The sequence below is a fragment of the Hetaerina americana genome, unplaced genomic scaffold (genome assembly GCF_022747635.1).
Source record: "Hetaerina americana unplaced genomic scaffold, ioHetAmer1.1.p SCAF_6, whole genome shotgun sequence".
NCBI lineage: Eukaryota > Metazoa > Arthropoda > Insecta > Odonata > Calopterygidae > Hetaerina > Hetaerina americana.
The window spans coordinates 36,750,529-37,845,604 of record NW_027287205.1 but is presented as its reverse complement, the minus strand read 5'-3'; the positions used below and the strand labels follow the sequence as shown (position 1 = coordinate 37,845,604).

The 1,095,076-nt window shown below is 39.1% G+C and overlaps 6 protein-coding genes and 4 non-coding genes across 13 annotated transcripts; 5 read left to right on the top strand and 5 right to left on the bottom strand.

Moving 5' to 3' along the window:
* Window positions 1-77,501: 77,501 nt before the first annotated feature.
* On the bottom strand, window positions 77,502-87,314 carry AsnRS (asparagine--tRNA ligase). Of its 2 annotated transcripts, none has more exons than XM_071593743.1 (13): window positions 87,261-87,314; window positions 86,802-87,105; window positions 85,839-85,984; window positions 85,475-85,736; window positions 84,580-84,737; window positions 83,901-84,044; window positions 81,885-82,033; window positions 81,226-81,354; window positions 79,789-79,924; window positions 79,534-79,647; window positions 79,105-79,236; window positions 78,814-78,945; window positions 77,502-78,016 (listed from the first exon to the last, which is right to left on the bottom strand). In XM_071593743.1, exons 2-13 carry the CDS (start codon window positions 86,839-86,841, stop codon window positions 77,885-77,887), a joined length of 1,674 nt encoding a protein of 557 aa, XP_071449844.1. In that variant the 5' UTR covers window positions 86,842-87,105; window positions 87,261-87,314; the 3' UTR covers window positions 77,502-77,884. The 2 variants fall into 2 exon arrangements, with proteins under 2 accessions (XP_071449844.1, XP_071449845.1); XM_071593744.1 differs by having other exon boundaries at window positions 87,255-87,275.
* Window positions 87,315-87,525: 211 nt separating this feature from the next.
* On the top strand, window positions 87,526-122,824 carry IntS3 (integrator complex subunit 3). The gene is made up of 16 exons (XM_071594048.1): window positions 87,526-87,681; window positions 88,031-88,198; window positions 88,284-88,549; window positions 88,657-88,928; window positions 89,015-89,160; window positions 92,549-92,780; window positions 94,309-94,388; window positions 94,486-94,678; window positions 95,919-96,116; window positions 98,916-99,048; window positions 100,818-100,961; window positions 103,955-104,119; window positions 107,997-108,087; window positions 109,789-110,156; window positions 114,792-115,341; window positions 122,173-122,824. Exons 1-16 carry the CDS (start codon window positions 87,607-87,609, stop codon window positions 122,245-122,247), a joined length of 3,156 nt encoding a protein of 1,051 aa, XP_071450149.1. The 5' UTR covers window positions 87,526-87,606; the 3' UTR covers window positions 122,248-122,824.
* On the bottom strand, window positions 97,391-97,463 carry TRNAS-GGA (transfer RNA serine (anticodon GGA)). Its single transcript has one exon. It is a non-coding gene; the product is annotated as a tRNA-Ser (tRNA).
* A 5,148-nt stretch (window positions 122,825-127,972) lies between the features above and the next one.
* On the top strand, window positions 127,973-142,445 carry rump (heterogeneous nuclear ribonucleoprotein rumpelstiltskin). 2 transcript variants are annotated; one of them, XM_071593964.1, is made up of 12 exons: window positions 127,973-128,102; window positions 129,381-129,610; window positions 130,500-130,654; window positions 131,140-131,421; window positions 131,983-132,136; window positions 134,422-134,580; window positions 134,687-134,752; window positions 135,027-135,065; window positions 135,166-135,219; window positions 136,652-137,184; window positions 137,266-137,401; window positions 141,934-142,445. In XM_071593964.1, the coding sequence occupies exons 1-12, from the start codon at window positions 128,062-128,064 to the stop codon at window positions 141,987-141,989; spliced, it is 1,905 nt and encodes a 634-aa protein (XP_071450065.1). In that variant the 5' UTR covers window positions 127,973-128,061; the 3' UTR covers window positions 141,990-142,445. The 2 variants fall into 2 exon arrangements, with proteins under 2 accessions (XP_071450065.1, XP_071450066.1); XM_071593965.1 differs by lacking the exon at window positions 134,687-134,752.
* A 14,150-nt stretch (window positions 142,446-156,595) lies between these two features.
* Window positions 156,596-294,329, bottom strand: LOC139695063 (protein fem-1 homolog CG6966). Of its 2 annotated transcripts, XM_071593670.1 has the most exons (7): window positions 294,219-294,329; window positions 176,519-176,678; window positions 164,654-164,680; window positions 163,085-163,285; window positions 161,411-161,629; window positions 160,873-161,062; window positions 156,596-158,950 (listed from the first exon to the last, which is right to left on the bottom strand). In XM_071593670.1, the coding sequence occupies exons 1-7, from the start codon at window positions 294,276-294,278 to the stop codon at window positions 157,723-157,725; spliced, it is 2,085 nt and encodes a 694-aa protein (XP_071449771.1). In that variant the 5' UTR covers window positions 294,279-294,329; the 3' UTR covers window positions 156,596-157,722. The 2 variants fall into 2 exon arrangements, with proteins under 2 accessions (XP_071449771.1, XP_071449772.1); XM_071593671.1 differs by lacking the exon at window positions 164,654-164,680.
* Window positions 294,330-294,704: 375 nt separating this feature from the next.
* LOC139695307 (protein groucho-like) lies at window positions 294,705-1,072,099 on the top strand. Its single transcript, XM_071594012.1, has 16 exons — window positions 294,705-294,982; window positions 796,175-796,275; window positions 855,530-855,593; window positions 858,810-858,854; window positions 980,345-980,407; window positions 991,729-991,803; window positions 1,039,162-1,039,194; window positions 1,046,651-1,047,037; window positions 1,048,576-1,048,680; window positions 1,048,949-1,049,002; window positions 1,050,475-1,050,678; window positions 1,059,288-1,059,367; window positions 1,060,326-1,060,575; window positions 1,063,412-1,063,591; window positions 1,064,845-1,065,288; window positions 1,069,962-1,072,099. The coding sequence occupies exons 1-16, from the start codon at window positions 294,947-294,949 to the stop codon at window positions 1,070,067-1,070,069; spliced, it is 2,229 nt and encodes a 742-aa protein (XP_071450113.1). The 5' UTR covers window positions 294,705-294,946; the 3' UTR covers window positions 1,070,070-1,072,099.
* On the top strand, window positions 463,140-463,221 carry TRNAS-GCU (transfer RNA serine (anticodon GCU)). Its single transcript has one exon. It is a non-coding gene; the product is annotated as a tRNA-Ser (tRNA).
* TRNAL-CAG (transfer RNA leucine (anticodon CAG)) lies at window positions 488,414-488,497 on the bottom strand. The gene has a single exon. It is a non-coding gene; the product is annotated as a tRNA-Leu (tRNA).
* TRNAL-AAG (transfer RNA leucine (anticodon AAG)) lies at window positions 534,840-534,923 on the bottom strand. Its single transcript has one exon. It is a non-coding gene; the product is annotated as a tRNA-Leu (tRNA).
* A 5,239-nt stretch (window positions 1,072,100-1,077,338) lies between the features above and the next one.
* On the top strand, window positions 1,077,339-1,092,350 carry MRG15 (MORF-related gene 15). The gene is made up of 9 exons (XM_071593775.1): window positions 1,077,339-1,077,454; window positions 1,080,240-1,080,354; window positions 1,081,557-1,081,652; window positions 1,085,091-1,085,406; window positions 1,086,594-1,086,685; window positions 1,086,775-1,086,877; window positions 1,087,252-1,087,321; window positions 1,088,897-1,088,981; window positions 1,089,404-1,092,350. The coding sequence occupies exons 1-9, from the start codon at window positions 1,077,427-1,077,429 to the stop codon at window positions 1,089,486-1,089,488; spliced, it is 990 nt and encodes a 329-aa protein (XP_071449876.1). The 5' UTR covers window positions 1,077,339-1,077,426; the 3' UTR covers window positions 1,089,489-1,092,350.
* The last annotated feature ends 2,726 nt before the right edge of the window (window positions 1,092,351-1,095,076 follow it).

Below are 1,095,076 nucleotides of genomic sequence, written 5' to 3'. Positions count from 1 at the left end.
AGATCAGAAATTCGCGTACGAGACAATAATGGATCAAGTAGATAAACAAGAAGGAGGTATCATTTTTCTTGATGCTGCTGGTGGCACGGGAAAAACATTTTTGATTAATTTAGTTCTCGCTGAAATCAGGGTTCATGGAGAAATCGCTCTAGCCGTTGCATCTTCAGGTATTGCAGCGACATTAATGGAAGGAGGAAGAACAGCCCACTCTGCCCTTAAGTTGCCACTTAATATTTCCCGACAAGAAAATCCCACATGTCATATAAATAAAACAAGCGGCCAGGCACAAGTTCTTATAGAATGTAAATTGATAGTATGGGATGAGTGTACGATGGCTATTAAAAAATCTCTTGAGGCCCTCAACGCAACACTTCAAGACCTTAGAGGAAACTGCAGTTTAATGAGAGGAGCTCTGGTACTCCTGTGTGGAGACTTCCGTCAAACTCTGCCTGTCATTCCAAAATCGACTCCAGCCGATGAAATTTATGCCTGTTTAAAACATTCTGTTCTATGGAATCATGTCCAAGAAATTAGCCTTAAACAAAACATGCCAATCCTCTTAAGAGATGGGAATGCTCAAAATTTTGCAAATAAACTTTTGGAGATTGGAGAAGATAGATTAGTTATTGAAGCATCTGGTATGATAAAATTGTCATCAGATTTATGTGTATCGGTGAAAACTGTCCGCGATATGATACAAGCAGTCTATCCTAACGTTAATCAAAATTATAAAAATTTAGAATGGTTGCGAGAAAGAGCCATTCTTGCTCCTAAGAATGATGATGTTAATGAAATTAACAAGGAGATTCTAGCCATGCTGCCAGGAGACGTGATTGAATATAAATCGGTTGATACCGTAGTGGATGCTGACGAAGCCGTCAATTATCCAACGGAATTCCTAAATTCACTTGATCCAGCTGGATTGCCACAACATCGCCTTATACTTAAAGTAGGATCTCCAATCATTTTATTGCGAAATTTAGATCCACCAAAACTCTGCAATGGGACACGATTGTGTGCGACAAAATTAATGAAAAATATAATCCAGGCAGTCATTTTAACTGGAAAAGGAAAAGGCGAAATAATTTTTATTCCACGGATACCTCTAATCCCAACTGATCTTCCCTTCAACTTTAAAAGATTACAGTTTCCAGTCCGGCTAGCTTTTTCAATTACCATTAATAAATCACAGGGACAGTCTTTAAAGTTTTGTGGTGTTGATCTAAGATCGCCATGTTTTAGCCACGGGCAACTTTATGTTGCTTGCTACAGAGTAGGTTCGCCTAAAAATTTATATATTCTTTCTCCTGGATATGAAACAAAAAATGTAGTTTATAGACAGGTGTTAAATAAAAAAGATTCTTAAATTTGTATGAAGTAGTGTATTATTGTACTTTATAATTTGTTGTTTTTATTTATGTAGTATATTTATATTATTGTTTCCCCCTAACCCGTGCAAAGCCGGGTATTCAGCTAGTATACATATACAGGGTACCATGATATATTACACGCCCATAGATGTTCACGTAAATAAATATGTGTGTGTATAACAGGCGTTGTGTTCCGGGTGATTCCTCTGGGAGGCCTAGCTGAGCGATACACTTATTTTGAGAATCAGGTTTTCTCAGGAAACCACAGGCGGCACAGGGAAAGAAACCCCCTGCCCCCCCCCCCACTCTTATGAATGAATTTCTCACGTCATTGGAATTTATTTTCCCCTAAACTACCTCGGGGTTTTCCACTGCGAGGACTATGTGATTGGATTGCCTCGGGTTAATTCCCTGATATTTAGCTTAAACTCTACTTCTAAGGATTCTCTTTGACTGTGGCAAATCGGTCCCCGTGGCGGGATTGGTTTCCTCTCTGACTGCTTGCCTGCTAATGACCCCGCAGTTGAATTCCTTAACACCCTCAAACACCCCTTCGAAGTGGTGGGTATAAGGTGGTATTGTGATTAAGGCGTTGTGTTTCTCACTCGCGAGGAATCAATTTTTCCGTCAGTAGATCGGCGCTCTACCCATTGGTCTACCATGTGCTCATAAAATAGTATCTACCATACTCTGCGTATGTAGAGTACATGTGGTTTTTAATGGCATAATAAATTAGATTTGAATTTTATTAGATTCAATTTTTAGGTTTTAAAATATGTTTTAGTTAAGTAGATCTATTAAATATGCATTTCATTTATTATTTAATAATATTTTCAAAGAAAAACTATCAAGTTCGACTAATATCTATGAATCCTGAAATTTTAGGAATTTCATTTAATATTACTTTAATCTTAATTTTTTTCATAATATTTTGAGCGTTAAGTTAATTAGCCAGACAGCCAATGTGTTAAAATCAACATTTGCATAACATTTCAAAATCAGAGGGACAGGTATGGGATGAAAATTGATCATATCAAAACAACTTTTATGTTTTCCTCAAGAAACTAGTAGTCTATTATAAACATCAAAGCTGAAGAACATAAACAAATAAAACTGTTCACCTATTTTTAAAGTGCTTTGAATGAGGGTGGGCAGAGTGGTGGGGGCATAAAAGAAGAATTTCGTTACATTTTTCATTTACAAAGAAGCGAGAGTTGACGACAGGAATTTTTGGTAAAGACGTAAAGAAAAAAAGAGAAAATTGTAATATTGAGCGTATGTAGTTTGGTATAGTTGAGAAACTAGGTCGTTGAGGAAGAAGTAAAAGCGTATATTGGAGGCCTTTGGGATGTGCGTGTGGAGAAGAATAGCAAAAAGTAAATGGACGTAAATGGAAGCAAAAGATAAGGTACCAGACATGGTTGGGCAAGGCTCTTGCGAGAAATTTGAAGAAAGTAGGGCATGAGGATGCAGGAGATAGTTACAGACAATGCTGTATTAAAGATTGTGATAGAAGAAAGAATGCTGGGAAAGTGAGGCAGAGGGAGGAAAATAATGGACATTTTAGATTAAATTAGGGAGGTAAAGCGTATACAGAGTTAAGAATGAGATATCTAATATGGATATCTAGATAAGGATATTTTGTGCCACATTATTTAGTGTTTACGTGTTCAGTATTACGCAGTCCTAGGGTTCATAAAAAATCAACCCTAAAGCGAAATAATGCCGCAAGTAAATAACTATAATAATATTTTGGCGCACTTCTTTTGTTTATTTCATGTTCTCCAGGGAGACGAGACACGTTTCAAAACAACGTTCTGAATCTTTCTTAAATTTTTGGTGAAATATGGATGCCTATATTAAATGACGACACTTGTTAGCAGGTGACAGCAGGAAAGCTTAGTGGTAGTACTAAGTCATAAGATTTATATAGGAACAATGCCTCCCTGTCGAAACCGACAACAAGATCACCTTTGCAAAAATGTAACCACAGAAGTCACTTTTGTTTTCCATTCAAATAAATGTTTATAAAAAATGTCATCATTTGTTCTACAGGTATCCTATTCTCCTGTATAGCATTAAAGATATTGTTACAGAAAATGTACGCAGTTGTGTTAAATTTTCGCCAAAGTTCTCCGATTGTCTGACTAAACCTCGTATTTTAAACGCTGAACGTTTAAGTTAAAAGTTTTAACGCATCAATGAACATTACGATGTACCACTGCCATTCAGTCATTCAAGACGTCATCAATGGAATCTTCCAAACGATTAAATCACCAATTCGATAATTAGATCTCAATAGTTAAATAAGTTGGGACACCAGAAAATCTGCAAACCTCCACTTATCTCCAGTAAAATTCAGTATATGTGGGTCAAAACCATCAATTTTGTTGGATAAAAAAAATACTTTCGATTTGGGTAATAGCCGTACCTGATCTCAAGCCGTAAAATCCGAGAGAAAATAACCGAAATCAGCACAAGGCATTCCGCCGATGTATTAAAGCGGGAACCATATACCAATTTTTTTCAATTGCTACGTGTATTGAGATAACGGTCAATTTATTACTGCATCAATTTAGCTCAGTTTCACCCGGCACGAGGACTTGGCAGTCACGAAGTTTTCGAGTCACGAACGGGGACCGCGTCTACACGCGCATGATTTCACTTCACTCGCTGGCAGGGTTTTCGAAGAAACGCTCAAAGTGAGAGGCGACGTGAAACCGGTGGAATACTTAATTTCCCGAAGATGGGTACGCTCCCATTACCGGGATCTCTCCAAAAAAAAAATACACTGACGTTCCACTGCGACAGACCGACGCTACTTCATCTCCCCAGTAAAAACTTGCTACACCTGCCAATCATGTGTATGTACCTCCTCCCAGAAAATTCAGAGCAAATTTGATAAAGATACAATGTACAGAATTCCCTAGTGAATCCTATGCGTAATATCTGCGTTCAGAATAAATACGTAACATAATTATTCTGTACGTAGTTCATGTATGTACGCACAGTATTCCCTGAGGAATTCTGAAGAGATTCTTTAAAATATTGAAACCCATTTCTAAGGAATTCCTGAAAAATTTCTCAAGATACTTTGTAGAGTTTCCTTTTGCACCCTGCAGAGATTCCTTAAGGCGTTTTGCAGTTATTCCTTTAAGGAATTTCGTAGTGATTGAGAATTTCTGCGGTCGGCCATGCTTTTCTAAAATTCCTGAAGTATGTTCTACCGTGAATGTCACCTTAGTTCATATATAATGAGGAAGCGATGCAAAGTAATTTAACGCCCATTTATGCGCAATTTATATAGATTATTTGATAAATATGCAGTTTAAGCACCCTGAGGTTCCCTTTGATTTTTGAAACCTGCCCTTAAACTTTCATTTATATTAATTTTGAGGCGTCAATTTTCAAAACAGATTTTGGTAGTCCACCTACACATTGATTTTACAATTTTAAAAAAGATAGGGAAGGTGATTTTATGTTCTGAAACTATTATAACCCTTATATAATTACTCATATAAAAAAATTTTCAGCACGACATGCAAGTTTACCTCTCACTCAACAGGACGGGCCGAAACACTTGCTCGGGAAACTTGTCCATGGAAATGTATACATTCGCAATGACTGTGTTGACATTTTATGGTATTTTAATGATCTATTATGATTGGTGACGTCATCAATCAGGGCATCAGTTAGAGGATTCCCAAAGCGAATATGACCATTAAACGTGTAAAATCTCCAAATTGAAGCTTTTATTCTTTTAATAAGTATATTCCCTTTGGAAACCGCCTGCAATTAAGTTTCAACCAACAGTTCAGACACATCCAAGAGGACGTTGCAGCGAAATGCCTAGCAAATGAAATTTTGATAAAATTTTCTACATTTATAATCTTAAGTCCACTCCAACAAATGACGTTGACAAAACGGAATCTTCCCGCATCATTTTTCATACAAATAAACATCGAAAATCCAAAATTTGAAGGCAAATGCCCAAATGACAGACGGAAACTTTCGCCAGAAGAATTATTGAGCAATTAGGCAGTAGTAAATGTCATTTTCACAGAAAACTGATATTTGTGTGTACTACTATGTAAGAGTTGTAATACTGTTATCATTACAGCGTCCATCCACAGTTTTTTAGATGATATTCATCAATTTGTGATGGAAAAAAGTCGAAACTTCGCAGTTTGAAACTCCGAACGCTTCACCGCAGAACTAGTCCAAATTAAATTTTAGAGCACGATTCAAAAATCAATAAGAAACTCTCAGAGTACTAAAAAAAATGTATGCCCACAACCTATGTTTACGAACTGCACATTAATGGGTGTCTCATTACTTTTCATTGCTCTTCATAAATACATGAACTAAAGTGACACATTTGACTCGCGGAGTCACGATCCAAACTACTTAAGTCATATGATTTGCATGCAGCAGCTCTTCAGGCTCATCATCTTCCCTGAAAATATAATTTCACTCACCCGCAACTTACCCCATTAACCCATCCTTGCACCAACGTTTCCCATTACCTGATTCTCGTACTTCATCCTTGGCCTTCTTCTGTTATTATTCCACCTCTATGTTTCCAACAATTACGAACTATTGTGCCTCACGACAGGTCAAATTATTACTTCTTCTTCTTTTGTTTTCCATATGTATTTCCTACTCTTTTCACCCACTCTATCAAATACTTCTTCATTTGTTACTTTGTCTGTCTATTTTATTTCCTTCATTCTATCACCACGTTCATCTCAAATATTCTTTTCTCTGCAGCCCATATCGCACGTCTCACATGTGTAGAAAACTAAATTTCATATGGTAGTTTTCACGTACATACGTATATCTACATCTACATCTACTTAATACCCCGCAAGCCGTCGCAAGGGCGTGTGGCGGGGGGTGTTAGGACACCACCCGTAATTTAGAAAAGAAAAAGAAAAAAAAACCGCATGCAATAACCACAAAGTCATGTATCCACAAAAAAAAAATGGCATACATTCATGCATTAACACTTACGCCCCACACACATGCAAACACTCAATCTACATCTTACATACACATGCACCTGAAAGTATACCTAACAGCTTCGCAGTGTTTAACTTTGCCCCGACTTGTAAATTCAATGTTTTCAATATTTCTAAAGTGACTTCGGTTTCTTACTATTATGATTTCTGATTGTTCGGGGAAAGAATGAGTATTTGTACCTATCTGTCCTGGAATCTATCTCCCTTAGTTTATCTTTGTGGTCTGATCTACCTAAGTAGTGTGGGGCCATTATAATTCCATCAGTGTCATAGTTAAACTCGTTTGTTCTGAACCTTTCTAAAAGCCTAAGCCTTGCTTGTTCTCTCCTCACTTCAAGTGGTTCCCAGCCTAAATCCCCTAAGAGATCTGTCACACTTGTGTGTGTGTGTGTGTGTATATATATCTCGATGATGTAGAAGCACTCACAAGAGCAATATAATATTTGGAAGGCACAATAAAACACAAATAAAATAGATAACACTTAAAAGGCCTACTCGTACCTGAAGAAGGCCTTCTTCAAGTAAAAGGCCGCGGAGAAGGCCGAAAGCTCAAACAATTTACAATAGAGTGTCCTTTTAAGTGTTATCTATTCTATTGTGCCGTCGAAATGATATATATATATATATATATATATATATATATATATATATATATATATATATTTTTTTTTTTAAGGTAATCTACCGGTTAAGGTAGGTTTCTGGATGAACACAACAACCAAACAATTATTTTATTACTCCTAACAAAACACAAAATCCATCATCCTACTCTATATCAGGTCCCTCTTCATCTCTGAGTACTTTCTTCCTCCCGTCATCCCGTCCAACATCCCTATCCTGTTCCTTCCCTTTCCTCGTTTGCCTAACATTCTACCCTCTATCACAGTCTTCAACATCCCACTGCCGGTCAACACCCCCTTCATCCACTTTTCCTGCCTCCATAGGATTGCTCCCAACAAACTCCTCTCTTCGCCCACCAAACCAAGTACTTCCTCATTTGTTTTCTTCTCTGTCCATTTCCCCTTCTCCATTCTTCTCCACACCCACATTTCAAAAGCCTCCAATCTACGTCTATCCTCCTGCTTCAATGACCACGTTTCCGCGCCGTACATAGCTACGCTCCATATCAAAGTTTTTTACGAGTCTTTTCCTAATATCCTTACTCAACGTCCCTGTCATCAACTCCCTCCTCCTCATGAAAGCCTCTTTGCCTAGCGCAATTCTTCTCCTTACGTCCCTACTACTTTGACCGTGTTGGTCCAAAACACTACCGAGATACGTAAACTGTTCTACCTGCTCTAGTTTTTGCCCTCCTATTTTAATGTTAAGCTTGGCCTTTTTTTCTAGAAAATCGCATAACCTTTGTTTTATTAATATTGATTCTCATCCCATACCTGTCGCACTGAATTTACAATTCACTAAGCAATGCTTGCAGCCCCTTGGCTGACTGACAAACTAAAGCTTGGTCATCAGCAAACCTAACTGATTTTACGAATTCCCCGCCCACTTTCATTCCTACCTCGAGTTCTTCCCATGCCTCTTTGATCATTTCCTCTGCATACAGGTTGAACAGCAATGGTGATAATGGGCAACCCTGCCTTACACCCCTTCCTAACACTGCCCATCCAGACTCCCCGTTTCCCACCCGCACCTGAGCAGTCTGAGACATGTACAGGTTGCGGATTAGCCTCCTTTCCCTCCAATCTATTCCTATTTTCTGCAATATACTCATTAGTTTTTCCCAATTCACTCTATCAAACACTTTTTCGAAATTTACGAAACAGGCAAATACCTCCTAGTTGTGTTCTATATTCCTCTCGATTAATAATCTCATTACTGCAATGGCATCACGCGTACCTCCCCCCTTCCTAAACCCAAACTGATCATCCCCTAAGTAATCATTTGCCCTACTCTCTATCCTTTTGTTTATGATCCTGAGAACTACTTTAGCTGCGTGGGATATCAAACTAATTGTCCTATAGTCCTCACATGACGTGGCCTTTACCTTTTTCGGAATCGGAACTAAAACTGCTCTCACAAAGTCTTCCGGCCAGATTCCCTCCTCACAAATACTACGGATCAGCCAATATAGCCTCTTCCTCCCACATTTTCCTAAGCATTTTAAAAGTTCCACGGGAATGCTATCTACCCCCACGGCCTTATTTAGTTTCATCTCCCTTAATGCCCTTTCTATCTCATTGTCTAGTATGCCTGGACCTAAGCTGTCTTCCTCTACGTCATTTTCTTTTTCAATGTCTAACTTTGTTGGTCTGAGTTCTTTACTATACAGTTCTTCTATATAAGTACTCCTTCCATCTCTCTTGGATCTTTCCTGCGTCAACTATTACCTTACCCGCCTTATCTCTAACTGTTAGCATAGCTCTTCCTTTCTTACTTCCCGATAACGATTTAACTTTGCTGTACAGCGCACCGATTTCACCCTTCCTCTGCAGACTTTCCATATCCTCGCACTGCGTCTTCCACCATTCTTCCTTTGCTTTATTTGTTGCCCCCCTAAATTTTTTGTTCAATTCTTTGTACTTAATTTGGCCAATTCTATATTTACATTCTTCCATTTTCGCCGCTCATCCATCTTTATAATCATCTCATCCGTGATCCATGGTTTCCTAGTCCTTTTAGCGTTAACGGTTCCATAGTGTCTTTTGCGGCTTTAGACAACCATTTCTTGATCATTTCCCATTTTTCTTCGATAGTACTAAGCCCTTTACCATCTTCCATGATTTTCTCTACCGCCTGTTTGTATTCCTTCCTTTTCAACCCATTTAATGCTTCTACATTCCATTTTCTAACTCGCCGCCCCTGCCTTATCTTTTTGAAACGGACGCTATATTTCATAACAACTAAATTGTGGTCTGAGTCCGCATCCGCTCCCGGGAAGCTGTGGGAATTTATCACACTGTTCCTAAACCTGTGTCTAACCAGGATATAATCTAGCTGATATCTTCCTGAGTCACCTGGCATTTTCCATGTATACCTGCGTCTTTTGTGGTGTCTAAACCAAGTGTTGGTGATGACTAACCCCTGTCTCCTGCAGAACTCAACTGCTTTCTCCCCGCGGTCATTCCTCGTGCCTAAGCCGTAGTCCCCGACCTCACCACCATCTCTTCCTTCGCCTACCGTCGCATTCCAATCCCCCATCACTATCAAATGTTTCCCTGAAGGAACACACGCAATCATGTCCTCTAACTGATCGTATATCCTATCGACCTCTTCTTCCTTATGGTTGCTCGGTGGCATGTATACCTGAATAATAACTAAGTTCGTCGGTTCTGCTTTTATCTCTACTAGTAGTATTCTATCCGTTACCTGCTCTATGTTGACTACGCTTCTTCCTACCTCTTCATTTAATACTATGACAACCCCTCGTTGGCTCTCGTCCCCACCGCTGTATATTATTCTATACTTATCACTCCAGTAATCCCCGCTATATTTCCATCTCACCTCGCATAGACCTAAAATATCTATATTTCCCCTTTCCATCTCTCGATTAACATTTTCCAATTTCCCTGTCCTCATCATTGTCCTAACATTCCACGTTCCTATTCTAACTAATTTGGTCTTCTTCTCCTGCGTCTCCTGTCCTGCTGCTGCTGGTTTTCCCTTGCAAGGGTTTCGTGGGATGACGACCGCGGAAGCCTTGCCTCCCCCGCTGCCGGGCACGACACACGGCCGATTGGGCCGAGCCCCGTGGTTGCCAGGACTCAAAATATCTCTATTGTCCATCATATTTTTCTTGGGAATGATAATTGAGGTGGTTTCCCGTTGCCTTCCTCAATAGTGTTTTTAACGTCACTTACTGGCCGCCCCACTGGGGTCAGACGCCATTGCAGCCGCCTCACTGAGGAACAGACGCTGCGTGGACTACCTTTTGTCTGGCTCCTAACCGTCGACCTATCTGGCATGGGTGACCCTACCAGGAGCAATTTTTATTACTCCCGCCAGCACAGCTCTAGGGGTCATCGGAACGCACAAGCCCTTCCACCACGTCAAGGTTGTAGTCCGGGGGGGGGATATATATATATATATATATATATATATATATATATATATATATATATATATATATATATATATATATATATATATATATATATATATATAACTACATATTAATGCATTCATTTAAAAACTATATATAAATATATAAAAAACATAAACACAGTATTCAACCCGAAGGTCGGTTTGGTAGGTGATGGTAGAGTTCACCCAGTACTAAGCCTGACGGCGTGTGAAATTCACACATCATGGTAGGGGGGCCAATTCCTTTCGCTGTGCCGGTTACGGTTTCCCAGGAAGATCTGGTACCCGAAAAATCACATATCTTGGGTGGAGCTGCAAGTGCACAGAGTGCCTTGCACTCGGTGCACTTGCAACTCGGAGGGCCCGGGTTCGATTCCCGGGCCCCTCCGGTCAGTAGTCCAGCGCCCTACCCCCTAGACTCCCGCGTCCCACATATATAAATATATTGTTTCATTTTTATAGATCAGTCACAATTTTGGCGATGATACATAAAACTCAGAAACACAAAATAAAGAAACACAATGTTGAATTTTGAGCATTTCGGTAGCCTCATCATCTTTCTCAACGGAAGGAAGAAAACTGAGTAAAGTTTCATGTGTACCATTAAACTTAAGTAATCTTTTTTCTGAAATAAAAATTTATTAACCATAACTATTCTGTTCAGTATTTCATCTAATCAAAGCAAAGTAATTGTGAAACATTAAAGAAGCAATGTCATTTTTATAAACATTCCTCTAAATGCAGTCTTAAGTGCACTCCATCAAATAACATTAATAAAACAGGGCCATTACATCTCCGACTATCTTAAGCACTTAACTCCTTTTTCTTAATATTTTTCCGCATGTTCTTTCCGAGAAGTTTTCTTCTATGATTGTCCTTCTTCTACGCTCCGCTCGAAGATTCATCTAGTTTTCGAATTTGACTTGTCATGTGAATTCAGTGCGCAAGGCTGCTTCTTGTAATAGAATGGTTTTAGCATCACCGTCTTTCGTGAAAAATTCTGAAATTTGTATTGCAAAAACCCTACCCCCCCCTAAAGCTTTTTTATTCCCCATTCCTCCCCTCTGAACATACATTCAATTTCCAAAATTCGCCTACCAAAATTAGTTCTGACCCTACGTGGATTCGATTCTTTGATTCTTTAAATCATAGTATTTTCAGAAGCATTGTCAGACTGTGCGACGAATTAGTTTTGTCTTTCCTTTCTCTTTTTCAGTTTTATAATCAGAAACATTTAGACATGATCAATGACCAGTTTCTTCTACGGAGATACGTTTCGAACTTACTTCTAACAAAACTAATATGGTTCCCCCTTCGGGTCATTTTGATAAACTTACTCTATCTGTATTCTCTAGTGTACTCTATGAAATACCAATGATTAAACATGACCTCCTTGGGTTAATATCTATTTCAAATTGGCATCGAAAATCCAATATTTAAATCGTATACATGCTCTTACAAGCATATCAGTCGAGAACTACCGCCAGAAGATTTATAAATTAATGTCGCATAAATACATGTCGTTCTCAAGAAAAACTTATTTCATGCGTAAATTTGTATACGAGTTGTAATTTTGTAAACATAACAGCTCCTACCCGCCTTTGTTTACATGGGATTAATAAATTTGTGGAAGAAAACAACCGAAATTGCCTAGTTTACAAAATTAACGCCCCAAAAATAGTCCAAAATAAGTAATATGTACAGCCCATTTCAAAAATTAATAAGTACCTCCAAAGTGCTTGAAAGCTATATACCCATACCATACGGGTTTCGTATTATTTTCGTATTATATTATTATTATTATCATATTCGTATTATTTCGTATTAATTTCGTATTATTTATCACCATACGCTATCAATACATGAACTGCGGTGACACATTGGCTAGTGCTTATCCACAAGATGGTTATGTACCTGTAAATGTCTCTTATGAAAATCATAACGTAAATACTCATGGAAGATCAATTCCTCTTGGTGTAATTCCTCCCGTTATAAAGCCATTAAACACAAGATAACATAAAAAATTTTTCCTTCATTAACATTTGCATATTAGTCATTAAAGGGTTATGAATGGCCTGATTTTAAGGAATTCACAATGTTCGAAGCTTAACTAGAGCGCACAAGCCCTCATTCAAATCATTAAATTGATTCGCAATCCTGAAAGACATAATTATATTTACTTCAATCTAATTGAAGACATAATTATATTTACTTCAATCTATTTACGCAATAAATATAATACTCTTAAGTAGTGTAAGAGGCTCATCTAAACTCATATCGAATGCATGTGAAACTTTAAAAAAAAATTGCTCTTGTGAAATATGCGGTACATGTCCTTCTAAGTTAGCATGAAAATCCATTTCAAATTAAAAAATTTACAAAAAGATAAGTCGAGCGATTCTGGAAGGTATCCAGTGAATACAGTTATATCATGTGCACTTCTAAATTTAAAGGATGATAAATCTCTTCTGCTGACTCGTTGCGTCTCGGCTAATTAACTCGGCGTCAGGCATACTTGCAATGTTAAATGGCCGCTGAATCCGATATAATACTTACGAACAGCAAAAACTCTTTACATTACGTGAAATTGAATAAAAATCAATACAACATACATCATCCGTGCGAAAACAAATGTTCGCGAGGGTTTTAAATAGAGCGAGAAATGACGGTTGAACATTCTTCATATTAGTGCCTTTCGTTATTCTAACTTTATTATGAGATGGTAATTCTGTTTTTTTATGGATTGCTACAACGTAAATGCATTGCATAAACCACAATTATTTTATTTAATAAATACACATCAACCAAATTTAGCTATATTTTCGGTGCATTGAAAAGCGTGAAAGACACGGGAGGGAAATCAGAATTCACTAATATGAATTGAGCAAACAAAGTTTACGAAGAAAGCACAATAAAATCTTCAATCAGTAAATTTTTGGGTAATTAATCGGTATATAACATTATTCCCATCGTACTGAGGAAGACGGGTGTTCAATATACTCAAATCTTTCAACTTGTGTGTATATGTGTGGATGAAATGCCTATAGAGGCATGGGATGAATTGGAGATAGGAATGAAATGCAGTGGGGAATTAATGAAAGCATTTAGGTTTGCAGATGAACGAGCCGCGCCAAATAATCAGTGCGAAGGTATGGGATAAGTATCAATGTTAAAAAAACGAAGGTAGGGAATATTTCGAGAAAGAGGAATATTACGTTAAACATGAAAAAATAGAAAGACATAAGCCATTGGAGGGAATTGATGACAAGGAAGTTAAGTAAGGATATTAAGAAAAGTCTCGTCAAAACTTTGATATGAGGCGAGTTTCGTACGGCGCGGAAATAAGGAAGTTGATAGGAGTCTTGGATTGGGTTTTAGGTTTTTGAAATATGGATGTGGAAAAGAATGGAAAAGGTGAAATTAACGGAACGGAAAAAATTGAGGAAGTATTAGTGAGGGTGGAGAGAGGATTATTGGGAGAATCCAAAGGATGGGTTCAGAGCATTTTCATTGGAAACGGGATGCTGAAACTTGATAGAGGGGAAAGCGGTAGGCAGGTGTGGAAGGAGAGGAATGACTAAATGAAGAAAGTATGTGAAATACATTTCCAGAACATTTTTAATTTGAAGGGTTAAGGTGTTTCTTTTTAGATGAAGCTAGGAAATGTAACGATTTTCAGACTTTACTCATTCGAAACCTATTATAAACATAAAATACCAATTATTTTTACATTTTTTGCTGTTGTTTATGCTAGTTACTGACGTTAAAGGTAAAAATCTATAGATTATAGATCGTACAAAGCCCCAACATTCCATTATAAATAGGAAAACGATTTTTTTAAAATTTAAGTGGAATTATCTACCGAATGAAGAATTTCAGAATATGTTTACAGGAGGTCAGAGAGATAGATGTTCCACGTGCTCTGAAAATTTTTAATTAGTGATCGATTAAGTAAAGTAATCAACTTTTCTTGAAATAGTTTAGGTAACTAATTACTTAGAAATACCGATTTGGATATCATAGAACGTTTGATGCTTGTGATCCAGGAAATTAAACCTCTTGAACTATTTCTTTACTTTCGTGTTTTCCTAATTCTTTTAATATAAATTTCACCCGTGCCACCTCATTGGATCTTCTCCCCTTGGACCTCTTGGCTCCCCAATGGTCTACGCCCATTGGGGAGCTAATTCGGGAGCCCAAAAAGAAATTTTATATTCATAAATAGCTCGAAACAGAAATTAAAACTATCTGGATCGTTATTAATTGCCATAAACTAACTAAGAGCGCAGCACGCTTATTAAACAAGGGATTAAATTTTATTCCTTGCAAGACAACCTCCCTACCGACAAAACTTTGCTAGTTGGAACAATTTTCCCCTTATTCAGCTAAACTAACGACGTTCACCTTTGGTTGACATTGTTAAGTTTATTACCAACATTTTAATAGGTAATAGTATGCTAAATAACATGAATTATAAAAACATATTTATTTTTAGACACGCAATTCTCTTAATATGAATAATGAAATTGGAAGAATGGAAATAATATCCATGTCTTTTAATATATTTTTGAAATGAATACTAAAAGAATTGAGTAAATAACACGACCAAATCTCATTTCCTTACTAGATTAGAGAAGACTGAAAGCAAGTTACTGGATTGTTTGAATCTTTCAAATTCGTCATCAATGTTATGTAATTCCTAGATCGTAAATGAAATGAAAAATTCAATTACTGTGCATTTTGAAATGAAAAAGGCGTGGTTCCTTGATTTTATCGACCGACTAGTGGTAAGAAGGGTGTTGTCAAAACCCTTCCGCATGACCTCATCAGAATGCCTTCCAATAATGTAGTTCTCTTTTTTAGGTAGTATTAGATTTTCCTTCCATCCCTCGTTTCTCTCCGTGGGGGGACCCTCCTACTACCTTCAGCTTTGGGTCACATTCCCCACCAGTGTCCTTGGGTAAGAGACCGTTTTAAATTGCATGTCCATGTGGTAGTGGAATTTCGCCTTCCTACTTTTCAAATTCAACGTTATTGAATAAATTTCTCACTGCATCCTAAGGTGCCATTATTTGTTAGATAATAGTATATGTATTTTTATGCGTGTAGAATGAAAGGATTTTTGCATGAATGGGTATAGTTGTGCATGCATGTGTTGATTTTGCATATGGTTGTGTTCCTTTTTACGAGTGGTGACCTAACACGCCACACGCCATTTCGGCGGCTTGCGGGGTATCATGTAGATGTAGATGAAAGAAGAAGCCTAATGTTAAGCAGGCAAAAATTTCGGGTTCAACTGGCTCTTCAGCAGAGACTCGCCAACATATGGAAAATTGGTTGAAAAATTCTGTAACTTTTCCTTAGAAATATCTTCGGTAATTATCACTTCTATTATGAGTTAATAAAATATTTAACGACTCCTGATTACGAAAAAAATATTCAACCTTTCACTACGCTGGTTCACTGTGCACATTCGTTTCTGTATCAACTGAAGATACCGTGCGAATAATGAATAACGCATGATGTCATAGTGATTACGTGTCTTATCGAAAAATATTCCGCCGACACTGCGACCTACTAGTTGCAATTTTACAATAAACTCAGCAAAAGCGTGGGCTTGAAAATTAGAAAACGACGTTGATAGAGTGAATTGGGAAAAACTAATGAGTATTCTGCAGAAAATAGGAATAGATTGGAGGGAAAGGAGGATAACCTGCAACCTGTACATGTCTCAGACTGCTCAGGTGCGGGTGGGAAACGGGGAGTCAGGATGGGCAGTGTTAAGAAGGGGTGTAAGGCAGGGTTGCCCATTATCACCGTTGCTGTTCAACCTGTATGCAGAAGAAATGATCAAAGAGGCATGGGAAGAACTCGAGGTAGGAATGAAAGTGGGCGGGGAATTCGTAAAATCAGTTAGGTTTGCTGATGACCAAGCTTTAGTTTGTCAGTCAGCCAAGGGGCTGCAAGCATTGCTGAGTGAATTGGAAATTCAGTGCGACAGGTATGGGATGAGAATCAACATTAATAAAACAAAGGTTATGCGATTTTCTAGAAAGAAAAAGGGCAAGCTTAACATTAAAATAGGAGGGCAAAAACTAGAGCAGGTAGAACAGTTTACGTATCTCGGTAGTGTTTTGGACCAACACGGTCAAAGTAGTAGGGACGTAAGGAGAAGAATTGCGCTAGGCAAAGAGGCTTTCACGAGGAGGAGGGAGTTGATGACGGGGACTTTGAGTAAGGATGTTAAGAAAAGACTCGTGAAACTTTGATATGGAGCGTAGCTATGTACGGCGCGGAAACGTGGTCATTGAAGCAGGAGGATAGACGTAGACTGGAGGCTTTTGAAATGTGGGTGTGGAGAAGAATGGAGAAGGTGAAATGGACAGAGAAGAAAACAAATGAGGAAGTACTTGGTATGGTGGGCGAAGAGAGGGGTTTGTTGGGAGCAATCCTATGGAGGCAAGAAAAGTGGATGAAGGGGGTGTTGACCGGCAGTGGGATGTTGAAGACTGTGATAGAGGGTAGAATGTTGGGCAAAAGAGGAAAGGGAAGGAACAGGATAGGGATGTTGGACGGGATGAAGGGAGGAAGAAAGTACTCTGAGCTGAAGAGGGACCTGATATAGAGTAGGATACTGAATTTGGTTAGGAATCACAAAATATTTATTTAGTAGCTGTGTCCATCTATAAAACCTACCTTAACCGGCAGATTACCTAATAATAATAAATAAAGGCAGAAATAAGAGCTATTAAAAAATAGGTTAGCGTAAACCACTACTTAAATTTTATGTCTATGAGTTTAGGAAAGGAATTCAAACGTTACACGCAATGGAGGGCTGTTACAAAATTAATTAGATTGAAATACAGAATGCATGACACCTTGATTTCTTCCATTACTTTTTAAGTTGGGACGCGAAAGTTGGGAAAAATAAACGAAGATATTGCGGGTGAGGCGTATTGTTCATTTTTAGATAAGTATTTGAAACAGCTTTCCTTTATCATCCCTGCTCTTATCTAAATATATATATATATATATATATATATATATATATATATATATATATATATATATATATATATATACACACACACACTATCACTTGCAGGGATTTAAGAGAAATTTGGTAAATTATTGAGAAATTAATGACTCTGGTCGGGAACAGAGTTGCATCAGCTATACCGATGGTATATATTTTTAATAATCCAATCCGGTATGAGATTCGGGCCGTCAATGCACACATTTAAACTCGGTTGTATTTGAGCAAATCATTCCTCGAAATATATTACATTTACATTCACTTGTAATATTTTATGTAATGATTGCAATTTAAATACCTCCAATAAATGCACTATATATCACCATCGAACATTTTCCCCTTTGTAATCTGCAGCATATGGGGAATTCTGGTATAAGATTGATTTCTCAGGCAAGAAAGTCATAACTGAAAGTCATTAATAAAAGACTTAGGGCAGAAAAATACATGTTTTGTCATTAAGAGTTTAGGAAGGGAATTGAAACGTTTCACGTGAACGAAGTAATGATAAGATTAATTAGATGTAAATATAGAAAGTATGAGATCTTGATCTCTTCCCCTTTTTATAAGGAGGGACCCGATAGTGGAAAAAAATTAACGAAAGTATTTCACAATATGGGAGTGGCGTATCACTCAAATTTAGATAAGGATTTGGGATAGTTTCCGTTATCATGCCTGCAATTAAACCTTTTCGCTGGAATAAAGATAAGAAAAGTATGGTAAATAAATGACTCTGGTCAGGGACCTAGTTGCATCAGATATCCCGATAGTATGTATCTTTAATAAGGCAATCAGCTATGAGATTTGGGCCTTCAATGCACACATTTCAGTGAGAAGTATGAGATAGAGTTAAGTGAAGACATGATGAACTTAATCATATTCCAGCCACCTATCCCTGCTTTCTCAAAAGTTATGCACTTGAGAACTGATGCTAAAACTGCGACTTTAAGAGTCACTATCAACGGAAAGCAATTACAGCATCTTGTTGCCATTGGTAATAAAAAGGCGTGTCGTTGAAGAGTATTACCTATGTATGAAAACTAAATTAATGAATATGGAAAGTACGCCTTTTGAATACCGCGTAGAAGCGGCACTTAAAATGTGGCGAAAACCACCCGTGAAAGTGTAAACTGATGATCAGACTTACTTACTAAGGTTAGACATAGAGAATGGGGTATAGATATAGATAGCTTAGGCCCAGGGTTGATCTATGGCAATATAGGAAGGGAACTGAAATCAAATACGGCCGTAAGGGTGGACAACATTTCCGCGGTACTACTTAAGATTGAAGAGTTTTCATGGACTAATTCGTAGCATTTATGAAGGGGGAAATTGGCACGAGGACTTCGTCAGATCTGTATTATTCCCTATTTCAAGACAGAGAAATGCAGCAATAGGTGAGGACAACAGAACAATTACTTCGATTACGTACGCAGCTAAATTGGTTATCAGTATCACCAATAACAGGATGGAGAGCAAGGCAAATAATTGCCTTGTGGTAGATCAGTTTTGGTTCAGGAATGGGAGCGGCACGCGTGATTCTATGGCAGTAATGAGGTCATTAATTTAGATTTCGAGAAAGGGTTCGATAAAGTCAATTGGGTGGAATTATTGAATTTATTACAGGAAATTGGAGTAGGTTGGCAGGATAGGAGGCTCACCTACAAGCTGTACATGCCACCTTTTTTAAGTGTGACTGGCGGATGGGGAGTCTGGATGGGTAGTGTTATGAAGAGGGGTAAGACAGGGATGCTCGCTGTCACCTGGGGTATTTCACGTATTTGTGAAGGAAATGCTTAGACAGGCATGGAAAGAACTGGAGGAAGAATAGACAGTCAGTGGGGTATTCATAAAATCTCTAAGGTTTAGGGATGGTCAAGCTATACCTGTAGTTTGTCGGTCAGTCAAGGGTTTGAAAAAACTCTGCTGAGTGCATTGGAACGTTAGTGCGATAGGTATCGGATGAGAATAAATACAAATAAAATAAAGATTATGCTGATTTCCAAAATGATAATGGCTAAATAAAACGTCAAGATAGGAAGGTAAAAACAAGGTGGAACAGTTTACCCATCTTGGAAGTGCTTTGGACCCAGATGGCCAAAACAGTATTGAAATAAAGAGAAGAATTGCGTTAGCCAAAGTAGCTTTCACAAGGAGGAAGGAATTTATGACAGAAATGTTGAGTAAGGAGGTTATAAAACGGCTCGCCAAAACATTAATAGGGAGCATGTTTTTGTATAGCGTGGAAACATTTTCATGAGATAGGAAATCATACTAAAACCCTGAAAAAGTTTTTTGACACTCAATTTCATATATGTAACCACAGAATGAATTTTCAAAAATTCACTCTATATCCGCAAGATATAAGACAGGAATAACATTATTAAGAGGAATAGATTTTCGTCTTTATGGATATTTAAAATAGCAGCAAAAATATCCACGACTACCGTTTGCTAGAAAAATTTTGCTTTTTTCTCTAATGAGAGAATAAATAAACACAGCATGACTGCGGTCCTCATTTCCTTTCACAAACATTTTATTTCCGAATTCCTGGCTATGAAAAGTTAGGAGTTCTCTTGCTTACGTCATATTTCCTCAATTTTTGTCCCTTAAGCCTCTCTATAATCCCTCAGAGATATTATCCCTTGGCGTAGTAATTCCGATGGACTTCCTTCCAATTAATGCCCGACGGATAAGGCAGAAAGCCCTTTTTTTCCTACCATTTTTCGCTAACTCCATGAGTAATTTAACGAAGAGAATATATCCGAAGGAAAAATAAAAAAAAAGATTTTCCAAAAAAAAATTCACTAAGGGTACTAATACGCTAAGTCGTTATGCGTACATGTACTCGTATATGGAGTTGGGCCAGAAGACTCCGTTAGGTCAGCTTTAAGGGGACACCTTAATCCCATCTAAGAGTAGTTAAAGTTTTTTTACACTTGTATTATCGCAGGTTATGCTTTTGTTGCAGTTTATACTCTCCTCTATCCTCAAGTATGAAATTTCAATTATGTAAACTTGTTATTTAAAGATGATATTCATTTCTAAGTACCATTCTTTTTGGTTAATAATTACGCCTACCTTGTGGAGAAATCGCGTGGTCCATTCAGCAATTTTATATTTTTTTTAAATGACGGGAATAATAATGATCAAAATTTAATGCACAGTGCAAAAAATTGTATATATAAAATAAACGTTCTTTCAATTTACCTGGTTGATGAAATAATGTCAGGTTCAAACGACAAATTTACGACTATTTTTGAAGCTCGATGAGGGTCGTGATAATAAAAGGTGCGTCCCGAAATTCCCCACCATGGTCGCCTTTATTTTGGAACACAAAGCGGTGCTGCCGCCCTAGTATTAGCCAGTGATTTTGGAACGCTCTACGGTTGAATTCTGCGATACTGCTTTCGGCAGAAAATTGAATATGCCACTTTTATTACGAGGGGAAAATGAGTGGAGTATTCATCAATTTTGACTCCATATACATAATATGCACTGTAAGGAATGAAAAAATATATAAAAATCGGGGTCTTATTTACTTTCACTTTACTTCATACACATAACGGTTAGTGAGTCAAGAGATTTCATTATGAGGACAGAAAAAGAAACTTTGCACTTCCACATAAATATCTTCACATCTTTATGTGGAAGTGCAACGTTTCTTTCTCTACCCTCATCATGGAGGAATTCCACAAAGTCAAGCCTGTAACTGTTATGTTTATCGAGATTTTATTAGGCAAAGAAGCTTTTACGAGGATGACGGGGGCTTTGAGTTACGATATTTGGAAAAGGTCAGTCAAAAGTTTTATAAGGAGCGTGTAAACATGCTCATTGAACCAGGATGATATAAATACCTGCAAATTGGAGGCTTTTGAAATGCGGTTGTGGAGAAGGATGTACAAGGTTAAATAGACAGAAAGAAAAACAAACAAGGAAGTTTTAGGTATGGTGGAATTCGTTGGGAGAAATCCTAAGGAGCCATGAAAGATGGATGCAAAGCATATTGATCGGAAGTGGGTTTTTGAAGACTGTGATAGAGGGGTAAATGTTAGGCAAACGAGGGAAAGGTAGATATACGATAGGGATGTTGGACGGGATGAAGGGAGAAAGGAAGTATACGGAAATAAAGACGGACTTCGTAGTAGAGTTTGAAGTTGGGTTGTGTTTTAGTAGGAGAAACAAGAGAAATTTTTGGTTGTTGTGTCCATTCAAAACCCATTTTAACGAATAGATTAGTTGTAATAAATAATAATTTGGAGTTTTTTAAGGGAATTGAAAACTTCACTCAATAGAAGCAATGGCAATTTCCTATTCCCAACAGTGAAATCCCCCCTCAAAGCACACCACCATGGGACCCTAAGTGACGTCAAAGAAACTTGCGCGTGTACCCTAAAAGACTTGCCGGAATCCGCCCACCAGGGGGCCTTCGAGTTTTGGAGAAGCCCCTGGCAAAAGTGTGTTGACGCTCAAGAGATGTACTTGGAAGAATTTTGAGGCATAGTGGCAATACGTGAAATAAATCTATTTTTCCGAAACCTTTCCCTATAACTTCTAATAGAAACCTTGTAAACAACACTAAGCAAACACAAAACTGGACTAAAATTCTTAGATTGGTTTCTCGCAGTTTTCTAATCAATTTTCCTAACAGCAAATGCCTTCATACTTTCATTTATTCCTTCAATAAGGCGTCCTCTTTGCATTAATCATTTCATCTTATCGTTAATTTTGTTTCTTAAATCTCATCCGGAATTTTTTTAATAGTTCCTACCGTCTATTATTCCCACGACGAGTACCTAGATCAGAGTTTAGTCGTGTCATGAAATTCGCCTGATATGAATACCCCTGACTCCATTTCTACATCTTTACCTTGATATTCTAAAAGACATCAGTATGGTGTGTGGCATGGGGTGCAGCTACAATAGGCACGCACAGTACGCGATGAGTTTCGGTCACGCAATGTACATCAACGACTAGTAGTTCCAAAAAAAATGTAATTCGGTGGTTTTACGCAATGAAACAATTAAGGGTATCAAAATTCGATGAGGATGAATCATCATAATTATTAGAGGGATCATTCAAACAAATAAACAAAACAGCTCGCTATCCCTGGAAAAATATTCACAGTATACTCGCTAAGAATGAAACTAATATAAAGTTTTAACCGATATAAAAGGAAAATTAATGCGAACGTTTCCAAAACAATGGGTAAGTTATGGGTATGTGTCATTGTAGGTCATTACCATAGTTACATAAAAAATCAAGAAATGAGAAAGAAAAGGAAAATTATCAATCATGACCCACAGCAGATTCATAGTTTTCCTTAGATTTTTTCCCTACCTTAACGTTCTTGGAAATTTTTCATTACTTGTTCTATCCCTCCATTTCATGTGCTCCCAGAGTGACTCATTTATATTTCTTCCTATAATGTCTGTTACTTTAATTGTCAATGCCTCAATATTATTGATGAGCGTTCTCAGATTAGGGTTTACTTTCTAACGGGCGCAAGGCTAGCTGATAGCGGACTTTTTACCTGGGAGAAAACTTATTTTTTTGGACTATACTGCTAATATTTTATTTTTGTTTTTCCATTATTGCTGGTTCTGTTCCCCAAATCTCAAAACTATTCTCTCACCTCCAGCTTTCAACTTTTATTTGTACTTTATATTTGTGCGGCCTAATGCTTCTCTACTGGAGTAAGAGCTCATTACGTAGCATTGTTTTATCTTCATCATCTTGTATGTCTAGTATGATAAAATATCTATTAAACAGATCATTGATAAAACTTTGTCGCTTTAAAAATAAAACAAGCTCATGTCTCCTAAAATCATGAATTTAAATTACTACGAGGGTCATCCGGAAAGTAGTACCCGTTCGTGAAATAAAGACACAAAAGTAAATATTAACAAACATAAAAAATTTTATTTGAAAGAGGATACTTTAAACTACTTCTCAACATAATCTCCAAGCAAATTAAGGCATTTGTCATAACGTGTGACAAGTTTCTGTATTCCTGCTGCATAGTCCTTCGCCGCCAGCTCATTGAGATACGCGAGGGACCCATCTTGCACAAATTTTTGCATAATGCAGATGGTGTTTAACAATTTCATGAACAATTGTTCGAGAAACATTGGGAAAATGCTCACAGATGTCATCAATTGTGACGCGCCGATCGTTCCTCACGAATTCGTCAACTGAGCTCACCAGTTGGTCTGTAATGACAGACGGTCTCCCCGAACGCTCATCGTCGTGTGTGTTCCCCCTCCCCATGTTGAAGTTGCGACACCACCGCCGAACAGACGACTCGTCCATTACATTGTCTCCATACACCTCCTTTAATTGGCGATGAATATCACATGGGCGAACGTTTCTTGCATTGAGGAATTTAATCACTGCCCTCACTTCACAACTGGCGGCGTTCTCAATTTTTTTAAACATTGTAAACAATCACAGAAACAACACAGGCAATGCTAGCGTCACGCAACTTGGCTCAGAGAAGGCAGACAAGCCACTGAAGCTATCTGACCTCGTCCAGCGGCTACTCGCGTCGTCAGCACTTCATGCGGCACGAACGGGTACTACTTTCCGGATGACCCTCGTATTACTTATGGTACTCGATTAAGCCAGGTTTTGTATGAATACAGACTTACCACCAATAGATTAGTAAACCTCGTCTATAATAAATCCTTCTTCGATTTCCAAAACTTTTTAAACTCCCTTCGTCCCGTACAGCATACCACCTAACCGACTTTAATTATATTCTCCCCTCCCTAATCGCAGTCTTCAACATCCCATCGCAAATCAAAATATTTTGCATTCATTCTTTCCTGCCACCTTTGGGTTCCTTCCAATCCTCCTCTCCCCTTCCCCTTCTCCTCTTTTGCTTCCCTTTCTGTCCATTTTACCTTTTCCACCCTTCTCGACATTCAAATTTCAAAAGCCCAGAATCGACGCCTACCATTTTGCTTCGACGACTTAAGTTTCCGCGGTTCACAAAACCACGCTCCATGTGAGAGTCTTCTCATATATTTTCTTAACATATTTTCTCGAGGCCCCCGTCATAAACTCCTTCCTCCCATGTGAAACCATCTTTACCGAGCACAATTCTTCTTCTCATGTCTCTATCACTTTGACTTTCTTGATCCAAAACGCTTCGAAGATAGGTATACTGTTTCAACTCCTCTAGTCTATGCCCTATAATTTTAACGTTAAATTAACCTGCTTTCTCGTTATCTTCCTTCCTTTTTTTTAGTTAAAAGCCACTTTCATGCATTTAGGTGGTCTTTGTTACCTCAATCAGTGTTAGAATGACTGGTTTGAGTCAGCCAATAACACGCGAACACCATTAATCACTGCAGACTGAGAATCAACTTACGTACGCCCTTAAGGAAGTTCGGTCATTTCACGAAAATAATACAAATTGAATTTTCTTGAGCCCCTCAATAATTCTGCGCGATGATGGTATCCTTCCATTTCACTTTGCGGTGTGCGCAAACCGTCGCAACGAAGCATTTCTGAAATGTCTGGACGAATTTTCACGGGGTTGGGAGTAGTAGGAATCGAAAGAGGTTTATTTCCCTGACTTAAAGAGGACCAACAGAGATGTGATTGCTTTAGCACCCCTCTTTATTTCCCCCCTAAGTTTGCACACCTTTAAGTTTAACAGGAGATCATTGTAGGTTAAAGCGAGAAAAGTAATTGACCCACATTAAAAGTACTTACTCTCCTCCTTGGATCGAAGATTTGGGATTTTTGAGATCAGTGGCGAATCTTCGTAATGAATCTGTGTGTTGGGTCAATGTTTCATCGTTTGAAATGCAGTCCTTTTACAAGTATGATCCATTGGTATGTTGGCAGTGATAATTTTATCATCGGATGACATTAGTTAAAATGGCACTTGTTCTATGACACTAAAATGAATTTTCTTGATCTCTTTACGCTCTGACGTGTTAGGAAGATTCCGTGTTTTTAGGCGCCAATAAAATCGTGCGAAACGGCCGTTTTCATTATATTTTTTTTGTCGTTGAAGCAAGCGGATGTGGTCGTTTGGCCATGTCTTCTCTTTTGCTTCAAGCTTGCACGTGCTTCGATGGTTGAAACAGTCCCTGCGGGCACTTGGAATGGGGAGGCGTTATACATTATTTTTTAATACAACCGCGCTGTTTTTCGAAATGTTTCGGCAAGGCAGGCAAGATTTTAAGTGTGTTTATTTTTTCTCTGAAAGCCTCCTAAAAGGCAGTACTCTCTTTTTTCCTGTCTTGTGGTTATTTCACGACTTGCTACAAGCACACGTTTGTTACTAATCGATTACTAAAATGTGTATGCCCTGAGCCATTTGTCAATTAGAAACCTTCCCATCTCCTTGTCTATGCTAGCATTTGGGGCACGTTGTTTATTCATGTTCCTTTGGTTAATTTGGGAATCTCGTAACGAGGAGGAATTTATTGCTATACGCCGAAACTAGTCATGTTTACCACTATTAAAACCCATGTAGCCTAAAAACTTGTTTTGAAGTGAAAGGCTCTGGAATGATAGTGATAATTAAATTTTGTATTCAGGAGCGTCCATCGATTGAGGATTGAATGAGTTAGTCTTTTTAATTGGAGCGGAATCGTAAACACTCCTTTAAAAATGTAAGCAATTCTAACTGTTTTCACTGATATCATTACCCTCTAAAATATATCAGTAAATATGGCCGCGATCCTATTTTCTATTACCTGCTAAATGAAAACAACCAGTGTGCTGGCCACAGTTCATCCACCCGTACCAAATCCGTCAAGGGTCCTTAAAATGGGATACCTACACTTTGGTACGAGGCATTCCGAAATACATTTTGGGGGTCTTTAAAACTTCGGCTATAGACTGTAAAGGTGATTTCCACTTCAAGATTATTTATTCCAAATATTCTGACAGTAACAAATTAGTATACCTGAAGTACGTTTTACAAAATGGAATAGATGAAAAAAATGGATTTTGGTGTTGCATTTGAAAAAGTCTGTATGTAGTCATATCCGGTCTGTGTCTATTCAAATCCTTCCTCAAAAGGTAGAACAGCAATTAATGAATATAACCATTCTGTATTATTATCTTGATAATAGAGACTGCTGTACAGACGAGCTGCACTCTCGGGCGATCATTAATGCTTGACATGCTATGACATCAATCGGTAAAATTTAAGGCAAGGACATTATCGTTGAACCGTCGTATAGCCTGCGTCCATTCAAAACCTTCCTTTAACTGGTAGAATACGAAATAAATACAATGTGGTCACATGATACTTGATCACTTGGAAATTAAATATAATATAACAGTTAAAATTTATAAATATATATAAATATATTTTATATATATTTTTATATATAAATATTTAAAATAGAATTTATAAATATTTATAATATAATTCCAATTTTTTCAAATTAATGAAATATACCAATAGTGGGACTGAAGCAAATTTACACTCTAATGTCTAATTTACTATTTTTCAGTAATAATTTGTGTCATTAATATTTTTACTCTTTTTTCATACAGATCGTTCTCATTGTAGTTATTTAACTTAACTCGGACATAGAATATTTTTCCAACAGCCGCTTTCGGAACAGCTCACTCTTAATGACGTTCCTTTTCGGGATAGGAAGATTAATATAACCTAGTCATAAGTTAATATTTTAAAAAAATTCACCCTTTCACTAATTCCTACCGTACTACTCTGTCCTTTGATGTATCTTTTGCATCGGTCGCAATCATAATCCGTTACACACACAGTCTTACCAGACTAATTGATTCAGAATAATATTCCCCGTATTTAAAAGTGTCTTCGACCGAAATATACACATCTACCACACTACATTGGGCGCGTCGCATTACTCATTGTTTCCCCATTAAATGAGGAAGCGGAACGGTATTAAACTTTCACGGACCGAAATTGTAAAATAGTGTGGTGGCCAGCACACCGAGCGGGCTGTAGAAGAGGAAAAGTTCGTTTCATTTCAACGAGAAAGACAAACGTTGAGGTTTTAAATAGGGTGGACGAAGAGGGGAAGTTACAGAGGGGGGGAAATCTGAAAAAAGGGTCAGAAAATGAGTGAAAGAAATACTGAAAGTTAGTGAGATGATATGAGTCGTGAAATCAGGGAGAACGTCGGGCATATGAAGGAATAGAGAAGACTTACTTCATTATGTTCAATGAAAGCAGGCAAAAGTTACGAAGAATTGAAAGAAAAATCAACAATAGGGAATCAAGGGACGTTCTTGTGATATTTGGAAGTAAATACTCAACAGGGACCATCCAAAAACCTGCCTTAAAATAGGTAGACAACGTTTGAATCAATGAAATTTTGTGAGAGCTTAAATGTAAAAAGGAAATCTTACAAGAGGCTGGTGAGCTCAACATGATCGGGATCGAGAGAAATGAGGAAAGAGGGGGACTGAGTACTACCGCCCGGATGCGACGTGATGCTATTTTTAGAATATAAGGGTTCGATGAAAACGACGAGGGTGGAAGGTCTGGGGGAGGGGTGGAAGGCGGGGGATGAGAAGAGTGTTCGGTAGGGGTGGAATCTCGTCTTCCTGTTAAGAAAGATGTTGAATATTCCAGTCGCGGATCTGTTATCCAAAAAGCCCAAACCGTTCACGCCTCAAAACTTTGACAAAGGTTATGGGATCTTGGTTCTTAAACAGTGATCGGCGTCACGCCGTGAAATTTATTTAAGAAAAGAGTACCAACGCTCATTCCACCTTTATTGAAGGGCAATATATGAAATGACACTGTAAACCTTATTACTATTTAGTAATTTACCATTTTATATAGCTTTTCGATGGATATAAGGACACCACAATACATTTCTTCGACTCTCATAACAACAAACTCCGGGGTTCGGGATGGTGTGATGACAAACGTATAGGCTTCCCACCGAGAGGGCCCGGGTTCAAATCCTGAAGCCAGAAATATTTTTCAGAGGTATCCCGATCCCTGCTCTGCTAGGTGCTTTGTGGAGAGCACTTTGAGGGAGTACGACGTCCGTCGGATGGGACGTTAAACTGCGGGCGCCTTCCGACTAAAGTAGGCTACTGCCGGGTTTCTCTCCACCCTTTCTTTCCCATCCATTCCTGATGAGGCAAATAACCATAGCTGTCGGTCGACTCCCATAAAAACTACTACTTCTAACAATAAACTCCCTGGCGTTATACACTGCAACAAGCCCTGCTTCATCTCCGTGTACTTCCTTCCTCCCTTCACTCCATCCAACACCCGTATCCTTTTTTTGTTGTCTCAGGCGTAACTTTGTGGAATTTGCATAACATATTGAAATGTAATTTCTCTCTCTGACCAACCCCCCCCTCCTATGATCAGAAGGTATATATAGCCAGCGTGCTTCTATGAGGACCACCTGATGATGACGTTCAACGTCGAAACCTGGGTCGTGTGTTTTTTAAATAAAGTGTGTGGAATTACAAAGTCAATTATTTCATTACATTTCAACCCGTATCCTGTTCCTGTCTCTTCTTTACTTGCCTAACATTCTCCCCTCTATCACATTCCTCAACGTTCCATCGCCCATCAAAATGCTCTGCATCCATTTTTCCTGCCTCCCTTTGATTTCTCCCGGCTTTCCCCTCTCCTCCCCTACCATACCTAGCCATTCCTCGTTCGTTTTCCTTTTTGTCCATTTCATATTTTCCATCCGGCTCAAAATCCACATTTCTAAAACCTCCAATCTATCATCTTGCTCAATGACCGTTTTTCCGCGCCGCACCATGCTCCATTTCAAGGTTTTAACCAGTATTTAACGTCCTTTCTCAAAAGTCCGGTCTTCAATTCCTTCCGTCATGTGAAAGTTACTTTCCTTAACATAGTTCTTCTTCTTATAATCGTAGATCCTTAACAATCTGGGTCCATAATGCAGGAGTGTAAACTGTCATCCCTGCTCTAGTTTATGCCCTCCTATTTTAAAGTTTAACTTAGCCTTTCTCTTTCTTGAAAATTTCATAATCTCTCTTTAGTTTGGACTGATTTTCATCCCATACCATCTCACTGATTTCGCAATGTGTTCATCAATGCTTGTAACGCCTTGCCTGATAGGCTAACAAGAGATTGATCATCAGCAAACTTAATTGATTTTATAGATTCGCCGCTGACTTACGTTCCTCTCTCTCCAGTTAATGACAAACATATTTTTTTATGACTGAAAGGTAACACAATTTAGGTACAGAGTTGACGTTCCATATAAAAGAACAGTTCCTTTTCTGCAGAGCTTAAAGCTTTTGCATTGTGTAACTTTCAAATCCTCATAAATAAACTTCACTTCATCACGTTGTGCAATTGGTTGACGCGAAACTTTTTAGGATAAAACTGACGTCGCGATGAGCGGTAATTTCTCTCGAAATTTAATCTCAGCCTGTCCCCATGGAATCCCAATTACGGAAAAGTACGCGAGCATCCGGCGGCACGTCGCCGTTCTCGGGTTGAGGAAAAATTTCTCTTGATTTTAGGGTATGACCCCCCTCAATCTACCCCCACCCCCACTCTGGCACCTTGAAAATGTAGGACGACGGAATAAGTGAGGCCCTAGATTTTTTCCTCGAAAATCATACATTACACGCGTGTGACGCCTCATGAGTAATGATGTAGGCAAGCGCAATCTGATGACCCGCAACGTCATGGTGATGAACTTCGACGATCGTAAACACCTTAGGCTTTCGGGGGTACTTAATGAAGAAAATAATATGGCAACAGCGATCTGGGCAATGAGGAAATTGAAGGGAAAGAAAACAAACGAAGGACTATGCACGGTGGGGAAGAAGAGAGAAACGTAGAAAAAATTTAAAGTAGGCAGGAAATATTAATGCAGAGCATTGTGAGTGACAATGGAAGTGGAAGTCTGATAGAGCCAAACGATGACATGGGAAGGAATAGGATAGGCATGCTGGATGGAATGGAGGAAGGACTGATATATGCGTAGTTGAAGAGGGGCTTATTGTAACCTACGTAATGCCGGATGTCAAGATGTGCTTCCTTGGAGATGCAAGTTAATGCGCATGTATACTTGTGTATGCAACCCCTGGAAGAAGCAGCATAATTAATTCGCATTTTCCCCGGGATCGGTTGCGGACTGTAATCATAATTTAGTAATTATGAATAGTAGCGTCCGATTCATTAAAAAAATGAAACAGGGAAGACGGTTCAAGAAATGGAATGTAAAAGCATGAACCAGAACGACAAAGAATGAGTATTGGCAGATTGCGGAGAAAACTAAGAGAGAAAAAAGTAATCTGGGTACTACGTGTGTAGCAAGATGGGAACAAGAGCAAGAAGGGATATCGAAAGCCGCAAAAGAAACCATAGGAACAGTATATAGGGAAAGAACTGGGAAACCGTGGGTTACGGACGATGTGATTAGAAAGGTAGATGAGAGAAGGAAACGGAAGAATGCAAACTCTTAATTAAGTACAAGGTAGAAATAAGGTTCAATAATAGACTGAGGCGGATAAAAAAGAGGGAAAGAAGCGTGTTGCGAGATGCAGTGCGAGGAAATGGAAAGTCTACACAGAAAGGGTTAAATTGGTGCACTCCACTGGAAGGTAAAACCGCTGGCAAGAAGTAAGAAGGGAAAATCCGTGCAAATAACCAAAGATAAGTATAGAAAAACATTAGTTAACCATGACCATAAAATATCCAAGAGAGATGAAAGAATATAAAGTAGACGAACAATATGGTAAAAACATTAGCCCAGCAAGGTTAAGCATACAAAGAGAGTACGACATATATGAGGATAGCCTAGGTCTGGGCTTACTAGATGATTAGATAGAAAAGGCGTTAAGGGGATTAACATTAAATAAGGAAAATTAATATAAAATTAATAATAAATATAATTGTATTCTCTCTTTCTGTGTCGCGTAAGATGACTTTAAGAAATTTAACGATGCTTAGACTGCTTGTCCATTCAAAAACTATCTGAAATTGTAGATTATCTTGGGCGAAAAAATTGATTAAATACCGCTAGTAGAAACCCTAACAGCTAATGGTAGCCTAGCATCATCCGATAAAAGACCTAGTGGTGGCCAACCGGGTAAGATAAGGACCCGCGTCGGATGGGATTCTTGCCCCCGCGAACCAAAATATATACACGAGTGTGGAGGCGAAAATACTCGACCGCAGCAAAGAGACACGTGCGATGGAAACGTCGATACTGGAATTCATCCAGGCAGGTGGCAAAAACACGCGAAGCAGCCCTCTCCATTCCCTGTCTCGAGGAGCGATGAGAATCCGCCCCAAGCCAAACACTAGTCACTCTCCATCATTATCCTCGTAGCCTTCCCATTCTTTGTTAAGAAAAAAATACATTCGCGCTTGAAGAGTCTGGAATTTTGACACAAAAGAAGTAGAGTGAGGAAGCTTTCCACGACGCTTAACTTAAGGCAAATTGAATTCATTGTTTTATAATGGCACAAAACTCGAAACCTGGTCTTGAGGAAAGAGGATGAGCGTAGACTGGAAGCTTTTTGAGATGTAGGTGGGGCGAAGATTGGAAAAAATTAGTTGAACAGAGAGGAAGACAAATGCCTAGGTTTTACGATAAACATAAAGGGTAGAAGAAGAGAGGAAGCTTGGGGGTGGGGAAGATGAAATTCGAAAAAGACAGAGAATGGGTGGAGGAAATATTGAAAGGTTTGGGTATGTCGAAAGTCTTGATAGAATGATGGGTAAGCGAGGTGGAGGAAGGAAGAGAGTGGACAGCATGAAGACAGGAATTGTTAAGATATGTAGAAAGAAACATTGTAGCACAAAGAAAGAGGAAGTTCTCATGATAAGTAAAGTAAATAGTCATTAAGGACCTACCTTTACTGGATAGAATACCTTGAATGAAAATCTATATGAATTATTATACATTTTGTAACAATTAGCTTAGGATGAAGACGAAATTTAAACGCTATGAACGTTTAAGGGTTCTGCTGGTTGATTTGGTACGTTTGCACCTTAATTTTTTTATGTAGCGTTCCAATGTTCCTAAAATCTGCAAGACGAAAGAAAGGGATGTGGCGGTGAGAGCTAGGACAATACAAATTAATTATAACACATGTGGAGAGGAGATTAAACTCCTTCTTCCATTTAATCCCTCACAATTGTAAAATAATGAGGGATAAACAAAATTAAATTAACAAATTTCATATCCTACAGAGAATTATTTTTCATTTTTTAATTAAATCGATGTTATTTTTACTAGAGAAATTCATGTAAATTCAATGAAAACATTGTAAGAGGAAGGAAGCTGAAAAAAATCTTGAAAAGGCAATAATTGTTTTTATTTCAACGTATTCAACCGTCTAAAAGGTCAATTTCATACGGTCCCCAACATTTATTTGATACTATGATTCACTTATTGATTATTACGACTTTGATTACTCAGCAGGTATTCACAGAGATTTTTATTTTTTTATCACAGGCATTCACTTCTAAGTATTTCAAGAACTTTCTCTCTATTTGCCCTACATTAGCTCCGTCTTCATTTCTTCGTAAATTCTACCAGTCATCATTCTGTTTAAAAAGCTTACTGTCTTCTCTTAAACTTTTTTACCTCCTATCACGGCCTTAATTATCTCACTGCATTTTAATATTTCCACTATTCTATTTTTCGCCCTTTTGCGGATTTGCCCAATCAACTTCAACAATTAGCCTAACCTAATTAAAAGCTTGGCGTTTGTGTCTTCCGCTCTATCGAACTTATTTTTATCCATTTTTCTCTAACACACCCACATCTAAAAAACTCCATATCTAGGCTCGTCCTCTCGCCTCAAAGTCCAGGTCTCAAATCTATAAAGCGCTACACTGCATGTTAAATTCTTCACTACTCCTTTCCTCGTATCTTTACATATAGTATAACTCTCAATATTACTATTCTTCATGCAAATTCCCCTTTTGCTGACGCAATCCTCCTCAGAATGTCCCCCACTATTATGTCCCTTTTCCTATAGAATACTGCCTAAATAAATGTACTGATATACCTGCTCTAGTTTATTTCTTCGTACTCTAATGTTTGAATTAGTTTTCTTATTTAAATGTGTCTCCTAATTAAATTGCAATGTTAAACATCCCGCTTTACCTCTCAGTTTGCCTTCACTCAATTCTCTACCTTTTTCAGATTTCACCCCAGCAGCTTCCTTTCTTTGCCCGCCCTATTTAAAACTTCAACTATTATCTACCTCTTCGTCCAACTTAATTTTTCCATTCTTTGCTACACGTACATCACAAAGCCTCCAATCAACGTTCATCATCTTGCCTCAAAGACCAGATCTTACATCTATAAAACAATGATCCTTATTATTTTTTTTCTAATCTTTTCTTCAGAGCTTAATTCAGTGTGTCCCTCACCAATTCTCTTCTTTTTGCAAATGGCTTATAAGATAAAGTAATTCTTTTCCTAATGATCCCAATAATATGTCCATTTTCCTCTCAAATAAATGCTTTGAAATTAAAAACGTACCGTTCAAGTTTAAGTATACTGTGAATAATTTTTTAAAAACGTCTACGTTCCCAAAGAGCTTTTGTCATTCGTGACGTATTTGAATCGATGCGTTAATGATCGGTTAAGCTCCTCAAGATTCCCATGAATACTCTCCACGGGAGATGCCTAGAATATAAATATGGCCGCATCTCGAATTAAACCATGTTTTCCTACATTGGTTGAACTCAATCTTCAGGGACAGTTAATATTTTCCAAAACAATGAAAATACCATAGCGATATAACCATTTTTAGAGTTAACAGTACTTTCCCCTTGCTTTATTCTACATCACACATATACTATATTAAGTAAAGAGTAATGTAGATAAAACATGAGTTATTGTAATATGATGACTAAGGGCCTTTTTATACGATATTATTTAGGTCCTAGGAGTGTGTATTTCCAGGGACCATTATAAACCTACCCTAAGCCGTTAGACAACAGTACTATTTCACACTGATTCCGCCAACAAACATTTTACTCTCTTTGCCCTGGCCATGGGTAAAATTTTACTCAACGAGTGGTATCCCATGTAAAACAATACAGTCAAAAGAAGGGGAATGCATCATAAAGCATGTTCCTAATAAAAACTTGCTGCATTGTCTCATTTTCTTGCTTTACATATTGATAGCATAAGGTTTTTATAATCGACATGGCGATGAACATTGTCATTTCGGCAATAAACTGACAATGATGTTCTCTTACAAGTATCTTCGAAAGAGACAATTTTAGCAATATTTTTCCATGTTTTTCAAAAATATATAAAACTGATATTTTCCGATACAATAACAGACACAAAAAATCAAAAATAAACTATCTTTCAACAAGTGGTGTTCTAATACGGAAAAAGGCTGAAAAGAGACTTTTTCCAATTCACAAAATACCTAAAACCTCTCCTACAATTTTTGTATCCAGTGATATAATTTGACCACATCCAGATTTTAAAATTACCACAACATAAGAAATTCCAACACAAGACGGCATCTAGATTTTTTACGAAATCTTAGGCTAAGCTGTCACAATGTTGCTTCATCCATTGAAATACTATATTATCTTTTCGTTATGTGCATCTAATGTTTTGTAACTATTTTCGTGTTATCCCTCAACTCCCGTCAACGGGGTTGATACTGAGATTTAACCTTCTCTGGCAGAGAAATGCTAGTCGGTCATTTCCCATGGCCTCTATCTTCCAAGTGCTGAAGATCAGTCTTGGGACCAAATGGATGAGTTATCAGATCTTTTGATACGATGTAGGGCAAAGGTGATGAAATTGTAGATGGAGGAATTTAACAGACATGAGAATATCTTAAATCATCAATAACCACGGGTATTAAACCCATGGCTCGGTTTCCACCAGTTTTCCAAAAAAAGGTATTCTGTTCTCAGCAGATCTCACACTTACACACACCATATATACATAATATAAAATATGTACAATGTTATAATAATGTGGATCGCGGTAGTCCAGTGGGTAGAGCGTTGGACTACTGACCAGAGGGTACGTAGTTCGATAGCACTCTGGGCACCTGCAGCTCCACCCAAGCTATGTGATTTTTCGGGTACCAGGTCTTCCTGGGAAACCATAACCGGCACAGGGAAAGAAACTGGCCCCCCTTTGTGTGAATTTCACCCGCCGTTGGTCTTAGTACCGGGGGAACTTTACCATCACCTACCAAACCGACCGTCAGGTTGATTACTCTGTTTATGGTTATAATAATACATACGAGTGTTAGTGCTAATATTTTATTTTTGTTTTTCCATTATTGCTGGTTCTGTTCCCCAAATCTCAAAACTATTCTCTCACCTCCAGCTTTCAACTTTTATTTGTACTTTATATTTGTGCGGCCTAATGCTTCTCTACTGGAGTAAGAGCTCATTACGTAGCATTGTTTTATCTTCATCATCTTGTATGTCTAGTATGATAAAATATCTATTAAACAGATCATTGATAAAACTTTGTCGCTTTAAAAATAAAACAAGCTCATGTCTCCTAAAATCATGAATTTAAATTACTACGTACATAATAATAATGTACACCTATAAACATAATATTTTGATGTTAAGTTCATTTTAACCAAAATAACTAATTCTTCAAATTACGATTTCGTGGCGTAAATGTGGTATCCTTTATAAAGATTTCATTATATATTCCTAGTTTTATCTTTCTAAAAACTTTTTACCCCGTGTCGTCACAGAATCTTTTAATTCCTCTCATTCTTGCCGATGGGCAGCTAGTTCTGCCCGAATCCCTGGCTGCTTATACTTCAAATTATAGATGTCGCAGAATGGTGAATAAAAGAACAGTTTAATGGATTGTGGAGAGTCAGAAAGTGTCTAGTTACACAAAGCTAAAAAACGAAGCGGCGCTCAGGATATGTCCGTCCAAAATTCAACTTGAACAATAAACTACCTATAATTATAATAGATTTTTTCCCAACAACCCGTGGATACTAATAATCAATAGTTTAAAAATGGGCTTTTGAACACTAGGCACAATGTTCACACGCATAATGTGGACATAAGAACTTCAGTTTAAGTGAGTAACTATGCGCTGAGTCCGATAAAAATAAAGTACACCTTAAACAATTTAAGAAATCCATCAAAGGAGAAAATAGACGACACAAGAGGAATGGAGAGTATGAAAATAATCATATAGCGTCATTAAGGATAGGAACCGTGTGTTTCGTGGCACCCATAGCCAGAAGAAGGAGACGAGCCACATTGGTCAAATACACATTGAAACACGAAAACCCATCATATGGCGAACAAGTATGTGTTCCTATCATTTTCCTTACATTTATTTCCATGTGCATAAATATTTGTTCACTATATACTATATAATATAAGAACACATAAAAAGATCACTCACACGTTATTTCTTGATCATTTCGACGGAATTCAGCTCCGTCTTCATCGGAAGAAATAGAAGTAATCTACTTCTAGTACATTACTTCTATTTCTTCCGATGAAGACGGAGCTGAATTCCGTCGAAAAGAACAAGAAATAGCGTGTGAGTGATCTTTTTATGCGTTCTTATATTGTTTGTTGCTGTCCAAGTTTGTTATTCAACACTTAAGTGTTACTTCGACGAAATCATCAATATATATATATATATATATATATATATATATATATATATATATATATACATATACATATAAGAAATACATATATATAGACACGTGGTCATTGAAGCAGGAGGATAGACGTAGACTGGAGGCTTTTGAAATGTGGGTGTGGAGAAGAATGGAGAAGGTGAAATGGACAGAGAAGAAAACAAATGAGGAAGTAGTTGGTGTGGTGGGGGAAGAGAGGGGTTTGTTGGGAGAAATCCTATGGAGGCAGGAAAAGTGGATGAAGGGGGTATTGACCGGCAGGGGGATGTTGAAGACAGTAATAGAGGGGATAATGTTAGGCAAACGAGGAAGGGGAAGGAACAGGATAGGGATGTTGGACGGGATGAAGGGAGGAAGAAGGTACTCAGAGATATAGAGGGGTCTGATGTAGAGTAGGATGTTGAGTTTTGCTAGGGGTCACAAATTATTTAATTAGTAATTATGTCCATCCAAAAACCTACCTTAACCTGTAGATTACCTATTAATAAATAATATATATATTACACATACATACATTCATACATATATATACTACACATACATACATTCATACATATATATACATATATATATATATATATATATATATATATATATATATATATATATATATATACATACATGCGTAACTCTAGGTTCCACAGAAAACTAAAACCTTTTTGATTTACGACTCTAGATAATAAATCTTTATTATTTTCTTCTCATATAAATCAAATAATCTGTAACTACTTAACCTTCCTCCAAATTACATTGAAAGGGAAGTAATACTGTCAATTAAGAATGATTTTTTCTTTATGGATATGTGTGCGATGCATTGTGAATATGAAAACCTACCTAATGATTTCATCTATTTTTCACTCGAATAGTATCTGGAGAGACTGGTCACGATACATAAGCAGCGAGGTTGAAATTTCAGACAATCGAAGCCTAATAGGCATTAGGTATTTATTAATCAAGACTTAACAAGAGTGGATATGCCGTTGAGGAGCCAGAATAATTCATACCAAGTGAAACCCACTTGTAACTTTCACAAAGGCGAAGTGAATTGAAAGGTAGCGTTCCGTTTAACAAAGGAGCCTTAGCAGCCGACTGGAATTTGAATTATTGCCAGGGAGAAACATTACTCCCGTAATGAGTTTTTGCTGTTATGAACAAAGACTCAAAACTGCTATAATCATACCCAATGCCATTAAAATAGATAATCGTTCTTGCTAAAGGGATACAACTTAAGAACCATAAAACCGTATTTAGGCCTATGCGACCAATCGGCTTTACTTATCAAGGAAATTATGAAAGGGGCATTCATGAGAAATGGTTCACGTAAACAAGTAGAAATCATAGCCAAAATATATTCATCTTAACTCTCAAAAATTATCTTCCGACTCCAATAGATACGTATTAAATACCAGTTCCTCCATGGAATATCCCAACACTATTGTATACTTATACGAAATACAACCCCAAAAATAGTTCCAAACAATCAACTGAATGGAGCTATTATACATTAATCAATTTATTTATCTATTTATCGACTTAATTGGGGCGGTATTGAGACCTTATAGTCCCTTCTTCCACCTAACCCCTACATATTACATTAAAGACCACTAACCAACACCCAATGATTATGTTTCATATCAGGCCACCTTTAATTACCAATACCTGCTGCTTTTCGAGTAGTTGTCCGACTTGTTCTCTCTCCATTTTGCTTCAGATATAGGTAGCTTTAGAGTACTTCTTTCTAATTAGAGGTGCTAACCTATCAGACCAAAGTTATTATTTGAATCGATTCATCGAGTGCAGGTGGCAGAAAGGTATTATAGCCTTCCTTGACTCAGCAGAGATCGCCAGGGAGAAGTTGGAAATCCGATCTGATATTCGGTAGATCAATTATTTTCAATGCATTCAAAAACGACATCTAATAGAATCGATTCCACCCGATGCGATCTCTGTTCCATCGATTTTCCATATACGATAAACGCATGCTAAACTTGTGCAGAATATCCTTAGCCTCTACTTTGATTCTTCAAGCACAGGGCTCAAAAAAAATCAACGCGCTCAAAGATTCTAGTGCATACGTAATTCCAAAATCACAAAATGGCATGCACGATTAAACTGCGGTCTCAATTTTGAATGTGGTATATACAAGTACATGTACTTGCCCAAGATTAGCCTCTTAGAGAAGATATTCTGTGTTTAAAAAATGTCCTTTCCTCGCCTAGTCACTGGATCCAATAAAACCTAACTCAACCGGTGGACTACTGTACAGTGATGACGACATTTAATACGCTATTTAAGTGTTTTTAAGCATTTAAGTCACTAATCTGAAGGCTCCGTAGCCCAAAAGTTTTTGTATCGAACCCAGCATTGGGTATGAATGCATTGCTTACCAAATCCCTATTTTCATACGTTAAATTGTGAGGGAAAATATTTACCATTGAATCATCAAAATATCAAAATTTGCCCCTGCAAACGGATATAAAATTTCTTTATAAGTTCAATAGTTCATTTCCCTAAAACTTCCATTCCCTAGAGTTGATCTTTGGGAGATATAAGTAGATGATTATTAGAAACATTTGACCAAACATATAATTCTGACGTTTCATGCCTGATGAGGAATCACTCCTTGCCATACGCCCTAGCACGCGGTATCTATCAGTGCACCATTTAGATGTACATAAATGTATACATACCGTCCCCGATTTAAAAACACGGTTGATGTTACATTATACTAGCGGCTATGCTCGGCTTCCCGGGACCAATTTATCCGCACAGTTGTAAAGGAATTTAATTCGTGACTTTTTTATGCAATTGAACAGTTCCTTTATAAAAGGGTCTTCTATGGGCATGCGAGTTTTCAGTTTCTTGAGACAAATGCGATTTGATTTATCCAGGCATAATGAACGCTGAATTTTTAAAAAACAAACGGATGCACTTCAAATGGTAACTCGTAAAGAAATAATTTCAGAATTTCGAATTTCGCTACACAAATTGATCGAAAAAATTATGCAATTTTACAGTTAACTTTTAAATAAAATAATCCGATACCATTCAACTTTTCAGCAGCTGTTTTCAATCTACAAAGTGTTTTCTCAGAAGCATAAATCATAAAACACATTTGTAAATACGTCTAATATAATAGCTAGAGAAAGAATGCAACAGTTTAATTGTCGTTTCTCATTGAAGTGAATTAATTTAAATCTTAATTCTGAGCGAAACGTGCGCTGATATTTTTTAGCGAAAACCAATTTTTTATCGATTGCTTAGATCTCAAAAATTTCAAGAAAAGTATATTCAAATCAGTCCTAGCCTATGCTAGTTACTCTGAGAATGTTACCCTATTTATGCAAAAAATAGAAACCCTTACTCCGATCCGTATTGGCGTGATATGTCCCCAAACAAAGAAATTTATTTTCAAATTTGCGTTCATATTAGCAAGTTTTTATAATGTAAGGTACCACGTGGTTAAACAGCATGCAAATATAGTAAATATGAAACCAACACAAAACATTGCTCGTGAATTGAAGATTAAGGTAATTTCCTCGAAGAATCGTAAAAAGAAACTAGTAAGGCTATAAGTTTCAGTCGATGACTCAAGTAGATAAAATGCGTTGGCATGGTTACCAATGAAGAAGTCCTTCAAAAAATGGATGGATGGAGAAGGGATGCACAGAAGGATGGCTGTAGCAAAAAAAGTTATTAGAAACATTCTAGGACATGGTCCTTAACTGTGAACCGAAATGAAAGAAACGCCAAGACGGAAGAAGAACAGAACAATAATCATCATTCACCCAAGCCCCAGATACGATAACTACCTGTAAGTGACGAAAAGAGCTAAAGAAGAGATACGAAGAAATGAATGATTTGGCAAGCAATACGATAGCTTTTCGAGTCGCTAAAAATTAATGATAAACTTAGACAACCTTTGATGGCAATGAGTTTATGAGAGAATTTGATTTTTTTTCAAATAATAATATTATTCAAGTATTCAAACAAGATATTGAAAAAACTTAGGATTCACTAAAAACAATTCGCAAAATAGATTTATGATTCAGGAGAACTAAAAATGGTGTATAATCTAAACTGATGAACCTCAAGGGGTTCAATTTTTTATCGTGTTTTCAAACAGCTTATTTGGCCAAAAAAATGCATTCTTTGAACTTAAAACAGTCGTGCATATGGATTTACTATAGTGCGACAAAAATAGCTCGTTTTCTATTACAATTTCATGAATACAAAAAAATTCATCATTTAAAATGGTCCCTTCATTTCATACCATCCTTGTTATCTGAGCCTCTTATCGTGAAGTACTACGATACAGTCATTGAAATTTATTTCATCTATAAACCTATAAAACCACGCATATGAAACCTACACATACGGAATGATAAGGTGTTTCTGATAATCAGAAAACATAACTAAAACCAATTGGTGAAGCAGTGGAAGCATTTTTTTTTTTTTAAGATGAGGTTTGAGGGTATGACATAAGTGAAATGCTGTACTGAGTTAGTGAGTGTATACACGTAAATCAGAAGTGCCCAATATTCGAGGAAAATGAGATGAAGATGACTGGTGAATGAAATCATTCGAGAGCGCAAAAAAATTATCACAAAACCACTCCACTTAGAAATGTTCTCTTTAAGCGATTTGACTGAGCGCGAAAAATATTATGGGCCTTCCTCTGAAAAAAAATAAAACCAAGAGAATAGATGATGGAATTGATCCAAAAGCAGGATTAAGGGGAAGGGAGGGAAATTAGGATCACCCCTAAGGATTTGCCTCCGGCTGGCGTAATCCCCATCACTGACAATAAGAGTTATTCCCCATGGAATATGGGCTATTTACCATGAATACGGTTTCATGAATTTCACAAAACAAACACCATGTACTCTTTCCCTGCCTCGAAGAGAGAAATTGCAACAGCCGCATGACTCAATCGATTATTTTTTCAAATTTATTCTACAAATAAAAATAATTCAACCAAACAGAAACTAAGTAAACTCCTGTCGAGCTTCATTTGTATTACTATGGCCCGATTATGTAACGACTCGTTAAATCCAAACTTAAGTTAATGTGAGCGCTAACTTTGCGTGGAGATTACCTACAAATCTGATTTTATAAACCAATAATACTGCTCATTAGAGAAAGTCAACATTGTAATCTTAGCAATACTATCTGTCAGTTATCGAAGAGTTTGTTTTCAACTTAACTAGTGGCCATAAAATTGGCTTTTGGTCTTAACAGGAGACTTAAGTTAGTATTCAGTTTAACGAAACATTATAAAGATAGTAGGAGGTCGTATTAAGGTCAGGTAGTGTCTTTGGCGAGGTTAAGGAATGTATATGGTGTTAAGTTTCTGTCCACCCTAGATCTAAATTGAACGCCATGATACCAAATAATAAACAGTTTTTTTTTAATCATGCAGGTAGTTGGCGTGATTCCGAACTACTCAGGTGTCATCTATATCTCATCCATCGGCATCAACGAGGAGAAAGCCAAAATCTTTGAGTGTGAAGAGAGGAGCTGGAGGAAGATAACACAACTGGAGTGAAACTAGAGCAAGTGGAAAACAGCATCTACCCGGGCAGTAGTGTTACTTGTGATTGAAGGGGTTCAGCCGACATAAAGTGAAGAATAGCTTCTACTTCTGCTTGTACATAAATACCCCTCGATTCACCACAAAAGGTGTGCGGCAGGGGGTGCAAGCACCAGGAGGAATGGGTAAGAGATAAGGAGGAAGAAGGGTATTTAAAGCGTAAAGAAAAGGAGAGAAACATTCACTTAAAGTCCCCGAAAAGGGACATGTAAATACATTTATAAGTTGGCGGAAAAATTAGTTTCAAACAAGTGTCATATTTTACACGCAGTAAAAGTTCTCGGACATAGTAAAAAGAAGATAATAAAATGAATCACAACCACTTCTACGATAGACAATCACCATACTACGACATTTCTTACAGAAATGGAATGCAAGATGGAGAAAATTCTATTAATCCTTGGGCATGCAACTAATGGTCCCCAACCCCGACGTCACAGGGAGAAAATGTTGCACCCAATTGTCGGAAGAGGACGTAGTGAGACATCACTCCCACCAAGAAGGACGAAGGGCGGAAAAAGGCGTTTGATAATAGAAAATAACCGGTTAAAGAGTGTTTTAACTTAAGCTAAGAAGAAGTTCATGAAGATGAGGCAACTACTGTGTTAAAGGAGCATGAGGTTACAAAAAAAAAGCAGCTCGTCAAAACACTCGTATGGAGCATGGCGTTCTACGTATCACAGCCATTGAAAATTGAAAAAAATTATCAGCGAAAATAGAAGCCGTCGAAACAGGTGAAGAAGAATAATTCTGAAGATTAAATGGACAGACCAGGTGAGGAACGAAGAAATATTTGACTTCCCGCCAATTCAACAGGGGCAAGGAAAATGCGACGAAATAACTTTCCATGCACTTTCTTTATCATCCGCGATCATAAGTTATATTTTAGTTTCACTAAAGTTGGTATGTAGGTTGTTGTAACTATCATAAATTGTTTTGCAATTTCAAAATAGCACCTTCAAGTCCTTGTTTTTTAAATATTTGCATTGGAAGTATTTCGTAGAGGCTCTTTTGAAGTAATCAATTGGATCATCCTACAAAATACATACACTTCACCTACATCCTACTTCATCCGACACAAATGTCATACCAATACATGCTCATGGAGAACATAGTGTCGAGTATGAAGAGTTAAAATATGTAAAACCGGCTGTAAGTCGAAGATGTAATAAAGGACATAAATAAGATAATATCAGTCAAAGATATAAATTAAATATCTTATGTAAATGAATGTGTAACGAGATAAACTTAAATAACTATGAAAAAAGTACTTTAAAATAAAAAACTTCAAGATATAACACAAAGAGCATCAAACCGAATCAATCAAAGTCATATCAGCAAAATTCCACACGGAGACAGTCATCCAAGAAAAACAAATAACCTTCGCTATCATTATAGGGTTATCATATTAACAGACTGAGTTGGCAAATTTAAGTTTGCTGATAGCGTTGCTGCTCTTGACATATTATAAATTAAGATGCATGTTTCTTGATTTATCATTGATTTTGTCGTACATTGTTAGTTTTACATGATGAAATAAAATATATTTTTCAAATAGCTCCCATCGGATCTAACATTTTAAATCCATTATTATAATCTGATGCAATTCTATATGTGAACAAATACTCCGGGACTAGTTTTGAATTTACTTACGCGGGTTTGAATTTAAATATTTAATGAAAAAATGCATGAAGAACTCAGATGGATATCTTTCTGATGCAACGGATGTATAGGATATATTTTTTTCAAACTGAACCTGTATGAATCGAATATGATGTAATTCTAACGACTCGCATAGGGAATGACGTACCATCTCAACATTTAAGAGCCAGTAGACTTGAGAAAAGCGTAAGTATGAGAGGCGTAAGATAGGAGAGTTGGTGAAAGTGAGAAGTTACTCACCGAAAGAAATGAGCACCGGCTGCCGTCGGAGAGATGATGCAAGGAATGTAGGAATATAATCAGTTATAGCTCCGCATTCACCGTGCTCCTGAATGAATTACTCACGTTCCTAGAAAGAAAATTGGCCAACTTTATATGCAAGCGCTGCTTTGAGGGCGTCACGAGCGTTGGTGGAAACAGGGTGCTACCCGCATCGCGGGTACCCGGGCTCAAACCCCTTTGCATTAGAATTGGACTGTTGTGCCCCGAACATTGTTTGATATTTGGTGAAAACTTCATGATCAGTACTCCATCCGTCGAATGGGACGTTAAACAATGTGACCTTTTGGCGAGTTACGTTTAAAAGCAAGTCAGATTCCAAGCAGTGGCAGAATTTTTCAGAGGTGCATCGCTAATCCTCTCGTATTTCCGCTCGATGTTCTTTCCATCAATCTTCAACGTTTCCTGAAGCCATTAATAAATTTCCTTGTGTATTAATAGTGTGCACAGAATCTCCCTTCTCACTTCCTGACGGTACTTTCATCGTCCTGAACGGCGCGCCAACTTCATCCATCCTTAGTAAACTTTCCATGTTCAATCACTGCGCCTTCGACCACGCTTCTTTCGTCCTATAAGTTAACCGCCTACAATTTTCTCTACAGCTAAACTATTAAGTTTTTAAGAGTACTGAATTGTGAGTTGAGTCCGCATTCGTACCCGGGAAACTGCCAATTTATCACGCTATTCCTAAAGCTGTGCCTACAATAATATAGTACAATACTTTCTTGAATAACCGGGTATTTTCCATGCATACTTACGCATTTTTCGCGCCTACTCCAAGTGTTCGTTAAGATTAACACCAATCTCCTGCAGAACTCTATTGCTTTCTCCCCACGGTTATTCCTTGTTCCTAAATCACAGTCCCCTACCACACTACCATCTCTTCCTTCGCATACTTTATTTATTATGCATTAGTCCGAAAACAGCACTTCGCCCTTTACATCGGACTTTAAATAATGGTATAACAGTATTACAATCACATACACCCAAGCCCTAGGTGGAGGAAAAACCACCTGGGTGGGAATCGAACCCGCGACCTCTGGATTGGCAGTCGAGAACGTTACACCGCCACCACCGCGGTCGTTTCCAATCTCCCATCACTATCAAATGCTTCTCCTCAGGAACACCAGCGATTACATCCTCTGACTAATCGTACATGTATACTCTATCAACTCCATCCTCCCTACGATTGCTTGGGGGCATGCAGACTTGAACAATGACAAATATGTTGGTTCAGCTTTAACTTCTGCTAATTATATTCAATCAATCACCAGCCCTATGTTAAATACGCTTCTTCCTACGTTTTTATTCGAAATTATTGCAACCCCTCACTGGCTCTCGTCCCCTCCGCTTTAATTTACTCGGTGTCAGTAACTATCACTCCAGTAATCCCCGCTATCCTTCCAAATCACTCCGCATAGGCATATAAAGCATCTACAGGTATATTTCCTAATCTCCAACTCTCGCTTTAGGAATATAAATGTATATTTGTATAGCATATAATCTCAATGGATACGTCAGACACCTAATAACACGTACTGTGTAATCCACATGTAACGAATCCACATTGATTTTCCTGTTTTTTTTTAATTTTCTTCAACAAATCATCTACAAATTTTTTATATCAATGAATTTTGAACCGTTTCTTTAGGATAATATGTGAAAACTGAATGAAGACTCATGTTTTTCTAATGTTGCTTCTTATTTTGCGGCTTAGGTATTCAATGTTTCATTACATATGTATACCTGTACTTTATCGATTTTACATTTAGGCATTGTGGTAATGATTTATACATTTCTATTTTATCTTGATTTGATATCATCAGATTGTCAAACGCTGATGGCATTTACTTCGTTTCATGTTCTAAGGGAATTCGATTCCAGAACGATCTAAATTGATTCCATTCCATCTAGAAAGAACTATATGGGGATCGAGATGGTGCGGGGGCTAACGTACTGGCCTCCCACCATGAGGGCGCGGGTTCAAATCCCGGCGGTGTTGAATATTTTTCAGAGGTATCTCGATCCCTACTTGAGATGCTTTGTGGAGGGCACTTTGAGTGAGTACGCCGTCCGTCGGATGGGACGTTAAACTGCGGACCCCTTGGCGCCTTTCGTAAAGAGTAGGCTAATGCCGACGCCGGGTTTCTCTCCACCCTTCATCCTTTCCTGTCCATCCCCTATGGCGCAAATGACCTTAGCTGTCGGTCGCCTCCCCTCAAAACTACTACTACTAAGAACTATATTGAGTAGAACAATTCGCAACATTTTTGCGAACTTTGACTTTCAATTACAGCACATCTTGGTTTTCTTTTAACAGTCGCCAAGGTCATTCTAACCATTCATTCTACCCATTTTAAAGGTACAAGTAGTAGAAGTAGTTCGTAGTACCTCTTAGTTTCTTGGCGGTCTCTATTAACCTTGTAATTCCAAGTATTTTGGGGACTTCCTATTTCTTTCTTCATGTGTACGTAACCTTTTCCTGCCTTTTTGCTGCCTAAAAAGATCACTTCTCTCTATGATTCTTCTTACCCAACGTTTTCCCTTCTATCACGGCTTTCAACATGCCACTACCTTTAGATACTTTCTTCACTCAAGTCGTCTACTTTCACCTCTTCCTCGGCGAAATCTTCATCGAAGGAAATCGTCAAGGAGATTGTTGCTTGTTTTGTAGTTCTCGGAGAGTTCGGCAGGGTAGAGTGGGTTTATTCAAGATGTTCTACCTGTTACAAGTAGGTTTTGGACGGTTCCTAATGATATTAAAATCACGTGTACTTATAATTTTTATCGAACAATATTTCCTTCTTCGTTTCTTCGAAATTCCTCAGTGCCTTCATTCTGTTTAAAAACCCTACTTTCTTCCTTTCTCCCTCCCTCCAACTTCCCCAACGTTTTCCCTCTTATCATGGCCTTCAACATGCCACTACCTTTTAATATTCCCTTCACTCACCTCTGCCTAATTCGGATTCTCCCCAATGACTTCCTCTCTTCACCCAACCTATTTAAAACCTCGGTCTTTGAGGCAGGTGATATATTGGAAGATTTTGATGCTTAGATGTGGCGCAGAATGGGGAATATAAGTTTAAAAGAGAGAAGAAAAACGATTGAGTTCCACATCCATAAAGCATCTTGATCCATATCGAATTTTTTGATAATGTTTTCTTCAAATCTTAATTCAGTGAACCCGTAATCAATTCTCTTTTTCTTTCAAATTTCTCTTTCAGAAATGCAGTTCTTCTCCTCATTTCCCCATTACCATCCCTTGCATAAATTGCAAGGATATCTCTTTGGCAGTGATGTTGAAAGTGCATCATTTAACCCATCGTACAGCGGTAGGATTGATATTGTCAGTCAAATTGGAGAAATTAAGTGTAGAACAAATAGATTTAAGATGTCATTTTTTCCACAAACGACAAGGGGTCAGAATAACATTTTCCGACCGCGGTAGGGTCCTGTTCGGGTCGAAATTAGTCCGATGCGTATTTATCCCCTGCCACACACCCTAGCGGTTACTTGCAGGACACTAAAATATCAAAACTATCCCCATTTTCCTCTATAATACTGGCTGAGAACATGAAGTGTTACGACTGATAAATTGTATTCCCTCCTAATTAATCATTTAACTTTGCTTTCCTTATTTTTCAGAATCTCTTTCCTTTCCTTAATTAACTTCCGTTTTCTTGTAGCTAATCCTTATCCCGTATACTTTGTTCATGTTAAGCACTTCAATATAATCCAATACAAATTATCAAATTACGTAAAGGTCAGATTCATCTGACACTACAATAAGCCCCTCTTCAATGCCTCGCGGAATAATCAAGAGAGAGTGCTTTTCACAATCGTAAAAGAGTGTGCACTCACTTTTTACTTACATATATAATGCCCACATTCCAAATGTCATATCGTTGACCTTATAATCTTCTAATTATCAAGTGAAATGTTTACCTGGCCAGTTAGTTATTTTCCTTGTGGGATTGATGGACCACTAGAGATTCGCCTGATGTCTGCCCACACCACGCTAGTCGAACGGATACGATGAATTCCCAAATATTTTTTACTCAACAGTAGTCTCAACTGTGTCGCGATTTTTTTAAATTTCCTTCAAATTCAATCTTTAGTGAAAAAATTAAAGTTCACGGAAAGTAAAGCAAGTGATGTTCTGGGTAGGTTAGAGGAAGAAATTTAAGGACGGTAGGACTAATGGAGCGAATTTCAACTAATCTGCGGATTAGATATAGCAAAAAATTGGAATAAACAAAAGAAGAAATTTTCATATTTAAACGAGTATATTTATTAAGTATATTTCATTTCACTGACCGACGCAGACTTCACTGGCATATAGGTGCGGCTGTGCCCATGTTAATGGTTGGGTCGGGGATCAGTGAGTGCGCGGGTATTCGGATATGTTCATTGTTTTACTTAATCTAGATACTGAAAAACGGAAGGGAATAAAGTAAGAGAGTATCTTTTTAGACACCTCCAAGCAGGCAGAAGTTACGAAGAAATTAAAAAAGAAATAATGTAGAACAAACAAGAGCACGCTCTCACGATACTGAGAAGTAAGTCGTATTTAAGGACTGTTAATAAACTAGCACTGCATAGGTATTATATCTTGAATGAATAATACATTGAAATCTAGTACACTGGTGGTAAGCGCTGGACTACTTACCAGAGGGTCTGGGTTCGATTCCCGATGACTTTGAATCTTTGAATATACTCAGCTTCACCCAAGCTATGTACTTTTTCGGTGCCACATCTTTCTAGGAAGACGGTAAAGGGACTTGGCACCTTACCTTATCAGTGAATTTCATGCACCCTTAGACATACGTAGGTCTTGTCGGCACAGAAATAACATTCACTTGAGTTTGAAGCTTTCACATGGGAAAAGTGAGATTGTCTATTTCAAAATGAATCACGGCAACTATTAGCTTTTTTCCACGTACCCCATAGCATTTTAGTTGTTTTTCGATGCTTAAAAAATTAATGAATCAAATGAGGCACGAAAGGTAGATGCGGAGCATTTTAACTGAGAATGGAATGTTGAGGACTATGGTAGAGGGGAGTACGTCAGGCAGGCGAGGAAGGGTGAAGAAAAGGATAGATATGTTGCATGGAATGGAAGGAAGGAGTTATGCGGAATTGATGATCATTTTAATGGAGTTTTGAGTGTGAGAGGGGGTCTTATGCATGTTGCTGCAAAAAATTTTGAAATAATATTTTATGTTTCTTGCCTGGTGCGTAATCACCCCCTACCACACACCCTATAAGTGGCTTGCATGGCACCATTTCTAAATAGAAGCTAAGTTGTAATAATGTTCAGTTCGTGTCCATCCAAAACCTACGTTAAACGATAAAATACCAATAGCAATAATAATTTTAAAATTAACATACGGGGAGAAGAACGTTAAAAAAGTTTTACAAACGTGGCGTCATTTGGTATATTCCTCCCTTGACATCGCCAAAATATTCCTGGATTGTCTCTTCGGAAGATTTCTATCAAAATGGTGAAACACCAATGTCAACTTTTTTGGTAATCTCCCTGACAGTTAACCCACGGTTTTTACGCACTAAATCATTCATACTGTTGATGTGGGTGTCGTTTGTTGTCGCCCATGGTCGTCCACTTATCGGTTCTTCATCGGTCGAGGTGTGTCCAGACTGTAAGCGGTTGTACCAACGAAAACACTGTGTCCGACTAACGGATTCATAGCCGAATGCCTCTTGAATCATTCCATAAGTTTCAGTTGCACTTTTCTCGAGGTTAAAATAAAATTCAATGCACACAAGCCGTTTCTATAACAACTTCATTCCTAACGACACAAGAATTTGTACAGCAAGCTTGAGCAAGCTCAGACAAGAATCGCTGTTCTGCGGAGACAAGTTTCGATAGGGCCACGAGCAAGACGTTTTACTTCTCACAGACGCTGATAGAAGACAACATCTCACTTATTGTGATCCGTCAAGCAGTTTGCGCTCAGAAAGACCAGTCTCATCTCTTTTGTACAGACTTTGACCTTGTAATGACCACCATATCCGTGAAAAAAATCCATACGACAGAACACAAAGCATCGCACAAGCAAAGACTCAAAGCTAGATTAAACCAATTGTTAATATACCATCCGTATGGTTTTGCATCCGACATAGAAGATCCCCCCCATATATTCAGTCCCCCAATCACATCGGCGAGACAGACCATTGGCTTAAAATAAGAGACGCTGCCAAAAGAATAGATTCAACCATTCGTTTTTCCTCCTCACTATTCGCGACAACAACACAAGATGGAAACCCTAAGAAAAAAATGGGTAAATACTAGCGAAAATAGTTAAGAATACGCAATTTACATATCCTCTCAACTCACTTCATGATTGGCGTCCTAATCTCTCTACCTCTCGCCACGTGCCCTTACGAAGGGTGGCGGGATGGTGTCTAGATGTAATTGTAGTGCTATTGTATTTGTGAATTGTGCTTCCTGCGTTTTAGCCCACCCTTTTCAATGAAATCCCTTATTTATCTTCTCTGTGTGTTCAACGAAGTGGTTAATAAACCGTATAATAATTTGTATAAAGGATGTTGTATGAATGGTGCTTCCACGCGCCCTTTCGTTTGACTCCGAGGTGCCATAAGTATGTGGAACTAGAAGTAGAATATGTGCAGTAGAAGTAGAATAGCTGGTGACCTAATACCACATACCGCATGCCCTTGCGACGACTTTCGAGGTAGTGTTTAGATGTAGATATGTGTCCTGATGCACTCCAACATGTCTTAAAAGTCAAATATTTCTATTTGCTATAAACATTCCACTACTTTGCAACAACTTCCTTTACCCGAAAGAACTCTCCTCAGTCAACCACATTTTCCTCTCGCTCATTATTTCAATGGGTCGCAAGTCGACTTTTCCAAATGCACCCTTCTAATGGCCGCCCTCTTCTGGGGCGACACACATCCAATGTCCACCAACGCTTCCCCCACCCACTGCACTCCTTAGTGCTCCGCCCTCCCTCACTCCCCTTCTTCTTGCCTTCAAAATACCACTCACCCTTATACCTTGCTCTTTGAAATTTCTTGAGCAAGCCCATATATGACATGTGGTGAATACTAGCCAATGTGCTGGGTCTGGTCTGAGTTTTACGGACCGAGGCGGAAAAAATGTCCGGACGTATTCCAAGGAATGGAATGGAATACATTCTTTTTGAAATGCCGATATAACGTCCTTAATCGCCAAATATTCATTTAATAATATTTGCGGCAACTAGGTAGAAGCAAGTATTCTGTATGCCTTGCCTAAAGGTTTTTTTGTAATATACACATTAGAATAGTTTGGCATTTCCCAAACATCCGAAGTGAAAAACATTCCTCTTTGTACAAATGAACTATTGTTCCCAACTTCCTCTACTTTATACTCTGCGTCAATTTCCTAAGCCCGAAAGAAATCACTCCTTCGGCAGCCTTCTCTTCTCTCCTCCCTCAGGGTCCCTCTTGTCCCCCTCGCACCCTTCTCTCAGACTGACAACCGCCTGGGAACCTTGACAAGAGGAGGGGGTCAAGTATTTGAGTCCCAAGCACCATTCTAGGAACTTCTGGTTCCTCAGTCAATCACCTTTTTCTCTCCCTCATAGTTTAAAGAGTCGAAAAGACATTCTCTCATGGACCCTCTGAACTTTCGCCCTCTTCTGGGGCGCACCCATCGTCCGTCAATGCTTACTCTACCCACCGCCCTCCCTGATGTTCTGCCTTCCTTCCCTCCCCCACGTGCTTTCCCTCAAAATACCCCTCTATCTCCCTGCCACGCTCCCTATATGTTGAAGTGCACGTTTCAGAATGCTGCCAGAAGATGTCTCATTGAATTGAAACCAGAGGTGAAAAAAATTTAAATGAATACTGTGGAAAACTATCATGCCTCTCAATTATTTTAATACAGCATTACTCCTACAACATTACGCCTGTAACTAACAGGTTTATTGTGGTTAATAATTGGAGTTTCGTTGACTGCAGGTCAGCGACTACATTTTCCTCTCCCATTTATGGTAACAGTGGGCCTTTGCCTTTTACGTAGTAACGTAGGTTACGCAACGTTTCGTCATAGAGTGTCTGTTTGAATTAAATCCTCAATCCATCCTCAGCCCTTCAATACGAATGCCCATGTAAGGACGGCGTCCAAGACAGAACCCAAGTCGTTGGTCAGCCATATAAATTGAGGGAAATGCGTGCTGGCGCAAACGTAAATTTGTTGGGATATGATTGAAATCTAACAAGCATCAGAGAAGTACTCGATGCATTAATGGTCAGCTGAGAGTTGAAGAAAAATGTTAACACCCATTGGGTTTGACACTTCGCCAAGAAACTTATTAAAAGGCGATATAGGACAAGGTACAAATTTGCAAGCCAGTTGCACTTCGACTAAAAAGCGGTAAATATCTGAGAAAAAGACTAGAACAGTTACGTCCAAACTGTTGGTTGATCGAATGATGACAACACGCATTGGACTTCTTCTTTTGAGAGATATAATTTTCCTGAGAGTGCATGTGTTCCATGTACGATACAAAATTAGTTTAGTAATTAAACGAAAGCTGAAAATAGTGAAATTAGATTGAAATTCTGGAATGAATAATCTGAATGAGAGCGCTAAGCATGTACCACAGCATAGCCTTTACGTAGGCGGGGGATGGAAATCTTTCCCAAGCTCTGTCCCCCCTCTGGGTTACGATTCCTTTCTACAAAAAAATACACCCGAAAAACACAAAAATCGCAAGCATGCCACAATGGATATAAATTGCAGAATTTCTATGCATACCAAATAACCAGAAAAAGTTTAGACAAATATCTCCAAAACTTCAGGTAAAATCCTATTCACTTAGCCAGTCTATTAAAAAATAATATGCACAAACTTATCTCCTCCTATGGCTCATATCTCTAATAGAGTGACGGGTAGTGTTTTGGTAAAAATGAATTAACTTCTTCTACTTCTACATGACACCCTATAAGCCAAATGGGTGTATGGCAGAGTGTGATTCAACACCAGGTATGCAACATTAAAAATTAAATGTTTCTCAGTATTAGTTACAATATATTCCAACAAATGAATTCAAATAAAGTAGATCATGAATGTTACTTGTATGTTCTTAACTATTTTCGCCAGTGCTCATCCATTTCTACCTTAGCGTTTCTCGTATATTTGGTCTCTACACCTCATCTCTCAAATTATATATTTATAGCCTGTTCAACCGCAGAAATATGGGCTTCTATCTATTTAGTAGATAGAAGCCCATTAAGCGACGTTAGTTCCTCATTAATATTGGAACTGGTATTTTATCTGGTCCGGGAAAATTTTAGGAGACATGGGCTAAGCACGAACATACTTCCAAGCTCAATCAAACATACTTAGCATTAAAAATCCTACATCGCAATAAATAATTTGTAGCAGATAAATATGCACCGGAATCGATTTAAAGTTTGTGATTTTTAAAATCAAATGGTACTAAAATAAGACTAGTTAAATTTTGTCAAGTATTTCTATTCATAAGGAGTTAAGGATGAGATAACACGAAGAAGTAATATGTTCAGGAAAGGTTAAGTTTTACGTATAGGAGTCACTAATTTCTTGATACCAATGGTGTAACCATTCTTGAAAAAGATGACAAGACGTCCTCTAATTAAAGTATTTTGAAATTGCGTTGCTTCGTTCGCTTGTTGCTGCTTGGCAATCAATAAATGCAAATCACTGTCAGTCAATAAATGCCTCATCTAAATCATCCGACTGAATCGAATACGAATTTGAACTCAACACTCGACTCAATACGTCTAAACTGCATTCGGAATTACCTCACCTGTTCAAGATAAAAATCAAGAAGTATCTCACGATATGTATCATGATCCTCGTTGTTTCTAACTCACATTCGCCACCTTATTTTCCCTTACTAATGACTCATTTTTGGATTGCAAAAGATATGCAACTATCAATTAATATAGCGTAAAGGAATTTTTTATAAATATAACAAATTCAGACAAAACCTGAACGGAGCTCATTAATCTGACTCATTAATAACACATTTACCCTTAGATATTTCTATGAAACTCATAATTCTTCAACCCATTAACAATGATACATTCCTTCACGTCAAGGTAGCCTTTCGGGATAGTCATAGCCAAGCTAAGCTTGCTTTGAGCTTATGAAAGGAAAATTACCTTTGCTAAATTCTTTCATGATGACCTATCCTTGACTTAAACTACACACTACTCTACGTGTCTCTACCTACCTTCCTTGACTCTTTCTACACACTACTCAATCTGTGTGTACGTCTTTCGTTTCTGTTACATTCTCATTGTTTCCATTGATGTTTTCCTCCTCCTCAGAATTCTAATTCGCCTAACCTTGAGATATTTCTCGCCTTATTTTTAAGACAATGAATGGATTATAGCAGTTACCTTTGACTTTATCTTATCTACCCCTTTCTCCCCTAAACATTCACTCTTATGCATTCTCTCAACATGGTCAAACCAGCGTGACACACTTCTTTCATACTCTCCTCTAACCGGTGCATCAAAACAGCATTCTTTCAAGGCAATAATACCGGCCTTGGTGGCGTCTGGGGGCACTGCCCTCGCCTGTTATTCCAGAGATCGTGGGTTCGATTCCCACTTAATTGGGTTTTCCTTCGCATAGGAATTGGGTGTTATTCACCGTCAAATGTTTGCTGTTCCCTGCAACTCTTGGATGGATTTCAGTGCATAAATATCCTTCTCTAAATACGAATTTTACGAAAATATTTGTTCCACAAAATCTAGCGAGTGTTCATGAAAATGGACGGAGTCTAGATATCATTTCAACAATTCCATATTCTCATCGAAGTTTTTAAAGTGGCCACAAATCTCTCCAGTCGGATGCATTACTAGTATACGTATCCAAGAATATTGTACACTCCAAAATTAGAAATGAGATACTACTCTTTTATCTCTTATGCCTTATCTCTCTTCCTGTTCTGGAAATAAGCTGCACATAGACGGGCAGTCAAATAAGGTCGTATTCACCGGAGGCGAAGTGATACGAAATACCGTGCTCTCGAGGTCTTAAGAGATTACCGCAACAATTTTACCAGACACTGACTTTATGGTCCGCGAGACATATTAATCTTTAAAATTTTTATAATCGCTGAGAGTGTTCATTTTGACCTCTCAGGCTTTTTTGTGGAGTTCTTCTCAGATGAAAAAAAGAAGGAAAAACAGAAACCCTCATGAACATTTATTGAACCACGATTTTTCAACTTGAAAAGCGCTTTTTTATGTGAAAATACCAAATAATTTCTGCGCCGTGATGCAATCATTGGTCATGGTTAAATAAATATCCATGCGGAATTGCTGCTTCCTTCTCCTTTCATCGAGTATTGATAGCATTCACGAAAACACGAACTATACAGTTTTCGACTCCAAATTAAGTCACGAAATGCGACATTAAGTGCATTTGACATGTTGCGTTAGTCCTCAAAATGCTTAAGAGTTTGATAAACCTGGTTTTCCTGTAAACGTCAAACATAAACACGCTTAAATAAAAAAAGTCTCCTCGTAAAGAATAAATCATTTTTGGTCAAAATCCTCTCTCTCTAGTAGAGAGGTTAGTCAACCGCATCAGATTATTTGAAGGTCAGTAAAATGTCCTCCGACTTGGTATCCAATTCTGCATGCCTTATCTTAGCATCGTTTCTATGTCTCAGTAATAGAAGGCGATCTATTGCATAAGTTGCTGAATGTTCATTTTTATTCCCTCCTGTTTTATATACCTGAGAACTTCTGTTGTCAGTAAAATTAACACTTGTTAAAAACTAAGTTTTCCACTTACATTTACATATATGTATGTGAACCAACATGCATGTCCTTCTCAGGGATTTTAAGCAGATATTTTTTACCCTTTTCCTATCCCCAACAAAACACCCTTCCTCTCCCTTGCCCTATCCACTTGGTGCTTGCATCTCCTGCCACGCACATTTTTTTGGAGAATCGCGGAGTATTCACGCTGATGTAAATGTAGTAGCAGTAGTATTTAGGGGAGGCGACCGACAGCTGAGGTCATTTGCGCCATAGGGGATGGACAGGAAAGGATGAAGGGTGGAGAGAAACCCGGCATTGGCATTAGCCTACTCTTTACGAAAGGCGCCAAGGGGTCCGCAGTTTAACGTCCCATCCGACGGACGGCGTACTCACTAAAAGTGCCCTCCACAAAGCACCTCAAGTAGGGATCGAGATACCTAAGAAAAATATTCAACATCGCCGGGATTTGAACCCGGGCCCTCAGGGTGGGATGCCAGTATGATAGCCACTGCAACAATCCCGATCCCCTGATGTAAATGTGATGACGTACCAACCGTAATGAATGTCTCAATACTTTACTGAGTCATGAATAATTACCAGCCATTTCAAGACGACGTTTGATGAAGGTATAACCCGCGAGACATGTACCCTTTATCCTTCATTTTCTTAATACCACTACTTAACACGACAATAATCAATGCCATCATTATTTTTCACAATTCCTGACAAAACATTTGAATATTTAAACAACCTGGTTCTCCAAAGTACATGGACTCAACTTGAAGCGGGATTTCTGTGAGGAGATGCTGGACGTCACGTCAACAGAGAGATGAGGTAATACTCGTACTTTCCATACCACCAACAGGCGTGCAAGACAATAAATTTGGTGGAAATTTCCTTTAATTCTAAATATAAAGATCACTCTCATTTCACATTGCCCATTTCCTAAATTTTAACTTGAACTTTCTCAATCAATTGGATTACAGTAGATTGGGGCTTTTGAGATGTGAGTGTCAAGAGGAACATAAAAACTTAAATGGACGGATAGGAAAACAAATAAAAGGGCCGGGAATGGTGGAGGAGAAGAGAAGGTTGCTGGAAGACATTCCAAAAGAGACAAGAAAAGTCTACTCGGAGAATACTGAGTGGCAAAGTAATATCGACGTCTGCGGTAGAGGGGAGAATACTGCGCGAACGAGATAGAGGGAGGAAAATATTAGGCGCGTTGGACTGTAGTGTACTGAGGCGAAAAGAATGTACAAGTTATGAAGAGGTTTATTTTAATGTTGGGTGTTGCGTAAGCAGTATGGTCGAGTTTAAAATATGAATCACACTATATTTTTAACTTGATAACCACCCTCCATTGCGTCTAACAAGCCCAATCTCTTCAAGCTACCTGGCTTTTCCATAATTCTCCCCTCTATTACAGTCTTACAAATTACACTACCTCACAGTATATGCTGCATTCACACACCCTGCCTTCTTAGAATATCTCCAAACGACCCATCCTCTACATCTATCCATCCTCTACCCCTCTGTTTCCCTTCTGTCCTTGTTTTTTGTGATTTTTCTTCAAATCCACATCTCAAAATCCAACAACTTTTGCATATCTACTGCATCAACATTTAAGCTTCAAACCTATGAAAATAATGGCTTATCAAGGCTTTCCTAGATGCTTTCTTTCCATCTTAGTCCTTACAATCAACTCTCTCCTCCTCACCTAAAGCTATTCCTCTTTCCATGTCCTCATTATTTTTTCCATCTTCGTCTAAAAAGTTTCCCGAATAGAGAAGATGTTTCACCCACTATAATGTATGCCACCTAATGCTCAAGTTAAACTGTTTACTTTTCACAAACATAGTTCCATTGCAAGGTAACATCTTCAGCAGTCATTGCAATAAATGCTATTGAATATTGACTATCAATTACAGGCTCGCATTCCTCAACATATCCTTCAATAGCTAGTAACTCTCACTCAGGATTACTCCTAATACATAAACATCAGGAGTAAATCAACATCTTCCATGGGAAAGTTCCCCATCAAAAGCACCAATCTGACGTGGATTAAATGGGAGAAACACGAGTGCTATGTGAAAAGGGTTTCAATTTCACATTACCTCCACAAAAATGGCACTTGAGTTACATATGTATGTAGACGCGATCATCCGGATAAAACAAGGGAGACAGACACCGTCAGAGACAAATTCAAATGATCCGTCTTCCCACGTACGATATGGAATTATAACAAAATTGAACACGTGAAACTGAAAAAATTAAATTAACTTGGATACTAGAATTTTATTAATTAGCCACATGCAACAATTACTGCATTATGTAGATATCAAAGCGTGTAGCACGAGAGTTGTAAATGCGCTGGCACAAATTCAAGTGCATGTATAGACTAATGACTCTGTATTCAGGGCTGGTGCCCTAACACCCCCCGCCGTACGCTCTTGCGGCGGCTAGCAGGGACTTGTTTAGCTGCTCTCTTCACGGAGTTGATAGCTTCCCTCCACAGGGGCGAATGGACCATTGTGTTTGTCAAGGAACGGACAAAATTTCCCGAGAGAAGAGAACGAACATACTATAGAAATTGAAGGAATTGACACAAGCAGAAAAATAAGATTCAAAAAACAAACCAGTATGACTTACCTTCAACGTCATGTCGGTTGATCTATACAATCACAACTTCACACCAGTGAACATGAGAACCCTTGAGAAAGGGTTGAAATGTCGCATAATGCATTTCTTGTAATGTCACCTGAAGATGTTTCCCAGACAACGAAACTATAGCCGTGAAAATTAAAGCAATACGTACGTACGTGGAAATTTCAGTGCTCTTACTTCATCAAACGTTCCCAGCATGAAAGATTTCCACCAAGTCACGCCTGACACTTCCTCGCTTCAATGTTTGACCTACCCTTAGTACTTCCTGAGAACCCCCTCTTACCCTCGTTTTAATATCACTACACACACCCAAGTGGAGGGTAATATGTAATTCAATTAAAAAATGATAAAAACTCTCCTCCCATACCTTTCACACTGGTCTTGTAATCCCTTGGACCACAGCCAGTTAAAGCATGGTCATCCATTGATCTGACCTAGATGATTAAGTGAGGGGGAGTAGAGGGTCTGAAATTTTTAGCAGTATTTTATTGAAATCTTCTTGAGTGGCTACTTCTTATTTCTTTTTTTGGAGATACATATTATCATTTTTATCCTTAGCACCCCTCCCCAACCCATGTAATCTTCCTATCAGTTCCTGAACCAACGTCATCCCCCATCCTCCCTCTCTCTTCCAAATACAATTATTTTTATTATTATTATTAATACATAGTACCCCGTAAGCCACCGAGAGGATATGTGGCAGGGGGTGATTACACAACAGACTTCTTTTGAGTCAAAATGTTTTCCCCCCTTATCGCGGTCGGATGTTATTCTGAATCCTCTTCATACGTGGGAAAAATTACATCTCAAATCCATTTGTTCTGCACTTCTCTCTAATTTTATTCCCGTAATCTCTCCTACCGTAGTACGATGCGGGAAATTATACATTTATCAAATTCCAATTTATTTAAGAGATTTAATGTGCAACATAACCTTCGCTTTATGAATGATTACCAACACAGCTCCTCTAATAACTTTAATACGCTACTCAGTTTGTTAATACAACGTTTTACAAATCTAGTTCTTCTACGCTGCACGCAATGTAATTCGGCAATCAATCCAAATTCATGAGGGTACCAATTACTATCTGCATTTTAGCTTGTGGTGTCACGTAACGTTGCGTGAAGTAAGGTTTAGAAATATAGAAGTGGTTAGTTCTTTCATCCATCAATAATGTACCTTAATCAGTAGAATATCATTGATGAATATAAGAGGACTATTTCCCTTTTCCTCCATCACAGCTAGGAGCTCTCCAGGTGAATACGCTTAATGCCTTCCAACGTCACCCTACTTTCCACGCTCGGAAAATTTCCACCTCACGGGTCGACTCGGTGTGCAAACCTCTCCGACGGGTTTCGCAATCCAGCACCTGGCATCAGCACTTAGCAGACTCGTCTCAGGTGAAAGACGAGAGAGAGAGAGAGAGAGAGAGAGAGAGAGAGAGAGAGAGAGAGAGAGAATGGATGCCCTAGCTACCCATTAAACTATTTTTCCCCACATTTAGTACCAGGACTCCCAACACGCTCATTTAAAAATAACACACAAATAGTCAAGTTTGGCATTCTACAATTAATTTTATATAAAAGAACAACCACAAACATCCGAATACCCTTGACACACAAGGAAAATATACCTTTGCGTGGATCGAACCTGAGACCTCTAGGCCTGTTCAGGCCTCATTTTGAATATGATGAGGATCGGGATGGTAAGGTGGCTAACGTACTTGCTTCCCAACAAGAGACCCCGGGTCCGAATCCCGACTGCGGCAGTTATTTTTCAATGGTATCCCGATCCCTATTTGAGGTGCTTAGTGGAGAGCACTTTAAGTGAGTGCGCCGTCCGTCGGATGGGACGTTAAGCCGCGGACCCCTTGGAGCTTCGTTAAGAGTTGATTAATGCCGACGCCGGGTTTCTCTCCACCCTTCATCCTTTCCTGTCCATCCCTAATAGCGCCAATGACTTCAGCTATCGGTCGCCTCCCCTAAAAAACTACTAAGCTTGAAATGCTGATAGTATATGGGATCCTCGTGAAGCTGGATTGATTACCGAATTAGATCGCATGAAGCGTAGAGGAGCTAGATTTGTAAAACGATGCTATGACAAACTGAGTAGCGTATCAAGATTAGCAGAGACTCTAGGTTGTGAATCACTCAAGGAGAGAAGTTTGAATTACATATAATATCTCTTGCATAAATCGATAGGATCTAGTAATAATGTTGAAAATGTTCTATTAGCCCCATCGCACTACGGTAGGAGATATCACGAGAATAAAGTTAGAGAGGTGAAGTGCAGAAAAAATTAATTTAAAATGCCATCTTCCCCCAGACGATAAGGGAAAAGAATAATGTTGTCCGACCGCGCTAGGGAGGGAAAAAGTATTTTGGGTCAAAATTAGACTGGTGTGTAAACACCCCCTTCCACACACCCTAGTGGTGGCTGGTAGATTACTATGTAAATTTAAAAAATAATAATAATGCGATGCTGAGAATCGCGCTCTTGGCGTAACCTCCCTCACGTACTCAGGAATGGGCAAACGGGCACAACATTAAAACCCGTGCATCAAAATCTCCAAAAGTAGCAGAATACATGTCAATAACGTTGATATTGCTACCAACTTTAGTTTTTGATAATGAATCAATCACAATAACAATTGTGATGGTACAACCGCCATCATTGCCAATTGTAGTACGCACATGAAGCGCAAGATTCATCCAGGTCATGACGTCATATTTTCAACAATATATTCTGCTTTGCACTTTTCCCTAATTTTTGCTTGTCATAAATTTTACCTCCCACTATTTAAAAATGTTGTATGAGAACATATTTTGCTACCGAAATACGCTGTCGCACTTACCCGCCACCATTCTCTTACGTTGTCGAGAGCGTGGACATATTGGTATGGGAATAATGGGGAAATGGATTCAACTTTCGTAGACATTCACCAATCACATACTAGGCAAATAACTTATGCCTAAATTGTTTCATTTATAGGGTTGGTAGGCTTCAGTTAGAGGGTTTTTTGGAGCTAGAAAAATCTTTTGACACTGGCGTAGTTTAGCTAGAACATAACATTAGATGCTCATGCATCAAACTGTTCTTCGAATGGATAACGTAATTATAAAACTCCAAACAGAAGCTTTGTACTCCGTAGCTCCAAGGAATCTTGAATATCATGTATAATATGATAAAATTGGGCGGGTATTTTTCTTCTATGTCGGTTATGGAAGTATTAAATATCGTGAATACGTCGTCATCGGAACGGAAGTAAGGGGACGGGAAATAGATAAAGAAAGGATTTGATGGTGGTTAGTTGATTATCTAAGAAAAGTTCCGATAAGATGGGGAGAGAGGGGAAACCATTTCAGTGCCAACTTTTGCATGAAAAACCATGGGTCGAATTTGAAATAATTTTGGGACTTTCCAATGGGATCAAAGGTTGGTTAGGCGTGTAATGTCATCTAAATCAGTAGGGTCTATTTGTTATTTTACGTAACCAGGTTTTAAGGTTGGCAAGAGGTCCATGAACGGGAATGCAGGGTAATACAGTATTAGCGCCGAAAGAGGCAGGAAACCCAGACATTTCAAGAGTTGAATATTTCAGTTTGAGAGTTGGTTTCATGGAATCTTAAAGTGAAAATGTCCTGGAGAGAATGTGTTGAATTTTGAGACTACCCCCCGAGCTATGTAGTAGACCGATGAGATTTTCGCGAAGGCAATCGGTCGCATTTGGCATTAGATTTTTTGAATTTTGAGGATGCAAGAGTATCTTGCACAATAAGAGATTTTAGGAAATAAAATTCGTAATACTAAATGATATATTTCAATTTTTGATTTATTAAATCTTATAAACCAAGGTCTTACTCACATCTTAAGAGATTGCACGATATCTTTATCTCGAAGATACGCTCATAGTTGGGTTTGGATTATGAAGAATGATTTGAATGAAGTATTTATAAATTTCGTGTATCTCTTCGTTACGCGGCGGGAGAAAGGTAAGACGCCGGTATTAAAAAGCTGGTTACAAGGATGCAAAACGTTATTTATCGTCAAGGCGACTTTGTAGAAAAATAGCTAAATGCTCAGCCTTTCCGAAGATGTACACAAAGTCGAGAATAAATTTTATTTTTCATGAAAAAAATAGGAGACCTTACTTTTCGAAACGCCCTCGTACTATCTTCAGTGAAAGGGTAAGAGTGAGTGAGAACATTGTTCCCTATTCTCAATCGCGCGATGGCGATTGAGATGTACTTATGACAGAAGAGGACTACACTGATGTTGCGGGTTTCACGGTGCGAAGCTTGTTCCCGGCAACCATCCCCCGAGGGAAATTTACGTATCACAAAATTATCGATTGGTAACCTGATGAGGACTAAGTTTTCTAGTTATTTTTTGCCAGTTACCGTTCGTTAACTAAAATAATCTATAAGGTATACATCGCTCGAAATCCCAGCAAACGAATTTCATAATCGATCTATAATTTCTGCTTTCAGTGAAATTATTGGTTGATAAGTATTCAGAGCTAATGAAATCATTAAGAACACCATGGATACCTAAAGGGGAAGGCAATACCAGAGTGGTAACAGGGTGGATAAAGTGTTACCATGCCCCAATAGTCACAAGATACATACGTCAGTTTTACCCGTAAGACGGACGAGACGGTAAAAATACTAGGTTTAAATTTACCTTGAGGGTGAACTCAAATTTATACGTTATCACACTGGATATTGGCCTCAGAAAATAAACGTGGGGTCTATACATGGTAACAGAGTAGATTGACACTTAAGTTAATTGATACTGTATATACAAGAATATTTTTATTAGATTTTCCCTAGATAAACTTCACCCACTGCAATGTAGACAATAGATAGGCAAATTAGTATTTTGATTCCGTATCAGCCCCAAACCTCCCGAGTTTTTCTACATCCACACCTACATGGTATTCTTCAAGCTACAGGGAGGCTGTTTGACAGGAGGTGATTAATAATCAGACTACTTTTGGCAGAAAATAAATAAAGATAAAATTGTCCTGATACTTTATCGTCCGTGGAAAAAAATGACATCTTAAATCTAGCTATTCCACCCTTATTCTCTCTAATTTTACTGACATGATCTCGCCTACCGTAGTACTATTGGGGTATTAATACATTTTGAACATAATGTCTAAGGAGACATCCTTCCAATTTATGCAAAAGTTTTAATCTGTAATTTAACCTTCGCTCCGTGAGTGATTCCCTAACGTAGATCCTCGAATAATTTTGATACGACACTCATTGTTCATAGCAACGTAGTACAAATCCAGCCCTCTACGCTGCACGCGACATAATTCGAAAGTCAATCCAACTTCATTCAGATCCCATATATTCGAAGCATATTCTAAATTAGGCCCAACAAGCGAAAGATAACATTTCACTTTGACCTTTTCGTCACAGTTCCCCAATAAGTCAAAGGAGTTACAATTCCCCGGAGTAGTGCGTAGCAAGCTTAAAAATCATTGATCATCTAGTTTTTACGAAAAGGCATTAAGGGTTGAGATAGCCAGTGTTTTACCATATAAACCAGAACAATAATTAAATTTCATTGCAGCATTAATGAAAAAAGGAGCATATTCATGGTATTTCCTTATCATGTAAAAAAAAACTCGTGTCGCTAAATGATATTTATCTGGGCTTATGTACGCAACTCTGGAGCCAATTTTATGATACATTCACAGCAGACGACAGTAATACCACTAATTTCATTAATGGTTAATACAATATTTTAGTTTTCAACTGGGAGTCATTCTCTTTTGCTTGATCAGAGGTGGGGAAAATACTATTCAGGTTCCATACACCTACATATCATATCATTGCGCCAAACCCTTTCCCCCTACCCATGTGGCAAAAAAAAGTTTTAAATTTCAAACAGTAGTACAAACTTGTTATTAATAGCAATATCATCGAATAAGGGGTATTGGTGATTTAACACAGAGGGAAAACTTTCTCAGAGAGATAAAAAATGCTCTTTAATTCGTATGAAAAATGGTACTTTAAATACCCAATATACATGTATGCTTTAGATGGTTCACGAAGGTCTAAGGTCAACAACACCAATAAGCTTTATATTATCAGCAGACCTACCTTCCCAAGGGAACGCTTAAAGCCCATACAATAGTCTTTATCACAAAGACGATCACCACTACGTCCCAAAACGAAAAATCAAATGCAATACTTGAAGAAAGGGACTTTAAGAGCTGGTAAATTCGTGGGAGATAATTTTTAATATTTAAGGTTAAATTTCAGATTAAATCTTTTCCATAAATTGGAAAGTCTCCTTAGCGATGATGTTGAAAATGTATTATTACCCCCATCGTACTACGGCAGGAGAGTCAATGAAATTAGAGATATTTAGTGTAGAACAGATTTAATATGCCATTTTTTCCACGTACCATAAGGGATCAGAATAACATTATCGGACCACGCTAGGGAGGAAAAGTGTTCTACATTAAAATTAGTCTTGTATGTAATCACCCCCTGCCACATATTTCAGCGGTGGCTGGCAAGGTACCATGTATAGTATAGTAGTGGTAATGAGCATACGCTGTCTAAAGTGGATTCATATTTAACTCGTTTCTGGTACAATTTACATATAAAACGGAGAGTAATTTGCATTTGCATTTACAAGGTTTTTTTCACAACAATAACAATTCTATATCTGGTAATTCATTACATGAAAATTAATTGGAAGAAAGGATTTTTGCCAGGATTCTTTCCTATCTTGAGGTGTATCCCCGGTTTATACATTTATCAATTTATATGCTTCCAAATAGCTAGGGAGAACGCGGAAAAGAAAAAATATACAATGGTGGCAAAGGTTCCAGAAAAATGACGACGACACAGAGCGACCAAAGAAAGTGAAATGTCGGTGTTCAGCCAGACACCTGCTATGGGGACAGCAGCGGTGACCGGGGAAACATTTTTTCCCCTACAAAGAGCACAGAATGGTGAAACGATACAGTGAAACAAACAGAATGGAATATCACTCCATGTGATGTTGCTATGGTACGGAAGTACGTCATGGTCCGAGACAAATTTCATACGATGCACGTTCATCAACGCCAGAGGTCCCCAAAGTGATCGATATAGACCCACAAGGGTCGATTTAGGGTAGAAGGTCGATTGAAAATCGATAGGAAATGGGTTAATTAATTAGCATTACTATAATAAATAATAATTACTGCATTAAACTCAATTCGAGCTAAAGGCCATTTATAGATAAAAAGGCTACTCCTATGTTCTAGACTACATTTATTATCTCATTATTCCTTTTCCTTCCCCGCTCAAGATGAGGAATCAGAATAACGTTGCCCGCCCGCTCTAGTGGGGGAAAGTATTTTGTGTCCAGTCTGGTGCGTCGTCACCCCCTGCCATACACCACAGGAGTGGCTTGAAGGGCAGTATGCATGCACCATCCCTTTGCCAATCGAAATGTTTTGTATCCATTCCTTCTGCCTCCTTTTGATTTCTCTTCACAAATCCCCTCTTCTGCCCCAGTATGCCTAGCACTTCCTCGTTTGTTTTCTTTTCTGTCCACTTAACCTTCTGAATCCTTCTCCACAACCACATATCAAAAGTTTTGACGAACCTTCTCTTTAAATGCTAACACAAAGTCCCCGTCATAAATTCTCTCCTCTATGTGAAAGCTTCTTTGCCTAACACAATTCTTCTCTTGATGATTTCTTTATTTTTATGTATTTAGTGCCCTACGAGCCACCACTAGAGTGCTTGGCAGGGGGTGAGTGCACACCAGACTACCCTTGACCCAAAACACCTTTCCCTCCGATGGCGGTCGGACAATTATTATTTTATTCTGATCCCTTATCGTTCGTGGGGAAAATGATGCCTTAAGTCTATCTGTTCTGAGCTTAATCTCTTGAATAATATGGGCATGATCTCTTCTACGTGGATCGCGGTAGTCCAGGGGTAGAGCGTTGGATTACCGACCGAAGGGCCCGGGTTTGATTCCCGGTCAAGCATCTCTGAGCAGCCTCAGTTCCACCCAAACTTTGTGATTTCTCGGATATCAGATCTTCCTGGGAAACCATAACCGAAAAGCATTGGCCCGTCTACCCTGGTGTGTGAATTTCACACACCGTTGGGCTTAGTACTGGGTGAACTCTACCGTCACCTACCAAACCTACCTTCGGGTTGATTACTGTGTTGATATTTATGCATCTCCCCTACCGTATTACTATGGGGCTAATGAAAAATTTTCAACATCATTTCTAAAGAGACGCCCTTCCAATTTATGCAAGAGATTTATTCTATAATTTAGTCTTCGCTCCGTTCGTGACTCCCAACCCATATCCTATTATAATTTTAATACGCTACTCAGTCTGTCATACAGGTAACGTTTCACAAATCTGGCTGTTCTAAGCTGCACGTGATCCAATTCGGCAATCAATCCAACTTCATGAGGAACCCATCCGAATACTTTGACCATTTTGGTTCACAAAACTTCCGAGATACGTAAACTGTTCCACCTGCTCTAGTTTATAAGATGCTACTTTACATTTATTCTCATCTCATACCTATCGCGATGAGCCTCCAATAGGCCAATCAATGCTTTCAATCCCAGAGCTGACTGACAAACTAAAGCTTGGTCATCCGCAAACCTAAGATAAAGGGATAGGAATCACATACGTCTTTGAAAATGACGTATGAAAATCACATACGTCATACAGAAAATGATTTACAATACGACAGAAGAGTGTTTATTTAGTTTGGTCATGACAAGCGAATGAACTAGCGTTAAATCATCATACAAGCATGAAAAGATGAAACAGTTTGAGAGGGAGATTGGGGGTGAGGGGGGCAGATGAAGTTGTGCACTTAAGAGCCTGTATGAAACAACGTATAAACGTGACCAGAGATGGGAAGAGTGCTGAAGCCAAATTTGACCTCAGTCGCAATCACTCCTCTGGCTTCGTGATCCGTTACAAGTATCGATCGTTTATATGTATCATTAGATTGTATTAGGTAAATGGTTACAGCCACAAATAGAGAGAAACTTTTGATAAAAATTAAAATTGTGAATAGGTGATCAGTTAAAAGCGAGAAAATATTGCTTCACTGTTCTTCTACATTAGGTTTCTATTTCCGCAGAGGTTAATGAGTTCAAATGTGGAATTTTAAAAATTTTCTAACACACAAATTGAGCTACATGAACAGATTCAAAATATGATTTACGAGTATTTTATAGGTCACGGTACATGAAGGTTTTGGAGAAAGCTGGTTTTAAAACTTTTGGCTTCGATATAAATATCATGTGAGAATAAAACAACAAAAGTAACGAATGTTTTCCAAAAACCATGGGTTGTCACATAAAATAATAACATATTTCAAAATTCAACGCTTAAAAGTTAAAACAGAAATACCCTAAAGGTAATTGTAACCGATAACTCAGTGACTCCCGATCACTGGATGTGACGAACACGAAAGATGTATGTAAGGACTGGTCAATGTATGGAAGAAATTAGGAAAATACATTGGAAATTTCCTGAAAAAACTTCAAATTAGACTTATTTGTATTAAATTTGCCAGACCAGAAAGGGAGCAGCACGAAAGGTACCCTCGTGCGTATTTTATTACTCAAGTGTGACGTAGTCGGGTCAGTTAAGAACGAAAACGCGACGTCAGGCATGGGCAGCCTCCAACAAATCACACGAGTGAGTTACGCTTACCCCTTGTTACTTTCGAACCGGAAGTAATTTTTCAATCAGCGTCGTTCGTGAACTAGGCAGGTGCGCCGCTGCGGGAGGCTTCACAGAACGACAGTGCCTCTCAATCTTTTTTTTTTAACCTCACGCCTCCTGAGAGTAATTGATAAATTTTTTGGGCAACCCCGAGAGCGTATTTTACCAGTCAGATTTTACGACTGATCACAAATGACGCTGAATGTAATCGATTTAAAATCAGTGTACTAAGAAAACTACGGAGTAGTGAAGCAAATCAAAATGTAGATAGCTGGTCATCTAAGTAAGTGCATCTGTGGTTCTGTATTCGCAAATGTATATTCATACCTAAGTTATTATATCTGAATAAAAGGCTGGTGCCCCAATAACCCCCGCCACACGTCCTTGCTACGACTTCAAGATCATTGAGCAGATGTAGACCAACGCTTATAGCACCGATTTAGACATTCATACAAGTTATTTATACTACCAATATAAAGGGTACGTTTTGGAAAGCCATTAATGACTTTTTCCTTCTACATATCATGAGAACTTCTTGTTTGCCCGGCCTCATTTCTTTCTGAATTTATCCGTAACTTTTGCCCCCATTCATGCTGTCCAGGGTCTTAAAATATGTTAATAATATGTCTCCCAGATATTGTCTAAATTTTAGTTTTAAACATTTAGCGTACAGATTTATTCACGAAAATAAATTTCAAAGGAATATATTAAAGCTGGTTAAACATTAGACAGCTCCTGCAAGATGGGTACATAAATCAGGAACACCGAAATGGAATGTGTAGACTCAATTAAATACCTCGGCGTTACCCTCTCTCGTGACCTCTCCTGGGTGAAATACGAGTATATACGGAGAATATGTGGATAAGCTAACAACAATTACGATTTATTAGAAGAGCATTGCGGAAATGAGATGAAAATGTAAAAGAGAAATGTTATCTTGCGCTCGTTAGGCATCATTTAGAATATGCTGCTACTACACGGGATTCTCATGAAGTTGATTGCTGCAATGGATCGCGTGCAGCGTTGAGAAGCCAGATTTCTAAAACGTTGTTGTGATAAACTAAATAACGTATCAAAATTACTTAAGGAGCTAGGCTGGGAATCACTCAATGGGTTAAAATGGAAGGTTAAATTACATATTGAATACCTTGCATAAATTGGAATGATGTCTCTTTAGAAATGATGATGAAAATGTATTATTTCCCCCATCGTACTAAGGTAGGCGAGATCATGTCAATAAAAAAATTAGAGAGATTAAGCGTGGAACATATAGATTTAAGATGTAAATTTTTCCACGAACGACAAGGGATCAGAATTACTTGGTCTAACCGCGGTAGGGGTTAAAATATTTTGGTCAAAATTAGTCTGGTTTGTATTCACCCCCTGCAACACACACTAGCGGTGACTTGTAGGTTACCAAAAATACTTCATCTGTTTCTCACCAAATCTACTCACATGTTCAATTTTCTATGTAAATTTTAGAGAAAATAGTTAAAAGCAGCTCAAGATAGCCCTAGTGCACCCATCTCCAAGAATGGTCATGGTTCGATATCCAACAGTTTTCAATATTTTTTATCGGCAATCGATATCCAATATTATTCTGTTTTTCCCGAGACGACAAATTAATTCTCCACACACTGTGCAGATATTTTTCATTCATATATTCTATGTATTAGAGGTAGCTTTTGGACGTGCCATATTTATTCTACTAATTAAGAAAACATCCTCCTCCCACCTCCTCCTTTACCCTACATTATTTCTCTCATTTCTTCTTGATTTCTTCCCGCTTTCTTGCTGTCCAGACAACCTACTCCCTTCCTTCCTCTAACCCAATTACCCAACATTTTCCCTTCTACATGTACGTAATTTAACATCCCTCGAACTCTCAATATTCCCTCTAGCCACTTTCTCTGCCTTTTCTGGATTTACCCCGGAAACTTCCCCACATCGGCCACCCTATTTGAAACCTCAGCCTTTGTCCTCCTCTTTGTTCAACCTATAGTCTCTGCTATTCGCCACACCCACATCACAAAAGCCTCCAATCTAATCTCTTGCCTCAAAGTAACGTCATATGGAGTGTAACGTCTCTCACGGCCATTTTAGCTGGCTAGTTTTTAAAGCGTTCATATCCGCCCACAATACATATACATTATTTCCACAGAGGGGGGAGATATGAAGCTAAGAAGCACAAAGGTGCGGTCGGCTTTTCAGGAGTGGCTCTTCCAGAGTTGGCCAAGAATCACCAGCACGGCGACGGCAGCAGCAGACCGGGAAAGGTTTCCATGTTGTGCAACGTTTGGGTGGCATGGCATATAAGGGGCAGCCCTTAAATAACCTAAGGCCTTAAGTGGTGTGCGCGCCGTTTCATAAGTTTCCTTAAAGGGAAAGAGGGAGTTCAGGAGGAATCTTACGCAAGGTTTATTAATGAACTATTCAAATCATTGTTTATGAAGCAAGAATTTTAATTATCCCTGATCACTGAAGAACACATGGTGAAAATCCTTGCCAATGCAACTGTCACTTCAGAATTATTTAAGCATTCATCAAACTGTTCAAGGAGTTTTGAAATGTTTGTCTCATTTCCCTTTGTACATTCTGACAAAACTAAATTTTTAATAATTTGAATTAATGGATCGCGATAGTTCAGGGTGGAGCGTTGGACTACTGACCGGAGGGTCTGGAATCGATTCCTGGGCAAGCCTCTCTGAGCACCCTCTGCTCGACCCAAGCAACGTGATTTTTTGGATACCAGATCTCCCTGGGTAACCATAACCGGCACAGGGAGAGGAACTGGCCCCCATACCCTGATGTGTGAATTTCACACAACGTCGGGCTTAGTATTGGGTGAATCCTACCATCTCACCTACCAAACCAACCTTAGGGTTAACTATACATATATATTTATTTATTAAGTAATCTACCGGTTAAAGTATGTTTTGGATGGACACAATTTAAAAGTATATATATATATATATATATATATATATATATATATATATATATATATATATATATATATATATATATATATACTTAAGCCCATTATATATATATATATATATATATATATATATATAATGGGCTGACACAATATAACACAATATTTCTATATATATATATATAGATATTTATAAATATTTAAAACAGGATATTTTGGAAAAGACTGTGGAATTTACCATTTTTTGTATTGCATGAAGTTCATGTTTCTTTCATACTTTTCAACGTGCACAATGAGGTGCAAATGAACTAAAACTCTCATATAGACCATTGGAAATGACACCTAGCTAATTAGCCTATGTTATCTGGTTTAGAATAATTTGGAGACGGAAATAATGAGACTACCTTTAAAAATAAACTTGAGTAAAACATATAAATGTGTAAAGTTTTAAGCATGGCAGTAACAAACAAGTTTCCTGGATCTAAATAAGTGTCACCAAGACCAAAGAGGATCGAGTAAATTTTGTAGTACGTCTCTGTGGCACGCCAAATTAATTTCTTACAGATGGAAAAAAATGTCCGAGTCGAAAATTTTAATTGCGCCGAACTTTCCGCTATACAATATAGAGAACCTGAAAAAAAAGTTTACTGTTCCCAGGAACGTCTTTAAAAAATCATTTAACAGGGTAAAACTTAAACAGTAAAATTCGTTTTTTTTAACGATTTCCGGATCCCAACAACGCAAAGCCTCTCAATCTCGTGAAAGCTTCTTAAAGGAGCTAAACACCGAGGTACCTTTGACAAAAGCGAACGAGTCTTTTAATAGGCATTTTCGCGACAATTCGACCAGCGGCTGCGTCGATCTTTTTGAAATTCCGATGGCACACTTGATTCACGACACCAAGGTCCCGTGCTCCGTGGGCATCGTAATTTTAAAAGGCAACCGGTAGGGTGCATGTGCGCGAATAATTCGCCGACCTGTCTTTCTCCAGTTCCCAGCTTGACAGCGCACAAAAAAATTAGGATAGCACAAGAAAGTGTGCACATGGATACCAACTTTGCAATTACATTTAACTGGAAAAATTTCATCCTTACCAAAACGTTTTCGAGTTCACTCCAGGCATGAAATTTAATTTTTAGGAAAACAGCCTGCACATGCGTGGAGAAACGATTTATCGTATTTTACCATGAAAAACCGATTGTAATCGCTCCTTCGCTCTAAAGAATTCAGATTTCCAACTCGTGACTTTAACTTGCGAGTAAACATGGGACACGGTAAAAAACAGATGGCAATGAAAACGCTCAAACACGACATGGGAATAACGTATTATGTAATTGTACATATTTAAAAACATCGTTAAGTAAAAACAAAAATACCAGGCAAGTTTTCAGGATCTCCCAAATAAGAGCTCATAAAATCCAGAGGAAGAAATAGTTTTTCAGTCCATTATTCGAACCTGGAACCGTATTACATATAGATAATAACCCGCTGCAAGGGAGTATGGCAGGGGTGCTAGGACACCAACCATTGTCTCATTTACAAATACTTATAAATGGATCAGGTAATCTAAGTGATCACACAGGAAGATAGGGAATTAACGCAAGTAGAATCATGTCATCGAGGAGTAAATGCACATGTTACGTTTCTCATTATTTGATAAAAATTCGGAAGAAGTCAAAAATGCCTTAGTGAACCTAAAAAAAACCTTGTTCACACGTACATTTTTCAGTGCCAAAATAAAAGTAATTATATTGCAGTTTGGCCCTCTATAGAAAATTTCCGTAATGTACCAAGACAACGCTTCCCATGCAAACCGGATTGCATAGCTTAAGTTTCAATGGAAGAAATTAAATAATACCAACATTTAATTTTACGTGGAAGGAATTCGAAAACATGTACTTTACACTTGCTTTTGGTATTAATATTTTTTCCCTTGAAATGATACTTTTTCGGAGCAGGTCTCCGAAAATTTTTCGCAAGTACATTTAATATGCCGTCGGGAAAAATTAAAGTGTTTCACTGACGGGTAATCACTGGGCGAGCAATCGAAATATTTTACTTACAATTTCATATCGTTGAAAAGGATACGATCAAGTCATTACACTAGTTAGAAAATACATAAAAAGGAATAGTTTTCAGAAATTCTTTCCATAATTAATACTGTGGCCGGGGAGGATGGAATTGAATTGATGCAATTCAATGATGGAATTTCAAAAGCAAAAACGGGATAAACCAGGTTGCACGCGGATGACTTCTAAGGGTAGCAATACACACTGACCCATGACCAGCCCATTAAAACTTCAAGAACTGGTCGTTACATTGACATCATCTATCCTATCCGCTCTGGTGGGCGGGTGAATATAGTTCGGTCGAGAAGGAATTCCAAAAATTCCCGGAATGTTTAGATCTCAAAATACCGGTTCTTCTCCAGGTGCCAACGCGGAAAAAACGTTCTAAATTACGCAACATAGAGGGATTTCTACGAAATCCTTATCACACGACTTGCTACGAGTGGAGTACCGGTTTCCTTGAGAAATAGTTTACCAATCAGCACATGTATAAATTCTAGAAAGGACACTATTTATCCTAATGCTCCAACCCGCGTTGATAAACCGGAGTGGTGACATTCATGAAAATGTAACACTGAAACATTGTACCCCACTAACTTCCTCTTCATGCTTATAGAGTAGCTACCAATAACAATGTCATTTGCAAAATTTTGTCTTAAAGGGCACATATATTTTCAACTACGACCGAGGCAGAACAAAGCGCAACGACATTTTTTTTCGAATTTCTTTACTTAAGCTTTGAGATAAACCTGAAACTGTATATCACAGGAGATAAGTCTCTTTCTAAGGGACCGCAAGGTTACTATGGAGAGGGAGGAGATTACACCTTAATAGTAATGGCGTACCGACGGCCAAGGTAAAGTACGCCCACCCGGAGACCGGAACAATGAGTCCAGGTATTCATATAGACATGCAGTTTGTCTCGTTTGATAGAGATATGAAAGCCTGCTCAACTGTGCAATAACTGCAGTGTAGAAAAAATTAAACCCATCCCAAACAAAATTGCTGGAGGGACAAATAAAACCATACTAATGATTCTTAAAACTCGTTGGGAGGGCATTTAGACCTGGCTAACACTTCCAAGTTAATGTACGGCACTACAGGGTGCGTTCCAAAAGTAATGCTTCCATTTTTTTAGTAATTAGTTGAACATATTTGCACAAACACTTAAAATTCTTCAAAGTACTGTACTTGGGCTCCTACACAATTTTACCAGCGACTCAGCCACGACCGGTACGCGCCCTCGAAAGCGTCTTCGGGAACCTCTCGTAAGGTCTTCATCACGACTGATTGGATCTCTTCTATTCACGAAAATCGGATTCCTTTCAGGGTTGCCTCAATCCGAGGGAACAAAAACAAGTCTGCCGGTGCGACGCCAGGACTATAGGCGGGGTGGGGCAGCGTTGGCACCTGGTGTTTGGCCAGGAACTCGCGGACTCGTAGAGCGTTGTGGCAAACACCTTGGGCACGAGCTTGGCACGCACTTTCCTCATCGCTAAATCTTCGGCAACAAGGCGAAATACAACAGTAGACGACAAGTTCAGTACATTGGCAACCATCGTTACAGCCAATCAACGGTATGAGTCCAACAATAGCCACGCTGCCGGTTTTGCCAGTTGACAGCCGCCCAGAGCGTTGTTCGTCGGGAACCTCTTCCCGGCCCTCCTTGAAGGCCTTTAACCACCTCGAAATTAGTGAGTAGGACAGAGTGGATTCCCCGTAAGCCTCACGAATCGTTTCGTTGTCCCCTCTGAGATTTTTTCAGTTCAGCACCAAACTTAGTAATCGCGTAACGTTGCTCGATCGTCGATTCCATTTTTTTCGTGACGCGGTCGGCGCGCCGAGGTTTACAATAACTGACGTCCTGCCGCTTTCACAGCTTGGAGAGCACTGAGACCGGTTTCGCGGCAAAGTTTAACGTCCCCCCCCCCTTACTCCAAGCGGTTCGATCCCACTGCGACCAACAGGAGTCGCGCGGGAAATTCAATTGCATTACTTTTGGAACGCACCCCGTAGTTGCTGGCATTTTTACATAATTAAGAAATCTTGAAAATTTTACATTAAGGCAACTTTTAAATTCCACAGTTACATACGACATAACTACATCTAATTGGATCAATTACATCTAGTTAAGATGTTAAGCCACAAATTTGGTTCATCAGATAATTCTACTGGATTAGTAATTTGATACCCTACTAGAACACTCAAAGGGTTGAAAATGTTGTTAGATTAATTCTTTACATAGTTAAGGCTTTTAGAGCATGTTAATGAATCACTAAAAAACTCATAAAAAAACCTCAACTTACGGCATTCTTCATAGAATAGCTCAATTCCACCTCTGGGACACAAATTATGTGAAGCATTTCTTCATCAACACTTCGCTCCTCTAACAGTTACCACTTGTGAAAAAGATTTTCCCTTGAACTCTATTCAAACTTCAAGAAAACAATTGCGTATGGTGAAGTAGTACAATGCTCTGATGATGGTAAGCACTTGTCTCATCATATTATTCATCAGTATATTCCTGTGTAGAATGGATAGGGAAGGAAAAGGTAAGTAGGGTAATATCAGCATATTATGGATAACAAAAGGAGGGCAATGATAGAAGGATGTGGTAACAATAGGATATTTAACACTTTGTTCCTGAAGAAGTATAATAATAAGTAGGTGCAAGAAATGTTCAACTGAAGGGTAGAGTGATAACAACTAAGGTCACCAATAAAGCAATCAAAATGCCATGACCCAAGTTATCCCAAGAATGGAAATACAGCGGATCCCAAGCACTGTAGATGATGATGCATCTTATGATTTGCAACTCCAAATGAATTCATACAAACTCTGCCTAATTTACAAGCCAAAAATGTCTTCAATAGAATAACCTAGAGCGCAAATACCTATGCATCTTGTTGCCTAACAGCCACCCTCTAACATGCACAGAGTCACCCTAAACTTCAAAGGTGATGGCAAACTATCCCTTGGATTGTTTACAGTTAGTTCTTTTAGGTAACACTTAACACTGCAAAATACTAAATCAATGCATTAAGCAATCTTCTTTTAATGCAAATAAGCAATCCAGTCATTTGTGGTTCCAAGGGATAACTTTCTCTATGCCACTTGTAGCTTCTCGGAAAGTTCTTTCACTTAGCAAAATTCGTCAAGTGCAAATTGTATATATTGGCAGCTTGCCAGTGGGGAAGGATATGACATTGCGCACACTCAAAAGTCCTTCACATTAGGGGAATAAATAAAGGTTAAATATATTCCCATCAATCAACATCACAATGTGATGCACATAAGATAAATAATAAGAAAGTTACAACTTTTGGAAATTATTTTTTTGTCAAAAGAAACTCATGATGACTTAAATAAAAATTCATTTATCTCCCTTATAAATTAAACAAAGCTACTTCCATTTACTGAGAAAGAAACGAGCCTTCATCATTTCCTTTCACACATGTCTACCACATCAAAGAATCCATTCTATTTCATCGAAACATTTATTTACCCCAACAAATTAAATTTTCGAGAGAATCTTCGAAACAGCTGTTTGATAGTACCAACGATTAATGCAGTAATGACTACAGCAGCCAAAGTAATATTGACTGAGCATGCTGATGCTTTCATTATCATTACCCAAATAGAAATAAAAAATTACCATTAAAATAATAAATAAATCAAGGGCTAGTTCACAGTCAACCTAAATTTATTACATACTTAGAGGATGCTAAGTTGCGAATAAGTTATTATTTCATTACAATTGAAACGGAATCAAATCAATGTAATTATCATAAAAAGCACCGGCAGGATCAGGCTAACATGGAAATCAACAAGCAAGTTAGCGCAGCACCTTGGTTTTTCATCAGTGTGTAGGTTTTCATCACTTAGTATGTAGGTGACATTGGGTCAGTGTTTACAGACACAAAATTATGGAAAATTGTCCTGCATAAGTTTATTTTTAACAGATAAATATAACAGTCATTCATTATACTGCTCCTCTATGCATGTTTTGACAATAGTCGACATGCTTGGACACCAGCAGACTACATCACAAAAGAAATTATCACATTTTTAAGGCTTGCACCTTTCAAGGAATCGAGGGTACAAGCACACCTCCCTGATGTGATATCGATCAAGAAGCCAGCACAGGAAACGCTCCAACCCTAAACCATAACCTCCATGTGGACAAGTGCCAAATTTGCGCTGAAATAATATTAAAGAGGTATTGTGACATTTTAGAAAGGGAACAATGTAATTCCTACTCAAAGATTTCCCCACAAAAAGTTTTCACTATGCTGAAAACATTATGTACATCCAATGAACACGTACTGGGACCATATTAATTAATTAAATCTTAAGTCAACATCATCACATGTTCATGAACTTTTATGGAAACAAAAATATACAAAAAAACATAAGTGAAAACTTCATAAAAAGCTTACGTAGCTTTCTGAAACAAATCCTCAATTTCAAATAAAGAATGACAATCTGAGTCCCTTGCAGATTACATATACATTCAAGTATAACTAGGCAAACAGAAACCGAAGATAAGAAAAACTAGTAACTTACATGATTAACATCAATAATAAATAAACTCATTGCATGAAAATAAGTAGATTTGAATTAGTACGATGTTAACACAGACTAATGAAATTAATAAACACAATTTATAGTTTCAAACCCACGGTCTTCAAGAGCTTACGAACGAACTTTCTAGCTGAACTAAGTCCACTAGCCACAAGTGACATTTTTCAGTCATCCATTTCACTCTAAAAGAAATTTTTTTAAGACTTTTATTTAACTTAATTTCTAGATAAGAGTGTCACTAAAATGACTTGTTTTAGAAAGAAAAACAATATTATTTTTTATGATTATATTTTTTCAGGCTAACTTTATTGAACTCATACGAGTAGAAAGACTTCAAATCTACTTCAATGAAAAGCCATTTATAAAATAATTTCATTCCAATGGATAACCATAAAAACATTACTCTAACTCACCTGATCTGTATACCAATAATATGGAGTAGGGTCGATTCCTTCCCGTTTATACCCAGCCAAAAGCTCCTCGAGATCATCGATACGCATTGATCCACCAACAATTTCACCAACACCAGGCAGAAGCACATCAACCTGGAAACACAAACATGAAATATTATTTTACTCCAAAATTAGATGGTCAATTGCAAATGCATATCCCTCCACCTAAACCTATAGTTAATATAATTACCTAAAAGACACTAAAAATGATAATGAAAGAAACCAGATACAATAAAACAATAAGCCACCCACCGATTCAGTCAAGCGCTGGTCCTCTGGGCATTTGGACATGTAGAATGACTTAATCGCAACTGGAAAACGAGTCAGCATTATTGGCTTGTTTATCATGTCTGTCATCTTTCTTTCAGGCATCTCTGGAATATCCTATGAAGGAAATCAACACCATTCCCAGTTATGTTCTTCATAAACCAAACATAAATAATTAATAATTAACAGCTAGGGTATGCAAACAGATATCATCAAAAAATCCTTGTAGCACAAAAATTTTTAACTCTAGTATTTTGAAATGCTTGGAAATAAAGGCTATCTAGTTATTTATAATTTAAATTAGGAAATTCTATAGAGACATCCAGTCCATTTTATAAGAAAAAAAACTAAATTCATATTATACTATCATGGATTTTTAGCTTCAGAGAATGAGAGAAAGATAAAAATACTCACCTCCCCGAATTCATAAAACGTTCCATCTTCTTTAGTAATGTTGTTTTTCTTTAGGAACTCAATTGCATCTGAGTAGTTGAGCCTTAAAAATGGTTTCTCAGGTTTCTTGAAGTTCTAATTGAAGCAAAAATAACAAACTTGCTAAAAAAACAATACTTAAACTGACACCTAGATATTCATTAATGCATTCGAGTGAAAACTATCAAAATGGTTGAACAAAATTTGGCTGTATTCCAAAATTATAAACATACTTACTGGGTTCAACTCTGAAACAATATGACCATATGGTGACGCCAACACCCTTTCAACTACATCACATATCAAATCTTCTAACCTATCCAGTAACTCATCAAAGTTAATGAAAGGGCACTCCCCTTCTATATGTGTGTACCTGTGATAGAAAAAATATACATATTAACGATGATGATATTTTTTTTTTGAATTCATAACTTCAAAATTCTTTCACAGAAAAATCATCCTAAACCCTTCCGCTATATTTTGACTGTTTAAATGAACTCACAATTCCTTGAATTCTGCTGAGAACAGCAACAGGAACTGACTTCTTTCGTATGACTGTTGGATCTTATCCAAATCATTGCAATTGGCTCTAAAAATGATCAACCAACCCCTTAGAGGAACTTTCAGTCATCTCTCAAGATTTTCAGAAAGAAGAATGATGCATAGACTTTATTAAAATTTGCAATATGCCCATGAAAAAATTTGCAATGAACAACCTAGTCAATGAGGCATCCAATACTCAAATATAAAGAGTTGTTACATTAACTAAATTTATTTCCCCCTACTATCACAAAGGATGATTTTAACAGCATCCAGCTATAAATACAGATTATGAAAAAACAGAACTTTCCATGCATAGCACCATTCACCTTCCAGTGGAACATTATAACTTTACTGTTTGCAAGAGAATAACTAAAACTTTTCAAGCAATTTCACTTGAAATTTGAGACTATTATCTGATAACTCTCTTCAGCCTAATTTAAATTCAGGATTGTGAATTAGTTTTGCAGAAAATTCTAACTTGCCTATTAAAAATTTATCCATAATAACCATCAAATGAAGTTTAAAACAAATAGATACAATCCCATTTTAGTATTTCAGGGTTGATTTTCTTCCTCTTAGGCCTACATTTTTTTGGCAACTCTTTTTCCTACCAGAAAAGTATTCTCATAATTTTAACACAAAATTTGCTTACCATTTTTCTAATAAATAAAGTAAAATTTTTCATATTGATTGTATCAAAAACATCTTATCTTTTTGTGCCTGAATTTTCCCTGTTCAGAAATAACTGCATTAATCACAACCATGTAATATTTTTAAAACACCTCTTTGGACCACATTACCTATAACAGAGATGAACCCATGCATTTTCTTTTGCGTATTTAAATTAGATTTCATGCAACACAGAGCTGACAAGAGTTAAGAGTGCCAATTTCTGTGCATGCAACAAGACATTCTATTTAAAACAGTCCAACAAGGGGCAATCAGAAAAGTGTGATATTTCTCAGTTTAATTCTATTTTCAACAGGTCTTTGATTAGACAAATTATATAATTTTAAAATTTTAAGAAAGTACAAATGAACTTTTCAAACAATATTCCAAGGCTACATAAAAAGGTAATTTTAAAGATAAAATTATTTTATCTTCAGTGTATTCTAAACTATGAAAACTTACTCAGCTAAATGCCTGCGAGTCCTACTTTGCTCAGCACGGTAACTCTGTGCAACACAAAATACGTCTCCCATTGTAGGAATGCAGGTCTCCAAATAAAGTTGTGAACTTTGAGTCAAATATGCCTCTTCCCTTTGAAAGAAAATCAAACAAACATATTAACTTTTATGAAATCAAACATTGATCAATTTGGGCAAATTGAAACAAATAACAATACAGCCCAATTCTTGGTGTTTAAGTGGGTTTCCATGCTAGCAGCAAGGGCAAACATGGCCACTGTGACCTCATTAGCATGGCTCCAGAGTAAACTAAGCAAGCAAAAAGAGATGAAGGCCATTGAACATTAACTAATATTGTTACCTTCATTACATTCAACACATTACTCCTTTGTTAACTTCAAGTAAAATGAATGGAAAATTTCAATAACTTAGCATGTGGAGCCCATCAGCCAGTTAACTGAAAATTATATACAGAGTGATCTTGCTGCCCTCACCACTTGACTATACATCCCACAGTAATTTCCAACGAAACCAAACACAAAAATTACAATTGTTTTAATCTTAGCTACAAAGTTAGTTCTCGAAAAAAATAGCAATCGCAAACACTATAGACTTTACGGACAATTGACAAAAATTGCAATAACAAATAATATTCACACATACCCAAAATAATCAAGTTTGAAAAGTGTTGCACCACCTTCCACCTGAGTCTGCACTAATGTTGGAGGGGTAACTTCTGTGTAACCACAACTGAAATAATGATCCCGAAATGCTTGGGTCACAACCGATCGCATCTTAAGAACTTTAGAAGTCTGGAAAATAAAAAGAAAATGAACATCAGAAACAAAGGTATAGAATGATATAGAAAAGATATACATGGGATACAACATATCTGGGATATTCATCTTTCTGGGTACTAATCAAAAACTATGTATACATGCGATTTGTGAGATGGCTTGCTAAAATATGGGAAATAAATATCATTGTAAAACCAAATTTATCAACACTATGAAAATTTTTCTATTTTTCCATGTGCACCCCATCCTCTGCCACTCACTATACTAATAACTATGAACAACTACCTCACAAAATGATATATATTTTTCTAAGCCAACACATGACATTAAAAAAAACAATACTCATTCAAAAATAAAATTTAACTTATGGCACTACTTAAAAGAGGATAGAATTGCAATGTAGAGTCACTGTGGTATCACCAGTTTGGCCCTTTCCTAATTTATTAGATTTTCTACGGTTGCCTTTCAAAAAAGCTGTTCACAGAAAAAAATTGTTTTGAGTGTTGACCTTAACAAGGTAGAGGAACCTATTTTGATAAATACGAGCCAAAATCGAAAATCTAATTTCTCATTATTCAAGGTGTCCACAACAGCAAGACATTCATTGATATTAATGATTAAAATGAAAGCAATGAATCAAATGAGGGTCCACATACAAGATAGTTGCAAGAAATGTATCGCCTGGAATGAACGAAAAACCTTGCAATCACTCGCTGGGAAAATTTTATCAGATACCACTTCAAATATCAATCGCTTTTAATGTTAGACACCTGCCATGGTTCAGTCTAAATTCTGAATAGATGTGATATAGACAACCCAGCTAAGGAATCGCTCAACATTATCCTGGTGTAGGATGATAAATGAGCTAACACATTTTCTTGGAGACTGACACCACTACCAACACAAAAGTGAATGAAGTATATTTTTAAAAAAGAACAAAACCAAATTTATTATACCTCCCAGCCTACCACTGAACTAACACTAGGCAAATTTTTAACACATGTACCCAGTGTTGGTACATTATAGATTGTCAACAATATATTTGAACTAAATAACTTGTTTGAAGCATGGTGACAGTCGGCAATTTTGATTTATTTGCTAACCAATCAAATACTTATAGCCTCTACGATAACATGATTTAACAAGCATTACATCAAGTAGTCTAAATGGTTGCCTGACACCATTCTTCAAGGATTGCGGTCTTGTGCATTGTTTTAGATGATAACAGTCTCGCTCTATCTCCTGCATGCATCTTCAGGTCAAAGCGGGGGTAAAACTGTTGTCAGATCAAAACAACATACAAGACAGCAATACTGAAAAGAGGTGAACCCAGCAATGATAGCTCAGAACCCTACAGATCAGCTTTAGATTAGAGGTTATTACTGACACTTCATCTATAAAGATGCCACAGAGTATTGGTTTCCAAATGGTTAATCACTGCTCTCTTCAGGCCCATGACATAAATAAAGAGGAGGAATACAAAACTTAATATCAAACATCCAAAAATGTCAACCATTTCCAGATTACTATTCAAACAACCATGCCAGATGTCAGCACGGAATCAGTGCTCTTCTTAGATCATTTTTTTTAATCACTATTAATATAGTGTGACTTCATAGTTATTATTCATTAAAATGTCAAATATTTTGTTTTTCTAAGACCTCCATTTTTATTATGAAACTCATAGTTAAGTATTGTTTTAATGGTCCCACGGAGGAGCATTTTTTTTTAAGGAGAGATCAATCAAATAAAAAAGGTTTGACAACCCTTGCTATACAGGAATTAATACTTCTGATTTGGATAATTTTAGATCACGCACTCCCACTTTCTTTCTCCAATATGCAGTTTAAATGCAAACTATAAACTGTAAAATGATACCTACATTTTCACCACGGATCATTATGTGCCTGTTATCCAACTGGACATCAGGGTGTGCTTCTTCATTGAGGATGGCTTCTGCTCCCCCTGGGGGAGCTAAACCAATGAGTTCCCAAAAGTCCACATGCATTTCATGACCTCCAGGAGCCTATAAAAGAGTAGAGACAATAGAAATTATTTCAGTTTACTTACTGGTAAATCAATTTTCAATGCAAAAAATTATTCATTACGTTACACACATTTTTGACTACAAATAATACATTAATCATATACATAATTAATTCTGACAAACAAGTTATGGAAAGGAACATTTATGGACTTTTAACATGCTTACCCTTATTCAGTCATGTACCTCTGAACAAATGCACTTCTTAATACAATAGGGGAAGTGTTACTGCAGTTGGCCAAGTGGTTGACCAATATTTCACATGCAATGAAGCTTAGTTTTATGTGAACTCTACTCGTACCTATCAACCTAACCAGTGGGTTTTGTAATGATAGTGACATTTTTTAAAACTGAAGCACCTTCATATATACATACATTTAACTTGGACCAATGGTCCTGTTCTAAATACAACAAAATTTCCTTGAAGCAGCAACCAATGGCTCTGAGGAGGCAAAATATTGCCAGTTGAACTTTCAAAAATGGAGGAAAAAATAGGTACACGAAAAATTGGACTCACTTTCTTCCCTTCTGGTACCTCTTCAATTACTCCATAAAATGCAACAGCTGATTCAGTCGAAAGCACAAGAGCGTCGTATGTTTGGCACAATAGGTTGCTAAGTACACATTGCAAAAATCCAGTTCCATCACGTAGAGTTATGAACATTAGAGCTTTGCCTGAAATATAATTTTGGGTGCTCATTCATGTAGAACCATAAGACAATGACTTAATTCTTAAATTGAGCATATTGGAGCACATTGCTTTCTGGAAAGCATAACCCAAATCCAATCTTAATATCCAAACCCAATCTCCATATCCAATCCAAACCCAATCTCAATCCTGATGATAACAGCTAATTGAGGTCCAATCCATTCTAATTATATAATAAAAAATAATCTTAGCATTATTTGGCTAACTGATTTAGTTGTTATCAAGCTGGGATTTATGACACTGTAACTTTCAAATTCAACCAAATTAACACATTCTATAATATATCACAATTTTTTATTAAATGAATAACTTTAGAATCAATTCAATTTTTAAAAACTTCAAAATCATGGGAAAGAAGAAGTGTTGCTTTGTTTTTTTGCTAGTTACCATGCCCCATGGGTTCCACAAGGTACTTTAACTAGTTCCAGCATATGGAACTACCTAAGTTAACAAATTACCCTACTGAGGCCCATGCCAACATCTAGTTGTTGGGTACTCAGCACCAGGCTTGCAGGAAAAATAATAATTAGAAATTTAAAATAGAAAGTGTTGATTTACCATGTACCCAGAATGATATACCGAAGTGATCCTTAACAACTGAACAACACCCCACAGCCAATATTTTTAAGTTAAATACAAGTAAAAAGTCGTACCAAGGCATTTCTTTCAATTTTTCCACAAAAAATATCAAAAGTATAGTTACCCTGACGCCTTAACCGGTGAACCCAGCCAAATATTTTGACTCTTTGTCTTCTCTTACTTCCAGTGTCACTAATTTTGACTCTCAGAGGTGCGGGTAAAGAAGGATCCTGTGAAATTACAATTTTCTTGGCTTCTTCCAAATTCTTCTCTCTCTTAATGGAATCCTGTTCCTCTCGCTTGGTTGCATCAGCAGTTTTACTTTGTTCACGGGCCCAAATCTTTTGAATCTTCTTCATTTGAGTCTTTGATGCTGGCTCATATTTCTGTAATAATACAAATGCATTTGTGATAACAGTAAATTACACCTCATCACCTGAGCATTATCAACAATGCAATAATTATATTAATCTCAAGTTGACACTTAATTTTCCTTCTTCCTTTGAATCGACATAAATGAGTGGAAATGGCTCCTTCCCAGCATGATGCATTGCTTTCAAGATAGTTTTAAAAGGTTTAAACTCAGTTCCATCTCCATTTTCATCGTTTCCCTTTTCCGAGGTATATATTTCCCCTGAAATTAAAGTCCATAATCAAGAGGGCAACCACATAATGAAAACACAAAAAATCATCAATGATGGATATAACTTTGAAGTAAATCAAAATTAAACCTCTTCCATAACTTGGTACATTTACATTAGAATATGATGAAAACTGTTTCAATGAATTGATAAGCCGTCACATTATTTCGGTATTACTAAATTGTGGCAAAATTAAAAAGATAGAATTTGGATTGTTATCTTTAACCAACCCTCAAAGACGAGTACTTGTCCATGATCATTTACTCTGTCAAACTGATTGGTGATATTAACTCTTAATTTAATGAACTAAATGTTGAGTATGGTCGACATAAAGGCAACAGCCAGAAATTTCGACCCATGGGATTATTAGTTCATATTTTCATTCAGACATAACTTAAAATTAGCAAGTTGGAAAATGAAAATGTCAATGTTTCTCGCATTCTTTAATTTTCAATCAAAGTTTTAAAAATACATTTGGCTTTCCATGCAAAATCATACAGATATAAACAACTAAATAAAAACATCCAAATGGTCATGTTTAAAATAAGCAAAATTTTCAGTTTTCTATGGGCGCAATCACGTTTAATAGGTTTTTTGGCACTTCCGCGTTTTATTTTACAAACAGATTTGAACAACTTGTGAAGATGTAATGGACCGTTGAAATATCCAACCCAGCGTCAGCAATATGATTTAAACGTTGACAAATCATTAATTAACTGCCCAGGCAAATACAAATAGTAGGCTATGTGCGAAGCAATTATCAACGAAAAATACTTAATTAATAACTTATCATTTAGATTTAATACACACCTAGTGACATAGCCTGAAGTTGTTCATTCACATCTGCCATGTTAAGTCCTAAGTCTAGAAAATTTTATAAAACCACGGCGAACAAATATCTGATGTTATCGCTAAGAAATGTCACATATGTATTGCAGCAGCAGATTTCACGTAGCTGCACCAGAGCTCTTTAATACATCTGATTCGGCTATTGTTTGAAGCTCCTACATATATATATATATTAATATATATGATGTGATGTGGCGATAAACGTGTTCCCCTCTTATCCACGGAGCAAACCCCTCCCGACCATCAGCGTCCACATGCACGTGCGCTGTCAAACGAAAAATGTAATACCATCATAGTTAAATTCATTTATTTTTTTGTTTTATATTAAAGCCAAACTTAATTATCTCTTAGAACGATCAACAGCTACTTATTGTGCAAAATACAAAAGCAAAGAGGTGACAAGGTACAACCCACACTTACGACATCCGACGGTTTTGCCCGTAAAGGAATAAGCAAAAAAAAACAAATAAGCAAAATCACCTTCAAAACAATAAAATAAAACACAAATGTTGTAATCAATAATTCATCATGGAACCATGTATTTTTTAATGAAAATAAACATCTATAATCATCCATTTTATTCATATTACGACTACTATAACGCACTATTTCTTTTGCCTTTTCACTGAAAGTTAGCACCGGGTTAGCACCATTATATCCATGCGCACACCTCAGAACGCATCTCTTGAGTCACCGAAAGGATCAGAATGCAGCCCTCCTGTTATTATTCGTGAAACGCGAGTAACATTAGGTCAATACAAAAGGGATGGAGCAGGTCAAAACGACTAATTCCCGTCTGTTTATTACATCTCTTGTGGAAAGTAGGGATGAATTAGACGAGGTAAATCGTTTATGATTTCTATGTATAGAATTATACGCGAGCAGCCATAGCAAATGCCTTCACTTGTAAGCTTTTTTATCCCACCGGAAGATGTCACATACGTTGAGTTTGTGAAAGGGGGGATGTTTAAACGGTGTAACAACTAGGGCGTTTTCTTTACTCTTTCTGGCGAGAAATACGGTCAGCACTGAATTAAGACGAAGAAAGAGGCGCCCTTTGTTATGAGTAATGAAGCTTAAAAAAGTAACATGACATAAGTGTTCGATGACGTAGTGTTTATATATTTACGTATAATATCGTATGATTAGTCGTATATTATTTCATTCATAAAAGCCTGCTTTTATTCCAGAAATACGAGCGTTGCTACTTGTGTCTTCAAAACCTCACATCAGGGTTGTCCGAAAAAGATGCTCATGATGCACTCAATAATACTGTTTGTAAAGATATGAGAAATCATGAAGAAATTTCCTTAGGCCTTCTAGTCACCATACTGACTGAACCACAAAATGCTGCAAAAGTAGGCTGTGATCATACATATTATCAACTTGATAAACTAATTTTATTAAATTTATACCAACTTATGATGTACTCTACTTTCCCAGAGTTATCGAGATCTCACTCTCATCACAAGAGATGGTTTGGGTTTGGTGCTGGTTCACCTCTCTCAACTTATTCAAGAAAGGTATTCAAGGTTATTGGATAAAGTGAGACAGCAGTTACTATGGCTGGTTAGGGAAATGATAAAAAATGCAGTGACGGGGGTTGATGGACTGTGTTGGAACCTCATGAGGCATATAGCTGGTGGAGATGTTTCTCCTAGAAATGTTGCTCTAGCAGAAGCTCTTTTAGACATTTATTCCGATAATAGGTAAGTGGGCTGGTGATTAGCATTCACTATCTTCATAACCTCATTTTTGGATATAACAACCCTGTATTTATTCTTGTTTTTTTACCAACTGCATTTATTTTTTTAAGGGTTTGGCTGGACAAATTTCCATTTTTAATTGCATCCGTTGTTTATGCTTATCTACGGTTAATAGAAGACCATCATGGCATGTTGCTGTCACAATTAAGGCAGCGAGAAGTTGCATTTACGGTAACTCTTATGAGAGAAAAATTCACAGAATGTCTGATAATTGGAAGAGATTTACTTAGATTAATGCAGAATGTTGCTCGAATACCTGAGTTTGAACAACTATGGAAGGATATTTTAACCAACCCCAAATCTCTTTGTCCAACATTTTCTGGTGAGTGTTTGCAGTGGTATTCTTTTTGGCAAGAGATATTGTCTATTATAAGATATCCTCTGCAATATATTACTTTCTCTGCATAGGTGTCTTACAACTTTTGCAATCACGGACCTCTCGAAGATTTCTTCAGTCGAGACTCACCCCTGATATGGAGAAGAAAATTGTGTTTCTCACTTCTCAAGTTCGATTTGGCATGCATAAAAGATACCAGGATTGGTTTCAGAAACAGGTGAATAAATATACCATTACACTGACAATAAACCTTTATAATTGCCTGTTTGAACGATTTTTTTACATAATGTTAGCTGCAAGTTAATTTGATCAGTTCGGTGGTAGACACTTGGCCACTGAATATTAAGTTATAGTCATGAATGCTGCAGTGATTATATAGCTCCTCTCCTGAAATAGTTACTTGAATGTCGAATTTAGATGTAAATGATAAGCAGGACAAGGAAGGATGTGGGCCACATATCATTGCAGATATTAGGTTACTCCTTTCAAGTTCGTAGTGCTCATAGTAATATTAGGTACTGATTTAAAAATTTTGAATCTTCGCTTTGTCAGTAGTGATTTATTCCCATGCCTTGAGTTGGAAAGTTGAAAATTAAACACTCATATCCTCACTCAGATGAATGGAATTGAATATAAAGAAAGGAAATTTAAGTGACTTATCTTATAATGTTTTTTTTGCTAGATGTCACTTAGTTATCATATACATATGGCATACACATTTGGCATTCAAAATATGTACAAATACAATGTTGCTCACTTAACTGTTTTTATCCAATATGTTCTGGCCACGATAATTATGGTTAAATATGTTTCCCTGGATGTAAACAATTAAGGAGGAAATCTTTCTAGGTGCTAGATTGCTGAAGGTCATTTCTTATCGACAACCTTTTCATTCTAGACTCCAATATGGAAGTCTCCTCTTTATCAGTGTCACATTTAATCCTCGAAGATTTTATAAAAATATTGCAAGCATTTAATTTTGATCTATTGGGTTGGCTGATATTGACATGTAAATATTCTCCTAAGAATCCATATTCCAATTTGATCTCCTCATGCATGGGTGTTGTGTAAACTCCAATGCCAAGGTTAGCTCTTGAGAGGAACTGAAGGTGGTTTATCAGTATCCCAAAGGCTCATGAGTTTAAAAAAAATGCCAGAAAAACATTTTTCACCGTTTGCTGAAAATTTTTCACTAAGTTTTTTAATTTGTTGAAAAACATTGTTTTAACATTTTAATATCAAAAGTAAGTTCAGTGCTCTTGCTAAATCTTCAATTTCATTTTCAACAATGCATACATAATACCCTAGTTAATTGATCGAAAGCGGTAATTTTGATAAGATTTTAATTTTTTTATTCATGTGCTATAATCATCCAGCCGTACCAATTTAGAATGATAGAGGGATAACGGTTTAGGGTTATTGGAAGGATTAATTTTTTTCATCTCATGATGAGAAATAATTTTTATTTTTCCATGCCATAATAAATCGTCTTTAAAAAAATATTTACACCTAAAACACTGTAACAACCTTGTTTTTTTTATGCTTTAAGGATACATTTAGTCATGGGCAAATACATATGAGGTATTCAATCTTAATTAAGTTTTAAATCTTAATTATTGAATAGGTCCAATGGAATGGTACTGAAATCCAGGAAAAACTCCAAAAGACAAAGGAGCATGGATTCTCAAGGGAGAGTTCAAACCCATGACCTTTGGGGTAGTCAGTGAGGACATTGACCTTGGTCACTTTTTGCCTTTTTCATATAATTTTCCATGGTGTGTTTGTGCAAAATGTAATTAAATGTAAATATTTTCACATTCTCCCATTCCTAAACAAAAAAAATTGCGATCCAGGACTTTTAGTATGTATTTTTTTTATACTGTAAAGCCCAGGGACATTGGTGGCTGAGATTTGCCAACATGGCATTTTCAGAGGTGATGGTATCTAAAAATCTTCATAATCGAATTAGTTAACTTTGAATTGATCGCTCAACCCATGGCTCATGAACTGCCATAGATTCTGAGCTCTGGTATGCCAAAAGTTGGTAAGATATTAGATCAGTTATACTTACCTTCTATCTTCCTGCAATGCACACTTCTTCAGAGAATTAGCAATCAAAATTTTAACTTTTACTTTCCGACAAGGAAGTAATAATAAAAAAAATGTTCTTGAAGTTGTTTATCAGTGAAAGAGAGCCCTTTTACTGACGGAATTCTTTTGCAAGTTACCTATATAGTCGGAAAGTAGGCAGGGCACAAAATTGAATCAATTCCAGGATAAAAGCCTATGAATTCGTTCTAGCATGACTTCAAGCTTATAGTTCAAGAAAAGGTGTTTTGGTGGATAAAATAAGATTTTCTTATCAAACTCTTCCCCTCCATAGGTCTTTGCATTATATCTAGATGCACGAGAATAGAGCTCTGCCGTGAAGGAGGCATAGAGTTAACACGTTCAGGAATAGGGAAGGGGTATTGCTTTTCTACCCTGGGTCCATTCCTTGAATCTAAAGGTCTTTTCAAAAGTCAAATCAAACAGTCTTATATTATTTTTTAATGAATCTTTTCCTAAGAGGGATTGAGATGGTGCGGGGGCTAACGTACGGGCTTCCCACCCAGAGGGCCCGGGTTCATATCCCGGCGATGTTGAATATTTTTCAGAGGTATCTCGATACCTACTTGAGGTGCTTTGTGGAGGGCACTTTGAATGAGTACGCTTTCCCTTGGATGGGACATTTAGCTGCGGACCCCTTGGTGCCTTTCATAAAGAGTAGGCTAATGACGACGTCGGGTTTCTCTCCATCCTTCATCCCTTCCTGTCCATCCTTCATCCCTTCCTGTCCATCCTTAATGGGGCCAATTACCTCAGCTGTCGGTCGCCTCCCATAAAAAGTACTACTACTATAAAGCCTACACTATCATGCGTGGATTTAGCCTTCAGACACCGTTATTTGGTAAAGTATCTGGTGAATATTTGTTCTTAGTTATAGGTAATCTAGCCTTGAGCTAGAATTTTTGCTAACCAACTTTATAATTCTTTATGCCTTTTAAATTCTCTTATCATTCACCAATTGTAGAGAGTGGAAATGACCTATGTCACAATCCACTTAAAGCTTAAGTCTCCTATTGGATATTGGTTGCACATTGATGTATTATTTATGTACTGTACATAATATTTATCATTGTCTCATTTTGCTTGCTTGCCAGCCTCAGTGGCGGCGGGGTAACGTCCTCGCCTACCAACCCAAAGGTCGCGGGTTCGATTCCCGCCTAGCTGGATTTCCCTCCATCTAGGGCTTGGTTGTATGTGATTGTCTTCAATATAATGTCTGTAATGTAGGGTTAGGTGGAAGAAGGGACTATTAGTCTCAACCTCGCCCAATTAAGTCAATAAATAAATAAATAAATTTTGCTTGCTTACATTCATACCTGTATGTCTATATAAGTTTTTCATTGAACAGTTATTTTCTCTTTGGGGAAAAAATGAACTGCAGTGAGAAATGTGATCTATAAATGGTAATCATTGACGCTAGTGTTCCTTTATTCTCTGTCCTTCTAATGCGGTGCTTAGTCAAAGATGTTTACTGATATTTATATCTTTCTTCACAGTATTTTGCCACATCAGAATCACAGTCTCTGCGCTGTGATCTCATTAGGTTCATTGTTGGCGTCATTCATCCTACGAATGAACTTCTTTGTTCAGACATCATTCCAAGATGGGCAGTGATTGGTTGGCTTTTGACTACCTGCACATCTGCTGTCGCAGCATCCAATGCAAAGTTGGCATTATTTTATGATTGGCTTTTTTATGACCCAGAGAAGGATAACATTATGAATATTGGTGAGTTCAATCAAAGACTGATGTTAAGAGTAGCAGACAAGTAAATAAATTTTTTTAACCTTGATTGAATGTAAGTAATGTAGATTTGTCACTATTCAATCCATAAGTTTTCAGTTTGTACATAACCTATTAATGTAAAATGTTTTTTTGTTTTGTTATTGTATGTGAAGTTCTGATAAAATTTTAATTTAGCATGGCAGAGCCAGTGAAATAGTAGCTATGAGTTTCGAAGAATATTGCACATTAGCACAGATGTTTGAAAAGTCACATTGCTTATTTCTTGAGCTTAAAATTAAACTGATTTTCAGTGTTCTCCTTTTTATGAAATTCTCCCTTCAAGTTTTCTAGACATTATTTGTGAGTAATCCCTTCAAAGTAGAAATGTAAATGAATCATCAGCATCAACACAAATCTTTCTCATTTCCAATGCATTAGTCCGCTACGACCAGTTTTGTGCTAAAGCTTCAGGCTAGTCACCTTTGCAAACAACATTAAGGTACATGTAAAAGAGGTTAAGAATTGAAAAAGATGAGCAGGCTGAGACATGCGTAGGTTGCGGAATAGTCTTCTTTCCCGCAATCAATCAATTCAATCTATTCCTATTTTATGCAATATATTTTTAGTTTTTCCCAATTCACTCCATCGAACGCTTTTTTGGAATCTACGAAACAGGCAAATACATCCTGATCCTGTTCTATATTTCTTTCTATTAGTGATCTCATATCTGCAATTGCATCTTGTGTGCCTCTCCCCTTTCTGATCGAAAACTAATCATCCTCTATGTAACCATTTGCCATGCTCTCTATCCTGTTGTTGATGATCCTTAGAACCACTTAAGCTGCATGGAAAATCATACTTATTGTTCTGTCATCCTCACATCATGTAACTTTATATTTTTTTCGGATTAGGAACTAACACTGATCTCACAAAGTCTTCTGGCCAGATTCCTTCCTCATAGATACTACGAATCAGCTCATATGGCCTCTTCCTCCCACATTTTCCTAAACATTTCATTAGTTCCCCAGGAATGTTGTCTACCCCCATGGCCTTATTTGATTTCATCTCCCTTAATGACCTTTCTATCGCAATATCGAGTGTGGCTGGAGATAAGCTATCTTCATCTATATCATGTTCTCTTTCTATGTCTAAGCTTGTTGGCCTAAGTTCTTTACCATACAGTTATTCTATATATTCCTTCCGTCTCTCTTGTATCTTTCCTGGTTAAACTATTATTTTCTTGGACATATCTCTAATTGTTAACTCATTTTCCTGTCTTACTTCCTGATGGTTTTTTAATCTTCTTGTCTAGTGCAACAATTTCACCCCTCCTCTGTAAACTTATCATTTCCTCAAACCGAGTCTTCCACCGTGCTTCTTTGCATATGTATAAAAATTGATGTTCTTAGACAGCTTAATCCTAAACTTACCTTAAATTCTAGACTACCAAATGATAAAAACAGCTAAAGTGTAATGATGTATCTTGTGATTGTCTTATGCTTTTGTTAATCTTTTGCTCTCCTGTCCACAGAACCAGCCATTTTAGTAATGCATCATTCAATGCGCTCCCATCCAACAGTGACTGCCACTCTACTGGATTTTTTATGTCGAGTAAGTCATAGTTTACCCTTAATTAATTGATACATTTAATGTCATAATGAATCTATAATTATTGAAACTCTAAAATGGTTCCTTTTATTTTTTCCAGATCATTCCTAACTTCTCACCACCGCTTACTGAAAAGGTGCGAAATGGCATATATACCTCATTACGGCAAATTCTTGAAAAAAGGGTTCTCCCATCTTTGTTTCCATTGTTTGATAATCCAAAACTAGACAGAGAGCTTCGTACTATGGTGAGAGAAACCTTCAAAGAATTTTGCCAGCCTCCTATTTTAGAAGGTCAGTAGATAATATAAACGATCTTGGACCTGATTATAGTATTTACAATTGGTTTTGTAAATGTTATATTAAAGTATTCTCACAAGCGTGGGAAAATCCATGCATCTTAGATGCACACCTTTTGACCTCAATCCTTTGAAAGTTTTAAATTTGCTATTCATGGTTATGATAGGTGCTTACACAGATTACTGTTTTACATTAATTTTGGACAGCCATGATTCTAGGATGGTTTGCTAGTACATTTGAGTTGATTAAGTGCCACCATTTCTTTATGTGAACTTGTGAACATTTAATGCATTAAGGTAAAATGTTATTTTCATTTTAGTTAGATTTTTATTAAGTTTGAAATTATCTGATAACAAAATAACATTATGCAGCCAGTTTTAAAGTTCAGGGAAATTGAGCTGTGAAAAAATATACTTTGGTACTTAATTTTGTTTTGGTAAGCTCTAATAAATTTTGGAAACAGTTAAAATCAATGGGCAATGTACTAAGGATAGAAATCTTTTACTCTGCAATCAAATTTTGAATGGATTAATACACCATCAACCTTTTAATTGATACTATGGTCGAAAAAGTTAAAGAATGTATGCATCTATTTTGCCAATTATATCATAGTTTTCCAATGGTGGAATGCCATAATTTTTTTTCACGAACTTCAGGTTGGTGCAATGGCTAGTGTATTGGCTTTCCATTCCATGGGCCTGGGTTCAAACCCTGTTAGAATTTTTCAGAGATATCCTTATCCCTGTTTGGGGTCATGTGGAGAGCACTTCCAAGTACAGTATACTGTCCATTGGATGATATATTGTACTGTTTGACCCCTTGGGTGATTTTCATTGAGAGTAGGCCAATGCCAGGTTCTCTCCATCCTTCCACTATTACCTGCAATTCCTTCCTCTACCAAATTACCCTCCCATTCCTAACTGCACAATTGATGTCAGCTGTCCGTTGCCTTACCTCTGAGAAGTACTATCATGCACTTCTTTTTGACTTTTATTGAATAGGTTTCATCATTTCACCTTCAATATTTTTTGTCATCAATGTAATTAATATATGATAGTGTCATTGGCATAATTAAAATAAAATTCTTTGCCCATTATGGCTAACTTTTCTTTTTTTTTTTAATTTATTCAAGAGCTTGACTGTAGTTCAAGATGCTCAACAATTGTCTCAGCTCATAGTATTGAAACTTTCTTTTAAGTCGCACAGGGTACACTCTTGTAATAATTTGTTTTAGGAGTTGACATGCCACCTGCATCATTACACCCTGTAAAAATGGAGGACTTCACGGGCCAAGTGGCAAGGAACAGCCCTCCTCATTTAATGTCTGCGATGGATGGACATCCTAATCATTCTAGCCAGAATAATCATTCGGGTGAAAACGAACCTGCTTTCAGTGAAGATGATGACGATGATGATGATGATATTCCCTTAGGTGATATTCAAAGCTTAACCACTCTTATATTCATTTATTACTTATGAATTCAATTCAATTATATTGTTATAATTATATTTAGTTTTTTTTATTTGCTTGTTCTTTTTTTTACCTTCCTGTTTCTTACTCACAAAACCACCTAAAGTATTTCTTCTATCCTTACTTGCTTTGTATTTGAGGCATATGGCATGGTGGAACTCTTGTGTTATATTTGAAGCCATTCCTTTTTTATCTATATAATTATTATTTTAAAATATTTTCTGAAACATGAGGTTTGGAAGACTGAATGAATCCATTATAATAAGGGGAGTCATTGTTTTATTTACTTTGTTCAATAAGTTTTGAGAGATGTGGGAAAATATTCTCTTTGTGATCTTTTTGCAATCATTTCAACTTTTCCATATTTCAAATTTATTTTTGCCATAGAAAGGACCTGCCTGAAGATAAATCATAAATTCTCATGAAAAAATAATTAATTGGTTTAATAACACAAGAGTCGTACCATAAATTATATTTGGTATACAGTCCCCCTTAGAAATAGAAAGAGGATTTAATCCACTTTGTAAATTTCAAGTTGGGAATATCATAATGATTTTTGTGTGTCTTTGTATGGTAAATCCTTTTGTGAGGTTCTTACAGGCTGTCAAGACTTCAACTGATAGGAATAAATTGATTAGGGGTGCTTGGAAAAAAGTTTAATTTTTATGAAAATCTGTGTATTATATGTAGAAATATGTTATTTCATTTAAATTTTTGTTAGCATTAAATGTATTGTAACTATTAATGTTTCATTTTTTTGCAGAAGAGAGGATGTAGGTAATAATCAAATCTGCCCAAATATAAATGGCAGTGACTTTGTCAGAATATCATCAGTATATGTTTGGTAACCTTTGTGACTGTTAACTACTTGCTACAACAAAGCTATTAGCTGTGTAGCTCAGAACTCATGCCATCGGCAGCTCCTGCCATGGTGTACCTGCATAAAATTATATTATTACCATGGCATGTTGAAAAAGTGTTGGGAATACTCAACCAATCTGTGAAAAGTTTTTTTTTGTGTTGGGAGTGCTTGACCATTCTGTGAAAATGCAGTTTTGTTTTGTACTCTTCAGTGTGCTCATCTTCCCGAAAGTGCTATTGATTCACTTTGGAGTAATCACTGGGAAAGGTATAAAGTACAGGTTTTTGTTTGACAATAATCCCTGGATCACAATGTTGACATAGCAAAAGAAATGGATATTTCAATGCAACAATTTCAGAGTGTAAAAATCATTCGCCTTGACTGGGATTCGAACCCAGATCCCTCAATATCCAGTCGAGTGCTTTAGCCAGTTAAGCTATCGAGGCGTCCTCTTAAAGTCTGAAATTTTGGGGCTTAGGAAAAGAAATGGAAATAGCATAACTGTTCACTGAAACCAATATAACTTGCCAACTGTAAACTTAATATATTCAGACCAGAATCAGAGAGTATATTACTCAAATTGAGCAAAGTTAGCAAAAAACCGGGAAAGACGAGAGAGTGCATCGGAAATGCATATTTCGGCTACAGTGCAATCCTCCTCAGCAAACTAAAACCTTTAAGTTACAACCCTCTGTTGCAAATATTTTTTCCTTCAGTTCACTTATTGAAAAATGAACTCAAAAAATCCTTAACAGAGTCCCTTTAACCCTGTCAATGATTCCAACTGGGTTTGAGTGTTTGGGTCTGTAGTTGGTCACTGGCGAGGAAGTAACATTCCAGCAAACTTCTTCAGAAGGGTGTCTGGTTGAGAGGTTATGGTTGGTCACTGCCGTGGAATTTCTTTTCCCACAAACTAACACGACAAAAATTTTGTCTATTGTGGGATGAGTTGTGCTAACTTATTACGGCTATAGGAGTTTTCTTTTTATTTTGTTAATTTACGAGGCCATAGAGCTGAATATCTTTTATTTGGCAATGATAATATTCATATGAAATAAGAAAACATGGAACCTCAAACTTTGGAATGAGGGATAGCCATATTGGTTATACTTAGCATGATTAAAGAGAGATTAGGGTATATTTTCTTTTCTTCTGTAATGGGATAGGTCTTCTTGTATCTAAAAGTCATCAGCATTCCGTTATCTCCTGAACTGCAATATACCAAACATGGTTGAGTTGACTTAATGATTACAGTATCTTATGTAGCATAAATTTTATCAATTCAATTTATCAACTCATCTTATGGAAGGATAAGAGAGAACTGAATCAAGTAAGATTGGGAAAAACATTTTACTATGGATACAATGCCAAGGGACTTATATGTACATATTTTATATCAGTTTATATAACAGAAGTCAATCAGAAGTTTTGTGGGTGACATAATGCAAAGTGATAAGTGTTTTTCTCTCCATAACCTAATGAGTATGTTTGGGTGAAGTAATGATTTTGCTCGATGACAACATATTTGTGCAAAAAAATGATTTTGGAGATATGCACTTTATTTGAGTGGATAAAGTTAATATTTATAGCACGTTATGTGCTTACTTACTCTATTGGTATATATGTTGATGATAATGTTATTGCAATTTTTTTTACTATTTAACTTTTTTTTAGGTTGTATTTAAAAGCTTTTTAATTTAAAAAGTTGGTGTACTAAAATGTATTACTTATCAGGAAGTCATTCTCGGAAATTTTTTAGAAAAATAGGTAGGGGTTAAACTTCTATGAATAAAAGGGTAATCAAATATGGTGTAAAACTGAATAAACTTGCAAATATATAATTGAAAATTTACCAGCTGCTGTGTGTGATGTTTAACCATTTTTTTATTTCTTTACAGCCAAAGTGAGGTTGAAAGAAAAGTCTTCAAATCTTGATGTGAAGCAGGAAGAAAGTGAAATCAACCAGCTTCTGGATGGAGAATTGAGAGCTGCTGTGGAAGAGTTACTTTTTGAGAAAGACAATGAAGTGAAGTAAGTGAATAGAATTTTGCATCATATGTTGTATGAATGTAAGTATCTATGTAATACTTGCTTGAAGTTTCAAGCCTTTTTCATGATATTTTGCAATGGAGATCGGTGATTAAAAGCTGTTTCTTGCACAGAAATTGTGTGCCCATTGCATTTCTCTTCTTCCTGGTAATTTTGGAACAATTGCCAATTTGCCAATGATTTACGACTTGTTAAATTAGTTACACCTAATTTGATTCAATATTCAGATAATCGAAAATGTATAACTACCAGGTTGGTAAATGCAAAGATTGGGCCATATCTTTTCAATGGAGAATATTACTCCCCTTGATATCAATCACATATATGAAGTTCCTGACACATATATTATGTTTGTGTCTTCATTACCCATTTGTGGTCCCCGGTGGCGGCGGGGTAACATCCTCCCCCATCAACCCTGAGATTTGATCCCTGCCCAGGTGGATTTTCCTTCATCTAGGGCTTGGTTGTATGTAATTGTCTTCAATGTAATGTCTAAGGGTCAGATGGAAGAAGGGACTATAGGTCTCAATTTCACCCAATCAAGTCAATAAATAAATAAATCCACGTGTCCTGGCTCCCCATAAACTATTCACTGGTGTATGACAAGTAGTTTTAAACAACATTGAAATGGGATGAGGAATATTATATACGTTAAGGGAACAAGTCAGGTGTGAGTATCTTTAAGTTGTTGCTGTCCTGTTCGGGAGAATGAAGTATCCTTATGTTTATGAAATCTGAAATCTTTCTGTATTGTGAAGATTAACAAAAATTCTCAATTTTTATTGCCTATTCTGCAAATTCAATATATTTTATTCAGTAACTTCATCTCAGTGTATTTTTTGCCTGGTTAAAGGATTGTCTTGCTGATTAATTTAAAATAATCACCCCTAGATACTTCAATAACTAGTCCACTTTTAAGTCAACCTCGCCTAGCTTATGTACACAATCCCCATAAGGGCTCTTTTTTTTTAAAAAGATTAACCACAAGCATATATAATGCAATTGTAAATTTCATTCCTCACCGAATGTTTATCCAAATCTTTGAACAAAAGAGATTTGATATTTTTTGTTCCAATTATAATCTTATGTTTTATTCTAAATATATACCTATGTCTGTTGCACTGAGTGCCCATTGCTATTGCTAAGCTATCCTGAAAGGTATAGGAATAACCTAATTCATAAATAATTAGAAAAGTATTGTAAATGGTAACTAGGTCTCACTATAACAAGTAATATCAATCACTATTGAAATTCTACTAAATATTGCAGAGTATTGATGTTTATGAGATGGGGTTATTAGGTACTTCTATCTTACTTCATACTACCTACTAATGATGTATATAGAAAGCATTTGCTATTCCCAGAAACTGCTTGTATCACCAAGCCAAGAAAAATATATTTTATTTATTTATGGCTTACACTATATGTTATATTGATAGCATTAGCTGAACTCTTTTCCTACAGGCATGTAATTCGAGTTGCCATCACAATTTTGTTTTTTCAGAATTTTTTTAAAACTTCATATGTATGTATGGTTATTAAAAGCTGTTTTTCCCACTTAAAGTTTTTTATTTTATCATATTTTCTATGCTTTTTTCTGTCTGCTTAATGGCAGTAAGTTAACACTCATATTTTGAGAGAAAATTATTCTCCATAAAAATGAGTTTATCCTTTTAAAAAAATTTTGTAAGATCTCTGTCCTTGCCTATCAAACCAGTATTTAGTTAATGACATTGGTTTCCACTTTTCAGATGTCAAGCAATGGAGAAGCTGGTTCAACTGATAATTCAAGATGAAATTGATAGTGATGTAGCATCAGCTTTGGGACAAGCCTTATGCTCAGTGTTGAAGGAACAACTTGAAGGAAAGGTCTTTCCACCTGAAGTAAATGATGAGTAAGAATCAATTTATTTTGTATATTTCTTATATATTGTGTAAAAGAAAGAAAACATATTATATTCACATGATGTGTAGGTATTAATTTTGTACACTAATCCAAGGTTTCTCAGTTCTTCACCAGAGTATTAGGTAATTTATCATTTTAATTTAATGGATTTAAAGTTTCATGAATAATTATTCCTGTGAAAGGTATAGTACGAAAGTGCAAATTTTCTTAAGAAGGAATCTCCTGTTTGTAAGGACTACTAGAAAGGAAGAAAAAAATTTATTTTATTTATTTTTATTTTAGAATTACGTTGCAATTAGGTGATTTTCCTGGTGGCAATGGTCGTTTGGTCAAAGATAACTCTTACAATGAAAATTACATACATACACGCACTAGAAAAACAGATAAGAGACAAAATATTCAAACATACAATGACACTTCCACATCACATACAAAATGCCGTCCACATCACATACAAACAATATTTTAATAACTACAAGTTTATTACCCAGTGGCTGCTTTACATTTATACTTAAAACTTCTAAAATTGGATGGAAAGGGCTCAAAAAAACCTCCAGGCAGCTGGTTCCAATCAATAATAGTTCTATTTAAAAAAGATTATTTTTCCTATTTGTTTTTTGCATCCTTATTTTTCATAAGCTAAGATAAAATCATAAGCTCAGTGAAGGTATTTCTATCATTATTTGTCAATTTTTCATTCCACATATTAAACCATGAGGCTATGCACACCTTTGCCCAACCAATTTATCCATACAGTTGTAACTGGGTTTAATTCATATTAATGGGCCTTTATGTACGTGGGCAGTTTCTTCATTGCAGTGCCATCTGTGGGTATGCTATTTTGCAGATGCTTTGGACAGATGCGATTTGATTTTGCCAGGAATATTTGGACCCTGAATTCAAAAAAATGAACTGATGTATTTTAAAAGCTAACTTTAAAAGAAATAATCCAATGCTATTGAATTTTGAAATAGCTGTTTACAGTTTATGAAGCGTCTGCTAAGCTGTCTGTTTAAATCATGATAATACATTTGTAAATGAGATAATTGGTAGGGAAAGAATGTCTGTTTAATTTTCATCCCTCATCGAAGTGAATGAATTGAAATCTTAATTCGAGTAAAATGTGCTTAATGTGCTTATTGCCTTAAAAATTTCCAGAAAAGTAGGTATATCTAAATTAAATCTAGCTTTTGTTACTTTGTGTATTTTTATCTTATAAACACTAAACATTAGTAGCCCATACACCATATCATCTTTTGGTGATGTCTCTTCAAGCAAACGCACAAATTAATCTTCAGATTCTTATATATTTAAGATTAAGGGAAGAGTAGGCCAGATGACACAATATGATTTTTGCTGTGATATTTAGAAAAGCATTTAAAAATGTTATATGTTTTATTGCATTTATTAAGTGTGCTTATCAAATGTTGTATACAGTTTTTTTGAAGTGTTCTTTAACTTTAATTTTCTCTAAAAAGTTAACAAAAATGTAATAGATATTTTGGATTTTTTTATGGCAAACTCGAGTCATCTAGGTGATCACGTGGGGGCTGTCCCCTCATCCATAATTTCTGAAACTCTTAATTTGACATGCATTATAGTTTGTCCTGGAGGTTTTTTTTAATTCATGTTGATGCTTCTTTTCAAATCACTAATAATTATATTGGTTATTATATTGTTGGGTAAATAACAATGAATTCTTAGATGAGAAAGTTGGAGCAGGCACTGTACTGTGAAAAATTGACACACCTGCATTTAAAAATTGGATTGTTTACGGTAACTTTACTTGTAGCTGTCACAATAAATTAGAAACTCTTCCTATGTGTGCTAAGGTTCTATATATGCCTTACATATTATTGTTGTGAAGGCTTCTATGGTAGCCGTAGGTATTTTTTTAACTGATGAAGGGAAACTGTGATTGAGTGTCCATGTCTGGGAAACTTAAAAGAGTTTCATCACACTCTGAAACTCAGGGAAAAATCAGAAATTCTAGAAAAAGTTGGGAATTACTTAATATCTCCAAAATGTCAAAGTGAAATGGGAAACAGAATTTCATGTGGGAATCAGGAATGTCAATGGGGTTCCAAATCAGGTGAGAACAATATTACTTTTAGTTGTGAAGTCAATTCATAGACCATTGCACTTTCAAGCCCTATCAAAAGCCAAGCCTATTGTACAAGGACCAACTATAGATATATCAGTGGCATTCAAAGCAATGTTACATGATCCACAAAGAGTATGTAATCAATTTCCAAACACCTAGGAGAAAACAAGGAAAGAGGGTGACATTTTTGTTTCAAATGTCAGCAAGAGTTAAGATTCTATAAAAAAAATCTACCAACTACCCTGATATGCAGAGCATTTTGAAAATTGTATATATGACTGTAGGCTAGAAATTGAGAGAGAGTAATATGCAAATAAGAATAGCTTAGGCCCAGGCATATTCACTACCGAGATAGAAAGGGAATTGAAATCAAACAAGGCCTAGGAGGTAGAAGACTTACCTCAGTTTTGGTTCTTATACCAAAAAGGATAAATGCAGCAATATGTTAGGAATACAGAGCAATAAGCTTGATTTCATACTCAGCTTAAGTGGTTTTCGGTATTATTGACAAGAGGATGGAGAGAAGGGCAAATGATTACTTAGGGGATGATCAGTTTGGGCTCAGGGAGGGAAGAGGCACACGTGAAGCTATTGCAGTAATGAGATCACCAATAGAAAGGGACATAGAATACAATCTGGATGTGTGTCTGGTTTTTTGGATTTTGAAAAAGTATTTGATTGAGGAAATTAGGAAAAACTAATGAATATATTGCAGAAAGTTAAATTCAGAATTATTATAAATGCCTCTACATTTGTATATTAGAAAGCTAGAAAAGGAATTTTGATTATTGTGGAAAAATGTGGTTAATTCACGGGTATAAGTGAAAGCAAATAATTTTTAAATTATTATTTACATGTGTATGTTTTCTGAATTACAGGAGTATTGAAGACAGCATTGGAAGACCACTATTTGTAATGTTGAGGAACTTGTTGCAAATTCCAGAGGATGATCCTAACAGGCGGCCTATTTTATTAGTTTTAGCAGAAATGTACAGTAATGAGCCTCGTGTTGGGTACCTTCTCCTGTATTTCCTAAAAGCTTGGTATGGAAACTAGTGCTTAAAAGTTAATTTGTAGTTTGCTCTATTGCTATTCAGAAATTTTGTTTTTTACATGTTTAAATTTCAATTAGAACTTTATTAGCTCAATATATAATGATAAATTGATTTTTAGTTGATATATATATTTAATTACACTTCATTACATTAACCTCAAATTATCTTGTGAAATTGTATTTACAACATCTTTATCTTACACTATGGGCAACATATGTATTTTGAAAATTATTTTATTATTTTGGTGTTCCTATGTGTAGAATTTCTGGTCTGTATTGTGCTGTATTTTATGTTCATAAGTGTCATTCTGTTGTGGCTTCCAAGGTGGCCTTATGTGGTGCTTTTGAGCTCAATGTTTCTCTTGTGTTACGTCAAGCATCTTTACTTTGCTCTTACGGATGCTTGTTGTCATCGTGAGAGAAAAGATAATTGATAAAATGTCTCATAATTAGCCAAACATGGAGCTACCTCAACAGAATAATGCAAAAGCCTGCATTCTATGTTGCATTATGGACATAAGCACATTCATTTAGAGATGAAAAATGCTTAGAAATAAGGCACTTCCAACTGTGGAGATCTAAATGGGCTGTCACATTATGCTTAACAGGATGAAAATTAAGCATATAGAGTTTTGTGACAAGGCTGATTATCATTAATCTTGCCTGGAATTTCATCTTAAATCACATTGCTTTGGTTAGAACATAGCCCATCAAAGATATCAGGGCATATGTTGCGATTGAGCGAAGTTGCTCTGTGCCTAAATATTCCTAAAACCATCTTTTCAGTTTGTTCTGTGTATTTTTAAACATGAAATGGAGGTCTATTTAAATTAATGTGCTAAATTGTCCCTAGAATCATATATTAGGTTAATGACATGACAATTTAATTGATATCAGGGCTAGGATGCAGACATATTCAACATGTATAATTCAAGTATATAAACAAACTGGAGTTATGGATAAAAATTAGTGTCAATAGGATGAGAGGTAGTATGATAGTGACTGTGAAGATTTTCAAGCATTTGCTAATGACTGAGGAAAATTGGCTCTGAATTAACTTCATGCTTGTTGCAGAGACTTATACAGCCTGTACCTTGAGAAGGCTGCACTATCTCAGGTTTCTCTGCATTTGTTGTTTCTGTACTGACCACAGTTTTGTCATCATTCCTAATTCTGTCCTCAAGTCAAAGTAGTAATGTGTGTTGATTTTGGCCTTATGCAGATGACGATGCTGCACTTTTAATGAGCTGATTCTAAAAAAAAATTCTTTTCCGCCTGTTGTGGAGCTGATAACCATCCTTCCTGATGTCATTTTAAGAATACAGTTAACTCTGGGTTATCCATTTTAATAGATGCATGATTAAGGATGGATAATCAAAAAATATGGGTACCAAAATATGGTTGTGACATGAATGTATACATAAATTCTCCTTTTTAATTCTGTGTGTATACTTATGAGTTTTTTTGCTATGGAAAGGAGATTTTTTTGGCCATTTTGACCAGGGTGGCATTATAGTTGTACAAGAACACAGAACTGTTTACCAAGTGAATAGCAGAACGTATTTTCCTCAGAAAGCTAAACCAATGATATAGCCAGGAAAAATCAAATGACTGGGGAAGGATGAATATTAACAAAGGATCAGAGACACAGATTCATATTTGTGATATGATACCGATTAAAATAATGTAGACCAGATAGTTAATGACTTATTTGTTGCATAGGAAAACTAGTGTATTTGCTCACCATGCAGGAGAATATGGAATTCTCAGGGCTAGTGAATGCGATGGAAACAATAATGAGAAAATACAAAAATGTTTAAATAAAAACATTAAATACTTTTGAAAACTTTTGATCATATGAAGTTATTATTTCAAACTTGTGTTTTTAATAAAGTATATTGAAATTTCAAAGTACGAGGGTAGTTATAAAAGTTCGCGGAATCATCATCAGATGTCAGCGCTAGCACAACCGTTTTCCTGCGTGGTAATAGGTAATCCTTATGAGTAAACACGTAATACATCAGTGCTCTGGGAAGAGATCTGAGGTGTGGACGCCTCTTATGTTGTTGTTCCCACGTAGTGATTTGTTAAGATGGAAAAAATTGAGATTCGAGCATTAATTAAATGCTTCATAAAGAAAGTAATGAAAGCAAAGGATATTCATGTCAACTTTCGGTATACTGTAGGGGACTCTGCTCCATATTCAACTGTTGCTAAGTGGACAAGCAAGTTTGGTCAGGTGAGCTTAGATAATGACCTGTGTAGTGGTCAGCGAAAATTTGCCACTACCCCAGAAATTATTGCAAAGTGCATAAAATGGTTATGGAAGATCACAGACTGAAATGGCGAGAAATCACTGAAGCTGTAGTGATGTCATCTGACGGGTATGTCACATTTTAATAGTGGAATTGGATATGATGAAATTATCTTTTAGATGGGTGCCGCGACTCTAGATGCAGGATCACAAACACTTAACAATGGAAATTTCCAAGCAATATTGACCCGTTTTAAGAGCAACCAACAAGATTTTCTGCAACAGTTTGTGACCACAGATGAAACTTGGATCCACTACTGTACCACAGAAACAAAACATCAGTCAAAGCGGTGGAAACCTGTTGATTCACCACCACCAAAGAAAGCAAAGGCATTACAATTGGCTGGAAAGGTTATGGCTTTAGTTTTATTGGATACCGAAGGCATTCTGCTGATAGACTATCTTAACACTGGTCAAGCAATTACTGGACGATACTACACAAACTTCCTGGATCAACTACAGCAAAAGCTACACAAAAAAGGTCAGGTTTGGCAAGGAATACAGTCATCCTTCATCAAGATAATGAACACCTGCGCACATCTCGTTGCCGTGGCAAAAATACGTGAATATATGAATTGTTTCCACACCTACCTTATTCACCTGATTTGACTCAATCAGATTACCATCTCTTCCCAAAGATCTAAATTTTCCTTGGTGGATGGAGATTCTCTTCAGACAAAGAACTAACAGCCTAAGTAGATGGGTATTTTGCAGGCCTGATGGAATCTAATTTTCAAGATGTGATCAAGACATTTGAACATCGCTGGACCAAGTGCACTTGTGTACAGGAAAACTATATTGAAAAATAAAAAACATTCACTGAGGTAAATCATTTTTTTCTGTTCCTTTCCGGGAACTTAACAACTTTGGCTCAGACGACCCAAAAAATAAATAATCTGCACATGGATAATCGAGAGTTGGCTGTTTTTTGAAATATTGCTGGCCCCATAAATAAGCTGGGTTAGTAATGTGACTCCTTTGAGATCACCTTAGTTGCCTCCCAAGTTTATCTAATGCTGTGGCTCTGACCAGGTATATTCTACCAATTTTAAGAGGCCAATTTGCTTGTTCTGGAGAGCTCTTTAGTGTTCATAGAGGTGGCTCTTAAATATCTCTTCCTATCTGTCTAATGTAAGATTTGGACGTTATATTTTTGGTAGACTACTTGATCAGCCATGTGTGGGATACAGCAATTTTGAGTAGAATGTTGTCTTTCACCTCGCCACATTTAAAGCATATGGGAAGTCCTAAAGATGATAAATTCACTTAATATTAATGGAGGTGTTAGGATTTTCCTTTCATATTTGTTTATATTGTTTTATTTTAAGGGAATCTTTCATTTTCATAGCCATATATTGCAATATTGTTGTATGATGTTACCCATCTGGTGACTTTATCAAATTGTGTCATTATTTAATTTTAGACACCGCCCAAAGTTTGAAAAACTTTAATCAAGAATGTATGTCTATTCAAATTTATCATTTTTTTGTATCCATGTTAAATACTGTTTCCTGAAGAGTGCTTATTTTGATATAAACTTTTCTCTTTACAGTAAACTCAATGATGGGAAGGCATCTGTATATAAGGATTTTTGCCAAGCATTGGATAAGGATTTAGAGAGCTGTTTAGTCAGTGATCTAAAGGTAAAAATTATGGCTAATTTCAATTAATTCTCTTAAGAGTAATTTTTAAAGTGAAGTATATGCCTAACAAATACATTTTTGCACCAGAGAAATTAAAAAATTTCAGTTACCATTTGTCAACCACAGGGATTTCAATACTTTAAAACTCAAATATTCTTAAAAGGATAATTTTATTTTAAACTATTACAGTAGGTATGAATGTAAGTTGGTAATGATCCTGTCCATTCTTCTCTTCAAAAGGGTTCTTTTGTAAAATAGCCATTTCCTCTCAGTGAAGTAATCTTTGTCCTCTTTTTTTTAATTTAGCTGCTAAATGAACTTGTTTATCCACAGTTACATGCTTGTACAATTTTCGTGTGATTCTTTGATAGAGGGAATGTGAAGTGTAGAATGGGAGGTGCTCGAGTGTGAAAAAGATGTTGGCTGGAGGATAATTAAATCAGTTAGGTTTGCATGATTTATCAGCATCATTAATTGGCCAAACAGACAATGAATCACAGTTATTATTGAATGAAAAATGCAGAATTGTGTGATAAATGGGATGACAATTAATTTTAAGGAAATGAAATAATAAGATCTGCCCGAAGCAGGGAGGTTGAGGCAAATATTAAGGGATAAATGCTTAAATCAGAGCAGGTGGATTAGTTTACATAAAAGAAAAGGATGACAAATAATTAAGTGTTACATGTGGAGAACTAAAGAAAGCTAGTTCATGAAAACTGAAAGTATTAGGTAAAGTGGTTACATGACAGAATTTACACTAGCCTGTTAGAGGATATTGATTTAAATGGCATGTTGGATGTCAAAGGAATTAGGAGCGAATATTATTCAGGCAAATTGAACAGAGGAGGAGAAATATGGGTGTTTTTGGCAGCATGAATGGAATTAGCAAGTATGGGGAACTGGAAAGTGATTCATTGTGGCAAGTACCATTTAGGTTGCCATAATTTTCTAGCATATATTATGAACTCATTTTTCCTTTGGAACCATCAAATTTTCATGAGATTAATGTGAAATTTCACTTATCGTCATCTAAAATATGAAATCAAACAAAAAAGTACCAGGCATGGTGGAGTAGGAGAGAGAGTTGCTGGCAGAACTCCAAAAGGGGCGTGAAATGTGCATGTGGCGCATTTTGAGTTGCGATAGAATATTTTGGGATTGAATAATGATGGAATGAAAGTGGGAAGACTTAGGGGCTGGCAAGATGAGAATGGGAAAAGAATAGGAATGTTAGATGGTTGAAGAGATCTTGAATGTATGCGGAATTGAAGAAGGTTTAATTGCTGTGTGAGAAAAGGTTGTATCCTGTTAGGTCAAACTTTTTTTAAAGAAATGTCGTGTTATTTAGTCTGTATCCATCCAAAACCTACCTTAAGTGGCACACCACAGAATAATAATAACAATGAAAATAATTTCAGCCATATCATTATGATTGTATTTGGATGGGGACTATTTTGGTGGTTCCTAAATGTCTTTTTAAAGAACTAAACAATTTCTCTCTCATGGAATGAAGAACATAATGTATTTTTCCACTGTTCTTTATTTGGGTACCCGATGATGACGCCTAAGTGTTGAAACTAGTAATACCCAGATGAAAACAGTGGAAACATACATTGTGTTTGTTCATCATTCCATGAACTTCCACAAAGTTGAGCCAGAAACCATCGAATACATTCTCTCTCATTATTTTCTTTTCAGTTGTGTCAAGAAGATGATATGTCCCTTTTTTGCTGGTTAGTGCCTGAGGTGTATAGTCAGTTTCCAAGTGTAGCCCTTGGCCAAGCTGAGCTTCTTCAACTTGTGGTATCCGCTGTGGATGCTCGCCAGCTTCAAGATCTTGTGTGCCACATTCTTCAGGGAAGACTCGTAATGTTCAGATCTGACTCCTTTCTTGCTGCCTTGTCTGCATCTCTTACGTGGGAAACATTTGAGCAGTTCTGTTTGTGGCAACTTGTTGCGGCACACTCAATCCCTTTGGAATATGTGCTGCCTCTCTTGCCGCGATTGAGGTTTGCTGCGCATGCTGAAGCACTCACCAGCATATTGCTTCTTCTCAAGAAGGAAAAGTTAGTATAACATTTGTTATGTAGCCAATTTGGGTAACAGAATTTTAGGTAGTAAAATTTTCTTACTTTATATTTTATCAGATATAATTATATTGAATTATCATCATGGATTTTCAATCCAAGGATTGGTTTGTTGTAATTCTCTTAAACTATTCTGTCCCCTGCCAATCTCTTCATAATCTTTTAGTTTCTTGCACCAAAATTTTCCATCATATGCTTCTCATAGTTCATCCTTGAGATTCCCTTGTAATCCCCCCCCTCGTCCCACACACACCAATGTATACAAATACATATACACAAATACAGACATACCCACAAAACAGGCGCACCAAAGTACGCATGCCAATACACCCTAACATACACACACACCAGTGTACACAACAATGAACACACCAATACACATGCACATGCCAATATTTATATTAATTCATCTAGGTTATCATTCCATTATTAGAAAGTTACTTTATTTCCTGGCCCATAAGTTACACCTAGACTTTTCTGGTTAGAATTTACAAGAAATACTTGGATGAGGCTGGAAAGGATGAAAGTGTTTTGATGTTAACTCTAAATACAAAGAAAATTAAATTGTTACATTAAAAAATAAGCAGCTGCACATATTTCGACATTTATTCATTGTAGAATCCCATGAATTCGTCATCACTGGGCCAAAATGCCTTGTTTCCATTTTCTGAATCTCAATCCACTTATTCAAGTTTAAATTCAATACAATGTGACAATCTTCTCTCTTAAGATCCCATGAGAGGTTATTATTGTTTTAACTTTTTATGTGATGCATGTTTTCTGTTATTATTTTTAAATTATTAAAATTTATTTTTAAAGCAACCATTTTCTATGCCGTGACTACACTCTCTTACTACTTAAGGTTAAATCTTTGTGAACTCAGAGTTTATCAGGAGAGATACTATGTATGTATGTATTAGGAGAGGGATGATATCCTCACTAGCCAAACATTTATTGTTTCATGGCAGCACCACATGTGAGATGAAACTAAACACGCTCTATTGTATACATCCACAATTAATATGGGAATTTTTTCGGTAAGTGCATCCAATGCAATATTGAAACAGTGTTGCCTACTGTTGACTCAAAACAGTGATATTACCAAATTTTGTAATCAAAGCTACAATTATATATGCCTGTTGCAGGAAAAATTACTAAATAGTATGTATTTTCAGGCAAATCACCTTGCACTTATTTGTCATAGTTTTATGCATAAACCCCCGGCTCATTAGATATAGGCTGATTTTAGTGCATATTTTGATTTTAAAAAAAAGTGCATCTTAAAGGGCCTTGAAATATGGTTGGTCTACGTGAATATATAATACAAAAATTTCATTCTTCATTGGAGATGATGGATATTTTGCGTGGTAATTTTAGAGCCACGAGATGGGCAGAGTTTGTTCCATATAGGAATAGGTACCATAAACATTTCATATTATTTAGTCAACCTAGCATCCTCTTCTCACTCCTGAAAGGAATGAGAGTTAACAGTAATACGAAGAGCTGGGTTGTACTTCTGAGGATGAAATAAAAGGAACATTACGAAAAGTGAAGAGTCAGGCGTGATATTGTGGAATCGAGACATAATGAAAACTTCGTTGCAATTTTCCACAGTTAAAACTTTATTGCTGACCATGGTTTCGATACACTGTATCATCTTCAGGTGTCATCTTACCTGAAGATGATACAGTGTATCGAAACCATGGTCGGCAATAAAGTTTTAACTGTGGAAAATTGCAACGAAGTTTTCATTAAAAGGAACATTGATGAGAATACTATTTACCGCAAAGGGTCAAAAGAGGCAATGTGTCTCATATGCCTTTAAAATCCTTATAATTATTTGGCATACAAAACATTTAAGATCTAGGACTGTGGCTATATTAATTATCTCTCTAGCAGCCCAGACAATATGACAGCAATATTTTTAAGAGTGTCAGCGTGCTAATACCTTGGCTTGTGTTAATTGTGGACATCATTCTTTTAAGCTTCTGTTAAGATTTATTTCTTTAGTTATTTAATATCTTTAATGTAATATTATTTGGAATTTCCTTGTATATACCTTGCTTATGATGATAATGACATAAATTGGTTCCTGAAAGACATGTTTGAGACATGTGTGGAACACATAACATTGATTGCAAATATTCCTGGCAAAATCAATACATTTCAATTAGAGTGCAAATACTTAGTACATACATACAACAAAGTAATAGTCATAAATAAAAAAACAGTGAACAGGATCAGTAACAGCATTTATAAGAATTAAATTATTTATCAACAGAGAGATACATGAATTCATCCACTGTTTAGAATTAATGTCTGCTCAGGAACTGATGAAGTTTAGACTTTAATGACAAAATAGTTTCATTTCCCCTAGTTTTCTAGGTAATGCCTTCAGAAATTTGACTCCTGCATAACAAGGGTTCTTAGCAAACATAGCTAAATTCCGGGCAGCTATCCTCAAGTAATTACAACCTCTTGTTCTGTGCCTGTGTACATTGAATCGATCTTGGCTCTGTTTTGCCATAAAATAATAAAGGCATAGCAAATGTAACATACAGGGAAAGGTTAAAAGTTTTTAAAGTAAGGCCTACAACTACATGGCCTTAGAAATTTATTTAGAAGTCTCACTGCTCATTTTTGCCATCTAAAGAGTTGTTTGGGACGATATGAATATAAATGAATGATATGGAAAGTGTATTGAATTACAAACTCAATAATTTCTTTTCATTTCAAAGTGTTATGTAAATTCCATAAAGTTACGCCGGAGACATTTTTTTAATGAGTGCCTCCTCATGGGAATTCCATATTTAAGTATATGATGAATGAATACATGATAAACTGAGAGAGCCATAGCATTGTCTACCAGGATCACAATTTTTCTCAGGAGATAACATCCTATGGCAACTTTGAGGTTTATTTTATCAACATGAGTTTCCCAGGATAACATCAAGTTATTGTAGTAACAAATAATAAATACTTCCTGTAAGCATTCATTGATACAGCTCACCAAAACTAAATACCAGCATTCATTTAACAATGTATTATTACTAGCTTAGTTGTCCTTTCATTGTAAAGACATATTACTGCAAAGTAAACCCCCAAATTATGTTGCAAAATATCACAAGTGGCTTGATATACTATATTTGACAGAATAAAAGATGCATCCTCATTTCAGTAGGGCACACTCCAGGAAAAGAGTTTTGACAATCTGCACAAAAGCACACCACCCCACCCCAACTTCAATTATAGTCCCTTATAGTTCTTACCTTAGAGAAAAGCCAAATAATAAATAGCTCAGTGGTGGACTGTATTCCTTGCTGCTGTTCTGTTTCCATGCTCCTTAGCCTAGTCTAACACTCTTAATTTAAATCAATTGTGTAGCTTAGTCTGTTGTCTCCTGTTTTCATATTTATTGGGGTAATTAAAAGAAAAATAATTCCCTTCAGTAAGAAGAGCATGTGCTGTTTTTTTACAATCAATCGTGATAAAATACAATCAAGTTCGTTTGATATCTTGCTCACACTTCTTTCGACATTACAGATGTGAGGACCTCTATATGTATGTGACATAATAGATATGAGTGTACTAATAACAATGCCAACTTCAACATTCTTTAATTGAATAATAAATTATTTTTAAGTAAATATAATGGGGTCAAAATAGGTAGTACTGGCTGTAAGGGGTAAAAATAACATTCGCTATTGAACGTTAACCCATTGAGTTCGTCTTCACATTTAAGATATGGGTGATTTTTTTTTAACCACAATTTCTGAAAAAAATGTGTTTAATGTGCCATTAAGTATGGTAATTCTGTGCCATGTGCTCCTTCAAAAATTTTCTGACCAATCAATGCAAATTATTTATAAAATTGAAATGTTTATTAATCTGATAAAAATAATGAAAGGTATGCCACCAAAGTCCAGTAATTTTTGTTGGTAATTCACGTATTTACCAATGTAAGTAATATAAAAATGTAAGTATATATGTGCGCATCGGATGAATGGTAATACTTGAAAAATTGCTTCAAATCTTAACATAAATACAGACTATTAAATACAAGATAGTGCAGGTATATGTAATGTTGATATGCTACTCTATAATATAAGCCAGGAAATTTGTTAAAAAAATTTTCACTTTTATCACTGGTTACTTGATATGGAAGACCTACCAATGTGTTATAGGCAACAGCGTTTAATAAAAATAAGAAAAATCAGCATCTGCAACTTACAATTTTAACTTATTCCCTTTTCTGGTTATTGTAAAAGTGCACTAATTTACTAGAAAAACTGAAAAATGTAATTAATTGCCATTTTTCAAAATGTTCAAGTTCCCATTGCTCAAATGTATTTAAATTCAATTTATAATTGAGTTTTGATGCAGGTTAATGAGAAAATTTTCCAAATCATGATTTGTTTTATGGTCTTGTATGGTCTCGTACATATGGTAGCACACTTCGTCTGATAATTAATGATAATAATCATCATGTTATACTGGAGTGAGAAATTTTCCCCCTAGGGTTCATTCCACGTTAAAAGCATCTCTCTGGCAAACCCATGGGTTCAATATTTTAATTTATTTTAATCCATTATTTTTTTTTTTTTTACTTTCCAGGCCTACTGTTGAAATTTTAAAACAATTGTTAGCACGTGAAGTTAGGAGTGAGGATGTGTTTGTTGTGTCAGCCCTTAAGTATTGGTCTCAGGAGCATGAAGACATGCTGGGTGGACTTATTTCTGGACTCCTTGTTCGTCATTCTGCCACATCACCTCCGAATAAGAGAAAGCGTGGGAATCCCGGTAATAAGGGTGGGAGTGCATCGGCTAGTGCCACATCAGGTCCACCTCCGGAAAAAGTTCTCGCGCATTTGGACCAACTCAGACAGTGTTGTCGGCAGAGTCACTTTTTTTCATTGGACAGCATACAGAGGGCCTTGAATAGAGCTCAGTCAGCCTGCACAGAAACCCAGAAGAAACGATTCAGTGACTTGTTTGCCCTCGCTGAGGTTGAAGAGCCCCCCCCTGTTGAGACAAAGTCTAGTAGTGGCAAAGGAAGTGGTGGTGGGAGAGGGCGGAGGGCTGGGGGTGGACACAGTGGCAGTGGTAAAGGTGCCAAGAGTCGAGTGGTCAAGGAAGTGTCGGAAAGTTCAGATGATACCAGTGAGGTCAGTATGTGCTGGATACTCTTTTCACGTAATGTTTATTGTTTTTATTTTATCCTTCTGACTCTTCATTCTGTGTATAATGCACTGGATTTTAAAACTCAAAAAAACATCAATCTCCATTTATTGAAGGTGTTATAGGTTTATGATGAAGATTGACATTAGTGCTGTCCCTTTGTTTTCTCCTTAAAAGGCAGTGTATATTTTTTATCACTTATGCATCATAATCTGGTGGAAATTGTGAATATCTAGATAGGTGGGCAGTGTCATTAGAGCTATTTGTTACTTTTATGTCTATTAGTTTTATTTAACACCAAGTCATACTGAAATGGTTGGTGTATATACTTTGTTTACTGAAAAATATAAGATTTGTTGGTAGAATAGCATATATTATTCAAGGCTCTAACAAATGAGGTAGATGAAAAGTTTCAAGCGTAGAAAGACACCTTGATAGCTCTGAAAAACAAAATCATATGAATTTCTTGTTTTATAAGTTGCAGCATAGCAAGCATGGTCAAGCTTTATATAAAGAAGAAGTTATCCCAGAAATTGGGAAAAAAATACTTCATTGACTTTGTACAGGAGTGTGAAGACACATTGACAGATTCACTTTTTACAAGATTGGTTTGTGCTGGAAGTGTTCTATTTAGCATTATGTTAATTGATATAGTAGAGTAATCCTTACTAGTTTATCCAAAAGCATCTTTCAAATGGAAATTTGGCCTTCTTATGATGAGTCACTTGTTATTCATTGAATGGAATAATCTGGCATGCCTAGTGCTCCATGGGAAGTGTAGAAAATTATACCAATGTTTGTTCGGGGGATGGAAAGGCTGGAAATTCTATCACCTTTTAATGTTGCTTGGGTATGCATAGGATATGTGGGGAGTTGGGATAAGCTCCACAAGGTTCAATGCCTGCCAAGCTGCAGTCAAGATGTTTCATAACACTAAGGAGCCAAGAGTAGGAAACCTGTAATGCACCATTAACATTTAATGTCTTCATAGCTGTGATCTCTAAAATCTAAGTTTGTTCTAGTTTGGTATGTTCAGCGATGTTGCAAAATACTAATTCGTATGTTTTATTTAAATACTGAGTACTTCCACAAAATTATCCTGAAAGCCACTGTATTAGGCTGGATCTTTATGCATATTTCTTTGAATTTGGGACATCCTTTTCATGTAGACTTGTTTCAATCAAGTATATAGCTGTGCATAGCCAACTACATATGGGGAAGTGTAAAGAACGCCTGAAACTAGCATAGGAAATATAATGATATATAGATTGGCAAATACCTATACAGAAATTATATGGGCATTGTTTTCCCTGGCACTGCTAGATATCCAGACCATAAACCGATATAGATATTGCCAGCTGTAACATGTCTTTTAGAGAAAATGATAATGTAGTGTGATATGCTAGAACGAAACATCAACAGTATCAAATTATGTGGGGCATGGTGCAACTTGTGAAATAAATGTCGTGTTGATATGAGTTCCTTATTGGAAATATTCATCCTTGGAACAAGTAATTTATTGTAATCCTGTCTTTGATATCCCTTCCGATCTCGCTGAGTTTCCTAATTCGTATGTTCAGTGGGTTTTTAGCTTGGGGAATTAGTATTACATGTATAGGAAAAGGAACTGCCTAGTTAAATTGTACCGTGAAGGAGGAATGGATAGTTAGCTAAAGTTAACATTCTTCAGGAATTGAAGGGAGCAGAGAAGAGCCAAACATTAATTATAATGTTCAGTTAACTCTGTGAAGGAGGGGCCTACATTTTAATTTTATAGAATTGTTAATGCACTTAAATTGCTTCTAAGTTGTGACTATTGATAACGAAAGGTAATCAATATTTTTTTATAGAAATGATTTTCTTGCTCAACGTTAATGATGATTTATTTCAATTTTTTAATGAATTAGTGCAAATTCCTTTTTTATTTAATTTTAGTAAATTGATTTTTCTATATGTGAGGGCTTGATTATAAATGATCTCAAGAAAATGGCAATTATAATGCCAATGTAGCATATGCATGTGGCAGCAATTCATAAGATGCAAAAAAAATGTTCATTTCAATTTTTTTGCGCCTTATGAATGATTTGGTACCATGAACCCACCAGAAGGGTCCCTAAAAATCTATTAAAGTTCGACAAAGTGAGTTCAATATGCAATGATTTTAAGCTGCATTTTCATGAATATAATTGGTGTGGGTAGATCATTTTCCCAATAATTTCTCTCACTGATTGAGTAAATGACTTCAGTACTCTACCCCCTTCGCTGCCAAGATTTTATATGACCAAAGTAGTTTGTTTTCAAGTATTTTATAAAGTTGTCTTCTTCATGCTATTGCATAAATCAAGTGGTCTGCCATATTGATGGTGTGACATCATTTCTACATGCTAAGACATAATTATTATTATTGATATTCTAATGATTAAGGTTTATTTTGGTTAGTTCAATAGTTTCAGCCTCAACTTTGTGGAAGTTCATTTATTTATTTTGGTTATACAAAGGCTATACAACTGTACAATGATACATTTCTTTGCCTCCAAAAAAAAATACTACCTGACATCTAACACTACAATCAATTCTTCTTCCTTCAATTATGAATACTTTCCTCCTCTATACATTCCATCTAGCATGTGTACCCTTTTCCACCCCTTCCTCCCTCTATCGCAGTCTTCAACATACCATTGCCAATTAAAATGCCCTACATCCACCTTTCTTGCCTTGATTTCTCCCAACAATCCTCTGTCCTCCCCCTCCATGCCTAGCACCCCTCCTTGCCCTGCACTTCCTCAATCATTTTCCTTTTTGTCCATTTTACCTTTTTCGTCTATAGTGTGTCACCCGTTTGATGAAATAGATAATATTATTAGTAATGTTGGGGCTGAGGATAGGTTTCTTATCCCACCAATCTACTCTTTAACTTCTGCAATACATCCCTTAGTTCCACACTAATCAAATACTTTCACAAAATCTATGAAGCAGTTCGTTCCAATTGTATTCTTTGTTCCTCTCTATTAGTGATCTCATTACTGTTATGGCATCACTCATGCCTCTCCCCTTTCCGAACCCAAACTGTTCGACCCCTAAGTATTCATATGCCCTGCTCTACATCCTCTTGCTGTTGACCCTGAGAACCACTTCAGCTGTGTGCAAAATCAAACTGAGTGTTCTGTAGTCCTCACATTTGGCTGTCTTTCCCTTTTTTTTTAATAGGAACTAACACTTATCTGACAAAGTCTTACAACCAAATACCTCGCTTATAAATTTTTTGAATTAGTCATGAAACCTCTTCCTCATGCATTTTCATAAACCTTTCTGTAGTTCTGCAAGAATTTTGTGTATCCCCACGGCCTTATTTGATTTCAATTTTGTTAATGCCCTTTCTATCATAACATCTAGTAAGCCTGGAACTAAGCTATCATCATGAACGTCATATTCTCTTTCTATGTATAACCTTGCTGGCCTAATGTCTTGACCATATGGCTCTTCTAAATATTCCTTCCACCTCTCTTGGATCCTTTCTGGTTCTACTAATATTTTTCCTGACTTATCTTTAATTATTTGCAATGATCCTCCCTTCGTACTACCAGACAGTTTTTTAACCTTCTTGTATAGTTCACCAATTCCACCCCTCCTCTGTAAGCTTTCCATACCTTCGCACTGCATCTTACACTATGCTTCTTTTGGTCTATTTGTAACCTGTCTCAATTATTACTTGACTCTTTGCACTTCTACCTAACTCTGTATTTACAGTTTCCTCTCTTGTCTTTCCAATCATCTTGTCTGTAATCTATGGTTTCCTTATTCCTTTCATATTTATTATCCTATAGTTTCTTTGCAGCTTTTAATATCCCTATTTTTATTTGTTCCTATTTTTCCTCTGTAGTACCCAGCTCCCCATCATCAATCAATTTTATTTACAGCTTACTGATACCTCTTTCTTGTTGTTGCTGTTAATGCCTCCAAATTCCATTTCCTTTACTGTCTATCCTGTTTTACCTTTTTGAATCAGATACTTCACTTTATTGCTAAATTTTGGCCTTGGTCCGCTGTATCCACTCCTAGGAATTGTACATTATTAAACACTGTTCCTTAATCTATGCCTATCCATAATATAGTCTGACTGATATCTTCCTGAATCCCTGGGAATATTCCATGCATACCTATGTTTGTGGTGCCTAAACCACTACCCCCTGTCTCCTGCAGAATTGAATTGCTTTCTCCCCATAGACATCCCTCAATCCTAAACTTCAATCCCCTACCTCAATACCATCTCTTTCTTCGCTTACCATTGCGTTCCAATTCCCCATCACTATCAAATGTTTTCCCGAAGAACACCCCTAATTATATCCTCTGATTGTATACCCAATCGATTTCATCTTCCTTTGATTATTTGGTGGCATGTATATATGAACAATGACAAAGTTCATAGGTTCTACTTGTACTCTTCCTTATAATTCTATTGTTACTTTCTTTATGTTACCTATGCTTCTTTCTACCTTTTTAGTCAATATTATTGCCACTCCTTGCTGGCTCACTTCCCCTCTGCTGCATATTACTGTATAAATATCAGCACTGTAATCCCTGCTACCCTTCCATATCATCTCACACAGACCTAAAACATCTATATTTCCTCTCTCTATCTCTCCCTTTATATTCTCTGATTTTCTTGTCCTCAACATTGTCCTAACACCCAAGTTCCAATTCCAACTAATTCTGTCCTCTTTTGTGTCTTCTGTAATGCTGCAGTCAGTTTCGCTTAAGAAGATTGCATGAGATGATAGCCACAGAAGCCTTGCCTCTTCCACTGCCTGGCATGGCACCTGGCCAGTTGGGCTGAGTCTTATAGTTATCGGGACTCATTTTCTCTATACTGTCCATCATGAATATTTTGGGATTAATAATTGAGGTGGTTTCCTGTTGCTTTCCTCAATAACGATTTTAACCTGACACCATCACTCGATGGCCACCGAACTGGGGTCATATGCCTATGCAGCCCCCTGGCTGAGGAACAGATGCTACTTTTGTCTGGCTCTATCTGCTCTGATCTATCTGGCATGGGTGACCATACCAAAAGCAAATATCATTGCTCCCCCCAGCACAGCTCTAGGGTCATCAGAACGTACAAGCCCTTCCTCCTGGTAATGGTTGTAGTGCATGGGGATGGTTCCTCTTCATATCTTCTAATAAATTTCCTCAATGAAAAACTTGAGTTTTAAGAGAAACCCGAAGCTATTCTTGAACTTTTAACTCGTACGTATTCTTCTCTGAACAATACTTACCCATGTAGTAAGCTAGCGTGTATAATTTTTACTAAATAACTATGACTACTATTTTAGCATAACTATTGCATCTTCATATTTATAGATTGAAATCATTGAACTGAAATTACTATACTGGATTGGTTTTGATGGGCTTCTAAAGGTTGATGAACAATTTATCATTGACCATGATCTTACTTGCAATCCCAACGTAATGAATTGAGTTTTTTTTTACTTCTTTACTGAATCAGTTTTTTTCCTTTCGTACCTGATCAGTTTAAAAATTAGAGTGCATAAAATTAGTCAAATGCATTCATCATTAGCGTGTGAAGAGTAACAACTAAAATATTATCTTCACTTAAGCATGCCTAATTAGACACCTTATTCTTTTTTAATTTTAAAGTAGGTTTTGAAAATTACTGACTTGATCATTCTGGTGCACAATGCAAGGGTAATAAATTATTTGAAGAACTTATTGTTTCCTACAAACTTGGGGTGATATTGTTTTTCATATCATGTACTTATTGAAAGAATAAAATTAATAGATTTATGTTTCCAATTGGTGCCTTTTCCTAATTTTATAATAATTTAACCTGAACATTGCTTGTTTTGCCCAAGTTTCAAGCATGTAGTTCTTTTATAGGTAAATCTGTGGTTGATAAAAGAAATTTATGATCCAGTTAAAAGAGCCTAACAAAAACATATATCCTCCTTAAAGTGGTTGAAGGTAAATCTGTCAGATTGGTTTTTAATACTGTTTTAGGAAATCTTTTATAACTCTAGTGAAAGAAGAAATTTTCTGAGAAATTAATCAATAAGATCTGCTTGTTGAAGTGAAATGGAGTTTTGAGTAGTCATTCCCTCCTCACTATCAATGCACTCATTATTTACCTAAATATTGATACTGTATAGAAATATGGTTGTTATATTTAATTAAGTATAAAAATTTACTTGTTTTATCATTTTATCATAATGGAAATAATTTTTGTACTCTAAGTGATGCCAAAGACATTATCCTAAATTTTTGCACATATCCAGTTTTTCAATCCATTCATTTGCCCGTCCTCAGTCCTTACATTTCCATTGCTTCCAATACTTAATTTGCTCCCACTGCTATTTATGCCGGGAGAGCTATCATTTCTTCAATTCATTTCAAGCAAAATTTTGTGTATGATAATCTCAATGCAGCAATTTCAGTGTTAAAATCATGTGTCGCACACAACTACGAATGCCTGTGACATTGTATGTATGGTATTTTGTCACAACATCTTGTTCCTTTAGAGCCCCTAAAATTTCAGAGTTTTAAGAGGACGCCTCGATAGCTTAACTGGCTAAAGCACTCGACCGGATATTGAGGGATCTGGGTTCGAATCCCGGTCAAGGCGAATGATTTTTGCCCTCTGAAATTGTTGCATTGAAATGCACATTAGCGGATGACTCCATTAAAAGTTACTGTTTCGGCATCTCCCGCAGTTTCTTTGGAATGTGTATGATGATATTTAAATGATTGTTTTTGTGTTTGAAATAAGTTGTTGTATATATGTTCTTTTCTGTTTATTTTAGGGAGAGGGAATAGTTAAGCCAAAGCAAGCCAAGAAACGAAAAAAGGCCAACCCAGTTGCGTCTGATAGTGATTGACCAAATGAAGAGTATGCCGGGCATAATATACTCTGTACTTTTACAACACTTTTATACATGGACCATGTAGTAAGTGACAATGGCAAATGTGAATTTATTACCTATATTGAGAAAAGACACCCACATAATGTCAATGGGTGATGTTTTTGTGCCACAGTTTGTTAACAAAGAACCGAGTTTACATTTGTTTGAAATTGTTGCATCGTAGTGCATATTTTATCATGAAATCGTTTCTTACTCAAAATATGGATTGTGACTATATCAGCTGGAAACCCCAGCCATTGAAGGTTATCCATATTTGTGTTGACTAATGGAATCCTCCCACATTGGGAGTGTATGAGTGTTGTGAAGAAGTGTCCAGTGGTGTGCATGAGTGATTGAGTTAAGGGTGTGATGTGATTTGTAACCAACAAATCTAAAAGATTTTTGTACTGTGATCACAGTAACTGAAGCATATTATTCCCACTTACCTGAATTTGAAATTTGTACAAAAGGTTATACAATGAGTGGGAAACTGAATATTTTACAAGAATTTCATAGTCTTGTACACATGATTCTTGTAAATAAATGCACAAGTTTTTCGTACATTCAATAGTTGAGATTTTTATTGTTTTAATGGTATAATAAGCTAAATCTCCACCTTCTTTTCACAATGCAAAATATTTTTATGTTTAGGTACCTGCCAAAGAACTAGCAATCATGAAATTGATGAAAATAATAAAAGTTTAACTTTCTTACATTACAGTATTTTTCAAAACATATCCTATTAACATATGTACTTCTTATTGGTATGATTTTGTTCTGTGTTAAAATTTTTTTTCTTGTTGGTTGCTAAAGAATTATGGTCAGGAATTCTCTGCATCAGTTTTATTATGAATAATCTATTTTTTTAATCTTGATTTTTCTAGAAGTTTGTCTCAAAATTATGCTTTTAAAAACGTCATTCATATTGGTGGTTCTTCTTGTGTTTGTAATTTTGAGGGGAGTGTTACTTTGCCTGATCTAGCTGAAGTTGTGATTCTTTTATATTTGGGAAGAGGATATTTGTTTCTGACTGATTTTTTTTTCAAAATAAATAGATTTTCATCATTATTTTAGGTAGAATGCTGATTAGAGGTAGGAGTAGCTGGTAATTAGGTGATCATGTGAGTTGAAGGGAGGTTGAGAATCTAATAGTTTTCAAATATCTCATCTTAGAGAAAATACTTCTCTTGCATTTCTTGTCTCACTACGTGGTATTCATCTTACAGCTTTTGAGTTTTGAAATATTTTCTACCTGCCCTATGATATAGAGGAGTGTTTGAACATTATACGAGGTTCATCCGGAAAGTAGTACCCGTTCGTGAAATAAAGACACAAAAGTAAATATTAACAAACATAAAAAATTTTATTTGAAAGAGGATACTTTAAACTACTTCTCAACATAATCTCCAAGCAAATTAAGGCATTTGTCATAACGTGTGACAAGTTTCTGTATTCCTGCTGCATAGTCCTTCGCCGCCAGCTCATTGAGATACGCGAGGGACCCATCTTGCACAAATTTTTGCATAATGCAGATGGTGTTTAACAATTTCATGAACAATTGTTCGAGAAACATTGGGAAAATGCTCACAGATGTCATCAATTGTGACGCGCCGATCGTTCCTCACGAATTCGTCAACTGAGCTCACCAGTTGGTCTGTAATGACAGACGGTCTCCCCGAACGCTCATCGTCGTGTGTGTTCCCCCTCCCCATGTTGAAGTTGCGACACCACCGCCGAACAGACGACTCGTCCATTACATTGTCTCCATACACCTCCTTTAATTGGCGATGAATATCACATGGGCGAACGTTTCTTGCATTGAGGAATTTAATCACTGCCCTCACTTCACAACTGGCGGCGTTCTCAATTTTTTTAAACATTGTAAACAATCACAGAAACAACACAGGCAATGCTAGCGTCACGCAACTTGGCTCAGAGAAGGCAGACAAGCCACTGAAGCTATCTGACCTCGTCCAGCGGCTACTCGCGTCGTCAGCACTTCATGCGGCACGAATGGGTACTACTTTCCGGATGACCCTCGTACTACTTTGCAAGTGTGCCATGGAATACCATATTATTTTGAGTGAATACTCTGGCTAACAATTGTGAGTTGATTGTGTACTGGGTGGCAAATTGTGTAGTATGACCTGGTATGGCAAAATCTCTTAGCTGAGTCGTCACTCACCAATGCAATATTTTACTTAAGATGAACATTAGAACTCCAGTCTGATTTAAAAGAAACATTTAACTGCAGATATTGAAGATTTTGAAGTAGAAATGCATGATTAGGAATTGGTGAGATTTGATTAAAACATCTTAATTACACAAGTTATTTTATAAGGAAAGGTTTATATTTACAGGGTTAGGTACAGATTTTTGGTAATATTTGATTTCCAAAGGGTCCATGAATGTAGTAATTTTCCACTATTTTATTGGACAATGCTCCCATATTCATGTGAAAAGTTATCAAAATTTAAGAAAATTCACTGTCAAGGAAAGGCTATTATTAGTTTGGCAGGAAAGTTGCCCTATTTCAACAGTTTCTTCAATACTATGTTTGCGTTTTATACTTGCGTTCTCCTTTTACCCCTCTTACTTCCATAATTATGCATGTAATATCTTTGTCTTGTGAGGCTCTCAACCTCATTCAAACAAGAAAAACTTGGTCCTTCCTTTTATACTGATTACTCTTGTCTCAGATCTGATCTGTGGTTCAACACTTCCCCATTCCCTCAACTTGACCGAACCACATAAGAATTCTCTCGTGATAAACTCTTTTCACCCTCTCATTTCTATTAAGCCAGGTTTTGGCTGACTGGCTAATTTAAGCTTGACCCTAGGTTTGCTGTTGATCAAGCTCCAGCAAGCCAGTCATCCAAGGGGCTAGAATCATAGCTGGGTGCATTAGAAAGTCATTGTGATAAGGAGGATAGTAAAGGTTAAGTAAACTGAGAGGAAAACAAATGAGGATGTGGTAGACATAGTGAGGGAGATGTTGCCAGAAATTTAAAGGAAGCATACGGGTGAATGCAGCTCATTTTTAATTGGCTAGGGAATTCTGAAGACTATGATGCCAGGGAGGATGTTAGGCAATTGACGAAGGGGTAAAAATGAAGTATGCATGTTTGGAGGAAGGAATTAGGAGAGTGAAAATGTTTTTTTTAACGTGTGTTAGGTTGTTTTTATGTGTCAAATAAATGTCAATTCTGATTGCATCCAAAACCTGAAAACAGTGGGCTCACTAGTAATAATATTCTATTTTCATCATAAAAATTCCTTAAGACCCTCATACATAGTAAATTTTTTTCACCACTTGAATTACACTTGGATCAAGTATGTAACTATTGGATGATGATTATTATAGGTAATCCACCAGTTAATGTAGGTTTTGGATGACACAAGCTACCAAACGGTACTGCGAAAATTCCCTTGTCCCTCCTAACAAACACTACCCATTATCCTATTCTACAATAAGTCACTGTTCAATGCAGAATACTTCCTCCCTTCATTTCCACCGACATCCGTATCCTACTCTTGCCCCTTCCACGCTTACCTAGCATTCTCCCATCTTCAACGTCCCATTGCCAATTGAAACTTTCTGCATCTATCTTTTGATACAGTGTGTTAATTCCTCAGTTGAATTAGATCAAATATAAAGATGTTAACCATAATTATATTAAATGGTTGGGCACTCTTGACTCTCCAAGTGGGTGGCATTATGAGAGGTCATTGTAGTATGTGTTTTATGAATTGTAGAAATGTTGAAAATTTGGAACATTTTTAAATTTGCTGGGGATATTGTAAACAATAGGTAAGTACTGTTTTATTGAGAGGATATGATTTATACTTCTGAAGTGGGTTTTTAGTAATTTGACAGTTTTATGTAAATTTTTTGGTCTCAAAATTCAATTACTTTAGGAGCAACCCCATGGAAGGGTCAGTGGACTCCAGCTGGTTGTGCTTCTATGGGTAGGTATTTACCATTGCAGTATGGGATTTGAAAGTGGTTATCAGCAAATAAATTGGAAGTATTACATTAACCTGACCAATGATTGCAATGTATATTGCTGTAACTTCCTTGAGTGTTACAATCAAAACTGGCTTTGATGACGTAAATTTAATAGACTTCGTCAAGTTATTCAGTAATGATTATTGGGTTCATCAAATTTGCACACATGAAATTATAATGTTAGTTCCGGCCAAGCATCACTAACTTTGCTTCACACTTAACCCATTTTTCTCCATTGTAGTGGATCAATTCTGATGAATTCTTCCCAAGACGTCTTTACCCAAACAAGCCAGATATTAATGAAACCTAGGATTAATTATACGAGGGAAATTTTATCACGGTAAGAATTCCATTTGAGCAGTAAAAATAGTTCAAAATATTGTAATTTGAAGAAGGCAGGCATGCATGGGCCTGATATTTTTGCGATTCCTGATTACGAATAACTTGTGTAGTTTTGTATCATAAAAAAATTATGAATTGCAATTTATTTGACAGTGGCACTTCTGAATTATAGTTCAACATCGATATAATTACAGTGAACTCCAATAACCAGGAAACTTTTGAACATATGCTTTCTCAGGGTATCTAATTAATGCTGGTGTCAACATGTTCACAAATTCTAAAACAATTGGCGACTGAATATGTTAAGGTTTTTGAAATATCTCCCTGAATATGCCATTACGTACGACTCGATACTAACATATATACGCTCTCGTAGTTTCTCCAACAAAGATTTAATCATTGTATTATCCCAGTAACAGATTTAAATAGGGAGTGTTAAACACAGAAAGTAACTTGGATCCGTCACGGCGAATTCTCGGTGAAATCGCTCAACCCTGTAAGAACTGCCGCCAAGAATTTAATCCCGTTCCAGCTATTTTCGTCGATTTCGTGGGGAAACATTTTTATTTAATATCATCGTGAATTTAATACACACGTCCGTTGAAGTTGAGGTCAACCTGTATACCTCACCGCATATCAAGTCATGAAACCGTATAGATATTTACAACATGAAAAAATAACATGATTGCCAGAGTATGAGTGGATTGAGCAGCATGGATACACCCGCTCCGAAGAATATCGGACGAATTGGGTGTGGATTCATCATCGCTGATGGTATCTCAGGTAGGGTAAATCGCTGCCAATAGCACTGAATTTCATAATGGACTTTTATAAATGAGAGACATTCTAAAAGAATGTGAAAAATTTTATAGCCATTTCGGACAAATTACAGCATTTAAATTAATAATTTGTTCTAAGCCACTTGTAGAGAAACACCGTTACCAACGGTAAGTCGAAACTACTCAACCAGGCAGAGAAACAGGTGCACACACGCGATTAATCTCTCGCTAAAACTGAAAATAATTATTTATAATCATCTTGAATTTACCATATCTATCAACAACTTTCCGATTACTACAAAATCCTTTAACAGAGTTCAACAATGACCTGGAAACACATCTGGACGTACCGACTTCCACCTGACTTTTAATTTACGTAAAATCCAAGATGATGTTTTTATCGTTCACTGTCATAAAATAAAAATAAAAAAATTTTACATTTGAAAAATTTGTCTCAAAATTATCTAGCTCTTATATAGTTCATGTTGGTTTATTGCTCATTTGACTATCAATCTGATTTGAACCGCTTCCGTTGCTTCAACGCCGTTTACAACAATTGAACCACGCGTAATCAAACGTCGTTGTGAAGTTACTCATCTGGCGTCTACCGGAATATTTTACTCAAGGGTACCTGCTGAAGTAAAGAGAAAACCATTGAAGATGTCTGAAGAAAATGATATCAAGCCAGTGCGTTCTGAAAGGTAATGTTGCTTATAAATATATTGTTTTCTGTGGCGTATATGAACTTTGACGGCGTCTCTGTGGATGTTTCGGATAGCAGTAATGGCGGTCAGAATGCCGAAGTAACGAATTGTGCCTAAGTGTTATGTTATATATGTTAGTAAGGTTGATGAGGGTCAGTGTATGTTATTTATTTCAAATTAACTTCATCGTTTATTGTTTAAAAAGGTCATTGTTTGGATGAACTTAAATAATACAATAGAAAGGTGATCGCCTATGTGACTATGACCATATTGTACTCTTGAATGTAAATAATGATAGCGTGGTAATACATTTTGTTGGTATGTGTATTTTGTTTAAAAGATATTTCCAAAGTTAAGTTTTTGACTAAGATCTACGGAAGGGCTGTGATTTCCGAATTCGGTACACGTAACCACGCGGCCAAGATTTTCGAGATATGAGGTAGTTTTAATAATGTCTGATGACTTTTTGCGTTTTTAGTTCATTTTTCCTCATCTACAATAGTGTATTAAGGGAATAAGACGTTTTGCTTTTGAGGATGCTCCACCTAATTAATCGTTTTCAGAAAATAATGGGGAAAATAATGAATTTTGAAGCTTATCAGTATTATTTTACCGTTGGTAAAAATTGTTTCTAATTTGAATATGGACCCAAGATGGGTGCACCACAAGTAGCTTTGATTTGTTTAGCTCATTGTGTCTAAATTAAAAAACTCGAAAAGAAATTTTGCTGCTAGATTGAAATAATTATGTTAACTATGGGTTTTGATTTGATCATCATGATAATCTCTTTGGGATGGCAGCAGTGGGAAGATGGCGGTTGTGTTAAAAATGTATCAACGTGGAAAGTGCTTATCCCTGTAAAATTATGCTTTTTCTGTATCACCAAAGAATTAAATAGGGTTTGTTAAGTTGGGGAGTTGGTGATAAATGTAGCGGCAATGCGAAGGAATACACTTAATATAGTTCTGTTGAATGTTCCTCAAAAATGTTGTGCTAATTTTTTGTGTCCCACAAAATGATACCACCGTAATTGTTTTGTTAGACTTGCTGATTGCTCAGTTTGTATTTTTTAAATATCTTATGCCATTCGGTGAATTAATATCGAAAGTGGCCCGTCGATCTGTATATCTAAGAGATAATAAGCCAAAAAGAGACTGGGTAGTGCGGTATAATTCCATATATTTGATAAATTGTGATCTCTTCAGGGGTTTGTCGTTAAAGTAATACGTAGTTGTACGAAGTTCATGTATTTACCCCTGACATTTTCTTATTAAGATCTCCTGTAAAAACTGATCGCACCGATGATGACCGCAATGAGAGAGGAAGGGAGAGGGATCGCCAGAGAAGAGGTGAGAGACAAAGCAGATTCCAGCCCAGAAGTTCAAGTGGAGGGCGAGATCGTGACAGGGGAGGAAGAAGAGCTCCTGCAGATAGAAGAATATACATCTCCAACATTCCTTATGAATTCCGTTGGCAAGAATTAAAGGATCTCTTCAGAACCGAAGGTGAATTTTATACTTGACGTTATGCAGGATGTATACCGTTAAAATGGTGGCTTTTTTTAGCCTCTGACTGCTTTTATTATTGATGATGTCAAAGTAAGTTCAAAGGGTTGCTACTGCATTCTTGTTTAATGAATCTCAAAGTAAATTATCGTATTTATTACTTCTGGGGTAATATCTTGTTATTGCAAAAATAATACTTATCCCTGTATTAGACAGAAATGGAGGTTGATCGATTTCATTCTCTGTTTGATTCACTTGTTGGCCGTTATTTTTATATCCTCTTGTTATTATTGTTACTAGGATGGTAAATGATTGATTGTATATTTTATAATATCCAGTGACTAAACTCATAAATATTAAAAAGGAGAAAGAAAACCTTGGGCTTTAAAAGTTTCAATGTCAATCACAAAGTTATTATTTAATTTCAATGCAGGAAAGTTCGATAAGCTCGTTTCCTGAATAAGCTCGCAGAAATAGATTTTTTTGTTTGCTATTGCCATTTCTATCTATTAATGTTTGCATTTATGGTTACTGAATTAACATTTGTCCCTCAATAGGTTTTTCTTGCCATTTGGTTTTAATGTTTGACTATTAGTTCCACCCAAACAAGGCTCCCTAATTTGACAGTTAATGTATTTTGAATACATCTTATAGATATGTTTACTCTGTGAAAAAATGTACGCTTAAAATGAATCTTAGTTTCCATAAAATTTGTGTTTATTTCAAGTAAGCATTAATCTTTTATGAAAAGATTTTAGAATAGTATATTTTATGAAATTCAAGTAGTTTTTTGATCCATTAGAGCCTCTCTAAGGGTATTAATGGGCATCTTCATCAAAGGTAACAAATGAAAATTATATTAATGTATTTTTGTTGTATTGGTTAACAGTGGGTGAGGTTGCATATGTGGAACTGTTCAGTGATGATGGAGAAAAACCAAGGGGCTGTGGTATCGTCGAGTTTGAATCAGCCGACTCAGTGAAGAAAGCAGTTGAGAAGATGCACAGGTTTGAGCTTAAAGGAAGGAAGCTTGTAGTGAAAGAGGTTAGTGCAAAATACAGGAAAACATTTATAGGACTAATTTACATAACTGTTAAGGTCAGGTTTTTAAATTGAGATTATTTGTGGCAAGATGGACTTCACTAGATATTGATTACCATTATAAAATTATACTTAAAGTTTTGAAGAATTCATTAAATTTGGGCAATTGATCAAATTCTTTCTGTCAAGCAAGTGAATTTTTCATTATTGATACTCAATGACTTGCTTTACTGTGCTTATTGGTATTCATCCATCCTCACGTAAAGCTATCAGTTGAAAAGTAAGCTATCATTAAGATTGACAGATTTGGTGTGTATACCACTTGCCAAATATGAGTTTGGTTAACCCATTCATTGAGAGGAATTAGTCGGAAACCCAAGTAAGATCTAAATGAAACTCAACCCTCTTGAGACAAAAGTCTTTAAAGGACATAGTTACCTCCTATTCATTTCTCTCGTGTGACCTTACCACTATACATTTAATCACAGGATTTTGATGTCGAGAGAGACAAATATGGCAGGCCAATGAAGGGAGGATCTAGTGGAGGTGGTGGTGGAGGTGGAGGCAACAGTGGAATGGGAGGAGGAAGCAGTCGTCCTAGGGATGAGCCACGATCAAACTGGCAGCCACCGGCTCCTACCCCAGGTCCCATTGGCACAAATTCCTCAGCAATTCAAAACAAATGGGGGAACACATATGGGTTGAGTCCACAGTTTTTGGAATGTCTGGGGATTAATGGACCACTAGTCAGCAGAGTATTTGTTGCAAATGTAAGTATATTTTTTCTGTGGTTAGTAACATTAAGATAGCATGTGGTTTATTGTTTATAGCGATTTTTTGGGATTTTTAAAGTCTTTGCTTAACTTAACACCATAGTTTCATTTCATAGACTTCCTGTTGTTGGGAGGTAGATTAGCTTGAATTACATTGATTGTTAATTAATTAATATGTTAATAAATGGTTTCATTTTTCAAATTAAGTTGAGTTTACTGTCTTGTTGACTGTGTCACAATGTTATCCCATTTTTGAGCTCTTGTGGTTAATATTATCTTGGAAAATATTCATTTCACGTTATCAACATATTATGAGCAGAATTATTTCATGCCTTTAATACCTCGTGTATTCAATTCTGATTGAAGTTACGGAACATATGAGTGAAAGTTATTATCATAAAATGAGGGTAGTAGTTGAAGGGATGGCGTAAGCCTTATGCAACATCAATCAAATAAAAATAGTGTAAAATGCTTTGTGAATTAGGTTAAAATAGGCAATTTATGGAATTGATATGCTAATTACTATCTGTTATTTTTATATTATTGTTTTTCTTTTAGTTGGATTATAAAGTTGATGAAAAAAAGTTGAGGGATGTCTTCCGACTTGCTGGTAAAGTAACTAATGCAGAACTCAACAGAGACAAAGATGGGAAGAGTCGAGGCCATGGTGTGGTTGAATTTGAGCATCCAGTGGAAGCTGTGCAAGCAATTTGTATCCTTTTAAATATTTAAGTATATATATGATCGTAAACTATCCTTGTTATGAAAGGTCATCTTATAATGTTTCCTATTGCTCTATTAACTTCCTTTGCATCTTCACTAAAATTAAATATTTGGATGCAGTGGCAAAGGATTCATGCGGAAGGAATGTTCTGTCACTCTGTCGTGGTTTAGAAATCCACACAAGCTGAAAATGGATCAGCACCGTTGTTGAAAAACTTAGTGATGCTGGAAAGAAATCCCTGGTGGGTGAGTGTTGATTAGATGTTGAAGGTTTAATCTTCTGAGCAGAACTCGTGCATATTTTGTTTGCTGCCATCCTTTTCTTGAGCTCATCAGGATATCATCATCTTGGTGCTGAAAATTAGAATTGTCGTAAGGTGTTTCTATCAAGTGTGCATTTTTGTGCTGCTTTGATCTGGTGGTCTTTTTGTGCATGCTAGTTATTGGTCCCCCAGGGAGGTCAGAAACTTATTAGATCTCATAACACTCGCCATTATATCTGTCGTTTCAATTCACAATCGTTCTTGATGTCAAATAGGATTTTTGTTAGGATGCCACAGTATGATGATTGGTCATCGGCCATTATGCTTTCATTGTATGCGCATATAATCTTGCCCAATAAATTATAGGGTTTTATCAGAGCAAGGCTTTCTTTTTTTTTCTTCCCCAAATGTCTATCTTGTATTCAATTGTTTCCGGCTCAACTTTGTGGAAGTTCCTGTTCATTAAAAGAAGAAGACAATCCATATTTCCACTGTTCCTTATTTACTTACTACTAGTTTACATCTAAGGCGTCATCAATGATGCCTAAGAGTTGAATCATCTATTCCTATCCAAGAATTGGTGTATAGGTACAATATGGGGCATGCCATTAGATAATGCGTATTGTTCACAGCAGAAAAGTGATGAAACAGTAATAATAAAAAGCAGAATATTGCATGAGTAAAATCACCAGTTACTCATTATATACTAAACATGAAGCAAAACAAAGGTAGGCAGTATGCATGTAAATGAAGATTCATGTGTATCATTATTTGTCATTAATAAACTTTGGTTTAGTAAGACAATTTTTACAGGATTTTAAAAATTGGTGATTTTTTATTTATTTGCTTGCGGCAGGTTATTGGATAGTCTTGGCCCCATGAGTGTCAGGCCTGCTGCTTTTGTTGTAGTGTGAAGGTCTGATTCTGTTATAGTTAGGTGATTGCAGCATTGTTGTTGTTGTTTGGTATTCTGATTTGTGCTATTCCACCCCATTTGCTAATACTGTCATCATCTGCACAATTTCCAAGGAATTATTCTATCAAGAGATTGGGTAATACTCCAGCCAGTTCTCTGTGTTAAAGAGAACTACTAGGTCATCTATAGAGTGGAAAGCTTTTCTGAGGTCTAGGAATAGGCAAATTGTTTCTATGTTTTGCATCAAGATTTTTCAGGATGGAGGCATGGCCTCACAAGATGATAAAATGGTAACCTATATTTTTATTCATCTAAACTGATTAGGAGACATCATTTTTCCCAAGGTATCATATCTTCTTTTTGTGAACTTAGTCCAGTCTATGGTAACAGTCATTTCCAATTTGTCTTATTTCCATTTACTCTTTGTCTTCTTGAATTATTCATTTAGTCATCTAGTATTGCAAGTTATCAGATTGTATTTGCATTACTGAGATACCAAATTTTATACCCAATTTTGATTTTAAGGGTTCCCTCTCCGTTCCATAAAGCTTCTTGTACACATCGATTTGAAATATGTTTTTAAGTCCACATTCTCACTTTGTAATCATGTATTATATGGTGGTGGTAAATTGAAGTATGTGCAATTCTCCGTAAATTATCAGTATTACTAAATAATTTGTGTAGTGTGCTTCTAAATTCATTTAGTGATATATGAACTTAACTAAACTATTTAATTTAAGGTTTAAATGTTATAAATGCATTATTTTAAATCTCAGTTGACATTGTTTACAATTCCCAATGGCTGCCTGCGTCAACTTAGTTATGGCACTGTGTATCAATGCCGTCAGCATACCAAAGGAATTATCTTCTTATACACCAGAAACAGCTAACTCCATATTATACAAAGTTGCTCCGAGTACATTTGGCCCTATTATTTAAACAATGGTATGGAACTGTTACTTTTGTTGGAAGGTTTTGGCTTTTTATCCCAATTGGTGACAAGGATTGATGGAATCCATTGTCAGCCAATTGTTCAAATTTTTTCTGTTATTTTGTGTAGTGAAATTCAGGAAAGATCCTTAATTGTAAATTCAGCAATGCTTCACAATCAGCTGCTGTATGACAGGAAAATGACTGTGAGAATGGACCGTGTGAATGAAAAGCCTGAAGGCTTGCCATCAAAGTTACCTGAAGGCCTGCGTGGGATTGGTATGGGTCTTGGTGCCGGAGGAAATCCTCTTCTTGATGTTTCTCGTAAGTAATTTTAATGCTTAGGGTTATTTTATGTAATAAAGTCATTTGTCAAGTAAATGGTAATTAGTTTCATACCATCTGATAAAACTTGTTGTCCACATGGTAGGAAACTTACCTACTGGCCCTCAGTCTAACTCTGTGGGAGCGGTAACTGGTGCTGCTGCTGGTCTTGGTATGTACCTTTAAGTCATGTCGCGAATGCCTAACCTGATCACTTTGCCATAACTTCTTTTATAGATGTTTAAAACTTAAAATTCCCTGAATGTGAGGTTATTTCCAATCTTGTAACATGTTTTGCTGTATTTGTAAATAAATTGCCAGTGTATATTCATCAGGTGTTTTTTTTTCCTTAGCCTCTTTCTTTGTTTGTGTATGCTTATTAATTAGATGCTGATGTCTTATTGTTAAGATTTGAGAGATCCTAATTGTGTGATTATTTATTTCAGGTGCTGCTGTTTTACCTAGTGTGGTTTCGCCATCAATGGGTAAGTTAAGTTGACTCAATATGATGATTGATGTATTTGAATCTGTGGTCGTTACAGGGAGACAATGGCTTCTATTTAATAAATGACTTTACTCTTGTAGGACTGAATAACAGTGGTCGTTTTGCTGACAGTCCTCCTCTGCCTCGAAGATCAGGTATGTATATACTTTATGATAACTTACAACCTTAGTCTACCTCGTTTTAAACTAAAAATTTCTCCCAATCTAATTTCTTGAAATGTAAGTTGCGCCCTTGATGTCCTAAGTGATTTTTTTCATGAAAGGTAGCTGTTGAAGATTTGGTGTTTTTTTGCTAAGATTCATGGAAACTATGCCCAGTTTTTCTGATGATGTAGTCAGTACTATGGTGCATGACATTGTATTAATGATGCCAAGTGAATTAATATTGTAAAAATTGTGATAATTCAAAGGATTCTCATTTCCATGAATGTAGAGGTAAATCATTTTCCCTGCATAAGTAAATGAACGTAGCTCTCAAAACCAAAATGCTGTGAATTAATGGTGATAATAAGAATTTTTTATATACTGATGGCTATAATTGAAAAAAGAACAAGTATGAGTGACAATAATTACTGTTGCAAAATTACTTTTAAATGCAGCAGAAACTGTAGTACTTCAAAATGGTATTATACTCCCAGGATCTTAAATGTCATTCTATCAAACCTATTTATAGTCTTTGTTCCGCAGAAGATCCCAAAATGGACAAATACCCAACCCCTCAATAAAGGCCAGTAATTTTTTGGTCGGAATGTGTAAGGTTTGTCTCATCATGGAGAAGATAATTGTTGATGATTCAAGTAAATGCAAGTGCTAGTATTTGGATGGCTTCATTTTCTCATTGCATTTATTGAAATGTCCATCTCTTATTTAATGTGCTAATTTTATTCAGGCCAAATTAAGGATGTTATAAAGCTGAAATAATGGGCCCTCTTTAAGAAATCAGACATTTCATACTACATTTTTTCCAAATGGTATCTTAATTCCATGTTAAAAAGATATCTTCAAGTCGCTTTGTGTCTGTTGTGACCACATCGCTGAAGTGTGTATTAGGAAATTTAATCTTTTTTTTTTGTGAAATAACCAAATTGGTATTACTAGTTAGCAGTGTGTCACTTGATTTTGTTTTAGAATATAATATTCTGCAATGTTTCTGTTTGTGGAGGGTAATTAATTTTCATGTAACACTTTCGTAATTGTTGCATACCAAATATTATGTGCATTTGTGTACTGAAAAAATCGATTTGATGGTGCAGGGCAACCTATGAAATCCATAATGCAGAGAACATCATAAGTCTTCGCAAAATGATTCTAATTTTCCATTCATGTCCATATAATGCTCCAGCATTTCCAAAGGCATAAAAAATTTTGCCCTGGGTTATTTTTGAAATATTTAAAGGAATGGGTGAAATTCTGCAAAATTATTTGAGGATATCTCTGAATTGCAACAAACTTTTAAAAATTAATGTTGAGCTCATTATTTCCACTCCGAACCGAGCACTTGTTTTTGTATTAGTTAACAAGATTGGCTTGCAGAGAAATGAATTGCCATTTTGTGTTGTGTCAACAGCTCTTGGCTATGGAGGTGGAGCTGCCGGACTCCCAGCAGGGCTTTCAGTTGGGGTGGGTAACCTTGGTGCCCTCACGGGAGGAGGTGAAATTGGTGGTCTTGGGGGTAGCTTAGGAGGTAGTCTCGGAGCTGGACTCGCTGGAGGTTTGGGTGGTGGTAGCGGAGCATATAACTCCGGTCTTGGCAGTGGAGCTGCAGGTCTCGGAGGAGGAATTGGTGTGGGCATGGGGGGAGGACTGGCTGCAAGCCTAGCTGGTGGTGCCAATGCCGGGTCATACGGTAGTGGTGGTATAGGCTCCGGAGGTGGTTCCTTCATGGGTGGTGGGGCCAGTAGCCATTACGGAAGCTCTGTTGGTGGGGGTTATGGCAGCAGTGGCCGAGAGTACAACAGTTCCATGGGTGGCTTGGCTGGTGCATATCCAGGGGCTGTTGAGAGAGACTATCATGGCCCCATCTATGGAGATGGACCCGGACGGGAAGTCGGTGGAAACAATGGAAATGTTCGGCCCATGGACACGATTGTTGTCAAGAATGTGAGTGCCATTTTTTGTTTATCTTTGTTTTTTTTTATGTTGCTCATATTTTTATGCTATACTTTTCTCTTTCAATGCTAGCTCCCTCAAAGTATTAGCTGGCAGATATTGCGTGACCAATTTAGAAATGTTGGTGATGTCAAGTTTGCTGAAATACGGAATAAAGACATGGGGCTCATCCGGTTTAGTAGCGAACGAGATGCTCAGCGTGCAGTCAGTATCCTTTTCATTCTATAGGCTCTTGATTTGAGCAAACTTTCATTTCTGCCAATGCTTGTTAACCTTGTGTGTCTGTCCTTGTCCATTATGTGAATGAGTTTTTCATTGAACATTCCGTAAGGAAGATTTGCTGGGTGGCCACCGACTAAGAAGTTAGAAAAATCTTGAAATTATCCTTGAATTTTAGACTTTTTTGATTACTCATCTTTATTTTATCATTGAAAAATTTTGGGTATCAAGTGCAGAATCATGAAATTATTTTGTCACATAAGGTTGGGTGAGGAACCAATCACCTATTTTGACGATGAATGCATTCTGCATTGGATAATGTGCTGGTTTAGCAGTAGAGGCTGGGGAGATGCATGTTTTCATGACTACCATCAAACTGAAGTGGATCTATTAATATTTTTCAATTTCCTTTTTTTGGTCTATTTTTTCTTGTTGGGAAACTTCAGGTCAAACAGATCTATTTATCCTTCAAGGTTTGATTGTATTAAAGATATGCATTCAATTTTATAGCTGCAAAACCTAGTTGGATGTCAGAAACTTTCCACATAGCCACCCAGGGATTGCGGCTAAAAATGAAGTCCCTACCTTTATCTTCAAAACCACCATATGTGAAAACCCAGGAATATAAAGCAAGATTAATTTTTCAGGATTTAGTCAATTTCGCTGAAGTTAATTTTCCATTTCACCTTCAGTCATTTTATTCCTCTTTCTTCATTTTGTCCCTGTTCTTTTTCTTTCTCTTATTTTTTTCTTCTTAACCCACACCGGAAAGATTTTTATTGCATTACTACACCAAAATGTCCTCCCAACATTGAACAGGACTTCAATGATTAAGTCCTGAAAAGTTTAGAAGTTTCGCACTGCATTGAAATATGCTGTTGCTTTTGGGAATTTGAGTCAAAATTGGTAATTTGATGATTTCCAAGGCTATGTAGCCATGTGTGGACTGAAGGCTCGGATAACATTTTCACTTCATTACTGCCAATATTTTCCATGTATTCCACTGCTGGAATGTTGGTATTTCTTTGCCTGTACTTCTCCAGCTTTGTCATGTACCACCCAATTTTGTGGGCATCTTCATTTTTTTGTATTTGCTCAAATTTGTCGGTGCTCGTTCTTCACAGTTGTTGCTAATTTCATCCTTTTTATGATTACATCAATAAATTAATGCTAACACTAAATGTCATGAATTTCTAAAGCATAGTAATCTCATTTATGGAACCAGTCATTAGGAAAATGTCTTGGCAAAACTCATCACTCATAATGCTGTGATAAATGTGTTAGATTTGTGGTATCTGGCCCAATTTGTGCATGCACAAGCTGCTGCAAAATTAGTTATTCAATGCTTTTATATTTCAAATCTTGTCTAGAAAGCAGTCTTTTGTGAAATTGAGCATATTAATTGATATGCTTTTAAAACCATAGACTTAGATGAATTGGCTGAATACTCATCATGCCATTTCTGACTTTAAACTATTGTCATCTTGACGTTGCGTATCTGTAAAAAATTATTGAGCTGCCTTCCCAAGGTGCTTCTGTTCCCTACCGATCCTTTCATTCCTTCTCGCTCTGGGCTTCCATAGTTTTATGATCTCTACCACTTTTCTTTGTGCTGTTCTCTTCTTAGGTTCCCTACCACGAAATCTTTTTTGGCTTGTGGATGCGTCTTAATGGTTTTCCTCATTTTGTCCTTTTCCTGTTTGTTACTTCTGAAGGCCTCCCGCTTTAGGTGTTGGTCCATTTTATTTCTATCATTCATAAGTAATATATCTCTTTCCTTCTTTTGAATTCTATCATCCTAAACTTCATGAGCATTCTCTGTCTCTCCCATTGGCCTCCGTTCAAAGATTTAGCGATGTTAATTTCTCATGTCCATTTCTTTTACCCTTGAAATTTTATTTCAACTGATATCTTCCCATTTTTGGGTTTCTTTTCCAATTTCCAACAAGTGCTCTGTGAAGATAGTTTTCTGCTTCATTTTGAGTCACAAAATTATTGGGAAAGGGGAAAGAATGAAAAATGCATATTTGTAAAGCCAGGAAAGGGTGAAGATGTCATGAGATTAATTTGAAGGACTTTTTAATAGATATTAGAAGTCATTACTTGACCAAACCAACAAACCTTGAAAAAGTTATTTTTATCTATTAGATGTAGAAAACTTCCTAAAGTTTGGAATGGAAAATCTGTGGCCACCCTGACTAATATATGTTTTGTTATCAGTTCTTCTCAAGTAGCCCTCATTATTCTGAGATGTAAGCTGGAGGGTTGAGTTTGTTTTGAATGGTGAGTGTGTAACTGCAAAACTTTAATGATAATTTTAATTATATTATTGGGAGTATGAAAATGAGCTTGTGTAGCTTTGACATTTGGACATTAAGGGCTCTAATTTGTTCATAATTGCTGGTATAGTATTCTGATAACTTGATTAACACAATGTTTTAAATGGTGCTCTGAAGGACAGTTTAACGTTTTATACCCCGTCCACTTACCCTTTATTATTTTCAAATGCAGTACTCTGTCATTGGAAAGGGTAAATTGAGCTTCTTACAGCCTTGACTGACTATAGTAAATAATATTTCATAAAGCTGTAAAGGGAACAAGCCCATTTATGGCCTTCATTTATTATATTTTCAACCCCTTTATTTAATTTATTATTTAATATAGTCAGTCTACGCTGTAATTGTCTGCAGGTTAGCATAAAATAATATAAAGAACTCAGATTGAAGAGATTCACAGGTTGATGGTTCTGCTTTAAGTGCTAAAAAAGTAACCTCTATATTTGGGAATGGTTTTTTAGTGAGGTGTTATTACATTTACAAAGTGATTTCTTAGCAAATTCCTCTTAATCACTCCTAATTACATTAATTATACATTACAAGAAAAGGTATAAATGGTTTCGTGCAATTAATTTCTCTGATCTAATATGTAAAAGAAAAAAAAGCTCTATATAGATCCAAATAATGCATCTCGGGGTTTTCCAACCTTTTTCTACTCATGATGCCATTTATTGTATTGGTCCAAAAACTGGGTACAGTAATGAGAAAGACAGCAATGAAAGGAACAACTTGATTGTGAGACCTGAGCCTCCTTTTTTAGATATGATAACTTTTTTTAATAACCGGATGTTCTCTATTTATTTACTCAGTCGCATTAGTCTAGTAAATTTAAAGGTAGTAGTTTTCATTTCTTCTCATTCAATTTCAATGTTTTAAGTGGAATAAGAAACCTTTCTAAATTCTTTCTTTTTTGTAACTATATTTTCCCGCAAAGATGGTTATGTTCCAAGAGATATTGATTTGCCCCTGAGGGTGGAAATGTTTGTGCATTTCCATTCTAAGCATCAGAAACTCGTTAATATGATTCAGTTTTCTGAAATTATCAGCAAGGTATCCAAGATTAGCCAGAGCTTATATATTCTTGGCATTGATGTTATGTCTTGTTATCCAGGTTCATTTTTTCATGCATACGGATTACTCATTTAATTTAATGTAATTTATGAGCATGAATGACATTTGCAGTGGTATTCTAAGGAAGTAGCCCCATATATGAGATTAAAGTTTTAGGCACTACAATATCTGGTGATACTTTGCAAGAAATAACTTAGTTTCATTTCTACTCTCCTGTAACCCAGTTGTTTTCATGATCCCCATGGGTTGGAAATCCCTGTAATGTCATAAGATTTGAAATTTTAGTTGCCCCATGTGTGTCATTGTAGCTAATTTGTACTTCCAAGTAATTTTGCTTGTTCTACTCATGCTGTGCAACTCCACAAGCTTAATAAATTTTGGATCAAGATCTTAGTTGAAACGTGGTTGTGACCAGCATTTCATATGTAATTTAAGGTTTAACCTTTTCATTGATAATCCAAGATAATTTCCCATGGTTATCCAACACCCTTTGAAAAAGCAGATAGATACTGGGTTTTTCACTAGAGCTTATGCCTTTGCTGGGGCTTTTGAAAATTTTCCCTTCATTTTTTTGTGACACCCAATTTATTTTAGATCAATTCACCTCTGTCATGCTTACTTATATTTTGATTGACTTCTATATTTGTTCCTGGTATCAAATATTTTACAAGAGCTAGAAAAGAATTGAGTGTGTATCTCAGTGAATTTTTATAATCCAAATTAAAAATTCCCCGTGATAAAATATAGGTCTAATTAGTGGGTGCTGATAAGTTAAAATCTCCTGTGTAATACGAACCATTTTTGGAATAGGAAGTTACATCTTACTCTCATAACTGTTCTTTGCACATCATCTTTCAAATTAATAATGAAAAACAATCTTGGAAGAAATTCATGTCATATTCTGGGGAAAAATGTTTTGATAATCCAACTTCCAAAAATTATTGGTTTTGTGTTAATTTAAATGGTGAAATATATGTTGTTAGCTATTGACTCATGTGAATATCTTCAGTTATTTGAGTGAACGTTATCTCCAGTGCATTTCTATGGCTTTTCACAACTTTTGTTCTCCAATAGCATTTCTTTTTGAAATTGTATTTCCTTAGCTGCATTTCAGAACTAATGGATCGAACCCGCTTTGAAGGACATACAATTGACGTCAGCCTTTTTTAAAAGGTAAAGTAAAGATGAAGCATGCAGAAAAGTTGCAGATGTTTGTCTTTTTGAAAAAGTACCTTGGACGTTATATCAGTCTTTGGCAATGAGGATATTGTTGCCTTTCTTTTTTGAGTTCAGTGCTCTGGTCACCCTTCATGCTAATGGATTCAAAAAAAAATATATTGGAAGATTTAGGCAGTTGGAGATGACCATTTTTATGCAGTGTTTCTGAAGATGGATTTAACCTAGTAATGTTTCATCAGGCACTGCAGTAGTTTTCTCCTCAAGTGGCAGTTGTTTTTATTTCCAGTTTGAAGAAGTGGACGTGTTCATAGAAGATCAGTTTTTTATGAGAGTAGGGTTTGAGATGACCACTTTATGTGAGCTCTTCGGTAGAGTTTCTTTTATTAGTAGGATATTGTACACCACTGAAGAAATTTGCTCTGTTGTAATAAAGTGTTTGAAATATTACTCGGATTGTCTTTTTTTGTTTTGTGGAAAGAAGTCTGCTGTGTTGGTTCGCTGTGCATTTGATTTGTTGATTGGGTTCTGTTTTTTTCCAACTGATGTCATCCTTTTGGATTTGCATAAATGGATTTGAGATGGGTCCTTTGGGATTTATTCCTCCTCTAAAGACGACTTAATTTGCTGAATGCTGTGGAATATTTACATTGGAAATAAGGGTATTTTGACTGAATATTTCGCTCGTACCTTATTTCCAAGATAAAATATTAGGGTGAGATTTTTATTGGAGATTATCTTACTCTTTCTGTCCTTTTACAATTGGATATCTTCGTGATATGGAAGATAATTTGCTTCACCCAAGTTGCCTTTTTCCTCGAGCGATGAAAGAAATTTTTATGCAATTCTTTTTCCATATTATTATTGTTTTTTCAACATGCTCTTGTAAAATGTTTTGGTATTGATCATTCGAGGAGATTACTATTGGATTCCTAACTTAAAAACACCCATCATCCATTTGTTGGCCCCAAGGTAGTTGTAATTCAAATACATCTCTAATTCAAAAGAGAAAAAAAGTAATTTCTTCTAACATGATGAAAGTTGATGGGTGAAGGTGGCAGACTAATTTCTTACCTCTGAAGTCGAATGGATTGCTGATGGCCCAATGGAGGTGTTGTCTAATTTAAGCTTCAGAGATGGCAGTGGATAATCTTTCCTTGTTGCACTCTACCACAGCTTGTGGAGTCTCACATGGTACGCTTTGCTGAAGAATTCCAATCATGATTTTCATGAACGGTAAGTTAGTATCTTTGTTAATTCGGGTGTAACTCATGAACTGGAGGGCTGTGTTGGCAGGAGATTGTAGGGAATATTGATAAGCACACAAGTTGGTAGTGTACTTACACTTAACTGTGCAAGTTGAAGTCTCATTCAATTTGTCTTGGTTGTTTTCGACTGTTAAAGTAACTTTCTTGATTTGTGTCTTTCAACAAAGTAACTATCATCCCTTTTTTTTCAATTAGTATGGTATTTGGATGTTCTTGTTCTGTATACCGTTGAAATAGTATGCTCACTCATCTTTGGTATTGTATCTCATCCTTTCATCGTATGCGTTTTAATAGATTTCTTTTGGCACATAAAGAAAGATACAGGTTTAATTTAGATTGGCCCAATTTTTTTCAGTTGAAGAAATGTTAGTATGTGAGAGGTTAAGATGAATGAGGAGGGTGGATCATTAAGTAAAGAGGGAATGTGTGAGAAAGGGGAAAGTTGGAAGTACAATGTGTATGTGGAGGTAGTTGTTCAAGGTTTGACCATTTTCTGTTTAATAACATAGCTATTTCACTTCATCAAATGATGACGTGTTGGTGAGTTTTTATTCCTGGTTCTTGTTAGTTAATTTTTAGGGCTGCATGTCTGTTTCTTGAGCTTACGCTATGGTACCAAATAGTTTGTGGTGTCTGTCTCTGCAGCCTTGGAGCGATTGTTTATGTGGCTCCCAACTTCTTTTACTTAAATTTGGTAGATACATTGTTCATTGAAACAGCAGGAAGATCAAAGTGATTTTTTTTGTGATACCTTGTCGCCCAGTGTGGCAATTTCTGGATTGGAGAGTTTTGAACATGTAATTTAGGATGAGGAGAAGGAATAGGATGATATTCCAGTTTTGCTAACTCTCTCACATTTTGCTTAATACTTGTAAAACGTTGTTGCTGTGTGGTTGGTTTCCTCTGAGATTGCCTTCTACTACATGCATCTTTATTTGTTCTCTGCAAAATACATCAATCTGCTCATGAAACTTTTCCTTGAAGATGGCTGTTGAAATTTATTGGATTTTATATTCAGTAATGGTAGAATCTTGCCAATTCTTTTTTTGCAGATGGTGAAATGAGTTGATCATTTCGATCTGTATTTCATTTGGGTTTTCCTTCAGAATTTTCTCATGATTGGGAGACAAGTGTTCTTTGTGGTTTACATTGGTTCGGTTTAGTAAAGCCAATCTTTAAATTGTGATATGTCCAAAGCTATGAACCATAAGTTCAAAAGTTTTTTTCCACCTCACTGCGTTTTTTTTGTGGCTCTCTATATGTCATCTGTTTATGAGAGAGTTGGCATCTCTTATCTCTAAAGAATAATCACTCTTTGTTAGTGTTTGATCATTTGGTTTGATTCACATTTCTGCCAATTTTAAGTCGACTAAAAAAACTAATGCAAATTTTTCAGAATTGTACTATTCATTTCTGTGAATGTATAGAATTATCTCTTTTTCTGCTGTGCTGCTACAGTAAGTTAACCTTTCATTGATCAGTTTGAAAATCATTTTCTATTTTACTTTCTGATCCACCCATTTGATTTCATTAGATTTTGTGTGTGTGCGTAAGTAATTATGAAATGCATGACTTAATGTAAGAATTTTTATAGTTTCATTTTATCATAACCAGGCTATTTGTGTTTAGAAAGTCTTCATTGTGTAATCTAAATTACATGTTACTTTTGTTATTTTCCAGGATGGAGCCTGGGATTTTTTCCTTTAGGTAAGAAAAAAAAGAATTCAGGTAATTCACCCTTATATAGATAATACTTAAAGTGTTTACATATGCAGGAGAAACTTGATTTTACAAAAAAATTGATGGTATAGAAGTGTTGTAATTGTCAGGTTTGACCCATACCTGACCCATTCCCATGCACCTATTACTTTGGTTTATTAATGTGCATTTCATCAAATGTTATACAAATTTTAGTTTTCTACCAGAAGGAAGCATTAGGTCACTTTTAAAATAATGTGACATATAGGACTACTTAGCAGGTGGTTGGAATTGAAACATTTTGGTCCTGCAAATCAAGTCAAGTTTAATTGTGTAATCCCTTTTTTATTTAGATTTGCACTGGTGAAATAAATTCCTTAAATTTTTTGTCTTCCAATCAACGGAGATTTAGGTCATTGGCGCATCTGTGAAATGCCATTCAGGAAATATGCGAAACGGGTTGAGAGTATTTAGAGGCTGGGGAAGCATGAAAATTATAAACTATATCCCATTTGTTAATGATTGGGGCTTGGAAAAATCTAAAGGCTTTAATGTATATAAATTATCTGATTACTTCAGTTTATGGAAATCCTGACTTTTGGATATTGTATTCTCTTGTAGGATGAAGTATAGGAAGTGGGGCAAGTAAAAAGTGGAGGTCTTCTGGGTATCACCTTTGGCATGTCCATATAACTCGCTTTCTCAGAAGGGAATGGGTACACCAATTTGATATCCTGCCTAAATATTTTGAATTTTGCTTGGTTGTGACTCTAGGTTTCATAATATACAATGTTGAATGAAGTCCTTTCCTCAAATTTATAATCCATAATTTTTTACAATTTCACATAACTTTATTTTTAGGTCCTCACAGGTTATGTAAAATCAAGTTTCTACTGTATATCCCATGAGGTGGAGTACTAACTATCAATCTTGGGTGATACATGTATGATACTATAAATATTTGTATATAGGATTCTTCATAAATGCTTCTTGGTAGTAAGATAATATGTCATTCCTATCCCTTCCAGCCAACCAAGTAATGAAGCACATTTGATTTTCAAAAATTTTGCCATGATTTGCTATCTGAAACTACTGATTGTGCCAGATTTCATCTGAACATATTTTCCTTTTGACTAAAATTATTGTTTTAGCATCATTATATCTATAGGAATTATGTACATAATATTTTTATTCCAAATACTTGCCATGGATCATTTCTATTTTAGTTTTATTGTGGTCTTAGTGAGTTCAGTTTCCTTAAGGCCCACACATTGCTTGTTTATCAGTCAATGTTGCCAGCATTAAAAGTTAATAAGAGTCTAAACTGGTGCCATCATTAATAACGGGTGGAATGGATTTGTAATTGTCTTATGCTTTTTTTGACGAATTTGCTTAAAAAGTGTTTCATGCTGTAAAAATTGCTCCCATTTGTGCCATTAGCAAAATCTTTATCACATAATGGATCCAAAATGAATTTTTCCTCAATTCTTTTGCATATACCCATGTTACCCTCGAACAATAGGGGACTCTACATTAGGAAACCTCCCTTGATCCTTATATGAACAAATATTTATGGTTTCATGCTAATATTGTCTATTATAGTGGATGCCACTATAGGCATCTTGCTATTTTTTCCGAGAACTCGTGACACATTTAGCATAACATCCTAATCATTCCTTTTGCAGATATTAATTTAACATGTGGTCTACTAAATTGTGTAACCCATCTGGTTTTGGTCACCTGGAAGCTTTTGGTAGTGATCCTTTTTTGAGCTCTTCATATTTTCATCATTGCACCAAGTATAATCTGGAGCTTTTTTTATGATCCCACTCTTTAATAAAAATATTTGTTTTATGCATTTGATGCACATGTAGCCTCATTAGACCCAATGTAGAATAACCATTTACCAGAATTGACAGACATTCCATTGGCTGGTACTCCCATCAGCTGGGTGAATGGTATGTTGTTGTTGACTATATTTTATTTCAGTTACGTGATAATCTGATGTTTAATGGTGTTGGAATTCAGTCTGTAAATGACAAGAGTTGATCACTGAAACAATCAGCTGTGATGTGGATGTATTCATGTCATTTATTTTATTATTTTTTTACCCCAGGTCCACCCATTGATATGCAATGATCAATGAAATAATTAAGTCAATAGCTCTATCCAATAGGTCCATTGAATAAATGTATAATGCTATAGATTTCATCTCTAATTAGAGAGCTTTTATTCTTGCCTCAGCTAGTTATAGTTTTTAACATTTGCAGAAGTAATCAGTACTAGTAATCTGAACTTTTTGCTTTTCAAACAACCCCTCTGCATACTGTGCATTCCTAAGCCTTCATTCATTCAATGTGTTAGAGGATGTGGGAATCCAGACAATACTTCATGATGATAATAGGTTATGGAGGTTAATAGGGTAATTTTGTGGAGGAATATTCTGGTATTTGTTGGCTTGGAAGGGCACCTTGTCAAAAGTGGTGATTTAAACAAAAGACGTGAGCCCTAATACACAGATTTGGTGCTTTATTTTCAATCATTGTGTCAATTGAAGTATTTCTACCATCCACCATCAGCATACATTTTTCCTCCATAAAACAAATATTCTGAAAACATACTCTTCCCTTACTCTATGCCCTTCACTTGGCATTCATTTCTCTACTTTGGCAAAATCACTCTATATTTGTTAACGACAGAACTTTCAGTCTAGCATAAAATTTAAACAAGTCAGTCCCTGAAGTAAACTAAGGATATGCTTCAGATAATGTGTTATATTATAATGAAACATGCAGTTAAGCACATTTTTTAGCAAAACCCACCAGCAAAAATGATATTTTTTCATACTATTAATATGAAAAGGTGTACTGCCTGAACCTAGATTATTTTATCAGAAAATGGATGAGGTTTCCTTTGCAGTTATTAAACTGAAAAATATTGCGAGAGGTTTTTAATCAAATGTACTTAAAATGTTTCATGTGATGCATCTCATAAAAAATTGTGGCCTTCCATTTTTGTTCATTGTATTCATTTATAACCATCCATTTCATTCAATGATGTATTCACTAATAGTTACTAAATGATCATTAATTTTGGCTGTGACTCCTATCATACCTATTAATATTGACAGCATTTGATGCACCTTTTTTCCTAAGTTATGTTTAACAAAATCACGTATTAAATGTAAATGTTTTAATTCCAATGGTTAATGTTTGGTACTTAATGTAATTTTTATCACATTATCAGTGCTGCATATTTTGGCTCCAATATATTTACTTAAATTTAATATTTATTATTCAATTGAGGAGGTATGTATGTGGGATTATTATTATTAAGCTCATTGCTATTATGTGACGTATCGTGTTGCCTGCTTTTAAAATCGAAATATGTGAGAGTGAGATATCGTGGACTTGATAATAATGTGTGTTACTGCGTTTAATGCCATCTAATATGGTAATAATTCATTTTGTGTAAAAATTTAAATTTTTTAGATTTTATATTACTGGGTGAATAGATCAATTGTTTTGTGTGTCATGTATTATTATTTTTGTAATATTCTACGTTACCTGCCATTATTATCGGCAAATGCATTTGAACTTATTGATCATATTTTTTTACAGAAACCTTTGTTTAGATGTTGGAATTTATTTATTTATATTTATATATGTATTATTTATGTCCAGAAACAATTATTCATGTATAAATAGTGGTTTTTATTATTTTGATTTGAAATTTCTGTTCGCTCTGCCTAAATTTGGTAATTTCTGCCGTGAGCAAGTATTTACCCTGTATTCTCTGGGTGGTATAGAACTGCGTGTGGTAAAACTTGCTAGGTTGCTTCTCTTTAATTAATATGAACTTGCTTTTATTTGCACAAAGGTTTTCAGAATATTGCAGCAAGTAAAAGATTTTAGCTTGGAATTGTAATTCTTTTTTGCAAAGCCTATGAATTTGCCTCTCAGAGAATGTAACCTGATAAGTTTTATCAGACCAGATATGTTTTCAAGGGCCTTCTACTGTGAAGTTAATTTCTTTGGTTTGAAGAGCAGAAATTTCATGTTATTTGAATAGCAATAATGCATGTTTAGTGTAATAAGAAGATTTTGTATACATAATTAATTCTTAAACTGCAGGAGCCTACTGAACTTCAGCAACATTGAAAGTCTGTTATTCATTGACCTTTTAAATAAAGCATATCTTTCAGATGAAAATTGTATTCATTTGATTTGTTTATTGAATTTACCTTTATCTCAGATCAGCATATATGTATTACCATGTGTGGAATGCAGTCTGAAGACTGCATTTCACATCTGCTTCCATACAGAACAGTCCCTTGTCATTTCCAATTTTCAGTCATTGTGTTAATTTTTATGCATTAAAGATGCGAAGCATCCAGCATGTTTTTGAATATTCACTAAAATAAAAAGCTGAAAACCTTTGGAAGTGTAAATATTAAAAATATACATTTGAATATTTTTAAAATGTACCTTATTGCTTTTAAGTATTTTACATGCCAACTTTAATTTGGAATTGTGTGGCACAAATATTTTTATGAATATTAAGTGCAAATTTATACTTTGAAATTTACTCGCAGTAATGCTGGCTTAGTTGGTGTGAAAATGTTTTACTCATTGGAATATTTGTACATTGTGTAAACTTAATGGCATGTGCTCCTCTTTTAGTTTGGTTCTTTTCACAATTCTCCTTTTCAAGGTTGGATGGATTTATCTTTGATAATGTGACGTGGTCATGTGCATATCAGGTTCTTACATGTTATTGTTAGAAGAGATTTGATGCAGCCGTAATTGATATATCCTATTCTTTCAATCTGTCTTGAGACAAAGAAGTCAATAAACACAGGATCTCTTTAACGACATGGCATCTTCATAACTTGATGAAGGTTTCTCGGGGTCTTCCACTGGGTCAGGGGTTCCATATTGCCAAAGTTTCAATGCTTGACTCGTGCATCGTCCTCGGCATCCATCCACCTTGAGAGTGACGCACAAGTCAAACATCAAAACGTCGGCCAATATGGAACCCCTGGCCTTGTGGAAAAACCGAGAAAATTTCATCAAGCAAATAAACTGGGAAAGCACCAGATCTTACTTTATCTTCAAAGCTATTTAGCCAGCCATCTTCTTAAACCCATCGGCAACTATCAATGTATGTGCATTACATTATATGGTCACAATTCCTTTCATAAGTTGATTAAATAAGTGCCTTTGAACCATAATGCCTTGATCAGCAGCTTTAGGTAATGCAGATTTTCAGTTTACACTTAAGTAGATCGTAATTGAAGTTAAAGAATGTAAATTCATGTAAGTTGCTCCTGCCTGAATATTTCTAATATAAAGTAATAGGATTAGTATGAAAATTTTAATGTATACTAGTGAGTAATACCAAAATTAAGGTCTCTAGTTTTGTTTAGAAATATTTGTATTTTTAATAATGGGAACATCCTGAAAATTTAAGCATTCCTCTTTTTTCTGCATAATTTTCTCAGCCAGTGCATTTAAATAGGCACTGTGGCAGTTTTTGAATGCCTGTGTCATTGAGGAATCATTGAGTGAATATGTGAGTGGTAGGATTCCTCTTTGTCCAAGCTAGTGAAAATTTTTTGCTGGCAACTATTTTGTGATCAATATGGCTTGGTTGACTTAATGGATTTTGGGCCCACAGTAAATGCTGACTGTATTGTGAAACAACTAAGATGGCTGGTTTAGAACTGCAGAAGAGAAACTGTGATCAATGGTGTAAACCTTCTCTGTGACAATGCTGGCCCCCAAATCACACATCCAAACATTGCTCTCTTGCAACAGTTCTCATGGGACACATTATCTCCCCACCCTGTTGTCCTGACTTGGTATCCAGTCACTGCCACTTGGAAGAACATATGGCTGGTAGGTACTTCAGGGACTATTACAATGTGAAAGATGAGGCCTAATGCTCCCTGAGTAACATGATGGCATGGCGGTACAAAAACTGTCCCAGTGCATGCGAAAATGGCAATTATGTATAACAATGGAGAAGCACCCTAGCTAATGATGTATCATATTTTGCAAATAAACATTTTTTTTCTACTGCTAACAAAATTGGATGTTAAAATTTTGGTATTGCTTTCATAATCAATTCTGTGCTTTAATGATTGTTAATTTTAAAAAGGCAGTTTCTCTGTTAAGGTTATATTGTTTTGGGAGCCAACAATTTCACTTAGAAATGAAAACTTATCAGTATGCTTCAGGCGACTAAATAGATGAGCCAGCATTGAAGGAAAATGGTCCCACTTGAAACTACGTAGGGGTGGCTGTCGCAATAGCAAAGAAAGATATTGATGTCATACCCCAACTTGTTTCAACAGTTTGCACTTACTACAACTATCATAATAATTGGGATGGTTACCGATTGAGTCTAGTAGGAATATATGTTGTGAAAGACAATGCATTTTCCCAGTATGTGATGAAAGCTTGCAATTGCATGAATTCCATTCGAGGTAGAACTGGAATGAATACACTACAAAGCTGTAGTTCAGACTAACGCCATAATGACTAAACATAGAAAATACTTATTTGAGTGTAAAAATTGAGTACTTATTTGAGAATTAAAAAATCATGCCATATCCTTGAATGTGGAAAAACTGGTACATCAAAACAGTTTTTGCCATACTTTTTTCTTCTGAGAGTAATTCAATCATATGCTAACTGATGATATTCAGGGTATGATAACCCTAGCAGCAGGCTCAAATTTTTTATAAGAATTTTTTGTCACTTCGTACTCCATTAGAAGTAGCCTTTTCAGGTTATGAAAGGGTAGAGACTAGGGGTCCAATGCATTGCATGCTTGTTTTTTGTGAAGCACACCAACTAAGGACTGGGGTGCCATGTTAAGTCCTACTGCCTCCAGGATTTTAACTCGTAATCTCAGAGTGGAAAGCCAGTGCATTTGCTACATATTGTATGACAAACATTTTTCAGAGTCCATACTAAAAAGAAAGATTTGTACTTTTTCACAGATTTTATTATATGGTACAACGCTTTTCACCGACTTATGGCATTATCAGGTACAAATTTGCTAAACAGCCAGTGCCAGGACAGTATGGGCGGGGAGGGGTTGTTTTCACCATTTCCAGGCTAAATTTCTTGAAGAGGATTGGGGAGGGGTATGGGAACAATTTCTCATTACAAAGGGTCGTGTTGGGGTTTGCAAAGTGCCTACTTATCTCTAATTGCTCGAGAGCTTCCATTTTTAACCCTTTTGGGAGTACATGTAATATCTCAGGGACAAAGTCACTGCCCTCAAAGTACCCGAGGGCCTCCCCGCCTCCACTCTGTCCTAAGGGTATATATTCTGGCACTGTCTGTTTAGCAAATTTGTACCTGATGATGCTGCAAGTCAGTGTAACGCGTTGTACCATATAATAAAATCTGTGGAAAACTACAAGTCTTTCATTTTAGTATGGATATTAAATACTTCCCCGAAGTGAAGCCTGAAACAATAGAATATTTTTCAGAGTCATTTATTGTTCACTTTGACATCTTTTTGATGTCCTTCCAATATCATTATAAAATATTTTTATAATCATTTATGACTCAAAATATTATTTGTCAATTTCTAAAAATGTTCTGAATTAAATGTATCCAGTACACCAATTGTCATTCTTCAACCTTAACGTCAGATTGATTACTAAGGTTCAGAACTTGCATTACCCAGCCCAAAGGCATCATATTAAATACAATAAAGGAATGAAGTCCTATTAATTTCCCTACGTGCCAGTTCTGTCTGCAGGTGTCTACACAATCTTGCACAGCCTTTATTCTGAACAGATTATGAAGATGGGTGGTGCAGTTGAAAATGAAGCGTGAGAGTCTTAAAAAGAACTACATATTTTAGTGAATTATGGTTAATGATCGCTGGAAGGCAAAGGAACCACTAAGTAGCAATGGTGAGAACCTATAAAATTAGTTTCATGATAATTAACTATGAACATTAATTTGTTTTATGGAAAAGAATTTTGATGCCAGGTGAAAAAAATATTTTGGTTCCCAAGGCCAGGATTGTTCCAATGATTCATGTGACAACATTCATGGAGATGTCGAATTTTAGCAGTCAAGCAATACTTTTTGTCACTTTAGTGGTGATGTCAGTCTTCTGAAGATACCGTTTTGACGTCATTGGTGGTAATATTAAATGTTTGTTATAAGATTTCAATGTGATATACCTTTTATGTCACTAAAAGTATGCGTGTAAAATTAACAATACTGAAATACTGGAAATATTCTATTATTTATTAATGACATACTTGGCTACAAAGCAAGAAATGTAGAGAATTTATTTAATCAATATCGCAAATATTAAGAAATGGAATTTCTTAATATTTTCACAGCTGGATTTTTACCTTAAGGTTATGTATGTGTATTCTCTCAAGAAAAATCCTCATTTTATTGATCAAGTTATGGAGAAGATTCTAGGAAAAGATTTTAAACATAAAAAAATATAGTAACTGAAATATAGTGCATATGTTGCTAATAACATATTTGTTATTAGGTAATCAATGCTTAAGGTAGGTTTGCATGGACACAACTGCTAAATAAATATCTCTTAAAAAACCCAAAATCCTACTCTACAATTAGCCCCCATTCATTTTCGTAAACTTGCTTCATTCCATCCTACATACCTATCCTGTTCCTCCTCTACCTAGTTTGCCAACATTCTCCCCCTCTATCAGTCTTAAACAACTCACTGCTGCTCAGTTTCTTCCAACAATCGTCTATTCTGCCCCACCCTACCTACCACTTCCTCATTTGTTTTCCTTTCAGTCAATTTTACCTCTATCCTTCTTCACACCCACATTTCAAAAGCCTGCAAACTGTGTCTATCCTCCTGCTTCAGTGATCGTGTATCTGCACCGTACATAACCATGCTCCATATCAAAGTTTTAATGAGTCTTTTCTCAGCATCCTTACCAACTCCATCCATATGAAACCCGCTTTGCCTAGTGCAATTTTTCTCATGACATCCCTAATACTCTAACCATTTTGGTCCAAAACACTTCCGAGATGCACAAACTCTCTACCTGCTGTAGTTTTTGCTTTCATATTTTAATGTTTAGCTTAGCCTTTCTCTTTCTGGAAAATCACATAACCTTTGCTTTATTTTTTTTTTGATTCTCATCCTAGATCAATCGCACTGAATTTCCTATTCACTCGACAATACTTGCAACCCCTTGGCTGACTGACAAATTAGAGCTTGGTCATCAGCTAACCTAATTGATTTTATGTATTCCCCACCCACTTTAATTCCGACCTCCAGTTCTTCCCATGCCTCTTTAATCATTTCCTCTTCATGCAGGTTGAACAGCAACGGTGATAATGGGTAACCCTGCCTTACACCTCTTCCTAACACTGCCCAACCGGACTCCCCATTCCACACTCGCACCTGAGCAGTCTGAGACATGTACAGGTTGCAGGTTATCCTCCTTTCCCTCCAATCTATTCCTATTTTCTGCAATATACTTATTTTTTCCCAATCACTCTATCAAATGCCTTTTCGAAATCTATGAAACAGGCAAATACGTCCTGGTTGTATTCTATATTCCTCTCAATTAGCGATCCCATTACTGCAATGGCATCATGCATATCTCTCCCCTTCCTAAACCCAAACTGATCATCCCCTAAGTAATCATTTGCCCTACTCTCTATCCTTTTGTTGATAATCCTGAGAACCACTTTAGCTGCATGGGAAATCAAACTTATTTTTCTGTAGTCCTCAAATGATACAGGCTTTATCAGAATAGGAGCTAACACTATTCTTGCAAAGTCTTCCGGCCAGATACCTTCCTCTGCAGACTTTCCATATCCTCGCCCTGCATCTTCCACCATGCTTCTTTTGCTTTATTTCTTGCCCGTCTCCATTTATTATTTAACTCTTTGTACTTCATTTTGCCTCACTCTGTGTTTATACATTCTTCCATTTTCTTCTCTCATCCATCTTTGCAATCATCTCATCTGTGATCCACGGTTTCCTTGTCCTTTTTTTCTGTTAATGGTTCCTATAGTGTCTTTTGCGGCTTTCAATATCCCTTTCTTGGTACATTCCTATTTTTCTTCGATAGTACTCAGCTCATTACAGTCCTCCATGGTGTTCTTTACAGCCTGCTGATACCCCCTCCTTGTCATTCGAGTTAATGCTTCTACATTCTATTTCCTAACCCGCCACCCCTGCCTTATCTTTTTTAATTGGATGCTACAATTCATGACTGCTAAATTATGATCAGGGTATGCATCTGCTCCTGGGAAACTGTGCTAATTGACCGCGCTGTTCCTAAAACTGCACGTAGCCATAATGTAATCTATCTGATGCCTTTCTGAGTCACCTCAAATTTTCCTCACAATATATTTTTTATTCAAAATTTATGAAAAGGAGTTGAGGCAATTATTTAATACCTGTGGGTATGTGAATCATCTATGTTTAATAGTGCCAGATGTCAGGTTATATTTTGTGAGATGAGGCAAGGAAATGTATTGTTGCACCATTATGTAGCCTCGTGTCCATGCAAAACCTACCTTAACTTTTAGAATACCAATAATAATTCGTATTGGTCTAATAATTGCAAAGTTGATTATTGGTGACCAAGTTTTTCCAGATGAATGGTAATTGCAAGTCGATGAGTGCATCTGGTAGATAAAGCCATATGGAATTGGGTCCTAACCCATTCCAGAAACTGTAGTCGAATGAGTTGAGCAATCAGCTACGGATCAGAGAAACCCAGAGTCCAACAATAAAATGCCAATTCTTAAAAATTAAGACGATAGTGAATGTAAGCAAGTAGATCTTGAAAAAGTGTAGTCTTACTAGCAGGTCAAATGAACTTTATGAATTATGATATAAGGACAGAAAATACTGAAGGAATATTTACCTTTTTATTTGTAGATCCCAAACAGCATGATTTATTTTCTCGGAAATGATGTGAAAGAACTCCCCCTATCCTAAATGTGACCAATCTTGGGCTAAGTTCAGGCAAGTTTTATATCAAAAGAAAGATCTTGTGTAGAGAAACTATCATTTTCATTGATTATCATGGTAAATATAATGCAAAGGGCTCATTTGTGTGGTTCTGTGGTCATGAGCTTCTTTGAATTGTTGATTCCCTAAGGTTCACCAGGTTTTACTTGTTGAAAAATTATTAAGTGTTTTTATTGCCAGAAAGAGTACTTAAATATAAAAGGAATTGAGTGTTGTTCAGATATTTCCATTGATTTTATATGAGCAAGTTTGATTCTAGACAGCTTTTCCCAGTCTTCATAAAGTTTCAAATACATAATTTGCAGCCTCCAATGACAATTACTCTGTGGTGGGTCTCACTTCATTTAACAAGTCAATTACTTGAAGTCTGTGGCCGACATAAATATGAAAGATGGAATCATAACCAAATTGGTCCTAATGAAGGAATTTATTTTTCTTCTGTAATAGCCAACATTATGAAAACTGCAAAAGGGTATACCAGGTACACTAGGAATATAGTTTTTTGAAACAAAATGTTATAAGGTTCCAAAACATTAATGCAAGGTAATATTCATTTAATGTTTGGAGAATTGGTTTTTAGAATGATGGGTACATTGCATTATTAATATTCCAATGAATGTTTTCATGATTAATGTTTATTTTGATTATAATTACAAAAGTTTCACTAATTTCCTTTGATAACAGATTTAACAGTTGTTTTATTAAAACATTTTGTGTTGAGGTAATTTTATATTTATCCTTTGCCTCCACTTAACTTTTCCATGATATCCTGTGATTACAACAGAATACCTTAAATGAATGAAAATTAGAATTTCAACAAAAAATAATATTCAGAAGCACATATTCAATACAAAATAACATATTTTTTCTTTATAGCTAGCCATTATTTTGAACAATACTTAATGTGCATCTTTTCATTGAGGCAATTTTGTGGCAAATATCTTCTTCAAGGTGCCTAAGTTCTGCATAATTATGCCAGTAATTTGCTTTCCGTTATTGTGAATTACTAAAACAAAATCAGATGTCATTTTCACTTTTGTTATTGCTATGGATAATGGTTAGAATATAGCATTCATACTACCAATGCTCATCATTTGTTTAGGCACTATTTTGTACTTCTTTTTTCTTTAGAAGTTCTAGTTCCTCAAAAAGTTAACAAGAAACCAAAGAATCTGCTATAGATACATACAGACAATCCTCAAATGATATTTTGCTTCCTTTGAAGCTAGACCTATGAACAAGCATTGGAAGCATAAAATATCTACAACAATCACATATAACAACAGCATCTTTACATTTTTCTCATGATATAGCCACTCGATTCAAGTGTACTATTGAGACCAATCATGAGCTAACTGCCACAGAAACATTAATCCAGCATTTTTTTCCTATCAGAAATAGGGTTATTAGGATTTTTTTTACATCCTCTTCTAATAAAAATGTTATTACCAGCAAAATACAATGTATATCACTCAAAACGATAACAAATTATATTTGAGGTCTGAAGGTTATATATTTTTCTTTTTTTTTATACATATCGACTTGCAAATTTTAATAAAGGTAAGGAAAGTGAACCTAAGAGCTTTTTTACATTACACTCGTAAAACTGCCAAAGCTTTCAAAAGTCCAGCTACTTCCTCAAGCAAACGTTATGGAACGGAAAAAGTAAATCTGCACCATTTACAAAACTGGATACAATGATGGTTTACTTAAAAGAGATCAGCCCTTTTATATTCATTGATTCAATGAGCAGTCACAAATGGCTCCAGGGACCTCGGAATCTTGCCCCGATAGGGTATACAGTATAAACGTATAGCCCGTGCTGCAAGGCACTTGAGTGTTGTGTGACGCACAGGATTAACCATCGTGTGAAGGAGCTGACCCCTGCTCTTGAGCAGAGACTCAAAGGTTCTCCCGCGACCATCAACCAAGTCCAAATGAGCACCACCTTCCACAAGGACCTTCGCCAAGGCTGGGGGGCACATGGAACAACAGGCTGCCGCCACATGCAGGGGAGTGTTCCCATCTGAATCACGTGCATTTGGGTTAGCTCCAACTTCGAGGAGGAGAGCGGCGAGTTCGGGAGAAGGAAAGGCACATGCTGGGTATCGACCAGAAACGAGCCCGACAGCGGCAGACCCTGCACCACCCGGTGAGCCAGGCGCACCTCCGGCAGCTGCTGCGGCAGCTGCAGCCACGGAGCACTCCCTCGAGGCTGCAAGGTGGAGCAGGCTTGAACCGCAACGGGCACGTGGGTCCAGTTTTACCAAGGCGTGGAGGGCACGACGGAGCTCGAAACCGACCTGCGTGGGGTTGTCTTCCTTCGTCAGCGTGGGCAACAGCCTTGCCAGTATGCAGGCGAAGTGAATGGTAATGACTAGCGTTCGCTGGAATCCACTAGCCATTGTCGCAGCTGATGTACTTCCAACCGTCAATGAGGCACTCGACAGAGAGAGCCCTTGGAGCTTCTCCAGATGAGTCCACCCTGCTGACACTTCTGCTACTGCCTTGCAAAAGACGGACAGGACATCTTTGAATGCCACGGGAGGAACTATACGCCGATTATTGTGTGGGGGCCCATCTTCGCTCTCCGCCACGGGTTGTCTCCGGCCTTCGCTCATCATGAAGGAGAACAGCTCCGTGAAGGAGAAGAGGGAACTTTGAGTCATCGAGTTGAGTGGTTCTAACATACGCTGCTGCATGTCCAGTGCATATGTCCAGAGGGTTATGCAACGGTCAAACTTGCCAGCATCCGCATAGACAGCACCTCGGTAACGTATGTAGTAGCTTGTATCAGGATGGGCAGGACCTAATATTCTTTCTCTCACTAATAAGGCTTGCATTCTCATTTCATCAGGATCACCTAGGAGTTCATCTAGTCCATCTATTGTTGAAACTTCGACTGCGTGTTCGTAAGCTGCTATGGGAGATCCATGCCGGTGCTTGGGTAGAGGGATAGGTCCATTCAGCCTGAGTAAAGGAAAGAGAAAATAATCAATATCAAGTAAGGTGGCATTTAACTTACTGAGACAATTCAGAAGCTGAGGATTTTCATTCAGATTTCATAGTTTGAAATAGCAATTGTAAAATACCACTCTAGTGAAATTATGGTAATGATATGCCATTATAAAGACCCTGATCATTATTTTCCAAAAATATATTGGTACAATAGCACCAGGGTTGTAATAATTGTTTATCTCTTATGCATTCACAGTTTTTAATAGAAGATCCTGGTATTTTTTTATTAGCCTATGGGTTACCTAGTAGCCTGTGAGCTACTGAAATTGTCAGAGCTAATGAATGAAGTTTTATCAGAGCTACATTTGGGTCAAAGGAAGCCACAAAAGTTTTTCTAGGCATATTTGGGAGTAGACAGGCAAAAACTGTCATTGTTTCGATCAAGCTGAAAAAGAAACCACTAATATGCTCAAAAGAAATCAGTTTGATTATAATCCTATTATTACCTACACTAATGCATACAAATGAACTTATTTTCTGGGAACTATGAAAAGTATCCAGTAATTATTTTGAAAATTAGGATTAAAATATATTTGCATGATCCACCTAGGATCTTTTTCAGGCTAAAAACTTTAGTTTACTTGAAGCACTTGAATTATGAAAATAAGCAGGCTACTTGAAGACATCCTGTGGCCGATTAATCAAACATTTCTGATCCCTGGGATCCATTCCTCTAGGGTATAAATCAATTTAGACGCCCCTGTAGTCTGCTTGCACATTCTTTTAATGACAATCTTTTCTAACATTCGCAAATCATAGTTTTGTGATTTGGAATCGTGATACATACTTTTTTACTGATTTTTCAGGAATTTAAAATAGAGTTACAGTTTTGAGAAACAGGCTCATGACTACTTATATTCAATAAATATTTTTGAAGTACCTAAATCTTCCATTTTTCGCATTTTCAGGAAAGATTCCTTGACAAGAAACATCTCTACCCCTTTATATTACTTAAGCTGAGTCTTTGGCCCAACTTTTTGGAATTATGCAAATTAACTATGCTGTCCAAACCTCCATGTTAATTGGTTTTCAAAACCAAGTCAGCTGCAGCATTCTATAGAATGCTATTAGATCAAGCACCACTTTAAAATGATAACCATAGGTTTTTGAATAAGTATGCAAATTTCATTGTTACAAATTAGCCACAAAATCTAACGAAAACCAGTTAGACAAAATAAATAACAATGTAAAATGTAAGTGAAAGCATAAACCAATTACTCGAGGACATTAGAAACCTAATAAAGTAACTGGGTTAGATGCTAGTATTTTATTGCAAATAATTGAAGGTTTAACCATATATTTGAATAAGTATGAAGAGAAACCTCTCCTTATGCAGTCAACCTATAAAATCAGACCAAACCAGACTCAAATCATTCCAGCATTACCATAACATCAACAAATAAAATACTCATTAATATTGGGAAGTGACTTCTGAAGTGAAAAAAAGAAATAAGGTCTGCTAAAAGCTCATTGTTTTAAATGTTGTAGACATTACAAGTATTGGAAAAGATATAAGGCTTGAGAACACACAAGTTACTAAGGCTTGTAAGTAGATTTTAGTGCTGAAAATGGGTTCTAGGAACACTACTTGCAACTGAGAAATGGGCCCTAAGAATTCTTTTAGCTTTGAGAAACAGCCTCATTGCTATTCTTTTAGCTTTGAGAAACAGCCTCATTGCTATTTCACAACTTCTGTTGCATTTGTGCCATCTTAACACAATTTGTGTATGAAATAGCATTCTCAGGCAATCATGTTGGCTTATGGAAACTTTCTCAGTAATTTTATATTCAAGTTTAAGATATGAACACCTCATGCAAACAGATATTCCCCAAAATATTCAAGTAATAATAAAACCATTTCTTGCTTTCCTTACCTTTCTTCCATTGCTCTCTTCCATAACTGTAATGCACCAATCATATCCCGCTTTTTGTCAACATAAGTAGCTCCTAGAAGCTCAAAGGCATCAATCTTCTCTTGTCGAGTTACCAACCCTGGTTGTTTCACTAAATACTCAACTATATGACTATGGCCAGTTACACTAGCTGCCAATAATGGAGTCATACCTGGTAATGAAAGTTATTTCGGCATTAATATAAGATATCAATTATGTTCACTCCCAGATGCAATGGCTTTTACGAAATATTTACTTTTAAGAAAGATTACAAATGGAACTACATTCAAATGATACTGACTGCACCAATATTTTAATACTTGGGAAATTTTAAAATAATATTTAAATAGATTGATAAGAAGAGCTTCATCCATTGTTAGGACCTTAGTTTACATCACCCATAGGCAATTTTGCTGTAAATTACAAAATTTGGTACTATCAAATTTTCATTCCATTTATTTCATATATTTCTGCACTTAGAATGTCGCAAAGATTGAAGAATAGTTTACTGGTTACTTACCGTATGAGTCGACATCCATTTTAGCCCCACATTCTAGAAGTAATTTTAAAATTTCTAGGCTCCCTGATTCTGCACAGTCATGTAAAGCTGTATTCCCTTTCACACTTTTTCGATTAACATCTGCATTTAGGTTAATAAGAAATTTTGCGATTCGAAAATGTCCTTTGTAACATGCTATCATGAGGCAGGTATGCCCATGCCGATTTGCCACTTCAACATCTGAAATAACACAAAAAAGTTAAATGATCAGACACTGTTATGTTTAAGCATAAGAAAGGTAGAGAAAATAAAACAGCCATACTTGAATTCCTAATCTATTGAATTCCTCATTATTATAGTTTTTATTTTTTAATTCATAAATTCTAATTGCATGTGCTGGAAACTCTGATTGATCTGATGAGAGCAGCCACGTCATTAGTAAAAATAATTAATTGCATATATTCATGATCACAGGCTAGTCTATAAATGAAGCCTTGCTACGGATATTGATCATCACAATTAGACCCATACTCAAACTTGAAGTTTTCTGTGGATGAAAGAAGTAGAAGGCAAATGCTAGGCTTTTGAGAAATGAGAATTGGAGAAAATACAATGTATAAAGACAAAGATAAATTAAGAATAATTGAAAAATTCAGCATTACACAAAGAATAAATGCTACTGAAGTTCTTCAAAGTTTTATGCAATGGAAATGAGTGGAGACACAAGATGTGAATAAAGGAGATGATAGGTAATTAGATTTATTTATTTATTCACTATTAGTCCGAAAACAGCATATTTTGGCCTTTACATCGAACTGTTAACAACGATAACAATGATCACACCCAAGCCCTAGGCGGAGGAAAACTCACCCAGGCGGGAATCGAACCCGCGACCCTTAGAATGGCAGAAGAGGACTTTACCCCGCCGTCACCGGGGTCGGCAAAGATGTTAAGATGCATAGATGTTAAAAGCCGAAGCAGTAGTGACAATGTCTAATAAGCACAGAAGAGTAAGTCAAAGAGCAGACATTTCAGACAGCATACAGGGCAATAGAATGTAAATAAAGTATAAGTATGGCACAGTTTGAGGGGATTGGTATAAAATTAGTTGCTCTATATATTCTTTGGAAGACCACACTTTGTGTTGTCTTCTGAGTCCATCTAAAACTCAAATAACTATAATATAGTCTTATATAACTTCTAATATAATATATAATAATAATATTCTATAATATATAACGTCTAATGTAAATGAAAACTCTGGTAAATGTATTTTGAAGAAGCCCAAGTAATATATAAATACCGTCAATAAATACATTTATTACTGTTATTTTCCATCCAATGTTGAAAAGGCTGAATAGCACTGGTATGTGTAATTGGTATTGTTAATAATACATACCCTAATACAGGGTGCGACAACATAACTTCCTTTTTTCAAACACAAAATGCTATCAAAAAAGGAAGTTATGTTGCCGCACCCTGTATTAGGGTATGTATTTATATGAAGACTACTATGAGTTAACCAACCCAATAACAGCTTATTGGGTAGGCTACCACAATGGTTATATTAAAAGATGTTGAACTCAAGACAGAAAAAAATTACTGTATTTACTCTTACATGTCCAGTAATCAGTTGTGGAATGAATTCAATCCAAAGGCAAATAGACTGATTGCACGAATGTGCAGAGCTCTTACCTGCACTGTGATCAACGAGAAACTTCACAATCTCATAGTGGCCATCAAAGCACGCTGCACGTAGTGGTGTGGAATTGGTTCTGGTTGTGGAGTTGACCTGTGCACCATGATTCACCAAAAGTCTCACCACATCCAAGTGACCAGCTGCAGCAGCACACCACAGGGGGGGAGCACCTTCAATTGTTTCACCATCGAACACCACTGAATAAAAGAGTAAGGAAATAGCATTGTTATGAGCGTTAAGACTTGTGAAATGCACATTTGCTATGAATATATTTATATGACAGGAAACATTTTTCAGTTTTTTTTTTCAAATATTTTTTTGATAATCTACTGATTAAGGTATTACTATTTAGACTTTTACCACCTAATACAACTTGAAGGCACAGATAAAAACAATTGAGATGACAGAATTTCAATGACTAATCTTGAGAGTACATTCCATCAGTCTTTCCACTTCTTAAAGGAAACGATAGCATTTGGAGAAATATTACGAGGGTCATCCGGAAAGTAGTACCCGTTCGTGCCGCATGAAGTGCTGACGACGCGAGTAGCCGCTGGACGAGGTCAGATAGCTTCAGTGGCTTGTCTGCCTTCTCTGAGCCAAGTTGCGTGACGCTAGCATTGCCTGTGTTGTTTCTGTGATTGTTTACAATGTTTAAAAAAATTGAGAACGCCGCCAGTTGTGAAGTGAGGGCAGTGATTAAATTCCTCAATGCAAGAAACGTTCGCCCATGTGATATTCATCGCCAATTAAAGGAGGTGTATGGAGACAATGTAATGGACGAGTCGTCTGTTCGGCGGTGGTGTCGCAACTTCAACATGGGGAGGGGGAACACACACGACGATGAGCGTTCGGAGAGACCGTCTGTCATTACAGACCAACTGGTGAGCTCAGTTGACGAATTCGTGAGGAACGATCGGCGCGTCACAATTGATGACATCTGTGAGCATTTTCCCAATGTTTCTCGAACAATTGTTCATGAAATTGTTAAACACCATCTGCATTATGCAAAAATTTGTGCAAGATGGGTCCCTCGCGTATCTCAATGAGCTGGCGGCGAAGGACTATGCAGCAGGAATACAGAAACTTGTCACACGTTATGACAAATGCCTTAATTTGCTTGGAGATTATGTTGAGAAGTAGTTTAAAGTATCCTCTTTCAAATAAATTTTTTTATGTTTGTTAATATTTACTTTTGTGTCTTTATTTCACGAACGGGTACTACTTTCCGGATGACCCTCGTAATAATTTGGCCTTGATATGGATTAATGCATTGACTTATATGGATTAACAGAGCGATCATGAATGATGATACTTGATAATGTTTCCAAAAATACCCTTGCCTCTAACAATAGGTCACACCATCCCATAAACGTAAGTAATTATAATGCTTAATTTATTCTAATCTATGACATAACAAAAAGTGATATTATACATAAGGTAAAGTCATCAAAGGAAACTCCATGGGTAGAACTACTTTTTTCAATTAATATGTAACTATCATTAACTGGCTAGTGGTTCACAAAAACACATCTTTAAAAGCATTGTATAATATTCCTACCCACCCCCATATTGCAATCCCGGCAGTACCACTTCACGACACAGTGACGATGTGTGAGGAGAATTTGACATGAAAGAAATAGAATGACATACATTATTATATATTATAGATCACTAGGACTTGGGTTCGACCACTAGAGTTTGATCAGATTAGCATTGGTCACCAGACGTTGTGTGTGCCACAGTTTGCAGATGATTGCTCAAAGCTTTGACTTTAATATCTGTTAATATCGTGACGAGTAAAATTCATTGTTTTTGTGGACAATATCACTAAATGAAAGGTACTGGATGAAACACTAATGCTCACTAGCAACAGGTTACAATAATTCCGCTGCGTACAAATATTCCCTCGACGTTGCCTCCGTAAGGGCGGTAAAAATTGAAGACCCGGAAAAAAAATCCGCATCGATGCGTCAGAGAACCATTACGACCTAACGACGCGGAATTCCATGTGGTCAATTTTCCCTGGTTCTCCCCCTCCGGACATCCTATTAACTTGAATTGAAAATTACCTGCCGCGGGCGACAAAGAAACCCACACGTGTCATCGACGTAAAAAGCTTCGGAAGCGTTTAAAATTAATGTTTTTTTACATCGAATTTGTATATTTTTCAGAATAATGGGTTTTGATTCGATTTTTCTTCCATCAACCAGAAACAAAATTACATCAATTCCCAAAGCAATCGGCGCTGGATACCCTAATTCTGCTTACCAGGTAATTTGGAATGCGCATATTATCGATGATAAACAAAAAATGTACCAAGTAGTTACCAACTCAAACTGACTTGCAATTGCACGGAGATCACCGCTCATGATTCCTAATAACATGCACCGATGGTAGCTGCTTCCTAAACTTACTCTACGTTCAATGTTATTCTTCTTTTTCCCACAATTAATTCACATGCTTGTACAAACCGGTTGACGGTAAAAAAAACCCTCTTCAAGAACGCAGAGGTCTCAATCACTTTCACTCTTCTCTGACCTCTCCTTTTTCCAAATATTGCAAGTGAACTTTCGGGCGCTTTTTCGTTTCCGTGTCGCTGCTGGCGCCAGATGATTTCCCTTTCCCCAAGGTTGACCCTCCTCCTCCTCCCCAATGATAACCGCGACTTTCAAGATTGAGCTCCGGAATTTTAATGGTTGACAAGTTCACACGGATGTTAAAATGTGAACGAAGAACCATGAAACTCTGTGCAGTAAGGACTTAGTTATAGGGTCAGGATGGGCGGGCTGGGAAGGTTTCTTCCCGAAAAGCTTATTTAAAAGGAACAAATAGTTACCCAATGACAACAACGCCTCGATACTACCCAATATTGCCTCCGATTTTGAAGAAGACGAATTTTAGATCCCGCATTTGTACTAAATAACTAGCTGAAAAAACCGCGGACCCATTCCCGAGTAATTTTAAATCGACCGGGTGATATTAGGGGCTGTTGCAGGTCGGCGCGGCGAAAGAATGTCCTCTGGGATCGCATCTCTTTCTTGAAATATATCTGTGGAAACTTACAGATCGGACACTCGGAAGTCATGCCTGAGAAAAGACATTAAGACACAAACGACAATATCACTTTCTGATGATTCAGTTTCAACATTTCACTATCACTGGAAACATTATAAATGCTTCCTGTGTCGAGCGAATGGTGAGCGTCGTTGAACGCCTGGAACGGAAGGGGTTGATCGCTCATTTCCTTCGGATATCGACCACTAATTTGGATCGTTTTGAGTGCAGCCTAGTATATAGCAGACTTATGTATTTTTTTCTATCTGAACAAACCCAGCCCCTATCGCCGTGCAACTATTTCGGACGAGATAATATCTACACGCTGAAATACCCCAGGCCTCTCCTAGTCGGGAGGCTTAAGAGATGGGTCCGAGAGCTAGCACGTAGCCTGATCTATTTTTACTCATCCACCAACCTCTTTTTCTTCCTCCAGATCCTCGAAGAGTTGGCCAAGCCGACCGTGGCAGACATCGCTTGGTAGCACACAAAACCGCATGATACACAGCCCTGTCATGGCCATCGTGAACGAAGTGAAACGATCATAAGAAAATGGGATAAACAGCACTCAAGACATGACATTTACGCGACAACACGCGCAAACAAAGACTAGTTGGTAGATGGACAACTTCATTCGGTCCGACAGAAATATTTCCATGAACTTTTAAATTAAACAATGTTCCACATCATCTTATTTGAAGGGAAAACAAATGAATATTTCTTCGGCAACGCGTTTTAATTTTTGTTTTTTCCTTCAGTTTGAGAATTCGCTGTACTTATCGCATTTACATAAAAGCCTGGCACACAGATAACAGAAAGCTGTTTCAAAACTATGGAGAGGATATATGAACATAGCGAAGAGAAACTTTCGGCGATGAGCTTGGTGGGCACGTTAACAAAAGTGCTAAGCAGGGCGCGACGGGTGAAGCGCTGTCAACGGATCACTGCGGGGGAGAAAGGCTGAATTCGGGAGCGAGTCGATCAGCTGATTTGAACGGAAGTAGTTCAAGTTCCATCTCTAGCAATAATTGGAAGGATGTCTCTTTAACAGTGACGCTGAAAATATAACCCCCATCGTACTACGGTAGGAATAAAATTAGAGAGATTAGTGTAGAACAGATAGATTTAAGATATCATTTTTTCCACGAACAAAAAGGGATCAGAGTAACATTGTCTGACAGCGGTAGGATCATATTCGGGTCAAAATAATCCAGGTGCATATTTCTAGTCATGTATATTCCTGAGGTATTAAGCGGTGGCTTGCTGAGTACTAAAATATCTACAAAATACGGATTTATGGGTAATCACCTAAGGATTTATGGGTAATATTCACCTAAGGATTATGGGTAATTGCCTAAGCGGATTAGATTCAAATTTTGAGTGAAAGCAAACAGTGTATACTTCAAACATTACTGATTAGTGTTGTGGGAAATCGGAAACTGGTAAATCAAAAATTTAGAAGAATCATTAGAAAGGTAAGTGTATCGATAAATCGCGATTAGTATAATTATCATGGAGAGAAGGCTTATCCATGAGTATTTTATGTTCCTTCGCATCGCAAAGCCATAGCCAATTAAGGCTGTTACATGAACGATAAGTTGAAATGAATCCATGGAGACTTATAAAGGAGTATTGAATAGGTAGGAAATATCATTTAAATTATATTGCACGCTATAAACGCATCTATTAACCCTAAGTGCGATGAAACATAATTTAAGATGTCCCGATTTTTGGCGGCCATAAAATAACCTACTTCCGGGGGAAATCAGACATCTTGGATTATTTCAAATTGAGTTTTCATGGACGCCTACTCTCCGAACAACCAATATATTTTTCTAATAGCATTTAATTTCATATTTTATGCTTGCAAGTTGAATTTTTAATGGCATAAAAGTAACCTGTGACGATACTCGCAGCAAGTACTAAAAATTGACAACTGAAAACGAACTGAGGTACAAAGATTTGACAACATCTAAGGGAGTAAGTGTGAATATAAATAAATTTTGGTAGCATTTGCAACAATTTAATTATTGAGCGATGTACTATGAATAGCACAGAAGAAAGGAAGTGGTACACGTAGCGGGTATTTTGGTTTAAGAAGTGAATAAGTGGGAACTTTTTTTTTCCAATTCAGAAACTTTTTGAACTTCGGAAATTTGTTGATCCTTCCATCTCCATTATGCCTTCTGGCGATTGGAAGCTAGCTCTCTCTGTCTCGGGTCCGGCCTTCATCAAAGCGAACTTGCTTCATATAGCTTTTGTATGTACTGGGCTCTGTGCGGCAGTCCTCTCCTTCCCCTCCCCCAAACTACGGGAAGACTTTAAGTCGTTCGGTTAGCCAACACGTAACGGAAAATTAGATACTGAGAGAAAGGAAATGTGAGCCTAGTTTGGATATCTCAGAAGTGTCTTCAGAGACGGCGTTCCAGAAGTTTCGAAAGCCTGCAAGCAAAATCGGTTTCATTCGAGTTGGAATGTGACCGTTGGGTTTCCGTGGAAGTGTTCGATGAACAAGAAACTGACTAAGGGAGACGTCTTATATCATATTTCCATTAGGATATTCGTACATTTTTACCAGCTGTGGGTGAATTAAATAGCGTCCCTAACAGATAGGTTGACTAATGGTTTAATCCTTTAGCCTCATTGAATGCTGGGTAATTTTTCTTAAGATGGCCGCTTCCAAGACTTAATTCTCATATATGAAAGACGTTTCATGTAGCCGACCTAGGTCGCGTTTTCACTGTATTATTGTTAGGATAAGGAGTAGAAGAGTCATTGTAGAAGTAGAAGTCTTCGGAAAACATTATTACTGATTTTAAAGATAAGTCACAGGGACGATTTACCTCAAATTAAACGGGTTGCTAGAAAGATTCCAAAGTAGAAATATTTTTTAAATGCTTAACTTATTCTGAAATTTTAGTAGAACCCATAAAAATATTTTTTGGCACTCTTGAGTCTGTTCTAAGTTTTCAGCAGAATAGATAGAGCTAACTCAGATATTTTAAACTATAAGATTATACTGTATGGACGACTTACTCAAAATTTACATGTGAATCATACTGGACATTCAATTAGGGAATGGAGAATCTGTATGCAGACGAATAAGACGGCTGTCCATTCTCGTCATTGATTTTTTTACTTATAACCTAAGGGAGACACGATTAAAGCTGAGGAGAAGAAGGTTGGAATGAAAGTAGGCGGAGATCTAACTGATCGATTGAGAGATTTTGGGATGATAAAGCTTACGCGAGTCGGAGGCCGCAGTCATTATTCAGTGTGAGAAGAATGGAACGGAAGAGAATCATCGTAAAAAAAAGTTATGGTATTCCAAAGAAATAGGAAAGGGAACTTTAAGATTAAAGCAAGAGAGCATAAATTAGAGCAAGCGGAAGGGTATTTGGAAGAGTTAAAGACGAATATGGACGCAAAGACACAGAGATTAGGTAAGGCTGAGTTAGCAATTAAGAAATTACAATAGTCGAAACTAAAGGAAATATTATTCAATATCAATGCGTTTGTAATTTAAATTAAAAATAAAATAATGTCCAGGATCGAGAATTGTTCTGCGTGCTCCGATTCATACTTTCCTTCATTATTTTCCTAATTCTTGATGAGGTTATATGTGAGTGCGTATGTGTGTATATGTATATGTACATGTATATAATGTGTATACATATAATGTATATATATATATATATATATATATAATGTATATATATAATGTTTTTCTATATGCATACATAATGTATATATATAACGTATACATATAATGTATAAAAATACATAATGTGTATATATAATGTTTTTATATATTTATATATAAACACAGTAATCAACCCGAAGGTCGGTTTAGTAGGTGATGGTAGAGTTCACGCCCTATACGGGGCACATCAGGGTAGGGGGGCCAGTTCCTTTCCCTGGGCCGGTTATGGTTTCCCAGGAAGACTTGGTACCCGAAAAATCACACAGCTTGGGTGGAGATGCAGAGTGCCTTGCCCGGAAATCGAACCCGGGACCCTCCGGTCAGCAGTCCAACGCTCTACCCACTGGACTACCGCGACCCAATTTATAAAATGTCTATATGTATCTACATATATTTATATTTACATTGTTTGGCGTGCCCTAATTCATAAACTTTCATTACATCTTGATTGGATGAGATTATATATCGATTACTGTAACCACTCAAATTTATTTATAGTTTCGTGGAATCTACAGTGAACAAAGGAGCTTGAAATACGCCACTTCATATTTATGGTTCGGAGATGCCGATCTAAATGTTGAATGGTGGGTTTAACCCGTAACGTAATCGACGCTATCAACACAAAGGATTAAGCGAAAGGGATACCATTTTCTGAGCGAACACAAATTATGTCTAAGAAAAGTACCAACAAAGGTAATAACGGTGTCGTCAGTTGAAAAAAATGATATTTTTCAACAATTAAACTTTAATGAAAATGGATTTTTAACGGAGAACTAGAAGTCGCCATAACAAATTGTATCAGTAGGATCCTGATCTCGATCATATTTTGGTATATTTTGTCACAGTTAAAAATCACCAAAACTTGAAGAAGGACAGGCCTGTTCGTGGAAATTCGCTCAAGTTTGTTTCCACGGCCAACGAACGTTAGTGGCGATTCAGTGCACTTACCTGTATCAATCGAAACGCACATTGCAAAACCTGGAGAGAACGATTAATTTCGGTCACTTTTAGGGTGTTTTTTTTACGAGTTCAGAAATTGCTCGAAGAATACGCACACGGTTCGAAATTACGGGTGGTTTAAGCAAACTGTTTGAAAACTTGCCGAGAAAAGTCGATTTCGAAAGGTAATTTTCCCAAACGATTCTTTATCCACTCAATTTCCAAACAATACCCCACGATCAATGGTGGCTTTCGACAATCGATATTTAACGAAAGTTCTTCCGGTGTATAGTTTTAAACCGATTTTCAATAATCAACCCCCTTCGTGTCTACCACTTCCACATCCTTGGTTCGTGCCCTTGGATTCGTGGGGAACGCCCCAGTAGTAAATTTAGAAGTTCATTTTTAAGGAAAGTTTTGGCAAGAGTTTTTTTTACGAGATGGCCGTGGACTTGCGGCGTAAAAACAAGGGGGACATATGAAACGAAAGGAGAGTTTTTTCCCACCGTGAAATTAATTTAACTTGACTAAAAAAATATTTAGCGCTGTGACCTAATTAGACTATTTCTCGTGTATAAATAGATAAGTGGGAATCGGTATGGTGCGGAGGCTAAAGTACTGGCTTCCCACCGATAGGGCCCAGGTTCGAATCCTGGAGGCGACAGATATTTTTCAGGGGTATCCCGATCCCACCTTGAGGTAGTTTGTGGACAGAACTTTGAGTGAGTACGACGTCCGTAGGATGTGACGTTAAACTACATTGCTAATGCGGCAATTGACCTCAGCTGTCGGTCGCCTCCCCTAAAACTACTACTACTATTATAAATAGATAAGTGATCTCCAATCCACATCAATTCCTTTCTTGGTGAGGTTGTTAAGTTCCAGAGGAAGATGAAGATTCAAAGCTCTCAAAATTTCTGGTCTACTTGCATGGTTGAATTAACCCTCGAATATCAATGCAATCGAACAACTGCCAGCAGAATGTGGGAGTTTGAAAGTAGTTTTATCTACATCTACATAACACCCTAAAATATTATTGCTGGGGAGCGTGGCAGGGGATGATTTAACGACAGAAGAAGAAAATGAAAACCTTACAAAGAGGCTAGTTTTTGTCAGATCCGCCGGGAGAGAATTTAATGAAAATGTAGAAGCGAAGTGTCCACATTTGGTATACGTGTAATGTATGTATCTCGGAACCATGGGGAAAATATCAATCAATGAATCGGAAAAAGTTAACAGAAAATCCGCTGGGTTAGTTAAAAATTTTTACGGGAAGAGAGGAAGCGTGACGGGTATGTTGGAGGAATTAGTTCGGAGTTCCAGGGAAAACAAGTTTACATGTGAGGCCGAAGAAAATATTGGACCCCCGTCTTATCTGGGTAGATTCAACCACAGGGATAAGATAAGAGAGATGGACACCGACGTAGACGGATTCAAGTGCCCATTCATCCCTCGCACAATAAGGAAATAATAACCAAATGAACCCAAGTGCACGAATGTAATAACTTAAGGACTAAAATTTAATGATTAATTGCAATACAAACCAATAATTTCTTGATAAGCATGTGTGTACACGATTGCATGAACTAATATTTCTGCACGTACGATAGGTGCCCTAACAACCCCCACCACACGCCCCTTGCGGATTTTTTTTTTAGATTTGAATAGATTAATAGTTTGAGTAACCGAAAAATATAATAATCAAGAAAGACGCATAATACGCGAAGCAAAACTATTGGTTGATTCCCACGCTCTTTGAGCGATTTGCATTTACAACGAAAGATGCACTGACTTGATACATATCCACACGAATGCGGGCGATTAAGCGTAAAGGAAGAAGAACCGATAACAATGAGCCCTCTCTTTCCAGAAGAACGAGCAGTTGAAATAAATTATACATGCGACATTTGTATTCACATGCACGACTACCGCAAATGCCACGGTGTTTTCTGATCTGTATGTATTCACGCCTTTCCCTGCGAACGACGACGCGTGGCAGGGGGTGTCAGGACACTAGGACCAAATACGAAACTCTCAAACGTTCGTATTCGTAGCAGGAATGGCAAAAATGCCTAGGAGTGTTTGAACATTGCAACGGACGTGATGGTGGCTCGTGGGAGGTAAGAATACGTATTTAAATTCAACAGTCCAGGAGAATTTTTATTTATCCGACGTGTATTACAATTAACTGATCTAATTTCTTTAGTGGGGGTGGGGTATTGATAATCCCCTCGTCGTTAAAGGTAACCTTGCATTTTCAGTAAATTCGCATAGGCCTTACTATCCATCTTCGTGGCTCCATCTTCATAATTAAAGGGACTTCAATTTCAGTTTCATTAAACAAACCTTCTCACTTACTTTCATTGGCAATGATTTTTTTTACAAATCTGGCGGATTTCCTTCGAACATCATCCAATTCTTTGGTCTACATTGTTTCCAATGGATCGAAAATACTTTCACCGTATTCTAAACACTAAAAAAACCACTTAAATCCTGCATTACAAAAACTATTCTTTAACTTCACATTAGTCATGCCTCCTTTCACTCCGCCCGTCATGTTTTGTCCCTTCTCTCGCGAGAGAGTAACGATATTTCAAGCACGAGAGGTACATTTAAGACTTCTGCATTAATATTTTGAAGTTAAGCATTTCTGAAGGTATAATTTAATTTAGTTTTAGATGGACACGGCAAATGTTACAAGGACATCTAAAGAAGAGTTGCGTGAAATACGGAATTTTTCACCAAGAGAATGGAATTGACGCCAAGAAGTAATGATGCAAAGAAAAGATTTGACCAGACTTTGATATGGAGCGTCGTTTTACATGGCAACGAAATTTGCTCATTGAGGCAAGACGATATACGTTGAATAGAGCTATTTAAGAAAAGAGTGAGGAGAAGAACGGAATAACAAAATGGACAGAAAAAACGAATTAAGAATTAGGCACTGTGTGGGAGGAGAGAGAGAGAGACCTTAAGAGAAATAAAAGGGTGGCAGGAAAAATAGAGCATATTGTTCGGTAATGGAATGTGGAAAACTATGAAGAAAGGGAGAATGCTGGGCGTTCGAATTAGAGGAAAGAAGGGATCTGAATGTCACTACCTCTCCCATCTGCGTCGTACCTTGACCTCCGCGTATATGAGATATCTCACGAATTATTTTCCAGAGCCCCCAATAATGTTCTGCTTATATTATCCGACAATCAACCGTATTAAGTCGGAAATTCTCCAACGCCTGCATCCTCTCCACTACACGTCAAATTTCAACCCCCACCCCTTCTAGAAGAGACTCCACGGTCTCAATGTTGCCCCAAAATAAGAACGACCATCTATCCATACATCTATCTATCTTCAAGCTCTTTAACTAGGAAGGCTCATTCCAAATATTACTATTTAGTTGAGAATCTAACGACGGGTAACTTCAATATTAACTTATGGCTTTTATCCCCCACTCAGATTTCCCCACATTTCCTTTCTCCGTTTAATGGAATGTATATACTCAGAGAATTGGAATGTAGAGCGCTCACACCGCTATTGCGACAGACTTTGCCTTAAGTCGTTGGTTAGGTTGTCATTTATGATATCCACAATCGATGGTCTCGAAAACAAAGCAAAGTTTAAAACAACCCTTCGGTTGAAGAGCACGGGGGCGTAGAGACTTAAACATTTATTATCTTTATACAAAGTTAATATCTGCTGACCAACGAGCAAGATGACGGATTCCGGAAACCTTTCCTGCCATGAAAATCAAATAAATTGCGATATTATAGCGCCATATTCACAATATGCCGTTCGATTTGGATAGCAAAAAGTTTTTGAAAAAACTTTTTATCAACATTGCAGAGCGATATCCGTCGGAGAGGGCATTAAACTGTTGAAACCTTTCACCTGCATTTACATTTCAACCTTAAAGCCACCACGAGGGTGTGTGGCAGAAAGTTTAAGGTCACTGCCATTTGTTATAATCGGCGGTGATTTTTGGCAATCGGTATCGCTTTACTTTTGGCTGGTTAAAATTGTCGTATGTGATGATTTACATGAATACTGCTGTGGTCACTATTAATGCGAAGGAAAAGGATCCATCAGTCGATTTCCCTCAACTTCTCGCTGTGGTCTCGCCTACCAATGTTCTACAGAGCTAGCATCCCACTGAGCTAGTGTGCCAGTCCTAAACTCATACGTATCGTATTAATTTAGAATTTCAAGTCTTACGCGCATTAATCGCGTTTTCGGAGCCACTCAACCAAGTAGTTACTAAAATAGAGCGACGAATTCCACTCGTTCCATTTGATGACGCCGATGTGTGAAGCACATATTCGGTTAAAATACGAATTCGCTTAAATTTGGCAAACATGTTTCTAATACCCTTTGATGTGACCCAAGCGGAATAAATGGTTTATTTTGCGAGTAAGTTCGTTGGTAATTTTTTTAAGTATTAAAAAATCGGCAAAATTAGCCTGATGACTGATACGATAAGTTAACTTTAACTCTAACTCACTGCGTCCAAAGTCTCACAATAAAATTCGATACAAGATAATTAGCATTATAGAGATATTATTTTTTTTTAAATCGGCCTAAAATACAGATCCGATTCCTCCTTTATATATACTTTCAAACAGTAAAACCCGCCAAATGGCAAACACATTCATTCACATGAATATAGACGTAAGGAAAAGGTATAGGAATACACACAAAAGACGACCATAGTAATGTAGCGAGGGTGGAATCGAGCACAAAAGTTTCCTTGACCGGGAGTCGAACCACGGATCTTTTCGACTTGCCGAGCCGATACTCTTTAACCACTTGAGCTATCGGAGAAACTTAAGTTACTCGTACACTGAAATCTACGGGGGGTGTTCTTCTTTTATACGTGTTCCTATCCCTTTTCCTGAAGTCTATATCCACATGAATATATTAGCCATATAATACGCACACACATATCCGTTCAAAATTACTTTCAAATTTCGCGGTGTTTTAAGGGAGACGGGACAACTTTTGATCAACGCATAAAAAAGAAAATATAATGTCTATTTCCAACGAAGAACCACGCGTTATGTATTTACTTCCAATTATTATTAAAATATCTGAGATAAAATTGAGTCTTCAAATTTTCTAGACTGGAATAAAATGCCAGTACAGTCGATAACACATAGTCGTCCACCTTTCGCCTCTCTTTAACATGAGAATTGATGAAGTGCTGGAGTCAGTTTAATTTCCGAACCACTTGCAATATTCACATAGACGCTGCAACTACTTGAAACCATTGTCTGTACAGGGCAAGTTATACGTATCTCGTAGTAGTAGTAGTACGCCTCTCAACTGACTACAACCACGAAGCACTACTGCGACGCCTTCTGACATTTGAGCAAACCCAGAGAGGCATGGACAATATTCGTTCACGAGGGAACGATTCTCAGAGCAACCAAGCGGGGATATATACACGTTGGCCTACGTGCGTCGGACAGCTGACTCCGATTCGCCGATCTCAAATGGCAGTAAGTTGACGAGAGGAATGGGGAAGAGGGGGGGGGGGGGGTGGAGAAAACCTCTCGCGTCAGGGAACCAACCGAAAGCGCTGGATGGGAAATAAATCAATTTCCAAGGACGGCGCGGCGAGAGGAAGACAAATTCCACGGCTGCTTCCCGTTATACTCGCTGGATCTCGTCGACGACTGTTCCGTAGTCCGTGGACACAAAGCGCATAAGCAGTACACACACGCATCGTGACACTTACCCGACCCTGGAAGTTCGATGTCTGCGTTGCATCTCTCAATGAGATACTCTGCCACATCGCAGTGTCCGTTGCGGCAAGCCATGACCAGCGGAGTGGAGCCATTGGTCTTAGCAGATACCAGCATGGCCACTTCGTCCTTGCTGCGGTGGTCCAGGAATACCTGGGAGAGATAGAGAGAAAAAAAAGAGAGGGATATAATACGAGTGGTTTAAGGGCGGGGGGGGGGGGGGGAGTCGCCGACGTGAGTCAGCGGAAAATTGAACCAAACCTCTCGAGTGAAAGGAAAGAATGGATGCGATGGAAAAACCGTGTCTCACCCTAAAAAAATAACAAATAAATAAGGTGATGATATTTTCGCTCCTCAAGGGTTGCCGAGTGGGGGGGGGGACACACAAGGAAAAATGGGATCCTTTGGCGCACGAAGTTTCGCCATTTTGATTCCCCTTATTTTCGTAAAAATCTCCATGGATACCAAAGCTTTTACGAATAGTAAGCTCTGCAGGAGCGTTCTATTGAACATGCTTGAAAAAAGTGCTAAGTCATCGTTACTTTGTCATCATCGCCGACTCCTTCCCCTCCCTCACTGATCCATCAGTACGAACTTCTTAGTAACACCCATAACATGGGAAAATCTCCGTCTCCATCATTTTGTATTGTTGTCGGAGATACGTTCCCTAAATGCGGAGCTTGATTTCGTTGTTAACCAATCCAAAATGAGTAAAGATTGGTAATTGGGGTCAGGACACATACACATACGTGCGTGAAATTAAAGAGGAGTCGTAAGACGTCAACGCAAGGAAATCGCTTATGGATAAATATATTAGCGGGTAACAGGATAGCACAGATAGCTCCTACAACCAAATCCTCGGATAGATATGCCACGGTAGGTGAAATGGTCAATTTTTTCCAGTAAATTTCATCACTTCCTAAGCACAGAGACCTTCCAGGTTACTAATATCACTACAAACTATTACAAATCCATCCACTTAATCAATGAAAATTAATTTTTAGAAGATATTTCACTCGGGATCTTTATAAATGACCTTCTACGTACATACGCGTTTGCACAGTACTGTGCGAGCTGCCACGCCGGCGTGTGGCAATGAATGTAACATTTCCGTGAATTATGAAATGATTTTATCGATTTCTTGAGAGAGGAAATGGCAGACGACGACAAGGACCGCTTATCAATACTTTAGGGGCGATTAACCTTGGCTTTGCTGTTTTGATCAAGAACTGCAAGAGGAGAAAGAAAAAGAGAATGAAATGCCCTTCATCACAACGCGGGAGTTCATTTCTTTAATATCGTTAGGGTGGTTCCACCTCAACACACCGCAAACGCTAACTTTTCCTTTATCCCCGCCTTCACTCTTCTTCGGATTGCAGCTACTTCCTCATTAATATCTATAATAATACTTCGTTGTGCTTGGATTTCCCTCCATCTGTATCTACATCCACATCTGAAGTCTCTAAATCTACGTCCATTCCGTTTCCTCAACGCCAAAGTTTTTGAATCGTAAAACGCTACGCTCCATATCAATTTATTTATAATCATCGAAAAGTTTACACTTCAAAGAGAGTCCCGGTAATTGATTCCATCAGTCACGGTTCAATTGATCATGCGATTTCGCTCCCAATATCCTAGATACCTCATCCATTTCCCTAAAAAAATGTTTCCCCAATACGCGAACTGTTCCACCTTCCTTGATCTATGGATTCCTACTTTAGCCCTTGTACTTAGGAATTTCTTAAAGATTCATTGCTTTGCTGTTCATCTCAATTCCAAAGATTGCGCATGGTATTTTTACACACTCAACAATGACTGCACTCCATTATCGCCAACATGAAGTGGAATTCGATATTAAAATCCTTTATAATCTTCCCCATAGTTTATTTTTTACTTAAATAGCCCATAGATCATTAGGTCACTCCCTTTTACAAATGCATCTGTCCTAAAAAGTCATTCTTCTCCCTACTGCCCTCGCTATAATGCATAAAAGTTAACACACTGATCATGATGGGCGATGCTATATAGCGTGACTGAGTCGACCGATTTCTCGTCAGAACGCCAAAATCGTTTATGTAACTTCGGATATTTCGGAGATTGAACTCGAAGGTAATGCTTCGCGATAGTGCGGGCGCCAAATGAAAAGCTTGCGTCAGAAAAACGTCCATGCCCTTGGCATGGCTACGAACCCATGGGGCAGCAAGGCCGTGTGGAAAATGTTGGCCCTACCCACTCGACGATCTAGATCTTACTGGACATTTCACGAAGTGACTCGGCGGACTTGAGGATCAACGCCAGATTCTTTGGGTGGGCAACATACGTTTCCTTATACCTCACCCGTAAACCGAAGTGAAATTATCTCCATCGTGACTTGAGGTGCGCTGCTAGTTCCTGTTCGCAGGGAAGCACAGTCATCGATGCGTCATTGTGGAATGGGCATTGATGTATTCTTCGAGGTAGTTGTAAAGGAAAATGTTGGCATAAGAAAATGAAGTTTAAGCGCCGCGGTTATTATAACACGGAGAACGCCCACGTTGGCTTGTCTAACGTCTGTGAAACACCCAAAACTGTGGGAAGTAAATAAGATCATCTTAAGGCAATTGAAGAATTCCTACAGTTTCCTTCGCTTATTTTATCCGATTCACCTACTTTCCCGATACTGCGCGAAATTTATATAATTACATCAGTTTCGAAATCTAATTCCAGCATTTCATTACCCGTCTAAACGTGTTTTTATCCGGATAAGAAAAACTCAAATGTTTTCAAATTACGAAATACTCTACCGTTAAGTATTTAGAATAATGGCTTGAGGTAAAAATAAATATGAATTCCAAACGATAAAATTTTTAAATGAGGATACACTCAATATATATTACTGGTCACTCGACTAGCTAAAGGCCTTCAATCTGCACCTTGGAGAAACGTGAAATAATTGTTTCAAAAACCTTTACAGCAACCTACGCTCATTTGCATATAACCTCTAAGTTATTATCATATTTCTGGATTTTTTTACTCTCAACTGACAACTTTCTCCGTCATATTAATGACCTATACACTATTAATATCCTGCACAAGGTTAAAAAATAACAATGTAATCAGCGATACGACGTTGCATGTGATTTGTTAACGAGTGCCATACTATTTTACAGCAGGAAAAAAGGTCAGTCAGTTGATTCAGTTCACAACTTCACGGAAAGTTATCCCCCGCATCACCCTATAACCGTATCAGACATACTATCCGTGAAATCAAAAGTTCGCACACTTAAAAGTCGTATAAACTTTGAATTCATGCACTCGCGATGTCATTTACGATTCATTTAATATTAAAAGAGCAAATAGAAATGCCAACATATATTATCTTGACTAGTATGGTAACAAATCACTATCTAAATTCGAACGCAAACAATTACAGTGGAAAAAAATGCACGATGGAAATGTAGGCGGTTAGAATCGAAGTAGGATAACAATCACTGCTGATAAATACTGTGTGTTTCAAAAATGAAGAATGGAAATAAACTATGTCGTTGCTGAAAAAAATACTCTTTTATGTTACAAAAGAGGTTCACGTTCGTCACGCGAGAATAATAAAAATACTGTATTGTAAAATTGGGAATCACTCACGGAGCGAAGGTTAAATTAAAGATTAAATCTTTTGCATAAATTGCATAAAATCTGGAAAGATGTCTATTTAGCATCGATATTGAAAATGTATTAATACCCCCATCGCACTACGGTAGGCGAGCTCATACCTATAAAATTATGGAGATTTAAGTATAGAAAAGATAGATTATAATAATAGATTTTGGACGAACGATAAGGGATCAGAATGACGACCGACCGCGGTAGGGGTAAACATATTCGGGTCAAAATTAGTCTAACGTGTATTCATCTTCTGCCATACACCCTAGAGAAGGCTTTTAGGGTACTGAAAATATACTAAATACTAAATAAAAAAGTTTAATCGACGCAAATGTTCAAAAATATCCTTTAATAACCTCGACACAATGTTGAAAAATGGATGATAACCGCTGTGTGACGATGTCATCTTCGAGTATTACGTAAATATTCACATAAAAATCCCACGGCTTCGGCTCCAGTATAATTCCAGCAACATTGCTATGGTTTCGGTCACTCGCGACGTCACGGTCCCCTCTCACCGCTATGTTACGTTGAAACAAAAACGACTATTCGGTGTCAGAAGTGAATTATTAGCAGTGGTCTGTCCGTTAAAGTCCCAGGGATTTGGCAACTTAGCGAAGGGCCACCAGCACGACACTATATTCCCTAACCACCCAACATTAAGATACAACATTTTTCAACTATGCCTACTTTCTTCCTTTATTCATCCAGTCCCACATGCTTAAGTGTTTATCCTCCCTCCTCTTCGCCAAACCAACATTATTTCCCTTTATTATAGTCTTCAACATGTTACTGCTACACAATGCACCCACTTTTTAATGCCTCACAATTAATTTCTTCCCACAGCTCTTTCTCTCCCCCAAACATAGTCTACTACTTAGTTTTCTTTTCCGTAGAATTTATTTAATTTTATTCTTCTCGTCACCAACATCTCGACAGTCTCTAATCTACGCTTATTCTCTTCTTTCCTCGACGACCATCAGTTCGGGAAAACATGATAAAAAAAGATATTAAATGACCAAGGACTTGGAAGTCCGAGGTTGATCCAGGCAGAAAATCGGATTTCGTATTAGTGTGTGACGAGTCCCCCCGTGACGTAAAAGAGTTAATCTGAGGCTCCTGTTACGTTGGCAACAACCATAAGTGTGAGAGAGGGATGTTTATCTAAATCTACCGAAGATTAAGACTCTTTAAGCCAACTTAAATACTTAGTGCACCTATTCGAGACAACCTGAAGATAAAATCACGAGCACTTGTTTTAAATGAAAAATTGAGAAAGTGCTCGCATGAGTTTCAATCACTGCTGAATGCATATTCATGAAATTATTTATCTCCTCCCTCCTTTGACTGCCGCCAAAACAACTATTTAAAACCATTTTCACACATAAATTAAAAAATTCTTTTACGCAGAATATATAACACATGATGCCGATTTCAACGCCTTCGGAACCGTCAAAAATGGGAGTTCTGGAACTTGTAATTCCACAAAATGCGATAGAAAATTAAAACCACCGCGAAGAAAATTGCGATAAAAAGTTTATGAAAAACTCAATGCTAACAAATTACGCTTGTTAATTACAAGCGTAAGTTGTAAACCTGTGAGCGTTAGGGAGTTTTGCCGTTTGTCGAAATTCAACTTTCGCAAGATAAACAAACTTATTTTATAACCAATGCACAAAGATCTACACAAGAAAATCAATGCCATTTTTTTTTATCTGCCTCCACAGTACGAACAATTATCCTGGTTGCTAATTGAGAAGGCAGCCTTCGAAAACAAATTAATCGCATAGAGGTCGAAAGAAAAAAATCCGAGGATACGTCTCGCCGGGACCGTGTAGATAAATCTTCGCCTGCATTCTTACCTCGTGAAATACGCTCACAAGCTCCATATAAGGCATCGTAATAGACTTCCTCCTATGCTAAATCAACTTAACGCCATAACCGGCTTATCGATAATCTTTCCTTTTAAAGAGACGCGGAACTATCCAAGGGCGTCGGAGAAAACAAAAGGGATGATTGACTGCCGAGATGGAAGGCAAGAAAGATGGAGGGGAGGGGACTGTCACTTCAACGACGCACCTCTAATTCTTTTTTCTCTATTAGATCGCACAATATATTTTTCGTAGACACACTCTTGGTGTCCAATAAGGATTAAGCTCCAGATGAAAAATGCTAGTCTCTGTCAGCTCACTCAGGGACGGTCGAGGCCGGGTCAAGGCAGTTCGCCCGACCGATGACAACCTTGAAAAGCTGACCATGGTCACGGGATAACTTCCTGAAATAAGATATATCACATTCGCGGCTCAAGTCGGCGTCTCGATCTTCTTTTACTAATATATTATCACCAACACTCTCGCTGTTAGCGGGTTATTCAAAATAATAAACACTGAAACGGTTCCTTGATTTTACATTCGGGACACTTGGGCATTCCTTCCTCAATCAGTTCGGTTCCTTATCCTGATTAACCGCTGAAGGAACTGGGAGTGGGTTTTCTCATGACGCGATTCCATAATATTCAACGGTGACTATAGAGTATAATTCGACGAAGTCTCAAGTCGACGACGATAAAATATAATAATTCGAAGAGGGAAAAATGGACACTGGGAATATTGAGAAATAACTGGGTGTTGTTGACTGCTATGGAGGAGAGAATGTTGGTCAAGTTAGGGGAAGAGAGAGGAAAAATATTACGCATGTTGGACAGGATGAGGGGAGATGAAACGCATGTGGAGTTAAAAAATGGAGAATCGGGTCCATTGGAGTGATAGAGCCAAAGATGTGCTCGGTTTTGTAATGCAAAATTTATATAATATTGATAGCACCTTTCTTATCCACTTCGCTGAGATGAAGTTTGAGTATTGTAAAGATCCCATTATCGTGACCACTCCCGAAACAATTTCCGCAATTTAGGTATGTAAAAATACACATAATTGAAAATAATCGCGGAAACTAGAACCAACTTAAGGCACTTTCTAAGATCCAATCGCCGCTAATATCGCCGCAACTTCGCCTCAGTCAATTTTTTCAGATTTTCAAGAAAATAGAAAGTTTTTTTTTTGCAAAATGTGGCCAACTTTGGAACCCGCATATTTTTTTAAAAAGTATATTGACTACGCCAAAATTTGCACTATCACATGAACCGATGATTGGGGCGTAAACACGGTAAGTTCCACGTCCCGCAAGAATAATTTCCTTGTATTATTAATTTTGGTAATCTACGGGTTAAGACAGGTTTTGGATGGACACAAGCTAAGAAAAGGTACGGCGACGATTCCTTTGTCTCTCTCAATAAGCAACATAACAATAAGCCCCTCTTCAATCCAGAATACTTCTTTTCTCTCTCCATTCAGTCCAGCATACTTATTCTATTCCTACCACTTCCTCTTTTGCCTATCAGTCTCCTCTCAATTAGTGTTCAACTTTCACCAGCGCTCAACTTTTTCAGGTAGTCTTCCGGTGGGAGAGGCAAATAAATATATCTTTAAACCGTTATATAGTCAGTGTCCACCCAAAACATAGCTCAAACGGAAGTATACCAATAAAAACTGTGATAATAATGTGTTCACTCTCAAAAGTTAAAATATTCTGCCGGAATAGTTCACGATGATGTTTAGATCTAGCTCACCAATGCCAATGACACCCGAGATGACCATGAGGCATGAGGGGGTGGGGGGGGGGGGCAGGGAGGAAATGCGTAATTTCACGACAGAGCGCGAAAACCTATAGTGATTCAAACGGGCGTAATGATATTCAAAAACAGCTGACTTAGCCGCATAGTAAATGGCTTACTTCGGAATGCGCGCCCGAAGGGTGAGCTGGCTCCGGCTTCGCCATGAATGGGATGCTCCCACCAGGTGAGCTGGATGGAGAGACCGGAAGGAGTAACGGGCCAAAAAATCGATATATGACGGAATGGTCGAAAAACGGGAGTCGACGACAAGCACGCCAAGTTACTCTCTCTCCCTATACATACATATATACATTAAAAAAAAATATATATATATAAATATATATATATATATATATATATATATATATATATATATATATATATATATATATATATATATATATATATATATATGTGTATATATATGTATATATATGTATATGTATATATATATATATGTATATGTATATATATACATATATATTTATATATATATATATATATATATATATACATATACATATATATACATATATATATATATATACATATACATATATATATATGGGGATCGAGATGGTGCGGGGGCTAACGTACTGGCTTCCCACCCTGAGGGCGTGGGTTCAAATCCCGGCGGTGTTGAATATTTTTCAGAGGTATCTCGATCCCTACTTGAGGTGCTTTGTGGAGGGCACTTTGAGTGAGTACGCCGTCCGTCGGATGGGACGTTAAGCCGCGGACCCCTTGGCGCCTTTCGTAAAGAGTAGGCTAATGCCGACGCCGGGTTTCTCTCCACCCTTCATCCTTTCCTGTCCATCCCCTACGGCGCAAATGACCTTAGCTGTCGGTCGCCTCCCATCAAAACTACTACTACTATATATATATATATGTATATATATACATATACATATATATATATACATATATATATATATGTATATATATATATATATATATATGTATATATATACATATACATATATATATATGTATACATATACATATACATATATATATATATATATATATACATATACATATATATATACATATACATATATATATATATATATATATATATATATATATATATATATATATATATATATATATATATATATATATATATATAGGATGAAAAGAAAAGACTCGTTAAAAATTTGACTTGGAGCGTAGTTATGTATGGCGCAGAAACGTGGGTCACTGAAGCAGGATGAAAGAAATAGATAGGAGGCTTTTGAAATGTGGGAGAGGAGAAGGATGGAGAAGGTGAAATGGACCGAGAAGAAAACAAATGAGGAAGTACTTGGTATGGTGGACGAAGAGAGGGGTTTGTTGGGAGAAATCCTAAGGAGGCAGGAAAAATGGATGAAGGGCATAATGGTCGGCAGTGGGATGTTGAAGACTGTAATAGAGGGGAGAATGTTCGGTAAACGAGGAAAGGGCACGGACAGGATAGGGATGTTGGACGGGATGAAGGAAGTACTCAGAGATGAAGAGGGACCTGATATAGAGTAGGATGCTGGAGTGTGCTTGTGTTGTCAGATTAGGGATGCAAGTCTAACGTGGAGTGCCATGGAACATCCACTACACCCCTTACTGCAGATGGGGGATAAGGATTATTTCATTCAACAGAACTGCGGTGTTTACCAACGCCCTTGTTCGCACTCTCATTAACATGAATTTAAAAGTCCGCAATCGGTAATTGGCACTCGAATCCATTTTCACGAAAAAAATACGACCCCAACATTAAATTTCCTTACGTCGCTAACATGAAATCCCCACTGATGCAATGAATGTCAACAGCATGTCGTTCGCAGTCGAAAGCAGCTTTTAATACGGGGGTGATTTTTCATGAAAAAATCAAGATTTAAACGGAGGCGATGGCTCGATGGCATTCCTTCCGTAAAATATTCCAGAGATGAAATGGTTCGTGTCTTTGGATGGGGGATACGGACAGATAGGAACATGAGTCAAGGTGGATATGGTGTGGACAAGGAATGCGAGGTCCTTGGGAAGACAATTAATTAACATTAGCCATGGGAGAACTGGAGTATTGTAGTAACCAACACTTTGTTTAAGATTGACGGACAAACGAATGAATAAAGCTTCCGACATATGGGTGTCATATCAGTCTTGAGGTACACGACACTTTTTTAAGTATCCCTTTTGTGAAGGCTACGCATTAAATCGCTTTGTGCTACAGACAAATAAAAGGCCAGGGCAATCACAAATCACATTATGTTTTATGTTGTTCCACAACGTAAGCCGGTTGTATTAAATCTACTGATAAATCTTTCAAGGTGAAGTGATTGTATGGGGAGATGTTAAAACTATCCAGCTACTATCAGTCGGTTCCGGATTCAAATCTAAGATGATACCTTTGAAACAACCACATCTATAAATCCAAGCTTTGCGACTCTATGGTTAGAACTTCTTGGGAAACCATGGGTTGGAAACCTGTAAAATAACTGGCCTTGATTGTTGGAAATTCACATGCTTCGAGGTTTACTTCCGAATGATCTCTACCTTCACCTTTAAAAAAAAAAACCAACCTTAAGGTTTACTCTGGATTGATAGATATTATTTATGACCATATTAATATATTTTCAATCAATAGCAACAACGTTTATGCCTCAGGAAGTTATCCTTGCGTTGTTATAATTTTTATAAAAGAGAATGTCTTAGTCGAACAGTTCAATTATCTAAAGATAAAAAAGGGGATGTTTCATGTCTCCGATAGCCGAGGGATGCGAAATAGCGCTAAACGAAACAAAAAAAACTCGTGATGCTACAGTTAATTTTTATCACTACTATAACCACTGAATGGGGCGCTTTTAATACAACAAAATTTGCAATAAAGGAGTATGTGGCCTAATGATGAGATTTCCAAATTATCCTATAGAAATTTGTGTGCTATAAAGATCCTTTCATTTTATTTTTGAGCGAAAAAAACTTAAGGACGGGTTAGAAATTACGTTAATATTACGCACAAAATCTTCGCTCGCAATAAAAATATCAACACGGAATTCACGATGCTATTGGCTGAAATGTGTGGTATCCAAATCTGAATAAAATTCAGCAAGAGACTGATGCAACCCTCACTTTAAGATTCCATGGGACCAAGAAAAATGGCACCAGCACGCATGGTACTATCCAAGAACAAAAGATTCCAAAGTTAAGAGCGATTAATGTTTCTACTATTCACTCCTTTACAGATATTGAATCTTCCACACCGTTAACTACAGCGTGTTCCAGCCTAAGTTAACATTTTCATGCATGTGATTCGCATCTTCTCAAACCTTGTTACAGTGTACTTCAGGATATACAATGCATTTTGTTGGAATATGGAACTTTATGATTCACGCCTGCGTCAACGAAAAGTACGCGTCGGGATAGCATCTTCGCCAGTCAACTCATCCTCTTCCAGCCCACACCATCTCCCAAGACGGAAATCCCGGCAGTATTCTCGAAGGTATGTGCCAATATATTGATTAGACGTCGTGTGCCAACTCGCCAATGTTTCGCACTTTCCGAGTTTGATTTATCTATTTATTAAAACTTTCGCATGATGTTACCAAATGGAAGACTTCTACCATTTCCGCTCAGATAACTGTAAATGATTACACAGAATTGTACAAGTGTGAATTAATGTCTCACCCAATGGCGTTCAACGAGAATAGGTATTTAGCACACCCAAATATTTTGGACTACGATTAAGGCTGATTTTAGAATTCCTCAAACTGTTCTGCCCTCATGGAAGGTGCAAATGGTTGCAGTAAACTCTATGAACATTTGTTGTCTCAGGCGTAACTTTGTGGAATTTGCATAACATATTGAAATGTAATGAAATAATTGACTTTGTAATTCCACACACTTTATTTAAAAACACACGACCCAGGTTTCGACGTTGAACGTCATCATCAGGTGGTCCTCATAGAAGCACGCTGGCTATATATACCTTCTGATCATAGGAGGGGGGGGTTGGTCAGAGAGGGAGGTCGGAGGGGTAAAAAAGGTTACAATGTAGCTGGGAAGAAAAGAGAATTACATTTTTGATTTAGAAGAGTGGTAGGTCTAGGAGTGGGGAGTGGGAGGGATACAAAATTTCGTTGGCAAGATCATCTTTCCAACGGACACATTTCAAAATTTCTAACTGCTCCAAAGCATCGAGCCTTTGACCTTTTTCTTCAAAATGAATAATTTTTGTCACAAAGTCACTTTTGTGATCACTTTCGATGAGGTGTTTTGCAAAGAGGGATGTTATGTTCTTATTTTTTACACATGTTTGGTGTTCTTTAATCCTTTCTTTAAATTTCCGTCCTGTTTGTCCAATATACTTTGTGCTACAATCCGAGCACTTTAACTCATACACTCCACTCCTCTCGTTTTCGGGGACTCTGTCTTTAGTGTGAGAGATCAGGTTCTTAAGGCATGAACGACTGTAAAAGGCACATTTAATTTTTTCTTTAGGTAAACTTTTAATTACTTTTTGAGAAATAGTCCCAAGATATAGTATTCTCCGCCATTTGGCAGTGGGATCTTTTACATGTTCGGGGTTGTAAATGTGGCTTAAGGCTATTTTTGTAAGTTTATTCCGGTAAAGTTTATTTATTAGATCTTCTGAATACCCATTGTTTACTGCTAACGTTTTAATTACATTAAGTTCCTTATTTACATTGAATTTTGACATAGGGATAGCGGTCCACCGTAGTAGTAGTTTTTATGGGAGGCGACCGACAGCTGAGGTCATTTGCGCCATAGGGGATGGACAGGAAAGGATGAAAGGGTGGAGAGAAACCCGGCGTCGGCATTAGCCTACTCTTTACGAAAGGCGCCAAGGGGTCCGCAGTTTAACGTCCATCCGACGGACGGCGTACTCACTCAAAGTGCCCTCCAACAAAGCACCGGATCGAGATACCTCTGAAAAATATTCAACACCGCCGGGATTTGAACCGGTGCCCTCTGGGTGGGAAGCCAGTACCTTAGCCCCCGCACCATCTCGATCCCCCTCAACGAAGGAATTTTAAATCTGAACCACATTGAAAATATTTGAAAGGACTAGAAAGGGCCTTATACGTAGATGGCAAAGAAATAACCTTCGTTAAGTTTGAATGGAAAAGCGTTCGGCAAGCAGATTACGATTTGTAAAATTTATTTTTCTCTCTTTTTTATAATATGTTCAAAGTTAAGAGCCGCACTAATCATTGAATGATTGACATATTACGAGGTAAATAAAACAGTTTCTGGTGTCACTTGGTGGAACTTAAAATTAAACCAGTTGGCTTTTCCACATTTCTATGTGGAAAAGCCAAGTGGTTTAATTTTAAGTTCAATATTACAAGGCATTAGAAGACGTTCTTATACCTGTTTCACGTAACTATCCCACGTGTAAAATTTAGATAGGCATCAAACGAGAAAGTGAAACACAAACAAACACAATTCGTATTGGAAAATATAGGTTTAAGCTTTTTCCTTGCCAACTGTGCGGGAATCTACGTGTTCTGCGGCCCGTAAGTGGCTCATCTTCGGAGTAGACAAATCGGCACAAGCTACACAATGACCATTTCCTCACACAGGCCTTTCCAATTGGCGCCATATGATTTTAATGATACAGTGGCTGTGCTGTATTTGCTTCCCAAACCCTGAATTAGATTTAGAGTCCCGTTAATGGCGGAATTTTCATTGAAATTTCAAATCAACTACAAGCCATGTGGTGTGGGTCCGTCGACAGACATGTAGTGACTTCCGTGCTTCCGTAACGACGTTCGACTGACGTAACACTTCACGTATTTCGTAAAATGAAAGCAATAATAACAAATACGGGTTTTTAATCATTTCATAAAAACTCAATAGAGACCCCCTTGCTCTCCCAACTATACTTAATGGTGAAAATAACTGGGATATGGGTCACCTCATCTAAAAACCACCATCACCATTGGCGCCCGTTAAAATCTCTCGGTGGACTATCATAGTGAGGTGCGGTGAGGGCGGTGGGCTTTACGCTACTTCTCGATTCTTTACCAAGCACTTAATGCCACACACCCACGATACCTGTAGCACTATCTCACATACATGCGAACGATAAGAGGGCAGGATAACTGTCATTGAAGTCGCCCACGAGATAATTTTCTAGGCTACGTAACCTGGTTTGCAGCCAATATTTAATCTAACTCCTACTGCTTTATAACTACCACCAACATCTCGCTTAGCATGCATTGAACTGTTATTAGTACTGAAGTATTTACGTCGAATTAGGTGTTTTTACGAGCTCAGGAGTAAGCATTTCTAAGTTCCTAAGCCCTACGTATTGCCAATACGCCCTGCATCCACTTTTACTGTCTGCAGATTTCTCCCAACAGTCTCCCTTGCCCTACCATAAAAAAACCATAAACACAGTAATCAACCCGAAGGTCGGTTTGGTAGGTGATGGTAGAGTTCACCCAGTACTAAGCCCGACGGCGTGTGAAATTCACACATCAGGCAAATTCCTTTCCCTGTGCCGGTTATGTTTCCCAGGAAGACCTGGTACCCGAAATATCACATAGCTTGGGTGGAGCTGCAGGTGCCCAGAGTGCCTTGCTCGGGAATCGAATGCGGGACCCTCCGGTCAGTGGTCCAACGCTCTACCCCCTGGAATACCGTGACCTACCCTTACCCTGCCATGACTGCGATTTTTTTCCGTACTTGCATTGCATGTAAAGCTGTTTGTTGCAATCAAAACAACATATTCTCAATTAGTTCCTAAATATTTAATTGTGAGACGGGGATGGCGCATGACTAGGGTGCAAAAAATCCATGCCCCACACGGTGGCGGTGGCTCGTAGCCTACCATATAGAAGTGAATTTACAATTCATGCAATACAGAGAGCATTGGCGTCGTAATTCGCATGTGATCGCGTACGATGCAGTGGCGTGTTTCTCTCATTAAGTACATTACTAAGAGGCGTGAAGCAGATCGCCATTGTACAGTAGTTGGAAGAACTAATTTGCAAATAACTTGCTGGTGATGATAGCAGTAAACGTTACGAATTAAAGGTCTCGCATAATGTTTACCTTTCTTTTCGGTCTACGATAACCTACTTAATCGATCGAGTTAAACCTCGCGTACCTTCTAGCCCAGAGAAAAGCTTAATGATTTGAATGCGATTCACCAACTAACGGTACAATCACTAATTAAATACTTCAAAAGGTGTACCGTGAAATTATGCCTAGAGTTAAACACAAATTAAAGTCGACCTTTTTTGCATTTCATCGCCTCACGTGGAAGTCCTTCGTGTACTTCTTAGGCGCACGATCTACCCGGATCGGTAAACACCTGCGATGGAAAAATTGAATTGAAAAGGAATGCCACGTGGACACCTGGTTCGGATAGGCAGCGCTGGACTATCAAAACTGATAACAAAATCTAAAAAAAATCCGTCACCAAAGAGTATCGGGAAGGGCTGTAAGGAACTTTACAGAAGAGTGGAACCACTCACCCTCATATTGAAAACTCTTCGATGTGCGGAGGACAGCTAGAAGGGAGGAGACCATCCTATGGTGGTGCGCGGAGTGCAAGTACTGAGACCGAAGAGGAAAACGACGCGATATATCGTTTTGGCACACCCGTATTCTCCGCCAGTCATAACATGTCGAACCACGTGCTGGCAGCGACAACATCCTTGCAAAACACAAAAGGCGTCACCTCCCTTCACCCGCAGAGTAGTACTCGTGCTATAGGGGCTGATGAAATTCTTGTGCGGACGGGCATCACATTCGTCCGATCGAAATGTTTTTATGGCAAATGCAAGATCGAGATCGGGGGGAAAAAAAAACGGTCGTTCGAAAACGAGGCGCTAAATCTCCTGAGTCTGAAGGGCGTTAACGATATGTGCGTGCGACGTTGGCAGGAATTTCGCAGTCGGGATCGGAGACGAAAGAGAGAGAGAGAAGAGGGGGGAAAAAGGTACACAAAGGACACGTGACCGCCGCCGTCCCTTCGGTGGACTCCGTGCCACGTGCTTACTTCGACGAGGTATTATCCTTCGTCGCTGTGAGCGGGTGTAGGAAAAAAAAGACATAAACATCGGGCGCGTCTCGAAGGGAGTTGTGACAACGAGGAATTTCAATGGACATACGCTACATGCATATGTATTGTGCACAAGACTTGGAAAGAGGCACCCCACCCATCGAAGAATTATTTTTACCCGTTCGCGCACTTAAAAACGAGTTTGAATTGAGAATGAGTCCGCGGCAATATCGTAAATGTATTCCTGGTAGGCAAAATAGAGAGCCTTGCAGCGGCATTTTAAACCGAGGCACTCAACGCCATTTGAGAAACGTTAATTTACTCAAGGCATTTCACCATTTAAAGTGTTAGATTTCGAACGGTTCCTAGCGACTATCATCTTCTACGTATCACGAGAACTTCCTCTTCCTTGTCGTACAATATTTCCTTCTTTAGTTCTGCGTAACTTCTGGCTGCGTTCTCATGTCATCTTCCTTCTTCCTACCCAACATTCACTTTCGTAACAAAACCTTAAGCGTCCCATTGCTTACAAATATTTCCTCCATCCACTTCCTTTGCATTTTCCGAATTTCTCCAGGTACTCCTTCTCTTTGCTCGCCCTATTTAAAACTTGATCGTTTGCCTTCCTCTCTGTCCACCTTATTTTCTTCATTTATTTATTCCTCACTTCTTTACTTGGCGTACCTTTCCTCACGTCTCTTCTTTTAAACGTTTTTTTCCCCACACTATTCTTCTACTTATTTCCCCGCAACCAAGTTCATTTACGACTAATACCCTGACCAAATACGTGTATCGCTCAATTTGCTGTAGTTTATTCAATCTTACAAAAATGTATAACTTAGCTTTCCCAATTCTTGAGAAATTCATTAGTTTGTTTTCATCGTGGAAAATCTTCATCCTTTACCTCTCGCATTTGGTTCTTCAACATGAAAATGGTGAATTATTTACGCAGGAAAATTGAAGCCGTTGAAGCCTTTGAGGTGCTAGAAATTCATGACCCGGCACAGTGGTATTCATGTTCCTGAAACAAGGTGATTATTTCAATAAAATGGTGAACTTATGCTGAGCATAAATTAACGGTAGCTTACCGATTAATGTTGGTATTTGATGAAACCAAGGATTCGATACTACTGACCTTCTATATGGGACCGTAGATTTTCGCGGCGTTCAGATGAAAGACTCCATTCTCGGGATGTCACCGCGTAGGTTGTTTTTCTGACAACAGTTTCGCCCGTGTTTCAACGAGCGTCTTCAGGTCGAAGTGAGCGTCTTCACTTCGACCTGAAGACGCTCGTTGAAACACGGGCGAAACTGTTGTCAGAAAAACAACCTACGCGGTGACATCCCGAGAATGGAGAGTCTTTCTACTGACCTTCTGATTACCGCCGAAATATCAGATTAGGTCGAGTTATTTAAATTCTAACATCAATGCGCTCCGAAGTATTGTTTTAACTTCATTTTTCGAGGCCTATCAATTCTGAACGAAAAAATACGTAATTACTGCCAATTAAGTTGCAAATTTTTTTTTCACAAAAATATCGCCGTCTCTATTTTAATCTGTGTAGAGTGAACCATCTGCTTTTGCGGAAAATATAACGCGGTTTCATGTTATTCTAAGTTCTTCAGGTTTTGATACCAAAACATGTACGCAGTCGGTTCGCTAATATTTATTTGTATCCATTTTAATACCGGAGCCAAAGTTATTATATGAAAAGGACCGAAACACAAGTGAACGTAATCACATGTTTTACTTCATTACGAGTCAATAGGAGATATAGTCCAGCCAAAAGCGAAAACAGTTCACCTAATTAGCGCTAACTGGCATCTGGCGCTGATCCGGTTCGCGAGCGTGTTTCACAAGACCAGCGGGATGTTCTAAAATTATTAAGTTGACAAGACATGTAAAATGGAATATTTCGTAATACAATTCGGATCTCTTCGACTTCTCTTGAAAACAAGGAAAACGGCAACACTGCGTTCGTTTTTGCGCGGGCAAGCGACTGTTTTCAATTACGATACTGAATACATAAGACTTAAAGCCAAACAAAAAGAATTCAAGGCCAAGCTATATTCCGAGCAATTACACGTTAAAATACGAGATTTGCATTGAAATCTTAGTTCCATTGACAAGTTGTCCGATTTCCGGTTCAAACTGAGAGGCGGATAGAGGAGGAGAAGGATTTATTTAATCGTTTTTCCTGTTTGGAATATATAATAACCAACAGATTAACGAATGCTTTCATTACGCCACGTCCTTAGATCACAGTTCAGTTACAAATTAAGATATTTCTATTTTTACGCGTGCATTTATGCAAGGAAGTCAACTTTCATCACACTCTTAGTCTCTGCACTTCTCTTAAGTTAACTGGATGGCCTCTGTTTAGCACTGAAACTAAAGGCCTGGGTATGAGCTATTGCTTTATTTTCTCCGCATAACACGCACGTCCCATGAACCTTACTACATTAGGAGGCAATGCTATATATAATTAAAGAACTTGATTCAGAACTGTTTTAATTAGATTATTGATTAAGAAACTTCGTCCTCAGGAGGAAGTTTCTTAGGCATGGTGTTTTGAGAATCTATCAGATATAAATTATTTTTTGTTTAATTCGATTTTATAAATTAAAAAACAATTTCTTTAATTCAGTCTTCTTCTTTAATTAGTCATTTTAATACAACCTTTCGCCGGTCAGACATCTCGCAGAAAATGTTCGATATCCAATGAGTTAGGACTCATGAAGATAAAGAATTTGTCCCTCCCTTGGAAATACTATATATCCATCACAATTAGAAAAAGAATGCGAAATTGGCAGCGCATGCATTTAAGCGTCATCGAGCGGGAATTTATGCTAAAAAAGAGATATTTTGATTTCAGGAAGGGAAAACGCTTTAACAATTGACTATTACATTCGTCTTGAATGTCAAGTACTGAGCAATTGCCATCATTCACCTAAGAAGACTTTCCCCTACGGATGATAGATAGCCTAATTCCTTTATATATATGTATATATATAAATATATACAAATATATATATATATATATATAAATATATATATTTTTTTTAAGGTAATCTACCGGTTAAGGTAGGTTTCTTGATGGACACAACTACCAAACAAATACCTCGTGACTACTAACAAAACACAACCCTAAATTCTACTCTACACCAGGTCCCTCTTCATCTCTGAGTACTTTCTTCCTCCCTTCATCCCGTCCAACATCCCTATCCTGTTCCTTCCCTTTCCTCTTTTGCCCAACATTCTACCCTCTATCACAGTCTTCAACATCCCACTGCCGGTCAACACCCCCTTCATCCACTTTTCCTGCCTCCATAGGATTGCTCCCAACAAACCCCTCTCTTCGCCCACCATACCAAGTACTTCCTCATTTGTTTTCTTCTCTGTCCATTTCACCTTTTCCATTCTTCTCCACACCCACATTTCAAAAGCCTCCAGTCTACGTCTATCCTCCTGCTTCAATGACCACGTTTCCGCGCCGTACATAGCTACGCTCCATATCAAAGTTTTTACGAGTCTTTTCTTAACATCCTTACTCAAAGTCCCTGTCATCAACTCCCTCCTCCTTGTGAAAGCCTCTTTGCCTAGCGCAATTCTTCTCCTTACGTCCCTACTACTTTGACCGTGTTGGTCCAAAACACTACCGAGATACGTAAACTGTTCTACCTGCTCTAGCTTTTGCCCTCCTATTTTAATGTTAAGCTTGGCCTTTTTCTTTCTAGAAAATCGCATAACCTTTGTTTTATTAATATTGATTCTCATCCCATACCTGTCGCACTGAATTTCCAATTCACTAAGCAATGCTTGCAGCCCCTTGGCTGACTGACAAACTAAAGCTTGGTCATCAGCAAACCTAACTGATTTTACGACTTCCCCGCCCACTTTCATTCCTACCTCGAGTTCTTCCCATGCCTCTTTGATCATTTCTTCTGCGTACAGGTTGAACAGCAACGGTGATAATGGGCAACCCTGCCTTACACCCCTTCCTAACACTGCCCATCCTGACTCCCCGTTTCCCACCCGCACCTGAGCAGTCTGAGACATGTAAAGGTTGCGGATTAGCCTCCTTTCCCTCCAATCTATTCCTATTTTCTGCAATATACTCATTAGTTTTTCCCAATTCACTCTATCAAACGCTTTTTCGAAATCTACGAAACAGGCAAATACCTCCTGGTTGTGTTCTATATTCCACAACCAGGAGGTATTTGCCTGTTTCGTAGATTTCGAAAAAGCGTTTGATAGAGTGAATTGGGAAAAACTAATGAGTATATTGCAGTGTATATATAAATATATATGCAATGTATATATATATATATATATATATATATATATATAAATATATTATTAGGTAATCTACCGGTTAAGGTAGGTTTTTGGATGGACATATAGTAATTACTAATTAAATAATTTGTGATCCCTAGCAAAACACAACATCCTACTCTACATCAGGTCCCTCTTCAGCTCCGAGTACTTTCTCGTATATATATATATATATATATATATATATATATATATATATATATATATATATATATATATATCTCAAATTTTTAATGACAGCAATAAATATAACATTATTACTAACAACAGTCTATTGGTGAAGGAAGATAGATTAATGATAGACGTAAGTGTTAAACACCGCTAAATTTCTCTGTCTTATTTGAATTTTATTTCTCTTGAATTCTGAAGCTAATTTTCATACGTAAAAATGGAGAAAAGAAAACGCCGAAACGCTACAGGCGTTAAAAATACCTATCACGCCTATTTTTAAATATGCAATGCTCCACATACAGTCAAAAATAGCCTTGTTTAGCAAATAATTCCTCCACACGACCCTTTCACACACATCTATTTGCCTCCTTCCTCCACCTTCATCACAGTCTTTCATTATTGCATACATGCCCATCAGTTCATAATCTTCCAATATCACTTGCTTTATACATTCTCGTTGACCAGATAAACTAAGGACGTACTCAATAAAAACGCCTGGTTATTTTTTTACACTTATTTTAATACTAAGTCAGTTCTACATTTTCACATTATCATCAAAAGTATAAGTAAGTACACTTTCGATAACAACACCAACAATCGATTCTATCAGAAATTGTCTCATTCGACCCCTTCCTCTCAAATCGTTTACTCATGTACAGAATGAACTTACGAGGGTAATCCCAGAAGTACCCAACAAAGAAAACAACAATTTTGGAAAAAATGTATTTATTTTTCAACATAATCTCATTTCAGCTCCATACACTGTTCCCAGCGATGTTCAATAAGTTCGATACCCTTTTTTATAATAAGAACTGTCTTCCTTCTCAAAATAGCCATTGACTGCCGACATCACTTCTTCACGGTTAAAAAATCTTTGACCACCGAGTCATTTTTTCAAGTTTGCGAACAGAAAATTATCCGAGGGGGGCTAAATCTGGCGAATAGGGTGTGCATGAGGTAGCAATTCAAACTTCGATTCATGAATTTTGGCCATTGCAATAACGAATTTGTGAGCTGGTGCATTGTCTTGATGAAACAACATTTTCTTCTTAGGCAAATGCGGCCGCTTTTGCTTGATTTCTTCACACAAACGTTGCAATAAGTTCGCATTATACTCGCCGTTGACAGGTTTTCCTTTTTCAAGATAGTTAATGGAGATTATCCCATGTGCATTCCAAAAAACCAACGCCATGACCTTACCTTCAGATGAAACGGTCTTCGCCTTCTTTATAGCCGGTTCTCCCTATTTAATCCATTGTTTTGATCGTACTTTTGTCTTACTACTTAGTTTCTACGTACTTGTTTTTCCTTTTTCAAGGTACAAATTCATGTATCTCTGTTTGGTGATTCGATTCTCGTCCATTCTCTTACGGAGATTTGTCCGTCAATAAAATTTGTCGTCCGTCAAAAATGAATTTTTTTATCTTCAGCGCATTTAGCCGTCGTCAGGCCCCTTTTTCAACAAAATTTCGAGCGGAGAGCGGGCCAAACCTGATTCAAGCTTAAAGAAGCTGCGAGTGGCTCTTTACAGCATGCATTAGTCGCTGCGTATTTATATCTGCACCTCGCCATCTGGCCGTGACGTACCAGATACATCGACGTCAACATTTCTCCCCATATTTTTTTCATCCATCACCGTTTCGGTCTACTGAACTGAGTGAATTCCCCACGCCCAGTGGTACTTTGTCCATGAGGAGCGGGTCATTTTGGGCGATTTTCACACCGTAAAGTAAAACGAGGTTCATTCAAGATCTAGTGGCTCGTAATTATTCTCTGAGAAACGAGAGGGTTGAAAGAACACCAGCGGGTTGAAACTCCTGTTAATTCTCGACATAATCCCCCTGTGGACATACGAGGGTCATCCGGAAAGTAGTACCCGTTCGTGAAATAAAGACACAAAAGTAAATATTAACAAACATAAAAAATTTTATTTGAAAGAGGATACTTTAAACTACTTCTCAACATAATCTCCAAGCAAATTAAGGCATTTGTCATAACGTGTGACAAGTTTCTGTATTCCTGCTGCATAGTCCTTCGCCGCCAGCTCATTGAGATACGCGAGGGACCCATCTTGCACAAATTTTTGCATAATGCAGATGGTGTTTAACAATTTCATGAACAATTGTTCGAGAAACATTGGGAAAATGCTCACAGATGTCATCAATTGTGACGCGCCGATCGTTCCTCACGAATTCGTCAACTGAGCTCACCAGTTGGTCTGTAATGACAGACGGTCTCCCCGAACGCTCATCGTCGTGTGTGTTCCCCCTCCCCATGTTGAAGTTGCGACACCACCGCCGAACAGACGACTCGTCCATTACATTGTCTCCATACACCTCCTTTAATTGGCGATGAATATCACATGGGCGAACGTTTCTTGCATTGAGGAATTTAATCACTGCCCTCACTTCACAACTGGCGGCGTTCTCAATTTTTTTAAACATTGTAAACAATCACAGAAACAACACAGGCAATGCTAGCGTCACGCAACTTGGCTCAGAGAAGGCAGACAAGCCACTGAAGCTATCTGACCTCGTCCAGCGGCTACTCGCGTCGTCAGCACTTCATGCGGCACGAACGGGTACTACTTTCCGGATGACCCTCGTACATATTTTCACAGCGTCAATGTTGTAATCCCATAGCCTCCGAGAAAGTTTCTGTAGGAATCCCTTCCGTATAATATGAAAACCAGCAGGTCCGCGGCCTGGGCTTTGACTTTCTTTTTACTGTTGCACCCACGAAAGAACATTATTCCCATCCATAACACCACCATCGCGAGTCTTACCTAATTGACAATGAATTTCGATGGGTTGTAAATCACGCAGAAAATGGACGAGTACACGCTGTTAAGGTAAAATAAAAGATGTCTTTTTCATTCTTGAATACGCCGCTCACTCTGTCGGCAAATGTACAAACCCTCTGCACAGTACTGTGCTGTCATCTATGTGTAGTATTCATTACGAGTTCTAACGTATTTCAATCTAAACCAAATCTTTTAAATCACTACCCATACTCAGGAGAAAAAAATTTTGGACACCTTAGAATTTAAATTCATCTCGTGATGATTGTTCAAGAACGAGGGAGGTGTTTGAGGAGAAGAGAGAAGACTGTTTTCTTTTGCTGGGAGATTTTTCTCGAAAAAAAGAAGGAATCCGGATTCATCTTGTACCCTTGAAACAGGGTTACTCTTTCATGTATATTTATGGTTTAAAATTTTACACCAACATATGTGCAATAGGATACCCACAGTTCATCACCGACTTAATTCAAGACTACTCGCAGATTACACCTGCATGTGATCGCCACACCTTGGAGAGCCACCAAATTCTTTTATGATGCACGATTCCCCTGAGATACCGGATAACCTTTCCTGGCACTGGTTTGAGAACTAAATTAACCCGCTGCCCATTGCTTTCGTAAGCAAAGGAAGGCTAGTGCCAAAGCCTGTGCCGCTTAAAGGCTTTGAGAACTCAAGCGAAGCACTTTTGAGACTGGGAAACGTCAAGATGTCAGCTCGAGTGAGTGAATTTGACGGAAAATTAAATGAAAATCGAGTTTTAAACGGATCACGGATGCTGCTCGACTACAGAATGAGGGTGAGCTTAAGGCACGGCATGATTATATCAGGCGAAAATTAAATCTCAGGACAATACGCTAATGTGCATGGTCATTAGCAATTTCAGTAATGTTTTATAAACCGAAAGACAGCGAAATGAGATGCTCGATGCACAAAGTATGAGTCAGGTCTTAAGACTCAAATGTTTTTTTTATTACGTTTGATGGGTTAAAACTATGTGGCATGTTCTATACAGAAATGATTTGGCATGCTACAGAATGAATACCAAATTTTAAATGACGCACGTAAAGAGGAAAACACGTGGGCAAAGAATTCTCCTCCCCAACGATTCGGACTCATTCCACGGGCCCATCTTTTATTTTTCGTTTTGAAGTTTAGAGAAGAAAATCCATTTCCAAAAAACAAATTACCGATTATTAACGAAACGCACATATTTTTAAGATAATTGTTGATTTGAATAGTGACTCTAATACATATCATTGCTCATTGCTACATCTTAATACTTGAAGTCGCTTGCACAACAGGTAAATAGACTCCACATAATCTAAAAACTATTGCTCATTAATATTAGAACTGGACTGAAACATTTGTTTTCCTCGTATCAACACGTAGCCTATAGCAACCATTTTTCACTCCATCATTAATAAAACAAAACAAAAACGCGCTGCAAATAGCATCCCTCAATAGTACAGTCGGCCACCAAAATTTGAATTGCAAACAGGTTTAAAAAAAGAGGCAATCGACAAAGTTTTACTATCGGCAATTCGGGATTCGCAAAAAAATTAAGAAATAGCTTCCTGCTCTAGTAGCAATGAAAAAAAAAACAATGCAGAATGCCCCCTATGATAGAGTAAACCCGAATATGGAAACGCAGCATTCTCTCGCCCTTTGAAATTCACGTCACGCATAAAAATGGCAAGGTTATTTTTCCTTGAATCGATTCTCACTGAAGCGAAGGGTTTCAGCCTTAGCTCCCCTTAGCCTCACTTATTCTCATCTCCTATTGTAGCGTTCCGCAAAAATGGTGGTGTACCTTCACTTCAAGCCAAGGAGCACTTCCGGGGACTAATGGTTTCATGATGAAAAATGGGATTACAAAAAAAGCTTTTCCTCAGCTTCGCTAAGGAAACATGAAGGAAAGGAAACGCAGGAAAGAGGGTCGCTCATTTGAAATCCATCGGATGCGGAATGCTTTCAAAGCCAACATCCTAGTCGATGATCACGGGTAAATAATTCGCTAACTCATAGACGGCACTTTTAATCTTGAGGATTTACAGATATATAATTATTATTATTCTACAAATCTCGTCGCAATTAGGCAATTGTCCTGGTGATAACAGTCAAGTCTGGTCAACTCTTACAATGCACATACATACATACACAAGAAGAACTAATATACGAGACAAAATGCTCTTACAAAAAAATGACACTTTAAGATTACCAATCGCACCTTTGCCATCACACACAGGCTAGGTTCACACTATACCTACAACGCTCCGAAAATTTAATTACGCCTGTGTCCTAGCAGTAAGGCGACTGCAGTATCTGTGATTTAAATAAATAGGGTAACACAAGTATATTTCCATCAGTTAAATTCTAATCATTGGAGAGAGCGATGAAGAGCAAGGGATTCTGTAAAATTAAAAAAAAATTGCTCCTGTTACTGAAATAAAGAGTTTAGTGGATTTGAAGACACTTACCTAAGCCTTTTACCGCCAACTTAAGTAAAGTGAACGGTTTTAAAATCAGACAAACACGACTATTAGGCCCTGAGGTAGAACCGTTGCGCCTCTGTCAACAGCCAAGTCGTTTGGTGAGTTTTGGCGATTCCGGTTTACGAAAATAGTTTGTCATACATAACAGTCTGAGATTTAGCGAGCCAGGAAAATTCCTGCGCTCATATGTTTTTTTATATTTAGTTGGACGCCGCTGAATTTTCACCTTTTGAAAGGATTTTTAAATAGTTTTCTTTTAATTCCATTAATATACTTGAGGTAGAATTGATTTGATTAAATTTTCAAAATATGGGACAGGATTAATTTGGAATCGAGATGTTATTTGAGATGGAATTTCGCCTTCTTACTTTTCAAATTCTAGCTTGCAGGTTATTGGGTAAATTTTGCTTGTTAGTTGATAGTATCTGTGTTTGCATGTGTGCCAGGTAAATGGGTTTTTGCATGACTGTATACGTCGCTGTGGGTGCAGGTTTGCATGGATGTGTTGATTTTGCACTTAATTTTGTTCTCTTTCACGGGTGGTGTCCTAACACCCCCCGCCACACGCCCTTGCGGGGTATTATGTAGATATATGTTTATTTGGAGTAATGTCCTTCACTGGTCGCTATATTTGACAAATGGAGGAGGGAGGTGCTTTTCAGAAGCGATAAAAAAAGTGTGTCGTCAGAAGAGTTGAAATGGACAAATGTTCCCGACCACGACTCTCCATAATCCCCACCTCAATCTAATAGGCTACAAGACGAATTCTAGACTTGGGGAATAAAATGGTAAATTGATATTCCCCATTCTGGAATGTCTGCACATTCAAACTGGATTAATCCCCCCATGTATTACTCCTCCTGAAAATGGAGTTGCACTCAAAACATGACACGACCAAGTATTATTTTCATTTTAGCATTTCCTAAGATATAGGAAGATTACGATAGATATTATTGTTACTAAAGACAAGCTGGAATAAACAATCGGAACGGCTCACTTTGCACCTTAAGTAAATTCATAACAAAATTTCTGGTGATAACTTTAATATGGATCGTATTTTAATATTTTTGAACACTAGGACGTCGAAGCAGGAGGATAAGCGTAGATTGGAGGGCAGGGAAGATTGCTAGTGTCCATCGAAAACCTACCTGAACCCATTAGATTACTGTTAATTTCCATATTTTTTTTATTTTATTTGCAAAATTCAATAAAACCCAAAAGAAGGTAAATTCAGAGTGGAAAATGCAATTCTTCTAGACCAGGATTCGAACTCTGATCGTTCTGTTTACAGCGAAGTGCTTTGGTCAGTTTCTTTCCAGTTCTTCAAACACAAATGACATCAGAAAGATCGAGGATGGATAGAAATTGAGACAATAACCCCGGTCTACCAAAAGAAATAATTAGAAAAAACATTTTCCCTTTCCCGGCCAATCGGGCTCAGGTGATGGTAAATACAAAACTTCGTATGGATTTCCGCATTCCCTTCTCATCATTAAAATATGAATCAAACCAGTAACAATTAAATATTTTATTCACAAGCGTCAATCAATTCCAAAGCCCATTTGATGAATTCGATTTCCGCCTTCAATCAATGATGTGAACTTCGCGTCGCAAATAACCTCAACAGCCTCGCCCTCCGTGAGCATCTATTAAGCACGCACGAGAATAATGTGGGGAGTTACGCAAAAGAAACTAATATTAATTAATTAAAAGCGGATGTGAATGTGGGGTGAGGGGATGCATTTTTTCACTGGGGTTAGACCAAATTAAAAGGTAGAGAAGAAGATACCAATGCAGTATGCTGATCTCTGAAGTGTTTACTGTAGTGAAGTAGAGGAGAGGTATAGAAATTCTACTAAAACAATTAAACCTTACACGGAAGACTGCCATGAATATACGTGTATTAGGGCGTTAGTAATGATTCACGGGCTCAAAATGACGAACTTAAAGGATCTTGAAAATAATAAAATACGGTCGATTTTGGTACAGGCGGAAGATTATCAAAAGGCAGCAAACTACCAGCAGCCGAGACCGCAAGGGGGAAACATTAACGGGCATGCTGAACTGATACAATACGCTCATCCTGCGCCGAATTCGACATGCAGAAACGAAAGGGCGATCACTGGACGATGTCCTCTCGGAAGGAAAAGGTAGATGATTGTCTCTCCGACAACTTTTCCTGCTATCTCACTCTCTCTCTTTACCCCACTCTGCATTCCTCCATAATCTGTTCATTGGTAAACGTATTCCACCGCAACTAGTGTTGTGCGCGCGCTCGTGTATAAATAAATGCGTACCCACGAACACTCCGGCGCAAAACCGGGGGAACGTCAGAGCCGAACGGAAACCTGTCCACCTTGACCCTAATACAGGGCTCTACTCCAAGAGCAATCGTTTTTATTTTTTCAATCACCATTATTTCTCGATTCTGCCTCGCACGCGGAAAGGTGACTTGACCACGAGATGGAAGACGCAACCATATCCTCCCCCCCTCCCACACCCCGCCAACCCTTACCCTCCCACGAATAAACCAATCGCACGCAACCTCCTGCCATTCCTCTCTCTATTTTTCTATACTATTTTTACTATTTTTATTTTCTCAGAATGGCGCTGAGCTTGTGAGACACACCCCCACCCCCCTCCTTTGTAGACCCTTCTATTCCTTTTTAGCGAACTAACAAGGAAGGATAGGAAGAGATAATGCACAGCGTGAACGTTAAAGGCTATGCATTGCCGGCACAGCTTCCATTCACCCGTTTCCTAGTTACGCCGTAAACGGGCGGGGAAAAAAATACACCCCTTGCAAAAGCCGACCCACCCACCTTCGTACTCGCCATGACTCTTCGCTTTTGAGCAAGAGACAGGACGTCCAAGAATGGACGAGATCTTACCCGGGAAGGGATAGGAAATGTGTGAAATGAGATCGCCGGAAGGAAAAGGATAGGCCTTGGCGGGAAAACTACGGTTTCATTTTATTTGGTTTGACGGTTAATGAGCCGGCAAAATTAAAGTAGGAGGGGGAAGGTGTCATTTCACCATTAATTGGACCACAATTTCGACTAGTATTTGGAACCCAACGGAGAAAGCGTTAATGAAGGAATCGGATGAAGTTCAGGAGATCCGCTACACATTCGGAAAATTGTGACGAGAGGAAAGTGTGTTACAAAGCTACTACAAAAACGAGGATGAGAACCAGACGAAGAGAGTTATCGTGACTAAAAGGTTCATAATAATAATAATAATAACCATTTATTGCCGCAGGTCAATTGGTCCAACAGAGACATACAATGCATATAAAAAATTTCATTGAATTTTTAGTAACACAACAATTTGATCAAAGAACAAAAGAAAAAGAAAACATTGAAATGCAACAACAACTTACATTAGAACTTCAGTTCGTAATTATCATAGGAGGACAGCTTTAGAAATATTGGCACGCCCAAACGATTCATACATGAAATGATTTAATCAGCGTTTTCTGTCCACCGGTTGACATGCCAAAGAGCGATATAGGGAAAAACAATTTGGATGCAAACGGAAAATAGCTGATTCACATTATTTCCTCTCAGGTTTTCCATGCATCATTTACAGGCATAAATCCTTTCAGGTAAGCGGGATTCTATTTCATAATATATATATATATATATATATATATATATATATATATATATATATATATATATATATATATATATATACATATATACATACACTCATTTGCATAGAAATAGATGTAAGAAAAAGGGATAGGAACACACATAAAGGACGAACACAGGAGAGGTGGGGGAAGGCGGAATCAAGCAGATCACGAATGTAAAAATATTTCCTAGATCGGGATATATTTTTACATTCGTGATCTGCTTGATTACGCCTTCCTGACCTCTCCTGTGTTCGTCCTTTATGTGTGCTCCTATCCCTTTTCCTTATATCTATTTCTATGTAAATGAGTATATGTTCGCCGTTTGGCGGGATTTCGTGTTTGAATGTTTGTGTGTGTGTGTGTGTGTGTGTATATATATATATATATATATATATATATATATATATATATACACACACACATATATATATATGTATATGAGTCTCACTTGAAGAAGGCCTCTGAGAGGGCCGAAAGCTCGAACAATTTACCGTGTGAGTGTCCTTTTAAATATTGCTATTCTATTTGTGTTCTATTTGTGCCGTCCCATATATATATATATATATATATATATATATATATATAATATATTATATATATATATATATATATATATATATATATATATAATATATTATATATATATGTATTTCGTACATATAATTTTGGATTCTATTATAAATTTTTCCAACGTTCGTAATTTTTCGAGCAAAATAGTTAAATTTTAAAATTAGCAGCTGGTTGAAATATTTTTAAGCTTCTTAGAGTGAATTGCAAATTTTTGGGAAAGCCACTGAGTCTTTACGGCGGAAAAGAGGGAAGATGCCCATGGGTACTATGACATTTTTTCACTAAAATTGGAACCTGCAAACCATCACTAGGTTATTTGGCAGGTTACTTTGTATTAGTTAAACAACAAATACGTAATACCTTTTTATGTCTCCCGGATGTATCCAAAGATTTTCCCCGAGTCCCTAACGAAAGCTACGCTAAAACAATTACAGTGAAAAAAATTGCATCATGGGAGTGTGGGAGGTCAGAATAGCGATAACTGCTGATAGATACTGTTTCATAAAAGAAGAATGAAATTAACCAATGTCTTTGCTGAAAAAAACACCGTATTGTAAAATTGTGAATCACTCACGGAGCGACGGTTAAATTACAGATTAAATCCCTTGCATAAATTGGAAAGGTGTCTCTTTAGCGTTGACATTGAAAATGTATTAATACCACCATCGTTTTACGGTATGCGAGATCATTCCTATAAAATTATTGAGATTTAAGTGTAGAAAATATCGATTTGAGATGCCCGTTTTTCCACGAAAGATATGGGATCAGAGAGACGTTGTCCGACCAAGGTAGGAGTAAAAATATTCGGATCAAAATTATTTTGGTATGTGTTCACCCCCCAGCCACACACTTCAACGGTGACTTTCAGGGTACTTAGTAAATAATACATTGAGCTATCGCGAATTAATCCTGATAAAAAAGGCCAACATCCATCCAATTCCCAGAATCTCGGTGGTGCGTAACTTTAATGATTAATGATCGATACGAAGGATTTTGGATGGATATCGGGCGAAGATGTCTGTTATGCCAAACCAGCCGAAGCTTCGACTCAAGGAAACACCTTCGTTTAGTAAAGAGAAAGATTTGCAGAGGATTGATCTGGACCCCCTTCCAGGTTGCTGGGAGGGAAGGATTCAAGGACGGTAGGTACACCACCTCACGGAAGGAACGTTAAACTGCGTCGCTATTTGGCGTCAATAGTTAAAGAGAGGACTGGCGCCCGGCGCCAGACTGCGTAGGAGAATCTCTCTGGCTCTACGCGACGCACATTAGTACAGTGGGCAATGGCCTCATGAAAACTGACATAAGCGTTCGCCTACAATATAGGGATATAATTGGATGACGATTGAAAAAAAAACATCAAAATGGTGCCCACAGCAAAAACAGCAGTGCTAAAACGCAACTGTCACAAACATGTATACAGCGTATCTAAAGATTTAAAAACCCCTGATTTGTTTTTACTTCCACGCGAGTCTCGTTTTTTAGATTTCAGGGCAGAAATTACAGGCGGAATTCCATTACATATGACGTATTCACGGTACAAACGAAAAACTTTAAGAACGTCTACATGACATCAGTTTATTTTTTTGGCCTAGTTCAACAAAATTGCAAAATAAAAAATATTTGAGTTATAGTATCCTAGACATAGTATGATTAATTCAGTTTTTTTTTAAATTTCGATTACAAGGATCGATTTCTTCAAGGGGAAGAATTCAGGCAAAAGAAACAACAACAAGGGAGATTGAAGGAAGATGGTGTACTTAAATAGCACATTTGACTATTAACATTAATTCTTAAAAATATAAGTTTAATTTTTTTACCACCACAGTTATCAATCCGGAGGTCGGTATATTAGGATATTGTAGGTGTGTTGTATTAAAATATATCAGAATAACAAATAAGGCAGTTCCGTTCCCTGTGACGCCTATGGTTTCACAGGAATATCAGGTACCCAAAAAAATCGACCAGTTTCGGTGAATCTGAGGGTGCCCGAAGGAGTGATCGGGAATGGAACTGGGGCCCTGCAGTCAGTATTACAACGCTCTACCTGATGTACTACCACGCTCCCATGCTTTTATCATTAATATACTTTATAACTATACACTTTGAATTGCTCTTGGAGCTAGTGCAAAGTTAGGTAGTGCAAGTGCCTATAGTAATATATTTTTTTTAAACATGGCAATAAAAATTATACTGCAAGTAACCCGTTAGTTAACTAGTTAAATGACAAATCACGATAGACTTGCATTTTTAGAAGCATTTTTCAATAATCTTAAAAAAAAAAGGTGAAGGTAAATATAATGAATTTGAATGATTATACTGTTCAATGATAAAACTGTGGATAAATGTGTTATACCAAATATTACCATAATATTTATCGAGCAAAATTCAAATCTACACATGAAAGTAAGTTAACACAATTTTATTTTGTAAACAACAGCCAAAAGAAGCAAATAATTATGGAAGAGTTGGGAAAAATAAGGAATTAAAATATCAATACTGATTTACTCAACGGTTTGGTATCTCATATTACCTTAGCAGACTATTTTTAAATACACATGACGTCAACGATTTACCTAAGAGGGTATTTAACTGAACGCACTGAACGGAAATTCAATGGTCAGTACCAAATCACAAAAATACTTGACTTTCAATAAATTGTTGACGGGTTGTTATGGAGACACTCAGACAAAACTGCTTACAGTGGTCCCTAAAGTTCTAAGAATACAATACAAACGTAAAGAGGCAAAAGTGTTCTTGTCCATGTTGATGGACAAGAAAACTATAAAGGCATTGTAGCTAACTTCCCGTCCCGGGAGGGACCACAGAATCGGAAGGAAGGAAAGTCTAGGTGGCCTGTAATACGCGATTGATCCGTTTTCACTCAGTATTTCCAACACGTCAGTTTCGTTAGTCACAGATGAAACGACATCTAGAACTTCATAAACATTTCGAAAAGGGCGCAGGATTCAGAAACGATTAGAACGGGCATCAAACCACGTGGCCAATCGAGAAAAAGCGGCAGTTCAGGCCGAACAAACCCGTTCCAATTATCACACTTTCACTCGCCTACGTTTCTTTTGCAAACTACTGCGGCAAGAAAACGCTCGACGCTGGTTTTCACTTTTTCCTGCTTTTCATCTTTCTAGGCCATTCGCTAGAACTGTTATTTTTAAGAACAGTAGTCTTCTACCAGTCACGTTAGGTTTTTGATGGAACCACTACCTAATAATTGCTCCATTCATTCGCAACGCGGCTCCCGTTTCTTTCTCGTTAACATCTAATTCTAGCCTTTCCCCACAGGGCACTAATTAAATACTTAAAAATTTAGGATTAGAGTAAACAATTCTCTCTTTGCAAATGGTCATACTTCCTTTATACCTTAAGAAGGTTGTATCGAGATGTAACGTACATGAAATCGCGATACCATTTCCTCTATTTTAAACCCTTAATGCACTCTTCCTAATGAGATGTGATGAATATTGTCTCGCCATGTTAGATTTGCCGAAGGAATCGACATGGAAAAAATCACATATTTTATACATGCTTGTCAGGGGAGGACTACCACGAGAAGAATTATGGATTAATGGTGCAAAGATACATGTCGTTCTAACGAAAAATTCATTAGTAGTAGGTAATCTACCGGTTAAGGTAGGTTTTTGGATGGACATAATTACTAATTAAATAATTTGTGACCCCCAGCAAAATCCAGCATCCTACTCTACATCAGGTCCCACTTCAGCTCTGAGTACTGTCTTCCTCCCTTCATCCCGTCCAACATCCCTATCCTGCTCCCTCCCTTTCCTCGTTTGCCTAACATTCTCCCCTCTATTACAGTCTTCAACATCCCACTGCCGGTCAATACCCCCTTCAGCCACTTTTCCTGCCTCCATAGGATTGCTCCCAACAAACCCCTCTCTTCGCCCACCATACCAAGTACTTCCTCGTTTGTTTTCTTCTCTGTCCATTTTACCTTCTCCATTCTTCTCCACACCCACATTTCAAAAGCCTCCAGTCTACGTCTATCCTCCTGCTTCAATGACCACGTTTCCGCGCCGTACATAGCTACGCTCCATATCAAAGTTTTTACGATTCTTTTCTTAATATCCTTACTCAACGTCCCTGTCATCAACTCCCTCCTCCTTGAGAAAGCCGCTTGGCCTAGCGCAATTCTTCTCCGTACGTCCCTACTAGAAAAATTCATATCATGGGCATAATTTTCTAAGAGCAGCGTTAACATAATATCACACACCCGTCTCTGCTGAAATTATATCATATTGTGGGGGAATATAGGCGAGATCGCATAATTTCAATAATTGAAACCTCATAACTAGTCCAATACTTGTTTTAGAGAAAGTTTCGAAAATAATTGAGAACCCCTTGGAGTGCTTTGGAGTGCGGCATGTACATGTTCACATTAAACATGTTTACGCAATACGCGTGAGTGAACGTGACATTACTTTCATCACTCGTCATTATTACATGAACTAAGGCGGCACGCATTGACTCTCGCAGTCACGATCGAAACTCCTTAATTCCATCCAACATACCTCTTCTTTTCCTGGTCTATCTCATTTACCCAACATCCTCCATCACAGTACTCTGAAACTATGGCTTTGTGGAATAAATCTAAAATGCGGAGTAAGTACCCGTCACACGTAAAGTCGTACTTTGATTAAAAGTGTGTGATTGGCAAGTTTAGTAATGTTTATAGAATTTCGAAATACGTTACTTCAACGCGATGCTTCCCGTTTTTTTTCTCGATCATTTTTTTTTCAAAAATTCGAAGAAACATCCATAGTTTAATGAGAATCCTACGTCAGATTGAGAAGGAAGAAGTGCGTTCAAGTTCTGAGGTCTTGTTTTTTTCCTGACGAACATCTCAACCAATCTTCCAGTAGACATTTTCCTCGTCGACGTCATTATTCCATGGCTACTGAGACACCTTCTACATGGGGTCCCTTTATCGCTCACTGGAAAAACTGGCTGGTCCGTAACCGAGACCTTTGAGCAGTCGCACCGACGAACATAATATCCTCCTCTTTTCATTCCGTACAACTACAACGCCTATTATTTTCCTTCCCTTACCTCGCCTGCCTAACTTCCTTCCATTCATAACCCGTAGATTCATTCTGAGATGACATTCTAAGTGTTATAAAATAACTTGTCACATTTTAGTACACGTACCTAAAGAATCATGACTTTTTTGAAAAGCCTATCCCATATCCTAATAAAGTTTCCTCAGCTAAAACCATCTTCAGTAGTCCTAAATCAGTTCTGATCATTCCCAGAGCATTCTATTCATATCTAAGCATTTAATATATTGTTGGAGAAGTATGACCTTATCAAATTAGGTGACACACTCCAACTGCTGTAATAATATTCATGTCTAACGTGGGAAACGTATGGGGATTGCACAGTGATTTACGGGGAACTTAAATCCCAGGTCGAATAACTCATAAATATGTGTATCCACTCGCACAAATATCCAACAAAACCACTCCCACGGGTTGTTTATGGGCTATAACCCCAGGACTCTGGAGAGGCCCTCTGTTGTGTGTTTGGACCGTGGATTTTCTCTAGCGAGGATTAAATTCCAGTATATAACCACAGGAACCATGAATGCGAACTATGCATCAGTTGTTCCTTCACGGAATACCCCATCTGAAGGCTCGGTAGTGTGTTACCTTAGGCTATCCCAGGCGGGGAGTGAAAGCAGGCGTAAAAAACTGTGTGTGGTTTTGTTGGATGTGTGTTTGAGTGGATATAATTATTCGCCATTTGATCCCAGCGCGGGATTTAGTTACCCTATAAAACACCTCGCAATCACCTATTTGTGACTATTAATTTGGTCTAAACTCAGTGAGAAGAAAACATCCCTGGATTAAGGAAAAACTATGAGTTTCCTCGAAGGACCCCTTTGTAAATCCAGCTCAGGCATTCTGCTGTTAAGTATTCCTACCCCGCGTCGATTAAATACATTCTGACCGCTCGCTACACCTGCACTGGTTCGCCGAAACCGAGGGACCGTGGAGGGGAGATACAGAAGGCGCCAGCGCATGACTACTCAGAAGGGCGTTGCACCCGACCCTCTTGACGGCGCAATTGCGGCTAATTTTGCGTTCAAGAGACGATGAGAAAAGGTGTCAGCCGCATTCGAAGCGGTCGCCAGTCGCGATCGGATCAGTGGCAAATGAATCACCGCCAAATGAACTTTTAAGTGAAATGGACGGAGAGGAAAAACAAACAATGACGTCTTAGGCCATTGTAGCGGAAGAGAACAGGTTGCTGGGAGACATTAAAAGGAGGAAGGAGGTCAAGTGGATGCGTGACATATTGAGTGGCAATAGGATGTTGAAGGTTATGATAAGAGGGGTTAATTTTGGACAAGGGACGTAGGGGGAGGAAACAATAAGACGAGCTGGACGAATTGGAAGCACAAGGCGTCAGGAGCTAAAAACGAGTTTTATTGTAATGTGGTGTTTCAGAATATTTGCCTTAGTTTTAGAGGAGATTGGAAGTATTGATGTGTTAGGGTCCAACAAATCATCCTCGAGCTTGATTGGTGAACTAATGTTTAAAAAAAATATTCATAGAAGCTTCCGTCGTCGTATTCACCATCCGCACAGACGTCACACAAATCCCAAATGCAAGACGCAGTTGACGCAATATTTTTACGATAAAACCGGGGCAAAATGACAAAAGAAAAGGTACAACGACTATTGGAAAAATCCCACTGCGAGTATCGGGATTGAACACTCAGGTGTGCCTTTCTACGATAAAATTACTTATTCCCCCGAGCCGAGTTGAACGACCTTTCTTAAGACACCAGGCCGTCGACCCTTCTTCCATTTTATTTCTACGAAGTCACAGTCTAGCTGGTACAACATTTTATCTACGGCAGGTATTTAGCACGCGGGAAACCGATTTCGAAATAAATAAAATTTAATGAATTCTCTTGCTCGGAGAATAACTATTACTATGCACCATCAAAAGGATTTCATTTTCGAGGACGGACAACAGTTATAATTAAGAAAACATGTTTAAAAGCACAGCTAAACCAATCACCAAACTAATCTTGACTTAGATTGACTAGCATTTTGCCAAATTTCTGTTGCAGCCTACGAAAGCATTCTCAGTTGACCTGGATCTTTAAAAACGATACTTACATTATCTGTAACAATTATATATATATATATATATATATATATATATATATATATATATATAGTTGACCTGATATATATATATTCAGTTGACCTGGATCTTTAAAAACGATACTTACATTATCTGTAACAATTATATATATATATATATATATATATATATATATATATATATATATATATATATATATATATATAATTTTTAGATTTACTTCGAAGTTACCGAGTGATTACGGGATCATGGAAACATAAATGAATACCTTCATAGGAATATGTGAATTAAATTGAGGGAAGAAATTAAAAAAAAAACATTTCCAATTGGAATGAACCAGATATCCACGTGTACTAGTTATCGAGTTATGAATTCTTGTTTGTCCACGCAGAACGAAATCCACCTCCCAGAGCGAGCTATGCTTTTCGTGGTTTTAAAGAATCCTTTATATTCTTATTTCTTTCACCGCTTGAAATAAATATTATAAACTAATGTACGCATTCTTCTCCCTAATATCTGCGTGCTCTTTCAAAAGCGTGGAAAAATATTAGACATTTTCGCCACATTATTTTTGCGCAAGACAATTTTGTTCTTTCAAAACCTTTTTTAAGAACATAATTGGTGATAATTTCGAAACTAAAACGCTTCATAATTTGGGAGAAATCAAAAGGAGACAGGAAAAAAGGATTTAGAGCATTTTGATTGGCAATGGGATGTTGAAGACTGTGATTGAGGGAAAAATGTTAGGCAAGCGAGGAAGGGGTAGGAATAGGATAAGCATGCTGGACCAAATGGAGGGAGGAAGGAAGTTTGATGGATTTAAGCGGGACTTAATGTAGTGCCCGATGTCAGGTAGTGTTTTTTTGTTAACAGAAGGAAGTCAATATATCGTTGTACAGTTGTACATGCTGTGTCCATTTAAAACCTTACTTTAACCAGTATAATACTATATAACAATATTTGTCAAACGCTGCTATGATAAACTTAGTAACGTATCAAAATATCAGGGGAGCTATGCTGGGAATCACTCACGGAGCGAAAGTTAAATTACGAATTAAACCTCTTGCATTAATTGGAAGGATATCTCTTTAGCAATAATGATGAAAATGCATGGCTAAGTACATCTTACTACTGTAGGCGAGATCATGTATAAAAAATTAAGAGAGATTAAGCATTGAGCAGATAGATTTAAGATGTCAATTTTTCCACGAACTATAAGGGATCATAATTACATTGTCTGACCGCGGTAGAGGTAAAAAAAAATTTGCGTCAAAATTAGTCTGATAGGTATTCACCCCATGCCACACACCCTGGCGGTGGCATTCAGGGTACTAACTAATAAATAAATATGAAAGAAATCTCTTGTGCCTATTCTCGCTAAAAGCAAGTTTTTTTTGTTAAAATATGATTCCATTAAACTTTAAAAGGATGGCAGTATTTGAAATTTAAACAACCCGGATTTCACTGAATTCACTGAGAAGTTTAGCGGTATCAAGAAAACTTATCTCAATGTAGTGTCGTCCAGCAATGTGAAACAGCGTGATTCATCGCGACAAGATTTATCAAATATCTTCTTTTTCCAGTAATGATTCTCGACAAAGAACAAAGCATATCGTGATGATAAAAACTTAAAAGAAATGATTCAGAGTGAGCAAGGAAAGAAGAGCTAATCGACATATCATAAAAAAGTACCTTTAGGTTGAAATGCAAACGCGTCGTTGCAATTTGATTGCTCAACGCCACTTGTAGAGGGATACGTCCATCAGCAAAGCAGATTCCAACATTACATCGACACCCCTGTAATAATTAATGATTCCAGCACAATTCCGTGGGACCAGAAAAAGAATGAGAACAGCCGTAATTTCCTTTAGCGAAACGAATTAAATTTTACATGACCTTTTACTGAAGATTATTCTACCAGACCAAAATTAGGGAAGAACACACAAAAAACATTTTTCTTCTGGAATGTTCACGTTGCTTGCTGATTAAAGTCATCGATTTAACTTGCAATTTGAAAATTCCTCCAAAAAACTTTTCCGCCTTTGTAGAGCGTGAAAACAGAATTGGAGAGCATTCACCCTTAACAGTCTGAGTTTAGGAACTGAAGGAAGAGTCTACAGAGGTATAGAGATGTCTACCCCTAATATATAATCCTCTCTTGACGTACGTGTATACCGTTGCCGTACTGTCCTCTATTGTAATTGATTTTGTCATCATTTTTAAATAGCTAATTCGTAAGCCTATTCGGTAACTCACTAATTAGCGATCGGTATTGTATGAATGAAAGTTGTACTTAAGGTAGCCTAAAACAAAAGCAGCAATACATACTCATTGGAGTAGAATAGATTAAATATAAGGAAAAACAAACGAAGAGCGGCAATGCGTGGTAGGCGAGGAGAAAATATTGTCGGTAGGAATCCGAAGAAGGCAGGAAGCAAGGATTATTGAGTAGCAATAGATGGTTGAAGGCTTGAAGACGGACGGAAGGAAGAAGGTTGGGTAACCGAGGTAGATGCAGAAAAGGATCAGAAATGTTAGATAAATGGAGTTAGGTGGTAAATACAAGTATGTGGAGCTATAGTAACTTCTAACGCACGTTGTTTAGGGCATTTAGCGTCTTGTTAGGCGGGACTTAGAAATGTACAATTGCTTGTTCCCATCGAAAGCCTAACTTGACCGTCAGACTGATTAAGTCAGTTAATTAATACTCAACTTTACTATCGTATTTTTTCAATCACTCTCCTCTTCAATTTTTTCTTATTTGCTCATTCTTAATTATGAGTGCTGGAGTACGCTGTTGGATTGGGGACAAGTGAAAAGCACGCCTTGCCAAACAGCAATTCTGATATGCATCCTGCTTTTGGCGTGTTTCTGTTCCAGATTCAAAATAGTAATTAAAGATTTTGTCCAGAGTCATCAAGTTATTTTTTTCTTGGCGTCTCACCCCTCCTCTCGCTGTCTGCACGCGGTTATAACCCTCCCTAGACCAAACCCTCTCCTTCGTCTTTTTATTCAGCACATCCAGTAGCTTCTCCTTTCCAAATCTAAACATTACCCTTCAAGTCACCAAACAGTAGAGTTTAATATTTGAGGAGGTGAGGGCATCAACCATTAAGAGACGTTTGCCGATACGATTATTCCAATAAGGATGCATTTATTGGTTAACCTCTTGCTTAACCAGTAGATTAAACCAGAGTAATCATCCCGACGGTTAGCTTGGTAGCTCATCTATTAATACTAAGCCTCATACACCGACTTATATTCACACATCAGGGAAGGAGGGACCAGTTCCTTTCCCTGTTCCGCATGTATTTTCCCAGGGAAATGCTCTACCCGAAAAATCAGCACTGTTAGGGTGAGTAACTGAGGGGTCCAACGGAATCGAACCCGAGAGCCCTCCGGTCAGTTGCCCAAGGGTTGGCATACTGGACCTTTCACCAGTTTATAATTGTGTCCAATGTTTGTACCACAGTGATCACGAAAATTTTCCCAATTCATCCCATTTCCCAATTCGAACATCACCTCAGGCCTCTCACTCAAATCAGACTCACTTTCTCCGACATTCTGTCTCTGAGTGACGACGCACTTAACAAAATTAATCGAAAACGAACGAGAAAGTTTTCACTTAATCAATATACACGCTCTTACTAACGACGAAAATTCACTACCACAAAATCTGTCACCTTTGTGTCCCCGCAAATTCCAACAGCTTATTTTCCTTTAGTTAGTGGTTAGTGGTTAAATCACTTGCGATCACCCCAAAACGGGGTGGAGTATTTCGACGAACATCCTTCACAAATGGTTATCGGTTTCGCTCTATACGTACAAATCCCAACAAGGGGGCGCTGTGTAGAAAAATTAGTGCCAGGGCTGGTCGAAGGAGGTCTCCCGCCTCTTTGGGTATCCGACGGATTGGAAGCGTATGCCAAAAATATTTGCGCAGCGAAATTATTCTGGGACTACCCTTCCCATCTCCTGCATCACCACAAGCGTACGGATTTAGACGGCTATCCCACCAGCAGCGGAGAAGACTTCATATAAGAGCCTCTTCTTTTTGATCGATGAAAGGGAAAATCATTTCACATACTACGGATTCCTTAATCGTTCGTGTCGTATATATGGTTAGTAGCGCAACTAGCGAATATATGTAATGACAAGAATATGTTAAAAAGGTACATCACAATAACAATTGAATGTTTCACGAATTCTTCTGCATTACTTGGGCCATTAATAATAATTGCGTTTACTTGCCCGGATATTACAACGTATACGTACACAATATATGAAAAGACAAGATCAGAACACCTAAAGAAAAACATTATCAAACAAGTAAAAATAAATCCATCAAACAATATCCAAACAGTGCACGTACAAATATGAAAGCATCATCACTCTTCAAGACTTCAAGGATGAAATAGTATAGTGAATCCTGTAATCACATTCTGAGTCGGTTCTTGAAGAGAAAAGTCAATTGCTCATAAGTTAATTGTAAATAAAAGTAATATAGGAATGCACATATCTGAGTTTACTTTTTTAGATTAAGAGAGAAATTGTTTTTAACGCGTTGCAAGCACACAAAAATGCACAGACCAGGTAAAGACCTCTCGGCCTGCGTCAATATTTCCAACGTCAAATCAATCGAGAAGGTGAATTCTAAAAATATGGTTTGATTTGATCGAGTATCCTCGTAAAAAAACGCTATGATCGATGGGTTAATAAAATTCTCCCATAAATAATGAAAGCAAGACATCCACAGTGCCAGTGGATCGAATAGTACCTAGAAGACAACAAATAGACATCCTATGTCTTGATGGGTCCCACGCATTTAAATTATAGACCAATATTCCAAGTAACTTAGTGTAAGATAACTCAGGGTTCAATTTTACCTCAAGGATACCAATGTGATCAATTTTACTCCACCGCTTCCATGAATGCCAACAAATTTTTTTTTTAAAGCAATGACTTTTCATAATTAACATTTAAGATGATTTGGTGCGATCCTTAAACTAGCGCCAAAAATATATATTACGACAAAGGGTAGTAAAAATATCTCGGTCATTGTTCTCCGCAGTATTTTCATTTTCCCTTCGCTGTTTTTATGTGAAAGAACACCAAATGGACAAAGAACTGTTTTCAAGTTTCGTGAGATTAGGGGCAGATATAGAAACTTCCCGCTGGGGACAGGAGGTGATTACGGATAATTACCCCTAAAACGACTGGAGATATTTTTAACATTTGCCATCAATATTTACTCAAGCGTTTCTCATTCCTGAACTAAGTAACCGTATAAATTACTCAATTAGCACGATAATATATAGTTTTGGCACATGATGGCCTGAGTCCAGTCCTCAGCACTGGGTCGACTTTTTCAAAAAAATCTACCACGTGTATCAGCTGGGGTGGGAGAGTTCAACTCGCAACTCAGTTAATACGTCCCTGCATAAGACATGAATCCTTCAATAATTTGACGCTAATGTATAGCAACGATGACAGGACCACCTCCAAAGAAAATTAGGAGAGATTTTATACGCGTAGACTGTTATTTTTTTCCGCGAGCCCAATGAATTGAATTATATCGTCTTCCCGAGATATTTGTTGGGAAAAAAAATAAACTATTGAAATACCTCAAAAAGGATTACGGGCGATATCTAGTCATAAACTGTTGAATGGTCTGTGAGAAACGGCGTGTATGTAAATGAAATCTAGTCTGCTTCACACTAGTTAAATGTTAACCATCATACGAGTCTGCTTAAGTTTGGTATAGTCATACACATAGCTTAAGGAGCTTTGTGAGCAATTAGACAACTCTTACCTAAAACTAAATCTTTCATCAACTCCTGCTATATTTCACGTCTCTTCGTGAAGCAAAGAACGTCATTGATTCCACATTCACCGAGACTTAATCAACAGGCGACCTATCTACCACATCCTTCAGATAGTTATACTATACAACCTCGATATACTATTAGTGGCTTCTTCGAATCTTTTACGCCGCTGGCCTCATTTTCCCAACCATGACATGTCTTTCACGATAATGACGGACACAGAAAAACTTACAAGCTTACCTGCCTTCAAAACTCACAACGTAAAGAAGTCTTAAGAAACGGGCACAGCTCCGAAAGGACCAGCCAAGTAAAGAGATCTGTGGGGAGATGTTTACATTCAAGGAGCTAAGATAACGTGCATCCTCTAAAATTAGGCCAAGGCTCGTCTTCTTCCTGTGCCACGACAGTTTAGTTACAAAGGCTTTAACACACTTTTAAAATGCGGACCCTGTTTTTTCCTTTACCTCGGTCTGAAATTCGAATATGTTAAAGTATTAACCATGATCCCAAGGAACTTAGAGTTTGATAATAATTTGATTTCGGAGAAAAAAACATTGGTGGTACAATAGCCGTCACCCAATTACGCCCTTCTTCCACATCAGAGATTTTGTTACTAAAAGAAAAAGGTGTATGCGAGAATCGCGCGCTTATTTCTTACGCACACTGAGAGGCAATACACGTAGAATCCCTTGTGCACCTGTCATTATTTCAAAATCGAGAAAACGAATGAAAGCAGTGGTGGCAATATTTGGAAGGCACCATGAATCATGAGTTTGCGAGGGTATAATTTTTTTCCCCTTGCGAAAGAGAGACGAAACGACACCTATCCGTCGGCGCGATTTCTCGAGCGAAAAAAAAGGCAAAATGATATCATATGCACCATAGCCCCACTTTCCTGTCACGAGTGTTCAAATACTGACGGCGTGAGTAAACTGAACAAAGGTTGCGAAGGTTTTCGTTAGTCACCTTCCAAATCGCTAAAAGAAAAAAAAACTTCCGGACGAAGGAAAGGTGTCAGTTGAGTCACCACTTAGGAACTCCGTAGTGAAAATAATAGTACCAACTACACGCGCCACCATGTCAATATTTTTTATTTTAACGCGGCTACTTGAATTTGGTCTCATTAGGTTGGTTAAAGACTGGACGGAAAATGGTGCCCCTTTTTCTGTTTTCTTTCGCTACCCATTTGTTTTACTTATACAAATTATCAACGCGCGCATTGTTTTGCTTTTCACAACCCCCAAGTAATCTTCCATGAAGAATAAGATTTTGGATGGCCCCCCGAAATCACTGCTATTGAAGTGTACTTCAGAAAAGTACTGCTGCCAATACAAGAACCGTTTCCCGTACACTTTTTTCTTCTACGGCACAATCAAACTTTTTTTAACCTCCCCATTCATCCTTTCAAAATACCAATTCTATTCCTTCCTCTTCCATCCATAAATAAAACAATCCACTCTATCAAAAACTTCAACAACCAATCAACATCCCAATATCTCTCAGAATCTCCTAAATTCCGTCTTGCCTCCTTCCAACTCTAGCCAAAATCTTGTTTGCCATCTCCCTCTACCCACTTCATTATTTCCACTCTTATTTATAAACTCAGGACAAAATCATTAAAATTAAACTCAACCCACTTTCCTCATGGCCCAGGTTTTGGAATCATACAACGAGATATAGTATGCCATACATAAGCCATTATTTAACTTATCTTCAAATGTGTTCATCTAAGGGTCCTGTTGACTATGTACTTCCTCTCTTTCCAAAAACGCCTCTTTTACCAACACATTACTACTTATGTCCTCAATAAAATGCCCATTTTCCTACAGCATAATCGAAAGTTCAAATTAGCGAATCGTCCCTTCTGCTCTGATACCCTTCTAATGTCTTAATGTTTCTCTTGATCTCCCTACTCCTTCAGAATCCCATTCCTTTTGTTTTCTTACGATTCACTACCATCCAGTAAATCTTAGGCACATCCAGTAAATCTTAGGCACATCAGTAAATCTTAGGACATCTTCTTGATGATTCACTAAAAGTCACCATCCCTCTGCCGATTAAAACGCTAAATCATTCACAAATCTGACCAAATTAGTTCCTAGGCTAGTATATCGTTTGTTCCGTGTAGCATTTCTTAAGACGAAGTAGTAATAGCGTAATAATTGAAAGAAAACAATCGGTGTCAATACGAGCACGTTAAAAGTCGAATAAAAATGCATTCATATTTTTTTAATTATTTGAGAAGGAACGTCGTCATAGCTCAAGTTTAATCTTCCTGAAGCACTGCGGAAGTAAACATCGCATTAATTGCTTACTCTCAGAAAATGGACCAAGGCTGACCCAAAAAGTTTTATTAAAGTCAGCCTCAATAAAAAAAACAGGATGCACACGCACTTATTGTGACATCTGAGAAAGGAAAACTATAATTAGAATCAGGCTATATTTTGCCAAGAGCAAGACAAGGCTATTGATATTGCTAATTGTACGAGGAAATGATTCATCTCAAAGATGAAGTCCGTCAGAATATGTTTTCGGGTCGAATCACGAGAGCTAAGAACAAGCTCAACGATACCTGTATATCAACTTGATGAAAAACATATCGCATACGAGCAAACGCATATTGCGTGCATTAATGCAGGAAACGGTCGATTTAACCTCTCGAAGCTATAAGATGCGCCAAGAACCGAAAAAAATTTAAACTTCGGCATTCCACTTATTATTTTGATTTCAGGACTCAACAACGTGGTGTATTTTATAAGTGCGAGGCATTTAACAGGATAAACAACAGGTTGCACACATGCAAAAATGAAGAGATCAAATTTCAGGTTTAAAAAAATATCGCAACATACCAGGGAATGATGCAGATATATAGGTCTCATCCAAAAATAAAATTTCACGCTGGAACAGTGGCCACTTTTTTTTTAATGAGATACGATGACCTGATCCACATTTTTAAAAAAATGTGAACGTATATTTAGACCGTCCCAAAATCAGTGCAATTCGTCGGCACAATTCAAGGTAATTGAAACTCCAGGCGAGACTTATTTATGTCTTAAGTTAGGACGGATTTAAGAGGGCTGGGTGATGATGACGACTGCCTTTCCCATTGGCTACTTCTCGGGTGATGGGTGAGCGGATTCTGTTGTTAACCTGCAAGTTACTCATATTATAAAGACATTTTACTATTCCTTAAACATTAAAATAACATTTTTTTTATTTCGTAGCTTACCGGATTAGGGTAGGTTTTTGACGGATGTCGGGACTACAAACTTCGTACTCCTAAGTCCCAAATAAATCAACGAAAAATATCCTCAGGCCCGGCACTGCCTTTTACAGTAAATAGGAGAATTACCTCGGTCTGTATACTTTCTACCTCAGTTAATTACATCCAAAATATCTATCCTTTTCCTACGCCTATCTTTCCCAGGGTCTTCGCCTCTATCACTGCCCTCAGTATCCCACTGCTACTCTCGGCATCTTCTACATCCTCTTATCCTGCCTTATTCCAATTTCTCCCAGCAATTCTCTCTCTTCCCCTACCATGCCTAAAATTTCATCTTTTGTTTTCATTTCATTTGCTCCATTCTCCTTCGCCCTCACGTCTCATAGATCTCAAATCTACGCGTGTCTTCTTGCCACAACGACCAAGTTGCCAAACAAACCAATATAAATCTTTACTTAAAGCAATCCTTCTTTTAATACTACCAACCACTCTTCTCACCTTCCAACCCAAAAAAAAACTTCTCAAATAGATGAACTATTTTACCTGTTCTAGTTTATATCCCCCAACTTTAATGTTTTTTATTACCCTACCAGTTTTAGAAAGATACGGAAGAATAATAATGTATGGTAAAAACTCTTCATAATAAAATGAATGCGACAATGAAGTTTAAAAAAACGATACGTACACTTAGGAAGGTTTTTCAGGTCTACTTCCATGACTAGACTTCCACAAAACATAAATCTTCAAAATTAGTGGATATGCCATCATGTTATCCGTGATAAACGGTGCGGTGAACTGGCGAAGGAGTAAAACTCACAGCCTCCGAATGGGGGATGTCTTACTCGTAATACCAATTAAACATATTTACTTTCCCACATTCAACTCGGGAATTACAAGTACTTTCTCGACCTATCCACATACGCGTCACACGCACTAGGAACGAAATCATTCATTTCTGTTACATAGCGATATGTGGATGGAAGTTGCCTAGGAATGTTGACGGATCGCGATACAGGGGAGAATTTTGGGTAAGCGAGGAAGTAGGAGGGAAAGATTACACACGTTAGATGTAATTAAGGGTGGTATGCGGATAGAAAAGATGTTTTAATGCAGAACTTTTAGCGTGTTGGGCGTGGAGTTTGGCGGGACTTAGAATGTGCATAAAAAATTTACCTGTATCGGTATGTTTCCGTTAATTTCAAACAATAATTATGATTTTATGAGGAACGCGAATATAGTACCACGCGCGCTAGTGTTTGCGCTTGCCACATCGCCATTTGTTTTGCTCTAAACTTCTGGAATTATGAGATCAGCCGAGTTCACACACACAGTGACCTCGTCACCTCGACGTGCCGCGGCCACTTGGCAGCGGAAAGTTCGCCGGACGTGCATGACCGTGACAAAGCGGAACTTCCCAACGAGTGCGAGGATCGGCTTCAAGCCCGAAGGCTCTGGGAGTTCTCCCCACTACTATCGGGAAAAACAGGCTTTCGGAAATTGGGACTGAGAGAAAATGGGGCATGAGCGTAATCAGAAACCGCACGTATGGACATTTCATTCGTCTTGCCACTTCGCGAGGGAAACCAATTCGTCGAATAAAAAAAAATCTCACGTCTTTAACCGCACGTGTGGTTGAAATCGCAGTCACCCCAAATGAGACTGGCCAGTCAAAGAGTGAAAAACGAACAAATACTGATGAATATCGCGTGGTTTCTACACGTGCGGAGAATTAAAATGAAACACCATTGCTACCGACGAATGAATACAGCAATCAGTAGTCATGCATGCCGAAAAATGAAGCAGGCCAAAGGGTGATGAGATTTGAATATTCATTATGTACAATTTAGATGATAACCGTTCACCAAAGCTAACCCAGCAAAAGATAAGGCGGCACGCCGAAGTAAACATTTGATTTTCTTAAAGGTTGTTGTGCAGAACGGTTTCCTTGATTGCATTATCTCTGAACTATCGTTTGTAGGGCAAACAAGACGATGTTCCCGCCATACTTAAGAAGATAATTTGTCGTTACGGAACTGTACAAAACCTACATTTAAAGGATATTTCTTCGAAAAGAGCAGATGTAATGAGAACACACTTCCATTACCTCTTTTACTCGAAATAAGACAAGAAATCTAATTGCCTTCGTACTTCTTGCAAAGAAGCGTCGTATAGCAAAAACACAACGTAAGTAAGTAATACGCAAGATGACCGCGTAATTCACTATTTTGCATTTGATTGTTTTAATTAGTCATTACTTTAACATACTTTTTATTAATACAATTTTAAAAATTTTCTCCCAAAATATACTCAAATTCAAAGTGATTTCCTAGACAAAAATTTTCGATAACTTTCAAGCAAATCCAGGAAGCTTAAAATTTTAAGCAAGAAAAACTTGATGGAATTCAACAAACTTGCCTAAAAATTTAAAAATAAAAAAAAACATTTGCTAAAATTATTTCCCTGAAATTTAGGAACGATCCCGCTCGAAATGAAGGAGAATTTAAAGTAAATCACAATAAAATTTATTTCACAAAAAAATACAGCTATTTAAATTACAATTTGGAACCATAAACTGAAACAATAATAACGCCGCTCTAGCAATCAATCTATGCGACCCAATTTATGTTGGCAAAAACATTGCAATTATAGAGGACATGCTTCGTAGGAACAACTTCCCAAAGGGCAATTATTAAAAACATATTACATTCAAGCCGAACAACCATAGGAATATAAATCGTTACTCATAGAAAAAGTAACCATACACTATCCCAACACTTTCTCACAAATATGTCATCCACTGACAGCAGCTATATTTCAAAACCGGCCAACAAAAAATCAGCAATTGAAATAAACAGAGCAACAACTGATACCTTAATTACCAAGACCGCCAATTCACAGTCCAGCGCATGATCCATATCTCAAATCTATAGGCTTCCGTAATCGCCACTTCGTAATTCCGCATCGACGATTTAATCGAAGTATTTTTATCTGACAAAGTCTGGGTAATTCAATCTTCATAACTTCTCAATTTAAGATATTTGACCAATTTTCATTAAGTTATTCTTTGATTGAAAATGTATTAGGTTTTCAGAGTAGTGTTCGGCAATTTAAAGAAGTATTGAATAAACACACATACCAATCACCGCTAAATCTCTACCCTAACCCAATATGACACAACGTGACACAACAAACACTTCTTCAACCACGCAATCTACCTTCCTCCATTAATTCCGTCCGACATGCCTATCCTATAGGACGATCTCCCCTCAAGCACGATCGTCAACATTCCATCGCCAATCAAAATACTTGCATCCACTTTTCATTCCTCTGAATTTTAACCAGCAGCCCTCTTTCCTTCCCTAATACGCCCAACGCTTTCTCGCTTGTGTCCCCATCCGTCCATTTTACATTTCCTATTCTTCTCCACAAACAATTCAAAAGCTTCGAAACTTACGCCTATCGTCTTACCTCAATGACCATGTTTCCGCCCATAAAAACCAACTTCCTCCCCAAAACGTTAGGTTCTGCGGACCGTACGATATTTTAATGCAGGCGGGTAGCTGCCTAAAAAATCAGAACACCTCCCCAATATCCTGGCTTGCGAAGTCAGGCAGAATTGACGGCGAAGAAAATGAAGACATTAATGGAAAATAGTAGGAAAATCTATGATAGAGCCATTAATAAATAGGACTCCAGTATGAAGCACAGGATAATGCCATTGAATGCAACAAATAGAAAGACAAAGAACTAAGAGATATAGATAACAGCTCTTGAGGTGAATTAAAAGATATCAGGTCAATTTACACCGAGAAAAACGACCAAATGATGTATAAACAGTTGACAATTCCCCTTAGCAAAAAATAACCCAATAGATCCTGGCGGGAACAGATCAATAGATCTAAATTGGGTAGAAGACAATTTATTTATTAGGTAATCTACCGGTTAAGGTAGGTTTTTGGATGGACATAATTACTAATTAAATAATTTGTGACCCCTAGCAAAACACAACATCCTACTCTACGTCAGGTCCCTATTTTAGATTTTAAAGTTACTATCCTTAAAAATCTATTTCCTAATGAATACCCCGACAGAGGCGTGGTAGCTCAGTGGATAGAGCGTTGAGTTACGGACCGGATGGCCTGGGTTCGAATCCTAGGGACTTCTCTGGGCTTCTTCAGCTACACACAAGCTGTGCGATTTTCGAGTGCCCGACCTTCCTGGGAAATCACAGCCGAAACTGACTCTCCAACCCGGTGGATGTTGAAATTTCATATGCCGCTGTCATAAGTAGTAGGAGAGCTCTACTCTCGCCTTTCAAACAAGCCTTCGGGTTGATTACTCTGGAGGATCAAATGTTAACAACACTTCATTGATTGTTCCATTGAGACGATCTCAAATACCCTCCGGCCAAAAATAGGAAAGCATTGAAATCCCTTCTGCTTTACGTGGCTTATACCGTACATCAAATGACATTTGAAGCTGTCCAGAATCGTAATATCCCTTACCTTTGGTGACTGTAGAATCTATGATTTAAAATTAAATGTGGTTAATGACTCGGAGCACACAGGACTAAGGTAGCCGCTTCGCCTATGAAACTATTCGGTCTAAATACTGAATTTTTCGACCTATAGGTAGGTCTAGCGAAGAGAAGATTTTGATGTCAAATTTCTCACCACATGGCCTCTGGCTAAAGGAGGTGGTCAGCGTTTACGGTAGAAATGCGGCAATAACTGAAGCTATTGATCGAAAATTTCCGCGAGAGACTTCCGAGATCCGGGCGATGCGGACTTACGGGGGATTAGATGCAACCTCAAACGGGTTCTAGCGGAGTTCAAAGTTTCTAACGGAGTAAGACGCTTGGTCAACTGCTCGTGAACTGCACCTTCAGTTTCCCCGAAGTAGAGGTCATTTTGAAGACTCGGATATGAATGAACAATTTAGCGTGTTTTCAATCCCCTTAAGCGATCGTAAAAAATGAAATTTTAAGAGAGGCAATTAAATAATTACCGGAACATCAAATTTCGTTCTCATAAAATTTTTAACGGCCTATGATATGGTTGAAATATGAACGCCCTTGACATCTGATGTAGTTTTAGTTTGGTTTGTTCTCAGCATCGCCCGCGATCATGAGTTTTAAATGATTTCATTTCTCTCCTAAAGCTTGGGAGGGAAAAACACGAGCTCGAGTCACCGCCCACCATCGTCCAAGGACGTATTTTTAGCACCAGCATTTCCCTCAGTTTGAAGCAACGCCAACTGGGCATTTATTTATGTTGTGAGGACTAACCTATCTAGAGGAGAGGATTACATAAACACAACCAACGTCACAGCACGATTTTCACCCTAAATTTTAAGCTACTTCTTCATATACACGTATATACAAAGGAATGTGTTTTTATTTAGTTTAAATTTATATACACCATGTATATATGTATATATATATATTTTTTTAAGGTAATCTACCGGTTAAGGTAGGTTTTTGGATGGACACATACACACACACACACACACACACACATATATATATACTTGAAAACGTGAGTCTCACGGATGTGAATAATAATGTACATGAAGTCAGCACTAGCAGACAGAGACAAAAAGGCAGAAACACACAAAAAAGAAAAGAAACTCACTTGTTTTCGAATTTTCGGTGGTCCAAGCCACCTTTCTCAAGGAAGGAACTCGGCGAAACCTAGTGAGTTTATTTTATTTTTTGTCTGTTTCTGTGTTTTTGTCTTTTTATATAAATATAAATAAATAAATAAATATATAATTATATATATATATATATTTCTATAAAACTTGAAAACATATGCATACACATATATGTGTGTGTGTATATATATATATATATATATATATATATATATATATATATATATATATATATATATATATATGTATGTATGTATACATATAGATATATATATGTGTGCGTGTGTCTATACATATGTATGTGTATATGTATATATATATATATATATATATATATATTAAAACACGAAAAACCCGCCATATGGCGAGCAAATATTCATTCACATGGATATGGACAAACACAGGTGAGGTGGGGAAGGCGGAATCGATCATATCACAAGTACAAAAATATTTCCTTGACCGGGACTTGAACTACGGATCTTTCGACTTTTGTCTTATGTATGTATTCCTATCCCCCTTTTCCTTATTTCTATATATCCATGTGATATGCATTCTAGGTTTCTTTATTCCGTTCAACAAGCCTGAACTTCAACTATCTCTCCCTCGTTTACCCTACATTCTCCCTTCAACCTCCCGTTTCAACCTTCCCGACATATCCTGCCTTTCTGCCTTCTTTGAATTTTTCCGAACAACCTCTTCTATTCTCCTGAAATACAGAGCCCTTCTTTTGCTTTTCTTTGGACGATTTCGTTTTTTCCATCCTTCTCCACACACACATATATATTAAAAGTCTCCGTTGTACATTTGGCCCTAAAAAAGAAGTTTCTTATCATAAGAATCTGCGCTCCACATCGAAGTCTTAAATTGTCTTTTTCCTACATATTTACTCATAGTTGTTGTCTTTAACTGTATCCTTATTGTAAAATCTTCTCTGTTTAACGAAATTCTTCTTTCAATGTCCCTAATACTTGGCTCATCTTCGTCGAATACACTTTCTAAATAATTGAACATGCTCCAGTTATTGTCAATCACCCTTAATTGTTTGACTTAGCCTTCTTAATTTTAGAGACACTCATTATTTTCGTTTTCTTATGAATGACTGTAATTCAAAACCTATCACAATTTATCAGTATTACAATCAGAAATGACCGTAATTCCCTTACTGTATCAATACTTAGCCATGCTGGGTGGGATGACTAATATATAAAAAGGGTTAAAATATACCATACATAGGATATTGAGTCTCAAATACGTGTCATTCATATGCAAATTAACAGGAAAGAACTAGCAATAACTTGAAAAGTGGTTTTCGGACGAGCATGAAGAATATCAAACAAAAAGCGTACACCCTTCCGCGTTTCTAGGCTGGCAAAAAGAACATAGACCGAAAGAAAATCGGTGATTTCAGACTTGACTTTGTGGATCTAATCCATTACGGGGATACAAAATTGCAAATTGCTCAATTCCACTTTATTACGCCATTCCAATAAAAACCCCAAGGATTTCAGGGATTTAATTGACTTCTCTTAGATTTATTAGTGTGATAGTAAGCCACAATGTACAGGGATATCTGTATCTGAAAACGAAACTTACGATAAGACTACATCCGAGTACAGTATTTTGTAATGATTCTTTAAAAGGCAACACATTCAATCTATTTTTCGTGAAGTAAACACAAGTGTTATTTTCAAATTAAAATGCATTAACATACCAGAGGGCATTATTTATGGCTGATTTTATTCCTCCTTTATCATGCGCTGTTCGTTGGTGTGCAAACCAGGGTACAAGTAGAGAAACTGAACGTCACTATAAAAAATTTTATGATTGCATCATAAAATTTCCAAAGATATCCTATCCGCAGCAAGGAAGTTATGACACTAGCACACACAGATTGCATTCTAACACTACTTTACGATCTCCACATATCTCCGAATGGTAATCTTAGCAATGTTAGATAGAGCTAGGTTGTATAATGAATAACCTGGTATAAAAAATAATCATCTTCCACGAGGCTCCATACACGTACTCTTAAATAAAAGTTGTTTTATTTTAAAGCTTTAAATCAGAGAAGGAAAATCGTTTATTACATCTTGATAAAGTTCATAATTCACTTAAGTAATAAATGGCCCCTGGCTACAGGACCGTTCAAAACTATTTGCCACCGGGTGCGCAAGTCTTCCAACTGTAGAATGGGGAAGGCGTACTCCATTAAAAAACGACATAAGTAAAACCTTATCAAAAGGTGAGGATTTTAACTATTTCTTAAGGAGCTCTTGAACTTATACATTAATTTTAAATTGATAACACTCCATCATTTAGATGGGCATTCTTTTCGCCCCTTATTAATTGGATGTCAGCTCTGAAATGCAGTATAGAGTTTCCTGTCCACATCCCTAATTCGGGGAGATACTAAATTTTCAGGACTAAGGCGTGAAATGGTAGAATAATGTAAGTAGATAAATATTTGATGAAACAAACCAAGTGAAGCTGGATGAATTAAGAGAGGAGAGATAGTTATCGGGAGAAGTTTGAAGAATGCAGGAAGAGTGTATGGAACGTCGAAGACTGTGTTAAGAGAGATGATGATATTGATTAAAAGTGGTAGAGGGAGGAACATACAAGTGGATGGAATGATTGTGGAGTTGAAGAGTGGTTTTTGTTTCAGCTTTTACAGTATTTCGAGTCATGTTAGGTGTGGTGAAGAAGTATTTAAAATTGATAAGTCCTTGAGTCCACAAAAAGAAAACTACCCTTTCCGGTAGACAACTGTTCATTCCAATCGCTAATGCTTCCTCCGAAAATACTCGTTCTCTTCCACGTCCTTCTCTCCAAAGTCTATTTTCCGACGTTAAAAATTGGAAAGAATGACAAGATTAAAGGGTAGTGGCCACTGTATCAGCAAAGAAGGCTAGCTAGAGGCGAATGCGAAATATTTTAATATTTAAAAGACTATTATAATAAAAAAATTATATTAAAAAAAATCTATTCTCAATGTAACTATACAGGGCATGACGCTTAAATCCGGACAAATTTCAATTTGAATTACCCGCCATATCGTAGTTCCACTGGAGGTCGCGATTGGTCTTTTTGAAAGCTATAGGCATCTAGTAAGCAGTCATAACCTCAAAATGGCCGAGATGTTACGTACAAGTGCGGAGTACAATCGAAGAGCCGCTGTTATCGGAAGTGTTCGCAATGGGCATTATATTTCGAAATAGTTCGATTCTTCTGGTACCCCCAGATCCACTGTTTACGATATTGTGGCTAAGTATAATGCTTCGGAGAAGTCTTAGGAAGATTTCGCTAACCCGGAGAGGAAATCTCATTCGAGGAAACGCGTGCTTGTCCGGATTTAAGAGTTACTTCCTGTATTTTCGAAGGGTATATTCCTCAACATTTCGAAGTTATACCTCCAATCAATTGTAATGAGATAATTACTCTGATTGGAGTTATTCGAAAGTAAAATCTCCAAAAAAATCAACTTCCACGAAAAAAATATTGTGTTCCGTGCCTAGATTCTATACTTCTGGTTAGTTGGATAAAACGGTAACCGCTGCAATCAACGACGGTCGACGGCAGATAGTCGACGTGAAATTACAGCAAGATTGGCAGCTGTTGACTTATAATGTTACGTATTTGGGGATGCCGTAGTACAGTTGGTAGAGCGTTTTCCTACAGACCAGAGAACCCATGCTCGACTCCCTTGATTGGCGTCTCTGGGCACTCTCAGCTTCACCCAAGCCTTGTGATTTTTCAAGTACGATATCTTCCTGGGAAATCACAGGTTGTACAGGGAAAGGAACTGGCACTCTCACATTACCCTGATATATTAAGTGCACACGAAATTGCACTTACTATTAGGCGAGCTCTATCCTCACCTATCAAATCAACCTGTTTGATAACTTTGGTTATGATGATACCGAAAGGGCGGTTCACACCTGTCGCGGGTGGCTGACAGTTATAGATTACAATTTCATTCTCTTTTTTATTTTATTTTGTTTGAGTGTTTTCACATGCATTAAAATACCCACAAAAGCGCCAATTAAGATTAAATGTAATAAAAAGCGGGAAAGAGTTTCCTAAACTGCGTATTTTTAATGGTCTGCCCAGTTTTTAATGATATTTAGGTTTTTTTTATTTAGGATTTTTAATGATATTTGGGTATTTAACTAATGAAAAACTATTACACTTCATTCTTTAAAAGATATCTTGACATTCACCACTATCTTCTAAACTGTGAAGAATCTTAAATAACGTCTTTAACTGAAAATTTCAGCGCTCATTTGGGATAAAGAGGAAAAATCACTTCTGACCATGAGGTACTAGGATAAATTAATAAGTACGATAGTAATATAAAACAATAGAATCCAATCAAGTAGAAAATATTTCCTGGCAACTATAGAGCTCAGTTAATCGAGCGTCTTAGATCCGTCTCGGTGCTAGAAACTCGAGACGCCCTTGGTTGCCAAGTAGTCAGTGTGACTGCTGTACAACCTTGAAGTCTCGGGGTTCAGCAACGGAGGAGGAAACGATGCAGAGCAGTCGCCAAGAAGAATATAAAAACTCATTTTTATCGCTTGATTTAAGATTGGGCGATGCATACCGATGCCCCTTCGTATTGACGTGTATAGTTAAATAGAATGAACATGGATTTGCATAAACATAAATATGGAAGATGATACATTGAAACTGAAGATGGAATACGATTAATCAACGTTGGTCAGTGTAAAACACTAAGGGTGAAAAGGGAGTGTTCGATATTATAGTACCATTGTATACGGGAAAATTTTTTAACCAAATTGGACCTCCCTTAGTGCCAGAACGAAGTCATGTTTTGCAGTTGGTTTAACTGAATGGCTTACAGTTTCGCTTAAGGTCATGTTGGATAAAGATTAAGCATTATAAAGTTAGCAGAAAACAAACCATATACTCAGAAAAGAAATCCGAAGAGCCATCAGCTCGTGCAATAAAAAAAATTAATACCACTGAATGAACGGTGTATGAAACTACATGGTTTGCAAGACTGGTTCAGATTATGTAACAAACACATTTCACAGGTTAAGAGCTGCAAGAGTAAAACCATTACTAGTGTGTTCATGAAAACTATTATATCATTTTAAAAGCAAGAAACCTGCAGATAAACATCTGATATATGTCATACGATAGTCGATAACATCTTATCACTGGTCGGCATTAGTTTTTGTTCAGACGCAATTCAATCAAAACAGGTGATAAAGTAGCATTGTGCTTTGGTAAGACCCACCTAATAGGATAAGGAAGTTTTGAAAATCGCAGAAGTTATGCTATTATGAACTGAGGGCGCATAACCCTAAACCATCGCCATGGCTGCGTCCCTAATTTGATTGTACCAAAGCTATTTTTCTCGTAGTACCACTACGAACTTCTCGAGGGCCATCGCAAATTTCTAAAGTACTTCCTGCCGAAGTAAACGCCGCATTCCTCTCTCTACTGCCTTCTTCAGATCTCCATAACCTATAGCCATCTCCAAGGTGTCCAAAGGGCCCTTTCCTTTTCTCACTCCACCCCGCTCACCTAAAATTACCCCTTCTATTACGGCCTTCAACATGCCATTATCTCTTAATATCCCTCCCATCATCTTTATCCGACTTCTTCGAACTTCCTCCAACAACTCCTCTCTCTCTCTCCTCCCCTTATTTCTGACGTTTCTTCTTCTGTCTTTCTGTTCACCGTCATTCCTTCAAAAACCACAAATCCGTCCTCATCCACTTTCCTCAAAGACTGAATTAACGATTCATACTATGAAAAAACGACATTCTCTGTATCGATGTTTTGAATAATCTTTTTTCTTGGCCTCTTTACCCAGAAACCCAGCCATAAATTCCCTCTTCTCCGTAGATGATTCTTTTTCTGAAGCAATTAATCACCTAATGGCTCTGATATCTTTCCCAGTTTCAATAAAAACACTTCTTAGCCGTAAACATGGTACTTATTCATATTTTAAGTAGTCATTATGCCTACAATTATTTTATGCTTGAACGGGTCACGTGTTATGTGAAGAATTTTTATGATTTCATGAAGCGTTGGTGAACACTGTACTCTGAAATGCACACGTGGAAATGTTTTAAACTATTAAAGTCTAGCCCCATGTAAGGGAAGTAAGCCTCGATAAGTCTATGATAAGGCTGCGAAAGGTTCGCCTTGAAAGCGCGCAACCCATGTATTTAATATACTCATTATGATGAGGCTAACCAAATATTCAAATCCATAAATTAACAAAAACACTATTGAGTGAATGGTGTCACGCTATCTCGTGTTTGTAAGCCTCGGAAATTAACGGTAGTTATTCCATGCGTCCATCCAAAATTTAACTGAAACTGAAAAATGCCATTAATAATTATGGAGATAAGTTTCTTTGTCATTTCGTTAACTTTGAGTATTCAAAGCACTCTTAAGTACGTTGGGATCATTGCTTGAACTTTCAAACCCCTCGTCCTCTATTGATTTCCCACAACGAGAAGCCGACAACACAAAAATAAACCATATTCGCTCGGAAACACTACCATTTGGTGCGAGTTCTTGCCCAGGGAATTCGATGAACGCTTTAAAAGTGAAAATATAGAAAATTAGCGTTGAAAATTCCTTTCTTGAAACACGCCATCTTGCTAATTTTAAAAGCTATAGCAGTAGCCCTGAAACGCGCCCTACTGTTTACCTCCAACATGATTACGGTTAACATTGTTGTCGTCCATAAAGCTGGGAGAAACTGCGACGAATTCATAAAAGCTTTCGTTAATGTGGCAGCTCTAACATAATCAGGAAAACGAAGTAGCCGAATTGTTGGAAGAAACTATGGATTGGAAATAAATATTTTAGTTTAATAGCAACCTTCCAACTTCTTCGCAATAACTAACTCGACGAACTTTTCCTATCCGCCAATCTGACGAAGACGGAGGTAAGCGCAAGGAAGCAGCAATCATCCCGGAAAGGAGTTCCAAAGAGTTAAAAAAAACACACTAGGATAAACAGCCACGTTTCCACGGTTTCCGAGGGATCCATGCCCTTCCCGATGCCCTTTCATATGTTAAAAAGTCGTCTCCCCCTACGTCACCGCTGGAGTCTCCTCGCATGCGGCTGGCGAGAATTACCCCCGGGGTGTTCGGACCACTTTTCCTTTCAAAACAATCCGAAGGCCGACTTGGAGCCGAGACGAAGAGCGAACAGCACACGGCATCCGACAGCGCCCCGTCTAGTGGGAAGAGGAGATGCGTGCCTCGTCCGGGCGAGTCTGCCCTAGACGAAAGAAAACCTCAGAGCAATCCGGCAAGTCCGGCAGTCAAAGACCACATATAAGACAGATTTGTTGGGAGGCAAATCAAATTTCAATCTAAAATTCACATCATCTTCATGACTCAATGGTGTTCCCCACGAATAAAATTAATTACAGCGAGCATTTATAGCATTCGATAACCTTTACTTCAATCTACTTTTACTGATGTAGTGGTTTCATAGGCGAGAATGGCGGTGAATGTTTGCCGAGTTGAGGGGACTACGAATGGTACGTACTTGGATGGAAGTCTCCTATTTCAAACGAGAAAATTGAGCTACAAATGCGATTAGGGACGAACAGCAAAATGAAATGACCGTTAAATAAATTATTTTATTATTCCCTGATTGCTATTCAGGCTTCGCGAACTCACATGGCGTTGTAAAACTTTATAGTGGGCTTCGTTAAAAGGAAAAAAATAAATTTTTAACAAAATAATACGCATACTTTCTTGCAATGCGTTGTAGAATTTCTAGAATCACAAGACTGGTTTTATACATATGGAGATTGCATGCTAATAAAAGTGCTGATATTTATTTTTTTTAAACCTGGTCCTCCAAGCTAATTTCTTCTTTTTAGTACTTTCGATATAATGCGATAATTTTAAGCCCGGATGAGATCGGGATTGGTGCGGTGGCTATCGTACTGGCTTCCCACCCAGAGGGTTCAAATCCCGGCGGTGTTGAATATTTTTCAGAGATATCTCGATCCCTACTTGAGGTGCTTGATGGAGAGCACTTTGAGTGAGTACGCCGTCCGTCGGATGGGACGTTAAGCTGCGGACCCCTTGGCGCCTTTCGCAAAGAGCAGGCTAATGCCGACGCAGGGTTTCTGTCCACCCCTTCATCCTTTCCTGTCCATCCCATATGGAGCAAATGTCCCTAGCAGTCGGTCGCCACCCGTAAATACAACTACTACTACTACTTTTATGCCCGGAGAGAAACGAATCCATTGATGTCGGAGTTTTTTCATTAGATTCATTGTCAAAAGTAACCATTGTAATAAATTATAACGGTAGATTCGACCGCCAGGATAAAATAAAAGAGATGAATAAAATACAGACTATTACGAGTGATGACGTGGCACAGTTAATAGACCATAATGATATTTCATCACCTGGATCTCGACTTTCATCGTCTTAGGAGACGATCAAAGTCAAGGAGTACTTAGAGTGATACAATATTGTAATTCCGATAATTCACTACTCGTAATGGAGACGATGCTTGACCAAGGTGTCCGTTTCCTCGTCCCGGGATTAAAGAACCACAAAGGAGTCGAATATTCGTGCACCAAGAGAAGTTTAGTGGAGCAGTGGCGGATGCAGAGAGTAAAAATTGAAAAATCATTTTCAAGGCGTGCTAAATCGCAGGAAGAAATTTTTCTTAACAGCTATGCGCTGCGCTACTTAATACGACGTCCAGAGATTTCTTTTTCATCCAGCACTTCCGCATTCAACGTGATACCATGGTGATAGCTATGATCTTGGGGAAAACCCGAAATTTTCCATCGCAAATCTCGTGGAGACGGAAGAACTCGGTTCACTTTTTTCTTCGGAGAGGAAAAAACTCGAGAGATCGATTAAACCAAACGTAAAATTTAACTTGTTGAAGTACTCCTGTCCGAAAATTTAGTGCGTCGTATCAAATCAAAATCTGCACTGCTGGAAGATCTTCGTTGCGTCTCAGATATAAAATCAAATTTGATTTCGTAATTGACACACGAAAAAGGAAATTTAATTCCTAAAAGCCCAAAAACTGGAGTTTTTTTTTTAAAGATTTGCTTTCGCGTGATTTTTGGCTTTATCCTCCCTCCCTCATTCTCTTTCTCTATCTCCCTCGCCACTTATCAACATGCAAGGACCTTGGATCAATGGCGTTTATCGCTCGAATCACTGTCGTTCCGACAAAATTAACCGAAATCACAATTCGAATGAGAACCTCCCCACAGCAAATGTTATAGGACTGGGAATGGCGCGAAACGATAAAATTTCTACACTTGCCCATGTTTCCACCTATCAGGAATACTAAGTCGTGTCACTGAAGAAGTAAATTAGACCTGCATGTAATCTCCGACCTCTGAAACATTCTAGAATACATGTCCCTCAGAGTGAAGGAGACAAATTTTATTAGATCATCACGTAAGGGGAAACGGATAGAAAGGAAAACAAACGTAGAAGAACTAGGCATGCTAAAAGGCGAAGATAGAGGGTTGTTGGGAGAGGTCCAAAGGAAGCAGGAAAAGTGGATGCAGGGTATTTTGATCGGCAATAGAATGCCGAAGACTGTGATAGAAGGGAGGACGTTAGTCATCTGAGGTAGGGGGAGGGTAAGGATAAGAATGTTGGACGGAATGGAGAGAGATAGGAAGTATTCAGAATTGAAGAACAGTTTAATGTCGTGTGGGGCGTATGGCTGTGTCTTTTTTGTACGGAGCAGTGAAGTGAAGCAATGGTCAGTTTGTGCCCACCCAAAACCTACCTTAAACGGTAGACTACCAACGATAAGAATAAGAAAAACGGATTAAGAGTTACAGATTCTTCCAAAGAAATCCCTTGTGGCATCACCACACTTATTCTGGCACGTTGTGGATATACATAGTACAGCCAAATCGTAGCAACCCACGAGAATATACATACAATATAAATTCACGAGTGAACAAGAGGAAATTTAAAATATATATTTAGTATCGTGTTTCTCAATCATACTGTAATTACTTCCATATTGCCTCTTTAATACGTAAGCACCGGACAGCGAACGAAAATTAATATTCTCGACTGAAAGATAAAAAGTGAAAGCGTTTCATTTCATAACTCATGACGGCGATCCATGCCTCCAGGGGCGTAGATAATTTCTTTCTCTGGAACTGATTTCAACTCTCCCTCAGCTTAAGATTATATTATCGCATTATCTAGAAGGCAAAACTTGAACTGCATCCCATAGAGCCATCCTGGATCTTTATAGTCCCTTACATGGAACTGCACCAATTTTCAAAATATTGAAATACACCACTTCTACTCTTTATATGTAACGTACGGACGAAGTCTTATGCTGAGTATTTAATCTCACGGCATATATTTACGTACGTTGTCCCTATGTACGGGCATGCGATATGCAACACTTAAAAAAAAAGAAAAACACGAGGTTTTCAAAACTCATGCTCGGGCCTGGTCCAGACGATGTTGGATTTATGAGATTCTAAATTATCTTGAAATTCATACGTGGATAAATTGTGAAAACCAAGAATGGGTCTCCCTCACGATAAAAATGAAATTCATTAATAATCGTGCACTATTAAAAGAAGAACACAATGTATTTTTCCACTGTTATTTATTTTTCGTACAACTGGTTTCAACTCTTAGGCATCAGGTACCTTGATGATGCCTAGGCGTTGAAACTAGTCATACGAAAATAAAGAATAGTGGAAAAATACATTGGGCTCTTCATTTAATGAACATGAACTTCCACAAATTTGAACCAGAAACAATTGAAAACCGTGCACTAATTAAACTCAATTCACCTTAAATCCCGCACAAGATGAACGGCCATTGTCGAAACCAAATAGATCTTGCACAGGAATAAAAAAATAGGGAATACGGAGAGGGGAGATATCAGACAATTAAGGTTTTACACACTGCTTATTTATTTGCGAGCTTACTTTCAACATACGGAAATTTTTTGCTGCAGAGATTTGGGGGGGGGGCTCAGAATCCACTTATCTAAGCCCCTACGTGACCCAATGATGGACGTGAAATTCAAGAGACAAGTGGCTCAAACAAAGCAACTATCTCCAAAGTTATTAAACATGATCGTGGACCGGTTTAAAAGAATACGAGGAAAGCGGGCGAAACGCAATCCCGAAGTGAAGAACTTCCTGAGACATTCGACGAGTTATAGATACTCCAGTGAAATTAAAACAGCATCTTTGAATATATGGCACTACGCTTGATTTGTTAGCACTAATCTCACTATATCCCTTCAAAGTGTAGGCTACGGATGAGCCTGAAAACTTTAATGCCATATAAATCAGAATTTGCAGGGCATAAACACACATATTCCCACACACTATTGCCATCTTCAGCTACTGGGAATGAGGAGTTCCCACCCCTTTCATAGTCGACCAATATTTCTATATTCTTATCACTCTTCTCCAAATTCCAAACATTCCTCAGCAACTTCCTCTCTCCCCTCCTACCATAAAAAAACACGTCTTCGTTTACTTTTCTCTCTCTTTTGTCTTATTTATCCTTTCTTTCTCCACACCCGCACCTAAAATCCTCCAGTCGAACGTCAGTATGCTAGTAATATCCCTATTAATAGTAAAAAATATCATTAACCTGCACTGACTATAAAATATACATATATATATATATATATATATATATATATATATATATATATATATATATATATATATAAACATGATACCTTTAATGGATAGTCATTGGTCTTTCTATTGCATCAGAATATCTGCCATACATCCATTTTACCTTAGGATTGGACTGCTTTATTTTGGAAGATAATGTTAGGGAGAATGTTAGGCAAACGAGGATAGGGAAGGAACAGGATAGGGATGTTGGACGGGATGAAGGGAGGAAGAAGGTACTCAGAGATGAAGAGAGGTCTGATGTAGAGTAGGATGTTGTGTTTTGCTAGGAGTCACAAAATATTCAATTAGTAGCTGTGTCCATCCAAAAACCCATCTTAACCGGTAGATTACCTTAAAAAAAATGTAACACCACACCACATTCCCCGCCCGCAACTGGGCACCCTCAGTTTCACCCAAACCGCGGACTTTTTTCGGACACCAGATCTTACTTGGAAACCGTAGGAACCAAAGGAAAAGAAACTGGCCCTCCTACACAGATATGTGAATTTCACACTCCATATGAGACTTGATAGTAGCGGGTGAGCTCTGATCTCACACATCAAAAACCAACCTTGGGGTTTATTACTGCGGCAAAACGAATCAATTATTATCTCCACCATACACAAAGAAGAAACCATACAGAATCCAACATTCCATATCATTTGGCAAACGCTTAGGATCTCGAGATACGTCGATGACGTCTTCAGAGCGTGAAAACTGTTCGGCAGTTAATATCCCGGAAAGTCATCTACCATTAAATTCATGAATCGCTGGTTATATATGCTACCAACGAAGTTTGAGCAATACCTGCTCGCAGAGAATTTTCTAGCTTAGATTATGGTAAGAAAATGCTCAAACCGTGGATAGTTGGCTAAAATGCTCAAGCCATGGAATGCTCTAGTTCCATCAAGTACAAGGGATACAAATCAGCTAGATTTTCCCTTCATATTGTGCAGCAATGGTATTCAAGGCAGCATCTCAACTCAGTTTCCACAGATGAAGAAAATGAGTACCTTCAATCTATGTGCGGAGTAGGCCTACCGAACTCTTCATCAATCCATTCACATTTGCGTGAGGATGAGAGGGCGAAAAGATACGGAGATTGCCAAGTATATCTTTTACCAATCCAACCATTAACGTCGAACGCTATAGGAAGAGGATTTGGAAGGTTGGGTGTTGGATGTTGGAACGGGAAATGATGAATGATGGAATGAATGTGACTCCCTCAAGGAATAGGAAGGAATCCAAGAAGGCTGAGAAAAAGATCGACCTTCAAAATCCAAATTTGGATCTCTCAAAGCCCCTGGCATACCACAGAAATTCGTGAAGATGAGTGAATGCAGTTTGATAGATATCCAGGTTCGTTTCGCTAGCAGCTTCGAGGGAGAATTTTGACATTTGAATTCCAATGCGGACAAAACTAATAATGGGTGACCATAAAAGGAGACGTGTAACATACGCGAGGTTTCAAGGCGACGATGAAAAATAATTTCCGGTGCAACGGAAAATATATGAAATAACCATTATCAAAACTAAATATCGTCTTCGGCAAGGTTTCTGCAATACGCAAAACAACTCTCATGCATTCAATTTATAATAGACAAGGGGATGTTATCATCATCGTTAATAAATAGCGTTTGTTAGTCCTTGCCGCGTTACTTTACCTTTTGGCTGTCAAAACCACAACATTGCACAGCTGCATCTCACTACTTTACACGCGTAAACGACTATTCCTAAAGAAATACAATAAATTGAATTATTACATTAAACTACAGGTACTTCAAATCGCGTATTCTTAACTGTGCATTGTTGATAGCGAAGCCATGACCGATATGCTGTTTAAAGCGACTAGAACATGCTTTCTGTGCTCGGACATTAATTTAACCATCTCATATAATTCCAAAAATATCCCTTATTAAGACGTATACATTGCAAACATTCAGATCTGACATCCATTTACGCACTTAAATACATAGCTTCACGTAATTATTACATCTTGTATATCCTATCGACTGTTTTCGATACCCATAGCCACTTAAAAATATTCTATTACAAGACATACAAACCAGCTAGTTATTCTTCGCTATAGTGAAGCAATGACATTCGAAGCAAAATTTCAACTCAGTTTCAGCAGATGAAGAAGGAGAGTACCTTACAATTTTTGCATAAAAAGTATCAGTAACAATTTTTTCCTGACATGTGCATCAAGTGCTGAATACAGGCCGCCGGTTAAGTGTGCGCATGATCGCATTGGCATGGAATTGAAAGGAACAGTGGAGTGCGCAGTCAAATAATTGTCAACTTCTTCTTTTGAGGATGGAATATTCCATAAAACCAACATAAAATTTAATAATTTATCGAACCATTGCGTTTTTGTGCACTTCTTTAGTCCGGGATATTAAAATAACGTATTTATGTATTTTACTTTCATTACTAGTCGCTGCTACAAAAAGTGAAGAGTCAGGCGTGATGTTGTGGAATCGAGACATAATACAAACTTCGTTGCAATTTTCCACAATTAAAACTTTATTTCGACCGTTAATAATAAAACATTCTTGTAGCTTGGTATATATATTCCTTCCCCTTGTACTTTTCCCCACCTGATGATGATACAGTGTATCGAAACCATGGTCGAAATTAAGTTTTAATAATGGAAAATTGCAACGAAGTTTTTACTATTAGCCGCTGCTACATTAATACCGCTTATCTTTATCGGATCAAAACGTAGATTGAATAATACTTCATTATGCAAGTAAGAAAAGATTTATCTCTACAAATCCGCCTTCAAGAAATTAATTTCGAGACATCGCAAACCAAAATGAAGACCGAGCGAAACGTACCTAAAGAATGAGATAATCGGGTTGCCCCGATTGCATTTTTTTGCGAAGTGGTGTGATTAGTTGCGATGGGATTCTTGCCGTGTGATCAGGCGATAAATATATCCGACCATATCCGAAAAAAAAGGGGTAAACAATCTACGCACACCTCCGCTGACGTGAAGATGACCCAAACGCAAACAATCAATGAATGAATACACAATTCAAGGTGTTTTAAAACGAGAGACAACTCCTCGGACGGGATTACACGTTGAAAAATTTAAGATCCCCCCCGAGGCTAATGAATTTAGCTGCACCTCGGCTGCGATTTGTGAAGCAAAACCATGAAATGTCCATATATCCTCTGGGTTTTAGAATTAGCCCTATAGAGAAGTGCGCGGCACAGACGCCACGCCGATTTCAAAGTAAAACGGCTCAAGAGATCACTTTATGTTCCTCATAACCACGAAATTTCCAAAAAGCATTATTCCACAATTAATTCGATTCATAATACTGATTTGCGCAAACCATGATCAGTAACATTAAATCCGTTCAAATAGAACGGATATCTTGTACGTAGAACTGATAAAACTTTGCTCTTTTATTAATTGATAACTAGAACAACCACCTCTTGATTTTATCCAATGACTCAGCGTAATTCGATACTAGAAGCACTGTAGCATTAGAATTACCCGGACTAATTAATATTACGAGGACTCACGGAGAGTGGAGAGGTTAGCAAAAAATAATGCCAGCGATTTTATGACCTAGTATCTCCTTTTGAAACGGTAAACTCTTGAGGCAGCTACTTAAAAAAAAAGAACAAGCACACATTGTATTTAAGGTGAACGTATTGCTTGGAAAGTTTTTCTTAACATGAGAAAATCAATAATTGGGAATATTGTACGGAGGCCATGGGGAAGGGTGGGAGGCTTGAGTGAAAATAGTAGGGGTACTCCAAAAAAATCAGTCAAATTTGCGGATGATAAAGCATTAGTTAGCCAATCAACCACGAGGGTACAATCATTAAATGGCGCCTTGCAGAAGTAGTGTGACAGGATTAGGGAGAGTATTAATCACAAGGAAACGGAGGCAATGAGATTCTCAGGACGTAGGAAGGCTACGATAAACGAAGTGGGAGGACAAAAAAGATGGAGCAGGTCACCTATTCAGGAAGTGTTTTTGAGGAGAGTGAGCAGAGCAGGAGGGACATTAAAAGAAGAATTACATCAGGTAAAGAAACATGGACCAAAAGGCGGCAATTGATGACAGGCGCCTTTAGTAAAGATATAAAGAAAAGAGTACTGAAAACTTTATCTGGAGCGTTGTTTCATGTTCTCTTAGAATTTCGTCGTTGAGACAAGAGAATAAGCTTAGATTGGATGCCTTGGAGATGCGGGTAGGGAGAAGAATGGAACCAATAAAACAGACGGAAAGGAAAAGAAACAAAGTTTTAATCATGGTAGGGAAAGAGAGAAGGTTAATAGTAGAAATTAGGAGGCAGGACAAGTGGATGAAGGAGATAATGACAGGCAACGGGATGCTGTAGATAGTAACAGAGGGGAAAATGCTGGGAAAGCGAGATCATTGGATGAAAATAATAGGCATTTTAGATTGCATTTAAGGAGGTAGAAATTATGCAGAGCTAAATAATGAGTTATTTTAGGTTAATTTAGCGTCATTTTTGTAGTTAATAGACATGGAGTATAGTGTAGTGTGTAGTCCCTGAGTCAATAAAAAACTTATCTAAACCTGGAAAACTACTGCTAATATTAAAAAATCAATAATTATTTCTTCGGTTTGAATGGTATTTAATAGTTAAATCTTACAGCGGTTATATAAGACAGACAGGTATTTCAGCTCAACAATGACATGTTTTAATATGCAAACTATAGATATTTGTCGGTAAAGGGCTTGTTTATGAATCCCGTAACTCCTAAGAATAATATAAATTAGAATGGTAACGACGATTCGCGAACAGAATGTGAATCTTGAAAGCAGGTCCATTCCATCTTTTTGTTGAGAACATGATACGAGTTGGTGGATACAGATACAAGATAATAACCGTCCAAAACAGTTTTATTTCCTCTTTCTGTTTAATTAGTTAAACTTATCGGCTAATCAATCATTCCATAGTATGGAGCCTACTCCGATTCTGTAAAAAAAAACCATTCGCTTGAGAGAAAAAGATCCCGTGATCTTATCTTAAAACTCTTCGGCAAAAAAGAAGCAAAAAGGATACGAAGGTTTCAACGTGTAGTGAAGTGGACATAACGGTATGTCCAAGCGTCGGTGACTGGTGAAAGTATTGTATCGATTGGTCACGGACTTGTTTTCATTTTCCACGGAGTCAAGTCCGGGGCCGCAACCAAAAGGTGGGAGGGTGAGGAGCATTTCCGTAGACGGGTCATATGAGCGCCGGGCGCCAAAACGGCGATATACGTGCAGTTATTTTGTGAACTGAATCATCCTCAGCATTCATGATAGTTACCACAACACAATTACGAGTACAATTTCTAAATAGGGGAGGTGTGAAATCCATATTTCCCTTGATGTCACAAACACCCTAATTGCGACCCTAAGTGAACACACAAGAGTACGGAAATCAACGAAATCTGGAGATGAGAAAAATTCTTATGAACTTACCGTGGAACTTAATTTTCTCTCTCAAATTAGTACACACATTAATGGGACTTCATAAAAACCTTATGACGGAGTCAAGTTAAGGACAGTGAAAATAAAACAGAAATTCCGAATGACTGTGATAAACGAGGCTTACATTATAAAAAAAAAGAAAAACCAACCTCTACAAGTTTTGACCATGAAGTCGGTTTTTCGTACCCATCTATGGACAACGATAATTGAGGTATTTTTTCGCATCTCGCCTTCGCGAAGTGACTTTGTCCTTGAAAGCCGAACTTCCGACGAAAAATCGCTAAAATAAAACGAGCGTGCTTCAAAACCATTTTAAAAAGTGCGACGGCTTCCATTCGCAAAGCGTACTTGTTGAAGTTTAAATTACGCGAGCACTTTAGCAGGTTCCATTTGCGTAACTAGGAATAATTAACAGGATAATTGCTTTTCCCAAACTCTTTTCATTATATAATTCCAAGTGACGATACGGAAGGCCGAAAACTATGTGTATCTATCATAGGCGGTATTAACTTACAACACATGGGTTGGCTAATGGAGAAGAATCACCCGAGGATAGTGCCCCCTGGATACCCAGCGGATACCATTCACAGCTTATTGACGATCAAGGGGTTGATCAACCATACTCAATGCTAATAAACCCGACAGCGGCTAGGAAAAATGTCATGAAATCCCCAAAGAAAGCTATGTTAGCAAAAAAATAAATTGGAATTAATTATTCGAGGAGTCTAAAACTAGACAAAAAATAATAAGGGTTTATATTGAACATTTTTATCGGTCCAGGAAATGGGTTCGGTATGAATATTTCATTTAATTTTCCTGCTCGTCAGCGAGCGTCTTTTAATGCGCCAGACACCATACGCGGTTATCGCTCGGTTCCAACAATACACCGGACAGATAATGGACTGTCCACAGAGGCGAGATAAAAACCCTTCTTTCATTTAAGAACCGAGGGCGAAAATGTGGCGAGGATTAACAGGCAACATCGTGCGCGGTTGCCTAGCGACGACTCCGGCCGGGCGTCACGCTGAGGTGGCCTAACCGAAGTGCGCCGCCCATACGAGTGTCCTTGGCGTAGGATTAAGTTAACACACACCCAGGAGAAGGGATGACATTCTCGGTGGTTTAACCGTCGACGGCCACAAAGGATTACAGTGAGGAAGAACAGGAAGCGGAAAAGTATCTACTGTCGATAATAAGAGGAAAACGAAATGAACTTTCCAGTTCGTTTCCTTAAGTTAAATGGCCTCATTCTACGTTCATTGTCTTTATCGTAATTTAAACAGTATTATTAATACTAGTCTTCAGAGAATGGTAGACTTTTTATGCACACGTAGACAGACAAAATTCCAAAACTCATCTAACATGACATAGCATAGCACCCTAAGCTACAATAATCCTTTCTTCGATTCCGTAGACTTTCTGACTTCCTTCATGCCGTCCAACAAACCTGTCATTTTTCTCCCATTGCCTCACCTGCCATTCTCCCATCTATCACGGTCTTCAACATTCCGTCGTCAATTGAAATACCCTGCATCCACTTTAAATGTGTCAGTGATTGCAAAATTAAAATTATGTAAGCACCTTAAATATTCGTCGACATTGCGAAAGCAAAGACTCTATCCAGCCCTGGTACTTTTTTGAGATATGTAGTCCTCAGTATCACTTTCTTATAGCATCAGTACTCTTAACAGTAACGTTTATCCACATAGATTACTAAAAAATATCAAACGTGGTGGCGAAATTACCTTTGACCTAGAAAATACACGTAACTTTCCGCCGCTGGCTAACTTACGTACTCTAGGAGTCCTTGGAAATAGGAGGGTGAGTAGTAGGAATGGAGATACAGAAAGACGATGGAATTCATTTACAAGGTTAGAATCAACTCGATATGAGAAACGACATAGCCGATTTGCGGAGTGATATAGCTAATAAAACGGATAGGAATCTCCGTGAAAGCGGAGTTCTCAAACCACACACGACGTTTATTTAACTTACCACAATCACATCTTACATTTTCCCGAAGAATATCAATAACTTGGATATAAATATGATGGACAAGACCTCGAAATAGATTTCAGTTCCCGACTGCGCGTCCGACACATTATGCACGAAAATAGATTAAAACGAAGTGTTACGTCACGAAGAGAATTCCCGTCTCCGCAAAAAGAAAAAAAAACGTCGTCGCCAAACCCCGACAACTTCCCATAGACATTACGTAAATAATTCACTGCCTCTTAAGGGGAATTTTTCGCCCCTAATCGATCGTAATTTTAGCAAATAACGTAAATATTAAGACCTTAAAGATGACTCCTCGAAAATTATTATAATACCACTTCCACACGCTATTATATTTAATTGTGGCCTTCCTTCAAAGGTCAGTATCGGCTTACAGTGGACTAAACACTGCTGAATTTCTAAGACCGCCTGAAATCACAATACTACTACCCCCAGGCATTACAATACGTTTTTTAACTCCACTTATATTCCATGCACATATACGAAATTGATGAAAGACACGTTGAGTAAGGATCTTAAGAAAAGACTCGTCAAAACTTTAATATCGACCATGATTTTGTACGGCGCATAAACATGGTCATTAAAGGCATTGATAACGCAGATTGGAGGGTTTTGAAATGTGGGTGTGGATAAGGATGGAAAAGGTGAAGCGGACGGAAAGGAAAACAAACGAGAAAGTAGAAGGCATGATGGTGGGCTAGAAGAGGAGATTGTTGGGAGAAATCCGAAGGCGGCAAAGAAAGAATGATACAGAGCATGAACTTTCAAGTAAAACAATTAAGCTATTTAAGAAACGAGGGTTGAGAGTCGCTTAAAGAACAATTGTGTTAGGTGCAGATGCGTTTACAAAGAAACAAAACTAAAGGAAATACTAGTGAGTATTTCAATATGGAGATTAGTATTCTATGGTTCAGAAACGTGATCAATCACGCCTGAGTTTAAACTTAGCTTGTAGTCCTTTGATGTATGGGCATCGAGGATAATGGAAAAAATGAAACGGACGGAAAGGAAAACCAACTATGTAGTTTTGGGGCAGGGTAGGGGAAGAGACGGGTTGAGAGAAAAATCGGAAGAAGGGCGAGAGAGATTGAGAGGAAACAGGATCCTGAAGATGGTAATACGTGGTATTTTGGGTAAAAATTAGGGCGGTAGAAAGTACCCACAGCTAAAGAATGAACTATTATAATAGGTGCTACATAGTCTGTAGAATGGCACTAAGGTTTTTGTCATTTTAACAAATGTTTCTGAAATATTAGCTCTTAGGAGTTCAAAAGTACGTGATCCCACAGTCAAAAGCATATAGTACATTAAGCTACAAATAATATTTTTTCCAATGAAATACTAAAAATTATACATTAAACCTCACTCCATCGAGTCCAACATGCCTCTATGTTCATCCCTATATCTCGCTTTTTCCACATTCCTTCTCAGTAGTCTTCGCGGTTCCATTGTCAATCAATGTGCCATGCGTCCACAGACACATTGACCCAGAATTTTTTAGAATGAACCTTTACATCACGTCAACAACACTGATTCCCTCAATTGATCATCGCCAAGAACATTTCAAGTAAACATTTAACGTTGCGTAATTCGATTAGCTAAACAATTCTTTATTTTTTTCGAGAAAAAGGAGAGAGGGATGAAGAAAGTCAGAAATACACATACTTTACGCAATCAGGGGAAACAAGGAACAAATAATGTTCGCGGCTCACACGAGGTTTCGGCATCACTTTCGAACTGTCTTGGCTAACACGAGTCCCCCCATTGTTTAGATTCTCACGGGAATTCTCTCATATACGGTCCGTGATGCTTGTGTAATGTACAGATTGAAGACAAGTAGAAAATTAAAATATGAGGATGCAAAAAGAAGGATGCCGAACAACGCGTACCTAGGTGGCATCTAGAACGAAAATTGGGCGATTGGAAAATAAAAATGAGTGAAAACAATGTAATGGAGCATGGCGATGGATTGTTCAGAAACCTTAAATTGCGGGAAAGGGGCGGAAAGAAAATGGAGGATAATGGGATATGGCTACAGAAAAAATGAATTTACATATCACGACAGAAGCACATTCAGACGTGCTAACAGTATTTGAAAGGTTTTCACAGGCAGAAAGCGCAAATGGAGGATAAACTGAGTCAAGAACTACTGAGAAGGTAAAACCTGAGAAAGAATGGGGAATATCAGGATAGAGGGACGAAGGAAATAGGCATTTTAAAATAGGAGACTAGAAACTTTTTAGGATGGAAAATAAGTGCTTACACCATACACAATGCTTTAGCAGTCCCATTGTGATTTTGTATGTTAGCAATCCCTAACACAAATTTTACATAAGCAGTAATGTTACAATTCAAAAGAAGTCCTTTATTACAGTATGCCTCAATGCAAGTATCCTGCCACACACCCTAGCGGCGTGTTGCAGGGTACTGAAATATAAAATTTTAAAAAAAGTACGATTATAAGGAAGAACACCCTTCTCATCACTGAAGAAAAGACGATAACTATAACAAATACATAATTCCGTGACATACAGGTAATCTAGGATTTGCTTCGAGTTGCATTGCGCTTCAAGGGACGCCACGTTCTAAGTCTCATTTGAAGCGGCTCTTGAATTCTGTCTCTGGCGAAATTTTGTATGGAAATGTGGCCCATGTGACACGGCCTTAATTAGAAGCAATTCTCCGAGGTCAAGATATTCAGCTTTCTTCCAATTGCATACTCTAGACGTGTTGACAAACAAAGCAGCAGAAGCCATTCTCTTATTCACAAAAGGGGGGCAACTAAATTTCAAAATAGTTCGACGGAGAAAAACAGTTGCTAACACAAATTTCGACTGAATAGTTTGTGCGAAAATAAATATATGGGAAGTGGACCGAAGTCATAATAACTAATTGGGTACGAAGAATCGCACAAACGGTCACATACTATAACTATGCAAACTGCCACGAGGGAGAGTGGTAGGGGGTGTTAGGTCACCTTCCATGATAGTGTATTAGATGATTATTAGCATTGGGTATCATTTTATTTTAGAAAATCCAAACAGTCGCTTTTGGACGTATCCTAATGTCGTAGTCACGTGATTGACAGAGGATTTCTTATGCTGGTCGGTTCCTCAACCAATTTCCCTCACAGGGTGCCACTCATGTGAATTTACAACCCCGACTTTATCCCGATTTTTCCGCTCTCCTTCCTAACATTTCTCCCGAGCGTTTGGAAAGTGAATAAGCATTTTTCTGAGAACCACCTCTTTGTTGGTATAGCCGAGCCGCTGGTATAACTGAAATCGATGGGAATATACGAGCTTCGATTTTTGTCATGTCTCCCACGCGTGATGGCCGACACGAACGTATCTTTCATGGCGTACGCATTATAAGAAGAATATGCGGATCAGCCTTAAAGAGACTTAGAAGGAAAGTGTGGTGAAAATGTAATATTTAGGTGTCTAACTTCTCATTAGTTAGGACACATCTGGAATACGCGGCAAGTACTTGCGATTATAGGAGAAAACATCCCCACCACCTCGCCTCCAGTGCTATTAAACCACGTAAAAACTTTGTGATATTGGTGATACTCTGTATCTAAATTGGTCGCAAATAAAACTAGCAATGCGTGGATTAGCCAAATAATTGCTTTTGTACTCAGCAGAAACGTTAATTCAGAGAGAATATCGCCAGAATTCGTTTTTAAGAAATGCTACAAAAATAATGTAGGGCTTGTTTGAGGAATTGGAGTCCTTTGATTCACGAACAGAGCAAGCAAGGCTTTTAGAAAAGTGCAAGGCATCTTCAGTTTTCTCGCGAAACCGAGCAAATAATTATGACATTAAGTTTTGTAATTAAATTCGATCACCGAGATGAAATAAGAGAGACAGACACTGTCACAGACAGATTAAAGTACTCGTTGTTCCCTCGAATGATAACATCCACACGCATTCATAACATTATTGAACCGAAGCACCCGTATTTATTTACTGAAAGACAAACATTCAATGCTTTAGTCAGTTACTACATGATGCATACAGGCTTTTATATGTGAACGTTTAAGAGTGTTTTCGTAAATGAGGTAATATTCAATAGCATTTATGACTAGTGCCCTAAAATTGCCCGCCACAAGTGATGGCTTGCTGCGTGTTGAGTAGATGCAAATCAACAAACTAAAATGAACACTGTCATCATCAGGAATTTAAGTTTCTCATATCATTATTCCCTATCTGAAAATCGAATTCCCGACTTTTTCTAAAACAAAAACCCAAGCGCTTTTCTTGCCCAAATTTTTGTAAAAAAAAGTAATTTCCGATTAAACCTATTTCCCGATTGCCCGGCCAACTTACCTAAACTACTCATTATCTCGCCCAACAGTGAAATGCTAGGTCAAAATCATTTCCAAGGTTTATCAATAATAATGTGACACTACATGCTCTTTCATGAGGATGTACTCATTAAACGGACACTTTTTACTGTAACTTGTGAAGTCCAGAAACTGCTATGGGGAAGTAGTGGTCGACTGACTCACCAAGCGCGTCTACTCACGACGGACATGTGACCGTTAACTTAGAAGCTATGAAATATGAATGAGGAGATGGGAACACAAAGGAGTCAAGTGAAAGTTGATCTGGCCTCGACCACAAGGGAGAACGATAGCGAGAGCAAACCTTTCCGGTGATTCATCGTTGACAAACGAACTAGCTGTTTTCCTAGTCGGAATGGAATAAATTAATTTGAAATGCCAATCGAATGTAGGGGGCCAGCTAAAGAAACCTTTAGCAGGCTATGTGCTACAGAAAGCACATGAATGAAAGATTTCGCCGGACCATGTTGTTTTAATTAGCGATCGCGATAATCATAACACCCACGGGACCTCACGATACCTTGGGCAACAACGGACGGACTCGACGGACTCAATGGTCTGCTCAAGCGAGCGTGAAACTACTAACTCTTTCGAGAGAAGGTCGATTATTGCCTTGGAATGAACTTTAACGGGCATGGAAGGACTGGAGGTAGGAGTGAAAGTAGGTATTACCAAGTCAGATGTGCGAATGATTGAGCCTTAGTTAGACATTAAGCCGAGGGATTACAATCATTTCTGACCGCGTGATGATATGAGCATCTGAGCTGAGAATCAATGATAAGAAAACGAAGCTAATGAGGTTATCAAGGAATGGGAAGACTCGATCAAACACGAAAGGCGACGGACAAAAAATCGAGCGGCTTCAGAAGGTATTTCAGAAGAAGATGGGCAAAAAAGACTTTATAAGAGAGGCATTGAGTAAAGAAGCTTTAGCAGAGAGTGGTGTAAAAAATTCTTCAAGTAAAAGCGTAAAGAAATAGGTAAGGGGAAATGGATCTGCCATGTGGTTTGCACGGCAACTAAACTTGGAGGATAGGCTTTGAATAGAAGAGTAAATTGGAGGATCTTGAAAAGACGGTATAGAGGATAAATTAAAAAAAACAAAATGGAAAAAAGGAATGAAAGTGAAGTAGATGTCCATCTTTTATCATCTTCCAGAGCACGCTGCGTCAGGGTACCTACCTTTAACTTCTTCGCTTCATCTTTTGCGATAATCGTGAAAATGTGTCATGATCTCCAACGTACTACAGTTGAAGATGTGATGATATTAGGATTAGAGAGATCAATTGTAGAACCGACAAATTTAAAATGTCATTTTTCCCACGAGCGATAAGGGATCAGAATAAGTGGGTTCACCGCACTTGGAGGCTGGAATATTTTTATTTTCCATTCTAAGCAGCCTATTATGCTGTCATTACGTCATCTAACCTCAGTTTATTATCCTTCTCGTAACTTACAGTTCGTCTCTTACGCGTAAGAAAGTTATTATCGCTGTTGCCGCATTGCATGTACCTCTGGTTCTAAATAACTACACCATTTGAATAATTTTCCTTATTTATTGCAAGGAACATTTATTAAAACTTACTTTTTAATGCTTCATGCCTGATTCTGAATTTCTGAATCAACCCCTGCCAAACATCCTAGCTTGCAAGTTACTATGAAGATAGATACCCCCAGTTGATTCAATAACATGGTACACTTTCATTAAGCTTATTTCGCATCACTTCACGGAGGCGATCCGTCAGCTACTTCCTGAATTCTTCCAAATCAATGCTTTTCAACTCAACCCAAAAATGGAACGAGCATTAAAAAAAAGGTTTTTAACGAACTCGTCTCATTTCAAATGGATAGATTTCTCTTTAGAGTATTAAACCTCTCTAATCGGCCCACTGAAACTATAATATCAAACCTAATTAGTGCTCTTGATCGGCTGAATAGATAACTCCGGCTAGACTTTGACCAGGCGCGTTGGATACATTTTTACCAGTTAGCGCCCGAGTGAACTACGGCGCCCTGTTTGCAGGTCCTTTGAGCAAGTTCTTTGGAGGTTAACCTAAGGATGAATGCTAAATGAACAATCCCAAAGCCGCTGAGAACTTTCATTCTTTGCCTAGACTTTTCGTAAAGCAGACTTCAAGCGATGAAGTGATAAAAAGGCCAAATCCTTATCATGCTCGTTCCCACACGCGAGCACGATACGAATTCACAAAAAAAGTCGATTCCCGGAGAGAGGCCAACACAGCCAAGAAGCGAGTGGCACGGGAAATAAATGATAAAAATATCGAGTCAGGCAGAGACAGTCACAGCAGGCTTTAATGCCACGACATGGTTTTAAAAATGAAGGAGAGGTTGAGCGTAAGTCTCCAAAGCAGAAGAGAGAGAGAGAGTGAGAGAGACGGAAGCGAAAGAATGAAGAGGAGAAAAAACGGAATTTAGAGAAAGTACGATAAAATACAATGCCGAAGGGAAAAGTAATAGAAATTATCTAGAAGGAAGCTCTTCTGAAGGACGAAACCCATTATGTGCGCTTTAAAGAACCTTGGATACCCCAATTTGAGCTACGAAATACGTAGTAGCGTCATTAAAGTGAATGACGCAATGATCATATAATTAACTCTTTTCGGTTAGAGGCAAAAAACTTAAATTTGGCAAAAGCCGACCACATAGTCAACCCAGCAACCACTGTAATCAACCCGAAGTTGGGTTTGATAGACGAGGATAGAGCTCAACTAATGCTAGAGTCCCTACACGACGAGTGGATTTCAGGCATCAAGAGTATTAAGTGGGAACAGTTACTTCCTCCGGGCCACCCCTGGCTTCCCAGGAAGGTATGGTATCCGAATAAATAACACAGCTGGAGTGAAACCGAGGGTAACCATTGGCGTCATCTGGAATCGAGCCCGGGCCCACCGGTCAATATACCCACTGGACAACCACGCACTCTGTCACATATTAGAAACATTAAAAACTCAAACTCACCACATTAATTTATAAATATTATCAAATGTTTTAAAAGGTCACGCTTTATAAAACTTTCAAAAAATATCTAATGTGTTGAATGACCACATGGAATTGCAAATCGAGTAATGAACAATCTTACGGCTCAATATTAAGACGAATATGAATTGGAGGGAGCTTCAAAATAAAAGTAATAGTAATATGAAAAATTACCCAGGAACACAAAAGGTCGATGGAGGTCAGGTTATAATATTTATCCGAACTTTGACACAAATTTTCTGTTCAAAGAGTAATATTCTGGATTCTGCCCCCTTCCACACCAATTGGCCTTAGAAATTTGGAGTCAGAATTCCTCTCCCCCCTCCCTCTCGTCGACCCGAAAATTACCGGCCTATTGCAGATGCCAAATGAGAGGTCCAATCGCAGTATCGACAGAGGCTGTTCAAATTCAAACAAGCAGATATTTTACTTTTTCTTTGCAAGCTTGTAAATTTATAGCTGGGAAATACGTAAACTTGAATATATATGCTCTTATGTTCACACCATTGATCCACACATCCACATTAAGAATACCGCTATAATTTTGTGACCAATTACCATTACCTCCTCGTCCAACAAAAATTTTATTCGGTCCATTGTTCATAGATGACAAATAACAAAAGATACCTTTTTAAGAAAAAAAAACTCATCCTATTTTATAAAGTTAGAACGACCACGACGTTCTGTTTAGAGTAGTCTCGTCTTATAGATGTATGCTTTGTAATATCCCTGATAACTGTCACGCACGCTCTGAGACTTGAGGAAATGCTCGTAGGAACAACTTGCCGTACATCACTTCCTTGTTCCGCTGACGTTTGTTATCTTCTAAATGCCGACCAACATTCCCGATATCCTCCTCCCTCCCCACTCAACAGATTTCTCCCCTTCTAAAATAACCTTAAACATCCAACTACCACTCAATATTTCCTTCATTAATTTTTTCTGCCTTCTTCTAATACACACTTACAATTTCCTTTATATACCCCTTCCATCAAAAACTGTTTTCCTTTCTTACTATTATAGGTTTTTTCATCTTTATCCATCTCCAAACTTGAAAACCCAAAGGTGACTATAGTTTCAAAAATTCAAGTTTATGAAACAAACAACTTCACACTCCGTACTACAGTTTTTACATACACTTCCTTACCCGTTCCACTTAAGGGTATTGGTGATCAATTAAATGCTTTGCGCAAAAGTTCCTTTTTCCAAGGTATTTGTTCTCTGATTTATCTTTTAATGCGTCCATTTTCGCCGAAATATTTCCCGGATGTGTGAACTGCTCCATCTAATCTGATTTATGCTTATACCCTGAATGTTTCACTGAAATTTATTCCTTCCCAACATTCCTTGAGGTTTCAGTCACCGTATTCTAATAATTTATTTTCTCTCCGTTCAACTTAAAATCCTGGTCCTGAAATTGATTTAACCTCTGCAATACCTTGGATAGTTGACCCAAACTTTGACCGCGCTATTTACTGCAAATGAAACACTTGTATAACAGACGGCGTCTGGCATTTGCGTCTACATCCTATGCTGCATGCTGTCACGAGGGCGTATGGCAGAAGGTGTTAGGTCACTATCCGTTAGAGTAATAGGTGATTATTGCCGGAGGGCATGATTTGGCTTTCGGGAAGATCGGATTACCATGAGTGTCCTTTCAACTGCTGTGGTTACGAATTTTGCAAATGAGAAAGCATTCTTTACACTGACCTGTTCGGCAGTCAATTACCCTATACATCTCGTTGTAGTAGCTCGGACCAATGGAATGCGGGTATAAAATTATTTCCTCCATGCAATTGTGAAACCGGAATTTTTATTATTTTATTTTAGCTATTTTTCTAAACGATTAAGTCACGTATGTGATTTTCTTCCCACCAGTGTGTCCGAATCAAGGCCTTCCAATAAAAATCTATGTCTACATGGGGTCCCGCAAGCCATCGCAAGGGTGTGTGGCAGGGGATTATTCAGAAAGTCCGAGCCAACCATGAAGCATCAAAAATTAAGTTTTTCTTGGTTGTTAGTTACAAGAAATATACAAAATAATGCAAATAATATGGATCATCATAACTAAAGGTATAGTGTTTTGGACCAAAATGGTCAAATTAGCCAGCAACTAAGGAGAAAAATTGCACTAGGAAAAGAGGCTTTCACATGGAAGAGGGTATTGATGCGTGGGACGTTGAGTAAGGACGTTAAGAAAAGAATCGCCAAAAATTTTATATGGAGCGTAGTTTATACGTCGCGGAAACAAGGACACTGAAGCAGAATGATAGGCGTGGATTGGAGACTTATGAAATGTGGGCGTGGAGAAGGATGGATAAGGTGAAATGAAGGAAAACAAATGAGGAAGTACTAAATATGGTGGACGAGGAGAGGGAATTGTTGGGAGAAATCATAAGAAGACAAAAAAATGGATGAAGGGCGTATTGATCGGCAAAGGGACGTTGAAGACTGTGATAGAGGAGAGAATGTTAGGAAAACAAGAACAGGGCAGCAATAATAGAGATCTTGGACTGGATGAACAGAGAAAGGAAGTATACAGAGATGAAGACTACGTAGGTTGTTGTAGAGTAAGACATTGGGTTATGTTTTGCTAGCAGAAAGGAAATATTTATTTGGTTATTGTGTCCATTCGAAACCTACCTTAACCGGTGGATTACCTAGTAAACTATAGGCACATGCACTGCAGTATCTAAGCGTGAATAACTTCTCTACGCATATGACAGGAGCTTCTAGTAACAAGGACAATAAACCAAGATTAGATGACATAATGACAAGCCACTAGGCTACTCGGAACGAAAAAAGAAAAATATTTGTTTTCCCTCTAGCAAGTTAATCTGATTCCTTATCGTTCGTGGGAGAAATAGCATCTTAAATCTATCGGTTCTACATTTAATCTCTTTAATCTTACCGTCATGAGGTCTCCTATCTTAAAACGATGGGGCTAAAATTACATTTTCAACATCATCGATAAAGAGAACTGCTACCAATTTATGCAAGAGATTTAAAACTGTAATTTAGCCCTCGCTCCATGAGTGATTCTCAACCTAGTTTCCCTAATAATCTAGACACACTACTAAGTTTACCATAGTAACGTTTTCCAAAGATTGATCCTCAACGATGCAACAAATGTTATTCAACTATCAGCCCACTTTCATAAGGATCCCATTTTAATAGCAGTATTTTCTACATGAAGCATAACTAGTAACAGTTAGCAAGTGATCTTTTACTTATCACATTTACCCCAATACTCCCCTAATCGCTGAAGCTTTCTGTTCGTTTGAAAACGATTTTTCAGGGAACGGGCAGGTATTATAATAACAACGTCTCCAGTTCAATTCCCGAATTACTTAGATCCCTCAGCGCGGGATTCGGAATGCTCGGAGCGCATGAATAGTGAAGGTTTAAAAAGGACGCGAATTAACACGCCCACCTTTGGAAGTTTTTTCTTCTCTACGAGAAATCGCTCACGGAGATTTTTCGTCGAAACGTTTATCCCGACCATCTGGCATCACATCCAGGAACTTTCCTCGGCTGCGCCAATAAAAGTGGCGGAAGCGAGAGGGAAAATCCCCGGTATGAACCTTCCTCTCGGTAAAACTCCCGAAAGGCACGACTAGGTCCTCTCTCCTGAACTCACACTATTCCTCTTCCCCACTCCGTCCGAGGGTCGCAGCATCAGGACCTACTTGACGCGCAGCGCACACCCGATTCGAGCTATGCGCACAAACGGTCGGGCGCAATGACGAGACTCTTCCCACCCCTCACCACTTGCATTTAAAATCCCCATGCAACGAAAACTGCAGGATGGGGGATTCGAAGCGGGTCTCGATGCGGATGAGAGGGACACAGTAGCACGACCCCATCTCCCCTCTTATCTATCCCTTTTGCCACAAGGGGAAGAGGTCGGGAAGGAGATGTAGAGAGAGGGAAGGGGGTCTTCCATGGAGTACACACTAAGGGAAGGGTGAGACCGCGGTGCAGCCCTTCTAAAAAAAAGGTCGTTGCACGAAATAGGGATTATGGGTCGAGGGAATCCTCTCGCTTTCCATGAGAACGGAATGGTGACGGGCACAACCAAGGGGTTGGGAAAAATGCAAAGGCCCCCTCAAAACCATGGCCGTCTCGGTTAAATCAAATAATTTCAGTGATATTGTGGTCTTTATGCTAACGCAATAGTTTTGACTGTAGAATATTATTAAGCAACTGGCGATAAAAATTACTTCTTACATTGCACATGTAAGTATTTATTGCACGACAATTGTCCCGATAAAAAAATTCACATTATTATTGGTGTTGATGACGATTAGAGGGCATTGGCATTGGGAACACGTCTGCGAAGGGAAAGATACTTCCGCAGAGCGTTTTCCCAGGTATTTATCGGGTTCGCATAGGATGAATAGAAATCCAAAGAAGGCAGGAAAAGTAGATCTAGGGCATACTGAGCGGCAATGAAGTGTTGAAGGTTGTCGTGGAAGGAGACGAAGGAGAGGCTGGAAAAGAATGGGCATGCTGGATGAAACCAAGTGAGGTGGGAAGTATGTGGATTTGAAGAATGCGTTATTGTAATGCAGGTTGCAGAGTATTTATTTAGTGTTGCGTTAGGTGAGATTTAGGAATGCGGCAGAGTATAGGTATTGGAAACATCGAAAACCTACCTTCAACATTAAATCACTCTTAACGACAATACTAATATTTGGGAGTAGTTCCAAAGTGACGTTTGCGGATCATCCATCGTCGCTTCGCGTGCCCCTGGCATTACTGAAGTTGCTTCGAAACAATAGTTTAGGGATCTCTAAGTCCTAAAGGCAGGCGATGTCTTTCGGCGTACACGAACTGATCCCACAACTATAAGGAGCGTCATTCCTATTGAGGGAATCGCTATAACCTAATCATATTCCCGATTTGAAAATCAAATTCCCGAATTTAAAAAAAACACTCGCCTTTTTCCCCCACTTCTTCCCCGAGTATTTGAAGAAACTGAATAATTTTCGATTATTTTAGAATTTTCCCGACTGAGAGGCCATCCTTCCTCGACTTCTCTGTATACTCTCTCTCGCCTGCCAATGCGATGCGAGGATAAAACTATTCCCTCTAACCCTACGTAAAACAATCATAATTTGCACTTTTCTAAAAGTCGTGCACGTAATATTTGTGCTTCCAGTGATTTCCCAAACCAGGGATAAGAAACGAAAAAATATGAAAAAAATTAAAAGACTGGATACTAAATTATTTCCGACCCGTGAAGATCAATGGTCATAAATCTCATGTGCCTCCAACCCTCTTCCTCAAAACCCCACCCCCCTTCCTGCCTACCACAACGGGAAGGTTCTGACCTGCCCCAAAAAAGTGTGTGTGGACTACATCAAAATTCCTCCGGCAACATGTATATGAGACTGGCTTACCTCCGAAACCCCGCTACGACTAATGAAATTGTAGTTATGCATCAAGTGAGGTAAGGAGAGGGTGCATGGAAAAGAGATGACGGGCAGCTGAGGCCATTTGAACCATTAGTGATGGGTGGGTAACCGGGGGAACGCAGGACTTCGGGGAACGGAGGAGGAAGGGTGGAAAGAAACTAGGCGTTGGAATTATTCTCCGACCGTAAGGCGCCTAGGGGACCGACATATTTAACGGCATGGCCTGTTGGTGGGAACTCCGCATGTGAGATATTCCACACTCGAGACCCAAGTAGAAATGCGGTTGGAACTGAAGAACATTTGCCATCGCCGTAGTTTTAACCGGGATTCCCGGGGAGTTAAAACCAGAGAGAGGGAGATACAGCACCATTCCAATCCCTCGCAGGGACCATGTCTAAAAACTCGGACAGAAGCAAGATGTGATATCTACACAGATGGTGCTGTAGCTAGATTGTATGCCACCTGGGACATTCCTTGAATCTACCGCCGCTCCTAAAACACAATGAACCATCTTTTCTAACGGAAATACATGTACGAAAATAATGTTGCTTTTCGAGATGACGAATTTCAGCGGTGAAGATGTGATGCGTGGGAAAGAAATACTCAGAACGCAGTCGGGAAGGGGATATTCTATCCAATGCATTCATTACGGGAAATTAGGAGAATTTCAGGTGAATAAATTTCGAAATAATTCAATAGCGCCTCACAAAATCACACGTTGTAATTATCAATTAAGTCTACCGTTTAAGCTACGACGCAGCGTAACACCCAGGACCAATATGCACCCTCTTTCGTTTGCATACTTCCAGCATCTCTGCATTCCGTCCAACACACCTCCTCTTCTACACTCTCTACCTTGATTTACTAATATTCTCCCTTCTATCATTATCTTCAACATCCCATCGCCAATCAAAATGCCCAGCATCCATCTATCCTGCATCCATTGGATCTCTCCCAACAATCCTCTCTCCATTCCTACCATGCCTCGTACTCTTCCGTTCGCTTTCCTTCCCGTCCATTTTAATTTTTCTATTCTTCTCCACACCCAAGCCTCCAAATTATGTCTGTCACATTCCCTCAACAACTAAGTTTCCGCTCCGTACAAACCACACCCTATATCAAAGTTTTCATAAGTGTTTTGATAACCTCCTTATTCGACGTATCTGTAATCAACTCCGCTCCTCTTTATGAATACTTACAAGCTAATACTCGTATTTGCCTAATGAAAATCTTCCTTAGTCCGTATTACTTTGACCATCTTCACGAAATACGTTTCCTCGATATGCAATGTCTGCGTTACCTCATTCCCACTCATTTTAATGTTTCTCTTAGCCTTTGAATATTTCGAGAACCTCATTTACTTTGTTTTGTCTACATCGGTTTTCATAATGGACTTATTAGTGATTGCAGCCCCAAGCAACAATTTAGACGGGAGAAAAAAATGTTGGATAGAGTTTAACCTTCATTTAATCTTATATCCATAACAAGTTCACTGCATGATCATCCATCCTTCACGTTCCCCGAGATTTGAATTTTTAACTCATTTGCGGTAATATTTATTCCGGATTACCGACCAATGCATTAGGCAAAAATTAACAACCGGGCCAGAACACTCCCTCACTTCCCAGCGACGTCAGCGTCTCGACACCGTCGAGACACCTGGAAACAAGCCGTAAAACTCTTTAAGGAGAAGAAAATAAAAAGATCTGCGACGGAGCAAACACAAATAGGATGCGACACCGTAGGTGTGACTAATGAGGAAGAAGGCAGGAGATAGGACAACCCCCCCCCCCTCTCTAGCCCCCACTCGCCGCCTCCGGGTCTTGAAGATCGACGAGAGAGGAGCGAAAAGCGAACTGGAGCGGGTGGAGCACGCGTGGGGGGGGGAGGGGGGAGAAGGGGTTTCCCAGCGCCACCTCTCATGACCTTGACGACATCGGCTGACCATTCGATTCGAGATCACCCATTGCCAGAGTGGCTGACTTGTAGGTGGTAGAGCCGGGGAGTTCCCGCGGGCGAGTTACTCTCACGTCGATATTCTCAGCCGAGGCGGACGAGGCACGAGATGGGTAGTAACGAGCGACGGAGATGCCAAGGAGGAAGTGCTCCACGTGTGAAAGGGAGACTGGAAGGGAAGGGGAGGTGGGCTTAGTGGCGAGAGACGCCCGGCAAATGGGAGAGGTAACTGCGACGAAAACAAGCCAACTCGAGAGGCAACAAAGCCACCATCATTCCTATTGGATTGGCAAAGTTATCCCGATGACGAATTCACCAGACAGACTAATGGTATATGTATTTGCATGCGTGTAAGTTGAAAGGGTTACATGCATGAATGTATCCGCCACTGTGGGTGTAGGTTTGCATGGATGTGTTGATTTTGCATGTGGTTTTGTTCTCTTTACCGGGTGGTGACCTGACACCCGCCCCCTCCCCGACACACACCCTTGCGGCGGCTTGCGGGGTAATATGTAGATGTAGACTGATTCATCGGAGGCGCGATGGGATGATCTCCCTTCAGTTCCATTAATCTTTTCACAAATAAAAACCAACCACGGGTTAATAACGCAAAGGGTAATTTGATTAGTGACGGCAGAGCTCACCTAGCGCTATGTGCACCGGAAAATGCACACACCAGGGTAGGTGGAGGGGGGGGAGGGCAATTCCTTTCCATGTATCGCCTATGGTATCTCATGAAGTTTTGATACGCGAAAAATCACACAGCTTGGGTACAGATGAGATTGCCCAGAGGCCTTCCCAGGAATCGAACCCAGGCCCTTCAGTTAGTAGTCAAACGCTCTACCCACTGGATTAACACATCAAATTATAAAATAAATTGAGCCGTAAATATTTTGGATAAACCACAGATCTTCTACAATTATTCAAAATTACAACAATTGAAGTGTCTCCCCGATATGATAGCGGAAATAAATCTATTGAAAAATTTGTATAGATAGATAATTTGTAAAAGTTATCCTCCTCAAATCAAGAATACGGCTTATTATTTAAATCAACATAAAAAGAACAGAGTCCTTTTTGCATAGACAGGAATGATAATTTAAAAAAATAGAAACAGACAATTTCAGTAAGCCGACTGTAACACTAATGCACACGAAAACTCTGAACAAACAGATCATGCAATTGATCGAAGAAATTGGGGTATTAGTTGGGCTGCTAGGACGGTGTTTCTTCAGTGAGTGAGCATAAGGAGAGGGCGGGCAAAATTTAAAGAGGAGTATTTGCTAGCCACGGTTTTTCCTCCACTACGAAGATTTCGTGCACAAGAAAGCGCTGCTAAAAAGGAATGAATTCATTTCGACAATTACATTTCAACATAAAGTATACAGTAATTTTGCAAATGAACTAGGTGAATATTTACTTGATACTCGTATAAACTGGTTCAGGTTCTTTATTATTGAAAACGTTTCAATGGGGTTATTAGTAGTTCATAGTCCACCGTTTATGGTACGGTTTTGGAGTCAAACAAACTTAGCACCAATTGATTTATTAGCTTCGCCTAACAAGACAACCTGGCATCTTGATACTATAATAAAAACTTCTTCAAGTCCGCATGCGTTTCACCTCCTTCCATTCAACATGCCTAACGATCCTCCCCCTGCCTTGCTTGCTTAATGTCCTCCCCTCCATCAAATTCTTGAACAACCTATCCCCAATCAAAATGCTCCAAACCCAACTTCCGTATCTCATTTGGAATTCTTCCAAAATACTGTCTACCCTCCCCCAACATGCCTAATACTTCTTTTCTTCTTTTCCTTTCCGTCCATTATACCTTTTCCATCCTTCTCAACAGCCAAATCTCAAAAAGCCACCGTCCACGCACATCATCTTTCTTCAATTAACATTTTTCCGTTTCATACAAAACCACGCTCCATATCAAAGTCTTTTCAGAATCTTTTCTTAACAGCCTTACTAAACGACACTGCCACCAAAATTCCTTCTCTTTGTGAAAGCTAATTAGCTTAACGCAATTCTTCTTCTAACATCCCAACTACCTTTACAATCATACTCGAAAACACTTCCAAGATTGCAAAACTGTTCTACCAACTCTAATCCTTTCCCTCCAATTTTAATGTTTAAAATTACGCTAGAATCTCAAGAAGTGAGTATAAGAGATGTTAAAGCAGTACGCTAACTATGCGAAGAAGCGATGAAACAGGAGGAAGTGAGCACGTGAGGGCGCACGCAAGGGGAATGATAGAACGGATGGATATTCTCGGTAATCTTTCGTGCGCGAAACACAATGAGGTCGGAGACTATTCTATTTCGATATTCTATTTTTAATTGACACCAGCAGCAGTAGTGGCGTTTGGGTATCTCCCGCGGTTGGGGTCAGACCGCATTGATAATGAAAACAATTAACTATCATTTCATCAGAACACGAGATTCATGCCACAGAAAACGCGCATCCAGACTGTCATTCGGGAGGGTCAACGAGTCGAAATCGAGGGAGAGTAACAAAAGAATGCACGGGGAAGGAGAATTCACTTATTTCAAATTCAAATCTCAAATTTGCTGCTTTTTGGAGACAGCACACAAAGCTAGACGTAGTTCTGGTTCAGGGGTTGGGACCGTGGGGAATACGATAAGTTCCTGTTCCGAAGTAGGGACTCGGACCCACAGTTCGCGGGCCAAACATAGTAGGCATTACTCATCGAAATAACCAAGTGGCATTTGTTGCATTGGCCGGTGTCGATTGGCAGATTGACAACCGTCTATTCTCGTAAAGAAGAAAGGGAAGGAGCACGCTAGGAAAACGAATCTGATCAGTATAATCACTCCACGTGCGCAATGAGATTACTATTCTCATTCAAACTACAGGTTAGAATTTACATTGAAATTAAATGTAATCTTTCGTATGAAACATTTATAAAATAACTAATAATTATAAAGCTGAGTTTTCTGAGACATGTCTTAATAAAAGAAAGTTTTTACATCGAAGCGCAACGTATAAAATACGAGAACCAATCAAATGCTTACGAATGAGTATTTCAAGAAGTATATATTATCTTAATAAACCAAAATGTGGATGCGGAGTGTTTTGATTGGCGATAGAATGTGGGGGGCTGTGACAGAACGGAGGATGTGAGTCCAGAAAGGTAGGAGGAGGCGGAGGCATGTTGGGAGGAACGAGAGGAGGTTAAAAACCACATTTACCGACCCGAAGGATGGTATGATAGGTGAGAATAGACCTCATCCAATACGAAGCCCAACGGTATGTGAAATTCACTAATCAGGGTAGGGGTGGACAGTTTCTTACCCTGTTCCGTCTGTGGTTTCCCAGGAGAAACTAGCACCCGAAAAATTACACAGATTGGGTCAAGGTGAGAGTGCAAAGATTCGTCCGCGGGAGTCGAACCCGGGTACTCATCCTACTGAACTACCACGTCTTCTATGGTACGGGTAGTGTTTTGTATGGATGAAAAAGGTACCGGTGCTCAGTCAATGTCCATCCAAAAACGTACCTTAAACGGTAGACTACCCTCAAATATTAATACACAAACTCTGATATGGAAAGGTAGTTGCGTACGGCGCAGAAACGTGGTCCCTGAAGCAGTCTGATAAACGCAGATTGGAGGATTTTGAAATATAGGTGAGGAGAAGAATGGAGGTGATATGGACTGAAAGGAAAACAAATGCAGACGTACTAGGTATTATGGGCGAGTAGAGGGGTTTGTTGGGAGAAATCCTATGGAGGCAGGAAAAATGGATGATGGGCATATTGGTCGGCAGTGGTATGTTGAAGACTGTAATAGAGGGGAGAATGTTAGTCAAACGAGGAAAAAGGCAGGAACAGGATAGGGATGTTGCACCGGATGAAGGGAGGAAGGAAGTATTCAGAGATGAAGAAGGACTTGATGTAGAGTAGGTTGCTGTACATTAATATTTAAGTACATCAATAATTTACAAATAAAAAGGAAAAATCAGAAGTATATTCCCTAACCGGAAAACGGAAAATTAAAAGTTGCCCACGCAAATTTTAAATAAGGCAGTCGTACTTATTTATGGCGGATATTCATTATTAAATCCCATTTCGAAAGAGTCGAGTGTTTATTTTTATGAAAAACTACATGATTATTGAAATAACGCAAGACATAACGCATCCGCCTTGAGACGTCCCGGAGGAGATTCTACAACAATGTTAGACCTGAGCAATCCTAGTAGGTAGCGTACTGTACCATTAAAATACGATGTATACATCAACACAATACCCCTTAAGCCACCAAAGGGCGTGTGGCGGAGGGTGTTAAGGCCACAGGCGTATGTTAATATAATACACTTGAATAATTGCCAGCTTAAATGCAACTCTCATGCAAATACATGCCTACATCCATCAAGTATTAATTGTTGTGTTTGACCAATTGTAATATTCAAGTTGAATTACTTTTTTCAGGCTCTTGTGATTTGATGTCTTTGTGATTGCGTATCGTGCGAGGAATGATTGAGTACTATCTGTAAAGGTGTATGTTCTATTTCAACCCGTTAGTCTGATATACCAATTAAAAATGGCGCCATAATTATTCCCTGCGTATCGCAAGAAAACTCAATACCACTGTACCTTTCTAAAACTCTTTTTAAGTCTAGCCTGCTCTATTTGTCTCCAAAATGTTTCATAAAAAAACGATTTTCACGGAAAGTTTTCCAATTCTTGAATTAAGATTCCCTCCTCTGGATCCCTAATACTTTACGCGCATTCTAAACGTGGCAAAACCAAAGCGGAGCAAAACTTCCCTCCTAATTTTTTATTAAACTTCCTCAAAAACCCGTCTAATGTAACCCAGCTACTTTTTAAGACTGATACGGAAAATCTTCTTAAGTGTGTATCCCAAGACAAATTTGATGACGGTACAAAACCCAAGAATTTGACACATTCTGAGACGCTTAACTCGATCTTATCTATTTCATAATTCCTCTCCTCTTTATCTTTTGCCTTGGATATCAATGAGTTCCTGCGACGTAGTAGGATTTTCTAGAGCAGGCGCCAGTGCGATTACGTGAATAACACGTCGGTATGTACATTTTTTCTTGTGCCCCGCACTCTTTCGGCCACCCACCCTTTACTCCCCTCAATCCTACTCATCCCACTTCCACATTGGACGCACGAGAAGTGCCATTCTAACAGCAACACTAACAAGGGCGCTTCCTTCCGCTCTCCTGCGAAACGGTTGGCCATTCCCGTTGTTCCAAGCACGCGACTCTTTTAAAACCTAATAAACGAGTCCAGCTAGTTACGAGATACACTGGCTGGCACGCAGTTTTCGAACCAAATCTCGGTCATCGGACTTGAGAGGCAAGATTTCATTAACTTTAAGCCTCTGATCCGATTAGAAACTCTTTATATTTACAGATACCGAATGAGAACAAAGACACTGAAGACATTAGTTGATTCACATAACCATCTACTGTAAGTGACATAGGTGAGAATTATGAATAAGCGAGGTACAGGGAGGATTACAAAGAATGGGTATTTTAAACGGAATGAAAGAATGAAAAAAGTACGCAAGTGTTAAAAAGTTATTTATTTCAAAACAGGGTATTGCGCTTTATTGCGAAAATGAAAACGCTATTTTAAAATTTGACAAAAAAATCTTGTTCCATTGAGGATTTCGTCGAAAACGCAAAATTACATGAGGAAAATGTGCACATTTATGCATATAGACTTTTAAAACTGCGACGTGACATTCGCACTCAATTTATTCTTTAATTATTTTAAAATATTTATTATTTTCTGTCAAAATATAACAATACTGAAATAAGTTACTTTAACTTCAAACATGGGGTTCAAAAATATTTTTGTTATACCCTTTAGGGTTTCGGAGGGGTACGTAATTTCTGGGTCCAACTATAATCTAATGTAATGTGGTAGACTACGGCTGAAAAAGACCTAAATGCATGAGGGAAATATAATTCGTTTCGCCGTGATTTTTTCGAGTGTAATGATGCACGCAGTACTTTTTTTAAGCATTCCCAGCAAACGCTCCGATACGGCCAAAAGTACTCTGATATCAACAATAAAAGGTCATTGAACTCAAAGTGTATCGGACATGGCAATGACGAATCAGCCCAGAGCTGACATCTGGAGGGCTAAGCGTATCTTGCTTATCTACGTAGGTGCAGCTCGATCGCACTTAATGGATTCGAAGCGCTTGTTTCCCTCGCGGACTACGCCATCCGGTCGGGTCTGGTTTATTCCGAGTCCTGAGTAAACAGGGACCATGAGAAGGGGAACGCGCCAAAGTTACATGTAAGAAGAGTAGGCAGGTGATCTGCAACCGAGCATTAAGTGACAATTTGATTCTTCCGAGTTCACGAACCAAACAAAACAGGAAGCATTAATCCGGCTTACCAAAACATTCGCAGAAACAGTTACCGCCATTAATATTTTTTCAAACCCATGGTAATCAACGCGAACATTGGTTTGATGATACGTGAGGGATCGAATACTAAGCACAGCGGCGGGTGAAGTCCCACTAATTAGAGAAAAGGGGGCCCGTCGCTTACTCTATGCCGGCTGTGGTTTCCCAAGTACCCGAAAAATCACACGGATTGGATGAAGCTGAGAGTACCCACAGGAGTGTCGGGGAATCAAACCCAGGTCACATGGTCAGTATCCCAGCACAACACCACCTGGACCATCACGCTTTCCCTCCATTCAATAAAATGACAGGCAAAGCGACACAGTAGAAGAGGATTTATAATCAAATCAGAATAAATTTATTTCAAAACGAAAAAAAATGACCATCATCAGATAATCGTACTAACATTGAATTGGGTATGACAATTTGAACAAACCATACAGAAAAAGTATTAATATTGATGATAATAATAACAATTTTTCCGTACGCTAAGGAGTTACCCTAATTACATGTTCTTTAATAGATATAAAATAAAGATTTATAAAACGCGAATAGTACTGATTGCATAAATTAATTAACTAATTAGAATAATTTGCAATAAAGGACAATTTGAAGGGTGGTAGAATAAATGCGGAAATCAAGGGTTTATTATAGGGTCTGGTATCACTCTGCTACAAGAGACTCTTGAATTGTAACCGATATTGTCTGTGTGTTCATCTAAAACCCTGCCTCAAAACGGTAGACGAACAGTAAGAACGAAGTAATATCAACCCGGGGTGGAAGCAATGACGAGGAAAAAACTTCACTACAGCGGGCAAAACCATAAAAAAACAACCCAACCTTTAAGTGTAACATCAACGAAAAAAACTCACCATCCTATTTCCGAACTAATCGTAAACCAATCACAATATTTAACAGAATCATAAATGCACAAAAGCGAAGTGAACAAAGCGAGAAAAAGTCATTCTTTCCCGGTCACGTTATCAAATTAGGTCACATGTGATTGCAATCTCTTCAGGAGAGTATGGAGGATACAGCTGGAGGAAACAGCTTCCATGTTTGCCGTCTGGCGAACGTGAACGATCGGTAATAATAAAAAAAACGGGCACGAGGTATAAGTGCGAGAACAGTGAGTAGTCTTCATGCGCGCAAACTTCATCTGACGTCAGCGAGAGGAAAGACGATAGCAAAATAAATACTGAAAGAGCGGTTTTCACCGCGAAGACCTAGGGGAGCGAAGTGCGATCGATGATAGTGATAAGTAATGCTTGGTGAGCTAGCAGTGAGCGCGTGTCGGAGTAATTGATAGGGTGGTGGATTGGGGTAGCAAATTGCATTCGCAACAATATTTAAGCGTAAGATTGACAGTTTAGTCTAAATCTACACATTTCTCCTCAAGCCGACATGGGGACGCGTGGCAGCGGGTGTAAGGTCATCAACCAATAGGGTTAACGGGCTATTTTTAGGGTTCAGTATCATTTTATTTACAGGAAGTCGTCCCCCCCATTCCGTACTCATCCCATTTAAATAAGAAGAGAGCCCTTTATAGGAAATGATCTGTTTTCGAATTTCTTGAATATTGTTCGGTGAAATACTTCAAAGGAGGCATTTTAAAAATGTTTTTGTGAAACATTTTTAAAATGCATTTGTTTTGGGATTTTGGAAGGAATGAAGGAAGTATGCGGCATTGTAGGACTTATTTTAGTGAGGGATGCAAGGCCCATAGTTCCTAGGCGATGCTAAAGAAGATGCCGGGAGCATACGGACATTATTCATTCTGTCGATACACAATATTTACCTCAAACGGTAGACTGCATGATAATAAATATTGTAATGTTACAGATAAACCCTAAAGGCCATTCCTGAAAAGAGGAGTTGAAAAAACGCGTTAAGGGGAGAAAGGGGTGAAAATGGACGATTAAGGAGAGAATACCGTGCAAAAATCAACATATAATCATTTATTAAATAATTTGTACACGCTCTGCTTATTTCGTGTATTATCTGATAACATACATAATTCCAAAAATGACGTATATAAAATGTGTCACTTAAATTTTTATTCGTGTCCTATTGCATCTTTGCAAATTTGTTTTCCCGGAACGCGAAATGGCAGACGATTTGAAAATCCAGACCGTACCATTTTCTAAGACTTCTCCTACCCTCTTGACATTTTCTATCCAAATTCAGAAAAAAAGACTGGATTAAGTTCGTGTTTTTTTCGAGCACATTTTTGAAAAATACATTGTCATTTGGCAGCTTAATAGCGATATTTCATATATTTATGGGAATTTACGACATTTCGTGATTGATTACGAAGCCACTGAAGCTCTCTCTTGGGTGCGGACGTATGTAAACAATTTTCTTATTGGAAAATGGCAGAAAAGCTTTAATTCCGTATTAGAACGCCGACCTAGTAGGAGAACAGTTCGGTACATGAAAAATGGTTATTCTTCCGCATTGATTTTCCTTATTAATATATTGATCTGCGCAGAGACGTGTAGCCATCCTGGTCAAATCCTAGCAATAGAAATTGGAAAAAATCCTTAATCAACAGAGTTACGGGACATTATGACGCAATAAGCGAGTCTGTAATGATCCTTGGAGAAGAACAGAGTAACATTTAAACGTTCCTTCAATTCAAAGTATTTCTGAGTTTCCAAGATATAATCAGCAGGCATTTTTATTCGTCCAAAATTGGTATTCGTGAAAAAAATATCTAAAAGAATTTCAGATTATGTAACGTGTTATGTGACATTTTGTGTTGACACCGACTCGACCATTCCAGGGCAAAGAAATCACGCATTGAAATGTATCCTAGTTTCTAAGATATTTGCTGTCCATTTTTTAATAACAAATAAAACCTATAACGTATCTAAAGCATTTTTAGGCGACTACATCGTAAACCAAACGATAACCCTGTGATTCACAACTTAATAAGTTCACTATTAATAATTTTGTACTGGAGTATACAACCTAACATAAATTTTCAAATTTTTTTATTCGCAACTGAAAAGCATTAAAAAATTAAAGGGAAATTTAACCCAGCAACGGCCTATTAAAGAACTACACAAAAAAGCTAAGCTAACACATTAGAAGCCACCTTGCACAAAGGAGTTAGTGGCATGTGATTGGAAAACAGCGCAAATGAAAAGAAATCTCGGATAATGGTCCCAAAAAACTCAGGCTCCTACATTGTCCGGAAGAGTCAACGAGTCAAAAGATAAAAACGTAAAAATTAGTATCATTAATCAACACAGATGATGTAAAAAAATTTAAAAGTATATGAAATGTATCGGTGTCATAATCAACGGAATCACAATGTACTCGAGTCGTTTAAAAACAGTGGTTGAGTTAATCGAAAGGAGTCAGAAAGGTTTAAAATGTCAGAAAGAAGCGATGACCTTTCTGACAACGGAATATCTTATCCGAGCAGGAAATATCTTGACCAGAAGACCCCAACTCCGGTTCAGCACGCGCAACGAAGGGCTGGTCACAGTAAGGTCAGTTCACGTATCTCTTCAAGGAACACCATAAGGGAAAATGAATCATTTCCCGGTTGCAATTCATTTGAGACTGCCGCCAAGGCCATACGTGCCAATGCGCAAGCAAGTTAGGTTCCTTACCCAGCAAAAATAACTGAGCTCGTGTCCGTCAATTCAGGGATACACATAGAAGTCGGGCCACTCAAATATCCATTCATAATTATCTAATGATCAAACTCATTATAATAGGATGAGGGGGAGAAATTCACGCCACCTTTAAGGACACAATGACACCTTAATAAAAATTAACGCTTGTCAACAGCAGCAATGATAACGTATAAAAACCTTCTACAATAGATTTTAATTAACTACATGAACGATGAAACATGAATTCCTTGAATTAAAAAGTCTTTTTCAATGAATTCATACAGTATTCACACTTCATCCATCAGTAAGAATTTATAGTGTTCGCTTGAATGAAACTAAACTTGGTCGGCAATGCGTACAGGGACGTAAATACTGGTTGCAGACGAATTGTTTACTTAGAGTCGGACAATGGCACACTAAACTTACGAAAGAATGGCATTATCACAAGTATTACGATATAATCTGTATCGACGCATGGCTTTGACGGTAGCCAACGGTTACTCATCACGGATGACAGCTGGACAGCTGGAATAACGCGTAGAAGATGTGCATGAAAAACACGATTTCCACAAATATATAGAAAACAGGCACTGAAGCGTGCACCATAACGATACCAGCAACTGGTTCACGTAGTAAAATAAAGAAGGAAAAACAATGGTAAATTGTGACATTAGGTATTGTCATACGCTGCGTTTTATTCCATCACGACTAGCTAACATGGGTCCATTAATACGTGTATATAACTCCTAAACTCCTTATATATTCCCTCAGGTACATTGTGAAGTTAATGTCCTTACACTTGTCCTCTGGTAAAAAGAGAAATCTGAAAGCAGTGATTTAAACTGGGCATTTTATAACGAAAATTCTACCATCTTAGAAAGCCTTTAAGTGCACCAAATTAGCGTAGTTTATTATCGCGACAATTTGAATCTCCTGCGTCGGATGTATTGGAATCGGAAGAGAGAATAATAGCCGTCGGGTTAACTCCAAAGTCTTTGAATATTGCAGTGTTTGGATTGGGACGTTTTAACGACGCAAATAACGCCTGACTAAGGAGCACCTACAAATCCAACGGTATATGGTGTGGCGTGAGAAATGAATCTGCATACACCTCTTAGTGTTTTAGCAACGACGAGCACAAGAGAAAGGGAGGCAATAAAAATCACCATATGTCGGTCAGGTGAATGCGTCGAGAATAGAACAATGCGACACCCGAGCAAAAATCGAAACGATAAGATTGGCACAAACAGCACACTGTACGTAGTTTTTTTAAAGTGGCGATAACATCATTTTATTGGGCTTATCATGAACGATAGTTCGCTAAAAGAAGATATAAAAGATAAAAAGTCTCCTTGAAAAAATGACTCAAAAGACGGTCTTTCGAAAAACAATGGTGAATCATGAGGAAGAAAACAACCGTCACGTTTCATATCCAGATATTTCCAGTGGTTGTTTACCCACTTGAAATACTGCAGAACGCTACACAGAGACATACCATATCTTGTCACAACGGAAGGATTCCAATGAAATATTCAGCCTTTTCCTGAATTGCTAATAGGTAAAATAGATAACCTAATGAGACCTGGCCTTTCGTCTTTCCGACTGAATTTACCCTCACGGTGAAAGCTGAGTATTAAATATGAAACCCACTTTTAATGACATATTTAATGACTTTCCTGATAATTCACGGGACACATACATTATTGCTCTAGGAAGGCGGGCATGTATCCATTCCCCCAAGTAAAATTGACTTATTTTTTTAGCTATAGGAATTCGTTCCATTGGACCATTTCAAGTAGTAGTAGTAGTTTTTAGGGGAGGCGACCGACATTAGCCTACTCTTTGCGCCGGTAAGCTAATGCCGGTGACGGCATTACCCTACTCTTTACGAAAGGCGCCAAGGGGTCCGCAGTTTAACGTCCCATCCGACGGACGGCGTACTCACTCAAAGTGCCCTGCAAAAAGCACCTCAAGTAGGGATCGAGATACCTCTGAAAAATATTCAACACCGCCGGGATTGGAACCCGCGCCCTCTGGGTGGGAAGCCAGTACGATAGCCACCGCACCAATCCCGATCTCATCCGGGCTTAAAATTATCGCATTATATCGAAAGTACTAAAAAGAAGAAATTAGCTTGGAGGACCCGGTTTAAAAAAAATAAATATCAGCACTTTTCTGCGCGCCCTCAGGATGGGAAGCCAGTACGTTAGCCCCTGCACCATCTCGATCCCCCTGGACCATTTCAATTAGTGTCTTAAAAAGGTAATTGAAGTATTAGGAGAGAGAAAAACAACAAGAAGTATGCAAAGTTGCTTGAGTAGTAAATTGGTATACAGTAGACGGTTTATATTTCTCTTAACAATTGCACAGGGACATGGGACACTGCTCAGTACTATCAAGTACGCCTAATATAAAATCATATACTATTATAGAAAAACCTATTATGGACACAGTTAATATTCCGGAAAGGAACGAACCCTTCTGGGCGAGTTAAAACGTTTGTAATGCCAATCGGCAGGCATGATCACACTTGAGATTATTATTATTGGGATTGTGTGAGTTTACGGTGGCATCTCACTTCGGTATTGGGATACGATACTCAATTCAATTACCGCTAGTTCGAATGTGTATGAATATTTGAGATTTTCTTCGTGTAACTGCAAGGAATTTGCCTTTCCTGGGTTTTAGAGTTAATACCACCATTTAAATTCATTTTTCGTAGCCCTTGCATTTAAAATAAACCCCGCAGTAATTTCGACATAGTCTGGAAGTGTTCGGATTTCGGGCAAGAATAAAAAGCTGAGAAGCTTGCGATGCTTGAGCACGCTAACACTTCCTTCTGTTTTAGTTGGGGTCGTATTTCGAGCGAAGAAAAATGCGTTCTTGTGTCTCACTGCTCTGAAATCAGAAGAGTAACCTTGCCACTATCGCCTGACTTACCGGTATCGGTACGGACCTTGGGGAGGTATGTCCTCAATTTTACGAATGAAATCACAAAACTAGCACCTAGGCAACAAGTTAAATATCTAAAAATTCAAATTTCCCCGGATTTTTTAAATTTTTTTCCTGCCAACGTATCACACCGATTACGCATTAACAAATGGATGCTCCATATTCTCTTTTCCTTCCTTCCTCTCCGCGTGGAAACCACCGCGCGCAATTTCCGAGTTCGCACACATTCAAGTCTTAAAAGCGTACGTGAATGAGAGACGGCAGAAGTCACAAGTTCGCCTCCTAAGGTTCACGAAGTCTCTAACCTAGATCGCCTATCTAAGCGTGCTCTCTTTCCCTCATTATCACGGCCAACTAAACTCATTCACCCCGAAAGTTGATTCGCGTTCTTGTGAAGCATCAAAGAAAAGAGTGGCAAAGGGATTAATGTAACACCCCAAGGAAACATTAACTAACTACTGGAATATAGCCGACAATTCGCCAACGAAGCGATTCGGATATGGAATGTGGCGTAGCAGAGCATCAAGTTAAGACAGAACCACTATAGGTAGGATCGATCTATATTATTTTTTCAGTCTTAAGTCAGTCTAACGTTCTAAGGAAGATTTTGGATTGACACAGTCTCACCACCGCTAAATTTCTAAGCGATAACACCATACAAACTATACATCCAATTTGGCATCATTCCATCAACATCTATGTTGAGAAAACGCAGTTCAAGTTTAAATAAACAGTTTTTGACTCCATTCGAATCAATGTGCGTAAAAGAAGTGAGCAGTGATACTGAACGGCGCGCTAATGAATTCGTCAGTCACGGGCTTCCTGTAATAGCTACCACTGCAAAAAAGAAGTTCAAAACCATTACCCGCGAAGGTCAACGGTAAAAAAAATGTACATTACACTTCCGGTAAAGGCTGAAGCGCACCTTTTAAAGCCACGAAGTGCTCGAGGATTACCGGAAACCACCCGCGGAGAACATAATTTTCATTCAAATAGAAAATTAGCAATATTCAAGCTCGGTTTCATCCCAACAAAGCCGAGTAACTTTAGCTGTGGTTACTAGCTATTATGCCTCACGACAAAGTTGGACACTATCATATGCATATTAAGAAGTCAATTTATTAAGACAGAGACCTATTACCTCACTGGACATGTGCAGGAACCCTCAGTATTGTACGGTGCCATGTTCAGACAAAGATTCTGGGGGTGATGAGTTGCCAGAAAATAAGGAAGGATATGGCTAGAGTTGTGGGCAGTCCCAGGGTCAAAAACAAAAACCTACCCTACGCTGATAGATCACTGCTGATATACAAAATATTTGTCTCACAATCTGAGGAAAAAAATAGAATAGGTCGGGGGATATAAACCAGAACAAGTAGGTTCACCAATAAAGGAGTATTTTTAGAAGGTGGACAAAGTATAAGGGACATTAAAAAAAAGCCCATCAGGTAAGGAGGCTTCTACATAGCGGCGGAAGTTGACACCTTAAGCAAAGAAAAGACTAGTTTATATTTTAATATGGAGCGTAGCTTAGTATGGTTCAGCAACACGGAGTATAGACGGAGATTGGAGGTTTTCGAGATGCCAGCGTGGAGAAGAATGGAGAAAACAAAATGGAAGGAAAGGGAAACAAACAGGAAAGGAAACAAATGAATTTATAAGAGTGGTAGGGAAAGGGGGTCTACTTTTGGGAGAAATTAGGAGGAGGGACAAGTAGACGTGGGGGCTACTTAAAGAGGCATTGGGACGTTAAAAGTGTTCACAGAGAATCCTATTGGGCGAGGAAAATAATACATGTGAAACTACGGGAGGCAGAAAGCATGCAGAGTCTGAAGAATGAATTTTGTAATACGCGGTACGTTAAGGATATTTAATAAGTTAGTTTTGACTTAAGAGTACAGTACGTAGTGAGAGGTACAAAGGTACAAAGGGAAAACTTATACTAAGTCGTTCTGACTGCTGCTGATATTTGCGTACGTAATTCGATCCGTTGATGGAACAAATTTGAAATACGATCCGAAAACCGATCATGCAATTTTTTGAGACCTTAGTTTAAAAATAAGAATGTTAACAGGAAGGTTAATTATTTCTGGAGGTGATACTAAATGTGCTTCCGAGAAATTCTCCCGAGAAAATTTAACGACTCAGCCATGCATTCTGCATCAAAGTGTACGGTGAGTTTAGTCTCTTTTGCCAAAAATCAGATACAAAGAAATAAAAGGAAAATCCTATCACAAAACATTCCCTCCTTGGGTCGAATATTAATATCGAAGTGCGCCAAATAGCAATAGAAAAACTTTGACCCATATTTGAAAGGTTATGCATTTTTTCTCACAGTTGAATAAAAAAACTATTTTAAAGTAATGAGAACAGCCCATTAAAGGGAATCAAAATTTATTAGTTATTAATATTTAACACAGCAAGATTTTTATGAAAAAACTCGATACGGTTGTCGGTAGTGAAAAATTATGGGAAAAAATCATGATACGACATAATTCGTTCAGATTTTCCGATAAATTCGCATACGAGACATGTCATGCATGTGTTTCGGAATCCTATACTCAAACATATTTCTTTACACAAGAAGGTCTGCATTATTTTTCCCATAAAAAGCAATTCTCTTTAACGGTGACACGGAAGCAGCTATTAACCCTCATCTGATATTAATATACGTAGGTGTGTACGTGTATATATATATATATATATATATATATGTGTGCAGAAACCTGTACTACGTTGTTCCATTAAAAATAACTCAGATATGATGGGAAGTCATTTTACGACGGCGTGTCAAACATCCAAACTTAATCTGGGGAGGAATTTCCAGGAGAAGGTAAAAGACAGCTTCAATTCATTTACAGGGACTCCCCAATTCCCCAAAAGATATCGGACAAGAAATCCTGTTAAATGTAGTTGTAGGGGAAATATTTCCGGGGGGATTCGTGGACAGAAAAAATAGACGCGGAATTTATATAGGCAGGAAGCGAGTTATGAAAATTGGTGGGAGAATGAGAGAAGTTTGCCTAATCGGGAAACAGAAGAAAAGTATCCTTTTATGGAAGATATTACAGAAGATATTGAAAAGAATATGGAAAACGGCAAAAGTCGATCATATATTTCAGAGTGTTTAAGAGTAAACAACGACTCGCCATTAATTAAATTGCGATGTTATAATTTTCCACCGCAAAGGAATCGAGTAAATGAACTCAAAACCGACAAAACCTTTGGTAGCGCAATTCTTCCAGCAGGAAGAAGCTCCGTTCCGAGGGAAGCGCAACGCTTCCGAGAAAGCTTTCAGGAAAGGAAAGAAGACATCCTGATTAACGACGAGCAAGTGACGGGGTCACAGCAAGAAGCGGCACCGAATCGCTACGGGATATTTGGAGACGTGCCTGGCGAGCGAGCCTCTTCGTTCTAAAAGGCGTCGCGAATTCATACGGATGTGAAGAATTACATAAGGGAATGCGATCAAACAATCAAAGATATTTGCAAAACACTAAAACAAAATGAATCTTTTACCCATTATAAAATTTCAATTCAATTCTTATGACATCTAGCTGGACAATTGATGGCGTTCGGAAATAGAATTTACTTAAGGTTGAACATGATTCTCACTCACCCTCGAGAATTGCACGCCTGGATCCTGAGCGGAGAATCATATAGACCTCAAGATTGACCTTAGTAGATCGTGGACTGAACCTTCGGAGGGGTCGACGGCTTTCCTTAATGGCACCACGGCAGTTCTCGTACCGCCATGGCAACGGAATTCGCCATGGGTTTTTATAACGACCGGGGTATTTCAATGGCGGTGGCCTTGATCATGTCGGAGGTTGAATATTTGACCAGAACATTAACATTTTGGACTGATGGTCTAAAAAAAGTCATGTTATCGCGAAATTTTGTTTAATTCATTAAGTAAAGTTCAACCTTTCAGCGCATCTTTCGTAAAGTTATGCCCAGCGGAAAATTAAAAGCCGCTTGCACCTGGTAGAACCTCTCAGTTCGCGTACCGCGGGTTAGATGCCGGTAATCGTGGGGGAAGTGTTTGCTTTCCCCCGTGTTTTAGAGTGACCGAAGTTTTGGTTTGTCAATCATCCTCTACACCACCTTGCACCACCCGTTGGTTGGCGGGGAACCCTAGGTGGGGTTTGGAGTCTTCTACAAGGATGTAGAAGGAAGGCGGGAGTTGGAAGTGATTGGTCTTTCAGTTTCCAGTACACGATTCAGACGTCGTGTGGTAGTCAGAGGTTTCAATTGCAATGCCCGAGGGACAGCTAGGCGGACCGGGAGAACTTCCATTCGGAATGGACGTAATGATGCACTTCTTCGCAAGCATCATCACCGTCCAATATGTCACCACGATAACTACTGCGGCAATACGGAAAGAGGAGGTAACCTCCTGGAGGCAGGGTACCACTAAATTACGCAGCTGCGGTCCAGTGGATAATAACCGAGGTTAACTCCAATTACACTTCGTGATTTCAGCAGTCATGATCGCCTGGGTCAGATTTTCGATTGGTGTTTTGGCTTTGGATTTTTATGTTCTCCACACGACAGCAAAGTCCGATCCAAAGACGATTTCCGGGGATCTACTAAGTAGATCATTTATTCCGATCGATATTACGCATTCGCCACCGCTTACAGTATACGATTAAAAATAAGCGACGAAATAATTGATTAAATTAACGATTATTTAATCAACTTTAAATTTACTCAACCTGATTGCGATAGCCTTTATCTTTCGAGTGAGCTGGCATGATTCAATGCTATTTGATTTCCGAGCTAAATGAAGATTTTGATTCCAGGAAATAATTTCCGCTACACAAAAATGTCACTTTAGGATTGCCTATATAGGAAGTAGGGTGAGCGTGACTTTCGTGATTAGGCCGTTAGTGTTTGCCCCTGGAGGAAGAAGGTTCCGTTTCACTACTCTTTCTTCGTCTCGACCCATTTGCGCGGCACAAATGTTCCTCCTCGGTTTGAGGGAAAGTGCATCGGTCGTTTCGACGGATTGTTAACTTCTCTGTTATAGTTAAAAAAAACAGCAACTCGATCGATTCCTGCAAAGTGGCACATGCACGAGGTTTTTCCATTCATTGGAAAAGATGCTGACTGCGCTGGCTCCTCGTCATCAATAACGTCACCGAGCCGGCTTTTCCTCAGGAAGTCTCGCAAGGGAGAAAAGACTGAAGTCAAAAATGTTGGAAATAGATAACCCAAGACATACCAAAGTAGTATTCAGACTCTTTAATATTTTTCGGAAGGATTTTCGAAGTTTGTCTCCAGTTGCACTTTACTTCTACAAATTTAATTCTAAAAGTTTCAAAGTTACCGATCACCAAAACTTTAAACCGTTAAATAATTAAGGGACCTGACAATTCATTAATTTTTTATCCAGTAAATTCAGGCAATGTGATTGCCACCTGAAATACACACATTGAAGCTAGACGACACAGCGTAGCAATTATAAACAATTTCATTCTTCCCTGCTATGAATACGGAAAACAAAATTTAGACCGGAAATAGGTCTTAATTTAGTTTTTGTATTGCGAATACCTCTTACTTAGGTCGCATTGGAATAAATCCCCGAGCAATATATGATCTTGCAATAAGGAATTAAATAAAAAAAGAATATGAAATAAATAACACTGCAATAAGCTTTTCTAAAGACATTTCAAAGTATACTCTTGGGGATATCAGTGAGCAGAATTTCCAGAATGTAGTAAGAATCTGGATCAAAACCTATCAAGCCACACATTAAATATGGACAAAGATGCCATGAGAAAGTTAAGTTAGTCCCCTGGTTGTTCTGACGTCTCCGAATCCATGACGGGACTGACACTCAAGCGTGAGAGAAGCATGCTAAATTCCGAATCAGGAAACTGATTTTCCCGCAGACGCAGATAGCGATGCAACGCCCGAAGTGAAACTGAAATTAGCGCCTTGGGATAATACCTTTGCCTATTTAAACAGTGACATATTGAGTGAGGCGAGAGCTAAAGAAAACCCGTCCAAGATTGACAATATAGAAAAGGAAAACAACACGATTCCACTTAAAAAACCAGGTCACATACCAACACACCCCGAGGGAAACAATGTACAATATAAAACTCAATTTATAGAGTGATTGGGACGATCAGGAAAGACACAACGTTTACCAATGATGCCAGTGTAAATAACGCCGAGACTCGATTAATATTTGGTTAAACTTCTTCCATACAACCCTCTTGATCTCTTTTGTGATGATGTTAAATAGTATTACACACCACGACGCACTGCGGTATTAGAGATAATGAAAATAACATTAGGTATATCAACTACAGAATTGATTTAAGATGCCATTATTCCCACGGGCTATAATGGATTAGAATAAATGCAAACAACAGTGCTAGGAAACAAGAAAATTTTTGTTCGTAGTAGCGTAGGCCGTGATTTTACGTCACGCCCATTTTGAGTTAATTTTATTAGCAGCTCGAAATACACTTAAGGGGAATAATTTTAAACTGAAATACCGCACTGTATATATATGTGGGTGGCAGTCGAGGGGTAGAGCGTAAGACTATTGACCGGAGGGCCCAGATTCGATTCCCAGGCAAGCCTCTCTGGACACCTGCAGCTCCACCCAAGCTGAGTGATATTTCGGGTACCGGGTCTTCCTGGGAAACCATCACCGCCACAGGGAAAGGCAATGCCCCCCCTACCCTGATGTGTGTATTTCACACGTCGGGCTTAGTCATGGGTGAACTCTGCCATCACCTACCAAACCGACCTTCGGGTTGATTACTGTGTTTATGGTTTATATATATGTGTATATATGTACATGCATATGTATGCATGTATATATATACATATATATAATATATATTTGTGAGTCTGTTAGTATATATGTGTACGTGTATATACATATGTGGCTGTTGTAAAAATCACTTCCATAATTTGAATTATTTGACATTTCTCTTCGCAACCAATGTTTAAGCACATTCTATTTTCATGTTGCATGCCTGTTTACTCACTCCCTGCCAAATAATACCCTAGCGGAGGCTTGCGTGTTGCCAAGTAGACGTACAGCCCAATGTATTATCCCGGCAATGGATGATAATGAATTAGGAATATAACGCATACGTGCATACATTGCTATGAACAACTACTGACCCTCAACTGAAACTCCAAAATACGTGAAAAGTAAACGGGTACTGAAAACAACATATCACAATTAAAAGACGGTCTGTAGCTGAGAGCCTTACTAATGTAACGAGAAAACGATTACGCTAAATAATACAAGACCTTTCCCTTGCGCGACTCCTCCTTACTGCCATGGCTCTATCCACATTCCCGCCATTTAAAAGCTATATTAGTCCACATTCACAGCTATGGAAACGGACTTTTTGCCGGCCCTGGTGGCGGCGGGATAACGTCCTCGCCTGCCAACCCAGAGATCGCGGGTCCAATTTTCGCCTAGGTGAATTTTACTCCACTTAGGGCTTGGGTGTATGTAATTGACTTCATTGTAATATCGAAGGGTTAGCTGGAAGAAGGGCCTATAAGTCTCAATCTCGCCCAGCTAAATCGATAAATAAATAAATATTTTATCCAATTTTGAATTTTTCCATCCTTTAAATTACGAAAGTAATGAAAATGTTAAGCGAATGACGGTGACTACTGTTTTCCTTTGCGGACCCTTGGTTAAGGTTGAGTGCTAACAAAACAACAAGAAGCTAACGGCCATGCAATTTTTATCACAGGTCATCATCATGAGTTTACAATCCGAGGTGGTTGGTTCGCAGCAGCTAAACCACAACTAACTACACTGTTTCCCGTCATTCTCTTCTCTCGCCTGATTGTTCCTTGACATTTCCCATCACCTGCTCCTCGAAGTTACGGTTGGCCTTCCTCTCTAATTCTTCCCTTGAATAAGATGATACAACTAAATGCAGCAGAAGGCGTCGTAAAAAACAGAAACAATATCCATTATTGAAATAGAAAGAAAGACTCGTACTTTTCCACAGATTTTATTAAACGGCACAATTTTAGTTTCAACCACACCCTTTACAGCCAAACGGATGGGTTAGCTATGGGTTCCCCACTGTCCCCCTTCCTAGCCGAAGTCTTCCTCAATTCTGTAGAAGAACATCTTTTTAATGCTGACAATCAGCATAACAAAAACGTGGGCTATTGGTTTCGTTACGTGGACGATATACTATGCCTATGGACCGGAACCAACCGACAGTTAGACTCCTTCCTTAATTTCCTAAACACTCTTCATCGGAATATCTCCTTCTCCATGGAAAAAGACGTCAACGGCACCATCAACTTCCTCGACTTGACAATCACAATTAGGGATAATAGACACGAATTTGCAATTTATAGGAAACCCACATATACAGACCATATAATTTCTAATGATTCCGCACACCACTTTTCTCACAAACACGCAGCCCTCCACTCCATGATCCACCGCCTCCTACACATCCCCCTTTCCCCCAAAAACTTCAAAATTGAACTCGTGAATATCACTAATATAGCTACCAACAATGGTTTCAACCCCAAACTAGTTGACACATTACTACGGAAAAGACAAAAAGCAATGGCCATAAAAAGCATTTTCGTATCTCAGCCCGCAGTATCTAAAGATTTTAAGTGGTGCTCGATCCCGTTTCTGGGAGATCTTTCATATAGGATTTCCAACTGCCTACCCACCTCACTCAAAGCAGCCTTCTACCCACCCATAACCCTCTCCAAACTTCTAGCCAATGGAAAAGACACCCAGGATAGCCTTCTCAAATCAGGCATTTATAAACTGAAATGCGAGGATTGCAACAGCGTTTATGTCGGTCAGACCGGCAGGAATATCAAGTTACGAGTCAAGGAACACGCTAGGTGTCACAAAAATCAGAATAACAACTCTCTCTTCGCCAAGCATTTACTAGAATTCAACCACAGCAGTGACTTTGTCCCAGAGATATTACACACACTCCCAAAAGGATTAAAAATGGACGCTCTCGAGCAATTAGAGATTAGAAGGCACTTGGTGAACCCCAACACGACACTTTGTAATGAGCAATTATTCCCATACCCCTCCCCACTCCTCTCCGAGAAATTAGCCTGGAAATGGTCAAAACAATCCATCAACGCACCTGCGAGCCCCCACCCCCCTCAAATCCTTCCAACCCTCCCCGCCCCCACTCTGTCCTGAGGGTATATATGCTTGCTCTGTCTGTTTTGCAAATTTGTACCTGATGATGCCGCAAGTCGGTGAAACGCGTTTTGTGCCGTTTAATAAAATCTGGGGAAAAGTACGAGTCTTTCTTTCTATTTCAATAATGGATATCAATTACTTCCACGAAGTGAAGCCTGAAACAATAGAATATAGAAACAATATCGTTTACGCATGGGAAGTGTTCTCCCAATCCTGCAAAGAAATTGAAGCAAGCGAAAACTATGAGAAAATATCCTTCACTCCATTTACTGCAGGTGTGAAGGGTCAAATGAAGTACCCAGGGCACCGAGTGGTGATTTTCGAAGGGATCTCCTCCATTAAGTCGCTTCACGCTCATTCATTTTTCCCGTGCAAGAAGGAAACGAACGCCGCGACCCAACCTTCTTCACCTAATATCAAAACCGAATTACGTGGTTAAACATGCGTTCCAACGCTGTACGATTACAGCTTCCTCTTGATAGATTTATAGACAAATATGGGTGCCCCTCACTGGTATTTCTCACCGCGGAGCGTCTTTCAGTCACGTACACTAAAATCGATGTTGCAATATTCGAGGAAATCAGAGCGGGTTGCAAACCAGAATTACGAATGACAGCCTGTAAATAGTTCAAAGTTCAAAAAATATTATTTCCACGTTTTCTGTTACAATTCCTTCAATTTCTCGAGCTGAATCCAGTTACCTGAAGATTTCAAACCAGTAAAATCAATCATATAATTCTGAATATTGTTTTCATCGCGTAAGGTGGCTCGATACATTTTTGAATGCCTATCGGTGGATTAAATTTGACAATAATTTCTCTCTAGACAGTCTATCTGAGTACAAGAGGAAACAATGACACATCACCATGCGTTAGTTTCATCAACAACTCAAAGTGATGGCATACCTAACGATTATAACCTTATGGCGGATGCGAATAGCCTCATTAAATCCGCTTTGGCTATTTACATTTTCGCTTGAAAGGTATACAAGTAATTTATCATCATAATTCGCCAGCGGCAACCTGTAACAGCTCATGATCGCAGGAGCTGAAGTTTAATTTTAACCTTTTCCTAAATTAATATTGATGTGATATTCACTCTCGATTACTCATGTTTATGGGAAATAAAAAAATCAATGTCTTTCCTCAATGATTCACAATTATCCCTTTGTTTCCCAGGAAGTCTGGTACCCGAAATATCACCCAGATTGGGTGGAGCTGCAGGTGCCCAGATAGGCTTGCCCGGGAATCAAACCCGGGCCGCCCGGTTATTTATATATCTATATATATACGTATATAAGTGGGTCGCGGTATAGCGTTGGACTACAGGCCGGAGGGCCCGGATCCGATTCCCGGGCAATCCTCTCTGGGCACCAGCAGCTCCTCCTAAGCTGAGGGATATTTCGGGTACCAGATCTTCCTGGGAAACCATAACCGGTACGGGGAAAGGCACTGGCCCCTCTACCCTGATGTATGAATTTCACACGCCGTCGGGCTTAGGACTGGGTGAACTCTACCATCTCACCTACCAAACCGACCTTCGGGTTGATACTGTGCTTATGGTTTTATACACATACGCATATATATTTTTATTTATTAGGTAATCTACCGGTTAAGATGGGTTTTTGGATGGACACAGCTACTAATTGAATATTTTGTGACTCCTAGCAAAACACAACATCCTACTCTACATCAGACCTCTCTTCATCTCTGAGTACCTTCTTCCTCCCTTCATCCCGTCCAACATCCCTCTCCTGTTCCTTCCCTTTCCTCTTTTGCCCAACATTCTCCCCTCCATCACAGTCTTCAACATTCCACTGCCGGTCTATACCCCCTTCATCCACTTATCCTGCCTCCATAGGATTTCTCCCGACAAACCCCTATTCTCGCCCACCATACCAAGTACTTCCTCATTTGTTTTATTCTCTGTCCATTTCACCTTCTTCATTCTTCTCCACACCCACATTTCAAAAGCCTCCAATCTACGTCTATCCTCCAGCTTCACTGACCACGTTTCCGCGCCGTACATAGCTATATATATATACTTCACACATCACCTTTGGAAGAGATTAGTCAAACAATGGGGTGACTGCACGGTTGATTAAGGATTTTGTCCTCACTAATATCCACTCATGAAGTGCAAGCCAAGCCACTGCAGTTAATACATCATGGATTTCAAGTCATCCGGACTCCAAGCAAAAAAAATCAATACCCGCAACAACGTCCGAGCCATGGTTTCTAGCTGGACGCTAGGTTAACACCCTCTTGCTGAGCAATGGATCGATCAAGCACACACGCACTTACCACCACTTCTCTCCATCCTCCAAATATATAATAAAATTAGGTCAAAACCCTTGATATCCCATTAAATTTTGCAGGGTCGTTAAACGGGAAGAAATATGAAAATTCACTCCAATGTACTACGGCTTAAGCGGATGCCAGAGATCAAAAAGCTCTCGATGGAATATAGCCTTCGAGAATGCAATTAATAGTCCTTGTTTCCTGAGTACAGATATCAGGAAAACCATGTTACCTTATTAGCGCGCAGGCGTAAATTAAATCACCGATTTCCCTTTCACAACTACTTTCCATTCACCGGATTCCAAAAATCACCACGAGGAAGCAGCATTGATCCGTTTATTCTATGGAATTCGACTCCACACACGTGAAGTCACAGGTGAGGAAAAACCGGTATGCGGTAAATGACGGCAAGGGACCCGACAACCCAGCCGCGGAGTCTGACAGTAGACGTTAGCTATCTGTTTTATAAGTCCGAATGTGCAATCTGAAATCACCATTTGGCATAGTGTGGCCACAATGAATTAGATCGATCGATGATTGGAGAGAGTATGTTACATGCTAAGGACTTCGTTGGGCAAGATTGTGAGTGGAGAAAGCATTTAACTTCAGTTCGTCATTCCTGTGATTCGCCCTTAGGGACAGGGTTACCTTATGTGATGCATATAAACAACTTAAATAGTCCATTGAATACTTTCACTTTATTTGCCTTCAATTGAAATGGCACAATGAGGAATAGCAAGAGTCACTATGCGCAATAAAAAATACTTTTGGCATAAATGAATGAATGAAATGAAAATATGTCCTTAAGAGGTGCTTCCGTTCGCATGTTCTAACATCTCAATTTTTTCTCGAGTCCAAATTCAACATGGTTGAGTTAATTTTGTGTGGTACGCTTACTCTGTAGATAATAATTATCGGTACACCAGAAGAGAATACCAGGCTTCATTGTTATCACAAGTAATGCTAAAATGACGCGCTGTTTCCAACATAAACATCTCTCACCCCTTCATGGAACATGAGGGAAATGCCGGGACAATTAGTTTAACGGAGTCATCAACTAGAGCCGATTACACTGCAAAAATTTTACAGCGCAAGCAAGGCGAATGAATTTTTTTACACTTTGAAATTGCATCATAGGAACCCCTGTTTACAACTCTCGAAGTTGAGTCGCTTATTTCCAAATCACCAAAAGATCGTAAACCCTAGGGTATCTTTTTATCAGATTTTAAAATGGATGAACGACGTATTTATCGGCAGTGGGATGTTGAAGAATGTGATAGAGGGGAGAATGTTAGGCAAACGAGGAAAGTGCAGGAATAGGATAGGGATGTTTGACAGGATGAAGGGAGGAAGGAAGTACTCAGAGATGAAGAGGGACTTGTTGTAGAGTAGGATGCTATATTGTGTTTTGTTAGGGAATATTTATTTGGCAGTTGTGTCCATCCAAAACCTACCTTAACCGAAAGATTACCTAATAAAATGAATTCTTCAATCCATTTCCTTTAGCCGGATGAACTGTCGCGCTTCTTGATATGCGTCTGTTAACAATTACCATCCCCCGACGATGCAAAAAGGCAGTCAAGTCGACCGCAGGGGCGAAATTATTTTCCGTGGAGTGACTACGAAGCAAGATACGGAACGGATGCCCAGCTGTTTGCGATTAATATGACGCTCGAGAGTGGTGGCTCGTAAAGGAGGTCAACTCTGTTGAGAAGCCAATGGGCTCCTTACTCCCCACACGTCACCGACTCCTCCGAGTGGAGCCCAAACTAATACGCCAATGAATGAGACTCGGCTCCTCTGGACGCGAGACTCTCGCAGTCCACGAGAACCTCCCTCCTCCCCCCCCACACACTTGCAGACGACCCGGAAAAGCCTACGGGGAAGGGGGGGAACAGCTGATCGCAAGGGAAAGTTAAAAAGGTAAGGAACGATTTGACACGACTTGGGACTGTGGGAAGTGACCCCCATCCTGTCTGTGGGTAGTTCACCTGGTTTCCGGAAGGAGAAGCCGTATAATACAAGTACGTAACGATGTATTCATGCCGTATTAGCTGACCATGAATGGCACATTGCATCGAGTTGTAAAATACTTGAAAATATAACGTATAATTAAAGGCGAAAAAAGGGCTCTGTGTTGCACACAATAGTATCCCGTTGATCGGGGAAATCAATTCCATGACAAACCCCAAATATGTTATTGCTGAAGACGACCAATGAAAGGGAATAACGTTCGGCAAGCGATGTGGAGGGAAGGAAAATAATAGGCATGTTGGACGGAATGGAGGAAGGAGATTTTCGGAGTTGAAAAGGGGTTTATCGTAGTGACGGATACCAGGTTGTATTTTGTTAGTATATGCAAGGAAATGTAGCATAATATTTTCTGGGCCCAACAACCCATGCGCTAAAAAACAATCAACAATAATACTACGGACGACGTTTTGGATGGCCACAGCATGATCATCGCTTCACCTCCCAGCTCCGTCCAAAGGACCATGACACACCAATCTACATTGTCTACTTCTACAACTGCGAATACTTTCTTTCTCCTGTTTATGCCTTTTCCTCCCTCTACCGCGCTGTATTTAGGTTTTCTCCTCCATCACTGTCTTCAGCATTCCATCGCAAATCAAAATACTCTGCATCCACTTTTCCTGCCTCCTTTGCACCTCTCTCATAACATTTATATCCAAACCAAAAACCCAAAAATATAAACCCACGTGTGCAAGATGATAATCGTACCTACTTCGATAACTATTGGTAAATTCAACTTCCACACAAGAAAACAGACAGTAGGACATGTCTGAAAATAATGGCCGAAATATGAGAATTAAACAGGAGTAACTTATTCAAGGGTCACAACAAAAGCATAACAGGAAGAGCCCAACTAATAATTCGATCAAGTTCGTCGATCCTCAAGCGGGCATGAGACAGCTTGCACATGCCATGCCATACTTTTTAAAACTTGACTGGGATATAAATGTAACTTACTTTAATATTCGGTTAGGGAAACCAAACATTTGGGAGTGGAGGTGGGGTCCTGGAAGAAATTTTTAAAGCCCTCCGTTTATGACACTACACACCTTCCATAAAAGCCAACCAACAATAACAAAAAAATCAGGGCCACTTGCCCAAGGGATTATCTTTGAACAACAGGATATAAGGAAACGCCCTGACTTTCTCAACTAATGTATCGATGCTTGACCAAGTTGCGCAGAAAGATTTACCTCTCCCCCGACAAAATTTTCACCTGCCGGAGAAGAAACACTGACTTCATAAAGAACCTTGAGAGATGTGCGCATCAGTGAACCATGGGAGAACAAGGTCGAAATCGAGGACCCTCTCTCACCCATTAAGAGAGATGGTCGTCCTACGAAAGAAAAGGGCAGAGGTAGTGTAAGGAGAAAGGGAGGAGACGATTGTTGGACTGAATCCACGACCTTCGCCGCAACACGTGTGAGTGAGAATAGGAAACTGAAGGCACATTACTATATGCCAAGGGAGAGAGAGAGGAAAAAGCTACCCATCGGGCGCTCCATCGACGCAACCAACATTACACACAATTGGTTAGTAATAGGGCTCACGCACACCTTTCAGAGGAGACCGGGGTCGCGATCCGTCGCCCGTGACGTCACTTCCGCGTTTCGAGCCGTCGTTTCTGACTTTTCCACGGACGCGGAGTGGTATAAAGTGGCGGGAAGATTATTCTTAATATATTTTTTTTCAACAATTTCACCTTCCAAACACGAAATTTTCTGGGGGGGACGGCCTTTATCTACGGACCTTTCCACACATCAAAACGATTGGACGTCGCGGAAATGTCCCGAGGAATTCGAAACTCAGTTGCTACCAGAAGATAATCTCGTCTGCGGCTTAATCACCGAAATAACACGTTTCCTTAGCCCAGTAAGAAGCTGTGCCCGTGGAAACACAAATCTCTGGGACCACGAAGACATCGAAGCGGTGAGAAAGTAATCTCACTGACCATGTAGACGGGTTTCGAAAAAATAAAATTGGTCTCAATTTTTTTTATTTGCGGGAGTCATCCACCATCAATAAACACGACGGGACGGGGCCAATTAAAAGTTACCGGACGGCGTCGAATGAATGGAATTTCGTGCGGCGTAAAGGGAGCACGGGTTTGACGGAGTTCCCTTCGCCACCGTCCTAGCGAATACAGAATCGAGGGAAGGAGGCGGAGGTTTAGCCTACGAAATTCCGGAATTTTTAAAGAGAGCCAGAGAGAGAGAGAGGATCAGCTGAAAGCCGAGCATCACGTTTAACTACGGACGCGTATGGCTAGCGAGCGAGGTAAACATTACGACAGCGATGAAGCTTCAGCAAATACGATGAAGTGAATAAACAGCATGGCGATGCTTGATGGGTTAGTCTCTGGCCAAACCGCCAAGCATTAACAAAGTTTAAATAAACTTTTCTCATTTGGAGAATAATTATAACACCATTTCGAATATTTAAGCATCCGAAGCATTGCAAACTTGATTCTGCTGAACAAACGGAATAAATATAATTCGTAGAATTAACTTACAAGTTATTCATACACTAACCAAAAAAAGCAGCAAATAAAGACTCTACCATGGGACCACAAAGCAAGGTCTGTAGTAGTACTGACGAAAGTAAGCAGATAGCTTAATCATATCTCGCCATTGCACCAAAGGCATATCCAAAAGTTAAAACTGCGGGATCATATGCAAACACTATTGCAATGCAAGCACATTTTTTAAAAAATCTGCGAAAATTTAGACGAAGATTGAAATGGTTGAATGGGCAAACACAGCACCTAATCGGATTATCACAGATAGGCGAATGAATAAAAATACGAATGAAAATAAACTCATACTTTGAAACTAAGTATGGAACACGTTATCATTTAAAATATAACAAAATGCAACGAAAATGTACACACGAACCTTAGGTGTAAAAGCACACTCTTGGTGACTTCTTCAATTCCAAATTTTCAGTGCTCGATTCCCGACTTCGACGTAAAATAATTACCAAACGAAAGCTAATATGGAATAACTCAAAGGGAAAGCCACAGAGGTATTGCTGAGTTAAGGCACAATTGTGGTCAAGCAGCATTGGAGGAAATCACGGCTGGCCATCCATTTAATCTGTAATAACCTTCCCAAATAGTTAAAACGATTAAGAACTTAATAGTTCATACTATACAGACATTTTTGCTTAAGAAATATATTTTGCTTGATATATAAGTAAGATACCTACGCTTATCAGGTGGTATTGCGCGTATTGTGCAATACATCCAGACTTAATAAGAAGTCGCTGGAAACCATTAAAAACTCAAGACGGCCAATGGGCAGATTCACCTCTGAACACACAGACATACAATGGTATTAAACATACAAATATTTGAAAGTAATTAATTTATGGAACTAGAGCGCCAAACTCGGCAACAATAAATAAATAAAATTTGCTAATCCTGTAAACAGGTTTTACGCATGAAATATCTATTGATCAACAATAACAAATCTTAAACAATTGGAATAAGAAGTGCACAGAGTGAGAGTGTTCTCTTTCAGATAACATCGTGAATAAATTGTGGAATTTTTGGCACCAGGAAAACATTTGGCAAATACTTTCTGGCGTTATGACAATGACTAGGTGGCAGAAGACCTCCAAATCGGCCTCAAGACTACATTCCACTAAAGTTCCGGTGGACAGCATTAGCGATACGGAATCGTATGCCAAAGTTAACTATTCCTTGTACAAAAGTAACACAGTATCAATCATTAGTCCAAAATTCCTGCAGCAAAGACATTGAAATTATCAGTATTATACACAAAAGACGATTAAGTAGTTTGAGTGACTGCATCCGCTTGCAATTTTCCATACTACCTTTGCATTGCCGAATTAAACCACAAAAAAACACAAAGATATTCTCACATCGATATGCTTCCATAGAAGATGATCATTACAAATTCCTTATATGGTAGGTAATGGTGGAACCGATAGATAAAACGGTAGAAAAATTAGCTATTGCAAGAAGTGATAGTAGATAAGTATGAATTGGGTTGTTATTTCAGCGAGACAATTCGAAACTAACCTATAGTGAATTTAATATATTCAGTTTGCTAATGCTTAAAATCAATTCTAATTTTTGAACAATTTTTGGTATCAGGATCAACCTTGTGAAATCACATCTTGAGAATGTTGCAAAAACTTTGTAGATTTCACAAAACTTTTGATTCGTTACAGGCGAGACAGGAACCCAAAGATGTCACGTATGTGATGACACCGGTTGTATTCCTATCAAGTTTGGAGAATTCTACTATACTTTTTAATTCCTCTAGTTTTGAATATTTTCCAGCGGTCGTTCTGTGGAAAACGTTCCCTTTCCAGTGCACCCAAAAATTAGTCGCACCGTGTGATAATCCTCCGTACAAGCTAATCCTCTACAATATATGGGAAAATGAAACAATTGAATAGCTATAAATCAGCTGACTGCCAATACGCATTTGTAGCAGCTGCCCATGTCATAGTTTCGCACACCACGACCGCCAGAAACTTGCTCTATCAACGAGAGGCAAGATGTTTTAAGTTGCAATTTTCAAAATAAAGAAGTAACCGGTAGAAGGCCGCCAGGGCAGCTTGAGTAAAAATATATTTCGAGAGAGGAAAGGAAACAGCAAAAATCTCACCTTGGGATCGGTAAATTCCACTCAGCAAGTCATTATCTCAAGGATAAAGTTTAAAATGGCCTAAAATCAATATAGTTTTATAGCCTGAGAAGTAATCTGTGAGATAAACATTTAACTTTACGTATAAACCGAGCCTGAAGGTCTGAGAAGAGACTTAAGCGACCGAACGCACATTTAGTTATTCACTTGTCTTCTGCAGGAAGGGTGTGAAAATTCGCAATCACCATTATACTACATGAACAGTTAACATCAACTATAAACGTTGTGATGACTCTTCGCTACGCTAAAAGTTGAAATAATTATTTCGAAATAAAGTGACACCGCATACATACCTACGTGGGCACGTAACGCCGCTGATGGATGAGGTTATCAATGACTCCTACAATAACCTCTGCACCGCTTATAAACAAACATTGGATATGGTATGAATTGCGGGAAAATTTTGCAAATTTGCATATGTGCGCATAGGTCGAGGACCTTCCACTAGAAAATCAAACTGCCACACAATTCAGCTATGTCACAATTTCATTCCACATTAAATCGGATCACGATTATACTATTCACCACCGATGCACAAGTCCCGTACGCGATTTCTAACTCATACATAAAAGAATGCCTAGGCTACTTAAAGAGGTTTAACCAATATCCGGTTGAATCAATGAATGCATTTCTCAATCAATGAATTTCATTGGTAAAGCAGCGAATATAATTAGCAGAGAAGTATAAAAACCACTCGGTAAACGCATCGATTAATAGTTTACAGGAGCAATACTGATGGGCATAAACTCATGGAAGCATTAAATAATAAAAAAATGTGTAATACCACTTTCCATTATTCAGAAATAAGCCCATAAATCTATGCTCGACGAGAATATTGAACGGGATCGAAGCGCAAACAAAATTAAACAAAATTATGTAAAATTCCTGCCTCAACTTCTTCTTAAAGTCTGAGATAACATTCTTATCCGAAAATATTTCACTTCGTGTACACAGAATTTATGTATCGATTTACGTGAAAGTGAAATGCACCGCTCAGGCACAGCCTTACCAATCATTTAAATACTTAAGTTTCCTTCGATGACCAATCTAACAGTCCCCTATTAGGTTAGCAACATTAACAAACACAGAGATTAACATTGTCGAAATATTGGAAGATGTAAAAGCAGCAGATAGTTAATAGAGACCACGAAACCAAAGGCTTGGTGGAAGAAAAGTAGTTTAAATTTAGATATATTGTTCGTGGGGAAGAGTAAAATTTATGTTTCAACTAACCAATCACAATAAACCTATCCACGCACACATAAATGTGAATGCTAAATTTACACCGCACTGGAGCTACCCTACCACTAGGACTTTCGGCTAAAAATCAATCACCGCGAACTACAAACCCACCATTTTGGCGTTTTTCCATCGAAAATGAATGAAATCGGATCAGAATAAATAATTTATAGACTTACCCTCAAACGACGGAGCTTTCCATCCCGTGCAGCGATGTAAACAACGTTTTTGAAGTCCATCTTCTCATGATAACAACAAAACCGACCGTCTACCACCGCTTGCTGCAGCTACTACTGGCTCACTGGTGGGAGAAAACACAATATGGCTTGCACCAAGTTCCTCGGTCGACCGTGAGAGGCCTCCGGTACTACCAAACAACTGAGTGTCGTTACTCCACGTGGAGTTGACTCGTCCTGTCAGAGAGGAAAGCTCTGGGCGGAGCGAATTCATTTAAGGATCAGCCATTGGCCGAGGCGGTCGTGACGTTTCTTAGGGATACCCCACGTGGGATATACGCCATTACAAGCAAACTATCTGGCGCTGGCGGTAGGGAAACAATGGATAGTGAGCGCTGGATGTGCGAAAACTCTTTGACATTTTCTTAAAATTTGAATTAGAATGCGCGAATATTGCCGCTCCACCCTGCTTAGTGGATGAAAGTATTTCCGCGGATCTCTGTGAGGGTAGTGCATTCGTGTGCGCGCCAAAACGGCCGTGTGTGGTGTGTGTAGTGAGCAGAGTTGGGCAGTGACGGGGGGATCTGTTCTCGCGCGCGGCAGTAGAGGCGGTAACAGCGACGGGTGAAGGTGTGTGAAAGAGCCGCGAAATATTCGTGTATTTTTTGCCCGTGTAAGAAGGTGATGGAGAGGTGATGTCCCTTGACTGTTGATTATTGGGAGTGGCAGCCATGTACCCAGCACCCAACAGGCATCCTTCTGCTGCGGTAAGATTCGATTTAATTATTAATTTTTCCGATGATGATTTCGGTGAATCCTCGTGTGATTCGTAACATTGTTTACATCTAACGTTTTCCTGAAGATTTATGCTTTGATTTTATTTTATTTGGATGGAAACGTCTGAAAAATATAAGTTAGCTTCGGTGCCTGAGAATATATTTCGCTCAATATTTTTGTGTAAAAATTCCTTTGCGGTTGAGAAGGATGATTTTTTTTGCAACAGCAACTCGATGAATAAATTGAAACGTTTACCCGGTGGACTCCGATCGGAAAATTGAGGCTTTAAAATAGTTAAGTTTGCAATTTATTTCATCTCTTATTTTAGTCCATTGCCGTGGTTGATCTGTTTGTTTTCTTCTCGGGGACGACCTAAAATACTCTCCCAAGTATTCTCGTTGGGTGGCATTTTGCGATGTAACCCGAGACGTAAATTATATCTTCTACCCATACCCACAGAGAGGTTATCGCATGCTCATAATTTATTTCATGCTTCTCTCCGCGTGTGACATCGCTGAAACAGCTGTTTGAACGACGGCAATCAAAACGCTAATTGGCGCGGGCGTTTTCCTTCCTTTCTCCATCAATTTTAGGCGTCCTTTTATTGCGGTTGGAATTGCGCGAATGCTTATCTTCTTTACGCTCCAGGCTATTGTGCCGTGGGAATGTTTTCGTTTGAGCCCTGAGGTTAAGGTGCCAAGTTATAATTCTGTCACCTTTCAGCCGAAGAAGTGCGGACAACTACAGATCTGCTTTTGCGACCGACGCCCGGCGTTTTTAATTTTATTGTAAACCCGCCCCTCTTGGTGATTCGCACTGAATTTTTTTAATTCCCCCCCGATTTTGAACTCGTTTTCGACCGAGGGACTGGTGTCGGGAAGTATCATTTTCCAGGTTATTTTTTTTCTAACCCGAAACGTCATCTTCTCTATCCCTTTTTGGTCCATTGAAATGTTTTAATGCGGGCCGGTCTTCTTGTAAGTTCAATCAGACGGGGTGAAAGATTCCAGAGCTACGGAGGGACGGCGGGAAGTTTCGTATTTACTCCTCCACTTTGCATGCCCGGTCATGGCGCTTTTTCTTTCTCTTTATCTCGTTTTTCTTGGGATCCGAGAGAGAAGTAGACGCCTGAACTACTTCCTGGGATCTTCCGCCGCGTTCCTTGTACTCCTGCTAATTTTCTACAAATTGTGGGTTTTTCAGAAGTGTCCACCGCGAACGTTTCTTAGTATTTATCTGTTTACTATTCTCGCCCACGATTGTTCCCATTCTTTCGATAGTTCGGAAGATAAATCATGCTATTCTGAAAACTAACGAAAGAGACAGGGATGGAGGAGGAAAAGGAGATTATGCCGGTACCATACGGAGCAGGCATTGTCAAGAGCATATATTATGCGTGGTTAATGTATGTATGGGTGTATGTGTATATATATATATATATATATATATATATATATATATATATATATATAAATGCTGTTGTTCCACCGTACGCCCTTGAGTGGTATTTTGTGGATGTAGATACGACGCTTGTGCGATTTGAAGATTCTGAGGACAAGACACACAACTTGATCAAAAACTTCAGCTTGCCAATCGGATTCATACAGTGATTTTTTTCCTTGGAGAAAACGGGTGATCCTTGTCTATGAAATAAGTTCGAGAAAGTCTCCGTGGTAGGAAATAATACACGCTCACATTTTTCGCCTCCTTCCGATACCATGGTTAATTCCGGCCACCTTTCTCCCCTCAGCCTTTTAGACCAGTCCATGACAAAAGGTGTCCTGTGGACTTTTCCCCCCCACTCTCTCACCTCCCACCCCACGCATGCCCTCCCACTCCCCTCGCTAGAAGCAAGACTTATCTCTTTTCTCCCTTCCACAACCCCGCTATTTTCCCATCCTCCACTCCCCATCTTCTCCCACCACTACCCTTACCGCGGCCCACAGCACCTCTCACCTAAACACCTCTCGTCTTCTTCGCCCAGCCTGGAGACGTCGGGGGCCCGCCCATTTTCTTTCCCTCCTTCCCTCCCCCTCCCCAATCGCTGCCCGGCCAACTCTTCCTACTCCCTCTTTCCCTCCCCGAGAATCTCCCTTTCACCCGCTGCCTCCTCCGAAGTCCCTCCTTGCCTTCTCTTTCCGTCCACGAATTTTTAGGTCTGGAAATGGGAAAGGATTTCGGAAGACTACGGTGGGTGATGGTTGCTGGCTTCCCATACCGGGTGTCAGGGTTCCGATCCCTGCGTATTTGTCAGCGGGGGGAACCACCTTACTCTCCCTAAATAGGGTGCAAGGACCTTTAAACAAGTGCGGTTCTGCAGATAGGGAAATATTTCTGGTGCCTTTTCTTGTGGGTTGACGAATGCTCTCGACATTTTACCTTTTTCCGCCATCGATTCGGTCGCTTCTATTTCTTTTTAAAAACTACCTCTATCAAATGTTCGACTACATCCTCCAAAGAGATTAAGCATGAGCGGGCCAACGTTATTTCAGACTGAAAAATTCCACTCAATGCCTGATTTGCAATCAATCAGCTGGACAACACCTACGAATTCTATCGGAAGTATGCCGGCATTAAGGAGCTTCCGTCTACATTTTTTTGGCCAATACAGGTCGGATGAAAACTGTTAAGAGGATGTGAAGGAGTTTGTGATTTGAGGAAATAATTTTTTAGCAGTAATACTGTTGAGAAATGTCGTGGAAATGACAATATACATGCACATCTACAAGTAAGTGTAGTGTTTTTCAGGGAAGGTTTACAATAAAAATTGTCCAGTTCGCTAAAAAACTCCGATGGTTCTCTATGTGCGAACATGCTACTACAATGCAACAATTTTAAAGCGTAAAAATCATTCGCCTTGCCCGGGATTCAAATCCGGATCCCTCTATGTTCAGCCGAGTGCTTTAGCTAGTTAATTTATCAAGGCGTCTGGGTTCGAATTCCGGTCAATGGGGATGATTTTTTACGCTTCGAAATTGTTGAATTAGCGGATGAATCCGTTAAAAGTTACTGTCACGGCGTCTACCGTAATTTATTTGAATAGACCAGAGCTATAATGATGGAATCCTATTCTATGGTGCTACAAATCCTAGTACTAATGCGTGTGTGGCTTGGGATCAATGATCATGGACCGGTTTCCCACGAAATTGTCTTAAAGTGACTGAAAGGGTTAGAATGACCGGGGTAAGGATGTGTCGGGAAGATCTGTATCCGCGACAACGTGGTCATGGGTTACATTCACCAAGGATTGTGAACAGTTAACCTTTAGGTCTGTTTTAACCGTTGGCAACTAGACCTCGAAACCGTGTTGGTATTAGCTATGTGACTTCTTAGTTGTTGTCGTAAACGACAACAATTAACAACCAAGGGCTATTGGCAGACCGCCGCTTTGGGAAGATGGCATCCGCGTCGGCACCAGAGGTTTTTCCTGCAATCTTCGCTTCATAAAATGTCGCCATTATGACAGAAACGTGCTTCCTCGGGCGAAAAACCCGAAAGGAGATGCAAAGGATGTATGCCGAAACGAACGCGGCGCAGTTTTCCGCTTGCGGATGCGAGGCGACTCCTTCCGCGTGACCTCTCTTTGCGGAGGAGCCACGACGGTTCACGTTGTCTCTTCTCCTCCCACGTTCCCTCCCGTCCCTCAGGGAACCATCCCTTTTTCTCTTCCCCCACTGCTCTCCCCTAAAAACCCCTCCCGCCCCTAACACACACACACACACAAACACACGCACGTTCTCTCACACCTCACCCCACGGGCGGGGGGGGGGGGAGTTGGGGGTGGTAAAACCCCTCCCATTCACATCCCCCGTCTCTCTTGTACCTGCTTAAAAACCCACCCTCAAGTTCCCTCTCGCCTCGTTGGCCTCCCCTCTCTCTCTCCTCTCGCCTCCCAAACCCCACACTCCTTTCACCCCGACCCTCGGTCCAAACTCCGGAAAAATGTCCGTTCCCTCTCCTCACTAGCCCCTTCTCCCCGTTTTCCTCCCGCACGGTCTAACCATCCGCCGCAACCACCCCTCCCCCCTTTCCCAACCGTCTCCTTCCCCTCCGTCCCCCCCCCCCCTACTCCCTCCCCCCCCCCTCAACCCGAAAAGCTACGGGGGAATGTAGCGGTCGTCTTGCAACAAGGTTTTTCGGGAGGTGAATCGGTCCGCGTTCGTGTGTGTGTGCTAGCCTGTGTTGAGTTTTGGGACCTGTCGCTTTTTACACAAAGCAAGCCCTACTACATACCTTAAACCCCCTTCCTCTCCACCCTCGAACGCCTCCCTTTCTTTCTCTTCCAACACGCACACACACGACGCTTTTTTTACCTATCCCCCCTCTCCCTAGCACCTTCCCAACTATGGGACTTGTGCTGGCCGTCTAGTCTAGTGCATTGTTTTACTACAGCGGCATGTAGAGAATTTACGCGGCATCACGGGTGGACTTAATGGTGGGGTTAGTCATTGTGCGGGAGGTTGGTTGTTTCGATGTCTCCTTTCGTATTTAATTTTCTTTGGTATTCCACCGTTTTAAGGTAGGTTTTGGATGGACAACAGTAAGTTTCTTTAACATTCATAATAAAATAACACCTGATATTCGCACATTACCATGAACAATTCGTCATTTCCGCGACACGTACTTCCTCATCTACTTCTACTTAATACCCCGCAAGGGCGTGTGGCGGGGGGTGTTAGGGCACCACACGTAATTAATAAAAATAACCGCGTGCAAGAGCTTTAAATTTCTACAATCCACAAACAAAACATGGTATACATTCATGCAAAAAAAAACTCCTGCAACCCACACACATGCACCTACACTACACTACCAACTAACATACACATGCACCTACAAATATTTATAATGTCTTTGTGATGTTTAATTTTGTTCCGAATTTTAAATTAAATGGATTTCATATTTCTATAGTTACTTCGGTTTCTTACTATTATGACTCCTGATTTTTCGGGGAAAGAATGAGTATTTGTATCTATCCGTACTGGAATCTCTTTCCCTTATTTTATCTTTGTGGTCTGATCAACAGTGTGGGGGCATAATAATTTCTTTAGTGTCCTCCTCCCTTCATTCCATCCAACTTTCCATTACTACCCCTTTATCGCTTTCAGAACGTCTTCTACCACCATTGCTATCCCTCTGTATCTTACTCTCCAAGATTCCAATCAAAACGCTCTACATCCAAATTTTCTGCCTTGTTTCGAATTCTACAAACAGTCTCCTCTTGCTTGCTTGCTGGTCATTTGCGCTATTAGGGATAGGTGGTTTTTTAATTTCCTTTTTACGATTGGTGACCTAACACCCCCCGCCACACGTCCTTGCGGCGGCTTGCGGGGTATTAAGTAGATGTAATTTGGGACACCAATTTCGGGGAATGGAGGAAGGGTGATGAACAATCCAGTATTGGCATTAGCCTACTTTTTAAAGGAAGTCGCCAAGGGGTCCATAAGTTAACGTCCCTTCCGTCGGACGGCGTATTCACTTGAGGTGCTCTCCACTAAGCACCTCAGCCCCTCACCTCCTTGCCACCCTTGTCCACAACCACGTTTCAAAAGTCTCCAGTCTGCGCTTATCATCTTGCTTCATACGACCATGTTTCCGCGTCGTACACTCCACATCAAAGTTTTAACGGTCCTTTTCTCAGTATCTGTACACAACGTCCCCGACATCAATGAAAGCTCCATGTCTTAACGCAGTTCTTGTACTTATGACCCTAATATAATAATGTAATTTGCCCATTTTTGTTTAAAACACTGCTATAATAGATAAGCTGCTCAAGCCTCGTCTAACTAGTTCTAGCTCTGCTAGAAAATCGCATAACTTTGTTTTTTTTTTATTATAATGTCTTTGTCTTAATTTGCTAATGCCACGAACCGATTTTCTGATGCACTCAGTAATGATTGTAGCCCTTTGGCGTATTAAAGCTTGATCATTGGCAAAACTAACTAATTTTAAGGATTCGCCGCCCAATTTTATGTCCATCTCGCCCTATTCCTCATGTATACGAGGGTGGTGTGAAACGTTTCCGACCTCAGAAAATTTCAGAAAACATGTCTTGTATATTTGTTAGATCGGGAACTTTTCAGACCACCCTCGTAAGTCGAAAAGCACGGGTTATAATGAACTCTCCTCGTCTCATCTCTTTCCTCACATTTATTTTATGATTTATTCATTTTTTTACACTCTTTGAGGGTGGTGATTGTGTGCGCTCGCGTTTTTTTTTTAAACCTGATTCGGAGTTAAGGGTTAAGTTTTTTTAGTTTTTTTTTTGTCACTTGGCCTCAGATTTCAGGACAAGTCTTTGCATGTACTATGTACGTCAATACATTCTGTGGTATCGCGACCACCATGCCCTCTATTGTGAGGACCCTTATTGTTTCGGATCTAATGGGAATTCTGTGATGGCGCGGTGCCTCGGAAAACTGATGGAGCGTTCGAAGGAGATGAATTTTGACTGTTTTTTGGTAACCTCGCGGAACGGAGTGGGTACATTCATGTTGGGGGAGGTGGGGGTAGGATGCGTGTAGCGCAGCATGTAGCGTATGCAAGGTTACACACAAACACACACTCATTTTTTATATATCTACATGCGGAGGTACATAACGAACGCTCTGTGTTTACCTCGTTCTTCTTCGACGGTCTCAATGTTTTGTTGTTCATTTTTTTTCGAGATCTCCTTTTGTTTCCTGTCTCCCCGGCGACTGAGGTAATTTCTCAACGTTAGTTCCGTCCTGGGGTGAATAATGGCGTTGCCGCATCACGTTCATGGTCTCGTGGGACTTCGAAGACGCGAACTTCGGCATAGTTTGGCGCATTCGATGCCTCTCTCTCTCTCCCACCGTTGCCGCCCGACTACTGGGCCGGCTTAATCGGTCCCGACTTCGGTTCAATCTTCGGGAGTTGCCGGGGCTGAAAGGGGTGTATCTACGCACAATGTCCCGCAAGCCGCCGCAAGGGTGTGCGGGTGGGGATTGGTAAGGCAGAAGTATTTTATGAATAAACGTTCGCTCATGCATAAATATGTATTTCCGCACACCCAAAAACACAGTTTCACTGTTACGTTCCTGCCGGCATAATGCAGTAATGGGTGTATTCGTTTTAAGTTCGAAGTTTTACCATTTAAATATAGAAAACCCAGAGATGAAGAGGGATCTGATGTAGAGCAGGTTGTTAGTTTGTGTTTTGTTAGAAGTCACAAAATATTTATTTGTTAGTTGTGTCCATCCGAAACCTAACGTAAACGGTAGATTACTTAATGTACATAATAATATATAAGTGTAGAAATTTGGAGTAATTTAGTTTGATTGTTTCAATGTGTCAGTGTGATGCCGTACTGTAACAATTGCCTCGTTGTCCGCAGGAAACCTGAGTTTTTTCGTACCTATTTAAACGTTTTGCTCTCCTCATGGGTCTGGGGATAAGGGTATCAAGGGTCTCAATCAAATCTTTGGAACCTATTAAATATGATCAAGAACATACATGTATCTAACCGAATCTATTCTCGAAATGAATGTCTGTAGTCAATTGAGAATTGTTCCTGGTGACATTTTTGTTTCGTTGGATGATTTCTGACAAGTTATCGTATGATCAAAGGACGTGTGAATAAATACTACATCTAAATCTTTCGCTGTAAACCACTACGAGGGGATGTGGCAGGGAGTATCAGTTCAACATCTATTGGAGTGACAAATGTGGGTAGGTGACGACGGATCCGGATCGATCGTTGTGCAGGTCGAATCGTTTAATTTGCAGTAACTATGCAACTAACTGTTTTTGTCTCGAATTGAATGGGGGAGTGTAACATATCTTATACTAATCAGTTTTTACGTCCAATACCCATAAATTGTCACTACGTGGACGTATTGTATATTCTCATCCACCAATTTAGGGCAGAGTTAAGATTATTCCTTCGGCGTTCACCCTTAAATTTCGCGTGATTCGTATTTTTTAAAGGTTTCGTGCATGTCAACTTCATATGTTCAACTTTTACACAAATGTAAACTTAATATCCCAACCAACACTTTCCGTTCATAATGTGACGTTTTCTGTTCGTCCATAACTATTCTTAAAGAAGCGGTCAGCTTTTCTTCGTACCCTTTCAGGATGGCTCGGCATCCTTGAATCTTTGAGACTGGAAATGTGAAAAGAACCTGGAAATATTTTAATATCTGGATTCTGGGTATTTAATGTTATTTTACCGGAAAATAAGTGAGTTGTAGAAATAAAATCCACTTATACACCTGAATCTAACATGAATAACTGCTCTAGTAGTTTTGTTTCTTAAACGAGCGACTTTCAATGTACTCAGCGTTCTTCAAGAAGGTTAAAAATTGCGCGGCGCATTTGCGTGCATATTGAATAATAAATAGTAATAAAACAAAGGTTATGCGATTTTCTAGGAAGAAAAAGGCTAAGCTAAACATTAAAATAGGAGGGCAAAAACTAGAGTAGTGTTTTGGACCAACACGGTCAAAATAGTAGGGACGTAAGGAGAAGAATTGCGCTAGGCAAAGATGCTTTCTCAAGGAGGAGGGAGTGGATGACAGGGACTTAGAGTAAGGATATTAAGAAAAGACTCGTAAAAACTTTGGTATGGAGCGTAGCTATGCACGGCGCGGAAACGTGGTCATTGAAGCAGGAGGATAGACGTAGATTGGAGGCTTTTGAAATGTGGGTGTGGAGAAGAATGGAGAAGGTGAAATGGACAGAGAAGAAAACAAATGAGGAAGTCCTTGGTATGGTGGGAGAAGAGAGGGGTTTGTTGGGAGAAATCCTGTGGAGGCAGGAAAAGTGGATGAAGGGGGTGTTGACCGGCAGTGGGATGTTGAAGACTGTGATAGAGGGTAGAATGTTAGGCAATCGAGGATAGGGATGTTGGACGGGATGAAGGGAGGAAGGATGTTTTGTTTTGCTAGGGGTCACAAATTATTTACTTAGTCATTATGTCCATCCAAAAACCTACCTTAACTGGTAGATTACCTAATAATAATTCAAGGATCACCATTTAATCCATGATCCAGTTAATTTGACTGATGGAATATCACGATACGATACAACTGCCGAACAACCGCTTCCGCTTCTATATCTTTGTAATAGTTGAAAAAAAAGAATAAAATAAGGTTTAAATAATACAGTGGCAACGCTCAAAGCTTCTTAGAATTAAAACAATCATCGTTTTCCAATCTTCCTATGCTTAAGAGTTGTTTAAACCTTAGAATCATTCAGAATTGTCCTCGGAAAGTGCTCCAGGCGAGTAATGGAGGTTGTGCATGAAAGTTTTTTGAGTCACAGCAAAGAGCCAGGCGTGTGGGTGGATGCCTTGTCCCCTGAGAATAATCGATGTGACGCTCTCCATTCCGTGACATCCAGCTGCATCATTTGATACCGCTCTTTGCCCTCCCTCGAGATGGGAGCAAAAAACAAAGGCACGACCCTCATTCTATCTGCTATTCCCGATCAGAGAAAAATCACCAAATGCTCAGTTGATGTAGCCGTGGTTAGGGAGGCTCTGTTTTTTGAAATGTCTCCGTCAATATTCTGCCTTTATTGTTTTTTCCGGCTATACTATATTTGTTGATTATCATTATGAAATCTACATTTATAAGGTTCTAAGGATGCTCATTAATAATCAGCCAACACTTAGACATAGAGCGTGATTTTTTTGCGGTGAGGAAACATGGACGTTGAAGGAAGATGACTAGAGTAGTTTGGAGGCTTTTGAGATGTGGGTGTCGAGAAGGATGGAAGAGGTGTAGTGAAGGAAAGGAAAGCGCACGAGGAAGTGCTGGCTTCGCATGATGGGGTAGGAGAAGAGATTGTTAGGAAAAGATGGATTTAAAGCGTTTTGATTGGCAATGGGAAGTTGAAGACTGATAAATGGGAGAATTTTGGGCAAAAGAAGTCCGAAGGAATACGATGGTTATGTTCCATGGAAGTGGGTCACGGTAGTCCAGGGGGTAGAGCGGTAGACTATTGAATGGAGGCTCCCGGGTTCGATTCTCGGGCAAGTCTCTGGGCACCTGCAGCTCCACCCAAGATATGTGATTTTTCGGGTATCAGATCTTCCTGGGAAACCATAGCCGGCACGGGGAAAGGAACTGGCCCACCTTCCCTGATGTGTGAATTTCTCACGCCGTCGGGCGTAGTACTGGGTGAACTCTACCATCACCTACCACCCCGACATTCGGGATGATTACTGTGTTTATGGTTCATGGTTCCATGGAATCAAGGATGGTGGAATATTTGGGGAAATGGATGACAGTTTTAGTCTGTGTCCACCGAAAACCTACCTTGATCGGTAGACTATAAATAATTATAATCTCTGCACAGTACCCCGCAAGGGTGTGTGTTTTGGGATGTTAGGACGCCAGGCATTTACGCATAATTGTGAGCTGACATTCACAAATTAATATATATTTGTTCATCAATAAAAGAACACGTACCTTTACATTCCCATCTAAATTATCAGTGCTTGGGTTTGACTAAGTAATTAGATACTCCTCTTGAAATGGAAAACATTTTCATTCGTGCTGATCTTTGGTTTGATTTTGTTGGGGTTTTGTGTCAAGGGAGGGAACAATAAGTACTTTAATATGTCAATGAAGGAGACTCTTGTCTGATATAAATTATTGGTACTAACTACCCATATAATCTTTAGTGGTGGCATTATACTCTTCCTCCTTTCCGGGGCTCCAGTCTGCCATTGTGATGTGCGGTCATAACATATCCTTTGGTGTCACAAATAAACTTGCCACTCTCGCCTAGCGCGTCATGAAATACCCTAACACCATCTATCTCACTTCGTTCCAACTTGTGTTCATAATCTTAACTCTCTTTCGCTTTATCCTCTACCACAGTCTACAAAATTCCTCTATCCACCTGCAACTCATCTCCTGCATTTTTTCCTGCCTTAAGTGAGTCATTTTTCCCAACAAACCTCTTCTTTTCCATTATCGTGCCCATCAGATCTTCGTTTGCGTTTATTTCAACCTGCTTTATTTTTCATTTTTCCCAGACACTCACACACAGACGCACAGACCAGCCTCTAATTTACACATGTCCATTTTCCCAAGCAGTCAAATCTAAGTTCCATGAGTAGCTGCGTTCCATATAATGTTTCGCTGATATTCTCTGACTTATCACGACAGAAATTTCCGTGGAGGTTCTGGTTTTGTTTCTGTCTCTATTGCGCACCCATTTCATTTTGATGAGTGACCATGGCGTGTTCTCTGAATACTTTCCTTTAGTAAAGTGTTAGATGGCTCTAAGTGTGCTTGGGGAACCGAGGGGATTATTAGGGTTCCACTCTCTCCTCAGATTAGATCTCTCAGATGAAGCAAGATTAGACTCCAACGTTGACAGATTTAAACACTCTTTCTTTTCTCGGGGATGATTCTCAGTCGTAGCAAAACAGACTTTTATTACCCCGGAAAATGTGGTTGGAAATCCTAATCTATCCTCATTAAATCATATGATATCATCCCCAGCGTCGGTTAATGGAATGCAATGTACTTATGAAAAACGTTACCAATGAAAAGGTAAACATAAATGATGGTGAATGGATTCAAGATGAATTTAAATGCGTAGTGATCACTAGGCCATAAAATGTGTCCTATTTTGGTAACAAGAACCTGCCATGTTTTAATTTTATGCAGGAATTATGATTGCATTACGTTTTAATATATATTTTAAACATCATTAATTCATCAGTTCTATCATTTTCTATTGAATTTTTCTAAGGTACATGTTAAATTCCTGGCATAATCATAGATGAAGATGGGCTCGAAATGTTATAACCCAATTTTTTCAAGAGTGAAAGTACGAAATGAATTTTATTAATTTATCATTAATTCGATTCAACGATAATTCAAAATAGGTAGTAGACCATATTGAGGGATAATGTAATTTTGAAGACTATTACAGGGGGGGGGGATTGTTTGAAGTACAAGGTGGCTGGAGGAAAGGCTGGATGGAAAAAATGCATGTTTGACGGGAGGAAGGGTGGTAGAAAGTATTAGGGGGTTAAAAAAAATGGTATCTTACAATGTAGCTCTTAAGGGAGTTTGCAGTTTTGTTAGGCGCAGGCTAAAATTATGGCCGGTCTCCTATTCCCGCTTCCTTTTACCGGTATATTGGTGGTAATCGTAATGGCACCAATGCGCTCTTGGTAGACATTTACTTTTCACAGACAACAGATGTCGTATCGATTTGCTATGTTATAGCCAACGGTGAGCGCCTCCCTCAACCATCACAAACAGCGTTATCAAAATCATATCCCTGCGTAGTGAACACATAAACGGATATTGGATATTGATTGATCCGTTTGCGTTATTATCGTCCTAGAGGATTGGAAAAAAATTATTTTTCTGTTTTCTGGAAGCTTGAGGTCGTTGAGATTACGCCAGCTCGCCCCGATTATTTATGAAACCCGTCACTGCTGATGGACCACGTGTCTTGACGGTTTTCGGGGCTATTTTCGGGCCTTCCTCCCCCCTGGTGGAATCCGTGTTTTTGATCGGCTGGGGCCTTTCCCTCGTCGGAAAACGCGTGCCGCTGTCTGGCGGCAGCCGTGGACTGCCAGGGGATGTTGAATTTAAATAGTTGGGCGTTTTAGTATTAAGGATATGACTGAATCGATGATTTAAGTTGCGAATATCGAGGCTGAGAAAGAGTATGGCTACATTCTCCTGTCGCACACCTGTTTGGTGGATCGCGGGATATTTATGTCGATGTCGTTACGGCTTTATATGCACATATCCCGAGAGACCAGCACCCCTATATAATATTCAGGTTAAACAGGGTACAGAAGTATTATATGTGAGTGGTTATCATCAAAAAGCTAATTTCAGCTCTCAAAGGTAGATTTTGATCGATGACTAAACGGATTTTTCTTAATTATTATGTATTGCGTGTCGCTTGGACTTCCTATTTTTTAATATTAGCCGTGTACTTATTCATTTTTAAGTTCATTTCTACCTGTCTCCTGGTGGCTAAAATGATAATTTTAATGTAAAAATGCAACTTTCCATGATGATCCTTATCTTGTGATTTATTATTATTAAATAGTACCTTGCAAGACACCGCTTGAGTGTTTGGGAGGGAGTGTTTACACACCTGACTTCTTTTGACCCAAAATGCTTTTCCACCCCACCATGGTCGGACAAGGGTATTCTGATCCCTTATCATTAGTGAGAAAAAAATATCTTAAATCCATCTGTTTTGCACGTAGTCTATCAGTTTTATTTACATGATGGGGCTGATAATACATTTCAAACGTCATCGCTAAAAAGAGACATCCTTCCAATTTATTCAAGGGAAGTGTCGTGGGTGAAGTCCAGTGAGATCCATTAATTTCAGAATCACGAATGGTGAATTAAAATTCCCCTTTCAGAAACTTAGCTTTGCTCCTGGTACTTGAAAATACTATTTCGCCACGTGTATGGGAACTTGTGGACTCACGTGGTTTCATATAGATGGAGGCTCTTCAGATGCGGGTGTGGACAAGAATAAAGGAAGTAAAATGTACGTAAAGGAAAACGAGCGAGGAAGTACTTAGAATGGTGAGGGAGTTAAAGGGCTTTTTATTAGAAATCCCAAGGAGGCAGGATATGTGAATGCAGAGGATTTTGTTTGGCGATGAAATATTGACGACTGTGGTAGAGGAGAGAGCATTGGCGGGGGAGTGGAAGGAAAATGATTCTTCTTCTTGCATGCCTAACTTGCGCACCATACAATTCATCATGCCATGTGGCCATAAACCAAATGGGGATACCTAGTGTTTTTGTTGGTAGATTGGGATTCTTCCATCCTGTAGGGTGTTGATAATATCGGGAGAGGACTGCTGTACCAGTCGAAGGATACAACCGGACGGATTTGTCCTCATTTGTCTACGATCGAGTCGCCTCCGTTACTCCACATTCAGAGTCCATGTCCAGTCACCCTGGCACAAGTGTCCTTTAAATGGGATTGAGCACGTTAACCGAGGGTCAGGGGTCGGTAATGGCAGGGGGGTCGACGCGACAGTGACACGCCGTGTACGTACGTGTTTCGGACAAATCTCCCAAAATGGGTTTGCGCCTGGCTGTAACCAGCGACACTCTGGAGTTAAGGGTGGTCGCGGTTTGGGATGTTTTAGTGAAAGTGTTAAGTCTTCTTTTTTTACATTCTCTTTAGTATTCTATCGATTTTTTTATTGTTTTGGAATCATGAAAGCGATGTCTTGGTGAAGAAGAAAGTCCTCCCGTTATTGAAAGTTCGTGTAGCTTTAGTATATCATATACAATAGAAACAGATACGCATTCCAACTGATTTCAGTTCATCAATCCATCTCGTTAACCATCGTCTAGGTCAACCGAAGTTGCCTGAAGCCCGTAATTACGTTCGCTTCCATGAAAGCACTAAACTTTCGAAGTTTAGAAAAATACGTTGTCATAAAGTAAATGCTATTAATATTGTTTTCGTATGAGTGTTAAAAGAAAGAAGTGATGACATTTTTAAACTAAAAATGGTCGCAATATTACGTAGTGCTTTAACAGGTAAATTATTGAACGTTTGCGAGGCTTATTTGCTTTAAAGTATTTATCATATCTTAAAATATTATGTTGTGCTGTAATTGGTAATGTGATGTAGTGAATCAAATTTGATATTCATTCATTCAAGGCATTCCACATATTTATGAGAAGGTTTTGGACGATCATAAACGGGTATTTGCATCCAAGTGTCATGCTATATTAGGATTCTCTCAGACCGACAGGATAAGGGATTATCCGTTAATTCTACTTCAATGCCAGTGACCCATTTTTCTTATCCGGTCCAATCTGTGGCAATTTTAAACTTTCTGTTTATCTTCAAATGTGCATCCAGCCCGGCGAGCCACCACGCGGGTTTAGAGCAGGGGGTGTTAGATTACCGACCATATGGATAATTGGTGATTATTAACGCTGGGCATAATTATATTTTATGTTAGTTCCAATGGAGGTACGTGTTGTTTCCTACTATATTCCTCGGTATCGATTTGCTAGGTTGCCATTTGCCTTCCCATTCAGATCTCGCCTACTAACCTAATGTGTATTAAAATTACTACCTCGCACTCAGTTTTAAACTTTATTATGTTTTTATTTAATAGTTTCAGTGGTTTAAGTTATCTTGGTGCTTGGAATGGTTCACAACTTGGGAAATTCAACATTATTCTACTTCTTTAATAATATTAAACTGTCCCATCTACGCTTTGCATGCTTTTTGTACCAATTAAATTCTTTAGGTGAAGAAGTACATCGTACCTTGTGACCACTACAAAATGTGGGTCCATTTTTCAATAAACAGTGGATCTGCTCTACTTTCCAAATTCAATATTATCTGAAAACGCAGCTCCTTGTACGTATTCCGGAATTAACGCTATTTATTTATACGTTTGAGAAATGGAAAAATATCTATTGGAATGATCCAATTTCAACCTAGATTCAAGTCAGTATAATGCAATGCTAATCCATTTCTGTTTGTCGTTGACACCTTTTTTGTAGGCTCTGTAAATTTTAAAATTCTCCATTTTCGTCCGTGTTGAAAAACGTGGTCGTAGCATGGTTTTTGTTCGCATCCATTTTCGTTTGTCGTAGTGAGTTCGGTCACGTGCTTAACAATGTCATTACACGCCTTACTCGGTGTGTAGACGACGTATACGTATGCGTCATCTTACTTTCATGCATAAACTTTTGTTTTTTTTTGGGCCGTAAGGTCACAAGCAGCGTGTGATTTATAAAATGATTTCCTATCGGAAAGAAGGGAATAAAAGCTGGTTGCCGATAAGGGCGCTGTCCAGACTTATAAACTTGGCGATCCATTTAGCCGTCGTAAGCGTTTACTATTTTTGAGGGCCCTAATGTGAGATACCAGACTGTTATTATACAGCCTGCTGCCTTTGCGATACGGAGCTTTGAAACGTGCTGTCAGCGTGCATCAAATTAATCGGAAAAATGACGTGCTTAAAACTTAGCCATGAATCATTCTGCGCCGTCAAATATTGTATGTTTTGACACTCAAAAGTTGGCACGCCTGTACGATAATTCGCAGCCGCCATAGAGCATGTAGTAGGGGGTTTTAGGGTACCAACTATATAAATACAAAAATATTAGTGCATGCATAAATTTCAATACGTTTTAGCTAATATACAAAACACTTCCGCCACACATGTACGTACGTACGTATATACGTAATGAAATAATTGGCTAACTCAGTTAACAGTTTCAGGATTAACTTTGTGGAATTCCTTCATGATGTGGATAAAAAATAAGAGAAAATTTACACTTCCACACACTTAATTTTCTACGACCATGGTTTTGATGCTGCGCAGCATCGAAATCATTTAAATTCATTTAAATGGAAATCATCGGAATTCATTTAATTTTTGTGTTTAAGTGAATGTACGTATTCGGTAGCTTTGGTTACATGTTGTTATGTTTGCGTATCATGTGAGAGAAGAACCAAATGTTAAATCTGTCTGTGACGGCGTGTATATCTGTCTTATTTTAGCCCAGTGGTCGACTAAACATGTATGAATTGTTGACATAATCATTCCCTCGCCGTGTCGCAAGAAAACGGAGTTGTCCTGAACCTTTCTAAAATTCTGTCTTGAATTCTCTCTTCATCTACATCTACATCAATACCCTGCAAGCCACCAAAAAGGTGTGTGGCAGGGGGGCAGGCACTCTTTGTGAGTCTCTCAACATATTTCCTCCAACATACCAATCACAACACCCCCTTTTCGTAGGTATGCTTGACAAAGCTGGCGGATTAGTTTTTCCATGAGTATGTGCGCTGCTGTGGGTGTAATTTTCCATGTTGCTTTGCATGTGGTATTGTTCCTTTTTACGGTTGGTGACCTAACACCCCCCGCCACACGCCCTTGCGGCGGCTTGCGGGGTATTATGTAGATGTAGATTAGTGTTTAGACTTTTGCAACTCCTTAATTATTTTTTTTCGTCTATAGATTATAAATAAACTCAGGTGTTCTATACTTTTTCTATCACAATTCTACATCTCATCCGACGGACGGCGTACTCACACATTAGATGTTCTTTCCTCAACCGCAATTAGGGATTGGGATACCACGGAAAACATCCACAACCTGGTAAATGAGTTTGTAATATGTGAGTGTTATCTGTAATCCCCAAAATCCAATAATAAACCGTGTCCGAACTCGTGAAAAATCGGTAGAGACTCACGAGATATCTATGTTGGGAATGCACGGGACATATTCGAAAAGTAAGGGCCGTTTTCTTATATTTAAATATTGGTGGGTAGAACAAAGTTGTACGCATGCAGCGTCATCTACTGATTATTTTCGAAGTCAATTAAGTTATTCTTTTGATTTAGTGGTTGTTAGTCTGTCGTTTAGTGAAAATTGTAGCTCCCTAGCAGATTTGTCCGTGGAAATCGTAGCTCCCGTCGATTGCGAAGTGTGATTTGATTTTTGGACCAGAGGACCAAATTCATCAAAATTCGTACCTAGTTGTTATGCCTACGGTAATGCTTGGAAGAAAGGTTGGCAAATTTGTCGTGATTTAAGAAAATTTGCATAAATGTGCATGATGAAGAGCTGAGCGGCGAGCCCTAATTTCCAGGCCGATGAAATCGTTCAACAAGTGGAAAAAGAACTGCCATTTGATCGAAGTTTAATGATTGGTGCGCTGGCTGATAATTTGCTCCTTCGTGGACTCACGACTATTTGTAGGTTTGGGCCGGGAAATCTAGGATATCGCAAATTATGTGCAAAATGGGTATCGAACAATACAAAGAGCAAAATATTTTGAGTTTACGATTGTTTTTGGGCTGCTATCCCCGGTTCCAATCTTACACCCAGCGACTATTTCCACTTTTTTGCACTTCAAACAGTGGCTTGGCGGACTACGGTTTGAAGATGATGAAGAACTCAAGATCGCCGTTGTTAACTGGTTCAATTCCCAGGCGAACATCCGTGCCGAAGGATTGAAGAAATTCGTGCAGCATTACGAAAAGTACTAAGAATCAAACGACGATTATGTAGAAAACTAAAAGAGGATCTTGGGGAACTAAATTCGCGAATATGACTATTTTTAACATACTTGTATGTTTTTTAATGACCAAATGGCTCTTACTGTACGAATGTGCTTCGTAGTTCATACCATTAGTCTGCTAGATATAAAGACGTTTAGTTTGTCGATGTCTTCGTTCTTATGCCGTGATGGCATAGGTGCACCATTTATTCGAAAAAATATATACAAGTTGTACGTACATATTTTTATTCAAAATCTATACTATATATTACCTACTGTATATATACATACCTCATATATATTCTCTGTAGTGTCCATCATATTAGTCTTGGGAATGATAATTGAGGTGGTTTCCCGTTGCCTTCCTCCATAGTGTTTTTAACGTGACACCATCACTTACTGGCCGCCCAACTGGGGTCAGACGCCTTTTCAGCCGCCTCACTGAGGGACAGACGCTGCGTGGACTACCTTTCGTCTGGCCCCTAACCTTCGACCTATCTGGCATAGGTGACCCTACCAGGAGCAATTATTATTACTCCCGCCAGGAGAGCTCTAGGGGTCATCGCAACGCACAAGCCCTTCCACTACGTTAAGGTTGTAGTCCAAAGGTAAAGGCTATATTATGTGAGGACTACAGGACAATAAGTTTGATATCCCACGCAGCTGAAGTTGTTCTCAGGATCTTATGCATAAATATATTGTGACTGATGATGACGGCCGTGCCGTCGAAATCTCAAAGCTAAATATGCGAGTCTTCTTTCTCTGTTTTTCCGTATTTAAACTTTTTATCAATTTTTTAAGTATTTGTTTCGTAGCTGAAGAGCGTTTTTTTCAGCTATTTATACATATAACGATAAACACCGTAATCATACAGGTATATTATATATTATTATTAGGTAATCTACCATTAAGGTAAGTTTTTGGATGGACACAGCTACTAAATAAATACTTTTATTTTGTGACTCCTAACAAAAACCGAAATCCAGTATCCCACTCTACATCAGGTCCCTCTTCATCTCTGAGTACCCTCTTCCTGCCTATATATATATATATATATGTAAGTATGTATATATATATATGTATGTATGTATATATATATATATATATATATATGTATATATATGTGTGTGTGTATATATATATATATATATATATATATATATATATATATATATATATATATATATATATATATATATACACACACACACACATCAATCTCCTCACAAACATTGGAAGTTTTCCGCAAACAATGGACTAGAAAAGAGTATTCCCGAATTCACCATTCAAGTCTGCAATCGCACCGTTCATCTTCTCTCCTAGGCGCATTTGTCCACCTGTGAGTTTCGGTTCGCTAATTTTTATTTCAAATAAGTTTATTTTCGAAGCGACGGCACTCTTCACCGGTTTCATTAATCGGTCGGTTCCGTCTTCCCAGCGTATGCGCCCTCCAAATGCCCACTCACACAAGGAGCGTTGCGTCTGTTAAGTGTATAGGTATAACTCGGGTGGTCTCCAGCTTGGTTTGGGTGGGCCTCTGAAGCGATAGTGATGGGTGTGTGTGTAACTCCTTCCCACCCCCCCTCACTTCTTCCCGGGCGGCGGGGAGAGCGGATGCCCTTCGGGCACGGGAGGGGGAAGCGGGGGGGCGAATGGGTTATGAGAGAGGGAGGGGGGGGGGGAAAGAGCCGGGAGTGGCGAATGGGGCGATGAGGGTGGATGTCGGAGGAGGAGGGAAGCGTGGGAGGGTCCCTCTCGGAGTGGGAAGGGGAAGAGGGATCGACCCCGGAGGAGGAGGAGGAGATGAGGGAGAGTTTTGAGGCCAGTGAGGGCGGTTCGCTTCTGTCAATGGAACGGGTTGTAGCGTCTTCCTCCTCATATTCTCTCCTCCTCTCTCTCCTCCCTCCATTCTCTCCCCACCTCATCCTCCCTCCTCCCCCTCAATCTATCCCTCTCGCCTTCCCGCGCGATCCTAAAACGCTTCTGGCGTCCTCTTATGAATAAAAAGAGCTCTTCCGCTCCCTTCATGAGGGCCGATCCCACCTTGAGGGAACGGATGGGAAGAAAGGTGGACTTCGGGATATTCATTCGTGAATGCGATCATGCGACTTGATCGAGCGCAGTGAACGTTTCCTCCAGAACGGCGAACTCTTCTTGTCTCCCGTGTACGGCTGCGAATGCTGGCAGGCTCACTACAACACGATCGGGAGAGATATGGTGGGTGGTGATTCAAAATTGAAATAATGCCCGGTCAGTTCATGGTTGCGGGCGTGTGTGTTGCTCGGGTTGAACTGCAAAAAGAGCTTGGGTGAGAGTTCCACCTATCCTTTTTAAGTCTTTTCGCAATACCTGCCAGTGACAACCTTGAGCATAATATAAAAATTTGCAAATTTACATCCTGTGATGCTGAGACCGTGTAAGATACGTAAGATGTTTTACTCATTTAATCATGAGGAAATTATGGAAAACGAGATAGCCTAGACCGTAAACTTGATTGGCACTTAAGTTTGTTTAAGGGGGGGTAGGTAAAATCAAAGTGACAAGTAATGGGAAAATGGGAAATGCACACTAGGTCACTTGGGCGTGTTTGGGAAACAGTGTACCTCAATCACACACAAACAGTGCAAAATTAATAAATAAGGAAACAAACTTGCAACGACTCGATCACTAGGGTGTGTTAAAGAATAACAGTCCCTCTCGTGAATCGCATTCAGACGCACACTCAGGGTTTGCAAGGGTATCACCTATGCCAGGGATTCGTAGTAGTAGTAGTTTTGAGGGGAGGCGACCGACTGGTCATTTGCGCCATAGGGGATGGACAGGAAAGGATGAAGGGTGGAGAGAAACCCGGCGTCGGCATTAGCCTACTCTACGAAACAAAAGGCGCCAAGGGGTCCGCAGTTTAACGTCCCATCCGACGGACGGCGTACTCACTCAAAGTGCCCTCCAAAAAGCACCTCGAGCAGGGATCGAGATACCTCTGAAAAATATTCAACACCGCTGGGATTTGAACCCGCGCCCTCAGGGTGGGAAGCCAGTACGTTAGCTCCCGCACCATCTCGATCCCCAAGGGATTCGTTGTTCTCACACAGGAATAAAAAATAAAATGAAATAAAAAATCGAAAAAGAAAAAATAGGTCCAAGTTCACGTTGGCAGTCACTCAATGTATCGGTTGTCCTAGACCTTTGTGAATCGCATTCAGTCACTCCTTCAGAGTTTACAAAGATTCCTGCTATGCCAGTGACTTACTTGTCACTTTTATTTTTACCTCCTCTCACTTAAACAAACCTAGTGCCAATCAAGTTTACGGTCTCGGCTATCTCGCTTTCGATCGCTTCACGACCGTAGGTACGTTCATTTTCATGAAGATATGATTATTATTGTTGGTATTCTACCGTTTAGTTTACTTATCTCGGAAGTGTTTTGGAGCGAAATGGTCAAAGTAGTTAGGGACAAAAGGAGAAGAATTCCGTTAGGCAAAGAATCCTTTACAAAGAGGAGGGAATGAATGACGGGGACTTTTCAGTTAGGATAGTGTGGAAAGGCTCGTTAAAACTTTGATTTGGAGCCTAGTGACTGCGTAGACAAATGGTCAATGAAGCAGGATGCTTAGCTTGGAGGAGTAGACGGAATGAAGGGAGGAAAGAAGTATGCGGAATTTAACAGGGGCTTAATACGACAGTAGTAGCCCGATTGCAGATTGTGCTTTTGGTTAGGATAAGCAAGTAAATGTATTTTGTATGATTGTTAGGCTCTGCCCATCCAGAACTTACCCTAACCGGTAGAAAATATATAATCTATACCTACCTAACTAGTAGAATATGTAGAATGTGTTATCATCTTTTCTGGGCCCTCCAAGCCTCTCTCACCTCCTTCGAAAAAGTCGACTCCTTGAACGAATTTCAATGAATCCCTTATTTGTTGGTGGTTGTTGGTTGGTGGTTGCTGGTTTGCTGGCATTGATTTAGAAAGACATGTGACACGCACTTCCCCACAAAGGCGTCCTAAATTACAGTCAGGCACAAATAAGGACGTTATTCAACATCAAAATAATTTAACTATACTTGTTATAAATTGCAGAAGCCTCAAGAACAAATCAGCGGATCTAGAACACATAATCCAAACTCATTCCGCTGATATAGTAATAGGCACAGAGAGTTGGCTGTGCAATGACATAAACGACCAAGAAATTTTCCCAATAGATTTCAAAGTTTACCGACACGATAGAGATACAAGACCCGGAGGAGGGGTTTTCGTGGCAGTTAAAAGTCATTTTGAAAGCAGACAAGTTTCATTTGAAAATAATAACATAGAAAGTGTTTGGTGCACCTTAATACGGACCAATCAACCCAACATAAATTTATGCTCTTTCTACAGACCTCCAGACTCAGATTTGAAAACACTTCACACCCTCAACGATCAAATTTACAATTTTACACGTAAATATAATAACAGCATAAACATAATTGGTGGCGACTTTAATCTCCCTGGTATAGATTGGGACAACAATATCGTTAAATCTGGGACCCGCGATCGCGAATCTTGCAATTCCATGATAAAATTGGTTCAAAGAAACTCCCTCCATCAAGCAGTACGCATGCCCACCCGTGGAAAGAACATATTGGATCTATTTCTTACAAACACGCCTGAACGTATTATTAGTGTATCAACTGATGAGGGCTTGAGTGACCATAGAGCAATTAATGTCCACTTGGACATAGAAATAAAAATGATTGTTAAACCAAAAAGAAAAATTTATAATTACCACAAAGCAGACTTTGAATCTTTTGCCAATCAATTAAACTCTTCACTACCCGAGTTCAAAACCCGCTTAAGTCATGTCAACGTGGAAGAAACTTGGACAGAATTTGTCAATATCATGCAAAAAGGAATCGTAGATTTCATACCTATAAAATACGTTAAAGCAAATCGCGACCCCAGGTGGTACAATAAAGACGTTAGAAAAGCCCTTCGAAAGCAGAGAATGCTACACTCTAGGGTAAAGAGGGCAGGCGTGAACACATCATCCCCTGAGAATAAACAATTATGGGACACATATAGATCCTCTAAAATTGAAACCAAAACAAAATTACGTAGCGCTTTACTGGACTTTAAACGCAAAGTACTTTGCGAGCACTTGGACACTGACCCCAAAGCTTTCTGGTCATAAGACCTTGATCAAAAAGTTCCCGGAATAACCACCGTGTGGCGCTCCCATCGTTCCGATTTGAGTTCTGTTTTTTTTGTTAAATTGGTACATCTGTTGTTGATATTCCCTTTAAATCTTAGTGTCATAACTTGACATTTGCAAAAGTTACGTAGCCAAGAGTACATCTATCTCTGTGTGTGTTGGCGATTTTTTACAATTGCAGAAATGGATTTAAATTTGCAACAACGAACTTGTATTAAATTTTGCGTAAAAAACGGATTTAGTGGCGCACGGACGTAGGAAATGTTGGAAAAGTGTTTCGGCAACGATTCTCTAAAAAAAACGGTCGTTTACCAGTGGCACGAGCGGTTCAGAAGTGGTCGTGAGTCAATCGAAGATGATGAACGCAGTGGCAGACCATCGACATCGAAAGTCGGTGAAAAAATTGATAAAGTAAAAGAAATGTTGGTCAATAACCGCAAATTAACCATCAGAGAAATAGCGGAGGACTTGAACATTGCCTATGGATCCGCCCAAGACATTGTGGTTAATGATTTGGGTTTCCGTCGTGTAGCAGCAAAGTTGGTGCCAAAAGACCTCAATTTCATGCAAAAAAGAGACCGTGTTGACGTCGCAAAAGACATGATTTGCGAGGCTGAATCCGATCCCACATTCATCAAAAGGATCATTACTGGAGACGAGACGTGGGTTTATGAGTACGACACGCAATCCAGACATCAGGCAAGTGAATGGCGTTCACCAAATGAGCCGAGACCAAAAAAACCACGTCCTTTTCAGTCAAAAAAGAAGGCAATGCTGACGGTTTTCATGGATTACAACGGTGTAGTGCATCATGAATTTTTGCCAGACAGTAAACAAAGAGTATTATTTGGGCGTTATGAGACGTTTGCGTGAAGCAATTCGCCGAAAGAGACCAGAAATGTGGGCACAAAACTCGTGGATTTTGCACCATGATAACGCACCGTCGCACAGTGCTATCATTATTCGTAATTTTTTGACGAAAAATGCAACAAATACCATCCAACAGCCACCGAATTCACCTGATTTGGCTCCCTGTGACTTCTTTCTGTTCAATCGAGTTAAAAAAACCATTACGGGGAACGCGTTTTAGCAGCCGAGAGGAAGTAATGGAAAAATCGCAGGAAGCACTGATGGACATACCGAAAACCGACCGTAACTTTTGCAAATGTCAAGTTATGACACTAAGATTTAAAGGGAATATCAACAACAGATGTACCAATTTAAAAAAAAACAGAACTCAAATCGGAACGATGGGAGCGCCACACGGTGGTTATTCCGGGAACTTTTTGATCAAGGTAGTATGTTAGGGAAGTAAATGGGAGTAAACAAACCGTGGCTTGCTTAAGGGATTGTAGCAATATAATTCATACAGACAGTGAGGGTAAAGCTAACATCCTAAATTCATTCTTCCAAAGCGTTTTCTCGAATGATGTTGCCACCGCATATCTCCAAGAAACAATGCATACTCCACCCATGGAAAAAATAACAGTGGACCAACAAGGAATTCTAAAATTGCTTAACGAGATTAAACCCAACAAATCCCCGGGTCCCGAAAATATACCAGCTAGGGTGATAAAACATTTAGCTCCAAACATTGCCCCGTACCTTGAATTTATATTGAACAAATCCCTCACAGAGTGCAAAGTACCCAAGATTTGGAAAACCGCGCAAATAACGCCTATTTTTAAAGGTGGTGACAGGGAGGATCCCAGTAATTACAGACCTATATCTCTCACTTCTATCTGTTGCAAAATCTTAGAGCACATAATTGTCAGTTCAATAATGAGACACCTTGACAATATTAACTTTTTAAGTGACAATCAACACGGATTCAGGAAAACTCGCTCCTGCGAAACCCAATTAGGATTATTTACACATGATTTACTTTTATCGGGTGAGAGAGGTAGGCAAGTGGATGCCATCTTCTTAGATTTTCAAAAGGCATTTGATAAGGTCCCACATGGTAAACTCATTCATAAATTAAAGGTCGCGGGTATAAATAAGGGCGCCATAAGTTGGGTTAAAGATTTTCTTTCGGAGCGGGAACAGAGGGTAGTCCTTGATGGCGCTAGTTCCGACAGCGTTCGAGTCACATCGGGGGTACCTCAGGGAAGTGTGATCGGGCCGTTGCTTTTCTTGATTTTTGTTAACGATTTGAACCGCGAAGTGAAAAGTAAAATTAGGATGTTCGCGGATGACACGGTGATCTATCGGGAGATATCTGGGGATGAGGATCGTTTTATTCTAGAGCAGGATTTAGATTGCATTACTAAATGGTGTTCTAACTGGGGATTGACTCTAAATTATAATAAATGTTCAGTGGTAAATTTCTTTAAAAGATCAACGGGATTTGCTTACAAATTAGCTGGAGGTGACCTAGCAGTAGTTGATACGGTGAAATACCTAGGTGTCACATTCACAAAAGACTTAACTTGGGGGACTCACATACGTAAAGTCTGCGGTCAAGCATATAAAAAATTGGGATTCATTAGACGCATTGTCGGCAAAAGTGACTCGAAGGTCAAGGAACGTTGTTACCACGCTCTTGTAAGGCCTCATTTAGAATACGCATGCAGCGTGTGGGATCCGAGTGAAAAAGGTCTCATTCGGGAAATTGAGAAGGTTCAACGCCGGGCAGCCCGTTTTGTAAAAAATTCCTACGATAAAACGCAAAGTGTCACCGAAATGCTCATGGATTTGGGGTGGGAATCATTGGCTGAGAGACGATTCAATGCAAGATTGAAATTATTAAATAAATTTAGATCCGCATGTTTCAGCACCGAGGTCTCGCAAATTATTCGTACTCCTACATACATTGGTCGCTTGGATCATGCATATAAAATTCGGGAAATAGATGCCAGAACTAGCCGACTCAAGGACTCCTTCTTCCCACGGACAATACGGGATAGCAACTGCAGGGTTATAGATAGCAAAAATTCCACTTGCCACCCTCAGCGTCTAAAAAATAATTAGTTGTATTTAAATGCATGCTCTTCCACTAACCTTATGTGTTTTGCTATAATAACCCATTCTTTCCGAATGACCTCATTCGTGTTCCGTTCATCTGTTTTTAAGTTTTTCTTTCAATCCCTCGTTCCTCTCCGCGGGGGCAAATTCCTGCTACCTGCAACGTTGGGTCGCATTCCCTGCCAATTAGAGACTCTTTGGGGGTAGAGTGTTTCGTGGTGCATTTTCATGTGGTAGTGATGTTTCAATTTCTTGCTTGTTGTGTCCTGGCTTCCGTGTTGTAGAATGTCTTTCGTGCTGCATCATGGGGTGCAGTTTTTTAGTTGTTTTGCGATATATGTGTTTGCATGAGTATTGGATGAAGGGATTTTTGCATGAGTGTGTGCGCTGCTGTGGGTGTAATTTTCCGTGTTGTTTTTTTTTTTTGCATGTGGTATTTTTCTTTTTTACGGTTGGTGACCTAACACCCCCCGCCACACGCCCTTGCGGCGGCTTGCGGGGTATTATGTAGATGTAGATGTAGGCCTCATTTTGAATATTTTGGGGATCGGGATGCTGCGGTGCCCAACCTATTGGCTTCCCACCGAGAGGGACCGGGTCCGAAACCCGGATACGGCAGATATTTTTCAGTGACATCCCGATCCCTATTTACGGTGCTTTGTGGAGGGCATTTTGAGTAAGTATGCCGTCCGTCGGATCGGACGTTAAGCTGCGGACCCCTTGGCGCCTTTCGCAAAGAGCAGGCTAATGCCGACGTCGGGTTTCTCTCCACCCTTCCTTCTCTTCCATCCATCTGTAATGACGCACAAATGGCTGTCGGCCGCCTCCCCTAAGAACTACTGACAATATGTAAGATGTCCGCTACGAGTTGTTGTTTTTATTTTATCTTCGGACTTATTTAAAGAATTCCATGCTTTTGTAAAATTACGGGCTCATCAAATCGATATTATCCTTGTCTTTAGTTTCTGTAAACGTCTGAAAGATTAAAAAAAAAAGTTTTTTGCCAAGTGTTTTTGTCGAAAATTAATTATCCTTCTTGAGTTCATTATGTTCCACAATTTCGGCAAACTAATGGGAGACAATTAAGCCGCTAAGGACGCTTGATGTGTTGGGAAAATGAATTTGGGAAAGAATTTTCCCCGTACAAGCGGCTATCATTGAAATGAAAATATTCTGATGAACCTCCTTTTGCGAGCTCCAAAGTTGGAATTGATTCCTTCGCAAAAACTAGCGCTCAAGTGGAACTTTGTGGTGTTTAATAACTATTGATCCCCTTGATATTTTGGAACACATCGTCTGGCCAAACAAGACTCGTTAAAGCTTGGAATGTGGTTTTGTGCGGTGAGGAATTGATCGTTAAAGTAAAATGGTATATGTAAATTGGAGACTCTTTAAGATATGGATGCGAAGAAGAATGTGAAAGGTGAAATTGACAGGACTGAAAACAAACATAAGTTTTAGGCATGGTTGTGGCGGAGAGGAGATGATTGGGAGCAATCCAAAAGAGGCAGAGAAGGTAGATGGAGAGCGTTTTAATTGGCGATGGGATGTTAAAACTGATATAGGGAGAACATTAGGGAAATGAGGAATATTTAGGAAAAGGATAAGCATGTCGGACGGAATGGATGGAGGAAGTAGCTATGGGAAATCGTGGAAGGGTTTATTGTAGGTACGGATGTCAGGTTTTTTTGTCAGGAGAGGCAAGGGAATTGTCGTTAAACCTTTCATTACTGGTACTCTACCTGCCTCAATACGTATAGTACCAGTAATCTATGAGTGTATATATATAATGTTAGGAAGAGAGCTGAGAGACAATTCAGCTACTCAATAAAGGCAAACCATTCTTTCAACGTAGGTTCTATAATTAAGCTGTTGAAAGAAGTGAGGTGGTGTTCTTGACTGTACAGGCAAATCAATTGACAATTTGTGTGCGTGTATATGTATAACTTATGCGAAAGTCTCTTATAAGTTATACTATATATAAACATATAGGGGGAATCGAGATGGTACGGTGGATATCGTACAGGCTTCCCACCCAGAGGGCCCGGGTTCAATACCCGGCGGTGTTGAATATTTTTCAGAGGTATCTCGATCCCTACCAGAGGTGCTTTGTGGAGGGCACTTTGAGTGAATACGCCGTCCGTCGGATGGGACGTTAAGCTGCGGACCCCTTGGCCCCTTTCGTAAATAGTAGGCTAATGCCGACGCCGGGTTTCTCTTCACCCTTCATCCTTTCCTGTCTATCACCTATAGCGCAAATGACATCAGCTGTCGGTCGCCTCCCCTCAAAACTACTACTAGTATAAATGTATAGCGCGTACATATAAATAAAGCACATCAATTATATATATTTATGTGATAGTCTCACGGATGTCAATAATAATTTATCTCAAGATAGTACTAGCAAACAGAAACACAGTGAAGAAAGTCACACGTTTCCGAACTTTCGGTGGTCAAACCACCTTTCTCAAGGGAGAGAGGGAAGGAACTCATGCACCCATATTAATATGTATATATATGATTCTTAATTGTGTGTATATGTGTATAGTTATTTGCTTTTCCAAGTATCTTTTAGTTAAAAAAGCGTCCGTTAATGTGGGCAACGACCATTGTAAGTCACATGGCGTGCATCGTGCTGATGTGTTTCCGCTTGACCCCTCTGTGTGCGGTTCCGTTACGGTAACTCAAGGTAGAGCCAATGAGTGACTGGAGCCCCGGACACTCAATTTAATTGCTTAGCGTGATGTAACCCGCTTGGTGAAATCGGGCGACTCGGTCAATGTAATGACATTAGAGGGAGCCCACAGTCATAGAATTGGTTTGAACTCCCATTCCACTGAATTCTCGATACTAGTAACTCCTTTACTTCTGCGCTTTCCTAAGTTTGGTAACCTGAAGCTCCATTTATCTCAAATACTTTCTCTCTGTTTTTCGACCTCAACGCAACATTATAACTGTTGCAAGATATCGATCCCTATGGGAAAATTACTTCGGCCGAGTTTATTTGGAGATACTAGATATTTAAAAACTTGTATTAACAAAACTGGTTGCACGGAAAATTTCAGGTGAAAAGGGTTGAAGAAATGTCAGTTATGTTTATTTTTTTTATGCGTTGAGCATTTGACTCCCAGAGATTTTATTTACTTCCTTTCGCATTTCCTGCGTACTTTGGATTTTTCCCAATATTTCTTTGTCCTCCCCCTTCATGCTTAGCACCTCCTCGCTTGTTTCCTTTTCTATCCATTTCACATTTTCCTTCCCTCTCCACACCAATATTTCACTAGCCTCCAATATACGACTCTCATTTTGCTTCAACGACCATGTATCCGCGCCGTATAAAACCACGTTCCATATAAAAGTTTTCACTCTTATTTTCTACTCTCCTAGTTTCTCTCCTCGACATCCTTGCCCAATGTCCCTGTCATCTGTTCCCACCTTGAGAAAACTTCTTTTTCTAATGCAATACGTATTATGTTTCAAATCCTTCCCTATCTTGGCCCTTGCTCAAAATATTCTGTTACTACAAATGCACCTTTTGATAATTATAAATATTATCCTAAATAAGTCAAAATCTTGTAATTTTATTTGTTTGTCCTGCAGTGTGCTATATGTTATGATATAGTTTGTGTATTCCTTTGCATGTTAGGAGAGACATATTTATTTGGTATTTTTGTCCATCCAAAACCTACCTTAATCGGTGGATTAACTATAATGATTTATTTGCAAAATCATGTTACATTGCACATCGTTCCCTATTATGACATTTTATTTTTTTTCAGTTTCACATTATAGTTCCAATTACCTTTTTTATGTTTTGATCACACTGTAATGTCACCGATTGTATTTTTGGAACCTGTGATATATTCTACGTGCGTAATAGTTATGGTGCCATTTGTAAGTGGGAGGCCACCAATAGCTACGGTCATTGATACCATTGCGGACGGTTTCTTGCGTTGAATTGGACCAGGATTGTATGTTATCATTCAAGATAATATTCTCGATGAATATGGGCGCGGAGAAGGATGGAAAAGGTAAAATGGGCGGGAGAGGAAAAACAAACTGAGGTATGCTTTGGTAGGAAAGAGGATTCTTGGGAAAAATTCTAAAGATGCAGGAAAGGTGGATGAAGAGCATTTTGAGTTCCGATGGATGTTTTGAACCGTGATATAGGGGAGAACGTTCGGAAAGCAAGATAGGAGGAGGAAAAGGGATGGCATTTTGGACGGAATGAACGGAGGCTGAATGTATGCGGAATTGAAGAAATGTTTATTGTAATGTGGATATGTAAGGCTGTGTCTTGTTAGACGAGGTCAAGAAAATAAGTGTTGTTCAATCTCTGTCCATCCCGAAGCCAACCTCAAACAGTATCCCACCAAATAAATAAATATGCCGGCCCCGGTGGCGGCGGGGTAACGTCCTCGTCTGCCATTCCAAGGGTCGCGGGTTCGATTCCCGCCTGGGTGAGTTTCCCTCCACCTAGGGCTTGGGTGTTTGTAAATGTGACATTGTTATCGTTGTTAATAGTTCGATGTAAAGGCCTAAATGTGCTGTTTTCGAACTTATACTGAATAAATAAATAAATAAATAAATATAAAATGATGATTGCTTGTGGGGCAGGACGTTCAAGCAGAAAACCACTCAAGACTCAAGGCGAATAAAATATAAATTGTGTAATAGAGCTCTTAATAGAAACCCTTTTCCGTAGTGGTTGGTAGTTTACCGCCGTTTGCTGCACATCCCAGCGGAGATTCGCAGCGTAATGTGTTGATGACGTCCATTTAAGTAAATTAGGAGAGGCGCTGTTTACTTAAAGAATAAACCGTCCCATTGGCGATCTCCGGTCCGTTGTTGCTAGGGAACCCTCAGAACGCTCATGAGTGTCTTCCTCGTTCGTTGAATATTCTCCCTCCCCCCCTTCTTCTTCCCTTCCTTCGCAGATCTCCTTCCCTCTCCCGAACCACCTCCTTTCCGATCCCCCCCTCAATCTCTTAAGCTCTTGCCTTTCCTTCTCTCTCTCTCTCTCTCTCTTATCCCCTCTTGCAAAAATCTCACCCACACAATTTTTTTCTTCTCCTTCTTCCCCGACCTTTTTCCTCTCACTCCTCCCAATCGCACGCCCCTCATTCTCTCCCTCATCCCATCGCAATCCGCTCGTCCCTAACCCCCGCCGCTCCCCCAAACCCCCTCCCCCTTCCTGCCACTTCGGAACACACGAGTTGGCGGCCATTTGGGACGGTGGGGGGCGATGGGTGGGGTGAGGGGTGGGCGATCTGTGTTCGCGTGACTTTCCACGCCTACGGATGGGAACGCTCTTACGCCGCTCTGACTCTCCCCATCCCTATCCTCCCCTTCTGCCCCCCCCACAATACCCCTCCCTTCCGCCGATACTCCCGGCTAGGTTCCCTCATCCTCCCCGCTTGAACCGTCCAAGTCATCCTCGCCCTCCTTCTCCCCCTGGGTTCCTCCGCTCCTTTCCTTCTTCATGGCTTTACGCTGCATGCTTCATCTGCACTCCAGCCAATAGACCTCTGTCCGCAAGGGAGCGTGTGGCATGGAATGTCGGGATAAAAACTGTGGCGTAGAATGAAAGAAACCATATGCGATATTTTTATTTATTCTAATCGCAAATGTATAGCCTTGCTATACGAGACCTCTAGGTTTTCCTTGGGCTAGAATGGTTGACGGGTATGCATTGATGGAGTCCAAGTACGGATAGATATTCCCTCACTGTTAATATTGATATGAGATGACCAGGATACGAAATCCATAATCGGTATTTTAATCCAATGATTCGTTTTTTAAGACCTCCTTTCTATTCTATTCAGCGTTCAATACCATCCTGCCTGATTGATTTTACTGTTTTACCTCCTTAATTTGTCCTATGTTATCGTCTCATGGTCTCCTTGCGGGGTTTTCTCTTCAATTTTCCCTTTTGTTGTCTCTAACAAATCCATTGTGCCTCAGGGTTAGTCCAATTCATCTGGTTCACTTTTCCAATGCATGAAATAGGTGCAACACACGGGACATTATAGACATTTGATAATGGAATATTTGCTGGATTGTTTATGCTGTTATTTCAGGATTGGATGAACGTCATGATGGAGTGAAGAGATAGTCAAGGTACAAGATAGACTGGAGTGTTCTGCTAGTCAACTGTGTAATTGATTCATTGTGATGAAGAATAGTTAAGATGTAGACCTCTTCCTCGGGCGTTTGTTCGGCCATTCTTTACTATGGCTCGCCTTTGTTTGTTCATCTGGTCCTTATTAGTCGGCCGGCCTCGTTGGCGGCGGGGTAACGTCCTCGCCTACCAACCCAGAGGTCGTGGGTTCGATTCCCACCTAAGTGGATTTCCCTCCACTTTCCCTAGGGCTTGGTTGTATGTGATTGTCTTCAATGTAATGTCTTCAATGTAGGAAGAAGGGACTATTAGTCTCAACCTCGCCCAATTAAGTCGATAAATAAATAAATATTAGTAGGGAAAACTTAAAAAGGTACCCTAGAAGTTCATGTCGACGAAGACGTTTTTCTTTAGTGGTGGAGGTGGCTGAGTGCATTAATTTAATGTCTCCCTTCTTTTCTCTCAAGTTTTCAATCGTGAGAGGGAGTCACGAATCCTCGAATATCTATTGTTCTACAGTATCTCTTAACCACTGTAATCGACCCGAAAGTTGGTTATGATAGATGGGGCCATGGTTGGCCTCGTACTAACAATACCTACGCCCAACGTTGTGCTAAATTGTCCAATTCAGGATAGGGAATATCAAGAAAGAGTTCCCTTCCCTATGCCGACTGCGGTTTAGCAGGGAGATGTTAAGGTGTTACTTCACTCTAGGCGAAGGGGGCATTTGGAATAAGTGGCAAGTATGTGGAATCCACGAGAGAAATATTTACTATGGGAATTGGGAAAATGTTTAGAGAAAATCACGGACAGATTTGTAAAACATTGCTATGAGAGGACATTACGCGTGGTGGGTATGTTGGATGAATTTTGTTCGGGGTCACTTAATTCTCAAAATAAAGCAGGCAACTAAGTATATGACTCTTTGAGTTTTCTTGCATCACTGATGGAATTATTATGGTACTAAATAACATTGTAATATTCAATCACTGTAAGAGAGGTAGACACCGTCACCGACATATTCAAGTTCTTGTTCTTCACACGCACGATACCCAATCATGGCAATGTCGAACACAAGCGCCCGAATAGATTAACTTACAGATTAAAATTTAATTTTTCAGTAAATTATTACTGTTGTTTAAAGGTTTGCATGAGTGCGAGTATAATTGTATGTGAGCGAATATATATTAAAATACGTGTATGAAGTAAGTGTTATGCTCGTACAAGATCTAGTGCTCTAACATCCTCCGCCACACGCCCTTGTAGCGGCTTTCGGGATGTTGTTTAGGTGTAGAAGATTTTGTTGCGTCCCCGAAATATCACACGCTGCGCGAAGTGGGTGTCCAGAGGTGGTGGTGTCATGACGCGTCACCGTCTGTGGACCCCTTGCCATCTTGTTACAGTTGTACTGACCTCTGATGTAACCTAGGTATTTTCATTATGTACTCGATTTCGCACGTAAATCTGAATGGCCATACCTTTTACATAGGTTTTAAATATTTGAAGAATTTTCCTATCTCCAGCCCATTCCATTCTTTTTTTTAAACACCATTTGGGAGAAGATATGTTTTCTTTAAGGTCCCCTGTTTCACGAAATGTACTCTGTTACATGTTATTTCTTCAATCGTTTCTTTGATTTTTTCTGAGATGGAGCCCAGCATCAGGATATTGAATAGCTAATTTAATAAGAATCTGTAATTTCGAAATTGGTAGTTTTTTCTCCGGTTCTGCGCTTGACACATTCTAATTTCTTCTTCTGTTTACCATGTAGTTATTAGTTTTTTATGTTAAAAACTCAAATAGCGCCTCAGGTTATTTTAACATTTGAACGTGAATTTTCCTCTCACATTTGTATCCGTTAAGATGACAATTGCTAATGGCCTGATAATAATTCATTTTTTACACTTTTTTTTGGTCCATTGACTCAGTTTTGAATAGTCGGAAGTTTTTCAGTATTACGAACGAACTAATGTAGATGTAAATTTGTAAAAATATCAGGTGGCGGCCACGGTAGGGTCATATTCGGGTCAAACTTAGTCCTGTGTCTATTCACCCCCTGCCTCACACTCTAGTGGTGGCCTGCAGGGTGCATAAATAAATAAATAAATAAACCTATTAACTTTTGCATAACATGCGTCATTCAAGAGAAAAGGAACAACATTTCAAAGCAAATGAGTACGTTTTCTTGCCTTCGGCTGTTTGAATTGAAAAGTAAATCTCGAAAATGGATCGATAGGGTGTTTTTTTTTAAAACAATTATGTTTCCCCGCAGAATTGCGACCGTAGAGCGCGAGCGGTGCTTTAAAATTTCTATTAGTGTCGGGCGCATTATCCGGAAATAAGTGCTACGTAAGCTGGAACAGCCTGCACAGAAACTGGATTTCCTGTAATTTAATTCCGTGGAGTAAAATGAATGTGTCTGCTTTTCGGAAAGACACTGTGATTAATAGAGATTCTATTTTAAAAGACTGCTCTTTCTGTTACGTGGTTGTGACTTTGTGAAATTCGTTGTCGAACTTATTTTAACAAAGGCGAAAAGTGGGACGATTAAGAAATAGTTTTTTTTTAATTTAAGAAAAGCCGTAGTTAAAATTACGAGTTAATGCGGATATTTATAATTTTGGACTGCATGGAGAGGCACAAGCCCACATCTGCATTCACGGTATCAGACGAGCCATCCTTAGTTTATGTGCTGCGGTTATTATTGCTAGGCTCACGCAATGTCTTTCAAATAATACTATGAGTTAAAGATATAATAGTAATTAATACGACGTATGTAACTGGATATATGGGGACTGTCCAGAAAGTAACCTCCTTTAGGCTGTAAAAGAATATTGGAATAGATACAGATAATTTATTATTTACATCTCAAAACTGCATATCTCTGCTATTTTTTCCACATACTCACTATAAACAGATCGAAGCATTTGCCATATCTCAGAAGTAGTTAAGAAATTACCTCAGCATAAAATTTTGCCGCGTGAGATCTCAGCCAATCGAGATGCCGTGTCTTGGAGTTCCCACACAAAACTTGTGGAAGCCTAATTTTTAGTCAGGATTTCATGTAACAGACTTCTAGAAACCCGTGGATAACTTTATAGAGAACTCAGATATCGTAAAATGCTAGTTTTGGCGAACTTTTTACTCTAGTTTTCTGGAGCAGTTCATTGCTCACCACGGATAGATGGCCAGTTCTTGGACATCATGGACAATTGTCTGTTCACGCTTAAACGAACCACACCACTGACGCACAGCACTGTCACTCATCAATTAGTCCGTGCACAGCACACATTGCCCGACGTATGTCTGTAGATTTGTAGTTTATTTTCAGTAAAAACCCTATGAGTTAACGGGTTTTACATTTGGCCGTAATTCCAATGGTGCTCATCATTTTGGCTCGCTTCTGTAAACAAGCGACATGCTGCGCGGCCTTACAAACCCTGCCGTTCGAGATGTACTGCCCTTGTGTGTGTGTGTCAATACAGCAACATTTCGGCATTCCCCACAACTTCACTCACTATCCGCAAACTGAGATTACTCTCCGGACAACCCTCCTACATATAGCCTTACATGTACGACAGTAAATAATATTTTCACTATAATCGACCTCTGTCTTTGGAACTGCTAGTAATTTTTGCAATACCTTCAAATTTATGTTCCTTAATGGCTACAGACTTGACTAATGACTTTGATTACTGATCTTGTTTCTGTTTCGGGTAAAAATATAATTTTAAAACCAATTCATTTTTCATTTCACCCCTCTATTCTTGCGTTAATGATCGCTCATGCTGTCGCACGGTGGATAATATCAGTAATTTTTTTATTACTCATATTGATTGTGTTAGCAAAGAGGAAACTGGTAACAACTCCTGACTTGTGAAATTGGGTAACGTCGAAGTAAAAAAACTGAAATGAGATTAACTTAAGTTGAATCCACCGTTTCATTAAATCAAAGCATGAACTAAAATTACCCACAACTCAGTCAAAATCCTAATACACTTGATATCAGCTAAATTAAATCTTCTATTTCCATTAATTCAAATAGTTTGGCTTACCATTTAAGTCGGAAGATGTAAAGAACACATTTCTACAAACAGTCGGCGTTGCGTTAAAAACATTTCGATCCTTCATGTACAAAAAGGTCTTTAAGGAGTCATGTTAGGTGTTGGCAAAGCTAAACCATTGGTATGGGAAATGTAATACTCTTTTTTAAGATTTTTCAAGCATAGGTGGAATACTAGTATATTATTAGTGGGAGTTGTAGTGATTCCCGAGCGAAGAGGTGGTCGTGGGGAAAAAAGTGTTTTATGTCGTGCATTGAAATTCTTTGCAAATACATTGGAATTCACAGCAATGCAAGAAAACATTTCTGGGACTGGCCAAACGTTTTCATCCATTACAATTTCTACTAACAGGTCTAACTCACTATTAAAGTCGCAGATTCCACCTCCTCCAATCTTCCGGCCCTACCTTTGATCGCTTCCCCCCGCCCTTCGTCCTTCCCTTCCCCCACCCCACCCCCGAGGCCTTCTCCGTTCATTCCACCTCGTGCCCGCCCAAACTCCTTCTCCCATTTCTTAATCGTCTTCCTCGCTCCACCGCGCTTCCTGAGGTTTTTTTTTCTCTCTCTCTCTCTCTCTCACTTGCCGCTCCCACAAATCCTCCCCTCCCCCTCGACTCCACCGGAGCAGTGTAACCTAACCTTCGTCTTCCACTTCCATGGCCGAAGGGGGAAGCTAGGTTCTACGATCGAAATTTGTGCGTAGAAATTAAAGGCTTAAGATACACCACTTGTCCGTGGTTTGAACCGAAAAGAGGGGAGATTTGGGCTTGTTACGGTGACCAACTGCCGTGGTAACTTTTTTTTCCCTTCTTCTTAGTAATTCCTGTGTTTTCCCGTATAAATACTTAATGCATACATCCAATGATTTTTGCGTAAAAAATGTAAATCCCGCGGTTCTTCTGTCATTTCAATATTATCTACCTTATCTAAGTGACAACCTTGAAGGTCGCCAAAGGTGAGTAATACTACGGTAAGGGGTGTGTCAGGACAACTGACATGGTATCGAATAAAAAGAAAACAAGCCTTTAATGAGAAAACACGTGTTTCCTTCAGATTGGTTTTGTGGTCGACACATTTTTGGCGGGGAAAACGATTTTTCTTTCTCTTTATGCGATCAATATGACGTCCAATTCCCATATTTTGCATCTGAAGACCAAGAAATAGTATTCGGATCGTTCCCATGTATTCCGGAACTTCACTAAGCGTGATTTTTAATGAGAATTTTCTGTTTTCAAGCTAAATATATAATGGGAACAGGAAAGAAAAAGCAATAATGTCCAGTACATTTTGGCGGTGGTGATACGGGACGATTATGCCGACCCGTTGTAAGGAATAAATGTTTTGAAATATTTCAAATCATATCCCGGATTTCATGTTACTCTTCAAAACGATTAATTGACCATTCTTTTCGGTATCATCAACCATTAATTATGCTTTTATGATTTTAGAGAAATAGCAGCTTTGGCAAATTATGTGGGTATCTTTTGTTCCAAAGAAACGAATGGATCTGGGAATAATTTGGAAAAGATAATGGAAGAGTTGGAATGAGTTCGACCACAATTTAATTCAATTAAAATATAAAACCTGCCACTCTTAATTTCAAAACATAGCGTAGTTTAATCTGGTTTTAAATCTAATCTGATTATTTATAACCAAGTGGACGATGCAGTGTCAAGATTAAAAATCTATGGAATGGGTTGTGGATTTGACGTGTGGGTTTAGAAAATAAGAATGGAGGAAATGCGGACGGAAATAAAAATAAACAACGTTGAAAATCTGGGTATGGTGGTCATAGAGGAACGTCTGTCGGGAGGAATTAGAAGAAGGCAGGGCAAGTAGATTCAGAATATTCTAAGAGACGATGGATTGCTTAAGACGGTAATAAGGGTGAAATGTTGAAAATACAAGGTAATGGGAGGAAAATAAAGTAGGTATTTTGGATGGAAATAAGGCATGTGGCAATCATGCAGAGCTAAATAATCAGTTATTGCTACCTGAAGTTTGGAATTTAACGAAAGATATTCTGTCTTTGTAGTCAGGGCTTACCAGGACAATTGTATGTAGTGCTAGGGTCCATCTAAAACCAATCCTTAAACGGCAGACTACTACTTATGATGTTACTTATCGAATCGGGATGCCTTGCACTAAACCTTATCAATGTTATGAGTGAAAATGTTTTCAGCTGAATTCTAGCACTGGGATGCTTCAAGCAAGTTCGGTAAGTAATAGCATGATGGCACATTCACCCGTGACTGTAGTCACGCCACGGTGCATACGACGATATTAGTACATTTCTTGATTTTGTTCGTCTGCCTCTTCTCCCGAATTGGTTGGCTAGTCTCTTTAAATTCGCCGCCGGTATCCACTGGAACGTAAAGGTGGAGGCTAATTCATTCTTCACTCCTTCGTAAGCCTCGTTTTGCGTCAAATGTTTCTGCCTCTTATGAATCGAAATACCTCACATAGTTGCCAAAGGAAGTGTGACTGTCTTGGTTCGGTGCTTATTCTGTGCAAGAGAAGAGACGTTCTTTACCGCGTATTTCGTGGGATAATAATATGCTCTACAATAATAAGCGGGGACGAAATGATGTGATAACGTCTTTGTGATTCGTTAATTTGGTACTTACAGACTATTAATTAAGAAAATGAATGCGGTAGTCTACCCGTTGAGAGGTAGGCTTTGGGTGGACTGGATGCCGCTACGTTTCTTAGCCTTGCCTAACAATATTCAATGCGACACCGTATGCTGTAATAAATCCTTTTTCCATTCTGCATATTTTCTTCCTCCCTTATTTCCAATAATACCGATTAGTACGCTAAAAAAGCGTGTTTTTGAAGCGTGCGATGTAATTGTTCACAACGTATCAGACAATTTAACCATTTGTGGTATTGATATGTGGTTCTTGGTTTAGGAATTAGGATATCCTCGATTTTTTTTAGTTACGCGGCTACGCGGCAGGAATTGCAATTGGAGCATGTCGACATCGAGATGGTTTGTGACAGAGGAGGAATTTTTTATGGACAGTGTAAAAACGTGGGGAAAGGTGCATGTAAAGAAACTCCCTTGTTTTTAATTTTTATGCCACATTTCTAAGTTCTCTGAGTTCAGCATTCCATCTATGAGTAATATAGTAAATTATCGGTATTCGGGGGATCGAGATGGTGCGGGGGCTAACGTACTGGCTTCCCACCCTGAGGGCGCGGGTTCAAATCCCGGCGGTGTTGAATATTTTTCAGAGGTATCTCGATCCCTACTTGAGGTGCTTTGTGGAGGGCACTTTGAGTGAGTACGGCGTCCGTCGGATGGGACGTTAAGCTGCGGACCCCTTGGCGCCTTTCGTAAAGAGTAGGCTAATGCCGACGCCGGGTTTCTCTCCACCCTTCATCCTTTCCTGTCCATCCCCTATGGCGCAAATGACCTTAGCTGTCGGTCGCCTCCCCTAAAAACTACTACTACTATCGGTATTCTACGTACCGGTTAAGGTAGCTTTGGATGGACATACTCCGAACATCGCTATATATCTCAGGCTCGCCTAGCGGGACACAACCTGTCACCCCAAAACCACAATTAGCATTCTTCAATTCCGCTTACTTCCTTCCTCCCGTCTTGGTGACCAACAATCCTCTCCTTTTCCTCTCCCTTACCTGCTAAACGTCCTCCACTCTATCGCAGTCCTAAGCATTCCATCGCCAATCAAAATGCCCTCGATTAACCTTTCCCGTCTCCTATGAGTACAAAAGTTATGTAAAACTGTCTTTCATTTGGGTATCATCACCTCCAATGACTCTTCCTCCCTATATCAATCTTAGAGCAACTTACAAATTTGTGGAGTGACTATTTTTCTTGAATATTTTGTATGTGAACATGCACGAGAGAAAATTATCAGTTGATTTCGATAACATTTCACCCAATTTCTATGATTTTTATTGTTTGCGAATACCCAGAGTATCATCTGCTTCGTAACGTATTGTAATAATTTCCCTATCACATTTGTAAATGTGCCTAAAATGACAATTTACTATTTTTAGCTGTTTTATCAGGTTTTTAATTCTTATATTTCTTTGTTTCGTTTTGGGCTTTTATTAAGCTATGGGAGAACAGAATGTTGAGGGTATGGGTCATATGTGTGCCCTAATTCGTTTTTATGTGTGTGTGTGTTTACGCATATAAATAAATAACTAAATAAATAAATATATATACATACATACGAGGGTCATCCGGAAAGTAGTACCCGTTCGTGAAATAAAGACACAAAAGTAAATATTAACAAACATAAAAAATTTTATTTGAAAGAGGATACTTTAAACTACTTCTCAACATAATCTCCAAGCAAATTAAGGCATTTGTCATAACGTGTGACAAGTTTCTGTATTCCTGCTGCATAGTCCTTCGCCGCCAGCTCATTGAGATACGCGAGGGACCCATCTTGCACAAATTTTTGCATAATGCAGATGGTGTTTAACAATTTCATGAACAATTGTTCGAGAAACATTGGGAAAATGCTCACAGATGTCATCAATTGTGACGCGCCGATCGTTCCTCACGAATTCGTCAACTGAGCTCACCAGTTGGTCTGTAATGACAGACGGTCTCTCCGAACGCTCATCGTCGTGTGTGTTCCCCCTCCCCATGTTGAAGTTGCGACACCACCGCCGAACAGACGACTCGTCCATTACATTGTCTCCATACACCTCCTTTAATTGGCGATGAATATCACATGGGCGAACGTTTCTTGCATTGAGGAATTTAATCACTGCCCTCACTTCACAACTGGCGGCGTTCTCAATTTTTTTAAACATTGTAAACAATCACAGAAACAACACAGGCAATGCTAGCGTCACGCAACTTGGCTCAGAGAAGGCAGACAAGCCACTGAAGCTATCTGACCTCGTCCAGCGGCTACTCGCGTCGTCAGCACTTCATGCGGCACGAACGGGTACTACTTTCCGGATGACCCTCGTATATATGTGTATATATATATATATATATATATATATATATATATATATATATATATATATATATATATATATATATATATGTGTGTGTGTGTGTGTGTGTGTGTGTGTGTGTGTGTATACACGCACAGAAAAAGGCGGAGTGATATATGTATGCGGAGTGATCCGCTGATATACATTTCAATGCAACATTTTCAGAGTGTAAAAATCATTCGCCCGGTCAAGGCGAATGATTTTTCCACTCTGAAATTGTTGCATTGATGTAATTACATTTTTCAATGCATCAATTAGAGTATGTAATATTTATGGATAGATGTATTAGAATGGATTCTTGTATTACTCTTACCGTGTAGGGATGTTCTCGTTTGCCTTATTTACGAGAGTTATCCTCGATGGTTATTTTGAATACGGCAGACCCATCAGTGAAATAAGAACACTAGCCAATAATAATTTGTTTTCACGCTTCTTTTAAGTCTTCACCTTAATGAGAGCATGCCTTTTTCATTAGTTGTCATTTCATAAGTTGAAAGTAACACTTTAAACCGGTGACATTGGACATAAAAACTTAAGGTATTTGGACTTAGGAATATTGGTGATTACGGTAGCAATCTTATTACGCCTTAAGAAAACATTATGTGGTCCACATTCATCTGTTAGGTCTAACTCGCTAAGATACTCAATCACGGGAGTGAGAGAGACCTTATGCTACTTTATCACATACGACAATGGCCGACACTCCAGCACCTTGGGTGACTAAAACATGAACTACCGACGTAAACACCCAAGTAATTCAAGTGAGACCAAATTAATTGAGCTCATGAGAGAAATGCTGTTTCTTTACGATAATTTAATTAATTCACGAGTAATGATAGAAATCTACATCAAATCGTTAGTGTCCACGTTTACGCATACATTATCATCTTATTACCGCTATTACGACGTCAGTCTTTTTCCACAGTTGACTTCCCTGAGACAGCATAGACGGGTTGTTTCCAATGGCGAGCTGAGAAAAGACAAACCTAGTCCCTGGATGGCTGAAGTCCTCACATTTGCGGCAGTGTGAAGGACGCTATTATTTCTGTGAACGTTCCCGATAATTTGAAGTTGTTGCATTAAGTTCATCAATTCAATGTGTAACTTACGTTTAGTTTCAAAACCATGTGGCAACTAACATGAGTCTTGATTTCGTTGAGATGACGATCAAGTGTTTCACGGAGTTACATCGTGTGTGATTCGTTAATTTGATTTGTCGATTGTGATGACATTTCACGAAGCTGAGAATAATGCCCTTTTCGGTGTTTTAAGCTCATATATGTAAATTGGTGAGATAGCGAATTAGGTGTGAAACTAATTTCTCGATGTTTTATCACCCTTCTTCAGCTGCAGAAATGAATGAGCGCACGTCTTTAGGTCTCGTAGCGCTACTTTTAATGTACATTTCTCAACCTTCTCCACCACCCTAAATTGTGTTTGGAGGGAATGGCAATACTTTTCCCATAAGCAGATACATATGTTCGTATTAGTAGTTGTTTTTACAAATCTCTATAATGCAGGATAAGGTATTCGAAAATAACTGAAATGAAACGGGCAGTAAGGAAACAAACCATAGAGGTCCAAACATGGTCAGTGGCGATAGAAGATTGTTGTGAGAAATTCGAAGAAAGTAGGAGACTTGGTTGCAGGGTATATTTAGTGACTGAAATGTTGAAGACTGTAATATTAGAATAGAATGAAAGTATGCCATTCAGAGGGAGGAAGTGGTCAGGCGTGGTTCTAAACCTGGAGAATAGTCACAGTAATGTTTGGATGTTTAGCGTTGTGTTTGGCGCGACTTATACATGTATGCGTGGCGGGGTTATCTGTGTGCCCATCGAAAACCTATTTCACTGGCGAACTGCTATTAGTAATAATAATATAATTTATAAAATCAATAATCCTTAATAACAGGAGTCAGTTGCGTGATAATGGGGTGGTAATGATATCGAGGAGCGTATTAGTAACCATGGCGGAGAGATGCGCATCCTCGTCTTCTTTTCCGTATGAGTTGGGACATTCTTATTTGTGTACATTTCCGACGTCTTCTTCTTCTTCTCCCTCTGTCTTCGTTCAATTCCAGCGCCCCTTTCCATTGTTCGTCTTGACTATAGCAGACTGACTCGCTCACCCCCCCCTCCCTCCTATAACTTCCCCTACACTCTCCCTCCTCTCTTCACCCACCCCTTCGTTTCCTCCCCTCTCTTTTAACTCCGTCCGACTCCCCGCCCCATTCCCACCGGGCCCACGCTGAATCAAACCACATGCTCATAGGTCGGAGAGGTGTGTAGCAGTAATTGCTGCGTTATTTCCCCTTCCCGCCCCTCTCTATCTCTCTCTCTCTTTCACTCCCAACTCATACCACTCCCCCTTCCTTCTCTCTCTCTTTCACTCATTCACCCACACGCACACAAAAGAGTTCTCCTGCCGCGTTGCCCCCTCTCAAGGGAATGTCGAGTCTAATCTCATTGGCTCGTGGCCTATGCAGTGCTCGATGTCTGTACACTGCGAACTGCATTAGCTGCATTGCCTTAGGAAAATTAGGGAAGGTCATTTGGCTTGCGTTTCGTCCTGTAGGTCACTATATGTGCCCTTTACGATATCATATATGTTTTGATGTTCGTTCTCAAGTTTCTTCTACTTAAAATTTGATGAGTCCTGCATATTTCTCGAGTTTAAATCGCGTTAGTTGGCTTGAATAGTCAAAGATTGAAACTGTTTCCATGTAATTGCGGGAGATGCCATGACAGTAACCTTAAATGGAGTCATATTCTGATTCGCATTACAATGTAACCGTTTTTTAAAGTGTAAAAATCATTCGCCTTTACCGGAATTTCGACCAATGTTCGGAGTGTTAAGAGGGCGCCTCGGTAGCTTCAAATGGCTAAAGCCGTACATCGAGAGATCTGGGTTCGAATCCCGGTCAAGGTGAATGATTTTTACTCTTTGTAATTGTTACTCTCTAGGGCGCAATTGAAACTGTTGTCTATTGAATCCAACGGCTGTGGTGAACACCCCACAAATGTGCAGAGGTCACCAAATGTTTTGGTTGCGGAATGAGATTGAGATAGTTGCGATATTCTCATGACACAGTAAGAATTATTCCAAGTATCTCTAGTCCATCGGTCAAAGTAGGTTTTTAATGGAGCCGAGATCGATCACGCTTACCCGAGCCCCACCCGACACACCGCCAAACACCGCAACCCAACGAAAAAAACGCCATTTTTTAAAACTCGAAATTCTCTCTATCCCTCTTCATTCCATCCTCCTTCACATCACATTTTTCAATATTCGATTTCCGTTCATGTCCTGCATTCCCTTTTCCCTCCTTCATCAAATGTCTCCCAACAAAAACCATCTATCTTCCCCCACCATGCCCAGAATTTGTTCGTTGGTTTTCCCTTTGGAAAATTTTTATTTTTTCCATTCTTCTCCCAACTGAAAGCTCAAAAGTTTCAATTCTGTCCTAATTTCCTCTTTCCTCAGCGGCCAAGCAAGTTTAGAAACCGTACAGAAATTCTTATCCGTATTAAAATTGCAGTTAGGATACAGTAGTGTATATATATACATATATATATATATATATATATATATATATATATATATATATATATATATATATATATATATTCATGTTGGCGGAGATTAGTTCGAACAAAAGGAAATATTTTTGTAAAAACGTACTGAATTTGATTTGCACTCTGCATATGGTCTCAATTAATTGGATGAGGAAAGAAGAGGAATAGGATAAGCATGTTGGGCAGAATGAAATAATAATAATAAGTTTATGCGGTAATGTATGCGGAATTGAAGAACAGTTTAATGCGAAGTTAAACAGTTTAGGGTGTGAGGTTGTATCTTGGACGAAGTGGAAAGATGACCATTGGGTTTCCGTATCAAACCCAAATTAAACGACAACAGTAATAAAATCCGATATCCCAAGCCCAAATAATAATATATTTCGAGAAAGAAAAAATTACACAAATGCGAAGTTATGAAAATCGAAGACCTGATCTTCGGAGTCTGAATGTAACGATGATTTACGATTTTATAATTGGAATGGTTCTGTGAAACCTGGTCTTTGCTGGAATATCATCAGCTTGGACTGTAGACTTTCGGCACCATTTATTTAGTAGAATGGATAACTAATTTCGATAGATATGATGACAGACATACAGTAAAGATGATGGATAGGATTAAGGGAGAGAGAGAGGGGACGTTGGTGAGGGAAATTTGAAAAAGGCAAAAGATCGAGAGAGGTAAGAAAGAGGGTCAGGGTGATCGATCCTGGCATTTTGGACGGCATGAAGCGGGTGGAAGCTGTGAGTAGCCGAAGAATGCTATTGTGCCTGAGAAAATGTTTACATTGTAGTGCATCACTAAAAGAATTCGTGGTCATTTTCCGGCGGCTAGCAAAACTTAGCTTTTTGCCATGCAGTCCATAGCAAAATTAAGTCCGAGAAATGATTTTCGGTGGCATTATAATCTCGGGGAACATCTTGGAATCGCCAGAATCCCGTAATAAATACAGAAGGCTTCAGGATTCCCCGCACAACTGAAAAATGATAGATAAACTAACTAATTCATATCCGTCTCTCATTTGCAGCTTTCTTCGTCCGTATCTTCATGTCTAGTGCTCTAACAACACCTAATGCGTGGGTTTTTACTACGTAGGCAATGCCAGGCTCTCCCTAGCTTTTCCCACAAACCTGTCTTTTCTTAGACTTTCCCTATTTTATTGTTCTCTTTCTTCACTGTAATTTACTATGAGTATGTGTGTATGTATCCTTAATATAAATAAATAAATATATGAGTATATATATATATATATATATGTATGTATATATATGTATGTATATACCTGTATATATATATATATATGTATATATGGATGTACATAAACAGCTTTACTCAGTTTATCACAGATCTAACCTATTTCGGTCTCCCAGTTAAGTTTTGTATCAATATACATTCCTAGGAATTCAGCAGTTTTAATATCAATTATTTTTTATTCAAGATGCATACAATATGCTGATTCTTTTACTATTTAAATGCAAATGATTAATATCAAACTATTCCTTAGCCTCTCCTTGGGTAGTACAAGATCGTACCTTTATTTCTTCTAGATGTTGACATTTCTGCACGAAAGTGGTGTCATCAGCATGTAAAACACATATAATATGTATAAAAAAACCATAAACACAGGTATCAACCCGAAGGTCGGTTTGGTAGGTGATGGTTGAGTTCACCCAGTACTAAGCCCTTTACGGCGTGTGAAATTCACACATCAGGGTAGGGAGGCCAGTTCCTTTCCCTGTACTGGTTATGGTTTCCCAGGAAGACCTGGTACCCGGAAAATAACATAGCTTGGGTGGAGCTGCAGGTGCCCAGAGACTTGCCCGGGAATGGAACCCAGGACCCTCCGGTCAGCATTCCAACGCCCACTGGACTACCGCGAACCACATAATATGTATATTATATATGTTATATATATATATATATATTTTTTTTTTTTTTCCCCCCTCAGTGTTCAAATCTATGCTTAAAGAATGTGTGTCTGTCAATGTGTATGTATGCATGTGATTATAAATTTTATGCCTAATATGGTATGTATACGACGATGGGTTAAATGGAAGAAGGGACCATTGAGTCTCAATTTCGCCCAAATAAAGTCCCCTATCTATGTACAACATAGCTATTACGTAGGCGCATGTGTATATAAGGCCGGGGGCGTTTGCCCTCTCCCCTTCGATCCTCCCCCTTGCTATGTGTAGAAGTACTGATTCTCCTTACACGCATAAGGGACGTGAAAGAAATACTCTCGTCTCCCTACACACCTTCCCCCTCCTAGAACCATCAACTCCCTGCACCATGAACTCATTCAGACCGACCCCTCCCTCCTCACAGACACAGATTCCAGTCACGCCCGACTCCCACCGCAACAATGCAGCCATCTCTCAATTATTGCGTCCCCTCCTCTCCGCCCGGCAGCCACTTTTCCCGAGGCGTGGTCTTGGAGACTGACTGGATGGGATTCATGATGAAACGGAAAGTCTGCGTAATGGGAAAGTTTTTGAGTTGGAGGTGTTCCTTGGGGTTCCATCTGCTGGGCTCCGGGGCGAAACCGCTGTGTATTGAACCGAAGTGTTATGAACACAGAGGAATTTAGTCAGTGGAAAGAATGTGACTATGTTAAAATTATGTGTATGTATACTGAGCTCAGGAAAAAAAATGTATTACACTTTTACATATCTTAAGCTAATATTCCTCAAAATAGGACCCTTGTGAGTCGATACACTTGTTCCAGCGGCGTTCCCATTCCTGGAACGCTCCCGCGAAGGCATCATCGGGAACCTCTCGAAGACTCGTCGTCGACCTCTTCTCTGCCCTCCACGAACATCTTGTGCCACCGAAAGATCATGCTTCTGGACATGGCTGACTCCCCGTAAGCCTGGTTAATCATACCCACAGTTTCGGTAGACTTCCCAAGCTTTATCGCAAATTTGATGGAATAACGCTGCTCCAAAAACTTCGGCATCGCGTTCCGTGACGTGGGTCGAGCGTGGAGGTTCGCGTTAACAGAGCTCCTCACTACACCACAGCTCAGAGCCGACTGCCTTTTTCAGCGTCGCTTGCCAACATACCCCCCTCCAATCGCAGCCCGTCAGAGCGGTGCTGGGCGCGCCTGGAGCGGCGCGCCCAGCCCAGGAGTCAGTACACTTATTTTCCGGACGAACCCTGTATATATATATAATTACTATTAGGTAATCTACCGGTTAAGGTAGGTTTTGGATGGACACAACTACCGAATGAATATTTTGTGACTCCTAACAAAACACAATCCAGCGACCTACTGTACATATCTGTGCACTTCCTTCCTCCCTTCATCCCTTCCAACGTCCCCATCCTGTTCCTGCCCTTTCCTCGTTTGCCTAACATTCTCCCCGCTATTACAGTTTTCAGCATCCCACTCCGACCAAAACACCCTCCATATATATATATATATCCTTGTCCTATCCCTTTTCCTTCTATCTACCTCCATGTGAATGAATATTTCTCTGAATATATATATATATATATATATATATATATATATATATATATATATTTATATATGTTGCCTCCCTTGTTGATGTTCCTAGGATGACAGTACTCCCAGAACTTTGGGAATATTTGGGGAACCTTAGGCATAATCGTCACGAAGTTACTAGATTAGAATAAAAAACTTTGGAAGTTTTGAATACATTTTTTACTTAATTCACCGAGGGTTTTTTTGCAAACATCCAGATCGACACGCATTAGAATCGGTTACCTCTATAGACGAATCAATGACCAAATTGGAATATAATGCGTTGAAGAGCGATGCATTTCGCAATTTTCCCACTTTGATTTTTCCATGTTAATCATTCACGTTTCCATTTTATTCATGTCGCGCATCTACAAAACCAAATGTCCTTCGAATCGGGAGAATAGTTCAGATTGCGTATCACGACCTTATACAACATTAGTTCTTTCGTGTTCTGCAAATCGGCCACCTTGTTATTGAACGCAAAGACGACATTTTTTAATATATATATACATATAAAAATACATATATATATATATATATATATATATATATATATATATATATATATATATATATATATATATATACACACACATACGAGGGTCATCCAGAAAGTAGTACCCGTTCGTGAAATAAAGACACAAAAGTAAATATTAACAAACATAAAAAATTTTATTTGAAAGAGGATACTTTAAACTACTTCTCAACATAATCTCCAAGCAAATTAAGGCATTTGTCATAACGTGTGACAAGTTTCTGTATTCCTGCTGCATAGTCCTTCGCCGCCAGCTCATTGAGATACGCGAGGGACCCATCTTGCACAAATTTTTGCATAATGCAGATGGTGCTTAACAATTTCATGAACAATTGTTCGAGAAACATTGGGAAAATGCTCACAGATGTCATCAATTGTGACGCGCCGATCGTTCCTCACGAATTCGTCAACTGAGCTCACCAGTTGGTCTGTAATGACAGACGGTCTCTCCGAACGCTCATCGTCGTGTGTGTTCCCCCTCCCCATGTTGAAGTTGCGACACCACCGCCGAACAGACGACTCGTCCATTACATTGTCTCCATACACCTCCTTTAATTGGCGATGAATATCACATGGGCGAACGTTTCTTGCATTGAGGAATTTAATCACTGCCCTCACTTCACAACTGGCGGCGTTCTCAATTTGTTTAAACATTGTAAACAATCACAGAAACAACACAGGCAATGCTAGCGTCACGCAACTTGGCTCAGAGAAGGCAGACAAGCCACTGAAGCTATCTGACCTCGTCCAGCAGCTACTCGCGTCGTCAGCACTTCATGCGGCACGAACGGGTACTACTTTCCGGATGACCCTCGTGTGTGTGTGTGTGTGTGTATATATATATATATATATATATATATATATATATATATATATATATATATATATATATATATATATATATATATAATCATTTGGAATTAGCTCAGATGGGAAACTTGTATTCTCTTAGGAAGAGAAAAGAAGGAAGTGGTGGGAGGAGCGAAGCGATATAATCTTCGATTGAATTCTGTGACCTAAACCTTTTTAAGAAACATGGAGCGTTTGAGCTTTATTTTTTTCATTTCCACAGCAACGAGAGTTTTATTCGTGCTCGTGAATAATATTTCAGTTAGTCATCGTTCGAATTCTGACGACCAGCGTCCATTCTCTCACTCTCTCTCTCTCTCTCTGACAATGTCTTGCAGTCTAGCGTGGTAAGTCCTTTCACTCCGAGTTCATACGTATTCTCTTTCCGTACGGTTGCGTTTTTGTGAGCACCTGACCGTAAATCCACGTGTTGCCGTATTGCATTTTGTGTATCGTCAGTACATTTGGTAGTCGTGGACGAAAGCTTCTTATTTCAACATTCATTTATGTTGGTACTTCGTACAATCTCTTTTCATACGATGTGCAAAATACGAATTCGATCTATATTAGGTATCTTAGAATATTTAATTAGTCTTAACGTTTCACAATGACCTACGAAGTTTTATGAGAGTCTAAAAAAATCTAAATTACCCATGCAATGCTAGAACTTTTCAAAAATTTAATACTATATATTTGTTGATTATCATGTATTTTAGTGCTGAATAAGAAGCATGAACTATCACTTTATATAAGATTTTGTGTGGATTATTAAGACAATGTCTTTTTAATTATCGCCGCAAAGGTGATTAATTCTCGACTGTAGCTTTGATCTTAAAATGCCATGAAGCTATATATGATAAAATTCTTCCAGTCCATTGCCACTGATATCACTGCTAGTAACTACATGTACATTGGTTAAGGCAGGTTTTTGATTCACCCGGGGAATAAACACTACACGCATCTAACCTCGCTGAACACGAAACTAAATACCGAAGTGCCATATTTTCCAGTGAAAACATTTCAACTATATATTATTGTTACACAATTATCATTGCACGTGTGTAATTGACTTTAAAAGTCAATGTCAATAGCAAATTTGATATAATGGGCCAATGTTATCTTTAGTTTCTGCGAGTTGATATCCGATTTCATAATTTTGTCGAATGTCATCCTTAAAGAAATAATACTCCTATGCATTGAAATTTACTTCGGAATATGTTGACTTTAACGGAAATAATTTTCAATAAACGGTGCTAGTGTTGTAATTTCTTTTGGCTTTAATCATGTGTTGTCCGTTTTAATTGATATTTGTGGAAACAGACAGTGCCATTATTATTTCTTAGTTCACCGTGTAGGTTATGGTTTAAACGGGCACAGATCGAGAACGCCTAAAATTCTTAGTCACTAGTTAATCCCCCAAATTACGTTGAACTGTTATTTAATTACGCAGATTTCCTTATTCCTTTCATATCATCCAACATCCCTATCCTATTCCTACCCCTTCCTTGCTTGCCTAATATAATCCCCTCTGTTATAGTCTTTAACATGCCATCGCCCAACAAAACGCTCTGCATCCATCTTTCCTGCTTCCATATGATTTTTCCCAACAATCCCCTCTCCTCCCCCACCTTCCTTCTGCACTTACTTGCTTTTTTTTAACTATGGCCGCTTCACCTTATCCATACTTCTCCGCATCTACATTTCAAAAGTCTCCGATCTACGCCTATCATCCAGCTTGAGCGACAATATATCCACGCCGCATTAATAAACCATTCTTCGCATGAAAGGTTCCACTAATCTTTTGTTAACATACTCAATGTCCCTGTCATCAACTCTCTCGCAATTGTGAACGCTTCTTTGCCCAACGCAATTCTTCTCCTTACGCCTCGTCTACTTAGACGATTTTGGTCCAAAAAACGGCCGAAATAGGTTAACTGTTTCCCTTGCTACAGTGAACTCCTATTTTAATACTTAACTCAGTTCACCTCTCTGGAAAACCTCTCAACCTTTGTTTATTTTCATTGATTTTCATTCCATGCACCTCTCACTGAATTTTTAATTCACTAGTATAATTCCTTGAAGTAAGTAGCTTAGTTATTTGTGAAATCTACTTGAAGGACGGCGACATGACTGTTAAATGCATCTTGCTGCAGGCACATTTATATGACTCAGTCCTAATCCAAACTTGTAAACGTCAGTAAACCTTTACTTCAGTTCGTTCCAGTAGTTCCTTACGCGGGCTAAATCATTAATCGAACATAAATGCGTCCAAGATTTTTATATTTTTCATCCGTCACTACGTCCGCTCGCTGGTATGAATTCTGAGTTCCGCCCAATATCGAAACTAATCCTAGTTTTAAATGAATTCCCACTCTCGGAAGTGTTAAAGGCGAGATGGAGGAACTCCTCTTCCTGCCTGCGCACCGAAAGGGACCTGCGATGAGCAGGGACAGTATCGTCTCTCGCTCTTAAAATGCGGGCCGCGTTGGGGAAGGGAGAGAGCTTGGATAAACACCACGAGCGCCCCTCAAAACTTCCGGATGGGCGGTTTTTTATGACGTCACTCCCTCAATGAAAGGAAAGGGGGGCAGGGGGTGTGGAAGAGACCGGCCCGGCGTCATGATTCCTGAAGGCGCTTGTTTAAGAGGGAACCAAGCGAAGCGTCTTCCGCTTTGCGAAGATGGAAGCAATAAACCGGCATATAGGAGGGGGGTATGTGTTGGGGGTCGGGGAGGGATGGGGGGGGCATGTCGGATGAAGGGGTGAAGCGTATAAGGGTGGGGGAATGATGTCGAGGTTGAGCAGAGTCACGTGCCCATTTTTTTTTCGTATGTGTAAGTGGTGACGTGAATAATGCCCTTAAAGAGGGTGGGGCATGTTTTATTCTTTTTAAGGGGTCGTTTTTTTTCTCTCTCTCTCTCCCTCATCATTGTGTGCACGTAATCATTTGACCCCGGTGAGACGGGTGACGCATGAGAAACTCATGTCAGCTCGTGGTGCCGGGTTGAAAATCGTGGGAGTGTTGTGTGGGCTACTTGGTCCAGCGGCGATTTCTTTAAGTGGACAAGCCTTTTCCGACTTGTTTGAACTCTCTCGAGATCATCGAATTAACGCCGTTTAAGAATATTCTTGGGTGTACATACGTCGCCCTTTTGGGGGCCACGGAGATATATGTAGGTAATACGCATCCTAAGAAAAAGTCAAAGTGTCAAGAGTGTCGTTTTTTTTCAAATGATGCTCTTGCATTTTACGAGTATTTCATCGTTGCTGTTTCATGAGCTTGTTATAAATGATTTTGCACCGTGCAAATGTAAGTTTCATTATCATACGAATTATATTTACGTTTGTGAGAGAGTTACTGTCCGTGAAAAGACTCTTCATTTATCCTTAGGGAAAATCAACGTAATCCTTTGCTTACGAAGAAGGTCAATGCGTAAGTTCATCTCTATTCCTATACAAGAGTTAAGCTCTTCTGTTGTCGCTGCTAAATGGTGTGTGAAAAAAAACATACGAGTTAATCAATGCCTGTGCAATGGTTGGCTGGTTGAGTTAGTCGCGTAGGAGTTGTAGGAATGAATGGAAATCGCATAAATATCAGTGGAAGGCTGCTTTATAAATGCAAGGTTTTTTTAATCCATTCTAATCATTATTTATGACCTCGTATTGCCTAAATCGATGAGTCAGCATTTGTTGCTGGATTCCTTGCATGATGTACTTGGATTTGCTAGATGTATAGGGTCAGGAAAGAGACAGGAGTGCTTAAACAATGTTCTAAGAAGGAGAGAGGGGAAAAAGCGGTACCAATACGTTACGTGAAATCGGTATGTTTTGCTGTGTGGACCATCAAAAGCGTATGTGCTTGATTGATTAGTGATTTCACGCCAAAATTAGTTCGATAATCGTGAAAAGGAGCCGTCAGTTTGATAAGTCATTTATGTCAGTGACGTATTCCAAAGAAAACAATTTAGCGTAATAATGATACTGTAAACTAAATTTTACCCTACGTTTCAGGGATATCTTATTTGGTTCTGTTTTTTTTATTGATCGCTTCGTCACTTTTATCGGATATGCTGGAATTAACTAAAATTTAATCCATCTCTCCATTCTCTGAAAACTCGTTATTATAACTACGAATGGAAACAATGTGCCCAACTATCATATGGGTAAAAATTTGAATTCCAAGTTTTTGTCTGAGTTCGTACGTGTCAATGATCATGCGTCATGCGGCTTTAGTACTCTTCGTTAATGATGTCATACCGCTTCATGTGACGTCATGCGCACTCCTGCCTTTTATTAACTCAATGGCTAGTCGTTTATCATCTAGACCTGTGACATAAATACTATTTTACGTTCGCGAATCGGGGACCACTGGAGTTAGAATGGTTCGGTTATAACTCGGCAACACAATGGCTTAGAATAATTTCACAGTTCGTGGAATATAGCACACTCCTCATTGGTGTGATTTACCAATTACTACGGGCGGATGTCAATGGATTACGATCGTGCTTACGAAGTAAAAAAGACGGCACCTCAAGGCTTACCACCCAAAGTCAAGGCCGTTGTTGTTTGTGTATGACTAGTCATTATTGGAGTCGGTCCTAACCTGTTATAATATGGCCTTCGCTGCGGAGGAGGTCTCTAGTGGAACCCAACAACCAACGCTTCCACACCAGTTCTCCGGGCCAGATGCGCGTAATATTTATAGCCCTTCGAAGAACTCCCAATTAAGAATGCCCGCTGAGACTACATAGAACTCGGGTGTTATCATCACCTCCCGCCGCCTTCGTATACTTCTCTTCGCTGTTATCATCGTCCGTTTTTCCCCGTCATTTCTCTTTGTCATTTCCTTTCCTTATCTTACGTGTTGATTTAATTGCACTACTCACGATGCGACTCAGGCGTACTTTCATTTTCCGACTAATGCCTGTTGTTCTTCGAACTTTGTCGTTGAAAAAAGGCGCGTGACAGTTCGATGAATTTCCAGTTGAAGAACTACGCAAAACCTTTGTAATCTCTTTTCAATTAAGCATGGTTAAGCATGTAGCTCGAGAAAAATGTGTCTAATGTCATTTCTTATAAGTTTTAAAATTTCGCCTACAGGCGAGTTAAGTTGCCTGTGAAATTATAAGTTAAAAGTTATGAAATTAAATCAGACAGAAATTCAGGTAATAAGTCAAGCGACACATTTCAGACAGCATGCTGGGCATAGTCATTCGTTCTGTAAATCACACTGGTGATGTATACTAATGACATGGGGACTTCTCTCTATCCTATCTCACGCTTAAACATTTTCCTCCGGGCTTCCGTATTTTATGTCATTTGTTTATTATGACGACCTAAATGTTCAATGCGAATATTTATTTCCTCGTTAATAAAACTTTAGCGGGCCGATCCATTATGGAGATTTGCTGTTCCCGAAAGCGCTGGAAACATTTCTTTCCCACGTTAACCGTGATTGGGTTAGAGAATAATTAGTGAAAAAAGAATTTTGGCAGGAATTAAAAAAAAAGGCAGGCAAAGTGAATGCAAGGCATGTTGAGTGGCAATGGACTGTCGAAGGTTGTGATATAGGAGAGAATGTTGGGCAGTCCAAGTAGTAGGAAGAAAATAATATGTATATATTTTATTAGGCATTAATATAATTTATTATAACGTAGGGTTTACGGATATTTAGTGCCGTAGTTAAGCAACGTTTCCATGCACCCGGTTTTCCTGCGCCGTAGACAGCTCAGCCAATCAGGACTCTTATTACCGCCGTACTAGTTGCTCATATACCATAAAAAACATCGCAAACGGGTCATCGCCGTCTTCTGTTTACGCACAGCAATGCCGGAGGAGCATGATAGGTGGGGGGGGGGGATATGTGGCGATGCAAAATCTGAAGCATAAAACGCCACTATTAGGCGGAACTTCATAGTGTGGCAATTCCTAGTCCCCTGCTGCATCGAAAAAATAGCTTGAGCAAACAGACTATATTAATCACAATTAGCTATCCCCGGAGATAAGTTTTGAATGGACAAAGGCTAACTATCACTATGATTATAACCTTAACTTCGCATGAGAAACATAGCTTATGCTAAAATAAAACCCTTTTCACTTTCTACATATTTTCTACCTCCCTTTATTCCGTACAGCATGCTTATCCTCTTCAACATTACTTCGCCAAGTGAAATCTTCTCTATCAGTTTTTCCAAGCTCCTTCTATTTTCTTCCAACAACATGTATCTACTTCTCTGTCATGCCTTGTACTTATTCCTTTGTTTTCCTTTCCGTCCATTTTAACTTTTCTGTTCTCCTCCACACTCACATCTCAGAAGCCATCAAAACTAAGCCCATCATATTGCCTCAATGACCAAGTTTCCTTACGGTACAAAATTACCTTTCATATAAGAGTTTTCACGATACTTTTTTAAAGGCGGATATAAAAGTGAAGAAGATATGATCGAGAAAGTTAACATGATAGTAATAACATAGTGATAATACCATCGCCCATACCTTTTGTGGGAATAATCAGTTTTGGATGTGCAAAAAAATAATTTTACGATCTTTTTCTGCTAAGAAAATGCAGAGTCATATTTGCAATTAAAATTTAGCCGGACTAATTTAAAGACAGTTTAGAGTTATGTTTGCAATTATAATTTGATCACATTAATTTAACGATGGGAACGAGCCCTGCAGTAGATAGAATAAGTACACAAAATAGTTTTGAGCATATAAGTAATTCATATATTTTTAGCCTTAAGTATTTCACAAGACGGGATTTGATAATTCCCCTAAAGCCCTTGGGTTTGCCCCTGCGGTAGATAAGGTATTAATCTATGCATCCTGAAAATTATAGTTATAATTGATGTAACATTATCACCTTGGTATTTATATTATATTGGCTGTCAATATTGGGAAGTGAATATCTCACAACCATATTTCTGTCCGTACGCCGCGCTTTGCGGATACCTTATGGACCCCGCTTTCTATCTCACCCTTCTGTTTCGAGGGTTTACAGCGCTGATGAATGTATCCACGTCCGAAAAAAGTCCTGGGTGGAACTGACGCGTGGAGGGAGGGTGATGTTATGAAACTCTGGAACACGTTTAGCACCCGCCATCCCACGTTCCATCCCTTGTCTCAATCCCCTTCTTTCCCTCGTTCCTCTCCCATTCCCTCTCCACCTTTTCTGCGAGACTTTTCGTCAGAAGAACGAAGATGCGAGAGAAAGAATCGATTCCAGTGTTGTTACGCGAATCGATTCGCAAGATATAATTCAAAAGTTCATAAAATTCTGTGGAGATGCGTCGATTCAAAGTGCAGTCCTTCCATCTTATCGAGATTGATCGTTGTAGTATTATTGAGTATTCGGTTGGGAAATTAATCAGTTAGTTCCCTGGTGTTCGTAACTTTTCGATTTGTCATCGAATCGATTCAGCGTCAGCGCGGAATGCAAATCGTGTCGACGACTTTCAAGACATAGCCAGCGTTGGCTTACTTTAATTCCCGGCGGAAATGCCAAGTGTAAGCAATCACACCTGTGTGTACACGCGTTAGGTACATTTGGAGCATCGAAATCACTTAAATGACAATTTAAGAAGTCTCCTGTAGTGATTTTCCGCCTTGCCTCGGTGGCGGCGGTGGAAATCCCTCGGCTGCCAATTCAGAGGTCTCAGGTTCGAGTCCCACCTCGGTGGGTTTTCCTCTACTTTGGGCGTGTATTTTTGCGATTATCGTTGTTGAAATGTGTAAGGGGTAGGAGGAGGAAGTGACTATGAAGTCTCCATCCCGCCCCAATCAAGTCGTTAAATGAAAAATAAAATATTATGCAATATATTCATTAGTTTATCCCAATTCACATCAAACCCCTTTTCGAAGTCTACAATATATATAATTGCCCAAAACCGTATTTTTCGTCAAAAAGCCTCATGCACAATGTGTTTGTGCCTCAGTGACAGACAGTGAACAGTAAGTTTTACATGAAAGTCCTCGATAGGCTTGCGGAAAAGAGTGCAACCCGTTTGGAAGGAGATCTTTGTCCACTCGAGGCTGCACCAACCCAACGCCCCACACCGCCTTCCTCGTGACTTGGGTACCTGGCCTAGCACAAGATGGCAACGGTGCCCCAGCCGCTTTACAGCCCCGCTGGGGTACCGTCGGACTTTTTTGTTCTCATGAATAAAAAGGAGCTTGATAAACCCATTTTGGAACGCTGTATAGCGTCAAAGAGACTGGCGAGGTGCCTGAACAAAATTTCCGTCGATGCCTTCCAGTCTGAGCAGAGGCGATGGCATCGGTGTTTGTCGATTTACAGGGTTGCTATTTTGTAGAATTTTAGCCATTTTTGTTTTGATCTGCATTAACTATTTCCCCGAAATTATTCCACTTATTTTTTGGACAGACAGTACGAGCAGTTTTAGTTATGATAATTGATATTCTACCGCTTATTAAGATATGGTTTGGTCGGCCATAGGCTGAACATTAGCTTCGTGTAAGTGCCTGACAGACCTAGCTACAGGTGCGTTGTACTGTTTTCTCAATTTTCCATATTTTTTCATACCTCCCTTCATTCTGTCCAGCCTGCCTACCTTATCCCTGCCCCTTTCTCGCGTGCCTAACGTAACTCTGTTACCGATTAGTACATCCCATCGTCAATTAATGGTAGTAATTTTATTTTGCGTAGTATTATTTGCGTATTTATTTTCCAGAAAGTGATTTAGAAGTTGAAAATAATTGTTTAGTTTTTAATTTAAGCAACTGCGTCCGATTTTTTCTTCTAAATACAATGTCCACGTTAAATTATGTAATTTGTATTGATATTTTTTCCTTTTTTATTACAGGTAAGTTCCTACCTCTTATTCGGAAGTTTAGAAAGAGATGTATTTGAAGATAGCACACTCCTTTAAGGCAAGTATACATCATTCCATCGATATGCAAGCATCATTGCAGAATATCATAGAACGCTGCTTGTCAACGTCAGTGATTTTTTGCTGAAATATTCCACTTTTTTCTGAATAACATGCCTTCGAAAGTATTTCTCATCATTCAACCCGAGTGCGTATCTATCTAATCTTCCTATTTCATAATTTTCCGACTTGCGGAAGGAACGCACACGTAGTAAGTGTGCGCTGCGAAATTTGTCTCCCGTCTTGAGGGATCAAATGATTTAACCGCACAAATCTGGCTCCTTAGATTTTAGCCAACTGAATGCACATAATGTATGGGACGTCCTGGGCTAATTAAATCGAAGATACGAATATCACGCACTCGACTTTAAGTTAGCTTTCTTTTTAACTTTTATTATTGTCTCAATAATTAATGTATTTGGTCGGATTTACGCGTAGGTACTTACCATCAGGAAACATCATTAAAGCATGTAGAAGTTGTGATCGACTGGGATCCACGATGAAGTTCCGGGATGAAGGTATTTCATTTTAGACAGTTTAAAACATTTGACATGCTATTATTGTGAGAAAAAAATATAAATATGAGTGAAATTTGACGTATCGCATCTTAAATAATATTCAATTTAGAACTGGTATATCCGAAATGGACCCCAAGTAATTACAAAGAAAACTTATTTTGGGCCGTAGTAATGTATTTCAACTTAATACAAGCCAAGGGCCAACTTCAAGCCGTCGTAAACAAATTTGAATATTGTTCGAAATATTTTCTTGGCTTTCACAAAAAGGGAAGTCATTGCCTCAAGAAAAAACACCAGCAATTTATTCCGTTCGCGTCACTCAAGCTCTGTTCTTCGTGAATAAAGTGAGTTGTGTCGACTTAAATGTTTCCAGATTTGAAAGGTTACCACCTTGTGCAAATTCCGCCCTTTCTACGTTTCAATGCACGAACCGCTTGGCTTAAGTGTACCAGAAGCGGGTCTCATATGTTTAATTTTGTCTTACACGTATATAGTACCTATATACCCAACTACACCTACCTATAAACCTACCATACACGTACTCCTTGATCAAAAATTTCCCGGAATTTATTCAGAAAATTAAAAATACAAGTTTATTCATCTAAATCTATATTGTCCCCTTCAAAGTAATCCCCATCGACTGCAACACACTTATGCCAGCGCTTGATCCAATCCTCGAAACATTTTTTATATTCGGTTTTCGGTATGTCCATCAGTGCTTCCTGCGATTTTTCCATTTCTTCCTCTCGGCTGCTAAAACGCGTTCCCCGTAATGGTTTTTTAACTCGATTGAACAGAAAGAAGTCACAGGGAGCCAAATCAGGTGAATTCGGTGGCTGTTGGATGGTATTTGTTGCATTTTTCGTCAAAAAATTACGAATAATGATAGCACTGTGCGACGGTGCGTTATCATGGTGCAAAATCCACGAGTTTTCTGCCCACATTTCTGGTCTCTTTCGGCGAATTGCTTCACGCAAACGTCTCATAACGCCCAAATAATACTCTTTGTTTACTGTCTGGCCTTCTGGCAAAAATTCATGATGCACTACACCGTTGTAATCCATGAAAACCGTCAGCATTGCCTTCTTTTTTGACTGAAAACGACGTGGTTTTATTGGTCTCGGCTCATTTGGTGAACGCCATTCACTTGCCTGATGTCTGGATTGCGTGTCGTACTCATAAACCCACGTCTCGTCTCCAGTAATGATCCTTTTGATGAATGTGGGATCGGATTCAGCCTCGCAAATCATGTCTTTTGCGACGTCAACACGGTCTCTTTTTTGCATGAAATTGAGGTCTTTTGGCACTTTAACTTTGCTGCTACACGACGGAAACCCAAATCATTAACCACAATGTCTTGGGCGGATCCATAGGCAATGTTCAAGTCCTCCGCTATTTCTCTGATGGTTAATTTGCGGTTATTGACCAACATTTCTTTTACTTTATCAATTTTTTCACCGACTTTCGATGTCGATGGTCTGCCACTGCGTTCATCATCTTCGATTGACTCACGACCACTTCTGAACCGCTCGTGCCACTGGTAAACGACCGTTTTTTTTTAGAGAATCGTTGCCGAAACACTTTTCCAACATTTCCAACGTCCGTGCGCCACTAAATCCGTTTTTTACGCAAAATTTAATACAAGTTCGTTGTTGCAAATTTAAATCCATTTCTGCAATTGTAAAAAATCGCCAACACACACAGAGATAGATGTACTCTTGGCTACGTAACTTTTGCAAATGTCAAGTTATGACACTAAGATTTAAAGGGAATATCAACAACAGATGTACCAATTTAACAAAAAAAACAGAACTCAAATCGGAACGATGGGAGCGCCACACGGTGGTTATTCCGGGAACTTTTTGATCAAGGTAGTTTATAGTACCTACATACCTATGTATATTTGAAGCTGTCTTTTACTATGAAATGATAATTTTTTCATTCAGGTCAAATCAAACTTTTCTTACGCCTGATACTGTGTCATTATTTGACTTTTTTATTTGTGGTATTCAACTGATTACTGTAGACTTCGAATGTTCACATAAACCACTCCTGCAGTTGAACGGGGTGCGTTCATAAAGTAATGCAATTTAATTTCCCGCGCCCCTCCTGTTGGTCGAAGTGGGATTGAACCTCTTGGAGTAGGTGGGAGGGGGGGGGACGCTAAGCTTTGCCGCGGAACTAGTCTCAGTGCTCTCCAAGCTCTGGAAGCGGCAGGACATCAGTTATTGTAAACCTCAGCGCGCCGATCGTGTCACGAAAAAAATGTAATCGACAATCGAATAACGTTACGCGATAACTAGGTTTTGTGCTGAACTGAGAAAATCTCTTGAGGAGGCCAAAAGTATGAGTTGTAGGGCTTACGGGGACTCTGCTCTGTCCTTCTCTTAAGTTTCGAGGTGGTTAAAGGCCTTTAAGGAGGGCCGGGAAGAGATTCCGATGAACGACGCTCTGGGCGGCCATCAACCAGAAAAACCGGCAAAAATGTGGCTCGTGTTCGACAATTGTTGGACTCAGACTGTCGATCGACTATCAAGGTTGTTGCCAATGAATTGAACTTGTCTTCTACGTTTATATTTCGCATTTTTACTGAAGATTTTGCGATGAGGAAAGTGTGCGCCCTAAGTGTTTGCCACAAAGCGCTACGAGGCCGCGAGTTTCTGGCCAAACACCAGGTGCCAACGCTGCCCCACCCCCTCTATAGTCCTGGCATTGCCCCAGCAGACTTCTTTTCATTCCTTCATATTAAGGCAGCCCTGAAAGGAACCCGTTTTTCGTCCATAGAATAGATCCAGTCAGCCGTGACGAAGACTTTGCGAGAGGTCCCCGAAGACGCCTTCGCCTATGTTTGGGTGGCAAGTTATTAAGCCCGTTAGATTTAGAGAAGATCAAGAAATAATGATTGAGACAGCCAAGGGATGACAATTATTATTTAGTGCTTTACAGGATCAATGCAAAAGACACGGGATGAGGACTAACCACAAGAAAATAGCGCTAATGAGATTCTAGGGAAGTAAGGGAGCAGATAAGTTTAACATTAAAGTGGGAGTGAATAAACTAGAGCAGGTGGAGCGCTTCATGTTTTTGGGCATTGTTTTTTAGGAAAACTGGCTTTGTAATTGGGCACTTTACCTATACTTTTCCATACCTACATTTTGAGAACTTCCAAATCTACGTCTATCACCTTGCTTCAACGACCAAGTTTCCGAACCGTACTTATTTTCCAATTTAATTGGAAATTTTACCAATTTATCCTTTGAACAGAAAAAATTACACTGTTGCAAGTATTGGTGGACAATTTGTGTGTGTGTGTTTTTTTTTATATTTCGGTATCATGAATGAAAGATTATTTTGTATAATTACTTGCGACCCAAAGGGTCTTTCTGTGAAGAGCAAGTAACGTGTTTCATTCAATAATGTTTTAGGGCTTACATCTTTTCCTAGTCCATCCATATTTTTTTCACCCCTAGGATTCCATTGAAGGTCTTGTCTTGGAAATCTTCCATCCATTTGACCTATTTTCTATCATTTTGTCATTAATGTATTGCATTATACTTGTAAGCCCCCTCACAATGTCTGTTTATATCTTGGTCTATGTTTTCTAGGTTTACCTTTCAGTTTTCCAAATATGTCCATATTAAATGCCACACAAATTAATTATGATGCCACCAAAGACGGTGAAACGCGCTGTACCTTAAAATAAAGTCTGTAGAACATTACAAACTCATTTAATATGGGCATTAAAAGAATTCCACGAAGTGAAGCCTGAAAGTGTCAAGTATAGTTGTCTAAGTAATTACATATTTTTCCGATCAAATCCTGCTTTCAAATTTTCTTAATTCAGCATTAACGACCATATTGGAGATTCTAAACTATCATTCCCAGAGATATTACACACACTCCCAAAAGGATTAAAAATGGACGCTCTCGAGCAATTAGAGATTAGAAGGCACTTGGTGAACCCCAACACGACACTTTGTAATGAGCAATTATTCCCATACCCCTCCCCACTCCTCTCCGAGAAATTAGCCTGGAAATGGTCAAAACAATCCATCAACGCACCTGCGAGCCCCCACCCCCCTCAAATCCTTCCAACCCTCCCCGCCCCCACTCTGTCCTGAGGGTATATATGCTTGCTCTGTCTGTTTTGCAAATTTGTACCTGATGATGCCGCAAGTCGGTGAAACGCGTCGTGCCGTATAATAAAATCTGTGGAAAAGTACGAGTCTTTCTTTCTATTTCAATAATGGATATCATAATTTCATTGAGATGCTATTATTGAGATCTAACTATCTCTATTTTTCTTTTTTCTTGTTTTTACTTATGTTGTTCATTTTATTATTCGTAAATCATTTTTAATTACGACATTCTTTAATACATAGATCGAACTTTTTGTTGTCGTAGAAAATGTGATTTCCGGCTGCTGCAACCTTTGTACTTATTCTTTACTGTTATTACTGTTTTGATTGTCACTGGTTTCGAACCTGAAATTGTGACTGTATTTTCCTTTTAAGCGATGTATCGTAGTAAGATTATAAAGTCTGGAGTGATGGTGTTCGGATGGCTGATCTTTGTTGATCCTCTTTTGCTTTTTAATGATGACACTGCCATCGACGAATAGTAGAGTATTAATTATTGCTTGTTGTGCGACCTTTTTCTCGCGTTAGCGATGAGTTTCCAGTTTCTGATTATATTATCTGAGTATAATTGAAATTTAGCCTGGGATATGCTACATTATTATATCCCTCTCTCTGGTTTGTTTTTATTTCTTCTGATAGTTTGTTTCATGTGTTAATAATTGATACCGACGAATTTTCCACTTCCTTAATTCCATTTTCCTTCCCATAGCATTAACCCACAGTCCGCTTTGCAATATCCAAATTCTCCCTCAAGCCACGGAAAGCTATGCTGGAAAATATATGCCTCTTTCCTCCCTCCTTGCATGTCTTCTATCCGACCTTTCTTCAAGCAACCCCGACCCCCCCCCCCCGGCCTGCCATCCTTTTCTCCCTCCTCTCCCCTTCACTGCCTTTTTTGTAACCCCTCTCCTTACCCCATTGGGTCTCAACCGCCTTTGCCAAGATCCTTTCCTTCCCCGTACAGTGTTATCTCTTCCTCTCTTATCATGCCCCCAAAAAAATCTCTTTCCTGCATCCGTGTTCCCTCAACTTGCGATTTCGAATTCGAGTATCGCCCAGGATTCCAGTCTTCGATATCGGCGACCATATGCCGCGGGCGGGACGCGTTGCAAGCGGAAATGACATCGCATCCTAATCATCGTCGCGGTCGAGCAGGAAATCGTATTATATCGACGTCTGAAGTTAAATATTGCGTAACTAGTCTACGACTTCACAGCGTATCGCTCAGCATCGCTAATACCCACCAGCATCGCCAATCGCATCGGGGGCGATTGGGATTCCCGTTCAACGTAGTAATTTCGCAATTCATGGAATTCACGGACACACTACGCAAATTGATACGTGCTTGGAAGCATCGAGTCGATATCGATGTTCACATTGGTGCCATAAGGATGCTTCGTTCTAAATCGTATCCTCACATATCATGGCATCCACACACTGATCATCCACAAATCGATTCTTACTTCGTTTAATCGCAAGCCTGGCACCCCAGTATTGAAGTAGACTCAAATGGACCTGTAGGGCTGTACTAATTTTCATGACATTGACTAAACTCAAAGAGTATCATCTTTGGTGATCGTCTTCATAATGAGAATCGCATTCAAATGTTGCATTGGACTTGGAGCGGAATATTGACATTCTGTGGCGCAGTTGCTTTTCGATTTCGCATTTGTCTCAGAAATCGCATGCGCTCGGTGCATCGTTTTCGCATCGATATCTCAGGGCTTTCCTAATTCTCCTACTTTCATTTCTCCTTATGGTCTCTTCATCCCAGTCACCCACTATTCCCTTCCACCCTCGCAATCTTCTCTTCTGATGACGTAGTACACCCTCCTCCCATGAAGTTTAAAACGTCGCTCCCCCTACCACCTCCTTACACTGCGCACGCTTCGTGAGTTTCATTTGTCATAATCTCACCCACATTCACGTACCTGGCGATCGTCCGCGTGTTTTACGTTTTTCACGTTTTTCCCATGTGTATTTCCTACTCTTTCTATTACTCACTCGTAATTCTTTAATCTGATGCTATTCGAAATGTTGTTTCTTTTAATGAATACCCAATACTTCCTCGCTTGTGTTTCCTCTCGTCCATTTAACCTTTCCCAGTCTTCTTATCACCCACATCTCAAAGTTCTTCAATTTCTGCCCATAATTTTGCTTAAAGCTCCATAATGTCTGCGCTGTAGAAGACTAAACTCTATATCAAAGTGTTGAAAATCCGTTTCTTAACATCCTTACTTAATGTCCCTGTCATCAATACTGTCCTCCTTGTGAAAGCTACTTTGCCTAGCGTTATTCTTCTTCATATATCCCTATTACTTTGACCAGGTTTGTCCGGAACACTTCCAATATAGACAAAATGCCATCTGCTCTAGCTTTTGCCTTCCTAGGTTTAATTTAAATTTTTTTTCCTGGAAAACCTCTCACCGTTTGTTTACTTTACATTTATTCTTATCCCGTTCATATCATACTGATTTCGTAAGTCAACTCAGCAATGATTGTTACCCCTAATCCGAATGACTGGCTAAAGCTTGATTATCCTAAAATTCAACGTATTTGAAGAATTTCCTGGCTACTTTCAATTCAGGGTTCAGCCCTTCCCATGCGTTCGTTAACCATTATCTCCGCATGTATATTGAAAAGATCGAGTGATAGTGGGGCATCCATGTGTTACTCCTCTGCCTAGCACAGCCCATCCAGATACTCATTCTGTCACACGCACCTGAGCAGCCAGGGATACGTTTTTGTTGGTCCGCAATAATATTAAAATCTTTGTTTTTTTTGGTTCTCGTAAATTAGAGGGGCATTTTAGGTGTGAGGGGGAGTACTTTCAATACGTGATGAAAAAAATTAGCGTTATATTATTGGAGAATTTTCCCATATTTCAACGTCTTAGCTCCACCCCACTCATGCATTTATTTGAAAGATATCCCGTTCTGTTCCTTTTTTTTCTCATGATTTCGCGTAGTCCCTCTTCCTTGCTCCCGACTTCGCCTTGAATCCTTCCCTTTAAAACACATCCCGCTCTAACCCCCCTCCTTCTCCTCCTCATTCAACCGCAGTCATAACCAACCCGTGCTACTAGCGCGATCTTCCTCCTCTCTTCGTTCCTAACGTCCCTTACTTCCCTGCCGACCTTACGTTTCCCTCATTTCGCTTCCTGCGCGCAGCTGTACCCTCCTCTCCCTCTCCCTGCCACGGCTATCCTTCCTCCTCAGCAATGTGCGGCCGGCGACTCCATTCTGGATGGAATGGAATCCATTTTTTTCCTGCGAAGATTATTTTGTCTTGAATAAACTTCCAGCATGTTTGGGATCCTCGGCAGAAGAAACTGGTTCCGAAATTAAACTAGCTATCGGGAAAGAGCTTCGCGGTCCGATTCGCGTATGTCATCTGAAAATTTGGATGCTGAGGTGCGATTGTTGACCTTTTGGATCCTCTTAACCTTCTTTCAATGCATGCCCAAGGATTTTCCTTCTTCACTTTCTTCTTGGAAGGAGGTCGCATTGAAATGTAGTATTCCATCTTGATACAATGGTCGCTCTATGGTGCTCTCACGACGGCAAAACGAAAGTCCTACCATGTTACATGTAGTCATCATAGAAATCGACGAAGAAAGTTAATGATTTATCTGAGGTGTATACAATAAATAAGGTGTGTTTCGGTAGTACAGGAGTAGAGCGTTGGAGAGCCCGGGTTCGATTCCCGGGGAAGCCTCTCTCTGGGCTCCTGCAGCTCCACCCAAGCTATGTGATTTTTTGGGTACCAGATCATCATGGGAAACCATAATCGGCACAGCAAAAGGAACTGGCCCCCCTACCCTTATGTGTGAATTTCACACGCCAATTTTCCAGGTCGGGCTTAGTACTGGGTGAACTCTATCATCACCTACCAAACCGACCTTCGGGATTATTACTAGGTTTTTGGTTTTTTTAATACAATAAATAACGGAAATTTGAGTAATTTGGTAATAAATGTATTCATTCGTCTATATAAATGTTATCATCTTCGAAGTGTTCCCAATTAAATATTATACACTTATACCAGCTCTTTTTTCCAATTCTCGAAACACTTCCTGAACTTAAATCTTTGGTATTGCTTTTAACTCTCTCAGCTATGCGCTTTCAATCTCATCTATGCTTGTAAACCAACGTTTACATACATAAGGATGTATTTATTTTTTGGAGCAGAAAAACCTCACACGGGGCTATTCCTGGAGAATATGGAAGCTGATAAATCATTACAGGGGCTGTTTTTGACCTAATATTCACGAACAAGAAGTGAGCAGTGTGCGTTATCGTGGTGTTGCAAAGGCCATGAATTGTTTTGCCATAAATACGGGTGTTTTTTCGTATTTCTTCACGCAAACGGCGTTAAACTTCTAAGTAGTACTCGTTATTGATCTTTTGACCTTGTGTCAAGAAATGGTGTACTATGCGAAATTGAAAAATTCCCTCTATGTCCTTAAGGCCGCGGAAGAGGAAAAATTAGCGAATTGAAATAACGGCGCGGAAATACATGTGTTCTCAAGAAAAAAAACTGATACGTGTATCATGTGCACAGTTGTGTAATGGTTGTAATAGTCTCAGTAACCTATAGGTATTTGTTCAAATGAGATAAATTAATATGCGGGAAAAAATAACCTAAATCGATTTGTTTATCAAATTGGTGTCCCTAAAATAGTCCATATAAAGTTTTAGGACGCGTTTAAAAAAATTCAGAACTCTTTAAAGTTCTTGAAAACTCTATACTCACATTATTTTATATTATTTTGATTTGTATATGTATACTCGTGCCCTGCAAGCCACTGCCATGGTGTGTGGCCGGGGGTGGATGCACACCAGAATAATTTTACCCGAACATGACCCTACCGCGGTCGAACAATGTTAATATGATTCCCGATCGTTCGTGGAAAAAATGACATCTTATATCTTTCTATTCTATACTTAATCTCTCTTATTTTTATTAGCATGATCTCTCATACCTTAGTACGATGTGGGATAAATATATTTTCAACATCACTGATGAAGAGACCTTCCAATATATGCAAGAGCTTTAATCTGTAATTTAACCTTCGCTCCGTGACTAATTCCCAGCCTAGCCGCTCTAATATTTTGGATACGCTGCTAAGTTTATCATTACAACGTATTGCAAATCTGACTCCTCTACGCTGCGCGCGATCCAAGTCGGCATGTCCACCAATTCGGCATTACATCTGTTTACGAAATAAGCATGAGTGGGTGTTACATCACTTTCTCCACTCGTCACTTATGTATGAATTAAGATGACACACATTGACTCGTGCAGTCACTGTCTAACCACCTTAATACTTTCTTGATTGCGTAACATGCCCGTGAGGAAAACTACCTGCACGAGTGCGTTAAAGAGACCCGTATTCAGCAAACGGATGGATTCGTTTGGAAGAAAAAGTTATGGAGACGTGATATTTCGTTTAGCTTAGATCTATACGCGCCGGATTTAGGTCCTTCTCAGAAGGATCCATTTCGGAAATGAAGAGGAAGCAGGGAGAAAAGATTTCACTTTCGTGTAGAAAAGTTGAGGGGTAACTAGTTACTATATTAGTATTGGGAAGCCTAGGTTAAGAAGACACTGGAAGGACAAAGAGTATTTGCAAGAAGTAGACTATCTGATCATTACTTTAGTTAAACGCTTACAGAGAGGGGACATTTCCAGTACCGCATTATTAGCAAGCGAGACCACAGCGTGAAATTACAGGAAATTGAGCACCGAACTGATAGACTTATGGTATCCTTTTCTTCTCACCTAATTCTTGGCTACAACGAGGGGAAACATCACGTATATTGAAGACTGTGATAGAAAGTGCAATTCTGCAAGTACGGATGTCGTTTTGGAAGGCAAATAGAAGGTATGATGAATTGATAGAAATAATGTAATAGGACAAACAACAGATATTCGTAGCGATACGCTGAAAATACATAGACGTTTGTGTTTTAACCGACTGTAACTAGCATTTAATTTGTATGTTGACTCATTTGATACGGGTTTCATAGTATAAAAGCGCTATTGAATAAAGATTGATCATTATTTGTTATTATCTTCTGGTAAAATTTATTTGTTTTATATATTTTGTTTTTTTTGTGTGCAGAGTATTAAGTCAGCAACAACCGTTGCAAATTGGAGTATGTTCAGTTCTCATATGCGAATGCGAAACTATGGAGGTTGCATGCGGCGCTGAATTGAAATATTGCTTTTGCTGGAGCTAATCGTTAGACGAGGCCTAGGATGTAATGCTATAGAAGGCTTTTAAGGAGTGTGTTTTTCCCTATTGCTCAGTTGGAGAATGGTTGACAATACTTTAAGTGGGAAGACAATCAGTTTCAAAGGAAGATGGACTCATAGCTTTGCTCACTGCTTTTTCGGAAGATTACATTAATACCGCTATTGCTTTTGTGAGAGGAAATCTTCAAATAATGTTAAAAGCACCATCATAAATGTTTGATATTTCGATCGGTACCACCCTGACGTTGCTAAGAGAAATATTCCACGTTTATGCGTGTTTGGGCGTGGTGGTTTCCGCGTAATCGCGATTTACTCGCGAAAATCAATTTGAAATGGTCCTAACGTACCCCTTACAGTCCACACCTACCCCAATGTGACTTTCTCCAGTTCCTCAATGTGAAAAAAACACCTTTGTGGTCAAAGTCACCTGAAACAGGCGGAAATGAACCAGACATGTTTCAACTAGCAACGGTTGTGAGTACATAACATACTGTTATTACACATTATTTAACAACCATAGTATTTTCGCAGTCTTATTTCGATTCTCTCACCTTATCTTGCTTCCATCCGAGCTCTCCAACGAGACAGTTTTTCTTGGTGAAATAATAGCCAGAGACTTTCTTAACTCATCGGTGTAATTAATCATTTTATAAATACCATGATCTGTATTTGTAACCGAACCTATTTATATGCACATACCATGTACACTTGCTGAGTTGGCATGGTCGGCGATGCGGTCGAAACTTTTATAATTTATTCCATTAAATCCGTCATTTCTTCTGATTCAAGTAAATTTCATTGGCAATTTATGACGCCAACGCAGTTATTTTAAGATAAAACACTACAGTCAGTGGTGTCCACGTTTTTTTAAAATGACTAATAGCTTAGGTATCATGGCTGTCGGGTCGTTGATTCATGCCATTAGTTCGAAATGAACTCATTAAAACCTTTGCAGGCATTCTTTGTTATCCTAGCCTGTGAGCATGCCAATAGTTCACATTTTGTGGATGTATCTATGGACAATTTTTTCTTCCCAATGCATGCGGATTTCTTATCTAGAGAACAATTGCTTTGATATTCAGGAACATCTTCAACTACATCCAACAGACCTCTTTGGGAGAATTTGTTCGTACCCTTAGTTGAATCGGATTTCGATAGTAATTTAAAATGTATGAGTTGGGTTTATTTTCGTTTGGAGATGATCCCATTTTGATACTATTGAGCCGATGTTAAGGCCTTCCTCACTTAGATTTTGGTAAACCTGTAGGAAGCTTCACGGGTTAGTGAGGAAATAAAACTTGGTTGAGAATATCATCACCTTATTGCACCAACAAATTGGAGGCCCTCATGCACTAGGAACAAAATTTGCGGTTACAATGATAAATTATTGGATGCTGAGATTTAAAAAATTTAACACGCGCACTTCAGTAAATCATTGTTAAAGTAAACCTAAAAAAATGAGGAATGATGTAATGTATTATTCCGAGAAAAGCTGGAAAGTTAGGGAAATTCAGAAAATCAACCAAATATCGGGGGCAATATGCTTAGTAAATACTCATTCGAAAAAAAGATTCCAAAATGTCCGTATCCACTCATTGGAAGTCCATAAACTTCTGATTCTGAGTCTTCGCAAACATTTTCAGGCAAGTTTCGGCCTTCGGATAAAATACGAGTAAATAGCTCGGCTATTCACTTATGAGTGATTATGGTCTGAAATGTTGTTCTGCGACTTTTTTTTTCCTTTCGTCTGTTTTTCGTGTTGTAAAGTCTTTTCTACGTGGTTTGTGAGCAATGTTAATTGATTTTGGATAATCATTAATTCGGGATTTTAGAAGCGCAGATTTACTCGCATAGTTAGACGTTGGTGCAAATGTCTTCATTGAAATGTCAATTTATTTTCCAAAGGAAATATTACAGGAAAAAATGTGCTCATCCGGTGCAGAATTCGTGTTGTAACAGAGATTTCTTTGGTCATGAATTTAAGATGTCCGTAGGAATTCGGGACAACCGTAATAAGTTTGTGCTCAATATCCTGAGAAGCACTAGAAATCTATTTTCGATTATCGAGATCTCGTCGATTTTTATGAAATACATAAAATGCATCGTCGTGAACACGTCTGTGGAAATTCAGGACAACCCGTAATAAGTTTGTACCGACTAACCTGAAAAAAAGCGAGAAATATTATTTTCGATTGTCGAGTTCCCATCGACATTTATGAAAACCATATGCATCGGTTACTGCCGATATTTCATTTAATGTTGGGGTAATAGTTTTTTTTAGCACGAGTCGGTGAGGATCATTCATATTTATCTGAGAAACTCTTTGTGTCGATGTTGTAGGAGCGGATGCTTCGGAATCGATAGGCCTTAGTAGTTTTCGGATCTCGAAGTTCGCTTCACTGCCCACTCCTAACCCCCCCTCCCCGTCTTCCCCCTCCTTATCCCACCACCCTCTCTCCTCCAGGGCCGCCCCCTCTCCCTTTTGTCTTCTTAGTCGTTCCGACACGTCGCCTCCCCCCCCCTCCGAACCCCTTCTCCCCTTCTCCGTTGCCCTTTGCCTGCTCTCAACCCCGACCACCAGTCTCTGCCTTCTCACTCTCCCCTCCCTCCCTTTCATCTGCCCGTTCGTCGTTCACTACTGTTTTTACGTCGCCCTCCCCTACGCCGCCCCTCACTCCTCTCCACAATCCTCGTCCTCCCACCCTCAAAAGCCCTCTTGTTCCCCCTCCTCGTCCGCCACCTCCTTGGGTTCACCCCCCCAACCCATTTCCCCTCTCCTCTCCTGCGGTGATATTTCCTGCCCAAGATCCCCTGGAGAATGTTCCAGGAGTAGGGAGAGGATGTAAGTGTGGGCGAGGCTGCCCTGCGAGAGACGGCTTCGTTCATTCTCCTCTCTTCCCGCCTCCCTCCTTCCCTTTCCCCACCCTCTCCGTCTTTCTACACGTCTTCTCCAGCCCTCTTCCTCCTCCTTTTGACCGCCTCTCCCGCATCCCTCCCTCAGACCTATACTCTCTCTCTCTCTCTCCGCCCTTCCTTCATCTTCCGCCGAGCACGGAATGCCTGCTGCGGTTCTTTTGGTGTTTCCCAAGGGAGGAGGTTGGGCTGGATGGGACGTAGGAAATTCGAACATGGGGTGATGCCCGTTACAGTGATGTGTCCGCCAGTGCCGGCACAGAGAGATAGAGGTTAGGGGGGGGGGGGAGAGAGAGAGATGCAGCGACACCGTTGCGATGTTATTATCGACTGGGTCGATGTGAGTAATTATGAGGAACAATTGTATCGAAGGTCCAATACCAATCCCTGATATGGCTACAAGGTTTTTCAAGGGATTGCAGCCATTGTTGTGTTCAAAAATAGTTTATCTTTGAGTAAGTAAAACTTAGTGTTTTTTCACAATAAACTTTATTTCGCCACTACAGATTTCGGCGAATAGACGGCATCAACAACTTAGAAGATGTCGCTTATGCGTCTAAACGCCGTCGAAATTCATACGCAATGACGTTATGCGTCGAAAACAGTAGTAGTGAGATAAAGTTTACATCTACTTAATACCCCGCAAGCCGCCGCAAGGGCGTGTGGCGTGGGGTGGTAGGGCACCTCCCGTAATTAAGGAAAAACCTCATGCAAAAGCCACAAATTTATATAATCCACATACAGAACATGGTATTCATACATGCAAAAACCTTACAACCCACACACATGCAAACACGCAAACTACCAACTAACATGCACCTAAAAATATGCCTGATGTCTTTGCTATGTTTAATTTTGTTCCGACTTGTAAATGTTTTAAATATTTCTAAAGCGAATTCAGTTTCTTACTATCATGATTCCTGATTGTTCGGGGAAAGAATGAGTATTTGTATCTAGTTTTACTGGAATCCATCTCCTTTGTTTTATCTTTGTGGTCCGATATACCTTAGTATTGTGGGGGATATTTACTGTGATAATAACAAAGTTTTACATATTCTGCGATCTTGAGTGTAGAGATATTCGTGGTGCAGCAAATAAGTCCGATATTGTATTTATTAGTTATTTTCAAAATTTACGGCACACAAAAATCTGTATAATCTGTATAATGCATGTGACACATCTGTAGTGTCTAAAAATGCCGTCAAAGGACGAATTATCGGTATTGACTGTGTTAGTTAATTTCTATGTAGTAACCAATGTGGACGTTATTACTGAATATATAGTAAATGGATTTATACGACGTTAATTTATCACCGTATCGATATATCTTCGCCAACTCGATATTTATTTTTTATCGTGGGTGGATATTGGAAGATGAATTTAGCTCAGACCTAATACCCGCTGTTTATAATCCCTTGTTACTGTACAGGGTCCTTATTTTTTCCGATCAATCGCCATCCTAATCGCGAGAGAATGGATACTAAGCCAGGCCTTTTATTTTCCTAGTAAAGCGGATATATATTTCAACCTAAATGTTTCCTAGAAATTTATTTTTTCCTCTAAGACAAGGTGACTAAATCTGGTCCATTCTGAGTTGTTGTGAGATTAAAATCCTTACTCAAGTATTTCCTATTAATTTAATGATTTGGTAAATACCATTCGGACGAATTGATCACGTAAATTTGTTACATTGCCATTACATTTTATAATTTGTGAATGATGAATTTTATTATATTGCGGTGGTGGTAGTGCCAGTTATATTTTACTTGTATAACAATCGCAAGACGTTGGCAGGAAAAATCGTATTCTGAGTTTTTAAAAACAAAATAGAATGGAAACCAGGAAAATCTGGAATAACCGAGAAAATACTTGATTCAGAACTTCTTAAATAGAAATTAATGAGTTCTATGTTGAAGAATTTAAAATTAGAAAAATAAATCCTTTTTATCCTTGTAATGGTAGTGCTTGCAATAACGGAAAATTAATTTCTGCTTCCACGAGCAGGCTGCATATCAGAATAAATTTTACGTGAGGATCCATTATGTAAGAGTTTTTTTTATTTGTTTTACATAGAATGCATTAACTTTGACTAAATAATCAATTGGTTCTGAAGCAAGATTTTATCTTATTCTTCGAGGTTTCATTTTCAATTTAAATGTGACATCTCTCTCAGTTTTAAACTTATGGCCGTTAATAATATGATAGATTATTAATTTTTTGATGCTTTGGAAGTTGGCAGGGAAAGGCAAGCTCTCAGTCGACGCGTAAATAAGAAAAATCTTTCAGCTTTTTCCTAAAATACCTTTTTGCTAAAATTTATCAGAATGCCCAATTTGCAGCAGAGTTATTTGCGTTTAAATCAAATTCTGAGGATTTCTGAGCCCTGGATTTGGGGAGTTATGGGAAATGTCTTAGGATTAAGGATAAAATCACAGGAAGAGGTTAGAGTAAGGCGAGAGGGAGAATTGAGGATGATAAATTTTGAATGTGAAATGAAACGTGAATTGGTTAGACAAGGGAGAAAAACTGGATAGGGAGAGTGGTGATTAAATTTAAAACTGAAGTAAGTCGGATGAATTGTGAATGAAAACCAATTCAGACGTCAATATCGCCAGCAAAACGTATCGATAATTACAGAAGCTTCCAAACTATAGGTAAATATTTAGCTAATCTTAAGGAATTATCATATCCTGGAATACATTTACCAAAAATAACCCATAAGCACTGGGAACTAAAGTTTACAATGGTTATTGTAAATAAGAGTGTATAAAATAAGACAGCTTACCTCTCTAGGAAAGCTTTTGGACGAAAATGGTAAAATTAGTGATAATTTGAAGATTGTTTTATACAAAGAAGCTTCAACACGGAGGAGGCAATTAATGATTGGGATATTGCCTAAGGACCTTGAGAAAAAATAAGTACAAACTTTGATATGGAGCGTGGTTTTGACCGTGGTCGATGAAGAATGGATAAGGTGACATAGTTCCAAAGGTAAACAAACAAGGAAATGCGAGAGTAGATTTTTAGAAGAAATCTAAAGGAGGCAGGAAAGGTGGGTGCATAGAATTTTGATCGTCAATGTTTGTCGAAGACTGTGAAAGAGGGGAAAATATTAAGCAAGCGAGAAAGGGATAGGAATACTGGATAGGCATGTCGGACAGAACGAAGGAACGTATGCAGAATAGAAGGTATTATTGCAATATAGGGTTTCGAGTTTTGTCATGTTAGGTGAGGTATAGAAAGTTAGCCCTGTTTAGTCCGTGTATCCAATCAAAGCCTATCTTAAACTGTAGAATGCCGTAACTATTTGGAGTTAAATATTTTGATACCCTTTGCAAGAGATGTTGAAAACGAACTATTTCGTTTTAGGGATTCGGTGTTTGTGACCAGTCGTAGCAAATATTCCAATTAAATGGGATAGAATATCATGATAGGTTTGAGAAACTGAAGAGGAGCAATGATATGTACAGCTTTATTAAAATCAAGATATTTCCGAATGAGAAGCTTATTACTTTGCGCATTCTTACGTATTTTTATCTGAAGGAAAGATGCGTTCGTTGGCAATAGCACAATAACCAAATTATGTCGTCGACATTATAGCACGCATCTTTCGTTTGATGAGCGAGTTAAAGGAGTTCGTATTTTTCCTAGATCTATTCCGTTTACGGCGAAACGATTAAAATCGTTCTTTTTCGCATTAACCAAGAAGTCCTGCATCAAAAAAGAGGAAAGAACATCGAAAAAATGCCTAATTGTGAGGAATGATATCGAAATGACGACCTATTATGACGACTTGAATTTATTTCTCAAAGTTTTTGTTAGTTACTGGTCGGAATTCACTATGTTTTGCTGTTTATGTTATCTCCATGGTCAACGTGATCTGTAGACATGAGCGCCCTCAGTTAGTTCGTGCCTTCACCGTCTCACTTCGATGGGGAAAAACGGGTGGCAGTAACTACATCCGGTCGTATTACTTAAAAGTATGAAAAAAAAATCTAATCGCTTTTGAGGAGCGTCCGGTTCTCCGTGAATGTGTGCATTGGTTCTGTTTCCGAGTGCTTTATGACGTACTTACGTGAGGTAAACTTTTACCGCGCGCCGTGTTCTTCGGTCTCGGACAATTACGGTTGATTTCACATGGTTTCCTATTTTTTTACCTTAGAAGAAATGCGCTTGAAGCCAGAAATTACGTACGTGAAGACTTGTTCTTGTCCTCGTTCATCAGTTCGCCTTTGAGGATATATTATTTGCGATTTGTGAAATGATATTTCGGGTAAGAGTACCTTGCAGAATGCTTATGGACGGAACGGCGACCGAGAAAAGTTTTAAGTTTTCTTCTTCTCATTGAAGCATGAAGTATATTTTTGATATGGAATCTTTGGAAGATAACTGTGGTGGTTTTACTTCAACTTTAGCGAAGAATTTTCTAAGGCATAGTTGGAAATTATGGTAAATATATATATAAAAACAGTTTTTATTTTTTTTAAACAATGGGTGTAGGTTTCTTTGTATAATTTCTTATTGAGGTTTAATAGAGGAACTAGCAACAAGATTCTGGGAACTCTAGAAGGACGACTGGGATGCTGAGGAATCATAAATTTCAGACATTTTAGCCATACCTATTTTTCTTAGGCATAGCTGGCATATTCAATCTTTGCCCTTTTATACTGGGGAAATGAGTGTTGACTCTTGGTTGCAGTTTCTTGCTTGGGGTGGACAACATTCCTGCGGAACTACTGAAAGGTTTAGGAAAATGTGGGAGGAACAGGCTAATATGGACTGATTCGTAGTATCTATGACGGAGGAATCTGGCCGGAAGACTTAGTAAGATCGGTGTTAGTTTATATACAGAAAAGGGCTACATCATGTGAGGACTACAGGACAATAAGTTTGATATCCCACGTAGCTAAAGTTGTTCTTAGGATCATCAACAAAAGGATAGAGAGTAGGGCAAATGATTACTATGAGGGATGATCAGTTTGGGTTCAGGAAGGGGAGAGGCAAGCGTAATTCCATTGCAGTGATGAGATCACTAATCGAGAGGAATAGAGAATACAATTAGGACGTATTTGCCGGGGATCGAGATGGTGCGTTAGCTATCGTAATGGCCTCCCACCCAGAGGGCCCGAGTTCAAATCCCGATGGTGTCGAATATTTTTCAGATATCCCTACTTGAGGTGCTTTGTGGAGGGCACTTTGAGTGAGTACCCCGTCCGTCAGATGGGTCGTTAAGCTGCGGACCCTTTGGCGCCTTTCGTAAAGAGTAGGCTAATGCCGACGCCGGGTTTCTCTCCACCCTTCATCCTTTCCTGTCCATCCCTAATAGCACAAACGACCTCAGTTGGCGGTCGCCTCCCCTCAAAACTACTACAATGTATTTGCCTGTTTCGTAGATTTAGAAAAACCGTAGAGGAACAGGTGGACAGAAGTTTCGTAGCTTTCGAAAAGGAATAGATTAGAGGGACAGGAGGCTAATCTGCAACCTGTACATGTCTCAGACTGCACAGGTGCGAGTGGGGGACGGAGAGTCCGGACGGGCAGTGCTAGGGAGAGGTTGTAAGACAGAGTTGTCCATTGTCACCGGTTCTGTTCAACGTATATTTCAAGGAAATGATTAAAGAGGCATGGGAAGAACTGGAGGTGGGAATGAAAATGGGGGGGGAATTCGTAAAATTAGTTATGTTTACTGATGACCAAGCTTTTACTTTGTCAGTTAGCCAAGGGATTCCAAGCATTGCTGAGGCAATTGGAAATTCAGTGCGACAGGTATGGGATGAGAATCAATATTAATAAAACAAAGGTTATGCGATTTTCCAGGAAAAGAAAGGCTAAGCTAAACATAAAAATAGGAGGACAAAAACTAGAGCAGGTAGAACTGTTTACGTACCTCGGAAGTGTTTTGGACCAACACGGTCAAAGTAGTAGGGGCGTAAGGAGAAGAATTGCGCTAGGCAAAGAGGCTTTCACAATGAGGAGGGAGTTGATGGCAGGGACGTTGAGTAAGTATGTTAAGAAAGGGCTCGTTGCAACTTTGATATGGAGCGTAGTTATGTACGGCGCGGAACCGTTCCATTTCATGGTTCTGGGATTGTTGATTAGGATTCTTAGTTAAAATGTAAGGTTATGATTGCCATAGTCTTTAATATAGATCATAGTGTTCTGTAATACCATAATGATGAAGATTGGATTATTAGAAGGAAATCAAATGACAGTTGAATAGTTTGATTGCGTTAGCTATAGTAGAATGAGAGTGGACGTTGTTGGGAAAAAATGGTATAAGGTAAAATATTTCAATGGCGAAAATAATGAGTATATTAAATGGTTATTTAATTCTGAAATGAATGGGAGAATTGTGTAGTTTCAAATGTGGGTATAAGTTCTTGGAAGAATAGACATTTTGAAATAAATGTGTTGAGTAGACAGATGAGAGAGAAAATAGAAGTGTGGACCGTGCATTCACTCACTGACTGTACTAATTTTACACTCCACTGTAGGCATCATTGAGGGATTTATCTCTACATGGTACCCTTCTAGTCACCGCTGGGGTGTATGACAGGGAATGACTCAGCATCAGGCATGCGTTATCAAAATTAAGTTTTGCCTAAATGTAAGTTCCCTTTAAAAATGCAAAATATTTCATAGAACGGACGTAATGTCTGTAACGAAATTCCGTACTGCAGTAACTAAGTGGAAAACCCTTCTCTACGCACGGGAGACTAGATGCTAGGAATATAAAGAACCATAAAGTAAAGGTTGGATGAAATCATAACCATATAAGAGGCTACTTACACGTAGAATGAAAATAGAAAAATTACGAAAAGTGAAGAGTCAGTCGTGATGTTGTGGAATCGAGACATAATAAAAACTTTGTTGCAATTTTCCACAATTACAACTTTATTTCGACCATGGTTTGGATGCATGGATACAGTGTATCGAAACCATGGTCGAAATAAAGTTTTAACTGTGGAAAATTGCAACAAAGTTTTTACTATGGAAAAATTACTCCAGTAAGCTGGCTTACATTTATTCTGAAATGGAATCGTGACATAATTTCATTTATTATCTGCCCGTTATTCAAACGAGTATACGTCTATCTATCTATTCTTGCTATCATTATCTCTCCTTCCTCAGCAAGATTGGGCTATTATTACATTCACAACGTCTACGCCCAAGAGATCTACTTCCCATTTATGCATTAGATTTAATCTGTGATTTAATTATCACTCTGTGACTGATCCTCAAACTAGTTCCTTTAACAAACTAGAAACTCGACCAAGTTTTTCATAACAACGTTTCACAAATCTCCTCTATGCTGCACACGATCTAATTTGATAATCAATCCAATGATCTGGAAATAATTCTTAAAAGGTTGAAGATGTATCTAGAAGATTGATAGTGTTTAACAAGGGATCTCCAGAAAGTATGTTTGAGGGAATGGCTAATATTACCTATAGAAACAACTTTATGTGTAAACTACTTATTTTTTATGGTACGACTAGGGAGCTGATTTCTGATAAGATATCCAAATGATAGTATTAACCATTTCGTCATCGTTCAGTCGCATTGCGGATGCATATTTTTTTCCTTCTGAAGACCCTCGCAATCCCCCTAAAGTGGCGGAGCATGTGGTAATGAAGAGCTTTCTTTTTAATGCAACAATTTCAGAGCGTAAAAATCATTCGCCTTGACTGGGACTCGAACCCAGATCCCTCAATATCCGGTCGAGTGCTTTAGCCACTTAAGCTACCGAGGCGTCCTCTTAAACTCTGAAATTTTGGGGCTTTTAAAGGAACTAGATGTTATGACGAAATACCGTACATACAATGTCACATGCATTCGTAGTCGTGCGCGAGGCGCCACTGTCCAGCTTTCTTTTTCCCACTCCCCCTGTTCTCCCTTTTCCGAAGGAGTAATGACGCGACGCAGTGTTGCCCGTTGGGTCATTAGGGCCCTCAGATAGGGATACAGAATGCATGCGAATTTGCATGTTTTTGAAGACCGCCGATGCCGCATTCCATTCGGTTTTTTCTCACATTAAGCCGAAAACACACGAACTGGAAGGGGTTCGGGTTCCTGAGGTTGAGATAGGGCATATTTCACGCTTAGATGAAATAATTTGTGATGCATCTAAGAATCCAAGACCCTTTCCCTCTTAGCGTCTCTGCTCCAATGTATATTTCTTACTTTAAAATACAGATTGATTATGAAATTAAATTTTGAAGAGTGATAAATCAAGGGAGTTCATTCATCCGTGTATCCTGGCTCCCGTTTAATATTGTTGCCATGTCTTACACCGTTGTCGTTGATCAAAAGTTTTCTCGTCGTACGAATCTAATTAGATTTCGTTTCCTCCTCATACAGTTAATTTTTTATTTTCGATAGGTGAATGCTTGCGGATATGACTCATACAAGGCAAGGAAAATATGTCCGAAACCTTTAAACCGCTGGGGTCGAATTATTGCTCCGAGCTGGGAAATAATGTGTGTTTCGTAAAATAATTTAGCATCTACTTCACTACGAATAAATATTATTATTTATCATGCATAGGGATTATCTTTAGGTTAAGTGGGGTGGAAAATATCAGTCTGATACTTTTCAGTGGCATATCTTCAAACGTAATTATCATCTTCTATGAGAATCCGTTCAATAAAATTTATCCAAAGTTTATTGTTTGCTAGTCTACTACCGTTTGAAGTAAGTTTTAAGTAGGCACAAGACTGAACAACGATAAGTTTCTTCACCGTTCCCAATATTAAAAACAACACCATCCGACACGAAAATAAACCCTTCTTTAATTCTGTACACCTCCATTCTCCCTTCATTCCGTTCAAAACGCATTTTTTCCCCTCCTCCTTGCCTAACGTTCTCCACTCTATCGCAGTCTTCAGCATCCCATCGCCAATCAAAATGTTCCGTATCAACCTTTCCCTTCCTTCTTTGGAATTCTCCCAACAATCCTCTTCCCACCCTGCAATTCCTGAAAATACTTGGTTTTTCTCTAGCGTCAATTTTACCTTTTCCATCCTTTTCCAAACTCAAGTCTCAAATGCGGGTGTTTAATTCATATTTATATATCTCTAATCTCAGGAATGAGCCCAAAAATCATGTATTAAAACTCTTATAAAATGAAACTGCTAGATCGTATGATCTTCGATGCCCAATCAAGCTTCGTCTCATTATTCTTTTTTTTCAATATCTCCGAAGTATTACGTAGATTCTAAACGCTAATTGATTGCTCTTAAACACTGAATATTAAATGGCAGCACATTATGTCGCAAGGCAGGAAAAATACTTGGTATGCTGTGCACAATGGTAGTCGCAAGAGAAGTTGAGAGGTTTTTATTTCTGTTCCTTGGGAGTGCTTTAACAGTCCTGAATTGTGTTCGCCCTCGGGAATCATGCTAGTCCGCGTTACTTGACCCCTCTGAAATGGACAGAACGTGTGCGGGTTGATAGAGAGCAAAGGTTTAATAGAATGGGTGGGATAAGGTGGTGCGTGTGACTTGATAGATTTAAAGTCTAGATCTGTCACAACCGGCTGGGATGTAATTCTTTGAGTTTAATCCTTCTAGCGAATGGCCCTCGAAGATGACAACAATGCAAAGAAAAGTAAGTGTTCGCCGTTCATATTTGGAGTAGCCCAAGTTTTCCACGAACGTAGTATTAGCGTCGTTTATTAAATTAATTCGTTGAAACATTTAGGGAATGTTTATGTTATTTTGTTCCGTGAAATAGTATTTATATGAAAGCAACGAGAGTTCAGTGTTTAATCACACTCATACAACTCTCTTTCTCTCTCTGAAAGGTCATTTTTGACCTGAGCAAGGCAGCTAAAATGACTGAATGAACCATCACGAAAGAGAAGCCGTACCATAATTTAAAATAACTGTGCCATAATTAATACATTACCGTAATTTTCAAAATTACTTTGCCGAAGTCTCAATTCCAAACAGATGAGAATAAGGTCACGGCAAATGTTGAGGAATTAAAATTCTATTTATTTTTTCTATAATCTTTTGGCTTTGTGAGGGACAAAGGACATGAATAATAATGAAGCATAAGTATAAATATTAAAATGGAACATTCAAATAAGCATTAAATGCTGTACTTAATTTCTCTTATTTTATCGGGAGATCTAATTCCCTCTAGTTCATTAATATGAATAACTCTTTTACATAGCTATCTATTAATGGAAGGTTTTTTAATCAACTATTACCTATTACATGGAACTCTTCTCCTTTTCCCCTCATTACTGTTCCGCATTTATCGACCATTTTTAGCGGAGTACAGTGTATGCGTTTTAATATTTCACTCTTTATTGCCTTGCTCTTTATCATTCTCGATTTCTTTGTGTAATTATAACACTGCTAGAGTACCTGGTACCTTTCTTGTCACAGGACGAATGCACCTTATCTCGTTTGGCCTCAAATATGATGTATCTTTAGTTAAAAGGGTAATATTTTCGGTACATTCATTGCTGGGCACAGTGGAAATTCACTTCGATTATTTGAACCCACGCTCTACATATATCACCTAACACCCCCCGCCACACGCCCTTGCGGCGGCTTTCGGGGTATTATGTAGATGTAGATATCAGAATTTTAGAGGCATTTTACCTAACGCCTTCACTTCGTAAAATTAAAGTAAGATTGAGGAATGTGTAGACTTTGAAGTGTTCTTCCAATACTCGGTGCAGATGCCCGGACTACATGGAGAATCGACGCGCGCGAGGAACGAATAAATTCCTGTTGAGAGATGTATGAGAGGTGTGGAAGGGGTGTGTGGCAGGGTGTGTGTGGTAGGGGGTCTAGTGGAGTGGGTTGTGGGGAGAGTGTCCGAGTCATCCGGTCGGTCGCGATGATCCCTTGGGTCATGTTCTGGGACCTTTTGGGGAAGGCAGGAGCGGTCGAGATAGGGTAGGAAAAGGGCAGCGGAAGGGGCGGACAACATTTTCAAGGAAGGGTGAAGGGAGTAACCATAAGGGCCGCTGACCAGGGAGGAAAGGGTAATCGGCTCAAATACGCACTGGGAGGATAGACAGGGAGGGGGAGAGGTCATGCTCAGGGCCGGCTGGAGGTATTTTAGTGACGGGCGCAGAGGGAAACTCCTTCCCGACCACTTGTCCAAATACATGGAGTTTTTTCAGAAGCAGTGTAGAGATTAAGTTAGTCTTTTGATGAACTGAGGAACTTTGCACTGCCGGACTTCTGAATATTACCCAAAGCGTTACTAAATACCGTAGCATGGGTCATAATTATGAACCAATTTTTCAATTCCACGTACATTCTATGTGCCTACCTCTCCCTTCATTCCGTCTAACCTGCCTAATCTAATGTGTTTATGTAGTATGTTAAAATGTGTTTTTTGTTCTATATCGTAAATTAATAAATATAAACGTATATATATATATATATATATATACACATACACACACACACACACATATATATATATATATATATATATATATATATATATATATATATATATATATATATATATATATACATACACATATATATATACACACATATATATATATATATATATATATATATATATACACACATACACATACACACACACATATATATATATATATATATGTGTGTGTGTGTATATATATATGCATATGAAGAGGGGCCTGATGTAGAGTAGATTGCTGGATCTTGTGTTTTGTTATGAGTCACAAAAAATTTAATATTTAATAAAATAACAGACACCCACGAAAGGCTGATGCCCTAACACCCCCAGCTCGGAATATTGTGTAAATCGTATTGATTCCTCCCTTTATCTCAGCCTTAATCACGAATCAAAATGCACGATATTCAATTATTCTGTATTTGTTTATTTCCTCCAACAACCCTCCCTCACTAACCAAGTAGTTCTTCTATTTGGAAGGAGTTTCATACATACCAGTACCAGTGTATTTTCTCGTAAGCTGATTCAAGGCAATGGCATGAATCATTTTTTCGGCAATTTTGTTCTCGCATCGTGTTCTGATTAATGTGTACGGCATCGATAGGTATCATATTGCAATATTACGATGATGTCTTCATGGTAGTTCGAGGAGATTCTGATTTGGTATTGTTTCAAAGTTGAGCGATGGTACGAGAGATGTACTGTTTAATAGTATTTTATCTACTATCTATTATTCGTTACTTATGTAATATACCTAAGAAAGGTTATTTTTGGACAGTCCCTAAGACTATTTACTTGTACGTATCGTGAGGATTTTCTCGTGTTCAACCTGAATTATTTCATCCTTCATTTCTTAATTCTGCCTTCATGCTAACTAGGAAGCTTATTCTCTTCCTTCTACCTCCACTCTTCCGCGTCTTCTATCTGATGAAGGGTCCCTGCTGCTTTCGGGAATTACCGTCGCGGAGGTATGTTGATGGGCAACTGTTTCGCCCCCAGTCCTGGAGGCGTCTTCAGGACGAAGTGATCTGTTTCACGATTTGGCCGCTATACGTGTATATAGGAGACGTTGACTGGCCGGGAGTTCTCTGATTGGCTCTTTCTTGGTGGCGAATAAGACTTTTTCCATGCGGAATTCAGGGTGTAGCCATCCTCACGGTTGAAATTGTTGGTTGATTCTTCATCATTTCTATCGCTTCTCTTATGAGTCTGGGAAAGTAATGCCTCTCTCTTGCGGGCACTTAAGTTTGGTCGAACATAATCGTGTGTCCGAGTTCCGACCACGCATGTTCGGCAATTGCCGCGAGTCGGAACTGTTATCTGTCTTTGGCCGTTTGTTGCTCCCTGGGCCTGCATCGGTTGGCCTGTTTGGCGGATGGATCACACATGCACTTAATCTCGTATACGCCTTCGTGCATTCTCCAGTCTCCCACAATGGCTATTCCCTTCCTGGATATCTTCTTTTGTTTTTAGGTGAGAAATTTTCGATTGAATCATTTTCTCAAATTGTTAGTGAATCCGTCTCTATCTGTTCGGTTAAATGTCTAGTATAGTGAATTCCAAATAACCTACCTCAAGTGTAATTATGAATCTCATACGTTTTAATTCACCATTGGTTGCAGCAATTGATCGTAAAGAAGATTTAGTAAAAAATATTCTCATGCATTTAAAATTATAATAATTATTATGCATTGTTTTTCGTTGTCCGTCTCATTTCTTTTTTCATGTGGCATTTCCATTTAAGATGCGAAATTGATAAAAATTCGACTCGTAATTAGAAATGTATTTTTTGCTTCATAGCAAATGTAATAAACTCGACTTAGAACCGAATCACCTTTTTGCCGTTGTACGTATAGTTTCTTGCCATCCTATACCTACCTTAACCGGTAGAATACCAATACTTATAATCAGCCAATATACAGGTAGACCCGTAAAAATATCCTTAACATATTTGGATGCAGAAACATGACTACACACGTTTTTAGTGAGCTGTTTGGAAATATGTGGACGATTTACCTTTTGGGAGAAAATGTAAGAGCAAGACATGAAACGTATAAACAAAATGGTGATAATGTTGTTGAGAATCACGATTTTTTTTAATTTTGATAAAAAATACAAATTTTCGCGGTGTTAAGAAAACTCTTGTGGTAATTTTCAAACTGCCCTATTTTTTTATCAAGTATTAATCGGTACAAGGAACATTCCTTCTTTGAGGGAAATTGAAGAAAAAAAGTACGAATGAAGAGTAAATACCATTCCTCTGGGGTGCCAGAATAGAACTCCGAAAGGACTCTGGACAATGCTGCTGATTTTTGGGTGAACGCAAAGCTAAACTGTATAGGGCGTTATTCTGAATGATTGTATCCCATTAAACTAGTATCGACGTAGAGAGGTAACCGTATTCTGAAGATGGTAATAGAGAGAAGGATATTTGGAAACCTGCCTTAAAAGGTTGGGTACCTTATAATAATATGGTGACAGGTACTTGAAGTTAAGGTATAAGGAAATTGGTTGTGAAAAATATGGTATCGAGCGTATTTTTACAGGTATATGGCTCGGAAACTTGGTTGCTAGGGCAAGAGGATTAGCATAGAGTGGGGGTTTTGGGGGTGTGGGTTTAAAGTAGAATTGATAAAATGATATTGATGGAAAGGAAAACAAAGAATGAAGTTTTAGGACCGGTAGGGGGTGTGAGACAGCTGTTGGGAGAATTTAGAAGGCAAGATGAGTGAACGAACGAAGTTACTGAAAGGCAGTGGGATGCAGAAGAAGGTAATAGAGAGTATTCGATGTTTTCAGGGTTAACTCTGTGAAAATCCGTTATCACTTGAGTATAAATACCAATGTATCTTTCCATTCAATTTTACTCGGTACGACTAGTTTCGACGCATCCGATGCAATGTGGTAATGGAGAGAATAATGCTCGGAAAGCGAGGTATTGTGAGGAAAAGAATAGGTATTTTGATGGTACAAATGAAATTAGATAATATCTAGAGCTAAAGAATGAGTTATTGTAATATCTAACATGGGATCTAAGGTTATTTTTGTCATGCTAGGGTTTAAGAGTACACTAGTGTGTAGTACGTGGGTGAATCAAAAACTTACCCGAACTCAATAGAGTACCGCAAAAAAAACTAGCACCAAATTAATATTTTTGGTTTTATCCCTTATTAGTGATATTTATATATTTCTTAATTATTATATCGTTCTTGACGTAATCAGTTGAAAGTATTTATTAAGGAAATGTTTTTACTATAATTTATTTCAGTGCTCTTTTGACTTTTGCAAACAAACTTCTCTTTGTGTTTGTTCGCTCCTTCATGTAGTTTCTCATTCTGCCCTCAATCAGCGGAGTTCAGCTGCAAATGCCGCTCCAACCGACGGCGATAAGGGCGTAAAAATTTAAATGCGACACCGACATGGTGGGGTGGGGGGGAAGGACAGGGTAAGCGGGAAGCGATAGAAGCGCCAAATAAAGGGGAGGGGAGTGGTTTGAATTTGAAAGAGGGAAAGAGAGAGTGAGAGGCAGGAGAGGGTAGGGCGACGACGATAAGGCGCTCTCTGAAGACAGGAATAAAAAAGAGAAAATAAAAGAAAGCGTGTAAAGGGATTTAATAAAAAAAAGGAGGGAGGGAGAAATGGGATGGGAGGGGAGCTGTGGTAAAACGCGCTGCGAAAGATCAAAAAGTGCGTTGCTTTGTGATGGAGAGGAAAAGGTTTTATTTTATTTTTTTTTCTTCTCCTTAGGTTAGGAGTTTTGAGGGTGGTAGGAATGACCCCGGGAACGAAAGGGGAGGGGGTTAAGAGCGGCAGTGTTGCCACTTTTAATGATTTTTCGCTCAAGTTTTTAGCGCTTTTTGATTTCGACAGTTTGGGAAATCTACTACCACTACAATCATTGAGTAGAGTGATTGAGTGTTTCTGTAGTTCTCCTGTATAGCGAGAATTCACCAAAAGAAACAGATTTTATTTTTAAAAAATTAGTGTAGAACTCTGCCAAACTGTAAAATTTATTTTATTTGACATATTAATATTTGTGCACACTGCGAAAGCCGTCTATGATGAAATCAGCACAAGTCAGAAACCTAAAAATGCCGGACCAAGCTCTAGATTGTCAGTCAGCCAAGGGGTTGCAACCATTGCCGAGTGAATTGGAAATTCAGTGCGACAGGTATGGGATGAGAATCAATATTAATAAAACAAAGGTTATGCAATTTTCTAGAAAGAGAAAGGCTAAGCTAAACATTAAAATAGGAGGGCAAAAACTAGAGCAGGTAGAACAGTTTACGTATCTCGGTAGTGTTTTGGACCAACGCGGTCAAAGTATTTGGGACGTAAGGAGAAGAATTGCGCTAGGCAAAGCGGCTTTCACAAGGAGGAGGGAGTTGATGACAGGGACGTTGAGTAAGGATGTTAAGAAAAGACTCGTAAAAACTTTGATATGGAGCGTAGCTATGTACGGCGCGGAAACGTAGACATTGATTCAGGATGATAGAAGTAGATTGTAGGCTTTTGAAATGTGGGTGTGGAGAAGAATGGAGAAGGTGAAATGAACCGAGAAGAAAACAAATGAGGAAGTACTTGGTATGGTGGGCGAAGAGAGGGGTTTGTTGGGAGACATCCTAAGGAGGCAGGAAAAATGGATGAAGTTCGGCAGTGGGATGTTGAAGACTGTAATAGAGGGGAGAATGTTAGGCAAAGTAGAAAAGGACAGGAACGGGATAGGGATGTTGTTCACAATATCTTTGATTCTTGAACTGTAATGCAATCTATCAGCTGTGTTTACGCGCATTGTACGCAACGATTTGCTGTCACTCTTCATCGCGATATAATGATGATAAAAGCTAAGAGTAATTTTCCACAGAATTTATTGCGAACTGCGAACCCTTCTTCTCCTCCCATCCCGAAGTCTACTGTCTACATTTCTCAAATCTCCCCACGTCGAGTTTACCCTTGGTATGCACCCATTGGTGTGGTGAAAATAGTGCTATGTACCTGACTGTGATGCATCTGTATTAAAACGCGTGGTACACAATGAATTCAGTGGCAAATTATAAATAGCTTGTATCATAATAACATATTTTAACAAACCGGACGTGGTCTCATTTACTTGAAATGACGATATCAATTCGAGAATTGCTGTCCAAACTATTCTGTTCCCCGTTAACCTCTTCATTCCCTCTTTAACTCCTTGCACCGAAATTTTCCATTGCCTCTTTCTCTCGTATTCATCCTTGGCATTGGTCAATGGTTCTCTCACTCAATGTTTCCTTCAGTGGTGAGTTTTAGTGAGTTGTAGTGCCTCAGGATGTGTTCAAAATATGCTAGGGAACTTCATAAATTTCTCTCTTTGTTTACTCTTTGAAATAATTCTCCATTTTTCATATGTGTATCCATCTTATTTTCATTATTCATCATTGTCTCACAGCCATTAAATTTATTGAGCTTATTCCCCCAACACAGCCTGTTTCACGTCCATTAGGTGCTCGGTAATATTTCTGGGGTTCTGCCATAACGCAGAGGATTTCACGGGAAACAAGGCGATTTTTATCAAACGCTGTACGAAGTCTAGTTATTTGGAAGGAGAATTATTTATTCACGTAGAAGACTGTTGACAGGACTGCTAAATGGGTAGTGACGCTGAAATTAAGCCAACACGATGCAAGCGGATTAAATGAATGATTAATTATGAAATAAACTTCGTATTTATTCAAAAATGGAAGCAATCAGTAATTAAGAATTAACTATTCGTGCTATGCGTTATATGCTTTGGCTTTCACAGAGATACGTCTGATTCTGTTGAAATTATGCCCTTATGTTACATGTGTTGCTGAAATAAGTGTTGGTGACTGAAAAGGAAAACATCTGTCTGACGAACTCACGTCTTAAAATGTCATTAATGTTTTCTATTCTCTCCTCTGACGAAATAAAAGTATATCTTCATCACCTTAATCGATCGCCTCGCTCACATTGAAATAAATGTGTGTAGTTTTCGCGAAAATATTACAACGGTTTTCTTGTGTACGTTATTTGAATTTCTTTCCCCTTTTTTTCCTTTGAATGCCCCCGCCCACGATTGGGTGTAATGGACTCGTTCACTGAATCACCCATTGTCTTTTTATCACTTAAAAGTTCCCTAATCTTTCGTCTCCCATCATCATATAATGTTATATTTTGAAACGCCTCCCCGGCTTCGATCGTTTCAATACATCTCGTAACTACAGCACTCCTCTTAATAATCTTTCTGCCTCTTTCTCGTTTTACAACCTTCTTCATCCTTGATGCAATACGAAATCGATACTAAATGTGAATTTATTTATACTTACTACGGTTGTTTTATTTTTTGTTTGTTGCAAGTTATATATTCAATATAATTGTCCTCGCACCCTACTAAGTAACATCTCAAGGAAACGCCGCGCAACTTCCGTATTCCGAATATGTTTCTAGTAAGTATTCTTACTTTGCCGTTTCAGCCTTTTTGTTTAAATAATTTCTTAATGACCATAGGTTTTTGGTGACCAAATCAAACAATGTTAGTGAACGCATATCATTGAACTCTTTCGATTCAATTATTAGATATTATATATCGTCCATTTAAAAAAGAAATATTGTTTCATTGGCTACTTATGAATACAATTCCCCAGTTTGAAACTAGGATGTCCTGAGTATCCTCTGGCAATCTTTTGTAAATACGGGTAGATATATCGTCTATACTCCTCTAATTCCTAATCCGCTGTGCTGCCATGATAAACTTTCGATTCTAATTTTTTTTAATCCATTTAATCAATTGATTTTATAAATTGTTCATTTGCGCGCCAATTAGGTTTCATTAGAACATAATATACAATTTTATTCAACAACAACCCAAGCCCCCACCTTCGGATGGTATATAAACAATCCCTGGAAAGTACCAAGTCTCAGATCTTCGATCGTAGATGATAGGATTATGCCTGTCTCAGCAATTATTACGCTCGAATTTCGGAGATTATCTGCTTTGAAATTTGATTTTTTTCAATTTACATTTGCTTTTAGAGGGTTTATAAATTTATTTTCCCAATTAAGGAATGGTTACCAAATAATCTAAATTGACTGAAGTATTGGTGAGAGATAAACGTGAGTCCTGTGAAGGGTTACGTCATGGCAGCATCTTAATAAAGTGATAAAATACAGTAACGGGGGTTTTCTTTGTAGCTGAGGGCAGGAAGTATCATGCCTATCTTTTAATGCTTGAACTCCGCCTAATTTAGGAGCAACAAAGGCTCTGACTGAGATCCACAGATGTATCTGACGTGGGTTATAATTGCCTTCTAGGTTTCGATGAAAGAAGTTATGAGCGACCCTCATCGACTCAAGGAATAACCAAGTTTGGCAGAAACATTTTATATCTAATTATCAACTTTTTGATGAAGTTAACCTCATTATAATTTAAGAACGAAAGAAAAAAATATTTCATATGACCTCAATCCGAGTCCGTATTTGACGTTCTTTTTGGTGTAAAATCGTATTAGGGTTTTAATATGCTTTCAGGAGGCAATTGACGTAAATTACTATGGTAGTGCCTGTCTCATTATATATAAATCGCCACTGAATAGTACTCTTAGCGGATAGTTATCATTGTACGAGGGTCATCCGGAAAGTAGTACCCGTTCGTGAAATAAAGACACAAAAGTAAATATTAACAAACATAAAAAATTTTATTTGAAAGAGGATACTTTAAACTACTTCTCAACATAATCTCCAAGCAAATTAAGGCATTTGTCATAACGTGTGACAAGTTTCTGTATTCCTGCTGCATAGTCCTTCGCCGCCAGCTCATTGAGATACGCGAGGGACCCATCTTGCACAAATTTTTGCATAATGCAGATGGTGTTTAACAATTTCATGAACAATTGTTCGAGAAACATTGGGAAAATGCTCACAGATGTCATCAATTGTGACGCGCCGATCGTTCCTCACGAATTCGTCAACTGAGCTCACCAGTTGGTCTGTAATGACAGACGGTCTCCCCGAACGCTATTCGTCGTGTGTGTTCCCCCTCCCCATGTTGAAGTTGCGACACCACCGCCGAACAGACGACTCGTCCATTACATTGTCTCCATACACCTCCTTTAATTGGCGATGAATATCACATGGGCGAACGTTTCTTGCATTGAGGAATTTAATCACTGCCCTCACTTCACAACCGGCGGCGTTCTCAATTTTTTTAAACATTGTAAACAATCACAGAAACAACACAGGCAATGCTAGCGTCACGCAACTTGGCTCAGAGAAGGCAGACAAGCCACTGAAGCTATCTGACCTCGTCCAGCGGCTACTCGCGTCGTCAGCACTTCATGCGGCACGAACGGGTACTACTTTCCGGATGACCCTCGTAGCTTCAGTATCTAGTAAGGGTGCAAGTACTTATAGTAGTAAAGGTGTAGAAATTCACGTATATTGTTTCAAGTGTTTTGGACAAAGTTGGTTAAAGTAATAAGGACATGACATGTGGGTAAAGTGGGGATATATTGAAGAGTAGTATAGGGAAGAGCCATACGTAAACTTAAAGCGGAAGAAGAACTAGATGAAAAGTGAAGAGTCAGGCGTGATGTTGTGGAATCGAGACATAATGAAAACTTCGTTGCAATTTTCCACAGTTAAAACTTTATTGCCGACCATGGTTTCGATACTGTATCATCATCAGGTCTGATGATGATACAGTGTATCGAAACCATGGTCGGCAATAAAGTTTTAACTGTGGAAAATTGCAACGAAGTTTTCATTAAAGAACTAGATGTTTTGGATATGCCTTGAAGGTACAATGGATTATTTAGAAATAATATTAGATCCAGCGAGGAAGATCAAGAGACGAGTCCATAGCACAAATTTGAAGGACGTAAAATAGAGAAGTTATCAGGGGCTGAGAGGTAAGTAACACTGAGTAAAAGAAAAATGGATAGTTGAAGTAAATCTTGCTTATAATTGAAATACTGATGATGATGAATAATGACATAAGAAGAAGAACTGCCCTAAGGCAAAGAAGCTCTTACAAAGAGAAGCGAGTTGACAGTATTGTCTTTGTGTAGGGATGTAGGGAAAAGATAATGAAAAGCTTTGGCATGGAGCTCAGATTGGATGTCCCTGAAACTTGGTTGCTAAGGGAAGAAAACAGGTTCAGATTTGTTGATTTTGTGATGTGGGTGTGGAGGAAAATGCAAGAAGTAAAATGCAAAGGGATGGTGAAGGTTGTGACAGAGGGGAAAACTTAAGGCAAACAAGGAAGCGTTGGAATTCAGTGATGGGAATGTTGGATGGAATACATGGAGGAAATAAGTACGCGTTATTGAATATGAGTATTTTATTCTCGGATGTTTTGTTTTGTTAGGGGCGGCTAAGTAACGTCAATGTGTGCCCCTCAAAAACCTACGGTACACTACCATTAATTATAATAATTGGCATAACAAGATTGATAATGGGAAGTTTTATGCCGCTGAAGAAAAGGTTTATCCTCTATCGTGTGTTAATTCTATCTTTATTGGCCATGACTGTGCTCCACCTTGCATCTCTTTAATTAATATTCTTTTATTATTTTATAGGTAAGTTCCTCCTTGTCGAATTTTTACTGACACTGCGATTTCGGTGATTACTGGCCCTACGAGTGAGTATTGTCATTTATTTCGATTATATGTCCGGCTATCCTTTGGTTTTTTATCGACGTTCATCAGTGTACGTAGCAAATACTGACTTGGAAAGCATTAATGGGAATTGAGCTGGGCCAAATGCGTAGTCTGGAAAATCTTCCTTTTTTGCCCTGTGGCTTAGTTTGTTTTGTGTTTACTGTTGGAAAATTTAGTCGCTGTTTAAATAGTGAGGTTGGATGCTTTTTGCTTCCGCTTTCCAGTATGAAATTGATTAACCTGATAGTTTCTGCCTCAAGGAGTAATTTTCAAGGTAATGGATCTTGTGGATTAGTTTAAGAATACTTTTAATTTTTCACACCTGAGGAAAGCTAAGTAGGGGTAAGTAAAGAATAGGAGTCTTGGTCTGTATGACCGGAGGCAGAATGTATGCTGAAATGAAAGTTTTACTGTAGTGTAGAGTATTACGTTGCGCCATGTAATGTGGGGCCTAGAAATGTAGCAGTGTTAGGTCAGTGTGTCCATCCAAAACCTACCTGAATCGGTAGACGACTAAGTAATAATGTTTGAGAATGACGAGAATATTTTCATATTGATTGTAAACGTCGATATGTGAAAATTAACTGTATAATATGGGAGAACGTTAGCAAAGTATTAGTTTAGGTAAAGAGGCTAACGGCATTTCAATAAAACTGTTGTTTCTGAGATTCTTAATATTCCATATTATGGAGATCTATGACTCTCACTCTTTCTGGGTTATCGCTTCCCTGGTCAAACAATTTACTCTTTTATTGGGTGACCAAACCGACTTGGCAAGCATTTTTCATATTTGTCTACTACTGGTTGGTACAACCCACATTCCTTGTAGCCCATTGACCCCAATATTGTTATTAGGAAGCATACCATTTAATATAGGTTTTTGGTATGCACAAATATTTATTTTTTTTAATACTACCCTGCAAGCTACCATTATGGTGTGTGGCAGGGGGTGATTGCACACCAGAATACCTTTGACCCAAAACATCATCCCTCCTAGTGCGGTCGGACAGCCGTATTCTGATACCTTATCGTTCGTGGGAAAAATGACATCTTAGGTCCTCCCATTCTATACTTAATCTCTCGAATTTTAATGACATAATTTTTACCCAAATACCATCAGCATATCCCAAATGAGGTCTACTGAGCGAAAGATAACATTTCTCTTTAATCTTTTCATCACATTTTCCTAATACTCTTCTAATTAATCCTAATTTTTTCTTAGCTTGTCCACATATTATACTTATTTGTTTCACCCGGGAGAGGTCGTGAGTGAAGATAGCGTCTAAATCTTTAATCGAGTCTACACTAACCATGTCGGTGTTCCTGATGCAGCAATCGTTCGGGATAGAATTACTGGAATAAATATATTTTACATTGAGAAGGGATGCACTAATTTAGGACATGTACTTTATTCCAATTTTGTAGTCTGACGAGGAGAAATTTAGAAATGAGTAAGTGAGGGAGATAGAACTGAAAGCGCCTACATTTCTTAGTCTCGCCTAGCAAGACCCTGGCTCCGTACCCTGCATGAGCTGTTCTTATGTTCGACATACTACCACCCTTCATTCTTCTCCACATGCCATATATTCCTTGCCTAACGTCATCCCTTCTATCTCAGTCTCCACACTGGCTGGCCCCGAGCCGTACTTCGTCGCTTCGTGTTTCCGAGCCTTACTTGGGTCGTCGAAGCAAGATGGCATTCATATGTAGATTCATACCCATTGTGTTTATTCGACATATTTGTCTTGTAAGAATAAGAATGAGGTTAAGAATGTCCGTTGCTCAGTCTTCACGAATCTTGGGCCGCGATAGAGAATTTGCATATCGCGCGCGCATTATACGCGGTCAGTGCCAAAAAGAATTAGAATAAATCCGGGAAAAAAATTATGGCAGAACAAAATGCATATTCATCAACTTCAAAATTGAACCATTGTGGATCGACAGTCCGATGTGCCCCGGGCCCATCTCAGTAAGCCTCCGAAAGTGCCGATGGGAACCTCGTTCAGCTATCTCGTCACGGTCTCTTTGATCCAGCGTTCCAAAACGGCTGCCTTTCTAGCTAATTTTTATACTTGTGAACAAAAGAAGTCCTGCGGTGCCGCATCGGGGCTATAAGGCGGCTGGGTCAGCGTTGTCACTTCGTGCTTGGCCAGATGCTCCGTCACCACAGGGGCGGTGTGGAACGGCGCGTTTTCTTGGTGCAGCATCCATTTGGAAAAGATGCGTTGCACTCTTTCCCGCAACCTTCGAAGAGCAACAGTGCTGAACATACTGCTCACCGTCTTTCCCTGAGGCACAACAATTTTGTTGATAACGCGTTTAGAGTCGAAAAAGACGTTGGAAAAATACAACTAATTTTTGGGGAAGATCCAATAGTCATTCACAAGCTTGGTTACGAATAATTGGGTCCCTGGATTTTTTTTAATACTTCGACGCACGAAACCCAAAACAAGGTGTTCCTTGGCGCTAACAGAAATCATTGGGGCGTGGTCTCAAGAGCCGTGATTCATTGGTGCAGACTGTGCTTCATGTGTGAAAGATCACGTTATGTTTAGCGATGACACGCGATAAAAAATATCCTCGATCTCTCCGGAACGTTCCCTTTCTATTTGCTTACTGTCCCGATTAGTGCGAATGGGAGGCTTTCTCCTCGCTTCAGTGTTTCTCTCGATGTTTACCATCCTTCTTCCCCGTCGTGAAGGCGGTTGGGGGCGTGAGTACGTGTTGGACGAAACCTAGTAATGAGTGCATTACTAGGTTTCGTTCTCGTATAGTTACTTTAATCTGTACCGTTTACATGAGTGCATGCGTTTTTGCCGATACCTTGTTTCTCTTCATGTCGTTACTTCTCTTTTCGCGAAGAAATGTATTGATTTACATCGAGTGCGAGTGAGAAATTATTGTGCTCCATCTACATCCGTAAATTCTACATTATATTCTTTGAGCAGGTTGAACCCATATTTTGCACCACACTCGGAAACATGCTTCAAGATTTTATTGGCGCTTGGTCATAGAAATGTTTTACGTTTATACTCCGGAGAATAATACCTCTTTAAAATGAAATTGGTATGACTTTCACGGTAAATTATATTTTCAAAGAGATCCGTCGATGACCAATTGAGGAATGTCATTCAGTTCACATTAACGATGTACCCTAAATCCAATTACATTCTTTGTCCCGGAATATGCCCTCCTTCATTCGCCATCACCCTCTCCGGGCGTGTCTAGTAGGGAGTGGCTGTAGTAAACAAGTATGCCCGGAAAATTGTTTAAATAAGATTTTTATTAGTAAGACAATTGAGCGGCTTTCCCCGCGTCAACTACAATTACGGGCTCTTAAGCGGTGGTTGACGTCACACCCTAACGAGCAGATTCGCTAATGGATGTGGTGAAACGCACGCTTCAATTGAGTGAAATTGTCAACAAGTACATCGTTGATTGGCATGGGCCTTCGCCGCTCAGTTCAACTAATGGCGGTTTCCTTTCACGACATTCATTTCAGCATTGAAATCGGGACAATATAATGGTGTCGTGTTAAGAATAGAATTGAAATAAACTCTGCAATTGGATTTAATTTTCAGGTCCGAGAATCAAAACGAAATCCGAAGCTTATGCATAGTTCTTTCGATTTTCGAATTCAGCTACCATTCAGAGACCAAGAAATCATACTGATTTTGAATAATTTGGAAATTATGGAGGAAATAATCTTAATGAAACGATTTTCCAACGTGACTTGCTATTAAGCCTCTTTCCAATGCAAACATTTCTGTTCCTCAAGTCAGTATGGAGGATCTTACATCTGATAACTGGAACTAAATGGCCGACCCCGGTGGCGGCGGGGTAACGTCCTCGTCTGTCATTCCAAGGGTCGCGGGTTCGATTCCCGCCTGGGTGAGTTTCCCTCCATCTAGGGCTTGGGTGTTTGTACATGTGACCATTGTTATCGTTGTTAACAGTTCGATGTAAAGGCCAAAATGCGCTGTTTTCGGACTAATTCTGAATAAATAAAATAAATAAATAAATAAATTCTCATCTATTCAACACCACCGTGGGGAGATCAGAATTTTCCCCATGGGGGCCGGTAGCGCTCACTTTGGGAGATACTGGTGTAGGGTATAATAAGATAATAGGGGATAATAATAATTTGCAGCATATTTATTATGCCGAGATCCTGCATATTTTTTTTATTATTTAATAGACACATCTTTTTAACAGTTCTCCCGCATGACTTGAATTGCGTACCCTATTATTGAATATTGTTTCTTGTAAATACCTTCTTTCGTGTGGTTAACTTTGTTCCATTTCATGATCGAACTAATCTTCGGGTAGAGGCATGATGATTCTAATTCTAAATGCATGGATGGTTAAATAATACCCCACACCACACGCCCTTGCGGCGGATTGCGGGTTATTGTGTGGATGTGGATAGAAGCCTCTGTTTTAACCGCTCCATTGTGATGAGAGACGCTCGTTTTACGTTAAATCGCAATGTTATGTTACGTTTAATGTCTATGTGCTAAGTGCATTTTTTTTGGTATAGAGGAAGTGATTTACTTTAATGTTTTGTCATGTGTAAACACAAGCATTATTAAGTGAAAAACAGAACGCTTGTTCGTTGCAAATATTTGATGTTCTGAATGTACATAACAAATGATGACGCCGATGAGCTAGGTACCATATTTTACAACTATTTTCCAGACTGCAGTATTATCTCAGTGTAAAAATAATTATGGAATAAGTCTTCCATTTAAGCCACAAATAAATTTTTCAGTACTGATTTCAATTCTGCTATGTGTTGTATATAATGGGCATTCATAACGTTAAGCTGCCTTTGGGCGCAAAGGCTTAAATATCTACTTAAGTATATTTTTACAACGGCTCAATACTTTTTATTGATTCTTTATGAAGGTATTCCCTTTTAAATGTAGCTTTACATTGGTTGCAAAATGCCTACCAATTCCATTTCATCACATTATTTTATGTGTTCAGAAATATCAATTACCAGTGAACAAGAGAAGTGGTTTGTAGTAGTAGTAGTTTTTAGGGGAGGCGACCGACAACTGAGGTCATTTGCGCCATAGTGGATGGACAGGAAAGAAGGATAAAGGGTGGAGAGAAACCCGGCGTCGGCATTAGCCTACTCTTTACGAAAGGCGCCAAGGGGTCCGAAGTTTAACGTCCCATCCGACGGACGGCGTACTCACTCAAAGTGCCCTCCACAAAGCACCTCAAGTAGGGATCGAGATACCTCTGAAAAATATTCAACACCGCCGGGATTTGAACCCGCACTCTCAGGGTGGGAAGCCAGTACGTTAGTCCCCGCACCATCTCGATCCCCGAAGTGGTATGTATATCGTCTGAGAGACTGAATATATATTTTATTGGCATTCTACTGCTTATAGAATGGAAAATAAACGAGGAAAAACTGGGAATGGAGGGAGGGGAGAGGGGGGTGCTGGGAAAAATCCAAAGGAGGCAGTAAAGATGGATGTAAAGCATTTTGATTGGGTTTGGGATCTTGATGACTGCGTTAGAGGGGAGAAGGTGAGGCAAACGAGGAATAGGATAAGAATGTTGGGTGGAAGGAAGTTTACGGAGTTAAAGGGTTTATTGTTGTGTCTAATGTCAGGTTTTCTTTTGTGAGGAGAGTCAAAGTAAAAAAATCTTTTCATAGTCGGTTGTCACTCAAAATCTATCGTAAACAGCATAATACCAATAAAAATAGGCATGTACAAGTATTTTATTTATTTAATGCATTTTTTATTTGGGTGAGAATGAGTCTATGTAGTCCCTTTTTGCACCTAATCCCTAAGCATTATCTTCTACTTATTACCCCGCAATTAACCGCAAGGGGGTGTGTCGGGGGGTGGTAGGGCACCTCCCGTAGTTAAGAAAAAAACCGTGTGCAAAAGCCACAAATTTATGCAATCCACAAACAAAATATGGTATACATTCATGCAAAAAACTTACATCCTACGCACAAGCAAACACTCAACTACCAACTAACGTAGACATACACCTAAAAATATACCTGATAACTTGGCATTGTTTAATTTTGTTCCGAAGTGTAAATTATATGTTTTTAATGTTTCTAAAATGACTTCGGTTTCCAACTATTATGATTCCTGATTGTTCGGGGAAAGAATGAGTATTTGTATCTATCTGTACCGGAATCTATATCCCTTATTATTTTGGTGGTCTGATCTACCTAAGTTGTGTGGGGCAATTATAATTCCTTTAGTGTCATCGTTAAACTCGTTTGTTTTGAATATTTCTAAAATTCTAAGTCTCGCTTGTTCTCTTCGTATCTCAAGTGGCTCCCAACCTAAATCCTCTAAGAGACCTGTCATACTTGTGTTCTTATTACGTATAACAATTTTTAACGAATCTGGCGAATTTTCTCTGGACTTTATCTAATTCTTTTTGCCAAATTTTGCCCAAACTGTTAGAAACACCCGAGCCCTAGGTTTAGGTAAATTCACCTAAGCGGGAATCGAATCCGCAACCTGTGGTTTGGGAGGCGAGAAAGTCGCCCAACCACCACAGGTCCCAAATCAGAGAGAGATGAGTTGTTGGACCAAGGAAAAATATACCGCATTAAAAATCATGCGTCAGTATAAAATTCTATCCGTTCACATTGATAAACGCACCTTACATAAACCTTCCTGGAAAAACTTATTATATAATACCTCTTTCTCTTAAACTGTTACCACTTTGTCTATTCAGAGAGCTGGTTATGAATGAGATAGCATAGTAATTACTCGCAAACCTGTCGACATGTCGTTCATATTCATGCCATTTTTCTTGCATGATAACCAACCTCTAAATTATAATTGTTGTTATATCTAGTACTTGCCATGTCTCAGGGCACTGTGAACCGACTTCAGAAGAAGAGAAGCTGGTATTCCTGGTAATCATAATGGACGGTGGCATCGGCTTAATAAATCACGGTAACTAGTTGAGTCAGGCGTGGGTGTCGCACACGAAGCTTGGCTTCCTCCGCCCTTGCTTCATCTTTGGAAATCCTTGCTCGGTTCAAGTGCTGGAGAATCCAGCGCACGGCGTCGTGTATTAATTTTCCAGGTCCCCAGGTTAGGTTTCGAGGATTTGGTCCAATACCTAATTCCAATACTAACGGTAGACTATATTCAAGTATGGTGGTGGTAAATATGTAATATGTAAACGTCTATTCCTACCGTGAATAATACTGGATACAATGGGGAAATAAACTTTATATGGAAGAATTAAAACCTATGGAAAAGGATCTTAATAAGAAGTTTTTAATCTGACAATGGAGGAATAAGTTTAGCGCCGCATGACTTTGGTAGGTGCCACAGTTCGGGGAAATTGACATCTGAATTGTTCTATGAATTGTCCTCACGTATAACTCGAATAATTTTTAAAGTCCTCAGTTTGGTAATCTAGGTAGATTAAGGTAGTCTAAATATTCCTTTCATCAGTGGACTAAATAAGCACGATAAAGATTCCCCTATCTGTATCCTCCAAGTCACAAGAGGTCTTTCTGTGAAGTTAAGTGCAGTCAAATATTCGATTCACCCACGACCGGCGAGATCCCGTGAGTTCTGACTAAATTTCACTGAATGTTACTTGCTATAATTATTGGTAATGGTGGTCTAGTTTTAACTCTGCTAAGTTTCAATGTCTCTCCTGACGTGACACAACCTGACAAACTACACTACAGTATTCAGTTCCGAATAATTTCTGTCCACCTTCATTCAGTTTAAGATTCCCATGCTTTTCCTGCCCTTCCTTCGGTCGTCTAACATGCTTCCCACCATCACGGTATTCAGCATTACATCATTAATCAAAATGCCCTTCAGGATGAAGCACGATGAGTGACAATGAGCTTCCCGATTGCCATCAATCGTCCTTCGCCTTCTCTAATGGGTTGGTGACCTTACACTCCCTGCCACTCGTCGCCTATCGCGGATAAAAATGTAGGAAACTTTGATTGCTGACTCGCCAAAATATTTCTCACAACTCGTCCCTGTAGTCCGATATAATTTGAAACAATATGCGGCAATCAAATTTTAGAAAAGGAATATTTACACTCTCGCACCTGTAGAGAGGTAGAAATAAGATTTCTGGACCGATTAAAACAACGTGGATTTTAAATTCCAAGGAATACACATTTATCAGACCGAACGTGCGAATAGCGATTTGGCAGCAGTTGCGATTATAAATTCAAGAAACTTGGAATTCAACCAAACCAGTTGTGTGTAAATGTTCGAATGAATATTTAAGCCGAAGTATTTTGTTGCCTTGATTAGACTTCTTCATTTTGGGTACGAATCGAGTGCTGGGGACCCTTTCGGAGGACTTGAATACGGAATTAAACAGGAGACAAAGAAAATCCGCGTATTTCTCGAAGAAAAGTAGTGAAAATACAGGTGTTGTCATATTGTTTTGGAAGGCCATGGTTGGAAGATATTGGAAACTCTAAAGATTACATACGCGACTTTTAACTTTTAGAAACTTACGAGAAATCACTCGCGATTTGCGGCGACGCGTCAGAAATGGTCCTGGAGCCACTTCACATCGGTGGATGAAACGACAGTGACTTAAGGGAAATTTAATTAAGGGCCGATTGATATATCCTGGAATAATCTTTTCAAGTATGAGACCCTTATTAGGTGGGGAATATTAAAAAGTTAATAGGAGCGCGACGAAAGCCAACCAGATACTTGAGATACGGTAGGCATAAAGGTTATAATACCTTAAAGGAAATGTAGAGTTTTCTGAAATGGAGAGTTTGCAAAATAGAAGAAAGAGTACCTCATGTGTAATGCATAGAATAACTAAAAATGACGAAGCATGGGGAGTTTAAAGGAAGGAAATAGAAAAAACAAGTTTTATTTAGGAAAAAACGACCACAGTTTTAAAATTTAAATGAGGCCACGCAAAAAACCAATGATAAAAAGTTTTCATTTTTAAATAGAAGCATTGTTGAATGGAAGCATCTACCTGGAAAGTTGAGTCCTTTCCATCGGCTGTTATAAGTTTTAAGAATAGGTGTGAGGTAGCCACTGGACAAAGAGCTGGGTGATAAATTTTACGATGGCTGTGTGCGGTAATGGATGGTCAGTGATGAGGACGGTGCGAAGTTTGACTGTGAAAGTGTGCAATGCTTGTCAGTGCGTGATTTTGGACGGGGTGTGATTTTGGACAGTGATTTGTTCGTATGGTGTGATGATAAGTCATGAGATGTTATGTGTGATGGTATTATCTTGTATTTGCTGTGATGTTCTTAGTTTTGCTGATGGAATTGGAAATTCAGTGCGATAGATACGGAATGAGAATCAATATAAATAAAATAAAGGTTATGCGATTTTCTAGAAAATCGCATATACTTTATTTTCTAGAAAAAAGCTAAGCTAAACATTAAAATAACAGGGCAAAAACTAGAGCAGGTGGAACAGTTTAGGTATCTCGGAAGTGTTTTGGACCAAAATGATCGAAGTGATAGGGACAAAAGGAGTAGGATTTCACTAGGCAAAGAAGCCTTCACAAGGAGGAAAGAATTGGAGTACGGAGGTTAAGAAAAGGCTCGTTCAAACTTTGATATGGAGCGTGGTTATGTACAGCGGGGAAACTTGGTCATTGAAGCAGGACGATAGACGTAGATTAGAGGCTTTTGAAACGTGGGTGTGGAGAAGATTGGAGAAGGTGAAATGGACAGAGAAGAAAACAAGTGAGAGAGTACTTGGTATGGTGGGCGAGGAGAGGGGTTTGTTGGGAGAACTTCTATGGAGGCAGGAAAAGTGGATGAATGGCATATTGATCAGCAGTGGGATATTGAAGACTGTAATTGAAAGGAGAATATTCGATAAAGGAGGAAAGGGAAGGAATAGGATAGGGATATTAGGCGGTATGAAGGGAGGAAGGAAGTATACAGGGATGAAGAGGGGTCTGATGTAAAGTAGGATACTGGATTGTGTTTTGTTAGGAGTCACATTATATTTATTTGGTAATTGTGTCCATCCAGAACCTACCTTAACCGGTAGACCTGATAAAATATACGTTTTAGTATGTAGCTCCTTAGTTTGATTTTTTCCAATGATTGTTCCTGTTATTGTTTCAAGTTTGATTGTGATACTAGGGATTTTTGTGCCACCAGACGCTGTCTATCTGCACTTGTAGTTTTAATTATAATTATATACGAGAAATCACATTCACGTAAATAGTTGGATACTATAACAGCTGAAAAATTATTCAGCAATTACTGAACAGCAGATGTACGGTAATGGTAAGCCCCCAGTCACACGCTCCACGTGGCGCCTTGTAGGGTAGGATGTAGATGAGTCATGTAAAGTCATAGGGTAACTTAGATATTTAAGCGTTGACTTTTCTTTCGTGTCTTTTCCATTCCTCCTCTTCTTCCTTTTTCCTCCCCCCTCCTGCACGCACCTTAGCACCCCTCACATTCAAAATCCTTCCCTCCAAAACCCTCATCCCTCTCTTCGTCTCCCCTCCTCAGGAAGGGAGGCACCTGTCTTCGTTCATCCCTTCGTCTTTCTCTCCCCTTCCTTAGCGAAAAGAGCCTTATCCTCCCTCTCTCTCGCTATCCTACCTCTCCCTCCCATGTTCACGCCTTCATCTTTCTTCCCTGCAATCCCTCAACCTCTCCCACGCCTCAAACCCACTCTCTCCCCCATCCCTTTCTCACACCGCACGTAAATGGAGTTGAATTTTATATCAAGAAAGCGCGTTCTCGCTCCCTTCTGACTGCTGCTTCTACTTGGTTCTCGCTTCCACCCATCCCCTCGGCCCCTTCTTTTTTTCCAGGCCTCTCCGCCCTTCGCGTGGCTCGTTCATCCCCCCTCCCTTCTCTCTTCTCAGTCCTTCAAGACTCCACCCTCTTGTGTTATATTTGCTTGCGTATACGCCGTGGGCTTGCTTTGCGTCACGGCACGAGATTTATTGTAAAAATACGGGTGGAACGTGACGGAAAATGTGAGATGGGCAGGCGCATGAGGTGACGAAAGAGATCGAAATCAGTGCCTCCTTCAAAGGCATTGTGTGTGATATTGGTAATATTGATTTCAGGTTGCTTAGTTCCTTTTGCATAATGAGGAATCCACGTTTGCAAATACGGGATATAAATGTTCAGAAATTACCAGTAATCAAATCTCATCAGTGCATCTGCTTTGGGTAAAATATAAGAGGGCCTTCTAGAAAGTGACTTCCGTTATTCTATAAAAATACAATGGAATAGTTACAAAAAATTTATATTTTCATCACAAAACTACACATCTCAACTTATATTCGCCAAATAGATATAAAAATTGGTTACGAATGTGGTCCCATTAGTACCCGGCTTGACCTAGAGATGGCGGTAATTGTTTAAAAAAGATCATTGTATTAGAAAGTACGCTATCTATAAAGCATATGTTTCAAGTTTGAAGACGCCACGTCGTTTATTTTTGTTTGGCAGCCGTCAATAGTGAACGCTTTCAGTGAATTCGTGAAAATGGAGAAAATTGGTCATCGTTATGTGATACAATACTTTTATTCGAAAGACCTCGGCCCAACCAAGCTAAAAGCTGAACTGGATTCTACTTGGGTGAGCCTGCTTCTTCGTTTACAACAGTAAAATATTGGGTGGCAGAGTTTAAACGAGACCGTACGAGATGTCAAGACGACGATCGCATTGGTCGACCAAATGAGGTGACGACTCCAGAAACGGTGAAGAAATTCCAAAAAGTGATGATGGATGGTCGTCGACTGAAAGTGCGCGAGCTAGCAGACATATTAGGCATTTCAAAAAGTGCGCAGAATCGCATATTTACTGAAAATTTGGACATGAGAAAGCTGTGTGCAAGATGGATGCTCACACTTGAGCAAAACCAGTGTCGTGAAGATGTTTCAATTGAGTGTTTAGCAAATTTTCCCTGCAACAAGGCAGTAAAGTTTGAATTACTACCTCATGTACCATGTTCGCCAGATTTAGCCCTCTCAGATTTTTTTTCTGTTCGCAAATTTGAAAAAATGGCTCGGTGGACAAAGATTTTCCAAACGTGAAGTGATGTCGGCAGTTAATGGCTATTTTGAGGAGGAAGATAGTTCTTATTATAAAAAGGGTATCCAACTTATTGAACATCGCTGGGAAACGCTTTTAGAGCTGACAGGAGATTATGTTGAAAAACAAATACATTTTTTTTTATTTTGTGTTTTCTTTGTTGGGTCGGGTACTTCTGGGACCACCCTCGTATATCTCTGAACTAATTTTCAGATTCCTCAGAAAAACCATCCTCATCAGAGGATGGTTTTTCAATGGTTACCGAATCCATCTATCAAGATAAAGTGTACCATTTAGAGGATTTCTATATCAGACTGTGCTTAGGTGCATTTAGGTATGCAATATTTTGGATATGGATTTTTTCAGAAAGCAATACCGAATCATTGGAGTCATGGGAGAAAAGAAATTGTTTGGGGGAAATTAAAGAAGGCAGGAAATATTCAGCATTTGATAGTTGAAGGCTCTTGTAAAAAGCAAGACGCTTTTTAAGGGGTAAGCGAAGAGATTTGGAGAGAAAGAAGAGGTATACTTGAAGACATGAATGGTAATGGGAATCCTTGAGAAGTTATAAAATGAAATTGTGCGGGCGAAATATGTTGGTGCCTTGTTGTGCCCAGTTGTGTTGGTGCAGATCTTCTTTAAGAGCCCATGTCAATGAGTGTTTTCGGGGATCTCCCAAAACCTCTCTCTAAAACAATTATTTCTCAGTTAACGTTTGGTAAGCTTATGTTTATATTAACCGAAATCTGAGACCAATTTGACGTTCCATGGTGTGCCTCTTAACAGTTGCTACTAAAGTGAGTTTAGGGAGCTCAATCACGTTAACTCATAAGAAATGAAAAAGTTTGATATTATGAATAAATTAGGATAGTTATATTAAATGTTACCATGGGGTGATATAAAGAATGGATGAAAAACCTATCTTAGATCCTACCTCTCTTCGAATTTATTTCAGCCCAGGCGGTAATAGTATAAAGGACATAAAAGAAGTATTGCGTAGGCTAAAAAGCTTTTACTAAGGAGGAGGTGGTTGATGACTTCTATCTCAGAGACTTCAGGCCAAGGAAATCTGTGGTATACTATATATCGAAAGAGGGTGGGTTTCTGCGGTGGAGGAAGGTTCTGGAGTGTAAGCATGTCTTCGGATTCTTTTGTTTAGGATATGTATACATACATATATATATATATACACACACACATATATATATATATATATATATATATATATATATATATATATATATATATATATATATATATATAATATAATGGCGAAATTACGAGGATAGCTGGAATCAGAAGAGAGTTGAGAGCGGAGTTAAAGTAATTGATATTTGGTTAGATATCTGCCGATTCTCTCTCTCAAATTCATATGTCCAGATTTAATAATGGCTGAATGACTACTGTGTGGTTGGCAGAAAATCTTCCCGACTAGTTATCAGTCGCAAGGGGCTAGCACCCCTCCCCTCCACGAACCGCTCACCACACTAAAATCATTCCCCTCGTGTAGCCAATCACCGAGGTCATCCTGCTGGTATAAAGAATAGAATGGCGTGCACCCCAAACTGGAGCCGCCGTTTATAAAACCGCCCCTCGCTCTCTCTCACACACACACACTCCTAACCTCTAAATAATAAACACCACGCGCGGGCATCTCTCGCTCAATGCAAACAAACACCACGCCTCTGTCCCTCCAAGCGCGTGCAGGGAGTCCCACACGGAGGAGACAAAAAGAACACCACTGAGCACTCTGCACCCTAAGGGAAGAAAGTCTCTCCGTCTGCACCACGTGTGCCCTCCCAAGGAAATGCCTTCTTTTCCCCTCTTCGTGTACTCCTCCTTCTTCCTCGTTTCTTTGCCTAAAATCTCTCTCCACCCCTCTTTTCCCTCGATAAGGATTTCGACTTTTGCCTTTTCCCTCCCTCCCTAATCCTTCTACGGAGCACACCCCGTCTGAACCCCGCCTTCCTCTTTCAAACCTCCTCTTATCCAACGCGCGTCGACTTCATGTGGGCGCAAGAGGGGTGAAGGAAGGGTGTGAGTCGATGGGATCCGTACATATGCAAGGGACAGGAGACATCCGTTGCGTGTGTCAAGCGACGGGGTTTGTTGGGTGGGGGCAAGAGGGAGGGTAGGGAGAGAGTGAAACCCAATTCAGATCGAATGGGGTGGTGTCCTAAACATCCATATTCCCCCCCCCACCTCTACCATTCCCTCATATTCCGGATATCTACAGCACGTGTCCACGTTAGCCCATGGCAGGTAATATATTCGTCATCAACGGGTATGTTATTTTTGAATTTTGTTTATATTTGGACGCAAACCGATGTCATTCAAGAGCAGTAGGGGTGTGCAATTGTATCTGCATCTCTTTCGTGTCATCACAGTGTGTGTTCGTTGAAAATAAATAACTCCATGTAAAAACCGGCGGCATGGAATGGTACCTACTGAAATCATAAACCTGGATATTTACTCGGTTGTGAAATCAATGATGTTAGGCTAAACTTTGTGTAGGTTACTCATGATAAAAAAGCTTGGATAAGTTATCCACATGATTATAATAATATCAATAATAATGGCATAATAAGAATAGATACACGTAATCCACGTAGAAATGTGGATAGAAAAGTAGTCTTTAATTACTATGTACGATGTAGCTGATGACAAGGTCTTTGAGTAATTACGTTTGGAAAATATTATTGGACATTTTGATTTGGAGCGGAAACTTGGTCGTTGAAGCAACATTGCAGGTTCTTGCAGGATGTGGAGGAAGATGGAGAAAAGTTAAGATTCACAGAAATTAAAACAAGCGAATGAGTACTTTACATAGCACGGGAGGAGACAGGGCTTGCTGGGATGAATCCAAAGAAGTTAATAAAAGTGGTTGTTGACATTGGATGTAGAATTACAAGACGATGATGGAGGGTAGACGGTAAACGTTAGGCAGGCGAGGTATGTGGAGGAAGAGAATAGGCATGTTGAACGGAACGAAGGGGAGACTGGAAGTATTCGGAATAGAAGAAAAGTTTATTTTATGTAGTGTGGGGTATCTCGTTTAATTCTGTTTGTGAGGTTTAGAAATGTAGCGGTTGTAGGTCTCTGACCATTCAAAATCCTACCCTAAATTGTAGACTATATTTAAGAAATAGGTGATGGTTACATGTATATAACCACCAGTATCAACATGCCTCAAGGAGTGTTGACACTACACAATGCAAAGCAGTCAAAATTGTGCGAAATTTACGAATGGAATGAACTTCCCTGTAAAATGGCACGGGCACGTCCACAGGTTTTGTGTAGATGAATTGGGTGGAAAGGTCTCATTACTCTTCGCAGCAAGTTAAATGTTCGGGGTATCACTCGGGTTTTAAACCCAGAACCCTGCAGCCAAAAGTTTGCAACGCTGTACCTTGACTACCACATGTCACTTACAGAGTAAGAGCACGATATCGAGTTAATTGCGGTAATTCGCAGAATAGTTCTTAACAAATATCACGTATAAGTGGTATAGCCATCATATGGTTGGTTTTTAGTCTGAGTGCAGTAGCTTAAATTTCCATTTTGCTTTATTCTCCATCCTCAACGTTAGTAAGAGCTACTTCGTCAATAATGTAGCACACTACAGCTGTGGTAAAAATAGTAGACGCTACAGTAGCATGTATCTTGTGGCTAGGTATCAATTAATCCTCTTATGATGGGTGTATATAAGTATCTTGCATCTATCTCTGGCCAATACCGCCTTCATTAAGTCATATCATGTCTAAAGAGTAGGTCTTTCTTGGCATTGCTTGCCTTGCACTGTTGCTTTCTGTCCCCTATTTCAGCATGAAATACAATCTTGCTGGAAGTGTTGTCATGTCCAGTCCTCTTTCTTATCTAAAACCTTAATTTTATTTGTTTCATGTGGGAGAGATTTCTCGTGTTTTACAGTAATACACAAACTATCACCTAACCTTAGTAATCTCGTAAGGTTTCTTTGTTTCCTTTTGGCTGCATTGCCCGTCTTTCTTAACACTTTCCCTCTCTCGTCTCGGTAAGGACTGTGAATGTTGAATGAACACCGAAAGGAGAGTTAGGGAAAGTGGGCATGTAACATGAATCTTTATATGTGCAGTAATGGTAGTTTCCTGTGTAAAGATAAATATTATACGAACCCAGAGGATTCGGAATACACTTTTTAGTTTTCTCAAAATCGGGAGATAAAATGGAGTCTAGAATTGCATGCTTACCTCGACCTCTTCCGCGATAGTTGTTTTATTGTTAATCTAGTTATTACCTAAATTATTTCATTGTCATTCTTGGCTCTGCAATGTTCCGCTGTTGAAAATAAGTAATCCTATAGTTACTCCTTGTGTTTTACCAAGTCGTTTCGCCGTTATAAAAACACTGGTTACTTCAGATAGCTTAATCCGTAGCCTTGCTCCGAGTACCTAAGTGATCCCTCCTTTTCCGCATATGGTATGCGGAATAAGTACGAATGGTATTGTGAATCCGGGAGAATTTGGAATTCACTTGGCTTGGCGAGATCTTGCAGCTGGTCACGAACGCTCAAATTCCAAATGTCTGTTTATTCATCCGAGAATATTTAATTATTTTTAATGATTCGACGTTTAACGGAGTTCCCCATGCGTATTAAATACAATCAACGCCGGCGACATATTTATCTTTTTATAGCCTCTCCATCAATTGGCATTCCATATTTCTGAGTGTAAGGGTTAGATTTGTTTCATTGTGTGATGGACGATACGCACTGATTGACCATAGGGACATGTCTGAATGGGTTTCAGTTTTTAAGAGATTAGTAGAGATCATAAAACAGTCATGGGTTACCTCGAAATAGATTTTCAACGCCCATTGTTATAATGACGTCTTGGTTTTTGATATATTTAATGACGACTCATATTTAACACCATCCAAACTGATTTGGCAGGCTCATTTGTAGTGCATTCATAAATCTTTCACCGTTGTGCTTTCGTTAAAGCTTTGCTTACAATTTTAGTATTTAATTTTCCCTTTCCTCTAGAACAGCCCGTATACAGGTATATTAGGAGAATCTTTATATGAGAATGTCGGTAAAATGACCCCAGCCGCCGAAATATCTACAAAAAATTTTAGCGACCACTATTTCTAAAATGTCTGACTCTGGAAAAAGTTTGGAAAATTATCAATTAATAAATGCTTTTCAAAAAATTTGGAAAAATGGTGAGAAAGGGAAACTTTTTTAAAGCTGGGAAATCCATTTGCGAATCGAGAATATGGCATCGGGATCGAGAACTCCGAAAAGAACATTTATTTTTGTTTTGAGTTCAGCTCGTGTTTTCCATAGGTTATCGCACATTCTGAGCCTGGCGAAAACTACACACAGTCACACACACACACACACATATATATATATGTATATGTATATATATATATATATATATATATATATAGATGTAAATGAATGCCAATTCAGTGGCCTAAAATTGTTACTTCCACCCCTTCCCTCTCCCTTTCCTCTCCCCAACCATTCCTTCCACCCCTCCTTCGCCCCCCGTTCTCCCCTTCCCCTGGCCCCCTTCCCTTTCTCTCGCACCCCTCACCTCAACAATTCCAGCAGTCATTACTTCTATATCTTCAGAGGAAGACGGATTGTTTCCGTCGAAATATCAAGAAAATACGTGTGAGTGTTCTCTTTTTTTGTTTCTATATTATGTGTTACTGTGTATTGTACTATTCGGCACTTCCGTGTTACGTCTATGAAAGCATATATATATATATATATATATATATATATACATATATATATATATATATATATATATATATATATACAGGGTTCGTCCGGAAAATAAGTGTACTGAGCTCAGGAAAAAAAATTATTACACTTTTACATATCTTAAGCTAATATTCCTCAAAATAGGACCCTTGTGGTCGATGCACTTGTTCCAGCGGCGTTCCCGTTCCTGGAACGCCCCCGCGAAGGCATCGTCGGAACCTCTCGAAGACTCGTCGTCGACCTCTTCTCTGCCCTCCACGAACATCTTGTGCCACCGAAAGATCATGTTTCTGGACATGGCTGACTCCCCGTAAGCCTGGTTAATCGTACCGACAGTTTCGGTAGACGATTTCCCAAGCTTTACCGCAAATTTGATGGAATAACGCTGCTTCGGCATCGCGTTCCGTGACGTGAGTCGAGCGTGGAGGTTCGCGTTAACAGAGCTCCTCACTACACCACAGCTCTGAGCCGACTGCCTTTTTCAGCGTCGCTTGCCAACATACCCCCCTCCAATCGCAGCCCGTCAGAGCGGTGCTGGGCGCGCCTGGAGCGGCGCGCCCATCCCAGGAGTAAGTACACTTATTTTCCGGACGAACCCTGTACATAGATATATATATAGATATAACGATTATATGGAAAAACTCACACGAGCAGCAAATATAAGGACGACACAATAAACACAAATAGAATAGCAACATTTAAAAGGACACTCACACGGTAAATTGTTCGGCCCTCTCAGAGGCCTTCTTCTCTCTCTCTCTCTCTCTCTCTCTCTATATATATATATATATTATATATATATATATATATATATATATATATATATACATACATATATGTATATATATTAATTCGTACACACTCATATTATTATTAGGTAATATACCGCTGCAGGCAGGTTTTGGGTGGGCAGAACTAACTACCTACGACACGTCTTCCTCAGAAGAAAAAGTTGTAACAAAATGATACCAAAGTAAAAAAGGTGCCAATGTGGGTGTGGAGAAGAATGGAGAAGATGAAATGGACCGATAAGAAAACAGATGAGGAAGTACTTGTTATGGTGGGCGAAGAGAGGGGTTTGTTGGGGGATATCCTATGGAGGCAGGAAAAATGGATGAAGGGCGTATTGATCAGCAGTGGGATGTTGAAGACTAATTGAGGGGAGAATGTTAGGCAAACGAGGAAAGGGAAGGAACATGATAGGGATGTTGGACGGGATGAAGGGAGGAAGAAAGTACTCAGATATGAAGAGGGACCTGATGTAGACTAGGTTGCTGGATTTTATGTTTTGTTAGGAGTCACAAAAATATTTATTTAGTAGTTGTGCCCATCCAAAACCTACCTTAACCGGTAGATTACCTATTAATAATAATAATATTTATGTATATATATATATCTATACATATACACATTCACATATATATATATATATATGTATATATATATATGTATATATATATATATATATATATATATACTTATATATAACCTTTATTATTGTTTTCATCATTTATTATTATATATTCATTTTTTAGTGGTCGAACTCTGAATATGTGTTTTGAATTGACAGAAAGAGACTAGCTACTACAAATATTATAAGCCCCGCCTAACACGGCAGAACGTGACACCGTACCATATGATGAACCCTGCTTCAATTCCGCATACTTTCTGTGTCCCATCATTCCTTCCAGCATGCCTATCCTATCCGTCACCCTACCTCGCCTGCCTATCGCTCTCCCCTATATCACAGTCCTTAACATTCCATCGCCAATCGCACCACTCTGCATCGACTTTTCTTGTCTCCTTTGGATTTCTCCCAACACCCCTGATCTCCTGCTTGACACTACATACTCCTTGCCTTGTATTCTTCTCCGTCCACTTTTAATATTTTTCTATCCTTCCCAAATCACACATCTCAAAAGCCTACATTATAATCCTATCATTGCCTATTATAATTGATAATAATGGGGATATACAAAAATGACGGTAGACAGAGAATAAGGGAATCTTTTTGGAGTTGCTTGATGGCGATTGAAAAAGGGAAGCCGCGGATTTAATCGTGGGAAGGAAGCGGGAGGGGTGGGTGATGGTGGTGAAGTGGGCGGGTGGGGTTAGGCCCAGGGTTAGGAGAGGAACGACAAGAGATCCATTCAAATGTGAATCGTTTCCAGCCTGCGCATGCCGTTCTTATTGCCAAAAGTCATAAATTCGCTGCTCGGCGATTATTAATGACTCATCCCGGAGCTTGCGACGAAACAAACGAATTCCTTATCGCGTACGCTCTGAGAGCGCGCGCGGGCGCATATACATACTGTACGTAACCTGCCGCGTATTTACGGACGGGAATTTGAAACGCTGTACCGGTTTTATTGCTCGTGCGGATCCGAATCGCTCTCTCCGCGCCCCCCCCCCCAAATACTCATTCCTCCCATTTTCTACCTCCCCTTCCCCACCACCCTCCCGTCATTCGTCCCTCTTTCACCCCCCTCCCTCCATCCCTACCTCCCGCAACTTCAGAGACTCCCTTACCTTCTCATCCATTCCTCCACTCCCTCGGCGATGTATCACATACGCACACGTTTTTACCATCGCAAACCCGAGGACCATTTCCCATTAAGAAATCCAGCTGGGGCGTTACCTTAGGAAATGGAATGACGGACGTGTTTTGAATGCTTCGCTATTCCATTTTTTTCCTCGTATTTTTCTCTCCCCCACTTCCCCCCCCCCTCCTTTGCTGTCTTCTTATCCCACTCACACAACCCCCCCCCCCACTTCCTACCTCGCCTCTTTACCCGTATCCATGGCGACAGTTAATGTAAGTTAGTATCGTTTTCTCTCAAGTTGTTGTCAGCGCATACGCTCGGTGCGTTTCTTTTTTCTTTTGTTCCCAGGCAATTGGATATCGAGATGTATATACCTGTGTCCTGGAGTGCGCGCGTACCGTTCTTTTTTGCAAAGGATTGCGAGAGATGTGGCAACGATGTATCTTCGTGTTTGACACGTGATCGCTACACAGTTGTTTGGATGAACATACTTTTTATGTCCCATTTCAGCGTTAACTAAGACAAAAGCCTTAAAACTATGGAAATCAAGGTGTAATTCGATGACCTCTCATCTGACCGCGCATAATTAAGGGCCGTGATCAGTAATCTAACTTCAACCTTAACGCTGAAAGTTTGATTTGACGATGGTTTTATTAATCCTCGTATGTGTTCCTCAATAGTTTTTCCGTATTCCTGCGATGTGTTTTATATTCAGCACTAAATTGTCACATAATTAAATTAACTTTTCCCCTTTCGTCGTCTACAACCTAATACTCAAATTTTATCTAGTGTTGTATTAGGTTAACATTATTTAATAAGTTTAATAACCGAGGTCTACCGTTCCCATTTAAGTTCTGTGATGGAAAATTTTTAACATTTCGCATCCAGTAAAATTTTGAACTTGTCTCAAAATTCATGATTTCAACTTCCAAGAAACTCCGGGAGATGCCGCAAAAGTAACTTTTAACGGAGTCATCCGCTAATGTGCATCTCAATGCAACAATTTCTGAGTGTAAAAATCATTCCCCTTAACCGGGATTCGAACCCGGATCCTTCGATGTCCCCAAAATAAAACCCCAAAAATTCCTGAATTTATGAGGATGCCTCTGTAGCTTAACTGGTTAAAGCACTTGGCCGGATATGACCGAGGTTCGAATCCTGGTTATGGCGAATGGATTTTTACACTTTAAAATTGTTGGATTCATGATTCCAGTTCACCTATTATTTGGCGAGTAATTTTTTATTTGCGTGGGTGAAAATTCAACAATATTTTCATTACATCCATGCTTAATAAACAACTGAATCACAGTGTCGTGAATATTTTCCATAAATCAATTGCCGTACGTGCTCATTGGCAGGGCCTCATGTTTTTCCCTTGCATGCACAGGTATTTTTTCACGAAAACCTTTCGCCACCATATTAATCAAAGCCGTGCCATTCCCATGGGATGGTTTTAATTAATGCTGTGCCTGTTTTTTTTAATTTGCTCCACACGCAAACTTTATTAATCCTATTTCTTCCGAAGTGGAACGTTAAAAGTCTAATTTCACATAAAACGACGGTTATCTTAGATATGATTCGTGTTGGCAATCCATTTCACTGGACAATGTGGGCGTCCTCATTGAAGGCGTACTACAGGGTCGCACCCAAAAGTGGTAGGACTGATTTTTTTACAAGAATTTTATTGACGATATACTTATATCGACTTAATAATCTTCAAAGTATGCTCCTTGAGCTGCTACACTCTTAATATAACGTTGATCCCATTCCCCGTACACCCGCTGGAAATTTTCTTTGGGGATGCCGTTGATGACCCGCGTCGATGCCTCTTGAACGGCCTTTATCAAGTCAAAACGTTGTCCCTTGAGCTGTCTTTTCATCAGGGGGAAGAAGAAGAAGTCCGGTTATTGTTGTTTGGCTGCATCATTAGCGAAAATGAGAAAAAACACCAATATAATTTTCCAAAAAAAGATTAAATTAAATTTTTCACTTGCAGCAATCTGAAGAATAATTCGTCTGGCACATTTGCTGAAAATACGTATTCCTGCCTGGGAAGTGGGCATAGATTGTTTTCGTTGGAAATATGTTATAAGTCTGGTAAGTTTAGTTATTCTTCTATAGTTGGTTGCCATTTAGGAGGATTTACGAGCGTAATGGATATAGATACTGAAATACCTGTAATTACCTATTGGGATATTTGTTTTCATATACTCTTGTGGGTTGTGGTAACACAGAAATGGCCTCGTTCTAGGAGTTTTAGATTCTGGTTTAAGCGTGGCTGAACGCCATAAATCTTTCAAGTTTCCAATTATTGATATGCACCTGAGTGAATAATACGCTCGCTGTAGTCTGTCTTGATTTAAGGTGGATAGGAATTGTTTATATTTGACACCGGGTATAAAAATACTCTTTTCAATTCCTTTTCGAATTAAAATTAATGACCACACTAAATTGAAACAAGTACTCGTTTATTTCAGGTTATAGGTATATGAAGGATATACAGGTACCTGTTTACCTGTATATATATATATATATATATATATATATATATATATATATATATATATATATATGTATATATATGTATATATATATATATATATATGTATATATATATGTATATATATATATATATATATATATATATTTATAATATCCTCGTGTTGATGGCGAATTGTGAAATTGCGTCAGATACGATCTACGTGTTGTTTGCGATCGAAAATATGTTATGATAAGATCATGAAAAAATCTTATAACCAATGAGGTACTTTTTATTGAACCATTAATTTGAACAATTGTGTTATAATCGAATACACATGTTTTATAAACTTATAGTTTAATAACATACCTCCTGTCAAAAGCAATTAATAGAGCATTAAAAAGATAGGGAAATTATCGACAAGAATTTTGAAAAATTGAAGGAAAATAGCAGTGAAAACTATTTATTTAGAGCATATTTTTCTGTGGCTACAAAACTGGATGTTTCATGATGAGAACAAGGATTGGGGTTTATCTTTATAATACTTGGCTGTGCATGTACTTGCAAATGTTCGTGCGCGTTTATATCCTATGCTTAATGCACTTACCGAGATCACCTTAAATATACATGCCTTATTTATTAGTAATCTCAATCATCGCTGATCTAATCGAAATCAGTGCGATAGGTATGAGATGAGAGTCAATGTAAACAAAACGAAGGTTCTGAAGTTTTCGAAAAATGGAAGACTAATTTTAACTTTAAAGTGGTGGGTAAAAACTAGGAAACATGGACGAGTTTACCTGCCTTTGCAGTGTTTTGGATAAAGATGATCAAAGCATTTGGGACATGAGAAGAAGAATTGAGTTAGGCTTAGACTATTCACAAGGAGGGAGGAATTGATTCTTGGGAGATTGAGCAAGGACGGTAAGAATATACTCAAAACTCCTTGAAACTTTTAACTTTGGTATGGAGCGTGGTTTTGAATGGCGCGGAAACATGTTCGTTGAACCGGGATGATAAGTGTAGATTGGAGGTTTTTGTGGGTTATGTGGATGTGGATAAGGATGGAGAAGGTGGAGTGAACAGAAAGGGAAACAAACGAGGAAGTGCTAGTAGAGATGAGACGACGTTGGGCAAGCGATGAAGGGGTAGAGGAATAAGATTTTGGACGGAATGAAGAGAGGAAGGAAGTATGCGGAAATTAAGAGGGGTTTATTGTAGTGTCACACTTCGGGTTGTGTCCTGTTTTGCCATTCCATTTGTTCAAATGTGAAGTTCAGAAAGATCATCTTGAAATAATAGACCTTGATGAACTTTGTCGCTATCGTTTTACGGTTCTAGCCTGTCACGGTTGATTTAATGTGATGGTAAGCGGCTATGGATCGGGAAGGGTGTGGGTTGGGCCGAGACCTTGGGCTAAAAGAGAACTCTTCATGCGTGGGAGGTATTTTATTTGCCGCTTAGAGTGGGGGACCGATTGATCGTCCGCCCACTCACCTCGGAAATTGTGTGCATAAAAGAGTTTTTCCTCATGTCCAAAATGTGAAGAGTGGGTGGGCGAATTCTGTTGTTTTTCCCTTGTTTCTACTGAGTGCTTGGGATCCTAATGCTGCAGGATATATTTTTTTATAATATCGTGCGGACACCATTATGTATTTTAAAATGGTGAATTTAGCAGTTCGCCTGTATTTTTAGAAGAATTAGGTTTTGGAAATACTGCCGAAGGTTGAAATGCAGGCTCTTAAATCTTCTGCCTAAATTTGATACCGACTACTTACATATTAAAAATATAATACAGACCACATCCCACAACCGTTAAGCTGGAGGATAAATATAAAATTAGAGATATTGATTTTGGAATGGAAATGTTTAAAATATTACTTCTCTAAGTATTGATCTTTATGCTGGCATTAACGTTGTTATTATAGCATATATAGCAACGATCATAACAACGATAATATAGATAGGTATTGTAGTTCGTTCACGTGCTTGCATGTGACCCTTAAATATTATGTGAAAATAGTTTTCACCAGTCCATAAAAATGGAACTCGCTACCCATGTGAGTAGAATGCTGAATGAATTAAAATTCGTTTTGCTCATGAATTTTAAGCAATCGAATCTACTCCTGTTACCCTTATGTATAAAAACTGTGAAATCGTGACTACGATAAATTAGTATTTAGTACTGATCAAAGCTATTAGCGCATCGTTGATTACGGACTCTTTCAATTTGCAAAAGATCACGTAATTGCAATGGCGCCCGGGAACCTTCCACATCTACACAATAACCTTTATAATACATTATTATAAATACATATTCGCAGAGAGGCATTGAAACATCTACCTTTGCACTGACCAATGATATTATCCAATTATGTTTGCTAATTTGTATGTTTTCCAATTTGTATATGTTTTACTATTTTTCCGAGTGAATTTTTAAATTAGAAATTTTAAATTGAATATTTAGGGATGGTGACGTTGCATTTTGTGACGATTGTGCATCGCGTGAGAGAAGAAAAAGAATACCCCAGTCTGTCAGTTCTGGGGTCTTATCTTTCTCATTTTATCCTGTTGGTCTTATTTGGACAAGATAAATGGGGGTCATAATAATTCCCTAGGTGCCACCAATGAACTTGAGTTATCTCTAACTGTCTAAAAGTCTTAGTTTTTCCTGCCTTCTTCGTTAGTCAAGGGCTTCCTGTCCTGATTTCTTTAGAGTATCCACCACGCTTTTATACTTGTTTCTTGTAGGGATTTTGGCAAACCTAGCGGATTTTCTCCGAGTCTATTCAAGGTCCTTGATAAACATTTGCCCCCATAGATCAGTGGCGGATCTTGGAAATTCCTTGGAAGAATGTGAATTTTGATGTGGAAAAAAATAATTTAATAACCGTATTCCTGCAAAGAAAGTAGAAAATCTCGTTAAATTATAAAATAATCAAACATATTTAGAGATCGTAACTCAATCCATAGTATTATGCTTTAGGGATTTGGTATTTTATGCTTTGGGGATAGCTGGTATTATAAAATAGTATCCGGCAGATAACCGGCATTTCCTATTCAATTTAATTGTTAAAGAAAAGCATGCCCTTGCATCCATCCCTAACATGGTCTCTTAGTTAAAAAAACTTTTATCAATCCGAAGGCTGGTTTGATAGGTGAGGGTGGAGCACACGTAGTGCTTAGAGTGTTAAATTCACATATCAGAGTACGGGGACCTGTTCCTTTTCGTCTACAGCCTATGGTGTCCCAGGGAGATCTGTTACTCAAAAAAGCGGCTTAGGTGTCCAGAAACGTCTCCCGGAATCGAATAGAGTTGTCGGTAGCACAGCATTCTACCCCTACCTATTACTACGTCTCCCGGTCACCAAATAAATATCCGCGTAATCCTTATGTGGCCTTAATAAAACGAAGTAACTCCTAGCTCATTATTTTTTTATTGCATTTCCCTGCAACGCGTCTAATGATACCTGTAGTTTCTTTACGAATTACCCACGCATATTCTTCTGACCTGCGTGCCCTTTCAAAGTATTTGATCTGAGTGTCGTCGCAGGTGTAACATCCAAATTGTAGAAGACCGATCGAGAGACCGTAGACGTCGGAGGAATAAAGAGGCGCTTTCTTTTTCTCGTACCTCCCTCTCTTTACTCTTTCGTAATCGGCTCGTAGAAACGTCGCTGGGATTTGCAGTTACCCCTTGTTTTAGTCGCTAATGACGTCAGTTGTCTTCGTTGTACTCATCCCCCTCCTCCTTTCGCTCCAGAAACCTCCTCCCTCCCCCGCCCTACCTCATTGTCAGACTTGCAGAGAATGTGCATTGTTTTTATCGATCTGGAGCTTGTTTCGCATCGTTGCGACCTGTTTTTGCACCATTCATCCAACCCTTCCCTCGCTTTCAGGAGACTTGTTTTGAGAGTGTGTTTGTGTGTTAGAGTGTCCGTCGATTCTAACCATTCTCTCCCTCTCTCTCTCTCTCTCTCTCTCCCGCACACACACACGCACACAAACACACACAGACTGCTACCTTCATCCCTCCCTTCTTCCTTCTCCTCCCCACCGCCCACACCATTTACACGTGGGGGGCGGAAACTCGATACCACATTTCACCCCCACTCTCCTCTTCCGCCCCTCTCCTTCCCCATTCTCCTCTTCGCCCCTCCGCTCTGTCACCGTGTCAGACTCTCCGCTTGCCGCTTTAAGGAGGCTCCATCGCAACTGCCCGAATCAATGTAACTCCGTAGTTCATGCATTAAGGACGAGTGATGAGATTAATGCGACACTAATTCATACGTATTTCATACGTATTTCATACACATATTATTATTATCAATAATCTACCGTATAATAAATTTGAAACTCCAAAGGCCGTAAACAGTTTACCTTTCTAAACCAAGTGAAAATGAAATTAATTGGCTAGCGCCAACAAGTCAAAAAGGGTAAAGGTAAAAAAGGATAATGAGGTAGGTAAAAGGGGTAAAAGGTAAAAAAGGAGAGGATAAGAAAGGTGAATACGAATACGCGTATTTCGGCCACTAAGTAGCCCTCTTCAGCGTACTGAAGGGTAATCGTCACTACAACACAAGTCGAAGTGAGAAGGGGTAAGGGCAATCCGAAGAATATATAGTGTTACATGTGTGGGGGAGGGGGGGGGTTGTGAAAAAGACAAGAGCCAATGGACGAGGCTGATAGTGGAGGAGTTTGAAACGATAGGTTATGTAGTGAGGGGGAGGGGGAATTACACGGTCAAAGAAATGACCGTTGCAAAGAAGGGGAAAAAATGAAAGGGAAGCTTTACACAACCGTTAAGCGAACGTAGAAGGGGGAGGGAAAAGTGAAAGGCAACCTACAACAAATAACCGTTGAAGATGTGGGACAACCGTAACAGAGGAAGGGAATACCACAAGAACGGAAAAATGACGGTTAGTGAAGGGAAAGGAAAAGAAGCACAAACGTTGAAGAGACTGTAGGTTTACAAAGAACTAAGAGCATTTTAAATTTAACAGGGAGAAAAGAGAGGAATATGATATAGGTCCTGTGTCACTGTTTAGGAGATTGTCTCTGTTTTTGAAAATTAAAATGCTCTCGTAAGCGTCAAGTAAATTATTCTTAGTTTGTTTTAGGAGATTTAAATTGTCTTTTGTCATGTGGTGTCCTGTTTCAATTAAATGCTGTGCCATACTGGATTTGTCTCGTTTATTGTGTTTGTAGTGGGCGTAGTGTTCTTTATATCTCGTAAGAATGTTTCTGCGTGTTTGGCCTATGTAAGAAGCTTGGCAAGTCCCACAGTTGATTTGGTAAATGCCAGACTTCTCTGTTGTAGGTATTTTGTCTTTGGTGTTTCCTAGGAGCTGTTTTAGTTTGCTGTTGTTGGTGTAAGAAATTTTCGTGTCAACAGTCTTGAAAATTTTTTCAATGCCTCTGGTTAACTGAGGATAGAAGGGTAATTTAATGTATTTCTTTGTTGCGTCTTTTTTGTGTGTGGTGGCCGTGGAAATTAATTTCTTTAATTTGTGTTTCTTTAATATGTTGTCAATCAGTGATTCTTGGAAACCATTAAGTTTGGCAATATTTTTAATGTATTCTAATTCTTTATTGTAAGCCATGGTTTCCAAAGGGACATTTAACATTCTGTGTATGAGAGAATGGTAGACAGCGTATTTGTGGCTAGGATGGTTAAAAGAATGTTTATGGATGTAGTTGTTTGTGTGTGTGGTTTTCCGGTATATGTCAAAAAGTAATTTATCATTCGATCTATTGAGGGACAGGTCTAGGAAAGGGAGGATGTTATTCTTTTCGGTTTCAACCGTGAATTTGATGGAAGGGAAAAGACTATTGAGATTGTTCACAAAGTCATTAAGTTCACACTTAGTCGTATCGAATACAGAGAAGATGTCGTCAACATATCGTAAATAAACCGCGGGGAAGTAGCTCTCCCTCAATGGTCCCATTGAGGGAGAGGGCGCGCCGCGTAGGCGCCGATCAACGGGTGACCGCCTGGTGTATACCAGGCGGAGGAGTCCCTCAGGTGACGAAGGCGATCGAGGCGGCGGTCAAAGGCACGAAGTGCTCTAGGCTGCAGGTCGTGGCCCATGTGGGCACCAACGACGTCACGGACCGTGGATCCGAGGAGGTCCTCCGTTCCCTTAGGGAACTGAGCTCCGAGGTGAAGCGCGTCCAGGGCGTCGAGGGGGTTCGGCTGGGACTAACGGTCTGCAGCATCGTTCCGAGGGAGGATCGCGGGTCTCTGGTTTGGAGCCGAGTGGAAGGCATAAACCAGAGACTATCGAGATTCTGCTCGGACATAGGAGCCTCCTTCGTCGACCTCAGACCAACCCTCCGATCTTGCAGGACTCCCCTTAACCGATCTGGGGTCCATTACACGGCGGAAGCGGCGAGTAAGGTAGCGGATAGGATACTCGACCACTGTAGGCCTTTTTTAGGATAGAGAGCAGGTCACTTAGTGGGTCAATAACATCTGGGGATAGCGCGTATAATATTATTAATAAAAATATAAAAGTCATTGACAACACTGGCAATGATTTAGAAAGACATGTGACACGCACTTCCCCACAAAGGCGTCCTAAATTACAGTCAGACACTAATAAGGACGTTATTCAACATCAAAATAATTTAACTATACTTGTTATAAATTGCAGAAGCCTCAAGAACAAATCAGCGGATCTAGAACACATAATCCAAACTCATTCCGCTGATATAGTATTAGGCACAGAGAGTTGGCTGTGCAATGATATTAATGACCAAGAAATTTTCCCAATAGATTTCAAAGTTTACCGACACGATAGAGATACAAGACCCGGAGGAGGGGTTTTCGTGGCAGTTAAAAGTCATTTTGAAAGCAGGCAAGTTTCATTTGAAAATAATAACATAGAAAGTGTTTGGTGCACCTTACTACGGACCAATCAACCCAACATAAATTTATGCTCTTTCTACAGACCTCCAGACTCAGATTTGAAAACACTTCACACCCTCAACGATCAAATTCACAAGTTTACACGTAAATATAATAACAGCATAAACATAATTGGTGGCGACTTTAACCTCCCTGGTATAGATTGGGACAGCAATATCGTTAAATCTGGGACCCGCGATCGCGAATCTTGCAATTCCATGATAAAATTGGTTCAAAGAAACTCCCTCCATCAAGCAGTACGCATGCCCACCCGTGGAAAAAACATATTGGATCTATTTCTTACAAACACGCCGGAACGTATTATTAGTGTATCAACTGATGAGGGCTTGAGTGACCATAAAGCAATTAATGTCCATTTGGACATAGCAATAAAAAAGATTGTTAAACCAAAAAGAAAAATTTATAATTACCATAAAGCAGACTTTGAATCTTTTGCCAATCAATTAAACTCTTCACTACCCGAGTTCAAAACCCGCTTAAGTCATGCCAACGTGGAAGAAACTTGGACAGAATTTGTCAATATCATGCAAAAAGGAATCGTAGATTTCATACCTATAAAATACGTTAAAGCAAATCGCGACCCCAGGTGGTACAATAAAGACGTTAGAAAAGCCCTTCGAAAGCAGAGAATGCTACACTCTAGGGTAAAGAGGGCAGGCGTGAACACATCATCTCCTGAGAATACACAATTATGGGACACATATAGATCCTCTAAAATTGAAACCAAAAAACAATTACGTAGCGCCTTACTGGAATTTAAACGCAAAGTACTTTGCGAGCACTTGGACACTGACCCCAAAGCTTTCTGGTCATATGTTAGGGAAGTAAATGGGAGTAAACAAACCGTGGCTTGCTTAAGGGATTGTAGCAATGTAATTCATACAGACAGCGAGGTTAAAGCTAACATCTTAAATTCATTCTTCCAAAGCGTTTTCTCGAATGATGTTGCCACCGCATATCTCCAAGAAACAATACATACTCCACCCATGGAAAAAATAACAGTGGACCAACAAGGAATTCTAAAATTACTTAATGAGATTAAACCCAACAAATCCCCGGGTCCCGAAAATATACCAGCTAGGGTGATAAAACATTTAGCTCCAAACATTGCCCCGTACCTTGAATTTATATTTAACAAATCCCTCACAGAGTGCAAAGTACCTAAGATTTGGAAAACCGCGCAAATAACGCCTATTTTTAAAAGTGGTGACAGGGAGGATCCCAGTAATTACAGACCTATATCTCTCACTTCTATCTGTTGTAAAATATTAGAGCACATAATTGTCAGTTCAATAATGAGACACCTTGACAACATTAACTTTTTAAGTGACAATCAACACGGATTCAGGAAAACCCGCTCCTGCGAAACCCAATTAGGATTATTTACACATGATTTACTTGTATCTGGTGAGAGAGGTAGGCAAGTGGATGCCATCTTCTTAGATTTTCAAAAGGCATTTGATAAGGTCCCACATGGTAAACTCATTCATAAATTAAAGGTCGCGGGTATAAACAAGGGCGCTATAAGTTGGGTTAAAGATTTTCTTTCAGAGCGGGAACAGAGGGTAGTCCTTGATGGCGCTAGTTCCGACAGCGTTCGAGTCACGTCGGGGGTACCTCAGGGAAGTGTGATCGGGCCGTTACTTTTCTTGATTTTTGTTAACGATTTGAACCGCGAAGTGAAAAGTAACATTAGGATGTTTGCGGATGACACGGTGATCTATCGGGAGATATCTGGGGATGAGGATCGTTTTATTCTAGCGCAGGATTTAGATTGCATTACTAAATGGTGTTCTAACTGGGGATTGACTCTAAATTATAATAAATGTTCAGTGGTAAATTTCTTTAAAAGATCAACGGGATTTGCTTACAAATTAGCTGGAGGTGACCTAGCAGTAGTTGATACGGTAAAATACCTAGGTGTCACATTCACTAAAGACTTAACTTGGGGGACTCACATACGTAAAGTCTGCGGTCAAGCAAATAAAAAATTGGGATTCATTAGACGCATTGTCGGCAAAAGTGACTCAAAGGTCAAGGAACGTTGTTACCACGCTCTTGTAAGGCCTCATTTAGAATACGCATGCAGCGTGTGGGACCCGAGTGAAAAAGGTCTCATTCGGGAAATTGAGAAGGTTCAACGCCGGGCAGCCCGTTTTGTAAAAAATTCCTACGATAAAACGCAAAGCGTTACCGAAATGCTCATGGATTTGGGGTGGGAATCATTAGAAGAGAGACGATTCAATGCAAGACTGAAATTATTAAATAAATTCAGATCCGCATGTTTCAGCACCGAGGTCTCGCAGATTATTCGTACTCCTACATACATTGGTCGCTTGGATCATGCATATAAAATTCGGGAAATAGATGCCAGGACTAGCCGACTCAAGGACTCCTTCTTCCCACGGACAATACGGGATAGCAACTGTAGGATTATAGATAGTAAAAATTCCACTTGCCACCCTCAGTGTCTAAAAAATAATTAGTTCTACTTAAATGCATGCTCCTCCACTAACCTTATGTGTTTTGTTATAATAACCCATTCTTTCCGCATGATATCATTCGTGTTCTGTTCATCTGTTTTTAAGTTTCCCTTTCAGTCCCTCTTCCCTCCCGGCGGGGGGAAATTCCTGCTACCTGCAACGTTGGGTCGAATTCCCTTCCTTTTACTGTCTCTTTGGGGGGTTGAGTGTTTTGTGGTGCATTTTCATGTGGTAGTGATGTTTCACATTCTTGCTTGTTGTGTCCTGGCTTGCGTGTTTTAGGATGGCTTTCGTGCTGTATCCTGGGGTGCAGTTTTTTGTTGTTTTGCGGTGTATGTGTTTGCATGAGTATTGGATGGAGGGAGTTTTGCATGAGTGTGTGCGCTGCTGGGGTGTAATTTTCCGTGTTGTTTTTTGCATGTGGTATTTTTCGTTTTTACGGTTGGTGACCTAACACCCCCCGCCACACGCCCTTGCGGCGGCTTGCGGGGTATTATGTAGATGTAGATGTAGATGTAGCTGAATTTTTCTTTAAAAGTGCACTCAAAGTGAGACATGAACACATTGGCCAAGAAGGGAGAAAGTGAGTTGCCCATAGCAGTTCCAAAATCTTGTCTGTAAAATTTACCTTGGAACGTAAAATAATTTTGGTTCATCACCAAATGGGTGAGTCTGACATATTCGTCAACTGTTTTGGAATCTAAGTGAAGCGATTTAAGCCAGTTTTCCAATGCTTGGATGGCAATATCAATGGGGACACTAGGGAACAAGTTAGCGACATCAAATGACACCATGATTTCACCATCTGAAAAGGTATGGTCTTTAATTTTATTCACAAAGTCTACGTTATTCTTAACTGAGTGAGGGCTAACGAAGTTAAGGCTTGAGAATTGGGAGACCAACCATTTAGATAACAGGTAGGTGGGTGAATCAATACTAGAAACAATAGGTCTCATGGGGCAGTTTGTCTTATGGACTTTGGGGAGACAATAAAGTCTGGGTAAAATGGGATTAGACACGTAAAGTTTAAATTTTGTCTTCTTATCAATAACAGTAGGACAATCATTTAGGACAGATTTACACTGGGACACAAGTTTGTTAATAGGGTTCCTTTTGACCTCAGAGTAAGAGCCGTTTGACAACAAAATACTGACTTTTTCAAAATAATGGTCTTTGTCCAAAATGACACACAAGTTACCTTTGTCAGCCTTGAGGTAAAAGCAATCTTTAGATCTTAAGCTTTTGACTATTTCAAAGTTACGCTTAGAAAAAGAAGATGGGGCACTTTTAAATGACTTAATGTTATTCTTAATCTGCCTCTCACAACCTTTGCGGATGAAGTCCTTAGTGGAATGATCAAAAAATTTCAATGAAGCTTCTAAGTGAGCTACGAGATCAGTAATAGGGGATGATTTGGGTTGCAGATTGAAATTCAGTCCGTAATTTAATAATTTAAGCTCCTCCTTGGCAAATATTTCACTAGAGAGGTTTAAAACATTATCAAAATTTTCACTGTTTTGAGAAGAAGACATAGACTTACTTAATAGCCGCTTGAATTTGCGGTTAGTCCCTCGCGCTTTGTTTTCGACCTTCTTTTTGACCACGTAGTGAATTTTTCTCTCTAGCTCCTGCCAGATTCCGTATTCCAGATTACTAGGTGCCTATCATCTGCACTTGAAACTTACGAAGGACTTGACCAATCTGGAATACGGAATCTGGCAGGAGCTAGAGAGAAAAATTCACTACGTGGTCAAAAAGAAGGTCGAAAACAAAGCGCGAGGGACTAACCGCAAATTCAAGCGGCTATTAAGTAAGTCTATGTCTTCTTCTCAAAACAGTGAAAATTTTGATAATGTTTTAAACCTCTCTAGTGAAATATTTGCCAAGGAGGAGCTTAAATTATTAAATTACGGACTGAATTTCAATCTGCAACCCAAATCATCCCCTATTACTGATCTCGTAGCTCACTTAGAAGCTTCATTGAAATTTTTTGATCATTCCACTAAGGACTTCATCCGCAAAGGTTGTGAGAGGCAGATTAAGAATAACATTAAGTCATTTAAAAGTGCCCCATCTTCTTTTTCTAAGCGTAACTTTGAAATAGTCAAAAGCTTAAGATCTAAAGATTGCTTTTACCTCAAGGCTGACAAAGGTAACTTGTGTGTCATTTTGGACAAAGACCATTATTTTGAAAAAGTCAGTATTTTGTTGTCAAACGGCTCTTACTCTGAGGTCAAAAGGAACCCTATTAACAAACTTGTGTCCCAGTGTAAATCTGTCCTAAATGATTGTCCTACTGTTATTGATAAGAAGACAAAATTTAAACTTTACGTGTCTAATCCCATTTTACCCAGACTTTATTGTCTCCCCAAAGTCCATAAGACAAACTGCCCCATGAGACCTATTGTTTCTAGTATTGATTCACCCACCTACCTGTTATCTAAATGGTTGGTCTCCCAATTCTCAAGCCTTAACTTCGTTAGCCCTCACTCAGTTAAGAATAACGTAGACTTTGTGAATAAAATTAAAGACCATACCTTTTCAGATGGTGAAATCATGGTGTCATTTGATGTCGCTAACTTGTTCCCTAGTGTCCCCATTGATATTGCCATCCAAGCATTGGAAAACTGGCTTAAATCGCTTCACTTAGATTCCAAAACAGTTGACGAATATGTCAGACTCACCCATTTGGTGATGAACCAAAATTATTTTACGTTCCAAGGTAAATTTTACAGACAAGATTTTGGAACTGCTATGGGCAACTCACTTTCTCCCTTCTTGGCCAATGTGTTCATGTCTCACTTTGAGTGCACTTTTAAAGAAAAATTCAGCTACTTCCCCGCGGTTTATTTACGATATGTTGACGACATCTTCTCTGTATTCGATACGACTAAGTGTGAACTTAATGACTTTGTGAACAATCTCAATAGTCTTTTCCCTTCCATCAAATTCACGGTTGAAACCGAAAAGAATAACATCCTCCCTTTCCTAGACCTGTCCCTCAATAGATCGAATGATAAATTACTTTTTGACATATACCGGAAAACCACACACACAAACAACTACATCCATAAACATTCTTTTAACCATCCTAGCCACAAATACGCTGTCTACCATTCTCTCATACACAGAATGTTAAATGTCCCTTTGGAAACCATGGCTTACAATAAAGAATTAGAATACATTAAAAATATTGCCAAACTTAATGGTTTCCAAGAATCACTGATTGACAACATATTAAAGAAACACAAATTAAAGAAATTAATTTCCACGGCCACCACACACAAAAAAGACGCAACAAAGAAATACATTAAATTACCCTTCTATCCTCAGTTAACCAGAGGCATTGAAAAAATTTTCAAGACTGTTGACACGAAAATTTCTTACACCAACAACAGCAAACTAAAACAGCTCCTAGGAAACACCAAAGACAAAATACCTACAACAGAGAAGTCTGGCATTTACCAAATCAACTGTGGGACTTGCCAAGCTTCTTACATAGGCCAAACACGCAGAAACATTCTTACGAGATATAAAGAACACTACGCCCACTACAAACACAATAAACGAGACAAATCCAGTATGGCACAGCATTTAATTGAAACAGGACACCACATGACAAAAGACAATTTAAATCTCCTAAAACAAACTAAGAATAATTTACTTGACGCTTACGAGAGCATTTTAATTTTCAAAAACAGAGACAATCTCCTAAACAGTGACACAGGACCTATATCATATTCCTCTCTTTTCTCCCTGTTAAATTTAAAATGCTCTTAGTTCTTTGTAAACCTACAGTCTCTTCAACGTTTGTGCTTCTTTTCCTTTCCCTTCACTAACCGTCATTTTTCCGTTCTTGTGGTATTCCCTTCCTCTGTTACGGTTGTCCCACATCTTCAACGGTTATTTGTTGTAGGTTGCCTTTCACTTTTCCCTCCCCCTTCTACGTTCGCTTAACGGTTGTGTAAAGCTTCCCTTTCATTTTTTCCCCTTCTTTGCAACGGTCATTTCTTTGACCGTGTAATTCCCCCTCCCCCTCACTACATAACCTATCGTTTCAAACTCCTCCACTATCAGCCTCGTCCATTGGCTCTTGTCTTTTTCACAACCCCCCCCCTCCCCACACATGTAACACTATATATTCTTCGGATTGCCCTTACCCCTTCTCACTTCGACTTGTGTTGTAGTGACGATTACCCTTCAGTACGCTGAAGAGGGCTACTTAGTGGCCGAAATACGCGTATTCGTATTCACCTTTCTTATCCTCTCCTTTTTTACCTTTTACCCCTTTTACCTACCTCATTATCCTTTTTTACCTTTACCCTTTTTGACTTGTTGGCGCTAGCCAATTAATTTCATTTTCACTTGGTTTAGAAAGGTAAACTGTTTACGGCCTTTGGAGTTTCAAATTTATTATATATTACTAGCCGTAAGAGCTCATTCCTATCAATAATAATCTACCGGTTAAGGTATAAACAAAGCTAATAAGATTGTTCATTTTCATGCCTCTTGTAGCCAAAAACACATCCCGACACAGGGCACTGTATCAATTCCCCACCTCTTCAATTCCGCTTACTTCCTCCAATTCCTTCTCTTCAATTCATTCCTTCATGCCTTCCAACATCCTTATCCTATTCCTTCCCCTTCCTCGCTTGCCCAACATATCACAGTCTTCAGCATCTCATTGCCAATCCAAATGCTCTTAATCGATCTTTCCTGCATCCTTTAGATTTCTCCCTCTCCATTTTTCTTGCCCTAACATGCCTGGTACTCCATCTCTTGGTTCCCTTTCCGTCCATTTTACTTTTCGCATTTGTAACCAAAAGTCTCCAATCTACGCTTATCCTCTTTCCTCAAAGACTAAGTTTCTGATCCACTCGAAGCTATGCTCCACATCAAAGTTTTCATTAGTATTTTATTTACATCTTCAATTTAAGGCGACTGCCATCAGTGCTCGACTCTCAACACATTAAACCCTTAACATAATTATTCTTTTACTTTTCGTACTACTCTGCCCATCTTCCTCCGAAAAACTTCCTAAATAGATGAGCAATTCTTGTTCATGTCCCCTAACTTTAATCATTATCTAGTCTTCCTTTTTCTTGAGAGTGATATTCACTGATTGCATATGCATAAAACTTGAAATTAACGAGTAATATCATATTATTTTTTTAAATATTGGTATTCTATTGGTTAAGGTACGTATTGGTTAGATACGACCTATAATATTGTACAATAATAAGCTTACTTGTGTCTCCTATCAAAACCACTACCTGAATTTGTACATTATAATAAGTCCCTCTTCAATTCCGCATACTTTTTTCCTCACCTCAGTTAATCGCTACCCCTTCCCCGTTTGTCCCATTTAAAACGCTCTGGCTCCGTCTTCCCCGCTTCCTTTGGATTTCTCCCGACAAACCCCTCTCCTCGCCCAGCATAACTAGCACTTCCTGATTTGTTTTCCTTTTTGTTCACTTCACCTTCTTCATCCTTCTCCTCACCCACATTTGAAAAGCCCCCCAGCCTTTGCCTATCATCTTGCCTCAGTCACCACGATTCCGCACTGAGCAAAACTACCTTCCATGTCAAAGGTTTGACAAGCCATTATAATATCTAAAATGACAATATAGTTATGCGTTGAATCCTTATATTCGTCATTGGTTGCAAATTGAATCATGTTGCACACACATTAAAAGTTGAGTTCAACTGCAAATGATAATTTTCTAATGCTTTCACTCTACGATTTTTTACTTGCTCCTTGCTCATTTTACTTTACTTGCTCAACTAAAATTACGTCTCGTACAGTTATTAAGAACTCCTAAGAGGTTCTCATTCATTTTTAAATGGTGTAGGAAAATTTATTTTGTGCTAGTTCTGGTCTAGACGCCTAATTTTGAAACTATGCGATTTCGGCTATTCTTCTCCAATTAAAAATTAAGTAATATCTTTGCAACAAAGGTGAATAGCTTCTGTTTTATCATCAACGTTACAATTCTTACATAATTGCAAAATCAATTTAATTTTTCCTGCTAACGACGTGTATTTCTGTAACATAAATTCACTATTATCCTAGTGGTGATTCTCAACTGCCATAAGAGCTAAGGCTTTTCATTGTCAGTTTCTATGAAAGCTGGCATAGTAAGACCCTGATTTATTTGCGTCATTTGATAGAGTGTACTCGTGGCTGCAACTGCTGGTGTGCTCAAGAAGTAACGGGAAAAATTTAATTTTGCATAGTGCACCATGAGTTCTTTCCACAAGGCCAACGATATTTACAAGTTCAATGCCGTTTTCGTGAAGCAATACGAAAAAAATGTCCGTATTTGTGGCGAAATAATTCATGGTATTTGCGCCACCACGATAAGGCACCTGCACCTCCACTGCACGCGGCTTATTCGTGAATATTTGGCCAAAAACAGCGCCATAATGATGTCCCAGTCTCAATATTCGCCAGACATTACCCCGTGTGACATTTTTTTCTGTTCCCTAAAAGAAAGAGAACCTTAAAGGGTCTTCATGATTTATATGCGTAGATGAGATTTGAAACGCGTCTCTGAGTGACATAAAAGCTATACCAAAGATCGAGTTCTAGAAGTTTTGGAAGGATTTGAAATAAAAACGCTGGAAAAAGCGTATATACAGTATTGTCTAATTGGGACTACTTCCAAATGATAACATTGATATAGACAAAAGATAAAATTATTTCCGGAAAACACAAATTCCCGTTATTTATTGAACACACCTCGTAATATACATCTCGATGCAACCTCCTCCTTAAATGCCATCGCGTTAAAGGGGATGGGGATGGGGTTGGGTGCCCCTGCGGCATTCTTTCACGATCGTCGCCTCTTGTCCATTTACTCTCCCCCTTTGCCTCCGCTCCGTCGCCTCGGATAACCCCTGACTCCAGACCGAGAGCTGTCCATGGAGGAATTAACCATCTTCTCCTCTTGTCGACGAGAAACTCGCCGTGGACAGGTAGGGGAGGATGGAGAAAATTCCGACCGGGTGCTGTCCTTCGCTAGAAAATTAAATCTTAACCGATACTGCAAAGGGAGGCGTCGGTATTTCATCTTTATTCCAGTTTTAAATGTGTTATATCTTCTCTAAGCAGTGGAAACCCCTTTACGTGAAAAGATTATTATTGGGGCGTTGGGAGCCACTAGAAGCACAAAGATTGCATTCTCAGTTTAAAGTTTTAGAGAAAAACATGTACATTCATTCGAGGGTAATAATAATACAGACGGGATAATCATTACTTGGCATTACTCTGGTTGTCTGATCCGCTGTGAAAAGTTGATAGATGAATTAACTGCAGAACAGATTGACTGAAGGAATTATATATTCATTCTAGTTTTCGTGACCATTGTAGTAGACAACTTATTGTAAGACAAAATGAACTTCCCGGATTTCATTGATATCAGTTAACAAATTTCTCTGTTGGCTTAGCATTGGCATCGACATAATTACCCCACTATCCACCAAAAAAGGTGTGTGGCAGGGGATGCAAGCACCATGCGGGAAGGCTGAGTGATAAGGTAGGATATGGGAGAGAAAGGGAAAACATTCGTTAGAAAAACTATCAAATAACGTTCAAATTTGTATACGTGCCGAGGGAAAACTAGATTCAAAACAAGGGTTAGTTCACATAATAAATTATTTATTTGTAATGCGAAAAAGGTAATAAATATGAACCAAAACCATGTATACGGCATGCCTGCACCATAACAAGACAGGTCATGCAGAACTGAAAAGTAAGAAGGTGAAATTCCAATACCACTTGGGGACATGAAAATCATGGTCTCTGCCCCCAAAGACACAAGTACGGAATGTGACACACCGCTGCAGGCAGGCATAAAATATTCTCTGGATAACGCGTTTATTCTCATTTTGTTATATCTGTGTTTTTGTTCGTCTTCAAGTTTGACATTTGCATCATCGTGTGATAGTCAAAGGATATCCTAGGAAATTATCATTTCTCTCTTGAATGTCTTTCTTTTGGCCCAATGAAACTTATTTATTTTAGCACTCTTAGGCGATATTTGTCATTAAACGTTCTGTTACAAACGTAAAAAATCACTACGAATGCCACTTAACCTTGCATTAAATACATCGTTTACTATAAAATATCTATGGCTGACTTCAAATTAGGGTTCGAGATGGTGCGGGGGCTAACGTACTGGCTTCCCACCCAGAGGGCCTGGGTTCAAATCCCAGCGGTGTTGAATATTTTCAGAGGCATCTCGAGCCCTACTTGAGGTGCTTTATGGAGGGCACTTTGAGTGAGTACGCCGTCCGTCGGATGGGACGTTAAGCTGCGGACCCCTTGGGGCCTTTCGTAAAGAGTAGGCTAATGCCAACGCCGAGTTTCTCCCCACCCTTCATCCCCCATCCTGTCCATCCCCTATGGCGCAAATGAACTCAGCTGTCGATCGCCTCCCCTCAAAACTACTACTACTACTGGCTTCAAATTTAATTACAACCATCAAGGATGAAAAAAGCTTATATTTTGCATATAATATAAATACTACCTACTGTTTGGCCTTTGGAATTTATTTCGCGTTTCCCATTGCCTCGGCTACCAATGTTAAATTCATTCCGTTAATTTTGACTGCAGTGAGGTCAAGTTTTTCATAGATGTCCACCCTAGGGGAATGGAATATTTGTCGACGTACCCTATTTCTTTAACTGGAACGATATTTGGTATGCCATAAGGCGACGAATGTGTTCGAGCCTGACGGAAGGCTTCAGTGCACCTCGCCGGCGGCAAAACTAGTCTTCCAGCTTCCCAAGGGCAGTCATCCGTTGAGGCGACACCAAAAGATGAGCGTTGCATAGCGAAGGTCATTGGGGGGGGGAGGGGGGTTCGGGGTAGGCTGGCGGGAGAATGTGAACCAGTGCGTTTAGTTGATCTCACCACCTGTTCGATTGCTATGGGATCGTATGCGAACATTATATGGTGTCCTGCTGAATGAATGGTTCCGTGTATCACCAATATCCCAATATCATTCTGCCCCAGACATCTTTTAGTCTTTAGACATCACCTCTCTTAGCTTAGTTTGTCGAAGTCATTCATTAACTTCGCTTTCTAACTCCTCTGTACTCTAAATATACGTTTTTATTGTCCGTTCTTGTGGACAAGGATTGTAAAGTAAAATGGACGGAAAGAAAACAAGCGAGGAAGGGCTAAGCGTGATTGGTTCGGGGGAATGATTGTTGTGAGATACTCAAAACGTGTGAGAAAAGTAGATGCAGTGCATGGAGATGGAATGTTGAGGACTACTAAAGGAAGAACTTAAGCCAAGTGAAGCATGGGGAGGAAGAGAATGTATAAGAGGTTGCCTCGATGGCTTAATTGGCTTAGGAACTTGATTGGCGATTTAAGTATCCGGATTCGAATCCTGATCAAAGCTAATAAATCATGCACTGAAATTCTCTCACCCGTGCCCACTTCCAACAGGTGAATCCGATGGGGTTACTGTTGTTTCATTCGCCGCAGTTTCTTTGAATCAAGGATAGGGGGAATTAAAAAAATAATAGACCAATCGAATTATCAGAAAATATTTTGAGAAACCCGTCTACATATATCGCCGGGAAATCTTTTATTGAAAATTACTTATGTTTTCATAAAAGTGTCGGTGTCATTAGGATCGATCTTTTTCCTTCGTCGCCGTCAGCCCTTCCGCTGTGTCCCATGGCTTTGGCCTGGGGTCTGCGGGTAGGAAGGGTAGGATTCTGGCTGGCGGGAACTAAGGGGAGGGGTCGGATGTGATGGCGGGGGGAGGCATGGGGACCGACCGGTCGACCTCTCGCCCCGCGGGAGGGTCTAGAGGTGGATGAGGACGATAAGGCGTTGGGATTGGGATGGGAATGAAATATCCTGAATCTCTGCCTTATTCGGATTCATCATTTCCCTCCTCCGCTCACCCACCGTGACCCTCTCGAATTGGCGGAGGGCGCTTTGGGGAAAAGGGGGCGGGGGCAATCCTATTTCTCCTGGACCCGATTCCATTCCTCCTCTCCTTAGCCCTCTCACAGGGCCGTCTCGTCTCTCTCTATCTTTTTCCCACTCAACTCTTTTCCATATCACTCCTTCCATTCTAGGAGACCGCGTGCAATTCCATTAATCAGAAGGAAATGGAACTTCTTTCGCTCCCTAGATCCCCTCCCTTCTCTTCTCTTTGCAAACCTGTTCGTGTGCCCCTTACTCTTTCTTTTTAATCCTCCTATGACGCTTCCTTTCTGCGTCCATGTCCTCATCAAATCTCCCCTACCCTTCGTGTCTCATCCTCTGCCTCTCTGATTCTCCCCGAGGAAGAGAAAACCTGCGAATCTCCTCAATTCGGTGGCTTTCGTTGCGGTCGATTTTTTTAAATAGTTTTGGTCACAAAAAAATTGTCGCGCGACTGTCGCAAATTATTCGAGAGTGGGTCCGTGATAATCTTTTCAGCTCCTATCTCCGAAATTCAATTATTAACCTCATGATATCACAATAGTGGGACGTTTCACACTAAAAAGCACGGTCCCCCAATTTTGAATTTGCTTTTCGGATACCGTTAAACGAAAAACTGACGTTTTTTAACACTTTTACCCCACGTAAGTTTTTTTTAATTTTGTTATGATTAAATTGCAAATGGTATTTTTGTTAGCTTAAAAGTTCGTCTAATTAATTGTTTTACGTCGAATATGATTCACGAAACAATTCTGGAGAGTACTTTAACATTTTATGATTTCAAGTATTATGCATGAGTGCTATATGAAACGAGCTCGTTCAGGTTAGTACAAAAATTTCTCCGGAGCATTTTTGTTGGGTACGGAAGCAATTAATCGTTTATTTTTTACTCAAAAACTCTAAAAGGTTTTCTTTTCATTGTAATTTAACTCGAGTGTAAAGTATTAAGGGCGAAAATATTTTAAGAGGATCAATTAGGTGCTTATTAATTTTAAAATTCAGCTGTTATTTCCCGGTTATATTTGTAGTTACGCTTTCGTAGCAACAAAATTGCTTGACAATAAGTGCGCCATTTTCAATTGCATTCCGACTTCCCTAGCAAACCCTCCTTGGTAGTATAGGCATTCCTCTATACTTGTTGCGGAAGCTTCCGCTGGGCGGTAATATATAGTATGACCTTCCATTTTCCGGGATTAGGTTCCGCTGGCTTGTTTTTGGCTGACGGCAGTTCATCATCCGTTACTTGAAACGGGAAAATGATATGTTTCTTTACACGCTGCAATTTTTTCCGAGTTTTCTTTAATTTCCACACAGAATATACTAACTCGATGAAAAGATTGCGAAATAGGTAATGGTTTTCGTCATAACTTCGTGAAATTTGCTTCATGATTGAAATTATTTAAAAAAATACTTAGTAAATTCACATTTCAAATGTTTTATGTGGAATCATCAAATAATTTTGAGTTATTTCAATATTTAAGGATTGCGAAATCTAATTGTCCTAAGTCATTACGTAAACCGTTGAAGACTGTTGCACATACGTAGAATACTAGCGATTGAAAATTACTGAAATGCTTTGAAATTGAATTCCTCTCATTTAAATACGTTTTGCGTGTCACCTTAGTTTCTAGAGCATTTTGCTGTCAGCCGGAGGGATAAGTGTTAAAAGCCCGTATCACTTTCCTGGGAAAATCAATTTGAAAAAGAACAAATGAAATGGCATTCTCAAGGGATAGCAAGGCTTAGATAACCATTGAAGTTTCAAGGCATAGCCAAGAACTCTAGCGTAGTTCATATACTTGAAAAATCTTGTAAAGGGTATTCGAAGAAGAATCTTGTCGAGTGATGAATATTTGATGAAGAAAAGGTAGTAAATGAAGAGAACCAAAACAAAAGATATAAACAAAGACAGTTGAAAAATGTTGAAAAGGATCTTAGTTTAGTATGGCTCGGAAATTTGGTAGTTGAGACTAGTGTATAGCCGTAGCTCAAGAGGATTTTAATAAATAGGGGTATGGAGAATAATGAATAAAATATATTGGAAAGACAGGAATGCGAAACAAGTGACAAGTTAATCTTCGAATTGTTTTACTGTGGTTTATTTTTTATTTACGATTATTCCGAAAAGAGCCATTTATGATCTTAATATCGAATTTTCAAACTTGTAAATAACAACAAAGACGAAGGTAGTGTTGGGTATTGAAAACTTATCTTTTAATTTCAGACGTAGGGCGTAAATTTGATTCCCACGCGTATCTGAGGTTCAGAGCTATTATGTTTATAATTTTTTACAAATTGCAAAATTGGATTTTCACATGGTTGCAAATACACACTTGCACTCGGCATAACGTTGAGCGAGCCGTCACGAAGGCTAAAACACAAGCTTTTAGATGCGAAAATGAAGAGGAAAAAACGAAAGAGAATTGTAAAATGGTTAATACACTTAATCTGTTACTACTTTTGGACTTCCTAACATTGACTTATTGTGATCAAGCCAGAATAGAAATAACTCATTTGACTTCAAGAATGTATTTCAATCTTTTCGTTCCCGATTTTATTAGGCAATTTATTCAAGTTTTAAGATAGGATAAATAACTGGGGAATAGGATAAATTCACGATATACATGATGTATAAAATCTTTATATAGTGAAGACTTCGAATACTGTCTGGACGAAATGCGATTTGAGAAGGTCGTTCGTGAACACACTTTGTTGAATTGACATATCGTAAATGATTAAGTAATTGTTTTTGTAATATTCCACTTTTTTATTACCATGCCCATATCGGTGTCAAAACTCAAACGATATTTTCAAGTGAGGGTTATTCTTCTTTCCATGGCGAATGTTTTGGACAGATACTCATATGTATGCTATTTGCCACTCAACTGCGTTTGCAGAAACATAGACGTAATATTCTGGCTATGAGATTAGCATACACAGCATTCATGTGGAGAAACTAATTTTTTACTGACTATCAAGTTTCATATTTTCGGGTGGCTAAACATTTCCTCACCAGGTTCAAAATATCTGGTTCAGAACCAAATTCATAGCTAATAATATCAATAATCCTCGAAAACTATTTATATTTTCCGCCCTTTGCATGCCTCTCCCAACCATATTTCGTCAGCATGCCTCAGGGTCTGTTTCGCATAATAAGCGTAGTGGGTTCCCTCATTCACGCCTCTCTCTCTCTCAACTCCCCATGGGCACAGATTTCTGCCCAACTCTCTTCCACGATCAATGACTCCTCTAAACTTTCTCATTTTCGGCCCTTCGCCGGTAGGTATCCGTCCCAATTTTTGGGCCAAAAATCAACCCCCTTTCCGCCCCCTTCTCCTTCACTCCTCCCTCCCTTTAACGCATCGGGAAGCTTTTACGGTTTGAGGTTAAAACTTGGGTCGCGTCCCGAGGTCTTTTTGGGAGCGGAGCGGTTTGCGTTCTGGAGGGAGGGAATGGCACAGCTCCAAGTTTCATTAAATCAGTCGTCTTTTCACTATATCAAACTCAGTCGGTCGCTACGGCATGCATACACGCACGCATATATATATCCGCAAAATTGAGTACGTATATTCATTATAATGGACATAGACAAAAGAAAAATGGTATAGGAACACATTTATGTAAAAGACGAGCAAAGGAGGGAAAGGGAAGGTGGAATGGAGCATATTATAAGCGCGATCAAGTTCCTATCAGATCCTGTGTTCGTCTTTTACCTACGAGGGTCATCCGGAAAGTAGTACCCGTTCGTGAAATAAAGACACAAAAGTAAATATTAACAAACATAAAAATTTTTATTTGAAAGAGGATACTTTAAACTACTTCTCAACATAATCTCCAAGCAAATTAAGGCATTTGTCATAACGTGTGACAAGTTTCTGTATTCCTGCTGCATAGTCCTTCGCCGCCAGCTCATTGAGATACGCGAGGGACCCATCTTGCACAAATTTTTGCATAATGCAGATGGTGTTTAACAATTTCATGAACAATTGTTCGAGAAACATTGGGAAAATGCTCACAGATGTCATCAATTGTGACGCGCCGATCGTTCCTCACGAATTCGTCAACTGAGCTCACCAGTTGGTCTGTAATGACAGACGGTCTCTCCGAACGCTCATCGTCGTGTGTGTTCCCCCTCCCCATGTTGAAGTTGCGACACCACCGCCGAACAGACGACTCGTCCATTACATTGTCTCCATACACCTCCTTTAATTGGCGATGAATATCACATGGGCGAACGTTTCTTGCATTGAGGAATTTAATCACTGCCCTCACTTCACAACTGGCGGCGTTCTCAATTTTTTTAAACATTGTAAACAATCACAGAAACAACACAGGCAATGCTAGCGTCACGCAACTTGGCTCAGAGAAGGCAGACAAGCCACTGAAGCTATCTGACCTCGTCCAGCGGCTACTCGCGTCGTCAGCACTTCATGCGGCACGAACGGGTACTACTTTCCGGATGACCCTCGTATATGTGTCCGTATCCCTGATATTTGAAAATATAAATACACACACAAACACATGCATCCACGTTGTATACATGTAATTATGAAATATAATATCAATATATTAAATATGTACGATTTTTTATTGAGTCAGATTAGAGTGTTTAGCAGATAGCCGCTAATCCGTTCCTACTGTCGTCCCTTTTTTGTCTTCTCGTTTCTCTACAGTCCCCTTTAAATCGTTTTGTGATCCTTCCATCTCCGACTCTGCCCTGTATCTCCCCCAGGAAACACCCCCCTCCTCGCCATTACTCTCCCTCAACCCTTTCGCCCCTCCAATAGTACTCTTTCATCTCCTCCAAACCTTGAGTTGCCCTCCTTTGTATTTATCTCCACCCCACTCCTCCCGCCCTCTGGTCGTGGACTCTTCTCCGATTTTCCATTTTAGACTGTCTCGTTTTGTTTTATTTTCATCCCGGCAGTAGCAAACCTTTTTCATTTTGCATTTATTTCCGCTCAATTTTTGTCGTGTCGATCTGCTCTCCTTCTATTCGATGCCAAATAGAAAATGCTTTCCTTTTTTGTCGGAGTGTTGAGTTATCGATCGATTAAATAGGAAGGCGACTCGTTTCTATTTTTTTCCGACACTACATCTGCGACCCTTGTGTTCTTGCTCTCCAAAATTATTGGGAACCTGCGTGGAAAACTTAAATTTTTAAATGTGCACCCATTCGCAGTAGCAGTTCGTTTTTATAAGAAGTTGTTTTGACCAAAGTATGCGGAAAACACACGGAAATTATTCTATGCTGGGTTTGGAGAAGTTGCCTGCTTTGAAGATAATTAAATATGGACACCCATAAGGTGTTTATTTTTGGTTATTACAGCTCTGCAATTTTCTGTTAAGAAGAGTTAATTGGAGCGTACCCGCATAAACGCTAATATTCATTAGAATAATTTTTCCTGTCGCTTTTTAAAGTTAGAGATTTATGTTAAGTTCAGGATTCTGTGCTCGGATACCTAGCGGTTGCAATTCAATTTAAATGTCCCCTGCTCTATTATCCTCTCATATTTCGACGGTTTTCTGGGTGAACATTTGAAAGAAACCGTATTTCAGAAATATTTTTCTTTTAAGTTTTTTACTGGAAAGCCAATCTATTACTGAGTGGATGAATAATAGAGGTAAGCTGAAGATGAACTACGAGAAGAAAAAGGTATAATGTGTTAACCAAAAGAGCTAGGATTGAATAAATACATTGGCATCGTAGGGAACACTTTTAATGGCTCCTAAAAACGTTTACCATCGGAGTAGTGAGCCTTGGTTATCCTGAATTTACTGTATATTTGAAGTGTGTATTCTGAATTACATTTCTGTGATTGTAGAAGTGGCAAATGTAAGATGTATGCAAAGATTGATATTGATTATGGTTCTCTATGCGGCTGGAACATAGTCATTGAAATAAGGTGATAGGCGGTCGATTGTAGGATTTTGAGATGAGTGCGTGGAAGGAAATTAAACGAGGAAGTACTAGGCATGGTGGGGGAGAAGAGAGGATTGTTTGCAGAAAGCCAATGGAGGCTTGTAAAGTGGTTGAAAAGCATTTCGATTGGCGATGGAATGTTGAGGACTGTGATAGAGACGGAAAGGTGAGGAAAGCGAGGAAGGAGTTGGAAAAGAATTGCCTTGTTGTATAAAATGAAGGGAGGATGGAAGTATTTGGAATTTAAGATTGGCATAATCATGGTGTTTGAGTGTGAAATGGTATTTTGTTTAGAGAGAGTAAGATGTATATCGAAATTGAGTCTTTGTCCATTCTAAACCTACCTTAAAACGCAAAAATAAGATTTTTAATGATTGAACGGAAGATAAATTAGAAGGAAATAACTCTGAGGTTAAAGTGGTTAAATCATACTTGCGGAAGTGGAGAGGTTTGGCTTCGAGGTCCGGTGTAGCTGAATGATGTTTGCTTTGTGAAATTTCTGTTTAATGATCAATTAAATATAAAAGTTCATGCCAATTTTGTCAAGAGAATTTCGGTGATATACGTATAATAAATGAACACAATCGAGAAGTCAGTTCCATTGATAATCATGAATAGAATAAACCTGCCCTTTCGATCTGGCAGCCTGAGTTTGCAATTCTTTTATTTATTCATGTTGTATAGGTGCATTAACCTTTCTGTTTCCGATAACTGTCCTCAACTCCTTCTTCCCATGAATTTTTCATCGACCATTTGCCTTTCAAAGTTTTGCGGCGTCAATTGCAGACCTGTCACCTTCGTAGTCCAAAAAAAGCCTGGTACTACATAGGCGACGTTTTTTCTGCTAATCCTTTTTGCAGGTTGGAGGCAGTTAGATGGAAGGGCTATATCTGTATTCGTCACAGACGCAAGGGTAATAGGATCTGTTGACTCAGTGGATGCTCTTCGGCCTTCTCCCTAACATATTGATGGATGTTAAAGAATCTGTGAACGTATAAAGTTAAGGTAGGCAGGAAATAGCACTATTTTCTTTGCGCCACTTCAAGGTATGATGAATTTTCTTCCTAGAGAAACTTTAATGAATTTTCTTTCTAGAGAAAAACAGCCTTATTCCATTATTTAATTACGAAAGTTTTGGAAACTTATTCATCGATAATGGGTAATTATCGCAATACGTTACAGAATAAGGAGATGTTCTTTATATGTTTCGCCAAATTTCATCAAGCCGCATGTATATTCCTTCCTTTAATAGTCATTTTTCGAGACTTTTCCTGCCTTTTATTCTCATGAAATTAGACTTAATTGGTTAAGATATTGAATAATAACATTTTGGCATCGTTAACATCAAGCCGTAATCCTCAAGGAGAAAATGCAATCGAATCTTTTATGACATTGGGGACAGTCAAATCAAAACCGAACACCCTCTGCATCAACCAGTCCGTGCACCAAGGACATAACACAGCAACTGCGAGCGTCTGTGAGTAGTCATAATATAGTTCTCCCGCCATAGCGATGGCAGTATCGCTACGCAACGAATATTGCCACCTTTCAGGGGGGCTGTGTGTTATCTAGGGTGTTAGGTTTTCATTTGACTGCTCCTAGTATAGGAGTTCAATAGAGCTTGCTCATGATCGTAATGCTGTGCGTGTCTTCTAGCTTTCCAGCTCGCAAAACTTCATAGGTATTCATGCTTATGCCTGAACTTAGGTTTTTGCAGGACAGCTTTGTTTAGGTCAGATTATTGGGATCTTCGCTTTCAATTATCACGCGGTCGTGAAAATGCCTCTTTCCGCTTAGCATTTTACTTTTTTTTAATATTTGAAACACCAGTATGCCCAGTAATGATTCAGGAAATTGCCTGAATTGGCAGTCACCTTGCCTGGATTGGCACCCACCATTCATTCATTTGAAATCATTACCAGCTAGGTTCTCGTATATGCTAGATATTTTCCAGTTTAAATAAATGGCTTCTTCTCTGAAAAAGTCAAAATGACTTCTTTCATGTTACTATCGCTTACGGCAACCTGGAAAATTTTCAAAATCTGTTCCGAAAAAGTTGTAGTGAACAGTATTTAAGCAACCAGAAACGTAGAACTTGATCGAAGAACTTTGCGTGGTCCAGCTTTGCGGGAATACCGAGCGTAAACGGTACCGTCAGACGATGCTTCTTATGTAGCAATATTTCTTTCCATGTGCGCAGCTCACCTGAATTTTCGTGTCAATGGTTCGCTTTGTCTTTTTCCCCGATTGCCCCTCGTTGCTAATCTTAATAGATTGTCACCTTGGGTACTCTCGGCCGGATGAAGTTGAATATTTCATTTACCATTGAAGAGAAATTTGTGTTGTCTCCCGTTCATCCGGACTCCATCACTTGTTCTCACTGCAGTCGCTATCGGTCTGTGGTTATGGTGGTGAGAATCGCTTTCCGAGCGGCACACTAATTACGTCAACGCTATTGATTCCCATTCGAATAATATTTCCATCCCGCTTGATACTCATAAATATGCTTTCCATGACGTGCGTAATCACATCGCTGCCTGTTTCCAGTCCGCAAAAGACGTTGCCATCGTTACCAGCGTTTATTCCTCATTGTTCACGGAAGGTTTGAAGATGTCAGTGTCATTTTCAAATCAGAGTCGTGCATTGGGTTGAAGTCAGGGTCAGTTTAAGCCTCCAGATGTATCTCGACTGTCTTACAGCACTTTCGAGCGTAACGTCACGGATCTCTGGATTGGCAGATAGGTAGGTGCCTCTAAGTTTTGAGGTATTTAAAATTTTTTCGGGTATGGGAGTAGATAGAAAAGTGTAGTTGGGCTTAAAAGTATGCGGGAAGCCTTTATAAATCTAAAACGTTAATAACTGAGCATTACAGTGCACAGATGTCGTGTAGCCGCCGTTTGAGTTAGAAGCATTTACAATGCTTAAAATGGCGTTGTTCCGCGTACAAGAACAACTTGAACTCCTCCATCTTCTGAACTTGTGTGGTTTAACACCAATTGAACTTCATCGTTAGTAGTGTTAGACATGCGGTGATGGTGGTATGGATGTATATACTATGTTCGTGTGTGCTACAGTTCAATGGAGGTTGAACGTCGTCGTGTGACAACGAAACGAAGAAGTTTCGGCCACGGATCAGCCGGTTTTTCCAGTGAGCATAAGTCACACGTACAGAAGTTTCTTCGGTGACCATAGAATCATTGTGTCTGCGTTGAAAAAAATATATGCCTCTTCAGAGAGATTATATTGAGGTGTAAGAGAAGTTTCAACCATCTGGTGTTAGTAGTGTGTCAGATAAAATTATAATATCTCAGAACTTGAAGGCAACCTAGTACAAAAAAAAACTCCTTACCGTAACAGCTGTCGTAAAGGACGAATGACAATCATAATCGCGAGTATATCCAAGTTATAACACATTTGTTGCGGAGAAATGCCTTTATATTGCCTTGAAATGTATTCTTGCTCTATGTTTACCGCCGATTTGTGAGATGCTCAGACCTGGATTTAAATTAGAAAACGTTTAACAAAGTTATATTAGCATTTTTTTCCGTTGTTTATGTATGTTTAACGCGGAATGTGATGTAAATACATTATAATTTCATAAATTTCTTCTTTTTATACTTAAGTTGGCAAACAGCTTGAGGTGCTATCAAAACTCCGCACCCAAAATATCTCGGCACTCTGAAGTTTCATAGTTTTATAAATTTAAATGCCACGCGTCCTTATTTTTGGACCTGGGCTTTTATTTTAATCGTAGATGCAACTTCATTTTTCCTAAGGGTGGTGAAGGAAAGTTTTATCCTCCGTCGTATGTTGATTCTACCTATTTTGTCCTAGATAACATTCCGTTTTTCTTGTTCATTGTATTAATAATCTTTTCTTCTTTTAAAGGTAAGTTCATCCATGTTGAGTTTTACTGAATCTACGATTTCGGTGATTGGTGGCCCCACGTGTGAGTAAAGTTGTTTATTTTGGGTTAATTTCCGGCTATCCTTTGATTTATTTTTAGACTCACGTGTATTTGCGTAGGGAACATTTCCTTTAGAAACATTGGTCGGAAGGAATCAAACTTATGTGCGAAGCCTAATGACCTTTGCTATTTTGCACATGACTCAGATTGCGTTCAATTTACCGTAGGAAAATTTAGTAGTTGCTTGAATAGTAAAGTTGTAAAATGTTTTTTGCCTACGCTTTCCAGGTAGAAATCAATATAATATCTTCCGCCATTAAAATAAATCAAGTAAATATGTACTGCAGATTATTGGACATCATTTTTCTCAATAGTATGGCATCGCTTAGCTCTGGATATTTGGCGTCTAGCACCAATTACATCGTGTGTGCAACCAATGTAACCCGTGATGGTGAAGCTGATCTCAGCTGCATTCTTGTAATAGAGAGATTTCGTTTCTTATCTGTTGACTGTTTCTAAGTTTCAATTTTATTCTACACTTAGTTCCGATTCTTTATGCTGGGGTATATTTACGAGTACATAGAAGCTAAAGTAGTTGTAGATGATGACATCATTATATATGACTACTTTCTTAGAAAATTAAATTGTTTCTGTTGTCGATTTTTTTATATCATTGCATTACATCATAACTTTATCTTTGCGTTTTTGTAATAAATATCTTTTAGGAAGGGGTTGGTAAAAGTGATTCTTTGATGTTTATTAAGGTCCACCTACAAATCGGAGGTTATTGCTCTTGCTAGGTCAGCTCCTCAATCTAAATTTATTTGTATGGTTTTTTCTATAACTATCTTATGTCCATTTGGAATGTACGAGGATTTGGTATTTCCACATTGGCTGAAATTAACACCCATCACTTCCAAAAGGTCCGATAAAAGACCTAAGGGATTCCGTAAATCTTTCAGGGTTACACGTTTAATCGGAAAATACTCGAAACTTCGGTAGTTTATCCAATGTTTGCGACTCTTACATGTTCAGCTGGACGTTTGTGCTTACTGTTTTAATTCCAATTGATTATTGGGAAGCAAAACATTAAGCTATTCTTTAATGCTAGGAAAATACGAGAGTGTTAGTGGATAAATGCTTGTACCATTTTGTCGGAATGTATCGAAATTATATAACCTCTGGTAGTTTGAATAATGATATAATTGTTTTATTGAATATTATTGTATGTGAATCACGAGGAAATTATGGGGAAAATGTAATAGACGAAAAGGGGTTTTATTTTGTGGAAAAGGTTAACAGTGGATGCAGGTTGTTCAGAGTAGAGGCGGTATAATGTTGAAGACTGAGGAAGAGGAGAGAACGCTGGGGAAGGAAGATGAGAAAAAGTTAGACATTCCGAGGGGAATAAGGAAGATAGAATGCATTTTTAGTTGAGAAATGATATAATGTATCGCTGAGTGTTACGTACCTGTATTTAGAATCTTGCAGGTGGAACTAATTATTGTAGAAGTTCTCAGTCGCTGGGCCCATGCTATACATGAATAGACTGGTAGACCGCAATTAATGATGAAATACAGATTGCTAGTTCGTCATTTCCGTGTTGCAGTGCAAATGTTATCAGGCCGGTTCGGAGACAGATCTGCTACACCTACTCTCTTCCTTTCATCTGGATGAAGACGCTATGTGTATCTCTTTACGTGAACTCTGAGACGGATTCAATCCTTCCCCCCCTTCTTTTCCCTCCTCGGCCTCCTCTGTCGGTCGATGTCCACGTCAGTCGATGCTGGAAATGGGTTGCCGTGGAAGTGGCGGAGCGCGAGGTATAACTTCTCACTCTCGGCAAATACGGCGGCGGGGAGGGAGGGAGGTGGGAGAGAAGGAAGGCGTTTGTTCCTACACATCCAGCTGCCGGTTTTTGGACTGGATGCCGTCGGCAGGAGAATCCTTCCTTTCACCCCGATTTTGCCGTAAACTCACTCAAAGCAGCTCCCTCGTTCCTCTTGGCTCTTCATCTGCAAAATCAAGCCTTCAATATCCATCTCGGTCTTCAACTTCTTCATTTAGCGTATCACCATAGTTTATACAGGAATTTTGTGTCAGTAACGACAGTGAATATTATGGCATGCACTGAATTGTGCGAGATATTTTTTCTCTGTATGTATATATACATATATATATATATATATATTATATTATATATATAATATAAATATATAATATATATACCCTATAATACATATATATATGGGTCGCGGTAGTCCAGTGGGTAGAGCGTTGGACTGTTGACCGGAGGGTCCCGGGTTCTATTCCCGTGCAAGGCACTCTGGGCACCTGCAGTTCCACCCAAGCTAAAGTGATTTTTCGGGTACTAGGTCTTCCTGAGAAACCATAACCGGCACAGGGAAAGGAACTGGCCCCCCTACCCTGATGTGTGAATTTTCACACGTAGTACTGGGTACATATGTACACAAGAGAAATGATAATATTTTTCGGAAGAATCATGGATTTTTATCCTCTTGTGCATATTTATGGTGTTTAACTACTTTCTTACTCAACAGTTTTCTCCATATTTAAGGTTCATTCACATTCATCTCTCTTGAAATTTTACCTGCTTGAATTTTCCGGTTCTAAGCGAGCCACACTTCTCTTCCCTTGTCAAAACTAAGGCTATCCCATTTTTTCACTCTGCAATCTTTCCTTCTGAAAAGATCATCATTTAAGGATGCGAAGAAAAGGGGTTTGTTCGCACCTATCCCCAGCCCTCTTCCCTTGTTAACTCAGTTTCCGTTCTAAATTTCCTGAAACTTGAGCATTTGTTTTAGCACTTATTGGTCGTGTTTGGTCGGGGAACTCGAAATATTCGTTTCCTTCTGGAAGACGCTCGAGTGGCTATCGATGAAAAATGCTGGGTCAAATTCATTCTCTAATCTTCTCCCAACCTGGGTATGTACGAGGGTCATCCGGAAAGTAGTATCCGTTCGTGCCGCATGAAGTGCTGACGACGCGAGTAGCCGCTGGACGAGGTCAGATAGCTTCAGTGGCTTGTCTGCCTTCTCTGAGCCAAGTTGCGTGACGCTAGCATTGCCTGTGTTGTTTCTGTGATTGTTTACAATGTTTAAAAAAATTGAGAACGCCGCCAGTTGTGAAGTGAGGGCAGTGATTAAATTCCTCAATGCAAGAAACGTTCGCCCATGTGATATTCATCGCCAATTAAAGGAGGTGTATGGAGACAATGTAATGGACGAGTCGTCTGTTCGGCGGTGGTGTCGCAACTTCAACATGGGGAGGGGGAACACACACGACGATGAGCGTTCGGGGAGACCGTCTGTCATTACAGACCAACTGGTGAGCTCAGTTGACGAATTCGTGAGGAACGATCGGCGCGTCACAATTGATGACATCTGTGAGCATTTTCCCAATGTTTCTCGAACAATTGTTCATGAAATTGTTAAACACCATCTGCATTATGCAAAAATTTGTGCAAGATGGGTCCCTCGCGTATCTCAATGAGCTGGCGGCGAAGGACTATGCAGCAGGAATACAGAAACTTGTCACACGTTATGACAAATGCCTTAATTTGCTTGGAGATTATGTTGAGAAGTAGTTTAAAGTATCCTCTTTCAAATAAAATTTTTTATGTTTGTTAATATTTACTTTTGTGTCTTTATTTCACGAACGGGTACTACTTTCCGGATGACCCTCGTATCAATGCATAATCATTTAATCGTTCTAGTCGTAGTTATTAGGGGAGGTGACCAATAGCTAAGGTCACTTGCGCCATCAGGGATGGACAGTAAAGGATGAAGGCCGGAGAGAAACCCGGTGTTGGGAGTAGCCTATTCTTAACGAAAAACGCCAAGGTGTTCACAGCTTAACGTCCATATCCAATTGACGGCGTGCTCACTTTAAGTGCTTTCGCTACAAATCACCTCAAGTAGATATCGGGATACCACTGGAAAAGAAAACCCCTCCAGGGTAGAAATCTCTGCCAACATTGCTCTTTTACGGATCCCCATATTTTCCCCTAAAGAGACGGTTGTCTTAGCTATTTTCGTCAAGCCGACTTTCTGCGCAAAGCATCTCGCTTTCCGTATTCCCATTTTCAGAATTACTTATTGTAATGTCGTTTTATCCCTTAGGTCCAGTCCACTTCCTTGCTTTAAGTCCCATTTCATTCACTCCCGTTCCTCTCTTCTAGTCTTATCTTGTTCCCGCAGGTGAATTTCGTCCGCTCGTTTTTCCCTTATCCGGTACCTTGTGTGTGTTTTATCTGTATTCTATTTGCCTTTCATTCATCTACATAATCTACATATACATAATACCCCGCAAGCCGCCGCAAGGGCGTGTGGCATTCTCGACATCCCCCTACACATTTGCTTTGCGTCCCACTCCAATATCATCCACGGCTTCGCTCCAGCCAATTTCGGAAGTGTCGGCTAGGCCAACCGTACCGTCGCCTCGTCATTATGGTGCGTTTTGATTTATTCGTAATAAAAATGTTGTTTTGGTTGAATTATTTTGATTATTTATTTTCCATAATTTTCACTGACTGATAATTTATGGCTGTGAGAATGTTGCAACCCATTCTCTGGGAGTGAATTACGAATCAAAGGCGTCTACGTAGCGCTAATGCATACAAGGCAGTAGGGACTGTCCCGTTAACGAGATAGAGATCCGTACTACAAATGCGTACACTTAATTAGTCCTCTGATTTTCCTACCCAAATATTTTCTCGTTAAGACGGACAAGATCTGTGATAATGTTTGTGATGTGTTAGCTTCCGAGCAATACATTAATAGCGATCTGAATTTGTCTCTGTATTCCTTAAATGTAATTTTTCTTGTTTTTCTCCGCAATCATTATTTTAAATTTATAACGTTTTTGTAGTGTATGGAGAATTAATGAGATATTAATTGTAACAGCAGGTGTCTACAATTCGTAAATTTATTTCGCCGTGATGCCCACATCATATCAATGTGAAGAGATGGCATTAATCATAGGACATGCAAATTAAATCGTAACCAATTGTAAATAACGTCTCCGTATGAGTTGGATGAAACTAATTATTTTTATGTACTGAATATTAATTTCCTACTCCGTCAAAATCGTTGATCTTTATTTTACTCGAGCTCATTCTGTCACCGTTTTTTGTCTTTCAAGAACGTGGAAGACTATTTAAATTTTTATATTTATATACTTTCTTATTTTTATTTATTTATATATACCCTACAAGCCACCGCCAGGGTGTGTGGCAGGGGGTGAATACACACCGGAATAATTTTACCCGAGCATGACCCTACCGGGGGTGAACGATGTTAATCTGATCCCCTGATCAAGAAAATGAAACCTTATTTAAATCGGCACATTTTTTGCCTTCCATCCATCCACTACATGCTTATCCTATTCCTTCCCCTGTCTCGTTTGCCTAACGCTCTCCTTTTTATATCATAGACTTTAACGTCCCATCACCAATCAAAATACCTTGCGTGCAGTTTTTTGCCTCCCTTGGATTTCTCCCAAAATCCCCTCTCCTCCCCCGCCGTGCCTCGTACTTATTTTGATTTCCTTTCCGTCCAGTGTGCGTTTTCCATTCTTCTTCTTTACGTTCTTTTCCAGTCTTCTTCTTCATGTTGCACGTCTGCATCTCAAAAGCATCCAATCCTCGACTTTTTTGTCCAAAATGAATATGTATATTCATATATATGAATATATATATATATATACATGTATATATATATATATATATATATATATATATATATATATATATATATATATATATATATATATATATTTATGAATATATCCGGCCATATGTGGCAGTGATAATAGGTAGATTATCTTTAACCCCATATTTATGATAAAGATACATATCTGTTCACATATGATAAGTATACATAAATGAGATTCATGCTCACAGGTAAGTGATGTTTATATACGGAAAAATAGCTATTTCGATGGAACATTCTGGCTGAATATATTAAAGGGAACACTGTCTTCAGTTTTTGTAAGTAGGTGGACGTTAGAATGGAGTTATTAGCTTTAAAATCCTCGCTTCGAGGCACGGAATACGTTGAATTTCCGGTGTTCTGCGAACAATTAAAAAGGTTGAACTTTAACTTCCAGATATCTGAGGAGAAAGTTTGCTAAGGCGCCGTTATTTATTTAAACCTGAATATTTTAAAAGTATCTCAAATTATGAAAAAATACAGTTTTTCATACTGTCTCTGATTTGTTTCTTGTTTAAAATTTGCTGAGGCTGAATTTACTTTCTAGTTCTTAATGAAAATTCTATTATAAATGCTGTCTAGTGCGATTTATGAGAAGTTCACGGCGAAAAGTCTTCGTCTATTTATTCGTGTGATCGTTGTATCATCATATCAGTTTCTCATACCGTGAGCTGCAAAATTTTCGCGTGAATTTGATTCGATGTGTTCTAAAAATACGCCATATTGAAAGAATACCATCATCATTGCATCGTTCTCCAGTGTGTGATTGCCTATTTCGTTGTGAGTCTAGTCACCTGTGTGACTTACGCTCGAGTTCGGAAGTGAAGGGTGGAGGGGTTTGAGGGAGTGGCCAAGTGGGTGAAGTGAACTAATAAAACTCCAAAATCTCCATTACTTAAATATTTTCGTGCAAAAAGAAGACTACCAATTTATTTTTAGGGACATTTTTGATTTTTATATTCCGTGTGTTTCCATGTTGTCATATTACTCATATTTTTCGATATTACAACAAGAAATTATTCATTTCTGTTTTTAGCTTTTACTGGCAAAATACCTGAAACTATATTTGCAACCTCTTGCCTAGGATCTCTCAATTTAATTTCACTTTTACAACTGCCGGATTTGGATATAAAACCGGTCGTGGAACCTCGTGACTGGTTATTCTATGCACGGATTGTTATATTTCGTGTATAGGCAGGCTTCGGGCTGTCCCGAAAAAAATAGCTTTGAATTGTCATTGAATTGTAAAGCATTTCTCAAAAAAAATTTCTTTCAACCAACATAGCCCTCTTCTTCGGGCCTTCTATTTTCACTCCCCGTCATGCCTTACTAAGAAGAAAAGGCATTCTACTTCTCCTTTCTGTCACAGCCTTCAACATCAAGTTACCCACCAATAGGCGCTACGCCCTCTTTTTCATTTTTCTGTCACCCCACCAATGTCATCTCATTCCCAGCCATTTCTGACCCTTCTTAGTTTGTCTTCCTCTCCATTCCGGTTTGTTCTCCATTATTCTCCCTGTTCGAATCTCAAAATCGTCCAGTCTTCGCTTTTACCTTTTATTCAATACCGACTGTCTTACTGTTAGCTATTCCACGCTATTGTGCACGTTGAAGTCTCCAGTCGTTCGTCCTTGCTAAGGTTATTGTAGCGGTAAACAAGGTGTAATCGGTAACCTCCTACTTGCAAAGGCGCAACTCCCGACGGAATTTTGCAAACAGAGATGTTTCCTTCATTCCCTGGGGTGTAAAAGTATTGTATGTTTTGGAACCATGTTGTCCTCAGTAATATATTCGGTTCCAGTCAATTTTATGAGTTCTTTTGTACAGGAAGGTTTGAAACGGTCCTTGTATATTGCTGTTGGGCATCCTTGGGTACATCAATTATAGAAAATTCAAATCTCTATGAAAATTATAGTGTACATGCTTAATCCCTACCCATTCATACGTTACTACAGAGGTCGAAGCCATCATTAGCCAATGTTGTTGACTATAATGGACAGTGGACTGTGACAGAAGACATTTTCACCATCAAGTGGGCAGCAATCCATCTCGTATATCCTTACATTACTCTGCAAGCCATCGCAAGGGCGTGTGGCGGTTGATGTTAGATGACAAGACATGCAGAAATATTGACTCATACATTCCTTACACTTCATTAGTTAATATAAAAATCACTCGTGAGAATACGTAAATATATGCCTATATACATGATGCAATCATTATTTGAGTAAGCCATGAAATTTTAGCCTTAAGTTAATGCAAACGGGCGCTTGGAATTAATTTACTGATGATTACGTATCGTACGAGGGAAGAATCAGAACTTGAATCTTTCTATGATTCGGGTTTCTCGGCCTCTTATTTCATCTTGAATCTACCGATAAAATTTGACACCGTAATGATTTTTCGTGTAGTGCGTGCCGTTGTTTCTGGCGGCCATTATTACTGTCGTTTCTGTTTCTTTTTTCATGCAAGAATTAGCAGGATATATTTGTCTTACTCTATTTAAGCCGTTTATTTCATTCAGATAATTCTTTTAAATCTTTGGTATGGAGAGTGGTTTTGTACGACGTGGAGACATGATCATTGAAAGGAAAGCAAACCAGGAAGTGCTAGGCATATTGGGAGAGGTGTAAAGGATGTAGGAAATCTAAATGCTGTTCACTTTAATTGGGGACTTCAGGAAAGCGAGGAAGGTGTAGGAATAGGATACGAATGTTAGACGGAATGAATGAAGATGGGCTTAGTGTCGGATGTCAGGTTGTGTTTTGTTAGGAGATGCAAGAAAATGTATCGTTGTACCATCCCATAGTCCATGCCCGTCTAAAGCCTACTTTAACCCATAGAATACCTATGATAATAATAATATTCTTCCAGCCATTTATTTTTGTGGGCACTCGGTTCCATCGCTGGTCTCATTGAATTCATGACTAGTGTTTCGCCAACATTCTCTCATTGCATTTAATTAGCCTGCTCATATTATCCTTGAGTTAAAAAGCTCTGCCCCTGTGCCGTCTCTCAACCATCCCGTTTAAGCCCTTGGCTACATATTTCACCATCCAAACGTCCCGTCGGTCATTTTTACCTCGCGAGTTTAGCTCCCCCGCTGTTTAAAACTCTTCGACTTGTATCGTCTTCCGTCATATTTCTTTTTCCGTCTCTCTCTTTATCTTTCTGCGTTCGTCCTTTCATTTTTTTTCTCTACGCCGGCGCCCTTTCACTTGTTCTGTTCTCCCTTCTCCCCCGTTGTCATCCATTTTAACGGCCCTCTTTTGTTTTTCTCCCCTCCTCCATTTTGGTCTTCCTCTCTCTCCCACTCGACAATTTTCTTTTTCTTTACCCTCTTTACTTTGTCATTGTTGATCGTTGGCGTTTTACACGAAATGTTTTTTTTATCTAGTGGATTCATGGTCGTGTTGGAGAGATGTGACAGTAAAGTCTTGTGCTGATGAATTCCCTGTTCGTATGCTGGTACTTCATGCTGCATTGAAGATATTTTATGTTGAAAAACTATTTTCTCTTTGAAAAATGAATCTTTCAAGTTGTCTTTTGATGTTCCGATTATTAGTTGGCGTTGTAAATGTGTACGTAGTTCGGTTAAATCAATGTTTATTAGGGTTAACTCGTTTTACAAGTATTTGGAACTGAAAATATCAGAATATTTTTGGGTTTTGATGATTTTTAAAAAATACCATCTGGCGATTTATAGATAAAATAAGTGTTCAAACCATTAAGCCAAAGGTGAGGTCATTGCAAAGAGCTGCGGAAGAAGACGTTACGATCAATTTAACATAGTAATTCACTGGTGCTCACCGAAATACAGAAATTTCACGTTGCAAATCGGGGATCGAACCCGGATTCCACCACCGGGAATTGAGGGATATGGATTCGTCTACGGGTCAAGGCGAATACTTCTGCTCTGTGAAATTCCTTTTTACACTGAATTTGGAAGATTATTTTTCCAAATTAATACTGCACCGTACTACGGTAGGAGATATCATGCTAACAAAAATATACAGATTAAGTGTTGCATAGATAGATTTAAGATGTAATTTTTTCCACGAACGATAGGGGAACATAATAACATTGTTCGACCGCGGTAGGGTAAAGTTTGGTTAAAATTATTCTGATGTGTATTCATCCCCTGCCACACACTAACGGTGGCTTGCAGGGTGTATATACATAAATAAAATAACAATTTTGGCGGAACATTGATCGTCTATTTTGAAAAATATATTTTTCCATATCTTTCCGTTTGGTATCGTTATTTTGAGCGGCGGAGTATCTTTCCGAATAACTTAACTCTCCCTTTGTATTCTAATGTGAATGATTTATGTGATAATAACTCCGCCCCTTGATTTAGTTTTGGTTGAATACCAAATAAATTATGTCAAATGTATGTATTAGGCTGTTGGGAGTTTCATTGACTCTTTCGAGTACGCATGTGTGTGAATAAAAGAATCATATAGGCCATCGCAAATCTCCGTGAATTACAAAATATGCATTTTCCTCCTTGTGCTTTTTCCCCCATGCCTGACGTTCTCTTTTTCAAGGAATAGTATAGTAGTGTTGAAGAAACTTTTGCGTTCCTACCGCCCCTGTAGATACCCTGGTTTATGATGATAACTCGTTAAGGCTTAAGATATGAGCGGAGAATTAGGGTCTTGAATAAAAATTTTTAACTCATCGGCTGTAATAGATTTTTTTTTAGATTTAGAATTCCGAATTTACTGATAGGTCCCAGGCCTCTGAACAATTCTTTAGAATAGTCTGATCCAATCATTAAAAACTCATTATATTAGTCGAGGAATAATAAAAAAAAATATTTTACCTTAAAAAAAGTTGGTTTTCAAAGGTCAGTTTTTTTGGGTGTCTACGTTCTCTTCGAATCTTTAGAGAAATATTTCACGCATTCTCTCTTTACTCAGTGCTATTAAATCATCTATGGAGTATCGGTCGAACGTTTAAAAGGCGGTCTGCAGCATCTTTAAGAGGACCCGAGAAACTTGGATCAGGGGGAGGAATATGCGGTTGCCAGGCCTAAAAATACCTCGACCCCCATCTCTTCCACCTCCTCCACACCCTCTTCCCCCAACAACATCCACGTCCCCGCCATTTTGGTGTCATGGGTGGAGGGGGTGGGCTTGAGGGTGAAGCTGCTGGTGGGGAAGGCGGTTGATGTTGTATGTGCAACTTATGGTGAGAGAGAGAGGGAGGCATGGGGAAGGGGTTGACGGATGGGGAGGAAATGAGGCTGCGGGACACAGCGTTAGCTCGTCTTCACCTCGTCACGATCTTCTGGAGCTGTCAGGGCGAGTTTCGGAGGGCTTGGCGCGCAGTCGTAGTTTTTCGGATCCATGGGCGAGATTAACCTTTTGCGTCCCCCACCCCGTTTGGGCCGCGCGCATATTTCGCCGTCGTCACCTGCGGATATTGGGACGCGCGTATAGACGAATCTGCAAGGAGTCCCTTAGCAGGAGTGGTAGACTAGACTTTCCGCAAGGGCATTTTGCCTGTCAATGGGCGCTCGTGTTTAACTAGTCTTTTTCCACATTCTAAATTTTAAATAAAGTTACCTATTGCAGGTGGAGCAGTTAACGTATCTCGGAAATGTTTTGTACCAAAATGGTCAAAGTGGGAGGGAAATAAACTGAAGAATTGTGTTAGGCAAAGAATCTTTCACAGTGAGGGAATTGGTGACAGGCACCTTCAGTGAGGATGTAAAGAAAAGACTCGTTAAAACTTTGATATGGAGCGTAGTTATGCTCTGCGCGGAGGCATGGTCACTGAAGCAGGATGATAGGCGTAGACTGGAGGCTTTTGAAATGTAGGTGTGGAGAAGGTTAAGTGCATAGAAAGGAAAACAAATGATTAAGCACTAGGTATTGTTGGGGATTGCTGGGAGAAATCCAAAGGAGGCAGGAAAAATGGATGAAGAGCGTATTGATCGGCAGTGGGATGTTAAAGAATGTAATAGAGGGGAGAATGTTAGGCCAATGAGGAAAGGGCAGAAATGGGATAGGGATGTTGGACGGGATGAAGGGAGGAAGGAAGTACACAGAAATAAAGAGGAACTTGTCGTAGAGTAGAATGTTATGTTGTTTTTTGTTAGGAATAACAAAATATTCATTTGGTAGTTGTGTCCATCCAAAGCCTACCTTAACCCGTAGGTTACTTATGATAATCATTGCCAAGCAATTATGCTTTTGAGTATCTATAAGAGAGGAAGGTTAACGATGAATTCTTAGTAAATACGGTGTGTAAAGGAAGTTTTGGATTTATGGAAGTTCGAAGGCAAAAAAAATTGAAGGAAAGAGAGAATATGGATGCATACTTAGTCGTGATTGGACAAGTACTATAGAAATAAAAAAAACATGAAAAAAAGTCTTGGCTAAGGTGCTGGCTTCCCACTCTGTGAGCCCGAGTTCGAATCGAGGTGATGGACGGCTTTTTCAGTGGTACTCCGTTCCCTACTTTGGGTGCTTTGTGGAGAGCACCATAAGTGAGTACGCTATCAGTCGGATGGGACGTTAAATCGTTTGATCCCTTGGCGCCTTTCTTTTAAAGTAGGCTAACGCCGACGCCGAGTTTCTCTTCATTCCCTGAATATCCCACTCCTACCGTGTTACTCACTTATCTCTTCTGGCGCAGACAACCTCTGGTGTGGGTTGCTTCTCCTAATGACTATTGCTTCTACTGCCAACAACTTTCCTCGGAATTCTGTGGATGAATGTTTACCAAATGTACAGTGTATGTCCCTGAAATTTTTTTCCTTGCTTAAAATGAAGAAATAATTTGTATGCAAGTCTTCATGGAAAATTTGGATGTGTCGTTTAAAATATAACTTCCAGTGAAATATTTCATCCATAATTTTCTTAAACCAAACTTTTGCATTCTGCCGAATGGCAATTTGGACATAAATAATTTTGTTTGCTTCAAAGGCTATGTGGATGCCATATTTCCAGGATAATATCAGGTGTGTTGGAATTCGAGATTCGATCTCTCATCAGAATCAGTACCTGATAACTGGTTATTAATAGTTCTAATTTTTGATTGAAGGTTTTTTCAGTGATTAATATTTTATCTATATAATTTCTTTGGTATTTATTAATCTTGTTTCTGGAAATTATTCGAAAAAGCCAAATGACCATTTGATTTGAACAGGGAGGAGAGTTATCGCCTCCACCGTTTTATTTAAAAGACAACTAATCACTAATTAGTAATAATGGACTGGTCGATAATTGAAAATACATTAAATATTATCAAAAGTGGCCAGCAGCCGGCTCAGAGGGACGTACAAGAATGACAAACGAAACGATCTCTTTAGTTAGGTCCTGAAGAAGTTCTCAGTTGGAAGAACAAAACATCGAGCCTTAAAAAAATGCTTATTAAGTTACAGTGAATCTAGAAAAAATAACGCAGAGGAAAAATAATTTTTAATTGATGGTTGCCCTGTTTGGCAATACTAGTCAACTCTCCAAATTAGGGATGCATGTTAAACTCCAGGGCCCCGTGTGTGAAGTAATGTGGACCATTCTAATTCGAATGCTACTTGAAGAATACCACTTCACTACTATTTGACTAGAATGAATAATCATAGTCAGCGTAAACTGGGTGGTAAATAAATGATTGGTCAGCTAAAAAATTATGGCTTCCTTCAGATAAAAGATTTGTGTTAAATAAGGTTAAAAGAGTGATGTGTTAAATATATATTATTTCATTAATATTTTTATTTTTATGAGTAATGTCGCCATATTTCTGCGTAGAAGAATCTTATGGATTTGAAAAAAATTGCGTCGTTCAATTTAAGCTTGCTATGGTCACATTTCCTTCCCTCCGAGCGGCAACCTTAGGGGCTGATTTAAGCGAGCCTCTGAAGTCATAATAAAAAATATTCGCGTAAAAGTGAAGGTTGCTCACCGCTTGGATCGTGGGCAATCGATACGTGCTTGTATCGGTACATTTATTGCTCGTTCCCGTCTTTCCTTCCCGTTCCCGCGCCGAGTGACGTAATCAGGCTTTTGTCGGGTGGTAGTATGCGTGGGGGGAGGGGGGGGAGGCGGAGGTGGTGAGAATGGAACGCCCTCTAAACGTGAGAGCACGTGAGGTGAGCGAGTTTTGGGCGGGTTGGGAAAAATTTTGTCCGGCGAGGAAGGGGTGTTTGGGGGAAGGGTTAGTTCGGAGGGGGAGTGATGGAGGAGGGCGTGGGGTGTGAGAGGGTGAGAATGCGTGTGTGGAGGAGGGGCGGTGAGGCGGGAGCGTGGCGTTTGGAGGGCGAGAAGGCGTTCCGAAACCGTAATTATCTCGCTTTTCGAATTTTCTCCTCCCTATCCATCGCATCAATCGCTCTCCTCGTTTCTTTTCATGCCATCTTAGATTTGTGACCCCTTCCTCCCTTCCCCCTTCGCTCGCACTTCCTCCTCTCCATATCCTCCCGGGCCTCCTCTAACCGTTGTCCCCATAGCAAGGGAAAAAAGCCAGATACAGGCTCCTGTTCGGCAATAGTTGGACTCTGACAGTCGTTTGTGTATCAATATGGTTGCTAATGAACAGAACTTGTCGTCTTCTGTTGTGTTTCGCATTGTTACTGAAGATTTAGCGATGAGGAAAGTGTGCGCCCTAGGTGTTTGCCACAACGCGCTATGAGTCCGCGAGTTCCTGGCCAAACACCAGGGGCCAACGCTGCCCCACCCCCCATATAGTCCTGTCGTGGCGCCAGCAGGCTTCTTTTTCTTCCCACGGATTAAGGCAGCCCTGAAAGAAACCCGTTTTTCGTCCATAGAATAGATCCAGTCAGCCGTGACGAAGACTTTGCGAGAGGTCCCCGAAGACGGCTTCCGGGACGCGTACCCCTCATGGCAGAGTCGCTGGAAAAATTTTGTGGAGGCCCAAGGACAGTACTTTGAAGAATTTTAAGTGTTTGTGCAACTCTATTCCATAAATTACTTTTAAAAAAATAATCGCATTACTTTTGGAGCACACCCTGTATTTCTCTCCTCCTTGAAAGCGAATGTTGGGGCACAAGCCACAATAATGGCGGAATTAGCATCGCGTTTTTGCGCTTTGCAGAGTTATGAGATCAGATCTAGGAAGGACTGAAGATAAGAATTCGTTTTCCGAGGTTTTTTCAACCGAAATGCAGTTTTTCTAAGTTGATTTCATTCCAATTCACCCTATCTCCTAACCCAATTCCTTCCCCCGCCCCCCCCCACCATTGCCTGCGATCTCTGCCAGCGATCCATTTGTAAATTGGGTCGTTAAATCAGTTCCCTTAATCGTTGAATACCTCCCTTGCGCCCTCTTCCCATTAGCGACTGCGCCTTTGCAAAACCTCTCCGCCAATTCCCTCTTTCGCTCTCTTTCCCGCTCCTCCCCGGGCGCTCCCCACAGTTTCTCCCACCTTACCATCCCCCTTTTCCGCCTTCTCACCCCGCCTACCATTATCCCCCGTGGGCACACAGTGAATAATATACACAATGGAGGCCGCGCTACTTCTGATCTTATTCGTGGTTTACAATCGGACCATGTTTCTAATTTAACTCTCAGTTCTTACGTAAAGGCGTTGCATGATTGCGAAAGATCAGCAAGCTTTTAGTGGAAATAACACTTTTTCGAGCATTGAGTTTGCGTTGATAGTAATCTTTTCCTCGCAGAAAACAACTTATATTAGATGCTGTCTTTCTCGCTTAGGGACCTGGTCCATCGTCGGATGAGCAAATGGCCCTTTAATTCGAAAACAAATTCAAAATACCATTTTAGGGGTGTATGTAGAATAATTAATGTTGAATAGACGTATGGTAGTTAATAGAAAGAAAAAATAGCATATATGCTAATTATTATAAACATATCTACATCTACATAATACCCCGCAAGGGTGTGTGGTGGGGGGTGTTAGGGGGGGGTGCATATCTCGCCGTATATTACGACGACGTCGATTCTGCCGAGTTTCTTGTCTGTAAGTTCTTATGGCACATGAATACCTATTGTAATAGAATTGTAACCACTCTTGACCCCACTAATGTCCGAAAATGCTAGGAAATTTAGAATATGATGTTGGTTATGGGTTTATAAACCATGATGTTGATTGAAATTTGAATATTTCTAAAATATTTTTTCGCACAACCCTCGCATAAATAATTCGTGTGAGTTCTTCCTCAAGGTATGGGAACTGAAAAATTGGGAGTTAAAGTGTGAATGGATAAAAGGAAGTTCAATAGAATCTAAACTTTAAGATAACCAAATTGTTCATTATAGGTTCGAGATGATTTACAACAATAGGAATATACTGAACGTGATGGATATGCAGGACATTTGGGTCCGTGTAAGTAATAGTGAGGGTAGGTGTTTTGGACGGGATGAAGGGTAGTGGAAAATGTCTAGATCTGAAGAATTGTCTAAAGGAGTGAATAAAATGGTTTTTATGTCCGACAGTTTTGAAAGAATTTCCTTAGAATTTCACTGCATTGCATGATAGTTTTATGTGTCAAACGTTAACGTAACCTTTGACCCGTTCGTGTATGCTTAAAGTTGCCTTGCGGGTTAAAGTCAAGGGTAATCATTCATTTAAGATGAAAATTAGGCGCGAGCTGAATTCAATTCGCCTGCCAACGCTCCTGCCCATTCCAAGACGATTACAAAGTAAGCAAGATTGGCATTTGGGTTAGTAGTTTCCCTTGCGCAATGGTTGTTACGAATCTTTCAGTTTTTCAATTGACATCTGCTGGGTTCTGATTAGGTCATAACTAACTCTCCTCTGCGTTGACCACCGCTCTTTCTATCATCTAATTTCATCTTTGGTGTATCCTTACTACACATACTAGTTTATGAATGGTAACCTAACGGTTTAGGATATGCGGTTTTCGAAAAATAGAAAGGTTAAGTGAAACGTTGAAATTAGAATGCAAAAAACTAGAGCAGGTGGAACAGTTTACCTATCTCGGAAGTGTTTTTGAACTAAAATGGTCAACTAGTAGAGATAAAAAGAGAATAATTACGTTAAGCAAGGAAGGTTTCACAAGCAGAAGAGATTTGATGATAGGGTCGTTGAGTAAGGAGGTTAAGGTAAGGCTCGTCATAACTTTAATATGAATCGTGGTTTTGTACGGTGCAGAAACATGGTCTTTGAAGCAGGATGATAGGCGTAGATTGGAGGCTTTTGTAATGTGAATTTGTAGAAGGATGGAAAAAGTGAAGTTGACTGAAAGGAAAACAAACGAAGAAGTTCTAGGTATAGTGGGGGAAGAGAGAGGACTGTTAGGAGAAATCAAAAGTAAGCAGGAAAGATGGATTCAGAGCGCTTTCATTGGCAATGGGATGATAAAGACTGAAAAGGGGAGAACGTAAGGAAAACTAGGAATGGCAAGGAATAGGATATGTATGTAGAACGGAATGAAGGGAGGAAAAAAGCGTGCGAAATTGAAGATGGACTTGCTGTGGTGTCCGATTACTGGTATTTTTTTGTATTTGTAATTGTATAGGCTTTGTCCATCCAAAAATTACCTTAACAGGTAGGATACCAAATAAAATCTTATCGGTTAAGATGGTGTTTCGATGGACAGTGAGACTGAATGCTGCTACTAAATCCAAGCCTCATTTAACTCAACACTAAGGTCTAAACACTAACTAACATGAGCCATTTTTTCATTCTGCATAATTTCTGCCTCCCTTCATTCCTCAGCATCTTCCTTACGTCCCATATCCCTATTCTAGAAATTGCTTTCCTCTTCTGTGCCTTCTTTTATTCCGATTACAATTAAGTTGGCTAAAATATCTCGTGTGGTGTCGACCGCGAAAGCTTTGAGTTCCCCCCCCCCCCTGCCGGGCACGACTCCCGGCCTTGAGTGCGGAGTCTCGTAGTTGCCAGGACTCATTACCAATTATGTGCCCATCATGATTTCGTGGGATAAATAATTGAGTTCGTTTCCCGGTGCCTTCCTTAATAGCGTCTTAACGTGACACCATCCCTGAAATTGCTCCTCACAGCCCACGGAAGTCAGTGGCCTTTGCGGTCGCCTCACTGACGAACAGATGCTTCACGTAGTTTTATTACGTCGGACCTTTCGACCTATCAGGTATGGGTGGCCATATCTGGAACAGTTATTACATATCCTGCTGGTACATTCATAGGGCTCAACAGAAACACATAACCCTTTCACCACGTCAAGATTTGAGTCTAAGAGAGGGAGGGTTACTCCGCATAGTATTCATCTACATCTACATCTATATCAATACCCTGCAAGCCACCAAAAAGGTGTGTGGCAGGGGGTGCAGCACCAGGAGGAAAGGGTAAGGGATGAGGGGATTAGGGTTTTTCAAATGGATGGGGAAAGGTAAGGGGAACCTGCAAAAAAAAAATATATATATATATATATATATATATATATATATATATATATATATATATATATAATATAAATATAAGCGTATAACCCTGCGCAGTCGCTACCTTGTAGGTTAATACTTATTATGTCGAGCCGGATCCTGGGCGATTTCGATTAAAAGAATTCTGGTCTCTTATTGTTCTCGGAAAAAATGACCATTTACATCTGTCTGTCCTGCAGTCAATCTCTCTAATCTTACATTCGTGATCCCTCCGCCCGTAATACGTTGGGGTTCGTATTATGTTCTTGATGTCATCGGAAAAGGACCCATCTTTAAATGTTTTTAATAAGTTTAATCTATATTGTAAACGCCGCTGTGTAAGGGAATCCCAGCCTAAATTTTCTAGCAAAGTAGTTACGCTACTGCGTTGGTCATAGCAATTTTTGACAAATCTAGCCCCCCTCCGCTGAACTCGTTCCGATTCCGAAATTAAATTTATCTCTTGCGGATCCCATATACTGGCAGCATACTCTAGGTGGGGCCTGACTAGGGCAATAAAACATCGTTCCTTCACTATTGTTGTGCACGACACCCAAGAACTGCAATGGAAACTGCGACGAGCATTTTCATATACTCATTCGCTAATGAGTATTGAAATGCAGAAATTTCAAATTGAAAAAATTGTTCGCCCTGCCCGGGACTTGAACCCGCATCTCCTCGAATTCCTGTCGAGATCTTTCGGAGCAATTAAGCGAACTAAATTCCCTCTCACAATGTGATTTAGATATGCTCAGTGTGTTCTCTGTATCACTTTGTGATTATCTTTATCACAGTGTGATTTAGATCTAAGTTTGTTCACAGTCAAAGCACGGCACCTCGGTAACTTAATTGCTAAGGCACTCGGCCGGAAAGCGATGGTATCCGCGTTCGAGTCCCGGTCATTACAAAAGATTTTTACAATATGAAATGCCTGCATTTCCTTACACAATGCTCAAGGAAATCTTTAGATAGCGATTTTTTTATGAATTGATTATTTTTTAAGCAACGTTTAAAACCCCTGCCATGCCACCCCATGTAGTTCACCGATATATTTTCTCGACTCCCATCGCTTGTTTTCATGCGATTTTCCCCCGTCTTAATTTGTTTTCATCAGTTAAATGTGAAAAATGGCACTGCGAATCGGTCTCTCAGGTGCTCCTGCGTGTAGTGGATTATAGCGGTAACTTTTCAGTGTGGTTTCCCCCCTTCGGTTAACTTCTGATCTCTGTGAAACCGCTTTATTTATTGCTCACTCCATCTCTATCAAAACACACTTTCGGAGAGTGAAAGTGTCGAGCGATATGCTTCCTGGGCGGGTCATTCCCTCTGTGCCATTCGCCGAGACTCCTGGACGGAAAATATTCCCAACTTAAATGGGTTCTCGTGGTTAAAAACGGTTCCGTGGTATAAACCATGGTGGTATTGGAGTGAGTTTCCGGAATTAAATTTATTTCGTAAACTCTCAGCGATCTGGTGGGAAAAATATACGCGTTACGTTTATCTTGGTTATAAAGGGATTTGCTTCCCGCAACGTGTTCTCGCTACCTTGAATGATCACTTTGTACCTTAATAATACCTCTCATCATTACGTGCGACTGAGGTTGTGCATTTCAAAGCAAAATATTCTTAGGAAATAAATAAATGAGATTAATACTATGTTTATTATTAATCGCATTCCAAAGATTAAGGTGGATTTTGGATGGACGCCCAGAATAGTCACCTTTAAATTCCTAAGTCTCTCTTAAGACTACACGAAAAAAGACACCCAATGCCACGACAAGCCCTTCTTCAATTCCAAAACCTTTCTGCCTTCTTTCATTCCATTTAACATGACTATTCTTTTAACTACCCCCCTCCCCCGTCTTCATTGTTGGGCTAAACCTCCATTTGAGCCTACAAAATTTCACCGCTAATCAAAATACCCTGGATCCACTTTTCTTTCTTCCTTTAGATTTCTCCTGTCAATATTCTTCCCTCATGCTCTTTCGGTGTTCGATAGATGAAATTATCATTATTAATCACTGCTTTTATTGCTGGGCGACACACCAACCTTAGGGTTGAGTTGCCAATCACTCTTCTTCAAACTAAAGGGAAAGGCTAAGTTAAATCTTTTACCTGTTTTGCAGTTGCAGTTTACCTGTTTTGGCAGTGTTTTGAACCAAGATGGTCAAGTGTTAGCGATATAAGAGGAATTATTTTAATTAGGCAAATAATCTTTCACAAGGAGGGAGTTGATGATGGGAACGTTGAGTAAGGATGATAAGAAAAGGCTGATTAAGTCGTTTATATGCAGCGTGGTTTTGTACGGCGCTGCAACGTGGTAATTGAAGCAGGAGGATAGACGTAGATTTGAGGCTTTTGAAATGTGGGTTTGGAGAAGAATGGAGAAGGTGAAATGGACAGTTAGGATGACAAACAAGGAAGTACTAGGTATGGTAGGGGAGGCGAGGGGATTGTTGAGAGAAATCAACAGGAGGCAGGGAAGATGGAAGTACATTTTGGTTGACAATGGGATATTGAAGATTGTGATGGAGGGGAGAACGTTAGACGGGTGAGGAAGGGTAAAGAATAGGATTGGCATGTTGGACGGAAAGAGGGAGGATGGAAGTATGCGAAGTTGAAGAGGTGTTAATTGTAGTGTCGGATATACTAGGGTTGTGTTTTTTGCTTCGAATGGCAAAGAAGCTTGCCGTTGTTCGGTCTTTGTCCGTAAAAAACCTACCTTGAACAGGAGAATACCGATAAATTATACGATTCCTTAATGAGAGATTTTTGCTGGAGAAAATATGCGTTTACATACAATGAGGAACTTTCTGTCGAATATTAAAGTTGGAAGTCATTAACTGGAGATGGTCTTCTTTTATGACTTTTATTCCCGCTCAATACATATTTTAATCACCATTTCCGAGGCATCATATTTACTTCGCTTCAGATCTTCCTTTATTTTCCGCTGCTGGAATTAAATGATATCGAAACCATCCTGGAAAAGTTACTTCGCTGTTCTTAGCCAACTGACAAATTAATATAACACTGGAAAGTTTTAGGCGAAAGCTTTTCTCGAACTTCATTATCTTTTTCTCGCCTTAGTTTATATTTAGATTTCGCGTACCCTCTGTTATGACACTCAAGCATATTAGTTCTGATTTCCTGTCTCGCCGCCTGAGGATGCCCTGTGTCAATCTGGTCTCGACATACTTTGATATAACAACCCAGTTCCTCTCCCTCCTCTCCGTCATTATTCTGGGCACGAAATAACGCTCATCCTGCTCATACGGGCGACAGGATTTGCACTATTTTCCTCGGTGGCGTTCAAAAACAGAGAACTTCTGAATGCCCGCATTTGACCGACTCGAATAAAATACTCCTATTACTAATCTTCGGTGCTGATAATTTCTAGGCTATTTAAGCTAGGCATAACATTTGCTATGTTGCCAAAACAAACTTTTGATTTATTTGAGATTAGTTATAATTACAAGCGATATGTAATTGAAGCGGTAGGTAATTTCCCGTTATTGCCTTTGCTAGACTACAATAGCTGTGTGTATTGGGATTGGGAGATGAGTTGTGGAATAAAAAATGTTTCTCATTTGTCATTTATTTGGGGAGATTCAGCGTAGGACTATTCCTATCATTAGATTTTTTGATAACTTTAATTATTCCCGATCCTAATCTTTGGATCGGTAATACTTTAAAGAAAGGTAACAGCGTAATTATATTTAAAAATATCAATAATAATTAGGAATGCATTAATTCCTGTTGGCTCCAGTAAACTTTTGTAGTCCAAATGATACGAATGTGCAGGGCGGACTGTGCGGAAAAATTAAAGCAACTTATTTAAGAGCCAATCACGTCGGGACTGCGTTTTTTGTTGATTAAACACGACAGAAACATCCAGAAGGCCCTTTATCCTGTTCTTATCCCAAAAAAACCCCTTCTTCATCCCCCATTCCTTTCCAATGATTACATCACCACTGGCTTGCGGCTTGTACCTGTGGGGTTGATGTACTTTACGTGGAGGGAGTTTCTATTCCCTCTTTACGTATTTTCGAGGACGGATTTCTTGGATTACATATCAAGGAACATTGGTGCTGCACTCGAACAGAGCCCGAAAGGAAATAAGTTTATGTCAAGAAGTAAATATACAGGGATTCCTCTTTTCGGAGAACTAGTGGACGTTTTCTTTTAAATGCGAATTATACGAAGGTGAAAATACTCCAGGAGTAACCTATTTACCGGTAGTGATATTTGTACAAGGCATGGTTGCCTGCTCTATTAAATGACTGTGTTTATGGTATGTATATATATCTTTACCGTTAACATAGCAATCAACCCGAAGGTCGGTTTGATAGGTGACGTAATGTTTGCGTAGCCGATAGCGTAATCTATGCATAAGTTTGCAAAAATTGGTCTGAATGTTGGATGACAGAAAATATGGGACGAGGTGGCCGAGTGGTTAAGGCGTTGGACTGCTAATCCAATGTGCTCTGCACGCGTGGGTTCGAATCCCATCCTCGTCGAATTTTTTGTGTTGATTTTTTCCATTTCTTCCGTTAATTCAATATTTGTGTTGGGCTAAACTTGCAGCAAGTTTTCATTCTCTTCAATATTTAATAGAAAAAAGCTTGGTCTTGATCGCTTCTTCGGTCAACACAGTTAAGAAGGGTGGAGGACCTTTCCCATGTCAAAAGAGACTTTGAAAAGATTTCCGAGGTATTATAGAGTGGGTGGATTAAAGAGGCCTGGGAGGAACTGGAAGTAGGAATGAAAGTCGGGTGGGGATTAGTAAAATCAGTTAGGATCGCTGATGACCAAGCTTTAGTTTGTCAGGTTTGCAAGCATTGCTGAGTGAATTAGAAAATCAGTGCGACAGATATGGGATGAGAATAAATATCAATAAAACAAAGGTTATGCGATTTTCCAGAAAGAAAAAGGCTAAAGTAAACATAAAAATAGGAGGACAGAAACTGGAGCAGGCGAACAGTTTACGTGTCTTGGGAGTGTTTTGGACTAACACAGTCAAAGTAGTAGGGACGTTGGATGAAGAATTGCGCTAGGCAAAGAGACTTTCCCAAGGAGGAGGGAGTTGGTGACAGGGACGTTGAGTAAGGATATTAAGAAAAGGCTCGTAAAAACTTCTAAGGCGCGGAAACGTGGTCATTGAAGCATGAGGATAGATGTAGATCGGAGGCTTTGGAAATGTGGATGTGGAGAAGAATGGAGAAAGTGAAATGCATCGAAAGGAAAACAAATGAGGAAGTGCTAGTTATGGTGTGGGAGGAGTGAGGTTTGTTGGGAGAAATCCTATGGAGGCAGAAAAAATGAATGAAGGGCGTATTGATCGGCAGTGGGATATTGAAGACTGTAATAGAGGGGAGAATGTTAGGCAAACGAGCTTACGTTGATGCTGAAAGAAGATTTTCTAAGGCAATCACAGCATATAAAAACTAGGCCCCAGCAGTTTGATCCTCTGAGGAAACAGAGTATCTCTGTTGGGAAATCTCCGGCACATCACAACCTTCATCAATATTCAAAAGTTGTGGGCAAGTTATGGTTATATCATTTCTCGATCTTGAGGGACTGGCTTACTATCATATCGTACCGGTACACGCAACTGGTAATGGAGAATGTTGTAAGGATCTGCTTTTAACTTCTTCAAAACAATATCAATCGACAAAGACCTTACCCCAAAGTGACAATCTGGATGCTGCGCCACGAAAATTTACGACAGCCCATCGCAAATGTTGTCGCTGGATATTTCGCGAAAACAGAATAAACTCTATTCCTCATCTTTCTTGTCTATCTTTCAAGCCACAGACGTAACCCCATCTCACTTTTTCCTTTTCCCTGATTTGAAGAAATACTTGAAAAGCTTTATTCATAATCTTTAACGGTGGTGAAGGCTGCCCAGGCGATGTTGAAGAAGCAATCAAAAATGTTTATCAGTTTGTATTCAAAGACTGGAAAAAATGTGGTTTCAAAGGAATGACGAAAAGATTTTGACTTAGAAGAAAAACTACTTTCAGAAAGATCATCATAATTTGAAGAATGAGTAAAGGTATGCTGTTGAAAAAAGTATGATAATTCCTAATAGGATTTCCGCCGTATGTATTTCAAATAAAATTATTGCTTTAGCATTACATACTACTGTACCTCTGTAGATTTATTGCCAGCTTGCAACGTATAATAATGGGAGCATGAAGCGTGATAGTGGCTCTACTCATCAATATATTTCGTGGCATCCTTAATGTATTATGTCGTTTAACTGCCATCCTAGGGTGACGCGGAACGCCTGTCTAACACCATTGTGATAACTGCACGTTCTTTTCGCCCTAAAGTCTCCAAATTGTCTTTTACTCTGAAAAAAATTGATCGATGAAAATTTGGGAGGAAACCAAAAGAGATATAAAGGTGGATTTAGGGCTTTACGATTGACTTTGGAATGTGGTAGAAGGGGAAATGTGTGGTAAGTGGTGTATAAGGATGGAATGAATAGGCGCCTGTCACACAAACAACGGATGCAGAAAGTATGCATTGATTTATTTTAGCTTGAGTTGTCACGCTTTTGTAGTTTTGGGTGAGGTTTAGAAAGGTGTGTCTACCACAGCTACCGGTGGAACACCATTCCAAAAATACGCGAAGTAAACTTCGAATTATACTGCATTTCGTATTAATACATTTTCCACATCCACGAAACATGATGTGTTGTCTGTATCCGTCCCTAGTCGTCCATGTATCTATGTCGTTATTCCAAAATCCTTTCTTTCCTATTTCATCCAAATAATGTTTTTATCTGTATCTTACCTTCCCTTGTTTATCGAACGAATACGTATATTTTTGCGTTTCCATCCTTCCATAATGGCCCCAGCAACCTATGTCGAAAATCCCTCTCCCTTCTTCCCAAAATCCCTTCTCAAAGAGACGCGCACCACATCTGACCCACAATTTGCTCCACCCATCTGTCTCCGAGCAACCATTTCCATTTCCTTGATACCGTCTTTTATGGGTACATCCACTCGCCCTGCGAGGAACATCTGGAAGGGTTAAGAAAGGCCCGACAGCTCGCATGCACCAATCAATCTTTCTTTTCGCTCAGCCTTGTTGTTGTAGCAATCGCAGAATCACTGGTCTTCAAGACCAGGATTGTTGTGACTGTGTGTAGAATAATAGTTACTGGTACGGCAAGGGCAAGTGTAAAGAAATGATAAGTAAGCACTTAAATATAGAGGCAAGTGCTTAGTGGATTTGAAACCAGGTCCATAAGCAGCAGGATGAGTCTTGATTACAGGATTTTGAGATGCGTGCGTAAAGAAAAATGAAAACAAAACCCAAGTTGGATTGTGAGGAAGACAAAAAGGGTAGAGCCCACCTAATTCTAAGCCCAACGGCGTGTGAAATTCGCACATGAGGCTTGGGGAGGCAGTTCCCGGAAAGGCGGTAGGCATGTTTAGTTTAAGAGGTATAAGAAGGTTGAGAACAGGGTTTCTAGACAGCATTACGGCGGGTATAATGTACGAAGAGCTGAGGAAGAAACGAACGTAGGACGAGTAAAAAAGGAAGGTGTCTCGTGTTATTTCTGAGATATCTGGCTCTAAGAACTGTACAACAACGACAATGAATAGAAAGAATCCCTCGAATGAAGGAATACGATTATGGAACATAAGGTGTTTAAATCCCCACCTATAACTTCGGCATTCGGGTTGGAATTCCGATAAATAGATATACCTAATTTAGCGATTTAGCAACCGTTCATGTATCAAAAACGAGAAAAAATTTTGATACGCATGAAAGCAGATCCTATAGTTAAAGTAATTCTTGATTTGTTTTATTTCATGTACAAATCGTGATGAAGAGACATTATTTCGGATAAATTTGAACTACTTTCTCTTAAGCGACGATTTGAATCGTGTAATTTTAGCTTGATCTCATTACGGTGTGATATACCCTGAAAATAAGATTAGAAAGAATAAGTGTTGAGCAGTTAGATTTAAGTCATTATGCCCACTAACGGCAAGAGATCAGAATAACTTCATCTGAACTCGTTAGAGGGATCATAAATATTTTCCTTTTTTAATTTTAAGTAACCTATTATGTTGTTATTAGCTTATATAACCTTAGCTATTATCCTTATTGTTACGGACAGTTTTTTTGTTTGCTCAGGGAGGCATATCTCCATTAAATATCGTTGTACATGCACCCTTGTATGTATGTTATCATGTTCTATATTATTTTATAAATATATATTGTAAATAAAAATATGGAAACATTCAATTTTTCGACATTGCACACCTTTAGTTGGATCATACCCTGCCACACACCCTACCGCTGACTTTGCAGGGTACCAAAGAGATACAGAAAGTAAAATTAGATTTATTGAAAAAGAGAAATAATTCACGAGAGGTACCTTAAGAGATTACATTGGAGGGATTTTTTGAAAACCTCGGAATGGAGTGATTTTGACTTCTTATGAAGTTCCAGATCTTGAACGTGGAGGCTTGAAGATTATTGTAGATTTTGAGAATTTTGTGATGTGGGCGGGCTGAAATGAAAGAGGAAGGAAAAAATAAAATAGTTGACGGAAAGGAATAGACATGGTTGATTCTGGGAGAAGGGTTCGTTGGGAGAAATTCGAAGTAGGCGGGGCGATAAGTGGGTGGAGGAGATAATGAGAGGCAATGGGATGTTGATGACTGTGATAGAGAGGAGAATGCCAGGCAAACCAGGAAGAGAGAAGAAAAGAGTAGGCATTTAATATGGAATGAAAGTGGGAATGAAGGACGCGGATTTGACGAATGATTTAGTGGAATGCACTGCGTTTCCATATGAAATAGTGCGTCGGTGTTAATTGATTGATGGGGGAGTATGAGAAATCACGATTACAAAGTCATACGACCCGGATTTCAATGCATTAGCATCATAATCTAGGATTCTATACTCTATCCTCAATATATGTAAGGAATGGAGGAGGAAAATAGAGTAAGAGGGGAGGCTTTACATCTCACATCAATGTGCATCCACACGATTCCCCGTTAGCCGCAGAAAAGGCGTGTGGTGGGGGGTGATAGGACACCACTCGCAAAATATAATGCGGACACATGCAAATCAAACAAACAAACGCGAATTCCCATTTACGTCAAAATATACGTGCACAATCCGTTTTAACCTGAATATATGCAAGCACATGTACTAGCAACTAACGTAGACTAGCATACTACCTTGATCAAAAAGTTCCCGGAATAACCACCGTGTGGCGCTCCCATTGTTCCGATTTGAGTTCTGTTTTTTTTGTTAAATTGGTACATCTGTTGTTGATATTCCCTTTAAATCTTAGTGTCATAACTTGACATTTGCAAAAGTTACGTAGCCAAGAGTACATCTATCTCTGTGTGTGTTGGCGATTTTTTACAATTGCAGAAATGGATTTAAATTTGCAACAACGAACTTGTATTAAATTTTGCGTAAAAAACGGATTTAGTGGCGCACGGACGTTGGAAATGTTGGAAAAGTGTTTCGGCAACGATTCTCTAAAAAAAACGGTCGTTTACCAGTGGCACGAGCGGTTCAGAAGTGGTCGTGAGTCAATCGAAGATGATGAACGCAGTGGCAGACCATCGACATCGAAAGTCGGTGAAAAAATTGATAAAGTAAAACAAATGTTGGTCAATAACCGCAAATTAACCATCAGAGAAATAGCGGAGGACTTGAACATTGCCTATGGATCCGCCCAAGACATTGTGGTTAATGATTTGGGTTTCCGTCGTGTAGCATGCCAAAAGACCTCAATTTCATGCAAAAAAGAGACCGTGTTGACGTCGCAAAAGACATGATTTGCGAGGCTGAATCCGATCCCACATTCATCAAAAGGAACATTACTGGAGACGAGACGTGGGTTTATGAGTACGACACGCAATCCAGACATCAGGCAAGTGAATGGCGTTCACCAAATGAGCCGAGACCAAAAAAACCACGTCGTTTTCAGTCAAAAAAGAAGGCAATGCTGACGGTTTTCATGGATTACAACGGTGTAGTGCATCATGAATTTTTGCCAGAAGGCCAGACAGTAAACAAAGAGTATTATTTGGGCGTTATGAGACGTTTGCGTGAAGCAATTCGCCGAAAGAGACCAGAAATGTGGGCAGAAAACTCGTGGATTTTGCACCATGATAACGCACCGTCGCACAGTGCTATCATTATTCGTAATTTTTTGACGAAAAATGCAACAAATACCATCCAACAGCCACCGAATTCACCTGATTTGGCTCCCTGTGACTTCTTTCTGTTCAATCGAGTTAAAAAACCATTACGGGGAACGCGTTTTAGCAGCCGAGAGGAAGTAATGGAAAAATCGCAGGAAGCACTGATGGACATACCGAAAACCGACCGTAACTTTTGCAAATGTCAAGTTATGACACTAAGATTTAAAGGGAATATCAACAACAGATGTACCAATTTAACAAAAAAAACAGAACTCAAATCGGAACGATGGGAGCGCCACACGGTGGTTATTCCGGGAACTTTTTGATCAAGGTAGTATGCACTCACGAATGTAGCCACAAGTGAAACTAGAACTTAGTATTACCTCAGGTCCACTTTAACTACTCTAAGAAAACTATTATCTCTTCTGAAGCGACTAGCCTTTGACACAGTGTACCAGTGCACACGTCCTATCCCTACATCTACATGCATGGTACTCGGCAAGCCAAAGCTAGGATTTGTGACGCGGGGTAATTGCACACCAATTATCCCTAAAATGTGTATCTACATCAATACTCCGCGATCCAACGGAAAGTTATTTGGCCGAGGGTACAAGTACCATTTGGGATGGTAAGGAATAAGGAAGGGGAAAGCAGAAAGTATTTATTGAAAAACCCCGAACATCTTGCAAATTTATATACATGCTCGAGGAAGACTTAGTTCAATATAAATGTTTATTTCACACATTAAAATAGTTGATAGGAATAAAAAAAATGCAGTGCATCAACACATCTGAGCTTTAGATTTATAATTTTGTATGTTAAGCATAGTAATTTAAAGCCGCTTTATAAATTGTCAACGTTTTTTTACCGTCAATGTAAAATTATTAACACAAATTAGAGGTTTAAGAGTGATTAAGTGAGGCATAAAAGTATTCCTCACGTATCATCCTCCTTAAAATTCCGATCCCTCTCGTTTTAATATGAGGTCAATTTTCCTACCTTCTTTAATTTTCTCCGTTTATCATAACGCGAGCTTGTGGCTCACATCATTGTTGAAAAACGTTTGAAAGGGCTTGTAGTTTAAATTCGCGAATTAAAAAAAAAATATTCCGCCTTGGAATAAGGGCATGTTTATAAAAGGCAATTTTCCAGTATTTTGCATCTTCTAGTTAGGTAAAATATCTAGGATTTAAAAATGAGGTCGCTATTTCCTTCCTTTCTAATTAAAAGCCATGACCAGTTCCTTTGTCCTCCCTTGTATTTTTTGCTTACGCTCAGGGATGTTAGCTTCATAAAAAACAGTAAACCTTCAGAGTTAATTCTCAGATAAAATTGTAGTGAGCATTCTGATATTCGTGTGTTACCTAATCCACTTCCTGTAAGGTAATTTTAAGAAGTAAAATTTTTTATATTAACTACTCACGACCACATACTACTATGTACTATACTATATAATACGTTTATGTTTGTATATACACACGTATGCGCGTATGTGTGTGTGTGTGTGTATATATATGTAATGTACTACATGTATATATATATACATATACATATATATATATATATATATATATATATACGTAGTACATTACACAGTAACAAACAATATAGAAATACAAAAAAAGGAACACTCACTCGTTATTTCTTTATAATTTTGACGGAATTCTACTCCGTCTTCACCGGAAGATAGAGAGGTAATGACTGATATATATATATATATATATATATATATATATATATATATATATATATATATATATATATATATATATTTTTTTTTTTAAGGTAATCTACCGGTTAAGGTAGGTTTTTGGATGGACACAACTAACCACCAAACAGATATTTTATTACTCCTAACAGAACACAAAATCCATCATCCTACTCTATATCAGGTCCCTCTTCATCTCTGAGTACTTTCTTCCTCCCTTCATCCCGTCCAACATTCCTATCCTGTTCCTTCCCTTTCCTCTTTTGCCCAACATTCTACCCTCTATCACAGTCTTCAACATCCCACTGCCGGTCAACACCCCCTTCATCCACTTTTCCTGCCTCCATAGGATTGCTCCCAACAAACCCCTCTCTTCGCCCACCATACCAAGTACTTCCTCATTTGTTTTCTTCTCTGTCCATTTCACCTTCTCCATTCTTCTCCACACCCACATTTCAAAAGCCTCCAATCTACGTCTATCCTCCTGCTTCAATGACCACGTTTCCGCACCGTACATAACTACGCTCCATATCAAAGTTGCAACGAGCCCTTTCTTAACAAACTTACTCAACGTCCCTGCCATCAACTCCCTCCTCATTGTGAAAGCCTCTTTGCCTAGCGCAATTCTTCTCCTTACGTCCCTACTACTTTGACCGTGTTGGTCCAAAACACTTCCGAGGTACGTAAACAGTTCTACCTGCTCTAGTTTTTGTCCTCCTATTTTTATGTTTAGCTTGGCCTTTCTTTTCCTGGAAAATCGCATAACCTTTGTTTTATTAATATTGATTCTCATCCCATACCTGTCGCACTGAATTTCCAATTCACTCAGCAATGCTTGCAGCCCCTTGGCTGACTGACAAACTAAAGCTTGGTCATCAGCAAACCTAACTGATTTTACGAATTCCCCGCCCACTTTCATTCCTACCTCGAGGTCTTCCCATGCCTCTTTGATCATTTCCTCTGCATACAGGTTGAACAGCAACGGTGATAATGGGCAACCCTGCCTTACACCCCTTCCTAACACTGCCCATCCTGACTCCCCGTTTCCCACCCGCACCTGAGCAGTCTGAGACATGTACAGGTTGCGGATTAGCCTCCTTTCCCTCCAATCTATTCCTATTTTCTGCAGAATACTCATTAGTTTTTCCCAATTCACTCTATCAAACGCTTTTTCGAAATCTACGAAACAGGCAAATACCTCCCGGTTGTGTTCTATATTCCTCTTGATTAATAATCTCATTACTGCAATGGCATCACGCGTACCTCTCCCCTTCCTAAACCCAAACTGATCATCCCCTAAGTAATCATTTGCCCTACTCTCTATCCTTTTGTTTATGATCCTGAGAACAACTTTAGCTGCGTGGGATATCAAACTAATTGTCCTATAGTCCTCACATGACGTGGCCTTTACCTTTTTCGGAATAGGAACTAAAACTGATCTCACAATATATATATATATATATATATAATATAATATATATATATAATATATATATATATATAAAGATATATATTTATACACGCATAGAATTATGTATTTCATATGATTTTTGTTCTAAGTGGAATTCGATTCGATAAATTGATTTTGACAATTTTTTGTGGTGCCTGTCATTTTTTGCTTGCGTTATCCATGGTAAGAAATAGAATATTTCACCGGAGCATTGTCGTTTCGTCTCTATGGGTCAGTGAACAAAGCTTTGCTGGGTCTGAAATAAATTTACTGGGGAGAGCCTGGTGATTTCTTTCCTTTCAAATCCCTACTTGCAAACGATGGCGTACGTACAAATTACTTTTATGTTTCTCGCGATTGTGCTGATTTTTTCTGCTTCCTGAACGCCTCGGGCATTTAATTACTGATTTTAATTGGAACATTTTAAAAATTTGAGTGTGTTGCTAGATTAACTTTTTCTTGAGGCGAAAATTATTTAACTTCGTCAAATTCCGTTGAAACTCATTTACCTATAATTACTATATGTCAGTTTTTTCCGGATAAGGTTGTAGCTAAGGTTTGGTCTCCTGAATTTTTATTTATATTTGTTTCTCTCTACTTACTAATTTCGCCTCATATTTATTGACCCGTTCTTAATAGTTATAGCGTTCGTGGCTAACGTTGCGTAGGTTACCTGTTCTGGTGTAAAGGTCGGAATTTTATTTTCATCATTTTTTTTAATTATTGTTGCTGATTATGATGTGATTGGTCGATGGCGAGGCTCAGTTTGTATCAATTGCGGAGTTGTTTGAATTTTTTCCAACTGACTGGTGATGCATTCATATGCATCTAAACAATACCCTTCAAGCCCACATAAGGGCGTGTGGCGGGGGTGTTAGGTCAACACCCGTAAACTAGAATAAAACCTTTTAATAAAAAAATAAAATAGAAAGATAAAAAGATAAAATCGTTTAACCTCTGCACAAATATTAGTTTCTTCATTGACTCGACAAACCTTAATATACTCAGCACGTAAAACTCTTAAAAGATTCAGCCCTTGAACTTAAAAACTTCAACTTTTTTTTCTCAATAGTTAACTCCCTTTTGCTTTCATTCTTGAATTCAATTGGGTGAGATCTTACTGAATGGTATTAGGAAAACAGAAGCAATGAATAAAAAATTAGCAGCATATTTGTATTATACTAATATCCCTGGTCAGAGAATGTTCAGCCGATTCATGAGCCTGGCTGGTTTACCGTATAATATAGAAAGTGCCGTTTCTGAACCTCGCTCCCTTGTTTATCTGGTACGCTATTACCACGCTATAACAGTTGCTATCGTTGCTATGGATACAATGGCGAGGTAAAATAAAAAAAATATTATGGAGCAACTGACAGCTCTAATAACATCAAAGAAACAAAAAAATGAATAATTTGAAACTGTGGACTTTAAATAAATATAATTTGTTTTTTTTTACATTCAGGGCAGTTTATGTACAACATACGGTGAACAGTGGGAGCAGTCTCGCGGAGGAGTATAAATTACCAAGGATTTTTCAATGAACAAGTCTGCCTTTCAGCCGAATTATTCCAGGAGATTTGTGCGGGATCAAATGGGCTAATTGTCTTTTGAGATATGGAAGTAAAGAACGAAAAAACATTGACGCAAAGGAAAAAAAACGATGTTCTATAAATAAATAGGGGAGGAGAGAAGGTTTTTGAGATTTATCCGAAGGATAGAGGAAAGGTGGATGGAGATATTTGAATAAGGGATGGAATTTTGAAGTTGGGAAAGAGGGGAGGACATTAGCCCGGCGGAGTAGGAATAGGATAAGCATGTTGAACGGAATTAAGGAAGGAAAAGTATGCGGGATTGAAGAACAGATTATTTTATTGTACAGTCACGCTGTGTCTTGTCCGGCGGAACTCAGAAATGTAGCGTTTCAAGGTGGTGTCCATCAACAATCTGTCTTATAAGTTAGATGATCAAATGATTTAATTATTCCCCATTATTAGAAATTACCCTATCTTTAACCCTTCGTATTTGATGTCCTACCCGTGGCTCCGTTCGAGTAGGAATTGAATCTATTTTCTTAGGAGAATTTGTGTAGATGTAAAGTTAGTTATGGTGCCAATGATTTCTCCTGTATTAGGAGTGCCTTGGAAAGATACCCATGTTATATCTAAGGTTTTACTGGTAGTTTGAAATTAATATTTATTTAATAATTAAAACGGAATCCTTAACCCTGCTCTATATATATTTTTCCTTTTCGGTGACCCATTAAACACTCATTCCCTTATCCATTACACCTTCCGCTTGGTGCTTGCACCCTCTGATACACTTATTTTCGTGGATTGTGAGGTATTTGTGTAAACGTAGGCATAGGCTTTCCTCAATGAAAGCGTCTTAGGGAGAGGGTACAACGCAAGACTTCAAGAAAGTCCGTGGTACTCTCGCTTGAATTATTTCGTCTTGAAACCAAATATTAACATTATTTTCTTTCCATCTTAGTTTCAATGGATTCAGGGACGTAGTTACATCGTTATTATTTCATTAATATTTCTTATTTTAACGGTAGAGGTAGGTTTTTGATAGGCACAAACTTCAAACACATTAATAAAATTTGGTAATTTTTGCTGTGTTTATTTACGAGCGATCGTGGATTTTCACAAGCTAAGGCCGAAACCGTAGTAGATACAAACTTGTTACCAATTTATTTGTTAACTCTTCCCAACACTCCACGCTGCAAGTATTGAATGAAGGGTAGCAGGAAGCATGCAGATTTTGAATAAGGTTAAATGGTAATGTGCCACTTTGGTCGTGTTATTTGAGGTTTGGAAATGTATCAGTCATTAGTGTGTGTGTTCATCCAAAACTTTACTAGAACGGTGGAATACATGGTGCGTTCCAAAAGTAATGCAATTAAATTTCCTGCGCTGCTCCTTTGGTCGGTGTGGGATCAAGGGACCAGGTGCCAACGCTGCTGCACCACCCCTATATTCCTGACGTCACCCCATCAGACCTTTTTTTATTCCCTTGGATTAAGGCAGCCCTTAAAGGAACCCGTTTTTCGTCCATAGAAGAGATCAAATCAGCCGTGCCGAAGACCTTGCGAGAGGTCCCCGAAGACGCCTTCCAGGACCCGTACCGGTCATCGCAGAGTCGCTGGAAAAATATTTAGAGGCCCAAGGAAAGTAATTTGAAGAATTTTAAGTGTTTGTGCAAATCTGTTCAATATATTACTTAAAAAATAATACGTTACTTTTGGTGCGCTCACTGTAGCATCAATAGTAATCATAGATGGCGTGCCTGCAGCTTTAGACTTAGTTTTCTTCTTCTACAGTCCCTGGGAAAAAAACCCAATGGTTGCTCCTGCATTCGGAATTCGGTCGGAGGATTCTTCTTCCTTCTTCATCCTTCACTGGGGTCATGAGTCGAAGATGGAATAGGTTTGGTTAATCATTCGCGTCGTGCCTGACGATTCACTTCCTCCCGCCACTGCACGGCCGATGACGTCTCCATACCGAGGGGGGGGGGAGGGGAGACGCATGAGGAAACGCTCAGAGAGTCTGAATCTGGCGCAAGTACAAATTATCTATCAATCCTGAGAGTAGGATATGGGACGAAAGCCGCCATCAAACAATCGTGACGGACGAATTCATCGCCCGAACCATTTCTTCGGGATCCCATGAGAAAGCATTCCTCTCCCTCCCACTCTCACCCCCCCCCTTGTGAAAGTGGGCAGGAGTGGAAATTAGAAGAAAAGCCGACCTAAAGGTACGAAACTATCCCAGGTCGGCGATTAACATCATAAGGCTATATAATCAGCAAGGGTTTCTCCAATTGGTGTGATCAGGAACTCCCTCATTTTCTCCATTTTCCCCAGGTCACGCCTTTTTCCGCGTTGCAAGAAGTCCTTGGATATATGGAGTCATGCGCGGCCTATTTCTTTCCACCCTCCCCCTCCAACACATCCCACCTCTATTCCGCCTCCCCCAACCCCCTCCCCCCCACTTATTCTCTCTCCGCTGCTGAAAGGAGATCTGGAGAAGAAGAAACGGGTTGGGGGGGCTTAAAGGACTCCAGTTTTTAACATTTGGAACTGGTAGTTAACGTAATTGCGGGAGGCTAAGATATCCCTGAGGGATGTTGTATAAATGGGTTCGCGTTTTCGAGCCATTTGCAAGAGGACGACTTGGTGCCTGGAAGCGGCATTCGCGCAAAAAAAACTGATAAAAAACATCCAGGGAGGAATTTCACGTTCGGATTTTCGAGGTGGTTTTTATCCTATTCCGAGTTTTGCCAAGCGTTTCTACAATTTAGTTGAAAAAAAATAGAAAATATCGTTATGGCAACACACTTGGGGCGTTTGCCGGGAGAATTCCTCAACAGATGAATTTAATCGCTCGCGGTCAACTTTCAACATGTCGAATTATTTATACTCATTAGAAGATAGCAATGTATCTTATTTGCATTAATCTATAGGGTTTCTGTAATGCAATCAAAGGCGGTTACTATGTATCCCTAAACACACTGGCCATTAGGGTTCCATATACTCGGACTCGGAAATGTATCTGTGGCTTCTTATGGAATATTGACCGTGGGGAGAAACGATAGCAACAGTATCCAGCTGAAATCTATTTTAAGGCCGAAGAACCTCAATGAATATTTTTAACTCCTGCACCTTGTTTGATGTGTTATGGTTCTAATATCATACATCTTTGTTCTAAAATGTTTACGTATTACTTTGAATAATAACGCTTAGGCTTATTAATGAATACCTTAACTGGTTTTTAAGTTAGAATAGGTTAATTCCAATATTTTCGTCATTTGAAGGCTCGGTTTTATCGTAAACTTTGATCTTTTCACGACTAAAATAATCGCAGTTGTTGAATGAACTTGTGTTTTCTGGATAGAATTCGGTTTAGTAACATTCTTGAGACGTTCATTACGTTCAAAAAATGTATATATTTCTGAATAAGTTCATGTTCCCTTTCTAAATACAATGCTACAATAATAATGCTAAATTTCATTAGGTCGAATACATTTTCGCCGAACACACACCTAACATACTGCCCATTATATTTTTGTGTATGTGTACATCCAATACCCACTATTTAGATCCTGTACGTACTTCCTTTCTCGTTCAGCCAAGTATTACGCTCTAATTTCGTCTTCCTTACAAAATGTCAAAAGTAGATGATATTTCCTCCATCTTCCATACAATTCCTAGAGCGCAAAATTTTTCATATTAAGTTCCACGTTCCTCAACGCCTCTCTTTTACGATGTATACGATACCACAATATATCAGACTGTTCTGAATGAATTTTACATTTACTAAGTGACCCAGTCACAATTTTCCTCCTATTTACGGAAGCATTTTTAAAAACAAATTAACCCGCCGTGACAATTCAAATTAATATTTTCGAAAGAATCGGAATTCGTTCACTGAGCATTTTATTATAAATTTCCCACACTCTGATCTTGTAAAATATATTTATATATTTCTCCGTCTGTAAGACCTTTTTGGTAGGAGATTTGCCGAAATTGAGGACCACTGCAGGATATTGTAGTTTTTTAGAGTAAATATTAGAGTTGATAGTTATGGCATTACTTCCCACGCGGGATAGACAAGAGCAGTGATTTTAATATACTTTCTAAACATTTCTTTCTTAAGACCCCCGAAAGATTTCTTTTCTGCCTTGATTTCGTGGAGGATTGGCTAAAATAAGGATTAGTTCAGCGATATACTATCTTAATCATACAGTGAAATATCAAAAAGTTTATATTGTCTCCATAATGAAAAGATATCAATGTGGTGGGAATTAATATATAATTATATCAAACTTCTGTGTTACTGTTCCCGGAAATAGTACCTAAAAATGTTTGCATTTTGTGTACAATACGTTTCTAATCCGGTATATTTTGTCTATTTTAAGATGTTGAATACACAAATACTGACTGTGGTTAAATAAAAGAACTGCGTGGTCAAAATAATCGGAGCACTTAATTTTCATTTATAGAGGTAGCTTATTACTATAGTTTTCATTTATCAGTAGTTTGACTTTTATTTCAATAAAATTTTCATCATTTAGTTTTAAGTGCGCACTAGATAAAATTGGTAAAGGTACCGGAATATTGACATAATAGTGCGATTTATGCAGCTGGGATACTAATTCCTTGTAATGAGTCCTCACATGATATTTTATTTTCTCGTTCCTCTGCTACTAATGGCAAAGAAATCACGTCACTCAACAGCAATTTGTGAACTCAATGCCTTTCATTTGCCAATCCTATTATTTAAGTTTCTTAGTACGCAGTACACTTTCCTAATTTACGCATTAATACTCGTGAAAACGTAATTAATTTTTTGTATTAGGTAATCTACCGGTTAAGGTAGGTTTCTTGATGGACTCAGCTCCCTAATATAACATACGTAATTAATATAAATTAAAATTATAAACCATTTAATAGTGGATGAATGCTAGCCAAAATTCGGCATTTTGTGAATTGAAAAATTAGCTATCAAATTATAGGCCGTCCGATAATCTTATCGCACTTTGAAAAGGGATTCACTTAACGAAAAGTGGAGAGCAATTAAAAATTGCCAATTTTTAATTAATTATGATATTCCACCATATCACGCCTGGAACCTCTCTTTTTATGGGAAGAACAATCTTTTTCGGGGCTGTGAACATGTAAATATTAACTTCTGCTTATTGATTTCTCCTAAATATTCCTGTATGGAAAGGAACTGGCTCCTATAACCAGGGTGTACGGATTTCGCATGCTCTAGCTCTTAGTTCGTGATGGTCTAACGGAAACCAACCTTCGCGATATTTCCTGAGATAATGACGATCAGATTAATGGCGTCTCTGAGGAGATAAAATGGAAACCCACGACGACCCGGTGTGCTGGACCAACCAATCTGAGGAACCGCGCATAATCTGCAATCAAAACAGGGGTAAACACTATATTCAGCTATTCAAACTTTTCATTTCCTAAATTCGTATTTTCATCTCGCATGAATGTTGAAGTCGTCAATTCTTCATTTAATGGCTGGTATCCTACCAACCTCTTCCAAACATCCTTATCGCTTCGTGCAGGGTGGTTAATATACTATATTCTCGATAAGCATTTCACGGCATAAATATGAGGGCACGTTTTGAACGAACCTTGGCAGCGTTTATAAATCTCAGGAAGAATTTAAACCCCTTCGGTGGGTTGGGTAAGCTACAGGGCGGGAAGAGAGATGAGAGAGAGAGAGAGGGTAAGGGGGTGTAAGAAGTCGCGGACGACGACAATGAGTGGGAAGTTTGTGTAACCGTGATCTCAAGACGCCGGAATGTCTGCAGGATTAAATTTCATGAGAGTAGGGGGTATCCCCTTCCGCTCTTTCCTGCCCCATCTCCTCATTCAATCCCCTCTTCCCGCCACACTCCCCCCCCCAGGGATCCTTCGATTAACTACTTCTTCCCCCCCCCCCATACCCTCTCCCCACCCCACCCCCTTGACTACGCCCTCACGACTTCACCTCCTGCCACCCTCACGGTATCGAAAAAAAATCCCCCTCCCCACTTTTTCTTTCCTACCCGACGAACATCTTCCCCTTTCGGAGTTCGCTTGTTTTTGCTGCCACGGGAAGGCGGTGGTTGGAGATGAGGAAGGGCGGAGGGGGGCTGTGGAGGCGCCACACCACCCATTCGGCGCACTTGGCGGAATCTATCGGAGGAATGGTCTCAGACGGCGCGCTTTTTCTCATTGTTTCTAATCCCACTCCCAACACTCTCACACACACAGACACATACCCGCACCCTGCCCTCGACTTCTCTTCACCTCCTCATCTCCCCCCCCCCCCAACACCTAGTCTTCCCCTCCCGAGAATTCCCCTCTCCGCCCCTTTCGAGTTTACACGGGTGGAGGGCCACGCACCAAACGGTCGATGAACCCCCCCTTTCCCCTCGTCTTTGTCTCACTCTTTTCCTCCCCTACTCACCCCCCTCCTCTCCCTCTCCCCTCGCGTCACCCAAAATGCCTCAGCCATTCGTTCCATATAGGCGGAATGGCTCCGTGCGATATTGCGAAATGTACACTCTTTATCTCATCGGTTCTTTGCATTGCAACTATGAATGCATACCTCCTCTCTGGGCATCTTCAGCTCCTCCCAAGCTGTGAGATTTTTCGTGTACCAGATCTTCCTAGGAAACCATAACCGGCACAGGGAAAGGAACTGGCACCCTTACCCTGATGTGTGAATTTCACGCGCCGTCGGGCTTACTACTGGGTGAACTGTTCCGTCATCTATTAAACCGACCTTCGAGTTGATTGCTGTGCTTATGGTATATATATATATATATATATATATATATATATATATATATATATATATATATATATATATAATTCTTATTATTATAGGCGATCTACCGGTTACGGGTGGTTTTGGATGGACGCAATCAAATATTACGATTATATCTCTTTACAAAACACAACCCAACCTTCTTCTCTATAACAAACTCCCTCTTCATATCCGTATACCTTCACCTCCGTATGCTTCCTTCCTCTGTTAATTCCGTCCAGCATCCCCTATCCTATTCCTGTCCCTTCCTCGCTTGCCTTCACTGTTGAGTGCACGGAGCTCGTATATCAGCTGTTATATTGAGAGGCGTATTCTTTATTGGAAATGGCGTCGTTTTGTGTACTAGGATAGCTTTGTCATCATTCGTTTTCTCCGCGCGTGGTTTAAAACCTTTGACATTCATTCTCAATTGATTGTGATATGCGGTGATGGTTTTATGGGCATGTAGAGCGTATGTTAGTGGGTGCGAAATTCTTTAGAAGGCCGAACATCGTGTGACAACGAAGCCGAGAAGCTCCGTTCACGGACCAGGTGCTTTTTCCAGTCGGCAAATGATATTCCTCGAGAAACGTTTTTGGCGGGGATAGAGTCATGGGGTGGACGTCGAGAAAATATGTCCGTCTGCGTGGAGATTAAATTAATATATACATAAGAATTTTCAACTCTCAAAATGCACCAATTTGGTCAGAAAAAAAGTGACTTGATAAACTAATCGCACCTATGGCTTTCAATCGCAAAGGTATTTCCGAAGGAAAAAGCAGGAGTTTCAAATAATTTATGTGTCTGATGGTTTCAGGGGCTTGGTATTTCCTTTTTGGCGAATTCTGTGTTCGGTTATCACTCGTGATTATTTGTTCAGTCACGAACTCAGGAAGAGGGACGAGCAATGAAATTTGAGAGAAATGTGCGTATCTGGTTTTTGTTTGGCTAAAATGTCGGTGACACCAAGACAACGGATTCCTTGGGAAATTCAACAAGTCGTCCTTCATTGGAGCGTGGAAACTTTTTTTTTTACCTGCCGACTTATGATTGATTCCTAGAGATAATCGCCATGGTGACAAATTAAGGAATCTAGTCGTAGGTGGAGAGATACGTAACAACATTATTATTTTTATTCGGTGCTTCGAGTTCCATAATAGAATTGATATAGTTTATTCTTTGAATATTTCTCTTAATTTACAAAATTTTTCTTCATTCATTTCCAATAATAATGTTAAGTAAAAGTAAGAACGGAAATCAACAACTTTAGTCAAGTTTTGGACACTAGATCAAAATTATTCGTACGCGTACCAGTTTTTACGTCTTCAATATGTAATCCACTATTTAACTTAAATATATGACGTAATATCCAGTTTAAAATACACAAGGCTATTATGAAACAACTCAACTCATCTGTGTGCTTAAATATTTCATTATTTTCAGTTGAAGTCATTTTCTCCAAAAAATTAATATTTGGTTCTTAATCTTATGATATTTTTCTCCGGACGTATTAAGAAAATCCTACAGAATATCTGATGGTGTTACATGTTTCATGCATACTAATTTTCCCTGCTAAAAAGTTTGAGACCAATTTAAAAATTCTAAATAGGTACATACAAATGGCTTTATGCATAAATACCCACATAGTTCAAGTACCCTCGAAGAAAAATCTGGAAATGGGAAATCTGAAAAATGAGAAAGAATAAGATATATCATCATAAAAAATAATAATACTCTATTACTGTAACAAAACCATACAAATTAAATGTAATTTAAAAAGAACCTCGAGGCCAAACTTGGGCAGGAATGTCCGAGGACCGACTCCTTTTAATGCCTGGCTATAACGACATTTACGCCGTTCGTGAGAAAATTTAAATGTCCGCAATTTTGGCTCCCCAAACCTGTTGCGGGTTTCTAAATTCAAGGCCTTGGTTTTCAATTACAATTGGATCTCAAAAAACGCGGCCCAAAGCACGAGCTGCTAAGACTTGAAGGCTCATTTTATATCAGTATTTAGATTGATTAAACTTGATGAATCAAAAGAGTAAATAATATTGTTCTTTTTTCTTGTAGGCAAAAATAAAATAAATTATTCTTGGCCATTTGGGTAAAATAATGACTCCATTTAATCAAGGAATATTGATGGATAAGAACTGTAATTTTACATCCTTTAGTGTTGCGGTCCGAGTTGTTTGGAGGTTTGCAATCAAAATTATGATATTGAAATGTATTGGAGATTATGACGTGGTTATCACGAAGGGTATGCGTCAGTAGAGTATCATCCTAAACATTTTAATCGTGAATTAACCTCATAAATATTTCAAAATTTCTCTCGGTTATGCTTAGAGCTGCTCAGCATTCCGAATAGAATCTTTAAAAATGAACATTTCGCGTTGGGGATTTCTTTTCAAGTTAAAATTCTCGGGCAAGGTGTAGAGTTTCGAATTTAGATTTTAGTGAACAATACTTTGTTATTTTTTCACTCGTAAACCTTCGATTTATTAACGTAGGACTTAGACTCCAAAGTGGTATCATCAAGTCATCCGAACAAGTCTGGAGCGCAATTATAGGACCGGTAGCGTTGAACTCTGCTCACTTCTGTCGGTCTTTTTGGGTGTACTCGTATAATTTCAATATTGTCGGGGGAATAGAGGGGTGTTTGAGTGAATATGTTATTTGAGGGAAAAGAAACTTACGAACTATTGCTAAGATATTTTTAAGTATATAAAATTTCGTTTTATTTTTTGCTTTGAGTTGTTTGTTTTAATAAGTTTGAAAAAAATACATATTTATTTATGTATATCTGATGGCGACGGTCGTGCCGTCGAAACGTCAAAACCACACATGTGAGTGTCCTTTCTTTGTTTTAAAAATGTACTTCGGTGTTTCTATGTATTAGTGCGTCGCCGAAGAGCGTTCCAATTCGAATAAATAAATAAATATATATATATATATATATATATATATATATATATATACATATGCTATCGTTTCTTCTGAGGGAGACGGAGCTAACTTCCGTCGAAATTATTAAGAAATAACGTGTAAGTGTTCTTTCTTTTTATCTTAACCTATATTGTTTGTTGCTGTCCGAGTTATATATATATATATATACATATATATATATATATATATATATATATATATATATACACATTCAAACACGAAATCCCGCCAAACGGCGAATAAATACTCATATATACAGAAACATATATAAGGAAAAGGGATAGGAACACGTATAAAGGACGAACACAATAGAGGTGGGGAAGGCGGAATCGAACGGATCACAAGAGTAAAAATATTTCCTCAACCGGGACTCGAACACCGGATCTTTCTACTCTACACCGGATATTTTTACTCTTGTGATCCGTTCGATTCCGCCTTCCCCACCTCTATTGTGTTCGTCCTTTATACGTGTTCCTATCCCTTTTCCTTATATATGTTTCTGTATATATAAGTATATATATATATATATATATATATGTACATATATATATATATATAGTATATATATATATATATATATATATATATATATATATATATATATATATATATATATATATATATATATCTCAATTTATAATTCATTTTCTTATGCATGCGGACCAGTATATATCTCTGACGAAGGTAAGCGTTAATAGACACAAAGTTTCCAAATAGAACTGAAAATAATTTATTCTCAATCGGGTAATCTATTTAAATTCGAGTCAGACATGAGTAATAATGCGTGTTAAGCCACTGGGGACCTTCATTTGCGGATCGAAGGAATCCATTTCGATTCATTCTTTCTTTTTTCCCAAGAATATGGGGTACTCTTTTATTTCCTTTCTCGGGCGTACCTATCTCACTCACTATGCTAATTTCGATGTTCCACCAAATGTCCTAACCGACAAAAAAATGTCAATTTAATCAGTCCTTGACGTGTAATCGGGATAGTGAATCAACCACAATGCTCAAAAAGCCCCGAAAACTGACGATGAAATGAGTGTTTGCCTCTCTCGACGTAAGGATCCGAAACCCTCAGAAAGAGGTTAAGTAAGTCGGAGGAAAATACTACTCTCAGGATTAAAATTAGAAAAAAAATGGAACTAGTGCGTTGCTTGACCTTTGGGGACGAACCCCTTATTTGCATTTACCGTTCCCTTAGCTACGGCAACTGCACACATGATAAATCCGTTTAAACTGGTTTCAGGACTACGATTTTTCTCTCTCCGTCCCCTGTACCAGGGAAGTCTCCTTTCTAGAACTGCTCAGTTTGTGCAAAAAGGGAGAAAGACTCCTGGATGGGGAGAGAGAAAGAGAGAGAGAGGGAAGAGAGAGTCGGAACGGAATGCAGGGAAGGGTGGGTGTGTGGGGTGCTGAATTGATTATGTCTCTTCCCGCCCGAGCCCAAAACCTTCCCTCACCCCTCGACCTTCCCCCAGCAGCTACGTCTCTCCACCTTCCTCCTCATTCCTCGCTCCCTCCTTCCCCCCCGGTATGACACGGCAGTTCCCCGCACCTCGTTCCCAGCAGCAATCCCCCCTTCCCGCAGCGCCCACCACCAGTTACACCCGCCGTCTCATCTCCTGTATCTCCCTCCACATTTAACCTTCCCCACCCACCACCCCTCCCCTTACTCCCAACCCTCGCCTTCACACACCGACGCTCGCTCCCATTCCCTTTAATCCTTTGACCCTTTTTGTCCCTTCCCACGTCCACCTCTCCCCACGACCCTATCCTAACTTGTGCACATTCTTGTTTCACTCCTGACCTCCTGCACCATTACGTCCGTTTTCCTGCTGCTGTCCCTCTCGTGACGCGCATAGGATTTAAATGCATCCGTCCGCCTTCTTACCACCAGCGTCGAAAATGGATCGCGAGGCTTCCAGCTGGATCTGTTTTCCGCCTTTCTACTCCAACGCATAAGATAAATGATGCTTTGTTACCTGTAATTTTTACGTTGACCGGCATAAGTGTAGATGTGCACTTTGTTTGTGGATTTATAAATGTTGAAAAATAACGCCGTTGAGTAAAATATGAGGGACAAATTTCATATTTTGCCTGATTTCTAAGATAACTTGGCATGCATGCGAGAGAAATTGAAAATATATATATTTACCCGAAGGAATGATCCTCTTCCTCTTTTGCCATCTGCAGTTTTTGTGATGAGGGCAGAAAAAGAAACTTTGCACTTCCACGTAAAAATTTGATACTTCACACTAGTGTGAAGTATTTATGCTCTATGCACTTCCGCATAAAGATTATAGTTTTTTTCTACCCTCATCATGAAGAAATTCCACAAAGTTAAGCCTGAAACTGTTGTGTTCATTCAGTTTTTGTGTTTACCATTGAATGATGACAGGGAAATCTAGAAAAGTCCTCTAGGAAAACCTGGATAGGGATTTTTATTTGGTTTGAAATACTGGAAATGTCAGGGACATGAGGAAAAATTACTGGAAAAAATTGCTATAGGTTCCTGGCCCACGTATTTTTCCACAAAGTATTGTATCTGGTGATTTATAAATTAAAACTAACTTGGTAATTTAGTCAATAAGTTTACATGATTATCTCCCAAGCCACTGACGAAATATGCGAAAAATACTTGTATTAATATACATTTAGTCGTGATTTGAAGCTCGAGGTTGCTACATTGTGGTATCATATAATATTGAATAATAAATGCATAGTGTGAGTGATTTCTTTGAACGAGGAAATTAGCGCCGATTAGTGAAAAAATTTGAGAAAATGTGTCATTTTTTCCTGAGTTCTCGCGGACTTATCCTACGTACGAGGGATATTGAAGCATCTTATACTACAGGTAACAAACACCTTCCCCTTAACGTTATATACGTATTCCTTTCAAAAAAATATTTATTGATTCGATTCACTCATCCCAGCGTTGCAAATACGAAAGGACATAGTATATGTTACCACCTTTAGTCCACTTTAATGGAGAGAGCATCACTTGCCCAATTATACATCCAACCCTTAGTCACCGCATCCATCTTATGGATATCTAATTCCATGAGCTAAATAATCTCTTTCATAATCTCCCACTTCACCCCTTACTCCTACCCTACTTGTGCTCTTACAAGGGTAAAAGGGAAGGATAAAGAAATTCAAGGTTGATGAAAGGATCGCAAAAGATCTATTGTTAAAGTCTTTACAATCAAATCAAGGCCCGTCCTCGTATCGATGGACAATTAATTGAGGGGTTTTCCCTTTGCCTTTCTCAATGGCGTTGATAACAGGGCACACTCACTCAAATGGCCATACTGGGATCAGACGCCTTAGCAATGAGGAACATATAGTACACTGCGAGGAACAGTTGACCTAGCTCGGAAATCTTTGGGACCAAAATAGTCAAGTGTTTGGGACATAAAGAAGAAGCATTGCATCAGGCAAAATATCTTTCACAGAGATGAGTGAATTGATTATGGGCATGTTGAGTAGGTAGGAATCTTAATAAACGGCTCGTTAAACTTTAATATGGAGCATGGTTTTGTACGGCGTGGAAACATCGTCATTGAAGTGAAGTTAGAGTTTTGAATTGAAGTCTTTTTAATTGTGGGTACGGAGAAGGATGGAAAAGGTTAAATGGACAAAGAGGAAAACAGACGAGGAAGTTCTAGTTACTGTTGGGGAGGAGTGAGGATTGTTAAGAGAAATCCAAAGGAGGCAAAGGAGATGTATGCAGAGCATTTTGATTGGCAAGGGAATGTTATAAAACAATGATAGAGGGGAGAATGTTGGGCAGCCGAGGAAGGGGTAGGGTTAGGATAGAAATGAATAAAAATACGTTGGACTGAATGAAAGTAGTAAGGAAACATACGGAATTGAATAGGGGCTTAATGTAATGCCGGATGTCAGGTTGTGAATTGTTAGGAAAATATCGTTGTATTGTTTTTCAGTCTTTGTCCATCTGAAAATGACCTTAATCGATTGAATACCAGTAATGATAATATAAAATCAGGGATAGGAATTTGTTGTACCCAGGGAAATAAATACACAGTCAAAATTATTTGTCAGCATCAAGTGATCCTTTCGGCTTATCTTGATAAACGCCATCTTTATAAAACCTCCTGAACAAACTCATAAAAATACGCGTATTTCTTTAGATAACCATGGCGTCTGAAAAACTGTATATATTCTACTCGGATAGTATTTCTCAAGCTTTCGTTGCAATGTTCCCAGTGACAAGTTCCGTTCCAAATCTCCCGACTACGTGACAATTCCATCCCAAATTAGATCGGTTATTGGACTACAAAGTATGGCACATGGCTCAAATGCCGTGAGCATTTTTATCTAATTATTATTTCTAGGTCTTTCAATCAATAATTTGGAGTATTTCAGAATATAACAAGTTGGCAAATAAATACTTCATAATGCTTAATAATAATTGCATAACATGAGTTAGCATGTTTATCATTTCTTTTCTTATTCCTATTCTAGCATTAATTGACACTCTACCAGGGCTCTAGATGTACGATTTGGGTTTAATGTGATATGAAAGATGTTTTTATTAATTTTTGAAGACGGTTATTAAACGTTGTTGACGATGGTTTACGTTATTACAGATATATTTTTAACCTTTCGTCGCGATGGTGTGGTTCTGAAATAAAATCGCAGAATTAAAATATTTAGTTTATTATTCAGAATTAAGATTTAGTAATTAAAGCTCTTAGTATTGTGTTTAATTCGAAAATGCCTGTTAGCGTTTTCGTCAGTGGTAGAAGAGGGTCTCCATATTATGAGCGTATTTATTAGAAACGCTTTTCAAGTTTGAAATATGCAGGAATAAATTAGGGGCCAATTGATGATTTTGTGTTCCCGATTTCCACAGGGAACTTAGTTGAATTATGCAACAAATGACGATTACTAATTTCTGCTCTCCTCACGATGAACTTGAGTAAAATATCCGAGGGAAGGTGAACAAATCGCTCGCCAAACGCGTTAAGAAGTCCAAAAAAAAGTTGAAAAATTTTGTAAGGCCCGTTATTTAAAAATAATTGTTGTCTAAATGGCGTAGAATAACAATGGTTACGTAAAAAAGTTTGTCAGAAGTGGGATTCGAACCCACGCCCGGAGAACCGGACTGCGACCTGAACGCAGCGCCTTGGACCGCTCGGCCATCCTGACATGAAGGAGGAATGGCTTGTATGGAGGCTTAAGATAGATATGGTGAAGTTCTCTGTGAAGGGAAAAAATCCTAGTCATTTTGTTTCTTCTGTTGGTGAAATCAATATTTATTGTATCAGGTATGCTTATTCTTCATTCACGAGTCGATTGTATGAGAGCAGAAAACTTTGAAAGCACCTGATTTGAAATGATGACCGTTCGAGAGACAACACTCATTATTGCGTCGGTGCGGTTGACACTTGTCAAGCAATGCGTTTTCTGTTGTTCCTCGAGTATCAAATATGCGATTAAAAATCATGGACCTCTATTAGTATCACTATACTATTTCACAGTGTGGTGTTTTATCATTTCACCGTAGTAATGTCTCCATTAAAAGGCTCTAAGTTAGTGACGGTAAGATCTAATTAATATTTTACGTCGATATTAAATTGTAATTCAGTCAATATTAGGCAAATGTGCATGGTTCAGGTGAAAGAAGTTGAGAATTTCTCAAGTTTTGAAACTTAGCTTCGCCCATATTAACAGCGAGGTTAGACACTAGTTAGAAACACATGCGTGCCATACCCTATGTATGGAGTGTGGTATCCGAGATTAATATGCTGACATTGGCATTTAATATGTATATTTTCCCACGTTGAATGAGACAATTAATTGGCGGATATTCCGTGATGCTAGTGGCATCTGGGGAAGTATTGTACGATGCAGATAGATGTTGCCAAACAATTGTAGTGTGAAGAAAGGCAGTGCCGTTTCTTAAGTTATTCTTTCCTTTTCGCGTCACTGACATGGAGCTTATTCCCTCAAGTCGCCCGGTGCTATTCTTTATATGGTATTCAAAAATAGCATCGGAAGTTATTCCATGAAAGCGCCAGGCGATAGATAGCATCGGCAAACGACATCTGTTACGACAGATGCAATTATGATGCCAAGGAATAGTGAAGTTAATGCCTTCTGCATGACGATTCAAGTTGATAAAAGGTTGACAAAAGAAAAATACATTCTTACAATCAATGCCATTGGTTGAAATGATAGTTCCCAGAAATTGAAAAACAGCAGCCGCGGATTATTTATATTCACTGAAAAGTTGTGTTTACATATTCGTCGATTCGCTTTTAAAATCATGCAACTCATATTCATCTCGTATTTTATAGCTATAATTTTTATGTCATGGATGCCTTGTGGTAGGAGAAACAGTCTGGTGTTAACTTGTGAAAGAAGAAATCATTGGTACTATTTTGTAAAGTATCATCATTGGCCGTGCCTATCCATTTGCCTCTGCAAACACTTGTCATGTCACCAGTCATTAAATAAATAATATTTGAATACGGAATTGCATTAAAAATTAAAATCAACTTATCACAAGCTTAAATTATAGAGATTTTCTCTCAAGAACCTTTTAATGAAGTTTTATTATTCATGGAATGGATTTTTAAATGACAAGCAATTGTAGTTAATTGTTTTTTTATTGCATACTCTAAGGTATGTGTTATTTCTCAATCATGTTCATTGTGTTGAAATGCACCTGTATGTTATGTTTTGTGACGAATTCCTACCTGCTCGATATGCATGATCAGTGAACATTAAAAATATTAATACTGCCCCTTTCATAAGTTAGCGACTAGGTTCCTGGCAAGACATTTCTGTTCAAAAACTCGCAGGTAATCTATCCTGAGCCATAAGTTACAGTTCGAGCAAAAGTAGCTTTTGTGCGAAGTGCTATTTTGTTAAATTTATCAAACAATAATTGAATTCAAAATTCATTCCGCAAAAATATTAAATGATTAAGTTCTGTAGCTATATTACATAATAGATACTGCAGCCGTATTTTAAAGCGATTTTGTTCAATTAAGGTTCGTCAAATAATCGGTGATTGGTGAAATTGAAGGTGCCTCAAATTGTCAACATGGGTATATATTACGGTCGTTATTGTGATTGATAACATAACGGTAAAGGTATGGTTTTGGATGGACACAACGTGGATAACGGCACCGTGATGTATTTACTTGCCTCTTCTACCCAAACAACCAGACATCCGACACAACAATAAGCCCCTCTTCAATAACGAATAGTTCTCTCATTTCGTCCAACATCCCAATCCTTTTCTTTTCCATTCCTCGCTTACCCAACGTTCTCCCCTCTATCGCAGACTTCAATATTCGTAGAAAACTGAAAAACAATGGACAAAAACTTCTTCGTACACAACGAAATGGTTTGTTTTATCCCGGTGGCTTCTCTTTCGAATTATTAAGACAAGGAATAAAAATCAACCGCATTAACTCCCTGAATTCTCTTCAAAAATCATGTTTACGTTGTGTTTTGTATGACGATTTTGACAAATGACTACCACAAACCAATGCGTTTGTCGATGCTATTTCAGCGATGCCGTTATGACACGGGCTCGGCAGCCCGACACTCAAATACCATCCAGAAATGGCATCGGTGCCTTTTACGGAATAACTTCTGATGCCATTTCACCTAGGCGATGCCATAATATAAGCTAATAGCAGCGGGTGCCATCGTCAGGGAATAACCCCCCTTTTATGTGTAAGCATTGTGAAAAAATGAAAATATCCTTTTCAGATGTTTTTTACGTCTCGGTCGTGAATCATAATGGAAAATGACACATTAATGCTAACCTTGATTAAGAAATTTACGGGTAATCGCTTCGCTTCTAAGGTTTATTATACGTATTTTCTCTCCTTGCTATCTTATCTTTATTTATTCCATGAAAAATAAGTAATGACAGCCTCCTCGGCGCTCGTACATAATCTCCATTGGAACCTTTTTTCCATTCCCATTTCTTCCTGTTTCGAGCCCTCTTCTTTGTAAACAAGGCTCAGCGATGGGTCTCCCAGCGTCGCATCCTTAGCGTATATGTTATATATGAATAAATATCATCGAAAGAAGTCCTAACAGGCATGGAAACAATGGAAAGCATTATTCATATACATCAGGGTTATTACTAATAAAAAGAAATTTCGATGCACGAGTCGGGCATCGAAACGTCGGCCAATATGGAACCCCTGACCCGGTGGAAGACCCGAGAAAACTTCATGAAGCAAATACGCCGGGAAATCATCAGATCTTACTTCAATAAAAAGAAAATGTGTCTATATTTTTCTATTTATATTTTAGTGGGACTGCTAATCGGGGGGGCCCGGGTTCGATTCCCGAGCAAGGTACTCTGGGCTCCAGCAGCTCCACCCAAGCTATGTGATTTTTCGGGTACCTGATCTTACTGGAAAACCATGACCCGCACAGGGAAAGGAACTGCTCCCCCCACCCTGATGCGTGAATTTCACACGCCGTCGGTCTTAGTACTGGCTGAACTCTATCATCACTAAACCAAACCGACCTTCGGGTTGATTACTGTGTTTTTCTTATATATATATATATATATGTGTATAAAATCCGAATCTGACCTGAAGAAGGCCTTTCTAAAATGTGAGTGTCCTTTTACCTGTTATCTATTTTATTTTTGTGCTCTATTGTGCCGTTTAAATGTTTATATATATATATATATATATAAATTATATATATATATATATAATTTATATATATATATATATATATATATATATAAATATATATATATAAATGTATGTATACAGAAATTTATATATATATATATATATATATATATATATATATATGTGTGTGTGTGTGTGTGTGTGTGTGTATTTTTTCATCAACTGTTTTTCGACTTTGTCCGAATCCATATTAGCGTGAGCGTGGGTGTACCCTTCAGATCTGGGTCCGCGAAATTTTTCAAAGTGATGAAAAGGGTGTGTGTGAATGTGTGTGTGTCTACGCGTATGCATTATTGTTCGAATCCGCAGAGGGGCGTGTGGCGGGTAGTGTTGCCAGCACACAACACACAACTGTTGATTTTTTTTCACGAAATACCATTATCACAAAGTGACGTAGTATTTATTTTTTTGTGAATTTCATGGGAATGTGTATTGTTTCTATGTTAGTGGAAAAAGTATTCCTTACACGTAACGGCTTGAATCGTTTATTCCCTAGACTGTATCAGACATTGACTCAAAAATTCGCAACCAGTTGCAAGGGTTTCTGGCATGGGTTGTCAGGGCAATAGCCATAATCGTGCATCAATATGAACTTGTGCATAGCTGTAAATATAATTTGCATTTACATAAACACCCGTACACTTACACATATGTACACACGCCTGTCAACATAGTGCTATAATGGGTGTGTTCGAGTGAAGTTTTAAAATTACTTATTTGGATTGAGAATGTAGGGATGATAACGTTTTAAATTGTTATGATTAAGTATTGTGCGAAGAAAGGCAAGTACTTGGATCTGTCTCCAATGATGTTCATCTCTCTTATTTTATCCTGGTGGTCCAATTTGTTATAGTAATAATTTGTGGCCGTGGTATTTCCTTGGGTTTCACTATTAAACTCTGGTGTTACGTATCTCTCTAATAGCCTTGGTCTTACCTGCTCTCTTCATCTACATCTACCCCGTAAGCTACCGTCAGGGCGTGCGGCTGGGGGTGTTAGATTACCGCCCGTATAAGAGGATACTATCACTTACAAAACCAAAAATTTCATGCCATTTTACACTCACAGAGGCATATACTATATATTCACGCAAAAATCTTTTTAACTTACACGCATGCAAATGAATATACTATAAAATGACATACACGTGCACCTACAAAATACTTATGTCCACGCAGTGTGTAATCTTGTCCTCAATTGTAAATTAAATGTCTACAATATTTCTATGGTGATTTTGGTTTCTTACTATTCTGATTCCTGATTGGTCGGGAAAATAATGAGTTCTTGTGTCTATCTGTACTGGACTATATCTCCCAGTAGTGGTAGTAGTAGTATTTAGGGGCGGCGATCGACAGCTGAGGTCATTTGTGCCATAGGGGATGGACAGGAAAGGATGAAGGGTGGAGAGAAACCCCGCGTCGGCATTAGCCTACTCTTTACGAAAGGCGCCAAGGGGTCCGCAGCTTAACGTCCCATCCGACGGACGGCGTACTCACTCAAAGTGCCCCATAAAGCACTTGAAGTAGTGATCGAGATACCTCTGAAAAATATTCAACATCGCCGGGAGTTGAACCCGGGTCTTCTGGGTGGGATGCCAGTACGATATCCCCTGCACCGTCTCGATCCCCATATATATCCCTTATCTTATCTTTTTAGTCGTATCTACCTAGTTAGAGTGGGGGCATAATAATTCCTTTTGTAGCAGTGTTAAACTCGGTTGTTCTGAACCTTTCTTTAAGTCTTATTCTCCTCGTTGTATTTGCATTTCAAGCGACTCCCAGTCTAATTCCTCTAAAAGGCTTGTCACACTCGTCTTCTTATCGTTACAATTTTTGGCGATTCTGGCGAGTTTTCTCTGGACTTAAACAAATTCTTTTAGGCACACCTTCTCCCAAGGATCTCCAGTCTCAATACCGCCGACGATTCCGTTACGCTTACTCTCTTCTCTTTACATTTTTTGACAAATCTAGCGTCTTTTTTCGTGAAATTGTACCAATGGCCTTTGATACGGGTGCCGGACGCAATGCCACCACCCCACTTCGCTCCCTTATCCTTCATCTGATTTGGCAGCAGTTTGATTTGGGATGGAAGAAGTTCAATGGAAGTTAAGGTACGAATAGATCATGTTAAGAAGATATTCATGAAGAAGAAACGAGTATATTCAAAGAACAAAGAAGCAGTTCATCTAAACGTTCGTAGGGAGCATGCACTAAACGGATCAGAGACATGAAACATCGGAAAAGCACACCAGCGAAGAATGGATGTATTTGAAACGTGATGGGAATGCTGAAGATAAAATAGACTGACAAATGTAATAACGAAAACGTACTATTTACGAGAATAATAGCAAAAGATGAAATGTCCATATAGAGGACTCAACGAAAAAAAAATAACTTGATGGATTAGTTACACTTTGAAGCACGATGATTAAATTAGAAACAGCTTGGGTGGGAGGGAGAATTGAAGGGAGGATCCCCCGAGAAAGACCACGAGACAAGTACATAGGACAAATTAAGAAGAATTTAAAACAGAGACGTTCTCCGGGAGTGAGGGTATTAACAATGAATAGAAAAGAATGAGGAAAGCTGCAGTAAATAAGTCTTAGGATTGGATTACTGATAAAAGTGTTTTCTCGGAATTATTTCGTATCCTTTAATTAACTTTTTCTCCCGTTGAATCCAATTTTAAACGAGTATTATACGAATGCGGCCCAACTACAGCAAAGCCACGCCTCATTCATACTCTTTCATTGCATTTTACTACGGCCCATTTACTTCCTAAGACCCATCCATGGTACTTTATCTCTTTAAGAAGGTTGCACCGAGATGTCGTGTACATACGTGTGATTTTCATTAGGTTTCTGTATTTTAAGTCTTAAGGGCATTGTATTGAATGACGATGATTAAGCATGGCAATTCCGTGCTATTTTTCATAGAAATTGATATCCAAAATATAAGTTTAATGTACGCTCTAATGTAAATGGATGGTTGTCACCAAAAGAATTATGGATTGTTGGTGCATAGATATGTGTCTCACGAAAAACTGAATCTATCTTCGCAGTTACATAAGGATTGTAAAAGCTATAACATAACAGCTCATACCCGCATTTGTTTCAATTATATTAATTAATCTTCACATCCGAAAAAACATCCGATATCTCATATTTTCAAAACGTTTACTCTCAAAATTAGTTCAAAATAAGTTTCAGAACACGTTTTATAAATTAAGAAGAACCTGGATACTTAAAAACTATATTGACGCACCCCCTGCCACGCGCCCTTGTGGCTGTTTTTATGGTGATGTGTAATGTATATTCCCATACTTGTTTACGAACTCACATGAATGAGGGTTACATTAATGTATTCGCTATTCATTAATAAATGTACTGACGTGACTAATTGTCTTGTGTTGTCACGGTGGAAGCTCCTTTAAGGCTGATCCGCATATTATTCTCATGAGTGCGCCATATGAAAGGTTTGCTGAATAATTAATGAAAAAGTATGAATAATTCACTTCTATATCATAGTGCATGTACCTTTAGTTATCATGAGCTACCTTATTTGAATTATTTTAAACATGAATTAAGATTAAAAAAAGAAGAAAAACTTAATTTTTTGTTGATGCATATCCGGTGACGAATCACCCCCTGCCACACCAGCGGTGGCTCGTGGCGTAAAATGCAGAAAAGAAGGAATATAATAACCGAGGAATAAAATGAATTATTGCGAAAATTAAAAAAAAAGAAAGAGGAGTAAATTAGGCCATGCGATACGAAATATGCAAAGGCTGTGGACGGTCTTTAACCTAATCGAGCTAATCTCTATCGCAAACACAATTCGGTAGTTGTGCCCAAGTTGCAAGAAACCATAAATATCCTCGGTGTCGATTTTCGTTCCGAGGACTAGGGGGTAGCCTCGCGCGCATGGCGAAGAGTGAGGGAAGCGCTCGGCTACCGCCACTTACCAAGCCCCACCTCGGCCGGACGCCCTCCCCAGCTATTACAAGTGACTCACCCCCTTAACTCGCCTTCTCTCTCTCTTTCTCGCTCACCCCTTCCACGCCGTCAATTGCGGGTAGCAACCTCTCCCCTCCCATCCTCCCCCTCTCACCCACTCATCCCTCGACTGTGTCCCCCTCCCCACCCTTTCCCGAACGCCATTTCCACCCACCAACTGTCCCTCTCTCTCTCTACCATCTCACCCTCTCGCTCCAGTTTCCTAGCAATGCGCCACCTCCTGCTCCGTCCTGCTCCCCTGCTCCCAGGCGCGCGTAAAACCCATTTCCAATTCGGGACTCCCCTCCCGTAAAATACGCCCGTCCTCCCCCTCCTCCCTCTTGATTGGCTACATTTTTTATCGGCGGCCAACGAATCTTTCGTGAGATATCTATCTGGTCTTTCTCCCTTCCTCGCGTATCCCCCCCCTTTACCTCTCTCTCTCTTTCTCTTAAGGTTCCGTGTATTTTCGTCAATAAAACTTTCTTTCTTTTTTCTATACCCCCTCCGCGAAAAGTGCGGTGAGTGGGTGGGTTTGGTGGTAGTGGAAGGGTTTGCCCCGTTCTGATACCTCGCATCACGCAACTGTTTTGTTTTTATTTCGTTCATTTATTTTTTTTCAAACTGTCAGATCGGAAGTATTTTTGCAGGCTGATGTTTGATGCTATTTGTACCGGATGATCAATTTATGAGAGAGTGTATGTATATCCGTCGACGGGCTCATTTCGCCTTCCCTCCCGGAGTAGTTTGGGCCCTGTGGTCGCCGCGGCGCTCTTCCTCCCTGCTTGGAAACTGATAGCTTAGGCGTAACAATCGTTCCTTTGATCATAGGCTGTGTAATAATTTCCTTGAATTGCCGTTTTGAAGGGCTTCCGACATACGGGTGCTAATTACTCCTGCTTTCCTGATTGGTGGTCGCGGGCTTTTGCCCTCTCTAGCTCTCTAGATCACAATTTAATGTTTCGGGAAATGATGTAAACCAGCTTTTCATTTGAATGTATTTGAGTCGTGATGCATATCTTCTGGCATCCTCCCATCATTTCGCTTTGTAATCAGTTCATGAAATGGCATTCTCGTCTCAGATTGATCCCAGTGGAGTTATTCTACGTTGATATATATTATTTTCTGATATTTTTCAAAAATGAATACAAAATATGTGCCCGGATCACATGGTTTCTCGTGAGAATGATGTGATCGGGGCACATCTATAATTTCATTAGCCCTCGTGTTGGCTTTGCAAGGGAAGATTGAGACGCTCGCGAAGACTGTGATAGAGGGGAAGGCGTTCGGCTAGTGAGTCAATGGGGAAGAAAAAGATAGACAAATTGGACAGAAAGATAGGAATTATAGGTAGAAAAGAGGAGATAGAAATTATTCGGATTTGAATAACAGTTTAATGTAGTGTGGTGTGTGAGGTGTCTTTTTGAGCTGAGCTGGGAAGTGTAACGATAATCGTCAGCGTGTGCTCATCCAAAACCTTGTCAATCTTAAACAATAGACTGCCAATAATAATTATACCTGGAATTTACGAAACTCGTATATTTTAATGCGACATCTGCCATTACAATTATAAGATAATAGGACAGGGGATAAGCGAGGGATGAGAATATTTCCGATGTGATCATAAGTCTTGACAAAAATTGGTAATATCTATGAAAAAATTCACTGATTCCTTTGGATTCCCTGCTTGATAAATCCCGGATATATTGGTTAAACAGAAATTTAATTGAAAATGCGTAACTTAGACATTCACAAGCCAGGTTTCGTTGAAGATATGCATCGTCAGGGTGATGTAGGCCTTACAAATTACACCGGATATAGTTTACCTAATCAAACAGTCATTAAACCATGCTTTCGATTTAATTTTAATCCAATTTCATGAAATACGTTGATTATATGCTACATATTTCCTTGTAGGACTTCACTACCGTCTGCTTTAGCAAGTGTTCTTCACTGAGGAAAGTAGTACTACATCCAAATCCTGTTTTTTAGAAACTTAAAGGCATAACCCTTTGCAATCTGGGCCATTAAATATATCGCATAAGGTGCAAGTACATCTTTGGATCGTTTTATACACATCTATTTATCGATCACCAAGCTAGATAAATTGATATTCACTGCAAGGAATTAGACTGAATAATTTGGCGTAAAAATATTACACTTCCAGTTAAATTTTCTCTTTCATTACAACTAAATACTCGGAAACTTGTAAATTTTTTAAGCTCGTGCGTTTCAATTGCCGCTTAATTATCATTAATCTCCTCGCTCCGGACCACGATTACCACACGCTGTTGTGAGTTGATGGCGGGCACTTAAGAAACACCAGCTTCCGGCTCCCCCAGAAGAACCGGTTATATGCCCCCCCCCCCTCCTTTACAATGTGGATCCTGTTTGGTCACGGCCACACTGCCTTTAATGTCCGCTTTGTCACGGCAAAGGCACTCATTACCAGGCAGGGAGATTAGTCCTCCTATTAGGCCCTAAGTCATCGCACGGGGCAGCTGGAACCTCACGCGGTAAACTTGGAAAGGGACTCGTTTCCCGGTGTTGAATTGGAGCGCTCACGATTGAATATTTAATTTTTAAAACAGGAAATTATATAATCCTAAAATTAGATTTGTATTTGTTCTTCTGATTTGCGTTTGTTCTCTGAGAGTGTCTGAAAATATGTGACAATGTTAATAGAGATAAATAAACTCTGCTGCAAATGTTCTACTCGTACATCGAAATAATACCATGCAAGCCATCGCAGGGGCGTGTGGCGTGGGGTGTTAGGTAAAAAACTATGCATGGGAATTCGCAATTATTACACCTCTACACAAATGTCTGTTCGACGATGCACTTGAACAGAGTTAATTACACGATAGGTGGTTTGCATGGAAAATATTCCACTACATGATATATTCACATGATGCGGGAAAAATTTCATGAAGATTGGTATATTTGAAGATCATTAAGGATATCAACATAATGTACACTGCCGATTTCTAATTATCTTCTTCGCGCCTGCGGTCATAATTTCTTTTTTGTCTAATGGCACGTGGATAAAACGACATTTTAAATTTATTCGCTCTACTATCTATCTCCCTGATTTGGGATGATGAGGGAAACAGACTCCAAAAATAGTGTTAGATTTCTCTTGTTAATTCGTAGATTGATACCCCCAATTCCTTTGGACAGTTTTTAACCATGAGATACTGAAGAAAAATGCTTTTTATTCGCATCGTATTTATTATCTGTCATTATTTTCATGAACCAGTCATAATTTTGCCAATTTACGTCCCATTTCATTTTCCCATTGACCTTTTAGTATCCTGAAAGTAGCCTCTATAGCTTGTAACAGTTTCTTATGGAACAACAGTCTTTAAATATGAATTCGTGGATAGTTTTCAACGAAGTGGTCGGGAGAAGGCGAGATCGAGGCTATTAGAAAGGTACAGGGCACATCTACATAATACCCCGCAAGCCGCCGCAAGGGAGTGTGGCGGGGGGTGTTAGGTCACTAACCGTAAAAAGGGCACTCGATATAAAATATGACAATGAAGAAATCATTATGGCTACTCATTCTATCGGCATATTGGACCATTTGGATGATAGAAAAGAGATAGGTTGAAGCACTAATAGATTCAGGGCCTCCTTCTATCCTCGTCGTGCGATGCACAGGCGTAACTAAAAAAAACGGAACAACGAAAAAATACTACGGCCGATGATTCTAGTTGCGAACCGCCTCACTTGAACCCCTCTCCATTAATTTGCCGAAGGCTGGCAGTATAAAATCCCCTTCCGCAAACCTTCTGTGTACCTGTAGCTTGTAGGGTACGGCGTAGATGTAGCGATCTGTAGAATTTTAAGATTTGCGATAAAAAGAGTAATTGGGCAAATAAAAGCCATGTATATGTACTTCGCCAATTTCAGTATTGGGTAAATATTTTTGGTGTTCGTTAACTTTGCGAAGAAAAACAGAATACTTCGTTCATCTTTCTGTGCTATGCATCTGGGTCACATTATGTTGTCGTGGGGCGAAGCAGCCTTTATCATGTACTAGGTGTGGGTAATCAGTTAAATATCAATTATTTCTAACGGAAATCATTAGCAGTATTCTGTCTCCTTTGGGTTGGTTTTTTGAAGAACCATAGCAGTGCACACTTCTGTACTCTTTAAGATCTGACCAACATGATATCCTTAATTCCTGTAGTATGTATTACACTTCACGTAGTGATGGAAATTGAAGATGCCGATAAGGGCCTTAAATCAAATTGGTTTTGTCGGCGAACTGAGAGAAGTTGGAAAAATTATAACCTAGTTAGCATGTAATACCAGAGCACTTTTCTTTGATCGAAGTCGTGCGTTTTCTCGTGGTTTCAGCATCTTCGGTTTTAAAATTAATCTTTTTTTCGTCTGCACAAATCAAGAGTTTCTAGCTGGCCTGACCTCCTCTAGAGCAAATTACCATCCTAATTTCACTCCTAGCTGTTACGTCTGGGAAGCTTGAATACTGGGTAAGCGGAGGGAGGGGATGCAAGGGGACATGCATTAAATTATAGTAGCCGCAGTTCCAGAAAAACTCAAAAATAGAAATTATTTTCACAGACCCGAAGGAAAACGGCTTTAGAGGAGTATGTGTGTATCACTCTAGTTCCCCTTCAGACGGACGACCATTTACGATGACAATTGCCGTGGACAGAACGATGGGCATGGGAGTGAGGCCCGCGTGGCCGGTCCATATGTCTATTTCCAATGCCCCACTCTGGGTCGGGATGCTCTCAGTCCTTCTTCCTCTCCCCTCGCATGTGCCCGAGGCCATCAAAAAAGCACGCGGCCGTGGTCACGTGGGAAGGAGGGATTCCTTTCAAGCACGTCCCTTCCCATACCACGTCTCGCTCCTCTCATCCCCTTTCAGAATCGCCTCTCTCTATCCAACCGCCGCTCTCATCCAGACTCCATCGCCTTCCCGTGTCTTATACCATCTGTGTGTTTCTCCTTTTGACTCATTCCCCCAGCCACCCACACTACAAGAAGAGAGAGAAGGGAATAAAATATTATAGTATAGGAATATGAGTGCTTTTTAATTAGTATTATTATCGGAAGTTTACCGTTCAGGGTAAGTTTTGGTTGATAACAGACTGAAAATCGCTGTACGTATTTACCAGTTTCGTCCGACCAGAGGCGTGCATCAAAGAGGCTCCCAATCTGCATTTTTGCAAAGTGCCCTTCACGATTACTCTCTCGTCTTAGTAATTTTTCGCAAATCTAGAGGATTTTCACTGATTTTCTTTCAAATTCTTGAAATAACGTTTCCTCCCATGGGTCACCATTACTTGCCGCGTATTCCAAATGTGGCTTAAACTAAAATGATTCAATGCCTCTTTCCTACGTTTTCATTACATTAATGTGTAACTCATTCAATGAAAAATGGCCTCTGATCCGCATATCCCTCTGATATATAGTATCTACTACATACAAGGTTTGTTGTCAGCGTAACACCCAGCTATACGACTTGTTCTGAGATATTAATTTCGATCTCCCATCTGTTTTATAATTTACATCTCGGTCCTTTTTCATTTTATTCCAAAACTTCAAGCGATGAAAGTTTTCTGGTATTCAGTTCAAACCCCCCCCCCCTATTCCTTCTCGCACAAGTCTACGCACATCGACCTAGATTCGAAGCCAAACAAAATTACGTTCCATATCGAATTTTTCACTAATATTCCATCCTTACTTTCCTTCTGCTGCAGGTGGCTGAAAATTTCAAATTATCTGTTTCTCATTTTTGTGTGCTCTGTTTAGTGTTTGTCTCGACCATACTACTTTTTGCGTATCTATTTGCATGTGTATTTAAGGGGATGTAAATATGCAATGGGTACAGTGGGCAGAGCTTTGGACTACGGACCGTAGGGCCTGCGTTCGATTCCCGAGCACGCCTCACCGGCCTCCCTCAGCTTCACCCCGGCCGTGTGATTTTTCGGGTACCAAATCTTCCTGGGAAACCACAAGTGACACAGGGAAAGGAAGTATTACTTTGTACTGGGTGAACTCGAACCCTCATCAATCAAACCAACCCACAGGTACACACTGACAAACTTAAATTGGGAATAGGGAAAAGGAAAGACTTAAGCAAATGTATGTGGACGATAATAAAGGTTAAGAAAAGTCCCACGGCAAAAAGGATAATGCATTTGAGTTCAGAATCCAGGATCTCTTACCCTCCGTGAGAGTACTCTGTATGTAAATATGAATAAATATGTATGCATATTAATTCATTTCTGTATATTCTACCATTTGAAGATAGACTTTAAACGGTGCCCAACGATCGCGAAAAATTCCTCTTCTTCTGCCCTGCATAATTTTTTTCTTCCTCTCTTCGTTGCCTCCCTCCATGCTGTCCAAAAAGTCTTCCCTTTCCTTTCGCTAACTCGCACACCCAACATTCTCCCTTCGATCACATCCCACTGCCTTCTCATCAAATGCTGGATCCATTTTTTCCGCCTTTTTTCTGATTCCCTCCAATGCTTTCCTCTCTTTACCCGCCCTATTTGAAATATGGGCGTTTGTTTTCCTCAGTGTCTAAGTTTTGAGGTTGGTTCAGAAAGTAACTTCATTTGCGTGCAGCGAGCTAAGTAGTATGGGGGGGGGGGGGTAGCCGAACGTTTGCTGTGTTGGCACGAACACATTAGGGCAGTACGCCTCGGGCTGAAGTGTTTGGAAGGCCGCACCGCTTATCATTTCTACGTACATCTACGTAATACCCCGAAAGCCGTCACAAGGGCCTGTGGCGGGGGGTGATTAGGGCACCACCCGAAATTAAGAAAAAAATCGCATGCGAAAGCCACAAATTTATACAATACACAAACAAAACATGGTAGGCATTCATGCAAAAACCCTTAAAACCCACAGACATGCAAACATTCAAACCACGAACTAAAATACACATGCACCTACAAATATAAATAATATCTTTGCAATGTTTAATTTTGTTCCGACTTGTAAATTGTATGTTTTAAATATTTCTAAAGTGACTTCGGTTTCACGATATTATGTTCGGGAAAAGAATGAGTATTTGTATCTATCTGTACTGGAATCTATTTCCCGTATTTTATCTTTGTGGTCTGATCTACCTTAGTAATGCGGGGCCATAATAATTCCTTCAGTGTAATAGTTAAACTCGTTTGTTCTGAACCTTTCTACAAGTCTAAGTCTAAGTTCTCTTCGTATCTCAAAGTGGCTTCCAGCCTAGATCCCCTAAGAAACCTGTCACACTTGTGTTCTTATTTGTTTACATTTGCGAGTCAAAATAAGCAATACAATTGGAAATCCTGCCAAATGTGCAATCCGTTTGGTGATAAGGTGTTTACTGGCAATAAACTTCAAAGCTGCTGGCATTAATCGGCAAATTCGTGCTCTGCACCGACCAAGTGATGAGTGACAGGGTAGTGCGTCACACGCTAGACGGAAGCGTAAGTTACTTTCTTGCCAGTCCTCGTACTGTCTTCATGACCCGCCGCACCCATGTCTCAAAATCGTCCAATCAACGCTCTTGCCTCAAAGGCCAGGTCTTAACTCTCTGTATAAAATTTTATACAGTATTTATTTTACTGTTTTAAATGATTTCCGCTGTCCCGAATGGGTTCCTTTCTCCCTCCTTCCATTGTCATCCCTTCCACTGCCGATATTATCGTCTCTCTATCACACACACACACACACCCAAAAGCACGCACGCGTGCGCCCCCCCCAAAGGCTCCCCTCGCCGCCGCCACCTATAACACGTCTCCCGTGGTCGCCTCTCCACCACAGCCGGGGGCTCCCATCTCTCGGGGCGCGTCGGTTATGTGCGCAAGGGAATCTGTTCCCACTTTCCCTTTATAAACCCCCTCCATCCGCCCTTCTCGCACGTCGCAGCTCCCCCCCCCCTCACCCTTCCCTCCTAGATCCTCCCCGCTCCCACTCCTCCTTCCCTCTTACCATTTTGGCCTTCAACAGGCCCTGAAAACTGCTCTCTCCCCTCTTTCCCCAAACTCCTGTTATATATCCCCTACCCGATCCACGGCCGCCCCTCTCCGCCCCCGCCTGCTCAAACGCGTCATTTCCCTTCCTCTCCCTCCCCATTTTCCACTCCCCACCCTCACATACTCCCCCTTCGACCTTACTCCTCCCCGCCGCCCTCTCTCACCCATCCCCCCTTCCAGCATTCTTCTTCGAGCAATCATTCCCTTCTCTTTCTTCGAATCTTCGCTGCTCTGTGGGGAAGGGGGAGGAGGCGTGTGTTTCGATGTTTTTCTGGGTTTACGGCTTTTTTTTCTCTCTCTCTCTCTCACTCACTCCCCGCTCGTGCTCGAACTTATGGGGGAGGGGTGAAGTTCTCCCTGTCCTCCGTCCGAGGTCGTATCGATGTTACGAGGGTAGAAGGGGAACGCCGGGAGGTGCCAAGACCGAAATTTTTTTTAATCATCCACAGGGATCTACGCGGACGATTGTTGCGTACATCTACAGGTACGCCTCACCCTGTGCCACGCACTGTACGCGAGTTTAATCTTACTGAACGATATGCTTAATCTAGTCGGGCAAAAAGAAGGATTGTATCGTTATTTAACCTTTTTCAATCTACTTACTTCACTTGAATGGATAACCCTTGAATTGGTTATTTGGAGATAGATGGGAGTAACCGTGCAAATATCGTCGTTAAAAATATGTATCTTATTGTTCCACTGACAATATTAAATTTTCCATAATAAAATACACAGTCGTGATTACACAGCACCCTGCAAGACTCCGCTACAGCGTGTGGCATTTTAGTAGGAATTTCAGTATGCAGGCTTGTCCGGCGTCTTTGTGAGTATACGTTCCCAGCATTTCTGGTATATATGAAAAAAAAAATAATTCTCTTTTTTTATATCTCGTCTCCACTTAAGGTGGCGGAACTGAGTGAAATAGTACTCTCGTGAGAGAATATCGTCATCACCCATCGCCCAGTTCATTCGGTTTCCGTTCTTCCGCGTCAACTTCAAAATTTCCTTCCTCTCTTTTCGTTAGTGAGTCCGGATACCGATGCGAAACCTAATTCGTCCTTAAGTATTCGATTCAACTCCTCATTTCTTTCTGCTTCGGTTTGTTGCAGATAAGAATTAAATGCAAAGGAAAATCTCGCAACTTACTGAGTTGACAGTGGAATTTCTCGTATGGCTGAGGAATATTTTGGTTGCTATTAATTTAAATGTCATAACGTTATTGTCTCAGGGCTCCGTTGTTCACGCCTCAGTGATGTATCCTGAGACACGACGCACATGCGATTGATAATCATTTCAAAGTGATGCCAGTCTTTTTAAATCGAAGGTTATCCATGAAGTAAAAATAGGTTCTGTAATAATTAGCGATATTTCTCGCAAAATGCTATAGTGTATAACTATCGGCGAATTAATTGGATTATGCAGTTCTATGGATCAGTTAATGATAGTTGGAGGACTATCATGGGAAATGAAGAGAAGTGTCGTTATTATTAGCAGCATTCTATCGGGGAATGATACATTTTTAATGGACCCAGATACTAAGCTAATGCACTCCTAATCCCTATATATTACTCAAGATATGGGTTAACCGTGCATTACGTCTTCTAAGAACTCATTTTTTTAGCTCGGATTACGTTGTACCTCTTAATTCTATCCAAAAAAACGCCTATTCTTTTCCTCCATCTACCTCGGATATGCCAGGATATTTGCTCTGTATTTATTCCTTGCGGGGTTTAATAAGTTTTTATTAAAGTTTAGTTTAGTTTATATAAGTTTTTTTAATAAGTTTTTATTTAAGTTTAGGTAAGGGATTGATCGGTAGAAATTATGAACTTCTATTTATTAATGATTCAAATAAATCAAAGATTATTTGCCGCCATATATCCCTTCTTATCCAGTGCTGTTATTTGTTACCCCCTCTCTTGTCTAAACGTAAACTACTTTTTACCTAACTAGTCATTTGCCTTCTCTTCTCAATCTTTTGCTGAGTACTCTTGGTGCTTACCTAAGAGTACTATAGACTTCACATTTTCCTGCTCTTCTCAGGAAGTGGAATTAATATCGATTTAGTCCAGCATTTTGGTTTAATTCCATCATCGTAAATTCTATCAATGACTGCAAAGTATCTCTTCCTTTCCCGTTTTCCTAAAATTCTAGAGTATTTCTGCAGAGAAGCTATCCATCTATCGCCACTGCTTTGTTATTTTTAGTTTCCTTGTTTCTTCTTCATCGCTGTCGAGTTCGTCTGGACCAAAGTCCCCGATTCGTCGACATCGTGCCCATCTTTGTGTATCTAAACTTCCTAGCCTAATATCTTCACCAGAAAAAAAATAATCTTTTTGCTCGTATTCTTCCCGTTTTGTTGTTTCCTTGCTCTCATCTTTGTTTTTACTATGGGCATACTTTTATCTCGATCTCCTTGTTGGGATCTTCTCTTTGCCATCTTACGCCTCCCGATGCGAAGTGAATAAAGAGGGTCGAAATGTCTAGTTCGAAATGGAGTCCATTACTAGGGTGAGACCAGCGTCCTCCAGAAGCGGAGCGAACCTGTATTTTGTCTTGTCGACCGGCGCTGGTGGAAATACGTTTGCCGAAATTCTGCTCCCTCGTCATTCCCTTCCTTTTCACGCGATCGTACCAGACTCTCTGACACCTCTCTCTCTCTCTCTCTTCCGCCCCACTCTTCCTCTCCTACTGAACCGCCCCCCTCTCCTCCACACACAAACACACACACACCCATTCCCTACTCTTTTTAGGGCGTCTGTCTTCGCCCCATCTATTCCTGCGCACATCTTTCCCTCCCCTACCCATCCCTCCCATACCCACTCCACACCGCATTTTGGAGGTTTATATATCTCCGACAATATCCTTCGCCATCTATCTTTCCTTCCCAATATTTCGTGGCCGTCCGCTCCCCTCGTCTTCTCCTTCATTTTCGTCCGCCTTCGTTCCTCTACTTACGTCTACATGTTACTCTGCAAGCTATCGCTGGGATGTATGGCATGGTATGTCCAGGAATGCAGCATCAAAATTATTTACTCATTAAAAGTATATATTCTACCGGTCATGATAGTTTTTAGATGAGATGAGTTTTTGAATGGACTCAGACTGTTCACTCATACATTTCTTAGCCTTACCTAACCTGACACCCCGCATTAAAATAAACTGTTCTTCAATTCCACATTAATTCTATTTTCCTTCATTCCGCCGCTGTTTTTATAATACAATAATTTACAATAAAATAAGAGCTTGAATAATGGCGAAAAACTAGACCACTAAGTATTAAAAAATTTCCTCTCCCATCTTTCGTGAGAAAAATGGCGTTTTAAATTGTCGCTACTACATTTTATCTTTCTAATCGTGTTTTAATGATTTCTACTACTTTGGTTTTTAATAGAAGTTGATGCGTTTTAAAAATTATGAAAATAGACGACCCTTTTTATATGTTAGATGTTTAATCGCCGACCCCGGTGGCGGCGGGGTAACGTCCTCGTCTGCCATTCCAAGGGTCGCGGGTTCGATTCCCGCCTGGGTGAGTTTTCCTCCATCTAGGGCTTGGGTGTTTGTAAATGTGATCATTGTTATCGTTGTTAATAGTTCGATGTAAAGGCCAGAATGCGCTGTTTTCGGACTTATACTGAATAAAGAAATAAATAAATAAATAATGTAATTAATGTAACATCTTGAGTTGTTCTCAAGTAATTGTTAGTTCTTGTAATTTAACTGGGTTACGTTGTTTATATAAATATCGTTTTAGAAATCTGAACCCTCATCATTGCACAACATTTGATTCAACTACTAAACCCAGCTCCTGAGTACCCCATTTATATACCATGAATGAGTACGTGTATATATTATAGTGAGACCTGACTCGGGGAAGATATCATTACTCTTTCTCTCCCCGGGTTCCTCCTTATCCTTTCCCATGTCCCTCTTTCCTTCCGGTTTTTTTAAACCCACTCCTCCCCTTTTGAATCATTGCAGGTTGATTCCCCGTGTTCCATCTTCGTCGCTTCATTTCGGAACGTTTTTGCGGTGGAACGCGTTTTTGTTTTGTTTTCGTGATGGAGAGATTTCGGGGGAGGTAGTGGTGATGAACGCAAAGGAATTGATGAGTCAGGAGTCGACAGGAGTGTGTGATCGAAATTTGAAAGAGTTGCTTTGTTGCGAAAGAATCGTTCGGTTCACACATTATACCATCGCAGCTCAGTAACAAATTTATGTTACTGCTGTGACATTTAAATAAATTCTTAATTTTCCAATGTGAAATTTTCAAAATTTGTATCTTGAACGGCAGTTTGAAATCTGTTTGCTAATGATCGAGGAGTAACTGTTATACTGTGTAATGGTTTAGGTTGTGAGTAGAATTATTATTAGTCAGTGTATCTTTTAAAAGCGTTGGTTAGCCAGTCAGCAAAAGGGAATTACGGGATTAGGCTCATTAGAGTACTACGGAATAAGTGTAATGGCTATGGGATGGCAATCAATGAAAAGAAGTGAGAGATTCGCAAAAGGTAAACTGACACTTAACGTAATACATGTACCTTGTAGGTATGGAACGAATACTGAAATAATGAATTTCTTTTGGACCTCCGAAACAACACTGTGCATTTCAATGCAACAATTTCAGAGTGTAAAAATCATTCCCCTTGACCGAGATTCGAACCCGGATCCCTCAATGTCTATCTGACCGAGTCCTTTAGCCAGTTAAGCTATGGAGGCATTCTATTAAATTCTGAAATTTTAGGGGCTTTAAAGGAACAAGATGTTGTGACGAAATAACCGTACATACAATGCCACAGGCATTCGTAGTCGTGCGCGACGCGCCACAGTCCACGAGGTTAAAAGCGAACTTTTAAAAAAGTTGGCTCCATTTGTCCATTTGATCTCGTTTTTATTTTTGAATTCCTCCCTTCACCTTCCTATCTTAATGACTCTTCATAGCAAATATCCCCTTTTGCTGTAATTTTTTACCTTCTTTTATTAGAACGATGTTTAAAAAGGTTTATAATCAATTTCATAATAAACCAAAATGTATATAAGAAATCCATTAGTTCTAAATCATGAAGCTCAGAAGGCAACTTGCTATTACATCATAGCTAATAAAATAATATTTAGTCATAATTTTCTGTGTCCTTTTGTGCGTCTAATAAAATATCACCCTTCTCGAATGGACCACGTGGCGATGAGAAATTGTTCTAGTAAAAAATTATCATGGTAGAGGAGAATTAGAGGACAGTTTAAGGTTTCACTTCGTGGTGGTATTTGATATCCATATTTAAAGTCTTTTTACTTTTCCACAGGTTTTAGTGAAATCTGATGATGCCTCAAGTCGGTGAAACTCAAAATAACTTAAAATAAACTTAAAATAAAATTTGTGGAAAAGTACAAAATGTTTTAATGTGGAAACCGTTTAAGAGACAATTTTTTCCAATGTAATTCTTTCTATATTATTATCATTAATAATGGTATTCTACCGATTTAGGTAGGTTTTTATGTGCGCGCAAATTATTATATTTTTCAATTTGGTCCAAGTTGAAATGTTGTAAGACTATCAGCAGCTATGTTTTCTACTAAAAATTCGAAGCTCTAACCTCCTTGGAAAAACTGACGATAATTGGTTATTAAGAGCTTTCTCAGACTTGACAGTGGATGCTGCTCTCAACTTCTGTACCAAGTTCAATTAAAAAGGAAAAATGTGAGATAAAACGTTGCGGTTATATTTTGACACTTTTTGAAGAATGTACTATTTCGTGGAAATTTTCTGCGATTGAAAACATTTGATATGATCTGAATTGTTGCGATTTGCGTTGTCATCAATATGACCTGCAGTGGCGTTTTAAATACCAACCCTGCTGACCGACGGTTGACGCATTTTGGATCTCTATTAACTGGTATATTTTATTCGTGTATTTAATTCCTGTCACGACTTTGTCATTCAACTTGCACCGAAGTGCATGTGACTCCTTTCAAAGTTCTTGCTAAATCATTAGCCTTTGAGTTGTTGAGATGATTCCACCTCCTGCTCTGTGAAGCAACCCGATTTTCCTCGATACAACTCCTGGAGGGCGAAGTTAATCACTCCGCAGGCACCCTTATCGTCAGTAAACAGCGAATTTTCACGAGTGCATAAAATCCAAGAGCAGAAGTTTGGAGAATTGTGTTTTCCGACTTTAGATTACCAACTTTGACAGCTTGGTCAGCCTGATGTCGTGTTCAAAGGGCAGCTGTTGATTCCAGTAGACTTATGAGTGGTAATTATTTCCATGAATGTTTAAGGGATGGGAATTCGCACCTACCGGAAATGATAACCGAACGAGGGCGACAATGATTGCTTCCTGCCGCCCAACGTGAGATCTGGATCTGCCCATGTCACAGCGAATTAATGTGAGATAATCTCTCTTTCTGAGGATACATTTTAGCGAAATATAATCAGAAGTGAGGTTTCTTTTCCCCTTGTCTGTACGCTATAATAATTGAGCTTGACGCTCAAACTTGAGTTGAATTTATATTTTTTGCTGGGATTTAGATCGAGAGAATGATTTGTCGGAGTAATCCCCCTCCCACATATCATACGAGCGTGATGGACGTCAAATTTGTGTGACGCTGTTGAACAGAAGTAATGGCGTTAAGAATGTAGCGTGCATTTAGAATGCTGATATTCTTTACTTGGGCACATCATGCTGTATCATTCCTTAGTTGCGTTTCACAAAAAAAACCAATATATTTATTTCACGAACAAATTAACATAAAGATAAATATATACATCATATCCCGTAAACTGTTACTTGAGTGTTGCGACACATTCAACATAAAGACGTCACATAAGTTAATCATCTTGGTCTTAGCGCTTAAATTGATAACGATAATTGAATAAAATCGTTTCAAAAATTAATATAATAGAAGATAAGGCCTGTTGGGTAGTAGTTTTGAGGGGAGGCGACCGACAGCTAAGGTCATTTGCGCCATAGGAGATGGACAGGAAAGGATGAAGGGTGGAGAGAAACCCGGCGTCGGCATTAGCCTACTCTTTACGAAAGGCGCCAAGGGGTCCGCAGTTTAACGTCCCATCCGACGGACGGCGTACTCACTCAAAGTGCCCTCCACAAAGCACCTCAAGTAGGGATCGAGATACCTCTGAAAAATATTCAACACCGCCGGGATTTGAACCCGCGCCCTCACGGTGGGAAGCCAGTACGTTAGCCCCCGCACCATCTCGATCCCTATAAGGCCTGTTAAACGTGCTGTTATTTCGTGTTCAAATCAGGATCGAGTGCGTGAATTTCTTTGGTGTATCGAGGAAATTGTTTTTCCGAAGATAAATTTTATTTGCTCAAAGAAATTTATATCTTCCAGTCACCGCTAAAACCGCAAAATCTTAATCAGACGCATAATTACCAATTGTATTAAGATTAGCTTAGTGGAAAACTTGGTATACAGTAATGGTTTTATACGGCGCGGAAACATTCTTAATTACATGTCATATACGAGGCATGGCATATACGATGGCATCAAATTTGCATTTATTTTTAGATTCCAACATCGAGATAAAATAAGAGAGATTGAAACCGTGATAATTTCAAGTACTCGTTTTCCCTCGCAAGATACGCAATCATATCAAAATAGAACCAAAGAGTCTGATTATATTAACTTAAAGATTAGAATTTAATGATTAAATATATATACCTGTGTATATATATATATATATGTATATATATATATATATATATATATATATATATATATATATATATATATATATATATATATACACATTCAAACGCGAAATCCCGCCAAACGGCGAATAAATACTCATATATACAGAAACAGATATAAGGAAAAGGGATAGGAACACATATAAAGGACGAACACAATAAAGGTGGGGAAGGCGGAATCGAACGGATCACAAGAGTAAAAATATTTCCTTGACCGGGACTCGAACCTCGGATCTTTCTCGGATCTTGTGTATTTGGCCAATGTGGCTCATCTCTTTCTTCTGGCTATGCATGCCACGAAACGCACTGTTCCTTTCCTGTATGATGTTGTATGAATTCTAAACCACTGTTCTTTCCTCTTGTGTATTGTCTATTTCTCCTTTGGTGGGTGAAACAGTCCCCTGACGCCATCTCTTGGCTAAAGAATCGGGGCGCTTGGCGACATATTAGACCCACGGATCTCAGGGTAAATTACGTTTCCTCCATAGCTCAAGTGGTTAAGAGCATCCGCCCGGCAAGTGGAAAGATCCGAGGTTCGAGTCCCGGTCAAGGAAGTATTTTTACTCTTGTGATCCGTTCGATTCCGCCTTCCCAACCTTTATTGTGTTCGTCCTTTATATGTGTTCCTATCCCTTTTCCTTATATCTGTTTCTGTATATATGAGTATTTATTCGCCGTTTGGCGGTATTTCGTGTTTGAATGTGTGTGTGTGTATATATATATATAATATATACACAGATGTAGATTTTTAAACCATAGAAACGCAAAGAAAGGACACTCACATATGTTGTTTTGACGGCACGGCCACAACAGTACTCACAACAACATATGTGACTGTCCTTTCTTTGTGTTTCTATGGCTAAAAAATCTACATCTGTGTTTTTATATATTTGTGCTTCGCCGAAGAGCATTCTATTTCGAATTTATATATACATATACATATATATATATATATATATATATATATATATATATATATATATATATATATATATATATATATATATATATATATTTTTTTTTTTAAGTAATCTACCGGTTAAGGTAGGTTTTTGGACGGACACAACTACCAAACAAATATTTTATTACTCCTAACAAAACACAAAATCAATCATCCTACTCTATATCAAGTCCCTCTTCATCACTGAGTACTTCCTTCCTCCCTTCATCCCGTCCAGCATCCCTATCCTGTTCCTTCCCTTTCCTCTTTTGCCCAACATTCTACCCTCTATCACAGTCTTCAACATCCCACTGCCGGTCAACACCCCCTTCATCCACTTTTCCTGCCTCCATAGGATTGCTCCCAACAAACCCCTCTCTTCGCCCACCATACCAAGTACTTCCTCATTTGTTTTCTTCTCTGTCCATTTCACCTTCTCCATTCTTCTCCACACCCACATTTCAAAAGCCTCCAACCTACGTCTATCCTCCTGCTTCAATGACCACGTTTCCGCTCCGTACATAGCTACGCTCCATATCAAAGTTTTTACGAGTCTTTTCTTAACATCCTTACTCAAAGTCCCTGTCATCAACTCCCTCCTCCTTGTGAAAGCCTCTTTGCCTAGCGCAATTCTTCTCCTTACGTCCCTACTACTTTGACCGTGTTGGTCCAAAACACTACCGAGATACGTAAACTGTTCTACCTGCTCTAGCTTTTGCCCTCCTATTTTAATGTTAAGCTTGGCCTTTTTCTTTCTAGAAAATCGCATAACCTTTGTTTTCTTAATATTGATTCTCATCCCATACCTGTCGCACTGAATTTCCAATTCACTCAGCAATGCTTGCAGCCCCTTGGCTGACTGACAAACTATAGCTTGGTCATCAGCAAACCTAACTGATTTTACGAATTCCCCGCCCACTTTCATTCCTACCTCGAGTTCTTCCCATGCCTCTTTGATCATTTCTTCTGCGTACAGGTTGAACAGCAACGGTGATAATGGGCAACCCTGCCTTACACCCCTTCCTAACACTGCCCATCCTGACTCCCCGTTTCCCACCCTCACCTGAGCAGTCTGAGACATGTACAGGTTGCGGATTAGCCTCCTTTCCCTCCAATCTATTCCTATTTTCTGCAATATACTCATTAGTTTTTCCCAATTTACTCTATCAAACGCTTTTTCGAAATCTACGAAACAGGCAAATACCTCCTGGTTGTGTTCTATATTCCTCTCGATTAATAATCTCATTACTGCAATGGCCTCACGCGTACCTCTCCCCTTCCTAAACCCAAACTGATCATCCCCTAAGTAATCATTTGCCCTACTCTCTATCCTTTTGTTTATGATCCTGAGAACAACCTTAGCTGCGTGGGATATCAAACTAATTGTCCTATAGTCCTCACATGACGTGGCCTTTACCTTTTTCGGAATAGGAACTAAAACTGATCTCACAAAGTCTTCCGGCCAGATTCCCTCCTCATAAATACTACGGATCAGCCCATATAGCCTCTTCCTCCCACATTTTCCCAAGCATTTCAAAAGTTCCACGGGAATGTTATCTACCCCCACGGCCTTATTTAGTTTCATCTCCCTTAATGCCCTTTCTATCTCATTGTCTAGTATGCCTCGACCTAAGCTATCTTCCTCTACGTCATGTTCCTTTTCAATGTCTAACTTTGTTGGTCTAAGCTCTTTACTATACTGGTCTTCTACATATTCCTTCCATCTCTCTTGGATCTTTCCTGCGTCAACTATTACCTTACCGGCCTTATCTCTAACTGCTATCGTTGATCTCCCTTTCTTACTTCCCGATAAAGATTTAACTATGCTGTAAAGCGCACCGATTTCCCCCTTCCTCTGCAGACTTTCCATATCCTCGCACTGCGTCTTCCACCATGCTTCCTTTGCTTTATTTGTTGCCCGCCTCAATTTATTGTTCAATTCTTTGTACTTCATTTTGCCTAATTCTGTATTTATATTCTTCCATTTTCGCCGCTCATCCATTTTTGTAATCATCTCGTCCGTGATCCATGGTTTACGAGTCCTTTTAGCGTTAACTGTTCCAATAGTGTCTTTTGCCGCTTTAGACAACCCTTTTTTGATACATTCCCATTTTTCTTCAATAGTACTTAGCTCTTTACCGTCCTCCATGATTTTCTCTACCGCCTGTTTGTATTCCTTTCTTTTCAACCCATTTAATGCTTCTACATTCCATTTTCTAATTCGCCGCCCCTGCCTTATCTTTTTAAAACGTACGCTACATTTCATAACAACTAAATTGTGGTCTGAGTCCGCATCCGCTCCCGGGAAGCTGTGGGAATTTATCACACTGTTCCTAAACCTGTGTCTAACCAGGATATAATCTAGCTGATATCTTCCCGAGTCACCTGGCATTTTCCATGTATACCTGCGTCTTTTGTGGTGTCTGAACCAAGTGTTGGTGATAACTAAGCCCTGTCTCCTGCAGAACTCAACTGCTTTCTCCCCGCGGTCATTCCTCGTGCCTAAACCGTAGTCCCCCACCTCATCACCATCTCTTCCTTCGCCTACTGTCGCATTCCAATCCCCCATCACTATCAAATGTTTCCCTGCAGGAACACATGCAATCATGTCCTCTAACTGATCGTATATCCTATCGACCTCTTCTTCCTTATGGTTGCTCGGTGGCATGTATACCTGGATAATAACTAAGTTCGTGGGTTCTGCTTTTATCTCCACTAGTAGTATTCTATCCGTTACCTGCTCTATGTTGACTACGCTTCTTCCTACCTCTTCATTTAATACTATGGCAACCCCTCGTTGGCTCTCGTCCCCACCGCTGTATATTATTCTATACTTTTCACTCCAGTAATCCCCGCTATCTTTCCATCTCACCTCGCATAGACCTAAAATATCTATATTTCCCCTTTCCATCTCTCGCTTAACATTCTCCAATTTCCCCGTCCTCATCATTGTCCTAACATTCCACGTTCCTATTCTAACTAATTTGGTCTTCTTCTCCTGCGTCTTCTGTCCTGCTGCTGCTGGTTTTCCCTTGCAAGGGTTTCGTGGGATGACGACCGCGGAAGCCTTGCCTCCCCCGCTGCCGGGCACGACACACGGCCGATTGGGCCGAGCCCCGTGGTTGCCAGGACTCAAAATATCTCTATTGTCCATCATATTTTTCTAGGGAATGATAATTGAGGTGGTTTCCCGTTGCCTTCCTCAATAGTGTTTTTAACGTGACACCATCACTTACTGGCCGCCCCACTGGGGTCAGACGCCATTGCAGCCGCCTCACTGAGGAACAGACGCTGCGTGGACTACCTTTCGTCTGGCTCCTAACCTTCGACCTATCTGGCATGGGTGACCCTACCAGGAGCAATTTTTATTACTCCCGCCAGTACAGCTCTAGGGGTCATCGGAACGCACAAGCCCTTCCACCACGTCAAGGTTGTAGTCCGGGGAGGGATATATATATATATATATGTATATATATATATATATATACACTCGTATGTTGAAAAAAGATGTTAAGAAAAGACTCGTAAAAACTTTTATATGGAGCAGGAAAAGTGGATAAAGGGGGTATTGAGCGGCAGTGGGATGTTGAAGACTGCAATAGAGGGGAGAATGTTAGGCAAACGAGGAAAGGGAAGGAACAGGATAGGGATGTTGGACGGGATGAAGGGAGGAAGAAATTACTCAGAGATGAAGAGGGACCTGATAGTAGGATAGTGGATTTTGTGTTTTGTTAGGAGTCACAAAATGTTTTATTTAGTAGCTGTGTCCATCCAAAAGCCTACCTTAACCGGTAGATTACCTAATAATAATAATATATGTAGAATAAATGTCATGTGTATGAATCCTACCTATCATCTTGCTTCAACGACCCACTTCGGCTCGAAAACTTGGCCGTTGAAACAAGACAGGTGTAGATTGGAAAAATTCGAGAAATGGATGTAGAGAAGGATGGAAAAGGTGAAAGGTACAGAAAGGGTAATGAACGAAGAAGTACTAGGCATGGTGGGGGGAGGGAGAGAGGGAATTGCTGGGAGAAATCCAGAGGAAGGTTGATGAAGAGCATTTTCATTGGAGATGTAATTATGGAGACTGTGATTGCGGGGTGAACATTGGGCAAGTGAGGTAGGCGGAAGAAGATGATAGGCATGTCGGATGGAATGAAGAGAGGTATATATAGAATGTATTCGGAATAAGAGCAGGGTCTATTGCATCTGGCACCAGGTTGTCTTGGGAAAGGTTAAGAAATGAAGGGGTATTATATTTGTGCCCATCCAAAGTCTACTTTAAACGTTAGGCTACCAAATAACAATATTACCCATTCTCTAGTCCTTCCCATTCATGTCATTCTGTACCCGGGTGTCTACGATTCTGTTGTTATAATTTAATTCTTAAGCGTGAAATTAGTTTGAAGTGTTAGTTGATTACCTGTACGAGAAGTTTATTCAAGAGCTTAGAGGAAGAACTAGTCTGTGACCCCACACTGCTCCCGACTGAAAGATGCTTCTAAAAGTCAACCTGATTTAAACCGTATAAGATGGAAGGTATACATATATATTTTTATGTAGCTCAGAGAACTCTTCCCGTAAGAAATCCATCGGTAAAAACTAATTTCGTAGGTCTCTGGTTTTTTGCACAGATATTATGGCAATGAGTTACATTATTAAGTAGTCATATGTATAAAAATTTTAAATGCGCAAATGTGGGGACGTTTTCAGAAAATATATTGACAAACTACTAATTAAAACGTTTCAATTGAATTGAATTAGTTGAAAAAATTTTAATGTAACCTTTCTTGCTACTTGGAGCGGCGGAGTAGTTGTGTGAACATGTACTTGTACTTGTGTTTAAACATTGTGTATTGAAATTACAATATTAAAAACTAGAGAGGTTATTATTTACAGTATAATATTTCGATGTCACGGTTGATCTCTCGTGTTTTATGTTCGATTCCCATAAATCTTCGATATTGGTAATGAAATGAGATTAGACAACAAGGTCACGAAATGTGATGATGCAGATAAAATTATAAGCGTGAATTGATTTCATTAGTGAGTCCTGATTCGCAATGTGACAAGGTCGAAATACTTTTTATTTACTTTTTTTGCGCCAGGTCATTTCCATATCTCCTGAAATGTTCCTCATTGGCAGTCTCAAGTCTTGAGTAGCTCTGTTCTGTATGTAATTTCTGCCTCGTTATGTTTTTCCACGAACATTGCAAGTTGTACGAAAGTCATCCTGTGTTCCTGATGGAAATCAGATTATTTGCATTTTTTAAATAAAAAACGTATAAAATCAAGTCAATTTTCCAGGATTCAGTACGAGAGGAATCGGATAAGGATTAAACCTTAAGGAAATAAAAGTAATGAGATTCTCGAGGAGTCGGAAAGCTAATTTGAATTTCAAAGTAGAATTGGAATAAACTAGAGCAGGTGAAGAGATTCATGTCTATGAGCATTATTTTAGAGGAAAGGGAACATAGAAGGGTGAATATAAGGAGAATAATAGCGTTAGAGGAAGAGGCATTTGTAATAAGAAGAGAATTGATGACGAGTATACTGAGTAAAGATTGACAAAAAAAATTGAAATGGGCCTTAGTGTTTCAGAGACGTGAGTCAGTGAGACAAGCAGATGAGCGTAGATTTCAGGCTTTTGAAATGTGGGTGGAGAAGAATGGAAAGAATATAGGTTGGACATTGAGGAAGACAAAGTCCGAGGTTGTTAGAGGATGGGCGAAGAGAGAAATAAATGCGGGGAAATCCGAAATAGGCATTGGAATTAAATGTAGGAAATATTGAAAAGTAATGTTTGGTATGCTGTAGACCGTGATAGAAAGGAGAACGTTGGAAAACCGGGATGGAAAAAAAGGAAGAATGAGGTCTTTTTAGACAGCATGGAGGCAGGCAGAAGTTACGAAGAAATGGTGTAACAAACAAGAAGTGCCCACGATACTGGGAAATAAATTGTCGTCCGTGACCGTTCAAAAGTTTCATCTTAGATAAGCAGAATACCTTAATTGACTGATGAGTGAAAACATATATTTTGTAATGGACGTTAAAAAACAATTGTAAAAACAGTTGTAGAAATTGAATTAAAAACGACAACGATTACCATCTGGTTAATGTTGCTATATGTTTTCGTTATGCTAACATTATATATTTGTAATGTGTTAATAGAAAGGGGTTGGAATGGGATAGAAACATTGGACGTAATGAAAGGAGGAAGGAAGTTTTCGGCATTGAAGATGGGCTAATTGTAATGTTAAATGTCAGGTTTTGTTTTTTTTAAGAGATCCTACAGAAATGTCACCGTGCCATTTGGTAGATTGTGTCCATCCGAAACCTATCTTAACCGGTAGATTCCCCATAGTAATAATAATTGTACTTGTATTCATTACTCTTATTAATTTTCGTTGGTTGACCATTTTTAAGCGTCGTTGGAGACGTGGTAACGGTATATCCTACCGATCCAAGGGTAGCGGGTTCCATTCCCGTTTGCTTGGGTTTTCCTACACCTACGACTTTCTATTCTTCGTCTTCCTTGCGGTCCTTATATACTAAAAATCTGATGCACAATTCCAAAATTTGGCTGTTTTATCGATTATATTCTCGATCAATTATAACTAAATAAAAAAACATGGAAGTTATTGCTGATAAAAATGTTGCTTTGTTTCCATGGCCGTAATATTTTCATCGCTAGTTCAGATTGTACTGCTTGAGAAAAGAACTGTTAACTAAAGGAATACTAAAGAAGAAAGGGGAAGAAAACTCCAATGGCCGTAAGAATTAGTTGCCAATCTCTCGTCAGACCAATTGTTGTGTTGGTGTGACGGGAATCACGTCAGGGACCAACCACAACCTCTCGACCAGAATACCCTCTGTGGTGGTTTACGGGAAATTAATCCGCGTCAGGGACCAACACACAGCCACACGCACACTATCCTGACTGAAATCCTTCACGAGGCTGTGAGACCCTGTTAAAGAATTTCAGATGGAGATGGAATCCTTCACGAGGCTGTAGAGTAGACCCCGTTAAAGATTCCAGGATATTCTCAAGCACACACTCTGTGACTGGCACAGACCAATCACACACACAAGCACTCAAGAAACGCACACACACTCAAAAGGGCCCAACTTCTGGGAGAATCTGGACACAGGTAAAGAGCAACTAGGAAAAGTTTCCTGTGATTCCCGTGATTCCCGTCACACCAACACAACAATTGGTCTGACGAGAGATTGGCAACTAATTCTTACGGCCATTGGAGTTTTCTTCCCCTTTCTTCTTTAATTGAGAGGCCGTAGAGCTCATTATTTCTTGCTATAAAGGAATACTGATCGTCACCTTATTTTCTTTTGTTTCCGTCGTAGTTTGACGACGACAGTAAAATGCCTACCGCAGTCACGTGATTTAATAATGTGTGGGTGCGATCTTGGGATAGGAGGTTGTGTTGTCTTGGAAAGGAAACGGTATGAGTGCTTGAGGAATGCCTGGAAAAAAGAGTTCTCTTCCGACGCCCCCCCACACACACCCACACGCACAAATAAGGCCCACACGATGAGAAGATTATCCATTTCGTCAATTAAACGGGATTCCCGGGCCACAATAAAACAAGGCATCGTCGTGGGGAGTTGGGAGGAAACAGGAACTTTACGAAAAAAAACAAGGAGGAATGGTTGGGGGAGAGGAGTGATGTTCGAAGATTTTCTCGCGACACCAGCGCCAACGCGCCTTATTTCTCCTTCCCTTCAAAACTGAGGCGGAAGATTGGTGAACTTTTGGTGCGGGTGAGGGCATCATCGTGTGGGGGAAAAAAGGGAGAGAGAGAGAGATAGAGGGGATATATGGATGGTAGATGAAGATGGGGGAGGAGAGGGTTGGATGTCTCTGTGTGAAGGGCGGGAAGGAGTGGAGGGTGAAGGGAGGAGGAGAAAAAAAAAGATTCGAGGATAGGTCTCGGCCTTCCTCGCCGGAATACACGGACCTCGAATTTGAACACTCAAGTTATCGATCCTCCCCTCTCCTCCTTCCCTTCCCAGGGCCTCCCCTACTCTCTCCCAGCCCTCCTCCGTCTGTCCGGCGATGCTCAACTCCAAAACATCGCAATTTTGATGCCATGGGAAAAATTGGAAGAATCGCTAGTTTTCCTGAGGAGAAGAGAGGTGAGAAAAATGAGAAAAATCACTGTGAATATCACGGGTAGTCAGGCTGGTCCAACAAAGAATATTTTGGCATCAAGCATGCGAAATATTTAAGAGTAAATAAGAGATATATTCTAGATCTTCATTCTCATTCCTTTTCATTTGTCAAGGATGGCGGAAAGTAAGTTTAGCTAGATAGGGGGAGGAAACATAGGCATGTTTAACTAGTTGAAGGTCAAGCGAAGGAAAGTATGTGGCATTGAAGAAGGGTTTTAATGTAGCGTGGGGTGTCAAGTTGTTTGGTGTTGGATATAAATTTTAATTGTAGCGGGTTTCTACGCCCATGCAAAACCTAGCCTGATCAATAAGAATTTTTTAGTCTCTTCTTAAAGCAGAACAATGGCAGACTACTACAGTAGTGGGGAGTTTCCACAAAGTTAAGCCAGAAACTATACGGTTTGCTATTGTAGTTCCTGATTTTTATTTACCCGGTCCAAATCTTTAGCGCAGATGTAATGAATGTCGGCACCTCCATAAAACATTTACCAGCAAGATAGTCGTTAATGTCGCTGGCAATAAACTCAAATCTTTGGAATGATTTCGTGGAAGGTATGAATAATCACTAAAAATATTTTTCAATTACTCTTTTCCGTGATACAGCTTGAATGAGCTGCCTATTGCGCTGAGTTAACTTTTTTATAAAGTGTCAAAATACGTGTAAAATCGTTACCAAAATGTAAGTGTTACGTTTCTTTTTTACCCTCGTTACCAAAATGTTTATTTTTAGTAATTTACTTTGAATACTCTGTTATCTACTGGATTACATTTTAAACATACAATTCTGAAAGAAAAAAGGTGGCAAACGTGGATGGTTTTAAGATATTGGTATCTATTGAGATGTATCGAGGCAATGAGATAACATTGAAAGTAAGATAGATGACGAAATTTAGGAAGGAAGATAAACTTTATTAAATCCATGCGGACTATTAGAGCGGGAATAAATGTCGAGATAGCGGAATATTCAAGACTAGTGAATATGTGAATGTGAAGCAGATGGAAAATTGTATTTTTTTCTGTGGATTGAATGTTTTAAATATTTAGTAAAATTCCCTCACATCATGATATTTTAGTGGCGTTGAGATGCCACTTTGTGTTGTGTAAGAACAAAATACGTGAACATCAATCACCATTGTGTTTCAATCGACTGCCGACATGAATGGAGATTATGGCCGAAATATGTGTTCGGCAAAAGGTTGAAACATATTATGCAAATTACAGTAGGACTTCGATAAATTTAATTAGGTACACTTTGATTGAACTTCGTATGCTCGCCTTCATTCTGCATTTCCTTCCTGGTATTCTACTCACCCACCGTCTCCCTCCTTTCTCGCCCAAGAACTCTGCGCTAAATCCGCTCATGCGTTTGCTCATCTTCTCCTCTCATCTCCTACGCCACTCTTCCCTTTGCTCTCCCTCCAACCTTTTCCATACTTTCAATGAGTACTTGATGATCGAATGCATTCGGAATCAATGCTATTACTTTTTACTTCCATCCGGATAGTGTTTCCTATGCTCTTATATATTCGCTACGTGCATTTTCATCGCCAGATCACTTCAAAAATGTGATAGGATTTTTCTAAATCATAATTTTCAATCTTCTCGTGAGGAGTGTTTCGCCTAGTATCCTGAGGATCCATCGCGAACTTTATTCTGTAGTTATTTCATGACCAAGTATCTAATTCCTCAGATTATTTTTTATAAACCTTAAGTTTTTTAGAAGATTCTCATTTTTCTCAGCAGTCTTCCTATCGTTATAAAAAATCATAATTCTTTACTGGTGCACAACCTGACTTGCCATTTCACACTAAAGTCTCCTTCAATTCATCATAATTTCTGCCTCCCTTCGTTCCGTTGCTTCGTTATTCCTATGCTTTCTTCCCCCTACCCAACCACCCTAATATTATTCATTATATCGCAGTAATCGACATTCCATCGCCAATCGGAATGCTATTTATCCATTTATTGTATCGTCTCGTTTGAATGGACGTGAATGCGGTTTCAATCGGTAAATTTTGGATAATTAAGTTTTACGATTGACACTTCCGGAAGAATTTTTTTTGGTTGTACTTATATCTGACTGAATCTCTTGCCTCAAGCACGGAAAATGAGTTACGAGCTCGTACTTTTCTAGTTTCATTAATTGGAAAATATACACCTCATGATGGTTCCGCTTCCTCCTTTCGTGACCGTTCATCTCACTATACCGTCGTATATGACCCGTGAACTATCGCTTGTGTCTTTCTTTTCAATGTTACTATCTTTTACGGTTCTAGAAAATTCGTATATCATTATGTTCCCATTTCTTTAAGTCCATTTTTCCTTACTGTATGCATTTATACGTATATATATGTCACGATTACCAGGATGCTGAAAATGCCTCGATGCTGTGTTTGAAAGAAATGAGAAAATGTGTACCTTGTTTTATTCAGAGAAGGGTTTATCCACGATTAACCTTTACAAACGAATAGTTACTATTTGATAGGGATTGGAAGAGGTGTAAGGCAGGGTTGTCCATTATCACCGGTTTTGTTCAACGTATATGTGGAGGAAAAGATTAAAGAGGCATGGGAAGAACTGTGGGTAGGAATGAAAGTCGGTGGGGAATTCATAAAATCATTTAGGTGTGCTGATGACCAAGCTTTACTTTGTAAGTCAGCCAAGGAATTGCAAGCATTGTCGAGTGAATTGGAAATTCAGTGCGACAGGTATGGAATGAGAATCAATGTTAATAAAACCACGGTTGTGCGATTTTCTAAAAAGAAAAAGGCTAAGCTAAACATTAAAATAGGATGACAAAAACTAGAGCAGTTTACGTATCTCGGTAGTGTTTTGGACCAACACGGTCAAAGTATTAGGGACGTAAGGAGAAGAATTGCGCTAGGCAAAGAGGCTTTCACAAGGAGGAGGGAGTTGATGACAGGGACTTTGAGTAAGGATGTTAAGAAAAGACTCGTAAAAACTTTGATATGGAGCGTAGCTATGTACGGCGCGGAAACGTGGTCATTGAAGCGGGGGAATTGACGTAGACTGGAAGCTTTTTAAATGTGGGTTTGGAGAAGAATAGAGAAGGTTAAGTTGACCGAAAGGAAAACAAATGAGGAAGTCCTAGGTATGGTGAGCTAGGAGCTAAATCATTAGGATGCCAGAAGAACTGGATGAAGGGCAGGATTGATAGGAAGTTGAATGTTGAAGACTGTGCTGTTGCAAACGATGAAAGGGTAGGAGTAGAATAGGGATGTTGGAAGAGATGAAGGGAGGAAGGAAGTACGGAAAGATGAAGAGGCACTGGCTGTAGAGTAGGTTGCTGGATTGTGTTTTGCTAGGAGCCACAAAATATTTATTTGGTAGTTTTGTCCATCCAAAACCTACCTTAACTGGTATTTTTTTTTATTTAAGGGTAATCTACCGGTTAAGGTAGGTTTTTGGATGGACACAACTACCAAACAAATATTTTATTACTCCTAACAAAACACAAAATCCATCATCCTATTCTATATCAGGTCCCTCTTCATCTCTGAGTACCTTCTTCCTCCCTTCATCCCGTCCAACATCCCTATCCTGTTCCTTCCCTTTCCTCTTTTGCCCAACATTCTACCCTCTATCACAGTCTTCAACATCCCACTGCCGGTCAACACCCCCTTCATCCACTTTTCCTGCCTCCATAGGATTGCTCCCAACAAACCCCTCTCTTCGCCCACCATACCAAGTACTTCCTCATTTGTTTTCTTCTCTGTCCATTTCACCTTCTCCATTCTTCTCCACACCCACATTTCAAAAGCCTCCAATCTACGTCTATCCTCCTGCTTCAATGACCACGTTTCCGCACCGTACATAGCTACGCTCCATATCAAAGTTTTTACGAGTCTTTTCTTAACATCCTTACTCAAAGTCCCTGTCATCAACTCCCTCCTCCTTGTGGAAGCCTCTTTGCCTAGCGCAATTCTTCTCGTTACCTGGTATTCCTCTCCTTAACTGGTATATTACCTTAAAAAACTCAGTCAATCTTATATCTTAGGGGTGATTGGCGAAGGGCAGAGTCCCTACGCATACCTCAATTTTAACTAGCTGGTGTGCAACATTTAAAAAAATGATGATCGACTGTATTGGTAGGTTTTTGAAACGAATTCTTCAGAGAAACAGATCATTTGTAAAATAAATATTTCCTTTATTCTGGTTGTTGCCAAATTTTGAAGCTCTTAAGATGAGTTTACGGCTTTTTATTCATCTGATTTATGTATTGAGAGAAATGGGAAGGATTCGTGAGAAAAATGGTGGGCGGTTAAAAGATTTTTAGATTTAAAATTTTGGTGTCCTTAACCTTGGTTTTGTTTTGATTTCGGGTTATGCGAGGGAAAAACCAATATTTAAATCACTAAGTAACGGATATTGTTTACCTATCTGGTTTTGTCGGAGTAATCAAATCATTCGGAATGATGTGCGATGCGAATGATTCCCTTGATTTCGGTGTCAGAAGCCAACACGAGTTTCCTGCACCCTTGAAATATCTACGTCTGTATTCAATGGCGTCGCGCCAAACTCCACACCCTTATTATCTTCTACATTATTTCATTTACGGATCAAATTGCACTTCATAAGAGTATTCTCCGATGCTTTTTATAATCCGACCTTCCTACAATATCCACTTCTCTTCTGGAGAGTGCATTGTATTAGACGTTATCAACAACATTGTCCCCTGATAATTACGATATATTTCATGAAAGTGACATTAGGAATGGGAGTGAAGTTTGATGTGCCGACTTAGTCTTTTGCCTAATGCCACTTGATTGACATTGTCTATTGTGACAGTGTCTCTTGATTGTCATTATCCTACCGCGCGCGGTCATATTTGGGTGAAAATAAGCCTGGTGTGTATTCACCCCCTACCACTCACCCTAGCGGTAGCTTGCAGGGTACTTAAATAAATAAATATATCCTTGATTTTAGGGCCCGCATCAATAGTTTATCTGTAGTAGTAGTATTTAGGGGAGGCGACCGACAGCTGAGGTCATTGGCGCCATAGGGGATGTACAGGAAAGGCTGAAGGGGTTGAGTGTAACCCGGCGTCGGCATTAGCTTGCTCTTTACGAAAGGCGCCAAGGGGTCGGCAGTTTAACGTCCCATCCGACGGACGGCGTACTCACTCAAAGTGCCCTCCACAAAGCACCTCAAGTAGGAATCGAGATACCTCTGAAAAATATTAAACACCGCCGGGATTTGAACCCGGGCCTTCTGGGTGGGAAGCCAGTACGGAAGCCCCCGCACCATCTCGATCCCCGTTTTTCTGTAAAATTCTGTTTTGGTTACATTGTCAGAGCAACACTTAGCAAAAAAATTATTGCGATTCCTTGGGAGTTCACGGAATTCTTAAATCATCATTTCATCCAATCGACGCAGCAAACATCCAGCGTATTCTCGTAAATTACAATTAGACGACCTGAGATTCTCTTTTTTCTCTCATTTAATTTGAGATTTAACTCACTTCATCATTCATCATCGTCCGTCGGTAATCCGCTCCCAGATCCATTGAAACTCGGATATTCCACTCTTGATCGTAGTGGCTCTTGTGTGCTAACACTTGTCCGATTCGGTTATTACGATTTGGTAATTAGATTGCTTCGATTGGCGAATATTCAACTCATTTCTCTCGGCACAACAGTTCAACTTTTATTGAAACTCACACGAGTGCGATGGAGTTGGTCCTGTAGCATTTATCGGTACCTTCACCTTTCCCACTTGGGCGAAGAGCGCTTAACGCTGACGCCATTGGATTCTTGCGTAAAAATGGAACTGCTGTGATCGAAAAACGGATCCAAACCGAAAATATTCCTGCTTCGATGAACTTCCTGGTATGATTTGAAGCCTGCAGGTTTTAGACTGATTTTCCTTGATAAAGCAATGAAGATTCAATAAAATCGCTTTTATTTTAATGGAGCATTGGAATGTATTTGCGTAAAAGTACACAGTTTCTGAATGATCAAGAAGTACACTCTCAGGTTCTCGCACAATTCATCTGGTTCGACTCGGATGCCCGATCATGGCCGACTTTGCCTCTAATCTTTTTGTGCCTTTAAAATTTAGTCGTTCGAAGTTTTCTTTGTTTTTTAGCTTTGGATGTTTTTTTCGACTAATTTAGAAGAAGTCCAAGATACCGTGAAAGTGAGACAGCTCATGACGCATTGCTAAATCTTTCGCAAATGTAACCGCGAGGGTGAAAGCTCTCCTGGTTTTTCAACATTTGCATGTACTCCCGAAGTAGAAAACCCGCACTTTTGATACAGCTCGGAATAAAAAAGTAGGAGGAAAAATGTCATTGCGGGATGAGAGTTCGGATGCTGTAATCACTTATTCGTGACCAGTCGACCGTCCTCACGTTCTCTTCCCCACTTTCCGCCTTCCGCCATCATCATTCTCTGCGGAGTGGGCTTGGCAGGAGGTACTCACTCCTCACCTCCCCCCCCCCCTGCACCCGGGTGCTCTCATTCAGCATCCCCTTTCGTAGCTAACTCTCAGCACGGAGCGATATCTCGACGCACTTCGCTACTCGCCACACCCCTTCAATTCCCACTTCCCCTATTCAACCGCATGGATGTACGCGGTGTTCTCTATATCTCCCGCCCAGTCATATCGTTGTGAACCCACACCTTCGCAGACACATATAACTCCGGACCGTGGCACGGAAACCCGCAGCCCTCCGTCAACTTCAATCAGCCGGACCTCCACGGGGAGCCGCCCCGCACCGGCCAGCTCTTACATCAACTCCAGCCAACCACCCCCCCCCCCCCCATTGCCGATTAGCCCTCGCGTTTCTGGCTTGCTTTCGCAGCAGATCCGATGCGCATTCCGCTCCAGGTGAATCCCTCATGCTAGTTCCCGTATCGTTAGGCCAATGGAACTTGGTCGGAGGTTTGAGGGGGGAGGTCGTGGGTAAGGGATCGTGAGATATCGGGCGAAGTAGGGTGGGATGTGAGGGTTGGAGGGGAGGTGGGTCGGGTGGAGGGCAGACTTCTCTGACCGGCCATAGGGTAGGTAGACGAGGAGTCGAATCATGCGAGAAATCAGCGAATTAAGGCCTCAGTTACAACGTCGCGAGATTGGGGTTGCCCAAAGAATTTTCATCTCACCTTACCGGCGTTGATGACGTGCACTCTTTAAGTAAATATGTAAAGAAAAGTCTGGTGAAAACATTTATGTGGAGTGTAGTTTTGTGTGGCTCGGAAACTTGGCATTTGAGCTGAGAGGATTGGCATAGACTGGAGTGATTTAAGATTCGGTTGTGGAGAAGGATGGTAACAGTGAAATGGGCCGTAAAGAAGACAGGCGAGGAAGTTCTTAACACGGTAAGAGACGACTTTTGGGAGACATCCGTAAAGGCACAATATTTTAATTCAGGAGAGACTGAGTGGCAATGGGATGCTGAAAATGGTGATAGAGAGGAGAATAATGGTAAAGCGAATTCGAGTGAGGGAAATAATAAGGATATTTGATGGATTTAAGGGAGGCAGAGCGTATGCTGAAATACACGATGAGTTATTGTGATGTGAAATATGAAATTAAAGAGCACTTTGTGTCATGTAAGTTAGGATTTGTTTTTGAGTGCAAAAGAGATATACTCGTATTCTATGTATGTATTACATCAGGCAACGTAGCTCTCATAAGGAGGAGGGAATTGATGACCGGGATGTTCAGTCAGGATGCTAAGAAACGGCTCGTCAAAACTTTTATATGGAGTGTGTTTTGTACGGCACGGAAACATGGTCAATGAAGTAGGATGATAGACTTAGATTGGGGGCTTTTGAAATTCGGATGTGGAGAAGGCGAAGTAGACAGAAAGGCAAACAGACGAGGAAGTGCCAGGCATGGTGGGGAAGGAGTGAGAGATTTTAGGAGGAATCAAAAGGAGGCAGGAAAGATAGGACGGAATGAAGGGAAGGGGACGTATGAGGAAGAGGAGCTTATTTTAGGGTCGAATGTCAAGTTGTGTTTTGTAATGAAAGGCAATGGAATTGTCGCTGAACCATATGAAAGCTTGTATCCATCCAAAACCTACCTTGATCGGTAGATTACTGGTAGCAACGTGGTCTGTAGATCAAAAGTGTAGAAAAATAATGCATAGACTTTTAGATGACACTAATTTAGGTGGACTGAATGGTTAATGGGGCTGATCAAGATTCTATTATCTCCCGTAAAAAGAAGCTTTTCGCCTTTCGAGACGTGAGTGGGTATAGTGTACTATTATGGCTGTCTTTTCGCCCCTTGAGAAAGCGAAGGGTTTCCTGGTGACAATACCGCCCACGACCCCGGTTCATCCTTCGGACCTTCATCTGTGCCATCAGTCGCCTTCACCCCCTTCATCCTCTATACTTTTCCACCCTCCCCGCTTCCCCTCCTTACGTTCTGCTCCCCTCAACACTCGAAGCCGACGAATCCTCGCTTCCTACCTCACGGTCCGATCCGCTCTTGCAACGCCCCCTCACACAAGCCCCCCCCCCAACCCTCCCATCCCTCGTCAAAGTGTCCGCTACCCCCTCCCGCCCCTTTTCCTCTCTCCCCCACCCATTCGACAACGGGTTTGAAAAGAACGTTCCTGCGTTTGGGATCGATTTATCGGTTTCTTCTGAAGAATATATTTTTTCGTCGACTTTTTTTTTGTCAAGGAGACGGCTGGATCTCTTTTGTGTGTGTGTGCGTGTGTAAGTGCGTTTTTTTCAACTCTTTCGTGCCCTACGTTGGTTTTTTCCTCATATTATTTTTCACTCTTTCGTTGCGCGTACGCAGGGCTTGCATCGGCTGGGGAGTGTAGAATCCGCGGTGCTCCGTCCCCGTCTGTTCGGTTTAATTAAGTGTCCGAGTAAATTCACGGGGAATGGTTTCATCCGAGTGAGAGGCGGTAAAAAAAGGAAGGGGAAAAAAAGGGGCAAGGGAGTGACATTTTCTAAACTTGGATTCGAATGTCGAATTAGATGTCTTGATTTTGATCGCGAGTATACTATATTTTGTTTTTATTTTATTCGAGATGTTGGCTTGATCATTCAGACGGAATTTTTCGTTGATAACGAAGCAACTGTTCAACATTATATTGAATTGTTGAAACTCCTTCAACCCCCCCCCCCTCACCTACCCTCAACCTTCTGTTCAGATTACTACAAACTTGGTAACAACAACTACCTAACAGTAACCAACTAACTTTGAAATTTATTGAAGAATAGCCAACTAACATTGAAAAAATCACCAACAAGTATCTCCATGCAATCCCTTGTCTTATTTTGCATGAATTGATTTATTTTTATTTATTATTATATTTTCTTTTAATTCGGTAAAATACAGCTTTAGTGTTATCCGTATGTTGGTTTTCGCAGGTTTTCCACCCTCCCCTTCATGTGTATGTGTTTTCCTGCCGTGGGTTTTTTCGTCATGGATAAAAGCCTCATTCCTCACGTTTTTCCCTAAATTTTATGTATATTTCTACAATCTTTGTATTTATTTATATTCATTGTAAATCGTTTGTCGTTATCTAGTTCATTTTGTTAGTATTATTTAGCACTCAAAATGTAGTCATATTTTCATTGAATGTATTTTTGACGATGGGTTAGATGGAAGAAGGGACTGCCCCAGTCCTAATCTCCCCTGAAGAGAATTATTTTTATTACAATATTTTTATCTCCTCCACCTTCCCTTAACAACGCATCCCTCACCCAATCTTACCTGCTTTATATAATAATGGACGCAAATATTTTGCCTTTAACCGTTAAGATGACGATTTTATTTTGAAACCGTATTGTTCTACTGTAACGTTTTCCTGTAAAATGGCTGCGAAGTTAATTTTTCGCGACATGATACATTTTTGAATAAGTGGGAAAGTGTGCATAATTACTCCAGAGAAAAAGTAATAGAATTAAAAAACGGTATAGCTACCAACTGAATAGAACAAATAATGAACTGTCATGACCAAATAATAATAATTCTAGTTATCAACACTGTAATAGTTAGATATTTAATGTTGTCAATAACATCAAATAAACAAGCATGAAAACCTATTGGATAATAAAAAAAATGGAAATAGCTTGGATTATTCTACAGATATTCGTATTAGTCATGATTTCTATACCATCTTTACGCCTTTCTATCCCTAATGGATGAATCTCTGCCTTTCGTCTCATGAAAAGGATCCCTACTCCTACTCTAGCAAAATATTTAAGGTAGAGAGACTTGCAAAGAAAATAGCTTTAGTATCGAAAGTCGCAAAACGATTACATAGCGTATTTACTGATGTGGTACATCACCAGCTGTAGACAGAGCACGTTGACGGCAGTATATTTATAGCGTCATTCAGTTACCCCCACCTTTCATCACATGTATTCTCAGCTTAAAATCCTTAAAGGAGATGTAGCAGTCGTTGGCAGTTCGCCGGGTGGAATTAATCCAGTCCTTGGGCATATTTTCTCAAAATTATGTATTACAAGTTTTCAGTGGCTACCTTCGTACTGGTCATCGTCTGATAGATGTTAATTATTTTTTAGCCCTAGGTAATATTACATTTTTTTACTGATAAATTATTTCTTTTAGCCTTTACAACTGATATTATTATAAATGATATTCTACCAGTTTAGGTAGGTTACTCGTACCATCGCTCGCAGTTCTACGCTTCGCTCAACATGGCATAACGTGGCAACCTGGAATACAATAAACCCTTGTTCAATTCCGTATACTTTCTCCCTCCCTTAATTCCGTTCAACATACCTCTTCTCTACCTCCCGCCTACCTACCTCTTATGCCTAGCGTTCACGCATTCACACTGCAGTCTTCAACGTCCCACTGGCAATCAAAACGCTCTGTATTCGTCTTTCCTGTCTCCTTTGGATTTCTTATAACACTTCTCCTTCCCCCTTTATCATACTTATTACTGTTTCCTTTGTTTTCCTTTCCGTCCTTCTTTCCTTTTTACATTTTACACACCCATATTTTTTGAAATTCTACATGATATAAATGTAGGTGCATAGGATGGGACGATTTTAAAATTGTCCAGATTCGTGTGTTGGGATGGTTGGGATCCAGTGCAAGGTGCCAATTTCTTTGGAAGCGGCGAATCTGGAGACCTTAAAACGTAAATTTTATGGCTCAATGAGATCATTACGAGTTAATGTATCTCTCGCGTAGGAAAACTTAAAATGAGGTCCACCTGGTGAATCTATAACACTTATGATTTTTCACCGATTGGAGAAAACCATCTCTATGTACAGAAGGGTCGGAAACCAATATGTGGGGGCGTAACCAAGTGGCAGTGAGGTACATATCGATCTAAAAGCGTTAAGTTGTGGATCGGCGGAACGATTTAAATAGTACAGAGTGCGTTCCGAAGGTAATGGAATTATTTTTCAAAAGTAATTCATTGAGCAAATTTGCACAAACACTTGAAATTCTTCAAAGCAATGTCCTTGGGTCTCTACACATTTTTCCAGCCACTCTGCCATGACCGGTACGCGCCCTGAAAGGCGTCTTCGGGGACCTCTCGCAAGGTCTTCGTCACGGCTGATTGGATCTCTTCTATGGACGAAAAACGGGTTGCTTTCAGGGCTGCCTTAATCCGAGGGAACAAAAAGAAGTCGGCTGGGGCAGTGTCAGGACTATAGGGGGGGAGCGGGGCAGCGTTGGCACCTGGTGCTTAGCCAGGAACTCGTGGACTAGTAGCGCGTTGTCGTGATGGAGTTGCCAGGTAGCGGAGATGTCTTTTCTCGTCCTGATGGCCCTTTTTGGGAGTCTTACCAGCACATCCACGTAGTAGGCAGTGTTAACTGTCTGTCCTTGAGGAACTCACTCCTTATGGACCACTTCTTTACTGTCGAAGAAGAAAATGAGCATTGTTTTCACTTTTGATTTGATCATTCTTGCATTTTTGGGCTTGGGGGACTGGTCGGTGTGCTACCCAGGGCTTTGGCGTTTTGTTTCTGGGTTTTATTCTGGGAAAACCCAGGTATCATCACCAGTGATGACGTTGTTTATATAGAGGTTCATTTTCAATACGTTACGAAAGTTCACTTGAACTTTCCGTTCGGTTGTTCTTTCGGTTCACGGTCGGCGCGCACAGGTTTACAATAAATGACGTCCTGCCGCTTCCATTGGTCGGAGAGCACTGAGACTGGTTTCTCAGCAAAGCTTAATAGCCCCCCACCTTTTTCAAGTTGTTCGATCGCACTTCAATCAATAGGAGCGGCGCCGGAAATTCAATTGCATTACTTTTGGAACGCTTCCTGCATGTAGGGGAACTAAAAAATATGCTTTCTATTTCGTTTAAGTATATACATATAAATTCGCACGCGTGTGTGAAACATAAGAAGTTTATTTCCTCTATAAATAATCCGTGCCTACCTCATGTTTTTTCCCCAGTGTAATTTATTTACTCCCACGGAGATGGCTGCATTCGGGTGCACGATTAATTTAAAATGTATTGAATGCGTGGATGGTCCAGTAATAGGGTCATCAAGTAACTTCTTTTTGCCAGGGAGTGCGGGAACTCGAACTTCTTCAATTAAATACGGCATCGGAACGCAAGGAGCGTGTTCATGAATCTCCAATTAATATTTTTAATGTCATTTAGTTTTTTTAAGTTCTCGCTTGACTCTCAATTTGCGTTTTAATCGTTCCTTTTGAACCGCCGAGCGACATTTCTTCAGGATTACCCGGAAATATCGATTTTTTCATTTATTTGTCTTAATTACCCTCAGGTGAGCTCTCTACATTTGCAGCCCTTCTTATTTCGAAAATTTACATGTTGAAAGCAAAGGCTATGGATTAGACGCCTTAGAACATTTAGAAATTTTAAATAGTGTTTGTTTAAATGAAAATATTGTTAACGAATTTCTGTAAGCCTCCCACTCTCCCCTCCTTAAAGTCCCAATCCTCACGGTGGCCGATGACACCGCCCCCTCCCCTTCATCTAACCCTCTCTAATCCCCTGACTCACGAGAGCTCTACAATGTAGACTTCTCCCTCCCGCTCCACATTCCATCAACATCGCGGAGGGGACGCCAAACTGCCCTCCCCTCCGGCACGCAAACCAATCCTGACTTTACCCCTCCCAAACCTTCCTGATTATCTCCACCCCACCCCCGCCCTGGCTGTATATATAAGAAGGGCTGCAAATGTAGAGAGCTCACCTGATGATGAAGTTTTACTTCGAAACCCGGGTCGTGTGAATAAATCGTTTTCGTGTGGAACTACAAAGTTAGTCCTTTCATTTATTTATAATGAATCGGTTCCATAAAGTTACGCCAGAAACCATTAATTAATTACCCTCTTAGTAAAGTGGGTAGGTATGTAATTACCCTGAGTGTGTACCCCATATATGGTGGAGATACGTGGATATTAAAGAAAGTCAGGCGAAAGTTGTTTGGACATTTTTGAGATATGAGTTTTGAGAAAGAAGGGAAACCATATGTAGAGCAGGACGAAGAAGAATAATGATATGAAAAGTTGACAAGTTTGTTGAGTGAACTCGAATTGAAGGTCGTAAGATTTAAGTGGCATTGAAAGGTAAGGATGGGGAAGCACTAGGCATTCATTGTAGGGTAGAGGAGATGGTTCTTGTCAAATAGCCAAAAGAGGGAAGAAAGGTGAATGTCGAGTATTTCCACTGGTGATGGAATATTGAAGGCAGTGATAGAAGGGAGAATGTTCGGAAAACGAGACAGGGGGATGCAGAGAATGGGTATGTTGGACCGGATGAAGTGAGACCCTAAGTACTCAAGGCACTAAGTTATGTGGGGTTGAAGAAGACGGTTGCTTCGGAATGCATAATTGAAGTAGTCTTTCATCTACATCTACGTAATACCCCGCAAGCCGCCGCAAGGGCGTGTGGCGGGGGGTGATAGGTCACCAACCGTAAAAAGGAACAATACCACAGGCAAAACAACAACATGGAAAGTAACACCCACAGCAGCGCACACACTCGTGCAAAAATCCCTTCAAAATTTTGTCAGAAGTGGGATTCGAACCCACGCCCGGAGAACCGGACTGCGACCTTAACGCAGCGCCTTGGACCGCTCGGCCATCCTGACATGATGAAATGGTGGCATACTGTCTTTATCTTGTACCGTATTAGGTGAAGCATATATGTTACAAATGTGGTAGTGGTTATTCTGTGTTTGTTCATCCATAACCTACTTTAACCAGTAGACGACTGACCTTAGTACGAGATATGATTTATGCCGAAATTCATTGTTACATAAACTCTAAGGAGAGTTTTAAGGACTCATTGTAGCTCTCATAGCATGTGGATATAAGCAAGAAAAATTTTTGAGGGATTTTCAGGACCTACACCAATAAGTTAGGTTAAATGAGATTATGTTCCTCTGGCGCAGAAACGGAAGGTGGAATTTAGCATGCAGATCGACGGTACTTGATGCACGTGCTTCAGCGAAAAATTGTGGAGTTTTGAACATGATGAATAAATTATCAATTTTTTTGCTCGTCAAATTTCTCGCATCGGTTCCTGTAATTTTCGAAAAGTATGATTATTTTCCGACAATTTTCAAATCTCGGGCATGTTGAGAAGGTATGAGTAATGGCAAAGGAATTGATGTAAGAACCTTTTCCACTCTTCTAGAACTGGAATAATATGATGAAATCGTTAATCATGTGCGGCAGCTGTGCTTCTTTTGTCTTTTAAAGAAGATCTCTTAAATTGTATTCATCAATATAATCATTCATAAACTTGTGCTTACTTGACATGGTTGCTAATACGTGTATTTTCTTAATTAACCCGTCGCTAACCTATCGGTTATTCGTGACGTCAACTGTCTCTCTCGTCAGCGTTGTGGGCTAGTGTATTTTAACCTCTGTTTGCATGAGAATTAAAAAATTTGATTGTGACAAATACTAAAAATAACTTTCAACGGATTGTAAACAGGCGTTTGTCTTGAAACAATAGCAGTTTTTCAACATGGGTTACTTTTGTAAACTACGCGAATTACTCATAAGTTTCTTATCTCATGGGCGTCTATATTTCTTTGATGTATCAAGGATGAGACTGATAGGAAGCAATGACACCCTGGACGCTGAAAATTTGCTATCGATAAGTCCATGTACATTTCCTTTCGGTCTCTAAGATAACTCTCACAATATTTACTCTGGTAAAGAATTGGATGTTTCAATCTAGTATTGATTCTTCATATCTGCAAAGGTTTCAGCGTATTTTTTTCTGAGAATGGCTCGGTGCTTTGTGTATTTTCACGCTAGTTTCTCTAAATGGGCCGCTTTTCTCTCGATTTTACTTAAACCAATGATCTAAGGAAAACAGGGAAGCAAGATTAAAACTTCGCAGTTAATACTTGAAACGGACATTTGAATTACTGGAGATTGAACATTATGGTGATCTGAACTGGTTAGTCAATTTACAACTACAGTATTGACTAGGAGTAATGCAGTGATCCATGAAAAACCTACCTTAAGGCGCTTGACTGTTACTAATAACAATAATAATACATTTGTTTTAATTTTCGGTTGCATCATAAATACGAGGCGTTTTCGAATAATAAAGGCCGCTTATTATCATTAAATATTGACAAGTAAGAACAAAGTTGTACGCATTCAGCGCTATCTAGTGATTCTTTCCGCAGCCTATGAAGTTATTGTTTTGATTCAGTAGTCGTTTGCCTGTTGGCGAATGCTGGTAATAATGTCCGTGGAAATCGTTTCTCTTGCCAGTTGTGAAGGACGTGTTGTGATTCCATTTTTGTGTTCAAGAGGATCATCAGCTGCCCAAAGGTCATCGCTAGCTGTGCCTAATTTATGGACCTACAGCAATGATTGTATGGAAGGTTAAAAAATGCTGAGGAGACTTCAAAAATTGCGCTACAAATGTGCATGATGAAGAGCGGAGTGAAAAGCACAGTATCCAGATCGATGAAATCGTTCAACAAGTTGATCAAGAACTGCGATCCGATCGACGATAAGTGCTCTGGCCGATTAATTTATTATTTTTGGACGCGCAACTATTTACACGATTATTTCAGAAAAGCTCGGATTTCACAAATATTGTGCCACGTGGGTCCCGGGAATGCTTACTGACTAGCGCAAGTAGCAAAGAATGTTTAGTGGACCGGCGTTTTTTGTCCGCCATTGACATGATGAAGATGGCTTGACTTTGCGCCTAGCGACTATTTCCTCTTCTGGCACTTATCACAGTGACTTAGTGGACAACGGTCTCATGAAGACGAGGAACTCCGTGGATATCCGTAATTCAATTTTCAGGCAGTCGATTCATATGCTGAGGGTTTAAAGAAGCTTGTGGAGCGTTACGCAATGTGCTTAATGTTAAACAGCAATTATGTTGAAGATTGAAATATGTTTGTAGGAAACATCAATCAAAATCTTTTGGCACGATATATTTTTTTATGAACAAACGGTCTTTATTTTCAGAATATGCCTCGTATGCATCCTTTTTAGTGTTTCTTTTAAATATCATTAAATGCTTATAGTATTTTCTGCGTTATGGATAGTTTTCGTACGGTTATGGCCAATTGTAATTCAAACTTCTTTTTTTTCCAGGTAAGTGTCAACATTTCTGCTTGAATTTCTGCGATGACTGTCGGCATGTAGTATTGTCCGGAGGCTGTCTTTATCGGCGTAAGTAAGCCTGTATGGAAAGAGACCATTCGTTTCATGTACGTATGTTTTTCTCATTGCGCATATTGTTAAGTTACCGGTAAGTATTAAGGTGAGCATCTTGTTGAAATTACTTGAATGAGATAAAATCGGTATTTGTCGATGCTACCATATTCACATTACTCTAGCGTCTTGTCTTGTCTAGGTACGCCAAATGCTTGGGAAAAATCAGTGGTTCATTCGAGATTGAAATTTTAGAAAATTGAGTTGGAAAATATGACACTCTGAATGATTTCTCACATTTTCATTTGAAATTTTATATCAATCATTGAAATTCATGTAGTTCTAACAGAAAATCTTGGTTGGATTCAATTGAATCTCTTTTAAATTATGTCTGATTCGAACGAATAATTTCATTGGTGGAAGTTTAAGTTCTAACATTTTGAGTTATTAGGAATTCAATTAAACAATATCAGTCGCGAGTCATTGAATTTAAATGGAGAAACACAATTTTAGTTCTCATGTACTTGAATTGAATGTATGCTTCCCGAGTGCTCTTGAATCCAGATATTGCGATGATAATCGTTTCGTTGATTGCGTTGTCATCGCCTATTAATTAAAATTTAGCCGTTTTTACATTCCCGTGGTCACATCATTTTGAAAAACTTTCGTCTATTATGTAACATATACGTGTTGTTAAATTTTTGATATAATTAATATTCGCCTAATTATTGTCGGATTCTAGCTTTGGTAATAATTAATAGAGAGAATCATATTTCAATGGGTTTCAATTGGTTGCCGAATTTTGGAGAGCGAATTTAACTCTTTTATGCGTACAAAAATTCTGTTAAATACCTTGGATTGGGACTATTTTATAATAAACATGCCAGCTTCTGTATTTGACGTTTTAAATTTGGTTTGTTTGTATCAAATGTCAACTGCCTGAAAAAAACTTAATTTTTTATCATGGAAAAGTTTATTTCCTCGGTATCTAATTAAGAAATGTAAAAAAACTGGTAGTTTTCAAATCTGTTGCGGTCATGTAAATAATTGCAAAGACAGGAAACTCGTTTGCCATTTTCCATGAGAAGGGGGCACTTGAAATATGAAATTGAGCGACTATATTCCACGAATTTGTAGAACTTTACTTATTCTTTAATGTTACACACAAGTTGTCGAACAATTTTGATTCAAATACATTATACCTATATTTGTTCAAGATTAGTGTGATACATCTAACATTAATTTTATTAATACATGTAAATGTGGTTTGCTCTTGATTTCATCAGTTTAAGACCGCATTTTGCTCCACCACAGGTGCCTTATGAGTAGCAATTAAAATTTTAACAAAAATTTAACTTAAAAAAATAAAAAAACTGTTTGTCAGGCATTATGCCATTTAAGTTGGGGTTAAGATTGACTCAGAATGAATGCTGATGCAATTTTCCTAAGAAAACCCAACCTTACCCCGGACACTATAGGTTAATAATCTCTTCTTCAATTCCGCATACTTTCTGCCCCCTTTCGTATGCCCATTCTTTTCCTCCCCCATCCACACCTGACCATCATGAGGATGTTGAAGACCTCAATTACCGTCTTCAACATCCCATTTCAAAACGAAATGCTGAGCATCCATTTTTCATTCTTCCTTCGAACTACTCCCAACTATCCTCTCTCCTCCCTTCTCACTATACCTAGCACTTCGTTTGTTTTCTTTTCTGTCCGCTTCACCTTTTCCATCCTTCTCCACATCCACATCTCAAAAGTCTCCGATCAGCACCTATCATCTTGCTTCAACAACCACGTTTCTGAGTCATAAACACGCTCCATGTTAAAGTTTTGATGAGTCTTCTCGTATCATCCTTACTCAACGTCCCTGCCATCAATTCCATTCTCCTCGTGAGAGTATCTTTGCCCAACGCAATACTTACCGCTTTGACCATTGTGGTCAAAAACAATACCGTGATGGATACTTTGACGACTTGGACCATTTTGGTTCATATTATATGATCGTCAGTTAACTGGTATTTAGCAGTTTCTGTTATTTAGTACAGTTTCATTAATGTGAGGTGGGGAAGAAGAGAATTTACTGGTAATGCGCGTTATCTAACTCCTCCTATTGTGTAGTGACCCTATATCATTTTAATACCTTCACCCGAAGTTAGTTAATACAACAAAAATCGGAAATATGATTTTAAAACCTGATTAAAATAAACATGAAGTTGGTAGATATTCAAATAAAATTAATTTTACATGGTTGCCATGTCCCGCCGGATAAACCTAATCGTATTTCGAAACTAGTCCTGCATATATCGTCATTTTCTGATTTTGATTTTTCCATATCATCGGATACGATTTGTAGAGAAAATTATATTCTTAAAAGAGTTTCGCAAATTGTCCTGGTAATTGAAAGTTATTACTTTGGGTTTTTTTGTGGAAAATAAGGATTTGGCGAAGGAATTGTTACCTCTCTCCAGTTAGAATGGTAATATCTTCAAACTTACATTTCTACATTAAATGACAGGTAGTATAGAAAACGACTGTTGGTATTATATAAGGAAAGTGACAATAATTTTGCATCCTCTCCAAATGATGGCAAATTTTTAAAAAATACACCTTTTAACCTATCTGCAGTATGAAAAGCATCCATGACACAATTAAGCCTGGCAAAGGGGGTATCGCAGGACACAAGGTTATATTTCCGGTGTATGTAGGTTTTCCGGTTTAAACAGTTTGCAACAAAAATGGAGAATATGTTAGAAAAAGCAACATTTATGTTGTTAGATAAATAAACTTGAAAAAAATTAATTGACCTGAAAATGGTATTTTCAAAAAGAAAAGTCGTTTATTATCCGAGTTTGTGCTACAAAGTTGAGCCACCCTTATCAGTTGATCTGAAATATTTTTGGTCTGAATTTTTATCTATACCTTTATTGTATTCAAACGCTTTTGATCGTTGCATTGGGTGAACGCTACGCTTAATGATCATGTGTCGAAAAATATTTTGAAGATGTCACCAAATATCACTGTGTTACTTGGTCCTAGGTACTGAGTGTCAAAAATAAAACCTTCAAGAAAATATGCGTGGTTAAGTACTCTGTTTTATTCAATTTTACCTGCGGTCGAGCTATTTGCAGCTTTCATTGTTCAGTGTTATATTTTTCTTTCCAAGTCTCATTCTGCTTTTGAAGCTTTTATTCTTCTCGTGTGCACCTATTTATCTAGCTAAACTATAAAACTATAAAACTTTTCACTCGATGGAAATATTACTTTTATTTAACTTTATGATTATTAAACACTCGTCACAACTTTGACATGGAGCGTAGGTATGTACGGCGCGGAAACGTGGTCACTGAAGCAGGAGGATAGACGTAGATCTGAGGGTCTTGACAAGAGGGTGTGTAGAAGGATGGAGAAGGTGAAATGGACAGAGAAGAAAACAAATGAGGAAGTACTTGGCATGGTGGGCGAAGAGAGGGGTTTGTTGGGAGAAATCCTTAGGAGGTGGGAAAAATGGATGAAGGGCGTATTGATCGGGAGTGGGATGTTGAAGTTTGTTATAGAGGGGAAAATGTTGGACAAACGGGGAAAGGGAAGGAACGGGATAGTTGGACGGGATGAAGGGAAGAAGGAAGTACTCAGAGATGAAGAAGGACCTGATGTAGAGTAGGTTGCTGGATTTTTGTGTTTTGTTAGGATTCAGTTAAAATATTTATTTAGTAGCTTTGTCCATCCAAAAACCTACCTTAACTGGTATATTAGCTAATTATTATTATTAAAAATGTGTATAACATAATGTATAGTTCCACTATTTTTGGAACAGTGGAAAAATGCATTGTGTTTTTCATTTATGTGCATGAACTTCCACAAAGTTGAGCCAGAAACTATCGAAAAGATATGTATCGTTGTAATGGTTGATTTGCACATTATAAAATACGAAGTTCATTGAATATCTCATGCGTTTCGAATTTATTTTTTGTGATTTCCGGCACACCATCAGTTACATACAGAATTACCCGTGGTTTACGTCCGCTTTAAAAATACGTTTAAAGCTGTTTCTTTGATGGCAACCTTTGACATAATCCCCGCCTCGTAATGAGTAAGTCTATGACTGGAGGGGAAATAAAAAGGACTCCTGTAGGAGTACATAGGTCGCCTCTTTTAATACCCTGCGCCCACCTACGAATTTACGTTCTCCTCTCTCCACCCTGATGAAAAAAATAAATCCCTTTAATTCCCGTCTGGGAGGATATTCCGCTGGGAGACGTGCTGGGGGTATCGTACCTCGTACTTCCACCTCAACCCCTCCTGCCCCCCTTCCCTCCCAACACCCAACTTCAAGCTCCCCGTCCTCAAGCAGCCTTTCCTTCCTCCTAAGGCAATATCTTTCACGCGATCTACACTTCTTTAGACGTAGTGGAAGACTTAGAGAAGAAAGACTTGACAAAAACCTTGATATGGAGCATACTTTTGCTAGGCTCCAAAGCTTTGTTCCTTTAAGTAAGACATCAATGGAAGCTTTTGAGGATTGAACTGTGGAGATAGATGGAAAAATTGGAGTGGATTGAATGCAGGGGTTTTTAGAATAAAATATTTTTGGAAACTTTGATATGGAGCGTGATTTCATACCGTTCCAAAACTTTGCCTTTGAGGCGAGAAGTTGAAGCTTAGATTGAAAGGGTTGTCCCTGTGTTTGTGGAGGAATATGGATAAAGTGAAATAAATGGGAAGAAAAACAAGCGAAGACGTTCTAGGTACACTTAGTAGGGTAGAAGAGATTCTTAAGATAAAATAAAAGACGACATGTAAAGTAGATGAAGGGCAAATTGAGAGGCTGATGCTAGAGACAATAAATGAGTGGAATATGTTTTGATAAATGTCCAGTTTTCAGTGTCAAATAATGTTAAATGCAATCCAGCTTTATCCAGTGCCATGATAGTTGGAGCATAGAAATGTCACGTAATATTACGAGGGTCATCCGGAAAGTAGTACCCGTTCGTGCCGCATGAAGTGCTGACGACGCGAGTAGCCGCTGGACGAGGTCAGATAGCTTCAGTGGCTTGTCTGCCTTCTCTGAGCCAAGTTGCGTGACGCTAGCATTGCCTGTGTTGTTTCTGTGATTGTTTACAATGTTTAAAAAAATTGAGAACGCCGCCAGTTGTGAAGTGAGGGCAGTGATTAAATTCCTCAATGCAAGAAACGTTCGCCCATGTGATATTCATCGCCAATTAAAGGAGGTGTATGGAGACAATGTAATGGACGAGTCGTCTGTTCGGCGGTGGTGTCGCAACTTCAACATGGGGAGGGGGAACACACACGACGATGAGCGTTCGGAGAGACCGTCTGTCATTACAGACCAACTGGTGAGCTCAGTTGACGAATTCGTGAGGAACGATCGGCGCGTCACAATTGATGACATCTGTGAGCATTTTCCCAATGTTTCTCGAACAATTGTTCATGAAATTGTTAAACACCATCTGCATTATGCAAAAATTTGTGCAAGATGGGTCCCTCGCGTATCTCAATGAGCTGGCGGCGAAGGACTATGCAGCAGGAATACAGAAACTTGTCACACGTTATGACAAATGCCTTAATTTGCTTGGAGATTATGTTGAGAAGTAGTTTAAAGTATCCTCTTTCAAATAAAATTTTTTATGTTTGTTAATATTTACTTTTGTGTCTTTATTTCACGAACGGGTACTACTTTCCGGATGACCCTCGTATTAATCTCCTACCGGTAAAGGTAAATGTAATCACAACCTGACACCATATAAAACTCTACGGTACTTGAAACACTCTTGGTGCAGTTGATCTATTACAGTGTGACCAAAGCCTTTCCTTTGGTATCTACGACCTCACCGAACTACTATTTAACCTCCGCGTAAAATTTTTCCCCTTCCTCCTTGAAGGGTGACTTTCCCCATTCCACTCGGAGGCATTTCAATTTTACGATCTCGCTGGTATTATTACTCTTATAACCCAATGTTGCGCCATCCCTTGTCTGGATCTTTCAACTTGACATCTTACGGACCCTTAAGGTATTTAACCCCCCTATTTCCTGGTTCAGATAATCGTCATTAGCATCATTACTTCTTGGGCTCCGTTTTCTCTACCTGTCTGCCTTCAAGGATTGTCCGGCCAAGTCATCCTCAGTCTCACGTATTGACTGCCTTCCTCTTGGCTTACCTTAACCTCAAAATGACCTTCAGAAGAGCTCCTGGTGGCATGTGGAAGTAGCATTCCCCCAAACTTAAGTAGCACTAGAACACGTCTCAATACTTCCGCTTCTCAAAATATACTGGATGAGTGTAACGACCTCAAACCTGCACAAGCATGTTGAAGGGGAATGTTACTTCCACGTGCCACCAGGAGTGCTTCTGGAAGTCATTTTGTTTGTCGAACCCCTCGACCGTATATGATTTCATCTCCCTTAATGCCTTCTCTTTCTCAAAGCCGAGTAGGCTTGGGCCTAAGCTATCGTCATCTACGTCATATTCTCTTTTTTTGTCTATGCTTGCTGGCATAATGTTTTACCTTATAGTCTTACCTCTTGGCTTTAATCTTGTCATACATTTTAAATCCTCTGCATTTCATCTGTCGCGTCAGCATTTGATCGATGGAGGGCTTGCTTGTTAAGTATCACTGAAAATTAGCATATTGTCCACAAGGCGCATTATGTTGAAAAATGTACCTCTGTCAATTTCAATGCCTTCTCTACTATTATTTTAATTTTCTTGTAATATCATCGGCGTACATATTGAAAAGGGTTACTGGCAGGGTATGCACTTGTCTAACTCCTTTCGTCGTGATTATTTTATAAAATATTCTATCATTATTCCTCATTTGTCTTTGTATTGTGATATAAGTTTTGAGATTTTCTATTTTTTCTATCTTATTGTCTTATTTCTATCTGTTTCTATTTTTTGGAGGACATTTCATTACATATTTCTACTACTCAGTAAAATGTGCTTTGAAAAGTAATGTATTATTTCTTTTTCCTGTCAAATCCACGTCACCCATGACTTGTTGAACTATAAATATATTATCAATATAGGGATATGGCATTGTTAGAGAAATCCAAAGTAGGTAGCAAAGATGGATAAACAGTATTTTGACCAGTGATGGAATGTTGAAGACTGTTATAGAGGGGAAAACTTAATACAAGCAAGGAAGGGGTACGAAAAGAACAGGTCTGTTGGACAAAATGAAAGGAGGTAGAATGTATGTGAAATTCTGTGGTCTATTTTAGCGTTGTTGAATTTCTCGAGGTTTAGGAATTTAGCCGTGATTTCTCTATTTGTTTTTCTGCAGTCGGCCTTAAATAGTAGACCATAATTAATAAACTTAATTGTGTTATGCATCCTGTCGGAATAGAACAAAAAGCGATGTCGTTCTAGACATAGTAGGGTAATAGAGATGGGAATAGGGATAAATTGGGAATGGGCAAGACAAGGTGAATGCTGGAGATAACGGTGAGGTAGTGTGGGATGCTGAAGACGCATTAAAGGGGAAAATGTTGTGAAAACGCTACCTCTGTATTGAATAGCGCAATAAAACCACGCATGATGTGTCCTTTTAAATACTCGTAGAAATTCGTAATTAACTTAATAAATTTGTTCTCAAGCCATTATCTCTGTCAACGGTTCGATATTCTTCCTTTCCTTAATGGTATCAAAGCTGTTTTCTCCATTAATAAAACCTTTGCTGATTTATCCGCGCAGTTGTATCGAAGGCAACAATAGCAACCATTACTGCGCGGCTATGACATTCCGGGTAAACAAAATGGCGTGTGCCAGGAACGGCATTTTCAACACGTTCACAGACATCGGTAGAATAATTATGTAATAATGCATCTTCCTGTCTATTTTTAAGGTTCGTGGTTCGAGCCCCGGTGGTGGTTAACCAGGTTTTTTCTTGCTCGGTGTCGGCCCACTTCTCTTTTCTCACGACAGTCTTGTTGTTAGTCGCACGTTTTCGTTTGTTCTATCGTCCTTTGGCGCCACTGTCACAAAACGAATGAACGGAGTAGTACTTCGCTGCAAGGATTATCACGCGTTTGATTTCCTCGGGTGCTCTCCACACTCCCTCTCTAACTCACACACGCAACGATATGCAGTTATTCCCTATTTAAGTCCATCGATTTCAGTGCGTGCATTACTTGATGCCACTTGATGGCTCAGCAGAAGAGCCGCTGGAGAGAGATCGTTAAAAACATTCGGGAGGATTCGGAATTGTTCATTCATCTCCCGGGCGTGTACGTAGTCATGGGTTGAATGTATAAGTTGTAAGCTACCCGGGACGGGATGATGCGTGGGGATATGGTGATTTCGGGGGGGGGGGGGTCCGTAAATTGGAATCTCTGTTCGCGTGTTATTTAAATGTCAAGTGCGCACTTGGGGCTTAATGGGCGGAAATATCTCCTTGCGTCCATCGCAAGGGAATGGTGGATGTTAAAATCCGAGCTTAAAAGGGAGTTGTATGTGTGTGTGTGTGTGTTTTTTGTGGGAAGGAGGGATTGGAGTGCGGTGGTAGCCCCCTGGATTCCTAGGCGGACATGCCAACCAGCAGTCGCGGGGGGACCGTACAACCAGTCCGCTTTTTTGGTGATGGATGGTCAAAGATGTGATATCTCTTTACTTGGGGAAAAGCGGGCTCTTTTGTTTGATTGATGGGTTTTTTTTCCCGTTTGGTCCGGTTGTTCCATTATTTTTTTTTGTTTGATTCGATCTGATTTTTTATTATTTTTTTTTTTAATTTCTCCAGTGACGTCTGTGAAAAATGTTCCATTTTTTCAGATCGTACGAATGTTATATCGAATGTTTTTTTTTGGTTACAGCAGAAAAACTGTAGTCTTGGTGTTAAAGAGAGGAACGTAGTAGGGTACCAATCCGTCGGTTAAAAGATTCTCTTTCGAGAGTTACCGTTTAACAGCGTTGGCAATACTATTGCCCATCTTGCAGGATTGGGCATCTCTTTCTCGCAGTGGTGTTCTCGAAGTCACTGTCTTTGCTATCTCTCTTTATTCCGGAGTCATTTCCTGCTCCGTTCTCGTTGTAAAATTCCACCGCATGTTCTAAAATTTTCCCAATATGGTGACCTGGGATGTGTAGCTGTAGTTATTGGCGAAAATATTATTATATGATTGGTATGTGTACGACAGATAAGCTTTACAATGACACTAAAGAAATTATTATGGCCCCACATTTATTTTAAGATCAGACCACACATTTAAGAGAAGCGGGATGGATTCCAGTACAGATAGATAAAAATACTCATTCTTTCCCTCGTCATTTAGGAGTCATAATGGTAAGAAACCAAACCCACCATAGAAATAGTAAATTCATTCCATTCCGGTGAGGATAAAAATAAACCATTCGTAGACTAAAAGGTTATTTGTAGGTGCCTGCGCATTAGTAGTAGTAGTATTTAGGGGAGGCGATCGACAGCTGAGGTCATTTGCGCCATAGGGGATGGACAGGTAAGGATGAAGGGTGGAGAGAAACCCGGCGTCGGCATTAGCCTACTCTTTACGAAAGGCGCCTAGGGGTCCGCAGCTTTAACGTCCCATCCGACGGACGGCGTACTCATTCAAAGTGCCCTCCACAAAGCACTTCAAGTAGGGATCGAGATACCTCTGAAAAATATTCAACACAGCCGGGATTTGAACCCAAGCCCTCTGGGTGGGAAATCAGTACGTTAGCCCCCGCACGATCTCGATCCCCCAACCTGCGCATTATTATGTATGTTAGTTCATAGTATATTTATTTTCATGCCTGTGAGTTAAAAAATGTTTTCCGCATGAATATCGTAGTTGCCTCTTTGGATGTAGGTTTGCATTGTTGATTTTTCACGTGGTTTAACTCTCTTTTGCGGGTGGTGACCTGACACCCCCCCGCCACACGCCCTTGCGGCGGCTTGCGTGGTATTGCATAGGTGTAGATGTTATTGTTTAAGTTAGGTTTTGGATGGACACCAACCATACAACGGTAAAACGATACATTCCTTTGCCTGTCCTAGCAAAGCACGACCTAAATCCCGCATACTTCCTTCCTTACATCAGTCCATACATAATGGATATCCTATTCCTTCCCCTTTCTCGTTTGCCTAACGTCTATCCCCTATAACAATCACCAAAGCCCATAGTCGGTCTGAATGCTTTTCATACATTTTTCCTGTCTCCGTATGATTTATCCCAAATATCACCTCTCCGCCCTCACCATGCCTAGCCCTTCCCCGCTTGTTCTCCTGCCAGTCCACTTCATCATCTCCAATCTTCTCCACAATCACATTTGAAAAGTCCAAAATTCACGCCTATCATCCTACTTCAAAGAACGTGTTTCCACACCGTGCAAAAACCACACTCCGTATCAAAGTTTTGATGTGCCTTTTCTCAACATCCTAAATGTCAACGACCCTATCAATTCCCTCCTCCTTACGAAATCTTCTTTGTCCAACCCAAGTATTCTCCTTATAATATTTCTACCTTGACCATTTTTCAACAAAACACTGCCGAGATGGATGAAATGTTCTACATGTTCTAGTTAAGGACCTTATATTTTAATATTTAACTTTTTGTTCCTCATTCCCGACCCTTACATAACCTTTGTCTAGTTTACTTTGAAATAATCATCTATTTGTAAATCATAATACATCTATACTTATACCTGTACACATATTTTCGTTATGTTTAATTTCAAAAAGAATATTTGAATTAATGAAAATATCAATGCTCTCTTCATTGTCTTAAAACTCACGCAACTTACGTACAATCGTCGCTGTTGGACCGTACTTCATCACATTTACCCTCCCTGTGGTTATCTCGAGAGGATGAGCATGCTAGAACTTCTCACTCTATGCAAATCTGCACGTTGGTGGGACGAGTGTTGTTTTGAAACCAATATTTAATAAATAACTTAGGAAAAAAGTAAATCATGATTTTTATTTTTTTTCAATCGACTTCTATTTGTTTTCTACGAATGAGATACGAATTCAATTAATTCATTGGATGAATTTAAAAGAAGACAGGTTTAGAAATGCTTATGGCTTAGAAAATAAAATATGAAAAATTAAAATTCAAATCATTATGCAGCAAAAGTAACTGTATTACTCAAATTGGTATGGTACTAGAACGGAGCACCTATATATTTTAATTCACGATTCTATTTAGAGTGTTGTTGTTAAATCACAATAAAGTATATCCTTCGCTTGGACCTTGTTATCATTGGTCCCTTTTCTTGATTGAAATAAAATTCTATCCGTACTCTCTTATCTCCTGGACAAGTATTTTTGAAAATTAAGTATTCCTGCCCTTTGATTCCACCTGTTCCTCTCTGGCCTCCAAAGCCAACCAAATTTCGTACGTTCACTTGTACGTGAAGTAACGTTATACCTCTCTTACGAAGCGACTTTCAAAAAGGTGGAGTATTGAATTTCTTGGGTCGAGGGGGGTCTCCAACGAAAATCAGGCAGGAAAAAAGGGCTCTGAACGTCATAGGGTGTGTACGTGAAATTCCAATTTTTGCCGAATTGTGCCATAGCGATCTATTTCCCAAATGATATTTAGGTTTGCTTCTTTGTTTGTAACACAAAATTGACCAAAACTGGTCATCAAACGTATTCCGAATAAATTTTGATTTTTTTCGCGTCAATCAAACTTCATACTCTTCTCTTCCGCGAGATCCACCTTCAGGCGTTTATTAGGCATTGCATCTCCCTGCAAGATACGGAATGATTGGCAAACGTGAAAGGTTTATTAGAAATCAGTAACCAAGGACACCATACCTGGAAAATAAGGGCAATGAGCCGGTTTAGGAGTTGGGAGAACCGATTGTCGGTGGGACGGTTCCTCGATGTTCAATTGTTAGACAGGACATTATGCGTTGCGAAAAGAAGATTTCACAAGGAGGAGGGAATTGAAGACACAGAATTTAGTGAGTAGGTTAAGAAACTGTTCCTCAAAACTTAAATATGGAGCGCGGTTTTATACGGCCGTGAAACATTTTCATTGAAGCAAGATGATTGGTGTAGATTGGAAGCTTTTGAAATGTGAGAGTGGAGAGGTTGAATTGACAGAAAGGAAAACAAACGAGGAAGTGCTGAGCATTGTGGGAGAGGAGAGAGGGTTGCTGGAAGAAATAAAAATTAGGTAGGAAAGGTGGATTTAGAGCGTTTTGATTGGGAATTGGATGTTCAAGACTTCAATAGAGGGGAGAACATTGGGCAAGCGAAGAAGGGGAAGGAATAGGATAAGCAAGTTGGATGGAATGAAGAAGTGAGGAAGTATGCAGAATTGAAGAGGGAAGTAAATACATTTTGTTACCCATAATAATAAATTATAATAACAATAATGTCAAAGACAAAAATGACGGAGTCAAATCAGCGAGAACAAAATTTATTATTGGGTGTGGAGAATTATGGAGAAGGTGCATCGGACTGAAGGGACAACAAACGAGGAAGTGCTAGTCATGGTGGGGAGGAGAGTAGATTGTTGGGATAAATCCAAAGGTGCCAGGAAAAGTGGATTTATTATTGCTTTTTGATTGGGGGTGGAAAGTTGAAAACTGTAGTATAGAGGAGACAATGAGAGGATAAATGCAATTCGACGGGCTCAAATTATATTCTGGAAATTTGAGATGTGGGTGTGACAGGGATAAATTGGAGTGGTGATCAAAGAGGAAGGCATTCGTAGGCAAACGAGGAAGGGGTGGGTATAGAATACGGGTGTTGGATGGAATGAAGGGAGGAAGGAAGCACGAAGTTTTGAATATGATCTTTATGTAAAGTTGGATTTCAAGTTGTATTTTGTTAAGAGAGGCAAAGGAAATATCGCTCTACCGTTTGCTAGATCATGCCCATCGAAAACCTACCTTAACCGGCAGATTACCGAGAATTATAATAATTAGAACCTAATAATATGGTACAAAAATTTCGTTGTACTCAGCAGAATTCCCGAAGTTTGAACGGGATAGCGTTTATCCCATACTCCAAATTTGTTATTTAAAAAATTAGTATGGTACTCTTTTTAAATTAATGCGCCAAGGTACAGTAAGAGTGATCCTTCAGCAATTAGTTCACCCGGCGAGATAAATGCATAATCCGCGGGGGAAAATTTTAAAAAATCTTACCATCAGATTAATATGATACGAGGGCGTATGGATAAGTAAGGTCTATTTTTCACGTGAAATCAAATTTATTCACAAATTTGCGTACATAGTTGGAAAGGTTGAGCATTTAGCTATTTTTCTACATAGTCACCTTCATGATCTATCACTTTTTGCATCCTTGTAACCAGTCTTTTAATACCTGCGTTGTCCCTTTCTTCCGCCGCGTCGCGAAGGCAACTGATGACTGCTTCTTGCACCATCCATACTTTCATGTCGTTTTCCTGACTCTGGTTTTCCCTCCTCCTTCTCACCTTCATCACTCTCAGTCCCAATGAGTTGATGTTGCCGGAGACAAGACTACATTTACACTGCCACACTTTTACCCACTTCACTTACGCCACCTGGCCAGGTGCATCCTAGTTTCACAGCTTCAACTCCGGCCAGCCGCAGCGGGACGAGCATAGGATCCTTCAAATCTTTGTAACACTTGGATATTATGTGCATGTCCTTCTGGTAAACCCCAAAGACTTTCAATAAGGAACATAGCGTTTTGTGGATGTGAAACCTATTATTAGGAGCCGAAGCATGAGATGAGAATGGAGGTTTTTTTGAGATTTGGGTGTGGCAGGGAAAAATTAGAGAGATATTGTTCAGAGAGGAAGACAAATGCTGGAGTTTTGAATATGGTGGGAGAAGATTTGAAGCGATTGGGGGAAATCCAGGAAAGGCATGGAAAACGGTTGGAGTAAATATTGAAAGATGGTTGCTTGCTGAAGGTCATGATGGAAGGGAGAAAATGCTGGGTAAGCAGGGTAGACGAATGCATTTTAGACAGTGTGAAGACAGGCAGAGGTTACGAAGAAATACAGGTTAAATTTACTGCGTAAATTTGAGGCAGGTTGTTTATCTGAGGATGTTAAAACATATTATAGACTCCGACTTACTATGGTAGATCAGATCTCAAACGTAAAAGCAGGAAGATTTATTCTAGAATGGATAGTTTTGAAATGCCGTTTTTTCCTAGTACCATTAGAGATTAAAATAAATATGACAAATCGCGAAGGAGATATCGTAATTAGAATTGGTAGTGCATATATTTGTCGATATCCTGCGAGTAATTTTCTAAATTTAAAAGCCCCATCTATTTAACAGTTGTGCAGAATTAATTGAATATACTTATCCTATTATTGGATATTGTTGCATGTAAGTACTTTATTTCGTGTGATTAAAATTTATTGAGTTCATGATCAAACTAATAATTGTGTAGAGGTAATGTGATTACTATTGCTCATGCATTTCTGGTTACCTAACATCCCCTGCCATACGCCCTTGCGACGGCTTGCGGGGTAATGAGTAGGCGTAGGTGTAGATGAGATGACTCTTGGTGTCCTTACCGTATTTTGATAGTCTTCTTGTCCGTTTTCTTTGTGAGTTAAGGGTCTCCCAACCTAATTACTCGTACTCCAACCTACCGGTCACGCTTACTCTCCTCTTGTAGTATTTTTCATAGAAATCTTTCGGATTTTCTCAGAACCTTTTACAATTCCAGAATTAACTTTCTTCTCCAAATATGTGCTGCTGTATTGCAAATATGACTCAACGAATGCTGAGTAATGTCTCTCTCTCTCTTTCTTACCGTTTTAGTTGCATTTTCCTACAACCAGTCTAATGAAACGTAGCTTCTATAAGGTTGACCTACATATTCTAGTTTTCTTTGTGTGTGTGTTACCCGTGATTGGCTTAATGGTTGTGTAACACCGAAGTGTTTGATCCGTTAAAAGATGCTTAATATGGCCTCATCTATTTTATAATTTATGCATTCTTTTTTTTTCTTTTCTTCCATTCCTCTAACTTATGATCTTAACTACGGATATAATGAGAAAAATTATTCCCTTTGTGCTTGCATCTGGCCCAAATAAGCTCTAGATTATTAAATCAGTGAACGCACGTATGCATGAAGGGTCTCTTTTCAACCGCGATGCTGATATTTCTCATTCCTTAGCGATCGACTGCTTGTGCTGCATCTTCCATCAAAGGCGAGGTGGGTTTTCCGAGCCCTCTTCGTAAACGAAACAAGTTTTTTTCAAACTCTCCTCAGTGCATGTTTTTGGTGTGGGAAGGAAAATCATCATCACTCGTCGGAACAAATAATGCAGGGAATCCGAAATAGGCGGAGTTTACGTTTTTACGATAATTTTCTCAATGCATCTCATGACTCCAGCGCCGATGCTCCCTTTACACGCTGCTGTGAAAAAGAAATGTTATGAATATCAGTGCCCGAAGCTTTAATCTGAACTTTGACGATGCCTTCGCGTGTTGCAAAGAGTCTTTATTGAAGATTAGCCCAAGTTACCACTTTAGTGTGATATTTGGGAAGCGATGACCAAAACCTTTATTACGGAAGTGCATTCACGTTAACAAAAGAAAGACGGTTAAATTGATTACTGTGGGAAATATGCGGCGTTTTGAATTATGAACATTTAGAAATTTTACATATCGCATGAGCTTATTGCTCTCCATTTTTATGTCAGAGAGAATATTTATTTTTTTCTTCTAGATATTGTTGAACTTGTTGATTATTCGGAATAATTTATGGGAAATTAGGCATTATATCTATAATGTTTTCTAATTAATTAGGTATTCGAAAATAACGACATCACTATGGGTTTGTCCGACGTGTGTTTCACACTTTAATTTTTTCTATAGTTTACTAAATAACCTTAAATTCTATTTGATTATAAGCAATAAACGGCATCAAGTCCCTAACGAGTTAACCATTCCGACTGCTTTATCTGCATAGTAAACCTTAATTGACCAAACGTGAGAAAGATGCGATCCATCCTCCTTTCTTTTTTATGATTTCTTCTCCTCTATGTGAAGAACCTCTGCAGTGTTCAATCATAAATAAGAGTTATTAACCGTTTGCTAAATAAATTAGCCCTATGAACCCTTTGGCTGCGTTAAACAATGAAACAGCCCATCTCTTAGAAGGAATATGCCAGGATAACTCGGTACAGCGATCGGCTGCTTCCATGATGCGAGAGCTTTTTCCGAGGTTATAAGAGAATTTTTAAGTCTCGCAAACGAGGGCCGAGCTGGCAAAAGTGAGAATTTCTCAAAGACGGCGATAATCCTTATAAACTCGTGTCGAACGCCTTAGAAATCTCTGACGGCTACATCAGAGTTGGTAGAGAGGAAATGAGACCCTCACTATAATAAAGGGTGTATTATAATTTTATTTTATTATTAAGTAATCTACCGGTTAAGGAAGGTTTTGGATGGGCACAGCTACCAAATAAATATTTTGGGACTCCTAACAGAACACAATCCCGCATTCTACTCTACATCAGGTCCCTCTTCATATCTGAGTACCTCCTTCCTCCCTTCATCTGTCCAGCATCCCTTATCTATTCCTGTCCTTTCCTCGTTTGCCTAACATTCTCCCCTCTATTACAGACTTCAACATCCCACTGCCGGTCAATACCCCCTTCATCCATTTTGCCTGTCTCCTTAGGATTTCTCTCAACAAACCCCTCTCCTCGCCCATCATGACTAGTACTTCCTCATTTGTTTTCTTCTCTGTCCATTTTACCTTCTCTATCCTTCTCCACACTCTCATTTCAAAAGCCTCCAATCTACTTATATCTTCCTGCTTCAATGACCACGTTTCCGCGCCGTACATAGCTACGCTCCATATCAAAGTTTTAACGAGTCTTTTCTTAACATCCTTACTCAACGTCCCTGTCATCAACTCCTTCCTTGTGAAACCCTCTTTTTCTTGCTCAATTCATCTCCTTACATCCCTGCTACTTTGACCATGTTGGTCCAAAACACTTCTGAGACACGTAAACTGTTCTACCTGCTCTAGTTTTTGCCCTCCTATGTATACCAATCCACAATTTTTCAAGCCGAAGTTTGGTTTGGTAGGCTTTTGGCCCTAGTTCAATGGCGTGGGAAAATACCGCATCAGGGTAGTAAGGGTTCCTTTCCCAGAGCATGTACCTATGATTTCCCTGGAAGATCTGGTGTCCGAAATATATCGAAACCCAGCTTGAATGAAGCTGAGAGTGCTCAGAGACGTTCACGAACGTCCAGAGACGAACTCGGGCTATCTTGTTAGTAAGTTGCCCAGCGTTCTACCCACTGGACTACCACGTGAGTTACAATACTGTATTAAATACTAAGGCTCTTCAATAAAACGGGTGATTGAACACATTTTCATTCTCTAGTTTTATTCCCCAGAAAATATTTTCTTTTTAAAATTTAATTATATCAAAGTTGTATATTTAATGTCGACATAATGTATGTAAGGCATGCGGTTCATTCATTTATCTCCAGTATTGCGTAGGCGGCAGTCGTTGCTTGTTGAAACTTGTTCACTTTGAAGAATAATGAAGAAGAAAAATGGAAGGAAAGGAAAACGAACGGACAACTGCAGGGCATGGGACGAGATGGGTAAGATTATTGGTGAAAAGTCAAGGAAAGTGTAGAAACGGAGGTGGCAGTTGATATATGTAGCAACGGAATATTGAGGGAAGAGCGATGGATAATTGGGGAAAAGGGAGGGAAAGATAAGGTTGTTGAACGAAATGCATGGAATTGGAATTAATATTTTGCGACTGTTTGATTGGTCTCCCAAGTGTAAGAACTGGGGAGTTGGGTTGATACGGTTGCTAATAGTTGTGTTCTGGCTTTCCACCCAGAGAGCCTTGGTTCCAATCCCGGAGATGGCAGGATTTTTCATTGTAATCCCGATCTCTACTTAGGGTGCTATCTGAAGAGCACTTCAAGTGTAGTAGAATGGAGCGTTGTTTGTTGGACCCCTAGACACCTTTCATTAAAGAAAAGGCGACGCAGGGTTTCTCTTCACCCTCCCTCCGTTCCCTAAATATCCTACCCCTACTGAATCACTCCCCTATCCATAATGGCACAAATGACGTCAGATGTCGGTCGTCCCCCCTTCTCCCCCCTGCTACTGCCAGGACGACGACTTGACCTGTAGTCACCTATTAATAATCTAGGGTTTATTGGAGTATTTTTTCAATAAGGTCAAGAAATGATTTGTGGATAAAATGTGCATAAGTTCATGTTAATTCGTATGCACCAAATTTGCGTCGGGATATTTAGTCGTTCCCGTGCTTGTAAAAATCGCACAGGGTTATTAAATGTTTCATTATTGATTAGTGCCGTGTTTATCTTGTTCGTCTGGAGGTCGGAAACATTTTTTTCTCTGCTGGGAAAGGTATCAAACATTGACCGTACTGGAAAAAGCTTTTGGAGCGAGATAGCGCGCTGACAGGCTGTTTGAGTGGGGAAGAATTTGAATGGACAATGGGATGGGATGGTGTGATTCTATTCTTGCATCAACAATTAACTGCGCTGTCGTGTGGCCATGAGGCGGTCGTTATCATTTTTTTTCCTGCAGACATTAAACAAATGCTGGTTTGTGACGTTGAGGGATTGCGTCGAGCAGGGCTGTGAGCGTTGGAACCTTCTCTTCTCGTTTTGATAAATGGCTGTACACTCAGCGTATGGGATTGGTCAAAAAGTCTTTCACGTTATATTTTAGATGACTACTTAAAAATGCAGCGCATGAAAACCTATTTAAGACGATTATGCAAAAGCTTTCGTGTTATTTGCTCTTATCGCGTAAAAATATATTATCCTAATTTTATTTCGGCGATTGGGAGAAAACCTTGGTATTCATTTCGGCTTGACTGGTATAGTCATAGCTGATTGAAAAAATCAATTTGCTTGGACATTTTACTTGATTTTGAAAGATTATTTTAATCGCATTTGTACACCAAAACTGAAATTGGTAACTGATTGTAAAAGAAAATGACTGTGCATCTATATGGCATACTTGCATTTCAAAAGACTCCTGGGTAATATTTTTTCTAAGATAATGCACTTGAAATACCATCACTCTCGACGGTAATGTGTTGAGTTTATTTCTCATCTCTCCTCCTACATTATTTTTTCTCGTTGTTGTGAATGACGTTTGGCAATTTTGGTAATTTGTGAACTTTTATTTATACAAATGCATGAAGATTTTCGGAATGTACATTTATCCTACCCCAGTCCGGGAGTGTTTAACTCAGGGGGAAAGCAGAGAAGTATAAACCGACAAACATACAGAGGGAAGCCATCTTGGTGGAATTTTTCCAGTTTAAAATTTTAACTTTATCTCAGATTTCGGTGAGTGAATGATTTTGGGTAATGAGTTATGTACTTGCGAAGTTAATTTCTCCCAGGTTCAAATTGGATTTTCTGCACCATGAAATTTCATTGGCTTATTTTGCCAGAAGCTTGGGAAAGATGGATGACCGTAGATTTCGCGTCTTTTGTCTTGTCGATAAGGATAAGGATGGGAGAAATCGCCTGAATAGAGAAGATTTGCCTGAATGGAGGGGAAATGTTGTCGAGGAAGAGTGGAAGGAGGTGGAACAAGTGGATAGATGAGACATCGAGGGACTGTTTGAGGAAGTGGGAGGTTTGTTTAAGTGGGAAGGTGGAAGAAGGGAGAGAGAGAGAGATCTTGGACAGCACAAGGTTGACCGAGACTATTCCGAGAGTAGGGAGACCCCTGGCTTAAGGGAGAGGGTGTTTAGATAAGAAGTTCAGAGTTGTTGTAATAGTTTCACCAGCGTGGGGAATAGTTTCCCACGTTCTTTCCTCACCGATCTCTCCAATGATTTCGTATGATTTCTTACGCACTGGTAACGAGTTGACAAGAAATGTAAGGACCCAACCCAAACTTCCCATGTTAACAGAGGTTCATTCAAACTGATTGCATGCTATCATTTTTCTACCATGGTTTCTTAGTTATAAATGCACCGAAGGATACATTTTTAAAATATAAAATGCACGGTGATTTATTAATGCAGTGAAGTAACATTATTTATGCACGATATCATTTCAACAGTTGATAATTTTCAGAAAAAAACATTTTATGCTTGCAAATCGTTGATTGATTGGTTGTCGAGAAAGATGGAGGGAGTAAAATTGAAGGAGTGGAAAACAAACTATATAATAGGCATGATAATGGAGGAGAATGGATCGTTGGGAGAAATTTATCTTGGACTCATGGAAATTAAATTGAAGATGGTGATGGAGGGGAGGGTGTTAGGCCGGCGAGGTAGGGTAGGAAGAGAATGGGACGGAATGATGGGAAGTAGGAGGCATACGGGGTTCAGGGTACCACGCTGTGCCGTATTGGATGAAGCCTCTAAATGTTGCGTTGTTTAGTGTGTGTCTTCAGCTAAAACATGCCTTAAACGCTACACTAACTTAAATCATGAAAAATTACGTGTTTTTATTGGTATTCCACCGTTTAAGGTAGGTATTCGATGCACACCGCCTATATCATTGTACTACGATGATTCCCTTGCCTGTTCTAACAAAGTACAACCTGACATCTGACCCTACAAAGAGCTCCTCTTTTATTTCGCATGCTTCTTGAAAATTAAAACAGTATTTATTTCGCTGTATTTTATTCTACGAATGATCATGAATTCGGTTTCTCTTTAGCCCTGAGGTGGAAAAATATTTTTCGCATTAACCTTAGTTGACCGTTTTCTTAAGACAGATAAAATATTCATTGGTAACTATGAGAGCTGGTTCGGACCACACCTATATTTCGCATTGGATGATGATTCGTACTATCCGTTCTTCTCTCATGTGCTTTCCGTCGTATCAATGATTTTCAGAAAAATAAAGCACTCGGTTAAAGGCGTGATCCATCCTAAACAGGATTTCCTGACGCACTGTAAACCTATTTCACGTGAACAATTCAATTGTTTTCCCCACAGTTTTAACCCTGTCCGGTCCAGTCCAAATCCTGGACCAAAAAAATTGACACTGAGCGTCTGCTAACAGTATTCTACCCAAAGGCTCCGGTTATTTTATCTTGTTTCAGCATTAGGGTTTCAATTATATTCCTGGGATGGATTTCATGATGTGCTTATCTTGGATTGCCGAGAATCCTTCTTCAGCGCTTACGACCTCGACATATCCTTCCGAGCGGTCTGCTGTTGTGATATCAGTTTTCAATGGGATCGGCAGTTCTCCCTCCCCGCAAGCTCCCACTTCGTGGAAGTGAGTCTGGCAAACTACGCCGCAGTTGGTCAGTTTTATCTAACGGGTTTCTGGTTGCGCACGAAAGTTTTTCAAGTTCAGGAGTTATGCCATGACGTGCACTCGTACGTAGAAAAGTTTATTTTCTTCGTTTCTAATGCAATACGGAAGTCATTTAATCGGAGAACGATGGAATTTATTTTGAGGGTTGAAGGTTATTTCCTGCCGAAAACGAATTAATTCTCATTTGACTTCAATTTTCATTGCAGGCTTCAGTAAGTTATTGCAGTGGAAGCTTGTGACTCGCTTGGTCGCTTAGTTTAAGTGATCATAGTGTTACTCTTCCGGGGATTTAATGGGTGTACTTAGCGTTCTTGCATGTAATCGCGCTGAGGGCAGGGTAAATTTATTCGCGCGCAGATTAACCCTAGGGTAGCGGGATCTTATCCCACTACAGTATGTTATGAAATCAAATGGGATGTTATATCGTCTGGTACATATAAATATTCTCAATTGTTAAAACGATAGATGGACTTAAATAGTGATGTAATAACATATTAATATTCGCGTTATGGGCGGTAAGATTACTTTGGCTAATTCCTTCTGTGTTTTTAAAAAATGGCTCAATTTCATTTGAAGGTGGAGGTATAAAAATTAATTTACCTCCCTATTTGTATTCCTGTGTGGTCATTGAAGCAGGAGGATAGACGTAGACTGGAGGCTTTTGAAATGTGGGTGTGGAGATGAATGGAGAAGGTAAAATGGACAGAAAAGAAAGCAAATGAAGTACTTGGTATGTTTGGCGAAGAGAGGGGTTTGTTGGGAGAAATCCTATGGAGACAGGAAAAGTGGATGAAGGGGGTATTGACCGGCAGCAGGATGTTGAAGACTGTAATTGAGGGGAGAATGTTAGGCAAACGAGGAAAGGGAAGGAACAGGATAGGGATGTTGGACGGGATGAAGGGAGGAAGAAAGTACTCGGAGCTGAAGAGAGACCTGCTGTAAAGTAGGATGTTGTGTTTTGCTAGGGGTCACAAATTATTTAATTAGTAATTATGTCCATCCAAAAACCTACCTTAACCGGTAGATTACCTAATAATAATATTAATTTGTATTCCTGGAAGAGTTTAAGGTCTTAAAGCAAAAATTTTAGAACGATTTTTTTTATTTATGGCAATGGACAAAGAGGAAAGCAAACCGTGCAGTTCTAGACACAGCCAGGGAGAAAAGGAGTATGGGAGAAATTCGATGAAAGGGAAAATGGATGCAGGAGATTGTGACAGAGAAAGTGGGATTCTAACGACGGTAATTGGGAGGAGGATGATGCTGAGTAAGCGATTTAGAGGTAGGAAAAGTATAGGAATTTGGAATAGAATTAAAGGAGGTAGATTGTGGGCAGAGCTAGATAATGATTTTTTGTAATAATTAGTACAGGTTTTGAGGATATTTCGTGTCGCGTTAGTTAGGACTTGAGGGTACTTTAGTCCCAGGGTTAATCAAATACCTACCCTAATCCGGTAAAATAGTACACAAAAACCATATTTTTGTGATTAATTGCTATACGTTTAGTTATGTCGATGTATCGTTTGGGTTTTTAGTAATATGTTTTTTGCTTATGCCAATGGTCTTCTTCTTAGAAGGTTCCTGAACTATTTTCCACGCTCCAAACGTTTTATTACTGTTCCTACTCTGCATTTAGTTCGTACCCTACTTAGGATTCAATCGTTGGGTTATTTATATTCGTCTTCATCGACAGATACTGTTAGGTTTGACTTATTAACTTAATTGCTAACGTCATGTCTTATTTAGTAGCCGGCATCGCACACACCTTGGTACGAATCCTCCTGCAATGTATTGCAGTCGTGGTTGTGATACATTGGACGATACCCCTTTCTATCTTACAGTGAAAATGTGGTGATTGCAATTGCGGGAATGTAATTAAAAGGGTGATTGCCCCGCCGAACCTCTCTGAATGCCGCCTGGTATTTGGAACTTCGTCCCTTGGGAAATATTGGTGATGCTTAAAAAAAGGTATCAAATTATTTTACCTGCAAATATCGTGTTTTTTTAGGATTTAAAAAGTTAATTTTTAATAGAAGTTTCAGACATTATGCTTAAAAGGTTTTTTTTCAGCACAGTGCAGGAAACCAACAGTAGGAAGTAATAGGCATGGTAAGGGAGGAAAGAGAGAGAGAGAATGAGAGTGTTGTCGAAAGAAATGCCAAAGGAGCGAGTAAAGTGGATACTGAGAATTTTGATTGGCAATGGAATGTTGAATAATCCTATTGTGGAGAGGTAAAAGTTAGGAAAATGAGATAGGGGAAGAAAGAGAGGGGACTCGTTGGAAAGGAATGCAGTGAGGGAGGAAGTATCCGGAATGGAAGAAAGGCAGTCCAGGTTGTCACGCTATATCCTGTTACTCGTGGTTTAAATTTGTAGCTGTGGTTAGTCTGTGCTCATCCAAAACCTCTCCTAAACGATTGACCACCATTTATAATGATAACGAAATAAGAAAATATTTAAAACTGCAATAGGAACTGCCGTGTATCACACATTTCCATCGATTTCGCTTTTAAGAATTACTAGCCACTTAGAGAATTGGAAGTGAGCTGAAAAAATCCCCGCCTCAGAGGATCAAACCTGAGCTACCCTCGTTGGAAGACAAATCTCTGGCCGTTGCAATACCTATCCAATCCCATTAATGTGTTGTTAATACCTAGACGAGGTCTTATCCGCTCATAATCGGATTGAAAGCCTTTTCTGTCTCTCTCAGAAAATGCCGCGTTTGGATTTGTGGCTGCCTTGATCGAATTATCAGCCCTAAGTTACTTCTATCTTTGAGTTGGCATTGTCGATACCTTTGCCAGCCTTAATATTGTTTTTTTTTGTCTCTCGGGAGAAAATTTCTTTATTTGAAGCATTGAGCACTTAATTAAGTGAATTAAATTGGATTGGTGAACTCAATTTATTAATTGCCTAAGGATCTAGCTGGGTATTATGTTCGAAGTGTTCTGAGTTGATGGAAACGTAAAGGCTAGCGTAAAACTTTATTGCTCTGTAATATGCTGGCATCTTCGTATCCGAGGGGATATTTGTAGTGAAGGACGTAACCTTGCGCTGCAGTTGCCCGAGATCCGCGAATTCATTATTCATGGCGGAGATATTCGTTTCATTCGTCCTTTAGTTCGGTATACTGGGATGAACTCTTAGGATCTTTCTTCATGTACTTGCATATGAATCATTATCTGATTTATGCATCTCATCCGCGGCCTTCTTATGAATTTCTTCTTCATTGCTCTTCCTTCCGCAGTTGCTCTCGTCCCGATGACATTGTTCAAAATATGTGCTTGAAATGTGTACATTTTAATTTTTATTATTTCCATAGATACCTTTCATCACCAAGTTTCTGTTGAAAAGAAACGATTTGTGGTATTTCCCCGTTTTTCAAAACTAATAATTTTTTGTAATGAATTGTATCAGGCGTAACTTTGTGAAATTGTTCCGTGGTGAGTATCAGGCCTGAAGATGCTGTGCCTCAGTGAAACCTAGGTCTCAATAAAGGTTATTTTTAGTGAGGAATTACAAAGTCATGTTTTAACATTATGCATTAATGATTTGACAAAGTGAAGTGTTTTTTCTTTCAGTTTCTTTCAGAATTTTTTATTCATGCAGGAAGTCTTCTCAAACAGTGAAATTCCCTTACCTGAGTCCTTCCATTAACGATGAAATAGCTATAATATAACTTGTGACGACTCTAATTCTTACTCTCCATTGATGTGTAGATTTTGGAAATTATTTAGGAGGCATAATTTTAAATTTCGACATTACTGCGATGCAGGTAATTCATTGATGGTTGAAATAAAATATTTTAGTTGTTTGCAGTTGCATGTAGGTGTAGATGAATTTCGTGAGAGGCTATGCCTTCCATAACCCTAAGAATCTGATGAAGGAACCATTTCGTTGTGTAATTCAATACAAAGCTACTTATCTATCGACGCATAACATTCTTGCGGATTTTTTAATTTATTAAACAAACCTTTATGATCAAGCATGGTTTGTATTGTTAACATGGCTACGGAATGAAGAAATGGATGTTTGAAAAAAATTAATATCATGGCTCTTAAATGGAATTTCGTAAGGAATGCTTGGCGATAGTTAAGAAGTATTATTTTTGCTACAATTTCAACAATTTATAATTCCTATATTACTCAAAGGTATTTCCTGTGAGTGAGCTATCCTCAGAATATTTTTCAAATGCAACAAATAGCGTAACATAGAGCGACAGAATCGCTATGATCATCCCAGTTTAGAAATTAAAATCGGAAGGTAGTCGATGTACTCTTCTTCAATTAAAATATCTAAAAAGCAAGGGTTACGGTGTCGGTAGAAAAATAACAGTTCAAATGGAAATGGGTAGTATTAGCATTTAGGGGAGGCGACCGACAGCTAAGGTCATTTGCGCCATTGGGGATGGACCAGAAAGGATGAAGGGTGGAGAGAAACCCGGCGTCGGCATAAGCCTACTCTTAACGAAAGGCGCCAAGGGGTCCGCAGCTTAACGTCCCATCCGGTGAACGGCGTACTCACTCAAAGTGCCCTCCACAAAGCACCTAAGTAGGGATCGAGATACCCCTGAAAAATATTCAACTTCGCCGGGATTTGATCCCCGGCCCCTCTGGGTGGGAAGCCAGTACGAAAGCCACCTCACCATCTCGATCCCCATAGAAATGAAAACCAACCATCGAGTTCTCTGCTGACGTTTAGAAAGTATGGAGTACATCAGGAACTAATTATTAAATGCAAAGCAGTTCAAGGGATGTAAATAATATCAGTATTACGCTTAATTTACATCACAGTGCTGTGATATAGCCACTAGTCTTCGACTTCGTATCTAACGTGAAATACTCAAATGCGATCCATGCATTAGCCCTTCAATGCTAAGATTGACTTAGACATTAACCCTCCGTTCTTCCACAACCAATTGCTATTTATTCTATATTTAATGAGCTTTACTCTAATTGAGCTCTCCTCCACCGTATTTGGTGAACGAATAATCATTATTATTTACTGATCTACGGTTTAAGGTAAATTTTGGTTGGATTAGCCTCGCATAGATAGACCTCAGCCTCATACTACATTAAACTTTTATTCAATTCGGGAGTCTGTTCTTCCTCCCTTCATTGCGCCCAGCATACCTATCCCATTCTCGCTTGCCTAACGCTCCTCTATCACTGTCTTAAGCATTCCATTCGTAATTAAAATGCTCTGCGTCCACCTTTCCTGCCTTCTTTGGATTTCTTCCAAAAATACTCTTTCCTCTCCAACAATGCTCAGCACTTCCTCGTTTGTTTTCCTTTCCATCCATTTTACTGTTTCAGTCCTTCTCCAAGGACACATCTCAAATGTTTCTTATGTACGCATGTCATCTTGCTTAAGCGACGAAGGTGCCGAGACGTGCGAAAACATGTAAGGGTTAAAAGGGATACAGTTAACCTGTATCCCCTGTAACCCTGGCATGTCTTCGTTAATTTTAAAATAACGATCAATAAACCTTCAGATCATCCTCCTTATACGTCTTCATAGAGATTTTAATCAGTTAGGTAATTTGATGAGTTGATTGACTAGCTGTTACATCAGGAACAATCATTCCATGATCTTCGGTTATTTCCTGAGTTGTCCATTGCTTGATTGTAAACTGACACAGATAAACAATTACATTGTGGTAAAATCGTTAATGCATATTCATTAAAATACTATCCCAAGTCAGCAATCGGTGAATCTTGGTTACTATTATGACCGTGAATATTAATTAATCAACGAAAGCCCAACGAATGATGATCAAGTCATTAATTGAGAACGAGATTAAGTATGCATGTGCTATAGAATTTCACCTCTGGTTTGGCCGCTAACGAATAAACCAGAAAGGAGTTGAAGTCGTTAAAACTTCCGACGGAAGAAACTGATCTGGGAAAAATCAATCACAAATTGGACATGATTTTCAGAGTTATGTGGGTCAAAGTTCTCTAATCAACACAAGATCGAATAACAGACTCGCTCAGTCCAAGGATTATGTCATTTTGAAAGTTTATATTTTTCTCAGCGTTGTGCAGGAAAAGCCTCGCCACTTTGAGGATCAAGAATTCACCCACACTCCGTCGAAAGAGCTTCTTCCTTATTCTCGCATCCTTAAACCCCCCCCCCCCCCCGGATGCATGTATTCATGCACGCCTGCAACTTCCTTCTCCCCCTGATACCCCCGCGCGTTTCCTTTGGTGATTCCTCGGAGCATCGTAGAGAGTAAGTCCCAATTAAAAGTTAATGCCTCCGCAATTCTGAAGCTTGCCGGTGACCGAGCTTGGTCTCTCCCGCTCATTTCTCTACTTAGGAGCGGGAAATATATTTTTCATTTGGATTTCTCCCGTCAGCGTAGATACATAAAATTATTCGCGCCATCTTCTCCGAACGCTGAAAGGAAAGAAAGAAAGGAGAAGAATACGCATTTTAAAATTTTTATCCCTCCCGTGACAACCCGGAGATTCCTTTCTAGTTCTCCATTGGAGCGAGTCGCCGCGGCGTTGCCATAGGCGGGAGTCTTAATCCAATTCGCGAGTTGTTTCTTTGTCGTTTTTTTTCGTTTTTTTTGTATTCTCACAAATATATAATGCATCATGCTCTGTGTGGCTCGAGGCATTACTCGTCTCGCACTGCTAATGCACGAGGGGGACATTCGGATTTAATATTTCAGTCGGAGACGAGCCTCTCCTTCCTCGAGGTGACGAGGGAATTGGAAAGTAGTTCCATGCCCTAAATGAACTCATTCGCTCAAGTCGCTCTATTTGCTTATCTGTGTTTCCCTAATTGTCCAGAATTATTTATCTTATTCATGAGGGCGGGGGTGAAAGACTTTCTTAGGATCCGAATAGAAAGTCAAGTTTTAACTTTATAGCAAAAGTTGGTGTACGGTTTATCATAGGGTAACCACCTAGCTAGTTACACTATGGTTTTTTTCAGATTTGTACGCCAGTTTGACCTTGTTTTATTTTGTTCGGAGCTATTCACGAAAGAGATAGTATTTTGAAAGAACTCTCCGATAGTAAAATAGCTACACACACTCACATGTTACTGTCATTTGGTATTTTACCGGTTGAGGCACGTTTGGGATGGACACAGCTCATTATTCAATATTACGAATTGCTCTTACTTGTCTATTCTAAGCAAAAACAAAACCTGACATCCTACTCTACAATTAGACTCTCTTCAATTCCATAAACTTGCTTCCTCTCTTCATTCCGTCCAACCGCCCTGCCCCTTCCTCGTTTGCCTAACATTCTCCATTCTATCACAGTCTTCAACATTCCGCTGCCGATCAATATGCCCTTCATCCATCTTTCCTGCCTCATTTTTCTTTGTGTTAATGCAAAACGTATCTTCCCCTCTCCTACCCCACTATACCCAACACCGCCTCACTTGTTTTCCTTTCTGCCCACTTCACCTTTTCCATCTTTCTCCGCATCCACATTTCAAAGGCCTCCAATCTGCGTCTATTATCATGTTTCATTGACCATGTTTCCGCGCCGTATAAAACCGCGCTCCATATAAAAGTTTTGAGAAAACTTTTCTTAGCATCCTTGCCTAACGTCCCTGCCATCAATTCCCTCCTCCTTGTGAAAGATTCTTTGCCTGACACAATTCTTATGTCATTATGACCCTCGGTACTTTCCCCCCCCAATGGAAATCCGCTAATGTTATCCCTATTCTTAAAACTGGAATTAAAAATGAAATATCTAACTATCGCCCTATCTCTTTACTACCTATTCTTTCTTCTGTTTGCGAGAGGATTATTCTCAACAGACTTTATTATTTTACTTCCCCTTTTCTGTCTAGCAACCAACATGGTTTCCTTCCGGGCAGGTCATGCTTGACCAATTTAGCACTTTTTCAACACCACGCTGTTAGTGCGATAACAAGTAAGACTCAATTAGATGCCATCTTCTTGGATTTCTCAAAAGCCTTCGACTCCCTCAATCATAACCTCCTCATTAATAAACTCAGTCAGCGTTTTAGCGTTCATGGAAACTTTCTCAAATTACTGACCAGCTTTCTTTCGAATAGAAATCAGCGAGTAATACTATCTGGCGCCTCATCTCCTTGGTCCTCTGTGACATCTGGAGTTCCTCAAGGTAGTATTCTCGGACCATATCTTTTTAATCTGTACATTGATGACTTAGCTTCCCTAGTCCCGACCTCCCTAGCCCACACGTTACTATATGCCGACGACTGCAAAATTTTTAAGGAAATTAATTCCCCCACGGATTGCTACCACCTTCAGGAGGCTTTAAATAAAATTTCAGATTGGTGCAGCACATGGATGCTAAATTTAAACTCAAATAAATGCAATACTCTAGTTCTCTCCCTAAAAAAATCTCCTCTTACCTTTAACTATACAATTAATTCAGTTCCTCTGAATCGTGTTGCTTCTGTCAAGGATCTTGGTGTATTAACTGATCGCAAACTAAATTTCTCAGATCATATCAAAGCAGTTAAATGCAAAGCCATGTCTCTTCTAGGTCTGCTTTACCGCTACACAGAAATAAAAGATGTACAATCTCTAACCGCATATTTCTCAACCATTATCTTACCATTAATTACCTACTGCTCCCCTATATGGTCAATGTCTGCCCTATCTAACCTTAATACCCTTAACACGATAACTAATTTTTTCAGTAAAATTGTCAAGTACAGAGTCCCCCATCTTCGGGACTCGCCCACTGAATCACTTCTTTCCTCGCTCTCGATTTGTAATCTCTCCTCTCTACGTCTAAAATCCGATTTAAAACTCATGCATAACACCCTTAACTCCATTAACGACTGTCCTGAACTAATTTCCCTTATCAATTTCAGAGTTCCCCCCCGAGTTACCCGCGATCACTCTTTATTCCACCAACCCGTTCCCAGATTGTCCCTCACCAAACGGTCCCTTTTCTTCCGTCTCCCCGCTTTACTGAATTCCCTTCCCGAAAGTATTGACCCCCTCTCACTCCCAGCCAACACATTTATAAACCTTTCTCTGACACATCTCTCACACCTCCCTCAATAGTATAGTCTTGTTGATGTTTGTATGTTTGTGTCCTTATATGTTCCTGTTATATGTGACACTGTAAATTGGCAATCCTGCTGTATGTGCACAATTTTTACTAAATAAATAAAATAAATAAATTAGTAAATGTGCATCAAATATCTTACCCTCATACACCTCTCCCCAGATCATGCTAGAATATTCGACTGTCAAATTAATTTTTTATTTTATCTTTTCGAATTTTGTAGAAGTGGTTACATTTGATTTTTTAACGAACACGTGTGTCATTCGATGATATTGATCGGTAGATTCTGGTACTTGAACAAATACTTGTATCTGTTGGTTTTGATATCTCTAACCTTCCTTTTCCCTTATTAAATGTTCAGGTCAATCTTTATTGAAATTAATTTAATTTCTTACTCACGCCTTCCTGTTACGATCTCAGGTACTTGACGTGTTTCTTGCATGTGAGGTGACATAAAAATGAAGTGGTGCTTCTTTGTCAATGTCTACCGATAATGCGTGAATGCTTAAACAGTAGAATACTTCCCCTAGGCATACACTCATCTCATATTCTGTTGATGTGGAGACTTTAGCTACAAAATTGGGGGTAAGTATCTAAAATGTTAAAATAAAATAAGGAGAGTGTTAATGGAGTAGTAAGATTGTAATTCGGGCCTTTAGCCTGCGTTTTATTTTAACGGACATAGTTACGTGCTCCTCTGGATAGGTAAGTTTCTTTAAAGTGTACACACCTGTACTTCCAAGCATTCATTTACTCTTTACTGATTACGATCTTCAATTCCTTCTGTCTTGGTGAAAACTTCGGCAGTCTTCCGTGTTTACTGTACGTTTATTTACTGAACGAACTGGCCCATCGATCACTGAAGTAGGGAGACGGAGAGAACAACAGCGCCAACGGAACTTGGCGACGGTCTCATTTGTTCGTCATGACAAAGCAGCTGGTCAGATGGCGCGCTGTCACGTGTAATTGATCAAATGACTTAACGGCGACGCATTGGTGAATATGGATCCAAATGCTGTAATGTCCTTCTCTGCTTGATGGATGTGTATCGTCTTGGCCTGAATTTAGTGTCAGGGTGCATCTAAACTGGAATGCGCAATGTTTAGGCGTTGTTGTTTGCAGTTTTGGAATCTGCTACGAATAAAAAAAAATCTTGCAGTTACGAATTATCGTTTTGGCTTAGTTGCTAGAGTGTTCGTGAGACAACCGAAGCCCAAATTAACAGAATAGCACTCAAACTTTTACGTATTTACTAAATCGTTAAAATTAAGGGTCTTAAATTGTGAAAGACTGGACGCAAATGAGTTGGCAAAACTGGGAGTGATATACGGCGAAATTCAACGGTAGTTATTTCTTAGGGTTGAAATATATTTTCCTACTGTTCTTGATCGAGTATTTGATGAAAGAAGAAAGTAGTAAAAATACGAAATCAATGATTTCCTTTTTTTTTCTTTATCAGAAAGTAGTTCAAAATGGCTGGTACAAAAGTGTACAGATGCTGCCCTAAGATTTGAGAAATCTTTCTCTGTGCATACATTTACATCTTACAAGTCACCGCTAGGTTGTGTGGCTGGGGGTGTTCCCTTACTGCTCATCACCATCTTAATTAAATCTTATTATGATATTTTGAACCAGCGGAGAATTTAGGTAACTCAAACGATGGGGAAAGCGTTCAAAAAAATATTTCATACAAACTTTAAAGGTAGTGAAATGATTTAATGCTAGTATTGTGCCAAGTCTCTCAGATTCTGTGCTTTTTTTAATTTTGGAGCAATCAATCAATATGCAGGCCACTGACCGCGATAGGATCATGTTCTGGTAAAATTATTCTGGCGTGTATTCACCCCCTGCCATACACCCCAGCAGTGGCTTGCAGGGTATATACAAATAAATAAGTAAGTTCTTCCTTTTAACTGGAGATATCTAAACCCCTGCTATTGAATTATTGGATGATTTTTTAAGCATATTGGTCTACTGTTTAAAGTAGGTTTTACATTAAGAAAAAGCTCAACCATTGCTAAACTTCTAAATAATCGATTAAAATGAGTTTGTTGTACAGGTAGGCCTTTACAAGTTGTCAGTTAATCATTGTTAGAGGCACTCCTGAATTCTTAATAATTCGAACTATACCGCTGGATGCATCGCAGAAATAAGACGCCCAAATTTTCTTTGTGAAAATAACTATGAAAGACGCGGTCGTGCACTCAAAATCTCAAAGGACCATTCCACGCTTATCTCTCGATGAAAAGGCCTTTCGTGAACGCGTCGCCTTGATTCTCTCTTTAGTTTTTCGCGTGCAGTTCATTCCTTCCATCCATCGCTTCGTATTTTTTTTCTTTTACTCTTCAACTTCCGTCCCCCACCTTCCTCCGGATCGCATATTTTTCGACGGATTTGTTTTTCGCGTTCCCTGTACACTCGAGAGCGGCCATTTCAGCCAGATCACTTCCATTATGTATAATGCCTTTCCACGGAAACGAGGCTCCGCCTCGAAAACGATTAAGGAGTTGAAGTAGCTCGTCAAGCGGTTGCTTTTGCTTAGCGTCGGAGCTCCCAACGCTATGAACCCACCCCCCCTTCCTCCTCCCAATCCTCATCCCTCCCCCTCATTCCTCACTCCTCGTTTGAGAGCGGACCTAGCCGTTTTCCGCGAATACACGGCGCTACTGGTTGCTGTTTTTTTCTCCTTTTCATTTTCCCAGCTCGACTGCGGTTTCTTCTGTAAGCTTCGCGTGTCCGTGCGCGGCCACAGAAACTATCCGTCCCCCTACCCCTACCTACCTACTCTCTCTCTCCCCATACACACGCACGCACTCCCCCCCCCCGCACAGTCTTTCCTCTCCACCCTCCTCCGCCTCCTCTCCTTCCCCTCCCGTATCCACCCTCTTACTCTTCACATAACCTTCCCCACTTCATCAGCTCTTCCTCTCGCGGAACGCCTTTTCCCCTTATTAACTGTGAGACGTACGAGTATATACGAGTATACGAGGTCTGTCCAATAAATAAGCGAACTGAGGCTATACAAATTTTATTTTGCAAAATTTAGTCTCCATCGATTTTGTCCCCTTCAAAGTACTCTCCATTCGTTGCTATGCACTTATTCCATCTTCTTTTCCACTGGTTAAAGCACCCTTGGAAGTCCTTGGCAGTTAGGCTTTTTAGTTTTCTCGTCGTTCCTTGCTTTATTGTATCCCCTCATCACATTTTTTCATTTTGGGAATAGGAAAAAGTCGTCGCAGGGGGCGAGATCTGGCGAGTAAGGAGGATAATCAAGGATGGTGACGGAATTTTTTGCCAGAAACCGGCGAACAATCAATGCTTAATGTGCAGGTGCATTGTCATAGTGAAAGAGCCATTCATCATCTTGCGTCAAATTTAGTCGCACCCGATCTCTCAAACGCTTGAGAACTGTAAGGTATAACTCAGCATTCACTGTTTGTCCTTCAGGAAGACATTCATGATGAACAACACCTTCGATATTAAAGAAAACCAGGAGCATGACTTTGATTTTCGATCGGTTTTTTCCTTAATTTTTTGGTTTGATTTGATCCACTTGAATACGGATATTTTTTTCAAAGCATTATCCCCGTAAACAGCTGTCAACATTTCAGTAATATCTTGATAACTTTTATCGCACTTCACGAAACAACTTGATGTTGATTCGTTGCTCCGTGATTTAGTCACAGATTCTGATACATTGTAATTAAGATACATGTAAATCTATATCATTAATTTTAACAGATATTTTAAAGAATTTGCGCCAATATTTGGTCCAAAAGAATTCAAGGAGAATAATTTACTATCTAATAAACAAAATATTATCTAAAAATTTTAATGCATTTATGTGAAATCTCAAGTTCCACCAATAGTTGGTGATCCAATACTCCCTGGCATATAAGTATGCATCTGTGGTGCGTTTACCACGTAAACATGTTGATTAATACATCATTATTGATGATATACTACCGATAAAGGTAGGTTTTAGATGGATGCACTGCTTTTCTTCTAAGCCTCATCTTAAAACGACACAACGGGACACCCTACAGTGCAATAGCCATTTTATCCCGAAAAATTTCTGCTTTCATCCAAAATATAATATTTCCCATCCATTTTTTCTACCCCTTGTGGATTTCTCCCAAGAAACATCTGACCTCTCCTGCCTAGTTTAAAATCTAATTTTCTGAATTGTTTACTGTATTGCTACTCATAGCTAATATTTCGGTTATTGTATGAGGTGTGTTCAATAAATAATAGGAATATGAGTTACTTGGGAAGAATTTTATTTGTAGGTTATCCCCTTCGAAGTAGTCCCTTATTAGATATTCTTAACTAAGGCGAGCGCTTTTTTCCAATCCTCGAAACACTTCTGGACCTCGATCGATGGTGTAGCATTTAGCTCTATGAGAGATGAGTTTTTAATTTCATTTATGAAACAGTTTCTGGCGTCACTTGGTGGAAATTCTTCGTATTGAAATTAAATTTAAAATACTTCGCCTTTCCACATAAACCTTTTTTTCTTTGGCGGACACTATCATCCAAAGCGATCCATTCAGCCCAATGGAGAGAGCAGGTCAATTCTTGATATAATAAAAAGAGGTAATGAGAGATAAGAGTCTCTCTTGACATACCATTCATGGTTTATGTGGAAAGGCGAAGTATTTTAAATTTAATTTCAATTTCATTTATGCTTGTAAACCAAATTTAAGGTTGTCTTTATTTTTGGGAAAATAAAAAAGTCACACGGTGCCATGTCTGGCGAATGTGGAGGCTGGGACATCATTACAGGGCTGTTTGAACGGCCTTGAACTTGCAATTAGTAATTTTTATTGATGGCTTGGCCTTATTGCAAGAACTCATGGTGCACTATGCGCTGTGAGAAATTAAAAGTCCCTTTACTTTTTAAACACATCTCTTATTTTCTGCGATTTAAAATAATAGGGGGGGATCCAGATGGTGCGGGGGCTAACGTACTGGCTTCCCACCCTGAGGGCGTGGGTGCAAATCCCGGCGGTGTTGAATATTTTTCAGAGGTATCTCGATCCCTACTTGAGGTGCTTTGTGGAGGGCACTTTAAGTGAGTACGCCGTCGGTCGGATGGGACGTTAAACTGCGGGCCCCTTGGCGCCTTTCTTAAAGAGTAGGCTAATGCCGACGCCGGGTTTCTCTCCACCCTTCATCCTTTCTGGTCCATCCCCAATGGCGCAAATGACCTTAGCTGTCGGTCGCCTCCCCTAAATACTACTACTACTAGGAGGGAATAGTTAGGGAGAGGAAGGGTTGATCGCGATTGAATAAATTATTTAATTATAAAACTACTACTACTACTTAAAATAACAGGTCTGGTATGTTGGCGTTGGCTAAGGGTTGATTTTTCCCAATTTTTTCAAAAAGTTTCAAATGCCTTTTGAATCCACTGAGTTCGACCACTAGTCTCCCTCGACTCAAGGAATTAACCATCGTTTTTCTTCCGTCTCATTTTGGCTTTCAATTTCTCTTTCAAGCTTCCGCCCGTCACACGTATTTACCTCCCTTCTCAAGCACACCCGAGAATCCAATTTTTTCCCTCCAGCTTGTTTTTATTCATTTCTTTCGCTGAAAGCTCCCCCCGACCCCCGGCTACACCTCTTCCATTCTCGACGGTCGCATAGATGCAGTAACACGCACGAGGGCGCATTCCTGGATCGCCTTCGGTTCTACTCTCCCCCTCAGCACCTTCCTTATCCCCCCCACGTATTCTCCCCATCCCGAGCCCTCCCCTCCGGCCCGATTCTCAGCTTCCCACATTCACCCTTTCTTCTTCTCCTCCTCTGACCACATAAAAGCCATCCCTCCCCTCGCCGGAAACACCCGCTATCCATTACCCCATTTCCCACCTCACCTGTTCCTCCAAGTCTCGCAGATCGTTCGCCGAAGGTGGCTTGTTGAAGGGTGGTCATACCGCTTAATGGAGAATTGTACACCGCGGTATTAGGCTGATGTTATAAATAGCCCGGGACTGTTCGACTTATGTCTCGCACTCTCAGTAATTTCAAATTCATGCTCATACTCGCGATACATAAAGAAAAAGAGTTTCGGTATCATCACCATGCAACCTAGCGACCACGGAGCAAATACCAGCGAGCTTGTTAGACCGGTCGCATGATTTCATTGCCAGTTTAAATTGCGCCAATAATTCATCAATGAATGTAATAGATATTTTCACTTTGAAATTACTATGATGAATAAAATTAATGTGTCGTTGTACCGTTTCATGTTCTGTGTCCGCCCAAAACGTAAACTAAACGGTGGCATATTAATGATGAATAATAAAAAATATCATTGAGTAAAATCGAATTTTTGAAAATTGATCTGATAGCTTCAGTTTATTTTAATAATTTTTTTTGTTCAAATTTACCATCACTGTACTCTTCAGGATTCCAACGGGTGACCGGCATTGGCATGTGAAGATACCGGCCATTAATGGAAATTTTATAACTTAATTTTGAAACATAAATGGTGAATAGATCAGAGGTCATTCATAGGTCATAATCTTGTCAATTAGGTCTCTGCAATGGTTCTTACTGTCTTCCTCTTGAATTGTGTGTCGGACACATTGATTCATTCATAAGATGCTTTGTTTCGGTTTTCTGGACTGTCTTTATCAATTAGCTTCTTAACTAAGATCTCGCCTTATTTTTGATTATTTTGTCGGGGGGAGAATGAAACTCGTTTGAAATTCGTTCATCGAATCTGTTCGGTCATAGATTTTTTTAATTATGTAATTGATATGTGAAGTATTCTGTTCATCAATGACATTTTTCAACCAATAGGACGGCGTCGTGTGGAGATGCTCAAAATCTTATCAATGACATTGGCATCCATAACATATACTATATTCCTGTAGCTCGTTTTCGAATCCATAAAAATAAATCTCTAAAGTTTTCCCCTTTCAAATACTATTTGTATTTTAAATTTTCTTGTGTCACCGAGTGTGCCATTATTTGTGTCCATAGCAGCGGTTTGAGTTGGGATTACTAGCCTTTAGGCCCATCCACAGTTGAACAGAATGCGGCAACATAACTTCCTTTCTACAAACGCAAAGCGCTTTCAAAACAGGAAGTCATTGCTGCCGCACCATGTGTTACTTATCAGTTTACCGATGGGAGTAGGTTTTGAATAGGCACCCTGACATAACGCCCCTACGATTCTGCATGTCGAAGACCATGATAGATGGGAGAAAATTAGGCAAGGATGGTAGGGGTAGGGATAGGACAGGAATATTTTGGTAAGGTAGGGTTATAAATGTATCGTAGTACCGTTGTATAGTATTGTTCATTCCAATACCTACCTTAAACTGTAGAATAAAAGTAATGATAATCCTCCCAGCAGGTGTAGGAATAAGGTAAGCACTTTGGACAGAATGAAGGTACGTATGCGAAAGTATTCGGAATTAAAGATAGGCTTCGGGTAATGTCATGATGTCAGATTATGTTTTGTAGACCAGACTTTAGAATATAGAGCGATGGATAGCCATGTTCTTACATTCAAAACCGACCTCAAACGGTAGAATACCATTTATAATACTAATTGAAACATGTTACTTAACCAAAATTCATCGTACTATTGGGAAATATCGAGTATATTGCTCTCATTTCATTACTTCTGATAAATCTATCTTAAACTGTAGAATACCAAAATTGATTAGTAATATTTATAATAACTTCGAAAGAGGAATGGCTACCGTGAGCGAGGCTAATCATACGGGCACCATTATCCACTAGCCTTGTCAGTTATTGGGAGTCACGTCAGTTATGCTCAGGGTGCCTCTTTGGGAGAGCCAAGTACTCTTATATGTGTATTTGGTTCAAGTGCATATTACGGCCAAAGGACATCAACGCTCAAAGTGCCAAATTTAAAAGCGTGCCAAGTCAAACTCAACGCGCTCGTGGAGTTCTTGAAGTAATATCGTCGCAATTGGAACAAATATTCTTGCCGTAAAAGCAGCGACCGTCGGTGCCACGCGCGGTTTAAAACCGTCGCACTAGCGTGGCGGCATATGTGACCATCGCCTCTGTTCTTTCATCTTCAAAGTTATTACAGGATATAGAATTTCCTCAAGCGCCACTCCCGCGTTTTCCTGACCCTAGATCACGTTTAAAGTTGGACAATGAATATTATTGCGAATCTGCATCCGCATGATACACTACAAGCCACCGCTAGGGTGTGTGTCAGGTGGAGATCCAACGCCATGCATGCAACGCTGAGGAGATGCCAATAAATATCATTATGATTGATTGAAGATGTGTCTGTGTGCACGTATTTATTTAATCAATAATAATATGTGTAATTGGGGAACATTAGGAGAGCTGCTACACTTGCTACGGGTGTAGTGGAGCAATTACATTAATATGTCCTTCTAATTTTTGTGATAGAGATTGGTGTATAGATGCTTCCTGTTATTGTATTACTTTCTTTTATTTGCGTTAATTATTATATTTTGTCTATAACAATTTAATTGATATTTTCTATGGCCATTTTATTATTTATGTGTTTTTGTCATAGAGATTGGTGTTGACATGTTTCGTGTTATTGTTTCAGGAAGACAAATTGGAATTAATCGTGAAAAAATAAATTTTCTCATTCAAGATTTTAAAGTCATCCTTCCAAAGCGTAACTATTTGCGAAGTAGTCTGATGCAGAAGGTGGTGGAGTATGAAGACTTGCGATGGTGTATATATCAGTGCCTATGAATGTGATAGGAATTGAAATGTTTGGTCACATGACCAATACATATTCGGAATTGTTTAATTTTTAAGAGTTAGGAGTTTTCAGTCCAATGTTTTTAGTTTTGCTAGGTACCTACGTTTTTCAAGTTTTATCTGCTCACTTATTACTCAACTGGAGTACCAGAAATAATTTTCCGGTTCTTATTTTTATTTAGTTCACCAAAGCTCCTCCTCCGGTGACTAGTTAATGGAATGCACCGGCAAAGATAAGGCATAAACTCCACGAATAAAAGAAATACTTTTTATTAAAAACACACATCTTCCATTAGTATTGCGGAGCCTTTGTTATTTTTTTTTCGCCTTACTCTTTGGGGCCAGTCGCATTTTCATTCAGCCGTACCTTATTGGAAGTTCAGTTCCCATGTATTACGTGATTTTGCCAGGAGAAAAGCGGTCTCGTGTTTTCTTTCGTGCATGTGGACGTTATGATATCATTCAATATTCTTGAGGAGAGGCGGTTTAAATCTCCTACAATCCCTCAAGACTTAGGTTATTCAATGGTATGGTAGACTTATTCGTACTTGGAAAAATAGCGCTGCTATACTCATATAAACGATTGGTGGACTAGCTTGTAGCTTTAAGAATAAATTCGATCCGAAATCTATCCGCCTTCTTAAATCGTTACAGCTTTAACTCGCCGGCGAATTCCGTTGACCCTGCTTTTTAAAAATCGGAATCAGCAGAGTTGCTGCGATGGTAATCACCACTGGTGTACTTGTTCTCGTATAGAACGAGGTTGCTTGAAAAGGAGGCTTTTAAAGATGGGTTTTGTATATCGATATCTCAAGTTGTTCCGTGTTAGGTTCGGCTAGGTAAAGTAGCGGTAGCTAGTGAATGTGCCCAGCCAGAACATGCCAAAAACGGTATATTAACATTGATAATGGTGAGATTTTGTGCCTATTTAATATTAGAATATCTCTTGCATAAATTTGAAGAATGTCTCCTTAGCTATGGTGTTGAAAATTAATTACTATCCCCATCCTACTACGGTAGGACAGATCATGTAAAAAAATTAGAGCGATTAAGTGTAGAACAGATAGATTCAAGAAGCCATTTTTCCCAGGAACCCTAAGGGATCAAAATAACCTTGCCCGACCTTCCGAGGGAGGGAGGAGTGTTCTGGGTCAAATGTTGTCTGGTGCGTAATCATCCCCTGCCACAAACCCTAGCGGTGGCTTGCAGGAAAATATATGAATATAAAATATTTCAAAAAAATCTTTGTCTAGCGGCGCCATTCTCCTCCAGCACAATGCCAGGCCTCGCGCAGCCGGAAAAACACAGTAATTTATCCAAAAATTCAAATAGGAAAATGTCAACCAGCCACCCTACAGCCCAGATTAAGCTCTGAATCTATTTTTTCTGCACTTAATTGCTCTAATTATATAGACATTATCTGCCCCACTGAAGTACGATGGGCCTAATCATACGTTGCAGTTTCCACATGATTGCTAAAGAGATATGATTCCAATTTATTCAAGAGATTTCATCTGTAATTTAACATTATCCCCACTAAGTTGACAAGCGCTACCACACCAGCACTGAACAGACGACTAATCATCAATGACATTACCTCCGTGAACCTTCTTTAGTTGACGGTGAATATCACATGGCCGCGCTTTTCTTGCGTTGAGAAATTCGATCACAGCTCTTGACAATTTGCGGGGTTTTAAATGTTCTTAAATATTGATAAACACTCTCAGAAACAACAGCAACAAAAACAAGAACAGCGTCAAAGGAATTTCCGCGCGCTGTGGCCATGCAAACAAATGAAGGCGTTCGAGATTGAGCGGCAATCGCGAAATCCCTCCGCATCGCAATCCCTCCACACCGCGTGCAAGGGTACTACTTCGCGAATTGCCCCTGCGCCTCCTAACTTTTTTTTTTTCTGTGCCAACATATCTAATCCTTCCCTCACCCGTGGGTACTGTTTCCTAACTCATGAAACTAAAATCCCTTTCCAAAACCACCGCAATATTTCCTGCTATCCCGTTTCCCAAAAATCTACGTTACAACTTTTGGTCACTTCGCGTCTCAAGGTCGCGTGCGTGCAGATGTTTGCTTTACCCACGCATGTCACTATTCCCGCCGTCCCCACTCTCCCGTATCGCCTCTCATAGTCGGTTCCACGCCACCCACACCCAAACCCCCGTTCTTACGCAGCCCGCATTTTGCCAAAAAAGAGGAAGGCCATTCTCCTTTCCCCCATCAATATCTTTAACCCGTCTCTTCCCCATTTCCAATTCCTCTCATCCCTTTCCCTTCCCAACCTCCCCCTCTACGACGGCCACTCTTTCCCCTTTTCGACCGGAATCAATCGATTAATCAAACACGCTCAGGCCCTACTTCTTCCGTCTTCCTTCCTTTCCCCCACCCCCACAATTGTCCCCTCTGACCACCACCACCACCACTTCCCTTCCCCACCCCTTCCTCGTTCTCAACCTTTTTTTCATCCCAGTTCCTTTCGTCCCAAGAGAATTCCCTTCGCCTCACTCCCGCCCTTTCCCTCTCTGAGCAGAACCCCGGATCAGGGGGTATCGCCGGATGGTCAGCTGCCTGGGACTCCACAAAGCCCAATAACGAGCGCCGTAACATCGCCGTGATACATCGTAAATGTGCCGCTAGTTTCTCTAAGTTTCCCTCCGCGTCTACTTATTATTACTAATATTTGCGTTCGAAAGTATAGGGAGAAGTATTCTTTCATTCATAAAATAATTTGGTCGTGGGATTTCGTCGGAAAAAAGTTTGTAAGTTTTTCCTCGAAAAGTTTTTTTTTTAATTTTTTCCGGATCGTGTATATCCAGATCATTTTTTGTGTGTTCATCTTTCGTTTGTATTTTTACATTTGGTATTTGATTTGGAATGAGGATTCAAAGAGCAGAAGGAGCGCGTTGAGTTGTATCATTATATATTTATTAATTTGAGGAAAACTGATCAGATATCAGCCAAAATCGACTCAATGGATAACGTTGATATCCTTAGAGTGCAATACTGTTTTAAGGAGTTTTCCGATTAATTTTCAAAATCTGTAGTAACGTTGAATTTAAAAATTTTATACGCACGATGCTTTCCGCAGTTATCTATAATGACTTGACTTCCCGCAATCACTCATTACGGAACTGGTTGCTTCACTTCGAACGGTTTAGTAATGTGGGCCTTGAATATGTTTTTAGGGTCTTACCTTTATTTCAGGACAATGGAAATTGTAATACTCTGAGATACAATCAATCATGCACTGGCTTTTTCTCGCTGCTGTCATGCGAGGTAAACTTGAAACTTTTGTTGATTCTCAACATAATCTCCCTTTAATCGAACACATTTATCACAGTGATGATGCAATTATTCCATGACCACCGTGTACTCATATTTAGGGACCCACTGGAAAAACCGGCTGGTCCGTGGCCGAGGTTTCTTGGGCACGTTGTCATAAGGCGTTCGGTCTTTGAACTGCCACGCACCCACGAACGAGCATTTTAAAAACTTCATAATACCGTCACCGCATGTCCCACTCAATTTACGATTGGTATCAATGGGTGTTGAGCCAAGCGAATGGAGAAAATGGGTCGTCACTCGCTGTTCTTGAGCAGTAAACGACGCCATTTGTAGAACTGAAAACGTCCCTCACTCTAGCGGCGACTATGCGAACCTTAAGCATTGTACTGTGCAGCCATCTATGTGTTGTATTAATATATGTAATATGCACCCGTGTATTTTATCACAGGCACATTTTTTATCTACTCCTAATCCCAAGAGAAAAACTTATGGTCCTAAAGTATTAACACACCTCGTAGTTATATAACTGTTGCACAGTTGTATTGACATGTTGTTTATGGTTAAAAAATAATATGAATTAATTTTAGAGTTTTATGAATGAGTTCGTTAATTTAACTTGGGCTGAATTCAATTTCATTGAATAATGATGCTATTTTGTTCTTAGGTGGTACTCGTATCATCTAGTGTCCTGATTCTTAACCCGATTCATAAACGTAATGTAAAGAGATTAGGAAATAATTGTAAGGAAAGGATGAAAAAAGCTCAAAGGAGTGAGAGGCCTTTGAATAGGCAATGGCATCAAAATTGGTCCGGTCATCACGTGTACGCGGACGAGATATACTCGTCAGCGTCTTAGACGGGCAGGAATTGCTTCGCCCTTTCATTAGCCATCTCTTTGTGAGCAGAAGGACGAATATTTGCTTCGGGATTTTTTTCCCATTCTAATAGCTTCCTCATTCCCTGAGCCGCCAATTCATCTCATCCTTCCTCGTATTCTTTACGATCCCGCCCACGTTGTAGTGTCTCACTCAGACCCGCGAAAATTTCGTTTGTCACTAATCGAATTCCGGAGAAACGTTCTCGTTTCCTTTTTGAAAAAAAAACTCCGTTTCTTGCACCCACATCTTCCTCTTGACCCGAATTTCGTCCTGCTGCCCCCAATCCAGTTCCCCCTGTAAATTTTTCCGTCAAATTTATTCACGGATGACGCATGATTTCCCTCGGAAGAGGAGTGCTCTTGAGCCAGCTGTTTTGCGAAATGCCGTAATTGGGGACGCTGTGAAAATATTATTTTTTTGGGAAATCGTATTCGGTTTTTCTGCTCGGATGCGTGTCGGACGTTCCGGAAAAGAACTGATGTTCAGTACTTTCGTACGTCCATGTATACCCTTCGATTCTTATAGGCCCTCATTAAAATAACTTTATTGTGTTTGAGAATTTCGTTTTATCTTTAGTCTTTCAGTTGTTCGAATTACAGAGACAAAATGGTTTTTTTCGTCCCTTGATATAGGCGTAATAATTTCTCATTCAGAGCTAAAATCGCCGGAGAAGTAAGCATACGAAGAAGTATTAGGGAAGGTGTGGGAGGTAAGAGGGTTGTTGGGAGACTTCCAAAGGAGGCAGGAGTGATATATACGATGCATTTTGATTGGCGATAGAATGCTGGAGACTGTGATACAGGGGTGGACCTTAGGCATGCGAGATAGAGGTTGGGAAAGGAATAAATGGCATGCTGGACGAAAGTATCAACTAATCTTGGCATTTAGTGTAGTTCGTCGCTCTTCTGAGAAAACCATTAGTAGTTGTTTGAAAAATATACATTTTATGGTGAATTTGTCACGTTAAATGTCTCGCATTAGAATGCAATTATATAATGTGCTCTTAACAGTCTGGTTTGCTCTGTTTTGTGCCCTTGTAAGTTTACCCTTCCATCCCTAATCTCTCTCTGTGGGTGGACCCTCCAGCTGCCTGCAGCTTTGGGTTATATTCCGTATCTTTGTCCTTGGGGAGGAGACCGTTGTATGTAGCATGTCCATTTCTGTAGTGGAATTTCACCTTCTTGCTTTTCAAATTCTAGCGTGCACGTTATTGGATACATTTCTTACTGCATCCTAAGGTGTAATTATTTTTTAGATGATAGTATGTGTATTTGCATGCGAGTGAATTAAAATCTGGATTCCAAGTAAACGAGCATGGGCTGGACTGCTCTACAAATATATTTTGTACTGACCCTAAACAACCTTTTACCCATCTTGACTAATCCATCCTTTTTATTTGCCCTTGTCCTGCTATAATTGAAAATTTCCTACAGTATATATGATAATTTTATTCTTCCTTCACAGTAATTTTGAAGCTGGCTTCATAAGGTGCGTTCATTTTTTATGTGTATGCCAGCTACAATGTGTGTGGAAATATTACAGGTAGAACAGTTAACTTATTTAGGAAGTGTTTGAGAAGAAGACGTGCGAAGAAGTGGGGAACCTATGCTGAGAAATTCACCAGGAAAATAAACTTGAAACAGTGGGAACTCATGACGGGGAGGTTAATTTAAGAGGTAAAGGAAATACGAGTAAAAATAAAAAAAAATTGGAGTCCAGTATTGTACGAATCGGAAATGTTGTCTTTGACACCAGAAGATAACCTTAAATTGAAGGCTTTTGATATGTTTGTGTGTAGAGTACGGAAAAGTGAAATGGATGTAAAGGAATACAAGCGGAGAAGTTCTGGACATGTTAGGGGAAAATAGAAAGTTTTTGCGGAGGGGGATGTTATACGAAGACGGAAGGAAAAGTGGACGCAAGGGGCACTCAGGGGCAATGGGATTCTAAAGACGGTGAGAAAGAGGGGAGAATATTGGGGAAACAAGTTAGAGAGAGGAAACAATATGCATTTTGAATGGATTTTAAGAGAGATAGAAAGTATGCAAAGATGAATGCTTAGTTATTGTCATAGTTAGTTCGGGTGTTCTAAGAATATTTTGTGCCATGTTTGCCAGGGCTTTGTAGTGTATCTTGTCAGGATTCACCAAAAATCTATTATAACCTGAACGCTAAAAAATAGGAGGTAGGAAGCTTATCGAGAACAAAATTTTAATTTTACAGATATGTAAGTAGAGGAGATGTTGTTGAAATCATCCAGAGAAACCTTCATCAATTCAAAGCCGCTTGTTTCTGCGCGTAGGTCTCGCAAATTATTCGATCTCTAACATGCATCGGTCGCTTGGATCATGCATTAAAAATTTGGGAAATAAATATTGGAACTAGCAGGATCAATGACTCCTTCCAGTGGAAAATATGGGATAGCAACTGTAGGATTAGAGATGCTTGTCACCCACAGCGTCTGGGAAATAATTAGTTTTACTCAAATACATGCACTTTCCCTAACCTCGTGTGTTTTGTTGTCAAAACCTTTCTTGCATGGCCGCACTTGATTGCCACTAAAAAATGTGATGCTAGTCCTGCTTTTTTTTGTTTTCAAACTTCTTCTTCCACACCTCTTTCACTCTCTCTGTGGGGGTAGGGGCCTCCGTTGCCTGCAGAGATGCATCACATTCCCTACTTGTGTCTTTTGGGGCGGTGTCCACGAGTCGCATGTCCCCATGTGACAGTAGAATTTCCCCTTTTTACTTTTCAATTCAATTTCCTCATAATTGGATAGATTTTGACTACATTCCTAGGACCAAAGTAGTTGATAGTGTATGTATTTGCATTCGTGTAAGTTAAAAAGATTTTCGCATGAATACATGTACTCGTATATACACCTCCGTGGGTGTAGATTTGAATAAATTTGTTGGTTTTGCATGTGGTTTTATTTTCATTTACGGGTGTAACTTGACTTGACCCACCGCCACATGCCCCTGCGGCGGTTTGCGGGATATTATGTGGATTAATATGTAGAAAGGGGAGGTCGTTTAGTTTAATTGGGGAAAAAGGAGGAGGGGATAGATATTTTGAACGGCAACGAGGAGAGCTCTGAGCTTTGATGATACGAAGATGGAAAGATAGGGAGGCAAAAAGTGTTTGCATACGCCGTGTACAAAAACTCACAAAGATGTTTTCTTTTTCCAGAAATCCCTGAAATTTAACTGTGCACCGTATTCGACCTCTGATTGAGGAATAAGGAAGCATGAGGCACGTAAATAGAGCGATACGAAAGTAATGCAGATATTGGAAAGAGTTGGAGACGGAGAAGAGAAAGCAAAAAAATGAACATCAAGTCCCGCCCTCGCTGCTGGTACCCTCCACTCACCTGTCCATCGGCCTTATTTCCTTGTCATATCTCTTATTCAAATCGAGTTGTTGCGATTCCCTTTGATACGGAATTGACAAGGAAAAAAGGAAACGTCCCCGCGCTCGCACTGAGGTCTCCGCTGGACCGTATTGGCAGGGGATTTTTCAGAGGAAAAATCCTGGGATAACCGAGAATCCTCTGTGAGTTTTTGCAGTGGGAGTTTGGGTGAGGTGGTTTGGGGTGGGGGGTGGCCAGCTGGACTGAATGGGACAAGTAGTTTTTGGTGAACGAGTTATCGAGATAAGTAGACGGACCGGATTTCGATTGGTGAGAAAAGCGAGTAGGGGAACGAAACTAGTCGGGCAATATGACAATACGAAAGTCTTTATACATGTGTTAATGAATATAAATAGATATAAATATAAATAAATATATATATATATATATATATATATATATATATATATATATATATAACTTGGACAGCAACAAACAATATAAGAACACATAAAAAGATCACTCACACGTTATTTCTTGATCATTTTGACGGATTTCAGTTCCGTCTTCATCGGAAGAAATAGAAGTAATGATTACTTCTTTTTCTTCCAATGAAGACGGAGCTGAAATCCGTCGAAATGATCGAGAAATAACGTGTGAGTGATCTTTTTATGTGTTCTTATATTTTTTATTGCTGTCAAAGTTTGCTATTCAACACTTCCTTGTTACTTCGACGAAATCATCTATATGTATGTATATATTAATATATATATATACTACCTTGATCAAAAAGTTCCCGGAATAACCACCGTGTGGCGCTCCCATCGTTCCGATTTGAGTTCTGTTTTTTTTGTTAAATTGGTACATCTGTTGTTGATATTCCCTTTAAATCTTAGTGTCATAACATGACATTTGCAAAAGTTACGTAGCCAAGAGTACATCTATCTCTGTGTGTGTTGGCGATTTTTTACAATTTCAGAAATGGATTTAAATTTGCAACAACGAACTTGTATTAAATTTTGCGTAAAAAACGGATTTAGTGGCGCACGGACGTTGGAAATGTTAGAAAAGTGTTTCGGCAACGATTCTCTAAAAAAACGGTCGTTTACCAGTGGCACGAGCGGTTCAGAAGTGGTCGTGAGTCAATCGAAGATGATGAACGCAGTGGCAGACCATCGACATCGAAAGTCGGTGAAAAAATTGATAAAGTAAAAGAAATGTTGGTCAATAACCGCAAATTAACCATCAGAGAAATAGCGGAGGACTTGAACATTGCCTATGGATCCGCCCAAGACATTGTGGCTAATGATTTGGGTTTCCGTCGTGTAGCACAAAGTTGGTGCCAAAAGACCTCAATTTCATGCAAAAAAGAGACCGTGTCGACGTCGCAAAAGACATGATTTGCGAGGCTGAATCCGATCACACATTCATCAAAAGGATCATTACTGGAGACGAGACGTGGGTTTATGAGTACGACACGCAATCCAGACATCAGGCAAGTGAATGGCGTTCACCAAATGAGCCGAGACCAAAAAAACCACGTCGTTTTCAGTCAAAAAAGAAGGCAATGCTGACGGTTTTCATGGATTACAACGGTGTAGTGCATCATGAATTTTTGCCAGAAGGCCAGACAGTAAACAAAGAGTATTATTTGGGCGTTATGAGACGTTTGCGTGAAGCAATTCGCCGAAAGAGACCAGAAATGTGGGCAGAAAACTCGTGGACTTTGCACCATGATAACGCACCGTCGCACAGTGCTATCATTATTCGTAATTTTTTGACGAAAAATGCAACAAATACCATCCAACACCCACCGAATTCACCTGATTTGGCTCCCTGTGACTTCTTTCTGTTCAATCGAGTTAAAAAACCATTACGGGGAACGCGTTTTAGCAGCCGAGAGGAAGTAATGGAAAAATCGCAGGAAGCACTGATGGACATACCGAAAACCGAATATAAAAAATGTTTCGAGGATTGGATCAAGCGCTGGCATAAGTGTGTTGCAGTCGATGGGGATTACTTTGAAGGGGACAATATAGATTTAGATGAATAAACTTGTATTTTTAATTTTCTGAATAAATTTTTGATCAAGGTAGTATATATATATATATATATATATATATATATATATATATATATATGCGTCTCCTAACTCTAACCGTCTTCGAAAGGTTTAGGAATATGTGGGAGGAAAAGTCTACATGGACTGATTCGTAGTATATATGAGGGAGGAATCTGGCCGAAGACTTTGTGAGATCAGTGTTAGTTCCTATTCCGAAAAAGGTAAAGGCTACATCATGTGAGGGCTATAGGACAATAAGTTTGACATTCCACGCGACTAAAGTTGTTCACAAGATCGTCAACAAAAGGATAGAGAGTAGGGCAAATGATTACTTAGGGGATGATCAGTTTGGGTTTAGGAAGGGGAGATGTACGCGTGGTGCCATTCCAGTAATTAGATTATTAATCGAGAGGAATATAGAATGCAACCAGGAAGTAATTGCCTGTTTTGTAGATTTCGAAAAGGCGTTTGATAGAGTGAATTGGGAAAAACTAATGAGTATATTGCAGAAAATAGGAATAGATTGGAAGGACAGTAGGCTGATCCGCAACCTGTACATGTCTCAGACTGCTCAGGTGCGAGTGGGGAACGGGTAGTCCGGATGGGCAGTGTTAGGAAGAGGTGTAAGGCAGGGTTGGCCATTATCACCGTTGCCGTTCAACCTTTATGTAGAGGAAATGATTAAAGAGGCATTGGAAGAACTGGAGGTAGGAGTGAAAGTGGGCGGGGAAATCGTAAAATTGGTTAGGTTCGCCAGGTTAGTTTGTCCATCTTATACCTACCTTAAGCTGGTTAAAAATGAAATAAAAATGGAATTTCAGTGTAACAGAATTAATATGAATCTAAATGTACCATACAAATGAATTACCAATAATAATACAAGTAATGATAATTCACTCGTACATACGTTGAAGTATAAATCCTGGACCTACCTTAAAGAGTAAACTCCCAAATAATTATGTGTACACATATACATTTACAATATATATGTACACACACATATATATAATATATATATATATATATATATATATGTATATATTTATATATATCGAACACTCTTTGAAGGTGCCTGCGACCACCGAAAATTCGAAAGTTAGTGATTCTCTTTTTTGTGTGTTCCTGTCATTATAATAACAGGATTAAATTATAATATATATATATAATATATATATATATTTATATATACTGATTAGTAAATATGTATACCTACATGCAGATAGTAAAATTTGGTACACACCCCACCTACCAACACAAGCAAGGGCATGCATTCATATTAATATATATACGTATGAGGAAAGGGGGATAGAGAGGGAGAGACATGGGTGACATAAAATATTTAGCCCTCTCCCTCCTCGCCTACTTTTTCCAACCCCGTTTTGTTCTCTCCCCCTTCATCCGAGGCCTTATCCCCCACACCCTCGTGAACTCCCACCCACTTTATTTTTTCCTCTGCTCCCCCAACCCTGCATCCTTCTGTCCGACGTCGTCCTCATCTGCGGAGAGTTATTTCGCAAGGGTTTCTTTATTTTTTCCCTCTCTATCCCTCTCCCTCTGTCTACATGGACGCTTCTATTCGGATCCCTCTCTGCGTTGGTGCTCCTTTTCCCCCTCCTATCCCGACCCCACACACTGCCCCTTCTTTTCCTGCTGCCACCTCCATCCCACTAATTCCGGATGATTTTGTGAAAAGGAATTCTTTTCCATTCGCACAGCGGAAGTGTGCAGTAGTGGTGGTGGTTGTTGGGGGATGAACAGCGCAGTTGCGTTGCCTGGTAGCATAACATGGCCCCTCCCACTCCCGATTCTCGGACAATGCGGAGTGAGCAAGTATGTCCGGCCAGCGCTGATTATTATCCTCACACTTCAATACTGCCCTGTCCATTTTTCACTTCATACTTCGTACCGTTAATATTAAAAGTTCGCGATGTTGGGCCATTGCTATATTATTATGTCGGAGCGCATTGGGTATTGTGTGATTAGGATGGGACTAAGACTAATGTGAAGCAAACAAAGGTTATAAATGTTTTTGAGAATGAGGAAGGGTACAAATCGATTGTGGTAAACTAGAGCTTGTAAAGCAGATCTTGTTTAGGACCAGGATGGTCAAAGTATTATTGGCAATAAGAAGAATAATATCGTCAGATAAAGAAGCTTCCACGAAGAGGACGGAGTTGATGACAGAGACGATGGTACGGATATTAATATAAGATTAGCGTAAAATTTTATGTTGTCTGTGACCTTGTACGGCACGTAAATGAGGTTCCTTCTGACAAGAAGAAAGAAATAGATTGGAGGATTGAAATTTGTATGTGAAGAAGGAAGTAAATGGTTGAATGGGCAGTAAGGAAAATCTACGAAGTGTTATGTCTATGTTGGGTGAAGAGAGGGGTTTGTTTAGTAGAATCCAAAGGAGGCAGAAAAAGTGAATGCAGATGATTTTAATTGGGGATGGGATGTGGAGGGTCGTGATAGAGAAGAGATGTTTGCTAGCCGATTTAAGAGTATGGGGAGGAAAGGCTCCCTGACGGAATAAAGGGAGATTGAATGTATTTAGATTTGAAAAAGGATTTACTGTAGTATATGGTGTTAGGTTGTATCTTATTGGACGTGTCTCAGAAATATTGGCGTTGTTTAATTTGTCCATGCATGACCTACTTCGAATCGTTAAATACCAAATAATAATGAACATTAGCAGGATGTAATCTACCGATCGGCGTAGGTTTGCCATGCAACCATATCTGTATGATATTCCGAATTTCCGGTGATGTTTCAACGTGGAGTAGAAATAATTGTTATTGGGAAAGTATCTGTGTAAGTTGGCTTGTGATGATCTCTCAGACAATGATATGAAATTTCACTTTTAACGAATGACTGGGCAGATAAAAGTTAAGGGCAGAGAAGCTAGGAAAATCCATTGAAACCCTCGGTAGTATACTGATCGATGTGTTTCTTTTATAGAAACTTGAACTAAACCGCTACTTGCACTTATATACCATTCCTATCACATTACTAGTTATTCTAAAGACATTCATTAAGGGCTCATACTTTTTACTCTCCTTATACCGTACAACATGATGGGTACCTTTCCCTACTTCGCTTAAACCACATTTTTCCGTCCAATCTTGGACTACCAAATTCCATCACCAATGAATTTTCTCTTCCTCCACTTTTTCTATCTTCTATTGCTGTTATTTTTCATTGCCTACGATTTTTCAAGTCTACTTCGAACATCGTAGATGTGTAAAACATGTTGGATCTTATTAGTGACACATATTTTACTTGTGAAAATCCATCATGAAGTATGTTCTTTTATTGGATTGGGTTTTGAGCTCTGGTGGCTTTTGTTATTTTAGTTTAATATTTTTACGTACCAGTCATCCTCAAAAGTTAAGGCCTGATTGCGAGGGGAATTTGTTCTCTATTTCCGCTAGATCCCCTTTTCTCAAGGTTTCAAATAAATTGCGAAATCCTGTAGGATTCCCATAAATTTTGGGCATAACGTCAAACTTCAAACTTTGTGAAAATTGTGGTATACATGCTGATAGTGTAGCGTATTAAAATTACTTATAAAATGGTGGGAAAATCTCTGCGAAAAAGATAGTCCCATTTAGTAGAATTCAAACTAAGGAGTTAATTATTGCCGGCCGTGTGTTTTCACTTACTCCACCGAAAATGAAGTATTTCAATAATTCAATGGGATAAAAACAAGATGCATGATTCCTTCGATTATTTCCAAAGGATGGTTATGTATAATCTAACTAAAGCAACTTTTGAATCAATTTGCGTTTTTTGCAACGTGAAAACTACAGTTGAACAAAAAGAGGAACTATTTCAGCTCATAATGCGTGCAGGTCGCATGTCGCTTCGGTTTCCCCAACATATTTCTACACCCATTCAGCACCGATTAGCTTTTTAAAATCTCAATTCTAACACTGTGTCGAATTTACATAGCAGTGAATTGCAAACAGCAAGTTAAATCTCAATTCCACAGTTTTATTCTGCGTTTACTAATCAGGGATATGTGTTGCTGTTTTTTTCATAACTTGCATTATAAGTTCAAGTCCATGCACCTCAATACGTCCTTAATCGTGTGCTTAATGATTTGACTGACAGAGGAAATTCGCCTGACATCTTAGTGATCGTGGACTGTGATGCGAGGTAGTTCTCTACTGGTTGATTAACCAGTAGAGACTGTAGACTGGTTGATTAACCGCTGGAGACTGTAGAAAACCTTTTTGCGATACTTTTAGAAATGATTTGTTTGTCGAATGCCAACATAAAAATTTACCTACATTTCTCATTGCCGACGTCACATTGACAGCTGCTTTTTCCGCGATTTGCGAACTGGCCTGTATTTGGAGTATTTCAACATCCTGAATCTTTCCATAATTATCTAGCCATTCACTTTTCGAAGATTAATTTATCAAAGGATTATTTTTATTTTTTAGACAATTTTTGAAACTCAAACGCTTTGATGTTCCTTCTCACCGTCAGAGACGTAAATAGAATAATATGTTGTCACAGCAACCATTCCAAGAACGGGTCTCGAAACCCTAGACGGCAAGTCGAGCGAGTTACTCACCAACGAACTGGTTCCGTTTCGCGAATTTGCATCCCTGAGAGTGACCCCCACCCCCCGTAATGGTATTCCATCTTCGACCAAATCGTGGGGGATGGAGAAAAAAGTGAGGGAGTACGTATAAGATAGCGCCAAGTATCCGGAGGAGGGTTTTCCATATGGTTCCGCATGGCATATGGTTATATTCATGGTGTACTCCAAGGAGTGTGTACACTTCAGCACCCAGGCATCCATCCAGAGGACGGCCCTTATGTCCACCCCTTGACGTGCAGGGATGAGTAAGTCCCTCCAGGTGAAATAAATCTCTCCTTCCTGCAAATCCAAACTCTTTCCCTTGTCGTCCTCCTTTCCCCTTTTCTGTAAACTTTTATTTCCATCACATAAACTCGGAACTCTTATCCCACAGTCTGATTTTCTTTTTCTCTCCCATTTTTGTGCATGTACCTGCCTGCACCGTTCCTCGATGTATATGCCGTCGGCTAGTGTGTGCCCTCTTCTCACTGTATCCGGATCTCGTATTGTGTGCGCGCCGTGCGCAAGTGGATGATGGTTCTCTCCCTCTCTCTCTCTCCCCCTCATCGTCTGCCTCCTGCCCTGCGTGACGAAACGGGGACATTTCCAAGGGGGGTACGTGGGTGGGTCGCAACTGAAGGACGATCCCACCGCTGTTCGGCGGAAAACCATGGAGCCGCACGCACTCTATCCGTATTTCTTTTCGCAAGGTTTCGGATTGGACTTGTTTTTCCCCAATCGCGTCGAGGAGTGGTGTCCAATACGAATTGTTTTCATTTATTTCGTCATAGCGCAGTCTCCGGCTTAAGTGTTATCATCCCTCCGGTTTTTACACCTGCCTACGGAAAAATCTGTAACATTGCCAAACGTTCGCTATGGATCCAATTGATTTTGAAGTTCCTTGCAACTTATTTCGAGTCATCTAATAAGAATTCGTTTGGGAGACCAAAAAAATACTAAATAAAAAGGTTTGGGTGATACTGCTTTCCAGGGAAGAGAGAAATTTGAAGAATTTGACTTTCGATCGCTTTTAGGATAGTAAAACTCAGAAGGACATATTAATACGATCTCTTATTCTATGTGAACCAGATTTAAGTAGAGAAGTATGCATGCATAGTATGTAGCACCAGAGCCTCAAAAATGGTGGCATAGTGGATGTCTCTAAGAGTTTCAGTGAATTTGTGACTTGGGTGCTCATGTTCGCCTGTGTGGAGTGTTTGAGAACCTGAAGATCAATGGGAATTAGAGCAACAAGGTCAACTCGATCACAGTTAATCGTGGGAGTTCTTGAGTCCATTGTCATTGGAGGTCAGGAAAAACTTTCGGATTCCTACGGGTACTGTCTTTAGATTGATGGCCGTGAAAGTCGACAGTTGAATTTCGCAGAGGAATTTTTCTTCTGAATATAACCGTATTTTGTGCGCATTCTCATGTTTATTATCTCGTTATCACACACTCACGCACACGCCCACATAAACACGTACACACACGCATTTATACATATAAGTGTGTGTGCTTGTTTATATATGTGTATATATATATATATATATATATATATATATATATATATATATATATATATATATATATATATACAGAAACAGATATAAGGAAAAGGGATAGGAACACACATAAAGGACGAACACAATAGAGGTGGGGAAGGCAGAATCGAACGGATCACAAGAGTAAAAAATTTCCTTGACCGGGATCCCGGTCAAGGAAATATTTTTACTCTTGTGATCCGTTCGATTCTGCCTTCCCCACCTCTATTGTGTTCGTCCTTTATGTGTGTTCCTATCCCTTTTCCTTATATCTGTTTCTGTATATATGAGTATTTATTCGCCGTTTGGCGGGATTTCGTGTTTGAATGTGTATATAATTTATATAGATGTCATCATAGACACAGTAATCAACCGGAAGGATAAATAAATATATAACATAAATGCATGGGTGTATATATATATATATAAATATATATATATATAAAAATATATATATATATAATTTATATATTATATATACTCGTATGTATGTATATTGTAGGTCGTGGTAATCCAGGAGTAGAGCGTTGGGCTACTGATGAATTAAAGGACTTGTACCTTATGATTTAAAAAGTTGAATCCTAAATTATGATCCCGGAATTCATCTGTATAAGTTAGCGTAGTGATATATTATTTCTAGAGTAGAACATTGAATTTTTTTCTTATTTCTTTTAAAATCTATAGAAGTGTTAAAGCTAAGAGTAAAATAGAGTTTAGTGTTCTTTATTGCCAAGTCTGTTAAACGTTCATAGTCTGTTTTTAATTTTAGTAGTATATGACATCGTGACTTTATTATTACGGGAAACGTAATCGAATTAAAAAAATCGATGATTAGCTAGTTCTACTGCCTGACTGACGGTAGATATAAAAATGTGATTAATTTCCCGTAAATCCTTTCGCTTTGAGATAATGTAAAAACGTTGTATAAAGCATATTTCGACCATTTCCGAGATCAAGGAGGCGTTTGATAATAATATACATTGAAATATAGAATATAAAATGAAAAATCGTGAAATTATTGGGCGGTTTCAAAAGAGTCGAGCTTCTTTCTGATTGACTTGGAATTAGTTTTTATTCGGCATAATTAGTTGGTAGATATTATTACGCGAACGTTTTTAAATTTGAACTCATCCACATCCAATTATTTTAATTATCACAATTTTAAGGACTTGGCTGTGTTTTGAAAGGCAGCAGCAGTAAGAGCTAATATCACAAAATATTGAAGGTTTCTGGCAAAGAGAAGTTACGTTGGAATTAATGAATAATTGAAAAAAAGAGGAGGGAGGGAAAGGCCAAAGTTATACTGAAAAAAAAGAATGATAAAAAATAGGAGCGCGCAAAATTTCAATTAGTAACATATTTGTGCGCTTACAATTGAAATTCGAAATGAATTTCAATTTAGAACTTATTCGTAGGTGTGCAAGTGAAATTAATAAAAAAAGAAATAACGAAGTAATATCGCAGCAGACGGAATTACACCTGGATTGGGAACAGTTTTCAAGTTAAAACCTAGCCCTAATCAGTGGAGGAATGTGTCCGGAATGGGATCGAAATTTAGGATGAGGTACCTAGATTTATTTACTTAAAAGACTGAAACGAAATTTATTTCTCATTAGTCTGTTAACTCATAGGTGCGACTTGGAATGTGTTCTAGGTGGAATCAAGAGCTGTCCACTCTGGTGAATTATATGGCAATTTTTCGCTTTGAGTGTACCTAGTTCAATTTCCTATTTAAAATTGAAAAAAAACGAATCAGAAGAAAAAGAGTTCCCAAAGCTTTTTCCAGAACCAACTTCGTGTTGGGTCCAACTTCGTAAAATTGTGAAGCTTAGCATGTATCCAATATTATTGACATGATATTAATTATTATTTATATTAATATATAAATTATCTCAAATTTATATATTAATTTAGTTTTCTTGGTACATCAGTGCTTGAAATTACGTTATTGGGTGGTTATTAGTGATCAAACCTATGGTAATTTAAAGAACAAATATGCATTACTTTATTTTCCTTAATGTTCTTCATACTTTCAATGCAGCTAACCGTAAATAATACCCGTAGTACTAGGTAACTAACACGCAATAGGAAATATCATTAAACATTATAAGAAAATGGATTCGATTTTCTCTCTAATTTTTTAAAATTAGAAATGTTGGTAATAAATTAATCAAAGGTCATTCGCTTTTCCATTAAACGTTAAAAAGGGAAAATAGTCCTCACCCCGTACTGTTGCAACGTACACAAGAAACCTCGGCCACGGACCAGGCGGTTTTTCCTGTGGACAGAAGGGACTGGATAAGCGTTCTCGCCGGCCGTAGAATTATAACGTCGATCTTGTGAAAAATGTTTACGTCTAGTTGGGTATTATGTTGAGAAATAACAGGATATTCAACTTTCTGGTGACAGTAGTTTGACAAAAAATAGGAAAACCTAGAACATACAATAAGCATTGTATTTAGGAAAACATTTTCAGAACCAAAAATATAGATTATTCGTTAGCCCGACGATTCCAACGTAGTTCTTTAACTCTTGGGGAGATTTTAAATTGATTTGTAATATTTTAGGGATACATTAAAATAATACGTTGATAGTTTTTTTTAGGTTTTTATCGTCAATTGCTACTGGGTTTTATTAAAACGTATTGGGTATACTGCAGAAATAAATCCCACAGTTTTTTATAGGCATTATTCTTTTGGGTTGGAGTAGGTTTTCTTCTTTCCGATTCGCCCGCTTCCCTTTCCGTCCAGTTCATTTTTTAAATTCACCTCACCTCATACGCATCTCTAAAGCCTTCTACCAAATTATGGTTACCCTCTTACATTTTCAAGTCTCAGATCCGTTCCAAACTATTCCCCGAATCAAAGTTTTCACTAATATTCTATTTACATCAGTACTGAAGCCCCTTGCGTTCGACTCGTAGCTTAAAGTTTATTTTCCTCAAAATGGTATTTTTACTCTGAAGGCGCAAGTAAGATGATGCCCGGCTGGGTAGCAGTTGCACTCCGGTCTGCGACCGAGCAGGGGCGAGTTTTTCGGCCTCAGGCGTTGTATGGCCGTGTCTGGAATCGGAAAGAGGTGCAAGTGAGGGGAGTATGGACCCAAGGGATGTGGGCGGAGCGGGGGTGTCGGGAATTGGAGAGTGAGTCATTGGACGTGAAATGCGGGCGGTAATGAAAGAAAGAACAGAGGAAAAGGTTCGGATTTGTGTTGGCGCCCGGGAGGGAAAAGAACTTCTTCTAGCAATGCGACACTTCTTTTCGTTGTTATAAATCTTCTATATATTTATCTATCCGCACAATTCCCCGAAATCCGCTTCAAGGGCGTGTGGCAGGGGTTGTTAAGACTCTCCACAGTTATGTATAATTGATTATTAATGGTATTCTGCCGTTGAAGGGAGGTATCGAATGGACCAGACTGAACAAATATCCTTTTCTTGGCCTCTCAAGAAAACACAACATGATATCCGACATGACAATAAGCCCTTCTTCAATTCCGCTTCCTTCGTTCATTCCCTCCAACGTCCCTATCTTATGCCTGCTTCTTTCTCGTTTTCCTAACATTCTTCCCTCTATGCCACAGTATTCAGCACCATTGCTAATCAAAATTCCCTGCACCATCTTTCTAGCCTCTGTATTTCTCCCCAAGGATTGTGGGAGAAATCCCACTCGGGATTTCTGACCTCGTATAACCAGGAAAACATGTTTCTATTAACAGGCGGGTACTAAATTTGCCAAGTTCCTTAAAATAAAATCAAACTGAATAAAAATAAACCGCTTAAATTTAGAGCCGTTATAATAAATAAATAAAAATTGATTTACATATTTTAATAAAATATGAAACATCGAAAAAGAAAATCTTTGTTCTTCTACGTATATTTTATAATACACGACCTAGGTTTCGACTTCCTAAGTCATCATCAGGTAAAGTACAGAAGACACAAAGCTTAATATGGTAGACAAAGTAGCGGAGGGGGAAGGTGTTGGTGAAGTGGGAGGAGGGGAAAGAACAAGCGAAAACCTAGCGAAACCTAGGTCGTGTACAATAAAATATATGCGGAAGAGCGTTTTTCTTTTCCGATATGAATCGCTTCCACGAAGTGACGCCTCAAACCATTCTATTTAAAATATGAAACATTTTAATCAAAATTATAACAAAATGTACTGGTGTGTGTGGTTAAGTAATTTTATTAATGGTTATTCATCATGCGAGGAAATGACGAGTACTGTAATCTGCCTTATGTTTCTCTCCCTCTTATTTTATCCTTTTGGATAATATTGTCACCAATGTAAAGAGAGGCCATAATGATGTACGTCGCGGTAACTTTGTTATTGAAGCGGGAAGATGGTCGTAGATTGGAGGCTTTTGAAATGTGGGTGTGGAGAAGAATGGAGAAGGTGAAATGGACAGAGATGAAAACAAATGAGGAAGTACTTGGTATGGTGGGCGAAGAGAGGGGTTTGCTGGGAGAAATCCTATGGAGGCAGGAAAAATGGATGAAGGGGGAATTGACCGGCAGTGGCATGCTGAAGACTGTAATAGAGAGGAGAATGTTAGGGAAACGAGGAAAGGGAAGGAACAGGATAGGGATGCTGGGCGGAATGAAGGGAGGAAAGAAGTGCACAGAAATGAAGAGTGACGTGATGTAGAGTAGGATTCTATATTGTGTTTTGTTAGGAGTCACGAAATATTTATTTGGTAGTTGTGTCCATCCAAAAACCTACCTTAACCGGTTGATTACTTTAATTTGATTAAAATGACTCCCTCGGTATTGCTATTAAACTTGCGTGTTATTTAATTTTGTCTTGCTTACCTTCTGAATGCTCAAAATCAAACATTACCCTTATTTTTCTTAACATCCTTGCTCAACGGTCCTATCATCTACTACTTCCGTCTTTTGAAAACATATTTGTCTTTAGTACATCTTATTCCTATGCCAGTACTACTTACTATACCGTCTTGGTCCATAACGCTTCTAGGGTAAGGAACAGAGCGAGTATATCCGCTTTAAGTTTAATGCTTGACTTCTTCAACGTATTACTCGTAAAAATCATTTTGATCAGACTGAAACCCATCCCGTACCAATCATACTGATTTTCTAATATGCTCTGAATGATTGTGACCCTTTGGCCGATTGGCTTACCTATGTTTAATCATCCGTTAACCATGTGACCTGGATATGAATCTAAATCTCCAAGAGTTCCGTAGTGTATACTCTCTTAAATGATCGTCTCTTTCACTTGTTGCCTTTTTATTTGTCTCTCGTTCCGGATTATGTAGGATAGAATTACAATCTTACCAGTGATACTTTTGATTTGACGATTTATTTACATTTGGCTATCAAAATGTCATCCATTTCTTCCCAATTACCAAGGAATCACGGAAAACGTATTTAACACTTGCCTGTCAACTGTAAAATCTATCCACGTTTTTTCTCTACCTTTTCTCAAACTAATTTTCCTATTTTTGTCGCAAGAATGTTAATAATGGACAAAGCAACGTCTGCTGTAACATTTTTGAAACAGAATTACTTTTGTTAATAGGGAAATTATTATAGGCCTTCGCTTTAATAATTAATAATAATTTGGCCCGTCGATTAGAATCGGGAAATTTGTTTCAATTTTTTAGGGAATCTTAGTTTTAAATTCCCAATACAATTTTGTTAATTTTTTACCAAATACAAACTATGAGTTACATGCCCTTACTTTCCGTCGTTCTCCCCGTTCCCTTTTTATCTTCTGTTGATAAATCTATCCAATATTTTCCTAATCGGTTCCTCGTGTAGATATTTCTCAATTTGTTGGACGTTATGCAGATATCCAAGGATAGCTTCCAGTTCGCGTCTTTCCTCGGCATAAATTGGGCAATGAAGGACTATTGGGTATTGCCGTGTCCTCCTCCAGCATGCATTTACACGTTCCCTCTTTTTTTCCTATTTTCTTGAGGTATGATCTAAACTTTCCGTGTCCTGTTAAAATTTGGGTGGTTCCTTTGTAAGTTTTAAAGTTGATCTTCGTTCTTTCCATCACGCTAGGTAGGGATTGTATGTTTGTTTTCCCCTTTTCTAATGTTTACCATCCCCGTTTCCATTACTCCAGGAAATGCGCTCTTATAACCTTCCTGTTCCTGCTCCATTTCTCAGTTGGAGACAAAGTTACATCTCATGGAGTAACCTCTTCCATTTGTCTAATCCAAAACTTGATTCTTCTTTCCCTTTATTGGCACGTGTGATTATTTGCATATTTGGATAAAGCAGGAGATATTTCCCACAGTAATATTTTTAAAAGTTATTTTTAATCCGCACCAAGCACAATCGCGACTAATATAGTCATAGTGATGCGTAGGCATTCATATTATACATGTCTGCCAGGGACACTTGAATTTAAAACTGGTATGTGCATCCTTATGGAGTGCAGACTTTTCAATCTTACCTCTTTAGCCACACACTTCGTGCGTAGTGAGTTGGGTAGGTTTATGCATTCACTCAGATGAGAGTATTCATTCACGCCTATGGCTTCTTCCGCGGAGTTCTAATGGGACACAGGACCCTTGCCTCGTATTCTTTCTAAAAAGAAAATGCGGTGCTTCGAGTGTACGAAAAAGTAATTAGCTCCTTTTTCCATCCTCCCACGTTCTACACCGACGGTCACGCGCGAGGTGAGCAGTCTTTTGTTTTCGCTCTCCGGGAATTTTTACGTCCGTGGTCCTAAATCGAGTCTGCAATCGATGGAGGCATTCCTTTTTTTTATTTTGACGCCACCCGGTTGGAGGGAAGTGAGGGAGAAAGGGAAAGGGTGTGGGTGTGGTAGAGAAAGAGAGATGGAGGGAGAGAGAATGAAGAAAGAGAGAATGAGTGAAGCTTGAGCAATTTGTGAAGTCCGGCGACTGAAAGAATGATTATAGCAAGTCCGAAGAGGGAGAGGGTACGTTCCTGACAGAGGGTGGGGGATGAAGAGGGTTTAGGGGGGTTTGGGGGGGGGATGGGAACCGTGGGTCGGACGCCACGGGTGTGCTTATGGTGCGTGAGAACAGCAGAGTGGGAGGGGGAGGAGGAAGAGTCGGGGATTTTTTTCTGAGGGGGTGGGGAAGGTCTGGAGGGGATAAGGGCGTTTGGAGGGAGGGAATGGGGGGGATTGGCGAGATGAGGAGAAGGGGCTTTTGTGCCCAGCCTTTCAATTAGCATCCGCTGGTTTAGGCAGAAGCGCCCTTTCCCCCTTCCTCCCACCCTTTACTCCGCTCCTTCACACTTTTACCCCTTTCCCTCTTCCCTCCAACAACCCCCAACCCCAGCCTTATCTCTCCCTCACTCGTCACACGCAAGATAGTATTTTTTCCTCTGCACAATCCACGATCACCTGAGCATAAAAAGATTCTAAACAAAGCCAGAGAAAACATTTTTTTCTTGTTGCTTGTAATTTAGATACAACATAGTTTGGCTAAGTTTCAATGTAATGTTTACCCTCGGCTCTTTTAAATTGATTTTTGTTTTTCTCCCGTGGTTTCAACAGCCCATCCTGTCGTTTTGGAGGATAAAAACAAATCATCTACGTAATGCTGCTGCATACTTCTGTATCCATCAACTTAATATATAAACTCGGATGTATATGATCGATTTTGTGTTTGTACTTATCAACTATAATCGTCAGTCATTTGAGTTTGTTCGACATTCTTCCCCTCTCCTCAGTTCCATTGCCAAACTCCTTAACTTGTTCAATAAGTATTTTATGTTGTCCATTTTATGACTTACGATACATGTAGAAATTACTCTATAAATGTTGGTTCAGAGAAAGTAAGTTACACCGAGAGAAAGATTAAAAAATCAATTTTAAAAATGGAGGGTTAAGAGCGGAAGTTGTTGGTTGAAATCAGAAAAAGAGCCTAAAGGATATGTTGAAAGATAGTTGGACGCTAATGCCTGCATGAGAAGGTGAGAAATAATGGTTTTCGGGGTTGAGGAAGTAAGATAATTGGCTTTTAATAACGGCATGAAGGCATGTAGATGTAATGAGGGAATATATAAGGAAATTATGTACGGAAAAGTGGGGGAAGTTCTCGCCATACTTATGAAAAAAGTATGCATTCAGGATCATCCAAAACACGGGAATCTTTTACTGGAAAAATACCATGATTGATGATTTAAAAAAATAATAGTTTAAATTTGTTGTCGAAGCCTAGGCGTTGAAACGTGTTCATTTGAAATTGATTGGAAATGGAATACAAATATTGAGTCTCTGGTTAATCGATCTAATGCTCTCTTCCACCAGTTTATAGCCGATAGAAATAGGTAGGCAGCTCTTTATGCATTCTCATTTCTTTGCTTTGCGTCTACTATTATTTGCTTTACGTAATCTATCCAGGGTCCTTTTCGTTACTTTTTCCAACCTCACAGTCGTGTCCCGTCTTCAGCTGGTTTTTGAGCCTCAAAAGTTTTCCATTGATTTGTTCCCTTCTCTTTATTCTTCCTTCGCATTCGTCACAGTACTTCTCAGGCTAAAACAGTCAACCATGCAATCATTTGATTTACTATCCGGTTCTGCCTCCTTTCCTTTATTTTCACCTGCTGCCTCATATTTTGAGTAAGTACATCATGCTCTTTCATTATGTCTTTTCCCGTTTCCTCGTGAGAGTTTGACAGGGGTTGTCAGGACAACGTTAATAATGCAACTGTTGATGAAGTTATCCACGAGAAAAAATGCGGAGATTAAAGATCGAAGAGGATTGGTTTGGTTGTTTTTTAAATTTTGTTCTAATAATGCATTGTGAGTTGGGATAGTACTCGTTAAATCTAATATTGGTTGAGATGATTCCTCTTAATAACAGAGGGGGAAACTCTTCCAATTATCCACTCATTAAACATAAGTTTTTGACCAGTTTTGATGTACTACATCATTTTCTAGTGGTTTGAAAATAATGCATTGAATCGAAACTATTAGAGTTTTCGCCTCTGTTATTATGGAACGGTTCCACCAAATCACGCCTGAATCTGTGATATATACTGATTCCTCTTCTTTTACCCCTGTAAACTTATCAACTTCTCTAATGTTTCTAGGTTTTCATAGTATCCTTTCGACTGTCTTAATTGTTTCACTTAGTGTTAGACTTGGGTATTATATTCGTGCCTTGAGGAATTTGCACTCCTAACGTATTTGTTGATACCCCCGCAATATTTTATTAATGCATATCCTTTTCATGTATGTGTCATGCTATTCCTTAGTTAACAGTTTGTTTACTCGTTCCCTTCTTATCTCGTGTTGCGAAAATGTTGTATCACCATATATTCTCCTTCTGTTCTAAATGCAGCCTTACTCATAACCTCATGAATCATTGAAAACGTAGAAACATTTCTGCTAGCCTGTCTGCTATCCTCTGCACAGGATTAGAATTACTTGATAAAAAATTAATTCATGCTCCAAGGCTTCTTTCCAAAAATATCCCCTGACGATCTCAATGTGACTTCACGAGGGGTAATCTGTAGATAAGTGATTTTTTCCTACCAATTCATCACACCTCCCCTTCCCTTTCACCCCTAGCGCTATCCCTTCGACCCCTTTCGGCTCCCTCCTCCGCTATTCTACCACCTCTCTCCCACACCCCTCCTCCCCCTTCAGCCCTGCCCTGCTTCCGGGCAAGCGTAAGGGAGTGGGGAGATGGTTCTCAGCCCACCCCGCCCATCCCTCCCTCCAAACCCTTCACAAGGCAGAAGTAGCCACCCTGGAGTCCTACACCGCGAGGTTCACGAGGGAATCCGTTTGAGGGGGCGGATCCGCTGGGAGACAGATAGAGAGAGGGGGGTTTATTTTCTACTCCCAACCCTTACTCCTCGTCCCCCTTACCACCCTCCTTTTTTAATTTCGACGAACCGAGAGGGCTAGGATTTTAACCCTTTCTCTTCTTTCGGTATTTCTTCTTCATCCCATCATTATGTTTTTTCATCCCACACCATCTCTTTCCCCCTCTCTCTCTCTCCCAAAACCTTTCCGCGTTCCTGCCGGAGGGTAAAAAAAAGAGGTGTTTTATATTTCGCCTCTATTCAAGGCTATATTTCGACCAAATAAAGTCGTTAGTGTGTCCACCTCCCTCTTTTCCTTCTTCCCCCTTCCTTCGTCGAGGAGTCTTGTTTGTATCCCGATCCCTGAGCTCCATGGTGCTCCAACCTCCCGGCCCCTCTCGATTTCCCCCGTAAGAGTTGTCGTATAGCTGAATCTGGAGAGTTCTCTTGGGGAGGGCAGGTTTCATTCCGAGGTCATGCGGTAATTGATATCTAAGCCATTATCTAGGGTCTGGTCTAGTACAATGTATTAAAAGGAATCTTCGTTAATCCGAGGTCACATAAGAGGATCGTGTTTACTTTCCCATTTTATTCCCTACATTTTGTTCACACGAGCGATGCACAAAGGGTTCCGTTTCTCAATGCTTCAATTCTTGGTTTACTTCCCATATAGTTTACTCGTGAAGTACCTTATGATGGAAATAAATACGTGCCAACATTATTCACGCCTTCTTATCGGAGAATTCGTGGTTTACATTGTTACATGTTACAATGACGTCTGTGTTATAGATAGTTGTGGATTAACTTGTAGCTTAGAGAAACGAGTCCCTGTTTCGTTGTTATTTATTATTATTAACAACATTCCACTGGTCGAGATAGGTTTTTGATGGACCACAGGACTAATTATGCTACTCATCAAATCAAATATGCCTAAAATCACAATAAATATTATTATTTTTGGTAGTGTGGGTGGTTTTTGGATGAATCATACTGATCATCTCCACAAATCCCAGATCTGTCCAAAATAACACTACTTGAAACTCCATACTACATGTGACTGTTCTTCAATACTAAATATTTGTTAACTCTCATCATTCTGTCCAAAGTGCTAATCCTTTTCCTTCCACTACCTCTCTTGTCTAACGTCCTCACCTCTACCACAGTATTTAACATCCCATTGCCAATCAAAAGCCCCTATCCACTTAACCTATCTTTTTTGGACCTCCGCCAACAATCCTCTTTCGTCCCTCGCCTTGTCTAGTACAAGTTGGTGTTTCCGTCTAGTTCACCTTTTGCATACGTCTCCACGTTCACCCGCACTCAAAAGACTCCGTCTAGGCCTATCATTCTGCTCTAACGAATATATTTCCGCGTCGCATAAAACCACGCTCCTTATTAAGGTTTCAACGAACCTTTTCTTAACATCCTTACTCCACGCCTCTGTCTTCGATTCCCTTCTCCCTGCAGGACCTTCTTTGCCTGACGGAATTTTACTTCTATTATTCCTAATACTTTGGCCATTTCGGTCCAAAACGTTTCCAAGATAAGTACACCTCGCTCTCTAATCTGCTCGTACATCTGCTCTGGTTTATAGGCCTCCTATTTTAACGTTTTAATTTAGTCTTCCTCCTTCACGAAAACCTCTTAGCAATTGTCGTTGTAAAACTTAAGTAAGACACCATCAAGCATTACAATAAACTATTTTGTAACTCCAAGTACTAACTGTTTTCATTTACTCCAATTTGCCTGATTGCTTCTATCTTCAACTTAACCAATAATTTCTCTTCTATCTCAGTTTTAACTTTATATTTGATGATTATTTTTTAATGTCAATGTTGAGTTATATTTGATAAGTTTCAGCTGTTTATCAAGGTCGGCTTAATGTTAGAAAATTATTTATTTTTCTACATATAGTCTTCCACGTTCATCCACGTGTCTTCGCCCCAGAGAATGTTGGACTAGAGAATTAGAACGAAGAAAAGGATATTTTTGTGAGAAGGGAAGTTGGAAGATTGTAAATATTTTGAGTCGAAATAGATTAGTGTAAGGTAGAGCAAAAGGGTATTAGTATTGTGATAAGCGGGGCTTTATAAACGTGGTGATGTGGTGATTTGTCCGTTGGTACATCAAAAATCTGTCTTGACAGTTGGGCTACTTTTTTATTCATTTTATTTATCTACAGTTCGATGAAGGTTTCGGATTGACACTGAAGAAGAGACATTAAGTCTTAATCTCGCCAAATAAAGACGTTTAATATCAATAAACAAAAGAAAAATACGTAGTAGGAGTAGTATTTAGGAGAGGCGACCGACAGCTGAGGTCATTTGCGCCATAGGGGATGCACAGGAAAGGATGAAGGGTGGAGAGAAACCCGGCGTCGGCATTGGCCGTCTCTTTACGAAAGACGCCAAGAGGCCCGCAGCTTAACGTCCCATCCGACGGACGGCGTACTCACTCTAAGTGCCCTCCTCAAAGCAGCTCAAGTTGGGATAGAGATACCACTGAAAAATATTCAACACCGCCGGTATTTGAGCCCGGGCCCTCTGGGTGGGAAGCCAGCACGATAGCCACCGCACCATCTCTATCCCCACAAAAATACGTAGAAAAAATAATCGCTGCTTACTTCCAATCCTCACCTAGTATAATAAGTGTTATACATTATGTTATATTAAACCCTTCTTCAATTCTACATAATTTTTTTCTCCCTCCCTACACTCCTACACCCAGAATGTCTATTCTTTTCCTTCCCTTAGCCCGCTGGCCCAATTTTCTCTCTCCTATCTCACCCTCTTTTACAATCCATCGCTAGTCAAAAGCTCTGCATGCACTTAATTATCTCCTTTAAATTTCTCCTGCCAACCCTTTCCTCTCCAATACCATGTTACCGACTCATTTTTTTTGCCATTTGATGGAAAAAATAAATACTTATTGAGCAGAGAAACATGCCGAAGAAAATTGTTAATAGTTGCACAAATCCCGCTCATTGTTTTTTCATGAACGTTTCGCTATTCACAATTACCTTGAGTCTGTGGAATTATGACATCCATGTTTTATTTTTACACCGACGACACTGAAGAGCTGACAGCTTGGATATGTACCTTTTTTTAATTAATTTGCAAGTTAATGACAATTTCGACATTTATCGAATCATATTCTCTTGAGATATTGTCCCCTTATGCTGGGGTTTTTTTCTCTTTGGCAGAGAATTTTTTTTCCTCGTTAAGCAACTCCATCGCACTTAGAATGATTGAAAAATTGGTCTCATATCAGCCGAACTGCAATTCTTTAATGGAACAGCTGCAAAAATCTTTCTTTTTACGCATTCTTCTGTTCTTTGGTTGTCCTTAATTCTCTCTTCTACTGGGCTTTTATCATTCTCCTTGGCGTGAAATCACCCTCAGAAATGTAATATCCTTTTTTTCAGGATAGGATTAATTAATTGGATTTAATAACTATTATTTATCCGGCGTATTTTTTTCTACCCTTTCGAAGGCCATCGAAGATTTTCCTTGTCGGAAGCTGATCCTGCCGTGAAAATGAAAAGGCACACATGTGGACTTACCTAATGAATAATTAGGTTTTTTTCCTCCAGGTTGCGTGGCTATTGTCGGAAGTGAAAGTTTATTCGGGATTAAAACTCTCCGACCAGGCTACGAGGGTGGAGAGGAAATAATTTTCGTCTCTTAATGCTCCAGGGTGGGATGCTGGAGGGGGGGTGAGGTAGGGGACGGATCTTTCCTCCCCTCTCTCCATCACGCCACCTCTTCCGACCCCTCTGACACTACACCTCCCCCTCTCCCCTCAGGCGACTCGAGCCAATGAAGAGCCAGACGTCTACTCTTAGGGCCCATTTTAGTTCCCTGGTAACGGAGTGGCAAATGAGACCTTATAAACAAAATAATTCCATTAGAAAGAGCTGAAATACGTGCGGTAAGCTTGCCGTGTCGAAATCTGTAGAGACAGGAATGTTTGGAATCTAGTGATTTTTTTTTAGTTTCAGTGACGTAAGTATTGTATGATTGCCATGGAAATATGTGAATTGGCGCGTGGCCACAACTAATTTCCATCGTTCGTTGATATATCTTAATTAGCAAGCTTTTGGTTGTCTGATAATGGATGTCAATCTTTCATCAGCAGGGTAGACCCTTGGTATTGATAGCGTTATGCCTTTTGGTTAATATATTTTGTGTGCCTTTAATATTCATAAGTTCCAATAGATTTTCATAACCCTAGTGTTTCAAATGGTGATTAGGATTAAACCCTAACCGGAAGCTGAACCAAAACTTACGAGGGTCATCCGGAAAGTAGTACCCGTTCGTGAAATAAAGACACAAAAGTAAATATTAACAAACATAAAAAATTTTATTTGAAAGAGGATACTTTAAACTACTTCTCAACATAATCTCCAAGCAAATTAAGGCATTTGTCATAACGTGTGACAAGTTTCTGTATTCCTGCTGCATAGTCCTTCGCCGCCAGCTCATTGAGATACGCGAGGGACCCATCTTGCACAAATTTTTGCATAATGCAGATGGTGTTTAACAATTTCATGAACAATTGTTCGAGAAACATTGGGAAAATGCTCACAGATGTCATCAATTGTGACGCGCCGATCGTTCCTCACGAATTCGTCAACTGAGCTCACCAGTTGGTCTGTAATGACAGACGGTCTCCCCGAACGCTCATCGTCGTGTGTGTTCCCCCTCCCCATGTTGAAGTTGCGACACCACCGCCGAACAGACGACTCGTCCATTACATTGTCTCCATACACCTCCTTTAATTGGCGATGAATATCACATGGGCGAACGTTTCTTGCATTGAGGAATTTAATCACTGCCCTCACTTCACAACTGGCGGCGTTCTCAATTTTTTTAACATTGTAAACAATCACAGAAACAACACAGGCAATGCTAGCGTCACGCAACTTGGCTCAGAGAAGGCAGACAAGCCACTGAAGCTATCTGACCTCGTCCAGCGGCTACTCGCGTCGTCAGCACTTCATGCGGCACGAACGGGTACTACTTTCCGGATGACCCTGGTATATCTGTTTAGTAATTATTTAAGGTTATTTCATCAATTTATTCGCTAAGAGTGAGGTCTTTTCGTGTAAAATGGAAGCATATAGTAATAAAATATGTAATTATGGTTGCAAAATTTCTTTAATAATTTTATTATATTTGTTCAGCCTTGATCTATGAAAAATGCTTATTAATTTTTTTTTTCTTTTTCAGGTGAGTACTGAGTTTGTTGGAAAGAATTCTATTCCTTCGTGGGAACAAAATGGACTATCGGTGAGCAGAATGCCTACCTAAATTGTTCTCTGGTCGGAATTCCGTCCTTCTCGTATCTTGCCTTGATACACACTGATAATGTTAAGGTTTTTTTCTTCTTAGTTATTAAGGTCACTTACAATAGAAATCGATTCCGCTTTTTGACCAAAATTCCATCATTTTATTGAGCTGAAATATTATTTAAATATGTGATAAAGGAGGAAGCATCATTATTAATGGTATTCTACCGGTTAAAGTATATTTTGGACGGACAAAACCTAAACAATGTTTTCCAACAAAACGTTTACTTGCCTTTCCTAGCAAAAAGAATAACCTGACATTCAACTCCACAACAAACCCCCCTTCCATTCCGCATAATTCCTTCCTCGTTTGCTAAACTTTCTCCCCTCTGTAACAGCCCATTACATCATCCCATTCCTAATCAAAAGGCTCTTCAGCTCTCTGCCTCCTTAACAATACCACCATGTCGAACGTTCCTCGCTTGTTTTCCTTTCTTTTAATTTCACATTTTCCATCCTTCCACGCACCCATATTTAAAAAGCCTCCTATCATCCTGTTCCAATGACCATGTTTCCGCGCCGTAGAAAACCGCGCCCCATTTTAAAGTTTAGACGAGCCATGTCTTAACCTCCTTGCTCAACGTCTCTGTCATTAATTCTCTACTCTTTGGGAAAACTTCTTTGCCTAACGCAATTCTTCTCGAATGTCCCTAATTTGACTATTTTGGTCCAGAACACTCCCAATATAGGTATAATGTTCTATCTTATCTAGGATGTAAGAGTTCATAACCAACAAATAGATGGAATACATATATATATATATATATATATATATATATATATATATATATATATATATATATATATAATTTGGTGGTCTCCCATTTAAGGTAGGCATTGAATTGAAACAAACTCTACATTTCTAAGCCTCACCGAACACGACTCAGCGATAGCGGCACCCTAAGCTACAATGAACCCTTCTTCAATTGTGTATACTTATACTTTCTGTCTCCCTTCATTCCTTTTCCTTCCTTCATAATCGTAGAATATGAGATGAAATAATTACAAGCCCCAGAGTCAGACAAGGGTGTCGTAGGTCAACCGCTCATTTTAGTATGCACGTTAACGACTCCGTGAGAAGATGGATGCATGTACTATCTGTTAATACAGAGTGCGGCAACATGGCTGCCTTTTTTATGAGACGAAACTCATTTAAATAAGGAAGTTATGTTGCCAAACCCTGTGATTAAAATTTTCAGACTGTGCGTTGGACGGGTGCTACGGACTTCTCTTTGAATCCATAGTGCCTCTGCCAAACTTTTAGAGCCTTGAATAAAGCCTTTAGTATACATATACCTCACGAAATTCTGGTTGTATTTAAATACAAAAATCGCGTTCTCAGTCGATTCTCTCTCCATACCTGTAAATGTCGTTCCTTTTCTCTCCCTCAGAATACTGGTTCTTATAATTTCTGAGGGCACGCTTTACTTACACTCAGGTTTTTTTTTTGCGTTTCTTGTGTTTTAAAGCCTAAAGACTTATTGTCGAAAGAGTAGTCGTGATTTAATTTCGAGGGAGAGAAAAATTAAGCAGCTGACAAATGTCTCCTTGCGTACACACAGAGCGAATAGAATCTGTGCGGGCCAGAGGCGCAGGCCTTACCCTCGATATCTCGAGGGTAAGGCCTGAAGATGTAGGGGGTGGATTGCGAAGTGATTAAGGGTGAGGGCATTGTCAATTACACCGTAATACGAGTCGTATTAAACAAACCTTAAATTGCAATGTCGTCTGGTGGTGGAAACTGAATTTCTTTTGTTTTCCCCGGGAGGAAATTATGCCTCTTTTAGGGACTGAAGGGGTATTAATTAAACGGAGAGACCCGAATAAGGGCCGAAGGAGGTGGGCGGGAATGGGGCCGAGGGGTGGGCATATCACTTCAGCCTCTCGTTACCCCGGCGAGGGAATCATCGGACTTGGTCGAGGGTAGCTTAGTGTCTTTCATTTCTCTTTCTCTTAGCCCCCTCAAGTCCTTAAGCCAAGGAATTATTTTTGCATGCCGTATCTAGAGGGGGGAAATGCTGAAATCAATTTCTAGCGTCAGGTTCAACCACAAAGGTCAGATGAGAAAACCTAATTCTCATTTCATCTTTGGTTCTAATGTAGCAATAAAGATGTCATTCGAGCTGTATCTAGCAAATGTAGATTCCTCTTATTTATTTGCTCGACTTATTTCCATAATGTTCTAATTTAACTATAAAAATGTTTTGCCTACTAATACTCTGGATTTCTCGTGAAGCGAGTCAAGTTGGCAATGATCAGAATATTACTAAACTTTATTTTTGGCCGAAATAGCAAATGTTTCAAAAATTTCACCTAATGTTAATTAATGAAAGAAGATGATTCTGATTTTGCCAAATTAAAAACAAGGTGTGTTATATTTCGGATTTTAATAAGTCTTGCTGTGTTTTAAATTATAAAAAAAATATATTAATGGAATTGCAGTAAATATGTACTTCGAAATGCTTTTATAGTGTGTATGTGTTACGATGGATATTTATATACAAAAACTCACGTTCGTATTTTGTCTTCGAGTGGAAATTTTAATGGCATCGTAAAAAAATGAGCGAAGAATGTCTGATGCGTTAATGAGCATTGGGAGATAGAACCACCATCATCGTGATTTTTTTCCTTTGAATTACGATGCATGCAGTGTGGAAATTGAATAGATACACTTCTTATTTACACCTTAATTAATATTTTTTTAAGTTCTCGTTGCATGTTTTTAACGAGGCTCTTTTCATTAAGTATCCAGAAATATCCCCGTTTCTATTCCATATCATCCTACTTCATTTGAAATTAGTTCAGAGGCATTTCCTAAAACTTTGCATGCTCCTGAAAGCTCTTTGACACCTTCTGACATTTTCTATGCTCTAGAAATGCTGACGAATGATGGCATCAATGCTTTGACAAGTTCGATTATTTACATTTTTGCTGGCAGTAGACTAATAGTTAAGGTGGTTATGTGATAGCGGGAGAAACTGAACGCTTGATACACGTCCTAAATAATAATAAAAATCCTAATTAAATCCTAATTCGTCACTAAGTACCTTAGAACTCTAAATTACAATTACTCCATTATTCACCGCTCCTGCTTTCAACATTGAGAGGGGAGAGTGTTAAGCAAACGAGGAAGGCGTAGGAAGAGGATTGGGATTATAATTATTAGTCTTAAAAATACACATGTGCTGATAGACTGTGTCAGGTGGCACACAAGTCCCAAATAATCACAAAAAATAATAGATAAAATCAGACTTCAAAATACAAATGTCTTAAACAAAACAAGCGAATCCATATCTCATTTACATCCATCAATCGGCAAGAAAAAAAGATAAATTAAAAAAATTAAGCTATTACATATAATACAATACACCACACATCAATCAAATTATTACATATATTCCTTACATCTTTTCTCAAAAGTATACACTCTGTTAGGAAAGGGCTCGAATATTTTTGCAGGTAAGGTGTTCCAATCAACAATCGTTTTATTTAGAAAAGAAATTTTTTTTAAATTTGTTATAAGATGTTTGATGGAGTAAAGGAAAGAATGCGGATTGAAGAAGAGTGTCTTTTTCTGTCGGGTTGAGGGTAGCATTTTGATAGGAAATACGATAAAATTTATCGTAGCTCAGCTTGAACCTTAAGCCCACCGTAATAGGTAGAATACCATTAATTACATTAACAATACTTGCTAAAGTTCGTCCAGCATGTCTATTCTCATCCTCCCCGAGTCTAGTTTTACCCACAGTTTCCTTCGTCATTGTCACCTACATACCGTTGTCACTCAGTATACCCTGCATCCACATTTCCTACCTTGTTTTTTTTTCTCCCGGCAAAAATATCTCTTCGCCCAACATCCCCCGAGCTTTATAGTTTGTGTTACAATTTTTCTAATTCTTGTCCTCCCTCTTTAAAATCTCTATCCACAACATCTAAAGCCTCCAATCTGCGCTTATGTGCATGTATAGAGATTAGGTTCTATTGTTGCAAAATAAGCCCGGAACTCAACCAACATTTTGACATTTCCACGGGCAGTAATTCCTTTTTTGGCCCTCCTGCCTCTGCAACCCCATATCATAACATTTACTTGAAAGCAAGCACTTCCGTATATTTCCCTTCACTCCGCCTTACTTATCCGTATTTAGAATTGGGTGATGTCGACTCGGTACTCTTCCAGCCACCTCCGAGGTGTGAGGTAATTATTTTATTCATTTATGTACCCTGCAAACCACCGCTAGGGTGTTTGGCAGGGGGTGAATACACACCAGAATAATTTTACCCGAACATGACCCTACCGCGGTCGAATCATGTTATTATGATCCCATACCGTTCGTGGAAAAAATGACATCTTAAATCTATCTGTTCTACACTTAATCTCTCTAATTTTATTAAAATGATCTCTCCTACCGTATTATGTGAGTAAAAATACATTTTCAACATCACTGCGAAAGAGTCCTCCCAATTTATGCAAGAGCTTCAATCTGTAATTTAACCTTCGCTCCGTGAGTTATTCCCAGCCTAGTTGCTCTAATATTTTGGATACACTGCTAAGTTAATCATAGAAACGTTTTACAAATAGCTCCTCTACACTGCAAGCGATCCAATTCGGTAATCAATTCAACTTCGTGAGGATCCCATATATTTGTAGTATACTCTAAAATGGGCCTAACCAACGACAGACCATATTTCTCATTGACCTTTTCATCACATTTACCGAGTACTCTTCTAATAAATCCTAATTTTTTGTTAGCTTGTGCACATATGCCCCGTATGATGTTTCACCCAGGAGAGATCGTGAGTGAGGGTAACGCCTAGGTATTTCATTGAGTTTACATTTTCCATTTCGGTGTTCCAAATGTAGTAGGCGTTCGGATGGGAATTGCTTTTTTTCCAAAAATTTATGACCCCGCCTTTTTTTAAGTTTAATTGTAATAGCCAAGTGTCGCACCAGCGTTGTACAGGGTTCGTCCGGAAAATAAGTGTACTGAGCTCAGGAAAAAAAAATTATTACACTTTTACATATCTTAAGCTAATATTCCTCAAAATAGGACCCTTGTGAGTCGATACACTTGTTCCAGCGGCGTTCCCATTCCTGGAACGCTCCCGCGAAGGCATCATCGGGAACCTCTCGAAGACACGTCGTCACGGCCTCTTTGACGGCGTCCAAAGTCCCGTATCGCGTTCCTTTCAAACTCCTCTTTATCTTCGGGAACAGAAAGAAGTCCGGTGGTGCCAAGTCCGGGCTGTAGGGCGGGTGCGGCAGCGTTGCCACGCCGTGCTTGGCCAAGAAGTCCGACACGACAAGCGCGGTGTGGGACGGCGCATTGTCGTGATGCAGCCGCCAGATGTTTTTGATCGCTGGCCGGACGCGGGCGACTCGTTTTCGAAGCCTGTCGAGCACTTGGACGTAAAATGCAGCATTTACAGTTTGTCGTTCAGGTACAAATTAGTAGTGGACGACTCCCCTTTTGTCAAAAAAGACAATGAGCATCGCCTTGATCCGAGATTTGCTCATGCGAGCTTTCTTTTGACGGGGTGATGATGGGGTGTGCCACTCCGCACTTTGTCTCTTCGACTCCGGGTCGTACTCAAAGACCCACGTCTCGTCACCCGAAACAACGTTCTCTAAAAAATGTGGATCATTTTTGCAGTGATCCGCAATTTGTGTCGCGATTTCCAAACGATTGAGTCTTTGATCATCACTGAGCACTTTCGGCACCAACTCTGCACAAATTTTTCGCATCTGTAATTGCTCCCTAATAATCTCGTGCACTATTGTTTTTGGCACATTACACTGCTCTGCTATCATCCGAACACTAAGACGACGATCAGAGTTCAGTACATCGCGAACTTTTCGCACATTTTCGTCGGTGAGTGTCGTTGATGGGCGTCCAGGCCGTGGTTCGTCGTCGACCTCTTCTCTGCCCTCCACGAACATCTTGTGCCACCGAAAGATCATGTTTCTGGACATGGCTGACTCCCCGTAAGCCTGGTTAATCATACCGACAGTTTCGGTAGACGATTTCCGAAGCTTTACCGCAAATTTGATGGAATAACGCTGCTCCAAAAACTTCGGCATCGCGTTCCGTGACATGGGTCGAGCGTGGAGGTTCGCGTTAACAGAGCTCCTCACTACACCACAGCTCAGAGCCGACTGCCTTTTTCAGCGTCGCTTGCCAACATACCCCCCTCCAATCGCAGCCCGTCAGAGCGGTGCTGGGCGCGCCTGGAGCGGCGGGAAAAAATCAGTACACTTATTTTCCGGACGATCCCTGTATAGCATTAAGGTCATCTGCCAAAGCTGCTGTGCCATCAGGATCAAGGATATGACGGTAAACCACTGCATCATCTGCAAATAAACGTATTTTACTAGTGATTACGGAGTCAATTTCGGTAACGTCAAGTAGGAATAAAAGAGTTCCGATATCACCTCCATGGGGAACACTGGAAGTAACTTCTACTATATCTGAGCTAACTCATCTACTCTTTGTACCCGACCATTCAAAAAGTCTTCAATAGGATATTTTTATCTATGCCATATATATTAACATATGTGTGCTAAACGTTTGTGAGATTGCGATCTGAGAATGGTACGATAATATTTGGTTATTTCAGTATGTTATTTTTGGGGGATGTTTTGCTTATTTAATCCTGTTATTTTTATATTTTTTTCTTCTTAAACTTCGCGGCAATTTGAGACGAAATTGATCATAGGTATCGATGTTCGTTTATGTTCCAGCGATGAGGTGAGAAAGCGGGCGGAAATTTCGAGCATATCATTTCCTTACCTGATTTATAAACTCAGAGTGTGAAAAGGACAGTTTGAACACCAGCCTTTCAGTTTAATGATGGGAAATAATGAATAAATTTCTTCCAGCATTCTTAAAAGGAAAAGGCAAACACAGCTGTTTTTTCGTAATTGTTAGGGACTCACATTTATATTTTTTTGCGGACCTGCGCTGCCTTGATTATGCTAAGACAGCTTTCCAGGTTGGCTACGTTTGGTTGCTCAACGTTTTCCACTTGTTTTGCTGCGAGCTTCTTCTTAGACAATGAAACAGAAAGGCACTCTCTGAAACACGCGAGACAAAGCGCGCTGCGCTGACACAGAACAAAGCCTGGAAGCTGACAAATCATTCTCGATGTTATTTTGCTAATGCAAGGTTTGTGCCTGTTTTAATCTGTCTTCTATAGGGGCCTTTTGACATTGAGTAGCATTTTCTGATTTTTCAAATTTTTTCCGTTGACATAGATGGGGAGTGGGAGGGGTTGTCGTTTGAGCGCTGGGCTTCTGACAAGAGTGGTCGAGTTCGATTCCAGGTGACGCCTCTAGATAACATGATCTTCACCCTTCGTGTTCCATACAAATGAAAAACCGCACGCGCCATAGGGAAAGGAACGGCATCCGTAGCTTGGAATTGTATATTTTACGCTTCGTTTAGGGCTAAATACTTGGCGAGCTAAACTCTCACTTATCGTATGAAACTTCGGGTTGATTACCTTTTTGTTGATTTATTATGCCATCATGATAATCACTATCCTTGTGTAATGAATAAATACGAGTTCTTAAACCTTTTAGCAAATTTTTTAGCTTGCTATTTTCGTGACTGAAACGTGTTCCAATAACCCCGGGAGATCTGTTTCTTTATCTAAACCGGTGTGACAAATACGGACATTAAATCGATTTCTCAATCAAAAGTTTCTCCGACGGTTCCCATACATTAACTCGTAAATTTGAAACCCTCAGGTTTACACACCTAATGTGGAGTAACTCCTCTCCCGTGGACCCTTCTTTGAATTCAATTCCTTTCGTTTCCGCGTGTGAATACCTACCGTACTAACGTGCGAGTACAACCAGGTATCGAATATTTTTTAGAGGCACCGCGAACTCTGGAACTGGTGAAGAGTTGAAGAATCAGGTGACCCGTTGCGGTGCGAGGGTGGGGATTCAGGATAGGATATTGGAGAGGGAGGATCAGGGTATGGAGTGGTTGAAAGGCTGGTAGGGGAAGGAGGACTGGAGGAGAATAGCTGAGGATTGGTGGGGCGGTGGGATAAGGGGTGGGTGGGTGTATCACGAAGGGCTCCGCTTCCCTACGTGTAAAAAAGTAATGTATGCAAATCGAAAAAAATACGAATCGGGGTGGATTGGCGTGCCATGAAATTGCTATCTCGGAATGGGTGCCAGGCAGGAGGGGTGTGGGAAGGGTGGGATTTGGGTCTGCGAGAGGGTTGGTTGGGAAAGGGAAGATTTTTCAGGGGTGTGGGGTGGAAAAGGGTGTCAGGTGAGGTTTTTTTCTCTCTCTCTCTCGGAGTGGGAGGGGCGTATGCAGGGGGCGTTGTGTTTTGTCGGTACGAGATGAGAGTGTTGGGATATACAAGGGTACGGGTGGGGATATGGAATATTTGGGGCGCGGCGAGGGCTGGATTTTCAGTGAGAGAGGTTGGGGGGGGGGAGGGAGGAGGTCGGGGTGCCTCCGGGGTTGGGGGAAGGGGGAGGTGAAGTGGCGTCGCGTTAGAGCTCCGGGGAAACAAATGAATAACTATATGCGAGTCCCTAGAGGGGGAAAAGAATGGCGATGTAGATTGACGTTTTGAGGTTCCTTCTTGTTGATTTTTTTTTACCATTTTTCTTCGTCGTGGCCCTTCGAAATAATTTTCGGCTTAGTTTCGGAATTGTATTTCATGCGCGTATTTATATCAATCCACGTTTCCCGGAACGTTTTAGACCTATGCCATCGTTCACTTATTTTTTTTTCGGTACGTAATGGGTTAGTTGCCCTTCGCGACTTCAGATGGCGCCAAGGGAGCGAAATTTTCTTTTCTCCTCTTTCTATGACTATTTTGCTGGAAGAAAACCTATTTGCTGTTGGATGATAATTGGCCCAAGTTTTTTTTAATGAAATGCTATTATGCTCTTGGGTTATGGCATTAAAGTGGAAAGAAGGAGAGAGAAAAAACTGTTTTCTGGTTTTTAAAACAATATATTATATAGTTGAAAAACGGTTAATACTGACGAATAATAAATTAGAGTTAATTGCATATAATCAAAAACATTGCACATCTTTCTTAATGCCATGACTTTTGAGTTATTGTAGAAAAAGTATGTTTTTTTCATTGGGAAGCTCAATATACGAAGTTAAAACGTGCGATTGACGTGTTTTTACGGTATTCTTTACATTATACAAACAAGTTGCGAATAATTCTTTTTTTAACTTTTTTACTATGACTGCACTGCATTGGTATTGCTATGACAAGTAGCTAAATTTAAAACGTGAATTTGCCCGCGTCAAATAAGAGTTTGATCGTGAAGTAAGTCGACGGCACGTTTCTAAACGTTTTACTTCAACCATGGACGCACTTACTACACGTCACGCTAAGGAAGTCATCACCAAGCTTCTTGTCATGTTGTAAATTATAAAAAATACTAATTTATGAGCGTTTTAAATGTGTATTGAAAACATTTGTGTAAGTTTATCATGCGCTGATGTAGGTTTCCTTATCTAGTGGAAAATTGCTACTATTCGTTCTTTATCACGCGTAATTGAATTGCAATTATTATATGTTACAATGTCAATTATCAATGTCAGTTGTATCAGGTATACGTATACGTTATTGATTAATGTTTTGAAGTGCTCCTTTTCCAGGCTGATAAATCTTTTTACGCCATTTTATTGTTAGAAAAAATGAACATTTTTTTCAAAGAAAACCTGGCCGTCCCTAAAACTCTTATATGCATGACTATATGATTCTTCTATTAGTATTCCCTAAGCAATGAAAATATATAAAGTATGGGGAATAAACAAAGGAATAATTGGGTTTCATGTTCCCTATTCCTCAAAGAAGAAAGCAAATGAGGAAGTACTTGGTACGGTGGGCGAAGAGAGGGGTTTGTTGGGAGAAATCCTGTGGAGGCAGGAAAAGTGGATGAAGAGGGTATTGACCGGCAGTGGGATTTTGAAGACTGTAATAGAGGGGAGAATGTTAGGCAGACGAGGAAAGGGAAGGAACAGGATAGGGATGTTGGACGGGATGAAGGGAGGAAAAAAGTACTCAGAGATGAAGAGGGGTCTGATGTAGAGTAGGATACTGGATTTTATATTTTGTTAGGAATCACAAAATATTTATTTAGTAGCTGTGTACATCCAAAATCCTACCTTAACCGGTAGATTACCTTATAATAATAATAATTCCTCAAAGTCGTTCATATAGGAATTTGGAAACCACTTAACGCCGAGATATTTTTAAAATTAGTTTTGCAAGTTTTTAGCGAAATAAGCTTTGCACTTGGAATGAGTACGGCGTCCATCGAATGGGACTTAGAGCTGCGGACCCCTTGGCGCCTTTCGTTAAGGGTAGGCTAATGCCTACGCCGGGTTTCTCTCCACCCTTCTTCTTTTCATGTCTATCCCTGATGGCGCAAATGACCTTAGCTGTCGGTCGCCTCCCCTAAAAACTACTACTAATACTCGTAAGCATAGGAAGTGGATGAAGGGAGTATTGAATGGTAGTGGTATTTTGAATAGCTCGATGCCCGATAAAAGGGAAAACTTTGGGAAAGTTTGTTAGAGGGAGGAAGAGTGTGGAGATTTGTTTTAGACAGGGTGAAGGCAGGCAGAGGTTACAAAGGAATGAATGAAGGAAGTTTCCGCGATGCATAGGAATAAATGGTTGTTAGGGACCGTATACAACACGCCATTAGAAATATTTAGACTACCTCGATTGGTTGGCATGTTGTTGCCATTTGATTTCTAGGATTTAACGATGAACAACTTTACCAAAGAGATGCGGAAAACTAGAATTTCTTCTGGAAAAACAGTAGTCACTGAATTTCGTTGATGTCTCGTACAGTTTCAAGACTTTGACATAAATTTCTTCGGAAAATAATGTGTTTTCGTGGGCCTGTTCCATGAATTCCAGCTGCATTGAACGTTTTATAAATCTTAGACGGTACTCTCAGCGATGTATGAAGCACAGCATGCCTTTGCGCTGTGATTTCCACGTTGAAGCGTACGTATCACATACTCTCTCTAGGTAGCTCTATTGATTTGGAATGTCAAAGAAGGAAATTCCAACCCAAGTATCAAAGTCCCCCTTGACATTTTCACCTTGGCAAATTGAATTTCCTTGCTTGGAAAACTGAAGGAAAAAAAATAATAAACAAAGAGAAATTCGTTAATTGAGAATTGCAGCACTCTTGGTGTTGCTTTTTTTCCTCCAGTCTTGGCAAAAAAAAGTGGTGGTAGTGAAAAAAAAAAATTCGGGGAGGGATTCATCTGGCCTATTCCCCGGGAACGAGTTACATATGCACGTACGTTTGTGTGCGTTCGGGACGGGAGAACTTTGCCCAGCATCCCGGCACTATCTCACTGCCAGATCCGACGACCAGTTTCCCCTCTTTCTTCTCCACTCCCCCCCCCTCAAACCCTCCCTTCCCAATCCCCTTGGCTCTTCCTACCATCCACCCCCCTCCACGTTTAACCCTTTCGTCTCTCAATATCCTCCCTCTCTCTCTTTCTATCGCACCCTTCCCTCGCGTGGGATATCATCTCTTCCCTCCCTACCGCCCTCCCCCCCTTTTCACCCTCGCCGATTTAAAAAAAAAGAGTCCCCCGTGAAATAAAATGAGGAAATAGGAAAAAAAAGAATGTCTTTCCCTGGACGAAGCGTGAATCTGACCGTAGGGTACACACACACACAGGGTGGAAATATTAAAGACACCGAATCCCTTTTTGGAGTTATATTTCAAACAGATCAACGCCTGGAATGGCTAGTGGATATTAAAGGCGTTGGCCTATGATGGTGCGCAAAACAAGCGCCTTACTGAAGTTCTTCATTATGAAGTTTTTAGTGCTGTCCTAATTTGGAAATAATTTTAGCATCGGGCAAAAAAAAATTCACTGTGAAAGTATTATCTCATGATAAATATTAGATGCATGGGGTGAGGTGTTTGCATCTAAATCTAAACAGTCCAACCTAAGTTTCCGCAAGGGCGGGCGGCAGGGGGTGGTAGGACTCCTGCCATGACTGAAGAAGGATTAGTTCATTCATGTATTTGAATATACGATATGTTAGCTCATATACAAAAATACTGAAATAAATATATGCCTATGAACAATTATGCAATGCTTGACTAAATCATTAAAAGTAAACAAAGTCGGATGTTTAAAATATACATTCTTCAATATATTTAAAACGAAGAAATATACGATGTTTCAGACAAAATACTGGCATGTCCTTGGGGAATATTTTAACGGCATGCCATTTGCTGTCCTTGCTAGGCCGTGCAGTTCTATAAAGAGATGATGGAAATATTCACCCGTCCCTTGAGGAACTTCTCTTTTGACGTCCTTAGATGCTCACAATTCTATTGCTCTACCCCTATTTATGTGCCCTATGCAGTTGCTATCCCCGGCCCTATCTCCCATAAAATAAGGACCAGAGAGTCTGCCAGTTTCGCACTAATGATCGGCCCTGATTGAGGGGGAAATCAACCAAATACTTAATGTCAGAAGGGCGTGAGTTCTCCCGCCGATCATAATTATAATCCTCGGTGGAATTTGTTCCACCTCGTTGACAGTCTGTAAAGTTTTGAATTATTTTGGCCCAAAATCATGCCACGAGAAAACTTATCTGAAGACGGAGAAAGACTAACAAAAGAGTTTGGTGTTCAGGAAGCAGTGTGAGGAGCTGGTTGAAAATCGAAGGCGTGGGTGGAGGAGACGGCGAGGATTAAGGAGTTGTTTCGATAGAAGGGAAAATTGTTGTCCAAGCAGGGAAGGGAGACAGAAACTGTGAGAAAAAAGATGTCGTGCAGGAAATAGTCGAAAAAGTATAGGGATGCGAAGAAAATAGTCCAGAGCTTAAGAGATATAATCATCTTGTAAAATAAAATAAAACTAGCGGCGTTTCTTTTCAGGGGATATAGTGAACCGACCATGTTATCGTCATGTTATGCCATTTTAAGGTGCTTCATTTCAGGTTTACGATCCTATACAATTAACCACATACACACATTCGAGCTACATACCCACTTCACCTCAAATGTATCACCTTGAAAATTACATTACATGTGGAAACCATGGTGGATCCAATATATGCTCGTTATAAGCGGCTCAGTTAGTTTTATTCTATTTTTCACGGTGAATGTCTGCAATTGGCGATAAGTGATGGCCACTACAATAGCTCGAATGAGGCGCTCGAGTTTTACAGCGACGATTTAGAAATTTATATTCTGTACTGTTTTTCAGGGGTCGCGCAAGACTAGATTTTATTTGTAAAAATTTATATGAACTATAAAAATACCTAAATTTATTGACATTAATGAAATCTAATGCTTATCAAATGCAAAGAGGCGTTAGGATTGCTTTTTTGAATACTTGAGGGTTCACGTATTTGTCTTTGTGAGTTTTTCTGGATAACTCTAAACAAAAATCTTGTTTGTTGATTTCTATGGTTTATTATTAATTCAATTACTCTTTATTTTAATATGTATTGTGTATTGCCTATGTGTAGGTTTTTGCGACGCTGAAAACATTCCCAGCATCTTTTAGACTCCTAAATTACTTGGTTAATATGATTGATTTTGTTTCCTCTTCAAATATGTTTCCTTTTATAAATCGTCGTATTTCTTATCTTACTTCATAATGAGAAAACCAAATTTGCACTTTTCCAAAGATTTATTTGTAACGTACAACGCGTTTCAGTTTATCGAACCATATTCAGGTACAAAAGGTCTTATAGAAAAGTGCAAATTTGTTTTTCTCATGATGACGAACTTCCACTACATGTCGCCTGAATCTTTTAAATTACTTCATAACTTCATTTTAATACTATTAAACGTCATCATGGATTTCTCAGTTCTGCTGTAATACAGTTTTACCAAAAATACAAAACTACTACAATTTTTAAGTTCATACTTCTGCAGGACTCTGTATAAGTTTTAAAATCAAGTTACATTTTACCTTTCTTCATATCATCCAAGTCACATTCTTATTTTTTCTTCACCCCCTACATATTTTCACGTCATGAGCATAAAATAACCTCAACAGATAATTCAAGAATGTATTAATGCAGAGACCTAAAAGAGCACTACGATCAAATTAAATGCGGAATTTAGGAGGACTTACATTTTAAAATAAAGCGTTTTTTAGTGCATGTACCTGTTAAGCTGTTGTTGTGATGTGATGGCTGAGGGGATTGAAGTCTTTTCAAATGAGGGTGTGAAGGATGGAAAAGGCGGAATTGACTGAGAGTGAATCAAACGAGGAGGTATGGAGGAGAGAGGTTTATCGTGAGAAATCCAACGTAGTCAAGAAAGATGGATGCAGAGAATTTCAAGTTTGGAATGGACTTCAGGGCTGTGGTTGCGTTACGTTGTGGATGACGTTAAGGTCTGTCATAGCCAGGAGGACGTTAGGCAAGCCAGTAAAAGGTAGTAGCAATAGGATAGGCATGTTGGACAGTTTGATATAGGGTCGGATGTCTGATTATCTTGTTATTCGAGGCTAAGGAATTTAACAATGTTTAGTTTGTTTCCAATAATAATGTACCTTGAACATTTGGCAGTGAAATAATAATATTAAAAAAACCCTTATAGTGAGGAGTTTCAAAAGTGTCGTAGATGTTAAATTAACTCTCAATTTATCAATGAGAACCACACGCTCAAAATAGGAATAACGGAAATAGCTGACAAAATTATTGATAATCCAATTATATGCAAGCCTGACGATGGACTTCTAAAAATGTGCAACCCACAAAGAATTCTTAGGGTGGACGGGTCAGTTCCTTTTTCTCTGTGACGCCTGCGGTTTTTAGGAAGAACTGGTGCATGAAAAGCTCGCAACTGTGTTGAAACTCTGGCTACCAAGAGATGTCTTCCAGAAATGACTATCGTCCCTCCCTTTAAGTGCGAAACGCTCCACCCACTGGATTAATACTCCCATTCAGGCATGGCACATCGATGGAATTTTCTATTTACGTAATTTCTTCAAGATTCCAATTTTCCAATCTTATGCTATGCGTTGAGAACTTCCTTGTTATTAATTTTCTTTGGAAGGAAAGTGATTTTTCGCTCAGAATTTTTTATTGCCTTGATTATCGGATTTTATTTACATGAGTCTCTACCCAGTGGTTAATAAATTATGTATTCTTTGATTTTTCCTGACATTAATGCAAAAAAATAATGTTTATTGTTTGGTAAAGTATTGAAATCTCATAATACATTAATACATTGGAAAAAACTTGCTCATAACAATTTCTTACGATCAAATATAAACTAATAGAACGTGTTCAAACATCATCATTAAAATTGTGCCAGAAAATTTCATATTAATTTATATTCTACGCCAATTGTTTTGCTTCAACGACAATGATTCAGCACCGTACAAAATCAGGCTTCACAAGTTTTTTCATAACATCTTTTCTCAATGTCCCTGTAATCAATTTCTTCTTTCTTATTAAATTTTCTTCGCTTAACGCAATTCTTCTTGTTATGCCCATGGTAATGTTTCCATTTCGATCTTAACACATTTCCGAGGTACGTAAATCGTTTCATCTACTCTAGTGTTTGACTTCCCATTTTAACATATTACTTAGCTCTTTTTTTGGAAACACCGATAGTATTTGTTTTGTTTGAATTATTTTAAATTTTAAATTTGAATTGGAGTGTCTGGGAATCAGTCTAAAGGCTACTTGAAGATTCATTTTTTATGTATTCAACATTTTTCGGCGAGGACTTTCGTAGTTTATAAGATTTCCCACAAGATAATTAAACCATTATACTTATGCGGGGAGTCCTACTTTTCCTCAATTTTGCAGTAAGATCATTTTTATCTTTCGTTATGATGTATTATACTGTTGTATTAATTATTAATATTTTAATGATTGTTTACGTACATATTTTTCCTTGTGTATGCTTTCATCTACTTTCTCATTCCAACCATTAGTGTTTTAAAAATAACGGATGTAAATTATAAAAATAAAATACTGAGATATTGGCTATAAAATGATTCCATTGGAAATTTTCACCAGAAATCATTAGAGACGGCGTTCAATCCTTCGGCGTTACATTCCTATATTATATTCGCAAACTGCCCTCACTTTCAGGTATAATACGTACTTTTATTTTTTCTACCCCAAAAATTATTTATCCTTATTTTTTAGGAATTTTCTTAAAATATTTGGAAATTCAGAACTCTGTACTCGAAGGTATTTTAATTGCATAGTCTTTTTAGAAATCTAAAAAACGTTAGAAAAGGCTAAAAAAAACACCTGGAGAAGCATTTAGTGTTAAGTAATTTGAACCAAATATGACTATCGTGACTAGTTTCTTTAACACTGTGCAAAGTTCAATATTATATTTGATCAAATGCATATCACAGTTTCCATAAGTATATTCAACGAACACTTTTCCTGTGAGAAACTTACGCTGAACTTCAAAAAAATGTCTCCATTTAATCGAGGATTCTCTCTTCCATCACAGTGTCCTATATCCCAGTCCATATTTTCTTCTCTCTTCGAATTTTTCTCGGTAATTTTCTCTCATCTCTAACTGCATCCTGGCTTGTTTCTGTGGCGAGTTTTCATTTTTCCAATTCACCAGAATTAAGATTAATTATCATTTATAATTCTTGGAAGTTTTTTAGTAGGAAAAAAGTTTAAATTCTACGGATGCCTATAAAGTTACAACTAGTGATATAGCGAATGCTCATGATGCATTTTAGGTTTCCCATGCAGGTAGTTATCGCTATTTTCTTGAGTGGAGGCTCTTTTCCCACGCGGAAAAATGCTTACCCTGACCCTGTATACGTGCACATGAATATTTTAATAACAACGATATCAGTGGAAGTTGAAACCCTTAGTACTCAGCTCGTTGCGCAGGCATTATGCATTCTACTAATCGCAAACCTTTCGTGGAATAGACATATGGTGTCTTATAAAATCTTTTCGATTTGGCTCAACTCTTTTTCCTGCAGCGATGCTCAGCGCACTTCATCCATCCACCCGACCCCATCGACTTTCCATTATTATTCTTTTCTCCTCTCCTCTGGGTCCTTGTGTCCCCGCAGACGAAGATGTCGAGCCAGGTGCTTCAAAACCTTCTCGCCTCACTTCTCTCCAAGCATTGGATGTTGCATTCGAAACGTTTACTCAGCTCCAATGCCCAAAAGCAATAACTACATGTTCGCTCGGGCGTTCCTTTTCATCGACTTGCAACTTCTTGTCATGCCAGATTGTCTCCTAATCTTTTTAATAACATTCTCGATTACATTGCTAGTATTTCTTAAAGGGAGGAGTTAATATGTTGGAGGAGGAAATATGTATGAATGATGGGCAAGTCATCGTTTCGAGATTGATTTTGCTCTGTCCCTATGGAGACAAATATCTCGCGCGAGTTTTAAAATAATGCCGTATTTTTAGAGAGATTAAGTGTACGACGGATGGATTTAAGGTGTTGTATTTTTCACTAACAATAAGAGATCAGAATAACATTGTCCGACCGCGGTAGGGTCATATTCGGGTCAAAATGAGTCTGGTGTGTGTTCACCCCCTTCCACACACCTTAGCGGTGGCTTGCAGGGTTCTAAAATATTAAAACATGAAGTATCAATACGGAAATTTTTCTTCCTCGACAACAACAAGTTCTGATGAATCTCGGCCATTATGCCTTTCAAAATGATTATTATATTCTTCCGTACCCTTGCATCATTGCACCGGAGTTGACTCATCAATGCAATCACTGAGAATGCGCGCAATTTACAGTGATTTTAATATGCAATTTTTCGCCCGAGTTGTGAGATTTTTCAGGCTTCAAGCCTTCTGAGAAACGGCAGACGGTAAAGGAAAATGAACTGCTCTTGTGCCCTAATGTGCGAATATCACACGCCGGGTGGATTCCTGTCGTTTCAGATTGAAATATGCGGAGCACTCTTGTCGGGGATACCACTAATGGTAGTTTACTCGTTCAGAGGATGTTCCAGAATGAGACAATGAAGTGAGTTGGAATGTCGCCAAGCATTTGTCCGGGGAAGACGAATGTCGAAAGCATGCGTAGCTTGAAGTTACTAGAGTACTAAATACACACCAGATTCGAAGAAATATATGTAGTTTCGTGTAATAATCAGAAAAAACTTTCAAATCTTATTCTAGATTTTAAGTAAAAAAACCCTCATTAAAGTTTTTCATGTTTCATCCTAAAAATCGGGAATGTGATAGATGGACTGGGTAGATCAATGGGCTGCTCACCCAAGAATCGCATTTTATTTTCGGCTGAGACCTCTTAGCTTCATCTGAGCTGTATGATATATTCCGGTCGCCAGATCTTCCTGAAAAAGCGCATGTAGTTCAGGGAAAGAATTGACTACCTACCCTGATGTGTGAATACAGCACACGCCTTACAGGTCTTAGTATTCGGTTAGCTCTTAGTTCGGTTACCTCACCTATCAAACAAACCTTAAAATCCTCTAATACTTGGTAATTTTGTCATGCAGCCTTCGAGGAGAGGGGTCGTTTGTTGGTCTTCGTTCCCCCCACCCCCCCACATCGTTTTCATTACGCGAATAATTGGCTAAATTAGGCTAAATATTTTCTTATCCACGCATTTTCAACGGTTTGTTCATCGCTACGTCTTTGAATTATTGTCAGTTTGTGTTGAATGAATAACTCGAAAAAATTCGCGGATGTTTGTAGAATAGAATCGTGATATATTTTCAAATGCCTTCATAGTATGGAGATCATAATATGAACTACAGAGTCATGAGTGATAGTTACATAATAACAGAGACGAAGAATATTACAATTTCCTCTTAATCAATCATAAGTATAACTTAATTACACCTTATACACTACTTATATAATTATATAACTTATATAATACTTATATATAACTAAATAACAATTTCCCCCTCAATAACTTAATACTTATTAAGAGGATAATTGTAATAGTCTTCGTCCTTGTTATTATGGAGATCATGCGGTAGACTTTCGGAAACAGTGTCTGGTTAATATCAAAGAGTAGCTGCATGTCCAATCATGATTTGAAAATTTTACCGACCAAGAATTTGTTAGGCTACTTTGACCCTGATGATTTTTTTGGAAAGAACACTGACTCACAGGGCGTTCGGTCGTTACTGTAAGAAGCATAGTAAAAAACGAAATTAACAGTACATTGAAAGAGGCTTCGTGTCCAGATTTGATTACATCGTAGGTGAAAACCTACCCCATATTTAACCGCATGCTTTTAATAATTATGATGTGGGTTTTTCAGTCAATTTTCTCCCATTATCCAATATTAACTACTGTGCAGGGGTTGGATAGGTGTTCACTTATAGTCGGAAATCTTTCCTACCATATTTTCATTGATTGGTTTTCTTTGCATCGAAGTCGGTATTAAGACATATTATGTCGACTCCTGGAAATATTTTGTTTCTTACTGGTCTTGCCGGAAGACTTTTTTCATATTTGTTATATTTGTCAGAGCTTTTGTTGCTTCCGTTAATATATATGATCGGTGAACATAGTTCTGTCGCAATTAATTTTTTATAATTCATTGACTATGTTGCAATACGGAAGCTATACCATCTCCTTTGCTTTTTTTTGAAATGATTCAATTTTTTGCTGTAAGGTTTTCTGGGGGTGAACTGTAATGCATTAGAATCAAAGCATCGTCAAATCGTAAGGTTTTAAATCATATTATCAGGAACTTGGCGAGAATGTGGATTGATTTAATTTGATATGAAGTAGGCTCACCTTACATTTACGGGTAGATCAATTTTAACCAGCAATAAATTCGTGACTCATTACGAGGTTTTAGTGGTCTATGAATGGTTGTCAATATCTGTGCATTCGCGCGGAGAGTTCCGCAGCTTAAAAGGTAGATTAGTTTGCTTTCGTATTTAAAATTTTACTTGGCAGTCGGAGTCCTTGGAAACGTGAAATTTTCACATTATCAAATGTTTCGTTCCCAATACATATCACGGTGACTGCAATCATTATGAAGTTTTCCTTTTTGATAACCCGATAAAAAAAATATTTCCTTTATTCTTCCTTGTGGTACCACAAGCAGGCTGTCGTTTTCAAACAGTCCTAAGGAAAATTATTTTGAATTGAGAAGTTATTTCTCGGCGCAGGTGATTCGTTTTCGACGTTGATTATTCCAGAATCCCTTCGGCGCAACACCAAACTGTTGGCTCTGCGGGAGAATAACTGATTAATTGGAGTGGAAGGTACATATGTGAATATTTTTAACACTGTCTTAGATCTCGTTCGATATTAAGTAAGCTTGTTGATTTCAATTAATTATTAAAGAAGAAGACTTTGATACGCTTGGAATAAGGGTCAAAGGAGTGACAACGGTTGCTGGATTGACGCAAAGTCAGCGAACTCGAGGCAAAACTATGCGTGTATCGACGTTTCTGGAGTAGGGAGTCGTAGGCTAACGACCCAAATAAATTAAAACAACAGTCCCTCCCGTGTGTTCTCGCAGTGAATGAAGCGCGAATCTATTATCCCCCACGAAGCTTCCGGAGTGAGTGTACCTCCGCGGTGTAAGCGCGATCGGTTCCCTCTTTTATCCCTTCTCTCTCTTCTCCTCTCCCGTTTCACGTTCCCCGCGGCTCCTGGAATCGCAATAACCTACCATCCCCCACCAGTACCTCGCGAATTGCCCCAGATGATGCTGACCTGTTGGCGGAACTCAAACTGCTTCCGTTTTGGCTCAATTGATGCCTTCGGTGGTTTCACGAAAGATCCACCTCTCGTCCACTTATGGGCATCTGCGATTTGAGAATTTTGTTTTTTTTATGTCAAAATTAAATTAAATATAATCCCCATTAGCAGCACTGTTGTTAACCGGTATGGAAATAAAATATCGATTTGAAATCAGGTTTATCTGGGTGACTAGTCAACCCTAAGTATTTCATCTGAATGTTAGGTGAATGGAAACCTTTTTTTTAATGCATTGAAATTTCAGGCTGAGTTTTGTTAAGGAAGACAAGGAAATTGTCACTGAACCGTTTAGTAGCCTACGTCCGTCAAAAACCTACCTTAAGAAGTAATTACCGAAAATAATAGTAATTAAATATATATATATGTGTGTATATATATGTGCATATATATATATATATATATATATATATATATATATATATATATATATATGTGTATATATATGTGCATATATATATATATATATATATATATATATAATCACACATATAAGACTGTGATAGAGGGGAGAATGTTAGGCAAACGAGGAAAGAGAAGGAGCAGAATAGGGATGTTGGACGGGGTGTAGGGAGGAAGAAAGTACTCAGAGATGAAGAGGGACCTGATGTAGAGTAGGTTGCTGGATTTTGTATTTTGCTAGGAATCACAAAATATTTATTTAGTGGCTGTGTCCATCCAAAAACCTACCTTAACCGGTAGATTACCTAATAAGCACTATATACCTAGATAGCACTAGCGAACAAAAGCAGTTCCTTCTCTTCCCTGAGAAAGGTGGCAGCGCCACCGAAAATTTGGATTACGTCTCAGTTTATTTTTTGTGTAATTCTGTGATTTTGTTTTTGTTCGCTTGTGCTATCTTGGTATACATTATTATTCACATCTGTGAGACTTTCCCAGAAGTTATATAGAAATACCCACCCATACGTTACATATACACACACAATTTCAAACACGAAACCCGCCAAATGGGGAACACGTATTTCTTCACATGGTTATAGGTATGAGGAAAAGGGGTAGGAACACTTACAGGTATAAAAGAACACAGGAATAGTGGGGAAGGTGGAATCGAGCGGACCATAAGCGAAAAAAAGTTTCTTTAAAATGAATTCATTAATCTTCCTCACTGGTCATCGAATCTATCAATGGCATGACGTAGCATTCCTCTCAATTCTCTATCATGGTGACAACTCTGTCAGGATAGGAGTCAATTAGTCAAATTGTTCAAAGATTAGGGAAAAATGGGGAAGCTTGGAAAATTATTTTATAAGGTTGGAAATTTGATGTGGATACATCGGGATTGCAATGTGGGGTTTGAGATATCCTCTTGCTCCTCATAGTATTTGCGAGATGAATCTCTCGTAGGACCCCACCTGCGAAGTCATTGTTATGAACCTTTAACTACAGGTATATCCCCACCTTTTTTCTGAATTAGTGCGTCGTGAATCGATGATGCATGAAAAATTCACATCCAAATTTCTAACATGCCAGGGAAAAGCCATTCGATATTCTCCGCGATAATTGGGGAAAGGTTGGAAATATAACTCATATTATTCACCGTGCACTTTTGGGTCAGTTTGTTTACGTAGCCTTATTTATTCCTCATTTTGTTGGTCAACATTTCTTTCGTATATATCTTCGGAAGTATTTTTTTCCTACTTGCTGTATAACGTTGCCTTTTTCCGTCGACGATCCTTAGTCGGGATACTTTCTTTTTAAATTTGCGCGACAAGGTTCTTCTATTAAGCGCGACACCTTCTATTAAGAGATTACATTAGACTTTTCTTTTCTGCTAATCTTGATAGATTTTTTCTTTTAATTATTTATTTGATCCGATATTATTCTACAGATTAAGGGACCTAATTATGTCCGGACCAATGATATAGCCCAGAAAAATCATTTCAGCCGTGACCCTGAGAACTCATTCGGTTATGCCCATGAATATTTATAGAATATGATGGGGCATTAGTTGAGGGTTATTTTTCCAAGGTCGAATAACTTATCTCTTAATCTTTTCATGTGATCTTGTGTCTGAACAAGGTTCCAGGAGAAAAACACTGAATCTATTTGGAAGGAGTATATTCATCAGTATATCAAATTAATCCTTTGAGAAGCGATGAACGTCTTGTAAAACAAATGATTTGGAATAAATTGGCCCATATACTTTCAACCAAATCAAAACCATGAGTACTTACATACGTACATTGACGCAATCAGAAGCGGCGTAAAATCGTTTGGTAATTCAAATATTAATTGTTTATTCTGCGAAACGTGGCAGAAAGAAAACCAAGGAGCAAATGATTCCAACTTTCCATCACGATTTCCGTTTTCGTTAGAACTTGAAATCTAGGGTAGATAATTTCATATCAATCGATACATTAATGCCGACACTAATGTGACTATTTCAAAAAGAGGAACCGAAACTACAAGGAGCTTTCAAGTTCTAAGATCTAAACTTTTTCTGCTTTCACAGGAGATTGAAACTTATTTTACTGTTCAGCATCATAAACTAGTTCAAGGGAACAGTTTACCGCGAAGTTTCGCAAGTGTGATGTACCAAATTGGTGTAAGTAGTGGGAACATAAGGAGAATAATTGGGTTCGGCAAAGAAGCTTTCATAAGGAGGAAGAAATTGATGACAGGGAATTTGAGAAACGGCTCGTTAAAACTTTGACATGGAACGTAGTTTTGTACGGCGAGGTAACATGGTCACTGAAGCAAGATAATAAACGTAGAATGGAGACTTTTGAGATGTAGGTATGGAGAAGGATGGAAAAGGTGACATGAACAGGATAGAAAGCAAACGAGGCAGTACTATGCATGAAGCAGTGTGAGAGCGGATAGTTGGGAGAAATCAGAAAGAGGCAAGAAAGACAGAGCATTTTGATTAGCGATGGAATGTTGAAGAATGTGACAGAGGGGGAACTTTGGGCTACTGAGTAATAGGTAGGAATATGATAGGAACGTTGAACGGAATGAAGCGAGAAGGGAAATATTTGGAATTGAGAAAGAGTTTATTTTAATGTCGGACGTCAGGTTGTGTTTAGAAGGGGATAGATAGATAGATAGAGGTCTTTATTTGGGTGGAATTGAGACATAATGGTCCCTTCTTCCATTCAATCCAACGTCGCATACATATTATATCAGGCATAAAATTGATAATTGCATGCATATATATGTACCCTTAAATGCATATAAACAGACGCAAATTAACTATGCACAGATTTTCACATCAAAAGGAAAAGGGCAAAAATATATACATCCATATATACATGCATATACATGTATAAATTAAGGATACACCTAGGCATACGCGCATTCTCAAATGACAATCATTAAAGATAACAATAAAATAAGGAAAGTCTCGGCAAAGAATAAGGTGTATGGCAGAAGCTAGGAAGAACGTAAAGAAGGGGACAAAGGAAAGTATCGTTGTACCGTTGTACTAGTATCGTATCTATCCTTAATAAATCTGCCTTAGAATGTAGAATAATTCAATAATATAATTATAATAATCTCTTCATGCAGACGGATACATTTTTCATATCGTACATGACTTGAATTCAGGACGATTCCGTGGTACTATCTTCTGCCCACTGCATAGTCCGTAGCATTGTCTTCTCGTCTATGTTCCTACGTTGTTTGGCCGTCTTCGAACAGAGTGGCACCCACTAATGCCCATTTATACACATCTGTAACACCTTCACCGCATGTCCCAATTAATCGACGATGAATTTTGATGGATATCAAATCACGCATGTGGAGGAAATGGGTGATCACGCGTTATTGTATATTGAATGATGTCATTTTAAGTGTTGGAAACGCCTCGTAATTAACGTAATAGCAGTGATATGCAGACTGTTGCTTGTACGATGGAACTCCTTTAGTAATGTCTCGACCACGTCTTATTGACTGTTCCAAGTCTTGAGGAAAAAATTAGGATACCTTAGAACTTAGAACGCACATCGTGTTTACTGATTATGAAATAGGCTCTTGATATTATAAATTAACTATACAATCAATGATATACAGAAGACGTTCGAGGTATTGGCTGTGAATGCAAAGTTAGGTGTATTCCTATGCCCAATGAAAAGAAGTATTTTTATTGGATACAGTAATTCACCCAACTTTCTCATGATATAGAGACCTAACAATTCAAGGCGATACACAGAACACTGTTCCCATCCGTTTGTTTGGAATACATTGCCTATGCACGCTTTTGTTGCTAAGGTAATATTTATTTTTAGATGTTTCGATAGTTTCTGTAGATTTGGGGAAAAATTTCAAGCTTTCAGTTATAGTTTGTGTGGCGAATTACTAGGATGAATTTTTTCCATAGAATACCTAAATATTGGCCATCAAATACTTATATTCAATAACAACGGTACCTAATCCTGCATAATGTCCATTTAATCGAAAATATATCTCTTGGTTGTTTTGCTAATAGGCTACTCGTATTTTTTCCAGTTTTTCCTTTCCTTAGTTTTTAGGTTGTGTTGCAACGCCGACGACGGATTCATTACATGATAATAAGTTTACTCTCCTCCAAGTTCAATTTTTCTCTGAAATTTTAAATTAATTTTAGAAATTTTCCTCGTTTCCATTACGTCCTTTTATTTTTCCTGAGATTTTTGAAATTTTCATTTCGACTATTTTATTTCACGCATTGCGTCGGATAAATGCCGGGGGACCCTGATTTTAAAAATCCTACGAAGTCGAAAAAGAGAGAAAAAATCTCGTCGTCTGTCTGTCTATTTTTCGTTTTCAATTTACCCTTCCCGCCACCCCCCCCCCCTGCGACCCTTTTTCCTCCAAACTTTCTCCCCCATTTCTCTCCCACCCCCCGTCCCTCTTCGCCTTCACAGTCATCGTCACCCTCCCTCCCATCCTCCTGCGAACCTCCTCTTTATAAGGGTTAAGGTAAGGTTTTATCCCCTTTTACACTTTGTTCCGCGCGTTCTTCCCCCATTCCTCCCCGTCATCAAAGTCTCTCTCTCCGTTTTATCCACTCCGTTTCCTCGCAACCTGCTTCGTTGTCCATCCTTCCCTTCCCCTATTCCTTCCACATCTCTCTCTCTCCCTTATTTTCCCCACCACCTCCCAGTAACCCTTCCCAACCTCCTCTCTCCCTTGTATGCATATGAGCGGGGCTCTTCGTCGCGCTCTTTTCGTCATCCTGCGCTTAACTAGTGTTCTCTATTTTGAACGCTTATTTGATGATCCGCGTTCCGGGAAAAAATTTTAATGTAGGTATTCATGGAAGTTAATATCGTGTTAGAAGTGTTTCTGAAGTGTAGAGAAGTACTTAATTGCCAAAACTCCTACCCTTCGTGGTAAACTATTCTTAATAAATTAATTATTTTCATGCAAAAGTCATACGAACTTTTGATCGCTTGTTTATCTAAAAGTTTGTTTTTTTAAACCTAATACTCGATGTTTTCTAACTGTATCGCGACTGATCATTAGTATATAAAAAATAAAATAACTTAATTAAATTTTTGTTGATTTCCTTACTTTGTGTGTGAATGGAGCGAAAAATAGATGAATTGAATTTAACAAAAAAATCTTACGGAATAAAATTAAGCTTAAGAATTTCAACAGCTATTGAAGTTAATGCGAAGGCCTCATGAACTTTTTTTACGTGTTAATGTTTGTGTATGTGTATATTTATACAGATATATATATATATATATATATATATATACAGGTGTATGTATATATACATATATATATGTATTTATAATTATATATATTTTATATATATATACACACACATACATACTCACTCACACATCTATATGCAAATAAAACATTTCAGATTTTGTTTTTTACTATTAGGAAGGAATTTTCCGTTGTATAACGTAGTGCTTCCTTTTATACCTTATCAAAGAATGTTTCCAAAAGTTAGCGTTGCCATAGTTAATATTTGATGCCAGTATTAGCAATGAATACACTTGATAATAATTGAATGATAATAATTGCTAAAATGGAATTCCATGACTAAGGATGCTTCAAACAAACTTTTTGTGTAATTTTTTATCGTAATTTTAAATGATTCATAATAGTAAATAGAGTTTTGTAAAATATATAATGGATTTAATTCATGATGCGTCATCGTCATAAATGAGAGTAGATTACGGTCATTCCTCATTAATTATGTTATTGATGTATGGTGATGTAATAGTGGATTGGTTTTTAATGGATTAAATTTCGCAGCGGTTTCTCCTCCCGTATGTTGTGGTATGGAAAATGAATTACTTTGAAGGAAATGTTTATGATCATCTCCAAATCATTGCCTTCGTCTGACTAATTTAGAGCATGATATATTTGTAATCGGTAATAAGTACTTTGACTTAACGCACATATATTCTCAATTGATATCTTTATTATCACTCACCGTCAAATAATGAAACGGTAAAGATTGTCTGTGTATGCAAATGTACGAGTATTCGTAAATATTTAGGACCCTTTTTGCCTAAACGTTTTTAATAATATTGTCTTAATAATTAACCTTTTTATTCGGACTGAAGTTTTAGCCAATATTTACAGTTTCCGCGCCTGAGAGGGATTATTTTTTTGTTATATTAGCTGTTAATATTGATCGAGTGACAATAATTTAAATAGTCTTCACTATTGTTTGTCAATCATTTCTGTTAAAATTGGGAATCATCATTTTTTGTTAATTTGGGAAATCTAATGTCGTTCTCAAACGGCTTATTCGTCTCTCATTCACGTTGTATTTGATATTTACTTTTCGTTTTTCAAGCGGCAATCCCTTTTATTTTTTGCAGTACATATCATGGGATAGGCGAGTTGGATGAAATTCATTGGATGGAAGAAGTAAGCGGAATTGAATAGGGACTATTTTAGTGCCTAATTTTAGCAAAATTTGTCATTGACTCGTGGAGGAAAGGACATTTATGTATTTTTGTGCAGTTTTTTATGTTGTGCCCATCCAAAACTTACATAAACCTTTAGAATACCTATAAATAGAAATAAAATAAAATATTTGATGAAATTTCAATTTTTTTTTTTTTTCTTGTTGCTTTTTTCGATGGCTCGCGTTTACTATAATGCATTCATGCACGGTACGTATTGCTATTTGCCTTTATGTTTGCACGAAAGTGGACCTCTCCGCGCTTCTCACGAAATGAAGAAGCTGCGATTTATGTCTCCAGCGTCATTCTTTGGAAGTTTCTCCTTGGCCGCAGAGGAAGTAATGAGATTGGGAGCGTTCCACGCACTAGCATATTCTTCACCGAGGATGCAAATTAAAGACTATTGTCCATCTCTCCTACCTTCCTTCTCTTTTCCCTCCCTCCTTCACACCCTTCCTCCTCTCACTCTTCTCTCTCTCCCTTCTCTCCCTCCCGCGCCTCTCCACTTCCCACCTCTTCCGTCTCCCTTCCTCCCTCTTCACACACCGAGTACTCCCCTCCAGCCCAACTCCTCTCCACCCTCCATCCCTCACCCCCCACACTCTCCCTATCTCTTTCCAGCGAGTTGACACTCAAGCGAAGCAAGAATCGATACAGCGACCCCAAGCACTGACCTCCACGGTAACCCTCTTCCCTCTCCCACCTCCTCCCACGTCGGCTCTGCCCCCACCCCTCACCCCCTCCTCCCCCCCCGCGCCAACCTCACCGCCCCCACCTGCCCCCATCCCCTTCCCACACTGTAGGAATCCTCTTCGATATTATCCTCTTTTTAAGCTCCCATCTCCATCTCGTACTATAGATCTCACACCCATTCCACCGCCAACTACCTCCCCTCCCTCTCAACCCTCCCTTATATCCCTTCCCCTTTCCGTTAAGGGCTCACGTTTTCAATCAATTCCCTATACCCTCCCTCCCTCCCTCTCTCTTTCCCTCTCTCACGTCTCTTCCCACACTCCCTTCCAAACCCCAGTGCCGCCTCCGTCGGTCGTGTCACCTCCACCACCAGCCTACTCTTTCATCCTCGCACATACGCATCAAACCTCCCTTCCTCCTTCGCCTCCTCATATCTCACCCTTCCCTCCCTTTCCCTCAACTTTCGCCTCCTCCCCCCTCTATATTCCTCCCTCGCAGGGGTCGACGTGGGAGAGAGCGAAAATATGGCATACCTGAAAAATTCAGTGAAGTCGAATATGAGTTCAGTGGAAACCCGTAAAAATCCTTTGAAATGAATTGGAAAGGGCGAGGTTTTAATGAGTAAGAGTCACAAAGACTATATTACGAAAGGCACGTTTCCAGATATGTTAGTAGTTGGAATGCATTCATGAAATGCAAAGCGTCAATGGGTTTATTCGAGTAAGTCTAATGGTTGGTGCGTTCAACTACTGACCGGAGATTTCCAATGTTTCGGTCGGGTTTGTGTGCACCTCTGCTCTCCTATCTATAATTTCGGAAGCAGAGTGACGTTCTGCAAACCAGAAGTTATGCAGTTACATATACCACAAGCTGTATGTAGAAAGAAACTCTTACGCCTTGACCTGAATGTTTGGACTTTACGTTCATCTTTACATCTTTGTCCGAGGGGAGTTCTACTAACTAACGGACAAACATAACTGGTCCACGTGTTTATTTCCTATTGGTGTGAATGGTACGCTGAATAATGCAGAAGCACACTCTAAAGGAAAATCCTAAATTCCTTGAAAATTTTAGAAGTCTGAACATTGAATGCTTTTGATTTTGGAGTTGCAAGCCCAAATTTAGTTTCCCATACGTTATACCATCGGTCTAAATCGATGTGTCATCTTGAAAAGTTAAGAAATTTCTCCTTGTAAACTAAAACTTACGGGTGTGAATTTAATGATGATAGTAGTCTTTATTTAGCAGTAGCTTATTCAAAGTTTTTCAGTTCGTTAATTCCCCAAATATTGTCTTAATAGATATGAATACACGAAAGATAACTTCCACCATACTCATGATGTTATCCTTACAGCATTCCTGTTATACTATTTATGTGGCAGTATCAAACAGTTCCTCCATTGGTCTCAAACCTTTTATTAAAAACAAAACTATTTCAATCTCCACCTAAATGCTGTTAAATTTTGTGAAGTATTCGTGTCAGGACTTGCAATTAATTTACTGCCAAGTTATACCGAGCTATAAAATGAATCCTCGGGATTCCGCTTTCTCGCTCACAAGAATGTGATAGCTTCTACTTTTTATTTTAGTTTAAAACAGGTAACATTTGTTCGAGTAATTTTCACACATCGATACTCATTTCTCGATGCTAGAATCTTATAAGTATTTAATAAATTTATGTAACTATTTAACTACGTTTATTTACATACAGCTCTTGGCTTGAAAAAAACACCCTCGTAAAATACATAATTTATTTGATCGCTATAAAAACGTGCGAAAAATGCATTGGACCTACAGTCGCGGAATTTGTAAGTGAGCTACTTGTGCTAGGGATCTTATAAAAAGCGCTAAATTTTATTTTAATTGAGATTAGTCAGTGATTATGGATATAGCAATTTGAAAAGACACGATACTCTTACATTAGGAAACTTGGAAATGTAAAAGGATTTGGAAAAGCATGCAGAACTTAAGTTTATAAGGTATGCTCTCTTTTTTTACCTCTCTCCGCTGGGAGTGAGTTGGGCTGGGTATTGGTTATTGGTCATCGCAATGCGATTTCAATTATCATCGATATAAAGTGTCGACGTATGAGTTTTGATGGGCAAACGGACGATGGTAAATGTTTCACAAATCAGCGTCTCAATCACAGCTATCTAGAATCGATATTGAAAATTTTAAAGTGCTTTTTACAAATTTTTTATCGCGGTGCAACGCGTCTTAAGTGCTTTACGGGAAGACCTCGCATGTGCATCGCAAATCTCGCTCATGCATCGAAGTATCACTGGGTAAACCCTGGCTTCGGTCCCGTCGGTCATCCCACCCCGCCCATCCATCCTCACGCTCACACCCCCGTGTCACCCCCTAGTTCTCTTCACCTCGCCATCCCATTCAGCAGCACCTCGGGCTTTGCAAATGCACGTGAAAAATCCTGAATGGGTCTGGGAAAATGTTGAGTCTCGAAAATCCTGGAACGTCGGCACAATTCATCGAAATATCTGTGTATTCTGTACTCATATCTAATAAATAAACAACAGATTGTCATACCTGTAGTTTGGGAATGCTATTTTGTGTATTAAAATTCCTGGAGAAATATGCGGAATCAAGGAAGTTGCCCATCTAAAATGTACCTTAATTGGTTGTTTTACATTGATTAAATAATGATCATCCTTGTGTCTAAATCCGATGATTGGTATGTAGTAGCTGTCCACAGATTGCACAGGTGCCATTTGTGCTAATAATCTAATATACCATCGCTAAATTTTGGAGGTTGCACTTGGGTTTTTCAGTGGTAAGGGAAATATCTACTTGAAAAGACATGATATCTCGACTAGGAAACTTGAAAACTTAAATTACATTTCCTTACGCTTGAATATTACATACTAGTAAGTTACGTGTTTTTTAAGTACGCTAGCAAGTCTTGCATCCTTGGCCTACAAGGCTAAGCATAAGCATAAGCATAAGCTAGCATAAGCTAGCATAAGCATAAGCATAAGCATAAGCTAGCATCCTTGGCCTACAAGGGATCAGAATAACTGGAAGCGACCACGTTAGGGAAAAAAGTATGTCTTTATTAATTCTAAGTAGCCCAATATGTCGTCATCATCTCGTATAAACATACATGTAGTTTATTTTACATTTTTTTACTGGAAGGTCTTATTATTTTATATATTTATTGTACTGAATTGTACTAAAACGATATTGTACCTAATGTATTGAAATTTTTGATGTTGCATGTCTTTTGTTGAATAACCACGTACCACACAAGTTAACGGTGACTTACTGAGTAACATGTAGATGTAGACATGCAATTTCTCCGGTCTATGCTTAATTCAACCGGTCCTCAGGAAACAATCTTACCCCAGGATGTATCCAATTAGGTTCCCTCTTCTTGCGAGTGCCTTCCATGGTCTTCTGTCTTCAATAACTGCTAACTACTTCCTCATTTGTTACTCTATTTGTTCATCTTATTTTCATCATTCTCTTTCATCCAACATATTTTTGTGGCATTGCATATCCATAGCTTGAAGTGCCTTACCACGCGTATATGTAAGATTTTAACGTGCGTGTAGCAAAGTAATTTAGTGTACATACATGTAATGCAAAAGCTACCAATTGGTAATATTTTTTAATTAACAGGGTGCCCTTATTTTACGAAAGCGAAGGTCTTAATTTCATTTTTGTTCGAAAACAAAATTAGTATTTCACTTCAGCTGGATTTCAGGCAAGAACTACAGTAAAGTCTCTTGCCTGAGGCTGAGTCAAAGTAATATTAGTAGTATTAGTGTGTGCGTGTATAGGTATGTATATATATATGTATATATATATATATATATATATATATATATATATATATATATACTCATATATACAGAAACATATATAAGGAAAAGGGATAGGAACACGTATAAAGGACGAACACAATAGAGGTGGGGAAGGCGGAATCGAACGGATCACAAGAGTAAAAATATCTCCTCAACCGGGACTCGAACACCGGATCTTTCCACTTGCCGGGCGGATGCTCTTAACCACTTGAGCTATCGAGGATACGTAATTTACCCTGAGATCCGTGGGTCTTATAAGTCGCCAAGCGCCCCGATTCTTTAGCCAAGAGATGGCGTCAGGGGGCTGTTTCACCCACCAAAGGAGAAATAGACAATACACAAGAGGAAAGGACAGTGGTTAGAATTCATACAACATCATACAGGAAAAGAACAGTGCGTTTCGTGGCACGCATAGCCAGAAGAAAGAGATGAGCCACATTGGCCAAATACACATTCAAACACGAAATCCCGCCAAACGGCGAATAAATACTCATATATACAGAAACATATATAAGGAAAAGGGATAGGAACACGTATAAAGGACGAACACAATAGAGGTGGGGAAGGCGGAATCGAACGGATCACAAGAGTAAAAATATCTCCTCAACCGGGACTCGAACACCGGATCTTTCCACTTGCCGGGCGGATGCTCTTAACCACTTGAGCTATCGAGGATACGTAATTTACCCTGAGATCCGTGGGTCTTATAAGTCGCCAAGCGCCCCGATTCTTTAGCCAAGAGATGGCGTCAGGGGGCGGTAAATTACGTATCCTCGATAGCTCAAGTGGTTAAGAGCATCCGCCCGGCAAGTGGAAAGATCCGGTGTTCGAGTCCCGGTTGAGGAGATATTTTTACTCTTGTGATCCGTTCGATTCCGCCTTCCCCACCTCTATTGTGTTCGTCCTTTATACGTGTTCCTATCCCTTTTCCTTATATATGTTTCTGTATATATGAGTATTTATTCGCCGTTTGGCGGGATTTCGTGTTTGAATGTATATATATATATATATATATATATATATATATATATATATATATATATATATATATATATATAAATAAAATATCTTCGAAATGGAACGCTCTTCGGCGACACACAAATATATAAAAACACAGATGTAGATTTTTAGAATATAGAGACACAAAGAAAGGACACTCACAATTTGTTATTTTACGTTTCGACAGCACGGCTGTCGTCTTCAGAATCGAATTCTGAAGACGACAGCCGTGCTGTCGAAACGTAAAATAACAAATTGTGAGTGTCCTTTCTTTGTGTCTCTATATTCTAAAAATCTACATCTGTGTTTATATATATATATATATATATATATATATATATATATATATATATAATATATTATTAATTAATCTACCGATTAAGGAAGATTTTGGATGGACACTACTAGCAAATATGTATTTTGTGACTCCTAACAAAACACAATACAGAATCCTACTCTACATCAGGTCCCTCTTCATCTCTTAGTACATTCTTCCTCCCTTGTTCCCATCCAGCATCCCTATACTGTTCCTGGCCTTTCCTCTTTTGCCCAAAATTCTCCCCTCTATCACAGTCTTCAACATCCCACTGCCGGTCAACACCGCCTTCATCCACTTTTCCTGCCTCCATAGGATTTCTCCCAACAAACCCCTCTCTTCGCCCACCATACCAAGTACTTCCTCATTTGTTTTCTTCTCGGTCCATTTCACCATCTCCAATCTTCTCCACACCCACATTTTAAAAGCCTACAATCTACTTCTATCATCCTGAATCAGTGACTACGTTTCCGCGCCGTACATAGCTACGCTCCATATCAAAGTTTTAACAAGTCTTTCCTAAACACCCTTACTCAACGTCTCTGTCATCAACTCCCTCCTCCTTGTGAAAGCCTCTTTGCCTAGCGCAATTTTTCTTCTTACGTCCCTACTCCTTTGACCGTGTTGTTACAAAGCTCTTCTGAGACACGTAAACTGTTCTACCTGCTCTAGTTTTTGCCCTCCTCTTTTAATGTTCATGAAATAAATATATCTACATAAAATGTATATAATAATAGGTAAAGTATAAAAATGTATAAGGTATAGTGTGTGTGTATGTATATATATGTGTATATAGTATATATTTATTTATATAATATAAGTATTTAATTTGTTTACGTATAGATATATATATACACACACACACACATATATATATATATATATATATATATATATATATATATATATATATATATATATATATATATATATATATATATATATATATATATATATATATATATATATATATATATAATATACGTATTTAATATATTCACGTATAGATATATATACACGCATATATATATATATATATATATATATATATATATATATATATATATACTAGCTGAATACCCGGCTTTGCACGGGTTAGGGAGAAACAATAATATAAATATACTACATAAATAAAAACAACAAATTATAAAGTACAATAATACACTACTTCATACAAATTTAAGAATCTTTTTTATTTAACACCTGTTTATAAACTACATTTTTTGTTTCATATCCAGGAGAAAGAATATATAAATTTTTAGGCGAACCTACTCTGGAGCAAGCAACATAAAGTTGCCCGTGGCTAAAACATGGCGATCTTAGATCAACACCACAAGACTTTAAAGACTGTCCCTGTGATTTATTAATGGTAATTGAAAAAGCTACCCGGACTGGAAACTGTAATCTTTTAAAGTTGAAGGGAAGATCAGTTGGGATTAGAGGTATCCATAGAATAAAAATTATTTCACCTTTTCCTTTTCCAGTTAAAATGACTGCCTGGATTATATTTTTCATTAATTTTGTCACACACAATCGTGTCCCATTGCAGAGTTTTGGTGGATCTAAATTTTGCAATAAAATGATTGGAGATCCTACTTTAAGTATAAGGCGATGTTGTGGCAATCCAGCTGGATCAAGTGAATTTAGGAATTCCGTTGGATAATTGATGGCTTCGTCAGCATCCACTACGGTATCAACCGATTTATATTCAATCACGTCTCCTGGCAGCATGGCTAGTATCTCCTTGTTAATTTCATTAACATCATCGTTCTTAGGAGCAAGAATGGCTCTTTCTCGCAACCATTCTAAATTTTTATAATTTTGATTAACCTTGGGATAGACTGCTTGTATCCTATCGCGGACAGTTTTCACCGATACACATAAATCTGATGACAATTTTATCATACCAGATGCTTCAATAACTAATCTATCTTCTCCAATCTCCAAAAGTTTATTTGCAAAATTTTGAGCATTCCCATCTCTTAAGAGGATTGGCATGTTTTGTTTAAGGCTAATTTCTTGGACATGATTCCATAGAACAGAATGTTTTAAACAGGCATAAATTTCATCGGCTGGAGTCGATTTTGGAATGAAAGGCAGAGTTTGACGGAAGTCTCCACACAGGAGTACCAGAGCTCCTCTCATTAAACTGCAGTTTCCTCTAAGATCTTGAAGTGTTTCGTTGAGGGCCTCAAGAGATTTTTTAATAGCCATCGTACACTCATCCCATACTATCAATTTACATTCTATAAGAACTTGTGCCTGGCCGCTTGTTTTATTTATATGACATGTGGGATTTTCTTGTCGGGAAATATTAAGTGGCAACTTAAGGGCAGAGTGGGCTGTTCTTCCTCCTTCCATTAATGTTGCTGCAATACCTGAAGATGCAACGGCTAGAGCAATTTCTCCATGAACCCTGATTTCAGCGAGAACTAAATTAATTAAAAATGTTTTTCCCGTGCCACCAGCAGCATCAAGAAAAATGATACCTTCTTGTTTATCTACTTGATCCATTATTGTTTCGTACGCGAATTTCTGATCTTCATTAAGAAGTGGCTTTTTATCCGCGATGTATGCTTCTAAGTCTAAGACACTGTATCTAGTTTCACGTATATAATCTGGATAAAATACACCCTGTTGATCTTGTACAGGTGCAAAAAGACCGAGTTCCACTAAAGTCTTGTTAACCATGGTGATACACTTTTCCTCCAAAATAATCAAAGTTTTATTAAAAATGTCGGAGTTAAACGTAATATCCAATGTAGGATTTTCACTTCGAACTTTAGCCAGTATATCCTCACTCATTGATTCTTTATATTTTTCCCATATTGTTTTTGGGTTAGATGGATTACAGGAGGTTATTATGATGGCAAACAAAATTCGGATTTGTCCTGGAAGAGAAATCAAACTGGCCTCTCGCAATGAGTCATCCCAGTGTTGATCTCCTTCTAGCAACCCTAAATTCTGGCAAGCTTCTCTGAATGTCTCACATATTTCTCCGTTTACCGTTCTTAATTCTGCAAATGAGCGAGGTCCTCTAATGGTATGTAGAAGCATTCTTAAAAAATAACATTCGGCGTTGTTAGGATGGACTGTGTAGACTCCGCCCAATGCGTCACATGAATAAATATTATTCTCAGGATCAAAGTTGCCCATTTTTCTTCTACAAAAGACTTTCCTTGATGTATTCCACGTATAATATCTCGGCAATTCTGAATACAATAGTGTTCTTGCAAAAGTATCCTGCTGGCATAGTTGGAAAAATGCTGTTTCTATGACAGCAAAAAAGTAAACAAATTACATACATACAAACAAACACTCTCCTTTATATATATAGATATAGATAGACACACACACTAATTGCCCCTGGATTAGATGATGGATGGCCAAAGCATCATCATCAAGAAATCCCGGTTAGGTAGTTGATCGTGATAAATATTTGTAGATTACATAGATATTTATTCGCCATTACCACTTTCCGCAATGCTACAACTGAAGCTGCTGGGTATATGTTCGTTAAATGAATCACAGCGCTGTTATGTATGCTGTGCACAGTCCCATAGCTTCTAGAATATGTCTGTTGTGAGCCATGTCTCCCTGCGGCCCCGCTCACGTAAGCCTGTGCTCCTCTCTCCTTTTCCTAAACACCCCCCTCCCCTCTCTAAACCCAATGCCTGTCCCTGTATTCCTCTCCTATTACTTGTGTAACTCCGGTACGAGCACAGTTTGTGTTCCAGCTCGCCCTCTTCCCCTCCAGACACCCCGTCGTCCACGCCGCCCACACCAAACCTCCCACACACACACATTCAATCTCCCTTTTCTTTCGTCCTCCTCTGTCTCTCTTTCTTCTCTCCCCTATCCCGGTATCTCTTTCTCCCCCCTGTCCCACCCCCGTTCCCTTCTTCCTCCACTCAACGCGGGCACTTTCGCGCACACGCACACCAACGAGGGCGTTCGGACATGCAGGGAGAGCGAGTTCACTCTCTTCCCATTTTCCTTCCCCGAACCCAGCGCAGCGGACTCACTACATACAGTTTCAGTCCCCCCCCTCTCCCTCCTCCCCCACACCCACATACGCCACCCTGTCCTTCCTTCCCTCCCTTTCTCTCTCTTCCCATTCTCTCCCCTCTCCTCATATCCTTCTCTTCCCCTCTTCCCGCATCTCCAGGGTGTATTTTTTCCAGAGGGGAGTCGGGAGGAGGAGTGGAGAGAAAAAAGTGTTCGGTGGAGTAAGGGGTGGGAGGAGACAGAAAGGGTTTTTCACTCTGTTGTTATTTTTTTTAAATCTCATTTTTTTGCCGCCGTGTGTGGTGTGTGTTCTAGAGTGGGCGAGCGTGAGGGGGGAGGGGGGGTTAGGGGTCGGGGATGGAGGCAAGAAGAACCGGGGAGTGAGAGGGAGGTGGCGAGTGTGTGTATGGAATAGCCTAGCAGCATTTCGGAGCTTCACTGTCGAGGAGAGGTAGAGACGGGGAGTTTGAAGAGTGTGTGCGAAGGAGAGGGAGAAACAGATGGAGGGAGCGAGAGGACGAACAAAAAAAGGGAAATGCAGAAATAAACGAAATCCTTTTTAAGTTCTTTTCCCAGTTTGAGACTGCCACGGGAAGAAAAACCTGTCTCGCGTCCTCCATAGCAATGGCGGGGTGGGAGGATGTGGGGGGGGGGGGGGGTGGATGAACTTCAAATATCACCCTTCTGGGATAAAATTTTGGAAATTAAAACTAAGGAGAGATTAACATTGGAAATATTGATCCACACTATTCCAAATGAGTTTCGTTCCATTGGTAAATATATGGTATGTTTTTTATTGGAATTAAAGTAGTCGTTTGGCATAGAAGTTGTTGAAGGGGGAGGAATAGAGTGGTTATATTTCTTTTCATTAATTATAGAGCGTATAGGTTATTATTTTTATTAACCTTGGTCTACCGGCTAATGTAGGCATTAGATGAACCCATCGACAAAGTATTCTTACTTAGTCCGGTCTTACTCGAAACGATTTACGCAAGTACCTTGCATGGCAATGAGCCATTTTTAAACTGAACGTACTTTCTTACCTCTATTCTGTCTAACATACTTCGTTCCTTTTCCTCCCTCTAAATTGCATTTACCAATATTCTTCCCTCTTTTACAATTTTCAACATTCCATTGCCGCTTAATACGCCACGCTTACAATTTTCCTTCCTTCTTTGATTGTCTCCCAAGAGTTTTCTCTTTTACCCAGCTGTGCCAAGGCTTTTTCGTTTGTTTTCCTTATTGTCCAATTTATTTTTCCATTCTTCTTCATACTCGCATTACAAAAAGCTCCTATTTATGCTTACCATATTGCGTCGACGACGAATATTTTGGAACCATTCAATTTGCGCTGCAAATACAAGTTTTCTGGTATCTTTACCTAAGGTCCCCCTCCTGGTTTTCCCCCGCGGTCATTCCTTGATCCTTGACCTTTTTCGCTTGCCTCAATCCATTCTCTCACTTCGTCGACCTCTGTATTTTCATTCCCCTCCGCTCATACGTGTATTCCTCTGGGAGCATCCTGAATAATTTCCTTTTTGCACCACTTACTTCTCCTTCCTGGTCATTACTCATGAAATGCACGTAAGCTTGAATGAATGAAGAGAGCTAAGTTCTTTCGTTTGATTTTAACCCAACTGATTTCATTTTCTGAGTTGCCTGGTTTATATTTTCTACTCTTCCTTCTTTTTTTCTCTTCCTTTTTGTAAATCTCAGTTCACGTATTTCATCATCTTTGGTCGTTCAATCCAAAGATTGGTTGACCGCAGCCCTCCATCCTACCCTATCTTATGCAAATTGACTTACCTCCTGGTATTTTTGTAATGCACTTCCTTTTTTATTTGTCACATGAATTTATCCCTTGGCCAATATATTGCAACTTCACTGCCCTTAGTACCGTCTAAACTTATCAGATTCCAATTCTCACCGTTACAGTCGTCTTCTGACTTCTTTTCTGTTGCTTCTTTCGATTGCGCCGATTCCGAGGAAGTCATGTTATAATGACCGCGGACCCCTGACCTCTCCCACTACTATGCACGACGCTAGCATGTGGAGTCCCGTAGTTTCCCAGAAGCCTAATCAAATCTGTGCTATCATGATTCTGTGGGTGAAATAATTGAGGTGGTTTCTTGTTGGTTTTAACAGTTGCGTTTATAAATTGACATCACCACTCTAAATATCCGCCCCGCTCGTGTCAGACGACTTGGAAACAGTCTAGCAACCTTCAGAGTATAAGCGATACGTAGTAGACTACCGCATAACTGACTCATTTACTTCGGTCTACGTATCTGGCAGAAGTAATTAATATATATCCTTTTAGGGTAGCTCTAGATCTGAACATACAACTCTCTCTACCACGCCAACACTGCAATCTATTAGTGGGTGGATTGATTAATATATCTTCAGTTACAAATGGATTTGTAGCTTGGGATAAGAATGTATGAAAATATATTTACTCTTTTTGATATTTTGTTCAACTTTAGAGTGTATTCGTATATCTATTTCTAAAAATTAAATTTCAAATGGAAAAATCGGCTCACTCTAGAGCTGTGCGTGTGTTTTTTTTTGCTTTCCTCGACCAGAGAGGACACGCATACATTTTTTAATGCATTTTCTATCTTGAAATAGAAACGGATATTGAAAAAAGCAATGCGCTTTAGTATTTGTATTGTTTCCTTCTTCCGTTCAGATGGCCCTGTGGTATTTTTAATCTCACATAATACAATAAATTAAAAACGTTCGAAGAATGGTGTGTCGATGGAAGAGATTGAGGAATGCTCGCTTTAGTATTTTATGCCGATTTATACGTAGATTTGGGTGCATATTTCATGCATTTCACAATATGGACGCGTGTATAATGCTTTTTTCCGTGTTATATTAAAAAAAATACATTTTTTGTATGCCGGCATATCACGATCTATAGTCGAGCGATCCGGCATTCGGTTTTTTTGTAAATTTTTGTTGTTTGCTTCGTTTTCACGGGCTTCGTCATTTCCTCATGGCTCTGGGTCTCGCCAAGGGAGCGCGATCGAAAGTAAAGGCCGACTGAAATGGAATTTCACCTCCGTCACTCACTTTTGAGGTATTCTTCGGGAATTGTTGTATTTATAAACCATATATGTTTGTGAAACCTTGTTTTTAATGTACACCACGTGGACTATTTTATATCTCCCCAACGTTCGAATTTACAGCGGGCGGGCTAAAAATGGAATGATATGTCAAATAATCTATTTTCAATGCCAAAAATTGTCACATTTAATACAAATAATATCTGCTCCCTTCCATGATTTTCATTAATTTCTCACGTCGGATGCGTAATAAATTCTTAAAATATCTCTGTTCCCTGAGCCCTCTATGAATGATTATGGACATCCGAGTTTATTCATGTACGGATTATTATCTACCAGTTAATTTTAAGGAAATGCTACAAGGAGACAGCTTACTCTGGGTAAAGTTGTGGCATAATGAATGATAATTTGCCCTCTCTCACTTTTATTTCCTGTTATTAATGTGCTTACCAATTAAAAAAAGTTATGCGATTTTCTAGAAAGAAAAGGCTAAGCTAAACATTAAAATAGGAGGGCAAAAACTAGAGCAGGTAGAACAGTTCACGTATCTCGGAAGTGTTTTGGACCAACACGGTCAAAGTAGTAGGGACGTAAGGAGAAGAATTGCGCTAGGCAAAGAGGCTTTCACGAGGAGGAGGGAGTTGATGACGGGGACATTGAGTAAGGATGTTAAGAAAAGACTCGTAAAAACTTTGATATGGAACGTAGCTATGTACGGCGCGGAAACGTGGTCATTGAAGCAGGAGGATAGACGTAGATTGTAGGCTTTCGAAATGTGGGTGTGGAGAAGAATGGAGAAGGTGAAATGGACAGAGAAGAAAACAAACGAGGAAGTACTTGGTATGGTGGGCGAAGAAAGGGGTTTGTTGGTAGCAATCCTATGGAGGTAGGAAAAGTGGATAAACGGGGTATTGACCGGCAGTGGGATGTTAAAAACTGTAGTAGAGGGGAGAATGTTAGGCGAACGAGGAAAGGGAAGGAACAGTATAGAGATGTTGGACGGGATGAAGGGAGGAAGAAAGTACTCAGAGCTTAAGAGGGACCTGATGTAGAGTAGGATGTCATGTTTTGCTAAGGGTCACAAATTATTTAATTAGTAATTATGTCCATCCAAAAACCTACCTTAACCGGTAGATTACCTAAATAATAATAAATGTGCTTACCAGCCTGCTGGGATAGTCTGATAAATAATGCGCTAGCGCCTGCTGACTCATAGGCTCCGGATTCGAATCCTTGAGCCCTAGAGCATGTATTTTTTTTTAACTCTTTTGCTTCAGCTCCTGAAAAAAAACCTGATGAAAAACCAAAGAACTGTTAGGATACAAGGAGCGCTCGGACTATCGGAGTCGTTTGGAGAACCAGGAATTCAATATGCTAGTAAAATATTCTTCGTATACGAGAGCCAGGAATTCAATTTATTGGTAAAATATTCTTCACATGTCTATTCTCTTATTTATGGGCCATATGAGATGTAACTGAATCTTAATTTCTTTGAATGGGAAGTAGTTATATTAAGTGGCTCAACTACGTTTTTTTATTGTCATATTTAATTGTTCGCGACATGGATGTCGTCACGTCTGTAAACACTGAGGTACATTTAAATCAAAACCCGGTTCGTGAACAATAGGTGGAAAACAAAGTTACGCCTTTTAATATGATATAAATCCACAAAGTGATGCCTGTTGCTGTTGATGGAATTAGGGATCCAAATCGTCGGACAGTAATGTAACCTTCGTATCAAGGGGAAATGGAGCGTGTTATTTCAACTGGTGGAGTACTGGACTCACGGCACGGCGGCAGGCCCGGGTTAAATTTTGGGTGGTGCGTCTGGGCACTCTCGCCTTCATCCCAAATGCGATTTTTCGGGGATGGGATCATACTGGAAATTCAAAGGCGACGCATAGAAAGGAATCACACCCTCTAATAATATGCATTTCTTTCGTACAAGATTAGACGCTTGACGCCTTAAGGAAATATTGTTTAATTTTAAGATCTGGTTTTTTGATCAGTTAGCCAAAGAGTTACAATTATTGAAGAGTGCGTTAAAAATTATGTTGAAGTATTTTTGACCAAATTGGTCATAGTGGTAGAAGCATGAGAAAAAGATTTTGTGAAGAAAGATGATTTCACAGGGAGGAGTGAACTAATGACAGGGACGTCGAGTAAATTGAGTACGTATATTGGAGCCTATTTAGATGTGGGTGTGAAGAAGGATAAGAAAGGTAAAATGATCGGAAAGGAAAACATGCGAGGAAGTACTAGGCATGGCGGAGGAGGATGGAGAATTGTTGGGAGATGTCCAATGGAGGCAGTAAAAATGGATGCTGGGTATTTTGATGGGCAATGGGATGTTGAAGATTGTGATTATATCGGAGAGAACGTAAGAAAAGCGATATTTGAAGAGGGGAAGAATAGGCATGTTGAACGAATGAAATTAGGTAGAATGTATGCGAAAGTGATGAAGGATTTAGATGTGTCTGGTGTCAAGGTATATTTTTTTGTGTGGCTAAGAAACGCATAATTGTTGAGTCTGTGGTCATTGAAAACCCAAACTCAAATTGTGGATTATGCGTACTATTAATACCAACTCGTAAAGACTTAGCACCAAGCAGGTCTTATTGGCTTTCTCTGTGGTGTTTCCCATGAACGTTCTCCTACGTTGTTATTTCTTTTGAATTGTAAGAAAATTATCAAGAGAATCGAGCTAGGTGAAGAAGTGTTTCTAAAGGAAATCGTTTTAATGAAAAGAATGTATAGTGGTAAAGAAAAAAATTGTGCTAATTTAGTGTTGCAAGATTCCGTCAATTGGTCTTCGAGACAAGAGGAAAAAGGGTATATTGGAGGTTTTATGTGAAGTATACTTTCTGCCTTCCTTTATTCCTTCCGACTTGATTATTCTCCCACCGCGCCTGCCTTACATTCTCCCCTCTATCACCGTCATCAACATGCCATCGCCAATCAAGATGCCCTACATCCACTTTTCCTATCTCTTTTGCGCCCATCCCAGTGTCTTGGGATAAATTATTGAGATGGTTTCCCGTCGTCTTCCTCAATAATGTTTTTAATGCGGCACCATCACTCAATGGCCGCCCCACTGGGGTCAGAACCCTTTGCAGCCGTCTCACAGAGGAACTTTATGCTGGGCGGACTACTACCATTCCCCCTGGCTCCTACCATTTGACGTGTCTGTCAAGCGGAGCACAAAAAAATCGTTTATTTTACTGAAGTATTTTAAGGCATTAAATTTGAAGTTTGGTGGAAAAAATCATTACATTTGTGTGGCCTGCACGTTGTCTTGGTATTCTATGATGGCATGAAAAGTGGGCACGGCGGCATTAGACCTTTTAAGATGGTGATAATGGGGAGAATGTTGGGAGAGCAAGATGGATGGAGGAAAATATTGGGCACTTTGGACGGAATGAATTTGGTCGCTGAATAATTAAATTTGGCATATTTTCAGAAGTGTTATATTTTCACGAACGAAACTTTTGTGAAAAAATACCAAGTATTCAGTGATCTTGAATTTTCACAAAGTAGAGCCTGAAACCTATGAATTCGTATGAATGGCGATTAGTATGTCCGGTCTAATATTGTTTTTTGTATTTATTGCAAGAAATAAGGGCTTTGAGTTTAATTTTAAATTGGTCTTTTAACCACGAGGGTAGGCTGAAAACTAATACACACTTGCTTGTAGATCACAAACAAAATGACTTTCAGAAGCAATCCTGGTGGCATGTGGAAGTAACATTCCCCCTCAACACGCATGCTCACGTTTGAGGTTGTTACATTCATCCAGTGTATTTTGAGAAGCGGAAGTATGGAGACGTGTTCTATTGCTATGTCAACATACTCGTATATTAATATGTCTCGTACATAGCAAGTGCTTAGTGTTTATGGGTATATCGAAAATCTACAATGACCGGTAGATGACTGTTAAAATAAATTCCATGTTGAGCTGGATGTGTGGCGTAATTTTTTATACGCCTAAAGCGTGGCAGGGAATTATAATCATGCTGATAGTAATGATAATTATAGTTTGATAGCGAGCTTTCCTTCGAGAAGTTCAGGGATCAAGAGCGGCTTATGTATGCATACCTGGGGGTAAAGGGAGAGTTTGACGTGTGTGTCGAATCACGCCCAACCCCTCTTGCCGCACCAGGCCGGGAAAGGAGGACCTTTTTTTCCGCCTCCCGTGTTCCTTCCTCACCCCTACCCCTCTCAAACCTCGGCCGGCCTCATCATTCAACAGCCCCGCGAGGAAGAGGTCGGAATGGAGGGGTTTGGGGGAGGTGGGGCGGGAGGGAGCAACAGGGCGGGCGACGGAGCGAGAAGGCAAGGATGAGGGAAGGAACGGGGTAAATGAGAGGGAATTGGGAAGGTGGGCTTTTTGCGTGGGGAGGGGGAGGTGGGGGGGGGTGTGGAAGGGAAGAAGAGGAAGGTCCGCGCTGGATGGATTGATCGTGTTTCGCAGGGAATTGAAAAGGGAGGTAGGATTGTGGGATGGGAAAAGTCGGGTCGGGTCGGGTGGGCGGCGCACTGTAGGTAAGAAGGAGGGGGCGGCGAGGAAGGAAATATGGGAAGGGGCAATATAGCGGACAATGAAACGGGGAAACTTCGGGTCGAAGAGGAGAGCTGCTGCTGTTGGGGGTGGTGGGGATAATTCCTTCCCATGCCTCGCGGGCATGATTGGCGGGGGTGGTGTATCCCACTGCGGGGGAGGAGGATGGAGGGACCGGTGGGCGTGTATGCGGTGAAATGAGACAGCAATGACTGGATTCGAGGTTAGAATCGGAGCGAAAAAGATGAAAGGGTGGTCGGCGGTGTTTCACTTAAAAAGGGGTGGGAGGGAGGGCTTTTGCAAGGGAGGCACGACGGGTTGGTGGGGGGCGGTGGTTGGGGCGCTTTATTAGGGTTGGGGGGGGGAGAGAGGTGGGGGGGAATGGAATAAGGACGAGAGTTGGGATGGCATCGTTCTCTTAATTGGAAGTTTTCTGTGGCATCTCCGCTCACCCCCCCCCACTGCCCACCCGTTTCCCTCCTCACTCCACTTCTCGAAAACATGAGAGAATCGATGACTTTAGTTTCGACTGTGAGTAACGATTCAACCCAACAATGGGACTTATCTCCCGCAAGGCTTTAAGGGGGTGCTGGTGTTTGGTTGCCCTTTCTTTCGACGGTAACAATAATAAGGAATTTCACGAAGGAAAGGGACCTGTTATTATTGGGAGGGTTAGACGTCTCCAGGAGCCTTATAAATCCTTGCGTAGAGAATGTCAGTCGGAGTCTACGTTATTAGAATGATAGTTTTTGTAGAATGGTGCCCGAAATTTCTCGGAGGCTGATCAAGGGTCCATTTTGGAAACCCTAGTTGTCCATTTCCAGGACCTTTAAAAATAGGCTTACTATAAAACGAATAATACTCTAACCTCGTAGTGCATACTCTCGGGTGTACAATAAATGATTTTTTCGCCTCATTACCCAGGGTATTCCATCCGTAACTCTATTGCGGTTAGATTCAGATGTGCTAGGTGAAACGTGGTGGAACAACATCCTTGATGGATAAAAATCGGAAATTGTTCTGCCTACTTATTTTATTTCATACCACTAGTTGCAACGCCTAAATATCATCATCAGGTATGAACTGAGTATAAAGACATCACTGTCGATTGATAGTCGATTCCAGTCCCCAATCCTATCTCCCCTTTCCCCGACCTAATTTACCCCCATTTACCACACTGAGTTATGTATAAAACTAAGAAAAATTTCAGTATCAAAAGTAAGTGGTACTACAAACGGCTTTAATATTACTACATTAATCGATCAAAAATGAGTTTTAAAAATTATGCGAAATGAGGATTTTATTGTGTTAACAATATATATGATTTTTTCACAAAAATGGCTATAAACCAGACTTTCTAGAGTAACTTTCTCCTAGGTTACTATGGCGACAAAGATTTTGACATCCTAATCTTATAAAAAATCTACCCAAGGCAATATGAACTATCTGCAGAACTTCTGAACATTTATTAATTATTCCACCTATCGTAATGTTATAATCCTTGTATGCAACGTTCATGTTTGTGGCATGAAAGGTGTTGTTCAAGTGTATGAATGATACCTACGCCCACATTTTAACCTTCCGGTTGTAGATCAGTCCTGCATTAATACTTTTAAAAACATTTGTAGTCTAGTCTAAGCTTATTGTAGCACTGTTTCGCAGATTTAGTAGATCTGCACTGAAACTTGATCTCGTTTAGGATTCAGAAATTTCTCTAATGACATCTATTTCAGAATTGTTATCGACCGAATCATTTGAAATACATACAATTGACAGGTGATTTGAAGGTTCTACACGAGCTGACAATAAGGATTGAAAATTGACCTGTCTTAAGAAACGCGCCAGTGCTTGCCTTCATTGAAAAGAAAAATGGTTTCTCGAGTGTAAAAGTAGACATGAAGGTTTGAGACATTTTGGATGCCGTTATATCCTGAAACTTCGGGGAACTTATGAGCATGCGAATTCAATGAGTTGAATTTTAGAAGATTTGCTATTGGGTTTGACTAACGGATTTGAATTTAATATACTTAACTCACGTTATAGATATTCGACTGTTTGCTGGATTTGGATTGTATATTATTAGCTGGAAAGGTAATTTAAGGTTTATTAGTCATAATTTTCAAACGCTACTCCCTTTTTTTCGTAATTTTTAGTGGCATTAGACCACTTCTGAGCTGTCGTGACATATTTAATATTTTTTGATAAAAGAATGATTCAAATGCTTATTTTTGAGGTTTCTTTGACAAAAGTTTGTAAATTAAATAAGTAAATTTGGTGTTCTGCAGTTTTTAAACGACTGATCTGGCTGTAGTCAATAGATACTGCTTGTCGTATTGGTGAGAATATTTTTTACGGAAACTGATAAAATATGAAAATGGAATATAATTGTGATACATGCCGTACTAAGATTAGGAGATCTACGCTGGTGTAATTTCATGCTCCTACTTAACATTTAAAAAAATAGAATTGGTAGCAATTTACGTTGTGATGCGATGTAGTGGTGATGGGTCAGCGTTTCTGTCGATATTTCTCTTGGATTAACCGTTTATTTAAGTCGGAAAAATATATTCACTTACTTGAGACTTGATCAGCACCGGAAGAAGTTTTACTATGCGCATTTGTTTTCATTATGCAGTGCTGAGTAATATCCTAGTTTCCTCATAATTATTTTACACCTCTAGGTGGAGCAAAAAAGATGGTTTACTTGCCTGCCTGCCTCGAATTATTCCGTAACCCCATTTGGCTCGTATTGATATGAATTGGGCTAAGCGTTTTACCGACTTTCATGATTAAACTCCACCGCTGTCCTACGGTCATCCTCACCTCATGAGTATATTCGCAGCGGGTTCACCTCCTCAGCCCGACCTCCGAAACGCCACAACTTAATTAAGGCAGCCGGGAGCGTTGTGGATTACCGTGTATCCGTGTTGAGGGAACCGAATAAGAGGAAATTATTAAAACAGAAAGGAATAATTTTTTTTAGGTCGGCCAGAGTTTGTCCTAAAAGTTTCATGCCCTTATTTGCATTCCCTGAAAATATAAACCTATATCCTCTATTTCTATTCTCTTGTTTTTATGAATAAACTTTATATTTTACGACTTGCGCTAATGTGAGAGATAATTTGATTACAACGGAAAGATTGTTGTCTAACGATGAATTTGGATAAAACATGGTAGACGCAAATGATTTTAAACATTCTGCTTGGCTAAGTATCTATGCCCAACGATACTGTGTTCATGGAGGCCTCTAACTTTCATGAATAAATAAATATAAATACGATAACATGATATGTTTAGACATTATTAGGTATAAATATATTGCAAATAGGTAATTATTAATGATCAGGCTTTAGCCTTAATTAACCAAACATTCCTTTAAACTTCGTGCTTTACCATACGTTTGAAATTATTTTCACCTAATGACTAGGTAGTTATTAATCCTGGTTCTGTTCTGGAAATCAACTGTTTGCTATCATTTAGTTATCAAACATCATTTGGCATGCTACACGTTATGAAATTTCTCTATCGATCGGTAATGGGTCGAAGAACCGTCAATGATCATCCATAACTTCTATTATTACAAAAACGCCGCTTCGATTAAAAAAATACAACACAGCGAGGAGGTTATCTCTCATTCCTCTCCTTAATACTCATAGTAGACCTCGTTATTTCTCTGAATCAAGGAAATTAATTGCTCAATCATTCCATTCAATAAGTATCTTATCATTTCGATATGGTTGGCTGGAACGATGGTGTCACACATTACTGGTTGACTTGTGGCCTCTTAAGTCATAGGGTTACGACAGTAAGACTACGGAATGATTTAATGAAACTTATTATTCATTTTCGAAATAGAAATATATTTTTATAGTCCATTTAATTTTTATGCCAACCGACTCGGGTTTGTACTTTGCACTTTGAAAATAAAAGGGTATAATACTTTTCTACGGGTGTGAAACTTGAGCGATAGAACCCGCAGAAAAAGAAAGCATGAAGGCGATGGGAATTCAGTACTATTTTAATGCTGCGAATAAAACGAAGATAGTAGAAATTGAAGAATTACTTCATAAAGTGGATGAAGAAAGAAACTTTTGAGGATATTTTCTAGAAGAATTGAAATAAAAATAGGGATCATTCTGTAGCACGCAAATTACTGAAGATCCTGATTGAAGGGAAGATTATTATTTGGTATTCTACCGGTTGTGGTAGGTTTTGGATGAAGACGGACTACACAAGGGTTCAGCGATGATTCCCTTACCTCTCATAACAAACAAAACGTAACATCCTAAACTGCATGAAAACCTTCTTTAATTCAAATTCTTCTTCTTTTCAAATTCTAGCTTGCACGCTATTGGATTAATTTCATACTGCATCCTAAGGTGCAATTATTTGTTTGATGATAGTATGTGTATTTGCATGCGTGTAAAATTAATGGATTTTTGCATGAATGTATACGCCATTGTGGGTATAAGTTTGCATGAATGTGTTGACTTTGAATGTGGTTTTGTTTTCTATTACGGGTGATGACCAGGGTTTTCTGTAGTTGTAGAATTCCGCATTCTTCCTTCCTCCAGTCCATCGAGCATGCCTACTCTATTCCTGCCCCTTTCTCATTTGCCCAACGTTTTCCCCTGCATGGCATTCTTAAACATCCCAATGCCAATTAAAATGAGGGGAGAATAATTACAGTGGAAGACCGAGGATGTACTTCGGGAAACAAGTAGTGGAAAATGTAGGTGCTATAGGTGAACGAGATATTCGGCAGAGAACACAATAGTTTGGGTGGGCTACTGCGAAACAAACTGTGGATTGATATCGTGATGAATATGCGAACATATTTTCATTTAGAAAAATATATTTAATATGCGTAAATCGAAGCAAGCCTGAGGTCATGATGAAGGCAAGGCATGATGTACATAATCAACGATGCAATTCATTCCTTTTGAATACGTCTGATCCGAATTTGCACTGTGCTGCAAACTGATGGGTGGACAAGTTTTTTCTTCCACGATTTAGTTGTGAATCAAATGTCAGCTTCCGGTGGATGATCCCATGTTACCTTTTAAACAAGAAAATTTATTTAAAAAATAAGATGGATTTGGAATAACCTAGAGCATAATGGGCCCCTATTAGACCTTCATGATGTTCCAATGTTTTATTATTTTATGACCTAAACGTTGTGCTATTTCTAAAAAATACAACCCGCGTTATTTTATTGTGTCTAGATGTTAGAAAACGACTTGCTTTTTTCATTTGGATAATTTAATCAATCATGCGAAAACTCGAAAAAAAAGCTCTGGCCTCTCCGCCAAAGGCTCTACCTCTGATTAATGCGCAATGGTGAAACATTGTCACCAAAATATCTGGGCAAAATTTATATCTCCATAAAACTCTTACAATCCGTTTCTCGCTGTCATCGCCCTACAACTGCGATAATTTCCATTTTCAGCTCCAGTTAAGTTACATAGCGAGAAAAGTCCTAATTTAAAATAGAGCTAAAATTTAACGAAGGAGTTTCCCATGCCGTGTGTAACGTATTAAAATGTATAAATATCCGGTCGTAATATCGAGTCCACCCGAGTTTCATTCCTTTATAGCTTTGTAACTTTGAAATTTTGATGAGGAGTGACGCAAAAGTCATTACCGTGTTTGGCGAGGATTGGCGAATTTATATTTTATCATCCTACCGAGTGACCCCTGCCTGTAAATAATGAATAATATAATGGCGGTCATTTTTAAAATTGCAAAAAGGAACATGCCACTCGGAAAATTACTGGTTAATATTTTGAAAAAAAAAAATGAAAATTTACTCCACGTCCACTTATTGAATAATTTCATAGCTTAATTTAATTAGCATTCAGCAAATAATTCTGTGGAGTAATCGGCAGTAACAATCGGCAGTGACATTTGATATTTGTAATTGATCATTCTGCGACATGTATCGTGCATATGTCGAACACTTAATGTATTGTATCCTTGGTGTACGCGTTTTAAATGATGCAATATGGCCGAATCAAGGCGTTCTACATGAACACACAAAATTAATTCTCACACACACACACAGATATATATATATATATATATATATATATATATATATATATATATATATATATATATATATATATACATGTTAATCTAAGCAGCAGAAAGAGACTTTTGCAAAAAAATTCAGAAATTTTTATTTACACAAATTCAACATATTCCACAAAGTTGTACTTATTCCTTCATTTCAATCATGGAGAAATTGCAATTATTGACACTGAAAACTACGAATTTTCATCAAATTAATGACCGTGTTGCTTCATGAGTGAGGTATGTGCTTCAATTTAGGCCCAGGGCTCGTAGAAATTTCCTTGGGAAAAGCCATGCAAGGATTGGTAGCATGATTAAAAATAATTATGTCGTTAGCCTGACTATTGTGCTGCTTTTAATTGGAGAGGTCTCGTGAGTGTGTTTTGAAGTTAAGTTTGGGCTATATTCTTTTATGGAAACACTTTTTAAAATGCATCCTAGTCCGTATAATATTCGCAAACAGCAAGGATTGCGATTTTTGTTTTATGGTTCTGGAGCCACTGAAAATGTGTAATCTCCTATTATCAAATAAAATGCGAATAATCGTTACAAATATCGTAGGTAATATGCATTTAGTTCCTATTTCAAAAAAAGGAAACTCAGCCATGCCAATATCAGTCAGAAGGTATTGCAAAAAATAGGAATAGATTGGGGGATAGGAGATTAATCAGCTCCTTGTACGGTGTACATGTACCAGTCGTATACCTTAGACTGCTCAGGTGTGGATGGGGGACGGAAAATCCGGATAGGTAGTGTTGATAAGAGAAGTAAGACAGGGGTGGCTATTATCGACTGTGCTGTTCAACGCAATTTGAAGGAAATGGTGAAAGAGGCGTGAGAAGCACTGGATATAGGATTGAAATTCGGTGCGGAATTCATAAAACCAGTAAGGTTTACCGTGAGCAAGCATAATTTTGTCAGTCAGCTAAGGGGTTACAAGCATTGCTGAGTGAATTGTCAGTCCAGTGCGATAGATATCGGATGAGAATAACTTTAAATAAAATGTAGGTTTTGCCTTTTTCGAGAAAGAGGAAAGCTAAGTATTAATAAAATAGGAGCTCATAAACTTGACGAAGTGAAACAGTTTACCTATTCCGCTAGTGTTTATAGACCAAAATGGTCAAAACGGCACAGAAGAAGAGGGATTCAACAAGGGTAAAAGGCGAAGAATTGAGTTAGGTCAAGAAGCTTTCAAAATTAGGAGGGAACTGAGGACAGGGACCTTGAGTAAGGGTGTTGAGAAAAGGCTAATCAAAACTTTGATATGGGGCGTGGTATTTTGCAACGAGGAAATATGATCATAGAAGCAAGATGATTTGGCGTATATGGGAGGATTTGGATATGCGGGTGCGGAGATAGATGGAAAAAGTGAAATGCACATAAAGGAAATAATTAATACATTCTTTATTTTAAAATTCTCAAATTGGTTTAAAAAAAAGAAATCTATAAAAATTATGGAGAGGAAGGAAAGCAAAGGAGGAAGACAGGCAGGGTGGGGTTGGAGAGGAGATTTTGGAAGAAATCCTAAGGAGGCAAAAAAGATGGATGGAGAGCCTTTTGACTGGTGATGGGGATATTGAAGACCGAGATAGAGTGAAAAACGTTCGGCAAATGAAGAAGGAATGGGAAGGGCATATTGGATGGAATGGAGGGAGAAAGGAGGTATGCGGAATTGAAGAGGAGCATACTGTAGTTCCGGATGTCAGGTTGTGTGTTTTTAAGAGAGGGAAAAAAATTCAACGTCCCATCGTTTAGGCGTTGTCCATACAAAACGTAACTGAAACTTTAGAATAATAATAATAAGTAATGAAATGGTAGCGATTCAATGGTAATCAATTGAATCCTAAGGTTTTTTTTATAATCAGCGAAAATCAATTTTGTATTTAATGAAGGTGGAAAACCTGCCATTCAAGGGAATATTACATGGTGCCACGCACCACCTTCTACGGGAAGATATATTTATGAAAACCATAATATTTTAAAGGCAGAGCCTTGTCTCAGCCATATGGTTTCAGCTCTAGTCTTTAGCCGTCTTTCCAGTTCCTGATATATTCTATGACGTCCATAATGCTTTTTATGTTATCCAGATATTTCTTTCGTGACCCAACTTAAATATCCTTTTCTTCAACTCTTAAATTAAACCCCACTCCTCTTTAAATTTTCTTAGAACTTATGTGTTTCCTTTATTAAATGTCCATCGAATTATTTTTCTTTAGATACGCAATGTCATTACTTCCAACAGAGGCTGAAACATCTCACTGGATTTTCCAAGTTTTACTTCCATGTAACGCCGTAGTCCTAATAAAGGTTTTTGCGGAGCATTTCCTAATTTTAAAGTCTGTGAGTTTGTTTCCTTTGAGTATTATTTTTACTGAAGTATGTATTCTTCGACAGTGCTATTATTTTCGCTTCAGATCTCAATCCGTTATATCTTTTACTGCACTCTACAAATTGCAGTTTTTTTCTACTTGACTAATCCTTGATTCCACTACCGTTAAATTACGTACTGCTTATAATTGCACAATTATTCTTTGTCTCTCGTGGCATCACTACCCGCCCTGTAAGTCCATTCCGCTGACCTCTCGTTAAGGGGGCTGGATCGTGACTGCGCGAGTCAATGTGTCACCTTAGTTAATGTATTAATGGCCGTTGATGAAAAGTAATGTCAAGCCCATTCCTGCGTAGTTCGTTAACAGATGTGATGTGAATATATAATTTTTTAAGCACTTAAAGAGATACTTTTTAATTTTTGAAACATACCCTAAAAACATTGGTACTTGTTCCGGGGCGCCGATTTTTCTCGTTATGGTTTTTCGGCTGTTTTTTTTCCCACACAGTTATTAATGTCGTTTAAAAATGTGGGAAATTGCTGTTTTGTTAACATTAAAAAAAACCATAAACAGAGTAATCAACCCGAAGGTTGGTTTGGTATGTGATGGTAGAGTTCACCCAGTACTAAGGCCGACGGCGTATGAAATTCACACATCAGGATAGGGGGGCCAGTTCCTTTCCCTGTGCCGGTTATGGTTTCTCAGGAAGATCTGGTACCCGAAAAACCTCATAGCTTGGGTGGAGCTGCAGGTGTCCTGAGTGCCTTGCCCGGGAATCGACCCTGGGCCCCTCCGGTTAGCAGTCCAACGCTCTACCCACTGGACTACCACGACCCACTTGTTAACATTATCATTGTATTATTGAATTAGTGTACGATTTAAGGTAGGTTTTCAATTGAAGTATACTATACGAGTCCAACGGTACCGCGATACATTTATACATATGCTCCCAATCTAAACATAACCCGACATCCGACATGAAAATAATCTCTTTCTCTATTCCACATATTTACGTCCTCTCTTCATTCCATCCGACGCTCTTATCCCATTCCTACCCTTTCCTCCTTTGCCTAACGTTCTCCCCTCTATCGCAGTCTTCAACATTCCATTGCTAATCAACATGCTCTGCATCCATATATCCAGCAGAATTAATACATTTCTTATGTGAATGCGCACATGATATCAGTTTTTCGTGAGACAGCATGTGTTTCTGACCCATTAGTGTACAAATCTTCGTCATTGGTGTTAATCCACTGGCGTGCGAGTATCCATTAAATCTCGTATTTTCAATGCCAAATTACATAAGAAATAACCAGGAAGTACCCGGTTTTTATCATCTTTTTCTGATATAGTCTGCGAATTTAGAAAATGTTATCTAAATTAATTAACCTGCACATCTCGATGCAACATCCTAAAATCTTTCCTTTATCAACGCTTTCTTTCGTCTTCAGGGTAATGACAGTTACGCTGGTGAAACTTCGATGTTCAAACTTGAGTCAAGGCAGAGAAGAGAATTCCCTTTTTCCTTGTTTCATGTAATGAATATTCGGTAATATCCTACTCACGCTCACCTCCTGAGCAAAATACGAAGCTTTGTAATTTTCCCCACTCACAGTGATGTATCCGCCCTGCCCAGATGTAATAACGCCGCGTCGATTTAAACGGGGAAAGGTGGAGAAGGGGGGGAAGGGGTGTGTGTGAAAGGGGAGATTTTTAAAGGAGTATGAAAGACCGGAAACGCTTTATGGGCGGTTTCCTTTCCGCCTTCCCAGTTCCCCCGCTTTCCTCTCCTTCCTCGTACTTTCTTTCCTCTCCTGCTCTCCCTCCCTTCTCCTCCTCTCTCTCATCCTTTCCTTCTCACGGCCACCGCTCTTCTCTCACCCCTGACGGCCTCATAAACGCTTCCGGCTGACTCCTGCCCCATTGCCCCGCCTCGAAATCGCCCCGGTCGCTACCTTCGGCGCCCGACCCACCGTCATCTTTCGGTCGACGGTCTTAATTAGTCCTCAGTAATCGGTCGAACGAGAGCGCTTTGAGCCGAGTTGAATTTCCTCGAGATTAAGGGAATGGGAGGGAAAGCGGGGGGAGTGGTGCATAATGCGATCGAAGAGCAAATGAAGCCCTCTTTGAAAAATTGCCCTGGGATGGTAAGACTGTTGATTCACGAAATTGTTTTTTTTTAAATCTACCGTTTAAGGTTGATTTTGGATATACAAAGCCTGCATCAATAAACTGTATATGTACTAGCTTCGTCTTACTGAAAACACAGTGTAAATCGGAAACTTAGAGTAACTCCCTCTCAATTCCACAAGCATCTTTCCAAAATTATATCCAGCATACATACTATAGTACTAGTATAGTACTAGTATTCTGTTCGTGCCCTTTCCTTTTTTGCCAAACAGTTTCCTCTCTAATGCAGTCTTCAACATCCCATCTCCTATCATCTGAATCCATTTAATGAATGTGAAACTCCAATAGCCGTAAACAGTTTACCTTTCTAAGCAAAGTAAAAATGAAATTAGTTGGCTAGCGTCACAAGTCAAGAAGGGGTAACAGGTAAAAAACTTTTTTTACCTTTTACCCCTTCTTGACTTGTGGCGCTAGCCAACTAATTTCATTTTTACTTTGCTTAGAAAGGTAAACTGTTTACGGCTATGGGAGTTTCACATTGATTAAATATTATTAGCCGTAAGAGCTCATTTCTATCAATATCTGAATCCATCTTTCCTGCCCCCGTTTGATTACTTCCAACAATTTCCTATCCTCCCCCACCACATCCAACAATTCCTCGTTTGCTTTTCTTTCCTTTCCATTCACATTTTCCGTACTTTCCATACTACCCATGACTCAAACCTATCCCTTCTATGCCAATCATCCTGAGCATATTTCCGCGCCGTTGAAAACCGCGCTCCATATAAAAATTTTTACTTGCCTTTTCTGAACATCCTTACCTTACGTGCTTATCCCCTATTCTCTCGTCCTTGCGAAAGCTTCATTGCCTGATGTAATTATTCGTCTTATGTTCCTACCACTTTGACCATTTTGGTCCGCAAACACTTCCGAGGTACAGATACCTGTAGATAAATTTTTACATCAAAATCATATCTTAATGATAAAAAATTTAGTATGCTCGTCAGCAAGGTGAATAGCGCGTGGAATACTAACCTACTGATCGGGGAACCTGAATTCGATTCTGGGTGACGCCTATGTCCATCCACAAGTTTCACTCAAGCGGTGTAATTTTTCAGGCACAAGATATTCCTTGGAAAGTGCCGTTAGTACAGGGAAATGAACTGGCCGACCTACCCCGTGTGTATGAATTTTACACGCCGTTAGGTAAAATACCAAGTGAACGCTATCCTCACTTATCGAACCAATGCTCCAGTTTATTGTCGTGGTCGTAGTTATTCTACCGGTTTCGTTGAATCGGGGAAAATTTTTGTGTCACTGAAAAATGTCCACCAGATCAAAGTAGTTTTGGTTCCAACACATATTCATTTAAAAAAAGGAAATCCTCCAAAAAATCATCCCCTCATTTTATCACATGTAAACCAGTGAGTCACAGCTGGTTTCATTATTTATTTGTGAATGAATAACCTAAAAACCCTTTTTTTCATGGAAATGACGTCAGTTGCAAGAAAGGATATGTGATAAATGACAGTGAAGATAAGGCTTTTAAAATTATATTTCCAGGAAAGGAAGAATTTGTGTGTAAACTTTTCAGTACTGGAGTCAGTGTCTGTTATTTTATCCAGGTCTTCTGGTTTGAAGATCAAGTGTGAAATACGAGTAATTTAGGATCACTGGTAACGGGAATAAACTGAAGATACGTACTCCCAAAACCTTTTGTCCGGCATTTTCCCTTATTTTTATGTAAGGATTCCCGTCCTTCAGTCTCCGGTGTTTTTTAAATGGAGAGGTCGCCACGATGTGACTATTTTGAAATGACTAATGGAAAAGAAAAACGGAGCATTGGTTCAGTGCCAGAAATTCTGCACCAGGAAGAAGATGAGCGAGACGAGTTTGATCATTAGGAATTGAGAATATGAAAATGAGCATCTGGTTTACGGAAATCTATTCCATTTTAATTCCCGCCCACCCCGCTAGGTGTCACTCTTGCTGAGAGATTAAACACACTGGACACTCCGCTCAACGTATTCTTAGACTCACTCACTCCTTCCCAGCTGTATTCCTCCTCCATTCATCGGACCCACATCCTCTTCACTCCCACTAGATCACTCGTTTCAGCCCCAATTGCCCTCGCAACGCTGTCACTTCCTCCCTCTGTGATCATTCCCCTGTAACCCACATTCCTCTTGTCTATTTAGCGTCCACGTCAGCTTTCTACATCTACATCAATACCCTGCGAGCCACCAAAAAGGTGTATGGCAGGAGGATCTGTCTGTAATACTAAAAGAATGACTAAGGCTATGTAAATAGCCATAGCTATGAGACTATAGCTCTATGGCTAGCGAAAGCATGGGAATAACTCCATCATATTTATGAGTGTCCTACAGCTTGGGAATTGACTTCATTCAAGTAGAAATAACTTTTATAATTGTTTATTGAACTAAGCGAGAGGATTGTTGTTCAGAAGCGGTCACCTCACTCTGTGCATGCAGAACTGACTGATTCATTCATTCGCTCAAGTGAGTGGTTCATCTACATGTGAACTAATGAATTTATTACCACCCGTCTCTACTAGTGCGTATGTTTTACAACTCGGTTCCGGTTCTGTTTGGAGCTTCCGCGGGCGATTCACCGTTTCCATTAGTTTGGCGTGGGCGATGGCACCTCGCCTTCGAATTAATGTTTCCCCAAACATATTTCACCCGCAAGTTCGTTAATTAGGAATGGAACGCGCGCGAGTTGCCATCCGCGTCATCGGTTTTATTTACGGCTAATCTAGTTAACACATATTCGTGATTGTGTTGATCGAGAGCCATGATTGGTGCGTGGCAAGAGATAGAGTTTTATCAATCCCATGTAGATATTTCTTTCGAACAACATCAAATTCTATCAAGAATGGTGTATGACGTTTCAAACGATGCAACGAAAAAAGTGGGTTGAAAATTGTGGGGATTAGCCTCAGTGGAGTTCGAAACATTGCAGTGGTCAGGAGTGAGCTCACTGGGTGAGCAGGACTTTGCATTACGCGGTGTGTGCTGTGGTTTTTGGTATTCGGCACGTAAACAAAACGTAGGTTATGCTGTTTTTGAGACAGAGGAAGTCTTAAGTCAAACGTTAAAACATGAGTCTGGGAAAGTGGAACTAGGGCTAGTGGAGCAGTTTGCCGATCTTGGAATGTACTGGGCCAAAACGGTCAAAGTATTAGGGTTATTAGAAGAAAAATGGCGTTAGGGTGAGAGGCTTTCACGAGAAGGATGGAATTGTTGACTGGGACTTCGAGCAACGATGTTAAGAAAAGGCTCGTCAAAAATTCGATGCGGAACATGATTTTTTTTGCAGCGCGGAAACCTTGTCATTGAAGCAGAATGATAGGCGTTGATTAGGCTTTTAAAATTTTGGTGTAAAGAAGGATGGAAAAGCTGAAGTGGACAGAAAGGAATACAAAGAGAAAGTGCTGGGGTGGGTGGGGAAGGAGAGGGGATTGTTGGGAGGATTTCAAAAGAAAGAAAGATGTATTCAGAGCATAATGACAGTGGGATGTTGAAGACAGTGACAAGAGGGGAGAATTATAGACAAGCGAGGAAGGGGCAGGAATAGAATAGGATTGTTGGACGGAATGAAGGGATGTTGAGTGTATATGTGGTTGAATAAAAATTTGTGCATTGATGGGGGTTTTTTGTATTTCGTATTGAGAGGCAGAGAAATGTATCGTTATTCAGTGTCCAGTCAAACCCTACCTGAAACGGTAGAATGCCGATAATAATAATATGAAAGGTATGAAGGCAGGTAGAAAATTCGCGATATTGAAGGATTTATTGTAGTGTGAGTAATCGGTCTATTAGGCGAGGATTAGAAGTGTAGTGCTTATACGGTGAGCCCAAAAAATACTTATCTTATTTGTCAGAATATTTTATTTAAGTGCCCTGCAAGCCACCGCTAGGGTGTGTGGCAGGGGGTGAATACCACCTGACTAATTTTAACCCGAATACGACCCTACCGCGGTCGGACAACATTATTCTGATCCCTTATCGTTCGTGGATGACATCTGAAATCCATCTGTTCTACACTTAATTCCTCTAATTTTACTAACATGATCTTTCATACCGTAGTACGCTAGGGGTAATAATACATTTTCTACGTCACTTCTAAATAGACATTTTTCCAATTTATTCACGAGATTTAATCTGTAATTTTGCCTTCGCTCCGTGAGTGATTCCCAGCCTAGCTGCACTAATATTTTGGATACGCTACTAAGTTTATCATAACAACGTTTTACATATCTAGCCCCTGTACGCTGCACGCGATCCAATCCGGCAATCAATCCAACTTCGTGAGGATGCCATATACTAGCAACTTATTCTAAATGAGAACTAACCATCGACAGATAACATTTCTTTTTGACCTTCTCATCAAATTTTAAACAGTACTCTTCTAATAAATCCTCATTTTTGGTTAGCTTGTCCACATATTCCCCGTATGTGTTTCACCCAGGTGAGATTGTGAGTGAGGGTAACGCCTAGGTATTTAATTGAGTCTACGCATTCGGTGTTCCCAATGCAGTAGGCGTTCGGGTGGGAATTGCTGTTTTCCCAAAATTTCATGACAATGCCTTTTTTTTAGCTTAATTGTAATAGCCAATTGTCGCACCAGTTTTGTATAGTATTAATGTCATCTGCCAAAGCAGCTGTGTCCTCAGGATCACGGATATGACGCTAAACCACTGCATCATCTGCAAATAAACGTATCTTACTAGTGACTGCGGAGCCAATGTCGTTAACGTAAAGTAGGAATGAAAGAGGTCTGAAAACACTTCCCCGGGGAACACCGGAAATAACTTCTACTGCATTTAAGCTAACTAGTGCACTTTTTGTACCCGATAATTCAAAAATGTAATCAAGAGTAGGATATTTTTATCTATGCCATATGCTTCTAGCTTTGTGAGTAGTTCACTATGAGTTTTTTGTCCAAAGCTTACTTATAAACTAAAAAAACGGCGTCCTCTTGAACATTGCTTTGTCCCAAAATAAGAAGCATTTCATGAACAAAACCGCAAGCTGCGTCTCGCAGGATCTACAATTTCCGAGTCTAAAATTTTTGTTTACTTGAGGAATTGATCTCAAATATTCAAATTCACTTTTTCTGGCCACCCTGTCATGAAGTATCCTTGAGAAAGCTTTTTCGTTTATGTATTTTTATTCCTACTTTTGGTTCTAAAATGCGATGGAATAATTCTTCCTCGTTTTCCTCTTCTATGAATTTTTCAATTACGGAATCCAAACGCATGTATATAAATAGATTATGGACATATATTTTCCAAACTTTTTCCTCGGGGATCGTCGTGGAATGCGCATGAAAATGGCGAAGAGAAAATAATGGATAGGTGTAGGATTAGTATTATTTGTTTGTTTTTTTATTTTTAGAATTCTCGTTTGAATTTTTTTTGCCACCGCGGAAAATTTCATGTCAGCTTTTTATTTCGGTTTAATTTGTCACTTGCGAACTTCGACGTGCTTTTTGGATTATTTGTGAGAGAAGGCAAAAGAAAAAAAGAAGGGTTATCGCACACCGTATCACAGTTTCTCCCCTTTATATTGCTGTGAGGTGCATTTGGAATATATTCCGGAAATGAATCGACCCGTAATATCAAAAACATAAAAAGTACATCCTTATCGTCGTGGAAATCGGGCTATTCATAGTAAGGTTAAAGATGGAAACTTTGCGCTACCACTTAAAGATTTAATATTTCACGACCATGGTTTCGATGCTGCGCATCATCATAGGACTATTCATAGGACCTGATTTCCAATCCCGTCTTTCGGGTTCCCAAAGAATTGTTCGGGTAGTATTCTTTTCAACCTCCTAGAGGTTTTTTTGTCCTCTATTTTGTTCAAGTCTTCGTGTTGTTATTTCGTTGCCCAAAACTTTTATTTGTAATTAATGGCGTCGTTCATCATGGAATTTCTCGAACACAATCGATTGAAATACTTATAATTGATACGAGAAATAGGTAAGATATCGTTGAGAAACGTTGAAAGTAGATATATATATATATATATATATATATATATATATATATATATATATATATATATATATATATATAATATATATATATATATACACACACACACACACACGAGGGTCATCCGGAAAGTAGTACCCGTTCGTGAAATAAAGACACAAAAGTAAATATTAACAAACATAAAAAATTTTATTTGAAAGAGGATACTTTAAACTACTTCTCAACATAATCTCCAAGCAAATTAAGGCATTTGTCATAACGTGTGACAAGTTTCTGTATTCCTGCTGCATAGTCCTTCGCCGCCAGCTCATTGAGATACGCGAGGGACCCATCTTGCACAAATTTTTGCATAATGCAGATGGTGTTTAACAATTTCATGAACAATTGTTCGAGAAACATTGGGAAAATGCTCACAGATGTCATCAATTGTGACGCGCCGATCGTTCCTCACGAATTCGTCAACTGAGCTCACCAGTTGGTCTGTAATGACAGACGGTCTCCCCGAACGCTCATCGTCGTGTGTGTTCCCCCTCCCCATGTTGAAGTTGCGACACCACCGCCGAACAGACGACTCGTCCATTACATTGTCTCCATACACCTCCTTTAATTGGCGATGAATATCACATGGGCGAACGTTTCTTGCATTGAGGAATTTAATCACTGCCCTCACTTCACAACTGGCGGCGTTCTCAATTTTTTTAAACATTGTAAACAATCACAGAAACAACACAGGCAATGCTAGCGTCACGCAACTTGGCTCAGAGAAGGCAGACAAGCCACTGAAGCTATCTGACCTCGTCCAGCGGCTACTCGCGTCGTCAGCACTTCATGCGGCACGAACGGGTACTACTTTCCGGATGACCCTCGTGTGTGTGTGTATATATATATATATATATATATATATATAAATAATTATTATTATTAGGTAATCTACCGGTTAAGGTAGGTTTTGAATGGACACAGCTCCTAAATAACTATTTAGTGATTCCTATGAAAACACAGCATCCTACTCTACATCAGGTCCCTCTTCATCTCTGAGTACCTTCTTCCTCCCTTCATCCCGTCCAACATCCCTATCCTGTTCCTTCTCTTTCCTCGTTTGCCCAACATTCTCCCCTCTATTACAGTCTTCAACATCCCACTGCCGGTCAATACCCCCTTCATCCACTTTTCCTGCCTCCATAAGATTTCTCCCAAGAAACCCCTCTCTTCGCTCACCATACCAAGTACTTCCTTATTTGTTTTCTTCTCTGTCCATTTCATCTTCTCCATTCTTCCCCACAAGAAATTAAACATCAAGGAAATATTATTAACAGTATGGAAGTTTCATTTTGGTTTGAAATTACGAAATGCACCTCCTTAAAAACCACTAGTGAGTGAATACTTTTTCAAAGGCAAACATCACTTGTAATTATTCAGCTTATTTAGTGACTTAAAACTATTTTTACGTTCTCATTGATAATTTGGATTGAAAAAACATTTACATTTTTTATTAATTTACGGATTTAATGATTTTCTTTACTCGGTTTCTGGTCCTATACGAAAGATATTTTGCTTTGATAAAAATTTTCAAGTTTGGACGATAGATTGACGTCTTCCACTTATCACTCTAACCTTGCCTCGTGTTGTTTTCGTTCCCTATCCGTCCATAGTTAAAATTTGTTTGGACGAGTGCACGTTACTATGCTTGCTCATTCTTGTTTGAATGGCTGACCTCAAAAATGGAAGGAAATCCTTGTCCAGCGGACATTCGAGGCTGTTGTTAAATCTAATCAGGTTCATTTGATGACCATCAAGAAGACACTTTTTCCCTTCCGCCCTCTAATCTTTCATATTAGCGAATACCGTCTGTAATTTGGCGACACGGGAACCCAATGTTGAAAATAAAAAAAAAGATGTAGCCTCCAGCGGTCATAGAAGAGAGAGAAGCTTAATTTCATTTGTTTTCTTTTTTTTTAATCAACCCCGTTTCTCTCCTTCCTTCGTCTCCCTTTCGTTGCTATCCCAACGTTTCGCTTTCTTGCGTAACCGAAATGGGTTCTCGTTCTCACGGCCATTCGCCCTTCGACCCCCTCCCCCACTCCGCTCACCACCACCTATCCACCCCTTTTTGTCCCCTCCCAATCAACCTCCCTCCCCCTGCCCGAATCCTTTCCACCAACCCTCCGGGAACCCTCTCAGTTTTGTAAGTTCCCGAGGAACGTGTTTGGATCGGAAATGAAGGCGTAATTAAGTCCAACCAAATTGCCACCTTGTGCTCCTCTTTTCTTTCCTTCTGTTTCTCTCTCTCTCTCTCTCTCCTATATTTATTTATTTCGCGTTTTTTTTAATCCTCGGTAGTCTCCTCTCCTCTTTCTCTGGCTACGGCGCAGTCATCCTCATCCCTGGAGAGGAAAACGGTAGGGATGGTTGCACGGTAGGCTGATCATTCTTTGCCCCGGTGTCGTATAGCAGAGTGGGTGTGTTTTTTTCATTTATTTCTCGGCGGTTGATGCAGGGGGTGTGGTGAGAAGAGAAGGAGGTTAGTTTCCCTACCGTGAAAATGCCTCTATTATTACGCCTCCGTTGACTTCACTTTAAATATCTCGATTGTAAGGGATTGCGTTCTTTCTAGAAGGTGGGTATGGATACGGGTTGCTGTGTGCTATTCTATTTTGTTTGATACGTTTAATAATCGCCATTTCCGCTATGGTACTGATGAACACAGTTCACTAATGCAGGTAGGGACTTGCTACAGGAAATCCGAAAAATTTATTTAAAACATTTGGTTGTGGTGTACATTATAAGTTAGTGGGATGTTAAAAAGGTCGTTGTTACGGAAGGGAGAATGTTAGGCAAGCGTGGAAGAGGATGGAAGAGGCTTACATATCTAAAGAGCATGATAACAGGAAGATTTTGCGGAGAAATGTAGAAGAATATAATGAAGGTCAAATAGAGGTAAGCTCTCCCGATATGTTGGAAATGGTGGTCATTAATGACCATTCAAAACCTGCCTTTGATGCGCAGAATACCTTGAATGAATTAAAGGGCCTAATGGGTAGCGTGTTCGGCTATTATTGTTGAGGGATTCTAGTTCAAATCCTCAGCCAAACCTAACGTCTGTGATTTCCAGGGTTTCAGAACATTCTTGAAAATTGTAGGTACACGCAGTGGAGGATAATGAAATGAAAGCCATTGTCTTAATACAAGGAAATTCGTTCGCCTCGTGTTGCGAAAATCCAGCCTCGTCTCTGAAGCATATCTACGGGTTGGAGACTTTTGTTCGTTTGTTAATTATTCAGTAATGAAATGCATCTTACCCATCCGTCGGAGTAGAGTTGTTCGTTATTCATTACCTTTCTACTGCGCTCTCTTCGAACATCACTCGAAAAATTGTTTTATCTAATCACGTCTATTTTTCCGCGAAACAGGAGAGTTTGAGTTATCTCGTGAATTTCTGCATACCAGGGCTATCCAATAAATACGAGAAACTGGGACCATAAAAACTTTATTTTGCAAAATTTAGTCTACATCGATTTTAGTACTCTCCATTCGTTGCTATGCACTTATTCCATCTTGTTTTCCACTGTTTAAAGTACCCTTGGAAGTCCTCAGTCCTCCTTTTCTCGTCGTTTCTTGCTTTATTGTGTCCATATCTTTCCAGTGATTTCCCCTCATCACATTTTTGCATTTTGGGAATAGGAAAAAGTCGCGTGGGACGAGATCTGGTGAATAAGTAGGATGATCAAGGATGGTGATTGAATTTTTTGCATGAAACTCGCGAACAATCAATGCTGAATGTGCAGGTGCATTGTCATGGTGTAGGATCCATTGATCATGCTCGGTTAAAATAGTGTGCACTTTTTATTTACCTAAATTCAGTTCATCAGCTATCATTTGGACAGTTTTTCGACGATCGTTAAGGACAAGGGACCGCACACGATCAATGTTGTCGCCAACACAGGTGGTTGAAAAAAAAATGAAAATGGATGTTTTATTCGGAGCATTATCACCGTAAACAGCCGTCAGCATTTCAGTAATTTCTTGATAACTTATGCCGCACTTCATCAAAAACTTGATTTTGATTCGTTGCTCAGTTTGTCAATTTCCGTTTTCGACGAGCAGTAAAAACAAAGACAGCAGAAACTAACATAACTGGCAACATACGCACAGCTCGACGATCCGCCAAGCACAGACGGCTGGCTCATTGGGTCTTAGGCAACTAGTGCCGCTAGTGGGCGGGGCTATAGTCCGCGTCATGGCCACCAGATTGCACCAGGTGGTGTATTTTTCGGCCAGACCTCGTATGACTGATATGTGCACATAGAATGTGAAAACCAATTCATCCTCTTCTCTTTCACTTAACTCTTGGGCAAACACTCTTCGCCCTTTACGGCTTACCTTAACTGAACAAAAGGGGTTTAAAAATTCACCGTGGTTTTTCCTTTATGATGCTTGTTTCATAGTTATTGTATTCGTATTTTTTGAATCCAAATACTTGTAAATATATTTTGGTGATTTGATGGATAATTAAACTTTGTATTTTTTCACAAAAAAACTGTATTAGGCTACTACCGGCTTCGACGCGTAGGATACATCATTAGGGATTCACCATTAGGTATCAGGTCACCTCTGAATCGAAACCGGTAGTAGTCTAGTTAAAGTTTTTTTGTGAAAATATACAGTTTGATGATTCAGTAATCGTGAATTTTCACCCTAGTAGAATCTAAAACTATCGAATATTTTGTTGACATTTCAACTGAATTCTTAATCTGAAATATTATTTTCTACTTCTCAAGCCAGCTAATGTGATCTACCTAACACAATATTAGGGCACCATCGAACGCGCACTTTACGTATATTTTCAATGGACGCAAATGAAGTGAATTGAAGTCCAGTTCTGTGGCGTTCTTCCGTAAAAGTTGACCACCTCCCCAAGGGTACGTAAAGTCTGCGGCATACGACAACGAACGCCTATTCGCTTGAAACGGTGATATGGGAAATTTCCGTGATGGATGCCCCGATCTTGAAAATGGCTGTCAATGTTCCCATGCGCAGAGCCTCAGGTATCATGTTCCCGAATCTGCCTTCGAGGGACGAGGTCGCTAAACCCACGCTCTCGATCCTCCTGTCGCGTGCGGGGTTAATTATAAATGGACTTTTTTTATTCTCGTATAACGTGTCGTTGTTAAGCTCTTGCCGTGAAGACGTTATCGCTTATCTCCTTGGAGATCGAATTGAGAACCCGTGAATTTTGTAACGATGTGCTAAGTTCGGAGTGACGAGAAGACAACAATATTTTATTGCCTTCCTCCTTGTTAGCAAAAATAACTAAGGGCGCATTTCAAAGTTAACGAAAATAACTTCATCCTTCTATTTCAACGGTTGAAATCAATAGTCTTACGAATATTCTGTATTCAGAAATGTCTAATTTGACAACTTTTCCAATCTGACCCTTGTATGACAGGTATCACGGTGACTTCGTTCACTGATTTGACGCTGAGAGACGTTAGTGGGGGATTTTACATTCGCGTGGCGGTATAGCACAACGAGAAATGTGATAGAAGGTCTGTTAAATCGTCATTAAAAACTGTTATGAATACGAGAATGCAAGTTTGACTGAGTTGATGGAAAGGGATTCCTTCCAAGTACGAATATAGTAACCGAAATTCAAATTTTTTAATAGACTCAGATCTCTCGAGGTAACTTGTGTTACCGACGGAATCATTATGGCCCCAATATAGAATTATGAGTTTATTCCTTCATGATGATGCAACTGTTAAAGGTAAGTTTCGGACGGTACCTAACGACCATTATGCTTATAATATATGCTTGCTGGTTTCCGGCGTAACTTTATGGACTCGATTCATATTGGCTATTAAAAAATAGTAACTTAGTGATTCCACAGAAATTTTATTACGATACGACCCGGGTTTCGACGTTCCGGTGGCCTTAAGATGACGTTGGAGGTCGAAACCCGGGTCGTGTCGTAATAAATTTTATGTGGAATCATTAAGTTACTATTGTTTCATTTCCGACCATTCTGCTTTTCGTATTACGTGAATTTCCACTTTTCTACCCTTCATCATTTACTTCTCTAGTCATCTACTTGTCATCTAGACCGTGCTAAGGGGATGGATAGCGAGATGAGACATCATATGTGACAGATTTTATTTTGACTCTTTCTTCACACTCCACAATTCGCGATAAGTGTCTAAACAAAGAGTCCTCTTTACTGACAAAAAATACATTCACATGAATGTTCATAAGTAATATCTGGTGTTTTCATTCCTTCTGTGACAAACCCCCGTGACGGTTTATGTCGTAAGATGTGAGGTGAGTGTAGATTTACTCTCACAATGCCAAGAACTCTTAAGTTTGTTTTCCTTTCGGTACATCTGATTTTTTCCCATTCTTCTCCACACCAGTCTCAAAATCCTCAATCTACACTTATCATTTTTAACTACCGCGAAAAAGTGAATTACGTCCATGAATGAAATGTCCTATCATTCCAAAATTCTGCATCCATTCACTAGCAAGCGAGGATTGGCAATAGGTTAAAATTTCCGTTATGTTGGCAGCCTGAAACTTAGGTTTGCGATAGTTTCACATCATCATGATTGGTCGGGGTGACCGTCAGCCATAAAAATAACAACTTGTCGAATGCTTTTCCCTTATTTTTCTAATTCTCCGCACGTCTTCGAGTGCCCACAGACTTTTGGTAATCATAGTAGTCAATGGTGGTAGAGGTCGGGTTATTGACGTAATTATGTACCCTGCGTGGTGGTAACACCGATGTCCAATCCCGAAGCGCTCGTCGATTTATCGTCTTTGATGTTGTTCTCCTCGTCGAACCACTTGGGCCAAGTGTTTTAATCTGTTCGTTTTATCCGTCCCTGCTCCCACTTCCCTCGTCCCGTCGCTTTAATTTCTCCCGTGCTAGTCTACAGCGTCCCCCCCACCCGGTCTATCCTTTGCACACTCATACGTGAGGAAACGTTGAGCGACGAAAAATGTTTGCCTTGTCTCAAGAAGGGGAAGAATCGTGAGGGCATGAGGGGGTGGGAAATTGAGGAGAGAGGGAGTTGGTGGGGTAGAAGGATGTGAGAGGAGTGACTCCCTCCTGTCTCTCTCTCTCTTCCCCCCAACCTCCCTCCCGCTTCCTATCTCCCTTCAAATTTTTATTTCATTTTTCTTTTGTCAGGTCGAGAGAAGAAAGCGCAAGGGAGAAGGATTTTTGCTTTTTTTCTTTCGGAATTGTTTTTTTTCCTCCGCGGGGTTAATGTTCTTTGATGGTTTGTTGAGAGAAGAGGGTTGGGGGGGGAGAGGGTGAATTGGAGGGGTTATGGGAGAATATGGTTGGAAGGGGGGAGGGAGGAGTGTATAGGTCATTGAAGGAGAAAGGCATTAAAAGGGGTGTAGCAGCCGTGGGGGGCGGAGGTCAAATGGTGCGGAGTGACCCCTCGAGCAAAGGGGTGACAGGCCACGGAGTCCCGTTTCGAGTACGACCGTATGTGTACGAGCACGTGCGAGTAGGGAAATCACACAAGTCCCCTCTTCAGACCGAATTTTAAGTATGTACCCTCTCATTTCAGGGTTATTTTTCATCCTGCAAGAGAGTCGTTTGTTTTTTCCTCAGCCTCGCCCTGCAGTACTTTCATGTGTACCCCTCCCCCCCCAATGGGTTTGTCCTCCTTCCTTTCTCCGAGCCCCTCTCTAACCTTCCCTCCCTTGCATTTCAGACTTAGGTTTCTCAAAAGATTTTGCGGAGGACAAAGCAGAATTCTTTCCGGCATTAAAAAAATCACGCCATTCGTTCTCTTTGATGAAGTCGTATTCAAATCCACTTGAGACCTGGCAGAGGAACCTGTTCCATTAAGCCATCGAAGGTACCCGTGTTTGCGAATCATTAAGCGCGAGGGTACATTTGAAAGATTTTGCGGAAACATCGGGAGTAGATACCATTATGAGTAATCTACCTGTAAATGTAGGTGTTTGATAGATTAAATATATAAGCTCTTCTAGATTGATACATTTCATCTTAATCTGCGCAAATACCCCGCGATCCACCAAATGGTGTGTGGCAGGGGGTGCAAGTACTTGGTGGGATAGGTTAAGGGGTAAGGGGGAGAAAGGGTGGTGAAATGCTTAGGATATGGGAAATCGTATTCACTATAAAACCGCAAAGAAACGTACATATTTAAATACATGCTGGCGGAAATCTTAGTTCAAAACAAGTGGCAATTTCACCCAATAAAATAGTTCCTTTTTATACGAAAAAGAAGGGAATAAAAATAAACAGTAAACATTAATATAACAGACATGCAACATGCCAAGACAGATCATGCATAACTGGAAAATAAGATGGGGGAATTCTATTAACTCATGGAAATGCAACTCACGGACCCCGCCCCTTAAGAGTCACTGGTATTTCTTGGTCCACGCCTGACATTACAATAGATAAGTATTCTAAAATCTGGAAGAAAATAACGCTTTATTGAAATCCATCTACTCATTTTCCACCTGAATGGATCGGGCACTTACTAAACAACACTAGTTACATCTACACAATACCCGCAAGCTACCACAAGTGTGTGTAGCCAGTGACTAGAACTGGCATGAACAACAACGATACATGTACATCCATTAGATCTTTGAGGCATTAGAATATATGTTAAATCATATCAAAAACATCTAGTTGACCTGGATACCTGTGTACTCCATGCAACCATTGGTCTGTTTGACTTATTCATTAAATTTTAATCTTGAAGCTAATAGTAGTATATTCATTCTCTTGGGTTCGATTTCGTAATGATTGTGCATATTGCGAGAGAAGAACGTGTCATTGAACCTATCTGTGACGGTGTTCATATTTCTTCTTTTAACCCTGTGGTTGAATCTACCAATATCATATTGTACCATAATAATTCCCTCGGTGTCGCAAGAAAACTAAGTTATCCTGTACCTTTCTAAAAGTCTTTAGTCTTGCGTGCTTTCGTCGTGAGCCAAGGGGCTCCCAACCTAATTCCTCCTACACACTCGTCACTCTCTTCTCATATCTATATCTACATAGCACCCCAAAAGGTCTGCCGCAAGGGCGTGAGGCGGTGGGGGGGGGGGGAGTTTCGGTCACCACCCGTAAAAGAGAATAAAACCGTAAGCAAAACCCACGTACTCATGCCAATCTACGCTCACAAAGTCGTGAATATTCATGTAATAACCATTGTGCGTAACTTACACGCTTGCAAAAAATATCAAATAACTTACACATGCACCTACGAATACACCTTATATCTACGCAGCGTTTAATTTTACCCTGACTTGTTGATAAAATGTATTTAAAAATTTCTGTAATGACTCGGGTTTCTTGTTATTAGGATTCCTGATTGTCCGGGGAAAGAACGAGTATTTGTAACTATTTGTACTGAAAAGCCTTATCTTATCTTTGTGGTCTAACCTACCTAAATAGTGTGGGGCCATAATAACTTCTTCTGCCTATGTTTAGCAAATCAGGCGGATTTTTTTAAAAAACTTTTTTATGTGCTAAATTAACGTTTCCTCCTATTAATCCGAAATAATTTGGAATATGTAGCTTTAGTTAAGCCACTTATTCCACATGTGGCTTAACTAAAGAGTAAGAACAACGCCAACTTAACACCAGCACAAAAGAGCAATTCAATATACAGTAAAAGAGCTATCATAGTTCTCTAACTTGTTTTGATCTTGTTAGTTATTGCGATCAAAAGTCCATTTTTTTACAGAATCCTTACCAGGTTTTAATCATTTGTTGTATTTATCTTTCGTGAATATTAATATTCATTCTGCTAAAGCTTACGAATTGTTTTTTTAGCCTACTCCATTTTTTAGCATTTCTCGTGCTCATTTAGGAAATCGTTACTCGTAATTTAGCAACATGTGCATTGAAGTCAAATTTGGCCTATATAAGAGACTAAGTATACGTATGCGCCTTCTTCTCTAACTCTGACACTCAAACCGTTATTTTTAGCCACATAACAGTTGTCATGCCAACCTTGAAATGGTTTAAAACATTCGACTGCTAACCATGTGCCCGATTTATTCCGTTGAAAATACTCTTTCGTAACTGTTGGGTTGATTAGTCGTTCGTATGAAGTGATAAATCCTTTATAAGTTTGTAGCGAAGGTACAATTATTTTAATATTCCATTTTTCTACACTGCGTTTTCAGGAAAAACGGTTTCGTAGCCATGTATCTACGATTTCCCCTGGGAGGACTAACCACGGCATTTCATTCGTGGTGAAAGAAGAGAGTTATTTGCTAGGAAAAATCCTAATCCAGAGTGGTTAGTAGAAATATTCAGAAGTTGCGGGATGTTTAAGAACATGAAAGAAGGGAGAGTGATGGGTAAGCTGGGTAGACGAAGGGATAGAATAAGCCTTTTAGACAGCATGAAGCCTGGTAGAAGCTACGAAAAATTGAAGGAAAAAATGAAAGGCAAACTGACTAATTCCACGTCAACCGTGATGCGTGAACGTTATTGGAAACTGTCCGAAATATATTTTTTTAGCATGAGTCTATCGATTTGCAGTAAGTCTCTCAACCTGCAGGTTGAGTGTTTCATCTAGCCAGACATTGCGTACTTCTATGCCCAACTATATGCATGACATGGCATAATATATTCTTAAACCTCGTAGTGTCATTGTATATAAGAGCATATTGTCTCGTATCTGTTCTTCTTGTGCATGTATGCATGTCTTGACCGTTGTCACTAGGACAATGGCCTGATTGCAACGAGATTTATATATTAATAATAATATTATGTTTACTCATTATTTAGCTCTGCATGCTTTCTATCTACCTATATTCCCTCCAAAATTCTCATTATTTTCATCCCTCTACAATATATTGCCAGCATTGTCCCCTATAGCACCGTTTTCAGCAATCCATTGATATCCTGCATTCACTTATCCTGCCTTCCCTGGCTTTATGCCAAAAACTCCCTCTCTTACACTACCGTCGCTAGAACGTCATCGTTTGTTTTCCTTCTCGTCCATGTTATTTTTTCCGTTCTTCGTCACTCCCACGACTCAAAAGTCCTGCAGGTAGATTAACTACGAATGAATGACCTGTAGCGAATTAGTAGCGCCGGAACCGAAGGGATGTTTGCTGTGCATGTGTGCCCACGTCGAGAAGCCAGGCGCTTGCTGAATGCTCCTGAAGGGTGGTGCTTTTTCCACGTCACCTGCGGATTGGATCTGCCGCCTCGGGAGCTGTCAGGGTTTCACGTTTAGGCACCGAGCACATGGATACACATTCTTATACTATATATACATATATATATATATATATATATATATATATATATATATATATATATATATATATATAGGTATGTATGTGTGTATTTCTCTCCCTCGCTCTCGCAGCTTGAGGCGCCGGCGTGTTCTCGCTTCCCCGGCATCGATCGCCCGCCCCCGGCGTACTCCCACGTGTTTTCCCCCTTTCGCACCCTGACCTTCCCCTTGCCGTCGTCAAAAACTTTCTCGCGCTTCACGTCCCAAACTCACCGCCACAATACCCTTCCCCCTTTCCCTCAGAGCATTTTCCCTTAGACAGTGTCCGTTCGTCAATTATATTAGGGAAACACAAGCATCAATTCATTCGAATTTAGCATTTTCAACTGGAGAGGATAATTCTAATCTCTAATTTTATATTACTGGAGATCACGGCGAGAAGTTGGGTGGAGAGAAATTCACTGCCTAGTAGACTAGTCTTTTCTCTTTCCCGGCGTATGATTCGTGACCGGAATGGAGTAGGTCATCACGTAAAATTGGAACTACGCGAAGGTGAGTGAATACCGTTTGCCAATAATCAGCGATTGTCCTGAGGGCTTTGGTGCTCCATCTGTCCCAATCCTTTTCAATTCCACGTTGCGGTTCGCAGGCAGTAATACTGAGTTCATTTCAAATCAGTCTTGAGAATTCTTTAGGAATAGTCGAAAGATTTATAGAATTTTATATCGCGTAATAATATATAATGGAACAAGTAATCAGTTTGCATTTCAAATACAGACAGAGATAAGTAGGCATATAGTAGGCGTCGGTAGGTCTTGTGCCTTAAGATGGTTCGATGAACTGAAACGCGTCGTACGGTACAAATAAATCTGTGGAAAAGTGCAAATTTGTTTTTCTCATGACAAGTGTAGACAGCTGAAATAAATATTTATTTGGCTCCTAATCATTTAAAATCCTTTTTAATTAAATTATAAATGTTATTCAAAGGTTTTAGTATGTAGCTGGATGCATTGTTAAGGGAGACTTCTAATCACGTTATAACTGATTACGGCCTTACTAGATTTTTGTATATAGTAAGAGAATTTCAAATTCCGAAGCGACTATAATTCCTGTACTCTTTTATTTTCATACAAGCATTAGCTTTCCTTCTGAACATAATTATTTTTTTCTGAAATTTATAAAATATATAACTAACGAGAAATAAAAATTCACTTGACTTTGCCATATTTCTACATTACATTTATAAAACATTAGAACACATTGCATTCATTGGTATACTAACATTTGAGGAAGGTTATGGATGGGTACAGCTTCTACAACTGTACTAGATTACATTTACTCGCCTGTCCTTTCAGAAAGCACCACTTCACATCCGGCACTGCATCCAAGTCCATCTTCAATTCCGCATACTTCTTTCCTCCCTTCATTCCATCTAATATGCCTATCCTATTCCTTTTCCTTCCACGTTTTATTAACATTTTCTCCCCTCTATCACAGTCTTAAACGTCTCATTGCCCATCAAAAGGCTCTGCATCCATTTTTACATCCTCCTTTGGATTTCTCCCAACGATTCCAACATCTTCCCCCACCATGCCCAGCAATTCCTCATTTGTTTTCCTTTCAGTCCATTTCGCCTTCTCCATTCTTCTGCACACCCACATTTCAAAAGCCTCCAACCTACGTCTATCCTCCTGCTTCAGTGACCATGTTTCCGCGCCGTGCATAACTACGCTCTATATCAAAGTTTTGACGAGTCTTTTCTTAACATCCATACTCAAGGTCCCTGTCGATAATTCTCTTCTCCTTATGGAAGCTTCTTTGCCCAGTGCAAATTCTTCTTCTTATATCCATACTAATCCAACGATTTTGGTCCAAGACACACTGTTCCACATGCTTTACTTTATGAACTCCTGTTGAAATATTTTATTTAGCCTACCCCTTGCTCGAAAACCGTGAAACCATTGTTTTTAGAACACTTTATAGTGCGAAATTTAGTTCGATTACCAAGTGGTTAACGAAGTTTGCTATGATTATGTCGTCCCTGCTGTGTTCATAGACGTAAGTATGAGTTGATTTCCGTTCAGGTAGTGGACATATCGTTGAATCGCACTTCCGAAGTACTTCCTCGTACCCTGCCCGCCCTCTATTCTCTCGTTCCTCATCATTGTAGTGTACTTCGACCCTTCCGCAGCCGTATACCATCCCTTCTCTTTATCATCCGTCTCAATTTCCTCTCTCAAAAGCCCTTTCCTTTCTCCCCATCCCACCCCATCCATTCCGCTCCGTGTTTTCCGTTTTTCCCCAATGTCTAGGGATTCACTCACACATTCTAAACCACCTCTTCCTCCCATATTTAATTATTGCACCCTCCCTATCCATTGTATTGTGGCTGTAATAATCATGCGGCTCTGTCAAAAAACGACCTAAGCGATCTACATCTTCTAAATACCACTGAAGTCGTTTCAAGGGCGCGTGGCAGGGGTTGGTAGGTCACCGGTTATGCATGCACAACTAATTTTTCCTACGTGCATTTACATATGTAGTAGTTGATGTACAAAACCACTCGACCAATATAAAAACTGCAAAAAAACCCATTTGATTTGAATGTGTACGAGTTACAAATCGTAATGGCCTACTAAATAATTGCACTTTTATCTTAATTTACGATATTCGCGTGCTAGGTTTCGATTTTTTACACACGTAATTGCATATCGTGCGGTGGAAGAACGAATAATTAAGGCCGTTTGTGATGCTATCTATTTCTCTTATTTCATCCCTGTGGTTGAGTCTACGTACAGAAGGTTTCTTGTAACTTTCTACACTTTTTGCTCTCTCTCTCTTCGTTATGTTTCGCCTTCTTCTTTCGTTAATCAAGGGTTTCCCAATCTTCTTCTGAAAACCTTACTGAATTTATACAGTTTTAGAAATAATTCCTCTTTTGAATGTCTGTTGTATTTTTTCCGCGAAAGGTTTAAATATCGACCAAATCAAAATAATAAAAAATCAACCTCAGTAATGAACTGGAGGATAGCTTAAACATGACAGTTTCAGGTTTAACTTTGTGGAATTCTTTCATGATGAGGGTAAAAAAAAGAAACTTTGCACTTCTACACGAAGAATCTTTATGTGGAAGTGCAAAGTTTCTCTTTTTACCGTCATCATGGAGGATAGCTTTCATAGAGCTCATCTAATATTCAGATGGAAAGAACTCACTAGTCAAAGGTGAGTCAGCCACTTAAGCTGTAGAGCATAGAATGGAGCGGGTGGAACTGTTCAGCTAAAGATGAAATGTATTATATATGGCCTTTTTCTAAATCATTACAATTTTATTGCGCAGGATTTCGCAAGAATATTGACGTATCAGATTCCATTGCCGAGTTTTGACTCAGTCCGCATTATACGCACAGAAGTTTCTATTCCGTTTAGGTATTTTCAGGTCTAAGTAGTTTTATATCATTTTTCAATATTTCCGTCAAATTCCAAAAATGAATGCCGATAAAATTTAGTTATTTTTAAACTTTGGCCTTTGGAACACCAAGAACGACAAATGTAGTACAAATGTTGAATATAAGTTTATTTATATAGCGCTTTGAGTACTTCATCCATTCGAAAAATTCTCTCAAAGGGTCTCATGTGTCGTAATCACATTCGCGAAATCTAATTACTCCGAGTTAATTAATGGATTAATGTTAATTGTATCATAGGCGTGTACTCAAATTGAGTCTCCGGGTGAAAATTTCAGATTTATTTTCAGTATTTTTATTAGAGAAGTTTAAAATATTGATGAAACTAATACTTTTGCTCGATTAAATGATATTGAGCATTCTATATCGTGCTTATGTGTACACGTATACTACACGAGTTCTCCGCATTTTAGATTTTTCGAGTTCACTCATGCAAGTAATTTCGTATTTTTCCTCTCGTTTACTACTTGTCGTATCATAGCAGTTGCTCGAATCATGCCAAATGGGGATTCAGGTCGATAAAAACTACGTGGATTAAATCGAAGAATGATTTTCACTCGGCCCATTCTATTGCAAATACTAATTGATGAGTTATCTTAAAGCAGTGCGAGTGTGTGTCGTTCTCTCTTTAAGTACTGCGTTCTTGTTTCGTGGCACTATATTACGTAGTTTTCCTTTCCAAACATTTGAACCATCAGATTTATTCTGATGGACTTATCCAAATTTCTCAATTTGATATTGGAAGCCTATGCACTTGGGTTTGCTTATATCTCATTGGGAAAGGATAGGATCTCAATCATTCTTGGCTTGCAACCTAATTCAGTCATGATGCTCGTTCTTTTTTTTTAATAATTGTCTTCCGAGGCGAAATATGCGTTGAAGTCAAAGGAAGATGACAGTCTTCGCTCGCCCACATCGTGTTTGGGCGTGCCCATTGGTGAATGGATTAACTCAGATGATTCTTGCGTGCTGTTAGGCTGGCGCACAGTGAGGGCAAATGAGCGGAGGCAGTCCCCGAGGCATTCAGTTACTCATTCGTTCAATTGCTGGCCTTTTAAAGGGGACCGAATGCCGCGAGAAGGCGGTTCAGGTGTCGTAGGTCACTTAAGTGAATGTGCAAGCAATCGCCGGAAAAGCTCATCGTTCTAAGGCTCTCTATTAATCTCCCGCGGAAGCTGACATGCCTCTTCACATGCATCGGAATGTCATAAGTCTTTATAGTTTGCCATGATGATGAGCACGTTTCAATCTGATTGAACTTCTCGGAGTTCATTAGTGCGAAAGAATGCTCCAACAAGTACAACCGATCATGCGAAGGTCGCGGTGACATTATGTCGGATTTGTGAACACGATAGAAACGTGCACTTTAAAAATGTGTTTTTTTGTTCTTTTGTTTTCGCGTAGGGCGAAGTATTGCGCGTCTACACAACTCTGCAATATACCTAGCAGGTCACCGCGTGAGTCCGTGGCGGGGTTTTTTTTGAGACGCTACCTATACATGGATTATTAATATGAACTTTTGTGTAAATTTGAATTCTTATTCACATGTGTACATGAACGTATTAAGGGTGGTTGAAAGTATGTGTGGTTTAAGGAGGGTTGATTGTAGAGAAGGATGTAGATTTTTCTCATATTAGGCAAGTCTTAGAAATTTAGTGGCAATTAGTCAGTGTGTAAATTCAATACCTGCTTTAATCGTTAGAATGTCATGATTAATAATAATAACGTTGATGGGCGAATATGCTTTACGAGATTTACGAGAGGGCTTATGAGCACAGTAGTGTGTGTAATCTCTGAGCCCATCGCCTATCTAACCTAACTCGGGAAACTGCTCCTATTGATAATACATTTTAAATGAATGGCTCTGGGCAAGCTTTCGACTGTTCATTACAGCGCCCTTTCGAATCTGCAGAATGCTTCTGGTTTCAAGTTTTGCGTTAAAAACCCATGTAGGAGAAAGCCGGAGGAGTCTCAAGGGGAATAAACTGGCTCCCCTGCCCTTCCGAATGTTCAATTTCACGGGCTGTAGGATATAGTAGGATTTAACCAGATTGTTTTTTTTTCAACCGACCTTGTGGGCCATGACCCTTCTTGCGGATGAGTTTGTATACGATAATTTACTTCTTCTTAATTAATAATGTGCACTTACCCTCCCTCTTCCATGAATGATTAAGCTTTGGGTCCTTCCAACTTTTAAGTTTTGACATCTAATATCGTTTTACCCAGAATAAGTACTCCGAAAGAAAATAAGGGCTGGAACAGCGAAGGGTAGCTTTCACACCAGGGCGTCACGCTCATTACGGCTTTTTTTACCTCGAAGCTCCCTTCTTTCGGCTTGCTTGTGTTGATTAAGTCTTCAGAGTTTCTTATGGCAAAAACAGGCGTGCCGCATCAATGATAAGGGAATCCCTAGGAGTTTTTATGCCTTGATCAACTCCCTTTTTTTCCTCCTCTTTTAATCGACTAGTGAAAGAAAAATCGTCACCATGACGCAGCATTTAGAACGACCGTTTGCTTCGAAATCTAACTTATCATGAATTTGCTGCGTTTAGGATACACTTGGAAGTTTTTCCTTTAATGGGTTCATCCCAGAACTCGAATAATATTCAATTAATCTTCTCATAGATACTTAGAGCTTTCCCTTGACGGAGAGAATCATAATTAATTTAGTATAGTCTACCGTGAAGATTACGGGATCTTTTGAGTATTATTACTCATGTCTGTGAAAGGTCGAAGCATTTCTCCATGCACAAACAATAAGCACTTTTAGTCTTCAATCTGCCCATTTTGATCTCCTCATAGTTTCCGCTTGATGTTCTCTCATTTGTTTCATCATTCAGAATGGCGCCACCTCTCAATATCTCGCTGCTTTCCCCTCCTACCAAATACCCGACCACTCCCTTCAACGACTTACCTCACAATAGGAGAGAAATGAGGTGAAGCCATTGTGAGTGAGCATTCGACCATATTGTTTTGGCAAGATACGAGTATGACGCAGTTACTGCGCCTACTATTGGGATGATAAATGAGGTTATTCCATGAATATCTCTTTACTAAGTAGATCTGAGAAATATTTCACGGAGAAGAGCTTTGTGTACGAGATCTGTTCAATAAATACGCGAACTGGTGTAATCTTGCGGCCATGACGCAGTCTATAGCCCCGTCCGTTAGCGGTGCCAGTTGCCTGAGATCCAATGAGCCGTCTGTGCTTGCCGGATCGTCGAGCTGTGCGTATGGTGGCAGTTATGTTAGTTTATGTTGTCCTTGTATTTACTATTTCTCGAAATGGAAATTGACGAAATCTCGGAGCAACGAATCATCACTAAGTTTAACTTTACGTAAGTTTAACTAAAATACGTAACCTGAGTGCTCATTTATATATTTTTTAAATGAAATGAAAAAAATAATTTTGTATTTGTTCACTTTGATTTTTTTAATGTTATTTATTTACTTATTTAGTACCCTGCAAGCCACCGCCAGGTTAGGTGGCAGGGTGTGAATACACCCCAGATTAATTTTGACCCGAATATGACCCTACCTAGCAATATTTATAGCCTTCATCGTTGTGTAGGAGCTTCATTATTGTATTCTAAGTAATTAACAGATTCCATTCTCTTTTCTACCACGATCTAGGATGAATAGTTCTAGCATCGAAGTGCTTCATGAAAGTTCTAGCGAGTGAATGTGAAATGAGTTAATCGTTCATAGAATCATTTAAATGTGTTTTGATTAATTAAAAACTTTTTGATTTGTTTTTTTATCAATCAGTAAAATAAGTGTGCAGAATTTGTTGGAATGATGGTATCGATCATGTTGGCGTTCCGGTTAGGCATGAAACACACTATACGTGTACTCTCTACTGTTTGCGAATGGCCAGGTGTAGATTGATTTAAGCCGGCCGAACGCTGAGTTTATGCTAAGGAATATTTTGGAAGCCTTTGAAGAAGGAGGGCTTTGAGTAAACACGATGAAAACCGATTATCTCTCCATAGAGGGATAGGGAACGATATTAATGTGCCTTGAGTAATTAGGCTACATTATTCACGAATCCTCAAGGTGTGAATATATTGTAGAATATAGGTTACCTCAGACTAGAGTATCAATTTATGTTTTAAATGAAGTTCTATAGAACATAGTTATATCCAAGGAAATTAAGAAGAGAATCCTACGAACAATATCAGAGACTATACTGACTTGGGGATGTACTAATTTAAGTGAACCCTTAAGAAAATAAAAATAGAAAACTGTGGAGATGGGTGGATCGGTAGAGGAGCCAGGATTTTCACGTTAGGAAAGAACAAATGAAGATGCTATACAAGTTACGGAGATGAAATCATCAGTGGTGGAAATATTCCAGAGACGAGCTCTCAGATCGTTTGGTCATGTTCAAAGATTGGACGAGGGAATGTGGCCAAGAAATTTCTTTATGGTCACCAACTGGAAAGGAAAAATGGGCGACGTAGGAAAACTTTCAGAGAGCTTTAATGACGAGTAATCGAAGAGGGAAAGTTGTAGACGGAGAGTTGTTCACGGAGAAGACTGGAGGATGGGAATATAGAGTATTTGTTTTAAGTGGTGGGGTCCTCATCCGGTTATCCTCGAAAACGGCGGAAGAAATCAGAGATCGCTCGGGTATCAGAGAAACCTCTGTCCCAGGAGGATGGTGGTCTCCAACCACCTGGGATTCTCACGAAGCGATGAATGCCATGCCCCAAAGGATAACAAATATTTTCGTACAGTCGCTTGCAAAAGTTCATCGAAGTCAAAATACGAAGCTAACGACGTTTTCCTTGGCGAAGCGACAAAGACAATGTTTGTTCGCAGCGAAAACTATTCAGGGAGAACTTTTTGACTGGGTGACTTGTTGCGAGTCCTGGTTTGACGTAGAATTTTCTCGTCCTCCATTTCCATACGCTGATCGCGTGAGTTGAAGGGAGAGAGAGAGCGATGCTCGCAGCAAGTGAAAAAAAATAATGCGAGGCAATGTTGAGTTGGAAGGCGGACTCCGTCGCGGTGTAGTTGGAAAAGGGGAGAATCCGGCGGTGGAGGGGAAGGGAGTTGGTGGGTGGATGAGGGAGAGGGCGAAGGAGGAAGAGGAGGGGGTGAAGACGAGGCAAAAAAAAAGAAAGTGGGCTTTTGCGTGGGTGGATGATCCGGCCATTGTCGACTGACCGGCGATTCCGGGAAGTGAAAGAGGTATGCGCTCGGAGAAGTGGAAGACTGAGGGAATGGATGGAGTGGTAGGTGGGGGGAGATGGGGGAGGAGGTTTCTGTCGAACGGCTGAGCTTGAGAGAATGTTGAGGGAGCTAACGGCGTTGCCGTATTGCAAATTTGAATCCCGCTTGATAAACCTTCCCAGTGAACAGGGGTGGAGAAATGATAAAGTCAGTAGTCCCTCACTTTTACTTCGGTCCTGGCCCTCTTTAAGCCGTGAAGGTAAATGGGACTTTTTTTACTAATTCAATCGAAATTGAATGAGGAAATGCAATGTGGAATAGTTATAATAATTTCTCATACTTTACTGTTCGGGATCTCATTCGCGGCTTTTGTTCGTAAAAATACCCAAAAATTTTACCGGCGTTCTATTTTGCTTCTTCGGGTGAATTAGGCGTATGTTTTTTACCTCGACTTGCATATGATTGGGTGAATTCATTGATCTGCTTTTAATCCCCCCCCTGGTAGTTGATCTGCAGAAATGTTTACCTTCATGTTTTTCTGGTGAAGACAACGATTCTCGTTGCTGTACCCGTGGGGTTTTTATAAATATCTTACGCGGATGAAATCCCGAATAGAAATATAATAATTAGAAAAGTTCATAAAAATTTTACGAAAGATATACTTTTTAGAAACTTCATGCCTGATGCAGTAAATGAAAATTGAAGAGGATAGGATGCGATATGAAAAGTTTATTTTTCTTATTCTGAAAAGCACGAAGCGAACCATCAAACGTGTTGGAATGTGATAATATTTTTGATTTGTAGTCTACCATATGAGTTAAGTTTTGGATGGATACTCACTGAACATCGATATACGTATTAACTTCATCTAGCAAGACATCCTGATGCCTGAAACTACATTAAACTGTTCTTAAATTCCGCATACTTCCTTCCTCCCTTCATTCCGCCTAACATGGCTATCCTCTTACTCCATAGAAAACATGCCTTGACCGGTAGACTACAGTTGGAGTAAATCAATCGATTATGGTGGATTTGTTGCGACATATGACGGAATTTATCTACTGTATAAGTAAACATTTGTATGTTATTACTATTCTAGTAGCATTCAAGATTTTCGACGGATGTAGGCTGAACACGCCTACATTACTTAGTCTCGCCTACAATACAAAAGCTGACAACGCTGACTACGTTCAACTGTTCTTCAATTTCGCATACTTTCTACTTTCTTTCATTTCGTCCAACGTGTCTTATCAGTTTAATACCCCTTCCTCTCTTGCGTAACTTTCTCTCCTCCGCCACAGTCTTTAACATTCCATCGCCAATCAAAATCCGCTCTCTTGGCCCCTTTAGATTTCTCTCGACTGCCCTTTCTCCTTCCCCCCCTATGCCCAGTGCGTATTTTTTTTATTTATTTTTGTCCTATTTACTATTTCCCCTATTCTCCACATCAACCTCCCAAATGTCTCCAAAATACCTTCGCTTATTCTCTTACCTCATTGACCAAGTTTCCGCACCGTACCAAGACACATTATCATAGTTTTCCCTAATCTTTTTTTTTAGCATCCCTGCCATTTATTCCATCCTCCTTGTAAAAGCTGCTATGACTAATCCAATTCTTCTTCTTGTTTCCTTACTACTTTGAGCATCTCGGTTGAAAATACTTCCAAAGTTTTAAATTCCATTCCTCCTGCTTTAGAGCTTGCCCGTCTATTTAATGTACGATTCTTCTATCCCGGATAACCTTGTAGTATTTGTGTTGTTTGCATTTATTTTCATGTAAAATTATTATGGTGATATTTTTTTGTAATTGCACATGCAAGCATGTTTTTGCAAACCGCCACTGAAGCTTATGGGTTGGAGTGTCGTGGAAACTGCCATTATGGAAATGGTTATATCAAAATATTTATCTCAAATGGGAAGAAGTGGTCTTTTTTACTCTTTTCGTTCAATGGTGCTCAGTTTTATTCGCAGTCGTGCCGAGTAAAATGATTCCTTATATCGATTATTTTTCTAGTATTATTTCCTTTGAAATTATCATAATGGTTTTGTTTTCAAAATTGGTATGATGCTTGGTATTCTAGGCTGCAATGGACTCCAAAGGTTTCTGTATTGTAATTGTGCCCTTCCAAAATCTCTTAAATCAAAAAAATCTTAAACGAGATTCAACCATAATAACAGAGACAAAAAGTCTTGAAATTTTACATTTAATAAATGATATTAAGTGGAAAATTGCAAGAGGTTTCGTCCCTTTTATCATGGGACGGTTTCACCGCATCGCAACCTGAATCTGTAATTTGTATGAAATACTACAGAGTAATATACAGGGGAATTTTTTACCTGAAGTTTAGTTTGGTAACTTGAATGAACTTCTTTTTTATCGACACTTAATGAAATGACACAATTAAATTTAATCCTGCAAGTGCAAAAGCTATTTTTATTGGAATCACGGTGGAATTGAGAATATGCGAATTGGTACGTATGCATGCAGGAAATAAATACACGACGACATTACTTAAAGAGTTTTTTTTAATTTTATAGGTAAGAAATGCCTTCACCAGTGGGGAGACATCGAATAAGTTCACAAATTAATGATATTTTCTTTGAAATTTATTAAATACATTACGAATGTCAGTATACATTCTCGAAAAAATGCAATACGTTGTATTGCAGGGTATTATTTCTCGCGAAAAAAATAAGACGTTGAATTTGGCGAGAGAATTCACTTTGGAAAAAAAGCAAAATTAATCCATCTCGCCTAAAGCTGTTAAGGAAGCGCCGCGGACGTGGCGGTAAGTGTTAAATTCAGCGTGCTGGGGTCACCAAAACGGCAACGCAGCACAGATGGTATCTATGAAGTTAGGAAGCCGTGCTTGTCTTTAGGAAGGGGGAGTCGATGGTGGGGGGTTACTCTGCTGTTCTTGTGCTTCTGTGTGCTGTCTCTTCGTGTTCATGTTGTTGCATCTATCGCGTGCTCGAGTTGGAGAGGTCTCCCCTTCGGTTCGTGGACACTAAAAAGAAGGCGCGCGTTCTGGGTACGGGGGAATGGGGTGTCGTGGAAAGCGGAGGCTTAAGTGGGCATGGGAATGACGGATCTGGGGAGGTGGGGGAGATGATTGTGGGGTGAGCGAGCGAAACGTTTACCCTTAGTGTTTTTTTTTCATCTCCTCATATTTTTGTTAGTTCCATTTCTGCGTTCCCGGCCATTTCTTCACTGTCGTACTCTCTCCCTTCCCCCCTGTCCATCGCTTCCATTTTCTCACCACCCGCACTCTCCCCTCTCACCCCCTATCCCTTCAACCTCCACATCCCTTTTATGTCTTGGCTGAGTAAGCTCTCCCCCTCTCTTGTTATGCGACTGAAGGGAAAGGGTTTTTTTTTGAGAGCGGGAAGAAATGAAGGGTTGAGATTTATCCATTTTTTTTATATAATGCCTCGTGTTTTTTGTGCTAAGATGGCATTTAGTGGCAAGTCGATTGTTAGTTTTTTTATCTCTCGAGCGGGAAACTCGAGTTGGAGCAGTTTTCTTTTCCTTATTTTGATATTGTTCGGTTTGGTGCCACGAATGTTTGGTTCTTGATTGCTTGCTGCAGCATCGATTTATCAAGTGAGTGGTTTGCCGTGCAGTGTGTAGTAGGTATCTAGGAAGAAAACAGGCACGTTGCTGGAACTCCTAATATGTTTGCTAAAGGAAAGGGTAAGCATTTTCAAAGCAAGCGTCGTAATTTGCTTTTCGCATTATTTATGTTTCAGCCTTGCTTTCTTCTTCATCTTCACGTACGCAATTCACAGCAAGCCGCCGTCCTTGGTAGCGGTTATTTCCTTCCTCTGTCATAGCTATGAAAAAGGAGAGGAGGAATCCAGTAACGAGGAGTTATGTTTTAATACGGCAGTAGCTCTCTCTATCTCTTTGTATTGCAGTCGCGAGTCGTGCGTGGGAAAAATGAACCCATGAGACGTCTCTGGCTAGGCAGTATATCTCTCCAATTTTGTCACTGCCGCACGACTAGCCAATGTAATGCGCAGCTTCTCCGTATGGCAAATAAAAGAGAAGTTTATACCCATGTAATGAGTATTAAAATACGTTTCTTAGGACAGAATTTTAAATGCTCAGGCCTGACTGCCGAGTTAACATTTGAAATGTTATTTTACAATTTCATTTTTTTCTAGGAACTTGGCGCGAGCCATCTCTCTTTCTGGCACGTAACGCAGTAGGGAAAATTGCTTAGCCCATTTAGCAAGTAGTATTTTTTTCATTGAGCGGAAAGGGGTAGGTTTAAAAGGAATCGGTAGTATATCAAACTAATGAGTTATAAACGAATTACATTTACATCTCTTTCTTGTCGCTTAAATTGTTGGGAATGCAACAAGAAATTTATTTAATCACATTTATTTGCAATGCTTTCGACTCAAAGTTGTGCTATTTGAGGTTCACGAAATAACGGAATACCATGTTTCACAAAATTTGTGTATTCACCACCAGTTTCAATGGATAAGTGTAATCTTCGGATATATATTTTAATAACCAAAAAGCATGCAAAAGATATAATGGACTCCTTTGAGGGAGAAAGGAAGGGGCGATGCATCTTTTTGCTATTGGCAAATTTCATGATATTGGTTGTTGCCTGTCTGCTTGTTTTGAAGATAATCTTTCCCATTTAGACTGTAAACGTGTACCTTAATTCTATTCCTGTTTATCTTGAGGTTATACTTTTCGTTACCGTTTTCCTTACTGGTAACTGTACTCGTCTAGTCATTTTTCAACTTTGCAAGTACCTACACTTATGTCGTTCGCAAGCATCTAAACCCTTATTCTTTCTCTTTGCAGTCGTATGTCGCCTCTTCTCTTTTACTATTCTCGTTCATTGTGTTCCTAAGGCCTATTTTAAAGATCAAAGACAGCGCTAAGCAACCACACATTACTAATGTCTAGAATTCAGCTGAATTTCTAGAATTAGCTTTCAGCGCACCTAATTGGTCCCACTTGTTCTCTCTGTATAGGTTCACCGTCAATTATCTGCCGTATTAGTTAATTTCGATTTCTTATAGGATGTGTACCATTATTTTCCAGTTGAATTTTTCTCGAGATTTTTCCTTCCTCGAATGCAATCACTGTATTTATCCCTGCTCTTTTAAGTCCTGGAGAATGGATGTCATATCTTCTTCCTCTACTTCTTTGACATCCAAATTGGTTCTCTTATTAAGTAATCTTCCGCTTTGCTCTCTTTTATCTTGTGGGTGGTTCTTGTCTGGCAATAAATTCTATCGTCAGGCTTATTAATCGTTCGAAGGTTTTCACAGTCGTCTGCCCTTTTTTCATATCAGTTCAAAGGCGATAACATGCCTCCTTAAGTACATTGGTATCCCACATGTGTTTATTACTTCGAACACAGTTTGAGTTTAGTCAAAAAAAAGTTTTTTGCATTTTTTGTTAAGTACTTAATTATCTTTATTAACTACTTTATTATTTTTTATTAAGTACTTCATTACCCCGATTACTTGTTAGGATGTAAATCCTTAATCCATTTCACCAATGTGAATGAGATTACTGATTTTTACTTTGCTATTTTAACCATATACACTCGATTATTCTGATGTAGAAATTATATTACAACATGGTGTATTCCTTAATGGAAAGTATCCGTATACGCAGTGAAAAGCTGAAGAAAGAACCAGCGAGCGTGGTTTCCATGGAAAAAAAGAATTTTTGATGGTTTGCGACTCAACGTAGAAAAGCGAATCTGAGTGTTCGGAGTTTAATAAAAATGTAATTGGACTATAACAACTGACAAGCGTGTACTCATTAATCCTTTGTATTTTGCATAAAAGTTAGGCAGTAAGACGTAGACAATGTCACTTTCTTAATTCAAAAAGCGCATTTTTAACCTTTACTCGAACACACCTTGTTATTACATTAATTAAATGGACATGCATATCCATGCAAGTGTATTTGCGAATATCTATGCGCAAATATATAGTTATGAATCTGTGTCATAAATGTGTCAGTACATTTAACGCAGGAGGCTGATGCGGTAACTTATCCCGCCATATCCACCTTGCGGCACCTTGCAAGGAATATGAGTACATATGTAGAAATGAGAATTAAAATATTGCGCATTGGTGCTGGCTGAGCACTATGTACCGTAGCGAGAGTATCCATTGTGGATGCTAGGAATCAACGCTTTAATTTTTATCTTGCCATTCGGTACCTATTGTATTTACAACTCTCCTTTTCATACTTTTGTAATTATGGCTGTACTGAAATAAGATATACAGGGTGCGTTCCGAAAGTAATGCGATTGAATTTCCCGCGCCGGTCCTATTGGTCGGAGTGAGACACAAATTATTCGTTTAAATACTTCTTCGACATTTCCTTATTCATTTTTTAATGACTTGACTATCTTGTTTTTTGTGTTTGTAGTATTTTTTTAATTTAAAAAACCCTTAAAAAATATTTATTAAATTATCTCTAAAGTATAAAATTTACGAACAAATAAGTTGTTGTTGTTAATTATTACGTTAGCAGTTTGGCCAACGTCGGCGTCGTGATGAATTGACTGAAGGAATCTAAATCCACACAATACCCAACAAACTGTCGGAAGGGCGCTTCGCGGAGAGTGTTAGGGCTCCAGTCATACATGTAGAAATATTACTTTATAAATGCATTCAAATACATATCAGCCGATAGACAGAAACACTTTTTCACATGAACACAAATATGTCTAATTGTTGTGTGTGAATAAATCATTAAATATGTTTTAAAGTGAATACAGTTAGGCGATTAAGTTTGATTTTATTTGAACAGGGACGATAAGGATTCTTTCGATAACGAATAGGATTATTAAGGAGTAGCTTCCTTTTATTTGAATAATATAAACCACGTAAAATTAATCCGAACGATATTCATTATTTTACTATAAACGTTTGGATGTTGATGGTTCCTCCCTCATGGTACTTAATGCTGTGTTTTTTAACCCTGATTTGCCCTGATCGACTCAAAGGTTTAATGTTAAACACTCGTTTGTGCACGTAATGCTTTTTCGAAAATAAGGATGATCAGTTAAGTTCTAAAATACTGTCCAAACTAAAATTTTAAAAAATGAATATAATTTTAGAAGAATGTTTATAAGAAAAAATTTCAAATGATTTTCAACTTCGAGATACCAGCATGAGTAATGACGCCTTAATGTTAGCTGTGCATGATTCCGATATTTCGAGATGTTTTCTAGTTGGTTTAAAAGGAAGTTGACACTCGTAGTAGAACTCTAGAAATACCTTAGGTTCTGGAGAAAATTAAGTTTCTAACTTCAATTACGGCTCTCTTGGGGAAGACAGGCTGTTCAAACTAATTCAGCTCGGATAGTTTGCACTTTTACGTTGTCATGCATTTATTTGCAAGAACGCTACGCAAACGAAGTTTATGATGTTTTCGAGAAAGAGGAAACCTAAGTGAAACTTTAAAATCTAGTATATAAATTAAAGCAGGATGGACCATTTATCTTTCATAGAGGTGTTTTGGACCAAGATGGTCGAAGTAGTAGAGCGAAGATCACATTCTTTTCCCCTTTAATTCCGGTCAACATGCATATTTCCTGTTCGCCTGACGATCTTCCTTCTGTCACAGTTTTCAACGCCCCATACTGTCAATATACGTTCGTATATCAATTAACTTTAAGTCCTGACTTGATATAAACTTCCTTTCTTAGTTAGCGCCCTCTTGTCATGCATGCCCTTATTCTCACTGCGTGCGGTCATCCGGCGGTGTACGTACTAATGCATCAGTATCCTTTTATTATAATAGTTATTAAATATTAAAATATATAAATGATATATAAGTTGATGATGAGGATATAATATTAATATCCTAATAACTATATTACTTCCATTTTTTACTAGTGTAATGAGTGCAATAAATTTTATGGGGTGTAACATGTTGATTTTTGCGTGGAAAGGGAAGAGTTTTGTAAGTGCAGAGGTTTGAAGAGGCGGTTAAGTAATTTGAAACGCAGATGCGTTGGCAGTATTATCAAGTGTGTGAAGTATACCTGTATACGTAGGCAGATAGAAATATATTTTCCATCCTTGCACAAGTTTTTATCGGAGTGAACTGAATGGGGACATCAACCCACCTCAACGCAGTGGTGTGCTGATGATATTATGCAACAGTTATTCCATTTAAGTGTTCAACACTACGGAAGGAATATTAGCGCCACATAAAAGAGCGACGTATCCAGTGGATTTCTTCATGTGATCCGCGTTACCTTCCTGTAACCCTTCGGGTCCTACGTCGGCATTCGCAGACTGGCAAGGGAGGCTTTATATCGCTCTCCCCCATCGCATTCGCAGAGGGGGCGCCATCAAAGAAGTAGGTTAATCGCCCTTGGGTTACATTTTCTTCGCCGGAATAAATGCACAACAATTGGAGACGTATCCAAGGCAACCAGTTCGTTAAAGCGGTCTCTCTCTATATCGCTACATCGTACCCCCTCCTCCCGCCGCCAAACCCATCTGCCTCCTTCCCCCTCCCCCCAAGGACCACAGCCTTTGCCCACCCTTCCCTCTCCTCCTTGTCTCCCTCCATTCCTTTTCCCTCACCTCCTCAGCCCGTTGCAAATAAGCGCCATCTTAATCCGCGGAATTAATTAGGCGACACTAGAGTTGCCTCGTGTTGTATTTTGTAGCTACATTCCCGGGTTAAAACCTCCCCCTTTAATGTCTCCCCGACTTCGGAGCTCCCGTTATAACCAGGTCCGCCAAAGGAGGTGAGGTCGGGCTGGGGGAGGGTTTCTTCCTTAAAACGGTTATTGAAGAGGGAAGGGGTTTTTGAAGAGGTTAGGGGCTCCCCCAGGAGGGAGAGTTAGCGGTGTGTGTGTGTGTGTGTGTGTGTGTGTGTGTGTTAGTACGCTGGAAGGGTTCGACGTAAATGGGGAGGGGATATGAAAGCGGAAATTAGGTCGGAATGAGAGAGAGAGAGGGGGGGTAGGGGGGGGGGGAGAACGGGGCTCCTAAGGGGTGCGTGTTGTTGCCTCTCTGGGGAGGATAGGATCTCCTCGGGGGGATGGGAATGGGTGGAGACTCTAACCCAACTTCTGTAGATTTTCTCCGGGTCCATTCCCCTCGTTGGATGACAGCCTGATGTCGAGAGGTGCAGTTTGTGAGTGTCCCAAATTTGTAAAACCGCCGTCCAGAGTGACAGAGATTCATTATTATCGAATTATTTTTATTATTTTATGGAAGTAAAAATTTGATATACCAGGATAAGCGCAAACTTCGAAAATGTTTTTGGCGTACATACAGTTTGCTGTTGGGATATGGAAGAGGCGACCGACTGCTTGCGCCTTTGGGGACAGGGGACTGATTTAGCAGAGACAGGAATTTGAGGGAATGCGGAATTAATGGGTTGGGAAAAACGGCGGCTGTATTGACCAAATGTCAAATGAAAGGAACCATTGGGTCTATAATTTTATGTCCCATCTGTTGGACGGAGTACTCGCCATGAAGTACTCTTCACGTATCACACCAAGTAGGGATCGGGATGCTGCTGAGAAATCCTCTCATCACCGGGATTAGAACCTGGGTCCTTTGTGTTAAAAGCCATCATACCAACCGCTGCGCGAACTCGACCTTCTTGAGGCTTGTCTTTGTTGAAAGCAGGAAATATAGTTAAAAAAATGACGTTACGTGAAAGATTTGTGGACTGAATGAAACTGATATGTGCGGACAATTATGTTGAAAGTGTGCTACATTGCTTGGTTACAGATGAGTCAAATCACCGACTAGATCCTGTGAGATAAAAATGAAATGTTTTGAAGAGAGGAAGAGAAATAGACTAAGAAGATATTGACCATCTACATCTACAAAATACCGGCCGCAGGTGCGTGTGGCGGAGGATATCAGGGTACTATTATGCATTAAATTGAACTTATCCTTGTAACTAAATTCTTATTTGGATATTTACATAAGCGTGTTAATGATGGCTGAAAGTATGCGGAAATGAAGGAGGGTTTAATGTAGATACGGGTATAAATGTTTCTCGATTTAGGTGAGTCTTAGAAATATAGTGGCAAGTAGTCCGTGTGAAAATTCAATGCCTACTTTAATCGTTAGAATAGAATTATTAATATTAATAGAATACGAGATAGTTGGAGGAATATGCTTTAACGCGACTGTCGAGATAGATCATCGCAATTCTCTGTAACATATAGGCTAATTACATATATATATATATATATATATATATATATATATATATATATATATATATATATAATTAAAAAAAGAACATTTTTAGAATATGACGGAGGATAAGGAATTATAAATACGTATCGGGATAGGGCATTATAAAATAATTAGTTTAAAGGCATAAGTTTCTATTCATTCTCTAATTTCAGGGTTTTGTTGTCAATGCCTTTTTCAATTGGAATGGTAAATGGTATGCGTATAAGTATTTACATAATTCTTGAACTGACTGTGCCACAGAAGAAATTTTCTAACCACATCCAATGGATTTGGTTAGAAAATCAGGACCATCAGGTTGATAACTTGATTATTTCATATTTAGGTATTCAATAAAGAGAACAAATTGGCCTTTGTACCGTTTTAAATAGATATAGAAAACACACAACATTAAGAACACTTCAACCCCTGGATTGAAGAGAACTCACCTCGGCGGGAATCGAACTCGCAAAGTCTGGATCAATAGGAAAGTGAGTAACCATGTCGCCAATCGGGAATGCATCGTTGTAGAAGTGACTTGATGTTTCGACCCTTCTGCCTTCGTGCTAAACCCCTGGTTTTTGAGGACAGAGTTTGACGTCTGACTTACATGAGGCAGAATTTACAAAACCTGCATCAGACATATGTTATCATGTCGAAAATATATTACTGATTATTCATTTGTCGTGGAAGGATATAAATAAAATAAAATTGTTTGAAATGTGAAATTTAAATATTTAAGACTGAGGTAACCTGTACCTTAATATATGTGGTATTACTTTGAAACGGTTGCCGGTTGTTAAATGCTCAATTTTATATTTTGTATTTATGATATATTTTACCGATGAAAATAATTATTTCTGTTTACATTCGATTTCGCATAAAATATCATTGCGCAATTTTGTTTTGTTCGCCTACCAATAAGGTTGTCATATTTGGTAGTCTATGATTTTAGGTATGATTAGGGTGGACAAAGCTTTGCCATGCCTACATTTCATAGCCCTGTCTAAAATTTCCAAACCTGACACCCCACGCTACAAAAACATTTCCCTCAATTCCGCATGCATTCAATCTCCGTTCATTCCGTCCAGCATCCCTATCATTTCCGTACCTCTACCTTGCTTGCCTAACTAATAATAATTTTTCTCCGTTTTTTCAGGTAAGTCACCGATGAACCTCCTTGAATCAAGGTCAAAAGGCGGTGAGATTTACGCAGTCACGTGAGGTGGACACAACTGTGTGTGAACACCTTCGTGAGCGGTTGCTGCCGTCTCCCGATCACCTCAAGGATAGCGTATCAAAGGGAATTGTTTTTTTTCAGTTTTTATCGTAATAAACAAATGTGCCAAATTCGGTTATCATGGCTGTTAAAATTTGGTAAGTAATTGATAAATCCTCTGATTTGGTTTTATAAAGCATTCAGGCATTGTAAATTATATCATTTTATGTTTTTATTGTAGTCATATATTTATGGGAAATATACAATTAGGTACTTTTGGTGAAAACCGAAAAGTAAAACTTTGATTAGTTTTGCTTCGAATTGATATAATGAATTAAATTAGTCATATTTAGTAATTAGTTCCGCTGCGTTTTTAATAATTTTCATTTCATGTTATTTGCATTGTTTAGAATACACACTGGTGTATAATCCCCTCGTTTCTAAGCTCTCCACAAATATTTTTCTTCCCTAATTGATAACGGGAGATGGATGTCAGGAAAAGATGAGTGAAAACCTTGAAACGGAGTGTGGTTTTGCACGGCGCAGAAAATTGGTCGTTGAAGTAAGTGATAGGCGTGGATTAGAGGATTTTCAGTTATAGGTGTGGAGGAGGATGGAAAAAGTAAAATGAAAAGAAAGGAAAACAAACCAAGAAGTGTAAGGGATGGTAGGGAAGGAAAATGGATTGTTGGGAGAAATCTAAAGGAGGCAGGGAATGTGGATGAGAAACTCTGTAGGATTTTCCATTTGCCTCGAAAACTTTTCAATCCAATAATTTTAGGATTAAAGTTGATGCCGGTGAATAGTGTTTTGAACGCATTTTAATTAGCAGTGTTTGGATAATTGGAAAGGAATAAAAAAGTAACAAAATGTATATGTATACTTCACGAAATAATTAATCGTCGTGAATATGAAAACGTTTTTTACCTCAAAATAAAATAGCAGTACTCAGAAACTAATTGTAAAGGAATAAAGAAGTAACGAAAATCTATATGTGTAGTTCACAAAATAATTTGTCACCCTTAATATTAATGTGTTTTCTGCCTCTATATAAAGTGGCATTCATAAAAATTTTCAAATAAGATCGAATATCCAGAAAATAAGTATATACACGTATCTTGATGATCTTCCCGAAATATATCGTCTCATAATTATCACAATGGTTTTTAGGTAGTTTCATCACAACGGTGGCAATGTTGGTGAGCTCTATGTAGCTCCTTCATTAAACAGGGCTCACGTAACAAGCGCGCCTATTATTTTCATCTCGCCGATCCGATGAAAAAGCTGGGCGGGGCGTGGTGCGCGGTATAGATGTGCTTGCTGAAGGGCACTATCGCTATGCTATGCTGGGTGATCGTCTTTCGCCCCTCCGCACCCACCTGCCTCCTCCTCTCCGCACCTTCTGCCCTTGACCTTTCTCAATGAAGCTTGCAGTGTGCTGCCCTCACTACCCCTCCCCCCCCCGCCCCCGTTACCACCATCCACCCCTCTCGCCTGGTCGGGTCAATCACTGCTTTTGGTCACGGAATCGTTTGGCACCCTTTCATCCGACGGATCTGCAACCGGAGAGTTATGGCAGAACCTACTTATTTGGATTCACAGAACCCGCGTTTCAATTATCTCCGTTTCGCTCTCATTATCCTCGGTTTTTTTTCAAATATTTTTTGCCTAGAAAGATTGAATGTTTTGGGTGAACAACTTGAGTTATTGCCTCTGTAAACATTGGTGATCGTATTTCGACTTCCATAGTTTTTCAGGACATGTAAGCAATATTTTCGTTTGAGTGGTGAATCATTTAGCAACTATTACATGTATATAACACGCCCTTGCGGGGGCTTGCGGGCATATTGTGTAGATGTAGACGAAGAGTTAAGTGATGTTGAAGATATTTTTTAGATGAAAGCGGGTACTAAGCACTATACTTGTACTACACTTACAAGCTCCGCCTAACGCAACACTAGCTATCGGGGCATTTTTCCTGCTTCCTTTGAATTTCTTCCAAATCCCTTCTTTCCTCCGTCATTCTATGTACCTCGTTTTCGTTTTCCATTTGATTTATTTCCATTACTAGTTTGTTTATTATTTTCATTTGATTAGGATAACACGTATTACACGAGAGAGATGTATTTGCAAAACAACTGAACAAAATGTCTGATACCATCAGTTTGGTTTTCTCTTTACGAGGTAATGGAATGAATACTTGACTGGTTTACCCAAGTGTATGTAAATTTCAATTTTTAACACGTCCTTTTTTGCTAAATTTTTGAGTTCAATTATACATTAAGTAATCCTTATAATTAAGTAAAGTAAACCGCTGGAAAACTCTAATATAGAAAAAATCGGAATTTATGCTTTGAATAGCTTATACATTTATTAAAAACATGAAATTTTGCGAATTCTGGACGATATGTGACTCTGTTGTACCTTAGTTTAGTTCCAGATTGATATAAATTTCAATTTAGAATTTCAGTTATTTCTGTAAGAAGCGTTTCCTGAAGATTTTCATGATTTTTTTGGGTTTTGCAATTCTAGGAATGTGGGAGATTTTGATTAGACCCTCACTTGTGGCCTACGTTGCCTGTCATCATGCGAAGGTTTAAGATATCATCCGATCAATGAAATTTTCAATTTTTCACTGGACGGGAATTGATCCCGCGAGTACGAAGAAACAATTGAACGTATTATATTTAGCATTAACTTGAGATTTGGATTGTATTTTTGCGTGGTTCTACGAATATCAATAAAGAAAGGAGAATACATATATGAGTGTGTAGATTTGTGATGCATGTCATAATTCTGTAATAAGAGCAATGTATCCTTCCTCTTTTTCAATATCCCATATGGAAAATCTAATTCCATTTCAAACATTTTTATTCCTTCTGTCGATTGGAGAAAATATTTGAACTCGATGATACCTAAAGCGCAGAGACAACCCTTGGGATATCCGGGAACAATCACTAATTCTCTTTCGATTGGTTTCGGGTACAGCGATTATTCAAATTCGTGAGGGATTTAATCAAGTGGATCTGAAAAGAGGAACTAACCAATCAGAATGTTCGTCAAAAGCAAATGAGTCATAAGATTCGAAACGGTACTGTGTGTCAACGAAATTCCGTGTCAATAGTAGCGTTTCATGAATTATTCGGTGAAATAATGTTGATATCGCGAAATGAGCAAGTTAATTGGTTTCTTGCATTCGACATTTTTGCTCATTTATGTACTATTCCACAGATATTCTCATTGTTGTGATTATCGGGAAATATTGAATATGTGGGACATGGTCTATTTATTTTTTGGTTACTTTTTTTATTATTATTTTTTTTTAATTTAGCGGAAACTCACCTCCAGTATATCATTCAATTTTGATCGAGCATGTGTGGCTATTAGGATTATGGATTGGCTGCTCGATTGTACTTCAGCTTCAGGGCAAGTCGAATGGATGTAAACCCTTTAAGGAATCTCTTGTACCGCTCCCCATCCTCTTAAAGGCGCTCTGAGAGAGTATGGATCCCTGGGCCTTGGAACAATTTCGTTTCCTTAAGCGTAGATTGGAGGCTTTTGAGATACGTGTGGGGAGGAATAAAATGGAGAGGAAGGAAAACGAACGAGGAAGTGCTAGCCCATGGTACGTGTAGGTAGATTATTTCTGCCTCCTTTCCCTCCGTCCAGCATTTATAATCTTTTCCTCCTTCTGCTTCACTTACTCAGCATTTTCCCCTCGAAGTCCCGCACGTTCCAATTTCACTCAATATACCTGGATTAATTTCAATTGCTCCCTTCAAAATTTCCGCTACACCTTTCTCTTTCTCACTTATGTCTTTTAATTTAGGAAAAGAATCGAAAAAGTATTTCGATGTTCTTCCTTTCCATCTATTTTATTTTTCCCATTCCTCATAAACACCCTCATTTGAAAAACCTCCAATCTAGAATTTTTCTCTTGTCTCAACGACCAAGTTTCAGACCTGCACTAAACTACCCTCAATGTCAATCTTATCCAAATATTCTTCCGCTAATATCTACGTTGAATTCGTCATCAACTATCTCCTTCACCTAAAACCTTCTTCACCTATGTATTTCGTCTTACATACATTTCTACTCTTCATACACGTAATTAAGGGATTGTATTTGCATTATCCCTTTCGAGACAGTATTAATCCTGATTTATTTTAACGACCAAAAATTTCTATTCCTTGCAGTAAGCACCCTCCTCATCCTATTTCGTTCCTTGCTTTCGATATGTTTCCTATTTGTTGACGAATCCTACGCGGGCGGGTTCGATTTTTAGGAAAGGCTGTTAACCTCGTCATTCCCTTCCAAACGATAGCCGGGACAGGGATAAAAGAAGATGATTCGGATCGCTGCCTTCATCTTCGTGGCATTTATATAAACTTCCTCGACCTCAGCGGAGAGAGAAGAAGAGAAAAAGAGAGAGAGATAGAGACAATGGGGTCATTATTAAGGGACTGCAATCTCGCCCGTGGCAACATCTGACGTGAGGTCGCTCCACAGCACTCGCGTTTCGTGCCGAACTTGTTTTCCCTCTCTTCCTCCATTTCCCCTCACTCATCTTCTCACTCCTCCCTCTCCCTATCTTTATTTCAGCACTCTTTCGCCCTCTCTCTCCTTCCCCTCCACGCGGTGATGTACGTGAGGTCACTCCCTCCTACCCTCCCCCTCCACCTCCCTCTCCCGGTCACGCGTCCATAGTGAGAGTGGGGGGGGGGGGGGGTTGACGCGGTAGCTAGCATAATGGCTTCCCATCACAGGAACTCGGGTTCGACTTCTTGTGGTGGCGGAATTTTCCTCATGGATCCGTTTGGGAAAAATCTTGAATTTGAGTACGTTGCCCATCGGATGGGAATACGTTATGCGATCACTCGGTGTATGCCAATACCGGCAATGAGGTGTTGAAGACTGGGATAGAGGAGGTAATGTTAGGGAAACGAGGGATAGGATAAGGATGTTGGATGGAATGCAGGGAGGGAGTACACGGAGTTGAAGAGGGACCAGCTGTAAAATAGGGTGTTGGGTTGGTTCGTTAGGGGAGACAAGGGAATTATCGCTGTACCGTTCGGTAGCTTGTGTCCATCCAAAACCTACCTTAACCGGTAGATTACCTATGATCATATGCCAATACCGACGACGGATTTCCCTCAATTAGACTTCCTCCTTCCCTGAAATTTAGCCTAATTCACCCTGTTTCCAAAACATCCTACCTCTGCCAAAATTACTCATCCAATCCTAATGGCTCAAATGACTCAGGTATGGATCGCCTCCTCTTATAACTGCTACAACTACTCAGTTGTAGAATATGGGGATACTTTTTAGCAATTAGGGATTAGTTTATCCGTCCTTTCGGGGAAGAATCCTTCTAGGGTGCGTTTTGACTACATATTAGAGTTCGGGAAAAAAATACATTTTTCAACCCTTTATACATCTACAATGAGAGTGAATACGAGCGAATACTTGTGCATTTATATTCGAGATTCCATTAGCGTCTAGTATATTTAGCACATCTGTTTCGCCGGCATTAATCCTCAAGCCGAATAGAGCACTGGCGAAACGTTTGTTTTTACTAGTATAATACACGGTTGAAAATCTCGAAAGGAAATCCATTGAAGACCGCCACTCGGCGGAACATTTCACAAAGGATAGAATATTACTCAAATATCTTGGCGGCAATTATTTTTGACGCATCACAATTAGGTTGTCCATTAAAGTCTAACTTATTGGCGTTTTTTTAAAATATTTCCAATCCATACGATTTTAGTGAAATACAGTTTAATATTGATGGAATGAGAATCAGTGTTGTCAAAAGAATGACTCTAAGGCTTTTGAGAAAGAGGTATTTCAACGTTAAGATATGATGAAATAAACGCGAGCAGGTGGAATAGTTCACTTCTTTCGGAATTTTTGGCCAACCAAGATGAAAAAAGTAGTAGGAATATAAGAAGAATAATGTCGTTAGGCAAAGAAGCTTTCATAAAGAGGAGGGAATTGATAATAGGGACCTCGAGTAACGATGTTAATGAAATACGAGGGTCATCCGGAAAGTAGTGAGATAAGTTCGTGAAATAAAGACACAAAAGTAAATATTAACAAACATAAAAAATTTTATTTGAAAGAGGATACTTTAAACTACTTCTCAACATAATCTCCAAGCAAATTAAGGCATTTGTCATAACGTGTGACAAGTTTCTGTATTCCTGCTGCATAGTCCTTCGCCGCCAGCTCATTGAGATACGCGAGGGACCCATCTTGCACAAATTTTTGCATAATGCAGATGGTGTTTAACAATTTCATGAACAATTGTTCGAGAAACATTGGGAAAATGCTCACAGATGTCATCAATTGTGACGCGCCGATCGTTCCTCACGAATTCGTCAACTGAGCTCACCAGTTGGTCTGTAATGACAGACGGTCTCCCCGAACGCTCATCGTCGTGTGTGTTCCCCCTCCCCATGTTGAAGTTGCGACACCACCGCCGAACAGACGACTCGTCCATTACATTGTCTCCATACACCTCCTTTAATTGGCGATGAATATCACATGGGCGAACGTTTCTTGCATTGAGGAATTTAATCACTGCCCTCACTTCACAACTGGCGGCGTTCTCAATTTTTTTAAACATTGTAAACAATCACAGAAACAACACAGGCAATGCTAGCGTCACGCAACTTGGCTCAGAGAAGGCAGACAAGCCACTGAAGCTATCTGACCTCGTCCAGCGGCTACTCGCGTCGTCAGCACTTCATGCGGCACGAACGGGTACTACTTTCCGGATGACCCTCGTACTATCGAAAACTTGAATGTGGAGCGTATGCTTCAGTGACTCTAAAACTTGGTCATAGAGGATAAGGGAAAAGCGTACGTCAGTGTTTTAAGATTTGATAGTGGGAAAGAATGGAAAAAAGCAAATGGAAAAGGAAACAAACGATGAAGTTTTAGGCATGGTAGGGGTAGAGAGACGGCTGTTGGGAAAAAATTAAATGCAGAATAATTGAATGAAGGATAAACATAGAAGCTAGGGTACGATGGAAGTGGTAATACAGAGGAAAGAATACGGGGAAGTGAGGAAAAGAGGAGGCATTTTGAATAAAAATAAAGGGAGGCAGAAAGTAAGCAGCAGTAAAAAATGAGTTGTTGTAATATGTCCTCAGAGGTTTTCTTGTGTCGTGTCAGTTAGCACTTAATAGTGTACTAGACTACGGCTTTAACAATAACCTAGACTATGGATGTTTTTACGAAGACAATTTTATTTATTTCAGATATAAGGTTATATTTTGGTATCATGAACTTATCGATATGATAAAACATGAAAAACAAAAACAATTTGGAATTTGCAACTTTTGCTTTGCGAAATCTAGAAATTCTGGGAATTTTGTCTTTAAATTCTTGTGGTCATCATGGAGGGTCGAGTAATCCGTGTCAAAATGTCTTTCCCCGAAACGTTATAGTTGGGCCTCATTTTAATTGAAAATTTATTAATATTTCACATAGTTCGTGAACTCTTTATATTCAGATGTGTCGAAAGCAATAAATAAATAACATTCCGTGTATTGTTTCTTCATTCGCTCTCACCTTTTCATTTTATAGTAAATTAGTCAATTACCCACAACTCATTTTGAATCCCTAATTTTCTTTTGACGAATATAAGGTTTGCTTCCTGCAACAACTTTCCATTTGTGTGCTCTTGCAAGGGCTGAATAATGATGGTAATGGACAAAAAATAAACTGAAAAGGGACCCGGAGGGTCCTCGACCCTTCGTTTGCAGTCCGACGTTGGGTGAAAGATTAAAATATTAGTTAAAATTCCAACTAATTTTCAGTCAGTTAACTGTGTGTTGGAATTTTCCTATACATAATGTAATTGTTAAATTTGTAATTATTTCCGTGGAATTTAAAAGATTCTGCTGACTTAAGAGGTCTGAGGTAAAATGGCATTTGAATGAAATTCTCTCAGAATTTTTCGCCTTTAATTGCTGATTTTTTTAAATTTAAAAACTCATTACCCTTCCCAAAGTTGTTACATTTATTGATACTGGTTTTGAAAATAAAGACTATACGTATTTATCCACAATATTTAATGATTGACTGGAATAGTAGGTCTCTCTACGTTTACTTCATTTCTTAGTTTTAAACATTCTTCTATCAATCAATAATTTAACTCCCGTATTACCCCATATGTATGTATATATATAATTTATATATATATATATATTTATTTATTTATTTATTTCTATTTTCAGTTTTTCATGGAGTCTATTTCGGATTTTCAGCCTTTGCTAACCTGTCAATATCTACTCCGCCCACTTTTCAAAAATAGGAAATTATTATTGATTTATTAAAAAATGACATTTCCTTTATTTCTAGATGGAGTTTGCTTGAATACTAACTTGTGTAGTCTATTTTAAGCTTCAATCTGGCATTGAAAAGGGTGTAGTTTGGTTGTTTTTACCTTAAAACGTTTTATTCCTAATTATTGTTCTATCTTTACGAATGAAAGAATTTTTTAGGTCTATTCGGAATGTGCGTCATGCTGTTTCTCTGATATCTATATGTTTTATTGATGCAAACCTATTCTCTCTCGTAGTTGTCAATTTCCGCAGTCATGCACCATTCAGTCACCTAGCAACTCAGTTTTTATTTTATGTTTGCCTTTGTCGAAGTAACACTGTGTAGCCTCATTCTTTATCGATGGAATTATTCTTTTGGCAAGTCAATGCGCTAGTTGTTGGATGAAGGTCTCATATTTTTATTTAATTTTGGACATCGGATTATTTGGATATTGTTGAAATGGGTAGAGTGGACATCTTGAAGAGTAATCAACCATAAATTATTCGGTAGCGGTCACGGACAGAATTTATGGCGCTGAAATAATGCCGTCGTTATACTCTATGAAGACTTTTAGACTTTTGAACGACTATTCGACAGACCTACTCTTATTAAGAGAAGTACGATGTTCCTATTTTGAATATTTTTTTTATACTATAGTATTCCTCAATTTATACATCTTTATACATATAGTTAATTTTCGTTTTGCAATTCGACTGTATTCAACGGTAATTTCAGTTTACATGAATTGATGCTTTTATGAATTTTAAGGCATTTGAGACTACCGTTATTTGCATTGTATGTCAATTGAAAATCGCGTTATCTAATAGATTCGCGAGATCGCGATATCTAATAAATTCGCTTATTTTTAGGTGGACGACGAACGGTAATTTTGTAAAATCAGCGGGCCTTAATCATTAATACACATAATGAATTGAACTTTGCAATGCATCCAAAAATCAAGAATTATTATTTAGATTAGAATTTTTAGTTATTGTAGCCTTTTGAAAAGCTCAGGGATAGTTGCTTATCCATACACAAAATTTATTATCTTAACATTTAACCTGAAGTAGAATAATTTTTAATCTGGTTTAAATATAATGATTTTTTTAGGTAAACAATTTTTTTAATCACACTAATTTTTCCATCAAATGCCTCATCATTTCACCCTCTGTGTTGCTTGACCTGTATTTTTCTCTCTCCTGTGTTCAATGCTCCACTGTTTACCGATACCAATCATTTTTCCTGATTTCCACCAATTTCTATCATCCTCTCTCCATCCCTTTCATGTGAAATCTTTATTTGTTCTCCATTTTATCAATTTTATTTTCCAATCCTTTCGTGTCCATCTCCATAAAGCCTACTACATGTATCTGCGCGTATCAGTTATTCTTTTTCCTCAACCACCAAGTTTTTGAGAACTTCATAAAACTATAGTATTCCATACCAACAGTTTCACCTGTGGTTTTTCTTGCACGTTTCTTTGAAGTAGTTCCTTCTCATCAATATCGTTCTCCAGTTAGTAAAACTAATTGTCCCGGCGCATTTTTTTTCTTTAACGTCTGTACTATATAGGAAACTTTTCAAATCAGATTTTCGGATGATCTGGTGTAATTTCGATGGTCAGCTAAATCTTTATAATTCAAATTTAATTCAATTAATTCAATTTAATAAACATTTAAAATCAATTAGCAATTTCAGAATCAGTTCGTTTGGCATGGGAAGATTAGTAATTAATTAAATTCTTAGGATTTAGTAACACTGAGACATTGATTCAAAACTGGAGCATTAACTAAAACAGGCAACATTTGTCGCCTATATGGACTTTTTAATTAATTAAAAGAAGAATTTGCGTTAGGTAAGAAAGCCTTTGGAAAGAGACGGGAACTGATGTTAAGACATCTTAGTTAAGGACACCTTAATTAATGACCAAAAGAAAATACAAGTGAAAACTTAAAAATCGGGTGTAGTTTTGCACTGCTCTGAAACTTGGTCGTTGAGGTTAGAGGATATGCGTAGATTAGAAGCATTAGAAATGTGTGAGTGTAGATGAATGTTGCAAATAAAATGAATGGCAAGGAAAACAAATGATGCAGTTATAGGCAGGATGCGGGAGGAGAGATAACAAGAAACTAAACAGAATACGTACCGCTACTGATGAATTATTTTGTCATTTCGTCTCTAAGACTTCCTAAATAGATGAGCTCAACCACGACATGCCTCAAAATTTTAGCATTTTTAAATTATCCTTCCATTTTTTTTTAATTACAGGTTCCATTTATATTATTCTTTTTTACACTCAGCAACCTATGTACTGGTTCTGCATGTCGCTAATCAGTGATTATGGGGTAGCTATTAAGTTTTCATGGATGGGTGAAGGTGTTTTGCAGTAATGTAAGAGTTCATGCATTGTACGTATTTTGTAGATATCTTCCTCGTATTGCACAAATGGAATAAAATGTCTTGACGATGGATGAAGGTGGACTCCCTATTAAAAGGGTGAATCGCCACATATGTGGGCTTATAAACTTATGGGAGGAAGGAGTTACCTCTGGAAGACTGAAATGATTTCTTGAGCATGAAAAATGAAAGGAGGGATTTGTGTGTGTGTGAGCACTGTTACAAGAATTGTACGCGTGCGGATTGCCATCACGATGTTCCCTATAATTTCCCTTGCACTCCTTTGCCCTGCCTTATATTTTTAGTCCCGCCCTCCTCCATCTGCCATTCGCTCCACTCTTCCTCGGCGTCGCACTTCTTTCCTCCGAGGACGGGGGAGTGGGGGGGGGGGGCAAATACTTCCAAATCTCGAAGAAAGGTCGTCGTGGAGAAGGAACTTGGTTCTTCTCCATTTCTACTATCTCACCGGCTTGTGTCTCTCGCATCTTTCTCCTTTCCCTCTCCCCCCCCCCCGTCCGTGTTTCAATTTGCCTATCCCAGTTGTCTCGCCGGTCTATAATTTGGTGCAACAAGTTCCGCCCATCAAGTGAGTGGGGGTATTCTTTTCTCTCCCTACGGAGAGAAGTGGGAGGGGCTGGGAGGAAGAGGGCGTAAGAAGGGGTGAGGGGGAGGTGTGATGGGGAGGGTGGAGCACTCTGCGGAGGTGAAGGTGGGGTTTGGGAGGGAAGTTTTCCGGGGATAGGATATGAGTTTTTCGTGAGTCTGAGGGGATGGGGAATCGTGGGACGATTCCCCATCTTCTCACAGATTGAGTCGGAAAGTGCTGTGTGAAGGATGGGAATTCGATCTTTCAACGGGGAACGTGTACACACTGCAGACAATAACTCTGTTGTACGGGATCCCTAAGGTTAGGGATGACATAACTCGTTTGTCGCATCATTATTACTATTCGTATTCTACCGGTTTTGGTAGATTTTGGATGGGCACAGCCTAAACAATTGTACAAAAACGCTATTTTAATTCTCTCTCGTAATACAGTAATAAACAAAACAAGAATTCGGGAACTACATTATGTCCTTCTTCAATTCCGCATACTTTTTACTCCCTTTAATTCCGTCCTACATGCCTATCCTATTCCTTCCCCTTTTCCCTAACATTATCCCTTTTATAACAGTCTTCATCATCCCTCTGCCAATCAATAAATGCTCTACATCCTCTCTCCTCCCCCAGCATGCCTAGCACTTCCTCGTTTGTTTACCTTTCTGTTCACTTCACCTTTTCCATCCATCTCCATACTCACATTTCAATAACCTCCAATTTCTCCTTAACATCCTGCTTCAGTTACCACGTTTCCGCGCCGTACAAAACCACGTTCCATGTCAAAGTTTTGACGAGCCTTTCCTTAACATCCTTACCTAAAGTCCCTACCATCAATACCCTTCTCCCTGTATAAGATTCTTTTCCTAATACAATCCTTCGCTTCATATCCCGAATAATGTAACCATTTTGGTCCAAAATACTTCCGAAATAGGTAAACTGTTCCAATTACTCAAGTTGTTGACCTATTTTAACATTTAGCTTTTGTTATTTTTTAAATGACCTTTGTTGACCTTTGATGACATGACCTTTTTTTTAAATGTATTCTAAAATCATACTTATCGCGTTTTTGAATTTATAGATTATTTTACTTGTATAGATTTTATATGGATTCATTGTGACCCGGTTAGTATTTTATCCCACCAGAACGAAATTTTTTATCGACGGGGATATTGATGTACTGCCTCACGAATGGTCTTTGTATTTTTACGAAAAGGAATAGAAAAACCTCTTATCCGATAGAGAAGGTGTTTATATATAGCCCAAGCGGCGAAGTAGCCCGACGACGGTCTTAGTTTTCACGGATCGACCACGGCCGTCGTCAAGTCAATAGGCTAATAATAAATTTTACTCGGAAACCAACTGTCTACTAGTCGATTTGGAGGGGTGAATCGAGAGGCGAAGGGAGATATTTTAAAAACTATTATGCCGTCTTTCAAGCGTAAGAATAATATTAGATGGTAATCTGTCGATTATGGTAGGTTTTGGATTGACAACCTGATTGACCACTGCTATTTTTCTAGACCTCACGTAACACTGTACTGCATGGCAACCAGCCCAGCAATAATTCCTTCATTTTTGCAACCTTTCTTCCTTCCTTCTTTCGGTACAATATGCCCATTCTTCCCTCCCCTCTCTTCCCCTTGTAAGATACATGTACACCTTGAACGAAAAATTCGTCTTAAATATTGCGTGGATAGATGACCTAGTTTACACACTCTGGTGTAATATCGTCTTGTTTTGATGATTAACTTAGTTTCCCATTTTTCAAAAAAACCAATTACCTTTTATTTGTATTAATCCTTATCTCGCACCTGTCACGCTGATACAAGAAAAATTAACGATTTAAAAGAAAACGCATTCATTTCTGCCATCCACGGAGAGCATGAGTACGAGGTGCACGAGGGAGTTCGTTCCCTTTGGAGAACACTGCTAACTACGGGAGGTGATTGGGACCAAAATTTATCATCATGTTGCTTAACTTTAGGGAAGATAGTTAAGCAAGTATACACGAAAGAGGATCACGGATGCATTACGTCTTGCACGAATAAGAGTAAAAAAATAGATGCATGCCACGCCTCCTAGTGTTATCACGCGTTTTTAATTAACAAAACAGGAAGCGTCCCAAGCTCCAGGAATTATTTGGTGAGAATATTATTTAAAAATTCCGAAAAACCTTCGTGAATACGCGGAAAGGGGGCATGCAGGAATTGGTAAGGTCTATTGTCTCATTCTCTTGGATTATTCAAGTCTACGCTGAACGGGAGTTCCCACGTCGTTTCCCCGTGACTTATTAAAACATGCCTAACAGATGATCCCCCAAGTGGACCCCTTCCACGTTTCAGGTGCACGGTTTCTACGTCATTTCAATTCACAGGTTTTAATGAACCCTGGTACTAGGCTTTACGTCCTCTCCACCTAAATCCTTGCTAATACAACAAAAAATTTCCTCAAACTACAGATTGCATGTTACAACATCCTGTTCTTTACCTATACATACGTGTACTTTCTTATTCCTCCCCGTACCTCGCCTGTCCAGGATTCTTACTTTCCTCACTGTCATCAACATTCCATTGCAGTCAAAATATTCCGCATCCATTTTTCTTTCCTTATATCAATTTCTCCCAGCAACCTTCTCTTCTCCCCTACAAGGAGCCGCACTTAATCATTTGTTTTTCTATTCGACCCATTTTATTTTATTCATTGTTCTCCTCTTTCATCTCTCAAAAGTCTTTATAGTTCGTCTCTATCCTCTCCCCCACGACCAAGTTTCCGAGCCATGCAAAACTGCGCTCCTCGTAAAAGTTTTTAAATTCCTTTAAAATTTTCGTGAATTTTATGTTACCCTGATCGGTCGATACCGCATCATCGTTTCATTTTTCATAATTCACCTCATCTCTTAGGAAGAACTTTCCCCTCGTAATTTAGCCGTCGATATAAGTTTTTTTAATACTGGAGATTGCCTTCCCAAAATGTTGCATACTGGAACAAAACGCGACTGTTTGCGATCCTCGTGCAATCAATCTCCTCCCGTATTCCGACGACCGCACTGGACAGGTCTTGACGGAAAACCTGCGTTAAGGGGTGTAAAAGAGAGAGAACTTCGGCCCACGTCCTCTGGGGTGTTTGATCAGCTCAATGGGGGTTCGGGGACACCAGGGGGTCGTCCTCCACCTCTCGCCCCCGGAGCCCTCCGCGCGTGGAGTGAATGGGGATTGAGTCCCTACCTGGCGTGTGGGGCGCTGGACCAAAAGGGATTTTTTTTGGACGGGGTGGTATCCGGGCAAGGTGAGTGGACGTGTGCAGGATTCTCTCTCTCTCCCCCCCCCTCCACCCTATTCCCTACAAACACACACACACACCCCTTACATGCCTTCGCATGTCCCCTCCGCACACACGCACTCCGTTCCTCTCCGCCATTACCGAGTCCGCTTCCCAACCTCCTCCTCCCTTTAGTCATCCTCCCTGTGGGTCGCTGTTGTTCGCTCACCTGCACTCTGTACATCCATTTGCAAAGCGCTTATCTTTGAAGCGACTGCGGTCGCCGTGGTTACGGCCGAGTGTTATGCGCCTGTCATATAACCTCACCGCCAACACTATACCCCTCCTACCCCCCCTCTCTCTCTCAAACTTCCTCTCTTGCACCCTCAAACTAAAACTACTCCCATCCCTCATCCCTCTATTTCCTCGCCCAAGCCCTCTCCCCCTCCTCTCCACGCGAAGAACCGTTATCAAGTCGCTTGTTGATGTTTCGGCGCCTTTATTTAAGCTTGACGACTGCCTCCTTATCTGACGTGTTTGTTTTTCAATCATTATCTCTTTCCCCTTTCCTCCCCCCCCTCGCTCCGTCAGGGTTTTAATCCGCGTCCTGCCGCTCTACCGCCGTCTCTATTATGCGCCGTATTAAAAACGTCTGCGGGTTCTGTGCGGGTGGGCCAGGTGATGGTTTGGGTGGAGGAGTGCTTCTTGCTGACGTAAGGGGGGAGAGGAGAGAGATATTGAGAGGGGGTTGATCAAGGCATTTTGGTGATTGCTCTTTCCCGGCGATAAATCTCTCGGATCGTTTTGGAGTTGGGGGGCTAAGGGGTCCTGTGGTTCGACCCACGTCAATAGTCATCATCGAGCGAAACGCACCGTGGCAAATATCCCTCGCGCCCCTGTTGTATCCCGTCTGACCGTGTGGGTGAACAGTCTTGGAAATGGCTTATTCGGCGGAAGATGAAGCGTGAACGCGATAGGGTGGAGGTTCGCAAAGTGACCGCAGATGGGGATGTGGAGGGGGAGGTCTTGGTAGAGAGTCAATCAACACTCGGCTGTGGTGGGCGTAGGGGAGAGAATGGCTTCGGAGTTATGATCAATCGGGGTGGGGGGTAATTTTTTCTCTCCTTATATCTATTAAGTAACTTCTTTGCATAAATATTCGTCGTCGTGAAAATATGTTGGCAGTGGAAAATTCTTGGGATGAATTCTTCGACGAATTACATTCCACAAAGCATCCATTCAAAGAGAATACACTGTTTCCATTAGGATAAACGTCACGTTACATGCTTTCAATCATTTCTCTTTAGTTTAATATTCTTGAGAAATCTTATTTACACACAGTCACAAACGCCCTAGATGGAGAAAAACCCACGTAGGTGGGAATCGAATCCGCGACCTCTGGGTTGGCGGGCGAGGGTATGGCCCCGCCGCCAACGGGGCCGGCAAATAGTTGTTCAAATAAAGTCTATGGGGTGTTATTGATGCGATAGGAAGAATAGAAATAAGTTCGTAGGTTCTCATACATTTTTGCTGTAATCCTATGGTGTGTTTGGGCGGTAAATCAATAAGTTGAATGGTTGAAGCTTATTTTGATTCATTTATTGTTTTTTGGGGAAATAAGAATTTGTTCATATTTTAAAAATTTGCGGTTTTCAACCCTCGATGTTGTAATTACGTATATGTATCACGTATATGGCTTCAGGTAATTACCCTAACATGATAAGTTTCTCACTTACCTCTATTGAAGTGTTTTTAGTTGAAATACTACTAGGGCAACGGTCAAAGCAGTCGATCGGTCAGGAAAGACATAATCTTAATTGTAGAAATCGCATGCCAAAACCGTAATTTAGACTAAAACGATTTCCTCGATGTAGACCGATAGTCGAAATCGGTCATTTCCGCCTTATTTTTATTCCAGAATTGTTCAATTTTGGGTTTACTGACTTTATTACAAGTTACTGACCGGAAAGAAAAACTAAGGGGTTTGCTAATTAGCTGAAACTTCTATATTGATCCGATCCAGACATTTTCTTAACGACTTAATCAGTGACCTCCAATAACCACTCGCGCATCATGATGATTATATTTCTGGAATTATATCGCAGTTCATCAAGTAGCGGATCGGGAAGCCGAATTCTCGAGTGAAACGTGTGTGATGCATCTCGTCAGCGAGGAATACTCATCTCTTGAAAACTGTGGTCTGGGGTATAAATGGATTAAATCTGGAAGAGTAAGCATATAAATGGATTGTATCTGCATCTATGTATTATTGTGTTATTTCGCTTGTGTTCGTCCTTGCTAGATACGAAGAACGGTTGCCACAACTATCATGCCCCTTCGGAATAATTGCGAGGAATCCTTGTTCTTGTCAAGGCTTTCATCTTAGACTTACCTTCAAGTCTTTAGTGTGTCTAGTCACCAAGGCAAAGATTTGTAGACGGCGCAGTTTATTGGTCAGACTTTGGTTTTACCCATGGTCATTCGTAAATAACATATTGGAGAGCTAAATTGTAAGCCAGCTTAAAGTTGCTGGTACTTGCGGGATGCAAACAGAAATATTTTCGATCACCATATGGTTTTTGCAGCAATTATGAGTTTTCCGACAAGAATGACAGATATTGTAATTCTGCATTATCTCGCGGCTACTTTTCACACATTGAACTGAATTGCATTTGTTATATGTTCCCCTTCTCATCCAACATGTTCTGTTAGCGCGTTCGTATTACAATATGCACTGTAGTTATTCATACCGTTTAATTTAAGTAAAATCACATGTAGTGCTAATTTCGGAACAGTTGTTATATTGAGTTCTCACAAATCACTACCTGTTTTTTGCTAAAACGAGTGAGTTCTCTCTCTCCTAATCATTTCAACACTTTATTTTAATCCACTCATACTTTGCACGATATGCGACAAGACACGATTAACTAGTCGGAGGTTTGACCCTGCTGGCCTCCACGGTGGAGTGTGGCAGGGGATGTATAGGTGTAGAACCGATAGATTTAAGATGTAATTTTATCCACGAACGATAAGGGATCAGAATAACATTGTCCCACCGCGGTAGGGTCATATTCAGGTCAAAATTAGTCTGGAATGTATTCAATCCCTGCCGCAAACCCTAGCGGTGGTTTTCAGGGTACTTAAATAAGAAAATGTGAGGGCATAATCTTTTATTATGCGAATTTGATTCGTTTGTGATGAAGAATTCCGTTTATAATTAGGATCTTCATGGGTATTTTTGCGTTATCGTGCTCGAGAAAATTAATTCGTTCATATCACAGTGATTCTTGATAGAATAATATAATCTAGCATCCCTTTTTCATCGTAGTTTTCGTACGAAGCTTTTGGTATGTGCGTGTTTGTGTGTGTGGGCCAGGAAAATCTTCCACCTCCTAATATAGCCCACTCCTTGCACGTGATGGTCGCCGCCCGTGGGGAAACTCGCACTGGGATTTCGTCGACGGGTATGAAAATTGCCTCCGGCGGTATACGAACCACCTTTATCGAGTAAAGAAGATTAGCTGCCTCCGTCCCTCTATCCCTTGCCCCCCTCCCATCCCCCCATTTCCATTCCTCGTCCTTCGCTCTCTCCGAAATTCGCTGCGTCAGGGCGGCGGAACGGTCTGGCGTTCTTTGCTTTGGATGTTTAGCAGTTCAATTGTTTGTTCGCTACGGCCTCCCCGGTTTTGCCGGGAACGCCCGCGCCGTAGAGGGGAGTGTGCGGATGGTGGGAATGGAGGGGTTTGCGGGGTTGGGCTAGAGGGAGTGTACTCTTCATGTAATTGTGCGCTTCGCCTGGTTGCACTTGCGTTAGTACTCCTCCGTCTTTTCATCCCTGTGAGCGGGGATATTGTTGAAGTTGTTCGTCGCGAGCACGATTGTCACCTCATCCCTTTTAATTCTGCTAGCCATTTTTTTTCTCTGTCCATTATCGCATTGTTTATTTTTATTTACTTAGTCCGTCAACTCAAAAACCATGGAGGGGGGGAGATGGAGATAGTGACGTGTTCAATTACGCAAGGTGTTGAGTTTATGTTAAAAGGTACTCCTGAAATAATAAATCGTACAATGGCATAATTATACTCTTTTTTTAGATGCTGTGTTAACTTGGTTGTGTTACTGTGACGACGTGTCTCTTGTCTTTCGTCCAGATATATACATATTACTCTTATCTAATGAAGTTGGGGACAGTGTTACCCTTGCGTTAGTTGGCAAGCCTAAAGAGTTTGGTTGAAATTTCCTCATCACGTGCTATAATTTTTGCGAAGGAGGGTGGCATTATAAGGTGTTTTTTTTTCAAAACATATATCTCAACTTTTGTAACGCTGTAGTATAAAGAGCCAGGTATTATAATAAACCAACAATATTTTGAATCGAAGATTATTATGTATTACGGGTCTTTTTGTGATTATGTAAAAATTATGAAGCGGTGAGCTATTGTGTTGTCGACATTTTACGTAGAATTGAATTATTGAGTAACTTTTAAAATCGGTTTTTCGTATCCTTTAGTGTGTGAGACAAAATTGCTAAAGACAAAAAGATTATTTAATCGTGAAACAATTTGAAGATAACTAAAGAATTTGTATAAACTAGTGTCGCTTTTGAGCAATCTATCTGTCTCTGTTCCTGCAAAATGGAGGAAATGGAAATAAAATAATGTTGGAAATTTTTTAAAATAAACGGAAAAGGATGTCTTGGATTTTGATTGGAATTTTAGTAATTATTTAATAGTTTAATTGCATGTGACGATAATTAACTCTTGTCCCTTTATTATATTATATATATAAATAAATATTTATATATATATATATATTTATTTACATATTGCTAAAAAAGGTATTTCGGTTTAAGATTCGTAATAATTATTGATGTTGGAAAAATGCCTCCTGAGTACCTAGTGAGATGTGCACGTATCTAGCGATTTAGGAGTGAAAACCGACTGTTTTGAAACAGAAACATTTTATTTCCCAAAAGTAATGAGAGACGCTCAAGAAATGTTAATGAATCCAAAAAAACTTCAATGTAGATGGATCCACGGTATCGTATTTCTGGAAATAGCCATTTCAGAATTTATAAAAGTTATCAGCTGTGAAAACCGACATCCTTAGATGCACGAAAAGGTAGCTTGTGGCTCAATATGGTATTGATAAACCGACTAAGAGGTGTTACCCTGGGAACTAATTTTACCAGTGAATAATACCAGAAAAAGCTTAGTCTAGATTTATTTTTCTTATTCATAGAAGTAAAAAAATGTAGTAAACTTGGCATGGAAAGGGATTCCAAGAAACTGTGGGAGATGCCGCAACAGTACAACTTTTAACGTAGTCATCCGCTAAGTTTGCATAACAATGAAAAAATTTCGGAGTGTAAAACTCATTCGCCTTGACTGGACCACGGTCAAGGCGAATGACTTTTACCCTCTGGAATTGTTACATTGAAATGGAAAGAGAATTTTGTCGCATCTTAGTTGGTATGGAAACTATTAAACCAATTGCGAATGATGTAGCTGTAATTAGGCAGTCATCCGAAGGATTCCTTCTTTTCCCATCTTGATGAGCTCATTAGAAAATCAGTGAGATTGGTATGTGAAGATAATCGGTGTGAACAAAAGAAGCGTTTTGTGGTTTTCGAGAAACAGAAAGGCTGAGGTAATCACGAAAAATGGAGAGCATACTATGCATTAGGTGGAGCAGTTATCTTGAAATTGTTTATGGCGAAGATGAACAAAATACGACCTAATGGGGATGTAAGAAGAGGAATTTTGATAGGAAAATAATCTTTTATAAGCTGGAGAGGGAATTGGTAACGGAGACGATAAATGGGAATTTAGAAAAATATTACTAAAAATATTGATTAGGAGCGTGATCTAGATTATTCATTATTTTTGCATGATATCTTTTTAATACCGATGCACATAATGTTCCTCAGCTCATTGTGAATCCTGTATTTTCTTAAAGATTGAGATTTTCTGCTGATGTTATCTTTTTAATTCACTGGAATGGAAGTCTTCGGACGGAATCTGAAGAGGCGGCATTTGATGTTTGTTTTTGACCATGGCAACAGTAACATCCTCCCTTGTTCCGCGACGCCGTGTTCCGCGAACGTTGTTACGCTAAGCTTAACAGGAACTATGCTTGTATGTATGTTCCGGTGTCTGTGAGTGTGGCGTGTATCTTCATTTCCTTCTCAAATTCAAACGTCCTCTACGCTTGGCTTTTCCAATGATCCTGAACTCTACACACCCCCGCACAAACTCAATAGCCTAGCGGACAGCCGTAGTTTATTCATGTTACTGCCTCCAGGACCACGTCGGCCACCACCACTTTCCTGATTGGAGGTGCTATCCCCGGGGTTCTTCATGGTATGCGCATACGTGATTTAGGTCGAGCGAAACATCGCAAAGCGCGGGGTAAGCCGTTTAATTTTAAAATGACCATTGATCGAATTTAAAAATCGATGGAATCGAAAAATCAATCAAATATCCTCCGATTTTTCGTCAGTCGCGTTAGGTAGGACAACTACACAACCACCCTTAGCGTCAAGGCTAGTGAACATTAATGAATTAGGATTGCTTGCAGTTCGAGGTCTTATATTCGAGTGTAAAAATCATTTCGCTCTTTTCCGAGGCAGCTAATTGGTCTAATTTTTAATTTTATAGTTTTATGATGACTACATTATATGTGGTATGACAAAGTTTACATATAAGCTCTGACTGTAGAAACTTTTATATTCCGAAATACCCCTACCTTTCTCATGCTACGGGCTGCTGTAAGGTATCATTGTTGGCTTCCATATTTAAAGATTTTGTACTTTTCTACCTAATTTATTTTAAGATTCAACGCGTTTCAGCGACTTGCGCCGTCATCTGGTACAAATTTCATTTACATGCATCATTGGACACACAGCACATATATACGCTTAAGACGATAGAGGGGAGGGGGATGGCTATGGTTGGGGGGTGAGGAAGAGTGGGGTGTGAAAAGGGGTCTGGGTTATTTGGGAAAGGGAAAGAGGCGCTGGTGCTTTGGTTATGACGTGGCATGGTAGTAGTAGTAGCTTTAGGGAAGGCGACGGACAGCTGAGTTCATTTAGGTCATTAGAAATACAGCAGATTGGAATAGAGGGGGAGAAACCCGGCGTCGGCATTAGCCTACTCTTAACGAAGGGGGCAAGAGGCCACACAGCTTAACGTACCATCCGACGGACGGCGTTCTTACTTAAGAGCGCTCTCCACGAAGCACCTCAAATAGAGATCAGGATACCACTTTAAAAGATCTGTCGCCTCCAAGATTCGAATCCGGGCCCTCTGGGTGGTTAGCCAGTGTATTATTCACCACAGCATCCCAAACCCCACTAGTAATGGGGGTGGAATGGAGGGGCATGGGACGGGTGGAGGCGATCAGATGCGTTGAAGGATTGGATTTGTTTTTTCCCTCAAGGTTAGTTTCTTGGAAAGGAGTTGGGAGGGTTGTGGTTCCAATCGCTCGTTGCAAAAGATTGTTTTGGTATCTGCCAAGTGCTTCTTATCTCGATTTGTCCTTCCCCATCTATCCTGAGAGTATGTAGTCAGGGCTGGATTGAAATGAAATTTGCACCTGATGATTCCGTAAGTCGGTGAAACACGTTGTATCGTTTAAAAAGTTATGTGAAAAAGTACCAAATCTTTTAAAACGAGTATTAAATACTTCCGCGAAGTGAAGCCTGAAGCCTTAGAGTATATCTCATTCTTGGCTTTTGGTGTAGGGAAAAATTTTAATTTGCCTAGTTTTTTCTTAAAAAGATTCCTGCCCAAATTCTTTCCTGCCACAGCTTCTGTTAAAAATGTCCCAATCTTTGAACTTAACACGAAGGTTGATATAATATATTAAAAATTGGAGAGAGAATTAATACAGGGAGGAGTCGATGCGATACGTAGTATGGGCTGGGTACAATCAAACGCCAATCAAAATCTCTGAAACCATATTTCCAGCCTACATTCAATTTCTCCCAACAATTCTCTTTCCTCCCCCATCGTACCTAGAACTGCCTCATTTGTATTCCTTTTCGTCCCTTTTACTTTTTCCATTTTTATTCACATTCACATTGCAAAAGCCTCAAATCCACGGCTATGGTCTTGATGTAATCGCCAAATTTTCGGGTCGTACACAACCACGCTTCATATTGAGGTTTTACCTTTTTTTTAAATCCTGTAACAACGTCCCTGTCATCAATTCTCTCCTCCTCGGAAAAGCTTCTTGGCCCAGCGAAATTTTACTTATACCCATTACTTTGACCATCATGAGCCAAAACTCTTCCAGGATATCAATGCAGCAATTTCAGAGTGTAAAAATCATTCGCCTTGACCGGGATCCCGGTCCTATTATGAAATATTAGTAAATGAAAAAGTGCGTTGTATATGCTGATAAACTCTCCAAATATTTTAATCAGCCTTCTAATTTGCCGACTAACTAGTGAGATGTATGGGTTGACGTGGTTCTGCCCTCAAAATCAAATAGCCCCAACTATTCTACAAAGTATCTCTAAATGTAGTATCAAACCGACTAATGTGCAGAAAGCTTGTAAACATAATTCAACTTGAATTTTTTCCACTCTGTGCTGTTTGCATAACTGATAACAAGTCAGTTTGGTAATTTAATGTAGTATTCACAGCTAGGTTATATGTATGATATAAAAACAATGTGTTTTATAACCACTAATGCACTTTCGGTTTGGAATACTTGGTTGTCATCAATTACTCCGATTTCGTTGTAATGCATCCAAACTGCAAACTTCTCAACGGTCTCAACCATCTTTCAAGTGCAAACTTCTATTTTATTTAGCAGTCTATTCTTGAGTTTAGCGTACGTATAACAGAAAGAGGAAAATAAATGGTATGAGTTAAATGTAATATACAATCACACTGACTAAACCTCCAAAATTCAAAAGTAGAAGACATTAAAATAATAATAGGAAAAGTGGCAAGTGCTTCTTTTCATCATAATAAAATATCTAGCCACACTCCAGTCTAATGTAATATCCAGTGGAAGTTTTAGTAATATCTATGCTATAAAAGAGGCAGGAAAAGTGGCCGAAGGGGGTATTGACCGACAGCGGGATGTTGAAGACTGTAATCGAGGGGAGAATGTTAGGCAAACGAGGAAAGGGAAAGAACAGGATAGGGATGTTGGACGTGATGAAGGGAGGAAGAAAGTACTCCGAGCTGAAGAGGGACCTGATGTAGAGTAGGATGTTGTGTTTTGCTAGGGGCTACAAATTATTTAACTAGTAATTACGTCCCTCCAAAAACCTACCTTAACCGGTAGATTACATAATAATAATAATATGTATACCGTATCTTATTTCTCCCGTAATTTGTCCTTGAAAATCAGGTTTAATGTGTGTCCCCATGACTGTTGTCACTTCTTGAAAACCTTGCCGAAAATGTACCCAAATTTTGAAAATCTTTTATTGAAGATATGATTGCAAAATTATATTTTTTTGAAAATATATCATTATATTACCAAATAACATAATATAAATTAGCACTTACGCGAAACTTCTGGTATTTTCCCTTCGAATCGCGAAGGAAAAATACCGTCTTTGCTGTAATACAGGGTTCGTCCGGAAAATAAGTGTACTGAGCTCAGGAAAAAAAAATTATTACACTTTTACATATCTTAAGCTAATATTCCTCAAAATAGGACCCTTATGAGTCAGTCAGTCAGTCAGGTAGAAGCTACGAAAAGTTGAAGGAATGCATAGTGTAGGACAAGAAAAAGATCAAATTTTGGCTATAGTTAGAAGTAAATTGTTGTCATGGATAGTCCAAAATCGCCATTTAAATCGGTAAAATGCCTTAAATGAATGAATTGCATTCACTACAGGGTATAAGTTTAAATAATTAAAGTTTTAAAATAATACTGTTAATAAGTGAGACAAGTGCTACACGGATTTAGGGGTAGAACAAAATTGAAAATGATAGAATGATGGCTACGCAATTCAAAAGCTGTCTGACACAAAAAAAGTTTACTGAGCGCCTTCGTTGGCGGTCATTACGATTGTTACCTTTGTCCTGAGATTATCTAAAATACTAAAGTCTTGCCTGCTCTCTTCACGAATCTAGAGGTTTTTAGCCTGATTTCTCCAACATATTGGTCACGGTTACCCCCCTCTCGTAGTAATTTTCAAAAAAATATGGCCCATTTTCTCAGAACTTTTTCTGAGCACTAAAAAAACGTTTTCTCCCATTTGAACACTAGAATATATTGATGATAAAAACCGTCGGGGTTATGCCTAAATTACGAATGTAATTGAGACACGATTTTTGCAATTCCTTCATTTATAACCATCTTCCTAAAGTTAACAGCAGTAGTACTGGAATTTATTGCGCAAATATCCCTAGCGTAGTATCTTTCGTATCCTTGTGTTTATGCAACTCACATAACGGTACTAAACAGTTCCATTGGATGGAGCTATCGAGTGAAGTTTGAGCGGTTGGACCGCTCTCAAAGTGAATAGGTGTTCACATCACTAATGTGAGGGTGGACCTCTACATATATGTGATGAATTTAGGGCGGGAAAGTGTCGGAAATGGGTGCAAGGGAATCGAAACCAAGGGGCCATCCATACCGACAAAGCGCCCGCCACTGAAATCTTAAGGAGCTCCAAAGGGGATGATGGGCTTGGATCTTGGGCGTCCAAGATTCCAAATCGTCAGCCTCCTTTCCTTTGGTTACTCAACATTCTCATCCCAATCACAGCATTCAAACACTCCACTGCCGCTCAATATGTCCCACGTTTGCATTTCCTGCCTTCTTTCGATTTCTCCGTGAATTACTCTCTACTCCACTTCAATGCCCAACACTCCTTCGTTCGTTTTTTTTCTTTTTGTTTTGCTTTTCCAGTCCTTTTCCATATCCACGTCTTGGAAGTCTTCAAACTACGCTTATCGTGTTTTCCCAATGCCATTTAGTAAAAGTTTTAAATTATTTCTTCACATATATCTTTATCATCCTTTGTTATCAAATTATCTCTTTTCTAAAAGCTTCTCAACTCAGCTTATTGGGCCCCCTAATGTTCTTGATACTTTTCTCATCGTCATGTAAAACACCTTCTTAGTATGTGAACTGGTTTACCTGCTCTTTATAATGCTCTTGATTGCAGTGTTTCACTTAGAATTCCGAAATTATGAAAATCTATTATCGTCTGTTACTAATTTTAGCCCTTACTTATCTGTCTGGTTCCGAAATGCAATCAGAAATATTTTTTATCCAATTACAGAGTAACCAGCGGTTTTTTATGCGCACCACTGAATGATTTTTTTAGCTCTCAATCTACTTTACGTTTACTATTAGCCTTTCTCATGCATTTCTTTCCTTCGCGTAAACTTTGTAAAGTACTTTGATCATGCCGCTTCAATGGGCACCGCTATCACGCCTTGCACATCTCTGAGATTAATAAATGTCTCTTATCGCTTTCTGACTTACCTCTTTTCTACGTCCTCCGAACACCTGACGACTCTATCATTTCAGTATTATCCTCTTCTGTTTCTTCCCTTTTCCTTCCTTTTAAGTGAAACTACTTTGCTTGAATTCTTGGAAAGGAGAGGAGAACCGCCATTATTCGCTGCTGGGTGCGACACCGAGCTTGTAGGCTGAGTCCCGTAGTTCACAGAATTTATTTGTACCTATGTGTCCACCTTAAGTACGTTGCAGAAATTTGGCTTTGCTTTTTTGCTTTCCATCACCTTAAATAGCGTTCCGCACTGGTCTAACATATAGATTCTTCCTCACTGGGGAACAGACGCTGCTTGGACTCGTATTTCATACGGCCCCTACCTTTCAATCTATGATATGGGTGGCCCTAAAAGGAACGAATATTTTTCTCTCCAGCATAGCTGTTTTGACTGTCAGGATACGCAAAAGCCTTGGCATCACGCCAACGGTGTAGTCGCACCCATGCAGTATCCATTATCAATATGTATCGCAATAGCAGCATTATTCTATCCATTCCGAATCTTTTTAAATCAGTAATGTTTAACCTTTATATTTCAACACATATTTTCATAACTCGTGGACTGCATTACCAAAACTGTAGTTAATTTATGCCGCCTGCGGGGTGTTGCACTACTGTTTCAAAATATTGATTTAGTATGTGGTCAATCGTGAGGCTTATTTTATGAGATAGAATAAAATGAAAAAAATAGGTAAACGAAATTTACTTGTCGGCCTAAGGTATAATTGGATTAGTATCAGGGATGTTTTGCCAACACAGGGCCCGCACGCACTTAAAGGTAGAACTATTGAAGGGATTCGGATCGCTGGAAATCGTTGATCGTTGGGATGGTCGATTTTTTTAAAAAAGCAAATCAGTGGCTCATCTTTCTTGTGTGGCAGATCGCCGTGTTAAAATAGCGGAAGAAATTCCCGGCCTCACTCGCAGAGATGATGATAAAGGAGAGGAAATTCGCATTCAGTTGTAATCCCGGTGTGAAATGGGCGTTCGAATTGAACTCACAAAAGCGTACCGTGAAAAAATATGATCACCTTAGTGTCACGCTCACTGGGCTGAATAATCACAATCGAGGAGCCATATCAGCAGAAAAATTCTCCCAGGAGTCTAATGAATTTGTCAAACGTAAATTAATTTCATAGTTTTTAATGAAATTCGCTCGGTAATCTATCTCACGATTAAAAAAAACATAGTTATAACGGGAAAAAGATAAAACTATAGCGACAGCTATGAGCAGTCGAAAATCGAAATAAGTGCCCTGGTCAAGGAGATAGATATATGCGGTTTTTAAGTATTGTTATTATTTTTTAGGTGAGTACACAAAACATTAGGTTTTGTATGGGCACATTAAGTAATCATTGCTACAATTCTAAGCCTCACCCGACAGGACTCAGGTTGACTCACTTCCCTGCATTTCGTATTCTTTGTGCATGTCGTCTTCATCCTACCCAACATACCTATCCTTTCCTCACCATTATACGCCTGTTCAGCATTATCCGCACTGTCACATTCTACAACATTTCATCGTCAATAAAAATTCCTTGCGTCAACCTTTCTCAACTCCTTTGGATTTCCCCAAACAAAATTCCTTTCTTCTCTGCTCATTATTTTGGTCAATTCTTTGCCCTTTCCATTTTACATACCTTATTCTTCTCCATTTCCACATTTCAAAATTCTTGTATATCACACCAAGGCTTTGCCTCCTGCCTTAACGACCAAGTTTCCTCGTCGTAAAAGACTACACTCCACTTAAATGTTCCCACCAGTATTTTCTTTGCAATCTGGTTACATGGTCCCATCAACTCTTTCCTGCTCATTGTTGGTGCTTCCTAGTCTGATAGGGGTTGTTTTTTTTACCTAAGAGTTGTGAAAAGTGAACATTATATATTTTTTAAAGCTCATCATACGTGTTGCCCGTTTTTATCGATCCAATTTAACCATGGCATCGACAATCAGGATTTTGAGAGTTCAGGAAAGTTTCTCTCATTCATCGTCGGCGGGAATGAATGAAAGCATCTGCCGTGGGAAATCACCTCCAATGGTAACGGGAGAGAAGAAAAGCCCTCGGAGCGTAAAGGGCGGCCGCGTAAGACGAAGATGAGGAAGGGGATGGCGTCAAGAGGGCTCGTCGTCCCCAGGATGGATGTAAGGAGTGTAGGGACGGAGGGTGATGACGAAGAAGAGGGGTGTGCGTGTGTGTGTGTGTTAGAGAGAGAAAGAGGGGGGGGAGGGAGAGGAACCTGTGGGCTGGCCTCTTGGCTGGGACAAAGCTCCGTCGACCCAACGTCATCGATCGCTCGGAGCAACGGTTGTGGTTGAAGGCTTAGTTTCCACCTAAGCGTTTCACCGAAAAGGGGGCGAGTAAGAGGAGAGAGATGAGAGGTAAGACTGGTCGAAGGAGCTGGCAAGAAAGGAGAAAGTAAGGGCTTTTGAACAAGGCGAGAGAGTGAGGGGAAAATGGGCGAAGGGGGATCCTATCAAACGAAGTGCCACACGTTATCCTTCTTCGATATTCAGAAGATATTCTTCAAAATAAAGTTTTGAAAGTATCGATCGTGAGAGGCGAGGTTATATTCCCTCCGACTAGTAATCAAAAATGTCCTCGGAATTTGGATATCTTAAATAATCTCCTCTCCTCAGAATCCCGTTTCCACAGCAAAGGGTGGAACTCCCTCTCTCTTATTGACTCCACCCTTAGCGTATTTTCCCATCCAACCACCCCCCACCCTCCACTCTCAATATGTGTCGAACAACTCTTCCCTGATAATGTCCTTCTTAGAATCACTTATACCTCATTCCTTAACTTGCTTCTATCCCTTCCATGTCCCCTTCCCGCTTAACCCTTCTTTATTCTTCCCTCCTTTCTACCCCCAGGATACCAGTTACCTTCCACCGCCTCTCAATAATGAACACAAGTGCTTATTTCCCCCCCCCCTATTTTACCTCTCCATTTCTTTACTTTCTGTTTCTTTGGGTCTTACATAGTTCCTCTCTTTGTCCCCGCCTACCTTACTCGTCACTCTTTTCTCCCCCCCCTCTTCCTAAAGCAGGTAGAAATATGATGTATCACAATGTGAATGTTGTTTTGTGCCTGAAGATGATTCCACGAACGGAAATGCGTTGTACGTTACAAATAAATCTGTGGAAAGGTGCAAATTGGTTTTTCTCATAATGACGAACTTTTCCTCTACATCTCGCCCGAATCTGTTGAATATATCTTATTGGGAATCATTCAGGTGTATTCACGTTGACTTTTGGGCGAGGGAGGCGAACTTAGGTTCGCTGGAGAGGTGGTGTGGGGTATGGACTGGGAAAGTGAGTTGGATCGAGGGATATAAATTGGTTAAACACACTTCTACCTCTTGGGAACAAACTTTGACCGCTCTTTCAGTTTTCCTCGTCAAGTGTCAAATGCAACCTGACTGGAAAATTTCAAGCCGATAGGAAAACCTCGTAAGTTCCCTTAAAAAATTGAATAAAATAGAAAGGTAGTCCCTTCTGGTGAAACATAACGATCAGGTGGGTGTTAACATTTCCAAAAGTTTTTTGTGTTCCATTGATCAAAATGGAAATATCAACTTTATGTTTGCAGAATTTCTGGTTTTTCCGATGTCTTCGACTGTTTGTTCTAACCATTTCTACTTGTTACCGTTTGCATCTTATATGTAAAATATTGTATGTTTTGGAATGGGGAGACCTTGGTGGTGACCAAACCCCCCCGCCACACGCCCTTGCGGCGACTTGCCGGGTATTATGTAGATGTAGATGACCTTTGAGTCGTGCTCGATTTTACGCCCAGGAAATATGAATGATGACAAAAGAAAGTATGGAGTGGCTAATGAAGGTCAGTTAGGCTGACAAATGAAGAAGCTATATTAGTCAGACAGCCAGGGTACTGCAGTTATTCTTGAGTGCTTTGCGACGAAGATTAATGCTAGGATATCGAAATCAATATGAATGGCTAGAGGCAGGAAGAATAAGCTAAGCATTAAATTTGGTTTGGATGGAGTGGAATAGCTGACGTGTTTGGGCAGTGTTTTGAAGAAATGTGAGACAGTTTGGAAAGGAATTCCTTTGTTAAAGAAACACCATAAGTGGAATTTGCAACAGGTTCGCTGAGTAGAGATTGGAGGAAAGGTTTAGAGAGGATTTCAGCAAAGCGCTGTAGAGATCCAAAACATGATATTTGCGGCTAGAGAATGAGCATAGACTGAAGACTAGTGAGATGAAAATAATTTTGAAGGGGGGATGTTAACGACGAAGATTTAAATATATTGGGAGAATCAAGAAAGTTGCTGATTGAAATCAGAAGAAGATAGGAAAGTGAGAAAAGAGTAAATGAGGTGAAATAGGAAACTAAAGACTTAAAATGGAGGTCGTTAGACAAGCGAGTTAGATGAATGGACATTTAAGTAGCATGAGGGAAGGTAAGAATCAGGCGTGTAGACCCAAAGAAGGACATTATATCGGTCAAATAATTGGAAGATGACATCTACATATTCTACATAATACTCCGCAGGGTAATAATAGTTCTCGGGGGAAAGTATTGGTATTATCTACTGCCGAAATAGGTAGAGGATTTTACGATGAATATTATTTTTCATTACTTCAGGAGTTATTTTAGGTTATGTTGTCAATAGCCTTAATGTTACTTTTTCATCTACACAATTCCCCGTAGTGCCTTCGCAAGGGCGTGATTGAGAATTACATATCGTACGAGGGAAGAAAGAGTTCTTGAAGCTGTCTGTGATGGTGTCTTAATTTCTTATTTTATACCTTAGGTTGAATCTATCAATATTATTTGGAGCTATTATTATTCCCTCTGTGACACAAGAAAACCCAGGTATGTTTTCTTAAATTCTAAGTCTTGCTTACTTAAGGCAATCAGGCCGAAATCTGTCTCTATGACAAGCATAGGAAGTTTTAAAGGAATAAGGTTTTATGTAATAGTTTCTTAACTCTTTTGTATTTTTCATCCTGGATCACCCAAACTTTACATGGTAGACTGATTCAACCTATCCTACCTCCCACCATGACTAGTAATATTCTTTGTTATTGTATGATGAGTGCATTTTCTATTTGAACTTATAAAGAAGGAATAACTTGGAACGTGCTTTAAAAAACAAACTTCCACTCGGAATATCTGTAGGGGGCTTCGTTGAGCTAATACTGGCAACATAGAAAACTTCCGTGAGACAAAGTTTCGGTAGTTTCTGTTGGTTTGACTTGAGACTCCATGCTTTTATGCATACCAATTCAATAAAATAATGAAATTCATTCCATGCATATGAATTTAAATACTCAAGTAAGTACATACAGTTAACTACATGTAATTAGTAGTCATGTAAAGTAAGGTTTTCCATATATCTTTCGTGCTAAGTAATATCCCCTTTCCATGTTCATGAATCCTTAAAAAGGAGGAAGAGTGTAGCTCTTGCCAAAATTGGTGGCGAATATTGATTTTCGATATGTTTTCCAATAAGTGATCGTTTACAACATCTAGACATTATTTATTATTATTATCTCAATAAATATAATTCTCTCTTCCGTAAGGAAACTTAATGAAGCGGGCTACCTCTTTCCTCAAAAAAAGACGTACATAACTAAAGGACAGCCCTTCTCCATTCCAAAATTCGTAATGTCATTTACGGACCGCTGTTCTAAGATCCAAATTCGCTTTGAGCAGATGTGCCTTGGGTCGTGGTGGTAATTTATGAAGATGCCTGGGGGTGTGGTACATTTTATGGAGTCCTATTCTTCTAAGCCTTTCGTTTTTCCCCACGCTCCAATAACAGAGATTTGTGTCGTACACTGCGCGGGAATTTCCGCCTTCCCTCTGCTCAGTGAGTTGAGCTGAGTTGCTTTCAGACGAGATTACTATTGTTTAGAAGGAATCAATGTATAATGTCACACGGGGTGGATTGTGCGCGGATGGTCTTGTCCGGGAAAAGGGGAGCGTGAAGTTATTCAGAAGGCACTCTAATTGTACTAGATTAGTAAAACAGGTGAATGAAGTGTTTTAGACTAAAGTGATCAAAGAGGAAGGGAAATAAGAAAAAGAATTGCGTCTGGTTTAGAAGATTTAACGAAGATAAGGGTGTTATTGGCATGGGGCTTGTCTAATGAAGTAAGGGAAAGATAAGTGAAAACTTTTGTATCAATCGTGTGTGTATATATAGCCCAGAAACATGGTTGAGGCTTGAGGAAAAATAAAGGTAGATTGGTGATTTTTAAGATTTGGTTGTGGAGAAGGGTGAAACATATGAAATGGGCCGGAAAAAACAAATGGGAAAGTGCGAGGCATGGCGAGAGGGTAGGAGAGAGGATTGTTGGGAGAAATGAAAAGAAGGCAGGAAAGGTGGATTCAGAGCATTTTGATTAGCAATGGGATGTTGTAGACTCCGAGGGGAGAACTTTATGCAAAATAGGAAGGAGTAGGATGTACATATTGGATAGAATGGAGAAAAGAAGGAAGCATTCGGAACTGAAGACAGTCCATTGTAGTGTAGGGTAACCCAAGTTTTGGTATTAGGTATAAGGTGATAGAGATTTATCTGTTTTTATCTGTGTTGATATTCAAAACCTACCTTAAATGATAGGCTACCAATTAATAATATAAGAGTGAAATTATTTATTTCTTTTGCTGAGGCGCGTCGAAGACCTAATAAGCTATACTATATGTAGTGATAATGGTGGTGGAAATTGGTATATGTTCTTGCCCTCAAGATCTCAAGTTGTGCCGTAAGATCGAGAAGGTTTTTGAAATTGTGCCAAGGTGTGGGTTAAGGAGATGGTGTTGGCACCAAGTGCAGACCAATAAAATTGTGGCATTGCAAATGGAGTCATTTAAAATAATCTTTTTAAAAATATTATTAATCTCTCGTACAGACATCTTACCATGTTCAGTATAGTTTTTCCAATATATACCACTCTCTACCGTTTCATAATTTCACCTAGAATTATTCTCTCTCCATCTATCAAATCATTACCTCTTTGTTTGTTTCTTACTAATTGCAACTGAAAAACCCATCATTATTATTTGAAATGGTATGGATCACACTAGGTATTTGATGGGCGCAGTCTACATTCCAGAGACTCACACAGCACGACGCAACATGAAACCCTAAAGTGCATTGAACGTTTTTTTAATTTCACCAATTGTTGGGAAACATCAAAAGGAAGCAGATGGATTTTGAGTATTTCGATAGACGATAAGATGTTGAAGACTCTGGTAGATGGGAGAACGCTTAGCAAACAAGTAAGGGGTTAAAATAGGATAAACGGTTATAATAAGTTGGACGGAATGAAAGTTGAGAGGAAGTATGCTGAATTGAAGAGGGTCTTACTGTAGTGATGGATGTCATGTTGTGTTTTCTAGGAGAGGCAAGTAAATGTATCGTTGTACAATTTTATAGGTTGTGTCCATCCAGAACCTGTCTTTTTTATTACCGGTAATTACCATTAATAACAATTACAAATAATTATTTCTGCCTCCGTACATACCGTCCAACATGGATGCTGTTTTCTTCCATTGCATTGCATGCCCAACATGCTCCTCCCTCTTCCTGCCCCTCTATCATTATCTTCAACATTCCATCGACAGTCAAAATGGTTTTTTGTCGACTTTTCCAAACCTTTAGATTTCCTCCTTCGTTATTGCTTAATATCCCTGTTGTTTTTAAAATCAAAATTTCCAAAGTGCCTCCATCAGAGCTAAAATTCCTTAGTGATCGGGTTCGTGCCCTTACACCTAAATTCTACGAGATAATATTATCACTGAGTATATCACGTTTTTCTACTTTTTGATTCCGCGGTATTCTCCCCGACGTCCTCTTGCTTCGCATGCTCTTTTATCTGGGATGTTAAGAGTGCCAGAAAAAAAGATTAAAAGCGCGTCCAGGTGCTTGCGTACAAGTTAACATATGGGTACGAATACGTAAGAATGCGGATACGCATAGGCTTACCGGGCGGTACTATGTAGGTATTACCGTAGGCTTACTGGACTATATATTAGGCTTACGTATAGGTTTCCGATCAGGGGCAAAATTCGTACACAGGAAAGGTGTAATGCAAAGGAATTAAAGGTCACCGATAGAATCAAATCGAACAGGTGGCCGCGATGTTGGTTCGTTCGAAGGAATAATTGAACAAAAAATCCCGGAGCCTCGAGCTTTTGAGTCACTGCAATTGGTGGGACTGTGAAAAACATCGAAAATATTTTGAAATCTGGAAGGTCGTTCAATTAACTTGCTGGGAAATTCAAGATTCTGAATTTAAGCTCTCCTGAAAAAGATTCATCATGGACCTGGTATTGAAAAAGTACTCTACTGCCGGTTTCTTAAGAATAAATCTTTTTCTTATTATAATGATTCCAACATTCTAACGTATAGCGGCTTTGTTGCTAGCTCTAATACATAATGATATACCTTCCTTAACCGATATATTACCAATAGTAATATTTGAGTGGACATGAATATTCATTAAATTCCTTTCTTGTTGCTCACTCTCATTAATATTATCACCTGGACAATACATATTTCAATTTGGGAAGGGGTTTGTGGCAGTCCAGCGGGTAGAGCGCTGGATTAATGACCGAAAGGCCCTGATTCAATTCCGGATGACGCCTCTGGGAACCCTCAGGTTCACCCAAGCCGTGAGATTTTAAGGGGTACCAGATCTTGCTGAGAAATCACAGGCTACGAAACGAAAGGAAATCCCCCCCCCCTCCACACTGTTTTGTGAATTATTCAGGACGTAGGCTTAGTACTAGATGAGCTTTATCATAACCTATCAATCCAACAATTCGATTGATTACTGTGTTGATCTGGAAAGCCTACCAGGGTCAGATAAAATCCAATCTCCGTAATACTGATACTATATCTGTTCCCTAATGGCAAGAAGCTAAAAGTCCAAAAGTTATGGAAAAGTGTAGTCACAAGTTCATCATTAACCGTTTTTATACTTTTTCCATTAAAAATCGATCTTTCAATGTTCTTGATCTTTGATCCATTGTAGGAATTTGAAAAGTTATAAGAATGTAACCTGTGCCTGTTTCTTTAAGCTGCAATACACGTTGGCAGGAGGTGATAGATAAAAGACAAACCATTTTTTAGAGTTATTTAGTAGCCTGCCGTTTCAAGTGGTCTTGGATGCACCAATCACCGCTTCATTTTAAAAGTTCCGTCGAAAAACGCACACCAACTGGCACCCTACGTTGCAACAAACCCTTTTCGATACGGCATACTGTCTTCCCCCCTTCATGCCCACCAACATGCCTATCCTCTTTTCTTTCTCAATTTTCTAATATCCTCCCTGTATTGCAATTAAGAATCTAGGTTCCATTAAAGAACCCCGCAGCCGCCAGCATACAACGGCTTTCTTGTCATAAATATGCCATATATCCACCGTTCCTGTTCTCATCGGAGTTCTCCCAATATCCTCCACATCTTTTTTTCTTATTCTTTTGTTGCCCTAGAAACATTATTTCTCGTCTTAAGATTAAAAAAAAAGATTTCCTTCATCACTAATAACCCATAAATGATAACGGTTGTAACTCATCAAAACTTCCACAGCTTGGAGAGCGCTGAGACCGGTTTCGCGGCAAAGCTTAGCGTACCTCAGCCCACCTACACCAAGTGGTTCGATCCCACTCCGAACAATAGGACCGGCGCGGAAAATTAAATTTCATTACTTTTGGAACGCACCCTGTATATGGAATCATCGTAACGCACTTCAGTCAGTCTAGATGACGCAAGTGAAGAACCGGAATAAAGAAATTATCAACATGTGTCTCCAATCGATAATTCTGCACGGTAGGAGTTGTTTTCAGTTGAGTCTCCCGTCGGTCAATCTCACCCAGTAAAACTTTTCAGCTTAGGCGTCTCCGGCCGCTGTATTAAGGTTTCTCTCTCTCCTACATTCTCCTCCCCTTCCCCCATCCCTCCCCTCCCTTCCCTTACCCGCCCCTCTCAAACCTTTGTGTGCCCACACACAACACGCCACACACACCCCCACCCCCGCATGCCACACCCCCTCCAGCTGCGGATGACCCCCCGCTCCGGACCCTGCTACCGCGCAGCGCTCCGAAAATGGTCTTCCGTTCGGAGGAAATTGAAAAACAAAGGAAGCGAGAGATGGAAGGGAAGCAGGAGGGGGTTGTGGCGGGGGGGGCGGAGCGTGGAAGGGGGGCAGGAGCGAGAGAAGGCTTTTCGGTGGGGTGGAGGAGAAGAGAAGTAGTTTTGGTTTCAGGAATGGATCCTTTGGGCAACGAATGTCGAATTGGGAGGGAGAGGAGGTGTTTGGGGTGGGGTGTCGAGGGAATGGTATCAGGGGGTTGCGCGGGAGGTGGGTCGAAGGTGTGGGAGTGTTTGTGCGTTGTGGGTGTGTTTGTGTGTGTGTGTGTGTGTGTGTAAGGGATAGGGAAGGACGGCGGGGGTGTTTGAGAGGGGTTAGGGGGTGGAGGGGACTGGAAGGGGGACAGGTTTCTGTGGGACTGGATAAGAGAGCAAGAGGTTTTTGGGGACAGGGTATAAGGGATCGGGGGAGGGGGGGTGGATGGGATAAGGGGCGGAAAGACGATGAAGGGGTTTGATCAATGATTTGGGAGGGATAGAGAGAGCGGTGAAACATTGATGAGGGTTGGTGGAAAGAGAGAGTGGTGAGGGAGAGGAAAGGAAGGGAGGGAAGGCAGAGTATTGTTTCGCGTCAGGATGGGTGGATATGTCAGGGTAGATGTGGGGTATTCCTGGAATTGGAGGGGATCGAGGTTGATAGAGGGCTGGAGGTCGGGTTAGGGAAGGCTTAGAAAATCTGGGCGGTAGTGCTGGCCAAGGGTTTGTGATCGAATATATGTAGAAGGCTGTCTTCGTGATCACTTGAAATTATCACGGAATTTATTTATTCATTAAAATCATTCTATTTGTCGACGTTGGTTTTTTTTATGAACTCAGCAACTGAGTGAGCTCGAAACTACAACTAATAAACTAACACATAAAATTAAAGTAAACCATACGCCAACTCCACCTACCTTCTTTCTTTGAATTTCTCCCACAACTATCTCTCCTCACCCTCAACGCCATCTCCATACCTACCAATCTACGCTTATCTTCTTGCCTCATCGACCAATTTTCCGAGCTATAAAGTATTACACTTGATACAAAAGGTTTCACTTATCTTTTATTTACACTATTTCTCAGGGTTCTTGACATGTTCTCACCCCTTCATAAAAATCTCTAAACCCTCTTTATTGAATCTCTAAAGCTTACGCAATAGTGTTATCTCTTTGAGTTCGATAGTTTTCTCATATTCGTCTTAAATACTTTTCAAATATGTTGGTGAACATTTCTAACCTCTCTAGGTTATGAACTCTGACATTAATATGTAACTTAGGCTGTCCATTTCTTGAAAACGTTGTTACCGGTTGAGTGTCGAGTAAATCTTGTAAATCATAAATACAATTTGGAAATCTGTTCAGTTATCGATTTCGAAGCTATTCTGGAACTTGTCGTTACGGCAATGACAACAATCGGTTGTTCATGAAAATTGAATGTTATACAAAATTAAAATTTTATCTACCACCCAGTTGGCATAAATATCCTGATTTTATGCTGAATGTAGCTTTTTGATTATTTATTATTTCGTACGGTATTCCTGTTGTAAATGTAGGTAGTAACCATTTTTAAATATTTTCATGTACTCGTGTTTGATAAAAATTTATTTTACATTGAGTGAAAGGGAGCCATGAATTATTATGCAGTTAATTTTACTTTCGTATTATATTTTTTTCAATAGCGCTCCATGCAATACAATCTTCAATTAGATTAATTCTTAGCGTAATATTCTCTTACGTTTACAGTATGTGTACTTTTAAATACTAAGGATTCGTTAAAATTATCTTTATTGATGCCAAGATGTCATTCTATCGCCAAGGTTGATTTGAGAAATATATGTTTTTAATCAGAATTTTAGAATGTTATGTAATATATTAAGAGCCATCGTTTCTTATTTTGTACTTGAGACATTTCTTTCAAATCTTTTTATGTGAATTGTAGCTCTTATATAAGTTTGTTTCCACCCTAATGCTTTTCTTTTACCAGTAGCCTTGGCAACTTCTTGCCTACCGCGTACTCATAAGAAATTATTCACTGTTACTACCATGGGTATTTACTAAACAGATCCCCGGTGACCTCCATAATATATTGTAGTATCCCTTAAGAACTTCTGTTTTGGCTTAATTTGCTCTTAATAAGTTTGATGTGATGTAATAGTATTCGACTATCGTGGAAATATGCATAGGTTTGTATGCCTCTATATACTTTAGTTTTGGCTGCACGCATTTTCAACTCTCTCATCATATACCCCGCATATCACCTTGGAGATAATTAGTTTTGTTGTATTGATTCCTTGAAAATTTAAATGTTGGTCCTTCAAGGAATGTTTCCTATGGCTTGTGTTGATGAAGTGGGTGTTATCTTATACAGCTTTCTTTCGTGAAATACCAGGTGTAGTAGGTACGTTATTAACAGGAATCTAACTCTGTTAATAACGCGTATAATAACTCTGTACCGTATATTGCAATATTATCAACCTTATAGCGATTTGTTTGTAAATCATAATTGCCAGTATTTACTCCTTGTATTATCTAAGAATTCTATGCAGCACTGATGTAGGTATGCTATTAGCACGTTGATTTTCTGCGGTTAAGGGTGTGAATGTATTTGTGTCGAGTTTGGTAGGGCTTGAGAATATGAAATTTCTTAGTTTTTTTGGTCCCTCAAATACCTAGCTTCATTGTTAGACTACTTTTGACAATAAATGGATAATTTTATTCGTAAAATGAGTATAAATTTCGTCAAAAAGTAAAAAAAAAATTGTTGCGCTTACCGTCCCTTTTTTTTGGAAGTTAAACTTTGCGTTAGATTACTAAATACTTCTTAGGAGTCGTCATTGATAACGTTTAGACCCTATGAGGTCTTGAATTAGAGAATGCGTGAGGGTGTGAATACGTCCGCTCGCGAATGAGTGTGTATACGTGTGTGTGATGCACGCGTGAGTGTATTCATATAAAGAGACAAACGCGCGCTTGCATAATGACAACCAACGCCAAAGCGTCGCAACAGAAGCCGTATCCCTACCGACGAAATCAGCAATAATAGTTCGAGATTAGTATTGCGTTCCCAATGTAAAGTAATGGACAGATGTTTGAGCGAGAAGAATCCTGCACGTCGCACTCAGTTCGGATTTGTTTGAGATGAGGGACAGTTGTAGGAGTGGGGAGTGAGTGAACACCAGGGGCAACAGGAAAGTGTCGACGGGGAAAGGACGCTCAGTTGGGAGGACAAAGAAAAGGGGGGGGAGGGTTGCGGCTGGGTTCGAGAGAAAAAGGGAGACGGAGAAACGAGAAATGACAACGGGGGAGACAACAGGGGCTTTTGGGTGAAGGAATTGGGATGGGATTAGGGAAGAGCTCCTTCTTTCTAGAGATAAATTGATAAATTAGATAAATGTCTTTTATTTGGGGGAGATTTTAGTCCTTTCTTTCACAACTCCCATCAATGAACCTGATATAATTAATTGAAAACAATATACTATTAATAAGTCCGTTAGGTTTGTTGAAAATTATTATTACGAGAATATAATAAACCTGACGGGTATGTTGGAGAAATTAGGTTGGGAGCCTCTTCATTCTCTGAGAGGGCAGAAAGGACTTAAAACTTTTAGAAAGGTAAAGGACACCTGAGTTTACCTGTGACAACGAGGTCATTGCTATGACACTACATTATATTGCTAGATTCTACCCCGGTAATAAAATAATAGAGGCAGTCACCGTCGCAGACAGATTCAAATGTTCGTTCTTCCCTCGCACGATAAGCATTCATAAACCCATCGAATCCAAGCGTTTAAAAATTAACCTTAGCTCTAAAATTTAATGGATAAATCGTATAAATCAATTATCAAAGGGCTAATGTTTCTGCATGTAAGGGTGGTGTCCTGACACCACGCGACCTACTCTTTAGCGGCGTCTTTTGGTGCATTCTGTAGCTATAAATATGTAATGAAATTACAGGTATAGACTTATAAGGCTGATTTGTGAACATTAAAATAGTCACGCACGTGCACAAGGATTTATAAATAATAATAATAAGGCCAAACATTTAAGTCAATTTTCAAAGCGTAGAAATATACACCATGGTGTAGTATTGAAGAGGATATTGGCGGTGTAGAATAAGTAAATATACTAATGAATAATCAATCTTGAAAGTTATAAACTTTTTTGGGAAAAAAATAAGGATTTGGCTGCCGTCCTTGTTGAAAAGAGGGAGAGGGAAAAGAAGAGCGTTCCGAAGGCGGCGGAGAGAAAGGCGGATTAGGTGAGGGTTTTGTGTGAGGGTGTGATCGTGTTCGTTTTTATGCTGTGCAGTTGAGGAGAGAGGGTGAAAGAATGGTCGATGAGGAGTTTGGGAGGGGGACAGTGATAATGCTCTCCCTAGTGGCAAGGTTTTCCTTTCCGTTTTAACGATTCACTGGGGTTTCCTAAATGAGAATCGAAATTCGTTGGGAGCGTGTGTACTTAGGTTCGCGCATGTCCGTCCAAACCAGTCCAGTTCAAGAAGGGGAAGCTTCGGGGAAAATAATCGTGCAAGGTGTGTCTTTGCCTCTGTGTGTGTGCGTTCGTGAACTTCTGGTATGCCTTGACTCCTAAAATGCCTGGGGGAGGACTGTTTACCTGACCCAGGAGCATGGAGGGAGAAATTACTCCTTCTATTCATGAGATCCGGTTTTTCTTTGTAGAATAATATTCCGTTATTCGTTTTCTTATAGTAGTTTAATATGGTTTAAAATACTGTAGTAGGCACATAAGAAGAAGTATTACGTCAGGCCAAGAAGCTTTCACAGGGAGAAGGGAATTGATGACAGGGACGTTGGGGAGGTTAAGAAACGGCTTGTCAGAACTCTCGTTAATATGGATAGTGGTTTTGTACGGTGCGGAAACATGGTCGTCATTGAAGCATGATGATAGGCGTAAATTGGAGGCTTTTGAAATACGGGTGTACAGAAGGGTGGGAAATGTGAAGTGGACAGAAAGAAAAACAAACGAGGAAATACTTGACAGGGTGGGGAGGATAGGGGATCCTTTGATAGAAATCGAACAGAGATAGGAGAAGAGAAGGCAGATGATAGGAGGAGGAGATGAATGCAGAGCATTTTGTTTGGAGATGGAATGTTGAGGAGGGCTTATGTACTTATACAAATCACGTGATCGTATTCATACACTACATTATGTGCAATTTTTTTAAGGTAATCTACCGGTTAAGGTAGGTTTTTGGATGGACACAACTACCAAACAAATATTTTATTACTCCTAACAAAACACAAAATCCATCATCCTCCTCTATATCAGGTCCCTCTTCATCTCTGAGTACTTTCTTCCTCCCTTCATCCCGTCCAACATCCCTATCCTGTTCCTTCCCTTTCCTCTTTTGCCCAACATTCTACCCTCTATCACAGTCTTCAACATCCCACTGCCGGTCAACACCCCCTTCATCTACTTTTCCTGCTTCCATAGGATTGCTCCCAACAAACCCCTCTCTTCGCCCACCATACCAAGTACTTCCTCATTTGTTTTCTTCTCTGTCCATTTCACCTTCTCCATTCTTCTCTACACCCACATTTCAAAAGCCTCCAATCTACGTCTATCCTCCTGCTTCAATGACCACGTTTCCGCACCGTACATAGCTACGCTCCATATCAAAGTTTTTACGAGTCTTTTCTTAACATCCTTACTCAAAGTCCCCGTCATCAACTCCCTCCTCCTTGTGAAAGCCTCTTTGCCTAGCGCAATTCTTCTCCTTACGTCCCTACTACTTTGACCGTGTTGGTCCAAAATTGACACTTTAAAGTTAAAGAAAAGAAATGGTTGGTATTTACAAGTACTCCGATTGCTGAGTTAATCATAATCATCAATCGCTCGTATATATAATAATCACGAAGTTTAATTTTAATAGGCAAAGGTGGAAGTCGCATCCAACTAGCTCTTAAGGTGAGTGAGCTACACGTGCGTGCATTTAAGATCGTTGTGCAGACGATCTAGAGGGAAAGGAATAAGCATGTTGGACCGTATGGGAGGAGGCGGGAAGATGATGGGATTGAAGAACAATTTGATTGCTTTATGTCGCCACGTTTTGTCGTGTTCGGTGAGGATACATAATGTAGCGTTGGTTAGACTATATGTGCATCGATATCTTAAATTTATCGGTAGAGAAGTTACATTTAAAATAATGATTGTAATGACCAACTCACAGATAAGAGTCCCTCTCCAGGAAGACGACGGAAGTCAGTTGGTAATGTCGGTATAAAATGTATTCTCTATGTATTGTTATTTTAACAAATATTATGGGCGCTCATCTAATTATTTTATTTAAAATTATAAGTTATCATTATTATAAGCCGACGTCTAGCCATACAAAAGAAGAAATAGAAGACGTTTAGGAGCAAATGGAAGAAGTCCTCGGACAGGGGAAGGGGAAAGAAAATCTCATAATAATGTGAGACTGGAATGGGAGAAAGGAAAAGAAGGACGAAGCGTTGGAAATTTTGGGCTGGGAAAACGGAACGCCAAAGGAGAAAGACTAGTCGTGTTGTGCAATGAGAAGAATATGTTATTATCTAACACCCTCTTCGAGCAACATCGACGAAGGAAGTACTCATGGAAGATGCCTGGGGATATCGCAAGATACTAAATAGACTACATGCTAGTAAGAAGGAGTATTCACAATGAAAAGACAACTGATGTGTACAGATGAGGAAACGATACGTGAAAACATTTGTGTGGAGCATAGCACACTATGGATCAAAAGCATGGACCATCGGAAAATTAGACCAGAAGAGACAAGAAGCTTTCAAAGCCTAGGGCTGGAGGATGATGCTCAAGATCAAATTGGCGGTTAAAATAAGAAATGAAGAAGTATACAGAAGAATAGACTAAGAACGGACCTTATGGAACACCTTAGAGAAAAGAAAAACCAGATGGATGGGCCACACCCTGAGGCACAGTGGATTCGTGAAGAATATAATAGAAGGAAAAATTGAGGGGAAAGCCCCTAGATGACGGCCAAGTGATATAAATATATGGGGCAAATAAAGAAGAAAGTACATTGCAAAAAGTATCAGGAAATAAGCCAACTAGCATCAGATAGGGTAGGATGTAGATCTACAGTCAACCAATCGTAGGATTTAACGACAAATGATGATGATGACGATAAGTTATTGCGCAGATATAATTGTCGGTAGAAAGTCTCTCTGCGATGTGGCTGGAATGGAAATCTATTTTGTTTCCTCATTGGAGCAAATTTTCTGATGGAATATTTTTAAAAATGTTAAATGTGCACCAAATTTTTTTTCTATTTCGGTCATTTTTTATTCCGTTTCCACCCGAGGATTTTGCAACGGTTGTACATTTATTCCATCGAGCTCGAAATGTTACTGAAGTTGCTCATAGGAGCAGTTATCATCAAGCACTCTGTGCTCGAAATGAATGTGCTTTATTTTGATTTGATTCAATTAAAAATAGTATTATTCCCAATTACCATTCCACATAGCGTTTTAGGACGTATTATAGTTTTTCTCGGCATCAAAGAGCGAACGGAAATTTCGTTACCTCTCCAATTTCATTCCCAGTGAAAGAGATGCGCAGTTTTTTCAGTGCGTTAACTTTTATAAATGAATACGCTCGTGAACACTCTATTACAAAATATTAATCCAGAAAGTTGAACACGTCCTGTCGATGTGCACTTAGGCTTTGTACATGTGGCTATGGTGCGTAGTCCTTGGAAAAATTTGCCTTGACCGGTAGACCCCTGTTAATAAATGCAAAAAACATACTGAAAACTTGTTATAAACCTTGTCTCATCCAATGTGCAATTCCAAATTCACTTGATAGCGGAAATCATAATTTTTTGAAAGACAACATTATGCATTCATGATCAAAGAAATAATTTCGAAACATACATAGGTTTATTAATTCTTTTCCGAGAACAATAAGAGAAAGGAAGAGCTGTGCCTAAGGTCAAATAAGGGATATTTAGCATAATTAGTAGTGTACGCTTATTAGGTTTCCTATTTCCATTTTTTTATTAATGCTCCTAATTTGTTTGTATAGCCTTGGGAATAACGTATACTAACGCTCATCAACTTTTTTCCAAAAAGTTAGTATTTTTCTGTGTGTAATTATTTTTTTTTATTTTTGCTGAATGTATTAGAAATATATTTTAGGGATAACAAGGTTTTTCTCTTGATTGCATAATCTCTATTCTTATGGTAATGGTATTTTCTTCTCGAATTTTACTCACGTAATATTTTTTAACATTTAAATAGGTCAATGACTAAAGCAACGTGAACGGTTTTTATGTCTTGTAAGTGTTTTGGACTCAAATATTGACGGTGGGACAGATATAGAATGAAGACTTTAATTGAGGCAAAGTAACTTTCACAAGAAGGATGGCGTTGATGACAGGGAATATGTAAGTATAAATAAGTGAGAATGTTAAGAAAATATTAATTAAAGCTGATATGGAACGTTGCCTTGTACGGCGCCGAAACATGGTCGTTGAAGCAGGTTGATAGGTGTAGATTGGAGACTTTTTCAATGTGGGTGTTGATAAGAATGAAAAAGGTGAAGTGTACTGTAAGGAAAACGAATGAAAAAGCGCTAAGCATGGTGGGGTAGGAGAGAGGATTGTCAGTAGAAATGAAATGGAGGCAGGAAAGATGGTTTCAGAGCATTTAGATTGGCAATGGGAAGCAGCAGAGCGAGTCAGAGAGTAGGACTAGGATAGGCATGTTGGTCGAAATGAAGGGAAAAAGGAAATATGCGGAATTGAAGAGGGACTCTGTGTAGTTTAGGATGTTACGAAGGTTGTGTTTCATTAGGATTGGCAAAGAAATATATCGTACTGTTGTGTAGTCTGTATCCATCCGAAACCTATGTTGAACGGTTGGTTACTCGGGTAACGTTTTATGTTGCGCAATATGACTTAAACTGCAGTCACTATGCCATTCATGCGCTGTCGCTTAATTCCGATTGTACTTCATGCCTTCGGTGGATGCACCATCTGCCACAGTCCATGACTTTGGATTGCATGGTATTGTAGATGTAGATTCTGCTTCCACCCTCTCCCCATTCCTCAGTGTCGTAGAAGAGGCGTGAATTTCTTCGCTTGAAGTCATCCCTTCCCGTCATTTGCGTTTCAGAACATCTTTACAACGACGTCAAAACAAGAAGGAGAATGAGAGGAATGTTCCTCCAGGTCGTCCCTATGACACGTCCGTCTTACCCTCTTTTGCCTCAGTTAGAAGGACTCTCACCTCTCCGCCTCCTCTAAAATTCGATTTGTATCCTCCCGTCTTCTTCCCCGCTTCACCCCCGGATAGACCTCCAATCACCCTCGCCGCCCAATCGCCCTTGTCCCAGCCTTAATTCCCTTTTACCATCACGTATTTTTGTACCCTCCCCTCACCTACGCCCCCAACACCTACACCTACCCAAACTCTTTTAGTCCCTTCAATCTTCGATTCGCATCGAAACCATATTTCTTCCCCAGCACTTTCCGACCCCTGTATTTTTTTTTCTATCACCACTCTCCCCTTATTTCTGTATTTTCCTCTCCTCGCAGGTCTTTGTACGTCGGGACCCCTATCTCTCTCCCTTTTGCTTCCTCTCCCCCTCCTCCTAATTCCTCACACTTCTATCGTCTCTCTATCTCTCTCAATTCCCACCCTCGCTTTCCAATTCGTATGTTCCTCCCGAAACCCTGCTATCCTCCCCTCACATGGTACGCTTTGGAACGCATGGCATTCTAAGTCTTTTTTCACTCATCCCCCGTCTCCTCCTGGATGAAATAACAGAAGAATGGTGTGAGAATATCGGGAAGTAGCGGAGAATCGGCGTTGCCGGGGAAAATTATAACTCGCTTTATTGCTTGTAGTTAAGAAAAATTTCTTGGACGTTTTTATGCATTCAATTGAAAAAATTAAAGTCACATTGTACCCTTGCCATTACAGTAATGAGATCACTAATCAAGAGGAATATGAATTACAATCAGGACGTATTTGCCTGGGGCGTAGATTTTGAAGAGGCGTTGATAGAGTGAATTGGGAAAAACTTTATGTATCCAGTATATTGCAGAAAATAGGAATAGAATGGAGAGACGGGAATAACTTTCAGTTTTCCTCTCACTCCCCTCTCCTCGGGGGGGCAAAACGAATGGGCGTTCGGTGGAGCTCACCCCCCCTGCGACGCGCCACTCTGCCCTTCCTGCCATTACTTTGTCCCTAACTGCCCAATCGGCGGTCATGGACGGTTTTCTACCCCTCCTTTTACACCGAACCCATCCCTCTCTCAATCACTAACCTACCCCCAAAGCCAAGATATCTATATGTATCTGTTTGTATTCAACTTATTTACCTGAAGATGCTGCACCGCAGTGAAACCTGGGCCGCAACAAAGCTTATTTTTCATCTGAAGTTCCAAAGTTTTATTTTTCACATTGTTCATTTCGTTAAACTAGGAGGGCAAAAACTAGAGCAGTTAGAACAGTTTACGTATCTAGAAGGTTTTTTTGGCCAACACGGTGAAAGCAGCAGGGAAGTAAGGAGAATTGCGCTAGGGAAAGAGGCATTCACATGGAGGAGGGAGTTGATGACAGGGACGTTGAGTAGGGATGCTGAGAAAAGGCTCGTTAAAACTTAAATATGGAGCGTAATTATGTGTGGCGCGGTTACAAGGTCATTGATGCGGGATGATAGGTATCGATTGGAGGCTTTTGAAACGTGGAGAAAATGGAGTGGAGCGGAATGACGAAATTTATCATGGAAGTATCGGTTTTCCATCCAAAATCTACCTTCAACGGTTGAATACCCATAATAATAACATGTAGGTTTCGGCTGAACACACTAACTCAGCATTTCTACAATTTCAGGTCTCACCTAACACAACCCCACTACAGCATCTAAGTGTGACCCTGCATTACAAAAAACCTCTTCTTCTTTTCCGCATACTTCCTTCCTCCAATCATTCCGGCCTATTGTTTTCCTCCCCCTTCTTCTCCTGTCAAGCATTCTCCCATACATCAATTTTCAATATTCCATCGCCAATCAAAATGCTCTTCATCCCTCTTTCCAGCCCCATTCAGATATCTCCCAACTACCCTTTCTCATCTCCAAACATTTCCAGAACTTTTTCGTTTTTATCCCTTTCCGTCCGTTTTACTTTTTTCATTGTTCTACGCAACCACTGCTCAAAAGATTACCTCGGCCATTCCAACGGACAAGTTTCCACGTCGTACAAAACTACGCTCCTTGTTGAATTTCTCTCGAGAAAACTGCTAGACTACTTGTAATAAAACTATCTCTCACTGTCCGCCATTGATGACGATAAGCGTATGCATCTGGAATCTCGTACGAAAGGTATCACAAAGTGTACATCCTTGTATTGTTTTTTTTAGAAAATAATTTTACTAACGTGTGGCTTGCAAATATTTATCCGCGTCAAATCGCCCTCGTATTTTGGATATTGGAAGGCCTAGTTTTCTAGTCTACTCCAACGACCCCCTCGCTCTTGTTCTGGCTAGGGGGGTCGTTGGAGTAAAACGCAGGCCAGACTTTCGTGAATATTGTCGCGGTTAAATTTCCTTGAAGGTAGCTACCCGTCCTCCCTCTCTCTCTCGCCCAGGTATATGCGACAGGCTCTTGCTCTCGTGCTCACATGTCGTGAGGGAGAGCGCTACTCCAGCGCTGCCCTTTTGGGGGCGGGGGTTGGGGGTAGGGCGAGAGCGGGCGTTGCTAGGATGCGAGGAGTGGGGCTGAACGCGGGGGAGCGATCTGGGCCGAGCTACTCTCACTCCCCCTTTTGCCTCAGAGGAACCCCTGGATCCCTCCTTGGTGCTGCTCACATAAGGTGTGGTCCGAAAGACAACCCCCCTCCTACGCACCACGTCCTCTTCTTATCCTTTAGGATGAGGGGGAGAGAACGGTTAAATTCGCGGAAGAAGAACAGTGGTGTATTCGAGGAAGTGCGCTGCTTTGGTCTCGCCACAAGACAGCCGCCATGCTTCTAGAGTTAAATGCGTAACCTGTGCAAGGTTATTAGATGAGGAAATCCAAAGATGCATGAAGATTGGATCGGGAACATGTTAAAGGGTGCTGCGGTCTCATGATATCTACTAGATTTGGAGGGTGCAATCTATTGTTAACTGTAGACTGAGGGTTTAGAAAACATGCAGGCTTCTCTGGCGTCATTCAGTGGAAAGATTAGATGTCCATCATATTATGCAGTAGGATAAAAAAGTCAACTTGCGCGCAAACACGAGAACGGTGGTCAATAGCAACAGTTTCAACACCTTGATAATGATCTGCTGGGTTGATACCATGGAGTTAGTGATGTAATTTATTGCTTTTGAATATTAACGTGCTTCACCATTTTGATATAATGGAAGAATGAATATGAATTACTTGGATTCAGGTAGAGGAAGACAAATTGGCATGCTTGACTAATTGAGTAGACATACTAGAAAAGTAAAGCATTTAAATATAAATATGATTCCACTTTTTAAGCAGAAAAATCAACAGCCTAGGAAGAAGCAAGAGGAATACAATAATCAGAAAAGGAAAGAATGGCGAAGAAGGATTCCTATCAAAAGAAGCAAATGGTCGCGGCAAATACGAGATAATCGCAGTAATAGCAGAGACATAGGAACTATGGTTATTTCCTAACTACAGTTATTTCCTAATAATTAGTAGGAAGTGGAGTGATACGTTACAAGAACAACTCAACTCCTACGATACAATCATTGCTTCAAATATAATGTGCGAAACTATTTAACAAATTAATATTTTAATGTTGCACATTAGCCGCTTTCATCATTGTACGTATCACTTTTTGATTGCTATAATTATTTCATAGTGATGGTAATTCAATTGAACTGTGTGCACTGGCGTTAAAAGATGGTACATGAAAGCGTAAACTACTACGACAGGAGATTCGTATGCACTTCATATTCAGAACGAGAAGTAGTTATGAGATGCATAGAAATCAGGAAAGAAGCTAAAATTAAGAGAAAACAGGACTGCTTATTGTCACCATTGATATTTAATGTTTATGGAGAAGGCAATTAACGAGTATCATCCGGGTTTTCCACACTACATATTGATACTGATGACTATCAATAATGGTATCAACAGGTTAGTCTAGAAAATCTTTTTTTCATTACATTTATCTATTGCCATGGAGTGTGTCGGTAGGTAGTAAGTATAAATACTAAAACCATGTGATCTTGTCATTTTAGCGCTTACTGCGAATAAGGTCTGGGACTTTTATTTACTTTTCGGAAATTATTTAGGCTCTTAATTGGGTTTCAGGAACTGTTTGAATTCTACATTTATGCGATGGCCTAGCTTCCTTGATGAGTATTTTTTAATACTCGAAATGGGGTATAAGTTATGAGAAATGCAGTGAAGCATTGCCTCGAAATTCAATTGTGCCTACTTATGTAATTCCTTATTGAATTCTGGCAGCAGATAAATCTTTTTCTTCGCGTTTTGATATCAATTTTTAGTTTAAGGGTTGTATATTAAATTGTGGACGTTTTGACTTGAAATGAGGAATAAGTGAATTTATATTTTCCAATGACTGTGTGACTTAATTGTGCATCATAGACTACGGAACTACGAGCAAATGTAAACAAAATGGTAGCTTTGAGGATATTTTTGGGACGCCAGTGAAGAATGCTGCGCGTAGATGGTTCAGGACAGCGGCAGTTGAAACATCATGATAGTTTTACACACTTTTTTACGGTGCATGACTTTATTATTTTTTAGATCCAAAGTTTACAGTCCCCTTTGGTTATCTCATCTCACTACGAAAGCTATGGAGATGCTTTCAGCAAAGTCCTTGAATTTTTTTCGGAACAAATTAATAGTTGGACAGCAGAAATTTTTCCTGCAACCTTGGTTGGTACTTTGATAGAATTTTGAATAGTTTTTATTTTGGGAAAATGAATAGCGTTAATTGATAACGATGGATCCAAATTATTTAGAGCATTGAACGTCCCTTAGGGAATAACTTCTCAACTATGGATTTTCTCTTGTTGAAGGTCAGCTTATTTTTATTAGGTAAAACAAACTTTGTTTGAACATCTAAGTTGTTTTCATAAGCGGTGATTGAGCTCCTCTCGTACCACGCACGATAACGTGTGAAAATCACTTGTTGGGACAGGTGGGCTAATTCCTTTGCCGCCTTTTTTGCCTTTCACGAAGCACTCTAAATATAGGCTAAGAGCTTGAATGATTGATTTTGTGCCGCGTAATATCCAAAAACATTTTTCAAATAAAATACCCCATTTTATCTAATATACTTACCGATTCATTATATATATGTATATATTAATATGAATAGTAATATCTAATCACAAAATGAATATAGTCGCTCAGATATTTCTTTTGATTAGGAGTGGCTGAGGCGATTACTGTTTACGTATTTCGTACTTGTAACCTAAATGTTTCGAAGAATGGATTTATGGTATGTAATCTACTCACCATGTTTAGAAAGTAATCGTTGAATCGAGTAATCGTTATTTTTTTTAATTTAATGCACGCGCGGAAAATTCAAAATCATTTTATTCACAATTATTTACTGCTTTTGTCGGTCGAGCACTATCACTCTTAGTTCCTAAAGTTTCAAAATCGACATTTTCCAAGACCGATAGCATCATCACCGGTGAAATATGAGAATTTGTTCATGCAGTTACATTTATTACCTTTCTAAATTTCTGGTAATCCGTATTCAAATGTGTAAACCTCTATTAATACAGTATATTTATATTTACAAACATTGACACAAACTCATTGTGTAATTCCGCTTTTCAAATATCAATATTATATGTAATTATCTTTGAAATCTACATGAATAATTGGGTAATTAAAAAATTTCATTGATTATTTTAACTGATAACAAATTTGAAAGGTAATGCAAATGAGCTTAGTTAATTTTCACCGGTACTTTTTCCACTTCTGATTTTTCGCACTGGGAAGGTGTCTGTATTTCATGTCTTGTGCATGGAAAGTGTCAATGATTCATGTAAATCGTATGCTGAAGAATGAATTTAAAATCATAATTGAAGAAGAGTTTTTATTAATGAAATGTGAGACGTTGTCGTGTTATGTGAGGCTTAAAAGTGCCTTGGTTCTCAGACCGTTTGTTCATGTAAAACCTGCCATAAAAAAACAAATTACCATCAATCAAAAAATATGGGCATTTACAGAATCATTTGCCATTCCTAAGTATTCTAGGTGAGTGTGTTTAAATTTGCTTTCACTATGATAAAAATGTAACAACTTAGTTTCTTCGGCGAGCCACCATTGAAAAAAAACTATCTTTCAATTCGTTTAAAAATATATATGATTAATACTCGAACGTGGGTACGTTACGAAATTGCTCTCATATAATGAAATGGCTGTGTATTATATTAGCAATGCGAAGTGCTATGCGTAATTGAATGTACTATGTTTAATTGAATACATTATAATATTGTTATTAGGGGTAGTGTACTTGCTCTAGGTAGGTTTTTGATGGACTCTGGGACTAAGCACTGCAGTACCCCTAACCTGCCCTGGCTTGCATAGCACAAAATATTCTTAGAATCCATACTTCACAACACAATAAGTCATCCTATAGCATTTCGTATTTTCTACCTCCCTTAATTTAATTCAATATTCCCATTCTTTTCCACCCTCTGCCTCGCTTGCCCAGAATTTTCCCTTCTATTACCGCCTTGAGCATCCATTGCCCCTATCTACTGCATCCACTTACACCTGCTTTCTTCGAATTTATCCCGACAGCCCTATCTCATCCTTAACCATGTCTTGAACTTCATCGTTTGTTCTCCTTCCCGTCCATTTACTTATTCCATTTTTCTCCGCACCCACACCTCAACGACATAGTTTCTTAACCACATAAAACTATGTTCTATATTAAAGTTTTCACTTCGTAAATGATATACGCATAAAAAGTGATTGATTAAAAATTTTTCATATATTGGAACAATGTCTCAGCGGTGCATTTTTGGAAATGTAGTCTTTGTAATTCACCAAAACACTAGCATTATTATTTCCTATAGCCAGGAACGAAGCGGGTTATAGTATTGTATTCTGGATTCTTTTCAGTCGATAAGTTCAGGATACCCAAAGCAGATTTTCGATAACTAATATACTCCTAGTGTGAACTCTCCAACTCGCTTTACACCTTACCGGGGACTCTATCTAATGCTAGAGAGAAATTCACACAAAGCTAGGGCTTACACTGTCGCGCCCGAATTTGTAAAACGCACACTCCGATCGACATCGGCACAATCTACGCAATAGTCTACCGCGTAGGTCCAGGAGAAAGACCCAACCGACGATTGCGTTCTTTGTTTCGCTCGCAAAGGATCCCCTCGTGCTCAGTCCTGAATGATGAAAAGTTCTTCCATGCTTCGAAGCGCATGGCACTTCAGCAATCCTCCATGCAGCCCCCCACCCACCCACATCCGGCGCAATTTCTGAAGACTTCGTGGGAGGAGGTGAAACGTACCCGTTTGCTGTTGTTATTATTATTTTTCTAATCCTTCGGTTGGTGTGCATGTTCCGACGAAAACAAAGGACTGGCGCCGTCCGTCTCTCAGTCTCTCAGGGAGTGAATTCCTTCACATAGACACGCTCTCGTGCTCTCTCTGGATTGTTTTTTGTTTGTTTTATTTTCGTTTGAAGTGACTAAGAACGAAGGGTGGGTGAGAGGGGAGGGAACGGGGGGGGAAGAGGGTTAAAGGGGAGGTAGGTGAGGAGGCAGAGGGGAACGGAGTCGGACGGTTAGTCCGGGAGGCAAAAAGCTTCGAACGAAATGACGGGTTTATGGAAGAGCGACGTTGCGGAGGGGGGGAGGGAGGGGGTGAGGAGAGGGGAGGAGGAAGTGCAATATTTCTCCGCAGCGCGGTCCGACGGCGCGTCGTGTTCTCTCCTCCGAGCAGCGCGACCCCGCCCGCCCGTCTCTCTCCCTTCCTCTCCCGCCCTCCCGAAACGTCCCTTCCATCTCCCGAGGGGAAGGAGAGTGGGGTTTCGCGATGTTTCAGCCTCCGGAGCATCTCCCCTGGACGATGCCCGGGAATCCGGAGTGCGCCCACCTATCGACACCACGATATATACACAATATTTGCTCGGGTATAACTCAATCCCTTGGCCTGCAAGTCCCTCGCCGTGGTTTTTTTATTTTATCCCCCCGTTGAATTAAAAAATAAAATAAAAAGTCTTCTCATCTAACTCCTCTTCCACCTCTGTTTTTTTTCGATTTTTTTAATTTTCTGTAAAGAGTGCATGCGGATAAGTGGAAAAGGGAGAATTTGAGATAAGGGAAATTTGCCGACCTCATTGACGTTGTCGTAATGTCATATTTATATAGCTAATGCGCTGATCACCCGGGTTCGATTCCCTCCCTAGCTTGATTTTTTCCCAATTATGGTTGGAGTGTTTTTGTTGATCATTCTTTTCGTAATTTTCTCGTTTGTAATACAAATCAATGTATCGAAACTTGACTGCATTTGGTTTAGAGTTAAATAAATAAACTTAAAAAAATTCTATTCTTGAACTTCCTGGGGTTTTAAGTTTATTGGATTAACTTCAGAGTTGAAAGAAAGGCTTATGTCTTCATGCGTAATAGTAAGTGTACTTTTTAGCAGAGACTATCAATCTTTTGACTGAAACTATTATTAGGAATATATAGAAAACGAGCAACAATTAGTTTAATAATTTTAAAAGAAAAGGGAATTAACGAAGATATTCGTAAACATAGGTTGAACATTAATTGCGTGAAAACTCTTTCGAAAATTTCAAATGGTTCACGAAGGGTTAGCAAACGGCCAAATGAAGAACTTTAATTGTGAAATTTTCTGCACAACTGCTTTTCCCTGGCCAAATGTTGAATTTTTGTCATTCCTAGAACAAATAGTCACCATTTCTCGTGTGATTAAGCGGAGGTTGACTTTCGTGGTTATCAAAAAACGGAAAAAATTCCAAGTTTTCTATATTTTTTCGGTATAAACGCAGTACCGAGAGAGAAAACGAGGACGCGGAAATCTGAGGTACGGTGTCATAGAGGGTTCTTCCTTCCTCACTCTCGCCTCTCTATTTCTCACGTTGTGCTAGATCCTCCCGCTGTTTGCCATGCCCTCTCCTATTCCTCTCCACCCACGCCTTCTTCCGTCGCCTTTGGGCTCGAAGCCGACGTGTCTTGCTCCGGTCGACCCCATCCCTTTGAGCATTCACTCTCTCACGCGATCTTTGCCGTCTCCCACGATACAGTTCTCCTCACACCCCCTCTTCTCTTTTCGCCGCTTACATCCCCAACCTTTTCGTGCCCCCCACCCGTATGAAACATGAGCCCCCCACTTCCTCCTTTGGGTTCTCAATTTGCGCTTGTGTCAACCCAAAATTCTTCGTTCCATTTTTGATGTGCCCTTAATTTTATTGTGTGGCTGATTTATACCTTAGCATTTTTGGGGAGAGGATGAGTTTGTATTGGAGTTTTTTTGGAACGCCAACTTTTCCCTATATATGTTAGCCAACAAGCCACCTCGGTGTGTGTAAGGGAGTCATTCTACAACAGGCACGCATTGCCAAATATTACTTACAATGGTTTACAAAAGATTAAATGTAGACAATGAATATATGTATTTCATATGAATTGATACCAAAGGCATTGAGCAAGGTGGTTGAGTAAAGGCTCGTAAAAACTTTGATATGAAACATGGTTTTGCACGGCGCCGAAACATAGACATAAAAGCAGAATGATAGGCTTAGATTGGAGGATTTTGAAATGTGGTTGTGGAGAAGGATGGAAAAGGTGAATTGGACAGGAAGGAAAACAAGCGAGGAAGTGCTATGTATGGTGGGGAAGAAGAGAGAAATTTGGGAGATTTGGGAATTCGATTTTTTGGAGAAATAAAAAAAAGTCAGGAAAGCTGGGTGCAGAGCATTTTGATTGGTATTGGAATGTTGAAAAGTGTGGTGGAGGGGAGAATGTCAGCAAGCGAGGAAGGCGGGCAGAGGAGTAGGATAGCGATTTTGGACGAGTTGAAGGGATGAATGAAGTATACGGAGATGAAGGGGGACTCATTGTAAGGCAAGATGTCGGGTTGTGTTTTATTAAGAGAGAAATGTCTATCATAACTGGTAGATTACCAATAATAATTAATAGTATATGAATTGTGAATTGTAGTTAATGGAATGTATAATTGAAGTAATTGCGTACATATATAGTATTCTATGAAATCATTACATGCACTGCATTGTTTAATTTAATAATCTGTAAACGAGAGAGTTGAGGTTTCGTCACATTATTAATTGGATTGTGTAATAGCTACAAGCAATGCAGTCCAGTTCAAAGAGCTTTTTTGTCTTAGGTCACCCTGATCTTAAATTTTTAGCAGAAAAAATGTAATTTTAAAGGTTCAGTTAAGATTACTTAAGATAGTGGTACCCTACTAGGCAAATTAGTATATATTTTTTTCCTCTAGCGCCGATTCTTGCAGATTTTCTGATCGCTTATCCTTCGCTGGTGATGTGGCTACTAATTTTTTTTATATCCTCTCATCTTATTTTCCTGATCTCTCCTATCGAGGTGCGAAGTAGGTAACAATACATTTTTAAAATCGTCATAATTGAAAACCACTTCTAATTTACGTAAATATTCAGTCTATAATTTAATCTTTTGTGTGCGAATGATCCCATAACTACGAAAAGTGAAGAGTCAGGCGTGATATTGTGGAATCGAGACATAATGAAAACTTCGTTGCAATTTTCCACAGTTAAAACTTTATTGCCGACCATGGTTTCGATACACTGTAGACCTGGACCTGAAGATGATACAGTGTATCGAAACCATGGTCGGCAATAAAGTTTTAACTGTGGAAAATTGCAACGAAGTTTTCATTATCCCATAACTAGTTATTCATATAATTTAGTAACACCTGCAAGTTTTTCATAAAAACGATTTATAAATTTTTCCCTTTACGAAATAAAGCGAATGTCTTGAGGACGCCGTGTGTGCACTAGCAAAACATTATAAGTGAAGCCTAACTAGCAAAAAGTAGCACTGTTCATCTTACTTTGCCGCCACGTTTTCTAAGTGCTCTTTTAATAAATCTAAATTTTCTATCAACTTGTCCGAATACTTCCCGTATATGTTTCCCCCAGGAAAAGTCGTGAGCAAGAGACGCGTAAGAAGAGAAATGGAGGATATAAACTGAAATGGAGGGGAAGGCAGACGTTGGATTATGGATGAAGTTGTTATGGGAATGTTAGCATAATAGAAAAAGTAGATGGAGTTGGTAAAAAATTGGAATGCAAAAGGTAGAGTGAGTGTTAAACGCAGAAGGCCAAGAAAAAAAAGATATGGCCGGTTTTTTTGGCGACATTTAATAGAGTTGAATCATATGAGAATGTAAAAATGTCCATGCCGTGCCTTTAATTGGTCGACTGCAAAATAGGTGAGTTTTTGTACATTTAATTAAAGTTTGCAAAGTGGGCACCCTATTGGTACTCTTAGCTTCCCTTGTCTTATGCTCTTAAAATCCCTCTTCAATTTGAGGCTTGGCCGTGGAATACCTCCAATGATGTTGTCTGCAATAACTGTGGATTCTTTAGAGCGATTCAACGGTAAAAATGGAAGCCGCATGCGTAGACTTAACGCCGTTCCTTTTCGGGTATGGTGATTTCAAAAGGCCCTATTTTAGTTTTAAACAAGAAAGTTACTCTTTTTTACTGACCTTCTATTCTTTCCGATCTAGTCGTACTTTTTTTTTTGCTACCTAACATCAAAAAATTGTTTCATCCATGCTTCTCTGCTCCTGAGACTTACATTTAGAATTCCTCTCTCATTTCTCGCATATTTTATCACTTATTATTATTATTATTAGGTAATCTACCGGTTAAGGTAGGTTTTCCGATGGACACAGCTACTAAATAAATATTTTGTGACTCCTAACAAAACACAAAATCCATCATCCTACTCTATATCAGGTCCCTCTTCATCTCTGAGTACTTTCTTCCTCCCTTCATCCCGTCCATTATCCCAATCCTGTTCCTTCCCTTTACTCGTTTGCCTAATATTCTCCCCTCTATTACAAACTTCAACATCCCCTTGCCGGTCAATACCCCCTTCATCCACTTTTCCTGTCTCCATAGGATTTCTCTCGACGAACCCCTCTCTTCGCCCACCATACCAAGTACTTCCTCATTTGTTTTCTTCTCTGTCCATTTCACCTTCTCCATTCTTCTCCAAACCCACATTTCAAAAGCCTCCAGTCTACGTCTATCCTCCTGTTTTAATGACCACGTTTCCGCGCCGTACATAGCTACGCTCCAAATTAAAGTTTTTACGAGTCTTTTCTTAACATCCTTACTCAACGTCCCTGTCATCAACTCCCTCCTCCTAGTGAAAGCCTCTGTGTCTAGCCCAATAGTTCTCCTTACGTCCCTACTACTTTGACCGTGTTGGTCCAAAACACTACCGAGATACGTAAACTGTTCTACCTGCTCTAGTTTTTGCCCTCCCATTTTAATGTTTAGCTTAGCCTTTTTCTTTCTATAAAATCGCATAACCTTTGTTTTATTTGAAATTTTTGAAATAAATATTTGAAAATATTTTTGAAAAATATTTGAAATTTGAAAGTGTGTGGAATTACAAAGTCAATTATTTCATTACATTTCTTTGTTTTATTAATATTTATTCTCATCCTATACCTGTCGCACTGAATTTCCAATTCACTAAGCAATGCTTGCAACCCCTTGGCTGAATGACAGGCTAAAGCTTGATCATCAGCGAACTTGGCTGATTTTACGAATTCTCCGCCCACTTTCATTCCTTATTCGACTCTAATTAATTATCGCAAAGTGATCATACGCTTATTGTTAACTTCTTTAATTAGTTGTGTAAAATAATATTATTTGAACTGAATTATTTTAACTCCATGAAGTGAGGCGGATAATCAGAATTTAGTACCCTTAACTGTCAACTTTTTTATTTTTCCTGGTTTCCATTGTGTATGTAGACCGTTACAAATCAGTTTCAATTTAGATTTTAAGAAGTTGACTTTACTCAATTGAACTGAACTGAACAGCTGATTCTATAGGTGTAATTCTTTGCACTGTCTTAGACAAACTCTTTCCTTTCATAATCTGTTCATATAATGATCATCATTCTTATTGAACCTTGTTATCGTCTTGTATCGGTTACCTTTTCTTAAATTTCACTGCACACTATTGACGTTTTTTCCTCCACTGTTCAAGTGCCCAGTTTTTTCTACTCTTCATTTTGTAAAAATCCTTTTATAACAAGTTTGCGTGAGTAACTATCGATTCGCTCACACCCTTTATAAACAATCTTTATTATACTTGAATAAAGGTGTTGATTTTCAAATTGATATCACCGTTAATGCATCCATTTCCTTTGTTTACCATTAATTTTTGCTCGCAAAGAACCGTTCGCTGTGGCTCAAGGGCATGCGATAACAGGAGCATTCCATCATCGAATGCCATCAAAAATAAGCAAAATTTTCAATGATCCATAGTATTCAGATGTTTGATTGATTCAACACGCTTTCCATTTTGATTTAGACGGCGAAATATCTCATCTATTATAGTATTATTTTGTAGTACGCTGTTTAAGTTTGTTTTGGTATGGTCACCAAGTTAACATCCATACATTTTGTAGACGCGCCCAAGACACTAACTGAACACACATTACAGTAAATCCGTCTTCAATTTCGGATAAATCTACCTCCCTTCATTCCGCCCAATATGTCCTATCCGTATCCTAACCCGCATGCGTAACATGCTCCCCTCTATCACAGTCTTCAGCTTCCCCATCGAAACGCTCTGAATCCGTCTTTTTCTCGGACACTTTTGAGATTTGGGTCTGGAGAATATTAGGAAAGGTGGAACTGACAGGAAGGAAAACAAACGAGGAAGTGCTAGCATGACATTGTGGGGGAGGAGAGGGGATTGTTGGGAGAAATCCAAAAGAGGCAAAAGAGATGGATCATTTTGATTGGGAATGAGATTTTTAGGACTCTGATAGAGGGGAGAACGTTGTACAAACTAGGAAGGGGCAGGAATCTATCCTATTCCGACGTTGACGGAATGAAGGAATGAAGTATATCTTGGCATTGTCCACTCTATCACAGTCTTCAACATCCAATTGCCAATCAATAAGCTTTTCATCCATTTTTCCTGTCTCCTTTTCATCTCTCCCAACAATCCTGTCAGCTCCGCCACTATACCTAGCACTTCCTCATTTGTTTTCCTTTCTGTTCACTTCACCTTTTCCATCCTTCTCCACATCCACATTTCAAAAGCCTAGATTCTCCGTCTATCCTCCTGCTTTAGTGGCTATGATTCCGCGCCGTACATAACTACGCTAATTAATGAAAAATTGGCAATTTCACACAAAACAAAATGTACTCGTATTGCTTCTGGTTTCCATTTTAACTGCATCATCATCAGGTAGCATTCATCACTCATCACTAATTTAATAAATCATGATATTCCACCATATACCGCCTTTAAACTTCTCTTTTTATAACTGCGCTCCATATAAAGGCTTTTACAAGTCTTTTATTAACATCCTTACCCAACGTCCTTGTTATCAACTTCCTCCTCCTTGTGAAATCCTCTTAGCTAGAGTAAAACGTCTCCTTACGTCCCTACTACTTTGACCATGTCGGTCCAAAACACTTCTGAAACACGTGAACTGTTCCTCTTGCTCTGGTTTTTTCCCTCTTATTTTAATGTTTAAACTTAGCCTTTCCGTTTCTAGAAAATCGCATAACCTTTATGTTATTTGTATTTGTTCTCGTCCCACATCTATCACACTGAATTTCCAATTCAATCAGCAATGCTTATAAACCCTTGGCCGACTGATAAACCAAAAATTAGAATAACCATAATAATATTTAATTACAAAGGTTGAGATGGAAACTATTGAGTTTTACATTTGAAATTTAATCTCGATTTTTGTTGTTTCCAAAAAAATATACCTTCGATGAGTAGAAGTGTGACTCATTCATGTCGTTGACCTGTAGCATTTGTAGATATCATGAAACGAGGAGCCAATTTTGATTCCGCAAACTCGCTTTTCGGAATTCGCTCGGCGCTATCGACATGAAATCCCCGTCCAGATTTCCATTTTGCGCAAAAGTAATGGAATCCGAGTCTGGAGTGCGGTGAATTGGTTAAAATACACGCAAGAGGAAGACCGCTGAGCCCGCATGCATTTGCGGGTGGCGCTATGCCATGAAAAACGGTGTCGACACTTCCGTCCCTGTCATCATGAAGCCAAGGTCTGGGGGTGGAAGGGAAATTGTTTGTTGGGATGAATGAGTATCACAATAGGATCCATGGTGCCTACTGTTGACTAATATTTGACTTAAAATGCACAATTTTTAATTAATGTGATAATGAACGAGTCTTTAAAGATGTGGGTGTGGAGTTGAACGGAGAAAATTAGTCGGATAGGGAGGAAAACGCGAAGTTTTAAGTTTGAAAGAAAGGAAGTTACTTGGGAAAATTTTGGGGGGGAAAAAAATAGGTGGAGGAAGTATTGAGGGGAACGTACAGGGTACACTCTAATCGTTTATTTTGTTGATCATCGTTTGATTTATTTATCTTATTTGTACAAGTGCTTAAAATTTTCCAAAATACTCTCCCTCTGCATCAGTACACTTGCAGAGATGTGTCTGTCACGCCTGGAAGATGCCCTGAAACTCCTCGACGGGAATCTCCCTCAGGAACGTTGTAATATGCTTTTGGCTGTATTCCACGATCTCCCAATGCTTTCCTTACAGCTATCTTTTCAGTCGGGGAAACGAAAAAAAGTCGTACGGAGCCAAGCCGGAACTGTAAGGGGGGCGGGGGACCACCGGGTTGGTGCTCCGGGCCAGGAATTGGTAATGATGTAGGACGTGTGGCTTTGAGCGTTGTCATGCCCATCTCGAACGCAACGTTCCATCGCGCCCTGTTGCAAAGTCGAAAAACACCCTTCACGCGGAGGCATCTCTTTCCGCTCAGACTGCTTTGAGCAAACAGGCGACCGGTTGCGTTGGAAGGGCAGACGCCCACCCCATCCCTACCGATTTTAAGGCGCTGCCATGGATAGTCGCGTCACAATGAAATCATGCGCATTACTTTCATAGTGGACCTTATATGATGAATGTTTCAATGCAGGGGAAAATGTTGAGTAAGCGAGGTGGTTGAAGGAAAAGAGCAGGTTTTTTAGTCGGCGTGAAGGTCGGTAGAACCGAGGAATAATTGATAAAGGATATAATATAGGCTGAAAATGAACATTTCTAGATACTGTAGAACTGTAACTTTAGACTTGTACGTAGAGGATAATAGACCAGAGTCTAGAATAGAGTCTTTAGGGGCCTCCCAAAACTAAAGTTGATAGGTAGAAAAATCTTGACTTAGGAATCGTTACTCGAAGATAATGGTTCTTACCCTGGTTCTCGCGGTAATTTCTGATTTTTATGTAACGTAACCAGACAGAATTAAAATTATCTTCGCTCATTTGTACGAGGGCGGTCTGACAAGTTTCCGGCTTCAGAAAATTTCAGAAAAAATGTCTTGTGTATTTGTTAGGTCGGAAATTTTCAGACCACCCTCGTATACCCAGATGGTGATTGTGAATTGTGAACCAAAGTAATAATATTTATTGTTGACAATAAGCCTTTTTCCAAGTCTTGACGAATATTTCAATTAAAGACTCCGCATATTATGAATAGTTCAGCACCACTAGACTACTGTAGGTGTGAATTTGCCGCTCAAAAAACTTCTCCTTTTGAATCCACCTTGAGCGAAGCCAGTCTCATTTCCCCTTTGAAAATTTCCTCTTTTCCATGGTGACCTTTTCAGCAAGGTTTTCTAACCCCACGGCATCATTCCAGGAGTTTTGCGGGCACCATGGCTCCCTGTCCCCTCTCCAATATATGATTCCATCTCTCACTTGATTTGAAATCTTGTTCGTGGGTTTCTTCATCTACTTTCCGGCGGGGTTATTCCATCTCCTTCTCTCCTCAGGGAATTTTTCGTTCAATACTGGTCGCTTAATTGGTTCGTAGCCGAGGTCGTGTGAATGAAATGAGAGAAAAAAATTCGCGTGTGGTAATCCTCTCCTTTCGCGATGTAATTTCCGATCTCATCGATTTTTTTTGCGGATAATACATCTCATTCTTGTTCCGTGAAAACTTGTTTAGGTTCGACAAAAATTGCGTCTATTCTCATAGTACCGCTAAATTGCCCCCCTCCGAAAAAAGTTTGCCAAGTCCAACTGGCGCATATTGCTGACCTCTGACCTCATAATGTGGCAACAGGTATTAAATGCAATCTGCCCTTTAGTGGTTTGCTTTGGTGTTGTGTCAACTCTTTTAATTTAAATATCCTTTTGGAATTCCAATGCACCACTGCCCAGATGTAAACGACTTTTGCTCTGTCCTGTTACTTTCATGTACTCGTAATTTCACGTTATCCCCGTCGCCGGAAATGCCCATTCACTCTGCCTAATTAGAATTTCCCTTTCTATCTCAGTCTAAATCATTCTTCTCCTACTCAACATATCCTCCATCAACTTTCAATGCATTTAATTACTTCAGTGACCCTAATTCATTACTTTGCATCTTCATTGTTTAAATTATGGAGTGTGGTTAAATTTAACATTATACAGTTCGTCCAAACTTAATAAATCAGATCTGGTGTTTTGAAATGTTTTGGATCGTTGCCAGATTTTTTTATCATCATCTGAGGATTCAATATCAAACTTTCCCTCTTCGCTCACCCTGTTCAATACCTCAGAATTGAGTATTGTCAGACTTTATCTAGTGGAATTAGAACATTTTAAAGAACAGATGATAACAATTTTCCACTGAATAAGTTTAATTGTGCAACTGGGTTTCGATGTATCTCATCATCTTCAGGTATGATCAAACGATTATCTGGCGGAAAATTGTTACTATTTGTTCTTTACTATCTCCGATTTTTTTTTCACTAAACCCAACTTATTTCCTCTCCTCCGCCTAATCCACATCTCAAATGTTTCAAATCTACGATCTTTCTATTGCCTCAAAGACCAGTTCCCGCATCGATAAAGCACTACACTCCATATTTAAAGTCTTAACTAATCTTTTCTTCGCATCTGTACTGAGTATATCTGTCTTCAATTCTCTTATGGTTGCAAATGTCTCTTTCGCTAACGATTTTCTTCTCTTACTATCCACATTAAAATGCCCCTTTTCCTCTAAAAACACTGTCCAAATACGTGAACTCCACCTGCTGCTCTGATTTATTCTTTTTTTGTTATTACATCTTTCCTATTTCAGAGAATCCCATTATATTGCTCTTACAACTCTGTTCAAAACGTTTAATTGAACGCTATTGCGCGCCACTAAAATAATTAAATGTCAATCATTCGTCAAAATCACGATAGATATTAGCCAGGTGACAAAGATAACTATGAATTTCAGCTCTTTATAATTGTAATCCTAATTTCGACTTTTCCCCAAAATACGACGACAGCTGATAAAAGGTTTTGAGATAAGTCTGTATGCAATGTTTGGATGTTCATTGCGGCATTAAACAATCCTAATTTTGTCAAAACCAAAGGTCTTTTTTGTATGTTAGGTGGGTTTTATGGTGTTTAAAATATTAACTGACTCATACACCGTGTTTAGTTTTGTAATTTACACTGACAGAATCTGTGCGGTGTTTATTAGCGGTAGATTGACCTTACATTGAAAAATCTACCCCCATCCTATGCCAGCCAGGTCTTTCAACCCTCCGGTTACATTTATTTGTCTCCTCTGGAACCGGAAATATTTGTTTGGGTATCCAAATATTCGGAGATGATTCCTGTTCACCCCAAGGGGCGAAACATTTTTTTTCATGATGTCATCACTGACATTATCGCGTGACGTTTTCTGTTTTCGTGCCGTATCCCATTTTTATAACATATTCTAAAATCTTTGGAATCCTCCACCAATGTTTAACCACCTCGGACCAGTTAAATGATTTTTTGCAAATAAACGGGAGAGGAATGAGTAAGAGTGAGATGAAAACATGTGTTAACTTTCATGAACTGAGTTTTAGGGTTTTTCCTTTTTCATATGGCTATGTTTTCCTCCCTTCGAGCGAGAAAATTTCGCATTTCTGTGCTAGAATGGTATTTTATTATTAATTCGTGGCCGCTAGCTATTAATGTCGGTACTGGTATGCAAACATTCTGCAGTGGAATACTCATGGTTAGACTCTCACTTGGAAAATATTTCCGCGTATGTAATTGAAATTTCTCATAATGCCCACTAAATTCTGTAAAGGAGTTGAATATTCTCTTTGCAAAGGTTAGGAAATTGCTACTATGTATTATCTTTGTGCATTTCTGTTTAATGAACTTAGCTATTTTATAGTATTTTATTTTATTGTCCAGTAAATATCAGTAAGTTAATGTTTTATTTTTATATAGCAGGCTGAACAAAATGGCATCCGAAAGCTTATGGGTACCGAAATGTTTTTGATTAACATCCCCCTTATACTTAATTTTGAAACTTGCTCCCCTGAAGTATCATTTAACAAAGTAATATAAATTAGGGAAACTGAAAATAAATATTATTTATAACATAATTAATTTCCTGTCCCTTACTTAAATTCTGCAGAGTACCGTGGGAACGTGTATTTTATTCTAAAAAGCATTCCTAGGTTTTTGAGTTTCCATTCCTAATTTTTTGTTGCCTTCTCTGCCGAAATTCCCCTTTTCTCATGGAGTCGACTCAAGGTTTGGTTGCTATGGTAGATTTAAGAGAGCGGAGTAACTATACTGGCAGAGGGAACGGTTTTAGAGTCGCTTAATCATTTGCAACTATTGCTTAAGATTCAGTCTTTCTGACTAATACTTGATCTGTGACAAGAATTTAGATCCTAGCTTTGTATGTCATCTCATTGATATGGTGTCATTAACATAAAGTTCTTCAATGGATAATGAATACTTCATTGTAGTTCGTAAATAACAGATAGCAGAAAAATATTACGAAATTTTTTAATATTGCACCGTGGTAAAGTGCATATCTACATCCAAGCAATACCCCGCAAGCCTCGTGCCCAAGGGCCTTTCGCGGGGGGGGGGGGGTATTAGTAAACCGCCTGTAAAACAGAATAAAGCCACAAGCGAAACAAACAAAAGCATGGAATTTAATGCCAATTCACATCCATGAAAAGTAATGAAATTTAATGCCAATTCACGTCCACTCAGACATGTATATCTAGAGAGGTCTGTAGATGGCATCACATTACTGTTGACATTTAGCATTTTTGAGTCATCGCAAAAGTTGGTGAAATACCTCAGTACTCTTGGGACCAACTTCCAAGGCTGGCGAAGTTACTCTACAGCATTACATTTGTGTCATTCTTAATTTCCGTCGTTATTCAAGGTTCCTGTCATCTTTCTCATTTTCACAGTCTCTTTTCTAACGTAGTTCTCCTCTAAGTACCATCACTGCTTTGTTTATTTTTTTCGTCTAAAGCACTTCCCTAATTGGTGAACAGTTTGAACTACCTTAGTTAATATTCTGAAAATTTAATTTTAGGCATAGCTTTCGTTTTTCTTAGGAATCTCCTTACTTTTACATGCTTATTACTGCAGTTTATCTTAGAATAAAATATTCCCAAGGTTCCGGAAAATTTTTGTCGTGTGTTTTACATTCACGTGTTGCCGGTTATCTATTCCTCGCCATCTCTTTGTTCTGTTATCGCATTCTGTCATGTACATAATTTCATCACGCCAAATTGTGGAAAATGAGTGAGTAACGGGGAAAATTTGAAGTCGGGGCCGTGGTGAAGAATGGGTAGTAGTTATTTGGGGGAGACGATCGACAGCTGAAGTCATTAGTCTCACTAGATTGGAAGTCGAGATAATGTTTCAGCCCTAACTTCATGAAAACAGTTTATTATATTATTGAGGATAAAGAAATGCTTGTGTTTACTCGTTCTTTTATTGTTAACCCACGTATAAAACGGTGCTTAGTGTAGAAAACATGGGGCTATCGGAATGGCGCGGTGGCTAACGTACTGGCTTTCTCTCGAGAGGGCCCGTGTTAAAATCCTGGAGAAAACAAATATTTTTCAACGGTATTCCGATCTCTACTTGAGGTCCTTTGTGGAGAGCACTATCGAGAGTGAGTACGATGTCCGTCGGATGGGACGTTAAACTGCGGACCCCTTGGCGCCTTTCGACAAGAATATGCCGACGCCGGGTTTTTCCCACCTTCCCTAATGGTACAAATGGCCTTAGCTGTCGATCGCCTCCCATAAAAACTACTACTACGGTTAACTGTTTGCTTGATGTAGTGATCCATGCAAAACCCTTAATGTTGCTCCATTTTGGCGTAGGTTAAGCAAAAAAAACCTCGGAAAAAAGTTCCTTGGGCCTTGCTCGCTTGTTTCGCCCCTCAACGGTTGTTATTAATGTTTTACATAATGCGATCCATTGCCTTGAAACATTCGTGCCCGTCTGCTGTTAAAAAGGAAGCGATGTACAGCCGTTAAGAGCAAAAGTACATTTTTCGAGCCGCCATATTGCAAACGGCTTCTTACGGCGCCGTTGCTATAATGGTGCTTTTAGCTCTTATCTATGACATTTGAGGCGCCAATTTTTGTAACAGCCTCAGATCACAAGAGGTAGGATCGTGTGAACCGACATTTAAGTTGTGAAAATAGCAAGGGAGTTGGGGTTTTTAGCAGGCGAGGTTGGGAAAGTCTGTAGAGGGGAGGTTTGGCAAACGTGGTGGAAAGGGAGTATGTTTTGAGTTGGGGGGAGGGGGGGTTTGTTAGGAGGTCAGAGATCGGGAAACTTCGGACGATTTCGGGGATTGGGACGGAAGTGATGTCTCGGAGAGTTTTGCGAGGCCCGCTGGAGGGGCGGGAGTTTGATGTGGAGTTGTGTGTGATAATTAAAAGCGGGCGTAGGAGAGGGATAAGGCAGGGGTGAGAAATAGGGCCACGGGGGCCAGAGTGTGTGGGGCGCAAGAGTGGGGGATGTGGTATCGCTCGATTGTTTTATTTTCTCGAGAGTAATAGAGGTTGAAGACCCTTGGGTCTGGTGCTAGTTTTTGTTTCTCGGGTCTGAGGATGAAAGGGGATTAGTGACTCGTGAGCTAACTAAACCAATACGTGTGACGCGACTTCACACGTAGAATGATCTGCGAGGTGATTACGTTAGAAAAATGAGTATTTACAAAGAGGGCGGAATAGATCACCAGAACTGTAGTAAGTCAATTACGCAATCGATTATTGATTATTATAGACCGACGAAGTTTACTTTTTCTATACTAGGCATTGCGGGGAAAGAGAAAGGATTGTTGGGAGAAATCCAAAGAAGGCAGGAGAAGTGGAAAGAGAGTGTTTTTGGTTGTCGATGGATTGTTGAAGACTTTGATAGAGGGGAGAGCTTAAGGCAAGTGAGTTGGGGGTAGGAAAATGGTAGGCGTGTTAGCGTTTGACGGGGTGAGTGGATGCAGAAAGCATGAGGAATTGGAGAAGGAATTATTGCGAGAAAATATAGGTGCAAACTTAGGGTTGCTATTGTATGGCACGAAAGGATTTAGGCCTAGTTATAGTAGGCGAGGGAGAGGGAGGAAAAGGCTATGTATTTTGGATGAACGGAATGAAGGAAACGAAGACCTAAGCGAGATTGGAGGTGGGTGTCAGTTTTTTTAACGTCAGGGGGGGTCTTTATCATTATTATTATTATTATAAGGTATTCCACCGGTGATGTTAAATATCAGCACTAGGCGAGTACTACCCTCACCCTTGTAAAAAACTCTCTGGTTGATAACTTTGTTTTAATATATTATTATTAGGGAATTCTGCTGCTTAAGGTATTTTTTATACGTAAACAGACTATACAACTGCCCAACAAAACGTTTATTGGCCTCTCCTTACAAACAACAACCTGACATACGAAGCTGCGATAATTCCGTCTTCAGTTCGACTTATTTCCGTCGTCCCTTCATTTCCTCCAACACCCCCATCCTATTCCTGCTCCTTCTACGTTTGCCTGACCTCCTTCTCCTCTCTACCACAGTCTTCAACATCCCATTGTTAATCTATGTCCATGAACCTGTCCTGCCTACTTCGGATTTCTAATCTTTTCTCAATCATTCTTCAAAATGTAGCAAAATACCCAATTTGTCTAGTAATCATGTTGTCCTTACTGAATCACGATATAGCTAATTATTTTCGTTTACTTAACATTTATCTTCTTTATGTCAATTGGCATCTTTATTGAGGTAAGGTTAAAAGAAAATATAAATGTATATCTCAGCGCAAAAATGTAATGCCACTGGTCGATTTTTAGGTGCTAAAGATCAATTGCTATTTTTTTAAAATTTGATATGACAAAATATCGGACCGATATTGATAAATATAATATTATAATTTACTCTTGTGAGTTAGTTATATTGCTCACTCTATCAAACGCGATATTCATGACAGTAAAAATAGAAAATTTGAGTTGTATCACAATTAAAATATTCTTGTTGACTGTCATTCGTATTTTATGTATAAGCAGTCAAATATATGAGTATCGATAATGATTAGGATTACAAACATGCTCCAATAACTTTGTTTACAGTACATAAATGTAATTTGAAAGGTATTATCAATGAATAGAGATTCCATATCACCTGAGACTTACATAGTCGAGTACGAACCATCTTACTTGATAAAGGAAAAGTGAAGCAAAAGGGATCTTCTTGTTCATAAAAGACATTTCTTGACGAATGCTTCCATTACAACCATCTAGCGATTTCCTTCTGGGTGCGGTGATTCCCTCTTTTCGTTTGTTAGCGTCAGTTGTTCAGGTTAGGCTATGGTTGACGCCTTTCGGCACTCTTGGATTCACCCAAGCTGTATGATTTTTCGGACACCAGGTTTTCGCGGGAAACCAGAAGCGGCGCAGGGAATGGAACTGGACGCCCTACGCTGATGTGTGAGCTTATTGCAGAGTATCTCAATCATTTATCCAAGAACCCCTTTTTATCATAGTTCAGAATGTCATTTCCCTTCTCAAGATACTTAGTGTAACTCAACCGATGCGTTTCAAATTATGTGCATGTACGGATTTTAATTTTTTTCATTCAATTAACTCAATTAAATGCCGCAGAATTAATTAAAACAAAAAATTGTCAGATTGTATGTAATATAAATGGCATTTCACTTTGATGAATAGGGTTCCCAATTTCTCTCCTGATACTCTTAGATTCCACCCTGAGGGGGAAAAACTACCTTGTTGAGTATAATTAGTTGCCTCCGGCGTAAATTTATGGAATTGGCATAACATATTGAAATGAAATGATTTCATTCCAATACCTAGTTGAGAATATCTTTCTTAGTGCGAAGGGAGCTCCACTCTCATCTATCAAACTAGTCTTCAGGTTGATTATTGTGGTTATTTTATCTGGGGATTAATCAAGTGTATATGGGCCCTGGACTTTCCGTGTGATAGTCAAATGGTATGTATTGCCGATTTCTCCTGTTCGTTTCAATAGAGTTTTGAAGCATGTAAATTTACGGGATCGATAATACCAAATATAATTTTTTCCTTTCACGAACGTAGCATATTTGCTTACTTAGCAGTTTGGAAAATGAATTTGTCATTGTGCAGGTTTTCATTTATCTCTGGTATGTTTGGTATTTTCTCGAGGTCGTGGTCTATAATTTTGCCCGAGAAAGAGCATAACTCGTATTCGTTTCCATATGCATAACCTTAAAGCTTTAGAGATGCCCGCGGGGGTCAAGACCCTGACGTTGCCCGGATAACCGTTTTAGGGGATTATCCCACACTGTTTGACGTTCGTGGGCGGAGGTACGAACGGTTTTGGCCTGTTGCTCTCTTTCCCATGTTCCTTCACCTCCTACACCCCCCTCTATGTCTCCCTCAGCCCTTCCAAAACCCCCCTCCCTAATTTCCGTCATACACGGGACGCCCAAACCCCATCCCCCTAACCAAATCCTACTACATCGACTCCCACGTAAACTATCCTATTCAGTGACACCGCTATCCAGCGCAGCGTTCGCCGATTAAAATCCACCCTACCCCTAATTCTCCCCACACCCCTTTCCCCCGGACCCTCTTCCGCTCTTTTAATCCTCCCCTTCTCCCGTCCGCTCCCGTATCCTCCGCCTACCCCCCCCCTCCCCCACACCTTCCCCTTCTCCCTCATGCATATTCATGCTTTTGACACACGTACACGCACACACACACGCAACCGTGCGAGCCCTGCGGCATTCGATGGAACTAACGCGTTCGCGATAGCGCGATCATGAGGGGGAGGGGAGGCGGTTGGTGCGAGAGGGGGGTGTGGAGGGATGAAAGGGGGAGAAACGGAAACATTTAAGTAGCTTCCTGCTCCCCGTGAACCACCCTCTCACCCTACTCACCCTCCCGGCCGGCCACGGTCATCTCACGGCCAACCCTTCCTCCTCATTCCACCATACTACACCTCTACCCCTCCACCCGTCATTTCATCTCGTCCGCTGTGGTTGTCCTGCGTGTGTAATTTCTTTCATTATAATCTGATATGCTTTTTAGAGACGGAGCGGGCGATTGTTTCTCTTTGTTTGTGTTGATACGCGTGCGCGTTTGTTTATTTAGAGCCATGCTTGCGCGGGTGATGTGTACGATATAAACCTACTCCTTTGTCGCTCATTACGATATCATATCGCATGGGTAAGGCTTTATGGAATTATATATTTATTTCGAAATTTCCCAGTCTATAAATAACGTCTGATGGGTAACTTAAAACCGTCAACGAAACGGTTGCGTATTTGGTCGACGAGCTGACGGCCCTGTGAAATTCCGTTTAACGCTCTAATCTAAAGGACTCTCCAATTGCCACGCTTCCCTCTCCACGTTTAGCCTAATTTTTGTAGCATCGGAATGCTATCTAAGTGCGGCGCGCGCATTATTATACGGTATCGAACGCATACAGTATCCCTGTGAGAAATTTTTTTCGACGTTATTTCAATTCTCATTTATGAGTGGGGACTAACCGATAAAACTAGTGAAATTATTCTCGAGCTGGTAGATCAATTGTCAAAAAAGTGTCATTGAGGCACTAGTTGTTTCCGTATTTCGTCATCTTTCATGGAATTGTATTAAGTTTACCGGAAGCTATTGCCTATTGCCCTCTCCGGCTTCTAGTTATAGGAATTGTGTTAAATGTGCAGACGAAATCCGGTCGTTTTCTATAACCGGGCATATTCTGGTTACTGATACCATGAATATAAAGCCAGAACAAATAGAACCAATACAAATAGAATTTAAAGCCTCTTCTTTAAAGAAAAACTTCCTGAATGATAATTTTTTCTAGATTTTGAAGAATAAATTTACGGTGCAATAACCGATCCCATAAAGATGTTGCTCCCTATCTAGTTCCCTATCTTGCAATTTACGACGCTCACACGTCGTATGGAATAAGTAGAGTAGGTAAGACTGCGTGGCTCCACCAAGGGCTACCGAGTATTCGGTCTGTTTCCATGTTCCATTATCCTTGCTCCGTCAATTTGGAGCGCAAGGGGGGATGGAGAGGCAACGCTCTTTGGGTGGGAGTGGGGGTGAGGTCGAGTGCATTGTTTATTCTCCTCTCCTTCCGAAACATTTCGCCAAGACGGGGGAGGCTGCCCCTTGTTCATCCCCGTCCTCCCTTCCCTTCATCCCCGGCCTCTTTTGCGTCTCTTCGTCCTCCCGTCCATCCCGACGGCCGAATGTCAAACGCTACGTCGGCGAGAACACAGGAATTCCTAACGCGGGTTTCGCGTGAGACAGGTGCTCGGAATCAATACCATAACGGGAAGATGGGAGAGTCTGTGTGAAGTGGAGGGATGTTGTGGAGCCGGAGGGTGGGGGGGGGAGGATATTGGGGTGGACGGTCGGGGGTGAGTGGGCGGGATGACGGCTGAGCTGTTCGTGTGTGTGGCGACGGGGCGGAGGTAGGGAGGGAGTGGAACGTCGGCATCGGAAATTACTGGGGGAGAAATTTGATGCGACGCGGCGCGGGGGATGGGAGGGTGAAATAATCCTCGCCAGTCGGATATTCGGGTGGATACTAGTGTTAAGGGTTGCATCAGGTAATTGAACGAAGTGCAAGGAGGGAATAAATGTGATTCGGAGAGCTGAGAAAGTGAAGAAATAGGTGCGAGAAGATTCGGTTTAGGATTATAATAGTAAAAGGAATATTAACAAATTAAATGGACAGCGTTCTTGGAGGAGATGTTTCTGTGACCTCATTACTATCCTTTTACATTTAAATTGTTTCGTGCCTCTTGGTTTTTTTTTAATTCTGAAGATTAAAACTAGAGGTACCACATTAGAAACCGTAGTAATAAGTCGCACATTCTTTACAATACGGCAGCTATTAATAAGACATAGAGCTCTAAAATCGTGAACACGGTTAAAATATAGGCAAATTTCGTAAAAAGCTTTTTCGGAAAAAAATTACTTATATACATAATTTGTTTGTTTGGACGGAATTTTTCTGTCGCCGAATGTGAGAGTATTTTTTATGGAGATTACATTAAAAAATCCATCCATGGAAGTTGACTAGAAAGTTTTAAGTGGAGGCTATACCTGTAGGAAGACTCATACGTGAACTTCACCACACTAGAAACTACCTACTAGAGACTACCGTGAACGGTACCACATTAGAAACCGTAGTAATTAGTCGCACATTCTTCACAATACGGCGGCTATTAATTAGGCGGTGATCTCTAAAATCGTGAACATGGTGGAAATATCGCCAAATCTCGTAAACAAATTGCTGGGAAAAATATAATTTATATAAATATACAGTTTTAGGCGGAACATGGTGTAAATCCATCATGGTGAAGGTTTCCGCATAGAATTTATTTTACGACATAGGTTTCGTTGCCGCGTAACATCTTTAGGTTACAGTTAACTTCTACTGGAACTTCAGTTAACATATTCAGGCTTCAGTACCTGAAGATATTATGCTGTAACGAAACTTAGGCCGTAATCAAAAAATTTCTATGTGGAAAAGCAAAGTGTCTTCTTTAATCGTTATTTGTATAAATCCTTTGCTTGGACTGAGGAAAATTTTTCGATCGCAGCATGTGAGAGTATCTGTGAAGAATACCCTCAAAAAACCCACCAAGGGAAGGGGACGAGGTAGGTTTTAGTGGAGACTATAGGAGGACTCACAAATGTACATCTGGTGTACGAACCAGCAATATACAGCACCCATAGAAGAGATCCAGACCATAGAAGAGAACCTTGTGAGAGGTCTCCGAAAACTCCTTCCAGGGCGCGTACTGGTCATGGCGGAGTCGGAAAAAATGTGTAGAAGCCCAAGGAAAGTGCTTTGAAGAATTTTAAGTGTTTGAGCAAATCTTTTCAATGAATTGAATTTGTAAAAACAATTGCATTACTTTTGGGACGAACCCTGTAGGTGTAGAAAAATGTAATAAAAAGGTCATATGATAATTATCATTCAATATTTGGGAAAGCTATCAAAACTTAATAACCCTTATACTATATAATACTTTTCCCCGTATTCAGCATGAAGACTAATGGTAAACTAAATATCGAATAGCTGCAGGATAATCTTAGCGACTTCATTTTATCCTAGACCAGCACCAATGCTTACCATAATTATTCGTAGGTTGCACCTACTACTTCGCTCACCTTCATCAAAATTATTAATATTTCCTCCACAGTTGGATAAAAGTTTTTCTCGTATTTTTCGGGACCACAAAAAAATAAAGTATTTAGTATCCCGGCATTACTGATAAATAAAAAAGTATGCCATTTATATCGCGTGCATATCAATTGAAACTCGCAATGACCTAATTAATATTTCTGGTCTCCCCAATCCCCGCAGACCCTAACTGAAGAAAACAAAGTTGCAGTTTTCTACTGTTTCTGTCTTTGTTTTAGTTAAACTCTAACTATAACTAACCCCTTGGTACCTCTCAAGGGGTTACGTATGAATGTAATGTGGATGGCTTAACGGTGGTATAAACATGAGCAATGTCTAATATTGCTAACGCTGGAATGAACTCTGAAAAATTTTAATGGCCTTGTTCCTCACGTGACTTGCGCAATAACGAAGAAGCTAGATTGCGTTCACTTAATGGGTGTGTCGTCGGTGCGAAATGCTTTGAAAGGCCTTCCACTCAGAGTGAGAACATGCATCCTTATCTTTTTGAAGATAATCTGGATTTTCCACGCAGCCGATTCAAAGAAAATCTTCCCGAAACGCCATTCAGATCTTAGATTTCTTGCTTCGAGGGTTGGTGTGTATATTATCGTGCTAAATACACCATAATATACTCGATAGACGAAGCGTGTGATTATGGCGCAGGGTTGCTCTTGTGTCCCTGTGTTCTGAAAGCGTCACAGGGAGTAAGGGTGAATTAAAGTAGAAAATGAAACGGTTTAGCTGACCGAGAAATGTAGATGCCTCAAACGATTACGCCATGGAGGATTTTCGTTGGAAAATAAATAAATATATAAGACACCTTTCGCCTCCAGAACCTCCTAAATCATTTCCGCGGAACTAAATTCTAACCAGTTGTATTGTTTTTTTAAATAATGGAATGTCCTTCTGTTCCTCCTTGTAAATTCTCCCATGGTGTTCTTTTTACATAGAACGGAGCTCCAAAAAAAAGGGTCTCATGCAATTTAAATAATTGTGTTATGTAGTCTACTCTATTCGAGACGGGTAACATTAAACTGTTAGGATAAAATGTTTTACATGGACCTTTCTACACTTGTAATAATGTAACCATTCAATTTTCCAATGACTGCTCTCGATAAAATGTATTCATATTATCTTTCGCATAGCTAAATACAAGCAAGGGACAAATTTTAATCGATAGTAGTGCCACGGTCCCGTAGAAATATTATTTTTAGTAGAAATGACTTCAGGAATTACAGTGTATTAAATTTGCATTTTAGCTTTTTGTCAACATTATTTATACACTGAACCATCCTTAGTTTCCACATCTGTGTAGTGCTTAATAATATAGTAAGGATAAGATAAAGTCATTTCAAAGAAGAATACTGTTACTTCAACTTTAGAGATATTTAAATCACGCCATGGAAGGATCGGTTACCTCGCACCAGGGAAATCATAATTTCGGCGTATTATGGAATAAAATCTCACTCTTTGTCAATTCTTTCCTTTTAATAAGTTAATAATAATAATAATAAATTATTCTAGGGTGAGTAGTGTGATGACAATTTGAAATTACCTATCAAAATTCGCATCAGCACGAGATTCACTGGTGCTTCGAAGCATGAAGAAAAAAGGCACCAAAGTGACGGATACAAATGAAATTTCTGGAAGATATTTTACCTTCAAATAGGAAATGAGGTATTTCTAAAATGTCTCCCAAATGTTTTCGGTCTTTCCGAAAAGGTTTCATATCTCCCGGAATAGAGACAGTAAAACTATTCCTTGAGGAGAAATATTTTACTGGCTCAGCTCTTAGAAGAGTTTATAGGGGGGGTTATGATTTGGGACGTAAAATCGAATGGAAGGAATGATAATTTTCGCTTGATCGTAACCATAAATTGCAGAATGGTGCCTTCACGTTTTATTGAACCCTTATCGTTGTGATCCAACCAATGGATACGCGTTTTTCTGGTTAATATTCAACACCACCACCAACCGTTTGTTATGTAGAGTAGTGCGGTAAATTTGCTGCGTGCATACTTCAATATCATTTTTACTTCGTGTCTTTTGTGTCTCTTCCTTTTTATTCAAGAGAATGTCTACCTACTAGTGTAGTGGGATAGGGGGAGGACTCTGCAATATTTCTAATTCACAAACTCCAACGAAGGGCGATAGGTAGCCGTACTTTCTGTGTGCGGGATCAGATATTACATTCTCTACACTACCCCACTAGATCAAACGATATAATGATGCTGACGGTTTACATTCTACAGATCAGCGGCGTATCGCCAGAAGATGGTCGTCAAATGTAGCGTGAGAGTCATGGGTGGGCCAGTATCCATACAGAAGTTTTCGGAAATAATTAAGAAATAAAGAGTAAGGTACCAAAACCCACCATTTTTATTAATTATAAATTTTATTCATGAAAGTTACGGGGCCATTTATAGTAAATCGTATTTTTTTAGCATCAAGTGTGGTGGGAAAATGATAATGCTTTCAAAATAGGGTATCGTGGTAACCTAGTGATATACCATTCTCAATTCTAGATATATTTTGTTCTCGGATGCATTTCAACTTAAAAAGAATCCGAATATATCACAAATTTGAGCGAAATAATTTGATAAAAAATTACATTGTAAACATGCGTTGCAACACTCTCAAGTCTGAATGTCTGTAGCAGATGTTAATAGGACGTTATACTTTGAGTGTTCAGATTTAGATTGTATAAACTTCGATTAAATTTTTCTAATATATATTACTTAAGTTCGCAATATAATTATATATTTATTTATTTAAATACATATAAGATAAACAGTAATCAACTCGAAGGTCGGTTTAGTAGGTGATGATGGATATCACCCAGTAAGTCCGACGGCGTGTGAAATTCACAGATCATGGTAGGGGGGCCAGTTCCTTTCCCTGTGTCGGCTATGGTTTCGCAGGAAGATCTGGTACCTGAAAAAAATCACATTGCTTGGGTTCAGCTGCAGGTGTAGAGGGTCCGGGAATCGAACCCGGGCCCTCCGGTCAGTAGTTCAACGCTCTACCCGCTGGACTACCGCGACCGACATATAGATTTATTTAGATATTTTTTATTAACTTGGGAAAAATGGTGTATCAGGAGGCTTGTGTTATTAGTGATTCAAATGTTTTCAAGTAACCTTATAAAGGAAACCATAGGAAGGATGAAATTTCTAGGATTAATTGCTTTCCTTTTATTTACATTTCCTCTGAAAAGTGATATAAGATATTAGATTTTACTTATAATATAGATCAAATTTTATTTAATTCATGTATTTTATCAACCGTACATTTTATATAAATTCACGTATAAAAAAATTCTGAAATAATATCTCCTTTCAAGAAATTACTTGGTAAATGCGCTTTTATTTATAGGTGAGTGTTGTGGTAAAGCGATGTTCTCCCATTTCCTGGTTTGTAATAAATAATCAGAAAATTCGCAGACACTGTGTAACTCACGATAACTGTTTCTACTGCTGCCATCTGCACTGGCTTCAGGGTCACTCGCATAGAAATTTTACACTTAGCAAAGGTAAAAAATCAAAAATAAAATAAAGGGTATTATATTTGTAATTGATCATTTGGTTAATGAAACATAACTCTATTGTTAAAAGCTCTGGTGACATTTGTAATTATATTACGCCTCTTGAGTGCATTGCAAAGTCAGTGCGATAAGTTTAGGACGAGAATTAATGCAGGCAAAACAAAGGTTATGCGGTTTTCCAGAAAAATATAGAATAATTTTGATTTTAAAATTGGAGCTAATGAGCTTGAACAGGTAGAAGGGTTTATCTATCTCGGTAATGTTTTGGCCCAAATTGATCAAAGTAGTAGTGAGGATTGCATTAGGCAAGAAAGCTTTCATAAGGAGGGAATTGATGACCGGGCCTTACGAATATCAAGAAACGACTCGTTAAAACTTTGATATCGAGCGTGGTTTAGGTTGGCGCGGAAACATGGATATTAAAGCAGGATGATAGGCGTCGTTTGGAGGTTTTTGAAATGTGGGTGTGGTGAAGGATGGAGAAGGTGAAGTGGACCGAAACGAAAACGAATGAAGATGTGCTAGTTTTGTTAGGGGAGGAGTGGTGATTGTTGGGAGAAATCAAAATGAAACAGGAAAGATGGATTCATAGGACACTTATTGGCAATGGGATGTTGAGGACTACGATAGAGGTGAGATCGTTAGGCGAGCGAGGAAGAAGGAAAAGGATAGGCTGGAATGAAGGGAGAAACAAAGTATGGGGAATTGAAGAGGGTCTTACTGTAGTATCCGATGGCAGGTATTGTTTATGTTCAGAGAGGCAAGTAAATGTATTGTTGTAAAATTGTTGTAGGTTCTATCCAGTGGAGAGAATGGAAAAAAAACAAGGAAGTGCTCGGCTAGGTGGGGGAAATGGGGGAGGCAACTGTTAAGTGAAATCCAAAGGAGGCAGGATAGATGGATGAATATCGTTTTGACGGACAATGTGGTGTTGAAGACTGTGGTAGAGGGGAGAGCTTTGGGCAAGTGAGGAAGGAGAAGAAATAGAATTGGCATGTTGGATGGAATGAAGGAGAAAATTAGTATGCAAAATTGAAGAGGAACTTACTGTAGTGTGGATTTCATGTTGTGTTTTGGAGGAAATTTTATTATAAAAACTGCTTAGGCTGTGTTCATGCAAAACCTACGTTAACCCATAGAGCACCACAAAAAAATGCATTTATCTTTCAAATAAACGAAATTTATATGTGTGTACGTTTGAAGTCTAGTTTCACCCATGCGTGTACCTTGGCATGACGACCATCAAAATTCGTCTTGTTGTTTTGGAATATTGGTCATGGAAAAAATGCCATTTAAAAAGACATAGACGTAATATTTATCTAATAGATTATTTTATTTTTAATAATTTAATAATTAGAAACTGAATGAGAATAATTTTTCAATTCGTGCTGTCAGGCTAGAGCCATAACAGTAGTAATGCCACTCTTCGTTGCAAGTAAGTGTAAGATTCCCGTCCATTTACATGGATATATCGAAACTTAAGCGATATTCAGCGCAGTGCCTCGCACGTCAGTGATCGTTTTCGAACGTCGAACGACCCTCCAAGGCGCTCGGGGCCGGGAGTAAGAATAAAAAAAAAGAGATCGGGTCAAAGAGGAGGAGGGGGGCCGGGGCGGGCGGGGGGAGACTTGGTAGGTTTGGTGGGGTTGTGAGGGAGGGTACAGGGAGTTGAGGAATAAATTCTAATCCCAAAAGAAGTAGGCCAAACACACTCGGAGAGGACAATTGTGCGAATCTTCCGTTTCCATCGAATTTTTATTCGGGAAGGTGGGGGAGGAAAAAAAACGCAACATTCGGGATCGTGCGCATCGGACAGAATCCTCAATATATTTATGCATTTAGAGTGCAGCGCAAGGTATTTCCAATCTCTAAAAGGACGGATTCTGCATATAGGTTTTATCGGATATGATCGAAGAACTAGGGGAAGGAGGTAGGGGTGCTGGAGGGAGAAAGGAGGAGGAGGAGGAATGGTTGCCAGATATTGGATTGATTTTTGAGACCTGAACTCCGAACGTACTTTCGGGGAAAAGTCGCACTGTTTGTCCGGGGATAGCGTGAACTTGGACAAAGAAGAATTAGAATTTCCTGCGTATTCGTTCGTTAAGCGAAGCCATCCTTCATAATCGCGGAAGGCCCTTGGTGTGTTGAAAACTACTTTTATAATTTTCTATAGTTACATGTATGTCAAACATTTCATATGACCCCCATCAAATATTTATCCACTAGTGCAGTATACACTAAAGCTTGGAAAAATTAAACTAATGTGGAATGGATAGATATTACCATGGAAATGGTTTTAATTTCTTCACGCTATTGTTTATTAACTGTTGAAAGGCTTAGTTTACTTTTACAATTATATTAGCAAATTTACACAGAGCAATTACCAGTACGCAATCAATGGAATAATTAGAAAAAACTATCTATTTCAAAATTATGCTGATGCGGAAGTATCTAAAGGCAATTTTCGTGTGTAAATTAATCTTTTATTTGTCACACCGGATGCGGATCTTAATCATCCGAAAGGATTTATTTGCGTGAGGAGTGTATTTTAGTAATATTTGTTTAGAGTCCATTTTATCAGTGGAAATAAAAAATCTTTGTAAAAATTTATTTCAATTTCAATGGTCTCATGAAAAGAAAAACATAAACGTTACCATTTTCCTCTACCATCGCCTTTTCCGTTCGATTAATGATATTTCATCCTCTCCTCTTTGTAGTTCATATGCTGTAGCATAACACTTGTCGCATACCCGACGGTCACTATCCCATTGCACATGTATTTTTCCTTGGAGAGGACGAGGTAATTTTCCGTGGTCAACTGAAACAGTCACTTTATTCACTCCCCAGCAATTTCTTCTCTCTACTGCCAAACGTCTTCTCGCCACCAACTGGGAGTCTTTATATTTTTTCGATCCTTCAAAGCATCTAGTCTTCTTAAATACTCCTCAGCGTCCATTTATCGGAGCCACTTATCTCTGCTTTAACATTGATATATCCTCACTCTGCGGGCTGCATCGAAAATTTGTGGTATTCGAATTTTCGCCGGACCTTTCAGTAATATAATATACCATGAATTCTATCCTTTAGAAAAATGTTACTTTTTGTTGGTAGTAATTATTTTCTTCGCATCTGCATCACTTGTTTTTATCTTTTACGGAATATACGGTTCCATGGGTAAAAATCACTTTACCTATACCAACTTATCTCTTCATGAATCCATTAGTCGATTTAGCATTCTATATTCTTCTCAGTATAATCTTTTAAATGTAAGTTATCTTCAGTTTCAAATCGCTCCTTATTCCTCATACTGTCTCTGCTCCCTCCAAATCTGTTATTCCATTTGCTTCTTTGAAAAATACTTTTGTATGCTGGCTCCCTCCTATCTCGCCGATTAGTTTACGCTTATTTTGCAAATATAGTTGTAAATGAGTTGATAAAAAATCTGTTTCGTTATTTTTCTTCTTTTTTTATCTCATCCAGAACACTTCTACATTCCTGCTTGGTCATTCATATACTATTATATACTATATTCATCTGCTAATTTCAGCTTGAACTAAACTCAGTATGATTATTTTGGCATTACGGATGTATTTTCTTTTACTGATATCAGTTTAAAGTTATGAAATGTCATCGCATTCACAAAGCTTGCTTCTTCGTATGTCGACTTTTTGATGTCGAAGCTCGTTCATTTACATATTCGCACAATCAAAACGTCTTCGTCATAAACGGACACAACAAGGAACATAAAAATTGTGAACCATGCGTAAAAGAATTAATGGGAAGATCATCGTTGCCTATTAATGAGCAACCTTTCTTTCGGGAAGACGAATTCAAAATACAGTTCATTATATTTATTCACGAAATGAGCTATTACAGTTTATACAATGTTTTCATAGCGACACATTTTAATTTTTTTGCCATGCCTTTTCCTTGAGGTTGTCTTCGAAAATAATGTGGATAAGCTTGTTCTGTTTCGTCCATTCATCGGAAACATAAATCGAATTTGCTTATAAAGTATCTATCTTCGACTTTTTACCGTGATTTTTTTCAGTGTTAAGACTATCTTCGATTATTTCTCGCATGCATTGCTGACTATAGGATTCGTTTTCAGATTATTTGACATGAACCCTTATCGGCTACATAATTAATTCACTAATATGGCGCAGATTCGACTGGTTGAGCGGCTTGGCGATAATTTCGTCAGTTTTTTAATTAAGTTGGTCCTCAGGTAGGAATTCATTTTCAGAAAACCCCATTGCTTTATATTTTATTTTTCTAAACGTATGCATTTTGTATCGGGGAGAAGACACACATTCAGCATCGACACTTTAGATTTACTCTTACTTAAATATGGAAAAAATAAGTCATGACTGTGGTTTTAGATGATGAGGTATCCTCGTTTTCTCCACCAGTTGTATTTCCCATTGCAAACCATTGACATGCTGGGAATCCTTTTATATACTTTATCGCTGGATGGGATTAGCATAAATAACTCTGTAGTTATATTAGTACTTCTGTTGTCCATTTGCCATCCATCCAAGATTCACTAAATCATTGAAGAAAAATATGTAAGCATGAAGATTGAAGATACCCTAATAATCAACCTGTGTTGATTTGATTAGTGAGAGTAGAACTAACCTCGTTTTAAGCCCTTTAGTAAAATTCACTCATTAATAGCTAAGGGACGACAGCTTTTTCCCCTTCGCAACATTTAGTTTTCCAGCAAGGCCACCAAAAAACCCTGTCATTTAGTGGGTGTTCAGAGGTGTTACTTGGTTTCGAACCGGGTCAGCCTAGTAGCGGATACTACCCACTACGCTACCGTGCCGTCATGGGTGCGAGAATGAACCATCAAGGTTCATTCTCTGCCGCTTTCTGTTTTATGCATGGCACCATTTTGTTTCACACACACACTAACACATATTTCACACTATTTCCACTCGTGATAAAACTATGAACCTACCGCAGATAGTCGTCGTAAAACCAGCTGGGAATATAAAAAAAAACCCCGAGAGGAATAATATTGGCCAGGTCCGACCCTGGAGACAATTTTATTCTCTTTTAAGAAATCACAGGAAAAGAATCCTAAGTGACCTATTTTTATGATTGCACGTTTTGAAGTATCGGAGTATTCGGCCATGGAAGTGGAGCTGTACAACATGGCGTTCTACTTTCCGTAAGGCGCTCGAAATTTCTTTTAAAAAAATATGGTATGGAATTGAAGACGAAATTTCAGATATTTTTATCATGTCCACTTTAATCTCTGTGCTGATATTTGTCGTTACCAGCTGTATCTATTCATTGGTAAACAATATATTTAATTTATTTTATATTAATATTTTATGAATCAAGCCATCTTTGTGAAAAACAAGGACTGTGTCGTCTTTGAGAGAGGTAAACTACCAAGTTAAACGTTAAAATAGAAGTTTATAGATTAGAGCTGGTGGAAAGGTTCAAATATCCTGTAAAGTAGTAACGAAATAGTGAGAAGGATTGTTCTATGCAAAGAATGTTTCACGGGGAAGAGCGAGTCGATGACGGAAGCGTTAAGAGTGAGGAAGTTAAGAAAAAGCTAGTGAAAACTATGGTATGAAGCGTGGTTTATACGGTGCGGAAACTTGTTCCTTCAAACAGTACGATAGGCATATATTTAATGCCTTCGAGATGTGGATGTGGAGAAGGATGGAAAAGGTGAAATGGGCCGAAAGGAAAATAAACGAGGAAATTCTAGGTATGGATGTGAAGGAGAGGAGATTGTTTGGGAAAACGAAAAGGAGGCAGGCAGGCAATGGGAAGTTAAACGCCGTAATAGAGGGGAGCAAGTTGAGCAAGCGTTTAGATTGGCGGTTAGTGGACGTTAGGTTTGGGTAGGAAAAGTATTGGCACGTTGGATGGATTGAATAGCGTTAGAATGTATGCGAAACTGATAAATGTATTTGTTAGTGCAGATTGTCAAGCTGTATCTTGTTAGATTTAGCTGAAAATGTAGGGTATGTTAAGAGTATATTCATCCGAATCCTACATTAAGCGGTAGACTAACCAGACCCAACTTATATATAACAAATTGCGACCTGGCATCCATTTTTACATGTGATATTGAGCGATTATATGCTTCTTCCTTAATCACTTTTCAAGACTTCTCGAAAATTATCTTGAATCCGCGTAAAGGTACGTATTAATATTATCGGCATAGAACTTTCTCGCTATTTCAAAATATGGGCGGAATGGAAAATGGATTAATTTTAGTGCTGCAATGTATGGCTAGTGACCTAACAACCCCCACTACACACCTATTTAGGCGGCTTGCGGGATATTGTTTAAATGTAGATGTAGTCTCTAATGTCAGTTTGTGTATTGTTAGACGGTGGTAAGAAATGTAGGGATGGACATTTTGTATCTGTATTCTGCCTTATTATAAACGATAGACAACCAAATAAAACGATTTATTAGTAAATTTCGGTGATATTTGGTGACTATTTTCTACTTAATTGTCAATATTTTAAACTTCTTCTCTTGAGTCAACGCGAAGGAATTCCAATCGTCGGCCTACAGCATTCTCGCTTTTTCAAGAGTCTCCGTCGGGATTTAACATATCACATGAGAAATAAAGTGGTCTTCACTGCGTGAGCTAACTTCTGCATAGTACTAGATGTGTGTTTGGGTTTTTCCGTGTGCCTTATGAACAATTAACATGTTATCTTCCCACATTACCCGCTAGGATATCATAATTTTGATCCTGAACGTGGCCCTTTTTTCGAGAGTTATCTAGATGAACTTTTATCACTGTAGCGGTTAGAATCAAAGTTTAAAGATGACTTATCCTACCTGTGATATATTGACGTAAGCTAGAGATTATTAATCTGTGACGGAAATGTTTCGGTGGCTTGCATAAGGAATAAAAGTAAATATAAGGAAAGAAATGCAATGAGTTAGATCAAACAAATGCATAGTTTGACAGTTGAATAATAAACATCAGCCCGGAGTATTTGGAAGTTTTTAAGTAATCGTTTTTTTAATAAACATCTAAAACCTGAACCTCGAATTATAATTTTTTTATTTTTAATGTTTGAAATTCTTCCATAGCTCTATTCGAAATGGAAAAATATTGTTTTGGTCTCCGTATCGGGTGTATTTTTTAAGTTGTATTCAATTTACCATGTTCCTTCATGTCGTTTGCTTCCTAATATGCGTTTGCTCTGTGAAGGTCGAAATCGAACGATGGTGTCCACAGAAAAGTCATTAAATTGTTATCAAAACATTTAATCAAATAATCGCTGCTAAACAAATATTCGCAGAGGAGATAAAACGGGGAAAATGAAGGATCGAAAGGGGTGGGTGGGTGAGGGTCGAGAGCTGTGTTTTTCCCCGTGCTGCCGTCGAGGGCGACAGTGGTAGGCGGCCGGATTCCATACTCCCCGTCCAGATGACAGCATCTTTCTCCATTTTTTTAATTCTATAAATTCCTCTCTCATCCCCTCTCTCCCACCAACACCCCCATCTCCATCCTCCCTCTCCCTCCTTCCCCTTCAACCTCCCCTCTCCGTATATATTTGTGGTCCCACCACCCCCCCTCACCTCCCTTTCCGGAGTATCGATTTCAAATATTAACTCATCTCGCCGTCGGAGGCCTCGTTGCTGTTATTTGCTTTATTTATACGTGCCTGGAATTGTGGTTTTCGGGAGAGACAGAGAGAGAGAGAGAGGGGTAGAGAGAGAGGAGGAGTGGAGGAGAAGGAACGTTTCGACGGACGAATTCGTCGATTTGATGTTTGAAATGTTATCGGAGAGGCACAAATATATTCTTTTTTTATGCTCAATCGTTCGAAATTACGGTGCACAATTTTAACGTTAACCGTTTTGCGCGCTTCAGCATTGTTTCTTTTGTTTTTAAAGATGGCTACTCTATGTATTTTTTTGCCTTTGTGGATATTATCATCTTGTATTTCGTTTGCTAAAACGGGACCAATTCGTGTCTTGCTTATCAATTATTTCAATCGGGTGCTTCCATTTCGTCGACCGAATATCTCCCCAACGTCCCTTCGATATTGGGCCATTTTGTCCCTTTATTTGGAATCATATTTCTTTCTATAAATTATTTTTATTGATGAGCTAATAAAATTACGTATTTATATGTCTTTTTATTTTCTTTTCATACGCTTGATGATATTATAATGAAGTTCAATCCTGAATCTATTGAATTGACAAGTTGAGTATTCTGAATTCTGATTTAACTTATGTAGGTCCGCATTTGATCATTAATTTCGTTTGCTTACCTACTTCTTTGTGATAAGGAGAACGTTGGGCAGAGTAGGGGTAATCGCAGGAAACGGATAAGCATGAAGATAGGCTGAAAGTATACGAGTTTAAAGTAGGGTCTGTTGCAACGTAGAGTGTGACTTTTGGTCATGCTACATGGAGCGTGCAAATGTAGCGTAAGTGTTTTTAGTAAGCTACCACCAAACTGCTTAATAGGCTATAGTGTAATATTTTTTATTTATTTTCCCCATGCTATATCATTCAGCAACCGTAAACATCCGCAGATCTTGATAAATTATGGGGTACTTGCCACATACCTTCATCAGTGGCGAAATGACCTTCCCGCCAATAACCTAGGCGTCTTGCTCGCAGACATTTTTGTTCAACTTCATGTATGAACTAATATTTGTGCATATATGTCTTTTGATAGAGTGAATTGGGAAAAACTAATGAGTATATTGCAGAAAATAGGAATAGATTGGAGGGAAAGGAGGCTAATCCGCAACCTGTACATGTCTCAGACTGCTCAGGTGCGGGTGGGAAGCGGGGAGTCGGGATGGGCAGTGTTAGGAAGAGGTGTAAGGCAGGGTTGCCCACTATCACCGTTGCTGTTCAACCTGTATGCAGAGGAAATGATCACAGAGGCATGGGAAGAACTCGAGGTAGGAATGAAAGTGAGCGGGGAATTCGTAAAATCATTCAGGTTTGCTGATGACCAAGCTTTAGTTTGTCAGTCAGCCAAGGGGCTGCAAGCAACAGGGTCAAAGTAGTAGGGACGTAAGGAGAAGAATTGCGCTAGGCAAAGAGACTTTCACAAGGAGGAGGGAGTTAATGACGGGGACGTTGAGTAAGAACATTAAGAAAAGACTCGTAAAAACTTTGATGCGGAGCGTAGCTATGTACGGTGGTCATTGAAGAAGGAGGATATACGTAGATTGGAGGCTTTTGAAATGTGGGTTTGGAGAAGAATGGAGAGGGTGAAATGGACAGAGAAGAAAACGAATGAGAAAGTACTTGGTATGGTGGGCGAAGAGAGGGGTTTGTTGGGAGAAATCCTATGGAGGCAGGAAAAATGGATGAAGGGGGTATAGACCGGCATTGGGATGTTGAAGACTGTGATAGAGGGGAGAATGTTAGGCAAACGAGGAAAGGGAAGGAACAGGATAGAGATGTTGGACGGAAGAAGGGAGGAAGAAAGTACTCAGAGATGAAGAGGGGTTTGATGTAGAGTAGGATACTGGATTTTTTATTTTGTTAGGAATCACAAAATATTTATTTAGTAGCTGGGTTTATCCAAAAACCTACCTTAACCGGTAGATTACCTATTAATAATAATAATATGTCTGGTGCCCCCTTCCCCGCCATATTTGTTTGCGGCTGCTTGGGGTTATTGCATAGAAATAGATCGTTAGATATACTACGGACACCGAGGGTTTCGGGTTAACATCACTCAGTGTGTGACGTTATCCCAAAATGTATCACTCTCACATAATGTCCGTGCATTATTACTCCACGTTTTTTGTAAGCATTATGGATGTAACTTATTGATCTATATTTTGTTCAATGTGGGTCGCGGTAGTCCAGGGGGTAGAGCGTTGGGCTGCCGACCGAAGGGTCCCTGGTTCGATTCGCGGGCAAGTTTCTGAGCACCTGCAGCTCCACCCAAGCTATGTGATTTTTGGGTACCAGATCTTCCTGGGAAACCATAACCGCCGCAGGGAAAGGAACTTGACCCCCACCCTGAGGTGTGTACCCTGTACACGCCGTCGGGCTTAGTACTGTGGGAACTCTACCATTACCTCCCAAACCGACCTTCGGGTTGATTACTGTGCTTATGGTTTTTTTTAATTTTTTTCTGTTACAAACTTTTCCATCTTCACTCAACTGATATCCTCACATGGCTTCCAGCAATTCCATCCCCTGGTCACACGCTCACACGGCGTCTTGCAGTGCATTGTGTAAAAATAGCTTTGGATGAAATAATGAAAATGTGATTTTCGAAAAGAAAGAAGACTAATTTAAACGCCATAATTTGAGGGCAAAAATTAGAGCAGTTTTAAACAGTTTACCTATCTCTTAAGTGTTTTGAAGCAATATGGTCCGAGTAGTAGGGGCATTAGAAGTAGACTCGCAATAAGCAAAGAAGCTTTCACAGGCGGGACGGAGTAGAGACCAGTAATAATTCCGTGGTGGGCATTTTTGCTTCACGGAAACACACGTGAAAAATTGGGTGAAAGATTGAGAAACGGTGATTTCAAGCGCTCCCGACGGCGTCAGAAAACGGTTGACGTTCGGTGCCCGAGAATATTCCTCCTAAAGAATGGTTTTCAGAATCTTTGCGATCTCCGGCCGGCACACCGCTAGGATCGACCGACGTGATTATCCCGCGTGGGTGGCTCAGATCACCCCCCGGACCGCCATCGTTAAAACCTAACCGTGTGTGGATGCTATATCGGTCATGTATACTGCAACAGTGGTGGATTTGTAGTGAGTCGCTGCTGACTTTTTAAACTGGGGTAATGACGGGAAAATTATTGCCGACGGGGGGAGGGTCTGAGGTTGGTTTCCGGGCTAGGATTGCAATTGCGGTGAATGTTAGTCCAACGCTCCTGCCTTTTTGTTGGGAGTCACATAGCCCTTTGCACGCTGATATCCTATCATGTTGCGTGATGAAATGGTATGTGTTACCCACCGCGGGGTGCGGATGGTCGCCAAGGGGGTCTCCGATTGATCTTAGTTCGGGAAAGGGTCCTGTCGTCCACCGGCAACACAAAGGGTCCCAATTGGCGATTTCATAAATATTTTCAGTGGTCATGGTGGTGTAGTTATTTTATTGTTAAAGCAGAGGAAAAAGCAGATTCACCTAAAATTATGCGCTTATAATATCGCACTTCGTAAGTTATTTGATATATTTTGTATTTTAGTACCCTGAAAGCCACCTCTATGGCGTGTGGCAGGGGTTGAAAACACACCAGACTAATTTTGACCCGAGTATTTTTACCCTTACCGCGGTCGGACAATGTTATTATGATCTATTTTATTTTTTTTATTTTATAATTACGTTGCAATTAGGCGATTTTCCTGGTGGCGACGGTCAAGTTTGGTCAAAGATAACTCTTACAACGAAAAATGCATTTATACACGCACTAGAAAAACAGATAAGGGAACAAATATTCTTACATACAATGACACTTCCACATCACATGCAAAACAAACTTCCACATCACATACAAAATGCCGTCCACGTCACGAACAAACAATATTTTAATATCTACAATGAAGTTTATTGCCCAGTGGCTGCTTTACATTTATACTTAAAACTTCTAAAATCTCTTATCGTTCGCGGAAAAAAATGGCATCTTAAATCTATCTGTTCCACACTTAATCTCTTTAATTTTATTGACATGAAGTCTCCTGCCGTAGTACGTTGGGGGTAATCATACATTTTCAACAAATCTGCTAAAGATACGCCTTTCCAATTTATGCAAGAGATTTAGTCTGTAATTAAACCTTTGCTCCGTTAGTGATTCCCATCCTAGCTGCCGTAATATTTTGGATACGCAACTAAGTTTATCATGGCAAAACTTTAAAAATCTAGCTCCTCTACGCTGCAAGCATTCCATTTCGGCAGTCAATGGAGTAGTTATAAAGTTCTTTAAACTGCCTGATCATTTATCAAAAGTTGTAGTATCAGATATTTAAACACAAACTCATCCTACATCTAATTTGCCTTATTGTTTTCAAAAGGTTCCATTCGATCATTCCGTGGCATCATTATCTGGGCATAGTGAACGATTTCCGGATTAACTTTTAGGACCCTTATCATTATGAATAAACGTTACTCGGTAACTTTCCTCCTTATCATATATTATCAACGTTTGCGGGTGGTTTACGATTTCAATGTTGGGGAAAGGCTTTCAAAAGTTTTGCGGAAAGCGGGTCATCACGGTTTGGAGAATGGGAGATGGCATAGAAACTGTGGGAAAGGGACATGGAAAGATAGAAGACCAAGAAACGTTGAGGGATTTTGGAGTGATTTCGCGAAACTGGTGGAAGGAAGTTAAACTGAGTGGGGTTTGACAGCCATCAGAATCAGTGAATGGCAGGTAAAGGGGCGTGAAAGACGTGGGTAGGAAAGAATTTTAAAAACAACAGATTAGTATCTAAAAGAATGACATCGTTCTCAAGAATAAAATAAGAGCCAATGGATTCTAACAACATTGGTAAATTATACTGAAAATTTCAATTTGTAGCCTTCTTGACTGACGTGCTTGATAAATGGTTTGATTTTAACTCTGGTATCCAATCTCTTGTAATTTTGTATGGTGAAAATTTACGTGGAGTCTATCTTTATGGTACACCGTCGACGTTCGCAGCTTGTATTAAATTTCCATCCGGTTTGTCCTACATAAATGCAATCTCGATCGTTGCTCGTTAAGAGATACACGCAGCTTTTATCCGTTATATATACCCCTACTTTTGGATTGGACTTAGCCTAAGGTTTTTGGGTTGTTATGAGAATAAGGGAGAAGTCTATTTAGACCTCCGGTATCAAAAAAGGATAATTGGTGTCAACCGTTACGCAATCCTATTTATTGTGAGAGTACGTTTGTTCTTTATTCATCTCTTGCTGACGAACGAAACGAAAATTTCACTCTTATTAAAATTATTATTATTAAAAATACACATGTGCTGATAGAAAGTGTCATGTGGCACACAAGTCCCAAATAATCACAAAAGATAATAGATAAAATCAGACTTCAAAACACAAATCTCTTTAACAAAACAAGCGAATCCCCATCTTATTTACATCCATCAATCAGTAAGAAAAAAAAATACATTAAAAAAAATTAAGCTATTACATGTAATACAATACACCATACATCAATCAAATTATTACATATATTCTTTACATCTTTTCTTAAAAGTATACACTCTGTTAGGAAAGGGCTCGAATATTTTTGCAGGTAAGGCGTTCCAATTAACAATTGTTTTATTTAGGAAAGAAATTTTTTTTATTTTTGGCATTTTATCTTAAATTTGTGATCATTTCTGCCTGTAAAATTTGGGTTCCCCGCCTCTTTCCTAAGATCTGCCCAAGATTTTTCCCCCTTCAGAATGCGGAACATTCCACGAAGTCTGCTTACTTTCCTTCTAGTTCGTAGAGGTTCCCAGCTTAGCGTTTCTAGCATGTCAGACACACTCTCCATCTACATGCTTCCCCAGTACATAATAATTGTAACCTTTTGCAATGCAATAAGCTTTACAAACACTGCACTTATGTTCCGAGCCGACAGATAGAAACGTAGTCGTATCCTCTGTTGGACGGCAATGGAACTAATGTCTTTGCATAATTCTAATTATGGATACATCATCAATATTCATCGGCATCTTACCCTGAAAGACGCTACGATGTCTTGCAGCGAGGGATATTAGGTCACCAACCATAGTAATAATCGAATAAGTTGTAGTAAATTTATGTTACTTAGTTTTTTGATTATGCACGAGAAATATGATGCCTTACCAATTGGTTCTACAGTCAATTTCCTTCAACGTCTCTCTCTGTTCTTGACTACCGTGTAATGAGCCGGGAATTCAAGAAAAAAGATGCGGTAAGCTGGCATATTCGGAGTTTGGATGCTGATAGGTGGGTTCTTTGGTTAAATGTTTCAACAACTGAGGATTTAATATTCAAACCGTTGGATGAGTATTTGAACTTTAATGGTAAACAGTTGGCGGCAATATGTTGAAAGTACCCTGCTTCCCTCCCACTACCTGTGCGTATACCTTACGTCATATTTCTTAATTATTGCGTTACCTAGGAGTCACTTATAAAAATTTAACCTTCCGCGTGATTAATGTGATATTAGGGAATGGTATCCAATAATTGTTAGTTTCAGGCACGACTATTAGGTTTCTCTTTTCCCCCGAGGTAAAGATAATTATGTTAGTTAATTAATATCGCCAATGAATTAATGAATATAATGCAGTTGATAGAAGTCAATTGGAAGGGTAGGTGAGTTATTCGCAATCTATCAAATCTCATTGTGCTCAGGTGCGCATGGTGGAAAAAGAGTCAAGATGGCATGTGGTGTAAGACATGGGTGTCCATTACCACTTGTTTTTTACAATGAGCACAATGTATGCTGAGGTAATGGAAAAGGAGCATGGTAAGGGTTGGAATTCAGAATGAATTTTGGTGGGGAATTTTCGAATTCCGCTACGTTTGCGGGTGATCAAAATTAAGTTAACCAGTCGGGCCAGTAGTTACGTAAAGTAAATCATTGTGATAGACATAGGATGAAGATAAGTGTAAGGAGACCAAAGGTTATGGTGTACACATTCCATGAGGAAAGCAGATATAACAGTATGCTTACCAAAACTTGTTGTCTCTGGCTTAACTTAATGGAATTTACATAACATATTGAAATGAAATCATTGACTTTGTGATTCCACACATAAAAACACGACCCAGGTTTCGATGTTGAACGTCATCTCCGTGTGGAATCACAAAGTCAATGATTTCATTTCAAAGCATACTTACCAATATCGGAAGGGGTTGAAACAAAATGGTTGTATTATTAAGGACAAAAGAATGAAAATTGTGTTGACCAGGAAGAGGTATCTGATGACCGGGAAGTTGGGATCAGAAAACATTAGTGAAAAGTCTGATCCGGAGCGTAGTTTTTCAGGGCATCCAAAACTTGGCTTTGGAATCAAGATGATCGACAGAAATCGGAAACGGAATCTATCAAAGTGATAGGGGAATGAGAAGGTGAATGTAAGAAACTTATAGAAGGTAATAAAAGTTGGAACTGAGCATTTTGCTTGGATGAAGTTGAGAAGACTGTGATAGAGAGGAGAACCTTAAGCAAGAGAAGCGGGGGGAGGAAAAGCATAGGCATGCGGGTTGAGACGAAGGCAAGTATGCGTAGTTGAATAAGGACTTGTTGTCGTGCGAGGCGTCAGGTTGTGCTCCGTTTTGTAAGTCCTAAAAATGAGGGTTTGTCGAACTCTCCAAAATACGCCTCTGTCTCGGCGATAACTTCCTCGTTTGAGCTAAATTTTTTTCCCGCGAGCCATTTCTTCATGTTAGGGAATAAGAAAAAGGGAGTTTGAAGAATTCGGGGTGGTCAGAGGGGAGATTGTTGAGCAAGAGAGGGAGGAGGTGGAAAAGAATAGACATGTTGGGCGGAATGAAGCTGAAGGGAAGTCAGCATTTAGAGTCCAAAAACTGGTAAATTGTTGTGGAAGATGACATGGTATTCAGTGTCGTGTTAAGCTGGGCTTGGTCCCTTATTCAAATAAAAAAAGGAACCGTATAATTGGGAATTTTAGTCATTATAAGGGTTTTGCGACATTAGTATAGTGTTTAGTGGTGCTGCACATGGATTAGTGGTCGGTTATAAAAGTCTGCGCCTGTTTTAATTTTTCCGGGCTTACTACTCCCGTCTTCTCCCACCGGTGTCACCTCTCCCCGCGGGCAGGAGGGAGCGACGCTGGAGGCGCGCGACGCCGGGGCGATATAGAAAAGGCTCAATTGAGGACCCCTCCCGGATTGCGCTTCCTCAAGTCGTCCTCACTCACTCCCCCCTCCCCTTTCTCCTCCTCGGAAGATCTCTCCCTCTCCAATACTTATCCGTCCGAATCACGGGGTCCGAGTGCGGGAGAAGCTTTTTGTGGGGGGTTCGTGGGAATGATGTCCGGAGAGAGGGTCAGTGGGGGGTGAGGTCAGAGGTCACCCAGCGGATAGCCTTAATTGCTTACCCTTGTGAGCATAGTCCGGGGGTAGGTTTGTGGGGGTACCTGGGAACGGGAGAGCAGCGTATTTGTGTGGAGGAGGAGGGACTTGAGGGATGAGTCGGGATTTTGCGACCCCCTCATCCCACCCTCCTCCCCCTTCCCCATAACATCCCCGTCTAAGTCATGAGGCGCGTTGAACAGTCGCCTTGGTGCCCTGTAATTGGATGCCAGGTCTCTTCCCTTTGAATCCACCCAGTCCTCATCCCCCTTCCCTCATCCTTCGTGTGCACGTCAAGGTTTTGGTTGCCCTCTGTTGGCCGTAGCACGAACCAGATTCCTGCGGTAATACCTTGTGTGTGTGGGGGGAGTGTCCAGGGAGTAAGTGGGGGGTGGTGTTGAGAGATTGGGCCGAGGAGGGTTGAGGGCTGATAGGGGAGGGGGTGGAGCCGGCGATCCTTCAGCCTCTCGAGGGAAGGAGAGTGAGTGCACGGGTTCTTGCTGCAACGCGTTCGCAATTTGCACGTGCAGTACTCCCTCTCGTGCGTTGTTATGTTTGGGCAAACGTCGTTCTCGTGTTGTCTCCGTCCTTCTGACGTCGTCGTTGAATTAGCGGTCCGTCTCCCCCCCCTCCTCCTCCCCAACCTCTCCGTTCCGAAGCAAGGGATGGTTCTTTTTTTTCCCTCTCGCGCGCGTCGGGAGACTTCGCGGAAAAGTCGTTCTATCTCGCCGGCTTCCTCCCTCCCGTGTATCAACCTTCGAACCTCTTGAAAATTAGAGAGATTTTTCCTTTCTCTCTTTTCTCTCAAGGTGTCGGCTCTTCAATGTGCCTTATCCTTTCATCTCCTACAATAGACACATCTGGTTCTGTCAAAAGATTTTCATGCATCGTAATCTTAATTTCCAACATTACTGAAATTTAAATGATTCCCCTCCAGAATATTTCTTTCCCTTCTCAGGTGAAGTTAAATGCCACCCACTCTCCTCGCATGTAATGACTTTTATCTTGAGTTGAGTGAATAGTCGTTTATTGAAATTTATTACCTCAACTTCGGATGAAAGAATTTCCAACATTGAAAAATACATTTATGCAAAGAGAAATGCCTAAACTATTTCCGTGTCTAATTCTACCATTACCCTTGCCAATACATGATTGTATTCAGACGGAGATCGAAAATAAAAGGCGTTAGAATATCCTTTAGGCATTCTTGATGGCAGAATGGTAAATGGATAAAGTAAATATGTATAGTAAATTTAAATATTGGGATCGACGAGAAAGTACTTCCTCCCGTTTACTATTGGGCGACAGGTTTCGCAGTATTCATTCCATAATTCAAAAAGGTGGTTTTTCGTTTGAATTTGTGGTACCTCATTATGAATGACGTGAAAAATATTTTTTGTTCAATTAAGAAATAATTGATAGTTAAATGGAAACAGTCTGTATTCATTAGATCCGAAACATTTAAAAAGTTGCCTTTCGTCTAATGGATGCAGGAAAATAAGCAAGTTTTACATCGCGCGGTTTTGATAATTTACAGCTGGCGTCGAAGAGAATCTCTCTTTTCTGCCGTTATTCCTAGCAAATGGTGGGATGTTGAAACGCTATATCCTTAGAACCATTCTGTGTAAAAGAGAATGAATTATTACAAATGTGCAATTCGAGTGAATATAAAACATTGTCTAATAGTAAGAGACTTGAAGAGTTTAGATGCTATATTTTCAATGTATCGATATGTTTGGTCAGTTAAAAGAATGGAGAGGTTGCAGTTGCAGGGAAAACGGAGTAATTGCGACTTTTAAAGTAGTATGATTAGTTTTATGGACTTTTGAACTTAAATCATAGAGAAAGACGGTATTGATCACTGTAGTGTATTTTGCGGCACTTAATTCTAGATGTGAGTGATTGAAATCTTTTTAAGTAATTGGACAGAAAGTGACGGGAGAAGGAATAAAACAAGGTTGTCCTGCGTTGGGTGAAAGAAAAGATTGTGTTGATCGCGAAGATTCTAAAACAAAATTTTATGAATGGAAAGTCTCGAGAAAGGGGAATGTCTGAATGTTTAAGGAAGAAATATACATGAGGAGGAGGTATAAGCGCTGGTTAAAATTGGTTAACGTTATTTTACGTATCATGTGCTCATTTGCAAGGAAACGTAAAGTGGTCAGGAAACATCGAAAAATGACCACTTCAGAGAAGAGTAGCTCTAATATTTTAAAATGATTATTAATATATGGTGGAACATATACTATATTACATTAAATTATTTGATGTTTTTTCACGCTATATTAAATTACTTTATGTTTTATTATTTCATATAATATATATTTATTTGGGGGAATTTTGGAAGTTTTTCCAGTGTTATTGTTATAATATATTTTATAATTTCAATATACGCCTTTGAGAGACCCTTCTAATGATACCTTTTTTATTTCTTTGAACAGGGGCCACCGCCTCCGCAACCAGGGCAGCTCAAGTTCACCGTGTCAGAAACATGTGACCGGATAAAGGAGGAGTTCAATTTTTTGCAAGCTCAGTATCATTCGTAAGTATCTCCCATTTCATACCGGACAATTCTTCGTGAACTTCTTTTCTAGTTTATAATAATATTTTACTGATATTCGAGATCACGCTTATTGATTTTTCTTTTTCTGTATTCTCCCCTCCTACTTTCTTTCTGGTTTCTTATTATACACTTGTTTTTGCTAGACTTTGTTCTTCCAATACAACACTTGTTTTTTTACGAGATGTATACTGAAGTTTTTATGCGATGTCCGGTCCTTTCTATTCTCTTCAGCGATAATGCTGGATATATAATATTAGTTACATTGTATTGCAGTTGAACAGATCTCGAAAAAAAGTAAGGAAGGTGAAATGTAGGACCGACAGTTTTTAAAATATCGTTTTACCCGCGAGTGGTAATGGTGCAGAATAACTGCAACCTACTGCATTAGTGAGAAAAAATATATTTCTTTTCTATTCTAAGTAACCTAGATTGACACATTATTCTATCGTTTCAGGCTTCACTTCGTGGAAGTATTTAATATCCATACTAAAAAGAAAGACTCGTACTTTTCTACAGATTTTATTATACGGTACAACGCGTTTCACCGACTTGCGGCATGATACCTGATGATGCCGCAAGTCGGTGAAACGCGTTGTATCGTATAATGAAATCTGTGGAAAAGTACGAGTCTTTCTTTTTAGTTTGGACACATTATTCTATCATGAGGACAGTTTATTTTTATTCTATTTACTGGCTGCCCGTCTTGCATGCGTAGGGAAGTATGTTGCTCTTGGATACAGTTGCAAATGTATCTCTAGCGCTGTCGCCATTATTTTAAATATATTTTTATTTTTACTGGCAATAAATATTTAACCAAAAATTCATTTTGATACGGCAAGTTTGTTGTTGAATAAACCATATACCACACACCCTTGTGTTGATTTTCAGACGACCACTTAAATGATGAATTAAATATTATTCTATTTTGCATGTTAAAAGTTCTTTATGCTCCTCATCTTCATATATGTTGCACTCAATTCTTATCAGAACCACTGATTCTGTTGGTTGTATTTCAGATAGATTGTTCAGATTATACATAAAAGTGGTATTAGATTATTGTTCCTTTGCAATTTGGTTGGGCTAATTATACGAACGAAGCATCGGAGAAGGTAGCACCCCGGTCACACAAGCACTCAAAGAAGGTAAGGCATAAGTGGTTGACCAGGGAATAGGCCAAGGTACGGAATAATCGATTAAAACAAAATTCTGTTAAATAGGGATGTGATGTTGTCATTCCTTAACTAGATGATACCGATTAAAATACCTATCTGCTATATCCATGGTAGTAATGTCATATTTAGTAATTATTTTTATTAACTAATCTTAATTATTCCATGAATAGGTAAGATCCTATACCATATCTCAAGGGGGGACGAAATCCTAGGAACAGAAATTTAGCTTACATATGTGTCTATCTACGTAATGCCCTGTAAGTCGCCGCAAAGATGTGTGGCGGGAACACACCTGGGCACCAGCTATGCATTCACAAATATTATTTAGTACACGTATTTTAGGGAAAAAATTAGATCTGGAGGAACAGTTTACCTATCGTGGAAGGTTGTGGATTAATATGGTCAAAGTAATTGGGTCATCAGAAGAAGAATCGTTTCGATTGGTTGAATAATTTTTTTTCGATCATTAATTGACCACGGAGGTGCATTTCAACTATTGTAAACTCTTTATTATCTCGAGGGGAATAGAAAAGAAATTTAAGTAAATGAAAGGACATATTTGGAAGTTTTCCAATGATAGGAATGTATTATCATTTTCCCCAGAGTGACCACATCAAATGATGTATCCTATCAATGTTTATGGCTCGTATGTGATTGATAGGCCAAATCATATAAGCAGTCCAAGAACCAAAACCACGAAGCGAAATCGTTGGAGCTGCATTAAGTTAGCCACAGGTGTAAATACGTTTGAAGGGAAATAATTTATGACGGATGATTTTGCTGCTTAAGGAGAGTATGGGCGTTCACGAGGAAGAAATGCGGTCGCACATTTTCGCTACTGGTTGGTGGTGCCCAGGATGATGTGAATGAAAAATTTAATGCGTATCTTTTATTAACAGGTTTTCCTTTGGAACACCCTAAAACGCTTCATTGTTGGTTTTTGACGCCGAAATCCGTGTGCACGCATTTCCAAGCATATATGAGCACTTCGGGGGAAATCAATAAACGTTGTGCGTGAATTATTCTCTCAGGTTAATCTGCCGGAATGTAAACGATGCGCGCGAGGCCCAGGCAGCTGTTATAAACACGTCACTGCGCGAGCTCTCTCTACCAAATGTCGCTTCTACGAGTGCGTAAATAAAACAACTACCTAACGAATTAAGCGGGGGAAGGGGAACTGGAGAATGCCCTCCAAAGACACATAAAATTATCATTTAATTTGACCTTGGAAGGGTCGGAAACCATCACCGGCATTTTAAAATATCCCTCTTTCGCACACACAATCGCATATCAATTCAAGTCTTGATGCCCCGATTGTTGCTATCAAAACATCCTAAATGCTTTTTGATATTCCTATGGAGTACCCAAGGTATTTTCCAGCGATTATGCTCCTAATTAACTGTCGATACCGACACACATCCCTACAACATGCCCTTTTGCGTTCCGCCGTTCACACCCTAATGTTCATCGTGTGTACAGAGTGTGAAAATATTTTTTTCCTGGCGAAAACAACGTGTAATAAGCACCATTTTTGTTGTTACAAGTACCCAGTCATCTTGTATCAACTTCTTTTTCGTACTTTTTATGATAGTTTCATCGCGATGTTGCGCCAAATGTATTTTCCTGACCACCTCCCACACTTCATGAGACGTTTCTTACGATTTTCATCTCTGAGCATTTAAGAATCTTTCAGCCAGTGGAGTCCGATTGCAAGAAAAAACCATAGACTCCGACTTAGAATCGGATCAGCGAGCCACTGCGTAATCCTCGATGCATTTCATTCCTATGGCATTTATTCAACTTAATAAAAACTGCTGTATGCGTTTTATTTTCAAAATGATATTGATAAATCACTTATGAACGTCATTTTTACTAATGGTCTCGCTCAAAGGTTGCCTGTGATTGAGCCTGATTATTCTCCCGCAGGATTAGACTTAAAATATAAACGTTCTAATTTCAATTTTTAAGATGCGGATGATATACTTTTTAATTACCTTTTTATATTGAATCTGTTAAAATCAGTGAAATAATAATTGATAAATTCATCTAGTTTGGAGGTCGCGTCAGTATTTATTGGAGATTTTCAATATCATATACCGTTCGCTAATGCCTTCTTTAAATCCCGCCGACTTTTATAATATCATCAGTTACTGCGGGTCATATATTTGAGTATCGACACTATTTGCTATTCTGGAATTCTGTAATATTGATTTGTCAAGGGAAGCATCACGCCCAAAATAATTGATATGGATTGTGTTTCAAATAGCATAAAAGTAATCAAATAATATAATTCTTTTTAAACTTCAGCGCTGTAAATTACATCAGCATACTTTTAGTACGTTGAGTAATTAGAATTGAGATTACATTCATGTCTGCTGCAAACTATCCATTGAACTTTCACAAATAAACCTCCCTCATACGATGAATTATTCATCTGATACTGTTGGGAAATATCCACCGGTCTGTATTTTTTGTGTTTTGAATACAGCCCGAAATTTGAATGAATGCAAATAAAACATCGATATTTGATATCATATCACTGAAAGCTCCCATAGCATAGGTACGAGGGCGGTTCAGTAAGTACCAGTGTTAGAAATGAAGAAACCATTTTTTCAAAAACATTTTTAAATTTTTAACATAGTCCATGAAATTTGTTTCACCGTCGTTTGATAGATGGCAGCACACGATGATAACATAAACTTTCCTTAGGAACGCCCTTTGTCGTCAAACACGGGTACTTATTGAACCACCCTCGTATATGAGAGACAGTGTTTTCTACGGCATTAATTATACTATAAATGCATCTGGGACAGTCCAGCTGCGACAATCATGTAAAGAATGTGTATGTCTGATTCCTTATGACACCGTATTTACCAATTGTAATTATGTTTTATGCCTCCATTATCGGGGAGTGAAAAATAACTAAATTTTGACCTTCGGAAAAAAATGACAAAAGGAAACAAGTTAGATAGGTAGACAATTGAACAGTTTCTACATATGTAATTTCTTCTTAATCCAATGATATTATATTTTAAATAAAAAATAGTATAACTAACATTTGACTATGAAATACGCAACTACGATCAGTTCTATGTTATCCAATTATTTTAGCTCTGTAAGAAATCAATAGACGAATACATCTCCTCCGAGGAAATACATTTCAACCCTGCAGGGGCGAGTCTTGATGTAAAATTATTTACATGACAAGTATTGCTATGCTATTAAGGGGGAAATGTTATGATTAGTGTAATATGAACAAACATTACATCATCATAAGTGTATCAGTTACCTAATTGCTGAAGCTTAAATAACATAATTTGATTGAATGATTATATGTACACATCATAGAATATTCATACGCAATGAAAATTAACCTTTCAAATTGTCTTTCGTCAAATAATAATATTTATTCTTCTTCTTAACTTAAACGGTTTGAATTCGGTGACTGCCTATTAATCTTCGGTTTTGGGCCTGTGAATTTTCTGCGTAATTGGTTCAGTAATGTCAAATTTCCGTCTAGTCACTGTAAACAATTAAATTATTTACAAGGAATCAATGAATTTCGTAAATATTAACATCATAAGGTATAAAAATCAGTTACATTTGGGGTCACACAAATTATTACTGAGCGCTTTAGAAAACCAATGTGATAGGTATAGAATGAAGCACAGCGTAAAAAAAACCAAGGATGTGAGTTTTTCGAGACGAAGGAAGTCTGCTCAAACACTATAATAATTAATCATATACTGGAGCAGGTAGCAGGTAGGTTACCTATCTCTGTAGATTTTTGTAGCAAAATAGTGAAACTCGAAGGGACATGAGTAGAATAATTGCTACTGGCAAAGAAGTGTTTTCAAGGAGTGAGTTGACGGCAGGGATGTTGATTGTGGATGTTAAGAAAACAGTAGTTAAAACTTTCATAAGGAGCGTGGTTTTTCGCGGCGCAGAAACTTGGTCAGTCAAGTAGTATAGGAGGTTTATAAAATGTGAATGTAAAGGAGGATGGATAAGATGAAATGGACAGAGAAAAAGAGTTACTCGGCATAGTGGGAGAGGTGGAAGGGTTAGCTTTTTAAACATAATTTTTTTTGGCCATCGACCAATATTATACGATTATATGTCGCGAAAAATTAGTTATTGAGTGAAATAGTTAATAGTTATAGCATCTGGAAAGAAAGCTTTTGCGCTCTTCGTCCCCAAGCATTGAGGGGTGATCGTGGCTCCTTTCGAGGATTATTCATGATTGAGGCACTAAGCAAGATAAGAGAACTTTTTAATACTGCTAATTACTTATTGGTTCATGGCTGTCCCTGAGACTTGTCAATCGGACAAAGTAGGTTCTTGAATGAACCTCTGCTTAAGGACCTACAACCCCCACCCAACGCGACATGGAATGAATTATCGAGAACCTTGATTATAAAGCAATACAATATGGCTATGTATCGTTGAAAATTATTGTATGAGTATGAATTTAATGGCCCTTGACTATTAATGTTCGTTGACCACTGCTGAAATAGCGTCATTAGATAGCTCAGATCAAGATTGTCCCTTGATATATATCAAAAGAAAGTTTTTCTGTGCTGTTAGTTTGGTTGCTGTGCCACTGCATTTGGAAACATACAACAGCAAAAAAAAAGAACGAGCATATGCGACAGTATTCTTGGTCTTGAAAAGACGACTGAACTCTTTAGAAAGTTAATGAGGCATCATTATTTCCTTGGACAATTAACTTTTATTTCTATATTATCAGTATTGCGGGAATGTTTGGTAATATACATGAGTAGCAATATTTCTGCATGCGCAGTTGTAGTTATAATGTTTGGGTGCTCACAATTCTGATCCCGGACTGAGAGGGTATACGTAGAAGGGGCACGTATTTGAATTCTCCTCCCCCACAGACGTCAGGTCATTGCTCTAAGCCTTCCATCACCCTTTGCGTAGGTCTGCATTTCATCGCTGGAATTCCTGCACTCTCCGGGACCGATTCGGCCCAGCCACCCGGGAAGGCAATGGCGCAGAGCGATGGTCAGTTAATTCGGAAATACATCTTGTAGTCCGTACGTATCCCTGCAGGCAGCTAGCGCGTAAATTCCCAGCGTTTCCTCTTTCCCGTGCTCAATTTGAACAAGACTATATAGGATTAAAGGGCGGAGTGCGCAGCAGGGGGTTGAAGCTATTGCCCCGGGATGAGTTATAGGGGGGGGGGCGAGTTGACGTCGTCCGGGGAAGAGGTAGGTGGGAGAGGGATGGAAGGGCGGTGTGGAGAAGGAAACAGTGGCCGGTGGAGAGAGAGAGAGGCTTAAAATAGGGGGTTTTGGAACCGTCGGTGGGATTGTGGGGGGTTGAAGAACGCGTAAAGAACAAGGGTATGAGGCCGTGCGACCTGTCATGGGAAGGGAAATCGATACGGAATACGAACTGCGGATTTTTTTCATTTAAATTCTCTCTCGTCCTCCTACCTTCCCTCCCCCCACCCCTCACTCGGATTTTATCTCATCGGATGGGGAGTGGAGTATGGGAAAGGGGGGAGGGGGCGTCGGCTAAAGATTTTTAATGCGGGGCGAGACTATGGAACGAGGTGAAGGGACGGGGGGAGGACAATGAATGAACTTAGCGTAGGAAATTCGCTTGCGCGAGGCCGACAGTGCATTTTGGCATTCATAAATGCTGTTACGTCAGTCGGCCGGCCCGTTGAAAATGCTGTTTAAAGCTCCACTTAGACGTGTGCTGGTATGAACTCTTCGTGAACAGGATTAGTTGGGGTGGATGGTGGGTGCGTCGAGGAGCCGGTGCAAATTACCTACCGGGTCGGGTGAATGCTACCTATTGCTGAGGTGACCAAAAAAATACACCGCAATCGGATCTTGCACATGGTGGCTCAGCGAGGACGGCTTAATCCGTATTTATTTATTTATATAGACGGCACTCTAGAAGAAGAGTTGCGTTTAGCTAAGAAGCATTTACAAGAAGGAAATTGATGAATGGTACATTGAATATACGTCGAGATAAGAGTAGTTAGGACTTTATAATGGAGAGTAGCGCTTTGTTGATGTCTAACCTAATGTCTCCAAGGCAAGAGGATTAAAGTACGAGTACATTTGGAGGGTTATAAGATGTGACTGTGGCGGAGAATGGAGGAAATAAGTCGGCCAGAAAGGAAGGCGAACGCTGAAGTTTTTAATAGGGTGAGCGAAGAGAGGAAGTTGCAAGGAAAAATTCGAAAAATACGCAGAGAAATCGGATGGAGGAAATATTGAAAGGCAGTGTAGGATGTTGGATGCATGATGAGTTAGCGGAGCATAAGTCAAAGATTGGGATTTTTGGTCAGTTTGAAGGCAGGTAGGAGTTACGAAGAAATTATGAAGGAAATAATTTGTGGGAAGCGGATGGAATTACTCATAGTATGTAAAAGATTTCGTAACGTATATCTAGAAGAGGCATTAAAGGAAGCCCAAGAATTGGGTATCAAAGGAGTCAAGGTGAATGGCGAAGAAATTAACATGCTTCGGTTCGCAAACGACATCGCAGTAGTAGGAGAGGCGCGAGAGGACCTGCAAGTAAACCTGAATACTATGGACCAAGTACTTCGGGAGTATAATATGAGCAACAACATGAAGAAAACGAAAATCCTTGTGTGTGGAAGAGAGAAGCGGAATGTAGATATTACAATTCGATGAGTGAAACTAGAGTAAATGGAATCCTTCATCTAATTGGAGAGCAGTATAACTTGGGATGGAAAACACTCAACGGTGAAATCAAGCGAAGAATAGCCCAAGAGGGGAAGGCGTTGATTGAAGAGGCAACTACTATGTTCAAAGAACATAAGATTGCAAATAATAAAGCAGTTCGCCAAAACGTTCGTGTGGAGCATGACACTCTACGGATCAGAGAGATGGAATATTGGAAAAGTGGACCAACGAAGAATGGAAGCATTTGAAACAAGGTGCTGGAGGAGAATACTGAAGGTTAAATGGACAGGTAAAATGAGGAACGATGAAGAAAAATAGAAGAGCAGAAGAGGAAAGGACCAAATGAAGAGCTCTACGGCAAAGAAGAACTAGATGGATTGGAAACATATTGAGGCACAATGGATTAGTTAGAAACATAATAGAAGGAAACATTAAAGGAAAGATCCCTCGAGGAAGGCTAAGAGACAAGTGCATAGGGCAAATGAAGAAGGACGTAAAACAGGGAACTTATCAGAGGGTGATGGCATTAGAACTAAATGGTGAATGGAGGGCTGCAGTAAACCAATATTAGGATTGAAATACTTATGATGATGATGATGAAAAAGATAATAGCCGTCTCGGATCATACAAAATCTTTATTTAACTACCAGAATACCCTGAATGGAATTGATCTTAAGGCTTCCACGACGTCTTTCTGATAAAGGTGCCATGCTGCTGCTTCCGGGAATAACCGTCGCGGAGGTTGGATTGTCGACGTGGGAAAGGGTAATTCCACCATAGCGCCAAGGAACAACCAATCAGAGCGCTTTGGTTCAGCTAGCGTCTCCTACTACATGCGATATAGCGACAAAAATGCAACGCAGAATGCTTCGACCTGAAGACGGCTCCAGACTGAGGGCGAAGCTGTTTTCCAACAAACTAACCTACGCGACGGTAATTCCAGGAAGCTGCAAGGAACCTTCACCCAGAATGGAATTAATGCCCCAAAAAAAGAGCACAAAAAACAAACCAAATCAATACTCGCATGTGCATACCTTTCATATCGTTCTTGTTTTTGCGGAATAAGTGGAAAAAACCTTTTTAAGCATTTTTAGGAAATTCGCTCCATTTTTATAAATTAATTCCAAACTTCCCCTACCATGCATACTTCTTTTTTGGTCTGCTCCTTCTCCTCTTGAATTCGTTTTTTTTTCTCTCATATTGACTATTTATACCTTCCCGTTTGAATCTGTCTCGACATGATCAAACTAGCGTACCGCATTTCTTTCATAATTGTTTATCAGTGAATCCAATTCATATTATTTCGTTGCCCACTCGTCTGTGTCCCTATATCTCCTATTTTTTTATCGCAAACATTCCTATGGGAACCCACACTTACTCTATATTTTCTTCTTTGGGCAGTTAACCCCTCAATGAGGGTGATGACTTTTTCAGCAGTAAAGCTTATTTTCTCCTATCCTTTCGTAGCTCCTTCCAGTTAGTTATGCAACTATCCTTGTATTCATTCTTCGTAAATCCTCGATGAATTAATCTCTCCTTCTTTGCCTTAGACTCCCTCTGGGCCTCTTTCTTATTTATAAAATGTATATATTTTAGGAGTCGCCCCTATCTGTGCCTTGCGTATTGTGTGACCAAAATATCAAATTGTTATTGCCTTTATTAAACGGATGATGGTTTCTTCCTTTTGTCGCCGGGCAAAATCCAAAACCAGCGACATGATATGAGGTGGGCGCCAGCCAGCGCTATCAAGCATTAGTCACCCGGCCTTTCCAATCAACCCCCGCCGCACCCTAGCCTACTCCGTCGTTCGGGCAATGACCGAGGCTGCCCTTTGTACCCGGGCCAGGCCTTATAAACTCGCCGATCTGAGTGTCGGCAGCCTTTCCTTCCCTTGCCTCCCACGCGCTATCTCCGGTCTCCCTCGTAGGAGACCAGAAGCGCCGCTATCCTTCCCTTGCTCGCGCTCTCTCCGGTCTCCCTCGTAGGAGACCAGAAGCGCCGCTATCCTTCCCTTGCTCGCGCTCTCTCCGGTCTCCCTCGTAGGAGACCAGAAGCGCCGCTATCCTTCCCTTGCTCGCGCTCTCTCCGGTCTCCCTCGTAGGAGACCAGAAGCGCCGCTATCCTTCCCTTGCTCGCGCTCTCTCCGGTCTCCCTCGTAGGAGACCAGAAGCGCCAGCTAACCTTGTTCTCCCCTTCTCATCCCCGTGCCTATCCTACCTGCGTGTTGACCTCACCGACACCGGCCGCTCAATTAGTAAGTTACCCTTGTAATCCAATTGTTAGTAATAAATGAATAGTCTATCAACCACTGGTGTATTCACTCAGGGGCACTGAACTCTGTGTCGTCCACCCCTACGACACTTTGATGCTAATTTAATTGTAAATTTCTCTTAATTCTCCATTTACCTTCCTCGTGTGTTATTCCAGAAAATCTTCTGAGTATTTTTGTCTCAAAATTTTCATGTCTGCCTTTGTTTTTCTTTGTCTAAGACCATTCTTCATGACTGTTTGTCACCGTAGTTTTTAGTGTATCTATAGTTTGGAATTCTTTTCCAGAAAATTAGAGCTTAATAGTTTTTTAGCGGTATAATAAAGACATCTCTTATCTTAAGATATTTAAGGTTTATTGCATTTTAGATTTACTCAAAACCATTTACAATATGTATATAAAGGTGCTCAAATTTCCAAGTGTCCGTCTGTAGATATTCGGCAGTTATGATTACCTTGACAGACACAATTGCGCCTTACGTACATCTACGAGGGAGGAGCCCTTTTTATACCCTGCCATCTTTTCTTCCTCAAAGCAAGTATTCGTGATTTCATGTTCTCCACGCAATACCAATAACTTCCTGTACAAAATAATATAACAGCTTTAGCGGATAATGAACTGGTAACAATTAGACAAAAAATAATCAGCCTTGATAACCTTGAGTTATTAATTCGTTGATTTTTCAAGGAGGGAGATAAAAGAACCGATGAGGAAAAGATGTTCGGGATAAGATCAGTGATGCCCATTGTATTTAGAAGAGTGGGGATTGGGAAGAAAAAGAGAGCATTAGCGGAGCGAGAGATGCGGAATTTTTGGCCGTGAGAGACGGAACGTGGAGTGAAAAGAAGGTCAAAAGGTCGACCTGGCGGAAACATCCATTAATAACTACATGGAGGATGTGTCAGCAATTATTTTGCGATAAGTAGGATTAAATATTACCAAGGACGACAGAATCATTTGAGACGATGATTCAAGGTGAGGTACGGAGATTGGCTAAGAAGAAGTTCAATTTGTGATCAAGAAGTGGGAATCACTTATAATTTCACCATTTGTCAATTAATGTCATTTTTCTGCAATATGTATAGTAATTCGAACGTCAAGATTTGAAATTTAACGGTTGGTTTACGGTGGTTTCTTTCATGGGGTGTCTTATTTTTTAATCAAGTCAATAAATTATGTCCAATGTATAAAATGTGTCAGCAGTGTAGAATCCTCGCAACATCATTGAAAACTATTAAGCTATAAATGAGGAATCATCGTTGTTCTTTAAGATTCACATATTTCACAGAGTCGTAAATATGGTAGCCTGCGATAATTAGAATTCCACTGAAGCACCTTGCCCTTGAGACACAGGATCTCAATCAGGATTGTCTTCATGTTTCTGCTTTCTTCGGTTATAAAATGGTGATTATTCTTTTAAATTTTTAAATAAACCTTAAGCGTCATGTTGTTCAAATAATGAAATTGTAGTTAAAAAGCCAAACAGTTTCGAAATAAATAACTTGTTTTATTCGTGACGATACTTGCTTTGATATCGATTTACGCGTACCTTATCCTACCATGAACACACGCACTGATATGGTCTCTAGAATATATTAATTTCTACATGATTCGGGGTAAAAGCATTTTCTCGTCCAGCTTTTGAGTTCGATCTCAATTTTTGAATTTTAGTAAGGCCTAAAAGCCTGCAGTCGATTTTGTGAATTTCCTTAGTTTTTGTAATCCGGATGGACACTGACTGAAAATCGCTAGCCATTGTGTGAGGCAATAGACTTGAAATTCTTGTGCATATTCTTTTATGGCATTAGTCTTGGCTCACGAGACGATTGTCTCCCTTGATCTCTGCCTGAAGAATTCATACGCTTTCTTTCTCGTGCTTTTGTTGATGATCCTTTTTACTAACTACTCTGCTTGCAAAATCAAACCTATAGCCCTCCATTCAATTCTGCTACTTCTCCCTCTTTCGGGATGAGGATTAATAAACTGATCGCCGAAATCTTCTAGACAAATTCCTCTTTCATCAGTGCTAATAATGAATCCTTCCTTCTATTTTTCTCCAAGCTTTAGTTCAGTTCTGTTCAGACGTTGTCTGTCCCTACAATCCTAGTCCTTTCTCTGTCGTATCTGTGACAGTATGCGCAAATGTTTTTTTCTATTTACTTACGGGAAGTTCTTTCCGCTTTCCAAATATTACCTTCATGTAAATTTACCTTTTACAGTGTGGAGTCAGTTTGTTTCCATATTAATCTGCGTGCCCATGTACTCTTAGGTCTTTTTTTGGTGAAATTTTCGGTGATTGTCACAAAATGATTGCGAAGATAAGTTGATAGTCGAGTAGTTCAGAATCGTTTTTTATCAAGTCATCGAATATCAATAAATTCAAGCTTTTGAATTATTTATATGTTAATAATATGTGGTTCAAGTATTTCGATTCTAATCCGAAAGAGTCAGTCATTGGCACGGAAAATTTTGATTTGAATGCATGATCTGAACTGATCGTTTGACTCAAATGAACCACGGGAATGGGAATAGCCATATGGTCAAATGTTTTATTCTTGTAAATTGATTGCGTAGGTATAATACGCAATTTTAAAGAGGTATATTCAGTTTACAAATATCACTGTGCGCTCTCATGCTTAAGGATAAATTAAAAAGAGAAGTGAATAGAGACACAGAAAGGATAAATTATTGATAAGTTCTTCTCTATAAAACCCTCACGTGTACGTGAGGTTCTGTATCGCAATTCGAGTTTTGACAAATATTGAGTTCTGTCAAATTCTACTTTGATCAAATCATTAGAATGCCCTGTTATCCTCATCTAGATGGCATTTCATCCAATTATTGTATAACCAGTCAGCAGTAAAGGTTAAACAGAAAGTAATGAATTAAATGCAGAAATGCTATCAACGGACATGTTAATAATTGTTTTGGTGTAAACTCTCCTTCGTTTTGTGTAATTTTCAAATAGCGTAAGTTAAGGAGTTCCATGTATCCTGCAATGTAATCCACCCACATTACACTGTTATCGTTTAATTTAACTGGTTGCATAACTTCACGGTGGCGAACTATAACTACACTATTCCAGGCATAACTAAGCGAAAATATTTCATTAAATCTACCGTAAAAATTTTGCTCGTATTATTATTCGTATTTCTGACTTATTCCTATCGGCTCTGGTGCATATATATTCGCTCTTCCACTTACTCAAAGTCCAATCGAAAAAAAGGAAATATTTAAGTTTATATTATTCTTGAACGACCAATGAGAAGTACACTGTTATGTTTTCACATGCCTTGGGCACAAATCTTGTCAAGTAATGGGAATTTGGAATTCATAAAATGAAACTCTATATAGAAGATGTGATTTTCGAGGAAAAACGAGAAATTTTAGGTAATATTGAATCATATATAGGCTGGTAGGAAAGGGTTTAATGATAACGAGGGAAATTAAGACCAAACTATTAATATTATTTCAATTTTATTGGATAAATATCGCTCTAAAACTTACATCTAGGCCATCGCAGAGAGTTGACGAGTCAGATTATTACTTTTTAAATGTAAGTGAACGGTCTAGAGCAGCTGAAAGAAGACCCTTTGCTTTTACAAATAGGAATTCAATGTGAAAAGGCGAAGTGTCCTCTTCCTTCATTAAGAATTTCCACCATGTTACGCCTGAATCTGGGTCTAGAGCAGCCTAATTAAAAAAGTCCAAGTCAAGATACGGATGGCAAATTTTTTTGCATGAATATAATATTGAATAGAAAATGACAATAATACCATTATTACCCAACGCTAAGGGTTGTACGGACTCATGGAATTTTTTATGAGATCATCTGGTATTTCACGCCACCTTCTTAGACGTGTGAGGAATATAACAGTTTCTAATTATTTTACTATGTCGTTACTCCATTGGTAGTTGAAAGAGAAAGAGATAGAGAAATATAGGGTTGTAGAAAGCCGATGTAAATTCGAAGAAGCTAAGAATCGTTCGGGAGAGATTTTAAAAGACAGTTGCTGGAAACTCTGGCTGTAGATACGAGTAGAATATGGTAAAGAAGGTAGAAGGAGTGGAGAATTAAACATTTTGGACGACATTAAAAATAGCTATTCACAAATAGGAGCTGGAGGAGAAAGTAATATTGGGGAAAAGGGATCCGTATTGTGCAAAATAACGTGTTCACTGCACGAGAATATGCAATAGCCACCGGGGGAGTGCCCATAAACCTATAAATGGTAGACAAATGGTAATTGTTAGTTTTCTTTGTGCAAAACCCATTCTCAATTGTTACGCCATCGACGGTCAACGTGAGGATAAATAAAACAAGTGACTGGTGAGGATCGAAGCGGGGGGGGGGGGGTATCTTCCCCCTTACCATTTTCCACGTACGGACACTATTTTTCCCCAGTTATATTGCCAATTTTCAATCCGCATGAGCTTTAACTAATGGGTCGTGACTGAAGGAGATGGCTCGATAAATTCAGTTATCTGCTACGTTTCTCCCCCAATATTCCCCCTCTCTCCCCCACCCTCCCTCCGCTTCACGCTCCCTCCCCCCCTTACGAATCCTACCAGCGTTTCCCCCCTTGCTCTTCTACTTCCCCGGGAATCTCTCCTCCATCTCTCACGTGTCACCATTGGATTCCTGCCATGCCCTCGGCCACCCCACTTCCCCCCTCACGCCCCGCACCCTCACCACTCCACCTCCCCTTCCTCTTCGTCCCTTCTTTCTCCTTGCCAGTGACGCCCGCCGTGTTTTGTTATTTTTCGCCCGCCATGCCCTCTCTCTCTCTCTTCCCTCCCCCCTCACCCAAAATCCTCCCTAACCTCAGGGCGCTTCCCCCCTTTTCTCTCTTTCCTCCCCCACTCCCGACCGCCACCTCCGTTCAGCCGCCTCTCTCCCTTTCCACTCGCCCCGCTCCCTTCTCTCGCCCAGCTCCCTCCCCTTCGCTCTGCCACACCCCCCTCCATCCACCACTCTCTTCCTTTCATATCCATCAATTCCTGTCCCTCTTCCAACCTCCTCTCGTTCCCTTCTCTTCCGTTCGCGATTGAGCTCTCCTTCCTACCTCTCCTCCCATCTCATCTCTCAATTTTTTTTCTCGCCCGCGTTAAATGGAAGAAAAGGAGAGCCGATGGTTCCGATTTCGACAGGGCAAAGACTTTTATTTATTCATGCACCACCCTTACCTTGCTCACCTCCACCGTCGTTGTTTGTCAATGTTACTATTGTACAGAAGCTGCTGCAACGAAGAATGGAGTTGATGTCTGACTGATGTAAAGAAAAGACTGGCGAAAACTTTGAAACGGAGCGAATTTATGTTTGGCGCGGGAACGTGGTCTAAGAAATTAGATGATAGACGTAGATTGGAGGACTTTGGAATGTGTGACTGAAGAAACTGAAAGGGTGTTAGAAAATTGGATACAAGGCATTTTGATTAGCGATGAATTGTTATATAATGTGGTAGAGAAGAAAGGAGAATGTAAAGCAAGCGTGGTAGGGGGAGGGAAAGAAAGACCATTTTCAACAACTATCTCACAGCACGTCGATTCTAGATTCATATGATTCTTGCGTCTCAATAACTTACTTGTGCATTGTATAAAGAGCCCATTTAGTTCGGAAGCATTGGTGTCTTCAGCAGAATTCTGGCACAAGGTGTCGGAATATGTTAATACGTACACCTTAGAATACCTTAGAATATTTATGTACATTTCTAGTAGCCTCATCATCATCAGAATTTGAATACAAAGATCAGTTAGCAGTAGCTTTCTATGCTTTCATTGTTTATACTCTCTACTTTTTGTGCCCTTATACGTGGTCTCGTAGGTCTTCTTTCAATCTCAGTTACTAGTTTTCGGTTTATCTTCCACGTCGCGCCGAAGTTCCTACCTTCCCTTCCATTTTGTTTTTAAGTAATCTATTATGCATCAAGGTGTTCTTAATCATTAAAGGTATTACTATCCTTATCGTTATACCCATCTGCTTATGTGTGTAGTTCTAAATTTCTCATTTCAACTGTCAATTTGTTCTTCAGCATCCTCCACCAGTATCATATTGCAACAGCTCCTGCTCTTGTCTGGTCTCCTTCTCCAATGACTTAAGTCTCTGATTCATAGAGTGACTTGGACACCACACGAATGCTTTTTCGCGGTATCTCTCAATTTTCTTGACTTCTTAAAGTATAGAGCGATTCCTCTTTGTGGGTGAACATCTTAGATAATTTCCGCAAGAAACTATAGTACTATTTAAATTCAGTTTTATGCTACTTGCTAGCCTGTTTAAAGATCTTACTTGTGTTATTTCTCAGTTCTTATCGCATTCTGAATATCCTCTCTTCAAGATATTTTAGTGTACTCGTTTCCGATTTCATTTATTCTTCGAGATTAATAAGTTATGTTGAATGTTACTGGCATTTTATTTGAATTCTCTACAATAGCTACGCTGTCATCTGCGTAAAGGAGCATGTGTATTTTTTCTCCATTTTTCTCAATTCCCTTCATGACTATTCCGTGTACTTTTTCATATCAGCATAATATCCCGAAGCCACCAAAGTGGTTTGTGGCAGGGAAAAGATTGGGCCACCTGCCATTTTGTGCACCTATATACGGATGTTAACGTATATTTGCATATGCGTGTATATATATATATATATACATACATACATACATACACAGACCTACAAGTTAACACAAACATACCCATCTCCCCATGTATGTGTTCTAGCAGAGCTTAAAAATTTTGTTTCATGAATTATTGGATCTTCAATGTATATATTTAATCGTATACGTGTTAAGAGTCACAAATTAGTCATGACATCCATGAAGCGGAAGAAGATCCATAATGAATAGAACACTAATTCCGCCTCTATAATCCCTCATTGATATTCGCAGGCCAATATTACGAGATGCTATCTCCAAAGAATATACTTATTTCATAATCGATTCTTAATGGTTGACTGGTCACGGATCTCTCCTTTCTCTTTCGGTCCCTCTCATTTTTATCTCCATACATCTTTCTCTCTTTCGGGTGATTTTTCTTTTCGTCCCACCCTGGGCGTTTAGGTTTGTTTTTCTTCTTGTGCTCGTCCACCCATCGAATTTCCGTTCACACGAGCCTTCGCCCTCAGGGAAGGGATGGAGTGTGTAATCAACGGTGCACGCTAAAGTTTAACGTTTTTGACAGGCACAGAATTCGCCCGATTCGTTCGCACCGTTCGTGTGTTTTTTTTCAGAGAGGCGAAGCGTGGGGGATTCGGCCACGATTTCCGTGTCGTTTGATAATAGAATTTGAGGAATCGCTCACGCTCTTAATGTCATTCGGCATTGTCGAGTATTATCGGCTCCGGCGATCATTTTTTTGCGTGAAAAAAACCGCTCCTGGTGCAATCCACATTTTTTTACCGCAAACAAATGCACTTAAAGTTGTCAGTCCCGGGGTTCGCGCATACTTTACCCAATGTCCATCTCGTGTATACTCATGTGATTTTCAATCCTACTCAGAAAGTGTTTGTGGAGGAGGTTACGGCATCAGCCTTTGTAATACATACCTCTGCATTGCACATTATGTACACACTTTTATCATACATATATATTCAAGTCTCAGGATTATAAACAAAAGTATAGAGAGTATGGCAAATAATTACTTGGGGGATGATCAGTTTGGGTTAAGGAAGGGGAGAGGTACGCGTGATGCTATTGCAGTCATGAGATTATGAATCGAGAGGAATATAGAACACAACACGGCGGTATTTGCCTGTTTCGTAGATTTCAAAAAGTGTTTGATAGAGTGAATTGGGTAAAAATAATGGGTAAATTGCAGAAAATAGGAATAGATTGGAGGGAAAGGAGGCTAATCCGCAACCTGTACATGTCTCAGACTGCTCAGGTGCGGGTGGGAAGCGGGGAGTCGGGATGGGCAGTGTTAGGAAGAGGTGTAAGGCAGGGTTGCCCACTATCACCGTTGCTGTTCAACCTGTATGCAGAGGAAATGATCAAAGAGGCATGGGAAGAACTCGAGGTAGGAATGAAAGTGGGCGGGGAATTCGTAAAATCAGTTAGGTTTGCTGATGACCAAGCCTTAGTTTGTCAGTCAGCCAAGGGGCTGCAAGCATTGCTTAGTGAATTGGAATTTCAGTGCGACAGGTATGGGATGAGAATCAATATTAATGAAACAAAGGTTATGCGATTTTCTAGAAAGAAAAAGGCTAAGCTTAACATTAAAATAGGAGGGCAAAAACTAGAGCAGGTAGAGCAGTTTACGTATCTCGGTAGTGTTTTGGACCAACACGGTCAAAGTAGTAAGGACGTAAGGAGAAGAATTGCGCTAGGCAAAGAGGCTTTCACAAGGAGGAGGGAGTTGATGACAGGGACTTTGAGTAGGGATATCAAGAAAAGACTCGTAAAAACTTTGATATGGAGCGTAGCTATGTACGGCGCGGAAACGTGGTAATTGAAGCAGGAGGATAGACGTATAATGGAGGCTTTTGAAATGTGGGTGTGGAGAAGAATGGAGAAGGTGAAATGGACAGAGAAGAAAACAAACGAGGAAGTACTTGGTATAGTGGGCGAAGAGAGGGGTTTGTTGGGAGAAATCCTGTGGAGGCAGGAAAAGTTGATGAAGGGGGTATTGACCGGCAGTGGGATTTTGAAGACTGTAGTAGAGGGGAGAATGTTAGGCAAACGAGGAAAGGGAAGGAACAGGATAGGGATGTTGGACGGGATGAAGGGAGGAAGAAAGTACTCAGAGATGAAGAGGGACCTGCTGTAGAGTAGGATGTTGTGTTTTGCTAGGGGTCACAAATTATTTAATTAGTAATTATGTCCATCCAAAAACCTACCTTAACCGGTAGATTACCTAATAATAATAATATATATTCAAGGTTTGTATGAAAACTATCGGCAACTATTTTTTACTGACGTGTGCGCGAAGTGCTGAATTCAGACCTTCGGTTAAGTGTGTGCATGATCGCAGATCGCATTGTCATCGACAAGATGACAATGCACCCCATTATAACTGAAAATTGAGCGGTGGGAAAGATCTGCGCTAAAATCGTCCCGAAGATCTTGACGGACAATCAAGAAGTCGGTGGATAATCAAGAGTCGGGTATCTGCTTGCAAATACCTTCTGCAAGGGCATCGCGACGATTGCCCAACCCCCTTACAGTCCCGACTTGGCACCTGCAGACTATTATCCTTAATCCTAAAAGTGAGCTCTTCCCTCAAAGGACACCACCATGGAACCCTAAAGGCCGTCAAAGAAGCTTGCACGCGTACCCTTTAGAACCTTCCGGCATCCGTCTTCCAGGAAGCTTTCAAGCCGTGGAAAAGGCGCTGGCAAAAGTGTGTCGACGCTCATGGGATGTACTTTGATGAATTCTGAGGCACTCTGGCAATATCTGAAAGTAATCAATTTTTCTGAAACTTTTCCCGATAGTTTTCATACAAATCATGTATGTGTATTAATATATGTATGTGTGTGGTTATTTATATACGAGATTATATATATTTGGAATGGATGGATTATACATATAAATATTCTAATATAATTCCAATTTATATTATTATTAGGTAATCTACCGGTTAAGGTAGGTTTTTGGATGGACATATCCCCTAATTAAATAATTTGTGACCCCTAGCAAACACAAAATCATAATCTACATCAGGTACCTCTTAAACTCTGTGTACTTTCCTCCCCAATTTATACATAATATATTATATATATATATATATATATATATATATATATATATATATATATATATATATATATATATATATATATATATATATATATATATATATATATATATATATATATATATATATATATATATATATATATATATATATATATATATATATAATATATATATATAATCCGGTTAAAAACTTAACTAAACCTAGAAACTTCAAGGAACAGCAGAAATATGGTTGACGTTTGTTTCGACGGCCAAGCTCATCCTCCGTAATCCATTCTTGAGGAAGCGGAGAGCATATAGTATATGGAGGCGAGGAAAGGGGATTAGGGGGCGGGCGATGGGTCAAGGGAGTGGGTGGATGGCGGCTATTGGGTGATGTTAGCACGAAATCTATCCTGCCACGGAGTAGCAGAGTATGTTACGTTATCAGCCTGTAGTCATTGTAGTATTACTGTTGCCTAGGGTAATATCCCTTTTCCTATGTAAATAATTTAGGCTTGATAACACTTTTAATATCTGGAGGAATTTCCCATGTTTTTATTTCAATAAGCCTCTGACTGGGCATAATATCAAAGCATGTTACAAGGAAGCGTTATACTATATCAAGGAATTCTAATACATATTTCGCTGCACGAAAGAATATTATAAATATACCTTATTCGTTAATTTGTGTTCTTCGAAGGATCCCTTGTTTTAATGCGTGTTTTTATTTGTGGTCATTTTCCTGGTATGATAATTGATGTATTCTTCAAAGATCCCGTGTTTAAATGTGCGTCTATGTGTAGTCATTGGTAGTAATTTATCCTATGAGAAATAACATTATAATTTTTCATTACATAATCTTCCATTTCATCATTCTAGTTTTTACCCAGCATTTTTAGAAATTGTTTACGACGGCTTATCGAACCGTTCTGTTTATGCTATTCAAGAGTAAAGAATAAAAAAGCAAACTAATTCTTAATCATTACGTCGTATTACAACCAATGTGATGCATTTTTCTCCTTGGGACTCGGTTTCTTGTTGAATTCAACATCGTATCACGGCGTGACATTCCTTTGAACTCCGCTCTCTCGCTCGCATCTGCGGCAGTTACGCCAGGCCCACTTTCTCATAGTAAGCCGTATCTTTAAGTGAAAGGGATCCCTCTCATCAGATACGTAACAGTGTTACCTTATGGTAGGAGTCATTTTTTATACTGTCCCGTTTTGGGAAAACAAGTTAAAGATATATTTCAATATTTTTCGCGTCAACGGGTTTTTAACCAATAGCATCTGTTATACATCGGTCTCACTTCTCTTAGACTAATGATACCTGTCCACCGGAATTAATTAATACTTTTTCATGAAGCTGCATCTCCTTATTTACGCCGCTCATCCTTTACACCTGGTACTTGCAATCTTTGCCACACATCTTTTTGATGGATCGTTAGGGGTGTTTGTGTTGATGCAGGTTTACCCAGCAAGCCACCCAGGAGGCCCGTATAATTATGTTGGGTGTTCTGACTTCAGTGACCAGATAAATGCGCGAAGTTTGTGATTCGCAGTAAGGTTTATCACCCGTAGATTTTCGTTTTTTGCCTTATTTTTTATGTGATCGCTAGTCGAACGTTGGCAGAAAGGGTCTCTGAATCTACCGGTGCTAAGTAATTCTTTGTTTTCAGTAGTTAAATCGAGTTTCTTGTACCTTCCTATTAGCCTTGGTCTCTCATTATTTCCTTCGTTCTTGGAGGAACTACCCCTCTATTATCTGCGTTAGACTCGCTTTCCTAGCGTTAATATTTCTTCATAAACCGAGCGGCCCTTTGTTAACATTTTCAATCGCGTTAATCAACTTCTTACCCGGCGGTGGGAAGCTGGATGTCCCCAGATGCGTCGCTCGGAAACGGACCCGGACTCTCCATTCATAACCTAACGCTCTATCTGCTGGAATACAACGCCGCTGTTTGCTGATGTGCAGAATATTTTAAAGTGGACAATCGCTTAAGTTTCATTGAATATAATGTTGAAACGAAAGTTCCCCCGACGTTGTTACCTCAGCGCTCGTATCGTGTTTCTACAGGTTTAATATAGCACTTTCTCAGGAGTGCATTTAAGGTTTATTGACTGACGACGGTGGTTTAAAGTTTTCTACCTTTAGAAATTTAGAACTCTGTCGGTCTCTAACGGCTGTTTACGTCTAAGTAACGTGTGAACTTCGTCTTTCTTTGCCATATACATCAATTCTTTCTTCATTTCTCTGTAACTTCTGCCTGGCGTCATGCTTTCTAAAAAGCCCATTCTTTTTCTACCTCTACACCACTTTCCCTAAGCTCACCCTTTCATCATTACCTACACCATACCACTAACTTTCAATACTCCCTCCATACATTTTTTCTGCCGTATTCGGATTTCCTCCGATAATTTTCTCTCTTTGCCCATCCTATCGAAAACCTTTGCGTCTGTCCTCTGCTTTGCCCTACTTATTTTCTCCATTCTGCACTTCACCAAAATCTCAAAATATCATGGATAGGGAATTACGGTTGCAACATCAAGGGTTCCGTTTCTCAAAGGTACACGACAATTCGCTTGCCCTCGTATTTTTTGTCAGCTCGTAACCTATTAATGCAATGAAATTTTCGGACACCGTAAATGTCGACATTTCAAATGGAAATAAATATTGCGACACTCGTTATGTGTAAGTTTCGGAGTATCCGTGGTTAAGAATGCCCCATGTCATATTTTTTACCAGATGTCTCGAAATGAGTCAGTGGTCGAAATAAGATCAAAGCTTTTGAAACCGGTTGCTCTCGGCGAGTTCTGAATGTATAGCGGAAGGATAGAAGGGAGAAGGAGGAAACATGCAGAAGAGGAAAGAACGTGGAGATCTATCCGAATGAGGAAAATCGTATTTATTGGAAGCGCCTGGAAAATTATTGACGGTTGGTGAGGGAATGAAGAGATGGAATATTTCACGTTGGGAAAAGGCTAAGTAGAACCTAGGTGGGGATGATGGATGAGAGGAAGGAGGTCATCCGGTATGCCAGTTAATTGGCATCGGAAAGAGAAGGATATAAGGATAGGGTCGACCAATCTTCGGTGTCAAAAACAGTTGAATGAGCAGAATTGCTGTTGTCTAACGATGGCTTTTTTAAGTCAAAATTATGCAACCATCCTCCTCAACGAAAACATTCACATGACCCAGAAAATTATGTATACGGAGTTCTATCATCTTACCATTTTGCCCTTCTTTATTTTTTTTTATTTTCGAGTGGGGGTCGATCCTTATGGTGACGCAAAACCAATTAAAATGCATGGGGTGCAAACCAGGCACGTGACACGACTCATCGCATGCGAACCCCGCGGTGCCCTCATGGGTTAAAAACACGTTTAAATATCGTCCCGAAGGTTATCTCAGGTCGCCCTCCTAGTGGTGTGACGCAGTCCTCAAAAAGATCAAGGTGTCCTCTTCAATAAAAAAATAATTATTTTTCGCGTCAGCATCCCCACGCTTCCCTCCACCATCCGAATTTTAAAACGCAGTTATGCATAAGCTTTTCGCCTCTCGTAAATGTTTTCACCGCGTTAAAAATAAAAATTGAATGACGCCCGTGGTTACGTGCGTTCCGAGCTTCTTCTCCTGTTTTTTTTCTCCCTCCCTCTCTCTCTTTCTCGTGCTCACCACCGCCACCTCCCATTATTCATGGCAGCATTCGGTTTCTCGTACCGATTTGTTTCTTTCTCCTCCCCCGAGTGCTGGAAACTGGAAGGGACGTCCCACGCTCGTTTCCTTACTCTTCGAACGAAACGCGAACCTCTCTCTCTCTCGCTCTGTTTTCCTCCCCCACTTCCTCCTCCTTCTACCCTCTCTCTCCCCAACCCCACCCCCTCCCCCCCCGCTCACTCGAAAACGAATCAATACTTTCATCTCGAAAAACCGCACGTTCGCGGCTTTTCGCATTCCCCGGATTATTGCTGTGAATGATCGACGTTCGTATCCTCTGGTGTTTGTCCGTTCGTCAGATGGAACATAGAAAATTTTTTTTTCTTTGAATAAAGATGCGGGGGTTAGAGAGAAAAAAATGTAACTCCTCGCGCGCGCGTGTGTGTGTGTATGGGAGAGTTTGTTTGGCACCCATCTCGCGTCTACCTTTTCCTGTGCGGAAATTTTTCCGTTAAAACCGGTGGCATTTACCAGAGTTTCATTTGGTTTGCTCTCCCCCCACTCCCCGCTCCACCTCCGGTTTTGTGGGGAGATCGTGGTGGGGCAAACCTCTTTCTTCCCTTACTGCACCCCTAGACACACGGGGCGGGAAAAACATTGATTCCTCTATATTGCACGCGTTTGCTCGCGCGTGTGTTTGTGGTTCCACATGCACTGTCATTGGATATCCCAGTATTCCTACGCGTAGTAATGCTCAGACCGCGCGCACTCTGAGGCAATAAATATGGAACTCCAGATGGAGGCATTCGTATTATTTATTTCACCTTATATTATCTCCTATCGCCGTTTCCTTAAAGGTATGGGACTGGAACAATACACCCGCGTCCTTCAATCACTTTCAAGGTTGCAATCAATGCGTGTCTATGCCATTTGGTGGTCAGAGGTGAATGGACGTGTCGGTTTATTGAAACTGCGAACATATTTAACTCTCAATCTTCGCAATCAACGCAAGCGAATAATGAATGAATTTGCTGAAACTGAAAGAAGTGAAGATCTGAGAAATCCATTGAATGGAAACGTATAGAATGTTAACCAATCAAAAGTAGGTTTTCGTTAGACCAAGAAAGAGGCATTTCACTATATCGTGCTCTTCTGACGAACGTATTAATTCCTAAAACTTCGATTTTTTAATATTATATCACTTGCGTATTGTGTAGTGTTTAGTTCCTCATACTTTCTGGCCACCTTAAACCGTTTGGTGTAAAATGTCTGTTCTTATCCTCCCTTTCCCTCGCTTATCTTACTTTTCATGTTTTATCGCAACCTTCATCGTCCCATTAATTCTTAAATATCTTCCGTGAGCCTAATTATACCTTTGTCGACGATTACCCCACACCAATAACTTTCCCTTCCAAAACTACGTGGGACACTAACAGGTTCCCTTTCTTCCTATCAAATACAGTTTCTATAAGGTTTACTTAACACTTACTTGTCTTTTTCTTACCAATCTGTTATCCCATTCTCCTCAAAAATCCATTTTTTGAGTCATACAAAATACTTTTCACATGAACGTTTACACCATATTTTTCGTAGTTTCATGATATACAGTCTCTATGATTTATGATATTTCCATCATTTTAAGTCTTTGTTGGACGAGAATAACTATTCTATTAGCCTATTACCTCATTATTTTTCCTATTCCTATTTTTGCATAAAATCACTCTCAAAATACACGATTTGATATGTTCAAAGCATATGTAATTCTTAAGCTTTACTGTTTAAATTAGCATTCTCTTTTCTTCGTGTATCAATTTTTTAAGTAGATTTTTAATTCGCGGAAGATTTTAGGCTCTTTTAGGACTTACCTCTTAAATTATCCGTTTCTTATAATACCTTTGGTTCCGTCGGGAATTATGTATCGCAAACCTGACACTATTCCTGCGCTGTTGCATGAAATTTTGGTTTTAAAAAATCTCTCGCAGCTGTAAAGAAAATCACTGCGTCGGCCGAACCCGGGTTTTTCAGAAGATTACCGATCCTTAACTGCAGGTTTCTTCCTTCGGGGCACAAATTTACCCTGGTCTGTTGCCCAGAAGAAGGGAACATATCAATATTAAGGTGTGTGAAATGCACTTTTTCATTCATCATGGAGTATTCTGGAACAGCATTTAAAAAATAAATATTATGCAGTAATTTACCATCTTATGAATTAAATAATGAACTTGGCATTTGAAAAAGTTTTTATATTTGCGCGATTTCCCCTTAATTAAGGATGGTCTGATTAATTTTTATGCATTCAAATGCATTTCGTTAATTATGGTATAGGATTTTAATCTTTGATATGATTTTAATGTATTATTATTATTATTAACCTTCAAAATCACAACTTTCAAATTTGAAAAATTCAAAATTAAAACTCTTTTTCGATGTATTCTGCTCATTTTATATGGTATTTATATAATTAAATACTGATTTAACCCATGTTAAATATAGCTTAGCTTGTTGCTTCTTTGTAGGTGACATCCAACCATTATTAAAAGGAAATGAATCGTAAATATTAATTATTTTTGTATCCTTTTATATATTTTTCAATTTTTACCATACGAAGTAACTTGTTAATTATATGCTCCGAAGTCTGGTAAAACAGCTAGAACGGTTTTTCGACGTGTGTTCTGTTGTAAAGAGATAATCTGTGCGTTCATTATTGCATTGACGTGTATTCTCCATGGATTGTAACGTTTATTCGAAGAGTGCTTTTAATATGCAGGTAGACTTTTAGGAGGGGATGGAGTTTTGAGGATTTGAAATCCCTCTGTGACATCGACGTGTAAGTCGCGGGAGGAAATTGAAGTGCAGTAATCGGAAATATCCAGCTATTGCTGCTATGACCACAGAGTTTGGACTCGAATTTTCGAAATCCCCCCTTAGTTGTTCAAATCAATATTTTAGGGCATGTTTGGAGGGTTGTAAATAAAGTAGCTAAAGGTATGTAATACTTCAGAGAAACGTGCTTTCACTAATTCTAGGAGAATTTTCTCTAATTTTATTAAATTTCAACCATTTTACATGTATTTTCGGCGCAATCCGTTACTTTCGCCCAGTCGCCTAAGTTTGCTAATCTTGGGTACGAGCTTTAATGATGGAATTCCTAGTGGACTATTAAATTTGATTTCAGACTTCGCTTTCGTATTGTGAACGAAGTGATTCCTTTGCCTTGAGTCACCTCATCGCTTTCCTTGCCCTTCCTTCACTCGTCTCGTTCGCCACCTCGTTGATTTTTTCCTCTTTCCCTCACTTCCCAGCTCTCCCTCCCCCCACCACCTCTGCGCCCTTCCCCCTCTCTGTCTTTTTCATTTTTCGCTCCCCTTTCCCGCCATTTCGCGTCCTCGTTCTTCCCGCCTTTATCCCCACGTCTTCCCTCCCCTTGCTAAACCCTCCCCCCCTTTCGCATCACTCTCCCCCCTCCCCGCTCATTGTCTACCTCAACACCCACGCCATCTCTCCATCCCCCTCTGCTACTTCTCTCCCCTCGGTCCTCCCCCTCTCTTTCTCCCGGAATGCAACTTAAACCAACCCCCATCCCACCCCCTTCCCACTCTGAACACCGCCGCCCCCACAGCCCTCTCCCTCGAGTCCATTACCCTTGCAGTCCAGCGTTGCCGTGTGAAAATTTTATATCCCGCTAAATCGACTGACATTGAATATATAGTTTCTAGGAAAGGAGGAAAACTTATGACAAAAATATCTTCAAATAATTTTCAGAAAAGAGGGTGAAGGCGGAAGAGTTTCTGCGGTATTCTTTCCAAACTCGATCTAAACTCATTAGTAGTTTTGTTAGTGTGCGGGAATGAATTTCAGGAAAGCCTGGCCGATGTGCTTAGTAAAACATCCCGCATCCAGCCCTAGCGTCAGAAAATTCAAGTGCGTCAAAGAATTTTATTGGAAGCGATACTATATTCACAAAATGTAAATTCATGCCTAGTATCCTGATTGTACCTTGGAAGTAATAATTTGTGATCATATTTTTTTAAACGCCTCGTCAAAGTTGCATGTTTCTGATAAAATGAAATCAATCAGAGTGGACCCCGAAAATTTTATTCTTGGAGAGTGGAAATTGGCTGAATAATGGTTAGATGGATTACATTTATTTGAACGGGCAATGTTAAAATAAGGCTGAGGGGGAAAAACATTTGGTGCGTTAAAACGGAAGGGTAAATAGTATGCGGAGTTAAGTAATTCGTGGGTTTATAGATGTGAAAAGCCGTCAGGTATACGCATGCGCCCAACGAAGATGGGAAGAGATGAAAATTGGCGCTAAAAGTTTTGCGAGAGCGCCAGCACAACGACGTCGCACTTAAGACAATAAAGAGGGGTACGCCCCGTGAAACCAAAAAAGCGCTAAATGTAGTGCGAAAAGTGCTAAAATGGCAACGCTGCCTTCAAAAATCCCCTCCCCCTCACCCCCGTACTCCCTTCACGTCCCCTCCCCCACCTCTCTCCCTCCCCTTCACGCCCTCGCTTCGACTGTTCTTCGTCATCTCCTCTCGCCTCCGCCTCTCCCACCCCCACACTCGCTGCCTCCTCCGCCTCCTTCCTTCCCACACACCCACCCCCGTCCCCAGCCGCCCTCCACCGCGAGGTGTACGCCCACCTTCCCAGCGCCGTTTGAACGGTAAGCGATCTCAAAAATCGATGACAATCGTCTGGGACGACAAGAGGTGTCGGAGTGTTTCTTGTTTTTTTTTCTCTTCTTTCCTCTTCCCTCACCCTCTGCCTTCCCCGTATTTCTATCTCCCTCCCTCACACTTTATCTATTCCATTGCTATTATTCCTCCGGCGTTGTGAAAGAGGGATTGGGGTTGGAGAGGTGGTGTGGAAAATGTTTCCCGAGTAAATAGTTAGGGAAAGAAAGAAGTTTTTATTTTTCTTTCTAATATATTGTCCTCCGGCATTGTCATGGTTTGGTTAAAGTTCCGTCGAATTTGACGGCTTAATTCACTTGCTTGCCTACTTCATAGGACTTTAGATGGTTAAGCCATATTATTATTTACTGTTGAGAATTTCCAATCAAAATGCACATGCGCGGTGGAATTTTTGAAAATTTAGTCTTCGTTCCACAAAATGTGCATTTCATATATGTTACGTTAAGCCTGCGGAGTAAGCGGTGAAAATCAAAGGATGAAGAAAGTGTAAAAGATTTAATGTCAATCCTAATACTCTTATCTCTCTTAAGGCGAATATAAACGACATTGTCTGGTCTTGCTAAGTTTTTTGTGGTCCCAATGAGCAAACTTTGCCGCATTTCCGATCCCATACTGATGCGACGCCAAATACTAGTACCCTGCGCCACAGTAAACCAATGATTAGCTCCATACTTTCTACCTTTAGTCGATCATACCTCAATTACCGACCTTTACATTTTTTTACCAAACATTTTCCCCCCTATCACGGTCTTTAACATTCTTGCCGCTCAATATTCTCTATATCCACTTGTCTTCGCTTCTTCGGATTTTCCCAAAGACCCTCTCTCTTCCATCACCATATCTAGCACTCCTTCAATTGCTTTCCTTCAATCTCCACCCACGCCTCTTAAAAGGCCTCCAATTCAAGCATATATCTGCAATGGCCAATCTTGCAAAACATGCATAATTAAGTTCATTATTAAACCTTTTTCGTCTATCTTTTTTCTGGGTCTGGTTATCAGAATTATCCTCTAGCTTTATCTATGCATTTCTCTTTCGGTGTGCTCAGTAATTTTCAATATTAGCTATCCGAGAGGCCACCTGCTCTTTTATGCGTCAAAGTTTATAGTTTTAATCAAGACTTTCTATTTCTTGAGAACCTCATTATCATATTTTTCTTTTCATTGATTCACATCCCACGACTGCAAGTTCGCCATGATCCCTCTATCCTTTCAGCCATAATTGCAGTCCCTTGACTCAGCGGCTAACTCAAGTTTTCGTCATCCGTGTACCTCACTGTTTAAATGATCTCCCCACCAAATGCTATTCCAAACTCCAGCACTTATCATGCCTTTTTGCCTATCTACGCCGCATATACATTTGTAAAACACACATAGTATAGGGCATTACTGTCCGTATTACTGACCGTCGGATACGCGCACTTGTGAAACCTATGACTGGTACAGGTTGTACTGGACTGGTTGTCTTGGACAAGTCGCCTATCTCTCCTCTACCCTTATCTCCTGCTACACCTTCATTAATTATGCCCAGTATACTCAGTCAAACGCATCCTCGTTATACACTCCGCAAGGTACTGGTCATAATCCTCATGCAATTCTGTCAGTTATCTCATTACTCAAGAGTGCGCCTCCCCCTTTTAAACTAAAAGTGAAATTTTGCTAAATAATCTTCAGCCCTCTTCTATAACCTAATTCTGATTATGTAAAAAGTCATATTCGGAGTCTCCAGGAGGAGCACATATTAATTCATCAAATTACGACCTGATTTTTCATAAAATGAAGGAATAAAAATTGGGTTTTACAGATGTTTTGAGACGAATTTTTTATTAAATTAATTAAATTATAGCATAAGTTTTTACGGAATGTGAAGAGTCAGGCGTGATGTTGTGGAATCGTGACATAATAAAAACTTATGATGATACAGTGTATCGAAACCATGGTCGAAATAAAGGTTTAATTGTGGACAATTGCAACAAATTTTTAATTATGCATAAGATTTTGTTTTACTTACCTTTTGATTCGTTATTAAAATTTGCGAAGGGAAAATGTTGGGTATATGAGGTTGATGAAGTAAAAAGTAGGTTTTTCGAAGGGTATCAAGGAAGGTAAAATGGTATGCGGAGATGAAAAACTATGTATCGTTAAATGGAATGTTGGGAATTCGGTGTCACGTTGGACGGGTCCTAGAACTGCAGCTGTCAATTATCTCCCAGTCCTGGAAACTCGAACTTCGGCTTTATTTTACGTTAATAATCCTCTTCGATGAGGAAGAGGAATAAATGAGGAAGTACTTGGTATGGTGGGCGAAGAGAGTAGTTTGTTGGGAGAAATCCTATGGACGCAGGAAAAGTGGATGATGGGCATATTGATCGGTAGTGGGATGTTGAAGACTGTAATAGAGGGCAGAATTCTTGGCAAACGAGGAAAGGGTAGGAACAGGATAGAGGTGTTGGACGGGATGAAGGGAGGAAGGAAGTACTCAGAGATGAAGAGGGACTTCATGTAAAGTAGGTTGCTGCATTATGTTTTGTTTTGTTTTATTTGGTAGTTGTGTTCATCCAAAAACCTACCTTAACCGGTAGATTACCTAATTAATTAATTAATCCTCTTCGAGGGTACACTACATATACAGGTATACATATGCACTTGTATGTAAACCTTGAGGGGATTCTTTTCAACTTTGAGCCCAAATAAATAGTACAGAACTTAATTTTGGATTCGCTAAAAAACTTGCTAACTCGCCCACGTTTGGTAGGCCATCGAAATACATTTATTTTATTCTAGTGATCAATGTGAGTTGAAGGAAATTCTGTATTTGTAACTTCGGAGAGGTGAAGGAGATTTCTGGATTAACTAATGAAATAGTCGTGAACTTTCTATGCTAAAGTTTCACATAATAAAAAGGCTGCTAATTACAGTAGGATATTACATGTAAAATGTACGTCCTAGTATTTTGGATTATAATATTCATATTGATAAGGGAGATGTAAAAAATACTACTACGAGGAAAGTAAGGTCGTAAAGAAAAACTCAGAAGTATCTTTCGTAGATATAGTAATTTTGTATCATTCCTAAGACATATAAGGTCCGTCCCAATAGTAGTAGGACTGAATCGATTAAAAAAATGTCTTGCCAGAATTGATAGATTCACTCCAAAGCCTTCGAAGTAGCTCTCTTGTGCGTACACGCACCGGGTTTTCCATGCGTTGTACGCCTTCTGGGAGGTGGCGTCCGGAATGCTGCCAAACTCCATCGTCACATCCTGTTGTAACGCTTCCACCATGCCCTGGTGACATCGTTTCAGTATGGATTATGGGCGGGGCATTGTTGAAAAAATTACACTCTCACTCACATGATCGAGAAGCTTTTGGTAGATTCGCGTGTGTTTCCTTTCGTTCGTCCGAGAGCATTCACGGAACCAACTTCGCAAACACCTTTCCCATGTCCATGTGTTCCTTCACAAGTCAATACTTATTACCTTAGGGATGCCAAATTCATCGGAAACCGTATACTTAGGTTTCGCAAACGAACTATCCATACTACGCAAAGGCTGGGAGCCAACTGCCTTTCCTGAGACCTCCCTCCCTCGGACTCAGCCAGAAAAACCGTCCGTACGTCTATCCGGGAAAAATAAGTCATGCTACTTTTGGGACAGACTTTGAATTTTAGGCACAGACGATCATTTGAATACTTGAGTGATGAAAAGAATGACGGATATAAACTGAATGGAAAGGAACGTAAACGAAGATTTTCAAATGCCTAGGGAAGAAAGGAATCAGTGGAGGAAAATATGGAGGAGACAGAGAAAACTGAGAAGAGCAGAATGCATGGCGAATTGTTGAAGAATGAGTTAGGAGGGAGATTCTGCGTAGGTGGAGAAGAGAAAAGAATATCATTTTAAAAGGGTAGGGAATAGGGTAGCAGTTTACGAGAACATTGGTGAGTATCAGGAAATCCTTAAGGGAAAAATATGTATATTTGGCAAATTTTCCATGCCATATTAGTATCTTGTGATTTTATCCTCACGGATGTCCAAAATCTATCCATTATCAGGAGACGTCGTATGATATGAATTTATTCACGTCACTGCTGGCTTTGGTGACAAAAATATATTGCGCTTATTTGCATATGCCATTTCAAGAGGTCGATATTTGTATTTTTTATAGCGAGAAAATGAGGTTGGCTTATACACGAGTTGTGTGATTAAAAATGTTTATAATTTTGATCAGATTCAGCTGCATCGCAGCCGAGCGAATGACAAAAATGCACTCTGTTTAATAACATTTAGCTTTTCTTGATGAGTCGAGAGGCGTCTCATTTTATATAAATTAACTAATTCGCTCGGAAATTTAATTTGGTGCCTTTCGAAATTTTTGGTTTTGTTATTCGTTTCGTTGTTTTGATTGAAATAAGCATAACATTAATAGAGGTTTTTATTTTTCCCCGTCAGCGTCGATTTATATAATTGAAAGCAGCGTTGTGAACCTGGGTTAACGTTTCCAGTCATGATTGGTTACTATTAATTTTACATAATGCGTTGCTTGCTTTTAATGAGTTTTTGATTTCGGAATATAAAACTCGAATCCTTATTGGGAGAATGTTTTTCATTGCGTCGAATATATTTTAAAATACTTTATCTCTACAAAAATAATCTTTATCTCTAAATACCTCCACAAATAATATTTAGACTGAGTTGATTTCAACAATTCACCTTAAATGTACACGTTTGACGTGCCCAAAGGGAATAAGTTTTTATTTATCAATCAAATACTTATTAGTTGCATAGTTACCAATCCCGGCGGTCTCTATTGATGTAAATTGTTTGACGGAAATATGTGAATCGGTAAATATTGAAATACATGTATCATTCCTAGAAATCTTCACCGAGTACATTGAACACACACTCCTTGTTCCCACAAGCAAATTCAATTGGGAAAGCTTTCCACGAGAAGGGGTTTTGCAGTTTTATTGCGAGGGATTGCTTGGGATAACGAAATTGGACACTGACATATTGTAAATACCTCCGAAATGCTTTTCTTTCATATTGATCTGAAAGGTCCCCTGCACTGTCCAATCAAACTCATCTCCTTATAAACATTTCCTCATTAAATATATGTATTTATTATTCAATGATCCACATGAAGTCATCTGCAGGTACCGAAAGTCTGCTTCGTACCTGTCATGCAAATATTGGCCCAAATTGCAAATAAGTAAACATTCTCCGCAACTATGATAAGGACACTTTAATGCCGTTGGCAATGTACTATTCATAATAGATGTGTCTGAATTGGACTGATCCATAGATTATAAAACCCGTTGTATTCAAATCGAAAAGAAATAGCTTAACATCATTTCCTGCTCGCTCTGTCAATGAGCACGGGCTGCAATGAAACCTCACTGACCAAATATACAAATGAAAGTAATTAGAGGAGGAAATATTTCTTATGATGCTTTCATATCTTGTAATATAGTGAATGCTAAACCGTAGAAAACTTGGTTACCCTTACATTCAAGCCACAAATATGAATCCTATTCCGAAAGGTTTTTTCGCCTCTCTAAACCAGACCAAATGTGATGTTAAATGGGAATCTTGGGTCCCGAATAACATAAAAGTTGTAATGCTTGCCTGATATAGCTCCATAAACGAATTAAAGTACAAGTTTTAGATTTCCTCAACCTTCAAATGACTCCCTACCCTTGGAATTCCTTTCTGCAATTCTTGCATTTTATTATATCCTTCCTTATGCTCATTCACATCTCTATAACCTCCAATCGACGTCTATCCTTTTGCCTCAAAGACCATTTTTAGGAGAATTGCACTATAATGCTTCATATCGAAATCTCTTCTTAATTTATAAAGTTTTTCATCGGAATATGGGCAAAGTATTTAGGGTGACATAAGAATAATTGCGTTAAGAAAGGATTGTGGATAGGTTTTTACGTGTAGTAACTATTTTTCGATGCATTTACATGCCATACTCGTAGATGTAAATATCATTCCTCGGTATCATCTAATTTTATCCGTGTTGCTCTTTTATTACGCTAGCATTTTCTCATATCCTCTTTCGAACTAACTTTTTGGTCGTTTATCGATCGTTAATCCTACTTCACGAAAGCTTCGGGATTCCCACCATATTTTCATCATCGTAGAGCCGTTCATCGGACCTGCTGTCATTTTGGGTTTGCCTCCCCCTCACCCACCCCGTCCGCCCGCACCTAACCCCTAAAGTCAACCCGCCGGTTACGCCCCTCCATCGGGCTCTCCTCCCTCGCCCATCCCCCCACTCCATCCCTCCCAATTCTTCTCTCGCGCCCCTCCCTCACCCAATAGGGCCATCCACATCATTCCCCTTCCTATAATTTCGCTTCTCCATCCCTCGTCGCTCCATTGCCCCTAACCCCGAAACCATGGCTCTCTATAAACTCGTAAGCCAGTTCTCATCGCTTCGCTCATCATTTGTCATTTATCACCCTTGAAAATTTAATCTTCAATTACTATGGCCGCCAGTGGAGGAGGGATAGGTCCATTTTTGTCCGGAAAAGTGCGGTGGGTTGGAATGAGTGTAGAGGTCGAAAACACTTGCGGATGATTATTTTCACGCACGAAATTCCGTTTGTGCGAGTTTGAATAAATTATGCATGTGCGATGCGAATTAGCGCGTGAGGCCAATTACTACGCGCATCCACGTCAGGTTGAAAACTGTGTGTCTCGAAAGAATATTTGCGGATGAACTCGGGTTTTCCTGAAGGAAGGAAATCATTTAAAACTTGAAATGTTCGCGTTTTTGTGAATAACCAGTTTTAATTACCTGGGTTCAAGTTTAGTTCCACCTGATTTATTTCCTTTTTTGGGACCTTGGAAGGTGTAAACTTGTAAGTATCCATTGGTTAATTTTTCCTGATCCAAAACTGTACTGATAAAGCATTAGCTCTATTGATTTTTATTTTGGTATTAAACATAACGGAACAATATCCTGTATTGCCATATTTTTTGCCCGTTCGCGGAAGTGTTTACAGAACAATTTCTACCCGTACGTAATCCAAATCGTCTCTCCTTCAGTTCATGTTTTTATGAGGTTTTTCCTCGAAAAAAATACTCCGACTGGTGATTGCAATGCTTGATGTAACTGAGTCACTTGAGTTCTGAAAACTTAATTTAGCGTCCCATAAAATTAATGTCAACATCTTATTGGGTCTCATCTCTTGCATCCAATAGCCCTGCCTTAGAATTAAACTCAAAAATCTTCTCATTTCTCCTGCCATGCTTAGAACAAAGGATGAAATTATAGTCTTGTTATGGGATGAATATGTCGGGAGAAATTTTATGAGGGCAGGGCTAATGCTGGATGCTGGTTACACTGGGAGGTGACGGGATGCTGAAGGCGTTGAAAGAGGTGAGAATGCTGTGGAAGCAAGGTATAGGGAGGAAAATAATAGTCTTTATGGATGGCATTAATGACATTAGAAAGTATGTGGAGCTGAAGAAGGAATTCTTTTCATAAGTAATATGGGGTATTATATATAGTTGTTGCGTCATGTTATTTATGACTCAAGACTACAGCAGTATGTTGTGACAGGATCCATCAAAAACTTAAGTCGGTATACTACTAATGATAATCAGTATAAATATCTTTTTCGAAGAACATCATAAGAGTCAACAGACGATATAATTGAAGCCATTAGGTTTCGAAAGCATAGTTTTCCGTGAAATTAAAGAATAAATAATTTAATAATCGCTTGTATGTGCTTAGACATTTAGGGATTTTTAAAGCTGTTTTAGGTTCTGATATGGACAGGGAAAAGGGTAACAATTTTGCTTGTCGATCCATATACGATCAGTTTATAAGGAGTCAGAATTAGTTTGCGTAAAAATAGACACAATATTGTATCACCCTATATTATATATATAGATGAATATGTCAATTTGATTGGAGGAATAAAAAAGATCGGGACTAAATGCGTAGCGCACCTATGTAAACTTTATCGATATGAATTCGTGGAATCTACAGTGCTCTTAAACATCATCCGTGTTATGGTTTAAATATCGATTTCAATGTATGCATTGAACAGTTTTTGAGGCTACGAGGTAAGCTAAGGTAATCGTATACCATTTGCTTACCTTAGAGGTTTTTAAGATGTGTTATGATATTTTATTAAGGCACTGCATTGTAATTTATTATTTTGATTTATTTTTTATCTGTGGGTCCATTAAAAGCCTAAATTGACAGATCGACTACTATTACTAGTAAACTTAGATTGTCACAGTGATAGAGTTTTGAAGAACGGTTTGAAAAGACTCGGATTGGACACATCGAACCCGATACTATCGGGTCGAACGATGTGTCGCAGGAAAAATGAAGTTTCATAGCAATCGAAAATGTTTTCGATTATAAAAATTGATCGTTGATTCTTATCGAATTGATCGCACAAGTTCTTAAATATACTCTACGGGTTTAAAATCTATTTAAAACTATTTTTAAAAATTATTAAAATCTACGGATTTATAATCTATATCAGCTGACCGATCACATAGGTCACTCTGCAACACAGTCGTGAACTAATATACATACAGTCGCATTCTAACATATTTGACCTTATTGCTTACCTTGTGGCAAGACTGGAAGGATTAATACCTTAAAATCCTCCATAACCTTTGCGATTCATTTGCTACGTTTGGTTCATCTGCGTAATAATGAAAATTACCTTGAGCGAGGCAATCCAAAATTATAAATTCTACATTTATAATATTACTTTCGCGCTAGAAGTACCGCTGGTCTTGGTCATTCCTAAGCTGCTGGCGCGGGTGGAGGAACACAGGGACGTCACATTTCAGTTCCAATGTCAAAGGTGAGGTAGGGCATCGCTATCGTCGGTTTATCCGCTAGGCCTGTCATCCATCGGGGTCGGTTGGGTCGGTTTTGCTGAGCTTGGGTCAAATTTTGTGAAGGTGTAATGCTTCTTCGTTAATATAACGCTGCTCCGTGTTTGTGACGCAATATGCTTTCTGATCGAAATGACATGGTGAATGGGTGTTTTTGTATGATTTTTTACAAAATAAATTTGTTGGGAGCTATTGAATTATCTACGGCATCATGCGTATATGAAAGTATACAACATTATGCTAATAGTTATGCAGCAGGCGAAACAATAAAATCAAGGTGAAAGTTTATCTCGGAGGGAATTGGAAAACAGAAATTACTGGATGCCTAGCAGGCCTTTGAATTTTTCGCAATTCTTTTCGTGCTGGATTCAATGTTTTTTTCACTCAAACCGTAAACGCTCCTATCCGTCCAAAAAGGACACGAAGAGCCAGATGACCAAATGTGTCTAGCCTAGATGATAAATTTCCTCCCAGATAACGTCGGAATCATATTTCCTTGCATTATCAGTTCTACGATGGGTTATAAACATAATTATTTTTTTAACCGATTACTCACTATCGATTTTCTTATCCCATAATCTTTTTGTGCCAATATAATTTCCGTTATTGTCAGACTTAATAACACCGAATGATCTTAATAATTAATGCGAGCGTAAATTTCGATTTTTCTTTTTAGTCTATTTTAATTTACATATATTAAAATAATAGATTAAGAAACTTCATACTTTACTATATTTTACCATATTATATATCAATTTATGTAAATATGATATATATATATATATCTACATATATTCAATATTGATATAATTTATATGTAATTTAAACTATCTAACCGCTAATTTAAATTTCACCTTCGTAACGACGATACAAGTCCCGTCTTCGTGGGATAATGTAACCCTTTTTTGCCCAACAGTACTTCAGCGATTGCTTTCACATTGAGATTGTTTTATTTCGAGCTCCTACAGCGGCAGTGGAGGAACCTCATCACAAGATTTCGGCGATTTCATGAGCATGCAAAGTCCGTCTAAGATGTTACTCTGAAAGAAGTTCCGGAGAGTTCTAATTTTTTATTACCCGCTGCTTCGACAATACTTCGAGACCTCGTCGAATAGTGTCAATATTTATGGCAAATCAAAACTTTTTCGTACTTGGTCGTCATGCATGAAATTCGGTGACCCCGCGATGCTTTCTCACTGTATTTGTTTCGACGATGTTGTGAAATTTTACAAACATTCTGTATTACATTCAGAGTTTTTATAGCTGAACTGCATTAATCCCATTTACCCCATCCTTTAAAAGTGAGATGAATCAATATCATCTGAATCAAACTCATCTCATATTCCTTCGAAGGGATGATATCCCATTCAAAATTTTCTAAATTGAATACAGCATAGTTTGTCATGAGGAGTGTATTTTTTTCAGTTATCTTCTTCGTAATGAAGCCAAAGGGAGTTAAGTTTTTTTAATGAATGCAGACAAACCAACAGATCAAACGAAGAAAAATTGACTTGGACAAAGAATGTCCAGGAGCTTGAGTAAGGATTTTATGAAAGAACAGTTCTATGTTCTAAATTGAGCGTACTGTACGGCGCAAATCACTAGTCCTTGATGCAAGATGATACTCCCTGATTGGAGGCTTTTGGAATGTGATTGTGGACTAGGATAAAAGATAGATAGGTAGAAAGATAGTTAGGTAAAATGAGCAGAAAGGTAGCTAAAGAAAGACGTACACAAAGGTAGGGAGGGGGAATAGAGGGGATTTGCTGGTTGAAAATTCAAAGTAGGCAGGAAATATAGATGATTCAATCACCATTCAGAGTATTCTGAATGTATTGTTAGAGGAGACATTGCAACAGGATTCAGAGTGAGCACCTAAGTTGATATCTCTCAAATGGAAAGGAGTCACAGCCAAGTTAGCATTTATTTTCCCCTATCAGACTGAAATTTGACGATTTTTATCGTAATGATGGAGAAAATTAAAACTAACCATTTTTATAATTGATTCCATGATGGATGGATATGAAAAAAGGAAATCATTCTGGCCGAAAGAAAGCGTTAATTTGGTGTTGTGGATTCTAGCCGTACTCTCGTGAGGTAAGTCGTTAATTTACACCGATTTCGCATGATGATTTAGACGATTGAAGGCTCACGCTCGCGTGTTGCATTAATTTTTTTTTACTATCGAATTTCCTCCGATAATGATCCATTGAGAGTTTGTATTGTTAAGTGGGTAATTTTACGTGAAGCCGGAGCTATGAAAGGGGCAAGTAACTCCTCCCTTTTTGTCCCACGGACAGTAATAATGCGTTGGAAAAGGGTCATAACCCCTAATTCTTGTTTAAACCAAGCGAATTCTTGTTACGCATATCGGAAACCTGAGACCCGAGAAATAGCCTACGTCATACACGTGAAAATGTGTTTATGTACCCCAGGTTAGGCAAAGTAATAATAATAAGGAAAGTTGGTGAAGGAGTTTCCCCAATCACACCTTTTATTTTTTTACTGCGGAAGCAAATTAAAAAAAATTGCATGATATGTTGACGGGGATCCTGCTCTCGCGAAATCCTTCTTTAGTATTCTGATATAATTAACATCAATCACACAACATGAGAATAAGAAATATCAAACAAGATGGCATCATAGAATTTAATTACAAAAGTAATGTAGAACCCAAATTTAGTACAATTGGAGGTAATAATTAGATAAGAAATAAATATATTTTTTTATGATAACACTTCAGTTTACAAAGTCAGACAAGGGTTTTTTGAACTTACTCCGGGCAAAATAATGAAGGGATGATCTCAGATCACCAGATGTGACGCAGCGGATGTTAACGATGGTTTCCTCAGGCCAGAGAGGTCGAAAGCAGACTCCGCCACGGTACACTCGCCCAAAGGCGTGTGACACGCACGTCAGAAAAAAAGGGAGAAATTCTTTCCATGTGCGTTTCCAGAGGAAGGCTTTTATTGATGTGCCGCTACTATGGTATTTATGATCATCAATAAAAAAATATAGAGGGAAAAAATTAACTCAGGAGATGATGAAATTTGGCTCAGCAAGGGGAGGTGTACGAGTGATATGGTAGCAGTGATAAGATCGCTGATAGAAAGAAATATACTATGCAACTAGGATGTATATATTTGTTTTGTGGATTTTGAAAAGGCGGACTGCAGAGCAACTTGGGTTTCAATGAATGATTGTGCAAAAGATTGTAGAAATAGATTGGAAGGATAGGCGACCTATCCTCAGTCTGTAGATTTCTCAGATTGCTCAGATGCGTGTGTACAGTCGAGGTGGTCAGTGTTAGGAAGAGGGGTAAGACTGTCTATTATCACTCGTGCTTTTCGATGTATGTGTGCAGGAAATGATAAAGAAGGCATGTGAAGAACTGGTTGTAGGAATGAACTTGAATGGGGAGTTCATAAAATCAGTTAGTTTCGCTAATGATCAAATGATAGCTAGCCACTCAGCCAAGTGGTTACAAGTATTGCTGAGCCCATTAGAAAATCAGTGTAATAGGCATGACGTGAGAACCAATGCTAAGGAAAGTAAGGCTATCCGATATTCAAGAATGAGGAAAACTAAGTTAAGTGTCAAAATAAGATGGCAAAAATTATATCAGGGGTAGCAGTTTATCTTTGCGATGTTTTGAGGTGGTCAAAGTAGTTATGGCATTAGAAGAAGAATTGCTTTAGGCAAAGAAGCTTTTCCTAGGACCATGGAGTCAATGACAGGGATGCTGAGTAAGGCTGTTAAGGTGCGATTAGTGCAAACTTTGCTTTGCAGCTAGGTTTTGTACGGCGCCGAAACTTGGTTACTGAAACAGATGATAGGCGTTGATGGAGGCTTTTGAGAGTTGAGAGCGGGAAAGGATGCAAAAGGCGAAATGGACAGGAAGGAAAACAAACGAAGTATTGAAGTATTGTGCATTTTGAGGGGTGGAGAGAGAGAGAGAGAGTTGTTGGGAGAAGTATAAAGGAGGCAGTAATAGTGAGTGCCAAGCATTGGCTTTGGAATGTTGAAAACGGTGATAAAGGGGAGACCGTAATGCTAATGCTTGGTAGGAGGAGGAAGCTGATAAGTATGCTGTATAGAATAAAGGAAGACATAAAATATACGAAATGGAATCATGGTTTGCCGTAGGGCAGGGTGTAATTTTGTGCCGTGTAAGGTGTGCATTAGAAATGTAACAATGGTTAGTCTCTAATTCTATTGTAAGCGTAGATTAATCAGTAGACTCATAGTAATAGATAACTTAGAACTAATTGTAATCTGGCCATGTAGTGAGGAGCGGAGAAAGAATTAAGAAACGCAGTGTGCCATAAGCGGAACATTAGTTTACTCTTCCACATCCACATGATATCAGGTCCGTTACCACAAAGTATCTGTTAATATTTAGGATTAGCTAACATTGAAATAGGAGGGCAATAACTAGAGCAGGTAGAACAGTTTACGTATCTCGGTAGTGTTTTGGACCAATACGGTCAAAGTAGTAGGGACGTAAGGAGAAGAATTGCGCTAGGCAAAGAGGCTTTCACAAGGAGGAGGGAGTTGATGACGGGGACTTTGAGCAAGGATGTTAAGAAAAGACTCGTAAAAACTTTGATATGGAGCGTAGCTATGTACGGCGCGGAAACGTGGTAATTGAAGCAGGAGGATAGACGTATATTGGAGGCTTTTGAAATGTGGGTGTGGAGAAGAATTGAGAAGGTGAAATGGACAGAGAAGAAAACAAATGAGGAAGTACTTGGTATGGTGGGCGAAGAGAGGGGTTTGTTGGGAGAAATCCTTTGGAGGCAGGAAATGTGGATGAAGGGGGTATTGACCGGCAGTGGGATGTTGAAGACTGTAATAGAGGGGAGAATGTTTGGCAAACGAGGAAAGGGAAGGAATAGGATAGGGATGTTGGACGGGATGAAAGGAGGAAGAAAGTACTCTGAGATGAAGAGGGACCTGTTATAGAGTAGGATGATGGATTTTGTGTTTTGTTGGGAGTAATATAATGTTTGTTTGGTAGTTGTGTCCATCCAAAAACCTACCTTAACCGGTAGATTACCTAATAATACTAATAAGTCTTCATATAATTCAAACGATGGCAATAGCGTTTACCATAAGTTTTGGACTGCAACGGTACTATCTCTTTCAGTAAGGTTCTAATCCAGGCCTCCAGAGAGAAACATAATGTGCATTTCAATGTATAACTTCGTTCGATCCCCAGTGACAACTTTCATCCTGAAATAGTGCATTGTGTGAAGTTATCTTCACGGATTTGAGCTTAACGTGCGTGTCGGATTCAATTTGCGCGGAGTTGAATCAATGAAAGATTCATCACTAATCGAGTCATTGAATCCCTTATTCGGGTACACACAGTTTTCGCTGCGCTTCAATTATATTTCTTAATCATGAATAGGATTTTTTTAATACCCTAAATCGCACGATATTTATTTGTAAATCGCATTATTTGTCTCCATAATCAATGGATATTCAATTCGTGACAACATTTGTACTAGCATACGGTATTTTTTTTTTTAATTTCTCTTTGATTTTGAATGTAAATTGTTGTAAAAAAACTGTCGAACTTTTTTTTAGAATCATATTTATTTGTGGTCTTTCATATTCTTATTTTATCTTATGTAATACATGTATTTTCTCTAAGTATGATGGATGTTCGGTTTGTATCTTTTGGTCTGTTGCCGAACTATGGGTATCGCGTCCTGAATATACGACGTAGAAACACCTTTTTTAATTTTTGGGCAGAAAAATTATGGACGATGAGCATTTATTTATATTTTTGGTAATTTTAATTTGTAGGAGATTTGTCCTGCGTCATCAGAAAGGAAAAAGAAGGGATCGAAGTTGGTAACACTCTTTCAGTATCATTCATTACAATCCTTTACCCAATTACTCGTTTCCTTGTAATCTTTTCAAGCTGTCCGAAAGCTTTGCGGACCAGTGATATCGTATCATTGTTAAATGTCCATTAATAGCCCTTCTAAGTACACTCGCGACGCCATTCCCGCGTCCCGCCCTGACCTTAAAGCGAACTAAAAGCAGTAAAGAAAGAAGTGCAGCGCTTGTCCTTCGTTTAGTTTTTTTTTAGCTCGATTCTTTTTCGGGGTGTTTCAGGATGGGGAGGAAAAAAAAACATCACGTCAGTTAACGTGTTGCTAAGAGCCAATTTAATCGATGCCGTAGAGGAAGGAAAAGAGATAAATTGTTTTCTCAAGTTTTCCAACCGGGCGGCGCCACTGATGTTCCCGCTCGGCGGGGGGAAGGAAAGTAGTTGTGGGAGTGGGGGTTTCAGCATCGGGGTGAGGGGGAGGACGAGGTGAAGGGGAGGACGAGGTGAAGGGGAGAGGAACTCCGTTCCTTCCTCTCCCCAAGGTCGTTGAGTCTTTCGCGAAGGGCCCCGATAAATAATACGGCCCGCCGAAATCTCCCGCCTGTCTCCCTACGCCACTCCCCCCCCCCCCCCCGCCAGCCTAACCAACCGACTCGTGCCCGCAATTTCTTCATAAGGGGATGGAGGGGAGTTGTATTGTTGCGTCGTATCGATTATTGCGTTGGTACTATTCCCATAAGATATCCCCCGTTTGATACCTCTGATGCCGTCCGCGAGTAAACTCATAACTCATCGATTTTTATCGAAGCGAAGGCTGACCGAATTGATGCAACTTGAAGAGTAACTCGTACGTCTCTAAACGTTCAGAACTAGCGTCAACACAATCGCAAAGGATCCGACGTTATAACCATTTCAGACAGTTTTTAATCATCAAATCGAATTCTCGATAATTGATTATGTTGCGTGTTAATATTTAATATCATGAGCAAATGTTAACTGTTATATTAAATTATTATTAATTAATAAGTTTTCGAGTAAATACTCAGTTAATAGTGTCCCATTTACGTTAGTTATTTGCCTTCTTGGAAAGGTTTAATTGAAATCTGCATTTGTATCAAAACAATACCGAGTGTTTGTGTTTACGAGTAAATATATTTTCAAATTAATGTTTGAACGAAAATGTGTGCATGTTTGGCTTGTTCTACAATACCTCCCGCTACTTGATTCTCTACATTTACACAATACCCTCAAGCCGCCGGATGAGCGTGTGGCGGTGGGTGTTAGGGCACCAGCCATGCATGGGAGAAATCATGCATTAGTATATCCATACAGTGGTATGTTAGTTTACATACGTGCTAATTATTGGCCATTTACATCATGCATTAATTACTATCTTTGACTTATTCCTTAAAAGTTGAGTGTTTTTGTCCATTTTTTTCGGGAGCTTTGTTTCGATTTGTTTATAAATGCGAGGGAAGAACGAGTAATCTAATCTGTCTGTAAAACGTTGTCCATCTCTCTACCTAAATTTAACGGGAAAACTGAAAATGTGGGAAATTCAGTCACCCTGGAGTGCAATAAGAGAAAGTTACTGTCAATGTAGAAATTCAGTTCTCCTAGATGTGCCTGAAATAATTAACGGAGAAATATACGAAAAACAACAATCTCTGAGATTGGTTGAGTGTGGTCGCTAATGATAAGAATACGTATGAGTTAAGATACTTCCTCTCGAAACATCCTTATTCCTGTAGTCGACAATCTTCCCAAGTATCTCGTGGATCACAGCTATGCATACAATGGGATATGAGCTAAATAATATGCAAAAACACTCGAGCTCACATACATGCCTGTATATACATTAAGGCGTCATTAAGGAAACATATTCGAGCCCTTGGTTTCGATTAAGCTTGAAGCGGTTTATTGTGTTGATGAAGATGAATATCCCACGAGCTACCATAAATGCGTATGGCGGTGCTGGGTGTTAGGCTACCAACATTTTACTCATAGATATTCACTTGTGAATAATTAAATATATATATAAATATATATATATATATATATATTTATATATATTATAATATATATATATATATATATTTATATATATTATAATATATATATATATATATATATATATATATTTCGCAAACTAACTGCACCCTTACACATACATGTGTGCTGTGCTATCTACATCATGCGATAATGGGTAAGTTCGAATAGAATATGAATAATGGAGTTAATGAAGAATATTATATACTCGAACTAACCACGGTGTTATCTACTTCACGTGTGTGACGAAGATGGCGGTAATCGATAGTGAACTAATATCGGGTTGGATGCACGAGAAATTCACCCTTCTAAGTGGACTCACGCGAGTCGACTCCGAGTGTAATGCTCGGCTATGCTCATTCCTTACCGTAGGCTGACGTCACCTATCCCCCAAGCAAGGGGGATACCTGTGCATCACATAGTGATATAAATTCAGTTCCACTATTTATTGCTTTGTTGCGACGTCATTCCATTTAGGGGTGTATTTCGATGTGAATGCGATATTTATTTGTGTACATTTTGCAGTCGTACATGACACCTGTACACCTCGGGATAAAACGTGATGCTACATGTAACAATGGTAAAATGCATCTGTTGTGTTTATCAAATTGAAAATAAAATTAACATGCTTATTGAACGGGTTAACTTCGTAAAGTAATTTACGAAGTTAACCCGAAGAAGGTGAAGTAGCACCCTTTTCAAGGGTGCTACTTCATTTCAGGGTGTCTGTAAAGCATGTGGGACAAACCATAATTTTTGGCTAATATCAACAGCCGGTAAAATACCTTTTTTCAATGCTCGATAACGTGTGTTCAGAAATTTTGTATTGGTGTAATTTAACAGGTAAAAGTTTAATTATATCTTATATTGTTAGGCTACAAGTTCCATAGGTTTGGCACCAGCATTGTATCAAGAGTCTACATCTACATAATACCCCGCAAGCCACCGCAAGGGCGTGTGGCGGGGGGTGTTAGGTCACCAAACGTAAAAAGGAACAATACCACAGTCAAAACAACATGGAAAATTACACCCACAGCAGCGCATATACTCATACAAAAATCCCTTCATCCTACTCTCATGCAAACACATATACCGCAAACCAACAAAAAACTGCACCCCAGGATGCAGCACGAAAGCCATCCAACATCGCGGAAGCCAGGACGCAACAAGCAAGAATGTGAAACTCCACATTTCAAGTTGCTATAAGTTAATTTGGTTTACGATAGTGGTAGCATTACACTCTACATCGCAATCTTGCGTTTTCCTGAACAAATATTCATCCAAGGCGTATGTAATGATTCAAGGGAGCTTATGGAAAGTCTGTTCATCCTAATATCACGGCTAGAAGATAAGTTTTTAAATTTTTATGATTGGAAACAATTATTTTTTTAAGGTGAAAACAGAACTCAAGTAACTGCTCTTGTGGGATTAAACAGTGACACCGCCGCTTGCATGGTTAAGGGAGATCTCTGGGTGACATCAACAGCAATATCATTAGTGCTGAAAATATAATTGCATCCCACCATGACGATGGTAACAAAAAATTTACATACGAAGTGTGTTCAAAAATTAACGGGAGCATTCTAATTTTGTTTAGTCCATAGTGCACCATGAGTTCTCTTGCCACAAGGTTAAACGATCAATAAAGGGCGCTACTTACAAGTTATACGCCGTTTGCTTCAAGCAAAACCCAAAAAAACCGTATTTGTGGTGAAACAATTCCTCGTGCGACTTTTTTCTTTTTCCAAAAATAAAAAAAATCGTTTTACAAGCATAGATGAGATTAAAAACGCATCGCTGAGAGGGCTAAAAGCTATAACAATGATCGAGTTCCAGAAGTGTTTCAAGGAATGGAAAAAGCATAGTAAGTGTACAATATCTAATGTGCACTAATTCGAAAGGGATAACATGGATGTAAAAGAATAAATAAAATTATTTCCTAGTAAGTCGAATTCTCATTATTAATTGAACACAAATGGTATTAGATGTTTGTGCGCAGTGTGGGGTGGGGGGGACGTTTGCGCGAAGGTTTTTTTCGCATTTGAAGTTGACGTTACAGGAAGGCGAGGAGTTTCTTTTAAAATTTATCATTTCAGATGATACTTGGCTATATCAATTTGTTCCTTAGAGCAAACAACAAAGCTTTAGGTGGAAATATCCGAAATCACAGTCAGCAAAAAAGCCATAAGTCCTGGAAAAGATATGATCGTATAATTTTTCGATATTGAGGGAATGGCTCAGTAGCATGTCGTACCAGTACACAGACAACTGTAAATGGAGCATGCTCAATGGATGTACTGAAAATTCTCCAAGGCTATATCAATCAAAACCAGGCACGTTTCATAGCTACGTACGGGCTTGATTCCGTATCACGATAATGGATTGTCGTACTTCGATTAATTCGTCGGTGAATAACTCGTGAAAAATCACTGTGAAGTGTTCTCCTCTTTCTCTCTGTAGCCCAAACTCCTGCGTGACTTCTTTCTGTACTCTAGTACAATGAAATACTTTCGTGAAAAGTGATGAAGCAATTTTGAATGACCTACCAAAAAATTCCTTCCAGTTGATGGCTGGGAGAAAAAGACGAAACAAGTATATTGTGGGAAACGCAATGTACTTGTCTCATTTCAATCATCGGGGATTGGTTTGAGGAATACTATCAAAATTTGGAGGATGAATAAGGTAATATACTTTTTTAAATCATTGATTGATTTGTCCTTTTAATTTGAAATTAGAGGCGTGCTACGAAAGCATCAATTTTTTGGGGTCGCCATTCCGCTTTCGACTAAACTGCGTTTATTAAAACCATAATTTCCGTTATGACACTACCGATATTATTATATAAACATAAGTGAGATTTAATCTAGGCAGAAGAATTGCCCACATCTCTTAGTAATTTAGAATTTTATCCTGGAAAAACATTGCAGGTAGCTCGTTATGGGATTTCAGTTTACATTTTGTACCGCAAAGGGATTGTACATGGCCTCGTTGAAATACGATCATGGCATTAAACATCAGTTATCTCGAACAGGATATTGTTTTTTAAATTACGGCACTTCAAAGGCTGATTCATGCCCATAATCATTTTTTAATACAATTCGAAGTCTGGTGAAAAAAAATGTTTCACTAAAGCAAAACTCAGATATTACTAACAATCGAGTATTTACGAATGTTATTATATGTTCCGTCATCTCTCATCCATGCTATTTGTGGATCGCAAATCCATTTCCATTATGTAAGTAATCCTTGTATAAGGTAGGTTTTGGATGGGCAAAGATTGAACTACGATACATTTATTTAACCATTTGACACTCAGCAATACGGTAAACATTTCTTAAAGTACATATCCCTCCTTCCTCCCTTCATTGCCTCCAACGCGTCTATCTCATTATTAGCCCTTCCTTGCTTGCCTAATGTTCCCCCTTCATCACAGTCTTCAACATACTATCGCCAATCGAAATAATCCGCAGCTAACTTTCCTGCCTTCTTTGGATTTCTCCCAGCGATTCTCTCTCCTCCCCCTCTGTATATTTTTTATTTTCAGTCCATTTTTTACATACTTCTCCACAACCACATCGCAAAAGTCTCCAATCTACGCCTATCATCCTGCTCAAACCCATAAATGTATTGCATTTTAGGGCATGCGATATTTTTTCATGCTTTTGCAACTAATTTAACATAGCTAGATAATTGCCAAGTCTCGACTTCTTTGCTGATATCATCATCGTAGGCGATTTAAGTATCAAATTTAGTTTTGAACGGCCCCTAGTAAAAACTCGGTATTTCGTAAAGCGGGGAATTTCTGTAATTTTCCCAACGATATTTCTGTCTTCGGTTCTTCACCGCCGTGCAAAAAGCACATTCCTTTTTCCTTCTCCCCTCCATTTGTGGGTATCGAACATGGTTTTAGCGAACTTATATTCATAGCACACATTAGTATGCCTTGACAATAAGTGTAATTCATTCGCCATCAAGGAAATGGATTCATTTGAGGTATATTCATGACAAGAGGGGATGAAAATGTGCGACAATTTGCGAATATTTTTGTGTGAGGTTTTTTAAAAACCTTATGCAGTGTAACTGTCAATAGCGAAGTTTATTGAGGGGGTAACTTGCTCATATCAGATAAATTTCTGCACCGCATACCTAAAATTCTCCGATCTGAATACCTCACTATCTTTCTTATCCCGTCCACCAACTTTTCCTTCCATGTTCGAATTTCACTAAGCCATTTATTATCTCCGACAATCCCTAAAACTTCGTCTTTAGTTTACATCTACGCCCAATGTATTTCCTCCAGTGCTCTCCGCGTCCACTATTTATTCAGCTGGTGACAACCCAGGCATAATAACTTCTGTTCAGGCCGGCGTCTCAATCTCTGTAATAGTTCCGCATTCGGATGATAAACTCCCGCGAATGTGGCTGGCGGCGGGGGCCTTCTTTTCGTGGCGCCTGGCTTCGCCCGAAGGATGAAATGTCAAGGCCCTTAGCCTTTCTCAAGACGGGCGGGCGCAAGGTAAGACGGGGCCTGGTCTCTCCCGCCCCCAACCCTCGACTCTCTCTACTCTATCCCCTCATCTATTCCACCCGCACGCTCGCTCCCTCGCATCTCCGGTGACGGCAACAGCCGCTCTCCGATCTCGCCTCTGGGGGCGGTTGGTAACACGTGCGCGTCGATGCCACTCTTGCATAACGTATTCTCATAGAGCTTTGCACACCCTACACTGCAATACATCGAATTATGTAGGAAAGGTTCTTTGGATGAGCATGGAAAACTTGGACAGGAAATCGGAAGAAGTACGTTTGCGTTAAGTAGAGAAGCTTATGTACATACGCGGCAGGTATTTGAGATCTGTACGAGGAAACGTAAATTTTGGAAATGGAAAATGTTCTAAGAAAATCTCCTAAGCTTGTTAAAAATAGCAACAAAAAGATATTAAGTGTTTAACGGGCAAGGGCATGTTATATTTTGTAATTCTTTTGCAACAGATTTAACTGATCTTGATCAATTGCAAAGCCTCAAGATCTCACCTGATATCATCATCGTATACCACATCGTAAACGTGTTCTACGCATCAAATTTAGTCTTTAAATTACCCCTAGTATGTACTTCGTATTTCGTAAAGCGAAGAATTTCTGTCATTTTCCCTACAATATTTCTATCTTCGGTTCTTCACCGCCGTGCAAAAAGCACATTCCTCTTTCCTTCTCCCCTCCGCTGGCAGATGTCGAAATAACTGCAGGAGTTTTGCGTACCTATAATCATAGTACACATTAGTATGCCAACTTACTTACATACGTGGCAATTATTTGAGATCCATAGAAGAAAATGTTAATTTTGGCAATGGCAAATGTTCTGAGAAAATCTCCTAAGCTTGTTAAAAATCTCTACCAGATGAGAGTAAGAGTTTGACGGCTATGTTGGAGGAATTGGGTTGGTAGCCCTTTGATTCACGAAGAGAGCCGGCAAGACTAAGACTTTACAAATGCTAAAGGACACCTGAGTTTACCATCCACGCCGAGAAATGCATTATGCCAAAAAATCATATATTGTATCATTCTACCATTAACATAAATAAAAGACATTGACACTATCACATATTCAGATTCAGATACTCGTTCTCCTCTCGCTCGATATGCATTAACGACTCAATCGAACTTAATAGCCCGAGTATATTAACTTAAATAGTAAAACTCAATAATATTATCAAATTATGTATTCAAATATGCCAATTATTGCATGATGCATGTGTGTACGTACATGTACGTGCTCGAGTGTTTTTGTATATTAGCTAATAGATATATGTAATGAATGTACGTATGAACTACGAGGGTCATCCGGAAAGTAGTACCCGTTCGTGCCGCATGAAGTGCTGACGACGCGAGTAGCCGCTGGACGAGGTCAGATAGCTTCAGTGGCTTGTCTGCCTTCTCTGACCCAAGTTGCGTGACGCTAGCATTGCCTGTGTTGTTTCTGTGATTGTTTACAATGTTTAAAAAAATTGAGAACGCCGCCAGTTGTGAAGTGAGGGCAGTGATTAAATTCCTCAATGCAAGAAACGTTCGCCCATGTGATATTCATCGCCAATTAAAGGAGGTGTATGGAGACAATGTAATGGACGAGTCGTCTGTTCGGCGGTGGTGTCGCAACTTCAACATGGGGAGGGGGAACACACACGACGATGAGCGTTCGGAGAGACCGTCTGTCATTACAGACCAACTGGTGAGCTCAGTTGACGAATTCGTGAGGAACGATCGGCCATCCACCGTATAGCCCGGACTTGGCCCCTTCAGATTTTCATCTCTTTACAAAGCTTAAAGACTTTTTGGCAGGAAAAAGATTTGACAGCGATGAAGAACTTAAAGAAGGAGTGACCCTGTATCTCAATGAGCTGGCGGCGAAGGACTATGCAGCAGGAATACAGAAACTTGTCACACGTTATGACAAATGCCTTAATTTGCTTGGAGATTATGTTGAGAAGTAGTTTAAAGTATCCTCTTTCAAATAAAATTTTTTATGTTTGTTAATATTTACTTTTGTGTCTTTATTTCACGAACGGGTACTACTTTCCGGATGACCCTCGTAAAAACCACCCCCTACCACACACTCTTGCGACTTATTATGTATATGTAGACGAGTGATGCTTGTAATAAGCGGAGAGAGTCGATGTGAAAGATCTCAAAGAAAAGGGTAGAGAATAGATTGATGAACACGTTGAAAGGAAGCATAGTTTGGTTGGTTTGAAAATTTGGTTTTGGATCGAAGAAGGTTAGAATAGATAAGGAGTTTTTCAGCTAGGAGTTTAAGCTCTGAATAAGTCAAGGATCGTTTTCCACAGTCCTGTAAAGGTCGAGGATTTTAAAATTCAGATTTTGTTCTATCCCTGTGTATGCATTTGTTTTCGTCAACAACGTTCAGTACATCTTGAAAGTAGCTTTCTACCTCTAGTGATTCATAGAGAAGTGGAAAAAATTACTAATCAGGGCTGAATATGAAAGTGCTAAAAGATTTCCTTTACACTGCATTGCTGCCGAGAATCTTGCAGTATCACACCTCTTGGAATATTCTAACGATTCGCAGTTCTGTAATATATACATATATATTATTCTCCGCTGAAGCATCCATAATGGGAAAACTTTTAGACTTGAGTGTTTTTCCATTCCAATGGAATCTGTCCTGTTTTCGCGTTCTTTTGCAATGGGAGCGTGGAGAAAAAAACGGTTGTCGATAAGGATGATATTTTTGGCTTCGTGTTTGTCCCTTATTGTTTTTTTTCCTTACCTTTAGTGTTCCATGGTTTTTGTTGTTTTTTCGATTTATAACTCTTCCACTCTTTCCTTCTCCCTTTATCGTGTATGTGAGTACCTTCTCATAATCCTGTCTCCCTTTTCCTCATTAATTCCCTTCTATTCGGTGAAACAGAAACTGAATACATTTTGAGATTTTTACAATTGGATCATGGCTATCATTCCTTTTTTTGTTTCGGTAGCCTGTTTTATTTTTATACAAAGTGTTCTATATAATACAAGTAGATTTCATATGGTCCGCTATTTCATGTATCATTATAACTTCCATTTTTTTGGCCTAAATTATTTCTGCATTCGTAACTTCTACCTTACCTCGGGCTATCTTCCTTCATCTATTCCGCTTACTCAGCGTTTTTCCTTCCATCATGACATTCCAATACCATACTACATTTCAATATTTCCTCCACCCTCTTCTTCTGCCTTATTCGGCATTCCCCGAGTAACTTCATCTCTTAAGTTAACCATTTGAAACTTCACCATTCGTCTTACTCTCTGTTCAACATATTTTCGCCATTCATCTCCACGCATGCATCTCAAAAGCCGCCAATCTACGCCCATCGTCTGGCCTTAAATGACCAAATTTCTCATTCATAAATCGATTCATATGAAATTATTTGTCCATATTTTCTTCTTATCTTTTCTTAGTCGTCTTGTCATCAATTTTCTAATTGCAATAAACGCTTCTTTTGCCAAAACAGTGTCTCTCCTATGTCTGTCCTAAGTAGTATGGGCTTTTTAACGTCAAACGAATTTTCTACACTTTTGTCTAAAGAAATTACACCGCCTGTCAAGTTCCATGATCTGTCCAATTATTTCTAATGTTTTGCCAATATTACCTTGAGGAGTCTTATAACATAATAAAATCATACGGGCCGAGAGACAGGTAACTTGTGGGATCGCTTCGATAAAATCTTTTCTACACAACGACATTGCCAATTACCGGGGGCCGGCCCCGTAGGAGCACACCATGGCAGTGGTTGGAGCATATTTTCTTTCAACTCTTTGAACATTTTTCCTTGCCCTGCTGGGAGGCTTAGCCTTGTGCTGATGAATATCCCACATTTTGATAAGCTTATCACCTTGGCCCGGAGAACACGTGTGTCGATGTAGGGAATAGTAATAATTTTTGTCACTGACTAACCGGTGTGGGATTATGGAGCGTAACCTGTGAAGGAAGGAATGGTATGACCCCAAGTACCGCCGTGTTGAACGCTAAATTTACTTCTCCTTGTCCCCCCCACTAACTTGTCTTGCACTTTTGTTCAACATAGCTCAAACTGCATTCAGACTTAGGTAATCAAGAGTACATTTTTCATCATTACGACATGGTATCTTTCTCTAATAGCAATTTATGTTAGAGCAGGTCTCCTTTAGTTTTTCAAGTAAAAGTAATTCAAATTATATATTTACATTATTAGAGTGTAGAAATAGCATTTTAATTTCTACAGTATTAATATAGTGAGGGTAAATTTTAGCCAGTGCATTGAATGCTGTGCTGGCTGAATGGGGAGCTTGGGTTCGAATATCTTTAACGCCTCTGGGAAACCATAGACGGCACAGGGAAAGGAACTGACCCTCCTACCCTGAAAAGTAAATGCCTCACGCCGCATAGTCATTGGGTTCACCTTAACCTGTCAAGCCAACTTCCTTAGTAGAGTGCTGTGGTGGTAGAATGATGTAACATCCAGAGTCGCACAATTTGTGAGATGGTCGCATTCCATTCTTCTTTTGATTTTGTAGGCACAAATGTGAATCATTTCCATTATATTTTGCCTGAGATCGTCTCTTTCATTATGAATCTTTTGCTGGGTTTTGTGGAAAGGTGTTCGAGTCGACCTCTTTGAGGAAAGAGGGGTTTTTTAAACTCAGTTTGTGAAAAGCTGATGAATTGCTCGTTTTTAGGAAACAACTGCACATATTTGTGTAATTAATCTAAAATTTGATCCTCCTTTATCAATTGCAAATGTTTACGTCCTTTATGGCCAACCTGAATTATGTAGGGTATTTGTGTAAGTTGACTTTAGAATACTTGAGCAATACTTTAAGCGGGTTTTTCATATTTGCGTACTAGCAACAAATAGTACTACCTAGTCTGGCCTAGTTTAGAATGTACTACCACGAAGAGGTCTTGTCCTTTGCTGGGGCTATTGACTGTGATTTAAAGATTTATATTTTGATACAGGCGTTTTTTTGCTTTAGGGTATATTTTATTCTGTAAATTTAAGAGGCCAGGAGTTAATGCGATATTTCAATTGAAAAAACTTGGTAATTTTCCCCATTAATTTATTGAAATACTCTACAGTATTCGTTTTAACTTCGTTAGCAGAAGTGCAATTTTAGTTTTTGGTAATAATGTGATGTTAAATCCGGTAAAATATTTCAATCAATAAGTGTGGAAAATTGCAAGGTGTTTTTATTTCCTTTACATGAATTCATTCCACCGCTTCACAGAGCTTGCAATAAAAATAGTGCGAATTTATTTGAAGCGTTAATAGGAGGTTGGTGTTTTATTTCTGAATCCGCTGAGATGTGCAAGCAGTTATTCGTGGGAAAGTTGATATCCTGCATACATTATTCCGACGTTGAAACATACCCGAGGCAAATTCACTGAATAAGTTTGAACCGGAGTTTTCCTCTTTGTGTTTGAATATATTAGTGATGAAAATAACATAAAAGTCAATTGGTGTCAGTACGCAGCGTCGTGAAAAAGATGTGGTAACTTTTATGACAGTGAAAGAATATTAACGCTTGCATTCACATTATTTCAGCAGTATGTTCGTAAGCTATACTTTTTTTTCAATTTTACCGGACGGTTTTTTAATACTAGATTATCTCCACTGTTATATCTCTGCCGTATACATTTTGGGGGAAATATTTTTGTTGAAGTAAATATTTTATCTCGGGTGGCCGATATAAAATAGGAGATGTCACGAATGGGTTTATTCATCACTGGAATGGAAACTAAGTACTGCATTGTTATATTTCTTATATTGCGATTGGGCTATGCTGTCGCCAATTCGTATCGCAGGCCTTACCGTCTAATGAAATTCCTGAACAGTAATATTACTGTAATTAAGGATCCATTTGTCTTCAAAGTTCAGTACTAATGGAAGTGGAATTTTTCTCTTGTTTTTTTCCACAGTTTTTTAACCGTATGGGTTACATTTTTTCAGTTATTCCAATAAATAACGGCTCTTGGGGTCTAGGGAATAAAATAGTATGCGTAGTTGATGTAGATTCAGTTTCCTATGTAAGAAGTTGCAGATTTATAAGGTTAGGGATCTAGCGACTTAATAGAGGAGGAATTATGGTTGAAAGAAGTTGGTATCTCTTCGAAAAAATGTTCCAAATAAAACGCACAGACTAACATAATAAGAGAAACACACTTGAAAATTCCACTGTGGTTTTATTTGGTACGACTAGTTTTGATGGCTCAGTATCATTGAGTACAAACACCATTTTAAATTACCCTTTGCGTAGAGGAGGTATATCTTACGTGAATTGATAAGAGATTTTTCCGGATACCGTGCTCATATCTTCCCGAAACGGAATTGTCACCACGGCCGTTTAAGAAAACGGGTAGGGATTATTTCAATTTCCAACCTACTCTTTGGTCATAACTATTTTCAGGTCTTATTTTTTTCACCTCCAAGCCAAAGAATTCTTGTAACGTGTTGGTTAGAAAGTAATCTTTTGAAGCTACGCGCAGGCGAAGTACATCCCCATCTACGAGCCTAAATGAAATCAAATTCTTTATATCTTTGGCAATGGGATACTGAAGACTGTGATAGAGGGAGAATGTTAGGCAAGCGAGAAAAACGGAGGACTAGGATAGGGGCGTTAGACGGAATGAAGGGAGGAAGGAAGTACACAGAGATGAAGAGGTTCTTATTGTAGTGTTGGATGTTGGGTTGTATTTTGTTTGGAGAGGCTAGTAAATAATCGCTGCTGCAGTGAATATGATGCATCCATTCCATACCTGCTTTTACCGGTAAAATGCTAATAGTAATATGTACCTAATGCCCCGCAAACTGCCCAGTTTAAGTGTCAAATAATCACCAAATATAGTTAAAGCAACTGTCTTTTATGCTTTAATATTCATTTGTGTCACATACTCGAACACACATACTCTTACACACTTCCATGCATGTAGCTGAATAATCTAATAATGGATGGCATCTAGTTTAGTTTTAAAATGTGCTTCTTAAATTAAGAAAGTAACAGTGGTTAATTTCAATATTGTAATGATTATTTATCGTGCGGGGGAAGAAAGAATGCCTGAATCTGTCAATGGTAGTATCTATATTCCTTATTATCACCGTGGTTTATAATCCACCAATTATACTATGGGATCACAATTATTCCATCAATTTCAATCGTATTTCTATTCGACAAACTCTATTTTTCTGTTTTGCCTGCTCTCTTAATGAATCAAGGGTCTTCCATTATTTTACTACTCCGCCTCTAAGCTTACTCTAATACTTAATGTAGTTGATTTTCCTTCCCTGAAATTTCTCTAATACCTTAATCAATATTTTCTCCCAATTCCACAAAAGTTGCCGCGTATTCCGAATGCGACCGAAGTAACGCCACTGTTTTACTCTTCTTTCATTACATCTAGAGATAGTGTTAACTGACTTAAAATATGTTAACTTGTAGGGTAGCCAGTCGTCGACACGTTCCGCGTGTAGCTGTCAACCATACTTCTTATTCGATCATCCTATGTATCTTATTCTTTTGAAACCTAAGTAGTTTTCTGAAATAGATAAAGCGATCGAATATTTGTCGCCATTCTTCGAGGAATTGGTGTAGATATGAATCGTCCATTTAATAAATTTTTACAGCTGATGGTTAAAGGTTTAAACTATCATCAAATTCCGCCACAATAAACATTTGCAAATATGACTCATTTTTAGTTCTTTGGTACTGTAAAAAAGATAGATTAATTGTGGTCAATGAATTAGTTGTGATTACACTTCCGGAATATTTAGTCTATATATTTTTCGTTCCATTTATTCCTACTGTGACCGGAATAATGAAAAAAAATAGTTGACTATATTTGCTCGTGCCGGCCGTGAATAAATTGTTTCGCTCGAAATTACCAATCGACTTTCCATTTTGACTTCCCTCGAACCGCAGACTAACCACCGCCGTTTTATTTCCGCCCTGCCGGCATTTGCAAAGGGAACATTGCGGCTTTTGCGAGAGCGTGTGTGAGTTTATTAATAAAATTTAAGGGCATTTTAAACGGTTGCACGATAGAGGCATAAATGCACTCATGAGAGTGTAGGACTCCATTTGTGGTACATGAAAAGTGGAATATTTGGAAGAAAAGTGCCGTTTATAAAACTTCTGCTTATGCATCAGTTGCGTGAGATGTATTTTTTGCCGCATAGATCAAGATACAACTAATTGATTGCTAATGATGATCTGAGGTTTTATTCAACTAATATTTAATGTATTTGAATTACATTTTTTAAATCGGTTCCTGCCTCTTAGTATGAGGAATGGTGGGGCAAGAGATATAGAATATATGTTAATGGAATAGCTGCCTCCCTACTTCCAGGTTTCAGTTTTCCCCAAGTAATAATGGTGGCTCGAAGATCGAAGCCATATGTCTTAAATTTGCTCCCAAGAGAACTACTATCTCTAAATGGGGAACCACCGCGAGCAGCAGCATCCTTAGTAAAGATAAGATACGCCTCTTCAAATATTTCGTGGGTGGTGTGTGATGGATTCTTCGGCATTTTTGATGTCAAAGAAATGATTTCATCTGCCCCCAGTATCTTATCTTATGGTTTGTCCACCGCTTAAAGTACACTATTGCTAAGTATAACCTGTGCGAGTATATTTCCTTTTGAATTTATATTTGCGTTCTCAAGTAAAAACGGTTTTGCTCGACGCTTTTAGCTAATACAGCCATAGAATGCTTTTCCAAAGTAAGAGACATCTTATGAATATTTAAAGAAAAATGCGTTGAATGGTTCAACGGTAGCATTAGCAGAATCACCCGATAATGTGAACACAAATGTCAACAATTTACCACCGATAACGCGCTCGAATACAAGAATGGCGGCCTCCTCGAATGGTTTTTTAATTGTGAAATCATCTGGGGATGGATGGAGCCAAATATGACACTCATAATACGTTTTATATAGTTGACGTAATGCTGAGATTCACTCGCACAGTGTATATTAGACCATGATGAATAAGCGGCTGGTTTATTTATGTTTTTGTGGACAAGTAATTTTGATATTATCCAGATAACCATTTGGAAATTCCATTCAGCACTATAGTAAACAGAAATCGTCACGAAATACTAGGTGTGTTTCATAAATAACGGGAATTAGAGCTATTTGGAAAGAATTATATTTATTCTTCCATATCAATGTTATCCCCTTCAAAGTAGTTCCCATTATATATTATACAAGATGCCATTTTTTATTTTTCAAACCTCTCTATGTTAGTAAAAGGTTAGCCCTTTATAAGGGTCTCTTATTTTTGGGAACAGAAAAAGTCACAAGGGGCTATGTTTGGCGATATGAAGGCTGGAAGATCAATACACTGATGTTTTTGGCCAAAAATTCACGAACAAATGTGAGAATGTGCATTATCGTCATGGTGCAAAAGCCATGAATTGTTTCGCAACAAATACGTGCGTTTTTTTCGTATTTCTTAAGCTAAACGGCGTTTCAGTTGTTAGTAGCACTATTTATTGATCGTTTGACCTTGTGACAGGAACTCCCTGTGGCAAGAATTTAGCCGTGCGCTTCGTGAAATTAAAAATTCCCGTTACTTTTGGAAAACATCTCTTGTTAGCTTATTAGTCTGAGTAATTTCGATAGGATGCATTTCCCATTCAATTTTATTGTTTTAAATAACGATGGTTTTCATAGTGATGCTTATGATATTTTGCTCCTGTCATGGAGAGACATGTTTTCTAATGTGTATGTGTAATTCATCTTTATTTCTTTTTCTTACAGGTTAAAAATGGAATGCGAGAAACTTGCAAGCGAAAAGACTGAAATGCAGCGCCATTATGTCATGGTGAGTGTCAATCATCGTTTTTAAAGCTTCTTTTCATTTCCTTGTACATTTTAGCATTTTAAAGTTTATTTGCTTCCTTACTTGGGGGTGGAGAAAACATTCATTGTCGGTTTTAACGTGCGCCGAAGTATTTACTATAACCTTGATAGACAATATCTGCCTTTGCACTATTTTTACTGCATTAGAGTTGCCCGTTAGACTAAGTAATGTTTTTCAAAAAGATTATGTTTTTTATGTGGGAATCTTTGGTTTCATTCGGTGATTTTTTTTAAAAATGTGGAATATCTCTGAGGGTCTAAATAGTTAAACTATTATGGCTAGTGTTTTGGATAAAAATCGCCAAAGTTGTTGAGGATATTTTAAAAGAAGAATTGTTTTAGGTAAAAGATCATTTATAAAGAGACGGGAGTTTTTTAAGGCTCGGAAACTTGGTCGCTGAGGCAAGAGGATAAACGTAAATTTAAAGACTTATGGATATGGGTGAGGAGGAGAATAGATAATGTGAGGTGGACGGAAAGAAAAACTAATGCCGAAGTTCTTGGCCTGGTGAGAAGCCTGTTGGGGCTAATTCGAACAAAGCAGAACAAGTAAATGCAGGAAATACTGAGAGGACATGGAATGCTGAAGATGGTAAAGAGGAGATTTTGCTTATAAATCGTGGTAGAAGGATGGAAAGAAAGTGCATTTTCGAATGAAATTAAGGTAGGTAGACATTATACAGGGCTAAAGAAGAAGTTTTTAAATTTCCTAGGTTTTATGTCACATTATTTACGAGCGCTAAGTTGGTAGATTTTTATTAGTAAAATAATAATCACCTTCGAAATACTCAGGCTCTCTTGACTTTGGTGCTTCTATTCAAATTGGGTGGTGCTATGTTTAATTTTGGGAATCGGCTGATGAAAGCATTGGATGTGATAGCTAGCTCTTGCTTCCCAATTCCATACGATTACCCACGGTAATATCAGTCAAAATTATTTCATTGATTTTTTTAAAGAGAGTTTTTGGCGGGATAGTGGTGGTAGTATGAACGATAGTAGTTCAATGGAAATCTTGCATGAGAAATGAACGATATATCGAGTGAAAATCTTAATATCGAGAAGTGCATTGTGACGACGTATGGAGGAATCATCGTTGTCGAAATATATTTCTTTGAATCAAGCTGCTGTCTTACAGCTCAACTGCCGATCGATCGAAGAATACCTGGAAAAACAGAATAGTGAGAAATTACATTCATATATTATCAATGTTCAGCATAATTTATATTCTCTACGGTAACGTAAAAATGCACTTGTCTGTCCAAGACGACTCTAATCTAATTTTAGGTACGTATCACGGTTAGAGTCATATTCGCATCAAAAGTATTCCCCATTTGATTTTGGAGAAATGTTTTGAGAAATACCAATGAAAACGGGACGAATCAAAATTTTATAGTAAAATCACGATTCGTTATTTGAAATAAGGATTTAATAAAACTTATCGCTATTTGCTTGGGTCTACAGTTGTTACGATATTTTGAATTTTTTACTGGTGCATTAGGGAACTATATCACATTATTCAGCGTGGATATTAGACATATTTGTCTAATAAAGTGTAATACATTATTATGCATGGATATTTTAATCATTTCGCTTACCTAGCCTACACTTACACGCGCACAAATATATATGTGTGTGTGTGTGTGTGTATATATATATATAGATATTTATATATATATATTTATTTATATTTTATATATAGATATTTATATATATATATAGATAAACGGATAAAGCGGGGTAGAGATGACCTCTAGCAAATAGGCAAATACGAGGGTCATCCGGAAAGTAGTACCCGTTCGTGCTGCATGAAGTGCTGACGACGCGAGTAGCCGCTGGACGAGGTCAGATAGCTTCAGTGGCTTGTCTGCCTTCTCTGAGCCAAGTTGCGTGACGCTAGCATTGCCTGTGTTGTTTCTGTGATTGTTTACAATGTTTAAAAAAATTGAGAACGCCGCCAGTTGTGAAGTGAGGGCAGTGATTAAATTCCTCAATGCAAGAAACGTTCGCCCATGTGATATTCATCGCCAATTAAAGGAGGTGTATGGAGACAATGTAATGGACGAGGCGTCTGTTCGGCGGTGGTGTCGCAACTTCAACATGGGGAGGGGGAACACACACGACGATGAGCGTTCGGGGAGACCGTCTGTCATTACAGACCAACTGGTGAGCTCAGTTGACGAATTCGTGAGGAACGATCGGCGCGTCACAATTGATGACATCTGTGAGCATTTTCCCAATGTTTCTCGAACAATTGTTCATGAAATTGTTAAACACCATCTGCATTATGCAAAAATTTGTGCAAGATGGGTCCCTCGCGTATCTCAATGAGCTGGCGGCGAAGGACTATGCAGCAGGAATACAGAAACTTGTCACACGTTATGACAAATGCCTTAATTTGCTTGGAGATTATGTTGAGAAGTAGTTTAAAGTATCCTCTTTCAAATAAAATTTTTTATGTTTGTTAATATTTACTTTTGTGTCTTTATTTCACGAACGGGTACTACTTTCCGGATGACCCTCGTAGTTTCTTCTTAGTAAAACAAAGAATTTTTTTTTAATTTTCTAAATATTTGCATCTCCGTAATACCCGGCAAGGACGTGGGACTGGTATAGATGTACTAAAACAGCTAGATTTGAATTTTTTTGGAATAACTTTGCAGATTTTGAGCAATTAATCTAATTTCAAAATAAATCTGCTCGTGATATTATGCTAAAAAACATTATATAACCCTTGGTGAGCTACTAAGGTGGATTTTTGCCAAGCTTGCTTGTATGTGTGAAGTCGTATCGTAAGGTTGTCACATCACCTTACAGATCACGAATGAACGTTATCACTAAACTATGGTTTCATATTTTTCTGTTCCCTAATTGTTGCCAATTTTCTCTTAACCCTCTATAAAAATTCTCAGTATGCCAAAATTTCCAGCTATAAAGCAGAAATATAAGCGATTTAATACTCACTATTTACTTAGAGTATGACTATTTAGTAAAACACTCATCTTCTATACCGCAATAATAGTCTTGTTTTTTAAAGAGCGAATTGATTCCCCAATGGTTATTTCCCACATTGCACCAACTCGATGAGTTCAAGTTGATACATTTATGAATTTGTGGAAATGCAATATAATTTGTATTTTTTCTTGCGTTTTCTTTGATTGTTTTGTTTCTTTTTTTCCAGTATTACGAGATGTCATATGGCCTCAACGTAGAAATGCACAAACAAGTGAGTACAAGTCTTTCGTTTTCTTTCTCTTATCGATATTTTCGAATTCCAGTACTTAATGATTTATAACCAAGTTGTAAAATCACAATGGAAGATGTGTGTATATGGAGATGACCTCTTGTCGATTTTCATATTTCCATAAATTTCGGCAAAAATTGGGTTCGTTTCAGTTTTTTGCGTGGCAGAATTCTACCGATATCCTCAGTCATACATTTTTTGTTTAGAAAACATTGTAACTATCATGCTGGACGATCGTTCTGCAATATTTTTAAAACCATTTATTTTAGTGCTTATGGAGAAGGTACCTCGCCAGCTTGTTGCGTGCATATGCTAATCATGATTGTACTTTGGGTGGCATAAAATAACATTTATTATTGATAACCATCGCAAGTACTTCAGGAAATAATTAATCCATTGCGTCAGGGGTCCTGTTGTCATTGTATTCATGGTAAATTCTCTACACAATTTCTTTTCCTTAATTGCTTTGCATGTTAGACGGGTAGGACTGAATCTTGTAAATGGTTTGATGCTAATTATTTAAAAATATGTAAAGATAAAAATTTAACAAATTTTATTAGACAGGCAATTTTAAGTTAATATATTAGCGTAAATAATCATTACCCTGTGACTTATTTCTCCTCACCCTGTCGGCTGCGCAAATGAAGCAGAGAAAATGGTTGACTGAGAACTGAAACCAAGGCATCTCATTCCTTATAAGAGAGACCTTGACGTAAGTATAAAAACCTGACGGCATCTGCGTTGGTTTGCTCGAACTCTATTGAAGGAAACTCGCGCTAATACTCAAGCATTTAAACTATAAATATATTTCAAATCGATTACAGAAGTCGACCTGAGATGTTGTAATTTTGTCGTAAGTACCAAGATGATAGTCGTCGATTGGAGACTTTTGAGAAGTGGGTATGCTAAAGGATCGTAATGGTAAAAATAATGGATAGGAATCCTATGCAAGGAGTTACTAGGCATAGTGAAGGAGGGGGTAGAGGATTGTTTGGGGAAATACAAAGGAGGTAGGAAAGGTTCACTCTGAGCATTTTTATTTGCTATTGAATGTTAAAAACCCTGAACTGAGGACTTGCAAATGATAAAGGGAAAGGAGCAGGACAATCAATTTGGATGGATTGAAATGAGGGATAAAGTATACGGAATTGAAGAACAGATTAATATTGTATGATTGATGTGGGGTGTCTTCATTTATGCTATTAGACAAAGCTAAGTAATGTATCGTTGTTTAGTCTGTGTCCATATAAAACGGTAGGCTACTAATAGTGATAATAGTCTCAGCTAAAATCACCCTCAAATTTAAAAATCATGTGAAATGTAGTATGAATATTGTGAATGAAATGTAAACATTGGGCTATTATTTCTCAGCATTCATAGTATCGAGCCTCCGTAATAGTAATGTAGCTCTCTCATGCCAGTATGTCTACATGTTCGTCGAGGTTACAGTGTAAATTCCAGCAATTTAAATGGATATCTGATGTCAAACTGAATGGATGGGATTGATGTTAAATGTTTACCCTTTAAGATTTTTAGATAATTAGCATTAAACCTTCTAAAAGATTCATCGGGATTGTATTTAAGAAGTGAGAAGTCCTTCCCATCCCTCCCTTTCGCCTTCTGTTCTCAGATTCATTTTTTCCACCGTCTCTGCCCGTTGCCGTTTCTCTTTTATTCATAGTACGCCATCGGTTTTTGATTTGCTTGTCTGATGAGTATGCCAGTGGGGGGGGTTTTTGTGTTTGCCATGTGTTGCCATTGGAACGGATGGATGAGGTTCGGTCGGGAAGGGTAAATAACAATCCCCACGCGATCCCCTTTTCTTTTCGGCTTGTCGTTCACCGATCATTCCCCTTCAATTTGTATGGCATAGTGCGTTGTTTGAGGCTGGGATCGGGTCTGGCAATCGGTTTTGCAGAGCTCTGCGTCATTTCCAAAAAGGATCCCTGTAAATTTGATGGTGAAAAGTATCGTAATTATTAGTTTGCTCGCGGAAAAAAATCCCGTAAGACATGGGTCAAGGTTTCCTTTTCTATCATTATTTCGATGTATTTTTTCACTATCTCGCTAATGTGCTGTTTGATTCGAATGTTCTCCATTGGAGTGGATTTATATCCGATTGATCGTCCGCTATTCTTTTACTATTGCATTTACGCACTATTTAATTGGACCTGAATTTAAACTGCCAAATGCTATTTTTACATCTGCTTCGAATTTCTCCTTTGAAAAATCAAATTCTTCTCATTCCTCGCTGTCAACTACTCCATTAATTTTCCCCTCCCTTTCCCAATCCTCGTAGATAGTTGACCGATTGAAAGTAGTTCCTGGAGCGTCCCTAGAACACTATTGCGTTTGATCTATTGAATGTAGCAATCTGGCGCTTAAACTACCGCCTTTGTTTATTTTAGGTCTTCATTACTTCACATTGCAGGATAATTGTACTCATATTATCGCAATTGGTTTTGGATGGATAGCACAAACATTTTTACATCAATACATTTAATTTCCTCTCCCAGCCAAAAACACATCCTGAAATCGGACACCACAGTAGATCTCTCTTTTATTCTACATCCCTATAACGTTCCTTCATTCCATCCAACATGCCTATTCTAGTCTTGCTCCTTTTCGCGTTTTCCCCTCTATCAAAGTCTTCAGCATTCCATTCCCGATCAATCACATGTGAATACATCTTTCCTGCCTCCTCTGGATGTCTCCCAACTATCTCCTCCGCCACCGTGCCCAGTACTTAATCGTTTGCTTTCATTTCTGTCCATTTTACGTCTTCAATCCTACTCCACGCCCACGCTTAAAAAGCCACCATTCTAAGCCTTTCAAATTGCTTCATTGATCATGTTTCCGCGCCATACAAAATCACGCATCATATTGATGTTTTGACGAGCCGTTTCTTAACCTCTTCACTATACGTTCCTGTTATCAATTCCCTGCTCCCTGTGAAAGCTTCTTTGCCTAACGCAATTCTTCTCCTTACGTCCGTATTACTTTGACCATTTTGGTCCTGAACACTTCGAAACTAAGTAAAATGTTCCGACTGCTCTAGTCTACGAACTCCTGCCATAGTTACAATTCTACAGCCTACCTCAATGTTTATTTCAAAAATTCTCTGTCACACTCTTTTTAAAGGGGCAAAGTGTTTCGATTACTTTTCCTCCCGTCAATTTTTTCTACAGGAACTCGCTCCAGTTACATTTAAAGCAAGAGAATAATCGATTATTCATTTCATACCGGACAAGATGCCAGGGGCCGCACCGCATTGTCCAGCTGCGGTTGATGTGTGTTCGGATGCCCTCTTTCCCCAAGGACTTGCAGAGTGCTTCGCGCAATCACACTTTCGCCCGTTTTTCCCCTCTCCCCGCTCCCCTCCCCGACACCACTGCCGCCCATTCTTCCGACACTGGCAGGAGAGGAAAGAGCGAGCGTCGTGATGGAACGCAAACTAGTCACGCGCCCTACCTCCGCCCCACCCACCCCTCTGAATGTCCACCGTCCACGACTGCCCCTCCTGAGTCGGCAGCGGCGAGAGCGGGCGTCGCTTGGGTTGACGAAAGCGCATATTTTTTTCACTCTCGTCCCTGCTCTCTTCCCTCTTGAATAGTCTTGCGTCCCAAGCCCTCCCGATGGAGGGAGATTGTATCCTTGGGAGGGTATTAGTTGAGCGGGGACGGGGGTAGATTTTATATAGTGCATGTTGGGGGAGTTAAGAGGGGCGTCTTTTAGTTTTAAGGGAGCACTACCCTCAATTAAGCGTCCTCCCTCGAAATATACATACCTCCCGGACTAGGGAAGTGGAGGATGGAGTGACCGCTCTCCGACCCACGCCTCCCACCCCCGTCATCATGTTCGCTCCGACATGGGACCGATGGTTGATGGACCTGAATCGCCCCCCTTCCCTTCCCCGCTTCTGGCGAGTTCCTTCCGCGTACTACGTAAAATAATAATATTCATATTTACATTAGTCTAATGTAAAGGGTGTCCATCAATGTTTTTTCGGGGTATACGTTATACTTGTAATGTCGGTAATTTCCCGGTGTCATCATCGGTATTATTTTTAAATGTGACATCACCACTTAAATGGTAGCGCCACCCGAATTGGTAGGGCTACTTTTAAGCTCATAGCCCATTAAAATCATATGCCCTCTAAATGGTCGACATCAAGTGCCTTTGCTGACCTCTCACAGAGGAAAAGACACTGCAGAGTCCACCATTTGTCTGTCTTCTGCCTTTCGAACTATGGGTGTCCCTTCCAGGAGACTTGATCATTACTCCCGTCAGTGCAATCCCAGGGGTCATCAGATCACTCCAGTCTGGGTGTAGCCCTTCTGGTATGTTAAGGCTATAGTCAACGGGGAGGTGTGAGATGAGAATAAACGTAAACAAAACAGAAGTAATAAGGTGTTCGGTAAATTAGGCAGGAGGGCATATGAGGTGAAGCAGTTTTCATGTCTAAAAAAGCTTTTTGAACCAAGATGGTGCAAGTGGTAGGGACGTTAGAAGAAGAATTGCATGTGTTACATAAAGAGTTAATTGAAGCCAGGGACGTTGAGTAAGGGTGTTAGGAAAAGGTAAGCGAAAACTGTGATACGAAGCTTAGATTTTTAACGGCGTGGAAACCTGGTAATATAGGGAAAATGGGAGTACACTGGAGAATTGTGAAATATGGGGGTGGAGAAGGAAGGAAACATTAAAATGGACGGCGAGAAAAACAAACGAGGAAGTTACAGCTTGGCAGGAAAAGAGAGAGAATGATTGGGAGAAATCCAAAGGAGGCGGGAATGAGGGACGTAGAGAATGTTGATCGGCGATTGAGCGTCGAGAGGACAAGATAAGAGGAGAGAATTAACCCAAGGGAAGGGAAGGGAAAGAATGTGGATTTGGGGGGAATGAGTGGAGGTGGAAGTTGGAATTGAAGAATGCGGATAGAGGAAGGTTTTATTGCAGTGTGGGATGTACGGTTGTGCATTTACGAGTACTATGTTGCTAATGCAACTCAACTGAATCAAAATTTCTACATCAACTTTTTAAATATTTACGTATGATTTTCGGTTATGTAGGAGTAAATTTCTTGTAAATTCTTTTAATAAAACGGAAAGATGGCCAGACGTAGTCACGAGATTTCATGCAATCATCTAATTAATGCTTTGTTTGCGGAGAGAAAGTTGCGAGGATGCCGATTGGGGGATGTTAGTGCTTCCAGTCTCTCCTAGGGGCATGTGGGGTTCCACCGAGTGGTGGCCGACGTCATGGAGGGAATTTTGGCGAGGGGAAAAGACCCTGAACCGCGTTATCCTTTTCAGGGGCGGTAGGCAGGGAGTATGGGTGATCGAGGATTGACGGACTTCCCTTGGCATTGGGTGGGTGGAGGGGGATGAAGGACAGTAGATCACCGTGGATCGGAAAATAAGGAAAGAGATCCATTAGTTAAGGGAGAGGCACGGCTGAGGGTGGGTGGCTTTGACGCCACGGCTAATAACAGAGTTAACCTCGTAATTAGTCTTAACGCCGGCTGAATGATTGAATGAGAACAGTTGGATGAGGTGGGTGTAATAAGAAACCCCTTCATTGCGTGTTATCCCATTCGTTCTTCCGTTTTCCCGTTTTCTTTTACCTTCTCATGTGTGCTTGTGTTTCTCTCTGCTTTACCTTTAGCCCCGCTCAATCCATGTTCTGTTATAATGGCAACTGGATGGCCATAATTTCCATGGCCATCCAGCTGCCGTTTTTGCCCAAGGATGTCTCTTTTTTCTACTGTGTTGCTTTTTAAGCATGTGAATAACACTTGCCCTAGTAATGTTAGTAGCCCTAACCATGTAGCCCTAGAAAGATGAGCAGTTGGTCGTGGTATCGATATCTTTTCTACGTATGCTCCAGCTATGCGTAGTCTATCATATTTTTTATTATATTTGAATATGAGTGGAAAATAGAAATACAACTGGATTTGAGGTTCTTTCTTGCGATCCACAACAACATTAGTGCTTAGTGTTAGTAATGGGATTTGCCGTTAAATGTGAGGAAATGGATATTATTTCAAAGAAAAGAAATTCACACCACATCCTCACACCTAAGCAATTTTAGAAGATATGTGTTTGCATGTGTGTGTGTATATATATATATATATATATATATATATATATATATATATATATATATATATATATATATGTGTGTGTGTGTGTGGGTCGCGGTAGTCCAGTGGGTAGAGCGTTGGACTGCTGACCGGATGGTCCCAGGTTCGATTCCCGGGCAAGGCACACTGGGCACCTGCAGCTCCACCCAAGCTAAAGTGATTTTTCGGGTACCAGGTCTTCCTGGGAAACCATAACCGGCACAGGGAAAGGAACTGGCCCCCCTACCCTGATTGAATTTTCACACGCCGTATAGGGCTTAGTACTGGGTGATCTCTACCATCACCTACTAAACCGACCTTCGGGTTGATTACTGTGTTTATGGTATATATATATATATATATATATATATATATATATATATATATATATATATATATATATATATATATATACTCATTCGAATGGAACATTAATGAAAAGGTATGGTGGGAGAGGAAGACATGGTTGAAAAGCATATTGATTGGCAATAATATATTGAAGACTGTGGTTGAAGGGAGATCGTTATGGAATTGAAGAAGGGGAAGTAATAGGATAGGGATGTTGGACGGAGTGAAGGGAGGAAGGAAGTGTTGGGAATTGGCGAAGGGCTTGTTCTGGAGTAGGATGTCGAGTTGTATTTTTTAGGGGAGACAAGATATTTATATGGTAGCTTTATTCATCCAAAACCTAGCCTTAACCGATGGATTACCTATAATTATATGTATAACAAATGGGGACCAATTAAAATGTTGAGCATCACACTGATATCTGACGGATCGTGGGGTGAGAAACGTTGGGGCTTCATTCGAGATGAACCAAGGAAACTTCTGTTATATATAAAAGAATATATAACAGAAGCATAAAGGGGTGTATTTCCTCCTTCCTTCTCATTCGAATAAATTTTTTGCTTTATTGTTTCCGACAGCTGCATGAATTCGCTGATAAGCCTCTCTCGTTTTATGAATATTTATTGCGTGCATAGTATGGTTGATCAATTGATAATCTAATAGCGCGATTCAGGATGATTTTATATGAAGTCGCAACGGATAGTTTTGGATACAATGGCATGTGCAGCATGAAGATAGAACGGTGACGGTTTTCTTACTTATATCCTGTGAAATGGAGTTTACGTCAAACAAGACCAAAAATTCCATGGCAGTGAGTTTTTATGGCAGCCACAGAATTTCTATCACTTTTAAATTTCGCAGACGCCTATGGTCTTGCTTTAATTTTTGAACTTTAATATCAACACTACTTTGATAATCTCAAAGTACCATCTACGTATTTTTTCCATTTTTTGTCAACTTTTGCATTGCATTCCTGCCCTGTACAATTATTATTATTATAAAAGCCACATTAAGTGACGCGTATCTATGAAATCATAATTGATGCTGAGTGTATAATTGAGTCCGCGTCGGAGCTTAACCTTTTTTCCAACATTTTTAATATTCCCGATTCTGCAAATGGTGTTTTCAAGGAACAATCAATCAACATCACCGTAATTGCTGCGCTGTCCTCCGAATATGGGACCTATACTTCAGACCTCACAGTGACAGTGCTGGTAATGCTTGCAAAATGTGATTTATCTCTCACAAGTGGTATGTATACGATATATATAAGTCTCTCTTGAAGAAGGCCCCTGAGAGGGCCGAAAGCTCGAACAATTTACCGTGTAAGTGTTCTTTTATATGTGTCTATTCTTTTCTATTTGTGTTATGTTGTGTCAGCCCATTATATATATATATATATATATATATATATATATATATATATATGTGTGTGTGTGTGTGTGTGTGAGTGTATGTATGTATGTGTATATATATATATATATATATATATTCGATTTCTTTTACGCAAGCATTAATATTTCAACACAAACGACACCTTCCCTATTTCGTAGTATTCGCCCGATCGCTCCTCAATTTGTTTCCAAAATAATGTTAATGATAAGATAATAATGTTGTGGGCCTCGAGGTTGTCCCTCGATGTATTTGAAGGACTCACTGAGGTGAATTAACCACCTCACGATCTTAAAAAATCATTTAGTTGATAGAAAAACTCAACAAATACTTAAAAACACACATTTTATAACCCGCTCAGGTGTAATTTAACAATTGTTTGTTTTTCATTTTTATATTATCCTTCTAACCCATTTCTACTTACGAACAAGTTTTATTAAACCTAGAGGCTTCTCTTTAATTTTCAACCTACTATTTTAATGCTTACTCATCAAATCTTAGGTGCATAACATTGTTGCTCAGCCTTTCCATATTGTAGTTCATGCTAGTATAATTGATTATTACGTGCGTGTTTATGTATGCAATGAACTTTTTACTCCAATTTTCATGCTTACTTTTCACGGTGGAGCATTACATCAACACAACTTAAGATATCATTCGAACAGCTGAAGTAAAATCAATTTCCTGTTTATTTTCTCGATTACGCGAGTTTTTGAAGGGTTTCCGAAGCCAGTAAGGTATCGAAAAAGCCTTGGTTTGAAGTCAACTACCCAATCACAACCCTAAAAGCTTGCCTAAAAGTCAGCAAGCCTTTGAGCATTAGCGGATCGTTGTTGCGCCGCTTCCCCAGCTGTTTACAGCCGCTTGATCGTCAATTATTTCGTGCCGTTCATTGATTATTATTATTATTATTATCAGTTATTCGCCGTTCTGATCTATATTCTTTTATGTTGCATTTGATGGCGAATGGATAACCATTCAATTGACACTTTGGTCGTGCTTCGCAATTGATTTTCGCCGGGGAGAATGCAAGCTAAATTCAAATGAGGTAATGAAACATTGTTTTTAGTGATGGAACAGGGCATTAGCGCAATTCTCCATTTTGGAAACACGGTCTACTTTAAATAGACATGTTCAATATTAAACTGGGATGGATAAATACGCGATGGAAAGAAAAGTGAGATGTCATAAAACAAACGACAAAAAAATATAACGCCAAGGATCATTTCCGAAAGATATCGTCCCCGATTATCCAAATAATTTGTCCCCGAGTTACTCAGCAGGCACTGATTTGCAATGCCGACTTTGGAAGACATTTTGTACCCCCTTGTTCTATCAAACCACTTCGATAAATAACGTTGGAGAGGAGTGACGGTGGAGAAGCATCGAGAAAAGGAGGTTTCATATATATATATATATATATATATATATATATATATATATATATATATATATATATATAGTTTAATCGAAAGAATGGGTGGGATGAAAGAGAAGGAGGACGGTGGATGGGAGAGGGTTGGAGAAATGTGTTCTTGAGTGGTTGGGGGGGTGAATTGGAGGAGCTAAAGGTTTTGAGAGGGTAATGCATTTTCTTCCCGTTATGTACATTTTTTTATCTACGCCCGGTTGGCAGAGTCCCGTACCTTTCAAAGTCCTCTTCACACGGCTCTTGAAAAACCCCTCTCCACAACCCCCTCTCTCCCTCTGCCCTCGCCCCCCGCCTCAACTTCCCCGACACCCCCTGCCCTCTCAGCAACACAAGCGAGCCCATCACCTCCCCTCCTCGTGTTCCTTTTATCTCGCTTTATTCCCCTCCCACCCCACCCGTCGAACTCTCCACCACCCTACCCTCCCCCTCCCCTAGCAGTCCCCCGCAACTCCCCCGCACGCCCCCGCTTCCCTCTTAGTCTTCTCAACCAATCCCCGTTACGCCTCTCGTGTGTGTACCTCTCCCTCCCTCTCGTGCCGGGACCTACCCGACCAAACCCCTCTGACCCCTATTCCCAGCTCCGCATCCCTTCCCCAACCACCGCTCACGTCGGTTTTGACTGTCGCGCGATTAGGGGACTTCGCGATACTTCGATACATCGACGGAGCTAGTCGATTATGCTGGTATCATCGATTCCACCAATGTAGTCGGATGTATCTCCGGTTGCAAACGGAAACTGATTCACGCGTGGGTGATCGATTTTAATTGACTTTTTGACTCCAAATCGTAGAAAATAATCGCCGATATATTTGAATCGGATGTGAGGCTGAAATTAAAGCTCAAACGCCTAGTTAGGATTATTATTATTAGTTAATCTACCGGTTAAGGTAGGTTTTTGGATGGACGTAATTACTAATTAAATAATTTGTGGCCCCTAGCAAACACAACATCCTACTCTACATCAGGTCCCTTTTCAGCTCTGAGTACTTTCTTCCTCCCTTCATCCCGTCCAACATCCCTATCTTGTTCCTTCCCTTTCCTCGTTTGCCTAACATTCTACCCTCTATTACAGTCTTCAACATCCCACTTTCGGCCAATACCCCCTTCATCCATTTTTCCTGCCTCTATAGGATTTCTCCCAACAAACCCCTCTCTTCGCCCACCATACCAAGTACTTCCTCATTTGTTTTCTTCTCTGTCCATTTCACCTTCTCCTAGTTAGGATATAATCAGTTTTTAAGAATCGATTAATATAATGGCTATTTTAATCCTAGACTGGCGAACATTAATAAGTGTGCAGCTTAACTTATTAAATATTCTAATGGAAATGAGTGGTCGAGAAATTCTAACTCGTCTGCATACGAGACTCGTAGACACTAGAGCCTCATATACTCTGTTGTATTCTAGATCTATAGTGGCTTCTTGTTGTGTTGTATGTCAGGTTGCTTTTTGTTAGGAGAGGCAAGGGAGTTGCCGCTGTGCCATTGTGTAGCCTATGTCCATCGAAAACCTAAATTGACCTGTAAATTACAGTCGAATGGATAAAATGAGCTTCCTACGGCATTTTCTAAGACTGTCTATGTTAAAAAATATTTCCTTGAACCCTAAAGCCCTTTACACCATTTACGGCTTAAGGAAATATTATTTAATATATTCAGTCTCGGTAAACTACGGATAATAAAGGTGTCATTGATGTATCTAAAAGTTGGCGTTGCAAGCGAAAACAAGTATGAGTGAATATTTTTGATCGTCGCTTTTGAATGAATTAATATAACGTTGATAGTTCATCATTTGTAATATAACAATGTTATGGATATAATCACCAAAAGCATGCATGTCATTACATTTCGTAGTTATCAACCACTTCGTTTTCGATGTGAATGGTAATTTTCTAACGGTATTTGAAAACTGGTACACAGTTGTGTGTAATCATTTTCAATGCGAATTCATTTTGATCGAATGAAACACGTATAATATTCTGTGCATAGTGTCCATCGTCATCGCGGGTTATCATTCGGACGATAGATTAATAGGAGATATCATGTTACCTAGCGGTATCCTAATACCTTCATAGCTTCTTGATGCGACATTTTCGTATACATTTTTCGCGTAATTTTTTAATTGGTCTTCCCCTCTCTATGATCCCAAAATTATCGTTTTAGTTGAACCTTCTGGCCTCAGAATGTGCCCACCTAGTGTCCCACTTCTTCCTGTAAGTGTGTTTACAGCACAATGTACTCACCCCATGTTAGAAGTACTTCTTCACTTGCTAATCTATCTAACTATTAAAATTACGTCACTCTCCAATAGAATAAAGTTTTCATCGTTTTAAATTTTCATTTCTTTGCTGCCCCTTTCGTCCATGTTTCCCAAAATAATGGAACTTTATATGTATCTCGGAAACATCGCTTCCTGACGTCTATACTGATACTATTATCCTTCAAGAATTGTTTCTTCTGATAGAAAACCTTCTTCGCCATCCGTTCTGCTTATCGTGTACCGCTTACTTATTTAATCGCTCGTTGTCTTATAGCCTAAATGGGCGAGTCCTTTCAATGATTCCAGTTTTTCGTTTCTCAGTTTTATTTCAAGATAGTATCCCGTACTTGTATGCACCATGGTTTTATTATTGTTTCTTTAACGATGTACCTCTTCATCCCCCTTACCACACTGGGTAATGTCCTTGCCAGGTCTTCAATCATATACCCATCTATAATTGCTATTATCTACGTTCCATCCGAAACTACTTTTCCTCCTCTCCCTCCGCCTCGCATATCCGATATTCTCCCTTCTATCTAACATAATTACCATATCTCTCTGCATATTTTCCATCCAATAATTCTGAGTTGTCAGAGGTTTCTCTGAAAACGTGTTGGTATTCTATTCAACTTATTATATCCTTCATCCAGCTTGCCCAAACTGTTTAAAGCCTCCGATTCACCCTCGTACTCTTTCATCAAAGGTCATGTTTCTGAAGAATTCAAAGCTGAACTCCATAGCAAATTCCTCGTTTATCGTTGCCGGTCATGTTCACTCAAAAGAGACCATGTCATAAGCTCCCTGCTCTTCGTAAAGTACCTATTCCACAGCCATCAGGATGTTGTTAATATTTAGAGTTGACCTACCCCAACGTACCCTTAAAGTCGTATGAAATTCTTGCGATCAAAGTTGGATTACATTTCCTTTCCCTGTGCCATCTTTTTTCCGTCTACGCGGTTTTATTAACCATAAAATTGCACCGCTCGAGTTCTGAATACGGTTTTTCAAGGTTGTGACCAGGGAATAGATTCTAGGACATATGGACCAGTACCTAAAGTTCTGTCCACTAGATACCATGGCCTTCAGGTACTTATTATTTATTATTACGAGGGCTGTCCAGATATTAGTTTTGAAATAAAATGAACCTAGTTACTAGACAAATTTAAAAAAAATGGATTTTAATTTAATTAAATATTTATGAATTCAATAGACAAATTGTATTGTATATATTTGAAAGGCATATTCTCAAACTATTTTTCCACATATTTGCCATTCGAATTGAGGCATTTATCTTATCGTTACAAAAGCTCTTCAATTCCGTCTCAAGCCACCTGTCACAAGGCTAGGCCGACCACTGTGGTCTTCGTCGTGAAAATTGATGCGACCATTTTTAAACTGAATGCACCACTGCCTCACTCCGCCTTCACTCGTTATTCCTCCTCGGTACACTTCACAAAATTGCCCATGGATTTCCATTGACTTGTGATTTTTTGCCAGTAAAAACCAATCTACAAATTCCACTTCACAACTCGCGGGATTGTCTATTGCAGCTTGCATTTTAACATTTTGCAGTAAACAAAGTAGAAGAACCACACTCTGCACCCTACCATTGCAGGATGCGTTCTTATTGTGGGGACGTTTTGACACCAATATGGTGGTTCTATCCACTGCCATGCTAGGTCAAAACGTAAGTAACTTTATGGACTGCCGTCATATTTAAAGTTATTACCTTCCGAAACCTACATACGAGGTTTGAAAGGTAAGTTTCTAACGGTCCCTAGAACTTATTCTCTTCCACATATCATTAGAAATTCGTTTATTTTTCTACATTTTCTTTAACTTGTGCCTGCCTTTATGTCATGGGCTTTGTAGACATGCTGTACATAGTTTCAATGCATTGTCTCTCTTCCTTATCGCCCGCTTACCGGACATCCTCCCCCCTGTCATGACCTTCAGCATCTTACTACATTTCAATATTTCCTCCGCCCACGTTTCTGCCTTTTTCGAATATCCCTCAGCTACTTGCTCTCTTCTGCCGCCAATTAAAATTTCAGCGTTTGTCTTCCTCTCTTGTGTAGTTTATTTTCCTTGTTCTCCGCCGCCCTCACATCTCTAATGCTTCTTACGCTCATTCTCTTTCGTCAAGGACCAGACTTCGCATCCTGGACAAAGCCAGACTTCGCATCTGCCTGCTCAAGTCAATAAATAACTCGCAAAACTGAATAGAGGAAATAATAATCAAACTAACTTCCTGAAATTAATTTCACTTTTTTACATTTAAGTCCTTGATAACCTGCTGCAAAGAAGCCTTTTTGTTTGCTTTCGTAGACAACGAGTAATCTCCACGGCCTACGGCGTTACCATTTTCAAAACGTCAGCCAACCCTTTGATTGTTTCAAGGGTTCGAACAGATTCCAAAAATCCCTGCGGACTAAGCTGGGACTGTACGGCGTACGCTTATTACAAACGTTTGCAATGAAGTGTTCGTCACAATTCCTGCGTTTGTCTCTCTGATGTTTGCGACTTATTTATTGACTTACCCGAGTATCAAGCGCTCTTCTCCCTATTTATGTTTTTGATTATCCATTCTTCAAATCTTTATTTAAATGTAGTTGCCATCAATTATTTTATTCCTGCGAATTCTTCTTTCGATAGCTCCCTACAGATAATGTCCAGACCACTGCACCCATTTGCCTCTAGTTTACTGCCCAAATGTATGAAATGCTTCTTTTTCTAGTTTATTCCCCTATTCTTAATTATTCCTCATTTCTTTCATTAGGTTCTCCTTATGATTACGTAATTTCTTTCTTTCTTAATTCACTCCTATGCGCATTTCTACCCTAAATACTGTCTTAAAAATTTTGAACTATTCTTTCTCATGTAATTTATCCCAATGCTATCGTAACGTGAAAATTATATTTCCCTCGCAAGAATTACTTTAATTTTTACCATTTTACTTGGAGCTCGCGCTTAAAAAAAATTCTCAGATTGCACGACTTCACATTAGATGAAATCCCTTAGATTTCTGGTTGAGGGAAATGTAATCATCCGTTGGCAGGCATCCTGATTTTAATATGATTATTTCAATTGGACTAGAACTAATAAACATTTCCATATTTCCAATCGTCACATTTGATCCTTCACCGGAATAGATTGCTGCCAGAACTAAATGAATACCTTTTAATTTCATTGTTTTCCTCTAGTAGTTGTTCCTTAGGTTTTTGTTCCCGTGAATTGGGCACGGAATTTGCTGATGGTTTAATGCAATGAATTCCAATTTTCGAGGAGTTTCATTTAATCTGGGGAATGTGGGAGGATCCCTTTTTTTTCGCGTTGATGTTTCGAAAATAATTGGTTTGAGTAGGCGCGTTTTTCCCCCCTCTCTCTCTCTATACGCTTGCAATCTCCGCGAGTGCATATGCATACCGTTGGGTCTAATATTCAACCGATCGTTCGATGTCACGTCAAAAATTACTCGTGGATCCCGCTGGAATTTAAAAATTCTCTTTAGCGATGATGGTTCTATCTTTTAATCGGTAGACGTTGCAAAAAAATTAGATTTTTTTCTGCGTTTGGAGAAATTAAATGCATGCAGTCAAAGGCCTTGTGCTTTGACGAAGTTGGAATTTTTCGAATATTGAATTTTCCCTGGGTATTTTATGTTTTTTTTTTTTAACGGGGATTTAATTTGTGAGCTAAGCTATTAAACACATGAATTAATTGTGATTGTATCGTTAATGACCTCTTGTGTGCGAATTCCAAATCATTTTCTTTTTCATTCATTATTGACGTCTAGGAAAGAGAAACGTTTATATTTAACGGGGGTTAATTAACCGTAATATATTTCGGGAAATTAAACATTTTATAAAATGCTTAATTATCAGTCGACACATGCATTAGTTATACTTCCTACGGCCTCGTTAATTTTTTCTTGACAAGGATTTTCCGATCCTTTAATTTTACAATAATTTATTTAATATATGCGAAATGAAAATATTCACTTTTGTCAACTTTAAATATTATTCGTCATTGGTGTTAGGAAGTTCCTAGGTTGTTACCTTTCATCATTGCGATTAAGTTAAACGGTGTCTTTTTTAAAAAACTAAGGGAGGAATTTACGTCACTCTAGCTGGCTTACAGCAATGGGATGAAGCTATGGTACTCCAACTGCAATGACAAAAAAATAAAAATCCAATCATCAAATTCATCGAGCTAATTGTCTTTTCATTTTAGAATGGCCTTTTGCGTAAAGAGTTGGCAAAGGCTTTACAACATTTGACAAAACTCCAGGGGAACTTTTTTGTTATTTCATCTGTAGCCATAAATAATTTTTGTAAATAACCAGCGTCTAGTACGATTCATTGCTCGCGGAGCTCGTTGACCTCTCTTGAGAATATTGTACCTACCCATGATACGCCTGACATCGCTCTTTTTTCAACATGTCAGCATTTAAAAAGGACATAATTGTGAACATCCTGTGAGAAATTTGGCAAGCATCAGTTTCTAAATTGCACGAATTCACTTTTTTCACTTGACTAAATACAGCTTTATCCTTTTTTCCTGTTGATATTGATACATTAAGGTAGGTACGAGCGGGAAAATCGCGTTTTTATATAACCCTCTAAGTTTTGTGAGTGCCTTTCTTTTTCCTCCCTCAACTACATTAATCATACAATCTCCACATTATCAGTCTTAAAAATTCTACGGACAATCAATATGTCCTGCTTCCACTCTACTTTCCTTCTCCAGATTTCTCACATCAACAGCAAACCTCTTCATTAGTTTTCTCTTTTGTCACTTTTCTATGTTCGAGACTTTTTCACCCGCATATGTATCCCAGGAGCCTTCAAAATTTATGATTATCCTTTGCTCTCATCGACAAAGTTTCGATCAAAACATCCGTATAGAGTTTCTTATTGCATCATTAAATCCACCTCTCCTCTAGTATGATATTCAACAAGCGTTCTTCGCTGAACCCTTCTGTAAAGAACGCAGGCTGGAAACCCACCTGAGACTGCAGTGTCGCTTCCCCTCCATTTTCACCCTCTTCTCTCAGGAAATACACGGCTGTAGATGCAACAGTCTTGACACGAGTGTCAGCAGTCGCTCACGTAAAAGCAGTGCTGGTGGACTGGGATTGTAATTACCGCAGAGCACGCTTGCTGTATACGATATTTCTTTGGATATTACGCGAAAGTATGCCATTAGATGTTATTTTTAATTGGGTTTGCGTCACTTTGAGCAATATTAATTTGTATACTAATTCAATGATTTGGTAATGGCTGAATGAGTACGAGAAAACGATGTCATGCTAATATTTCAGAATCCATTCAAGCTAATAAGCGTTTAAAAGATGGCTTTTGGAAGGTTCCGGATAATAATATTTGCTATGCATGTAAATTCTTTTGTTTTGTTATTCTTTGTAATTTACTTCTTCAGTGATGTGTAACCTCCTGGGTACTCTTCATTTCCTTACTCCATTCAACTAAAATTCTTCCTTCTATCAAAGCTTTCAACGTCCCACTGCCTTTCAGTGTCTCCTCTATACAATTTCCTTCCTTTTTCGGATTTAACCTGGCAGTTTCCTCTCTTATCCAATCTTGTGTAGGAATTTGTCCTTTAATAGCTACAAATATTGATTCTGATGAGGAGCTCCCTTGTATTTCAATTGTACCAACCGACCCCGGTTCCCATTATGAGCATGGAGAAGGTTTCTTTCGGATCGAAGTTGTTGATGGATAGACAGCTGACAGTAAATCGGTATAAAAGCAGTTCGCTTCCTCCCACGTAGTGACTAAATAGTCTGCATTTAATTTTGGGCTGGCCTAAGGTTTGGGGGGGGGGGGGGCGTTACGAAATTTTCTCGTGAATCACGAAAAACGTGATTTTGTGTGTGGAAGGGTTGATATCTCTTTGAATTTCCTTTGAAGGGAGACGTTTGTATCTGACAGTGAATCCTTCTTGTGCTATGAAACATGGTTCACAATTCGGTCAACTCGATTTTTTCATTACGAAGAAAGGAAAAATCAGGAAAAAGTGTAGGAAGTTTTATGAGAGGAGATGTTTTGGGAGTTGCGTTTTTGGAAGTTGTTCTGAAGTGTAATGAAACATGATTGCAGGGAATATTGGGTGGCTGGGTTATAATGAAGACTGCTCTAACTGGAAGAATATTGAATAATCGATGTAGATTGAGTAAAATGCCATGAATTCTGGACAAAATGAAGGAAGTTCGCTATAGTAAGACCAAATTTGGAATCAATGGGAGAAAATATGAATTTAGAAATTGGAAAAAGGTTCAAATAAAACTCGTTCAGTTTGTCGGAAATATTTAACAGTCAGCATGACGGGTCTGTTGGGATATTAGGTTGGTAGCTCATTGATTCATTAAGAGGGCAGGCGAGATTTAGATGTTTAGAAAGGTACAATAGAGTTTTCTTGCATCACCGAGGCTATTATTATGGTCCCAAATTACGAGTTTATGGGTAGATTCTAACATCGAAATTGAATAAGAGAGATAGACACCTTCCAAAACAGATTAAAATACTCTTCCGTCGCACGAAAGACAATCGAAACAAAATTTTGGCCCAAGTAGCCGAACATGTATACTTAAACAAAAGGTTACAAATGGTTAAGAATGGTTAATGGCTTAAAGAAATGGTTAAGTCATTTACTCTTTGGTGTATAGAAACATGTATGCGTGTATGTGCACGAGTGTTCCATCATATGATCTGATATATATGAACTAATAGTTGTGCATGTATGGACGATACCCTACCCCCCTGGCCAAACGTTCTTATGGCGGCACACTTGGGGTAGTAGTGTGTATGTTGTTGCAGAAGTGAGGCAAAAATAAATATGTATCTATGAATGGTTCATTTTCATACAATTCAGGGAATTTTGATAGGTGATAAAATGCTGAAGACTGTGATAGAGGGTAAAATGTTAGGTAAGCGAGGCATGGGTAGGAAATGGTTAGATATAATTGTATGTTGGGCGAAATGAGTAAATATACAAGGCATACGGAATAAAATAAGAGTTTATGGTATTGTGGGGAGTCAATTAGCGCTTTGTTAGGTGAGGCTAAGAACTGTAGGTGTGGTTATACCAAACCAACCTGAAACGGTAGACTAACAATCAATTATAATAATTGTGTTAGGGTATTCAGTTTCCTGTATGGCAGGTCTAAGAGCAGTGCCCATTCCATGGGTTCATCAGAAACGCACCTTAGGAGTTATGCTAGTGTTAATAATCTCCACTCATATTTATAATATTTTGCTTTGTTAGGAGTCAAAAAGTATTTATTTGGTAGTTGTGTCCATCCAAAAACCTACCTTAACGGGTAGATTACTTAAAATATACAAATGTTGTATAAAAAAAGGTCCGAAGGTCGGGCCCGAAAGGACCCAAAGGTCGGTTTGGTAGGTGAGATGGTAGAGTTTACCCAGTACTAAGCCCGACGGCGTGTGAAATTCACACATCAGGGTAGGGGGGCCAGTTCCTTTCCCTGTGCCGTTTATGGGTTCCCAGGAAGATCTGGTACCCGAAAAATCACATAGCTTGGGTGGAGCTGCAGGTGCCCAGAGTGCCTTGCCCGGGAATCGAACCCGGGACCCTCCGGTCAGCAGTCCGACGCTCTTCCCACTGGATAACCGCGACCCATATATGTTATATTTTTTTAATAAAAAATATTACATATAATATAGAAACACAAAAAAAGAAGAACACTCACACGTTATTTCTTGATATTTCGACGGAAACAATCCGTCTTCATCTGAAGATATAGCTGTAATAAGTATATATATATATATATATATATATATATATATATATATATATATATATATATATGTATGTATTAGAGTCTTTATATAACCGTCGAAAGAACCGATGGAAGAGAAGGAAGGAGCGGTTCTTTCCATCTCTTCCTTGAGAAAGGTGACTTGAACCACCGAAAATTCGAAAACGAGTGAGTTTCTTTTCTTTTTTGTGTATTTCTGTTTTTGTCCTTGTTCGCAACTGCAAATTTCATATACATATGATATATAATATATATACATGCATTATATATAATGTATATACATAAATTTTATATATTATATATACACATTATATAACTCGGATAGCAACGAACAGTATAGTCGCAAAGAAAAAGAACTCTCACACGTTATTTCTTGATAATTTTGACAAAAGGTAGCTCCGTCTTCCTTGGAAGAAACGATAGTACTGCAGTGTCTTCCGAAGAAGACGGAGCTAACTTATCAAAACGTCAAAAATGTCAATGTGTGTGTGTATGTGTTCATGAACTGATCCGTATATTCCGTCTCCTCCCCCACATTTTATGAAATCCGCGCCGACGCATCAACTCTCCAGAAATAGATTTTGCATTCCATCCGACTGTGGCCCTCACGAAATCGTGGATTGCAATCGAAATTTCATTGGAACGACCTTGTCACCGGTGGTCCTGGAAACATTATTTCACTTGACCGTTCCTTTTGCCAAGTGAGGAATTTAAATAACGCCGTGTGTGCCAGACGAAAATTAGAGATCCATCTGCGGGAGCATAGTCTATTTCTCTCTCTCTCTCGTACCTCCACTCACCCATAATTCGCGTCTGCACGCCATGGTATGTCAATCCCATTAGTCCATTGGCTTTCGTGCATAATTCACGGAGCAATGCGGGCCAGCACCTCGAATGAGACGTCCGCCCATGTATATATATATAGACCCCTGGTGTTGAGAGTGTCTCCCACGCTTCCACCGCTCATCCTGCGGGACCCGCCCCCTCTGTATCTTTTTTCCTCTCCGTTCCCATCGTCACTCCTCCTCCCCTTGTTCTCCCTCGGTCGCCGCCATCCATCACTCCCCTCCTACAACGTCTTCTCCGATCCCCCTCCCCCCATCTACTGCGTGAAAAAGTGGAGTGTGACCAAATAAAAAGGGTTTTCATTTGGGTGTGTGTGTGTGTGGAGACGGAGGGAGAGTGAGCCAAATTATTAATTATCTACCAATTGACGTCACCGTTTCGCTGATCCACTTCACACTCCTGCACACCTCAATGGTGGTGCTTTCTCTCTTGAACTTATCAGGAGCTTTTCATGGCGAGTTAACCCTTCGCCATGCCCTTCCCGTCTCCTCCTCTCACCTCCGTCTCTCATCCCATCCTCAACACTACCCTCCTCCTCCTTTGAGAAAAAAATTAAAATGACACAAAAAAAACGAGATGCAAAAGCACCTCTAACCCCATTCCCTCTCCGCATCCTCTCCCCCACACCCATCACTTCGTGCCACTTTTTTATTTGAGGGGGGGAAAAACCCTTGCTCGCCTCTCATCCCCCCCTCCCCTTTAAAACCCCTCACCGCACACGACTTCCTCCCCCTCTCCCTCCCCCTCTCTACCCTCCACCTCCTGGTCTCCTCAGTTCTTCGCCCGAAAGACCTCATTTTTTTCCTTCCCGCGCCTCCTCCTACTACTCCTCCCCCTACTACATTGCAGTACCCTTTCCGCATGCGTCTCTCCCTTCTTTCTTCGTTTTTTTTTAGTATCCACCACCCCCATCCCTTCCCTACTTCCCCCCCCCCTCAATCCCCTCCCCCGCGCACCCACCCTTTCCATTCTTACCACCCTCTAACGCTCACCGAGCCGCACGGTGCCATTTTTATTTATTTTATTCTTTATTTTTTTTTAATTTTATAAATACGACCCTTCTGCCTCACTTAACCTCCTCCTCCTCCTTCCTTCCTTCCTTCCTTCCTTCCCCTCCACCTTTTTTATGTATCCTACCCCTCCCTCCCACCCCACCAATGTACCAGTACCCCCTCGCCCCCGATCTCCCCGCCCGACGCAACTACCGTCCTCTCTTGTTCACGAGTAGGGAACCCTCCCTCCCTTCCCACCCTTCCCGCCGTGTCGTCCTTACATCTCTCCCTCCCCCCGCCCCATTCCACTACTCCAGTCTTGCTCCCATTCCTCCCGTCACCCCGACACTCGACCTCTCCCTCTTTTCCTTCCGTACTCCTCTCATTGGCCGAGTGGATAAGCTCAGTCTGTTTCCTTGCCACTTGAAGGTTCGAGCCACCGAGTCTGGAATTCGAAGGTTTTTGTTTGTTTCCCTCACCCTTCCCCTCCGCCACCCTTTGCACGCCTCTCCGTCCCTCCCCCTTGCACTAAACTCCTTCCACGATCCCTCCCTCCCCACCTCTCTCTCCCCCACCCCCGCCTCCTCATGACTCGTGGTTTATTTTTCCTATCGTCAGTGTTATTTTTCAGTTGTGTTGGATTTTTCTGGCATCCCTTTCGACTAATTATGCAGCGTGCACCCACTCCCGGCCGTTATGAAATCGCGCTGGTCGAGGTATTGTCTTTAGTCCTTAAAGAAGTCTCCGTTCATTTTTTCCGCTGTTGGCGCAAATGATAAGTAATGACATAGAGTGAACAATATTAGTAGCACCGTAAAACGACTTCGGATCCTGTTCTTTACAGTACGTTAGTAGGTACTAGCACAGGCATAAAGAAGAGGTTCATTAAAATTTAATGTGGAGTCTGCGCTCCTTATGGGGGTGAGACTTGTGGGGGACGATACGAGCAGCTGATAGAAGACAATTGGAGGCGATGGAATTATGGTGAATGGTGAAAAACCGAAGAATTGTGAAAACAAAATGGATAGCAGAGTAACAGATGAAAAACCTCTTCCAAGAGAAAGTGAGGAGTTAAATCTAGAAATTTGCTTTCGATTTTTTTTAGTAGCCACCTTAGTAAGCCTGAGCAAATCTCAGTTGTGAGTTCAATTTGTTTTAGTGCATTTACATCTACATCTACATCAGTACCCTGCAAGGCACCAAAAAGGTGTGTGGCAGGGGGTGCAGCACCAGGAGGAAAGAATAAGGGATGAGGGGGTTAGGGTTTTTCAAATGGATGACCGGCTGGACATAATAAGTATTAACCTTTTTTCCATTTAACCCATTTACGTTTGGAAGAATATGCCATTAAAAGAACTAAAACGACTTTCAATTAATAGGTTTGCACTGGGACAAGCAAATGCTTATTACAACGCTCTAATGACCAAAAAGTTGGAATTTATGTAAGGGCCATCCTTAAAATGTATGATCTTCTTGTTTAAATAAAAACGAATCGTCGAATCATGTGGCACCATCGGAGAGTCATAAAAGTAATGTGTATAGACGAGCAAATACTAGGGAATTCTTCGAGTGGTGCTTGAACATAGAAGGTTATGGAGGCCATTTACAAGAAATAAAAGAAAACTAATTGGGGCACGACAGCTTACTGAAGACCATAGTTGCAGGGAGCAAAGAAGGGAGGAATTGCAGGAGAAGACCAAGGATAATTTTCGAGAATTAGGCTCTGCCGAGCCTAATCGCAAGTAATTATGAAGCAGGGAAATGATGGGTAGGTAACGGGATAGCTTGGGAGTGTTGCGTCAAATCAGTCCACGGATAAATAACCCATGATGATGATAACGATGAAACCGTCCTAGTTTCGCTGCAATTAGAGAAAGGAACATTTTCTGAGAAAATACGGATCATATATAGTGTTGGTACTGTGTAGTAAAAACTATGGTTTAATCATTTGACACTATGCAGAGTGGATTGAACTTCTACGTACCTTAAATTAGTTGCTTAACCCATTGGATGGAAAGATATTCAGTGTACTCTGATACTCGCACTAGTGGTAGGAATTACTCTGTGATTGAAAAATCATAGTCATACGTTAGTTGACTCAGAAGTGAAGTGCTAATAAATTAGTAGGACTTTTCGGTCCTTTTTCGGTTTCGATTCCCTGGAAATCGCTTCCCCTTAGCTTGGAAACATTCTCTTCCTTTGAGAGTGACAAAGTGTGTCGTACTCCCCTGGTAAACCACACCCTGAACCTTAAATTGCCTAAGTAATTTTACCGTGGGATGTCAGTACATTTATTTTTACAGAGCAATTACACTGGAGTGTTAAAAAGTATCTTAATTATAATCCCTAGTCGAATAATTAGATTAACGGGATGCAAAAGAGAGACTTTTTTTTTATTCTTAGCAAACCCAATGGATTCGCCGTTCAAATTCCGGTTTGTTTTATTTTAATTGGCTTACTACTGTACGATGGGTCGTTCATATATTGTGTTTAAGGTTATGGACCCATTAATAAATTATCCTGCCGTTTTAATATTTGTATTTGAAATGAGGCGGGGGAATTAGGGTAAAATCTCTCCAGGAAAAAACATATGGAACAGTTTCTGTTAAATGTTAATGTTTATGCAAAGTAGAAAGTCAATAGAACACTATGTTTCAAGCTTGCGGACAATTATGCATTTTTCATGGTTCTATATTAATAGAAAATTCTCCGAAATAAATGTAATTGGGCTTTTGTATGCAAATTGTCCTTCGTTTAGTAAACCTTTCCTTTGCCTCTTAAATGTGCCATTATAAGTTCCCAGAATGCTATATTTGCCTTGATATCCCGATGTTATCTCGACATTAACATCTGCATGATATCCTGAATCCTACCAATATGGTGGGTGGCAGGAGAAGATTTAACGCCAGGCATATATCATTAAAATTAAGTTTTTCTTAATAGTAAGTTGCTGACAATTAAAATAATGTAAATCGTGATAACTACAGATACTTATCTACGTGCGAATTACTTCTGCACGCACGCAAGGCGAGTTGCTCGTAGCAAGAAGGAAAATAAACTAGTCTTAGAAGAAAGAATGGCAGTATATTTTGCTACTTAGAATGATAAATGCTATATCCCGTAGCGCGGTCGTTTAATAGTTACTCAGGGCCGTTAACGTGCGTGGGAAAAATAATGCCTGAAATTCGTCGGTACTACAATTGATATCTCTTATCTAATTCTCATGATCTTTCCTGCCATCGTACGATGGCTCCATGTTTGGTCAGCAACCATTCGAGTACTCTTAATTGTTGATCGGGGTTAAATGGCATTCAGGATGCCCAACGACGTGCTAGGCGACGTCATTACCCATGACCTATAGTCCACCTGTAGGCCGCGTAAAAATGCTTTTTTAGTTTCTAATCGAAAAATAGATCGTTATTTTTCTTAATGATGTAATTAAGGTATGGTTAAAATGTCAGCCATCCATGCTAAACTGTGTATACTCCAACTGATTTTCAATTTAGGCGTCTAACATAAATTTTTAAAAAAATGTACAAATTTCGCGATATTGTCTTGTAAATAATATTATTGAAACATTGTTTATCTCTTATGATAAAACCACGCTATAACAACATTCTAATAGCACACTTAAGTAGTAATGTGAAAAAGAATATGAGACGATTCATATAATACGACCTCTCTCACGTTCCTAATCGTTCGGAATCTTTCTCTGCTCTGTATGCCTTGCAACAATCTCATTAACACTTAGGAAGCATCAATGCTAATCGGCAAAGAAATCGATGACATAATATCTCAAGCCAACGCAGCCACATGAAAAATGTCGGGACGATTAGACTCGAATTTTCGCAGGAAATTTATTATATGTTTACATGAACTCTCATCCATTTATATAACCTTACAGATATAAAAAATGGAAAATATATATACAAAAACAATAACTAATAAGATTTTAAGTAGAGTGCTGTATGACTTTTGCACACTGAGTACGCAGTATCGCTTTCAGATCTTTGCATCTGCCGATGATATTTTACCCATAATACATCAACGGCAAGCATGCATTCGAATCTAATCTGCGATTTTTCTATAGTATGAACCATCCGTAGGTGTTTCCGTTGGGAGAATATGGGTTTTCTTTCGATCATCTTGAATTCGTAACTTTCTTTCGGAATAACCCTCTTTGTGTAACTTTTTTGATGATATTGTGCCTGAAAAGGGGAAAAAAATTGTCTTCCTTTTGGAAAAATTCTTAAAAAATTGCCTAACATTGAAGGATGATTACTCAGTATTTAGTCCAATCGTTCATTCAGCCCTCTCATCAATTGTATGTCTCTAATGTAAAATAACTCTTCTCTGTGAAGTTATGCTGATAAAGGTGAGTAGTATGGCAATATATTATAACAAATTCTTTGTTTACCATGCGTAATATGGGCATATTTCTTCGATAGATGACGCTCACTGTCTCAAAAAGAACCTTAAGTTTATACTATATATGTGTACAGTAACTCCAGTAATTCATCACAGAGATCGTCATTAATGGTTATTAAAACTAGTTTTTTGTTGTAGCTGCTCTTTGATCTTTATCCTGTTACCTGCCGATCTCTTCATTCCCTCATATCGACTAGCGCGGATTTCTTCCATCACTTAATTCTCTTAGATCATCCAAGGCCTTCCTCTCAAATTCTTCCGAACTGTATTCCCTTCAGTCATGGTCTTCAATAAGGGCTCAGGATGTGTAAAACTAGTTTCCCTCTTCTTCTGATTAGTTTCCTCCATAAGCTTCTCTGTTTACCCATTCTTTGAAGTATTTTTCATTTGTTGCTCTTGTGCATCTATTTCATTTCTGTCATTCTTTTGTGACGCCAAATCGTCCATCGCCTCCAATCTTATTTTCTCTGATAAATTCTTGATCATGATCAGTATGCCTTTAGGCGCTTTTTAAAATTACCTTCCATGCCAATTCAACTGTGCAACATTACTATGAAAACATTGTGGCGTATAAATTATTTTGATTCATTTATGCAGATATTTTGTACGGCTGAAGTATTTTCTGTCCTTGGGATCTATGCTAGGGAGGGTAACGTCATTAAGATGTTTATTTCTTTTTTTAATTTATGCTTAAAGATTGTTGGTAAAAATCTAAAGGAGCCAGGATGCATAGAATATTGTTTGAAAATGGTATGTTGAAGACTGTCATAGATTCGGATACCATTGGGAAAACTAGTAAAGGCTAGTAATAGAATAGTTACAAATATATTGGACAGAATTAAATAAGGAAAAAAGTATGCGGAATAGGAGACGGACTTACTGTGGTGTCGGATATCTGATTGTGTTTTGTTTCAAGTTTATTTTGACCTCCTCTATGTCGTGGATTCGTCTTACGTAATGGATCTACTTTGTCAGCCTGTATCAGTGTCGATAAATATTATCATTAATTAATTAATTTAGTCCATTCGATTAGAATCGGGAAATTAATTGTTTCCATTTTTTGGGGTGCCTTATATTTAAACCTCCATCACTATTTCGTTAATTTTTTACAAAATATGAGTTACATAACCCATCCTTTCCGTCGTTCTTCCCGTTCACACTATATCATTTGTTTATAAATCTATCCTATCTTTCCTTGGAATCGGTCCCTCGTGTAGATATTTCCCAATTTGTTGGACTTAATGCAGATATCTTAGGATAGCTTCCAGTTCGCGTCTTTCCTCGATATAAATTGGGCAATAAAGGACTCTGTGTATTGCCGTGTCCTCCTAATCATGCATTCACTCGTTCCCTCCTTTTTTTCCCTATTTTCTTGAGGTATGATCTAAACTGTTCGATAGGTTAGGCTAGAGCTCACCTTATACTATTTCAAACGGCGTGTGTATTTCACACATCAATGTAGGAGACCCAAATCCTTTCCCTCTGTCGCCTGTGCGGTTTCCCGGAAAAAGCTGATGCCGGAAAAGTCGTACAGCTAGGGTGAAGCTGATTGTGCCCAGATTTATCGTGCGAAATCGAATCCACGATGTAACCCAGCGCTGCATAATTGATTGAGCTAATTTCTGTCTCACTCTTATGAATATTGGCTTGTGATGAACTCAGGTGGAAGAGAATTTTGATTTTTTTTGTCGTAAAACCAATTCACTAGTGTATACAGAAAGTTTATTTCTTCATTGAATGAAGTAATATTTTTTAAAAAATGTCGACGACATGTTTACCAAGGAAGCAGCCAAAAAAGATATTCACCGTCGGGATTTTTTTCCTTCTCTACCATTCCTAGTAACTAGCTCTTTGTTTGTTTTCCTTTCTGTCCATTTTACCTTTCCCATTCTTCATCTTCAAGTTTGAGCTCTCAAATTTAAATCAAGTTTTCACCATTCTTTTCTTAACGTCGTTACTCATAACGTCCCGATCATGAATTTATTGCTTATTCAACATAAATTTACTACATTTGATAACTAAATATTTGCATTGATATTCCTGTTGTAATTTACGTTGCATCATTGTCCGTTTTTACATTTCGTCGGTTGGGATTTTAATAATCGACAAATTCCGTGACGGTCGAATTATTCAATCCGTGTCACGATTTGAGTCATGCATCACCACGAAGGCGTGTGACTTATTCCGAGACCACTTTGAAAGAAGTCAGTATTAGAAAAAAATTTCCAAACAGTCCTCATCCCATCCCTTTCACGCTGCCCCCCCCCTCCAAGGAGGAGTCGATCTCTTCATTATTTGTAGTTCCCTGTCGCATCCTTTTAAAATGGCAAGAGGTTCGGCATCCGAGAATAAGATACACGCACGCACCAATTCATTTGCATACGTATATGTACATCTGCGGAGAGGAAGAGAGAGACAGAAGGATGTTCGAATCGCGTGTCTTTTTTCTACCCCCTCCCCTCAACACCACCACTCTCCTTAACCCCCTTCCACTCTCCCGGCCCTTCCGAACGTCCCTCCCTCCCCCCCTCCCCTTCCACGCAGCGAGATCTCTCTAACGATTCGGATTCCAAGCGAACGTTTTAATTGAACCGTCGTCTTTCACCGGAATCTGCTTCTCCCCTCCATCCCACTCGCTTCTCCTCTCTCCTCTCCCTTCCCTATCAATTTTCACCCCCTCTCCCCACCCACACAACACTCCCCCACATTCCCTCCCCCCCCTTACCCTCGCGCAATATAATTATTTCCTCGTATCCAGAATTCTAGCGCATAACCGCTCCTGGGTTTCTGGACGGAGGTTCTAAATGAAAGGTTCAAGTGGCAAAGGAGGTTTTGGAACGCGGGGGGGGGGATGAGGGGTGATTTCGGGGTGCGTTCCTGGAGGGGGATGTGGCTGGGGTCGTGAGGACAAGGGGTGGAGGGATTGGAGGGGGTTTTTTAAAGTGTGGTTAAGGGTGGAGGGAGGGGCGAGTGGTGTTGTGTGTGTGTGTGGGAGGGGGAGGGGAGTGAGGCATACGAGTGGGGTGAGGATGGAGAGAGAGAGAGAGCGCTGGATCGATAAAGAGGTGGTGCTGTATGGTTTTTGATGAGCTGCTTGTTTTTTGTCAGTCATATGGATTTGAAACGAGTTTTTCAGCGGAGAAGGCGGAGAGAGGGAAGGGTTAGGGTGGGAGGGTTCGAGGGACGGGGGAGAGGGTTGCGGTGGGGGAGATGAGAGGATTATTTCCGAGGGAAGAGGATGCAGGGGACGAAGTGAGAGGTGAGGGTGAAATGGGGAGGGATACCCCTGGGGGTTTCGCGTTCTCTGTACACTCCTCAACCCTCCCTGTTCCTCTCTCTCTCTCTCTCTATCTTCCGCAAACGGTTCTTCTCTGAGATTCATATCTCGACCATCCCAAATCCTCTCTCTTCCCCTCGCCACTCTCAGTATTTGTATCAAGTGCTCAACATGTCCACAGCTACTCCATCAGCAGTTTTTGCGGAGTTTTTCACGCCTCCGTTCTTGTGTGGATGCATTGCTTCAATGGTGCTTGCTTTTTTTTTTTAGTGGAGAATGCGCTATAAAATCCTAATCACTCCCAACACTTGCATTTACATTTTTTATTGTATGCGTACGCCGATACCTTTACATAATAGACCCTTACTGTATCCCACGCAATCTCTCTGGTGTTATAAAAGTCGTAATGCGTTTATTTTATGTTATACAAGTATTTAGCCTATATTGAGATTTAAAATGCTTTTCCCGAAGGTTTGATTTTGGTGGCGAAAGAAATTATGAGAGTTATTCTCTCTGTAAAAAAGAAAACTCAATTTTGAAGTTTTAAGAAAAACATGTAGGTTAAAAATGTTAAATCAATTTAAAAATGGAATGATTAAGCTCATGTGTTTACTATTAGGGACGATTTTTAACCGAAATTACGGTGGATAATCGTCACCATTCTGCAATATATTTATAGGAAAATATTTGAGCGGATTACCGACAATACTATATAGTATATCGATTTAAATGAGTGATTTAATTGGAAAACAAAATATGTCCACTCTGCTCTTCCCTTTCCATAAGTTGGCCTTAACTGTTTATCAAATAGAATCTCATTTGAGATATATTTTTGTGCAATCATTTTCCTATCGAATGATTTCTCATCAAACACGATTTGTTGAATATAGAAGTTTTTTAAATAAGTTCATAACATATTTTAAATAAGAGTCATAACTATATATAATAACCTATATATAACTATATATAAAACTATATATAATTCACTGGATTGTTTTTTGGCTATCTTTCTCTTCTTCGCCTAATCTTTATTTTGAAATGTCCTCGCCTTTAAAAATTACGTCTGCATTAGTACACGTAGGGGTGGTTTCTTTGCCGTTAAATCTGTTATTCCACATCTCCCCTCATAACGTAGGGAAGCACTCTACTTCTTAAATTTAGATGAAAGTATTTTGCGTCATTATTTACTGCCAAACTTTCTTTTTTTGTGCATTATTGTTACCGTTAGTAGTTTTGCATGCAGTGAAAAAATTAACAGTTTGGCAGGAAAAAAGGAATGACGATAGAAAGCGGATATAAAGCGCAAGGAAGTGGGACGAGGTGGAGTTAGGAGTCATAATTGGACAAAGTTGGGTAATTTGTCAAAGGAAAATACAGAAATTAACGTCAACAAGCTTGTGGTATCACCCACCCATCATCACTCAACTGATAGAAAAATAGATTGCGTTCTCAGGAAGCAGCCCACATTGATGTACGCATTGAATGAACTGCAATTTCTATGGCATGGCTTCAATTAAATGTTCGTTATCGAAACTTCAGCCTTATCATCTTTGAGTTTTGTCGTCTAGGCCGATAACCTTCTATTCTTTCACATTCGTGCTCAGTATAAAGAATTATTGAATTTCTCGGAATTGAATCCGTTGTTTTCACTTTATTCCCCTTTTTTCGTAATTCAAGACGTTCCACGTAACGTGTTGCTCGAAGATTGGAGTCAGTGTTGCTGCTGAAAATAATGAATTGTTTGAGTTTGTTCAACTTTTAGCTTTTCTCTTCAAGTATCCCCTCTTAATTTTGATATTTTCCGGAGTTGAATTGCTGTGATGTTTTTTCGTCATAGTTTTATTTTCTATTTGCTGTGGATGATGACCTCTTTTTCAGGATAACTCACGAAGTACAAGATCCTCAAGAATCGACAGTAGCAGTGGAACATGGCGTATTTCCATCACTTTTTAACCTTTATTTGCAATAATTTGTTTATAACCTTATCAGCCCAACTCTCCACAAGCCACTGCAAGGGAGTGTGGCAAGGGATGTTTGGTCAAAAGTTATTCATGGTTATATGGTTATATACATACTTTGCTCTTTCAGGCTTCACTTCGTGGAAGTTTTAATTATCCTTATAGGAAGATTTTGTACTTTTCCAAAGAATTTATTTTGTGGTACAACGCGTTTTTTTATAACGGAAAATATTCACTCATATATACATTTTTATTTGCGCATACATTAATACACACTTACGTGCATACCTATGTACAATATTCAGTAGTACTTAAGACCTGTACATGTATTACGTCATACATTTTGAGGAGTTTCTCGTAACTTCGACTCTGAGGTATTTTGAGGAATTTTTCGTAATTACTCGACTGTGAAAGAGGGGTGGACGTTTAGCAGACTAGGGAGGGGTAGGGAATGGATATACATGTTGGACAGAATGAAGGGAGAGTGAGCGTATGCGGGATTGAAAAAGGGTTTATTGTAATTTGGAGTGTTCCGGTTGTATTTTGTTAAGCGGGGGTTAGCAATTTAGCGATGTTCAGGCTATGTCCATGGAAATCCTGCCACAAGCGGTAGACTAGGAAATAATAATATCCCACGCTTTCGCATTCATTTTCTCAGGGTTTCGACCACGTATCATGTTCTTCTGCTTCCCATTTCACCCCCGGGTCGTAAATGTTCTTACGTGATTATTAATTAATTTTAAGAAATTAATATTATTTTCTTGATTGGTCTTTAGCATGAAAAATTCACGACATTTCCGTGTTGAGTTGGGCTTCCGATAACCTTTACCTCCGATCAATGTACGTTTTTCAGCGCTTTGCTCAAATCTTTTTCTAGTTACAAAACATCGGGTCAGACCTTTTAAAACTTTTGAGTCCTGATGCTGAATATACGCTTCAGATGGATTTTTAAGCCTAGCTTCGCAAGATCCAACCTATTTCTTGCTGCACAAACAACGATTCTTGAATTTCGCATACATTCTACCTCCCTTCCTTCCGACCGACCTGCCGATCCTATTCCTACCTCTTCCTCGGTTTCCTAGCATTCTTCTTACCTTCGCGGACCTTGGCATCCCATCCCCAATCGCAATGCTCTCCATCCATCTTTCCGGCCTTCTTTGGATATCCTTCAACAACCACCTCTCCTCCCTCACCATGGCCAGCACTTCCTCATTTGTTTTCCTTTCCTTCAATTTAATCATTTACATCCCCGACACGCACACATCTTAGAAGACATGAACGTACGTAAACGGTTATTTCTTGCCTCAATAATCGTGTTTCAGCGGTGTATAAAACTTCGCTCCAAATCAAAGTTTTCACTAATCCTATCTTTTATTTAACCATCATCAACTTCCTCCCTCCTTTTAAATCATTTCGACTTTATAAATTCTTCTTCTTATGTCCGAACTAATTAAACCACCTTGATCTAATACACTTACTACATAAGTAAACTTTTCTACCTGCTCTAATTTATCTTCTTCATTTTTAAAATTGCAATGCTTTAGCTTTAAATAACTATTCATTTGAAACATTTTATTTAAGTTCATTCTTCATGCAGGTCACCGAAATGACTTCACGCTTTTTCGTGAGCGTTAGGGAATATTTCACTGCTCGAAGTGACATTATTAACGCATTCATTTTTAACACGGCGACAACTTGAGGATGGTATACGACCTTGTTTCTTCGGGCAGTATCGCTTCTAGGGAATTTTGCGAGCCGCTTTGCCATACGACCACATATCCGCATGGTTTTTTTTTCGCCTACGTCGCGAGAGGACACCGGCACGTTTCAACTTTCGTCGTCGCGGTGTCACCTTTTCGTCCTCGCTTCGATCCGGTGCTCGCGCTCCTTGCAGGTGTTTTTATTTAGCGTGCACTATTCCTCTCTCTCTCTCTCTTCTCTCACCCTCCCCCTCACTCCGGTCCCCTCACCCGAAACCTCCCCGTACCTACCAACCCTCCGCCCGCCCTCTTTCGCCTCCTTATCCCCACTACCTGTCCCCCTTCCTTTTCTCCCTCCCTCGCACTCTCCTTCATCCCCCCATTCTCGCCGCCACCTAACAGCGATGCTCCGCTCCATCCCGCCTGACACACTCTTGCTCCACCCCCCCCCTCCGACCCCTTTTGTTTTCCTCCCCCCACCCCATCCAACAGCACTCTCCTTGTTTCCATCCCATCTCACTCTTCCATCTACCAGTCACGTACTCCAGATGATAATGATCTTCGCAATGGCGTGGACTGCGCTCTCTCAGAGATGATTTCGTCTCAAGCCACCGTCTCGGGCACATTTCACCACCTCTCCCGTCCTCCCCGCTCCCCTTTCCTCCTTCCCACGGCCCGAAAACTCCCCATCTTGTCTTTTTCAATTCCCATCCTCCCCTGCGCCTTCCCCCCCCCCCACACCGCATTCCCTCCCCACACTCCTAACTCTCCGGTATCCGCACCCGTGCATCTTTCCAAACACCCCATTTCCCCTCTCATCAAACATATACCCCAACACTTCAGACCCTTTACTCCCCTTCCCTGCATTCCATTGATGGCGCCCTGGGCGATGTTTTTGTTTTTAATTTTCTTTGCATCGCGTAGGAGCAGTAAGTAGAGATATCTGTGAACAATGTATCCTCTCCGAAGGATCTTGACATGTTAACAGGTCTTGATTTCTCTGGTCATACATTGGCAGGTCAGTTCAAATTAACCTCTGGGTAATCGCTCTGCCCTTAAAAAGGAGAGGAGGTCTCAATTTCTTCAAAAATTGATGAAGGAATCGGGAAAGGAACCAATTCTTTTTTAAGAGCCAGCCATTTGATATTGTTTCATTTGCAGCAGTATACCGAGTTAGCAAACGAGGAGGTGCTAGGCATGGTGAAAGGGGAGGAGAGGGGATTGTTGCGAGAAATCCAAAGGAGGAAGGAGAATGGTGGATGCAAACGCAAAGGTGGTGTATTCTGATGGAAAATAAGATGTTGAAGACTAATGAAGAGGAGAATGTTAGGCAAACGAGGAATGGGAAGGGATTGGATAGGGATTTGGGACGGAATGAAAGAAGGAAGGAAGCATACGGAGTTGAAGAGCGGCTTACGGGCTTACTGTAGTGATGGATGTCGCATTGTATTTTTGTTAAGAAAGGCAAGTTAATGTATCTTTGTACACTTGTTTAGGCTGTACCCATCCAAATATAACTTCACCGGTAGAATTACAATAATAATGATACCGAGTCAGGTTAGGTTTCCGATGGATCCTTTCAATGCACATTGCTGCACTGCTAACCCCAGGCTAGCCCTAAAAGTAATAAAGTAGCCTCAAATCCGATACTAGATAATATGAAAACTCATTCTTTATTTCTGGATACTTTTGACAATTATTTACACAATGGATATCGATTTTTTTGCTCTCTCCACATGACTCTTGCAATGCACCCTAGAATGATTTTCCATTCAATTTTGATATCTGTTCGCGTTCGCTGATTCTCGAGAGTGCTTAATCAGATTCCAGACACTCGGGGGAAGAGTTCTAAAAAGCCTCGGTATGTTTGTCGTGGTGATTGGTAAAATGTCCGGAATGACTCGCTTTCTTCAAAAATTCGGTAAGTAACCGGACAAAGGTTTTCCTTGTCATCTTGAGACGATGTTTCTCAAATATCCAAATTAGTGTACTTATCCTTTAATTTGCGCTTTTAGAGTCTGCTGCTGCTGATATATAGTTTAGCCCTTACACGGACCTCCTTGTAACTATACTTGTACGTTATGTCAATTTAAAAGCATAGTTTATTGGAGGAAATAGTTTGAGAATCACTCAGGACATGAAAGTCAACCCTTAGGATAAATCTCATGCATAAATTGGGAACGATTCTCTTCTGCAATGTTTACTTAATGATCTATTAACTTGAAAATGCATAATTAGTCCAATAGTGTTCAGGTTGGAGAGATCATAAAAATAAGATAGAGAAATTGACTCTTGAACTGACAGTTTTGAGATGATTTTTTCCCCACGAACTTTAAAGTATCAGAACAACTGCCAACGACCACGCTAGAGGGTGAAATCTATTTTTTTAGCTATAGATAAACTAAAAAGTTTGTCAATGTTTTTTTAACCCTTTTTTAATTGTTATTCTTGTTTATATCGGCACGTCTTTCATGTGTAGAAAAGTACTTTGCTCTTAGACACCGCAGTGTATGTTGTTCGGTGACATATATTTAAGAAACACTTAATTTTTGACTTTCGATGCATGGTGCTGTACCACCCCATGCCTCACAGCCTTGTGGTTCTGCTTTCAGGGTACCATGTAGATGAATGCTTTATATTATTTACAAAGAGTGTTTTCTGGGATTCAGTGAATAACCTTGTAGTTTCCAGAAACACACCCCAGTTCGTATTTTGTTGTGTCTCAGGATTACCCGTAAAATTAGTAACCAAACATATGAAGAAATCGAAAAATGGGTGACTTACTTCAATGGGAGAATCTAAAAATTCGATAAGTGGAATCAGAAACCAAGACAACTGTGTCGTTAGATCTACCAACAGGGTACCCCTCTACCCTGGTGAAATCTTACAGAGTGATATGCAGGTGAAAGCAATAATAATGATGATGGGATTAGGTAATCTTTAATTTTTAAGCGAACTGAAGAACTTTTTCTACGATTAAATCAGATATAAAATCCGCGTCCATGGAGAGATTCAAGATCTTTGGATTTAAACCCGTGCACATATCTCTATAGACTTAACTTTGCAGGCAAGTTTTTGATGAAATCCGGTCACTGTTAAAAAATCTCTCTCCAATTATTTCCATTATTTCCCCTATCAATACTCTCCTATCCATTCAGTCGACAGATTTGTCACCTACTTGTCCAGAATCATTGTTCCAATCAACTCGGAAAACCAGTTTGGTGATGAAAGTCGACGCGACCATTAATTTTTCAGGCAAACCTATTATGACTCACCGAACCAAACTGGATGACAAACTTTTTTTTAAGAAAAAACGAGCCCGGGATATGAGTCAATTCATTCCATTCATTTCTATATTTTATCACCAACTCTCCAAAGTTAGACCTATGAAATAAATGCTTTCCTCCCTCCTTACTTCCCTTAAAAAATCTATAGGTGGAGTAACAACCTCGCTTCTCCCACGCGCCCACGAATCGTCTGAGAAAGCCTCCTTCATTTCCTCCTCCCGGTCCGCAGCCAACTCCTCTCTCGCGAAAAAGAACCCACCCACCCCCTCTCTACACCCCGACAAACCGCCCCCCCCCCCTGCGGGGAAAGTCTGCCTTCCATTATCATTTTCTCATCCACTCTCATCCTTCGGTGTCCTTTCATCTCCCGTCGCACTGGTGTCTTCCGCGTGGAATATCTAATCGACACCCCCCCCGCGCCCCTTGGTACATTCTTATCTACATCTGCACAATGCTCCCCAAGCCGCTACAAGGGTCTGTTGCGGGGGATCGGGGTGTTAAGACACCAGAATTTTATGAATAAGTATACACTCACATCATACGTTGAAAATACTTACCAACATATATTTCAAACACATAAACACAAGGAAACTCACACACATACCAGTCTATCTACATCAGGTGTATCCGAGTAGAGTTTTTGGATACATGTAATTGTCAAATTGTTGTATCGTTTTTCAATGTTTGATGTAAATGCCGATGAGCTGTTTTCGGACTAATGCAAAATAAATATAAAAAGGGGAATCTCAATACAACAGTTGCAGAGTGTAATCATTCGTCTTCACCAGGATTCGAACCCGAATCTCCCGATGTTCGACCCAGTGCTTTAGCCACTTAAGCTAACGAGAGGTCCTCAAAGAATCTAAAATTTTGGGGGCTCATTCGGAGTTTGAGAGGACGCCTCGATAGCTTAACTGGCTAAAGCACTTTTCTAGACATCGAGGGATCCTGGTTCGAATCCCAGTCAAGACGAATGATTTTTACACTCTAAAGTTGTTGCTTTGAAATGCATATTAGCGGATGACTCTGTTAAAAGTTACTGTTGCGGCATCTCCCGCAGTTCCTTGAAAATGAAGGTGACTTGAGAAATTTGGGGTTGTTACTTCTAATTTTATTTTGATTATGTACGTTGCGGTCTCTTTTATTTTATCATGGTGGTCCAATCTACGAAAGCCATCCAGAAAGTAACTTACGTTTCGGCCTCGCGTGGCTATGGGAAGGGCTAGAGCCACCATCTTCGTGTCTAAACGTCCCTACACTTGGTACGCATCCTTCGGTGGTAGTGTGCTAGCTATTGTTCTTCAACTTTTCTCGCTCCAATCTGTTCAAATGTACGCTGCAATTGAAAATCCCGCGAGATCTGTGATTAGGTTTTTACTGGCAAAAAACCGCAAGCCAATTGAAATTTCATAGGCAACTTTGTGTAATGTACGGAGACGAAATAATGAGCGAAGGTGTAGTGAGGCAGTGGTGCATTCAGTTGAAAAAAGGCCGCACCAATGTCAACGATGAAGTCCCCAGTGTTCAGCTTAGCCTTGTGACTGGCGGCAGATGACTTAATAGACGGAATTGAAAAGTTTGTTTATCGTTATGTTAAATGACTCAAGTTGGAAAGTTACTTCATGGACAGGCCTCGTATCTATGTAATTCAGTGCAATAATAATTCCCTCTGTGTCCTTAAGTAAACTCGAATGTTCTATATACCCCCTCAGTTGTCTTAGTCTTCGTTGCACTCTTCGTGATTCTCTGGATTCCAATCCTAATGCCTCCAGCGCACCCCTCACGCGTACTCATTTCTTTTCTCAACGCACTCTTCTCCTTCCCTTCCCCCCCTCGTTCGTCCCTTTCTTTTTACACCCTTTCTCTTCGCGTCGTTATGAAAACGTTCGCGAGTTCGACCCTCACCCACCCCTGCATTCTCCTCATTTCTTTCTCCCACCCCACCTCACCCCCCCCCCCGGGCTCTCAACCACCGCCGCGTCGCAGGTGTGTCGTCGTCCCGAATCCTCCCTTTCCGTTCTCCCGATTCGTGCTGAGCGGGAGTTCAGAGGTCGGCAACCTCAGGGGTTGCTCCGGGGTGCGGGGACGGTTGTGGTCCGTTTGGCCGCCTCCCCTTCTTTCGCCTCCGCCTCCATCCAACCACACCCTCCCCTCTCCTGTCCCGCCGTAAGTAACGGTTAAAGCGATGTGTCTAAATACTTTTTTTATTCGCGAAATATATCGATAAATGCGACCATATTGAGGGAAAGGAAAATGTTCGTGGAAGGAATTCTAGGGAAGTAGGAAAATGTTATGCAGGGTATATTAAGTGGCAGGATTTTGCTGGAGGCTATGATTGTGGGGAGATCTGGGTTTGTTAAGGGATAGAGGGAGAAAATTACTCCGTTCTTTTGGTGGAATAACATCAGCATTTCGGCTGAAATCATGGATGACTTAATGTATTAAGGACGAAAAAAGGAACTTGGAAAACGTTTTATCTACGGGGCCCCCTCCGTAAGTCCCTCTTTGATTCCGCATACTTATTTCCTCTCTTCAATCAATCCAACATGCCTATCCTATTTCTTTCCTTTATTCGCTTGCCCAAGTTTCTTCCATCTATCACTGTCATCAACATCCCATTGCCGATCAAACGCTCTGAATCGATCACTGCTGCCTCCTTTGGATTTTTTCCAACAATCCTCTTCCCTCCACCGTACCTTGCACTTCCTCGTTTGTTTTTCTTTTAGTCCACTTCACCTTTTCCATCCTCCACGCCCACACTTAGAAAGCCTCCAATCAATGCCTATCATCCTGCTTCAATAACCATGTTTCCGCACCGTACAAAACAACGCCCCATATCAAATTTTAACGAGTCTTTTCTTATCCTTCTCACACAAGGTCCCTTTCATCAATTCATTCCTTCTTGAGAAAGCTTCTTTGCCCAATATAATTCACGTAATCATTTCGTTCGTAACCCTTGTCCTTTGGTTGAGTTACGAATTTGAAAAATATGTGTTTGTAGGTGCGACAGTTCAAAGAAGGTGGGGTGACATAGAACCCAAGAAGCCTCGGCCAAGAAATCAAATAGTCGACGTTTTGAAAATTGCTTGCGCATACAGTGAGATAAAGTTGAGAGGTGACTGAAGTTTCATCGCTCTGGTTTGAATAGTTGGTTAGACTAAACTTAGGATGCCTTGGAATATAAGAGCAAATCATATTTTCCGCCCTTAAACGTTTCCCGATGAGAAGGTCGTTGACGATTGTTGGCCATATTTTGACAAATATTCAAATGTATAAAATGGATTGCATGATATTTAAAATTTATTTAATTATGGTCAATAATAATCAATATAACAAAGGTTATGCGGTTTTCGAGAAAGAAAAAACTACGTCAGACTATTAGATTAGAGCAGGAGGAGCAGCATAACTACGGCTCAGAAGGGTTTTGGACCAAATTGGTCAAAGTAGTATGGCCATTAGGTGAAGAATAATCATTAGGCACCGAAGCTTTCACAAGGAGGAGAGAATTGATGACAGGGAAGTTGGGTAGGTATGTTAAGAAGAGGCTAGTCGAAACTTAATATCGAGCGTGGTATTTTAGGATGCGGAAACATGACCATTGAAGCAGGGTGATAGGAGGAGATTGGAGGCTTTTGAAATGTGGGTTTGGAGAAGGATGGAAAAGGTGTAATGGACAGAAAGGAAAACAAACGAGGAATTGCTAGGGATGGTGGGGGAAGAGAGTGGGTTGTTGGTAGAAATCCAAAGGAAGCAGGAAATATGGATGCAAAGCACTTAGATTGACAATGCGATGCTGAAGACTGTAATAGAGGGGAGAACGTTAGGCAAACGAGGAAAGGGAAGGAAAAGGATAGGAATGTTGGACGGGATAAAAGGAGGAGAGGAGAAGGCGGAATAGAAGATGGGCTTATGGTAATGTCCGATTTCAGGTTGTGTTTTTGGTTAGGAGAGGCAAGCAAATACGTTTTTGTACACCTTTTATAGGCTGTGTCCATCAGAAATCTGTCTTAATCATTAGAATAAAAGAAAAGAACAATAGCCAACGACCGTCTCAGTGAAACACTCACATATGTGCGACAAATAAAACTAATGCCTTTAATAAACTGCTGACATCGTTCTCAATCGAAATAACGAAACTTTTTCTTTTTTCTTTAAGTAATCTACTAGTTATGATAAATTTTGGATAGGCATAACTAAGAAATAAATATCTTGTCACTCCTAAAAAAACACAACCCTAATCCTACTCTACAACAACCCCGTCTTTATCTCCGTATTCTTCCTTCGCTCCGTCCAACATCCTTACCCTACAGGTACATCGCCATCCAGCATCCATAACATTCTCCCCTCTATCACAATCTCAGCATCCCACTATGCTATCAATGTGCTTTGCATAAGTCTTTTAAAAAATCGACTACGCAGCATAAAATCCCGAAAAAAGATGCAGATAGAACAGTGTTTCCTGCAAAAACCTTCAATAAAAAACGGCAAACTCCGATAATTTTGAAAAAAAAAGATCTTTTGGCCACACAGATATGTACTCTTTGTGTTGGCATCCGCATCCAGATTATGGTGCTTGTTCATACTGAAGAACTACACCTCGCAATGGCCGATGCGACGCGGCCTGTGTGAGTTTCCCGTTTTGTCCATGGTGTCCACAACGCGAAGGATTTATGGGTCGAAGGGGTGAGGGGTGTGGGCCCGAATCCCGCAAAGGAAGTGGTAATCTCGCGGGGAATTTCGGCCGTCACCCGCGACACGCTACAAAACGCCCGGCCCATGCACGGACGCTGGAGTCTGAATAGAATGTGCGCGCGTTCAGAAAAACGGCGAAGCGTCACAAGTCGCTGTATGCCAATGCGTAATAATCCGTACGAATGAGGGAGTTGGAATGTGCTGCCCCGTGAATTCAATCGCTGCAGTCCAGTGACCACGCAGACCATGTCATCGGTCCCAATGTGTTCCTCCCATCTCTTTCCGGGGAATGCCTCTCTGTAATATCGACAGTTTCGCACTGTAACAGGGCCAGTCCGGGCTGAAAGGGAGCTTTCTCGACGTTTTTTATCGAAATATGTGGTGTTTTCACGTGATGATTACTTTGAAAGTAGATTTTCAAGAGATTAGTAGTAATGGGTATGGGAATGGTGCGGTGGCTAACAGGCTTCCCACCGAGAAGGCCCGGGTTCAAATCCTGGAAACAACAAATATTTTTCAGCGGTATTCCGGTCATTTTTTGAGTTGCTTTGTGGGGAGTACTTTGAGTGAGTACGACTTTCTTCGGATCAGACGTTAAAGTGCAGACCCCTTGTTACCTTCCGACAAGATTAGGCTAATGCCGACGCCGGGTATCTCTCCGCCCTCCTTTCCCAACCATCCCTAATGGCACAAATGGCCTTAGCTGTCGGTCACCTCCCATTAAAAAGACAATTAGCAGTTATTAGGTGAGGCGACCGCCTGCTGAGATCTATTACGTCATTAGCGATAGGTGGATCATGCGGTAGAGGTAGGATATTCAGGAAATATGGCTAGGGTGAAGAGAAACCCGGCCTCAACATTAGCATTAACATGAGATTACATAGTTTAACGTCTCATTCAAAGGGCGGCGTACTCATCTTTAAGTGCTCTTCACATGAGCACCCAAAGTGACAGAGGGATACGGCCAAAAATATTTGCAAACACCGGGATTCGAGCCCGGGCCCATCGGGGAGGAAACACAGTACGCTAGCCACCGCAAGAAGCTCGTCCTCATGTTTCAATTAAGTTCGATTGATATGTTTTTTTATATTTAATCATGGCAAATAGGCAAATTTCCTATTGTGGTGAAATGTGTCGCATCGGTGTCACTAGCATTCTGTTAGTCGGATGGGACGTTAATATGGGTAACCACTTATCTTTTTTCGTTGAGATTAGGCTAATTCCGACGCCGGGTTTCTACTCTCCGCCCCTTACGCGATTCCTTGACATGCATCGAAAGCTACCTTAGCTGTCGATTGTCTCCCCAAATAACTACAGCATTTATAATTATTTAAATCGACCGATGAGAAGTACATAATAAATTGTATGTGAAAATAAACATTTGAAACACACATTTAGAGAATTAAGTCACCCCGTCATGGGTATCTAATGGCATCACAAAAAGTAAACACCTTTATCCATGCAGTATTATATTCTTTACCTCCTAATGTTTTTAATTTTCAAATAGATCCTATTTTTTCTCCATCCTCTTCGATTCCTTGGCAACACATTTTCCCTTCTAAAACAGTGCGAACCGATCCCTCTCAATATCTCCTGCATTCCCTTTCCTTGCCTTCATCGAATTTCCTCGAACAACCTTTTCCCCTGCTGTTCCCAGAACCTCCTTGTTTGCCTTCCTTTCGATCCATTTTCTTCTCCCCTTTCATCTGCAAACTCATTCCAAATCCTCCCGATTCACGCATACATTGCATCTTATACATGTACTTGTATATTGCATTGTATATTGTACTTGTATTCTCTACTACATCTACAACATCTATATGTTATCCTGCCCGCTATTAGGGTGGGGCAAGCCGACAGTGTAAATAAATGGCAGGCTATTTAGCATCAGGCATAAAAAATTAAACATTGAGTTTTCTTAATCTTCAGGCACCATTAAGTGTGTATAATAGTTCAAATAAAAGAGATAATGTTAACCACGTTACGTGCATTAGAGTATTTGAGGGTGAAATACTTTTCTACGCATTAGAGACGCTAGATGATATAGTGATAGCGTAATAGGCTACTTAGAATTAAATAAAAATAAATGAAATAAAAATAAAATATTCCCCCTTGCTTGGTCGTGGTCGTTTGCAGTTATCTTGGGCCCTTATTGTCCGTAGGAGCAGTGGTACTATTCCTCTATAAGATACCTCACGCTTTATCTGTTTCTATATGTCTAAATGTTATCGCATGAGGTACTCTTAATGACATATCTCCTCTATAAGTTATGCTTTCAGCTGAATATCCTTCGGTGCACACCTACCTACGCGGCATGAAGCTAATGCCAAGGAAAAAAGCTAGTTGGGGAAAATGTTTGAGAGACCATACCCATAATAATGTGTGATTATAGCGCGGATGCATCTTTTTACTGATTTCAGGCAGTTCAATATCAACGAAGTATTATACATGTGAAGTTCTTGCGGATGCGACTCAGGAGATAACTCGTGGTTGTAAATTGCGAGTGGGTAAAAAATTTTCCTTCTTTTGATCAATCAATGGCAGTATTGCCTCTGATAATCATAAAATCTGTTATTATATCAGTTAGTATACAGCCAAGAGTGTAATTTCATTAGTTACATTTGAATGAAACGTAATAGTGGTGAGAATTATATTTTGATCAGAACGTACCTGCTTCCTACCCTTGATAACAATTGTGGCTGTTTATATAGAAGATTTTTCCATTATTTCGACACTTTCTAAAAAGTAAAAAATTACGAGCAGTCTTCCTATTCGACTTTCAACGTATCAAATTGTTTATTGAGTAATGAAGAACTAGTCGGTTCATATTGGGTAATAGGAGCATTTTCCACAGTAATTGACAACAACAAATAAAACGCATTTTACCAAAAAAGATTTTACTCTCCCAGAACTTAAGTAATGATATTTTGTCCACAATTTTTAAATCGGCCGTTTTTATCCCTTTTTTTGAAAATATCACCTTTAATTGTTATTCGATTATGCTTTGTCTTCCATGAATCTTTATCTTTAATGTTATGTTCATGTTTCCATAAAGCAGAGCCTATATTTCATTTGCTTAGTTTTATTCATGGATGGCTCGTTTTCACCTCCGTGATACGTTTTTAGAAAATGTACCTGCAACTTGTTCACGATGATTTTTGATACATCAGTTTCAGATAATCCAGCTAACTTTCTGGAACACGGAAATTGATATTTTTCTACACTTTTTTAATCTCCGCAAACAGAAAACGTTTGCGACCGTTGTGCTCCCACTCTTGATGTTTACTGAACAACTAACTTTCCAAATCGACGACTCATCAGAGCGGGAGAATTTAATAAGTAATCAATTGCGTCAATACAGCCGATACTCCATTCTTGGAGAGTGATATGTAAGCGAGTTTTATCGTCATTCACTGCTCGTTCAGTTCAGTTGGAATATCCGATTTGGGATTAGGGGGATTGAGTCATTACGGGTCACCGGAAGTGTTGTTTGATTTCTGAATTGAGGCAATCGCTCGCAAAAATTCTTTTAAACTAAATGAGTATTATTCAGAGATCCGAAACGATTTATGGTATCTTGGGAATGGATTCAAAACTCTATGAAACTCGATATAACGTTTCATTCGGACTGTGTGTAAGTTATCTGTTCGGTGTCAGTTGCATTGGTTAACGGTCACCACCGTCTCTATTCTTCTATAATTCGGGATTGTAATCTGCAACAACTCTTATCACGAATAGCAAGTTTTCAACTTTCCATCGCTGTAAGTTCAATCTCATCCTTTTCATTTTCAATGTCACGGGATATTTTCGATAAGGATGGAGCATTGCTTATCAAAATGCGAAGGAACGGAAAATCCCGTTCCCATCAGCCCCTTCCTTTCAAAATTAAATGGGCTGATGATCTACGCGTAAGATTTTAACGAAAAATAAAAGTGAAAAATGGGCTTGTGTAAATGTATTCCGGAAAGAGGTGAGGTTTTTTGGCGAAATTTATATAGATTTTTTTTAAAAGTGGATAAAGGAGATATTGGTGGATGTTGAAGGTTCTATTTGAAACGAACATTTTAGAGAAACGCAAACCAAGAGAAAACATGAGTATTTAATGAGAATGCCGCAGGAAAAAATGCATGAAGAGCCAAATTGTGAAAATGTTAAGGGAAGATGTAACGACGCATCCGTCGTGGATATACTGAAGGATTTGAAGTGTTGAGAAATTATGTTAAATTAATTTTAGGCTTCGTTAAAAAATCCAACTCTAATATGTTGATTTTCTATGGCGGTCGTTTTGTCCTTTTTTAAAAAATTTGTTCTTCAGGAAACATGGTGCGTACAGTTCGTAATTTCGTAAACACGATAGCCTGCCAAGTAGCGAACAAAAATTGACTCACATGTTTATTCAGATATACGGAAAAGGGATAAGAACACATATTAAAGGCAAGCACAGTAGAGGTGGGGTAGGCAAAATCGAGCAGATCACAAGCACAAAAATATTTCGTTGGGCGGGACTTGAACCACGAATCTTTCGACTCGCCGGTCCGGGATGCTGTTCCCTGCTGTTCTTCGTCCTGCGAGATATGGAAAGGAGGTCTCGCCGCCCTCCTGCACCCTACGTCGCCCTCTCTCCGTCTTGAGAAAATAAAACATCGACCCCCCTCTGCTTACTGCCTCTCTCTTTCCCTCTCGCTCACCTCCCCAGGTCCCTCCCATTCAATGCTCCACCTCTCTCACCCTCCCCCTCATCGCCTTCTTCGCCCTCGCACTCGTGAGAATTCCACACTCCCACGCTTGCCTCTCGCCCTCTCCTCTTGCCTCGTCTTTTTCCTACCCCGCGAGGCCCTTTAAAAGAGACGCTCGTGCCACACCCTCCACCCCTATCCCTCCCTTCCCCTTTTCGCAGTAGTCCCGCCTCATCATTCCCCCCTTCCTCCCCTCCCACTCTTTCCCCTCCCCCATCCCCTCTCAGCCCGAACTCCTCGTTCCGTTGTTATGACCCTCGAGACTACTTCCCTTTCCTCACTCACCCGCGACCTCGGCTCTCAACCCGCGCGGCTGACTCGATCCCTTATGGCCGATTTATCCTCTATCCGCATCCTCCCCGTGTATTCTGCGGTTTAAAAATTAATAACGTCTCCCAACTCTATTAACAAGTCTCTTGAGAAATCATGACTATCGATTATCATTTTCCTTAAGTCAATATGGACTAACGCCAATTTTAATCACTTGGGAATCGTCTCATGACATCTTCAGTAGTAGGAGCTGAACCTTATTGTTCGTGTCTTCGCTTGTAATTAATCTTTACTTTTGTATCTCTTCATATTGTCCAATACTTTCACCGAGGATGCTTTAATTTTGTCGCCGGCTTTCTCGCACCCATTACTCTGGGTTATTCACATTTTTTATTTAATTTTGAAACGTAGGTCGGGAAGAAATAGGCTAATATTGATATCATGTGGATACATTCCTAAATAAATCCATACACATACTAAGAAAAGGCTCTAATGAGTACGGTTTTTGTCCCTACGTGGCCATGAGGAATCAGATATGTAATGCATTTATACCAAGAAGAATTAACTGACTGAGAAATATGCAGATTTGAGGTGTGGCGCCAAGCAACTACTCATTGGTGTAGGAAAACGTGAAAATAAGATTTATTGGAATAAGTGTTAGTATTTGTGGGGTAAGAGTTAGGGCGGAAGATTTGTTTGGATCATAATTACGAGTATTTCCCATCTCGGAAAAGGGAAATACAACCGTATGTGAGGAACTTAGAGTACAATCAGGATGTATTTCTTTGTTTCGCATACTTCGATAAGGCGTTTGATGAAGTAAATTGGGTAGAATTAATTAAATTGGATATATAGGCATAGATTGGATTGGAGTGCCTCAGACTGCTCAGATGCGAGTGGCGGATAGCAGTGAGGTTGGGCATTGCCAGGGGAAGGAGTAGAACCGTTGCGTCCGTTATTACCCCACATTGGCGAACGCGTTGTTGGATGAATTGAAAACAATATGTTGTGAATGAGTGAAATTAAATTTATAAATAATTATGTAAACCATCAGAAAGTTACAAGCCATTGCTTCCCAATATAGCATTATTGAATTTCCAAATGTAAAGCTAATAAAAAGAGATGATTTTATTGTTAATTATATTTGCTGAATTTTGATTGGCTATTGGATGTTGAGCACTGTGTTAGAGAGATAACATTAGTCAAACGAGGAAGGGATAGACGCGCGTTGGACGGAATAAAGGGTGGAAGTATGCAGAATTGAATAGAGACTTGTTACAGTTTTGAATGTCATGTAGTGTTTTGATAGGAACGCAAGGAAATGTGTCTTTGTTCAGTCTGTGTCCATCCAACATCTACTCCATACAATGCAGTGCTAATAATAAAATTTATTTTCGTCGTGGGTGAGTCCCAACTGATTGTGGGTGGTCTTCATTCTGATTTACCCACTGAAACTTATTCATAACACCTTGTTAGGTGAGATATTACCTTGATACAAGTGTCTTAATACCCGATTATAGTATTAAGTTACATGTTTTTACAAAAGATGGCCTCCCTGTTCCCATCTCTTAGCTGAAACCCTTGTGGGCATACCCTGACACCTCTTTCTCAACCCTAAATTTACCGCTGCTCATGAGAACTCTATATATAGTAGATTTCTATCGGCAAATTCTTTTGCTAATCCTCGTTTGCTGTCCGTATTTTTACAATTGTGGTCTTTCACAAGCGTTAGCACGATACTGAAGACAGGAATCAAACCAGGCGGAATGGATTAAAATTGAATGTACACATGCTCGTATATTTAAGCTCTTATAGCCGAACTGACCAACCGAATGCTGAGTTTCACCGTCGATCACAAGATTGGTTTGTGTTCCGTTGCACCGATGCATTTTTATCTTAAAAACAGGAAATTACGGAGGTGCAAACGTCTCATGGCACTCTCCGAGATTACGCAGTGGCGTAGCAAAGGTAAGAAAGAAGCCCGTCAGTAAAAATCCAGGTCGAATGCCGTGAAAGAAAGATGAAACTCCGATGATGAAGGCCTCTGCATCGTCCGAATTTATTTCTTGTCTCTCCTGAACCCTTTATGCGAGGTTAGTCTGAAAAGTTTCCGACGTAACATGCACACGAGATGTTTTATTTTACGAGAAACTGCGGGAGATGCCGCGACAGTAACTTTTAACGGAGTCAATGTAAATCAGAGTCAGTAAATGTGCGCAACAATGCAAAAATTTCAGTGTAAAAATCATTCGCCTTGACTGGGAATCGAACCCGGATTCCTCGATGTCCGAAATGATTTTTAAAACGGAAATTTTTGCATTAAAATATTTTATCTTCTAATTTATTTATATTTTTCAACATAGCCTCCTTTTAAGTCGATTTTTCCAGCAATGTTCTAATTTTTTTATAAAGACTTTTTTATTTATTTTTATTTAAGAATTACGTAGCAATTAGGCGATTTTCCTGGTGGCAACGGTCACGTTTGGTCAATGATCACTCTTACCACGAAAAATACATACATTCACGCACTAGAAAAACAAACAGGAGACTAAATATTCTTACATACAATGACACTTCCATATCACATACAAACAAACTTCCACATCACATATAAACAATATTTCAATAGCTACAATGAAGTTTATCACCCAGTGGCTGCTTTACATTTTTTTTTTAATCCTAAAATTGGATGGAAATGGCTCAAACAAACCTCCAGGCTGGTTCCAGTCAATTATAGTTCTATTTAAAAAAGAGTATTTTTTCTTATTTGTTTTTTGCGTCCTTATTTTTATTTTGAAACTAAGAAAATCCTTTTAATCCTTCCAAATAGTGGTTGACGTTTTTCTCCGCAAAATAGGCGTTTTCGTGTGTAATAACCAACTCTTCCGACGAAAATCTCTGTCCTACAAGCAAAACTTCGAGGTTAGGAAATAGTAAAAAAATCGCTGGGGGCCAGATCTGGTGAATACGGTGAGTGATCAATCAATTCAAAGTGCCATTGGTAAATTTTAGCAATGGCGACCGCCGAAGTGTGAAGCTGGTGCGTTGTCCTAATGAAAACTCACTTCCTTCATCTAATGCGTTATTTGTTTTGCAGTTCCTACCTTTATATTTTCAAGTAATGATTCTTAATACCCTCCCGTTATTTTTTTTCCTTTTTGAAGATGATCGATGAACATAATTCCTTGACGATCCCAAAACAAAACGTCCGGCATAACCCTCGCGTTCCGATGCGCCGCGTGAGAAAAATGATAGTTTATGAGGTTCAGAAGTTACCAAGTATAATTATAGCCTCGTATAACATTACAGAATGGGTGAAGGGGTTTAACATCACGTGTTACATCCATCCGCGTATATTTTTCCACGCACGCATATCAACCATTGGAACTGTTTCAAATGGCAAAGACAGCTTTTGTGATAAAATATGATGACGAATGAGTGCTCATGCGATGGAAATGGCCCCAATGTGATGTATAATTAAAGGATCTGAATTTTGATTCGGAGTTACAGCGGTGTGATTGCTCGTTATGGTTCAACTACGGTGGAGGCTTTTGTAACGTTTCATTACTTCTGTTCAGGAGAGTGCTAGGCACCATGTCTTAGGATGCGAAATCTTAATATTTCAGTTATTCAGTTTCATTCCCCCCCCCCGCCCCCTCCCCCCTCCAACTTTCTCGCTTCTGCATCTCTCTCATCGGGGATGAGAGAAGAAAACGCCCACTGTTACAACTCCACACCTTCGCGCCGCTGCTCCTCTCCAACCCCTCCTGTCTCCCCTCCTCCCCGCCGACACCCCCTAAACCCATCGTTCCCCTCCCTCTCCCACTCTCCAATCTCATACCAGCACGCCCAACGTACTCACCCCATCCCGCCCCCGCTTCAAGCCGAGCCGGAATAAAATTTACAAAAGAAAGAAGAAATATGCGAGGCCAAATTGGAATACAAAACTGTTTCCTGTAATGAGGTCGTTAAATACGGAAAGAAGAATGCTACAAGCCGTTGTGACTTTCTTCATTAGGGGAAAATCTCGACGGTTTCATAAGGATGGCCGTGGATGGGTGGGGGGAGAGAGTTTGGGGAGGAGGTGTGTATTATGGGGTGGTCTGAAGGACACGGGGTGAGTGGAGAGAGGGAGGGTTGTCCCCGACGGAAGTGTATTCTTTTTTTGGGGGCGGGAGGGTGTAGGTGGTCGGAAGGGGTGAGGATGTTTTGGGGGTGCCATACGGCGGCGACGGTGGCGGGTGTTGTATTGTGGGAAGCGCGGTTGTTGCACAGAGCTCGGCGTGTGGAGAAACGGGCATGTACGGGAGAAAATAACGCCGTGGGACCGAGCGCGCATGGCTGAGGTGAGCCTTCGTCGGCACCGCGAAAGTAGATTAATACGGATGAGGTAAATTCTCTCAAGAATGGTGCTTGAAAAATCAAATCCGGGAGAGAAATATTGAATGATTTAGGCACCAATTCCATTGCTCATTGATTTGTATGATCCTTTTATAATTACGACCCTCGTATTATATTACTGACACTTCTGAGATGTGATAGGTACTAAGGAGGATTAACGGAGTAAAATGGAGAGAGTCGAAAGCAATCGAAGAAGTACTAGGGGTTGTAGGAGATACTAAGGGATTGTTGGGGAAAATCCTAAGGAGGCAGGAGGGATAGATGTGAAGTGTCGATTGCGATGGGAAGTTAAAGATGGCCTTGGAGAAGAGAAAGTCAGGCAAGCAAGGAAAGGGTAGACAAAGGATATGCATCTTGTACGGAATGAATGGAAGAAAGAAGTATGCGGAATCGAAGAAATGTTGAAAAAGAAAATACTTTGTTCTTCCACATATATTTTACTATGCACGACCTAGATTTTGACTTACAAAGTCATCATCACCTAGGTCGTGTATAATAAAATATGCGTGGAAGAACAAAGTATTTTCTTTTCCGATATGAATCGCTCCTACAAAGTGACACCTCAAACCATTGTATTCATTGAAGAAGTTTTTATTGTAGTGTCGTACTTGAGGTTAAGTTTTGTTAGAAGTGGCAGAAGAAATGCGTCGTTGAAAAGTGAAGGGTGGCAAAAAAAATACATGTAGAGGAAAACAAATGTTAAAGTATGGAAGTATGGTAGGGTAAGTATGATATGGGAATAGGGAGGGCTGTCGTGAGAAATTCTAATAAGGCAAATGAAGCAGATACAGGAGATGCTTAGGTGGGGGGCAATGAGATGATGAAGACGGTAATAACGGAGAGAATGCTGGGAAATAGTTTTAGTTTTATTTGATACCCAACGAGCCACCGCTAGGGTATATGGCAGGGGGTGATTACACACCAAACTGCCCTTGACCCAAAAGTAAGGTACAAATAGAAGTAGAGGCGGAAAGGTAAGGTAGAAATAATGGAGGTAGAACGTATTTGGGGTTAAATAATGGGTTATTGTAAAACGGAGTTTAGGGTTATTTTTTGGTCATATTATTTAGAACTTAGGAGTTGAGTAGTTTATGTAGTTCCGAGGTCCATCAATAACCTACCCTAAGCCGGTAGACTGCTACTATTAACAATAATTCGTAGATATATAGATCAAATAAACTAATGGCTCCTAGTCCATTCTACAATCGTCATGATTGCTTGAATGATATCATAATAGTTAAGGCAAAAAAAGAAAACACGTCTTCCGTGACATCTGACCTTTCTGTTCTTGATTCTTACGCCCCCCACAATTTCAACCGCCTTCCTGGCATTATGCAAGCCCAAGTCACTTCGCATAGAATGGGAACGTTATCACTGGAACACCACCACCAGTTAGTAACCCTATTTAATAGTGCCTATGGTTGTATTGTGTTTAGGCCATTGATTTTCCAAAGTTCAACTATGTAGACCGTTATTATCTCATTAGCCAGACTAGTATAAACCTTTTTCTCAGTAAAAGGCTTTTCGAATGTCGTCGAACAATGAGGTTCCGGGGGCGCATGACATTTTGACGGGTGGCGCTCAGTGGACGTTCCGATTTGAAACAGTGTCGTTTTAATCTCTTTTCAACAAACTCGTCCCATCCAACCGCAACGCTCGGCAACGCGCTGGTTGTCCCAGTCCTAAGCAGAAGATAATGTGGTAGTTCATTTGAGTAAAGCGTTGTTCTCTGAAAACGTACAGAATGACGTAATAATCGAAGTGTGCTAACTCGGAGCGGTCTCGAGTAATCTTCTCTGTTTCAGACTTCTGGCGTCTAGCTTGATGCCTTTAGTAGCTGATAGAACGGTGTTTAATGTTTCAGTGTCCCTTATTCAGCTTGATTGAGTGGGATTGGGGTGATGTAAACCAAAAAAAACATTGATCCGGAAAAAGCTTGATATGGAAAAAATGAAAAAACTATCTGTTCTACATTTAAGATGTCATTTTTTCCACAAACGATAGGGGATCATACTAACATTTTTCGGCCGCGGTAGGGTCATGTTCGGGTAAAATTATTCCGGTATGTATTCACCCCCTGCCACACACCCTGGCGGTGGCTTGCAGGGTATTTATAAATAAAGAAATGGGCTTGTTTAATGTTAGAAGCCAGGTTATATTTTTTCAGACAGACAAGGGAATTGTCGTTGTTATCGTCCGACTGTATGTGCCAATGCAAAAACCAACCTTAACCGGTAAATTATTTAAAACAGTAATTGTTTTGTAAAATATATATCATCAATCAAGCAATTATATGATTGGAAGCCCATCGCACCATTTAGTTAACCTATAATATGCGATTGTTAGTCGCCCGATTCGTAATTAACTTGCCATTAGGAGCAAAAAGTGCCTTTTTCCTATAGGTAACCTAAAATGGAAACCCCGAGGACTCGAAGTATTGTCTCTAGATGAAACGAATTATTCCTACATGGCGCCATGCAAGCCACCGAAACGGTGATTGGCAGGGCGTGATAACTCATCAGGAAGGTGCAATCGAAATTTCATTTAATATTTAAATGTTGGTGAATGAAGCAGTATTATTATTCAAACAATGCAAATATTTTTTCAATCAACGGTCACTTCACTATCAAGTACACTGCTCTACAAAAGTTCCAAGTATTGCTCTGCACATTGATGACCAGCTACCTTAGGAGAGATGATGTCAATAAAATTAGAGAGATTAAGTATAGCACAGGCAGATTTTAGATGGCATTTCTCCCACAAACGATGAGGGATCAAAATAACATCATCCGACCGCGAGAGGGGGGAAAGTATTTTGCGTCAAAACTTGTCTGATGTGTTATCACCCTCTGCCACACACCGTAGCCGTGGCTTGCGGGGCACAGTTAAGTATAGAATAACAATGAGCTTAATTAAACGACACCCAGAGATTACAGGAGTACAAAACTGAGCTCACAAAATGTCTGCTACTTTTATATTGACATGTTGTCCTCTATATACAATAAGACGACTATTTAAGTTAATAATATTTAAAATGTATATGGAACTTGTAGAATGATTTAACGAGATATTCTGTTTCGAGTACACCCTAGCTGTCTTTGGCTACTTAAATAATTTCAAATTCATGAAAAATTTCAGCTACGTGGCGTCATCAAAATATTGAAATTACAAATTCGCATATAACACACCCATTATAAAGTTTAAACAATCCTGAAACAAACTACTGCCATCTTTATTTTACAATAAAATCTCAACTAAGCCGAGTTAAAATCAAAGTCTTACTGAAAGCTCATTGGTAATATAAAACCTAAATTAATATCTAAATATCGAACCACAGATTTATAAACAAAGTCAATATTCTACCAAGAAAATAAGTGAAATCAGTCATATTTCTGCAAACTTGCCTAAATTACAGTTGTTTTTTTTTAAATTAAAGAATAAATAAAATACATCAATCGCACACGCCGATCAACATAACATTCTGCGCTGGTAATTAGAAAAGTTTTACCGACATATTTCGGTATCAAAGTCCTTCAAATCCACTCCTTGGCGTTGGTTTACAGGGTACCATGTATATACTACATTTACATTATGTACGTATGTTGCTAGAGATGTGCATCTCACCCTGCAAGTCCTGACTGGCACGTAAGGCACTGAATTTTCTGTGATAGAGATTAAAAATTGTGGATAGGTTGAATAGAAAAGAGATTGGTAAAATAATGGCCGTAAACTAGGCTACTTACTGTAATAAATTGTTACATGGGGGACTTCCCTGGCAGCAGGCATTATGATACCTCATCGTTTATCTGGGAAAAATGGCATTTTAGAGACAAGGCGTGCCAAAAAAGAAATTGCAATTCTTGCATACGATGCCGAGGAAATCATCCAGGCGCCACTGTAAATTGCTGATCGAATTATAAGGAAAAAGTATTTCGCTTTGTAACTTTCTCTGATCCTGTGTACGTGGTATTGTCTTCCATGGCAAACGAGTTTTCTAAAAGTGCTTCACGTCTTCAGAAAACTTAACCATCTTAAATTTACGTAAGAGATACGACATATTAATTAATCCTCCTTGATGTTGGTGTGACTCCCAATCAAAATTCTATGTTTATTCGATACACTGAAGCTTGTGTGATAACTCCTTTTGACAAACCTCTCTGTTATGTTATTTTCAATTTTTTTATTACCTATCATACGTAAGTATATATAAAGGGTGATTATAGTGGTTATAACTATGATGAGTATAATTATAAATTCTTCTTGAGCAGTTATATTTTGAATGATTATTCATTTGGGCAAAAACCCAAGGAAGGGGGGCAGACCCCCGAGAGATAGTATGTTAATAAATATAATGAACTTTACTGATCTTTTGGGTTGGGTAGAAAAGATTTGTGTTAAATGATAGATTTTTGTTTTGTTAAAAATGATTAATACAGTCATATTTAAAATTGAATACGCTAGGAAGTAGATAACTCAGTATATATTTCTTATTATTAGGGCTATAATTATTCATCCGATATGACTAATTGATGAATATGCTATTATTTTTCGGATTGAGGATTGTGCTAATCCACCAATTGATCCAATAATAGTTCTTATTACAACTGTAATGTAGATCATTCTTCTTCTTATTAGCAGGTAGCTTAATAATACTATGGGGGCAATTTTTTGCCATGTTATAATGATGTAACAGTTTACTCAAGATATTCCTTGTATTACTCCTGGTAATCATAGGTGAAAAGGTGCTGCTCCTATTTTTATTAATAACGCTCTGTATAGGGCTATTTCTGTAAATTTAAATCCTTCTTCAAAAAAATTCGACATTAATACAGATGACAATAAAATAGTTGATGCTAGTGTTTGCACTAAGAAATACTTCATTGAAGACTCTCTTTCGTAGGGCGTGCTACTTTTATTTATTATTGGAATAAATGATATCAGATTAATTTCTAATCCTATTCATATAAGCATTCAAGAGCTCGATCTGATCGAGATTACAGTACCTGTAATTAGAGTTATGGTAAATAACATTGAAGATAAGTTGATTAAAAAGAGAGAGGGACATTCTCTCATAAACAGGGCATGAACCTATTAGCTTAATTTAGCTTATCTTTTTAATTTACGTCTTGGTGTACGATGCACAGTGATTTTTGATGTCTCAGGATTAGTTTAATTCTATAAGAGGTAATTTAATAAAGGTGCAAGTTAATTACACATGTTCCACCCTATCATGATGGCCCTATAAATTCAGGCACTTTATTTATTTCCCACTGAAACAAGCATTGTTTGATTCAATTATTTAATATTATAATTCGTTAACTGATATTCACCATTATTAGTAATTACCCGTACCCCCTATTTAGTTCAAATAATCATCTAGGTAAATAAAGTAAACTTTTAGAGAAGAATAATATACATATATTATTATATTAAACATTTATATTATTAATATATAATAAAATCTTATTTATAATATAGTAATTTATATAATTATAGATATAGCATCTTATTTAATATAAATATATATATATTATACAATAATCATCTAGGTAAATAAAGTAAATTTTTAGAGAAGAATAATATACATATATTATTATATTAAACATTTATATTATTAATATATAATAAAATCTTATTTATAATATAGTAATTTATATAATTATAGATATAGCATCTTATTTAATATAAATATATATATTATACAATAATCATCTAGGTAAATAAAGTAAACTTTTAGATAAGAATAATATACATATATTATTATATTAAACATTTATATTGATAAGAAGAATACTCCTTAAATGTCCATTAAAAAATATTACTATGGTTGAGTGGTATGTAAGGATTGAATGACCCCTTTTTTTACTTACCTACTCTTCCCTGCTCTGTGAAAAATTTTTGGGAGGGGATTATCGTAAATACTAGTTTTACGCGTTTACTATTGATATATATGTGGAAATTGATTACTTGTATTTAGTTTTTATAATTTTAATGTGATAAGAAGAATACTCCTCAAGTGTCCGTTAAAAAATATTACTATGGTTGAGTGGTATGTAAGGATTGAATGACCCCTTTTTTTACTTACCTACTCTTCCCTGCTCTGTGAAAAATTTTTGGGAGGGGATTATCGTAAATACTAGTTTTACGCGTTTACTATTGATATATATGTGGAAATTGATTACTTGTATTTAGTTTTTATAATTTTAATGTGATAAGAAGAATACTCCTCAAGTGTCCGTTAAAAAATATTACTATGGTTGAGTGGTATGTAAGGATTGAATGACCCCTTTTTTTACTTACCTACTCTTCCCTGCTCTGTGAAAAATTTTTGGGAGGGGATTATCGTAAATACTAGTTTTACGCATCTCTTGATGAAGCCGAACAAGCGGCAACTTACAACGCTGTTTCATTTTCTCATCCCATCTTTCCAAAAACCTCTTCATAAAACCTAATTAACTCTCATGTTACAACCTTCAACATGCCTGTCATGACTCTCATAGCCTCATCTTATTCCATCAACTTTGCGCTCAACTTTCCTTTTTTCCCCTTCTGTGCCCCACACCGATCTTCAGTCCTGCCAAGCATAACTTCTTCCCGTTACCTCATCTACATCTACTCCTATCTACCCCCATCCCTTGAGGCCGGAATTCGGAAGCATAAAAGAATTGAAATAGTATTAAAATCGTTGCTGATATATTCTTTCGATATTTTCCTTCGGAGTCCCAATCAACTATTCCGTCCGAATAGAGTTCTTGAAATACATCCGGCTACGTAGCAACTATGGCAACGTGTCGCTGCCTTGCAAGATGAAAGGAAACCTCTAATTTTTCGCTGGGCTGAAATCTCTCGAAAAGAGTGAGGAGAGTGAAAGCCAAGAGGCCAAGGGTAGGAACGTTATCACACAGATGCAATGCGTTTGTGTGAACACGTTTGGATGTGAGAGCTTTTGCCGCGTTAATAAACTTCAAAGAGAAGACCGGGAAAGGGAGGGGGATTCGCGAGAGTGGGAATGGCTCATTGCCCCTCCGAAGGGATGGATGGTTTCAGTGCACGCCACTTTATTCAAAAAGGGGCTACCTTCTAAATGAAACCCCACCCCGGATCCATATTTATACTTAAAACACAAAAGGGTGGCAAATTCGCGCCAACCGCTTTCTTTTCGTAGGTTGACTTATGAAAGCGTTTCAATTAAGTCGGTTGGCACACCCTGCGGATCATATTCCTATCGCCGTAGAGGAAATCTTCTTACGGGTTGTGAATGATATTCACTTAATGGGCGAGAAGATATGCGAAGGGCTGAGAAATCCCCGCTGAAAAGAGAACGAATCGTGCTGTTCGTATTGGTTGCTTCAATCAAGGGATCAGACACGAACGTGTTGGGCCTCATCTATGAATTAAATGACGGCGGTGAAGGGGAGAAATGTTGAATGGTGTCATATATAAAATTCTCTTTGACTTTTTAATTTCGAGCGTTTTTGTGTGATTGCATTGTAAAATAATTAATGTATTCCATTGTATTAAATCTCAAGAATTTAGGCGTTTTTTTTGCAACTTTACCATTCTGGTGCCCTTGGGCGACCCAAAACGTCAATGATTTTTCACGTTTCAATTACACAGAAGCGTTTTACTAACTTGTTGAGTTTACTTTAGGCAAGTATTGGCTTGTCAATTTTGATACGGAGATTAGTTTTGTACGATTCGAAAACTTGGAAGCTGATGGTAGGGTTGTATGTTCTAGAGATGTTTGTGGAAGGATGGGAAAGGTAAAATACACAAAAATGCAAACGAACGAAGAAGGACGAAGTATGGAAGTGGAGGAAAGAGGCCTATAATGGAGGCGAAAGGAGGATACAGGGCGTGTTATTCAGCGATTGATTTTTGAAGACTATTTGTGGGGAGAATGTTAAGCGGTTGTGATAGAACGAAGAAAAGAACAGGCATGTGTGGCCGAATGAGGAAAGACCCAAAGTGTACGGAATTTAATACGGATTTGTTATAGTTAAGCAAGTTTATTCGGTGCTGTTTACTCGTGTAAACAGCACCGAATAAACTTAGAAATTTAGGGCCATTTTAGAAATGTAGCGGACGTTAGTCGGTGTGATCATATTAAGGCTGCTTAAATCGGTTGGCTACCAAATTAAAAAAATAATAATTGGCATGCGTTCGGGGTCAGCAGTACATCTAGAAAACCTCAATCATTTTCAAATCAACAAAAATACGTTGATTCCCTTTATTTTCCTAAAAATAAAATTGAAACTCATGAGAAAATTTTAATCAATTTCACGTCACATTTATTGAACGTGCTGCCATCTATCAAACGACGGCGAAACAAAATTTTCAGACTGATTTAAAGGTTAATTTGGATTTGGCAGCCATTCGAGTAAGGCATGTTTCGTGATTTTCGCTAAGATGGAAAAAGAGCAGTATCGTTCGGTAATTCGCTTTTTGCTGTTTTGATGGGAATAAATGCGAGGAGATAAACGCAAAGTTGGATGCTGTTTATGGGGACACTTCGCCATCTATGACCACAGTTAGATATTCGTTCAACGATTTTAAAGGTGGGCGAACATCTGTTTTTGATGAGGAGCGACCAGGTCGCCCGGCAGACGTGGTTACCGAGGAAATCGTTCAAAAAGTCCACGCCATGATTCTCGCAGATCGACGAACGAAAGTGCGCTAAGTAGCAGAGGCCGTGGGTGTGTCGACCTGAACGGCAATTAATATTTTACATGATAAGTTAGCGATGAAAAAATTGTCGGCCCGATGGGTGCCGCGATTGCTCACGGTGGACAACAAGCTGATCCCAAATTGTCGCCGCCAAACTGCATGAACTACGTTATGAATTGCTGCCGTACCCCCTGTATTCACCCGATCTGGCTCCCTGCGACTTTTACTTATTCCCTAACATGAAGAAATGACTCGCCTGGAAAAAATTAGCTCAAACGAAGAAGTTATCGTCGAGACAGAGGCGCATTTTGGAGAGTTCGTCAAATCCTATTGTTTGGAGGGGTCAAAAAAATGGCCGGAACGTTGGGAGAAGTTTATCTTTCTAAAAGGGGACTATGTTGAAAAACAAGACAAAATGTATTTGAAAAAATGGTTTCTTCATTTCTAATACGGGTACTTATTGAACCGCCCTAGTAAGTTTAGGCTGAGAGGACGAGATGTATCTTTTTTCAAATAGTGCGGCTGGCGAGTGATAATAATTTCTGACTTTTTGTAAAGCAAAAAATATTCTACTAGCGTGGAGGGGGGGGAGTGGGAGGATGATCCCCAAACTCTCCCACCCTTGTATTCGACCCTGTCTTGGATACGCTTCCAAAGATTATATTCCTTTTTGCCGTCAATTTTTATCCCATTCAGCAGCTCACTATGCATCGCGGAATACCAGCGTTGTCACGTTAGGGAGAATCAATTCAGGAGGTTTATGCGCTGCCCCTCCTTGCGAAGGCTTCCTCGGGACCGCAGCGATATATAATTTCCACCCAGGCAGTCTCCCCTAATCTCCCACCGTGTGTCACTTCGCCGGTTGCCAGCGAGTTCCCCTGGCGATTCAGCCACGGAGGGGTCCATTGTGGAACGCACGAGTGCCCACCATGGTCCCAGGGGATTGGAAAGCGTTCGGGTCCGACCCTGAAAACTGAAGAAAGGGTTTTTGTAGCGGGGTGGAGACGGTGTTGGGCGAAACTTTCAGAATTGATGCCGGGCATGAGGCGTGTGTTTGAAGGGGGGGGGGGAGTTACATACGCGGGAGACGCCGTGTTTAGGGTTTTGCGATACTCCCGTGACGGAAAGGACTGCGGAGGAGATGTTTTAAATGCGAAGGGCGTGGGGTGTTTTGATAGGGTGGGGGGAGAGGGAGGAGGAGGTAGGTTGAGAGGGAGACCAGTAAATAATTGTGTACAGAGATTCGTCGCGCGGAAATGGAATAAAAAAATAAAGAAGATCTCGAATGCGATGCTCTCGGATATCCAAACTCTGCCTTTCCTCCCCTTCCTATTTCAACCCCTACTAAACCCCCCCCTCTTTTTCGATTTCCTCCCCTCCCTCCCCTCCACGGCCCTCCGTTCCCCCTCCTCTCCCACCTTAGGGTAAGGCTACGGCTACACGGGCGCCTCACCGACATCGAGCGGAGGTCGGCGGAAGTAGATGTGTGCGGAATCGCAGCGCGTCTGTCAGCTGTTTCTTTTCTTTTTCCGTACCCTGTACACCTCCCATCCTCTCCACTCCCATAACTCCCCCTCTCGCCTCTCAACTTACACCCTCCAACCACTCTCCGCTCTTTCCCCATCCAATTTTTTCCTCTCTCTCCAAGCGTCGTCCTTTGTGAAAAGTTGGCGATATAAATTATTGTACGCTCGGAGGAGAATAGCGTATCTGTCGGTTGCAATGGGTTCTGCGGGGTTGAAAAATTTTATCGAGGCGAGCGTGTGGACGTGTCCAAATGGCTAAATCGCTTCGCGGAGAATACTCCCGAAACGGGATTGCTTAATTAATCTGCTCGAACCTCATCCCTCGCCGGCATAACCTTAAGTGTCAGTTAAGCTCTCCGCTCGGACGCTTATTTTGCATGTCCAAAATTTTTCCCGGTTTCAAGATGCATCCAAATTCATCCCCAGAAGTTTCTGCGGATTACGCGTTGTACAATTTGACGTATTCGAAACAAAATAAATATGAAATAACTTTGCCGAAGGAATCTGGAGAAGTTTCGTTGAAATAATAAAGATGTCGGAGGTAACAAAACGGCTTTGAGATCTGAGAAAAAAACTCGACATTTTGAACCTGATGCATGTGAAAAATGTATTTCACACGCGATCAATTAATTAAGATATTCATGAATATTCGCTCTTTGAAAAGGAATATCAATGCAACATTCGATTACTAGCGAGCATCACAGAGATAAATCAAAATTATCTTTGCAGATAACGGGAATTGCATCTGCTCCCAGCAGGTTCGAATATGTTTCCATCACAAGATGTACTGTCGTAACAAAATCAAAAGCTTCAATAATTTTCATCATGCAAAACTGTGATATATTCGAAGTGCTAGAAATGGTAAGGGAGGAGGGGGGATTGCTGCGAGAAATTATGAGGAAGGAAAGATGGACGTAGAACATATTGATTGGTCATAGGATGTTGGATGATGTGATAGAGAGGAGAATGCTAGAAAAATGAGGAAGGGGCAGGAATAGGATAGGGACGTTGGATGGAATGAAGTCAGAAAAGGATTATCCGGAATAAAGAGGGACTTGTTGTAGTGTTTGATGGTAGTAGTATTTAGGGTAGGCGACTGACAGCTGAGGTCATTTTCGCCATAAGAGATAGACAGGAAAGGATGAAGTGTGGAGAGAAACCCGGCGTTGGCATTTGCCTACTCTTTACGAAAGGCGCCAAGGGGTCCGCAGCTTAACGTCCCATCCGACGGATGGCGTACTCACTCAAAGTGCCCTCCACCAAGCACCTCAAGTAAGGATCGAGATACTTCTGAAACATATTCAACACCGCCGGGATTTGAACCCGAGTCCTCTGGGTGGGAAGCCAGTACGATGGCCACCGCACCAAACCCGATTCCCTGTGGATTCGTCCCCAGCGAAACACCATTCCCGTGGGTTACGGTGTATTATAAAGATTTAGAGGAATAAAACGAATAACCATTCTCTTAGGAAAAAAATACCGGCACGTTCGGAAACAGTTAATTGGTTATAGAAGCAGAGAAAATTTTTCATAAAGTCACCCCAAAACCATCAGTATCTTTGATTTTTTTTTTATGATCACCTAGATAAACATTTCATTTAGCACTTAAATAATCCATCATAGAAATATTTCCGCTGATAGAGTTCTCATGCTTATTTCGTGCTCTCCCTCTACCTCCTGTTTTATTTTCGCGATGGTTTTATGACTGCCCACTTCTATGCTTGTGGTCACGGCCCCTTTATTAGTTTGCCCAGGGAAAGCATTATTTTAGATAAAATCGTGTGTGTTCTGTGATAAAGAAGTGCGTTAATATCGTTATAATGGCACCGTGTTCCGAAGCAATGGCCTTTTGAATCTTATCTTGTTTTTATTATCAGTATTGTTATTTTTCTCGTTTGGCTAGGTTCGTTAAACAAACAGTGGTGGAATCAATATCGATTACTAAGTCTGTACGATTCATTTCATTTCTCACTTGCCTCTTTACATCATATTGCGATTATGTTCCATGCACTGAAATATACGGACACTCAGATCACTGGCTAATTTGCCTTTATTACCGTGGACGGGTATGCAGAGAAGGATAAACGTTAACCGTTCCGTAAAGACGATTAAATTCAGTGTTGAGGGGTTAAGCGAAAATACGGATTTCTGTTATTTACTTACAGCACTGCCTAATTGATTCTGGAAAACGTTTCCACCGCTAGCCCTAGTTTAAAATTTAATGACTAAAAGAGCTCTCACTACAGATACAGAAGGAATAATATTGTTGACGAGAATGAAAAGAGTTTATCGAAGGTATCTGAAGATAATGAATATCAAGGGTCAAATAAGGACGAATAGTTTTATAATTAATCTACGAGGGTCATCCGGAAAGTAGTACCCGTTCGTGAAATAAAGACACAAAAGTAAATATTAACAAACATAAAAAATTTTATTTGAAAGAGGATACTTTAAACTACTTCTCAACATAATCTCCAAGCAAATTAAGGCATTTGTCATAACGTGTGACAAGTTTCTGTATTCCTGCTGCATAGTCCTTCGCCGCCAGCTCATTGAGATACGCGAGGGACCCATCTCGCACAAATTTTTGCATAATGCAGATGGTGTTTAACAATTTCATGAACAATTGTGTTGAAGTTGCGACACCACCGCCGAACAGACGACTCGTCCATTACATTGTCTCCATACACCTCCTTTAATTGGCGATGAATATCACATGGGCGAACGTTTCTTGCATTGAGGAATTTAATCACTGCCCTCACTTCACAACTGGCGGCGTTCTCAATTTTTTTAAACATTGTAAACAATCACAGAAACAACACAGGCAATGCTAGCGTCACGCAACTTGGCTCAGAGAAGGCAGACAAGCCACTGAAGCTATCTGACCTCGTCCAGCGGCTACTCGCGTCGTCAGCACTTCATGCGGCACGAACGGGTACTACTTTCCGGATGACCCTCGTAATTATTAATGCAGTATAATTAAGTGTAGTTTTGTATTCTACCAATTAAGATATAGGACGGGCACTATGACTAACCACCATATTCTTCCAAGCCCCACGTAACACGCCACGACCTGACACCCTAAACTACAATATAACCTTCTTAAATCCGGCTTGCCTCCAGTATAATCTTATTCTTCCTCTTCACTTGCTTGTATAATGCTCTCTCCTCTATCAAAGTCCTCCTATTTTTATCGCCAATCAAAGTTCTCTGTATTCATCTTTCCTGCCTCCTTTGAATTTCAACCAGCAACCCTCACTCACCAAGCCTAGCACTTTGTTTGGTTTCCTTCCCAACCATTTTACTTTTTCCATCCTCCACACGTCTCAAAAGCGTCCAATCTTGGCCTATCATCATGACGTAAGGACTAAGTTTCCTCGCCATACAAAACCCCGCTGCACATGAAAGTTTTCATTAATCTTTTCCCAACATCCTCACTCTACATCACTGTCATCAAAGCTGCTTTCAATGCAAGAGCATTTTCCGTAGCGCAATTCTTTTTCTTATGACCCTTCTATTTTTCCCAAATTCGTCTAAATATTTTCTGGACTTATAAACTAATCCAATTGCTATAGTTTATGGCCTATAATTTTGATTTTATATTTAGTTGTAATTATAAAGGAGCGAAAAATGGCTTGTGATATTGTTTCTAACCTGGAACGAGATAAAATGACAGAGTCGAAAAATCGTCCTTCCTCAAAATTACTGTGGAAATGCCGTTTTGAATTTATTTTAACAACATAGAATACAAGGCGTTTTCCCCAAAATGGCGCCTGGTGCAATCCTTTCCATGAGCATTATTTTGTTAGATAATGGGAATAATGTCACGAAGTTACGCCTGAAACTGTTAATTAGATAATGGGAACTAGGCAAGAGAAAATTCCGATTTTGTCAGGAATTTTATCCTTTTTGTTTTTCTGGATGCGCAAATATCTTTCCGCATAACTTATGAAAAATTTACATTTTTTAATAAATCACTTCTCGGAAGTTTGAAAAACGTAACCTTTTCGGGAAATCATTTAAAAGATGTTTTTCCCCCTGGCTCATTTTTGTTGATTATATAAAAGTTTCTTCCAGCAAACAGGCGGTTAGGCACGTTGATATGGTCACTGTTGTCAGGGACCATCCCTATTTAATCCAACCGCATAATATCCAAGGTTTCCTCTTGTGTAGAGAGTTCATATTATGCTTCCTGAAATTTGAAACTTCCATCCATTCATCTTTGCACACGATTTCAGGATGGACTACAATCTTTTTGAAGGTCATAACTGTTGCCTTCTCCTATTTTTGAGGGATATAATTAACATAAACGGGCCATGCTGTTACATCAAATATTCACTTTCTTGTAGATTATGGCTCAGGGCGAATCATAAGCTTAAAGTTGCCCTTTACGTTTTAACGACGTCACACCCGACTTGTAATGTGATTTCTACATCTACATTTACACAAATGCTCCGGACACCACCGCAATGGTGTCTGGCGGGGGTGATAAGACTTTCATTTTGTGTAATAGTAATCATTCGTATAAACAATTACTTAAACATAAATATAAATGTATATAAACGAAGTAGTGCATGGAATGGTGAGGAAGGAGAGAGTTGCTGGGAGAAGTGCAAAGGAGGCAGGAAAAGTAAGTGCCAAACATTTTGATTGGCGATGGAAAGTTAAAGACCGTATAGGGGAGAACGTTGGGCTGGTGAGGCAGGATACGGATGGGAATTTCGGGCGTGATGAAGTGTGGTAAATTGTATGTGGAATTAAAAATAAGGGTTTATTGTAGTGTAGGTTGTCACATTGTGTCGCTTTGGGTGAGCGTGAGTAGTGTAGCAGTAATTAGTTATTGTTTTTATCCAAAACCTACTTTAAACGGTAGACCAACAATAATAATTGGGCGTCCATAAACGCCAGTACACTTATACGCACACTTACAAGCACGTGCATCATTCGGTAATTCTTATTGACCCCATTTATAAATATTTTCACCTGTTAACCCAGAGGTCGCGGGTTCGATTCTCGCTTTCGTGGGTTTTCCTACACCTCCTCCCGAGTGTTTGTTTTATTGTCCAAGTCGTTATTTTCTGGTTGAAAGTTCAATTTAAATGGTGAAAGCTGTAAGTTTTCTGAATCATCCTGAATAAATAGTAATGCATTAATAAAAAGTTATAACCAAGTAGAATTTTTGGTTAAAAAGGAAAATAAGGTTTCCTGCCTTGCGTATAGTATAATACATCCAACTTAATATATCTTGTACGAAGCGGAAACCTGGTCATTGAAGCAAGAGGATAGACATAAATTGGAGGCTTTTGAAATGTGGGTTTGGAGATGAATGGAGAAGATGAAATGGACCGAGAAGAAAACAAATGAGGAAGTACTTGGTATGGTGGGAGAAGAGAGAGGTTTGTTAGGAGAGAAATCCTATGGAGGCAGGAAAAGTGGATGAAGGGGGTATTGACCGGAACCGGGATGTTGAAGACTGTAATAGAGGGGAGAATGTTAGGCAAACGAGGAAAGGGAAGGAACAGGATAGGGATGTTGAACGGAAGGAAGGGAGGAAGAAAGTACTCAGAGATGAAGAGGGACCTGATGTAGACCTAGGTTGCTGGATTTTGTGCTTTGTTAGGAGTCATAAAATTAGTATTTGGTAGTTGTGTCCATCCAAAAACCTACCTTAACCGGTAGATTGCCTTATAATAATATTATCATGTACGTAAAATTCAATAATTCGATGGTTTGTATCTGTATACATTGCATGCCTTATTAGGTTGAATACCTAATAGTATGAAATAAAATAACTTTGCATTAACCTTGCATAGATCCATTAATATCAATTTGACATTTTTTCAGTTTTTGCCAAGATCGTATTCGTTTAATTAATTTCAATACGCAATGGTTGAATGTATGATTGCTGTATTTCATGCACGCATCGTGAACTTTTCTCCAATGACGATATTTTCCTCCAGGTCACTATTTTTCTTATAAAGATATATAGTCTGTATTTCAAACTAAAATTAGTGCTCTTGAGTTCATTGGGATTACTATCCCGGTAAATGGGTTAATTCACTTTTAAAATGACCCAAATAAAAAAACGATTTGAATTATAATGTAATAATATTTAACGTTATTTCCCGTCACCAAGGCCTAACGGATGTGAGTATAACGCTTCAAAGGTCGTCAATGGAACTTCTATTGTCATATTTTTCTATTCAAAATATATCTGCTGGAAACCTAGGTTGGAAGTCACTGTAAAGAGAATAATTGGGTGCACGACATGAGCCATAAGGTATATTTATTAATTTAGTGCTAACAGAGAGGGAATATTTCCTGAGAGGCATTATATTGTGAGGTAACATTACAACTAGTAGTGAGGGATTAATTGACGCCAAGCACATGACTATGCAGTTCTTAATCCGTCTTAAACTTAAAAACTACAATAGCAGAAGACATCACATCGAATAATTTGAACTACATGAAAGGCAATAGACGCAGTATACTAATAATCGGCGATTTCCTTATCGAATGGTGGCCTTAAAACCCCTGTCACACACACTTATGTTAGGTTTCGCTAAAATAACGCAGCATTTAAGATTCAACCAGTACTCAGCATTTGCTATTATTTATTGTTAAGGGTAGAACACCGAGCAAGATATGTTTTTGATGGCCTAGGACCACTGCTCTTCTTAGACCTGTTTAGTACGATCCCAAGTATACTATACTATAAGCTCTCTCGTCCTGCATCAAAATAAACCATTCTTTTTCTCCAAATACCTCCTGCCTTCATTTTCGTTTCCTGCCTATAATTTGCTCATCGAAACCGCTCCCCTCCATCACCATCTTTATTATTCTAGTTACACACTTTATTCCCTGTACCCTTTATTCCTCCCTTCATTGAATTTCTCTTAACAAAAACCTTCTAGTTTCTCGTGCACTCCCTGGTACCTCTTCGTTTGTTTTCCTTTCTGTCTTTTCCTTAATTCCATACTGCAATTTAACCTCTAATATACGTTTGTCCTCTCCGCCTCATCGACCGAGTTTTAGAGTCATAGAAAACTACATATAATCCTCATAAAAGTTTTATATAATGTTTTCTGATGCATCTTTACTTCGAATCGTTGCCATCAACACCCTTATATTATATGTATAAGCTTCTTTATCCTGCTTAATTTTTATTTTAAAGTGTTCACAATTTTTTTCCGTTACTGTTTAAAAGGACTTCTTATAAGATTGAAGTGTTAAGAGCTTAACCAGATTGGCCCCAAAGGCACATCACCATTGCATCGATTGAAGATCTTTTTTAAGATACTCTACCGTTTTAGATTAAGGTTTTAGATAGAAACAAATTGACTACCGCTACATTTCTAAGCCTCGACTAACAATAAGGAACCAAATCAACTGCAGTACTGTAAATCTTCTTCAATTGCTCATACATTCTACTCCTTCTTCTTTCCGTTCAACATGCCTATTCCTCTCTCCCTAACTCGTTTGCTTAACATCCCATCAGGAAGAGCATTCGAAATCAAATTACCATTAAAAATTCTAGGCTTACATATTCTTCCTGCCTTTCGATTTCTCCCAACCGCTTCTCCTGCCATGCCATGCATAGTACTTCTTCGTTTCTTGTTTTCGTTCTATTTCTCTGTCCTTATCCACAACCATTGATATAATAAACTTGGGTGGGAAAGTAATAGAGTGAATGAAGAGCGGTGAAATACGCAGCACGAAAATGTGAAACTCACGAAATAAAAGGAAAAATGATGCACTTATTCAACGAAAGTGACATTAGGAGTGGGAGTGAAGTTTTTTGTGACGACTTAGAACATTGTGCTTAATTCTACTTGGTTTACATTGTCCATTGTGACAATGTCTCTTAATTGACATTGTCCGACCACGATGCGGTCATATTCGGGTCAAAATTAATCTGGTGTGTATTAACCCCCTGCCACACACCCTAGCCGTGGATTTCAGGGTGCTTAAATAAATTAAATAAATAAATTTATTCTTGATTGTAGGGCCCTCATCTTAGTTTATCTGTAAAATTCTGTCTTTAGTTACATTCTCTGAGCAACTCTTCGCAAAAAGAGTATTGCGATTCCTTGCATATTAACGCAGTAAAATACTGGAAGTAAGAAGGGGAAAATCTGTAATAACAATCGAAGATAAGTCAGGAAAATATTAGTTGAACCAGGGAAGATTCAGAAGAGGTGGAAGGCATATACGAGAGGAACTTCATGGTAAAGATATTGGGCGAGGAAGCTTAGACAGAGAGAGCGAATAGATGACGTAGATGGAGATAGCCCAAGGCCAGGCATACTGGTTGGCGAGATAGAAAGGGTATTAAGGAAATTGAGATAAAATAAGTTAGTGTGGGTAGATAATGTTCCCACGGAACTATTTAAGGGTTTAAGGGTAAGCTTGGGATGAAGAGTTTTTATGAACTAATTAGTGAAATTTATGAGGGAAGAATTACGCCGGAATATTAAGTTAGATCAGTGTTAGTTCCTATGCCAAAAAAAAGGGAAAGGCCGCCATGAGTGAGGACTGCAGAACAATGAATTTAATTTCTCATGCAGATAGAGTGATTCTCAGGATCATCAACAAGAAGATGGCGGGCAGGGCAATGGATTGCTGAGGGGATAATCAGTTTGGGGTTCAGAATGGGGAGAGACACGCATGGTGCCATTGAAGTAATGGGGTCACTAATTGAGAGGAACGTGGAATACAATCGGGATGTATTTTTTTGTTTCGTAGATTTCGAAAAGGTGTTTGATGGGGTGAATTTGGTAGAATTAATGAATGAGCTGTATAAAATAGGAGTAGAATGGAGGCACAAGAGTCTTGTATTTAACGTATGGAGTGCATAGTAAAAGAGGCATTGGCAGAACAAGAAATGAGAGTGAAAATCGGCGGGAAATCCATAAAATCGGTTAGGCCTGCGGTTCATCAAGCTTTAATCTATATTCGATGTTTCCAGGTTTAACTTTGTGGAAACCCATTATCACTGCAGTAAAAATACCAGTTTATCTTTCCACTCAAATTTATTTCAAAGTTTTAGTTTGTCAGTCAGCCATGGATTTCTAAGCATTGATTAGTGCATTGGAATGCCCGTGCGGTGGGGAATGAGAATAAACGTAAACGAAAGAAATATTAAGCGGTTATCGAGGACGATGAAAGCTTTTCAAATATTAGAATAAAATTTCGTAAACTAGGGCTAGTGGAACAGTTTACATGTACAGTTGTACTCGTACCTATCTCGGAAGGGTTCTGGACCACAATGGTCAAAGCACTAGGGGTATAAGAGAAAGAATTGCGTTAGTCAAAGAAGATTTCACAAGGAGGAGGGAATTGATGGCAGGGACGATGTGTATCGATGTTAAGAAAAGGCTCGTTAAAACTTGTACATGTTGCGTGGTTTCATAGGCCACAGAAACATGGCTCTTGAAGTTGGTTGGTTGGTTGATAGGCGTAGACTTGAAGGCTTTTGAGTAGTGGTTGTAAATAAGAATGGAAAAGATGAAATGCGCGTTGAGGGAAGCATGCGAGGAATTGTTATGCATGGGGAGAGGGGAGGAGAGAAAATTTTTGGAATAAAACCAAAGGAGACAGCAAAGATGGATGTAGGGAATTTTAATTAGCTGTGGGATGTCGGAGACTGATAGTGGAGAGGGTTAAGCAGCAGGAGAGGAAGGGGCAGGAATGGAATAGGCATGTTGGACGGAAAGAAGGGAGGAGTGAAGTATGCGGAATCAATAAAGTGTTTATTGTAGTGTGCGATATCAGGTAGTGTCTTTTTTTCAAACAAAATCTGCCGTGATCGTTAGAATACCCAAAATAATACCTTACGAATAGATCTCCTTCGCTCTGTTCCAAATTACGCGCCATATCAAATCTGACAAGTCAATGGTTGCTCAAAATAAATTCAATACGTGTTAAGCTTTGAAAAGTTTTCCCTGATATTTACTTTATATCTTTACTCAACCTCCCTGTCATCAAATGCCACCTCCTGGAAAAAAGTATGTGCCAAACAAAATGCTTCCTAAATCAATACTGTATTGATCAACTTGGTTTAAAATACGTCCAAGATTTGTAAACGTTTTACCGGGTTTGGGTAAAATTGAATTTTTACGTTTAGCCTTTCTTCTTCCATCACTGTAACCTGGCAGTCCTTTTTTAAGATTAATTGTCATCTCATACCTATCACACTGGTTTTATAATGCGTTGATCAAGAGTTTGTATGCCTGGATCTTAGCGGCTAACTGAAGCTGGATCATCCACAAATCCATCGGGTTTTACGAATCACCCACCGAGTGGAGAATTTTTCTAATTGATAGTTGTTGTCAATGTTGTCGATATCGAATGCAGTTTGTGTTGTTCGATCTAATCGTCATTTATGATTGCTTCGATTTATCGTCACCATTTCGATGTTTTTTTTATCGAAGGTCGATATTGTACATTGAATATTGCACAGTCTAGGCCCAAGTTTTTTCGTGGGGAAGCGACCCACCTTCCATGATGTTTTCCGTTCTGCGAAATTCCCTTTTAAAAGGGTCGGAAGTTGCTCGTCAGCCTAACTCTCTCGGAGCGGGGAAGAGAGGGTTAGCGGGGGGTGGGGGGGGAAGAAGCTCGGCTGTTTAGGGAATCCGCGGGCAGCAAGGGAAAATAGGAAGAGTGATGTCTGCGACTGGAAGGAAGGAAACAGTTTTTGGGACGGGGAGAAAGGGTAGATAGGTGCATTCTGGTAAAGCATTTGGCGGAGAGAGAAAGGGTATTACGTTTAATTAGTCGTCCGTGCCGAGAGTGGTCCCGTAGATGAGAACCATCACGCATCCTTGAAGACTTCTGAAAAAGATACTGAGAAAAGGGACAGACAAAAAAATATAAACGTTAAACCAGATACACAGATACAAAAGAAAATGGGACAGTTTTGAATTGTCGAGGAAAGTGCGCTTTTCTTTATTTTCTGCACCCAAAAGACTTCTTGTGTTGGGGGTAAGTCGAGAATTCCCATCTCAGGCGATTGCGCGGTGGCCTTGGGGTGTGGAAAGTCCTAGGGTGCGATGGAAATACGACAGGCGAGAGAGAGAGAGAGAGAAAGAGTGGGTAAATGTGCGCTATTTTTCCAAACCCCCTTGCTCTCCACCCCCCCCCCCCGCCTCACTTCGACGTTTCCCTGCGATCGAATCTCTTTTATTTTCTTCCGTGTTCCCTTTCCTTCTTCCTCCCTTCTTTCTCTCTTTCTCACTCTCTCATAAGAGGGGAATATTTATAGTATTGGTGTTTGGCAGGCTGTGTTTACATACCAGTCTTATGACATCAGATCTGTTGCTTAATTTTCAAATGCCAAAAATTATGTGAAATATTTCTACCAATGGAAATAATGTTAACAAAAATATATGCACCATATTCTCTAGTTGTAATATACACGTACATGTCTACGCATTAGAGGGCAGCTGCTATTAGGAACAATAACTCTAAATTGTGGCGAAAAACATATAGTATGTAACCAAGCTGCCATGAAACATAGAATTTAAATGATAAGATTTATAACCGCGCACGATTTGAAGACGGACTGTGAGCTATATAATTAAAATCGCATCTCAGAGAATACTAGCGTGTATGCCATAAAATATGATCAATTCTTATTCCAGTATTTTAGCCTAGTACATTCTTTTGCAAATTAAGATTTTTGAAGATACGCGTGCTTTTAGCCGAATAAGGCTGACATTTTCGTTTGAGTCTAAATTTTGTTTACGATTGTCCCCGGCAAACACAATTTGATGTCGTCAGAGTAACAACATTTATTTTCATGAGAATAATGGAATATATCAACTAAGTATTAATGAACAATAAACATATAAATTCACTAAATTCAACATGATTAGTTCTTGACGCGGTAATGGCAGAGAGAAAGTCGCCGTAGTAACTCCGAATGCAGTATTAGAAGCAGTTTAAATTACATTTAGGTAGAATGTTGAAGACTGTGAGGAAAGGGAGATATTTGACTTAAGATTTAAAGGAAAAGTATCGATATTTTGACGGCGTGAAGGTAATAGAAAGAATAAGGATAAATTGGATTGAAATATTAAACAGTGAATGCAAAAGGTTTTTATCTTTGCAAAGGGTTCAGAAATCCACGACATTGAATATTAACTTTCAGGAATCGTTCCCAGCGAAATAGTATTTTATGAATGAAATTAATTTATGGCAATAATCAATTGCAAAAAGTTTACTCGAATGTTTAAGTCCTCTGGGATAGAAGACTAGCTAACTAAGACCCCTTGCTGAATTAACACGGTTTCGTGTTTTGATAACTGTCTTCCCCTTCATCAGTCAATCTCATCTAATGATTCCAACTAAAGACGACAATTCAATTCTTGGTTTTCTAATTGAAATGTTTCTTAAAATGCAATCACTTTCCTCTGGGAAATAGTGTCATTTTTCTTAATTTTTTTAATGGCAGTAAACGTTCTACGGTAGATTTTAGATAGCTTAAACACCGTTTAATATCTAATCTTTATTCCCACAAAACTACGTGACACTCAGCACTAAAGCAAACCTTACTTCAATGCTGGATACTTTCTCGCCCCAATTCATCCCGTCCAACATGGCTACATATTCTCCATATTTTAGGAGCCAAGCGGCTGATTGTAGGGATTTATTCAATTTTCGGGATCATATTGATCGCATCCTTTAGATCCCTAAAAAAATTGTCCTTTTCCTAGATTTCAATTAAATGAAAATCATAATTATGAATTTTCTCCACCAATGAAATATGAATTTTGGAACTCTAAAGATAGCATTTTCTGTTAAAATATCGATATTTTCAGGCAGAGTTATCCTGGTCTCTTTGTCCCTTTACTGTCTTATTATAAAAAACTGCAAGTTTTATTTTTAAGCTTTTGGGTAATTTTTATCCCTTCTTCGCTTCTTATCCATTCCGGTTTCTAATGTTTGCCGTATGCACACAGCCAAGTATGCATACGGATCAATCCAATCTGCAATCATTCAACCAATAGGCGGGTCGCATTTAGTGCAAAAATAACATGTAAGGGAATGGGTATTTATGCATAAAAGTATGATACATACATTCTCTCCTCTTTCCTCCCTCAACTCTCGACTTTTTTTCCGTTTTCTAAACGTTATTTTATGGTTTTTTTTATTTTTCACTCCATCGTTCGTCGTGACATTTAACGCCCAAGCGCTATTCTTTTGTCCCCCTCCCCCTTCCTACATTGCCACCGCCGGCCTCTCTCCTCCTCCCTTTTCCCTCCCTCCCTCCCCCCTTTTTCACTCGCCGAGGACGCCCTCTCTCCTCCTTCCCCCACCCTCTCGCCCCCCTCCGCCCCCCTCTCTCCCCCGCGCATCCCCCTTGAAGCCTCGGGCAAATAACTTGGGACGTGGATTCATTTCGAGTGTCAAGGGATTGTCGGGGGCAAGGGGGGGAGTTGCGGAAGGGAGGGGAGTTAGGAGGAGAGACCCCCTCTTGGTCTCTCCGGGGCGGGAGGGGAGGGAGCCCTGAGAGCCAGAACGGGTGGAGGTGGAGCTGGATGTGGGATCGATCTTGGGCCAGCCATATCACCACCACCACTACCGCTGCTGACACCAAGGTGTGTTTGTGTGTGTGGCGGGGGGCGGGGAGGGCCTTGGGGGTGGGTGGTTTGAGGAGGGACGTGTGGTGAGAATTCCAGGTGTTGTGTGTGGGCGTGAGAGTGTTTGTGTCTTAAGAAAAAGGAGGACATCTGTACACGTTCGAAGGGAGGGAGGGTGGTTAGAGAGGGTTTAAGTGTGGAGAGAGACCCAGCTATGTCGGGGGAGGGGGTTGGGGGAAGGAAAAGTGGTATGTGGAGATGCAGGGGGTATAGGATAATGCTTGTACCCCTACTCTGCCAGTCATAAAAACCCTCCGCCTCGAATAACGACGTGGAACATTTCAATCTGACGTTTGTGTTAGCTGCAAGGGTTTCGGATAATAACGCGCGCGCCCGAAGTTCGCGTTGAGATATTGTTTTGTTATTGTCACTCGGGGGAAAAAGCTGTTGTCTTCAACATGACGCATGGCTGTTGTTTTATGCTGTGAGATTTGGAAAATAATCTTTTAAGCATAACATCTAATGTTTCTTTGTCGAATTCAGGGATAATACTGACATTTAACGAGTTCTTGCAGCATGGAATCGAATATTAAAGGATATTTTGCGCCATGCTCGTGAGGGGCACGGTGTTTAGCACCCGATTCAATCGAAAAACCTGACCAAAGAAATTGAATACTGCTTATAAGTATACAGTCCGTAGATATGGTTTCGCCAGTGCTTACGATTATATTATTGTGTACTGTATCATACTGTATCGTATCGTATACTTTACTGTATCCTTTATGTATTATATCGTTGCTGCATAAAATTTGATTAAATATTTTTATTTTTTATTGTTTTGAATCCTGCCCACAATAATTTTAGTCTTTCGTCTCGATTTGATGGAGGATATGTGAGCATTCTTCTTTGGCAGTTGTTCTGGCGATGTATGGATGATCGACTCTGCTTTCGTAAATTTCCTCCTGCTTACAGCGTCCTATTTTTGCCGTAGATTTTCTGTCAAATAGGTGTTTGCGTTCTAGTAAATACGTGCATGATTGGCCCCTCGTTTTTCGGTCTTTCAAACTGAAACATGATGACGTAAGTATGAATGATGATTCATTGCTTGACGTTAATTAACTGGGATTCAAAATGTTGAACTCACTCGTTTGCCTTTTTGCCCCAAAAAAATGAAAAATATATTTTGTTAAAATATAGAAGGAAAATCGGGCGGGGAGCAAATTGTAGTTTACTGAACGTAAAAAAATAATTGAACGGAGAGGTATAAATTGTTTTAATATTTATGGATTTAATTATTAAAGCTACTAACCCCTTTCCCTTCCTTAAGGGGTTAGCACAGTAGTCACACTGAAAGGACAAAAATTAGAGCCAGCAGATTTCTTCACCTATCTAGGAGTACCATCACATGGGCTGGAAGAAGTACTAGAGACATCCAGCGAAAAATAGCTAAGGCTAAAAGAGCATTCACAATGAAAAGACAACTGCTGTGTTCAAAGAAGATAGAACTAAAGACGAGGAAACAATGCGTGAAAACATTCGTATGGAGTGTGGCGCACTATGGATCAAAAGCATGGACCATCGGAAAAGTAGACCAGAAAAGACTAGAAGCCACCAAAACCGTGCTGAATGATGATGCCTAAGATCAAATAGAGGGATAAAATAAGAAATAAAGAAGTATACAGAAGAATAGACGAAGAACAAACCTTGTGGAACACCATAGAGAAAAGAAGAACCAGATGGATTGGTTACACCCTGAGGTACAATGGATTAGTGAAGAATATAATTGAAGGAAAAATAGAGGGAAAAGTCCCAAGAGAAAGGCCAAGGGATAAATACATGGGACATATAAAGAAGAAAGTGCATTCCAAAAAATACAAGGAAGTAAGCTAATTAGCATAAGATAGGGTAAGATGGAGGGCTGCAGTCAACCAATCTTAGGATTGAACGACAAATGAAGAAGGGTTTAGCATATTATATCATGCTTAACCATAGCGTGGAAAATTACAATAAAAACAAGGAAGTAAACCATAGAGTCGAGAAGGAAAAGTACTTTTGGAGGACGGAATAAAATTGATGCTCCAGCGTGCCTCGAGTTTTTATGTATTTGCCAGAAACATGATATTGGGGAAAATAAATCCATATTATTCAAGAAATAAAAGGGGAAATAGTAGGTCAAATAAAGAGGGATTAGGCATTAGAAAAATCAAGCCGTAAGCGAATAATGGACAGAGTATGGAGTCAGGTGGTGAGTCCTCGAATTGAGGGTCAAATGACTGCCTGATGACAAAGTTACGGATAAAAATTTTTTTTAATGATTCCTTAAATGCTTTTGAATAAGGTGTGAATGTTCATTGGCTCTTTGCAACAAGGTTTACTTTAAAAAGGCATTTTCGCTGGCGATGAAATCTTGAAGATTATGATGGCTGGGAGATTGTTGGGGAGTCAAGTTGGTGGTGATGGGGGGGGGGGGGGCTCAAAATAGGCATGTTGGACTTAGTGAAGGGAGGCAGAAAGTGTGTGTTGTTGGAGAAACATTTATGGATGAAGGGCGTATTGACGGGCAGTGGGATTTTGAAGACTGTAATTGAAGGGAGAATGTTAGGGAAAAGAGGAAAGGGCAGGAAGAGGATAGGGATGTTAGACAACTTTACGATGATGTAGTTACATTGCAACAGGTCGCATGAATAAATTTTATTTTGTGTTAAATTCCCAATATTTTAATTTTTTAATAATTATGATATTCCATATCACGCCTGAAACGTCTCTTTTTATGTTAGGCAAGATGAAGGAAGTGCACAGATATAAAGAGGTACTTGATGTAGAGCTACAACCAGTCCGCACACACCAATAACTGCGTGCGCCTCTCAGTCGTCACTATACAGTTCTGCTGCAACTGCGATGGCAGTATCGATTCTTTACGTGAGTTAACTTTTATCCATATGCAGACTGTGTGTTTTTGTGGTTTACATTTGACTGCCCCTGGTATATACACATTAGATGAAATAATAAAATCATACTATTTTTTACATACTTTCAACCGCTGCCACTGACAGTAATGGGGTCAAATCAATTTGAAAAGTTAAAAAAAAAATATTAAATGCATACACATTTGACTGACAGTATAACATGAACGTGACTTATTGACCAGGTCTTGTAGATATACTGCACTTTATTATGTAAAATTCAAAGTATAAGAAGGAGAGCGCAATTTCCTTTGTCTAATGAGGACTCCCACGAAGATCAGATTCCCAAAAGTTCACGTACGCGTCTGTAAGCCACATGTCAGTAAACGCCCCCGTCCGTCCCCGGGCGGAATCAAAAAGAGCTGCCTGCTTTCCATCTGTCACTCAAAATTCAAGAGTAAAGCCGTGCCGATTCTAAAAAAAAACGAGCCTGACATGATGTGACGCGGAGCGACACATAATCATAATAAAGGGTTGTTCATTTTTTATCTCGAGTCACGCAGACCCGATGCTAAAAAAAATGCATGGCCGAAATATAATCGAACGAATTTGCTTCCGATATATGGTGGGTATAATTTAACAGCACTGCATATCCAAAGGGCAAGATGATAAAAGTAACCAGCTGTTGGACAAGTCATGACAAGGTGTCATTTACCCTTGGCGTAATTCAAGGCAGGAGCGCAGTTGCGTTTAAGGATATCCTTAACCAAATCAAATCCTTTTTTACCTTGACTGCTGCCATTATTCTTTTCTTCCCTTTCTCCGAACAATTCCCTCCAATGAACTGCCTCAACCTCCCTCTCAAACTCTGGCGCCCGGCAACTTGCTAGATGGACTTAAGCCGTAGACAATTCTTTATTTTGCGGGCTCCGAAGAATATGAGACGGCCTCGAAAGGTCCATTTAGTCCACATAAACTCATGTGTAGTTTTGGGAGGTAAGGGAATATGGATGGTTATTTTGAAATAAAGGATGTTATTAGTGAAAAGAGAGAGGGAAATAGTCGTTATTGTGAACTACGAGAGTGGGAGCAGAAATTATGAAGAGCTAAAAAATGCAAATTTTCTCTTTTTCTTGATAATAATATACCGGACAGTGTAGGATTCAGATTGGAACAGGGGCTAAGGACTGCTGCACTTTTAATCCCCGTTTAACATGACGCTAAATATCCTAACGCCATACATTTAAACCAATTTTTTTTAATCTTGTTTAATTTCCAAGTCCGTTTGTTTGTCTAACTTGCAATTTCTATTCTTCCCTCGTTCTATCACGAAATTGGAACCTATCTTTTCGGATAGTCGCGGTATATTTGTAAGGAAAAAACTCGTGAAAAATTTTTTACAGTCATATTTTGCTTGGTTTTATCTTGTATTGCTCATTTGTAGGCATAAGGCTTGGTTGCTTCTTAGGTGTGGGTGTGAGAAAGGTTGTGAAAACTTAAATGAGCTGAAAGTAATAGGTTCTGGGCATGGTACAAGAAGGGAAAGGGCTGTTGGAAAGCATTGGCGTTAGCTAGGAAAGTGGGTGCAGTGCACATCGTGTGGCGATGAAATATTGTAGACTGATCATACTCCTCTAAGACTCCTGTAGACCCTCTAGACTTGAAGAGGACAATGTTAAACAGACAAAATAAAGAGGGGGAAATATAAAGCATGTCTAAAGTAGAAGGTAGGATTAGGTAGAAGGCTGCTTGGAATTTAAAAAAAATTGTTATTTTAATTTAGCGTGTTCATTCATTTTGTATCGTATCGCTGCGATTTTAAGTAGAAGTTTGGTAATGTTTAGTCGTTGGGTCAGTCGAAAACGTACCTTAACCGGCAGCTGCAGGACTGCTGTGAAAAACAAAGTTCGAAGATACAGGATTGTATGGAGTGATAAGGAAGAAAGGGCAAGTGGTTGAGGGAGGAATGAAGGAAATATGAAAGAGCGAAAAGCGAATAAGGAAGGGAGCAGGAGAACCAACCCCTAACTTCTCGTTTCCCTCATTCCGCCGTTCTCCTGTACCTCTTTCCTCTTTTTTTTCAAACTCACCTTAATTTTTATTCCATTCCGTCTCCCTTTGAAAACCGACAGAGTGGAGAGGGACCATGTCTGGTTGGCAGGGAAAAATCGAAAACTCGGCTTCCCCCCCCCCCCCCACACGTCATTCTTTGCATTTTTTTTCTCCATTCCTTCGTTCACTCCCGCTTTTGTCATACTCCCACGCATTCCAACTTTTGCGTTTTATTACACTTCCGCTTGTCCTAGGTCACCAACTTCGCATCCTTATCTCTCCTCCCCATATACTTTTCTTTCGCAAATATATTCAATATTTTCATTTCCCTCCCACGCGTTACCCTCACTTTCTTTCACTCTAATACGCTCACCTTGTCTCTATTACACCTACACTTATTACAGGTATATATGTGTGTGTGTATATATATAAATATATACATGTATAAATAAATATATATATGGTATATATGTGTGTGTATATATATATATACTATATATATATATATATATATATATATATATATATATATATATATATATATATATATATATATATATATCTGGGCACCTGCAGCTCCACCCAAGCTATGTGATTGTGATTTTTCGGGTACCAAGTCTTCCTGGGAAGCCATAACCGACACAGAGAAAGGAACTGGCCCCCCCTACCCTGATGTGTGAATTTCACACGCCGTCGGGCTTAGTACTGGGTGAACTCTACCGTCACCTGCCAAACCGACCTTCGGGTTGATTACTGTTTATGGTTAATGTGTACAAGTACATTTGTATATGTATTAACCATAAACAGTACATTTCACAGTATATTTCCTCACTTCGACTTGTGTTGTAGTGACGATTACCCTTCAGTACGCTGAAGAGGGCTACTTTGTGGCCGAAATACGCGTATTCGTATTCACCTTTCTTATCCTCTCCTTTTTTACCTTTTACCCCTTTTACCTACCTCATTATCCTTTTTTACCTTTTACCCCTTCTTGACTTGTGGCGCTAGCCAATTAATTTCAATTTTACTTTGTTTAGAAAGGTAAACTGTTTACGGCTATTGGATTTTCACATTTATTATATATCCAACACTATATACTATTTTTATAATCCGGGTGAAGCATGGCTAAAAATGAATTCATTGATTTACAAGCACAGAATATATTTATATAATTATATTATTTATATAATTATAATACCTGAAGATAATTGTGAGATCAAAGGTATAATTTTTTTCGAAAGGAAAAAAAATCATTGTGATTCGAAGAAGCCAATGATGATGCACGGGGTTGGGTTTTGCGGTGTTATTAATTAGCACGAAGAAAAAATGTATGCGGGTTGAGGAGGCTACAGGAAGGACAACCGTTCATTTGGGAAACAATCTTCAGGCAACTTAGATTGTTTCCTCACCTGCCTTTGCACCCACACTCGCAGAAACGTCAGTATTAATGAAGGAGACCATTAAATTCATGAAATGGTTGGGAAAATATTCCCAGTCGAGGCGTCCACCGAGGTGATTGAAGGAAAGCAGATGAGGACGGGGAATGAAGAGTTTGGATTCATTTAAATTCGATCTTTCTAGGTATGACTAGAAGCCTGGATCTATAAGAATAGAAGGGAATAAGACGTGCAGCCGTACCCAAATAATACTTATTTTTTGGTCGGACGTTTTAAGGAAATTTAGTACGGGAATCAAAGGTATTGTACGTAATCGTGATCACTTTGAATATTCCCTGGAGCAACATGCTTCCAAAAGCTACAGGTGGGTGGATTTAACGCTATATCATTAACTATTCTTTCCTAAGCGACATATCAAGTGAAATCAGGCTATAATAATATTAATCAAACTCTTGACCGAACGATTAAGCTAAAATGTCCCGATCCCACTCGCATTTGGTATTATAATGCTTGATATTCAGATGTGATTCCCCTCTCTTTTACGGATTCATTCGTAATTGTCAAAATATATTATATCGCTGGCATAATTCGTAAGCGTATGGTGTTTCACTGAACCACCCTCTCTGAAATATCTCTGGAAATTTTGGACGCGGCGGAAGTAAGCTCGTTCCTCTCATCTTTTCCTCTATCGTCTACCGCGAATGCTGGAAATTGATACGAAGCAGGTTTCTCACCATCGCTATTATCGACTCCGTATCGAACTATTTAATGGCATAATTAGGGCTTCGCGGAGGTTGAAATATGCAATGCTCCTTGAGTGCCCTATTTGGTTTTCTGCGCCGACGTCATAAATTATTCGGCGCTTGCGGGTCAAACCCCTTGGCGGCGGCGGCGGCGCCGAGATCGCCTCACCTCCTCCCTACCCCCCACCGACTACCTGTACCCTCTCACCCCGTTCCCTCTCCTCTCTCACACCCACGAAAACCCCTTCACCTCCGCGCCATCGCCGTCCTTGCTTCCTTCTTTCCCCGCACTTGTAATACCAGCCAATCCCATATCGTGGAATATTCTCCCTCAACCCCCTCCCCCTTTGCCCCGCCCTACCTCTCATCTCCCCGCATCCCTGTGATACTTCGATGTGTGGCCTCCTTACAATATCGGAACACGATGTCGATCCACCAATCCAGGCATCGTCTCACGTTAATGAATGACTATGGCCAATGGTAATGGTGTTATTGTATATTTACTGATATATTACGTGCAATGCAATCTATAATGTGAAGAATGTCGAGTAGGTTATTATTGGTTCTATTGTACCAGGTAAGGTAGGTTTTGGTTGGGCACAGGTTACACTGCTGTACAAAAATACATTTACTAGCCGCTCCTTACAAAAAACACTACCTTAAACCGGACACTAAAGTAAGTTCCTCTTCAGCTCCACATTCATCTCTCCTCCCTTCATGCCGACCGGCATCCTTATCCTATTCCTGCCCCTTCATCTATTTTTCAAACATTCTCCCCTATATCTTAGTCTTTAACAGCCCATTAACAATCTAAACGCTCCGCATCCATCTTTTCATCATCCAACCTTTAGATTTCTCCCGACTATCTCTCTCCTCCCCCACCATGCCGAGCACTTCCTTATTTGTTTTTTTCTATCTGCCCATTTAACCTTTTCAATCCCTCTTCACACCCACATTTTAAAACCTTCCAATCTACGCCTATTATTCTGCTTCAATGACCATGTTTCCACACCGTGCAAAACCACACTCCATATCATTGTTTTGGCGAGCCGTTTCTTAACCTACTTACTCAACGTCCCTGCCAGAGTGTGTATTTTGGGCACATACTCCCTCCGTATCGATACCTTACAATTTCATATCGATAAAGTTCCGGATTATTAGCGGGTGGTCCAGATCGATAATGTGATATAAATGTCGCGCATGGAGTCGCGCAGTCGTCGTGCAAACGGTATTGTGTGAGGATACGGGGTGGAATATAAAATGTTAAATAATAATGATGTCATCAAGTATACACATCTTAGATTCCTTCCTAACAGAAGCCGAATCTCTCCGGAAATACAGGAATTAATCTTTAGGGAAAATTATATATTAATAATCAAAGCAATGACATAATATAATAAAAAAATAGAAAGATATAAATAACTCGAAATGGAGTCCTAAATCTTATTTCTCCACCTACCTAGATACCCCAACGTTTTCCCCTCTATCACAGCATTCAACATCTCATTGTCATTCAAAATACTCTACATCTATCTTTACTACCTCTATCTTAACTACCTCGTGTGGATCTCTCCAAAAAAGCCCCTCCCCTCCCCCCCTGCATTTTCTAACACAATTCCTCCTTTTATATCACTTTTACACAGACTATATTGATTCAAAAAACATCCAAAAAAATGAATTTTGTGAACTCCTATTTTAATGTTTAGCTTAGCTTTTCTCTTCCTCGAAAACAACATAACTTTTTTTTACATCGATTCTCATCCCATACCTATCACTCTGACTTACTATTCCACTCAGCAACTAAAACTTGAACATCCACAAATATAACTGATTTTAGGAATTCCACACCGAATTTCACTCATACCTGTAGCCTTTTACCATGTCCCTGTTACCACTTCCTCCTCGTATGTGTGGAAAAGTAGTAAAAGCTAGTTTCATTTTTCTAGATCCTTTGGAGCAGCATCCAACAAAACATTTTGGCATTTTATATGTTAGGGATTGGTAAAGTAATGCTGGAGACTGTAATAGAGGGGAGATCGTTAGGCAAACGCGGAAGGGGAATGTATGTAGGTAGGCATACCGAATGGAGTGAAGAGAGTAAAATAGAACCCGGAATTGAAGAGGGACTATAGTGCCCATTGTTAGGTTGTATTTATTGTAAAGAGAGGCAAGTAGATGTATTGCTGTACAGTTGTCTAGGCTGAGTCCTTTCAAAACTTACCTTAACTGATAGGATACAAATAATGATAACATATCAGGGTGATGTTAAAACTCAATTTTCTCACGGTGTTACTTCCCGCGCCTATGTTTGCAAAGCCCTCCCCTCTCACTGATTGCTTTATTCCATACCCCATCCATCCCTACAGCTTACTCTCATTCCTAAAATCTCAATAATCTTTTCATCGTTTTGCTTATCCTCGAGCTTTAACCCTTTTAAGATGAAGCCCTTGCTCCCCTTTTCCCTCTCCACCCTTCTTCTACGCATTCCTTACTCTCCCTGAAAATTGATATTTTTCCAGGTTATTAAACACGCGAAATGGATGAGAATTCTCGACTGGGGGTGGAATGTTTCGTCCACGTTTTTGCCCTCGTCGGCGAAAAACATCCTTTGTTCTGTTTTTGTGTGTGTGGAAGAAGATTTTTCGGTCTGTCTCCCAATTAGATTATTTGATATCTTGTTTGGCGCAAACCATGATTTTCTTCAGAAGACAGCATTTTATAATTTTATGCCAAATGAGGTTTTTTTTCAAAGCATTTATGCGATATCCTCAATATCCTACGTTCGTCGGAAGAAACCCGTCGCGCCGCGGTGGCTAAGGCAACGAATTACTTCTTGAGGCTAAATTGAAAAATCGGTGATCCGAATATAACGGCAGTGCGTGGATGTTGTGTTGCCTTGAATGCCGTTTTCATCGACCAATGTCGAATAAATCTTTATACGAGTATGTATGTATGTGAATGGATCACGTACGGTGTCAAGTTCAATATTCAATAAGGATCTCCATTAGCCGTAACTTAAGTAAAAAAGATGTCCCGAAAATTTAATTTTATTTATTTATCTGTCTTTATATTGACGATCAAATTTAATGTGTGTATTATTCTAAAATTTAACGAAACAATGCTCGTGATTGTAGATTAATTTTAGAATTGATTTCGCATTCCTTCAAATAATTATTGCATATATCAAATACTTAAGTCGTCCACCAAGATTCCCCGTGAATAATTCCTTACCTCATTGGTATATTATCAGTTAAAACAGCTATATAATATTTATTATCATGATAGAATGAAATATTGTTTAAAATTTGTTTAATTTAAATATTTTTGAGGGCGAAAATTATTTATTCTTTTTCTAAAGGTGTCGTACGATGATGCGAAATCCTTATTCAGGATTGCATTAAAGACGTGAGAGGGAAATAAAATTCATTCATCCGTCAATTAATTTTGCAGAACAAGAAGGTGTTCCAACATTCCACTGTTGGAAGAAGGAGCTGTGAGTTAATATTGAATTTATTTACGGACTATTTATATTGCCAATCGGTCATAGAATCTGTCAGAGAACATACTATTCTGTTGTACATACTTATAAGTAAATGAGATCAAAATACTATCGTTAAGATTAAATCTAATCTTTGACTTCATCGGGAAACAACCCAGCGATTAATGGTTTGATATGTTTATTTCAAACCCATAGTCCGTAAAATAGAAATTTCTTAATTAACTTTGGGATATAATAAAGTATGTATACAATAATATTTAAACCCTGTATCATTCAAATTTTGGTCATATCTGGAATTCTGGGAGTCGATATCATTTTATGAATAGTTTTTCTTATACCTTCGATTCATAACTACCATGGATTTGCTATTTGCCCATAACCAATTATTATGATATTTTACTGTCGTTAGCTCTTGTTAACTTCAAATCTTTAAAACTTTATAATCCTTTCGGTTGGTCCTAGCTGCAGAAATTCTCGACACTCAATTTAAAAAATAGTGTTTTTCCTTCGTTGCTAACTTCATTGATTCTAGCGTAATACTCGACCAATGATGGCAGTGTTCTACGAGTAGGTGTTAACAATTGCATTATTCCGTTTCCTGAGTTGACTCTCTATTCCAAGAATACAAAGATGGTAAGGTGGATATTGTTGGAATGCGGACACAAGTAAACGAATTTCATGTTTGTTTTGTCGCCGCCTTCATCCCTTACATTTGTACTCAAGAAGCTCTATACCAATTGAGTAATGTAATCATGCAATCATTAGAGTAATACCAGTAGCTGCAATCTATCTTGCTTATCAATGGTGATTTACGACTACTTGTCTTCAAGGCGTGTTTGAAAGCATCGACCTACGGTTCCTATGCAACGATCGGAATGTCATGATGCTTTTTGCTAATGGCTAATGTTTAAGGTAGGTTGTTTTTGGGCACTGAGACTAATCATCATTAATTTTTTGAAACTCAACTTACAAGACACAAAGTGACGCCCTGCACCACATTAAGTCCTTTAAATCCGTGTACTTGCTGCCTTCCTACTTTCCGTCCAGTGTACCAATTCTTTTCCTCGCCTTCTCAGCTGTCCGCTCTCTCTTCCGTTACCATTTCTATTATTTATTCGTTTGTTTTTCCTTCATTCCGATTTAATTTTTCCATCCTCCTCCTTACCAACATCTCATAAGTCTCCAATCTACGCCTATACCGTTGGCTATACCGAAGGACCAAGTTTCACCATACAAAACTACGCTCCATGTCCAGGTTTTCACTAATCTTTTCTGTACACCCTTGAATTCTCAACGTACCTATTATCGATTCCCTCATCCTTGTGAAAGTTTATTTGCTAGTACACTTTTCCCCCGATTACCCGAATACTTTGACCACCTTTCTCGAACACACTTCAACAACCATTTAGGTGGTAGTAATTTAATATTTCCATGCAAATTTTATCCTTATCCCAAAAACGTAGATATGTATTGAATGTTTAATTTACAATACGATGCGATGGTCAATATGGAAGGATGCGCACATTTCTACCTGTGTCTTTCCAGTCGCCCTCGGCGTAAAAATCCCCAGAATTTTCCGATAGTTACTCTCCTCTCCCCATCCCCCCAACAATCAATATATTTCATTTCGCTAATTGGTGGTCACCTTCAAAAATCATGGAATTCGGTCGCACGCAGGTCGTAGCCCCCGAATCCCCAAGCGGTTAGATGTGAAGTTGGAAGTTGATAATTGGAAGGCTCGTTAATTGCATTTGAATCAAACAACCAGGTGCGGTGGGGTGGTAGCGCAGAATCTTCCTCCTTGCCTACTGGCGTGTGGTCGATATCAGGAGAAAGTGGTTTTGAAGTATTCTTCGCTTATCAAATTCACAAGCACAAGACGCGAATAGGTGGTGAAGGAGCAGAACGAGAACACAAGAGGGTATTGGGGTTTCGGGCGTAACGATCTTATCTTTCGAAAATATTTCGTGTTTTCCAGCTATGAAATTTAAACTCTTTAGGGAACTTACTCTATTCTGGGTGTAAACGAATTTTACCATAGTCGTCTATAGTGAATTGACTTGGATCTTGAATAATTTAGGTCAGTTTTGTGCTAGATATTGGCTGTATTCTGATGCATTGAAATAGTTAATATTACTATCATTAAATATGCCTGATATCAAGATATGATATCATTAGATATGCCTGTCACAGAAAATATTGTTGACCTAACGTAATAGGGGAAGTAACAGATATGCATGTAGAACGGAATGGAGGTAAACAGAAGGTATGCGGAATTGAAGATGGGCTTACTGTAGTGTGGGGTTATTTTTGTTGTCGTGCCTGGTAAGATTTAGAAATATATCGGCCGTTAGTAAGTGTAGCCATGCGAAATGGACCTTAAATGGTAGGCCACCATTAATGATAATTTAGGTGACTATCGATATTATGTCGGGCCTTAATAAATCCCTCCAAGTAAACTCATTTGACTGGTAATTACCAAAGCCACTATAGGATGATAATAAATGTAAACAAAGCGAAGGTTATGCGGTTTTTAGAAAGAGGAAATCTAAGGCAATAATGAAAGAGGTGTTTGTAAACTAGGGCAGGTGGAACGGTTGGCGTATCTCGGAAGTGATTTTACCGAAATGACCAAAGTAGTAGGGAGGGACATTAGGAGAAGAATTTCATTAGGCAAAGAAGCTTTCGCAAGAAGAAGGGAATTGATGACAGGGATGTTGGATGAGGATGTGAAGAAAAGGCTCGTCAAACCTTTGATGTGGAGCGTGTTTATGTAGGCCGTGGAAACATGGTCATTGAAGCAAGAGTATAGGCGTCTATTGGAGGCTTTTGAAATGTGGGTGTGAAGAAGGATGGAGAAGGTGAAATGAACTAGCCACATTTGGGGAGTATAGAGGATTGTTGGGAGATTCCAAAGGAGGCAGGAAATATGGATTCAGAGCGTTTTCATAGGTGATGGAATGTTGAACAGTGTGGGAGAGGAGATGACGTTGGACAGGCGAGGTAGGGGTAGAAAAAGAAGGGACACGTTGAACGGAATGAAAGGAAGGAAGAGTATGCGGATTGAAGAATGGTTTATTGTAGTTTCAGGTATCCGAATTTAAAAATCTTCGGTTTCAGTGTTGTTCGGAGAAACCAAGAAATGTATCTGTCTACCGTTGTATAATCTTTGTTCATCCATCTTAAACGGTAGAATACTAATAATAATTATTATTTTCCTGAGACTCTTAATATGGCAATATCGAGTGATGCTGGGGTCAAATTTGGGTCTTCCAAGTGGTGCAGAGATCCTGTATTAAAGTTCGGGTAAGTGTGCTTTTAGAGGAGGTATGGAGCGAGAGGGGGGGGTGGGCGAGAATGGGAGAGTTCACCCGGGGAGGGGGTAGTAGTATTGGTGCTTTTGCTGTGTGAGTGAAGGGGGCAGGGTGGGAGGGGACGAGGCTGGAGGGAAGGGAGGTTTGGAGGGTTAAGGAAAGGGATTTACGGCAGATCGATGTCGAAACGATTCACGCGGGGGAGGATGAGGGAGAGGCGGGGCGGGGGGAAGAAGAACGATAGCGCGGCTGTCAAGATTTGAGGCGGAGGGCAAAGACGTACTCAAGGCGGACAGTGGGGATGAAGCAGCCCACGGTAGGGGGACCTGGGAGGGATGACGGAGCGGGGTGAAATGAAATTACTAACCCATCACCTCCTCAAAAGAACAGACATTTGTTACGCTTGAATAAACAGGTGCGGAGGAAAATGAATGTATGCGGGACGATTATTAGGTTGCGATTTATAACGATGAATGTGATGCTGACTTCCGGTATTTATTCTTGTTCAAGGAACCCTTCCAAGTCCCCTTCCTAATGGTGTTTGGTAGAAGGTGAATGCACACGAAGCTGTGCATACTATAAGCACTATGCTTTGTACGATTTCCTCAAGGCTTAGGCTCTAACCGAAAAGATATCGTGTATAATTTCCGTGATGGATATGAGTTTGACAAACATTTCACATGCGATAAAGTTCCTACGTTTTTTAACTCCTACCTGAATCTTACTAGACGTGCCTATAATATCAGAAGTAATACAATTGATATTTGTATTCTATTGTGTAAGGTTTGGATGGAGACAGGCTGGACAACGATGTACTACCTTGATCAAAAAGTTCCCGGAATTACCACCGTGTGGCGCTCCCATCGTTCCGATTTGAGTTCTGTTTTTTTGGTAAATTGGTACATCTGTTGTTGATATTCCCTTTAAATCTTAGTGTCATAACTTGACATTTGCAAAAGTTACGTAGCCAAGAGTACATCTATCTCTGTGTGTGTTGGCGATTTTTTACAATTGCAGAAATGGATTTAAATTTGCAACAACGAACTTGCATTAAATTTTGCTTTTGTGAAAATAACACTTACTACCTTGATCAAAAAGTTCCCGGAATAACCACCGTGTGCCGCTCCCATCGTTCCGATTTGAGTTCTGTTTTTTTTGTTAAATTGGTACATCTGTTGTTGATATTCCCTTTTACTTCATCAAACGCCTTATCGAAGTATGCGAAACAAAGAAATACATCCTGATTGTACTCTAAGTTCCTCACATACGGTTGTATTTCCCTTTTCCGAGATGGGAAATAATTATGATCCAAACAAATCTTCCGCCCTAACTCTTACCCCACAAATAATAACACTTACTTAGTATTTCCTTGCATGCCCTAAAAAACAAATTCTCTTACATCCAAAACTGCTGTAAAATTGTCTTCAATTCTGCATTTACTCCACCTCCCTTCATTCCGTTCAACATGTATATCCTTTTCCTCCCCCTACCCTACCTTGCCTAACGTTTTTCCTTCTGTCACAGTCTTCGAAATTCCATTGCCAATCAAAATTCTCTGCATCAACCTTTCCTGCCTTATTTGGATTTGCCCATATAGCCTCTATTGTATCCCACTATGGTAGTGCTTCCTTGTTTAATTTTATTTCTGTCCATTTCACCTTGTTCATCCTACTCCAAAACAGAGCCCAATCTACGCCTCTACTCTTGCTTCAATGACCTTGTTTCCGCGCCGTACAGGACTACGCTCCACATCAAAGTTTTGTCGAGATTTTTCTTAACATTCATGTGAACATCCCTGTCATCAATTCCCTCTTCCTTGTGAAAGCTTCTTTGCGTAATGAAATTCTTATCTTTATACTTTGATCTTCTCCTGCCACTTTGTCCGTCTTGGTGAAAAATACTACCAAGATAAGTAAACTACTCCCCTTCTCTGGTTTTTGCCCTCACATTCTAACGTATAACTTAGCCTTCGCCTTCTTTGAAAACCTTAAAACCTTTTATTTGTGTACATAGAGAATCGTTCCATACTTTTACGGTGATTTTCTAATTAGTTCTTTAATCTGCAATGGTTTTAAATCATTGTCTGATTGAAATGCTAAAGCTTGATCATCCGCACTCTTAACTCATTTTATAAGTTTGCGAGTGAGTTAAGTTATTGCATTGTCCACCAACTTCCATTCCCATCTCCAGTTCCTTATACGTCTCTTTTATCATTTCTTCCACAAATACCTTGAACGGCACAGATTATAATGGACACCCCTGTCTCGCTCGTCTTTTCAACTCTGCCTTTCCGAAATCTTCATTCCTAAATTCGACTCCTATTTTCTGCAACTCTTTCATTAACTCCACCCAGTTCACTGCATTGAACGCTTTTTCCAAATTTGCTTTCAAATCCAAAACTACCTACCAACAAATCTACCTATCTACAAATAAATCCTGATTGTGCTTTATGTTCCTCTGGTCATAACTGTAATGACTTAATTTCTACTATGGCATCACGCGTGCCTCTCATCTACCTGAGACTGTATTGATCATCGCTTAAGTAATCATTTTCCCTCCTCTCTGTTCTCTTGTTGATTATCATAGGCCGCATTACTGCTATTGCTCCACGCGTATCTCTCTCCTTCCTGAAACAAAACCGTGCATGCCCTACATAATCATTTGTTTCCCTCTCCATCTATATATTGATGATCTTTAATGCTTCCTTTGCTGTTTGTGAAATCAAATTTATTTTCTATAGTCCTATCAAATGGCTCCTTACACTTTTTTTGGGATGGAAACTAACACTGACATGACGATATCCTATGGCCAAATTACCTTATCATAACTGCACACATATGGTGGCTGTGAATCCGCCAAAAATTCAATAAAATATATCATATCACGTTGGTGTTTATTGTTTGTGTTTAAAGTGTCTGTTTATTTGTTGGTTTATTAATTTTCTTGATTGATTCATCAATGCACTCCTACAAACCCACTCATATGTAGATTCAATCAAATATATATAAGGGGGTATTGACCGGCAGCGGGATGTTGACGACTGTAATTGAGGGGAGAATGTTTGGCAAACGAGGAAAGGGAAGGAACAGGATAGGGATGTTGGACGGGATGAAGGAAGGAAGAAAGAACTCAGAGATGAAGAGGGGTCTGATTTAGAGTAGGATGTTGTATTTTGCTAGGGGTCACAATTATTTAATTAGTAATTATGTCCATCCCAAAACCTACCTTAACCGGTAGATTACCTGATAATAATATATCTTAAAACTTGTGACGAATATATCAGAACTATTGTTCTTAATAGGAAGTGTGCCTTATAAAAAAATAGAGATCTAGAGAAATGCTTCATTCTAGTCGTATTCGTGAGTTCACAGGCAATCTGCATCTTCATCCATTTTTTACCAGGAAAATCTACTTTTATATCGGTTATTCGCATTCTCGAAGGGATCTACCAAAAATCGAAATATTCGGGGCTATTTTGTATGACATGGTTTTCTCCCTCAAGAGAAAGGTGGTAGCTAACCTTTTTTTTTCGTAGCGAGCTTTGATGCGGTGAGCGTTTCTGGAATTCTTGTGAGGAAGAAATTTGATATTACTCCTCTAGGCACTTCTCATTGTGGCTATTTGTATTTAATTTACTTAATGATTATTCCCGTTTGCTCTGGATTTGGGAAATTAATCTTGTTAATCAGTTCATGTATCTTAGAAGGGTTTCGGACGAAGATAGTCAAAGTATTCCACATCTGCAGAATACCCCGTAGTCCGTGGCAAGGTCGTGTGGTTGAAAGTTTAAGGATACAATCCATACAAGCACAAATACGAGGCGTGTTAAATAAGTAATAATCATTGGAGTTATCAGGAAAGAAGTTTATTTATTTGTCTATATGAATGTTATCCCTTTTAAGGTAGTCCTTAGATTATATGCTGTGCACTTATTCCTACGCTGTTTCCGATTCTCGAAACACTTATGGTATACCTTTTAGCCCTCTCTTAATCTCATCTATGCTTGTAAAACAAATGTTTTTAGGGTTATATTTATTTTTGGGAACAGAAAAAAATTGCACGGAGTCTTGTCTGGAGAATTTTGAGGCTGGGATATCATTACAGTGCTTTTTTTGACCAAATATTCACGAACTTGAAGTGTGAGCAGGATACTATACCTGCTCATACTTCATCGAGTGAATGGTGGTGGTGTAGATAGAAGCCATGAATTCTTTCGCCACAATTACGGGCGTTATTTTCGCATTGCTAAACGCAAACGGCATTGAACCTGTAATTAGTGCTGTTTATTGACCGTATGAAAAATTAAATAAATTCCGTTACTTTTGAAATTTACCTCTTACGAGTTTATGCATGTATACAAGTATATAATTACTCGTATGAAAACCCTCGTACAATGGGCATATTATAGACCAATGTATTAATCGTGAAATATTTGGTAACATTTGATCATATCATAAAATAATAGTTTTTAAGTTATTCGGACGCTTGAGCGTGCCATGTGAGGGAAGAATGAAGTCTAGAATCTTTCGGTTGACGGTGTGTAATCTCTCCTATTTTATCACTTTGGTCTAATCTGGAAATATAATTTTGGTCAATAGTATTTTTCTCAATTTTGCGAAAACTCATGCATCAAGATATCGTCCGTCATACTGTCGCAAAATTCTCAGAATTGGGGTGCGCTATTCTTCAACGTCGAGATGGTATTTTATTCCACCGTCGGTCCACTCTGCCGAGCGGCAATTTTTATTCCGGTGTGCGGCACATCTTTTCAACCCTTCACCCAAACCCCCACACGCCGCCGCATCCAGCATCTCCCCGCAATCTCCCTCCTCCCCTCACTCTAGTCCCCCCCTTCCCTCTCTCAATCACTCTCCTCACCCCGCAACGCATTTCCAACCTCTCCCAATCTTTACCGTGCGGAGGAGGGTGTTGTTTGTTTGTTTGCGTCGTCAGAAGGATCTCCCGTTCACCGTGGGTCTGCCCACGGAGCGACCGTTTGAGCTCCCCGCCGGCCAATCGATGGCCATTTACCTGATGAGTTCTTTTTTTCAGAGTCCCCGCTCCCAGAATCAGAACACCCGCCGGCGATGTAATTGTTAGTACGTTGCACTCTCTGGGAGTTTTGTTGAGTTCCACGATCCAGGGTTCTCCCCAGATCAGTCTTATCGGGAGGAGGTGAGCGAATGAAATCCGATGAGAATGGCGTTGCATTTTCGATCACGCCGTGTTTTCCGAATGCGTAGGTCGGTCACAGTCTTGCGTTGAAAGAATCGGGCCGGATAAACTTAAATGTGATGGAACTTTAATGCTCGCGTAACACCAATACATCATTTGCAATAATCGATTATTTTTTCCGGAATGAGACCACGAGAAAAGTGGATCCTACACCAGAAATTACCCTGCACCAATTGTGAAAGGTAGCAGTTTCATCTATTTATTTATTCTATCGATTTATTAATTTTATTTAACGACTTTATTTTCGAGAAATTGAGACTTCATAATCCCTTCTTCTAAACTAAGCCCCTACGCCATACAATGAAGATAATTACAATCATCCAAGCCCTAGTTAGAGGAAAATCCATCTCGGCGGGAAATAGCCCGAGGCCTCTTGAGTTGGCAGACGAGGGCGTTACCCCGCCTCCACCGGGGTCGGAAATCCACTGATGGCTCTCAGATCAAGATGATCCGTCCGGTATCAGCTGTCTCAGTTGTAGGCGAGACTTAAAATCACGTAATTGACCGTAGTACTGCGGCGTGGAAGGTGTCGGGAAACCGTCATTTTCATTAATTTCCCTAGAAATGGTAGCCTTGCATTCAAATGTGATAGAGAAGAATGTATGGTTACATATGAACCAATATTAGGATTTGTTTTACGGATGTTGATGATGAATGCATCACATTCATTGGGAGAAATGGAAAATATGCCAATCTGGTCGAAACATTTGATGAACGATATTATAGAGATTAATCATTATTATATCCCATATAGTCGATATCCCTCGATATTGTTTATTGTTATGTTTACTCGCGATTATTATTACAGTGCCAATATATCGCCTATAGTTCGATATTTCTATCACACTACGATATTTATCTACAATGCAAGCCGACACGAGGGTGTGTGGCAGGGTGTAATAGGTCACCAATCATTAGAATGATAATTAATAGATGTTTCCTACATTACCTTTCCCCCTGCATAAATCTCGAATTCTGCAAGGGAGAAACGATTCATTATGTATCGATCGTTAAGGTGGTCAATTTCCCTTAACTTCTCACTGTGGTTACATTCAAAACCTACCGTGAACTGTAGAATATCATCAATAATAAATTCATGCCATAATGTCCAACTAAAAATGATATGCTCATTTTATATTCCTGACGAATACTATATATTTCCTAATCGATAGATCGGTACATATTCCATCAGAAATATACGTATCTGTAACATTTCTCGGTGTTCTTGACTTTTTTTTCCTTAATATGAGTTTAATGTTAGAGGTTTTGAGGCTGTGGTTTTTTTTCATTTCCAGGAAATAGTCGTAACCTGGCTAGTAACATCAAATATCTCTCTCGCTGATAATTTTCTTTGACGGGAAACATCAATGGACTGTGTATGTTCTTGCGACATCATCCATGCATTTCTCACCCGCAGAATGTGATGAAACTTCGTAAATGTACTCGAACGAATTGTATTTAAATATGCGCTTGCGTTTAGTTTCGAATTTATGCAGTTAGCTCGGATTTTTAAGGGGTGGTAAAAGAGGTGAAAAACATTGATTTGGTTTGTTCAGGGAAAGGAAACTTGACTGATGAAATAAAGTGGCGGCACGATAAATGTGAGGAATTTTGAAGACTGTGATAGAGGGGAGAACTTCTGGCAGAACTAGTAGGAATAGGATGGGCATATTGGATAGGATGAAGGAAGGAAGGATGGATGAGGGGATTAATGTAGTGTTGGATATCATGTTGGGTTGCATTACGAGAGGCTAGTGAAATATCGTAATACCGTTGTGTACCCTTTGTCCATCCAAAACCTAACATTAGCGAAGATTGCCAATGATAAAAAGATGCACAAGGTCCTATACATCTTGTATGATCGTGTAGTAAAGAAAAGGTGGCCTAGTGACCGTTTGGTTAACTTACGATTGCAACATGTGACAACTGATTACAACAAATTCCAAAGAAACTGCGGGAGATGCCGCAACAGTAACTTTTAACGGAGTCATCCGCTAATGTGCATTTCAATGTAACAATTTCAGAGTGTAAAAATCATTCGCCTTGACTGGGATTCCAGTTAAGGTGAATGATTTTTACACTCTGAAATTTTTGCATTGATTACAACAACTTCATTCCTAAAGAGTAGAATTTAAGTTTTAAGTTACTGTAATTGCCATTTGTATCAAAATCTAGCGACTCAGCAATCGATAAACTGTACGTATCATTTTCCATTAAATTGAGATAGTGATTCTAATTTAACATGTTGTTGCGATATTTATTTATACTTTGCCTGCCATGTGATATCATATGCCTTAGTAATGTGTGTTGTAAACTATCGTCTACATTTACATGGTATCCTGCCTCTTATCAATGTGTGGCTATCTTATCTATATCTAAATATTAAGCACTACGCTACGCATTTAAGACGACCTGTTAGTAGGGTAAAGATAAAGTACAGTAAGTTTAAGTGTTACGTAAAATAACGACAACGATCAACACTAATTGGGGTATTATTTTCGTTGAGCAATAGCTTTGAAACTATACTTATCCCTTAACATTCGGGAGAAAAAGTACATTTGAAATATTTCAGTTCACAAATTAAGCTGCACTTGATCTAATTCTCGAATAAAATCAACAGGATAATCTAAAAGAGGCGTACCTGACGAAAAAAAACTTCGCTCCTTTACCCTCTCGCCACCCTGGTATTCGCCACTCTACGTATTTCTTTGCGTATTGAAAACTAGTCTCGTCAACAGCCAGTCCACTTGAAATCTTAAATATGCTCGAGTACTATTATTTCTGCGATATGCAGGATTTTCCCCCCTGGGGTTGGGCTGGCCCCAATATTTTACGTCGGAACCTTACGCCGTCGACATGAGCTATCCCGCGGTGCTTGAACTTCGATCGTCCGAATCTAGTAGGTCGTGCGAGCGTGTGTAACCACGTCAGTCCGTATTTGCCGTGTTGACTGAAATGGTAATTGGTTGCTCTGTTTGGTATCAACTGTGGACCGTACCCTCAAAAGGATTCGCGGTTATGGCGTTGGAGGGAGGAATGATGTGAAACTTCAAATTTCCTATTGGCGCTCCCTTCACGGTTCTTCAGCTTTGGAACAGCCTCGTCGCCGTCTTTATTCCCACCCTGACCTGCAAGTATTCTTCGACGCAATTCATGTGCAGCGATTACTCTCGGAACTGTTGAATATTAAAGTATCATCGGATGTGTAATTTTTAAGCTAGCTTTGTTTCCTCGACTATGTCGTCATGTCAAATCTTCTCTATTCAGCGCATTCAGTAATAGATGCTGTACCAAATAAATTTAGTTATTGGACGGTCCATAACTGCTATTAGGGAACTGCGTGGACTTCCTTTTATTTGGTCAGAATTATTTTCCTCTTTAAGTTTCATATAAAGTCAATCTGCCGTCGACTAAAAGTGTCTCTCCTCTTTCCCCTTCCCCGCTCAGCTAACATTTCCCCTATCCCTATCTTCAAACACCCCAATGCGTCACAGTACTTCCTCTGCCCACTTTTTCTGCCTTCTAATGTCACCTAGTAACTTTGTTTATTTCCCTTATTTATTATAACGTAATATACCGGTTAAGGTAGGTTTTGGATGGACACAACTACCAAATAAATATTTCGTGACTCCTAACAAAACATAATCCAGAACCTACTCTGCATCAAGTCCTTTTTCATCTCTGTGTACTTCCTCCCTCCCTTCATCCCGTCCAATATTCCTATCCTGTTCCTTCCCTTTCCTCGTTTGCCTAACATTTTCCCCTCTTTTATAGTTTTCAGCATCCCACTGTCGATCAATACACCCCTCATCCATTTTTCTTGCCTCCTTAGGATTTTTCTCTGAGCAAACCCCTCTCCTCGCCCACCATAACTTATACTTCCTCATTTTTTTCCTTTTGGTCCATTTCACCCTCTCTATTCTTCTCCACACCCACGTTTCAAAAGCCTCCAATCTCCTTCTATCATCTTGCTTCGGTGACCACGTTTTCTTGCCGTACATAACTACGGTCCATATCAAAGTTTTGACGAGTCTTTTCTTAACATCCTTACTCAACGTCCTGGGTTAACAGGAGAATCGAATTATTTCGAAATATAACGTCCAGCGCGAACACTTTCGATAATAGCGGCTCTTCGATTGTTCTCCGCTTTTGTGCATAACATCTCGGCCAATTTGAGGTTATGACTGTTTACTAATTGCCGATTGCTTTCAAGAACTCCAATCGCGATAGAAATATACAGGTATATACGATCGTATATACCTCGTGCGCAGTGATATTTCAGTTGATGCTGAAAGTTCGTTCCTTCTCTTCCTTGAGAAAGGTCGCTTGTACCACCGAAAATTCGAAAACGAGTGAGTTTCTTTTCTATTTTGTATGTTTCTGTGTTTATTTCTTAATTCGCTTATGCTAACTTCATAAACAGTATTATTCCTATCCGTGAGACTTTTACATAAGTTATACGAGATTTAATTTTCACTATTTCTCTTTTGCGAGGATTTTCATCATTAATAAAAAGTTCCTTTTTCTGTGATAATTCTGCATTATTTTTAGTACAATACTTTCATTTTAATCTGCATCTTTAATTTCTGAATTAGAAGATCAATGAGTATGTTCAGTTGCACCCTTTATAATTATTTTAAATTAGCAATATATTTTAAAATTCGAATTCTGTTTTAATCAGTTATTCGCCTGTGAAAGCATAGACGGGACAATGTTTTCTTCAGCCTAATAAACTTAGGAATATGCTCTCTTCCGAATCTGTATATTTTTTTATTTTCGTAACCACACATTAACTTGAATGTATTCGGTAAAAACTGTATCAACAATCTTATTATATTGATAGAAATTAATTATGGTAATTTTTCCTTGATCTGAAATCGTAAATCATTTAGATAACGTACCCTGTAAATCGTATATTATTGCTGGAAAAAAGCTTTAATCAGTATTGATGTATTTTTGGAATTGAATAATAAAACACGGAGCTCCTTTGGAATTATCCAGTTAATGGGAATGTTTGCTAGAGTCTTGACATATCGTCGCTCTCTAAAGAACTCTATCGTTAGTGTGTGATACAACTCGAGCCAACAGTTGGTCTTTATATGTGCTTATTTTTACCCGTTTGGTCATCTCTTTTTCATGTACGATTCCATTTGATTACCTACTTGCGTTTGGATTTTTCACTGTGTATATATTTTGTTGGCAATATTATTAGCGTAGATTAGAGGCTTTTGTCATATGGGTGTGGAGGGAAATGTGAAGAATATTATGGATAGTGGGCGATACATTGAAGCCTAAAATATCACTGAAAATACTGCAGAATATATGAGTGGAATGGCGAAAGGGCGATATGTGTCTTATTCGCAATCTCTGGGCGAGTCCCACTCCACAAATAAGGGTAGTTGATGGAAATTCGAGATTGGCAGCTATAAACGAGATATGGAGATGTTGTTGTCCATTTTCAACAGTGTTTTCAGCTAATACGCCAAGGGAATGGTAATTATTATGAAAAGGGCCCAGGGGCTGGGAATATATTCGAGCGGGAGCTGATTGAGTCTGTTTTATATGCGGATGAAGAAGCTTCAATTACCAATTCGAGAAAAATATTGGAAATCGTTTGCAAAACAACGTCAAAAAACATATGCCGGAATTGAGGAGCTGGAGAATCATCAAAAAAATACGAAAAGGCAAGATTAGTAAATAACTTTATTTACAGAACTCAGCGTTATATAGCTGACCTTTGAGAAAAAGGAATGAGCGCTGAGTGTCGAATTTCCAAATGAGAGTATGAGGATAAATAAATAAAATCGGTGAAAAGAGATAAATATTACCGAAGTTTATAAATAATATTTAGGTACGGTTGCGAAAAAGATGCGGAAGTTCTAGAGGATATTAAAGGGAATAGAGTAGAATTAAAGAGGTAGTAGAATGTGTAGGGTTGCGGTAGAAATTGGTATGAAATAGGGTTAAAATTAATGGATAAATGAATTTTGTAGACACAAAGGGTGGAAGAAAAGATGAGGAACTAAAGAAGAAAAGTGTGGGGTCAGATTCTTTTTATGGTGACAAGAATGGAAAAGGTGAAATGGCCAGAAGGTAAACAAAGGTAGAAGTGCTAGTCATGGTGTGGATGGAGAGGGAATCTTTGGGGAAAATCCAGAGGGGGTATGAAAGATTGATGCATGGCATTTTGATTGCTAAGGGGATGTTGAAGACTTTGGTTTAGGGGAGAACGTTAGACTAGCGAAGAAGGGATATAAATGGGATGTACTTTTTGGACGAAATGAAGGGAGGAAGTAGGCTGACTTGAAATGAGGCTTTATGTAGTGTCTGGCGTCAGGTTGTGTTTTGTTGGAGAGGCAAGAGAATTGTCGATTTATATTTGTATAGGCTTTATTGGGCAGAAAGCGTGGGCAGAACTAAGGAAAGAGGCGGGAAATCCAAATTTGATATGGAGGAATGATCACAAATTCTACGGAAAATGCCGGGCACAAAGAACAAATTTTAACAAAATTTCGTATCTTAATAAAACAATTGTTGATTGAAACAGTTCACCTGCAAAACTCTTCAAGCCCTTTCCTAACAGGGTGAATACTTTTAAGACGTAAACACTTTAGATACTCGTAATAATTTGATTGACGTGTTGTGTAAAATTGTAGGTAGCAGCTTAGTTTTGATATTTTTGTTGATTTGGGAAAATGATGTCAATGAGATGGGGATTTTCTTTTCGTTTTTGCTAGAGATTGGTGTTTGTAAGTTTCCTTCAAGTGTATTTTTTTCTGACTGATTTTATTTATTATCTTTTGTGATATTGATTGTATTTTAGATATCATGTAATTTTTCCAAGGCAAGTTTGATTGTAATACTTGGGACTGGTGTGCCTACCTGACATTGTCTATTTGCACATGTGAGTTTCAATAATAATAATAATAATAAAAATAATAGGTGTAAATTGAATCCAAGATGATGGATAACCTTCGAAAAACTACGACCTAAAATACAGCAGTGGCGCTGGGCATAATGTAGAAAATTTTCCTTAAACTATACTATTTAACCTTTCAAAAACATCAGGCCACAGAGAATTGGTAATGTATGCAGCTTAATAACCTGTGATTCGATACAATCTGCGTGCAGCTCAGGTTTTGACTGCGCTCATAATTTCCTCATTGAATTAATTAATTTTATAACTCTTTAAATAAAAATTACAATACCGAGCTAATCAATTTGGGAGTGCTTATTTCCATGTGTCGAGAATTTAATGAGCTTAGTGGTTTTACATTCATTCGGACGGTTTGAGAATAAGCTAATCAGGCGTTCCTTATTAGAGCGCTAATATTCGCCGGGGGAGGATCCATCAATCCTTTTTCCTCAAACCGCGTCCTCCCCAATCCTCCCCCCATCTCTCCCCGCTCCTGCCTTGGTGTGAGGCCCCGCCGAACAAATGCCTCTCCGCTGCAAGCGAATCCAGTTCTCCACACCCCTCACTCCCCCTATACATAAGTAAAGTTCCGCGTATGGCTCCACGGCCTTCGCTCACACCTCCAACGTCCTCCCTCCCTTCCAACCTTGGAAGTCTTTCTATCCACGAAATAACCTCAAACATCATTCCATTGGTTTTACTCTTCTTTTTTTGTTTATTTTCTTATTTCTCATGTTGTTGAAAATGGTCTCATGGTTGAGTTTTTAGTGACCCAGGAATTAAGCTCGATTACTCTTATAAGCTCGGCCAAATATGACATTCAGTAACCACCATTTTTTTAATTCCACACATTTTCTTCCTTCTCCCTTCAGTCTTAGTCCAACATGCTTAATCATTTCCAACCCTCTACCTCGTTTACCCAATGTTCTTCCCTCAATGCTCAAGATGTCTTCGTTTGTTTTTCTACTTGTCAATTATATTTTTATTATTTTTATCCATAACTGCAGGTATCTCTCAAAATTCCCAAGTCCATCCTCTCTAGTCTAGTCTCACCGAAGCAGGTTGAATTTGATCTACACATAAAAATATTCACGGAGTTCGTTTTTAAGTTTAAATTTCTTTATTTTCTCCTTATGATGTAAAGATGAGAGAATATGGACAGGGATACGAACTCGGGCCGTCAGGGTGGGAAGCCAGAATGTTAGCCACCGTACAAATCCAATTCCTCCGGCCTTCGGGTTATTTAACCAGTAATTAATCAAAGAAATGTAATCGAGTCAGAAAGCTCCTTCCTCGCGAGTGTCGTCGGGCTAAAGCGTTTACTGACTGAAGTTAGTGAAAACCTAATCATGAAATCGCAAGAGGCTCTTCTTTCATTAGTATTTCTGTTAACAAATACAGTCATTTTGCCTTGTTGGAAGACTAAGAAAGAGTTTTAGGATATTGAGTGGAAATTTTGAACTCTGAAGGATTTCGATAAGTAGAGGAGTGTCTGCTAGTTTAATAATGTCATATTTAATACATATCATCCTCCATCTGTTTCACTTAATAGATCAATATGCGCCACAGACTTTCAGTTCTAGATAATAAAGAAAAGAAGTAACAATTTTCCACTTGATAAGTTTAATAGTAATACGTCATCTTCAGTCGGTCATACTATTAAAACTTATCGTACTATTAAAAGAGTCGGTCTTACTAATAAACTTATCTAGTTTACAATTGTTCCTATATTTTCTTTATTATGTTCGAATTTCACCACATCACGCATGATACCATTCAATTTGATGAATGCCATAAAAAATCAACTTCATTTTTAGTATGCACAGCAGTATGCTAACATAGCTTCATTAATGCTTCAATGAACGGATGTTTACATGTCCAATCAAAATAAGTATTTTTTCACCATGGCAGCCTCTTGGTATTATCTCAAAAATGCAAGTATTCATGCGAGTCATGGATTATTTTTTTCTCAGTTTCTCTCTTCCTTAACGGCTTACTATTTTTACCAAGAAGTTTTGTCCGCCGAGCGCCAAAACCTGTTCCCTTATTTGAACTCGGCACGGTAATCCAGGGATTCGTATCGTAGCCCCCATGGTGTCCCCATCTCTTATTTCTTCCATACACCTCCCGCGTCCTCACACGTGTCAGACCTTACTTTTTTCCCGCCCCCCTCCTCTCCTCCTACAGCACTCGATGTCCTCGCCCCTCCACTCCTTCCCAAGAGTCATTCCTATCTCGACATCCCCTTCCAATACCCCATACCACCCTCAGCCCCTCCTCACATCGATTTCGTTGTGGGAGAACTCACTTTGGCGAGGAAAGTGGCCGACATCCCAGGCAAAGGTTACGTCTAAAGCTTACCTGCTTCTTCCTTTTGTTGTTCAATATTTCCCCTTCGCTAAACGCATACTGGTGTGTATCGGACAAATATAAATAAATGTGTTGTATTAAAAAAACAGCTTTTTTATACAAAAATACTGGTCAGAGAATTGGAATATCTGGGCAATATTGAATTGAAGATTAGGTTTTCATTTGCTTCAGACAATATACGTTTTCGTCTCATGAAGCATTAGGGGGAGGGGAGGAATATATTTACTTTACATAAATCATAGTCGAGTGAAAGCGGCATGATTGGCTCAACATTTCAACGCTTGTGTGTTTTATTTAATATTAGTCGTAATTTGCTCAGCACCTGTATCTATATATATTATTTCGTAGTCCACCGTTTCGGAACATTTTTTCGATGGATTCAAAATTTATCACTATCAATTTCATAGTTGCGTCCAAAGGGTAACCCAACACCAAAATACTATGAAAAATAATAAAAAATTTAAACACAGATGACATATACTATATAGAGTATATTCACTAAAGTTTCGGTATCTCCTTCTGACGAAGCTAAGTCAAACTACGTCTGATCACGGTGATAATTTCGCGAAACGTAGTTAACGAAATGGAAGAATGTTTTACCGCAGAGTTAAGTAGATGAAAGTTCAAAGAGTTAATCTAATAAACTGAGGCGAGAAATTATGATAGCGCATGAATTGTCTTGGAAGACTAACTGCGACACTATGGAATATTCATAAAGGATGGATGTAATGTTTAGAAAAGTGAAACGTCTATCGGGAAAAAGCGGAAATCCGTGCAAAGTATCGAAGCCAAGTCAGGACTACCGTTGATTGAACCTAGTAATATTCAAGAGAGATGTGAGGAATATATTGAGGAACTATCCTAAGAACATGCCTATGCTATCCTTACCCCTTCTTCGCTTGTCTATCGTTCTCCCATCTTTCACAGTATTTAACACCCCATTGCCATGCTTTGATAAAAGTTAATTTAAAAAAATTCTCTAAAAGAATTAGAAGAAAGAATGTGATGACGCGTTCAAACGATGACTGTTCGTAGCCAGAAGGTGGTCTTTCCTTCAGAAGTCATTTCTTTCAGAAGGTGGTCGGAGGTTGGGCTGGCAGCTAGAATGGAGGCACTATAGAATTTATCTAAGGGAGTTTTATGTTCGGAGGCGTGTTTAGGGATTCGGAGGCGTGATTGGTAGCATCCCAATCAGGGAAGAATTCTTGCGCGAGGAACGGTGGTAATTGATTCTAATATTTAGGGGTGTGGTAGACTGTCCAATATAACAGGTAGGGCATAGTAGACACTTCAGAATGTAAACTACATTGCTGGAAGTACATAAGGAGTAGGGAATCGAGGGAGAGAGTTAAAAAGCGGGTGGGAGAGGGATGGGGCTCGGGTTTATAAAATAGGACGTTTTGCCTCTAGATTTATTGCAGGGCATGGGAATAGCTTTGGTACGGGGCGGGGATTTAAGGAGTGGATTGGTTGATTTGAGGAGATCTGATTAGTTGGCGTAGCCTAGGGAAGTAACAGTGGGACACTTGGAAAAAGGTTGGTGGTGGAGTTGTGGTTCTTGGGGATAAGATAGAGGATTTTTGGGATTAATCTCAGACACTCTAGGCTAGGAAAGTATGTGGAACAACTTGAAAGAGGGTGTGTTGCTGCGGTTGAGGAAGGTTCGGGAGTGTAAGAAAGTCTTCAGATTTCCTTTTTTAGGAGTGATTCAGGATGACCTCGTTGGAGGAGGGAATGGTGTAGTTTTATTTATATATATACCTGTATATGTATGTATGTAGGTATATATATATGTATATATATATGTGTGTGTATATATATATATATATATATTTGTATAATATATATATATATATATATATATATTATATTTTACACAAAAGTGAATATAAATTTTATTATCTTTTTTAACTCACACAGTTGATATACACACATGCAGTCCAGTTGACCCATATGACTAGCTAGGAAATTGTTGCGTGTACTTGCCGTACGTTTTCGGGACCTAATGGTAGCCCTTTCATTAGCGGTTGAATCGTTGTACTAATGTATGTGTGCATGTGTGCAGATAGATACTCCCAAGTCCACATTCACCCATCCTTTAGTCCCACGCCCACCTTTCCATCCTTCAGCACTTCCATTTCCTCCGTTCGCTCACAATTCTAGTGATGTCTCTTTGTGCAAGGGTCCCCATCCCTTTCGCGTCACCCAGGGAGACGACAAGTTGAGATGGAAAATGCTGGAAGTGCGAGGGGCTGTGCCACGGCGTCGAAATCTTTTGAGGGCATGCATTTACACGCTTCGGCGAGTGGTGGACAGACGAGTTGAGTGAGTTTATTGTGTCGTCTTCCACTCAGTAAATATGGCTGGAAACTTGGAGATATTATAAATGTAAGGAAAATGTTTCTAGTTATAGGCATGCTAGCAAGCATTCAGCTCGTAGATGACATTGAAATTTAGTGAATATATTTTTCCATTCATCATTTTCAATAATATTTTTGTAACTTTTCGTATTCGGGAGTTAGGTGTTTTTTTCGATTTTGAAATCCGATACAATCTATACAAATAATTTAAAATATGAAACATTATGTGAGATAGACGTCCTGCACAATTAATATAATTATTGAAAAATTAATAGAATGTTGGAAAATTCATGTGTTTAAAATCGTGTTCCTCCTGAATACCTTTAATTTTTATCACTACTGTGCTTTTATAAGATGTAATTTTGAACTCCCTGCCAAAGGGTACTGGAAATATATAGCTTAATATATGCTTTCTTCTATCACAAAGCTTCAGGTAAGTTTCTTGTGCGTTGATGAGAGCAATGACGTTTTATTCTAAGGTTCAGGATGAAGTTGGTGTGGCAAGTGTAAGTTTGGTCCGCAGTTCATATCCTGGATGTGCCATATTTTTTTAATGGAAATTTACTTCTGCTTTGTATTCGTCCATATAGCGTATGCTTCATAACCTGCAATATTTTACACTATACCCTATGTATAGCATAATATGGAAAGGTAAATGGTCCAGTTACACTCCCTTAAGGATCAGCTGGAGCCAACTAACGCTGTTAGGACGTATTATAATCGATTCCATTAAGTTTTCACTTAATGCCCCCCGGGATATAACTGCGAAGATTTAGGCTGCCATTTTACAGTAGGTTTTCAGTTCCCAGCTTTTAGGGACCTAATAAATCAATAGCATCAATCACGAAAGATGTCTAAATTGGCTGTCAATTATTCTTCCGGAGCCGTTCATAACCTGCAATACTTCCGCATGGCACAATAGCGACGAAAGGAAGCAAGCGAAGGGGAGATTTCTGGATGGTGAGGTTTTTTTTAGCGTGGATACGATGTCACCAAGAAGGAATGGGATGGGATGGCCGGAGGTGGGTGGTGTGATGGGATGTACCACGATGGGTACGGCCTTGGGCAAACCCTTAGGATATAGGTTTTGCGCTCCTCCCTTTATTTATTGCTGTTTTTTCCGGGGATTGACACCACAACCCATCTCATTTCGCGCCCCGCCTACCGTCACCCCGTTTCGTCATCTCCCCGTGCGTGCGTGCATACATGCCTTCCTCCGATCCCGCCCCCGGCGTGTTTTGTCGCTACTGGGGTTAACGCATGGGTGGGGAAGTCCGCACACCCTTCCCTCATGGAGGATCGTGTGGAAGGTTTTATTTTGTTTCGTATTTCTTCGATCCAAACCCTCCTTTCTCTCTCCATCTCGCCTTATCCAGTCAGCTATGGCAGGGTGTGGTGGGGAATCACCCGTAATATTCCTTTCTTTTATGTAGCCGCGGTTACGATCATTAATCCGCATATTGTAGAAGTGTGATAGGTATGGGATGAAAATAAACTAATTGAGAAAAATCCAGTATATAGACTCTCAAGAAATATTAAGACTTCAAAATAAGAATTACGGTTAGAGGGAAGGCATAATTTAGAACAGCTAGAACAGTTTATTTATTTGGGAATATATGTTTTTGATGAGGGTGTGCTGAAAGTTGGGGACACGAAAAGAAGAAGAGTTGCGTTAGATAAAGGAGCGTTTAACAAGAGACGGGATTGGATGATGGATAGGCACCCAGAGAATGTGTAATACTTCACCTTTAGTAAAAATGTAATGAAAAATGTATGGTGCCTGATTTTGCATGGTTCAGAAACTTAGTCGTTGACGCAGAAGGATAAATGTAGATTTGGAAGCCTTTGAGATACTGGTGTGAAGAAGAATGGAAAAGGTGAAATTCACGGGAAGGGAAACATTCGAAGAACTACTAGGAATTGTGCTGGGAACAAGAGAGGCTATGTGGAAAACCAACTATGTAGTTTTAAGCATGCTATGGGAAGAGGGAAGGTTGTTGGGAGAAATTTCAATTCCTTCCGAATGTTAATGTTTATGGAGAGCTAAATAATGAGTCATCTTTATATTTTGTATGGGATACAATGAAACTATTTCAGAGTATAAAAATCACACACATTTTTACACTCTGAAATTGTTGCATTGTAATACATATTAGCGGATGACTCCGTCAGAAGTTACTGCCGCGGTACCTCCAGCAGTTTCTTGGTATATAGTATGGGGTTTAAGGATATTTTTATCATGTTAGTCATGGTTGGAAGAACAGTATTGCGAAGTCCCAGGGTTCATTATAAACCTACCCGTATCCGTTATGATGCTACTAATAATAGTAATTAATATTAAGAAAAAGGATCATTGAAACTTTCAAACGGATCGTGAATGTGTACGGTGCAGAAGTATGGTTATTAAAGCAGGATGTTAGGCATAGATTGGAGACTTTTGGCATGTGGATTTGGAGAAGGATGGCAAAGGTGAAGTGGAAAAGAAGAACACACGCGAAAGGAAAAGAAACGACGAAGTGCTAGGCATGGTAGGGGAGGAGAGAGGATTGTTGGGAGAAATGCAAAGGAGGCAGGAAAGATAGATTCAGAGCGTTTTGATTGGCAATGGGCTGTTGAAGACTAATATAGGGGGGAGAGGGTCAGGCAAACGAGGAAGGGGCAGGAATATGATAGAAACGTTGGACGGAATGAAGTTAGGAAGGACGTTTGTGGAATATAAGAGGGACTTAATTAGTATCCGATGTCAGGCTTTGTTTGTAGTCAGGAGAGGCAAGTAAATACGTCGTTTACCAATCCACTGGTATGCACTGTGTCCATCCAAAACATATATTAACCGGTAGAATCTACTCGTAATAACTGCCACATTTCTAGTCTTCTCCTGCATGGTAAAACTAGACTGTCTGCACTACAGTATCTCTTCTTCAATCCCTTGTAAAACTTAAATAATACAGTTATATTTGAAAAGTGTAAATTTTTCACTTTGCATCCTCCGAGACCCACTATTGTGAGTAGTGTCATGATATACTGTTCACTTTTGCCTCTTCATTTGTTATAGGCTTCGGATGTTAGACTTTCCGACACGTTTATCCCTCGAAACATGAAATCTCCCAAAAACACCCTACCCCTTTGCAATGCGATGTCCTCCAGTGGAGGCGAAAAAAGCAACACAGGGGGTAGAAAAGAAGGGAAAAAGAATCGGGAAATGAACTGATTGCCCCTATGGTTACTCCGGGGAATGGATGCATGCCAATTTGCTTGGGTTTTTTTTCAAACTCGCGGCCACCAGGTCATTTTTTCCCTTCGATTTCCGTTAGTTTCGTCGGAGATAGACCAAAAAAAAACTGTCCCATGTCTTATGCAGGGTGGTCACTTAGTCAAGGATGTCAGTAATGAGTGAGGGGAATTGCTTTATTCGTCCAGAAATTCGGGAAAATGGGGAAAATGGAGGTTTTTTTCGACAAACTCGGGGATTTGATAAGTAAAGGAATTCTAGTTGAGGGCGGCGTTCAGGAGGGGTTCTTTGTGAGATCAGTTCGGGTTTTCCGTTGTCTGTGGCGCATCTAGACCCGGGGAAAAGCAAAATAATAATTACTATATCGATGTAAGTTATAGTACTAGCTCGCGAAGCCATGATGAATAATTCAAGAAGAAAAACCGATCATATTCCGAACACTGGAGAGAAATATGAGGAAAATGGGCGGGATGTTCGTCGGAAAATTAAGAAAAAATCGGGAATGAGGAAAATTCATTAAATGTGTTCACACTCTTATAAAAATAGCAGTAACATCTATGTATGAGCACCAGTGATTAAGGTTTTTTCAAAACACAGCTGTATATGCTGGGGTAAAACTTGCTTAATTATGCCGACATTAAGAATTTACGGGAAAGACTTACTTAACTGTTAAGGAACTTAGGTGGGATTCAAGGCCACTTACCACGCACTGACGGGAGAGTAAGTTACAACCTATCACTGGTAGACTTGGGTAGAGTACGGAAGTTTGTGCCTTAAAAACTATGACAAAAATGAGAATGTGGTAATTTTCTTTCAATACAGCCTTTTTAGATGGATTTTTAAACGTATAATTTGCTAAAGACATCCGTGGTTTAGGGGCTTTTCTAAAGGTATCGTTGACGAAAATCGAAGATTCTGTTTAGCTGGTAAAAACGAGACTTAGACAGTTGATTTGAAATTACTGTAAGTATTCGAGGAACCCTTTTGTGAGCCAGTCGACATTTATTGTCAAAAGAATAGACTATATTGAATTGACCTTGTATCCTTGTAGGAAAGCTCGCTTGATCATGTTGATCTTTTCCCAATGTTTTAGATTACTTCGCTGGGAGTCAATGTTTATACTTTTATTCCCCTGAAATATTTCCTGCACTTAGCGTAACGTAACGTGATTGAAAAATTCGTTCCATGAGAAAACAAAACTCGATATACAATAACCATCCGCCCATTTTCGAGTGTTTTTTATTTCCTCAAAACTGACGGCCTCTTCAACGGAACCGCTTACCTTTTAGCCTCTTGAGATATATTCTGTGCACAACTTGAAATAGCAGTTTATATGATATTCATAGATAATCGGCTTATATATTGAGTATCGGGTGAGGGACTTGAGGGGCTTAATAAACGCTCTTGGACCTAACCAAGCCACTTAATCCACTCGACGTGAGGATTGCTCCTGGGAAACAGTGTCCATGGATTCCTTTAAGGCCTTCCGGATTACGGATGAAATTTGTTCATTTTCATGCGTTCTGGCTCCCAAATGAGATTGACATTTAGATTTTTTTTATCTAATCCCACAAGTATTGCCTAGGAATTATTGAGAGGCTTAGCCAACAGTGAGGAACAGAAATTCTGTGAATAATCATGGATAGTATTAGCGCTGCTCTAGAATACAAGTGAAGACGCTGCGGTCTATTGTCCTGAACCTATTCTACATCATCACCATTATTTTTCGTTCTTATTATGGTGAAAATATCCTACGTTTCTAAATATCAAATGATAATTCCAATATAACCTTTTTATTCCATTTTTCTGCACCTTTATTGATGTTTCTCATACCAGAAGTTCACGTATGAGTCTTCCTACAGGTATAGCCTCCACTTAAAACTTTCTAGTCAACTTCCATAGATGGATTTTTTAATGGAATCTCCATAAAAAATACTCTCACATTCGGCGACAGAAAAATTCCGTCCAAACAAACAAATTATGTATATAAGTAATTTTTTTCCGAAAAAGCTTTTTACGAAATTTGCCTTTATTTTAACCGTGTTCACGATTTTAGAGCTCTATGTCTTATTAATAGCTGCCGTATTGTAAAGAATGTGCGACTTATTACTACGGTTTCTAATGTGGTACCTCTAGTTTTAATCTTCAGAATTTAAAAAAAACCAAGAGGCACGAAACAATTTAAATTTAAAAGGATAGTAATGAGGTCACAGAAACATCTCCAAGAACGCTGTCCATTTAATTTGTTAATATTCCTTTTACTATTATAATCCTAAACCGAATCTTCTCGCACCTATTTCTTCACTTTCTCAGCTCTCCGAACCACATTAATTCCCACCTTGCACTTCGTTCAATTACCTGATGCAACCCTTAACAGTAGTATCCACCCGAATATCCGACTGGCGAGGATTATTTCACCCTCCCATCCCCCGCGCTGCGTCGCATCAAATTTCTCCCCCAGTAATTTCCGATGCCGACGTTCCACTCCCTCCGCCACGTCGCCACACACACGAACAGCTCAGCCGTCATCCCGCCCACTCACCCCCGACCGTCCACCCCAATATCCTCCCCCCCCCCACCCTCCGGCTCCACAACATCCCTCCACTTCACACAGACTCTCCCATCTTCCCGTTATGGTATTGATTCCGAGCACCTGTCTCACGCGAAACCCGCGTTAGGAATTCCTGTGTTCTCGCCGACGTAGCGTTTGACATTCGGCCGTCGGGATGGACGGGAGGACGAAGAGACGCAAAAGAAGCAGGGGTTGAAGGGAAGGGAGGACGGGGATGAACAAGGGGAAGCCTCCCCCGTCTTGGCGAAATGTTTCGGAGGGAGAGGAGAATAAACAATGCACCCGACCTCACCCCCACCCCCACCCAAAGAGCGTTGCCTCCATTCCCCCTTGCGCTCCCAATTGACGGAGCAAGGATAATGGAACATTGGACCGGACCGAAATCTCCGTAGCCCTTGGTGGAGCCACGCAGTCTAACCTACTCTAAAAACGGTATTTTCACTCGTTTTGCTCGCCGGATACATTTAAAAGCATTGAAATGAGCGAAATCCATACTTCCTTGATTGATATCTTGAAAGGTAACATTTCTGGGGGATGGAATACGACTTTTTTTCAATCATAGCTATTTACTCGATTAATAAATCTAGCCAAATTAGACTTTGTTTATTCGGGCTATGAATGTAGATATCTTCATAAGCATTCATTAATTATGAGAGAGAGAGGACTGGGTAGTTTCAGCGGTATGAAATGTATATAATTTTGTATAAAAATTAATTTACGCCAAAAAGACTGCACCTGACGTAATTATTCGGTTATACTCGTATATATAATAGATTTAATAAATATCACCCTGCATTTTGAATACTGACCGTGCATGGTCAAAACTTGTGTCCTAGTAATAATGATGCAAGTTGTCTAAATCATTATCGTTCACTCTTGAAAATGCGGCGTGAAAATTTAGGAAATTTTTCATTTTATTTTCATGAAAATGATTGTTTTTTATTTTCTTCTTCGCTTGCTAGACAAATACCATTTTAGTGATGTTTTTAAACCTTAAAACCAAGTAGTTTAATTTTTTTTAACGCTCAATTTCAAAATGAATACATTAATTTTATGAAATCTCTCGCCGATGGATATAATAGGATCGTCAGGTTAGGATTGCGCGTCACGTAGGCGTACAGGGTGGGTTACGAAGGCGATGAAATTACTTTTCTTTTACTTTATTGAACAGATTTGCACAAATTCTTCAAAGTATTGTCCTTGGACCTCTACATATTTTTCCAGCAACTCTGTAATGACCGGTACGCGCCCTGGAAGGCGTCCATCTACGTAGTAGGCAGCGTTAACTATCTTTGCTTGAGGAACAAACTCCTTATGGACCACTCCTTTATTGTCGAAGTAGACAATGAGCATTGTTTTCACTTTTGATTTGCTCATTTTTGACTTTTTGGGCTTGGAGGACTGGTCGGTGTGCCACTCAGAGCTTTGGCGTTTTGTTTCTGGGTCGTATTATTCTAAATCCCAGGTTTCATCACCTTCATGATGAGGTTGTCCAAATAATCAGGTTCATTTTCAATACGTTACAAAAGTTCACTTGAAATTTCCGCTCGGTTGGTCTTTCGTGACACGGTCTGCGCGCAGAGGTTTACAATAACTGACGTCGGGCCGCTTCCACAGCTTGGAGAGCACTGAGACCGGTTCGTGGCAAAGCTAAGCCCCCCCCCACCTACTCCAAGTGGTTGAATCCCACTCTAATTAATAAGAGTGGCGCGGGAAATTAAATTGCATTACTTTCGGAACGCACTCTCGCGCGGAGGTAATCATGTTCATTATTATCAGAAATAGGCAACCAATCAAAGTCAAATTTTCGCTGGACTACGCAAGCCACAGAGCACTGCTCTGGTCCACATATGAACTTCAAAATGGGTATACTTTTGCTCCCTTTACCTCGCGCCCATCCAACGTTTCCCCTTCCCTCCCGATCTTGAATACCGCTCGTCCTCTCCGTTCCCCTCTCATTCACTTCTTCTGTCTTTTTCGAAATTCCCCCTCGCTCTTTTTCCTAGATTGTCTTCATGTCAGCTTCTTTTATTTTCTTCATTTATCTCCCAACCCATGTCTCAAAAGCCTTAAACTTGCACTTCACTTCGTCGCCATGCTAAATTTCAATGTTTTCACGATTTTTTACGCGTATTTTTTCTTCAACATATGACAATACTCTTCTACGTATCACTTTTCTTAATGTCTTTACTACCTCGCTCATTTTTATCTAAAATACTTTCCAATGAGCAATTTTTTCTACCCGCCCCTAACTCGAGCACACCCATATTTAGTTATAATAATTAGTTTAATTTTTGTTTAACTTGACCATTTTCTTTCTTGGTCTCATTTTTTTCGCTTCATTTTGTTTTTTTCTTGTGCTGACTCTGTAATACGCGCCCAGTGGTAACAGCAATCCCTTTGTCGGTCTTACTAAAGCTCGGCCACCCGCAAATCCAGCTGAATTAATTAGCACTCCACCTACTGCCATTACTGCCTTCAGTCCTTTTCATGCCTCTCTTACCATAACCTCAGCGCATATTATGAATATTCCGGGTTTTAGGAACAAAACTGACTTGCACCTTCTTCTGTCCCTGCCTTGTTTTTTCCTAAATAAAAATCTCTTCCGCTCCTTATACCATTTGATTCTTAGGATATTATCTCTGTCGTCTTAGGATCTTCTTACATATGGCTCTACGTACGTCCATAGTCATTCTTATTTATTCGTCTTAAAAAAACTAGAATATTGAATGTCACTTAACGGTTTTATTTTATTGCTTCATGGGTCTTCAGATTACACAAAATATTTCAGAACTCATTCAATATCTCCGTTTGAGGCTTCACCATCCCCGACAATGCGTGTGATAATGAAGACTTGGATTTATAAGGAACTGACCCTTTATGACATGATTATAGTGGCGAATTGGAGAAGACCTCCCTCTTTCGAGAACACAATTGGTTTAGCTGAGGTGAGGGGTAGGCCAGAGAGAAGTAATTGAAATAGGAATATATTTTTGCAGATTGATGTCCATGATTAAGGATTGAAATATATATTTTTTTAATTCAATATATTTTGTTTTTGGTTTCTTTGTAACTTTAAACAATCCATTTTTCCTGAATAAAAGAAGTACCATGCGATGTAAGACGTCTCGGGGGAGAGAGGGGGTAGGGTTCCCTCGCTCCCCCCTCCCTGAATATACCGCTTCATTGATTTTTAGGTGTTTTTTAATTTGCATTTTAAAGTTAAGTTTCGAGGTAAAAACAGAGGAGTAATATCCGTAATCAGCGTCGTTATTTTTCGAACGCTGTTAATTAGTGATGAAAATTTGCCATCTCCGTACAATCGAGTGTTTCCGATCGTACCAATCATGAAATGCATTCACAAACGTGAGATTAGGGTTCGGCTGACAAATCTCCCAGTATTGAACTGAGACGCCGCCGGCTGACCTAAGGTCACAGACTGAGACTAGTGCCACGGATCTTACATGATACCGTTGAAGGTCCAATGCCGCCCATCGGTCATCCAAGACTTATCTCATTGGTGTTCTCGTCCGATTTACGAAGACAGCAGTGTAAAAACAAAACTTAAGCGAATATTAACATTTATTAGATTTTTAATTAAATGTAAACAGAATATGACCTTGTTGGGAAGTAAATATATTTGATCGGAGGTGATACAGCGGTCTTGTTTCCTAGGAACACAAGTTTATCTGAAGCTCCTGTCGATGTGACTTCCAGGTGTCTTCTAGAGATCTCGTCGCTATTTTTGGATGGTAACGAAACTAATTATTGTAGGGAGATTCTTCGCGTAGAGTTCGAGACGGGATTTGGAAGAGTAGAAACGCTCAGCCCCAGGATCCATCAAAAACATGTTTTGACCAATAAACTGCTGTTTATAAAATGAGAGAGATTATTCACAGAAACTGCGGGGGATACCGTAGCAATAGCTTTTAACGCAGTCATCCGCTAATGTACATTGTAATGCAAAAATTTCAAAGTGTGAAAATCATTCGCATTGACTGAGAGTCTCAAATTTCTTTGAATTTGTCAAAGGCTTAGTTTAGTTACCGCTATGTTTAAAGTTGGCATTGTGCCACGACTACGAATATCTGTGACATTGTGTGTGCGGTATTTCGTCATGACATCTTGTTCCTTCAAAGTCCCCGAAGTTTCGGAGTGTTAAAGGACGCCTCGGTAGCAAAGCTGGCGAAAGCACTAGATCGGATTCCGGTCAAGGCGAATGATTTTTACCTTTTGAAATTGTTGAATTGGATTTCTTCTGGTTCCTCCTTCAGAACTCACCGCTGGAGTCAATTCCCCACCTCCCGCACAACACTACCATCCTCCGGGTCGAATTTGAATGATCCACTGACTGTTTGCATCCCTTCAGCACCCCATACACCCCACCACCTTCTCCAATTCTCTCGCACCCAAAAAACCACCCCTCCCGGCTACCCACAAGACTTGGGAGGAGGCCCAGGTCGCTCCCATTCCTCCACCCCCCTGCCCGCTATCCCCCTCGTTCCTTGCTGCCCACAACACCCCTCCCCTCCGACTCCCTTTCCTACCCCCGCCGCCGCCAACCCAAAAACCCTCCTCCTTGCAACTGGCCACCTTACTCCCGACCAGCCCCGCAACCGCTTCGCCCACCGCTTCTCTCCCCAACATTCACGCCCGCCCCTCCTACCCCCTCGTCGTCCCCGCAAAACCAAAAACCCTCCGCCCACCCGCGCACCCCTCCCCGTTTTGTCCCCTCCCCGTTTTGTCCCCTCCCCGTCAACCACCGCCTTCCCCACTCTCACACAACACCGCACTTCCATCCCCGCTAAAACTATCCCAATCCTCCTCCTTCCTCCCAAATGCAGACACCACATACCCGCAGACCTCTGCACCGGTACACGGAGACCGAGAGAGGGAGGTAGGGACGAAGAAAGGGAGACTCAGACCCCCGACCGTTACCCTTCCTCTCCGCCTCGACCCTTACAAAAAAAATGCCTAACATCTCCCCTTCCTCTCCCCCTTCCGAAGTCCCAGGTCTCCTCCCCTCAACCCACACACATACAAACCCGGCGAACCACACCGCCGAACTCATCGCTGGCGACCGATGGAGAAATGTGCACGGGGCCTCTAGGAATTGGGCGGGAGAGGGAGGGGGGGGTCGCTGGGGTTAGGTTGGGGCTCAAGGAGGGAGTGGTTTTAGTTTAACCAGTCGACGGAAAGGGGGAGGGGGTGCCGGAAAGCTCGCGGCGGACACGGCTTAGAAGCGCGAACAGCAGGGGAACGTGGGGGAGGAGTGGAAGGGAGTGTAGAGAAGGGAAGTATTAGGGTTAGAGCGAATCCATGCTCTCTCTCTCTCCTTAAGCGCAGCACACCCCACCACCCTTCCTCGCTGTACACCACGCAGGAGAGAGCGGGGAGGAAGCGTTGCCGTCTGCAGAAGAGGCGATTCCAGGAAGCGTACGGGGGTCCCCAAGTAGGGTATTCCACAGAACGTTCTGAAAAAACCAGGGCTCACGATCAACACTTAATTAAAATTCTAGTGTCTATTTTAACGGCTGTGAAAAATATGGTCCGAGATATTTAGTTTCGATAGAACTTTTACTTCTTAAATCTTACCCTAGCCCAGCATGATATATATATATATATATATATATATATATATATATATATATATATATATATATCATATATTGCGAAATTCATCCGTATGTATTTTTCACCTATTTTCCTCATCATAATACCCAGGATTCAGTCCTGATATTGTTAATTCCCGGTTAATTGGAAAAACCTTTTTTGCCCAAATTCATATTGAATATTGAGAATGGAAATGTGCATTTATTTTTTTCTTAATTAGCCGGAATTGAAAAATGTAGAACATGAAAGCGTCTTTGTGCTTCAAGAAAGTAATCGTTAAAATTTGGTATGTAGCGTATTTTTCTTGTTTGGGCGTGGAAGCAGGGTGATAGGCGTGGATCGTAGGCTTCGGAAATTTGGCTGTCGAGATTGATGGAAAAAAGTGAAATGAGCAGGAAAGAACACAAGCGAAGAAATACTAATTGATATGGGAGGAGGGTATTGTTGGCAAAAATTCAAATGAGACAGGAAAGACGAATGCATAGCAAATTGACTGGCGATGGAATGGTGATGACTGTGATAAAGGGGAGGACGTTAGGTTGGCATCGAAGGAGGAGGATAAGGTCACTTTGGACGAAATGAAAGCACGAGAGAAGTATGCGGAATTAAAGAGGAAATACCTGTAGGTGCAATTGCATGGGCTGTGCCCATCCAAAACCTACCTCAAACGTTAGAATACTATGAAAAGAGAGAAAACGTTTATAATTTTTGGTAAATTTTGCGGGTTGAGTAAAAAATAGGTGTTACGGTTGTAATGCTGTCGTGAATTTATTTAAAGAAAGAATGTGTTAATACGTGACTTATTTCATGATAATATAATTATTTAACATTCTTCGTAAGATTGTGTACAGCCTCAGAAAATTGATGAAAAACAGCAGTATCTATTTGTAACTCTAGGTGAAATGGACAGAGAAGAAAACAAACGAGGAAGTACTTGGTATGGTGGGCGAAGAGAGGGGTTTATTGGGAGGAATCCTATGGAGGCAGGAAAAGTGGCTGAAAGGGGTATTGACCGGCAGCGGGATGTTGAAGACTGCCGAACGTTCCTTTCCTCGTTTGCCGAACATTCTCCCCTGGAGGGGAGAATGTTCGGCAAACGAGGAAAGGGAAGGAACAGGATAGGGATGTTGGATGGGATGAAGGGAGGAAGAAAGTACTCAGAGCTGAAGAGGGACCTAATGTAAAGTAGGATGTTGTGTTTCGCCACAAATTATTTAATTAGTAATTATGTCCATCCAAAAACCTACCTTAACCGGTAGATTACCTTATAATAATAATTTTGATCTAATGTCAATAAACTTTTAATGCTGAAAATAATTTGTTAGTTGCTTAAGTCAGTTAATTTCCTTCTAACTATATTGAACTTGTTTGGGTAAGAATAGTAGATGTGTCTAATGCTCGAGGAATAATGATTTTATTTACCGCTCACTAGGTAAGAACTCTCGAGAGTTGCGTAGGGGGTCATTATCACTTATAATGCGTATGTTTTCTGATTTTGTCTTACACATAAACACATCTATTTCTTTGTGGGTGCGTAGCTTAATAAGTGGCGAGTATAGTTATGTTTTATATTTTTATTCTGTCTCTTATTTTTCACGTTAGTCATTCATATTCTCCATTCATTCTATTTCAAAAAGGTGCCCTTAGGCAATGCAATTTAGTTAATGTCAATTTTTTTGTAAACTTAAGGTTAAGTCCTTGCCCTTTAACGACTGGATTGAAACAGATAAATGGTTCGACCCGTTTTGCAAATACTCTGAGTTTTTTTCCCCCAGTGATTTGGAAGAAAAATACCTCGATCCGGAAGTTGGAGAGAACTCCGGGATCATTTTCAAATTCCGGAAGTTTCCTGGCAAATCCAGAAGAGGTGGAAACCCTAGCGAGGAGGGGGAGGAAGTTGTGAGGGTCTAGAAACAATGGGCGGGGAGAGAAAGAGGCAAGTGGGGGGCCTCTTGCGGCGGCAATAATATTAACAATGAATTTTCACTCCCCTACCCCTGACCGCTGACTCCAGCGCTGCACCGCAGAAGAAAATTAGCGAGGAGGCCCGGGGCGTCCCGGCTACATTTTTGTGGACTTTTTCTTTTTCTGTCCTTGCTGGATTTTTTTATTTCACTTTCGTCACCTTCACACACACCCCCGCCGTAATTAGTGAAAACTATGAACAAAATGGATGTGATATTTTTGAAAGGTATCTTCCCACTTCAAAAGCGTGATGAGCGCATTAGAAAATTAAAAAAAAAGAACACGATGAATGAGAATCAATTTAGCACAAAACAATTACTATGCAGTTTATGAGATATAGGAATGTTTAAATGAGAAAAAAATTAGGCATTATTTGGTGGAAGGAACTATTAATAGAGAAAAAATTATTGCAATTTCCACATCTTGTGCGACTACTTTATTCTTTATTAATAGGAACGCTAAGTTAAACATTAAAATTATAGGACATAAAATATATTGGATGGAACCTATTAGATAGTAATTTTGACCAAGTTGGTAAAAGTGGCATAGGAAGATATAGGAAGAAGAATTTCGTTAGGCTAAGGTTTAATAAGGATGAGGAAACTGACTACGAGGACATCGAGTAATGATGTCAATAAAAGAAACCAGTTAAAACTTTGATATGGAGGGTGTTGTTGTATGGCTCGGAAACTTGGTCGTTGAGGGAGGATAGCATGCCTAGGCTGGAGACTTTTGAAATGTGTGTGTGGAGAAATATGTAAAAAGTAAATATGACGGAAACCAATACGGAAAAAAGAAGTACTAGGCAGATAAGAGGAAGAGAGAAGGAGGATTTTTTTGTATGGCTCGGAAACTTGGTCGTTGAGGGAGAATCCCATGCTTTGGCTGGAGAATTTTAAATGTGTGTGTGGAGAAATATGTAAAAAGTAAATATGACGGAAAGGAATATGGAAAAAAGAAGTACTAGGCTGATAAGAGGAAGAGAGAAGAATGCTGTTTGAAGATTGCAGAACGAGTGGACGCTGGGAATATTAATTGGCGGCGGATATCTGAAGACTTTTGAAAGAGGGGAGCGTATTGTGCGAACGAGGTGGAGGGTGGAAAATCCGTAATGGGCACGTCGGACGGAATGAAGGGAGGTATAAAATTCGAGAAATTAAAAAATGAATTATTGTGTGTAATGTAAAATGTAACATATCGTATGCAGTGTGAGGCAGGGAATGAGGTTTGATAGTTTTTACTTCTTGTATCCATCAAAAGACTACTTTGGACGGTACATGGAGACCACCGTTAATGGATAAAGTTTCCAAGGCAACTATTTCTCATGTTGGTATTCGACGGAGATGTCCCACATTAACATCAAATTAATCTTGCATTGAGGCAGGGGGAGGGTTAAAGTCTGTTGTACGGGCTATTTCTTTCTTCTCTCCTGAGTCAGGATTGCGGACCGCCGGGATATGTACGGCCCCCTCTGTCCGGCGACCAATTCCTTTCCTTTCGGGTGATAAGGTGATGATGGTTGGGTTGATTCACCTTTTCTCTCCGTGTGGTTGTGTCGCACGGAATACAGCCAGTCACGGCGCAGCATCCATTCTCAGTTCGCCGAGGGCCTAATAATGCAATCGACGGTGTTTTGGAAGGAAGGAAGGATAAGAGTTTTTCGTCAAAGCGGTTGCCATCAACACGAGCGCTCTATCAAATATATGCAACACTCTAAATGCAGTGTAGTTTCTCGGATGAGTGTATACAATCAAAAATAGAGACGCCCAGGCGCCATTTCATAGAATATACCGTTATACCGGTAATTTGTATGGTCGTACGTTTGTATGTACTGGTAGTATCTTATAATATGTGCAATTCAAACGTAAACTGAAGTAGTTTTAAGAAAAAACGTTATATATCTTTGTTACTTCATTTTACATAGGCGGATGCATTACCCTCATATACATTCGAATGAACAATCACCGCTACTCCTGTAATTCTGCCTCCCTCTCTTCTCTTCCTATCCCTTCAAACGCAAATTCCTACAACCTTTCCTTCGATCAGTGTTTCTCCCTAAAAATCCTAGAATCCCTACCCAATTCAGCCACCGATATGGGGGTGAGAACTCGTGAATCCGCATATATACTAGCTTTCCGTTCTTTTAAAATTCCCACCCTTGACCGCCATCTTTAATTCCTTTCCCAGCATACCCTGTGCCTCTTCCCATGCTTCCAAAAGAGCCTTCAAAACCTACAGCTACGTTGTAGAACCCTATCACATTAACTACGATCTTATGTGTACATATAATTAAAAAATAGTTCAATGGCTAATGACCAAAAACTCCCATCCCACACGCTCTTTGGCGGATGGCAGGGTACATCCACGTCTACACAAAAACCCTCAAGCCGTCGCGAGGGCTTGTAATGGGATGTGTTAAGACATCGACAAATACAATGCAACAATTTCAGAGTGTAAAAATCATTCGCCTTGACTGGTATTCGAACTCAGATCCCTCAATATCTGGTCGAGTGCTTTAGCCACTTAAGCTACCGAGGCGTTCTATTAAACTCTGAAATTTTGGGGCTTTTAAAGGAACTAGATGTTGTGACGAAATGCCGTACATACACGCTGGGATCTGGGTTCGAATCCCACTCAAGGCGAATGATTTTTACACTGAAATTGTTGCATTGAAATGCACATTAGCGGATGACTCCGTTAAAAGTTACTGTTGCGGCATCTCCCGCAGTTTCTTTGGAATTTGTCAAAGTATAAACACCATAAATTTTAAAAGTTGGCTATAACCTCGTGGACTGTGGCGCGTCGCGCATGAATACGAATGCCTGCGACATTGTATGTATGGCATTTCGTCACAACATCTAGTTCCTTTAAAAGCCCCAAAATTTCAGAGTTTAACAGGAAGCCTCGGTAGCTTAAGTGGCTAAAGCACTTGACCGGATATTGAGGGATCTGGGTTCGAATCCCTGTAAAGGCGAATGATTTTTACACTCTGAAATTGTTGCATTGAAATGCACATTAGCGGATGACTCCGTCAAAAATTACTGTTGCGGCATCTCCCACAGTTTCTTTGGAACACATCGACAAATGTTAATTTATGCATAAATATCAATTCGTACTCTAACATAGATATACTTACGTACACCTGCAGGGCAAGATGTAATTGTGATGCATGTAATCAGCACTCAATGCTTTTGAAAAAGTGGTAGAGAGATTTTTTTCATTCAATATTAATAATAGGAACTTTCTTTCGAAAACCATGTCTCTTACGAATGCGATTCTTATACATTAATCCACTCTAGGGTGTGTTGCGGTGTCTAAATTAGCGGCATTAGTTTCAATTTTAGCATGATTTTCAGCTTTTTTTAAGAAAATATGTTTTACATTTATTTGTGTGTATATGTGCATTTCTATGAAAAAATGGATCCTACTTACAGGTTTTCTATATCCGCTACTGGTTTAAATCCTTAAAAACTTGATTTATATGTATTTGATTCGTTGAAAATGTTGATAACGACTTGTTTTCTTAGTTATTCCGGGAGTGAAATACAGCATGAAGTAATCTCTTGTTTCTTTCATTTCCTCTTGCAGACGGAGATAGCCAAGCGCCTGAATACCATCATAGCACAAGTGTTGCCTTTCCTCGCTCAGGAGGTGAGTTCTCCCTGTCCCACAGCGGCTTTTGCATCGCAATGCATTCCCCTGATATTCCTTCCAAGCCCCCCCCCACCTCCCCCGTACCCTCGACATCTCACCCTCCCTCACTCGCCCCATAGGAGTCACTCGCCCACCACCCTTCCCGCCCGTTTCATTTCCTTCGAACGAGCGCCCTACATCTCCCTCTCCACCCTTACCACCACCCATAAGCCCCCACCCCCATCTCATTCCCTCTCTACCTCATCCCTCCACCGACATCATCGCACTCCGCTGCGACCACTGGCACTGCCGTTGTTCCATTTTGCCGCTCGCGGCGCTACCGTCCCGCGATCCATGTGCGCGCTTATTATGTGTTTTCGAGAGTGTGCGCTATTTTCCCTTCATTCTCCCAGTTCTCTCGCAAGTTGAGTTTGCGACTGAAGACGGTGAGGGCAGTGCGATCGCGGGCGTGGGAAAGGGGTTCGGATCCCGGAAGAGAGGTGTAATGAGAATTTTAAGTCTTTCACGGCATGGCGTCAAATTATGGTCTCCTTCCATAATTTTTCTTATTTAATATTTTTTACGACCACAAGTTATTCCCATTACTAAAAAAGCTAATTTCATTAGCACTTCAATTTTTAAAAAGATCCCTCAAATTTAAGCGGTACGAACTTGTCAATTTAAATACATGCATCAATTTAAAATGTACCTTAATTGCAAGGGGACTTAAATTGTGTTGTGGCTTCCCATCCAGAGGGCCCGCCTTCGAATCCCGACGGTGGCTGAATAATTCAGAGGTATCCCGATCCCTACCTGTGGTACTTTGTGGAGAGCACTTCAAGTGGAATGCGCTGTCCGTCGGGTCGGGTGTTAAATTGGGTGATACTTTTGGTGTCTTTCATTGAGAGTAGGCTTATGCCAACTATGGGTTTCTCTACATTCCGTGAGATTCCCTTCTCAAGCAAATTACCCAGCCAGTTCCAATGACGCAATTGATTTGAGAGATAGTTCAGGCCGACACTTGTGGAAATCCATCTCGACTCCAGATTTCAGTCCAGATGATGCTACAGTTTAGCGAAACTAGTTCAAAGTAATAAGTTCTTTCCTATGGAAACGCAAAATCTTTTTTACTCTTCCCTCGTGAAACGCAATCGACCTTAGCAGCACCACACCTCTTCTGATTAACAACCGCTGCTACTAACGTTATAATTACCAGTAAAGGAAAGTATTTTCATTGTAACCACGGAAAATTATCTAAAGCTTAATATCTTCTTCTTCTTACAAATCTAATTTTTTGCGCCTTCTTCTTCGGAAGAGGCACGTACGCCCCAAGGCAGGGAACATTTACACTTTTACATCAATGAATTTACCCCGTATAATGTTTGCCTGAAGGTTCGTTGATCGATTTACGCACTAGCATCATTTGCACACACGATGGTGTAAGCGAGACTGGATGGCCTATCGGACGGGTAAATCTAGGCCGGATAGCACACTTTATGGAGTGCCTACTGTAGCCGTCAAATGGAGACGCTGTAGTGTACATATGCGGTGAAGGAAAAAGGAAAAGTGAGATACGAGACTATTGGACTAGAATATATATTATATTATAGAATTCTTCCGTCCATTAAACTCAAAAGTTTCTACTAGCCGGGAAGGTAGAAATTATCCCCAAAAATTTTTAATAAGAATTTTTTCATGAAAAGTTTCAAAGAGTGAAAAAATATCTTTCAAGCGTGTTTTTCGATTGAAAATCGTTTTTTTCGAAAAAAATTTATTTCGAAAATAAATCACTGTAACATGAACTCCAATGTAATAATTGATTCAGTATTATCGTAACCATAGTGCAGCATATAGACTAGCTGTCCGCGAGAATAAAATCGTTAACACGCGGAGGAAATATCACACCAATAAATTTTTTGTGCCATTTATTTTTCCATTATTAAACAAGTCAAATTTTCATTTCATATTGGTAATTTGGAGCTTTCACAACCTTTTTTTAGAAATGTTAAATTTGTAGAAAATTTCATTTACGATACAAAGATACGGTAGCATATCTTAGTCGCAAAGTGTTTTTCCGATCAATAGAAGAAATGCGGGAAGATCTTTTATGTGAAACGAATGGCGTCGGAGTATTCCCATTTGGATATCTCGGAATGCTGTCACAGAACACACTCAACCTATCCGCAGCGTCCCTCCTCGTGAATTAGCCTCCCTCTGTTTATCCACGTATCGATTACGGATAAGTGCTCGGAAACAGGCACGAGAGCTCATGGCATGGTTCTTCGCAAGGTTTGCTTTTGGCCAGAAGTATGTCCAATATTGAATTCATTCTCAATCGAGAAAATTAAATCTTGGGGTCGGGGAAGGAATTTCTAATGTTGATGCGTCTCCATAGGTTAAAATCTTTAGGTATGCGGCTTTCCAAAGAGCGCTTGGAGCGGTTTCGGTCAGCCGTAATTACTCCTTGCTACCTCGTTATAAATCTCACTGTTCTTCTTAGCCGTTTGAATTTTCGTTGTATGCGCAGCCTTTTTGCGATCCTAATTGAGGATTAGGTACTCATTGAACGAGTGTTTTCTTTGTGAAAATCAACCACTTCAGCGTAGTGACATTGATTTTTAGTCGCTGCTTCTTAAAAACGTTTTAATAAGTAATAATAGTGTTAGTTAAATTTCAATACTAGCCTTTCGTGAAATGTAAGAAACTCTAGTCATTTCCCTATTGAAATTGTTGTTCTTTAGCGAAGTGTTTCTACCTTTGCCTCCACCTTTAAAAACTTTATATATATATACATATATATATATATATATATATATATATATATATATATATATATATATTTATACACACACATATATATAGATATACATACCTATATATGTATATATATTATATATATGTAAATATGTAGAATATATATTTATTTATTTATTTATATATATACATACACACATATATATACACGCGCACACACATATGCATCCTTAATGGCACGTTATTAATAAACGGAACGTTTTCAAGTGGAAAAATACTAAAATCTTGATTTTTTTTTTTAATGAAATAATTAAATGTGCCCCCCATCTTGACTGACACCGTTATTCTGATAATAATCTATACTTCGTACATCACAGAAGTAGCTGCATCAGGAACTAATTTTGTGACTTTTTTTAATCATAAATTATGAAACTATCGTATTGATTTAATTCACGACTTTGTTTGGACATATGATGCATTTCTACACGTTTCACCATTAGGTTCAAAGGAAAATTAGTAAGGTTTTTAACCTAGTCACCTCCCCTTATATTCTATTGAACTTTAATGACAACCTGCTCATCTACGTACACGCTTTATGACCGTAACGGGTAATTTTGTTACTCCAAAAGTATTTCCTTTTAAATATCTTGCCTAATGAAGTTCGTGTTTTCTTTGGTGCCCGTCTTGTATACATATACAAAAAAAATACACGCGAATAACCCTTTGGGAAATATTGGCTAATGCCATCGAATTTTCCATTTCTCAAATAAGAATAATATGATTGAAAACCTTAAGTTACCCAGCGCGAGTGTTATTACGAGTTTCGTTCAGCATCTAAATCGAAATACACTTATGAATTACGTAGAAATACGCATATGTAAAAATTACTACAAGCACATACCATAACAATTTTTTGCTTTTCCAGACCGGACGTTACTATTTTAAGATACACAAAACTTTAAGAAGCTATATATGTGATTGTTGAGGATTATGGTGATGTGATATTTAAGTGTGAATATCATCAGTATAAATAATGTTTCAGCGTCCTTATGGCAATCTGTAATTGGAGAGTCAAACTCCTGGGACAATAATTTTCTCTCTCTGAGATTACATGTAAAAGTATACCTTTCAAGCCGAAGAAGAGGCGGGGGTTATAGGGTATTTTGGTAAGCTTGGTTTTAGAGGCCAGGAAGGAGGGCATTAGGAAAGACTGAGATTTCATCATTAACTTTAAATAAATATTGCTTATTAAAATTTTAAGTCGTTCAAGCGATTCCGCCTTTTGTGTTATATTGTTGTGATCACGACAGAGCCGGAACTGTAAATGTCAGCGAATGGGGAAAAGTAGCATGTGACTACCCCTTGAAAACAAATTCCCTCCACGCTAACATACTTTTGTTTGTCTAGACCAATACTGGAGACGGATATAATGAATATTAACAGTTCTATCTAATCATCACTGGAATTTTTATCATCATGTTGAAAGAATCTTTTAGACAAGAAGTAATAATTGGTAATTAAGAAGAAAATGGTACTAGGCACATTTTTCTTTGAGGGCGACTGTTACACATCGCTCCATTAAGATATTTCTACTGTACCAAAAAATACCAGGTTTTCTTCTTCCATCATATTGCGCTTTCTCGCTTGGTCAAGTTGCTCGTGATAATTCAAAAAATCGCTAAGCAGTCCATTCAACTTCTAAGTCACCGGGGACGTTCGGCCGCAGTTATTCCCCATCCCTCCCCAGATCCGGTATTGGGTCATGAACTACAACTATACTTGCAAAAAAGGGGGTTTTCTTATATCATTGTGATGAATCTAGTTTCCTTTAAGACTTCGTGGGCTTTCGATTGCGTTTTACTCACGTTAAGTCTGATGGTATTGTAATATCCAGGTATTTATTAAGTCCGCTATCTTTATTTCCAACCCTCTCAGTATACAGATGTAAGAGTGACGGTATTTCTTTCCCCAGAAAAACATTGATATTATGTCTCTTTTTTTATCTAGGTAAAGAAATTCAGCTCGTGATCCCAAGCAAAAATATTTTTACTTAGTATATAGTTGTAGACAGAGAAGAAAACAAACGAGGAAGTACTTGGCATGGTGGGCGAGGACAGGGGTTTGTTGAGAGAAATCCTATGGAGGCAGGAAAAATGGATGAAGGGGGTATTGACCGGCAGCGGGATGTTGAAGACTGTAATTGAGGGGAGAATGTTAGGCAAACGAGGAAAGGGAAGGAACAGGATAGGGATGTTGGACGGAATGAAGGGAGGAAGAAAGTACTCAGAGCTGAAGAGGGACCTGATGTAGAGTAGGATGTTGTGTTTTGCTAGGGGTCACAAATTATTTAATTAGTAATTATGTCCTTCCAAAAACCTACCTTAACCGGTAGATTACCTAACAACAATAATAATAACATAGTTGTAGATCGCTTGGTAGTCGAAGTTTCTACACGTATGGTTCCTTTAATATTAGCAGATAATGTTGAGACAAAACCCAATTTCATTACTAGCATAAGTATATTAGTTCTTAGTCAGTAATTCCGTATTGTTTTAGAGGGGCGGTTTAACTGGAAAGGAACCTTCTTTGTGCTGCACCTACAAATACGCATTGCAGAATTTCTGGAGTGCCAGAATCCAATTCATAAATGGGAAATATCTGACATTATTTCTTAAATTCCTAGCTAATGGTTTTCTGCAAATTAATTTGCATCAGTTAGAAATTTCGGCGTCGAGCCAGTAAAATATCGCCTGGAATTATTGATTCATACATAGCCGTGTATCAGTTTTACACCTCAAAAAAAATATCTTTAAAATTTTAAATTTTACCAATACAATTACCTTTTCGAATCTCTTAGCGTGGATTGGTTGAGCTAAAAACTCAGTCGGCAGAAAAAAGAAAGAAATTCGGCTGAAATATGCTTTTTCGCCCGAAGTAATTTATTAACTGGAAACTTTGATCGTCCAATATTAGCCATTTTCATCAGTCATGGCATTAACTCAAACGTAGCTGTGATAGATGGGTCGATTAACTTCTGAAATTTCGATTAAAGTGTGGAATTATGGACAGTTTATGTTTCCATGGCATTAACTGTAAATTCTCCGGTGATTTTAATTTAATGAACTTATTCCGCATAAAAATGCCATATAATAGAAGCTTTTAAAAAAATATATAATCCCTTGAGAAACAGAAGAAATTGTTAAAACGATGAATGATTGGGAACACTTAAAACAATTGAATGGAATCTTACCATTGGAAGAATATTCTTTTAATTTGAATTGAAAATAGTTAATGCTTTAATTCCTGTTATACACAAAATAATTGGGAATAACAAATTTCCTGTAAATGTGCATAGAAAGTACACCATTCTAACGCGTCTGAATTCTTTCCCATAAGTGTATTCATATAACGTGTGAATAAAGTTAGTTAATTTGTGTATTTAAATTTTGGAAAACCTACCGCTACATATATTTTATCAGAATGAAAGAAACAGTGAAGGTGATAAAACTTTGAAAAAGTGACCTATCGATATAAGCGTTATCGTTTCAGGTACAATGGTCATTATTTCGAAGTAATTATTAAAAAAAATATGTAAGTGCCTATTGCTAGGCTATTCGTAAAGATGTCTGGGATTTAAATGATCACATGGGTGGTTCATCGATTGATTCCTTCTTCTAGTTGAAATTAAATATTCCTAAGTAAAATAATTTTTTAAGCTATAAATTATTCTTTTGACCAATACGCAAACCAATTCCGCGAATATTTGACCGATTAGTCCAAGGTATTAGCGTAAATCATGTGTTGGCTAAAATAAAGGGTCGGGTTGGGGTCACCTCCAGGTTTTCATACAAGTAACACAATTATGTTAACGGCATATTTAACTTGATGTAAATGAGAAAATGGTAAGGTGATCTACACCAGATGATGACTTTATTTATCATCTCATGATGGATGAATTTGTCAAGTTGAAATCTGGTTTATTCTAATAATGTTTCCTCTGAAATTCTTGTTAATGTTACGTAGTACCGTTTCACCGAGTCACGCCCGTCAATGTTGCAGTGACGTTATGCTCTTATATTTTGCGGTGATTCAGATGATAAAAGTTTGCTAATTTTAAGAAGGTTGATTCAATACTATGACCGCGGATATAAAATATATATATATATATACACATATATTCACATATATGTACATATATATATATATATATATATATATTTTTTTTTAAGTAATCTACCGGTTAAGGTAGGTTTTTGGACTGACACAACTACCAAACAAATATTTTATTACTCCTAACAAAACACAAAATCAATCATCCTACTCTATATCAGGTCCCTCTTCATCTCTGAGTACTTCCTTCCTCCTTTCATCCCGTCCAACAACCCTATCCTGTTCCTTCCCTTTCCTCTTTTGCCCAACATTCTACCCTCTATCACAGTCTTCAACATCCCACTGCCGGTCAACACCCCCTTCATCCACTTTTCCTGCCTCCATAGGATTGCTCCCAACAAACCCCTCTCTTCGCCAACCATACCAAGTACTTCCTCATTTGTTTTCTTCTCTGTCCATTTCACCTTCTCCATTCTTCTCCACACCCACATTTCAAAAGCCTCCAATCTACGTCTATCCTCCTGCTTCAATGACCACGTTTCCGCTCCGTACATAGCTACGCTCCATATCAAAGTTTTTACGAGTCTTTTCTTAACATCCTTACTCAAAGTCCCTGTCATCAACTCCCTCCTCCTCGTGAAAGCCTCTTTGCCTAGCGCAATTCTTCTCCTTACGTCCCTGCTACTTTGACCGTGTTGGTCCAAAACACTACCGAGATACGTAAACTGTTCTACCTGCTCTAGCTTTTGCCCTCCTATTTTAATGTTAAGCTTGGCCTTTTTCTTTCTAGAAAATCGCATAACCTTTGTTTTATTAATATTGATTCTCATCCCATACCTGTCGCACTGAATTTCCAATTCACTAAGCAATGCTTGCAGCCCCTTGGCTGACTGACAAACTAAAGCTTGGTCATCAGCAAACCTAACTGATTTTACGAATTCCCCGCCCACTTTCATTCCTACTTCGAGTTCTTCCCATGCCTCTTTGATCATTTCTTCTGCGTACAGGTTGAACAGCAACGGTGATAATGGGCAACCCTGCCTTACACCCCTTCCTAACACTGCCCATCCTGACTCCCCGTTTCCCACTCTCACCTGAGCAGTCTGAGACATGTACAGGTTGCGGATTAGCCTCCTTTCCCTCCAATCTATTCCTATTTTCTGCAATATACTCATTAGTTTTTCCCAATCTACTCTATCAAACGCTTTTTCGAAATCTACGAAACAGGCAAATACCTCCTGGTTGTGTTCTATATTCCTCTCGATTAATAATCTCATTACTGCAATGGCATCACGCGTACCTCTCCCCTTCCTAAACCCAAACTGATCATCCCCTAAGTAATCATTTGCCCTACTCTCTATCCTTTTGTTTATGATCCTGAGAACAACCTTAGCTGCGTGCGATATCAAACTAATTGTCCTATAGTCCTCACATGACGTGGCCTTTACCTTTTTCGGAATAGGAACTAAAACTGATCTCACAAAGTCTTCCGGCCAGATTCCCTCCTCATAAATACTACGGATCAGCCCATATAGCCTCTTCCTCCCACATTTTCCCAAGCATTTCAAAAGTTCCACGGGAATGTTATCTACCCCCACGGCCTTATTTAGTTTCATCTCCCTTACTGCCCTTTCTATCTCATTGTCTAGTATGCCTGGACCTAAGCTATCTTCCTCTACGTCATGTTCCTTTTCAATGTCTAACTTTGTTGGTCTAAGCTCTTTACTATACAGGTCTTCTACATATTCCTTCCATCTCTCTTGGATCTTTCCTGCGTCAACTATTACCTTACCGGCCTTATCTCTAACTGCTATCGTTGATCTCCCTTTCTTACTTCCCGATAAAGATTTAACTATGCTGTAAAGCGCACCGATTTCCCCCTTCCTCTGCAGACTTTCCATATTCTCGCACTGCGTTTTCCACCATGCTTCCTTTGCTTTATTTGTTGCCCGCCTCAATTTATTGTTCAATTCTTTGTACTTCATTTTGCCTAATTCTGTATTTATATTCTTCCATTTTCGCCGCTCGTCCATTTTTGTAATCATCTCATCCGTGATCCATGGTTTACGAGTCCTTTTAGCGTTAACGGTTCCAATAGTGTCTTTTGCCGCTTTAGACAGTCCTTTTTTGATACATTCCCATTTTTCTTCAATAGTACTTAGCTCTTTACCGTCCTCCATGATTTTCTCTACCGCCTGTTTGTATTCCTTTCTTTTCAACCCATTTAATGCTTCTACATTCCATTTTCTAACTCGCCGCCCCTGCCTTATCTTTTTAAAACGTACGCTACATTTCATAACAACTAAATTGTGGTCTGAGTCCGCATCCGCTCCCGGGAAGCTGTGGGAATTTATCACACTGTTCCTAAACCTGTGTCTAACCAGGATATAATCTAGCTGATATCTTCCCGAGTCACCTGGCATTTTCCATGTATACCTGCGTCTTTTGTGGTGTCTGAACCAAGTGTTGGTGATAACTAACCCCTGTCTCCTGCAGAACTCAACTGCTTTCTCCCCGCGGTCATTCCTCGTGCCTAAACCGTAGTCCCCCACCTCATCACCATCTCTTCCTTCGCCTACTGTCGCATTCCAATCCCCCATCACTATCAAATGTTTCCCTGCAGGAACACATGCAATCATGTCCTCTAACTGATCGTATATCCTATCGACCTCTTCTTCCTTATGGTTGCTCGGTGGCATGTATACCTGGATAATAACTAAGTTCGTCGGTTCTGCTTTTATCTCCACTAGTAGTATTCTATCCGTTACCTGCTCTATGTTGGCTACGCTTCTTCCTACCTCTTCATTTAATACTATGGCGACCCCTCGTTGGCTCTCGTCCCCACCGCTGTATATTATTCTATACTTATCACTCCAGTAATCCCCGCTATCTTTCCATCTCACCTCGCATAGACCTAAAATATCTATATTTCCCCTTTCCATCTCTCGCTTAACATTCTCCAATTTCCCCGTCCTCATCATTGTCCTAACATTCCACGTTCCTATTCTAACTAATTTGGTCTTCTTCTCCTGCGTCTTCTGTCCTGCTGCTGCTGGTTTTCCCTTGCAAGGGTTTCGTGGGATGACGACCGCGGAAGCCTTGCCTCCCCCGCTGCCGGGCACGACACACGGCCGATTGGGCCGAGCCCCGTGGTTGCCAGGACTCAAAATATCTCTATTGTCCATCACATTGTTCTTGGGAATGATAATTGAGGTGGTTTCCCGTTGCCTTCCTCAATAGTGTTTTTAACGTGACACCATCACTTACTGGCCGCCCCACTGGGGTCAGACGCCATTGCAGCCGCCTCACTGAGGAACAGACGCTGCGTGGACTACCTTTCGTATGGCTCCTAACCTTCGACCTATCTGGCATGGGTGACCCTACCAGGAGCAATATATATATATATATATATATATATATATATATATATATATATACATATATATATATATACATGCATATATATACATACGTATATATATATATATATATACATATATATATACATGCATATATATACATACCAATTGATATATTTTATATTGAAAGACAAATAATTATTCGGGAAAAATCTAGTGTATTCTAGTTTTCGTCCGTCGTCTGAATTGAAACTAGAACTCTTTCACAAATCTTAACTCTTCGAAACTTGGCTTACACCAGGTGGATCTAATATGGGATCTTGGGAGCCATTCTCTCTGCCTTTGTGAAACATTTTCGGTTTCAATTAATTTCAAACTGAACGTTACATCTGTGCGCGATATATTTCGAATACCTGCCGCGAGCATGAAAATTTCCTCTTCATGATACGTTTCCTTCTTCAAATTAGTCCAATTAGTTTCAAATTCAGCGTGATTTGTAAACTTTTTTTTGCAAAATTTTATACAATTCTGTCTGTTCACATTTTAAATCCTCCTCTCTTCCAAACCCCTTTCCCGAGGTTACCTAGATCCACTACTACGCGCTTATAATATGCAATTCACGGTAAAATCTAATGGCGACATTTTCCGCGGATCCAAAATGACCTTCTGGAGACCGATATCCTTTAAGCAACCGAGCCCTTGAAGTGATCCTTCCTTACCCTCCCACTCAACACCCTCTTAATGGGATAATTTTTAAAATTGTAATTTAATTTTATTACTACTGCTGATGCATGAGTTGGTTTTTCTTCTCTGAATCTTGTACATTTCTTGACCCTTAACTGTGTATCCAGATTGGATTTGCGGTGTCAGGTGACGTCAATGAAGTCAGTGGACCGGTTAAACCCAATCCTTAAAAACTATTACCATTTATGCTCTCCAAGACAGATTTTGATGTGTGCCTTTTTTTTCTTCCCTCCTTCCACTGCTCCCTCCCTCCCCCCTCTCCCTCCCGGTTATTTGACGTCCCATCTCCCATAATGTCCCCCCTCATCCTCTCCTTCCCCCTCCCTACCACCCCTCCCGCCCCGTCCTCCCCTTCGGTGGCCGGGCCTTTAGCACCAGCAGCAAGTGGCAACGACCGTGGAGCGGGCCAAGCAAGTGACCATGACAGAACTCAACGCGATTATAGGGGTGAGTATAAATGGAACCGATATGCCATCTCGGCGGCGGTAGATTAAAAGCCTTACTTCGCATAAGCCCCCCTCCCGTTCCCCGCATTACACAAGGTCCTTGTGTGAGTGAGAGACCAGCCCTTGGTTCCCTAGTTCTCCATTGTCGTGGCGGATCTCCGTCCCTCTCGTGAGGGGGGGGGACGGGTTCGTGATTACCCCGTCTTCTTCCTTCCGTCCCTCCCGCCGTTCCCCTCCGTCGGCCGTTTTCTCGTCGATCCGAACCTAAAACGACGAGGATGGTCGGAGTAGGACTAAGTCTCCCCTCCCCGATCGCCCTTTCAGAGTGCAGTCAGGAACAAAAGGGCCGAGAGCACAGCTGAGAGACGGGACTCGTGACGCGAGGATGACGTTTCCAAGAGACCCTTGTTCCGTAGACGAGAGTGAGTTTTTTTAAATGGGTCGAAGAGTGCGATTGAAATTGCTATGTTTCACGTTACGCGTGTGCTTTGACTTCGCGTCACGATGGAGGGAGAGACATTCGGATTTTTGCATCACCTGCCTACCCCGCTCCCTTTCCATGCGCTCCTGGCCTTATCGAGATTGGCTTTCCTCTCTGCTATCATTTTGGTTGTGAAGGCAAGCAAAGGACTTGTTTGACCGCTATAGATATAAAAAACGGACTGTTTGGAGGGTAAATACGAGACGACTTTAAAATTATGTTTTTTTATTTTGGCACCGCGGTCAAACGAGAAAATGGATTTGGTCGAGAAAAGATGATTTCACTAGGAAGAGGGAGGTGATGACGGGGAAGTTGAGTAAGGATGTTGAGAAAAGATGAGTGATAGATTTGCAACGGAGCGTGGTTTTGCTCGGTCCGGAGATATTGTCACTGAAGAAAGGTGGTGCGTCGACTGGAGGCTTTTGAAATATGAGTGAAGGATTGAAAATCTTAATTGGACGGGAAGAAAAGCAAAGGAAGGAGCACTGGGCATGGTGAGATAGCAGTGGGTGTTTTTGGGAAAATCAGGAAGCAGGAAGGGTAGAATGAGAGGGTTTTGATCGGCGACGGAATGGTCATGATCATGCTACCTGCCTGTAATATTATGAGGACGTTTGTTAAGCGAGAAATGGAGAAGAATACTCGTAGAATATGAATGCTGGACGAAATGAAGGGAACTGGAATATTTGAGGATTTCAAGAAGAGTATTGTAGTGTGGTGTTACAGGTGGTGTTTTGTTTTGCGAGGCTAAGGAATTTAGTGGTGTCAAGTTAATGTCCAACCAAAACATACCTTACTCGTAAGAGGTCATCACAGGCCTCTTTCCAAACAACCTTCCCTGTACAGCTGTCTTTATCGGATCCTAATGTCGAAAAATATGTCTGTTCTTTTTACATTTTTCATTTTATTTTTGGGGAAATCAGGAAGCAGGAAAGGTAGAATGAGAGCGTTGAATGAGCGTTCACCATTGAATTCGTAAGCTTTTGTCTTCTAAATTGTAAATTAAACATTTTCGTTAAATTTTTCATGAAGAATGCGGGTAGTTGAACTGACTAATATTCTCAGTGTTTTGAAGTTGATGGAGATCAATCGTGCTGAGGAATAGCGATTAAATGAGTTAATTCGTTGGAATTACGCCTGACTGCGCTTTAAGAGCTAATTACCCCCAGTTAATTACTGATTTTCTTAGTTGTTGATCGTTTAAAGACGTGTTACGTTGTCTACGCAATACGGAGAATTGAATTGTTTCAGCAAACACCCATGTGGAAGACTGCTTTGTTATGAGCAATAGTTATCTTTAGATATTTTACGCAGTTTTTATTGTAAAACTCAATACTCTTACCTTAATATTGAGCTATTTTTGTTGGAACCACATATTGGAGAGACCTAATTACATTCATGGTTCTAATTTATCTCCTGTTTACAATATTAAATGAGCTTTGCGCTTCGACTAGTCATGCTCGATGTCTTACCTGTTCTTCAGGTAGTTAGGCTTCCCATCATTCATTGTCACAGCTTCGGTCCCTCGTCGTTATGGATCAGTAGCTGCAGATGCCTCGACAAGGCTCGCTTAGCTTGCGATGGCGTTCAGCACATGAGCCAAAACGATTCATGTTGCTCGGCAATTAAGGGTTTCGGATCTCCTGGCTAATTTCCGATTCGCATCATAGCTAACGCGCCTCTCGCCTCACTCCGTGGAAGTTATTTATTGTAATTACATGTAAATTTAATTTCAGGCGCTCTTGTTATTTTGCGATGCTATGACTCTAGTAGTTCAATCGGTCTCGTTGAAAAGCTGTCAAGTTCATCTTTACCTGAGTGTTCAAGCGTTAATCTTACTGGTTGGACCATTGAAAAAACTCATTGGAATAATACTCGTAGTAGTTAGTATTAATCAATGGTTCATTAATAAACAGGGTTATGTCGCACCATTGCTTAATTGGCACTATTTTATGATAAAATGCATAGTAGAAACTGGTATTACACAGCAATTCTTGTCAGCTCCATTATCGTGTTATCATTAAAAGGCCTTCTAGGTATAAAATAATGTTGTATACTCGAATCACGTGTAATTTATTTTGAAAACTTTGGACGCCGAAGGAAAATATTCGCGAAGACAGTTGTCAGCCAAGACTTGTTATGATTTCCCAGGGACTTTCGTCACCGCTATTGCTGCTACTGTGACTGTGGGAGAGAATGTTAGTAAATCGAGATAGAGGAAGGAATAAATGCCATACTACAACCCTTTGCATCATGAACAACGTTCCTCAAAGTACACACGGAGTGCATGTGAATAGAACTAGCGTACATGCATGGCTTATTGACGGACGTCCCTTTTGAAATTCAGTCTTAATGGACTATCATTCTCGCAGAGCAGTCAATTCTTCCTGGACGGCCTTGTTTTTGAGAATCATCATGAGTGGCACAGTGATCTGTGGACATTCCTTCCACCCCTACACCATCTTCAGTGCGAAACGGAAGCTCCTAATTTTTATTTCTAATCGAAGTGATTATTTTGGCTATCGAATTTGCTTGTGATGTGAAGTAATATATTCCCCTTGGTTCACTATAACACCTATATCAGTGTCTTGCGAAGTGAATTAGATGTAAAATAAATACAATGACCGATATTCCTTTCCCAGACAGAGTTTAATGATGTGATTAAGCATGCTTTATTAAGTGGTTATTATTTTTTAAATGCGCATCTTTGAAATAATACAACTGTTGTGGTATTTCTGCGTGTTTATTGTTAAATTACTAGTATTTTTTGTCGTCCAAAAGATCCGCAAGCTATGATATCCATTTAATTATGAGTTATTACCCAATTTGAATCTTCGGACTCAATTTGCAGTTTTGTGTGTCGAGATGGATAGAGAAGATAAAATAGACGGTAAGGAGGATGAAGAAGTACTGGACATATTATGGAAATTCAAATGAGGCTGGAGAATTGGATGCAAAATTTTCTGATTAGCGATTTTAAAGATCGTGGTAGAGTGGAGAATGTTGGGGGGTAGGCGATGTAGGAGAGGAAAAGGTTAGGAATGTTGGACAGAATGAAGTAAGGGAGAAGGTATACTATTGCATTGAAGGAGGGTTTATTGGAGTATGGCACATCAGATTGTGTTGTGTTATGTGAGGCTTAGAGATTCAGCTGTGGTTTGTCTGTCCCTCCATCTGAAACCTACATTTACGAATGGAATTTCACTAAAATCCGCTTCGAAGAGGTTTATGGTTTTCATTGCTCATGATGATACGAGCTGAAAACGGCATACTCTTTGCGCGTTTTCATCCCTCCAGGCGTGGCACTGAAAATGGTCTTCGATTGTGTTCTTCCCTATCATGTCGGGAATTCAACTCGGTCGTGAAAGCCCAAGCAAATGACAAATATGTTTAAATAAAAACATTTTAGGTCCCCTGCTTCAAGCCGCTTTGTGACTGCATATGCATGGTCTTCCATCCATATGAATGAAAACCGGCGTCCACTCACTGTTTCTAAAGCCCTCGAGCAAGTGATGTTTCCCTACCTAGTAGCATGTCGGTACTTGTCGACCCGATAACCAGTGACGGACGTGCCTTGAGGAAACGGGTGCATCGGAACGTCTTAAGAGATTTTGGCAGGAGTGAATTCTCCCAAATAACAAATGAAAGTGAAATTAAGCGATGGTTTATTTTGTCCTGTTTCCCTTGATAGCTGTATAAGGGCGACATATCGTTGCTATTAACTGCAATTAAGGTTGCCTGTCATTTAGTTTGTGACTTTCTAGTATCAAGTTAACTCTTTTAATTCATATATTTCTGAAATGTAATTAGTAATCATTTTTTACCTTTTGAGGTGTACGAATTGTAAATTCCTTATGTACCTGAAAGCAAATTCCTATATGGCGTTAAACCTTTAAATATACATTACAAAATTTGCGACGTTTTTGGACAGGTAACCCTGATATATTTGCTAGGTCAGTAAGCTAAATTTAAATTTATAGCTAATGAGAAATTAGTAAATGTGCTTGAATGGTCGTCTTAATTGAAGGAAGAAATCATTTATTAGTAACTAAATGCTAAAATGCGAAATCGATAGCGATTGTCTTCCAAATATACGTGATGATAAATTCATAAATGCTTCCATTGATGCAAACTGCGAGTGTTGCTATTTATATTTATAGCCTTGAACACACTAAGTGCTTTAGGCGCCATCTGACGTTTCCATCTGAAAGTTTCACCCTTTTAGCGCTAACTTTCTTCAGAACATTGTGTCGTTTGATCATAACTTGTGTTGTTCACAGTGACTCGAAAATTTTGTCTCGGCGAAATGGAGTTAACTCGTGGACGCTTTCGTGTGATGATTTTTTACGACTTTCGACGTGGATTATCAAGATAGGAGTGCATCGATCAAATTACTCACACTTCTGGCGATGAAGCCCCATCCTTTGCCACTGTGAAACGCTGGTATAACGTATCCTATCATGGCCGCCGTTCGCTCAGCGACGATAGTCGTGAAGGTCGTCCAAAATCAGTTGTTGTCCCAGAAAACATTAATGCTGTGCAAGAGCTGGTCAGGAAAAATCGTCATGTGACTTATCGTGAGATTAAGGAATCCTTGGGAATTAGTATGACGGGCATCAATAAGATATTGCATGAACATTTAGCTGTGAAAAAAATGTGTTCGCATTGGATCCCACATAATTGGACAAAAGCTGAAAAAGATGCTCGTGTCAATTGGTGCAAAGAAATGCTCAACAAATACAATTGCGGTGCATCAAAATCTGTGCATAACATCTACGCAAGTGACGAATCTTGGATATATGCGTATGAGCTCGAAACGAAACAGCAAGTATGGGTCATCCAAGACGAGCCAAATCCGTTAGAAGTGATTCGTGCATGAAGCACATCGAAGCAAATGATCGCCTGTTTCTTCGGAATAACTGGACATATGGTAACCGTACCATTGGAGCAACGTAAAATCGTGAATTCTGAATGGTACACGAGCATTTTTTTGCCAGAAGTGATTGCTGAAATACGGAAAAAGAAGCGGCGACGAAGGATCATTATTTATCATGACAATGCAGGCTCTCACAGATCGGCTGAAACAATTACTTATTTGACTGGTCAAAACGTCGAATTGGTGGGTCATCCTCCATACTGCCCTTATTTAGCTACAAATGACTTCTTTTTATTCCCGTCATGAAGAAAAAATTGTGTGGCCAACGTTTTTCGTCGCCTAAAGAAGTCGTTGATGCATTCAAAAACCATGTTTTGGAGGTACCTTAATCGGAGTAGAAAAAGTGTTACGAAAATTGGTTCGAATGCATGCAAAAGTGTATTGATTATTCTGGAGAATACTTCGAAAAACAAAAATGCAATTTTCAACAATTAATAACAAAATATTAATGGCAACCCTAGGATATTAAATGAATTTTAACGACACAGTATTTAATTTCAGAAAATCCAATGGTTTGCGTGTCTTTACTGAGTTTGAGTAAGTCTTCGTAAAACTTAAACCATTACCTGTAGAATACGTTTATTTCTCTGCGTCAGTATAGTACATAATAATTTTAATACAGACTGTAACCAATTTAGCGCAAATTACTGAGGGCATGTTTAAATCGACACATTCTCATTTAATCACTCTCTAAAGTGACTATGCAGTTTGAAAGTTTTTTACAAAATTTCTCGATATTCCCATTGTTTTTCGTATTTTCAGACTGTTCCTTTTGATCGCAAAACATTATGGTGACTCTAATTTTATTTGTACGTCATCCTGCTGATATCCACTCGAAAGAGTTAACCCGACGAACATGCTATCCCACTCGGGAGATTCGTTTCCTGTTTGCAATATCGGACATAATATTTTGATTTCATATTCTGTATATTGGACTGTTTCAAAATGTCTTCCCCCGCTTTAATTATTATTATGTGGCCGTGGACCGATCGCAACCGACGGAAGGAGAAGGCACACCAAATACCGCACCCTGCCCCCGTCCTTCTGTGCATAATCCTATGTCGTGCTGCATATAGGACTAATAGCCCCGTGAATGCAAGCCACCCTCCGCGCATAAATCAATGACGGGAAATGTCATTCTGGTCGCAGGCGTCCCTCTCGAGTTGCCCATTCGCCGAAGCTGCTGAAGGGAGATTCGATTGACTCTGATGCCGAAGATGGAGTGGGATTAAGGCCTAGAATGGCGGAATCGAATGTGATATCTGAACATTGGTCGTGTTAAATACAGATTTGTGAAGGACTCGGCTGTAGCAAGTGGATAATTGCAATTACGTTAAGGTGTCTACGTCTACACAATACCCCACAAGTCGCCTCAAGTGCGTGTTGTTCACGGCGGGTTTCATGGCTTCCACTGTTGTGTTAGCATGCTATTATTAATAAATATGCACATTTAAGGGAACATGTACATAAAACACGCACGCTTACACTCATGCATGCCTATCTAAATGGGGTTTATCTGTTTAATGAGTGGTTGTGCTACATGCTTGTATTTTTAAATTTTGCTTTTTTTAATAGAAAGGTTCAAGGACAAAAACCAAGGGTAGCTTAGGTTTCATTTCTTTATAATGATTGTGTATCGCTCTAAGAAATTACGAGTTCTTGAATCCGTCTGTGATGTAGTTCTCTTAATGCCACTTGTAAACTCGTTTGTCCTCTACCTTTGTAAAAGCCTCAACTTTTTCCCGTTCTCTTCTCTCCCAGGGGCTCCCATAATTATTCCTCCAACATACTCGTCACGTTTACCTATCCTCTTATCGTAGCATTAATTTGCAACCAACCTTGCGGATAACTTTTATTCTAATTCCACTATTTAAATCTTCCTTTCCTTCATCCAAGGTAACTTCAGCATATTCTAACTATGGTGACGTAGCATCTCTCCATTACTTTTTCATTACATTTACCTATAACCCGTTCGACGGAAACCAGTGTCTTTCGGGCTGTCTTGAAGTGTCTTCTTATAAGTATTCCCCCTAAAATTGCAGGTATATGTACGTAGTCAGTCAAACGAAGAAGTTCTGTGTATAAGATGTAAAGCTTTTGGGATTCATTCAAAAAATCCTGAAAAGTAGATGTCGGGAATGCTGAGTGCCAATAAAATGTTGAAGACTATGATTAAGATATGATAGTATGATAGTGTTGAGTGACGGAGGTAGAGGGAGGAAACGATTGGACATATCGGGCGGAATGAAGGGGTACGGACGGTATGGTATTATCGTCATCAAAAGCAGTCCTTAGAAGAATGGTATTTCTTACCCCATGGGTCCATCAAAAACCTACTTTGACCGGAGGACTTCTATCGTTAAAAACTTAGTAAATATGATCACATGAGGCAGAGTAGGTATAACAAAATTTGAGGTCACACTTTTGCATTCAATCAGGAAATTATGAGTGTTATCGTTTGAAATTATTAAGAAAATGAGTACATGTAAGACACGAGGCGTTTAGAGTGCAGTGCACTATATACGAGAGTGTACACCTAATGGGAATGCTCAAGATAGTAGTTTCGAGATTCGGTTTAGGAGGGGATTTGAGAAAATTCTTTTGGACGAATAGGATGATGGAAAACAACGGCGATCTGATGAGGATAAAGTGTAAATTATATCAGTTTTGAGAGGACCAATGTCGGTAGTGGATTGGACTTAAGAAAGAATTCTTATGGAAGCCGACTGTGTATAAGATTTGATAGAAAGTAAATGGGAACGATGTCGAGAAAATATGAGAATCGAAAAGTGTGTAGTGCCCAAGTCGATCAAAAACTTAACCTTACCCAGTAAAACACTCCTTGGGATACATTAATTAAGGTACACTAATGAGTGTGCTTGTATTGCAGACAATACAAGTATAGGGTTTATTCCAAAAGTAATGCAATTGAATTTCCCACGCCACTCCTATTGGTCGGAGTGAGATCGAATTACTTGGGAGTTGGTGGGGGGGGGGACGTTAAACTTTGCCGCGAAGCCGGTCTCAGTACTCTTCAATCTCTGGAAGCGGCAGGACGTCAGTTATTGTAAACTTCTGCGTGCCTACCGTGTCACAAAAAAAATGGAATTGACGATCGAGCAACGTTACGCGATTAATTTTTGTGCTAAACTGAAAACATATCCAGAAGGAGACGAACAAAATGATTCTTGAGGCTTACGGTGAATCTACTCTGTCCTAGTCACTAGTTTCGAGGTGGTTAAAGGCCTTTAAGGTGGACCGGGAAGAAGTTTATGACGAACAACGCTCTGGGCGGCCGTCAAGCAGAAAAACCGACTACAATGGCTCGTGTTCGACATTGCAATGTGCAAATATTCTCAATGAATAACTTGATAAAAAATAATTTTATTACTTTTGGAACTTTTCCTGTAGATTGGAGGGATAGGAGGCATATCCGCAACATGTGCCTGTCACAGAGTGCTCAGGGGCGAGTGGCACATGGAGAGTCGGATGGGCAGTGTTGGGAAGAGGGTTAAGAACGGCTGTCCCTTGCTTGCCGTATATGCGGAAGAAATGGTGGAAGAGGCATGGAAAGAACTGGAGATGGAAATGAATATCGGTGGACTATTCAGTAAATCAGTCAGCATATGGCCGTTTCCAATTGCGCCATGTTCGTCAGAAACCATGGGAACACTTAATCTGATATCCCTGTCCAACAAAGCCTTCACTCTTGCAAGAGTTTCGTCACTTTTTGAGGTCGAAGTGCTTCCTGAACGTTCGACGTCTTTAACATCTTCTCTACCCTCCCGAAACAACTTGGACCACTCAAAAACACCCGATCTACCCATGGTGTTATCTCCTTAAGCTGCATTGAGCATGCCATGAGAGTCTTTCCCGGTTTTGCCCAGTTCCACGCAAAGTTTGATGGCTTAGCGTTGTTCTTAGTACCGGTCTATGACGGAGCATAACGAGGTCACGTTATAGAGGTTTTGCAAATGGACGTTCCGCACTCCGCAAAGACTGAGAGCCAATTGCCACCGGCGTCCAGCCTTTCCTGAGACTCCATTCCCTCGAATCCAGCCAGAGAAACCACCGCCCGTCCGTCCGTCTATCCGGAAAAAATTAAGCCATGCTAATTTTGGGACACACATTGTCATTGAATGACACTTCCTCGAAGATTAACCCAATGGCATGACTAGGATTGGATTAATATGACATACTTTTGAATGAGAAATATTTTCTGTATTCCTCAACTCACGAAGAGCCGTTACTTTCTTTAAGAAAGTACTTTCAGATCTTAAAATGGAAACTTCCTTTTTTTTACTCCTATTCATCTGACCTTGGATCTGGAACTGCTTTGTGTGCAATGACGTAGCCGGACGTTTGGTTTCCCTGTGCCAGTCCTGGGTTTACCCCGCTCCGTTAGGGTGGGGATTATTTAATTGCGCATTCCGATGCTTGTGAGGGAGCTAAGAACCATCACCGCTTAAGTACGCCACTGCTCTGTTGATAGCTGTTGTACGGTGTAGCAGTTAACGTCCGCTTGAATTCCGTCTGCTTATACTGTGCTGTTGTTTCAACATATATTACATCATGCACGCATCATGCCACACTTGATGCAAATATCTCTCATTCCCTTTTGTCTTTCCTGCAGAGTTATAATACGTTTCTTGGCCCAGTTAAGATCGCGTTACGATCTCCTTATTTGTCACACAATGAGAAAAGAATTCACGTAAAATTTAAAATTCGAGTATGGACAATTAACCCCTTAGAGTTAGTAACCATCTACATGTTGCTTTTAGGGCATCAGCTGTTCATAATTAAATAAGAGCTTATACTTAAATTTGCGTATATAGTTGCTCTTATACACAACGACAAGCATAAGTACGTACATGCCTATCTGCGCCATGTAATAAATGGCATGTTTGGTTGAATCATTTGATTTTGATTTTTGTATGAAAAATATTGGAGTGCTCAGCTTAGATTTTGTTGTGACGGTGTGTCGTGCGAGGGAAAAACTAGTATTTGAACCTGTTAGTTAGTGTCTAGCTCTCTTACTTTATCGCGGTGGTATAATCTAACATTATAATTGGAGGCTACAATCATTTTCTAAGTGCCACTCAGCGTATAGTTACAGATAATCTCCAAGGGTCTGGTTCCATATCGATTATGGTAACATTCGATTCCCAAACTAGAAGTATAATCCCATCCCCGTAAGCCTGGAGTGTACAGGATATACTGTATATGAGGATAACAATTCGTGGAAGAAATCGGGAATCGCTATAGCGTTAGGCGCGATATTGAGATACACGTTTCGAGTCATGATCGGAAGCGTGTTAAAGGAAATTGGATTCATGAAACGAATAGTGGGAAAAGATTTCGACGAAAAAGTTAAGGAGAGAGATTATTTTTCGTTTTTTGGACCTTACCTTCCGCGCGTATGGAGGATTGCGGGACAAGCCCAGAAAGTTTTGATTTCTGGGTTAAGCAGAATACAGGGGAAAGTTTTCGATCTCGTTAAAAAAAGTTATGAACAAACGGGTAGCTTTAAAGATTAGAGAGAGGACTATCGTGAATGTTGGAAAGTCTGGGAAGGTATACTCTGGAGGCCCGAATATTATTACATGAGCGTCATAACCTATTGGTTTAACTCAGATAAGATGGTTTTAATGCTGACAAAGAAGGAATATTTTAATTCTAGATTATATTTTAAGGCAGTACATGTAAGAACATAAACACATACTATGAATTTGAACGAATTAGACAATTTAAAATGGATATAATGAAACAGTTTCTCCCTCGAATAATTTGTGGTCACAACAGCCTAAAATAAATGGTGAGACCATTCGAACGGTCTTCATAATGAATATATAATGGTTGGAATCTTTTGATATACGTGTGTGAAAAAAAATTGGAAAACAAATGAGGCTTGCTTCTGCTTCTGAGGGATGAGAGATTGATGCTGTGAAAAATCCGAAGGGGGCAGAAAAGATGGTTGACGAATGGCATTTTGATTGGCCATAGAATGTAGAAGACGGTGATAGAGGAGAGAATATTTGGCATTCGAGGTATTGAGAGAGAGGGGAAAGAATAGGCATGTCGAATGAGATAAGGGTAGGCGTGAAGTAAGCAAAATTGAAGAAGAGTTTATCGCACTGCAGTGTTTATCGACATGCGATCCCTTTAGATACTTGAAATTTGTTGCGGAAAATATTCGCAAGCAAAGATTCATCATAGCGCCAACCGATTTGCTAAAATATCGTTGCACCAAAGTGAAAGTTGTCACTACGACGCTTAATTGCATGAATGGGAAATCGTGAGCGAAAATAAAATTAACCGTTATGCTGAAATTATCACAAGTTCGGCTTGGTAACCCGAAGTGCATTAAATTATTCGTGACTCAAATAAAATGAACGGTACTCGTAAAATTTTCCCGATTAAATATATTAAATTGCTGAATTAAATATTACTTCCCATGACTATTTCCTTAAATTCAATTCCGCAATCCATTCCATCGCTGCTTGCTCCATTCCTGTAACATTTTGTTGGGCAACTTGAATGGCACATGTTTTGCTGTAGAACACGAATCACAGCAGCGCATTCACAGCGCTTGAGCTCTTCGTGAGGGCTGTTTGAGAGTTGCGTTTTACACACTTACCAGAACTTCTGCAAAGTTAAGTCAAGTGTTTATTTTGTTAAAGACGCCCTTTGGAACGACCGTGTGCCAATGGGATCACCTTCGACTCATTCTGCGCTTCATTCCATTTGCCCATCCTAAGAAAACGAGTTTTTCTTGTCTGTAAAATTATTTTGAGTAATCTAAACTCCGCAAATCCAAAGTGCACATCTGCTGAACGAGAAGCTCTACATGAGAATAATGTGTGTACCAGGAGTATTCAACCATTTGCACGGAATTAAGACACATGGTTGAAATCATTTATTCAAGCTTGATGTGCAATGCATAAGCTGTGAAACGAAGAGCGGAAATTTCGTAATTAGATCGAGTTCAGCGGAGGGGGGCTAGATTTGTCAAAAACTGTTATGACCAACGTAGTAGCGTAACTACTTTGCTAGAAAATTTAGGCTGGGATTCCCTTAAACAGTGGCGCTTACAATATAGATTAAACTTATTAAAAACATTTAAAGATGGGTCCTTTCCGAGATGGTGCGGGGGCTAACGTACTGGCTTCCCAACCAGAGGGCCCGGGTTCATATCCCGGCGGTGTTGAATATTTTTCAGAGTTATCTCGATACCTACATGAGGTTCTTTGTAGTGGGCACTTTGAGTGAGTACGCCGTCCCTCGGATGGGACGTTAAGCTGCGGACCCCTTGGCGCCTTTCGTAAAGAGTAGGCTAATGCCGACGCCGGGTTTCTCTCCACCCTTCATCCTTTCCTGTCCATCCCCTATGGCGCAAATGACCTCAGCTGTCGGTCGCCTCCCCTAAATACTACTACTACTTAAATATATCGAAAGGTCATTTTTTCCGTATCGACTCAGAAAAGTGCAGGAAATCGATTTTCGGAGATCCATGATTACCGTGTATCTGACGATAAGGACTATGTTACCGATGTGATTATGTAATCAAAATAATAATCGGGTGATGTTGTCAATGTGGCGAGTGGCGGACCGAATCATAGATTTGATTTTCAAAATGAGTGATACCGTTGATATTCTTCATTATACCCATAATGGTCGTTATTACTCCTAGCCGATATTTTCTAAATGTCTCGATATACACGATTATTATTGATAGCCAATGCATACTTAAAACATCGATATTTCTAATTGCACCTATATCGTACAATTGGCGTCTCCACGAGGGAATGCAGTATGGGGCGTTTGATAATCAGACGTTAGAATAATTATATATTGATTTCTGGTATATTGTATTCCCCATTGTTGCGGTCTCAAATTGTGTGAGGAAAAAATGGTTCCTTCAATGGATTAGTTCCGTACTCAATATATTTTAATATTACATCTACATAATACCCCGCAGGTCGCCGCAAGGGCGTGTGGCGAGAGGGGTTAGGTCACCACCCATAAAAAGGAACAAAACTACATGCAAAATAAAGAAATCCATGCAAACGTATATCCACCGTGGCGTATATATTCATGCAAAAATCCTTTCAACTTATACGCGTGCAAATACATAATTTATCAACCGACAAGCAATTGCACCTTAGGATGCAGTAAAAAATTTATCCAATATCGTGCAAGCCAGAATTTGACAAGTGAGAAGCGAATTTCCTCTACCACATGATTGGCCTACGTTACAAATTTAATGCGACTCAAAGATTATTCCTCACTTGTCAGCGTTAAACATTAGTGCTTTGTACTTTCTAAAAATTTAATTTGCGCATGTAATATTTAGAGTTTGTAGGTCTCCCAACCAAGTCCTCCCAATAGTAATTTGACGTTTTCTGTTCGTAATAATGGCAATTCTTGATGATGAGGGCAACTACGATGCTACATCGATCACGGAAAAAAAGAATATATCGCCCGGCTCCTGCATTCGACTTTCGAGTTAGCAGTCGTACTCCTTGTCCATTAGGCCGCCTCACGATTCCCCGCTAAAATCTTCTTTCCATTTATCGCATCTTCCTCAAAAATAAAGGAGGAATGAGCCGAGTGAGATTACCGCGGACTTTTTTCTCCCATAAGTAGGGGGATCCGGAGCCGCCCCCCTTCACCCCTCCACCCCCCTCGGGGCGAGAGAAAATCAATGATGCGCCGTATTTCTCTGGTAATCACCTCTACCCTCCCCCCGGAATTCCGACGGACTTAAAATACCGAGGCTTCGTCTACTGACACACCGTCGCTCTCCCCTTCATCTCACCAGCAGCGCGCCCTCCCCGCAAAACGTCCACGGCCGAAACATCCCTCCCTCTCTACCCCAACACCCCCTAGATGCTTCATCTATACACACACGCGCCGCGCAACCACCACCGCCCCTCTCCCACCCCCCCCCCCTTTCGGTGTTTCCCCATCCACCACACCACCCTCCTCCTTCCGGGGGCTCCACAACACTCTCCCACCCCCATTCCTCTTCACTCATCCAAGCACGCCAAACCGCATTCAATTAGTGGATCGGACCACCACCGCAAGCGGCAAACCACCGTAAGGGTGACCGGGAGAGGGGGAGACAGGGGGGCTGAACTCCAGGGGTGGGAGTGATGGGGTCTCCTGCAGGATTCTGGGCAGCGGGGGTGAGAGCTAAGGGGGAGGAGGAGATAGACCCCCTGAACTCTGTGTAGGTGGAGAGACTCTATGCTCTCTCTCTCTCCCTCCCCATCTCCAATTGTCTCCCCCGCCCCTCCCTCCCCCCCAGGGGAGGTGGGCAGGGGGTGTTGGGGTCGTTGGGGGTGGGTGGGGATGGGTTGGAGTTGGAGGGATCTCTGGGGGCGGTGGCCTAGCCTGCGGGTGAGGTAAGGGACAAACGTGGGCGCGTCGGCTGTACCGACCGCAACTGATGCTGCAGCAGCCACTGACGTCCAGCCTCATCCTCTCCGCCCCCGCCTCCATCCACCGCTGCTTTCTCGCCCACCTATTTGCCTCGCCCCTCCCGTATTACCGAAAACTACCCGCTTACCTCGACTACCTCCCCGTTACCCTTTTCCCATACCTTTCGGTGCGGCTCTCCCGCATCCCAGTCCCCGCCTCGCCTGTCGTCAACGCACCAGCGAGCTGCGCCCACGACACCATCTTCCTAAAATTCCTTCCTCCTAGGTCAATCTTTGGGAGGACGGCGGCTCAAAGTGTAGTGTACCCAATAGGGTATTGAATCCGTACATCCGAAGGGGTGATTCCTTCCAACGTTCTACCCTTCGCTTGGTCATAAAGCTCGGGGAAATCTCGCAACTCTGGTTTGGCTATGGGCGTCGATGGGTATTTATATCGCAGGTGTAGCGCCGATCGCGGGAGAATGGTTAACGAATGAACACGACTGGATCCTTTCCGAGCCAACGTGGTGCTGCTTGATTCTTTTCCTTATAGAGGTTTCTTGGGAAGGCCAACCACCTCTAGTACCTGTAGTCTTGTCGGTCCCGTCCTTCTCTTCAGATTGAATTCACAAGGTCCTAGGGAAAACCCAGTGGGAGACACCCCCGTGGTTCTGACCGCTATAACAGGTTTGAATCCGGATCCACTATGTTTTGGTCGAACGCCCCACCCATTAGGCTGTCTATACAGGGTCGCACCCAGAAATGGTAGGACTGATTTTTTTACAAGAATTTTATTGACCATATACTTGTATGTATATGTGCTGTAATAGTATTTTGTAAGTTTTTTTGGAGGGAGGGGTGTATAATATTATTGTTTCCTGGGGGAATTTGGGGTAGTGGAGTCGGGGGGAATCTTGCATAAAGTTCAGCCATTTTTTGCAAAGACAGAATTTAATCACCAAAGAACATATTTTTGAAGTGCTCACTAATTTAACTGTTGCTTCAAAATTATTTAATATTTTTTCAGTCTGTCCAAGAGGGTTGTTTCACTTCCCTGCGTGAATTACAAAATTTAATAAGTTGGCATTCATGGTAATTTCTACTTTTTTTAGGCAATAACGCGTAAGCAATTGAAATTTTCATCAGGTAATCTCAGTGTAAAACTCTTTTTCGTCAAAACTAACTGCCGCATTTTATTTTTTATAACAAATTTACCTGTTTGATACATTTATGACAGTTCAGAAAATTATGTAACATACTGAGAGGGGTTATAACAAGGAGGAATTGATGGAAAAGCGAAAATAATCTCACGTAAAGAACGGCTCCCCGCACCTTCAGATATAGTTTCATTAATCCTCGTTATTTCCAAAACTTTATGGTGCATTTTTTATTTTTGAATTATGTTTACTGTTTGCAGAGTATGACTAACTGGTCAATGCTCGGCTAAAAACTCGCCCTCAGTCAAATTGCCTGCGATGGAACACTAAGAGTTTGATTATATGAGTAAATGGCGCTCCTCTTTAGTTACTAATGGTTAGAAAATTGAATTTCAGCAACAGCTACAATCTTGTTTTAAATCTCTGGAGCAAACGTCGTTTTATCCCTCCATTAAAGTTTTTTCGATGCCATTACCCCTCCCATTGCTACGCGATTCATATACATATATATATATATATATATATATATATATATATATATATATATATATATATATTGTAGGGCGGGGATAGAGGTAGTGCGTCCGCCTGTGGATCCGAAGGTTGCTGGTTCGATTCCCGTGATCGGTGAAAATTTTTCAGTTTTGATAAAGAATTCTAAATGGCCCATAGTGAAAGGCAGCAGTGTCACCATTAGGCACTGGTGTCCCAGACCGTGTGGGTCGGCCCGGCATCAGATGTCACAGCTGCGCGCGAGAGTGAATTTCTCGGTATCGGCCGCAGTACTGCGATGTGGAAGGCAACGGGAAACCATCACATTATTCTCCCTTGAATATGCCTTGCATTAAAACATAGTAGAATGGAAGATAAGGGCTGCAGTAAACCAATCCTGGATTTAAATATTGATGATGATGGTACATACATCAAATTGTGATTTGCATCGCAGCTTTAGGCACTGGTTATTTATTTGAATGTTCGCTCTTCATATACTGGTGGCCAATCGATTCCCACGGTCGCGCTGCCGAAAAAGAATTTTCATTCTTCAAATTCGGTGGAGCGTTTGTGCAGTGGTCGCTAATGATGTTCTAGGTTTCCGTGGCACGCAGTGATGACTGCACCGGTTTATCACGCGGCTCGGGCGATGGAAGGACTCTGTGTCCGTTATAACAACTTTTGTTTGTGTGGTGAAACTAACCCTTCGGCATCTGTGACCAGTCTATCGGATCAGGGAAGGCGTAGGGAAGTTTCTCCTTGGGTCTTTGAGGCCGTTCATACATTTAAGAGTTCGTCTGTATGAACTTTGAAAGGAGAAAATTTAATATCCCAATTTTTTACATCATTAATCCAATGGAATTTGGATGCAGAGCATTTTGATTGACGATGGGATTTGGAGGGGATAATGTTAGGCAAACGAGGAAGGGGCAGGTGTTGGATGGGGATGTTGGACGGAATGAAGGGAGGAAGTAATATATGCGGAATTGAGGGGCAGTTTATATTATTGTGGGGTGTAAGGTTTCGTCTTGTAAGTCGATTCTAAGAAACCTAGAAGTTTATGCCCATTCAAAACCTACCTTAGACTACCGATTCTAACCTTAGACTAACAACAATAATCCGTGTTACAATGCAACCAGTGTGTAAAAATCATTCACCTTGACCGAAATCCCGGTCATGGCGGTTGAATTGTACACTCTGAAATCATTGCATTGTAATGCACAATTAGCGGATGACTCCGTTAAAAGTTACTGTCGCGGCATCCCCCGCAGAGTCTTGGAATCGTGTAACAATTTTTGAATCGGCGATTTCTCACGAAAGAGAATTTTACCCTACTGATGTTTGTGATAGTTACTTGTAAACATAGCAACGCGAAGTAAGTAGTATTACTCACAGCGCGTTTGAATTTTCGGGAAAGTAGTATTCATTCCTACTCTTACTTCCCCTTTATTGGGGATCATCACTAATACGTTTCTATGCTTAAAGTGAATATCAGCCCACGTATACATGCATACTACATTACTCATGAAGTTAGTGTGATTGCCGAATCAGATCGCGTGCATTGTAGAGAGGCTATATTTATTAAACGGTGTTATGATAGCCTATCTAGGTCTAGGGGAACTAGTTTGGGAATCACTTACAGAGCAAAGATTAAATTACTGATTAAATCTCTTGCGTTAATTGAAAGGATATCTTTTTAGAAATGGTGTTGAAAATGTATTATTACCCCCACCGTACTACGGGAGGAGAGATCTTTAAAATAAGAATGGAGGTATCAAGGGTAGGACCTGTAGTTTTTTTTTGACTTTTTTCCCGCGAAAGAAAAGCGATCAGAATTACGACCGAACTAGAAGGAAACATTCTCTTATTTTATAGTTCTTTGTGTTACTAGCAGCTCGTCTTGCATGCGTAGGAGATTATTTTGCACTTATAAACCGTATTGAATGTGGCTTAAGATAGCATTAACTTAATTCTTTGAGGGGATCTGGTAGCTAACCGACTGGTTTCTCACCCAGAGGACCCGGGTTTCAACTATGGAGGTGGCAGATATTTTTCAGTGTAGTCCTGATCCCTACTTGAGGTGCTTTGTGGAGGGCACTTTGAGCGAGAACACCGTTCATCGGCTGGGACGTTAAGCTGCGGACCCCTTGGCGCCTTTCGTAAAGAGTAGGCTAATGCCGACGCCGGGTTTCTCTCCACCCTTCATCCTTTCCTGTCCATCCCTAATGGCTCAAATGACCTTAGCTGTCGGTCGCATCCCCTAATTCTACTACTCCATTATTTGAAAATTTTATAATTTTAATGGTAAATAGCATACAAACAATATATAATATTCTTGTCGAATAATCGGTGTGGATGCACCCCCTACCACACGCGCCCTAGCAATGGCTTGCAGAGTACCATGTAGACGTAGATAGAATTAAATGGAACCCAGGGTCCCGAACAAACGTATTGTTATACGTTTCGTGCGTGTAGAAGGTGCACATATATGAATCCGGCGAGTACGCTGACACAACAAAAATTTGAATAACTGATAAACTATTAAATCACTCAAAAAACATTTTTATCCATTTCTTTGGTCTCGCCACCTTCCTCGGTATCCGAAGAGTACTGTTCTCATCGGCGTGGGCTCGGGAAGGGGGGTGAGAGAGGGTGAAGTGTGACAGAGGGGGAAAGGTGATGAGTTTAAGCGCGAGATGGGAGATATGTTTTACATATGGTATATGGATGTACACGTAGATATAGAACCTTAACGCCCTTATGGTTTGGCAAATTAAAGAAAAAATTATTTCCGGAAATTCCACTCCCTCCTACTAATTTCGTCCATACTACACTAATCTTGCATATTTTTCGCATCTTTCACATTTTTCTATTGTTTCCGAAATTCTCAATTGTTCCCGAGGCTCCTTAGAAATAAATGAAAAATAAATATGCCTATAGACTGTTGAGACTCCCTTAGATACACGAAAGATTTGTCCATTTGTTATGTAGGACTACCCATACCGATCAAATAATTTGTTCTTCTCTCATATACATATGCTTAAATGCATCGGTTAATTTTTAAGCGCAATTATAACTACTCAATTTGTTTTGAATGTCGGCTTTCAGGATGTGTTTTTTTAGGAGAGACCAAGAAATGTATTGGCGAACCGTTGTATAGTCCGAGTCCTCCCAAAATTTACCTTAAATTGTTGAATACTAAAACTACTGCTATGATTCTTCAACGTAGTTTTTACATATTATCCTTTTATTAATGCTCTCCCAAAATCTCGAAAAATATCGAAGGAAAATACCTATGATCAAACTGGTCCTCTTCTTTGGCGGAATGCAACGTGGAAGTACCAATATTTCCGGGACGGCATGCTAGTTGAATGCCGCGCGCTCTTTTTCTGGTGGTCCCTCAACTATCGAGTTCCATCTGATGAATCCTCACATCCCTTTCAATACATTGTTTCCATAGTTCGCTATCACGTTTTTATTCCCACGAGGTCCGGGATGTTTTCTGAAAAATGACCGGTGCTTGTTAATTCCATCTGATGGAAATATTTCTGGAAAAGGCGGCGCGCGGACGTAACCTTTCGCAATTTCGTACCGGTGACCTCCCCCCCCCTTTCCCTTCGTTTTTTGCTGGACCGATCCCCGTCCTCCTGCTGCCAACATAGTGGATGCTTTGAAATTCGCGCATGAAATTCGCGATTCGTTCTCCTCGATGATATGTTTTTTTAATGGTTCTTGTGGCATGAATTACAGAACCGTTTTCGGCTTGTTAGAGGCAATATTGCAGTGTATATTTTATTAGCAGGACGTACATTGCATTTGTAGCTGGTATAAATAACAATGCATTCTTGAATTCATTCGCACTATAATTGATTTCTGATAGCTTATTAATTTTACGGATAATTGTGCTTGCATGATCATTTGTACTCTTTTATATTAATTCAGCGATCGCTTCAATTTTATAAGAGGCAGATCATTATCGTCAAATTTTAAAACTTCAAGTGGATTTTAACGCTGTCGTTAAATACCATGGCATGGCCTGGTAATTTTAAGTGATCCCCGATAGCTCTTTCGGTGTTCATCTATATGAAGTTTTTTAAATGACCGTTTTCCGAGAATATCGTAACATTATAGAATCTAGGATGGTTCTTGGAGCTACATATCCCTTGGCACTGCCCTTAAAACCATTGGTTCGAAATGGATGGCCTCGCCATATGAACCATGCTGCTTAAATAAATTACATCATGTTATGAAGATGGTTTGGAATTGTTTTTTAATTGCATGGCGCTATCATTGCTATTATTTCCTAAGATACGTGAATTATTCCGTGTCTGGCTTGAAATTTTTTCCCAGTAAATCTCTCTTTTAGCATATTCATAGTAAATTAAACTTATTCCTGAAATCTTGCCTAGTGTGTGTTTAAATTAACGTGCCTTTTATACTGGTATAAATACTGGTTTTATACTGGTATAAATACTGGTTTTATACTGGTATAAATTTATGATATACATTTATACTGGTATAAATCATGTGAAGGATTATCTTGTACCATTAAAATTTTCTGTATAACTGAATTGGTTTTAGTATTGCTGTCTCTCACCCTCGAATTGTTTACTTTCTAATTCGGGAGATAATTTTAAAACATTATGGATACAACCAATGTAATGAGTGCTTCCATACTTATGCATATTATTGCAACATTACAGACTTAAAACGTATTCAAAATTTCCTAAAATGAAACAAATATCATGCATGTATGTTTTTACAGTCACCTTGTTTCTTCATATCGTGACTCATTTTCTACGCATTTTGTATGTTGCAGTTTTAAGTCGGCGTGGGAGTCTATCCCTACCTGAAAGTTTAAGGAGATTAAAAAGATATTAAAGGGGTAGTTAATGGTTAAAGTTAATCTCGTAGTCGATCATATTTATCATCACAAAACTTAGTTATAATTTTGAACCCAGTTTATATTTTTACGATGAAGTAGACATTCCAATTTAGAGATGGGTAGGTATTTTATGCTCAGTCAATATGCTAAGCCCTTACCCTCTAAAAAGTTGATTTTTATGGGCGAATTCAGGTACTCATAGATTCAGCTTCCGATTTTGATATTTTTTTGTGATTATGTTATTCGTGAAGTATATATTTACTGTAGAGAGACGTCCTTTTTTTCAGTAATAGTCACACCACCGCCAAAATGTTAAGCTCCGCAGGGTGAACTATTGTTTCAATTTCATGTTATTTTTTTCCCTTTTACCAGTGGTGAAGCCTTGTGTCATTCTCTCTCTCTCTCTGGTCCGAAATATTCTCAGTAAAAATCGATCTTTCATTTCCGGTTAGGCCAACCATTTTTTGCTGGAGAGGCAATAAATCGTGGCTAAATTTTGGCGGGTCAATAAATCGCCGCGAATTTTTTGACGGGTTAACAAATCGGTGATATTTTTTTTCGGGGGCTTTCCCATCATAATGCCTCGTAGCATCCAGGATAAATTGATTGCTAAAAGTAAACTAAATTCCGTCAATGTGCTGATACACTTTTTACCGCGGATCCCTTGCTTTGGAGCAAAGCATGCTCATCGTTAATTTTTTCCTATTAATGTTTTCGGTTTGTAGCCGGCTGCCGGAGGCGTGTTTTCCGCAAGGAAAATTAGGCAATTGCGCGGTGCCGTAAGGTAAATGTTAATTAATTACTAATATTTGTGGCAAAAAAATTATCTTACACCGCCGAAGATGATGGTTAAGATGGATTTTTTTTGCGATTCACTTCCAACTCATGACCAATTTTTTCCACGAGCGGCACGATTTTATTTTACGAAGTGGTTGAGCATAACTGTTTCTACCTTTCGAATATTCTTTAATAAATTTCAGGATGTTGAAATAGGGTCAATTCCAGCGAATTATGAATATAAGTTGACGTAATCGAAATAATAGAAGACAATTTGTTGAAATAAAAGGCGCATTTGCTTGCACGCAAGGATAATATTAGTTTGAATCGTCAACCGAAAATAGAGGGATTGGGGTAATAAAAATTAAGGCAAGACCAGTTTGGGTCTAGAGAGGAGAGGGGTGCGCATGATGTCATTTTGAGTTCCCTGAAAGAAGTTAATATATGTGGTACACAACTAAAATTTATTTGTTTGCGTCCCGAAGACTTTTCGAGAAGGGTTTCGAAAGCATAATATGCACACAAATACTATTGCTATAATTGGTATTCTGCTGTTATGGTAGGTTTTTAAGCAACATGATATAATGCGGTACAATGATACACCTCCTTGCTTCTCCTTATGAAACACAAACTTGAAAAATTCAAATCCTGTATGTTAGTCATGTGTATAAGCCCTATAATTATACCCTGAAGTCTTGTCGTACAATAAATAAATATGCGAATTTACCCAAATGTTCATTGGGTTCAACTTAAGCCATGAGTTCTTCAGAAAGAGAAGATCAGTTTAGTGATAGAGAAATATAGCGGTGGAAAAAGTGCTAGTTCAGTTAAAATTTCGAGCTCAAATTTCTCGTAAAACATGACCATAATTTAGCAACAGCACGTTGGGTCCTAAATCAATACAAAAATAGATAGGTCTTAGTACATGTATACGGTTCAGTATCGGGTGGTCGGATTTTTTGGAAATATTTCAATCTGATGAAAACATCTTTGTGATTTCTTGCTGATAATATTTTATTTCGATTAGCATAGATACTTCGCATCACTCTTCAAGTTGAAATAGGCGGAGTTCTCTAAAACGCATTGTATAAATAGATTCATTTCTTCGGTGGTAATTTCATTAATATCAAGCGCAAGGAATTTTTAAAAATTCAGATTTTATATTGAATCCGATTATCCGACCGATGCTCTCTCATTTGTCGCATAAGAGGAAATCTATTGTTTTAAAATCCCAGTGGCCTGACACAGTCGCATGAAAAACTAAGCAAAGGAGTCTATTGTTCTCCATCACGCACACACACAATTGCAATGAGATTCCAAGTTTATTGGTATGTAGTGTGCATTTGATTGCTACATTTTGAATTGTAGCATAATATGTCCGAAATCAGTTCAAAATATTTTCAGAACGAATTTTAACTGGGCTTAGAAAAATTAATTTGGTTTAGCGTAAGAGAAAGGCAGCTATATACGTCTCTTGTAGTGACTTTCAAAACTTACATTACAGGCTTATAATAAGGCTCCTCCGTATATGCTCTGATCATTCATTTTCAATTGAGACACCATTTTCCGTGCTACAATATTCCAATCAATTTACGAATTTCACCGCAAAATTCGGAAATATATGCAATATGGAATGTAACTGTATACCATAAACATTTTGCGGCAATGATCTCATGAACGTGGAGTTTACCACAAGGTAGCTTAAAAATATGCCAAACTATTTTAAAATAAAACTGCTTGTGGTCATTTAGTCTGAAAAATTACCACTATTATAAAATATAATGATAATACTTAATTGGAGTAATTATAATTGATTTTTATTTCTTATTTTTGTAGTTATGTAATGTGAATGTAGATTTCTTTTGTTGTTTATTTATACAAGTGTTAATTTCTATGCTTGTACTAAAAAACATTACCTGACATCCAACACTACAATGAACTCACCTTCAATTTCGCATACTCCCTTCATTCCGGTCAAAATACCCATCTTATTTCTTCCCCTTTCTCACTTGTCCAACGTCCTCCCGTCTTTCAAAGTATTCAACATCCCATTTCCAATCAGAATACCCTGCATCCATCCTTTCCTGTCTCCTTTGAATTTCTCCCAGCAATCATCTCTCCTCCCCCACTTTTCCGAGCACTTTTTCTTTTGTTTTCCCTCCTGTCCATTACACATTTTCCATCCTTCTTCACTCACACACATTTAAAATCCTTCCAGTCCACGCCAGTCATAATGACTCCACGACCAAGTTAAGTGCCGTACAAAGCCACGCTCCATCTAAGTTTTGACGAGCCTTTTCTTAACATCCTTACCCAACGTCTCTGTCATCAACTCCCTCCTCCTTGTGAAACCTTCTTCGCCTAATGCAATTCTTCTCCTTATGTCCCTTCTGCTTTGACCATTTTCGTCCAAAACACTTCCGAGATACGTAAACCACTCCAACTGCTCTATTTCCCGATCTTCTACTTGAATGTTGAACTTGGCACTGTTGTTATACAATAAAATTTGTGTACAAATGTAACTGTATAACTACATGGTCATGACTAAGGCTTCACCTTACGCGACCCCACGTGACACTGCAATGCCCTGCAAATAAACCCTTCTTCATTTTCTCATGCTTTCTGCCTCGCTTCATTCCGTCCAACATGCCGCCAAATAATGATAAAAAAAATGCAGCCGCTGTAAAAAAAACATGTTGGATTGTTTGGATGGAGGATGAATTTGATGATCTGAACCGTGTGAAAAATGGATGTGCTAACACCTGTCAGCCGGCAGCTCTCTGGATCTCCTCCTGTTTTTATGTTCGAAATATTGCGTATGCGGTTTAATTTACGGTTTTTTTGTTTTTTTTTCATTTATATAATTGCTCCGTTAGCCTCTCTTCGATGTCGCTCGATAAAAATGCACCTATGAATTTCACAGTCCCTCATCGTAATTCATCAGCTTCTAATACATTTCGCTTTATCTACAGAAGGTTATGAGTTAGTTTGGATTTCTATCAGCTTCAGATGCATAGATATCTTCATCTTCTTATCATGGGGATTTAGTTTTCAATGGAATGATGGGCATGGGAATGGCGAAGGTAATACTCCCGAAATCAGATAGCAGTCCAAGGGGAAGATTAACCACGTGTACTCGTGAATAGAGAGATAACAACTACCCCAAGTGTCCTCATTTGGGGTAGTTGTTATCATCACTGAGTGATACGGAAATATCAGAGTTGATCTCAAGTCTGATTTAATTGGGTAAGTTGTTTGATTGTTTCCCATCATTCTCGTAAATCGCGGAATACCCAGAGATTGCACATTAGGTATAGTAAATATAATGTATTACTCATGACTGACAGGCAGTTTATCAAAATCTCACGCTACGCGAATTCGGACCGGCAGTTGGACACAGCTGTAGTCAAAATCATTGTATTCCCTGATCGTATTACGTCTACAAATTCAGTATGCGTATATTGCTGTATGAATCCGCTATATACTTATTTTTCTATCTATTTAATAATTAACGGCACATTAATATATCGCCTCCAACTCAATGTTTGAAAAATACAACTAGACGCTAAATGTTATAGATTCCTTTATCTAAAAAACAAATGCTTGAAGTTCTATAAATAAATTCTTCCAACCCTCATACATTGAAGTTAAATATTCAGCATCTCTTTATATTTGCGTCAACATAATGAAATGTTACCAGCAATAACTATTTTCTGTTGTAGTAAGATTGCTTTGCGGCATTCTACAATCTACAACACTGTTGATTGATATCATATTGATGCGCTTGCGCTTATAGCTGTTCATTTTCTGATTATTGACATGATGATGTATTTCGCATTGAATATTACTTTGAATTAAGCCCTTCGGATTATGCTCCTTGTTCAAATGCCTGTCTGAATTATTGTCAGCCCGGAGGATTCGGGGAAATTTAAAGTCTGTTCTTAAAACTATGGAATGTCGGGAAAATTCGTTGAAAACTGTGGAATTCTGTGGGGTTTGGTATAGAAAACTGTACTAATGACGTCGCGTTCATTGCTGCGTTTTCTCTGCGTGACTATCCCAAATTCACTGTTATTTTCTATGATATAGTATTCTGTCTATGAAGGTAGGTTTTAGATGGGCCACGACTACATTTACTATCCTCGCCTAACATTGCACAACCTGAGACCCCGCATTTCAACAAACTGTACTTCAATCCCGCAAAACCTCTACCGTATTTCATTCCGTCCGACATGCCTATCCTTTTTTTCCTTTACCCCTCTTGCCTAACGGCCTCACCTGTATCGCAGTCTTCAGCATTTCACCATTATTCAAAGTACTCTGCATCCACGTTTTTTGTCCCATTTGGATATCTCCCGACCATCGCCTCTCCTCCCCTACCACGCCTAGTACTTCGTTAATTTACTCTTCCATCTGTTTCGCCTTTTCCATATTTCTCCTCAGCCACATTTCAAAATCCTCCAGTCTACACCTACCGTTTTGTTACCACGACCATGTTTCTGAGCAGTACAAAAGCAATCTCATTACCACAGTTTCCACTGTTCTCGTCTTAACATCCTTACACAACTTCCCTGTCAACTGCATTTCTTTTAAAGTCTTCTCATCTACCATTATTCTTGTAATTTTCTTTCTTCTTAGATCTTCTTTTTTCTAGTATTTTTGCTAGCCTTTGTAGAGTTACGCACTAATTTCGCTCGTCTTTTATTGAGATAACTCGTCTCGTATTGAAACTCGTCTTTTATTGAGATTTTCATGTGGTGAATAAAACAAATATTATCCTGTAAAATCATAACAAGGGCGTCATCCCCGCCGCCGCTGGGGTTGGCAATTTAAATTTGGAGTGAACTTAATAACCAAGGTCATTTCATGTCTTTCCATCAAACTTAATATTCGTTGATTTCTCTGGTGGGCGAAAATGATCAAGAGTTTGTTAATGATGCATTTTTTCGTGGGACATAAAGAAACCGTTCCAGACCTTTCTGCTTTGTGAGAAAGAGCCACGATGACGCAGGTATAACAGCTCTTAGCCGTTGATTCTTTGAAAAATATTTTGCAATAAATGCATTTTTCTATGATCTTTCCGTAATTATGCATTCGTGGATAGAGTACTTAGCTCTCTGAAGAAATTGTAATATTTATTTTGCGTTCATTTCCGATCCAGCATAAGTGCCCTATTTTCACGTAGCTGAATACGTGTAGGCAATCTATTCGATCCTCGACTGAGAGTACAGCCAACATTTCAAGGAGACTCTGTCAGGAAAACCACCCCCCGATTTTTCCCTTCCTCAACCCCCGCACGTCCCTATTTTGCAGTGAGATGTGGAGTGCGAACTTGAAAAAACATAAAATAAAAGGAATATGCATTTCCCTTAATCTGCCCTCCTCCGTTTAAGCCCCATATCGTGTCCCTCCCTCCCTCTCCTACCAGTCCGCCGCACTTACTTTACCGAACTCACCGCCAGACCGTGAGCCTCACGTTTTCCTTCACCCCTTGATGCTCTTCGAGATATGGTCATGGCCCAGCAGCCACTCCCTCCTGATTCCAACACAGCTAGGCTTGTAACGCAGTTCCCGTTTATGTTCATCGTTCATACCCATTCGAGGTCACCTGGGAGCAATGACAGGGATGAGGAATTGAAATAATTAAATCCGTTCAACTTCACGTCGAGATTTTTTCAATCATCTTTTTTTTAATCACGTCTCTCTCTCTTTATCACCGACTGTTTTCTGTCTTTCTCTTGGTTTAAAAGTATTTCAATTAATATTTTACATTTCACAAGACATTTTTGGTGGACCCTGTGCTGGAAGAAGTTTCTGTTTCGCTTGTGCTCACTCGTTTTAGGGTTTTGTGTGTGTTTGAGTGCGTAAATTCAGTCGTGTATACTCACATGTTTGATATTATTAATTGTATTCCAATAATTGAATGTGTTGGACAGACACATAGAGTATGCTACAAACATGCTAATTCCTTTCCTAATACAACTCGTCTTCCCGATATTTTCTCCATCACTCTCATTTACATCATATGTACATATGCGCAGTATTTTCAATTAATTACGGGAATTCGAGTTATTTGGAAAGAACTCTATTTATTCGTCTATACCATTGTTTTTTCCTTCAAAGAATTCCCCATTTGATAGTATACACTTATGCCAGTGCTTTTTTTCAATCCTGGAAACACTTCTGGAACTCGATCTTTGTTATACGTACGTAGCTTTTAGCTCTCTCAGCAATGCGTTTTTAATGTGATGTACCTGTATGCTTGTAAAACGACGGCCCTTTAAGGTTCTCTTTATTTTTGGAGACAGAAAAGAGTCAAACGGGGCCGTACCCGGTGAATATGGAGGCTGTGGCATCATTGCAGTGCTGTTTTCGGCTAAACATTCACGAGCAAGCAGTGAGCAGTGTGCGAGCAGTTGCATTATCTTGGTACAAAAGCCATTATATTTTTACGCCACAAATATGAGCGTTTTTCTTGCTTCACGCGAACGGCATTAGATTTTTAAGTAGTACTCTTTATTCATCGGTTGATTTTGTGGCAAGAAATCATGGTGCACTATGCCGTGAACTATGCGTCAATTGTCGTTACTTTTTTAACACATCTGGTATACACTAACACGCATTCACATGTCTATCTTCGTTACTTGACTTTCATTTGTGTGTGTTTCTCTGTGTTCGCTAGCGCCATCTCGCTTCTCCGTTTACATTATATATAATGGTACAGGGACATTGAGTAAGGATGGTCTGAAAAGGGTCGTAAAACTTTGATATAGAGCGTAGTTTTGTAAGGAAACATGGTAGTTTAAGCAGAATGATATGCGTATATTGGGACCTATGAAATGTGGGTGTGGAGGAGGATGGAAAAGGTGTAATGGGCAGAAAGGAAAAAAGAGGAGTAAGTGTTAGTCGTGGTGGGGGAGGAGAGAGAATTGTCGGGAGGAATTCATAGGATTAAGAAAAGATTAATTCAGAGCATTTTGATTGGGAAATGGGATGTTGAAGAGGCTGTATTTTACAAGGGAGTAGAAGGAAGTTTGTTAGGAAAACGAGGAAGGAGCCGGGATGTTGGACGGAATGAAGGTAGGAAGGAAGTATGGTATGCAGAATTGAAGAAGAGTTTAATGTAGCATTGAGGATCATGTTATGTGGTGCTAAGTGAGAGTCAGAAATGTAGAAGTTGTTGATATGTTGCTTCATCCAGCACCTACGCAAAACGGTGAGCTAATAATAATAATAAATATGTATGCATGCGTGTTTGTGTGTACGCACGCGTGCTTACAAAATGGCGGAGCGCGTTTGCACGTGGGGGTAACGGTTGAGAGCAGTCTGCCTGGCTGCTGGAGTGGAATTGTGGGTTTTTGGCGGGAGATAGCATAGAGCGGGAGGGCAATGGAGGAATGTGAAAGAGGGGTGTGGGAATGAGAGGAGCGAGAGAGGTGGGAGAGGACCATTTACGACACGCGCCATAACGGGGCGATCAATCTCGTTAGCAACGCGCTCTTTCGTGTTTTTAATACGCGTTATAGCCGAATAAAAGAGAGAGGAAAAAAATAATAATAAGTAAAATAAGGAAGGGAGAAGTTTTGTTGTGGCATCGTAATAATGTGTTTTCGGATACGAGCGATGCAGTTCGTATTTTAACGTCCGGAACCTGTGTGTCACTTTATGTTTAAAATGTTTCCCCCACCCTCCTTTTCTCTCTCGTACACAAACACTCGCGCCAATCGTACATCCGGACATCATTCTCCCCCTCGCATTCTGAACATCTGAAAATGCACGGCTATTTTTTTTAACTGTCTCGGTTTTTTTTCGTGGGATATGTCAATGGGAACTAGAATTAATGTGTAGGAATAAATGAGTTCATCTGAAATTCTGTTTAAAAGTTTGTATATCGTTTCGAAAAGTTTCCTTTTTACCCACTGCGTGACGCTTGTGACGAAGCGTTGATAGGAAAATTTAGTTCACGTAATAATTAATGAACGCGAACGTGTGTTGTTTTGTAGAATTCCAGCATGCCTGCCTTTTCGTGCTACTGATCAGAGGTGTAACGGTTTGCTATTTGGCGTGTAAAAACTCTATTTGTGAATGCTTTAAGAAGTACAGGAACCCATCATTGAAAATATTTGCAAATTTGTGTTAATATAAGTACGCGTTATACTTGTAGTTATTCATCTAAACTTCGTTATGGTCTTGAACTGACTGACGGCTTCTTTCGCCAACATAATTGATTTATCCCAAACGAAGATACTATCGTTATTAACCTATGAAATATTTTGCGGGGTATTTGAACTAATATGTTTTTGGTGCCTGTAATTTTTGAAAACTTGTTTATCAAAATAGAAGGTGCGATACCTAAATATATGCTAATACTTCAGTCATGAAGAAAATTATTTAACCTACCCTCACAATAAAATACTTTTGTCCACCATTGTGCGATTTCCTCAAGTGCGTGGATATGGAATGTGACAGCTAGGACGCATATCAAGAAAATAATCATGATGTATCGCTATTCTTTGGGGGTAATTGTGATACGACTATTACAGTGACATATTTCTGCATTTAGTGTGTGCTATGCGTCTCATTAGATATTGCCGACCCCGTTGGCGGCGGGGTAACGTCCTCGTCTGCCATTCCAAGGGTCGCGGGTTCGATTCCCGCCTGGGTGAATTTTCCTCCACCTAGGGCTTGGGTGTTTGTAAATGTGATCATTGTTATCGTTGTTAATAGTTCGATGTAAAGGCCAGAATGTGCTGTTTTCGGACTTATACTGAATAAATAAAATGAAATATATCCATGCTTCTCCTTTATTGCCTTTAGTTATGCGTTGACACGATGTTAAATGTGTTGTCCTATATTGAATGATCCTATGTAAAATTCTGGCCCATTCTGTAAAAATTCCTTTTTCTTATTTTATAATATTTTGCCATCTTCAAACGCTCTCACGCACATAGAAATGGAGGCTATCTTTGTACGTTATTACGTATTACAGGATGATTTATTGTTTCTGGAAATAATTGACCATCGCCATGCTTGTAGCTCACTTATTTGAAATAGATTTTCCACTCAATATAATTTCCGCATTTCAAGTGTCTTCTCATTAAGCCTCGCCTATATTTTCTCGCTCGTTTGCGGCTCTCCCATAGGATGGCACTCAACAATCCCAAGGTGTCTGGTTCATTCCGGCTAAACCATTAATCACAGTTGCAAGTTAGTCTTATTACACACGCATATGGCATTCCTCCTCTACGGGAAATTATCTCAGGCAGGGACATCGCAGAACAAATTCAGACTCTCTTCATTAAATCATTACGCGATCAAATGCTCTGACGTGCCAACTAAACATTTATTACAGAAACGAATAGCCATTAATTTTTCAACGAATTGCGAGTTATCAAAGACTCGGATAGAGAATCGGAAGCTCGTTTTGAGTACCCAGAACTCTGTGCGCGTGGTGGGGGGGGTTGTCATGGCATCAGGAAGCCATTCATGCACAAATATGATCTTCCCCATCACGCACTTATATATATATATATATATATATATATATATATATATATATATATATATATATATACATACATTAGAACATATATGCACAGAGACCCAGGGAAATGACACTCGCATATCTAGTTGACGTTTCGACGACACGACCGTCATCATCAGATTCTGATGATGACAGTCGTGAGTGTCAACTAGTAATATGAGTGTCCTTTCTCTGTGGTGTCCGTGTATAAATTTTTCAATCAAAGTTTTTATACATTTGTGTCGTCGCTGAAGAGCGTTCCTTTAAATAAATAGGCATAAAAGGAAAGTAGAAAACAATTGCCGTTTTCGTTTTATATCTATCTATTTATTTATTTTTCTAACTTCCGGCGGCCTGGCGAAGGTTTTGTGAGTTTCCCTTCGCCCTAGAGTAAATACCGGGCCAATGTTGCTCCCGATGAAAATATATCAAGGTATTTCCGCCATCGCTACACTCTGTAGAACTGTTTTTTTACCATCCACCCCCGAAGAGGATATTGTTCCTAAAATGGGGGTCCCGAATAGTTTAGTTATTCAAATTCTACTGTATTTGTTATTCTTCTATTTCTGTAACTATTGCGATTCTTCTCCCTCTTCTCCACGCCCACATTTCAAAAGCCTCCAATCTACGTCTATTCGTCTGCTTCAGTGACAGTATATATATATACTCATTTATATACAAACAGATATAAGGAAAAGGGATAGGAACACACATAAAGGACGAACACAATAAAGGTGGGGAAGGCGGAATCGAACGGATCACAAGAGTAAAAATATTTCCTTGACCGGTATTCGAACACCGGATCTTTCTACTTGCCGGGCGGATGCTCTTAACCACTTGAGCTGTCCGTGGGTCTATTATGTCGCCAAGCGCCGGTTAAGAGCGTCCGCCCGGCAAGTGGAAAGATCCGGTGTTCGAATCCCGGTCAAGGAAATATTTTTACTCTTGTGATCCGTTCGATTCCGCCTTCCCCACATTTATTGTGTTCGTCCTTTATGTGTGTTCCTACCCCTTTTCCTTATATCTGTTTGTATATAAATGAGTATTTATTCGCCGTTTGGCGGGATTTGGTGTTTGAATGTATATATATAAATAAATATATATATATATATATATATATGTGTATGTGTGTATTTATAAATATATATTTATTAATGTATATATATATGCTCATAACAGAGATGAAGACTTCTACAATTTTCCACTAAATAAAAATTTATTCTCGACCAGTTTCGACTCACTGCATCATTTTCAAGTGATAAACTTGTAAACGATCCATTGAATCGAAACTGGTCGTGAATAAATTTTTATTCTAGGACAAATTGTAATAGTCTTCATCTCTGTTATTATGGAACAGTTCCACCACATCACCACTGAATCTGTAATTTATATTTTACGTATATAATCATATTCGCAAGCAACGCAAACTTACCGCATGGATGCCTATTTACATCATGGAATCAAAGAGTGTTTTTGACTGGATCATTAAAATTTTGCTTTTAAATTACAAATATCGGGTCACAGATGTTGGGGTTGCATAAGCCGGTTAAAACAATAAGTTGCATTTCACCCGGCCAAGCCATCAGAAAGTGTTGGGTATTTTCATCAATAGAGGCGGACGACACACCACAAAAAATCACTACGGTGAACTTATGCTTGAATTTGTAAAGTCCAAGTCCAATTGATTGTCACCATTGACAGAACTACGACTTCACAAGATCTTTTTTGGATTTTTAAATGATAGCACCTAATATGTCAAGCTTTTCCTTATGATATGACAGTGTTTATCTTTTAGCTCATAGTATTTAATGTTGCCCGTTTCTTGAAGAATTATAAAGTATGATAAGAAAGGGTCTCATTGTTATTGCGTGGCCTTGGCTAAGAGATATTGGTAACATGAAACGTAGCACGTGATAGACTTTCAGAAAACCACGGATTGCTCGAGTTTTACGCTAACGCGGTAGAAAAAGCGTCGCATTTTTTTTGTGAGACCTCAGTCAGAAGGGAAATTGACTGCAGGTCCGATCGCTATGAGAAATCATATTTCCCTTACGCATCATTGAAGAACACTGTAATCTGCGACAAATCAATTGGCAACTGGTCTAATGGCTGGCGAACTTACACCCCCTGCCCAACGCCATCTCATAACGGCTTATAGGGAAAACGTACTTGTAGATTTATCTTCCCTTCATTTTGCCCGAAATTACTGAAGTCCATCCATTATCCATTCGGTCATTTTAGTAAAAGTATCTTCTGGACGAAAATGGAGCAGAAATCTTAGCTTCATATCATTTATTTCCAATATTTTTTTTGTGAAGGTATTATTTCTATTCATCCGAAATTTTAAAAAGAAAAAGTAATTTTCCCGTAAATAGCGTGTTTGAAATTATGTTTTAAACCAACTATTGTGGAGTTCTGAAACGAGTCGTTTCATTGTTTCCATACTTATGCGTATGTGTACGCGTAATTCATTTTAGATTTTAGGCTCAGAAATCCATTCTTATGCATCGATTTGCAGGGATTATGCTTCCTCTCCTCCTATGAGAAAAATCCAATAGTCAACACTGCGCGGGTGAATTTTGTTTTTGATTAATGAACGTGTGTTTGACACAAGAGATTTCCTGAATATTTTCCCTCGGTCATGGCTGAATACCACGAATGACACATGGTGTCTAGGCAAATGTGCATGAACCTAATAATTATGACCGTATAAATCTATACCGAAATATTTTTTCTCTCACTTAGATTTTGACGTCAATTATGAAATTTTTACGACAGTGATGTTGTAGGGCTCTGGTTGACGTGTAACTCGTTTTCCTGTTAGCCCATGTTGGTAATCGCTTCGTCTATAAATTAACGGTAAAATAAAACTAAAAAAATAGGAATACGATGGCCGTTCAATAAATAATGATCATATTTTTATTCGCATTATTTACTGCGCAAATATTTAATTTTGTGTTCTTTTGTTTTACTCGTGTGTAATGTATACGTGGCACGAAGTACATCTATTTAGTTTCTTAATGATGAACTACGCTTTCACGAAAGTATTTCTTCACATTGAGGAGCTGTGAAAAGTCACTATAGAGGTTTTGCCAGTAGATGCCAATGAAAAAGGCACTTGACATTTATTTTCGCGAAACCCACCACGCAGAAACACTTATCTTCTTTCCCGCTGGAAATTTCTATCTTCCATTATCTTTCACACCCACGTCTCAAAAACTTCTGATTTACACTTATTCTCCAGCCTATACGACCAGGTTTTGGAGCTATAAAAAGCTAAATGTTATTTCAATTGAACACTTATCTTGTCATAACATCTTTACTAAAGGTTTTTATCTTCAACTCTCTCCTCTTTTTGAAAAAATACCTTTTTTGACTGATGCAATTCTACGTGTAAACTCCTTACTACTTTGCCCATTTTGGTCCTAAACTCTTTCTGAATTGGTGAACTGTAATAACCGCTACAGTACATCTCTCTTTTTATATTTAACTTCGTATTTATCTATCTCTGGGTTAATCCTAACCCCCGAAGTAATCGGAGGAATTGATTCAGTAGTACTTGTCAACAAACATTACGGTGGGATTGTAACGGCACAGCAGGAGTAGATTCTAAAGCCCAACTTATTTGAAAATCTCCATTCGTTTAAATTCTGCAGTCAACCATTAACTTTCACCAGCCGTGTAAATTTGTAATTTGGAGTCTCCACTGTGTTCAGGTAACAATCAAATTGTCCTTTAGATAAAGGAAACAATTGAAAGCTTGGATATATTCTGATTTGTTTTTCACTGATTTTCACTAATTTGTTCTTCCTAATAACCCCGTTAAACGATCTTGCGATGTTTTGTAGATCACTATGTGAATTTAGATTCATTTTTCAGATTCAGTGTCTACCACCCTCCTTACGGATCCCTTTTTCTATTCTTTTCCTTCATCTTCTCTGCTTGCCCAACGTTCTTCCCTCAGTCACAACCTACAGGGCTATCCCTCTTCCTCTCAATGTCTTCTCCATCAGTTTTTTCTCTCTTGCACGAATATTCTAATCCAGGTTCACCTCGTCTCGAGACGAATCCAACTTTTCATCGTTCTTCCTCAAGCTTCCTCTTCTCTTTTCCTCCGTCCCCGTCCAAGCCTAAATCTCGTAATCCTCCAACCTACGTTTCTAACTTCTGTTTCAAGACAACTTGAGGAAACAATGTGAGGCTCGCTCTTGTGGCTGGTTGTCGTTGAGGCTGAATAAAAAAAATAAGATTCAGCCATCCGTCTTATTTGTTTTGAGCATCGACCCTTCACGTGGCTTCCTCTCTGAAGTTTGTAGTTGCGACAGCACCACGAATGCAAGGTCCCATTACTCATCCCTCACGAATCCAACCCCTTCCTCTCATCCCCAATAGCTCGGAGGATTGATAAATATAAAAGAGCGAGAGAGGTGGACCGGGCGATTAACGCCGGAGATTAAAAGAACAAGGGAGTCGTTACACTGCACCACAGTCACACGTCCCGAGCAGTGAGCGCTGTTTTGTCCGAACGGAAGCGGGACCTTCAACCCTTCGGGGTGAGCGAGGTAGTTGGGTGGGTAATGTGCTACCTCAGGGTTGCCACTCTATCCATTAGTCACGGAGATCGGTCTCTGGGTCGAGAGTCGTTTATGATGCGATAGCCCCAGATGCCCGTGGAAGTCTCTCACTCCACGTGCAGTATGACTCACGGGAGGCGCAGTGACGGCGAAAGGTTTCCCCAAGGATCTATGACTCGCACTTCCCAGTCCCGGTCTTCGAGACAAGGCGAAGATGTTAGATAAGAGAGAGATGGTGTGCAAATTACGGGTGACGGGAAGTCGTATAAACGTCAGTGGCTTATTCATAATGTTTATTGTGTTAAGTGCGCTGCAGCTCATCCCATTCTCGTAATAATTTATGGCGGAATATAATTTTCGCTTTCCGACTGCAGCACCGGGTGGATGTTATGTGTCCGGCTGAACATATATCACGCCACCCAAGTAGATTGCATTACGGTGGAACTGACATCAATGGAAAGCAAGTGAAATAATGAGACGGTAGAGGTAAAATTGGTACGACGATGTAGCCATTAAGGCTGGAGAAAAAAGTATGAGTTTAATAGGTATGCTCGAATTTTTTTTAATTATTCATGATTGCTTTAGTATTGTAATACCGTGTGACTCAATCTTTGATGAACAACATCTTTCGCCGCGTCCATTCACGACGACGGTGTTAATCATTCGAGAAATTCCGTATTAACGTTGCCTGCGAGCATAATTTAACGTGGAGTGTTATTTTTCATCTATTTTTTCCAAGTCCCAAATATGATCTGTCAAGAAATAACATCTTAATTTAAAAATGCCTATCGTAGTTGTAAAACCGTTAAGTGAGTTCATTTAAGATGAAAATTTAACGCACGATGGGAAAATGCTATCATGAATATTTTCAAGTTTGCGCTTCGCTTAAGCTCACTCACTTGGTTGTCGATCGAAATTTCTTCTTGCTGCTTGAATAACGTTGTTGAAATTCATATTTTTCTCTATGGAAAGTTAAGTTAAAAAACGGAACGTTATACTTTTCTCTGAGAAGTGCAATATGTGAATACATCGTGTACATACAGGATACGAGTATGTACTTGAAGATTGGCGGTGAAGCTCTATTACTATATAAAAAGAGACGTTTCAGGCGTGATATGGTGGAATATCATGATTAATGAAAAATAGCAATTTTCCACAAAAATAAAGTTTAATGCGACCGGTTTCAATGTTACTACATCATCATCAGACCTGATGATGATGTAGTAACATTGAAACCGGTCGCATTAAACTTTATTTTTGTGGAAAATTGCTATTTTTAATTAAGCTCTATTACATTCTCCCATATTTTTCTATAAGCTACTACAATAAAATCGGTCTAAGACAGAATCTGAATAAAACCGAAACTTGCGAAAATCCAGTAATTTAGGAATCGTAATGTGTAATGAACGTACAAGGTCTGTCCCAAAAGTAGTTGGACTGAGTCGACTTAATAAAATTAATTGCCAGAATTGATACATGCACTCAAAAGTCATCGGAGTAGCACCCTTGTGCGTCCACGCACCGCTGCCATGGGCTTTTCCACGCCTGGTACACTTTCTGGAAAGCGGCGCCCGGAATTGCGCTAAGCTCCCTCGTCACGGCCGGTTATAATGCTCCCGCCGAGCCGTGGTGACGCCCTTTCAGCACAGATTTGAAGCGGGGAAAGAGAAAGAAGTCTGTTGGGGCATTGCCAAATAAATTTGGATCCTCACTCACATGGCCGAGAAGCTTTTGACAGATCTGCCTGCGAGTGTCGTTTTTATTTTTATTTATTTTTATATGTACCCTGCAAGCCACTGTTAGGGTGTGTAGCTTGCAGTGTGTGTCATTTTGTTCGTCCGAGAACACTCGCGGCTACAACTTCGCACACACCTTTCTCATGCCCATGCTTTTGGTCATACTGAGACTCTTGAGTTCCTTCCTTCTCTTCCTTGAGGAAGGTGGCTTGTGCCACCGAAAATTCGAGAACCAGTAAGTTTCTTTTCTTTTTTGTGTGTGTCGGTGTTTTTGTCAGAACTGAGTTCTGTCCCTCTCTTCCTTGATAATGGTGGCCACGACCACCGAAAATTCGAGAAAATAGTGAGTCTCTTTTTTGTGTGTTTCTGTGTGTTTTTGTCTGTGTCCACTAGTGCTAAGTGTATATATATAGTACAATACACAGTAACACACAATATAGAAACACAAAAAAAGAAGAACACTCACACGTATTTTCTTGATATTTCGACGGAAACAATCCGTCTTCTTCAACAAACAACAATTGATGAAGACGGATTGTTTCCGTCGAAATATCAAGAAAATACGTGTGAGTGTTCTTCTTTTTTTGTGTTTCTATATTGTGTGTTACTGTGTATTGTACTATTCGGCACTTCCGTGTTACGTCTACGAAAGCATATATGTATATATATATATATATATATATATATATATATATATATATATATATATATATATATATATATATATATATATATACTGGATTCCTAGCTTAATCCGCCAGGTCTTGAAGGGAGCGGGTAAAAGTTGTTTCATTTCCGCCACCTCCGCGTCCAATCGCGCGCCTTTTAGAAATTTGCCCAATTACCTCCCACGGGCGAAACTCGCGCCCTTGATCACGGATTGCCGCTCACGTCGAGGGTCCCCGAGATCCGTCAGAAGCGCCGGCACGTTTTCCATTTCCACCCCCGGTATCCAACGGCGTTTTCCCCGCCGGCGCCGCCTCCTCCTCCGACCACCCCGGACGTCACCATGCGAAAGCGGGCATCCGGGTTCGTGGCTCCGCACCCTCTCCCCCTCCCACTGTCTTTCCCTTTTCATCCTGCTCTCCATAGGGGAGTTCGTTTGTGGACAAAGGGCCGACGGGGATGGGTAAGAGGGATAGAGAGAGAACAGAAGGGAACACACCCTCCCTAAAGTTTCCAACAATAAATCAGGTGTCGGGCGATACCCGCTAATTGTTACAGTACGATAATAATGGGATGGACTATAGAATTAATGGACGAGCGCGAATGATTCGTAACCATCAGCCGACGGCCCTTTTTTTCTCTAGTGTAATTACTCAGGAAACGCTTATGCCGTGACTTAATTATAGTCTGCGTAAACCTAATTTAACGTTGATTTGTAAACTCTCGATAGCCCATCCTTTTCCGTGAATCCTCGGGTGAATTCAAATATTCCGAGCCGTTCCGTGTTCTGTTGCCCTTTGTGTGTAAAAACGGAGGATATGGTGAAGTACTCGAACACTTCGCATGGACGTTTTCACGTCATTTAGCTGTCATATATTGCGTGGATATTACACACCGCGTTTGAATAATTCCGCATGAGAGGACTTCGCTTCAAATTTCGTTGGGATAACACACACTCGTTATTCTTTGCAAATGTGCAAATACGCATTTACAACTTGATTGAGGTTTGTTTTCCGGGGAAAATATTCTGTGGTACTTGGTTTAGCCCTTAAATCCGATTTGAGTTTCACCATTCACTGGCTAAAATGCCGAGAGAATATATATTTGCTATTATAAAATTTTCATTATCCAAGGTAACGAATATTTTCTAAATTTTGAATGAATACGGTTCTCTGGCTAAAACCGTTTGGATTTAGAGAGCTTCGTGCAGTTTTGGGAAAACTTTGAAAACAAAATTTGTTAGCTGACCCGTGAGGTATAAGTGAATTCTAAACCTTCAGAGTACTCATTTTGTTCATCTGATGCCGTGTATCTGTTTCAAATGAATAATTCTAATGTAGACTTGGCGACATGTTGCTAATTTTTTTGTGAAATTTTAAAGTTTATTTTGCTGTGTTCATCATGTTGTCTAAATTACTATAAATAGAATACAATCCTTAAAATTCTGCTCTGCTGGCATTTAAAATCTAAACGCTAAATTATACATGAATATTATGTACTGCAAGTTTTAAGAAAATTGAAATATAGCATTTATATTGAGTTTCTATGACAAACTACTGGGAGAAAAAATAGACTGATAGCTGTAAACATTTAAGGTAGACTCAGATTTATGCAGCTTGTTTGTACCCTTAACTTAATTAGTTTGACGTAAACTGTTAAAAAAAATTGTTGTGAAAGCTCTTTTTCCTACTTTTCCCCGTGAACGAAGTGATAAAAATATCTCGGAGATTGTATGGTAATGAATAAACCGAGCGTCAGTTATCCATACTAAAAGAATTTGTCTGCGGAAAAGTACAAAGTTTTTTTAGTATGCATGATAAATACGTCCACGGAGCGAAGCTTGAAACATTAGAATATATACGAGCGTCAGTTTTAAGCCTGTTGCTGTTTCATTAAGTAGCGCCTGAAATACTTTTAACATCGGGAACGATAGAGTTCAGGTCTCAGTTTTCCTAATTTAGTCAATGAGAGCTTATTTATTTATTTAGCCTTAATCCGAAAACGGCTCTTTTTGGCCTTTACTTCGGAATATTAGCAGTGAAAACAATGAAGACGATCACAAACACCCAAGCACTAAGCGGAGGAAGACCCACCCTGGCGGGAATAGTAATCGGGAAGTGGGAAGTTTAAGCGGGAAGTAGTAGTACTTTAAATTTCTCCCAGCTACTTCTGTCTTCCCATACCTTGCGTGAAACTTTTTCCTTTGTTTTTCTTCCCTTTAATTCAATCTTTTTCATCCTCATATCTATGTCTCAAAAGTGGACATTTTGCCCCGACCCTCTAGCCTCAAAGACAAAGTTTCCACACCGCAAATGCTAAGCTATGTATTAAAATGTTCCCTAATATTTTCCATTAATATTTACTAATGTTCCCTATCGTCAACCTTTCTTCTTTGTAGATACGATAGATGTATGATGTGCGATGTAAATTATGGTCAAGGAAAGATTTTATAATTTGAACCTTTTCGTTTTTATCTTCTTTTCTGCTGGATAAATTTTACTTGAACATTGTTCTCAAAATTCCAAGTTCACTTTACGAAAAAAATGTGGTATTTAATCGGCAGCTTGGTCCATTTAGTATGTATTATGTAATGTGAAGAGCAAACAAAATTGTGGAATTTACTTAACGACCAAAGGTTGTGCGTCAGTGTGGCATACGGATTACACGGTTAAAAATATTGAGCCTCTGATATCCCTTGAAGTTATACTTTTATTTATTTATTTTTATTTAACCTTAGTCCGAAAACAGCACTCTTTGACCTCTTGTCGCGGCTATTAGGTGCTCCTTGATTAAGGTGTCAGCGAGTGGTCATCCTCTTATTGATGATCCGGAGTACCCTTGTAGCTGCGAGTGAAATCAAACTTATTGTTCTATAGTCCTCACGTATGACTACCATTCCCTTTTTGGAATAGGAACTAAGACAGATCTGATGGCGTGATCCGGCCGAATACCTCCCTCCTAAATGCTACGAAGAAGTTCATAAACACTCTGTTTACCACCTTTCCTAAAACTTCAAGTAGTTTCGTGGGAATATTGTCTACCCCTACATCCTTATATGATTTCAATTCCCTTGGTAGTTTGAAACATGTGCTTGTTCTGTTAAAAAATCGCTTAGCTCACCATTCTACTCCCGTGTTCTACCGTTCAATTCAACGTATCCTACCTAATAAAGGTCGATTTTGTACGCTTCCTAAACGAGTATTCTAGGTATTACGAGAACTTTCTCTTGTCTCTCATGCATTACATCTTTCTTAATTTCATTCTGAAACACTCCGTCTTTAATTGTAAACAATTTACTCTGCAGTGTGTCTTTTGAAAATCGATTAAGCAAACAAATAAGTCATGGTTATATTCTGTATTTCATGCCTTGATAGTAATATGGCATGAATATACCTCAGCCCTTTTCTGAACCCAGATTGTTCATACCGTAATCCAAATCTACTACTTGTTATCTTCTCCTCTAACTTTTTTTTTCTAATTTCTTCTCAAATATCCACATCACCAAAACGTGGATTTTAAGCCTCGAGGTTTACCTCTACCTTTCCTTTAGTGCCTTATTTTTTCGATGCATATCAGCATTGTCATTAACCATGTCCCGCATCAGTTTTGATACAGGAAATGAATTTAAAATACGTCGAAAAGAGTTGTACCGAATTAAAATTCAATAGGAAAAATTACACTTTCGATGTTGCTCGCAATTCATTCTCATAAGTTGCAGATTGCATCGTAATTGCTATTGCTTCGCACTTCCGTTTTGGCTTTTGGAATGCGGGCGTGGAGAATAATGATAAAATTGACATGGATGGAAGAGATAAAGAAACTTAAGAACGAGGCATGATGGGGAAGGGGAAAGGATTGTTGGGAGAAATCCGAAAGAGGTAGTAAAGATGGATGCAGAGCTTTTCGATTGGCGATGGAATGCTGAGGACTGTGATAGAGGGGAGAACGCTTGGCAATCTAGGTAAAGGATAGGAAAAGAATAAAAATATTAGACGAAATGAAGGGAGGCAGATAGTGTGTGGAATTGAAGAAGCTTTTACTACGTGTGTCCGTTGTGTCGTATTAGATGAGGTTTAGGAATGATGGTTAGTTTGTTTGTCTTTTTCCAAAACCTGCCTTAATTGGTATAATTCCATTAATAAACACCCTTCGTGAGTCTTCCCGAGTAGGTGCATACTGGGTGCGTTCCAAAAGTAATGCAATTGAATTTCCCGCGCCGCTCCTTTTGGTCGGAGTGAGATCAAACCACTTGGAGTAGGTGGTGTTGACCTTAAGCTTTGCCTCGAAACCTGTCTTAGGGCTCTCCAAGCTATGGGAACGGCAGGACGTCAGTTATTATAAACCTCTGCGCGCCGACCGTGTCACGAAAGACCAACCGAGCGGACATTTCCAGTGAACTTTTGCAACGTATTGAAAATGAAGCTGATTATTTGGACGACGTCATCGCTGGTGATGAAACCTGTGTTTTTGAAAACGGCCCTGAAGCAAAACGCCAAAGGTGTGAGTGGCACACCAACCAGTCCCCCAAGCCCAAAAAGGCAAGAATGAGCTAATCAAAAGTGAAAACAATGCTCATTGTCTATTTCGACAGTAAAGGAGTAGTTCATGAAGAGTTTGTTCAGGACAGACAGTTAACGCTGCCTACTACATGAATGTGCGTCAGAAAGACTCTGAAAAAAGGGTCATCAGGACGAGAAAAGACATCTCCGCTACCTGGCAACTCCATCACGACAACGCGTCTTGCCACAACGTGTTACGAGGCTGCGAGTTCCTGGCTAAACACCAGGTGCCAAAGCTGCCTCACCACCCCTATAGTCCTAACGTCGTCCCAGCAGACATCTTTTTGTTCCCTCGGATTAAGGTAGCCCTGAGAGGAACCCTTTTTTCGTCCATAGAAGAGATCAAATCAGCCGTGACGAAGACCTTGCGAGAGGTCCCCGAAGACGCCTTCCAGGGCACGTATCGGTCATGGCGGAGTCGCTGGAAAAAATTTGTAGATGCCCAAGGACAGTACTTTGTAGAATTTTAAGTTTTTGTGCTAATCTGTTCCATAAATTACTTTAAAAAAATAAAATTCTTTTATAATGCACCCTTCAATTCTTCCCCTCCGTATGAAATCTTCTACATACAGCAGTGTTCATTTGGCTCTGTTCAATTACAATTTATTTCATTGCCTGCTGTATTGCATTGCCCTTTCAGTAGGTGGCATGTTCCTCGCGAGTGTCACCCATCCCTCTCCTACCCTTTCAATCCTGTCCCCCACTCCTTTCATTTGTTTGCGATTTGAATCATGGCACAAGGAGCACCCCACTAATTAAACGGGAATATTTAATTCCGCTCTCCCGTCCGTGGTACGTCGCCGGCACTCAAAAACCTTCCTTTCTCTGCAACAGCCACCGCCACCCCCCGCCTCCCCCTCTCGCTTATCCCCACTCCACACCTCCTGTCTGGTGGTTTATTACACGGAACATACGTTAAACCGCCGATTCATTGGTGCGGGTTTTCAATTATTTCGCCGTCGCAATTATGTCCTTTTAATGCGGCCCGGGTGACGGGGGTTGGAAGGGGGAAAGAGGGGGGGGGGGAGGTGAGTGGTTGAGTGTGATGTCGTTCAAAAGCAAAGGCTTGAGTGCAAATTGTGGCAGCGATCTTCCGTTGCCATGGCCGTCCGCTGTGGAATCAAATTTATCGCAATGTGTGTATAACCGTTGATTTCTTCATCTCCCCCCCTCCCATCCCTGCCCCTCCTCCCCCCCGCCCACCGCCTCCCTCCCCCTCCACATCATTGGGCGGGAATTTGGTTTTCATTTTCGTGTCGAGCGAGGGCTTTTCATCGCTTATGACGCATCACCACGTCGTCGGTGCAGGGAACGGTGCATTAAGTCACCATCTCGAGTTTCAACTCTCCTATGTGGCGTGCCTTCAATAGTGTCCGCGTTATCAGCTCATCCACGTGACTTCGTAAATATTAGTTCACTTGCGGAAAATCCTCGGAACTCGTACTTTCCTCCATGCAGTACGTTTCGCTTTTATTTTCATTTGTTCATGTCCCTTCGGTTTGTCCTCACCCTCATGGCCTGCGACCACGAACTGTCAAAAAGAAATACTTTTTATTTCTAACAAAATATTTTTCAGGTCAGGTCGCTCATGTAGTTAGAGTCCGACTGAATAACTGGCCTGAAACGTTATTTTACCTTTGACTTTTAAGACTAGAGTGTATAGTTGCCCCAGAGCGAATCTAAATCATGATATGAAATTTAAAAATATCCCTTTGTGTTATAGATTTAGTTTCCTTCGATTATAATCTTTAGTAGGCCTACGTGCCTCAGTATATGTCCGATTAGTTTCCTCCTTCTTCTTGCAATCGTCCTCCATAATTTTCTCTCTTCGCCATTTCTTCGAAGGTCTTCACTTTTTTACCTTGTCGGTCCATGAAGAAAATTTTGTGGATGAACAGAATAACGAGTGAAGAAGTACATAGAAGAATGGGTGAAGAGCGAAGCCTATTGAGGACAATTGCAAGAAGAAAGAGGAAACTAATTGGGTATATAGCGAGTTAAGTTATCTTGCCGAAGACAATAATTGAAGGAATCTTAGAAGGGAAGAATTGCCGGTGAAGGCTAAGGATGGAATACGAATAGCAATTTAATTAGTTTTAAGAAAAATGTCGATGCTAGGAGCTATGAGGGAATGAAGATATTGACATGGAGCAGGATGCAGATTGGAGATCTGAGACAAATCAATCCTTGGATTGATAACCCCTAGTGGTTACAGTCCTTTTTGTAAAAGTCTGAACGTGCTGAATTTTGACTACACATTGATATTGCATGAACAATTTTTTTTTCTGCTCGCATACTCTTGTTAAATGATTAAAAATGAAACAACGTGATTACGATGGTACTTGAGAGCATATTTCTTCAAACTATCCGATTTTTTCCTCCTTGATGTTTAAAATTCCGTCCAATATTCTTCGGATTGAATAAAGATTGAAAGTCAATATTTATAATCTTAGATTTTTTCTCTTTTCGTCTTCATTGTTTCATTTCTTGAGTGCACGTCAATTTTCTTCGTATAATTAGAATAAATATTATTTGATGATAAAATACTTGTCGTAAGGCGACTGTATTGTTTGTGTGAAGGTACCAATCTTCTCTCAAAGTCAACTTGTCCTGCTTCCCGCTTTAGAAAGGATCCGAGAGATAAAGCTGAAAGGCATAATCGGGCAACATGCTGCAAATGCATTTTTTTTATTAAGTTCAACTATTCCAAAATGTCATGACAAATTAGATCTGGATAAAACAGTCAAATTACATAGTATTACATCAATTGCTTTCGCTCATTTTCGGGCTTCATCTCCTATACCCATCGTGTTATAATAATTATTATGTATGCATGCCTAGATATATATTTTGGTCGGGGATACTTGGGGAATGGATTGGTATGCGGTACCAAAGGCGACCACTAATTAGTCCATTGGTCTCCACAAAGTTTTCGACTTGCTCCATGCTAAGAAATAATAAATCACGTTCATGTTTATACTCCAATCGCAATAAGTTTGTTGGTAGTTCTCTTTTGTGGATAGTATGGAATTAACATTAATGGGACGGAAAAAAACAGAGTAGATCATATTAGAAATCTGCGCCATGGTCGCATTATGAGATGTTACGGTCCCCTGTTATGACAATCAAGCATGCGTAGCGTCTTACAATAGCAGCTAACACATTCTCAAATCGACGCGCCGTCATTTTTTGCTACTAATATTTCTTTATTCGATCCAATGATGGTTGGATGAAATGAATCGACATCAGATTTTGATAATATCTTTATCCACCTATGCCTCATAGGACGAGGCGTAGATAATTGAGCATATGCGTAAAACTCAATCCATGTTAGGTTGCCATGATAGTTTCACTCGTTTCTGTTATTAGTATCTCTTCAAGAAAAGGATATGTATGGTCGAATGCCTAGTTTGCTCGTCTTAACGAAGTTCAATCGTTCGTACCCATTTTCAGTCATGGGTGTATCAATGCGGTTTGGAAGTCTTTATTTTTTCCTCTAGATTACCTAAGCTGCTAGAATCTCTGGCATTCAATTTACCGTCATTATTAAAACGTAATCGCCTAAAGTAAACTATACTCATTTCTAAACGGCTAGTTGTTTACGTGAGAAAATTTGTTCTAATTCAGATGTCAACGAATAGTGTTAAGACAAATAATAGTTCATTCAGGATTATTTGCCTCTGGAATTTCGTCCCCGGTAAAGTACATTTTATAATTTTCATTTTTATAACCTTCGAACTCATTGTAAAAATACCTATTCCCAAGTACCATTCACACTTATGTATTGCTACGTTTCGCGAAATTATTTGAATATATGCCGGCCAGTTGAGGTGGATAACGTACCCTAATGCTAACTCTAAAGGTTTGTGGGTTCGAGTCTTTCCTCCTGCAAGGTTGTCGTAGAAACTCAGGAGTTTCGGCCCTGGAGAAAGATTGAGAAATTATTGGCTTGTCGACACCCCAATGGCACTTAACTCACCGGATATGTCAGAAAAAAAACTAAAATAAACATTTGATGTACAATAATATTTATCGTAAAGTTTGTTCATGAGAATTTTATTTGTCCATTCCGTCGTAAGTTGATGAAAAATTCATTGAATTAGTTTTCGTGTGAGTCATCAGATGCTAATATTGTTTTCTTTATTTTTCAGCAACAGCAGCAGCAGGGACTACAGCAGCTCCTGGTTAGTATGATAGGGAAACATTTTCTCGGGCACTTGTGAAAATAAAATCTCATCAAAATGCTAACAAATCAATTAAATATCATTCAAACTGTAAATAAAATATAACGAGGCTCAGTTATTTTATCTAGTGCCTCCGCATAAAAGAATGACATTGAAAGTGAAGCTAGTAGTTTAAAATTTTTTGTCATAATACGAGAGAGACGTATTCAGAGGAAGTTTCAATGGTTTTTAACCCTCCCCCAGTCACTAAGCTGCGCTGATGTGTCCGTGTTATCCTAACTCGGAAGTATGTTGCTCTTAAAATTTGCACAACGCAGACGCAATCTACTTCCGGGTTAGATTTTTTGGAGGGTGTTTCAATTAAGTTGAAGTATCATATAAATACTGTTTTCCTTTGGCAAGGAAGAGTTATGCAACCCTTTACCGCATATATCTTAGACGCATGCGCCAATGCATCAGTCACGGCCATCGATGTGCATGGGCATGGATTGTAACTCGCATCGGAATGTCCTCTCGCGGTGCTAGTGCATCCTGCAAAGTATGCAGGCGAAAATGCATCTGCCTTTCAAGTATGCCACCGCGCGTTGCTCCAGAGGAGCGCACGGGCATATCCCGGCAACCTTTGGCTCTTCGATTGACGTAGGGAGTTAACTGTATCCAGGTTGACGATGTCAGGCGAAATTTTAAACCGAAACTTCTTCATCTTGATGCAATTATTTTTCGGCTCGGGGAGTTTTCACGCAAAGGTGCTCTCCGGGAAAGATATCGGCAGGTTAAGTTCGAGGGAAGGGGTCCCGGAACAAGAGAGGGGATGGACGTCGGCCGTCTAAAATTTAATATTTTTCTTTTTAGTTACACAATTGCATAATTTAAATGTTGTTTTCATGCCATAACCTGTGATAAGGGGTAATTCCACAATCTTAAACCTCAAACCTTGTCGTTTCAAATAGTTGTATATTAGAAAAGGTGAAGTGGACAGAAAGGGAAACAAACAAAGAAGTGTTAGTCACGGTGGGGAAGGAGAAGTGATTGTTGGGAGAAATCTGAAGGAGGCCGAAAATATGGACTCAGAGTATTGGCGATGGGATGTTGAAGGCTGTGATAGAGGGGGAGGGATTGGTAAAGCGAGGTATGGGGAGGAAAAGAATAGGAATGTTGGACAGAATGAAGGGTGGAAGGAAGTATGCGGAATCGAAGAGGAGCTTATTGTTGTGTTAGATTTCAGGTTGTGTTTTGCTAGGAGAGGCAAGGGAATTCTCGTACCGTTGAGTAGCTTGTTTCCATCCGAAAACTATATTAACCGATAGATTACCAATATTAAAAGAATATTAAGATTACTTGTTTTCAAACCATTTTTTAACGCTTCATGTGCGAGAGGGCATTTAAGTCGTTGAAATCGAAGATTTTCTTTAATCGCTCTTCTAATATAGGATGTAAGTTTTAAAAATATTTCAATTTCTAGCCTTAAATTGGACCAATTTGAACATTTTTGTAAGATAATACGTTGGTGAACCCTAAATTTTCCCTGTTATATTCCGCGTAATATTTGATTCAGAATTGTCGATTCATCTTTCGTTTAAAAAAGGGAGATCTTATCCAAATTTACGATGATGTGGGAGATGGGATGTCATATTGTTGACGCCTTTTTTGTGTGAGGGGGTGGGTCGGAAAAAAAGGGCGTAGTCGAAAAAGCAAGGGTGGGCAATGGGATCAAGAAGCGGTCAGTTGCTTCAACAAGCCTTGGACATGAATACTGTGCCGTTGGCTCAATGACTTACGGGAAGGTGCTTTTGTTATTGGGCGAGATGACCTAGTAAATGCTCGTATGAGTTCTTTCTTTTAGCTTAGCAATGTGAAAATATGAAATGACCGGGATATATCATATTTTCGTTCATTTAACTTTGGATAACTATAAACAGCTAAAACCGCGAGAACTTTTTCTTGATAACTTTCTCATCGATGATAAATACTTGTCACATATCGTTTACTGTCCTTCAATTTTTTTAATTTTTATCCTTATCAATTCAAAAATGTTTTTTAAAGTGATGAAGTATGCCTATTGACAGCTGAAAAATGCTTGTTTATCTAGTAGTCATAATTTGATATGCCATGGCTCAGAAAGCGGATGCAGTTATTCAGATATGAGCAAAGCCCAATTTATGATTTTTGTAGGTTGTGATTATGAATTGTTAGCCAATTGATTATGAACAAGCTGTTAAAATCTAGTGTTCGCCGGTGACTATCAAAGTAACTCAAAGCGCCTTCACCTAAATACGTCTTTATATATATATATACATGTATGTGAGTATATATATATAAATATATATATACATGTATGTGAGTATATATATATATATATGCTCATTCACATGGATAGAGATGTAAGGAAAAGGGATAGGAACTAATGTAAAAGACAAACACAGGAGAGATGGGGAAGGCGGAATCGAGCAGATCACAAGTGCAAAAATATAATCTTAATTGGGATTTGAGCCACGAATCTTTCAACTTGCCAGACCGATGATCTAAACACTTCAGCTATCGAGGAAACATAATATATGCTGAAATCTTTGGGTGTGTTTATGCTACCATGTGCCCCGATTCTTTGTTTAAGTCCCGTTCAAGGAGACATTTTTGCACTTGTGATCTGCTCGATTCCGCCTTCCCCACCTCTCCTGTATCCGTCTTTTATACGAGTATGTGTTCCTATCCCTTTTCCTTATAACTATTTCCATGTGAATGAATATTTCTTCACCATCTGGCGGGTTTTTCGTTTTTGAAAAAAAATATATAAATCAAGATAGCACTAGCGAACAAAAACAAAGAAACACACAAAAAAGAAGAGAAACTCGTACTTTTCTGAATGTTTGGTGGTTACACCACCTTTCTTAAGGGAGAGAAGGGAGGAATAGTTCCTTCCTTCTCTCCCGAGAAGGAAGGAACCAAAAATTTGGAAATGTAGGAGTTTCTTTTCTTTTTTGTGTGTTTCTGTATTTTTGTTCGCTGGTGCTATCTTGATATACGTTATTATTCACATCCGTGAGACTTTCACATAAGTTATATATATATATATAATATTATTATTCCCAAGAATTTTATGATAGACAGTAGTTGTGTCCATCTAAAACCTACCTTAACCGGTAGATTACCTAACAATATATTTATATAATTATATGCATATCGAAACGAAGATTGTTTGCCCATTCTTACTCATGCTTCAATTTAATATTTGCACATTTTTGACTCTATATCTTTTGGTGATAACTAAAATTAATATGAGGTTGTTTAGGGGCTTTGCATATTTGCTTCATTTAGTATTAATTTGCTGTAAAACATAGGTATACATAGTGTACGCAAATATTTTTTATTACTGTTAAGTCAATCTGTACATGAATAAGAACCTTGTCATCTGATTTACTTTTTGATTCGCAAGACTATATTCCTGACGAGAGATATCCGTACGTGACTCGATTAGGAGAACCACTACTGTGAAGGTGTCTCTATTCTCCTTCTCCCCCAACCACAACATTGGATTAATTTTTCGCAGTTTTGCTGTCTTGACAAATTTTGCAAGAATACATATGTATAATTTTGTGTCTATGACATCCAGTGAACTCCGCGACCCACGGGATTTCGTTCCTTTTAAAGGAAGGTCATGCCGTGACTCAAATTTCAGAACCTATCCCTTTTCTTTCTCATAAAATTGGCATCATTATTCGCGGCATTGCCGTTCTTCTGAATCGAAAGAGTCTTTCATGAATAACGTGGGTTTTCGCGCACCAACTACCTCAGCGAAAAAGCGCAGAGGCATTTCGGAAAGTAAAGGTACGAAGTTTCTCGGAAAATTGGCGAATTCTTTTGTGTCAGTTGTTACGCTGACACCTCCCACATGCGCTCATTATCATTATCACAGTCGGATAGGTTAGATTCGATGCACTTACCATATCTGTAAGTGTGAGTACATGTTTTCCATAGACGTCCTCTTTCCTCGACCCCTCAGATTCAAAACGGCAGGGTGTAATTCGCATCCTGAAGATCATTCCGCTTTCGAATCGTATTGTGTTATTATTTACGTAAAAATTAATTTTTATTAAAGTAGAGCTATAATTTAGTTATTTTAATACATACATGCATTCACTTACATCGTCAAAACTTAATTCATTCAGGTAGATTTACACCCTCACGTAAAAGTTAAATTTACTGACAGCTGAGATGATGCAGGATCGGGATCGGCTGTTACATGTACCCGTAAAATGTTTTGGTTTTAAATAATATAAAACATTCTCAAGAGAGGAGTGTTACGTAAAAAACGAGGCAAAAATCTCCTGCTAAACTGTCACGCTACCAATAATGATATGAATATCGTATCAAATGTGCATCATGTTAATATGTACCCATTTTTGCCAATTGTCCCTTAGTGATTTTTCAGGTTTTTTCTTTATTTTAAATATTACACCGAAACACACCTCCAAATGTCAGTTCCATGCATTGGAAATGTTTATAAAGGTGCCTTTCACGCTATTTCTTCATAGTAGTTCATTATATGAATCGCAATATATTTACCGTGAACTCTTTATGCATATTGTTTCCAAAAGTCTGTAGACGATCATGGGCACACCGAGAACGTTCGTTATGTTGCCACTCAATGGCTAACGGACACTCGGGAGCCTCAGAGCGACGTAAAACCGTCGCAACCCAATTATCAGAGAGCCATGGAATACCAACGTTATGAAATAATTCTCCTTTCTCTAATGCTATTGACTCAGGTGATCTAGTTCAGCCTTTTGGAGAAAATAGTCTGATATTATGTCTTCAATAAAAAAGATCCAAAGTATGAAAAAATCACGGTTCTTGAAAAACTAATATATATTTTAGGAATTAATTTAATATTTTATTTTTCGCGAAGACATATGGGTTCGTAAGTGAGTGGGGTCCCACGTAACCTTGGGAAATTAAATTAACGGTTAAAGTTCCAGTATTTTCTAACTCCCGTCGTGAATGGGGAAAGTTACGCCTTGATTCAGATACGTTAGGCATTTTTTGGTGTGTTACTCAGGCTAAATTTAAAGATATCTCATTTGATTATAAAATTCCAGGAAACCATTCGGTATTACATGTGATTAAATTAGGGAAAACACATTATTTAGGACGGAATTCAGGTGTGGATGAGTTGAATTTAAGTTGAAATGTGGTTTTTACAAGTGATGAATGATATTACTTTCCACCACAAATACTTCAAATTTTTTTTTTTAACTGAGAAAATGAAGTTTTACAATATGCAATCAAACGTATGGTTTCATAATAATGTGGTAATCTAAAGCACTTACGAGAGCAATATAACAGTTGGGCGGCGCGATAGAACACGTAAAAGGACAAACATTGAAGAAAGTTTAAGCTTCCGCCCTTCTCTGAGGCCTTCTTCAGGTCAGACGTCATTTGTGTTCTACTGTGCCGTCCAAATACATATAGTGAAATCAAATAAGGCCGTGGGGGTAGATAACATTCCCGTGGAACTACTAAAAGGCTTAGGAAAATGTGGGAAGAAGAGTCTATGTGGACTGATTCGTAGTATCTATGAGGAAGGAATCTGGCCGGACGACTTTGTGAAATCAGTGTTAGTTCCTATACCGAGAAAGGTTTAGGCTACGTCATGTGAGGACTACAGGACAATATGTTTGATATCCCACGCAGCTAAAGTTGTTCTCAGAATAATGAACAAAAGGATAGAGAGTAGGGCAAATGATTACTTAGGGGATGATCAGTTTGGGTTTAGGAAGGGTAGAAGCACACGTGATGCCATTGCAGTAATGAGATCACTAATCGAGAGGAATATAATCAGGACGTATTTGCCTGTTTCGTAGATTTCGAAAAATCGTTTGATAGAGTGAATTGGGAAAAACTAATGAACAAATTGAAGAAAGTAGGAATAGATTGGAGGGAAAGGAGGCTACTATGAATTAAAGACGGCGCGGAATCCGTAAAATCAGTTAGGTTTGCTGATGACCAAGCTTTAGTTTTTCTGTCAGCCAAGGGGTTGCAAGCATTGCTGAGTGAATTGGAAATTCAGTGCGACAGGTATGGGATGAGAATCAATATTAATAAAACAAAGGTAATGCGATTTTCTAGAAAGAAAAAGGCTAAGCTAAACATTAGAATAGGAGGGCAAAACCTAGAGCAGGTAGAACAGTTTACATATCTCGGAAGTGTTTTGGACCAACGTGGTCAATGTGGTAGGGACGTAAGGAGAAGAATTGCGCTAGGCAAAGAGGCTTTCACGAGGAGGAAGGAGTTGATGACAGGGACGTTGAGTAAGGATATTAAGACAATACTCGTAAAAACTTTGATATGGAGCGTAGCTATGTACGGCGCGGAATCGTGGTCACTGAAGCAGTATGATAGTAGTAGATTGGAGGCTTTTGAAATGTGGGTGTGGAGAAGAATGGAGAAGGTGAAATGGACCGAGAAGAAAACAAATGAGGAAGTACTTGGTATGGTGGGCGAGGAGAAGGGTTTTTTGGGAGAAATCCTAAGGAGGCAGGAAAACTTGATGAAGGGCGTATTGACCGGTAGTGGGATATTGAAGACTGCAATAGAGGGGGGAATCTTAGGCAAATGAGGAAAGGGAAGGAACAGGATAGGACGGGATGAAGTGAGGAAGGAAGTACACAGAGATGAAGAAGGATTTGATGTAGATTAGGTTGCTGAATTGTGTTTTTCTAGGAGTCACAAAATTTTTATTTGGTAGTTGTGTATATCCAAAACCTAACTTAACCGGTAGATTACTTGAAAATATATACTTGTGTATATATATATATATATATATATATATATATATATATATATATATACGCACTAATAAAACTTATTTGAAAGTCTCACGGATGTGAATGATAATGTATTTAAAGTTAGCACTAGCGAATACAGACAAAAACACAGAAACTTGTCAAAAAGAAAAGAAACTCACTAGTTTTCGAATTTTCGGTGGTACAAGCCACCTTTCTTTAGAAAGAAAAGGAAGGATCAGTTCCTTTCTTTTCACCGTGTCGACCTCCCTTCAGAAGAATTTCTACGTCACATTCCTTCCTAATTTCCACCAATTCCCTCTCCCTTCTCTCACTATTCCACTCTACGGGTACATAAAATTGTTTATCATTAAGTTTATATTACTTGTGGGACCACACAAGAATGAAGCTGAGTGATAGCGTGAACATATGAAAATATGACGTGGAACTCGTATAATATATGTTTTACTTTCATTGAATGTACCTTTACTTTCGGAAATACCCTCGTAAATGAAGTTCCCAGTTTAAAAATAATTAAACGAACGTAAAGAAAAAAAATCCCGGACTCACCCGGTCCGAACGGAAGGCTGAGCGAAGCAACAAGATGCAGCCCCTTCCCGTCTCCTTTGGACCACTTAGTGATTCTGAGACACACAACCACTTCGCCTCCCCGACAGCAACAGATCCACGCCCAGCAGCTGCCGCACGCCGCTTCACACGCCCCGCCCTCGCTGCCCCTCGCCGCAGCCGCGGCGGCAGCGGCGGCGGCTGCTGCCGCGGGCGGAGGCCCCCCGCCCCACCCGCCCCCGCCACCGCCTCCACACCCGGGGCTCTCCGGCGTGGTACCCGGCCTCCCGCCGGGCGGACTCCTGGCCTTCGGTCCGGCGGCGGCCGCGGCGGCGGCAGCAGCGGCGGCCGTCGGGCCCCCGTCCTCCGTCATGCCCCCGGCCGTTTCCACGCCGCTCTCTTCATCCTCCTCGGCCACGCCCTCCACGGCCCACCCTCTCATCAAGGCTGATCACCTGCACGGCAGGGAGGACCTCAAAGGACTGGACGACCGACATGTGAGTAGCGGTTACTCTAGTAATAATGATGCAGTCAAAGGTCAACTCTCATTAAATATAGTCTGCTACTGGAGCTAGAGAGACGAAGATGGACCCAGGGACTAAGCACTGTTACCCTCCTAATGCAAAAAATTAGGTATCTGAAAAAATGTCAGAAAATAAATATAGGCGTCTACCCTTGAAAATAGTCTTTATTAACCATTAAATGGTTTAATACCACAATAAAAAATATAAGCAATGTACACAATTGCATATATTGATCAGTTGATCAAATATGGGATAGTTAAAAACTGGGTCAATAAACCCATGAATTGAACGAAATGTCTTTGATGACCATCAGGACTGGAATTTAGTTTTGAATGTGTTACAATCAATATTCTTTGCCTAGTTAGGCGATGTAGTCAATTATTTGGTCCCCACACAATTAAATTAAGCTGCGGATCTTGGGCAGCTGACAATGAAAACACTCAAGCTTCAAATGATTGCTCACATTGTGGTCATTAATATCAGACTGGTACACATTTATTCAAATCAGCTTTCACATCAAATAAGATGTCATAAATGTATTGGTGGGGCACAGCCATAATTCCATTGGTTTCAAAAAGAAGACTGCAGAGGTCTCTAGGTGCTGCATTACGTGTTACATAAATGTCTGAAAGCCCTGAGGCTGTGCCTCATCCTAAAATCATTAATTAAGGGTAGTCAATTTGTCAATGTAGGTTATTGATTGACCCATGGACTAAACAGTACCACTGAACTTTTAAGCCCTACCTAACATGATCCTACATATCGTAACACCCAAAATTAAAATTTTTAATTAAGGCATACTTTGTGCATCCCTTCATTCTGTAACAAAATAACCTGCAATGTACAAGTGAGTTCATAAATGTGTTATGTAAAATCCAAACTTATGAAAGGTTATTCATTAATTGAGTAAAGATAATGAATTATTATTCAATGCTTTTCAAATAATTCTCATCATTGGAAATTTCAGTCTTGTTTTAAAATAAAAAATAGTGCATGGATAATATATAAAATAGAGGAAATTGCCACTTCCTTTCATTATAGCTGAAGCTGGGAAGGAATGATTAGAGCAGTAAGTGGTGTTCAAACACATTCAGAATTATTTCTCATTGATTTAATCCTCTATTTGGTGGTGAAATTAACTTCTATCCCATTCCAATATATTTTATTGAAATTGTGGGTGATGGATCCTGGATCTGTTTCACCTCTAACTGAATAGTTTGATTTTTATTTAGGAATTATATTAACTTGTGTTATAGTTTACATGCCTGTTACATAAAATCAAATTTCAATTTAGCCAAGCAGTAAGTGCACTGCAATGAGTTACAAATAAATCTGTGCAATAAAGCATGCAGTATAGATAGATCATGAAATTTTTTTGTTAAGTTCCTTTTAAGAATTTGTCTAATTCAGAATATCAAACATAAGGAGTGTTTGTATAATTTATTATTATTTGTGCACAATTTGGTGGAGTATTTTGGTTTTTATGTTGACTATTTGTTCTTGCTTTTCAGAGGAGCTCAATATCTCCAGCTGAAAGGGACAAATATCGGTCGAGATCTCCAGATGTTGATTCAGATCTAAAGAGGAGAAAGGAAGACAAGCTTGGCCACATGAGTGTGAGTGAATGGCCTTTCCAGTTTGATTAATCAATAGTTCAAGAATATTGGCATCAAGAATTAAAATTAATTAAATACTTCATTTGTGAGAGAAATACATTCAATTTTTGTCTTTGGTAATTGAGGGAAATCTTATCTTGGTCTAACAGTATACCTCAATTAATATTTTACTTTCCAGTAAGTTCTAGTTATGAAATATATGGTTAGATATAAGTTTTTCCAAATTAAGTTACATATTTATTAACCTCCTTTGAATCTTTCTTAACAGGATAGTGATGGGGAAAAGAGTGATCAAGACTTAGTGGTTGACGTGGCCAATGAGGTAAGAATTTTAATAATGCCATGAGACTCTTCTTGAATAAATTATATGCACATGACATGCAATAATCTTTTGAACTAAAATTAGAACTGTTTGCCCCTTAAGCCATTCTTGGTTTGCCCTCAGGTTTTATCTACAGGTCAAACAATTAGAATTTACACAACACCCATGCATTACCGAGGGTTCCACAATCCACAACATTTGGGAAAAGAGAAATTTTATAAACTTTATCCTGTTAATATTTAATTCGCATCAAGGTGAATCAAAAATTCAATCATTCCCGGTCACAATAGAATTAAAAATATGTTTCACGATTAGATGGATCTAAGAGTCAATCGCAAGTTTTGCATCAAAGTAAACTCTAATTGCACATTATCTTTGCAGTCATAAAGTGGGTTGAATAGTGGAATATTTTTCAAATGGCAAAAGTCGGTAAACTTCACACCACATAGACTTAGTATGTTTTTAGATATCAGGAAGTATGAAACTGGCAGTTGGCAGAAATATTTTTATTTGCATGGTGACTACCAGTTGTGGCTCACCTTTCAGTTAGCCTGTTTCTTAACATTAGAATAGCCATTATTGTTTCCTGGCTATAATGATCAACCTTTAGTTGATCAGTCAGCCAAGGGGTTATAAACATTATTGAATGCTTTGGAAAGTCAGTGTGATAGGCATAAGAGGAGAATAAATGTTTGTAAAATAAAGATTGTGCAGTTTTTAAGACAGGGTAAATCTAAAGCTGAGTAAAATACTAAAATAGGAACTAATGAAATTGAACTGGTGGAACAGTTTACCTATCTATAAGCTATAAGTGTTTTCGACCAGAATGGTTAAAGTAGTAGGGACATGAGATGAAGAATTACATTAGACAAAGAAGCTTTCACAAATATGAAACAATTGATGACAGGGATGTTGAGTAAGGATGTTAAGGCATAGATTGGAGCCTTTTAAAATATGCTGGCGGAGAAAGATGGAAAAGGTGAAATGGAAAGAAAGGAAAACTAGGTGTGGTGGAGGAGTAGAGAGGATTGTTGGGAGAAATCTAAATGAGACGAGGAAGCTAGTCGCAGAGCATTTAGATTGGCAATGGAATATTGAAGACTGTATCAGAGAGGAGAAAGTTAGGCCAGCGAGGTAGTGGCAAGAATAGGTTGGCATGTTAAATGGAATGAAGGGAGGAAGGAAGTATGCAGAATTAAATTTAGGCTTACTGTAGGTTCTGATTGAGGTTGTGCTCTATTAGGAGAGGCAGAGGAATTATTATTGCAACTTTTTGTAGCTTGTGTCCATCTAAAACCTACCTTAACTGGTAAATTGCCTATAATTATAATGATTTGCCTCTTAGGGTGTTCAGGTTTCATGAAATATGCTTTCGAGTGATCAGTATTCTGTCATGAAATAGTTGAAATGAAAAAGGTTTTCACCACTCGACACAAAGCTGACGTGACTGCATCGTCGCGTTTCATTCCCAGGACCCGTCCTCGCCACAGCCAAATGGTGAACACCCTGGAGACCTCATAATACGGGAAAATGGTGAGAAGATTGGTGCTGGGAGCAACAGCAGCAGTGCGGGTGGTGGGGGAGGGGGAGGCATTCCCGGCATCAAGTCGGAGAGGCCCCCGAGCAGAAGCGGATCAAGCTCAAACCGAAGTACCCCCTCCCTGAAAAGTAAAGATGTAAGATCTCAGCACTAAGTGGCATCCATAGCAATTTTGATTTCTCCTGCTTTCCAGATGGGTGTTTAATTTCATTTTCTTGCTGCTAATTGTATGGCTAACCCGTTCCTAATGGTGATTTCCAAATGCTAATCCTTGGGATACTAACCATGTTGTCCCAGTGTAGTGTCAGTAAAAATTTGTACACATGTATACTGTTAAAAGAAGAAAAAAATAAAAATGGTTTAATTGATTAAAAACACGTGATATGTACCCACTCAGCCATTACTTCATGAGAATTTCAGTATCGAATAAGTTTTCAACCACTTCCTCATTGCAATAATTGATGTAGCATTACTCACTTTGAATGAACTTTCATCATATTTGCCTTTAACATAAATTAAACATTCCATCTTGTTTATATAAGTCACTTTATACACAATTAGGGATTCTGAGAGTGAGGGGATGGAAAAAAGGGAATCACCTTGGTCCATTCTACAGCATCCTAGTCAGTATGGTTGGAATAAACCTACCAATTATTAACAAAATTAAGGTATCCACAATTAAATGTCTCATCCAGCAGCAGGAGTTATGGACTTTAATTGTGATTTCATCATACGATTTGATGATTAAAATTGTGAATTATAATTATTGCTTTCAATAGTTGTCTCTCACATTCATTGGTTAATAGCTTTATGGGCATATTTTAGTCATTAAATTAACAATTACATTCCTGGTTATTCTTTATTTTGCCTGGAGAAACACATGCAGTGGTGAATTCAGGAAAATATGGGTAGACAAGCACATAATTGTTTCTGATGATTCCAAGCATGTCTTTTATACGTATTTGCTTTGTGCATGCACACCCTCATCTTGTGAGGGGGGTGCATTTTTAGAATGGGACAGTATGTTAATGGGTTCATGCCCTTGGCATTGAAATGTCAGGAGGATAAAAATACTCCATGTTCTGACTTTAAAATAGATCTTCATTAATGAGATCAATTTTTAGCCATGAATTTCTCATGTAATGGAGAGATGGTGGTGAGACAGTGTGCAAGAGGGCACACACCTGAGAGCAGGAATAAGGTCTTAACAAGGATTATTCGCTTCATGTTAGATGGGGGGCTAGCAAGCTGCCATCTGGTTAATCAAGGATGACCAAGGAAGAAGAATTATCCTATTGAAAAATGCTGCCAATATACAGTGCTCTGAGTTAGCACTAATATGAATAGGTTTTTCTGAAAGTGGGTTAGAAATATGTTATGTGAAAAGGTAGGCCTTGAAGCAAGTCTCAAGACTTTCCATCGAGTTTTTTTTTCTCTCTTTGTAGTCCATCCATCCTCCTCTCACTCCTTGTCCTAGCTATTCCTCTCACTTCCCATTGGAGCCACAACATTTACAAAGAACACTAGTGGATATCAGAATCCCACTGAAATGTCTACCACCAGAGCCAATACCTTTTTTATGGGAAACAACTACCTGCACTTGGAATTTCATGAATCCAATCCTGTTTTTTATTCCTTTTTTTCTAAATCTGAACTTGTAACCCAGAATTTGGGGAGATAGTTTGCACTTGATGCCTTTGTTATTGAAATATACTACCTTGATCAAAAATTTCCCGGAATTTATTCAGAAAATTAAAAATACAAGTTTATTCATTTAAATCTATATTGTCCCCTTCAAAGTAATCCCCATCGACCGCAACACACTTATGCCAGCGCTTGATCCAATCCTCGAAACATTTTTTATATTCGGTTTTCGGAATGTCCATCAGTGCTTCCTGCGATTTTTCCATTACTTCCTCTCGGCTGCTAAAACGCGTTCCCCGTAATGGTTTTTTAACTCGATTGAACAGAAAGAAGTCACAGGGAGCCAAATCAGGTGAATTCGGTGGCTGTTGGATGGTATTTGTTGCATTTTTCGTCAAAAAATTACGAATAATGATAGCACTGTGCGACGGTGCGTTATCATGGTGCAAAATCCACGAGTTTTCTGCCCACATTTCTGGTCTCTTTCGGCGAATTGCTTCACGCAAACGTCTCATAACGCCCAAATAATACTCTTTGTTTACTGTCTGGCCTTCTGGCAAAAATTCATGATGCACTACACCGTTGTAATCCATGAAAACCGTCAGCATTGCCTTCTTTTTTGACTGAAAACGACGTGGTTTTTTTGGTCTCGGCTCATTTGGTGAACGCCATTCACTTGCCTGATGTCTGGATTGCGTGTCGTACTCATAAACCCACGTCTCGTCTCCAGTAATGATCCTTTTGATGAATGTGGGATCGGATTCAGCCTCGCAAATCATGTCTTTTGCGACGTCAACACGGTCTCTTTTTTGCATGAAATTGAGGTCTTTTGGAACCAACTTTGCTGCTACACGACGGAAACCCAAATCATTAACCACAATGTCTTGGGCGGATCCATAGGCAATGTTCAAGTCCTCCGCTATTTCTCTGATGGTTAATTTGCGGTTATTGACCAACATTTCTTTTACTTTATCAATTTTTTCACCGACTTTCGATGTCGATGGTCTGCCACTGCGTTCATCATCTTCGATTGACTCACGACCACTTCTGAACCGCTCGTGCCACTGGTAAACGACCGTTTTTTTTAGAGAATCGTTGCCGAAACACTTTTCCAACATTTCCAACGTCCGTGCGCCACTAAATCCGTTTTTTACGCAAAATTTAATACAAGTTCGTTGTTGCAAATTTAAATCCATTTCTGAAATTGTAAAAAATCATAGGTAGTATACCAAACTATGTTTTAGAATTTGCATGAGTCTAAAGTGAATATTCAGCTGAAGAATTACAACGTGAAATGAATGAGCATTTTTTTCCTTTTTCTCAGATTTTCACTATGTAATGCAAAGAACTGATTTTAATTTGTCCATTGAAAATACATAAGTATGCGATTTTTTGAACTGTAGTTTCAATTTGGTCCATCTGTTTTTGACTAAAATTAAGTGCTACCTTTTCTTGCATGTAAGAGGCATAGTCAAGGTCAATTTTCCTAGCTCTTATTTTGAGTTTATAATTAGGACTTATCATAGCTAAAAGTAGGTCTTCATTATGACGTTGGTAAAGCAAACCTGGATGTGCCATAGGTGTTATTATAAGTTTAATTTCTGGATTTTATAACGGACTGCTCTATACCCATATGCATTGCTTAGGACCTAAAGTACCTAGCATACATTTATTTACATGAGTATCAACTTCAATACACAACTGAAAAGCACTTTTTCCTTAAATACATTAGATATATACTTATCTCAAAAAGAATTAATTGATAATTTCCCTTCCTAATCTATTATAAGAATTTCGTTTTAGTGTTTTAAATATAGAGGGTAAAATCAATTTTAATTGAGCATCTCCTTAGCAATAAAATTAGTATTAGTAGGTGTCCTACCTGATTACATTTGCAATTCTTATTGCTGAGGTTTGCATGCAAAACCTACTCCAAAAATGTGTCATCTTGCTGATTTATAATTATTTGATACTATGAGGGCAAGTCAGTAATTTGGCCACACAGGCTGTAAATAAAATGTTCAACTAGATGTGTACCCAAAATTCATTTTTATTTTTCAATGTCATCAACTACAACATTTATACACTGATCCCGTTACTTTACATGCATCAGTAAACTGTATCAAAGTTTTTGGAAAGGTGAAATTGTTGTGTAAATCAAATATGCATCTCCTGTTCAATGTCCTCATGACCCATGAGACATTGCTGCCAAGGTTAGTGTTTAGTGGGCTAACCATGTGAGTCTTGCTTGGAGCTAGGCCAATTCGGACATGAATGGTGGTCAAAGTAGTGATCAACCTAATTCATCAATTCTATCATAGATTAATCTGAACACACGAGGTCTGGCATTATCATATTGATGCCATTCTTCTCTTGTCTGTAGGCCTGGATATTTCATTTGATTAATGGGGAAATCATTCCATAATTACCGAACATGATCAATATAAATTACAGATTCAGGTGTGATGTGGTGGAACTGATTTTCTTAGTGGTGGGAGTTTTCGTCTCTTATAATGGAATCTCATCAATCTGGATCATGCTAACATAAAATAAAGCACTTTTAAACTCATTTGTCCATTCAAAAATAATTTGTGACTTATTTACTGACTGCCCCTCAATTTTTTCAGATAGTGACCTATGATATGAACTTTATACTTTATGTACTTACGTTTAGTCAGTAGTAATATGCAAGCATTCATGAGATTGGCTCTATTTCTGATGGTTTCAATTAATGAGAAACTTCAATAGCAATTGGCTAATGTGTTTTCCATTCACATTATTACATGAAAGAAAGTAATTCTATGGCGTTAGCTGTTTTGATTTTCTGCCTAATTGATAATCACGTGAAACTTTGTCAAATGAGATTCATGTGGTGGATTTAGCCCTCTGAGTTGTGTATGGATTTAAACGTATGGAATCATGAAAGAGTCTGTAGATTTTAAAAGCTACAAGCCTCACCTCTTTGGTGTGGTAGTTATCTTTAAACCTAAGTTAAGTGGTAATTAAAAAATTTGACATTACTGGTGCCAAAATAAAATACACATCATCTGCTTTGGTCATTTCGCTTGACAGTATGTACTAAGACTATTTCAAACTGGTTAGCCAATGTTTTGGGTTTCCTGACCTACATATAGGTACCTACTTTTCCTTTCCAAGTCATGTAAAATATGTACATTATGTGTTATTTTTAAACTATACTGTCACTTAAGGAGCTAATTGAGTAATAATTAAATACATTAATGGATCCAAGAACCAAAGTGTGAATGGTATGGATAGGAACCATGGAATTGGTTCGCTTGCAGGCTGAAAAACCCTCCACCCCAGTTACCAAAGCAACGACTCCCAACTCCCATGGTCTGCCCACGCAGAATGGTTCCAGCATGCTGAAGTCTGGCGTTGGACTGGGACATGGCCCTTGGGTGCTGGGCCTCCCGCCTTACCTCTCCCTCTTCTCCTCTCTGGCTAGAGGTCCAGTGTCCGCTGGGTCAACAGTGGCAGTTTCAACAGCTGGTTCCCGAAGCAGTGTTAAGACCCCTCCCACCAATGGCCTTTACGACCCCCTTCCCTCTCAGCACAACACCTTGGCCCATTGCTTTTACTCGAAGTCTTTAGTACGTACCCTCCTCGGCGTAGCATTTCCTGCCATTCTTGTTCTTTCTATTTCCTTACCTATTTTGCATATTGTTCTTGACGAGGGTGTCCAAAAAATCTGATGAGGATTTTGTTAAAGTGTGAAATATCAAGGCAGAAGAATGAGTGTCTTCCAATGGAATGTTTCACAAAGAGCAAGCTTTGTACATTGAGTGTAGTCAGGATTTAATTGTGGTGGGTCTATAGAACTGCAGAAATCATTTTTATTAGTATTTTTATGATCAATGGTCAATGCCATGCCATGAAAAAGAATCATAATTTTAATATGTATTAAATGTAATGGAGGATTATTGGTTGATGCACTCCATATTGTGCCAGATATTATCTGTTATTTTTTTGTTAGCTTCCCTCATGAAAGGTAAAAACAAGAAAATTTAACAGGGTTAACATCTGGGTGTTCAGTGATAGCAAAATATTTATTCCAATCAAAGCATGTCTATCTAAAAAAGGGGTTCATATTTCGAATTTTTGAACATGCCCTCTAACATAAGTTCATCAAGAAATATGTAGTGAAGGTGATGGTAGGGAGAATATTGGGGAGCAAGGAAGGAGAAAGACAATGGGCATTATATACTCTGTATTTGAAGGTAGTAAATAAAAATAGGATAGACATTTAGGAGAGCAGTCAGAAAAAGATTTGTTATATTTTTATATTTTTTTTTCATTCCATTGTCTTCTACATAAACCAGATCTGTATTCCATCCAAGAATCATTGCTGCAAAATGAACTAAAAATGACACCTGAAATAATGATGCATGTTTCCATTTGAGACTTACTGATGAAATATGTACAATTTCCTTTCATCGTGTGTTTCCTTCCTGTGAAGTGACATTCAGGGACATACAGAGGCATGTTAGGCTACTTTTCCATTGAAGTTCAGCTCTATTGTTCTTTTTGCTTTTGAAAACTGATGCAGAATATTTATATATACCATAATAACAATGCAAGTTAGCTCAAGACTGATATAGCTTACAGTCAAAACTTTGGCCTATAGATTCCCAGAAAGATATGGAGATATGGTCCCGCTACCAAGTATTTATATGTAGGTGTATATAAAGGTTTCTCCATATGAATAACTCCAGGTCACCCCTAATAACCACATTAAATATTTGTGGGGAAGTAGAGTTCATTTGTGAATTCATATTTTATTTCTCTACACCTTCATACCCTTGCATCATGAACACCTAACCTGAGGGTTGATGCTGTAGTATTACGTTGCATCAAATCATATAGCCTTACATTCACAGATATTCTAATGTTAACAATGTATGTACTATTGTAACAAAAATATCTCTTTTAATATAGTGATGACTTATTTATAATATAATCTCGGTTAACTATTTACATTTGCTAAAAATATCCATGTGTAATAAATATTTAAATGATACATAAACAAATACTGTACAAAAGGTCACTACAGGGGATCAATGTGCTCTATTGCATTTTATATTGAGGTGCATTCATTCCTACTCAAAGTAATAATGATTAATAATAATTGATGCACTAATAACTTATATTTGCAGTGAGTTCTGATGGTCTTTAATCGGTGTTGTAATTTTGAAAAGTTAGCTGTAGCGCTAGCAGATTAGAATTAAAATAGGTTTGTAAAAAAAGTAGATTATTATAAGATTTTTAAAAAATTATCCAAAATTATTTTACTGAAATGAATTAAGGCTTAATTACACAAACATTTTTTGAAAGTCTTGAAATTTGACTCAATCATGTAATTATTTATTGATTGTTGTCTGTTGGTAAAGGATGGTTTTAGATGGACCCAGGAACTAAACACTGCTACACATGCTGCAAAATACAGTAACACCCACCTCTTTTGCAATTGGCTATTTTTAAATCTACATACTTTCCAGATCTCATTTTTCTGTCCAACCTTTTTAAACTTAACCTCATTTGTAAACTACCTCACTTATCCAATTATCTTGTCTATCACTTTCTTCAATACTCCATTGACACTCAATGTGCTCTGCATCCACTTTTCCTGCCTTCTTTGAATTTCTCCCTACAACCTTTTCTCCTTCTTGACCATGCCTTGGTGCATATTCAGTAGTCTACCATCATAAGTCAATTGCATTATCTCTGCAGCTTATTTTGGAAGTCAATCTTTTTTATTGCTCAAAAATAGGCTGTTTCTCTTCATTACCAGTTAGCAATTTATTCAAAAAAGATATATTCATGGAAACTTTACCCCAATAGTTTATACTGTGAATTATTCTCTTTGATTGGGCAGTGTTACAACAGATATAATAAATCCCAGTAAGCTGCAACTCATAAGAAAAACACTGCTGTGTATTTCTTGGCCTTTACTGTGCATATGATCATGTTATCTGCCTGTTATTTGTGTCTGCATTGTGAAAATTCAATTTTTGGGATACTCATTATTCTAATGGAATATTCTCTCTTTCTGCTAAATGTTGCAACAATTGTGTCATGACCTAATTGGTTTAAATTGGAAAGGATATTACATGTAAATGTTTTGATGTGGAATTTTTTTAACAATTTAAACAAAGTTGTAAATCTAAAAAGTCTTTAGGGTGATTAGAGGTTAATCTCTTGATTTTAAAATGCTTTCTGATAAAATCATGCAAATCAGGAAATTTAATATTTGCAGACGGTTGGATCATTAGCAAATTGTTTTATTTCTAACTTCCAGGTTGCTTTAATTTTGATTCTTTTGTATAATAATTTCTGTCATGTAATTTTGCCTCTATATTTAATTCATGCACTGCTCCTCAGGAATTCCTCAAATAATTTTACCAAATGAAATATTTGTTATTTTACCCCAAGAATATAACTTACTTGATTAATAATAATTCATGGCAACTGCTAACACATGCCTTAAAGGTCAACTTGCCAGGCAACCTTGTTCTCTGTCCATCTTCATTTGATCTTTTATCTGTACCTTAAGCCTCAGATGCTTTAATTGGACACTCTGTGTTAATTTCTCATGTTTTATGCCTCAAAGTAATCAGTTCTAACCTCATAGTGTGCATGTCTGCTGTGTTTGCATGTTCATTATGATTTGCTTTTAGTTAGGGGAGATAAATGCGTTAAAGAATGCATTATGCTTTCAATACAACAAGCATATCTTAGTGTTTTGATTCAATTTGCATCCGGCAATAATGAGTTGTCATTCAAGTTTAACAGTGTATGATAATGAAAGAAGCATTGTTTGAATATGAGAATGACATGCATCATTTGAGTATGTGAACTTGTATGTACTGATAAATGTAGAAAATGGAAAATTAGCATACCTTCCTTGAAAGCATATTTGAAATTGATATTTCTGGTAATGGTTAACAATTTTTTGTAAGGTTTTAGTGATGTTGCATTCCTCTCTTAGTTATCATTGTTTTCAAGAAGGATTTTTGGATAGGTAAATAATTATGCTAAAATTTCCACCTTTAACATTAGTGTTTTAATTTTTCTTTTTCTCAGATGGGTTATGATCCTCATCCCCATTCAAGAACTCCTAATCTTGGGTCCAATGGTCTTGGTGGTCTCACAGGAACAAAAGCGTAAGTTTCTTGCAATTTACTGTGGCATACTTTAAAAACACAAAAACAATGTGAAGCTGTGCTAAAGTGCACAAATGAAAATTTTCTTGGTGGCATAACCCAAATATGTGATACTCATATGGTAGCTATGTGGTGATCACAAAAGGGAAGCAGCATTAATGGTATTACATACTGACTTACTGGATTATACAGAAACAAAATTTGATAGCCATTTTTCTTTCACTCCCTCAAAAAAATGTTGGCCGGGTAATTTTAATGACTTTGAACAAGACCAAAATACTGCATTCCTAATCACATGGGGTGCTTTTTCTTGCAGTTTTGCCAGTTTCCATGATTAAATAAAAAGATTTCCTTCTTTATGCACTTAAGTAAATTGGAGAGTTGTTTCATTTAGTCTCTGTTTGATTCTGGCCTCATTATCTAGGGGAAATCACTTTAGTTTCTAAAGTTTTAAGCCACCTTTAAAGCAATTTATTTTTTAACATAATTTTGTCTCTTATTTATTAGGTCATAATAATAATATTTATTTTTAAGTTGATCAGGGTTACTGATCCAGGATATGTGCCAGGATAAAGTGAAAAAGGAAGCATGCTTATCAAATAAATAAACAGATGCATTTAAACAATCCTAACTCCCCAATTGTATGAAGTAATACCTATCTCTTGCAGATGTGCTTCCAATTTAATTTATTTTATAACTGCATGCCCCAGGCACAGTATCTGACAAATGGTATATGCAAATTATCACACTGCCCTGTTAAAAACAAAGTATTAAAAAAATATGTATAGTAAAAATTTGCAAGCAACATAATTTATTAATTACCATGATTGCTGATTTTTGTTCAGTTTTTTTTATGATAAACTGTTAGAAATAAAACTATAACCAAGCATTCCCTCCCAGTATAGTTGTGCCTACATGTTAGTGTTGTCATAATTTACCAAGTGATCTTTATTTTCAGGGCGTATTCCTTCCATATGAATGGAGAAGGTCAACTCCAGCCAGTACCTTTCCCAACAGATGCTTTAATAGGTCCGGGAATCCCTCGACATGCCCGGCAGATTAATACATTATCTCATGGTGAAGTTGTTTGTGCTGTTACAATTAGTAATCCTACCAAGTATGTGTACACTGGAGGAAAAGGATGCGTCAAAGTTTGGGATATTAGCCAACCTGGTGGAAAAAGTCCTGTTTCACAGCTGGATTGTCTGGTATGTTCAAGTAGAAATGTAAATGTTATATGAACGATGCAGGAAACTACAGACCAATGACTTTAATCTCTGGCATTACTAAAATTTTTGAAAAAGTTATCCTAAAACATATGGTAAACTTTCTGGAAAAACACTTACCAACAAAATGGTTTTAGGGAATGTAAATCAGAATTAACAGCACTCCATGATTTAATTACAACTGCACTGCATGCTGTGGACAATCAGTATTCATTCTTGAGGATATGCCTTGAGCTGACTAAGGCTTTTGACTCTGTAAATCATTAGATTATGTCAAGGAAATTAAGAAAATTTGATATTTTGGGCATTTCAAATAAATGATTCAGATCATATATCCAGGGCTGGGATACTCCTGACTACATCAAGTAGTCAGGAGTATCCCATCTTAATGAATCTACAAATCACAAATCAAACTACCTATCAGTTGAAAAAAGATGTTAAAACAGGTGTTCCTCAGGGCTCTATCCTGGGTCCTCTGCTATTTTTACTCTACATATGCCAGATTGTATTTTTGATGCCAAATCCATTCTTTTTGCTGATAATATTACTGTTCTAATAAATGCCAAAATCAGTACTGAGCTACAAAAAAGTAGACTCCACAGTAACATGCCTTCAAAGTTTGGTTCAAAACAACTTATTGTCAAGAAATGTACGAAAACAGAATGCATTTATTTTGGCAAAAATCCATCACTGTCGCTTAAATCTATGATAAGGATCTAAATTTTGTTGACAGTGTAAATTTCTTGGGTGTTCAGATTGAATCATCCCTAAAATGGTCCTTATTTATGGGCATTTTAAAATTTAAACTTAATAAAACTCTCTTTCAGCTGAGATATTTGTTTTTTAGAACTAACTTGAATATCCTAAAATATCTTTATCATTCAAATTTTCAGCCTTGATTATCTTAAGGCATTATATTCTTGGGTTGCTCAAGCCATAACCAAAAGATTTTTTAAGTTCAGAAACAAGCCATAAGAGCTATCTTAAGGTTACCTTTCAAACACTCCTGCAGGCCTCATTTTCATGAGCTATAAATTATACCACTGGCTGCTCTTTATGAATACAGTCTAATCTTATTAGTTAAGAATAACATGCATATATATGAACAAAACCTAAATTTCTTGTTACTGCATAACACTTGTTTACACCAGCATGCAATTCTGTATCAATTTCAAATGCTATGTTGCAAGCCACGTCTACTGAGAGATCCGTAATCATAAATTAGTGATTTCACAACTTTTTTCATTAATTTTCACTGTCAGTTCATCTGTCACAAGGCTAGGCCGATCACTGTTGTCCTCGTCGTAAGCATTGGTGCTGCCGTTTTTTAACTGAATGCACCACTGCCTCACTCTGCCTCCACTCATTATTCCATTTCCGTTCACTTCACAAAGTTGTCTATGAATTTCAATTGGTTTGTGGTTTTTTTGCCTGTAAAAACCTAATCACATTTCACAACTTATTTGAAAGTATGTATTATTATGTTTGCTAAATGTTTAATGTATATGTGGTACAAGTTTCATTGGTTGGTTTGCAACAATGGCCCTCCTTGTAAGTTGAAATATAGTCAGTTTACCCATGCCTGCTTCTGATGAAGAAGAACACCTTTCATGAAGGTGTTTCTTCACACTGACAAACAGGGAAAAGTCACATAGTGCAACGTCTAAATTAACACATTCCCATTGGTTCTCATTAGGTAGTCAGGATTTCATCATGCGTTTTGTGGACAATGTGTATAAAGATGTCTTGTGAGCAATTTCTCTGTTACCAACGGGTGGGTGCCACCCAAAGAAAATTTCAATATTTCTGATGAAGCTCTTAATTTAATTCAATGATATTCTCTAATAATGTTTAATTTTGTAAGCACAGTGACTGGAGCTCAGGATGTCCTCCTTTGAAATTGATTGTATTCACTCTTTAAGCATTTTAAATGATCTTCTACCTGTGCTATGGCATTAGAGTGCTCTCCGCAAGCCTCCTGTAACATTGCAGGAACCTCGGCATATTACTTGTTCAAGTGAAAGCAAAATTTCAATGCAGCATCACAAGTTACATCCATCATTACCATGGGTGAACTGAACATGTTTCTACTTGCAATGGCTACAGCTGGCACAATTATCTTTATTTCTATTCTACCGTTTAAAAATAGTCAAATCAATTAAACTTGTGCCACATATACAGTGAACATGAGGCTTAAAAAATTACATAAATTAAATTTTTATGCCATGAAATATGTGAATAAAAAAATCACTATTACTCTTTATTAAACATCCACTGTGCTACTGTAAGTATGCTATCCATCCCTATAACCTTACTTGATTTCATTTCCTTTAATGGATTTTCTGTCAAGCAACCAAGTATGTCTTGACCTAACATATTTTCATCAATATCACATTCTCATTCAATAGCTAAACTTACTGGCCAAATATCTTTATCATTTAGCTCCTCTATGCATTTTTTCATCTCTCCTGAATTTTTTCTATACCTATGAATAATTCCCCCATGGTGTCTATAATATTGTGCGTGGACTTTCCTTTCCTATTTCCTGACAGTGCTTTCACTTTTCTGTACAATATACTTATTTTACCCTTTCTCTGTAATGTGACCATTCCTCATTCTCCTTCTTTCCCAATATTTTTTTTTAATACAACTGAATCTTTTTCACTCATCCTTTGGCTAATCTGAAACAAATATGCATGTGGGTAAAGACTGTTCGATGTGGGTATATAATTTTAATCCACCTGTGAAACATAATTGAATCTACATATAAAAATTTTTGGTATGATTTTAATGATTTTGTGAATTTTTCTTCCTGCAGCAAAGAGACAACTACATAAGGTCTGTTAAGTTATTGCCAGATGGTCGAACATTAATTGTAGGAGGAGAGGCAAACACATTGTCCATTTGGGAGCTAGCATCCCCAACGCCACGCATCAAAGCTGAGTTGACGTCTAGTGCCCCTGCTTGCTATGCCTTAGCCATTTCTCCTGACTCAAAGGTTTGTTCATTATTTTTGATAAATTTTTGACCCTTTCAGTCACCTTTTGGGAATTTTCACCACCATTGAGATACAGCCACTGTTTAGTGTCTTATTTCAAAAACGAAAAATTAGCTCAAACGTCTCCCATGTCATAACTTAGTTTGACATTCAAGGTAATTTTGACTGTTATGTACCCACATAATGAATGTGAACTTCAACCACAGTATTTTGAGTACTTGTTGTCAGATATGTACATCATTGTGGTAGATGATGCACTAAGGCCAGTGAGATGAGATTATTCTAGGATTTTAGGAGTGGTCCAGGTAGTGATAAATGACTATTTGAATGTAATTTAACGCAATATAGTATATTTCCTGAAGATTTTATGGCCAAATTATCAGTCTATTTGTTGAAACTAAAAGCAATTAATTATGACTGATTTTACATAAATCCTATCCATTCACAAAATGATTATTTTCAATGTATATGTAAATAACTTTTGTGAATGAAAACATTACTCTATGACTTTATTTTCCGCACTACACAAGTGTTAGAGAAACTCCAAATTCAGAGAAATGAGGGAAGAGCAACAGTAATATATTTCCTTTAAATTATATTTTAATATAATTTGTTATATTATATTTTATATTATTAATAATCTTTTATATTATATTTGCTAGCATGCAGCAATTTTACAAATTTTTACATCAGTCTTAAAGTTGAATTCATTGCTAATTATCAAATTTTTCAAAATGCTTAAAAGTACTTATAACTAACAGTCATATCATATACCTTGACTCAATGACACTGTGCACTTGCAAAATAAACCATTGAAACCACAACACTCATGTACACTTTAAATCAGTCTAAATTGTGCCAATTTGTATGAGCTGTGACTTTCCAACCTTTTGAAAATATTGAAAGAGGTCTCAAAAGAATCAAACCTTGTAAAACACTAATTGCAAGTGATATAAAATGGAACCAGAAAATGTTTACCTATTGAATTTCAAATTGAAGAGGTAATTGATGAATACATAGTGCTGTATCCAATTGTAAATAAATTTCATTGTTTTATGTAAAAAGTGAACAGAAACCACATATTTCATCATGTACAGAAGTATTTTGCCGCCATAATAAAACATTTGAAATCATTTATATAATAAAAGGTTTGCAAAATAGTTCAAAGATATAGGACCTGTTGAAGTATTTTCTCAGTCTGATGTGCCTAATTGCAATGCGTTCCTAATTGACACATACTCTTTGACCATCAGGTGTGCTTCAGTTGTTGTAGTGATGGCAACATTGCAGTATGGGACTTGCACAATCAGACTCTCCTGAGGCAATTCCAAGGCCATACAGATGGAGCAAGCTGTATTGACATCTCAGCTGATGGCACAAAGCTATGGACCGGAGGGCTTGACAACACAGTGCGGTCTTGGGATCTGAGAGAAGGGAGGCAGCTTCAGCAACATGATTTCTCATCTCAAATCTTTTCCCTTGGGTATTGCCCCACGGGAGAGTGGTTAGCTGTGGGGATGGAAAACTCTAATGTGGAGGTGCTTCACTGTGCAAAGCCAGACAAATACCAGTTACATCTCCATGAAAGTTGTGTTCTCTCATTGAAATTTGCAGCTTGTGGAAAGTGGTTTGTTTCCACAGGAAAAGACAATCTTCTGAATGCATGGCGCACACCATATGGAGCCTCTATATTTCAGGTGTGTTTTAAAACATTTATTTTGGTTTGCATCCAAACATTTAGTTCTCTTTGATTTTGGAAAACTGATCATGTTTGTGATAACAGAAATGAAGGGTAATATAATTTTCCACTTATTAAGTGGAAAATTGTAATAGTTTTTGTCTCTGTTATTATGGAACAGTTCCACCTCATGTACCTCAATCTGTAATTTATACATGTTTGTGATACTTGCAAGTTGGATTAATTTTCCTGGCAAGTAAAGTAAAACCATGAGTAGACAAAATAGCTCCAATTAATTTCATAAGGACCCTCCAGTTGTATTTTCAGTTGTATATCCATTTGCAACATTTAACCCTTTTGAATGCCAGCATCACTGTGAGCAACTGACAAATTTTCCCAAAAGTGCCTCAATTGTTTTAAGTGACTATTTTTTTTATGGCTAAAGGCAAATAACAATTGTTTAATTCATATTTTATGTTTTATTCTCTTTTTTTCACCTAATCATATAATACGATTTAGCTTGTACAATTTTCAGGCAATTGTTATGAATAACAATGTTTTTCATAAATTCTTCATTTCTCTTTAAAATAGTCCTGTAATTTTTGCACCAAAGTTTTAGCAGTTACACAAGGCACTTAAATGGTTCATGATCAACAAAAATTTTTCTTAAAGGACTATAAATAACTCAGTTTTATGCTTAGTATTATTTTAATGCTGCCAGGATATCAGTACAGTTTCAAAGAAATGCTGTTTAAAATATAGGATATAAAATTATTTATTAAAAGAAAGTCTACAAGATAGCTCTATTTTTATTGATTAAATTGAAGATAAAATAATGCTTCCAGAATCTGCCTCAGGAATATCATTAGTGAATAATAAAATCATGAAACCATACACTCAGTAATCAACTTGAAGGTCAGTTCGGTAGATGATGGAAGAGTTTAACCAGTACTAAGCCCAACAGCATGTGAAATTCAATCATCAGGGTAGGGCTGTCAGGGCCTTTCTTTATGGTGGTTATGGTTTGCCAGGAAGATCTGGTACCCAAAAAATCACACAGCTTGGCTGGAGCTGAGGGTATCTAGAGAGGCTTGCCTGGGAATCAAACCTGCACCTGCCAGTCAGTAGTCCAATGCTCTACCCCTGGATTACTACAACCTATTAGGGAATAATATGATTACAAAATATAAAGTCACCTCATTTGTTACACAGTTGCTGTAATTAAACGGAAAGAATGAAATAATTTTTAGAGCTTCAATGGAATTATGTTGATCCATGAATTTTTTGAGCTAAACTGGGCTTACTATAAATGCAGCACCTAATGATACTATCTTCTTTTAATGCAGCTCAATAATCATAACCTTGGTCAGTTGGTTTGCTTTGAATTCAAATTATCTCTATCTTATTTCACCATATGATTGCATATTTACTCACCCATTAGTTACCGCAATGCATAAGCAAAAGTCACACTCAGAGATTTTGAGCATTTAAGCTGTAAACATTTTTTTTGCTTCTATTATTCTCTCTTAGTTGACTTTTACCAGATTCAACTCAAGAAATGTACAGTGTTACTCTCTACACCTACTCATAATAAATAAGCATTTTGACAATTGAACTTATTCTGAAAATCCTTATAATTGCTGTATGTATTTATAATTATAAGCATATCTGGAAAACAATTATGATTCTGGTGGTTGAGTTTTCATACGCTCAACTCATGAGGTTAATTTGTATTTGAAAGGATTCGGATCAACATGTTCTAGTTATATTGGTCATTGAGTAATCCTCCCTGATTTATTGGCCATGTATATAAAATTTCTTATCTCAATATCTCCTTCATCCACTTGTCTTTCCTTCTTTGAGTCTATCCCATTTGCAAAATATCTTCCTCTACCATGCCTAGGATTACATATTTTATTTTCCTATCTGTCGGTTTTATTTTATACATTCTTCTTCACACCAAACTTCTTAAAAGTTTCCAATCTGTACTTAGTGTCTTTCCTCAATACCAAGTTGAAGTTAAATGTGAAACCATACAAAAACATGCTCCATATCGAAATTTTTTCTTTACATCTTTGCTTCAAGTGCTTGTCATTAATTCCTGTCTTTTTCTAAAATCTTCCTTGTGTAACACAATTCTTTTTTTACTAGATGAGGTAATTTATACTTACTTAGAGGAGAGATACATGAAGAGCAAGTTATATGGGAAAAAGTAATGGGAAGGGGAGGCTACTTTCCTACTTTATAACCACAAATAGAAATGAATAATTCATGAGCTAATAGGTCAGAATGGACTACAGTGAGTCAAATGAGCCATGCAGCACAATAGACAGTGTCTAGTCCTCTGAGAACTAAACTCCACAGGTTTGCAGTGCGTACTTTTGGAAATTTTCTGCTGTTTTAGTTCACCTTAAGTTAATGCTGAAAATTTTATTTTAAATTGTAGTTTGCTTGAAAGAGTGTGCATGTAAAAAAATATTTTTATAGTTGTTTATTTGAATAATGCCAAAATTAACCAACTTGTGAAATCCAATGCAAGTAATTTGTAACCATGCATTTCCATGATTAATATTATTTGGTTCTGATAATGACTCCTGTAAGATGATCATACATCAGTGTATGTTCGGGTCAACGAACATACACTGCTGATTGCTTTTCATTTTATTTGATATTGAAAGGTTAATATCCATAGCTACGTGCATACACATATAATTCTGTTAATGACAAACAAGCAGTCACTCAATAGCTTTTAATCATATTAGATAATTCAGAGAATAACGCCACACAGAATAGTCAATCATTACATAAATGTGCTTAGTGCTCACAATGATGATAACAGAAGAGAATAAATACAACACAATGCAAAAAAGGAACTTCTTACAAATAGTTTTGCAATCACACCCAATTTAATGATTGAAAATTATGGCAATAAAGATTGCAGTGCCAACTTTCTGATCTTTAGGCCCATAATGTAATTCTAATCTTTCATAATAAAATTAATCAAGCCATCATTTTGAACTTAAATAAAAAAATGAGACCCGATTTGAATGGAGTCCAAGAGTTTCCCCCTTCCTCAGAGTAGCAAAAGGAGCCAAATAATTTACAAGTTTTACCTTGTTGTTTTGCATGGGGCTATTGTAAACCTATGGTTCTAATTAATAGAACATTTTGGAAATTTTGAAAATGAATGAAAGAAGAAAATCATTTATTCTATCCTTAGAAGTGGATTATGTCCAAATGAGAACTCTAATGCAGAAATATCAGGATGCTAGAAGTTTCAATAAATCTATCGATTGGTTGAACTAAAGGTATTCATTCATCTTACATAGTGTTTCACACAACAGATAAAATATGACTCAATTTTTTTATGTCATATGCAACATGGATGGCTGTCATTAAGAAAGTGAAACTGGACCCAAATGCTAATTCAGATGTTTGGCCTTCGATGCACATACCCCATGCCCTCAAAATTTTAACTTCACTGAGCTCTATCTTTAGCTTTATTCCCTAAAGACCATTGCAGTTTGGAAAGGATTTGTCAAGTATAATAATCACAAACATATTAGAAAGCAAAAAATATACAAGGACAATTAATCAAATTGAAGCGTCCTGACAAAATTCATCCTGTGAATAAAAGAGTTAGATTTTAAGACTTTTGGGCATTCAGAACTTGGGAGTTAACATATTTCACGCCATACAAATTACACATTTTCTCCATATTATGGTTCAAAAATCACATGGAGAACTAATATACATGGACTGGAAGAACTTTATTCCTGGATATGCTCTACTGAAATGGGAATTTTTCATATATGCTCATGCACCTTTTTTCCATTAAATATGGTAAATGGTTCAACAGATTCAGGTGAGATGTAGTGGAAGTTCATCAAAATGAGAATGAACAGATTTGCACTTTTTCACAGATTTATTGGTAATTCACTATGCGTTTAAGTTCATAGAACCATCTTCACCTTCTTCACTCATCGTCTACCTCAGCCCTCAACCTATCTCTATCCCTTCCATGTCCCCTTCCTGTCTAACCCTTTTGTATGCTTCCCTCCTTCCTACTGCCAGGGTAACAGCTACCGGCAACCATCCTCTCAATAATAATCACAAGTGCTTATCTTCCCCCCCCCCCCCCCCAAGGTTCTTATCTCTTCATTTCTTTGGTTTCTCTCTTTTCTTTGGGTTTTCCATATTTCCCCTCTTCGTCCCCACCTACCTTACTCCTCACTCTTTTCCTCTCTCCCCTTTCAGCAAACAGGTATAATATGTATTCACAATTTCAACCTTGTCTTGTACCTGAAGATGGTTCTATGAACTAAAACACATTGTATGTTACCAATAAATCCATGGAAAAGTGCAAATTTGTTTTTTCTCACAACGGTAAATGGTGTTAATAATTAAACATATAAGGTCCCCATGTTAAGCTTATTACTTTGAATCATTCATTTAAGTGCTGCACCGATGATGTTGATAGTGAAAATATGGGCTGCATCCCCATGATGTATATGGAACTTTGAGGAAGAGGTTTGGTTTCTCATACTAATATTTATTATTCAACATCCTGACATGGTGGTTCTACAAACATAATACATTTGCACATCAATGGTCATGAGAAAGATTACATATTTCAGGAAATATTTACCTAAATGTTTGACTAACCTAAATTTTATTCTGCTCTCTTTCAAGTCGAAGGAATCATCATCAGTTTTGAGCTGTGATATCTCTGCTGATGATAAATATATAGTCACCGGCTCTGGGGACAAGAAAGCAACTGTTTATGAAGTGATATATTGAGTATTTGGTTGCTAGAAAAAAGTGTGACTTCACATCGATAAAAAATTCAGCATTAACTGAATCTATAACTTACAAAATGTGTGCTGTCAAGTGTGTGAAACTATAAACAGGATGACTATGAGTCAAAATGTGAGACAAGGAACTCATGGGAAGTGATTCACTTTCTCCTGTTATTGGTAGCCATTTAGTATCCAGAGAGTAAATTATGAAGAGTACCAATTGCTGGCATGAAATTTTGCTAACAGCTTTCTGTGATTCTCCGAAGATTGAAAAAAAAGAAGACTTTTATTATGATTGTGTATTTCTATTTCCCTAGGTGAATATCCAACCAAACTACTCCAGAACTTATTTTCCTAATCACCTTCATACATGTGTGACTGCAAGTAATTCTATCTGAATGGTTTTTAAGTGTGTTTCCATAGAAAAAAAAACAATTCTCTGTCAGGACTATTGACTGTGAAATGAAATACTTGTGGTGAGTGATTATTTGTGCATCTTTGTTGTGAAAGGTGATGTGAATGGTGATGGTTATTTGTATGAGTGAATGGAGCTGTCTCATCAGGCATATAATTTGATTTTGTTTAGGTTTTGGACAATTACCTACATTAATATGTCATAGAATTTCATCTCAAGCATTCCTTTTCAGCATCCATATATTTCCCAATCCGATACATTGTAGGCGCAAATAATATTTCGTGCACCTGTTATTTATGGTTTTATTAGGGGTAGTTTGATTTTGTATTCTTCAGCTCACAAGTTAGGCCGTGTTTATATTTCTGGCACAAAGTTTACATACTAATTCAGGGAATTTCTAGCATGGACAGGAGTAGCAGTTGAGATATTTAACTATGCCGTTCATAGATTTTTATCTTGAATCAATGCTGTGTCACTCAGTAGTTTACTGTTTTGAAATAGTTTTCCCAATAATGAGTCTTATTTATGTGCCATAATACATTCATCTCTTTCTGTTCTTCATTCAAGTGTGGAAAACTTTACCCTAATCAAATGAAAGCAATATGCACTTTTCATCGTAGTTATAAGCACTTGCCAAAGTTATGCCAACTCTTTGGCGTTTGGTATGAGTTTTTAGTCCTGTTATATATTTATGGCTTGTTTAAAACAAATAATTTGTTCATTTGATGAGCTTGGAATGCTTTATTTGATCATGGTTGGACTACATAAAATGAATTGTGATTCGCATAACACATCTGATAAGAGCTGTCAGTCATGCTTGGGAAGGAAGTCACTGTATAATGTATTCTTGATTTAACATTCATTATTTTCCTTCTGTTAGCTATGAAATATAGCAAATGAAAATATAATTTTGGTAAAACTTCAGTTTAATTGCTAAATGGTTTTAATTCTTTTTCTATGTCAAGGCTAGTTTGAGTCATCTTACTCTTCAAAGTTAAATATGCTGCATTTACTCATGTAAAGATGTTCTCTGTGGCCCATTAATCAATATTTGGCAGACATTGGAAATAATGATTTTTTTGATCAAACATTGGCTCCTCTATTGTGTTTTCTTTTCTTTAAATGCCAGTTCATTTTATATCCATGTTTTTCTCATGCTTGTTGATATAATTGTGCTAAAACGTTATAGGTCAATCCACTGAAATATTTTGGATATACCTCTTGTCATTACAACCAATTTTTTAATTATTCCTTAATCAAACATATAGTTCATGGTGTTTCAGCTCAGTTCTCTTCAAAATTATGAATTTTAGATGAGTTAATTCAGAGCAACATTAGTTGCTTTCTTTTAAATTTAGGGAGGCATTAGAAAAAGTGAATTGTGGAGTTTTCCGAGAACGTCTCTCATATTTATACTTTGTTATATTAGTTGGAACCATGGGGCTTCTGCCTTTATGTTATCAAAATGAAAAAAAAGTTATTTACATGAGTAAAGGATATTTTTGAAAGCAATTTATGAAGAAAAAAATGTGCCATAAACCCTTGATATAGGTCAAGAATGCACTTCTATCGGTGCTAAGGTGTAACATTAAACAACGCATACTACATTTTATGAAGCCGTATTTTTCATTGAAATGAAAACCATTACTACATATTTTGAAGCCTATCATACTGATTTATATTACTGGAGTTTTTTGACACCGAGAAAGTATGAAAAATATTCTACCTGTGCAAAGAAAATTAGAGCAGGTGTGATATACAGCCACACTAGAGAAATTAATGTTCAGCAGTTCATAATTGTCCTGGAGACTGAAATTTGATAAAAATGTAAACCAGGATGACATAAATCAAGGACAACCATATTAAAATTTTGGCTGGGTTATTGCTAATCAAATCATAGTGATTATTGAAAGGAATAATTCTGTTGATATATTTTGAATTAACCCTTCCCAAAATCTGGAGGACAGCAACGTTTTAGATTAATCATTTAATGCACATCCAAATCATTAAAGCTTTTGAAGACCATAGCCAATAATAACAAAACTTTTAGTTTGTCCAAAATAGAACTGATTTTGTCAAAGTTCAACAAAGGGAAATTTGAAATTTACTGTTTTATGTATTGTTTCTGAGAGGCATTAAGCCATGAGCACATAACAGATTATGGATGACAAAAACTTTGAAGTCATTCTTAAAGCTCATCACTCAGGGGTTAAAGAATAATTAATACATTTTACTTCTTAATGAGACAAGTATATCTGAAATTATATGCACAATAGGCATTAAATTTTAACTTTGCAAACTTTGTCAGAGTGATCTTGTCTTGATAGAACAATTGATAAACTATAGAGTCTCTGGTACTAATTAAATGATGTGGTGAATAACTGTGAGAACCATTTGTTGTCATGACTTTTATATTGAAATTGAAAAATATGAACTTGAAAATCACCTCATAAAAAGATAAAATTGCTGGTTATGAAATTGAGCAAAAGAATTTGTTGAAATTTGGAGCATCCTTTCTCAATTGTCAAACCGTATTTATCTGAGCCTAATGTTACCCATATCCTACATTATGTTTTGTATTGAAAATTGTTGTTGAAGTACATATAATATTGTTAATTATCCTGCAATGGAATTTAAAATGTTTCTATATGGGTACACCAAAAAATCCAAAATTTTGTGTTTATATTTAGTGCATAAGATTTAGTTTATGTTTTTATATTTTTTTGCAAAGCTCAGTTGTGTGAAATTATTTTTACTTCTGTCATACTGGTACTATAATAGGGGAGTGCAATGTATGTGAACAAAACTGAATGTTCTTCATTTTATGAAATGTTAATCTTTAATTGAGATGAACTTTTTTATGTGTATTTTTCCAATAGTGTCTATTAGAACTTTCCTAAATAGATGATCCAAAGAGTTTGGTTTTAGTCATTTGAGTGCTGTGTCACCACATTGACAGACCAAAATGATTTATGGGATGATTCAACATACCTCACATTTTATAATAAAGCTCCTGGAGATGAGATTTGTAGGGTATCTTACTTAAAATCCCTTGATGTTTTATTTTGTCATGAAATGTTCAGTGTGTCCTAATTATGAAGGCATAGGTTTCTACTTCATTTTGGCTTTTTTTATCACCAATTCGTTATTACAAGACAGTCTCCGAGAACACCTCACAAAAATCAATAAATCAACATTACCTGAGAGACATACTGGCAAATAAAATAAGTAGTTCTCTACAGAGCACTTTAGGGTTACTTGTAAATACTTCACTTAATGTAGATAGAAAGCGTAGCACTTTTCCAGTATCTACCAAGTCAACATTTTAAAAAAATTTTACATTAAATTGGTTCTTTACTGAGCTTTAATTTTTTATGACCTTAGTTCCATTGGTCTTCCATCGCATCAGGGGCACAACTATGGGAATAAAATGTTTATTTAGCTTCAGAAGAGAGTGAGGGGACAGAATTATGTTATCCTTGACCATGTTGGTGGCTAAGGAAGGTGGGTGAAGATCAGCTGGTGAATAAGTTGAAGGGCACTATTGGGGAGGGGTAGGGTATGGGAATGTCAAGGGGTCAAGTTTGAGAGGTCAACATCAAGGAGGGATATTAATAGGGGTGCAAATGCATTCTTTAGGGCATTTCATCTGCTGACCTGGGTTCCTTATCATGAAAGCACAGTACTGAGGGGTCACAATCATTCCTGTGATTCTTTTCAAAAAGAGATCTCAACTCAATTGAATCTGGATGCAGATTCAATGCCATATTTTATTATATGAAATATATGGTAGAATGGAGATATGGATGCAGTGGAAGTATGATGTGGAATATTCTCTGGGGAAACACACTCAATCATCCCTGATAATTTATTTGAGTTCACTGCCTCTTTGGCTAATATAAATTGATGACTCATCACTATCTGGCAGTCAACGCCTCCCACTTTTATGCCTTTTTTTCTTTAGTAGGGCTAATCAGGTGTACCTAATTGTGATAAGCACTCATATACTTGAGTCTTATGTTTCCCAAGTATGTGGGATATATTTCTCAGAAATGAGAGTTGGTGCCACTCGCAGTTCTCATTCCTCATGTCATAAACTTGATTGGCAGCTAGCTTGTGGTCCAATATATTGGATAGTTAATTTTTCCATGTATCCATTTCCTTGATTATATTGAGTTATTTTCTCTTAATTTTCTTCCAACATTGTAGTGCATAATATATGGTGGAGCAATGAATATTGGCTATTTTAAGGTCACCAATTTTTGGCAAATATGATGCTTATAAAAAGTGTGTATTGTTTCATCAGTAGCCATACCTCATCCAAAAATTTTGAGCTACAACTTTTAACATGTCTGTGAGATTTTTAAATCCAGGAAATGGACACACCCATTTAGGTTTACTTTTTTAGTAAACTGTATGGCTTTGCTGATGTTCTTTAAAACTTTCATGAAATTTTGGAAATATCTTTTTGATCTTCTTACTGTAGAAAATACATCACCCTGGTAATGTAACCAGCAGTTTATTTTTTTCACATATGGTTAATCACTAGATAGGGAGGACTACACTTTCAAAAGTGTTTGTCTATGCATCTGCTTAAAGAGACAAGAAAGGTGCACACATCTGGATGGGATACTGATTGTAGTGGCCAGTCGTTCTTCACTATAAGGTGGTCTCAACTAGCAGCAAGGCTTCTTTGCTGGGGGTAGTAGTGAATAATTTACTCTCATCAAATCAACATAAGTGTACACCAAGTCGTGAGGTTGACCTTTGATAGTCAAAACACCCATTTTTTACATGGTATTTCAGTTCAAATCTGGTGTAATTCCAGAACAACTGTTTTGGATTGGGAGTGATCAAGCTCAGAAACTTTGGAAACTACAGGATTCAATGGGTTGCCAGGCGGGTGAATTTTTGGTTTTTCGAAAAATTTAGGTGCACTAGAATTAATCTGAAAAGGTCTATGTTTTTCCATACGATTGATTGCTACTTTACACAGAGCTGACATTTTTAAAAATTCTCTGGAATACAGGAGTGAGGTCTCAGTGAAGAAAAATTGGGGTTATATATTTTTCACTGTATGGAAAATTCTAGCAAAATACAATCAGTCTCTTACAAACTGTACAATTGTCTGAGATTGCTGAACTGTAAACATAGCTGGGATGTCAGGGTATTATTTTGCTTTTTTCGAAGGTCTATAATAAAGGCTTGCAATTTAGGCTTCGACTCATTTATTGTGCTCATGGCGAGAAAAACCCTTGTGCCCATCAGGTTGGTAGTTTCTAGGGTGAATATAGCGAGGATCAACTCATTGAGATATAAATTTCCTAGGAATTTGTCAAACCATATCTATGAGCATGGACTTGAACCACAGATCTAAATGTATGTATCTTGTGCAAAAGTCTCATGGATGTGAACAATATATCATATTAAGGAGCAAGGTGGTGTTAGCCAAAAGAAATAAAGAAAAACACATAGAAAAGGACACTCACATGTATTCCAAAATTTTTGGTGGCAAGATCACTTTCCTCTATGGAAAGAGTGACTGGGGAGGTTTCAAGAGGAGAATGCAGGAGGATGAGAGTGCTAGATGGAAGGGGAATGCAGGGAAAGTTCTAAAAGGGGAATACACATACATACATATACCCACACACATGCATATATATATATATATATATATATATATATATATATATATATATATATATATATAAAGAGAGACTCCACCCATCAATTATTTCATTCTGAAAAATCTGCTTCTAGAGAATGAGATACTGTGCTTCTGTTATTTAGACTTAGCTATTTATTGTATTAAAGTTCTAAATATGTTACTTCAATTTCCTGTTATGTATTTTAATAATAATGCTTTATTCACCATATGCAGGATCAGCATGCTTTCATCATAACTAGCTGGTTTTAATAATGCACAATTAATGAAAAGTATGCATTGTTTCTTTATGAAAATCACCTCATAATAATGGAACGTAAACCAAATTATTCAAATCAAGTTGGTAAGCAATTCAACTCAACTCTGTTAAGATACATCAATTTACATATTTCCATACAAAAACAAATTTAAATACATGAATAAGATCTTTTTAGGCAATTGATAGCATATTATTTATTATAACCTACGTTGATTTTTGGCTAAAATTGTATGTAAAAAATTAGTGTTTTCTTTTAGCTACATACATCAAACACACATACCAAAGGCTTGAAGGAAATTATAAAAAAATGTTAATAAATTAGTGATATACATAGGACTCATTAACTTCAAATTTAAGATTTACAGCAAAACTGTGCATGTAAATTAGCTGCCAGGTATTATCCCTCATTTATGACACCGATTATCCTCATGGCTACATTTCCTATGGATAATTTAACCATATTAACACAGCTATGCGCGTAGTAGGACTTTTTACATGAGACTCATATTCTACAGAGAGTTTTTAAAGAGGTAGCTATGTGCTATCTCATAGGGCTTTCACTAAAGATACATTAGAAGCTCATATGATAAAGTTGTTAACGATATTTTGCTCAACATGTGGAGCAAAACGTGACTTATTTGTCTTCAACATTGAGTGGGATAGAGTGTAAATAACATTCTTTTTCCCTCCAAAAGAGTTGCCTCAAATTTGTTTCGCAATTACTGGAAATAGCCACTTGGATTTCGGGCTGTGATTGGTCGTACGTTTGAACTGCAAACTGAAAACACTGGCGACTGGGTTATTGCAAAATAAAATTCGCTGCCAGCAATTTTGTAAACAACTTTCCATGCTTGGCGGTAAAAATCAAATGGCTTGGTGTAGAGTATAAGCGCCTCGTTTGTATCGCTTCAGAACTACGAGTAAGCAGAGGCGAGCTTGAGTATTTGAGAGGCTGCGAGGGTTTCGTGCACTTGCTTGTATTTCAGTGTTTTTGAAAGATTAACCAATTTAGCTGCAACATGCCGCCCAAGTTTAAGTTTCAGGAAGGTAATTATGCTTGTGAATTACTTGTAATGATAAACAAGAGGTTCAAAATTATTTTGCCCACCTCTGTTCAGATGTAGGATGTTGCCATTTACTTGAAATATCCCTTGTTATTGGTCATTTAGCCGAGTAATTATTCATGGAAGTAGTGAATGCTTCAATTTCAATATTACCATTGATGAAATGCATCCTTCCTAACCACGAAATTATCAAAAAAGATTTATCATCACCCAGGTTTGCTTAAGATTTTTGTCGTAACACGAATTCAAACTGGTTAGATGGTGTCCATTTTGATGTGAATGATGACTGAATATATGTATTTATGTTGTGCAACAGAAAGAAGTTTATTTGTAATTTATTGATCACGCTAGCCACTCTCATTTGTATCATCGATTATGTTTTTCCAATGGCGTTAAATGTCTTATTCCGAAATGTGCCCCTTTCTCTTATGGGTTAAGTAAATCGTGGTACACTTGCAGTTTACTGTTGGTTATATATGTGGCATTACGAATCTATTTTGATGGCCTAATTACGTTTAGCAAGTTGCCCTGATGATAATAAACCTAAAAATGTCCTCTTTTATCAAATCTTATCATTTCGCCAAAAAGTGTGTGTCACAGATATCACCTCTGAAAATAACGTTGGTGTAAAGTTTGTATACCTGTTATCCATAGGCTTTGCTATTGTGTGAATGCCATTCTATTTCGCTCTTAAAGTCTTTGTTACAGAAACCATTTGTTGGATGTATTTTCTTGGACTCCTACTCGGAATGGTTTTCTTTTCGTTCATAATGTGACCTGACTTTTCCAGACAAAATACGCCTGAATCAATTGAAGATTATTTCAGTTGAAACACTGTTTAATATGGTCATTAATTGCTTGAATGTTAAATTTAATGGACAATTTAACAAGTAACTGACTCCTGCCTTATTAGCTTGGGTCAACTGATGATGAAATATTTCGCAATGAACATTATGGAAATGTTGACATGCCATGGTGTTAATTTTATTCTAGGTTTGAAATAATTGACTTTGTAATTCCACACACTTTTTGTGAAAGTGTGTGGAATTACAAAGTCAATTATTTCATTACATTTCAATATGTTATGCAAATTCCACAAAGTTACGCCTGAGACAACAAATTTTATTCTAGGTTATTGTTTTGAAAAATTTGGTCTTTTAATTAACTTTTTAATTGATTTATTTGGATATATATTTTTAATACTCCTTAAATGGTATTATTTTCCCAATTCTTTATTATTTAGTCTCTCTCTTAATCCTTAATTAGTGCGTGATTCTAGACATCGTGTTTCTGATGAATTCTACTTATATTTAAAAAAATGATATTCACAGGTGATTGGTCCATTTACTCCCTCACAGAGTTTTTGCAGCTAGCTTGTATGTGTGTAAATAAATGGGGTATGCCAATCATTCAGATGCCTTAGGAAGTAAACAAAAGTGTCGATGGGAGTGAATGAACAGCCAGAAGACTTACATTCGGTCAATATAAATTTCAAATCCAGAAGGGAGAAAGCAAAGGCATGTGACAGAAACTAAGTGACTATTAGTTTCATCCGAAAAGTTTAACTTCATATGTAGAGAAAGGAATTAGTACCTAGAATGGTAAACATAAGGTTTGATAATGAGGAATATAGTGTTGTAGATTACTCTCTGTGACGAGAGTGATGCTGTGTTATTGTTAGTAGAATGTGACCATTCTATGGAAGGAATACGCTTTAGACTTCACTGTTCTGCTTTTTGAGAAGGCATTTACCAATGTCTAGGCAAGAGGGAAAGTGAATATTACAGGAGATGAGTATGCTATAGATCTATAGATGTTTAAATCAGTAAATGAATTAGATTACCCTGTTGTATAAAATGGAGAGCAGTATGATGTTGGAAATATGTCTTCAGAAAATATATCCATTTGCATAAAATTGAGGTAGGAGAAAAAGATTTTATGCTGATAAAAATATATAGCTTTGAAAGTAGAGAGAGTTGTGTATATTCCTATCATTCCTACTCGTTGCTGAAGAATTTGAATGAAAAGGTTCTGGGTAGGAATGAAAGTGAGCAGGAATTGAGATAATAAGATATTTAGACAATAAAGCTTTATTTCCCCCACCAACCACAGGATTTCAGTCAGTGAGGGAATTAAAGAATAAGTATAACTAAGTGGAAGAAGTATGCCAGCTCCTTTTCCTCTGCCACGTATGATCTCCCGGAAAGATCTGGTACCCAAAAGAAAACTGCCTGGATGAAGTTGAGGGGGCCCAGAAGTACCACCCAGAGCCGAACTCTGGCCAGTGGCCCAATGCCCTGCCCGTTGGACTGCCGTGCCATATTCCTGATTATATTTGAAGTCAAACAAATGAAAGAATGCCCAAAAAAAATTTACATCTGTCTCACATGACAGAAATGTGACTTTCCTCATAGACAAACTTCACCCTAAAAAACCCAAGAATAAATTAAACAAAAAAACACATGATACAAAACCTACTTTAGAAAGTAAGTTATTAACTTCAAATATCAGTATCAAACATTTCATTTTTCAGAAGTTGACATTTTTCTGAGGTAGGATGGGCTTTCATTATTCATTCAACCAGTTACTTCTTAAACGTTGTTGTGACTTATTCCAAAAAGAATTTATTATTTTAGTTCTCACTTTGGTTAGTGAATTGACTCAAGGGTTAAAAGAATTTTGTATGTAGTACATTCATGCCATTTAGTTAATTCACTAAGTTTTGGAATACATTACTAATGCATCATTTTTTCATTGCATGCAATCAGGTGAGAAGGTTCTTTGCTTCCATGGACCATTGATATATGAAGCAAAGTGCCTAAAGTCTCAGGCCAAGGAAAAGCAAGTAAAGTACTTCATCCATTATGCTGGATGGAACAAAAAGTGAGTAACTGTTGTTCGTAAGCCCTGAATGATGATTTTTTATCAAAGATAGGAGGAAGTGCATATGCTTACAAACAGTGTTCAATATGCTGAATAATAACTCTTGAGCCTGTGAAGATTTTGCTATACCTTATCTGTGTGTATGTCCTATTGACCACTAAATGATATAATACTTTGGGAGCAAACACTAAAGGATATAATTTATAGTCAAGAGAAGACTGGGAATGGGAAAGGTTTATGGAGATTTCATGGGGTGAGAACTTGATATCGTTGCCATCATACAGCTGGCAGGAGGTTATCTCTTAGCTCTGGCTTCCTGAGATAAACCTCCAAGTTCAATTTGTTCTGACTTCTATTGGTCCTAATAAACAGTCATTGTCTCAGCAGGGAAAACTGGTCTGTGAATCTTTGCAATTGAAATTTTGAGTGTCTAGTGTGAAATATTCTTTTATCTGATGATTACCCATGCTGGGGCATGATTACAGTGTGCATTTGTTTGAAAGAAATGCTAATCATATTGCCAATATTACTTGTGTTATTTATCAGTTTGCAATTTAATAAGTTTCTTGAAACTTTCTAAAAATTAGGAGCCCTATGTGCACCCCAGTTGATGTGTCTATATGTATCAGCTTTCAAGGTTTTATCATTATGTGTAAATGAAAAGATGTGTCCTGAAAATGCTTGCTTGGCCATTCATAATGCTATGGTAAACTCTTTTGAGTTGAAAATGGATATGTATGCATTGGTCGTTACATCAGGGTGGTCACTGGGTCAGGAAAGAGTCTGGAATTTGATAAATGATTTGGGAATTACTGATGAGAATAAATTTCCTTCTATGTCATGAGATCCATTGATGGTAGACGTATATGATTGTGTATTCAAGCCCTGACAAAAATAAAAAATGCAGTTTCAGACTAGTTTCAGTATGCCAGTCGCATGTAAAGATGCAACTGCCCAAATGAAAATGTTTAATTGTATGCCAAGCCCTGGAGAAAAATAAGAAAAAGCACAGGAAAATGTGAATTTGAGAAATCTGTAAAAAATTTGGGAATGGAATTCTATTAAATGAGTGGCCACCCTCTAATTGTCACATTTTTTCCCCTCTGTTGTGACTTCTTAGTTGTGTATTTACTAAATAGTTTACTTTAAATCATCTCTTATCAATGTCATTTGTTTAATAATGATGCAATAATTACTTTCAGTTGGGACGAGTGGGTACCTGAAAGCCGAGTTCTAAAATACAATGAAGCTAATGTGCAGAAACAGAAAGAATTGCAGAAGGCCCATGAAGCCCAAATGTAAGTTGTCGATTTACTTCTTTCTCGAGACATAGATTCTTTAAAAGCTCCCAAAATCATTTTGGTTCATCCATACCCCGATCCATTTATGATTAACTCTGGGTCATCATCACTTGGTAATTTTCCAGGTAATGCCTTAAGCTTTATAACTATATAAACAAGTAATTATCAGTCCTAGTTGAATTCTTCTCCTCAACAAGTCCCTCCCTCCGGAACCACAATTGCAGTGATAGGTGCCCGACATGGCAGTTAGGGAAGGTGATCCACAGCAGAGTTAATTTGCACCAGAAGGGAAGGATTGGAAGGGTGAAGAGAAACGCAGCGTCAGCATTAGTGTACTCTTAGCAAAAGGCAGCCAGGGCTCCACAGTTTTAAATCCCATCCAACAAACGAACACTCAATTAAAGTGCATCCTACAAAGCCCTTCAAGTAGGGATCAGGATACCAATGAAAAAAACTGCCACCTACAGGATCCTGGGTAAGAAGCCAGTATGTTCGCCATTGAGCCATCCCGATTCCCCAGCCACTACAGCTCATTTCTATGAGTGAGAGGTAGCTGGCATGGACTGACTCACCTGGTGCTATGAAGGAAGGTGGCAATGGGGAGGTTAGTGTATAATGTAAAAGTCAGGTAGGAGGGCAGTTGGGGTAGAATGTGTGTGTTCTGGTGTGGGGATGGTATTTTTGGGCGTATAACACATTGGATGCTAGCAGTGAACATTTAAATTCCATAATTTCAATTAAATTAACAATTTTGGTGAAAATAAGGGTTTTTTTTTGCTCTCAAACAAGTTGAGCATCTTCAAGGAGTATGCATGAAAATCAGGATACAGACTAAATAATTCAACTGAGTTAATTCTTAAATTAGTCGAAATTAAGCCACTTCACCGAGTAAAATTTATATAAATGATGATTGATGTGTACAAACTTTGTTTCTGGCATCTAAGAAGTAATGGATTTAGCCATGGAATAATTATGAAATTCTGATAACTTAAACGAAAATTGAGGATTGAAAGTTTTAAAAAATGTTATGCATTGACGAAATGTATTTTATGTTAAACCGTGGATTTTTTTTAATAATATGGAATCTCCTGTTTTGTCAATCCTTGACTGAATTTTTATGTATTGCCTTGAATAGAAACTCATTAAATTAAGCTCGGTATTTAAAAAACCACTCAATACAGCTACAGATCTATGGATGACTTTAAACTGCTTTAGATCATAGTGTAACAATTTTCAATTCTCTCAATGGTTAGATTTTCTGTTGAAAATTGGTCTAATGAATTGGAATTCCAAAACCTATCCATTATCATAAAAGAGCACAGAAATCAATTTTCGAAGAATATTAATTATGTAATCTCTAATTTTATAATCCTAAATGATAACCAGTACCACCATAGTGATCACTAGCCACCCCACAATACTTATTAGCTTAGTCACAATTCTACTTAGCTTTCTTGACTTTCACAACAAACTCAGCATAATCAAATCCAATATTCCAACTCAGGGGTTACAATAATATCCTTATTCACAAATTATTTGAGAAAATTTATCCACCAAGTTATTCATGTCTTGATGAGAGTCTAGCAGATCTGCATTTACACACTTGAGTAAGTAACCCATCTTGAGAACCTTAATTATATGGTGAAATGTCACGCACAGAGATAAATTCAAGTTTAGCTTTTTCTACCACATAGGCTTAGGTAAGTTTTTTTTTCATTCCGAAGACAGAGTTGTTACAGGAAAGTGGCATTTACATGCAAAATATTGTGACTACTGAAATTTATAGGGGAGAATTTGGGAAGAAATTCAAATTTTAGATTTAGCATAGACCCTTTTAAGTTTTAGGAGCAACAAGGATATCAAAATAATCTATTTGATAAAATAGAATATTATATAGATAGATAGAGGTCTTTATTTGGGCAAAATTGAAACCTAATGGTCCCTTCTTCCATTTATCCATCGTCATATAGATATTATATAAGGCATTAAATATATAGTTACATTCATACGTACACATAAATACACATAGACAGATACATACAGATTTGCTTATGGAAAAGAAAAAAAGTATATATATATATATATATATATATATATATATATATATATATATATATATATATATATATATATATATATATATATATATATATATATATATATACACACACACACACACATATATGTACATATACCCATATATATTATGTAGTGGTGGGGACAATGTGAACTCATGCCTGCAATTTTACTGGGCTAATGTTATTTCTTAACACTTAATAATCTGTCAAATTTTCAATTTTACTTCATATTCTCCTGGTAACTAATAAAATAACTATAACTGATATAATGAAGGCTGTAATAGTTGTTCCTCATTCTCAACCATTCAATGCCAAGTAATGAGACAGTGCTAGTATTTTTTTCAAATTTAATTTCAAAAATGAAACTATAGATTTGGAAATATGAAAATGTTCAATGAAATGAACTAAAATACTCAGAATTAATAAACATCAGATGTTCATATAAATGTTTTGTTTCGTGTGTTTACCACAGCAACAGGAAATGCATTAGAAACCATTGTTGATTATTTGTTATCATGATTATCATTCTGTTGCTGTGTTTTGCTTCATAGCTGTGCTGTCACCATAAAGGATATATAAACATCTTAAGTATAATATTTTGTTTATGTTGCATTTAGAAGTTAAATGTTAAAAGCAGTCTTGTTGCATATTTTATAAATCAGCACAGTTAAGAAAATGACAGTAATGTTTGCCAGCTGAGCCATAAAAGTACATCCACATGCCTAGGTAATTAATTGGTTTCTCCTACACTTATGGCAATAATTTAATGCTTTGAATATTATGATATATAGTACTTCATTGAAAAAATATAATCCAGTCCTACTGGATTAAGAAAATATCTACTTTTTGCCAGTATTCTTATGTAAAGGTAGATAACATTGATTAATAATATTAGAGTTGATATATCATGTTCATTTTGTATTATGAATGGCTATGCTTATGTTTCATACATTTATTCCTCCTAATTGTAGGTTAATATTAATTGTCCAGTGTATTTGTACTTCCTGTCGACAGACTTAATTTAGAAAAATATTTCCACGCAATGCATCGTATATTCTCTTTGTGAATGGCATTGTGCCTCTAAATAAAATAAAAATGCTTTGAATGGAAATTGTACAGAATTCCAATTTGTTTATTATCATTGAATCAGTTTCAATGTTGGCAAATGTTCTTTATTGCATTAAAATTTTTGAAATTAATTTACACCACAGATTGGTTAAAAATTTGATTTATTTAAACATTTAAAATGAAATTCCATTGAGTGAAAATGGAAACACTTAGCATCAATATTAAAAGTAATCATATATTGGAACAACCTCAAAGGGTGATAATAAATAGATAAATATAAATTTTTTAGGAAAAATAAAAAATCAACAAAAACAACTCTGTCAAAAAGAAAATCTGAAACCCCTGCGAAAGATCCAGACAGTCGGGCATCTACTCCTTCTGTAGAAAAGGCAAAAGTCAAAGTTCCAGGTCCTCCTCTGACTTCAACTCCATCATCGTCACAAGACTCCTCATCAGATGTTCCAAGAAAGAAGAGAGGTCGTTTGGACCCAACAGTAGAAACTGAAGAGCAATTTTTGACCAAAGTGGAAGTAAAAGTCAAAATACCTGATGAGTTGAAGCCGTGGCTAGTGGATGATTGGGATTTAATTTCTCGTCAAAGAAAGGTAGGTTTCTTATTGCTAGGATTAAATAATTAATATAAGCTCATTCCTATAACCCTTGATTAAAGAACCAACCAAAACTCTCTAGCTAGACATGGTCTGTTATGATACATAGAACAGACATTTGCATTTTTCACTATTTTCCATAATAACGTGAAAGTTACTCCTTGATTTTCTCCCTGAAAAATTTACAAGATATTTGGAAACATTACGAATTGTTGGTAATTTCTCAATGTAAAATTTAGTGGTATATGCTATGCAAATCTCTTGAATGCTGCAGATTTCTTCATTAAGTCCTACATAAGTGGCCTTTCAGTGAAAAAAAGGCCCCCTCACCTCTTCTAAACTAAGCCAATAAACTGATTAAGAATCTTATTGTATACTTCAATTTTCTGAGAGTATAAAAAAAAAAGTCTTTGCAAATTATGTTTTTGTATAATACTTTTTTTCTACTCATCATGTATATTTAAAACCACAGTAATCAACCCAAAGATTGGTTTGATAGGTGAGATTAAAACCCACTTAGTACTAAACCCAACAACATGTATATAGGGACCAGTTACTTTCCCAGGAAGTTGCTATAGCTTGGTTGATGGTGGGGATGCCTGGAGGCATGGTGCTGAATCAAACCTGGGCTCTCCTGATGGTAACCCAGTGTTCTACCTACTGAACTAGCATGCTCTTATCATTTATATTACTTTATATAGTTCAAAATGATGTATGTTATAAAAAAAGGGAAGAATGTCATGGCAGTTGTTCATATCATCGGAATATAATAAATAGCCTAATGAGGAATAAACTGCATGTACTGTTGTGCTAGCATATCTGTAAGTACAGATATTTCTGTTCCATTGTTTAAAAGGAGGATTTATTTTGCCAAAAAAATAATGAATGTATTTTTGTAGTTATCAGTTGTTTAAATTTGGTTTTTATAAAAGTTATTTTTGATCATTGATAAGAGTTCAGTGGCCATGCATCTCTTCCTTATGTGAAAAGTGACAGTTTGGCAATTGTCAGGGATAGAATTTTGCATATCCGCCACTCCAGAATAACAAGAGCTTAATTGTTTTCATTAGCAAATAAAATTTGTCATTATCGAAAACTTTCAGTTAAATATCTGAGAGCTAGTTAAGATATTTAAAAAAATATTTATATTGCACACTTACCATTTTGTTTCTATTGCTTTCCAGTTATTTAACCTTCCAGCCAAAGTTACTGTCGATGAAATTTTGGAAAATTATGTAAAGCATAAGACGTCGAGCAAAACAAATACTCCGAACAAGTAAGAAAATGTTAATGTCTCATTTGTTTGCATAAACTTGAGGTTGTATTTTGTGAATTAAAAACTTATGAGAAAAACTATTTTTTCAGAGAAAGTGCAGTATTGGAAGTTACAAATGGTATTAAGGAATATTTTAATGTCATGTTGGGAACGCAGCTACTTTATAAGTTTGAAAGACCCCAGTATGCTGAAGTAAGTATGGCAATTTGTAATTTTTTTAATTTGTGAATTATTTATGTTTTCTTTTTCTTTTGTAAAGGAATAGAGTAATCATGATTCTATAAGTTCTTTCATAAATATATAGGTGTGATATGCAAGGGGGTGTTACTAGATCAGTGTGATACTGAAATTTTTCTCAGTCCATTTGCCAAATGCTTAGTAATTTAATACACTGTTCTTAATGTCAATCAGTGAAAAATAATGAAATATCAGTGGATGTTGAAGATGTTGGTGTCAACATCCATTATAACCTAAATCTATGCTTTGGCAGACTTAATTTTAGAATTTGTTAGAATAAAGGCTCTTTTTAAGTAATTTTGATTGTATAATTGGTTGGTTTTTTACAGATATTTCAGTCAAACCCTGATACTCCCATGAGTAAAATATATGGCGCAATACATCTTTTGAGGCTTTTTGGTGAGTAACCAGTGGTAATTATATTAGTTGTTTTAAATAATATTTCACTTCAGTTTGAATTTTAAATTGATTAATAAATTTTGTTTGTTGTCATTGAGCAGAAAGCAGTGTTCCCACAAAAATGTTTTGCTTTTGATTTCAATGAAAATGCATATTATGAGGTCCCTTTAACATGCTTTGACCATTTTCTGAATTATATTTATTTTTGAAATTACTTACAATTTTTCACTCTGTTGGATTGTTATGGGCACAATAGCTCCAAAAATATCAACTTAAAAAAAATGCAATTTTATATTAAGCATTTTATAAGCTGATAAGATTTTTGCCTAAATTCCCCAGCCAGAATTGACCATTGTTGTCTTTAATGAAAACTTCGTTGCAATTTTCCACAGTTAAAACTTTATTGCCGACCATGGTTTCGATACACTGTATCATCATCAGGTGAGCTCACCTGATGATGATACAGTGTATCGAAACCATGGTCGGCAATAAAGTTTTAACTGTGGAAAATTGCAACGAAGTTTTCATTATGTCTCGATTCCACAACATCACGCCTGACTCTTCACTTTTCGTATTGTTGTCTTTTTTTGTAGCCGCTACGAAGATCGTTTATAAGAGTCTGATATTTGAGAATATTTTGATATGTGACAGTGGTGTCAATCCTAAAAAACATTTCAATAATGTGAGAGACCTGGCAACTATGGTCCTAGCAAAAAAGGATGTGAATACAATGCTTGCATTCAGATTATATCTTCAATGATTTGCACATAATTGGCAATGAAATCTCTTTTCCTTTCCTTTAAGTTATCCTTAAGGAGTAGTCCTGAATTTAGTTGGCATCCCAATGGCATAAAATTATGAAAGTAAAGGCAAAAACTTATAATAGGACTAGCAATTATATAATAGGATGTTGTATTTACTAGTGTATTATATCCAATGCTATTTTGCATTGTCTGTTAACCTAGCAAAAAAACCTACCTCAATGTTTTGGGAATGATTGAGTTTTTTGTGAGAAATGAGTGACAAACATATGATGCAATCATGTTGTAAACGCAAAACTTCGCTAGAAAAATGCTTAAAAGTAAGCAGTGTTTCAAGTACTTTGAAGTGAACATTTTCGTTGTTTATGAGACCAGATCATGGCTTCAAACTATGTTACAATCATATTTTGATTTATTGACACTGAAATGGATGTGACATTGTATGCTTTTGGTGGGCGACTACTTAGTTTCAAAGATAGGTTATTAGGAATTCAATGGCATTAAATTAATGAGGTTTTAAGATATTCATGAACATTTTTTTGTCAGTTACACACCATTGGGGTCTTTTTCAAAGTTGGATAACCCAGTAATTGTTAATTTACTTAAGAACTGTAGTTATTCGTATCTATAATTTTTTAATTTAAATAATCAGAAGTTTTACCATTTGCATTAAATTTCCATATTCTTAGCCGAAAAAAATGTGGTGTTATATGTGGTGGAGCTTTATTAACATGGTAATTTTAATTGCTGAATGAATATTTGTGACTTAGTCTTCATTGTAGAATTTTGACATTAATTTTATTATTGCTTTCAGTTAAACTTGGAAGTATGTTGGCGTACACTCCTCTAGATGAGAAAAGCATCCAACTACTGTTGATGCATATTCAAGACTTTTTGAGGTGAGCATTAATTGTTTTGATAAAAACATTTCTCACTAGGATATGTTTAATTATCATTTTAATTTATAGAAAGGCTTATTTTCTTGTTGCCAGGACTCTTTATTGCCCATAGAGCAGCATAGTAACTAATTATTAATTTTAATTATCATCCATGTAAAATTGCGAATGTTAATACTGTTCGTTTGCACTTTCACTTGTGAAATAAAAAGTTCCATGGTGATTTGATGTTCAGGGAACTTGTTTCACTGGGTAACATCCTTACCTTCATGATTTTACGTTTCAAAGGCTCATATTTCAAAGTTCTTATTGCCCAGCAATTTACTCTTAAAACATTGCAAAGAATATAAGAAAGGAGCAAATCAAAAAAATATATATAAAACTTGGGACCAGTGTAATTTAAAATTGACAATTTTACATTTCAGATATTTGCACAAAAATTCCTCAACGCTCTTTAGCCTTCAAGACTATGGTCCAGCATCTCCGGAGTATCATAGAAAAGCCATGTGAGACTTGCTGGAGGAGGAGGAGGACTGGAACCAAGTTTGATCAAGGAAACAGAAGTTCCTCTCTCAAGTATAAGGCACTTAGATCTTGTGACTCTGGCAAGACAGAGGTGAATTTTTAATTGAAAGCCAGGTAACTTGTTTGAGTCTTTCATTCTTGCCAAAGTGTATGAACATCTGCCGCCAAATACACTTGAGGTGTCATGTACCAGCCCCCATCCTTAACCTCCACTCGATAAAGATATTTGTGATAATATCTCAAAAGAAAAAAGCATTTCTCATTTCTGGAATGAAGTCATATGTTGGCTTGTCAAAAGGTGTGTGTCATGGACTGTGATTTTGTAAATAGTGAGGACTTATTAATGCAGGAATCCAAGACTAAATTTTGTATACCATAGGTATTCAAATTTTCCTGCAGCTCAACTCGTAAAGATATTAAAATGAATCTTTATTTCTGAGCCCTTGGGGAGCGTAATTTATTGAGACATGTTTCGATATGTTAAAGCGTGTGTCAGTTAATAGAAATTAAATGTACTGATTCTCCAAAGTAAAAGGTATTCATTTTAGCTAAGAAGTTTAAAATGGTTATACTAGCCCTTATTTTATAATATGGATAAAGTTATTGTTAATGTGAAAAATCTCATGTTAGCTTAAAATTTGGTTGATAATGTGGACTATTGGTTAATTATGTATAAAATCATTTACCAAATTGAAAATTTTTCTCCCTGTAGTAATGTGACTGTTATGGGCTACATGTTATTTTGTAATGTAAATCTTTAATTTGTGGTAGTGTACCATGGCAGAAGTGGGAGTGTGAGACATTGAAGTAAGCAGAAATTTTAAAATGGTGCATGATATTCAGTGTAAATGATTGTGGCTGTCATTCTTGTGTGTTGTGTTTGCTGTTGTTGGACCCCTAATCTTGCCTTAAGGGGTAATTTATTTGGATATATGTGTATTGTTTAGAATAATACAGAACCTTGAAGTCAAATGTGCAGCATTATCGATGAGGTGAAGCATACTCCAAAATAAATGGGGTATTTGAAAGTGTCTGCTGTGCTTAAGTTTTTTCTTAAGTGAATGATATTTGTAATAAGTTTCAAAAATGTATGCTTGCTAACTAAGTAGGATCTAGTCTACATAAATCTATGAGGAAAAGTGTGAAGTGAAATAACAAGACTCAAAATTTTAAATATGGTTTCATTTTTACCTCCTTACTGAACAAAAGAAATGAAAACCAAATTATATGCCAAATGTTTAAATCTTGGCATGGAGTACTTTATGGTGTTGGTAGTTCTCGACAAGGAATTCTGCAACTAAGGGTGCTGATGGCCATAAACATTGATATTTAAGTTTATGACTTCTACAAACTCTGCTGTTGAGGGGCTTAGCTCTTACTTTATCCAGAACATGATGCTTGACTATCTGGTTATGTTTGAACAGAATTTGACAACTTGGTCTACATGCTTTACAAAGTACTATGATGGAGGGTACATTTCCTATGGCTCTTCCTCCTAGAGTTAACACAATAACCATGAGCATAGCATAATTTGAATACATGGCATATACATGGTCCCCGAGTTATGTAATTAATGCCTTCTTACACCTTCTGCATAAACAGGAAATTGCTTTACTTATCTTTGAGGCAGGAAAGTTGGGTAATAGTTGTTGAAGAAATTTTGTATGGTTCATGTTACGTTATCAAGAATGCGTTTGTTGATGAAAATGAGCAAAATTTCCCAGAAAATATCCTAATTAGTGATTAGAGCATACCATGTGAGATTTGCAAATTTAAACAAATGTGGTGACTTTCAGCATAGTATTTCCAACTTTAAAGAAAATACATAGTTATTACCTCATTTATATGGCTACAGTGCATCATATAGTGATCACTTTTATACATTTATCTTTTTACTCTATATTGCAACAAGTAATGAGGGGAATACTGAGGAAGTTGAATGCTTTAATGCCCGCTGAAATAAATGTACAAAAGTGTTCAGTAGAAGTTCCACAATTGAAAAATAACCAAAGGAATTAGGGGATAAATATCCTAATGGCACATATCGTCAGTTTAAAGAGTGATTTCTCAGTCTTTGCTACGTAATGGTAATGAAGTGACTACAAACCATTGGTATCACCCGAGTGTGATGTATTGCCATATCAATTTTCTATTTATGGAAACAATATACTGAAATGGTAATATCACCTGAGTGTGAAAATTTCGTAAAAGTTGATGACTTTTGTTATGTTAATAATAAATAGTATTTTTCTCGCATATTTGGATTGTATTACTCTTTGAGTTTGGGAAGGGCAAAGGCATAATAGTATCTCCTTGAGCAGTGTGTCTGCTTACAAAATGTGTATTTAGGTACCCAAGTAAGGGCTTGCTTAACTCGGGGACTACCAGTGTATAGGACACCTACCTGACGTACTTGGTAAGAAATAGCTATTGAGGTACGAACAATATTATGTATCAACTCTACACAAGTTGATGAGTTACAGAACAAAATTCAAATTTATTCATTTCTTATGAAAAATCACTAACATTAGAAAACCTTGTCGTGTATGTTCCTTGTGTGTACATCTTACAGCATGTGTCAATCTCTCTGACAAAATCTAGTGCTTCGTGAAAATGCTATTGCATTTATTGTTAGTTAATGTACTATTGATATGTGTGTAAAAGTGTTTGGTGTTTTATTGGACCTGTGGATATGCATTTCCCTTAGAACTAGTTGTATAGGAATGCATTTTAGTGTAACCTTGCATATGTTTGTTAGGTTGGTGACTAAAGTTTGGTTATTGTAAATATTAGTGGAAGTGTGTTTGATTATTAAACATGCCTAAGGAAAAAAATTGAAAATGAGGAATTTTGAGGGAATGATTGCCTCTTTATTTGTTCTTATTATTTATTTCTAGCCGTTTAGTACCTTTCTTAACTACTGTAAATGAAATTATATATTGGTGTTATCTATGGCCATCAATGTTTATGTAGGAGAGAGGAGTGGTAGGGAAGGTGGGGGGTAAAAAAGGAATGGTAGCTCATGGGGCCCAGTTGCTCGCCAGAGGATCTGTGGAAGATGAGTAGCTGCTGCACCAGTTTTATTTGTAGCATTTGCACTTGTTTGGATGTAGTACAGGTAACTGGGTGGGCACCTAGTTGGGGATGTGATGCTAAGGAAGCTTTAGGATGTGAAGAGCAAAATGTGTCTAAGGAAAAGGAACAAAGGAGAAGTAAAAAGCGGAAGTCACAACTGTTTGGATGGAAATGCCATTGTCATCTGGTAAGGTATGATGTCCTGTTCAGATTAATTGGAAATGCAAAAAATTTCTTTCAAAAGGTACAAGAAATAACTTTGATATAGTTAATAGCTGTTCTTAGTTGGGAATGTTCAGAAGAAAAGTTTAGTTGAAGAGGAAAAAGTCTACATTAGGTGTCTGTCAATCCATCAATCTTCCATTTTCCTATCCAGATAAAGTTCATAATGTTTTGAATGACAGTGTGAAATGTTAATCTCGTAGGATAATTATGGATGAGCCATATAATTTTTGGTTATCCATTCTCTCTTAATATAAACTCAGTGAATGTAGCCATTCATCCTTTCTACTTCACATTTATAGTCTGCTTTTGGCATCCTCTGCCATGGGTGTCATGGCTATGGTATTTCTTTCTAAGATTAAAAGAATGATTTTACTTACAGATTTGTGTAACCATTTCGTACCATATGACATTGAGTTCTCAATAGAAAATGAAATTGCTCATGTATGGAATGTGGGTTCATTTCATTAAACTTACATCAATTGGGATAATTTTATTGACAAGTGATCATCTTGCATTTACTTTACCACTAAATGGTAATATCAAAATTTTGAATTGAAAAAGCTTTCCTAGTTGTGCAGAATGAATTGGCTGCAGTTGACCAAAATATCATTCATTACATTAATGTCTTCCATGTATGTAAAAAAGTTACCTCTTGCTCTTTTAGTCTCAATTGTTTTTCACATGTATTTACGTGCAAAAGTAGAAGGGAAGTATTTAATTAGGAATAAGTACTCTATATATCTTTTAAAGATGAGTTTCAAGATAACATTTTTAAGGACAGGTAAAATTTGTTTTTTTTTAGGTGGGAGTGGGTAGAAATATATAGCATTAAACCTTATTAAGTTAAAATTATTGAAATAGGAAAATGCATTGCGCGGGAGTCTTGACTCTGAAATTATTGGAAATCCTTGACTCTGAATGTTCTCTAATTTTTGAGGCCCCTCCCATCCTATTATTATGCAGACATTGCATCATGTTTGTGGCATAGCCCTCTTCTTAATCGATAATAGGGACTACAGTTAATAAAAAAATATCTCTCCCTAATAACCAATGAAGTCTGTTGTTGCTAAAGTCAAACAGCTAGTGTATGATTGAGATATTATTAAGTAATTTGTGAGATAATGGCCCACCACATACGACTTACTTTTTTCAGTGACATAGTTCGTAGTTCTCATTAGTTCAAAATCTAAGTATTTAATAGTAATTTTTAGCAATATCAAGCCAATCAGATGAAAAAAAACACCATTTTGTACATTTCACAGATTTCCTCAAATACCTGCATTTGAATTCTGCCTAATGGCTGTTTCTCTTCCAATGTCGTCACTTCTTTACATGTTTTACATTCTTCTCCAAAAGCATCAAACCTATGCTTATTATATTTTCTTTTATATCTTACATCCTTATCATTCAGTCCCTCTTTGTAAAGGTTTACCTATCAAATTCAGATTTGTTATGCCCTTATCACTTCAGCTAAAATGCCTCCTATTAAGCTAAACATCTGCAGGGTCCAGTTGGTATCCTACAATTTTAAATTAACCTTGTTAATTCGTGGAAACCTCATTACATTCAATGTCAAATGATTTACTTCTCATTGCGTACTTATGCAATTAGAAGTTAATTCCCTTAGCCGGATACTGTTAAGGTTATCACACTGTCTCTATAATGGGCTCAGAAATGATTACCTTGGCTGCCTCATTGTAGCTTGATTATCTACTAATCCAACTTGATTTGATCTACTCGCCTCCTACTTACACTCTTACCTCCAGTCCTCACATGTCTCTTAATTATCCATGTGTTGACTGAAAAGCCTGGATAATTAACCTTGCTTTAGCCCAAAATAAACATCTTGATCCAATGTCCACACGTGTACTGTTAGAGGCATGCATGTTTCAGTCAAGCTAACTTTAATCTCCTCCCTTGTCAGCGATAAATTCATTAAATGTAACCAATTACGTATCGAACACCTTGAAATCCACAAATGCATCCTATAAATCTCATGTTAGGTCACCTAAAACACAAATTTTTTTGTGCAAGGGAATAAGAACAAGAAATTACAGCCAAAGGTTTGGGAAGTGCCGCAATACTAATCCATGAATATCTGGCTTGGGAAGTTAGGGAAAGGTCTTTTGACATTTTATTCTATCCACTCTTCATGTTATGGGATATGGATTCACAGTTTCTGCTACTCTAAGGATGGAATTTTGCATTAGAAGTTTTCCACACAACTCCCAAGGATTTAAAATGAGACCAAAAAAAGGCAGCTTTTCAAGTCC

Bases quoted from the DNA above. Each gene is read 5' to 3' on its own strand.
- rump (XM_071593964.1), top strand. From the start codon at position 128,062: ATGTCTGAAGAAAATGATATCAAGCCAGTGCGTTCTGAAAG. The intron at 130,655-131,139 runs GTTAGTGCAAAA...ATTTAATCACAG, and splicing joins GGAAGCTTGTAGTGAAAGAG to GATTTTGATGTCGAGAGAGA. The intron at 132,137-134,421 runs GTATCCTTTTAA...TTGTAAATTCAG, and splicing joins GGAAGCTGTGCAAGCAATTT to CAATGCTTCACAATCAGCTG.
- LOC139695307 (XM_071594012.1), top strand. From the start codon at position 294,947: ATGTACCCAGCACCCAACAGGCATCCTTCTGCTGCG. The intron at 858,855-980,344 runs GTGAGTACAAGT...TTCCTCTTGCAG, and splicing joins ACGTAGAAATGCACAAACAA to ACGGAGATAGCCAAGCGCCT. The intron at 1,048,681-1,048,948 runs GTGAGTGAATGG...CTTTCTTAACAG, and splicing joins ACAAGCTTGGCCACATGAGT to GATAGTGATGGGGAAAAGAG.
- LOC139695063 (XM_071593670.1), bottom strand. From the start codon at position 294,278: ATGGACTTCAAAAACGTTGTTTACATCGCTGCACGGGATGGAAAGCTC. The intron at 164,681-176,518 runs GTAAGTGTCACG...TGTGTCGTGAAG, and splicing joins CATCGAACTTCCAGGGTCGG to TGGTACTGCCGGGATTGCAA. The intron at 158,951-160,872 runs GTAAGGAAAGCA...TCCTTTACTCAG, and splicing joins AAGAGAGCAATGGAAGAAAG to GCTGAATGGACCTATCCCTC.
- IntS3 (XM_071594048.1), top strand. From the start codon at position 87,607: ATGGAGCAGGTCAAAACGACTAATTCCCGTCTGTTTATTACATCTCTT. The intron at 88,550-88,656 runs GTAAGTGGGCTG...TATTTTTTTAAG, and splicing joins GACATTTATTCCGATAATAG to GGTTTGGCTGGACAAATTTC. The intron at 108,088-109,788 runs GTAAAAATTATG...TTTTCTTTTCAG, and splicing joins GTTTAGTCAGTGATCTAAAG to TTGTGTCAAGAAGATGATAT.
- MRG15 (XM_071593775.1), top strand. From the start codon at position 1,077,427: ATGCCGCCCAAGTTTAAGTTTCAGGAAG. The intron at 1,077,455-1,080,239 runs GTAATTATGCTT...GCATGCAATCAG, and splicing joins CAAGTTTAAGTTTCAGGAAG to GTGAGAAGGTTCTTTGCTTC. The intron at 1,086,878-1,087,251 runs GTAAGTATGGCA...GGTTTTTTACAG, and splicing joins AAAGACCCCAGTATGCTGAA to ATATTTCAGTCAAACCCTGA.
- AsnRS (XM_071593743.1), bottom strand. From the start codon at position 86,841: ATGGCAGATGTGAATGAACAACTTCAGGCTATGTCACTAG. The intron at 85,737-85,838 runs TTAAGTGTCAAC...GTATTATTACAG, and splicing joins ATTCAAAGGAAGAAGGAAAA to AAATATGAGCCAGCATCAAA. The intron at 84,738-85,474 runs GTAACTATACTT...ATTATATTTCAG, and splicing joins TCACCGGTTAAGGCGTCAGG to GCAAAGCTCTAATGTTCATA.